The sequence below is a fragment of the Pristis pectinata genome, chromosome 11 (assembly GCF_009764475.1).
Source record: "Pristis pectinata isolate sPriPec2 chromosome 11, sPriPec2.1.pri, whole genome shotgun sequence".
In the NCBI taxonomy this organism is placed as follows: Eukaryota; Metazoa; Chordata; class Chondrichthyes; order Rhinopristiformes; family Pristidae; genus Pristis; species Pristis pectinata.
Genome location: NC_067415.1, coordinates 63471899 through 64489695, shown reverse-complemented (window position 1 = coordinate 64489695; position 1017797 = coordinate 63471899). Strand labels below are relative to the sequence as shown.

The window sequence follows — 1017797 nt, the reverse complement described above, 5'->3', positions numbered from 1 at the left end:
AATTAAAGGAAACTAAATAATGTTGCAATAAAACACCTGTTTAAATTTTGACAGGCTGAAATTAATCAGTCAGCCAGGGTCCATCAATTTGTAAGACATTTTCTTAGCTTCGTCACATTTTAGGAGATTGTTTATTCTAAGAATTTCTGAAGCTGAGAGATGAATTTTTTTGAGAACATATAAATAACCAGAAAGGTGACACACTGAGTCTTCTTCCATACTTTTACACTTGAATTGCTCACAAATTAGATTGATATTGGACAGGTTAAATTGTATAACACTGCAAAACATATGGCAAAAATACAATGCATAATTTCTACTGGTTTGGTTTGGGGACGGTAATACACAATGTTAGTAGCTCCATCTCTATCATGATTCTCCAGCCAGTGTATATTCTGTATTTAACACTGTTTAAAGCCTTTATGTTCATTGTGTCCAACTGTCGCTGAGACTCATTCCAATTAAGAGTGAGTTGGAGAAACAAAGGACTGCAGATGCTAGAACCTAGATGAAAAACACAATGATGCTGGAGGAACTCAGCAGGCCAGGCAGCATCCGTGGAGAAAAGCAGGCGGTCAACATTTCAGGTCAGGACCCTTCTTCAGGACTGAAGATAGGAAAAGGGGGAGCCCAACATATAGGAAGGAAAAGTACAGCAGTGATAGGCGGACAAAAGAGGGGAGGCAGGGTGGGTACAATGTGGTGATAGGTAGATGCAGGTAAGAGATAGTGATAGACAGGTGCGGGGGAGGAGGGGAGAGCAGATCTGCGGGGGGATGAGTCAAAGATAAAGAGAGAGAGAAAAAAAGAGAAAAGAGTAAAAGAGGCTAGGAAAGGAAAGAACAGAAGATGCAAGGTGGGGGTGGTTTTGTGGGGAAGGGGGGTGGGGATTACCTAAAGTGGGAGAATTCAACATTCATGCCATTAGGCTACAAGGTTCCAAGATGGAAAATGAGGTGCTGTTCCTCCAGTTTGCACTTGGAATTCTCCTGGCAGTGGAGGAGGCCGAGGACTGACATATCAGTGACAGTGTGGGAGGGGGTTTTGAAGTGACTGGCAACGGGGAGATGCATATCGCGGTTACAGACAGAGCGCAGGTGTTCTGCAAAATGGTTACCTAGACTGCATTTGGTCTCACCAATGTAGAGGAGGCCACACTTGGAGCACTGAATGCGGTAGATGACATTAAGGGAGGTGCAGGTGAATCTCTGTCTCACCTGAAAGGACTGTTTACATCCCTTGATGGAGGTGGTGTAGGGGCAGGTTTTGCACCTATGGTGGGAGCAATAGAAAATTTCCGGGGTGGGAGTAGGATGGATGGTGGGGAAGAGTGAACTAGGGAGTCGTGGAAAGAGTGGTCCCTGTGAAAAGCAGAAAGGGGTTGGGGGGGAAGATATGCTTGGTGGTGGGGTCCTATTGGAGATGGCGGAAGTGGTGGAGAATGATGTGTTGGATATGTAGGCTGGTGGGATGAAATATGAGGACAAGGGGGACCCTATCCCTGTTGGGTCTGGGAGGGGTGGGGGTGAGAGCAGAGGTGCGGGAAATGGCAGAGATACGGGTGTGAGCTCTTTCGACCACAGTCGGCGAGAAGCCCCATTTAGAAAAGAAGTGGGACATCTCGGATGTCCTGGAGTGGAAAGCCTCATCATGGGAGCAGATGCAGTGGAGGCAGAGAAATAGACAAAAAGGGATAGCATCCTTGCAAGCGAAAGGGTGGGAGGAGCTGCAATCGAGGTAGCTGTGGGCATCAGTGGGTTTGCAGAAGATGTCAGCGGATAAGGAATCTCCTAAGATGGAGGCGGAAAGATTGAAGAAAGAGAGAGAGGTGTCAGAGATAGTCCAAGTGAATTGGAGAGCTGGGTGAAAATTAGTGGCAAACTTTATGAAACTGTCGAGTTCTGCATGGGTACAAGAGGTGGCACCAATGCAGTCATCGATATAGCGGAGAAAGAGTTGAGGAATAGGGCCAGGGTAAGCTTGGAACAGAGACTGTTCAATGTAGCCAACGAGTGCCCATAGCTACACCCTTGGTCTATAGAAAGTGAGAGGAATCGAAAGTGAAGTCGTTAAGGGTGAAGACAAGTTCAGCCAGGCAGAGGAGAATGCTGGTGGAAGGGGACTGGCTCTGTCTCTGGACAAGACAGAAGTGGAGGGCAGTGAGGCTGTCATGATGGGGAATGGAGTTATATAGGGACTGGATGTCCATGGTGAAGAGTGGTAAAGAGTGAGTCAGACTCATTTCTGTGCTGTATGACTTTATGTGTCCATGACCCTAATTGTTTAAGAACAGGACAGAGTAGTTATCTGAATTTCAGAACGATGTGAAAGGTATTCAGAGAAGAATATATGTAAATAAATTTTGGGAATCTGTGAAGAAATCAGGAAAATAATTGTGGGAGATTTCAGCTACCCAACAAGCCAGAAGAGGAAAGTAAGCTGGGTACAATGTGTAAAGGAACATTTTCTAATCTAGAAGGAAAAAACCCATCAAGGGAAGATACACCATTGGATCAATTAATGGAAGCCAGCATAACCTAAATGAGAAAATAGTCGAGGAACATCAAGGCAATAATGGTCAAAACATAACATTGTGACTGAGGAAAAAACATACATGTCAACAACTAGGGTAATAAATTAAATATAATGTTGAGTGATTGAGAATAGAATGTGAGAGCTTAATAAGGTGGCCTGTTAAACTGGCAAAGAAAGGGAAATAATGCAAAAAAAAATTATTCTGCTTAAGAGAAAGAACAAATTAAACATGAATGAAGCATTGGTCTCTGATGTGGACATCAGATAAAAATACAGGGTAAGAAGAGGCACATTATAAGTGAATGGACAGAGTGGAGAGAATCAAAAGAGATTGGGAGAGAAGTCAAGAATATGTAGAAAGCAACAAGGAACAATGAAATTAACTTAATGGGAAGACATTACAAAATAGGAAAATATTCTGCATGTATAAATTTGAAACAGAAGATGTGTTAGGGGTGGATCCACCAAGTAATGACAGGTTAAAATCACAGGAAAAAGTAACAAAATAGTTAGAAACATTAAATAATTATTCTACCTCAATGTTTACCAACAAAACTCACCAGTTCAACGTTATGTTGGATGATTAGAAATGATATAATCACAAATATTAAAAATAGAAATGTTGAATGAATTTGTGCAGTCACAAGCCCATTGCCTTATGTTCCTGGTTATGTGAAATGGATTTCTAAGTGAGAGAGAAGGACAATTGACAGCACCCTGACAACAAATCTAATGGGGGCCTCTTGTGATCTACTCCTGCCAATCTTTCTCCTGATCATTGTTCTCTTTCTCTTCCTCCTTCTCATTAATTGCAATGGGGAAGAGTGTTCCCTGAAACATGGCCAGATTATGCAGGATGATTGTTGGGAAGTGGTGGGGAATTCTTCCTTGTGTTCAGACTAGGTTCCCTCTGTGTGGTTTGCTCATTGCATATGATGCATTTATGCAGCCCAGTTTTGTAGGAGAGCAGTCAAATCAGCATCACTGGAGGAATGCATGGCCAACCATTTGCAATGCATTGGTCAAATTTTCAGGACCCCACAACTCAATTTGGAAAGTAACATGATATCAATGCTTAGGCACTGAGTATATTCACGGATGACATAGTCTGCCATTAAGTATAACAGAACATGTTGTAATTACAATTTGCAATTGCACACAAATTGGGACCCAAGAGTACATAATGTAACACATACTAATCAACATTCTGTGTTCCATCTTGCTGAAATTTCTGCTGAAAACCCAGATACAGAACCATGCAAAAATGGACAGTCAGCCAATGTGCATTTAAAACCAGTAAACTGATGGTCACTACCTGTTATCCAGAGGCAACTCAGTAATGCAGCAGATAGTAAGTATAGCCAGTTGAAGTGGGAAGAAGATGGAGGAGAACTCAGGATGATGGAGAGGGAATATTGAGAAGGATATATCCTAGCAATGGATGGCTACAGTTTGTGGATGTTATGAGAAAACATGCAAAACAGTGCTGCTTCTCCTGGAACCACACAAAGATAAGTGGAAGATCTAGAACATATTCCTTTAAGGACCCTTGTCTTCGCCGCCAATTACCTGAAAAGACTGGTAATAATATGCACATGCTGTTTCACAAAGGAGACCCCAAATGGGCCGTTACTGGTATGATAGGTGGTTGACTTTCTATATAAAATGAATAGGACCACACACATGACCTGTTATTTTAATCCTCAGGCAGAATGTAACACCTGTGACATGAATACTAGGCACAGACATTCTTCTGCCATTTCCCAGGTTCTCTGCTCAAGTTTTTGAAAATAACAGAGAATTGGCCTCTGTAGTTGACCTTGTTATGCATTATAACAGCCTAAATTAATTCCTGGACTGTAGATAACATGCGATATTGTGTTACTGGCTTTCAGGGGTTTTTCTTGATGGAAAATCAAGACACAGAATAATAAAAGGAAGCAAAGATCAATATTCATAATATACATTGTAATAATTAAAAAGTTCATTCCAAAGGACAATCCTGCAGGGTTTCAAAAATAATAATACAATACAGAATATTGTACAATTATGCATTGAATAAATCTATGAGGGAAAGGCTTTTCTGGACATTTTAAATTTTCATTTTTTTGGTGTTTATTTATGTCTAGACAGTAGACCTCAAAATTCTTATTTTAGCATCATAGGAGAATAGCATTAGTGAGGCCCTAATGATATCTGTTAGATAATATCTTTATGACAAGATAGCATATAAAAGGGACTAGTAGGAGCTGACTGAGGGCAGACAAATATGCCTGCATTATCTCATTCCAAATGAAGAGTTAGTGCTGGTGGTGATTGGGACAGTGGACATAGTCACAGGAGATATATTGTCCAGTGGAGTGTGGCTTTGCAGCTTACTTATTTGTGGACTACTATTCCTGATCCATTAGTCTCACGGAAACCACATTTATAACCTCAATACTGTTTCATCTCATATTCATCTTCCTATAGACTCAATATGTGCTGCCCCATGACATTTCCACATTTTCATTGCAACAGTACCTTCTTCATCCAGAAATAGCTAGAAGAGGAGTAAAAACTTTCCCATGAGGATATGGATGTGAATGCAGAGAATGATGATGAGGATGAGCAGTGACAGGATACAGAGGATGTGTATGAGAAGCACTAGCATGAGGAGGAGGAGGAGGAGGTGAGGAGGGCAAAGAAGGGGATAAGGAAAAGAAGGCTGAGAAGAAGGAGGATGAGTAAGGTGAGGAGAAGGGTGTCAATAAGGAGACAGAAGAGAATGAGACTGATATGAAGGAAGATGAGAAAAAGGATATTGAGAAGAAAGAGATAGAATGAGGAAGAGGAAATGAAGGATGAGAATGAGAAGAAGGAGGAAGATGATAATTAGTAGGATTAGAAGGAAGAAAAGTAGAATGAGAAGGCTGAGGGCGGGAAAAGAGAAGATGAGGTTTGGTATGGAAGGTGAGGATAAGGATAAAGTGATGGAGGATAAGGAGAAGGAAGATGAGAAGGAGGTGGGGAAGAGGAAGCTGAGAAAGAAAAGATGAGGAAACAATGAGGAAGAGGAAGAGGAGAAGAAAAAGGAGAGTTGGAGGAAGAAGACAAGGGGAGATTATGGAAAAGGATGAGAAGAATGAGGAAGAAAGAGCAGAATGTGAGGAAATAGAATGAGAATATGAAGGGGAAGGAGAATGAGGAAGAAGATGAAAGGTACGATGATGGAGTAGGATGAGGGGGACAAGTAGAAAGAGGATGAGGAGGGTGAGGAGGAAAATGACAGATAAGGAGTAGGAAAATTAGGTAGACGAGACTAAAGAGGTTGAGGATGAGGATTGGAGAAGGATGAGAAAAGGAGAGGGGTAACGATGTGCAGTAGTTTGAAGATGAGGTTTTTGGAGCAAGGTGAAAATTTGAAAATGAGGAAGAACAGAAGGAGGATGAAGAGAAAAAGATGTGGCTGAGGAAGCGGCATGTGTCGGAGAATGAGAATGAAGATGTGGAGAAGCATGGGGGAGGAAGAAGTGGAGGAGGAGAGTATGGAGGAGGATGAGGAGGAGAATTATGAGAGGGTGGGTTGAGTTGGAAAAGGAGAGAGAGAAGCAGGGTGAGAGAGAAGAAAGATGAAAATGAGATGAGTAGGAAGAACAGGAGAAGGGAGTGGATGTGGAGAATGAAGATACAACCACCCTGTGGCTGTACCCCTTGACAATAAGTACTCCTGCTTGAGTACTGTTGGGGGAGACAGCCTACCTGGGGGAAGCAACAGTGGCAGTGTCTCTGGCACAGAGTCCGGCCCTGTGGCTCAGAAGGGTAGGGAAGGAGAGAGAAGGGCACTAGTGATAGGGGACTCTATAGTTAGGAGGGCAGACAAGCGATTCTGTGGACACAGGAAAGAAACTCAGAAGGTAGTTTGCCTCCCAGGTGCCAGGGTCCAGGATGTTTCTAATCATGTCCAAGATATCCTGAAGGGGGAGGGAGAACAGCCAGAGGTCGTGGTACATATTGGTACCAACGACATAGGTAGAGAAAGGAATGAGGTCCTGAAAAAAGACTATAATTAGGAAGGAAGTTGAGAAGCAGGACCTCAAAGGTAGTAATTTCCTGATTACTGCCTGTGCTAAGTGACAGTGGGTATAGGAACAGAATGAGGAGGAGGTTAAATGCGTGGCTGAGGGATTGGAGTAAGGAGCAGGGATTCAGATTTCTGGATCATTGAGGCCTCTTTTGGGGCAGGTATGACCTGTTCAAAAAAGATGGGTTGCACTTGAATCCCAGGGGGACCAATATCCTGACGGGGAGGTTTGCTAAGTCTAGTGGGGAGAGTTTAAACTAGAATTGTTGGGGGGTGGGATCCGAACAGGAGAGACTGGGGAAGAGGTGCTTGGCTCTCAAATAGAGAAAGCTAGTAGTAGGTACGATAGGCAGGTGATAGAGAAGGGACATGCTCAGACAGGTTTGAGATGTGTCTATTTTAACGCAAGGAGTATTGTGAACAAGGCAGATGAGCTTAGAGCTTGGATCAATACTTGGAGCTCTGATGTGGTGGCCATTACAGAGACTTGATTAGCTCAGGGACTGGAATGGTTGCTTCAAGTGCCGGGTTTTAGATGTTTCAGAAAGGACAGGGAGGGAGGCAAAAGATAGAGAGAGATAGGAACAGACAGATGTTTACTTGGAGTAAAGGGAATTATGACGCTCTCAGGCAGAAAATTGGAAGCTTAAATTGAGAACAGATGTTCTCAGGGAAAAGTAAGGAAGAAATGTGGCAAATATTCTGGGGATATTTGTATGGAGTTCTGCACAGGCATGTTCCAATGAGACAGGGGAATCACAAGAGGATACAGGAACCATGGTGTACAAAGGTTATAATAAATCTAGTCAAAAGGAGAAGAAAAGCTTACAAAAGGTACAGAGAACTAGGTAATGTCAGAGATCTGGAAGAGTATAAGGCTAATAGGAAAAAGCTTAAGAAGGAGATTAGGAGAGCCAGAAGGGGATATGAGAAGGCCTTGGCGGGCAGGATTAGGGAAAACCCCAAGGGATTCTACAAGTATGTGAAGAGCAAGAGGATAAGATGCGAAAGAATAGGGCCTATCAAGTGCAGCAGTAGGAAAGTGCATATGGATCCGGAAGAAGTAGCGGAGGTACTTAATGAATACTTTATGTCAGTATTCACTACGGAAAAAGACCTGGGAGATTGTAGTGGGGACTTGCAGTGGGCTGAAAAGCTTGAGCATGTAGATATTAGGAAAGAGGAGGCGCTGAAACTTTTGGAAAGCATCAAGTTGGATAAGTCACCGGGACCGGATGAGATGTATCCCATGCTGCTGTGGGAGGCGAGGGAAGAGATTGCAGAGCCTCTGACGTTGATCTTTGCATCGTCAGTGGAGACGGGAGAGGTTCTGGAAGATTGGAGGGTTGTGGATGTTGTTCCCTTATTCAAGAAAGGGAGTAGGGATAGCCCAGGAAATTATAGACCAGTGACTTTTACCTCAATGGTTGGTAAGCAAATGGAGAAGATCCTGAGAGGCAGGATTTATGAACATTTGGAGAGGTATAATATGATTAGGGATAGTCAGCATGACTATTCCTAAGGTCCTGCCTTACAAGCCTGATTGAATTTTTTGAGGATGTGACTAAACACATCAATGAAGGGAGAGCAGTAGATGTAGTGTATATGGATTTCAGCAAGGCATTTGACAAGGTATCCTATGCAAGGCTTATTGAGAAAGTAAGGAGGCATGGGATCCAAGGGGACATTGCAGTGTGGATCCAGAACTGGCTGGCCCACAGAAGGCAAAGACTGGTTGTTGAAGGGTCATATTCTGCATGGAGGTTGGTGACCAGTGGTGTACTGGTCACGGACTGGAGGGTAGCGAATGTAGTTCCGTTGTATAAGAAAGGTGGGAGGCAGCACAAAGGCAATTACAGACCTATTAGTCTGACGTCAGTGGTGGGAAAATTATTGGAGTCTATCCTCAAGGAGGAGGTTACCGAATACCTAGAGGCGCAAGGCAAGATAGGACCTAGTCAACATGGTTTTGTGAAGGGAAGGTCCTGTCTGACCAACCTATTGGAGTTTTTTGAAGAAATCACAGGTAGGGTGGATAAGGGAGAGGCGGTAGATGTTGTGTATTTAGACTTTCAAAAGGCCTTCGATAAGGTGCCTCACAAGAGACTGATTAATAAGATGAGAGGTCATGGAATTATGGGCAGGGTAGCAAAATGGGTGGAGAATTGGCTGGTTGGCAGGAAGCAAAGGGTGGAAATAAAAGGATCTCGTTCTGGTTGGTTACCGGTTACTAGTGGTGTGCCGCAAGGGTCGGTGTTGGGGCCTCTCCTTTTTACCTTGTACATCAATGATTTGGATGATGGAATAAATGGTTGTGTGGCTAAGTTTGCGGATGACACCAAGATAAGTGGAGGAGTAGGGAGCATAGAGGAAATAGAAAGAATGCAGAGGGACCTAGACAGTTTAGGAGAATGGGCAAGGAAATGGCAGATGAGATTCAATGTTGAGAAATGTGCAGTTGTACACTTTGGAAGTAGAAATAAGCGGGTAGATTATTATCTAGAAGGAGAGAAGATTGATAGTGCGGTAGTACAAAGGGACTTGGGGGTACTCATACAAGATACCTTAAAAGTTAACCACCAGGTTGGATCGGTGGTTAAGAAAGCGAATGCTATGTTGGCATTCATCTCGAGAGGTATAGTGTATAAAAGTAAGGAAGTGTTGATGAGGCTCTACGGGGCGCTAGTGAGGCCTCATTTGGAATACTGTGCGCAGTTTTGGGCCCCGCATCTTAGGAAGGATGTGCTGACGTTGGAGAGGGTTCAGAGGAGATTTACGAGAATGATTCCAGGAATGAAAGGGCTTAAGTATGATGAGCGTTTGTCGGCTCTTGGACTGTACTCGCTGGAGTACAGAAGGATGAGAGGGGACCTCGTAGCGACATTTAAAATGTTGACAGGTAAGGATAGAGTAGATGTGGCTAGGCTGTTTCCCTTGGTGGGCGTGTCCAGGACCAGAGGGCACAATCTTAGAATTAGAGGGTACAGTTTCAAGACAGAGATGAGGAGAAGTTTCTTTACCCAGAGGGTGGTGAAATTGTGGAACTCCTTGCCACGCACAGCAGTGGAGGCCAGATCAGTGGGGGTATTCAAGGAGGAGATAGACAGATATCTAAATAGTCAGGGTATCAAGGGATATGGGGATAAGGCTGGCAAATGGGATTAGAATAGTTTTTTTTTCTCTCTTTTTTTTCCCACCCCATTTCTTTTTCCCTTTTCCTTGGAGCAGACTCGATGGGCTGAATGGCCTGCTTCTGCTCCCTTATCTTGTGATCTTGTGATCTTGTGACCTCAGGGATCTGTTCTGGGACCCTTGCTCTTTGTGATTTTTATGAACGACCCGGATGAGGAAGTGGAGGGGTGGGTTAGTAAGTTTGCAGATGACATGAAGGTTGGGGGTGTTGTGCATAGTTTGGAGGGCTGTCAGAGTTTACAGAGGGACATAGATAGGATGCAAAGTTGGGCTGAGAAGTGACAGATGCAGTTCAACCCAGATAAGTGTGAAGTGGTTCATTTTGTTAAGTCAAATATGATGGCAGAATATAGTATTAATGGTAGGACTCTTGGCAGGATCAGAGGGATCTTGGGGTCCAAGTCCATAGGACGCTCAAAGCGGCTGCGCAGGTTGACTCTGTGGTTAAGAAGGCATATGGTGTATTGTCCTTCATCAATTGGGGAATTGAATTTAGGAGCTGAGAGGTATTGTTGCAGCTATATAGGTCCCTGGTCAGACCCCACTTGGAGTATTGTGCTCAGTTCTGGTCACCTCACTACAGGAAGGATGTGGAAGCAATAGAAAGCAGAGGAGATTTACAAGGATGCTGCCTGGAATGCGGAGCATTCCGTATGAAAGCAGGTTGAGGGAACTCGGCCTTTTCTCCTTGGTGACAGAGGATGAGGGGGCACCTGATAGAGGTATATAAGATGATGAGAGGTATTGATAGGGTAGATAGTCAGAGGCTTTTCCCCAGGGCTGAAATGGTGGCCACAAGAGGACATAGGTTTAAGTTGCTGGGGAGTAGATATAGAGGAGATGTCAGGGGTAAGTTTTTTACTCAGAGAGTGGTGAGTGCATGGAATGGGCTGCCGGCAACAGTGGTGGAGGCAGATACGATAGGGTCTTTTAAGAGACTGTTGGATAAGCACATGGAGCTGAAAAAAATAAAGGGCTATGGGTAAGCCTAGTAATTTCTGGGGTAGGGACATGTTCAGCACAGCTTTGTGGGCTGAAGGGCCTGAACTGTGCTGTAGTTTTTCTATGTTCTACGTTTCTAGAACAGGAGGAGGAGGAGTAAGTGAAAGTGGAGTGAGGGAAGAAGGATGAGGCTGAGGAGGGAGAGGAAAAGGAAGAGCAGGAGAAGATGAAGAGTGTGATGAATGAAGGCTGGAACCAGCTCAGAGACTGGCACCATATCTTAAATACAGTGAGAATGGATCAGGAATCCCTGTTGTTCACACCAGGTATTAGTGAGCCAAGGTCATTCCGGGTAGAAGGAGTGCCACAAATACAAACTTGCCAGAGGGTCAAGGTTTGTCCTACAGTACCTGATTGATACCTGAACAGGTGCCCTAAGGTAGCAGCATGGGGAACATGGTGCAGAAACTGACTGGACTCCAGTTGGCTCCTTCCACCACCATTCAATGTTGTGACTACAATTACCTTTAATCAAGTGGTCCAGACTACCAAAGCCTCATGTTGTGATGGTACATTTTGAGGCAGGGATGGCTGCAAGTGTTCCTCCCAGGTGTGAGCCAGATACAGACAACCTAGTGTTCCTCCTGGAACCAATCACTTTCTCCCTCCTCCTTCTTGTGACACTGATTTTGTGGCATCTCATTATTACAGCAAAACAATGTGAATTTGGAGCTCCCTTTCCTTCTCCTTATCCTCCAACAATGCCTCCTATTTTTCCCTCCATCCAAGGTGGATTTCTAACAAAATCTTAATGAGAAAGTACTTCATTGTCCCCAATGATTACCTATAGAAAGCAATTCAAAGCTCTGGAGAAATGCAACCAAACATGTCTATGTACACCGGCAAGTCCATTAGCAGGAAAAATAACACAAAATCAGCAGACTATGTCACACCAAAAGCACCATCACTGAGGCCCCAATTATGCTCAGTCCACTCTATTGGGCAGGTCGTGTCATTCATATTTCCTGCATCAGACTTCCAAAATAGATGTTCTGACAAATGTCACAGCAAGAAATCACCAGATGCACAGAGGAAACACTTCAAGGATACGCTCAAATCCTTATTGAAAAGTGTAACTTTCCCACCTGGGAATCCATGGGCAATGACTACTTAAATGGAGAAGGGGCATTCAGGGTGGCATAAAAACCTTGAATCCTTCCACCCAGTGTAAATGCAGAAGCAGAGCGCAAGTTCCCAAACTACCCACCTGCCTACCTCATCAAGCATCCCTGGTGCCAGCTGTGGCAGAGTTTGCAGGTCCCACATTGGCATTATCAGCTCCCTCAGAACTCGAGTAGAAGCAAGTCAGTGTCAGGCCTAAGGAACTGCCTCAGAAGATGAATACAGAAGAAAACATAGAAGGGGGTAGAAAGTATAGGAGTGAAATTAAAAGGCAGATTAATAAAGCTAAGCAAACATATGAAAAGATATTGGCACATAAATTCAAATACGGAGATGACTTATAAGAACATAAGCAGGAACTAAGTAACTAAGAAAAGAAGAGCCATTAGGGACCTAAAAGGTAAGATGTGCATGGGTGGAGGCATGGCCAAGGTTCTTAATGAATACTTCATAATGTCCTTCACAAAAGTGTGGGATGCGCTTAATGTTGCAGTTGGATAAATGTGTGTGAAATTATGAATGGCATAAGAATTGTGAAAAAGGAAATGTTAACTGGGTTATTATCTTCTAATATAGAAAACTTGCCAGATTCAGAGGTAACATATCCGAGATGATTAAAAGAAGCAAGGGAGAAAATTGTGGAGGTTCTGACAACAAATTGTCAGTCCACTCCTGGTTCTAAGAGAGGAACCAAAGGATTGAAGTACTGTTAATGTATTGCTGCTTAAGAAGGGAGGAAGGGACAACCCAACTTAATACAGGCCACTTAGTTTAACTTCAGTGGTTTAGCAAACTATTGGAATCCATTGTAAGGAACAGTACAAATCTTTATTTACAAAGGCACTGATTCATCAACCAGAAGCAGGGATTTATTAAGGAAAGGATATGTCTGACTAGTTTGATTGAATTCTTTGAGGAGGTAACAAGGAGGATCAATGATCTGTGTAGTCTATATGAGTTTCAGCAGGCCAGTCAAAAATGTATAAATACATGGATCCATGGGACAGTGGCAAATCAAATCCAAAATTGCCTCAGTGATAGAAAGCAGAAGGTAATAATTGACAGGTATTTTGTGTTTAGCAGGCTGTTGCCAGTGAGGTTTCAGTGGGGTTAGCACTCAGTCCTTTGCTTTCTTTTAATAATTTAAATCTAAATGTAGGGAGCATGATAAAGATTTCTGCTGACGAGTGCCCATGTGGTTGAAAGTGAGGAAGTAAACAGGGTGATATAGATAGTCTGATCAGCTGCACACAAAAATGGAAAATGGAATTTAATCCAGAGAAGTGTGAAGTAATGCATGTGGAAAGGTACAACAAGGCAAAGGATTATACAATTCCTGGGAGGATATGAATGGAATAGACGAACCTTGCAATGTATGTCCTCAGGTCCTTAAAGGTAGTCAATAGCTTACTTAAAAAAGCATAAATGATGTTTTTCTTTATTAGCAGAGATATTAAATATCAGGTATTAAATAGCAGGGAGACTTCGCTGGAACTGTATGCAACACCAGTTAGGCCACAGCTTGAATACTGCATGAAGTTCTAGTCACCACATTGCAGGAAAATTGTGACTACATTGGAGATGGTGCAGAGGAGGATTTATAAGTAGGCTGCTAGGACTATAGTTATAAGGAAAGATTTGATGAGTTAGGATTGTTTTCTTTGGATCAGAAGAGGCTAAGGAGAGATTTAATTGAGATGTATACAATTCTCAGGGGGCCTACTTCCCAAAGCAGAAGAGATAAAAATCAGGAAACAATGATTTTAAATGATTGCCAGTACAATTTGAGGGGCTATCAGGAAACATACTTTCACCCAGAGAACTGTAGTGGACTGGAATTCACTGCTTGGATGGATGGTAATGGAAGAAACCTTCATCGCCTCTAAACAGTAGTCAGTCGATTGGGTATTTGAAGAGCTGTGACCTGTCAGGATACGGACCTCATGCTGGAAGGCTGTTTCGTTGTTCTTTTTGATTGGCACAGACATGGTGGGCTGAATGGATGGTCTATTTCTGATTTTGTGATTCCATGGAAGCTACAGTAAAACAAATTGTATGAGTCTTTTGTACAAACATAACAGTTGGCGTTTTATTAAAAGTACATTTGAACAATTGATCAAAGCCTGAACCACAAAGAATCACTTGAGTTTAATGAATTCCTTGCGTGAAGCCGTTGAATTGAAAGTAGATTTTTAGAGTTAAGAAATTAAGTGCTTTGAAAGGCATTGGTGCTTGAGCTATTATGAAGTGAGGGGAGAATGGTGCTGGTGGGAGCTGTAATGGTACAATTCACACTCGCAATAGCTGGGGAAGGATATAAAGAAGTGAATACAGTGGAGAAGTAAAAAAGTGAAGTGATGCAATCATCTTTGCTACTTTCGTGAAGTCATTACTGTGATGGAGCCTGCTCCTGGGATGATTTTGCCACAGCTGAGAATCTCATCAACCTCCTTCAAGGGCAAATCTAGTACGTTAGGATCCATCCAGTTGTTGGCTGGAATGACAAGGAGTTTAAACAGAAGGTGCAAAACCTGGCTATTTCCTGTAATTCATTTCTGAGCAATTGCTTTCCCTTTAGGCAAGATCACCCAAAAAATCAATTCTTTTAGTGGATAGATTTCCCGGCAATGTTAAAATGCTTCGGGGTTGCTCTCTGAAGCAATCACCCCATAACATCTAGGTTTGGACTTAAAATTGGAGGTATAGTTTCTGACACATGATATATAACTATCCATTCCTAAGGTTTATTGGAAATCCTTGTAAAATTACAAAATTTCTGATTAAGTAAACTCAAATGAAACTACATTATCTGCCAAAGATTGGGAAAGGTTCTGGGGGATATTATTTTAAATTCCAAACTTTGCAAGACATAGACCAGGAGTCTTCAAGGTAAGCAGAAGAAGGAAGATGAAATGGAGTGCTGAATGTCCCAAGGAGATGTGCTGGCTGAGGTGTGCACTGAAAAGGCTCCCACAAAACATCTGTATTGCTGCAGCCTAGAGTATCAAGGACAAAGAAGGAGTCAAAGGAACATTTCAATAAAAAACATATGAGCCTGGAATTCTTTGCCACATTTAATGGCTAAGGAAAGAACTCAACATAAACGAATTGGATCATTTCAAGCAGTTCTATTAGTGAAGAATTCCCTGGATTCATGATGTTCTGATGAAGGGTCTTTGATCTGAAACATTAACTTTGTTTCTTTTCCCACAGATACAGCCTGGCTTCCTAAGCATTTTCAGAATGTTCTATTTTTTAAATCCTTGATTTATGCCTCAGAAAGCATTGGAATTATCAGAAAGCATTGGAATTATGTTCCTGGTTTTTAGTTTCCCAAAGAAAAAATACAGGCAAACGCGGATGATGCAATTAAAATGACTATAAATTCTATCATTATATTTCCCCCAAGGAATCAGGTGATTTTCTGAAAAAACTTCCTAATGCTTTCTCTTGGGTTTTAACATCATGTTTCTTATCAATGCAATGAGCTTCCCTTCAAAATACAGTAATTGCTCTCTAAGAATACTTGTGTTTTAAATAATTACATTAAATAAATATTCTTGTGATCAAAAAGGAGCCAACAGATATTTTCAATCCTCACGTTTTATTAATTTCAACTATTGTAAATTATTGTTATTATTGTACGGTGGAGAGCATTCTGACTGGTTGCATCACCGCCTGGTATGGAGGCTCCAATGTGCAGGATTGAAAGAGGCTGCAGAGGGTTGTAGACTCAGCCAGCTCCATCATGGGCACAACCCTCCCCAACAGAGGACATCTTCAAGAGGCAGTGCCTCAAGAAGGCGGCATCCATCATTAAGGACCCTCACCACCCAGGACATGCACTCTTCACGTTACTACCATCACGGAGGAGGTACAGGAGCCTGACGACCCACACTCAACATTTCAGGAACAGCTTCTTCCCCTCCGCCATCTGATTTCTAAACGGTCCATGAACCCATGAGCACTACCTTGTTATTCCTCTTTTGCACTATTTATTTTTGTAACTTATCATAATTTTTATGTCTTTATGTCTTGCACTGTACTGCTGCCACAAAACAACAAATTTCACGACATATGTCAGTGATAATAAACCTGATTCTTATTCTGATATTGTTTGTGATGAAAATACGAAATAAAATCAATAATGCTGGAAGTACTCAGAAGATGAGGCTACGTCTGTGATCTTTACATGAGAATTTGAAAAGTTAACGTACCGGATTCCCTCAATATATCTCTCTGTTCAAGTGGAGAAGATGGTATACTTGCCCACTCACCTCCTCCCTTTCCACCACCCAGAGCCCCGGGCACTTCTTCCAAGTGAACTAATACCTTACTTACCCTAGGTTTTGATTTTGTACACTACATGTGTTGCTCCTGGAGTCACAGACTCAAACAGTATTGTTATGGGTCCTTGGAGACATTAGGGGGAGACATTAGGGGGAGGGGACTCAATAGAAGGAGCGTGTGGTTGAAGGGCAGATGGAGTGGGTGGAGGAGGGGAAAGAAACAGGGTGATAGGATATTAAACTACATGTAAACTATATCAAATGCATTGTCCTCTTCAACACATGTTGTTAATTCTTTGAAAAATACAGTTAAATTGGTCAGACAAGCTCTCCCCATGTCAAAGCCACACCAATTATCTTTGATTAATCACTATCCTTCCAAATGTAGATTAATCCTGTTCCTCAATATTTTTCCCAATAACTTACCTATGACTGATGGTAGACTCACTGTCCTGTAATTATCTGACTGATCCCTGCTGCCATTCTTGAATAAAGGTACTTTTGATGTGGTCTTCTCTTCCCAGGGAAGCAAATGCTATGTGGCTACATTGCAAAAACCCCAGTTCAGTCCACAAACATGACCCAACCTTCTAGTTGTCTTTTAACTTAAATGTTCCTCTTCCTCACACTCTTTCCCCACAGCCTGAAAGGCTGGTGCAATCATGTTCAAGGTTAACTTTAAGAACAATACCCCATTTCTTGATTTCAAATAATGAATCCATTTTTTCATTTGCACCTCCTCCAGAACCATCTTTTGTTTCTTTATATTGTCCTGCAAATCCATCTGGTTCACTGATATTTTTCTGGTAAGGAAACCTGTCATCCTTAGCCAGTTCAGCCTCCATGTGACTCCAATCCTACAGCAATGTGATTAACGCTTTTCTTACCTCTGATGAGTTCTGCAAGCCAGTTAGTTGTATTCAACTGTTACAAAAAAACACAAATAAATTTGGACAAACTGGGTACCAGATTCAGCAAAGATAACAGCCAACTGTGCCCAGTTAACTCTGCACAGTCCTCCTCAGTAAGTTATGAGGGCATGACAAAATCATAAGAACTATTCCACAGACTGGGCACAGTTTGACAGTTTTGCCCACAGAAACATATCTTTTCACTAGAGTCACAAGCTCTGCCATCACCATCCATTGGTATTGCCTATGCCACTGATAGAGCAGGCCCTGCAGTATATTTGAGAGGGATGGCTTTGGGAAGCCACAGCATTGCCACCAGATGCAATGAAGACTAATGACACAATACGCAGGTAAGGAAACAGCTTCCTCAGCTGACAAATCAGAATTCTTCCATGTTAAACTCCACTTCAAAGAAACTCTGTAGATAATAAAGACACTGAATGTAAACTCATTGTCCAACAAGAAGTGTGACTCAGTAGCACCAAAACCAAATGAACCTCCAAAGACCAAAGGACCAAAGAACTGCTGCAATCCAACTAGACTTCATCCTGACTGGTTAAATTCACAGATGCATCTGCCTCTAATATAATTGCTGGAAGTGAACACTGTACAGTTAGTTATTGTGGATATGATATTCAGTCTTCACAATGAATATGAGACTTTATCACACTGAATAGCAAAGAGATAAAATCAAGACAGATCTAAAACTTTAAAGCAGGACATCCATAAGCAGCTACTGGTCTTCATGAACAGACAAAACATATCCCACAATCATCTTCAACCTTCTAGCTGTACATATGATCACATTACCATTATCATCAAGTTAGAGGCCCAAAGCTGATTCAGTGAGGAGTGGGAAAGCATCTCACAACCAGCACCAAGTATACAGAACAAAAGGTACCAACATGGTGAGCAACACACACAAAATGCTGGAGGAACGCAGCAGGTCAGGCAGTGTCAATGGAGGGAAATAAACAGTTGATGTTTCGAGCCGAAACCCTTCACCAGGACTGGAAAGAAAGAGAACAGAAGCCAGAATCAAAATTCTGGCTACTGCCCTGTTTCTTTCCAGTTCTGATGAAGGGCCTTGGCCCAAAATGTCAACTGTTCATTTCCCTCCATAGATGCTGCCTGATCTGCTGAGTTCCTCCAGCATTTTGTGTGTGTTGGTCCAGATTTCCAGCATCTGCAGAATCTCTTGTGTCACCAACATGGTGAGGTTGTACCATGCAGGCTGAACAGCACCAGTGGAGGGAAACAGTTCTACAATCAAAGAATCAAAGCTATGCAGTCTTGTCACATCGAAGGCAATTAAATAATCAATTAACACCAGATAATTCCAGGAACATTCTAAATGATGCCAGTGCCAAAGACAAAGTGGCAGCACTAGGAACCATCTTCAGCCAGAAGTGGCATGGATTATCCATCTTGACCAATTCCTTTCTGCTCACCAAAGAAGTGCTCTTCATCCAGGTTAGCATCACAATTTTTGGTATACTTGACAGTGTTCCAGGCATGCTCTTCTACACTGAATTTGGTTCACTGGCTGGATGGTAGTGTGGAAGAAATGCAGAGCGACAAGCTTAAAATATTGAAGTGGAATACATTTCTGTCATCTTGCTTGATTCACTCAACCTGAAAACAGGAAATAATTTTGTGCGCTGAATATATCAAAGGCTTTGAAACCCAACAGCAATAACAATAGCCTAATTCCAGTGCTGAGGACTAGCTCCAGAACCAGCTAAGTCTTTACCCTAGCTCTTCTAGTAGATCTATAAAACTGACATCTACCCATCAAGGTGGAAAGATACTCAAATATCCCTGTTCCACAAAAAAAAACGGTGGTTGTTGAAGAAGCCCTTGCTCATGTTTCACCTTATGGCTTGCGGAACTGAACTTTAAGAACCATTCAGGAACTGGGAGTTTTGGACTTTGTCACACACACACACGAAGAGTTTAGTTTTGGGGTTAATGTTCGAGGTTTAACATTCTTGAATTCTAACATACTAACATTTTTACTTTTATTTTACGTATTATCATAAGTAGTGATTAATAAAATCGCCACATCACTTTACTCTTAATCATCAGCCGACTGACTCATCAACAACTTGCTTGTAAATGACCTGCATGGATTTCACTTGGATTAAATCAGCTCCAGTCCTTATTCTGATTTTGCTCTAAAGAGCTACATTTGTGAGGTGAAGCAATAGAGGAATGCTTTGATTTCAAACCAATATTTAAATGAGTAGGTGGCAAGGATCCCCTGTAGAAATGGTCAAAGCAAATCAAAGGGATATCTAAAAGCAAAAAAGTTGGCAAATACTGGAAATCAGAAACAAATGCAGAAATTGCTGTAAATACTTGATAGATCAGGCAGCATGGAGGAGAGAGAAAAAGAGTTAAAGTTTCAGCTTAATTCCTTTTAATTAGAACTAATAAAGTTTAGAAACCAAACATGTTTAAAGATGTTTAAAAGAGTGGGGGGAGAGGGAGGTGGAAAAAAATGAAGAGAATGTCTGTGATGGGGTGGAGACCAAGAGAGACTGAATGACACAAATGGTGTTGCTGTCTGCTGATGGAAGGTAATGAAGCTTATTAATCACAACTGATCTGTCTGGAGGAGATAAAATAGGTGGAGTTGAGTGAAAATAGAGGAGAGAGATTAAAAAAAAAACAAAAATTCAAAGGGAAATCTCTCTGCTGGCTGAAGTCATTCCTCAGACAAAAATTGTGATCACTGAATGCCTATCAACTTAGTCCCAGTCTGCAGTAAAGTAGTGTCTTCATTTGATTCATTAATGACCTTCCCTTCATCACAAGACCAGAAATGAGGATTTTCCATGATTGCAGCATTCAATTCTGTTCATTTTTATTAGAAAAGCACAGACATTTCAGCTTCAGCTAATAAATCACAGAAAAATTCGAGCACATAAATGCCCAGCAAGAACTATGGGAAATCCTTGTTTAATGTCACAGCTACATTTCAAGGACACTGAGCTGATCCTTTTTCCAGACTGAGGCCAAGATCGGGAGACAAGTAAGTGGCTGGATGGAGTTGAGGGGACAAATGCAGAGAGCTAAGAGCTGGAGATCAGTGGATGGAGTGAGGGATAGACCATAACATGGGGTTTAGTTTTGTGGAGTTCAAGTCTGGAGCTGCACTGAGAGCTCAGAACAATAATTGAGCAGCTAAGTATTGTCATGAGATAAGTGACACTGTATTAGTGAGTTTAGGAAATGAGAAGTGAACCTTAAGTCACTCATCATTTGCAACATCATAACAAAATGACAATGGATGAAACAACATTAACCAAGAACACGCTGCATTTACAAGAGTCAGATCACCTCTCTTTGGCATCAAACAACATTACGATTACAGAATACCCACCATCAACTTTTGAAAATTATTGGGGGGTCGTGGGGGTGGTGTGTTTCCCTATTAACTAGAAACATAACAAGAATGATCATTATGGCAGCAAGAGTAGACCGAGGCCTGGGACTCTGCAATGAATCACTTCTACCTGAGTAATCAGAATCTTTCCGCCATCTACAATGCATAAGTCGGGAGTGTAATGGAATACACCCCACTTGCCTAGATGAATATAGGTCCACCACTTAAGAAGTTCAACATCCTCCCGCACAAAAGAACTCAATTTATGAGCTCCTCATATCCACCACCACTGTGGCTGCAATCTGCACTAACTTCAGGATGCACTGCAATTATTTGCAGTCTACTTGGACAGCCCCTTGAAAACATATGACAGTTCCTTCATTGACACTGGGTCTAAAACCTAGAACTCTGTACACAATAAAAATTCAAATGATTCAGGATGGCAGCTCTTTCTCAAGGAAGATTTTAATGGACATTAAATTCTAGTGTTCCCAATGATGCCCATGGAAGAAGTACATGTAAAATTGTTCCATTATTTATTCTCCTCTGCTTTGCCTCCAATCACAAACTTCATCTTTTGTCTATTTCTCTCCTTTCCCTTTCCCCATCCTCCCTAATTGTCTAAAACCAAACATGTTTCTTTTTCCAGTTCTGAGGAACAGTCACCAACTTAAGTCATTAACTTTCTCCACAGATGCTGCCTAACCTGCTGAGTATTACCAGCAATCTTGGTTTTATAATGACTTGTTTTGTAATAATTATGTAATAATATTTGTTGTAATCTCAATTATCATGGCTTGATGGTTCATTTTCATTCATTTATTTTAATGGCAAATGGCATATCTGTCCATTGATGTGTGAATATCATTTGTTACAACAGTTCATAAATTTGTTGACTTTGAGTAAAATTACCTAACATGCTTATACCAAGCAGTGTGCATGATCAACAAGCTAGCCTCAGAGATACAATGATTTTTCTTCAGCTTTATGTTAATGTACTGTTAATGTGACCTCAAAACTGCTTGTGTCTAATCAAATTGTATTCTTTTTCAGGTTCACTATGAATTTAACCTCTCTTTTGAGCTACTGTCATTTTTGGGAAAATGCTTCTCTGCATGTTATCATTTGATCAGTCAGTAGAGTATGGATAGATTTTGGGAAAGAAAGCTAAAACCAATTTGCATAGATTTACACATTATTTTGTGGTAAGGAGCCTTAACAGAGTGCCATGTTGTTCTTAATAAACAATGACAACTCAAGATCATATTCTGTATTACCACTTTAGTCATAAAACAATCATGTCTAGTGAATGGATAATTCACTTTAAACCAACTATTTATATTGCCTACATCTGTAGCTTGAATACATGTATAATGTGAAATAAATGCAATGGGATATGACTTAACTGCTATTTTAACTTGTGTACCTAACCTAAATGTGCATTGGAATTAATTGCATGTACTTGCACAGTGGTGCAGCTAGTAGAGCTGCTTCAATCCTGACCTCTGGTGCTGTCTGTGTGGAGTTTGTCTGACTGCCTGGGTTTCCTCTGGGTATTTAGGTTTCCTCTCACATCCCAAAGGTGTGATGATCAGTAGATTAATTGTCCACTGTAAATTTCCCCTTCCGTAAAATATGAAAGGATTTGGGAGAGAATACAATGAGATTAGTAGAGGTTTATTTAAATGGATCCTTGATGATTGGCAGGGACTTTTGATGGGTTGTAGGGCCTTCTTCCATGCTGTGTGACTCTATGTCTCTGTAAGACGTTCAAGCATGTCAAATAATATCTTGTGGCTCAGTAATGGAGTTTTTGTCTTGTGGCTCAGTAATGGAGTATTTTTATAACATTTGTATACTTTCTTATAATCCACCACCAGAGAAATGTCAAACATATAGTCGTCAGCCTCCTAATTTTTATTTATTTTATTATTCTATTCCCTACCACTTATCGGCTCTGTCATGTGGTATATGATTGCAAACTTTGAAAACACTTCTTATATGATTATGTAGCAGTGATTTATATTCCACAGTCTGCCTCTACTGTAACAATGACTTTTCCGCTATCATAAGATCAGAAGTGATGAATGCTCCATCATATGCACTGCCAAACTCTCATCCATGCCACACGGACCTTGACAAATTGCAGTTCTATCACACCTCAGTCAAAGTCCACCTGCCATTTAATAGCAATTTAGAAACACCATCACCACACAGATGTTGCCATCGCCACCACCCTTATGGGAACAATTAGCGATGAACACCAAATGTCAACTTAGCCTACGATGCCTACCTCCCAAGAATGAATTTTTAAGAGTAATGCGATGAACAAATAAAGTGTCCCTGTCCAAGGCAACAATTCAATTGAGCAGCTCCTTTGACTTCTCTGAACTGCCAATTGGACCTTGGGCCAAATAATGCTGATTGACAGCCAATAGTTTACACCTTAGTTATTTCTGGACTTCAGCAGACATATGGTCAGATGTGGGAGTTCTGAAGGTCAGATACCAGAACATCTGACCATTGTCTCCACCACTAGAACCTATGCCTTTTTGTCACTTCCCATCCATCCTCAGCTTTGCACATGGGAAAACTGGCAAAGGAACAGTAACTCGTGCCTTTGAACAGAGTGATTGACCCTGTGGAAGAAGTCCAGGTGAATGCTTTACTAATTTTAAAGTTTTTCATTTTTTGTTAGCATTGTAATGTGTTTTAATTGCACTTTTTAATACAAACAGAATATGCTCAAAACACCCAGCAGGTCAGGCAGCAACTGTGGATCTTTGACCTGAAGCATTACTCTGTTTCTCTGTAAAGTATTTGCAATATTTTTTGTTTTTTTATTTTAATTTTTATATTTTCTTTCCTTTTTTTTAATAATTTTGATGTTTTTACTTATAGCTGTTTGAATTGTTTTCAGTGGTCTTTATAGCCTTTAAACTGCTAAGGGCTTCCAAGGCATCCTGAGGGCATCTGTCAGGGAATTCTGGAGCAGACCAGATCCTACTCAGTGCCTGCTCCACTTTGCAGGATGCCTTTCAGGTGTAGACTTTCAGCTTATTCAGTCCTCTATATTCAGAAAAAATGGTATATGGGGGAGAAACCAGGTTGGTGAGGTGGAGTGTCAGGCCAGGTCCAAAATGATCTAAGCCATAATGTCATCAAATTCAAATCACTGAGTTACAAACAACCAATAGCATTCAAAGTTCATTCCTTGATCACCAACTGTTGGTTATCATTAAACAAATTTACAATAATTGCATCAGTGTGTCACCAGTCCTTCAGAGACAGCAAAGTTGCATAAGAAATGCAGTGACTATCTAAGCCATTGTGAAACAACCTGCAGGGGAAAAGGTGCATAACCAGGGAAGGCAGTTGCCTTCCTCATTTCAGAACACCCACACGTGCAGATCTCACATCTGGTGCCTCCATACACTTTCACTTCAATTGACAAGACCTCACCAGAGCACTGCAATTTAGAGTTAATGACTCCACTAGATCAAATTCAATTTGCCAGAGAATTTTCATGACTAATTTTAAGTTTTTCTATTCACTCTTATCTACAGGCAGACATTTTAATTGATAAAACTCCTCACATTGACAAATGGGGTTATATGTGGTGTTGTAGGTTTTGAAAATTACTGCCTAATTCTCAGAGGTCACAACTTCAAGAATGAATTGTGTTTCAGCGATGTTTAGCTTCCCGCAAAGTGATACAATGCCACTGAAAAACACAGAAATTTTGGAAATAAAGCTTTGAAATGTAGTCTAACAAGATTATGTTTCTACATTACAAAAGCATGCAAATCTAAATGGTAATTTTTGCTATGTTGTGTGTTAAACAATGTATTAATGAACTGAGAGGCAGAACTAATGTAAACAAAGCAAAATGTCTGCTCAGTCGGTATTGAATGTTGTGCTAAAACAAGTCTGCAGTTCACTCTCTATCATTGAGAATCGCTTATATACCATTATGATTTAAAGACAACAATGCATAACTCAGACATTTAAGCATGAGGGGCATGCTACAATTATTACAGGGTATTAATCGAGAGATCAGAGCTCAAACCCCATCATGGCAGTTGTGCAATTTAAGTTCAAATCTGATTGAACTTTTTTGGGTAGATTGATGAAGGCAGGGCAGTAGATATTGTTTATATGCACTTTGGTAAGGCTTTTACCAAGGGACCGCTTGGCAGACTCATCTAAAAAGTTAAGGCACAAGGGATCAGAGGCATGTGGGCAAACTGGATCCAAAAATGAGCATGATGTCAGGAGGCAGAGGGTAGTAGTGGATGGGTGTTATTCTGCCCGGTAATCTGTTACAAGCAGTGTACCACAGGAATCTGTGCTGGGACCTATGTTGTTTGTATAACTTGGTCGAGAATGAAGGGGGTATGATTAGTAAGTCTGCACATGACACAAAAATTGGTGAAATCGTAGATTGAAGAAGATCTTTTCAAAATACAGGACATAGATCAGCTGGAAAATTGGGCAGACCAGTGGCAGATGGAATTTAATCCAAACAAGTGCAAGGTAATGCATTTTGGGAGGTCAAATTCAGTTCGGACATATGGAGTGAATGGCAGGACCACACATGGAATATCTTTTGCTGTTCTGGTCACCACACTACAGGAAGGATGTGGTAGCAATAGAGAGAGTGCAGAAGAGATTTAACAAGATATTGCCTGGAACAGAGAGCTGTAGTTTTTGGTTTGGATAGGCTGGTTTTATTCTTATTGGAGCATAGGAGGCTGAGAGGTGATCTTATTGAGGTTTACAAAATTATGAGGGGTTTAGAATGAGGAGATAGTCAGAATCTTTTTTTTCCGGGACAGTGGAGTCTAGAACTGGAGGGCACAGGTTTCAGGTGAGATGGGAGAAATTTAAAGGAGATCTGACGGGTAGTTTTTTCACACAGAGGTGGGTGAATATTTGGAATGAGCAACCAGAGGAAGTGGTGGAGGCAGATACTATTACAACATTTAAGAGGCATTTAGACAGGGACTTGAATAGGAAAAGAATAGAGGGATACAGGCCTAATACAGAAAATGAGATTAACATAGATAGGCATCATGGTTGGTATGGACAGGATGGGACGTAAGGGCCCCACTCTGTGCTGTATGTTTCCATAATTCTATGAAGTTCAGTTTACAAACAGCTCTTTTAAAAAAAAATCTGGTCATTAATAATAATGACTCACAATAATGATCGTAAAACCTCATGGTTCACTGAAGTTCATTACAGGAGAAAATCTTTCCATCCTTCTCTGGTCCTTTCTATTTGTGACTCCAGACCCAAAGCAAGGTGACTGATACTTAACTATCCCCTGAAATACAGAGCAAGTCAGAGGAAACTTGAGATAGGCAATAAACACATCCAGAAAAGTGAATTAAGATAAAACTATTATTAATCCCTTGAATCATCCGACACTGAAAGGTAGGTAAACTTTCAGGAATGATTTGAGCTGTTTATTTAGATTAATGGGTTGATCTAATTTTATCAATTTATCTTGCTTAATCATGAAGAACCTCACATTTCAAAATTACTTTTTTTTCTGGTAAAATTCATTTTCTGTTCAAGCTGAGGCAAAATAGTATATCAAAATCGAGGGGAATCCACTCCTGATCGCAAGTATTTGGAGATTCATTTTGAAACCTTGTGGATTTAACTTATCGATATAGTTTATTCACAATACCAGGGGAGTGATGTTTCTTTCCATTTTTTCCATACAAGCTATCTTTATTACATATCAATCTGTGTAAATTATTGAGGGTATTATGTTGCACTCACTGGGGAGAGTTTTGAGATTTCTCGAAAGCAATTTTCAAGGTTTTAAGATCAATAAGGATGAAGGATTTCTGTGCTGGCTGAATTTGAGTTTATATCCAGGAGGTGAGAAGAGAGTGCCATTCAATGTCATGCTGAATGAATTGGTGGGAGGTGCACAGCCCCTGCAAGGTCAATTCCAGTGGTAGAAAGAAAAGCCTTTCTGAACAGTTGAAAAAGTGTGATCCAGCAATTATACGTTTCACTTTTCAAAAGAACAAAGGGCTTATATGAACGGGTGAGTATTAGTTTAAGTCTACATTAGCCTAGAAATTGGATTGTACATTTAATTGATGCACTAACAGATTGTTGTGTGTAAAGTGTGTGCCAATTCAGCTCCCCTTCACAAGAATCATGAAACTGATGAAAAACAAGTATGCAGCAGTGTTATTCATTTTTCCGCTGAGATAGAGATGGAAAGAGAGAAGTAAGAAAGAGAGAAAAAGAGAGGGATATGAAGAGAGAGCAAGAAAAAGAGAACACATTCACAGAAAGGGTGATGAAATGCTTTTTGTGAGATACATGCCAAAAGGAAAGTCCTATGCTCCATGGAGACCTATCAGGGACTGGCAGGAGATTGCTTAAATGATCTCTTCCAGGAGTGAGAATTGCAAGAAGTTTAATGATTTCACGAGATATGTCAAAATGAGCTACACACCACAATAAATATTCCCCTCTCATATAGACAGACTTATCTAGAGATTCTCTCATAGGCTTGTGTGCACACAACACCCTCTACACACCCAACCCTTACCTACCTCATCATTGACAGTTATCCCCTCAACCAACCACACAATGGTCAAGCCCCCAAGTATAGAATAATGGAAAAGTCACTCAATCCTTCATTCCTCTCTTTGGGCTGAAACAACAAAAGATTGAAGAGAAGTCAACCAGATAGGAGGGATGCAATCTCATGTGCTGTGCCTCGGCAGGCTGGACAAAACAATCCTCTTCTTCCAAGAAGCTAGCTTGAATAAAGGCATTATAAAATTTGCAATGTTTCAGTCTGATTACTACATCCCCATTGTATTGATCTACAGTCTTCACCTTCAGCACCCATACATAAAACTGCATCACTATAAGGCTATTTTGGGCACAGCTCATCTGAGCTTATCACAGTTTATCACAGCTTATCTATTCTGTTTTCTCTTTGAGTATGAGGGTAGAAGAGAGGATCCCTGTTTCCTCCATACCCGAATATGAAGACAACAGGTAGATCCTTATCATTAGTTAAATACATTAACAATTTCATAAAGCCATAGACAGATACAACATGGAAACAGGTCCTTCAGCCCACCAAGTCCACACCAACCATTAATTATTAAATTAATCCTATCCTAACCCATTTTATTCTCCCCACATTCCCACAAGTAAATGCACCCACCCCTCAGTTTCTACCACCCACCTACACACTAAGGGGGCGATTTACAGTGGCCAATTAACCTACCAGCCCACAAATCTTTGGGATGTGGGAAGGCACTGGAGCACCTGGAGGAATCCACACAGTCATGGTGAAAACATACAAACTACACAGGCAGCACTTGAGGTCAGGATGAACTGTGAGGCAACAGCTCTACTAGCTACAGCACTGTGCCACCCATTTCAATATGAATGTAGAAAGTATGATTGGTAAGTTCACAGATGACATGAAAATTGGTGATATTGTTGATAGTGAGGAGGGTAGTCTTACAATTATGATGAGTTGGTAAATTGGGAAGAGCAATGGCAGATAGAACTTAATCCTGAAAAGTCTGAGGTGATGCATTTTGGGAGGACTAATAAGACTGGAGCAGAGTCTATGACTGAGAGGCACCACTGAGGAACAGAGGAAACTTGGTGGAACCAAGAGGAATCAAAGATTCCTTGAAGTAGCAGCACAGGTAGGTATGGTGGTTAAAAGGCATACAGGATACTTTCCTTCATTAGCTAGGGCATAGAATATAAGAGTAGGGAGGTTACAGTGCAACATTACATAACCACAGCTAGAGTATTGTGTTTAGTTCTGATTGCCACCCTATAGGAATGGTGAGACTCTGGTGGAGAGCATGCAGAGGAGATATACCAGGTTGTTGCCTGGGATGGTGTATTGCAGTTATAAGGAGAGACTGGATAGTCTGGGTTTGTTCTTTTTTGGAGTGAAGGAGGCCGATTACAGACAACCAAGCAGTAACCTGATTAAAGTCATACAGAAAGGAACCAGGCCATTTGGCCTACCATATCCATGCCAAACAGTGGGCACCCATCCATATTAATCCCAGCATTTGGTCCATACCCATCCATGCCTTGACGATTCAAGTACTTATTGAGATGATTCTTAAATGCTGTTAGCCACTCTGCTTTCACCACTCTCTCTAGCAGTGCATTCCAGGTGCCTACCACTCTCTGAGTGAAAAAGGTCCCCCTCAGAACCCTTCTAAATCTCTTACCCCTTACCCTAAATCTACTTCCTCTGGTTTTATTCACCTCAGATAAGGGGAAAAGATTAGTGCAGTCTGCCCTATCTACACCCTCATAATTTTATGTACCTCAATCATGTCCCCTCTTAACCTCCCCTACTCCAGGGAAAACAGACTTAGCCTCTCCAGTATCTCCTCATAACTAAAAGTCCATCCCAGGCAACATCTTGGTGAATCTCCTCTGCATCCTCTCCTGTGTTAGTGAGGTGTACAAAATTATGAGGGGCATAATAGACAGTTTTTCCCAAGGCAGGGGTGTCCAAAACTCGAGAGCATTGTTTAGGGTAAGGGGTAAAAGGTTAGAAGGGATCTGAGGAAGAATCAGGGTCACTGTTGAGGAAGCATTCAAAATGTTGCTTCCAGCAGACATTGACTGCCTTTCTGTCCCTGTTGAGTCCATCCCTCATTCCATGCATGTCATGGCTCTCAGCAAGTTGCTGAGCCTCCTGTGCTCTCTCCATCCACATCTATTCTTTAGGTCCCGCATTTTCTTCTAGACCTCTGCCTTCAAATGCCTGCAAAACTGTTTTTTTTCATGTTGAGAAAAGATGAAGCTTCCAATCCTGGAACACATTATATTTGCTCCTCAATCTCCTTGTAATTATCTCAATACAGTTCTGCTTGTTCTTGGTAAAGTTGTGAATTATGGTGGACATCTGGGCAGCCTATAAGCTGTGGACACCCTATGGTTCCTGTAGCCTGGAATTCAATGGGTGCTGACTGAGAAAATCTGCCTTTGTTGAGTCTTATGAGGGGCAGAATAGATAATTGGAAAGTATTGAAACCTGTACAAACAAGACGGTTTGCACCTGAACTGGCAGGGAACCAATATCCTCACTGGGAGGTTTGCTAGTGTTACTCAAGAGGGTTTAGAGTGCCAAGGGGATGGGAACCACAGCAGCAGGGCAACAGGTGGTAGGTTTGAGGGCAAGAAAGATGATATGACAAGTAAGATTGAAAGGAAGGACAGCAAGGGGCAGGTTAATAAACATGGTGGGATGAAATATGTTTATTTCAATGCTAGGATTATTATGGGAAAGGAGGATGAACTTAGAGCCTGAATCAGTACATAAAATTATGATGTTGTTGCCATTAAAGAGATCTGGATGTGTGAGGGACAAGACTACTGGCTGCTCAACATTCCTGGGTTTCGTTGTTTTAGACGTAATGGCGGGGGGTGGGTAAAAGAGGTGGAGAGGTTGCACTACTGAGAAGGGAGAATGTCACAGCAGCACTCGGAGAGGACATACTGGAGGGCTCATCCACAGAGGCAATTTGGTGGAGCTCAGAAATAGGATAGTACAATAATGCTGATGGAATTATACGATAGGTTTCTCAATATAGCCGAGAGGTGGAGGAAGAAATATGTCGACAGATTATGGAAAGGTGCAGAAACAACAGGGTTGTCATAGTGGGGGACTTTAACTTCCCCAGGATTGATTGGAATTTCCTTACTACAAGAAGCTTAGGTAGGGTGGGATTTCTTCTATGCACCCAAGAGGGTTCTTGAAACAGTATGTGGAAAGTCCAACTAGAAGAGAGAACATACTGGACCTAGTTTTGGGAAATGAGCCAGGCCAAGTGACAGAACTGATTGTGGATGAACATTTTCAGAATAGTGACCACAACTCATTAATTTTAAGATAACTGAGTAAGGATAAAATTGGATGTTGTGGGAAGGTACTAAATTGGGGGAGGGCAAATTACGACAGGATAAAACAAGAGCTAAGAGCATTGACTGGAAGTAGCTGCTGTCGGACAAGTCCCCGTCTGACATGTAGGGGTTGTTTAAAGACCAGCTGATCAGAGTTCAGGATCGGCATGTTCCAGTAAGGAGTAAGGACAAGGATGGTAAGGTAAGGGAACCTTGGATGACCCAAGATGTCAGGAAGAAAAAGGAAGCATATGTAAGGTTTAGGAAGCTAAAATCAAACTGGGCCCTTGTGGAATATAAAGATAGCAGGAAGGTGCTCAAGCAGACGATTAGGAAGGCCAAAAGACGCCATGAAATGTCCTTGGCGAGCAGGGTCAAAGATAATCCCAAGGCATTTTATATTTATATTAAGAAAAAGAGGATAACTAAAGACAGGATAAAGCAGCCACTCAAGAATAAAGGAAGGAATTTGTGCTTGGAGTCAGAGCAAGTGGCTGAGGTATGAATACTTTGCATCGGTATTTACCGAAGAGAAGAAATTGGAGGATAGTGAAAATAGAGTGGGGCATGCTAATGTACTGGGACAGTTTGAGATTAAGGAGGAGGTAGTGCTGGGTCTTCTGGAAAGCATTAAGGTGGATAAGTCCCCAGGGCCTGATGACATATATCCCAGAATATTGAAAGAAGCAAGTGAGGAGATTGCTGGGGCTTTGACAAAGATCTTTGTGCCTTCACTAGCAACAGGCGAGGTCCCAGAGGACTTGAGATGAGCAAATGTTGTGCCCTTGTTCAAGAACGAAATAGGGATAATCCAGGTAATTATAGGCCAGTGAGCCTCACGTCAGTGGTAGGGAAGCTAGTGGAGAGGATTCTGAGGGATAGGATTTATGCACATTTGGAAAGGCATGGCCTGCTTAGGGACAGTCAGCATGGCTTTGTGCAGGGGTAGGTCATGCCTTACAGACTTGATTGAGTTTTTTGAGGAGGTGACAAAGGTGCTCGATGAGGATAAGGCAGTGGACGTTATCTACATGGAATTTGATAAGGTCCCTCATGGCAGGTTGATTCAGAAGATAAAGATGCATGGGATCCAGGGTGAATTGCAAGTTTGGATTCGGAACTGGCTTGCCCATTGAAGAAAGAGAGTAGGGGTGGAAGGTCGTTATCTCTGGCTGGAGGTCCATGGCCAGTGGTGTTCCACAAGGATCGGTGCTGGGACCTCGGTTCTTTGTGATGCATATCAATGATTTGGATGAAAATGTAGATGGGTGGATTAGCAAGTTTGTGAGTGACTGCAAATTTGGTGGAGTTGTGGACAGTGTAAAGGACCATCAAAGAATACAGAGGAATATCAATCAGTTACAGATATGAGCAGAGAAGTGACAGATGGAGTTTAATGTGAACAAGTGTGAGGTGTTGCACTTAGGGAGGTCAAATGAAAGGAGGAAGTAGACAGTTAATGGTAGGCCCCTTAATAGCATTGAGGTACAGAGGGATCTTGAGGTCCAGGTCCATAGTTCACTGAAAGTGGCTGTGCAAGTGGATAAGGTGGTAAAGAAGGCATATGGCATGCTTGCCTTCATTGGTAGGGGTGTTGAGTATTAGAGTAAGGAAGTCATGCTGCAGCTATATAGAACTTTAGTCAGACCACACTTGGGGTATTGTGTGCAGTTCTGGTCGCCCCATTATAGGAAGGATATGGAGATTATGGAAAAGGTGCAGAAGAGTTTTATCAGGACGCTGCCTGGATTAGAGGCTGAGAGCTATAAGGACAGTTTGGACAAACTTAGGTTGTTCTCCTTAGAGCATCGGAGGCTGAGGGGAGACATGTTAGGGGTTTTTAAATTATGAGAGACGTAGATCGGGTAGACAGTCAGAATCTGTTCCCCAGGGTAGAAATGTCAAAAGCCAGAGAACATGCTTTCAAGGTTAGAGGGGAGATGTTTAAAGGTGACGTGAGGGGCAAGCTTTCTATGCAGAGAGTGATAGGTGCCTGGAATGGGTTACCAGGGGTTGTAGTGGAAGCAGGCAGTTTGGTGGAGTTTAAGAGGTTTTTAGATAGACACATGGATATGAAAGGAATGGTGGGATATGGATGATAAACAGGAGGAGAACATTTAGTATAAATTGACAACAAGATCAGCACAACATCGTGGGCCGAGTGGCCTTTCCAGTGCTGTACTGTTCTATGTTCTATGTTTTTTTGTTTCCCATAACCGAAGCGTCTAAAATTAAAGGGCATAGTTTAGGGTAAGGTGTAAAAGGTTACAGGGAATCTGAGGAAGAATCTTTATACCCAGAGTGTCTGGTGAATGCTTTAACATGGATCTTTTTATGGAAATGCTTGCATTGACGCTGACATTTTGGGACCAGGTGATGGAGAGAATGGAGTGGATTTGGTGATGGGGGTCAATGCAGCAGTCATCAATGTCTGTCATGACATGGGTGGTGTGGACACCTTTGTGGTCCTTTGCTCGGACAATGATATAATCTAGCAGGTCACAGTGATTACACTAAAATCAGAAATGCTGGAAACACTGGCAGGTGAGGCAGCATCAGTAAAAGAAGAAAAGAATTAACTTCCAGGTCAGACCATTAACTCTGTTTCTCTTTTCACTGATTTCCTGCATCTGTAGTTTTTTTTCATTTTCATTTCCCAGTGCCTGGACTGGCAGTATTGCCATTAAGCCTTACACTTGTCTCTCTGATGAAACGGGTTGTTCATTTTGGTGAGGCCATACTCCAAGATTTTGTCAAGAGATGGACCCTATGGGAATTAGCTTTCCCCACTCCTTCCTTGCCAATCATGCCTTGCCAAATGTTGCCTCCTTTTCCACTCCAGTGTTGATGTCATCAGAGGATCAGTCTGTTTCCCTTTGGGATGCAGACCAGAATTTTGTTCAAGGTCAGAGTTGAAGTGCTCCTTGCTCTCATCTGAAACATTCAGCATATGCATTGATAACCATGGTTCCATGTTAATGTGAGCCAAAGGGCCACAGGTGTTCACTAATTCCATAGGGGGAGTAGCTGAGATACTGGACTATCTGATGACAAAACTCACTTTGGAAGATGGTGTTCCTCTTTTGATTTGTCTATCTAGAAGAAACCATTGCCTCCTTCTTTAAACTGACCATCTTTTGCCCACCATGTCTTAAGCAGTGCAATGACATTGATGTCAAGGTATCCAAGTTCCCAAGCTACGAAAGCAGAGAAGCATTCAGGTCTGTCACTGGTGGGATTGTCCAGGAGGGTCCTGACTTTCCATGTCCTGAACTTCTTATTGTGGAAGTTATCCCTACATGGTTTCTTTTAACATGGGGTAGCTGTTGCACACCAGCTATGCAGAACAAGGTCTTGATCCAGTGCCAAGGAGACCAGAACTCCTCTCCGGGGTGTAACTACCCCAGAGGACTCAAATGAAGCCACAACTGGGATGCTTTCAACTAAAAGCTGATGCAAATTCTTAGCGAGATTGTTGGTACACTGTCAGACCCATCTGACCCAATGTAGCTGACAAGAAGCATGGAAGAATCCATCTACTTTGCTCTCGCAGAAGAATGTACAGAGGCAGGATTGGATTATCTCCATCCTGTAAATGATACTGCTTTTCATGTCCTCGATCATATTTTTGTCACAGGGCACCAACTGGTTCAGGTGTCAGTTACTGCAGAGCCACAGATGGAGGCCACATGAATCTTGCTGCTTGTGTGGAAGCTCTCATGAATCCAGGTAGAGATCTGGCCCCTGCCACTGGAAAGCAGCTTGAAGCCCAACTGGTAGGAAGATGACCTGCATCCCAGCAGATCAGTGAGCTAAAGTCGACCAGCCCCTGACAGGTCATCTAGTTTGCAGGATCCTGATATTGGAATTCACCTCCCACCTGGCCTCTCAGGTAACACATGCTCCACAGATTGGTCCTTCAATTGGCCAGGAGCAGTAATATGAAGCAGGCCCGTCTGCTGCCAGAGCTTCTGACGGGTCATCAGGGACATCTGTGCAGAGCCAAAGGAAAACTAGGTGCCTTCCAGCAGCCAAAGTGCAACAGAGCAGGCACTAAAAAGTCACACTGGGCTATCAAAACCCATCCAGAAGGTGGTCAAAAGTGAATGCCACCAGGGTGTTTCACTTGAGATACAAATGTTGTAAGTTCCTGTTAATGTATTATTTAATTTAACTTTGGTAAAATGATTAACTTCTCGCTTCTGCGGTTTGAGGTTCCCACCTGCCTCAAAAAGGCATCTACTATACTGGTGCCCAAGGCAAGCATGGTGACATGCCTCAATGACTACCATCTGGTAGCACTTACATCAATGGTAACGAAGTGCTTCAAGAGGTTGGTTACGGCGCGTATCATCTCCTGCCTCAGAGATGACCTGGATCCACTCCAATTTGCCAACTGCCAGAACAGGTCAATAGCAGATGTGACTTCTCTGGCTCTTCACTCTGCTCTGGACCATCTGGACAACAGGAACTTATACATCAGGCTGCTGTTCATCAACCACAGCTCAGCATTCAACACAATCATCCCATCCAATCTCATCATGCTTCAAGACCTGGGCCTCTGTACCTCTCTCTGCAACTGGATCCTCGACTTCCTCATCGGCAGACCTCAGTCAGTGAGGATTGGTAACAACATCTCCTCCTCACTGATTATCAGCACAAGTGCACCTCAAGGCAGCGTGCTTAGCCCCCTGCTCTACTCTCTATACCCACATGAATGTGTGGCTAAGCACAGCTCCAATGCCATCTTCAAATTTGCTGATGAGATTACTGTTGTTGGATGAACCACAGGTGGCGATGAGTCAGCTTACCAGAGCGAGATAGGACACCTGGTTGAGTGGTGCTGCGACAGCAACCTCTTGCTCAACATCAGCAAAACTACAGAGCTGATTGTTGACTTCAGGAAGGGGGATGAGGGCAAACATGCACCAGTCTACATTGGGGGATCAGCAGTGGAGAGAGTCAGCAGCTTTAAATTCCTGGGTGTCAACATATCGGATGACCTATCCTGAGCCCCGCACAGAGATGCAATCATAAGGAAAGCGCACCAGTGTCTTTACTCTCTTAGGAGGTTAAGGAGGTTCGGCTTGTCACTAACTTCTACAGATGTGCTGTTGAAATTATCCTGACTGGTTGCATCATGGTCTGGTACAGCAATTTGAATGCACAGGAATGTAAGAAGCTGCATAGAGTAGTGGACTTTGCCCAGTACATCACAGTCACATCCCTTCGCACTATCGGTCGTATCTACAGGAGGCGCTGCCTCAAGAAGACAACATCTGTCATCAAAGGTCCCCACCGTCCAGGCCATGCCATCTTTTTGCATGCCATCTTTTCACAGGAGGTACAGAAGCCTGAAGTCCCACACCACCAGGTTCAAGAACAGCTCCTTCCCTTCAACCATTCCGTTCTTGAACCAACCAGCAAAACCCTAATCACTACAGTTTTGCAACAATATGACCACTTTGATCACTTTGCACTAAAATGGATTTTGTTTTTTTTATTCTAATTGTGTTCTTTCTTGTAAAAATTGTGTATAATTTATATTTATGTTTTTCTTGTGAATGCTGCTTATATGATGTTATGTGCCTGTGATGCTGCTGCAAGTAAGTTTTGTAATGCACCTGTTCATACATGTACTTGTGTATATGACAATAAACTTGACTTTTGACTTTTAACTTTAATTGCAAATAAATGCACAAGTAACATTCAGATACATTCCCATTTAGGGCAGATAATATCTTTCACCTTGAAAAGAAAAGTCACAATGATACGGTTACTAACGTCGTATTCAGATGAACAGGCTTATGTTGACATTGATTGCTGCCAATCAGTAGGAAATGTTTTTCAAATTAAAAAGATTGCTCAGTGCAGCGTATCCCTGTAACTTGGACAGTGAATGAATATGACCTTTGAAGTAAAGTCAATTACTATCTCTATATTCTTCTCCCCTACTTCGCTAGTGTGGGGACACTGCAGTACACACTTGACTGGCGCAAAGACTTCATTGTAGTGTTGCATGCTGTGTAACCTGCATAAGTGAAGAATAATAATGGCACTCTTTGAAGTAGTGACTCCTGTGACAAGTTGAAAAATATTAGATATAACCTACAAGCAAGTCTTTATGATGTGGAAGGAGACCGGAGCACCCAGAGTAAACCTATGTGGTCATTGTCAGAACATGCAAACTCCACCCAGTCAACACCTAGGTCCTTGGAGTTGTGAGGAAGTAGTCAGCTCAGTTTTTCTTCCTCTGTTAGTAAAGCCTGACATATTGGGCATGTCCCACAGTCCTGATGTAAGCAACACATTACAGAGACTAAGATGTGTAATCACCCTCTAACTGGTCCCATTAATTGGAATTGATTTATTATTGTCACATGTACAGTGAAAAACTTGTCTGGCAGACCATTCATACACATCAATTCATTACACAGTGCATCTAGGTAGTACAAGGTCAAACAATAACAGAATGCAGAATGAAGTGTAACAGCTACAGAGAAAGTGCAGTGCAGGTAGACATTGAGTTGTATGGTCATAACAAGGTAGATTGTGAGGTCAACAGTCCATCTTATTGTACTAGGGATCTGTTCAATAGTCTTATAACAGTGGGACAGAAGCTGTCCTTGTGCCTGGCAGTACGTGCTTTCAGGCTTTTGTATATTCTGTCCGATGGGAGACGGGAGAAGAGAGAATATCTGGGGTGACAGGGGTCTTTGATTATGCTGGTTGCTTTACCAAGACAGCGAGAGGTATAGACAGAGTCCATGGAGGGGAGGCTGGTTTCCGTGATGTGCTGAGCTGTGTCCACAACTCTCTGCAGTTCCTTGAGGTCACAGGCAGAGCGATTGCCGTACCAAGACATGATGCATCCAGATAGGATACTTTCCATGGTGCATCGATAAAAATTGGTGAGGGTTGATGGGGACATGCTAAATTTCTTTCACCTCCTGAGGAACTGGTGAGCTTTCTTGGTGGTGGTGTCTATGTGGTTGGACCAGGACAGGCTATTGGTGACATTCACTCCAAGGAACTTGAAGCTTTCAACCCTCTCAACCTCAGCACCGTTGAGATAAACAGTAGCATGTGCACCAACGCCTTCCTGAAGTCAACAACTAACTCTTTTATTTTACTGACATTGAGGGAAAGGTTGTTGTCATAACACCATGTCACTAAGCTCTCTATCTCCATCCTGTACTCCGACTCGTCGTTATTTCAGATACAGCCCACTACAGTGGTATCATCTGCAAACTTGTAGATTGAGTTAGAGCAGAATCTGGCCACACGGTCTTGAGTGTATAGGGAGTAGAATGGCTGAGGATACACCCCTGTGGGGCACCAATGATGAGAACTTGCTGGAGGTATTGCTGCCTATCTTCATTGATTGCTGTCTATTGGCCAGAAAGTCAAGGATCCATTTGCAAAGGGAAGTGTTGAGTCTCAGTCTTGGAGTTTGGTGATGAGTTTGCTCGGATTTATGGTTTTGAAGGCAGAGCTGTAGTCAATAAATAATAGTCTAACATAGGTGTCTTTACTGTCCAGATGCTCTAGAGATGAGTGTAGGACCAGGGAGATGGTGTCCACAGTAGACCTGTTTCAGCAGTAGGCAAATTGCAGTGGATCAAGGCTGTCTGAGATGCTGGAGTTAATGTGTGCCATGACCATGATGGTGGATGTCAGAGCCACTGGGCAGTAGTCATTAAGGCATATTACCTTGTTTTTCTTAGGTACTGGGATGATAGTGGTCTTCTTAAAGCAGGTGGGAACCTCAGATTGAAGCAGGGAGAGGTCAAAAATGTCCACAACTAACACCCCCCCCCCCAACCGCCAGCTGATCTGCACAGGATCTAAGGACACAGCCAGGGACACCATCTGGGCCAGCTGCTTTCCACAGGTTCACTCTCCAGAAGACTGATCTTACATCCATAACGGTAACTGTGGGTTCAGGTGACATTCAATCTCCTTCTGTTCAAATCGTGCATAGAATGCATTATGCTCATCAGGAAGGGGTGCACTGTTGTTGGCGATGCTGCCCGACTTCATTTTGTAGCTCATTCTAGCATGTAAGCCCTGCCACAACTGACAGCTGGTCTGGGACTCAATCTTGGACTGATATCGTCTCTTGGGATCTCTAATTGCTCTACAGAGGTCATATTTCGATTTCATTAACCTACTTAATTGGATTATTATTGTCACACATACCAAGGTACAGTGAAAAGTATGACTGTTTAATTGGATGACTCATCCCCATGGTGGCCCTGACCTCATCCTTTAACAAATTTTCCTTGGTCCCATCCATCCTTCTTTCCGAATTTTCTGCATCTTAATATCTCTTCCCAAGTTCCAACAAAGGTCTTCAACTGAAATGTTAGCTCAGTTTTATTTCCCTGCAGATACTGCCTGACCTGCTGAGTGCTTCCAGCATTTTCTATTTTTATTTAAACCAGTATTACTAACTGCTGTGCAACAGTGCCATAAATGCTGACAAATCCTGGTGCATGAGATGCTACCTGCACTGCACTCAGAGTAAACAAGGCTGTTCCTGCATGAATAGACAGCCCATATGGCCTCTCTTGTAAACTGGAAAATTGGTTCATTATTGTCACATGTACCGAGGTACAGTGAAAAACTTTGTTTTGCATGCCATCCATACACATCATTACATCACATCAGTGCATTAAGGTAGTACAAGGGAAAAGCAGTAACAGAATGCAGAATAATATGTTACAGTTACAGAGAAAGTGCAGTGCAGGCAGACAATAAGGTGCAAGGCCATGTTGAGGTAGATTGTGAGTTGAAGAGTTCACCTTATCGTACAAGGGGACTGTTCAATAGTCGTATAACAGCAGGATAGAAGCTGTCCTTGACCCTCATGGTATGTGCTTTCAGACTTCTGTATCTTCTGCTCGATGGGAGGGGGAGAAGAGAGAATGTCTGGGGTGGGTGGGGTCTTTGATTATGTTGGCTGCTTTACCAAGGCAGCAAGAAGTGTAGACAGAGCTATAAAGTGCATAGCCAACAGAGGTACAGTGTAGCAGTCAGTAGCAGTAGCAGTAGCAGTCAGCCTGGAATGTTCCAGAAGCCAAATAGTTGAAAGTTACTTTGACCTTGTCTTCATCATGTCCAGACAAGGGAATGTGAGTGGAATGTCACAGATCCCTGTTACTATGGCCTTTCAGAGTATGAGCCTCAAACACATCACTCATCAAAGAGGTGCAGGTACAACTTTGCACCTCTAAAGATCCTCCAGGAATAAGATTTTAATTCATGGACAGTTTTGTCCCCAACAGTCCTGAGTCGCCTACTTCCAGTGCTGCTGGTGGTATTTCCACTGAGGGACTGTTTGAACAAAATGCTCAGTAGTTTAAAGATGCAACTGATGCTCTCTGCCAGGTGGAGCACTTGCTGGGGATTGTGGGAGGTGTTTCAGCAATCTGCAGACAGCTATGGAGCTGCCTTGAGTTGTGTCCTGACGTCAGCATACTGGTCCTTTAGTACATGACTAAATGAATAATGCAATACGTTGCACATCTTGCTTTCCTGTTATTGGTCTCTGATGGTTATTTCCTGAAGATTTGAGCTCCAATTTATGTCAGGAGAGGTTCACACCTCGATTGCACCATGACTAACATTATTAGGTGTACTTCTGAGGCTGGGAAAATGTCAGGTGCATTAACGTAGAAAGGTACTGGAAGTGCCTGGTATAATTTTGCAATTGGTATGATTTCACCTGGAAATTATCGCTAACTTGATTTACTCCAGATGAAATCAATTTTGGATTGCTTAGCATGTCAAAGACAATATCCAATCCAATTTCTCAACAAAAATGTTTTTAACACTTTCGGTTCTTCCCTCCAAATGAATTCAAATTTGCCACTCAGCATTGCCCAGGTAAGAAGCGATTTGTATTTCTGTATGTAATTGGAAAGAGTTTTGTGAAATTACTAAAACTGATTCAGTAATTTTCCTTGCTAGTTATTGGGCAGTCAAATGATACTGCTGAGCAGATAATGGATCTGCCACTAACAAGATCACAGAGTGTGTGTTTGGCAATCATGGATGTGAACATGTTCAGATAATCCAGGTATCTATGCAGAGTCAGACACAATAGGAAGTTAGAGTTGCAGTGGGTGTGATGACGGGAAAGGGGACGTTCAGATATCATGCTGTTAGCATAAAAGAAAATGTCTAATGCAGACATCTCATTAGCATTTTTTTGGTTTGATGCCCAATGGATACCAATGAACACCAATGAACATGTATTGTCCTGCATGATATGTTATAGAATCAGAAACAGGTACCATGGAAACAGGCCCTTAGGCCCACCAAGTCCACACCAACCTTCAACCATCCATTTACAATACATTAATCCCATTTTTTGTTCTCCCCACATTCCCATCAATCTCCCACAGATAATACTGCTCACTTACTCATGAGGGGTAATTTGCAATGACCAACTTACTTGCCAAACCACATATCTTTGGGATGTGGGAAGAAGCTAGAGCATCAAGAGGAATGCCACAATATCACAGGGAAAAAGTTTCAAATTCCACACAGGAAACACCTGAGGTCGGGATTGAACTGGGGCCTCTGGCACTATGAGGCAACAGCTCAATTAGCAAAGCAACCAAAGAAGGGTAATCACCCTCTAACAGGCCGCATGTTAACATCACTGCCTTTAAAATGCTGCTGAGGAGAGTGAGGTGTCACAGAGGCATGCATTTCCTCAGCAGCAGAGGAAGAAACTGTTTTAGAGTCATCGGGTTGTGCAGCACAGAAACGAGGCTTGCAGCCCATCACATCCACACCAGCCTTTTTGCCCATCTACACTAATCCCACTTGTCTGCAAACAGAAGGCATGCGTGCATTTAAGCAGCAGCAGCCTGGTTACATATTTATATAGTGCAGAAAGCATTTTAATAACTTAACCAGAATGAGCTTCGATGTGCTCCCAGCAAGAAGAGTCAAGGTTCTGAGAGTCATCCTGGATGTACTTTCTTAATTGTGATTTTTCACAGGCCAAGGATGCCCACGAGTTGTTAAAGATGTTACATTCTTTTCATGGGCCTTGAGAATGTCCTTGAAGTCCTTCCTCTGTTGTGTTGTGATTGAACTTGGAGTAGAGTGCCTGTTTCAAGAGTCCGGAGTCAGGCATGCTAGCAACATGGCGTGCACATTGGAGCTGGCCAAAATGCAATTCATGCCTCAATGTTCAGAATGTTTTCCTGGGAGAGGACACCGATGTTGATTCAGTTAGTCTGCCAATGGATTTGGATGTTTTTGCAGAGACAGTATTGGTGGTACCTTTCTATTTCTTTGAAGACCCAGTTGAAATCTCTGTGTCACACAGGTGTGCTGGGATCCCTGCTGGCAATAGACAACAAGCTTTGTACCAGGTTAGAGGACCTGACCTTCAAACATACTTTGCCTCAGATGACCAGTGGCCAACTTTGATACATTGTTGTATCAACAGGGATGAACATAACTTAACTTCTTCACCAGTCAAGTCATATTGTTAGTTTAAAGTACTTATTGTGTCAGCCACTTTCTCTCCACCACAACATATTGACCCACACAGGCTTACTGCCACATGTGTATATCAGACACTGCTGATCAGTTAAGAGCTGAGTACTCTAGCTCTGTACGTTGGCTTTGCCAAAGGGAACACTAGTGAGTGACAGACATTACATTTCTTTGTGACAAGTCAGCATGCTTTGTTGGCTATTTGATACCTATTACTGAAGTGGTAGAGGTTACAGTAGATGTTGCTGATGTCAATGCTGGTACTCTTTTATCAGTTCTTGGGGCGCCTGGAGATGGATTCTGTCCTGTCCTTCCCAGCTCATTCTCAATGACATACAACCTTAGCTTTCAACTTAATCGATACCTTTAGCAGGGTTCCAGGCTTTCCTTGCACATGCACCACTTCATCCCTCAATAACTCAGCTAATGATTTGCCTTGGCTTTTGGAGAGTTTGCTTCCTTTCACTGGTGCACCAGCCACTCATTGTCCTTGTGGGCAAACTTACCTTGTGCTTACTGGTGATTACATGTCAGTGTTGGACATGTTTCTCTGTGCTTCTCTTGGATAGCGATCATAGCTGTGAACATATATTGCCCTTCAAATTCTCTAAAGTGAATTCCATTGCCACACACTACATTCTCAGGAAACCTTTTTTCTGTAAACAGGATTCAAAGTGCTGTGGTAATTGAGGAGTTAGGCCCCTAACCTCTCATCCCTTTCCTTGACATCATATTCACTGCAGTGTTTCCAAGCATTGGAAGGAAATCATCAACAGGGTCATTTGGTTCCTGCCTCAGGGTCTGGCTGTATCTGGGGAACTGGTGATATGATTCTGCCTCGAGGTGTGTGCTGAATTTTTCACAACTTTTATTTCTGACTCATACATTCCCCAACTGTCGAAAGCATCCAACCTTTAGTCTCCCAGCAACAAAATGTGGCATCTGACCTTCTAATCATCCAACTTGACTTTCAGAAAACTGTTGACAACAAGCTTAGATTTTTGCAGCAATGTTCCAAGCACCTTCACAACATCATTGGTCTCCAGTTCATCATGGGCAGAAACTCTGAAGCCACCTTCCACAGGCTGATGTTGAGTCTCCTATTTTTTTTAAGTGTCAAATTTAACATTCACATTGATAGAGAACATTACTTATCAGACTGCTGTCACCACGTTATTGCTTTCAGAACTCTGTTTCTCAAGGAAACTTTATTTAAGCCCATCACATTGATTCTTAAGGTTTACACCCAGAAGCTAGTGTGACATGTTGCAGAGAGATACAATGAGTTTTCTGGACAGAATCTAGTGTATTGATGAGTGATGCAGTACAATAAGTACAAATAATATATTTCCATCCACAGCAAAATAGATCCATATTCCTTCTTGCACTAATATAACAAGTATGGTGTGTTCTTCTAGAATGGCCAGTCCAACAAACGTCAACAGTCCATACAAATGAATCCATGCTCACTTTGAACACAGCTGCAGACTCTGGAAGATAATATGTCTCTCACCTAAAATAAAATGACATCCTTTGTCCTTGACTTTACAGTGCTGCACTAATCTGAACAAAGCCCCCTCCAACTGGAGCAGGAGTGAAATGAAACATGGAATAAAGTCTCCACTTGAAGCACTCTTACTGATCCACCCTCCCCTCCTCTGACCAGCACCCATTAGTCTCTGACCAGCTGCCTCATGTATTGAAGCCCAAGTCTGTCCTTTGTACAGGTGCAAGTGCAGCGGTCTTTGGCAGTGTCCTCAACAGTCCAATTAAGGACTTGAAGAGCTTGTTGCTAGCATTGCTGAAGCCTGGTAGTTGTAATTCAGGGGGAGGAGAATGAACAGGAAGAGCAAGACTTTGTAGTTGCTTATGCATATACACATATTTATGAGAAAACATAACACTGCAAAGTTTCCCGTTTAGCTAAAACACATAAATATTATTCTTTTGCAACATTTTGCCCATTCCTGATTGCTGTATGGCAAGTCACCTCTTCAGTTGTTAGATATTAAGTTGAGGAGTGGGAAGACATGCATTGACAGAACCACTGAGAGGACAAAACATCACAACAACTTCCAAGCTAGTGCTCAGACACTAGAGGAAATTGTTTGATGTTTACTGGAGTCGAAGCCTTTACAATAAATGATCAAGTTGATCTAGTGGTGTCCAGGCTGCTAGAAGTGTGCAATCTGTGAGACCTACACACATGGAAAACCAGGAAAACACTCAGATCCAAGTGCCTGTTCATTCTAGAGAAACAAGGGACTGCAAATGCTGGAGGAACTCAGCAGGCCAGGCAGCATCCATGGAGAAAAGCAGATGGACAATGTTTCAGGTCAGGAATCTTCTTCAGGACTGAAGACAGGAAAAGGGGAAATCCAATATATAGGAAGGAAAACTGAGCAGTGATAGGCGGACAAAAGAGGGGAGGCAGGGTGGGCACAAGGTGGTGATAGGTAGATGCAGGTAAGCGATAGTGATAGGCAGATGCATGGGAGTAGGGGAGAGCAGATTTGACGGGGGATGGGTCAAAGGTATGAAGGCAGGTGTCCCATGGGGGGAGGGAAGCAAAAAAAGGAGGAGAAAAAAGAGAGATAGGCTTGGAAAGGGAAGAAAAGAAGAAGCATGTTGGGGGGGAGGGGGGTTTGGTTTACTTAAAGTGCAAGAATTCAATGTTTATGCCGTTAGGCTGTAAGGTCCCAAGACAGAAACTGAGGCGCTGTTCCTCCAGTTTGCATTTGGACTTCTCCTGGCAGTGGAGAAGGCCGAGGACTGATGTAGTCGGGGTTGGGGGGGCGGGGGGAGAGTTGAAGTGACTGGCAACGGGGAGATGCAGATTGCAGTTATGGACAGAGCACAGGTACTCTATGAAACAGTCACCTAGTCTGTGTTTGGTCTCACCAATGTAGCAGAGGCCACACTTGGAGCATTGAATGCAGTGGCTGATATTAAGGGAGGTGCAGGTAAATCTTTGTCGCACCTGAAAGGACTGTTTGGGTCCCTGGATGGAGGTGATGGACGTGATGGAGGTGGTGTAGGGGCAGGTGTTACACCTATGGCAGGGGCAGTGGAAAGTCCCCGGGATGGGAGTGAACTAGGGAGTTGCAGAGAGCGCAGTCCCTGTGAAAGGCAGAAAGGGGTGGGGAGGGTAAGATATGCTTGGTGGTGGGGTCCCGTTGGAGATGGCAGAAGTGGCAGAGAATGATGTGTTGGATATGTAGGCTGGTGGGATGAAATGTGAGGGCAAAGGGGAGCCTATCTCTGTTGAGTCTGGGAGGGGGGGGTGTGAGAGCAGAGGAGCAAGAAATGGCAGAGATGTGGGTGTGAGCTCTCTCAACCACAGTAGGGAGCAAGCTATAGTTAGTAAAGAAGTTGGACACCTCAGATGTCCTGGAGTTGAAAGCCTCATCATGGGAGCAGATGCAGTGGAGGTGGAGAAATTGAGAGAAAGGGATTGCAACCTTGCAAGAGACAGGGTGGGAGGAGCTGTAATCGAGGTAGCTGTGGGCGTCAGTGGGTTTGTAGAAGATGTCGGTGATATGTCAGTCCTCAGCCTCCTCCACTGCCAGGAGAAGTCCAAACACAAACTGGAGGAACAGCACCTCATTTTCTGTCTTGGAACCTTATAGCCTAATGGCATAAACATCAAATTCTCCCACTTTAAGTAAACCAAAACCCCCTCCTCCACCCCAACATGCCTCTTCTTTTCTTCCCTTTCCTAGCCTTTTTTTTCCTCTCCTATTTTTATTTGCTCACCTCCCCCCATGGGGCATCTTCCTCTTACCTTTGATCCATCCCCCGGTGGATCTGCTCTCCCCTCCTCCCCCGCCCCCCCCCCCACCTGCCTATCACTATCTATTACCTGCATCTACCTATCACCACCCTGTACCCACTCCACCTCCCCTGCTTTCTCTCCTACATATTGGGCTTCCCCTTTTCCTATCTTCAGTCCTGAAGAAGGGTGCTGACCCAAAACGTTGTCCATCTGTTTTTATCCACGGATGCTGTCTGGCCTGCTGAGTTCCTCCAGTATCTTGTTACTTTTTCTGCCCAGTCATTCTGACTGGTTTCCATCTCAGGTAAAATTAACATAATTGATGTTCCTGACAAATAAACTTTTTCTTATGAAAGGTCATTAACCTGAAGTACTAACTCTGTCTCTCCATAGATGCTGCATGATCTGGTATTTCCAACATTTTCCGTTTATAACTAACAAATGAAAGATACTGGTAAGATCCGGAGTCTAAAATGTTGTGGCCAATATATGTGGTGTCAACTTTAAAAGTGAATTGCAATATCAGTCTAATTAGGAAATAAGCATATGCATGCAACCCAATTCTCCAGAACAGGCTACACATGGGCAGCCAAACACGACATGAAGTGAACAGGTTGACCCAAGCTTTTTGTTATACTCACATTTGTGCAAATTTTGACACATGAATTTCTCTAGGTTGAAACTTCCACAAATGGCTCCATTTATTATATTTTATCCTTTACCAAGTTCCAATCTTAATACCTACAACTTCTAGTATAGTTCTTTCACATGTATCTTCAGCAAAAGCTTTCAGAACTCTTTAGAGTTAGTAAGAAAAATTAGTCAAAAGATCAGCCATGTTTAGTTAGGCATTATGTTGTTAAACTTTTGTTTCAGGGCAGAATTGACATCCAACATCAGGAAGGGCATGGACGTAGGGAGATCTGCAAGAAAGCAAGAAACAGAAGGGAGTAAACATTGTGAAAGAAGTAGTCATGGGATGGTCTGAGCACAAGAAGCAGATCCAGTGTCAGGGAGAGGGAGGATTTGCAGTAGAGGGTGATGTCCAATTCTGGGATATCTAACCTTGGGGCTGTTGGACAGCGTGAGGATTTCCTTTCATGGGTTCACAGCTGAGTAAGAAACCTGACCAAGTTGGGGAAGTCTGCAGTATCTGAGCACAGAAGTCACTGTCACAGGGTGTGTGGTGTTGAATAATCACCGGGGGTGGAATCAGGCACAAGATCTGAATTCAATTTGTAATTTCCCATGTTGTACCATCATTGAAAACCAATGATTTACTGCTAGGTGTTTCTCATAACTGGAGTGAACAAATACACACTCAACATTAATATCTGCCAATATATTCATCAGATTACTGAAGGATTTCAAATTATCCCACTGCCAGCAAGATTCCTAGGAAGGAAAATAAACAGAATCTGCTGGATATGGTGCAGATCTGATTCTTGATATAGGAAATGTTACTGCATGGACCACAGTTATAGGTTCCAGCATTGATATGATAAACTCCCACATCAACAGGAACAATATGTTAAGCTGAATTCAAATAAGCTAATGTCCAATGTGCTGTGATTTAATTGATGTTAATAATGAAATATATTTCAAATAATATTCCAGTAATGAGATATTTATTGGTTATAAATAATTATACACAACAAATCCACTCCAATTTTATTAAATAAAATGGAAAATTTTGAAAATATTCAGCAAGTCTGGCACCATCTGTGGAGAGAAAAATGGTTAACATTTAAGGTTAATGACATTTTTAATAAGAATATACAAAAGCTAGTCTCATGTGGGCTCCATAACAAAATTTGTTTTCTGATGCAAGTCCAATTAAATGATGAACATTGCAAAATTGATTATAATTGAGGGGATTCTATTTGTCCCAATGGTGCTATTGCCAACATATTGAGATAAAACTGCAAATATTTTACTAAATGTTAATGGGAGCTTACTGTTCCAGACAAGAGTCCCAACAATGCACAGTTTGTTACAATAGAACTAGTGCTTAAGTTCCAAGAAATCAACAATACATAAATATTATAGGCTTTTGTTCTTTTTGTCTACAAAAGTAAAATTATACACCAGTTTGCAGGTAAGAAGGCAATTGACCCATAATTTGTTCAATGCTAAGTTAGATGTTTCGTCTTCATATATCACCATTCAGCCTCACTGAGGTTTATTAAGTAAAATGGAAAATATTGAAAATATTCAGCAAGTCTGGCACCATCTGTGGAGAGATAAACATGGTTAACATTTAAGGTTAATGACATTAAGAAGAATATACAAAAGCTAGTCTCATGTGGACTCCATAACAAAATTTGTGTTCTTATGCAAGTCCAATGATGCACACTTACCTCAAACTCTCAAGAATAAAAATCTCACAGAACTTTTCTGGGTCACTCACTGCAAACTTGACAGAATATTCCAATGAAGTTATGGAGGAAGATTGGGAGAATCCTCCAAGACATTAATGTAATTTTTCCCATTTTTAAGTCTGTTTCTTATCCTATCCAAGTCAAAATTGAATTCAAGTTTTAAACAACTCGTATAACCTTTAACTAAAAAATATCCTTCATGTGTAGTTTCACCAAGAACATTCAGGAAGGTTTAACCATAGAACAGTACAGCACAATACAGGCCCTTCGGCCCACCATGTTGTGCTGACCTTTAAACCATACCTGAGACTATCTAACCCCTTCCTCCCACATATCCCACTATTTTAATTTCTTCCATATGCTTTTCTAACAGTCTCTTGAATTTGACCACTGTACCTGCCTCCACCACCACACCAGAAAGCACATTCCATTCCCCAACCACTCGCTGGGTAAAAAACCTCCTTCTGATATCTCCCTTGAACTTCCCACCCATTACCCATAAAGCCATGTCCTCTGGTATTGAGCAGTGGTGCCCTGGGAAAGAGGTGCTAGCTGTCTACTCTATCTATTCCTCTAATTATTTTATATACCTCTATCATGTCTCCCCTCATCCTCCTTCTCTCCAATGAGTAAAGCCCTAGCTCCCTTAGTCTCTCCTCATAATATGGATTTCAGCAAGGCTTTTGATAAGGTACCCCATGCGAGGCTTATGGAGAAGGTGAGGAGACATAGGATCCAGGGGGACATTGCAGTGTGGATCCAGAACTGGCTGGCCCACAGAAGGCAAAGACTGGTTGTTGAAGGGTCGTATTCTGAGTGAAGGTCGGTGACCAGTGGTGTACCTCAGGGATCTGTACTGGGACCCTTGCTCTTTGTGATTTTTATAAACGACCTGGATGAGGAAGTGGAGGGGTGGGTTAGTAAGTTTGCAGATGACATGAAGGTTGGGGGTGTTGTGGATAGTTTGGAGGGCTGTCAGAGGTTACAGAGAGACATAGACAGGATGCAGAGTTGGGCTGAGAAGTGGCAGATGCAGTTCAACCCAGATAAGTGTGAAGTGGTTCATTTTGGTAGGTCAAATATGTTGGCAGAATATAGTATTAATGGTAGGACTCTTGGCAGTGTGGAGGATCAGAGGGATCTTGGGGTCCGAGTCCATAGGACGCTCAAAGCAGCTGCGCAGGTTGACTCTATGGTTAAGAAGGCATATGGTGTATTGTCCTTCATCAATTGGGGAATTGAATTTAGGAGCCGTGAGGTATTGTTGCAGCTATATAGGTCCCTGGTCAGACCCCACTTGGAGTATTGTGCTCAGTTCTGGTCACCTCACTACAGGAAAGATGTGGAAGCCATAGAGAGGGTGCAGAGGAGATTTACAAGGATGCTGCCTGGAATGCAGAGCATGCCTTATGAAAGCAGGTTGAGGGAACTTGGCCTTTTCTCCTTAGAGAGACGGAGGATGAGGGGGGACCTGATAGAGGTATATAAGATGATGGGAGGCACTGATAGGGTAGATAGTCAGAGGCTTTTCCCCAGGGCTGAATTGGTGGCCACAAGAAGACATAGGTTTAAGGTGCTGGGGAGTAGATATAGAGGAGATGTCAGGGGTAAGTTTTTTACTCAGAGAGTGGTGAGTGTGTGGAATGGGCTGCCGGAAATGGTGGTGGAGGTGGATACGATAGGGTCTTTCAAGAGACTGTTAGGTAGGTACATGGAGCTGAGTAAAATAGAGGGCTATGGGTAAGCCTAGTAATTTCTAGGGTAGGGACATGTTCATCACAGCTTTATGGGCCGAAGGCCCTGAATTGTGCTGTAGTTTTTCTATGTTCTATGTTCGATAATCCATACTCTCCAAAGCAGGCAGCATCCTCATAAATCTCCTCTGCACCCTTTCCAACACTTCCACATCCTTCCTATGATGAGGCGACCAGAACTGGACACAGTACTCCAAGTGTGGTCTAACCAGAGTTTTGTAGAGCTGCATCATTACCTCGTGGCTCTTAAAATCGATCCCACAACTTATGAAAGCTAACATCCCAGAAGCTTTCTTAACTACCCTATCCATCTGTGAGGTAATTTTCAGTGATCTGTGGATATGAACCCCCAGATCTCTCTGCTCTTCCACACTCCCCAGAATCCTGCCATTTACCTTGTACTCCGCCTTGGAGTTTGTCCTTCCAAAGTGTACTACCTCACACTTCTCCGGATTGAACTCCATCTGCCACTTTTCATCCCAGCTCTGCATCCTATCAATGTCCCCCTGCAATCTTTGACAGTCCTCCACAATATCCACAACACCAGTGACCTTTGTGTCATCTGCAAACTTGCTAATCCACCCTTCTACCCCCTCATCCAAGTCATTAATAAATATCACAAAAAGTAGAGGTCCCAGAACCAATCCTTGTGGACACTGCTAGTCACAGCCCTCCAATCTGAATGCACTCCCTCCACCACAACCCTCTGCTTTCTACAGGCAAGCCAATTCTGAATCCACACGGCCAAGCTTCCCTGGATCCCATGCTCTCTGACCTTCTGAAAAAGCCTACCATGCGGAACCTTGTCAAACGCCCTACTAAAATCCATGTAGACCATATCTAATGCACTACCCCCAATCTGCCTGGTCACCTCCTCAAAGAACCCTATCAGGCTTGTGAGATGATCTTCCCTTCACAAAGCCATGCTGGCTGTCCCTAATCAGTCCATGATTCTCTAAATGCTCATCGATCCTATCTCTAAGAATCCTTTCCAACAGCTTGCCCACCACAGACATAAGGCTCACTGGTCTGTATTTCCCTGGACTATCCCTACTACCTTTTTTGAATAAGGGGACAATATTTGCCACCCTCCAATCCTCTGGTACCATTCCTGTGGACAACAAGGACTCAAAGATCCTAGCCAATGGTTCAGCAATCTCCTCCCTTGCCTCGTGGAGCAGCCTGGGGAATATTCTGTCAGGTTCTGGGGACTTAGTTGTCCTAATAGTTTCCAACAGCTCCAACACATCCTCTCTCTTGATATCTACCTGCTCTAGAACATTAACCTTACCAACACTGTCCTCAGCATCATCAAGGCCCCTCTCCTTGGTGAATACTGAAGAGAAGTATTCATTGAGAACCTCACCCACTTCCACAGCTTCCAGGCACATCTTCTCACCTTTGTCTTTAATCAGTCCTACCTTTACTCTCGTCATCTTTCTGCTCTTCACTTAAGTGAAAAAAAGCCTTGGGATTTTCCTTAACCTGACTCGCCAAGGCCGTTTCATGTCCCCTTCTTGCTCTCCTCAGCCCCTTCTGAAGTTCCTTCCTTGCTACCCTGTATTCCTCATGAGCCCTATCTGATCCTTGCTGCCTACACCTTATGTATGCTTCCTTCTTCCTCCTATCTAGTTGTTCCACCTCTCGTCACCCACGGTTCCTTCACCCTGCCATTCTTTCTCTGCCTCACCGGGACAAATTTATCCCTAACATCCTGCAAGAGATCTCTGAACAATTACCACATCTCCATAGTAGATTTCCCTTCAAAAATATCATCCCAATTTACACTCGCAAGTTCTAGCCTTATAGCTTCATTATTTACCCTTACCCAAATAAATATCTTCCTGTCCTCTTTGCTCCTATCTTTGTCCATGACAATGCTAAAGGTTAGAGAGCGGTGGTCACTGTCCCCCAAATGGTCACCCACTGAGAGATCTGTCACCTGACCTGGTTCATTACCTAATACTAGATGGCATTCCCTCTTGTCAGCCTGTCAACTTACTGTGACAGGAATCCATCCTGGACACACTTAACAAACTCTGCCCTGTCTAAACCTTTGGTACTAAGCAGGTGTCAATCAATATTTGGGAAGTTGAAATCTCCATTGATAACAACCCTGTTATTCTTGCACCTTCCCACAATCTGCTCCCAATCTGCTCCTCAGTATCCCTGCTGCTACCTGGGGGCCTATAGAATACTCCCAGTAGAGTAACTACTCCTTTCTTGTACCTAGCTTCCACCCATATTGACTCTCGAGAGAATCCTTCTACTTTATCCACCCTTTCTGCAGCTGTAATAGTATCCTTGACCAGTATCACCACCCCTCCTCTTCTTCTCCCCCCCCCCATCCCTTTTAAAACTGAAATCCAGGAATATTCTGTATCCATTCCTGCCCTGGTGACGGCCAAGTCTCTGCAAGAGCCACAATATCATAGTTCCATGTACTTATCCAAGCTCTCAGTCCATCACGCTTATTCCTGATACTTCTTGCATTTAAGTAAATGCACCTTAGCCCATCCACCTTTCTACTTTTATACCCTATACTCTGCTTCTCCTTCCTCAAAGCCTCTCTACATGTTAGATCTGACTTTTCCCCATCCACTTCTTCCTATGACCTACCCCTCTGGTTCCTATCTCCCTCGCAAACTAGTTTAATCCCTCCCAAACCACACTAGCAAACCTGCCTTTAAGGGTATTGGTCCCCCTTGGGTTCAGGTATAACCCATCCACTCTGTACAGGTCCCACCTTCCCCAGAAGAGATCCCAATGATCCAAAAATCTAAAACCTTGCCCCCTGCACCAACTCCTCAGCTATGCATTCATCTGCCATCTCCTTCTATTCTTACCTTCACTATTACGTGGCACTGGCAGCAATCCTGAGATTGCTACCCTTGAGGTCCTGTTCTTCAGCCTTCTGCCTAGCTCCCTAAACTCACTTTTCAGGACCTCATCCCTCTTCCTACCTATGACGTTGGTACCAACATGTACCATGACTTCTGGCTGCTCTTCCTCCCGCTCAAGAATACTGTGGACCCGATCAGAGACATCCCGGACCCTGGCACCTGGGAGGCAACATACTATCCGGGATTCATGCTCACTTCCACAGAACCTCCTGTCTGTTCCCCTGACTATCGAGTCCCCTATCACTACTGCCCTCCTTTTCTCCTCCCTTCTCTTCTGAGCAGCAGGACCGGTCCCAGTGCCAGAGACCTGGCTACTGCCACTTGATCCCTGTAGGTCATCCCCCTCAACAGCATCCAAAGCAGAAAACCTGTTACTGAGGGGAACAGCCTCTGGGGTCCTCTGCACTGTCTGCCTGTACCCTTTCTTTTTCTTTCCCATGACAGTCACCCATCTCTCTGCCTCCCGGACCCTAGAAGTACCTGCTCTAAGCGGGGGTGACTGTCTCCCAATGCACAGCATCTACAGAACTCTCTCCCCCCCGATGCTTCACAGTGTTTGAAGCTGTGACTCCAGCTCATCAATTCTGAGCCGAAGTTCCTCCAGTCTCAAGCACTTACTGCAGATGTGGTCACCTTGCACCACAGCAGGGTCCACTAGCTCCCACATCAAGCAGCTGCAGCACATTGCCGTGTCCTCCATCTGAACTATTCTTTCCCTACCTAGCTTTATTCTACTTAAAATTTATAACAATAGCAGTTAAACCTTACCTTTACTTACCAGCTACTCACCCACCTCGCCCTTTTACCGCCTAAGCCCATTGAGCCAAAGCCCAATCACTCTGCTCCCTCTCACTCCACCGCCCGCTCAATGTTTAACTCAATGTGCGTTCAGAGACACCGATTTATGCAAACAGTTTACATCCAATCATCAGAAATGACAGAATTACTCCTTACAAAGAAACCTGCCAGCTTTTGTTTTCATTCATCAACATGCAGGATAATCACTTCCAATGTTTTGCTGGCAGGAGAATGTGAAAGTGGCACGTTCCCCCACCTCAAGGTAGACAATGTGGGATTGTGGACATATTCATGTATATTCACCCCATTAAGGACACATAATGTGAGTCTCCAAAAGCAGGAAAATTTAAATCTTACACACTTTACAGGCGCACACTGACCTGCCAGATCTCCCAATAATCATAGTCTTGCAGCTCCTGCACATGACCCAGTGAGAGCACAACAGAAGAACCTATGACGAGAGTTTCCAGGAAGAGAATGCAATGCTTCTCATCCAGTCACTGTGGTAACTTGCTGCAACCACGAGTTTTCAGCCAACCTCCTGAGTGCTCTACACAGACTGCACCAGGAGCTCTTTAAGTAATACCTCCCTACAAGTGGTTAATCATGCTTTCAAAGTAGTAACATAACACACTTTCTTGGAACACATTGCCTGAGAGGGTGATGGAGACGTGTACTCTCACAGCTTTTAAGAAATATTTAGATGAGCAGTTAAAACACAGTTACATTCAAGGCTATGGGCCAGGTACTTGAAAAGTGAATAGTATGGATAGATAAAAGATGGCCAGAACATGGTGGAACGAAAGGCCAGTTTTTGTGCTGTGTGGCTCTATGTCTCTAGGAGATGCCAAATTGTCCAACATGTCAAATCAACCAAGACTAGATGTGCTGCTTGAATTTCACAATCTACACAACTCTTGCAGATCAACTTCATGATTTTCATTTTGCAGTTAAAAACAATGCAACACAATCCAATTTCTAGGCAACAGTTTTGTTTCTTCCATCAGCATTTTCAGCTTTGTTATGATCAAAATCCTAACCTCGATCTCAGTCATCAAAACGTTGTTATGAAGTGAGAGGGTGGGGTGAGACAGAGGCTGGTAGGTGATAGGTGGAAACATAAGAGAAGAAAAAACCTGGATAAGGTTGTTATCAGGTGGAACCTGATAAGGGAGGGTTGATGGGCAGATGGAACCAGGTTAGGGAGGGGATATGAAAGGTGAACCAAGGGAGAAGAAACCCAGGTGGATAGGTGTGTGGGTGATGGGTAGATGGGACCAAGTGGGGGAGGGTAATGAACCTTGGTAACAACAGGGTGGGAGAGGAGTGGAAAAGGTGAACAAAGAGAGAGAGAACCTGGGTGGATGGTGGGAGTTGGAAAAGAAAATTGGGGCAGTGGGTTACCTGAAACTGGAAAATTCAATGTTTATACCACTGAACTGTACACTAGCCAAGTGGAAGAAGAAATGCTGTTCTTCTAGCTTGCACTTGGCCTCACTGTGGCAGTGTAGAACACAGAGGACAGACAGGTCAATGTAGGAATGGGAAGAGGAGTTGAAATGACATGCAACTGGAAACTCAGCATGGCCATGAAGGACAGAGTGAAGGTGCTCTGCAAAACTATCACCGTGTCTACACATGATCTCACTAATGTAGAGGAAGCCACATCGCGAGCACCAAGTGTAATTGACCAAGTTGGAGGAGGTGCATGTGCATCTCTGCCTCACTTGGAAGGGCTGTTTAGGTTCCTGGAGAGTGGTGAGGGAGGAGGTGTAAGGACGTGTATTGTACCTCCTACCAGGGCATTGAGAGGGGTGGGAGGAAAGGGCTGAGCAGACCAGGGAGTCAAGGAGAGAGTGGCCCCTGCCAAAAGCAGAAAGAGGGGAAGATGTAGCTGGTGGAGGGATCACGTTGGAGCTGACGGCAGTGGCGAAGGATGATGTGCTGAATGTAGAAGCGAGTAAAAGATGAGGACAAGGACAGACCAACTCTATCTCAGTGCTCTCTGTGGGTAGAGGGGTGGTGAGAGCAGATGTGGAGGAAATGCACGTGAAGACTCCATCAACTTCAGGGGGGCGGGCGGGAAGAGAGGTGGAATCAAGTTTCCTGAAGGAGGTCATTTTGAAAGTGGAAAGCTTCATCTTGACAACAGATGTAGTGGAGTTGGAGAACGGCAAACATAAGTAATCTTGCCTCAGGGGTCTGAAACAGAGTCCCAACACAGAAACAGGGTTTTCTTGGAGAAACAGCAAAAACAGGATTGCTCTAGAGTTGCTGGCTCTAAGCAGCCAGGAGACAAAGTATACCCAGGGACAGACCAATAATCTGGCAACCAGTGTTTGTGAAACCAGGGTTCTTATACTAGTCTCCTGATGGAACTCAGGTGTGTGTCATTAGGAAAATAGAAGTGCATAGAAACCATGTGTTGCACAACAAGGTACCATCAATGGAAATAAGGGGCAGAATCGAGAACCAGCACTCGGAACCATGACAGTATCACCCACCCCCCCTCAAAGAGAGCCTCCAGGTGACCCACCGGGCTTGTCCGGATGGCTCTGATGGAATTCATGAATGAGGGCAGGGTCCAAAATGAAAGAGCAAGGAACCCAGGAATGTTCCTCCGGACCATATCCCTCCCAGTCAACCAGGTATGGCAAACCCCTAACCCAGCAGCACACATCCAGTAAACGCCGGACTGTGTACACTGGATGGTCGTCAATGATCCGGGGGGGTGGAGGGGGCTTGGCCGGAGGGCACCATGGACTGCTAACCACCGGCTTCACCTGGGACATGTGGAAAGTGGGATGTATCCTCGGAGCTGTAAGCAATTTGAGCCAAACCGCCGTGGGATTGACAATCCGCTCAATCTCAAAAGGTCCCAAGAAGCGAGGGGCGAGTTTCTTGGGCTTGTCTTTGAGGGGATTGTCCTTAGCTGAGAGCCAAACCTTCTGCCCAGGCTGGTATTCCAGTGCAGGAACCCAACGGCGATCAGCAATTCTCCGGTTGCGGTCGGCGGAACAGAGTGGGGCCGCACGTGTCCTCCCAGACCTTGCGGCGACGGTGGAGATGGTCCTGAACTGAGGGCACGGCGATATCCTCTTCATGGATGGAGAACAGAGGGTTGGTACCCGAGTGAGCATTCGAAGGGGGATCTTCTGTGGCAGTGCAGACCAGAGAGTTGTGGGCGTACTCAACCCCAGTGAGGTGAGTGCTCCATGTGGATGGGTTGTTCGCCGTTATGCAGCATAGTGCTGTTTCCAAATCTTGATTCACCCGTTGCATTTGGCCGTTCGTCTGTGGATGGAAACTGGACGATAGGCTTACTGACGTTCCGAGGTCCTGACAAAAAGACCTCCATACTGCAGAGACGAACTGGGGACCCCAGACGGAAATAATGTCTGCAAGGATTCTGTGGAGGTGGAAGACGTGTTGGATGAGCAGGTCAGCTGTCTCCCAAGCTGTAGGGAGTTTGGGAAGGGCCACAAAATGCACTGCTTTGGAGAATCGGTCCACTATGGTGAGGACAGCAGTGTTCCTGTGAGAAGGGGGCAGTCCCTTGACAAAATCCAGGGTGATATGGGACCACGGACAGCTAGGTATGAGTAAGGGACGAAGCCGTCCAGCAGGTGGTCAGTGGGAGGCTTTTCCACGGGCGCAGACAGAACAGGCAGAAACAAAGGAACGGGTATCAGCGTCCATGGAGGGCCACCAAAGGTGTTTCTTCAAAAGGAAAAGCGTCCTATCAATCCTCGGATGGCAGGCGAAACAAGAAGAATGTCCCCACTGCAGAACCTGAGACCGCACAGACTCAGGTACAAAGAGACGGTTGGTGATCCGTTATCTGGGTCAGGTTGGGTCTGTTGGGCTTCCTTCACTACGGCCTCGATCTCCCAGGTGAGGGCCGCCACCACGCAGGACCGGGGAAGAATAGTCTCGGGGTTAGGATGGTCCTCCTCGGTAGTGTATTGCCGGGAGAGAGCATTGGGCTTCTCATTCTTGGACCCAGGACGATAGGTTAACGTAAACCTGAACCTGCCAAAGAATAAGGCCTACCGGGCTTGGCGGGAATTCAGGCATTTAGTGGTTCGGATAATTCTGGGTTCTTGTGGTCTGTCCAAATGATAAATGGATGCTCCACTCCCTCTAGCAGTGCCTCCACTCCTCTAAAGCAAGCTTGATCGCCAGTAACTCCCGGTTTCCCCACATCGTAATTACGTCGACGGGGGACAGCCGGCAAGAAAAAAAAGCACAGGGGTGCAGATTCTGATATGGGCCCGAGCATTGTGAGAGGACCGCTCCCACCCCGGAGTCAGAGGCGTTGACCTCCACAATGAATTGTCTGGAGGGGTCTGGTTGGACCAGGATGGGGGAGGACGTGAAGCATTTCTTCAGCTCCAAGAACGCTGATCCAGCTTTGGGGTTCCAAAGAAAAGGGGTTGTAGGTGAAGTGAGTTGAGTAAGGGGTGACGCCACCCGAATATAATTTCTAATGAAACGGCAACAGAAATTTGCAAACCCCAGAAACCATTGGAGTTGTTTGCGTGTCGTGGGTCGAGGCCACTCTGCCACCGCCTGGATCTTCTCGGGATCCGCCCTTACTCATCTGCTCTCAATGATGTATTCTAAGAAGCTGACTGAGGGGACATGGAATTCGCTTTTCTCAGCCTTGACGAAGAGCTTGTTTTCCCAAAGCCTCTGGAGAATCTGACAGACCTGCTGGGTGTGTTCCTGGAGACTTCTGGAGAACATCAGGATGTCATCCAGATAGACAAACATAAATCGATTTATGAAGTCTCATAGGACATCATTGATCAGAGCTTGGAAAACAGCGGGAGCATTGGTGAGGCCGAATGGCATTACCAGGTATTCGAAGTGGCCGAGAGGGGTTTTAAATGCTATTTTCCACTTGTCTCCATCCCTTATCCTGACCAGATGGTGAGCGCTTCGTAGATCTAATTTAGAAAAATATGGTGGCCCGGTGAAGTAGTTCAAAAGCAGAATTGATGAGAGGCAGTGGGTATTTGTTCTTGACAGTTATATTATTTAGGCCCTGGTAGTCAATGCATGGACACAATGAGCCGTCCTTCTTCCCCACAAAGAAGAACCCTGCACCTACCGGGGAGGATGAGGGATGAATAATGGCTGCCATGAGAGATTCATAGATATACCCCTCCATTGCTTCCCTCTCTGGTCGGGACAAGTTATATAGTCGACTGGTAGGTAGCGGAGCTCCAGGGAGAATGTCGATCGCGCAATCGTATGGCCGGTGTGGAGGCAGGCAAAGAGCCCGTTGCTTGCTAAGTACTTGCCCCAGGTCATGATACTCTGCTGGGACCCTGGACAAGTCTGGGGTTTCGGCGGCCGATGAACTAGCGGTAGCCTTTACCGGGGAAAGGGCCGACTGGAGACAAGTGGAGTGGCAGGACGGACTCCAACTGGCTATCCTGCCTGAGGACCAATCGATTTGGGGATTGTGGCGGCTCAACCAGGGGTACCCGAGAACAAACGGAGTCTGTGGAGAGGCTATCTGGTGAAATTGGACCTGTTCCCAATGGTTTCCAGAGATAAGCAAAGACAGCGGAGGTGTACGGTGCGTGACTCAGGTCAACAGTCTTCCGTCTAATGCCCAAACTTCTAAAGGGGTACTCAGTGGCTCCCAAGGAATCCCAGCCCAGGAAGCTACATCTTTGTCCAACAGATTTCCCTCGGCGCCGGAGTCCACCAAGGCGGAAAGGGACAGGGACTGTTGGAGGTGCCTAATGGTAGGTGGGATCAGCATCCGGTTCTGGGGGACAAAAGGGAAAGTTGTCTGGCTCACCAGGACCCCCCTCTCTACTGGTGAGCCCTCCCTTTTGGCTGAAGGGAACAAGTGGCAAGACAATGGCCAGGCTGGCCACAATAGAGGCAATTCCCAGCTCTTAACCTCCGACGTCATTTGATGGGAGAAAGGCGGTTCCGTCCCAGCTGCATTGGTTGCTTATCCGGGGTGGTGAAATCAACTGGGTCGGGAGCGCCTCTAGGAGCAGAAGGAGCAGAGAGGCTTAGGCTAGGAGAGGCTGGGAAGGTGACCCATGGGGTGAATGGAGGTGTTGGACGAACCGTCCTCTTTCTCTGCTGTTCCCGGAGTCGGTTGCCCAGCCTGGTGGCTAGGGAGATCAACGCGTCCAGGCTGGTTGTCTCATCCCTTGCCTCCAACTCGTCCTTTATCCTGTCGCCGAGGCCTTGCCGAAAAACCCTCATCATTCCACCCCGAGTCAGCCGCTAACGTTCCGGAACTCCACGGAGTATTCTGCGACACTGCGGGAGCCCTAACAGAGGGTGAGTAGTCGCTTGGCTGCCTCCTTACCCCTGACGGGATGGTCGAAGACCTTTCTCATTTCCACAATGAAAGTGTGAAATGAAGAGCAGGTCTCTGGCTGATTGTCCCAGATGGCGGTGGCCCATTCTAACGCACTTCCTCGCAACAGCCCCATGATAAATGCTATCTTGGATCTATCGGTGGTGTACGTGGAGGGCCACTGCTCAAACACTAATGAGCATTGTAGCAGGAAGGACAGGCACTTTCCCAGATCACCAATGTAGGGTTCTGGGTCAGGTACGTGCGGTTCCTTGAGTGGTCCAGTCGTCGAACCATAGGGTGATACTATTACGGCGTGTCCAGGCTGGTTAGACGGAGTTCTCAGAGCGGGAGAGGTAAGAAGAGCAGAGACTCGGCTGACCTGTTCACTGACCTGCCCAACCTTCATTGCTAGGGTACGGAAGTTTTCCATAACCTCCCGGAGCTGCCAGTCATGCCAGCCCAGAAGTGAGCCCTGGTAGGTGAGGGCTTCTTGCAAGGGATTCATGTCCACTGGGTTCGTGATGGCCAGATTATTCTGTCACAATGTCACACAAAGAGCGAGATCACGGTGAACCCAAATGCGGAACACCGGTCCGAGACTGGAGTCAGGATGCTTCCTTGGAACTGAATGCAGAACAGCAGGAATCTTGCCTCAGAGCTCTGAGACAGAGTCCCGACACGGAAACAGGGTTTTCTAGGAGAAACAGCGAAACCGGGACTGCTCTAGAGTTGACGGCTCTAAGCAGCCGGGAGACAAAGTATACGCAGAGATAGACCAATAATCTGGCAACCAGTGTTTGTGAAACCAGGATTCCTATACTAGTCTCCTGATGGAACTCTGGCACCATCAATGGGGATAAGGGGCAAAATCAAGAACCAGCACTCAGAACCATGACACTTGTTCTGCTACATCGACGACTACATTGGTGCTACTTCCTGCATGCTTTCTTTTCTGGATCTCTCCATCTCAGGAGACAAACTATATACCAATGTCTATTATAAACCTACGAATCCACAGCTATCTTCCCTCTACACTCTCAGTCCTGATGCAGGGTCTTGACCCAAAATGTCCCTTTACCTCCTTAGATGCTGATTGACACATTAAGTTCTTCCAGCCGCATATTTGCTCCAGATTCCAGTACCTGCAGTCGCTTGTGTCTCCATTATTATGAAGTCCTCATTTCAATTTCCTTGCATTTATATTTGCAACTTATTAACATTTAGAACATTAACCAGTACAACACAGGAACAGGCCCTTCAACCCACTGTCTCTGTGCTGGCCATGATGTCAATCTAAACTAATCCCATCTGCCTGCACGTGGCCTGTATCTTCCTATTCCCTGCCCGCCATGTGTCTGTCTAAATGCCTCAAACATTGCTATCATATCTTCTTCTACCACCTCCCCTGGAAGTGCATTTCTGGCACCTACTACTCTTTGTGCAAAAAAAATTTGCCTCTTAAATCTCCGTTAAGCTTGCCCCTCTCACCTTAAACCTATGCCCTCTAGTATTTGACATTTTCACTCTGGGCAAAAGACTTGACAATCTATCCTATCCATGTCATTAATTTGTCATCATGCTATCATGACCTCAGTCCTCAGATAATCCTTATGGCACCTTATTCTAAGATTAGACTCACTAGTTCCAACTCTCAGCTAAGGGAAGCAAGTCTGTTAAGTCTCTTCAGTTTCAGTGAGATCAACAGGCATTATTCTAAACTTCAGGGCCCATTCTATGAGACGATTTGTCTCATCACAGGAACCTACTGAGTCTTTGTTATTCTGTCTTCCAGGCAAGTATATCCATCCCGAGATGAGGAGATCAAAATTGCACCCAGTTTTCCAAGTATGGTATCACCAAAGCCATATACAATTGTCATACAGTATGATTTCTTTACTCTAATACGTCACTCCTTTTGAAATGAAAACTAACATGTCATTTGCCTTTCTAATTATCCATTGTTTCTGCATACTAATTCCCTGATTCATTCATAAGGATACCCAAGTTTCTGTGAACTCAATATTTAGCATTTGCTTCTATTTTTAAAAAGTACTGCTTTGCTTTCAACTGGAATGAGGAATGCTATATTTACTTAACTGCTTTGTACCACATTCTTGCACAACCACTTAACGGACTTGTCATTTTGCAGCTACCTCACAACACACATTCCCACAAAGCATTCTTTTGTCAACAAATTTCGACATGGAGTCACAGAGTCATACAGCACAGAAGCAGGCCCTTTGGCCCACCATGTCTATGCTGACTGTCAAGTACCTATCTGCACATTCCCATTTGGGCCAGAACATAGTATGCCTTGGCAATTCAAATGCTCATCCAGATGTTTCTTAAATGTTGTGAGAGTACTTGCCTCTGTCACCTTCTCAGACAGTGCATTTCAGATTGCCATCACCCTCTGGGTGAAAAATATTATTCCTGATAAGAGCCTCTAAACCTCTTACACTTCATCCAGATATCTTTATTAGTCACATGTACATTGAAACACACAGTGAAATGCATCTTTTTGCGTAGTGCTCTGGGGCAGCCCACAAGTGTCACCACACTCCTGGAGCCAACATAGCATGCCCACAACTTCCTAACCCATACATCTTTGGAATGTGGGAGAAAACCAGAGCACCCAGAGGGAACCCACGCAGACACAGGGAGAACATACAAACTCCCTACAGACAGCGGCTGGAATTGGACCCAGGTCGCTGGCACTGTAATAACGTTACGCTAACCACGACACCACTGTGCCTGCCCCTTAACCTATGCCTTCTGGTTTTTGACATCTCTGCCATGGGGAAAATGTTTCTTACTGTCTACTCTATCCATGCTTCTCGGGTCCTCCTTTAGCCTTCTCTGCTCCAAGGAAAACAAATCCAGGCTATCCAGTCTCTCCTCTTAACCGAAATGTTCCATCCCAGGCAACATCCAGATGAATCTCCTCTCCACTTCTCCAGTGCAATCACATTCTTCCTAGAGTGTGGCAACCAGAACTGTGCACAATATTCCTATTGGTGGCTTATTGGTGGCCTAACCAATCTTTTGTAAAGTTGTACCAAGACCTCCCTGACTTGCATTCTATGCCCCAGCAAATGAAGGCAAGAATCACCGGTGCCTTCTTCAGCAACCTCTCTACCTGTACTGCCACCTTCAGGGATCTATGGACTTGTACACCAAAGTCCCTTTGATTCATGATGGTAACCCAGTGGATATTGTCTACATGGACTTTAGTGAAGGTCCCTCGTTAGGCTGGTCCAGATGATTAAGTCACAGTGAGTTGCTAAATTGGATTCAAAATTGGCTTGGTCATAGAAGACAGAGGGTAGTGGTGGAGGGGCGTTTTTATAATTGGAGGTCTACGATCAGGTATATTCTGCAAGGATCAATTGTTTGTCGGGTACATTAATGATCGGTATGAAAATGTAGGTGCAGATGACATGAAAATTGGTGGAGTTGTGGAGAACACGGAAATTTGTCAAAGGATATAGCAAGATGTAAATCATTTGGAAATCTGGGCAGAGAAATGGCAAAAGGAGTTTAATTCAGAAAAGTGTGAGGTGATGCATTTTAGGAGGTCAAATGCAAGAGGAAAATATATAGTAAATAGCAAGTCCCTTGGAAGCATTGATGTACAGAGGGATCCTAGGGTGGAAGTACATAGCTCCCTGAAAGTGGCAACATAAGTAGATAGAGTCGTAAAGAAGGCATTCGTCATGTTTGCCTTCATCAGTTGGGGCATTGAGTCTAAAAGTTGGCAAGTCATATTACAGCTATATAAATCTTTGGTTAGGCCACGTTTAGAGTATTTTGCCCAGTTCTGGTCACCACATTACAGGAAGGATGTGGAGACTTTGGAGAGGGGGCAGAAGAGGTTTATCTAGATGTTGCCTGGATTGGAGTGTATTAGCTATAAGGAGAGGTTGGACAAGCCTAGATTGTTTTCTCTGGAGTGCTGGAGGCTGAGGGGCAATCTGATATGTGTATATAAGATTATGAGAGGCACAGATGGAGTAGATAATATCTTTTTTCTCAGGGTGGAAATGTCAAATTCTAGAGGGCATAGGTTTAAGGTGAGAATGGGAAAATTTAAAGGAGATTCGCAAGGCAAGTTTTATTTTATTTACATAGAGAGTGGTAGGTGCCTGGATCACACTGGTAGGGAGATGGTAGTAGCAGATAGGATAGCAACATTTAAGAGGCACTTAGACAGATACATAAACAGGCAGGGAATGGAAGGAAATAGACCATGTGTAGGCAGATGGGATTAGTTTAGATTGCATCATGGTTGATGCAGACATGGTGGATCGAAGAGCATGTTCCTGTCCTGTACTGTTTTACGTTCCTATTCCTATACTCAGCAGCAGGTAGTACTGCACATAAACTTTAGAAATCTTGCTCTTTAATCTGCTATATAACTCCCTAAATTCATGTTGCAGGATCTCTTCCCATTACTACTACCCTGATCGTTGGTTCTGACATGTGACATGACCACTGGCTATTCACCCTTGACCTTCAGAATGTCTGCAGCCGTTCCAAAACATCCCTGACCCTTCCAAAACAGGAAGGCAACATTCAATTTGAGAATCTCTCTCACGACCACAGAAACACCTCTCTGCTCCCCTTACAATGAGTCCCCTATCAGTAAAGCTTTCTGAGTCTTTTTCATTCCCTGCTGTGCAGCAGAGCCAACCATGCCACAAATTTGCTGGGCCATTTTGGGAAATGGGTGGTTGCAATATTAGTTACGGCAACACCTACAGACATGAGCAAAGATAATATGCCAGTAAGGTCAACAAATGAGGCCACATGGGCAACAAAAAGAACAATCACATTGCCGGGAGAATTTTATTGGCTCACAAATGGTCAAAGGGAGATAGAACAAACTTGTAGGTAAATTTCTGAGCAGTGCAAAATAAGAATTCAGTCACAGTAAGAGATTTCAACTACCCTAACATAAGCTGTGACAGTGGCAGAGTAAAGGATATAGATGGTGTAAAATTCTTGAAATGCAATCAAGAGATTTTTCGAATTTTTATATCGCAGGCTCAATGAGGGAGGTGGCAGGACTGGGCAAATGAAAAGGATGGGAAAGGCAGCAAGTATAATTCAGAGAGGTATAGCATGATCATGGAAAAGGATAAAGATTAAGTGGGGGTTAATGTTATAAATATGGGAAAGGCTAATTTTACTGGGCTGAGGTATGTTTTTTAATTAATTTTTCAGGACCTTGGCATTTCTGCCTGCATTTATTGCCCATCCCTAAGTACCCCTGAGAAAGTGACAGTGACAATTGATTGGCTTGCTAGGCCATTTCAGAGGGCATTTTGTAGAATCGACTAGCTGGGGTGGGTTTGAAGTCACCTACGGAGAGACCGGAAAAGAAGACAGATTTCTTTCCTGAAGGACATTAGTCAACCAAAAGTCAAACAATTTGGCAGTTTTGTGGCCATCATTTCTCATGATGAGCTGATGTTCTAATTTTTCAGAAAAGGAAATCTGCCAACTTAGTCTGACTTATACATGACCAAACCCAGCCCAGGTGAATGACTTTTAAAACGCCTTCTGAAATGGTCTGTAAGCCACCTAGGTGTCATCCTCACTTTCTCATGGGCAATTAGTGATGGCCATCCCAGGAACACCTAAATCCAAAAAAAATGAATTTAAAAAATCATACCATATTTCAATAAATGGACTGTAAGCAGCTCCTGGAAGGTAAAACTGTGTCAGAACAGTTGGAAAAGGGTAAACAATGAGAGTTAAATAAATATGTTCCCAATAAAGCAGGAAACTTTCATATCTAATGACTACCCCACATCCCCAACCCTCACCCTGACAGTCAAGGATAATACAGAGCAGAATAAAGAGTACTGAGTACAGAAGAATAACGAATACAGGAAGGGTGCAGGGGAGGTTCAGGTAGATTTGACCAGGGCTGGAGAATTATAGTTACAAGGAGAGAGTAGCAAGCCTAGGGGTGTCTTATTTGGAACTAAAGAAACTGAGAAAAAATGTAATTGTTTTGTACAACATTATGAGAAGGCAAGGCTGAATGTACAGGAAGGAATTACTTCCATTGGCAGAGTTGACAATAACTAAAGGACATGGATTTAAGTTACTGAACAGAAATATTAGATGGCGAGGTTTTTCATCCTAGGAATAATAGAGGTTGGGAAAGCACCCTCAAAAATGATGGGGGAAGCAGAAAATCCCATCACATTCAAAGATACTTTGAAACCAGGATGCCGGAGTAACCACAGTCACTCCTTGTTCGGCTGGCATGGAGACGATAGACCAAGTGGTCATCTTCTATGATTCCATGCATTCAATTCATTCAGTTGCAAGTCTTACAAAACTATTAGAAGTTCCAACAAAAATATAAAATTATATCAAAATAGCCATCAATAATATTGGAGCTCATTATCTGATGCACATAACCTAGGATTCTTTTTGCTTATTTTGCTTAGATTGAATTTTGCATTCTCTGATGCAAATTATCTCTGAGCTCATTATCTGATGCACATAACCTAGGATTCTTTTTGCTTATTTTGCTTAGATTGAATTTTGCATTCTCTTTCTTAATTACATTATCTGCTTAAGTTATAAAAGCAGCAAAAACAGATATTGTAAGAACAGCAATAGGCTATGTAGCTCTTTATGCCTGTTTTGCTTTTCAATGAGAGTATGGTTGATATTTGACAAGTTACATACATCTCCCTTTTCTCATTATGTCCAAGTACCCTTGGTTATCAATAATACATCAAATTGAGATTTAAAATAAACAATTAACCTGGCATTAATTACTGTTTGCAGAAAAAAATTCCAAATTCTTATCAGCTTGTGTGTAGACATGTTTCCCAACCCAGCTACTGAAAGGTTTGGATCTATTTTTTAGACTATACTCACAATCCATGGATAATGATTTTCATCATCAACTCATAATATCTTAAACATGCCCGTCAAATCACTCCTTAATGTTTTTAGACTTCAAGGAATGCAACCATATTTTGTATTACCTCTCCTCATAATTTAACTCCAAGAGTCCATTTTGGTAAATCTGCATTGCATTTGCTTTAGTACAATTTAACACAAGTGTGGCTAAGATGTTTTCAATACCCAAAAGAAATACACAAAACAAAAAATAGATAGGAAGCTACATGCCCACTAAAGCTCTGTATACATACATATATTCATACCCAATACTTGTAAATGGAATATATGTTATGATTACTACACAGAGGTCCACCTAGATAGTATTATTAAGAACTATCAACATGAGTATTCACCAGCTGGGATATATACAAAATTCAGACATAAAAGGATCAGAAATAATGCAATAATAACCATTGTCTATTCATTCTGTTCACTTTTATTTGTTGAATGAATGATTGCCAATGATATCAATCAAGAAAATTGGGAACCTAAAATGGAAAAATATTCATAAGGTTAAGACATGTTCCCAAAATTTGATTCAACACATTCTAGTAATATTATAGCACTCTTTTGGGTCACCTTAGTGGTGTTTGTAAAAGTCCAACAAAAGTTATTACCTTCAATTGTTAAGTTCACTGGACAGCATTGTTGAGTTTCGATGCTGTGCCAATTTTAACTGTGACCTCTGCTCAAAGCTCTTAAAAGAACATTCACCTGATTAGCAGATAATATCGACTGCAGCTGATGAATCAGTGCTCCTTCATGTTCAAAAACACTTGGAAGAAGCACTGAAAGTAGCCATGTCAAAGGCTGTCGTCTGGGTGAGGGACATCAATGTCCATCACGAGAGTGACTTACTAGCATCACCAGTCACCAGACTGGCTGAGTCCTGAAGACAAAGCTGCCAGACTGAATCTGTGGCAGATGATGAATGAACCAACTCAAGGGAAAAACTTACAAAAACTAATGGATAGAACAGATCTGACAACTCAAAACTGGTATCTATGTGATACAGTAGACCAGAGGCAGCGGCAAAAATGTACACAACCACAATCTATAATCTGATGGAGCAGTATATCCTTCACTCTCTCAGTACAATCAAGTCAAAGGATCAACCTCGGGTCATTCATTGAGGGAGCAACAAGCATACCCTAAACTGAGATGCCTTAATGAAGCTGTGTACTAAACAGCATGCAATAGTCAACCAATAATAAGTATTCCTACCACCAATAGATCAGTGCAGTATCACATCCAGTTATGAATGAGCCAGCAGGAAAAGACATACTCCAAAAACAGCCACATCCTCAATAATGGCAGGACCCAATATGTGAGTGCTAAAGCCAAGGCTGTAGCATTCATAACCATGTTCATCCAGCTCAATTTTCTTCTCAGATTCCCACCATTACACAAAAAAAGACTTCACCAAATTGATTTATTCTACAAACAATTTTTGAGGGCATTGGTGACAGCAACGGCAATGGGACCAGCAATACCCCAGCTACAGCAATGATGACTTGCACTACATTGCAAGCCATGCCTCTGCTCAGGCTGTTCTAATATAGTTATGACACTGCATCTACCAGACAATGGGAAAATTGCCCTGATGTGTCCTATTCACTGAAAGAGGGAAAAATCCAATCCAGCTCATTAGTGGAGCTGCTAAGGAAATAGGTGGAACCGGGTGAGGAGGGGGATGGAGGACAAATGGAGCCAAGTGTGGGAGGGGGAGGGGGGAGTTTAGAGCACAGGCTGACGGGTGACAGGTGGAAGCAGATAAGAGAGAAAAAAAGAATGGACAGATGGAGCCAGGTTGTTGGGGGGGGGGGTGGTGGGGGTCAGGGGGGGGGGGGGGTTGGGAAGGAGAGGGGGAATGTTGAGAAAGAGGCTGCAAGGTATAAGTGGAACAAGATAAAAGAGGGATGACGCTTAGTTGGAATCAGATGGGGGAGGGGATAGGGAGGGTAGGACAGGAGAGAAGAACCCCAGGTGGATGGGTAGAAGGAAATGAAAAAGGTGAATAAAGGGAGAGAGATCCTAGGTGAACCGGTAGCAGTGGGAAAGGAATACAGGGGGAGTGGGTTACCTGAAATTGGAAAATTCAATGCTCATACCATTGGGTTGTGGGCTCCCCAGATGGAATCTGAGGTCCAATTCTTCTAGTTTTCAGTTGGCCTCACTGTGGCAGTGGTAAAGGCCCAGGACAGACAGGTTGGTGTGGGAATGGGGAGGGGAGTTGAAGTGACATGCAACCAGAAGCTCAAGATGGCTGTTGTGGTCAGAGCACAAGTGCTCCGCAAAATGATCACCATGGCTACGCTTGGTCTCGCCGATGTAGAGGACACCACATCGACAGCACCAAATACAATAGACAAGATTGGAAGAGGTGCAAATGTATCTCTGCCTCACCTGAGCAGAGTGGCTTCCTCTCTTCCGTAGTTAATGGAGCCCTCACTTGCATGTCCTCCATCTCCCAGACATCTGCTCTCATCCCACCTCCTCTAGCAGTGGTAAGAATTCTCTTGGTCATCTTTCATGCCACTAGCCTCTGCACCCAGGATATCATCCTTCATCATTTCTGTCAGCTACAACAGGATCCCACCATCAGTCACATCTTCCCCACTCCCTCCCCCCCACCTTTCTGTTTTCCACAAGGAACACTCTCTCCATGACTCCCTGGTCCACTCATCTCTCCCCACCCACACCTTGCCATTCCCTACACTACCTCTCTCACCACCATCCAAGGACCTAAAAAGCCCTTCAAAATCCTGGAATTTCCTCCCCAATACCATTGAGACAGTACCTTCAACAGAAATCCTGCAGCAGTTTAAGAATGTATTTCCCCGTGGTTAGGGGTGATCCTGAGGTTTGGATCCCTCTGTAATGTGCAGGTTGCCTGTATCAATTTTAATATTTTGGAATCTGTTCCTTAATTGATAGAACATAGAACATAGAAAAACTACAGCACAATTCAGGCCCTTCGGCCCACAAAGCTGTGACGAACATGTCCCTACCCTAGAAATTACTAGGCTTACCCATAGCCCTCTATTTTACTCAGCTCCATGTACCTATCTAACAGTCTCTTGAAAGACCCTATCGTATCCGCCTCTACCACCATTTCCGGCAGCCCATTCCACGTACTCACCACCCTCTGAGTAAAAAACTTACCCCGACATCTCCTCTATATCTACTCCCCAGCACCTTAAACCTATGTCCTCTTGTGGCCACCAATTCAGCCCTGGGGAAAAGCCTCTGACTATCTACCCTATCAATGCCTCTCATCATCTTATATACCTCTATCAGGTCCCCCCTCATCCTCCGTCTCTCCAAGGAGAAAAGGCCAAGTTCCCTCAACCTGCTTTCATAAGACATGCTCTGCATTCCAAGCAGCATCCTTGTAAATCTCCTCTGCACCCTCTCTATGGCTGCCACATCTTTCCTGTAGTGAGGCGACCAGAACTGAGCACAATACTCCAAGTGGGGTCTGACCAGGGACCTATATAGCTGCAACAATACCTCTCAGCTCCTAAATTCAATTCCCCAATTGATGAAGGACAATACACCACATGCCTTCTTAACCACAGAGTCAACCTGCGCAGCCGCTTTGAGCATTCTATGGACTCGGACCGCAAGATCCCTCTGATCTTCCACACTGCCAAGAGTCCTACCATTAATACTATATTCCGCCAACATATTTGACCTACCAAAATGAACCACTTCACACTTATCTGGGCTGAACTGCATCTGTCACTTCTCAGCCCAAATCTGCATCCTATCTATGTCCCACTGTAACCTCTGACAGCCCTCCAAACTATCCACAACACCCCCAACCTTCGTGTCATCCGCAAACTGACTAACCCACTGCTCCACTTCCTCATCCAGGTCATTTATAAAAATCACAAAGAGTAAGGGTCCCAGTACAGATCCCTGAGGTACACCACTGGTCACTGACCTCCACTTAGAATATGACCCTTCAACAACCACTCTTTGCCTTCTTTGGGCCAGCCAGTTCTGGATCCACACTGCAATGTCCCCTTGGATCCCATATCTCCTCACCTTCTCCATAAGCCTCGCATAGGGTACCTTATCAAATGCCTTGCTGAAATCCATATACACTACATCTACTGCTCTCCCTTCATCGATGTGCTTAGTCACATCCTCAAAAAATTTAATCAGGCTCGTAAGGCAGGACCTGCCCTTGACTAAGCCATGCTGACTATTCCTAATCATATTATACCTCTCCAAATGTTCATAAATCCTGCCTCTCAGGATGTTCTCCATCAGCTTACCAACCACTGAGGTAAGACTCACTGGCCTATAATTACCTGGGCTATCCCTACTCCCCTTCTTGAATAAGGGAACAACATCCACAACCCTCCAATCTTCCGGAACCTCTCCCGTCTCCATCGACGACGCAAAAATCATCGTCAGAGGCTCCGCAATCTCCTCCCTTGCCTCCCACAGCAACCTGCGGTACATCTCATCCGGTCCCGGTGACTTATCTAACTTGATGCTTTCCAAAAGTTTCAGAACCACCTCTTTTCTAATATCTACATGCTCAAGCTTTTCAGGCCGCTGCAAGTCCCCACTACAATCCCCCAGATCTTTTTTCTGTGGTGAATACTGACGTAAAGTATTCATTAAGTACTTCCTCTATTTCTTCCGGATCCATACACACTTTCCCACTGCAGCACTTGATAGGCCCTATCCTTTCGCATCTCATCCTCTTACTCTTCACATACTTGTAGAACGCCTTGGGTTTTTCCTTAATCCTGCCCGTCAAGGCCTTCTCATGTCCCCTTCTGGCTCTCCTAATCTCTTTCTTAAGTTCCTTCCTTTTAGCCTTGTACTCCTCCAGATCTCTAACATTACCTAGCTCTCTGTACCTTTTGTAAGCTTTTCTCTTCCTTTTGACTAGATTTATTATAGCTTTCGTACACCATGGTTCCTGTATCCTGTCATGACTCCCCTGTCTCATTGGAACATGTCTATGCAGAGCTCCACACAAATAACCCCTGAATATTTGCCACATATCTTCTGTACTTTTCCCAGAGAACATCTGTTCCCAATTTAATCTTCCAATTTCCTGTCTGTGAGCCTCATAATTCCCTTTACTCCAAGTAATCACCTTTCTCGCCTGTCTGTTCCTATCCCTCTCCAGTGCTAGGGTAAAGGAGATAGAATTATGATCACTATCACCAAAATGTTCACCCACTGAGAGATCTGACACCTGACCACATTCATTTCCCAATATCAAATCAAGCACAGCCTCTCCTCTTGTAGGTCTATCTACATATTGTGGCAAGAACCCTCCCTGAACATACCTAACAAACTCCACCCCATCTAAACCCCTCACTGTCTGGAGATGCCATTCGATGTTTGGGAAATTAAAACCCCCCATCACAACAACTCTGTTATTCTCACACCTTTCTAGGATCTGCTTCCCTATCTGCTCCTCAATAACCCTGTCACTATTGGGCAGCCTATAAAAACAGCCAGCAAAGTTATCGACCCCTTCCTGTTCCTAACCTCCACCCACAGAGACCCCGTAGACAATCCCTCCACAACGTCCACCTTTTCCGCAGCCGTGACACTATCTCTGATCAACAGTGCCACTCCCCCACCTCTCGCCTCCCTCCCTGTCCTTCCTGAAACATCTAAAACCTGGCACCTGAATCAACCATTCCAGCCCCGGAGCCATCCAAGTCTCCGTCATGGCCACCACATCATAGCACCAAGTATTGATCCAAGCTCTAAGCTCATCCGCCTTGTTCAGAACACTCCTTGCATTAAAACAGACACATCTCAAGCCTGTCTGAACACGTCCCTTCTTTATCACCTGCCTATGGTACTTACTCCTAGGCTCCTCTATTTGAGAGCTAAACACCTCTTCCCCAGTCTCTCCAGTACAGATCCCACCCCCCAACAATTCTAGTTTAAACTCTCCCCAGTAGCCTTAGCAAACCTCCCCGCCAGTATGTTGGTCCCCCTGGGATTCAAGTGCAACCCGTCCTCTTTGAACAGGTCATACCTGCCCCAAAAGAGGCCCCAATGATCCAATGATATTTATGATTTTTCCCAAAAGACACGTTTTAATGTTATCTTCTTTCCAGGACTCTCCACAAATATTAGCAGCCATATTATCAGGATGAAAGCCACTGACAAACTTAAAATAAAGGCATGGGTAATGCAAGATGCTCAACAGCACTGCTGCATCAAAAGAAGTTTCAGTGCTCTAGAATTGGTATTTTAAACATCCAGATATATAAGCAAAAAGCAAAGAATAATTTGCAAAACAGAATTAATTAAAAATTCGTCAAGTTTCAGGCAAGGCATTCTGAGGGATTTTACTTCATTCCAACTAAGAAAATATTTCATATTTAAAATCAAAGAAAGATGAAAGATAATCAATGTTTTTTTAGATTTTGGAGGGGTCAACAGTCCCATTCAAATTCACAAGCAAAGGTGAAAGGAGTTTCTATTTTTATAGACTCCTCAATTTCATTTGTCCATCATGAGACAATATCAGACCCAAATGGTAGATTTTTATTAATTACTGGTCTGCTTCATAATAAAAAAGTTGTTATGGTTAATGTTTATGCACGCAATGTAGATCACCCTGAATTTTTTAAACATCTGTTTGCATTTTTTCCTAATTTAAATGAATACACTGTCATTATGGGTGGAGATTTGAACTGTTGTCTAAACCCTTCCATGGATAGATCTGTGTCAAATCCTGCACTTCCAAACAAATCCGCTGTCTTTATTAATTCCTTTTTAGTTGAATCCGGAATTTTAGATGTTTGGAGATTTCTAAACCCATATGATAAAGAATTTTCATTCTTTTCTCATGTTTACCATAACTACTCAAGGATTGATTATTTTTTTATTGATGCTAGATTAGCTCCACTTACTATGGACTGTAAATACAATGCAATTCCCATTTCTGATCATGCACCATTGACTTTATCAATTAAATTACCAGATGTATCCTTTGATGTCAGACAATGGTGATTTAATCCTTCTCTATTACATGATTCAGATTTCGTCCAACTTATTAAAGAACAGATTTCATTTTTCTTTTTAACTAATTTTACTGAAAAAATCTCCAGTGCGATAATATGGGATACTTTTAAAGCATATATCTGTGGTCAAATTATTTCATATTCCGCTGGTTTGAAGAAACGAACTAATGATGAAATATGTATATTGGTTGACAAGATTAAAGAAATCGATAAAAAGTATTCTGATACTCCAAATCTGGAGCTTTTTAAAAAGAGAACAGAACTCCAATTACAACATAGTTTATCATTAACATCTTCAATTGAAAATCTACTACTTAAAAACAAAAGTCAATTCTATATACATGGTGACAAATCCGGTAAATTATTGGCCAACCAATTGAAAGCTACTTTATCTAAATGTCAGATTAATAAAATTCTTAAGTCAGATGATACCTACACGATAGATCATGTTCAAATCAACAAATCCTTTCAAGAATTTTATTCTTCTTTATACCAATCAGAATCCCCTGAGGATCCTACATTAATGTATGAATTTTTAAAAGATCTGAAGATTCCCCAACTACCTTTAAATGAATGTTCTACATTTAGATGCTCCCATTTTGGAGGAAGAAATAAAGAAAGTAATATTTTCAATGAACTCGGGTAAAGCACCCGGCCCTGATGGATATACAGCTGAATTTTTTAAATGCTTTTCTGATATTCTTGTTCCCTGGTTAGCCAAAATTTTTAAAGATGCCCTATCAGTGGGTAAACTACCACAATCTTTCTATGAAGCAACTATTTTTTTATTCTTAAAAACAATAAAGATCCCACTGGTTGTGAATCTTACAGACCTATTTCTTTATTAAATGTAGATTCAAAAATATTTTCCAAAATATTGGCCTTTAGACTGGAAAAGGTTCTCCCACAAATTATCCCTGAAGACCAGACAGGATTTATTCAGAATCATTATTTACATTTTAATATCAGGAGATTAATGAATATTATATATACCCCTTCATCCCAAATTCCAGAATGTGTTGTTTCACTAGATGCTGAAAAGGCGTTTGACAGAGTCGAATGGGAATATCTATTCACTACACTTCAAAAATTTAATTTTAGCCCTAAATTTATATCTGCTATTAAAATGATTTATTATACACCTATGGCTTCAATACTTACTAATAATCAAAGATGTCCTTTGTTTGGGCTTTTTCGAGGTACTAGACAAGGTTGCCAGTTAAGCCCTTTATTATTTGATGTTGCTTTAGAACCCTTGGCTATTGCACTTTGGGACTCTTCAAATGTATGTGGCATTACTCGCGGACAGATGATTCATAAGATATCCCTCTACGCAGATGACCTGTTACTTTATATTTCTAATCCGGATGAATCTATCCCCGCAGTACTGTCACTACTAGATTAGTTTAGTGTTTTTTCTGGATATAGATTAAATCTTAATAAGAGCTAACTTTTCCATTGAATATGCAAACCCCAATTTATAGGCAATTTAGATTGGTAACTGACTATTTTATGTATTTAGGTGTTAAAATTACCAAGAAACATAAGGACTTATTTAAAGCTAATCTATTGCTTTTAATTGACCATGTTAAATAATTATTTACTAAGTGGTCTCCACTGTCTTTATCATTGGTAGGCCGAATTAATGCAATTAAGATGAATATTTCACCAAAATTTTTATATTTATTTCAAGTGATTCCAATTTTTGTCCGGAAATCTTTTTTTGACACTATTGATTCTAAAATTCTTTCATATATTTGGCAGAATAAAAACCCAAGGTTAAGTAAGAAATATTTACAAAAACTGAAAAAGGGTGGTGGCTTGGCCTTGCCTAACTTTATATTGTATTATTGGGCAATTAATATCAGGTATTTAATTTTTTGGATACAAGATTTAGATGTAATTCAATGCCCCAAATGGGTACACCTTGAGTATGAATCAGTACTTGAATTTTCATTAGTTTCTATTTTAGGAGCTTCACTCCCTTTTGCACTTACCAAATTAAGTAAACATACGACTAACCCAATTGTTAAATATACAATACGAATATGGTTTCAATTCGTAAATTTTTTGGATTGAATAAATTTAACTTGTCATGTCCCATTCAATCTAATTTTTTTCTTTCATCCATCCAGAGTTGACTCAGCTTTTTCCATAAGGAAAAGGAAGGGAATAGTATGTTTCCGTGATCATTGATAACTGTTTTTCATCTTTTGAACAATTGTCTAATAAATATAATTTGCCTAGATCACACTTTTTTCGATATTTGCAGATTAGAAATTTTTTTAAAACTACTATACCCTCTTTTCCAACACCTTACAAAATTGAAACTATGGAAAAAATTTTAGGTCTTAAACCTTATCAGAAGGGCTTGATAGCAATAATCTATGATTTAATTATGAAAATACATCTAGAGTCATTGGACAAAACTAAGAATGAATGGGAAAGTGAACTCCAGACATCTATACCTATAGATACTTGGAAGAAAATTCTTCATTTAGTTAATACATCTTCAATGTGTGCCAGATACTCGTTGATACAGTTTAAGGTAGTTCACAGGACCCATATGTCCAAAGATAAGTTAGCTCATTTTTATAACGATATAAATCCTATATGTGATGGATGTAAATCGAATGTGGCTTCTTTGACACATATGTTTTGGTCCTGTCCTCTTTTGGAAAAATATTGGAAAAACATTTTTAACATTATTTCAAACGTATTGAAGATTGATTTACAACCTCACCCTATCACTGCAATTTTTGGATTACCAAGGATAGAGTCTGGCCATTTATCTGCTTCCGCTAACCGTATAATTGCTTTTGTTACATTAATGGCCAAACGATCCATTTTGCTTAAATGGAAGGATCCAATACCCCCTACTACTTTTCAATGGTTTTCTCAAACTATATCATGTTTAAACTTAGAAAAAATTAGAAAAAAATTAGGATCCTTCGCTTAAATTTGAAGATATTTGGAGTCCATTTATTCAATATTTTCACATGATGTAGATCCCCTTTCAATAACTTTCCAACCTAGAGGAATGGAGTTGATGACATAATATTGCTCTGTTTCTACTGAGAAATTTTAGCCCAGGTTTTTTTTTCTTTTTTTTTGTTGTTTGTTTTTTTTTGAAATTTTTTTGTTTAGTTTAGTTTATATTGTTTACAATTTTTCTTATTGATTTGGGGTTTTTTTTCTTTCTTTTTTAATTTATAAAATAAATCTTTTTCTTTCCTTTCTTTTATATTATATTCATTTACTAAGAGATCGTTGAATCTACAGATTTTTTTATATTTTATTGTTCTTTATGATTATCTATGCTATGATTGTCATCCTGATCTCTTTGTATTACGTGTATAAACATTGATGCTATATATCAATCTGTATTAATTTGAAAACTAATAAAAAGATTGAAAAAGAAAGGAAAATCCACAGGCTGATTTTCCATTTTCCATTCTACAAAGCTATTTAAGCATCCAGCACGGTTTTACTGATGCATGCTCTAAAAATATGCTCCTCTTTTCAAAGTAGATGAAGGAAAGGCTGTGGATGTTGTCTACATGGACTTCAGTAAGCCCTTTGACAAGATCCCACATGGGAGGTTAGTTCAGAAGGTTCAGACACTAGGTATCCATGGAGAGGTTGTAAACTGGATTCGAAACTGGCTGTGTGGGAGAAGACAGAGAGTGGTAGTGGATGGTTGTTTCTCAGACTGGAGGCCTGTGACTAGTGGTGTGCCTCAGGGACTTGTGCTGGGACTATTGTTGTTTGTTGTCTATATCAATGATCTAGGTGATAATGTGGTAAATTGGATCAGCAAGTTTGCTGATGACACTAAGATTGGAGGCATTGTGGACAGCGAGGAAGGATTTCAAAGCTTGCAGAGGGATCTGGACCAACTGGAAAAATGGGCCAGAAAATGGCAGATGGAATTTAATGTAGATAAGTGTGAGGTGTTGCATTTAGAAAGGACAAATCAAGGTAGGACGTACACAGTAAATGGTAGGGCACTGAGGAGTGCAGGAGAACAAAGGGATCTGGGCGTTCAGATACATATTTCCCTGAAAGTGGTGTCGCAGGTAGACAGGGTTGTAAAGAAGGCTTTTGGCATCCTGGCATTCATAAATCAAAGTATTGAGTATAGGAGTTGGGATGTTATGGTGAGGTTGTATAAGACATTGGTGAGGCCAAATTTGGAGTATTGTGTGCAGTTCTGGTCACCTAACTATAGGAAGGATATCAGTCAGATTGAAAGAGTGCAGTGAAGATTTACTAGAATGTTGCCGGGTCTTCAGGAGTTGAGTTACAGGGAAAGATTGAACAGGTTAGGATTTTATTCCTTGGAGAGTAGAAGAATGAGGGGAGATTTGATAGAGGTTTACAAAATTATGAGGGGTATAGACAGAGTAAATGCGAGTAGGCTCTTTCCACCTAGATTAGGAGAGACAAGTACGAGAGGCCATGGCTTTAGGGTGAAAGGGGAAAGATTTAGGGGGAACATTAGGGGGAACTTCTTCACTCAGAGAGTGGTGGTAGTGTGGAATGAGCTGCCATCTGACGTGGTAAGTGCAGGCTCACTCTTAAGTTTTAAGAATAAATTGGATAGATACATGGATGGGAGTGGTCTGGAGGGTTATGGACTGGGTGCAGGTCAATGGGACTAGCTGAATAATGTTTCCGCACAAACTAGAAGGGCCAAATAGCCTGTTTGCTGCGCTGTAGTGTTCTATGATTCTATGGTTCTATCTTGTAGAGATGCAAAATGTAGTAAGAAGGCATGGTCAATGTAAATTAATAAATAGATTCATAAATTCAATATTTTCCAAAATATCTGTGTTGTGTTCCAAATCATAATAAATTTGCCATTCTATAAAACCAAAGTGGACTTGCTAATTAATGGTTAAACAAATAGAGATTGGAACTATGCCATTTACTGTAATTGAAACTATAGTAAACCCTTCTAATTGCTTTGTTCTAAATTGTCTCACAGCATCTCAATAATGGTACTATTATAAATGAACATCCATACCTGAAAGAACTGAACTTCATGATAGAAGAGACTTCTGTCACATTTTACCTTCAAATATTAAAATATCAATAATAATCAATCAAAGTACTAATTTCTAGTGAACATGCTGGTAATTTAGCATTCATTGATTTGATACTGAACTGCCATTAATCAGAAGCAAAGGCAATGGCAATTCTTTTATTTAAAATTCTTTAAAATGATGAAGGAAAAAAACATCAAATAACCTTACAATTTAAGATGAATAATTGTGCAGAAAGCTACTGTTAAGTAGAGAAATAAAGTTTTTTTCTTCTAATCATGTTGTTAACCAAACCTTTAAATAGAAGTTTAACATTGCTCTTACAGCAGAATTCTTTTTGAGACAATATGCAGAGAGTCCTACTGGAGGTGGGACAGTATTCACCCTTGTGAGGTTGAGGAAATGAAACTGGGCAGGTAGTTGAAGTATTGACGGGGTAACACGTGAACAATGATCATATTTCTGTAAGATTCGAGGTAGTTATGGGAGGGGATAAGGCTGGTCCTCAAGTTAAGACCTTGAATTGAGAGAAGGCTGATTTCAATGGCACAGGAGAGGATCTGGCAAAAGTAGATTGGGAGCAGATCTTTGTGGATAAAACAAAAGCTGATAAGTGGGAATCTTTCAAAGTGAGTTAGTAGGAGTCTAGGATCAGAATGTTCCAGCAAGGGTGAAAGGCAAAGATGGGAAGATAGGGCATCTTTGGATGATATAGGATATTGAAGATTTCATCAGGGAAATAAAGGAAACATTTGGCAATTATGGACAACTGGGAATGATGCAGTCTCTTATGGAATATAGTGCATAGGAGGACAAAAAGAGGCTATTAAATATCCTTGGCAAGAAAGATTAAGGAGAATCCCAAGACATTCTATAAATATATCAGGAGCAAGAGGGTAGCCATGGAAAGAGTGAGTCTCCTTAGGGACCAAAGGGGTAATCTATGTGTGGAGACAGGTGATGTGGGTGAGGTCCTAAATGAATACTTCTCATCTGTATTCACCAAGGAGAAGGACATGGAAGATAGTGAGTCCAGAGAGAGGTTGATAATCTGGAGCAGACAACTATCAAGGAGGAGGAGGCATTAGATGCCAGGGGATGCATAAACCTCCAGGACTGGATGAGATTTGCCCATGGTTGCTATGGGAAACAAGGGAGGAGATAGCGGGGGGCCCCAAGGGAGATTTTTGCCTCTTCATTAGTCACAGTTGAGGTGCAAGAAGATTGGAGGATAGCTAATGTTTATCCCTTTTTTAAAAAGGGTAGTGGGGAACTACAGGCTTATGTCAGTGGTAGGGAAATTATTGGAGAAAATTCTAAAAGATGGGATTTATACATTTGGAAAGGCAGGGACGGATCAGGATGGCTTTGTATGGGGGAAATACTCCCGCACTAATTCAACTGAGTTTTTTGAGGAGGTAGCTAAGAAGATTGATGAAGGCAAGGCAATAAACATTATCTATATGGACTTTAAGACATTTGACAAGGTCCTGCATGCTAGGCTGCTCCAGAAGATTAAGGCATGTGGAATTCAACATGAGCTGGCTAATTGGATCCAAAATTGATTCCATGCCAAGGGGTAGAGGGTAATGCTTTTCTGATTGGAAGTCTGTGACCAGTGGTGCACCCCGAGGATCAGTGCTGGGACCCTTGTTTGTCTATAAACAAATTGGATGTGAATGTAGGCAGTATGACTAGTAAATTTTCAGATGACACAGAAGTTTGTCTCAGATTACAGCAGGATACAGATAAAATGGTAAATTGGGAAGAGCATTGGCAGATAGAATTTAATCCCGACAAGTGCAAGGTGATGCATTTTGAGAAGTCAAAAAGGGGATAGACATAAATTGTAAATGGTAAGGCACTAAGGAATGTTGACGAACAGAGAGACTGAGGGGTCCAATTCCATATTTCCCGGAAGGTGGTGATAAGTTGATGAAGAAGGCATATGGCATGCTTGCCTTTATACAGCAGGGAATATAAAAGTTGGGACATTATGTTGCAACTTTACAAAACACTGGTTAGACTGCACTTGGAATATTGTGTGCAGTTCTGGTGACTACACTATAGAAAGGATGTGGTTGCACTGGAGAGAGTGCAGAGGAGATTCACCAGGATGCTAAATGGATTGGATGACTTTGGTTATGAGGAGAGATTGAATAGGCTGGGCTTGTTTTCCCTGGAGCAAAGGAGGCTGAGGGGTGACCAGATAGAGGTATATGAAATTATAAGGGGCATAGATAGGGTCAATTGTGAGAATCTTTTTGGTATAAAAATAAGTGCGCATAAGGTTTAAGATGAGAAGAAGTTTTAAAGGGAATTTGAGGGTAAGTATTTATGCAGAAAATGGTTGCTCTCTGGAACTTGCTGCCAGAGGAGGTATTGCAGTCAGATACAATCACTACACTTAACAAACATTTAGACAGGCACTTAAATAGGCAAGGCATAAAAGGGCATAGACCTAATGTGGACAAATAGGAATAGTTTAGATGGACAAAAAAAAGTCAATATGGATATGGTGGGCTGAAGGCCCTGTTTCTGTGCTTTTCAACTCTATTACGATAAATACAGATTTACCATCATTTTTTCTCCAGAAATGCAAACATAAATGCACAAAATTTGTTGGCATAAAAGAAAATGTTGCAAGTCCCAGAGGCTTTTAACTGACGATTCAGTGAAACTTAATTTAAATATGACAAAAAATATTGATCAATTGCTCGAAGACTAAACACTTAGATGCACTTTGCTTAACTGAACTGTTCAATAGTTAGGTGTGTCTAACTCTCACGATTAAATACTTGTGTCTGGAAATTAGGTCTCAATTAAAAATAAACTGCAAGTTTCACAGAATGTATGATTTTCTTTCTCACTTTCTCTTGCATCTCCCATGTTAATGCATGATGCAATGCAACCATGTGCTGTGACACTTAACAATTAACATCCCCAGACAGCACTTCCTTAATTTTTATTTAAGCATAAATAGTCCACACCTTCCAAAGACCACTTATTCAAAAAAGAGTTTTTAAAGCCTCTTGTGGGGCATAATCAGTGCAACTTAAAAGAAACTTGGTTGAACATCCCCAATGAACACTGACCATCATCCCCAGTACTCTCTCCTCTCTTCCCTGCTACCCCCCGACCAGATTTACATGATTTCTTTTGTGTACTCTACAGTGATAAAGTTCAGGAATGGAAGTTCTTTCCATACCCAGGTCTGTTGAGTGGCAGACTAGCTGTGGGTCATGTGCACCAACAAATTGCTGTGGCCCTCTGAAATAAAATATTCATCAGCCAGCAGTGAACTGACATGCAAATGTGCTACGACAGGCACTGATCAATTTCTAGGCATCAGCTTTCACTCAAAACTCTCCTCAGGGTTGTGTGCTCAGTCCCCTGTTCTAGTTCCTGTACAGCCATGACTGTGTAGCCAGGTACAGTGTATCAGTCGGATCAACAACAATGATAAGACAGAATACAGGAAAAAGATTGCAAACCTTCTGTCATGGTGTCAACAACCTAGCCCTTAACATCAGCAAGATGGTTGTTGACCTAAGGAAGCAGGGGGTGAACACAACCCTATCCTCATCAATGGAGCTGCTGTAAAGATGGTCAGCCGCTTCAAGTTCCTTGGCATCCATATCACCAGCAACCTCACCTGGTCTCTTCACACTGATGCAGACTTCTACAGATGCCCTATAGAAAGGATCCTGATGGGTTGCATCTCAGCCTGGTATGGCAGCTGCTCTGCTCTTGACTGACTGAACCTGCAGAGACTGGTAAACACAACCCAGTCTGTCACAGGCTTGTCACTTCCTTCCATCCAATCCATCTTCACAATGCATTGCTTCAGGAAGCCAGTAGCATAATACTATAATTCCAGGCAAACTCCTCACCAAACTCCAAGACCTGGGACTCAACACCTCCCTCTGTAACTGGATCCTTGACTTTCTGACCAACAGACCGCAATCAGTGTGGATAGGCAGCAATACCTCCAGCACGATTATTCTCAGCACTGGTGCCCCGCAAGGCTGCATACTCAGCCCTCTACTCTACTCCCTATACACTCACGACTGCGTGGCCAGATTCTGCACGAACTCCATCTACAAGTTTGCAGATGATACCACCGTAGGCCATATCTCAAACAATGATGAATTGGGGTACAGGAGGGAGATAGAGAGCTTAGTGGCATGGTGTCATGACAACAACCTTTCCCTTAATATCAACAAAACAAAAGAGCTGGTGATTGACTTCAGGAAAGGGGGCGGTGTACATGCACCTGTCTACATCAACAGTGCTGAGGTCGAGAGGGTTGAGAGCTTCAAGTTCCTGTGAGTGAACATCACCAACAGCCTGTCCTGGTCAAATCACATAGATGCCATGGCCAAGAAAGCTCACCGGCGCCTCTACCTCCTCAGGAAGGAGGCTAAAGAAATTCGGTATGTCCCCTTTGACACTCACCAACTTTCATCAATGCACCATAGAAAGCATCCTATCTGGATGCATCATGGTCTGGTACAGCAACTGCTGTGTCCAGGACCGCAAGAAACTCAGAGAGTTGTGGACACAGCCCAGCGCACCACGGAAACCAGCCTCCCCTCCTTGGACTCTGTCTTTACCTCTCGCTGCCTTGGCGAAGCAGCCAGGATAATCAAAGACCCCACCCACCCGGGTCATCCTCTCTTCTCTCCTCTTCCACCAGGTAGAAGATACAGAAGCATGAGGGCACATATCACCAGGCTTAAGGACAGCTTCTATCCCACTGTGATAGGACTATTGAATGGTTCCTTTATACGATGAGATGGACTCTGACCTCACGATCTACCTTGTGACCTTGCACCTTATTGTCTACCTGCACTGCACTTTCTCTGTAGCTGCAACACTTTACTCTGTACTGTTATTGTTTTTACCTGTACTACCTCAATGCACTCTGTACTAACTCAATGTAACTGCACTGTGTAATGAATTGACCTGTAGGATCGGTATGCAAGACAAGTTTTTCACTGTACCTCGATACAAGTGACAATAATAATAATCAACCAATACCAATATTATCATCAAGGAAACCTGCCATCCTGGCCATTCCTTTTTCTCTCTTCTACTTTCTGGGAGAAGGTACAGGAGCTTGAAAGCCCAGACATCCAGACTTAAGAAGAGCTTTTTCCCCACTACTGTCAGAATTCAGAACCAATCACCTCATTCACATCCCCTTCCCCATGGTGCTGCCACGTTCTCAGATTCTTAACCCTACCTCTCTCGGTTATTCTGCTATTACCACTTTAGTTTTTTTTGCACTACTTCAGATTGCACTACAATATTTGCACATTCTGCTGTTTTGTGCTCATCATTGTATTTATTGTTGTATTTATTATTACCGTGTAGTGTTTACTCTGTGAGCTTCATGGAAGCAAGGAATTTCATTGAACCCTGGTGTGTATGACAGTAAACTAATCTAATCTGATATAATACAAATTCTGTGCATTATCTTGTAGGTTAAGAAATCTGTTTACTGTGCCAAACAATTCTACAGTCACATTAGTCCTTACTTGTGAGGGCATTAGTCTGATGACCTTCATACATTTTCACCATCCAAATGGTACCAAGGGAGCCTAAAGCCATCTGTAGTGATAAGAGGTGTAGTGTATTAAACGAGAATAAATACAGTGGTAAATCACTTGTCGTTTAACCACCATGTTGATATTGTTCAACGAGCCATTTTGATTTCATACTTCAGATCTAACAGCCCCTAGGCAGTACAGCACATAAAAATGTACCAGAAGGACAGCATAACTTCATAATACACTAATTAATTTGGTTTCTAGTAATCAAATATTTGCAGTGCTTTTCAAACAAAGTGGTGGATAGGATACAAAGCAGCAAGAATTTGCATTGATGGTTTTTCTTCTCACTTTTTCCTGCCTTTGACAAAGTGCCTAATATATTTTCACATATTTTCATAAAGATATGTTAAGACAGCTCACCTACAATGTACAACATGGATAAAAAAATTTCCTGATGCAGGGTCTCAACCTAAACATCATCTATCTCTTTGCCTCCACAGATGCTGCTCGACCCGCTGAGTTCCTCCAGCAGTTTGTGTTTTGCTCCAGATTCCAGCATCTGCCGTCTCTCTTATGTCTACAACATGGATATTTGTGCCACATTACTTTGCTACACTACAGACAGAAGGGATGAAAGTAAATATTGTCAATGGAAGAATTTTAATCAAGGTTTTCAGGATATTCAGGGGAAACCAGTGGTTAGATATTCTTGCTGGTCTGAGGCTCAAAGACCAGGAGCATATTACGAGAATTAAATCCATGCTTTTCTGGCATGATATTAGGAAACATCTCTACATGCAAAGGATGGTGGCAGATTGGAATTCTATTGTGTAAATAACATTGGAGCTAGATCAAATGTCAATTTAAAATCTGAGGTTGATGGAATGTTAATAATCAAAAGTTTCAAGATATATTAGGCAAGTGCGCATTGTGGGTATTAGGTTACAAACATCTTAAGGAATGATAGAACAGGCTGGACGAACTAAATTGCCTACTCCTGTTCCTGTTCATGTTCCTTTGAAATGTTATGGTTTAAGTAATATAATCTTCACCGCTAAGTCACATGTGAATCACCAAGATGTATTCCACAGTTTACATGAATCTAAGTTGTTTATTTATCCTCTTTTGACAGTCTCTCAGGGTAGGAGCCACAGGTTCTGCCACTGGTAGGACAAGAGTTGCTTAATGGGGAGTTTGAGTAGGAAGTTTGGGAGGTGGTATATTCCTTCTTCCATTCTGTGTGCTCCCAAAGCATGGACTTGAGGTTTTAAGTGCTATCCCCATTGTTTCTTCTCCATTTAGAGCAGTGATGTGACAAAGAGTTCACATTAAACAGTGGGGAATTTATGTCTTTTCAGTGAGACTTTCAGAACATCCTTAAGTCTTTTCCACTGTCCACCTGATAATCTCTTGCCATGACAAAGCTTGGAGTGGGGTGAATGTTTTGAGAGTCATGTATGTGAATGACATCCCTTCCTACAGGAACCAACTCATTGTAATTAGGGTCTTAATGCTAGGGATGTTGGCCTGGGACAGGATGCTGACATTGGTTCATTTATCCTGCCAGTGGATTTGGAGGATCTTTCACTGACAATGGTGATATCTGTCCAGTGCTTTGAGGTGCCTGCTGAAGGTAGTACATGTCTCAGAAGTATATAGGAGGACAAGGATCACTGCTGCCCAATAAACTATGAGTTTTGTGCTAGTTTGTGCTAGTTTAATCTCAAACAGGCAAAGGCTGCGGCTGGTGCACTGAAGCCAATGGTGAATTTCATCATCACTGTTAGCCTTGTCTCACAGATGACTCATGATATATATGGGAAGGTTTTCCAGAATGTTGTGTGGACCTTTAAGGTCAGTGGGCAGTACTGTTCAGAGTGGCACTGTTGCAATTGTGACCACCTGAAAGAATGGAGACAAATCCAATAATGGTAACTACAGAGGGGTCTCAGAGGAAAATTACTCACTAGGGCCTTCCCCAGCTGCCCCCTCCCAATGGCCAAAGAGCTGCCTCTGAATCAAAGAGTGAATGTCATCCATCAAGAAGCTCAGTGGACTTGATCTGTACCAGGTGACAGCTCCTAGAGACACACTGGAAGCAAAATCAACTATCATTCATGGCATTTTTTTGACCTCGTAGAAGCCTTTGACTCCATTAATCAATTCAGACTACGAAGCATTCTTCTCAAATTTGGCTAGCCATGGAAATTTGACTTTATCTTCCTTCTGGTTCATGATTACAGGCAAACTGTGATCTTTACCAACAGGTCCACAACAGACGCAATCTCAGTGCAGACTGGTTTCATTGCCCAAGACTCTTTTGACTCACCACAATGCTGCATCTCACCTCCATCTCCAACTTCCCACTGTGGTGGTGCTAATCTACAGAACGAAATGGAAACTCTTTAACCTATCTTGCCTCCACTGCAGAACCAAGGTCACCCCAGCTACTGTCATTGAGCCACTGTGTGCAGTTGTACTTGTAAATACGCACGTTTGGGGGCTGAGCTTCATCATAGGTTCATTCACTGAAATGCATGTGAGAATTGGCCTTGCAGTTAACACCTGCAAAACAAAGATCCTTCACTAATCTGTTTATTTCTAACCTTGTACAGCATTACAGATTCATTTCCTTATTTTTGTTCATTTTCCTGCAATTGAAAGACTACTTTAAGCTAAGGAATCACAGCTATTATTCTTCTGTTTCACAAGATATTATTATTGAACTGTTACTGAATTGCTTTTGTGTGAAATTGCTGTTTCAGTTAATACGCTGTAAGCTGCAAGCTTGTAAATAACAATAATGCCAATGGCAGATGGTGCTATTTGCCCGATTTAAATGATTGATTTAAACATGGCCAGCCTAAATAGTAGGAACTGCATTGTAATATTTTTTCTATTCACTAGGAAGCCAAGAATTGACCTAATACACACCCAACAGTAATCACTTGTTTGGTGCAATAATGACACTGTCTATCACAGCCACTGTTGATCTCGGTTGGTTGGTCATGATCCAATGAAATCCAATTTATTTATTTTTCAGTGTGGAGATTTCAGTTTATGCTGTTTATGGTGACTAATGTCAATGCTGGGCAATGAAACATTGCTTCCACTTTTTGCATCTGATTCATATTGATTTGTGCACAGCTTGCACTAACAGCCCCCAACCACTATGAACTGAGTTGAGGATGCCCAAATTCAATTCAAATAGGTTTTTTTGAGACAGCAAGCCAGAGGAGACTTCCGTCCAATAATTCTGAACTGGAGTCATCTTGAAATTACACTAATAACAGATGAGCATATTAACCTGAGGAATATTACTCCCTGGACAAGGAATTTTAATTTAAACAAGCAATAAAGTTTAAATAGGGCATTGCTGTTAGTCCAACAGATACAGTTAATTTTTCAGCTTTAATTAGAACTTTCATAACATGGGACAGACTGGAGATGGTACAGATCATACCATGATTCTGTTGACCTCTGTTACTTCCTCTATGCACCTCTAATAAATTTCTGCATGTTAACATAATAAAATGAAAATTTCATGTCTTAAATTCTTGAAGCCTGCAAGTATGTACTCTGGAAGGAATTATAGCATCCATTATTTATTAGCATATTAATTTTTAAATTGCAAATCTTACCTCTTGAGAACATACTTACAAGTCACATCATCAGTTATAGATTCCCTTATACCATAATCTGTATTTTCCATTAAAAAGTAGTGCATATTTAAAATGATCCACTGAACCGTGCAAGAATACCTGCAAAAAATCGCTTACCCTAATCAATTCCTCCTCTTTTACCACACTAAATTGACTGAAATGCTTTCTTTATATCATATGCAATTAAATACAATTTTTATCGGGCATCCGTGTTGGCATGAATGACACAAATTGTAAAAATCAGCCATGCAGCTTATCACAGAATTTATTATTGCTGCTTTTTTGCCAGCTGGGACAAAGACCAGGACTTGTTATGACATACAAATACCCAGTACACAAATATAAGAAAGTGAGGGCATAAGACATAGAAGCAGGAACAGGCCACTCAGCTCATGACCCCTGCTCCACCAATCAATAAGAACATGTCTGATCAATGACACTTTCCTGCAATATCCCATATCCCATAATTCCCTTAAAATCCATTGATGTCTACCTGGAATTTATTCAATGACTGAGCCTTCACCACCTTTTAAGTTAAGAGATTTCTTTTTATCTATACCCTAAATGGGCAACCCTTATTTTGAGACTGTGACCCTCAGTTTCAGATACCCTAGATAGGGGAAACATCAAATCCATGCCTATCCTGTCAACCCCTTAAGAATTGCATCTTTCAATGAGATCACTTCTCATTCTGCTGAACTCTCAGTTTTCGAAATTTGCTTAATTACTCTTCACACAGTAGACTTGCCATCCCAAGAATCAATCTGGTAAACCTTCACTGCACTCCCTCCATCACAAGTATATCCTTGTTCAGGTAGGGAGACGAGACCTGCACAATATTCCAGACGCCTTCTCAACGGAGTTCCATATAATTGCAGAAAGATGCTTTAACTCTTATACTCAAATCTTCTTGTAATGAAGCTCAACATACGGTTTGCTTTGCCAATTGTTTGCTGAGCCTCCATACCAACTTTGAGTGATTTCAGTGGAAGGACATTCAAGCCCTATGGACAGGAACACATTTCAATCTCTCACCATTTAAAACATACTCTGGCATTTGTCCATTCAATTATCCTATCTATATCCCCCGGAAGCCTCTCTGTATCCTCCTCACTGACCACATTGCCACCGAACCTGTTTATTCCTACTCTGTTTTCAGTCCAAGCCAATTCACTGTGCTCCTTTTTAAAAAAAAACTGATGTTGTACCTTATCAAATTTCTTCTGAAAATCCAAAAACAACATATCATCTGATTAACCCTAATCTCTTTCATCAGTTACAAACTGAAAAAAATTCCAACAGATTTGTCAAACATGTTTTTCATTTCATAAATTCATGTTGATTCTGCCCAATCCTATTTTAATTTCCAATTGCCCTTTTATGACTTCTTTTATAGATGCTTCCAGCATTTTTGCTATGCAAATATCAGGTTAACAGATCTATATTTCAAATTTTAATCTCTCCTTTAATCATGGGGTTACATTTGCTATCCTTCAATCTATGGAAATATTCTAGAATCTGGAAATTTTGAAGAAGACAACTTTCTTCAAAACCCAAGGATGCAAGTCATTAGACCAGGAAAGTTTTTCCTTTCAGACCCATAAATTTCACCAATACTAATTTTTCACTAATATTAATTTCCTTGAGCTCCTCTTTCACTCTGGACCTATACTCCTCCACTATTTTCAGGGGATTCTCTGTGTCTTCACCCATGAAGACAGATACAGAATATTTGTTTAATTTCGCTACCATTTCCTTCTCAATCGGTAAAGGATCCACATTAACCTCAGCTAATCTTTTAACTTTTAAAAATCTATAGAAGCTCTTAAAGTTTGTTCTTATGTTTCTTCCAAGCCTAGTCTTATCTTCTACTTCCATTATCTTCATCAATGCCTTGGCTCCCATTTGCTAAATTCTGAAATTTTCCCTATCGTCAAGCTTCCTGCTTTTGTCAATGACATTTAAAGTCTTTTCCTTTGATCTAATGTCATCTTCAACTTCTATTGTTAACTATAGGTGCACCACTTTTCCTGTTGAGTTTTTTTAATCTTAAAAAGGAATATATAATCTTTGTTTTAATTCTTTAAGTGTTAGCCATTGCCTGTTTGCAATCATAAACTTTAATGATGTTTCTCATTTTACCATCACCAACTCATACCTCATGCTGTCATAGTTTGCTTTATTCAAATTTAAGACTCTGGTATCAGATTAAATCTTTTATATAAAGGAAAGCATACTAGAGCTGAAAATAATCCCCTTATTGGATCTTACTAACATTGCTAAAAGACGTGCATTCCTATATGAAAGTCTTGCTGCATTGCTTGGATTCTTGGTCTCAAGAGCAATTTTCATTTACGGAATATTCATTTCAAATATTCATTTTGCAAGACTGTTTAGCTTATTGTGTTGCTTTATCCACACATTTATTAATACATCAGTTGATTAGGTATTTTTTTGCATTCTAAACATCTTAACCAACTTGTCAACCCAACCATCCTCCTTGCATCCAGTGGCCATTTTACTTCTACTAAAAATAATGAACATGATGGAAACACTATTGGGAGTACTAGTAACCCTCCAAGATTTGGTTGAAGCTTCTTGCAGGGATGTAATAAAGACAGGTGTGACAGCACCTTGCAAGTTGTGTTACACTTGTGTGTAATTATCTGCATTTTATAAAATGCCAGAACAAGGAAAACAACTTATTAAAACAACAAATGGTGTACTAAATAGCTTTTGCAATTCCCACACAATTTCCACAGTAGAGAGTATGGGATGATTCCTTCTCCATTCAAGGTTCCTTTTGGAGCATTAGAGATGTGCTTCATCCACACTATCCTGTGCCTGCTGATGGGCACACCCGGGACAGCAAGGCCTGAATCCCATAGCACCAAATTTGGCAACCTGCAAGTTAAATAAATCACTTACCTACTTCCTTGGCCTTTCCTCCCACAATGAAACTAATATCACCATCAGCTGACAGCACCACCATTCACTAATCTCACTGATGTCCTTCCTACAACATGCCCTCTCTCATCTGCCATCCATGTAACTCAAAAGATTGATTTATATTTAACCTTTCCCAGTTCTGATGAAAACTTATTGTGACTCTATTTCTCTCTCCATACCTGCTGCCTAACTCAAGCATTTGCAGCATTTTTCTTTAGTTTTCTGTTAGCTTTCCAAACCATCAAAAACAATCAATCACATTATGCTTCCCATTAGCTATTCTCTGTGGGATTGTCCTGACGTGTTCCATTCCTACTTATTTCAATGCAGTCAGTGCATCACTAATAGATTTTCCTCCCAACCCAGTTTCACTACTTGCAGTATAAAGCAAGGTTCCGTCCTAAGCCTCATTTATTTCTACATTTACATTATACTGCTGAGCAATATCATCGACAAATATACAATGGCTTGTAAAGAAACCTTGCTGTCAGTCTGTTCTAATTCTGATTCCATTCTGATTTCACAACTACTGCTTCTCATATAGGCCCTATATTGACAATTATTATTGACCTGGAACTGAAGTTCAAATCTGTCCATTCTGGTCATCATGTCCCTATTTACTTCCACATTATCTACCTAGGCCTTTATATCACTCACATCACAGCCAAAGTGCTAGTCAAGGCAGGAATAGAAAGATAGAACAGATCTGGCTGAGGAACTGGTACAGGAGGTAGGGTTTCAGGTTCTTGGATCATTGGAACGTTTTCTGGGGCAGGGGTGACCTGCACATGAGGGAGGGTTGCACCTTAACTGGAGGGGAACCAACATCCTGGCCGGAAGGTTCACTAGTGCTACTTGGGATGGTTTAAACTAGTTTGGCAGAGGGAATGGAACCAGAGCACCAGATCAGAAAGTGGAGGGATTCAGAGGAATGTACTGTAGATGTCAGGGCCAGTAAGTCTGTAAGGAAGGACAAGCAGGAGCAAGATAATAGACACAATGGGATGGATGGGTTGAAGTGCATTTGTGCTAGGAGTATTAGGGGTAAGGGTGATGAACTTGAAACATGGATCAGTACATGGAACTGTGTTGTGGTCATTACAGAGACTTGGTTGAGAGGGGACAGGACTGGAAGTTTAATGTTCCAGCGTTTCAATGTTTTAGAAACAATAGAGAGGGAGGTAAAAGATGGGAGGAGGGTTGCACAACAGGGACAATATCACAGCTGCACTCAGAGGGGTCATAATGGAGGGCTCATCCACTGACTCTATATGGGCAGAACTCAAAAATAAGAAAGGTGCAATCGCTCTGATGGGATTGTACTACAGACCCCCCAGTAGCCAGCGGGACATCGAGGAACAGGTATGCAGGCATATTAAGGAAAGGTGTAAAAACAATAGGGTTGTTGTCGTGGGTGATTTCAACTCCCCCAATATAAACTGGGACCTCCTTAGTGCAAGAGGTTTAGACAGGACAGAGTTTTTTTAGGTGCATCCAGGAGGGTTTCTTAAATCAGTATGTGGATAGTCCAACAAGAGGAGGGGCTGTTCTGGACCTGGTGTTGGGTAATGAGCCAGGCCAGGTGACTGACCTTTCAATCGGAGAACAGTGACCACAAATCCTTGTCTTAAGGTAGCTGTAGACAGACAAGGATAAGTATGGACCTTGCGGGAAAGTATTAAATTGGAACAGGGCCAATTACAAGACTATTCGGCAGGGAATAGGGAGAATTAATTGGGAACAACTGTTTTTGGGCAAGTTCCCATCTGACATGTGGAAGGTGCTTAAAGACCAGCTGCACAGAATACAGGACAGGGATGTCCCAGTAAGAAGGAAGGACAAGGATGGCAAGGTAAGGGAAACTTGGATATCAAGAGAGGTGACAGATATAGTCAAAAAGTAAAAGGAAGTGTATGTAAGGTTTAGGAAGCTAAAATCAAACAGAGCCCTTGAGGATTATAAATAAGCTAGAAAAGAACTCAAGAAGGGAATTAGGAGAAACAGAAGGGACCATGAAAAGTCCTTGGCAAGTAGGATTAAAGAGAATCCTAAGGCATTCTATACATATATCAAGAACAAGAGAATAACTAGGGAGAAGGTAGGAGCACTCAAGGATCAAGGAGGGAACATGTGCTTGGAGGTGGAGGATATGGACGAGGTCCTAAATGAGAACTTTGTGTCAGTATTTACCAAGGAGAAGGACGTGGAGGATAGGGAGATCAGTGTGGAGTGTGCTAATATGCTAGTGCATTTTGCGATAAAGAAGGAGGTAGTGTTGGGTCTCTTAAAGAACATTAACGTGGATGTCCCCAGGGCCTGATGGTACATTCCCCAAGTTATTGAGAGAGGCAAGAGATGAGATTGCTAGGGCCTTGACCAAGATCTTCATGTCCTCTCTAGCTACAGGCGAGGCCCTGGAGGACTGGCGAGTAGCTAATGCTGTTCCATTATTCAAGAAGTGTATAGTTTCCAGGGTTAATCCTGAGACCAGTGAGTCTCACATCAGTGATAGGGAAGGTATTGGAGAGGATTCTTACGGCCAGGATTTATGAGCATTTGGAAAACCAGTCAACATGGTTTTGTGCGGGGCAAGTTATGTCTTACGAACTTGATCGAGTTTATCAAGGAGGTAACGAGGTGACTGATGAAGGTCAAGCTATGGATGTTGTCTACATGGATTTCAGTAAGGCGTTTGACAAGGTCCCTCATGCGAGGCTCATCTGGAAGATTAAGATGCATGGGATTCATGGTGACTTGGCTGTTTAGATTCAGAATTGGCTTGCCCATAGAAGACAGAGGGTAGTGGTTGATGGGACTTATTCTGGCTGGAGGTCTGTGGTGTTCCACAGGGATCCATACTGGGACGTCTGCTATTTGTGATATATATATATATATAAACGACCTGGATGAAAATGTAGATGGGTGGGTTAGTAAGCTTGTAGATGATACACGGATTGGTGGTGTTATGGATAGTGTAGAAGATTGCCACAGGATACAGTGGGATATAGATCAGTTGCAGATATGGGTGGAGAAATGGCAGTTGGAGTTTAATCTGGCCAAATGTGAAGTTGGGAGGTTTCATATTTGTTGCGCTTTGGGAGATTAAATGTAAAGGACAGTACATTGTTAATGGCAGGACCCCTTACAGTGTTGATGTATAGAAGAATCTTGGGATCGAAGTCCATAGCTCCCTGAAAGTGTCTGCACAGGTTGATAGGGTGGTAAAGAAGGCATATGGCATATTTGCCTTTATTAGTCGAGTTCAAGAGTCAGGAAGTTATGTTGCAGATTTATAAAACTCTAGTTAGGCCGCATCTGAACTACTGCATTCAATTCCAGTTGTTCCATTATCGGAAGGATGTGGAGGCTTTGGAGAAGGTGCAGAAGAGTTTTATAAGGAGAGGTTGGACAAACTTGAGTTGTTTTTTCTGGAACGGCAGAGGCTGAAGAGAGACCTGATAGACGTTTATAAGATTATGAGAGGCATTGATAGAGTAGACAGCCAGTATCTTTCTCCCTGGGTCAAAATGTCGAATACTAGAGGGCATGAATTTAAGGTGAGAGGGGGTAAGTTCAAAGGAGATTTGAGGGGCAAGTTTTCTTACACAAAGAGTGGTGTGTGCCTGGAATGCACTGCCAGAGTGGTGGTAGAGGTAAATACGATAGAGGCATTTAAGATGCTCTTAGATAGGCACATGTAAGTACAGAGAATGGAGGGATATGGACATTGTGTAGGCAGAAGGGATTGGTTTAGTTAGGCATTTAATTACTAGTTTAATTAGTTCAACACAACATTGTGGGCCAAAGGGCCTGTCCCTATGTTATACCGCTCTATGTTCTATGTTCAAAGCTTCATTACACACATTTCACAAGTTTCCCATACTTTATCCTTGATAAACAACTATTTATTTGAAATTATGTCACCCCCCACAAAGTCCTACTTGTCCTTTACTACAATTCTTGCCAATTTATGTTGTCTCCTGATCTCTAACACATTAACTTTGAAATCTTTGTCCTAACAATTCAGTCCTCTAGTGGCCCACACCAACCTTCCTGCAATCCCTGCTGTAAATCATTTATTTTTCATCATGTCCCCAACTTTTCACACAAGTGAACTTGTTCTTCATGAATCAGACTCCCTTTACCATAAATGAACTAGTGTTTAGACATAAACAACTGCAAACAAAAATACTCAGTGGCATACTTAGGTCCATTAATTTTATCACATGGCCTCACATAATTTCTCTCAATCTAGTTAATGTTAGAGTACATATTTAACAAATCTGTAACATATATTGTAAACTGGTAAACAGATTTATTGACTAGCAAGTGGAATTTCAATAATTGTAATGACAAACTGCAGATTTCCAATAGCTTAATTCTTCAGTGATGAGAAGTGATTGAGTCTACTTCTGTGAATTTCAATGTGAGGTTCCTGACTTTATAATAATGAATATCTCTGATCTATTTATATTTTTGATGCTCCAGGCTGACTGGCTAAATGGAAGAAACCTCCCTGAGATTATTATTAAAAAAATTGCATTGAGGCAAAGGCAATTTAAATATGTATCCTTTAACTTCAAATTGTACCGAAGTTCAAACATCCTCTCTGCCCATCTTAAAGTGCCGTTTCAAAACCTACCAATCTAGTCGTCTATTCAATTTAACTGTGTGTCCATTTTCACTCCTTTGTGAAGCACCTTGGGGTATTTTTTCTCATTTGAAAGCATTATATAAATAGCAAGTTGTTATTGCTAGGGAGCTTTCAATCTTTGACCAAAATAAGAATACATACATTAATCGCCATACCAAGTACAAAAGTAGGCAAGTTATGCTGAACTTTTATAAAGCTTTGGTTAGGCTACTGGTATTGCGTACAATTCTGATCACCAAACTTAAGAAGGAATGTCAAGCTCCTTGCTAAGATACAGAGAAGATTTACGGAATGTCAGGAGGCGAGGAAGAGGTGTGAAAGAAGTGCAGAAGGTAATGAGACATTTAAAGTGAACAAAGAACAGCTGTTCCCATCCAGTGAACACAGATTTAAAGTTTTTGGCAGGATATACGGGAATATATGAGGAAGAACTTTTTCATCCAAGTAATGGTAATAACTGGGAATGTTGCCTATAAAAGTGGTGGAAGAGGAGACTATCAATGGTTTCCAAAGGATTTGAGGGAAATAAACCTGAAGAAGAAATAGAGAAGGGGAATGATACTTGCAAGGTTGCTCTAGCGAGAATTAGCATGGACTCAATAGCCAAATGGTCTCCTTTGAAGCCATGATGATTCTGGTGATTTTACAACAGCTTTACTATCCCTGTTCTTTCAGCTTCACATTAATGCATTTTCTATTGATCTGAATGGGGGCAGGGGTTGTGAAACCCAATGCAGCACCATCACCCAAGCCAAAATTTCCACTCACCCTGCCAACCCAGTATCTCCACTCTTCCCCTAACATCAGCTATCTATATTACATGTAAAAATATCAATAGATAGAAATTATTACTTTAGCTCTCTGGTGTGTTGGTTTGTTCAATATGTATGTTATAAAAAGAGACTTAGTCATTCATGGTTCACCTTTGTACACGAGACCCTTTTCAAGCAGTCAAGGTTCAGAAACACTGCTGAAAAATTATTCTGCAAGAGAATTTAACTACTTCACTGTTAGATTAACTTGACTTGGTATGACCATTTCTATCTGGATGTTTTAACTTCTTGAACTGCTCCACTGTTCTGTAAAAATTCATCAACAAGCCCATAATAAACTATGTAAAACAATACATTGTTGTATGACATTTACCGGTTCTGATCTCTTTATGAAATAGATACTGACGGTTCATCTTAGTAAAACAGGAACTATATTACTGTAATTAATCTGAACAATTCAAGTTAAATGGAAGGGAAAAATAATCACTCTGGACACTCATTCTCTGAAAATTACCGCAAGAATGTGTTTACGAAAGGACATTGGGTGGCCACTGGATTGGGTTTGCCTGTGCTGTTGCTCATGAAATACCACAGAGACTTGTGGTGGGACTGTTTATATCTATGATGTGTGGATGTAGACTGCATGTATCCAGAATACAAAATTCAGCATCAAAGTGCCCTTTGTTTGGGTTGGCTCTGGTTAATGAACTCCACAACTGTCTAACGCTGCAGATGAGATTGGCCTTCCTGGTCACAGTCCTCCTGTTGCCTCCTCGGATGTCAGCTTTTCCCATGTGTCTTCTTCAGATGCTCCTCATTGTGCTTGAGGCCTGGGGGAGGGCCATTATTATTGGGGCAGTACCTTGCCACCATGATGAGTGCAAGTCATTGCTGCACATATTGACAGACCACTGGGATACTGCATTCTCTCTCATCACCACCTGCTGGGTGTGATGGAAGTTGCTGTCTCCACCCATCACTGATTGTCTGCACAGCTCTGACCAGCCCAGAGATTTCATCGTGGTAACAAGCTCAAATATCTTGCATCCCATTTTTCATGTTCATAATCAAATGGTATTTATAATGGGCAATCAATTTGATATTCCCTGGTCGACACCTTGCTGCAAATTCTGACCGAAGTATCATATTAAAAATTAAATTATGATAATAAATATGGCCAGCACTGACTGTATTGTAAGTGACATTCTCATCGGGAATTACTGACAAGCAAACAGAAATTCATGTTTAGATTTGCCACTTGGGAGCAATTCATCTGCTATAATATATCCTGTGCAGTATAAGTGGGATATTGCCAAGAGAAATACAATGAGTATTGCCACCTAGTAGGTTCCTAATCTTGAAAATCCTCCCAGGGTTTATGGAGCACTATTGTAAGAACTTAACTAAATTAGTTTATTTCAGCTGCTTCTAGGACTTCCTTTGACTGTAAATTTATTGTATTGACAACTTATTGCCGACGAATCACTATTTAATGATGACATACTTTAGTCCCTGGGAGAATTTCCAGGAATAGGAATTTGTAAATCTATTTTTCATTGTCAGTATGACAATCTATAATATATTACTAACAATTAAGTGATAGTAGTTCTGTTTATTTTTAAAAGGAAAAGGGGGTGATCACATGTATTTAATTTTGACTGTTGAAAGTGATCGGTTTACGTTTACAGCATGTTGACTAGCCACATCTGTCTGGATCACCTTGCAGGACTGTTAGGAATAGCCTTATGTTCTGTTAGAGCAGCACAGCTTGCAAATAATCTTTACCATATGAATAATTCCTTTTTCAAACAGTGAGATCCTTTAAAATAGGTCAGAGTTTAGATGAAAAGGATTGTCAGTTTGTAATGAAAGATATTTGAGCATGGATCTTCGCTCATCCAACACACTGCCAACATCCTACTCCTAACCAGATTCCATTCACTCATCACTACTGCTCTAGCTTGGCTTCATGTTTCCCAACTGCTCCTGTTAAAATTCCCATGCTTATGTTTAAATCTCTTCATGGTCTCAACCCTCCATATCATCATACTGCTTCATTAAAACACGGCAAGAATAAAAATAGACAAAACACTTCTCTGATATAACAAAGTTTCTTCCGGTCAATCCAACCTCATAAAGTCCTCCTCAGAACTGCCAAAATGGCAAAGCTAGCTCACAATCTAATCAAGCAATCAGCTGATAAAGCTTTGCCTTGTGCCTGTTTTGTAGATAGCTCTACCACAATGGCTAAGCAGGTAATATCTCACAATAAGGGAAGACAATCAGAGGCAGTGGCAGAGCATACAAGCATAAGAAAGTCATTTTGAGAGTCTACCAAATTGACTCCAGTCTCCATGCAGTCTCATTGAATGGGTCGAACATAGGTCATGAAACCTCCTCAGGAGTACCATTCTCCCTCAGCTAACAAGTCCATACTTCTTCAGGTTGAGCATTTGGAAGAAACACAGTAACAAAGACAGAATGAATTCAAGGTAGGATACCACAACTGACAGGATGAAGTCCAGATGAAGGATCTTGATCTGAAACGTCAACTGTCCATTTCCCTCCACAGATGCTGCCTGACCTATTGAGTTCCTCTCACGTCTTGTTTGTTGCTTGAGATGTTCAGCTTTTGGATTACAACCAACTGCTTCATATGGGTGTCCAGCTAAACTCATCTGGCTTCTCATTATAAATCCAATATCAGTTAACTGACCATTCATCAGGATAAAACAAACCACTTCCCCAAATAGATTTCTTACTAAATTTTGTAAAAAAAGTTTGCGCGAGAAGGGCCTGTCTATTGAAATTTAAATGAAAATTGTAATCTGCAGCAGTTTGTCTAATCTGAAATATTTACCAACATTTAAAGTGATTTCTGGTTCCTTCATGATATCAATAGTTTGACTTTTTTTTATGATTAGAATTGAGACTGAAACTCACTGTTTAGTGTTGCTGGTTTGTTTCTTTTCATAGTGTCATATTTGTTTATTTTAAATAAGTATTTTTCACTGCTTGCTATGACGATAACTTCTTGCTTTTTTGTTCCATTTGAATAAATACAAAGGATTCAAAGTTGCAGTAGCTAATATTTTAGGACTGGAATTAAATTGTTACTTGTAGGTTTGACAGACCAAAGATTGATTGGCAGATTAAGTGGCAAATTTTAGCCATAAAACAGAATAAGAAGAACTAAGGTACTGTGGCGACTCACCGTCTAGTCAGGCGAACCGGCTCGGCAGTCGGGTCACGCGGCGTCGGAGCGACGAGGCCCAAGATGGCGGCGGGCCTCGTCTTTCCGAGCGACGGGGAGAACCCGCGCGCGGGAAAGTCCTGATGACGTAGGACTTACGTCAGTGCCGGTTTTTTTGGGCGGGAGTTTTTCTCCCTTAAAGGGCCCGCACAAGGCGGGAAAATAAACCAGTTCTGTTTGGCAATCCTCCGAGTAGAGTCTTGTTTTATTCCGCGGTAGCAACCGCTACATTGGTGACCCCGACGGTCCAAACGGCTTTTGGACCCGCGAAATGGACGACAGCGCAGCAGCCAACGCAGTGGCCCTCAAGCTGCCCACCTTTTGGCCCCTTCATGCCCGAGCACGACGATTACCTCCAGACAAGCTCCGCCTGGCAAAGGAAGAGTTCCATCACATGGAGGAGCTGGGGATTGTTCGCAGGTCAGACAGCCCCTGGGCCTCCCCCCTGCACATGGTCCCCAAAGCCACCGGAGGGTGGAGGCCCTGCGGCGACTACCGCAGGCTGAATGACGCCACCACCCCGGACCGCTATCCCATCCCTCACATCCAGGACTTCGCAGCGAACTTACACGGGGCCCGCATCTTTTCCAAAGTGGACCTCGTTAGGGGATACCACCAAATCCCGGTCCATCCGGATGACGTCCCCAAAACTGCGATTATCACCCCATTCGGCCTGTTCAAATTCCTTCGGATGCCGTTCGGCCTTAAGAACGCCGCGCAGACCTTCCAGCGGTTGATGGACGCGGTAGGCCGAGACCTGGACTTCGTGTTCATTTACTTGGACGTCATACTGATCGCCAGCCGTAACCGCCAGGAACACCTTTCCCACCTCCGCCAGCTGTATTCCCGCCTCCGCGATTTCGGCCTCACGATTAACCCGTCCAAGTGCCAATTCGGACTTGACTCTATCGATTTCCTCGGCCACAAAATCACCAGCGACGGGGCAACACCCCTACCCGCCAAGGTGGATGCTATCCGCCGTTTTGCCCGCCCCGACACAGTCAAAGGCCTACAGGAATTCCTTGGGATGGTCAACTTTTACCATCATTTCATCCCTGCAGCAGCCCGTATCATGCGCCCTCTGTTCTCGCTGCTGGCTGGTAAGGGCAAGGACATCACCTGGATTGACGAGGCTGCGGCTGCTTTCGTTAAGGCCAAAGACGCCCTGGCAGACGCCACGATGCTGGTACACCCTAGGACTGACGTCCCGACTGCCCTCACGGTAGACGCGTCCAACACCGCGGTGGGTGGGGTACTGGAACAGCTGCTCGAAGGCCGCTGGCAACCCTTGGCATTTTTCAGCAAACACCTTAGACCGCCCGAACTGAAGTACAGCGCTTTTGATCGGGAACTTCTAGCGCTGTATCTGGCGGTCCGGCATTTCCGATACTTTCTAGAAGGCAGGCCTTTCACCGCTTTCACCGATCATAAGCCTCTGTCCTTTGCCTTCTCCAAAGTCTCCGATCCCTGGTCAGCTCGTCAGCAGAGACATTTATCCTACATTTCTGAGTTCACAACTGACATCCAACATGTCTCCGGAAAGGATAATGTCGTTGCTGATGCACTTTCCAGACCAACCATCCACAACCTGTCCTTGGGTGTCGACTACACGGCCCTGGCTGACGCACGGTCAAGCCCCATCCTGCCAGCCCAAGGAACTACGGGACTGTAAGTTTGTTTTCGTTCGCAGGGGCACACCTCGGGCGCCATTGCAACGACCATATGAGGGACCGTTCCGAGTCATACGGAATAACGGATCCACTTTTATTTTGGACATTGGAGGCAGGGAACAGGTTTTCACGGCGGACCGCCTCAAACCGGCCCATTTAGATCTGCAACAGCCTGTCGAGGTTGCCACGCCACGACGCAGAGGCCGCCCCCCTAAGCGGCAGCTGGCACAGCCCACGGACCTTGGGGACTGTCTCGCCGGTTCTGGGGGGGGTTGTGTGGTGACTCACCGTCTAGTCGGGCGAACCGGCTCGGCAGTCGGGTCGCGCGGCGTCAGAGCGACGAGGCCCAAGATGGCAGCGGGCCTCGTCTTTCCGAGTGACGGGGAGAACCCGCGCGCGGGAAAGTCCTGATGACGTAGGACTTACGTCATTGCCGGTTTTTTTGGGCGGGAGTTTTTCTCCCTTAAAGGGCCCGCACAAGGCGGGAAAATAAACCAGTTCTGTTTGGCAATCCTCCGAGTAGAGTCTTGTTTTATTCCGCGGTAGCAACCGCTACAGTACAAACCAGCACAAATGTAGTCTGGAAAAGCAAGCTTCATGGTGTGGGCCCAGGCAGAGATCCACAAATGAATTAAAGCACTTTGAAAAATGTCTTCAAAGTCAGATTAACAAGAGCACATTCACTAAGAGCAATTTGATTTGATTGCAAAGAACTACAAGGTTATAGCAAATTATTATGAACTATTAAACTATCTGTGAACATCAGCATTCCCTTTGCTACTGCAGAAGGCAGAAATCATGGGTTACAACAGGATTTTGGCAGGTCTGTGAATATTCTCAGGGAGTGGAAGATAAGTCTGTTAAATAGATTTGAGATATCAATGAAATGCAAAGATGTACAGAAATATAGCAGAATTATTGATAGCATGAAGGATATATAATTGGATTTGAGTCAAAGTTATAATTAATTGATGCAACTATTGCAAATGAGTATATTCTCATCTGAGGCCAGACTAACCGGAAAATCATTCCAGCTCTCAGTAGAAGGAGGCAGTCGGAATATGCCAGTAGACCCCTATAAAAAACTTGTGCTGCTATGATTGGAGAAAAATGATGCTACTTGTCATTCATTCTGCAATTTTATTTTCATAATTATTGCACTGAATCTGCTTAAAATAATTGGAACAACAACCTATTTCTTCATTATAAATGCCAAAAGGAAGCACAAATAACTTCAACACCCTAATCACTTAACCTTAAAAGCCTTTGAAATTCTTGCTGCTCACAAAGCTGAATTCACCATGCAAAAATATTGCAACCATTTTTATTCCAGGCAACTGGACCAGATTCACTGATCTAGATCACACAACTCAGAAACAGTTCATAGCACTTAAGGCCAAAATCAATAATTTTTCCATTCAGTTTTCTCAGAGCTTTGCAATGCAATATTCCTTGTTGTATTGCATTTTCTCTATGCCCTGAAAGTTTGGACTACTAATAAAAATTGGTTGAACTTTGAGTTGTAGTTTCTTAACACCAAATTGGAAAAAGGTATTGTTATGAACCAGCAACAAAAGAAACAAACCAAGTCATGTATCAGTGTTTAAAACTAATTTATTAATAACTACTTATGATAATAAGAAAAATAAAAGTAAAAATGTTGGAATGTTAGAAGTAAAAATGTTAAATCTTAAACATTAAGCCCAAAACTAAACTCAAAGTGTGTGTGTGGCAAATTCCCAAACTCCAAGTCCAGGAATAATTCTCAAAGTTCAGTTCAGCAAGCCGTAAGGTGAAACATGAGCAAAGGCTTCCTCAAAACTACCGTTGACTGAAGACAAAACGTAGAGAGAAAATAGAGAGTAATTACAAAATCCAAATGTTCCACGATGGAACTCCTATGACACCTCAATGTCTACTCAGCAGGGACTACTCCACCGCATCTGCCTCACCCCGAAAGGCTCTCAAGTCATGGCCGTTCTCACAAATACCTGTTTCCCTTTACAGGTCAACAACAAATTGAACTCCACTGCTTTGTTCTGAAGTATCTGCCACCCCGAAAGGCATCCGAGATGTGGCCGTCCACACAAATACATGTTTCCCTCTACAGGTTAATAACGAAGTGGACTCCACCGGATTATTCCAAAAATCCATACGTGGATTGTAGTGACAGACACAGTTACTGTTTTTCATCCATCGACAGAGACTAGCAAGCTGGTCTCTCTCTCTCCTCTCTTCTGACTGATTCCAACTGACTGCTTCAAAAACGTCATTATGTCCTTTATCTTCTGTTGTCGTAACCATGCCACACACACACACACACACACACACACACACATACACAATGCTCTATCTTAAAGGGACATTCACCAATAGTAACCCAGTCCGTAACACACCTCCCACCTAAAAAGAATTTTTTTTCAAAAAAAAGAATTAACTGCACATACAGTGAGTAATGAGTTAATAACTATCGTTCTACACAATTACAGAATATCAGATTAGTAAAGGTACATGTCTCCCATTTAACATCGGGAAAGTCATTGCTGACTGCCTTCCATGTGACTATGTGACATATCACGTGTTCATACTCCATTTTATCCATTTTCAAACAAAATTAATTCTCTCACGTGTTGACCTTGTTGCAATTGGAACTGGTCCAATTTTGTTTCAAGGTTTCTCAAAATATTTTCATTTTTCAGCCTTGTTATGATCATATTTGGTCTAACAAAATCTTCACCAGTCTCAACAATTACTGCTTCAAGGTCTAGCTCTGCAGCAAGGTTCAACAAATCAAGCTTTCTCATCTCCTGCAATCCCACAGAAGTTGGCTTTTTCAAAAATGTATCCATTGTTGCTGGTTTCCACACACACAAACCAATTAAAAAGAATTTTATCAGACCGACCACAATCAGTCGACCACTAAGACCCCAATTTGTTCAAACCCAGACCTCTAGTACCAGTCTTGAGTTCAACTTCAGACCACCCTCGTCAATCTTGGGATCAATCCCAGACGACCCTCATCAATCTGGGGAACTATCCTGGACGAATCTCGTTAATCTGGGGAACGATCCCAGACGAGCCCCCAATTTTGTTACGAACCAGCAACAAAAGAAAGACACTGAGTCATGTATCAGTGTTTAAAACTAATTTATTAATAACTACTTATGATAATAAGAAAAATAAAAGTAAAAATGTTAGAATGTTAGAAGTAAACATGTTAAATCTTAAACATTAACCTCAAAACTAAACTCATAGTGTGGGTGTGTGGCAAATTCCCAAACTCCAAGTCCAGGAATAATTCTCAAGGTTCAGTTCAGCAAGCCATAAGGTGAAACGTGAGCAAAGGTTTCTTCAAAACTACCGTTGACTGAAGACAAAACGTAGAGAGAAAATAGAGAGTAATTACAAAATCCAAATGTTCCACGATGAAACCCATACGACACCTCAATGTCTACTCAGCAGAGACTGCTCCACCGCATCTGCCTCACCCCGAAAGGCTCTCAAGTCGTGGTCGTCCACACAAATACCTGTTTCTCTTTACAGGTCAACAACAAAGTGAACTCCACTGCTTTGTTCTGAAGTATCTGCCACCCCGAAAGGCATCCGAGATGTGGCAGTCCACACAAATATCTGTTTCCCTCTACAAGTTAACGACAAAGTGGACTCCACCGGATTACTCCAAAAATCCATACGTGGATTGTAGTGACAGACACAGTTACTGTTTTTCATCCATCGACAGAAACTAGCAAGCTGGTCTCTCTCTCTCTCTCTCTCTCGCTCTCTCTCTCTCTCTCTCCTCTCTTCTGACTGATTCCGACTGACTGCTTCAAAAACATTATTACGTCCTTTATCTTCTGTTGTCGGAACCACGCCAACACACACACACTATGCTCTATCTTAAAGGGATGTTCACCAATAGTAACCCAGTCCGTAACAGTATACATAAAAAATTCAAAAAAATATATTTTCTAATGTAAAGTTACTTAAGAACTATCTGGTTGATTACCATTTACATTAGGAAACAGGCCTATACTGAGTCTTTGTAAATGACCTTCAGGCAGCTTAGTGGAATTTTTTTGATCAATAATGCAAAAGACTGAACTAAAAACCTAAAGAACATGGCGTAGAAATTTGTCCGCTCAACCTCAAATAAGTTAGTGCTGCACGGTTGAAAACCAGCCTATCCTAAAGCAGAACCATCTTGTTCAAATTGTGGATGTCTTAGCACCTGTCAGAAAATTCAAATCCTGATTTGTCACCTGATCTTTTGTTTGCCCTAGCACCTTTTCTCCAGTGTAAAATTCCCCCAAAAGCACATCAACAATTGCTGAACAACCAAAATTTGTGCACAGCCCAATTTTTAATCTGCTAAAAAGTGACAATTCTCATTTAGTCCCAGAACAACTGGATTTTGCTCACTCCATTTCCCCTAATACTATCCCATGGGTCAAAAAGGGCAGCAGGGAAAAGCCTGGAAACTGCAGTGGTGGGGAAATTGTTAGAGAAAATTCTGAGGAATGGGATCGATGTTCACTTGCAAAGGCAGGGACTGATTAGGAGATGCCAGCACAGTTTTGTACAGGGGAGATCATGCCTCACAAATCTGATTGAGTTTATTGAGGAGGGAACCAAGGATAGTGATGAAAGCAGAGTGGTAGATTTTGTCTATCTGGATGTTAGTAAGGTTTTTGACAAGGTTTCGTGTGGTAGGCTGGTCTAGGCACAGGATATGAGGCACATTAGTGAAATGGATCCAAAACTGGCTGGGTGAAAGGAGGCAGGGGGTAGTTTTTTTTACTGGAAATCTGTAACAAGTGGCATACAACAGGAATTGCTGCTGGGACTCTTGTTGTTAGGAAGTAGGAGGTATAATTAGTAAGTTAGCAGATGACACAAAAATTGATGGAGTCATAGGGAATGAAGAAGGTTACTTAAAGATATAGCGGTACATAGATCAACTGGAAAATCTGGCGAGCGATGGCAGGAGGAATTTAATCCAGAGAAGCACTAGGTAATGCACTTTGGGAGGTCATATTCAGTTAGGACATATAGAGTAACTGGCAGGGACCTTAGGAGCATTGATGCACAGAGAGACCTTGGAGTGCAAGTCCATAGCTCCTTGAACGTGGTGATACAGGCGCATAGGGTAGTGAAAAAGACATTGGTAATTGTTAATTGATTTATTATAGTCACATGAACCAAGATACAGTGAAAAACTTTGTTTTGCATGCCATCCAGACCGATTATTCCAAACATAAGTACATCGAGGTAGTACAAAGCAAAAAGTGAGTAACATAATGCAGAATATATTGTTACAGTTAAAGAGAAAGTACAGTGCAGGTAGATAAATAAGGTGCAAGGACCATGACGAGGTAGATTGAGAGATCAAGAGTTCATTTTTATTGTACAAGAGGTCCATTCAAGAGTCTTATAACAGCAGGATAGAAGCTGTCCTTGAGCCTGATAGTGCATATTCTCAAGCTATTCTATCTTCAGCCCAGTGGAAGAGGGGAGAAAAGAGAATGACCGGGGTGATAAGGGTCTTTGATTATGTTGGCTGCTTTCCCGAGACAGCGGGAAGTGTAGACAGAGCCAATGGAAGGGAGGATGGTTTTCATGATAGTCTGGGCTGCGTTCACAACTCTCTGCAATTTCTTGCGGTCTTGGGCAGAGCAGTTGCCATACCAAGCTGTGATGCATACAGATAGAAAGCTCTCTATGGCACACCTATAAAAATCAGTGAGGGTCATCGGAGACATGCTGAATTTTTTTAGCCTTCTGAGGAAATAGAGGCACTGGTGTGCTGTCTTGGCCATAGTGTCTACATGATTGGACCAGGACAGGCTATCATCTGCAAACTTATAGATGGAGTTGGTGCAGAATCTGGCCACATAGTTATGAGTGTACAGGGAGTAGAGTAGGGGGCTGAGGACGCAGCCTTGTGGGGCACCAGTGTTGAGGATAATCGTGGCGGAGGTGTTGCTGCCTATTCTCACTGATTGCAGTCTGTTGGTCAGGTAGTCAAGGATCCAGTTGCAGCGGGAGGTGCTGAGTCCTGGGTCTAGGAGTTTGGAGATGAGTTTGTTTAGATTTATGGTACTGAAGGTGGAGCTGTAGTCAATAAGTAGGAGCTTGACATAGGTGTCTTTGTTATCCAGATGTTCCAGAGATGAGTGCAGGGCCAGGGAGATGGTATCCACCATGGACCTGTTTCGGCGGTAGGCGAATTGTAGTGGGTCGAGATTGTCTGGGAATCTGGAGGTGATGTGTGCCATGACCAGCCTCTCAAAGCACTCCATGATGATGGATGCCAGAGCTACCAGGCAGCTGTCATTAAGGCACATTGCTTTATTTTTCTTTGGCACCTGGCTGACAGTGGTCTTCTTAAAGCAGGTGGGAACCTCAGATTGGAATAGGGAGAGGTTAAAGATGTCTGCAAATACTCCAGCAAGCTGATCAGCACAGTATCTGAGGGCAGGGCCAGGGACTCCATCCAAGCCAGTCACTTTTCACAGGTTCACTCTCAAGAAGACTGATCAAGAAGTCTGCAATGGTGACTGTGGGTACAGGTGCATCGGAGGCTGTCAAGGTGGGTGGGATCATTTTGTTGCCTTTCTGTTCAAAACATGCATAGAATGCATTGAGGTCCTCAGGGAGGGATGCGTTGTTGCATTTAGTATTCTTGCCTTCATAAGCTGAGCCATTGATTATCAGTATTGGGATGATATATTACAGTTGTACAAAATATTGGTTACACCGCACATGGAGTACTGTGTACAGGTCTAGTCACCACACTACAGGAAGGATGTGTAGCAATAGAGAGAGTGCAGAAGATATTCACCAGGATGTTGCCTGGAATGGCGGGCTGTAGTTATAAGGAGAGATTGGAGATTGGTGGCCTTACAGTGATTTATAAAATTATGAGGGGCATAGATTGGATAAATAGTCAGACTTTTTTTTCCCAGGGCAGGGAGTCCAGAACTGGAGATCATATTTTTATGGTGAGAAATGAAAAATTTAAAGGAGATCTGAGGGGTAAGTTTTTCCCATAGAAGGTGGTGAATTATTGGAACGAGCGCTAGCAAAGGCTGAGGAGGCAGATATAATTACAATGTTTAAAAGGCATTTGGACAGGTACTTGAATAAAAAAGGAGTGGAGGGACAAAAGGAGTGGAGATGAGCATTACATTTGGCATGGACGAGGTAAGACCATAAGACATAGGAGCAGAATTAGGCCATTCGGCCCATCGAGCCTGCTCTGCCATTCAATCATGCCTGATTTTTTTCTTCTCAAACCTATGCTCCTGCCTTCTCCCCGTAACCTTTGACACCCTTACTCATCAGGAACCTATCGATCTCTGCTTTAAATATACCCAATGACTTGGCCTCCACAACCGTCTCTGGCAATGAATTCCACAGATTCACCACCCTCTAGCTAAAGAAATTCCTCCTCATCTCTGTTCTAAAGGGACGCCTTCTATTCTGAGGCTGTGCCCCCTGGTGCTAGACTCTCCCACGACTGGAAACATCCTCTCCATGTCTACTCTATCTAGGCCTTTCAAGGGCCCAATTCTGTGCATTCACACTATTTTTGCTCACCTCCTATAAGCTCACATGCAACTTTACCTGTGACTATTTTGCTCATGGAGGTCAGGGTCATGATCACTCTCAGCTTCCTGGCTTCCGAGTAGTTTCAGGCTGCTGCTTCTGTTCCCTACTGTACCTCAGAGTTTGCTGTTTAGTGCTGCATTAGTCAAGTCACTCAAGCTCCTTACTCAAGAAGAAAAGACCTTCTCTTTGTTTAGCATCAGCCTATAGGAGCAAAGAGAGCAGGCACAGGATTTTGCCTGCATTGCTATATTCCCCAAAATGCAGGGAGCACTCACAACCTTCCAGAGACCTTCCCAGCAACTTTCTGCCACCTGGCTGCAGCCAACAGGGTTTCTGTGGACTCCTTGCACAAAGACGACGCCTCCTGCAAGCATTATCCCACACCAGCCTGTCCACTCTCATCCCCTCTCTGTCACCCACACTCTCCCCCCACCACCCTGTGCCCCATCCCACCTCTCAACATTGCAGCATCCAACCATTCAGTAGTTACATTGCCCTGAACTGGATGTGGGTTACTTGCATTGCTGTATGCCTCTAAAAGCTGGCAGCAGAGATCACACCTAAATGCCAGCAGCTGCAAGAACTTGATATACACCAAAAGAGAATGCTGCACTAAACTATCATCATAGGTTTGTAAATGGCTCAAAGACATCATGTAATGACTCACCAAGAACATACAGAATTTGACAGAGTGCTTTAGTAAAAGTAAAATCCAGTTACCGGTGACAGCATTGTACAATGTGGTGTCAGAAAGCTGTTTGATCATGTTATATCAACTCGAAATGAGGTTTTGCTTCTTCTATGGCATTATAGGCAGTTCCCAGGTTACAACAGGGTTCAGTTCCTGAGAACTGTTTGTAATCTGAATGGTTTGTAAGTCAGAAACGAACACAAACAGCTGTGTTGGGAGAGTGAGTAGGGACAGAAAGAGGGGCCGCCAGCCGATCTCACTAACTCAGTGAGTGAGGGTGTGTGAGTGACAGCATGGGGATGAGACTGCTCACCGCTCCCAGCTCTGCTCAGCTCAACCCAGTCCCCAACTGCTGTGGCTCAGTAGAGGGGGTGGGGGTGCTGGGGACAGAGAAGATGTGCAGAAATGCCTACTTCCCTCTTGGCTGAAGATGTCTGCAGCCCCGCAGCAGCTGGCAAATCCATCCTCCATCCTTCCAGCTGGTCTCCCAAATAGTCATTCATATGTATGGGCTGTCCATAAGTCAGGTGTTCATAATTCATAGAGTTATACAGTTATACAGAAACAGGCCCTTCGTTCCAACTCATCCATGCTGACCACAAGGTCTATTGGGCATTCGTAACTTGAGGAGGGCCTGTATGAGTGAATAAGTTAGTCCGACTTGCTTTAGGTAAATGCTACACCAATCCCTGCTGATGAAAGACAGTGTACGGTGAGGCTTGAAAGAAACAGATTATGGATTCATCTCCTGGACCTTTGACTAGATTGGAGGGACTCATTGATCCACGACAGGATTGCCTTTTGGAATCAGCACCACACCCTAAGATATCCAGCAAAATAAAGCTGATTGAGGTGGTATTCTTTACTTGGGTGCTTGGTGGGACGGACTATTGCAAAAGCAGAGATAGAGATGACAAAAAGATGAAAGGAGAGATACATAGAGAGGTAGTTGTAGTGCAACATGGGGAAAATAGAGGGTCATGGGAGTCACCAGCAGGTCTCAGACCATATCCAGTAAAGGTGAAGCACTAATGGAAGTGCAAAACCACACAAAGCTGTTGCTGGGATCAAACATTTCTAAAAAATTGTGAATTGCTTAAGCAAATGTGTGCCACATCTGAGTGGTGACAACTGCTGACTGGCGTTGGATGGAAATCCATGAGTAAGCAGTCCAATGAGTCAAACAGGTGGTCATAGCCAGCACTGTGATACCATTAGAAAGATGGTGAAAGTCAGAGTCATGACAGTAAGTGCAACATTCTACGTGATGAAGATTGAGGAAGGTGTCATGCACCACAGGAAAAGCCATTATCTGAGGAAAACTGTGGAAGAGTTCTGGGAGCTGATGATAAGTTAAGAAGATGCGCCACAACCACTGCTGCAAAATAAGAATATTCAGTGCAAATTGGCCAAAGTGAACAGAAACTGGTGATGTTCAGAACTGGGAGAAGTGTTCACCAATCAAAACATCTCAGGAACTATGCACTGGAGTAGAACATGTTGTTGGATTGAAAGGTAGTGTTGAAATTATATGCCGAAAGCACAGCAATTTATTTTAGAAGGTAGCTCAAATTATTTGGAACTACTGCATGTAAATGTATTTGGGCTTCTTGGCTCACTAGAAGTATGGACACTCCATTGTGTTAAACATTGAAATCTTTGTAAACATAAATGTAAATGAGATGTAAATGATAATTAGAGAAAAAGATGCTGGAAATAGGAAATAAAATCAGAAAACGCTGGAAACTCTCAGCAAGTCAGTCAGCATCTGTTAAAAGAGAAAAAGGGTCACTATTTCATGTCATGGAGCCTTCTGCTGGTCCTTACAGGGATCCAGTCTTCTATCTATTTCTCTCGTGGAGCACTGTTTCAGAGGTTTCATTTCACCTGTACAATTGCCACAGATTCAAATACTAGCTCACACCTGTGACTGACTGCTCTGGTAATTAAAGTCAAGGTCAACATACTAGTTTCAGGGTCATTCCAGGTAACTACATGAGATCTTCACCTGCCACTGTCTCCCAACTCCACCACCCCTCCACTCCCCTACTTGGAGCAACCTGCCTGTCATCTTTCACCCCTCCTCGGTCCACCAATCACCTTGGACTCCTGTCTTACCACTCCCTTTCTCGTCTTGATACTGACCATCTTCCCTCTACACTCTCAGTCTTGATGCAAGGTTTCAACCTGAAAGTCAACAGTTCCTTTCCTCCCACGGATACTGCTTGATCCGCTGAGTTCTTCCAATAGATTGTTTGTTGCTTAAGATCTACACCACAACTCATAGTTTGGGGCTCATCTCTGTGTTAGGGAGGATACTGATGCCCTTTACTCCCGGAGTAATGTCTTCCTCTGCTTTTTCTTTAGCTGAGAAAATAGGCAGAGTGGCAGTGAGAGGTGCCATCACTGAAGGCTCCTCAAAAATCCAGGCCCCTGATTGCTGTACTCATTCAGCAATTCAAGTTTCAGTGCAGAACCTGGAGCTCTTTGTGAATCACAACAGTTAAATTCTCAAGATGTTCAGGCTCCATCAAAAGAACTCCCTTGCAATCAATGGAGACACAGGAAAGACTGCAGATGGTGGAAACCTGGACCAACACACAAAATGCTGGAGGAACTTAGCAGGTCAGGTAGCATCTATGGAGGGAAATGGACAGTCAACGTTTTGGGTCGAGACCTTTCATCAGGACTGGAAAGAAAGAGGGGAGATAGCCATATAAAAAGGTGGGGGGAAGGGATGGAGCTAGGTGAGGGGGATGATAGGCAGATGGGGGAGGGGGAGAGTAGGAATGATGTAAGAAGCTGGGAGCTGATAGGTGGAAATGACAAAGGGCTGAAGAAGATGGAATCTGATAGGAGAGGACAATGGATCATGGAATAAAGGGAAGGAGGTGAGGTGGGGAACTGGAGGAAGGAGTGTGTGGGTGATGGGCAGATCGAGAAGTTAGGGAAGGGGAAAGAGAAGGGGTGATGGAGGCAGTAGGATAAGGGAAAAGAAAGGGGGGAACAGAGGGGAGTGGTTACCAGGAGTAGAAAAATCAATGTTCATGCCATCAGGTTGTACACTACCAAGACAGAACATGAGGTGCTGTTCCTCTAATCTGCATCTATCCTCAACTTGGCAGTAGAGGAGGCTGGGACAGATGTGTCGGTGTGAGAATGGGAAGTGGAATTAAAATGGCTGGCCACTGGGATATCCCCATTGTTACAGTGGATGGAGCAAAGGTGCTTGACGAAGCAATCCCCCAGCCTGCAGTTTTACCATCTGCATCACCCTTGGGCACCCTCTACAGTAATATAGCTGGAAAGTACTCAGTGTTGTCTCTTCAGTTTTAAAACAGTTTTTGTGTGGCTTCCTAATGCTGTTTACAGAAGATCTTAAACAGGCCAGAGAGAGGTTTACAAAACTACTGTTAGGTCCTTCACATAACACCACACTTTAGAGATGACATTTTTGAGGGATCATCCAGTGAGGCCATATGGATAAAACTTAGAAACAAGAAGGGGATGGTCACTCTAGTGGGGCTGTATTATAGACCCCCAAATAGTCAGCAGGAACTTGAGGAGCAGGTGTGTAGAGAAATTGCTCATAGTTGTAAGGGTAATAGGGTTGTATTAGTGGGGGATTTTAATTTCCCCAGTATTGACTGGACTACCCAGTGTGTTAAGAGCCTGAATGGGGTGGAATTTGTGCAATGTATCCAGGAAAGTTTCCTGAGTCAATATATAGAAGGTCCTACTCGGGAGGGTGCAATACTGGACCTCCTCATAGGGAATGAGGTAGGGCAGGTAACTGAAGTGTCAGGCAGGGACCACTTTGGCTCCAGTGACCATAATTCCATTAGTTTTAAGATCGTGATGGAAAAGGGTAGGACAGGTCCACAGGTTAGAGTCCTAAACTTGGAACAAGGCTAATTTTGGGGGAATTAGGCAAGACAATGTAGAGTGTGATATCAAGAGTCCAGGAGCAGCATGTTCCTGTTAGGGTGAAGGGTAAATCTGGCAAGTTTAGGGAACCGTGGTTGATGAGAGATATTGAGGCTCTAGTCAAGAAAAAGAAGGAAGCGTACAGCGTGTTTAGCAGGTTGGGGATGCGTGAATCCCTTGATGACTACAAAAAAATTAAGAATACTCTTAAGAGGGAAATCAGGAGGGCAAAGAGAAGCTATGAGATGGATCTGGCAGGTAATGTTAAGAAAAATCCCAAGAGGTTCTATAGCTATAGTAAGAGTAAAAAGGTGGCCAGGGAGAGAGTAGGTCCCTTGAGAAATCAGCAGGGCCACCTATGTCTTGAACTGCAGGAGATGGGTGGGATTTTTAACAAATATTTCTCCTCAGTGTTTACTGAGGAGAAAATCATGGTTGCCCTTGATATGTGAAAACAGTGGAGATGTTTTGGGGAACATTCATATCACCAGGAAGAAAGTATTTGCAGCCTTACAGCACATTGTGGTGGATAAATCCCCAGGGCCTGGCTGAGTGCACCCTAGGACTTCGTGGAAGGCTAGTGGAGAAATTGCAGACACCCTTGCAGAGATATTTGCTTCATCATTAGCCACTGATGAAGCCCCCGAAGACTGGAAGGTGGCTAATGTTGTTCCATTGTTTAAGAAAGGTAACAAGGACAAGCTGGGAAACTACAGGCCAGTCACTCTGATGTCAATAGTGGGGAAGTTATTGGTGAGAATTCTGAGGGACAGGATCTACCAGCATTTGGATAGGCAGAGCCTGATTAGGAGGAGTCAGAATGGCTTTGTGGAAGGTCATGCTTGATGAAACTCTTAGAGTTTTTTGAAGACATAACCAAAAAGGTAGATGAGGGTAGAGTAGTGGATGTTGTCTATTTAGACTTCAGCAAGGCCTTCGACAAGGTCCAGCATGGTAGGCTGGTCTGGAAGTTTAGGTCCCATAGAACCCAGGGAGAGCTGGTTAGGTGGATTCAAAATTGGCTCGGAGGTAGGAAGCAGAGGGTGGTGGTTGAAGACTGTTTCTCGGAATGGAGTCCAGTGTCTAGTGGTGTGCCGCAGGGGTCAGTGTTGGGACCCTTGTTATTCGTTACTTATATAAATGATTTGGATGTGAATGCACAAAGTTTGCGGATGACACGAAATTTGGAGACGTTGTTGATTGTGAAAAAGGTTATCATACATTACAGGGGGATCATGATCAGTTTGGGAAGTGGGCTGAGGAGTGGCAAATGGATTTCACTACAGATAAGTGTGAGGTGATGGATTTTAGAAAGTCAAACAAGTGTAGGGCTTATACTATGAATGGTAGGCCATGAGGGAGTGTAATGGAACAGAGGGATCTAGCAGTACAAGTGCATAGTTCATTGAAAGTGGCGTCACAGGGTGGTGAAAAAGGTCTTTAGCACACTGGCCTTCATCAGTCAGGGCACTGAGTACAGGAGTTGGGACATTATGTTGCAGTTGCATAAGCTGTTTGTGAGGCCACACTTGGAGTAATGTGTACAATTTTGTTATAGGAAAGATGTGGTTAAACTAGAAAGAGTGCAGAAAAGATTTACGAGGATGTTGCCAGGACTAGAGGGCCTGAGTTACAGGGAGAGGTTGGCCAAGCCAGGTCTTTACTCCCTGGAGCATAGGAGAATGAGAGGTGATCTTCTAAAGGTTTATAAAATCATGAGGGGCATAAATAAGGTGGATGGTAGCAGTTTTTTTCCCCAGGATAGGGGAGTCCAAACCTAGGGGGCATAGATTTAGGGTGAGTGGGAAAAGATTTAAAAGGAACCTGAGGGGCAACTTTTTCACCCAGAGGGTGGTGAGTATATGGAACGAGTTGCCAGAGGAAGTGGGTGAGGCAGGTACAATGGTATCATTTAAGAAGCACTTGGACAGGTACATGCAGGGGCGGGGCTTAGAGGGATATGGGCCCAATGCAGGAAATTGGGATTAGCTGGGTGTGCACTGTGGTCGGCATGGACTGGTTGGGCTGAAGGGCCTGTGTCCCTGCTGTATTGCTCTATGACTCTATGCCCACATGTTTTCAGAACCAACAGGCATTACTAACAAGCTCCAGTTTAATCGCTGGGAGCTGCTGGCACCAGGACATGCGCCTAGACTTCACCAGCTCGCCACGAAAGGCGCATATGCACAATGCCGCAGGATGCTGCCAACTACTTGAAAATGTTGTTGGGTTTCAGATGGCTACCACAGCGATTCTTGAAGGCAGGAAGTGTGCTCCCAGGTTTAGTGAAAGGAATTGAAAAGTTGGTGGATCACAGAACCTGTTGGAGTGGAATTGGTGCAAGAGTGTCAAACAGTCTTCAGGTAACACTAGTATGAGGTTGCTGGGAAGGTCTCTCTGAGAAACAACATTCTTCTGCATGCCAACAAGTGTGGCAAAAGGTATTGTGATCTCACATAAATATGTCTGTGCTGGATGAGGAACTAAACATCAATTGTAGGACACACAGTAGAGGATCAGGAGTCTGCCTCTGTCTCTCGTGCTCTCTCCCTTTCAAATATGAGCATTGGTCATGACTGTCACTACATTAGCACACACAATCACTCAATAACTCCACAGCAGACTTTGTCTCTCACTCTAGTACTGCCCCCAAGACTCACACCCTCTTATTCAGCCCACGTTCATTTCACACAGCCATCCAAGAACGGTGCATTGTCCTGTCTGCTCAGCCACCATCTGCAATTGTTATCCATCGCAGATGAAGATCGCCAAGAACAGACAGATGGCACAGCAGACTGGAAGGGATGTACTTGGGACAGCGGGTTGACATCTCATGAGAAGAGAGTGCTGGACATGATAGGTGGTGGGGTAACTGAGCCCCAGGCACAGGAGAAGTAGACCATCTCTGACATTTGCCAAATGTGATTTCATTGCACCTTAGCAAAACCTTACTCACTAGTCCAGGTGTATTTCCCAGCAAGGAGTGGATGTGTAACAAGGAAGACTCATTTTCAAGCACTCTTGATGAATGGAGTCTTTGGACATGAGCAGGAAATTAAATCTGTATACTAACCTAAAGGGACATATCCTTGGTTCTTACAACCAACTTATCTTGGCATGCATACAATTTAAACTGTTTAACAGACACTACTACTGTACATGTACTCAGATACTATTGACATCCAAATGTCAGAAACAAGCAATGGTTAAGGGTGTTTCTAACATGCCATGCAGAATTCAGAGAGCACAAGGTTCTTTCACTGTAAGAACTCTTACTATAGAAGCCACCAAGATGTAAGGTCAAAGCTTGTCATTAGTCACATACTCAAAAGCTTTGATAATCATAGGTAATGTAAGCCTTCATTGAAAACTTAAGTCTCTTGCAAACATGACCAGTAGTGGCATCCAGCACAAGCTCATCTTCCTGGCAGAAGTGTCAAATGGCACATTCAAACATGTCCAGAAGTCAACTTTTTGCAAAAAGGTGCAGGTTACAGTAAACTTCAAGCATATTCTCTTTGCACATGAGTCATGCTTGGTGCTGAGATGTAATACTTGTGGTAAATATTGTTGCAGGAATAGCCAACGTGTGTTCTCTTTCTTTGCATGGTTTCCACAAAGAAGATGATCTTGAAAGACAGTGTGCTATTCCAAAGGAATCACCACAAGGGTCAAGAGGAGATAACAGCATGAGAGGCTGAGGAGGAGGGTGTCCCATTGTGCCCATAGAACACCATCTTAGATGCTGGCACCATGAAGGAACAGATTAGATGATAGGGTTAAGATCCATGAGGGAACATACCTGACATTAGTGGGAGAGGAGGGAAAGTTACTGAACTGGCTCTATTGAAGTTTGAGTCCAGTCAGAACTGTTGACTTTCAAAGTATAGTGAGCCTCACGATAGCAAGCCATTTAGGTGAAAGCTCCTGGGTAGGCATTCTAAAACACTAGGCGCAATGTCTGGCCTGTCAGATTGGTTCCGTAAGTTGAGTACAAGTGTTCTAGTGTAAAGCCAGGAAAACCTCACTTGCATCTTAAAAGTGATTGACCCTTCTGTGCCTAGCACTGGTAATGCCAAAAAAAATGGCAGCTGAGGGAGCAGTTTTCTGTCTACTAAGGAACAGTCTCAATCTTCCAAAGCTCAGCTAACCCTGAACCAACAACAGGCTGATTTGCAGGGAAAACAGATTGCTGCTCTGCAGGACACCAATGCTGCTATCAGGGAGCAGACAATTGTTCCAAGGCCTATATGCCATTCTTGCTGGGTTCTAGAGAATATGATGACATTCCTGCAATCTATCCGGTACTGAGAAAGTCCAGTTGCCAGTTTGAAAACCAATATTCCCATGCTCTTAGAATTTCTGGATCTCTCCTGCAGCCTCTACCTCTCAAGCACTGTTATCACCAGTGAACCAAACCTGCTCCCCCAGAGTGCAGGCACACCAGTTGGTACCTTGTAGTCTGGAATTGGCCCATCAAGTACACCAGCATATCACTGGCATCCTGACAAGACATATGTATCTTGGAACCAATCAAAGAGTCAGCCTTCCAGCTGCTAGGCAGCAATAATGGGGGAGCACCACAACATTGTAGTGCACTTGCCAACCCTACTTGGCATCAAAAATCACAGGGGTGAGTAGATTCGGATTCATTGTTTTAATAAGTTTTTATTTGCAACTAAAAACTCTGTTCCATTAAAGATCAGTGGTGGGAAAGTTACTGGAGGGGATTCTGGAAAGGCAAGGCACTAATTTAATTGAGCGTTTTGAGGAGGTGATCAAGAAGATTGATGAGGGCAAGGCGATAGACATTGTGTAAATGGACTTTAGCAAGGCCTTTGACTGGTCCCACATGGTAGGCTGGTCTGCAAGGTTAGATCACATGGGATCCTGCGTGAGGTAGCCAATTGGATACAAAATTATCCTGGTGGTAGAAGTCAAAGGGTGGTAGTGGAGGGTTGCTTTTCAGATAGGAGGTGGTGTGGTGCAGGGATCAGTGTTGAGTCTGTTGTTTGTCATGTTGTTTGCAGGTTGTTTGTCACATATATGTAGGTGCCATGATTAGTGAGTTTGCAGATGACACCAAATTTGGTGAGAAGTGGACAGTGAAGAACATTGTCTCAGATTACAAAACGACCTAGATCAACTGGGAAAGTAGGCAAAGCAATGACAGATGGAATTTAATTCAGACAAGTGCAAGGTGATGCATTTTGGGAAATTAAACCAGGGCAGGACATGCGCAGTGAATGGCAGGGCTCTGGGGAGTGTTGTAGGAAAGAGAAACCTCAGGGTACAAGCACATAGTTTCCTGAAAGTAGCAATACAGGTGGACAGGGTGGTGAAGAAGATATATGGCATGCTTGCCTTCAGCGGTCAGCACATTGAGTACAACAGTTGGGAGGTCATATTACAGCTGTACAAGTGTGGTCTCAGCCTTGTCTTGGAGTATTGTACGCAGTTCTGGTTGCCATACTATAGGAAGGGTACGATTAAGTTAGGGAGGGTTCAGAAAAGATTCACAAGGATATTTCCAGGACTGGAGGGTTTGAGTTATGAGGAGAGAGTGGATAGGCTGGGACTGTTTACCCTGCAGCAAAGAAGGCTGAGGGGTGACCTAGAGGTTTATAACATCATGAAGAGTAAAGATAGTCACAGTATTTTTCCTAGGGTAGGGGAGTGCAAAACTTAATAAAATGAGAGCTCACTGAATTACAGGAAGGATATTAGAATGGGTGGAGCATTGGCTGATAGGCAAAAAGCAAAGGGTGAGAATAAAGGGACCCTGTTCTGGTTGGCTGCCTGTTACCAGTGGTGTTCCACAAGGGTTGGTGTTGGGGGCTGCTTCTTTTTACACTGTATATCGATGATTTAGATTATGGTTTTGTGGCTAAGTTTGCAGAAGACACCAAGTTAGGTGGAGAAGTAGGGAGTATTGAAGAAACAGGAAGGTTGCAGAGAGACTTAGATAGTTTAGGAGCATGGGCAAAGAAATGGTAGATGTGATTCAATGTTGAGAAATGTGCAGTTGTACACTTTGGAAGAAGAAATAAACGGGTAGATTATTATTTAGATGGGGAGAAAATTCAAAGTACAGAAGTGCAAAGGGTCTTGGGGGTCCTCGTGCAGGATACCCTAAAGGTTAACCACCAGGTTGGATTGGTAGTAAGAAAAGTGAATGCTATGTTGGCATTCACTTCAAGAGGTATAACGTAGAAAAGTAAGGAAGTGTTGATGAGGCTCTATGGGACACTGGTGAGACCTCATTTGGAATACTGTGTGCAGTTTTGGGCCCCTTATCTTAGGAAGGATGTACTGATGTTGGAGAGGGTTCAGAGAAGATTTACGAGGATGATTCCCAGAAATGAAAGGGCTTACATACCATGAGCATTTGTTGGCTCTTGGACTGTACTCACTGGAGTACAGAAGAATGAGAGGGGACCTCATAGAAACATTTCGAATGTTGAAAGGACTGGACAGAGTAGATACGGCTAAGCTGTTTCCCTTGGTGGGTGAGTCCAGGACTAGAGGGCACAGTCTTAGAATTAGAAGGTACCCATTTAGAACAAAAATAAGAAATTTCTTTAGCCAGAGGGTCGTGGATTTATGGAATTCGTTGCCACATACAGTTGTGGAGGACCGATCATTGGGGGTGTTTAAGGAGGAGATTGATAGGTATCTAATTAGTCAAGGTATCAAGGGATGTGGGGAAAAGGCCGGAAATTGGGGCTAGATGGGAATAGTTTAGCTCATGGTTAGGTAGCAATGGGCCGAATGGCCTACTTCTGCTCCTTTGTCTTGTGATCTTGTGAAAACTGGAGGGTATAGGTTTAAGGTGAGAGGGGAAAGATTTAAAAGGGACCTGAGGGGCAAATTTTTCACACAGAGGATGGTGGGCTGCCAGAGGATGTGATAGAGGTGGGTACAATTACAACATTTAAAAGACATTTGGTCAGATGCATGGATAGGATGGGTTTAGATAAATGCAGGCAAATTGGATTAGCTCAGGTACGTACCTTCGTCAGCAAGGACGTTGGGCCTGTTTCCATGCTGTATAACTCTGATTCTATGCTGTTGACCCATTTGTTCAGCTTATGCTGAGAGATGTCATTCAAATGTAACTGACTGTAGGTTCTGCTCATGCTTTTCACCCCTTAGTTCCTTTCTCCTACTTAACCAAGGTAAGTCAACCAATTGCACTAGAACAAAAACTAAACAAGTGTAAGAGGCAATACACAAAAAGTGCTGGAGGAACTCAGCAGGTCAGGCAGCATCCATGGAGGGAAATAAACAGTCGACATTTCAGGCCGAGACCCTTCAAAAGGCCTTTAGGAACATGAGCAGGCAGGGAATGGAGAGATATAGACCATGTGCAGGCAGATGGGATTAGTTTATATTAGCATTATGGTCAGCAGAGATATCAAGGGCTGAAAGGCCTGTTCCTGTGCCATACTGTTCTATGTTCCAAATCAGGCAGCATCTGAGGGGCACTTATTTCAGATTCCCGGCACTGCAATTTCTTTGATTTTTACTTACAACCGCATTGGAGGTTGTACAGCTGTCATTTCAAAGCACAAGATGAAGATCCATATAAATTTGTTGTCATTTCTGTAAGAGGATAAAGTTCAGGGTGATCAACACAAGGACAACCAGGCAGAGCTGGAGGAGAAGGAAGAGGAATCCTCATTCTACACATCATCAACAGGAGCCCCATCCCAGCCTTCCCCAAATAGTGTTGCATGAAGTGTTCATATAACGCTGCACATGTATTTCACCTCCATATATAGGCTGCCATTTTGGTCTCCTGTCAATACTTCTCTCTTACAATACATGTGCTGATAAAAATTTTAGGGTTCATGTTATTTTACCTGCCAATGTTTTTGCTGTGTGCTGTCCTTACCCTCCTACTTTGGTTTTCCAACCTTACTCTGCCCATCTTATGTTCCTCTTGGCTTTCTACAGTGATGGGGTCATGATGTTTGTCATAAGCTTCCCCTTTTTTTGTTTTATCCTGTCCCACATGCTTCTCAACAGCCATGGAGATCGAGACTTGTTTGGTCCAAACCCTCACCAGCAATGCCCTAAGTCCTCCTCACTTCTCTAAATAATTTATCTTCCAGTTGTCACCAGAACAATTAGGAAAATCCATATCTTCTCTTAGTAAATTTGACCTTTTTACTCTTGAAATCTTTTAATCCTGGTCTACCTTTGTCCTTCTCCACAACCATACAAAATCCAAATGCATTATGAATGCTATCTCCAATATGGTCTCCCCTTGGAATCCATTCTAGTTGCCCAGGTTGATTTGCTAAAACTATATGCAGGCTGCCCCTCGCTCTTGTTGGGCTTGCCATGTAATAATTTAACACATTTCAAGATTTCTGGACATGTGATAAACTTCATCTGTCAACTGTTTCCCTTAATGTGTGCATACTTGAAATTTCATAATATTAGTGCTTTGATTTTTTTGTTTTGATCTCAAATAAATCCCTTGCAAATTTTCCCTTCTCTCTCACTTTGATTGCTTGAGGAGTCTACAGCACACTGGCCTTGTTTCCTAAGTTGAGACCATAAGCCTTAATTAGTCAACTCCTCAGTCATCTCTTTCCAACAAAGCAGCTGTAATTATTTCCTTAACCTATACTGTATAACTTCACCCATCTCTCTATCTCTCATGTTGAACAAACATATGTTTCGTGCATACCAGGAAGATTCAGAACCCACTCTGCCACTCCATTCTTTTGACCAATCAGGCTAATATCTCAAGAGGGCCACCCTTCTGCTTCCTGGAATTAATACCTGTTCTTTGCAACCTGCTAAGAATATCGGTTAGTTCAGTGAGGTGCACCCATAATATGGTTGACTTGATTGATGAATGTGTATGTCACCCTGTGTTGGTCAGCAGTGAGGAATAGAGCTTGGAAAGAATATAAATATATAATAGGAAGGCTGTAAGTTTTAATTGTCTGGCTGTGAGTTTGGGGGCAGGGAGGAAAGAAGCAGTTAGCAGTGTGTGTCAATCAATGAGTGTTAGGGAAGAAGAGCTGAAGGCTATTGTTTTGGAACCAAAGATTGTATATGAACAACGTACACTATAAAACTCTAACCTTAACATATTTTGTGAGGTTATGGTGGTCATGGTAAGAGCACAAACAAATAAGTAGGAGCAGGCCATTCAGCCCCTCAAGCCTGCTACACCATTCAATATGATCTTGTTGTGCCTTTCATCCATGAGTTTTAAGGTCCTGATCTGTAAATCTGGTTGCACATTCCACACCACCACCCATCTCCCTTTCCAATTTCTCTTTCAAACATGCTTTTTCCAGCAGAAGTCACTGAATAACTGAACAAGTTCCACATGTGTATTTTGTGCAACACCTTTATGTGCTGGAACCCTGAAGTTGCAGCTGTTTATCTAAGTGTTGGGAGCTTCGCAGGCTTGGATAGGAATTTTTTCAGGCATGTGTTTTAAAATAATGCATCTGTGCCACAATTGAAGATCACAATCCCTTTGCAAATTTTAATACTAGCACTTAACACCATTTTGAGGTTCTGATTTCAAAGAAAATGAACTTTCAGACCAATTTACCACTCAAACTGTGCTCCCTCTGGTGGTGTGTCTGTGAACAGTTTAAAACCATCCAGGACCAGCTCAGTCAGTAACAAATGAGAGTGGGATTAAAATCATTCATTATCTGACACTGAAGTATCTGGACTTTACAAAGGTTTGTTTACTAATGACATCCTGATATTCATCATTTATTTTTCTCCTGGCATTTAACTATTTCACACCCTACCTTCACAATAGCAAATAAAAAGAAGTACTGGGGATACTCTGCAGCTCAGGCAGAAACTACTGTTTATAAAATGAAGCCCTTCACATATTTGCATTAAAAGAATGTTTTTTTTAGCAGCCGGGTAAGTGGCATATTGGGCACATTGGAAACTCCGTTTTGTTTCTTTAAATTTATAAATCGAAATACTGAGAAATCGCCAATGGTAGAATTTCTTTTTTCCTTGGACTCATTGCACACCCTCTGATCAGAGCAACATTCTTCAATGATAAATTCAGAGATCACATATCTGCAAGTGTACAATAGGGTACTGCTAGCATTTGACTAGATAAAATTAGCCAGATACCATTGTAGAACATTTTTAAGTGATGTCTCACGTGTTTAGCATGGAATATTCCATTGGAGATTGGCCAATGGGTTATCTGAAAATGAGTGGGAATAAACACTTTGATCAATAATTGCCAAAATCTAGGATCATCGTTGGTAGCAAGCCTCAGGAATAATTTCCCATATTACTAAAAATAACTGACATTCAGTGACTTAAATTCAATTTTTCCTTTATCTCCAGTTAATCTCTCAGTGCTTTCAAAGTTTAAGACTCTTTGACTGCACTGCTACAGACTGTCGCTCCCCATCTTTCTTTACCACCACTAAAATTCAGGTAACTCACAACAACTTGCTGTATCTGACACACCACTTGCTGCTTATCCTATTCTTAAAGAAAGGTTAAAAGATGGAAACTAAGCACAAAGTATAATAACAAAGGTCATTTATTTACATTTTTTCTTGGAACTTGCAGACATTTCTAGAAGTTCCAAAATATTGGAGCACCACAAAATATAACTGTAGTAAGAAAATAACTTGATTTTCTGTCACCATACATCAATAGCCCTAATTATTGTACTTTACATGGATTAAACCCCTATTGTAAAATGGCATTTCCTCCAATTTACCAGAAACAATGCTACAATAATTCCATTAATATAATGGCCTGCCATACTCCTTTCTTTACCATTAGCATCAAGCTTTGGGATCAATTCAACTTCAGTGAGGAGTGTAAAAGAGCATGCAGCACCAAGGGTACCTGAAAGTGAGGGGGGAACCTGATGAAGCTATAATGCATGATTAGATGCATTCCAAATGATTGAAACCATGTGCTATTGACACGATGAGTGATCTAATCAAAGCTCTGTAATGCTGCCAATGCGAGTTATGAATTGTTATAAAAAATTAAGCAACAAATGGCAGGAGAATGCTCCATGAACCAAAACATCCTCAGTGATGAAAGGAGGGAATCCTGAAACCTTTTAAGGATTTGTTAGCCACAACTAAAGTATTGTATTCAAATTGGATCACCACACTTTTGGAAGGAAATGGACATGCTAGAGATGGTGCAGAAAAGATTCACTTTGAATGGTTCTAATGGGAGAGATTTTATCTCTAACATCTGAAGGGTTCTGCAGGAATACTCAGCACCAGGTCTAGCATAGCATAAGTCAAAATATACACAGAAGAATTGAATTCCAGAGCCAAGATAAGAGTAACATCAAGGCACCAGGGAGCCTTAGTAAAATTAAAGTCAATGGGAATGAGGGGGAATCTTATCCCCAGGCATCAAACTTTGCACAAAGGAAGAAAGTTTTTGGCCACTACACAGAAGCAAGCTTTCTGGCCCACTGCATCCATTGCAACCTATGAGATCTAATCATTGGAGACCAATCATTTCAACCAAGGAAATTAATGCAGGAGTTTCTCATAACAATATTGTAATCCCAGCAATCTTTAACTCTTTCATTAATGGCCTCTGTTCCATAACATCAGAATTGGGAATATTTGCTGATGATGACACATTGTTCAGTTCAACTGTTTGGATAATAAGCAGCCTCTGCCTTTAAGCAGAACAATCTAGACAATGTTCAGGCATGGGCTAATCAGTGACAAGTAACATTTGCACCATAGGCATTGACAATCTCCAACAAGAGATTCTCACATTCAATGGTTAAATCCACTGTTAAATCCCCTCCCATCACTGATCAGAAACTGAACTTGAACTGCCAAATAATAACATGGCTGCATGAACAAGTAAGGGACTGGGTATCCTGTGGCATGTGATTCACCCCTGACTCCCAGAGCCTTCCCACCAGTTATTAGGCACTTAGGTTATAATCTACACTAGCCTAGACAAATGCAGCTCTAATAACACCCAAGCAGCTTGACCATCAAGGACAAAGCAGCCCATCAAGTTGTCACCTCCCATACAATAAATATCCACTCCCACAACAAATTCATTTTCCAGTTGATACCATCAACATGATACAACAGAACAAATCATTAAGGTTCCTTTCACATCACCTCCCAAATCTGTAACCTCTACCACATATAAGCACCTGAACAGCAAATGTATTAGCACCATCTTGGAAATTTATTACTATTCCTTCATTATCAAGGGGTCAACATTATAGAACTTGTTATGTGACAACACTATAGGAGTACTTTCATTGCGCGAACTGTAATGCTTCAAATGTTGCTCAATATAATTTCTTAAAAGCAATTAGAATTTGGAAATAAATACTGGTTCTGTCAGTGACACATTTCATAGAGTCATGGAACCATAGAAATGGCACAGAAATGGGCCCTTGTTTTCCATCTATACTAGTCCCATTTGCCCACATTAGGACTGTATGCTTCTTAGCCTTGCCTATTTAAGTGTGTGTCTAAATGCCTCTTAAACTCAGTGAGTGTATCTGATTCCACTACCTTCTTTGGCAGGGCACTGTGTAAAAAAAACATACCCCTCAGATCCCCTTTAAAACTCCTTTCCCCCACTTTAAACCTCTGTCTTCTTGTTTTTGACACCTGGGAAATAGACTCTGACTATCTACACTATGTATGCCTCTCATAATCTTATTTACTTCTATCAGGTCACCCCTCAGCATCCTTCACTCCAAGGAGAACAAGCCCCTGGAACTGAAAAGTATAAAGGTACCTCCTGATTGAGTGGAAAATTATATAGCAATCTATATGCACAGAAGTATATACATTTTCCTTGAAATTATTTTGCATAGCACTATCTTTTTCAGTGCTACACTTTTGAAAATAAGTATGTTTTCAGGAGTAGAATGTGAAACTGTGCTTTATTCTGTCTGAAGCTTTTGATAATTTATGATGGTATTTGCAGTACTGGCACTACATCTCAGCCTGAGATTAAGCTAGTGACAAGAACATCAGGCAATAATTCAGAAATTACACACATCAAGTTTCATGGCAACATTCACCCATCTTTGCAAATGTCCTCACTAATGTAGATCACATACAGACATTGGGGAGTCACCAGATCAACATATAACATAGACTTAAAAGGAGGTACACAAGGAAGGAAACCCATTATGTTGGATCATCTCACTTTGAACTTGAGCCATCATGATCTTCTTACTATTTGCGCAGAATGAATAGGATCTCCTGGTGAACAGGATTTTGCAATGACACAACCACACTTTAAAGGATATTAACAATTTACAAACTAAGCAAATGGTTGAATTGTCTGCTGTGGTAATGAATGAAGTTAGCACTGAGTTTAGCTTTCGGTAGATGTTCAAACAATGATTGTCTGCCACTGTCTTTGAATTGAGTCATCAACAATGGATAAAGGTCAGGTTCAATGAGGTTCACAATGTATGTCCTCTGAGTGGTAGGAGGGAACTTACTGCTAAGTCTGAGGGTAAATATATATGTTCTTCACTTTGGACGATCTGGATATCTATCACATGATTTACAACAAATCTGAAATAACAGCAACTGATTAAGAACAGGAATGGGAAAGTTTCTTAAATGTTAGTTCTTTATGATTTGGTGGGTGAATGCACGACGTCTATGTTTTCAGGAACTATAAACAACCAACAGAACAATAATAGTTCTATTAAAAGCATACGAAATAAGGGCAGGAGTTCATAGCTGATCTGAGGTTGGCCCCTAGACAATTGACACACCCTCCCCCACCACGACCCACCACCCAACACACACTCACGCCAGCGCCCAAACTCTGTCTGCCTCGGCCTTGAGTATATCTGATGATTGTGCTTTCTCCTCAGCTCTCTGCACAACAGAAAGTGCACTGGTGCCATGCCAGAGGACTCAGATAAAGAATCTGGAAGGGGATCATGAATGGAAGACCTGTGCAGATTCATAAAAATATAAAAATAATGCTAGGCACAATGTCTGGTATGCTGACAGACTGCAGAAGATTCAAAGGAGCATAGGGAACTTTATCTCCAACCTTCTACAGACAATCATGCAGATCTTGGATTGCATTATTTCTACTCTGGAAGGGGTATTCCTTCATTTGCCAGCCATTGTTAATATATTCAGGGATGGACCTGGTTTCTGCTTCCATGATGTTCAGAAAAAAGTTATTCAATATCTTTATGCCTCTGTGGTTTTTCAGTCTAATTGAATAAGATTTTTTTTACTGTCACCTGGGAGAAAACAGAGTTATCTTGCATGGAAACAGGCCCTTCGCTTGTGGTACCTACCTGAGCTAGTCCCATGCGTTTGGCCTATATCCCTTTAAAGCTTTCCTACCTGTGTACTTATCTAAATGTCTTTTAAAATGTTGTAATTGCACCCACCTCTTCCACTTCCTCTGGTACCTCATTCCATATACCCACCACACTCTGTGTGAAAAACTTGCTCCTCAGGTTCCCTTCAAATCTTTCCTGTCTCACCTTAAATCCAGTTTTATGCTCCCTATCCTGGGAAAAAGACCGTAGTCATCGACCTTATCTATGCCCCTCATGATTTTATAAACCTCGGTAAGTCACCCTTCAACCTCCTTCGCTTCGAGGAAAACAGTCCCAGCTTATCCAATTTCTCCTTATAACTCAGGTCCTCCAGTCCTGCAACATCCTCATGAATCTTTTCTGCACCCTCTCTGGCTTAATCACATCCTTCCTATAGTACAACAACCCCAGAACTGCACACAATATTCCAAGTGTGGTCTCACCAATGTCTTGTACAGCTATAACATGACATTCCAACTCTTATACTCAATAGCCCAACCAATGAAGGCATGCATGCCATATGCTTTCTTTATTACCCTGTCTAAATGTGCACTATTTTCAGACAACTATGTGCTTTGCTATCACGTGAGAATTGGGAACATGCCAACTAGGACCTCTCGCAAGGAGCAGTTTGCTTTTCCTCAGGAATAAGGAAATGCCCGCCAGGAACAGATAACTCAAAACAGATTGCTGCCCTAAGTGTACAGAAACCAGGTGAACACTATTGTCCATGGGGAGCAGGCCAGGAGTTGAATATTAGGACAGGATAGGACTCTGGTGGCTTTATCAGCAGCTGTACCATCTGGGTCATACCAGTTATCCAGTCTGTTGGCAGTTTGGCATATGGAGATTCCCATTGCATTATGGAGTCCATAAATACTACTTTCCTTCAGGCAAGTGTTCATTACGCTCATTCATCATAGATATTTACTATTTCCCAAAGTACAGGGGAGCTTTTCCTTCTACAGAAAGACTACACATTAAAATTCAGTGCTTGGTTTCATTTCGGACTATATGAGCCACGAGATTGCAAACATATGCTCCACTGTGAAGTATTGCATTTTTAACATTTTCATAATCATTTATATAAATTTTAGCTAACAATCATTGAGGTGGAGATTGAAAATTAGCTTAAGAGAGAAAACACAGCTCAGTTGAGCAAAAATAGCTTCAGAGGAGGGAAAGGATCTATAAAGGCTGGAAGGATTGATTTGCTGCATTCTTTGCTAAAATCTCTATGACTCTGGATATTAGCAGTTGACATAGTAATACAATTGCCATTCTGCACTGCTCTGTTTAATATTCCATTAAAATGATATGTAATTTACTTTAATAATAAAGGAATGCTCCTTTAAAGGAACTGGTACTTATTAAATGATCATACATGCCTACCAGTGAGGTATATGAATACCTCAGTAGTAACTTTTGTAAGCCATCAATGCAGAGAAATGATGCCATGCTGTCATGTCAATTTAAAAACCTACATGACAAGCAATGTACTAAGGTACTTCAGCTAATCATAGTAGCTTATAGGAGTGATTCTATCACCAATGCTTTCAGCAGGATAAAGCTCAAAGAATGAGCATCCCAGGTAACCACAAATCTGTGATTTTTGGTCCGGTCCACAATGATTCACAATATAAACATGAAAATTAGTCTGCACCTATGGGAAAAGGAGAGAGAAGTAAATCAAAAGATTTCCTTTTAATACAAGGAGAATTAAAAGTCTCGTGCAGCTACAAGAAAGCCAGTGTTAAAAAGCAGGGAAATCTGATAGATTTCTAGCAGGCAAATAGAAGCAGTGTGAGAAGTGAGACAGCAGCAACCTTTCCTTTCTCAACTGAGCAGCAAAAGCTAAGATCAGCAGTTAAAAGACTCATCGAATGGATCAAACAGAGGAATACAGTGAGTACATCTGTTGGAATTTTTGATTGACTACTGTGGAACATAACATCATTTCTGAAGGGACTGTTCCCTCTGCAACTCCTGGGTCCACTCCTCCATTTTTCATGACTACAGACCAGAATGTAACTGATTTTTGAGTTAAGTATTGGTGGAATTTGCTCTTATTTTGAGAGGGTGAATGGGAGAAAAAGAATGGAAGCAATTTTTGCAACACACTGCAGGAAAAGAAGGAGGATGAACAACACTAGCTGCATTCCAACAAAGAGGGCACTCTGGAACTACACTGCAATGTGCTTGTAGAAACCACATTGGAGGAGGTGGATTGAAAGCAGGGGATCCTACCTTCCACATAGAAAACTCTCCTTGGTTTTTCAGCTCCACTGTAGGGAACTTGATGTGAAATGTCTTGTTTCTCTCTCCACTAATGCTGCTTATTCTGCTTAATGTTTCCACATTTTCTGTTTTTGTTTTATATGTTGGCCTTTATTGCAAGCAGAGTTGTTTAAAGAGTTAAGATCTCCTACCAAAATTACATCGGGTCCTGGTGTGACTACAGTTGGGCATCAGGTACAGGTCTAATCTCTACTTAAAAATGGATATACTTGCAATAGAGCAGTGAAACAAAGGTTCACCACATTGATTCCTGGGATGGAGGAATCATCCTGTACAGAGAAATAAAGCAGACTGATCCTGCCTAGAAGGTTAAGCAGACTGAGTCTGTACCCTCTAGATCTTAGATGAGAGATGATCTCTTTGAAACGTTCATAAATTCTTAAGTAGCTGGACAGGGTAGATGCAAGAATGATGTTCCACCTGGCTGGGTTGTTTAGAGCAAGGGGTCACAGTCGCAAAATAAGGGGTTGGTCTTTTAGGATAGAGGTTTCACCATGATGTTTGCCCATTCTTCTAGTCTATCCATGTTCTCTGGGAGTCTATAAATATTCTCACTAATTACCACACCTTCAAGTTTGGTATCACCCACAGGTTATGGACTTCTACTATGTATACCCATTTCCAAGTGTATTATATAGTCAAAAGAAGCCATGATCCCAGAACTGATTGCCAGTTAACTACCCTTCAGTTCAAAATATATTTTTATTCCAATTTCCTTTCCAAACTGCCACTGATCTCTTTATTGCATAGGGAATAATTATGCTAATCACCTTACTTTAGTGGGATTTGTCAAATGTCTTCTGAAAATTCATGTGCGTGACATCTACTACATTTCCTTTACCAACTTTTTCTATTAACTCATCAAAGATTTAATCATATTAGTCAAACATGATTTTTTAACAAATCCATACTTGCTCTCCTTGGTCAATTCAAACCTCGAAACTACCTATGATTCTTCTCTCTGTCTGAAAACTTCCCCATCACTGAAGTTAAACTAATTGCCCAATAATTGCCTAGCATCCCTTATATAAATTTTTGAACGAGGTTTTCTCATTTACCATTTTCCAAACCTTCAGCACATCACTTGTTCCTAAGTTAAGTTCCGGTCCCACTTCCGTAAGCAACCTATTGTTCCCTACCATTAAGTTGTTTTATTTACTTTAAGCATAGCCAGCCGCTTTAGTAACTTTAGTAACACAGACTAGGTGACCATTTTGCAGAACACCTGCGCTCTGTCCGTAACCGAATATTCTGCATCTCTCCGTTGCCAGTCCTTTCAACTCCTCTCCCAGACTATCACAGTTATGTCAGTCCTCGGCCTCCTCCACTGCAGGAGAATTCCAAGCACAAACTGGAGGAACAGCACCTCATTTTCTGTCCTGGAACCTTGCACCATAACAACATGAACATTGAATTCTCCCACATTAAGTAATCGCCACACCCCTTCCCCACACCCCCTCCCAACCATACTTCTTTTCTTCCCTTTTCTAGCCTATCTCTCTTTTTTCTACCCCCCTTTTTTTCTCTCCTTACATTTGACTCATCCCCCGGTAGATCTGCTCTCTCTTCCTCCCCCACCTGCCTATCTCTTACCTGCATCTACCTATCATCACCTTGCGCCCACCCCACCTCCCCTCTTTTGTCCACCTATTACTGTTCTGCTTTTCCCTCCTATATATTGGGCTTACCCTTTTCCTATCTTCAGTCCTGAAGAGGGGTCCTGACCCGAAACATTGACCACTTGCTTTTCTCCACGGATGCTGCCTGGCCTGCTTGAGTTCCTCCAGCATCATCATGTTTTTCATCTAGATTCCAGCATCTGCAGTCCTTTATTTCTCTTTAGTAACTCTTCCTTAACAATTTCCACTCACCCATTTTCTATGCTATCTCAGCTTCCATTGAAAGGCAAATCCTCCTCCTTAGTTAGTACCAATAAAATGTATTCATCAATTACTCCAGAGCTGATCTTCACACCTATGATTAGATTACTTCCTGGTCCTTAATGGCCCACAGCATTCTTTCTACAATTCACATGTTTATAGAAGGCTGTACCTTCTGTTATGCTAGCTGCCATTCTATTGTCATAATCTTTCTTTGCCCTCTCCTCTCACTTGAATTATTCAACTCACATGCTTTTACCCACTTCATCAAACTGAAATGTTAACTCATTTTCTCTCTGCACAGATGCTGCTGAACATGCTGACTATCTACGGCATTTCATGTTTTTCTTTATGTGTCATATAATTCTTTTTTTTCCATCATGTTTCCCATCTCCAATGTCATCCACTAATTCTGGCATTTATTCCTTTCCCCCCTAGTGAGAATGTACCTGAGTGTACCTCAAGCATCTCCTTTTTAAAAGACACCCATTGTCCCATTACAATTTTATGGGGCGATCTGTGGTTCCACTGTGCCCTGACCAAATCCCCTCTCACCTCATTAAAGTTAACTCTTTTCTATTTCTACTTCAGATGGCTCTCTGCCCTTCTCCATTACCAATCTAAATACGATATAACATTCACTGTTACCCAATTGTTCATCCATTGGCACTTGGTTCATTTGGCCTACTTGGCCCATCTCATTCCCCAGAATAAGAAGTTCATCCGAACACATTTCGGAAATTCTTCCACTTCTTTGCCCTTTGCTTTTAACAATATCCCATTCAATATTTCTCTGTCCATTTAAGCCCAATTATCACCAGGGAAAACATTTTAATATTTTTAAATCATTTGAACTCAACTAGGATTGATGGCAAAGGCTTGGTTTTTCAGCAGGTGCCAGCAACCACAGGATGATGTTTAACCTCATATGCTGGTTAATCAAGAGTCGGCCCAGGCACTAACTTGACAGTGCTCTAATGTTGTTCTACCACTCCTTCCTAAATGTCAGTTATTGAAATGTTCCAGTTTATGAGATAGCTAAGCTTTTTCTGCAGTTTGATTAACCTTCTTATCCAGAACCTCTTGAGGAAGTAGATGTCAGGGTTGAGAGTCTATTTTGTAAGAAGAACTTTACCACAATTGTTTGATAGAATAAATTTACTCAGGTTGGAATGAAATTGCTCACCACTAGGAATGATATAACGGTATTGCAGGAAGTGTGAAATGGCATGCTTCATATAAAAGACATAACATATTGTAGAGAAGGCACAAAATTTATGGTATTTGAAGAGCTGTGAATCAATCACATAAAAATGTATTCTTATTTGAAATATATAGTTAAACATTGTTCCTTTCATCGATTTATGGAACAAGAAAGCAACGTTCCTGAATGTTAGATAGTGATCCCTAATAGAAAGAGTTTGTGTGGTGTCAGACAAGAACAGAATTGGCCTAATCAGATCAGAAATGTTGAAATCACTCAGTAGATCAGTCAACATCTACAGAGAATGAAACAGAGTTACTTGTTTCAGGTTGGTAACCTTACATCCAAATGGAAAGATGCTGCTTATTAACAGCTTTTAAGCAGGTGCAGACACAGCGGTAGTTTGAGCCATACTCCAAGAAATAGGCAGATTATTCAGGCTGAAACTTTGTTTCAGTACCACCACCACGTTGCTCACTCTGAGGTGCCTACTTTTGGATGAAGCATTGAACTGAAGCTCCATGTGCCTTTGTAAAGTGAATATGAATACTCTCATGTCTTCTTATCAAAGAAGAGCAGGGAGTTTAACCTGAAATGTGCACGACAATTATTCCTGAATCAATGCCACCTTGAGAACACTCTCCCCCCCAAAAAAAACTTATTTTTCATTTTTTTCTGTGAAACCTTAGTTTTACGTTTACTTACAAAATGACAGACCCTGCATTTCAAAACAAAATCGCTGGGCTGTGAATTATGTTGGAACATTGGGAGAACGTGAAGGACATTCTACAAGTTCTTTCTTTTTAAAAAAAAGTGGTATCATTGATTTCTCAGAAATGACTGGTTGTTGACAATTCCTTGTGACATGTAATGTTTATAGCAGTTTCTTGTTGCTGCAAATCACAGGCCTTTTTCTTAACGTAACATCAGGAAGCCTGTTTTATATCTGCTTTACCACTGATCTCTTAAGGTCAAAATTGTGGTCATAAGCCTCAATGATCCCTGCATTTCTGAATTCATCCCGATGTCTGTGGGTTGCTACCACCAGCTTGATTTAAACCATCACATGATCTACTACTTCCAGCTATCACACTCTGTTAAACAGACTTCACTAATAAACAAATGTGAAAAATATATACTTTTTTAAATTCCTCTGATTTTTCTCCTGGGTTGCTCATAGTACTGGCAAAGAGATTAATGCTTAATTCCCAATGAAGCAAGAAAAATCTGACAGGTTTGAAAGATTGTAAAAATGAGAATAAAAAGGAGACAGAATAGGAAAGTGGAAAAATATGACTTAATTGTTAAAAGTCTCTAATAACAAATTACTAGTAACAAGAATAAGACTCTAACTTTTGAATTGTTCCCTTTCTGGGCCAAAGAAATTGAGTATCTTTTCAGAAACATTGATTTTGCATTCAAAAAGTACTTGGTTAAGTTTCAGCTTTAACTTTCTGTGGTTTGTTTAATTGGCAATTAATGTGTAATTGAAACAACAACCTGAAAATTACAGTATGATTGAGAATGAGCTGTTATTCTTGCCAGGCCAACTCATGGAGGTACCTTTTTAAGACCACAAAATACTGGACAATTTGCACATTCATAATGGCAAGGAACATTATAGCATCACTTCATTTTTCTGTCTTACTCTCACTCTATATCCCTGTGCTTGGTCTCTTATCGTCTTGTAAGTATGAGGAAAGGCACCTCACTTTCAGCTGAGGCATACAAGAGCCCTACAGACTCAACATTGAGTTGTATCTTTTCAGATAATGGACCAGAGTTTTCTGGACTCAGCCCATTACCCAAAGTCAGCATATGTAGACCCCACACATCTGCACTTATCTGGGTTGGAAGCAATGAACTAATCTCAATGTTACCCTGCACTCTTGAGCCAAACAGAAAGTTCTGAATGCTGTGTGTAGCATAGTGCAGAAGAATACCCCTGACGGGGTTCAACAGAAGACAGCTGAAAATGGAGCTTTGCCTTCTGTCAAAAATATAATGTCTGACATTCACAGATTTTTAAAATTTTAGTATTGAAATAAATTTTAAAAAAATTTAAAACAAAATGTAACAAGTTTAGTTAAAAACACGTTCTCAGCTGCAAGGGCAAAGGTTCAGTCCTGATCTTGTCTGTGTGGAGTTTACATATCCTTTCTCTGAGTATGTGAGTTTCCATCAAATGCTCCTGTTTCCTCTCACATTTGAAAGATGTGCTGGTAGGTTAATTTGTTTATAGTGAATTATCCCTAGAATTGGTAAAGTAGCATAAGGATCAAAGGAGAGTGGATTCACTTTTGAGAGAGAATAAGTTGCAGGGGTACAGGGAAATAAGGGGGAATGGGACTGATAAGATAGATCGTTAAATGTAACAACTATGCCTTCCATTTACAGATCAGCTTTAATGTATCAGAATCCACTAAGGCACTCTACCATGAATTGTCACCAAGCCACATATAGAGATATTATGGGAAGGGAATAGAAGTTTGATCAAAGATGTAGTTTATTAAAAAAGGAGAGAGGAAGAGAGACTGAGGAGATATTGGAGAGTAGGTCCAGTGTAGGTCAAGAAGCACAGAGGAGATGGTTGCATTGGATTTGGGGCAAGCTAGGAGATAATACTTATCAGAATTTTGGGATAATACCATGTTAACATAGAGTAAGGGAGCCCATCCAGAAGTATGATGGCAGCAACAAAGACCAGGATCAAGGTTGAGTAGCTGAGGCAAGGACAGAGTTGGTGAGGTTACAGAGGGAGAGCGATGTGGTCATAGAGATGCCACAGCTATGTGCTATGAAGCTCGTCTCAGGTTCACATATGACATCAGTTGTGAGTAGTCTGGTTCAGTTTCAGACAATTGCCAAGGAGAGGCTAGAAGATGGGAACTAGGGAACACAGATTTTGACAGGAGCTATAGGCAATTACTTCAGATTCAGTTGGAGAAAATTTCTACTCATTCAGTACTAAATGTTGGACAAGTAGTTAGACAATTCCGAGAGTGCAGAGGGTTTATAGGAGGCAGTGGCAAGGTTGACCTGGTGTTGCCAGTGTACTTATAGATGATGTTGCTGAGGGAGAGTGTGTTAATGAGAAATAGGATGGATAGATCCTTGGAGAGCACTCAACATAATGTTATCACACATATCAATAATTACAAGCTGGCCATATTTTTGTTTTACAGGTTATTTTTGGAACTTTCTGGCCGTCAGTTGAAAATCTGTGGCAAGTTTGGCACATTTCAGGATGGTGCCATGTGTGCCGATGTGGTACAAGCCAGGGAGAACATTGACATTGGGGATCAGATGTGTAGGCTCATGTTAGTCAACAATGTGTCCAAGGTAGAACAGCATGGAGTGGTGTCTTACTCTGGGAGTGAGGCAGTGTGAGAAGCTAAGAGGACCAGTGCATTACCAGAAGCAAAACTGCACTGGAGTTTTCAGAGACTGTGTCAGTCCATGGGACTCCCTCTTGGACCCACTCTGTCTTATGTCCCCACTACCAAATCTCTCAGCTATCCCCACAGTTCAGACCACCAAGGCCACCACCCTCCCTGAATTCCACTGCCAGTGCACCTGAGGGGAGGGGTGGGAAGAGAGAGAGAAAGAGAGAGGAGAGAGGAACAGAAGGAGGGAGAGACAGTGGGGCAGAAATGAGAGGGGGGAATGAGATAGGGAAGAATGGGGGGTTAATGAGGTGATAAGAGAAGGGATAAATGATTGGGGACAAGAAAGGAGGAAATGGAGGGGGGAGTGAATGGGCAGAAGTTGAGGTTGATGAATGAGAGGGATAAGATGAGGAAAGGGAGGGATTGAGAGGGTGAACCCAGGATAGAGAAAGAGAAAAAGGAGAAATGGTAGGAATACAGAATGAGAGATAGAGAAGAACAGAGAGGTGGCAGATGCAGGGAAGGCTTCAAATCACACTGGCATTCAGCCCCTTTAAGTGGAAATATGGGTGAGGTTGGATTCACTGTCCACTCTATGGCTCTGGGGCAGCACTCCTAACCCCAACCCCCCCCTTTCTTCTTTCAGTCTCTATCTTTCTTTTCTTCAACTTGCCCTGTAGAATCTTCTCCCATCTCTCGCTTTCTCCCCTCCTCTGTCTTCTTTATTCTCTACCCTTTTTCTTTCCATTTCCATCTTCTGACCTCACTCTTTTCTTCTCTCTACCACCCTTACCTCGTCCTGTTTCCTTTCTGAGCCACCACCATCTCTGTTTCTTCATCCCTATCTCCTCTTAATTTTCCCACCACACATTTTTCATCCCAATCTTTTCACTCACCCTCCTGACTGCGACATCCACTTCCTCTTCCTGCAAGTCTTTTCACTGTCTTCTGCTTTTCCTTCACTTCAACCCATTTTTTCACTCAACCCTTTTCATATCCCCATTCTCCTGTCTTACTTTTTTTCCACTTCCCCTTCCCCTCTCCTCTCCCGTCCTCCCCTTCATTGTGCCTCGTTATTCCTCGTGTCAACAGGACTCCCCGTGGTCACAGTCTCATTTCTGAGTCAGAAAGTCAAAGCTTATAGCTGAATAATGTCCACATAGTAATTTTAGTGTTGCATTTTTGGAAGTGCCATGTTTGCTGATAGTTCGAAAGATTATAAAAAGACTCCAGAGCAGAGGTACAAGGACACTGGTAGGTTGTGACAGTTTTTTTCCCCTAAGCTAACACCAATCATTCATCCTATTGCTTTTAGTGGGATCCTGCAGTATGCAATGTGACTGCTGACTGTGCCTGCACAGCAGTAGATTTTGCACTTCGAACTAATTCATTTCATGTGAAATGAGATGTGGAAAGTCACAAAACCGCTGCCAGTTTACTTTTGAGAAATGGGTGACATTTTAAAATAAACATTGTAATTATCTCCCACAGCAACTCTGGAATGGGGGTAGGGTGGATACAACAGCTCTGTATTCACAGGCCGCTGCTGCTGGGCAGTCATGCATTAAATAGCGCAGCAGGTCTTTAGCAGTTCCATGAACTGCCTTCACACACTAACTACCAGTTCCTCCGCCGTCCCCTTTAAAAAATATGGTTCGTAAATGTCGCTTTAAATCCAGACATCAAGCGAATCTGTTTTGCAGTGAAATATTAATACAGGACAGATTTACCTGACAAGAATATATTGCGTATAGAAGATATGATTAGGGATTTGACGTGCTTCTCGTTTCATTCCCCGGCGAATCACACACGAGGATTCCAGTCCGGGCTTTGCCTTGCACCCTGTTCCTCTGATCTGAGAGCATCCAGAGGCGGAGGGGTTTTCATTCCGGGATCTCTCTCTCACTCTGAGCTTTTAGTCTCAGCCCGTCCGAGTGAACTTCATAGAGCGGGCACACATCGGGATTTCATGCACACACACAGGATCCGTGAGGGTGGCCTCGGGTCGCAGTCCTGTAATATCCAGACTGTGTCGGGAGAGGGAAAATAGAGGACTTCTTGCCTTTTTTTAAACAAAAAATAGCTGTCTTCAGACAATATATATGCAGAAATACTGCAAGGAACGGCAGGGGAAGGTATAGTGGCGATCAGTAACCGCTGCCTGGAGAAATCGCCAGTCGTGTTTGGACTTTTTAAGGGAGTTCGTCAGGGTTTAGGCTGGGCAAAAAAAAGTGGATTTTCAAGGTTTGTCTGCACGCACCATGTCCTGGATTATTGCTGTTCTGGCGGGGCTTTGCAGCTTCACTGTGTTTTGTGGTTCGGTTGTGGCTGATGCGAAGGCTCGGTCCTGTTCTGAGGTGAGACAGGCGTACAGTGCGAAGGGATTCAGCCTCAACAACATCCCCTACCAGGAGATCTCGGGTAAGGACACTTTAAACCTTAACACAGCTCCACGAGAGCGCGGCCAATTTGCGTACTCGGAATGGTCCAGACTGTTTTTTAAGGTACATTTTCAAGTTGGAGCTTTGTCTTAGTTCAGTGTTTAGCTGAGATTAATCATTGTTGAATCATACAGGAGGTAAAAGACATCCGCTTTCACTACATGGGGTCCCCAAGTTTCGAATGACCCACGCTAACTGGAAAGACTCGTTTAAATTTGAATTACAAGGTGGAAAAAGAATACCTTCTACCACAGTGGGAATAGTCTTCCAGACCACGGGGTGACTGAAGAATGACTTTTCACAGTCAACAACTTTTATTTTTCAATTTGTTAGATCAGGGAAAGGAATCATCCTTTAATGAGCTATTAGATCTCAAAAGCAAAACTGAGCATATGGTGTAAGGAGCATTCTTGCCAGTACTTAAGGGCATCGCTGCAGTAATCTAATACTTCAAAATGTATACCGGCTTGCTGCCTAGTGATTAACTGGAATTAATTTTATTGGAAAACTCCCCAGTATATTATTACACATATAAAAATCGAATTATTTGTGTATTTGTGTTCTGGTTTGGGGATGTGCATATAGAGTTTTGGCCATTAAGGAGCTAATCAGAAAGTACCAATGGTAATTAATTTTCTGAGAGTTTATGAACATTTTCTGTACTTCATTATCGTGCAGAATGTACTGACAGCAAAGCTGAGTAGTGGAGTTCTAAGTGAAAATAATAAATGTGCAACTTTAACGATCTCAAGGGGTCAGCAAATGTATAACTGTCACAGTGAAATTCAAATATGCACGTGTAGAAATGAAGTGGGTTCTATCTCGGTGGGTTGTTACTGAAGACTTCCAACTTTCATCCAACATACTTAATGCACAAATGCAAAGAGGCAAATTTGTATTTACACTTGCTGAGAATTAAATTTCCCCTAGTACTTAAACCTGATTACAGTTCAGAGGTTTAAAACAAATCTGGTTTAAATTAAAAGGGATGTTGCTACTGGTAGAGCTGAAATTGGGAAGTAAGTGAGTTATCTGCTTAAACGAGAGTTGTTTTGAAAGTTAAATAATGTAAATCAAGCCTCAACACCTTATTTTGATCAATAACTATTGCAACTTATTTTTATAGAAAACTATTTGTGTTTTCAACTGAAGCTATTTTACTGCAAACACTAAGTATCATATAATAAAGTTCTCCTCTGTCGACCTAATAGCTTGTGCAACAGAAGCTGTACTCTTAAGATTTGCTTATTCTTTACTTTCCATATTTATTTATTTTCCTGGTTTTGATCAGAATTCCTTTGTAATATTTTCATTAGAATCTCATAAAAAGGCAATGCTGGTTGGATTTTTGTAGAAAGTCTCTGGTTGTTGTGACATTCATATTTCCAGAGGGCAGGATATTCTTAATGGTTTTGAAACTGCTTTCCCTTTCCATTGGGTTTCATTCACCATCTATTTCAGAGGATTGAAATGTTGGCACTGAAATTGTTTATACATCATGTTGATAGCTTTCCAAATATGAGCTCAGAAAACAAATTATATCCAACTGTTGTAGGTGGAATAATTATTATTTATAGTCAAGGGTGATTGAGGTTTATGGGGATTGGGCAGGAAAGTGTTGATGTCAAAGATCAGATCAACAATGATTTTACTGAATGGTAGAGGAGGCTTGAGGTACCAAAGGACCTTTTCCTTTTTCTATTACTTATTTTCTTTTTGCTGTTCCAATAAATTTTGGACAGTATTGCTGAGAATCTAAGCAATGTTTGTTGTATATACACATTTGGATGTGAGACAGACTATATGACTTCATTTTATAACACTAAACTAATGGAAATATAGGACATTTAGTTATGGTGAGTAATGTCAAACGTTCCTAATTGTGCTTTAGGCTTGTGTATAGATATTGGAGTTCATTTTCAATTGGTCTGTGGAATGTGCTGATGGCCACTCTGATCAACTGAAAAATTGGACAAAAACACACAAAAAGTGGTAGCAAGGCATTTTGCACACCTCCTTGTCAGCAGTATTTTGCAGAGCTTTTGCTGTGAAAGTATAAAGGTCTTAAAGAACTTCTTTCCTTGGCAGCCACAGACCAGCTGCAGAAACGCCTGGCATGGAAGTTAGGGGAAGAAGCAATCTAAATTGTACGTGGCCATCCCCAATGCACTGATGAGTTCAGTGCCGTGATTTTTCCCTGCACTCTCATGGGCTATGGGCTAATCAGTCTGGCCAACATCATAGAATCTTGCACTGGCATGTATTACACAGAGATGCTGCGATCATTGAGGTAACATTCAGTGATGCTTGAGCATGTGACTTGAACATGGAAAATTGAGTCTTGGAGAGGCCAAGAGTGAAACATCGAGGTCACATCAGCGATTATTTAATTTGCATCTCATTGCTTGATCTGCTGCAGTTTGTTTCTTTTTTTATTGCTCAATAAACAAAGGTCCTAATTGTACCTTTATGAATCAGTTTATTTGGTAATTGCAGAAATGGCCACTGTATATATGATGATGACACTTACTGTGCTCCAGGCCAACTTGTGCATAAAAAGGATAGACACATGCTTCCAGTTTCCAGACAATTATCTACTGTATCTTTGCAATAATCCTAAGGAAATACAATCACAAATCTTACTTCATAAACATCCTTTTAATTTAAAATTATCCACACTTTTTAAGACTTCAATAGATCCCCTCTCTTGTTCATTACATGTAACATTCAGTTATTCATGAACCTGTTCAAGAGATTTTTTTATTGAGAACACAATTTGACCTTCAATCTGTATGATGAAAGTGGCAGATAAAATATAACTCCGAAGTATCACTGAGAGCCTTAAACATCATGATTTCTTGTACCAATCCAGGCTGTGTAATTATTTCTGTTAAGTGGCAGTTTCCTGGTGGTAAATAGAGAACTGAGCATTTATCATGAGTTTCAATTATAAATATTTAATTAATGGAGCTAGAGAATCTAGGGAGTTGTTTCTTTTTGATTTGGAGGTGTTTCTGTAATCGAGCCTTGCAAATGCTTAGGAGGGAATGAAATTTTGTTTTGGATGTTTCTAGAATACCGGATGTATGCTGGCATTACCTGTGGATTATGTGGATCAGATTTGTTTCTGAATGGTGAATTTATGCTGGCATTGCCTATGGATTATATGGATCAGATTTGTTTCTGAATAGTTTAATCTAGCAAAAAGCAATATGAAAGCTTAACCAATTATAAAATTATAGCAGTAGTGACCACAGGATTTTTTAATTAGTGGGCAGGTGAACCCTAACTCAATTTCGGCATGGAAATTGTGGCAGGGTGTCATGGGAGATCCTAATAGTTGGGTCCAATTACCAAGGCCACAGAAACTTGCAGAGCTTATAGCCCCATCATTTTATCTTGTTTTTTGGTGGGTTGCGATACTGTAGGTGGAATGGACAGGCATTTGTCTCGATTATTGTATCTGCTTCCATTGTCTTCATGTAATACGATGTTTTCTCACATCTTTTCTGCTCAAAATCACCTTCCACTTTGAGCTGATAATACCAGAGAAAGGACAGCAGGGCATCTGGATCCTTAGTTAAACATTTGGATCAACAGTCTCTCTTAACAAATGATATGCAAGGATGAGGAAGAGATGTAACAGAATGTGGGTGAATAAACTTAAATTGGGTACTCAAATATAAATAGAGAAGGAGACAGAGATTGGAATAAGTGGAGAAAGAAAGAAGAAATCGAATTAAAGCAAGAAAAACACTGTAAAGAATGACATTTTAGACATCTCAGACAATTTACTATATTTTGACTTGGTCTCTTGGCCACAGAGATGTGATTGACATTACATTAACAATGATCACTTCATTAAAAGGATGCTTATGCTATTAATTATGAGCCTTCATTTTATATGGTGAGTTTAATGGTCAATTAAAGTGTAAACGGAACATGTTCCTAAAATTAATGGAAAGGATGAGATGCCTTTTGTGCAAAGCAACTAGATGAGTCACTTAAATCATCAGCAAGTTCTGGAGATCAGCGACAAATGGTTTATTTTATCATCTGGTGATATTTTGCACCTTCTCTGAACTATCTGCCAAAACCCACCATCATTATTTTCACAGCCCCTTTCCCAGGCAAATAATTAGTATCAATGTTAGTAAAGTGTCAGTGCGGTGTTAAACACAAAAAATTTAACCACAGTGCAGTTTGAGGCAATTAAAGGTCTTTGCTTTATAATAATCTGTTGTAAGGCTGCTGGTGGTATCAAAATCAGTATAGACCAGCAATGGATACTTTACCTATTAAACTAAATTAAGCATTTGGAGAGATTTTTCTTTCTGTTTTTGGACTTTCAGACCCAGAATTTCCTTTATGCTAAAATTGCCTTCAACAATTTTATTGAATTCAGATTTTCTAGAGAAGTATTATAATTTACTCATGCAGGAAAACAGATATTCTGCTAAAGTAGCTGTTGTTCCTCATTGGTCAGTGGATATTGTAAAAACATAGAATTAGTTATTAAAAATCAAACACGTGAAACACTGGTTTAATTTATATTCACTAACTATGCCTATGAGATACAATTAGCATGTAAAGGAATGCTGTGCAGAATTGTGAAAGAGCCAGTTTGTCTTGAAGTATTATTGATAGCTATTTGAGAATAACTGAATGTAAAAAAGCAAATCATTTTGTTGTTAGCATAGTTTATGTTTGGGTTAGAATTGTTAAAATCGACACATACTAATTAGCAAATCTCTGGGCCATGAATTAATTATTCATTCCCGAATTAAAGTCAAACATTAGAATACTAGAAAATGCTTAAAAATTCCTACTGCCTCTAGATGAATTTTTCTAATAGATTTATTCCATTCAGTGTTAAAATATGGGAAATTGGAAGAAGTTTCTGTTTTGGTATGATTAGATCGGGTCCAAAATGAGAAGTTCTGTGTTAATATTCAAACTTAATTTGGATCACCCATTTGTTTACCTGGAGTCCAATATACATTATTTCCAATAGCTTTTTTCCCTAAAATTGCATTAATTCAAATTCCAAGCATTAAGATCTCCTATTGAATTTGATAGTGGACCTATTGGCAAGAATTGAAATAAAACAGAATGTCCAATGAAGAAATGATTGTCTTGTAAAAAAACTATTGTATAGGATTAATTATCAATTTAAAATTGTAAAGTTACCAATTTAAACCCAGTGGCAATCTTGTTTTTGCAGTGCTTAAATGGGGAAGATAGTTAGAATTTGAAAGACCTTGCAGAATAGAAGCAGAAACAAAACTACAACAATTTTGTATCAAAAATTTCATAAAATATTGAATTTTATGAATAACGATTTTCCAGTTTAAGGTAGCATGTGAGCTTTTTATACCTTGTACTTGAGAATGTGGTAAGAAGTCATTGGTTTCTGTGCTGCTGGCCAGAAGGAGGCCCTGTTGTGCAACTGAGCTCCTGTATCCAGTCTGTGAGAAATAATTTCAAACCAGAACAGACCTATAGTGAATATGTTAAGAATGTTGTTGTCCAAAATGGCAAAGGTCTTGATATTTTGACAGTATTGTTGATCTGCAACATTAGGAGTCACATTTTTATTATACAAAGATTATTTTACTTTTAACATCAAATATTTATGCATATGGAGGTGGCCATAATGCAGAATAGAAATGTGAAAACCTGTCTTAGGGAAATATTCAGTTGATATTTTTGCCATTTATAAGATGGTTAATACTTGTATTAATCTTATTTTAAGCAGTAGATTTAAGATTTAATAAATTGTTTAATCTTTTGTATGTTAATTATTTTAATAGTATTGACTACAAAAACAAAATGAAAAAGACTGAGAGCAAACTCTAAAATGCAAAGTAATCTTTACAGGTCCTCCCCAGGTTACAACAGGGTTCCATTCTTAAGAACTGTTCATAACCCCAACAGTCGGCAATGCGGCTGTCTGGCAATATATTTAAATAAAAACATAGGCCAAACAAGGGCAGTGTGTAGTTAAACTAGGGCATTTATCTCACCTATTCAGGTATCTCTGCAAGGTGCATTGATATTGCCGCGAACTGAGTTCCCACATGGCAGAAGATGTCTGCAGCCCTGCGTGAACTGGCTAATCCATCCTGCCGGTCTCCCAAATGGTCATTCGTATGTACGGGCGGTCCATAACTTGAGCATTCATATCCTCGGGAGAACCTGTGTGCCATTCAAAATATTCATACTTTGAATGTATTTGTAATTTGAACAGTGAATGTACAGTTTAAATTGCATTTGGGGCTTCTGTAGATTTAGTCAAACAAGATTATAATTGTAATTTCTACCAGCATCAGTGGGTGCAGAGCTTTTCTTGTATCTAACTTCACTACCTCCAGGAAAATGATAAAAGTAAATTCAAATATCCTTATAAATGTACCAGTATATTGCCTGTCTTTTAAAAGATCAAGATAAACCTTGAAAGATTCTGTGTAAACTCTTTCAAGGTTTCTCAGTTAACTGGCAACATTTGGCTTAATTCATAGATTATGTGATTAAGTTTAGAAGTGTTGAATCACACCTACCTCAAGCAGCATGAGAAAATACTTTTCTTGGTGAGAAGCTGAGCATTTTAGTTGCACTGGTATAAGTGTTGTACATGACCTGTTGTATGGGTCAAAATGTTTTGTAATGATTGCTTAGCGTTCAATTCTATCCACAACTCCTTACAGAATATCTAGGGGTGGTTGATACAGGCATTGACTGTTAAATTGCAAGTAAAAGTTCCCCATGCAAGTGCTAGACAATGACCCTCTCTAACAGAATCTAACCACTACCAATGACATTCAGTGGGATTACCACTGACTTGAAATTCAATTGGACCAGTCACGTAAGTACTTTGATTTGACTCTAAAAAGCTTTTCTGTCTGAGACATCAGGAGTGTGAAGAAATACTCTTCACTTATCTGGACAAGTGTAGCTCGAACAACAGTCGAGAAGCTTTACACCATCCAGGGCAAAGCAGCTGAATCTATCATTTAGTGTGGACATGGAGAGGATGTTTCCAGTAGTGGGACCAGAGGGCACAGCCTCCGAATAGAAGGATGTTCCTTTAGAACAGAGATGAGCAGGAATTTCTTTAGCCAGAGGATGGTGAATCTGTGAAATACATTTCCACAGACGGCTGTGGAGGCCAAGTCATTGGGTGTATTTAAAGCGGAGGTTCGTAGGTTCTTGATTAGTAAGGGTGTCAAAGGTTACGGGCAGAAGGCAGGAGAATGGGGTTGAGAGGGAAAAATAAATCAGCCATGATTGAATGGCGGAGCAGACTCAAAGGGCCGAATAGCCTAATTCTGCTCCTATGTCTTATGGTCTTATTATCTTTCCAACCATCAAAAACCTTTTATCTCTTGAACTGCCCACAATTTTACCTAACATGGAGTTGTACAGCAACCTATAACCTGCTGTCCATTTGAAATCCAACCCCTTCTAGTAGTCTGTTTAGCCAGTGGTAAGATCCCCAACCCCATATCTTCCTCCCAAACTCCCATGTGCTTCCTCTGATCCAAATTTTTTTTAAACATTCTGTGCTAAACCTCTGGTTGCCCTGTCCTGTTAAATTCCACATGCTTCTCAGACTTGTGGTCCTCATGTGCTGTGATGCACCCCCACCCTCATAAACTTCATTCACTTTGGGCAATATAAAGGTGATCTTGTTACCTTTACCACTGAGAGAAACTATGTGGCACCAAGCAAAAACAAGAATCACAAATGGATTTATGTTCTACATGTGTGCTCACTGGAAGAGCCAGACAATGAATTCCTCAAACCCCTTGCTTCATGGACTGTCTGACTTTTGTGCTTCCAATTACTGCTGAAGGTAATGAGTGCATTATATAGGTTTTGTGATGAAATGCAGATATGCATTGCTGGAATCTGGAAGGTTCATATGACTTGGAAAGTGAAGTCAGTTGCAAGCTTCCTCGGTATTGGTAGCATGTTCCAAATGGCCAACAGCATTTGTAGAGTTTTGTCCTTGGGAAATGCTTATTATTAGCATTGCTTATATCCCATCTTGTCTGACCAGAATACGCAGCCATGGACCTTCTGTTTAATTTACTGCCTTTCTGATCTTAACAAAGTCCCCAGGATGGTCTAAACTCCTTGGTGAAATTGAGATTCCTCATGCATTTCTCTTTGTCTCACTGTAGTAACTCCACTGAAATTCATGAATAAACCTTCTGGACTGTTGCTCCTTCCATGTGCTTGCCTGAAACATGGCCATTTTCAATGAAACCTTCAGTATCCACTGCTGTCCTGCTGCACAATTATTTGCTATCCTCATACTCACTCAGCAGGTGTAACTGGGAATTATATACTAATCTTTGAATGGGACATATTCAAGCTGTTTTGTTACAAGGAATTTAGAGAGATATGGACCAAACTCGGGCAAATGGGCTAGCTTGATGGGCACCATGATCGATGTGGACAAGTTGGGCCGAAGGGACTGTTTCCATGCTGTATTACTCTATGACTCCAACATTTGCTCATTAGAGACCTTTAATACCACTTAACATGTTAAATTCTGCTTTGGATGTTTTCTACGAGCATTTTTATTTCTGTTTTTGATGCGTGGAACATCTGAAAACAAAGTCTATTAATCCATTAATGGTGTCATTGTTTCACTAATTACCACAGATGTATTTGGAGATTCACAAATGCTTACCTATGTCTAACAGGCAAACTGTTTATTAACATTTTAACTAACAAAAACCGAAATGCCTTTATATTTTCATGAATGAAGGTCAACAAAATTTTATATTTTTTTTAGACAGGGCTTTTCATTAGGCATGCTTCCTTGCCATTTATAACATGCAGGTAGTTAATATATAGCACCTCAGTAATAGTTTGATGCACTACAACCTCTGTGTAGTTGTCAAAACAGCTACAAGGTCTTCAAGTAAAAAAAAAGGTTAACACAGAAAAAGCCAGGATGTGTCCAATGTTTTCAAGGAAGTGGGATTTGCTAATAAGTTAAATTGGCAAAGCTACTTATTAACCAGAAGAAAAGAGACAGCAGTCCAGAAGAAAAACTTAGATCTCACAAGCTCTGTGAATTTCTATAATGGATCCATTTCCCATTGTTATTACCTCTTTGCATGCAAATTGGCTATGATAAATCAGCAAAATAGAGGTGGTGAAATCACTCTTTATTTGAGAGAGACATTCTTTTCTCCTAGCTCATTTTCTGGTCTTTAGAATGATTTGAAACTTGTCAACCTATCTTGAACTCTACCACAACATTTTTTTTGAGGAAAGCTTTTCTAAAGTTTCTCTTTCAGTCAGAAATAAATCATATCAAACTATACAATATACTTCTATTATTTATTCTTGATCAGTTTCCTTTCTTGGAATGACAAATCATTCTCAATATTGAATTACAGCCACTGTATATTACAACACAACCCTATTTCTACAAAGATATTCATTCAGCTACATTTAAAGGTGTTATCTAGATCAGGAAGTCACCTGAATACCAGCGAAACTGTAATTTCTGACATTGTAGCAATAGAAAAGAAATCCCTAGATCTGTTAGTCTGAAGAAACTTATGTTGTCATTTTTAAAATGTTGAAACAGCAAACTAAATTGGGAAAATTTGAATTAAAAAAAAGATTTCTAATTAATAAAACTATGTAGGGGTGTGTGTGTGTGTGTGTGTGTGTGTGTGTATAAATAAATATGTCCCTCCCTCTCTGTCTGTCCCTCCCTCTCTGTCTGTCTGTCTCTCTCTATGCATATATAAGTGTAAATCCTCACTTAGGTTTCTGAACCTTGTCTCACTCGAATATCAGTTGAACTAATACTGACCATGAAACAAATCATGACTGACTGCTGATGTGACGCAGTAATGTGGGAAAAGCAGATTGGAATTGTTATTAGATATAACAACATAGGCATCAGTTGTGTCTGATTTTAAGTTGAGATGATTTAAAATGCTGTTACTTCATCAGCTTCCTTTGTCCTCAATGCTTGTTAATAGATATAAAAATGGACAAAGCATTTTGGCTGATTTTTCCATAATTTTATATCACAAAATTTCAGTCAGGCCCTTGTCCATCATTGTCTTTTGCATTTGGTGCTCACGAGGTGGTCTCCTCTGCATTGGTGAAACCAAGCGTTGACTAGACAACAATTTTGTGGAACATCTGTGCTCTGTCTGCAAAGGCCATCTCGAGCTTCTGCTTGCACATTAGTTTAACTTTTCTTCCCACTCTCACAGTGACCTGTGTGACTTCCACGTTCTGCATTGCTGCAGAGAAGCCAAATGCAAATTGGAAGAACATCATCTCATATTCTGCTTGGGTATCTTACCATCCAATGGTATGAACATCGAATTTCCCAATGTTGGGTAACCCAAACACCCCAGTGTTCTCCTTCCATACACAGTCACCTATCCACCTCATTTTCTTCTCCATGTCTCCCTCCCCTTCTCCCCCATCTGATTCCATCTGCCCATCATCCTCTCTCCATTTGGTTCGACCTATCACCTAACAGTGTCTGTCCCCGCCCTCTCCCCACCTTGTAACGCTTTATACTAACATTCTTTCGTCTTTCTTCTTGATCTTAATGCAGGGTCTCGACACAAAACGTCGACTTAAACTTCTTGTTTCCACAGATGCTGCTTGACCTGCTGACTTCTTTCAAAGTTCTGTTTTTTGTTCCAGATTCCAGCATCTGCAGTCTCTTTTGTCTCCTTGTCCATCACTAATACTTTCATGTCCTTGTTCTCTTATTACCTGAAAACCACTCTTCTAGCCACCTTACTGGTGATATTAGTAGCTAAAGCATACGTATAAAGACAGCAGTTTGTGATCTAATGCCATTTTTAGGTTCCAACTGCAAATGTCAGGAGTTAGTGAAAATTGGTTCTGTTGCCTTCAGAAATTCAGAATAAATTAGTCAAATTTGAAAATGTTACCAAACTAGGAAAAACAGATGAACAAGAGGAGACAATCCAACAATTGCAGAATGTTGGACAAAATATATAATGGATACAACAATTGCAAATTAAATTTTAATGTAGGTAATTGTAAAATGCTGCATGTGGGTTAGAAACAAAAGGGTATTTCGACTTAAATGGTACTGAAATACCTAAGAAAGAAGTTTAAGGAATCTGCAGTTCTTGGTGAATTTCAGCATCCATACTTAAACAAATTGAAGTTGGCCATGAATCGAGTTTTCATTGCAGCTGTTGGACATCCACGTTCTATGTGTGATGGTAGCTCGTGTTCAAAGTCTCTGGAGACACAAGTGACTGCAGTTGCTGGAATCTGGAGTAACAAACAATTTGCTGGAGGAACTCAGTGGGTCAAGCAGCATCTGTGGGGGGGAAAGGAATTGTTAACACTCTGGTTGAGGACTGAGAGCCTGCATCCCGTGAAACAAAACATCAACAATTCCTATCCCCTCACAGATGCTGCCTCCCTCACTGAGTTCCTCCAGCAGATTGTTGTTCAAAGTCTATGCTGCAAATGCTGTGGCCATTGGAAATGGTGAAACGTAGTTGAGAGTCAGACTCTTTCGCCTCATCAAGTCATTTCATGACGTTAAATACAATGAAACAATTTGGTTAATACAGTGCTACTTTCTTTAACAATCTCAGGGGTTTGCATTCCCATATTGTTTAGTTGATCTGGGGCATGCAGCATGCTGAGCGTCATGTATCAGTTGAGACCTTGTTAATCAGTACAATTGCAGAGTGTTTCTTCTTACTCTTTCACTTGCTCAATACTATCTGTGTCTCCAACTACTTTTAGTAGCCCAGTGATGGTTTGTGTTTATATATTGTACTGTTTTGGTTTTGCTGTTTTATCTCAGATTTTACTTATTCAGTGAAAAGAGCAGATTGTGCATTTGGGTATTGCATTGTCATTGCATATATTATTAGGAACTTGTTCAGAATCAGTAAACATGCAACACCAGTTCAAATTATAGAATATCTGCTGACTCTGTTATGGTGCTTATCTTCTGTGGATGTAGTGCTTTCAAAAACATTGTTTTCACATATTGCATTAATATTTTCAAGCCTGGGCATTTATCAACTGTTACATGCTATGTCTTTTTAATACATGCAATTATGCCTTTGAACATGAAAGCTATGGGAACTGAGAAACTTTTTTGACTCACTGACATTCATTGTTGCGGTATGTTAACTCTCATAACATGTACAGGGCACAGCTCATAATCATTGAATTTTAATTTCTGGTACTTGCATTTCTTTGTGTCAGCTGAACAACTTTTTGAATATATTTATACTTTACTGATATAGTAATCTGCAGGTTAGGCAGTGCTCAATACCACCACATTCTGGAAGTAGTGCTGTCTGTGATGGATCCTTTGCATTCTGGGACCTGGCTTCCCTTATTAAAAATGTACTTCTATCATTCTGTAATTGTGTTTATTGTGGCCACCAGTGTTTCAGTAACACAATTACATTTGAAGTTTTTAAATTCAATTTGGACTTTTGAAGTTTACGAGAACATCTTCTGTGCAGTTGCCAATGGGCAGTGGCTGGAAGCTGAAAGGCCTTTGTGTTTGTATGTAATACTTTGAGAAAAAGGCTGCTGGGCATGATTAAGATAGTTGCATTATTCATGTTTATCAAGGCCAAACCTTGACTGCCAGTCAGAATACCAGATGAACAGATCATCATTTTTAGAAAATAACCTTTTTCTTAGGAAACAAAGTTATGCTAAAAATTCTTATGTAATCTGACCTGAAGTATAAAACTAAGGCAAGAACACTATATTAAAATGTCATGCTTTGGCCAACCATATTATTGTCAAATTCAAATATAGCTTCAAACACTAATATTTTGCCTTTCATGTTTCCTGCATGGTTAGAGAGATCAAACCTTGAATAAAAATATACATTTTGCTTCCATTCAAATATTTTCACCCTGGGATTTTTCACAGTTGGTCATTACCTAGAATGTGAAATGGGCAGACAATCTCATCTCTTTTGAAACTATGTTTGTGGAGTTATAAAACTTTGATTCTTTCTTCTTTCTTGAACAAATCTGCAAAATACTTTGTGTAAAAGGAAGATTTCTGTTTTGTTTAAATTCAGTAATTGTATTCAGTGGCATAATTTGCAGATCTTACAGCTCTTAATTTTATTTAATGTATTTTGCTTATGTGCTTTATTATAGATCCATGCCCAATATAAATGAAACACAGCTGTTTGAGCCACTTGATAGAAAGATATTTACAATAGCAATATTTCACTTTTTATATGTACATGGATGCCCAACAAATCCAGGGAGTAAAATTCTGAGGGTAGAGGAGAGGATCAGGGTGTGTGAAAGGAATGAGGTGTAGAAGAGGATCAAAATTCCTGAGAGAGGCAAAGATGAATAATTTTTTACATGGTTTCTGTGTCATTGGCCTTATTTCAACACAATGATACACTCGTAAGTTATTCATCTAAGGCATTGCATGCAGGCAGTTAACAAAATATTATCTTCACTGAAGTAGTGTTAAAAATTTAGGTAAATTGGATTGAAGTATTCATGCAGTTGGTTAGAAATTCAATTGCACTACATTTTTAATTGCATAAATGAAAAAAAACTTCTATTCTCTGAGGAATGAAATGCAATTACAATCATTTCTGGTTCATTATGTGTCACTCTGAAAATTTGACCACTTCTGGGAATGAGTCAGCCTTGCACAACTGATGCAGTTTTTGTGTCAGGGCACAAAACATGCCTTAATAATTATTGGTGACTTAGACTAGATTGTCGAGGTATGATTATTGCGGGGCACTTCCACACAGTCTGGTCTTCCTGGTACAGTGTAGTGTGAGATCTCTGCAAGGTAAATTAGTAACTTCATCCTTATCTTTCCCATCCTCTCATTCCACCATTTGCCCCTCCCAACCAACAAAAGCAATCTCCAATCCAATACCTGACCCCAACCTTCTTCCCCTGGTGCCGCCGCCCCCCCCCCCCCCCCCCGGGACATTTCTGAATCCCTCTCATTTGGTGCCCTGGCCAAAACAGCTCTTGATCTACTATTCACCCCTTTCCCCCTCCCTCAAGCCCTTGATCACCCAATTCCAGGTTGCTGCCACTCCATCATTTTCCCCTAGTAGTATCCAAATAGTGGCAGTTTTCCAATTTACCTGATCATCTGGACTTTGACAGTCTTCTTCTCAGTACTGCCCTCCCCCCAGCCCCTGCCCCCACTACAAAACATGCCCTGCTTGTGTTCACTGGATGGCATATTTTCACTCCTGAATTTTTGCAAAGCCCAATCAGTCGTTTCCAAGGCCTTGCATTCCGTTAGGATGCACTGGAATTTCTAGGCAAGTATGCTGTGCATTAGATATTTTTTATGGTCTTTTTACAGATTGATCACCGCTCAGTATGTCCTAAATTCTAGATGTTCACATGGAACATTTATTTTTGTCTCGTGCCATGTTCTTGTGTACTACACAAAGAAATGTTACTAAACATCTGATTCCTAAATATAGTTAGGTACTTATTCAATTGTCCTTCAAAGACACCAAATTGCTTTGAAGTCTTCTGTGTGTATGACGGTCTTATGCAAGGAGGTATCTGGACATGACATTGTGTCAAGTGGTACAATGAATGTTTTAATGTCTCTTTATTAATATTCAGGTGTAGCCTGCAAACTGCATAGGCTCCTTAGACAGAAGCAAACCTTCACCATACAGGTCTAGTCTGCTTTAGTTCAATTTAAAGGGGACCAGACTGAACAGATCTGTGTCCATCTAGTATGGCACATGGATGGGCCAACAAAAAACATTTGTTGCCTCCCTGTGCATCACCAGTATGCCTTTTGAGGAGATAGGTTTTACGTCTGACAGTATAAATAATTTGTGCTTTCATTGCCTTTATACCTGCAGTGGCACTGCATTATTTCAGTTATAAATGTAGAGAAAGGAATTGATGAAGAGAAATTGACAGATAGTGTACACAGCCTTAATATTTATCCCACATATAGGAATTTATAACTAATATAAATACAAAAGAAATTAATGACAAAGTGGTTTCAAAATGGTTTTAACTGGTTCCTGGCTTTTACCTTCAGTTTTATTTGTTTCTGGCAGATTACTAATTGTTTATTTTTAATAAGCAGCTGTTTTGTGATTTCTAGTTTTAAACTTATTCATTGGTCAGCTCTTTATCTGTCATGAATGATTGACTTGAATTATAAACATAGACATACAAGTGTAAACACAGATTTTGAATTTGAGATATTCCTATTTTGATTCAACAAATTGTAGTGTTAAGTGTGTGGAACATTCATTTTTATTCCTTTCAACCAAATCACCTTTTTTTAAGGCTAACATTTCGGACTAAACATCTTTATGTATTTTTACCTAATTTATGAGTGTAGAACATATTTTTGAATTGTGACATGAAATATACAGCAAAATATCATTATAGCTAAGCCTTGCAGGAGTTAAAGTGTAAAGTTCACATCTCATTGGCTTCTGCTGAAACATTTGTTCTCGTGTTCTGTCACTGTAACTGAGATTATTGGGACCTATTACCAAAGTAAAATGCTCCTCAGATTCTTCCCCCCACCCCAAAAGAAAAATTTGTTCTGGTGATCTTTAATCTATGCAGGTAATAATGAGAATTGATGTAACTGCCTGTTATTCCACCTGTTAAAGTAACCCTTTCCATAGTTCAACAGCAGCTTTGAAAATAATGCCTTATCTGTCAGATTCCAGATATTTTCTATAGCTATGACACTTCATTCATCTTTAAATTGCAGGCATAAAAGCAGCATGGATGTATGGAAGTTCCAATATTTACTGTAATTCAGTTGGGGAAGCCTTACACACAACCCAAAGCATGCACAATCTAGCACTAAAATTCAGTTTCTTATTGCACTGGTGCCTTGTGGGCTACAACAGAAATCTTGCAAGAGTGAGCTCCATTAAGCTAATAAGCAAATGACTTGCCTGCTATTTATTTATGTTGAATTTAAAGCTTAACTTCGGTGCAGAGTAGCACCATGAGATTAGGTCATTTCAATATAGGTCAGGGATTTATAGTTCCTGACATGTCAGGGAATTAATTTTATCTAACTTGCTGTTTGATTGCTACCTGGTGATGCTGAGTTCCTAAATCAAAAGAGTTCTTACTTCTTTACTTATGGATGCCGTGTCATCTCCAATTTAGGATTATGAATATTAATGTTTACTTGTTGAGTATTTCTTGGATACATGGTCTTGTACTAGTTCAATATAACTGTCCTTCTGAGGAAATAGATGTGGATCTCTGTTTATGCACAATCTGCACACTGGGTGAATTCTGACACAGTAAGATCTGCCAAAGCAGGCCTTTGATATAATAATCAGGCAGTTTCTTCATGCACCACTCTGAAAAGATGAGTAAAATACTGATGGTGTTATTCTTGTAGCTCAATGTTGCCATCGTTGGAGATATTGGTATGCAGATCGCCAGTCATCAGGAGACGCCTGGGAATGTTAGATTGAAGAGGAGTAATAATATTTGCCCTGAGGAAGAAGAATCATAAGCAGCATGAGAACTGCTGTTACCCTAAGCTCCCACACTGGGATAATTGATTTCTGTTCTCTTATTAACATGTTGATAGCTCATCCACGTTGTGATATCGGTACTTTCAACATAGACAATGAGAGTCTAATTTCTGGGAGTATTTATTAACTGTAGTGTGCATTACTATGTACATGGCTAATGTATCTCTGTCTGTAAATATTCATTTAGATCTGTGTAAAGATATATTTCTGTGAAAAGATTTATTTAATGGAAATGGATGCCACGGATAAGATATATTTACTGTGTTTGATGAGGCGATAGGGTTTGGGTGGGGGGGAGAGGTGAAGGGGTGCATGTTGGCTGGTGGTTTACCAGGCAACTGTTCCTCCTTAATCATGTGGAGATGAAGTGGGCAGGGATGACAACCCGTGATAGTGAGATGCCCCATGTGAGCAGAAGTCCTTCAGTGTTTAGCCGTTGGCAACTTAATTAACTTTATTGACTGCCTCAGATACCACTCTTGTGCTGAAGAGTTTGGATATTTGAATCTCTTAAATATCCACAATATTTTTGCTCATGGTTGCAATAGCTGCATAAGCAAGCATGTAAAATGTGAGTAAGGTATTTATGATCTTGGTAACTAAGATTGGATGTGTCAGCTGCCACACAATTGGCACTGGGTGTCCATTCAGGCTGCATTAGTTATTGGAATTGGCAATACAATCATGAAGAAATTCTGTAACTTATTTCACCATGCAAAAGGTCTAACGCAGCTTCTCTGAAATCAGCTTCTTCAGATGTGCACAGAGTGGTTGGAACTGTGCTGAGCATCTCTCAGGCTCTTTGAATGCTCCTCTGGTAACAACTCCAGATCATTTACTGCTACTTGCCTGCTGCAAATCCTTATGAATGTGGGGACTCTGTGCAGTCATTTCATGACAACATATCACCAAGATTGACTTTGCCAATGAAGAATGTTCCTGTGCCATTTAAATTGTGGGCTATACTTGCATCCCATACCAAGCATGGTACGTAGGAATCTGTGTAGCTAATTGGCATAGTTCCTTAGCAGAGGTCTTCACTATCTTATGTAGTGCCTCATGAAGTAGGATAACTCAAAGGGCAACAACATTCTAGTCCATACTACATTCTCTCCTTCTACAGTAGTTCTGGCTCTGATGTTTTAACTAGTTTCATGTGGAGGAAATAAAATACTTATTCTATGAATAATATTGGTAAAGGAGACAGACATAGCTGTTTAAAAGCTGAATCATGGATTGTGGTTTCAGCTACTAGTGGCTACAATTGTGAATTATGTTTGCTGTGCCAAATTATGTATAGGCATAACATTCACTTATAAATTATGACCAGAATTTTTTTAACTGTATGTGTATCTGGATGGCTTGGGGCATCTTCCGTACTCCAGGGTTAAAGATTAGATTGTCTTTTTATAGGGAATCCCATTCCTTGATACTCATTTTAAAAATGTAACATGTTGCTGCTTGTAGACTTGATTCCACATGATATCAATCTGATCAAGTCCTCTTATCAATTTATCCTTGGCTGAAACTTCTACAGGTCTTTCTACTATTTCCTTAATTCCACATTTAAAACAGATTTTAAAAATAGAGGGAAGGTTATCATTGTTTTGGCCTTAACCATTTGCTGTGAAATAACTTGGCACTGAGCTGGGACAAATTCCCACTCTCTGTAGAATGATAAAAAATCAAGATTTTGAAGCTTAAGTAACAAGTGGAATAAGTTTCCCTTGTGCTGCAAATTGATGTGCTACCTAAGAATGAGAGAACAATATTATGAATACATAATAAATGAGCATCTTATTGATATCTGCTGTGTAAAAGGAATGTCTTTTGCTCTCTTTGTGGAATGAAATTGCCCACACTGTCTGCCATTGCGAGTAGAGAAATCCAGATGCTTTCATTTGGAGAAAGTATTGCAGAGGTACATAGTTCACAGCTGAGGTTTGGATAGAATTGATGGACTGACATAATTTTGGCAGTGGTTGAATTTATGATGATAAATTGTATTATTATGACATTCGCAACTATACCAGAAGAAATTAATCTTCAGTTTCCTGTCGAGAGATACGATACCAGCAGTAGATAATGAAGAGGAAGGTGCAGAGTGGTTAAATTACTGGTCTGGTAATCCAGAGGTTTGGACTGACAAACCAGATTTATCCCACAGTGGCAGCTATTTATTTAATTAACTGAATAAAATCAATAAGCTAGAATTTTAAAATGTTATTTTTGCTGGTCATTGTTGTAAAAATCCATCTCCTTCACTACTGTCCTGGTATTTTAACAGGTGTGGCTTATGTAACCCCAGATTCCGACAACAATGTACTTCACTCTTGAACTGTCCTCTAAAATGACACAGTAAAATGTTCATGTCCATTTTAACCACAATATTGGAACAGAAAAGGAACAGAACCCAGATTCAACCCAGGCATTGACCAAATTAGTAAACTTGGACATGGCCAGTTGACTTTGCAAAGCCTTAGAACATAGAACATAGAAAAACTACAGCACAATTCAGGCCCTTCGGCCCACAAAGCTGTGACGAACATGTCCCTACCCTAGAAATTACTAGGCTTACCCATAGCCCATTATTTTACTCAGCTCCATGTACCTATCTAACAGTCTCGTGAAAGACCCTATCGTATCCGCCTCCACCACCGTTTCCGGCAGCCCATTCCACGCACTCACCACCCTCTGAGTAAAAAACTTAGCCCTGACATCTCCTCTATATCTACTCCCCAGCACCTTAAACCTATCTCCTCTTGTGGCCACCAATTCAGCCCTGGGGAAAAGCCTCCGACTATCTACCCTATCAATACCTCTCATCATCTTATACACCTCTATCAGGTCCCCTCTCATCCTCCGTCTCTCCAAGGAGAAAAGGCTGAGTTCCCTTAACTTGCTTTCATAAGGCATGCTCTGCATTCCAGGCAGCAGCCTTGTAAATCTCCTTTGCACCCTCCCTATGGCTTCCACATCTTTCCTGTAGTGAGGCGACCAGAACTGAGCACAGTACTCCAAGTGGGGTCTGACCAGGGACCTATATAGCTGCAACAATACCTCACGGCTCCTAAATTCAATTCCCCGATTGATGACGGACAATACACCATATGCCTTCTTAACCACAGAGTCAACCTGCGCTCCACTTTGAGCGTCCTATGGACTCGAACCCCAAGATCCCTCTGATCCTCCACACTGCCAAGAGTCCTACCATTAATACTATATTCTGCCAACATATTTGACCTACCAAAGTGAACCACTTCACACTTATCTGGGTTGAACCGCATCTGCCACTTCTCAGCCCAACTCTGCATCCTATCTATGTCCCTCTGTAACCTCTGACAGCCCTCCAAACTATCCACAACACCCCCAACCTTGGTGTAATCCGCAAACTTACTAACCCACCCCTCCACTTCCTCATCCAGGTCATTTATGAAAATCACAAAGAGTAAGGGTCCCAGTACAGATCCCTGAGGTACACCACTGGTCACCGACCTCCACTCAGAATACGACCCCTCAACAACCACTCTTTGCCTTCTGTGGGCCAGCCAGATCTGGATCCACACTGCAATGTCCCCTTGGATCCCATGTCTTCTCACCTTCTCCATAAGCCTCGCATGGGGTACCTTATTAAACGCCTTGCTGAAATCCATATACACTACATCTACTGCTCTCCCTTCACCGATGTGCTTAGTCACATCCTCAAAAAATTCAATCAGGCTCGTAAGACAGGATCTGCCCTTGACAAAGCCATGCTGACTATTTCTAATCATATTGTACCTCTCCAAATGTTCATAAATCCTGCCATCAGCTTACCAACCACTGAGGTAAGACTCACTGGCTTATAATTTCCTGGACTATCTCTACTCCCCTCCTTGAATAAGGGAAAAACATCCGCAACCCTCCAATCTTCTGAAACCTCTCCCGTCTCCATCGACGACGCAAAAATCATCTTCAGAGGCTCCGCAACCTCCTCCCTTGCCTCCCACAGCAACCTGCGGTACGTCTTATCAGGTCACTGTGACTTATCTAACTTGATGCTTTCCAGAAGTTTCAGCACCACCTCTTTTCTAATATCTACATGCTCAAGCTTTTCAGGCCGCTGCAAGTCCCCACTACAATCCCCCAGATCTTTTCCCGTGGTGAATACTGACATAAAGTATTCATTAAGTACCTCTGCTATTTCTTCCAAGATCCATACACACTTTCCCACTGCTGCACTTGATAGGCCCTATCCTTTCGCATTTCATCCTCTTACTCTTCACATACTTGTAGAACGCCTTGGGTTTTGCCTTAATCCTGCCCGTCAAGGCCTTCTCATGTCCCCTTCTGGCTCTCCTAATCTCTTTCTTTAGTTCCTTCCTTTTAGCCTTGTACTCCTCCAGATCTCTAACATTACAAATATCTGGGGACTGGAGTTTAAGTTGAGAGAACTGCCCCACAGATTAGTTAACCAACAATTTGACATCATCTGCAAAGTATGATTCAGTGAGTTGGATTATATGGCCGTTTCTTCCATCAGAACATCCTTTCCCACCAACAGGACAGACCCACCAGAGATGGTGGATGTTGGTATACACAACAGAGGGAGTAGCCCTTGACACCATACCCTATGCAGCCTCATGGCATTAGGTCAAACATGAGCAAGGGAACCTCCTCCTGATTGCCACCTACCATCCTCCCTTAGCTGATAAATCAATGCTTCACCATGTTGTCCTCAGTGAGCCCTTGATGACAAAAATTATCTTCTACAGGTATTATTTTTGAGTCTTTGGGTGCCTGAGAAGTCCAATCATACTGACATATTGGTGGATGTTACAAGCAGTGTTAGATGTAGTTGAAAGTTCCCTTGATGCACTGAGGATTGAAGTCTTTGGATGTTCTATTGTTGTCTGTGTGCCTTGGGTTACTTTTCTGTATTAAGGTGTAATGCTCACAGAGCATACTTCTCTGTATTTGGGTGTGTTCGCCACAATTGCACAGGTAGCAGAACAGCTGTCTCATAGTTCTGACTATCCAGGTTCGGTTCTAACCTCTGGTGCTGTGTGTTTTGTGTTTGCACATTCTCCATGTGATTGTGTGGATTTTCCCTGGCTGCTTGGGTTTCCTCCTACATCCCAAAGACCAGTGAGTCAAACTTCTGGTGCTCTCTACGTCATTGAAATATATATATTTAATCTCACAAGAGTTACAAATGAGAAATAGACTCTTAGATTATTTTCCAAGTAAGAAACAGTAGCATTTTTTAACATCTGGCTCAGTCAGTGACCTTCATTGTTTCATATACGTAAATAAGATTTTAAAAAAAGCTTTCTCCTGATTTTGATCACCATGAATATTTACACATTTATGTCAGGTTATTTATTCAGGTGGTAGTGAAGAGTGAATTTGCAGATACTAACCGAAGTTTGGTTGGAATATGACAAATTCTTTGTCGTCATCATCTTCTTTGTCGGCAGTCCCTCAGGATTGAGGATGAATTGCTTTGGCACAGGTCTGAAGAGTGGAAGCTGTCTTTGTGTGAATTATTTTAACGTGGGGGTGCCATTGAATATGGTCTTGACAGAGTAAGGTCTTGGCTCAATGATAAGAACGTCCAAGACATTCAGAGATCAGGTTGTGCTGCACAGACAGCATCTACACAGATGCATGCATGCACATTATCACGTATACATGCACTCTGATCACACATTTGTGTACACAATTTTAACCAAACCCTCATCCTCAACCTGTTTGCTCTTACCACCCCTACCTTACTTTTCTCTCCTTTTTTCAGTGCCCTCACCTTCAATCTTCCTACCTCTGTCACCTTTCTCTTAGTCTCCAACTTCCCTCTTGGGGGTCTCCTATTTCGCTTGTCTACTAAACCAAGGCGGCCACTGTTCTCAGTGCACTTGTACTCACTGGGCCTTGGCTCCCAGTGCTTTTGAATTCACAAGTTCTCCTGTGATTTCCCTAAACCCACATAACCCCAGTCTCCTGCATTGTCTCCTAACCCATAGGACCTCTGTCTCTCCATAACCCCTAAACCCATGGGATTGTTGCCTCTATAGTTGTCTCTAAACCCACTAGGCCTCAGTCTTCACTCTCGCAGGGATCAGAAAGTCATGTCACCTGCGCTGCCCCTCAACCAATGGGGCTTCTCTCTCTTAGAGTTTGTAAACCAGGGAGGCCCCTAACTCCCACTGCCCTTAACACCACATGGCCTCAAATACTATACCTTTTGTTGTCTCTATATCCATGGGGCCCCTCTCTCTGGAGTTGTTCCTAAATCTGCAGGGCTTCTGTTTCTGGAGTTACTGCTTAACCCACAGGGCCCTCTATCTCCTGCTGCCCCATAATTGCCCGAGTCAATTTACCAATGCCCTGTGACCCATGGGGAGTCCACCTCCTGCACTGGTAAAGAAAGGATATGATTGAAAGTTAGCTCATTTTGGGGCATTGAATCACTATAGGAAGGGAAAGATATGCATTTCTGTGGCATTATTTATGCCTTCGGGCCATTACAAAGCAATTCACAGCCAATGAGTTCTTTCAAATCTGATCACTGTTGGCAAACAGTACAGAGTGATGTAAATGAACAGTTACTTATATTTGATGGTGTTGACAGAAAGATCTTAAAGACCGAGGCCAGGGAATTTAGCTATGCAGAAAAAAAATCACTCTGCAATGTATATGTGCTACTGTGTCCCACTGCTGCTAATGTGTGATTTATTGTGAATGCACCTTGTGCAGGTTAGGAGGCATGAGTCACCGTTCTCCCCTCTAACACTCATTAGTCATAAAGTATTTCAGGAGTCCCATGCACCAGTTAAAACTGACCTGTGCTACTTTATATAATGTTAGCACTTCTTACCAGACCCTGGCTGAAGGCACTGGGAAAGCATAGTGTAAAAGTCTGCTTCTGAAGTAGTTTCTTGGAATCAGAGATGACTTGCTTCCATCGGTTCTGAGGTGACTGATGAGCTCTATGTGGGGACCACAGAGTCTTCTACAGAAGGTGCCTGACTGGACTGGTGGGTGGTAGTTTGTGGTGAGTGCACTTCTCCTGTCATGGACTCTGTGCTCCTGAAGCTTGGACGCAAGGATCTTAATGCCATTGCAAGTGATCCTTCTCCGCTTTCAATAGGCATAAGCCAGGGACCTCCTGGAGTCACTGGGAAGGTTGCATTTCTTTTCCATCGAGGTTTCAAGAACATTCTTGAACCTTTTCTTGTTTGGTTGCTAATCTCTTCCTGTGAAATTGAGTGTTTCCAGGATCTTGCATTAGCAAATGACAGATGCTTGCTTTGGTTTGCTTATCCTTCTGGTGGATTTGGAAGATTTTGCTGAGACAGCATTGGTGGTATCTTTCCAGTGCTTTGAGATGTTGCTACATGTAATCCAGGTTTCAGAAGCAGGGTCACTGCTCTCTGGTTGATACTGAGTTTTTTTTTAATGCCAGGCTCAAGGTTCTAACACCATTTTCCTCAGTTGGCCAAACACTGTATTGTCACGCTGAAGCCCAAGGTGAATTTCAACAGTGATGTCCACCTCTGTTTATACGTAGTTCAAAGGATATGGGTTGTGGTCCACTTTGCATATATTAAGGTATCTGAACAACAGTTGCTTTTGTCTTGCTGTCATTGAGTCATAGAAATTTATGGCACAGAGGAGGTCATACAGTCCATTGTGTCCCTGCTGCCCACAGTGAAACAGTTTGTATATCACTGACTTACCAGCTTTCTCCCCATCCCTGTAGGTTATGGTTTTTCAAATGATTACCATTGTCCGTTTCTGACTCTTCCTTTTTCAGCAGTGCATCCCAGACCTCCACCACTAATTAAGTGAAATAGTTTTTTTGTAATTTCCTTCCAATCTTCTATCAGAGAAGTGGATCCTTTCTGTTTATGCTCTCATAACTTTATACATCTCTTAAATCTCTCCTCATTCTCCTTTGTTCCAAAGAAAGGATCTATCAGTTTCAACTATAAACTCAACAATTCCCACTGCTAGCTTGATCACACTACCTCAGTCTTCACTATAATTTACCATAAAATTGTATCTTGAGCTTTGCCAGAACTGCCTTTAGCTGTACCATTGGAATTCCAGTAGCACATAAACTAGGATCTCAACCTCTGCACATAAGCTCACTTAAGAAGAATTCTAGGTTACTAGTCCCTTGAATTTACTCAGTGAGCTCATGGCTGATTTGTGGCTTAACTCCATATATCCAGATTTTCTCATACCCTCAATAAATTCAGTTATCAAAGTAGCATCAATCTCAGATATAAAGCAACTGCTGTGATATTATCTGTTGTTTGTTGAAGCAAACCTGAAAGACTTGGTTCAAACTATTAATCCTGTACGTAGAGTCCATAACATGGACCAAGTGGAGGGAAGTGGAATTGAATTGCATACTGTTGTCCATTTTTGACTGGCATTGATTAGGAGACGAATTGTTGCCTTCTGTGCCACAAATTTCCATGACTGCATTTCCTTAGGAATGCTTTCAGTTTCCATCTTTCCCTGATGTTCACATTGTTCATCTTTATTTTGCTATTCCCCTCCTTAACTTCTTGCACTTTTGCAGATAGATTATTGATCATTTTTTTTAGATAAGCTCACTGACTCCCATAGGAACTCTTGTTACATTTCAGAGAAACAAGAGAATGCAGATGCTGGAATCTGGAGTAAAAACTAAACTGCTGGAAGAGCTCAGCAGGTTAAGCAGCATCTGTGGAGACAAAAGATATGTGTCGATGCTTTGGGTCCAAACCCTGCATCGGGGGGGAAGGGGGGGGGGAAGAGGAATGATGGCTAATATACATGTGTGGGGGGACAGGAGCTGGTGGTTGATAGGTGGAACCAGATGAAGCAGGAACGTTGGGCAGATGGTCGCCCAGGCCATCACAGAAGATGCCTTGGACCTTCCTGCCAGCCAAGGTCCTGAACACTGTTTCTGAGTGAAGCAGTGATTTTACCAATACTTCTCTCAGTTTAGTATACTCCATTCACTGTTCACAGTGTGGTCTCAGCTACCTGGGGTCAACAAATGCAGATTGTGTGATTGATTCTTGAGGAATACTACCTGTCAGCCCTAAAAATTGATCCTGAGCATTTTAATCCATCCCACTCCCCCTCTGTCCTCTTTGTTCCTGACCTCCTACATTACTTCATGAAGCTCAACACAAGATTAAGGTACAACACATCTTTCATTTGGGCACTTCTGTAGCTTTCCAGATGTAACACTGTATGGTGAATCCAGCAATTTTAGATCCTTTTTTTTAAAAGGGAGAATGATTGTTGGTTTCTACAGCTAACTGATACTTTGTTTTATTTTTGTCCCATTACTACTGTCTTTTTCCCTAGTTTTATTATCCTTTTGGTCGTTTAACCTCTCCAAAGTTCCATCCTTCCCAGACCTTCCTGTTGTTCTCTGCAGCTATGTACTAATTCTGTTTCATCGTTAACTTTTTCTGGTTCTGGTAAAAGTTCATCAACCTGCAACTTTAGCTTTATTTCACTATACCCTGCATTCAAACAGTTATGAATCATGTTTCTGCTCAGTTTGCTTTTCATTAATTTTCCTTTAGCCATCTGTCAGTTACTGAATGTTAACATGGTGATTTGATCAATAATTAACCCAGAAAGTGCATTTGCGACCTTACAACTATATGTGCAAAAGAAGGCATTTCTTTGATCTCCATTTTTTTTAAAAGTCCTTGTCTCCTTTTCTAGATTTCTGAACCATTGCATGCAGTCTGTCCTATTGCTCATGATTTTCATTGGCTTGTGATTGGCCAAATTAGGTTTCCTTTATTTGTCACAGGAATTACTGGGGCAATGTTGCACAATGTCAGATAAGCACAAGAAATGTATATATTGTGGAACAGCTTGGTTAGGGATAAATGCACATATCGTGAACCAGACAGTCAGGTTGTTACCAGCATTTATGAGCTTTGCATTTTTATGCCATTTGAAATTAATTGAGTGGTCTGTGGGTTGGCTTATAATGTGCTATGGTGGTGTAAGATGATGCACTTACACTTTTCACTGCATCACATGCCGCAAGTTCAGCTTGGTATCTATCACTGATTACCTATTATGATGGATATATGTGGAGCTCTTGTTCACGTCAGTTAAATCGTTGTCCACCAACATTCTTTTTTGGATGCTATTTGGCCACAGAATTTACCTCTGATACAGTATTTATGGGTTTTCTTTGCTCTGACATAAATTCACTTCCAATAAACAGGCTGCCCTGTGTAGTAGCTTCACAATATTTGATCCTCAATTCAAGAAATACCTAATCCTGAGCTAGGCATGATCCTCTGCACTTTTCATTAAACTGGCTTTGGACTCCTCGCTTGTTGGGGGATAAAAGAGTGAACAGTGCCCTGAGTTGGAAGGGTTTTTCTCATTTATTAATAACTTGTGGTCAGGGCTTCACAAGCAAGGCCAGTGTGTATTGTTCTGAACAGAGTGGCTTGCCATGCCATTTAAAAGTCAACCACATTGCTGTGGATCTGGAGTCACATGCTTGGTAAAGATGGCAGACTTCTTTCCTGAAGGACATGGGTGTACCAGATGGGTTTTTATGACGACCAATTGTTTTGATGTCACCTTTACTAAGACTGTCTTGTTTTTTTTATTCTAGATTGCTAATTGAATTTAAATTCCATGTGTGTTATACTGGGATTTGAACTCTGGTCTCTGGGTTGTTTATCTAAGCTTAGTAGTTATTAGTCCAATAACCACTGCACCACTATGGTACCTTATATAGGATACGTTATGATATATAACTCTGCTGATGCTTCACTGGGGATCACAAATAGCCCATTTAAAGTTTTTTAGCCTGTCCTTATTTCACCAATTTGATGTGATGGAAGTGTGACACTAACTAGTGGAGGGTGCCCTCATTCTTGATTTCAGACTTTGGGACATTATCGGAACTATGTGGTGGTCACCCTAGCCAATGCTACTGCAGAGAAATGTGGAGCTAAAATAATTTTATCCATCTTAGTGGATGCCTTTGAAGGTCTGCATAGGTCAATTTGCAAAATGTCAATTAATAATGTTTTGGGAATCTGTCAGTCCTTGTAACTATATCCGTCATTACTGGCAGCATAATCTTCATTGAATAAAAGGGTACTGGCATAGACCCATGACCGCTACAAGACTCTCCTCTCCTCTGTGGTGCTGAACAACACATGTCAGAGCAATGTGTGCCAGACCTCTTCTAAATAATTTCACTTTTGCCATACAGTGAGCTCACAGTTTGTTGCTTGATCTTGCATATGAATGGAATGAGAACTTTTCCTTGCACACCTGGTATTTAGAACATGGAACATTACAGCACAGTGCAGGCTCTTCAGCCCGCAATGTTGTGCAGACCTTTTAACCTACTCTAAGATCAATCTAACCATTCCCTCCCACATATCCCTCCATTTTTCTATCATCCATGTGCCTTTGTAAGAAGCTAAAAAAAATCTTTAAAAAACTTGCTTCTGATATCTCCCCTATACTTTCCTCCAATGACCTTAAAATTACGTCCCCTCATGTTAGCCATTTTTGCCCTGGGAAAAGTCTCTGACTGTCCACTTGATCTATGCCTCTTATCATCTTGTACACCTCCATCAAGTCATCTCTCATCCTCCTTCCCTCCAAATAGAAAAGCCCTAGCTCACTCAACCTATCCTCATAAGACATGCTCTCCAATCCAGGTAGTATCCTGGTAAACCTCCTCTGCACCCTTTCTAAAGCTTTCACTTCCTTCCTGTAGTGAGGCGACCAGAAATGATCGCAATATTCTAAGTGTGGTCTAACCAGGGTTTTATAAAGCTGCAACAATACCTCATGGCTCTTGAACTCAATACCCTGACTAACGAAGGTCAACACGCCATACGCCTTCTTAACAACCCTATCAACTTGCGAAACTTTATTTATACAGCACGGTAATAGGTCCTTCTGGCCCAGCGAGCCTGCACCACCCAATTATACCCACTTTAACCCACCAACTCATACATCTTTGGAATGTGGGAGGAAACGGGAGCACCTGGAGGAAACCCACGTAGCCAAGGGGAGAACATACAAACAGACAGTGGGGGGGAATTGAACCCTGACCGCTGGTGCTGTAATAGCGTTATGCTAACTGTTATACTACCATGCTGCCCATTTAACCATCCATTAAAACTGAAGGCAGAGACCAAATGAAAGCTGTCATCTGACAGGTTCAAATTCATTAACAGCAATTGTTTTTTTAATTTTTAATTAACTTACTTTTGTATATGTCAAATAAATTTAACATAAAGGCACTCATTAAGTGTTTGAACAAATGAGACAATGTGCTATACTTTTCAAAGGTTATACTGTGCTATGAATCATATTAAAATAATATTACCATCTTTGATTATATGAAGTTCGTTGACATTTTTTTGGGGGGAGTCAGGAAAAGTAGTGTTAGTTGAGGATAAGTATTGGTAAGAGCTTCCCAAAGTTTTTCAAATAGCACTATTGGCTCTTTCACATGCAAAAATAAATGGGTAAATTAGATGTCATTTAACATCTCCTCTGAAGTGTAGCTCTGACAATATGGCGCTCCCTTGGATTTGTACCCCTGACCTTCTGACTTTGAGTGCCAATACCTGAGACAAGTTGTTAAACGAGTTAGATTCTGATGCTCTCTGCAGACTGAGTAAGCCTACAGATAAACAGATGCACTTGAGACAAATTAAACAAAAAACCTATAAGAGATGGGGTGTCCTATCTCACCTCTTTTTATCAGTACATTGATGACTGTATTGGTGTTGATGTCACACTGAACTAACTGCCAAATTCCATGTTTATCTTCATATGGTCCTTCTCTGATTTTTTTTTCTCTCTCTCTCAGATTTGTTATCTTCAGTCAGCAGATAAACTAGTGACCAGTATACACTACAAACCTACCAGCTCCCACAGCTATCTTGACGACCCTTCCTTCCACCCTGCTTTCTCGTTGCTCTGTCTCTTTTGTATTTATTCTGATGAAGCCAGAGTCCATATTAATGCTTGTGATATGTCTTTTTTTTCCTCAGTTGTGGATTCTTTACCACTGTGGTGGAGTCATAGAGTCATACAGCATGGATACAGGCCCTTTGGCCCATCATGTCCATGCTGATGTTTTTGCCCATCTACATTAATCCCATTTGTCCGCATTAGGATGGTAGCCTTCTTTTATTCAAGTATCTGTCTAAATGTCCCTTAAATGTAGTAATTGTATCTGATTCCACCACCATCTCTGGAAGTGGGTTCCAGATATCAACCACTCCGCTGAAGCTACAGTTCCTGGATTATTTTTGATATCCAGTATTTGAGGTTAACAATTGCATAATAACTTGCATTACTACTGTGAAAACAACTCCTTATTCAAAGTAATTTTTCAAAGAGCAGAATGTTCCTTGTGCTTGACAGGTGAATCCACAGTATTTAAATACACCAAGAGCAAAAAATGATTAAATAGTGCTTTCAACTTTAGAAATTTTAACTCAACACACATTGAATTTTCCAGTTCCAGGTAACCCATACCTCTGTGTTCCTTTCCCACTGCTACTGGTCCACCTAGGTTCTTTCTGCCCTTGTTCATCATTTTTTTCACTTCACCACTCCCCTTACCTGGATCCTTTTTTGCCTCCCCACCTGGGTCCATCTGCCCATCGCCCACACACCTATCCACCTGAGTTTCTTCTCCCTTGGCCTACCTTTCCTATCCCCTCCGTCCAGCTGGCTTCATCTACCCAATCCCTTTGTTTTCCTAATCTGTTTCCACCTATCAACTACCAGCCTCTGCCTCACCCTTCCCTCTCACCTCTTTATTACTGGCTATCTCCCCTCTTCAGAGTCTGTCCTTGTGCATTGCCTCAGCTCAGAACATTGACCATCCCTTTGCATCCATAAGTGCTGCCTGAGCCTCCAGCAGTTTGTTTTTTTGCAAGGAATGGAGGACCCTGAGGGAGGGGTTAAGAGATAGGTATAACTGAGAAGGGATGACTGAAGGAGGGAGAGAATCAGAGTGGTGCCTGTGAGGCATGTGTATATTGGTGGGGAGGGGATGTTTGGAGTGCACATGTGAGAGGATATTAATTCTGTGCTGCAGTGCCTGGTCTCCTTCCATTTTGGATCTTGACATTGGACCAGGACCTCACTCTGTCAAAACCCCTTGGCAGCTGGTGCACATCTGCAGCCCACATTAGAAGGGTTAGCATGCACGCATCTTCCACTTCTCAAAACTGGAGTGGAAGCAAGTCATCCATGATCCTAAGGGAATACCTAAGAAGACTGTTAAAACTAGAATATTTGTCAGAGACTGCTGAAGGTTGCTGCAATTTCAACAGTTTGCTATAATTACCAGAGATTAATTTATGGAAATCAAGTCCAAATTAATTATTTCTGCTGAATTAATCTTAAATACCTTAAACTGCAAAGATAAGAATCTGTGCTCCATATTCTGTGTTTAGTATAAATATTCATATTCCTGATTTAATCTAAGCCTTCAAATATAATACCTGATTTGTGTCCAATAGTAATACTAATTACAGCTTTTTGTTAGAGATCCTGGAGGAAGCTGCAGTTCCTGAATTATTTTTGATATCCAGAATTTGAGGTTAACAATTGCATAATAACTTGCATTACTACTGTGAAAACAGCTCCCTATTCAAAGCAATTTTTCAAAGAGCAGAATGTTTCTTGTGCTTGATAGGTGAATCCACAGTACTTAAGTATACCAAGGGCAAAAAATGATTAAATAGTGCTTTCAACTTTAGAAATTTTAACTCGACAAAATACTTAGATGTAATAAGTGTGGTTCATAGGTTCCTAGTGCATATTGTGGTAAGGCGAACAAACAAAGATTTTCTTGCTGAACACTCTGATGTTTGATGATGAACAACACCCAACAAATAGCACTGCTTGATACAATAACATATTCAAAGTCATACTACAAGGTGTCCACAATTCCTAAAGATATACATGCACATTTTGTACTTCCTACACAATGGACTGCATTTCTCTCTTTAATTTTAAAAGAAAGTGCCCCAAAAAAAGTGCAACATGTATTGAATTATTAATATCAAATCAATATTTACATATAATAAAAAGAAATTTTAACTCGACAAAATACTTAGATGTAATAAGTGTGGTTCATAGGTTCCTAGTGCATATTGTGGTAAGGCGAACAAACAAAGATTTTCTTGCTGAACACTCTGATGTTTGATGATGAACAACACCCAACAAATAGCACTGCTTGATACAATAACATATTCAAAGTCATACTACAAGGTGTCCACAATTCCTAAAGATATACATGCACATTTTGTACTTCCTACACAATGGACTGCATTTCTCTCTTTAATTTTAAAAGAAAGTGCCCCAAAAAAAGTGCAACATGTATTGAATTATTAATATCAAATCAATATTTACATATAATAAAAAGTTATACAAGTATTATCCCTAACCGCATTGTGGGTACCCGCACATCAAGAACTCAGCTGTTCAAAAATACAGCTCACCACTGACTTCTCAAGGACAGTTAGGGGTGGGCAATTAAATGCTGGATCAGACTGTGAAGCCTGCATCCCTTGAATGAATAAAAATAACAGTTACTAATTATTTACGTAACCATATACACAGTCAACAATTATAAGGTTAGTTAAATGTAAATCTACTTTTCTTAACCTCTCAACTACAACAGTACAATGTAAACCAGGTCCAACAATTCAGCAGTATGCCCCTGATACCAATCAACCTGATAAATGATTTCTACAATACCTATCACATAACAAATCTCACACCTTGCACTGCTGTTAGCTTAACCATACATGACTGTGAATAAAATGTCACACATAGTTCTCAACATCACTTCTAGCTGCTGGTTGTGCAGCTGTCATGTAACTCTAGTGACCTTGGTTTCATCCTAGTCTGGTTACAGTTCTCCATATTGAGTTTCTCTCCTTCAGTTATTCCAGTGAATTCCAGCAAAGGTGGTCCTAACACTCCTGCAAACAAACCACCTGTGTCATCAAAACAAAAAACAGAGCCCACTTCTAAACTGGTTATTGCTGAAGAGTGTGAAACACCCATAACTCAGAAAAAAACAAGATCATTCTGTGCTCCAAACCCAAGTTGCTCTGCATACCTGGCCATCTTGTTACTGTACCCCTAACATTCCCTTTCCATGTTGTGGTGGGCTCTGTGGCCTTGTTCACAAGGGACATCTACTGTCCAAGTCTCTCACTGGCATAGCATTTATGTCACTCGCTTCCCTGCAGTGAAATAAACATGTATATGCACACTACTGCGCACTGTCTCTCAAAAATGTCAACACTGCAAAACCCTGGATTCTGCAAAACATACTTGCATACTCTTTTAATATTCATAGAATCACAAGATCGTACAGCATAGAAATGGGCCCTTTTGCCACAGTTCGTCCATGCTGACAGTCATGTATATGCAACCATTGTGTGAATTGAACTGGTCTCTGAGCTTCATGTGTTCATTTGTTTATCTTCCATGATGGCCCATGGCCTGCTTTTCTCAGGCTCTCCTCAGACTCCATCTTCACTGGTGCCAGTAGACTGCTACCCATGCCGCAATCACTGCACTTACTTATAAGGAAAGAATGGTCTGTTTTCACCATGCTCTATTCCCCAGACATACATTTGCATGCCTTCCAATCTGTGACACACTGGCTACTGATTTCTCATTTTATATGGTCACCTTGTCAGATCTATATTTGCTCAATCTGGTGTGGCCATGTTCATGAACTCCAGACTTTTAATGTCCTTGGCACGCATCTTGCCCAATAACTTTTCAGCAAGCTGCAGTGTCAATGTGTATGCTGATCATATCTTCAATTGATAAGAAAGGCACAAATACACTGATGGTAACTCCTGTTACAAGTAAACAGTACATTCTATACCAATTTCTACCTCTTTGATCTATGAAACTAGTGCAGGAATCATTGGGAAAATGCTAGAATCCATATTTAAGGTGATAATAGCAGAAGCTTTAGAAAATCATAAGACAAGCAAGCAGAAACAGTGAGCTCTGTGACAGATTTGCTAGAATTCTTTGAGGATATATTGAAAAAGAGAACATAGTGAATTGGATTTCCAGAAGTAATTTGACAAGATGCCACAGAAGAGGTTATTACCCTAAGATAAGATCCCATAGGATTGGGGGTAATGCAGTAGCATAGAGAGAGGAGTCGCTGACCAACAGAAAGAAGAAAGTTGGGATAAATAGGTAATTCTCAGATTGACAAGGATTATGGCTGGGGCTTCAGCTATTTACAATCTATATTGATGACTTGAATGCAGAGACAGAGTGTACTGTAGCCAGATTTGCTGATGAGACAAAGATGGGTGCATCTGCAAGTTGTGAGGAGGACGCAGAGCATGCACAGAAAAGTTAATTGAGTAGGCATGGAGCTTGCAAATAGAGTGTAATGTGGAATAATGAATACAAAATCAAATTATTATTTAAACAGAGTGAGACTACAGAATGTTGTGGTAAAAAGGGATCTGAGCATTCTAGTACATGAAACTCAGAAGGTTCGGCCACTGATTAGGAATGCTAATGAATTGTGTGCCTTTATTGCAGGGGGTGTGGAATATACCAACAGGGAAGTTTTAATTCAACTTTAGAAGGCATTGATGAGACCACACCTGGAATAGTGCATGTAGTTTTGGTCTCCATATTATAGGAAGGATGTTGTGCTTCCATTGGAGGCAGAGCAAAGAAGTATCTCCAGATTGATTCCTGGGATGAAGGTGTTAATGTAAGTAAAAAGGTTGAGCCTATACTCAGACTATGGAAGAAGTACAGGTGATTGTACTGAAATGTAGAAGATCCTGTGGGAAATTGACAGGGTGGATGCTGAGTGAATGTTTCCCCTAGTGGAGGTATCTCAAAATATGGGGCATTGTTTCAGAATAAAGCATCTCTCATTTCATGTGGAGATGAGGAGGAATATCTTCTCTCAGAGTATTGTAAGTATTTGAAATTCTCTACCTCCGAGAGCTGTATGCAAGAGGGAGTCAATGAATAGGTTCCAGGTGAAGATTGATGGACATTTAAACTACAAGGGAGTCAAAAGGTGTTGACTGACATGACCTGCACTTTTGGTTTTTAATGTTCTCATGTTCCTATGGTATTCCACTGGGGCCATTCTACACCTTTTTGCCCTTGCACCTGCAGCAAATCAGTACTAATATCATGAGCGTCAGTTGCAATCCTCAGGCACAGGGAGTGTGCCTTGCTGGCGACAATTAAAACATTGGGCAGTTTGGAATAGGTATTGCAAGGTGAAATGGTTTCCATAACATCTATTGAAGGCCTCCTGTCTTTCCCGCCCATGTAACTCTCAGCCTTCTCTCCTCTGGCACTCGCATGACCTACAGTTTTCCCACCAAAGGCACTTGTGGCATTTCTGTGGGATGGTGCTTTAGATTCATAGAGCTATACAGCACAAAGCAGGCCTTTCAGCCGAACTCGACCATGCTGAACAAGGTGTCTTCCTGAGATAGTCCCATTTGCCTGCATTTGGCCCATATCTCTCCTACCCATGTACCTGCCTGAATGCCTTTTAGACAATGTAATTGTATCCGCATTTACCATTACCTTTGGCAGCTCATTCCGTGTACCCATCTCCCTCTGTGTGGAAAAATCACTCTCTCAGGTCCCCTTTAAATCCTTCCCCTCTCTCTGTAAATCTGTGCCCTCCAATTTTAGACTCCCCTACCATGGGAAAAAGACTATGACCATCCACTCTATGACCATGCCCCTCATGATTTTAGAAACCTCAGCAAGGTCACGCCTCAGCCTCCACTCCAGGGAAAACAGTCCCAACCTATCTTTCCTTATAACTCAAGATGTTGGGTTGCGGAAAAGTATCACACGGACTCGGCAGGTATCTGCTTCAGAAATCTTTATTGTAGCATGATATCATGGAGAGCTCAGACTCCTAAAAGTGGAGTTCCACAGCTCTGCCCGACCAAGGGATTACAACCTTTATTTATATTACAAGAGTATGTGACTACAAGCATCCAAGCACAAATAGCAGAAATAAATGGCAGAAGTGAGCAACCATGGTTTTAGCCTTAGTCTAGCATGCTTGAGGAACAAAGTATAATTAGATTGCCACATCCTGCGTGGCAGACAAGGCACAGGACATCATACATGGAGAGCTCCTTGGCTATTGGCAGAACAAAAGTTAACCCTCTAGCTCCCCTCCTGCAAAAATTCGAGAACATTCTCAATTGTCTTTCACATTTCTCCCACATGTTGCCAGGATGGAGGGCTTGTGAATATTTCCTGCATCCACTCTAGCTTAATCATGTCCTTCCTATAGTATGGCAACCAGAACTTCACACAGTGTTCCAGGTGTGGTCTCAGCAATGTCATTTACACCTGTAACGTGACGTCCTAAGTCTCATACTCAATGCCCTGTCGAATGAAGGCAAATGAGGCTTCACCACTTTGTACATCTGTGTTGCTACTTTCAGGGAACTATATACTGATAACCCTAGGTCTCACTGTTCTACAGCACTCCCAACACCCAATCTTTCACAGTGTATGTCCTTCTCTGGTTTAACTCCCCAAAATACATCACCTTGGTCTTGTCTGAGTTAAATTTCATCTTCCATTCCTTGGCCCACTTTCCCAGTTGATCTAGATCCTGTTGTAATCCTGTCCACCACAGTGTCATTCCCATGCTTACTAATTATACCACTTGCATTCTCGAACAGTTCGTAATTCGGTAATGAACAAAAGCTGTGTGCAGACTGTGCCTCACTTGAAGGGAGAGCAAGTAGGCGCGGGAAGAGTGGCTGCCAGCCGGTCTCGCTGACTCAGTGAGAGAGCGATTTGAGTGTGCTCAGGGCTCCCAGCTGTGCTTGGCCCAGTTGTTATGAATTAGGTGGGGGTGGGGAGAGAAGGCACGTGGAAATGCCTCGTTTCCACCCAGCAGAAAATGTCTGGAGCCCCACAGCAGCTGGCAGATCCAAACACTCGCTTATATGTAGGGGTTGTCTATAAGTTTGGTGCTCGTATCCTGTGGAGGACCAGTATATGACAAACAGCAGGGGATCCAGCACCGATCCCTGCTGAACACCACTGGTCACAGGCCTCTGATCTGAAAAATAACCCTCCACTACCACCCTCTGACTCCTTCCACCAAGCCAATTTTGTCTCCAGTCATAACCTGATCAAAGTAATTTCTTGTTTGTCAGTGCCCATTCCATAATGATGGCTATTCTAAATGCACCTTTGAATGTCAGGTCCAACATGCCAAATGGTTTTCTTTTAATTTTAATTTTCAGCCCACACACTGATCATTCTTGCTGTGCTAAACCTGATAAAGTCTGAAAGATGCAACAATACCTTTTAATATCTCAGAATATACTTCACTGGAATATCCTGTTGAAATTCTCACAGTATCCTTGTAAGGAGACCTCTGTGGTTTGTAGCGCCAATAAACTTAGTAATGTTTTGTACGTCCCTTATCCTTCTATTAGTCTTCTGCTTTTAACAATCAGCCCACTTCTCTGTTCGCTGTCCTTACTTGGGACCTCAACAATATCATCTGCTTTCAGAAATGCAAAAACACTCATTCAACATGGTCAACAATGTAGCTTAAGTGGGTTCTTTTTTGATATTGCTGTTTAACATAACTGAATAAGGACAAACAAAGCTCTCATTAGTAGACAATTAACAACAACAACAAAGTATGCAAAGTCATACCACATAGTGTACACAATTTTTGAAAGTGTAACACAAAATAAATGTACACCGTATCTTACATCTTTTGCAGTGCTGGTTGAAATGGCTTGCATGTGCCCAGTTTTCTTTAGTACTTAAAGGGAATATATTGGTTGGTATATTTCCTGCATTAATATAGCATTTAAATGTGCCCAATATGTGGCTGTGTTAAGCTTCTCTTATTTCAAAAGAGAATCCTGGATGTGATGGTGGCTGGCAGTGAGTGAACAAAATGGCTTCTTAACTAACTTAAGTTCTCTCTCCATGCTAAAATGGTTTAAAATTGTGGTAATTGGGAGTAAAATCCAGCCCCTGCTGACTTTCTCCCACCTAACTGAATGAGTGAGCTAATGATTCCAAACACTACCAAAAGCATCACTTCCGGAGGTAGATTAAGTGAAGTCAAAATCCAACTTCTGTAGCAATGATGCCTTTCTCTAAGGTTATTTCTACAATATTCAGGATACATCAACAGGAAAGGCAAATATATTCTTGTTTCAAGCACCTGACTTCATTTTTTTTTTGGAAGCTAAATCACAAAAGGCAACAGGAAGTAGGAAGAGTTTTCTGTGTTGTAATTTAATATATCTTACACTGATGATCTTGTGACCCATAAATGTTGATTGAAGTTCTTCTTTGGGTTGTGAGGATTAGTTGAGTATACTATTCTGTATGTTATGATTGTTTCATTAAATGACTGGATATTTTGCTGCAGATACATATTTACACTGCAAACATTTGTATGTAACAGCCAGGATATTGAAAATCTTCAGAACATTTCAAAACAATAATAATTGAGGTATTGAAATTTAAGCTACAAACCAGAAGGTCAAAGCTTGGGTAGCTTATGACCACATCTTTGTCTTGATAAACGTTGCTAACTTGGGATACAAAATAGAGTGCACAAATTGTTAAAAGTTGTTAATTAATGGTTCATTTTTTTAACAACAGGTGAAATAGACAGCTCCAGCAATCAAATCACATTGTTTGACTTGAAATGGCATCATCCCATGATTTAATGATCTTTGATATTGGGACTTAGCTCATAACTTGCTGAAAGGAAATAGTATTCACCATGTTTGTTATAGAGAGGGTGAATAGATGGTATTGGTATTGGTTTATTATTGTCACTTGTACCAAGGTACAGTGAAAAACTTGTCTTGCAAACTGATTATACAGGTCAATTCATTACACAGTGCAGTTACATTGAGTTAGTACAGAGTCCATTGATATAGTACAGGTAAAAACAGTAACAGTACAGAGCAAAGTGTCACAGCTACAGAGAAAGTACAGTGCAGGTAGACAATAAGGTGCAAGGTCACAACAAAGTAGATCGTGAGATCAAAGTCCATTCATTGTGTAAGGGAACCATTCAATAGTCTTATCACAGTGGGGTAGAAGCTGTCCTTGAGTCTGGTGGTACGTGCCCCCAGGCTCCTGTATCTTCTACCCAATGGAAGAGGAGAGAAGAGAGAATGTCCTGGGTGGGAGGGGTCTTTGATTATGCTGGCTGCTTCACCAAGACAACGAGAGTCCAAGAAGGGGAGGCTGGTGTCCGTGATGCACTGGGCTGTGTCCACAACTCTCTGCAGTTTCTTGCGCTCCTGGGCAGAGCAGTTGCTGTACCAAGCCATGATACATCCAGATAGGATGCTTTCTATGGTCCATCGGTAAAAGTTGGTGAGAGTCAAAGGGGACAAACCAAACATCTTTAGCCTTCTGAGGAAGTAGAGGCGCTGGTGAGCTTTCTTGGCCATGGCATCTATGTGACTTGACCAGGACAGGCTGTTGGTGCTGTTCACTCCCAGGAACTTGAAGCTCTCAACCCTCTCGACCTTGGCACCATTGATGTAGATAGGTGCATGTACACTGCCCCCTTTCCTGAAGTCAATGACCAGTTCTTTTGTTTTGTTGACATTGAGGGAAAGCTTGTTTTCATGACACCATTCCACTAAGTTCTATGTCTCCTTCCTGTACTCCAACTCATCGCTGTTTGAGATACAGCCTACAACGGTGGTATCATCTGCAAACTTGTAGATGGAGTTAGAGCAGAATCTGGCCACACAATCGTGACTGTATAGGGAGTAGAGTAGAGGGCTGAGGACGCAGCCTTGTAGGGCACCAGTGTTGATAATAATTGTGCCGGAAGTATTGCTGCCTATCCTCACTGATTGCGGTCTGTTTGTTAGAAAGTCAAGGATCTAGTTACAGAGGGAGGTGTTGAGTCCTAGGTCTTGGAGTTTGGTGACAAGCTTGCTTGGAATTATTGTATTGAAGGCAGAGCTGTAGTCAATAAACAATAGTTTAACGTAGGTGTCTTTACTGTTCAGATGCTCCAGAGCTGAGTGTAGGGCCAGGGAGATAGCATCCGCTGTAGACCTGTTCCGATGATAGGCGAATTGCAATGGGTCCAGGTTGTCTGGGAGGCTGGAGTTGATGCGTGCCATGACCAATCTCTCAAAGCACTTCATGATGGTGGATGTCAGAGTCAGTAGTCATTGAGGCATGTTACCTTGCTTTTCTTCAGTACCGGGATGATAGTGGTCTTCTTAAAGCAGGTGGGAACCTGAGATTGAAGCAGGCTTGAAATATCTTCTGTCCTTGAACAAAAAAACCACCCTCTTACTTTTAACAAATTTGTGGTTTATTTTTTGGCGCAGTTTTCCCCTCCATGTTTTGTTGACTCGATTCATATCATACATGTGCACCAATAATGATAACTACTTCTACCCCATCTGTTTGCATATGAGGAGGGAACAAAAGAGGAGGCCTGTGGTAGGGTGAAAGATGTAGAGGTTAAATGACAAAAGGAATTATTAATGCAAGGTAGCAAGGAGCAAGCTATGATGCAGGGTAACAAATTCCAGGAAGTGAAAATGTAAACCAGTCATCTGAAGTTACTAAACAAGTTCGGAGGATGCTGGAAGTACTGATGATTTGAAATCATTGAGCTTGAGTGCAGGACCTGGGAAGAATCTGTAGTGCTCTGGGTGGTGAGAGGAGATATAAGGGCTGTTTGTCCCTAAACTCCTGGGCTCCTGTCTTGCACTTACTCATCCCTCCACCCTTGCCTGTGCCTTCTAAACCTACAGGGCCTCCACCTCTCATGCTCACCTTTAACACGGGGGTCTCTGTCTCCTGTGCTGTTCCCAAACTCTCAGAAGGATGTTGAAGACTCTATTTGGCAGAAAAAGTTGGGGGAAAAATCAAGAGTTGTGTACAAGTAAGATTATTATGTTTGGGAGTGAGCTCTAGTATGAGAAATTTAAGGGCACATGGTTTGCACAGTAGTGTAGCATTTAGTGTAATGCTATTAAAGCGCCAGCAACCCAGGTTCAATTCCCACTGCTGTCTGTAAGGAGTTTGTACGTTCTCCCTGTGACTGCATGGGTTTCCTCCGGGTGCTCTGGTTTCCTCCCACATTCCAAAGATGTATGGGTTAGAAAGTTGTAGGCATGCTCTGTTGGCGCCGGAAACGTGGCAACATTTATGGGCTGCCCCCAGAATGCTCTACGCAAAAAGACTGTGTGTTTCGATGCACATGTGACTAATAAAGAAATCTCATCTCTCAAATCTCATGTTTATGCAATTACAAAGAAGCAATAGAGTATCTCACTAAAGTAAGTAAGAAAGAATTTCTTATGACCTGAATAAAATCATTCACTCTCTGTTAGTTAACTGAACCTTACTGACCCTCCACTAAGTATGTATGTTACTGGTACAACCTTCCCCACTGTCGAGGATGTCTTCAAGAGGTGGTGCCTCAAGAAGGTGGCATCCATCACTAAGGACCTTCACCATCCGGGATATGCCCTCTTCTCACAATTACCATTGGGGATGAGGTACAGGAGCCTGAAGATCCACACTCAACGACTCAGAAACACCTCTGCCATCAGATTTCTGAACGGTCCATGAACACTACCTCATTATTCCTTTGAAGTCAGTGATAATAAATCTGAATCTGATGTACAAAATTAATGCCAGTTGAGAGCCATTCTTCCAAATGAATTGAATTGTCTCCTGTGTTAATCTTTGGATTATTTCATATAGCTTCCTGGTTGATTTAAATTGATTTTAGTAACTTTTCCCAATTTCCTAAAGATTTTCCATGAATAAGCATTATGGATTGGCTTGCAGCATCAGGTTTGTTTTGCTAATGAGATGGTTTAACTATTGACATCTGCGTATGTTATATTAGTTGTTTAAATATTTTGAGTCATAGAAAGATACAGCATGGAAACAGGCCTTTTGGCCCAGTGAGCCTGTGCCAATCATCAACCACTCATTTACACTAATCCTATATTAATCCATATCTTTTATATTCTCCTTGCATTCTTATCAATTTTCCCCAGATTCTACCACTCATCTACACACTAGGGGCAATTTACTGTGGCCATTTAACCTGCTAAACGGTACCTTCTTGGGATGTGGGGGGAAAAACCAAAGCACCCAGCGGAAGCCTATGTTGTCACGGAGAACATGCAAACTCCACACAGATAGCACCTGAGGTCGGGATTGAACCTAGGTCTCTGGCACTGTGAGGCAGCAGATCTACTAGTTAAGCCACTGTGTCATCATTTGTTGTAGGTTTTAGATGAAAGTTTAGTTTTCGGTACTGTCTTCATACTGCAGCAGCATTTAAATGTACCATGTTCATCATTTTGCTCTATTGGCAGTGATAGATACTGAGGAAGGGAATGATAGCAAATCAAATCAGGTCTCAGTTTAGTGAGTGTCCTTCTGGGTCATGCCCTGGATATGACGTGAATGGTAGAAATTCATTCTTGATTTCTTAAGCAAAATCCCAAAATTATAGTGAGGTCAGCCACTTTAAAGTTAGTGGAGCTGAATTTTGGAAACAGGGTGTAACCTGCAGCCACTGTTGTACATGTGCATTTAGTATTGGTATCCAGCTATGAATTTCCCTCTCATTGTTTGGGAAGGAATAATATTTAGCATGGAGTAGAATAAAAGGGATGTTAAGTAAATGGTGTTAAAATTTGTATTGTGTTGGGCCAGAAGTGATGAGAAATATCAGCAGTTACATGCCAAGCACCCAGCATTTATCCCAAAAACTCTCAGGAAGTTTGAGACCATGGTGTGAATTCAGAGGTCCTAAGCTTGCTGGCTGAGCTCCATGGATAATTTACAGCTGTGCTCCAACATTGGACTCCAGCAGTTACAGTGGAGGTTCTACAGCTGAACATGTGCCAAGTTATAGCTGGCATAGGAGAAACAAGCTCATTCATTTAAATGGATAGGAAAAGCTGAGAGGGGGAAAAGTAGGAGATAAGCAAGGGTAATTTACATTTTTGGATGTAATACAGCTTGCTGTACTGTTTTGATTGTTTAAAAGTGAGTTATTTTTTTAAATGATGTAATTTTAAGATTTTGATTCATTTTTGGTTTAATTGTTTTGCTTTAGTTTTTAAATGTTTCTAAATGGGCGATCAGGACAATTCAACATCCTTGGCAGTTTTGTCAGCTGTAAAATACTTTTCTGTGCTTGTCATTGGTGAGCATCAAGGCGATCATGCTTTCATAGTGCTATAGGTTCCATTCCTTTCGCCCCTTGAGGCTGTTCTCCCACCCTGGTATTAACCACCCCTGTCACCCATCAATCTCACCCCGGACACCCCATATCCCGTCATGCCCCAAGAGGACTCTCTGTAAAGGTACAAGCTTTAAGAATAGAGAGCAAGGGAGAGCAGGCTGTCTGAGGCCCTTTGGTTTAGACAGTTACGTGGTCTTGTGAGCTCTCATGTTCACGGTAAAGGCATGAGACAGGTTTCAAATAATCAAAACTATTGAGTCAGGAGTTAAAAGAAAGCCCTCAGAAGGAGCATTTCATTTATGCAAACTAACAGCACTGCTACATTGAACAGAGAACAGGTGCTGGGAAGGTTTTTATTTCCCCATATGGAATGTGCTTCGTTATGCAGGTGTAATTCCATTGAAATTGCTTTCTCCACTTGCGTTGTGGTTGAACATTGTAGGGTATGTGTTTGATCACCTGGAATGTAGTTTTGAATGCACCATTTTGTAACATTGTAACCAGTGGTTGATACAACTACCAGACAGCAGAAGGGAGGATAGCTAAGCATTGTGTGCTCTGGCCAGCGGGGAAGGGGCAGTATGAAATGTGATCATAGATGAAAGAGGAAGCAGACAATAGCAGCAGGGTTTTATCTTCAAATTAAGTATTCTTTGTCACCAAGTGTACTGCAGTTAGCAAAGGTGACCTGTTCAGTCAACAGATGGATGCTGAGACAGGAGCTACAGTCAGAGGAGGGTGGTCTGGTCTATCACCAGAAGTCATGCTTCAGTGGATTGTCAACAGATTGACCAGTTGTGAGTCTATGCAAGGTTCAGTTAACAGCATAGAGGGATAGAGAGCAAAGAAAGGGTATCCTAGTGTCAGATTGGGGGGAATCTGTCAACCTTAAGTAAAGGGATTTCGCCACTGAGTAACAAATTCTGGTCTTGTGCCATTTACTAAAAGCCCCTAATCAGCACTTCTTGCACAACCAGCAACAATTCAGTACTTGGCCTATTGTAAGTGTAGGAAGGCAGAAAAACACCAGTCCCTGTACACACCAGGGCTCACTGAGGCCCCAGCTGCATGATCTTTGCCACACATGAACAGTCAATGTCTTGGCTGAGAACCTGCTACGTTTTTATTGCTGCCTACCTGTACCAGAGTGATCATTGATGTGTCATTCACCTATATTCTTGACCATTTACTTTTACATCAATTAATTTGTAAGTCACAATAAGGATTGGGAAAATTTGAATATTTTTTTGATTACACCGATGCCTCACATGTTGAACTTTGACATAATTTATATCATTGTACCATTTGTTTAAGGACAAGTATATCTTTCTTCCAAAGTTCTCATTAAAAGGGCTAAAGGGTGAAATTTCAAGTAAGGTGTTAGAGCTATGTATTAATAATGTGAGTTAAAATTTAAAAGATGCTTTGGATTTTCTTATTTAATTTTTGTTTCAAGCCATCACTAACCACACCATTGAGTAGCAACAATGTCTTGTACTCTGCCTCTTAATTCCTTCCATCTTCATTATCAGTGGTTATTCTCCACAAATGCCACATACCACTCTGACTACCTCTTCTACCCTGCTAAGTGTTTCTGCTTTATGTCCCTCCTGAATATATACTAAGCTTCTGTTTGCATGCATCAATGCATTGGTTTCAACCTATGGAATGTGGCAGCATATTTTGCCCTTCCACCAGTCAGAAATGTTTTTTTACATTTAATCAATCCACAAGCTCAATCTCTTGCATTATTTTAAACGGTGTAAGTGTGAAGATCTCTATCAGCTCTCGTGAGCCCCTTTCCCTGAACTTCAACAATGACCAGTGTTTGGGATGCTTGCACTTGACTAAGGAGGCTGTCATTGAAATCTGCCAACTGCTGCAACCAAAATCTCGACCACTGAACTGAACGAGGAATGCATTGTCAGTGGCTGTCAAGGTGATTGTGGTTATGAACTTGAATGTATCAGGCTTCTTGTAAGTCTCTGCTGGAGATATTAGCAACACATTGCTGTGTGAAATCCACTGCTGCATAAGGGAGGCCTCTAAGGCTTTCTATGCAAGGAGAGATAACTTCATTTTATTTAGAGAAAAGACAGCGAAACACTTTCTGCAAGGGCTATGTATGAACAATTATTTAAAGATTGGCATCAGTAATCTCAACAACTCCTGCATCTAAATCCATGTTCAAGGAACTGAAATCCTGATAATAAGCCTGTCTGATAAGAAGGCAGCAGTCTGAACATGTAGTGCGGTACCCAGAAATTGTAATTAAATTTGGGGTGTTGGCCATCAGGTACTGCTTTGTAGTTAGTTTCACATCGGCTGTTTTGATGCAATTTGGTTCTACTTTCAGAATCATATCAGATTGGTATCAGAAAAACAATTGGTATCAGATTCATTTTTGAATATTGATATTGAATACAGATTTTTTGGCTTCCGAATGTACGTCATTACAGTGTGTTTGTTTTTTTTAACATGAGTCCCATATGTCCTCATCTCAATCCCCTGCAGCAGAGCCACTTAACAAATTTGCCCTTGGATAAGGTGGGGCCTCCACTCTCCCCCTCTGTTGGCTACAAGAAAATCATGCCCAGTGTCTCACTATGTTCAGGATCCCACCTCCAATATATTCACATTATTGACATCTGAATTAATGCCTGGCAATATGAAATCGTATTGGTGAGCTTCACTGTTTTCCTGCTTGTCCACCACTGTTAGAGCAAGTTGCAGTTATTTGTTATCTGTTAATATAAAGGAACAAGACAGGTTTGCAATGAGGGGAATGATAACAGTTTGAATGCTAGAAATGAGGGTCAAATGAAAGAAATAAAAATCAGATTTGAGGATGTACTGTCAGAGTTTTATTGACAACAGTAGTTGCATTAGTACAGGTACCTTTTGAATGCTATATCCTATAATTTGCATGGTAGTCTTAGGTTTTACACAATGCGCTGCAACACCATCACTCACCTAACGACAATTTCTATGAATTATGATCAGTAGTTAACATTCATATATTTTGTTACATCCTCACCCACTTCAAGCTGTTTTAAACCTCAAAGACACAACTCACAGTGAACTCATACCATCAGCTTAATGACTCCAGCCCTGCCTGTGGCTACAGCCACAGCAATGGCACTTCCATCTCGTAGAACCCAATCTCCTGCATAGTCTGCTTTGCTTCTCCCAGTTTAGTTGTGTTGCCTTCATGAATTTCACCTTCTCCTTCACAAATGAGAAAAGAGTGTCAGTGAGTGTCAGGCAATGTTTGGATGATGTTGCTGCCCTGGTTGAATAGCAGCTAGTGTGTGCAAGCTAAAACTGTGAAATGAGTGTGATGATTGCAACAGTGCTGTTATGGATGAGATGAAAAAAATGCATGTTAGATCTGTGTCTTGACTGATACAAATTATAGGCAGGGACAGGATTGAGTAGTATTTGTGGGTGTGAATTGAGCTTGTGGATCATTTGGTGGGATGTGATACTCAATGATATAGTCACTGACCTTGGTCACTGCTATGAAGTTATTAAACATGTTTTGGCTCCATATTGAAATGTAACATTACCTGGTCCTGACTGCTGGATGTCCATTATAAGAAAACTTTTACTTCTGTTTTTCTAGTATTACCAATAATTCATGAAACAGAAAGCTAAAGGGAAAGATGAATTGGATGAATTCAGAGTTTGTTTTGTGTGAGTGATTCTGAACCTATCGTGCACTTTATGTACTTCCCCTTTAGTCCATTATGCCTGGCACTTTATATCATTGGTTACAGATTGGTATGCACATTTTAGGGTTGTTAAGTGAGTGTCACCAGTCCAGTTTTGAGGATCTATAAGGTTGCATTTCAAAAATGCCTAAAAATACTCTGCAAAAATTGGTTTGTGCCTTTTCTCAAGCTTATTTGGCAGTGATCTGAAGTAGAAAGACAGATCACACTTTGCAGACTAGAATAGTGCCATAACATCTGTTTCAGACTTCGTGAAAATAGGACTGTGAATGGATTAGGGATTAGGGCTGACCAGCTGAGAATTCTTTCACAGTCACCACAACCTAAACACAAGAGCCAGTTATTTAAAACAAACATATAAAATGTTCTTGTGGAGCTGGGAGGAAAAGGATGTTCTTGCTGAGTTTGCCTTTTTTGTACAAAATGAATGGTAGGGTTTGAGAAAGTGTGGAGGAGCAGACAGACTTTGGTTCACAAGTCCAAGGATCCTTAAAGGTGACAGCACAGGTAGGATAGAGTGGTGAAGAAGGCATTTGTGATGCTTGCCTTTATTAATGGAGCATAGAATATAAGAACTGGGTGGTTAAGGTGTAACAGTACAGAACATTGGTCAGGCCATAGCTGGAGTTTTGTGTACAAATCTGGTTGCCACATGGTAGGAAGGATGTGATTTGCACTGGAGAGGATGCAGAGGAGATTTGTCAGTATGTTGCCTGGGATGGAGTGTTTCATTTATGAGGAGAGACTGGATCGACCTGATTTTGTTTCCCTTGGAGCAGAGGAGGCTAATGGGAGACCTGAATGATGTGCACAAAATTATATGGCACATAGATGAGGGAGAGAGAAAGAAAATTTTCCCTGTTGTAACGGTGTCAAAATCCAGAGGCTTAAGGTAATGGGTAGGAGGCTTAGAGAGAGTCTGAGTCAGAGGGTGGTTTTTCATTCAGAGGGTGGTTGCAATCTGGAAACCACTATCTAAGATGGTGACCGAGTGCAGTTACCGAGTCGGTCTCCAACAAAACTTAAAGAAGAATCTAGATGAGCACTTGAATGCCAAGGCATAAAAACCTACAGGGCAAGTGCTGGAAAATGCGATGAGTACAGATGGGTACTTGAGATGAAGGTGAAAAATGCTGGAAACGCTCAGCATGTCAAGCAGCATCTGTGGAAAGAGAAACCGAATTAGTATTTTAGGTTGAAGATCCTTTGTCAGAATATTCTAAGTATTTCTGGCATTTTTTGTGTTTATTTCAGATTTCCAGTATCTGCAGTTTTTCATGGGTACTTGATGGTTAACACAGACACTGCCAGTTTCTGTGCCTTATAACTCTATGACTCTGTGAACCCAACACTCCTCCTCATCGCACCTACACTAGATGGTTTCTTCTAGCAAGACAGGTAGATTGTAACTCAACCAGTGGAAGAGTAAGTTGCATTCATTAGATGAATGCAAAGACACCACTGTGGACCCATTTGGTCAGGTGTTGCAGCATCTTCACTACACTTACAAATGTTACTCTTGACTGTGGTGAATTGGTTATTGAATTATGTTCCACTCCTTTACCCCCCCCCCCACCCCCCACCCCCTGACCTCCCCAGCCAAAACTCTCACGTCAGTGAAAAGCTTTGTGACCTCCTTCTAGACTTTAGTATATGTTTGTCTTTGCTTTGAATTGAATGGTGAGCCTACTTGGGCATGTTTTCAGTATAGGTGGAATATTGTTAATGCTTCAATATAATTCCTGTACAATGATTGATATCTCTGTGTTAATACCTTTCCTTAGAGTGTAACTCAGAATTTTCCAATCAGCTCATATGGACTGGATTTCAAGTCTGTCTTTCTGACAAATGAAAGAGCTTCATTTCTAGTTTATAAAACTGCTCAACTGTGATTATTACAGCTCTGATATGATAGCCTGTGAAGCTTGGTGGAGCAATGCATGTCATGGTGTGATTGAAAATACTGCATTATTCATGTATGTTGGTAAATTGTTTGCCTTGCTTGAACAATTCTTTTGATGAAGATCCTAATGTCAATTCTCCTTGGAGAGACGGAGGATGAGGGGGGACCTGATAGAGGTATATAAGATGATGAGAGGTATTGATTGGGTAGATAGTCAGAGGCTTTTCCCCAGGGCTGAAATGGTTGCCACAAGAGAACATAGGTTTAAGGTGCTGAGGAGTAGGTATAGAGGAGATGTCAGGGGTAAGTTTTTTACTCAGAGAGTGGTGAGTTCATGGAATGGGCTGCCGGCAGCGGTGGTGGAGGTGGATACGATAGGGTCTTTTAAGAGACTGTTGGATAGGTACATGGAGCTGAGAAAAATAGAGGGCTGTTGGTAAGCCTAGTAATTTCTAAGGTAGGGACATGTTCGGCCCAGCTTTGTGGGCTGAAGGGCCTGAATTGTGCTGTAGTTTTTTTATGTTTCTATGTTTCAATATCTGGAGAAATGTCTCTTTTAGTCTGAATTTTGTTCTCTACTGTGGACATCCTAAGTTCAAAATACCTGTTCATTGTATTTTACACTATTTAATGTTTTGATCATCCTTGACACTGTGCTTTCAGATCTGTCTGTTAAGCAGTGCCTTGATTTTTGAAAGTATCTCGGTTGTTCTTAAATCTCTCCGTGCTCTCATCCTTTCTTATCTCTGGAATCTCATCCAACCCTGTGGTGTCTCCTGTTCTCTAACTCTGGCCTCTTAAACCATGGCCATATTTAATTGTGTCTCCATAATTAACTGATCCATCTTTGGTGGATGTACCTGCTGCTTTCCTAACACCTGGATTCCTTTCCACTTATCTATATACTTTTCCTCCTTTAATTCACTTAAAACATTCTTTGATCAAGTTCTGGGTCATCTACTCCAATATCCCCTGATGTGGCCCATTATCAGATTTTGTTTGACAATACATCATATGTAATATTGCTCCGATTGTTCTTTCAATGCCGTTACCAATTTAAGAATTATTTTATGTGACAAACTGCTTCCAGTGCCACAACATTGTTTGGGAAGACAAAAATTTGAGGAGGCGGCAATCGGAAAGAACACAATTTGACGGATGTCTGCTGGCTCCATGTGCTGACAAATGAACAAAAGTAATTGGAGCACACTGCAGAAGCTGGAAATATGAAACAAAAACAGAAAATACTGGAAACACTCAGCTGGTCAAGCAGAATCAGTGGGGAGGGAAACAGAACCATTCATCAGAAGTGGAAAAGTGAAAAAATAAATGTGTTAAGTTGCAAAGAGGGAAAGGGGTGGGGATGTCTGTGATAGAGTGGTGATCAAAGCTGTCAAGTTGGCAATTGTTTTAAAAGCTGGCAGTTAGAGGCAGAAAGGACAAGAGAAACAATTCGAAGCAGAGAGGTACAACCACATCTGTGAAGACTGACGAAAAAATTGAGTGGTTACCTTAAATTGTTAAACTCAGTATTAAACCCTGATGGTTTCAACTCTTTTGAGTACTGTATCTGAAAATGAATAATGGAGATACTGAGTCATGGTATCAGGTTTGGACTTTGATAAATTTAGAAATAAAGATACCATGCTTGAATTAGAAAGTTGATTGCTGGGAGGGATCCCTTCTAATTAAGATATTACATGATCATGGACAGAGAGCTGTGTGATTCAGTTAAGAATGTATGCAATCAGACATGCAAAGTGACCCAAGCCACTGGATGTCCAGGCAAGTAATCACACAAAAAGGGAGACGATGGAAAAAAAATACTTCATGCTGTATATTCAGCTGGCTATGGTTGTTAACCCAGAGCAGGCAAGAGTAAGAAGGTCATTGTACCCCTTTGGTTACATTGAACCAAGCTCTAAAGTTCTCAAATGAGACCCTGGAGATTGCATTTGATTCACAATTCATCCAGATTATAAATGAAAGTTAGCCAGTACTGATTCTTTACACCCAACCAGGAGCAGAGGGAATCTTTGATACTTATTGGCTCAACAGTCATTAGCATATTATTGCAATTTTACATACTGGAAAGAATCCCTCATTAAAGATCAATTATTTGTAAAATCCAGGGTTCCGGTTGGAGGAAAGGGCTACTGTGTGAGAACGAGTTAACTCACAGATGTGCAAAGCTGTGGAACTATCCAAATTCAGGTTAGAAACATTGAATGGGTAATAGAAAGAAGTACTTGTGGTGAAGTGCAGGAAAAAGGGCAAAATAGGGCAAGAACAACCAAAGTAACTTAATTGTTGCCAGTATTGTGGACAGCAAGGTGTGTGCCTACAAAGGAAATGCCCAGGCACAGCTGTAGACTTGGCTTCTTTGATTGAAAGCTTGAACTTTGTTTGATTAGCGCGCATTCTGTAACCACTGACCATCTGGAGCACTCTCCACCCTGCCTTCCCTCTTTTGCGCTCCAGTGCAGTTCCCTTTCTCTGCACTGCCCATTGTCCTCTTTCCACTATGAGTCCTATTCACAAATCCCTGTACCCCTTTCCTCTCTCTCTATACCTTACTGTGCCTCTCTGTACATTTCAATTCGTACACTTGTTAAATTCTGTATTTTTCTGCCATATTGTATACAATAATTTTGTATGGTTGTATTTTGAAATTTGGTTTCTGTGTCATGGCCTGAGTTCTTAACGAGCTTCATCATTTCTTAAGGCTTTGAAAACTCTTGTGTACAAATCAAGTTCAAAAAGTGTTGACAAGATGATGTAAATAGCCCTGGACTAAGAGCTAGGAAGTGGAATTCAGTTTGAGAGCTTGCTTTGGACTGGCATGGAACTAATGGGTCAAATGCTCACCTCCTGTGGTGTAACACACAAAGGAGCTGGAGGAACTCAGTGGGTCAGGCAGCATCAATGGAGGGAAATGGACAGTCGACGTTTCGGGTCGGGACCCTTCATCAGTTCTTTTGTGTGTTGCTCCAGATTTCTAATATCTGCAGTCTCTTGTGTCTCCTTCTGTGATGGAATTTATTTTTAAGATTCAGTGATTGAACCTATTTATTTCAATCAAATACTGAACAAAACTTTGCTTCTCCACGTGAGAGGGCTATCTTGTTTGATTTGCAAAGAAAATTGGGCCTCGCCGCTCTGACGACGCGTGCCCCGACTGCTGAGCTGGTACACTTGCGCGGATGGTGAGTCACCACACAACCCCCTCAGAACCAGCGATATGGTCCCCAAAATTCATGGGCTGTTCTAGCTGTTGCTTGGGTGGTCGGACTCTGCGTCGTGGTGTTGGGACCTCGACTGGTTTTTGTAGGTCTAAGTGGGCCGGTTTGAGGCGGTCTGTCGAGAAGACTTCTTCCTTGCCCCCAATGTCCAAAATAAAGGTGGACCCATTACTTCTGACGACTCGGAATGGTCCCTCATATGGTCATTGCAACGGTGCCCGTGGTGTGCCCCTGCGAACGAAAACGAACTTACAGTCTCGTAGTTCCTTGGGCACACAGGATGGGGACTGACCATGTCATGAAGTGGGAATCGGTGCCAAGATGCCGAGCCTCTCGCGCAGTCTTCCTAGGACTGCCGCAGGTTGTTCCTCTTGCCCCCTAAGGGCGGGTATGAACTCCCCTGGGATGACCAGGGGCGCACCGTACACGAGTTCAGCTGATGAAGCGTGGAGATCCTCCTTGGGGGCAGTGCGTATGCTGAGCAGGACCCAAGGAAGTTCGTCGACCCAGTTAGAACCTTTCAGGCGGGCCATCAGGGCTGATTTCAGATGGCGGTGGAAACGTTCTACCAACCCATTTGACTGAGGGTGGTAGGCCGTGGTGGTGTGCAGCTGCGTTCCTAGCATGTTCGCTAGTGCAGACCATAGGCTGGAGGTAAACTGGGCGCCTCTGTCTGAAGTGATGTGGGCCGGAACACCAAAGCACAAGACCCAAGTTGTGAGCAGCGCCTGGGCGCAGGAATCGGTTGTGATTATCTGAAAGGGAGGTTGCCTCTGGTCACCTCGTGAACCGGTCCATGATGGTAAGGAGGTACCGTGCTCCTCTTGAAACAGGCAGGGGACCAACGAGGTCGACGTGAATGTGGTTGAACCTTCTATGGGTAGGCTCGAACTGCTGTGGCGGGACCTTGGTTTGTCGTTGGATTTTTGACGTCCGGCAGTGCGGACAAGTCTTGGCCCACTCACTGACCTGTTTGCGCAGGTCGTGCCAGACGAACTTGCTGGCGGCTAGTCGGACAGTCGATCTGATGGACGGGTGCGCCAACCTGTGTACTGAGTTGAAAAAGCGTTTCCGCCAGGCTGCAGGAACTATAGGGTAGGGCTGACCTGTTGCGATGTCGCACAAGAGGGTCCGTTGACCTGGGCTAACTACGAAATCTTAGAGCTTCAGGCCTGAGACTGTGGTTCTGTAGCTGGGCAGCTCGTCGTCGGCTTGCTGTGTGTCAGCCAGGGCTGTGTAGTCTACACCCAGGGTCTGGAGAGCGCGTCAGCAACAACATTGTCCTTTCCGGAGACATGTTGGATATCTGTTGTGAACTCGGAAGTGTAGGACAAATGTCACTGCTGGCAGGCTGACTAGGGGTTGGAGACCTTAGAGAAGGAGAAAGACAATGGCTTGTGGTCAGTGAAAGCGGTGAAAGGCCTGCCTTCTAAAAAATGACTGGAAATGCCGGATCGCCAGGTACAGCGCTAGTAGTTCTCAATCAAAGGCGCTGTATTTAAGTTCAGGTGGCCTAAGGTGCCTATTGAAAAACGCCAAGGGTTGCCAACGGCCTTTGATTAGTTGTTCCAGTACCCATTGACCGCGGTGTTAGATGTGTCCACCGTGAGGGCGGTTGGGATGTCTGTCCTGCGGTGTACCAGCATCATGGCGTCTGCTAGGGCTTCTTTGGCCTTAACGAAGGCAGCCGCAGTGTCGTCGTTCCAGGCGATGTCCTTGTCCTTGCCAGACATCAGCGAGAACAAAGGGCGCATGATACAGGCTGCTGCAGGGATGAAACGATGGTAAAAGTTGACCATCCCAATGAACTCCTGCAGGCCTTTGACCGTGTTTGGACGGGCAAAATGGCGGATAGCATCTACCTTGGCGGGTAGGGGTGTTGCTCCCTCGCTGGTGATTCTGTGGCCAAGAAAATCGAGGCCGAATTGGCACTTGGCTGGGTTGATAGTGAGGCCGAAATCACTGAGGTGGGAGTAGAGTTGGTGGAGGTGGGAAAGGTGTTCTTGGCGGTTACGGCTGGCGATGAGAATGTCATCTAAATAAATGAACATGGTCCAGGTCGCGGCCTATGGCATCCATCAGCCGCTGGAAGGTCTGCGTGGCGTTCTTAAGGCCGTATGGCATTCGAAGGAATTCGAAGAGGCCGAACGGAGTGATGAGCACAGTTTTGGGGACTGGGTCAGGGTGGACCGGGATTTGGTGGTACCCCCGGACGAGGTCCACCTTGGAGAGAATGTGGGCCCTGTGTAGGTTTGCCACGAAGTCCTGGATATGAGGGACGGGGTAGCGGTCTGGGGTGGTGGCGTCGTTCAGCCTGCGGTAGTTGCCACAGGGCCTCCACCCGCCGGTGGCTTTGGGAACCATGTGCGGGGCGGGGGGGGGGGGGGGGGGCCCAGGGGCTGTCTGACCTGCAAACGATCCCCAGCTCCTCCATGTGGCGGAACTCCTCATTCGCCAGGCGGAGCTTGTCTGGAGGTAGTCATCGTGCTCGGGCAGGAAGGGGGTGGCCCTGTGGTAATGATGTGGTGCCGCACCCCGTGTTTGGGCATAGAATTTGTGAACTGAGGTGCCAGAACCGATGGGAACTCTGCTAGGAGCTTGGTGAAACATTGCCAGACAGGGAAACGGAGTCCAGGCGCGGGGCTGGTAGGCTGGCTTCTCTCAGAGAGTAAGTTTGGAAGGTTCTGGAGTGCACTAGCTGTTTCTCTCGTAGGTCGACTAACAGGTTGTGGGCCCGGAGGAAGTCGGCTCCCGGGAGTGGCTGGGCGACGGCGGCAAGGGTAAAGCTCCAGGTAAAACGGCGGTTGTCGAATTGTGATTGGATTGTACGGGTACCAAAAGTTCGTATCATTGTGCCATTTGTGGCTTTGAGGGCGGGTCCCTGTTGCCTGCTGCGAGTGTCACGGCTGGTCGGAGGTAAAATACTGACCTCTGCTCCAGTATCGACAAGGAAATGACATCCGGACTGCTTGTCCCAAACGAATAGGAGGCTGTGTTGGTGGCCAGCCGCCGTAGCCATCAGCGGCAACTGGCCCTGTCGTTTCCCTGAAACTTGCAGGGTGGGCGGCATCGACGGGCCTCCGCGCCCCACCTCTGATGGTAGAAATACAGCTGGTCGTCAGTGTCGTCGTCTGTGTTTCTGGGGTGTAGTCGCTCGGCTGCTGGGACTGATTTAGGTAGGCATTGGGCACGCAGTCTGGCGATTTGGCCAACGGATGAACCGCTCTCGCATTTGGCCCTCCACAGGACATCTGCCCGGGTGGCTACCTCACATGGGTTGCTGAAGTCGGCGTCAGCCAACAGCAGGTGAATGTCATCGGGCAGCTGTTCGAGGAAGGCCTGCTCGAATATCAGGCAGGGCTTGAGTCCCACAGCCAAGGCCAGCATCTCGTTCATCAGGGCTGATGGAGATCTGTCCCCCAGGCCGTCGAGATGAAGCAGGCGGGCGGCGCGCTCACGACGGGAGAGGCCGAAGGTCCGAATGAGAAGGGCCTTGAAAGTTGGGTACTTATCTTCCTCTGGAGGAGACTGGATGAAGTCTCCGACCTGGGCGGCTGTCTCCTGGTCCAGGGAGCTGACCACATGGTAGTACCGTGTGGAGTTGGAGGTGATCTGCCGCAGTTGGAACTGGGCTTCGGCCTGGTCAAACCACACGCGGGGCCAAAGCGTCCAAAAGGTGGGCCGCTTGAGTGCCACTGCATTGGCTGCTGCGTTGTCGGTCATTGTGTGGGTCCAAAGTCCGTTTGGACTGTCGGGGTCACCAATGCAGCGGCTGCTACCGCAATGCGAGAATAAAGACTCGAGTCTGCAAGCTGTAGAACAAGACTGATTTATTTACCCACCTTGTGCGGGCCTTTTAAGCGGCGCAGTTCCCGCCCTCCGAAAATGGAAATGACGTACACGCTACGTCATCAAAACTTTTCGCGCGCATGGGTTCTCTCTCGTCGCTCGGGGAAGACGAAGGCCCAGCGCCATCTTGGGCCTCGCTGCTCCGACGATGCGCGCCCCGACCGCTGAGCCAGTTCGCTTGCACGGACGGTGAGTTGCCACATAGGTGTGAATGTCACGTGCCATTATTGATGTGCAAATTGCCAGCAGCATGTAGAATGGAACAGAAGTACACACTGTGACTTTAAGGAGTTGCAGTAATCTGTTGTTGGCCTTACTATGAGGATAGGTGTGACCTATGCAAAGCACCCCCCGCCCCCCCCCCCGCCCAAAACAACTCATTTGCAAATATGATGCAAGTCTACTTAGCTGAATTAGAAATTGTTTAAAAAGAATTAAGATCTCATTATGTAGGGCATGTGATATTGCATATTATTTTTTGACAGTTTCATGAATGTGATTGTCCAAACAATGTCTATGGAATTTTATATGAAACAAAGTACTTATTTTTGATCAAAAAACTTTGTATTTAATCGTCTTGCAATTTCATGAAATTGTTAATTTTGTTCCCAGTTGCCCTGTTTCCCTAACTGCATCATTATTGCCATGGGACTGTCTGACTTTTGTGCTTCCAACTACTGCTGAAGGTAGTGAGTGCATTATATAGGTTTTGTGATGAAATGCAGATATGCATTGCTGGAATCTGGAAGGTTCATGTGATTTAGAAAGTGAAGTCAGTTGCAAGCTTCCTCGGTATTGGTAGCATGTTCCAAATGGCCAACAGCATTTGTAGAGTTTTGTCCTTGGGAAATGCTTATTATTAGCATTGCTTATATCCCATCTTGTCTGACCAGAATACGCAGCCATGGACCTTCCGTTTAATTTACTGCCTTTCTGATCTTAACAAAGTCCCCAGGATGGTCTAAACTCCTTGGTGAAATTGAGATTCCTCATGCATCTCTCTTTGTCTCACTGTAGTAACTCCACTGAAATTCATGAATAAACCTTCTGGACTGTTGCTCCTTCCATGTGCTTGCCTGAAACATGGCCATTTTCAATGAAACCTTCAGTATCCACTGCTGTCCTGCTGCACAATTATTTGCTATCCTTATACTCACTCAGCAGGTGTAACTGGGAATTATATACTAATCTTTGAATGGGACATATTCAAGCTGTTTTGTTACAAGGAATTTAGAGAGATATGGGCCAAACTCGGGCAAATGGGACTAGCTTGATGGGCACCATGGTCGACGTGGACGAGTTGGGCCGAAGGGACTGTTTCCATGCTGTATTACTATATAACTTCAATGCAAACATTTTTTGAGCTGAAGGATGCAGGAACACTTTTGTGTAACAGGACACGCAGTGAGATCCTGTATATCAGCAAACTATGGTCCATTACTGCTAAATGCCCTCTTATTGTCTCTGAATCTGGGAAGAGCTTATCCTCAGTTTTGATGAATGCTTTGAAACAAGCAAACTGTTTGTGTCTGTCTTTTGTGTTGCTGTTCAAAGCCTCTGGGGTGCCTGTGAAGTCAAATTATACTTGTTGCTGAAACAGGCTAATCAATTCCTTATTGTTTCATGTTGAAAAATATTATCCAGTTAATTATCTTTGATCTTCTTGTCTTTTCAATAAAAAATATGAATATATATATTCATTAAGATAACACTTAACTGTTAATTTTCCAAATCATTTCTATGGAAATTAAGTCCAAATATGTCGAGATGTAACGGTCTGTAATTGTCAAATAAACTGGTTCCAGAATCCCAGGCAACACCTTTTAAAGTACTTAAGGCAACAAAATGAAGTGATTACCTTTTGTGCATCAGCTCCACCAGTATTTTGCCTTAGTTACTAATGCATAAGTTGGATTGTAAAGGTAAATGTTAACCTTTCCCTCGAGTTTTTAGTGAGGCAGCACTATTTCTAGGCAGAAGCTTGGCTGATGAAATCAGAGCAACTTTCTGCATGATTAATTTGACTTCAGGAACTTACTTATCTTTAACAGTCAGAGGGAAAACTTCAAAATATTTATCAAAAGTAAAAGACTGCCATGTTTAAATTATAGGTCAATGGAACCTTAGTTAGTCATTGCAAAAAAAAATTAGGAAGACAAAGGGGAATTACAAAATTAAAGCATGAAAGAAAGGAGTAAATTACTTTACAGGTTTGTTAAGAGTCAGGGAGGGAATAGGGACACAAAGGAGCAATGAAGGTAAAATCGCAGGCTTCATCATTATAATCATTTTGCTTCAATATTTTCCAGTGAGATTGATCAGATCTTGGAAGAAGACATCAGAAATTATATAACCCCATTTCTCAAAAAAGAGAAATATTATATAAACTAATTGAACAAGTAAACCAATAAAATTGAAAAAGATGTAAACTTGAGTTCAGATAGATTGCATTCCCCAGTGATAGGACTATTGAACAGTTCCCTTATACAATGAGATGGACTATGACTTATGACCTCACGATCTACCTTGTGACCTTGCACCTTATTGCACTGCACTTTCTCTGTAGCTGTGACACTTTACTCTGTACTGTTTTTTTTACCTGTACTACATCAATGCGCTCTGTACTAACTTGATGTAACTGCACTGTGTAATGAATTGACCTGTAAGATCGGTTTGTAAGACAAGTTTTTTACTGTACCTTGGTACAAGTGACAATAATAAACCAATACCAATCAAAAAAAATGTGGGGAACATGTTTAATAATTCACTATCATAAGATGTGGTGTCAAAGGACTAGTGAATAACTAATGTTAACACTTTTATTTGTGAAATGAGATGGAACATATTTGGGAAGTATAGACCAGTCAGTCATTGCTGTAGGAAAAGAAGTGCAAGCAGGCTAAAATGCCAAGAAAAGATGCATCTAGAAAGCAGAAATAAATAATGAATAGTTAATAGCTTTTGAAAGGGTTTTGCTTGACTGGTTGCTTTGATTTCTTTGGAAAGGTAACAGAGAAAGTATAAAACAAGTGTAATATATCAGCAGTACATCCAAAATGGTGGAGTATAATAGAATTATTATTAAAGTCAGAGTCTTTGGAGAAAGGGATAAATATCAAAATGGATGGCAAAGCTGGCTGTGGGAAAGAATGTAGTGTGCTGGGATAAAATGTCCAGTATTCAGAGTGACATAAGGTAGAAAGTTAGGTTCCCCTAGGATCAGCATTATGAACATTTTCTTTTGTTACAACTTGGGTTAATCATAATTTTCTAAAACATTTTCTAAATTTGGAGGAATAACCATTGCTGAGGAGGATAAGGAACTTACAGAATGGATGTTCACATAAATACAATTGTGGTATTATTGTGTTAAGTACAAGGAGGTCACTTATTAGAAAATAAGAATCTGAGTTGATTAGAGGAGCAAGCGGATATGAGATTAGAACTACAACACGCTTGGAGTTACAGTACGCATCAATACAGCCATAAAGTCTCTGAGGGATAACACTGAAAAGTAGTGAAGTTTTGCTAAACTTTTTTTGAACATTGGATCAGCAAGCATCTTAAACATTATGTTGGAATATTTGTCACTATTATAAAAAAAAGATACCAAGATACTGAAGAGGTTGCAAAAAAATGCAGGAACGATGTGACAATGAGACTAAATCAAAGCAACTGACTGAGGCTTGATCTCTTGAACGTGGAAGGTCTGAGAGGTGACCTGAGAGTAATCCTTAAATGATGGGGATTGCCATAGTTTTGTCCTCCCACTAGACTCCATGAGGAATCCAATGTTGGATTATGTTCATGAAAAATACCATGAGATTTTGACTGTAACTCAAAAAGGAAAACTGTAGTTGTTGTCAAATATGAGGGGAAATGTCAGCTTTACAGATAACTGCTGATGTTTCTCCATAAAATCCTGGTCATTGTAACAGGAAACCTCTGATTTAACCTGTCTTTCTTGTTTTAATGTGGGCAGTTGAGTTCCCAAGGTTTTAGGAAACACAATAGCTATGAAAAGGTGAAGACAATTTAGAAGAATGGTTACGTACCTTTTAAAGCACTCCCAGAGAAGCAGGAATAGTTTTTCTTTGTCAGGCATTTCTCTCTGCCCCACCTGTAGTTTCTGCAGTGAACACCAGAATCCCATCCATGTCCAAACCAAGCCAATCTATCAAGCTGACATCCAGCCAGGGACTATGTCAAGGATACAAGGTGTACACCATGAAGTTAAAACCACGGCATTGCAAGGCTAGTCCAACTCCCAGGGTTTCAGCCTGAATCTGCATCTCCACATCCCTAGATCAGCAATGCCAATTATGTAACTTTAACAATAAACATTTTGGTCAGTATTTCAGTATTTTCACCCATGGGGAAGAACAAAAATTGGAGCCAGCGATAAAAGACAGTAACCAAGAAATCACATGGGGAAATCACAAGAAACTTGTTATGGAATTCTCTACTGTGGGAAATAAGAGATTCAATTAATGAAAAGCCTAATTAGAATATAAGGAACTGAGGGTAATGCTATAGTTGATTGAGGAAACATGAAAAGAGCCTTGAGTGGAGCACAAATGCCAACATGGACTGCTTAGGCTAAATGTCCTGTTTTGGTACTATAGAAACTGCAGATGCTGGCATCGAGATGAAAAACCTGATGATGCTGGAGGAACTCAGCAGGCCAGGCAGCATCTGTGGAGAAAAGCAGATGGTCAACGTTTCAGATCAAGACCCTCCTTCAGGACCAAAGAAGGGTCCTGGCCCGAAACGTTGACCGCATGCTGTCCTGAAGAAGGGTCCTGACCTGAACCGTTGACCGTATGCTTTTCTCCATGGATGCTGCCTGGCCTGCTGAGTTCCTCCAGCATCATCATGTTTTTGTACTATGTTGCTTGTAACTTTACATATTTAAGTAGCTTGATCAGTGTTTCCAGGATTGTCAAAGTCGAGTTTATTGTGAGAAACAAAGGACTGCAGATGCTGGAATCTGGATGAAAAACACTATGATGCTGGAGGAACTCAGCAGGCCAGGCAGCATCCGTGGACAAAAGCAGGCAGTCAACGTTTCAGGTCAGGACCCTTCTTCAGGACTGAAGATAGGAAAAGGGGAAGCCCAATATATAGGAGGGAAAAGCAGAGCAGTGATAGGTGGACAAAAGAGGGGAGGCGGGGTGGGCACAAGGTGGTGATAGGTGAATGCAGGTAAGAGATAGTGATAGACAGGTGCAGGGGAGGAGGGGAGAGCAGATCCACTGGGGGATGGGTCAAAGGTAAGGAGAGAAAGGAAAAAAGGGGAGGAAAAAAGAGAAGTAGGCTGGGTGAGGCAAGGGAAGAAGAGAAGAAGCATGGTGGGGGAGGTTGTAGGGAAAGGGGATGGGGGTTACTTAAAAGTGGGAGAATTCAATGTTCATGCTGTTGGACTGCAAGGTTTCAAGATGGAAAATGAGGTGCTGTTCCTCCAGTTTGCACTTGGAATTCTTCTGGCAGTGGAGGAGGCTGAGGATTGACATATCGGTGAAAGTGTGGGAGGGGGAGTTGAAGTGACTGGCAACAGGGAGATGCAGATCGTGGTTACGGACAGAGCGCAGGTATTCTGTGAAACGGTCACCTAGTCTGTCATATGCACAAGTACATGGATGCACGGGTGCAACAAAAACTTGCAGCGGCATCACAGGCACATACATCATACAAGCAGCATTCCTAAGAAAAACATAAATTGTACACCATTTTTACAAGAAAAAAACACAATTAAAACAAAAAAGTTCATTTTAGTGATAAATGATCACATGAAGGTTTTTATCCTTGAAATGCACTATCCTATAACCGAAGGCATGAAGAAGAGCTCTTTGTTCCAATGCAACATCATTTACAGAGCTAAAATAACAGTCATTGTCATGTGATATGGACTGGCAGGAGAATGAGCGGCTCTTTTACAATTCACTGAGCTAAATTTATGCCAATATCATGGCATACTATTTCACATTACTGTTAGCCTGCAAAATAAAAGAAAATCAATTCAAACATATTTTATTACAAAACCAGTAGCATTACAACCTGTGGAATGTAATGAAATGATACTGTAAGGTAGATTATAACATGTTGTCGTAGAGTTTCCATTACCTTTTTGAGATGAAGGAACACAGAGATTTGGATTTCTGTTGTACTTTTTACCTGCTGTGCAAAATGTCCCGAAGTGTTTTACAGCCAGTGAAGAATTCTACAAAGTCATTATTGCAGACAGCAGGTTCCATTGATATGGTTGAGGGATATTGGTCAAAATCCCTTGTCTTCCTTTGAAATAGTGGTGTGAGATCTTTTACATCCATCAGAGAGGGCCTTGATTTTAAAGGATGACAGCTCAAGGATGGTAGCCATCTCTCAGTTCCGCATTGAAGAGTTAGCTTAGATTTTTGCGATGAAGAATAAAGGCTAAAACATATGTGCTAAGAATAGTGCAACATCCATAGATGGTTTAATTTACTATTGCTCTGAAGCAAACCTCAAATGCAAAATACTTCTGAGCTTATTTGATTATTATTTTTATTTATGTCAATGTCTATCTGGCAACTGGTCCTCCTTTTCTGATCCTGTTTCTGGGTTCAGAAGCTGTTGGCACAGGCCTGAATCAACTTGTGTTGTGACTAGTATGGAAGGGTGATACATTGGAGCCTGTTGTTTGTGGTAGGGTTGGGATCAGGAAGGGGTTGGGACTGGTGAGTTGGAGGAACTCTCATTTGGAGTCAAGGAAATTGATTAAGGAGAACTGGTATTTGGAGTTTGTAGACTGGTGGGGGTGGTTGGTGGGAGGAAGTACTGATTGGATTTGGGAGGGGAGGACTGGCAGTTGGACTAGTGTTGGGATTGGGAGCAAAGGATTTACGATTGGAGCTTAGGCATCGGAGTAGCATTGAGGGGTATGGTGGTAGCACCTGACATTTGAAATTAAGAATTGGTGGAAAGAAGGGGAGACATTTGGTGTTTAGGGTTTGAGGATAGCAGTAGCATTGTATGATGGGGAGATGGGGAATATATTTGGTAGGGGAAGGAGATGGAAAGCAGCAAAATGTTGAGTGGAGTGAGGGGGAGGTTAGTGATCAAGGATGAAAAGAAATACTGGCATTGTACGTGGGAGTATCAGGAGCAGGACACCAGCATTGCATGGGAGCACAAACAGACATTTTGTTCTGGGTAGCTGGGAGGTCAGGAGCAGGAGACAAGGAATGTGCTTGAGTGTGTCAGGATTGGGAGACACCGTATTTTGTTTGGGTGGGTGGCGATTGAGAGCAGATGACTGGCAATGTGTCTGGAGTGGAGGGGGAGTTACTTGTGGGCAGAAGATCAGCAGTGTGCTTGGGGTTGTTAGGATTATGAGTGGGAGAATGGCAGTTTGTTTGGGAGGGTAGCATCAGGAGCAGATAATCAGCATTGTGTGTGGGTTGGAAACAGGAGATCAGCATGAGGGGGAGGCTGTGGGGAATTGGCAGTGGAAGACCAATATTGTGTGGTGGGGGATGGAGTGGGAGATCTGCGGTGTGTAACTTGAGGGAGAACAACAGATTGGTAGTGGGAGACCTGAAGTTTGTGACTATGTCTGCAGGAAGTGTGTCCGGCTGAAGCTCCTCTCAGACTGCCTGGATCACTTAGAGCAGCAGTTGGACTTGCTGAGGAGCACACAGGAGGCAGAAGGTGTTATAGATGGGAGTTTCTGGGTCACACCAAAAGTTCAGTCAAATAAATGGGTTACTGCCTGGAGGGGCAAGCTGGTGGTGCAGGAGTCTCCTGCGGCTATACTCTCTCAAATCGGTATACTGTTTTGGATACTGTTGGGGGGATGGCCTCTCGGGAGAAAATGTCAGAAGCAGCACCACAACTGGCTCTGTTGTACAGCAGGATAGGTCAAAGTCTAGGTGGATGGGCGTGATGGAGGACTCTATAGTCAGGGGCACAGATAGACATAGGCAGGAAGAGAGATGAGGTCCTTCAAAGAGAATTCAGGGAGTTGGGCAGAAAGTTAAAAAGCAGGACCTCGAGGGTTGTAATCACAGAATTACTCTGTGTGCCACATGCTGGCGAGGCGAGAAATAGGAAGATAGTACAGTTGAATGAGTGGCTAAGGAGTTGGTGCAAGAGGGAGGGCTTCAGGTATGTGGATCACTGGGCTCCCTTCCAGTGTGGGTGGGACTTGTGCAAGAAGGACAGGTTGCACCTAAGCTGGAGGAGCCCCAATATCCTCACAGGGAGGTTTGCTAGTGCTACTCGAAAGGGGAAACATGATCCATGGCAGGGAGGTGGGAACCAGAGCAGTAGCACAGTAAATGGAAGGATTGAGAGGAAGGTACAAGTTGGGTCAAGTAAGTCTGACAGAAAGAACAGGCAGGGCCAGGTTAATAAGGATGGTGGGGTTGATGGTCTGAAGTGTGTTTATTTCAATGCAGGAGTATTATGGGTAAGGCAGATGAACTTAATTAGTGCATGGAACTATGACGTTGTAACCATTACAGACACTTTATTTTGCTCTTCTGTGTTGCAGGGTTTCGATGTTTCAGACTCAGTAGATTGATATGTAAAAGAGGTAGGGAAATTACATTACTGCTCAGGGAGAATTTCATAGCTGCACTTAGAGTGCATCCTAGAGGGCTTATCCAGCAAGGCCTCAGGAATAAGAAAGGTACATATAGGTGATATAGGACTCCCAGTGGCCAGCATGAGGTGGAAGCAGATCATGGAAAGATGTAAAAACAGCAGGGTTCTTGTAGCGAGAGATTTAATTTCCCCAGTATTGACTGGGACTCTCATAGTGTCAGTGGTTTAGATGGGACAGAATTTGCCAGATGATTCCAGGAGTGCTTCTTGAAATGGTATGTATATAGTTCAACCTGGAAAGCGGCCGTGCTCAACCTTTTTATTTGGGAAATGAATCTGGCCAGATGATCAGAGTCATGGAAGCAGGCCCTTCGGCTCAACTCATCCAGGCCAACCAAGGTATCTTCCTGAGCCATTTGCATTTCCCTGCAATTGGCTCATATCCCTTTGAAACTTTTCTATCCATGAACCTGTCCAAATGTCTTTGAAACATTGTAATTGTACCTGCCTCTACCTCTGGCAGCTCGTTCCATATACCCACCACCTTCTGTGTGGAAAAACTTGCCTCTCAGATCCCCTTTAAATCTTTCCCCTCTCACCTTAAACCTAGTTTTATAATCCCCTACCATGGAAAAAAGGACTGTGACCATCCACCTTATCTATGGAGTTTCAATGGGAGAATATCTTGGGAATAGTGATCACAACTCAAAAAAATTTTAAGATAGATATGAATAAAACAGGACCTGGGTGGAAAATGCTAAATTGGGGGATAGCTAATTACAACAGTATTAGACAGGAACTAGGGAGAGTAGATTGGGAAAACTTGTTATTGGGTAAATCCATATCTGCTATTTGGGAGTCTTTAGAATTCAGGACCTGTGAAGATGACAAGGTTTGGGAACTTTGGATGATAAGAGATGTTATCAGTTTAGTCAAAAAGAAAAAAGAAGCATATGTAATGTTTAGGAAGCTGAAACCAAACAAGACCCTTGAGAAATATAAATAAAGCAGGAAAGAACTTAAACAAGGAATCAGGAGGGCTAAAAAGGGCATGAAATGTCCTTGGCAAGTAGGGTTGAGGAAAATCCCAAGGGATTTTATACATGTATTGAAAACAAGAGGGTAGCTTGGGAGAGAGTAGGTCCACTGCAGGACAAAGAAGAAGTGATGGAGTCAGTGTAAATGGGAGAGTTCCTAACTGAGTATTTTACATCACTATTCACCAAGAATGAGGCCATGGATGATATAAGATTAGAGAAGGGTATGCTGATACTCTAAGACATGTTGATATTAAGGAGGAGGAGGTGTTGGGTTTTTTGAAGAACATTAAAATGGATAACCAGGGCCTGATTGGACCTATCCCAGGATGCTGAGGGAGGCGAGGCAGACGATTGCTGGTGCCTTGGCCAAGATCTTAGTATCCTCTTTAGCCATAGGCAAGGTCCCAGAAGATGAGAGAATAACCAGTATTGTTCCTTTCTTTAAGTAGGGCAATTGGGATAATCAAGAAGAATATGGAACATAGAACATTACCACACAGGAACAGGCCCTTCAGCCCACTATGTTGTGCTGGACTAATTATGCTAATGAACCTAATCCCTTCTGTTTATACATCATCCATAATCCCTTCATTCTCTGCATATTCATGTGCCTACCTAAGAGCCTCTTAAACTATTCTTATCACATCTGCCTCCCCACCACCACCCCTGGCAGCACATTCCAGGCACCTACTGCTCTCTGTGTTTAAATGAAAAACCTGCCCTGCACATCTATTTTGAACTTTCCCACTCTCACCTTCAATGCATGCCCTGGGAAAAAGATACCACTAGAGAAAGGCCAGTGAGTCGTACATCAATGGTAGGGAAATGATTGGAGAAGATTTCTAGGGATCGGATTTACTTGCATTTGGAACAGCATGAACTTATTAGGGACAGTCAGCATGGTTTTGTGCAGGGGAGGTCATGTCTTACAAATTTGATTGAATTTTTTGAGGATGTAACAAAGATGATCGATGAGGGTAGGGAAGTGGATGTCATCAACGTGGACTTTAGTAAAAGATTTGACAATATCCCTCATGGTCGGTTGATCTAGAAGATTAAGACCATGGATTGGTATCCATGGTCTTATTGGTAGGTTGGATTCAAAATTGACCTGGTCATGGAAGACAGAGGATAGTGATGGAGGAGGTCTGACTGGAGGTCTGTGACTAGTGATGTTCTACAAGAATCAGTGCTGGGACCTCTGATATGTTGGTGGTCTGATTAACAAGTTTGCAGACGTCACAAAAATAGATGGAAATGCAGGTAGCAAGGAAGGTTGTCAAAGGATGTGGTAGGATATAGATAAATTGTAATTTGGAATTTAATCTGGACAAGCATGATGTGGTGCATTTTGGGAGGTCAAATGCAAGAGGAGGGGATATAGTAAATGGCAGGACTCTTTGGAGCATTGATGTACAGAGGGATCTTGGAGTGCAAGCCCATAGCTCCCTGGAAGTGGCAACATAAGTGGGTAGGGTGGTAAAGAAGGTGTATGGCATGCTTACCTTCATTGGTCAGGGCATTGAATATAAACGTTGGCAAGTTCTCCGGCTGCACCATCAAATATGGCCTAACCAAATTTTTGAGTATTGTGTGCAGTGCTGGTTGACGCATTACAGGAAGGATGTGGAGGCCTTGGAGAGGGTGTAGAAGATATTCACCAGGATGTTGCCTGGATTAGAGTGCAAGGAGAGGTTGGACAATCTTGGGCTGTTTTTGCTGAAGTGTGGGAGGTTGTGAGGCATTACATGGAAGTACATAGAATTATGAGAAGCATAGATAGTGTAGGTGGTCAGAATCATTTTACATGGGGAAAAGTTCAAATATTAGAGAGCAAAAGTTTAAGGTGAAAGGGGGAAAGTTTAAAGGAGTTTTACGAGAAGTTTTTTTACACAGGGTAGACAGTGCCTTTAACACTCTGCCAGGAGAAGTTGTAGAAGCAGATATGGTAGCAACATTTGAAATGCATTTAGACAGACAGGTGAACAGGCAGATGGGACTAGTTTAGATTGGCATCATTGTTGGCACAATTCTAGGCCAGGAAGTCTGGCTTTTTTTTTGTTGCAGGAGAGAAGATTGTGGGTCAGGAGTGTCTCTGATTGGAGTGGCAGTGGTGGTGTGCTGGTCAGGGGTATTGTAGCCTCTTCTGCCCTTTTGGAGAATGAGTTCTTGACCCAACCATGAAAATTATTTCCTCCCTTCCCTTGTAATCCTTCTATCAATTACTTTAATTCTGACCCTTGGACTTTGATAGTTCAATGAAGAGAAATAGTTATTTTCATTTACTGTGCTAGCTCCTTCATGATTGTATATAACTCCATTATATCTCCCCTTATGCACCTCTGTTCCAAAGAAAATAACTTCAACCTATCCAGTACGTATGTTCCTCTACCCATCTGTTGTGCCAGGAAAATAATGAATCTCCAAGAAACACTGGGAACTGCTAAACCATGTACACCTTGCATTTTCCTCTTTCCATTTGCACTGTGCATTTGTCATACGGTAACACCAATCCTAACTAAACTGCATTCTCCACCTCTCCATCTGGTGATCTTTGCATTCCATTGCAAAAGTGAAATGTAGTTGCCTCCCTGAATAGGATTCAGTGACCTCCCTTGCACAACAGAGAATTTTAAAAGTGAAATGTTACAAATGTTTCTGCTCCAGTCTAAAAGAATCCCATGTCTAGAAATTGGATCTAGCTGCACCTTTGTTTTACATATATTGTAACAAAATGCACCCTGCACCTGTTTTGAAGTGTTTGTGCCTCCATTAATACATTTTTTCACACAAAAGTATCGTATCAATGTAAGTTATTCTTCATGTGTACTAACTGTACTGCGAATTCAACACGTGAAATACACAAATATTGTAGTGTTCTGATAGGAAGATAGGTCACTGTATTAAAAAGGAAACATTGCAACAATGTCATGTCTGTACACATCTATTTATGAGTATCGGAGGTTAATGGAATGAAGTCTCTTTGCAGATTGAACTAATTATTTATATTTTAGGTCACTGAATAGCACTATGAGACGTGCAGACACAGAGAACATTTACTGTATTATGCTGAGCAACCATTTTAACAATGTTTTTGCTTCTACCTCATTCAGATTTTGCTTCATGTAATTATGAAAGAATTACTTTAGAGCTACCACTTGCAAAATTTACTTTATTAAATTATTAGAAATAACTGGAGAGGATTTTGAGAGTTTGCCTAGAAAATCATTAGCTTGCTATTTTGCAGCATTATGCAATTGAAAAATCATTTCCCCTTTTTAATTAAACATGATACAAAAACTACCTGGTGTTACCATACCACTCAAAGAATTTCATTGTTTCTAGGCACAGCTCATCCTTATGCCCCAAAATAATTTCTGTATCAGGGCATATGGGATGATATTGTTCACTTTGCAATGATCATTTTAGATCATTGCAGGGTAAATTGGGCCATGTTGTCCTAGGATCACGCATCATTGGTCACACCAGAACAATCAAATTTTATTACTGCAGTGATGGACTGGGATGCCTACAGGTAAGTTAATTACTCACCTTCATCCTTTACCACAATCCCATACAGTACCAGTCCCAATCCTGATTCCTGCCCACCCCAATGCTATGATTGCCTGAGTCCCAGGCTCTGATCTGCTGCTGCCACCGCTATCATTCAACACCAATTTTCCTACATTTATTCCAAATCCCATCCCAATCCTGATTTTTTTTCTGTCCCCATCTGCACATGACGTTCTGACATTCTCAATGCCCATTACTACCTCCACACCCCAATATTTATTCCACCCATCCCCGTTGCTTGCTGCCTGCCTACCTGCAGATGGTATCACCATCTAGATGCTATACTTAAAGAATGAGTGACAAATAGACACTGTAATGATATGCAAATAGTTTTGAATTGTGTATATTTTTGGACTTGAATAGATGTAGTACATACCTAATGAGGAAATTTCAGTCACAATGCCATCTATCACCCCGTAAAGACGACAAAACTCTTGAAAAGTGTTTTCTTTGCGGCATTTTAAAAAAAGATCAAATTGGTTATGCCATATATATCAAGTTCCTGGCAATGGCATTTCTGCAGTGTCACTCATTCGCTCATTGACTTATAATAAATGATTAATGACTTTGTTTGAAAGGTTCACACAGGAATTTAAATTGGACACACTAACCAGCAGCTAAAAATAGAGTAGAAGAATTGCTGCCTTTCTGTTCCTTGCTTATTATTTGTTTGAGCTGAATAAACTTAGTAAAATGAGTGGGGGCATTGCTTGAAAGCAGGCACAAGGGTGACCATCCTTGAGAAAACTGGAACCTGCAAGTCAGAGATAGTAACATCAATTCTCTAATATCTGCAGTAATGAAATCTTTCATCATCATTGACAAACACGTCCTTCTGCAATTATATAGGGCCTCCCTACCTAAGGAAGGAGTGTGGCAAAGGTTCACTATTTCATTTCCTCGGACAGAGTGTCTTTCTTGTGTTTAGAAGAATGAGAGGTGATCTCAGTGAAAAAGACAAAGTTCTTGCAGGGTAGGTGTAGAGTTACTGTTTACCCTAGCTGGGGTGCCTTGAACCTAGGATCACAGTCTCAAAGTAAGAGGTCAGCCATCATCTAGAGGATGGCAAATCCTTGGAATTCTCTTCTGAAGAGAGTTGTGATGATTCAGTTGCTGAGTATATTCAAGGCAAAGTTGGATAGATTTTTACAAAATAATGGAATCAAGGGAAGGAGGTTAGGGCAGGAAAATTGTGCTGAATTCAAAGATTAGCCATGATCTTATTAAATGGCAGAGGAGACTTGAGGAGTTGGATAGTTTACCCCTATTTCTATTTCTAACATTCTTAGGTTACATCAGTCTCTGCCGTTTGCATTCCCCACAGTCCAACACTGAAAGCAGCAAAGTGAATGAGCTAATTAAATAAAATCAACAGGGGAAGAAAAAGCAAGAATTTTTCTTACGTAATGCGGTGCTTTGTGCTAAGTGCAAGTGAATTTATTGGAAATCTAGAAGCTAAACAGAATCAGGTACTTGAACTCAGACAGATACTTAAGGATCCAGGTTATCCATGTGTATAATATGCATACAGACAGCTGGATGTGCGCAATGATATCAGTCAGCACATGATGCTCAATTGACATCAAATATGTGTGAAATGTAACTGCATTTATAAAGCTCACAAATGATATTGGCTTAAAACACTGGAGCAGGGTAACTGAAGCCTCAACCCTATCAGGTCCACTGCTGAGGAACCTAAAGCAATGAAATTCCTTACAATTAGTACTTTATTTTTGCTTCCTTATTTTTCAGCCCAAGGTTTTGACCCAAAACATTGACAATTCCTTTCCTCCCACAGATGATGCTCAAGCCGCTGAGTTCCTCCGGCAGATTGTTTGTTGCTCCAGATTCCTGAATCTGCAGTCTCTTGTGTGCCACCCATTACATTCCTGACACCCACACTCTCAATTCCCTCCAATCTGCCATGCTGCACCCTATCATGATCCTCTTCATTAGGTAGCTGTGACTATGAACAAAAAGTTACCGAAGCTTCAAATATTTGATCGAGATCATTTTTTGTGATATGCACCTCATAAATAAAAGTATTTGGTGAATTAATGAACATTAACCCTATTGTAGACTTTATCAGCCATATGCTGTTTGATATGAAAACTCTAGATATGCAATAACTTGTAAACATGTATAACATTTTAACTCTTTCCATTGCATTAAAAGAACATAAGAGATGGAAGCTGGGGTATGCATTTGTCCTCTCCTGGCTGCTGCACCATTCAATACATCATGTAGAGTTTTTAATCTCATTGCCACTTTTTTTGTATTAGTTCCATATTCCCTTTATTTCACTAATATCCAAAAGTCTGTTACTTTCTGCCTTGAATATAGTCAGTATCTGACTCTTCACATTCCTCTTGGGTAGAGAATCCAAAGTTTCACAATCCTCTGATTGAAGAAGTTTCTGCTCATTCAGTCCTGGATGGCTGATTTCTTATTTTGAAACGGTGATTACTTGTTGTAGGCATCACAGCAAGGGGGAACATTGTCCCTCCACTGAAGAAGTTTGTTTGTTTCAATGACATCATTTATTGCTTAGGATTTGTATGAAGGCCATTGGTGATACAGTTATTCTTAAAGTTATGTTTATAGATTCAATAAGTAGGAGAGTGCTGTCGTATTCGTAAACATGCCTGTTCATAAACCACAAGCTGGAGAAAAGGTGAGTGGCAGGGTAGTGGGAAGATTCACATTATATAGGGTGCAGATGCATCATAACGAGAAGGTATTAGTTTGCAAAAGGTTTGAATCAACAGTGAAATGTAATCTCACAAGACTGCACAGAAAATGAACAATAATATGAAGATTACAGCAGTAAGATTTTTCTCTAAGTAATTCAGCAACTGGGTTAAATTTCTTTTCAGTGCTGAGCATAATCCCAAGTTGATGATTGCTGTTGGTAACAAAAAATTCTGATGCATTTATAATCATTCTTAGAAATTTCAATAGACCTTCTTATGGTCTCTTGAGGTGTACAAGTTGGAATACCCAGCAGTCTTGCAGGACCCAATGTGTTCTGTTGAATGGCAATCCATTTGTCAGGAAAACTTGCATTATGTGAGTACCATTCTGCAGTACTCCACTTTAAATTGTTTTGTGTGGGATGATAGGCAAGGACTGTCAGAAAGACAGATTAATTTGCTTAACAATCTCAGTATCCCTCTCAATCGCTCTTTAAGATACTGAAAATGTTTGGCAATTCAAACTATCAATAAAAATACTTTATTAACGAATAACATCACGTATCAGACAGTGTTTTGACTCTGCTTTTCTTCCACACCAACAGCCTTGAACATCCTACACATTTTGTTGCAGGTCAGAGAGTAGTTATTGACGTGACACAGTCCTTAAAGAGTGGCAGGATTAAAACATCAAGTATTGTCCACAAACCAATATTACATTTGACACGTTACTTCTGTAATAATGAAAGACTAAAAGAAAAAAAACATCAAAATAACTGTCCAGTTTCTATCTGCTCTACTTTAGTTCAAAGCCCTATAGACACTTAGGTGGATGGAATATCTTTTCAGATCTGGGTCTAGCTGGTTGTGTTTGTCCAAGGGTCTATTTTCAACTGTGGTGTTCTCAAACTGTAGGAACAGTGGTATATCTGTAGGAACCAGAGTCTTTACAACACTTCTGTCCCTTTCCAAGTTTGATTTTATGATTTATAAGGCAGATGACCAGGATCTTTAACTAAATAGCTTTATTGAAAGTGCACTCTGACTTGTGCAATAATTTTTGATGCTCATATCACTATCATAAGTCGCTTTAAACTACTTTCAAACCAATTAAGCTACTCCACAAATTCCCATATACTCAGAATGGGCCAAATGTATTTTCTTGTGTTGACTGCCCAGGTCAACATCTCGTCTGCCTCCAGTGCTGAATCTTTTACATCCCTTGCTCTTTATCCATAATGTCCATTGCTGCAGATGTGACTCTGTAGGTGGACTCTTGACCTCACAATCTACCTTGTTTGACCTTGCACCTTATTGCCTACCTGCAATGCACTTCCTTGTAGCAGTGACACTTTACTCTGTATTTCTGTTATCAGTTTTACCCTGTACTTCCTCAATGCACTCTCTACTACCTCAGTGTAATGTGTAATGAACTGATCTGTATGAACGGTATGCAAGACAAGTTTTTCACTGTACCTCGGTATAACGAATGATAATATACCAGTACCAGATGTGTCAATTGGCTACTTGCATAGCTATCAAGGCCCCACTCTTCTGGTATTTTGATTACAAGATGTACTGTCTGTACCTTGTGTCTTTGTTGTTATCTTCACACATGGGCCTGAGTTGTTGGTTCCTGTGAACACTTTCTGTCTCTGCTAAGTCCATGGGGCACCGCTTTATCAGTTTATACTGGCCTTCGCAAGTTGGGAGCTGCTTATGATGTAACACAGACACACACGATTCAAGGTTTTTGCTTGTAACGTTCCACAACTGTAACTTTCTGCAGTTTTATTTCTTCATTAACTAAATTTTGTCCAGGAGGATAATTCTATAGCCCCTCCTCAAAAAGCTACTGTTGTTTACAACAAAAGACACTTCAAACATGATGTCCAAACAAATATTTGCACACAGACCTTTACTGTGCTGCTCAATTTTAAATATTATTGTCAGGTAAATCAATCTATATATATCCTGGTTAGCAGCAAAGTCAGATTATTAACATTATTTAATTTCCATAGGTTTACAAGTTCAAGATTTACAACACTTTTAAAACATCTTCATATTAAATACCATAAATAACAAATTCTGGTAGTATCATAAGAATTAAAATCAAATTACACGATAAAATGTGATAAAATTTAGAAACATGGCTTTTAACTAATGTACACTGTCTTGAACTAGTCATGTTCTCCTAACCTTTGAATTCCTTGTTCTTTATGGTTATTTTGTTGGATCATTCTTACTAAATGTTTTTCAGAGTGCATGTTCTTTCTAGAATATATTTTAGAGAGGGAGAGGTGGGGGAGGAGAGAAAGGGAGAGGTGGGGGCGAGAGGGGTGGGGGAGGAGGGAGAGAGAGAGGGGTGGGGGAGGAGAGGGAGAGAGGTGGGAGAGCGGGGTGGGGGAGGAGGGAGAGAGAGAGGGGGTGGGGGAGGAGAGAGGGGGAGAGAGAGGGGTGGGGAGGAGGGAGAGAGGGGTGGGGGAGGAGAGAGAGAGGGGTGGGGGAGGAGAGGGAGAGGTGGGAGAGAGGGGTGGGGGAGGAGGGGGGGGTGGGGGAGGAGGGAGGGGGGGTGGGGGGGGGAGAGAGGGGGAGAGAGGGGGGTGGGGGGGGGAGAGAGGGGGAGAGAGGGGGGTGGGGGGGGAGAGAGGGGGGAGAGAGGGGGGTGGGGGGGAGAGGGGGAGAGAGGGGGGTGGGGGGGAGAGGGGGAGAGAGGTGGGAGAGCAGGGTGGGGGAGGAGGGAGAGAGAGAGGGGTGGGGGAGGAGAGGGAGAGAGAGAGGGGTGGGGGAGGAGAGGGAGAGAGGTGGGAGAGCAGGGTGGGGGAGGAGGGAGAGGGAGAGAGGGGTGGGGAGGAGGGAGGGGGGGTGGGGGAGGAGAGAGGGAGAGGGGGGTGGGGGGGGAGAGAGGGGGAGAGAGGGGTGGGGGAGGAGAGAGAGAGGGGTGGGGGAGGAGGGAGAGGGAGAGAGGGGTGGGGAGGAGAGAGAGGGGTGGGGGGGGGAGGAGAGAGAGAGGGGGTGGGGGAGGAGAGGGAGAGAGGTGGGAGAGAGGGGTGGGGAGAGAGGGGTGGGGAGGAGGGAGAGAGAGGGGGGTGGGGGAGGTGGGGGAGGAGAGAGGGGGGTGGGGGAGGAGGGAGAGGGAGGGAGAGAGAGGGGGGTGGGGGAGGTGGGGGAGGAGAGAGGGGGGTGGGGGAGGAGGGAGAGGGAGGGAGAGAGAGGGGTGGGGGAGGAGAGGGGGAGGGAGAGAGAGGGGTGGGGGAGGAGAGGGGGAGGGAGAGAGAGGGGTGGGGGAGGAGAGGGGGAGGGAGAGAGAGGGGTGGGGGAGGAGAGGGGGAGGGAGAGAGAGGGGTGGGGGAGGAGAGGGGAGAGAGAGAGGGGTGGGGGGGGAGAGAGAGAGAGGGGTGGGGGAGGAGGGAGAGGGAGAGAGGGGTGGGGAGGAGAGAGAGGGGTGGGGAGGAGAGAGAGGGGTGGGGGAGGAGGGAGAGGGAGAGAGGGGTGGGGAGGAGAGAGAGGGGTGGGGAGGAGAGAGAGGGGTGGGGGGGGAGGAGAGAGAGAGGGGTGGGGGAGGAGAGAGAGAGGGGTGGGGGAGGAGAGGGAGAGAGGTGGGAGAGCAGGGTGGGGGAGGAGGGAGAGGGAGAGAGGGGTGGGGAGGAGAGAGAGGGAGAGGTGGGGGAGGAGAGGGAGAGAGGGGGTGGGGGAGGAGGGAGAGAGAGAGGGGGTGGGGGAGGAGAGGGAGAGAGGTGGGAGAGAGGGGTGGGGAGAGAGGGGTGGGGAGGAGGGAGAGAGAGGGGGGTGGGGGAGGAGGGAGAGGGAGGGAGAGAGAGGGGTGGGGGAGGAGAGGGGGAGGGAGAGAGAGGGGTGGGGGAGGAGAGGGGGAGAGAGAGAGGGGTGGGGGGGGAGAGAGAGAGAGGGGTGGGGGGGAGAGAGAGAGGGGTGGGGGAGGAGGGAGAGGGAGAGAGGGGTGGGGAGGAGAGAGAGGGGTGGGGGGGGAGGAGAGAGAGAGAGGGGTGGGGGAGGGGAGGAGAGGGAGAGAGGTGGGAGAGCAGGGTGGGGGAGGAGGGAGAGAGAGAGGGGTGGGGGAGGAGAGGGAGAGAGGTGGGAGAGCAGGGTGGGGGAGGAGGGAGAGGGAGAGAGGGGTGGGGAGGAGAGAGAGGGAGAGGTGGGGGAGGAGAGGGAGAGAGGGGGTGGGGGAGGAGAGGGAGAGAGGTGGGAGAGAGGGGTGGGGAGGAGGGAGAGAGAGGGGGGTGGGGGAGGAGGGGGAGAGAGAGGGGGGTGGGGGAGGAGAGAGGGGGGTGGGGGAGGAGGGAGAGGGAGGGAGAGAGAGGGGTGGGGGAGGAGAGGGGGAGAGAGAGAGAGGGGTGGGGGGGGAGAGGGAGAGGTGGGGTGAAAAAGGATGGAAAATTATGTAGTGATTTTGACAGCTTCATTGTGCATGAGCACATTCACCCTCTAATTTGTGGTGATGTGAGCCAGGATGGGAAACAACATTTGATTTCCTATCTTTGTTATTTCACTGGGCTCTTGCTCCCATGTTTCATTATGTAAGCATTAGTACACTATTTACACTTCCATAAATAGGCACATCACACACTATCTGTGTGTGTATATTACACATAGCTGAATGGGAGTGTGGAGAAGCCACATGCAGGCTTCCCAGGATTCCTGACTTTAGAGTGATGATGTATTCTGCCAAGCTCAGAGTACCATTTAATATTTTTACTGTCCCAAGTTTGCTTTCTTCAGATAGATAGAAGACTTTATATCCTGATCCAGTGTTCCTTTTGCCTCTATCTTCAAAACCTCACATTCTTTATTGTATGAGAGGTAATTATCATATTACTGGCACTACCTCCCACGCATACAGTCATTCAAAAGAATGGAAGTAATTTATCTTCGATCTGTTTAGGGCCTCACTTGGTTTCTCACCAAGCATACATGTCCTACAAATGGCTCATTTGATAGCTTCAAAAGCATTTTTTTGGCTTCTTCCTTATCCTTTATAACATACCTTTATGCTGAGGAGGAGTTATAATTTTATTCAATACTCTTTTTCTCTGTCTAAACACTTCACCTCTTTCTTGTTAGCAAGGAGGTTTTGATTTAATTTTTGAATGGTCTCTCCCCCGGTCTGTTCAGCCCTGATAATACTCCCTTGAACTGATTTCTCATCACTTCCTTGTGATCCTGTCGACTTACCGCACCATTATGTTGCAGGTAGCTGTACCCATGGCTGATTGAGTTGCCCAGATACATTTTCTCACCTAGACGAAACCGATCTCACCTGAGTCTTGCACAGGATCCACCTGGGACTTGCTGAGAGCACTATGTTCTCTTTCCTGATTCCTTTCTAGAGATGTCCAGTCTCACATTCCTCCACACAGCCTCATTGCTGGCCAGCAGATAATTTAACTCACTCAGTCGAGATAAACATTCACATCCAAATGTAATGAATTTTATCATGTCCCACCTTCATACCATTTGAAAATTACTTTTCTGTATCACCTTGTTCATGTCTCTTGTGTCGAACTATAGTTCGAGAACAGATAGTTAACACCAAGTGTCTTCCCTTCCTGTCTGAATCACTAAATTCAAGCACAGCACCGTCTTATATTGTCTGGAAGCCGCCTCAGTTTTCTTAATGTCTGAGAGATTGGAATATGATTCCCCAGGATGATCATCTTCAGTGTTGTATCCTTGCCATCCCTTTTGTCCCTGAGATTAGCTTGTCAACTACATCCATGTTTTTGTTGTATACCTGCATCCTCACACACTGTGGCTGAGCAAGAACGTGTCATTGTTGTTCGAGAGCAGGGATTTGGGAAGCTAGTGGATGGCTTCACTCTGCACTCCCATTCACCAAATAGTGATATTCAGGCAAGCAGGTGGGGGCTTGGTAGTGTATGATGCATCTATGCACAAATAGTTCTCCCATATGTGGGAGAATCCAAAGATCTCAGTAAGGAAACCCTTTTCAATTTGCACGTAATGCATTTTCACATCTGTCAGAGCTCTGCTTGTATGTGCTATCAGCAGACCCTCGTGCAAGATTGTTGCACAGGCCCTTTCTGAGGCATTTGCCTAAATGTCAGCTCCCTATTGTCAAAGGTATTGGAACACAGACTTTGTTCCAACTGTCTTTTTGATTTGTTGAAGCCTCCAACCAACACCATGCCACATGAAGGGTCTTGACCCAAGCTGTCAACAATCCATTTCCCTTCACAGATATTGTCTGAGTCACTGAGTTTCTGCAGTAGTTTTTTGTTTGCTCCAGATTCCAGCATCGGCAGTCTCCTGTGTCACCATTCCACATCTGTCTTTGTCAATTGTCTGGTGGCTCACAGATCATACTTAAATGGCATAGGAAATTGCTCAGATAGCACTTTGAGGGCTGTTACACTGTCCATCAGACTTGACATCTTTATTACAGCAACACACAAAATGCTGGAGGAACTCTGGGTCAGGCAACATCTGTGGAGGGAAATGTGCAGTCAATGTTTCAGGTTGAGACCCTTCATCAGGACTGGAAGGAAATAGGGGAGATAGCCAGAATAAAAGGGTAGGGGAGGGGGTGGAGCTGCTCGACCTGCTGAGTTCTTCCAGCATTTTGTGTGTTTTCCAGATTTCCAGCATCTGCAGTCTTTCTTGTGTCAGCATCTATACCACGTTGCCTTTGGCTGGAGCAAAAACTAAACTGCTGGAAGAACTCAGCAGGTCAAGCAGTATCAGTGAAGGCAAAAGGATGGTCGACATTCCGGTTGAGACCCTGCATCAGGATCTGCAGTCTCTTGAATCTCTGTTGCCTTTGGCTGGAGGAACTCAGCGGGTTCAGACCATCTCCAGTGATTCGCGAAGGAGACTGCCTTCATTTTGAACATGAACTATTTTATTCAACTTCAATTGCATTTGCTCATCAGAGTCTAACTTTCAGTCCTGGCCTAACTTTCTCTTTATTGTTTCCTCATTTCCTTAAACCAATACTTGGGTCTTTTCCTCATTGAACCTTGAAGGCTTCTTTGAAATTCCTCTAATACCATGTTGATTCCAAACAAAACTCTTCTCCAATGGTATCTCATAGACTTTCTTCATCAATATGCCAGGAGCCATTCTTTGCATCCTGCATGTTGAAAATCTTTTTCCTATTCAATTGAATAAAACTGTTTCTGTCATCTTCATGGGGTAGTGACTCCTCTTCAGACTTCCATTAGGTCTCTTTGCAAATTCTTAGCTTGGTACTTGATTCCTCAACACGTACTGAGCTGTATGCACAGTTGCTATGGAGACACGAGATTACAGATGCTGGAAGTTGGAGCAAAAAGTAAACTGCTGGAGGAACTCAGTAGGTTGAACAGTATCTATGGTGAGTGCGGGTGGGGGGGGGGGGGTGGTGGTGGGGAAGAATCGTTGATGTTTCGGGTTGAGACCCTGCATCAAGACTGAGAGTGGAGAGGGAGTTTAGCCAGAGGAAGGGGTGAGACAGGGGCCTATAGGTGATCGGTGGACTGATGAGGGATAATGGGCAAAAGGAGCCAGGTGAGGGAAGGAGAGTGGTGGTGATGGGAGAAAGAGGCAGATGGGTGGAAGCAGACAAGGAAACAAAAAGTTGCTTTGCTTGTCAACTGAGCGACTTTCTCTATATTATTCTGTTTCTCCAACTTGGGTTTAAGTTTCTCTGAGAGCAATGGGAACATGCCTTGATGGGATTGTATTTGCCTTCCATTTTTTCTGGTATGTGAAAGCCACCTGCCTATCCATCTGGGTGTTGCAAAACACAAGTGATTACTTAAATCTTTGTGATCCTCCTTAGTGTACCTTTTATTGATCTCTTTTGCTGTATTGTACTGCCTCCAAGTACAGGTGTGGCATTTTATAGTCAACTATAATTAAGTTCATATATCCTAGCTCCCTTAATTCTTTAGGTTCACAAGTTGCAGAGAGCATCTAGCAGGGTTCAGTGCAGTCTTATTGTACATTAACAACACATGATTTGTACATTTGAATGGCACCATCCCAAGATTGACATCTGGCTTCAGGAGGACTTAATGAGTGGCTTCATAGTCTACTTAAAATTTCATTGGCAAGCCCTTGCACCAATAACATTGCATAGATACATCTGGTAGGTGCTACTTACATAGAACTGACCTCATTTGAGACTACCTACATTGTTCGTAGATGCTGTTCTGAATTTAACCATCTGTAACCCATCATGGCTCATGTCATCCACTCCTGCATGGACATTGTTTGCAATAACTTGGCTCTACTTTCCTTTTTGTGCCTTTTTGTCTTGCACTTTACTATACATTTATTTATGACTATCCAACATTTCCAGCATGGCTGTAGTGGCTCCACAGCTTTTCATGTCAGTATGCACTATTATATAGCTAACTCTATCTTATGTAGTATCAGTTCACTCAGGCTATTCGCCTACATTTCACAAATTATTCAATCTCAGATGAGCAAGCCGTTCAAAAACTCAGCTTGGTCAAGAAAGTATCAAAGGATTCTCCTTGATCCTGTAAAGAGCTGGTTACAGTCAGTTATTTCATTTCTAGGCAGTTTGCAATATTGTTGCGATGCATCTAATGCATTCTCCAGGATCTCATTTACTTTTGTCTCTCCTGGTTTATCTGCCACTGATGGGTCATTATAACAGAGTAAACATTTCCTTCTCTCCATTATTTCATAGAGTAATACAGCATGGAAACAGGCCCTTTGGCCCAACTCGTCCATGTCCACTATGGTGCCCATCAAACTAGTCCCATTTGCCTGAGTTTGGCCCATATCTCTCTAAACCCCTTGTAACAAAACATCTTGAATATGTCCCATTCAATGATTAGTATATAATTCCCGGTTAGACCTGCTGAGTGAGTATAAGGATAGCAAATAATTGTGCAGCAGGACAGCAGTGGATACTGAAGGTTTCAATGAAAATGGCCATGTTTCAGGCAAGCACATGGAAGGAGAAGCAGTCCAGAAGGTTTATTCATGAATTTCAGTGGATTTACTACAGTGAGACCAGCAATTTACTTGCCCAAAGATCCTGCAAGGTTTTATTTTTTGCATTGAGTACTATCTCAGTTGGGAGGGATCATGCCCAGCATTCAGTATTCCAATTCAGGTATGATGTCTAAATTTCATAGCTTCAGAAACGAGCACTTCCCAAAATCTCTCTCATTCACTCTCTAAGACACTGGAAAATAATTGGTAATTCAAATTGGCAACATAGGTACTTCATTAATGAAGAGCTTACAATGCCTGACAGCATTCTTACTGCAGCCTTCATCCATTTGGACTCCAACTGGAATTTTCTGTGCACATTATTTTAGCCCTGAGCAGTGACTTGACATAATCTTGAAGGAAGCGGAAATGCTACAGCAACAATTATTGTCTACAAAACAGAATTACTCATAATGCAGAAGCACGGAAGGGTGAAGAATAACAGAAGGAGTTGTGTCCATCTCAGCTCTCTGTCCCAGTTCCTCATCATCTCCCCAAAGCCCTACAAAATCTCGTTTCAGAAATTTATCTGGTTCCCTTTTGAATGCAGCCACAACTACTCCAGCAGTGCATTCCAGATACTAACTACATGTTACATCTTTTGCAAGTAGCTGTGGATTGAAATAAACTCAGTATCAAATATCTATACGATAGAAAAAAAAACACCAACCTTTTGTGTTTTCTGATTTCTGTTGCAATGTTGAAACTTAATCTTTGAAATAACAGGTAATGCTACTTGCCCACAAAATTGGAACTCTTAGAGTTTGTTGAATTCATGGGAAAACTGGAATTGAACAAAACTATAATTCTGCAACCTGAAAAAATGTAAATTTTAAGTAAGTGCAAAAATTGCTATCTAAATTGAAGTTACTCGAAGCAAAAATCTGCAGAGACTGGAAATCTGAAACAAAAACAGAAAACCCTCAGCAGGTTTGACAAAATATGTGAACTTGTTTCTCCCTTATTATCAAACTAACCCAGGAATCAATTTCCTCTGCTTTCAGTTGAGTTTGAGTGATAAATGTATGAACCTGAGTTGCTGTCTGGCATATTAATTCAAGATGCGGAAGATCAAAGAACATATTAAAGGTGGCATACATGTTGGGGCTACAGTATTGAATTTTTGGATTTAATGTTGTTGAAATCACATGATGTTGTTGAAATCACATGATTTTTAATTCAAAGTTATGAAATATAAATAAGTACCTTCAATTATGAATGTTTAAAACCAAATAAAATCTAGAGGCATTGTAGTTAAGCTATTAAGGCATATAGTTCATTTTCATATTTCATATTTCCTTAGACACAGAAGGAGATCATTTGACCCATCAAGTCTATGCTGACTGGCAGAGCAATCCACCCCTCCACTAATTCTCCCTATAACCTACTCACTCCAAATTCCCATCAACTCCCCCCTCAGAGTCTGCCACCTGCCTATATTAGAGAAAATTTACAGGGGCCAATTAATCTACCAACCTACACGTTTGGGAAATGGGGGGAAAAACAGAGCGCGCAGAGGAAATGCCTGTGATCACAGGGAGAAGGTGCAAACTCCACATGGAGAGCAGAGGAAGTCAGGATTGAACCTGGGTCACTGGAGCTACTGAGAGTTTCACAATGTGATTTCATTATCACTATTATTATAATTATTATAATATTATTATTATAAGCTATTATTGAAGCTATAGTGATGCCTCCATACTTCTTTATAAAATATCAAGTAACTCTTTATACAAGTCGAGCTTTGTACTTAATTCTGGACAGACCTCTTTTTGTTTCCCGAAATAGGATTTAATCAGCTTTATCAAAATCTGTGATTGAGAAGTAGGGATGTTTCTACCCTTTTTGCATGCTTGTTTAAATTCACGGCATGAATACTTACTCTTTAACATTTTGTTTCAATCAGAGACAAGGCCATCTCCGATCCCTTCCATTTGTCTCTCACTTCTCACGTCTCCCTTCCAGCACCAGCTGCTTCTGTGTTCATTCCTGGAATATCCATCTGGACTCAAAACTCCCAAATGTCTAGACTGTGCCCTCTATTTATCACAAAGTCCTGTAACTGGCAATTCGTGCACTACTTTTTCAAATCCACCCGTGGCATCCAGACCCTATTAAATTCTGGTTCTGATTATTTCATACCTCCCAGGCTTTGCTAAGCAAACCTTTAGTTTCTCTGCACTATGGCATTAAGTTGACAAACATTTGTTGGAAATATATAAAATGAATCATTCTGTTGATTATCCCCATTGCTTTCTTCCCTCACATATAGTATAAAGGCACTAGTTTGCAAAGCTGTACAGTGCAGCAGACAATGTTACTGTTTATCCTGCCTTAACTGTGCCGTCACCACACATCTATCCATTCCTGCTGAGTTTGATATTTGGCTGTGATCCGAAATATACTCAGTTGCTGTACTAAATACGTTTGCTGTCCAAATAAATATAAAATGACTTAAAATATGAAGAGCCAAATTCATAAATCAATTACTGAAACTTGCATGCATATTTATTTTATAAAATAGATCATTGTGCACTTCCATTTGTAAGCTGATCTTGTATATCATTTACTGGCATTGTGGTAAGAACATAAGAGCCTAAGAAATCAGAGCAGGATTAAGCAATGTAGCCCCTTGAGCCTGCTATGTCACTCAATAAAATCTTGTCTGAATTTGTACATCAACCCCACTTTCCTTTACTAATTCCTGCTCTTCCCTATTCTTTGTCAGGTTGTGGATATGAGAATCGCTTCTAGTATGTTTAGAAGGACTGAAGGTTATGCAGCATGTTATTTGAATGAACATGTGAAGACAAGCATAGTACCCTTATGACTGGTTTTAGCGAGAAATGATGATTGATTTGAGGCATAAATCTGAGCTGGGAAAACCCTTTAGGTGCTAGTCTGCCAGAAACAAGTGAATTTTTAATTTTAATTTCTGAAGAAGATTCTGATTTCATCTAAGTATCTATCAATGTTAATATCATGAAAATTACCATCACAACATGTATCAAATGCCAATGGTAAACAGTAGACATTAGATGTCTATGAGAGCATTATACAAATTTATAATACAGTGGCATGCAAAAGTTTGGGCACCCCTGGTCAAAATTACTGTTACTGTAAATAGCTAAGTGAGTAACTGATGACCTGATTTCCAAAAGGCATAAAGTTAAAGATGACACATTTCTTTAACGTTTTAAGCAAGATTACTTTTTTGTTTGGAGAAAAAAGGGTGCAGGATTTCATGAAAAGAACGCCTCTCCAACTGTTAAGCACGGGGGTGGATCGATAATGATTTGGGCTTGTGTTGCAGCCAGTGGCACGGGGAACATTTCACTGGTAGAGGGAAGAATGAATTCAACTTAATACCAGCAAATTCTGGAAGCAAACATCACACCATCTGTGAAAAAAAAACTGAAGATGAAAAGAAGATGGCTTCTACAACAGGATAACGATCCTAACCACACCTCAAAATTCACAATGGACTACCTCAAGAGGCACAAGCTGAAGGTTTTGCCATGGCCCTCTCAGTCCCCTGACCTAAGCATCATCGAAAATCTGTGGATAGACCTCAGAAGAGGAGTGCATGCAAGATGGCCCAAGAATCTCACGGAACTAGAAGCCTTTTGTAAGCAGGAATGGGCGAAAATCCCCCAAACAAGAATTGCAAGATTCTTATCTGGCTACAGAAAGTGTTTACAAGCTGTGATACTTGCCAAAGGGGGTGTTACTAAGTACTGACCATGCAGGGTGCCCAAACATTTGCTTCGGGCCCTTTTCCTTTTTTGTTATTTTGAAACTGTAAAAGATGGAAGTAAAAAAAAATAATCTTGCTTAAAATATTAAAGAAATGTGTCGTCTTTAACTTTTTGCCTTTTGGAAATCAGGTCATCTTTTACTCACAGTAACAGAAATTTTGACCGGGGTGCCCAAACTTTTGCATGCCACTGTATAAAACAGCGGTTGCAATAAAATAATTGGTAATGACAGACCCGTCATGAAGAACTGTGAGAATTATTACTGCCAAAATTGAATCAATCAAATCATACAAAATAATTTCACTCACACTTATTTCAATTGGTTAAACACAAAATGTAGATTTATAACATTGTTGCAACAGAATGTAACATAAAACTTGCCAATAAAAGGATCTCTGTTTACCCTCATTAACATTTTGTCCAGATGCACTGCATCTCTTAAGAAAGATGAATTAGATTTGCAACTGCTGGGGATTATAAGAAGAGTAGGGCAGAGCACAGTGATGGGTTGTAAATGGCTCACAAGCTAACACTCGTTGTAAGCCACCAAGATGAAAATTATGTGCTGGGAATGCTTTTACACTCTCATTTTAAAATTTGAAGCAGGTTGGTTTTGAACTTCGTGGTGGAAATTCTGTGCTAGAATCATGAATGACAACCACTTAAGTTTAACACAGTGCAGCTTTCAACAGGAATTCTTTTGGGCTCATGATTAACACAAATGTGATATCCTGACAGTAACAACAGAGTTGTTTAATGCATTAGTATACATTCACAGATATAATTTTGGGAGTCAGTGACACCACCTGAAACTAACAGGTATAGATTGCTCAGGCCCAGACCACTTAATTGGACAGTGATCAGATGAGGCACTGAAGATGTGAATGCAGTGGTGGGAATAGTTAATGATATAACCCCCAATATCCCTCAACGTTCAAGTTTCCTGTACTTGTTTACCCTGGCTTTTACCCTTACAAGAACATGTTGGCCCTGAACTCTTGCTATTTCTCCTTTGAATGCTTCCCACTGTGCAGATGTGGACCTATCTGTAAGCAGATGCTCCAAATCTTCCTTTACCAGATCCTCCTTTGTGCTAATGAAATTAGCCTTCCCCAATTTAAGACCTTTCTGACTGGTCCGTCCCTATCTTTTTCCATAACCACTTTAAAATATACAGAGTTATGGTCACCATCTCCAAAAGTTATGGACACTCCCTACACTCGACCAGCTACATTTGCCAAGATAAGGTCCAGTAAACCAGAAAGGTGTTGACACTTTGCTAGGGGTGTATTACAGACTTATCCTACCACTTCACTTGGTTTTCAATTGTACTTGAATAGATCTGCAACTGCAGCCTTCAGCATTCACCTCAGGGCCAACTGATTTGTTTGTGGTCAGTCCTGGGAACATGGACTTCCAAAAGTAAGGTGCTGAAAAACAGAGTTATCAGCAAAATTGTTTCTAATCTCTATACTGTGGCCTTGTATATCCTTCCTATAACACGGTGACCAGAATTGAACACAATATTTGAATTGAGCCTGGGCCATTCAGTCCTCTAAGTCTATGCCAGCACACTGGGCAATCCCATCAATGCTATTCTCTTGCTTATTTCCCTATTGTCTCTGACATGTCCATTTACTCTACCCTGATTTTTCCACCAACCATCTGCATTAAGGATAATTCAGTTCTCAATTAACCTACTAGTCAAAAAAAAATTACCAGTCATCTTTGATGCGGGAGAAAACTCAGGTATTTTTAAAATATTTTTTCAAATTTTATTTACAGCGTGGTAACAGGCCCTTCCTGCCCAACGAGTCTGCGCCGCCCATTTTAAACCCAAATTAATTTACCCGTATGTCTTTGCAATGTGGGAGGAAACCGGAGCACCCGGAGGAAACCCACGCGGACACGGGAGAACGTACGAACTCCTTACAGACAGCGACGGGAATTGAACTCCGATCACTGGTGCTGTAATAGCGTCGCACTAACCGCTACGCTACCCCAGTATCTGGGGGAAACTTATGAGATCGCGGAGAACACAGGTAGCGCAGGAGGTTAGGGTCAAACCTGGATTGCTGGAGTTCTGAGGCACAGCACTGCCTGGTGTGCAACTTGGGGAAAAATACACGAGGGGAGAAATAAAAGTTGGCATTACTGGGTGATAGGATGGGGAATAGGTCAGGGAGAGGTGCTCAGGAAATTCCCATTGGAAAATAGAATAATTACTGAGCTGACAGATGTGTGCATGGAAGAACCCCTATGTGATCTCTTTCTCCAATAGTTCCTGCATGTTCTCTCCAGTTCTCCACTTCCAGTCCACTCTCTTCTATTACTGGCAAGTGTACCTTCTGGTATCTTACTTTTCCCTTTGTAATTTCCTCCTTCAGCGATTATACTTTCCTGTTCCTGTAACCACCTTGAAAATTATCCTCAAAATCCTTATCTTCAAGCTCTCTTTTACCTCCTGTTAATCCAGTTTTCTATTCATTATCCCTGAGTCGGATTGAACTGATCTCCACCACCCATTGAAGTGCTCTGTAGACACCTCTGCACATCATTTGTATTGCTTTTGCCTAAGCAAAGATGTGAAGAATTCTGTTTTAAAATGTAAGACCTGTAGTAAGTTATCCAGCCCTTCAACCCTTTACTTGAAAAACTTTATGAAAAGCTAGTATGTTCATATTTGAGGCTATAGTCCATTCCTTCTGACATTGCAAATGAGTTTGATTTCTTTCTGTGCGTTTCTATTTAATGGATAAATGAAATATTTGGGCTGAAGCCAGGGAGTTGATTAAGGCATCAGGTAATATCCAAGTGCTCCATTTAGCTTGGATCATGTTAGTATAAAGGATTTTCAGTCATAAGTAACTGTTCATAGTAGGCAGAATGGTTAAAGCATTTTTGTATCGAATGTGACGTCCGTGAAGGGCAGGGCTCTTAGTAAGTGATTACTGTTGCTGCATTGCAGATCTTCTTAGGTGCCAATATGGCCTAATGTGCCTTTATAATGCAACAGATAAACTATTTTGACTGTACTTTTTATTGAAATGACTTGTGATCAACCAAAGGGATTACATATGAAATCAGTCCGTTCTGTTGAAATCAAGCCAGTGTTTTCCCGGATGTGATTGCAATACTTAGTTTATACTAAATGATCCAGCAGATTTTGGCTAGAGTAGGCCTGGGAAATACACCTCCTGCTCTAATTACCATCAGATTTTCATTCTAATGGATCATTTACCAGATTAATACATAGTCTCTCCAATTAAAGAAATACAACTTCTCTTGCTTTTTGTTTTCTGTTCCGGAGTAAGAATTTTGATTCATTATTCAAAGAGAAATTTTAAATACATATCCTGAGTTATTTCTGATTCTATTGAAGTCAGATTTTTTTCACCTTTATTTCTCCAGCTTTATAAGATAAGATTTCTTTATTAGTCACACGTACATCGAAACACACAGTGAAATGCATCTTTGCGTAGAATGTGTCACCAAGTGTTGCCACCCTTCCGGTGCCAACATAGTATGCCCACAAATTCCTCACCCATATGTCTTTGGAATGTGGGAGGAAACCCGGTGGAAACCCATGCAGTTACGTGGAGAACGTACAAACTCCCTACAGACAGCGGCTGGAATTGAACCCAGGTTGCTGGCGCTGTAATAGCGTTACGCTAACTGCTACACTACCGTGCCTGCTTTATTTACCAGGAATTAATAGCCAGTCACAAGTCAGTCTAAATTACTGATATTTTGTTTTATCCCTGAATCAACATTAAATCTGAGGTAAGAATTCATACAATCCAAGCTATTCCCTTCCTATCACCTATCCTAAACACTGATCTTTATCCACATGACCCTTATTTTTCCCTTATGTTGACCTATCAACTCTGCATTTTGTCTTTGAATGATCCACTCAATCACTATAGCCTTTCCTCTCACTTGCTCACAGATAGTTCATAACCAAACCTTCATCCACTCAACCTCAGCCTCCCTCAGAGCTGACTGCCCACGGCTGGAGGCCTTTCATGACCAACGAGCTCACCTCCTCCTCTTCCTGTTTCTTTCCTTCAAAGATGATTTGAAACTTTTTCCAAAAAAAGAAAAATGTGGAAAACATGCTTGTTATATTTCTTTCTCGGTATGTCTTCTTCCTCTCTCCCTGTGACGAAGGAGCTCTCAGGCAGAAATTTGCTGAACATTACATAGAGGGAGCTGCTCTGAGCGACCTGGTGCTGCTGTTGCCATATCAACATTTAATCAGCAGGCAGCACATCAGAGTCATTGAATTTAGACCTTGGAAAATTAGCTGTTCAGGAAACCGCCAGAATGACAGTCACCTAGAGTAAAAGTGAGGCTCTTTGGAAGGATTTTTAGGGATGAAGCTTGGGGAAGTCTAGCACAAACATGTCCAGAACTTTCTTTGTCCAGCCCTACACAATAAGTTTTACATTTGCCTTACAAGGTCTCCATGGGTTTTCCGCCAGATTTTACTGCGCAGTGCAGTTAAAATTAAATCATGATTTACATATATTTATAAGATTCCTGGCTAAGGCACATTGGGATGTCAATGAGTAGAGAAAACATCAATGCTAAAATAGTAGCAGATGGGAACTCAGCTGTAAATGTACCACCTTATTTTAGCTCTCTTTCAACACAGGCAGAAAGACTTTAACTTCAACACCACTTTTCCTTCCTCTTTTTTTTCTCTCCCCCTATCTCAGTTCCTTTCCCTCTTCACCTTCTGAAATCTCTGCATTTCTCTGATATCATGCATAACTCTCAATACTCTGCTCAAATTCAAGCCTAAAGCTTTTGTGGAGATTGAGACCTTCCATTAATAACTCTGGTAAAGATGTTAGATGATTCAGTGAAACGATTACTAATTATTGTAAAATCTATAGGTAATTCATATTTAAAGCCATACTTTGAATAGTTACAATTTCAATTGCGAAAAAATAGAAAATCTATGTATGATGTGAGAAAACTGACATCCGAATTTTCCAATTTTGGTGCGATGTGTTGTAAGGTATTAGTTACTATGCATATAAATCTTTAAGGCCTTCAGGAGTAGTTGGTACCAGAAATACTTATTATCTGACATACAGCAAATGCAAGGTACTACTGTAGTTTCAGTATAATTATCCTAGTAACAATGGAATTATATGTCTCATTGAAAAGTTAACATGACTAATAAGTGATATGCCAATTTTTCTATTGATTTGTACATTATACCTTCAAGTGCCTTTTCAGACAACAGGTTTGTCTGTCTTTAATTTGCTGTATATTCTGTTTTAACATTGATCTTCTATATGTCCTGCTAGGTCATGTAATAGTATTTCATTTCATAAATCAAGTCTGAGCCTGGCATAACATTTGAACCTTTCTGATGATTCAGCTGTGACTTTTGCCAACTCTCAATCGAAAAATGAACCAAATTTGTGGATGTAGATGTCTCTTTATCACACTTTAAATCAAGAAAGAGACAAATTGTTGTTGTCTCCCAGTAATTTAAAAATAAATTGTGGCCTGGGCTGCAGGGAGTGTTTAGACCAATAGATTTTCCCAATGATATGGATGAGCAGTTTCGGCCTTTCATTTCAAGTTAATGGTCTGGACTGGGCAGAAAACAAGCTGTAAGTAACTGTCAGTACAGAGGATTTCTGAATAGGACTTCACTTTGCTCTGGAGTTAATACAGCTGTTTGTTTAACCTCCTTCTTTTGAAAATGTAACTAGTCAGTTCATATAATGCTAAAACTATGAGCACTAATGATGGAAGAAGTTGGAGGGAAAAACATGGAAATGAATTAAGGAAATAAGTAGCGAAGATAGTATGTCAATAATAGGTATTTCAACCGCATCAAAATTAACCAGCCTTAAGAGCTGGATAAAAGGGATAAGAAATAAAGTTACTGCAATATGTACAAGACTGCTTTCTAACTCTCTGCAAGAAGCCTAACAAGGGAAGATTTACTTACTGGATCTGTTAATTGGAATGAACCAGAGTAGGCAAGTAAAAGTGGGTGGGCATCCAGAGCAAAATCTGGTGGCATTAGGTTAATTATTGAGAAGTACTTAGTATGATTATGGGCAGGTTGATGAATTGGAGTAAAGTTATTTTTGAGGTTCTGAGAACAGAACCTGAGAAAGTAAGTGAAAAAAATACTTGCAGACAGTGATATTGAGCAACATTAGTTAATATCTGTGTAATAATATTTAAGAAAATGTATTCCACTGTAAAACAAAGAAACAAACTAGTAAACATGTGGGGAACTAAAGATGTAAAGGAGAATTTGTAATTAAGGAAGGGATTTAAACCTAGTACAGAAAAGACTCTCATTTATCTGGTGTTTATGTATTTGGAATTCTCATACAACCAGCAAAAATCTCTAAGAACATTGAGCCTTTGACTCACAAGAGTTCTGTTGAACCTGATGAAATATTGTTAGAACTCCTAACTTGAGCTGAATAGTATACAGGCACTTAGGGTGATGCTAGGTAAGCATTTGAGGGAGAAGCAAACAGAGGGTTATGCTGATAGGTGTTAATTAAGTGAGAATTGGAGGAGCTTGGTAATGCACACTATATGACAAAAGGGGTGGAGAGGGAGAAAATAATCTGTTAAAGAAGTAACCATATTTTACCATCTTTCTGCTGTTTTTATTTGAGAAATATGCTTTTTTCAGAAAGAAAAGTGTTGGAAATCTGAAGAAAAAACTAATATTGGCTGAGTTTCTGGTCACCTGCCCTCTGTCTTGGAGAGGTCAGTAGGTGCAGCTGTCCTGCAGGAAGCTAGCACCTGGCTGATATGCAAGACCCAGAACAGCACAAGGACTTTCTGATCAAAACTGGCAAGACTCACCCAAAAATATTTTCAGAACTGGCTAAGCTTTGCCCTCAGGTTTACCAGCTGTCAAGCTTAAGAACTATTGAAAAGTGAAAATACTATAAAATTTTATTATAAAATTATAAAATACTAGAAAAGTGAAAATATTATAAAATTTCATTTAAAAAATAGCAAAAAAAGACACCTAAAACGCATACTAAACAATTAAAAACAAAAGTATTAAGGAAAATGAAATTGCCTTGAAATTGCCTCTAATCATATCTCTGGCAATTTCTTCCCATTAAATTGAATGGGCTTGCTGGATTTGCACCAGGATGACTTGGGCAGATTTCTCAAAAAAAAGTGCTGGAAAATATAGGGACATCTATGCTTCATCTGCTCAAGACCATGGGAAGTCTAACATCAAAGCACAGTTGTCCTGCTCTGCAGAAGTTTGGAACAAACATCTTGTCTTGGGAGTTACAAAAGTAGTTGGGTAAAAACTGGTAGTTCCCAAAGGAACCATTGGCTTTTTAGCAGAGGTTGCTGGCCATTTTAGGAGATGCAGAACAAGTGCTATACTTTCAGCTGTCCTGTCTACTCACACCATTAACTTGAAAGCAATGGTTGATTAAACATAAAAAACCTTGAAATGAATTGAGGCTTGTTAATATACATGTAATTAAAAAAAAAAGTTCTTCCAGTAATGTTACATTAGTCAATATAAAACTAAGCTTTTTGTCAGTTTTTATCAGTGCAAATACATTTGGAGTCTTTTGCTTTTCTTTATTGCTGCTGGCAGATTTGCAAATAGACAAGAGAATTGTTAAATTTCACATAGTGTTATGCAGCTCTTAAGAGAGGAAAGCAAAAACCTGAGACAAGAGTTTTATCTTCATTTTCCCCGAAGTCCTGTAATACAAATACTGGAATGGCAGAATCCCAGAGTAGACTGAAGAAGTCTTGTGAGATTTATAATGGAGTGAAAATGCACTGCACAGTATTATCAAACCTGTTAATGTTGTTCATATGTATTCCTCTGTGTTATTTTGAGGAAGTATTAGCCCATTTAAAACAAATGTTTTACTGTGTGTATGACCATCAAAAGAGAAGACCAATGCATAAAATTCTTACAGTCATGAGTGGCTTTATATCTATCACACCATCATGTAAAATCATTGAGTCAAATCTTGCTGGAACTGGGCATGTGACACCACCCTGATGAGTTGAGCTTCACCTTTCAGCTTGAATGCAATTTCCAGTGTAGCATGCTCAATGTGCAAGCTGATAACAGCATGGGGATGGAAAGGGACCCAAGAGATCTTTGTGAACAATGGGATTAGCAGCAGCTGAAAAATACTTCCATTGACTTTAGTAAGGCATTTGACGAGGTCCCTCATGGTAGGTTGATGCAGAAGATTAAATTGCAAGGGATCCACGGTGACTTGGTAGTTTGGATTCAGTACTGGCTTGCCCATAGAAGACAGAGGGTAGTGGTGGAAGGGTGTTATTCTGGCTGGAGGTCCATGACCAGTGGTGTTTCACAAGGATCAGTGCTGGAACCTCTGTTTGTGATAGATATAAATGACAGATGAAAATGTAGATGGGCAGGTTAGTAAGTTTGCAGATGACAAGAAAGATTGATGAAGTTTGTGGACAGTGAAGAAGGTTGTCAAAAGATACAACAGGATATAGTTCAGTTACAGATATGGATAGAGAAATGGTAGATGGAGTTTAATCCAGGCAAGTGTGAGGTGTTGCTCTTTGGGAGTTCAAATGTAAGGGGAAAGTATACTGTTAATAGCAGGACCCTTAAGATCATTGATATACAGAGGGACCCTGGGGTCCATGCCCTTAGTTCCCTGAAAGTGATAGGGTGATAAAGAAGGTGTATGGCATGCTTGCTGTCATTGGTCGGGGTATTGAGTATCAGAGTAAGGAAGTTATTTTGCAGCTATATAAAACTTTGGTTGGGCTGCACTGGTAGTAATGTGTACAGTTCTGGTTGCCCTATTACAGGGAGGATGTGGAGGCTTTGGAAAAGGCATAGAAGAAGTTTACCAGGATGCTGCCTGGGTTGGAGGGTGTGAGCTATAAGGAAGCATTGAACAAACTTGGTTTTTTTTCTCTGGAGCATCGGAGGCCAAGGGGAGACCTGAAAACAATAAAATTATGAGAGGCATAGATAGGGTAGACGGTTAGAATCTTTTTCCCAGGGTAGAAATGTCAAATACTGGAGGGCATGCATTTAAGATGAAAGGGGATAAGTTTAAAGGAGATGTGTGGGGCATGATTTTTACAAAGAGAGTGATAGGTGCCTGGAATGGGCTGTCAGGGGTAGTGATGGAAGAAGATACAATAGTGGCTTTTAAGAGGCTTTTCAATAACCACATGGTATGCAGGGAATGAAATTTGGTTTAATTTGGTATTGTGTTCAGCACAGACATCATGGTGTCACCAAAGTGCTAGATAATTGTAGTAAGAGATCTTTGCTCTTGTACTCAAACCTTCTTGCAATAAAGCTCAGCATACAATTTAATACTGTCCCTGCATTATAGCTTTCAGTCACTTGTCAAGGACATCATCATTTTACAATCTCTTATGATTTAAAAACAATCGGGTGGCTGCATGTTGCGTTGTACTCCACTTAAGAAATTTAATTCCATTGGTTTCAATGGGCCTAATATGTTAAACATAAGACAAGCGATCAAGGATGAATTTCTACCTGTGGATTAAAAGTTGCATTTAAAGAGCATTTATAGGTTGGGAACAGTGTGTACCTTTGAGATTTAAAAAAAAGAGATCCACCTCTCCATTGCAGTTTATGATTATAATTCTCAATTCTTATTGATGTTCATTTGCACTTCTGTTTGCCTTGGAAACCTAGGCAAATCCATTCACTCTGCAACTGCATGGTGATGTCCTCATCTCCCATGTCAATTTGTTACTCAGTGATTTGCACAAGAATCTTTGTGCATACCTTGTGGAGTGAATTGTATGTTTGGACAGTACCAGCTGTGCTAGTTTTCACATTAGCATTCTATTATTGGAGACTAATTTCAAGAGTTTTGAGCACCATCTGAAGGAAGCCTGCAATGAAGTCGTGCCAGTGCCTCTTAAAGATGAATTAGTCACTGCCTACCCCACTGAAAATTATTATGCATTTGAAGAGCACCAGGTGAAAAGGACACAGGAATGGCACTCTAATTCTCAAGACACTGATCTCAGTGTTCTTGCAATAAAGAAATTAAACTAAATAATTGAAGAAATGAATACAAGAAGGCAAAATATGCTAAAGTTGAAGTTCATTGACAGGTAGCATAGAGTCCATGGAGGACAAATCACATTGAGGCAGTGCAGCTAGTAGTCAGTAGACAGACCATCTAGGGCCAAAACAGATTGTGGTTGTCCTTCACAGCATCTGCAACCTCCATTGCAGGGAAGTAATATTCACCAGTTTGGCTTCAGTACTGGGAGTGTACTGTAAAGCAAGTAGCAGAAAAAACAAAGACATGCTGATAGAAGGTAATAAGGGAAAGCACAAAATGTGATTAGTTGACCAATGCATTGTTTTGATTTTGATTGGATGTATAGAATTGTTTGGAGTGATTTTGTTGGTTTGTGTATTCATGAATTGCATTCAAGGTGACAATCTGATGATCAGTTCAGAGGGATGATAACGTGAGAAATAGGCCACTCTGGGGATTCCAGCCTCTTTATTTGTAAAAATTGGACAGTGCTGGGAGGTCGTGTGAATTAATCATCCTAAATTAATATGCTGTTGAAACTCCTTTGAGACAGATTCCCGAAAAACAATGGGGTGAAATGTTACTACAGGCAGAGAGGAATTCAGGGTCAAGGTTGTTATCAGATTAGTCATGATATTATTGAATGGGGGAGTAAGTTTGAGAGGTCAAAGGGCCAAATGGTCAACCTCTGCTCCTAATTTATATCTGTGCATGTAAATGGTAGTGGTGAAGGTGGCAGTGGGAGAGGTGTGAGACAGTGTTGTTATTGGTGTTCAGTTGATAATGGTGGTGAACCTGACCTTGGTGAGTTTGCAACGTTGATGGTGAGGATTCCTCCTACTCCTTGGTGGCTGATGAACAAAGCTTAGTGAAGATCCTACAAATGATGATCTTGAGTTAGACCTCGAGTCACAGAGGTTGCATAAGGAGCAAGATGCTTCAATATGCACCACCACCCAAAATAGTGAACTATGAAAAGGCTTTCAGAACCATTCTGCTGCATTGAGAGTGGTTGCCATCTTCAAAGATAATGATCCAATGTGGACAGAACAGTACAGCACAGAAACAGGCCCTTAGGCCCATGGTGTCTTTGCCAATCATGATGCTAATTTAAACTAATCCTGTCTGCCTGCAATAGTCTATGTCCCTCCATTCTCTGCCTGTCTATGTGCCTGTCCAAATGCCACTTAAACATTGCTATCATATCTGCTTCCACCACTTCCCCTGGCAGCACATTCCAGGCTTCTACCACATTTTGTGCAAAAACTACTTGCCTTGTAAATCTACTTTAAACTTTCCCCCCTCTCATCTTAAATTTATGCCCTCTAGTATTTGACCTCTCCAACCTGGGAAAAAGACTGACTGTCTACACTCTCTATGCCTCTCATAATATTATGTACTTCTATCAGGTCACCCCTCAGCCTCTGGTGCTTCCAAGAAAAACAATCCAAATCTGTTCAACCTTTCCTTATAGCTGATACTCTCTAATCTAGGCAACATCCTGGTGAACCTCTTCTGCACCCTCTCCAAAGCATCCACATTCTTCCTCTAAAGGGGCAACCAGAACTGCACACGGTACTCCAAATGTGGCCTAACCAAAGTTTTATACAGCTGAAATGAGTTCCTGACTTTTATACTCAACACCCCAAATGATGAAGGTAAGTATGCAGCCTTTACCACCCCATCCACTTATGTCACTGCTTTTAGGGAGCTATGGACTTGCGCCCCAAGATTGCTCTGTACGTCAGTGCTCCGAAAGCAACTTTTTCTGTGCCACATGATAGAAAATGCCATGCTTTCCATCAGACACTATATCAGAAGAAAAAGGAGAAAGCTTCCCAGATTTCCATTGATACCTTCTGTAACCCTTACTCCTCAGCCACTCAGGAACAGCCAGAGTGGGAACCATCACCATCGACCTCTGCTGACTGCCACACAGAGCTTGTTGGATTTGTTTCTTGACACAGCCTAAATGTTGCAATGGCTGTGGTGCAGTGTGCTTTCCAGAAAACTGATGCCCCAGCCCAGGGGAATGTCATTGGGCCATCCTCTTTAATGGTAACAGCACTTGTGCACGTCATTGACTCTCTCACAGCGTCCTTGGAGTGCCGCTCCAATAGATGGCCCCTTCCATCACCTTTCCATCAGTTCTGCTGCAGCCATGGGCAGAACATTGTGGAGAAGCAATAGGGCAGGTAAAGGCAGTGGGAACCTTGGAGACACAAAAGCTGCAGCCGCTGGAAATGTAGAGCAACACAGAAAAATTGCTGGAGGAACTCAGCGGTCAGGCAGCATCTATGGAAGGAAATGAACAGTTGATGTTTTGGGCCAAGACCTTTTATCAGGACTGGAAAGAAAGAGGGCAGAAGCCAGAATAAAAGGGTGGGGGAAGGGGGAGGAGCATGAGCTGGCAGGCTGATAGGTGAATCCAGGTGAGGGGGGAAGATAGGGGAGGGGGGAGTGCAAATGATATGAGAAGCTGGGAGGTAATAGGTGGAAGAGGCAAAGGGCTGAAGAAGATGGAATCTGATAGGAGAGGACAGTGGACCATGGAATAAAGGGAAGGAGGTGGGGAACTAGGCAGTAGGAAAATGGGCAGGAAGAAGAAACACAAAAGTGATTAGTTAATATTGTTGCATGTTTACGTTCCTCTTTGCTTTGAGAGTTCATTGATGATTTTTTTGATTATGGAATTTGAATGAAATTGGATAAGTATGTGAGTAAAGGCAATAGAGAGTTAAACTGATAGATTTAGATGAGGGGAGAATAGAGGCGGCTCCAACGGGGTATAAATGCCAACTTGGACTGATTGAGTCAAATGGCTTGTTTGCATGCAGTATATAAGACCATAAGATATATGGGCCCATCGAGTCTGCTCCATCATTCAATCATAGAACCATAGAACACTACAGCACAGAAAATAGGCTATTTGGCCCTTCTAGTCTGTGCCGAAACTTTATTCCACTGGTGTCATTGACCTGCACCCAGTCCATAACCCTCCAGATCTCTCCCATCCATATATCTATCCAATTTATTCTTAAAACTTAAAGGTGAGCTCGCATTTACCACGTCAGATGGCAGCCTGTTCCACACTCCGACCACTCTCTGAGTGAGAATGTTCCCCGTAAACCTTTCCTCTTTCACCCTAAAGCCATGTCCTCTCATACTTATCTCTCCTAATCTAGGTGGAAAGAGCCTACTCGCATTTACTCGGTCTATACCTCTCATAATTTTGTAAACCTCTATCAAATCTCCCCTCACTCTTCTGCGCTCCAAGAAATAAAGTCCTAACCTGTTCAATCTTTCCCTGTAACTCAACTCCTGAAGACCCGGCAACATTCTAGTAAATCTTTCTCTGCACTCTTTCAATCCTTCTGATATCCTTCCTACAGTTAGGTGACCAGAACTGCAGACAGTACTCCAAATTTAGCCTCACCAATGTCTTATACAACCTCACCATAACATCCCAACTCCTATACTCAATACTTTGATTTATGAATGCCAGGATGCCAAAAGCCTTCTTTACAACCCGGTCTACCTGTGACACCACTTTCAGGGAATTATGTATCTGAACTCCCAGATCCCTTTGTTCCTCCGCACTCCTCAGTGCTCTACCATTTACTGTGTATGTCCTACCTTGATTTGTCCTTCCAAAATGCAACACCTCCCACTTGTCTGCATTAAATTCCATCTGCCATTTTCTGGCCCATTTTTCCAGTTGGTCCAGATCCCTCTGCAAGTTTTGAAAGCCTTCCTCGCTGTCCACAATACCTCCAATCTCAGTGTCATCAGCAAACTTGCTGATTTAATTTACCACATTATCATCTAGATCATTGATATAGACAACAAGCAACAATGGCCCCAGCACAGATCCCTGAGGCACACCACTAGTCACAGGCCTCCAGTCTGAGAAACAAATCATCCACTACCACTCTCTGTCTTTTCCCACACAGCCAGTTTCAAATCCAGTTTACAACCTCTCCATGGATACCTTGTGTCTGAACCTTCTGAACTAACCTTCCATGTGGGACCTTGTCAAAGGCTTTACTAAAGTCCATGTAGGCAACATCCACAGACTTTCCTTCATCTAATTTCTCGGTAACCTTCTCAAAAAAACTCTACAGGATTCATTAAACGTGATCTAACACGCACAAAGCCATGCTGACTATCCTTAATCAGCCCTTGGCTGTCCAAATACTTGTATATCCGATCTCTCAGAACACCTTCCAATTATTTACCCACTACTGATGTCAGGCTCACCAGCCTGTAATTACCTGGTTTACTTTCAGAGCCTTTTTTAAACAATGGAACAACATGAGCTGCCCTCCAGTCGTCTGGCACCACACCTGTGGCTAAGGACATTTTAAATATATCTGCCATGGCCCCTGCAATTTCTACACTAGTCTCCTCAAGGTCCAAGGAAAGATCTTGTCAAGCCCGGGGGATTTATCTACCTTTATTTGCTGTAAGGCAGCAAGCACCTCCTCCTCTTTAATCTCTATATATTCCATGACACTACTGCTTGTTTCCCTTCCTTCCATATCCACTATGCCAGTTTCCTGAATAAATACTGACACAAAAGAACTGTTTAAGGTCTCCCCCTGTCGTCCCGAAATCAATTTCCCTTACCGTCCGCTGTAAATAACACAGTGCCACGAGGTCGATTCGAACAAATACCTTTGTTAGCAGTGTACCGCTAGGAGAATTCTCTTCAGCACTCACTAAGAGTCGCTTCCTGAGTTCTCTCCGAACAAAGGGCAGACAGACACTTATACAGGAATTGTCACGCACATCCCATGCAAATGGCGCCGCGAGTTTCGGTCAAGCTATAGAGATCCCGAGACAGCTGTCACATCTTTTGTCTTAGTATAATTGAGTTATAATCAAGGCTTTCAAAGGCAGGTATCACCCTTCATTGTTCAGACCAAGTCTTCACCTCGATGTTAATTACACTCAGTATCGCCACCGTCTGACATATCGGAATGGTTCGTTACCCGAAACAAAGGCAGTTAACATACTTAACATTCCAACCTAACTAGTGGGTCAGCAGCTTGCTAGTCCTTGCTAAAGAAATATAAATGCATATATATATATTTTGTTTGCCAGTTATAGGTATGGTTGCAATTCTTAACCCTTCACTTCCTCACCCCATCTCCTGAGGCTCCACACATAGATGGCCACTCTGACCTTCTAGGGGACCAATTTTATCCCTTACTATCCTTTTACTCTTAATATACTTGTAGAAACCCTTTGGGTTTACCTTCACATTATCTGCCAGAGCAACCTCATGTCTTCTTTTTGCCTTCCTGATTTCCTTTTTTAGTATTTTCTTACATTTTTATACTCCAAGTACCTCATTTGTTCCTAGTTGCCTATACCTGCTATACACCTCTTTCTTTTTCTTAACCAGATCGCCAATATCCCTTGAAAACCAAGGTTCCCTATGCTTGTTAACTTTGCCTCTAATCCTGGCAGGAACATGCAAACTCTGCACTCTCAAAATTTCGCCTTTGAAGGCCTTCCACTTACTGAACTCAAAAATTGCCAGAAAACATCTTATCCCAATCCACTCTTCCTAGATCCTTTCTCATTTCCACAAAATTGGCCTTTCTCCAATTTAGAACCTCAACTCGAGGACCAGACCTATCCTTATCCATAATTAACTTGAAACTAATGACATTATGGTCAGAGAGAATGAGGAGGTGATAGAAAGGAGTTATAGGCAGGTGGTTACACTGGAGCCACGGGAGACAGACAAGTGGGTCACAGTCAGTAGGGGAAGGGAGTACTCTATTAGAGAGTACCCCTGTGGCTGTACCACTTGACAATAAGTACTCCTGTTTGAGTACTGTTGGGGGAGACGGCCTACCTGGGGGAAGCAACAGTGGCAGTGCCTCTGGCACAGAGTCTGGCCCTGTGGCTCAGAAGGGTAGGGAAGGAGAGAGGAGGGCAGTAGTGATAGGGGACTATAGTTAGGGAGGCAGATGGGCGATTCTGTGGACGCAGGAAGGAAACTCGGATGGTAGTTTGCCTCCCAGGTGCCAGGGTCCGGGATGTTTCAGATTGTATCCAAGATATCCTGCAGAGGAAGAACAGCCAGAGGTCATGGTACATATTGGTACCAATGACACGGATAGGAAAAGGGATGAGGTCCTGAAAAAAGACTATAGGGAGTTAGGAAGGAAGTTGAGAAGCAGGACCACAAAGGTAGTAATTTCAGGATTACTGCCTGTGCCACGTGACAGTGAGTATAGGAATAGAACGAGGTGGAGGTTAAATGTGTGGCTGAGGGATTGGAGTGAGGGGCAGGGATTCAGATTTCTGGATCATTGGGGCTTCTTTTGGGGCAGGTATGACCTGTACAAAGATGATGGGTTGCACTTGAATCCCAGGGGGACCAGTATCCTGGTGTGGAGGTTTGCTAAGGATACTGGGGAGAGTTCAAACTAGAATTGTTGGGGGGTGGGATCTGAACTGGAGAGACTGGAGAAGAGATCTTGAGAGGCAGGATTTGTGAACATTTGGAGAGGTATAATATGATTAGGAATAGCATGGCTTTGTCAAGGGCAGGTCCTGCCTTATGAACCTGATTGAATATTTTGAGAATGTGAATAAACACATTGACGAAGGGAGAGTAGTAGATGTAGTGTATATGGATTTCAGCAAGGCATTTGATAAGGTACCCCATGCAAGGTTTATTGAGAAAGTAAGGAGGCATGGGATCCAAGGGGACATTGCTTTGTGGATCCAGAACTGGCTTGCTCACAGAAGGCAAAGAGTGGTTGTTAAAGGGTCATATTCTGTGTGGAGGTCGGTGACCAGTGGTGTACCTCAGGGATCTGTTCTGGGACCCTTACTCTTTGTGATTTTTATAAACGACCTGGATGAGGAAGTGGAGGGATGGGTTAGTAAGTTTGTAGATGACACAAAGGTTGGAGGTGTTGTGGATAGTATGGAGGGCTGTCAGAGGTTACAGCGGGATATAGATAGGATGCAAAGCTGGGCTGAGAAGTGGCAGGTGCAGTTCAACCCAGATAAGTGTGAAGTGCTTCATTTTGGTAGGTCAAATATGATGGCAGAATACAGTATTAATGGTAGGACTCTTGGCAGTGTGGAGGATCAGAGGGATCTTGGGGTCCGAGACCATAGGACGCTCAAAGCAGCTGCACAGGTTGACTCTGTGGTTAAGAAGGCATATGGTATATTGTCCTTCATCAATCGTAGAATTGAATTTAGGAGCTGAGAGGTAATGTTGCAGCTCTATAGGACCCTGGTCAGACCCCACTTGGAGTACTGTGCTCAGTTCTGGTCACCTCACTACTGGAGGGATGTGGAATCCATAGAAAGGGTGCAGAGAAAATTTACAAGGATGCTGCCTGGATTGTGGAGCATGCCTTATGAAAGCAGGTGGAGGGAACTTGGCCTTTTCTCCTTGGAGCGACAGAGGATGAGGGGGGACCTGATAGAGGTGTATAAGATGATGAGAGGCATTGATCGGGTAGATAGTCAGAGGCTTTTCCCCAGGGCTGAAATGGTTGCCACAAGAGAACATAAGCTTAAGGTGCTGGGGAGTAGGTATAGAGGAGATGTCAGGGGTAAGTTTTTTACTCAGAGTGGTGAGTGCGTGGAATGGGCTGCCGGCAACAGTGGTGGAGGTAGATACGATAGGGCCTTTTAAGAGACTTTTGGATAGGTACATGGAGCTGAGAAAAATAGAGGGCTATGGGTAAGCCTAGTAATTTCTAAGGTAGGGACATGTGCGGCACAGCTTTGTGGGCCGAAGAGCCTGAATTGTGCTGTAGGTTTTCTATGTTTCTATGGTCACTGGGCCCAAAATGTTGATTTTTTTTCTTTCAACCCCATGTGACTAATAAATAAATATCTTACCTTAACCCTTAACCCCCTTACCAGTCAAGAACCTATCAATCTCTGCCTTAAAAATACCCAATGACTTGGTCTCCACAGCCCTCCGTGGCAACAAAATCCACAGATTCATCACACTGTGGCTGAAGAAATTCCTTCTCTCCTCAGTTCTAAAGGGATGTCCGTTTAATATGAGTCTGGAATCCCTCGGATTCTAGACTCTCCTGATGGAAACATCCCCTCCTGATGGAAACATCCCCTCCATCCCCACTGTATCTAGGCCTTCCAGTATTAGGTAGATTTCAATGAGATCCCCACCCCATCCTTCTGAACTCCATTGAGTACAGGCCTAGAGCCATCAAATGCTCCTCATGCGTTAACCCTTTCATTTCCAGGATCATTCTTGTAAACCTTCACTGTACACTCCCCAGGGCCAACACATCTTTCCTCAGAAGTGGGAACAAAAATTGCTCACAATGTTCCAAATGCAGTCTGACCAAAGCTGTAGAAAGCCTCCGCATTCCATCCTTGCTTATATACTCTAGTCCTCTTGAATTGAATGCTAACATTACATTTTACTTCTTTACTACCAACTCAACTTGCAAGTTAGTCTTAACGGAATCCTGCCTAGTATTCCCAAGTCCCTTTGCACCTCTGATTTCTGAATTCTCTCTCCATTTGCAAAATAGTCTACACTTTTATTCTTCCTACTAAAGTGCATAAACCCATACTTCCCTGTGCTGTCTTCCATCTGCCACTTCTTTGCCCAGTCTCCTAATGTGTCCAAGTCCTTCTGCAGACTCCCTACCTCTGCAACAGTACTTGTCCCTCCACCTATTTTGGTATCATCTGCAAACTTGGCCACAATTCCATCAGTTCCTTCATCCAGATCATTAATGTATACAGTGAAAAGTTATAGTCCCAATACTGACCCCTGCAGAGCTCCACTGGTCATTGGCAGCCATCCCTTTATTTCCAATCTCTGCCTCTGTCTGTCAGTCAGCCAGTCTTCTATCCATGCTAGTACCTTGCCTCTAACACCGTGGGCCCTTATCTTGTTAAGCAGCCTTGTGTGCAGCACCTCATCAAAGGTCTTCTGAAAATTCAAGTAAATAATGTCAACTGTTTCTCCTTTGTCTAACCTGCTTGTTACCTCTTCTAAGAATTGAAACGGACTTGTCAGACAAAATTTCCCCTTGATAAAACAGGATGAAGTCAACATGGTTTCATTATGTACTTCCAAGTGCTCTGAAATTTCATCCTTAATAATGGACTTCATAATCCTTAGATTCAGCTCCCATGGCCTGTGCAGTAGGGATTACAGAGTTGATTGCTAACTCTGGGAGGAAGATGTTTGGATAATTGCTTGTCTTTGTCCCTAAGCCTTCATTTGTCTTGGCCAAAGTAGTAAGTGCAGCAATTTTAACACAGTTGATGATTAGGCTTCTTTTGCACATTGCAGTGCTTGTGCAGAAGGGAGGATAACATCAGTTTATCTGAGATCTGCTCTGAAGCATCAATCAGAAAGAAAATCACTTCCTCTTGCTACTGCCTGACTGAGAGACTAGCAGTGGGACAAATGTCCAGGCAACAGAAGACACCAGCTTTAAAATTGGAAAAGGATGAGACTTTTTCTTGCAATGGAAAGAGAGATTCTCATAACATCATGATACTGTAAGCACAGTTGCCCTGAGTAAATAAGTGATGGTTTGCAATGTCAGGGTAGATAGCATCAAGGGTTCCTTGTCAAGACTTGTGGAGCCTCATGGGTGGAGATTCAGGCAGAGGAGTTCAGAATGTCATTTTATCACCACTACAGTTTTTCATGCTGCTGCAGGAGCTCTGAATGGTTACAGGGTGGAAGGAAGCTATTCAGTCTATTGAGTCCATAAGGTCCGTTGAAGAGTAATCAAATTAGTCCCGCTTGCCTTTCCCCTTTCCCATAGCCCAGAAAATTCTTTCAGTTTTCCTGCTCTCTTTTGAAAACTATAATTTGATTCAACCTAGATAGCAAAGAAAACTGTCTAAGGATATAGCAGGACATTGATCAGCGGGAAAATTGGGTAGAGGAGTGGCAGATTGAATTTAATCCAGATGAGTGTGAGGTAATGCACTTTGGGAAGTCAAATTCTGGTTGGACATATAGAGTAAATAGTTGGGACCTGAGGAGCATTGATGTTCAGAGAGACCTTTTGGGTGCAAGTCCATAACTCCCTGAAAGTGGTGACGCAGGTGGATAGGGTGGTGAAGAAGTGTATAGTATGTTTGCCTTCATAGGTCGAGGCATTGAGTATAAGAGTTGGGATATCATTTTGCAGTTATACTAAACATTAGTTAGTCCACACTTGGAGTATAATGTACATTCCTATTCACCACATTACAGGAAGGATATGTAAGCAATAGAGAGAGTGCAGAAAAGATTCACTTGGATGTTGCCTGGAATGGAGAGGTGTTGTTATAAGGAGAGATTGGATATGCTGGGTTTATTTTCACTCAACTGTAGGAGGTGACCTTTATAGATGTTTATAAAATTATGAGGGGCATGGCTAGAATAGATAGTCAAAATATTTTTCCCAGGTCAAGAGAGTTCAGAAGTAGAGAGCACAGGTTTAAGGTGAGAGGGGAGAAATTTAAAGGAGATTTAACTGGTAAGGTTTTCACATACAGGGTGGTGAATATCTGGAATGACTTGCCAGAAGAGTTGGAGGAGGCAGATACAGTTGCAATGATTATAAGACATTTGGACAAGGACTTGGATAGGAAAGGTGTGGAGGGATACAGGCCTAATGTGGGCATATGAGATTAGGGTAAATGGGTATCATGGTTGGAATGGATGAGGTGGGCTGGAAGGGCCTATTTCTGTGCTATACAATTCTCTGATTCTATGATTCCATTACTATCCTGGCCAGTGCATTCTAAACCTAATTAACAGTTGTGTAAAAAGAAAGGTATCCCTCTGTCACTTAGGTTCTTTTGTCAGTCACTTTAATTTTGTATTCCTTGGTTCTTGACCCCTCCACCAATGCGAACAGTTTCTTTCTTATCTGTCTGTACCCTTCATAATTTCAGATATCTGTTGGATCTGGAGTCTCTTCACTGGAGTTTTTCTGAATGAGCACTGACTTTAGGCTTTTCATGGCTTATGGTAGAGAAGTGTGAACTTGCTATAATTTACCAATGTTTACAGTGAGGAATGTGTTTGAGCCCGTTCCCAGTCCCGACACACAACTCCATTGATTTGAACAGTGAGAAATGATTGCAAGGTAAAAAGATATTAGTTAATTTAAAGTTTTGAATTGATTACCTTTAGCTAAATGTTTTTTTAACTGTTCTTTTTTGGTGTTTTTAATTTATTATTTTAAATTGGTTGAATGTTTTTAATACTTCTTAAATGTTTTTGAATGTCTCCAAGTTTCAGAGAGATTCTGATGCAATCAGAATTATCAATAGGTTCAAAAGCAGGCAAAACTGGGAAGCGTAGTATCGAAGTTGTTTTCAGTAGTCTTGCGGATGAGTTCTCTTCTGGCCCACCCTTGTGATGACATGCCCTTCTGTTTCAAATTGGGATAGCTTCATGCCAGCAAGTTGGCTCTAATAGATCTTGAAATTCATACTTGCTTCTGCTGGTGGCAGGTTTTGGCTTACTGTGTGGCATAACCTTCTTTGTATAGTAATCATAAAGAAAAAGTAATGTTTTGACTTTGGCAGTATTGCTTCCTTGTATAATGGGTAAATATGTTTTGTTTATAAAGTTCCATTGTCTTAATCATTACTTTCTTTTGGCTTTTGTTGCTCAGATTCTAAAGTAACCATAGGAGCAAATGTGACTCACTGGATGGATCAATTGCCATCTGTCACTCCAGTTAAATGAGGAATGAGCTCTTTATTTTGAGTACCCATTCTGTTTGCTTTTTAACCACATCACTTTCTGTAATTCAGAATATTGTAATGTTGTGTATTCCATTGAATTCTGTACTTCATTTATTTAAAGCCTAAATCAATTTAAAATCAGTCAGATCCTTACCAAAATGAATCAAACTAAGATGACGTTATGATCTTTCCATCCACAGCTTGTTCAGGAATGATTCGCGAGTATTATATCTTGGGAATTAGATTGCAAGCAATTCAGAGGATATTCTAGTAAACATTGTAGTGCTTGTGGATTAGGTTGTACTACAGTTGGAAGTAACAGCATAGCCTTAAAAGGAAGGAGTAACACAATTACATTAGATGAAATCACCTCCAGGCATCTTGCAAATGAGCTGCAAAATAGTTCAGGGATCCACTTTTAAACTCCATTGTCAATTTGATGTTGAGCTGTTGGACTAATTCTGAGTTGGATATATTGGAGAGATAAAGGTAACATTCTTCTGACAGGTAGAAGGACTCTACTTAAGTTGGATATTCAGACCCCTAATTAATTGTCCGACAAAGAACAGCTAAAATTCATCATTAACAAGCGGTCACTAAATAATGATTCGAGTCAATAGTGGAACTGGAAACAGTGTGTAAAGGTTTGTGACTACTACACTGTGACATTTTACCTGCAGCATGTTGTTATTTGACTTTTCCTTAAGTCACTGCAGTGGGCAGGATCATGCTGAGTTTTCCTGGTAGTTCTGATTGGAAACTGTAGTGTTCAGCCGTTGAAGCTGAAGTAAACTTCTTGCTCATGCTGTGAAAAGTGCAAATTTGTGATTTGCTGACAGACTTAGAGGGTTGAATTTGTCAGTTCACTCTGCCGCTGAGTCCAGTGGTGGGCTGTTGCGAAGCAGATTCGAGGTCTCAAAGGACAAAGACTCTGAACACAGTCTTAGAGTTAAATGATTTATTTACAAAGATAAACGTGGGGAAAAGGTAACGGGGAGACACACACATGCGCACGTGCACCGGTGATAGCAAGCGTGGGAAAGTCGCAGCAAGGGTAAAATGCGCACACAACGAACTGGGTACAAACAATCAAGGAAAAGCAATATGCTACCCGCCACCCCTTGACTCATTGCAGGCATGGCTCTATGCTACCAGGAATACTAACTTAGAATGCTCCTAACCCTATCGAAGTACACACCTTACCAGTGGTCTCTCCAGCGTCGTTTCACGATTCCTCGGAGCAAACAAAGAGAGAGAACCTGGCACATGTGGCACTCTTTATAGTGCTGGAGGGCTGGGGGGTTCAGCCCAGGTAGTTCAAAAAGGCCAATGGCCCAGTGCCAGCAAGGACTAATCGATCACAGAAGGCCAGTGGCCCGGGGTCAAGTACAAAGGTGCTTAAAGGGACCAATGGTCAGGTGTGCACTGATGGGTAGGGTGGAGCCAGGCCTTGATTGACAGTGGTGTGCCTTTTGACCAAGCACTGGGCAGTGCTGTCATGTGACAGCCATGGCCCTCCACAATACATGGGCCCAGTCTTGCTGGGATGCCCCAACTTTATTCTATGGATGTGTGTCCTGGTCTCTGCACCAGGTTAGACCTGCTGCAGTATCCAAGACTCCATTGGCCTCAAAGGCAATTGTAGGGTAAAGAATTGGGAGGCATAAGAGAAGGTAAGCTGCTACTTTAAAAGCTATTTTTCTCTACCTTATTTATAAATGTTTTTATATATTTATTTAACTTTTCTTAAATGTTTTCTTTTAATAGTTTATAAATTTCCCTAAATGTCAGCGGCGTCTAACAGTTGTTAAGATTAGTGACAACTTTCACAGTCGGTAAACCCATGTTCCAACTTTGCCAGTTGTCAAAGTCTGACCTGGGAGGTTTCTTTCTGGTCTGTACCAGCTGAGGGCTAGTCACCATCCATACCATACAGTTGGATCTTGGGCTTTTGAAGACCAACAAAATGGGCCATCCTCAGCAGGCACTGATAATTGTCGGTGAGGGCAGAGCTTAGAAAACTGGGTTAATGTGATCTGGCTTGTGAAAAAGCTGCTGGGTAATGAACCATCCTTTAGAGCAGTACACTAAGCCTACATCTTTCCGTGCTTCATCGAGGACCTTCTTTCCAAAATAAGGTTGAATTGGAGATGGTTGCTGATAATTGCACAATGTTCAATTGTCTTTGCAAATGCTTGGCAAATGAAGCCTATCCACGCCTGCTGGCAGCAAGACCTGGACAACATTCAGGGTAGACTGATGTGTCAGGTGAGATTCGTGCCACACAGGTGCCCAACAGTGACCATCTCCAACAAAATAGAGTCTAACCACGTACCACTGACAATCCATAGCATTACCATGGCTGAGTCTCCCACCATTAACCTCCCAGAGATTTTCACTGCCCAGAAATTCAGCTGAACTAGGGACATAAAATTTGTGGCTGCAAGCACAGGTCAGTGGCTGGGTATCTTCCAGTAAGTGACACCCTTTGATGCACCAAAGCCTTTCCACCATCAGTAAACAACAAGCCAGGAGCATCAGTGTTGGAAGAACTCAGCCAGTCAAGCAGTATCTGTAGAAAGAGAAATTAGACTACATTTCAGGTCAGCAACCCTTCCATAAAGCTAGGAGCATGATGGAAATCAACTCTATCCATGACAAAACAACTTTCTTGATTGATATTCCACCAACCCCCAATAATCATTTTCACTTCATTACTAGCACAACATTGATGTGGTGTTTACCATCTACAAGATGCACTGCAGTTACTTGAGTTGGCAGCTATGACAGCATATACTATCAATAATGTCAGGGCAGCAGGCACATGAGATAACTGCCACCAATATGTACCCTTCCAAGTCGCACACCATCCTGCTTGGGAAATATATTGCCAGTCCTCCATCATTCTTAGGTCTAAATCATGGAACTCCCTACCCTACATCATTCTGGTAGTATCTTCGCTAGAGGGACTGCAGTGTTTCACTTTTTCAAAGCCATTTATAGATAGGAAATAACTACTGAATTTGGAGTGATTGGTAGGCTGTCCATGCTTGATGTTGACTTCTGAGTAAATCAGTTGTCTGACTGAATGTGTCCAATTGGCCCACTGAATGTGCAACTCCCATTCTGCAGTGCAGACAGCAACAACTTATCAGGAAAAGCCAGCCAGATCTTTCACATCAAAGCCCTCTGTGGTAAGATGACCTTCTGCTCCACAGTAGGATCATGTGAGTGGGGGGGGGGGGGGGGAGCAAAAAATCTTTGACAGCCACCTAAGCTGTAACCCATGGTGACCAGTTAGTTACTGTAAAAAAATGGGGCACTTTTTCTGGGGATGAGGGTGTTGGTGGTTAGTTGCACAAATAAATAACAGAAAATCTTGTTCTGTAGGTCATACAACTTTCAGCACTAGTGGTCACATACCCCTTGCGCAAAACATCCTTTTTGCTGATTAACTAATTGGAGCTCTTGCTGAAATTCATTTACACTTGTGGTTTCAACTGCACCGGCTTGGTACTGCTTCAGTTCCTTACTTTGGTCTGCATACCCTTTACAGCTGAAAATACATGCTTTGTATAAGCATTGCAGACCAATTTACTAAACGTATCCAAGTCCACGGTACTCGGGCTTAGTTGTTACTTAAACAGTGACTCTTGCATGGATATCTGCTGGTAGAAAAATCAAGCGCTTCTTCAGATATTCCACAGCAAAAAATTTTGGAAAGACCTTGCAAAGGGTTCTGAAATTGTTATTTCACTAAAAGAATTCTCAAATTTAGAACTACTAAATTAGTCATTGTTCCTGTAGCCTCATTTGTCCAAAAAGTTCAACCTGTGGTGACTCACCGTCTAGTCGGGCGAACCGGCTCGGCAGTCGGGTCGCGCGGCGTCGGAGCGACGAGGCCCAAGATGGCGGCGGGCCTCGTCTTTCCAAGCGATGGGGAGAACCCGCGCGCGGGAAAGTCCTGATGACGTAGGACTTACGTCATTGCCGGTTGTTTTGGGCGGGAACATTCTCCCTTAAAGGGCCCGCGCAAGGCGGGAAAATAAACCAGTTCTGTTTGGCAATCCTCCGAGTAGAGTCTTGTTTTATTCCGCGGTAGCAACCGCTACATTGGTGACCCCGACGGTCCAAACGGCTTTTGGACCCGCGAAATGGACGACAGCGCAGCAGCCAACGCAGTGGCCCTCAAGCTGCCCACCTTTTGGACACTTCGGCCCAGCGTCTGGTTTGACCAGGCCGAAGCGCAATTCCACCTTCGGCAGATCACCTCCGACTCCACGAAGTACTACCATGTGGTTAGCTCTCTGGACCAGGAGACAGCCGCCCAGATTGGAGACTTCATCCAGTCGCCTCCGGAGGAAGATAAGTACCCGGCTTTCAAAGACCTTTCGATCCGGACCTTCGGCCTCTCCCGTCGTGAGCGCGCCGCCCGCCTGCTTCATCTGGATGGCCTGGGGGACAGATCCCCGTCCACCCTAATGAATGAGATGCTGGCATTGGCCGAGGGACACAAGCCATGCCTGATGTTCGAACAGGCCTTCCTCGAACAGCTCCCCGATGACATCCACTTGTTGTTAGCTGACGCCGACTTCAGCAACCCCCGTGAGGTGGCTGCCCGGGCAGATGTCCTGTGGAGGGCCAAGCGTGAGAGCGGTTCGTCCGTCAGTCAAATCACCAGGCCGCGAGCCCAACGCCCACCTCGCCCGGCCCCAGCGACCGAGCAGCCACGCCCCAGGAACGCAGACGACGACACGGGTGACCAGCTGTGCTCCTACCATCAGAGGTGGGGTGCAGAGGCCCGTCGATGCCGCCCACCCTGCAAGTTTCAGGGAAACGCCAGGGCCAGCCGCCGCTGATGGCTACGGCGGCTGGCCGCCGACAGAGCCTCCTCTTCGTTCAGGACAAGAAATCTGGATGGCGTTTCCTCGTTGATACTGGAGCGGAGGTCAGTATTTTGCCCCCGACAGGCCGTGACACTCGTGACAGGCCACCAGGTCCTCTACTCAATGCCGCCAACGGTACAACGATACGGTCTTTCGGCACCCGTACGCTTCAATTACACTTTGGCGGCAGCCATTTTACCTGGACCTTTACCCTTGCCACCGTCGCCCGACCACTCCTAGGAGCCGATTTCCTTCGGGCCCACAACCTGTTAGTCGACCTGCGAAGGAAGCGGTTAGTCCACTCTAGCACTCTCCGGACCTATCCCCTGGGAGAAATCAGCCCACCAGCCCCGCGCCTGGACTCTATTTCCCTTTCTGGCGGCGATTTCGCCAAGCTCCTAGCCGAATTCCCATCGATTTTGGCACCTTTGTTTACAAATTCTAGGCCCACACACGGGGTACGACACCACATCATTACCACAGGGCCACCCCTTCATGCCCGAGCACGACGATTACCTCCAGACAAGCTCCGCCTGGCAAAGGAAGAGTTCCGTCACATGGAGGAGCTGGGGATTGTTCGCAGGTCAGACAGCCCCTGGGCCTCCCCCCTGCACATGGTCCCCAAAGCCACCGGAGGGTGGAGGCCCTGCGGCGACTACCGCAGGCTGAACGACGCCACCACCCCGGACCGCTATCCCATCCCTCACATCCAGGACTTCGCAGCGAACTTACACGGGGCCTCCAAAGTGGACCTCGTTAGGGGATACCACCAAATCCCGGTCCATCCGGATGACGTCCCCAAAACTGCGATTATCACCCCATTCGGCCTGTTCAAATTCCTTCGGATGCTGTTCGGCCTTAAGAACGCCGCGCAGACCTTCCAGCGGCTGATGGACGCGGTAGGCCGAGACCTGGACTTCGTGTTCATTTACTTGGACAACATACTGATCGCCAGCCGTAACCGCCAGGAACACCTTTCCCACCTCCGCCAGCTGTATTCCCGCCTCCGCGATTTCGGCCTCACGATCAACCCGTCCAAGTGCCAATTCGGACTTGACTCTATCGATTTCCTCAGCCACAAAATCACCAGTGACGGGGCAACACCCCTACCCGCCAAGGTGGATGCTATCCGCCATTTTGCCCGCCCCGACACAGTCAAAGGCTTACAGGAATTCCTTGGGATGGTCAACTTTTACCATCGTTTCATCCCTGCAGCAGCCCGTATCATGCGCCCTCTGTTCTCGCTGCTGGCTGGTAAGGGCAAGGACATCACCTGGATTGACGAGGCTGCGGCTGCTTTCGTTAAGGCCAAAGACGCCCTGGCAGATGCCACGATGCTGGTACACCCCAGGACTGACGTCCCGACTGCCCTCACGGTAGACGCGTCCAACACCGCGGTGGGTGGGGTACTGGAACAGCTACTCGAAGGCCGCTGGCAACCCTTGGCATTTTTCAGCAAGCACCTTAGACCGCCCGAACTGAAGTACAGCGCTTTTGATCGGGAACTTCTAGCGCTGTATCTGGCGGTCCGGCATTTCCGATACTTTCTAGAAGGCAGGCCTTTCACCGCTTTCACCGATGATAAGCCTCTGTCCTTTGCCTTCTCCAAAGTCTCCGATCCCTGGTCAGCTCGTCAGCAGAGACATTTATCCTACATTTCTGAGTTCACAACTGACATCCAACATGTCTCCGGAAAGGATAATGTCGTTGCTGATGCACTTTTCAGACCAACCATCCACAACCTATCCTTGGGTGTCGACTACACGGCCCTAGCTGACGCACAGCAAGCCGACGATGAACTGCCCAGCTACAGAACCACAGTCTCGGGTCTGCAGCTCCGAGATTTCTTGGTTGGTCCAGGTCAGTGGACCCTACTTTGCGACATTGCGACTGGTCAGCCCCGCCCTATAGTCCCTGCAGCCTGGCGGAGACGCGTTTTTGACTCGGTACATGGGTTGGCGCACCCGTCCATCAGATCTACTGTCCGACTGGTCGCCAGCAAGTTTGTCTGGCATGGCCTGCGCAAACAGGTCAGTGAGTGGGCCAGGACTTGTCCGCACTGCCAGACGTCAAAAATCCAGCGACACACCAAGGTCCCACCACAGCAGTTCGAGCCTACCTGTAGGAGGTTCGACCACATACACGTCGACCTCATGGGCCCTCTGCCGGTTTCAAGAGGAGCCCGGTACCTCCTTACCATCGTGGACCGGTTCACGAGGTGGCCTGAGGCAACCCCCCTGACTGACATCACAATTGATTCCTGCGCCCGGGCGCTGCTCACAACTTGGGTCTCACGTTTTGGCGTTCCGGCCCACATCACTTCAGACAGAGGCACCCAATTCACTTCCAGTCTCTGGGCTGCATTAGCGAACCTGCTAGGGACGCAGCTGCACACCACCACAGTCTACCATCCTCAATCAAACGGGTTGGTGGAACGTTTTCACCGCCATCTGAAATCGGCCTTGATGGCCCGCCTGAAGGGTCCTAACTGGGTTGACGAGCTGCCTTGGGTCCTGCTCGGCATACGCACTGCCCCCAAAGAAGACCTCCGCACTTCGTCAGCTGAGCTTGTATACGGGGCGCCACTGGTTGTCCCCGGGGATTTCATACCTGCCCTTCGGGACCAAGGGGAACAACCCCCAGCAGTCCTACAAAGACTGCGCGAGAAGCTTGGCGCCTTGGCCCCGATTCCCACCTCACGGCACGGTCAAGCCCCATCCTGCCAGCCCAAGGAACTACGGGACTGTAAGTTTGTTTTCGTTCGCAGGGGCACACCTCGGGCGCCATTGCAACGACCATATGAGGGACTGTTCCAAGTCATACGGAATAACGGATCCACTTTTATTTTGGACATTGGAGGCAGGGAACAGGTTTTCACGACAGACCGCCTCAAACCGGCCCATTTGGATCTGCAACAGCCTGTCGAGGTTGCCACGCCGCGAAGCAGTGGCCGCCCCCCTAAGCGGCAGCTGGCACAGCCCACGGACCTTGGGGACTGTATCACCGGTTCTGGGGGGGGTTGTGTGGCGACTCACCGTCTAGTCGGGCGAACCAGCTCGGCAGTCGGGTTGCGCGGCATCGGAGCGACGAGGCCCAAGATGGCGGCGGGCCTCGTCTTTCCGAGCGACGGGGAGAACCTGCACGCGGGAAAGTCCTGATGACGTAGGACTTATGTCATTGCCGGTTGTTTTGGGCGGGAACATTCTCCCTTAAAGGGCCCGCGCAAGGCGGGAAAATAAACCAGTTCTGTTTGGCAATCCTCCGAGTAGAGTCTTGTTTTATTCCGCGGTAGCAACTGCTACAAACTTTGTTCTTTAGTCTCTTTGTTGAACGGATGAAATGATTAACTGCCTTGACCACCAGTGATTCAGTGTATACTTTTAGAGTATTGATAGCACGTTTCACTACTTTATGCATGATATGAACTGGATAATTGGTGAGTAATTCTTTTTATTTGTCTTTTTTAAGATGCTTGTATTTTTCACATTAGATTTCTTATACTTAATGCACAGAAGAAAACCATTCAGCTCATCGTGTTTATGTCCATAAGACTATCACCTCTCTTATTTCTCCGTAACCCATTCTCTCTCACATGTCCATCAACTTTCCTCTGATTTTCCTGCCACTCACCCAATTAATCTATCAGCACATCCTTGGGCTGTGCAAAGAATCCAGAACACCTGGGGTAATCCCACACTGTCACAGGGAGAATGTGCAAACTGCAGTTATTCTGGAACAGAAAATTTCCATACAAGCTTTTCAGGTTGGTCTTCAGCCCCAGATTCTCCTCACTTCCTTCATAAAATTGCAGCACTTTATCTTGGTCAGATGTCCAATACCTCAAGGACAATTGGAGGATTTTTGTATTACCTTTTCTTGATGTATTGGTGCTGATGCTGAAAGACAACAGCACATTTTGTTGACTTGTGCAAAGGTGCTTTTTACAATGCTCCATCTTTTGTGTGGCCAATGTAGTTACAGACCTAGATACAATGTAGATACAGGGCCAAGATGACTGTATACCAATGATGTGTTATGGTCAGCTGTGTTCTCAAGCCAAAATTTGTACACTCAACAGTTTGTGGTACCAAAGGATTGAGTAAAAGGGAATTGACAGTAAATCGTGCAAGTGAGAAACAACATACAAACAACAGTCATATGCATGCAAAGAGGCCAGTCAGCCCACTCAGTCTATGCTGGCTTACAGAGCACTGATCCCAGACTTGTAATTGTAAAAACGACCCTCGACTATCACAGAATCAAATTTGGGTCTAGTTTGGCCAAGATCTTTTGTACCCGAGTTTCTCATGTGGAACTTTGTCACAGGTCTTCCTGAAATCCATGAACTACATCCACTGTACTATTCTCATCAACATTCTTAAATCACCGTATCAAAATTTCTATCAAGTTAGTCAGACATGATCTCACCTTTACAAATTACTTTCTCTGATCAATACCTGACTTTCTATGCAAATTAATCCTGTTCCTCATTTCTTTTTACCAATAATTTCCATACTTTTAATACTAGACTCATTGGCCTGGCTTATCCCTGCTGCCCTTCCTGAATAAAGGTACAATATTCACTGTCCTCCAGTCATAATACACCCCCTCAGATGATAGAGAAAATGTTCTGGTGTCATGCAATACATATGCTTGGAAATTCATCCCTGGCTGGTAGCACTAAACAGGGTATTGTACTCTGATTCCAAAATTGCTGGAGTTAGTACATCAATTTGCCTAGAAGGTAGTAATCCTTCCCTCAACTGTATCCACCTATTTCTGCTGCTGTTATAACGCTTCAATATTCCTGATATCCACAGATGAAATTCCACAATGATTCTCCTTAAGTTATAGGTTGTCTAGGTCCTTGCAATATCGATCTCAAACCTTTCTCTTCCCTAAATTCCAAAATGTTCAAGAATTATATGCCATGTGGTGGACCTTGAAATGGGCCTTGGTAGCAAAGAATTAAACATCTCTGTATCTTCCATGAGTAATGAGATGGATATTTCCACTTGCCTTACAAAACAAAGTTTGCATCTGGTATATATTTCTCTCTCATTACAAAACATTGCATGTTCTGATTTGCAAATCTCCTCTGGTATTATTAAAGGCTCTGTATGTATGAGCACGTCTTGTTTCATGACCTGTACTAGAGTTCAGGTTTAATTCTTTAATCATCACACTTTCTCACATTCAAATTTATTGTAGATGATTCATTCCAAATTTTGTGTTGGCAAACAGAAGTAAGTCACAACGACAAGCTGACATCATCATAGTCACAAGTAGCAGCCCGGAGATCAAAAAACTGACTCAAACTGGGCCATCAGCAGTCAAAACCAAGAAATTAAATACAGTGAAGTGATAAATCATTAAATGTATGCTACCGGCTGGAAACATCATTTAGTATTTATCCTGAGTTGAACATTTAGAGGTGAAAGTAATTTTTGCACATAAAATTCCTCAAAGTGTTCAACATTTGTGTATGATTGTATATCTTTTTTACTCATGGAGTTGTCTTAAACTGTAGTGATTAACTTGGGTTTTGCAATCCATTTTGCTTTTCCAGACAATCATAGTTCTTGTTAATTGGTTGATGATTAAAGGCATCAAAGGAATGTTGTGCTCTCCTCTGAACCTGAACAACATTCTCTTTGAATGTTCTGGCGATTTTGTTTATGTATTCTTCCAATAAAATGAAAAATCCCAGAAGTCTGTGAATTAGTATTTTCTGTTTTAAAAACATTAAGTATATAAAGCTTTGAAGTTTTTTTTTGGAGGAAATGATTTTTACTAGAGATTGATACAGGATTTTCACAGAACAGAAAGGAATGTGCTATTTATCCAGCCCGTCACCACTGATGAATATTGCAAAAAGATCAAAGACTGGAAAACATTTGGAATTGTGAAGTTACAAATAATTTCATTAAAAATATGTAAACAGCAGAATCTTGACAGAAACCATTCTTTAACTTATACAATTTATGCTTATTAAATCAACCCAGTTAATTTGCTGCATTAAATAAAAAAAATATACTTTGCAAATCATTTTAGATAGTGTCTGCCTTTCTTTAAAAGCATGTTTAAAATATGAAAACACCTGTTAGTCTTCCAGGCAGATTATTTATGTTACTGCTGTATCCATTCATTTGACTTGTTTATTTGTATTGGATGAAGATAATGAACTTTACTTCTACTCTTTAAACAACTTAAAGGTATTTACTTTGCAGATTTTATAGGGGCATTGCCAATGCAGAGTACCATGGACTTTTCAGGGACATGCTCACTGCTCCAGCCAAATACCAGAATTCCTCAATGAGCATTTGTTGGCTGCTGTTTATCCCCGAATACTCACTAATCCCAGTAGTGGTCACATTTTCTACTGAATTCAGCAGTTATTCACTGCTTTGGTGATGCTATCTGGTGATGCCTCCTGTAACTTATCTTCCAAGGCTTCTGCTTGGTTTGGGTGTGGATATGGAAGGAAAGGTACTTTAATCTCAGGGTACTTGGGTGCAGCATGAGGCTGTACAGGAGTATAAAACAGGGACAAGTGAAGTGATGCAATGCAGGATTGACCTGCATGCATCCTGTTTGTAAACCAGTGATGTTGGACAGGAACTGTGCAAGATTGACCAAGAAACGCACTGCTGCGGGAGCTGTCAATATCCAATTTGGAAGGGAGGAAAGTGAAAGCCAGGGGCTTGCCAAGGGAGAGATTTCCCCAGGTTCCCTGCTAAAAGCCTGATTCATGCTCTAATAACAAGAGGAATGGAGGCACTCTCTGTTCTCCTCAATGTTCTAGGATTATGGTAGGCTTGCTTTAACTCCCATATGTGTTTGAATAAAACACTAACATGAATGATAAAATCCACTACCTGCCCCCCACCCTTAAATGAATCAGAATTAAAGCCAGCTTTTACCACCGTGTGCAATATTGGCAGTGGTCCCACATGGTTATTCCTGTATATTCAGGATGCAGATTTGAAATTGTGAAATAGACTCAATATGTGGCTTGCAGAATTAGCACCCACACATATCACATCAGCCTCGTTTGTTTTCATTTCAAAGTAATCTTGCAAAAGATGATGGAAGGAGATCAATACACCTTATTGACGAATGTTTATATGAATTAAAAAACCCTGAACTGAACCAAAGTACATCTTGAAAACTTCAAGCCCACATGTTTGATCCATCCATATTATTGCACTCTGATATTCCCAGTTACCCTCCTCAACTGTCTTGGGCACAATTAGTGCATCAAATATAGTTTTTTCTAATAACACACTCAATCACACAGGAGAACGTGCAAACTTCATGCAGCCAGCACTAGAGATCAAGAATGAACCCAGGTCACTGGAGCTGTGAGAGAGCAGCTCTACTAGCTGTGTCACTGTGCATACAGTTTCTTCCCAAGATTTGAGGAAGGATCTTGTATCTGAAATGTTAATTGTTTCTCTTCCCACAGATGCTCCCTGACCTGCTGAGTGTCTCCAGCATTTTCTGTACTTATTCTGAGATTCCCAACTCCTGAGAAACACAGTCATTGAATCCACATGACTAGTAAAATCTAAGGCATCCAATTCAGTTTACATGTTATGATTTGTGATTGTCCTCTTGCATGTAAGTCAACTACTTGCCCAACCCTGCAGGATGCTTCAGTTAAACTGATATAAGCTTGTTTAATAAAATAAGGTACATTTTTCCATTTTTAAGAACCAAAACTGTCCCTTGTCTAAATTGCTTTTATCCTTTTTTTTAATACGCTCTTTAAGCCATCAACCTACTCCTATTTTGGAGCAATTAACATGTTCAAAATACACTTTTTTTCCAGCCACACCCAGAGTTATGTTTGTCTTTGTAATAATTTCCTTGAAATTCAGCATTTGATCTTTGTAGGCTTAATGTTAAGACTATTCTACTCTAGAGCTAGTGGATGCAGGGGTGATTAGCCCCACAACAGTAATTACTGCATATTAAAATAATATACAAACAGACCTTAATGCTGACAGACCTTAATATAGAATTTCTCATGGAGTACAGGGAGGAGGCAGTGCAATGGATTGCACCACAGTTATTTATCCCCATAGATCAAGATCTGATTCCAGGCCATGCGTAAGAGATATAAACCTCCTTAGTAAATGATATTGAACAACATAGAACAGTACAGCATGAACAGGCCCTGTGGACCACCATGTCTGCTCTAACCTTGATGCCACTTTAAGTAATCACACATGCCTGCACATGGTCCATATCCCTCCATTCCCTGCCTGTTCATGTGTCTGTCTAAATGCCTCTTAAACGTTGCTGTCATATCTGCTTCTATTACTTCCTCTGACAGAGCATTCCATGCACCTACCATACTCCGCATAAGAAAAAACTGCCTGTACACCTCCCTTAAACTTGCTCCCTCTCACCTTAAACCTATGCAATCTAATACTTGACATTTCCATCCTGGGAAAAAGACTGTCTCCCCTGTCTATGTCTGTCTCAATTTAAATACTTATATTCTGCATCCTCTCCAAAGCTTCCACATCCTTCCTATTAATATCGTGATCAGAACTGCACACACTACTCCAAGTAAGGCCTAACCAAAGTTTTATACAGCTGCAAAGTGATTTGCTGACTTTTATTCTCATTGCCCTGACTGATGAAGGCAAGCAAGTCACCTTCACCACTCTATCCACTTGTGTTGCCACACTTAGGGAGCTATGGATTTGCATCCCATGTTCCCTCTGTATATCAATGCTGCTAAGGGTCCTGTTATTTACTGTATACTTTTCTCTTGCATTTAACTTCCAAAAATGCATTGCCTTACAGTTGTCCAGAATAAACGCCGTCTGCTATTTCTCCACCCAAATTTCCAACTGATCTCTATCCTGCAGTATCCTTTGATGGCCTTTCTCGCTATCTACAACTCCACCAATTTTTGTGTTGTTTGCAAACTTGCTAATCAGGCCACGTACATTGTCGTATATTACAAACAGTGGAGGTCCCAGCACTGATCCTTTCAGAACATCACTTGTCACAGACCTGCAATCAGAAGATCACCCCTCCACCACTACCTTCTGTCTTCTATGACTGAGCCAATTTTCACAGAATCATAGAGCAGTACAGCACAATACAGGCCCTTCAGCCCACAATGTTGTGCTGACCTTTAAACCTCACCTAAGACTATCTAACCTCTACGTCCCCCATATCCCTCTATTTTAAATTCCTCCATATGCTTATCTAGCAATCTCTTGAATTTGACCAATGTACCTGCCTCCACCACCACCCCAGGCAGCGCATTCCATGCCCCAACCACTCTCTGGGTAAAACACCTCCCTCTGATATCTCCCTTGAACTTACCACCCATTACTTTAAAGCCATGCCCTCTTGTATTGAGTATTGGTGCCCTGGGAAAGAGGCGCTGGCTGTCTGTCTATTCCCCTTAATATTTTGTACACCTCTATCATGTCTCCCCTCATCCTCCTTCTCTCCAAAGAGTAAAGCCCTAGCTCCCTTAGTCTCTCCTCATAATCTGTACTCTCCAAACCAGGCAGCATCCTGGTAAATCTCCTCTGCACCCTTTCCAGTGCTTCCACATCCTTGTTATAATGAGGCGACCAGAACTGGACACAGTACGCTAAGTGTGGTCTAACCAGAGTTTTGTGGAGCTGCATCATTACCTCGCAGCTCTTAAACTCGATCCCACGACTTATGAATGCTAACATCCTATATGCTTTCTTAACTACCCTATCCACCTGTGAGGCAACTTTCAGTGATCTGTGGATGTGAACCCCCAGATCCACACTACCCAGAATCCTGCCATTAACTTTGTACTCTGCCTTGGAGTTTGTCCTTCCAAAGTGTACCACCTCACACTTCTCCGGATTGAACCCCATCTGCCACTTCTCAGCCCAGCTCTGCATCCTATCAATGTCCCTCTGCAATCTTCGACAGTCCTCCACACTATCCACAACACCACCAGCCTTTGTTTTGTCTGCAAACTTGCCAACACACCCTTCTAACCCTTCATCCAAGTCATTAATAAAAATCACGAAAAGCAGAGGTCCCAGAACCGATCCTTGTGGGACACCACTAGTCACAGCCCTCCAATCTGAATGCACTCCCTCCACCACAACCCTCTGCTTTCTATAGTCAAGCCAATTCTGAATCCACACGGCCAAGCTACCCTGGATCCCATGCCCTCTGACCTTCTGAAGAAGCCTACCATGTGGAACCTTGTCAAATGCCTTACTAAAATCCATGTAGACCACATCTACTGCACTACCCTCATCAATCTGCCTGGTCACCTCCTCAAAGAACCCTATCAGGCTTGTGAGATGATCTTCCCTTCACAAAGCCATGCTGGCTGTCCCTGATCAGACCATGATTCTCTAAATGCCCATAGATCCTATCTCTAAGAATCCTTTCCAACAGCTTGCCCACCACAGATGTAAGGCTCACTGGTGTATAATTCCCTGGACTATCCCTACTACCTTTTTTGAATAAGGGGACAACATTTGCCACCCTCCAATCCTCCAGTACCATTCCCGTGGACAACGAGGTCTCAAAGATCCCAGGCAATGGTTCAGCAATCTCCTCCCTCGCCTTGCAGAGCAGCCTGGGGAATATTCCTTCAGGCTCCAGGGACTTATCTGTCCTAATAGTTTCTAACAGCTCCAACACATCCTCTCTCTTGATATCAACATGCTCTAGAACATTAACCTTACCAACAATGTCCTCAGTGTCATCAAGGCCCCTCTCCTTAGTGAATACTGAAGAGAAGTATTCATTGAGAACCTCACCCGCTTCCACAGCTTCCAGGCACATCTTCCCACCTTTGTCTCTAATCGGTCCTACCTTTACTCTCGTCATCCTTCTGCTCTTCACATAAGTGAAAAAAGCCTTGGGATTTTCCTTAACCCTGCTTGCCAAGGCCTTTTCATGTCCCCCTTCTTGCTCTCCTCAGGCCCTTCTTCAGTTCCTTCCTTGCTACCCTATATTCCTCACGAGCCCTATCTGATCCTTGCTGCCTACACCTTATGTATGCTGCCTTCTTCCTCCTAACTAATTGTTCCACCTCTCTTGTTACCCATGGTTCCTTCACCCTGCCATTCCTTCTCTGCCTCACCGGGACAAATTCATTCCTAACATCCTGCAAGTGATCCCTGAACAACGACCACATCTCCATAATACATTTCCCTTCAAAAATGTCATCCCAATTTGCACTTGCAAGTTCTAGCCTTATAGCCTCATAATTTGCCCTTCCCCAATTAAATATCTTCCTGTCCTCTTTGGTCCTATCCTTGTCCATGACAATGCTAAAGGTTATGGAGCGGTGGTCACTGTCCCCCAAATGCTCACCCACTGATAGATCTGTCACCTGACCCGGTTCATTACCTAATACTAGATCTAATATGGAATTCCCTCTAGTCGGCCTGTCAACATCCTGTGACAGAAATCTGTCCTGGACACACTTAACAAACTCTGCCCTGTCTAAACCTTTGGTACTAAGCAGGTGCCAATCAATATTTGGGAAGTTGAAGTCTCCCATGATAACAACCCTGTTATTCTTGCACCTTTCCAAAATCTGCCTCCCAATCTGCTCCTCAGTATCCTTGCTGCTACCGGGGGGCTTATGGAATACTCTCAGTAGAGTAACTGCTCCTTTCTTGTTCCTAACTTCCATCCATACTGACTCTAGAGAGGATCCTTCTACATTATTCACCCTTTCTGCAGCTGTAATAGTATCCCTGACCAGTAACACCACCCCTCCTCATCTTCTCCCCCCCCTCCCTATCCCTTTTAAAACACTGAAATCCAGGAATATTCAATATCCATTCCTGCCCTGGTGACAGCCAAGTCTCTGCAAGAGCCACAATATCATAGTTCCATGTATTTATCCAAGATCTCAATTCGTCACCCTTATTCCTGATACTTCTTTCATTTAAGTAAATATACTTTAGCCCATCCACCTTTCTACTTTTATACCCTATACTCTGCTTCTCCTTCCTCAAAGCCTCTCTACATGTTAGATCTGACTTTACTCCATGGACTTCTTCCACTGACCTATCCCTCTCGTTCCCATCCCCCTCGCAAACTAGTTTAAACCCTCCCATACCACACTAGCAAATCTGCCTGCAATGATATTGGTCCCCCTCAAGTTCAGGTGTAACCCATCCACTCTGTACCGGTCCCACCTTCCCCAGAAGAGATCCCACTGATCCAAAAATCTAAATCTTTGCCCCCTGCACCGACTCCCCAGCCACACATTCAACTGCCATCTCCTCCTATTCTTACCTTCACTATCACGTGGCACTGGCAGCAATCCTGAGATTGCTACCCTTGAGGTCCTGTTCTTCAGCCTTCTGCCTTGCTCCCTAGACTCCCTTTTCGGGACCTTATCCCCCTTCCTACCTATGTCATTGGTACCAACATGTACCATGACTTCTGGCTGCGTTGCCTCCCGCTCAAGAATGCTGTGGACCTGATCAGAGACATCCTGGACCTTGGCACCTGAGAGGCAATGTACCATCCGGGATTCTTGCTCACGTCCACAGCATTTGCATCCAACTTACCAACTCACTGTGGATCCATGGGACATAATCTTCTGGACCACCCTACCATGAGGGACCTTACCAGATGCTTCACTAAAGACCACGTGGACAACATCCACTGTTCTACCCTCATCAATCAACTTTGTCACCTCCTCAAAAAAACTCGATCAGATTTGTTAGACAGGACCTCTCCTGCACAAAGCCATTGCTGACTATCCCCAGTAAGTTTGTGCTTTTCCAAATGCAAGTAGATCCTATCCCTAAGAATCTCCTCAAATAATTTCTCTACCACTGAAGCAAGGTTCCCCAGCCTATAATTTTCTGGATTGTCCTTAAATAAAGGGACAACATTGGCTGTTCTCCAGTCATCTGGGACTTCGTCTGTGGACTAAAGCTTCTCCCTTTAGTATCCTGGGTTAGATCCCATCAGTCTTTGGGGACTTTTTCACCTTGGTGTTCTTCAAGAGACCAACACCATCTCCTCCTGATATCAACATACCCCTCCCTGATCTCTCTGTCATCCATGTCCTTCTCCTTGGTGAATACAGATGTGAAGTACCCATTTATTACCTCACTCTCTGGCATAATTTCCCTTCTTTGTCCTTGAGTGGACCTACCTTTTCCATAACTACCTTCCTGCTCCTAATATATGTATAAAATGCCTTGGGATTCTCCTCAATCCTATTTGCCATGGGCGTTTTATGGCCCCTTTCAGCCTTCCTACTTCCTTGTTTAAATTCTTTCCTGTTTCCTTTACATTCCTCAACCATGGACTCAATGGACAAAAAGGGTTTACTTCTGTGCTGCAGGACTCTTGACTCCATAAACAAGTGAGTTTGTGGCAGGAAAGAATGTGAGGGGGGAATGAACTTTACAATGAATTTTATGTTGGGGTTGTTTTTCATTAACTCCAGTGGGATCTCCACAAACTTGATATTTCACAGCATTAAAGCTGATGGCCTCTCACTCCCAGTATCCTTAATTATGGGGCCATGGTCTCTATGGGAAGTGTGTACATTCTATATATTTCTCTAGCCACAGCTGAGCCACTTGATGATGAAGATTTAGAGAATTTTTGGCTTGGGTGACATTCCCATCCAGAATTTTCCTGTAAAAAAACAGCAAACTATTTTTGAAAAGTATGACTTTTTTCCCCATAAACTTCATACTTTTGATTTCAGACCAACTTCTGTAAAAGCAAATACAATCACTTCATATGATGGATGTAATAACATTCTGCCAGTTGACTGCCTTCCTGTTATTTTAGTTAGGTGCAAGTATAAACCTAGAACTTATGGTTAGATCCTGAGGTGAATTTTTTTTTTGAGTAAGAGAGAAAACTGCAGGTAAGCTTCAAGCATAACTTTGATTGTGAAAAGATTTCAGTGAAATAAACTGTTGTAGAATAAATCTCATATAGATCGGCATCTGGAAATATCACAGGATATTTGCCAATTACCTTTTTATTAAATGGTCAGAATACTCAATATATTTTCTAGTCTACCACCAGAGTTCATTAACAAGCTAATAGCTTTTGTGTAAAGTGGATGAATCTTTAAGCAGAACCTGATTAACCTGCAGTAAGAACTGCAAATTAAATATTTCTTGTTTCCAACTAATAGAATTTTTGATCCCAAAATAAGTGATAGAAGGCTAATACAGTGGAACTTTTTGCATTTTTAAGTTATCAGTAGCTTGCTTGATGTTTGTTATTTCTACATTGAAATTTATCCAAATAATTTTTAATATTAATTTTTGGAATTTGGCCATTGCCACCAAGGTTAACATTTATCACCCATCACTAATTGCCCTCAAACAGGTGGTGGTGAAGCCATCTTTTTAAACCACTACAGTCCTTCTGGTATGCTGTAGATGGTACATTGCAGACGCTGTGCTGGAGAGAATGAATGTTTAGTATAGTTGATTAAACATGATGCATTGTCATCAATTTTCTTTTGAGTTGATGACATTGTACTCACCTAGGCAAGTGGGGAGTATTTTACCGCAGTTCTGATTTCACCCTTGTAGGTGTTGGGTGGTGAGTCAGTTGTCGCAGGATACAGCCTCTGTACTGCTTTTGCAGCCACGTTATTTATAAGTTTCTGGTCAGTAATCACCCCCAGGAAATGAATAGCGAGGGGCTCTGCAATGGTAATGCCATTGAATGTCAACGATAGGTGGTTAGATCCTTTCTTGTAGGAGATGCTCATCCAGTGCTGTACATGGGCAAGCAGTCTGACAATTTAGAAACTGCACTGATGTTAGGAGAGTTGATGGTGAGGTATAGTGACTATTATCAGTGTAATGTGACCTTGCCAACCCTGTTGTCAGATAATGTTGCCAATAGCAGCAATTATATGGAAAATAAGGTGGAGATTGTTGGGGCTGTGCAAGGATAGATCTTGGAAAATACCAGAGTTAATGATGTGGGCATAAAATGAAAAGCCAAAAGGCAGCAAAGTGTGCTTGTCCACTGTCTCTGCACCTTAATGATCATCCCTGCCATCAATGGCTTACTCAGGCTGCAGTATAATAATCTACAGGATGCATTGTTGATGCTTATCAAAATTACTTTCGCACCACAATCTTCTGAAAGCTGTATCACTACAAAGTACCTCTACAAGTTTTATTCTGACCAGTGTTGCTCCTTCATGATTCCTGTGGGAATATTTCGGAGTTCCCTAGCTAAAACTAGAGTTGGAGGATGGAGATTGAAAGGCAAAGGCTTACCACCATTTCTCAAAAAAGGGTGTCCCTATCATTTAATGACATGAAATACAGTTAGAAACTTAAGGATTTTTAGATGGCTAATACCAAAGTATTGGACAAGATGGTTAAGATAAATTGGACAGTGTGTACAGATTCCCATCTATATGTGGCCATTGCAGACAAGGCCAACATTTATTGACATTCTAATTAGCCTTGAAAACGTGGTGGGGAGCAACCTTCTTGAATCACTGCTGTCCTCCCACAATACAGTTGGATAGGGAGTTCCAGGGTTTAGATGCAGTGACGATCAAGGAATGGTAATAGATCTCTTGGAAGGTAACCTGGAAGTGATGGCAATTTCATCTGTGGTGATGCCACCGAACCACTCTTGTTGTTGGGCATTCTGTGCCCTTGCTACTTTCAGTGCTTCTCCCAAATATTGTTAAACAAAGAAGCACATCAGACAATAGAAAAGGAACAATGTATTGTGGTTGTAAATAATTAGCAAAATTCTCAAGACTAATTATTGCATCACATGGGTTCTGGAATTGTTGTTGAGGACTCCCATGGCCATTCAATCCTGCATATATACTATTGTATCGCCACCTTTGGTAGGTCTGTCCTGTTGATGGGATTAGACTTGTCCAAGGATTGTAATGGAGGAGTCTGACACATTGTAAGGTGTGATTCTGTGACGGTGACCATGTCAGGCTGTTGCTTCATTGGCCTGTGGGGCACCTCTCCCAATTTAGACCTCAGTCCCTGGATTTTATGAGGAGGACTTTGCAAAATTGCCAAACTTTGACTGGTTTCACCCCATTTGAATTCAGTGCTGAGGTAGGTAAAAAGTACTCCAGCTGATTTAGCCTTGGCTGCACTTGTTGGACATGGCTATTGGGATACAACTGAACGGCCATTTCGCTGCATCATCACTGCAGGTCTAGTGTCACATTTCAGGCGGAATGAGGAATAATGGCTGTTCTGATGCCCTGAAGGATCAATGAAGCAGATGTGCAATCCAAGAGAATGGAATTAGCAGAATTGAAATGGAAAGAAAATTAAATTTAACCGTGTACAAATTTTATTTTAATATGCCAAAAATAAATGGATTGGAATTTTTTGAGTTGATACTGCTTTTTTAATGAGAACTAACAGTTCCAACAACAAGAGAACAATGAAATCATTTGTTTTTAGAAAAAAAATTGAATACCTAACTTAATTCTTTGGATTTAATGTAGTTATCCTATCCCTTTGAATGTGGTTTATATTCCTGGCAATCAAGTTTTCTCTAACAGTTTATTTTGCTGACTTTTCAGAAATAGTTTTTTTTTGTAGAAGCTCTCTCATTTATAATTTTGAACATTTACTAATGGGGTTGAAAGTTTGAGATTATGTTAAAAAAGGGCACTGAGAAGGCATTGAGCAGCATGCTGAACTGAAAATTCTCTCTTTAAGAAATATGAATGCAGTAAATGTTTGGAATAAATGTTGCACTAAGTTTGATTCATTCAATTCTTGCAAAGTCAAATGTCACAGTAATTGCTGTGTGCTTGTGTCTCACATAGTCAGTCTGTTTTATTCTCCATGTGTTTACCTAAATGGATCTTTCAATCTTAAACAAACACACAAAAAAACTCAATGAATGGAAGTTTATATTTACTTATGTGCTGAGTAAAAAGCTCAAGACGACAGATTTTCATCATGCACAACTTATTACTGTTTAAAGGAAAAGTGCTTTATTAGACTACAAGCCTTCCCCTCTGTCCACAGCAAATATGGTTGTGTACTCTGTCAGTGTAAAGAAACCCTACATTCGTGCTGAATGGCTTGCTTGATAACTATGTATTAATTGTGTATTCTGTTCACACTGTATATTCCTTCAATAATTAAAATAATAGAAATTAAAATAATTTTAATTTAATATGCAAATTAAAGGTTTCAGTTTCACCACAGCTATTTTTATTTGCCAATTTTCATCTGTAATGTTATTTTCAAAATGTAAAGATTATTTTTTCCTGATTTTGATGAGTTTATCTGCCTAAGACTGGTGGCCTCGGGGATTTCTCTTCTGTTTCATTGCTCTTTCATTTGTATTTTTAATGCATTTTCCTTTATTGTGGTTTGCTGTTCTACTCAACACAACCTCACATGGCAGAGCATGCCTCTTTCTATTTGATAATAAACCAGTTCTAGCATATACCTCTGTAAATAAGCAAAGACAGAGTCCTGACCCAAACTCTTGTTGTAAAGAAGAACAAACCTCAGGATTTAGAAGATTTATTAAAAAACTAAACAGTGACCAAGAACGTGGTAAAAAGTGGAGAATTCAAACTTTATGGTAAAGAAATGTGTGGAATCAGATTGTAGGAGCTTCCATAAAAATGTAAAAGGGAAGAGAGTATAAGGTGGCAGCACAGGGAGACAAGATGGTGAAAAAGGCATGTAGGATACCTGCCTACATTAGCATAGAATATAAGAGCAGGGAGGTTAGGCTACAACTTTATAAAATATTGGTTTGGCCACAACTTGAGTACTGTGTTGGTCACAGATTATCTCATAGTTATCCAGAATAAGCTCCATCTGCCATTTCTGCCCAGAGATTGGTGCCTTGGGTGGAATTGGATCTTGAATAGGTACTATGTGGGTCAAGAATTTAAGGGTGTCAGGTGGTCATGAAGCTAGGTTCCAGGCAGATTGATGTGCAAATAAGGGGGTGGGGGGGGGGGGCTGGTACAGTGGATGGGTTAGCTGAAGAAATAAAGTAAGTAATGGGATATTGGGAGAAAAAAACAGGACACTGGAAGGATTCAGCAAGTCAAGCAGCATCTGTGGAGGCAAAAGGTGTATGTCAATGTTTCAGGTTGAGACCCTGCATCAAGACTGAGCGGGGAGAAGAGAGATTGCCAGTACATAGAAGTACGAGAGAGGGAGAGAGGGGTGGGACAGAGGCTGGAAGGTAACAGGTGGAACCAGAGTGGGGGGGGGGTGGTGGTGGATGATGGGCAGATTGAATCAGGTGGGGGAGAGGGGAGAAAGGGATGGAAAAAGTGAACATGGAGCAGAAACTTAGGTGGACATGTGAATGTGTGTGTGAGAAGAACACAAGGGATGTCTGTTCCCTGAAATTGGAGAATTCAGTAATGTACTGGAATATGGTCCTATATTGCTATTAAAACCTGATTTTCTTGGGATTGTTCAAAGACAGGGATTTGGACACTTGGGAAAATGTGGTCTAATTTACTGCAAAAGTATCAAGGGTTCAGTTGGTTTCTGCCACAAGGGATGGCATAGGATTGGAGGCTGACTGGAGGTTAACAGGTCGCTTCAGGGTCAGGTGCTGGGGGTTGATGTTGCTGCTTCTCTGTGGTGAATTGCATGAGGAATAACATCATTTGATACACATCTGATGTGCAAGTGTCAATTATGATGGGAAGTATCCAGTCAAATTTCCAGAATAGCATACATTGATCTGGAAATGGGCACGGCTTTATTCTACTTAAGGGAAAAAAATACCTTTCAGATGTGTATCTACATTGTCAAACTTCTAGGCTGGTGTTCTTTGCCTAATGAAGTCGTCCATAAATCACTGGTTGCTGAAATCAAATCTAGGGTTTTTAGGAGATATGGATGGGAGATGCTTAATTCTGTCCCCAGGCAGCTGCAAGATTCCAGTGTCTCTATCTTCCGTTCTCACAGATTTCGATATTCCATTAATCAGATGAAGGTATGCCATTGCAGTCATTCACTCATTGAGGTGAAGCAGGCCCAAAATATGAGAGGGACAGAGATGAACTGGCACAGATCCTGCAGCTGGAAAAATCAGAGGAGTGGGCCACAAGCCTGGATTCAAGCACAAGGCTGTTGACTTCCTCTGTTGCCTCTAATCATACTTTTTTGGAGATAGGAGTGGTTTCTGGGGAGATTATTATCAATCTGCTCCACACCTACCAGTACCTTGAGTGAGGAATCATTTATGCAATGTGTAATCTTTATAATCATTCTGAGTCTATGCTGTTTATTTGCTATCTATTCTAAATTCTGCTATCTTTGATGTCTATTTTCATATTGGTCTCATAAGCGGTTGATTTAAGATTAAATGTGGGTGTGCACCATTCTTATTGATGCACATTGGAGGCGTAAAACCCAGAAGAAATATAGTGAAGGGTCTTTCACCTGAAATATTAACTCTATTTACCTTTCCACAGACGCTGCCTGACCTGTTGAGTGTTTCTGTTCTTGTTTAAAGTGATAATTACTTACTGAAATTGAAACTGGACATTGCAACTTCATGGCTACACATCCACTATCATTCCCTGCTCAGAATCTTCCTCTTGGTTATTATAAAGCTTGAAATGTCAATTTTTAAATAATTTAGCCCAGAGCACTTGAGTTAAACATAGCTATGTCAAAAGCACAAAGTCAAACTAAAGTCTTTTAATATGTTTAAATGTCAATGTGGCCCTTTAGGTTGTATTCATCCATCTGAAAAGATGGGATTAAACACTTGCTGCTTTTCACAATTTCAGGAGGTTGAAAAACACTTCATAACCAGTGAAGTGCTTTCAACGCATAGCCATTGTTGCAATGTACAAAACGCAGCAGCCAGTGTGTATATGTACAATCCCAGTAACAGCATTATTATGATTTTTTTTCAGTAATGCTAATGGAGAGAATACATTTTGGACAGGACACCAGAGATAATTTCCCTGTTCTTCCTTAAAATAATGTCACAGAATCTTTGACATCCAGTTGAGAGAACAGGCAGAGGATCAATCTGATATTTCATTCAACAACCTGTATCCACAACAATACATCACTCCTCTCTCTGTATTGCATTGGAATGTCAGCCAACATTTTTGCATTCTGATGAAAAACAACGATGCTGGAGGAACTCAGCAGGCCAGGCAGTATCCATGGAGAAAAGCAGGTGGTCAACGTTTCGGGTCAGGACCCTTTCAGGTCTTTTGCCTGGTTTTCTCCACGGATGCTGCCTGGCCTGCTGAGTTCCTCCAGCATCATTATGTTTTTCATCTGGATTCCAGCATCTGCAGTCCTTTGTTTCTCTCTTTGTGTTCCAGTACTGAAGTGGGACAATGAACCCATAGACCTCTAACTCAAGAGTTGAGAATGAGGGTGCAGTCTGTGTGGAGTTTGCACGGTCTCTCCGTGAACACATGATTTTCCTCTGGGTGTTCTGGTTTCCTCCCACATCTTCAAGATGTGCTGTTTGGAAAGTTAACTGGCAACTGTAAATTATCCCGGTGTAGGGCAGGGAGTTAATGAATATGCAAGAAATCGGTGACAGAGAATTAAGTGAGGGAATGAGATTAATGGGATTGTTCAGAGAGCTGGCATAGATGGCTGAATGGCCTCCTTTTGCATTGTAATGAAATATGAGAACATGGGAAAAATATGTACTGAATCTCAGCCCACAGTCAAATTCTGTGGCTCAATCCCACTTCAGACTGGAATGCTGCAATCCTGTCTCTGACCTGTGGCACCTTCAGATGGTTCCCAAATAGCTTTTACAAACTATTCCTTCAATCTGCACTCCAGTGTCGCTGAATGTGTATTGGATTAATTGTATTCTCTTTGAAACAAACAGCCTGCTCAGTAAAATTTAATTGTTTCCTAAGTTTTACATTGGAATACAGATTAAAAGTGTAATAAGCAACTATTCTGTATAATGTAGTCGTGATCTGAGCACAAGTTCAGGATTTGGCAGATTTCAAATGTATAGTACTGCACAACTACTGTGTGCTTTATGATGTTTTTGTGTGAAGTTCTTGTGAATTATTTGTGATATCCATTGAAAACAGACTGAAGCGTATGTTTCAGAGAAAAATAACCTGCAAATGGCAACTGTCTCCTGTCATTTTTATTTTTTTTAATACAGGAGTCTGGGTCATCCTTAAATGGTCTTAATTGAACCTGAATCTTGCCTGAAGATATTTTTGCACAAACTAGTTTCAGCACTAGTATGAGGTTTTCATATTTATTAATGTGCTTTTCTGAAACTATGTTTGGATGAGTGTTTATTGGCAATTTCCAACCTTTATGGTTCAATCCCATTTAAAACTAGAATGTTTTTGTCCTGTCTCTGACCCGTGACACCTTCAGAATGTTCCCAAATAGGTGTGACAAACTAATCCTCCAAACTGCACTCCACACTTGGGTATTTTATTCCCAGTGTGCAGCTCCTAAGAATGTTTCTCAAGATTTAACAGAACAAATAAGAAGAAGTTGTTTTTCCTGTCAGGAGGATCATTAACTAGAGGAGGCAAATTTAAGATAATAAACAAAAGAACTAGAGAGGAAACGAGGAGATTTATTTTTAACCAGTAAGCTGTTCTGATCCAGAATTCACTGCGTGAAAGAATGGTGGAACACATTCACTATTAACTTTCAATAGGGAATTAGACGTTGACTGTAAAAGGGAAAAAGAAAGTAGGGCTATACTGAAGAAGTGGGGAATTGGGACTAATTGGATGCCTCCTTCTGTGCTGCATGATTTTATGACTCTGTGACTACTTATTTTGGCAGCAGCTAAAGCTAAATAAAACCAAATGTTTGTCAGACAGCCTAAAAAAGAGTATAAACAATTTTAAGGTAATTCTAAGAATGAATTGAAAAGTTCAGATGTGTCTCAGACTTGATGTCAGATTTTTCTTGTTTGCTGGGTTGTAATCTGATGAGAATGTTGCTCAGAGAACAGAAGGATTGAACCTTCAACTTTCAGTTTTATTCTTAACATCAAAACTGCAACATGCATTTGAAAAGATCTGACATCAAATTCCTTCTGGAGATTTTATTTAATAATATTTAGTGGGAACTTGTGGAACAAGTCTTTGATAATTCTCTGCTCACTGCATTCACAATTACAAGTATTTTTACTTCATCATATTTTGCAACAGGACATCAAACAAAATATTGCAATTGGTGATGAATTAAATTGGATACTACAATATATTTGGTTAATTTACTGGACTTGTATCCGGAAACATAAGATGGTTTCAAAGCATGAAAACTGAGGAATTTAAATTTAGGTGGTGAAATAAACCTGAATTAAAAAAAAAGCTTTTATTTTTAATGGTATCATGAAACTACTATATTGTTTTAAAAGCCCATCTTGTTCACCAGTGTTCTTCAGGGAAGGAAATCTGCCATTCTTGCCCATTCTGGCCTATATGTGAGTCAAGATCCACCAATGTGGTTGATTCTTAACTGTCTCCTCAGTTCAGGGTAATTAGGGGATGGACAGTGAATTCCACCAGTAATGTCCAAGTCTCAGGAACTAATTACAAAAAACACCTTTGTAACCAAGCTTCATAATTTAGGCAGTTCTCAAAATAGTGTTAAATTGAAAAGAACTAGGAGCTAATTTTACAAGTCTGTACAATTGGAGAGAGATTTTTAAATACATCTTTCTGAAATTTGAGCATGGTTAACCATGACTGCATAACTAAAGTTACTAGTTGGTACAGATGCTAACATTACCTCTTATATGATATAGTAACTTGAAGTAACTCAACATTAATTGTATTGAGTGCCATTGATTCCCAATCTGCCATATTCTGGTTAATGTGGTGAAAACTCTGGAAAGACTTTTGTGTTTCTGATGGCAGTATTATTATCTCTGTGTCATGTTAATTGGAAATATTAGAATTTTCACCTATAATAATCAGTTTCACTCTGTCCCTACCCTGCATAAATAGAATAGGGAATTGATTTTCTAGTGTCTGTTAAAGATTCATCATTAGCAATATAATGTGAGCTGCCCTTTGGAAGGGAATTTTCCCATTGTCATAACCAGGCATTGTAAGGAATAACCCTATATTTAGTAAAGTATATTCTCTGCCTCCTCTTCCTCCACTACATTGCCTGCTGAAAAACAGCATTAAGTCAGTGGTCCAAAAGGGAACCATTGGATCACTCATCCACATCCCTGGCAGAGGAGAATACATGAACTTAAGTACTATCTGCAAATAGAGGGAGTAAGGCAAAAACTGAATACAAATTAGGACCATAGAAAACTACAGCATGGAAAACAGGCCATTTGGCCCTTCTAGTCTGTGCCGAAATATTATTCTGCTAGTCCCATTTACCTGCTCCCAGCCCATACATAGAACCATAGAAAACTACAGCACAGATAGAAAACTACAGCACAGAGGAAAGTAACTGACCAGTTGAATAATATCTTTATTCCATTGCTGCTTGGAGGTTATCAGCCGTGCTATTTGGAACTGATGCTGAATTATATATTGCAAACTGTCGTCTTGTTTTTCTTGTTTCACTGATAATTTGAATAATCGTGTGTTTGTTCCACCTACCTCCACGGGGATGTGATGTTGCCTCATCTGTTTCCAATTTGCTTGTTGCTGATGGTTCCATGTTCAGCAGAAAGGAAAGTGCTTTTGTGCACTGTGTACTTTGGTGATGTGTCTATCGTGGTTGAATTGCTGGCAGTCTGTACAAGCTGTATGTTATGGCTGTGATGAAGAAACTATTGTGGCAGTCATATAGCACCACCACATCCATGATGACGTTTTTGCCCATCTACACCACTTGCATTTGCCTGAGTAAGGACCGTATCTTTCTTGGCCTTGCCTAATTAAATGTCTATAAATACCTCGTAAACACCTTCTCTGGCAGCACGTTCCAGGTATCAACCACTATCTGTTTTAAAAAAAAACGTACCCCTCAGATTCCCTCTAAAAATCTTTCCTGTCACCTTAAACCTATGCCCTCTTGTTTTTGATACCTTAGGAAAAAGATTTTGACTACCTACCCTTTCTATTTCCTCTTACATACTTGCATCAGGCTGCCCCTTAGCCTCCTTCGCTCCAGTGAAAACAAACCTAGCCTATCCACTCCCCATAAATAAAGTCCTCCAATCCAGGCAACATCCTGATGAATCTCCAGGCTTCACACGAGGTTTGAACTTTGTGCAGTTAATGTGAAAAATGGTTTATTTTTAAACCTTTTGCTTTAAAAAACAATTAGTAGTGTAGAGTTTTGTTTGATTTATAAGATGAATGTTCAGTATAACCTGGAGAATATGGGGTAAGATCAATTCTGCCACGCTAAATGTGGTCTTTACAATGTATTTCTGGGCTAGTTTGTAATATAGTCAAAGATGGATTTTGAAAACATAACCTCTTGCAATGTCATTCTTAGAATACCTTTGTAGATGTTATGTATTTAATAAGAGCTGATCTGTGGTCAAATAAGTTGAGTTGACATTGAGTGACCGGGTGTGTAATTTCACTCTATGCAATGTAATTTCAGATTTGAAGAGAGCAAATATACAGCTTACTTCCCCTCTCTCTGCCCTCTTTTATAGTACATGATTTATGTCCATGCAATGTTAAATTTAATTGGTTGTTTTTGCACTAATTGAAATTTTTAAAAAAAGTTAAAGATAATTCACAAAATATATTGTCATGTAATCCAAGTGCTACCTAATAGGGAATGATGTTGCATTTTTTGGGGTAAATGGAAATGAGATAAATATGTTTGTGGCATTTGTTGAGGGAAAAATATAGGCCAACAGATTGTGAAAGCAACAAACTGGTCAAGTGCTGCCTTGGGATCTTGACCATTTGCTCAAACCACCAAAAACAGGTATGTAGACCCTAATTTCAAGTTTCCCACATTACACCATGACTGCATTTCAAAAGCATGTAATTGCATGGAAAGTACTTTGGTCCTGAATTTGTAAAAGGCAAGGCACATATTTAAGTTCCTTTTTAGTTAAATCATATCACCTCTATCCTAGCATATAATCAACCCCAGATTGTCTGCCAAGATTATGAATGTATGGTCTGTAGTGGAATTGCCCAGAGAGCAACATGGAGATTCAGATATTCTACAGCTTGTTCTGCTAAACATGACTTACTACAACACGACTGCTGCTATACTTACTATAAGATTCTGTGACTCTATGAAGTTTTTTAGGAATGTAATATCACATTATAACAGAACTACTTGTACCCTCATTTGAGGATACTGTAATGTTAGATATATTGGTAAGTAGATAATAATAAAAGTCAGATAGATGTGCTTTCCACATAAATTTACTTGGTTTTACAGAAGGGGCCACTTAATCTGTTGGCTCCATGCCAGTTCCCAGCAGAGTAATCCCCTCAGTTCCATTCCTTGAGGCCCTGCAATTTATTCTCTCTCACATGCCCATCAGCTCTCCCCCTGATTCTTTTATCACTTCCCGTCACTTCTTGTGATCTACAGTGGTCAATTAGCCTACCAGCAGATATTTGGGATGTTTGAGGAGCACCCAGTGGAAACCCACACAGCCACAGTGAGAATGTGCAAACTCTACCCAGACAGCACCCAAGGTCAGGATTGAATCTAGGTCACTAGAGGCATGAGGCAGCAATACTAACTGGTGTGCCAGTGTGCTGTCCAATGATCAGAAATCTTTTTTGTACAGTTCAGTTGGAGATTTAGCAAGAAGCCAAGAGGAGTTAATTATTGGATGAAAACGATACTTTTCCAGTCTTACTGTGACTTCACTTTAATTATATTCTAGTCTTCATGTATAGCAGAAGAATTAAGAACAGTGACTATCTTTAGGTGTTTTCAGGTATTTTTTTTCATAGTTTAAAATAATTTTTTATTTGTGAAAGATGTGGTTTTATTTTATTTCTTTGAGCTTTAGTGTTGAACTGCTTTTAGATTTTTTCAATACCAATCAAACAAGAATTTTTAATCCTGATTTTTTTTTCCTATTTTAATGGTTCTGTATATTGGCACTTTGATACAGAGCATTTTCAGTACTTGCACCTGGTTCCTTTTGCATCATCTATATCCGGGTCTCATAGGATCATTGGTTGCCATTATCTTGGGGCTTCTCCATAGGAGGATGCAAAAAAACAAACTGCTGGAGGAACCAGTGGGTCAGGCAGCATCTATGGAGGCAGAGGGATGGTCAACGTTTCAGATTGAGGCCCTGCTTCAGGACTGAGAGCGTACAGGGGAGGCAGCTAATATAAAGGGTGAGAGGAAGGCAGTAGGTGGAACCAGGTGAGGAGGGGATGAATGGCAGATGGAGCCAGGTGGGGGAGATGGAGTTGAGAAAGTGTCTGGTGGATGATAGGTAGAAACAGATGAGAGAGAGAAAGGCAGATGGAGCGAGGTGGGGGAGGGGTGGGTGCAAGTAGAGATAGGGGCTGGAAGGTGATGTGGAGACACTAGAGGCTGCAGATGGTGGACTCTCATAAATAAGGAAAGTGATAACTGGAACCAGATAAAGGATGGATGATGGGCAGATGAACCAGTTGGGAGAGAAGATAGGAGACCCTGTAGGTTAAGTGTGTGGATAATAGATAGATAGAACCAGGTGTGGGGGGACAAAAGGAGAAGAAACTGGATAATAGAAAGCTGGGGGGGTGTGGTGTGAAAGAACCTGGGTGGATTAGAAGGAGGAAGAAAGGAACAATGTGGTGTGAGTTACCCAAAACTGGAAAATTCAATATTCATACCATTGAGTTGTACATCAACCAGGGAGACAGTGAGATGTTGTTTGTCTGGTTTGCATTTGGTCTCACCCTGATAGTGGAGAAGGCTGAAGAGAGAAGAGGAGTTGAAATGGCAAGCAACAAGGAGCTCAAGGTGGCCTTTGCAGGCACAGTGCAAAACGGTCACCAAATCTATGCTTGGTCTCGCTGATATGGTGGAGTCCGCATCAAGAGTACCAAATGCAGTCGACAAGTTTGGAGAGGGTGCTGTGAATCTTTATTTGACCTGGAAGGGCTGTTTAGATCCCTAGATGATGGTGCGGGAGGAGGTGAAGGTCAGGCAGAGATTTGTGGAGCACTTATACTCTGTCCACAATGGCCATCTTGATCTCCTGGTTGCATGCACTTTCAGCTTCCCATTCCCACACTGACCCCTCTGACCTCAGCCTTCTCCACTGCCAGGGTGAGCTAGACACAAACTAGATAAATAGCACCTCATATTCCGCCTGGGTAGTCTACAACCCAATGATATGAACATTGAATTTTCCAATTTCAGATAACCCCACTCCTGTGTCACACCCAGTTCTCTCACCTGTCCCATCCCCAGTCGCCATGACCCAGTTTTATTCCCCTCCCCCAACCTGTTTCATCTGCCTATCACCCACACCCTTAACCCACTGGATCTCCCTTAACCCACTGGTTCCATCTGCCCATCAGCCTTTTTTCTGGTGTCTTTTATCAGATTCCAGCATCTGGAGCCTCTTGTGTCTCCATTATTACCTTCCACCTTCTCCTCCCCCCACCTGGTTCCATCTGCTCCCTTTTTTTTGTGTATTCTTATCCGTCTCTACCTATCATCCACCAGCCACCATCTCCCAACTCCACCCCTCCCCCATCTGCCCATCTTGCCCCTCCTTATTTACTTCAACCATGGCCTGCCAGCCCATGCCTCATCCCTCCTTCTCACTTCTTTATACTGGCTATCTCCCCTCTACACTTTCGGTCCCGATGCAGGGTCTTGAACCGAAACACCAACCATCCTTCTGCCTCCACAGATGACGCCTGACTCACTGAGTTCCTCCAGCAGTTTGCTTTTTGCTTCAAATTACAGCATCTACAATCTAGTATATCTCCATAAGAGGATGATCCTCCTAACATCTCACAACCATTATGGTTCAGGACAGTCATTTGAGCTTCTTAATAATAAGGACCATGAAAGATGACTTTTTTGTTGTCATCCTATCTTGTTTCAGGTCTAGAATCTGCCATAGTTTGGTGATCAATATGTTGGCAGAGTCAAACAACATATTTGCAGTAGAGAGGTTGGTAGCAATGAGCCAAACAGTGCAGCAATAGTTGATCAGAGAGGATCACTTCAGATTTTATCCAGGGGCTTAACTTCAAAACGTGCTAAATAATCTAGAATCAAATCCACTGGTATCTCAGTATCCCTTGTTGCATATCCACATTTCTGAATCATGTTTAGATACAGGACATATTGACTGGCTGTAGAACCAGGGAGATTGTAATTTATGTTTGATATCTGTTTCAATTAGTGAATTGAAAGCACATTGTACCTTTGGCAGCCAGAAAATCATCTACTTAAATCAGAGAATTATGTCTCTATTTACACAGTTTGCCATGTATTGTGGAGGTAGCTTGAATTATTAATATAAAAGAAAAATTGCTGGGAACACTCAGTAGGCCAGACATCATCTGTGGAAAAAGAAAAGGAGTTAACATTTCAGGTTGAAGACTGTTTGTAAGCTTGACTTATGAGGATCTAGTAAAGGTTTCATACTTGATTATTTTGTTTATTTTTGCAAAGCATTACATCAAACCTGAAAACAATTTGAAACATATCTGATGGAGTCATAAAGTACCACAGCACAGAAACAGGCCCTTTGGCCCATCTAGTCCATGCCAACCTGATCTTCTGCTCAGTCCCATCTTCCTGGACTATATCCCTCCAAATATCTCCCATCTATGCACCAATCCAAACTTCTCTTAAATGTTACAATTGAACCCACATCTACCACTTCTGCTGGCAGCTCGTTTCACACTCGCATCACCCTCTGAGTGAATCCCCTCAGATTTCCCTTTTATATTTCACCTTTTACCCTAAACCTATGACCAGTAGTTCTAGTCTTACCCAACCGATGGGAAAAAGCCTGCATGTATTCACCCTCATTCCCCTGTGCTCCAGGGAATAAAGTCCTAACATATTCAACCTTTTCCTATAAGTCAGGTCCTCAAGTCCTGGCAACATCCTTGTAAATTTTTTCTGTACTCTTTCAAGCTTATTGATATCTTTCCTGTAGGGAGGTGACCAGAACTGCACACAATACTCTAAATTCAGCCTCACCAATGTCTTGTACAACTTCAACATAACATCCCAACTCCTGTACTCAATGCCCTCTACTCAATTTGCCAAAAGCTCTCTTTACCACCCTATCTACCTAGGATGCAAGGAATTATAGATCTGTATTCACAGGTCCCTTTGTTCTACTGCACACCTCAGAGCCCTACCACTCTCTGTGTAAGTCTTACCCTGGTTTGTCCTCCCAAAGTGCAACACCTCGCACTTGTCTGCATTAAGTTCCATCTGCCATTTTTCAGCCTATTTTCCTAGCTGGTCTAGATCATACTGCAAGTTTTGCTAGCCTTCCTTGCTGTCCACTATGCCCCCAATCTTGGTGTCATCCACAAATCTGCTGATCCAGTTTTCCACATTATCATCTGAATCATTAATATAGATGATAAACAACAATGGACCCAGCATCAATCCCTGCGGCACACCACTAGTCACAGGCCTTCAGTCAGAGAGACAAACATCTATACCACTCTCTAGCTTCTCCTGCTAAGCCAATGTTGAATCAAATTGGCTACTTCATCCTGAATGCCAAGTGACTTAACCTTCTGGACCAGCCTCCCATGCGGTTCTTTGTCAAAGGCCTTGCTAAAGTCCATGTGGACAATGTCTACCACCTTTCCTTCATCAACCTTCTCGGTAACCTCCTCTCAAAACTCTGTAAGATTGGTTAGACATGACCTGCCACGAACAAAGCCATGTTGACTATCCCTAATCAGGCATTGTCTATCCAAATACTTATGTATCCTGTCCCTCAGAATACCTTCCAATAATTTACCCATGACTGATGTCAGGCTCACTGGGCTGTAATTTCCTGGCTTATTCTTAGAGCCTTTCTTGAACAATGGAACAACATTCCTCCAGTTCTCCAGCACCTCACCCATGGCTAAGAACATTTTAAATATCTCTGCCAGGGCCCCTGCAATTTCTGCACTAGCCTCCCACAAGGTCAGAGGGGATACCTTGTCAGGCCCTGGGGATTTATCCACCTTAACTCACCTCAAGACAGCCAACACCTCCTCTTTCATAATCCGGATACGGTCCATGACCTCACTACTCTTTTGCCTCAGTTCTATCGTCTCTGTGTCTGTCTCCAGAGTAAATATGGATGCAAAAAATTCATTTAAGATCTCGCCCATCTCTTTCAGTTCCATGCACAGATGACCACGCTGATCTTCCAGAGGACCAATTTTGTTCCATGCTAACCTTTTTGCTTTTAATATAGCTATAGAAACCCTTAGGATTCTCTTTCACCTTGTCTGCCAGAGCAACCTCATGTCCTTGCTTTTTCCCCCTCCTGATTTCTCTCTTAAGTGTTCTCTTGCATTTAATATACTCTTCAAGCACCTCATTTGATCCTAACTGCCTATACCTGACATGCACCACCTTCCTTTTCTTTACCAGGTTCTCAATAGCCCTCAATAACCAAGGTTCCTTAAACCTGTTAGCCTTGCCTTTTGTTTTGCAGTCTTAAGATCTTGCAGTCCTAAGACTTTTAAAGTTATTTTCCATGGTATCATGCAGTCCTCAGTTAAAAAAATTAAACTGCAGTAAGAAATATGTTTGGATAACGTGGGAGGAAAAACAAATCCAGATTCTGTCAGTGCTGGTTACTTAAGATCCATAAAAGCTTCTATCCACCTCTAGAAATTGTAACATATGGTAGGAAATGACCTGGAGAATTATGATGTCATCTACTTCAGCTTGATTTTAAAAAGGGCTTCAGACCCTGGGTAGATGAGAAAGATCCCCCTCTGAAAGAATCAGATAGTGGAAAATGCTGATGCTGAAAAGTTTTCGTATTACATTGATCAGACGCTATTTTGCAATTGTTGATACCTGGTGAAATAATCAATATTTTTTTTATAAATGTTCTTTTGATAAAAGCAGAAAATAAGGCACTTGAAAGTGACAACAATATTTACCAAAGGAAATGATGAGCTGTGCTGAATTCTGTTGTTAATGTTCCCACATGGATCAGATGACCTTTCTTAACGTTGGTTGTTGAGTTCCAAGTATTGCACAAAGCAATTCATTGAAAATGGAAAAGAATTGGAAACCCATGATAGGATTAAGTCAAGATGTGATACATCATGAGGCAGACCACTTCCAACATTGGATCATTGTTCAGTGATTACAACTCAAGTTCATGGGGAGAAGAGACAATGGTGAGCTGTTTGACCTCACTGACTGTGTGTTCTCAAAGTCTGCTGTTGCATGGAGCAGGTCCCTGGACATAAACTACCTGCAGGTGGTCAGCTGATTGTCAGTGTCCTGTGCAATGCAATACCTTTTCAATTCAAACTGGGCTCTGCTTTCCACCCCCATAATCGCTTCGAGGATCATTTGAGCCCCTTCCCCAGGCTTACCTCTGTCAAAGCTGTCAGTGTCCTGGATATTTGCAAACATTCGGAAACATGCCTTAAAAACTGAAAATACTGTTTTTAAATCGTTAGAAGTCTGCGTGATAGGCATCCCATCCACAACCATTCACTCATTCCACCACCGATGCACAGGAACAGCAGTTTAACATCTGCAGGACTCCTTAGACAGCACCTTCCAAAGCCATGGCCTCTAATGGCTTGAAGGACAAGGGCAGCAAAAACATGGGAACACCACCACCTGGAAGTTGCCCTCCAAGCCACACACTATCCTGACTTGGAAATATATCGCTGTTCCTTCAATGTCACTCGGTCAAAATCCTGAAACTCCCTCCCTAACAGCATTGTGGGTATACCCACACTTCAGACTTCAGTGGTTCAAGAAGGCAGCTCACCACCTCTTTCTAAAGGGCAATTAGTGATGGGCAATTAAGTGCTGGCTCAGCCTGTGATCTTCACATCCCTTGAATGGATAAAAAATAATTTAAAAAGCATGTTATATTATGAAGCACTTACAAACAAAAAAGCAGTTAAAAATAATTAAATGCATTGAACTCAACCCGGTTAAATTAAAAATGAAGTCATCACCTTGTGCTAATGCTGCTGTCGGCAGCGTTTCTTCCCATTAGGATGAATGTTCCTGCTGAACAGTAACCTGGAGCAAGCTCTCAGGTCAACAGCTTTCCTGGCCTGAGAGCTGGGAATTTATGGAAAGTGGTCAGAGTAGAGAGCTGTAGTCTTGAGAATTGTGATGAGCTGCACAAGAGTTCAGGATTTCAGCCTTCTAAGTGCCCATTAATGTGTTGGTGCAGTTTTAAAACTATCAGTCGCCATTTGACTGATATGGTAAGCTGATGCTGCATTTATACACACATTTAGGATTGAATTATCTCACTCTCCCCACCCTCAAGTCTCAGGCACCAAATTGTGGAATATCTGGCAATAGGATGTACTTTGCACACTGCAATTGCTCAATATTTTTAGTTCTGTCTTAAACCCTCATAAACAGAGGTGCAGCATTTCAACATTGTATGAGCTGTGTTTAACAGTGGAACAAACTTAATGTGATCAGAGTCTATCAACCTTGCTGCAGGCTCAGATTCAGATTCAATTCCTAATAGACTTCCACTAGTAATGTATACATGGAGGGAACAGCTTTGGTTGAAGCAATTTAATTTTTTTATCCATCTGTCCCCAACATCTAAAATCTATGATGTTGTAAGGTTTGTATCAACTAATACCTTGTGAATCATCTGCTCAGTTTTGTTTGAAAGGGTTATACAAAACATTTTAAAGCTGAGAATAAAAGGGCTTTGACCGTTCATTGCAAAAAATGCCACCCTATCGATATATATGAAAAGTTGTTGTGTTAAGTTTTAAAAGTTGTGCCAATGTGGTCAGAATTCGAAGACTTGGGCACAGAAAAATAACATTTTATCGCTGAAATTTGGGGCCCAGTAAAGGAAGAACTCTGTCCTTAAAATTCTTTCACATTTTGGTGTAGGTAATAGAACTTCAGCAAAAACTGATTGTTTATCAGAATTGGGCATTTAATGCACCAGTATTGCACCACCTATGATGCAGTGAAGGTTGCTGAATACATACATTGAGCTTGAAGCCAGTTTTGAACTCTGGACATTGGTGTGAACTACAGTGTATGTTGGTTCACCTGTGGGTGGGAAAGTAGTGAGAAGAGTGTTAAGAGTAGTTGTGGTGTTGCGAGCATGGTTTTGAATATCGTTGATAACCTGACAATGTTGGGTGAAGGCAGGGGATGGATGGCTATTGAAATGAAAGAGGTCATGGTAGTAGAACATCTCTGGCAAAGCAGCTGTTATCTCATTGCTCTGCAATTCCTCAGCCTGAAAGTTCAATTAGGAGTGTTAATGTACTTAAGGAAGGAAGAACGTTCATATGGCTGGGGCCAAAAAAGGATAGCTCAGTTCAATTGACAACATACTGGAGGAAATTTTACTACTCCCAGATCTTGATGTCAGGCAGTCAGATTACAGAGTGTACCAACAAGTTTGCCTTAAAGGTGGAGGCAAAGAGGTAAAGCTTGATGAAATGGGTGTGATTATGGAGGCAAACCAAGGTTTCTGTGGCTATCACCAAAATGTGGTACCACCAGAGATTATTGAGAAAATATAATGGAGGCAGTGCGAGCATGTACTGCACCTGATTTACTCAACCATTAGGCGGCAGTACCATAGAGTTAATACAGGAGGAAGATGAAGTACAATCATTGGTGTTGACAGTGGCAGTGCAAAGATTGGGGAACACAACAAATGACAGAATGCCCACCTCAGAGAATGATCAATGTATGGAGTCAATTTTCAGATGGAATCATTCAACATTGCTGTGTTAGGGATTCAGGAGTTATGGAATTATGTGAATATACTACACATCAATTCAATATAAATTGCAAGCAGTAATCAGTTTGAAGTTAAAAGGACAGCTTTGTAAACAAACAGTACTGTCTAAAGAGCACAGGCTATTGACCCATAGCAGGAGGCTGGCTGCTTAAGAGATATGGTTTGCGAAGTGAAGTGACCATGGGACGTCCTTGTATGCATTAGCCAAACGTAAGACAATGAGGTTATATTAATTGGCCTACATCAAACCAGGCAACTATGGCTAAGTTATTTTGCACCATTGTGACCGAGTTCAAGGAAGCTTCCAGACCAGACTGATATTGTCACCTAGCACATCAAACATGGTCACAGGCATATTTGCTCTCTCAATCGTTGGGATATTTGTACCCAGAGAGTCAGCCTTCACAGCATTAATTTTGGGCGTCTGGGATCTCTGTCCTCAGAATCTTTTGGACCATCCGCGCGGATTACTTTGTTCCAGCAAAGATGTTTGAACATTCAGAGGTGTCTCCCATTGTAGATATGTAACTCAATGGAAACATTGTCAGACTTAAATTATTGATTCATTGTAGCTATTGAAATTGTGGTGAATTACCTACTTTACTTTTGATCTTAAGAGTATAAAAGATTGGTGTACTTTGAGTTTGGGAGACTCCACCAAGGGTGTCTCCAGGAGAATGCCTGCTTGTCGTGATGAATAAAGAAAATTTATACCAACCAGCTTCACTGTCTCCAGTGACTCAGTTCACAATCACAACAGCTGAGACATTTCGAAAGGAGTTGAACATTGTGCAATCATTAATAATGATCCTTGCTTGTGTCCTTATGATAGAAGGAAAGTCACTGATGAAGAGCAGAGGGGGTTGAGCCAAGGAGACTTCCCTGAGTGATGTCCTGGGGCTAGGATGATTGACTGACATCCAAACAACCACAAACATCTTTTTGTTGTACATAGTGAGACTCCAATCATTGCAATGTTTTCCCCTTTATAACCATTGCCTTCAGTTTTACCAGGGCTCCTTTATGCACTCTGGGTCAACTCGCATCATCACGATATCAAGAGCAATCACTCTCACCCCAATTTTGGAATACACCTCTTTGGTTCATGTTTGGATCAAGGCTGTCATGAAACCTAGAACTGAGTAATCCTGGTAAAAATCAAGCTGACATCAGTGAGCAGGTTATTGGTGATTGCTTATGTGCTTTACACATATCATTGCCTCTCTTGTCTTTGCAGGCACAAATATCCAGTTCATTTACAAGAAAATTCAGATCCTGCAGCAACATTTTCGTTAATGATTGATAACATTAAATTGAGTTTAAGCAAGAACATTACAAAATATTTGCTCTGGGCATTCTCATTCCTCTCACAGCTGAAATGTTAAGTTTGAAAGGATGATTACATCCACGGAGGGATACTAAACTTTTAAATTGTAATTGGAAATCTCTCCAGGGTTATTTACAATTATACTTCAAAAGTTAAAATCTATTTTATATTATGGCAAAACTGACACATCCTAATCCTGATACTTAACCAATATTTCCCATGTTTAAAAGACTTTCACAAGGCTAATGCTCCAGTGAGTTTATGATTTTTCTTATTTGTCAAATGATTGCTGGTACTGATTGCCACCTACAACCTATGCAGCTCTTCTCATTTTGCACTGTATTCTGACAACAGTGTAGTTATTACTTTTCCCTTTTTGCACACCAATTTACACATGTCATCTGGAATATGTGTATGGAGTTGCGAAGTGCATTTTTCTGGACCCAGAGGGACTGGTTATGGAAATGATATATTTGGAAATGTACTTGCTTTAGGATATGAATTATTTACAAGTTTTGTTGACTAAAAGCAAAAACAAACAAGAAGTTATTTCACTTGGGTTTATTGGAAGGATCTTGTTTCCTCCAAATGCTATGTATTGTAAAGAAAAGAAATCCTGCTGGTTTCTTTTGCCCTGCAGGAATTCCACAAAGGAAATTCTTCCTCTCTCTCTTATTCTTGAGTTACTGATGTGGAACCAAATGGTCTGTTTGAGATCAACTGAGGTGCTTTGGGAAACAGACGGAAGGAAAAGATCTTGTCTCCAGGGTACCTTCTGACAAATCATTAAAAGCTGCATGTTACCTTTGTGACCACATGTTCTGTTTTGATTGTACTTTGGTCGCCTAGACAAGGTCGTTACTTTTCTGATGGCAATGTATGAGAATGTTATAACATACTGACTTGATTTCCTCCTTGTGAAGAAATAAAATGCATCATTTGCAGGGTTATTTTATTCCCATTGTAGTTTTAGCAATAGACCATTTTGATAGTAGAATGGGATTCAGCAGGACTTGCAAGATAATTTGTTGGTGGTCATTGAAACGAGTTGCACATTTATCCTTCTACTGCTGACTGTAACAAATATGCCTGTTTTTTATGTGAACTGTTTTTAATCTTGTATATAGCAATATAATCCGTAGTGTATGAGATTGCTTTAAAATACTACGTTAGACTTTAAAAAATGTTGCTGAGATGGATCAATCCCATTGGCTGAACTTTTACACATTCTTTCTTTAAAAGCTAGAATTAAGTTTAATCAATAGGAATAGTACTTGTTGTGGAGTTATGAAGCATAAATTTTATCAAAAACTCTTGATTTAATGCTGTCGGATTGTGGAGTGTATGCTACAGAAAATATTAGTATTCAGCTCAACTCTAGTGAACCCTTAGGGTGCAAGATTCATTAAGGAAATGGAGGTTGAGTTTCAATGATAAAGCTTTGTTATATAAGAAACATGGAGCAGCAAGATATGTTGTTTAACATTTTATTATAGTTTTCTGATGTCACAAACTCATTCATGTGGTCTACTCTACTGCTTGGGTCAGAAAAAAAAAGAGCTTCTTGATTGAGAATATTGTCCACATTCTTTTTCAAAAATTAAATATTTGCAAAGCATGTTCAATTATCTGTAATACATTTGCTGATACCTCAAGAGAATGTGAGGAAGGATAGGCAGGGGACGGGGCATAAATGCAGTCAGTTAGATGGGTTGAAATGTGTTTACTTTAATGCCAGAAGTGATAAGAAAAAGGGTGATGAACTTAGAGCATGGATCAGTATGTGGAATTACGATGTTGTGGCCATGACAGAGACTTGGCTGTCACAAGGGCAGGAGTGGCTGCTTGAGGTTCTGGGGTTTAGATGTTTCAAAAGAGATAGGGAGGGAGGTAGAAGGGGTGGGGAGGTGGCATTGCTAATTAGGGATAGTATCACAGCTGTAGGAAGGGAGGACATCATAGAGGGATCATCTATTGAGTCAGTGTGGGTGGAAGTCAGAAGCAGGAAAGGAGCAATCATGCTATTAGGAGTATTCTCTAGGCCCCCAAATATCCATTGGGACACTGAGGAGCAGATAAGTAGGCATATTTTGGAAAGGTGCAAAAATAACAGAGTTGTTGTCATGGGTGACTTGAACTTTCCTAATATTGATTGGTACCTCTTTAGTGCAAAAGGCTTAGATGGGGCAGAATTTGTAAGATGTGCACAGGAAGGATTCCTGATACAGTATGTGGACAGGCTGACTAGAGGAGAGGCCCTGCTGGTGGTACTAGGCAATGCACCTGGTCAGGTGACAGACATCTCGGTGGGTGAGCATTTCGGGGATAGTGACCACAGCTCCCTGACCTTTAGCATAGCCATGGACAAGGATAGGAGCAAACATTATGGGAAAGTATTTAATTTGGGGTGAGCAAATTACGATGGTATTAGGCAGGAACTTGGGAGATTAAATTGGGAACAGATGTTCTCTGGTAAATGCACTGCAGAAATGTGGAGATTGTTTAGGAACCACTTGCATGGAGTTCTAGATAGGTTTGTCCCATTGAGACAAGGGGGGAAAATGTGTCTGGAGGCAAAGGAGGTAGGGGAGGTCCTGAATGAATACTTTGCTTCAGTATTCACTGAGGAGAGGGACTGAGATGAAGGGGAGGTTAGCGTAGAACAGGCAAATGTGTTGGAACATGTTGAGGTTAAGAGAGAAGCAGTGTTGGAGTTACTAAAAAGCATTAGGATAGATAAGTCTCCAGGGTCAGATAGGAATACCCCAGGGTACTATGGGAAGCGAGGGAAGAGATTGCTAGAGTCCTCCCTGGCCACAGGAGTGGTAGCGGAGGATTGGAGGATGGCAAATGTTGTTCCATTGTTCAAGAAAGGTAAAAGGGATAATCCTGGGAATTATAGACCAGCTAGTCTTATGTCAGTGATGGGCAAGCTACTGGAGAGGATTCTTAGGAACAAGGTTTATGAGCATTTGGAGATGCATAGTCTTATAAAGGATAGTCAACATGGCTTTGTGAAGGGCAGGTCGTGCCCTTCACAAGTTTTTTGAGGAAGTGACAAGACAGATTGATGAAGGTAGAGAGATGGATGTGGTATTTATGGATTTTAGCAAGGCACTTGACAAGGTTCCCCATGGTAGGCTCATCCAGAAGGTCATGAGGTATGGGATCCATGGAAAATTGGCTATGTGGATTTGGAATTTCTTGCCCACAGAAGGCAGAGGGTGGTTGTAGAAGGGGAGTATTTAACCTCAAGGTCAGTGACTAGTGGTGTTCTACAGTGATCTGTACTGGGACCTCTGCTCTTTGTGATTTTTATAAGTGACTTGGAGGAAGAAGTGGAAGGGTGGATTGGTAAGTTTGCAGATGACACAAAGGTTGGTAGTGTAGTAGATAGTGCAGAAGGTTGTTGTGGTTTGCAACAGGATTTAGACAGGATGCAGAGCTGGGCAGAGAAGTGGCAGATGGGGTTCAGTTCGGAGAAGTGTGAAGTGATACGCTTTGGAAGACCAAACTTGAAGGCAGAGTACTTGGTTAATGACAGGATTCTTAACAGTGTGGAGGTACAGAGAGATCTTGAGGTTCTAGTACATAGATCCCTCAAAGTTGATAGGGTGGTTAAAAAGGCAGATGGTGTGCTGACCTTCATGAGCCAGGGGATTGAGTTCAAGAGCAGAGAGGTAATGTTGCAGCGTTATAAGACCCTGGTTAGGCCACATCTGGAATATTGTGTTCAATTCTGGTCGCCACATTATAGGAAGGATGTGTAAGCTTTGGAGAGGGTGCAGAGAAGATTTACAAGATGCGGCCTGGGTTGGAGAGCATGGCTTATAGGAGACATTGAGCGAGTTAGGGCTTTTCTCCTTGAAGAGATGGAGGATGAAAGGAGACTTGACAGAGGTATATAAGATTATGAGAGGGTTAGACAGAGTGGACAGCCAGCATCTTTTCCCCAGGGCGGTATGGCCAATACTAGAGGTCACCCATTTAGGGTGCATGGAGGAAAGTTTGGGGGGATGTCAGTGGTAGGTGTTTTACACAGAGAGTGGTGGGTGCCTGGAATGCACTGCTGGGGGGGTGGGGGGTGGTAGGGGCTGAAACGATAGGGTCATTTAAGGGACTCTTAGATAAGTGCATGGATGAAAGGAAAATAAGAGGGTTATGGGAGGTGAAGTAGAGAGGGGGATAGATAGAATGTGGATAAGGTTTATATAGGTCAGTGCAACATCGTGGGCCAAAGGGCCCATACTATGCTGTGTACTGTTCCATGTTCTAAAAGTCAGTGGGTGCTCAGAATATTGCTGCATTACCTCATGTCCTGGGAAAATTGAATGAATGGAATTGAATTAAATTCATGCTCATGTTTTCTAGTTTAGGTCAGCATGGGATTTGGGTTTTAACGCCTGGTAAAATCTCAACTTTAATGTCTTAAGAGTACAAGGTGATGTCAGAGATTCGGACTTGATAGGAGGCAGAGGGTGATAATTGATGGTTGTTCTTGCAACTGGATATTGTGTTCAGTGGTGTACTGCAGGAATCGGTGCAGGGATACATGCTATGTAAATGAACTGGGTTATTTAATAAGTTTTCAGATGCCATGAAGATTAGTGGTGTTGTTAATAGTGAAGAGGATAATCTTTGTTTATGGAATGATATTGACAAGTTAGTAAAAATGGACAAGGCAATGGCAGATGGAATTTAATGCAGAAAAATGCAAGGTGATGTACTTTGGAAAGAAAGCAATATACATAATGAATGGTTGGATCCTAGGAAATATTGAGGAGCAGAGGATCCTTGAAGAGGACATCACAGCTAGATAAGATGATTAAAAAGGCATGCAGGATTCTTTCCCTCAGTAGCTGGGCATAAAATATAAGAGCGAGGACATTATGGTACAACTGTATAAAACATTAGTTAAGCCACAGTTGCAGTTCTGGTCACTGTAGGGCAGGCACGGTAACTGTAGTGGTTAGCATAACACTATTACAGTGCCAGCAACCCGGGCTCAATTCTGGCCGCTGTCTGTAAGGAGTTTGTACATTCTCCCTGTATCTGCTTGGGTTTCCTCCAGGTGCTCCGATTTTCTTCCACATTCCAAAGACGTACGGGTTGGGAAGTTGTGGGCATGCTATGTTGGCGCCAGAAGCGTGGTGACACTTGCGGGCTGCCCCCAGAACATTACACAAAATGATGCATTTCACTGTGTGTTTCGATGTACATGGGACTAATAAAGATATCTTACTATAAGGAGGATGTGACTGCAGTATAAAGGGTGCAGAGGAAATTTAACAGGGTGTTGCCTGGGATGCAATATTTCAGCTGTGAGAAGAGAACGGATAACTGTATTATGCTTTGTTTGGAGTGGCGAAGGCTGAGGGAGACCGGACTGAAGTATACAGAATTATGAGGAACATTGACAGGAGAGACAGAGAGAAACTTTTCCCCTTAACAGAAGAGTCCATAACCCAGTGGCACTGACTTAGGGAAAGGGGTAGGGGATTTGAGGAAGAACTTTTCCTTCTCAAATCTGGAACTGTCTTCAGGGGTGATGGAGGCAAGTACTCTCACAACATGTAAATGTTTGGACCAGCACTTGAAACTGGAAGGCTCTGGGCTGAATGTTGGTAAATGGGATTAGTATAGTTAGCTATTTGATGGCTGGCACAGACCCAGTGGGCACAAGGTTCTCTTCCCATGCTGTAGGACCTGTATGGCTATATCAGCTAAATATCAGTTAAGAGTACACAGATGGGATTACTGTTTTAGGCCACAGTTTAAAAACAGTATCAGTGATTTAAATTACATTTCCGTCATGGGCTTTCTTGCGGCATCGGAGATTTGAGTATAACAAGCGTAGTGACAAGTAGTTTGAAGGTTAAGTTATGGAATGATCTGCAGATGCTGTAAACTGAAATGAATTCAGTAAAATGGAATTTCAGTTATGTTTTGGTTTGGGTTGTTCAAGTAATATATGGGCTGTAACTGGTGTGAAATTTGCATGAAATCTTTATATATGTTAATGAGGCTACACTTGGCTGTCAACAAGAACAGTCTGTGAAGTAATTGCGTTGAATATTTTACTGGCGCACTATCTTCACTAATGTGCCTATAATGGAAATAGGGCTCTTATATGTTTGCTTATTTATACTTTCCCTAAATATTCTCAGTATTTGAAATGTTAGCACTGTCACCTTTCACCTTCAAAGGGAAGAGAGCTTCAACCAAAAAATATGACAGACTCATCATTGTATTTTTGATAGGACATGTTTCCTTCAATTTTGGTTTGATATTCATTTAATTAATAACTGTAGAATTCCTTCCATGATTGTGAATTGGCCTGGATGGTCCAAGGAGATGAGTATCCCCTCCCATTTCTAGGTCTGAAAACATTGAACCATGTTTCTTAAACTGCAGAATATGCAACTCCTTCTGTTACTCATTTGTGAATTTCCAGGCCTACCTGATGGTTCAGTGGGCTCATTTGGTGCTCAGCTCAGCTAATTAGACCAGGAGACCCTTAGGTTTATTTAAAGTTTATTCTTTAGCCTGTGCTAATTCAGTTGGCCCTTGCTGCAGTAGAGGAGTGACAATTAGTCTCAGTGCCCTTTCTGAGGTCGCAGAAAACACAATGAAAGTTTCAGCTCCAATTTGCTTTCGAAGGCCCCTTCTGACATTGAGCACGTTGATTTCATGAGACTTTCCTTACTGCTGTATAAACAGAAAATGGTGGAAATACTCAGCGAGTCAGGCAGCATCTGTGGAGGAAGCAACAGAGCCAATGTTTCAGGGTAATGACCCTTTATCACACTGGCATGCTGCATGGAAAACAAATTGACTCGGCAATTGCCATCCAGCTGATTCCCACACTGGTGCCCCCAGCCCTTGCTGTAATCCTGCCCCTATTCCTGGCTGCATTCCAGCCCCTGCTCTCAGCCGCTTGTACTTCTGCCACTCACCTGTCCTCAACTCCAAGGAGTGATAATATAGGAATGTTGTGTTCAGGCATTTACTGAGGATGAATGGTGCTGCTGGCATAAAAATTTAAAGTAGAAGGAGGTGAGCTACCAATGGTGGCCTTCTGAGAGTGGTGTTGGATATCTGAAAGTTTATGTATGCTGTGAGATGGATATTGGAGCAGTATTTGTGAGGCTGAGATGTGCCTCATGATGTCTTTGTGTGCCATGACTGATAGGGATTGTTGTTAGTTTACTGATGGGACTTCACTAGATTGATTCTTGGAATTTGGGGAGATTGTGCCGTGAGGAGAGATTAAGCAGATTGTGGTTAGAAAGTTTAGAAAGCAGAAAGTTTAGAAGGATGTAAAGTGATTTCATTGAAACGTACAAATTTTTTTATGGGACATTTTTGAAGTGGGAATGCTTCTCTTAGCCCAGATATCTAGAATGGGAGGTGACAGTCTCAAAATAAACACTTGGCCATTCAGGACTAAAATGAGAAATTTCTCTTCACTCAAATTTTTGAAATTCTCTAGCGAGGAGGACTACGAAGTCTCAGTTATTAAGTATATTGAAGACAGATAGCATAGATTTTATAGACATTATGGCAACCAATGGGTATGGCCTTAGTACTGGAATGTGGCACCTTAGTATAAGATCAGCCTTGATTTAATTGAATGACAGAACAGATACAAGAGGCTAAATGTCAGACTCCTGTTTCTGTTCCTTATGGTTTTTATGTTCCTGTGATTTTGTCCCACTAAGTGCTTACAAAACATTTTTTCTCAATAGGGTGCAGAAATTGCACCATTTTTATAGTCCAAATTTTTCTGGTAAGGCAAACCTCTGTAAAAATGGTTCTAGTGGGATATACCTTGGATTAGAGGACAGAGATCATTTAAAACTCTTTGTCCAGAATGTAACGTGCTGGAAACCATATTCTAGTGATATTAGTTATTTATAGGAAAATCTGTTTTTGCAGATGTTATATGAAACTGTATTATAAAACTGACAGATACATGGAGGGTGATTAAAGTTGATTCTCTGTCTCTTGAGACCGGCATTTGTAAGACATAGATACTTCCAACCAAAGACATTTCAAAACCCACTTATGTTAAAGGGCTGTTGTTGTGGATATTATTGAAAATAGCCAAGGCTTAAATTTGACCCAGGGCATTAAAAATAGGGTTGTTGAGTCAAACAATGGGATCTTTACAGGAACTGAGGTAAATTACTGAGCTGAAAACATACAGTGGTGGAGCAAATGTGAAGGTTTTGATTATTTGTTAAAAAGAACATATTTATGGTAATGACGCATTCCCTCCCTTGCCCATCACCACATCATAATTTTGTTGTTTTTGTTTAAAAAAAAATTCTGAGCCATTCCTTGCCAATATCTGAAAAAAGAGCAATGGATATTATTATGTCTCCATATGGATGTGGACATTAATAAGGGTGTTCTCTTATCAATTTTCTTAAAAGGCTTAGTCAGAATTAATGTCTTGGAAAATGAGTAAATTAAATTTCTGCTGCCTAGTAGAACTTCGTGAGGATTTTCAGAACGTACATATTTGTACCTATCATTAACTTTAATAATAAGCAAGTGTAAACCATAACTCTGTAGAAAGTAGCATCTTTTCATTGTGCTAATGTGTTGTTGAGAACTTAAGGTTTCAGAGGATTAGCAAGTTAATTTCATAACAGCTTAGTCTCTGAGTCTCCAGATATGTTGTGACCTTAAATCCCACTTATTGAACATAAAATATCTCATCAATTGAACAGTGCCTTATCGAAGTGCCATCTTTTGGATGAGATGTTAAACCATTTCTCCTCCCAGATCAATGCAACAGATCCCGTAGTACTGATTATCCCAGCATTGTGGCAATGTTTATCCTTTAGTCACCATTACTAAGGACAGATTTGCTGGTCATTCTCACTTTCCTGTCTGTGCCACTTTGTTGTGAACAAATTGGCTGCCATGTTTCTACATTGTGACATCAAGTACACTTCAAAAATACTACTTTGGTTGCAAGGTCATGAAGGGCGCTATATAAATGCAAGTCTTTCTTTCTTTCAACATATTGGAAAGATAGTAGAATAATCTCCTTTCAGCATTTCCTGCTGAGCTGAAATCATTAAGGAACCAGCCAGCCTGCGGTGATAATCCTAACCTGTGACCTCCTATGTTGGAGGTTAAAATTTTTCAGCTCTCCTGGGAAAGTGGCACTGTGCTGGGCAGATTGGATTATCAGGCGTATTGGAGATAACCCAATAAGCTGTCCACTCTGGGATAGTGACTCATTTGGGAAATTGCAGTAGCAAAGCTTTTTTTTATTATGTTTGCTTTGATGGCCTAATGAAATAAGCTTGTCTGCCTTCTGCCTTGTGTATTGATCTCTGCAACTTTATTCAGTGGGATAGTTGGAATTAAAGTGATGGTAACATGTTCACTGTTGAATCGTCTCTGCTGGGTTTAACAGGTTAAAATGACCTTTTCCAAAGGTTTCAGCAGAGTCCTGTGGACTGGCTCACTGCATGCACTTTGAAGTGGTCTGGCTGCTTTCTAGACTTTATTTCAGTATAAGCTCTTTCCTCTCGAAACCTGCTCTTTTCTCTCATTTTTCAATAAAACAGGGTCTTTCCAATTACAACTTCCTCTCCATTAAAACTTTGTCCTTGCACCATCTCATTAGGCAGAATGCTTATTCAGTAATTTTAATTTAAATCCTTTCTGGAAACTTCCTTCAAATTTCAAATCCATTTTTCAATAATTATAGTGTGGTTTCTTTTCTATTTTTATGCACGAACATATGAACAAACACATTGGGAGCAGCAGCAGGCCAACTTGGCTACTTAAGCCTGCTCTGCTGCTTAATACAGTCATGGCTAACCTTATTGTAAACACAACTGCACATTCCTGCCTACCCACAGTATCTTTGCACTCCCTGGTTTATAATCTATCTGCTTCAGTATTAAAAATATTCAGAGACTCTGCATCCACTGCTCCTTGAGGAAGGGAGTTCCAAAGACTCTCAACCTTTTGAAAGTAAAAAGTCCCTGTATTAAATGAGTGACACGTTATTTTTAAACAATGATCCAAATCTATTGACAGGACATCATCAGCACAAACATCTTTATACAACAGTTCAGGGTGTGCCATCAAAAACTAGAAAGCTTCCTACCGTTATAGGGCAAAAATGAAGAATTTCCTTCGTAGCCAAATGAAATTTCTGCCTTATGGCAAACTTGGTCTGAAGTCCCATCGAAGGCACACACACTGAATTTCAGTGTGTGGTTGTTGGCAGCTGTGCCTGACAATAATGCCTCCAAGTATACAAATGAAATGGGATGAAATCAAAACCTGCTGATCCAGAAATTCTGAAATAGGATTGCACCTAACTTAAGCCTGTGGAAAAGATGTGTCATTGCACATGCCAGCTGGTAAACTCGGAAAACCTGACGCAGAACTGCGTGAGGAAAGCTGATAGCTAAGCAAAACATTGTCTATTTGTTTACAAAAAAATAAGCCAATATTCAGGAGTTTGATATCAGAGTTCCATTAAAAAAAAGAGCCTCAGTTTTTCAAGTCTTTGCCTGTAGTCTCCCTTTCCCTGCCTCCAAAAGCTTACAACCCCCCTCCAACAACATTCCTTACTTTAAGATATCCATCTGGGTGGATTTGTAAGGCAACAGGCCTCTTGATAATTAAGTTAGATTTACCATACAGTCAGCATTGTAGCGTAGCAGTTCAAGTCCCACCATGCCTCAATGCTTCTGATAACACTTTTGTCCATAGTTTTTTGTAAATTATTAAACATGTTTTCTGCACCTCCCTTTGTGATTTCTTAGACCTGATCTCAAAAAGATGAGAAAATTACATCTCTAAAAACTTTAGCAGTAGTAATTATATATCAAATACTGCAATTAGATATTTCTTTTTAAAATGTGTTTTCCTAATTTCCAACAGTGAATGACAATGATCCTTACATTATGGGATCAGTGGTATATTTTCACTCCAGTATGTGAACCAGATTGCTTGCATGATCTTTGTGCAGGATTTGTCTTTTAACTAAAGAACAATGGAGATTGACAGTTGATAACCTAACTTCTAGAACATTATTCCCCACATATTCTATTAGTAAATTTAAATAATACTTGGATGTGTACTTGAAGAGCCATGACAGCATGGCTACAGACCTAGTGTTGGAAGGTGAGATTAAATTGGGTAGCTTTTTCTGCACCAGCATAGACATAATACACTGAACGGTCTTCTATGCAGAACTTTTATCTGATCCAATGATTCTGTCTCCTATCCTGGCATCTATTATACTATGTGCATTACCATATTATTTTCACTCCTAATACTAGGAGATTCACTAGTGTAGTTTAGAAATATCAAACTTAATTGCAGCAAAAGAAAAGCAGAATAAGGTGCACAAAGGAGCAGGAATGTTAGAAGACATTGGAGACAGATATAGCATGTTATTAGATGGGACAATTATAAAGAGACTGCGAGAAGGATAAAAACAGGTTTCAAATGCATGTGTAAACATATAAATTGTAGTGAGTAAGGTTAGTGAGCTCTAGGTATAAAGTCCCACATGGAAATTCAATGTACTGGTAATAATGGAAACATCACTCAAGAAAAGGACACCTCATATTCTTGGAGACAGGATGTTCAGAAAAGACTGAGAAGGACAAAAAGCAGCGGGTGGCAGTACTGATTAAGGAAGATATTTTAGTGCTGGATGAGAGGATGTCTGAGAGATCAAGGACTATATCCATTTGGTAAGAGTTAAGAATGAAGAAGGGTGCTTTCATGTTACAAGCAAAATGGTGTGAGAGTGAGGGGGAAAGAGCAAACCTACAAGGAAATTACAGAGATAAGGAAGAACTGTAGAGCAGTAATACTGGGAGACATCAGTGATCTCTGTGTTCATTAGGATAATGGTGGAGTAAAAGAAAAAGAAACATTTCTGAAATCCGTCATGGAAATGTCCTTTGTTGTTTGCCCATCAAGGCAGAAGGTATTGCTGGATCAGGTTCTGAGAAATGAGGGTGGGGCAAGTGGATCAAGCGTCAGTGGGATAAAATGATCATTGTAACATAAGGTTTATAAATGTGATGTGCAAGGACAGGGAACAATCTATTGTAGATTCTCTTCTTTGGAGGAGTATTAAAATTAGTGGAATGACAAGGGATCTGGTGGAGGGAAAGTGGAACAAAGATTGGCAAGTTAACAAAACAAAAGATGAGCTTATAAGAAGAAATACATCAAGTACAGGAAGATACATTTCCAGAAGGTGGGCAGGTTGGAAAACTAAAGCCTGAACTCACTGTATGACAAAGAAGATAAAGATTATAGTAAAGCAAAAACTTGGTGTATGAAGTTGCCATGCACATAACTTCAGTGCAAACTAGGCTAATTATCATAAACTGAGCAATTGTGAGGTTGAGGGTGCAGGATGATGGGGTCTTCTGGTGGAGAGGAAAAATGATACAGGCAGAGCAAGAGTATGAGAAGTTCATGTAATAGGGAACCCTAATGTTTTCTAGAGGCGTGTATATTATGAGTGGAAAGAGAGGTGGTAGGGCTAATAAATGAGGTGAAAATTGATGAGGAGAAGGTATTAAAATGGTTGGGCATGCTTTGCCTATAAGTCTCCAGGTCCAAGTGAGATGCATCCTAGGCTGTTGAGGGAAGTGTGCATGGGGATTCCAGAGGGCCTTGCCATAACTTTTTGATCCTCTCTTGAGAAAGGGGATGTGCCAGAGGGCCAGAAACTGGCAAATGTAATATCTTTATTCAAAAGACTTGTAAGGAATTGCCCTGTATTTAACCTCGATGAGGATGCCATTAGAAATAATAATCACGGGGGAGGAAAAAGGTGCATGTCGAAGTCTGAGTTAATAGTGCTTGACTGATTTGAATGATTTGATCAGGCAACCAAAGATTTATGAAGCCAATGAAGCCAAATGTGGGTTTCAGAGTGTGTTTGACAAAGTCTTCTTTAAAAAGTCGGTTAGCAAAATTGAGACCCATTGAACAAAACAGTGGCAACTAAAAATAGCTTTGAAACAAAAAGCAAGGGGTCACAGTAAAAAGCAAGGCGTCATGGCCAACTGGAGGAAGATGGACATTGCTATTCTGCAGGTGTCCGTGCTTGGATTGTTGCTTTCATTGTAATGGCTAATGGTGCACTCAGTAAAATTTCAGAATTTTACAGATGACACAAAACTTAAAGGTGTTGTAAACAGTGAAGAGGATAGTAATAGTTTACAAGTGGACATAGGCTGCCATAATGGGCAGAAAAAAAGGCAGATAAAACTAGAGAGAATATAGAGAAAATACAGACAATGAAAATACAGAGAAGTGTGAAGTGATAATCTTGGCAGAAAGAACGAAGCACACTGTAGACTTACTGGCACAATTGTAAATACCTGGAATAGAGGGTCCTGGGTATATGTACTTAAATTCTAGAAAATAGCCGGATATGTAAGACCATTAAGAAAGCATCTTGGATCCAAAGCTTGATAAACACAGGCTTAGAGTGTAAAAGCAGGGAGGTTATTTGGAATTTTTCATCAAAGTTTGGTTAGGTCATAGGTAAGAGATAAGATAGATATCTTTATTAGTCACATGTACATCGAAACACACAGTGAAATGCATCTTTTGTGAAGAGCATTCTGGGGGTAGCCCGCAAGTGTTGCCACGCTCCCGGCGCCAACGTAGCATGCCCACAACTTCCTAACCCGTACGTCTTTGGAATGTGGGAGGAAACTGAAGAACCCGGAGGAAACCCAGGATAACACGGGGAGAATGTACAAACTCCTTACAGACAGTGGCCGGAATTGAACCCAGGTTACTGGTGCTGTAAAGCATTATGCTAACCGCTACACTAGGTCATAGCTGGAGTATTATATTTAATGTTAATCACCACATTATGTTGGATCCAAGGCAAGTTGATAAATTGAACCCAAAAGAAAAAAACAGAATATGCTGGAGAAACTCAACAGGTCAGTCAGATGGAAGAAAGATGGAACTTTCTGTGGAAAGTTCTATCAGAACTAGAAGTAAGAGAGATGCAAGTTAGTTTTTACTTGGACTCATCCTATCACAGACATTCCCCATGACAGAGATGTCTAAAAGATCATAAATTTGAAGTGAGGAATAAGAGATTTAGGGGGAATCTGAATAAGATGTTTTTTTTAATCCAAAGGGTAGATGCAATCTGGAATATCCTGCCTGAGAAGATGGTAGAGGCAGATACTCTCACAACATTTGAAAAAAAAACATTTGAACAAGCATTTGAATTGCCAGGGCATGGGATACTACACACCAAGTGCTGGTAAATGGAATTCGTAATTGGCACCAGTTACAGGCATACAAATAGGCCATTCGGCCCACAATGACCATGTAGGTGATACTTTATGGTCGGCATGTTCATTGTGAGCAGAATGGCCTATTTCTGTACTTTATGACTTTATTATAGGAAGGCTGTGAAGGCCTTGTAAAGGATACAAAAAAGAAGTATTTGAATAGTTTAAAGGGTGGAAGGATTTCAGCAGTAAGGTTAGACTGGATAAACTGGGGTTGTCCTTAGAGCAAAGAAGATTGAGAGAAGATTTCATGGAGATGCATAGTATTATGATGGGTTTTAAAAGGGTAAGTAAGAAATGTTTTTCCCATTGGCAAATAGTTCAGGACCATAGGATTTGGATTTAAAGTAATGGACAAAGGATGCCGGGGGAATGAGGTAAAACATTTTTACATAAATTGTGGTTATGATCTGGAACTCACTGGCTGTTTGGAAACAGAGTCTGTCAGAGTTTTCAGAAAGGAACTGTACAGGCACTTGAAAGTAGTTGGCTGTACATAGAGAAAGAGCAGTGGAATGGGACTTTTAGGGTTGCTGTACAGAAAACCATCCTGGGCCAAATGGCCTACCTTTGTGCAGTAACGAATCTGTGATCCCACTTCTTACTTTATGTCTTAATATTCCTCTGTCTTTACACGTTTACATCATGAGTGCACACTTCTTCTGATGCAATTTTACAGTGATGTTCATTCTTTATCTTGATGCAGAAGCTACCTGCTTTTGTATGGGAAGGAAAGTAACAGCAATGTTTGAACATCAAAGTTTCATTTGTCAGGCCGGTCTTGTTCAACATGATACTTAAAGTTAATTTGTCGTTGTGATTCAGCCAGCTATTGAAGTTGTTGATGGTTAGGCAATGGAAACTGCTTCCTTTCTTTTAACTCAGCTGCTTTATTCACTAATGTTTGGTATAGCTACATGAACACCTTAATCTAAAGTGCTTGCTGTTGAAATTGAAGTTATTTTAGAGACAGTGAAAAGTGGTTATTTGTTCTCCCCATACCTGGTGAGTATATGGATCATTTGCTCATTTGAAGCACATTTGAATGGTTGGACATAAAAGCATTTTAGCTAGTTATGTGTCATTAAAGGAATGGAAAGCACTTTAGAGAGTTATGTGTCATTAAAAGGGGATAGAAGCATTCTGGGCAGTAATGGAATTGAAAGTCCAGAGTGTATAGTTTATTGAAAATTGTTCAAAAATCAGTCAGCAATTTTGAGGTCATGTGTGGTGGAAAACAAGTGGCCATTTGGCTGTTGTACACTGTACATGTTTTTCTTTTCCAGTGTTTTGATGGAGGTGGAGCTGTAATCAGATGAGGTATAGAACTGGCAGCCTGTGCACAACAGCCCCATTTATACCCAAACTGAAGTTGCCTTCATATTTCTAAATACCTTGCCAACAATAATTTTTAAACAATATAGGTTACTGTGAACAATGTTACTTGTGTGCTCAGTCACTTAACATAAATGGGTTGATAAATCTTTAAGATGGCGATGTGACGATTTTAAAAGGAGCCACCTGACCTTTTGAACAATAATTTTCTGCTAAGTATGTGAACCACCAAACAAAGAAATATGGTAATTGAAATTATTCATGTTGACAACTTTAGCACCAATCTTGGTCTAAGCATGAAGTAATATTTTCTATTTCATATTAACAATACTGTTTTACAAAAATTATCAACCCCAAATTTTGTTTATTGATAGTAAGTACAGTATTAATATTCTGTTTTCAGAATGTAATGGGATGTTGGACACATGCTGAATCTGACTGAGCTTACACAATAAATGCATATCTGAATTCATTACTGTAATTAATATAGGAATGCATGATTAAACAGGGATATAAAGAATCAATAAATAAACAGGTTGGACTGCAGCTAAATAAGCTTCAGTTTATTTATTCCTCAGTATGGTATGATTGTGCAATTACTTGTACTCTGCGTGAGATTTAATCTGTTTCATGATAAATTCCAAATCTTCTAAGGTGGCTAACTACAAAAATTAAACATAAAATATCGATGAGGGAATAACGCTCTTACTTGAGATTTTTTAAAATTTTGGACTGCTGCAAACAGACATGCATGTGTTTGCATGTACAGGCTTGGAAAAGCTTTTATTCTTAGACCATGGTGCTCATTGTGATGTTGGTGTCCACCAGATAATGTGGAAGATTGCCCAATGTGACCTATGCAAAAAAAAATTGCTTTCTTAGCTATATTCTCCCAATCTTCAGCAAAGTACCAGAGTAAGTCATGAATATCAAACAGTCCTTACTTATCAATATGCTGTTCACAAATACTCTGTTTAGAGTCCTCGAGACGTATTTGCCTCCCGAGCTCATTAAGACTTTGATCACAAAAATATGCAGCATTTAACTGTTTTGGAAAAGCAGAAACAGCAACCCCCCCCCTTACCTCCCTTGACACTCAGACAATGTTTGACCAAGTATGACCTCAAGCAGTTAGGAGGCAAAGGGAAAACTCACCATAACTGAATCACACCTGAAGTTATGTCTGAAGCAAATGAAGATGTTACTGATGGCTGGAGGTTGGTGAGTGCAAGTCCATGATATTTCTGTGGACCTGACAAACCATGTTTGGCAGCTTTATCATTGTCTTCACCTTATCAGTAAAGTCAGCAGGACTGAATATCCATGACTACACAATGTTTAGGATATATGTAACTTTTTTCATAATAAAGCAGCCAATACAAGTCTATTGCAAAACCAAGATAACACTCATGCTTGGTTTCAGAGTGCTAGGGCAGTTTTGTGGCATCTAAATGCCAGATAATATATGCATTGATCAAAATAATCAACATCTATCTTCCTTTAGATGCCAAAGGACATTGTTGTTCTGTTCCCCACTTTGAGCATCTTAGGGTGGAGGAGGTAAGAGTCACCAACAGACAAGAAGTTTCTGGATCAGCCACCAGAGTTTGGGTATTCTGCACGGAGAAATTGACCTGCTGTCCTTTCAAAACTGATCTCCTTTCTGGAATACTTACAGTATTGGGAGTTGATGGAAATTTGGAATCATTCAGATGGAATAACTATAAAGCATTTTGAAGCACAATTCCATATAAGAAGATGCAGTGACTACCCTGGGGTTAAAAGTTCAATATCCATCTCCGTACTGATCGACCTTAGCTGCAGTGTGAATGATCTACAGGATGTATTGTGGCAACATTCCAAGGCTAATGCCACAGTACGTCAATCCTTTGCTTTCTTTCCCACACAGAGTCACTCGAGCAGCATTGCTTTACCATCATCTACCAGGTACCTGTTCAAGAGAGCACACCATCCTGATGTGGATCTGTATCACTAAAATGTCATCATTCTGGATTAATATCCTGAAATTTCCGATCAAGTGTCATTATCAGAAGACCATCATCACAGTAATTGTGATGGCCCCCAAGGAGAAGATCCATAACCATGTTCTCTAGGTAACCTGGCATTGGCAAACTTGTTAGCGTTGTCCAAACACAGAGATCAAAATTATGCTGCATTGATTCCAATAATGGCAGTGGATGTGAGAGGCAGGAGGACCAAAAAAGGCTGTGTCGATAAAGACTAAAACTAAATATCCAATACTGCAGGTGCTGGATGTTTGAATTAATAGAGAATGAATTTTGAGCACTCATAAACAGATATGAGCTAATAGTTATCAGGGAGATATGGTTGCATAATGACCAAGGCTGCGACCGGATTTACCAAGGATGGGCAGAATGGCAGAGACCTGGCAAATCACTGTTCTGATCAGGACAGTGGTAAGAAATGACTTGGGCTGAAACAATCAAGAAATAAAATCAGAGAAACAAAGGACTGCAGATGCTGGAATCTGGCTGAAAAAAACTATGATGCTGGAGGAACTCAGCAGGCCAGGCAGCATCTGTGGAGAAAAGCAGGCAGTCAACGTTTCGGGTCAGGACCCTTCTTCAGGACTGAAGATAGGAAAAGAGGAAGCCCGATATATAGGAGGGAAAAGCAGAGCAGTGTTAGGTAGACAATAGAGGGGAGGTAGGGTGGGCACAGAGTGGTGATAGGTAGATGCAGGTAAGAGATAGTTATAGGTGGGGACTGACATATCCACTGCCAGGAGAATTCCAAGCGCAAACTGGAGGAACAGCACCTCATTTTCCGCCTTGGAACCTTGAAACCTTACGGCATGAATATTGAATTCTCCCACTTTAGGTAATCCCCACCCCTCCTTCCCCACAACCTCCCCCCTTCTCTTCTCTTCTTCCCTTTCCAAGCCCCTTCTTTCCTCTCTCTTCTTACCTTTGACTCATCCCCCAGTGGATCTGCTCTCCCCTCCTCCCCCGCACCTGCCTATCACTATCTCTTACCTGCATCAACCTACCATCACCTTGTGCCCACCCCTGTCTCCCCTCTTTTGTCCACCCCTGTCTCCCCTCTTTTGTCCACCTATCACTGCTCTGCTTTTCCCTCCTATATATTGAGCTTCCCCTTTTCCTATCTTCAGTCCTGAAGAAGGGTCCTGACCTGAAACGTTGGCTGCCTGCTTTTCTCCACGGATGTTGCCTGGCCTGCTGAGTTCCTCCAGCATCATAGTGTTTTTCATCAGGAGATAAAATCAGTTGGATGAAATAAATAACAAAGAAAAGCAGTAATCAGTGAGAATAGCCTATAGGCCTGCTGTCAGTGGGTAACCCCAACCTTCATATAGATTGGCAAATCAAATTGGAAGTGGTAGTTATGCGCATGACTTCATAGAAAGATTTGAGTCAGTATCTCGGGACAAAACATTGTGTATCCGACCAGGGAACAGGATAGTTTACATTTAGTCTCACTGTAAAGGATTGTTTGGGGAAGAATGGTAACATGATATCATTTCACATTTATTTTGAGACTGACAATCTTAGGCTCCAAAGCATGATATTAAACTTAGTTAATTGCATAGGTATGAAGGAAGAATTGGGTAAAGAGGATTGAAAATTACATTAAAGGTTTTGAAGCGGGACAAGTAGTGGTGGATATTTAAAGAAATACTTAGTAGTTCTCAACAAAGAGGCACTGGAGTGTCACAATGGCTCAGCTGGTAGAGCTGCTGGCTTATAGCTCCAGTGATTGGGTTTGATCTTGACCTGCAGTGCTGTCTGTGTCGAATTTGCATGTTTTCCCTGTGAGCTCATAGGTTTCCTCAGATTCCTCTGATTTCCTTCCGTGGATTGGTAGGTCAATAGGCCACTGTAAATTGGCTCTAGGGTGTAGGCAATTGGTAGAATCTGGGACGGAGTTGATGGGAACGTGGAGAGAATGAAATTGGTTAAGCTAGGGCTAGTGTAAAAACAGGTGGTTGATGATCAGTGCAGACTGATGGGATGAAGGGTCTATTTCCACAAAATTGCAAAAGGAAGGGAAAAGTCAAAACTATTATTATTGTGAGAGCAAAAGTATTAGGTAAGGTTGATGGCCTGCATCCAAAGATTATAAAAGATATGGTTACAGAGACAGTGGGGATAGATCAGTTTTGAACATTCGATATATCTTGGATTCTGGAATGATCCCTGTGGACTGGAAAACCACAAATGTAACATTACTATTCAAAAAGAAAGGAGAGCCAAGACCTATTGTTGGGAAACTGCTGGGGTCTATTTTTTAAAGGAAGTAGTAACTTAGAAAACCATAATACAGTTGAGAACAGTGAGAATAATTTTCTATCAGGGCAATCTTGTTTGCTAAATTTATTAGGGGAAAAAAGAGGGTGGATAAGGGGAAACACGGGAAGTAGTGAGTTTGGATTTGCAAAAGGCATTTACGAAGGTACAACATAAAAGGTTTTAATAGAAGGCAATATTATCACACAATTTAGTTAATGTTTTTTTTTGGTACAGTTCTAACTGAGACAGTCAGATGGGTTATTCTTTGGAGTGAGATGTTTAAACTGAGGCAGGTAAATGTAAAAAGTTCCATGTTACTGTTGTAATGAGGAATTGTCCCTTGTGTTCTCACCAATATTTATTCCTTATCCACGAAAACAGATTATCTGGTCATTTTCATATTGTGTTTGTGGGAGCTTGCTGTTCATAAATTGGCTGCCACATTACATAACACCTGTGAACATGCTTCTATATTTTCTTCTGAATTTACCTGGTAGGCGTGTTTTAGCAACTTCCCCATTTGGATCCAGATTAAAATCCAATGCCAAATTTTGACATTGGGCCCAGGGTGCCTATTTAAATAAAGACATCAAAAACAGTGAGCCATATTGTGCTTAATCCATCTTGAATCTCTTGCTTGCCCCCCATGAAATACCCAAGGCCACAATAATCTCTCTCAGTGCCGTGGGTCCTGTCGAACTGGAGGCCACACCGCAACAACCATTGAACGGTGGAGCTGTCTGCTAGTGGTGAACAGACCTCCAGTGGACGATCCTTATGGTTTTTAACAGATTGCCCTGCCAGAAATATTTTTATTAAAAAATTTAAAATATTTTTTTACTTAAACATTTAAGAACAGTTGAATTTTAAGGAAGATTACAGTTTAGTGTGGGCGGGCAGATGGCGGACGGGCCAGTGCATTTAAAGCAGCAGAATTTAACTGCATTATCATGGTGTTTGGCACAGTACTACGTAAAGGAATATTTTAGGATAGTTTGGTTATAGTAGTAGGCTTTAAGAAGGAAAGAGCGGAAGAGAGATTTAGGAAGGAAGTTCCAGACTTTGTAGTATTCTTGGAAGAATTTATGGAAATAGACAGCCACAAGGACATAGAAGAACATTTTAAAATTGAGTCATTGTTTGATGGGGATCCCTGGAGCAGTGACAGCAGATTTGAACAAGAGTGGGACAGTCCCTGAGGATATAGAAGCATTAACAATATCAGCTAACATGAGGGATGGAAAGGAAAATTGTGTGCTTAGCAAGTTAGTGGGATCCAGGCTGGAGACTGATGTACAAGTTAAGTAATTGATTTTATGAGTTGGCCACCTGACTTCCACCAGGTGAATTTGGTTATAATCTACCCTATTATCCTCTCATTCATTAAGTTCACCTGCCAGGAATTTATCAATCACCATCTTATGTGTCTCTTAATTATGCCTTGTCATCTCATTCAAAATCTGAAAATGTTTACCTTTGCTGAGTCATTGTGTTATGTAAGGCACAAATGTATTTTGTCTCGTGTTACACATAGCTGGCATGCACACGTCTAGTTGCTATGTTTTCATAAACCTATTGTGTAGCTGTATTACTTTTGTTTTTATTACACTGCTGGCTTTGTGTGAGCTTTCTTTAATTAAACACTGAGAATATACATAGAAGGTAATCCTTGTGTTGGTGTAGGCAGTATTATTGTCAGGTTTTCTTTTTAATGAAGAAATTGGTGAAAATTATATCACTGCTGTCCTGCCCAATAGTATGGGTTTAATTTTATGGGTATGACAGATGGTGTCACCTTTGTCCACAATATCATGAATGCAGTGCTTGGCTGGCAAGTACCTTGCACAGGAAGAGGACAGTTTGGATTGCTGCACTGAGAGCCCTGACAGGTTCTCTTCCTGACTTTGAGAACTGCATTTAGCCTCATAACACATCTCTACACAGTATTGTTTCTGGCAACACCAGTAAGTCTAGTCTCTTCTTATAACTCAAGCCCTCCAGTCCTGGTAACTTCCTTGTGAATCTTTTCTGCACTCTTTCCAGCTTAATAATGTCCTTCCCACAGCTAAGTGACCAGAATCACACACAATACTCCCAAATGCGGTTCCACCAACGTCCCAAGTCTTGTACTAAGTGCCCTGACCGATGAAGGCAAGTGTGCCATGTGCCCTCTTCACTATCTTGTCTACCTGTGTTGCCACTTTTAGGAAACTGTGTGCTTGTATTCCTTGGTTTTTCTGTTCACTGACACTCCCCAGTGCCCTGCCATTTAGTGTGTAAGTCCTTTCCTCATTTAACTTCCCAAAATGCAACACTTCACACTTGTCCGAAAGAAATTCCATCCTGCTGTCCTTGGCCAACTTTCCTGAGTGACAGGTCTCGATGACAGAGCTGAAAGGGGGTCTCCTGCCGAAAGAAGTTCACCAGTTGCAGCTGATCATACTCCCCAAATCCCCCAAGTTGTGTTGGCAAACAAGCATGTAAAAAATCTCAGTAGATTCCTGTGGAAGATCAGCTTTCAAGCTTTAAAAAAATGAGCTTTGAAATTCAGTTGCGTGGCATTTTTTTCAGTTTTACACAATTCAGAATCTTTTATCCCCCAGGGTTATTACTCTGGAAATTCAACTAATAGCTTTGGGCATCAGTGTCAGGGCTGCATGGAACGCTGTCGTTTCTCATGTGTTACTGCTTTTGGAACATTGAAGGAACACTTAGAGCATTTGTCTCAGGAGTATCCATTGTTGTTGATCCAGGACAGGATTTATAGTCCCCTGGAGGAAAATAGATTAATTAACACACCAGCACAGACTTGTTAAGAACATCTTGTGTTTAACCAGTTTGATGGAATTCTTTGAAGAAATAACAGTTAGAGTTGATGAGGGTGATGCAGTCAAAAGAGTTTCAGGTTTTTTCTAAGGTACCACATAACAAGCTTACCAGCAAAGTTGAAGCACATGCCACGAAAAAGGCTAAGTAACAGACAACAGAAGATCATGGTGTAACATTCCTCGTGCTGGAGGAAGTTGAATAGTGGCATTCCCTATGGATTGGCATTGGTGGTGCTGCTGTTTAATGACGTAGCCTTGGGGCAGCAGAGGTGTATTTTTAAAATTCTCATCCATGTTTTCAAATCCATCCATGAACCTCATCTCACCTTGTCTCTTTAACTTCCTCAGGCATTTCTTTCTACTCTTGTAATTCTGATCTCTTGATCATTCCCAGTTTTCGTCACTGTTCCATTGTTGATGGTTCTGTTTCTTCCTGCTGAGGTTCTAAGCTCAGGGGTTTCACCTTGCACTTCTCCATCCCTCTGCATTTACGATATTCCCTGAAACCTACCTCTTGGTCACTTGTTTTTACATCCCCTTGGAGATCCTGGCATCAAATTTTGTTTAATATTGTCTCCTGAAATTGGTAACTTTTGCCATATTAGAGTTGATATATAAATGCAATTAAAAATATTGACAAACCTTGGAACTGTGTTTGAAACTTCAGTCAAGTTGAACAAATATTCAGGCACTAAATAGGTAATAAAGTGATAAGTTTAGAGAAATTTTAGAAAATGGGAGATGAAAGAAAAACCGAGGCCAGTTGTGGAGTTCAAACATTTTAAAAATGAGAATGTAGCTAAAGTTTGAAATTATTGAAAGCATTTTTCAGTCAAGGTGGTATGAGTCTTAAAGAGTTTATTAAAAAGACTGAAAATTTGATGTGCAATTTGAGACATCAAGTAATCAGAGGTCGTACAGATATCCATGAGCACGGAGAACAAATCTGTGGTTATTTTTCATACAAGTAATATAGGCATAAAAGAACACTGTTTCCAATATATGTCAGGCAGAATTCCATTTACCTCCTGACATGCTGTGTGAATAGCAAAAATATCCACTGTGGTTTGCCACGCAATTTAAGTATCTATCTTATTGTGGCGTTTCCTTCACTAATAGGTGCCATATTAACACTCCCTAGCTTTTAGTCACCTTGTCTGTGGACCTACTGAATGAAGAACCCTTGTGGTATTGAGACATGGATGCAGTAGAAAAATATTGCTGCTCCTGCCTGTGCCTAACCCACTAAGTAAAATCAAATGAGATTGATTTCAAGGACCATCGTCAAAAGTGAGAGCTGAAACAACAGTGATTTTTATGTTTTTGTAATTCTAATGGGAATTTCAATTTCTGACTTTATTTGCCTTAATATAAATGTTTATTCTATATTGCTGTTCTGATTTGCATACAACTGTCTATTGAGTTACCTCTGCTCTCAGTTCTTGTGCACAAGAGTGACAAGTAGACAACTAGACTTCTTAGGCAGTACCTCAGGTTGGAGGAAAACTTTGGCACAAGCTCTGTAGGTTGTGATGTGGCTGCTGAGCCCAAAGTTTGATCCGCAGAATCTACCACAGGTGGGAGAAGGTGCTTGACAGCCCAGGAACTCGGGTTTGATCCTTACCATAGGTATTGTCTGTGTGGAGTTTGCATGTTCTCCCTTTGACTGTGGGATTTCTGCCAGGTGCATTGATTTCCCCCCACCTCCCAAAGATATAGGTTGTTTGGCTCCTGTGAAATGCTCTGTAGTGAAGGTAAGTGGCAAACGGGCAAGTGAGAGAGAACGTGCTGCAAGGGAGTAAGAAGGGGAATGGGACTGGTGGGATTGCTCTGGTTAGAGCAGGCATTGATCTAATGAGCTGAATGGACACCCTCTGTGCTGCAGAAAGTAAACAAAAACATCCTTGAAGCATTTACTTTCTCCACCAGGTAATCTCTTGCCGTGACAAAGCTAGGAATGGAGTTCCTATGTCAGGAGTCTGGTGGTGGTCATACAAATGAATTTGGCCTGTCCATCAGAACTTGTTTCGATGCTGGGGTCGTTGCTATGGACACTGATGTTAGTTTGCCTATCCTACCAGTAGATTTGGTGGGCGCAGTGTTGGTTGTATCTCTCCAGAATTTTGTTGTGCTTGCTATTTCTTTCTGAGTCCATGTCTCCAAAGTGTAGTGGAGGGCAGAGATAAGTGCTGTACAGTGGTAATCATCAGTTTGAGGTCTTGATCTTCAAACACTATTTGGCACAGTCAGCCAACCACCAGCACTGGAGTTGGGGGGGAGGGCAGGGAGTGATAGCAAATGTAATCATTTATACCTAGCTTTGCTGAGAGATGCCTTCTGGGGTATGAGACGTGAACATTTAATGTCGAAGGTCAGTGTTTTGCAATGGTAGAAGCCATTGTTTTTCACATGTCTTGTAGAAGGTCTATTTGCTTGTATGCATTGGTGAATGAGTTGACGATGACTTGAAGCTTGAGTGGTCTTGGTTTGGGTTAAAGGAAACATAGGTTTTCTATTTGTCCCGTGGATTCATCCAAATGAAGTGGGAAACTTATTGGTGTTGCAAGAATGATGGAGAGCAGTGTTTCGGTGATAACACGGCCTTGTTTGAGGTCACCCCTCATCCTCCTTTGCTCCAGGAGTAGGGTGGACAGAGCAAGCCCTATTCTACCTCTTTGTTCTAAAAATCTGGTCCCCAGATAAGAGATGTATCAAATATTAAACTGGTAAGAACAGATACTAACTGCTTTTAGCCAAATTATAGAAAAGATAATAACCTGGATGTTATGTTTATAATGATAATGAAATGCATTCACTGTAGTTTGTGCATACATGCTTAAAGGAGTTAATTTAAAATCTGCTTTAGGTGACTTCTTCCTCCTCAGCCTTCTGCACACAATCAAGAGAAAATAATAATGATGAGAACTTAAGGCGCCTTCCAGAGAAGGCAGGCTGGAGTAGAAATGGAGAGAGCTCCCAGATTTGTACAAAGGGACTCTGAGGTGCTGCTGGCTCAGGCGGATGTCAGGAATGTGGTTCAGTATGCCAGATATAGGAGATCTACTAAGGCAGCAACACAAGGACCCTGTGGGGAGGTGAACTAAGGAACAATGCAAACAAAAATTATAACTCACAAGGTATGTGAAGGTGAACTCAACAAGCCTTTCAGGATTGTTCCGTCACTCTGGCTCACAAAATCCAAGTGTTTTTTTCCAAAAAGTGAGTTATTCATATTTGAATCTCAGAAAGTAAACATCTCCAATTCTCCTGAGACAGGCAGCTGCCCTCATGCAGGCAGCTGGGCACATTTCTTCCCTGCTCATGCTCAAAAAACATTATCTTTCCAAGTGTTGGCTTTAATTAGGAACCCCTCAGGTTCATGTGCTTGTGCCTGTCTTTTACAAAACCAAAATCAATGAGGAGGCTGGGGCCAGGATGGTAATTCAAAAAAACAAACAGCCCACATTATCTGTATGAGCTCTTTGAAATTGCAGTTGGTTTCAGTGAGAGAAATGTCTAAGGTGGTTCCTAGTACCTAAGGAAACAAAGGGCTTCAGATCGCAGTGGACTAGTAATACTAGAGAAACAAAGGACTGTTTTTCACCACAGGCGCTGCCTGGCCTGCTGAGTTCCTCCAGCATCGTAGTGTTTTTCTCCTAGTATCTAGATTCTGATGCTGGTCTCTGGTGCCTGGACTGGCCTCTGTTACCCAGAATTCCAGCCTCGACTTTGTTTGTGACTTGGGCTCAATGTCACGTATAGCAGAGGATCCAAGCCCTTTAATGGCTGGGACTGGGCAGACAGTGTGGGGAGTTGTCCTTACTCCAAGTCTTCAGCTGTAGCCTTGGCAGTGCTTTCTTGGTCTTCACAGGGCACAGACCTTCAGGGACATCTGTGTGATAATGTCACTGGTCGCTCCTTTTATAAGATATCTTTATTAGTCACATGTACATCGAAGCACACAGTGAATTGCATCTTTTGCGTAGAGTGTTCTGGGGGCAGCCCGCAAGTGTCACCACTCTTCCGGCGCCAACATAGCATGCCCACAACTTCCTAACCCGTACATCTTTGGAATGTGGGAGGAAACCAGAGCACCCAGAGGAAACCCATGCAGACACAGGGAGAACATGCAAACTCCTTACAGACGGTAGCCGGAATTGAACCCGGGTCGCTGGTGCTGTAATAGCATTATGCTAACCGCTACACTACCGTGCCTGCCAATTTTAAGGAATTGTGGCTGTTCTGATCAATTTTCAGTCCCACGGCCTTTGTTGGTTTTGCAGGAAAATTGTCATTCTCTGTCAGTGTTACATGGGATGGAAGGCTTTCCTTTCATCTATAGCAATTCAGATACAATATGGGACTTCAGGCTGTATGGCTGCCTGTATGTGGGATGTCTGTGCAAGTGACTGCCTGCCTCTGAGTGCAGCACCTATGTGGCTGCCTGCTGAGGGTGGGGATGTGTGTTGCTACCTGTCAATGAAGGTGTGCATTCCTGAACTAGCTCCACTTCTAGACAAACTGTTCTAGTGCATTACAACACTGGCATCTATCTGGCCATGTAGAAAATTGTCAAAAAGTTTCAAAAAGCTGGATCTCAGAAGTGAGGTAAAGTCCTTGATATCAAGGCAGCATTTGACCAATTGTGGCATCATGGAGATCTAGAAGAACAGTTAGCATCAAGGAGAAAACACTCTAGTTGTTGGAACCATACCTTGTGCAAAGGGAATTGGTTATGGTTGTTGGTGGTCAATCATTCCAGTTGCAGAATATTGTGCTGGGTGTCCTTGTTCAATTCAGTTCAATTACTTTCCTTCCATCATTCATTCCATTCAACACTATTGCACTGTGGCTGCATTGTGAGCCATTCACAAACAGCACTGCAGTTAGGCTACTCCATCAGTACCTCCCAAACCTGTAACATTTATCAGAATGATCAACAATGTCAGATGGATGATAACAACACCACTTCAGGCTCTTCAACAATCACATGCCATCCTGGCAGGGATCCTATCATTATTCCATCATCATTACTGGGTTCAAATCCTGGAAGACCCTACCGAAGTACCTTGTGAGCTTACCTTCATCTGAGGGACTTCAGTGATTCAAAGAACTGGCTCACTTCTTGGGTGTAATTAAAAATGGGCAGTAAATGCTGGCCAAGGTAGTGATGCCCACATCAATGAAAAATGAACAAATGTTAAAAAAGTCTCATCCATCAAGATCTCTGGCCCCATGTTGAGATAAACAGGATGCATGCTCTCTCTTTTTGCCTGTCTCAGTTTGCCATTAATTCAGCTACATCACTTGCAGTGGTGGTGGAGCTTCTTGGTGAGGGGTCCTTTAAGCACTGGTTCACTGATGTGTTGCTGTGCAGCTAACTGCTGGAAGCTGCGCTCAATTGAATGCAATTGTATGGAAATGTTGCCTGCTACTTTAAACTAGGATTGTGATCCAAAGGCACAATCCTTGTACATCAGCTGAGGTCTGCTTGAGTAAGCACTTCTGTGACAAAATGGATGAATCTTAATGCATGATAATTTACACATGAAGCTGTATTTTCACCTGTGCTTATGACAAGTTGCTGAAGTCTGAATTCCCTCATGATGTACCCACTAATGTATCAACCTCAAAAAAGGCAGTGAGGTTGTGGTGACTATAACTGTCAATTAGTATTCATATGTTTAGTTCTGGGAATCACGGGTGACTTTTCTCTCCAATATTTTATAATCTTGTCCCCACATCCTAGACAAGTGAGCAGGCTAGGATTGGCCAACTGACCACATTCATGTTTTCAGCTTTATTATAATTAATATATTAACATGGTAAGTTTTCTGTGAATTCATTCATAACTGAATTTTAATAAATTCTGTAAACTATTAAACAGAAACACTTTAATGTTTTCATTTTTAGCAGATATTTAGCAGATTTAGCAGTAAGCAATTCAAGAGGGATCTTTTCCCCTTCTGCCTCCTATGTGACCAGGGTGCTCACTGAATGGTTGGGGTGCAACATATGTTTAAAAGCAGGCAACATATCAGCTACCATGCAGTGAGGAAGTCCCTTGGGGCCATTTGTCTCTGACAATAGAAGAGAAATGAAAGAAGACAGGAAGGAGACTGGAGGTAGAACTCCCCTGAAAGTCTCCCGAGCCCTGGTAGCTTTCATAAATTACTGAAGAATTCAGATGAAATCTGGGGAGTTCTTCGGAAGTACCTGATAGCTGTGATGTGCAGACATGTCCACACAGTAAATGGATGGCTTCCTTTTAATTTCAAGTGAGAGTTAGGCAAATCTGGCTGTATTTATAGGTATTAACTGACAGAGAGTGATTTTTCAAAGGGTGGTATATTTGAAGGAAGAAAAGTTGTGGGAGTTGAACACTAAACTCATATTTAAACTGCTTCTCTAAGGAAGACTCTCATTGGCATCGTGCCATTGCTCCAGATTGTTATTTTTTATAATCCATCCCTGCAGACATATAAGCAACTTTTCGTAATTCTTTTCTCCAAAGCTAACAGTAAGTCTTTCCTTTGGTTCCATTGCAGCTTGTATTGTTTCCATGACCTTTATCCGTGAATATTTTAAGTCGCTGAATGAACAATTTCACAGAGATGTTTGTGATGGGCAGCATATGAAAAAGGCATATCACAAATTGAGAGATGTTTGATTTCTGGAATATAATCTGAACCAGGCAATCTAAAATTGTATAGACTACAAAATCCAACTGAAGGGAGGGTTGGGGAAACTGGCAAGATTCCCATTAAAATCCCCAGTTGGCTGGGTTTGATTAATTTTCCAGGGTCCTTTGGGATGTTTCTGATTTCTGCTACCCATCCACGATCCATGTTCTTGGAAGCTATAAGTAGATGTAAAATTAATTCAACTTTTTTTTAAAAAGATGATATTCATGTAGAACCCTCAGCCGTTTGATATTGTGTCTTTTCTCTGCTCCAGGCCCTGGATCATAACATCCTTATTAGTAAAATCCTACATAATTCCAGGCTGTTGGTTGTGGCTATCGCTTCAATACTGCCATGTAAAAGTACAACATGATGCAACTTTTTCAGAGCAAACAAACCAGTATCCCTGTTTGTCTTCTGTTAGGAGGATTAGAATGATATGGCAGTGAGAATGAAACACCATCAGGTTCTTTGTGACAAATACATCTGTATTCTATTTGGTACACACAGATGTGGAACATTATCCAAGATCTAAAATGAAAACTACTCAATTCTGTACCGGGATCGTGTATGTTAATTTTATACATTAAATACCTCCACAGTTGAGTTGTTTCCTATTGTACAATACTTATCTGCTTTAACTGTAATTATCTGGTGCTTCGACTTTCACCTTCACAATTTATCGTTGCCGTTTCAGAATCTGGAGCTATATTACATTCAGCTAAATTAGACCAAGGAATATGAATATAAAATGAAAATGTAGTTTATTTATGGAAAATTAATTTCATTTATAAATATTAAAAATCATGGAAGGGTTTTGGACTCCAAGGTTAAGTGCTATTTTAAATATGGCATATCAATCCTATGGTAATCATACAAGATTCACTAAATTTGCATGACAAATTTAAAGCCAAGTATCTGTATTTAAAATAATATTGAATTGCCTCAACAAAAATATTTATTGTGCCTGCATCAGACCTTAGGATCTGAATTTGGTGTTTCATTTGTTAAAGAGAGAGTGAAGTATTTAATATCAACAGGCTTGAATTTAATTTGTGTATATAACTTCCAAAAGGCTTATTTGTTTAAGAGTAGGAATATTAAAACAGATGGGCAAAATTTGCAGTGTGTTACCTAGAGTTAATGAAATGTTCAGTCAGGAACTGAACTATGCAAAACTTAATGGCACGGTTCTCCTAGTTACTGCTGCTTACTACCTAGGAGACTCAGTCCAGCAGTACAGGCAAAATGGAATTGTTCATGGGTCATATGTTTATTGTCCCTGGACTAAACCCTGTATCTTTAGGGAATACACAGTGTTGATGCTGTGTCCTTGAGAAGTAAATGTAAACTCCACTAATAAAATTCATATGCTGCAAATCCATATGCCAGAATGCAGATGAGTCCTTTGCTGTGGAACAGTTTAAAAACCTAATTGTTTTATAAGTACAGCCTGAAATCAACTAGTCTATCTCCTCTACAAAACTTTGTGCTGAAATTATTAAACTTGAAGTGACTGGAGCCTCTATTATGGTAATTAAAATGTTTAGCTTAAGCAAAGCAGGTCAACATAAACACAGCAGTAGGAGATTTTGCTGTCTGAAACAGATTGACATTGCACTCAGTTTAAAAAAAAATCCAAGCATACTTTAGACAGTCTTTTCCAGGGGAACTTGCAGAAATGGCTGGGAGAATTCTCTGCAGCAAGGCACTACATGGGGCAACTGAATAGAGATGCACAGAGCCAGCTGTGTCACTTTGCCAGTACTGTCAAACTGTCAAAAAAAATGAATGTTTCTGAAACATTCAGAAGCTTTAGAATCACTTGAAAACAAAAATAAATAAAAGCAAATAAATCCAAAAGTTTATTTAATTGCAAAACCCTTGGATATATGTAAATTTTAATGGCAAGTGCAAAACATTGGGCATTTAGCCCAAGTTCCCTATCCCTTGAAAGATACATTGTCGAGCTGCAGCTTACAGTGTAGCAGTACATCACCAAGAGCAATTTCAGGATTTCTGTATCCACATATGATTCCACAGAAATCCCAACATTACTGTCAGATTCCCATTTTAAAAATTCTTACAAATCTGGGCCAGTATGTTTTCCATAGTTTTCCACTCCTGTCATTGCAAAGCAATTTTATTTACTGTAAGCAGCAACAAAAAAGAACTAGAATATTTAAGAACAGTAGTTATGCCATGTATTCCATTGAAAAGTCCCTTATGAACGTCTGCCAGAAATCCTGTGTTAAAGGATACAGATTGATTTTTACACCATCCCATGATAGGTGCTATACTGGAACTACTGATATATTTGGGCATGAATGCTGTAGATGGCTGTTGGGTCATACTCAGCATTAAGTGACCTGTTATGTGACAAACTCATTGTTTCCGAATTTTCTTCATAGTCACATTTTTTTAATATTTTTAAACTACAAACATTTTAAAATTTACAGTTTAGTACAGTTAGTATTTTTGATCTGAAATCTGCTCCCACTGTCAATTACCTTCAAATTATTTCAGCTAGCAAGGCTCATATTGCTTTCCTGCTTTTCCCTGAAGCCTGTGATCAACCCATTTCTAGTCTCTTGTCCTTGGTTATTGGGTCCAGCACTTTCTCATGGTCTTGGCTTGCTCCCACCTTTTGAATGGGGAAGTTATTTCTTTAAGTATTTTTCTTCCCATCTGAAACCAGTGTAATTTGCGGCCAGTGTTTATAGGACACACTTCCTTCTCTGCACCTTGCAGGGAAATGAACAACGTGATCATAACTTGCTGCAGCTTTTCTTTGCTGCACAGATAAATCAACATGAAAATCTGTAGACCTAATGGGGTTTTGCAATTGGGTAAGGTATGGGGTGGGAGAACATTGATTTTTATGTCTGATCTTGAGGGATTCCTGTCAGCATTTTTTGTCCACCTGATGTCATTACAGGGCAGTGTTCTAAGTTTGTGTACAGCAGTTGCTCATAAAACAGGTGAGACGTTATTTAACTTAACAGGATCTCAAATGCAATACATGGGTACTGAATTAAGTAGATGGTGAGGTGCCTGTCTTATGGTCCCTTTGAAGATTGCCAGAAGAGCCATTTTCTTTCACATTTTTTTCTGAGATTTCTCTGAAGCTAGAAATATTAGCTTGATCACCCCCCGCCGTTTCATGCTACTTCCTCAATAGGTAATTCTTGGCAACTTGTCTGTAGAAAGTGTCATTTAAAGTGTGGTGAAGTAGCACTTAATCACCAATAACCTGTTCATCAATGCCCCGCTTGCATTTTCCCAGGACCACTCAGCCTCAGAACTTGTCACAACATTAGCCCAAGATGAAAATATATCATTGCTCTTTTATTGTGACTTTGTCTAAATCTTGGAATCTCTACCTAATAGCACTGGGAGTACCCTCACCAGTAGGATTACAGCAATTCAAGAAGATGGTTCACTACCAATCTTTCAAGGCCATTTAGGAATGGGGAATAAATGCTGGCCTTGCCAGGTATGCCAGTATCCTGGAAAAATAAGAAGAACAAAAACTAGTCTCTAGCGGGAAACCACAGGCTAGTTAGCTTAACATCTGCCATTGAAAAAAAATATTAAAAGCTATTATTAAAGATGTTCTCGGAGGCCAATTAGAAAAAAATTAAAGTCATCAGGCAAGATGGTTTTGTGAAAATGGAATCAAATTTAACCATTTATTAGAGTACTTTGAAAAAGTAATGTGTGCTGTGGAAAAAGGGTACCAGTGGATGTACTATAATTAGATTTCCAGAATGCATTTGATAAGGTGCTGCATCAAAAGTTATTGAGGAAAACAAGAGTTAATGGTGTAGGATGTAACATATTGCCATAGATAGAAGATTCGTTGGCCAGCAGGGAACAAAGAGTAAGCATAAATGGGTCTTCTGGTTGACAAGATATTATGAATGATGTGCCACAGAAAATTGTGCAGGAGTCTCAGTGTTTTTCAGTTTATATAAATGGCTTAGATGAATGCACCAAAGGTATAGTTGCTTAATTTTCCATTAAAGCAAAGTTGGAAGGTAAATTGTGAAGAAGTTATAAGCAGGCCACAAAAGGATAGATGTGTTAAGTAATTGGGTAAAGATCGAGCAAATGGGGTATAATGTGAGAAATGCAAAATGGTCCATCTAAGCACGACAGATCAAAAGGCATATTATCTAACTAGTGAGAAGTTGCAGGGCTTTCCCAGTGCATGATTCTCAATATGCTAGTATGCAGGTGTTACAAGTAATTAGCAAAGCTAACGGAATGTTATTGTTTAATGTGAGGAAAATTGAATGTAAAGATAAGGAGGTAATGCTTCAGTTATATGGGACTTTGGTGGGACCACACCTAGAGTGCTATGCACAATATTGGTCTCCTTATTTAATGTCTATGCACTGAAGAAATTTAGAGAGGTTTTTGGAATGGGAGAATTGGCTTATTAGGGTTACAATCAGATCAGCCATTATCTTATTAAATGGTGCAGCAGGTTCGAGACTGAGTGTCCTGCTTCTGCTCCTAATTCACATGTTGGTATGTACCCAAAAGTTTCAGTGATCATAATTCTGTCCATATATGGATATTTAGGCACACTCCATTGGCCCAATCAATATTCTAGCTTACTTATTTCTATTATGCTCACTCTAATGCAAAATAAATAATACTACACTGTCGTGTTAAGAAGATAAATTGAACCTACTTTCTTGCCAGTGAGATGATTAAATGGCTCCCTCTTCATTAATAAATAAATCATGTCAGTATGCCATCCCCTTTGCCACCAAATAATTCAATAAACATCTGTGATTCCTGTATTATTAAATCTCAGCATCACTGTCCCATGTAAATTAATAAAATTAACCTTCATTGATAAAAATAAATAGCTGCTGGTGGAACATTTTTTTGCAGCAGTGGTGCACTGTGACAACATACAAGTGTTTGCTGTTTAGAGCAGGAAATATGACTTCTAATAAGAATTAGAATTGCCTTGCAAATCACTCAATTATTTCAACACCACCTTTGCCATGGACCTGTCAATGTGCTCTCGTTATCCAGACTATTGTGAATTAAACTGAAGAAAGATTTGATTATTCCATAGCACCTTTGAGCTAAAAATTATTTCTAGAGAAACAAAGGACTGCAGATGCTGGATCAAAAATTCTTACTGCCAGGAACAGCTCATTGCACTGATGGTGAACAATAGGTTAATGCTTGTTTTGTGTGAAGGCTGACCAATACAATATTCTCTTTACACACAAGGCTCAAGGTGAAATGTCATTTAGGTTAGGTCTTGTTAATGCACACAGTAGCCTTTCATATCAGGTAAGGCACAGCTTATGACTTGTGCGGTCAGGGGTGGTGGAGGGAGTCCAATGGGAAGCAAGGATCAGCAGAACAGCAGAATAGGTTATGGGAGCACAAAGCTTGGGTCAAGGCAGAGGTTTCTAAGGAAGCTGTACTGGTTAGATAATGGAGAAGATGGTTATTATTAAGATGTGGTGGAGGCAGAGATTGGGATCATGACTTGGCCAAAGTATGACAGTTCAAGGGAAACCCACCCAAAGGCACTGGATCTCACGTTAGTAGTGAAAACCTGCTTCTGCATGAGTGGCCAATTACATGTTTGGGTCATACACAGGCATTTGAATCTCCTGGAATCATAGAAATGTACAGCACAGAAATAGCCCAGTATGGCCCACCTCGTCCATACCAACCATGACGCCTATCTATGCTAATTCCATTTGCCCTCATTAGGCCTGTATCCCTCTACTCCTTTCCTATCCAAGAACGCGTCCAAACATCTCTTAAACATTGTCATTATATTTGTTTCCGCTACTTCCTTTGGCAGCTTGTTCCAAATATTCACCACCCTCAGTGTGGAAAAACTTACCCTTCAGATCTCCTTTAGCTTTCTCCCTCTTACTTTAAAACTGTACCCACTCATTTGAGACTCCCCTGCCCTGGGAAAAAGATTCTGACCATCTATTCTATCTGTGCCCTTCATAATTTTGTAAACTTCTTTAAGGTCACCCCTCAGCCGACTACAAGCCAATGAGAATATCAATGAGAGTGAGAGATCCCAGCCTATCCAATCTCTCCTTATAACTTCCATTCCAGGCAGCATCCTGGTGAATCTCTTCTGCACTTTCTATAATGCTAGCAAATCCTTCCTGTAGTGTGACAACCAGGTCTGTACACTATACTTCAAGTGCGATCTAACCAACATTTTGTACAACTGCAGCATGACGTCCCAAATCTAATAATGCCTTGGTCGATGAAGGCAAGCATAACAAATGCTTTTTCCACTACCCTATCCACCTATGTCACCACTTTCAGGGAATTATAGGCTTGTACCCAAAGTGTCTCTGTACATCAGCACTCCTGAGGTCTCTGCCATTCACTCTGTATGTCCTAACTGAATTTGACCTCCAAAATGCATTACCAAATACCTGTCTGGATTAAATTCCATCTACCACCAATCCACCCAACCGTTTATCTGATCAGAGTCCCAGAAGTGGGGTCCAAAAATATACTGTACACCAGCAGATGCTACTACTTATGTTTGAGTGCCTCCATGTGTCTGTGTTTCTTTCTTATGGAGGACTGGATGTAATTTTGTGTGGATTTATGATCATGGCAGTAGATAACTGTTCACTTGCAATTCAGTTCTGTAGCAAACATATACATTGCTTTGTACAATAGAATCTCTAGGCCTCTGATTATCTGGATATATCTTGCCTTATTTTCCTACTTAGTTTATAAATATTAGTGAAACATCAGACATGCTGTCTTACAGGTAAAAATGAATGCATTATATAAGCTATTGATAATATTCGGAGATGCTTCCAGATTCGTTGTACCTGGCAGAGCATTTTGGTATTGGCAATCAATAGTTTAAAAAAAATAAATAAAATTTACCAAACTGAACAAATAAATTTAGTGTGCACGTGTGTGTGTTTACTATCTGAGATAGAATTTATTATTATGTAAATTGACAGAATGAAAGCTCGGTTATCACTGGAGTTTATTCTTACTGTGTTTTGAAAGTTACTTTGCAGTTGATCTTTGGTCTTGCTTTGCTGTCTTGGACTATGTAGAATCCAAGAATACAGATATTTCCCAATCCATGTTATGGAACCTTTCAGCTGTCTGCTAAAATATGAGGTTATGACCAGTGTAGACATTCTCCTGTGTCTCCTGTCCCAGTGGGGGGAAGACGTTGATGCCCCTTTACCTGCAGCATCTGTGGAGCCTGGTAAACAGACTGTTAGTGCTCATTGTGTATCAAGCTATCAGTCATGAGCAAATATTGACTTGGCTAGAGTTATATAATTTGCAACAAAGTGGACTGAAATGAAGTTTAAATGAGATGTAAGGAAAAGTATGAATGAGAAAGACAGGTTTCCCTTTCATAGAGAGTTAACTTACTTTGCAGCTAGATTCAAGATAATCAGTGGAAAACTTGGAGGGATATTGAGGGAATTTGTTTTCACCAGATGAATGTAGCTGTCTGCAACACGCTGTCTGCAACACACTGTCTGAAAGAGTGGTACTAAAAGTATCCACTTGATATGCCATAATCTACAAAACTTTGGTGCGAGTGTTGGATATTGGAACTGGGCTCAATGATTCTTTTTTCAGGAGCATGGACACAAGCTAAATGGTTGTTTATTGTGCCATAAACCATAAAATGATTCTATAGTGTTACACAAGCGTCCAAAGCCTTATTTCTATTCCGGGAATTGCCCTTGCCTGCTATAGTGAACATGTGTTATTTATGTTACATGACAGCTTGCACAAATATTGTTAATCATTCTTTCACTAGAAGAACAAATGTTTTGTGAATAATCTTGATCTCTATAATCTTGTGAATAATCTGGATGAATATGTTGAAAAATGATGCAGAAGGGAAATTGATGAATATCTGATGTAAATGTCTAAAGCTGTGACATTGAAACTCATTCAGTTTGTTAACCTTATCACTCTTGTAACATAAATATTCCAATTATTTTCCAGGTTATCATTTTCTAATGTAGGTCTATATTGTGCAGACACACACAGTCTGCTGGAAGAACTTTACGGGTCGAGTAGCATCTGTGGGGGGGAAAGCAATTGTCGACGTTTCGAGCCAAAAGCCTGCATCAGGACGGAGAGTGGATAGCCAGTATTAGAGGAGAGGGAGACAGCCAGTATTAGAGGAGAGGGAAGTGGCAAGACAGGAGCTTGAGGTAACTGGTGGACTGGTGAAGGATGAAGGGCAAGTTAAGTTTGGTAGGGGAGGGGAGGGGTGGATGATGGATGGAGGCAGCAAAGAAAAGGGGAGGCAGATGGAGCGAGGTGGGGACCAACTGAGTTCCTCCAGCAGGCTGCTCCAGATTCCAGCATCTGCAGTCTCTTGTGTCTCTTGGTTTATATAAAGACCTTAAGACCATAAGACATAGGAGCAGAATTAGGGCATTCGGTCCATTGAGTCTGCTGTGCCGTTCGATCATGGCTGATTTATTTATCTCTCTCAACACCATTCTCCTGCCTTCTCGGCATAACCTTTGATGCCCTTACTAATCAGGAACCTATCAACTTCCGTTTTAAATATACCCAATGACTTGGCCTCCAAAGCCATCTGTGGCAATGAATTCCACAGAGTCACCACCCTCTGGCTAAAGCAATTCCTACTCCTCTCTGTTTTAAAGGAATATCCTTCTATTCTGCGGCTGTGCCCATTAGTCCTAGACTCTCCCATTACTGGAAACATCCTCTCCACGTCCACCCTATCCAGGCCTTTCAATATTCGGTTGGTTTCAATGAGATCCATCCTCATCCTACTGAACTCCAGCGAGTACAGGCCCAGAGCCATCAAATACTCCTTGTATATTAACCCTTTCATTCCCGGGATCATTCTCGAGAACCTCCTCTGGACCCTCTCCAATGCCAGCACATCTTTCCTTGGATATGGGGCCCAAAACTGCTCCCAATACTCCAAATGTGGTCTGACCAGCAGCACCTGATAAAGCCTCAGCACTACATCCTTGCTTTCATATTCTATTCCTCTTGAAATGAATGCTAACATTGACATTGCATTTGCCTTCCTTACTACCAATTCAACCTTCAAGTTAATCTTTGGGAAATCCTGCACTAGCACTCCCAAGTCCCTTTGCACCTCTGATTTCTGAATTCTCTCCCCGTTCAGAAAATAGTCTACGCCTCTATTCCTTCTACCAAAATGCATGACCATACACTGTATTCCATCTGCCACTTCTTTGCTCATTCTCCCAACCTGTTCGTCCTTCTGCAGAATCCCTGCTTCCTCAACACTACTTGCCCCTCCACCTATCTTTGTATCATCTGCAAATTTGACCACAAAGCCATCAATTCCGTCGTCCAGATCATTAACATATAACGTGAAAAGTAGTGGACCCAACACCAACCCCTGCAGAACACCACCGGTCACCGGCAGCCATCCAGAAAAGGCCCCCTTTATTCCCACTCTTTGCCTCCTGCCAGTTAGCCAATCTTCTATCCATGCTAGTATCTTTCCTTTAATACCATGGGCTCCTATCTTGTTTAGCAGCCTCATATGCGGCACCTTGTCAAATGCCTTCTGAAAATCTAAGTAAACTACAGCCACTAACTCTCTGTTTATTTCCTCAAAGAATTCCAAAAGATTTGTCAGGCAAGATTTCCCCTTAAGGAAACACTGCTGATTTTTTATTGTTCCTTTTTATGGAAATCTCTATTTAAAATCAAAGTGTTGGTGTGACTGGGGAGTGTGCTTTTTGTGCAGTTTCCTATTGTCAGATTTATGGTTCAGAAAACCTTTGAAAAGCAGCCATTCAGCCCCATTTGATATCCCCCGAGCAGAATTAACTCCTTAATTGGTAGGGGGCTGGAGTATGTTCTTTCTCCAATCAATCTGTCAGGAAATATTGAAAGAAGACGTGGTGTTAGTAGGATATGTTTAATTGAATATATATTTATTACTGGTGATATGTTGGTTGTTTTTGATGAAAATGCATATAGCCTTCAGTGCCCACCGTAGATACTGTGAGTTTAGCGAGTCCTCGTTGCCAGTCAAAGCTAATTGCTGCCACCGTCACACAAATAATACAATGGATAACTAACAACATTTCAAATAATTATGTATTTCTTTATTATTGTAATATTACATTTAAAATACTGAAATAACTAAAGATAAACGATCAGCCATAACAAAGAAATGTTTAATGCTCATTCACTTAATATAATTTTTTCTGTATTTGCAACTTATTTATTGCTCTGCACAATGAAAATGACCACAAGCTTGCAGCTGTAGAGATTTTTCTTTGGAAGAACAATAAAAGACTTACAGATGCAGGTGTTACTTTCAGAAAAATGCATTAACTGATGAATGAGTGGCAACTTCATGCTTATTAATATTGGATTATTTTATTTATATCTGTCACCTTTCAGAGGTTTGATTTTTCTTTCTTTGCTGCTGGGATTTGGGATTCTGAGCAACCACTTCTTATGTTTTAAGACAAAAATGAATTTGGACATGTTCAAAAAATGGTCATGGGCTGCAATCTGTGAAAGTGCATGTTTCAAATGAGCATTTGAGATATAAAGACAGGTTAAAAAAACAGCTGGTCTTTTGAACATTTCTCGTCATGGCATCATGTAAATTTTGCACACCATTTCACCATGCTCCTCCTCTCAGCTGTCAAATGGGCTCTAGGGACAGGCAAAGGAATGCAGAAAAAATCTCTTGAGAGATTCCTTTTAAGTCCCCAAACATGGCCTATTAGTTCTCAGAGAATAGCAAAACTGACCTCTTGGATGCAAACTTCTGAGCCACTCTCAGGATATTATGCAGTTACAATTTGAACAATCAGCCAATCTGCACATAGAGCATGTGCCAGTTCCAGAAATCAAACACTGGCTATAAAATGCAATATGTCCTAACTAAGATTTGTAACATGTCTTTGTCTCAGGTCCTCTCTCATCTATCCATCCGAAATACATTATCCATTTGAACCACATCTACTTTGTGTATTATTTTAAAAACCTGATTCTTATCTATTCAGAGTTTATCTCCCAGAAATTCAATCACTTGGAGCATGTTTTATGGACTATGTAAGTGGATTGCAGAGTTAAATTAATCACTGAACACGATTCATGGTGCATATAATGCTGACTGCAACTTTGTATCATAATGCTTTTCTATGTGTAGCAAGCAAATGCATGAAAAAGAATGAGCACACATCGGTGATATTGATCTCAGTACAAAGCATGTTTGATGCCACGGGACTATGGATATGCTATAAAGGCACAGAATGGTGCATATGTAGCAGAGTAGGCCTAGTAGATGGATCAAGTCATTTTTAGTGAGTCTAATACAGAAGACATTGATGAACTGGATTTCTGGTCGCTATTCAAGTAAGGCTTTATATTCTTTGAGAGAATCCCTGAAGTGTGGAAGGCCATCTCTGCTTCCTTGATCTCCACATTATTGGTGGAGAAGTGGGCGAAGAAGGAATGAATGGGTTTCCTATTGCCTCACTCATAATTGCATCTAACATTTTTCTTTGCCACATGTAAAATGTGCTGCGGCAAATTTTGGCTCCTAATACCTTTGTTTCAAGATATTAGGTCTGAATAAGTACATTGGTTTAATAAATTATGGGCCTGTTTTTCCTTACTTCATTATCTAATTTTACCAACATTATCATTGGACAAAAAGGTATAAATGAAATTGAACAATGCATTACAATAACATTTTGGAGTATTGTTTTAAAGGACAAAAGTCATACTGTAATAATTTAGTGCAGGGCACCAATTTTCCATTTAGATACTGGATCTATATTATAATTACGGACCCTGTATGTGTAAGACAGCTTTTTGGGCTGGTTTGCCCACTGATAGAAGCATTGACACTAGTGGAATAGCAGTGGTGAGATCATGAATGCTGTCATCCTGAGAGAAGGCCGATCCTTGCTGCTGCTGTCCCAGGACATATTGTGGACATATGCAGGTGTTAACGTCCTGTAAAACCTTTAAACCCTGGTATCCATACAGATGATGGCTGCATTTTGAACTTCTACTGCTAGACTTGAACGTTGAGTGGCTGCTTGTGCTGCAGTGGAAGGTGAGATATCAACTAGATGTTGGTGTTTAGGTCTGCAAGTATGCTGATGGGTTCCATGCTCTTCAAAGTCAGTGATAGACTACTGTAATTGGTAACATTGCAGGAAGGCTTTTCCATCAGTCTTCTCCTTTAGACTTTCCCTACAAAGTCCTCTACAGCAAAGTGTGTGCATCATAACCCCTTGTGGAGGTGGAACCTTAGCTTCCTTTCCTTTCATCCTCATCACAGGCTATCATGCCTGTCATCTTGTGCACAGTGGGTCCTCAAACTAACATCTGAAATATGCCAAGTATCAGTATCTGAGTTCTTGGGTAGGAGGGTTAAATCATCTCATCTCTCCTTGCTCTGCTGCCACCATCTGGCCAGCTCTCAGATTTTGGATATCTGACAGGAAACCTTTATGTGGCTAGAGGGTTCTGGTGAGAGGGAAGGGTAAAAGAGAGGTGCCTCCTATCACAATCAGCAAAGAAAAAGAAGCACAGTGACACATGGACAGTGTTCACAACCCCAGCTGCCTGGGTTTGATCCTTCCCTCCAGTGCTGTCTGTGTGCAGTTTGCACACTGTACCTGTGATGATGTGTGCTTCCTCCATCCCAAAGACATGCTGGTTGGTAGGTTAATTGGCCACTGTAAGGTACCGTGAGTGGAGGTGGATGGTAGAAGAATTAGTTGTTGGGCATGTGAGAAAGCTTAGGTTACAGAGAAATAGAAGATGGGATGAATGGGATTGTTTTTGAGAGCTAGCATAGACTTGATGGGCCTATTGGCTGTCTGTAAAGAAATAGGAATATTAAAAATGAATAAATTAAAAAAGACTAAACTGTAAAGGAACTAGGATTTGGTATGAAGATTGACCAGCTGAGCTTCAAAGGTGTCAACCTCATTGTGACTTTCTAATGGTTGCTCTCTTCATGGTAGGCACATTCTCCTCCAGTTATGCTTGTCCCTTGATGGTTATCTGTTAATGCCTGCACCTTGAACAGCAAGTGTGTCGAAAAGTGCTTAAGCAGGGTTTTGCAATGTTCATATCATCTTTGAATTGCTGGCGTTCAGTATGAGCTGTGAAATTTGGAATCATCGTATTGGTATGACAATATAGTAGAAGATGTGAATATTGGGTCCCACTGCTGACTGGTGATTGTCGGTGAGTGAGTGATAGGGGTATGGTGAATTAAGTAATGGATGAGTTTAGTGGGGCACATGGGAAAGACATGTCATGTATTTCAAAACACAAAGGGATAAACTATTGCAGGGTCCAGACCAAGATTGCCAACTCTCCAAGACTGTCTTGAAGCCTCTGGAATGTAACATAAGCCTTCTGGAAACTACTGAAATTGACCCAGGACAAAATTTGTAAGAAAATTGTCCAAACTGGATAGGCAGCCTGAATCGCATCATACTAGTGAATGTGAAACATTCAGATCATTTAATAGTAATGGCCATAACTGTTCAGTTCAAGAATATGTCCAAAGTAAATCCTTTAACTTGTTATAGTCTTAAGGAAGGTTATGTAGACCACAAGAGTTTCTAAAAGTTTATGACTATTTATTTCATAGTAAAAGAGGTACAATTAGTGGTATGTATATTATATGTGACTATATTTGAGGGCTTTTGATGTGGTTGCTCTGTGAGAATATTTTGATGTGAGAGTGTGATCATCTAGCCAACATTCTCAAAATATAATTTAACAGGAACGACTTGCCTTCCTGTGTATTTAAAGCAAGTTCTTTTTGATTAATTCCCATAGAATTATGCATGTTCATTTCAAAGTTTGGTTAGTAGATATATCACAAGTGGAGAAAAGTCTTTCTTTAACCAAGGTTTGTTCCATTCCCTATATTTTACTGCATTTTACAATTGAGAGGAATCTATATTACTGTTGCAAATAGATGTTTGAATACAATTACAATTATTAACAGGTTATTCAGAGCAATGTTTTGCTGTACTTCATTCCATGGCACAACTATGATCTCTGTTTTTGACAGAGAGGTCGCATTTATATCATCTCACTGATTATGACCCTAGGATCTCTTAAAGAACTTTACTGTGACTGAAGTACTTTGTTGAAGTGTAATCATTGGTGTAATGTAGGAAACTATTAACCAATTTGCACACAGCAAGTTCCAACAAACAGCAAAGAAATATTGGCTGAGAGTTTGCAGTTATAGAGACAATGAAACTGTCAGGACTTGCTTGTGACAACAACTTTTGGAATCCACATATCCACAGGGAATCATAGACATCCTGAAATTCTATTCTTTGCCTGTTTAATATGAACTGATTATCACACATGCAATCAAAATAGAATTTGTAACTTGATTTGAATTTCAATGCACTAACAAAAATGTTAAATATTGTTCAGTCTAAAATAAGTGCAGTTTTCATGGTGTAGTAAGTAATAACAACTGAATTACTTCTGTGATCCTGAAAATCCAATTGTACAAACGTACAATTTTTCCCCAGGGCTGAATTGGTGGCCACAAGAGGACATAGGTTTAAGGTGCTGGGGAGTAGATATAGAGGAGATGTCAGGGGTTAATTTTTTACTCAGAGAGTGGTGAGTGCGTGGAATGGGCTGCCGGAAACGGTGGTGGAGGTTGATAAGATAGGGTCTTTCAAGATACTGTTAGATAGGTACATGGAGTTGAGTAAAATAGAGGGCTATGGCTACCCATATAGAGGGCTACCCTAGTAATTTCTAGAGTAGGGACATGCTCGGCACAGCTTTGTGGGCCGAAGGGCCTGGATTGTGCTGTAGTTTTTCTATGTTCTATGTTCTATAGTCTTGTTTTAAAGTCAAAGTGTACATTCAACAGATCGCTAAACATTTCTGGTCTGGTTTCTCTTCAGGTCAGTGATGAGTGATAACCCCTTACTGCAAAATTTGGGAAAATGATCAAAAGTTCTGTCTTCAGTGTTGTTTGGCTGAAAGATAAGTCTGGTCTGGGAACTAGGGAAAATTCCAATGCTCTTCTCAAAATAGAATTTTTTTTTACACATGTATTTTTTGGGGGAACTGTGCTTTTCTGTAAAGGCCAGAATTTATTTTCCATCTGTAGCTTCCTTTAAGAAAGTGGTTGAAGTTGTCTTATTGATCTGATGTAGTCCTTCTGGTGAAGGTTATGCTGGTGGGGAGGAAGTTACAGGATCTAGGATCATCTCATCCTGAGCAAGGCTCAGAAGAATGTGCAGGTGCTGGTGACCCATTTGCCTGAAGCCTTTGTCCTTCATGGTGGAGGTAACAGGTTTGACAGGTAATGTGGGTTACTTTATTCTTGTTAGTGTTTTTTGAGTCCTTTTAGAGCTGTATTCATAGAGACAAGTGGAGAATATTGTATCACTCTCGACATATGCTCAGGAGGGAGGGCGTGAACCCAGATGTTGTGATCCATGTAGGGACTAACGACGTGGGCAGGAAAAGAGAGGAGGTCCTGCGTAAGGAGTTCAGGGAGTTAGGTGCTAAGATGAGGGGCAGGACATCCAGGGTAACAATCTCAGGATTGCTACCTGTGCCACATGCGAGTGAGGAGAGGAATAGGAAGATTAGGCAGATTAATACGTGGCTGAGGGGATGGTGCGAGAGGGAGGGCTTCAGGTTTATGGATAATTGGGATTTGTTCCAGGGAAGATGGGATCTGTTCCAACGGGACGGTTTACACCTGAACTGGAGGGGTACTGACATTCTTGCAGGAAGGTTTGCTAATGCTGCTCGGGGGGGTTTAAACTAAATTTGCAGGGGGAGGGGATCCAGAATGAGAGAGAGGATAGCGAGATGGAGGGTAGAGGACAGATAGGAACTGCACAATTTCAGAACATTAATACGAATGGAGAGAGGAGAAATGGGTTAAAAATCCTATATCTGAATGCACGGAGTGTCAGGAATAAGGTAGGCGAGCTTGAAGCTCAGATACGAATGGGTAAGTATGATGTTGTTGGGATAACGGAGACATGGCTGCAGGGAGACCAGACCTGGGAAATGAATTTTCAAGGGTATACATGCTACCGTAAGGACAGGAAGGTGGGCAGAGGGGGTGGGGTGGCCCTGTTGGTGATGAATGGGATTCAGTCCCTTGCAAGGGGGGACATTGAATCAGGAGAAGTAGAGTCAGTGTGGATAGAACTGAGGAACTGTAAGGGCAAAAAGACCCTAATGGGTGTTATCTACAGGCCTCCGAACAGTGGCATGGATATTGGGTGCAAGCTGAATAGTGAGTTAATGTTGGCATGTGGCAAGGGTAATGTCACAGTAGTTATGGGGGATTTCAACATGCAAGTGGACTGGGAAAATCAGGCTGGTACTGGACCCCAGGAAAGGGAGTTTATAGAGTGCCTCCGGGATGCATTCTTGGAGCAGCTGGTACGAGAGCCGACCAGGGAGAGGGCTATTCTGGATTTAGTGCTGTGTAATGAGCAGGATTTGATAAGAGAACTCGAAGTAAAGGAGCCATTGGGAGGTAGTGACCATAACATGATAAGTTTTTATCTGCAATTGGAGAGGGAAAAGGGCAAATCAGAAGGGTCAATTTTGCAGTTGAACAAAGGAGACTATGGAGCCATGAGGGAGGAGCTGGCTAAAGTTGACTGGGCGGGCATCCTAGCAGAATTGTCAGTGGAACAGCAATGGCAGGTATTCGTGGAAATAATGCACAAGGTGCAGGATCAGTTTATTCCCCAGAGAAGGAAAGACTCAAAGAGGGGAAAGGGGCCACCGTGGCTGACAAAGGAAGTCAGAGATAGCATTGTGTTAAAAAGGAAGAAGTATGGCAGAGCCAAGCTGAGTGGGAAGATAGAAGATTGGGAAATTTTTAAGGTGCAGCAGATTTAACTAAAAAGATAATTCGGGAAGAAAATATGAGGTACAAAGGCAAGCTAGCCAGGAATATTAAGGAGGATAGCAAAAGCTTTTTTAGGTATGTGAAGGGAAAGAAGTTAGTTAGGAACAATGTTGGGCCCTTGAAGACCGAATCGGGTGAAATTATTATGGGAAACAGGGAGATGGCAGTCGAATTTAATAAGTACTTTGGATCTGTCTTCATGGGGGAAGACGTAAGAAATCTCCCAGAAGTAAGGGTGGACAAAAGGCAGAGGGTGACAGAGGAACTGAAGTGGATTGACATTAGGAAAGAAATGGTGATGGGTAGACTAATGGGGCTGAAGACTGACAAATCCCCAGGTCCAGATGGTCTGCATCCCAGGGTACTAAAGGAGGTGGCTCTAGAAATTGTGGATGCATTGATGATCATTTTCCGATGTTCCTTAGATTCGGGGTCAGTTCCTGAGGATTGGAGAATGGCTAATGTTATCCCACTTTTTAAGAAAGGAGGGAGGGAGAAAACGGGGAACTATCGTCCAGTTAGCCTAACATCTGTGGTGGGGAAGATGCTAGAGTCCATTATTAAGGATGAAATATCGGCATATTTGGATAGCAATGATAGGATTGGGTCAAGTCAACATGGATTTACCAAGGGCAAGTCATGCTTGACTAATCTACTGGAGTTTTTTGAGGATGTAACCAGGAAAATAGATGAGGGAGATTCAGTGGATGTTGTATACCTCGACTTTCAGAAGGCATTTGATAAAGTGCCGCACAGGAGATTGGTGGGTAAAATTAGGGCTCATGGAATTGGGGGGGCGGGTATTGACATGGATAGAAAACTAGTTGGCGGATAGGAAACAAAGGGTAGGGGTGAATGGATGTTTCTCAGAATGGCAGGCCGTGACTAGTGGGGTGCCACAGGGCTTGGTGCTGGGACCACAGCTGTTTACGATCTATGTTGATGATTTAGATGAAGGCATTGTGAATAACATTAGCAAGTTTGCTGATGATACAAAGTTGGGTGGCAGTGCGACATGTGTAGAGGAAGTTAGGAGAATTCAAGGTGATTTGGATAGGTTGGGTAAGTGGGCAGATACTTGGCAGATGAAGTTTAATGTGGATAAGTGTGAGGTTATCCACTTTGGGAGCAGGAACAGGAAGGCGGATTATTATCTGAATGGTGTGGGGTTAGGTAAGGGGGAAATACAAAGGGACCTAGGAGTCCTTGTTCACCAGTCACTGAAAGTGAATGAGCAAGTGCAGCAGGCAGTGATGAAGGCTAGTGGAATGTTGGCCTGTATTACAAGGGGAATTGAGTACAAAAGCAAAGAGATTCTTTTGCATTTGTACAGGGCCCTGGTGAGACCACTTCTGGAGTATTGTGTACAGTTTTGGACTCCAGGGTTAAGGAAGGATATCCTGGCTATAGAGGGCGTGCACCATAGGTTTACGAGGTTAATTCCGGGGATGTCGGGATTGTCTTATGCCGAGAGGTTGGAGAGACTGGGATTTTACACGCTGGAATTGAGAAGATTGAGAGGGGATCTGATTGAAACATACAGGATTATTAAGGGATTGGACAAGATAGAGACAGGAAATATGTTCCAGATGTTGGGGAAGTCCAGGACCAGGGGGCATGATTTAAGAATAAGGGCTAGGCCATTTAGTACAGAGGTGAGGAAAAACTTCTTCTCCCAGAGGGTTGTGAATTTGTGGAATGTACTGCCTCAGAGGGCAGTGGAGGCCAATTCTCTGGGCACTTTCAAGAAGGAGCTAGATAGGTTTCTTATAGATAGGGGAATCAAGGGATAAGGGGACAAGGCAGGAACAGGATATTGATTGTTGAGGATCAGCCATGATCTCAAAATGGCGGTGCAGACTCGAAGGGCCGAATGGTCTACTTCTGCTCCTATTGTCTAAATAGTGGAAAGGTTAGGAGTGTCAGGAGTGGGTCAATCACTGTGGGATATCTGGCCTCTGACCTCCTCAGTACTGGGCCTTTTGCTGGGGAATTGTGAATGGGATTGGACATTGTGCAATCATCAATGAGCATCCTCACTTCTGACAGAAGGAAAGGCATTGATGAAGCAGCTGGAGGTGGTTTGGCCTTGGACAATACCTTGTGGAACTCCTGCAGTGATGCCTTGGGTCTGGGATGAGTGACCTTCAACAACCTCAGTCATTTTTAGGGATCTGTGTAGTAAATTGGATGAGGAGGAACATGCACATTTGATGTATTTGGTTTTCAGGAGCTTTCTGAACAGGGATAGAGCAAATGGAATTGGAGGTAATATATTAATATGGATTGAGAGTTGGTTAAAGAGTAGGAATAAGTGGGCCCTACTCAGGTAGGTAAGCTGTGGATAGTAGGGCAACACAGGGATCAGTGCTTGCGCCCCAACTATTCATAATCTATATCAACAATTTTGCTCAGATGATCAAATGTAATATTTTTAACTTTTCTGATATGATGAAACTAAGTGGAATTGTGGGTCGTGGTGAGAATGCCAAGAGGTTTCAAGGAGATGAAGATAAGCTAAGTGAGTAGGAAACTACATGCCAGGCTGTGAGGTTATAGATCGTCTTGATGTAATTCTGCCCTAGGTGGGACTCGTTAATGTCTCAACAATGTTACACTCCCTCAATACTGCACTGGGGTGTTGGTCTGGATTATGTGCTTAGGTTGGACTTCCTGGCTCAAAACTGTGAGTCCTGAATCATAGCAATTCTGAGAATTTTTATTATCTCCCTTGAGTTGTTTCATGGCCTGGCATTTCCCTCCCTCTGCCATTACTATCAAGCCAGATCATCAATCCTACTCGTATGGAGAATGCAGAGGGGCATGCTGGGCACAGCATCAGGCAGATCTGAAAATGAGGTGGCAACCAGATGAAGCAGTAACACGTGGCCAAATGCATTGCTAAGCAGCAAATACAGAATGCAATGGAAAGAGCTCGGTGATCTCACAAACTAACAGATAATTGTCCTACCACATATAGTCATAAATGGTGGTGGACAATTTAATAGCTTATGGGAGAAGGCAACTCTGAGAACACCTCCTTAAATGCTAGTGATGCCCAGCATGTGAATGTTAAAGATAAAGTAAAACTGTTTTCCATGATTAATTGTGCATAGCAAGGTCTCACTTTTCTCAAAGAACTATGAGGTATAAAACTCAGAAGTTTATCAGCTGCTGTTTGAGTACAGCAGAACTAGAAGTAAGATGGAAGCTTCGTGCTTGGTAAGAGCTGAAAGAGTCTAATCACAAGTTATGATGATTTTGTAGAGATGGTCGATTTAAATAATTACTGATGGCAACTCCTACAGACTTCTATTTGAATGTGTTGTTTGATTTCCAATAATTGAAACAGAAATCTACAATACACCCTACGTGCCTGGTCTTGCATTTGATGCTGTGGATGAAGCACTTTCCTGACCAGCTGAATTTCCCTTGATTCCCATCATATCTAAAAATCTGAAGATCTCTATCTTGAATAAACTCAGTGACTGAGCCACCCTGGGGAATGAATTCCAAGATGAGATTTCTCCTTATCTGCTTTGAATGGCTGACTCCTTATTTTGAGACTGCCCCCTGGTCCTAGCCACCCTGGTAAGGGAAAACATTAACCCTGCATCTCCCCTGCTAAGCTTCGTTAGAATTTTATGTTTCAATGTGACTTTAAATACTTATTTTGCATGAGTACATTCAATTGTAAAAAGACATGTTCTGGAAGTGACTCCTCACAATTGTCACCAAAATTGATATATTTGCTTATAGTGGAAAAGTAATCTAAAAAGAACACTATAACAAAGAAATTGGATTAACTTGTGTCTGTTTCTATGTGTAAATTATGCAAAGATTGACACGAATGATCACTCTGTGGAGAAATTACACCCATACAAAAATGACCCAAACACATCAGTTAGCACATTTGATATTTTTCTGGCATCAGGCTCTAAAGACATTATTATTCACATAATGTTCATTTTCTCACTTACCAATTTAAATTGGAGCTCAAAAGTGTAACACATGGCTATTGTGCATCGGTCCTGGTAAAACAGGGGAGCACATTTATCTTTTATTGCAATTTAAAGGGATACTTTGCTGACTGGAAGACATAACCAGTAGCTTCAGAACTCATTTCTGTTCAGAATCCTTACAAAATCCACAGTGTGCTGAAACATTTTAACAGCTGCTGAGACACTCATTTAATAGGTGCCTCGGTTCTGACACTGCTGGCACGGCAGGGTTTGCAGTGGTGCCAGAAACTGTCGTGTTGATATCACTTTTCTCTGTGTAATGAAGGATGTGATTTAATCCAAATGAGTACACTTTTAAACAATGGCTAATACAAAAATCGGAAGTCATCACATTTGAGCCTGAAATTTAATGCCCTAATGCTTTTCCATTTTATGACCTTGGATGTGTGCTTTGGGGTCCTAGTATGATGTTGCAGTGTCCCTTCTGTGGCTGTTGGAAGGCTGCTCTCCTTCCCTTTGAGTCGATGCAGATGTCTTCAATGATGCATTGAGAAAATGTTGCCCGCTTCAGACTGGTGCTGAATGTCAATTGAAGGAGCAGTTTGGAATGGCTGAATGTAGGGCACAGTTGAGCATACTCAACCACCACCAACCCCCCCCTCCCCCCCCCAAGCAAACAGGCCATATCGCAATTTTCCATAACACCAAGCCACGTCACCTGCACATGTGTCAGGAGATGTGAGTTGAAATTAATAAATTTTGTGTTGATTTACTTACTTTTTTTTCCTACATAAATTCTGTGAGAGTGAATTTGATTCTGTATCTGAAATTTTTGGGCAGTGATTTGTGAATTCTGTAAGGGTGAACATCCATAACCCAAGTGACCACAATATGGAAGTCACCCTATTATTGTAGATGACTTAGTGGCAGGTGAATTGGTGCATTTCTGAGGGTGAGTGGAGGGACGATGTTAGAATCCAGAATCCTGAAGCTGTACACCAGACACTATCACAGGGCACTGGGTAGACAACAGTGCAATGATGTCCTGGCACTCAGACTGCTCCACCACACTTTCAATGTTCTGACCCAGAGCAGAGTTGCCTGACCTTGAATCACCAGTGCCTGGTCCCTGCTGTCTGTACTCCTCTATGAATCAGATCTTTATGCAATCTAAGCTGGATTCTGCTCACAATGAAGATGCATGAGTTGTGGAAGAGGAGTAGTAAAGGGTAGCCAGGGATTGTTGTGGTGGAGTGGGGAGGAGGGATACATTGATGCTCCTGCAGAAGAGAGATGGGTTTCTATGTGCTTTATCTCCACTTCATTTTGGACAAAAATCTACTCAGATATGCATCTCTCTGCTCTCGCAGGATGGAAATCTGCAGCCATGCAACATCTTTCAGTGCAGAGCAGCTAGCTATTGAAGTGCAGCATCCCTTGGCTGTTGGAGAGCTGCATGCTGCTCATGAATAGCATTCCTGCGTTCATTGAGAGCTACAATCAACTCAAAGGGAATTTGACCACTGAATGAGAACAGTTCTCACAAGGGGCCCGTCTTTACTCAATGAGCACATCAAGCAAGCTACTCCCTGGTGGCATATCATTTTCCTTCAGAGCTTCAAACTGATTCCCTTTGGCAGAGACCAGACCACCAGATGGATCAGCATGAGACTTAATAGAAGCTGCAAAACTTTTGTTTAGCCTCTGTCTGGCCCTCCACAGTAGCTTGTCTGCTGAACTAGGACCCGCTGTGTGTGGGATTGTCATCATCCTTGGCAAAGAAGTCCGGATAACATCCAAAGTGGATCACAGTCCCTGGTTTTCCACGATCCTGTGAAAACTTGGAGATGGACTCTTTCAGGCCCCTTGTCATCTTTTGTATTTGGTGAGTAGGCCTGACCGCTCGGCAACTGATTCACTGTTTATCTGAATCAGTCTTGTCGTGGCAACATCCCACTGTAGTCCCCATCTGAGACCTCCGGGGCAGCACCAATGTGTGGACCTCACCTTGGCAAGATCCCAGAGCACTGCCAAAATGGAGGTAATGAAGAACACTGAGTGGGCTTTTCATTTTCGTTCTATCGGGGGCATGACCTGAGGGAATGGAGAGCAGAGAATGTTGGTCATGGGAGTGATGTGGGGAATGGCGGATGTGAATGGAGTAACAGTGTGTGTAAGTGTTATCATTGAAAATCTGTTGGTCTGGGGCTCACTTTGTTACTTCCAGTATGTAATTTACACCATGCAATTGTTGTGGTATTGTTCTATTATTGGAGAATTGCTACAATCACAGCCACCACCTGCTGCACTATACTAATAGGTGAGGGTGCTGCCTGCCTGGGATACAGGAAGCCCTCACCAGCCCCTCCTCCTGACCTCTATCTTCCACACAGGGATTTCAGTATCGCATTCACATTGAGTGAATCTGGGATCTTCCTCCCTGCATCCTCTCTCTCCCTGGTGCAGCTATTATATGTCTGGTTGGCATGGTTAGTGTGTCTTATACATACAGAAATTCACCCTTACAAAATTCACAAATCACCAGCTAAATATTTGAGATTTAGAATAAAATTCGCTCTCCCAGAATTTATGAGAGTAAATAAATCAAGACAAAATTTATTTTTTTCAACTCACATATCTTTATGCACAGCTGACACGACTTTGCTTTATGGAAAATCACAATACGATTCATTTGTCTGCCTCTCCTCTGTGATGCACAGCAAAGCGATTCTGTTGGGAACTGCGCAATTCACATTTTCATTTATGAACTGTTTCAAACATTTTTTGGCCAATTGCACAACATTTTGTGAGGGACCCGAATGAGCATTAGCACAAAGTGCAGTGACAGTTTAACACACAAGCAATGGGTGAAATCGAACTCTGCAGCTTATATTTTTCATGTGTTTATTTTCCTGCAAAAAATTATGGTCAGGAATTTCAATCCCTCTGTGAGCAATATATGACATCTTCAGCTGCTTTACAAAAGTGACTTAATGATTGCTTAAACTACATCTGAATCTTTGTAGGGAAGAAGAAAAGTCTGAACTGATGTTTTTACATGAATGGCAATGAACTGAAGCAAAGGAAAAGAAGGACTAGAGGGAGAAAGTGGGAAGAGTTTGGATTTCTCAAGCATAAAGTCAGCACAGATATTTCTGTACAGAAAACCTCTGTAGTTTTATATGTACAGTATGTTCAAGGAAGTGCTGAGCCAGAATAACACAATATTGCTTATTGTGTGGGTTTGGCATTAACTTAGTTTTTTTTTCCCTTATGATGTTCTTGTAACTTTATTTTGCCCCTCAATTTTATGAACTATTTTCATTCATTCTATCTAAGGCTGCTATAGCTCCTTTTAGATTTCAACAGTGAGATATTAAGTTATAGACTCATAGAATGGTACAGCACAGAAGTAGATCCTCCTACCACGTCCATGCCGATATTTTTGCTCATCTACATCAGTCCTATTTTCCTGTATTATTTAGGTCTGTATCCTTCTATGCCTTGTCCATTTTACTGCCTGTCTAAATGTCTCTGAAACATGGCAATTGGCAGAGACAAATTCAAATATTAGAAATATATATGTGGGGTGTATGCCTTGATTACAAGAGCTGATTGTTGAACCATATTTGTCAGTCATAATGAGTGGATTCTTGGGTTTATTGCACTCTTGGGCTTCCCAGGGTATAAAAGAATTACATTCCTTTGGCTATCAGTGTACCCTCAGATCATCCAGCATAATTCGTTCCCCTAAGTCACTGCACCATCTTTGATTGATTCATGCCTTTAAACACATTTGGCTTATAGGAGCCTAATGTGTTTAACAGCATGAATCAATCAAAGAGAAGCTTCCTTGCTTCTCATTGAAGCAATAACTGAGGGATTCCGGTGATAAGCCCATGGAGTACTAAAACCAAAGTCATCTGTCTTCCCAAAATGTTATGAACAATGCTTTTGAATTTCTGCCTTAACTGCTCTGAAGGGCCCCTTTACCAGCACCAGCTAAGGTCTCAAAAATATTGGCAGAGTGCTAGCAGTGAGCAATAATTGTTGGACATACACTGCCTGTTTGGACTAGGAGCACAGGGAGGAAGTGATGCAGGGTCCAAAGAGTAGATGCATGGAAAACTCATGACTAAGAGATTTAGTTAGCCTCCTTCAATGCTGTCTAGGTGGCCACCTCTCTGCTTTACTCCTTTCTAACAGTGTAAATAAAAGCTACAAGTATCCATACATGGCTTGTTCAAGCCCTATGGCTCGGTGACTGTCCATGGTCTCCCAATTCTATACAAGTTAAAAGGCTGCTAACCATTTAAATGACATATTGCTGCAAAACAAAAAGTGGTCAAAAATCATACAATGGGCACTGAAAACTCTTAAAATATCCATGTGCACCTGTTGTGTAAATACTTATGTGTTTTAAGCCTTTTCCTACAATTCTGTGGTTTCAGCAGAGATAGACGTAAGCTATAGAAATGTACAGCATAATGCTGACCATTTAAGTACCTGTCCAAATGCCTTTAAATTTTGTAATTATATCTGCCTCCACTACCTCCTCTAGCAGCTTGTTCCAAATATTTACCATCCTCTGTGTCAAAAACTTACCCCTCAGATCTTCTTTAAATTTCTTTTCTCTCACCTTAAACCTGTGCTCACTCGTTCTTGACTCTCCTGCCCTGAGAATTAGAGTCTGACTGTCTATGCCCCTCATAATTTTATAAACCTCTGTAAGGTCACCCCTCAGCCTCCTACTTTCCCGTGAGAATAAACCCAGCCTATCCAATATCTCTTTATAACTATAGCTCTCCATTCCAGGCAACATCCTGGTAAATTTCTTCTGCACTTTTGGAAAGACAAATCAGGGTGGAACTTTCACAGTGAACAGTAGGGCCTTGTAGAGTGTTATAGAACAGAGGGACCTAGGAATACATGGTTCCCTGAAAATGGCATCACAGGTGGACTGGGTGGCGAAGCTGCCTTTTGGCACACAGGCCTTCATCGATCAGGGCATTGAGTACAGAAGTTGGGATGTTACGTTGCAGTTGTACAGGATGTTGGTGAGGCCACATTTAGAATATAAGGTTTTGGTCACCCTGCTGTAGGAAAGAAGCCATTAAGCTGGAAAGAGTGCAAAAAAGACTTACAAGGGTGTTGCCAGGACTTGAGGGACTGAGTTATAGAGATTGAGCAGGGTAGGACATTTTTCATTGGAGTGTAGGAGAATAAGGCCTTATAGAGGTGTACAAAATCATGAGGGGCATAGGTAGGATGAATGCACAGGATTGGGGAATCAAGAACTAGAGGACATAGATTTAAGACAAGAGGGGAGAGATTTAACAGAAACCCAAGAAGCAACTTTTTACCCAGGGGATGGTCCATATATGCAATAACCTGCCAGAGGAAATGGTTAAGGCAGGAACATTAACAACGTTTAAAGGATACTTGGACAGGTACATGGATAGGAAAGGTTGAGAGGGATATGGGCCAAACACGGGCAAACAAGACTAGCTTAGATGGGCATTTTGGTTGCCATGGGCCAGTTGGGCCAAAGGGCTTGTTTCTATGCTGTATGAATCTGACCCTATGATACTCTCTCTATTGCTACCATATCCTTGTAGTGTGGCAACCAGAACTGTACAAAATACTCTGTGCCCCAATGTGCAAGGGGGATGGGAAACAGAAGGGTAGGTCAGAGGAAGAAGTGGATGTGGAAAAGTCAGATCTAACATGTAGAGAAGCTTTGAGGAAGGAGAAGCAGAGTACAGGGTATAAGAGTAGAAAGGTGGATAGGCTAAAGTGCATTTACTTAAATGCAAGAAGTATCAGGAATAAGGCTGATGAACTGAGATCTTGGATAAGTACATGGGACTATGATATTGTGTCTCTTGCAGAGACTTGGCTGTCACCAGGGCAGGAATAGATATTGAATATTCCTGGATTTCAGTGTTTTAAAAGGGATAGGGAGGGGGGGAAGAAGAGGAGGAGGGGTGGCGATACTGGTCACGGATACTATTACAGCTGCAGAAAGGGTGGGTGATGTAGAAGGATCTCTGTAGAGTCCGTATAGCAGCAGGGATACTGAGGAGCAGATTGAGAGGCAGATTTTGGAAAGGTGCAAGATTAACAGAGTTGTTATCATGGGAGACTTCAACTTCCCAAATATTGATTGGCACCTGCTTAGTACCAAAGCTTTAAATGGGGCAGAGTCTGTTAAGTGTGTCCAGGATGGATTACTGTCACAGTATGTTGACAGGCCGACTAGAGGGAATGCCATATTAGATCTAGTATTAGGTAATGAACTGGGTCAGGTGACAGATCTCTCCGTGGGTGAGCATTTGGGGGACAGTGATCACTGCTCCCTAACCTTCAGCATTATCATGGACAAGGATAGGAGCAAAGAGGACAGGAAGATATCTAGTTGGGGAAGGGCAAATTATGAGGCTATAAGGCTAGAACTTGAGAGTGTAAATTGGGATGACATCTTTGAAGGGAAATGTACTCTGGAGATGTGGTCGATGTTCAGGGATCTCTTGCAGGATGTTAGGGATAAATTTGTCCCGGTGAGGCAGAGAAAGAATTGCAGGATGAAGGAACCATGTGTGACAAGAGAGGTGGAACAACGAGTTAGGAGGAAGAAGGCAGCATACATAAGGTGTAAGCAGCAAAGTTCAGATGGGGCTCATGAGGAATATAGGGTAGCAAGAAAGGAACTTAAGAAGGGGCTGAGGAGAGCAAGAAAGGAACATGAAAAGGCCTTGGCAAGTAGGGTTAAGGAGAATCCCAAGGCTTTTTTCACTTATGTGAAGAGCAGAAGGATGATGAGAGTAAAGGTAGGGCCGATTAGAGACAAAGGTAGGAAGATGTGCCTGGAAGCTGTGGAAGTGGGTGAGGTTCTCAATGAATACTTCTCTTCAGTATTCACCAAGGAGAGGGGCCGTGATGATGCTGAGGACAGTGTTGTTAAGGATAATGTTCTGGAGCATGTAGATATCAAGAGAGAGGATGTGTTGGAGCTGTTAGAAACTATTAGGACAGATAAGTCCCCGGGGCCTGACAAAATATTCCCCAGGCTGCTCCGCAAGGCGAGGGACGAGATTGCTGAAACGTTGGCTAGGATCTTTGAGACCTCGTTGTCCACGGGAATGGTATTGGAAGGTGGCAAATGTTGTCCCCTTATTCAAAAAAGGTAGTAGGGATAGTCCAAGGAATTACAGACCAGTGAGCCTTACGTCTGTGGTGGGCAAGCTGTTGGAAGGAATTCTTAGAAATAGGATCTATGAGCATTTAGAGAATCATGGACTGATTAGGGACAGCCAGAATGTCTCACAAGCCCGATAGGGTTCTTTGAGGAGGTGACCAGGAAGATTGATGAGGATAGTGTAGTAGATGTGGTCTACATGGATTTTCGTAAGGCATTTGACAAGGTTCTACATGGTAGGCTTCTTCAGAAGGTCAGAGGGCATGGGATCCAGGGAGGCTTGGCTGTGTGGATTCAGAATTGGCTTACCTGTAGAAAGCAGAGGGCTGTGGTGGAGGGAGTGCATTCAGATTGGAGGGCTGTGACTAGTGGTGTCCCACAAGGGTCGGTTCTGGGACCTCTACTTTTCGTGATATTTATTAATGACTTGGATGAGGGGGTAGAAGGGTGGGTTAAACACGTTCGCAGATGACACAAAGGTCAGTGGTGTTGTGGATAGTGTGGAGGACTGTCGAAGCTTGCAGAGGGATATTGATAGGATGCAGAGCTGGGCTGAGAAGTGGCAGATGGAGTTCAATCCAGAGAAGTATGAGGTGGTACACTTTGGAAGGACAAACTCCAAGGCGGAGTACAAGGTTATTGGCAGGATTCTGGGTAGTGTAGAGGAGCAGAGGGATCTAGGGGTTCATATCCACAGATCACTGAATGTTGCCTCACAGGTGGATAGGGTAGTTAAGAAAGCTTATGGGATGTTAGCTTTCATAAGTCATGGGATGGAGTTTAAGAGCCGCGAGGTAATGATGCAGCTCTACAAAACTCTGGTTAGACCACACTTGGAGTACTGTGTCCAGTTCTGGTCGCCTCATTATAGGAAGGATGTGGAAGCGTTGGAAAGGATGCAGAGGAGATTTACCAGGATGCTGCCTGGTTTGGAGAGTATGGATTATGAGGAGAGACTAAGGGAGTTAGGGCTTTACTCTTTGGAGAGAAGGAGGATGAGGGGAGACATGATCGAGGTATACAAAATATTAAGAGGAATAGATAGACAGCCAGCGCTTCTTTCCCAGGGCACCAATACTCAATACAAGAGGGCATGGCTTTAAAGTAATGGGTGGGAAGTTCAAGGGAGATATCAGAGGGAGGTTTATCACCCAGAGAATTGTTGGTGCATGGAATGCGCTGCCTGGGGTAGTGGTGGAGGCAGGTATGTTGGTCGAGTTCAAGAGATTGTTAGATAAGCATATGGAGGAATTTAAAATAGGGGGATATGTGGGAGGAAGGGGTTAGATAGTATTAGGCATGGTTAAACGTCAGCACAACATGGTGGGCCGAAGGGCCTGTATTGTGCTGTATTGTTCTATGGTTCAATGGTATGGTGTTGTATAACTGCAACATAACATCCCACCTCTTTTACTCAGTGACTTGGCCTATGAAGGCAAGCATAACAAGTGTCTATTTCACAACCCTAACCACCTGTGTCACTACTTTCAGAGAGTTATGGGCTTGCACCCCAACGTCTCTCTGTTTATCAATGCTCCGAAAATCCCTGTCATTTAGTCTGCATGTTCTACCAGAACTTGACCTCCCAGAGGGCAATACCACACTCTTGTCTGGATTAAATTCCACCTGCCACCACACCACCCACTTTCCTGTTGATCCATGTACCACTGTATCCTTAGACAACCTTCAACCATGTTGACTCCTCTTAATCAGTCCCTGCCTTTCCAAGTGAATATAAATCCTGTCACTCAGAATCTTCTCCAACAACTTTCTTAACACTGATGTAAGGCTTACTGGCCTGTAGTTTCCAGGCTTATCCCTACTGCCCTCTTTGAACAAGGGGATATCATTAGTTCTCCTCCAGTCTTCTGGTGCCTTACATAAGGCTAAAGGAGATGTAAAAAATCTTTGTCAGAGCCCCAGCAATCTCCTCCCTTGCTTCCATTAGCATCCTGGGATGGATTCAGTTAGACCCTAGGGATCCACTCTAATCTTGTTTCTCCAATGTAGTGGAGCTGTTGGGTATTTCCATCAGTTCCTGTTTTTATTTGGATTTCCAGCTGTGTTTTGCTTCTCCAATGTTCATCTTACCATTCCGGCATTTTTTCAAAATCTTTTTCCCTTTTGTTTTCTCTCTGTATCTATTTTCCTTCAATTTCTTTCCAGGTAGATCATCTCAATTAACAAGGCTTTAATAACCTCTTTCAGCCAGCATCAGTCTTGGTCTGCCGTTGTTCCTTTGGTAGTCCCCCTGTTTTCAACTTTTCTCCCTTCTCTGAAACTTAAAACATATCTGATTTCTAAGTTTTCTCAGTTGTGATGAAAGGCCATCACCTGAAACATTGACTCATTTTTCTCTCCCCTCAGATACTGCTTGACTGCTGAATATTTACAGCAGCTGCATTCTTTGTTGCTTTTCAACTCATTATTTCTTATAGCTGGAGGACTGGAGCTTTATGCCCCTAAAGTGTAACATTTGTATCCAGTTCACCAGAGCTTTGAGCTTTGACTCCTAACTTCAGTCCTGAAGAAGGATCCTGATCTGAAACACTAACCATCTGCTTTTCTCCACGGACGCTGCCTGGCCTATAGAACCATAGAATAATACGGCACAATGCAGGCCCTTCGGCCCACCATGTTGTGCCGCCCTTCAAACCACAGCTAAGACTATCTAACCCCCTCCTCCCACATATCCCTCTAACTTCCTCCATATGCTTATCTAACAATCTCTTGAACTTGTCCAATGTATCAGCCTCCACCACCACCCCAGTCAGCACATTCCATGCACCAACCAATCTCTGGGTGAAAAACCTCCCTCTAACATCACCCTTGAACTTCCCACCCAATACCTTAAAGCCATGTCCTCTTGTTTTGAGCATTGGCGCCCTGAGAAAGAGGCGCTGGCTGTCTACTCTACCTATTCCTCTCATAGCTGAGTTCCTCCTACATCTTGTTGTATTTTTCATCTAGATTCCAGCATCTGAAGTCCTTTGTTTCTCTTTGAGCATAATGTGCCTTTTGATCTAGACTTTCCACTGTTGTCCCATTCTACACCATCTGCTCTTACTCTTACTGTGTGAGACACCATGTGAGAATCCAGCTCCTGATTTTACTGAGTGTCAGTATTTTTGCCTGGCATCTGTCATGTAATGGTTTGTACTCCCAGTGAGCTACCTCCTCTGAGCAGGAGTTTTTGTTTTCTTTCTGTCTTGAAACTGGGTGAAGACCTGGGGGAAATTAAAGACATACATTTGAACATTCAAGGCAAGAATCATGCTTTTATTGTGGCCATGTTCACAACTCATTCAGTCCATGTTGGTAAGTGTTGTACACAACGTGGCTGGATGATATTGAATCCTGTCTACAATGATCTTGCAATCATTCAGCCAGGCCACCACCTCTTGGCCAATGGCTGGAGGGTTGCCTCCAGTTCCAACCCTCTCAATGGTATCCAGTTTTCTCTGCTCCCACAAGGGTCAAAAGAAGAGAGATAGGGGTAAGAGTAATGACTGCTGTTGGATGGATGGAGAACATTTGTTGATGGCGGTGACGAGGGAGTGGTGTGAAGCTGTGTAATGATGATGTCAAATGTAAGTGGTGGCTGCACAGATGGTGCATTGACAAAGAGGGATGCATCTAACCACAAATGGAAGAGGGATAAGGGATGGTGTGATGGAGAGAAGTTAACAAAGGCTTGAATTAATATGCACATCAGGATTGTTGTTAATGTGTCACTGTGCTTGCATTTCTGATCAAATGTGGTTATTAAATTCTTTGTGGCACAGAATCCAGGAACATAGGACTATACTCCCGCTGCTGACTTCTGCCTCCAGGCATCTTCATCCTATCAGTAGGAACTATGATCTCCCTGCAACCTTTAACATTACTTCCTTTGATGAGTCACTGAATCTGGGGCAGCTTTGATAAACCCTTTTATGCTGGGCAGATGACTATGGCTTCCATTACATTTTTTGTTTGCTTGTAGCATGTATTTTTTCAAAAAAAAAGCTGAGGGAGTATTATGTGTGCCAAGATCATACACACATTGAAAAATGGTATGCTCGGAAAGCGAAAAACTGCACATTATTCTGAAAGCAAAGTACTGCAGACTTAGGAAATCTGAATAAAACATGAAACGATGGAAATGCTCAACAGGCCAGGCAGCCTCTGTGGATTGAGAAACGGCGTGAATATTTCTGGTCAGTGACTTTTTATCAGACCTTTTTCACCATCCCTCTGACTTTCCCCTCTCTAACCTGACTGATCAGTTCCCAGCAGAAGTCTTAGCTTCATCCCCACATATTCCCATCTCAGTTAATTTCAAGCTCCAGTTTGTCTTCAGTTCTTATTCCTTTGCTTTTGTACCCATTTCTTCAGATATGTGTTGGAAAACAAAAAAAAACTGACGTTTCATCTCCAGTATCTCCAGCATTTTCTGACTTTGGATAAGTGTTTTCAGCCTGGAGAGTGAACCCTTTTTCAGAATTCTTTGTAAAGCTGGACACTGCTCTTTGGCCTCTGCCCTTCTCTAGATCTTTTCATCAAAAACAGCTGGCATTGACTGTCTCAATTCTTCCACTCCACTTACTGCCTCTAACCTATCATCTGAACATGCAGTACTCCATTCACAAAGAGCCAAAACTAACATTATCATTAAGCCTGCTGAAAACTGACATCCGCCTTGCTTAGAGGCTGAATTGCAACTTACTGACTCCTCTCCATCTTAACCATCTTCCCACAGTGGCACATCAGTCCATTGTTATAATGACAGGCATATCTCTTCTGGAGATCTTCCTGCCACAGCCTCCAACATCATGTGCCCCAACATCTGCCTTCTTTCTGAGATCCAAATGGAAGGCTGCTCTGGTTGGCCATTGTCTAGGCTGGTTCTTGTTCCATTAGAAAAAAATCTTTCTACTGCCTGTTTTTTTAAAGTACTTTCCATGAACTGTTTCTTATAAAAGTGTAACATACACTGAATAGTATTCTATGCAGTTTCATATTTTATTGGTTTTGCTGGGACAACTAGTTGGATTGCAGAGCTTTCTTTTTAGTTTGTTCCTTTTCACTTGGGATAAGAGTTATTTCTGTTCTTGTATCATCCCTGTGCTTGTGTAAATGTTAAGATGCGTGACAATTATGCAGTGGGCCAGTGACCACTTTGATAATTGGTCCACTGCATAAAATCACAAACTGGCTATTGCATATTTTCACAGATGAAGAACATGCTGCAATGTTGTTTGAGAGAGTGGTGACATTGGAGCCCGCTATTGATGGAGGTTGGGGGCAGATGCTGGGAGACCAGCTGATTGTCAAATTGGGAGATAGGGTGGAATTCAGGACCGGCAGATTGGTTTTTGGTGGAGGGGTCAGAGGGATTGGAGCCGGGAGATTGTTGGTGGGGGGAGGGTAGGCAGTGGGGTGGAGAGTGGTATCAGAGGCCAGGCATTCTCCTGAATGGAAGAGGTGACAGGGAGTTCTCCTGTGCGGGAGGTAGGTGATTGGAGCCTTGCAACCTTTATGGAGGTGGGGGGAACGAGTCATTAACATTTTGGGCATGGGAAAATGAGACCATGAGTCATGTGTTTGTAGAGAATCTGAACCAGCAGTAAGGGGGTGGCATCACAGGTTGAAGGGATTGTAATCCAAGTCCCACAGCAATGCTCCAAAATCATGAATCACCAGCATTACAAAGTTGATTGACAACTGGAAAAGCCTGGTCAGATTTTTCAATCGACATAAGAAGATTTGGAAATGGCCATTATCACATTTCACTCTGGAAAGAGATCCATTTTTCATTGGCATAATGCTGAAAAGACATTATTACTTGATAATTACTTGTGTTGTTTGTATTCATAGCTTCTAATTGATGCGCTTTATTCCATTATGGGAATGGTGAAGATCTAGATAACACAATACAATGAAGGCATAAATGTTTCCTGATTCTCTAAGATCTCTTCCATGTATCAGATTTTCTTATTATGCAATGGTTTTTGTGGAGGTTGATTTTTATTAGGTCCATTTCATTTACTGGTCATAATTTAAGATATCTAATGTATCTCTACATTTGACAGATGACAAACATATTTGACACAAATAAAGCAAGAAAATAAGAATGAGTGATTCTATCATGAACTTGTTATCAAATGGTAATCCACACTTGATTTTTCCCCAAATATTTTTCACTATTCTTTATTATATCTATAACTACCCATTCTTCATCACATAAAATTCAGTCTTAAGTCTTCAACCTGTGTGAGCATCAGCTAACTAAAATTCAAATGGTAATTACTTTTATTGGTTCAGAATTTGGCAAAAGGAAGCATCTGCAAGCATTTCGAGAAAATAGGTCTCCTTCAGTCTCCTTTAACTTAGTAGTGTATGTAACATAACAGAAATCGATGCTGAGACTTTCTTACCATGATGTCACTGTGTTCAGCCTCGTGTTCGGTTATGCAAATTTATTAACATTTAATGTGTATTAAATTTGTACATATTGATTAGGGAGGTTTTGAATTATAAGTCTATCATGGAGGCATTGTAATTGAATCAAAAATTGCCCTTAATAGTATTTATTGCTCTCACCTAGTTATGATCAACTTGCTTTGCACCAGATTAGCTCTGGGTCATTCTGATCTGTTGCTAATTCAGTTACAATTTAGAAGTACCAACTAAATCATCAAACATTCTTGGTTGGTTTATTTGTAGTATGTCCATTACTTTACCAGCTTGCATGTCTTTGCAGATTACTTGGAGTTCAGAAGTTAAAATGAACTCTTCACATCATAGAATCTTACAGCAAAAGAAAAGGTTCAATCCATTATATCTGTCACACATGGCCTAAACATGGCCAGGTTTGCAGATAGATGGGATTACACAGCTACAAGCTGCTTACCACGTCTACATTTATGAGAATGGCACAAACGGTGTGGGAACACAGTTTCTCTGCTGGGAATTAATTAGATGTAACTTTTATTTGGCACATTTTTCCTTCAGTGAATCTGCTGCCAACAATCTCAATTCAGTTGTTTTGAATCTTCAGAGAAGTTGAAATTCAATTAGTCATTATTTTTATTACCTCAGAATTTAGCAAAGGAAAACATCTGCAAGAGTAGGTCACCTCCAGTCTGCTTCTAGCTTATTAGTGCATGAAACTCAATGGGGTTTGATGTCAACTGAGTGTTTCTTACCATAATATCACTGTTCTCAGTCTAGTGTTCAGTCATGCCAATTTATTAAAATTTAATGTGCATTATTATTGTACAAACCAATTATGGGTTGCTGAAGTATTAATTGAAGGCATTGCATTAGTGGACTTTGCAGTTTGGAGGTTAAGAATGTTTATTTCAGTTTCACTGAAAATTAAAAATGATTTACCTATTTTGTGCTTGTTTTTTTACAAACTAAATATTTTTTTCCATACTATTGGAGATGTAACATGATATATGCTTGCTGTAAATCTTTTCCTAACTATACACATACATTTCCACAAAATATTGAGGGGACTGACTCTTTGAGTTTAATTGAAAGTAAGAGGAAAAAAGTATTTTATTGAAATGAAGTTTAATGTTTGTAAGAGGTGATATTTGGCAGTGTGTTAAGACACAAATATTTTTTGAGATTGTCAAGCTGTGGTCTTGAGTTGAAGCACTTACATAGCCTGAGTTTAATATAAGCCAGTACCTTAACAAATGAATTTGTCCACATGAAGTTTGCCCACCTACAGGCATATTAAAGGGCTGATTGCCACATAAAATACCTGCCAGTTCTGATCCAAGAAGCTGCACAGCATTTTAGTGCCTTAGCGTTTGACCTAATGCCCTCTTCTAACATTGATCAGCTGTTTGGGAATAAACACAGCATTGATTTCTTGCCTCAGTGCTGGCTCTTGGTAACATCATCCAACAGCATGGCATTTGATTTCCGTGTATAAACTTACAGCACTTAGCTCTGTCTTGCCACTACCTCTGTTGACTCTCTACCATCTCTGGAAATTGTCCAACATTTAGCACTAGATGCACAGAAATTCTCCTCCATTTAAAATTGAATCACTTTCCAGCACAAAGACAACCTCTGTCTCTGAGTCAACTTTGTTCCTGGCAAATCACTGAGAATAAATCACATGGTTTGCAAGTTTGGTACGTATTTGACTCCTAGCTGGTTTTTAGATCACATGCCCATACTATCTTTAAGTATATGTACCTATTTCCATCACTGAAATATCCTCAATTTGATCCTTGTCTCGGTTCATTTGATGCTGTAATTTTATTACTTGCAGAAATGATTGTAGCAAAATATTCCTGGATGTTCTCCCTCAGTCTTCTCTCTATAAACATGAGGTATTCCAAAATTCAGCTACCTATATCCCAATCCTTGGTACTTCAGATCAGTGGGATTTATTACACGAATGCTCTCAACTACACTTTATCTAAAAGAATAGATACCTTATCTGGAATCAACAAAAGAAAAGGAGAGCTTGATTATGGGTATCTTTCTAAGGGATATCTTTGTCTTGGCAAGGAGTGAGAGGAGGGCATTAGGTCAGGTAGAGCAACACAAGATAAGATTTCTTTATTAGTCACATGTACATCGAAACACACAGTGAAATGCACATTTGTGTAGAGTGTTCTGGGGGCATCCCACAAGTGTTGCCACGCTTCCGGTGCCAAAGTAGCATGCCCACAACTTCCTAACCCATACATCTTTGGAATGTGGGAGGAAACCGGAGCACCCAGAGGAAACCCACGCAGACACGGGGAGAACGTACCAACTCCTTAGAGACAGCAGCTGGAATTAAACCTGGCTCGCTGGCGCTGTAATAGCGTTACGCTAACCACTACACTACCGTGCCTGCTGGAGGAAAGAGGCAGGAGGGTGAGGGACCCGTTTTCCCTACAACTCCAGGCCTTTCTTTTTGCTCTGCCAGGCCTCCACGTGGACATTTGATGATTCTTCAGAAAGTCCACCCTGACTGCCCCCTCATGGCTGGTACTTCTGAGGATGGTTTCAGACAATACATTCAATGTATTCAGTGGAACTGATTTCAAGGAGCACATACATTCCGCTTAATGAATATTGCATTTAATCACCACTTGAGTACAAAACCTGCAGGTATCTCATTAGCACCTTCAGATAAATTCAAATTATGGTAATCAGCTGTCGGAATCCAGACTTTGTAACAGGTATATCTTAGCCCAGCACCCATTTAATGCGTTTTCACCTTTTGACAAAAATAACTGACAGTATGCTCTGGATATTTCCTTCCTAACAACTTTAAGTTGTAATACTGCTGGTTGCTGGAGCTAAAAAGAGGTTTGCTGCTAATTGTTACAGGAGAAGTAGTAAACCTATTTCTTCTTCCCACACGCTATGGTGTCAGAAGCAGCGCTCAATGTTATGGAGCGGCAAAAATAGAATGAGGCTCGGCTGCACAGTAATGGAGAGACTTTCACATGTCTCATTAAGACCATCTCTAGAGACTTTCCCCTTTAGTAGTTTTGTAGACATAGTGAGCTCTCAGTTGCCAATTTTTCTGTATCTTATTATGTTAGTTCTACCAAAGATTGCAAGGTCAGGACTTGCAGTAAATGGATTTTCCCGAAGGTACATTTAATGGAGAGACTTAATTAATTATCAGTGTGTTTGGATTACATTCATTCTTTAATTGACCTGAAACATTGGGAACAAAAGACTTAGGATGTTGATTTACTCAGAGGAAAGCAGAATGACTTAGTGCTTTAGTTTTTGCCTTTGGCTTATTCTGTGGGACAGACTGGGTGGAAATGCTCTGTGTAACATTAATGTAAGGAACGTTAACAATTTATTTTTGAGTTTTTATTTGACTTTTTTAAAATCTCATTTAATTATTGCAGTTATTTGAAAAAAAATTATCTTGCGGTGTCAGTTTGATTTTATTTGTAGAATATGCCTTTTATCTTCCAAACGTGGTGGGAAAAATGTGAGAGAGGAAAGCAGGCATTGCTGCGGCAGGTCACTGGTGACGTTGAAGCAGTAGAGATGACGAGATCTTGTTCTCACATTCTACTTCACCCTCCTGTCATAAATTTCATCTCCAATACCAGCATTCTTTTCTTCCAAACCCTTCAATTTATTCCAGCTGTCCTGTAGATAATCTAAAGGTTACCTTGGAGGTGGAATCTCAACCTGATGGACAGAAGAGGCCTGCAGCCACTGGAAGGGATAAAGCTGGAATTGGTGACAGCTCCCCAGAACACAAAGTCACATATAATTTCTGCTGCAAAGTACTTAGCTAAGTGCTTTATGCCTGCATCCCATACTATGAGTGACCCCACTGCAATCTTGTTTGGACTATACTTTGGATGTTCCATGCCTTAGTTTTCATCGCAGCATGAGCGGAAGCCATGCAATGTCTAAGTGCCAAAAGCAAGTTCAGATTCTGCCATGCAAAGTCTTGTTGATGCCTTGTGTGTTACAAGATTCAATCTATCCCAATCTGTTTTCTAAAAGATTGCTGGGATTGTGACCTGTAACTAGTGAGTTTCAGTGGCTGCAAAGAGGTTGAACCTGATGTCCGCTTAGGATGTCAACATCTGCCATTCTATACCTGCCAATTCACAGTGGCTTCAGGCTTCACTGTCGTCTAGCCATCCAGATTGCTTCCTGCAAGGCCAAGAGCATGAAAGGCTCAGAACTGTTCTAAGACCATCTGCATTCTCCTCTCTTGAATATTGACAGCCTTGCTGTGCCACTGGAGCAGGACTGCATAGCATCACCAGAATAGGCAAAAGGGATACAGGAGAAATGCACTAGAGGAATGCAGAGGTTATTCACTTCATGTTTCAGTGGAACATCTCATATTTTGTCTTTTAAACATTGTAATTGTATTTGCTTCTATCACCTCTCTGGCAGCTCATTCCATACACCCACCACCCTCAGGAGCCCTTTAAATTATACCCCTCTCACCTTAAACCTATGCCTTCTAGTTTTGGTCTTCCATGCCCTAGGAAAAGGACTGTGACCATTCATCTTATCTATGTCCCTCATGCTGTTATATACCTCTGTAAGGTTACTGCTCAGCCAACTATGCTCCAGGGAAAAAAGTCCCAGCCTATCTAGTCTCTCCTCATAACTCAAGCCCTCCAGTTCCAGCAACATCCTTGTGAATCTTTTCTGCACCCTTTCTATAGTATAGCCACTGGAATTACACACAGTACTCCAAGTGCAGTATCACCAACGTCTTGTACATCTGTAACATGATGTCCTATCCCTTTTACTCAATGCCCTGACTGATGAAGGCAAGCATGCCATATGCCTTCCTCACTACCCTGTCTAATTGTATCGCCATTTTCAGAGAACTCTGTACTTGTACCCCGGGTCTCTCTGTTCTATAACACTCCATAGGGCCCTACCCTTCATCATGTAAGTCCTGCCCTGGTTTATTGAACAGAGTGTTGCTCACGCCACACCGGGAATATTGCACGCAGTTTTTCTTTCCTTGTCTGAAAAAGGATGTATTATAATTGCAGGCAGTCAAAAGGCTATTCACCAGGCTCATTCCTGGGATGAGAGGATTGTCCAGTCAAGACATGCTGGACAGTTTGGGTCTGTATTCTTTGGAGTTTAGAAGAATGAATCTTCAAACATATAAGATCCTGAGGGGGATTGACAGGGTAGATGTTGAGATGTGTTCAATCGTGGGAGAGTCACGAACAAGCTTCAAAATAAGGGCTGTCCATTTAACTGAGGTGTATAGAAATTTCTTCTCTGAGGTTAGTGAATCTCTGGAATTCTCAGCACCCAGGTATGGTGCAGACCAGATCATTTGATATATTTAAGGTGGAGATAGATAAATATTTGAAAGGTTGAGAAATTGAGGGTTACAGGAATCTGGCACAGTCGAGGACCCACGATCATATTGAATGGTGGGACAGACTTGAGGGGCTGAGTGGCCTCCTCCTGCTCCTATTTTCTTGTGTTCTTGTGAGGTTTACAAAGTTGCGAGTTTGTTCCACTTGGTATTTGGTGACAAGATGGAATGAAATGTCATAAGTTATTTTAGAATAGCCTTGTGGACTTGTGGAATGGCAAACCATAAAATGTTGTAAAAATCATCAGCTCCATTGAATGACAAGATTCTGTAGTTGGAGATGGTCATTGTCTGACATTGCCTTTAAAACTGTTTGTTCATGGAATAAGGAATAGCTGAGTCATGAACAGAGCCCACACAATATCAGTCAAGCTACTGGTAGTAGAAGTGAGAGGAATGGGAGGAAAGTATATCAAAAGGCCTTAACTTCAGTGAGAACGAATGCAAGAGATGTCTTTGTTTCACAGAAGTTGAAATCAAAGTCTGCCAACTGTGACAGCCGTAACTGCAATCTCAAATCTTGGCAGGGGCTGCTTGTCTCTAGCTGACAATGTAACTGGGATTCTTAATGTTTCTCCATCTGGCTTCTTTCAGCTTTCATTTAATTTGTTCTTTTCTGGATGGGAGCAGCTAGAATGGGCAGATCACAGGCTCTAGAGGCAGGGTTTAACCACCTCTTGTTGCTATATTGCACCTGCTTTTAACTGTGCAGGCTGTTAAATTATGCTGGGCATTCGTTACATGTGGTCAACCAAATAATAGCAGGGATTGCATGCAATACATGCAACCAAATAATTACATGGCTTGCACTGACTGCAGACAGTACAGCCTGCAATGTACAAGAACAGAATGCTTTATCTGTCCTTTGTTCATGAATTCAGCCATAGACATGCATTCAAATAAAGATCCCACCTTATTGCAGGTCCTCCGCAGGTTACAGCAGGGCTCTGTTCCTGTTAACTGTAATCTGAACAGTTTGCAAATCAGAAATGTGGCTGCGAATTGAGTTACCATACAGCAAAAGATGTCTGCAGCTTCGCAACAGCCAGAAAATCCATCCTGCTGATCTCCCAAATGCTCTTTCATATGTATGGGCTGTACATAAGTCGGCCATTCACAGGCTGGGGAAGGACCTGTACATAATATGAAACAGGCACAGGAATGGGCAAGTCAGCCTCTCATGCCTGATCCACGGTTTACCAAGATTATGGCTGATCTTTTATTTCAGCGCCACCTTCTAGTACTAAGCCATATGCCTTGACTTACTAAATATCCAAAGATTCTGGCTAAAGAAATTTCTTTTCATCCCATATCGGAATGGCCAACTCCTTGTTTTGAGACCACAACCTTGTTTTTTGGACATCCCAACAAAGGAAACCATCTCTGGATCTACCCTGTCGTTTCCCATGCTTCAATGAAATCATGTCTCATTCTTCTAAATTCAAGAGTATATAAGCTCATTCTTCTTAGTCTCTTTTGGTATTGGTTTATTATTGTTACTATTACTGAGGTACAGTGAAAAACTTGTCTTGCATACCATTTGTACAGATCAATTCATTACACAGTGCAGATACACTGAGTTAGTACAGAGTGCATTGAGGTAGTACAGGCAAAAACAATAACAGAGTACAGAGTAAAGTGTCACAGCTACAGGGAAGTGCATTGCAGGTAGACAATAAGGTGCAAGGTCATAACAAGGTAGATTGTGAGGTCAAGAGTCTATCTCATCGTATAAGGGAACCAATGTCCTTTTTCTTCAAAGGACAATCCCTCCATTCCTTGGAACCGATCTGGGAATCCTCAATTTTACTTTTTCTATCATACATATATTATTCCTCAACAACAAATATATTCTTCCTTGGATTGGGAAATGAGGACGAGACCTGAACACAGTCTTGCAGATGCTGTCCCTCTGTGGTCCTATGTAATTTCAGTAAGATATCTTTACTCTTGAACTCCAATCCTCATGCAATAAAGGCCAACAAATATTTGCATTCCTTATTATTTGGTTTGCCTGCACATTAACTTCCAGTGACATGTGCACCAAAGATTTTGTGAGTCCAGACACACTGCATCAAATGGTTCCCCCTTAAATCAGTAAAATAGATAACAATCACACAAAACTAATAGCTTTATCAAATGTGATTTCTCTTTCATAAGTCCATCTTGACTCTGCCCAATCCTACTTTAATTTCCACATGCCCAGATACCACATGTTAAGGTTTTCACTCTTACTGCTTCGCAGCCCTCCCCAGCTTGGTGAGCTTGTACTATAGAACACAGCACAGTACAGGCCCTTTGGCCCATGATGTTGTACCGACCTATATAAACCTACTCTATGATCAATCTAACCCTTCCCTCCTACACAGCCCATAACCCTCCATTTTTCTTACATCCATATGCCTATCTGAGAGTCTTTTAAATGTCCCCATTGTATTAGCCTCTACCACCACCCCCGGCAGTGCATTCCAGGCACCCACCACTCTGTGTAAAAAAAAAACTTATCTCTGACGTCTTGCCTAAATTTTTCCTCCTCTGACCTTAAACCAATGTCCTCTGGTATTGGCCATTGCCACCCTGGGAAAAAGGTGCTGGCTGTCCATTCTATCTATGCCCCTCATAAGCTTATACACCTCTATCAAGTCGCCTCTCATCCTGCATTGCTCCAAAGAGAAAAGCCCTAGCTTTTAAATTAAATTTTTTTAGAATTTTATTTACAGCGTGGTAACAGGCCCTTCTGGCCCAACGAGTCCGTGCTGCCCATTTTAAACCCAAATTAACCTACCCGTACGTCTTTGAAATGTTGGGAGGAAACCGGAGCACCCGGAGAAAACCCACGCAGACACGGGAGAACATACAAGCTCCTTACAGACAGCGATGGGAATCAAACCCCAATGGCTGGCGCTGTAATAGCGTCGCACTAACTGCTACATTACCGTGCCGCCCAACCTTTCCTCATAAGACATGTTCTTGAATCCAGGCAGCTTCCGGTAGATCTCCACTGCACCCTCTCTAAAGTTTCCACATCCTTCCTATATTGAGGTGACCAGGAATGAACACAATACTTTAGAGAAATCTCGGGGCTAGGAAGAGCTGTGCAGCCAAACGTTGAGGGGGCAAGACAGCAGCTTCCATCACATCCAACCAGAAATGATGAGAGACATCACAGGATCCTGGAGCTTATGTTCTCAACAATGGCGCACACTCACCAGCCTTTACTGGGTGCGTCCCCTGAGTCCTGCATTCTATTTCTCAGTGTTTGCCCTGGCATGTCAAATACCTGCTGTCACAGTCTCTCTGCAGTGAGCCATGGGACGATTCATTGCTGGATTCATACCAGGTTCCCAGCAGGGTTTGAGCGAGGTTTTGGCACAGCAGCACTCTCAGTCATGCATTTTTCCATGTATATAATGACAATTTTTAGTGCTGATTCCACTTGTGCTTCCACTCCTGGAATGTACCAGTGTATAATCCTTTTCCTTTGATCTAATTCCATCTTTTAATTTTTGTTTTAGCTGGTTGAACTACTTTTACCATTGTTTTTTTGCACTGTATTTGCTGTAATCTATTTGTTTAAATGTTATTCATTGCTTATCTACTGTCAAACCTACTAATGTAATTTCCAAATTTACTATATCCAAGTCATGTCTCATACCTTTAACTTGTTTAGCTTAGATTTAAGGCCCTGTTTTTGGATTGAACTAAACCACTGTTTTCCTTAACGTAAAATTTCCAAAATATTGTGATCATCAATGGCCCCTTACCTACAAGATTATTAATTAATCCTTTCTCATTCCACAATACTAAACCTAAAACAGCTTGTTCATTTTGATTATGCAAAATTTATTGCACACTTCACATTAATCAAAAATGATTTGGGAAACAATGTGTAAAGTTATTATAGCTACTTCTGTTCAGATTTCCATGTTGGATGCACCATTTCTTCCAGGATGCACAATATTACTTATAAAACTTTGCATTGACTGGAGTATCTTAGCAATCAGTCTGAAACCAATGTTCTTAGCTTACATTTTATAGGTTTAAATAGTACTGCTATGTCATTAACGTTAATTAACAAGCTGATGTGAATCCATTTCCGAACTTTTAACATTACACTGAGATTCAGAAACTACTTGGTAAAGCACTAATTAAATGCGTAAGTACACTTGTGGCAGTGTAATTACTGTCTTTTAAACATGTGCTGGTGACATACTGGTACCTGCACACAATATCTGCGATACTGCTCATTAGAATGGCTTATTGTGCTTGCAGCCAAACAGGTTTCATAAATATCCATATATATTGTTTATATTAGTTTGGGCTGTGGGTCTAGGCAGAATTTTGAGATGGAAGGCTTCAGAAGATGCTAGTTAAAATGATAGAATGACTTGATTGTAACACTGTCTGTTGTTGAATGCTTGCTGTCCTGAAGGTGTCTTTGTACAGGTCCAAACATACAACAACAGTTTTTTAAAAGCATGTGCCTGATGACAAAGTAGGTAGATGTATTAAAAAGGCAAAGTGCCAAGTATTTGGGCACTGGACAGTTTTGATAAAATCAGTCTATTATGGATTTTAGCCAATATATTTAATCAGTAGAGGAAAAATTGAATAAATGCCTTCATAGTTTGCCTCCCACACATTATTGCCATGGGTCTCCCTGGGAACTGGGTGAAGTTCAGCAGGTACCCTCTTAGAATGACTTTGCCAGGATCTGGGTAGTTTAAAAGGCATCAAACAAACACAGCATTCAAAATCTTTATTACTGTTCAAAGCTTTCAATTCTGATTTAAGTAGATGTTCACCCATTTTGTGAAGAAATGATATTTACAGCTTCAGATAAGATTATATTTCACACAGCGGCATAAATTCTTACTAATCTTAAGTATCGCCTTGGGTTGGCTGAATAAATATAGTGGTGTTCCTCGGCATCTCCAACTTTTGTTTATTTTCAAGTTTTATTTACATTATTGCATTTATTTCAGACACTTGGATTGGGACTCATTTTTTTTTCATTTCCCTAATTAAAACCAGTTTAGCTTTGAATTTCTCTCAGTGACTTGATGCTGAAACTTTCTTGTTTCTTAAACCTTATATCCTGCTCACTTTTAAAACCTTCCCTGCTGGACAGTTGTCATCTTGAAGGGTAAAATTGACCAAAACTTGAAGTGAAACTCCAAATATGACCTTACAAATAATCAATTTAAAGTTAGAATGAAGTATTTTGATTTAGAATTAAATGTAATAAAGATACAAATCAGTAGTTGATTAATGTTGTTAATGGTTTCAATTTAATCATAAAATGGTAATAGCAGAGAAAGAGGTTATTTGGTCCCTTTAAGTCTCTGCTGGCTCTCTGCAAGAACATTGCATCTAGTCCCATTCCTTGCATTTTTCCCATTGACCTGCAACTTTTTTTTACCAATTCCCTTTTGAAAACTGTAATTGAATCTGTCGCCACCATCCTGTGAGGCAATGCAGTCCAGATGCTGATCACTTATGATTGGCAAAAGAACCAAATGCAACCTTAAATCACAAACATTTTCCCACTAACTGCTCTGTCTAATCCCCTCATAATTTTGAATGCCGCTGTTACATCTTCTCTGAGTCCTCTCTGCTCAAAGGAGAATAATTCCAGCTTCTCCAGCCTTTTCCAAGAACATAATTCCCCATAACATCCCTCATCACAGGAACCTTTGTAATAAATCTTTTTTGTATGCTCAAGATCAACACTTCCTTCCTTTAGAGGTGTGACCAAAATTGTTTCATAAAGATTCATCATAACTTGGCCATTTTTTGTACTCTGTGTTTCTGACATATGAGTCCCAGGATCTTGTGTAACTTTGGAAGTTTGCTATAGTGTTTGATTCAACTAATTGACAAGTCTGTGACCCAGCACTTCCAACTTAGATATCAGTACCTAGATATTCATAGGAAAGACAAGGTCAATTGGGCTGTAAGCAATCTTGCCACATCTAAGCCCAGTGTCGATGCTGGGTAGTCTGTACAGTTTTAATCATATTGCATTTTAATATAGCAGTTTTCTGATGCAACTGAGGGATTTGCTAAGCCATATCAGAGGGCAGTTAAGAGCCGAGCACACTCACCAAAAAAGCTTTTGTCTTCAGAGTAGCATATCAGTTGGAGATTAAAATGCACACAGGGGATTTTTGCAGTGTCTGTATATCTATTTTGTTGTCAGAGTTGCCCGCTCCCTACAGATCCTAAAACTGCAGGATGACTACACCCTGAAACGTGCTGCTATGTAGCCTTGTCAGCTGCAGCTCAAGCTAGAAATCCTCAAGCTGGCAATCCTTCCTACAAATGTTTGTCTTGTACTTGAAGTACTTTTGATTTCCCACATGTGGTTGGTAGTGAAAGGATGTGGAAAGAGTGCAGAAGAGAGTCACCAAGATGTTTCCTGGAACGGAGGGCTTTAGTTACACGGAGAGATTGGATAGGCAGGCACAGGAGGCTGAGGTGTGACATTATAGATGTTTATAAAATTATGAGGGGCTTACATAGGGTAAGGAATCAGTCTTTCCCAGTGTAGGGGAGTCTAAAACTAGAGGATGTAGGTTTAAGGCGAGAGAGGAAATATTTAGAGATCTGAGGGGCAAGTTTTTCACATGGGTTGATGGGAATATGGAACAAGCTGCTAGAGGAGGTGGTAGAGGCAGTTGGACAGATGCATGGATAGGAAAGGAATAGAGGGATATGGGCCAAATGCAGGAAAATGGAATTAGCAGAGAGAGGCATCTCAGTTGGCATGGATGAGTCAGACCGAAGAGCCATTTTCATGCTTGATGACTATGACACAGGATGTGCATTCAAAGGAATAAAGTGCTCTAACATGCTTTTATTCTTCAGATTAATTTATTGAGTATCTTTTCTTTTCACTTTTTAATCTTACAGGACATGGACATCACTGGCAAGGCCAGTATTTATTGTCCTTGAGAAGGTGGTGGTGAACAACATTTAACCACTAAAGTGCTCTCATTGAAGGTGCTCCCACATTGTTCAGTTGGCAGTTGCAAGGCTGAGGTCCAGCAATAAAATGGAATGGTGATAAATTCCAAAGCCAAGAGGCTGTATGATTTGGACAGGAGCTTGCAGGAAATGGTGTTCCTATGCACCTGCTGCGCTGTCCTTGGTTGTAGAGGTTTGGAAGGTGTCATTTGAGAAAGCTAGGCAAGTAACTGTAGTTCATTTTGTAGACAATACACTCTTGTATCCAAAGTGCACTGATTGAAAAATAAATACTTAGAATAATAGATGAGGTGCCAGTCAATCAATCTGCTTTAACCTGGATCCTGTTGAGCTTTTGTATTGATGGAACTGCACTCATTTTTTAAAATATTTACAGTGTGGTAACAGGCCCTTCCGGCCCAATGAGTCCGCACTGCCCATTTTTTTTTAAAACCCAAATTAACCTACCCTTGCGTCTTTGGAATGTGGGAGGAAACTGGAGCACCCGGAGGAAACCCACGCAGACACGGGAGAACGTACAAACTCCTTACAGACAGCGACGGGAATCGAACCCCGATCGCTGGCGCTGTAATAGCATCACGCTAACCGCTACGCTACGCTCATCTAAAAGAATGAAATGTATTCCATCTGACATCCCTTGTAGAGGGCAGAAAGGATTTAGGGTGTCAGGAAGTGAGTCACGTGCAGTAAGATATCAACCTCTAAACTTCACTTGTGGTTTTAATAATACATTATTTATGTGGCTGATCTAACAGAGTTTATGGTCAGTGGTAACCCTCAGGTTATTAATAGTGAAGGACTCAACAATGCTAATGTCTTTAAGTGTCAAAGGCAGGTTGTTAGGCTCAATCTTGTTTGAGAGGATCATTGCCCATTACTTGGTGCAAATGTTATCTGCTGCTCATGAGGCCATGCCTGAGTTTTGTCTATACCATGCTGCATGTAGGCATGGATTGCTTCATTTTCTGAGGAGTAGTGATTGAAATTGAACATTGTGCAATCACTAGTTAAGATCCCCTCTTCTGAGCTTATAATGCAAGAAAGCTTAGGCAGCTGAAGATGGTTAGGCCTAGGGCATTGCCTTGAGGAACTCCTGCAGTAATGTCCAGAGTCTAGGATTCCAGCAACCACAATCATCTTCGTTTTTATGATGTATGGGTATTGGGGAGCAGATGATTGGTAAGTGCTGCTTGAGACCACTGTGATGACATCTTCATCACTTTAATAAGCAAGAGTATATTAACTGGGTGCAAATTAGCCAGACTGGAATTATCCTGATTTTCTGGAAAGGACCAGAAGCGCTCTCATGTCGTTTCTGGCTCTTAGTGACGCTTTTAACTCTGAGTCAAAAAGTTGTAGGTTCTAGTTTTGAGGATGTCTCACTATGACTGGAAGTAATTTACAGTTACTGATTAAAGTATCAACTAGCGCATCCAGGGGAAATCCACATGGTCATGGGAAGAACATGCAGACTCCACACAGACAGCAGAATTGATCCTGGGTCACTGAAGTTGTGAGACAATAGCATTACCTGTCACCAGTTTTTGAGTTGGTCGTAAATCAGCTAGGAGAGAAAGCGGAGGTGCCCTGTGTGGTACATTGGATTATATCATGTCCTATGTTTAGCTCCATCCTTGGACTGCTGAGCCAAATGGAGCAGCTGAATTGGAGACACAAAAATTTTTGCAGATGCTGGAACCTGGAGCAATACACAAAAAGTGCTGGAGGAATTCAGCAGGTCAAGCAGCATCTATGGAGGGAAATAAACAGTCAATGTTTCTGGCTGAGACCCTTCATCAGTATTGGAAAGGAAGAAGGCAGAAGCCAGAATGTGGCGGGAGAGGGAGGAGCTGGGGGGGAAAGAAAAAGAAGGGATGGGGTTACCGGAAGTTAGAGAAATTGATGTTGAGGCCATCAGGTTGGAGACTACCAAGGTGGAATATGAGGTGTTGTTCCTCCAACCTGTGCCTGGCCTCAATGTGGCAGTAGAGGAGGCCATGGATAGACATGTCAGTATGGGAATGGGATGTGGAATTGAAGTGGGTGGCCACCAGGAGGTCCTGGCTATTGCGGCAGACGGAGCGAAGGTGCTCGATGAAGTGGTCACCCAATCTGCATCAGGTCTCACCGATGCAGAGGAGGCTGCACTGGGAGCACCGGATGCAATAAATGACACCCTCGGACTCACAGGTGAAGCGCTGCCTCACTTGGATGTCCCAGACAAATCCTTCCTCCAGCACTTTTTGTGTGTTGTTAGAGTAGCTGAATGCAAGGTTTAGTCCCAGTTCTCTGTTGAGGTAGCTGAGAAATATTGCTCAAGGCCAGGGCTGGTCATCACTTTTTTAAAAAGCTATTTGTTAGCTTTTAGTTGGGTTCCTACCCCTGGATTTGGCAACAATTGGTTCGCCTCCTGTTTTTAATCACTATACCTTGCCCCTTGGAAGTACGTGTGGATGTCAAATGAGGTCTTACCAACTTTGATCAAAATACCCCTCATTGTCAAAAAGGCAATATTCTCAATGGTGGGCTGCTTCCTGATGGTAAAACATTCATGCTGTGTCCCAGAGGATGATTGATATTTGCAAAATAATTACCTAGCAATGACTCAACACTTTTACTCAAGGCAAAGGAGAGGGGAATTGGCAAATAAAAAAATGTTCAGATTTGTATTGTGCTTTCATTTCAGTATGGAAAGGAAATTTGTTGTTTTCAGTCATTTAATAAACTGCTTTACTTAATGGAGCTCATAAAATATGAATCTGGTCCTTCCTTATTTTCTCTCCCAGTTATGTGAATTTGAAGGCACTGTAAGGCTACTCCCTACATACTCAGCTGCAACTAGCAAGGTTGGGTTTGCACATTAATAATCTATTGAAAGAGAGATGTAATAGTGAATGAACTCTGTAAAAGACTGTCCTTGTTTGCCTTACTAAATTATTGAGTATCCCTTTTCCTGTTAGTGATAAACTCAATGCAAAATGGAAAATTTCACAATAGAAACTCTCACACAATGATCATTATGATATTAACTTCATTATGATATTAACTGTTGATTATACTGCATGTATTTGCCAGGAATTACTGAAGGTGGTAAGGTGAGGGCAAGTCTAGCTGCTCTTGGTTCACCTTTCTTAACTGTGGGCATTTATAACCCTTATTTGTGCTTAAAATGTCCGAGAACATTGTTTTATTCTATTTGCTTTAAATCCATAGATACATCTGTATAATCTTTTAATAGAAACTTATTTCCTGTATTTGGTGAATGAAAAAAAACCTGCTCGTGAGGCAAATTTAGGCAATTATGTAGAGCTTATTCATTTCCTATTTAGAATCTGGAATATTTCAGATGCAACTGTTTCCCCATACTCTTGACTACCTCTCCCTCCAACCCTAACTTCAATCCCCCCTCCCATTACCTAGAAAGCTATCATTTCTCAGCTTCACTGTTCAATTATATTGATGGCTTCTAGAATAGATAGTTCTCTTGATGCTTTACAAGTGATAGGAATTAACTAAAATGGAATGCCAACTGGCTACTTTTTCCCTGCCATTGTCTGAAAAAATTGTGACTCAATGTATCATCTTACTGGAGAATAAATTTGACACAGTTGTGATGCCTATGCAGCATGCTCTGTACCTTGAATAACAGGACATGGCTGAATTTCCTGGTATTAGCCATATTATGGGAAAATGCCAGGCACGAGGTCTATTCCTTTACTCAAGGAATTAAGAGAGAACTGGAGAGTTAACCAATGTAAGCAAGGTGCCTGTTTACCTTCTTGGTTACGAATGATACATTGTCCCATGAAGGCAAGAAACTTTAAAGGGTGAATCTTTCAGCAATCATTTTTTTGTCGAAATTAGCAAAGAGGGACAGTGAATGAGAGTAATCACCTGACCAAGTTTCTGGTCTAACTTGTTCTGTCATGAAGTGCAGAGCAGAATCTAAACCAAAATGTGGGCAGCACAGTGCTTACTCCTACTGTTGCACAGCTCAGCAATCTGGGTTCAATTCTGGCCCTGGATGCTGTCTGTGTCTGCAGTTTCTCCCTGTGACTGTATGGGTTTCCCAAGGATGCTCTGGTTTCCACCCATAGCGTAAAGACATGCTAGTACAGTGATTTCCTTTTGTAAATTGCCCCCTGTACAGGTAGGTGAGGAGAATTGGGACTGGGTGGGCAGGGAGGCCTGCTAATGAACATGTGAGAGAGAAATGGGGACTGATAGGATAGCTTTGACAACCAGCATAGACGAGGCTAAATGTCCTCATAATTCATGAGAAAATATAAGAAATGTTTCTGTAGAGAAAGTGAATAAACTGGAAGGAGCCTCTTAGATCTTTTTAACACACCTTAGAAACCAACAAAAGGACAAGAAACATTGCCAAAGGCTATTATTGTATAAACATTAAATCAGATCAATATTCTGCAGGATTAAATGGAACACAATTTTGGAAGCAGTGTTCTACACGCTCTACACACTTGCAACTAAAATGTATGTCCAGCATTTACCAATCAGGAACAAATTTTGGGATTTCTCTGAATGGAATGAAGTAGAAGAAATAACTAGGAACTTACACAGACTGCCAAAGCAGATTGTTGACATTGAAAACAGTTAGGTGGGAAATAAAGTGTAAATAATTGGGCCTGAAATTCAAATGTGATGTTGTTGTGTGCTGTGTAATTGAATTTCATTAAATACACATAATATCTGGGTAGCACTTTAGAAATTTGTTCCAGACCCCATATGCATTTGATGGGCTTGTGCACAGTGGTCACATGCAATGAAATCAACTGGTGTGCAATGCACATTTTGATGTCACTTGTACTAAATTCCTGTGCACAGTCCATTCATACTCATGCAAGTCTTAACTAAAAGTTTGAGGCGTGCTTCATTGTTAAAGGTGGCTTGACCTTGTGTTGTGTGCAGAATTAAACTTACTATATCAATATTAATAATAATAAAATATGTAGATTCAATTATTAACTCTGGCTGTGAGACAGTGGTGAGGGCATTGTCTGAGATGAAATGCTGATATCTTGAGGGAGTGCAGTACTTTCACACTGCTGATTCCCAGCAGAGCTCTCTCTGAACTTGGCAAACTTTAGGCTGCATATCTGCTGCCACCCAGCTTGCGACACTGCCATTAACACCAAAAGTCAACTCCCACAATATAGCCATCTGCTTCCTGAGTACTCAGTGTTTTCTCTCTCTTTATTCTCTTTTTTCATGTAGAGTAGAAATCTGCTCCTGATGGAGAGAAATCTGCTTCTGAGTGACATCTTGTACTGGAAGAGCAGTCTGTTCTCAGCTAACAACAAGCTGCTGCTGAGTAACAGGAAGCGGAGCTCTGATTGGAGCGGTGTAGGACTGCGCAGAACACAAACTTTAAATGGTATCCACTTGTGTGGCAACTTGTCTTCTAGATTAAAATGAGGAGAACCCTCCCACTCTCAGAGCCTGATCAGGCTAGAGAAGAGAATCTTTCACCTGATGCGAAACCTGCCCATCAGATGTTGCAATATGAAAGTGCCAGTGCTGGTCACTACAGAAGTACATCCAAGTGGAAATGATGTAGTTGGCTCCATTTGAACTTCAGTGAAATGCTTGAGATGGACTCTTCCATGCTCCTTGTAATCTGTTGGTCACATTGGACAGTGCACCAGCCATACTTCTACTTCAGACTCAATTGTGTGTGCTCCCATTCCTCAGTGCCCTTCTGAATTCTCTGGGATGGTACTAAAGTGTACTCTCTCTTTCTTTCTCTCTGGGTGTCTGGTACATTACTTCTGGCCTAACTGAAACCTCTTCAGCCCTCACGGTGCTTGTATCTGAGCTGATGTCTGGTTGTGTCAGGTGCAATGATGTTCAATCTACTTCTCCTCTGCTGCTCAGGTTTTTTTTGAGACTTTGCAATGGGGAGAGAGGACTTGTGTTCTCTCTGGAGAGCCTGTAATACAAAGAGCATGTGAAATTGAGTGCTATTCTAGGGGAGGCTGTAGACAGAGATTTATGCAAACAGGATATTAAATGCAAAGAAGGAAGGATAGATATTGTACAACCAGGTGGTAATTGTAGACCAGTCAGATTTAGGGGTTCTTTGTAACACAATTCGCATCAACCTGTGATGCACCAATACCCATCAGGTGAAGGATCCTCTTTTCAGGCCTGCTTAGGTGTCTTCATTTCTGTGCATATCACAGGCTCCATTTGGATATTTTTTAAAATCCTATTTACAGCGTGGTAACAGGCCCTTCCGGCCCAACGAGTCCGCGCCGCCCATTTTAAACCCAAATTAACCTACCCATATGTCTTTGCAATGTGGGAGGAAACCAGAGCACCCGGAGGAAACCCACGCAGGCACGGGAGAACGTACTGAACTATGACATTGTTTAGCACTACAGTGGGACAACTGTGTTAACTTAGTTTCACTGTTGTAGGAATCAATGCTTTCTGATATATTGTAGCATGCACTTAAACATGGCAAATGACATCTAAAACCTTGTCCCTGCTGCACATCAATGAATCAGTCCAGGTAAACTCTGCATTGCTGGACTACTGCTCCAGATCAGGAATGAAAGAGTTTTTAGGCAAAGGGCTGTCAATTCCAAAATAATCTGCAATTGAGTCAGTTAAAATTGCAACTTTAGTTGTGCCTTCCTTCTGTCATTTCATTTGAGTAATTTAAAACCAGGTATTGGAATAGAAATGGTCTAGGTTTTAACATGCATTCTAAAAATCAGAATAAACCTCTCAGGGGTCTAACCTGTAAAAAGTTTGACACAATCAACAAATTGAGAAGAATCTGAATAACAAAACAGAACTGACATGCATTCTTTCCTTTCGATCTCTGCTGTCTGCCTTCATTTGGGGTGAAACAGTGGACATTATACTCATTATTCTTTAAATTTTGTATGGAATAAAGGTCCATTTAACTGCAAAGTCTAAATCCTAATGAAAATAGAAGCAATTGCAAACTGTCAATTAAGTTTTAGAAAAACACCTTCAACAAGACCTGAGGAGGTAGCACAACATGGAACAAATCCACTGGATTTGTTGTAATATCCAACTGGTCCATATAAGCAATTATTTTATTCCAAGGCACATTTCATATTGCCATTAAAATTCTCCTTGGAAGCCAGGTTTTCTTGCCACTAAGTAACTAACTTTCTCTTCAATTTGTTTTCAGGGGAGCACCTGCAGATATGCACACATGGTTATACCTGCTGCACTTCGGAAATGGAGAACAAGCTGAGCCAGCAGAGCAAATTGGAGTTTGAAAATATGGTGGAAGAAACAAGCCATTTTCTTCGCACAACATTTGTTTCCAGACATAAGAAGTTTGATGGTGAGTGCATTGATTTACTTTGACACTCTCTCTTCATGTATGTTAGTCATTGAACACTGATGCACATTTTAGACAATTTTTTGGTGCAAGAATCAGATGGAATTTGGAAACACATTTTGAATCTAAGCTTTTTTGTTATCCAATATCATCAACCATAACCTTGTATCGGGCATTAGATTCTCTTCAAAGTTTTTTTTTCACTCACTATTATGATGAAAATAGGTAGTGTTCCTGGAATGTTGCTCTTCACAAATTTATTGCTTTCTGTTGTGGTAAAAATATTCTTTTGTTGCAAACTCTGCATATTACAAAGGACAGTAGTGGTTGCTAGTGAATTGCCAGATGTTAATGCAATTGAGGAGGTAAGGCAATATCATAAACTCCAAGGAAGGACGACTGTCTCTGATGAACTCAATTTATATCTAAAATCCATTGACAGATATTTTAGCACAGGTCTTGACTTTATAATATTATGAAGTGTGTGAAAGTGAGTTCATGGTGTATTAAGTGTCTTAGGATTTTTATTCCCTTTGAAATCAAGTTATGGATGAAGCGCTTGAAATCATACTGCAGCTGCATGCAGAGTAGTGTGAAAGTATGCTTCTAAATATGTATGCCACATATGTATGGAACCTATAAGAATTATGGAACAAGCAGGAATTTGTTAATATTTATGCAGATAAACATAGATTTATAATGTTGCTAGACTATCACTTGGATTAAAGCCAAAAAAAACCTGAAACCATTTCCTTACACACCCGACTAACTTTAATCTGAGGATCAGTGCACTAGAATTACTACCACTGGAACTACTAAATTTTGCTTGCAGAAATGCAAAATTGGAAATATAATGTTTAACTGAAATATAAGTTCTGGGGTTACAGTAATGCTTTAATGAGCTATACCACACTTACGCTTGACCATCCGAATGTGGAAAACCATTCTGAAACAAGTGTTTTTAAGCAAATCAGGAACTCCTATGATGTAGCTAACATAGTTCTTTCTTTTCTAAGAAGTCTTATTTCATTTGCTTTACTCTGGTTGTTGAAGGTTCTGATTTGGAAAGTCCACAATAAATTAATGATTGTTGAAAGTTCTGATTTGGAAAATCCACAATGTTTCCAATAAACATTGCCATCTGCATATGAAATTCATGAACAGCATTTGTGTGGAGAACAGTTAATCAACAATGTCCACTTACATTGATAAATAGCTAATAATTATATATAGCTCACTGATTACTGATTGACAACACTGCTTTTTCTGAGGCTAGAAAATCTGCATAAAATGTATTCAAATTCGCAAGTTTCTTTCCATATTGATCTACCAATGGACATTGAAATGTTTAGAGAGGAATTGAACCTTAAGGGTATGATGTCTAAGGTTGCCTTAGCAGTGCTCTCAGACTCTGCATGCTAGTAACTACAATAAGTGGTTAGTATGTCTTTTGTTGTAATGTCTATGTGAAGCATAATATATATTTATACAGCAGCAGAACCTGAGAAATGATAATAGGATGCCAGGCAAAGGAATGAAATGTCATGAGGCACGTACAATTGGCAACCAATACTCTTATCTCCATTTTGTTCCAGTGATCAAAGCATTAACGACAATCTTCCTTCAGATGGTTTCATTGTGTTCCTCTGTTCAAGACAAAGATGCTTGTGTATTGTACATTACAGTAGTAAAATCTTGATCTGACCTCATATTAAAATGATTTTGTAACATAAACCCAAAGCCTTCATATATAAAGTGGATCTTGGTCTGGCAGAGAACAGAAATGACCTATAATATTTGATGTTGGCTGCCATATCTGATGACGTGTGGCTGTGCATCACATACATTCAGACTTGCCCTGTGGAGCCGCAGAGTGAATACCTTGTTCATACCAGGAGAGCAAGTGGAATACAAGTTCCAAGGTTAGGAGAGAATGAGGATTTTATTGGGAACAAGGGCAACAAAGTGCAGTTGAGGGTGTGGTTCAGCTGATCAACAGCAACATTGGCGAGCAGATGCACAAGATAGATCAAGAGGAAGGGAAAAGGAGATAAAAATAATGTTGAGGTTTGGAATACATGACTAAAATGCAGGTACAGATGGAATTAAGGTTTCATTTGCATACCAAGATTGAATGTCATGGTTACACTGATGACACTTAATTTCAGACCATTATAAAATACCACAAATGATACTGAGATAAAGAAACAAATTATCTGTTATAATAACATTGGTTGAGAGATAAATACCAGATGGGATTCAAGTTCTTTGGATAGAAAAATAAAAGCTTTTTGAAAGGTTTAAGGTACCTTGGTTTAATGTCTTATCCAAAAGACCCCAGGCTAGAAATTATTCCATAACACAAAACATGCATTCAACTTGTAATGTATGAGGCCCCTCCTGCAATATCTTGATGCACATGAGGCATAAACCATATGCATAACAGAACAGAGAACATGAAACTAAGGCCTTTCCTGTGCCATTGCATAAATTACAGAGGAACTTAAGTAATTGCCAGGCTGTCAATCATGTTGGAAATGGTGGAGGGAGTAGTGTCTGAAGAGATTTGGAGCTGAGGGAGAGGTTAAGATTTCAAGGGCCAGGTCACAGTGTCAGCATTTGGTATTAGGGGCTGGAGGTGGTCATAATCAGAGACTGGATGGAGGAGAAGATGAGATTAGGTTGGGGTTCAGTGTGGGGGTCTGAAGGAGAGCTGTGTTGGTGGATATACTTGGTAAATTAAGTTTTTAAAGATGACTTGAAAGAGGATGCAGACGTTGAGATCGACAGAGTACAGCAGCTCAGACAGTTCCCCTGTAATTGACGCCTCACGCCTGTTGTGAAAAGCTATGTATGCACAAGTGTATTCACCATTGCCTGTCCTTTCCCGATTTCCCACCAACCTGGCATCTCCTCTTGATTCCTGAAATTTATCTTTCCACAAGTGTCAGAACGTTGCCTTCTAAATATTAAAAGGAACATGGGTGTTGCTGGTAAGGCCTGCATTTAATGCCTACCTTTGAAAAAACTATGGTGCTTTTCTTTAAATACTGTAGTCCCTGTGGTGAAGTTGCTCTCTGTATTTTTGTGTAGGGCATTCCTAATTTTGTCTCAGTGATAGTGATGGAATGTTGATACATTGCAAGGATAAAATAGTGAATGATAGAATAGTGCAGCAAGCACATGGGAACATGAAAGTGTTGGTATTCCTATGGGCTTGCTGCTCTTAGGTGGCACTTGTGGTTTTGGAGAAGTTGCCAGAATAGCCATGACTGCTGGCTGCCTTGTATCTTGTTGATGGTTATTCTGTAGCCATTCAACATGTAATACTAATATAAGGAAATACAGATGAAAAATACCACGTATATTTTCACATACACATATCGCAATGATAAATGCAATTCAAAATGGCAACTCAACAGCTTTTCTTATACAAGAAAAGAAGAAAGAAATAACTGTTAGATTTCAGATATCTTTTGAAACCCATGAAGTGCTGTAAAGTACATGTGGTCAGGCTCCACTGCAGAATATGTTTCTGTGGGCTTATTTCCCATGCTAAAGTTTGTCACTTGTGAGTTCCCTAATTGTTGCTGCTTATGAAGATATTTATCAAATTAAGTGCCTGCTACGTAATGTACATTCAAATAGCTTTCATTGATGCACCTTTGCAGTGAATTGCACTGAACATTTGATTCATCATTATGCATGAGAAGTTACTCACAGTGCTACATTCCAGCAGAAATTGGGTCAGTATATCCAACAAATGGCACACTTTTCAAGAATGGTATATGCAGTAATATTTTTTCATGATGAATCAATATGAACATTATTGTTAGGGATATTTTTGTTTATTTTTTCCTTAGTGCATAATAGTCTATTGAGAAACAACTGATGAAAAGTCACTTATCTAAAATGTTTACTTTGTTTCTCCCTGTACAGATGCTGTTTGACCTGCTGGGTATCATTGACATTTTCTGTCTTTATTTCAGATTTCCAGCCTCTTTGGTATTTTGATCAGAACATTAATGCTGTTCTCTATTACTGTTGCCTAGCAAACGTCACTGAGCCATTACAAAATCCTTGGCATAGACACTTGTCATCAAATGATCTACAACTGGTTGTGGTAATGTTCAGCTTTCTAAATCAAACCAAGAGGTTTTGTGGTTGGGGTAAAAGCTACCGGAAAATGAAATGGATGTTCCCAGATTGAAAGTTTTGATCTATTGCCAATGATTCTTTTAATAGTGGTTTGCATTTTTGATACTGCTTCAAATCTTCATAACTTCCATGACAGGGGGTGAGAAAGGAAATTTTAACATAAAGAATCCAGAATATTGCCTTGGAATATCAGTGTACTACAACTTACTGGTGATCACCCTAGTGGCCTTGAAGAAAATAGTTCTTAAATAGAGTGTAAAATTAAAGTCTCCAGAACAGAATTCAGTATGGAGAGAAAAAAGATGTTTGGCTACTCGTCTCCAAAAATCTTAAACTTGAGGCAGGAAGCATTTAGATATTTTTCTCTGTGTTTAATGTTGAAAAGAAAAACTTCTAGAACACACTACTGTATAAAATGTAAATAAAACAGATTAAGTTATAGAAAGTTGGATGACTGAACTGCAGATTTAGGAGATTGTGGAGAAAACCCTGGCCCAAGCAAACCTGTCTGCAGTTGATATCTCTGCCATGATCAACACCAGGAATAAGCACTAAAAGTAGCAAGAACACAGAATATACTCTTGGCAGGGAACTTCAATGTCCATCAACAAGAATGACTTGGTAGCACCACTACTAACTGAGCTGGTCAAGTCCTGAAGGACATCGCAGCCAGGGTCGGTCTGCAAAAGGAAGTGTGTTAACCAACACATTGTCACCCCACCATCTGTGGTAGATTTATCTGTCCATGATAGCATTGGGAGAAGTGTTTTGTGTTATAACATGCTAAATGGGATAGTCTCAGAACAGATCTGATAGCTCAAAAGTGGACATCCATGAGGTGCTGTGGACTATGAGCAGGAGCAGAAATGTAAACTACCAGAATCTGTAACCTTGTGATCCGGCATGGCTCTCAGTCTATCAATGTTGTTAAGTTAGAGGATCAATCTACCAACCTGCATGTTTTTGGGATGTGAGAGGAAACCAGTATCGCCGGAGGAAGTCATAGTGGCAATGTGGAAACTCCAGGCAGACAGCAATAGAGGTCAGGATTCAACCTAGATCTCTGGAGCTGTGAGGCAGCAGGTCGACTAGTTACATCACTATGTGTCCCTGTCTCATAGTGGTCCAACCACATCTAGTCATCTAGACAATTAAACAGCAAACAAGAAGAGACTCCAAGAACGTTCCCATTCTCAATGATGTTGGTGCACAAATGTGAGATCAAAAGCATGGCTGAGCACTTGCAACCATATTCAGCCAGCTACAGATTGGTTGATCCATTTAATTTCCTCTAAGATCCCTACCATTGCAGAAGCGAGTCTCCAGCTGGTTTGATTCAATCCATGTGATATCAAGAAACAACTAAGAGCACTGGTTACATCAAAGGATGCAGGACCATACAATATCCTAGTAGTAGTTCTGAAGATCTGCACTCCAGCAGTAGTTGCACCTCTGGCTATGCAGTTCCAGCACAGTTACAACACTGGTGTCCACCCAACAATCTGGAAAATTGATAAAATGCACTGGGTGCATCCATTTGCCTTGGTGTGTTCATTTGCCTAGGTACGTCCTGTTGACAAGATGCACAACAAATGTAAGCGAGCTAATGGAGACACAGGTCCTGACGCAAGTATCAACGTGAAACATCGACAATTCCTTTACTCCTACAGATGCTGCTCAACCTGCTGAGTTCCTCCAGCAGATTGCTTGTTGCTCCCAATCCAGCTAATTACTGCCCAGTTGGTGTATATCAATCATTGTTGCTGTTGTCCACAGTGCTGTGAAGTAGCACCTCCTCACTGATGCCAGGACCACTCAGGCAAAGATGGTAAGTTTAGAGAACCTTGGTTGACGAAGGATATTGAAGATTTGATCAGGGAAAAGAAGGACTTGTATGTTAGGTATAGGAAATTTGTATTGAATGAGTCACTTGAGGTTTGTGGGGGATATAGGAGAAAAAAGGAAAGAAATTAGGAGGGCAAAAAGGGGCCTTGAAATAACCTGGGAAGTAGGATTAGGCAGAATTCTAAAACCTTTTATAAGTATATTAGAAACAACAGGGTAGCTAAGGAAGGAACAGGTCCCATCAGAAACCTGAGGGGTAATCTATCCGTGGAGACAGGGGATATGAGCAAGATCCTAAATGAACACTTCTCATCAGTATTCACCAGGGAGAAGGGTGTGGAAGGCAGAGAGTTAAATGAGGATATGCTGGTATTCTGGAGCACATCTGAATCAGGAAGGAGGAAGTACTAGAAATATTGGTGCAAGTTAGGGTGGGTTAACTCTCTGGCTTCCACATCCTTCTCCCTGGTGAATACTGATGAGAAGTATTCATTTAAGATCTAAGGGAAGCAAGGGAGAAGGTTACTGGGGCTCTTATTAGAGGTTTTTGCATCTTCTTTATTCATAGGTGAGGAACCAGAAAATGGGAAGATAGCTGATGCTGTCCTCTTGTTCAAAAAGGGCAGTAAGGATACGCTTGGAAACTACAGGCCTTACATCAGTGTAGATAATCATCATGGTCGGCATGGACGAAGTGGACCAAAGGGGCCTGTTTCTGTGCTCTGTAATTCTATACCCATCAACACTTTGGAAATATCTTCACCATCCTGCACCGAGTCAAGGAGGCAGCTCATTTCTCAAGGGTAGTTCGGAATGTGCTGGCCTTGTTGGTGTTGTCCAGATCCTGAAAATGAATGAAGCTACAGGAAGGTGCCTCAGTAGTACTTTTAGAGGATCACCAGATACTAACAGATGATTGATATCTTCGGGTTGTTGTTATGACCTTCAAATGTTTGGCACTTTTGATATTTAGTTCAAGTTGCAAAGGTCTGCAGGGAGTGCTGTGACAGTTGTTGAAAGATATTTTGTTGACTTCAAGCTTTCTGCACAAACCAGGCATGAGTCCACAGTAAGCATTCCCCAAGGAATAGAACATAACCGAGCATGTGTTTCAAGAAGGAGGTTGTTACTGAAATATTCCACCCTCTTCAGCTAAGACTACAACTTCACAGCAGGTCAAAGACTGTTTTTGCCCTAGTTGCCAAGGTGACCATGACAATGAAACTTTATGCATCTGGCTCATTGCAGGCTGGAACTGGAGATGTTCACTGCATCTTCCAGTTTGCCATCCACTATTATGTAATGCAGGGACTGAGATACTCTGTTTAAAGCAAACTAATTACATTTAATTCACACTTACTAGAAGCCAGTGCTTTTAAAGAATGTGCGGCTTTGCTGGAATTGCAGGCTTCCCCTTAGTGTTAGCTGCATGATTTGTGGGTGGTGATGATTTGTGAGTGGTGCATGGCAACTGTCCCATGTACAACTCCCTCAATGTCCGGTTGGTGTAAGAAATCACACAGGTCAATGATTGGTATCCCTTCAGCAATCATAATGCCTCTATTCACAGCAGTCCATTGTGGCTTGCAGTTGCATCATCTGTTTAGCCTCCTTTGAGTTTTTCACTGTAGTTTGGGATAGCAACTAGAGAATAATGTCAATGTGAGTTGAATTTCAAGATAATTGTCCAAATCTCTGAACATGGCCTTGCAAGTTTAAGAATGACCTTCTGAAGATGATAATGATATGGTGTAATCATGTTGCATTAGTCTGGAAATACCAGGATTGAGTTGCCTCTGGACCAATGGATGGAGAGATTCAGAGGCTTCTGTGTAGCTGGCAGTCCCTTTATTTTAGTGTTGCCTGTGAAAGCTTGCTTCTTCCTGAGAACTTGGCATTGTGCAGTGCATGCAAGCTACTTTCTGGCAGTGTTTGTTGTGTATAGAAGTGTTTAGATTGAAATAACAGCTTTTCATTTTTTGAGTGAGCATGGTGTGAACTATCTGCAAGAAGTCAGAAGGGTCAGAGAGGGGAATTACTTTTTATGTAAAGGATGTCCTTTTCAGGTCACAGGAGACACATCTGCACTATCAATTACAGTAACAGAGCCAGTCTTCATCCATTTGCTGCTTTGTCTGGGTGAGAGATTTTGCTTTGATCTATATTCCAGGTCTCTTGGGCTTCTGTGGGGAGAAGATTAGATCTATTGACAGGCCATAATGGAGTGTGTGGGCCAGCTGTCGATCTTTGTAGGGACTGAAAAGACAGTCTAATTTTGAAATATGGCATCTGTCATTTGTCTGTTCCTTGTTAGGATTCATTCTGTTTTTCTAATTTGCATGCTCATCTTCTGCTGAAACTTGATCCAATCTAGCCCTAAGTATGATAATGTGACAATTAACAAATGTTTGAGAATTTGTTACAAGAAATATAACCTTAATAAAATTAACAGTGACTTATGATGAAGGGTCTATGCCTAATATATTAATCTGTAATTCAAAACAAATTTTGCAGATGCGGTAATCCTGAATTAAAAACAACAAATGCCGGAGATACTCAGCAGGTCAGGCAGCATCTGTGGAGAGAGGAATATAGCCATAATTTCAGGTCAATGACCCTTCATCTGATGATGATAACTCTACTTATCTCCACAGATGCTGCCTGACTTGCTGAGTATTTCCAGAATTCTGTCTTTATTTAACTAGCTTTGTTCAAACTTGCTGATTGACCTGCTGAATTCTTTCGTCATCTTTGATCAAGACATATTGCTAACATTTTAAAAATGTTTCTTTTCAGCTATATTTTTATTTTGTCTCTGAAAATCTGCATATGGGGAACAGCGGTAAATCTGGAGAACCCCATGGGCCTGACCTAGCATCCTGCTGAATTAAACTTGTTACTTTGATTTTTCAGAACACCCGATTCAGTGACAAGATCTTTCTGAGAAAGGATATCTAAAGATTTGAGAATAAGCGATTAAGTGCAAATGAATTTAACCCTGCCTTTAAAATGGTACCAATGGGGTCATCTGAAGTTATTTATTCCGCTATTTCCACATAACTATAAGTCTATTAAAATTAAGTGGGTTAAAAGAAAACAATTGTTTGAGGAACAGAGGGAGGAGTTCCAGATTAAAACAACTGTTCTTTCCTTTTATTCCCCACCTTCAACTACCAGGTCCACTTTTCAAAGAAGTAGCCACTCTCCGAAAATGTTGAATTAACTTGAAATGTAGTTTAATGAATATATGTAAAGCATTTTTGGATTACAGTGTGCATTGCTAATATTAATTTTCCTTTGGATACACAAAGAGGTTCAACAATGAATAAAAATAGAGCATGAGAGTAATTGCAGCAGAGAACACTCACTGCTGTATCAGCAGTGTCTATCTGAGATTGTCCTATCTGAGATGCTTGAGTACAGGATCTACACTGACATTCTAACACAGCACCGAGGAAGTGCTGCATTGTCTGAGGTGTCTTGTCACAAATTTGATGGAGAGCAGTGAAGCTCTTCAAGCAGATTTTTATCCTTCAAGTAGTACTAAAACAGATTATCTGCTCGTTAGAACCTTGTGGGAATTTATTATGTGTAAATTGTTTCCTGCATTGAGTACACTTTGAAAGATATTTTGTTGGCTGTATGTAGTGATTTAAGATGTCCTACACTGGTACCTCCCTTAGTACCCAAGATGCATTCTCAGAAACAAGAGTAATTGTGGAAATCAGTACCATAAAGGGTCATGATAATATTGTGTGTAGAGAGATGTGTTCTGACAGATTGCTGTGCCTGGAACCTGGCCCAAATCCCTGCCTTCTGCGGGTCCTCCCATGAATTGCCCATGGCACATTCTGGAGAGATGGCCTTTGTGGGCTGCTGTTGGGCAGGCTGGGAAGAGCTCAGAATCAGGTTTATTATCATTGACTTGTATGTTGTGAAATGTGTTGTTTTGTGGCAGCAGTACAGTGCAAATACATAAAAATTACTGTAAATTACAAAATAAATAAATTGCAAAAAAATAAATAATGAAGGGTCCTGATAAAAGGTCTCGACCGGAAACGTCGACTGTTTATTTCCCCTCCGTAGATGCTGTCTGACCTGCTGAGTTCCTCCAGCATTTTGTATGTGTTGCTCCTGATTCTAGCATCTGCAGAGAATCTCTTGGTGTCTCTGAATAACGAAATAGTGTTCATGGACTGTTCAGAAATCTGATGGTGGAGGGGAAGAAGCTGTTCCTGAATTGAGTGTGGTCTTCAGGCTCCTGTACCTCCTCCCCGATGGTAGTAACGAGAAGAGGGCATGTCCCAGATGGTGAGGGTCCTTAATGGTGGATGCCACCTTCTTGAGGCACCACCTCTTAAAGATGTCCTCAATAGTGGGGAGAGTTGTGCCTGTGATGGAGCTAACTGAGTCTATAACCCTCTGCAGCCTCTTGCAATCCTGTGCATTGGAGCCTCCATAGCAGGCTGTGATACAACCAGTCAGAATGCTCTCCACCATACATCTATAGAAATTTGTGAGAGTCTTTGTTGACATACCAAATCTCTTCAAACTCCTAACAAAGTAGAGCCCCTGGTGTGTCTTCTTCATGATTGCATCAATACATTGGGCCTGATAGATCCTCTGCGATGTTGATGCCCAGGAACTTGAAATTGCCCACCCTTTCCACTGCTGACTCCTCAATGTGCATTCTCCCAACTTCTCCTTCCTGAAGTCCACAATCAATTCCTTGGTTTTGCTGTCATTGAGTGTGAGGTTGTTGTTCCAATACCACTCAACCAGTCGATCCATCTGAAAGGTGTATTTAAATTATGAAGGATATAGACAGAGGAGACACATGGAAATTGTTCTCATTCTGGAAGGGTCAAACAAGAGAAAATAGAGTGAAGGCAATTGTCAAAAACCAACAGTGTCACAAGGAAAAATGTTTTTATACAGTGAGTGGTTATGATGTGGAATGCACTGCTGATTATAGAGGAGATGGGCTCAAATGTAACATTCAACAGGGAGTTAGATAAGTATCTGAAAGGAAAGAATTTGGAGGGTTGTCAGAAGATGATGGGGGAGTGGGATTAGTTAAATTGCTCATGGGGACTCAATGGACTGAGCTACTTTCCTTTGTATCATAACCATTCTGTGATAGTATGAGGCTGTGACTCTGAATTTGAGTGCATGACACCATTGCCAGACCATCCTCTGCTTTCAGACTGCAGTAGTGCTGAAGGATTATGAACCACATCGGTAACTGAAATATTATGTCCCTGTTCTGTCTGAAATTCTGAAATTAGATGGCAATGGGATTTTAATGTCCTGTAACTCCACCGGTCAGTGTAATGGATCCATTAATAATAGAGCATACTATATGTCCCTTTACCTTGCAGCAGACAATGTTGATTAACATGCAATACTCGACCAAGAACTGTTTGATTTGAAAGTCTCCCTTAGTCATAGCAAACTGAGTAGGTGTGCTATAATTGCAGTTGAACTTCCTTCATTTAATATTGAGTGATAATAGATATTCATTAAATATCTGTTTGATTCTTTTGAAGCTCAAATTGCAATTTAAAGATTGGAATTAAAGTTTATGTAGTTTTCATTTTTCTCATGTTAAAAGATTATCGGGTTATCACTTATGGTCTGAGATTCTCCAATGGATATAAAGTATGTATAACATTTCAAATTTCCTGGATTCATGCTGATAATAACAAACATCTGCTGCCAAAGGCTCTTGCTGTCTAATTAAATAAAAGCCCGCCACAAGATCTCAGAGAATTGTGATAATTAAATTTTCCTTGGTAAAATTATACTGCTGTGAAGCTATATGTTTTGTGTCTGCATTGGTGACCCTCCCTCAACACAAGCTTTACAATTATCCCAAAGCTAAGCTGATCTCTGCAAGTATTGTTGTAAATCAGATACTACGAAAAGACTATTGCTGAGGTGTTTAATTATGCTAGGACAAAAGTGGAAACTTAACTAAGGTGATCATTAAAATTAAACCATTCAATTTTCCAGTTGTCAATTTTCGCAACAAAGTTAAAACGTACCAAGTTTTCGTGCCTGTGAGAATTTCTTTACAAAGAATAGGATGTATTGAGTGCATCGTGCTCTCCCTTTGTCTTGTATGTTTGTAGCAGAATACTTTTACGGTCCTCCACGAGCTACGAGAGCCTGACATGTGCAGCCTGTACAGACAAATGGACATTTTGGAGATAAGCAGTATGGATTTGCCAGCTACTGCAGGGCTGCAGGCATCTTCTGCTGCCTGGAAACTCAGTTTGTGGCTGCATTTCCACTTGCCGACAGTCTGGGTTACGAACAATTCATAGGGTCGGAACCCTGCCGTAACCTGGGGAGGATCTGTCATGTTAAGGGAAGTTGTGCAAGCAAGCGTGAAGTTTAGAGGACCACTCTGATCTATGGGAACGAATGGGATGACAAGCAACATGTAGGAAAACAACAATTCATCTAGAGATGAAGCAGGAGTACAGGGGAATTTCCTGCACAAATGCTGCATAACATTGCCCATCCAGTGAAGAAATTATGTTAATAAATATTGTTACCACGAATCTTTCCTGAATTAGTGAGCTAAATCTGAAAGAAACAGCAAGTTATCATTCACCTGTGCCTTGGGAAGTCATCACTTTCTTGTTTATCTGATCATGTTCGGAATTCCAAGACATTTGTACAAGGACAGTAAAAATGTTCTTAAGGTCAGATGTTGGTGCATTTGATTAACCAAACTGCTGCTGGATTTGAGCCGAACCACAGAGACACTTGCTGAAGAGAGGGTATGAATGGACTTTGCATCTACCCTCAGTTTTATGCCAAGTGGAGCTGGAAAATAAATGGTGAACGTGTTCATTTGAAGTGGGGGTCAGTGAGGCAATGGAAAAGAGTAGATGCAGATATTTATTTATTCTACTTTATTTCAATGTCTGAATTATTTTTGTGTTTTAATGCGTTTTAACTAATGTTTTAACCTTTAAAACAGTTCTTATTTTTAAAACCTGTTTGAATGGTTTTTAACCTGACCAGTAGATATACTCAAAAACCTTTGAGAGCTGCTTGCCTCTTCAATGCTGCTTGGCCTCTCTGGATGCCTGCTTGTCCCAGCAAATCAGGAAGCGATAAGTGTGGGTGGTGGGTGGGCAGAAGCCAGACATGGTGAGTCCATGTGGTGGACAGGTTCCAGAATGATTTGGCTGTTAGACACCAAACTAAGTAGTGTTGTGTATGTTTATAGCTTGCTAGTGGTGCTGTAACTGAAACACAAATAACCTCATCCTATCTGGATAGATTGAGATTTGTTCTCTGGAAATTTTGACAGAGATGGTACATTTAAATTTTAAACTGCCTTATCATATCAATGCATTTTTTCTATCTGTTCTTCTATTTATGTCAGAATTCTAAATTTGTGTTTTAGTTTCTTTTTAACTCTGACCAATCTAGGTCAGTTGATGTGATGTTGCTGGATTTAATTTTCTATGATGCACATTTGGCCTTTATTTAGGGAGTGGTAGGAAATCAGGGTGGAGGTGGTAGGGTGGAGTTGATGGGCATGTAAGAGAGAATAGATTATTGGGAAATAAATAGGGGAATGGATTTGATGGGATTGGTTTAAGTGTCGGCATGAACTCAGCAAACTGAATGCCCTACTTTGATGGCAAAAGAAATTCGAGAATTTTTCTAGCAGTGCTCTGTGGGTTTTTGTAGAATGATATTCTGTAAAGTAAAAAATATTGTAATCAAAAATGTCCAACACACATCTCTTTCTGTTGTGGGCACCAGGAATAAATATTAACTTGAGCTTAATCCAGTGATTCAGTTATACTTGTAAAAAAAAATCAGTACCCCATTTATATTCCTGTACTGGATTTCTCTTTTTCTTTATATCCTTATCTATTAGCTTGCTACTCACTTGCTGTTGTAACCAGCTTTTAGATTTCTTTAAGCAGAAGCTGTTAGGTAAATATTGAATGAAAATCACTTATTGCAGGTTTTCATGTTTGAGAAAGATCTGACCTTTGTTTCTGCAAAAACCCTGAAGAGAATTTATTACATTCACATTTGTATACACTGTAATAAATAGAAGGTATTGATGGGGTAAAGCAGTTTATGAATCCCTGTAAGCATAGCTGCGTGCATGTCTTTAGCACTTGGCTGAACCTTTGTAATGGCAAAAGTTTTGTCATGATGGACAGCTGCAGTATCTGTATTGCATAGCAAATGCTACTTGCCAGGCAGCTAACTTGTGTAAGCATTATGGAAGTGACTTTTATTTAAGTGGGATCACTCTGATCAATATTTCAGATTCTACAGGAGGCGTGTTTCATAGATAAGCTGTACTCAGATCCTGACTAAAATTGGAATTGGTTTATTATTATCACGTGTACCGAGGTACAGTGAAAAACTTGTCTTGCATACCATTCATATAGATCAATTCATTACAGAGTGCATTGAGGCTCAATTCATTACACAGTGCATTGAATGCAGAATAAAGTGTAACAGTTACAGGGAAAGTGCAATGCAGGTTGACAATAAGGTGCAAGGTCATAATGAGGTAGATTGTGAGGTCAAAGAGTCCGTTCAATAGTCTTATAACAGCGGGATAGAAGCTGTCCTTGAGCCTGGTGGTACATGCTTTCAGGAGAGGGGAGAAGAGAGAATATCCAGGGTGGGTTGGGTCTTTCATTATGCTGGCTGCTTTACCGAGGCAATGAGAAGTGTAGACAGAGTCCATGGAGAGGAGGCTGGGTTTTGTGACGTGCTGAGCTGTGTCCACAACTCTCTGCAGCTCCTTGTGGTCATGGGCAGAGCAATTGCCATATCGAACCGTGATGCATTTAGACAGTATGCTTTCTGTGGTACATCAATAAAGATTGGTAAGTGTCAAAGGGGACATGCTGAATTTCTTTAGCCACCTGAGGAAGTAGAGGTGCCGGTGAGTTTTCTTGGGCATGGTGTCTATGTGGTTGGACCAGGACAGGCTACTGGTAATGTTCATTCCCAGGAACTTGAAACATTCAGCCCTCTCAACCTCAGCACTGTTGATGTAGACAGGAACATGTGCGCTACCCCCTTCCTGAAGTCAATGACCAGCTCTTTTGTTTTGCTGACGTTGACACCATGTTCTGACACCATGTCACTAAGCTCTCTATCTCCTTCCTGTAATCCAACTCACCGTTATTTGAGATATGGCGCACTACAGTGGTATAATCTGCAAACTTGTAGATGGAGTTAGAGCAGAATCTGGCCACGTAGTCATGAGTATACAGGGAGTAGGGAGCTGAAGATGCAGCCTTGTGGGGCACCAGCGTTGAGAATAATTGTGATGGAGGTGTTGCTGCCTGTCCTTACTGATTGTAGTCTGTTGGTCAGGAAGTTAAGGATCCAGTTATAAAAGGAGATGTTGAGTCCCAGGTCTCAGAGTTTGGTGATGTGTTTGCCTGGAATTATAGTATTGAAGGCAGAGTTGTAGTCAATAAACAGTAGCCTAATGTAGATGTCTTTACTGTCCAGGTGCTCCAGAGATGAGTGTAGGGCCAGGGAGTTGGCATCTGCTGTAGACCTTTTTTTGGTGGTAGGTGAGTTGCAGCGGGTCGAGGTTGTCTGGGAGGCTGGAGTTAATGCGTGCCATGATCAGCCTCTCAAAACACTTCATAATGGTGGATGTCAGAGCCACTAGGCAGTAGTTATTAAGACATCTTGTGGTCATTAAATTGATTGCCCCTTGTAAGTCATTAAATTGATTGCCCCTTATAATATGAAAGAATAAGTTATTGTTTTAAATTGATGGCACCTTATTACCAACTTTTCATGATGGCACATAACTCTTCTCATCTACTCCAACAAAATCTTCACTGCTTACAGCCCCTTTACTATAACTACTAAACTTTAGTGTACAAATTAAAAGATCCCTGAAGTTCACAGTACAGGTAAATAGTGTGGTAAAGAAGGCATACATAATACTAGCCTTCATTATCTGGGGTATGAGTGTCAGAGAAAGGAAGTTAGTGGGGCTACATGTGGAATATTGTGTGCAGGTTTGGTCACCACAGTATAGAAAAGATGTGCTTGTTCTGGAGCGGGTGCCGAGGAGATTCACCAGGACCTTGCCTGGGATGGAGTATCTCAGTTACGAGGAGAGACTGAGATTGGATTTGTTTTCTTTGGAGCAGAGAAGGCTGAGGGAGGAACTGGTAGAGGTATAAAAAATTATCTGAAGCATAGATAGGGTAGACAGAGGTATCTGGAACCAGAGGATATAGGATTAAGATGAAGAGTAAGAGGTTTAGAGGGGATATAAGGATTCTTTTTTCACCAGGAGGTGGTTGGAACTTGGAATGCACTGCCTGAGAGGGTGATGGAGGCAAAGACTCTTAACATTTAAGAAGTATCCAGATGAGCACTTGAATCACCAAGACTTAGAATGCTGGTAAATGGGATTCGTGTAGATGGGTACTTGTGGTCCACATTAACAGTTGTTACGGACTCAGTGAAAGTCCCTTTAAGATAGAGTGTGTGTGTGTGGGGCGTGCTTACGTCAATAGAAGATAAAGGACGTAATGACGTTGTTGAAGAAGTCAGAAGAAGAAAGAGAGAGAGAGAGAGAGAAGGGAGAGAGACACCAGCCTGCTTGTTTTCTCTACCGATGGATGAGAAACAATAACTGTGTTTGCCATAGAAATCCATGTATGGAAATTGGAAGTAATCCGGTGGAGTTCACTTTGTTGCTGACCTGTAGAAGGAAACAGGTATTTGTGTGTGGACGACCACGATTCGGATGCTTTTCGGGGTGAGGAAGTCACTACCGAGTAAACACTGGAGTGTCGTTTGGGTTCCATCGTGGAACATTTGGATTTCGTATTTACTCTCTCTATGTTTCTCTACGTCTACGTCTTATCTTCTGACAACGGTGGTTGTTGAAGAAGCCCTTGCTCATGTTTCACCTTATGGCTTGCGGAACTGAACTTTAAGAACCATTCCGGAACTGGGAGTTTTGGACTTTGTCACACACGCACACGAAGAGTTTAGTTTTGGGGTTAACGCTCGAGGTTTAACATTTTTGAATTCTAACATACTAACATTTTTACTTTTATTTTACGTATTATCATAAGTAGTAATTAATAAAATAGTTTTTAACACTGAATCATGCTCAGTGTGTTTCTTTTGTTGCTGGTTCGTGACACAGTGTGTGGGCAAAGGGCCTGTTTCTGTTCTATATGACTCTATTTTAAAGTGATGAGTTCATTGTTGAAAAAAAAAGTTGCCTGTGTCTCACAGAGAAATAAGGGGAGAAACTGGAAACTGATCTGAAAAAGGAAATATTTGCTTGGGTAAATCTTAAGGATGGACTGGAAGAAGGAGAGATGGAGAACCTAAGTGGTAATTATTTGCTGCACATTGCCACAAATTGTAAGCTAGAATTGAAACTGCCTGAAGAGAAAGTTAGTGCTGCTGCCTCACAGTGCCGTGGTTGTAAGTTCTAATCTGACCTCAGGTACTTCATGTGAGTCATGGAGTTTACATGCGCACGTTTCCTCCAGGTGCTCTGATTTCTCACCACATCTCATAGATGTGCTGGCAGGTTAATTTGCTGCTGTAAATAACCCCTTAGTGTAGACGAATAGCAAAAGGAATCAATGGGTCTGCATGAGAGAGAATAAAGATGCAGGGGTACAAGAAAATAAGGAAATGAGTGGCACTAATGGGATTGCTCCCCTGGGACCCAGCATGGACCCAAGGGGTTGATTGACCGCCTCCTGAGTCATTCTAAGATTAAAAGCAAAAAAAGGTCTGTTATGATTGGTGTTATGATTGGTGAAGCTATCACATTTGGGTTATGAATGCAGACATTTGGAACCGAATAAGAAAAACAGCAGTGACTCACTTGGTTAGAAATTCGATCGCATGACACTCTTTATTTCAGTGTTAAGTCATTGAAAGTCATGCTTTCCTGGAACAAAATGCAAAAAAAGGTCATTTCTGGCTTGGTTCATATTACTCCAGAAATTTATCCAGACACTCCCAGGCATTAGTCCGCCCCAAGTTCCAATGTGATTTTGAGATCTGTTACACATAGGATAATAGAACATAGAACATAGAAAAACTACAGCACAATTCAGGACCTTCAGCCTACAAAGCTGTGCCGAGCATGTCCCTACCCTAGAAATTACTAGGCTTACCCATAGCCCTCTATTTTTCTCAGCTCCATGTACCTATCCAACAGTCTCTTAAAAGACCTTATCGTATCCGCCTCCACCACCTTTTCCGGCAGCCCATTCCATGCACTCACCACTCTCTGAGTAAAAAACTTACCCCTGACATCTCCTCTATACCTACTCCCCAGCACCTTAAACCTATGTCCTCTTGTGGCCACCATTTCAGCCCTGGGGTAAAGCCTCTGACTATCTACCCGATCAATACCTCTCATCATCTTATATACCTCAATCAGGTCCCCCCTCATCCTCCATCGCTCCAAGGAGAAAAGGCCGAGTTCCCCAACCTGCTTTCATAAGGCATGCTCTGCATTCCAGGCAGCATCCTTGTAAATCTCCTCTGCACCCTTTCTATGGCTTCCACATCCTTCCTGTAGTGAGGTGACCAGAACTGAGCACAGTACTCCAAGTGGGGTCTGACCAGGGTCCTATAGAGCTGCAACAATACCTCTCAGCTCCTAAATTCAATTCCCCGATTGATGAAGGACAATATACCATATGCCTTCTTAACCACAGAGTCAACCTGCGCAGCCACTTTGAGCACCCTATGGACTTGGACCCCAAGATCCCTCTGATCCACTACACTGCCAAGAGTCCTACCATTAATACTATATTTTGCCATCATATTTGACCTACCAAAATGAACCACTTCACACTTATCTGGGTTGAACTGCATCTGCCACTTCTCAGCCCAACTTTGCATCCTATCTATGTCCCTTTGTAACCTCTGACAGCCCTCCATACTATCCACAACACCCCCAAGCTTCGTGTCGTCTGCAAACTTACTAACCCACCTCTCCACTTCCTCATCCAGGTCATTTATAAAAATCACAAAGAGCAAGGGTCCCAGAACAGATCCCTGAGGTACACCACTGGTCACCGACCTCCACACAGAATACAACCCTTCAACAACCGCTCTTTGCCTTCTGTGGGCCAGCCAGTTCTGGATCCACACTGCAATATCCCCTTGGATCCCATGCCTCCTTACTTTCTCAATAAGCCTTGCATGGGGTATCTTATCAAACACCTTGCTGAAATCCATATACACTACATCTACTGCTCTCCCTTCATCGATGTGTTTAGTCACATCCTCAAAAAATTCAATCAGACTCGTAAGGCAGGACCTTAGGAATAGTCATGTTGACTATTCCTAATCATATTCTACCTCTCCAAATGTTCATAAATCCTGCCTCTCAGGATCTTCTCCATTAGCTTACCAACTACTGAGGTAAGACTCACTGGTCTATAATTCCCTGGGCTATCCCTACTCCCTTTCTTGAATAAGGGAACAACATCCGCAACCCTCCAATCTTCCAGAACCTCTCCCGTCTCCATCGACGATGCAAAAATCATTGTTAGAGGCTCCGCAATCTCTTCCCTTACCTCCCATAGCAGCCTGGGGTACACATCAGGTCCCAGCGACTTATCCAACTTGATGCTTTCCAAAAGTTTCAGCACCTCCTCTTTACTAATAACTACATGCTCCAGCTTTTCAGCCCGCTGCAAGTCCCTACTACAATCCCCCAGATCTTTTTTCCGTAGTGAATACTGACGTAAAGTATTCATTAAGTACCTCCGTTGTTTCTTCCGGATCCATATGCACTTTCCCACTGCTGCACTTGATAGGCCCTATTCTTTCGCATCTTATCCTCTTGCTCTTCACATACTTGTAGAATCCCTTGGGGTTTTCCTTAATCCTGCCCGCCAAGGCCTTCTCATGCCCCTTTCTGGCTCTCTTAATCCCCTTCTTAAGCTCCTTCCTATTAGCCTTATACTCTTCCAGATCTCTAACATTACCTAGCTCTCTGTACCTTTTGAAAGCTTTTCTTTTCCTTTTGACTAGATTTATTATAGCCTTTGTTCACCATGGTTCCTGTATCCTCTCGTGACCCCCCCATCTCATTGGAACATGCCTATGCAGAACTCCACACAAATATCCCCTGAGCATGTGCCACATTTCTTCCTTACTTTTCCCTGAGAGCATCTGTTCCCAATTTAATCTTCCAATTTCCTGCCTGAGAACCTCATAATTCCCTTTACTCCTAGTAAATGTCTGTCTGTTCCTATTTCTCTCCAGTGCTAACGTAAAGGAGATAGAATTATAATCACTATCACCAAAATGTTCACCCACTGGGAGATCTGACACCTGACCAGGTTCATTTCCCAATACCAAATCAAGCACAGCCTTTCCTCTTGTAGGCCTTTTGTGTCAAGAATCCTTCCTGAAAACAAACTCCACCCTATCTAAACCGCTCACTGTCTGGAGATGCCAATTGATGTTTGGGAAATTAAAATCCCCGATCACAACAACTCTGTTATTCTCACACCTTTCTAGGATCTGCTTCCCTATCTGCTCCTCAATATCCCTGTCACTATTGGGCGGCCTATAAAAAAACACCTAGTAAAGTTATTGACCCCTTCCTGTTCCTAACCTCCACCCACAGAGACTCCGTAGACAGTCCCTCCACGACGTCCACCTTTTCCGCAGCCGTGACACTATCTCTGATCAACAGTGCCACTCCCCCACCTCTTTTGCCTCCCTCCCTGTCCTTTCTGAAACATCGAAAACCCGGCACTTGAAGCAACCATTCCAGTCCCTGAGCCATCCAAGTCTCTGTAATGGCCACCACATCATAGCTCCAAGTATTGATCCAAGCTCTAAGTTCATCCGCCTTGTTCACAATACACCTTGCGTTAAAATAGATACATCTCAAACCTATCTGAGCACGTCCCTTCTCTATCACCTGCCTATAGTACCTACTACTAGCTTTCTCTATTTGAGAGCCAAACACCTCTTTCCCAGTCTCTCCAGTTCGGATCCCACCCCCCAACAATTCCTATGTCATTCCTATTTGGTGTATAAACCAAATTGTCCCATGAGCAAACATTATTAGTCACTCCCATGACAACCATATTTTGATAATACAGAGTTGGATTCATTCCTCCTCTTTCCACATTGCCCCAACTGATCCCACAACCTGACCACCACCACTCACCATCCTCTCTCACCCATTCCCATTCTGTGCTCTACCAGTTTGCTCATGACTCCAAGAGTGATGTTCCAAATCAGTGAATGCTCTGATCTCCCAAGGCCCTTCCAATTCTCCTTCAATCCCTGAGGCTCCAGGTGGCAGCCCTAAATTCCATTTCCATTTGCATTCCCATTCCCATCCTAACCATTGAAATAATTACTGACCCCAACCGCAGGCCCCAAACTTCCAAATTCTGCCCATGCTCCTGACCATAGGCCCCACTCCATCCAGAACCTTCTGTCTGTCGTGATGATGTCATAATTCATCGAGACAATCCCTACCCAATCATTTTATCAGATGCCCTGATCCTTCTAGGTGACTCTCTGCTTCACAGATCCCAATCCTTTTAAGCAATTCTCTCCCCCAACAACTTTCCTCACCTGTGGTGCTAATTCTTCCATGCAATCTCCTGGCATTCTCAATAACACAAGATCGATTGCAAAAACTCTCCCACTGCAATGAGTTCCAATCCTTTTAGAAGCTATGCCCCTGCCTTCCCATCACAGTGTCCAATCCTACCAAACTCTTCAACCACCACCGTCTCCTATCCTTGATCGCAGATCCTGACCCTTTTACTCCTCTGCACACCAGAGCCCAGATAGAAAGGCTGGTAGGTGATAGGTGGAGCCAGATGAGGAAGGGATGAGTGCAGGTGGAACCAGTTGGGGGACTGGATGGGAGGGATGAACTTAGGGAGAAGACAGCTGGGTGGACAGGTAAGTGTGTGTGGGAGGTGAACACTGGGGGTGTGGGTTATCAAAATTGGAAAATTCAATGATCATATCATTGGCTTGTAAGTTACCCAAGCAGATTATGAGATGCTGTGTTTCCAATTGGTGTTTGGCCTCTCCAGAGCAATGAAGAAGGCTAAGGACAGACAGATCAGTGTGGGAATGGGAAGGAGAATTAAAATGACATGCAACTGGAAGCTTGAGATGGCCATTATGGAGAGTGCAGATGCTCTGCTAAATGATCGCCCTTAGTTTTACCAGTGTAGAGGAGGCCACATCATGAGCACTGAATGCAGTAGACCAGGTTGGAAGAGATGTAGGTGAACCTCTGCCTCACCTGGAAGGAATGTTTAGGTTCCTGAATAATGGTGAGGACAGAGGAGTAGGGGCAGGTATAATCTCCTTTCAGTTACAGGAGAAAGTGCCAGGGGACAGGAAGGGGTGGGTCAGGAGGGATGACTGGATAAGGGAGACCTGAAGAGTGTGGTCCCTACAGAAAGCAGAAAGATGGAGAGACGGGAAGTTGTGGCTGGTGGTGGGATCGTGTTGGAGCTGGTGGAAATGGCGGGGATGATGCGTTTGATGCAGAGGCTGGTGGGGTGATAGGTGAGGACGAAGAGAAATCTATTGCTGCAAAAAATAAACTCTGGAGGAACTCAGCAGGTCAGGCAGCAACTGTGGAGGCAAAGCAGTGGTTGACATTTTGGTTCAGGGCCCTATATCAGGACTGAGAGTGTAGTGGGGAGGTCACCAGAATAAAGAGGTGGGGGGGGGGCGGTGAGGCAAAGGCTGGCCGGCGATAGGTGAAGCCAGGAGAGGAGGGAGATTGTGGGCAGATGGAACTCGGTGGAGGAGGGGTGGAGTTGGGAGACAGCAGCTGGTGGGTGATAGCTTGAGACAGATAAGGAGAGAAAATAGATGGGGCCTGGTGGGTGGTGGTGGAGACAGAGGTTGGAAGTGGAGGCTGGCTGCAGATGCTGAAATCTGATAAATAAAGATGATGGTCAGTGGCACTGGATAAGGGAGAGATGACGGGTAGATGGAACCTTTTGGGGGAGGGGATAAGACCCAGTACAGTCTCACCCCTCCCTCTTGCCTCTTTACACTGGCCATATCCCCTCTCAGTCCTGATGCGGGGTCTCAACCCGAAATGTCAATTAGCCCTTTGCCTCTACAGATGCTGCCTGACCTGCTGAGTTCCTCCAGCAGTTTGTTTTTTGCCCTAGATTCCAGTGTTACTGTCTATTGTATCTCTGAACTCTATTGCTGTTTATGTCTGGGGAGGGGGGTGGTGGGGTGAGAGTACGTGTGGGAAATGGAGGAATTGTGAGCCAGGGCTCCATTAAAATATGGCAGAAGGGAAGCCAGACTTGCGGAAGGAGGAGGTCATTTCAGAAGCTTGAGAGCAGAAGGCCTCATCTTGAGAATGGGTGCAGTGGAGACAGAGAAACTAGGAAAAAAAGGGATGGCATCCTTACAGGAGACAGGGTGGGAGGACGTGTAGTTGAGGTAGCTGTGGGGGTCAGTGGGTTTATGGAAGATATCAATGGCATATTTTCTCCCAACACCTCTGACCAGAGAATCTCATTCTTACAGACAACTCTACCTCTGCCATCTGTCTCACTAACCCCTAGGCCCAAATCTGGTTCATAACCATCCCTTGCCAATCCAGACTTGGTACCAGGTAGTGTATTTTTGATTTTGAATATATGGATAGCCTCCTCTTTGGTTGTGACTGAGGCCCTAGGATGCTAATGAAATTTATAGTGGGGGGGTCTACAAATTAAATGGTGATTAGCTGCCTGTTGCAACAGCAATCTGGCATACCCAAATTGATGTACAAGAATGTCAAGAGTGCAGCTTCAAAAGAGTGGGGTTTCAGTTAATTGATTTTACTTTCATTTGTGCATGCATGAATGTATTATTTAGGTTTTGTTTTATTGGTATTTTATTTATAATAATAACCATTTCACAGAGATTTTCAGCATGTTCTGCTGAAGAAGTTAATATGAATTTACAAACTGTCAGAATTCGCCAGTTGATTTCTGCCACTCCATTATCAGCCTCGTTATGTTTCACAATTTGGCATGTTTGCACATTAGACCAGAGTTAACCTTATCACAAACTTATGAGTGTGGGTATGATTAAAACAATGTTGCAGCCTTTAGAGCAATGCCATTCAATGTCTTTGGCCTGGAAAATAACTCGCCATGCACTTGTAAATTTCTTCTAATGATTTATATGTCTATATTTTTCTTTTCCATATGTCTTTATTTTACTCCTTCTCAGTTTTTTTTCTCTCCCCTCATTTAGCTCTTTGTAACTTATTTCACGGCTCTAATTCAGTGTTTTCTGTGCCATCTTTTCAGTCCTTTAATATCATCTGTTTAGCAAATAAACCGTCAATCTTGCCTCCCATTTAGGTGACTCTGTTGCTCTTGCCGTTTTCTGCCAACTCACACTTACAGCAATTTATAGAGCAAGCATTCACCCAGCTAAAGGTAGCAGGAAACTGACTAAAAGCATTAAGGAATTCTCTTTAATTGATTCCTCAGGCTAGAGTGTATTGTCTGAATGCTAGGAATAGTACTTTAACAATTGTGTTTCTACAATAAATTCATACAACTTGGTTTCCTGAAGATCCAATGTGTCCCATCAGAAGACTACAAGTTGTCTTAAAAAATCCCTCCTGAGCCCTCCCACTAATGTCCCAAACTTTCCCCTTTCATGCCACCATAATAATAAGCAGATTGTGAAAGGAAGTGAGATTCCTTCTGAGCAAATCTCAAGTTTTTGATGTACTGGCTATCTTGATATTTTACATAGGAACAAGAAGCATCAATCAGCCATGATTGAATGGCAGAGTGGACTCAATGGGCCAAATGGCCTGACCCTGCTCCTATGTCTTATGGTCTTATCTGCACACTTCTCATGCAATTAACTTGTTTACAGACTAAAGTGAACATCCGTGCATTAGTACATGACCATTGTACATAAGGTTTTCTTTTTTGAATTTCGAAGTGATATAATTATAATGATGAAAGCAAACTCAAAGACTACTGGCACCCCTGTATCCTCCCGAACATTCCTCACCCCAGTAATGTACCAGCTAACTCTGATATTCACACCTATTCTCACTTGATCATGTCTCAAAATGTGAATGTGAGACTTGTCTCAAAATGTGAATGTGAGACTTGACTCAAAACCATGGCTGCTTTGGCAAATAAAACAAAGCAATTTCTAACACAGCACATGACAAAACTCCAGCAAGTTCTTAAGTTATATTTTGCTAAGCAGAAGCTATGATTTGGTTTTCCACTGTTTCAAAATGTATGGCTTTAGTCGGTTCACAACAATCAGGGATTGACTGATTGTGCGTTAGCCAAGAACTGTGTATCCCTGATTTCACTGTAATTTTGTTTCTGTATTTTGTGTTGTTTTCCATTTAAAATTGAAAACAAATGTTAAGTGGTCACTGTAATTTGATGCTTGTAACAAATTTGTAATAGGTTCTGGGTTGAAGGGGATTAGCTGAATTCTGTTCTGCAGTATCCTCAAGAATGAGCAGGTAACCTGTGGGTACTCCTCAGGCTGTCTAAACAGAAATGAGTGGGAATGCCATGTTTATTTGGGGGAAGAAGAATGAGAACGCCTTTCAGTGCATTCTTTCATAATGTTGTCCCACTGCTGAGATATTTAAATATTGTGCATTTCATCAAATCATCTGTTTGTGAACAAATGACAAAAGTTTGCAAGATGATTCTCCTATCAATCAGAATACTATCCAAAGGTCTATATGAGCTGACAACAGAAGAAAGCAGCTTAAAATGTGTTTTTTAAAGATTTCAGGTGGTCTTAATTATATGCCTCCAGGTATAAATATCGCATAACAAATTTTGTCAAAAGGACACTAAGGAAATTTTTAAAGCTTTTTTTAACACAGTGAAAACAAATTTAACAACAGAAAGGAACAGCATGTTTGGTGGATTTTTTAGATTTAGAAAAGACCGAATAAATTGGAAACTATTCCTTCTTATAAAAATAGCTTGTGAAAGAAGAACTAGGATTTTTGCTATAATCTTAATTTTTAACATCTGCATGATGAGCGTAATTAGATCAGCCTTTGTACAGAAAATTTATAAGCCTTCATGGTTTCACAAGTATGCTAATTCCAAGCATGCCTACTAGGAAACATTTAATGCATAGTATATTTTTATTGATCATTCAAGCATTAATAAGTTGGTGATACTTACAGGAACATTTGTTTACTTCTTCCATTTATATGGAGTCTTCAAGTCTTGCTTTGATCATTATAACTGGATAAATTATGTCCCTTTGAATTAAAACAAAATTGAGGTAAACAAAGAGCAGATATACAGTTGTATAATTTTAATATACTACTGTTTTCATCTATCAGATGTATTTCTGAAATATCTGCTCACATGCTTGCAATGTTTCATAAAATATCATAAAGGAAAAGGGCACCAGACAAACCCTACCAATGCAAAATGTTATGATAGTTATTTCCCAGCATGCAAATATTACATTCAGGCAGCATGCATTGGATTACACAAGAATTTTCAAGCAATGGAATACAAAACTATTACTTAAAGTTTTTATTGTGTTTTTATAATTGATTGAGATGATATGAATTTACCTGCTGGTTCTCTAAAATCTCTATCACAGCAGGAAGCTAAGTTCCTGTCATTTGCCACCTCACTTAAAGTGCATTTATACCAGTGGGGCTGGAGATCTTATTATGTAATGCTTGATTTTTAGCAGTTATGCAGAAAAATATTTGGGATGAAGCATTCACCTTGCATGAATGCAATTAACAAGTGAGTGCACCAAATGAAGAATTTTTTCTGGACAACTCTACAAGTATGGCATACTGGTATGCACTGCATGTATAATGTGCACAGAGGATGTAAATCTCCTTGTAGCATTAATTTTGAGCACCTTTCTGCCCCCCCCCCCCCAAAACCCTTTTATATTGATGTCATTAGGAAGCAGAGTGGGCCACCCACAGAAAAGCAGATTTTAACATCTACAATGTTGCTTTGGTAGTGTGATCCCACTGGACCTGCTATTTAATCACAAACAAAAATAAAAGGCCCAAAAACATTGCAGACTTGCCAGAGGAGCCTGAAGCAAGGGAAGAAGTACTCTTGCCCTGAAACCCCAAAATCCTTCAGGAGTTTCAGGGAGGCACACTCAGACCTCCAACTGTTGGTGGAGCAATTTAGCCAGAGGCAGAACTGCTGCCTTCTGCAGGTGGAGGCCAGCTGTGCACCTTTGCCTGGTCTACTCTTCCACAGGTCACAGTGAGCTTCTTAGCCTCCAGATCTTCCTGACACAATCGCTAACCTGCGCCATATTTCCCAGTTTGTATTAGGCACATACCGGATGCTCTTAGCTGAAGGCGGGGAGATTAGCAGGCATCACAGATGTGCAAATTTGTCAGCATTTTTGCCTGCTCGACATTTCAGGAGTAAAGGCAAACAGTGACTCTCAGTTACACTGTAGCAGAAGTTTTCCATTTGAGTCAGTCCCTCAAGATTGAGAATAACTTGCTTCCCTTCTTGTTCTGAGGTGACTGCTGAGGCCAATGTGGGAACCACAGATTCTTTCACAAATAGGTGGGTGGTGCCACCAAATGTCATCAGCTGTGTGGATAAGTGCAGCAGCTGTGTGGCATTGTTTTAAAATATTTCCTCTGAGCCCACTGATTGCCACATGTGAAAGTTTGTGATAAAAGTGCAGATGCTTTGGCAACTTCAGAAACCAAAACTATCCTGAAACAAGACACTTTTTGAACACTCCTATTTCTGAGCAGATGACGTCCTAGATCCATCTCTTTGTTTCTTCTAAAAGAATGTGACTGACTTATGAAATACAGATTACTTATTAGGCAGACTCCAGCAAAACCAGCTGGGCAGTAATTCCATTAAAGTTTCCTTGTTTTTCAATCTACAAACAGGCAGGGAGCCTGTCTCAATATTTCTTTATCTTTTCTTTCTTTTTGCTAAGTTTTGAATAATTGTGCAAGCCTAAATTGTGCAATTCATCATTACCACCGAGACAAACATCTTTGAATGTTCCCTGATTAATAGTTCTGATTAAAGTACTGCTATTTAAATCATAGGCTGAATGCCAACAGATTAATCCATAGCTTAAATTCAAATACTCCATGACCTCAGCGTAAGTGGAGGAGGTCCAGGGAGCTGGATGTGGGGCAGCTGTGAAGGCCAATGCTGGGGCGTTATCATGACAGAAGACAGCAGATTCTTGCCACACAGACCCATTGGTATTCCCCCATGTCAGGGCATCAGATGCCCTTGCAGTCTGTTGGAGAACACATTGTTCTGCTGTCGCCACATCCTAGAGTCTGTGCCACCAGTGGAATCCAGCACCAAGAAGCTGTCTTTGCCTGGCTGTCAGCAAGCTGAGCCTGGATGGTGATATTCTGAACTTTCACTGCATCACTGAAATTTTAGATAGCTCCATTTCTGGTGCAATAGCAGCCAAGACCTCTTTCATCATCCACTGAATTGTGGCTGGGTCTGTGCTTGCTAGTAGGCAGGATCTCAGCACTTCCACTAACAGCGATTGGCTCCAGGCTCTAGCTTTAGTTCAACACCCTGTGACAGGTTAGTCCAGTCCTCCTCTACATCTCTGTAGACTTTTTAATTGGGCTCGACAATGTTCACAAACATCTCCATGTGCCTTCTTTTCTATGCTGCCTAACATTATCTCCCTATGAGTCCTCTGGTGGAGAACTGGTGTATGATTTCACCCTCCGGGGAATTATGACTTGGCCTGGATGCAGACCACTGGTGCTAGGTGCTCGTCGGTTGCAACTTGTGCCTCAGTGCACCCATCAGATTCCCTAAAGTATCAGGATCTAAATGGTACTTGTACCTAGGAGGCAGTGACATAATGTTTTGAACTGAAGTCATGACATCACATCAGCCATTCAGTTTCACAGGTACATGGAATTGCTGCATTGATGAGTACTGACTGTAAAGTCAATGCGCTTCAAAGTTTTAAGGTATAAAGGTATTAAAGCATGGGGTTCATGCTTTCTTACAGGACCAGCACAAGAAAATGCTCAAAGCACTCAGTAGGTCAAGCAGCATACGTGGCCTTTGACCTGAAATGTTAACTCATTTTCTTCATTCCACAGATGCTGTCTGACCTGCTGAGTGTTTCCAGCATTTTCTATTTTTATTTCAGATTTCCAGCATCTGTAGTTTGTTGATTTTCAGGACTTGGATAAATAGGTGTGGGTCTCCCATGCAGTCATTTCTTTTGAGTGGAGGAGTTCAAGGCTGTGCCCTTTTATTGTTTTTAGGAGAGTTTGGCTTACTTATCCTAGCAACAGTTCTGAATTTTATTGGGTCTCTGTTGCTGCCAAAAAGTTAAGAGAGTCTATTAAATATTGCAAATGTAAAACAGCTTACAGATCTCAGTCATCTGAAATCCAAACATGTACTACCACTGATCCAAGATCCATGAATAAATGCAATAATTTATATTCTGGCAATTTTACACCAGGTACTTTTTCCTCAGGTCCAGTGTCATGGAGTATCCCAATCTTTAAACCCCAGCTTTTAACAAGTAAAACAGTCACTTTACCTGTTCAGTGTCTGGCTGATTTATTTATAAGTGGAAGATTCTTGACACTGCATTTTGTTTTTCTGATTATATTTGACTAGGAAAATTGATATTTAAATATAATCTCACACTCGTGGAGCTTCTTATCAAATATGTATGCAGTCAAAATTCACAAGATGTATCTTTCTGTTTTGCTGCCCTGGCTCTTCCTTCAGTTACCCTTGCAGATTTTAATGTTACCATTTTCTTTGAGTAAAATCAAATCGGTATGTCAGGGCTTTGCACCACTATCTCCAGCAGATTTGTGATATCAGCTTAATTGGTATGATTCCTGCCATAACAATAGAGGCGTCCTGCTGGTGCACAGGTCTGGAATGCTGGCAACAGCAAAGTGGTATCTCCTTCACCAGCAGGACTGGAATGGCTATCCACCCAATTTTGTGCCTGAAGTTAGGCAGAGTGAATATGATTGATCCCATCTTCATGATGTACACTGATGAATTTACATAATTCATTGCTTTGCGAGAATACACATGCCTAAATTGGGTGGTACATGTGGTATCCATCTGACTCTCAAAGTGCAAACAATACAATGACAAGAATAGATTGCATTCTGGATAAGTAGCTGTGCTCCCAATTTTTCATCATCAGCTGGGTGAATTCCATCATTAAGCCAACAGGAGGGTAAGAGGAAGCATTAGCTGACATCTGCTATGTGCCTATTGTACGTTGGTGGTAATTTTCTTGAGTACATATGGTTTTAGCCCCATTTGCATCTGACAGAAATATACAAATACAATAATGACATATAAACAGAAGCATCGCAATCAATCCTTTTCGTTATTAAAATATATACAGACTTGATCTTCCATTGCGATCCACCAGCAGAGATGCCTGTAACTGGGCTATTCCTGAAAAAAGGCTGGAGGTCAGCCTGCTGCTGAGCAGAATGTTGGCCACAGGGGTACCTGTACTTCTGGGAAAGGACAATGATAGATATAACCATTAAGGGCATCACTGAACAGCTGATGGAGACAAACTGGCTGATAATTAAGGTGGCTGGTTAGAGATTTTGATGTCTGTCATTTAACTTAAAACTGTATTTTTGCCATGCTGGATCTTTGAAGAGAAAGACATTGGAGACTTTCTGAGGTTCCATGTGAAGACTTTAAACAATACTCCATCAACATTATTCCCAAAAATCCTCTGCTGACTTCACCTAAAAGAGTAAGTGTTGAGCTATTGCTTATTGGCCACCAAGTAGGAGTCACCTCTGACATTCAAAGTGAATTCAAACCTGACCACGCAGTGATTGTTTAGGTGGGAATGTTTGGGAACAACTGTGAGGCATAAGAGTCCTGCCGACAACTGCCTACTGCAAAAACTTTTCAGACAGCCGAGCTATGCTCCACCCTAGGCATCTGTCAAAGCTGTCAAGTATTGCTGCAATAGAAAGAAGAATGTGAGAGATGATGGAGAAAGGAAAACGCAGGAAGGATGGAGAAGGAGCGGCAGCAAAAGCATCTGCTATCTGTTGTTTTGGCTATCCAAGCTGGAGGAGCATCAGCTACTGCAGGAGAGAAACAAAGGTAGAATCCGTCCCGCCCTGTGAATCGAGAGAAGTACAGCTAGTGCAAGAAAGTGGTGCTTAGATGAAAGATCGGCCATAGCCTTATTGAATGACAAGAGGGGCTGAATGGCTTTCTCTTGCATCTGTACCATTCTTATGACAAATTTCAGGGGGTACAATATGACATAGTGTTTCCCTTTACCTACAGTATTCATAATTTATTTTAGTTTTGCACTATTGTCATTATCACATTTTTAATATATGTAGTAATGGAATATTATTGTCACTATTGTATTGACTTAAAGTGATTTTAAGTATACATAATCAGCAACTTGAGTTCATAAAGAATGCAGTTTAAGCAAATCATGTCATTTCCCCAAAATAAAAATACATATCAGATGTAGTTAGCACTGTGTATCAATGGCCTGGATATACTTCACAGTGCTTATGGAAGAATCTAGAGTTTGAACCATGGACCTTGTGACCAAGGAGGTAATACTTGATGGAACAATTTGGAATACATTGATAGTGATATATAGTGATTGTTAAGAACCAGTTAATTGGTGGTAGAAGCTATATTGGTCTGGAAATAGTACAGAGCTTTTTTTCAGCGACACATATTTGAAAATCATAGATGAAGCACAATTGCGGGTACTGAGGTCCTAACTTCTGGGAAGTTCAGTCACACTGTTCTGTAAAATGTATCTAGGCCAGGACTGTCTGCCTCTGATATGTATTTTTATTTTGGGGAATATGTTATGATTTGATTAAAATGCATTTTTATGAACTCAAATTGCTCCTTATGCATACTCAAAATCACTTAAGTCAATACAATAGTGACAATAATCAATTCATTACTGGATAACTATATCTACATTGAGAATGCAATAATGACAATGATGCTTTGGTGACTGGTATGAAGATAACATACAGCATATATTTAACTCAACCAGAATTAAACTTTAAAATGAAAAATTCAATGAATTTGTGCCATGTAAATGGCACAAAAGTATTTACTATTTCCATCCCTTCTATTTGTGAATCAATAGATACGTTAAACAACAAATACTTTTTTAAAAAAAAATATGTTGTGCATCAGTGCCTACAATGTATGACTTCCACATTTAATTAACTTCCAGCATTTCATGAACTGTGGTGCTGAATGGCTTTGATCTCAAACAGATTTGTCAGGATTGAAATTAACATTTATGTGAAGTATAACTGCCACTGTCTCTCACAGTCATTTGTTAGTGCAAGTTTTTTTGATGAATGCTTTAAGGAAAGCATATGCAAAATGTTAAGGCTGCCAGATGTAACCAAAATAAAATGGATTTATTATATATTACATTGACTGCATGAGGCACATTTTTCAATGAATGCTTTCCCTGTGAAGCTTGCTCCTTTGGGAAGTCTTTCACCCATATTTGGCAACATATATTTTCAGTATTAAGGGTGTCAGGTTTTCTTCATTCATAGTTTATTATCCAGTCTTCTGTCATGTGCAGTCAGTTTGACTGTGCTGGGAAGGATTCATTTTTTCTAAAATATTTGAAATATAAAGATCTCCTTTCTCCTTTAAATTTGCACAAGTTCATTATTTTTAAATGTATCTGCATGTCTCCTTCAATGCTTCAAGTCAATGACTTCTCTTCTAAACTACACATACCATTTACATCAGTATCCTCCATCCTGTGATCAATTGTCTGATCCATTCTGATGCTTGTGGTGGGCTCTGTTCTGTACAGGTTTCTTCCACCTGGGAGTTTTTAAAACATCCAGTGTTCCATTTTTACAAAAGAGTTCTGGTACTTTCCAAGGTCCCAAAGTAACCTAGATGATTTTATAGCTCCATTTACCTCAAAAGTATTCTTGATTGCATGTAAGCTTTTTAAAAAATGAAGGTAATATATCTCATATCTCACATTTTAGCTCCTCTCTTCCCTCCATGTCTCATCTGGTTTTCCTTCCATTCATTATTTTTTCACTTCTTTTGGTTTTCTCCATCCCTGTCACTTTGCCTTTCTCCCTTTTCCCCCCACTTCTCTCCTTTCCTCATCCTACCACGCCCCTTTTGCTTATTTTTCTCTACTTCTCCTCTTCTCCCCCCTTCTACTCCGTCCACCTCCTCCCTTTACCTTTTTTGCTTCCTTTTTTCTGTTTATTTCTATCATACTTCTTCCATTCACCTCCCTTTTTCCCATCCTATTTTAAATTTTGATTCCCCCAGTCTATCAGCCACTAAGCTTCTGTTGACCCTCACAGTAAGTTCCACATATGTTGTAATACTATGGTTTTTGTACTGCCAAAACTATCAATGGCCAATTAACATCTGATCTACACCTTATATATAGGAAGAAACCAGAGCACCAGAAGGAAACCTACACAGTCACAGGGAGAGCATGCAAACTCAACACACCACAGGTCAGGTCACTGGAGTTGTGAGGCAGCAATACTGCTAGCTGTGCCACCATACTGCCTTTGTAACTGGTTTATTCACCCACTGATTAAGAACAATAATTTAGTGCCTGTGCATAACCAATATATGCAAACTCTTCTAAATTTGCTTACTCCACTCAGGGGGCTTGAAAAGTTACATTAACACTTAGACAACATTCATCTATGAGCTGCAAAGTGGCACACTTATTTACATTTGTGGCACACAAGTATCAGGGAGTGACAATATATAACAAAAGAGAGTCTAACCACCTACTCTTGGCATTTGAAATAAAAACAGAAAAAGCTGGAAACACTCAGCGGAGTGTTGCTCTGCTGAGTTTTTCCAACATTTTGTGTTGCCATTCCAGATTTCCAGAATAGAATCATAGAGTTGTATGACAGAGAAACAGGCCCTTCTGCTCACCACATCCTTGACGACCTTTTTGCCCTCCTGCCTAATTGCCAGCATTAGGTCCATAGCCTTCTATGCCTAGCCGATTCAAGTGCCTGTCTAACTATCTCTTAAACATAGTGATTATCCAACCTCTGCTGGCAGCGAATTCCAGATCTCACCCACTCTCTGTTTAAAAATAACTTATCCCTCAAATCCCCTTTAAAACTCCTCCCACTCACAAACTTGTGACACCTCTCTCCCCTTTCTTGATCATTCTGTCTCCATCTCGGGAGACTAATTATTCACTGACATCTTCTACAAGCCCACTGACTCCCAAAGTTACCTCGATTTGCACCTCTTCCCACCCTGTCACTTGCAAGGACACAGTTCCCTTTTCTCAGTTCCTCCGTCTCCGTCGCATCTGTAATCATGATGCTTTCTACTCCAGGACATCCGAGATGTCCTTCTTTTGTCAAAAAATGAAGTTCCCCGCCCAACTGCTATTGATGCAGCCCTCACTCACATCTCTTCTATTTCTCATATGTCTGCCCTTGCCCGATCCCCTCCCCCCACCCCACCCCCCACAGACATTACAGGGATAGATTTCCCCTAGTCCTCATCTACAACTCCACGAGTTTATGCATCCAATTTAGCATTCTTTGCAAGTTCGGCCATCTCCAACAGGATCCCACCACCAGGCAGATCTTCCCCTCCCCTCCCCACTATGCTTTCCACAGGGATCGCTCTCTCCATGACTCCTTTGTCTGCTCAACCCTCCCCACCAATCCCCCTCCAGGCACTTATCCCTGCAACCACATTAAGTGTTACACCTGCCCCTACACCTCCTCCCTCATTACCATTCAGGGCCCTAAACAGTCCTTTCAGTGAGGCAGTCCTTCACTTGTGAATCCATCAGTGTTATTTATTGCATCTGGTGCTCTCGGTGTGGCCTCCTCTACATTGGTGAGACCCCATGCAGATCAGGCGATCACTTGTCAAGCACCTTTGCTCCATTCACCGTACCAGCCAGAGTCTTCCAGTGGCCAGCCATTTCAATTCCACTTCCCACTCCCACACTGACATGTCTGTCCACAGCCTCCTTGACTGCCAAGTTGAGGCTAGACACAGATTAAAGGAACAGCACTTCATATTCTGCCTTGGTAGTCTCCAACCTGATGGCATGAGCATCGATTTCTCTAACTTCCGATAACCGCTCTCCTCTGTCCCTTTTTTCCCCTTATCCCACTGGCCCCATCACTGCATCTCTTACCCCTCTCCCGCCCTCTCAATCTACCCATCACCCACACATTCCTCCCACTGATTCCCCTCCTTATCTTCCCTTTATTCCATGGTCCACTGTCCTCTCCTATCAGATTCCATCTTCTTCAGCCCTTTGTCACTTCTACCCATCACCTCCCAGCTTCTTACATAATTCCCACTCTATCCCCTCCCCCATCTGCCTATCACCCCCTCACCTAGATTCACCTATCACCCACCAGCTTTCACTCCATCCATTCTCCCCAGCTTTTTATTTTGGCTATCTTGCCTCTTTCTCTCCAGTCCTGGTGAAGGGTCTTGACCCAAAACATCCACTGTCCATTTCCTTTCATAGATGTTGCCTGACCCACTGAGTTCCTCCAGCTTTTGGTGTGTTGCTCCAGATTCTAGCATCTGCAGTCTTGTGTTTTCAAACCTATGCCCTGTTGATTTTGATACCCCAACCATGGGAGTAAAACTCTGACTATCCACCCTATCTTTGCATCTCTATTTTTATATACCTCATCCTTCTTCACTCGAGGGAAAATGGAACTCTACCCTCACAGTCTCTCCCTACAGTTGAAGACTTTCAGTTCAAGTTCAAGTTCATTGCCATGGGCATGTATATCCAGGATATAAGTTCCATGAAAATTAACTTGTTGCAGCAGCAGCACAGTACATTACCAACATGACAAACATAAATTACATAAATCTAAATTAACATAAATTTACCGGGCAACATCCTGGTGAAACTCCTCTGTCCTCTCCAGTGCAACCATATACAGTGTGGCAACTAGAATTGCAAACAATATTGCACGTGCAGCCTAACCAGTATTTCATAAAGTTATAATATAATGTCCCAACTTCTATATTTTAATGGAGACAGTTTTTTGCAGAGCATTTAAGAAGTATTTAGCTGAGCACTTGAAATATCAAAGCATAGAAGGCTATGAGCCGAATACTGGAAAATGGAATTAGCATACATGGGTACCATTGACGTATTTGATCTTTCTTTCTTGTTGAGTCAGAGAGTACTGGGCGATTCTACTGCTGTACCAGCAATGTCACCAAACCACTACTCAATTTTAGAGTCAAAGAGAGATACAGTATGGAAACAGACCATCAAGCACCTTAATTAACTTTTACATATAATGCTTATATTATGTAAAATTAACTTTTTATGTATAATGCAAAGGAAACAGTACACCTGATCACATCAGAGTGCCCAAGCAGAGATGATTAGTGCCAATGTTGCTTAGTCTCCCTGAGAACCTGAAATCTGAGACCCTTGAGTGCTGGTTCCAGGTCCTCACTACCCTGGGTTCTGTCCCCTAGGTTCTCTCTCACTGTCATAAATTTCCTGCCCACATACACCCCTCTAACAGGTGCTTACTCATTCTTCTACATGCAGTTGGCTGGTTACAATTTGGCCATCTTTAAGCAATTAGCTATATCTCCGTTAGACAATGGTGCATACTTAAAAAGTCCGCTGGCCGTTCTTAAGTCAATGAGTCATAAATATGGCATGGCTACAGGGCCTTTGGCCCATCAAGTCCATTAAGCCGTCAGCTTTGATGAGATCGACATTAACTACTTCAAGCAGATGTTTAGACATGCTGAAGATAAAAACAACCTGCTGCCATTGGAATTCTGAAATAAAACCAGAAAATGCCATACAATTTGTACTTGTTCCCATGCCAATGAAAAGGTTTTTGTTAATATTTTATATATCTCAGTACATTAACTGACAACAATCCTGCTCTAGATATATCAGTATCATTGAATTACCATCTTTTCATTCTTGTTTCTACTGCAATGGTGTTCTTTTGTATTTCCTTTCCCAATAACTTTTGTATTAATCTATAATACTTTTCTTTGACACACATGGAGCACCACTCCAGTTAACTTATAGCACGTATGTTTAAAACTATTAGGATAAATCATACTGTATATTATCATATACAATTTTGCTTGTACTGATTGACTACTCCTTTCCCAGGACCTGATTGATGTTTTGGGCATCTTAAATGTGCTGGGTTGGCTGTAATCTTGCAATAAAGGTATTGTTACCTGTTGAAACAGTATTTGGGATTTTTATGGTTGTAGTAGAAGGAGTAGTTGGGCCCGTCTCTTTGCCTGTAAGTTCAATAAGTACTCTCCTGATATTAAGCGTTTGGAATGTTTCCAACACGGGACCATTTCACTAGCATTACCATGCAATTCACACTGGAGAAATATCATGTTTACCTTAGTACCCATACATGAGTAACACCCCCACTGTCCTTTCTGGCAAAAATAGATCTTTCTGTCAGAAATCCCAAATGCTTTGAAAAGCTGATCAGGAGCCCTTCTTCTACACTTTCTGCTGCGCTCTAGGTGCACTCCATTCTGGCCTCCATTGGTCCAATTTATTACCATCTCATGAGTGACGCCAATCACAGACCTGTTTAGTCTGCAGTACTGTTTTCCCCAAATGGATACGTGTGTCAAAGCAAAGTACCGCTACCCCAATCTGCATGAACCTTGCACATCTTGGTTGCTCCACGCAACATCTAAAGCACTATATTCATCCCTTCGTGATCCCCTTTCCAGTAACTTCTGGATCTTCAATGTTCCTGGAGGCATGTAGCTTATCAGTGGTATCAAAGATAGCACTATACAAATGCCAAGCATGAATATCCGTATTCTGGTTATCTGTGCCCCTGTAGTCTCAGTAGTTACTGTTATCATTGCAGATTTTTGTCTAATTCTTCCTCCCCTTTTGGAATAGTTAAATGCTCACCAGGCTGAACAGCCATTGCTGTGTCCTCCTTTTGCTTTGGCTTGTGGACCTCATCCAACCAGTGCCTAATTGAGTGGGTGGAACGATCATACCAGTCCCAGATTGTCACCTTCTCTTTGATTTTCATTTACCCCATTTGCACCTTGTTCCTTTGCATCCAAGGTAAGTTGGTGCCAGTGGTTCTGTTGTTTACTGTAATATTTCTGTTGGTTGATGGGGTACTACTTGGTTCCTCCTGTGTTGGACAGCACCATGTAATTTAAGAGGCTGGCCTAATCTACCACACTGTATGGTCCTACATATTTTGAGTACATTAAGATTCCTATCTGTTTCATCGGTACCTGTTACTCTACTTTTAATTCACAAAGATCTCGCTTGCCATGGAAATATGCTTTAGTTGCTTGCCTCCTTTTGCATGTTAATGGTGACTGACAGCTGGAGGATTTTCAAGTTCAACACTAGGTCCATCGGTATTTTCTTGGGTGCTATTGTCTCTCATTGAGCTTGATCATTTTAATTCTCTCATATATCTTCCTGTAATCAACTATTAGGATATATGTCCAGTAAAGAATGCAATGTTTCTATGCAATATGAGTGTACATGACAAAATTTGAAATAATGTTGAATTATTCTGCTGGACTGCTTGCTTTATCATGCTCCTGAGCATTTGATTCATTTTTTTTCCAGAATTCTGCAAGCCTGGGGTGAAATGCTATGTGGACTCACTGTAGCATTCCCAACATCTTAATACTTTCCATTAGCTTTTCAGTAAAACGAGAACCTTAATCTAATTACATATTTCAAGGCAATTTCTATTGTGCAAACATCTCTTCAAGGGCAATACTTGCCCTTACATGAGAAGTGTCACTCCTTGTAGAGAAAGACTTTACCCACTTGGTGAATGTGTTAATAATAATTAAAGTGCATTTAAATACTCCCCTTACATGGTAGCAGTGGCCCAACATAATGTATGTGTACACTGGTTCAGGAGCTCTCCACTGGCTTAGTTATGTGACAGTTCCCCTTTCCGAGCATATTTTTCAGGATACTTCAGGGTGTATATTGAGCAGTTCTTCACATAATGCTTAATGTCATTCTGAATTCAGGCCACCAACAAAGTGTTGTCATACGTGCTACAGTGTTCCTTCTCCTGAGTGTCCCTGCAGATGATTGCATTGGGAAATTATTTGATTTTGGTCTTCCCATCCTTCTGTGGTATTCATCTTATTCTTCCATGCTGCATATTCGAGTGGCCATTCTTAGATTCCCCAGTAGTTTAAGACATATTTTGTCCTTTGTATTCCCATTCTTAAACAATCAGCTGACTTAAGCCACTGGCCTTGATAAAATCTGTATTAACTAGTTTATACTGATGTTTATTCCTTCTGAAATAAAGGCAGTAAATGCTGGAAACACTTAGTCTATACCTGTGCCCCCTATCAAACAATGCTGGTTGATTTCTCAAACCCACAGTATTTGATGGCTGGCATGGACATGCTTGGCCTAAGGTCATGTTTACATGTTGTATGACTATGTGATATTCCCTCTGCCTCTTTCCCTCTCATCCCCTCCCTCTCCCACTTTCTCATAGAATCATATAGCAGAGAAACACACCCTTCGCCCTACCATATCCATGCTATCCATCAAATACCTATGTTTACCCATCCCATTTACTAACAGTTGATTCAAAGCCTTCTGTGCATTGATGATTTGAGTGCTCATCCAGATACTTCTCACATGCTGTAACTGTCTCCACCATTCACTCAGGCAGTGCATTCTGGATTCCAGGTCTGTATGGGTGAAAAGGTTTTTCCTGAGATACCCACTAAACTTCTCACACCAGGATGTTGCTTGGAATGGATGGTTTCAATTATGAGAAGAGACTGACTAGGCTGGATTTGTTTTCCTTGGTGCAAGATAAGGGACCAGATAGGGGTACACAAAATTCTGAGAGAGACATATGGGGTAAATAGTCAAAAATTTCTTTCCAAAGCAAAGGTATCTAAAACTACAGGAGATAGATTTAGGCCAAGTGGTGAGAAGTCTAATGAGTATCTCAATTGATCATCTTCAGAATCCATAACACTACTGATTCTGGTGTCCTCTGCAAACTTACCTATCATATCTCCTACATTTATATACAAATGTTTATGAAAACACTAAGAGTTCCAGCACTGTGATACACGACAAGTCACAGGATTTCAATCACAAAAACTATCATCTACCATCTATTCTGCCTCCTATTATCAAGCCAGTTTTGGATCCAATTGCCAACGTGCCCTGGATCTCTTGGTCTCTTAAGCTTTGGACTAGAATGCCATGTGACACCTTGTCAAAGACCTTCCTGAAGTCGCCGAATACTACATCAGTCATATAGCCCTCATCAGTACATCTTGTTACCTTTGGGAAAAGTTAAGTCAAGTTGTTCAGACAGGATTTCCCCTAAAGCAAAGCCATGACGATCCCACATTTGATCAATCCCTGCCTTTTCAAGCGCAGATTAAACGTGGCCCTCAGAATGTTTTCCAATAACGTCCCTACCACTGACATTAGATTCACAGGCCTGTAATTACCTAGCTTATCCTTGCTGCCCTTCTTGAATATAGGTATTACATTTGCCGTCTCCCAGTCATGTGACACCTCACCTGTGGCCAGTAAAAATTTAAAATCTCCATCTTGGTACGAGCAGTCTCCTCCCTTGCCTCCTGTAGAAGCCCAGGATTCAACTCCTCTACCAATTCACCTTTAAGCCTGGTAAGACATTTAATATCTCCTCATTTTTAATTTTTACATATTCTAGAATTTCACTGTCCCCTTCCCTGGATTCTAAAATGACAGTATCCTTCTCCGTGGTGAATGAGAAGTATACACATGAGAAGTATTCATTTAAAACATTACGTACATCCTCTGTCTTTACACACAGATTGCCACTTTGTTTCCAAGTGAACTCTATTCTTTCTCTGGTTACTTTCTTATCCTCAATATACTTATAAAAATGCTTTGGGATTTTCTTCAATCTTATCCTCAAGTTTCTCTAACCTCTCTCTTTCCCATTCTTTCCCTCTCATCCACCCCTCACTCACTCTGTACTGACTTGTTCTCTTCCCTCTCTTTTCACTCTTCTTCCTTTATTTTCTACCCCACCTTTTTTCTCTCTCTCCCTCTCCCCATCCTCCACCTGCCCCCATCTCTCAAACCCCTACTGTACATAAAGCCATCTCCTTGGCTTCTTGCTCTTTTCCCCAGTCTCCGTGCTTCTATGCTCCTTTGCCTTTGCAGTACCTCATTCAAAGAAAACTATTGTTATTGTGTGAGCTCTGTAGTGTGTACTATTTAAAAGTGGATCACATGGGTTGTCACCACTAGTGGAGAGAAGAGAATAAGGATTTATAAGCTGACAGAATTGGAGGAATGCAGAGATCTGAGGACGACAGAATTGGAACTGCAAGTCCACAGAGGGAGTTGAAACTTGGTCGTTACAGTAAAGCTCCAAAACTATTTGAAAACCTCAATGTTGTGGCGTCCTGCCAACCAGGTGATGTTTGCTGTGTTCCCTTTCCACTTATGGGGTCCATTGTTCCCACACTCCCTTTAAGCTTTCCTTGTTCACTGGAAGATTTATTATAATATGGTGTAATATATAAAAAAATGCGAGTTAAGATTGTGCTGGGATAAAGTCTGCCAGTCCAGCACCAGCAAAGGCTCGAGAGTGCTGGATATAAGAGTCTTACTGCATTAACACAAGAACATAAGAAAAAAGGAGCAGGAATAAGCACCATGCCCATCAAGTCTGCCCTGCCATCTAATATGATCGTGGCTGATTTATGCTGGCCTTAACTCCTCTTTCGCACTGGTTCCTCATAACCCTCAATTATCCATCTCCACCATAAATATATCTAATCTGGCTTCCACTACGCTCTGGAGCAGAGAATTCTAGAGATTCACTACTCTGATAGAAGAAATTTCTACACACCCCACCTGAGTTTAAAGTGAAAGTCAAGTTTATTGTCATGGGCACAAGTACATGTTTGCACAGGTGCAATGAAAAACTTACTTGCAGCAGCATCACAGGCACATAGCATCATATAAGCAGCATTCACAAGAAAAACATAAATTAAACATAAATTATACACAACGTTTACAATAAAGGACTCAATTGGAACAAGAAAAAGTCTATTTAAGTGCAAAGCGATCAAAGTGGTTATAGTGTTGCTAAACTGTAGTGATTAGTGTTGTGCTAGTTGGTTCAGGAACTGAATGGTTGAAGGGAAGTCGCTGTTCTTGAACCTGGTGGTGTGGGACTTCAGGCTGCTGTACCTCCTGCCTGATGGTAGCTGCAAAAAGATGGCATGGCCCAGATGGTAGGGATCTTTGATGATTGAAGTTGTCTTCTTGAGGCAGCGCCTCCTGTAGATACTACTGATGATGCAAAGGGATATGTCCGTGATGTATTGGGCAAAGTCCACTACTCTCTGCAGCTTCTTACATTCCTGTGCATTTGAATTGCCGTACCAGACCATGATGCAACGAGTCAGGATACTTACAACAGTACATCTGTAGAAGTGTTTTAAAGTGCTCAGTCATGTCGAATCTCCTAAGAAAGTGAAGGCGCTGACGTGCATTCCTTATGATTGTGTCTATGTGCTGGGTCCAGGACAGGTTATCCAATATGTTAATGCCCAGAAATTTAAAGTTGCTGACTCTCTCCACTGCCAATATAGACTGATGCATGTTCATCCTCTTTCCCCTTCCTGAAGTCAACAATCAGTCCTTGAGTTTTGATGACATTGAGCGAGAGGTTGTTGTTGCAGCACTACTCAACCAGGTGTCCTTTCTTGCTCCTGTACGCTGATTCATTGCCACCTGTGATTCGTCCAACATCAGTAGTGTCATTGGCGAATTTGAAAATTGCATAGGAGCTGTGCTTAGCCACACAGTCGTGTGTGTATAGAAAGCAGAGCAGGGGGCTAAGCACGCAGCCTTGAGGTGCATCTACGTTGATGAACAGTGAGGAGGAGATGTTGTTACCAATCCTCACTGACTGAGGTCTGCTGTTGAGGAAGTCACGTATCCAGAGGCAGAGAGAGGTACAGAGGCCCAGGTCTTGAAACTTGATGATGAGTGTGGATGGGGCTGATAGTGTTGTATGCTAAGCTGTAGTTAATGAACAGCAGCCTGACGTACAAGTTCCTGTTGTCCAGATGGACCAGAGCAGAGTGAAGAGCCAGAGAAATCACATCTGCTGTTGACCTGTTGTGGTGGTAGGCAAATTGGAGTGGATCCAGGTCATCTCTGAGGTAGGAGTTGATTCACGCCATAACCAACTTCTCAAAGCCCTTCATTACAGTTGATATAAGTGCTATTGGACAGTCGTCATTGAGGCAGGTCACCACGTTGTTCTTGGGCACCGGTGCAATAGATGCCTTTTTGAAGCAGGTGGGAACCTCAGACCGCAGAAGCAGGAAAATGAATATGTCCAGCATGGTAGTGTAATGATTAGTGTAACGCTATTACAGCGCCAGCGACCCGGGTTCAATTTCTGCCACTATCTGTAATGAGTTAGTACTTTCTTCCCATGTGCCTGCGTGGGTTTCCTCTGGGTGCTCCGGTTTCCTCCCACTTTCCAAAGACGTACGGGTTAGGAGTTGTGGGCATGCTATGTTGGCGCTAGAAGAGTAACGACACTTGCAGGCTGCGCGTGGCACATTCTCAGTAACACAAAAAGACGCATTTCACTGTGTGTTTCGATGTACATGTGACTAATAAATCTCAAATATCTTAAATACTCCAGCCAATTGGTCTGCACGGACGTGTGGGTGTGTCATAGTTCTCCCTATCAAAGCATGCATAAAAGGCACTGAGCTCATCTGGGAGTGATGTTCTTGCCACTTATGCTAACCGATCTCACCTCGTAGGAAGTAATATTGTGCAAGCCTTGCCACAGTCGTCGAGCGTTCATCTGTGATACCAGTTTAATCCAAAATTGCCTCTTTGAGCTCGCAATGGCCTTCTGGAGGTCATACCTGGACTCTGGTATGACTCTGGGTTGCCAGCCCTAAGGGGCACAGATCTAGCCCTCAGCAGATTACAAATCTCCAGGTTCATCCAGGGGTTCTGTTAGGGGAAGACTCAGAATGTTTTTGTGGGTACCCACTCGTCCACACACGTTCTTATGAAGTCAGTGATGACTGTGGCACATTCATCGAGATCAGCTGATGAATCCTTGAACATGGTCCAGTCCACCGACTCGAAGCAATCTCGAATTTGCTCCTCTACTCTGCCATCCAGCTCTTCACCGTCCTCTTCACTGCTGCCTCGCTGTTCAGTCTCTGTCTGTACACAGACAGACTGAAGTGACTGACCCCTAATTTTGTAGTTATGTTCCCTTGTTTGTCAGGGGACTAAAATTGTGCACAGTTTTCCAGGTGCAGCCTCACCAACTCCCTGTACAACTGTAACAAAACCTCCCTGTTCTTAAACTCCAACCCCTTTGCCAAAAAGGCCAAGATGCTCTTTGCCTTCATAATAACTTCTGAACTTCATTCATTTGCAGCCTCTCTACATTTGGATAATAATCTGCCTTTTGATTCCTCACCCTCACCCTTCCCTCCAGCCTGAAAAGGACCTCTTTATTCCTACTCTTTTTTCCGTGTGTTAGCCGGTTCATGCTAATTCACTTACTCCAATATCTTGGGCTCTTATGCACCAGCATCTCAAGTCACATCTTATCAAATGTCTTTTGGAAATCTAAAACCAAGACATCTACAGGTTCCCCTCTATCACACATTGAGGAAAAAATATTTTGCATTTGACTTAAGAAAATCAAAGCAAAGCATTTTCCTTTGGAACTTTCAACTAAACAGGTATGCTATTTTATTTAATAGTAAAATTATAGCATAATTAGTGTGTGATTTTGCTTTAATTTGTCTGATTAATCACATTTTTAAAATGTGTGCAATGTTAGTATGTTAATGAGTGCAGCAAGTTGGGAAACATTTTCTGCAGACTTCATTTAATAAACTGACCAGAGCTGCATTATATATCCAGACTTTGATTATTGTTATATTTCAGCATTTGTATATTGTCATAGCCAAATGTGTTAAGGTTGAGAAGTCATCTTTAATGGTTTGACAGTTCTTGTATACATGTCGGACTCAAAAAGGGTTGACAGCTTTTCTGGTTTGAATTAATTTTTCTTTTCCTTCGTTATTGCTGAGTCTGAATTATGGAATTACCAACCTAACAATGGAGATCCCTTCACCAGAAGGATTCAAGAAGGCAGCTCACCAGAAAATTATCAAGGGTAAGTTAGGTAGGGAAATAAATTTTGCCTTTAATGGTGATGACCAAACACCATAAATAAATGAAAAGTCTTTGGAGAAATCTTACTTTGATCAGAGAAGCCACTATTGAAATCCTAACAGCAAATTTCATATCTATTTTGCTTAGACTCATTTTGTTTAACTCACACCTCATATGGAGCTTGCCACATAAAAATTGCTAAGCATTAAGCCCAAACTATTTGTTGCAAAGTGAAAAATATTGCAGGTTTTTCTGCTCTGTGGGGAAATTAGTGGCTGTGGTGTGCAGCCACATTATATTCAAAAGTTTGCGTATTTCCCAGCATCACATTACTTTTATTTCCTCGCTACATCTGGAATGCTCCATTTGCTAACTGGGAACGAACAACAGCTTTAAACTTAATTGAAAGCATCTTTCAAATGGAATGAGACCACAGTTAGTTCACATGTTTCCTTTTGAGAATCTTCTCCCGGGATAGTTCACAGATGGTCAAGAGGAGCCATCTTACTATGGGAATGGAATGCATTGTGTGTTATAAAGACCCCAAAAGGAAATGAGTTGACATGTTTCAAGTTATGGTTATATTTCATTATGTATTCTGTGTAAAGGATCTTGTTGCTTTGTATTTGTGCCTAACCGAGATTACATTCATTGTTCTAAGTGAATGCAAATGTTGAAGTTGAGTCTGGCTACATGCTGATTGTGGAGATAGGGATTGTTGTTTTGGAGAAAGAATTCAGTTCATATCCAGTATCAGTTGACCTAAGTTAGGAGTAATCTCTATTGTGGAAGTTCAACACTTTTAATATTGTACTGATTGTTGCCCCACAGAATTTGCCAACATGCAGACCTAGAGATATTGTTTAATTTTCAAAATGTGTACACATCATTTCTAACTTCACATTTCACTATTTCTGATACTGCAAGGGGTAAGTCTGTAAGATGGTGTAAACATCCTGGAGGGTTCAAGTACTCTGCAAAATTTTGATATGAATGAATTTAAGGATGATCTGCGGCAAAATTTAATAGCAAGACTTACTATTGGAGTGTTAAAGCCTCTGTCGAGGAATATTAAAGTATAAACAAGATTGTGCAAGTGGTACAGTTTATATGCAGGATTTTAACACTGGAATTGCAGAATTTCATTAATATGAGGATTTTTGTCTCTTTTTAGGATATAAGAGGAGGTGTTCCATTTGAGTACCTCAGAGCAGAATTTCAAATATGAAGCTCAGCCTTATTGGGTTCTCAGTGGGTAAGGGTGCAGACCAGTCTGAGACAAGGGACTGATACCCATCTGCACATAAGGCCCAGATCTTGTGCATGTTAGAATAAACTCAAAGATCTTTCAGCCACTTCATTCCACCAACATGGAGATCATGATAGAGAAGGTAGTTGCTAAGAAAAAAATCACATGATAAGAAGAAAGGTTGAGAATATTAGGTGGAGTTAGCCCCTTTAAATATTGGTGGAGCAGCTTTCTGGTTAAGAACCTGTTTCCCTGTTTGAGTCCACACCATTATTAGACCTCATATGAATGACAGAATTCAAACTAGTGATGATAACTTATTTTTGTACACGATCATTGATTTCGCTGCATTTGTCCAGCAGTCATGCATGTTTTGTGCTTTGGAGGACCTGGAGCATTTGTAGGGAACTGCACTCTGTGCACACACAGTTCCTGATTGCATTTGGTAACTGAGTCTCATATTAAATTTCATTATTTAGCACATAAATTGGAATTGAAATTGGTTTATTATTGTCACTTGTACCAATGTAGAGTGAAAAATTTGTCTTGCGTTCTGTTCATACAGATTAATTCATTACACAGTACATTGATGTAGTACAAGGTAAAACAATACAGAATGCAGAATAAAGTGTCACAGCTACAGAAAAAGTGCAGTGCAGGTAGACAATAAGGTGCAAAGTCATAACAAGGTAGATTGTGAGGTCAAGAGTCTATCTTATACTAATAGGGAACCGTTCAATGGTCTTTTAACAGCAGGATAGAAGCTGTCCTTGAGCCTGGTGGTATGTGCTTTCAGGCTTTACCATCTTCCACCTAATGGGAGAGGGGAGAAGAGAGAAAGTCCTGGGTGGGTAGGGTCTTTGATTATACAGGCTGCTTTACCAAGGCAGTGAGAAGTAGAGAGAGAGTCCATGGAGGGGAGGCTAGTTTCCATGATGTGCTGAACTGTGTCTGCAACTCTGTGCAGTTTCTTGCAGTCCCGGGCAGAGCATTTGCCATACAGACAGGATGCTTTCTATGGTGTATCAATAAAAGTTGGTGAGGGTCGATGGGGACATGCCAAATTTCTTTAGCCTCCTGAGGAAGTAGAGGCGATGGTGAGCTTTCTTGGCCGTGGCATCTACGTGGTTGGTCTAGGAGAGGCTATTGGTGATGTCCTAGGAACAAGTCGTAGGAACTTGAAGCTCTCAACCCTCTCGACCTCAGCACCATTGATGTAGACAGGTGCATGTACACCGGCCCCTTTCCTGAAGTCAATGACCAGCTCTTTTGTTTTGCTGACAGTGAGGGAAAGGTTGTTGTCATGACACCATGTCACTAAGCTCTCTATCTCCTTCCTGTACTCCTACTCATCGTTATTTGAGATACTGCCCATTACAGTGGTATGATTTGCAAACTTATGGATGGAGTTAGAGCAGAATCTGGCCACCAGTCATGAGTATATAGGGAATAGAGTAGGGGGCTGAGGGTGCAGCCTTGTAGTGCACCAGTGTTGAGAATAATTGTACTGGAGGTGTTGCTGCCTATCCTTATTGATTGCAATCTTTTGGTCAGAAAGTCAAGGATCTAGTTGCAAAGGGAGGTGTTGAGTTCCAGGTCTTGGAGTTTAGTGATGGGTTTGCTTGGAATTATTGTATTGAAGGTGGAGCTGTAGTCAGTAAACAATACTCTAGCGTAGGTGTCTTTACTGTCCAGATCTCCAGAGATGAGTGTAGGACTAGGGAGATGGCATTCGCTGTAGACCTGTTTTGACGGTAGGCAAATTGCAGTGGGTCAAGGTTGTCTGGGAGGCTGGAGTTAATGCATGCCATGACTAGCCTCTCGATGCACTTCATGATGGTGGATGTCAGAGCCACCACCGTAGGATAGAATCTTGAGCTCAATTTCTTTTGATCAACCTCTGGCACTGAAAATGAATTATCACAAACACAATATCTTATTCCATCTGGTTTTGAATTTTTCAGCGAGATTCTGAGAATGCCAAGTAATGATTTTGTCATACTTTTCCTTGTTTTCTCTCTCTCTCTCCCTCTTCTATTTTTCTGTGTGTAATTTTACAGGAGATGTCTTGTTGGTTACTGTATTCACTCAGGTTCTGATTGTCATGTTTTGCATTGCTGTGGTGCTTGAATTTGCAGCAGTGTTTTTCAATTGTTTCATTCTAAAAGTAAGTTTTGTTTCTGTTATTCTTCCATGTCTTTTGGTTGCCAGAATTACCCATTATTCTCAAACCGAGGAGTGTGGATTGGCAGCTGATCCAGGGTCCCTTGCAGCTCTCAATGTTATTAAATGATGCATAGGAGGTGCCTGGTTTTACTCCTACTTTGGTTTGTGCTGTTGTCATGGCTTATTGCAATCTAATTATCTTTACCATATTTGCTAATTTCTTCAATTCTTTAAATGTGTAAAAATATGTTCAGCTGATCTTTGAAATTATACAAACATGACAATAATCAGCAATCCTACTTCTCTAATTCTGATCATTCATGATTGCTGTCAGGTATTTTTATCATATTTCCTTTTGACATAAAGGAGGCCAGTTGGCCCATTGAATCTATGCTAGCATTCTGTTATTGCTTTTGGATTTATGTCGTTCAATTTTATGAAAATATAATGTTTGAGGAATTGAATAATGTGGTGGCTTTTAGGAACATATCTTTGGATTGAAATTGTGTTGAAATGTGGTAGTGATTTGACTATTTGATTTTTTACATTCCTTTCTCTGCTTTCCCCATCAGTGTGCAATAGTTTTAAACCACAGACATGCACATAGAATGCACAATTCCAACAATGTTGGTTAGATTTGAAGCAGACTATTTGTTGCACTGCAAAATGGAGAGTTTATTAGCTATCCTCAAATTATGTGGTCTTGAAGTGGCAACTATAATTGTGCAGCAGGTTGATACAGGCTTAAACGTGTGACTGCTGACCTCTGACCCTTGAAAAAGACTGTACCTCTCAGTCAGGTGGCTACCATTGGAGTGCTCTTTCATAATCTCTTGTCTGGATCTTTGCCTGAACAGCAAGCCTGTTGAGTTGCTGGCTGCCTGGCGCAAGTCTACGTGTAAGCTGACTCGCAGCTGATCAGTGCATTGCAGGACAAAAGGGCTGTCTTTGATAGTGGAGATCACAAAGTTCGATCCTCACCATTAAAGAGATTGAACGTTCAACATTCAAAAGCTATTAAGTATGTTTAAAATTTAAAAAGAAACATTTAGAAACATCAGAAATCACTAAAACAAAACAAATGTTTTAGCTAACTTTAAAATAATTAATTTAAATGTAAAATGCAGCTATTCTCCTTCAGCCAAAAAAATGGGCCTGCCAGCCTTGTTTCAGGTTGTGGCTTCCAATAGGCAGACTTTCCAGTGTAAAGGGTGAGGAATCTGCAGAAGGTCATGCTCCTCCATTGGACCCCATGTGACTTCAAATGTCAGAGCACAGCTGGGAAATTATGAGTGATTAACTGAGCAGAGGCTCAGTTGTGCACAAGCTCTGAACTTGTATATAGTTATGGAACTATGCCTGGCAGTTCGAAACAGAATTGCCAGCATTTCTATGAAACACTTGGTCAATGTTTCATTTATCCTTTTTTCAAATGTAATATTTCAGATTTAATTCTTGAATATTCTTAACTTTATTAGAAAACAATTACTGGCAGAATTTTATTTCCCAACAATTCCACAGAATGTGATTATCTTTCTTATTCATATGCTGTAAATTCAAATTTTAATTTGATTTTGCTTGTTTCCGAAGCACAATAATAAATGGTTTAACCCGCATGTTTGTGATTTTTTTTTGCGAATATTTCAAATAGAATGATTGCAATGATCAAGCTTTAAAAACCTGCTTTAAAATGCGTATGCTAAACACTTGTCTTAAATTGACATAAGTTCTGGGACAATGGAAAGATAGCGCCACAAAATGCAGAAATTGAACTTATGTTCAAGAAAACATACATTCATTGTTTTGCTTTTTGTTTAGTTTCACTTTTGTTTAAAATAAAAATAGAAGAGCCAAATATTTGAACACAGAGGTGCGTGCATTAGTATATAGTGGTACTAAAAGAGAAGTAAAAATTTAAAATTCCAGTGCTTGATGAAAGTATTGAGTGTCGAAAAAATTTGCTGAAAATGCCAGTAGACGGTGTGACTGTCTGAGGCTCCAGAAAATTCAGCCTTTAAATTCAAAGTCTTGCAGCACATTCCATTCATGCATCTGACAACTCTGATTATTTTTCCTTGAAGAGATCTTGTTCTGTAATCTCTGAAGCCTTTATTCCCCATTCAGTTTAAACTGCTTCTTGAATTTCAAGTATCCATTCTTCTTGCTCAGTGGGAAAACGTTAATCAGAACTTGCATGAATGTATTTCTAGAAGTAACTGCACTGCATATTGATCCTCTCCTTTCACGTTACAATGCTCTTACATGGCATTGAGTTATAGAATCACTTAACATTAGTCTTTAATAGGAACATTCAAGTGTTTGTAATATTGTTACTGAGTAATAATTATTTATTTTAGACTGCAAACGTTTTAAGGATAATGTCATGTGACAAGCTGGGGTCTGGGCTGTGCTAACATGTTCAGAAAGTTCCAGGGGCAGTTTATGGCTAATCCTTGACTATATACACCTTTATTTAACCTCCTCATGCCCCTTGTGTATTGGTCTCTACACTCTGCAGTGGGCATTATGAGAGATTAAGAACTCAGTAACCACACTTGCTTTTGCAACATGATTCTAGAATTAAATTGCTGTGGCGTGATTGTGGTATGTGAACAGCAGAACTCCCCTTTAATCAAATTCTTTGTTCTCTTCACCCACACATTAGAGGTTTTCTTAGCAGTTCATGTCATCTGACTTTTGTCAATATTGATATCTTTGATATAATGGAAAGGCTCTTTTTGACCATTTTATTACAATATCCAAGCGTGCCAACCATATTAATGGTTTTAAATGATGATCTGATGTTCAAAATAGCACTTAGAAAATTATGTCGATTGAAGCTGCATGAATGAGCTCTGTAAGTAGACAGACAGTTAGGACAGAGTCTGTAACACAATCATTCATGTAGTCATCAGGACCTAAAAATAGTTCCATTGCCTTTAACATATTGCATCCCCATGGAATGTGTCATTTCCTCACATACAGATTGTTAAAGTTTTAGAGTGTGGTGTCAACTATCAGAACCTGATGATCAATGTGATCTCTTTGGATAATTAATGTCAATTAGTTTCTATAACAATGACAGGGAGGTCAAATGTTCTCAGTTGCACCAAGCAATACTGCAAGTAAAACCCAAGTGATATGAGCTTAGAAAGTGACAATGAAAAATGATATTTGCTGCATTTATAATCATCTGAGGCTCCATATTTTCAAACAGTATTCCATCTTCTAACATTTTGAACATAACACAACTGGACCCAAGTAGTCAAACTGATAATATACAGATTGAATAACACACCATATGTTTTATCTCTTCACCCAACCCTTTGTTTCCAGAATTATTGAACATCAAGATGAAAGATGGTTGAGCTGCCAGTATTTTAGGTACTGAATATGCTTCCACAAAGACTCTTACAGTTAAATAAATCTCTGCTTAGGCGCCAAGTAGCATACTGTGTTCAATCCAGGGAAGGACAACTTGGCCTTGGAGGAGGATCAGCACAGAATCTCTTGAAAAATACTGAAAGGATTACATTGCTTTGCATATAGAAGATTAAAAAGTGATCTAACTGAGGTGTTTTAATTTAATATAATTATAACAATTGAAATGGTTAATAGAGATGAACTATTTTCTTTGGTTGGGGAGTCCTGAACAGTCAGGCATGACCTTAAAATTAAAATGATCCTATTCAGGGGTGATATCAGGAAACACTTATTCACACTAAGAAATCAGGACTTGGCAGACATACTTGTGGAGGTGGAGGATAAATTACTGGACATAGAAGGAAAACTAAAAATAAGTCAATGGTAGGAACTAATCAGATGAAAGTTGAAAGGACGGGGCCATAAGTTACTGGGAAATGCCAGGGGTTCTGGAACTGCCAGCATGTATCTGCACAAATGCTACCCACCTTGAGATTTACACATGAATTCCCAAACTTGCTGGCTGTACTTTCTGGTATTTTCCCAATTGTGCTTTGATATTGCAAAGCAGCACAAACTTGTGGCATTTCCTTGGCATGTGTGTAGCAGAATCTCCCACTGATCCTGCATTAGGAACACCAAGTCCGTTGATTTAAATGGAGAGGCAGCAATGTTAAGCATTCCTTCAATTAACTGAGGTTGATAAATGTTTTTAATTGTTTTTAAGTGTTTTAATATTTCTGTGCTAAATATTTGAATAGCTGTGATTTCTTTTTAACTTGTTTCATTTCCCTTTAATTAATTTCCAGTGCCTCTGAACCTGATTGTTTTTGCTCAGTATTAGCTGAAATAGAAGAGGAAACTGCTAATGCACTGGTCATGATCTTCCAAAGTTTCCTTGGTTTATAAACTGTTCCATTGGACTGGAAATTTGACAATGTTCTTCCACAAAATATTTTTAAAAAAGAGAGGGAACATAAGGTCATTAATCTGACATTATTTGTGTACACAATTTATAACAGCCAATCAAGTAAGCATTTCTAGGGTAGGCATTGCATCAACTTCCATGTTCCCTGTTGCTCCATGTAGGGGTGGAGATAAATGGGCATGAGGCTGAAGGAAAGGTTAGGATAGGAGATCATTGGTTTGGCCACAGAATCATGTTGCAGAGACCAGAGCCATTGAGGGATTTAGGGGCAAAGAGAGAAATCTTAAATTTAGGACGATGGCGGAGGAACAGCAAATGTATAAATGTGTACTGTACTTGGTCTGTGTCAATATGGTGTCCACTGTATTATAATGCATGTATGTACTGTACTTGGTTCTGAATTGAACAACAGCATCTGAAATTGTATATAACCTGTAGTTTGTGAATAGAGTCCATTGTGTCAAGATGTCATGTAAATACAGGTGTGTGCTTTATTGACAGAATATATGGGTGGAGGTGGAGAAAGCATTCTATGGAAATGGAAATAAACATCTCTAGGATGCAATGATTAAAACTCACTGGATTCAACAGGAATTTGAGATTACAAAATGGTGATTCAGCCTGAGAAGAAAATCACTAAGAGGGATGGAGTCTGTGGTGAAGGAGCATTGTAGAGGACAAGAGATGAAGAAATTGTAAATGGTTTTTCTAAGTTAATTGGAAGGTTAATATTTATCTAAAACTGGATTTCAAACAAACAGGAAAGAGCTAGTGGAAGGATCAAGTGGGATGATGGAGAGCCAAGTGTTTATTGAATACATGTGGAAGATGGGCTGTTGTTGTCGAGGTATTTTGCATGTAAATGAGGAAGAATTGGGATGCAGATGGATGCTTGGAGTCTTGGGAGTTTATGATGCAGGCAAGAAAAGTGGTCAATAACTAGAAAAAGCACACTAGGGATGAGATTAACATAGGTACAGAGATGTTAGAAGAGGATGAACCAAGAGACAACGTATATACTGAGCAAGGACGCGGGCTGTAGTCTGTTTTTTTGTACTCAAAGGGTAGTTGGATGACCAATTCAAAACAAAGCACTTGTATCAAAAGTAATTATTTCTTTTTGACTTGAGTGCGGTTTAGTTCCTCCAGAGGGGACACAACCTGACCAGCAAGATTCAAATAGCTGATAGCGGGAAACATATTTGAAACTGGGAATTGATGTTCATCGGTAAGGAATAATAATTAGCAAAGACAGATAAATCAAAAACTTGTTTTGAAGCAGTGTCTGGTGACTGTGGCTTTGAGCAGGACCAAGGTAGTGCCAGATAAGATGGTTTTATAGGCAGTACCATTTAGAAATCAGGGCCAGAAGAGAGGTTATTCAATCACACGTTGAGTGGGGTAGGGCTAAGAAAACAAGTTTCATAGATACAATGAGATTGCAAAGAGCAGTAACGTGAAGCAGGAGAGAAGCTGTCGGCCAATCAAATTAAGGCTTTGGATGGAAGGGCTATGTTGCACAACAGTTACCTTTAAACAATATTCCTGCAAAGCAGATGACAGTGTGGCAAGATTTTTTCTTGTGCTGCTGGCATCCAGGTTGGTTCAACGACACAAGTGTATTTACTGGGGAATGTACTGACATCAATACTCATACAGATATGAGTCTTAACTTTTGGCTTGCAAACATTATTTTGATTGGTACAATAATAAAACTGAAACCAATTAATCAATTAGCTTTGAATTACTTTAAAGGCAATACACAAATATTTTGTTTATAGTAACAAACAATCAGGTCTATCCTGACACTGCAAACTAATTTTCGGAGTTAATGCTAACTTTACTGAGACTGAGCAAAAGAAATGTTCTCAGTACAAGGTTTGCTTTAAGAAACATGTTCAATATATCTGAAAGTTACACAACTTCCAGTAATGTGTCTCAGGATAAAACAAGGAACATGTGGAGGTGATAGCTCTGGGCTCTTTGAATTTGCTGCCAACTGCTAGCACTTGCAGGTCAGAAATTCAGTGTGGTGCAAACACAGTTCAGAGCTGTTTTCAAATTGTTCCAAGAATAAGCTTCAACTCTCAGCTCAGCTGAAGATCAACCACACCCTCAGAACCACCCCTCCCCCGCAGTACTCCAGTATACCATTTAATTTTTCCCACCAGTTATCAAGATATACTCCCTCATGGAGTTTTCTAAGTCAGTGCCAAAACTTGCTGAATTGTGTTCATTACTGGGCTGTGTTCTCTTGTCCAGTGGGAGTAAGTTGTTGCTGGTCAAACTTACTTCACCTAAAACAGCCATCAGCTAAATTACTTACATGTGTCTGGACTGAACCCAAGCCGAAGTCCCAAAGATTTTATGTTAAGATTCAGACTTTGAATACCCATCCCTTTCTTTGTTCTTTCTTATTAATTCTGATTTACAATTTTTATGTGCAATTCTCATAACTTTGACAACATTCAAGTTAATTTCATTCCTAGTTTCTTATTGATCAGGCCTTATTTTTGAGGCTACTCTGTATTAATAATGTCACCTGAGTTAAATTGGATAATTCTGGAAAATGAGTGCTGGGATTGTAATTAACCCCTACAGTGAAGAGTAATATTCTTGAGGTGGACATGTCATCTTCAAGGAGAGAGTTTAATCACCTCCCCTCGAGTATTGATTTTTAATTGAACCAGTTGAGATTTTGGCTGATTTCCAATAGAATACTGAATTCAGCTGTAATCTGATTCTATTCCTGCACAATTGGGAAAAACTTTGCAGGCTGTCTCAAAGATATACATGAAGACGTATTCTTTTAATGAAACAGAAATGATATAAAAAGCTATTATATTTTTCAAGTGAAAGGACACTTCTTTAGGTGTCATAGATTGATATTATTGAACATGATAATGTTAATAGTAATAAAAAGAGACTGAATTAATCAAAAGCTCTCCTCATCGTTAAGGACATTGCCATGAAAATAGACAACATCAATGAAATAATCTAAAGAGAAAGTGAAGTATTTACCAATTGAGTAAGTCAGTGATCATTTTCTTAATGAGTTACAATGTTATGTGTCATATATACCATGGAGATGGTTGAGAAAAATCAGTCTTATTTAAGTTAGGTACCGTCCTAATTTCTTAAAAGTGGAAACATTGATCATATTTTTGAGGCCAATCTATATTAATGATGTCATATTGGTTAAATTGGATAGTTCCAGAAAATGAGTGCTGAGATCTTGATTAATTGAAGAGTAATGTTATTGAGAGGGGTATGTCATCTTCAAGTTTAATCACTTCTCCTTTACATTGATTATCATTGCCATTGCCATATCCTCTGATAACAACACCCTGGCAGATACTATTGACCAGAAACATACCTGGAGCAGACAAATAATTGCAGTTGCTCAAGCACATCAGAGAGTCTTTGTTCTGTAAAAACTTTCCATCATCTCCAAGCCAGAACTCAGAATTCTGAGTATGTGTTAATTATACACAGAACAAAGCAGTCCACTACCTCGAATATTCCTTCCCTTTACCATCAGCAAGGCATGGCTTTGGTGTGTACCATCAGTAGTATAATGTACCAAACCTGTACCACTTTGAAGGACCATGAGTGGACTCCTGGGAAAGTGAATTTCAAAAATGGAATGCAACATTCGGTCAAATTTCTGCCCACTATATCTGATAACACCAAAAGGTCAGATTTGAAATAACTGGCAGAGGAACAAGAGGCAAGATAAGAAATATTATTTATATGACATGGAATTGACTAAAATGTCTTGGAAGCAAATTCAACTAAATGAGTATAAAAACAAAATTTCTCAAAATCTATCTCTCACAATAATCCATAAATGTCATGAGATTACAAAATAAATTGCTAACAATAAAGACCATTTAGCTTAACTTAATTGTTTTATCTTTATCCCATTGCCGCATTTAATTATTTCTCAGAAGATATGTGAGTTTTACTATCTATACTTTATCTCATTGCCGCATTTAATTATTTCTCAGAAGATGTATGAGTTTTACTATCTATACTTTATCTGGAAATCTATTCCACACGTCAGTCTATGATGGTGACCTCAAAGTGTACTAGTTTGAATTTACGTCCATCACTCTACCTCTTCAGTTTAAATTAGTTATCCTTTGAATTTTTTTTTCTACATCCTTAATAATCTTTTATACCATTACAAGATCAATCATTAGGAATCTCCGTTTGAAACCGAGAAAGCCCAATATTTCTCCAGTCAGTCCTCTTAATTTGGACCCTGGACATTTGAGGAGCAGCACCCTGGCTCTTCACTGCTTGAACAAAAATACCATTTGTTTCTCGGTGATCAGAACTGGATTCAGGCTACAGTCTGACTAGCGCACTTTTCCGTTAAATCTAATTTTTTTCTGTTATTTTGGCTGTGTAGATCTCCACCCTTTTGGTTTCATTGATCGTGCCTCTGCAAAGGGGAGCAAATTTAGTTAAGCAAGTCTACGAAATTGTCTTTATTTCTTCACCTTCATCTTTAGCTTCATCACCCCACATTATTCTTCTTTTCCCTCTTTTGCATTTTACATGGTTAGAATTACACTTCACTTGTCTTTGTTTTCACCAGTTACACATTTTACCCAGATCATTCTTGAATTTTTGTACTGTCACTTCACATTCCATTATTTTTGCCAGTATGGTACCATCTGCAAATTTGTCCATTTTGCATTGAGTTTCTAAATCCTAAACATAACAATCAAAGTAAGCCCTGAAGTACTACATAAAACCATAGAACAATACAGCACAATACAGGCCCTTCAGCCCACAATGTTGTGCCGACCTTCAAACCTCACCTAAGACTATCTAACTCCTTCCTCCCACATATCCCTCTATCTTAAATTCCTCCATATGCTTATCTAACAATCTCTTGAACTTGACCAATGTATCAGCCTTCACCACCACCCCAGGCAGCGCATTCCATGCACCAACCACTCTCTGGGTGAAAAACCTCCCTCTGACCTCTCCCTTGAACTTCCCACCCATTACCTTCTTGTATTGAGCATTGGTGCTCTGGGAAAGAGGTGCTGGCTGTCCACTCTATCTATTCCCCTTAATATTTTGTACACCTCTATCATGTCTCCCCTTATCCTCCTTCTCTCCAGTGAGTAAAGCCCTAGCTCCTTTAGTCTCTCCTCATAATCCATACTCTCTAATCCAGGCAGCATCCTGGTAAATCTCCTCTGCACCCTTTCCATTGCCTCCACATCCTTCCTATAATGAGGCGACCAGAACTGGACACAGTAAGTGTGGTCTAACCAGAGTTTTGTAAAGCTGCATCATTACTTCACGGCTCTTAAACTCGATCCCACGACTTATGAAAGCTAACATCCCATAAGCTTTCTTAACTACCCTATCCACCTGTGAGGCAACTTTCAGTGATCTGTGGATAGGAACCTCCAGATCTCTCTGCTCCTCCACACTGCCCAGAATCCTGTCATTTACCTTGTACTCTGCCTTAGAGTTTGTCCTTCCAAAGTGTACCACCTCACACTTCTCTGGATTGAACTCCATCTGCCACTTCTCAGCCCAGCTTTGCATCCTATCAATATCCCTCTGTAAGCTTTTACAGCCCTCCACACTATCCATAACACCACTGATCTTTGTGTCATCTGCAAACTTGCTAACCCACCCTTCCACCCCCTCATCTAAGTCATTAATAAATATCACAAAAAGCAGAGGTCCCAGAACCAATCCTTGTGGGACACCACTAGTCACAGCCCTCCAATCTGAATGCACTCCCTCCACCACAACCTTCTACTTTCTACAGACAAGCCAATTCTGAATCCACACAGCCAAGCCTCCCTGGATCCCATACCCTCTGACCTGAAGAAGCCTACCATGCGGAACCTTGTCAAACGCCTTACTAAAATCCATGTAGACCACATCTACTGCACTACCCTCGTCAATCTGCCTTGTCACCTCCTCAAAGGACCCTATCAGGCTTGTGAGGCAAGATCTTCTCTTCACAAAGCCATGCTGGCTGTCCCTAATCAGTCCATGATTCTCTAAATGCTCATCGATCCTATCCCTTAGAATCCTTTCTAACAGCTTACCCACCACAGACGTAAGGCTCACTGGTCTGTAATTCTCTGGACTATCCCTACTACCTTTTTTGAATAAGGGGACAATATTCACCACCCTCCAATCCTCCGGTACCATCCCCGTGGACAACGAGGACTCAAAGATCCTAGCCAACAGTTCAGCAATCTCCTCCCTCGCCTCACGAAGCAGCCTGGGGAATATTCCGTCAGGCCCCGGGGACTTATCTGTCCTAATATTTTCTAACAGCTCCAACACATCCTCCCTCTTGATATCTACATACTCTAGAACATTACCCTTACCAACACTGTCCTCAATGTCATCAAGACCCCTCTCCTTGGTGATACTGAAGAGAAGTATTCATTGAGAACCTCACCCACTTCCACAGCTTCCAGGCACATCTTACCACCTTTGTCTTTAATCAGACCTACTTTTACTCTAGCCATCCTTCTGCTCTTCACGTATGAGAAAAAAGCCTTGGGATTCTCCTTAACCCTACTCGCCAAAGCCTTTTCATGTCCCCTTCTCGCTCTCCTCAGGCCCTTCTTAAGTTCCTTCCTTGCTACTCTATATTCCTCATGAGCCCTATCTGATCCTTGCTGCTTTCACCTTATGTATGCTGCCTTCTTCCTCCTAACTAGTTGTTCCACCTCTCTTGTCACCCATGGTTCCTTCACTCTGCCATTCCTTCTCTGCCTCACCGGGACAAATTTATCCCTGACATCCTGCAAGAGATCCCTGAACATCGACCACATCTCCATAGTACATTTCCCTTCAAAAATGTCATCCCAATTTATACTCTCAATTTCTCGCCTTATAGCCTCATTGTTCGCCTTTCCCCAATTAAATATATTCCCCTCCTCTTTGCTCCTGTCCCTGTCCATGACAATGTTAAAGGTTATGGAGCAGTGGTCGCTGTCCCTCAAATGCTCACCCACCGATAGGTCTGTCACCTGACCCAGTTCATTACCTAATACTAGATCTAATATGGCATTCCCTCTCGTCGGCCTGTCAACATACTGTGACAGGAATCCGTCCTGGACACACTTAACGAATTCCGCCCCATCTAAACCTTTGGCACTAAGCAGGTGCCAATCAATATTTGGGAAGTTGAAGTCTCCCACTATGATAACCCTGTTATTTTTGCATCTTTCCAAAATCTGCCTCCCAATCTGCTCCTCATTATCCCTACTGCTACTGGGGGGCCTATGGAATACTCCCAGTAAAGTAACTACTCCTTTCTTGTTCCTAACTTCCATCCATATTGACTCTAGAGAGGATCCTTCTACATTATCCACCCTTTCTGCAGCTGTAATAGTGTCCCTGATCAGTATCGCCACCCCTCCTCCTCTTTTCCCCCCTCCCTATCCCTTTTAAAACACTGAAAACCAGGAATATTCAATATCCATTGAATATTTAATTAATAACCTATCATTGTAACTTTTATCAGAAGCATTTAGGAACTTAAGTAACCCCCTCAATTTATGGCTGGTGACTTGGGCTATTTTCTGAAGGAATTTGAAGAAGTTGACTCAACAGGAATTTTAAATTCTGAATCTTTGCTGACTGTTGTTAACTTGGTTGTTACCATACAAGTTATTTGTTTATTGCCAGCACTGGGGATGTAGCTGGATCCTGTTGTTTATGTGGCAGCGGATAAGGGGAGGCCCATTGAGGATGGGCTACCTTGGGGCTAAATTCTCTTTCCCTACTTCTGTAATTTGATGGCTGGACAAAGAAGAACTGGTGGATGTCCTAAGGTTTCCAGAAGATAAAGGTGTGCATCAATGGTTATTGCAGAAAAAGCTCGGTGCAGGAGAGAGGATACTTGCATTAATAGAAGATAACGGGGAACTAACAGGAAAAAGAGATGGCACAAATGGGTCTTTTCCTGACTGCCAAGATGTATTGTGTGGTCTGCCACAGGGACTGGTTCTGAGGCCTCACCTTTTTACATTTCATAAGAAATGACTTGGATGAAGGCATCAAAGGGTACGGTTGCTAAATTAACTGATGACGCAAAAACAAAGTGAGGAGAACATTTGGAGGCAATGTAGTGATATACAGTAGATTGGTTAAGTGAGTAGACCATAAGACAAAGGAACAGAATTCGGCCGTTCGGCCCATTGAGTCTGCTCCGCCATTCTATCATGAGCTGATCCATTCTCCCATTTAGCCCCACTCCCCCGCCTTCTCACCATAACCTTTGATGCCCTGGCTACTCAGATACCTATCAATCTCTGCCTTAAATACACCCAATGACTTTGCCTCCACAGCCGCCCATGGCAACAAATTGCACAGATTCACCACTCCCTGGCTAAAGAAATTTCTCCGCATCTCTGTTCTGAATGGGTGCCCTTCAATCCTGAAGTCGTGCCCTCTTGTACTAGACTCCCCTACCATGGGAAACAACTTTGCCACATCTACTCTGTCCAGTAGACAAAGATCTGGCAAGTGGATTAGAATGTGGGCAGATGTGAAATTATCCATTTTGACAGGAAAAATAAGAAAAGTATATTATCTAACCAGTGAGAGATTGGAGAATTCTGACGTGCAGAGTGATCTGGGTGTATTGATGCATGATTCTCAGAAGGCTAATATAAGGGTACAGCAAGTAACTAGAAGGCTTACAGAATGTTATAATTTATTGCGTAGGGAATTGAATAGTAAAGTAGGAAGGTTATATATGACATTGATGTGAATATATCCAGAATACAGTGTACAATACTGTAATCCTTATTTTTAAAAAAAAGTTAATATGCTGGAAGCTCTTCTGAGAATGTTTACCAGACTAATACCTGGAGTGGGTAGGTTGTCTTATGAGGAAAGTTTGGACAGGTTAGGCTTGTGCCTGCTGCAGTTTCGAAGAACACATAAGATCCTGAGGGGTCCTGGCAGGGTGGATGTAGAGAGCATGTTTCTCCTGAGGGAGAGTCTAGAACCACGAGTCATTGTTTAAAAATAAGGGGCTGTTCACTTTAGTCTTATATGAGACAAAACTTTTTTGGTGTTTGGGACTTCTTGCAATTCATTCCACAAAGGGATGATGGAAGCAGTTTTTGAATATATTTCAGTTGAATAGATTCTTGATAAATGAGGGGCTGAAAGATTACCATTGGTAGACAAAAATGCAGATTTGAGATTGCACTCAGATCAGTTATGATCTTATTAAATAGCGCAATAGAGCCGAGTTGAGTAGCCTAATCCTGTTCCCAATTCATATGTTGGTGCATAATTAATTCCTTATTCTGAAGGGAAAGATTTTAGCTAACATTTGGCTGTTGGTGACTGGCTACATTGCTTCCTATCTTGGCAAGGACTTTTTTTCCAGGCATAAAATGAAAACCTTCTAATTGTCATGAGCTGGAAACAGAGTTTGGGTAATTTTGGCAGGACTCAAATTATGAACATTGCATAATTTGAACTTCAGGTTTTGAGGAAAGGGCTTCACAAGCAGAGGAATGTAGTTGAAGATTACTGCATAGTGCTGGAAAATGGAAGCTGGGATCATCAAAAATTAGTTATTGTGAAAACTATATAATTTTTAAATAAAGTTTGATATCTTGTATTCTTATATTTTGTTAAAATGTATATCGAAAAGAAGATGACAAAATACTTTGAGTGGTTTGATTAGATTATTTTGTAGTAGTTGTCTGAGACTGGTAAAGTACAGGGGGTAAAAAGTAGTTTTCTATCCTAATGCATGTTGGTGGTTTCTGACTTATAGTGGGGTCTCTTTACTTTTGCCTAGTACCAGTTTGATAATTGGATAAATCTAGATGATTAACTGATTAATCCAGTTGAAAACTGACAGTTATTCTTGCTCGTCATTACAGATATTAAAATAACTTCCATGAAAAGTAAAGGGCTCTTAATATTTATGCCTTCCTTCAGAAATGTTTCAAAGCATGCAATTATTTCTGTGTTTGGTGGCTGCTGTTATATTGGCAGTTACAACACCCTGTTTGGGCATGTGAGATAAAGCACCAATCAACGAGCTGAATGATTGGTTAATTTAGATTGATTTTCGGGTTGATTCTAGGAGAATTAATAGACATGGGACCTCTTCAAATATGGTAAAAGGATCTCTAAAAACAGACCTAACCAGGCACGTATGCAGAAACTAAATTTTACAGCTTTTAAAGGGGTGGGTTATACAGATAGCAATTCAGTACATTCATGTGCATATTCATAACATGCTTAATTATTGTTCATGCCTCTGGTTCAACCTCAGAGCCACATCTCCTTTCAGCTGTGTACCAGATTACAGCAGGCAAGGTTGAGCTGGCTGTGGCCAGGAATTCTGAGGGATCTACCCACAGTTAAGTATGTGTTACAATTACACATCTGTCACTCCGTGTCATTACTGCGCTCGATATGGACTGGGAACCTGCAGTTCTACACCAGTCAGCATAGGATCGGAATCCCCAGTCATTTAAATGAAGGTTCCTCTCCTGGACATTGGGAAGCTAAAGGCTTTTTTGTTGTCTTTTTTGCTCTATTGATATTTTGATAAGATTTTTTTTCAAAATAAAGTTACTTTTTAAAATTATTGCTGTTTTGATCATTTATAAATATCTCTGTATATCAGATACTTTTAAAACTTGTTCTAAAACCTTGGTAGTTTGGCAGTGAGGCCTTGCCTCCAGTCAGCTGCCGTTAGCATGTTCCAAGGCAGAGTCTTGGCAGTATCCCCTCTGAGACCTGGTCATGCCCAAGAAGCCCGGGCAATTGAACTAATGCATACATAACAATTCAGTGTGTGCTTAGAGACTGCTTGGGGTTTTGGGTTGGCGTTATGGTGTAAGTCTAAGCAACAGATTAAAATGAACACAGTTCTACCCATTACATGTTCATGTCCTATGGTAAAACCACTGGTTGTGATGTATGTGTTCTTGAAAAATAAAATTAATTTTGGCCCTTTTTTTAAGGTACTCTGGCTACTTAAAATTTCAAGTATTGTTGAAAAGCAGTGGTAGTATTAAATTGGATAGAAAAGATGCAGATGGGAATTTGGGGGTTTGGAAGGCACCATGCCAGTGTTATTGAGATCCGTTGGCAGTGATATTTTGAAAATGAAAACCCCCTGCATCAGGCCCAAGGCACTGAGCACACAGAATAGGCCTTACACATCAAATCTTGCAGTGAGGCTAATTTGACCTTGAGTTCCTATCACTGCAGAAATTGGAAGTCCCAATGGAAGTCTACTCAGAGGGCAGCAGAATAGGGGAGAGGAGGTGGTGAGTTTATTTGTTACTGCAGTGGAAAGCAGTTTGAGCACTGAGAGAAGGTATTACAGACAGAAATGATCATGAATGTTGGTAGAGTGAGAAGGGAGAAATTGGTGAGAGAGCTGCTTGGGATGGGAAGAAGACAGTCACGAGATCAATAGAGTGAAAACCAAGTGAAGATGAGGGTTTGCAGGGGGTGGTTAGGTGAAAAGGAGAAATCAAGGAACATAAACACCAAGGGGTTAGTGGTGGGAGTGATCACTAAAAGAAACACGAACTGGCTGATTGAGGAGAAATGCCAGTGAGCTTCCTGGCAGCAGTGCGGTTAAGATCAGGCCCCTTTCAAACAAAACTGAAGCAAACTTCAGCTCTCAGAGTGTGAAGCTATGACTTTCATGGAGATGATTTACACAGTGTAATTTTGCAGAGTTGATGCCAAAAAGTATTGATGTCACTTGGCTTCACTCTACCTGCTGAGTGACCTCTTTGGAAATGTATGTTATCTACACGGATACCCCATATAAACAACCCAGAAGTGTGTTACTGTATTAGTTGAATAATAATACTAATCTCTAGAGTATAATCTTTTCATAATATCCAATTAAAGGATCCAGGACCCAGAACTTAATTGGTTCCTACAAAGGCATGTTTGGGAGTCACCATATGTCTGAATGGTTTGTGAGCCTACTGCTAACACATTTAACAGCATGTGATATCCAAGGCACAGTGCAACAGGTCTGAATGAGGTAGGCAAAACACTTGAAGTAAATTAATGAATTTTAGTCCAGATCCAGTCCTTTGTGAGGGAGAGAGGATCATGAATCTGGCTAGTGAGCAAAAGGGATTAAGTTTATAGTTAACTGCTAGGATTGTGGGAAAGGGAAAGTCTCAAGCTGTGATTTTCAGTCTGGTGGCTGTTGGTAGTCAGTGGTCAGGATGGTGTTCAGTTGGATTGGGTGTCTGGGTGGCTTGTGATCACTTTAGGGATATCAAGTTTTAATTACCACATAAACAGGCACATTGAAAGCCTACTTACTGGTGGCTAGATGGTATCTGCCACTCAGATGTAACTGAAAATGCTAGAAGTGGCATCCAGACCTACTGTGCCCTTCCTGGGATATCACTGAATAGGTCTGACACATGTCACAGTAGCATGGAGGATCCTGGAATAGAAATCAAAGACTTAGTGATCTACTCAGACAGTCTCCCATATTTATTCACCATTATTTTTTCAATCAAAATTAGATTGTGTTGTGCACGAACATGTGGCACTGCAGAATCCAATCTCCAGACACAGCAATCTTGCAAAAAGTGATGTAAATAATGATTTTTCACTCACTGAGTATTTTAGCTCTTCAAGAAGTTGAGATCCAAAATCTCAACAATCCATGTGAGTGGAATTGGTCTCTAGAGCAGCAGAACCCCTCTGGCTTGGCCTATTCCTGCAAACAAAGGATTAGTGTCAAATGCAAGTGATTTCACACAGGAGATGAATAAAACATTTAGCTCTGGGAATAAAAGCTTTTCAACTTCTCACAAAACCAGTTTCAAATTACAAAATAGGCTTTGCTGGCACCATAATCCTAAAATAGAACCTTTAACACTTTAAATGACAATCCTACTGGAATTTGGTCGAATAACCCACTGTTGGACTATTTTGGTTTGAAGTGTGTAATTAAGGATAATCTATACGGGTTCTGGTTGCACAACATGCTTGCAACAGGTTAATTTTTACAATAGCAAAAAGAATATTTCATTATCGTGCAAAGATTTTGTACAAAGCATGTGAAATACATTCAGAAATTAGGAGGTTTAGCAACAAGAATGAAGAATTTAATACAAAGCAGGTCTAATAAAATTTGGAAGCAGAGTGAAATCTATCTGTTTTGTTCTCCTGAGCAACTCCATCAGTGTTCTTTATTTGCAGTTGTCAAAATGCATTAAAACATGAGCCAAATATTCTGGATTGGGCTCTGTTTCCTGTGCCACTCTATTCACATTTTCCCCCCTCTTCTGGGGTTATGACTGATGACACTCCTCTATTAATGACACTCTATTCGTCCCCGGGCCCCATTTCCTACACTTCCCTTCCCCCCCACCTTTACCCAGTCCCTTCTACTTTCCTGGTGTTTCATTCTCATATCTCTCTACCTGACCCTTAGGCTGTTTCCCTGTTGATCCCTCTCTTTTCCCAGCCTCTTAATTGTCTTTCATTTGATTGCGATCTTTTTTTGAGGCCCCATTCCCTGTTATCCCTTTGAGCTTCCATTCTCCAATCTTCTTTTGAGCTCTCACTTCCTGGTTTCCCATTGAGCCGCCATTCTGCAGTTTCCCTTAGAGCTGCATTCCTCGGTCTCTCTTTGAGACCCCATTCCCTGGCTTCCCTTTGAGCCCTATACCCCATCTCCCTTTGACACCCATTCCCTGGTCACTCCATCTGTCTTCAAGTCTCCATTATCCAGTCTCCCCAGTGATTCCTTGAGCCCACTACCCAATCCCCCCATCCTAGTTCATCACTTCATCAGTCTCTCCATCTCTTGTGGTATCTGTGTTCCCTAGTCATCCCCATTTCCAAATCTAGCATTCTCAGTCTCTCTATCTCTCTTCGAACCAACATTCCCTATTGTCCCCATTCTCTCCTTATCCCCATTCTCTAATCTCTGCAGCACTCCATTACTCAGCATTCCCCAATCCCTCCATCTATCCACAAATCTTTTCCCATCCTCGTGTTTCCCAAACCTACATTCCCCAGTTCCTCTTTTGGTTTCCCACATCTACCCCATTCTACCAAGCCACGATTCCTTGTCTCTCTGCCTCTTCTTGAGCATCCTTCCTTCAGTTTCTCCATGTCCTTGACTTTCCATTATTCCTACTCCAAGCTCCTTTTTTCCAATTTCTCTACCTATTCTTTTGCTTCCTTTTCCTGTCTTTCTATCTCTTGTAAATAACACATTATGATATCTCCATTGCCCAATCTCATAATTTCCCTTGACCCATCTCCAACTCCTAAGCCCTGTTCCCACATTCGCAGCCTCACTCCCCTTCATAGCTACAACGCTTTTCCAGAAGGCGATCTTGGAGACCAAGTCCATAGCTCCCTGAAAGTAGATGCACAGGTTGATAGGGTGTAAAGAAGACATATGGCATGCTTATCTTTATTAGTCAAGGCACTGAGTTCAAGAGTCAGGAAGTTATGTTGCAGCTTTATAAAACTCTGGTTAGGCTGCATCTGGAGTATTGCATTCAGTTCTGGTCACCCCCATTATAGGAAGGATGTGGAGGCTTTGGAGAGGGTGCAGAAGAGCTTTACCAGGATGCTGCCTGGATTAGAGAGCATGTGCTGCAAGGAGAGGTTAGACAAACTTGGGTTGTTTTCTCTGGGGCAGCAACTGAGGGGAGACCTGATAGAAGTTTATAAGATTATGAGAGGCACAGATAGAGTAGAGAGCTGGTACCTTTTTCCAAGGGTCGAAATATCTAATACCAGAGGGCATGCATTTAAAATGGGAGGGATTAAGTTCAAGGGGAACGTGCGGGGCAAGTTTTTTACACACATAGTGGTAGGTGCCTGGAATGCGCTGCCTGGGGTGGTGGTGGAGGCAAATATGATGGAGGCATTTAAGAGGCTCTTAGATAGGCACATGAATGTGCAGAGAATGGACAGAAATGGACATTGTGTAGGCAGAAGGGATTAGTTTAATTCAGCGTTTAATTAGTTTGGTACAACATCATGAGCCGAAGGGCCTGTTCCTGTGCTGTACTGTTCTGTGTTCTAACTCTCAACGTTTCTTGATTGCCACATTTTGTGTCCCCTATTCCCACGCCCTTCCTGACCCTGTGTTTTTGCATCTCTGTATTCCCCAGTTAGGTTACCCAAGTTCATTCCATTTGGTTTTGTGGTAACAGTTGCAAATTCCAGACACCAAGTAGACTTTCCACGTTGGTATAAAGTCCTCAGCTGTTCTCACTTGTATTTACTTTGTATGCATGCAGTCTGGTATATGTGTGCTAGATATATTTAATACTTTCAAAACATATATTACATTTTTGTGGTGATACCTGATAGAATCACAGGAATTTGCAACACAGCAGGCTGAAAAAAAGCTATTTCAGTTATTCGAACTCACCAGGTCTGGTGCGCAATCTTGCACATTGAGACACTTTTTAACTCTTTTCAAGGTTCCAAACACTTGCCATTTTTTGATGCAAGCACATTTCCTCGGCTTCCCTCTAATCTTTATACCAACTATCTTAAGTCTGTTCTCTCTTATATTTGTTCTGCCAGCGAAAATGGGTCCTCATCACTTTATATGTCTCAATTAAACCCCTTCTTTGCCTCTTTAGTTTCAAAGAAACTCATGTTTTCTAGCCAATCTCTCCTGTAACTGACATTTTCTAGCCTTGGCAAGATCAAAGTGAATCTCCAGTGCATCTTTTCTAGTTCTACAGATCTACGCTGTCGTTTGGCGATCATAACTGTACATAATACTCTTGGTGTGGCCTAATGAGTTTTTTATTGTTGTTCCAGCATGACATTCCTGCGCTTGTATTCTATACTAAGGCCAGTAAAAGGAAGTATTCCACTTGCCTTTTTAAATGTCTTCTACAGGTAACTGCCCTGTTACCATATGAGTTAGAGGCTGGTATAAGGATTACTTACAATTTGAAGAGGAATTCTTTCACTCAGCAGGCAGTGGGGTTTGGGAACTCACTGTGAAAGGATTGGTAGAGACAGAAATCCTCATCCCAGTGAAAAAAAACAGGATTACCACTTTAATAGCCATAACCTGCAGGCTCTGGACCAAGTGTTGTAATACAGGATTATTATTACCCACCATGGGCATAATGTCCATTTTTGAAGATCACATCATTCACTGATTTTGTTTATGTTAATCATTTTGGTATTTTCAATCAATGTTGAGTGACTTAAGATAGTTGGTATAAAGATTAGAGGGAAGCCAAGGAAATGTGTTTGCATCAAAAAATGGCAAGTGTTTGGAACCTTGAAAAGAGTTAAAAAGTGTCTCAATGTGCAAGATTGCGCACCAGGGAGATCAGATACCAGCCTCTGCCAACACTTCAAATTTACACTATTGTCTTTTCACTAGTACCCAGCAGTGGCAATTTGGCATTTTGAATGTCTGCAAAGTTTTGACCTGAAGACTTGGCCCTAATCAAGATTACTTCAATTTGGATTGCACTTTCTCTTCAGGGAATCGCTTGATGTAAGAGATTGATGGGATAGATCTTGCTCTTGCCTGAGTGCCACCTTCCCTGAATATCTCTGATTATCAGAGATACTTAGAAGACGTTTAGGTAATTTAAATCATTGAAAACTAATTATTTTAATAGATAAAAATTATTAAAACGTAATGTGTAAATTAATTAAACTTAATATTAATTAAAGGATGAAAAACAGACCATTTAACTTCACTTAATGAAGGTCATTTAACCCCATTCAGTTGCATGCAGTTGTGCTAGATGTTATATCTGGTGTAAAACTGAAGGACCAGATATGAAATGTTTCATGATACTCCCTGAATCAATCATTGATTCAGTGATGAGTCCAGGGATCCAGTGGGAGATCAGGTATGGCAAAATCTGACCTCCAGCCTGACATCCAGTACATTCTGTGTGCAGAAATCCAAAACACACTCACTTGTACTGCAACTAATTATGTGTGGTTTAGGGGAAGGACCTCAGGTTACACTGTCTGAGGGCTAGTTGCCTCTCACAAACCTTGTTACCTTGTTGGATGGCTGCATCAGCATGGCCTCCAAGTGTGATTTTGAAAGGTAAATTCAACCGTAAGCATCTAATGGGAAAAGAATGTGAGATATGAGCCAGCTCATTAATATATTAATTGGAAAGCTTTTTACTGGGGTGATATGTGCACTCCCAATGGAGGGCATTATCTCTTGCTTATTGCAAACTCCTAATTGAAAACAATTAGAGTGGTTTATCTATGGAAATCACTGTAAAGTTTTCATTTATACAAGTCACTGAAAGTTAGCATGAAGGTGAACATAAATTAAAATAAGCTGTGTTGAGAAGTAATCACATGTAACATATTGTTGGGTCCAGATGAAGGGCCTCGACCCGAAATGTTGAATACCCATTTCTCTCCACAAATGCTGCCTGGCCAGCTAAGTTCCTCCAGCAGCTCATTCTTTGCTCCAAATTCCAGCATCTGCAGTCCCTTGTTTTTCTGTTCCACTATTTTCAATTTATTTCAGATTTTACTTTAGTATGATCCCTGGTGCTTGAATGTATATTTTCATGCTTCCCGAACACTTCTATGTTTGCAGAATGCAGTTGCTATGCTAATGAATTCTGAACTTCATTGGCCAAGAGCAATGTCTCCTCTGCTAAACAACATTTTTGGCCTTATCTATCTTCTACGACTTTCTTCTGCTTCCTTCTGCTTTATGGGTCACTCTGTGCACTTCCTTCTACAATGCATTTAAATGCACCTCAGGTATTATCTCTGAACACTTCTTATGCAAATAATTCAAAGTCAGTCAAAGAATAAAAACAGTTTGATCTTTGAAGGGTTACAATTCATATGTGAAACAGCAAGATTATTTTAACAAGCAATGTCTACAAATCAAATATAAATGTGAATGCCCTGTTGATTCAGAATATGAGCTGGTAAAACTAGTGAACGACTGTTTAGCGCACTCGCATCAGAAATCATGAGGGATGGTGCTCCTGATAGTAGTACATGACCCAGATAATCTGGCAAAGATTGAAGTGCTATTATCCTTAATGGGAAGCAATGACAGAATAATCAATTTAAGCATGTCACAGAATCAATTGTGGGGCTGTGCTTAAATTAGTAGACTAATAATCCAGAGGCTGGATCAACAATCCAGAAAAGCAAATTTATTTCCCACCATGGCAGCTGTAAAGTTTAAATTCAGTAAATGAAGTAATGAATATCACTGTTGAATCAGGATTATTTGTAAGAATGTGAAAATGCCACATGGTTCATTTACACCCTTCAAGGAAAGAAATCTGACATGCTTTCCTAATCTAGCCTATATGTGACTCCAGACTTTCAACAATATGGGTGATTCACAATGGCTCTCTGGAATGGTTTAGCAAGTGATTCAATTGCATCAAAGTGCTATGCTGAACCAGAATAAGGGTAAAACTGGATAGATTGCCTGTCACTGACCTAAGGACTGAATTTGGATAAGGTGTCGTTGTTTGCAGTTCAGTTGACTTTGGAAACTCCTTCACACATATATCTGGGTCAGGTGTCTAAACTACGAGAACTGTCCCACAGACAAGGCAAGCAACAGTACTGTGTCTGCAGTGTGTGCTCTCTACCAAATGCACTGCAGTTACTCACCCAGGCTTCTGCAACAACATCTCTCAAATCCATGACATTTACTAGCAAGAAACTCAAAGGCAGAAGGCATATCGTCCCACCAAGTTACATGCCATACTGACTTGGAAATTTATCACTATCCTTTCATCATCATTGGATCTAAATTCTGGAATTCCCTTCCTAACAACACTGTGGGGGTATCTTCATCAGAAGGACTGCAGCTGTTGAAGAAGGCAGCTCAACCCCACCTTCTGATAGGTAATTAGGGATAGATGATGAATATTGGGCTCATTGGTGAAACATGAATAAATAAAATAAAATTATCAGCATAGTGGAGGAACTGGTTGAGCCATTTCCTCACAGTGCCAGAGACTCGGGTTCAATCCTGACCTTGCATATTTTCTGTGTGGAGTTTGCATGTTCTCCCTGTGACCATGTGGCTTTTCCTTCGGTGCTCTAGTTTTCTCCCTCATCCCAAAGACTTGAGGGCTGGTTGATTAATTTGCCACTGTCAATTGCCCCACTTGTGTAGCTGAATGGTAGAATCTGGGAGGAGATGTGTGGGTTTCATCTGGGTGCTCCGGTTTCCTCCCACATTCTAAAAACGTACGGGGAGTTTAATTTGGGGGTTTAAAATGGGCAGTGCGGACTTGTTGGGCCAAAAGGGCCTGTTACCACGCTGTAAATAAAATTTTTAAAAAGATTTAAAAAAAAGAAAGGGTGGAGAATGATAAATAATATGGGATTAGCATAAGATGTGTAGGTGATGGTACTCTTATGGCCTAATAAGGACCTGTTTCTGTGCTGTATTTCTCTAAGATCCCATGACACTATGAGGAAGATTTCCAATAGAAGGGGAGATGAGGTTTTTTGGGAAGTCAATGTTATCTTCCTCAGAAAGCATGATTCTGCACTTTATAAAAATATGCCACAAGATGCAAAGACTGTAATGCAGAACCTTAACATAGTTGCTTAATGGTTTGCTGCATATTTTTATAATAATAGAAAATAGTGGAATCACTGATCTAGAAGCGTAATCAAATGTTTGTTCCTTTTAACAAGACGTTGCAAGAGAGTGATAATCCAGAGGAAAATCAGGCGATGGTTATACCTGAATTTTGAATGTAGCTGGAAATAGTGAATCTGGAAAATTAGCTGGTTGGTCTGGAGCTGTCAGTGGAATCTTTTGCGGTCTGGTGACATCATTTGTGTTCTGCTGTCAATTTGTGTCGTGAAGAAGAGATGGTCATGAGAGTTAGATTCCTGATGTCATTATTGTTCCCTAAACTGAGGAGCAAAGTGAGACTGAGTATTCCTGTACTTAACTGAAGGGCAATGTTGGAATTTGGTTATATTTCTTCACAGTAAGGACATCTAACTTTTATTGCCCATTGCAAAATTATCTATGGCCGATTTCTAATTGATCAAAGACATGGAGAGTTCAAAAGAGTCTAAACTTGCTGAATTCTAGAGTTATAGAATATAAAAGCAGGAAGGTAGTAGTAAGTTTGCCTATAAATTTGTCAAATTATTAAAAAGCTTTACAAGTTTATTGCCAGAAAATAAGTAATGCAATTTTCAGGAATTACTTTCTATATTAATGACTTAGATAAAGGGATTGGATATGTGTCATCAAATTTGGTAGGAAAGCAAATTTTGAGGAGAACACATATGTCTTGAAATGGGGTTTCACTCATTTTTTTATGTCCTAATTGTCTGCTATGTTTTGCCCTAACACCTCATCAGGCATCAGCAAACAAAAAACAAATCACAAAACTAGGACATCTTTGCTTTTAAAAACTGTTCTTATGGTTTCTTACTATTAAAAAGCATTAAAAACCAATTATAATCTAAACCCATTCAAGGAGCTCTCAGCATGAAGTATAATTTGGAGAAATATGAAATAGGAATAATAGATGAACAAAACATCGTATAAACTGAGATAGACTACAGAATCTTGTTCCTCAAAGGGATCTGTGTTTCCTTATACATGCAACATAAAAAGATAGCATGGAGGTACAGTGAGTAATTCGCAAGGCAATGGAGTATGAAAGTAGAGAAGTCTGGATACAACTGTAAAGGGCATTGGTGACATTGCATCTAGATTACTGCAAACGTTTTTGGTCTCTTTGATTAAGGATCGTTGGACTTATATTAAGATTCAACTCAGAGAAGGTTGACAAGGTTGATTCCTGGGATGAAAGATTTTTCTAATGAGGAGAGGTTGAGCTGGTTGTGGCTATGTTCACAGAACTTTAGAAGGGGTCACTTTATTGAAACATTTAAGATTCAGTGGGGGCTTGATAAAGCAGATTCTTAGAGGATGTTTCCTCTTGTCGGTGAACCAAGAACTAGGGGCATTGTTTCAGAATAGGGGTTGACCAGTTAAGAGAGAGATGAGTAAGAGTTTTTTTTCTCCAAGGGTAGTGAGTCTTCTATGTACCCCATGGAGCTGTGGAGGCTGAATATATTCAGAAAGACAGGGAAATTATAGGTCTGTGCAGGTGGTAGTTGGTGCGAGAGGATGGATGGTCAAGGTTATATGCGCGAAAGTGGAGCTGAGGGCAAGAACAAATCAACTATGATGCTATTAAATGGCAAAGTAGGCTTGAGGGCCTGATGGCTAATTCCTGCTCCTATTTATTTCTCCTTATAGAACATTGAGCAGGTTGGCACTATGGAAAATGGAAGGCTTAAGACCCAATAGGTTTATTTCAGAATATTGCCTCAGATTATCCACTGGGGAGAACAAATCAGGAGAGATGGATTACTTGCCAAAGGTGAGGCATTTCTCATCCAAAATTTTGTTTCATCTGAAAACTTTCCCTTGTCCCCTACCCTAAACATATATAAATAAGGACTAATATTTGGGTAGGAAGAACATTCCCTACTTTATTTGGATTGGCAAATATGGTGATATATAACCTTGTTTATGTTTAAGTGGAAGAAACATTCCCGTCCCTGTTTTAGTTGGCGAATGCAACAATAAGTCAAAGTGTATTATATTTTAGTAGAGTGAAGCAATAATTTCTTTATATTTTTTGGCAGCTCTGCAGAAAAGAAATATATTTTATTTCACTGTTAGGAGACAATCAATCGCTTACTTGTTCAACTGAATGAATTTACCTTAATTACCAAATGCAAATGGAAGGAGAGCATGCTAAAGAGTTAGTTGAAAATGGTGTAGAAAGGAGTAGAAAAATGTGTTTTGTGGTATGGGATAATCTTTAAAGGAGAGCTGTCTTGAAACTTTAACATGGCTCATTTTCCATCAAAGCTTGCTGAACAAGTTCAGGGTTGCTGAACAAGAGTGTCTAATTGGGGCTTTTCCTGGGTGAATCATCCATATTTGTAGTCCTGAATCCTGTAAATATATATAATATCAATTGTTTTTGTACTGGAATGCTCCCTTATTTTTTCCATATTTTTTTCTTTCTTCACAAGCCAAAACTATGTTATGTGAGATAAACAGCACATATCATCCCAATTCACTGTGACAGGAAAAACTCTTGTCATAATAAAAGTAAAATACAAACATTTCTTGAAAGAAATAGCCACTTGTTGAAGAATAATATTGGTGAAACAAAATAAATTCACTAAACATAAGTTTAACTATTTTTAAGGTACCTACTATTACCAATTATAACATCACAAGATCACAAGACAAAGGAGCAGAAGTAGGCCATTCGGCCCATTGAGTCTGCTCCATGAGCTAAACTAATACCATTCCTATCCAGCCCCAATTTCCGGCCTTATCCCCATATTGATACCTCGACTAATTAGATACCTATCAATCTCCTCCTTAAATGCCCCCAGTGATGGGGCTTCCACAGCTGTACATGGCAAAGAATTCCATAATTTCACTACCCTCTGGCTAAAGAAATTTCTCCTCATTTCTGTTTTAAACTAGTGCCCCCTAGTCCTGGACTCACCCCCCAAGGGAAACAGCTTAGCGACATCTACTCTGTCCAGTCCTTTCAACATTCTAAATGTTTCTATGAGGTTCCCTCTCATTCTTCTGTACTCCAATGAATACAGTCCAAGAGCTGACAAACGCTCATCATAAGCAAGCCCTTTCATTCCGGGAATCACCCTTGTAAATCTTTTCTCAACCCTCTCCAACATCAGTACATCCTTCCTAAGATAAGGGGCCCAAAACTGCACACAGTACTCCAAATGAGGCCTCACCAATGCCCCATAGAGCCTCATCAACACTTCCTTACTTTTATACATTATACCTCTCGAGATGAATGCTAACATAGTATTCGCTTTCTTTACTGCCGATCCAACCTGGTGGTTAACCTTTAGGGTATCCTGCACGAGTACCCCCAACTCCCTTTGTACTTCTGTACTTTGAATTTTCTCCCGATCTAGATAATAATCTGCCCGTTTATTTCTTTTTCCAAAGTGTACAACGGCACATTTCTCAACATTGTATTTTATCTGCCATTTCTTTGCCCATTGTCCTAAATTATCCAAGTCTTTCTGCAACCTTCCTATTTGTTCAATACTCCCTACTCCTCCACCTATCTTGGTGTCGTCTGCAAACTCAGCCACAAAACCATTTACTCCATAATCCAAATCATTAATGTAAAAAGTAAAAAGAAGCGGCCCCAACACCGACCCCTGTGGAACACCACTAGTAACCGGTAGCCAGCCAGAACAGGATCCCTTTATTCCCACCCTTTGCTTTCTGCCTACCAGCCAATGCTCCACTCATTCTGTTATCCTACCTGTAATTCCATGAGCTCTCATCTTATTAATCAGCCTCTTGTGCGGCACCTTGTCGAAGGCCTTTTGAAAGTCTAAATACACAACATCTACCACCTCTCCCTTATCCACCTTACCTGAGATTTCCTCAAAAAACTCCAATAGGTTGGTCAGGCAGGATCTTCCCTTCACGAAACCATGCTGGCTTGGGCCTATCTTGCCTTGCACCTCTAGGTATTCCATAACCTCATCCTTGATGATCGATCATCCCACCACCGATGTCAGACTAATAGGTCTGTAATTTCCTTTATGCTGCCTCCCACCTTTCTTATACAGCGGAACTACATTTGCGACCTTCCTGTCCTCTGGAACCATACCAGGGTCTGTTGATTCCTGGAAAATTATCACCAATGCCTCCGCAATCTCTGAAGCCACCTCCTTCAGAACCGGGGGATGAACCTCATCCGGTCCAGGAGACTTATCTCTCTTTAGTCCATTTAGCTTCCCAAGCACCTTCTCTCTAGTAATCTTAACTGAATTCAGTTCTATCCCCTGAGACCCCTGACTATCTGGTATATTGCTGATGTCCTCCACAGTGAAGACCAATGCAAAATACTCATTTAGTTCCTCTGCCATCTCTTTGTTATCCATTATAATCTCTCCCGCACTGTTTTTAATTGGTCCCATATCAACCCGTGTCTCTCTTTTACTCTTCATATATTTAAAAAAACTCTTGGTATCTTTTTGAATGTTATCTGCCAACTTCCTTTCATAATTCATCTTTTTCCTAATGACCTTCTTAGTTTCTTTCTGTAAGTTTTTAAAAGTTTCCCAGTCTTCTGTTTTCCCACTAATTTTTGCTTCCTCGTATGCCCTCCCTTTTGCTTTTATTTTAGCCTTCACCTCTCTCGTTTTCCACATTTGTGCCATTTTTCCATTCATAACCTTTTTTCTTGGAATATATCTATCCTGCATTTTCCTTATTTCTTGTAGAAATTCCATCCATTTCTGCTCTGCTGTCCCTCCAACTAGCTTACTTTTCCAATCAATCTGGGGCAATTCCTCTCTCATGCCACTGTAATTTCCTTTGTTCCAGTGCAATATTGACACATCTGATATCAGCTTCTCCTTTTCAAATTTGAAACTGAACTCAATCATATTGTGATCGCTAGTTCCTAATGGTTCCTTTACCTTTAGTTCCCTAATCACCTCTGGTTCGTTACACAGCACCCAATCCAAAACAGCTGATCCCCTGGTGGGCTCATTAACAAGTTGCTCCAAAAAGCCATCCCGTAGACACTCCACAAACTCGCTCTCCTGAGATCCACTGCCTTCCTGGCTTTCCCAATCCACCTTCATGTTAAAATACCCCATAATTATCTTGACATTGTCTCTCTGACATGCTTTTTCTACTTTCTAGCTGTAACTTTTAGTCCATATCCCGGCTGCTGTTAGGGGGCCTATATATCACTGCTATTATTCTCCTTTTACCCTTGCCATTTCTTAGCTCCACCCATAAGGATTCCACTTCTTCTGACCCTATGTCCCTTCTCTCTATTGATTTTATATCATTACTAACCATCAGGGCCACACCACCCCCTCTGCCTACCTGCCTCTCTTTCCTATACACTGTGTACCCCTGGACATTTAGTTCCCACTCACAGCCTTCCTTAAACCATGACTCGGTGATTGCCACAATGTCATATTTTTAATCTGTAGCTGTGCCACTAGGTCATCCACCTTATTTCCAATGCTACGTGTGTTTAAATATAGTACATTTAGACCAGTTTCTGTTGCTGATTTTGCTGTATTTCTATTGTTCAGCAAATTAACCCGTCTTTTCACCTACCTGTCCTTCTTTCCACCTTCACTGCACACTGTCTTGGACTTGCTCCTATATACCTCTTCCTCTATCCTAACATCCTGGTTTCATTCCCCCTGCCAGTTCAGTTTAAACCCTCCCCAACAGCCATATTAAACATTCCCGCCAGGATATTGGACCCCTTGGAGTTCAGGTGTAACCTATCCTTTGTGAATAGGTCATACCTCTCCCAAAAAAGGTCCCAATGATCCAAGAATTTGAAGCCCTGCCCCCTGCACCAGTCACTCAGCCACGCATTCATCTGCTTGATCTTTCTATTCTTACTTCCCTTTGCACGTGGCACAGGTAGTAATCCTGAGATTACTACCCTGGAGGTCCTGCTTCTCAACTTTCTTCCTAGCTCCTTGTAATCTTCCTTCAGGACTTCCTCTCTTTTTCTACCTATGTCATTGGTACCTACATGTACCAAGACTTCTGGCTGATCACCCTCTCCCCTCAGAATATTCTGGACCTTGTCCGAGACATCCTGTACCCTGGCACCAGGGAGGCAACACACCATCTGGGTATTGTTGTCAGGTTCACAGAATCTCTTATCTGTTCCCCTCACTATAGAATCCCCAATAACCACTGCATTTCTCCTTGCCTGCTGGACCACGGCACCAGGTACGGTGCCAAACTCCTGTTTGCCATGGTCTTCCTCTGTCAGGTCATCCTCTCCAACAGAATCTAAAATGAGATACCAATTTTTGAGGGGGACTGCCACAGAGGTACTATCAACAAATTCTTTATAGCTTCTGTCTATCTCCTCCTCACTCTCCCTAATCAGCTGAAGGTCATTGAGCTGCAGCTCCAGGTCCTTAACATGATCCCTGAGGAGCTGCATCGCAATGTACCTTGTGCGGATGTAGTCCTCGGGGAGGCTGGTAGTCTCCCAGGGTCCCCACATTTAACACTCCAAACATAACACTAATCCCAGATGTATACTGCTATGGCACTGTCTACTGCAACTACAGTAAATAAACTAGTAACTTACCCCCGCTCTATAAATCTCGCCTCTTACCCGTTCTCGCCTAAGCCCGTTGAGCCAAATCCCAACCACTCTGCTCCCTCTCACTCCACTGCCCGCTCCGAACGCTGCCCGCTGGATATGGCAGTCTTCTTTTTAAACTGTTAGCGCGCTACTGAGTGATGTCACGCGCCTGCACAGTCACTCCTCACTATCCTCAAATGCTAAGGGGAAAAAAAACAATTATCGCATTGTCAGTCTTCGGCTTTCTCCGCTCCCTCGCCTCTCGCTGCTGATCAGAAACTCTGAAGATACTCCTGCAACTTTTAAACTGTTCACGCTACCGAGTGATGTCATGCGCCTGCGCAGTCACTCCCCACTATCATCGAACGCTGAGGGAAAAAAAACAATTATCGCTTCGTTAGTCTTTGGCTTTCTCCGCTCCCTCGCCTCTTGCTGCCGTATAAGAAAGAGGAACAGGAGTTGGCTATCTTGCCCTTTGAGCCTGCTCTATTATTCATCAAGATCATGGCTAACGTATGAGGAGTGTTTGATGTCTCTGGGCTTGTACTCTATGGAGTTCAGAAGGATGAGGGAGAAATCTCATTGAACCCCACCAAATGTTGAAAGGCCTGCTTAGAGTGGACTTGGAGAGGGTGTATCCAATTAGTCGGAAAGTCTAGGATCCGAGGGCACAGCCTCAATAAAGGGATGTCCCTTTAGAACTGAGATGACGAGGAATTTCTTCAGCTAGAGGATGGTGAACCTGTGGAATTCGTTGCCACAGAGGGTAGTGGAGGCCAAGTCATTAGATGTATTTAATGCAGAAATTGCTAGGAACAGCTACGGGGAGAAGGTGGGAGAATGGAGTTGAGAAAAGAAAACAAAATAGCCATGATTGAATGGCAGGGCAGACCAATGGGCCAAATGGCCTAATTCTGCTCTTATATCTTATGGTCTTATGGCTGATCTTCAACCTCAGTACCATTTTCTAGCAATATCTCCATATCATTTGATTCCCTTAATACCCAGAAATCTATTGATCTCTGCCTTGAATGAATCTAATGATTGAGCCTTCGGAATAGAGAATTCAAAAGAATCACACCCTCTGAATGAAAATGCTTTCCTTGTCTGAATCCTATATAGCCTATCCCATCTTCTCAACTGTACCTCCAGATCCTAGACCCCTCAGTCAGGGGAAACATCCTCTCTGCATCTAGCTTGTCAGAGTTTAACAATTTTGTGAAGTTTTAATGAGATCTCTCTTTCCTCTAAATTCTAAGGAATATACTCCCAGTCTACTCAATCTATCCTGATACTGCAAACCCCATCCTTGGAATCAATCCAGTGAATCTTTGCTGCACTATGCAAGTACATCTTTTTTATGCAAGGAAATTAAATCTGTACTCAATATTCCCGATGCAGTCTCACCAAGACCTCATGCAATTGGGATGAAACGTCCATATTCCTGTAATCAAACCCTCTTTTATACGGGCTAACATACCATTTCTCCTCCTAATTGCCTGCTGAACCTGCATGTTGGGCTTCAGTGACTTCTGTACAAGTAACCCAGGCCCCTTTGTATTTCAACATTACCCAATCTCTCACCATTGAACAAATACACTGCTTTTATGTTATGTTCAGTGTAGATGACCTCACAGTTTTCCACATTATATGCGATCTGCCATGTTCTCAGCCATTCATTCAGCTTGTCCATATCCCTCTGACACCTCCTTCATACTCACAATCCTGCCTAGATTAGTATTATCAGCAAACTTGGAAATATCATATTTAGTGCCCTAAGCCAAATTGTTGAAATAGGTTGTGAATAGATGGGGTTCAAGCATCAATTGAACTGACGTTGCTCTTTAACAGAAAACTAGGCAAAGTGGATAAAGGGTGAGAGCATCTGATTAATTGGGTTTTATTTTTCAGCAGCTTTGTCACTTCTAGTCATGATCACATTTGACTTTTAGTTCCTTGTAAGTATAATCTTTGCCATCATGTGATTTTAAAAAAAAATATTATTTTGGAGAAATTCAGCAACCATAGTGATGGATTTCTATGATATGGATTTTCATGGAAAGTATTGGCATTACCATTTGTATAAGTGTAAGGTTGCACAGAATATTTTTTTCCTCTTGATAGGTTCACTCATTACAGAGAAATTTTGGTTTTATGCCAAAATAACATTACATCATGTGAATTTCCTAATCATTTACATCATTTCTCTATTATATTTGCCACAACCCACTTGTCTCATTAACATATTGTTGTACTACATGCAAAAGAAAGTGAGTTATCTATATTGACAAAAGCAAAATACTGTGGAATTTGGAAAACTGACATATTAAAAACTGAAAATGTTGGAAATTCTTAGCAGATTAGGCAGCATCTTCTGAAGAATCTGTTTTGTGAAGTGAGAAACAGAGTTAATATCTCAGCCAGTGACTTTTCATTGGAACTGAGAATACTTCGAGGTGAATTTGGTTTAAGGTACAGATGTAGGGAGGTCAGGAGAGAATGAAAGGGAAGTCCTGTGATAGAATGGAGGACAGCATCAATTGATTGACAGCATTGAATGACATAGTGTAAGATCTGATGACTTCAAATTTGAATTAGAGTTATAGAGTTATCCAGCATAGATGCTGGCCCTCTGGCCCAACTCGTCCATGGCAACCAAGGTGCCTACCTGAGCTAGTCCCATTTGGGTGTGATTGATCCATATCTCTCTATACCTATGCTATCCATGCATCTGTCTATAGGTCTTTTAAATGTAATTGTACCTGCCTCTACCAATTCCTCTGGCAGCTTGTTCCATATACCCACCACCCCATGTGGAAAAAGTTGCCCCCAGATCCCCTTTAAATCTTTTGCCTCTCATGTTAAACCTATGCCTTCTAGTTCTAGACTTCCCCATGCTGGGAAAAAGATTGTGACCATTCACCTTATCTATGCCCCTAATGATTTCATATACCTCTTTAAGATCACCCCTCAGCATCCTATGCTCCAGGGAAAAAGCTCCAGCCTATCCAGTTTGTTCTTATAACTCAAGCCCTCCAGTCCTGGTATCATCCTTGTGAATCTTTTCTGCAGCCTTTCCAGGTTAATAAGTTCTTTCCTTTAGCTAAACGACCAGAACTGCACATATTACTCCAAGTGTGGTCTCATCAATGTCTTGTACAGCTGTATCTTGATGTCTCAACTCCTGTACTCAGTGCCCTGACGGATAAAGGCAAGTGTGCCAAATGCCTACTTCCCCACCCTGATGACCTGTGTCACCACTTTCAGGGAACTATATACTTGCACCCCAAGAACTCTCCATTCTACAACACTCTCCAGGGCCCTGCCATTTAATGTGCAAGACCTGCCCTGGTTTGACTTCCCAATATGCAACACTGCACTTCCCGAGTTAAATTCCATGTGCCATTCCTTGGTCTATTTTCCAGGTTGATATAAGTCCTGATGTAGCCTTAGACAACTTTCTTCACTGTCCACTATACCCCCAATTTTAATGTCATCTGCAAACCTACTAACATTGCCAACTACATTCTCATCCAAATCATTAATATAGGTGGTAAACATAAGTGGACCCAGCACCGATCCCTGCGACAAACCACAGGTCACAGGACTCCAGTCTGAAAAAACAATGTCCCACTACCACCCTCTGACTCTTACCACTAGCCACTTCTGTATCCAATTATATGCTCACCCTGGATTCCATATGATCCAACCTTCTGGACCAGCCAACCAAGTGGGACCTTGTCAAAGGCCTTACTAAAGTCCACAAGTTGTGGCAACAACAAGAAAAAGAGATGGACAGTATATGTTCCGTGCAATACTGGAACCCTGAGAACATGAGGCTGTTTGGGTATATACTAATGGGATTTTCAGGAAATGTTGATGTTATTGTCTGCAACCTTGGCATAGAAACCAGTGTAATTGTTAGCATAATATTGGCATAAATCAGGACAAAGCAATTTGTTACTAAAACTAAATAGAATCAAATATGGATGTGCAAACCAAGGTCGCTCTGTTCCTTTACAGTCCACAGTTTCCTTTCCTTGTTAGTTCAGTCAAAATGGATTGCCACTCATTTTCCTGGATTGAATTCCACTTGCTATATTCACAACCAGCTGATTGGTCCACTTGTATCTTTCTGCAACCTGCAGATTTCTTTCCCGTTAACACCCTATAGCAGCTTTTGTATCATTTGCCAACTTTGTCCTCATGGCTATTACATTTAATTCTAAATCATGGTGTATTTTCATGAAAAGCAAGAGACCTACAACTGAGCTCTCTGGAATCTCCACTACAGACATCCAGTCCTTGATTCATCCATTGACTATGACTTTTTGCTGCCACTATTTTGGATATATCTTGGGCTTTTTCTCTCCCAACCAGTATGCCCTATGGGTTTGGCAACAACCTAGACAAAAATCCATGCAGGCACCAAATGCTCTATCTAGCTTAATCAACCCTCCTTGTTACCTCCTCAGTAAATTCATTAAGTTAAAGAGATATGACCTTCCCTTACCAAATGTATACTGACTGTGCTTGATTAACCTGTATCACTTCAAATACTATCCACTGGACATTTTTCAAATATTTGCCCACTTCCACAGTTAGACCAATTGGCATAATTATTCAATCTGTCCCTTTCTCCTTCAGAAACAACAGGACCACTTTATTTGAGATGTAGAGATGTTTCAGAAAGGAGGCTTGCCATTACTTTCTCAGGATGATTAAGGATATGCAATAAGTCTGACCTTGCCAGTGACACCCAAGTCCAATAAATGAATGAAAAAAAAGTTGGATGAGCAAAAGTGAGTGGAGTTTCAGCAGCTCATAACCCCTGTTGAGTAAGTGTCTGGAATAGAATGTTTAGGCTATGATAAAATGACAGTGATATATCAATAATGTGGCATGTGGAATTTAGGATTTTTGTTGTGAGATCAAAAATTATTTGTGCATTCACCATTATCATCAAAGATATCATCAACATTGTTGATAGCCATACTTCAATATAATTATGCACATGTTTACTTAGGTTGACTATTAATAAAGCAGAAAACCCTCTTTTTGTTAACTGTTAATGCTGGGAATTGGCAAAGGAAGCTAATTGGTTGCCAGTAATAACACAAAACAATTTTTAACACTAGCACAATTATTGCTATCAGAATCAGGTTTATTATCACTGACTGGTTGTGAAATTTGTTGTTTTACTGCAGCAGTACAGTGCAAAGACATGAAATTACTATAAATTACAAAATAAATAATAAATAGTGGGGTGGGGGTGGGGGGAAGGAATAACATAGTGTTCATGGACCATTCAGATATCTGATGGCGAAGGGTAAGAAGCTGTTCCTAAATCATTGCGTGTGGGTCTTTAGGCTCCTGTACCTCCTCCCCGGTGGTATTAATGAGAAGCGGTCATGTCCTGGATGGTGAAGGTCCTTAGTTATGGATGCCCCCCTCTTAAGGCACTGCCTCTTGAACTTGTCCTCGATGGTGGGGAGCATTGTGCCCGTGATGGAGCTGGCTGAGTCTATAACCCTCTGCAGCCTCTTTCAATCCTGTGCATTGGAGGCTTCATACCAGGCAGTGATGCAACCAGTTAGAATGTTCTCCACCGTGCATCTACAGAGATTTGCAAGAGTCTTTGGTGACACACCAAAACTCCTAACAAAGTAGGGCCACTGGTGTGTCTCCTTTGTGATTGCATCAATGTGTTGCTCCCAGAATAGATCCTCTGAGATGTTGACACCCAGGAACTTGAAGCTGCTCACCCATTCCACCGCTGACCCTTCAATGAGGACTGGTGCGTGTTCTCCCGACTACCCCTTCCTGATGTCCACAGTCTATTCCCTGGGCTTGCTGACATTGAGTGCAAGGTTGTTGTTGTGACACCACTCAACCAGCCGATCTATCTCACTTTTGTGCACCTCCTCATTGCCATCTGAGATTCTATCAATAGTAATAGTGTCATCGGCAAATTTATAGATAGCGTTTGAGCTGTGCTTAGCCACACAGGCATGAGTGAAGAGCAGTAGAGAAATGGGGAATCTTGCCTTATAATATTCCTGTTTTTTGCAGAATTTAATGAAGTTTGTAATGATTTTTTATGTATTAGGTAAATTATTCTCATTATCTTTTATCTCTATCAATTTCTTGGTTTTTGCTGGTTTCTCAATCCATTGGCTCACTGGACTTTTTGACAACTTTAACTGCTGCTTCATTTAGGCAATACTTTTAAGCTCTTTAGTTAACCATGGATGTACCACTTTTTTTTTGATAGGATTAAGTAATAGGTCTTTAAATACTTGCAATTATCTGCTTGCAAATTTGACTATCTGACTACCCAATTTTTTTTTACTAATTTCTCCTCATACCTTTGTAACTGACTTCATATAACTTCAATAATCTGGTGTTTTGACTTAATGCAATGCTTCACTTTTGAACTCAGTATAAATTTCCATCATATTGTGATTGCTTTTCCCTCAGAGAATCTTTTCACAAAATCAGGTTCAGGATTCGAGACGTGTCAGTGAGATTTAAATATAAGGGTGACATTTTTAAAATTTAATGCACTTCTGGATGGAAGTGAAAAGAGTTAATCAAGCATAGAGCCAGCGAGAGCTGGTTAAAATCTGCGCTAATATTTGAGTAAGAATTTCCTTGATAATAGTCCCTTATTAAGAAGTTGACAATTAACCCTGCCTCATTGTACATGACAGAATTTAAATTACTCTAAAATGTTCACTGTTTCTGTCTCTACAGATGCTACTTTGTGAGTACAGTGCTGCTCACTTTGAGTATTTAGAGCCTTTTCTGTTTTTATTTCAGAGTTCCAGCATCTTCAGTTTCTTTTAACTTTTTTTTAAATAGTCTGCTCCTAGTTATTTCAGTGATGCATTACCCCAGGAATCTGTCCTGGACCCATTCCACAAATATAAAGTACCCCACAATTACCCTTACTACAAGCTATTCTTGCTTCTCGATTGATGTTATGACCAACAGGGTAGTTGCTGTTCGGGGACCTATAAACTACACCCACCAGTCTTTTAATTTTTCTCCCTTGTTATCCCTTAATGTCACCCCTGGTGATTCTACTGCTTGTGTTCTTCAGAAAAAGGATCATTCCTCACCACTGCCATTATATCATCTTTTATTATCTGGGTTGCACTTTGAACTCCCATCCGTACAATACTCTCCAGTTCTATTTTGACTATCATTTCTAAATGTCAAGTGCGCTGCTCTATTTGGTTTTCCACACATTTTTTTTGCTATAGTTGCTCATATTTATCCTTCACAATATTACTTAAACTGATTGGTATGATGTTGTGAGGGGGCTGCTGTGCTTAAATGGTTTGTTAGATCTTTTACATGGAAACAGTAACTACATTTCAGAAAATAAATAGTTGATTTCAAAGTACCATGGGACATTCTGAAAGGTACTGTATAAATACAAGTCTTTGCTTCATTCTTTCTTTAAACCTCTGTTCTTTTCTTTCCTGTCAAATTGGAAAGTTGGGTGGAGAGGTGGCAGATCGAATTTAATCTAGACAAGTGTGAAGTAATGTGCATTGGGAAAGTCAAATTCCGGTTGGACATATCGAGTAAATGGCAGGGACTTAGAGGAGCATTAATGTACAGAGAGATCTTGGGGTATGTTCATATCTACCTGAAAGTAGGATACAGGTGGACAGAATAGTCATAAAGGCATTTGATATGCTTGCTTTCATAGGCCAAGCCATTGAGTACAAGAGTTGGGACATCATGCTGCAGTTGTATAAAACAATGGTCAGACTGCACTTATGTCAACAGTTCTGGTTATCACACAATAGGAAGGAGAGAGTGGGTAGACGAGATTTACCGGGGTGTTGACTGGAACGGAAAGCTGTAGTTATAAGTAGAGATTGGATAGGTTGGGTTTATTCTCACTGGAGCTTAGAAGGCTGAGGGTTGACCTTACAGAGGTTTACAAAATTATGAGGGGCATACATAGGATAGTTTGTCAGAATCTTTTTCCCATGGCAGGGGAGTCTAGAACTCTAGAACTAGAGGTTCACAGGTTTAACGTGACGGAAAATTTTGAAGGAGATCTGAGTGGTATTTTTTTTTACACAGAAGGTGGTAAATATTTGGAATGAGCTGCCAGAAGAAGTAGTGAAGGCAGATACGATAATGATGTTTAAAAGGCATTTAGACAGGTACTTGGATAGGAAAGGAGTGGGAGACGGGCCTAATGCAGGCAAAGGGGGTTAAGGTAGACGAGCATTGTAGATGGCATGGACAGGGTGGGCTGTAAAGGCCTGTTTCTATGCTGTACATTTCTATGATTCTATGACAGTAAGACTGATTATCCGTTCATAATCTTTGTAGTCCGATACAGATTCTTCATCCTTGTTATTTGTGCTCATGTAGATTGTGATGTAATCTAATTTTGCTTCTGATATCCCATAACACCTCGTGGATGTTGAGCTTTCAATTCCTAGATCTATTCTGAAACCGTTCCATTTAGCATAGTGATAGTACAATACTTCATGGAGCCGGGACTTTATTTCCACAATGAATGTAGGCCACTGCAACCAACACTGGATGCAGACTTGCGTAACAACATGTAAATTGATAAGGGTAAGTATTTTTTTTCCCTTGGGATAGTTCACTCACTGCTACTGTAGACCCAGTCTTCCAGCTTTGTCTCTCAAGATTGTAGCTTCTGAGATATTCTTGGTAGGAAGCAGTGAAGTTCTCTACTGAGAATGCATTCTGTTGCTATCTTCACTCTTTCTTCGAACAGGAATTCAGAAAGGCTAATTACTAATTTATTCAACTGAGGGATGGCAGTAATCGGCAATACTTTTTCATTGCTTGTGTTTTATCTTGTGCCATATAGTGCAGTCAATATTGAGGACTCAAGACCATTCCTTCCTGACTGCTTAGCATTGTTTTCCCTCCCTCACCTATCTAGTGGTTCTGTTCCATGAGTGGGACAGGAAGTATCCCAGAATCAAACACGGGATAATACTGTGCACTTAGTTGAAGGTGTGTTTGTCTGTGGGACAGTTCTTCAATTTTGTTACAAGTTCTCAAATATCAATGAAAAGCATTTTGCGGGGTTGACTTGGCTGCATATACTTTTATAATGCCCAGTGCCTCGGTTAGTGGTGGTGAGTGAATAGTTTTATTCTTACTATTAACGTTGCTTGTCATACTTGTTCAAAGGGGCAGTTAAGACTCAATCATCTTGCTATAGCACAGGCGTTAGATATAAATCAAGTAAGGAGAGCACATTTCCTTATCTAAATGGTGTTGATGACCCAGGTGATTTAGTTTACAACAATTTGCCACTTGGTTTTTTAATCCAGACATAGTTAAATATACAGTTCTCAACTGCCATGTGGGATTTGAACTCTCATCTCTGGATTATTAGGCTAGGTCTCCAGATTACTAATCTAGCATCGTAACCACCAAAATACAGTTCCCAAAATACTTATTTTGGACTAGTTTGTGCAAAGGTTTGCTATTAATCTGTAGCAACTGATTTAGCTCTGCATATATCAGTATTGATGTTTATCTCATAATTTCTACACTCACCTTAATCACCCAGCTATTAGACTTGTAAAATGCCTGATAAAATCTGATCCAAAAAATATATTGCCTTTACTGTTCCAAGAAGAAGCTGTCAGTACAGCCCAAGATCTGTTGTACAGTAGTGTGAGCAGTGCCAGCATGAAGTTATTTTCAGTGGACTACTGTTCTCCAGCTATCCCTATAATTGTCACTTCCTCCATGCTGGACTTGAACTTCTCTTCCATGCATCAGTAAACCAAACAAGTGAGTTGTGGACACCTCCACACTAGCTGTCATGTAATAGAAACTCCTAGGCACGCTCCACATTGATTCCAATAATCTTTCATGTTCAGAAGGCATGTTGTCTTTAAAATCTGCACCACAGAGACCTGGGCCTTGGCCCTCATCAGCTGTTGATGGATACAATTTCACTTTCTAACCATCTGCTTCCTGCTTCTCTCAGGCTAGCTGCAGCTGCTCTTGCTCAGCTGTGCACTATTTCACCCAGTGCACTCTTCTCATATTTACTTTCTTATTCTCCCAGAGCATCTGTACTTCTGTTGTTCCTTGACAAAGTATGATCGAGTGATGCGATTTGCTGGAAGGTTCAGTGTTGCTGCTGTTTACTGTTTGCAGCTGCAGATTCTCTGCTAAAACAATGAGAAAGAAATACTGTTAACATATCCTCATTTAAAGCTTAATTATATTTTGGCTACAGTCTGTACCAAACTGCGGTGCATTGTGTGTTTCTGTGCCATCAGTTCAATAACGTCCTTCAGGAAAGGAAATCTGCTCTCTTCACCTCATCTAGTCTGTGTTTGACTCCAGATCCAGAACTGCCCCGGCAAACTACTCAGTTGCAGTAAACCTTAATGGAAAACAATAATAATGCATTCAGATGGACACCCAGCTCGAAGTATAAACCAAACTTGACAATACTGTTCACGCCTATTAAGCCCACTAAGTAATTCCAGCTATGCATGCTAAAATTTGAGAGCTGTCCCATAAACAAGTCAAACCAGATTGACTAGTTAGTTGGATGTTGGACTCACAGAACTATTGCCTGTCAGCCAATGTTCCAAATTCCTTGATCTTGATCTCGGGCCATTTTTTGTCCCGTAGCCAGGACAGGCTTGTCCACCAAAGATGGTGACACAATAGTTTGCAGTCAGGAAAAGGTGGCCCTGAAAGTTCTCAACATTAACTCTGGACCCCTTGACGTCTCATGGTTGCAGGTCAAACACAGGCACAGAAACCTCTTGTTGGTTGCTTCCTGTCCACCTCCAGCTGTTGAATCAGTCCACTTCCATTCACTCAATTTGGACAAATCACTGAATATATTCTGGTTGGGGTAATTCACTGTCCATCTTCAAAAGTTGTTCAGTAGTGCCATCCCTAACTAAGCTGGCCAACTCCTGATTGGTGCAGCTGCTAAACTGGCTCTGCAACAGTTAATGAGAGAACCAATTTAAGGAAAATTCTACTTAACCTCAGCCTGATCAATCTACTTTTAGATGAGAACTTCAGTGCCCTTCGCCATGAGTAGTTCAATAGGTCCTTTATTCCCTGAGATCTGAGGGGCAAAGCTGCAAGACTGTGCCTTTGGGCAGAAGGTGAGAAAACAAACATGAGGGAATAACTAACTTCTCGTCATCCTCACCAATCTAATTGTCTTAGATGGCACTACTAAGTTGCAGTAAACTTTAATGAGTGAAAACTACTAAGTTCCACCTTTTCTGTGAGGTCATCCATCAGTGTGTCTTGTGGTATTATCATTACACAAAATGGGATAGATTCAGAATCGGTTTAGTCACTTAAAATTAGATGTTCATGAGGCACTTAGCAGCAGAATTCCACCACAGTCAGTAAGCTCATGACCCTGAATATTTCCCGCTTATTATCAACAAATTATTTCCTGTTTATTATCAGCAAAAGTGCAGCAAATTTCCCTAAAAATGTAGCGCCAGCCTAATGTATCCTAAGCAGCAAAAGAACCACATCAATAGATCAGGTTATAGCTTATTAACCAGCTGACGGTAAGAAGACCCTGTAATACCACTGCCATCTTCAATTATGCTGGATCCTAGTGCATGGGTGCTAAAGCATTTGGAACCATCTTCAGCACGAAGTGCCAATTTGATTATCCAGCTTGGCTCCTCCTTGAGTTCTCCTCCACCTTCAGCCAATCCAATTCACTCAATATTCACTCAAACATTGAACGCAATGGGTATATTAAAATTGATAGATCCCATCCAAGGAGATAATCAGTACCTGGCTCTTCTGAGGCACAAATACAGCTTGCCACTTCTCAGGCCATTCCTGAATGTTGTCTCAGGTTTGTTGCATGCAGACATGGATTACTGCAATTTCTGAGGAATTGTGAATGGAACTGAACACAATGGAATTATTAATAAACATACACCTTCTGAACTTATGACAGAAGGAATGTAGTTGAAGAAGTACATGTAAGTGATCAGACCTAGCATATGACCCTAAGGAACTGCAGAAAAGCCCTGGGACTGGGATATTTGAGCTGTAACAGTTACAAATATACTTTTTTGTGCAAGGCATGGCTCCGGCTGGTGAAATGCTGTCTCCTTGTTTTCTACTGACTTTTTTTTATTGGAATCATTGATAACACACTTGGTTACAACAGGTTTGATGTCAAGGGCAGTCATTGGCACCTCACCTCTAGAATTCAACTATTTGGTCCAGGTTTGGACCAATGTTGCAATGAGGTCCAGACAAACTTCAAATTGAATATCAGTGAGTAGATTATTAATAAACAATGTTATTTGATACTGTCAGTGATGACTTCCAACTTCTTGCTGATGATTGAGATTAGATTGGGTTCTAATTAACTGGATTGTCCACAAAAAAGCAGGATGACTTCAATGTATCAGGGCAATTTTTGTGATGTAGCTCTGCTGGAATAGCTTGGCTATAACTGCAGCTAGTTTTCTCTTTAATGACTACAGTCAGCAGGTGGTCAGTGTCCTTATTCTTACTGCATCCTGTGCTCTCAGCATGAATCAAGTTGTTTTCTGTAATGTTGGGGATTGTGGAAGGAGTTTGAAATGGATCATCCACTTGTCACTTCTGGCTGATGATGGCAAATAACTCTACCCCTGTCCATGGCATTCTGCTGGGCTTTGCCATCTTTGAGAATGGAAATGTCATTGGAGCCTCTGTTAGCTGTTTAATTATTAAACTAACATTTGATCTCTTACTAGGTGGTGTTGGTAAAGTGAGGGATTATCTGGGCCTTCACTCAATTTAACAGATTACGGATTGTGAAATTCATTTCTGCTGCTGCTACAGGCCCACGGCTCCACATGCTTGCCAGGTTTGACAGTCAGATCTGTTTAGTATATGTGCCATTTACTCCACATAACATGACACAATAGCATATGTAAAGGTAGGACTTTATTTCTATGCAACTGTCCCTTTTGCCAAAACTACCATGGACTCCCATGGTTGCATTTCCAGCAGGTTATTTAGTGAGGATAAAGTTAAAAATAAAATACTGCAGATGCTGGAAATCTGAATTAAATCAGAAAATACTGGAAATTCTCAGCTTGCTGCCAAGCGCTGGTAAATAAGATTAGTTAAGATAGGTGCTGTATGGTCAGCATGGACATAATGTTTGACCGTGTGACTCCATGATTCAGGTTGATGTTCATTGCATGGACAGAGAATAATTGTGAAATGTGTCCAAGAAAGCTTCCTTTATCAATAGAGGGACCTACTAGAGAGGGTGCAACACTGGACCTCCTCCTGGGGAATGAGGTAGGACATGTGGTGGAAGTGTCTGTTGGCAAACACTTTGGGTCCAGTGACCATAATTCTATTAGTTTTAAAATAGTTATGGCGAAGGTTATGACTGGTTCACAGGTTAAAGTCCTGAAACTGGGACAGAGCAAATTTTGGAGCTATTAAGTGGGATCTTGTAGAGGTCGATTGGGTGAGATTGTTTGCAGGGAAAGGAACATCTGGCAAGTGGGAGGCTTTTAAAAGTGTAATGTCAAGAGTTCAGGGCCTGCATGTTCCTGTTAGGGTGAAGGGCAAGGCTGGCAGGTTTCAGGAACCTTGGTTGACAGGAGATATTGAGGCTCTGGTTAAGAGAAAGAGGGAGGCATACACTGTCCATTAGCAATTGGGAACTAGTGAATCTCCTGATGACTACAGGAAGTGAGAAGTTAGGAGGGCAAAAAGAGGATATGAGAAGGCAAGTTGAGGCAAATTCCCAAGAGATTTTATGGGTATATTAAGAGTAAAAGGGTGGCTAGGAAGAGAATAGATCCCCTTAAACATCAGCATGGCATCCGTGTATGGAACCAAAGGAAATGGGAGAGATTTTTAATGAATATTTCTCTTCAGTTTTTACTGTGGAGAAAACAATAGAACTTAACGAAATGGGGGAAATGAGTGATGTTGTCTTGGACCACATACGAATTAATAGGGAGGAGGTATTGGAGGCCTTAATGTGTATTTAGGTGCATAAATCCTCAGGGCCTGACCTGGTGAATTCCTGGACCTTGTGGGAAGCTAGAGAAGAAATTGCAGAGGCCCTTGCAGAGATTTTTGCTTCATCTCTGGCCACAGATGAGGTTCCGGAGGACTGGAGAGTGGCTCATGTAGTACCATTGTTTAAGAAGGATAGCAAAAACAAGCCAGGAAACTACAGGCCAGTGAGCCTGACATCAGTGGTGGGTAAATTGCTGGAGGAGATTCTGAAGGACAGGATCTACCAGCATTTGGAGAGGCAGGGTCTGATATGGGACTGTCAGCATGGCTTTGGAAGTCATGTCTGACAAATCTCTTGGAGATCTTTGAGAAGGTAACCAAGAGGGTAGATGAGGGTAGGACAGTAGATGTTGTCTATCTGGACGTTAGCAAGGCCTTTGACAAGGTCTCTCATGGCGGCTAGTCTTGGATGGTTAGATCGCATGGGATCCAGGGGGAGGTAGTGGATTGGATTCATAATTGGCTCAGTGGGAGGAAAGAGAGGGCAGATGATCAAGGGTTGTTTTTAAGACTTGGAGGCCTGTGTCTAGTGGTGTGCCACAGGGTCGGTGCTGGGACATTTGTTGTTTGTAATTTATATAAATGATTTGGATGTGAGTGTATAAGGCATGGTTAGTAAGCTTGTGGATGATACTAAAATAGGTGGTGTTGTAGACAGTGTAGAAGCTTATGAGAAATTACAGGGCGATCTTGATCAGCTGGGTATGTGGGCTGAGGATTGGCAAATGGCTTTCAATCCGGATAAATGTGAGGTATTGCATTTTGGGAGATCAAACCAGGGTAGGACTTGTACAGTGAATGATAGGGCCCTGGGGAGTGTTGTACAACAGATGGACCCAGGAGTGCAAGTGCATAGTTTGCTGAAAGTAATGTCACAGGTAAATAGGGTGGTGAAAAAGACGTTTAGCATTCTGGCCTTCATCAGTCAGGGCATTGAGTATAGGAGTTGGGAAATTATGTTGCAGTTATATAAGACATTGGTGAGGCCTCACTTGGAGTATTGTGTACACTTTCGGTCACCCTGTTATAGGAAAGATGTTATTAAACGAGAAAGACGACAGAAAAGATTTACCAGGATATTGCCTGGACTTGGGGGGCCTGAGTTATGAGGAGAGGGGCAACACAGCATGGATGAGTTGGGCTGCAGGGCCTGTTTCCATGCTGTATGACTCTATTTAAAAACAAGGGATTGATAGAGGTAAAGAAATTTTTAAGATGCAGTTAAAATTGGGATGTATTGAGAAATTAAACAGGAAGGCCTGTGACTCAGTGGAAGGAAGGCAGGACAGAAGGGATGATGGTGAAAGGTGAGCAGAATCAGAATCGGATTTATTACCACTGTCTCATGACGTGCAATTTGTTGTTTTGCGGCAGCAGTACAGTGCAAAGACAAAGTTACTATAAATTACACAATAAATAAATAGTGCAAAAAAAGGAATAATGAGGTAGTGTTTATGAGTTCACGGACTGTTCAGAAATCTGATGGCGGAGGGGAAGAAGCTGTACCTGAATCGTTGAGTCTGGACCTCCTGTACCACCTCCCTGATGGTAGTAATGAGAAGAGGGCATGTCCCAGATGGTGAGGGTCCTTAGTGATAGATGCCACCTTCTTGAGGCACCACCTCTTAAAGATGTCCTCAGTGGTGGGAAGGGATGTGCCCGTGATGGAGCTGGCTGAGTCTACGGCCTTATGATGATCCTGTGCATTGGAGCTTCCATACCAGGCTGTGATGCATCCAGTCAGGATGCTCTCCACCGCACCTCTATAGAAATTTGCAAGAGTCTTTGGCGACGTACCAAATCTCCTCAAACTCCTAACGAAGTTGAGCTGCTGGGGTGCCTTCTTCATGATTGCATCAAAGTGTTGGGCCCAGGATAGATCCCCTGAGATGTTGATGCCCAGGAACTTGAAGCTGCTCACCCTTTCCACCAGTGACCCCTCAATGAGGACTGGTGTGTGTTCTCCCGACTTCCCCTTCCTGAAATCCATAATCAATTCCTTGAGTTTGCTGACGTTGAGTGTGAGGTTGTTGTTGTGACACCACTCAACCAGCCGATCTATCTCACTCCTGTGCGCCTCCTTGTCACCTGAGATTTTACCAACAACAGTGGTGTCATTGGCGAATTTATAGATGGTGTTTGAGCTGTGCATAGCCACACAATCATGAGTATAGAGATGAGGTGAGATTTCTTTATTAGTCACATTTACATTGAAACACACAGTGAAATACATCTTTTGCGTAAAGTGTTTTGGGGGCAGCCTGCAAGTGTCACCACGCTTCCGGCACCAGTATAGCATGCCCACAACTTCCTAACCTGTACGTCTTTGCAATGTGGGAGGAAACCGGAGCACCCGAAGGAAACCAACGCAGACACGGGGAGAACATACAAACTCCTTACAGATAGCGGCTGGAATTGAACCCGGGTCGCTGGCATTGTAATAGCGTTATGCTAACCGCTACACTACCATGCCTGAGAGTAGAGCAGTGGGCTAAGCACGCATCCTTGAGGTGCGTCTGTGTCGATTGTCAGCGAGGAGGAGATGTTATCTCTGATCCATACTGACTGTGGGGTCCCAATGATGAAGTCAAGGATCCAGTTGCAGAGGGAATTTGCAGTTGCAGAGCAATGGTGTTAATAGGGAACATAAGTTCAGTTAATAGAGGTATAAATGGGGGATAGCTGAGAAACACAAAATGAATTCTGAAAATCTGAAATAAAAATGCAGGAAATACTCCTTGTCTGAAACTGTTGAACTCAGTGCTGAGCCTGGGCATTGCAACACCCCTTGTCAGAAGGTGGCATGCTGTACTGTCATGAACCAGCAACAAAAGAAACACACTGAGCATGATTCAGTGTTAAAAACTATTTTATTAATCACTACTATTGATAATACGTAAAATAAAAGTAAAAATGTTAGTATGTTAGAATTCAAGAATGTTAAACCTCGAACGTTAACCCCAAAACTAAACTCTTCGTGTGTGTGTGTGACAAAGTCCAAAACTCCCAGTTCCTGAATGGTTCTTAAAGTTCAGTTCCGCAAGCCATAAGGTGAAATATGAGCAAGGGCTTCTTCAACAACCACCGTTGTCTGAAGATAAGATGTAGATGTAGAAAAACATAGAGAGAGTACATACGAAATCCAAATGTTCCACGATGGAACCCAAACGACACTTCAGTGTTTACTCGGTAGTGACTTCCTCACCCCGAAAAGCATCCGAACCGTGGTCGTCCACATACAAATACCTGTTTCCTTCTACAGGTCAGCAACAAAGTGAACTCCACCGGATTACTTCCAACTTCCATACATGGATTTCAGTGGCAAACACAGTTATTGTTTCTCATCCATCGATAGAGAAAAACAAGCAGGCTGGTGTCTCTCTCCCTTCTCTCTCTCTCTTCTTCTTCTTCTTCAACAACGTCATTTATCTTCTATTGACGTAAGCACGCCCCACACACACATACACACACACTCTCTATCTTAAAGGGACTTTCACTGAGTCCGTAACAGTACCATGAGATTATGTTGTATATTATTAGAAAAGTTTAGGAGGCAGAGGACAGAAGGGTTAGTGTGGGAGTGAGGATGAGGTAGGTTAATCTCTTGTGTTATGTTCAGCAGTTGGCTCTGGCATGGTCTGGTAACTGTGTCTCCCCCCAGAACACTGTACTGTTAGTGCAACCAAACAACATTACCTGATGGATGTTGAACTCTTCCACCCAGAATGCATTCTGTGCCCTTGCTGTTCTCAGTGCTTCCAGTTGTTGTTCAAAATGGACCAGTTCTGATTCAATCGAAACAAATAGTAAACTAACTAATTTAAAAAGAATAAACATGCATGCCATTACCCTTGAGCCAAAAACTGCTTTAATAAGTAATAGGAGAAGAAGTGCCTGTTAGCCCTCTGCAATAATAAAGATCGTAGCTTATCCTGCACCTCATCACTGTCCTTTAATAACATGGATTTCATCAAACATAGAATAGTACAACATGGGAACAGCCACCATGTCTGCGCCAACCATGTTGCCAATCTAAACTAGTGCCATCTGCCTGCACATGGTCTGTATCCCTCTGTTCCCTGCTTGTTCTTGTGTCTGTCTGAATGCCTCTTCAACGTTGCCATCATATCTGCTTCTACTATCTCCCCTGGCAGTGGGTTCCAGACACCTACCAAACTCTGTGTAAAAAAAAAACTTCCCTTTCCTTGCACATCTCCTAAGAACTCCCCCCACCCTCATACACCATAAAGCAATACCTTCTAGTATTTAACATGCACCCTGAGATAAAAACTGACCAGCTACCCTTTCTATGCCTCTCATAATTTTATATACTTCTATCAGATCGTCCATCAGCTTCCGACATTCCAGAGAAAAGAATCCAAATTTGTTCAACCTCTCCTAATAGCTAATCCACTCCAATCCAAGCAGCATTCTGGTGAACCTTTTCTGCACCCACCCCAAAGCCTCCACATCCTTCCTATGGTGTGGCGACCAGAACTGCAAACAATACTCCAAATGTGGCCTGATGAAACTTTCATACAACTGCAAAGTGACTTCCCAACTTTTATACTCCACACCCCAACCGATGAAGGCAAGTATGCACACTGTCTTCTTTACCACCTAATCCACTTGTATTGCCACTTTCAGGGAGCTATGGACTTGCACCCCAAGGTGTCTTTGTACATCAGTGTTTCTAATGGTCCTGCCATTTACAGTATACTTTCCTCCCAAAATGCATCACCTTGTACTTGTCCAGATTAAACTCCATCTGCCATTTTTTCTGCAAATTTACTAATCAGATCACCTACATTTTCATCCAAATCATTTATATATTGGGGTTCAGCACTGATCATTACAGAACACCATTGGTCACAGACCTTCAGACAGAAAAGCACACCTCTCCACTACCCTCTGTCTTCTATGATCTAGCCAATTTTGTAACCAAGTTACCAACTCACCTTGGAACCCATGTGACTTAATCTTCTGGATCAGACTACCATGAGGGACCCCGTCAAATGCTTTACTGAAGTCCATGTAGACAATGTCCACTGCCCTACCCTCATCAATCATCGTCGTCACCTCCTCAAAAAACTCAAATCAAATTTGTGAAATACGACTTCCCCCACACAAAGCCATGTTGACTATCCCTAATGTCCAAGCTTTTCCAAATGCAAGTAAGTCCTAGCCCCAAGACCCTTCTCCAGTAATTTCCCTACCACTGATGTAAGACTCACCCGCCTATAATTTTCTTCTTTGTCCCCATTGCCCTTCTTAAACAAAGGAACAACATTGGCTATTCTCCAGTCTTCTGGCACTTTGCCCTTGGCTAAAAAGGATGCAAAGATCTCTGTCAGGGCCGCTGTAGTCTCCTCCCCAGCTTCTCTCAGTGTCCTGGGATAGATCCTATCAGGCTCTGAGGACATCCATCTTAATGTTTTTCAAGACATCCAACACCTCATCCTCCTCAATATTAACAAAAACATTCCCTTCCTTGATCTCACCACCATCCATGTCCTTCTCTTGGGGAAAACAGCTGCAAAGAGCTCATTAAGGACTTCACCCACTTCTTGTGGCTCTAGACTTAAATTCCCTCCTTTGTCTTTGAGTGGAGTGCTTTCCCTAGCTTACCCTCTTGCTTCCAATATATGTATAAGATGCTTCGGGATTCTCCTTAATGCTACTTGCCAAAGACATTTGTGGTCCCTTTTACCCTCCTAATTTCGAGTTTAAGATTTTTCTTGTTTCATTTATATTCCTCAATGATTTCAGACTGAATGGTTCAAGTGTGCTTTTGCCACTCTTAATTTCTCCAGAATTGTTTTTAGAGATACAAATTACTTTAAATTACTCACTGTGAGTAGTTCCTCACTATTTCGCCAGAAATTGTGTCCTGCAGTGAAGACAGATTTGAAATATCTGTTTATTGATCATTAACTACAAGATTTTTTTCCTATTGTTACTTCTGTGAGACCCACACTTCTTTTTTGCTACTCTCTTCTGCAGTTGTAGAAGTTCTTTCAGGGAGGGTGTTTAATAGCCTGGGATTCCAGCAAGACTGCCAATGTTGAAATGATTAAAATTTAGGATACGTAAGAGACTTCCAATGGAGATTACCCAGATCTCTGAGAGGCATGGGACAAATGGTGTTCCTGGAGACAGGGATGGGTGAGACTGTGGAGGAATTTGAAAACAAAGATGAGAATTTTATAATTGTGGTTTTGGCAGAAGAGAAACAATATAGGTCAGAAAACACTGAGATGATTGGTGAACATATGGTTTTCATACTGATATGGATATTTGCCAGAATCATTCAAACATAACAAGCAAATTCATGAAGCAAATTAATTTAGCAATGAAGAATTCCAATATACAGAGTATAACGGATAGTGATTTATTCAAGATTGTTCTTCATTTCCTGCTTAATGCCATGTGTGATTTGAAAAGACTGTGAGAAAGAAGTTGAGTTGAAATAGGCATTCAATCAAGCTAAACCTGGATTTTTGCCCTGAGAATCAGGGGCTACCTAACTTCCATGACTGGCTTACATAGAATTGTTACAGTATAGGAAGAGGCTGTTTGGCACATTGAGTCTGTACTGGGTCTTTGTAGAATAAATTCAATCATTCCCATTGTCTCAACTCTTTCCACGTGACCTGCAAATTATTTTCCATCATTTCCCTTTTTTGAAAACCCTGATTGATTCTGTTTGTGCTACACTTACAGACAGTGACTGCAAGGTCATAGTCACAGGTTCTTCCTCACATCACCCCTTATCATTTACCAAATTCTGCGACGATTCACAATTCTCCAAGTTTCTCCCTTTACCCTATTTAAATCTATCATGATTTTGTACACGTCTGTCAAAGCCCTTCTCAGACTTTTTGTTCCACAGCTTCTCCACTCTGTCCTTGTGGCTGAAGTCCCTCATTCATGGACCAGACCAGTAAATCTTTACTTTATCCTCTCTAGAATTTTCACATCCTTACTAAATTAGGTGAATTGGATACAACTTGCTATTGGCAGCCTACCCATTATTTAGTAAAGGCCAAAGAGTACCCTTGTTTTTGTACTTGGTGTCTTTATTTATGAATGCCAGGATACCGTATGCATTACTTCCTCAAATGGCCTGCCACTGTCAATTATTGATGTGCACTTATACCCAAGGTCTTTGGTTCTTGCACATCTTTTAGAACTGTGCATTTAAGTCTTTATTGCCGCTCATTATTTCTGACAAAATATGGAGTTAACTATTCTCTGAATTCAATTTTTTATTCATTCATGGGATGTGGGCTTTGCAGGCTGAGTCAGCATTTAATTGAAATCCTTGAAAAGGAAGAAATTGTTATCCTTGAAAAGCTGATAATGAGCTGCCTTCTTGAACCGCTGCAGTCTTTGAGGTGTGGGCATACCCACAATGCTGTTAGAGAGAGAGGTCCAGGATTTTCACCCAATGACAATGAAGGAACGGTGATACATTTCAAGTCAAGATGTGGCTTGGAGGGCAACTTCTAGATAGCTTTTGCTGCCCTTGTCCTTCCAGCTGGAAGAGGTGATGGGTTTGGAATTTCATTTGTTGGCCCATTCTGTCTCTTCACTATGTACCCTGCCTCCACGTTTTGAGCAATTTAACAAAAACACCCTGCACTCCCAAATCATAAATAAATATCAAAAATTAGGATGGTTCTACCACCCATCCTTGGGTAACACCACTATCTATCATCCTCCAAACTGAAAATGACTATTTGGCACAGCTCCCCACTTCAGTCAAACTAATTTCTCGTTGGTGCTGCCACTGGCCGTTTTGATCTATGGGCCTCAATTTTGTAACCCAGTCTTTTATGTGGTCCTTGTGAAACACCTTCTGAACACCCATACCAACTTCGACTGCATTCCTTTCATCAACTTTCTCTGTTACTTTATCAATAAATTCAATTATTAACCAACCATTATTTATTTGTTGCCATTCTGTGCTGGTTAAACTCTCCTAGTCTATTATTATTTTCTCTGATAAATACTTCTATAAGTTTCCCCACCGAAGGTTAAGTTAACCAACCTGTAGTTAGAAGGCATGCGCTTGCCCTCTTGAATGTGTTCAGCATGGCATGTCCTTCTTCAGCCTAATAGATGGGCTGAAGAGTCTGTTTCTATGCTGTATCTCTCTCATGCCTCCATTTCCCTCAGAAGTCAAGGATACATTGGATGCATCCTATTCAATTCAGTTGATTTGTTTAATTTAAACAAAGCCAGCCTTTTTAATAGCCACTCCTTATCATATTTTATCCTGTCTGTTATTTCTGCTACCTACCTGTCTACTGATATGTTGGCATTATCCTCCTCCTTGATAAAGACTCATTTTGTCCCTCAGCCATTCCTTCCACCTTCTTGCTCCTGAATCTGCTCCATTGCGCCAATTTCTACCTGCTTGTTCTTGAGTTTCCTTTTTATTTAAATTGCCATACTATTCTCATATTCACTGTTTGTCTGTAATGTTTTTTTTATCTCCCCTCTCAATTTACTGCATTCAGCCCTCTTCTCACTTGAATTATTCAACTGAAATGTTTCATTCATCCACCTTTTGTTTTATCATATTCTCTGACTCATTTGTTTTCCAGGAAGTCCTGGGCTTTGGTTTCTCTACCTTTCTCTTTCTCTTATTTAACTACAGATTTTATCTCCTACTTCTCAATTTGTGGCATCTTCTCAACTCTAACCTAGGAGATTCTGTCCTTGACCTCTCAAGAACACCATCACTCTTCAGCATGATGATATCTTCCTTAATTGGAGTCTGGTAGAGAACCTTTGTCTTAAACCATTGCAGCTGTACAAAACATTGGTTAGACTGCACTTGGAGTATTGCATATAGTTCTCATCATCACACTATTGGTATTGTTTTTTTATTGTCATTTGTGCCGATGTACAGTGAAAAACTTGTCTTGCATACCGTTTGTACAGATCAATTGAGGTGCATTGAGGTAGTACAGGGTAAAAACAATAACAGAATACAGAGTAAAGTGTCACAGCTACAGGGAAGTGCATTGCAGGTAGACAATAAGGTGCAAGATCATAACAAGATGGATTGTGAGGTCAAGAGTCCATCTCATCGTATAAGGGAACTGTTCAATAGTCTTATACCAGTGGGATAGAAGCTGTCCTTGAGCCTGGTGGTATGTGCACTCAGGCTCCTGTATCTTCTGCCTGATGGGAGAGGGGAGAAGAGAGAATATCCTGGGTAGGTGGGGTCTTTGATTATGCTGGCTGCTTCACCAAGGCAGCAAGAGATATAGACAGAGTCCATGGAGGGTAGGCTGGTTTCTGTGACGCGCTGGGCTGCATCCACAACACTCTGCAGTTTCTTGTGGTCCCGGGCAGAGCAATTGCCATACCAAGCCGTGATGCATCCAGATAGGATGCTTTCTATTATGCATCAATAAACGTTGGTAAGTGTCAATATAGGAAGGATCTGGTAGCAATAAGAGTGCAGAAGAGATTCACCATTTGTTGTCTGCAACAAGGAGATTGCCTAGGTTGTGTTTATTGTTACTGGAATGTAGGAGGCTGAGGAGGTGACTCATAGAGGTATATAAAATTATGAAAGGCATGGATAGGATAGATGATTGGAGTCTTTTTCCTGGGCTGGGGCAGTCTAGAACTAGACGGCACATATTTAAGTTAAGAGGGGAGAAATTTAAAAGAGATCTGAGTGGTAGGTTTTTCACACAGAAGAGTGGTGGTTATCTGAAACAAGCTGCCAGAGGAGCAAAGGAAACCCAACCAGGTAAGTTTCAAGTAACACAGCTAACAGAACCAGATGAGTTTAAAGGAGTGCATGAAATGGGGCCCCAGTGAGTGAATGGGGAGGGTGAGGTCCGGGGTCCCGGTGTAAAGGAAGGAAGTGTGGAAACCAGGGCCCTGGCGAGTGCACTTTGAGGGTAAAATCCACAGGCCCGATGAGTTAACGGGGAACGCAGGATCCAACGCCCTGGTGAGTGGATGGAGAGTGTGGGAAACAGGGCCTGGTGAATAGGAAAGGAAGCATGGCAACTGGGGCCCCAGCAAGTAGACGGGGAGTGCAACAAACATCACCTGGTGAAATGGATGCTGAACCAGGATTTCCAAATAGTTAGATAGCAGATTATTAGAATTTTACTGTTTGCTGACATAGATTGAGGGTGAGCCAGTGGGCAGTGAACAGAGAATAAGAATAAATGTTCATATTTGGAGGCTGTGATTAGTAGGGTGCAGCTAAGATCAGTGCTGAAGACAAGCTACTTGCTGTATACAGTATATCAATGATTTGGATAAGGGAACCATGCGTAACGTATCCAAGTGTACAGATTATACAAAATCGGTAGTAGTATGCCTTGTGAAAAAGTTACTGGGAAACCTCAGGGGAATCTAGACAGTCTAAGTGAAAGACACGAAAAATGGAATATGATGTGAAAAATCCAGGTTATTCTCTTTATAAAAAATGGTACAGAAATAGAAAATCAATATTTTTTAAAAATTGTTAATGATTGAGAGGTATGTTCAGACAGACTTGGCTGTCCTTATACCAAATCACTGAAAGTAAACTTCAAGGTATAGCAATCATTTAGGAAAGGAAACTGTATGTTGGCCTTCATTGCAAGATGCCTTATGCAGTTATATAAAGCTTTGGTGAGGTGGCATCTGGATTATAGTGTACATGTCTAGTCTTCCTATCGAAGAAAGCATATGCTTACAATAGAGGGTGAGCAATGAAGGTTCGCTAGATTATTTCCTGGGATGGGGTGGCTTGTCCCATGAGGAAGAATTGAGCAGAATGGGCCTGTACTGCTTGAGTTTAAAAGAACAAGTGGTGACTCTATAAACTAATAATAAATATTTCAGCAGTAATTAGTTAAATGTGTTTTGAGTGAAGTATGTCTCTGTGAGAAAAGTATTAAGTCCACTAAATTATTTCTAATCTTTTGATTTACCAGGGGCAGATGGCTTGAGGCAAAAATGACAGAGGTGCAGAAGATTAGTGAAGGCCAGGGAGGATATTGGGGAAATGAGAGGATGATATCAAAGAATGGGGCAGGAGGTGGGGAGATTGGGGTGAAAGTGATGAGAGAGGGACATCACAAGTGTTGTATAACTCTATGGCTCCATGACCCTTAGTTTATGACCATGATATTTTTGTTTTATATCAGTTTTCCATGCTCAGTATATTTAAGTTATCTCACCAAAATAAAGGGTGGATTTTGGAAGACAAGGCTATCCTTTGACTCATCTTCTTACCTGGGCACTGCAGGTTTACATCTGTGTAGCCATTGGGTACTGTGCAGCTGATAGATCTAAGCTGGATAAAGTTATCAAGGCATACAGAGCAAAAGTTTCCAAGTTGAGTTTATGTATCAGTCACCCATAATTCTAATTAGCTTTAAATCTGATGTCTGTGCACCCATCCTGTCAATTTAAATTAGACATTCTCAGATTTCTGTACAGCTTGTTGGCAGTGATTTCCTGATTATGTTTCAACATTTGACTCTTGGAATCCAGCTGCAGAGTATGAAATTCCAAAGGTTTCCCAGCAGAAGCATCCGGAAATTTGCCCACTGAACCTGCACAATCCGATAAAAGCATTCATTGGAATGGGGAAGAATGGCTGTGAGATTGAAAGGCATGTTATGTGCCATTTTCAGCTTTTGTTTTAATTAAGTCAACTTAATTAATTAGTCAACTTAACTACAGTTTTAATGAGTTATATTTTGTTTTATGTTCAGATGTTTCAATTGTTTTAAAAGATTTTAATGGACTATGAAATGATTGATTGATCTTGAATATTTGTGAATGCTGGAGTCATTCACAGATATTAAATCTCCTTGACAGCTGGTAAGCCGGGGATCAGTGTAAGCAATTCAACGTGTTTTTATGGCAGGTACTTGCTATTTTCCGTCAGAAAGCCTAGTGCAGTCAGAATCTCACTAATCAGCTGGGAGCTGTCTTCCAGATGAAGTTTGAGACATGGTAGCCATTCAATGTAAGACAGGCTTGGAGTGCAGGTGCCAATTCAGGAAATTGTAAGCAGACCCACTACATTGTAATTGTAGCCCCATACCACTGGGGTTATTGTCATGGCTTTTTTGTTCTGGCTCTGCCCTCTGCCTGAACTTATGAGAAATTTCCACACTTCAACAAGATCAACTTTTCTGTTTCTTAGATTGCTGAATATTTTGCTATATATGTGAGCAGTTAAAGTAGGTGTTAAATTTTAAAATATTGCATTTTAAAATAAATAGTTATTATATCTGCATATCCTAACCTAACTGTTCCCTACTGCTTGTCAAGTGACATACAATTGCATCAACTTCTATGTCTAAATATAGCTTTAAACCACCATTTTGTAACCGCCTCTCAGATTTCACGGTGCAATGTCAATCTGCTTTACAGATTTCACAGATGAAAAACTATTAATATTCTCTCAGATAATAGTAGGTTTAGAATAGCTTTCACCATTTTCTGTTTTTAAGTGGATGATCCATGACTGGGTGTTTTTTAATCTTAATTGGTCAATTACCCAGAGAAATCCCACAGTCTTCTTTTATTCCGTAACTCAACATGCCCTCTAAAAAGTTAAAGCTCCTGAAGGACTTTAATAAATCATATCCACACAGTACTCAGAATTTGTCTCATCTGATGTAAGAAATGATTGGGAAGGGCAAGGGGTTAGTGAGGATGCTGAGGAGAAGATCAGAGGTTGGTGGGGAAAACTGGGTGGGTATGCTGGGAGAGAGGGATAGGAATAGGGAGAAACTGAACTGTGGAGGAGATTAGAAGGGATACCTGAGGGAATGGTTATAGATGAGACTTGGGGCCTCTGTGCATTCATGTTATCTACATGTTTGATCAAGCCCCTCTTTACAGAAGCAAAATGCCCAGTCACATAAAAATTATGTTTCTGAGAAAAAATAATTTGCATAGTGCATAACAATGTTCATGTTCCTGGAAAATAACTAACATGGGTCCAATTATTAAAAATCAATTATTTCAAAACATTTTAAGGGAAGATAAAACTGTTGTTTTCATATGGTGTAACAAAACATGTATTAGAAGTTATGGAGGATAAAATTGGAATGGATGTGGAACTGGATAGGTGTAGCCTGAGGAAAGACTGTCTCAGATGCTATTTTGTTTCTTGTGGGGAGGTGGATAAACCCTATTCTGCATTTCTTCGAAGAATTAGATTTGAATTCACAACTCATTCACTTTGGAATTTGCATTCTCAAGCCCAGATTTTGGTATCTCCAGTGTGCTGAAGTTTCATGCATTCAACAAATAAAACATTTGTACAGCTGCAATATGAATGTGGCATGGCAACAGAGGTTTTGAACTGCGTTGTTCCAGGAACTGAGCCCATCTAAAATTTGCCAAATGGTTAATGACACATCTTTAATCATCCTGAAGTTCAGCAAATGGAATTTTACTTGTTATTACCTTGGCAGTGGAATCAAATGTGTAGCTAAGTGATGGAATATGTTTTCTTCCACTAAAAATATTTCCACTTTTAAACCTCACAAGGGTGGTATTCAGCAATCAAATGCTTCAGTGTTCATTCTTACTGCTGCTGATTTGTTCAGAACTTTAGTGCAGAAGATTGGAAGGCCAAACTAAACTTGAGACTGTGCTTTCATTGCCTGCACACAGCAAAAACATTTTATAACTTCAAAGTATGTCCAGGGAAAGCAAAAATAAGGGAAAAGATTTGATTGACTCAGATTCTCTTGTGTGGTACAGTATTAATATTTCTGCTGGAAATCAAACATCCCATTATTTAATGATGATGATAGATCTAATTTTCTTAAACTATAAATACACCTCTGGGTAGTTTTATGTGTGTTTTGAAAAAGCAACACGCCTTGATTAACTTCTAAATCCTGTTCTTGCTTCTGTGGCTATTAGATTTAGGTTTATTTATTTAAGGCGGTGATCTTAGGATGTAGCTTGAGACCAGAAGTGTTAGTGTATGGGTGGAGACCAGTCAGGTTGTTCAACTCATAAAATGCTGAAAGTAGCTTTTATGAAGTGTCGGAGAGCCTGTTTCCAAACCCCTCTCCTCTAACTCCAGGGCTCTTGTCTTGCCTGGTTTCTGAATCACTTTACCTCAGATTGGTTCCTCAGCAGTGCCATGGTGGTTAAGTTAGTGGACTAGTAGCCTGAGCTCTAGACTGCTGATCCAGAGACATACTTGAATCCCATCCTGCAGCTGAGCAACTTAAATTCAAATAATTAAAGAAAATGAAATTACAATTACAAATAAAATGCAAGTCTCCATAAAGGTAACCATGAAACTACTTGGATTATTGCAAAAATCTGTCCAGTTCACTCATGTCCTTCAGGGGAAGAAATCCTAACTTCCTAACTGGCCTGACCCATATAAGACCCTAGACCTACCAAAAATGGTCGACTTTTAAATTCTGTCCTCAATTCAGGGCTAATTAGGAATGGATAGTAAAAATGCTGGCTTTGCTGGAAATGTCCATATCCTTTCAGTGATTGATTATTTTCAATGGTGGGAGAATTGAATTTGCTTTCTTTCTCTGTGCAGTTTATTTTGTGTTTATTCACTCTGGGTCTTTGATAAATACTAAAAACTAATTTCCTGATGAATATTTACTCTTAGTCACCTATGCTGTGCAGGGGAAAGATGCAATACCAATCACTGAATACATGAGATGTGCTAAAATAAACCTTGAAATTGTGCATTAATGTCTGATTTCCCATTATCTGTGGCTTCATGACTCAATATACTAATGATACTGGTGTCAAAACCAAATCAGTGACTCGATGACAAATTGTTAAGGGAGCAAGATTAACTGTAGATTCGATCTGCCTAAATCCTTCTGATGTGTAATGTGATAATGCTGTATGGCATGCTTGAAATTCATTAAACTCTTGATATGCTAGTCATCACACATATTCTGTGTGCATTTTTAATGCATGCTTACGATAAAACTAAGGCTGTTGATTCACTGTAACTTTCAGTAATACCTTGCAGTCTTTCACTTGAGTAATGACAGAAGCTAAAAGGTGCCAGTGCCAGAACAGGGGATGTTGCCATGAGGACTTGTGCTTGTCTCCCTTATAAAATGGTTATTAGTTATAACAGGACAGTGTTCCTAGCACTTTGTCAGTAGGAGGACTTTATTGGACTTGGCTTTTCCTACTCCCTCCTTGCCTATCAATCTTGCTCAAGGATTGCCTCTTTTGTAACCCTGGCACTGAAGTTGCTCAGGTGGATCAGTTTGTCTCCCACTGAGACAAGGGCTGGCCAGGGTTTTCTTTTAAGGTTAGAGTTGAAATCCTCTTTAAAGTTACCAGTGGTTTCCAAGATTGGGGCATAAGTGTTGATGATCATAGTGTGCTGGTGGTTTGGTGTTAGAATGAGCTGGAGGGTCATGAGATGTTCATTTATTCCATTGTGGGAGCTGCTGAGATGGCAGAGCAGTTTATTCAGAACAACAAAACTAACACCATGAATATCGCATTCATCTTCTGGTCTACCCTTCCAAAAAGGTGTATTGCCTTGTCCTTTGCCAGAAACGAAGAAAACTAAAAGCACTCATCAAGCCAAGCAATCTCTCTCTCTCTTACCAACCATTGACTACCCATTTCCACCAGTCCTGTACTAATCTCTTTCCCTGGTTGGAAATATCAAATACAAGAGGGCATAGGTTTAAAATGAGGAGGGGAAGTTTCAAGGAGCGTGGTGGGTACCTGGAACACACTGCCAGGGGAAATGGCAGAAGCAGATATGAAGTTTAAGAGGCCTTTAGACAGGACATGAACATGCAGTGAAAGGAGGGATATGGATCACGTGCAGGAAGATAGGATTAGTTTAAATTGGGATCATGGTCGGAACATACATTGTGGGCTGAAGGGCCTGTTCCTGTGCTATACTGTTCTATGTTCTAGTTTGATAAGAATGACTGGGAGACCCAAGAGCAGGTTAACCACAAACACAAGGCGTTTTCTAATGTGAGACTACAGCACATTGCAAAGGAAAAGAAACAATATTCAGGGATCTGAAGGCCAAGGTCCAACAGGAAACCTGTAATGTAAACAACAGATGGGGTGGACAGAGCACAGGAGATGCAAGAACCTACTGATAACATGATAAGCAAGAATTCTACAATACTTTCAAGATTATCTCGGGCCTATACACCCCACTGAGAACCAAGAATGAAGGAGGACTTATGAAAGCTAGAGAGGTAGTCAGTGCCTGCTGAATGAGCATTTTGAAGGATTCCTCAACCCCATGACCCAATCCTTGATCTGACTGGTTTTGATTCCATCCCTCAGCAAACTACTTGGTCCAGCCTCACTGCTTTTCCAGACCACTAAGTTTTGAAAAGGCTATTTCTCAACTGAGAAACAACAAGGCCTTGGGAGCAGTTTGTCTCCCTGATGAAATTATAATAATCAGCAGAGTGGAATTTCAATCTCAAATGCACAGCCTCATTCTTCACATCAGGGAAAAGGCAGGCGTTCCAGGGGATTTCAGAGATGCCCTAACCGTGACCATCTTTAAGAAGGGAGGCAAATCTGATTTGCCACAAGGACCTCCTCAGCATGGCCCACCCTGTGGCCAAAGAACTGTCCCCAGGCCACAATGTAAATTCCAACCATCTGGAGAGAGAATTGATTTTACTGTGAGTCAACTCCGAGGGAAATACACGGAACAGTCTTTGACTCTGTTATTTGAGAGGGACTGAGGAGAAGGCATCCCAAATTTGGCTGCTGTCAGAAATTCCTCTCCATCCTACTCGTGCATCATGGTGTCATGTGGGCCATGATCCTAACTGATGTGATCCACAACAGAACCAACCTTAATGCATACTGGTGTCAGGCAAGGCTGTGTCATCGTTCCAACACTTCTCTCAATCTTTCTCGCTTCAGTGTTCACCTCACCTCCAAAAAGCTTTCCATTGAAGTGCAACCAATCTATAAAACAAATGACTAACTAATCTACATCACCTCCACTTCTGAAGTAAGGTTACTCCAGCTTTGGTGGTTGAGCTGCAGGATGTAGGCAGTGCTGGTGAACACATTCAAAGGTCAGCCTCCAAGTTATCGACTCGTTCACTGAAGTTTATGAGAGAATGGGCCTGACAGTAAACATGGACAAAACAAAGATGCAATACCAGTCTGCTACATAACACTGCTCACGACATTGAAGTCCATGATGAGGCACTTGAAAACATGGGCCATAAAGTCACAGAGTTATACAACATAGAAATTGGCCCTTCAACCCACTACATGCTGCCGGCCTTTTGTCCATCTGCACTAATTGCATTTGCCTGCATGAGGTCCATATCGTTCTACACCTTGCCTATTTAAATGCCTGTGTAATTGCCACTTTCCATATCTTGAGAGCCACCTCACAATGAAGGTAGATATTGATGATGAAATTCACCATTGCTTTCAGTGCACCAACACAGCCCTTGTCTATTTAAGGATGTCTGACAATCAAAACATCAATCCCAGTACTAAACTTGTGGTCTTCTTGGACAAATTAATCCCTCTCTCCTACATGCTTCAGAGATATGGATTAACCAAGAGTAGGCAGCACAAAGCACTAGAATGGTACATTTTGTCACAGCAAAATGCTCCAAATCCACTGGAAGGACAAGTGAAACAAGGTCAGCATCCACTCCCAAGCCATCATTTCCAGAAGTGAGGTTCTAATTACCTCAATCTCAGGTGGTCATGCCATGTCGTTTACATGCCTGCCACCAGACACCCAATCCTGGCAAAAAAAATTATCAATGGAAAAAGGAAACAATTCATTGGAGGTTCTCAAAGCCTCGCCAAATTGACTAATGGGAGTCCTGGGCCCATGGCCACTCAAAATAGAGAAACAGCCTTCAGGATGGTGTTAGCTTAAATGGTGGAGGAAGCACAGCACCTCCCAAACTATCTATCAGCCCATTCCTCAAGCACCTTCTGCCCCACCTATGGCATGTGTGTGGGTCCTATATCAGCCACTCAGAACCCACAGAACCACCTCCACCCTGAGGGACTATTGATGAATAAAATCAATAATACCAATTGTGAGAGGCACTTTGATAGATTTCTAGTTAAAGATCAGATTCCTATCCTTATTGTAGCAAAATTCAGAAATAAAAGAATTGCTTTGAAACAAAATTAACTTCTCCTTCCAAAAAATTTAGATGGCAATAACATAATAAAACAAACATGAGGAAGTGCAACACCTTTAAAAGTGAATAAATCCATAGATTGAGGTGAAGTATAACCTAGGCTGTTAAAAGAAGATAGGGAAGCAAGTGGAAGCTCTGATTTACGATTCTTCAATCCTCTCTGTCTATTGGAGTGGTACCACAGGATTGGAGGATGCTAATGTTGCAGCGTTCTTTTAAAAGGGAGGAAAGGATAAACCAAGTAATTACTGGCAGTTAGTTTAACTTCAATGGTTGACAAATTATTGGAACCCATTCTTTGGACCAGTATATAACTTTATACTTTGGATTTTATCATGGCAGGCAGATCAAATATGTAAAAATGAAAAGGATCCAAGGGACAGTGGCAAATTAGGTCCAAAATTAGTTTGATTGAAAGAAGCAAAGAATTGGAATTGGTTTATTATTGTCACATGTACCGAGGTACGGTGAAAAACTTGTCTTGCATACGGTTCAAACAGATCAATTCATTACATGGCGCATCAAGGTACTACAGGGTAAAACAATAACAGAATGCAGAATAAAGTGTAACAGCTACAGAGAAAGTGCAGTGCAGGTAGACAATAAGGTACAAGATCATAACAAGGTAGATTGTGAGGTCAAGAGTCCATTTTATCATACTAGGGAACCTTTCAATAGTCTTATAACAGCGGAATAGAAGCTGTCTTTGACCCTGGTGGTACGTGCCCTCGGGCTCCTGTATCTTCTGCCTGGTGGGAGCAGAGAGAATGTTCGGGGTGGATGGGGTCTTTCATTATGCTCTCTGCTTTACCAAGGCAGCGAGAAGTATAGACAGAGTCCATGGAGGGGAGGCTGGTTTCCGTGATGTGCTGGGCTGTGTCCACAACTTTCTGCAGTTTCTTACAGTTCCGGGCGGAGCAGTTACCATACCGAGCCGTGATGCATCCAGATAGGATGCTTTCTATGGTGCATTGATAAAAGTTGGTGAGTGTCAAAGGGGACATACCAAATTTCTTTAGCCTCCTGAGGAAGTAGAGGCACTGGTGAGCTTTCTTGGCCATGGCGTATATGTGGTTGGACCAGGACAGGCTATTGGTGATGTTCACTCCTAGGAACTTGAAGCTCTCAACCCTCCTGACTCAGCACCATTGATGTAGGCTGGAATATGTGCACTGCCCCCCTTCCTGGAGTCAATGCCCAGCTCTTTTGTTTTGCTGACATTATGGGAAATGTTGTTGTCATGACACCATGTCACTAAGCTTGCTATCTCCTTTCTGTACTCTGACTCATCGTTCTTTGAGTTACGACCCACTAAGGTGGTATCATCTTCAAACTTGTAGATGGAGTTTGAGCAGAATCTGGCCCTGCAGTCGTGAGTATATAGGGGGTACGGGTAGAGTAGAGGGCTGAGGAGATAGCCTTGTGGGGCACCAGTGTTTAGAATAATGGTGGCAGAGGTGTTGCTACCTGTCCTTACTGATTGCAGTCTGTTGGTCAGTAAGTGAAGGATCCAGTTGCAAAAGGAGTTGTTGAGTTCCAGGTCTTGGAGTTCGGTGATGAATTTGCTTGGAATTATAGTTTTGAAGGTGTAGTCAAAAAACAGCAGCTTAACGTAGGTGTCTTTACTGTTCAGATGCTCCAGAGATGATTGCAGGGCCAGAGAGATGGCGTCCGCCATAGACCTGTTTCAGCATGAGTGAATTGCAGTGGGTCAAGGTTGTCTGGGAGGTGAGAATTAATGTGTGCCATGACCAGCCTCTTGAAGCACTTCATGTTGGTGGATGTCAGAGCCACCGGGTGGTAGTCATTAAGGCATGTTACTTTGTTTTTCTTAGGCACTGGGATGATAGTGGTCTTCTCAAAGCAGGTGCAGACCTCAGATTGAAGCAGGAAGAGGTTAAAAATGTCTGCAAAAAAACCCCCGCCAGCTAATCTACCCAGGATCCAAAGACAAGGCCAGGGACACCATCCAGGCCAGATGCTTTCTGCTGGTTCACTCTCCGGAAGGCTGATCTTACGTCCTCAATGGTGACTATGGGTTCAGGTTCATTGGAGGCTGTTGGGAAGGGTGGTGATATTCCAATCCCCTTCTGTTCAAAACGTCCATAGAATGCGTTAAGCCTATCAGGAAGGGACGTGCTGCTGTTGACAATGCTGCCCTACTTAGTTTTGTAGCCCGTTATAGCATGTAATCGCTGCCACAACTGACAGATAATCTGGGACTTGATTTTGGATTGGCATTGTCTCTTAGCATCTCTGATAGCTTTATGGAGGTTGTCACCTGACTTGAATGCTGCAGTCTTAGACTTCAGTAGGGAGTGGACCTCCCAGTTCATCCATGGTTTCCAGTTTGGGAATACCCGGATTGTCCTCTTTGATACACAGTCCTCAGCATGTCCCCTTTGACACTCACTAACTTTTATCGATGCACCATAGGAAGCATCCTATCTGGATGCATCATGGCTCGGTATGGCAACTTCTCTGCCCAAGACCGCAAAAAACTGCAGAGAGTTGTGGACACATCCCAGCACATCACGGAAAGCAGCCTCCCCTCCATGGACTCTGTCTATACTTCTCGCTGCCTTGGTGAAGTAGCCAACATAATCAAAGATCCCACCCACCCAGGTCATTCTCTCTTTTCCCCTCTCCCATAAGGCAAAAGATACAGGAGCCTGAGGGCCACCAGGTTCAAGGACAGCTTCTATCCTGCTGTTATAAGACTATTGAACGGTTTCCTTATACAATGAGGTGAATACATGACTTCACAATCTACTTGTTATGATCTTGCACCTTATTGTCTACCTGCAATGCACTTCCCTGTAGCTGTGACACTTTACTCTGTATTCTGTTTTGTTTTTACCCTGTACTACCTCAATGCACTGTGTCTAAATTGATCTGCACGAACGGTATGCAAGACGGTACAAGTGACATTAATAAACCAATACCAATACACACTTGTTATAGTCCATGATGGCAGTGACATACTCAGCTAGGCTGGCAGCTGAGTCTTTGAACATGGACCAGTCCACTGACTCAACGCAGTCACGTAGAAGCTCATCTATTTCCTTAGACCAGTGCTGCATGAATTTCTGTACTGGATCCTCCCGTTTCAGCTTCTGTTTGTATACAGGGAGGAGGAGCACAGTCTGGTGGTCTGATTTACCAAAGTGAGCGCAAGGATTGGCTCAGAAGGCATCTTTGGTAGTTGCATAGCAATGGTCAAAGGTATTTGGGCCCCTGGTGGGATAGGAGATATGCTGGTAGTATTTTGGTAACATACTGTTGAAGTCACTGGCAATGATGAAGAGGGCCTCAGGGTATCCAGTTTCAAGGCTATTGACCACAAGGTATAATTCATTGAGTGCAAGCTTCATGTCCAGCTGGGGTGGGATGTAGACTGCCGTCAGGATAGCAGAAGTGATCTCCCATGGCAGGTAGTATGGGCAATACTTCACCGTTAGATAGTCTAAGCTGGATGAGCAGGAACTCACCAGGATCACACTTCCAAGCACCATGAGATGTTGGTTAAGAAGCAGACCCCTCCACCTCTAACTTTGCCTGAGGATGCCATACGGTCCATCCAATTGAGAAGTCCCCAGGTTGTATGGTGCAGTCAGGTGAAGCAGCTATAACCATGTTTCAGTGAGACCTAGCACACAGCAGTCTCTCAGTTCTCTTTGATAGGTCAGTCTTGCCTTTAGTTCATCAACTTTGCTCTCATTGGTCTGAACATTAGCTAGTAGTGTATTGGGGCAGGGGGTCTTGAACCCACGCTGTTTCACCCTCACCTGCGGCCCAGCCCTCTTAACATGCTTCTGAGGTAAGTGGTTGCATCTGGTCGGTCCTGGAAGTGATGGAGTGGAGCCACCTGGACTGGAAGGTAAGTGACTGCTTAGGGACAGACCTGGAAGACCTGGAGTGGATTGAGCAGGCCTCTGAGGTAAGTTGTTGTACCCATTCAGATCTGAAGGGCCTGAAGAGGAGTGGGCTGCCCCAGCAGATAAGTAGGGGTGCCTAGGGGAGCCTCAGTGTTGAGACTTGACCCCAGGTGCTCCATAGGGTCGGACTTCCAATCTAGAGGGGCCCCAGCATCGGGCATCCCTACACGTCAGGCCTTACATTGGGTTGGGCCTTGGGCCCTGGCCCCTGCTGCCTCTGTGGATCAGGCCCCAGTCCCTACTGCCTCCAAGGGTCGGGTCTCTCGTTGGGCCAGGCCTTGGCCCCCGGCCTCTCCTGCCTCTCTGGATCGGGCCCTGGCCCCTGCTGCCTCCGTGGGTCAGACCTCAAGGCTCGGCCCCTGCTGCCTCTGCTGGTTGGGCCTCGGGGGTCAGCATCTGATGCTCCTGCTGGTCAGGTCTTCACTCCAGTCGGTCCTCAGTGCTGGATCTCTCTGCCTGGTGCCCCAGTGGGGTCTGGGAGTTGGGTCTTGATGGCAGGGACTCCGTGGGGTCGGCCCTTCAGCCTGCAGAGGCTTCCACATAGAGGGGCCAGTCCTGGGCCTCGCTGGTCATTCCAATATGGGACTGGGAGTCGGGTCGGTAGATCAGTAGCTCCTGGAGATGGGAAGATCGCCAGACGTGTAAGAAGATTTAAAAGAACATTCTTAGTGATTCTTAGATCACAAGATCACAAGACAAGGGAGCAGAAGTAGGCCATTCAGCCCATCGAGTCTGCTCCAGAAGAAATGAGAAATGGGGGGGGGATGTCAGCTCCATGAGCAGAAAAAAAAACTATTCTAACCCCAATTTCCGGCCTTATCCCCATATCCCTTGATACCTTGACTAATTAGATATTTATCAATCTCCTCCTTAAACGCCTCCAATGATCTGGCCTTCACTGCTGTACGTGGCAAGGAATTCCATAAATTTACTACTCTTTGGCTCAAGAAATTTCTCCTCATCTCTGTTTTAAACCGGTACCCTCTAATTCTAAGATTGTGCCCTCTGGTCCTGGACTCACCCACCAAGGGAAACAGCTTGGCCACATCTACTCTGTCCAGTCCTTTCAACATTTTAAATGTTTCTATGAGGTCCCCTCTCATTCTTCTGTAGTCCAGTGAGTACAGTCCAAGAGCCGACAAATACTCATCGTATGTAAGCCCTTTCATTCCGGGAATCATCCTTGTAAATCTCCTCTGAACCCTCTCCAACATCAGCACATCCCTCCTAAGATATGGGGCCCAAAACTGTACACGGTATTCCAAATGAGACCTCACTAGTGCCCCGTAAAGCCTCATTAACACTTCCTTACTTTTATACACTATACCTCTCAAAATGCATGCCAACAAAGCATTCGCTTTCCTTACCATCGATCCGACCTGGTGGTTAACCTTTAGGGTATCCTGCACGAGTACCCCCAAGTCCCTTTGTACCTCTGTACTTTGAATTTTCTCCCCTTCTAGATAATAATCTGCCCGTTTATTTATTTTTCCAAAGTGTACAACTGCACATTTCTTAACATTGAATCTCATCTGCCATTTCCTTACCCATTCTCCTAAACTATCTAGGTCTCTCTGCAACCTTCCTGTCTCCTCAATACTCCCTACTCCTCCACCTATCTTGGTGTCATCCGCAAACTTAGCCACTAAACCACTTACTCCATCATCCAAATCGTTAATGTACAGGGTAAAAAGAAGCGGCCCCAACACCGACCCCTGTGGAACACCATTAGTAACCGGTAGCCAACCAGAACAGGATCCTTTTATTCCCACCCTTTGTTTTCTGCCAACCAGCCAATGCTCCACCCATTCTGTTATCCTACCTGTAATTCCATGAGCTCTCATCTTATTAATCAGTCTCTTATGCGGCACCTTGTCGAAGGCCTTTTGAAAGTCTAAATACACAACATCTACCGCCTCTCCCTTATCCACCCTACCTGAGATTTCCTCAAAAAACTCCAATAGGTTGGTCAGGCAGGATCTTCCCTTCACGAAACCATGTTGGCTTGGACCTATCTTGCCTTGCACCTCTAGGTATTCCATAACCTCATCCTTGATGATCGATTCTAATAACTTTCCCACCACCGATGTCAGACTAATAGGTCTGTAATTTCCTTTATGCTGCCTCCCACCTTTCTTATACAGCGGAACTACATTTGCGACCCTCCAGTCCTCCAGAACCATGCCGGAGTCTATCAATTCCTGGAAAATTATCACCAGTGCCTCCGCTATCTCTGAAGCCACCTCCTTCAGAACCCGGGGATGCACCTCATCCAGTCCGGGAGACTTATCAGTCTTTAGTCCATTTAGCTTTCCTAGCACCTTCTCCCTAGTAATCTTAACTGAACTCAGTTCCATTCCTTGAGACCCCTGACTATCCGGTATATTGCTGAAGTCCTCCACAGTGAAGACCGATGCAAAATACTCATTTAGTTCCTCTGCCATCTCTTTATCATCCATTATAATCTCTCCCGCACTGTTATCGATTGGTCCTATATCAACCTGTGTCTCGCTTTTACTCCTAATATATTTTAAAAAACTCTTAGCATCCTTTCGAATGTTATCTGCCAACTTCCTTTCATAATTCATCTTTTCTTTCCTAATGACCTTCTTAGTTTCTTTCTGCAGGTTTTTAGAAGTTTCCCAGTCTTCTGTTTTCCCACTAATTTTTGCTTCCTTGTATGTCCTCCCTTTTGCTTTTATTTAGGCCTTCACCTCTCTCATTATCCACATTTGTGCCTTTTTTCCATTCAAAACCTTCTTTTTTCTTGGAATATTATCTATCCTGCATTTTCCTTATTTCTTGTAGAAATTCCATCCATTTCTGCTCCGCCATCCCTCCAGCTAGCTTATTCTTCCAATCAATTTGGGCCAGCTCCTCTCTCATGCCACTGTAATTTCCTTTGTTCCACTGAAATATCGATACACCAGTTATCAGCTTCTCCTTCTCAAATTTGAAACTGAATTCAATCATATTGTGATCACTAGTTCCTAATGGTTCCTTTACCTTTAGTTCCCTAATCACCTCCGGTTCGTTACACAGCACCCAGTCCAAAAGAGCTGATCCCCTGGTGGGCTCATCAAGAAGTTGCTCCAAAAAGCTGTCCCATAGACATTCCACAAACTCACTCTCCTGAGTTCGACTGCCTTGCTGGATTTCCCAGTCCACCTTCATGTTAAAATCCCCCATAATTATCTTAACATTGTCACTCTGACATGCTTTCTCTATTTCTAACTGCAACTTATAGTCCACTTCCTGACTGCTATTAGGGGGCCTATATATAACTGCTACTATTGTCCTTTTACCCTTGCTATTTCTTAGCTCCACCCATAAAGATTCCACCTCTTCTGACCCAATGTCCTTCCTTTCTATTGATTTTATATCATTACTAACCATCATGGCCACACCACCCCCTCTGCCTACCCGCCTATCCTTCCTATACACTGTGTATCCCTGACATTTAGTTCCCAATCACATCTGTCATAAAGCCATGACTCGGTGATTGCCGCAATGTCGTATTTACTAATCTGTAGTTGTGCCACTAGGTCATCTACTTTATTCCTAATGCTATGTGCATTTAAATATAGTACATTTAGTCCAGTATCTGCTATTGATTTTGTTGCACTTCTGTCGTTCAGCAAATTATCCTGACTTTTCACCTGCCTGTCCTTCTTACCATCCTCACTACACACTATCATGGACTTGTTTCTATATACCTCATCCTGTATCCTAATATCCTGTATCCTAACATCCTGGTTTGTTGTACTTCTATTGTTCAGCAAATTATCCTGACTTTTCTCCTGCCTGTCCTTCTTGCCATCCTCACTGCACACTGTCTTGGACTTGTTTCTATAAACCTCCTCCCTTACCCTAACGTCTTGTGTCCTAACATCCTGGTTTCCATCCCCCTGCCAGATTAGTTTAAACCCTCGCCAACAGCTAAATTAAACATTCCCGCCGGGATATTGGACCCTTTAGAGTTGAGGTGTAACCCATCCTTAGTGAATAGGTCATGCCTCCCCCAAAAAAGGTCCCAAAGATCCAGAAATCTGAAGCCCTGCCCCCTGCAGCAGTCACTCAGCCACGCATTCATCTGCCAGATCTTTCTATTCTTACTACTGTTAGCACGTGGCACAGGTAGTAATCCTGAAATTACCACCTTAGAGGTCCTACTTCTCAACTTTCTCCCTAACTCCTTGTATTCCTCCTTCAGGACCTCTTCTCTTTTTCTACCTATGTCATTGGTACCTACATGTACCAAGATTTCTGGCTGATCACCCTCTCCCCTCAGAATATTCTGGACCTGGTCCGTGACATCCCGTACCCTGGCACCAGGGAGGCAACACACCATCCAGGATTCATTGTCGGTTTCGCAGAACCTGTTATCCGTTCCCCTCACTATAGAATCCCTAATAGCCACTGCATTACTCTTTCCCTGCTGGACCACAGTACCAGGCACGGTGCCAAGGTCCCAGTTGCCATGGTCTTCCTCTGTCGGGTCATCCTCTCCGATGGAATCTAAAATGAGATACCGATTTTCGAGGGGGACCGCCACAGAGGTACTCTCTACAAACTCTTTATAACTTCTGTCTATTTCCAGCTCGCTCTCCCTAATCAGCCGAAGATCATTGAGCAGCTGCTCCAGACTCTCAACACGTTCCTTGAGGAGCCGCATCTCAGTGCACTTTGTGCAGATGTAGTCATCGGGGAGGCTGGTAGTCTCCCAGGGTCCCCACGACTGGTACTCTAAACATAAGACCAACCCCAGATGCATACTGCTATAGCACTGTCCAATACTTTACTACTGAGATAAATAAACTAGTAACTTACCCCCCTCTATAAATCTCACCTCTTACCTGGTCTTGCCGAAGCCCGTTGAGCCAAAGCCCAAACCACTCTGCTCCCTCTCACTCAGCTGCCCACTCTGACGCTGCCCGCTGTATATGGCAGTCGTCTTTTTAAATCGCCCACGTGCTTCCGAGTGACGTCACGCGCCTGCGCAGTCACTCGCCACTATCCCGAATGCTAGAAAGAAAAAAAAAACTCGCTCCTCGTTCATTTCTGGCACTCTCCACTCTCTCGCTGCTGAAGAGAAAGCTTAGAAACATAGAATTGAGATTTGAAAGAATAGAATGATTATAATAGAACTAATGAATGGATCTGCAGAGAGCAACTTGCAACCAGTTGCCAAGCTCTGGCGCTAAGTTGGTCTGCCTTGTTAGATGAGTGTTTCTGTGACTTTGCGGCTACTACAAATGGGGTTTCACTGGGTTCAATAATTGGTCCCTTGCTTCTTGTAATATACATTCAGACTTAATATTTTGTTTATGATAAAATAGCTTGTTAATGAAGAAAATGGAGGTGGTCTGGTCTGTTGTGCAGAAGAGTGGCAAATGTTGAGCTAATGCATTTGGCAGACTGCAACAATGAAAGCTAAAAGACAATAACTAAAGAGGATATTGAAAGGTGTGGAGGAACAGAGGGACCTTGGAGGGTATGTCCACAGATCATTAAAGGTGAAATCAATAAGCTAGTTATAAAAGCATATAGGATGCATGCCTTTATTAGCCAAGGCATATAGGATGCATGCCTTTATTAGCCAAGCATATACTATAAATGCAGGGAGGTTATATTAGAACAGCATTCAACATGAGTTTGACCGCAATTTCAGTATTCCATGCTGTTTTGGTCACCACATTAGAGGACAAATGTGAATGCACTAGGGAGGGTGCAGAGGAGATATGCAAAATGCAATGCCAGTACTGGAAAATGTTGACTCCGAGGAGACTGGATAAGTAATTTTTTCCCACTTTGGAACAGATGAGGCTGAGGGGAGATGTAATTGTGGTATATAACATTAGGAGGAGCCTAGACATGGTAAAGTGGAAGGATCTGTGTTACCTAGCAGAACGCTGGGGAAAAAGTTTCTGATCCCTCTTCTAAGTGAAAGGATTAGAGGGGAGGTGAGGGAAAAGTATTTCACACAGAGGTCAGTCAGGGTCTGGAACTAATGATGTTAGAGGCAGAAGACTTCATCACATTTGAGCATACAGAAATGTGTCTTTAAAGAGCCATGACCTGTGGGGCTTAAAACCTTGCCCTCAAAGGTGGGATTAGCTTCGGCATTTCCTTTTTTACTGGCTGAATGGCCTCCTTCTGTGTCTTAATTTTTTTATGATTCTGTGATTCTATACTATATGTTGCTGTGTCACAAACCTTTACAAATTGTGTAAGATTCACTAGCAAAGAATATGGACTTGAATTTCACATTTGCTTGAAAATCTACACAGAACTACCACCCCATGGTGGATCTGTGCTGATTTATTAATTGGTTTTCATTGCACATTGTGTGATTTTGCTCTTCCATCATATTTAATTTTGGGAGCTGATAATGAACCATTGCTACACTTGTATGCTTGTGGATACAGCTCTTAAAACTGCAGATCTCAATAGCAACAACATGGAAAGCTGTGGAAATATTTGGGGTGAACATGCAGAGGTGGATATCTGTAGAGAGGACTGGAGTGCTCAGAGCTCTCCAAAATATGAGGGTCTCATCTACATATAAGAGCAGTAATCAGGCCCATCATGGATCTCATCATGTCTACTGTAAGATTTCCTAACAAAGATGCAAGTAACATATATTGGGTAACAAGGTAACATACTGTATATTCTTACCTTCTAATAGATGTGTACGACTTAAACTTTCTTTGCTGTGTGTGCAGTCTCATATGGCAGCAGTAATGTATAAAACATGCCTTGCGCAACACCTGACAGCACTGCTACACATTCAGTTTTCTTTATGAGCACGCGTGCGTGCACACACACACACACACACACACACACGCATGCACGCACGCACACACGCGGTTTGAAGTTTCAATTTGAACTATGCATAGTCCAAGGTCCTAATGGGGTTAGTGATCAATTTCACATGACAGATTATTATCCCAAGGGATTTTGAGGCTGTGCGGAAAAATTGTAGCTTGCTTGAAAAATGAAGAGTATTAATAATTTATATGTATGTTCAGAATTTTAATAAAGAAATGTACATAGATAAATTGGTGTGTTGTTGAGGTCTTATTAGGGTATGTTAAAGAACTTTCTACTGACTAATCAACTGAGCAGAAAGGAAGCAATTTCTTGTTGGATTGTGATTACACTATTAAAGGAGTATGTATGTAAAAGGAATCTCGAGAACTATACTTGTTGACTTTGTTGCACAGATGAAACAATTTCTTTCCTTGGATGTATCATTTTTCACTGCCATCTTATCAAGGTGTTCCAGCCTTTCCAGAATCTCACTGGTAATTGCTTTAGTTGCTCTTGGCAAAGTTACATCAATGTCAGTCTAAATAGCACATGAATACATGGCTGCTTTGCATTGCAAAAATAAGACATTTGCAGAAATTTAGCCTTTATTTGTGTCCCCATAGCCTGGGATAAATTGTTCAGTCATAGAACACTAGGCTCCAGTTCACTGTTCATTTTGTGAAGGAGGAAATACTTTCTGAGTGTGGAGAGTACTTTTCTTGTAGTCTGTGGAGTTTTCCCTGCCTCTCCAATGTCCTCTGCTAAGACAAGGTAAGGTGGAGAAAAGGATAATTTTCTTTTTTCTTAGTTTTATTGTCATGCGCATTCAAATTATTAATGTGACACTAGCAGTTTACTGCTTTTCTCATTTTTTTTGATTTTCTTATATTTTCTTTTCTTTTTCACTTCCCAAATAACTAGATTGTACAGCAAGTTACAAATAAATTTCTCTGATTAAAATACCGTATTCGATGAGGAGAGAATTAATTCTGTAATCTGGGAACTGCCATCTGTCTTTGCTGAAATTCTGAATCAGAAAGACAAATATGCTCACAGCAAATTCATCTTAGACTGTTCTGCTACAAGGCAGGAGTGCAAGAATGTATAAAGATTCAGACCATAGAGATTCTAGTGCAGACAAAGAGTGTGTTGACACAATAGCGTTTTGGTTGTTGACTCTGCCACTGCAAGCTACAGTGGATATTTTCTGAAGTAATGTTCCTTGCTGGAATTGGGGAGATTAGGATAGTTGGCTCCAATGGTCACTGCTGGGACACATTGGTCCAATGTCCCAGCAATGCTCTGAAGAAGTGTTGCACACTGAATCCAGTGATCCTTTGCACTGCTGACATGAAAATCGTGGGTTTCACTCTGGGAAAAAAAATTTAATCACAAAATGCTGAATAATTTCTGGCTACACACGTCCCAAAGAGGAGAACAAGAAAAATGTAATCATAAGTTCTGCCCAGATATAGTGATGTCTTCTTGATTTTTCTGGAAAATAAACATTATATCATCCACACCCACTTTCACTAAACATGTTAATTAATCAGATTAAAGTCAACTCAGTAAAAAATGGCTGTGCATATCTTACAGAGTTTACAGCCCAGAATAGCAAATGATTGATAATTCTTTTGTGTGAGTTCAAAAAACATATAACTTAAATTGTGTTACTCATTTATACCTTTCCTTCATTAACAAGCATGCAGCCTTTTTCTAGTATCCCTGCAAAGAGTTTGCAATTAGGTTTCTGGATTTAATTGAATATTATATATCTTTTCTTTTAATTTAGTGCCTATATTTCTATCTGACTGTTTTACATTTTCTCAAAAGGAAATTGCAATGCATATCACATAAAAAGCATTACACAATAATAATTAAATCAAGCCGATACTTTAACATGCAGAATGTTATTTCTAATACATGGAACATGATATTTTTTAAACACCCTGCAAAGTTAATTTCAAAAGAAATGAAAGCCTGGCAGATTTTAAATCAAGAGAAACAATGTATTCCATTAGTTTATTGCCCATACAGTAAACATGAAAATTGCTATTGTTATTTCCATGCAATCGTTACTAGAGAAATTAATTGCTAATCTTGCTGTTGTACTTGCTTCCCATAACCTTGGTTCATGGTGATAATTTTAAATTGATGGACCGTTGTCACTGATTTTGCAATCTGTCTTCCTCCATTTACTTTATTGAAATTTAAAACTTATTTGAATTGCCTCTTAAATTAGCCTTTTCCCCAGAAGATACAAGCCTGGTCTCAAATCTTTTTGATCTCTCATATTTCCTTACACTGTAGTTGGAGGCTATTTGGCCCATTGATTCTGTACAGGTTCCTGGAACATTCCCATTCTCCAGCAACCTATTCTCTCCCACATGTCCATCAAATCCATTCTGATTCTTCTACAAATGGGGAATAAAGACAGACATGTGGAGATGGAGAAGAGAGATTATGTGCATAGAGGCTCAAATGTAAAGACAAAAAAATCAAGCAGGAGGTGACAGGAAAGCACAAACGTACAAAGTGAGGAAATGTAAAATAGAGGGACTTTTTGCTATATTTGTAGAAATAGAGCAATCAATGCACAGAGAGTTGCAAGGAACATCATGAAAAGATCTAAAGAAAAGGAGAACCACAATTGTGCAGAAGGAAATAAGTTCGTATATAAATAGGAGAGACAGGAAACGTAACACATTAATGTATGAGGATTGGTCAGAAAATGTGAAGTGAAATCATTTGATCCATCTAAGTGAGTTGTATCCAGCCCTGCTGACCTAAGCATGCTACCAGTCTGACATCACAACAGGGCAGCAGTGTTCATGACATTCCTGCACCTCCACACAACTATAATGTAAATTTACCAGCAACATCTGTCCCACAAAAGCAACAAAAAACATACAGTACAACAGGAGAGGCAACGGTAATTCTTGCTGGCATAAATGAGCGGGTACTCTGGCATTGCTGCCATTTTAGGGAAAGGCAATGTTTCCACTGGTAAGAAATCTTCAATGATTAAAGTGGCAAAATCACTTGGGAGAAAAACAGTGTGTGTTTTGAAAGCAGAATGTTATCTTTGTAACTTTTTTTTACATCTGATGTAATCACTGTTATCAGTGGTAGACAACCTTCACCAGGTCAGGATTGAAATAAAGGTTGAAAAAGTACATTATAGAAATATATCATTCCTCTCACAGAACCTTGTTAACTCCACCATAATCCTCCATAAGAGTAGAACACTCCTCAGGGGAAGGTGAAGTTTCTTGACCTAGTGCTATTCTGCAGATGTCTGTCTAGCTCCAATTAACTTATTGCTGGACTACAGAGACAGAACAGTGGGGAATTAGCCTCGCTCAGGTTTCTGATGAAACATGATTGAATACTTACTGTGTGGGTCACTTAAAATGGTAAATTGATTCTGGTCCAATACACAGTTACATGCAATGACATGAAATGACATGAGATTCATAGGCACATCCATAGCCACTAATACAGAACTGGATCTGCACTATCTTATGAGGCATAGTCTGACTTGGCCAATGGCTGATTCACGATCCATAGACTTTCCTATAGGAAGGGCTCCTTTAAATTTGTACTTGCTGCTTGTGTCCACCATCTTCCTACTGTGATTGCCTTTTGATCCATCCAACCCTCATCTGATCATGAATCCACCTCCCAATGCCCTATCAAACCCTTCTTGCAATACCCCCACCTCCTGCAAGCCGTGACCTGTAGCCTCTGTTCCTCTGATAGCTTTGCAATAGACACTGGGCCTTGTGCACAACTGAATATTGCTGTGGGGACCCTCCATACAAATAAAGAGTTTCCTCCTCCACTTCAGTTTGCCTTTTGAGGTATGGAACAATTGCTAGGTCACCACTTTTTCTATGAGACGTTAAACTGGGGCACAATCTCTTCCCCTGGATCAAGTCAGTTGTCTCACTAAAGCAAGTTGCCTCAGCAATCAGGCCACTCAATTCCTCAGAACAACGCAGCAAAAAAGGAGTCATTTTGTTGTAGCATTTTACTGTATGAAACATGACCAGCATGTTTTTCCACAAAGCAACATTAATTGACAATGGGAAAAGTTCTGCAGAAATACACAATCATCCTTTCATTGGTGTATTTGTCGTAAAGCAAATTAGAAAAACTCCTGATGTTTACATTTGGACAGGAAGATTATGTGAAATCTTTTACTTTTTTCGATGAGAAACAACCAATTTAGATCCCAAACCTGCATCCAGTTTTCTGACAGAACAGTCAATTATCTGAGTGAAGCTTTGCCCCACACACAAACATGCACTGAAAAACTATTTATTCAGCTGATATGCCTTTTGGAAAGAGAGACTGATGTGAATTAATGCTGAAATAAGTGTATGTCTGGAATCCCATATGTTGGGCTGGTCCCCTGGTTAAAGTGGCATTCGGTTTTGGATCTTAACAGTTTCAACTGAGCCAGATTTATTAAATATTTATCTCACTCGTGTGTTAACAAAAACACTGATACTGTTAAAATACAGATGATATTTCAAAAATTATAATGCAATTCAATTTTCCACATAAAGCCAAACTTATTTAGTTATTGCACTGGGTATTTTAAATTTTTATGATTCTATGACAAAAGAAAGGGAAGATTTTAAGTTCCAAATGCACATATTGGGTGCATAATTATTAATGTGGAATGCCACTGTTTGGACTACCATTCTGCTCAGTCAGTTGAACATAAAATGTTTGAGATACCAATTTTAAACTCATATCAAATTTAATTTTAACACTTTATTAGCTGGAAAAATTGCTATGGGTGTTAAAATTCATGGTCTGTATAAGGGTCACTGAAAATTAAGAAAATGCTGGAACCACTTAACAAGTCAGGCAGCATCTATGGAAAGAAACAGAGCAAACATTTCAGATTGAAGATCTTTCGTCAGAACTGGGAAACAGAGAAAACAAGTTAGATTGAAGTTGGAGTAGTTGGGGGAGGATTAAATAGGACAAAGGGAATATCTGATAGAGTGAGGCCAGAGTTATCGTGGTAATAAACTTGATGATGCTCTCTAGTTGATTGGCTAATAAGGGCAGTCAGAGAGAGAGAGAGAGAGAGAAAGAGATAAAGAAACAAATATGTCTCTTTGTGTTCCTTCTCTCTAACTTATCAAGCAGCTGGAATCAACAGTTCATCATCACAGCAACCCTGGCCTCACCCTATCAGTGATACTTCTTTATCCTATCCATGCACCCTCCCCTAACTTCTGCAAATTTGAACTAACTTATTTTCTTTTTCCCTTTTCTCTTAATGGACAGATAGAGCCAGGCGGGGAGGGAGGGGTGAAGATAGCAACAGGCGGGGAGGTAATAAGTGGAGACAACAATGGGTTGTACTGTTTGAGTTTCAGGTGAGTTGGCTTTCTTTTAGCCTTTTACATCCCATTCAAAGCAAACTCTTTTAAGTTTAAAATTACCCTCTATATTTCAGTGGATGCCTTAAAGTGGTTATATAATAGAATACCTTTTGATAGCTGTAGGAATATTATTCTGTGAATATAAATAAAAATGCATGTTTCAGTTTATTTACAAATGAAAATTATCATGAACATAATACTTGTGTTTTTTAAAATTTCCTATGGGTATATTTTATATTACTTCAGCCCTATTAAGAAATATTAACTCTGACAAAGTTTTAAAAAGGAGTTTAGTGTGATGAGCCTTTGTAGTGTGATGTGTCCAGGGTTCTGCAATTAGCATGGTGAGAACTTTGTTCATAGCAGTGATTTGATGTGAGAACCAAAATAATGTGAAATAAATAGTAGTAGCAGTAGGAGTTTCTTTCATGTATTCTCACACAAAGGGACTGGAAATGAAAATCCACTGGAGCCTTTCTTGTTAAGGTGCAGTGTTGGAAGATGCAGTGAACGGTATGCCTCGTTAAGCCTCCAAAAACAAACGTCAAAGAATTCTCAGGCTGCTTTTGCAAGTGGCATGTTGAAGGATATGCTTACATAAGTGGGCTTTGATCAATTAAGGGGAAAATAGGCATGGCATAATCCAAGGAAACTTAACATTGGAGTAAATCAGGGAGTTCAGCTGTGGTATTAAATTACCACATTTGTGCTGTTTATGAATCTCCTTTATCTGCTTCCAATGACATTTCTTCCCATCCTGTAATCCTTTTGAACTTTTTGTTCCTGGATGATTTCACTGCCAACACATCCCAGAGCTCCCATCCCAGCCTTGTTGCAGTTTTGCCCCAATTTTTTCACTAGTCTTATGCAATCTCATAGCACCTCATGCAAATAGTCAGTGGTAATTGAAATTAAATCCAATCCTTCACAGCAGAGGTAAAGAGGGGAAATCAATGATTTTTCATTATTTTTTTCCTAAGATCTGTACACAGATGTTTTCACAAGTTTGTAATTGAGGTGAATTATAGGCAGATAGTTTGTGGTGCAGAGGTTAAATTACCAGGCCAATGATCAAGAGGCCTGGACTAACAATCCAGAGAACTGAGTTCAAATCCCACCATGGCAGCTGTGACATTTAAATCCAGTTCATAATCTAGTGTTTAAAGAGAAAAAATGGCTTTAACAATGGTAACAAAAGAACTTCTGGATTGTTGTAAAAACTCATGTTTATTCACTTGCCCTTAAAGAGGATGAAATCTGGCCTCCTTGTGACTCCAGTTTCACGAAAATGGTTGACTCTTAAATTTGATTGAAAATAGTCTAGCAAGGTTCAGGAGCAGATCGGGAGAGGTAATAAATCCTGATCTTGCTAGTGATGCCTAGGTCCTGAAAACTGAATATCTCTTTTTAAAAAAGACAGATATGAGACATAAGCACTTACAACTCAGGATGGGTGAACACAATGCACAAACCTGTAGAAATTGCTGATAAATGAAAGTTAATCTTTGTACAGAAATTATGGGATCAGCAAGTGCTCTTCAAAACTTTCACATTTCTAACCTCTTGGAGCTTTTTAAAGCTGTAACTAATATGAAAAAGAACCTCTTCTGAAACATTTTTTTAAAAGAAAACTATTTGGAATGTTTGCATAATAATTTCACATGCAACCAGATGTTAGCTGTTGAAAATTGGCATTTTGTCCTAATTTTATCTAAGATTACTATCACACCTCAATAGAAATAAACTGTCTTATATTAAAGTACCCATGTTCAAAATTGGTTAAATTAATTCATAAGGATATTGTTCTATGTTCAGGAGGTCTTGAATATTTCAGTCACCAGCCTCCATTTTTACTGATGCTCTCTTAGTCACTAGGAGATTTATGCAGCAGCAGATTTAATTGCTTGAGGATGGAAAGTCATCTTTGGTCAGATATAATGAAACTGAATTCCAGAAACAGAGCACAGTGCGTTGATTGCAGGTGACTGAGAATAATTTCTACTCCCTGGAAGGTCTGTCATTGCAAAAACCCAGAAGTCAGACACAAAAGCAGCCCATTCCCCATTGGTGTATACACTCAAATGTTCCTGTCTTGATAGAATGTGTGAAGCAATGTGCTAGATCTCTACTATCCATTTCCTTCACTCCAAAAGTAACAGCTCAAATAACCACTTAAGGACATTAATCGTGCAATTTTAACAACATGCAATCATATGTTTAAAGTAATTGGAATACTGGAAATACTCGCACACTGGCCTTCATCAGTCAGGGTGTTGAATATAGGAGTTGGGACATTATGTTGCAGTTGTATAAGTCATTAGTGAGGCCACACTTGGAGTGCTGTGTACAGTTTTGGTCACCCTGTTATAGGAAGGACGTGGTGAAATTGAAAAGAGTGCAGAAAAGATTTACGAGGATGTTGCCAGGACTAGAGGGCCTGAGTTACAGGGAGAGGTTGGCCAGGCTTGGTCTTTATTCCTTGGTGTATAGGAGAATGAAAGGTGATTTTATAAAGGTTTATAAGATCATGAGGGGCATAGATAAGGTGGATGGTAGCATCTTTTCCCCAGGGTAGGGGAGTCCAAAATTAGGCGGCACAGATTTAGGGTGAGAAGGGAAAGATTTAAAAGGGACCTGAGGGGCAACTTTTTCACGCAGAGGGTGGTGAGTATATGGAACAGGCTGCCAGAGGAAGTGATTGAGGCAGATACAATAGTATCATTTCAGAAGCACTTGGATAGGTACATGCAAGGGCGGGGCTTAGAGGTATATGGGCTGAACACAGGAAATTGGGACTAGATGGGTGGGCACCGTGGTTGGCATAGACTTATTGGGCCGAAGGGCCTATTCCTGTGATGTATTTCTCTATGACTCTACTCAGCAGGGCAGGCAGAATCTCTGTAGAAAGAGAGACAGTTATTATTTTCTTTCAACAATTCTTGAAACAGTTAGAGATAATCAGGTGCAGAGAAAAGTGAAGAACAAACAATAAGGTAGAATGCAGGGGAGATTAACTGACATATCAGCATGTTATGAGGAGCACCCATCCCAATTCATCTCACTGGATTATCTTAGAATCATTACATTACAGAAGGAAGCCATTCAGCCCATCAAGTCCACACCAGTTCTTAGTGCAACAATGCAAGTATGTTTTCTTCTGGCAATGCTTCTGCTTATGGGAAGCAATCTGTAAACCAATAGTTCCAGACTGAATTCCATAGTGATGCCAGGAAGTATCTGTGAAGCATTCTCATCTAAGCTCTAGCCATTAAAGGTAACACAGGTGTAGCAACAGGTACAATGGCTGTCATAGAGGAAGGAGAGGCATGAGAGGGAAGAGAACCTGCTCCATTTCATTGGTCTATGTGATTTAGAGGTGATGATGGAGGAAATCCATGCCAAGAGGGAGTTGCTGGTCGTTGAGAGACCAGGAAACCTTCAAGGAAATATTGACTCTGACATGAAGTAAAGGATATGCCAATCTTCAAGAGTCACATCAAAAGAGACTTGGAGCTATGCAAAATATGTGCCACAACTCACCAAATGTGTTGAGGTGAAAACTCCAGCACTTTGACCTCCTCAAATATCCTGGTCCCTCAGTTGTAGCTCTCTGTCACTCAGGCACAGTTGTGTAACAAATTTAAAAAACACACACACACACACACACACACACACACACACACACACACACACACACAAACACACACCATGAGACTCAGGGTCACACTCACACTACACTCACAAAGATTCAAACACATACCAACAAATAGTTGGGGGATCTCCCACGCAGTCTGGAAAATTCAGGGATACACCTATGTATGAGATACATATAGATACACCCCCAGTCACTGACATGCATACTGTGACACTTGGGTACACACCCACCCATAGATACAGTAAGGTAGGCTTGTTGTTGGTAGATTACAGAACAAGTCCCTTCTGTATGTTTCAGATAAAAGTTGTGCAAAATCGTAGGATGAGCAACCAGCAAGGAGGTCTAGCTTCACCAGGTTAACAAAGAAAATCTTCTTTCTCTGGGGCATTGGGACAGCCAAAGCCATAAGGGAGGAAGAGTTTAACCTTTGTGGTTTTCATGCATTGTGTGTCCACTTATCATAAATCTATCCATTATGGAAGTGACTTCTCTGTCTACATGTATCCACGTGTGTGCCACCCATTTTCCGAAAGTGCAGTCCACGCTGTCTACCTGTACCCCTCTCCTGTTTTGTTTTCAATTGCTGCAGGCTCTTCTGAGAGCCCTCCATTATCCCCATCCTGGTCTAATCATCAACATGGGAGGAGGAGAAGCAAGAGGACTAGAATGCTGAGGATGAACTGGAGGAAGAATAGACCACTGCATCATTGCACCTGGAACCATTAAACACCAACTCAGAAACTGGCACAGAAGAATAGAAATCAATGGGTTTGAAGGCTACATGAAATCAAGGGATACGCCTTGCATTAGTGGGATTTTCAACAGATTTAGAGGTTTGGTTCAGGAAGTCCACACATCAGTACTGACCCTGGAGGTCTCATCTGAGGGTTATGACACGGAGATACACATGAGTAGGCTGGAGCATGTGCATTCTGAGACAAGTGGTACATTTTCTGGCCTGGCTGACCAAATTTTTGATAAAATAACCGTCTCAGTTCATGGATTATGGAGGGTAAGACTAATCTTGTTGTTTCCTCCTACCTGGAGTTATTTTAGCAGTAGGAGCACAGTAATGAAAATCCCAGACTGAAATTTCTTTACTGGTCATGTGTGATGCCCTCTGGCAATAAAGTAATATCTCATTTTGTTAGTATGTGGTGTCTATTGGAATTGAAGGGAAACAAGCCACACCGTAGTACCATTTGAAAGTGTCTATTGAGAATGAATACCTGCACTGTGACTGGTGGTCAGTTAGTGTCATGCTGCCATGTGGGGAAGTAGAATGGGATGCCTATGAGAACTTCCGGGAAATTAAGTCATTCCTGATTACATGAAACTCGTGCATTGGCACTTATGCTTGATGTTAATCCTTCTCCTCTTCCTTCTCAAGCTAATTTTCTGACTGCTCGGGTTCCTAGTTCTCTTCCTCCTGGCCTTGCTCCTTAGCTTTGCTCCTTGACTCTGTTGTGTAGACAGAAGAATCTCATTTTGAGTAGGCTGATGGCAGTCTCTATTGGTCTCAGCAGTGGTGACCTTTATTGTGGTCATACTCATCTAGAATGCAAGAACAGGAGTCAGGTGCCATAGTTCTTAACATCGAATATCCAGCCCTTTGGGCAGTGCTGATCCTGAAAGATGTCCCACAAAGAGGATTCACTCATTGAGCCTCCTGGATATCTGGAAGTGATAATGACAAATTTCCTCTCATAGACTTAAAACATTGAGCAAGTAAAAATCTTTATCAATCATGAAGAACTCCAGATTCTGAAGGAGGGCCTGCTGTCTCTCCCTGAATCCTGGGTAAGCCAACACTGTTGACATCCAATCACCTGTGCAAGTTCATCTTCTCCAATAAAGGAAAACTAAAGAATCCCTTTTCCTGGAGAATAATGACCTCTTTAATACGAGATGAGTGGCAAACTGGAATATATGTTAGAGATAAACCACAACAGCCTGGAATGTTCTTGAGACCAGAAAATTGAGTGTGACGATGACTTTGACCTCTTCAGGAAGAGTATTCCAAGCACATATCAGTAGCTGGAGGTCTTCCCACAGGTTGTCGTGTACTTGTGAAGACAGCCATAGAAAATCATAGAAAGAGAATGTTCCCGTCAACACTGTGAGGAAAGTGGGTCAGAAGGTCTTTGAATTTCTTGGCTTCCTCCCTTGTAGTCCCTGAGATTGCCTATGATGCCTGAGGTGTCTGGCCTGAAGGTCCCATTCAAAAAACACAGCCAGGGAGATCAACATGGAAGCATCCATTATATGCAGTTACTAAATCTTGAAGTGGCTGTGGTCACCAGTAGTATTCAGCTTGAGGGATCTTCCTGCAGAGAGATCTGCAACCAAACAACACAAATCTGGTCTTTCAGTGTGAATAGCCCTTTAAATAATGCTGCTGGAAAGGAAGCAGCATTATTGATACTGCTTCCTTGTCCAACTGACAGTCAGTGTTGTCTAATTTATACTGACAGCGGTGAACGTCACTCTGTGTACATTCAACACAGAAAATGCCTAGCCATGCAAGCACATATGACTATTGCAAGTACGCAATCAAATTTTTGGAGTGGCATGATGCAACCCAGAGCAAGTACTCTAAAACCAAATAACTAGAAGCTCAGTTTGTTGCTTGCAGTCTGAATTAAAGTATTCCACAAATAAGCCACCCAGTTTTCTAATTTGACTTACACTAATACCATCAAATGTCATTCTAAGAGTTTGAAAATACTGTGCTCGGTGATTAAATTTTAAAAATGGTTCAAATTGCAATTAAACATCTGAAAAAGATTACTTCCATACTTCACGCATCTGAAAATCTGCTCATAATTTGAACATAGCCCACGAGCAAGCATAATTGCAGGAAACTCATAGGTGACGTTCTGTCACTTAAAATGTGGTCTTTTGGAAGGGCAGAGGTGCACTTAGGGAAATGTCTGAGGAGATCTAGGCATCTGTGCTGCATGAATTCATTTGTGCCCTGCTTATGCAGTCTCTGGATATAAATCTTCAGGGCCAGTACCCATTCCAGTGTGAATTAACAACAGTGGGCTTACTGTAAATTTTTTAAAGTTTTCATCGGACATGTTTTAAAAAATAACTTGAAAGAAATAGCAACAGAAAGGCACTGCTGTTCGTATTTGTTTACTAATGCAAGCAGCATGAGATAACTGTAATGAAAGCAAATACGATCATTCAACATTTTTACAGACTCTGCACTGTTTATATTAGCGAGAGTGAGAGGCTGAGATTTCCCTTGTGGAGTTTAGCCAGAAAATTTGAGAAGCAATGAATTAAATCGATTTTTTTTTCAAACTTTCTGTCAAGAAAGGCATCTGCCATGTGCTAGCTTTCAGGAAAGTCCTGAAGATGGGGCCAGTTCAGACTTTGGCCTCCCGTTGCTTCACTATTATTTTGTCTATGATTGTAGGGCGAACTTAAGCTCTCATCACCAGTGTAACTGGGATACCAACACTGTTAACATAGTTGTGGAATAATTTGCACCACCATTCCCACTTGGTTGACATCCACTGATATATTAAACATATTTGACATTTGAGCTGACAGAAGCTTCATTGTTGCATGCAGAGATCCTTTGCTGTTATTAATATCTGATGAAATCTTAATGTACCAGAAGCAAGCCCCTGCAAGTATTTTGATCATACTCCTCTGATTACTATAGTGGTTTTTGGATTTCCACAATTGAGGGTGTCTTTGTGTGATCAATTTTTTTATTCCTCAATTATTTTACAGAAATACTTTAATGAGCTTAGAGCATATGGTGGATATTCGGGATTCAGTCTAATAAAGGGATAGGAATGGGGATTTTTCTCCAAGTTAGGATGATGAATGAAAGAAGAGTGGGAGGGAAGAGAGCGGGAAAGGAGAGACTGAGGAAGAATGATAGTGAGAAGGATGGAACAATGAAACAGAGGGAAGGAGAGAATTTTTCATCAATCCCAGTGCCATTGTTCACTCTTCTTTTCTCTAACTCATACCATCTTCACACTGTCTCTGTCTCTACCTCCACACTAATGTCATTATGTCACTTTCACACATGGGTCATTTATATATTTACATATAAATATGATGCAACACTTTCCCACTCGAAAGGATGTGTCATATATACACAGCAATCATAGGTTCAGTTTGTTAACTGGCCTATTGAGAAACTTAGGCCTTATCTGTGTTTGTGTCTCTGCCATTGCATTTATTTCCTGATCTGATAAATATATGGCATCTTAAATCAACTTACCATTTACTAGTATTTCCATTGTTGACATGGACTTTAGTAAAGCATTTGACATGGTCCCTCATGGTAAGCTGATACAGAATATTAAGGCATGTGGGATCCATGGAGACTTGGTACATTGGATTCAAGATTGGCTAGGCAATAGAAGACAGAGGGTAGTGATGCAGGGGTGTTATGCTGACTGGAGATCTGTGACTACTGGTGTTCTGCAAGGATCAGTGCTGGGACCTCAGTTGTTTGTGATAAATATAAATGATTTGGACAAAAATGTAGCTGGGCTGATTAGTAAATTTACAGATGACACTGAAATTGGTGGAGTTGTGGATAGTGAGGAAGATTGTCAAAGAATTCAGCAGGTTATAGACCAGTTGGAAATGTGGGCAGAGAAATGGCAGATGGAGATTAAATAGGACAATAGTGAGGTGTTACACTTTGGGAGGTCAAATGTAAAAGGAAACTATACAGATCCTTAGCAGTATTGATGTACATAAGAATCTTGGGATGTAAATCCATAGCTTACAGAAAGTGGCAACACAAGTAAAGAAGGCATCAGGCATACTTGCCTTCATCAGTTGGGGTATTGAGTACAAAGGTCAGGAAGTCATGTTGCAGCTGTATAAAACTTGGTTCGGCCACATTTGGGGTTTTGTGTGCAGTTCTGTTTGCTGCATTACTGGAAGGATGTGGAAGCTTGGGAGAGGGTGCGGAAGAAGTTCACCAGAATGGTGCCTGGATTAGAGAGTATTAGTTATCAGGAGAGGTTGGACAAACTTGGATTGTTTTCTCTGGAGTGTCAGAGGCTGAAGGGCAACCTGATAGAAGTGTATGAGAGGCATAGTTGGGGTAAAAAGTCAGTCTTTTTCCCAGGGTAGATTCTAATACGAGAAGGTATAGAACCATAGAAAACTACAGCACAGAAGACAGGCCATTTGGCCCTTCTAGTCTGTGCCAAAACATTATTCTGTTAGTCCCATTTACCTGCCCCCAGCCCATACCCCTCCAGACCTCTCTCGTCCATGTATCTATCCAATTTACTCTTAAAAGTTAAGAATGAGCCCGCATTTACCACATCAGATGGCAGCCCATTCCATACTCCCACCACTCTTTGAGTGAAGAAGTTTCCCTCTAATGTTCCCCTAAACATTTCCCCTTTCACCCTAAGCCATGTCCTCTCGTACTTATCTCTCCTAAATCTAGGTGGAAAGAGCCTACTTGCATTAACTCTGTCTATGCCCCTCATCATTTTGTAAACCTCTATCATATCTCCCCATTCTTCTCCCCTCCAAGGAATAAAGTCCTAACATGCTCAGTCTTTCCCTGTAACTCAACTCCTGAAGACCCGGCAACATTCTTGTAAATCTCCTCTGCACTTTTTCAATCTTACTGACATACTTCCTGTAGTTCGGCGACCAGAACTGCACACATGTATTCTAAATTTGGTCTCACCAATGACTTATACAACTCACCAAACATTCCAACTCCTATACTCAATACTTTGATTTATAAATGCCAGGATGCCAAAGCCTTTTTTACAACCCTGTCTACCTGTGACTCTACTGTCAGGGAATTATGTATCTGACACTCCAGATCCCTTTGTTCCTCCGCACTCCTCAGTTGCCCTACCATTTACTGTGTATGTCCTCCCTTGATTTGTCCTTCCAAAATGCAACACCTCACACTTGTCTGCATTAATTCCATCTGCCATTTTCTGGACCATTTTCCCATTTGATCCAGATCCCTCTGCAAGCTTTGAAATCCTTCTCGCTGTCCACAACACCTCCAATCTTAGTGTCATCCGCAAATTTACCTATCCCAATTTACACATTATCTTCTAGATCATTGATATATACAACAAACAACAATGGCCCCAACACAGACCCCTGAGGCACAACCACTAGTCACAGGGCCTCCAATCGAGAAAAAACCATCCACACCACTCTCTGTCTTCTCCCATTCAGCCAATTTCGAATCCAGCTTACAACCTTTCCATGGATACCCATTGACTGAACCTTCTGAACTAATCTCCATGTGGGACCTTGTCAAAGGCCTTACTAAAGTCCATGTAGACAACATCCACAGCCTTACCTTCATCTACTTTCTTAGTGACCTCCTTAAGGTGATAGCCTTAGGTGAGAGGAGAAAAGTTTACAGGAGATTTACAGGGCAAGTTATTTTACACAGAGAGTGATAGGTGCCAGGGGGGTGACGGTGAAAGCAGATAGAATTACAAAATTTTAGAGGCACTTAGACAGCACATGAACAGGCAGAGAATGGAGAGACACGGAACCATGTGCAGGCAGATGGGATTAGTTTAAATTGGCATCATGGTTGGCACAGGCATCATGGCTGAAGGGCTGTACTGTTCTATGTTTCTGTTTTGCTCCATCAGTAGTTAGTTTAATAATCCACTTGCGTTCTTTGTCATTTCCTCATCATGTTCTGTGCATCTCCTAATGCAGTCATTGTTCAACATGAACACTAATGACTTTTTCTTCAATTTTCACTGAGAGTCCTCAAACTGTACTTATGTGTGAATCTTAAATACTCTCGCCTCTCTTTCACTTGAACTGCCTCCCTTTGCATCTTCACTGAGTCGTTAGAAGATGAATCCAAGCTGAGTCTGAGTAAACATGTGCATTTGAAGATTGTGACATACCTATTCATCTGCTTTGGTGAATCCTGTGGTAGAATGTGGCTTTGCACAATACTTGAATAGGAAGTTATCTAAAATTCATGACTACTTCAACTTCGGAAAACTTGTCTTTCCAGCCTTACTTGCAAATATGTACAGACCTCTCAGCTGCCCCATTAGAAATTGAATGGTACACGAGAAATAACATATGTTTGATGCCAGTACACCAGATGAAACATTCATACAGATATGTTGTGAATTGAGGCCCATTACCTGACATCAGCTGTTCAAGTAAACCATAGATTGCAAAATTCAGTCTCAGTTCCTCAATTGTACATTCTTCTATTGTGCATGATCCCACACATTGAACTTCAGTCCATTTAGAATGAGCATCAGGAAGGACTAAAAACCTTTCCTCACCTTTATCATGAAAATTGAGATGAACTCTCTGAAATGGTCATTTTGGCCACCTCCACGTGTGTAAAGGTGTCTTTGATAGTTCTGTGGCCTTGACAGACAGTATATATTGACAGTGAATCTTCAAGATCTTTGTCATTTAAGTGCCTTATATATGAATTTCTGGGAACAAACCAAATTCACAGCAATATTTTAGAGGAGGTATGTCTGGAGAGCATTTGGGGTGTTTTCTTTGGGACCAAAATGCTGAGGCACCAACAAGAGAGTGAGCCATCCTAAATAAGAATGGAATAGTATGCAATCATGTTGTGCATGATCCCTCAGGCAATAGCGACCATTAATTCTTCATTAAGATGAAGGCAAGAGTTGATTCAAGGATTAGGGTCCTGAATCTAAATACTATAATTGGAATTTTAGTCATAGAGTCATGGAGTAATACAGCATGGAAACAGGCCCTTCGGCCCAACTCATCCATGCCGACCAAGGAGTCCACCTAAGCTGGTCCCATTTGCCCGTGTTTGGCCATATCCCTCTGAATCTTTCCTTTCCTATCCAAATACTTACCAAAGTGTTCTTTTAAATGTCATATTGTACCCACCTCAACTACTTTCCATGTATGTGCCACCTCTGCATGAAGAGGTTGCCCCTCAGGTCCCTTTTAAATCTTTCCCTTCTTACCTTAAACCTGTGCCCTCTAGTTTTTGTTTCCCTTTCCCTGGGAGAAAGGTTGACTGCATTCTCTCTGTCTGTGGCCCCTCGTGGTTTATACACCTGTCTCCTCAGTATCCTATGTTCCAAGGAACAAAGTCCTAGCCTCCCCAACCTCTCCTTATAACTCAGGCCCCGAGTCCTGGCAACATTCTTGTCAATCTTCATTGCACTCTTTCCAACTTAATGATGTCTTTCCAAAACAGGGTAACCAAAATTGCACATGATACTCCAAGTGTGGCCTCACCAATGTCTTGTACAACTTCAACTCAAAGTCCCAAGTCCTATACTCCAAGGCTCTGACTGATGAAGGCCAGCATGCAAAACACCTTTTTCACCATCTGTCCAACTGCGAAGCCACTTTCAGGGAACTATGTACCATGTACTCCTCGGTCCTCTGTTCACAGCACTCCCCCAGGCACTGCCATTCACTGTGTAACTCTTACCCTAGTCTGACTTTCCAAAGCGCAACACCTCACACTTATCCGGATTACCATTTGCCAGTCCTTGGTCCATTTACCTAGCTGATCAAGATCCTTCTGTAATTTATGATGGCTTTCTTCTTTCTCTAATAACTTTCTTCACTGGTCATGATGGACTAGCAGATTTTCCGGACTGTTGGATGTTATTCTATTAATAGTTCAACACATTTAACTCACAAGGTTATAGAGTAGAATAATACAGTTTCTAGTGAATCTGGTATGCTTAAATGCAATTGGGAAAACAAGGCCCCAGTGAGTTTAAACTGAGTGTGGGAAACAGAACATAGTGAGTTACAAAGGGAACATGGAAACTGGATCCCGGTGAGTGGAGACGAGGAAGGAATGAGAGGCCCAGGTGAGTGGAAGAGAAGTGTAACATTTGGGGTCCTGGGTTTGTGCAAGGAACCCAGGCTCTAATGAGCATAAGGGAGGGTGGGAAGCAGAGCCCTGGTCAGTGGAAGGGAAGTAGGGGAACTGGGGGCACCAGTGAGTGGAAGAGGAAAGTGGGAACCAGGGCCCTGGTGAGTGGAAGGGGAGCCAGATGCCGAATTGCTGGGATTTCTTGATAGTCACACAGTGGATTATTGAGTTTTACTTCTGTCAGAATCCCTGGACTCAGACAAGCATGCCACCACCCTTCATTACCAATTCCACGATGTCCAGTTTGGATTCTCAGACCCACCAACATGGACTGATGGAATGAGGATGAAGGGTGCTGGAATATTTATTTCAGTCCAAGGATCTGTCAGGCAGGATAGGAAGTGTGTGGTCCAAGAAACCAAGCTCTGAAGCAGACACCAACGTTGTGGCAAGGAGGGGTGTGGTAGGGGGTGATGTGCTTGAAGGCCAGAAGTAGCCCACAGATGGCACTGTTGAGCTACATTTTATGAGAACTCAGTTTTCCTGAAACAACATTTAATTAACAGATCTATTATTTACTGTCCTGATTTACCAGCGACTTCCTGTAAGATTTGCATCTTACATCCGTGAAACTAAACGGAAAGCAAAATATTCACGAAATACATGCATCCTGAGATCCATGATTTTAATAACGGGTGGAGCAGGCTCATGGCTTTGCTTATTTTTCTATGTTGTCTTTGATCTGCGTTGTCCCAGAACAAGAATATTGAGATCAGGTTTTCAGTTGTGAGGGGAATTTTTGGCTGGAGCTGGATCCAATCATTCAATATTTTAGTGTATTGTGGCTCCTGTCTGCACAGCAACAGACATTCTCCCTAATGCAATAAGATGCATGATGGTTAATGGTTTGCAGATTATATTGCAGTTGATTATACTCCAATAATCCACTCAACCATTATTTCTTGATGGCATTAGTATGCAATTTTTGTTTGCTTTCTCTTGCTTCAAACTAAAGTCTAATAAAAACAGGCTCTAACATTTTACAAAAGACATGAACTGGAGTGTGGTCCAAGATACAGATAAACCACCTGTGTCAGATGACTCCTCAATAGGGAATTAATGGAAGAAATAGAGCATTATTTTCGGACCAATATTGGCATTGCCATTGCTTTAGGTCCCAGCTCTTATAATGATTGTTTGCCCTCTATTCTTTCAAAAGGCACAAGAAACCATGATGACTTTGGCTTGTTTTATGTTGCACTCTTATGGAAGGTGGCTTTTGTGGTCACAATGTCTGAGATGCTATCGTCAGAACCTGAAACAGTAATTCTGTTTCACTCTTCACAGATACTACTTGACCTGCTGATTACTTCCTGATTTTTCTGGTTTTGGTTCGGATTTCCAGCGTCTGCAGTTTTTGCTCTCCAATAAAATGTTGATATTTCGATTGTATGAGACCTTTGATAATGAAGTACTGCCATGCTCCATAACAAATTGCTACTGTAAAGACATAACAGTCCAGTGCACTGCTTTCATATTTCACTGTGACATGCCAATTTATTTTCATCTATCATTTATGCACTCTCTTTTGTCATAAGGCAGACATGGCCATTGACATATTGTGTCTGTGTAGCAGGAAAAATGGTGGTTTACCAAAAGTGAAATGGTAGTAGGCTTACAGAAGAGGTTCTCTTTTACAACTGCTATCAAAGGCTGGTACAGGAAAAGTTCTGATTTCGGTATATTTTATAAGTACATTGGACTTTAAAGAGCTTTATCAAGTACCTACTAGAGATGAGACTATTTAAAACCAAATGTTGAAGCAGAATATTTATTTATAGTAAAATGGCCAGATATAATCAGTGAACCTTACCTTAAATCAAATCACATGCAAAAGAAAAAGAACAATGTGATGGGCTGATGCTCTAAGTATAACCTTACATCAAAACAATTCTGAAATAGAGTTTGAATAGACTTTTAACAATACATCAAATAATAACTAGTGTGTGCATTTCCACCATTCTGTATTGAATAAAGTAAAGGCTGTGCTTTTTGTTTTTTCTTTAATGGGTTTATTATGGGTAAATAGGTCATAGAAGCATAGAAACATAAAGCACAGAAACTGGGCCTTTGAACCCACCTCAACCATGATGCCTTTCTACGGTAATTCCATTTGCCCACATTAGGCCCATATCCCTCTGCACCTTTCTTATCTATGTACCTGTGCAAACACCTTTTAAACATAATTATACCTGCCCCCATCACTGCCTTTGGCAGCTCATTCCAAATATTCACTACCCTCTACTTACCTCTCAGATCTCCTTTAAGTTTCTCCCTCTCACTTTAAACCCATGCCTTCTAGTTCTTGACTCCCCTGCCCTGGGAAGAAGATCTATCCACCCTGCCTATGCTGCTCATAATTTTATAAACCTCTGTAAGGTCACCCCTCAGCCTCCTAGTTCCAGTGAGAACAAACCCAGCCTATCCAACCTCTCCTTATAGCTGCAGCCCTCCATTCCAGGCAACATCCTGGTAAATCTCTTTTGCATTCTCTCTTTTGCTACCACATCATTCCTGGAGTGTGGCAACCACACTGTACACAATACTCTAAGTGCAGTTGAACCAATGTTTTGTCTGAAACAAATGAGAGGAATTTCAAAAACTTTCAAAATGTTTAAAAATGTCTGGATTTGAATTGAAGCTGATTTCACCTAAAATGAAAAACAAAAAATAGTGCAGATACTAGGAATCTGAAATGAAAACAAAATATCCTGGAAACACTCAACAGGTCAGGGGATCTTGTGGAGAGAGAAACAGTGTTAATGTTTTAGGTCAATGATCTTTCATCCAAAATGCATAATTAAGTTGTGATAAGAATCAACCTCACATCAGTGTAATTTGAGTAGTATGCAAACTAGGATTTAGTTGATTTCTTCTAGATACTCATATCATCATGGAGGCATACAGCAAGGAAACATGCCTGTCATCTCACCAAATCTGCACCAACCATCAAGAATCCATTTTATAAAGTCACGTTTTATTCTTCCACATTCCCATCAACTCTTAAACCTGCGCCGCCCACCCCCCACCCAACCAGGATTCAACCACTTATTTACACACTAGGGGCAATTTACAGTTGCCAAATAACATACCAGCAGAATGTATTTGGACTGTGGGAGGAAAGCAGAGCACCCAGAAGAAAGCCAGGCGTTTACAGGGAGAACATACAAACTCCACACAGACGGCACTGAGGTCAGGATTGGACCTGGGTTACTGGAGCTGTGAGACAGCAGCTCTATTAGCTGTACCTCTATATTGCCCTTACTCTGACTGGGCTGTATCACAATAATTTCTGGAACAACTGGCCAGCTGCAGTGCATGTGGAACGTCTGCACCTGCACACTGCAGCATGCAATTAGGGAACATTCTAGAAAACAAACGGTGGTGCCCCTGATCTCCAGGTGCAAGAATGGACTCAGATATGACTCCATACCATACTGTGTTGAGGTGTCAAATACACCATATCTGGCCCTCAACTTTGCCATCTTTAGCTGGTACATCTAACAAAGCCCCATTCATTTGAGTAGGGCTGCTGACCTCAACTTATATGTTTGATAAGATTGTTACTTAATTTTTGTAAATATCTTTTAATTGTAAGCTATTTGTTTAACTGTTTCAAAATGTCTCTGATCACCTGATGTCTCTGACAGCATGAGATGCTAAAGGTACGATATGATAGGGTCTTTCAAGAGACTGTTAGATAGGTATATGGAGCTGAGTAAAATAGAGGGCTATGGGTAAGCCTAGTAATTTCTAGGTTAGGGACATGTTCAGCACAGCTTTGTGGGCCAAAGGGCCTGAATTGTGCTGTAATTGTTCTATGTTCTATGTAATGGTCACCACACAGGGACCCCACGAGAGGTGATCACAAGGCACAGGCTTGATCCAGTGTGATCTGATCTGTTAACACATTTTAACCATTCTGATGAAGGATGTTCAACCTGAAACTTGACTCTGTTTCTCTTTCCACACAGCTGCTGTTTGAACTGTGGAGTGTTTCCAATATCTTCTGTTTTTGTTTTGGATTTCTAGTAACTGAAGTTTTTTTTCTTTTTCTTTTTTGGTTTTAAACATTATGTCTTTAACCTCAAATATTGTATTGTTTGTATAAATAGTTCTAAGATTGATATTTTTTTCTTATTAGTGAAATCTTATTTGTAGTTCTAAACTGTGTGTTGGTAAACCATGTTGTGCATATGTGGGTGTTATATTGTGAACACCAAGAAATGCAGACACAAAAAATTCTGCAGCTTCACCAAAAAACGCAGTACTTCTTTTACTGAAACAAGCCCTTTATCCATTTCTCTCTCACCATTCTGCTTAAGGAAGTGTTGTCAACAAAGGAAGTGTTGAAATACAGCCTGAAAACGGCACAAGGGCAAAGGGACACCCAAGTTCTTGTGAGTGATGGGATTCATCGCTGTGTTCTTAACCATTGAGATTTAGTGAGTGAGAAAGAAGAAATGCAGGCGGGTAAATTTGTGTCATAACAGGTGCAGGGAGGTTTGCTTAAAAATTAAAGATTTGCTTAAAAATGAGACAAAATATAGAAAAAAAAACATTAATCATTTTTTAAAATCTCTACCATCTACACCTGCAGAATTCCACATTTCCAATTGTTTCCTTTTGCTGAACAAAGCTTGGACAGGAATATAAGAATGTAAATCTTGTTGATAAACTATTACTTGTACTATTCAGTAAAAGGCCTAATTTTCTGTGGTGGTAGTTAATGGACAGTGCAGAATCTTTTTGAAAATTGCAGATGTTTGCATGAAGCCAGTTGTGGGTTAGCACAAATCATCACACAGGTCGTGGCTATTCACAGTTCAGAGAGTATTGCTTCCTTGTCATTTGTTGGTGGAAGATTGATACCATAATAATAACATGCACATTAAACTTGCCAGTATTTTGAAAAGCAAAATCTGGGAGTTTTCTTCAAATGTCCTGTAGCTTTCCAGATTGTGTATGATTTGCTTTTAATCCCTTGTGGATTAATTCCAGTTTAATTATATCTAAAAGATTTCTGCTAGTTCAGAATATTGGTGCAATAAATTGTTAACTTCAATGTTTTGCGTCCTGAGGACTAGACTGAAAGTGAAATGTTGCTGTGTGATTTTCTGCAGTTCTTTTGCTTTTCAATCCCTTTACAGTTCTGGTGTAACTCAGTTTTTCTTTCTCTCTGTAGATGCTGCCTAACTGCCGAACTTTTCAGCATTCTCTTTTGTTTCAGATTTGCAGTGACTGCAGCTCACTGTACAAGCTGTTCCCGGGTTAAGATGCCTGACTTATTGCCACCCCCATGTGTGAACGAGCTCCCATAATATTAAATTCAAAAGTCCAATGGACATACATATGTTCATTCCTACAAATGGCAAAACTAGTTTCCCCTCTCTCTCCACTTTTTGTCGTCGTTCTTTATCAGCTATGTGCTTTTGATGCCATTCATTACAATACTGTGGTGGTGTGGTTACCATATCAGGTGATTTTTGTGTATTTTCTGACTTATAGACAAAATTGATTTATGGATACCTATAAAAACAGAATCCGTTCATTACCCAGCAACAGCCTATATCTCACAGTTCCAGCAGGGTTCTTTATTCTCTCCTCTGTTGTTTCTCTATTTCCACCTCCCCAAGACAGAGTAGCTGCCATTAGCATGCCTTCATCTCTCTTTCCTAGTTAACACTAGTCTCTGTCATCTCCTCTCTTGCCCTATGACAAAATGTTCACAGAGTCATACAGCATGAAAGCAGGTCCACATCGATGATTGGACACCTATCCATATTAATGCCATCTTCCCATCATCTTTTCTTTCTCCATCCCTGCTCCTCCTCTACAAGTTTAAACATGCCTGCTTTTTAAATTTTCACAGCTTTGAAGAAGGGTCATCAACCAGAAATATTAATTCTGTCTCCCTCTCTCTCTCTCCAGATGCTGCCAGACCTTTTGTGTACTTCCATCATTTTCTGTTTTTTGTTTCAGATTTCCAGCATCTGAAGTTTATTGCTTTTCAATTAGAAACATAACATTAGTCCTCACATAAATTCTTGCAGGTTGCATATTAAAACGTAATGTTGCCTAACCAAATCTGTCAAACATTGCAAATTTTACAGCGGTTATTGTGGCTCCAGTCATAGTCTCAATGTAGAGAGATGGGTCCTCTGATAAAATAATGGGGGGGCTAATTAACTTTAAGTGTAGGCATACAGGTTTCACACAAGTCAGTAAGGTTGCCAGGGGAATGGAGGTAGAGATTGAAGAATATTTATGTAGGCGCATAAATGCAAGTGAGAGCCTCTGCACCTACAGGTGAACAAACAAAATTCTGCTGATGCTTGAAAAGTGAGATGAAAACAAGATGTTGGAATTGCTCAGTTGAAAATAAACAGTGTCTGTGAGAAGCGGAAAGGTTAACATTTCAGGTTGATAACCTTTCATTGGAATGCAGGCTGAGAGTGGGGCAGAGAATTAAAATGACCAGCAACTGGATGTGCGGGGTCACAAAGCATGACTGAATGGAGGTGTCCAGAAAATCATTGAAATCAATGACGTGATATTGGGAGTCTGATCATTTTAAGTAAAGAAGGTCAGAATGAAGTCATGATGAACTAATGGAGGCTATTTGTATGGCTACAATTGTCATATCGTTCCATGCTGGGTGCCACACTTCAGGAAAGATATGAAGACTTTGGAGAGAGTCCAGAAGAGATTCACCAAAATGATTCCAGGGATGAGGGACTTCAATTAAGCAGGTTTGACTGGAGGTACCGAAGTTGTACTCCTTAGAACATAGCAGGTTGCAAAAGGATCTTAGAGAGTCACTTAAAATCATGAAGTACACAGAGCAGACAGAGAAAACTGTTCCAGTTGGTGGGAAGGGGTGGTGGAAGTGAACAAGATCCAGAGGTATTAGAATGAAGGTGATTGGCAAACGGACCCAAAGGGACGTGAGAAAAACCGTCTTTACACAGCAAATGGTTTGGGTCTGGACGCAGCTTTAGTTGTAATGTTCAAAAGGAAGCTGGAGATGTATCTGAAAGGAAAGAATTTCCCTTCAGATACATGGGGAGGGGCAAGCAGATCGATTACTAGCTGCAAACTTGATGAGCCAAATGGCCTGCTTCCATGCCATAATAGTTTGGGTTCTCTGATTCACATATTTCTCATTGAAATCAAATGAAAACACAGAATTGAAACATTGTAACAAAAATAAAAATTCCAAGGGAAGGGTCCACAATTCATAGTTAGCTAAAAAAAAATTAGATGGTGTTAAAGTTTAAAGAAAATAGTTTGTGCAAAGATGTGTGGCAGATCAGAAAATTGAACAGAATTTAAAGAAAAACAGCAAAGAATGACTAAAAGACCGCTGAAGTACAATAGCAACATTTAAGAAGCATTTAGACGGGCACATAAACAGGCAGAGAATGGAGGGATATGGATCATGTGCAGGCTGATAGGATTAGTTTAAATTGGCATCATGGTCAGCATGGACAATGTTGGGCTGAAGGATCTGTTTCTTTGCTGTACTTTTCAGTGTTCTATGCGGAAGAAAAGACTGAACTATGTGATAAAACTAGGCAGAAATGTAAAAACAATAACAGTTTGTATAGATAGTTAACAAAGGAAGGTTATCAACGTGAGAGCTGATCCTGCAAAAAATGAGTTTGGGGAATTAATAAGGAGATGACAGATGAATTAAGTAGCTATCCTGCAAGCTGCAACCTAGAAATAGCTGCAAATGAGGAACTGAAAGGCAGGGAAGTACTCAGGAAAATTAGAATTGCTGGGTCGGTGATGCTGAGCAAATTGTTGGAGCTGTGTCTTTGGGTCCTGACGGACTTATCCTCGGGTCTTAAGAGAAGTGGTTAGTGAGATAGTTGATGTCTTGATATTACTTTTCCAAAATTCCCTCGATTCAGGGAAGGTTCCATTCGAGCGAAGCAAAAAAACAAACTGCTGGAGGAACTCAGTTGGTTAGGGAGCATCTCTGGAGGCAAAGGGATAGTCAACATTTTGAGTCAGAACTGATGCAGGGTCTCGACCTGAAACATTGACCATCCCTTTGCCTCCACAGATGCTGATTGACCCACTGAGTTCCTTCAGCAGTTTGTTTTTTGCTTCAGATCCCAGTACCTACACTCTCTTGTGTCTCCATTTGATTGGAAAGCAGTAAATGTAACTCCTTTCATGCAAAAGGAGCAAGGAAACTACAGGCCAGTTAACATCTGACAATGGGAAAATGTGAGAAATTATTATTAAAAATGTCAAAGCAGGGCATTCAGGGAAATTAAAATAATTAGGCAAAGTCAAGATGGTTTTGTGAGAGGGGAATCATAATTGATCAATTCACTGGAGTTCTTTGAGGAAGTATTATTCACTATGGCTTGAAGGGAACTGGTCAATGTGCTACAAAAAGGCATTTAATAACGTGCTCCATCAAAACTTGTTGTGGGAAATAAAATCTCATGGTGTAGGAGGTGACGCATTGGCATGGATAGAAAAGTTGGCTGGCTAACAGAAAACTGGAATATGCATAAGTCGGTCTTTTTCTGGTTGGCAACATATAATTAGTGATGTGCCATGGAGATGCGCACTGGGGCCTCAACTTTTTACAGTTTCTATAAATAACTTGGATGAAGGCACCAAAGTTGCTAAATGGTTGCACAGCGATAGATAGGAAAGTAAGTTGTGATGAGGATATAAGGAGGCCACAGAGGGATATAAAATGGTTTACTTAGTGTTTTAAAAATCTAGTAAATGGAATATTATGTGGGGAAATGTGAAATTGCCCATGTTTGCAGGAATTATAATAAAAAATAGGTTATCTAATGGTGAGAGATTGCAAAGGTGTTCTAGTGCATGATTCGCGCAAGTTTAGTATGAAAGCAGAAGGCCAAAGTTAGGTCCTAAAGATGTTTCCATGGTGACATCTCTTACTTGAAAGGACTGGCATGAGTCAAAGGAACAGTTGTTCAATGTTCACCCACGTTTAGGATTGCAGTGGGGGATAGCAATACCAAACCTCTCCTCCAATTCCTGCATCCCCAGCGGTACACTGGGCAGACACTTTCTGCTGTTCCAAGAATGTGAATGGTACTGTGTGTAGCTGTGGTTGAATCCAGGTGCTTTGGACTGGAAATATGCTATTCAAAACACAAAGTCTGCAAATTCTGGCAGTGACAGTGATCTGCGTTTCTCATGGCCACAAGTCTTGCTTTACAGAAATTCAGATTAACTGTCAGAGAAATGGTAGAGTACTAGGTATTGCAAAGTAAGAAAGAGATTTTGGAGTACATATCAGAAGGTTCCTGAAAATAGTGCACAGATGATTAAGAAGGCACAGGGATACATGTTATTTTGAAACATCGGGTAGACCGCAGCTGGAGCATTGTGTGTGCAGTTTTGGTCACCATACAATAGTGTGGGAGCGGGGGGATGGGAGTGATAGCACAAGAGAGGAAGCAAAGGAGATTTAAGAGAACATTATCAGAACTGGAGAATTAGTTTTCAGGAGAGAATGCCTTGGCTGGGTTGCTTTTCTGTGAAAGAAAGAAAGCTGAAGGGAAATTGTGATATGTCCATACTGGGTAAACATAAAAGATCTTTTTCCCTTGAAGATTAATACAAGTAGACATAGATATGTTAATTGGTGGAAAGATTAGAGGGAATCTAGTCTGGATTATTTGGGTTTTTCTGCTGTGAAAGTCATGTTGTAGTCATCAGTGGTTAAACATAGATGTGCAGTTAAACATGGAGAAGTGGAAGCTGTCAAGAAGCTTCACTGTAATTTTATCTCTCACATAGAACATATGACATTTAGATTTTAATATTGGAGACTTTAAAAAAATTCCTTTCATTATTTTTCAGTACTATTGCCTCCTTGTAATGTCTTCTTTCTTCTATTTTGCTTTTTGTAACCAACATATTCCAACATGCTTCCTAGTTTAAACTCTGCAGTGCTGATTAAACATTCTCCAATCTGATTGGACAGGAGATTGCTGGCATTCATTTCATGGGTTTTTAGATCCCCAAAGCTGAAATTTATTTCTAATTGTGATGCATAATCCATTATAAAATCTATGGACAACTGTAAATGTAATGAGTGGTTGGCAATGTTTGTCGCCTTGAACAAAATTTTCCCCATTAATGCTTTTGGAGCAAACAAAATTCTCCGATATGCCTTGAAATAGCCCTATTGGACTGGGCACATGTGAATATATATATTTATTTTTAATTTGTTGTGTGCAGTAGCCAAACCAGTTCTCTAGGATTCCCTGTACATATTTGCAATGCATAATTGTCATCTATTTCTATGCATAAAGCACAGTTGTGACCCATTTCTTTGTTGAAAGCTTATTTTCATGTCATATCTATTACCTTCCCACTCATAACCACTGACACTAGTTGACATATGTGAATAAATTTACATCTCATTTTTCAGGCTGAAGTTCATTGAAGTTATATGCTTTCCCCTTCGTTGTACAAACCTGCTTCACTGGAAACATTATTTCGCCATCAGATAGCAGGTTCAAAGAGGATTTGCCACTTTGATTTTTTGTCCATTTGTCTGGATTCATCTTCAGGAAGTGCGATTTAGCTCCAGGTCTGGTAGGAAATTAAATTTCTGTGAGTCATCGGATGAAGTGGTTGATTGAGTGAAAGTGAGTGTATATGGGAGCCTGTCCATTAAGTTTCCCTTGTAGCAGTGTTACTAAATTTTTAGATTTTCAGCTTTATGTCTCTTGAAAGGTTGTGGGTTTAATTCTCTCTTGAGGTGTAAGCACTTCAGTACCATACAGAGGGGCTGCTACACTGTCAGAGATACATCTTTTAATGAGGCATTAAACAGATGAGGGCATCTGATCTCTCTGCTGGACTGAATGATCCCATAATATTGGAGGGGAGCAAGTACTTCAGTAGCTGTAAAATGCTATGAGATGTCCCAAGATTATAGAAGCACAATATATCTACCTGTTTATTCTTTTGCTTTCTTGTTCCCAAAGGTCAAAAGCTAACCAGTGCCTTACCCAAGGGCCATTCTCAGGAATGCTGGAACACATAGTGATAGAATTCTTTGGTTGTAGCCAAATTACTGCAATTATTTTCCACTTTTTCCACAAGGAATACATTGTTTTCTGTAACATGCTCTATGATGGTTTGTCTCAATCTGTAGCTCTATTAATTCTAAACCAGATATTGTAGATTCAAGACTCATACTGGAAATTAATAAATAGACATGTTGTAACTTTACAAAACATTGGTTAGACCAAACTTGGAGTACTGTTTCAGTTCTGACTGCCATTCTGTAGCAAGGATATAGTTGTACTGGAGAGAGTAGAGGGGAGATTCATCAGGATATCACCTTGTCTGGAGAAATTTAGTTAGGTTGATTAACCAAGAGATTGGTTAGGCAGTGGAGTGAAGGATGTTGAGAGGTGACTTGATAGAAGTATATAGAATTATAAGAGGCATAGATTGGGTAGATAGTCAGAATCTTTTTCCCAAGGTGGAGGTATCAAAACCAATCTGGCATAGGTTTAGGGTGAGAGGAAGGAGTTTTAATGGAGATCTCAGGGGTAATTTTTTTTATACAAAGAATGGTTGATATTTGAAATCACTGCCAGTGGAGGTGGTGGAATTAGATATAATTACTATACTTAAGAGGCATTTAGACAAGCACTTGAATAGGCATGGTGTAGAAGGATACGGATCTAATGAGGGCAAATGGGAATAGTGTAGATGGGCAAAAAAGTCAGCATGGACATGGTGAGCTGAGGGGCCCATTTCTATGCTGTGTAATTATGACTCTAAGGGAACAATTTTATATAGTCATGGAATCATACAGCATGAAAAAAACTCTTCGGCCATTGCTGACCATCAAGTACCCACCTATACTAATTCAATTTTTCAGCACTTGCCTTCTATGCCTTGTGATTGAAGTTCTCGTCTAAATACTTACTAAATGTTATGAAAGTATCTGCTTCCACCATATGCGCAGGCAGCACATTCCAGATTCCAACCATCCTCTGCATGAATAAAATTTCTCCGTGGATCTCCTCTAAATCTTTTACCCCTTACCTTAAATTATTTCCTTTGATTTTATACATCACTGTATTGGGGAAAAATTACTTACTATTTACCCTAACTATGTCCCTCATAATTTTGTACACCTCTAACTGGTCCCTTCTCAGCCTCCTTCACTCCATGGAAAACAACTGCTCCAACCACCCCCCCCCCCCAACCATTCCAGTCTTTCTTCATAATTGCAATCCTCTATCCCAAGCAACATTGTGGTGAATCTACTCTGTATCTTCTCCAGTGTTATCATGTCCTTCCTATAGCGTGGCAACCAGAATTGCACACAATATTGCAACTGTGTCCTAACCAATGTTTTATAATGTTGTACCCGATTATACTCTGTACCTTGACTAAGGAAGGCAAGGATCTTAAATGTCTTCTTCACCAGCTTATCTACTTCTGCTCCACCTTCAGGAATCCTTGGTCTTGTATACTCAAGATCCCTCTATTCCTAAATGCTCTCGATGCCCCTACCATTCATTGTGTATGTCCTACCGTTATGTGTATGTCCAACCTCTGCATCCTATCACCAAATCAATTTTAGATCCACTTTGCCAATGGGCTCTTACCTTTTGGACCAGTTTCCCACAAAGGAGTCTGTCAAAGGCCTTATTAAAGTCTCTGTGGGCTACATCAACAGCAGTGCCCCCATAAATATATATTTTTTTACCAAATTGGTCCGACAGACTTTCCCCTTGACAAAGTCATGCTGACTATCTTTGATTAATCTCTGCCTTTCCAGGTATAGATTAATCCGGTCTCTTGGAATATCTTCCAATAATTTCCCTACCGCTGACATGAGACTCATGGGCTTGTAATTTCCTAGCTTATTCCCCTGGCCTTCTTAAATAAAGGTCTCACATTTGTAGTTCCCCAGTCTTCTGGTACCTCACCTTCCAGCAAAGGTTTAATAATATCTGTCAGGGCCCCAGTAACCTCCTCCCTTGCCTCCCATAGCAGCCTGGAATACATCTCATCAGGCCCTGTGGTTTCATTCACCTTTATACCCACTGAGACATTTAATATGTCCTGTCAGGCTTTTTTTCGCAGGATAAATAAGATTTATCCTTTGCTGGATAAACCTTATCCTGCAAAATTCTGACAGCATCAGATTTGCTGTCTGTTTTGAACTTCCCTTGCGATTTTTTTTTTGTCTTCCATTGAGTGGATATCCACTGAAGTCATTTCAAAGTATAATTAGTTAGGATGGATATGGCCATCTGAACAGATTTCGTCTGTTTCTTGTCACACTGGCTAACAAAAGAATTCTTAAAGGAGTGCTGTGTTTTCAGAGGTACTGCCTTTCAGATGAATGCTGATGATTTTCATGGAGATATTCCCAATGCCCTGCTTAACATCAACACCATCCTCTCTTACACCATTTCTCTGAGGTATTTGTTAAAGTTACAGTTGGAGATCAGAGAATACCTATGGAAATTTTACCTCTTGATGTTGAATCAAAGTCCTGAATCCCTTCTGTGGTTGGTGTGGAAGATAACAGTTCATTATTTGCAAAAGAGCAGATTTCCCCTGGTATTTTGGCCAACACCTCTCCCCTTAACAATATCACTAAAAATTGAAATGAAGGAGCAGTAGCATGGCAGTCATATAATAGGGCCTGTAATCCAAAGGCCTGGTTAAAATTCAGTTACATTATCAGGAATTCAAAAAAAGAAATATCATCAGTGGTGACCATGTCATTGGAAATACCTATCTTGGTCACTAATATTTGGAGAAGAGATTCCCCAATCTCCTTCTGCAACTTTGGCAATATCTTGGTGGTGCTGCTGAAGTTTAGTTTGGGGATCAGGAGAATTTCCAGGCCAGTCGGGACTTACCTGAAAGGCAATATGTCTGGAAAATAGAATATCCTGAAGAACTTCACCGATTCATCAGAGGTTGTGGCACAGTGCATAGAGTTAGTAATCTTGCAAATATTAAACCTTGTCTCCAGGCCTCATAGTATCAAGACAGGCATGGAAAAGGAAACCTCCAAATTTTTACCTTAGTGTTCTTCCCAAGCTAATAAGAAAGTAAGAATGACAAAAAGATTAGCATGGCCTCTGTGCAAGGATGACACACAGATATGTGAAGCATTCCATATCTTTTGGGCTTCACATTGGCATAGTTAGCAGAGCTGTTCTCTCATAGCTCCACTGGCCTGGGTTCAGTCCTGATTTCCAATGCTGTCTGTGGGGAGTTTGCACATTCTCCCCGTGACTACATGGGTTGATGTCCAGATGAGACCCTGCATCTGGACTTCATCTGGACTTCACGCACAGGAAGACGGCTGTTGTTGGAGATGATTCATCTCAGTCTCAGTTCATTGCTGCAGAAGTATCCAAGACCCAAACATCTTCAATTGCTTTCCCTCTGTCATAAGATTATGAGTGATGATATTCACCAATATATTCAGTTTTGTTCACCACACCTCAAAATGAAGCAGCCTATGTATGCATGCAACATTTTGGCAAGGATAAGTGGCACTTAACATTCACATCACACAGAAACAAGGCTATAACTGTCTCCAACATTTTGATATTTAAAAGCATTATTATCACTGAATCTCCCACCATCATCATACTGGAACTCACCAGAAAATTAACTGGACCAGCCACATAACTGCAGGTATAAGAGGCAAATTGGAGATTGAGTAATCTGGTGACTGACTCACCTTTAGATTTCCCAAAGTCTTTGCACCATCAAAATTCTAAATTCAGGAGTGTGAAGGAATATTGTTCTCGTAACCGGACAAGTGCAGCTGCAATGGCACTTTAGAAATGTAACAATATTCAGGACAAAACAGTCTATATGATTGGTATCCCAAGTATTCACTCTCTCCAGTTGCAACTCCACAAGTAGCATTCACAAAATGTGCTGTGGTTACTTACCAAGACTCCTTCAACAGACCTCCCAATCCTACAATTTCTAGATGGTCAAGATCAACAGCTGCAAATGATTGCTCACAGCCACAAGATTCCCTCCAAGTTGCAGAGTATTCTGATTTGGAAATTCAGGTCAAAAATGGGGTCAATATTCTTGAACTTTATCATTGCAGGAGTACTTAAACCAAGAGGACTGTGGCAACTTTAGAAGGCACAGCCTTCTTGAGGACTTCTTAGGAATTGGGAATAAATGCTGCTGACAACCACTTTCTGTGTTAGAATAAAGATGTCCGTAGGTCCTATTGTACAGTTTGACTATCATGTTTGCCTACTCAAGAGCAGTGACTGCATTTTGAAAATATTTGCATAGTTCTAAAATTCCTTGAAGTTGCCCTGAGAATTTCATCCTTTCAGTGTTTCAGAAGTGTGACATTTCAGATTGTTCTTAACCCAGAAAAATAACTGCAGCATTAATTTATAGCAGAATATTTTTAATATAAGCATGAGGGCAAAATTGCTTTGGAAGTTCACTGAATGAAACCATTCCTAGAAATTATTTTGTGGTGTGTGAAACATGGGTTTCTTATTATGCTATTGACCACTCACATGAAATTGGCCAAAGAATATATTAAAACGGCACTATGGTGGCTTGTGCCCAGAATCTTGTGCCAAACAGGACCTTAGCCATCCCTATGAAAAGATTCTTGAAAAATTTGCAACTGCTTTGCCTTTGCTGTATTTATCAGTGAGAAGGGCTTATGCCCTTAAAAGAAGTCTTCCCATGGCAGCCACAGACCAGTTGAATAAAATGCTGCCATGGAGGGATGATACAGTGATTTGTGTGCATGGGTACCGGTCCACAAATGGGAACTTACCTTATTGAGTCCTATGACATAAATACCTCCTTGGTACTATAAAGGTCAAGAGGATGAACAATGCAGAGATAGAGCTCTGATGTGCACTGTATAGAAGAGGTACAAACAATGATGGAAAAGCATCACAGGTTTCAATTATGTAGAGCACTGAAACTTGAGGCTGCCAAATAATGTGAACAAGACACTTTAATTGACATTTACTTGGTGATCCATATCTGATGTACTTCTAGTTTCTGTGCCTGAATAGTAAATGCCATAGGTTGCACCCAAAAACACCAGTTTATGTTAATAAAAGAGAAAAAAATAGGTGTACAACTACAACCAGAAAGCTGGCATCCTTGCTTAGGTGAATTGTGCACAGTAGAGCCTAATATAATGCACATAAAATGCTGAAGCAACTCAGCAGGTCAGGCAGTATCTGTGGAGGGAAATGAACAGTTGGTGTTTTGGGCTGAGACCCTTCATCAGGACTGGAAAGGGAGAGGGCAGAAGCCAGAATATGAAGGTGGAGGGGGGGGTGGGTAGAAGCACGAGCTGGCGGGTGAAAGGTGAGTCCAGGTGAGAGGAGGAAGGTAGGCAGGTGGGGGAGGGGGTGAAAGGGAATGAACTGAGAAGCTGGGAGGTGATAGGTGGAAGAGGCAGAGGGCTGAAGAAGAAGGAATATGATAGGAGAGACCAGTAGACCAAGGAATAAAGGGAAGGAGTTGGGCAGGTCGTGAGGGTGGGGGAGAGGAAAGAGAAGGGATGGGGCCACAAGAATAAGGGAAAACAAAGGTGGGGGAGGGTAAGGAAAACAGAAGGGAGGGGTTCCCAGAAGTTAGAGAAATCGATGTTGATGCCATCAGGTTGGAGACTACCAAGGCAGAATATGAGGTGTTGCTCCTCCAGCCTGCATCTGTTCTCAATGAGGTAGACGAGGAGGCCATGGACATGTCAGTGTGGGAATGGGAAGTGGAATTAAAATGGCTGGCCACTTGGCTGTTGCAGCAGATGGAGCAAAAGTGCTTGACGAAGCAGTCCCCCAATCTGCATTGGGTCTCACCATTGTAGAGGAGGCTGCACCGGGAGCAGCAGATGCAATAAATGACACCCTCAGATTTACAGGTGAAGCGCTGCCTCACCTGGAAGGACAGTCTAGGGCCCTGAATGGTGGTGAGGGAGGAGGTGTAGGCGCAGGTGTGACACTTTGCAGGGACCTGATGGGTGATCGGCTTCTCACATTATTCCCTTTTACCTCCCACCCCCCACCTACCTACCTACTCGGACTCACCTTTCACCTGCCAGCTCATGCTCCTCCCCCTACCCTTTGATTCTGGTTTCTGCCCTCTTCCTTTCCAGTCCTGATGAAGGATCTTGGCCCAAAACGTCGACTGTTTATTTCCCTCCATGGATGCTGCCTGACCTGCTGAGCTCCTCTGACAATTTGCGTGTGTTGCTCCAGAGTTCTAGCATGTGCAGTCTCTCTAGAGCCTAAAGTAATTTTCCAATGGGCAAGATTTCAGCATATGAAGAGTCTAGAACCAAAAAGTTGACAATTCCTTGCCTCCACAGATGCTGCCTGACCCACTGTGTTCCTCCAGGATCTTATGTTTTTTTAACCCTGAAATGATTGTTAGTGTGACCTAACTCAGGTTAAGTTATTTCTATGTAAGATTTGCACAAGAAAAACAGGTGCTAATGGATTTGGTTAATAGGTTATAGTTTATGTGTTAAAAGCAGAAGATGTTCTGGTCTTTGAAAATGCTTCTCTTTCTCTGTTTCTCTTTCCAATATTGCTGCCTGATCTCTTTCCAACATTTTCTGTTTTTATTTCAGATTTCCAACACCCGCAGTTATTTTATGAGTTTCATCGAGTTTATTGATGTTGTTTTAGTTAAATGATGTGCTCTTTCATTTCAGCAAATTGAAAATACATCCCTTGAACACCAAACTAGCTCTAAAACAGATGCACAGTTAACTCCGATCTTCAGGTTTTCTCTTAGTTTCTCCACATATTGAACGCACAGAAGATCTGGAAGCAACAAAGCTCAGCATACCAAACAGAAGTAAAAACATTGCGTGACATATGGAACCCTTTATAATATTGATTTACCTCTCTGTATCTTTAGATAATAAAAACATGTGTTTTATAATTTGTATGAAAGAGCTCAACACAGCTTTAAGGATCTTTGCTGTCATTTATTGATAAACCATAATTGCAGGTGTTAAGATGAGGTTTTGAACTGAATGTTATGCTTGCCTTTGACATATCCATGCTGACTTTCTCTGATCAATCCCTATGTGTCCAAATGACTGCTAATCTTGTCCCTGATTATTGTTTTTAGAACATGTTGCTTCACCAAGATTGAATCAACTGGTCTGTAATTAATAGTTTACCCTGACCCACATTTTTAGACACAGGTGTAACATTTGCAATTTTCCAGCCCTCATACACCACCCTTGAACCTAAGTTTGTTTGGATGATCATGGTCAAGACCTTTACAATGTTCTCCCTACTTCCCTTAGTTCCTCAGGATGCATCTTATCTGGACCAGGTGATATGTCCACTTGAATTTCAGCAATTCTTTCTAGTGCTTCCTTTTTATTACATTTTTAGCTTACCCACAATATCAAGTAATCTTCCTTTGCTGAGGCTCCAGCAAGATCTTCTTTATCTGTTAAGACTGATGTAAAGTACTCATTTAGCACCTCAGTCATGCACTCTCTTTCCATGAGTATATTTCTTTATTGGTCTCTGAATGGCCCCACGTCTCCTATAACAATTATTTTCCTGTTTGCATGCCTTTTGAATATTTTTGCATTTCCTTTTTATGTTTGCTGCCAGTCTTATGATCTCTCTTTGCGTCGCTTATTCTTTTTTCATTGTCCTCTGAACTTTATGTAATCAGCCTAGTTCTCATTTGTCATATGCTCTTTTTTTTTCCTGCTGTATTTTACTGTCTAACTCTTTGGACATCTATGGAGCTCTGGCTTTAATTTTCTTACCCTTCTCCCTCATGGGAGAATGAATTTTATCAGAACTGTGAGAAATAATCAGTCAAAACAGTTTCCAGATTTCCAAAGATAAAATGTAATTCTTTGCAGAAACTGAAAGGCATTTTCACACACAACTGTCCTTCGTCCTCATTACTTGTTCGAATTTCACAATAAAATTTTACAGAATTGCATGGAATTTTTCATGGAATCATAGATTTGCTATGACAAGGAACTAGATCATTTAGTCCATTGGGCCACACATGCATAACTTTTTACTTTCTAAACCAAAAGCAAGTGAAATGCAATGACAAAAGACTACTTCATTCTGTCAGTGTAATTTTTTTACTTTAATTTCCTTGGCTGAGAAATTCCTCTGCCACCACGTCTTAATCAATATTTTCATGGCACTTCCAGTGAGGTCATGGTGGCATAGAAGTAGCTCTGAGCTAATTCTTGGCCAGCATCCTGCACCCCAGATCTTTTTCTTTTAATTTTATGAACATATTCACCAGGAAATTCATTGGGGAATCCTTCACTTCTGTTTGTGTAGAAGTTTTGAAGGAATTTTGTTCGTGAGACTTCTGCAGAACTTCTGCTGAAGTTACTGTAATCAATTAGAAGAACCTTCAAGGAAACTCAGTCACTTCACCTTTTTTTATATAAGTTAGACACTAGCAAAGCTCTGCTTTGGTTCAGGTCCAATGATGTTATCATATGTATAGAAGAGCTAAAATTGCATTATTTGCCAAATTCTGCTTTATTGATATTGTATGTATTCTGTATTACTACATACTAATTTTGGAGTATATACCATTTCTTGTCTATCAGAGAAGTCTTGATGAAATTGAGTGGTAAAGGCTGGTGAATAACAAAAGTTGTGTATTGAGAGAGATGTAAATAGGAAGAAACAAATAAAACTAAAAGAAACTAAAGAATTGTGAATGCTAGAAGTATGAGATATAAGGCTGGTATGCTGATTCTCTGAAATTTGTGATATGCCCAGTTGAAAGATGAGATAAAAGAGAAAAAATGCTATGGATAATCAGCAAGTCAGGCAGGATCTAAGGAGAGGAAAACAGAATTTATGTTTCAAGTCAATAACCATCAAAATATGAGGTGCTGTTCCTTGAAGTTATTAATTTATATTAGTCATCTCATTGGCTTAATTTTAATTTTCATAAAACTGCAATAATTACACTGAATACCAGTGCACAATATTAATAAAATCCTCTTATTCACTGCCTAACTCAAATTGCCTGCTGGGTGGTGGGGCAGAATGGGGAGAGATGGCAGAGGTCTTCCACCTTTCTGAAAGCCAGCAAGTCTTTTTATTCCCCCCCCCCAACTCTCTGCCAATATATCATGATTCAAGCAAAGAAAGAAAATTTTGAAGAGATAAATGTCGACACTAGTGGATCATCCTCATGATGGCATTTGCCTTGTCAACACTAGTTCTACCTCTTAGAAGGCAACAGCAAATGAGAAATGATGGAGACTTGACAACGTTGTCATAGAGCATAGAGAGATACAGCTTGGAAACAGGTCTTTGGCCTACCGAGTCCATGCTGACAACAAGTCACCCATTTACACGAATCCCAATTTTATTCTCCCCATATTCTGATCAAGTGTGCTGGAGATTCCACCAGTCTCCCACCGAAGTTACAGCAGAACCACAAGGAATTTCACTCTCATTATATCTTTTCCTTAACAAATTACGCGTGATCATTCAGTGATTCTAGAAACAGCAGAATTGCTATGTGCGAATATGGTGCTGTCGTTTGTCGTAACTGAAAATAATGGAAATGGGTTGAGGCAATGGTGAAATTAGCTTTTTAAAAAAAACTAGTCATTACTGAATAAATCAAGCTATGGACAGACCAATTTCTTGTTGCCATATTGATCATTGACATTGTAGTTCCTATCTAATCATCTGATTATTATTTTGACAAGCCCCTGCAGTCTGAGTGACAGTAAGCCATATTCTGAATTATTCTTCAGCGTTATTGGTGTAATTGGTTCTTGTAAGGATCATATAGCCTCTGCCTGTATCTGTCATAGCTGTCAGTTGGGATAAGAAAAAGCCACTGGTTGACACAATCCAGGAGATGAGTAGCTGAGATGTGCACAGCTGAAACTGCTCCCATATACAATTGACTCATGCTGTTACTCAGAGGAAAACTAAGGTTTGAAAACAACCAGTGTAGACTTCAAGTCAGAAACAGAATATAAATCACTGAAAAAATGCAATAGATGTTGGCAACTGAGTTTTTTTTTACTTTGTGTAATTCAGGTTAAGTAATTTTTAACTGCTATAAGGCAGTTTGAGAAAACAAGCAAGGCTCTACCACTCACTGAAATACTCTTTGCAGTGAACATAATGGGTACAGTAAAATGAATCACAATTTTCAGGTCTACAGGTTTTGCTTTGGAAAATAAGTCTATTTGAAACTGATTGCTCGATTTTTTTTTAACTGAGACTGTATAACATTGTTATTAAATAAACATCCTGATGTTGTTGCAGTGTATTTTAAACAGCATAACATAATTGAACATGGTGTTAAGTATACAATACTGAACCATAATAGACGATAAATCTGTTTTTGTTGAAGGAAGTGTGATAAAGAGAGGGAACGTGGTTCCAGATTTTAAAGATATGGCAGCAAAAGGGGAGAATGATACAAAACTCCTTTAAGGCAAAGTTTCTTCAAATACAAATGTCTTGTCTGACTCTAACACATCTCCCTCTCCACAGACAGACCCTCTTCACGACTGCTTAACTATCATCCCTCATCCCAGAGCTCACTAGCATCTCAAGCACCACCATTTGCTTTGAACTTATTTTCTCTCCAAATTTCCTGTATTATGCCTTTCCTTAAAATGTATTCAGTTTTTTGAATTAATATTCCTTCTGTATTCCACTTCCATTTGCTTGTGCAATTCCATGAAATCAACATCATCCAGCTTTATGTCAGTAATTAAGTCTGAATTTAACCCAAGCCACAGCCCACAAATCAGTGACTAAAAGTGAACTGCACAGAGTCTCCATATACCTTCTTAACCAATTTATTTAATGCCCTGCTACTTTCAATGTGGCTACCTACCCTCGCCCTCCTCCAATACTATCACATTATCCCACTGGGCCCTTCTTCCAGCTATAATAAGAAAATAACCTGCTAAGGCTTCTCTTCCTGCTTAGGCACTGTTACCTCTGAGGTTTTCCAAGAATCCTGTTTCTCATATGGCACCATGAATTTATCATCTGAACACATGTTGGGCTCCATGAGCATGCAAATAATAATGCCCACTACTTGAACTAACCTCCCAAATCCTCTACATCTCAACTACTTGTCCACGTTCAGTAATAGATGTGCAAAAAGTTCCTCAAACTGCACATTAGTGAGTTGGAAGCCATTGTCTACATCCCCTATCAAAACCTCAATTTCTGAGCAATTGACTCCCTCTCTAGCCACTGAGACCAAACACAACTTTGGTATCGTATTTAACTAAAGGAAGATTTTTTCACCATATACCCACTCCATTATTTAGACCACTTCCCCTTATATAGTGCAGTTTGTCTTCATTCCTTCCTCTGCTTACTTCGAGATCCTTAATCATGCCACTGTTTATCTCTGGACCCAACTGTGCCAATGCTCTCATCGCCAGTATTCCACCTTCTTTAAAAATGAGTTCATTGAGGATTCTAATGCCTGTTTTCCCTCACAGACAAGGGAGATGGGTGCTATTATTCTAGATAAACTCATGTTTAAGGTTCATTAACCCATTGCTTGCTGAACGATATTGCCCCTCATTCCAGGAAAAGTTCAATTTTGAAATTCTTAACTTCCTTTTCAAAATCTTCTGTGGCCTTGCTGCTCACTTTAACCACCTCCAGCCTCAAAACATCTGTACTACCCCACAGCTAAAATAAGTGCTCATTTCAGATCAGCGCCAATTTCTCTATGTTGGTGAAGCACTTTTTATTGTTGATTCATTTCCTAGTTTTTATTTCAACCTAATTAAAAGTCCTCAAAATGTTGACTACATGTTTCTCTAACAAATTATTCTGCAATTTAAAGCTTACACTTACGTGAAGTTAAGAAAATAGAACTTTGTATTTTGAGTTGTCGTATGATTTTGCTATTTGTAGTTGCAAGTAAGAATATTGGCCTAGGTTATGTTAGTAAATGCCTTTGTGTCGTCAACTTCCGCACATGCATATCTAAATGCAAGAATCCTGAACTTTCTGAACAATAGTGGGAATGGGTACATGTTTCACTACTGTCTATCGCTGTACTTCCCATGAAGTCCAGTGGCAGAGATCAATCTTGTTGAAATTTCCCTGCACTTGTGCTGGCGAATCAGCTTTTGAACCTTGTGCCAGATTTGCCTGCTGCAGGATCTGCAACCTCATTGATTTGTAAGACTAGAGTGAAGGAAACATTCTTTCTGATTTCAGCTTTCTTTAATCTTTCTTATTTTTTTCTCAGATATTTTAATCATTTTTAATGTTTTTATACGTCATGTCAATGTTGTTCAAATGTTACTGAACGTCAGAGTCATTCAAAAACATTTAACAATGTCACAAATTTGACAGGAAATAAAGCTGAGGTTGGGGGCTCTTTACCACTAATTGAAGCTGTAAGTGAAGTTTGGGGAGGTGGGATGGTTCCTCCATCATGCTGTTTAAGGCCGTGTCACTGTTTAGGCCATGCCACTGGTGCTTGGGATGCACCATGAGTAGGTCCTCCACATCTAAACCATGTAAGTATGGGAATCAAGATCCAAAAACTACAGATGCTGGAAATCTGAAATAAAAACCAAAATGCTGGGAATACTCAGCAACAATGGAAAGAGAAATGGAGTTAATATTTCTGCTTGAAGGCCCTTCATCAGAGCTCACAGATTGGGATGCTGTACTATGAACAGCAATTGTGGGCAGCAGGCCAAGGCATGCTTCTGCTCCATTAGAAGTGTCAGTCACAGCATGGACTGACACTGAGTTGCAGTGGCAGAAAACAGAACTTCCAGCCAACTCCTTAGCTGCGTAATGCAAAATAATTTTCTATTCACAGCACTGGCTTCCTTTACTTCTTTAGCAGAGAATAGAATACTACAATGTCCTGTCTCATAAAACCAACCGTAATACTTAATGTCAAAAGGAGAAAAAAAGACTTACTCATTTGTATGAAGTGGTAATGCAGATGTCCAATATTGCCTGGGGAAATGCTGGACTTCCAATACCAATAATTGCAAACTCTTATCCTACGCTGAATCTAAGGAAGTGATTACAGTATTTCTGTATTGGTTTCCTGAAAGTTGTATTTTCTATCCAGTGTGAAGTAAAAATCGATATCACCGTTCCTATTTTGTTATGACTGTAAGGTAGTGACTTCCCTTCAATTAATTGCAAACAAAAATAACATAGCAATAGTAGATCCAGAAAATGCTGGAAAAATATTCAGCAGGTCAGGCAGCATCTGTGGAAAGAGAAACAGAGTTAACATTTCAGGTCCAAGACCCTTCATCAGAATCCGGAGCGCTTGGAAATCAGAAATGTCTTGCACAGAAGGTATAATAGTGGGGAGAACAAAGGAGCTGTCTGTGACAGGCTGGAATCCAAGACACTGCGTGACATAATTGGTGGTGCTGCAAGTTAAGGGAGGATGATGAAGGTTTGTTCATCACAGCTCATCTGCTTGAGGGAGATGCATCTCTTTTACTTTTCTTTGAAAATAATGGTAATAATATTAGGCTATACCATTAATCTTATTCCAATGTCACAAATTCAATAAACTTTCACCTTCAAACATTTGGTTAGCATTCTGTTCTATAATAGTGTCTTGATGTAGCATAATTTTTAACCCTGGATTTAGAAACCAGAGTACCCAGAGAAATCCAGCGGTCACAGGGAAAAGAGGATTGGGAAGCTTTTAAAAAGCAACAGAAGGCAACTAAAAAGCAATAAGGGGAGAAATGATGAAATATGAAGGTAAGCAAGCTAATAATATAAAAGAGGACACCAAAAGTTTTTTCAGATTTCTAAAGAATATAAGAGAGACAAGAGTGGACATCAGACAACTGGAAAATGACACTGGAGAAGTAGTAATGGGGAACAAAGAAATGGCAGATGAACTGAATAAGTATTTTGAGTCAGTCTTCACTGTGGAAGACACCAGCAACATGTCAGAAATTTGAGAGCGTCGGGGGCAGAAGTGAGTGTAGTCGCTATTATTAAGGAGAAGGTGCTTGGGAAACTGAAAGATCTGAAGGTAGATAAGTCACCTGGATCGGATGGACTACACCCCAGGATTCTGAAAGAGGTAGCTGAAGAGATTGTGGAGGCATTAGTAGTGATCTTTCAAGAATCACTAGAGTCAGGAATGGTTCTAGCGGACTGGCAAATCGCAATGTCACTCCACTCTTTAAGAAGGGAGCGAGGAAAAATACAGGAAACTATAGGCCAGTTGGCCTGACTTCAGTGGTTATTAAGATTTTAGAGTCCATTATTAAGGATGAGGTTCGAGGTACTTAGAAGCACATGATGAAATAGGCTGAAGTCAGCATGGTTTCCTTCAGGGGAAATCTTGTCTGACAAATCTGTCAGAATTCTTTAGAAACATAGAAACATAGAAAAACTACAGCACAATTCAGGCCCTTCAGCTCACAAAGCTGTGCCGAACATGTCCTGACACTAGATATTACTAGGCTTACCCATAGCCCTCTACTTTTCTCAGCTCCATGTACCTATCCAATAGTCTCTTAAAAGACCCTATCGTATCCGCCTCCACCACTGTTGCCGGCAGCCCATTCCACACACTCACCACTCTCTGAGTAAAAAAAACTTACCCCTGACATCTCCTCTATACCTACTCCCCAGCACCTTAAACCTATGACCTCTTGTGGCCACCATTTCAGCCCTCGGGAAAAGCCTCTGACTGTCTACCCGATCAATACCTCTCATCATCTTATATACCTCTATCAGGTCCCCCCTCATCCTCTGTTGCTCCAAGGAGAAAAGGCCGAGTTCCCTCAACCTGCTTTCATAAGGCATGCTCCGCATTCCAGGCAGCATCCTTGTAAATCTCCTCTGCACCCTTTCTATGGCTTCCACATCCTTCCTGTAGTGAGGTGACCAGAACTGAGCACAGTACTCCAAGTGGGGTCTGACCAGGGTCCTATATAGCTGCAACAATACCTCTTGGCTCCTAAATTCAATTCCCCGATTGATGAAGGACAATACACTGTATGCCTTCTTAACCACAGAATCAACCTGCGCAGCCGCTTTGAGCGTCCTATGGACTCGGACCCCAAGATCCCTCTGATCCTCCACACTGCCAAGAGTCCTATCATTAATACTATATTCTGCCATCATATTTGACCTACCAAAATGAACCACTTCACACTTATCTGGGTTGAACTGCATCTGCCACTTCTCAGCCCAATTTAGCACCCTATCTATGTCCCTCTGTAACCTCTGACAGCCCTCCAAACTATCCACAACACCCCCAACCTTTGTGTCATCCGCAAACTTACTAACCCACCCCTCCACTTCCTCATCTAGGTCGTTTTTAAAAATCACAAAGAGTAGGGGTCCCAGAACAGATCCCTGAGGTACACCACTGGTCACTGACCTCCACTCAGAATACGACCCTTCAACAACCGCTTTCTGCCTTCTGTGGGCCATCCAGTTCTGGATCCACACTGCAATGTCCCCTTGGATCCCATGCCTCCTTACTTTCTCAATAAGCCTTGCATGGGTTACCTTGCTGAAATCCATATACACTACATCTACTGCTCTCCCTTCATCGATGTGTTTAGTCACATCCTCAAAAGATTCAATCAGGCTCGAAAGGCAGGACCTGCCTTTTGACAAAGCCATGCTGACTTTTCCTAATCATATTTTACCTCTCCAAATGTTCATAAATCCTGCCTGTCAGGATTATCTCCATTAGCTTTCCAACCACTGAGGTAAGACTCACTGGTCTATAATTCCCTGGGCTATCCCTACTCCCTTTCTTGAATAAGGGAACAACATCCGCAACCCTCCAACCTTCCAGAACCTCTCTCCCGTCTCCATCGACGATGCAAAGATCATTGTCAGAGGCTCCGCAATCTCTTCCCTCGCCTCCCACAGCAGCCTGGGGTACATCTCATCCGGTCCTGGTGACTTATCCGACTTGATGCTTTCCAAAAGTTTCAGCGCCTCCTCTTTCCTAATATCTACATGCTCAAGCTTTTCAGCCCGCTGCAAGTCCCCACTGCAATCCCCCAGATCTTTCCCGTAGTGAATACTGACATAAAGTATTCATTAAATACCTCCGACATTTCTTCCGGATCCATACACACTTTCCCACTGCTGCACTTGATAGGCCCTATTCTTTTGCATCTTATCCTCTTGCTCTTCACATACTTGTAGAATGCCTTGGGGCTTTCCTTAATCCTGCCCGCCAAGGCCTTCTCATGCCCCCTTCTGGCTCTCCTAATCTGCTTCTTAAGCTCCTTCCTATTAGCCTTATACTCTTCCAGATCTCTAACATTACCTAGCTCTCTATACTTTTTGTAAGCTTTTCTTTTCCTTTTGACTAGATTTATTATAGCCTTTGTACACCACGGTTCCTGTATCCTCTCGTGACTCTCCTGTCTCATTGGAACATGCCCATGCAGAACCCCACACAAATATCCCCAGAATATTTGCCACATTTCTTCCTTACTTTTCCCTGAGAACATCTGTTCCCAATTTAAGCTTCCAAATTCCTGCCTGAGAGCCTCATAATTCCCTTTACTCCAAGTAAACACCTTTCTAGTCTGTTTGTTCCTATCTCTCTCCAGTGCTAATGTAAAGGAGATAGAATTATGATCACTATCACCAAAATGTTCACCCACTGAGAGATATGACACCTGACCAGGTTCATGTCCCAATACCAAATCAAGCACAGACTCTCCTCTTGTAGGCCTATCTTTGAGGAAGTAACAGGCAGGATAGACAAAGGAGAGTCGGTGGATGTTGTTTACTTGGATTTTCAGGCGGTATTTGACAAGGTGCCGCACATGAGGCTGCTAAACAAGATAGGAGCCCATGGTATTAAAGGAAAGGTACTAGCATGGATAGAAGATTGGCTGAATGGTAGAAGGCGAAGAGTGGGAATAAAGGGGACCTTTTCTGGTTGGTTGCCGCTGACTAGTGGTGTTCCGCAGGGGTCGGTGTTGGGTTCGCTACTTTTCACGTTGTATGGCGATGATCTGGATGATGGAATTGATGGCTTTGTGGCCAGGTTTGTGGATGATACAAAGATAAGTGGAGGGGCAGGTAGTGTTGAGGAAGCAGGGAGTCTGCAGAAGGACTTGGACAGGTTGGGAGAATGGGCAAAGAAGTGGCAGATGGAATACAGTGTAGGGAAGTATATGGTCATGCACTTTGGTAGAGGGAATAAAGGCGTAGACTATTTTCTAAACCAGGAGAGAATTCAGAAATCAGAGGTGCAAAGGGACTTGGTAGTCTTAGTGCAGGATTTCCTGAAGGTTAACTTGCAGGTTGAGTCCGTAGTAAGGAAGGCAAACGCAATGTTGGCATTCATTTTGAGAGGATTAGAATATAAAAGCAAGGATGTAATGCCTAGGCTTTATAAGGCATTGTCAGAACACATTTGGAGTATTGGGAGCAGTTTTGGGCCCCATCTCTAAAGAAGGATATGCTAGCATTGGAGAGGGTCCAGAGGAGGATTACGAGAATGATCCTGGGGGTGAAAGGGTTAATGTATGCAGAGCATTTGATGGCCCTGGGCCTGTACTTGCTGGAGTTTAGAAGGATGGGGGGGGATCTCACTGAAACCTACCGAATATTGAAAGGCCTGGATAGAGTGGATGTAGAGAGGATGTTTCCAGTAGTGGGAGAGTCTAGGACCAGAGAGCACAGCCTCAGGATAAAAGGCCATCCCTTTGAGATGAAGAGGAATTTCTTTAGCCAGTGGGTCGTGAATCTGCACAATACATTGCCACAGACAGCTGTGGAGCCCAAGTCATTGGGGATATTTAAAGTGGAGGTTGATAGGTTCTTGATTAGTAAGGGCCTCAAAGGTTATGGGCAGAAGGCAGGAGAATGGAGTTGAGAGAGAAAAATAAATCAGCCATGATTGAATGTTGGAGCAGACTCGATGGGCTGAATGGCTTAATACTGCTCTTATGTCTTACGGTCTTATGGTCTTAAAACATGTAAACTCTTCACAGACAGCACCCAGATTGAACCTGGGCTCTGCCGCTGTGAAACAGTGGCTCTACTAGCTATGCCACTCTGTAAAACATCCTAAAAAGTTTTTAAAAAGAGAATATTTAAAGCATTGGCAGTAAGAGTGAACACTGGTATTGATCAGACTGAATTTAAAAAAAGTCATTCATTTTTATTTGACAGGTTATTGTTGCTTAGATGACAGTGCTAATGATTATAATTATACTGAGAATATGACCAATTAAAGTAAACTACTTATTGAATATAAATATACTGTATCTTTTATAGGACAATTACAGAAATAACAATTTGATTTATTTCCATTTTGCCCCAAGGAGATTAACCATTTCAGGTTTGGTCTCCCAACCATTTTGATAGTGGACTGATTCTAAGCCTGGGCAGACCAACAGCTTTAAAGAATACAAAAGAAGCAATGGTAAGTTTAAACAGGTTGTTGGTTAGTTCACTTGCTGTGTGACCAATAATAGGCATGTTTTGGAATATTGGGCTGGATTGTCCTGATCTTCAGCTAAGTGTGTCCATGAGGAATTGCTGCCTAACTGTCGTTCATTACACATAATGGATCAGTTCATTGCTGACTTCTGCACTTGTGCATCACATTGCAGAGTTACTAAAGAGCTGGAGGTTAGATCCTAGCTCATCAGACCTTATGTTCTTCTGCTGGACTCACTAATAAACCTAGAAGCAAAGCACAAAGGTGCTAACCAAATGGGTTGGATGCACTTCTAACCTGCCCCCAGCTTTACAACAGGTATAGCTATCATAAGTTGTGAGGCCTTTGTCATTTGAGCAGGAGAATCGAGCATAAGGCAAGTGCCAAGTTGTTAACTTGAGTGTAAGCCAGACTGCTTACAGAAAGTTTAGAGAACAAGTGAAAACAGAAGTAAGAGAAGCAAAGAGGGAGCATTTTAAAGGATTGGCAACAAATGTAAAAGGAAACAGAAAGGTTTCTATGGATATGCGAACAGGAGAAAGAGTTGCAAGAGGAGAGGTGCGCCCAATCAAATGCAAGTAAATCCTATCCCTAAGAATCTTCTCCAATTGATTTTCACCAGCCTATAATTTCCTGGATTGTCCTGATTACCCTTCCTAAACAAAGGAACAACATTGGCTATTCTCTAGTCCTTTGGGACCTTGCCTGTGGCTGAAGAGGATACAAAGATCTCAACCAAGGCCCCAGCAATTTCCTGCCGTGCCTCCCTCAGTATCCTGGGATAGATCCCATCAGGCCTTGGGGACTTATCCACGTTCATGTTCTTCAAAACACCCTCAAGACCTCGTCTTCCTTATTATTAACATGTCCTAGAATATCAACATATGCAGCATAATTACCGTGCCAGCGACCTGGGTTCAGTTCCCGCTGCTGTCTGTAAGGAGTTTGTACGTTCTCCCCTTGTCTGCATGGATTTCCTCTGAGTGCTCTGGTTTCCTCCCACATTCCGAAGATGTATGGGTTAGGAAGTTGAGGGCATGCTAGGTTGGCACTGGAAGCGTGGTGACACTTACAGGCTGCCCTCAGAACACTCTATGCAAAAGATGCATTTCACTGTGTGTTTTGATGTGCTTGTGACTAATAAAGGTATCTTATATCCCTCCCTGATCTCACTATCATCAATTCCTTCTCCTTGATGAATACCAATGTGAAATACTCATTTAGTACCATGCCCACTTCCTCTGGCTTCAGGGATAAATTCCCTCCTCTCTCCATGAGTGGACCTACCCTCGCTACGCTCTTGTTTCTAGTATATGTGGCCTTAAGACTTTTCTTAATCCTACTTTTGTGGGAAAGAACTGGGAAAGAGAGAAAAGCAAGTTAGCGTTAAGTTGCAGTGAAGTTGCGGGGTGGAGGAGATGGGGAGGTTGTATAGAGCAGAGAATTTCTGTGATCAGGTGTTCTCGACCCAACAAAGAAGGAGACATCATTGGATCTGGTGCTGAGGTATGAAGTGGATACCAGGGTAAAAGTGATCATCGTATCATCAGCTTAGTAATGAAGAACAGTAAGAAAAAATCTATAATAAAACATCTCAATGAGAAGAGGGGTGAGAATCTGGGTAAAATGGAACTAAAGGTTTCTGAAAAAACTATAATCGAGCAATAGGAGATGTTTAAAGAGGTGATGTTTAAAGACAGGTACATTACCACAAGGGGGAAAGATTGGGGATCCAAAACTGACCAGGTCCTGATGCAGGATTTCAATCTGAAACGTCAACAAATTCCTTTCCTCCTATGGATGCTGTTCAACCTGCAGAGTTCCTCCAGCAGTGTTTGTTGCTCCAGATTCCAGCATCTGCAGTCTCTTGTGTCTCCAAAGCTAGGATTCCCTGAATGATGAGGAAGATAGAGAAAATGATAACCTGAAAATGGAAGAGGGTGCATGATCGGTGTCAGGAATACTTCAGTCAGGAAACAGACTATCATTCGTTGAGAGTGGAAATGCAGAGGGAAGTAAGAATAGGATGGCAGTTAATATAGTTGACTTCTGACATGTAAGTAGTAAGCTGACAACAGAAAGAATGGTGGGACATAACTGGGGACAAAGTAGGTAATGTATGCTTAATGGTGCACATTAAGGCTACATCACCTAGTAAGGGAGTGCTGAAAAAAATTGGTTAAATTAGAGATACAGGCAGCATGTGTCTGATAGACTGGCTATAATTAGAGTGCATTTGTTGCTTGGTTCAGTTGGCTGGACGTAGTGGGAGAACAGGTAGCAAAGCACATGAGGTCTTAGGCTTAATAAATTAGGTGACACAAGACTGCAGATGCTGTTAGCTGGAGCAACACACAAAACGCTGGAGGGACTCAGCGGGTCAGGAAATGGACAGTTGATGTTTCGGGTTGAGACCCTTCATCTGGACCAGTGTTTTGACTCCTCCAGCGTTTTGTGTGTTAATAAATTAGGTACTGAGAAGAAAATCAGAGAAGTTATATGGACCTTATATAAAGCTGGTATTGTCCTCCTTGGAGTAAAGGAGGTTGAGAGGAAATTTGATAGGCCTGTACCTGATTATGACAGCTTGAGCTGAGGTAGACAAAGTATAGTTGTTCCCATCATCTGATCGCACAGAACATATTTTTGAGATTTTGGGCAGGAGATACAAGGGGGTGTGAGAGAGGACTTTTCTATACATCTGGGGTTCACTGCCTGCACACTGCAGGAGGGGAAATAATTTCAAAAGGAAATTGAATATTCACAAGAGGGAAAGAAATGCAGGACTAGAACATCGAAGAGAGGAATGGAAATGTGGATTGCTCTGCAGAGAGTTGGCATAAAATAAATGGGCTGATTGGCCTTCTCTATGGTAGTGACTCTGAACCTATTGCCTTTTTTATTGCTGATGGCCGATTATTTTCCATCATGGCATACAAGCACTGGATTGTTGAACTTATAGATATATCTCTGTTAAAATGAGTCATATTAAGGTTTAGTGTTATTGTTATAACTTTTAAGTAGATTACAGCTAGGTAGGAAAAAAATAGTTCAGATGGAGGGCAAGGCGATGTGCTGCAGCTGCATGATGTGGGAGCTAGTGGACCCTGCTATGGAGCACGGTGACCACATCCACAGTAAGTGCTTGAGGCTGGAGGAACTTCAGCTCAGAATTGATGAAATGTAGTTGCAGCTTCAGACACTGCGAAGCATCAGGGAGGGAGAGAGTTATGTAGATGCTGTGCATCGGGAGACAGTCATCCCCCTTAGAGCAGGTACTTCCAGGGTCCAGGAGGCAGATAGATGGGTGACTGTCAGGAGAGAGAGAGAGAGAAAGGGAACAGGCAGACAGTGCAGAGGACCCTGGAGGCTATTCCCCTCAAAAACAGGTATTCAGCTTTGGATGCTGTTGAGGGGGATGACCTACAGGGATCAAGCAGCAGTAGCCAGGTCTCTGGCACTGGGACTGGTCCTGCTGCTCAGAAGGGAAGGGAGGAGAAGAGGAAGGCAGTAGTGATAGGGGACTTGATAGTCAGGGGAACAGACAGGAGGTTATGTGGGCATGAGCGAGAATCCTGGATGGTATGTTTCCTCCCAGGTGCCAGGGTCCGGGATGTCTCTGATCGGGTCCACAGCATTCTTGAGCGGGAGGGAAAGCAACCAAAAGTCGCGGTACATGTTGGTACAAACGACATAGGTAGAAAGAGGGATGAGGTCCTGAAAAGTGAGTTTAGGGTGGTAGGCAGAAGGCTGAAGAACAGGACCACAAAGGTAGTAATCTTGGGATTACTACCTTTGCCACGCAACAGTGAGTATAGAAATAGAATGAGGTGGAGGATAAATGCGTGGCTGAGGGATTGGTGCAGGGGGCAGGGATCCAGATTTCTGGATCATTGGGACCTCTTTTGGAACAGGTGTGACCTGTACAAAAAGGACGGGTTGCACTTGAATCCCGGGGGACCAGTATCCTGGCGGGGAGATTTGCTAAGGCTACTGGGGAGAATTTAAACTAGAATTGTTGGGGGGTGGGAACCAAACTGAAGAGACTGGGGAAGAGGCGGTTGGCTCTCAAATAGAGAAAGCTTGTAGACAGTGCGAGAGGGAGGTTAGGCAGATGTTAGAGAAGGGACGCGCTCAGACCGACAATTTGAGATGTGTCTATTTTAATGCAAGGAGTATTGTGAACAAAGCGGATGAGCTTAGAGTGTGGATCAGTACTTGGAGCTACGATGTGGTGGCCATTACAGAGACTTGGATGGCTCAGGGACAGGAATGGTTACTTCAACTTGGATGTTTCAGAAAGGACAGGGAGGGAGGCAAAAGAGGTGGGGGCGTGGCACTGTTGATCAGAGATAGTGTCACGGCTGCAGAAAAGTGAACGTCATGGAGGGACTGTCTACGGAGTCTCTGTGGGTGAAGGTTAGGAACAAGAAGGGGTTAATAACTTTACTGGGTGTTTTTTATAGGCCGCCCAATAGTAATAGGGATATCGAGGAGCAGATAGGGAAACAGATCCTGGAAAGGCATGATAATAACAGAGTTGTCGTGATGGGAGATTTTAATTTTCCAAATATCGATTGGCATCTCCCTAGAGCAAGGGGTTTAGATGGGGTGGAGTTTGTTAGGTGTGTTCAGGAAAGTTTCTTGACACAATATGTAGATAAACCTACAAGGGGAGAGACTGTACTTGATCTAGTATTGGGAAATGAAACTGGTCAGGTGTTAGATCTCTCAGTGGGAGAGCATTTTTGAGATAGTGATCATAATTCTATCTCCTTTACAATAGCACTGGAGAGAGACAAGAACAGACAAGTTAGAAAAGCATTTAATTGGAGTAAGGGGAATTATGAGTCTCTCAGGCAGGAAATTGGAAGCTTAAATTGGGACAGATGTTCTCAGGGAAAAGTATGGAAGAAATGTGGCAAATGTTCAGGGGATATTTGTGTGGAGTTCTGCGTAGGTATGTTCCAATGAGACAGGGAAGTTATGGTAGGGTACAAGAACCGTCGTTTACAAAGGCTGTAATAAACCTAGTCAAGAAGAAAAGAAAAACTTACAAAAGGTTCAGAGGGCTAGGTAACGTTAGAGATCTGGAAGAGTATAAGGCTAATAGGAAGGAGCTTAAGAAGGAAATTAGGAGAGCCAGAAAGGGCCATGAGAAGGCCTTGGTGGGCAGGATTAAGGAAAACCCCAAGGCATTTACAGGTATGTGAAGAGCAAGAGGATGAGGCGTGAAAGGATAGGACCCATCAAGTGCAACAGTGGGAAAGTGTATGGATCCGGAGGAAATGGCAGAGGTACTTAATTCTTTACTTCAATATTCACTATGGAAAAGGATCTTGGTGATTGTAGTGATGACTTGCAGCAGAATGAAAAGCTTGAGCATGTAGATATTAAGAAAGAAGATGTGCTGGAGCTTTTGGAAAGCATCAAGTTGGATAAGTCGCCGGGACTGGATGAGATGTACCCCAGGCTACTGTGGGAGGCAAGGGAGGAGATTGCTGAGCCTCTGGCGATGATCTTTGCATCATCAATGGGGATGGAAGAGGTTCCGGAGGATTGGAGGGTTGCGGATGTTGTTCCCTTATTCAAGAAAGAGAGTAGAGATAGCCCAGGAAATTATAGACCAGTGAATCTTACTTCAGTGGTTGGTAAGTTGATGGAGAGGATCCTGAGAAGCAGGATTTATGAACATTTGGAGAGGTATAATATTAGGAATAGTCAGCATGGCTTTGTCAAGGGCCTTACGAGCCTGACTGAATTTTTTGAGGATGTGACTAAACACATTGATGAAGGGAGAGCAGTAGATGTAGTGTATATGGATTTCAGCAAGGCATTTGATAAGGTACCCCATGCAAGGCTTATTGAGAAAGTAAGGAGGCATGGGATCCAAGGGGACATTGCTTTGTGGATCCAGACTGGCTTGCTCACAGAAGGCAAAGAGTGGTTGTTGATGAGTCATGTTCTGCATGGAGGTCAGTGACCAGTGGTGTACCTCAGGGATCTGTTCTGGGACCCCTACTCTTTGTGATTTTTATAAATGACCTGGATGAGGAAGTGGAGGAGTGGGTTAGTATGTTTGCAGATGACACAAAGGTTGGGGGTGTTGTGGATAGTGTGGAGGGCTGTCAGAGGTTACAGCGGGACATAGATAGAATGCAAAACTGGGCTGAGAAGTGGCAGATGCAGTTCAACCCAGATGTATGAAGTGGTTCATTTTGGTAGGTCAAATATGATGGCAGAATATAGTATTAATGGTTATACTATTGGCAGTGCAGAAGATCAGAGGGATCTTGGGATCCGAGTCCATAGGATGCTCAAAGCAGCTGCACAGGTTGACTCTGTGGTGAAGAAGGCATACAGTGTATTGTCCTTTATCAATCGTGGAGTTGAATTTAGGAGCCAAGAGGTATTGTTGCAGCTATATAGGACCCTGGTCAGAGCCCACTTGGAGTACTGTGATCAGTTCTGGTCACCTCACTACTGGAAGGATGTGGAAGCCATAGAAAGGGTGCAGAAGAGATTTAGGAGGATGTTGCCTGGGTTGGGGAACAGGTTGAGTGAACTCAGCCTTTTCTCCTTGGAGCGACAGAGGATGAAAGGTGACCTAATAGAGGTGTATAAGATGATGAGGCATTGATCGTGTGGATAGTCAGAGGCTTTTTCCCAGGACTGAAATAGTTGCCACAAGAGGACACAGGTTTAAGGTGCTGGGGAGTAGGTACAGAGGAGGTGTCAGGGGTAAGTGGTTTACTCAGAGAGTGGTGAGTGTATGGAATGTGCTGCCGTCAACGGTGGTGGAGGCAGATACGATAGGGTCTTTTAAGAGACTTTTGGATAAGTACATGGAGCTGAGAAAAATAGAGGGCTATGGGTAAGCCTAGTAATTTCTAGGGTAGGGACATGCTCGGCACAGCTTTGTAGGCTGAAGGGCCTGAATTGTGCTGTAGGTTTTTTTATGTTTTTCTATGTTTTCTATTTCTTCCAGTTGATAGGTAGCTAATGTCATCCGGTACACTGTGATTGCCCTCAATTAGCCTATGCAAAGACAGAATTAATTATGACTGGAGGTAAATTTTACCTTTGCCAATTTTTTTCACATATTTCATCTTGACTGCATTTTACGTGCTTTAAAAATAGAACTTTTGCAGTAGCTAGGTTTGCTGCTGATAGTGAATCTTGTTAACTTATGGCAATTTCATGGAGCAGACCTGTTTGAAAAGAAGATCAGTGTTTACTTTCTCTTTCTCATGAGCTGTACGGTTTTTTGGCCTTTCAGGAATTAGCATTAGTCTCACTGTTTAACTTGAGCCAATTGTTTAGAAATAAGGAAACTATTAAGAAAAAAGCTTTTAAAAACATTGAAGTCACCTCAAAGAGCTTTCCTTGCACTACTTCAGTGATCAGTGTCCTCAGTCCAGAGTTAACAAAATAGTATTGTTAAAGAACGTTAACAGACTACAGGTGCCCCATGTTATGGCCTTTCAGATTACGGAAATTCGCCCTTACTGAATTCATAAATCACTACCCAAGAATTTGAGATATGGAATAAAATTTGCTCTCATTGGAATTTGTGTGAAAAAAAGTAAATAAATCAACACAATCACAGTTTTTATTTGAATTCAATGCACGTGCAGATATTGTGCTTCACTTGACAGAAAATCCAAGAATGCTATTCCCCCACTCCCCCCACCCCAAAAAAAAAGCAGGGGTTGACTTTGCCTTACACTACAACATTGTGCTGCTTTAGAGATCCTGGTGGATCAAGTTTTTTTTTATTCTTTGTCATTTTAATTTGCTGATTACATACTCAATGTGAATAAAACTCTATGAATGAAAATAATTATTTCTCAGATACCTATAATCATGCCTGTCTGTGTCTCAATGAACTGGCCTATTAAAAGATTGTGGCACATCTATGCTCATGGAACCTCTGTGCATTGGTATTCATTGACTCCATTCCTGAAGCATTAAAACATTTAACAAGGTTCACCCACTCCATCCATCTCTGTACATTAGGACTGCGGTTTGAGAACATGATCCTGGTGCAACACAAGTGCCTTTCCTTTGGTTTACTTATAAGGGAGTTATGTAGGTCACAATATTTCCTGTTTGACTGTTGTGCAATTTCCGGTGTTTAGTCATGCAGGAAACAATTAGGGTTTCCATTAGTTTATATCGCAGCAATGGCTGTTATTTATGTTTTTTTATATCAGATGCTCAATTCGTAGCAGCATTTACCAGCATTGCACCCAGAGACATTTTATGTACTAGGGGATGTGTGCTAAGCATAGATTTCTTCTTGCTCTTGGATTGCTCAATGGCTTTGAATGGTACCCAGAAGGGATGTCAGTAGTGAGAAGGGAGCCATTTTCACAATGTCGCTTTTCATGTGATTGGTTATAAAAAATGCATTAAATGCAGAGATTGGACATTAACTGGATCTGCTGTTGCCCATCATGTTGGCACATTGAATATGCTGTTGCCCAGTTGGTATAATCTGAAACTATTACTTTATATGAATCTCATGAACTTCCTTATGGGGAATTCTGTAATTGCTAAATGCGGTCACCTGTCATGATAAATATCAGTGGAGAGCTGATTAGTCAACAGAAGTTCACTGGAGAAGTTCAGTCTTTTCTTCTTGGAGTGGAGGAGCTTAAGAGGGGACATGATTGAGGTAAATAAAATTATGAGGGGTATAGATAGGGTAGACTGCAGGAAGCTTTTCCCCACATCAGAGGTAGATAAGACTAGAGGGCATAGATTCAGGGTAAGTGGGAAGAAATTTAGCAGGGATATGAAGGGAACCTTCTTTACCTAGAGCATGATAAGTACCTGGAATGCATTGCCTGAGAGAGTGGTTGAAGCTGGGTTCCTGACAGCATTTAAAAGTGTTCAGATGAGCACTTGAATCACTTAGGCATAGAAGGCTGTGGACCAAGTACTGGGAGATGGGGTTAATGTGGAAGGGTACCCACTGGTCGGCATGGATGAATTGGGCCATATGGCCAGTTTTCATGCTGTACGATTCTATGACTCAATGATTGTGATTGTAATAGTAAAGGCAAAAATGATGGCAAAATCTTATTTCTATGAGAGAGTACTCCCTCCTTACTGAATAGCAGAAGTGTTGCATCCAGCCTCACATGATGACATAGCCGTCACAGAAATTCTTGGGTTTTGGAAAATATAATAGATCTCAGATAAGGCAATTGATCATCTGGTCCTGATGCAGGGTTTCAGCCTAAAACGCCCCCCTCCACCCCCACAGATGCTGCTCAGCCTACTGATTTACTCCGCAGACTGTTTGTTGCTCTGGGTTCCATCATCTGCAGTCTCTTGTGCCTCTGTTGTAACTAATGAGCTACATTTAAAAAGGAGCAAAATACTGGTGGATGTGGTGTCTTGGAGGGGGAGGGTAGACTGGTGTGGTTTGGTAGGGAGGAGAGGGAAGAATAGAAATTATGGGATCGGATAGGCAATGTGATGGGAAAGGAGAGGAGTATGGGTGGAGGGATGGGATTGGATAGATAATTCTGTGGTGTGATGAAAGAGGTAGGGAGTTTTGTGGTGTGGAGGGAAGGGATTAGACTGGCACATGTGGTGGAGGTGTGGAATCAGAGCCCAGCATTTTGTAGGGTGGTCAGCATATTCTGCCAATGGGATCAGGAGCAATGGCTATAGAGTATATGGCTATAGAGAGATAAGATGTCATGAGATGAGGGTGGTGTGCTCGTGGCAGCAGAGGTGGGAGGTATTATGGAGTTATGGGGCACAGATCAGGGCTCAGGCTATTGATGGGGGATATTTGGGGTGTTTAGTGCAGGAGGTTTATCTTTTACCTATCTCACAGGCCACACAGTGAGAGCTGCAATAGCAAGACCTTGTTGTTTCAGAGGTGCCCAACAATGAACACCACCTGAACAACCTGTCCATGATTCCCTGCAATATCCCAAAGAGATCGTTGTCTGGAACACTATTACTTTTGTCACTGATGTAGAAATCAGTTTGGGATCACTAAGGGAACTCACCACAGAAAATGCTGGAAACACTCAGCATCTGTGAAAGAAAAACAGGTATTTCAGATTTTCAGGGTTTGAAAAAGCATTTAATTCTGTTTCTTTTTCCACAAATGCTGCCTGACCTGCTAAGTATTTCTGGCATCTTATTTTCATTTCAGGTTTCCAGCATTTTCATTTTCATAATAGGAAGTACCTGGTTGGATTTTTGATTGGTGTAATTTGACCTGGAAGTGGTTGCACATGTAATTTACACTGGGTAAATTGATTTTCAATTGCATAGTGCTGAAAAAATAGAGTTTTGTGATCCACTAATGGATTTTGAAATAAGACAATCCTCTGGGTCCATGACAGTCAATTTAACCCATTTGAAGGGAGCACTGTAGGACTGCTTGGAAAAATGAACAGATTTGTTGATTTATTCTATAGTATATTTAAAATTTATTTTCTGCTTGACCATAAAGAAACTAGTTAGTGCTGTTGGATATTCAACTGCTAATAACAACATACAGAATTATTGAATGGTTATTGCCTTTCTGGATCAAAAATTCAGAATTCCATTTGTTATGGAAAATAGCATTTCAGAAAATCGCTGATGAGAATTTTTGAAAGCTGAACTTTGTGCTTCTATATCGCAATATTTTTCTTAAAAAAATATAAATATTGTAGCACCAGATGCTTACTTTTAAGATTTATTAATTGTAGATTTGTGATGTGTATCTGCTCAAAATTTTGAATTGCTAAAGCAAACTGCTTCAAGCAGCTGCTTTATTGATATCAACTGAGCTGTCTGAAATGATATTGCTATTACTGTCCCATCACCTCATCTGTTGCCTCAGTAATATACGTTACATTCGGTTTTGGATTGTCAGTAATTTGCACATCTATACCAGTTGTGAAGTTTTTCACAAAATACAATGATTCAATATATATATTGTATATTCAAAATGTGCCAGATAATGCCCAATATGCTGGAGAGACCTGGAGATATAAATATTAACTATCAGCCTTTCAAGCTATTCCACCAAAACAAAATGCCCAATTTTTTCATCTTTATTGCATGTTCTTTGTCTCAAACAATGAGATAAATCAGAGGCAGACTAGAAGGTGTCAGAACCAATCATAGATTGGAGGGCAGTACTGGAAGTTGTCAGAACTAATCAATCACACATTATTTTCTCCTATTATTAGCTGCAATTGAACTTGAAGCTAAAATATTTTAAGATCAGCTGCTGGTTGCTGCGAATCATAGTGACAGATATGAATATTTACAGTTTGTTATTAAATATTGTATTGTCAAGCTACGGAATGTAATCTTTACAAACTTTATTTTCTCAAAAGGACTTCCTGGGGCGTGCAAAGCAGCTTTCTAAGTAAAATTTGTTCACTTCAAGACTGAATGCTTTTTTCTGTTTTGATTTATTGGAAATGTTTCTTGATATACTGTAAATACATCAACTTACTTTCCTGAGTATTACTGCCAAAGCATTAGTTAGAATAACATATGTAGCAGCATTGGAATAGAAGTTCTCAGTTACTTTTTCAGGGATGCTGAATTAGCCAATGCATGACTCCTCTACACTGCTCTTTTACCCAGGTAGTAACTCAGGCACATTCACTCTGAGGAATTTGGAGAATTAGCTAATGAGACTACAATGGGAAAAAATATGAGGCCTCGATATTGGATTGTGTAGTACTGTTACACAAAAAAGATCTTTTGTTCCAGAAGTAAAGTGATAATGAGCTTCCAGGTCATTTTACATCGCGCTGCAAACTTGAAGATATGAGCACATGAACTCGGAGCAGGAGGAGGCCACGGCCAATCAGGTCTGCTTCATCAATTAATTAGATAATGACTGATTATAACCTCATCTCTGCATTCCCATCTACCTGTGGTAACCTTTCATTACTTTGCTCATCAAGAATTGATCCACCTCTGACTTACAAATATTTAAAGACTGTGCTTCCATCCCCTTTTCAGGAAGAGAGGTCCAAAAACACACAAACCTCTAAGTGAGAAAAATTTACCTCATCTCCGTCTTAAACGGATGACGCCTTTGTTTTATCAGTGACTTCTAAATTTAGATTCTCCCACAAGAGGAAACATTCCCCCGACTCCCATATCACCTGTCAAGACCCTTCAGGATTTTATATGCTCCAAACAAGCCTCTCTCACTCTTCTGAACTCCAGCAGATACAATACAGCATGGGGTTGGATTTAAGAAATATTTTTCATAACATGCCAGGAGAAACGTCCATTAGGAATAATTGAATCAGTGCCAATACCTCTTAAACTCCTGTTCTCTCATACAAATCTCTGACAGACCTTTGACATTTAGATTCTTGTAACAACTAGCAGAATGGTATCTTCCTCCTAAATCCTGTACTGATGTTGCAGTAGATGAAATATTCACATGTGGCTGAAGTACTATATAAATGCAATTCTTTATTAAGAAATCATCACTTTTTGTACACTTCCATTTGGTAAAATTTAATTACTGCATGGCAGGTTTCATATTGTAAATCTTTATGCGTGGAACGATCTCTAGCATGAGTAGGTGCCTTATGCAGAAGAAGAGTTTAACAATTGTTCTATTAAGGCATTGATTTTAAAATTCTCACTTTTGTTTTCTAATGGCTTCACCCCTTCCCACATCTGTGTTCTCCTCTAGCCCTACAGCACCCCAAGATATCTAAGCTCTTCCAATTCTAACCTTTTGTGCATTCTTGATTTCAATTGTACTATCATCAATGACTGGCTTTAAGGTTCCTAATTCTCTCTGCTTCTCTGCCTTTTTTAAGATTTATTAATGCATTGATGCTTGATTGAAGTTTTTTTGAAATTTTGATAATCACATCTATGAAACAGTTTTGGACCATATAAATGCAAATTGTTGTTGTTTTCTGTTATTGCACTCTGTCAAACTGCCATTACTAATTATGCCACAGAAGCAGTCCACTTGGCCTGTCAGGTTCATGGCTGGCTCCCAACAGAGCAATTCCATCAGCCCCATTCCCCCTCTGTGGCCTTGTAACCTATTCTCTTTTACACAAACCTGTCAATTCTTTTGTCATTTTCCTGCACTCAGGTCATTTACACCTGTGTTAGGTAGCCAATTTACCAAGTAGCACATCCTTGAGATGTGGGAGAAAGCCACAGCACCCAGTGGAAACCCACAGGGACAACATACAAACTCCACACAGACCGCACCTGGACTTGTGAAGCAACAGTGCCAAGGACTGCAGCACCATGTTGCCCCTTACCGTTTCTTCTAAAAGTTTACATTTCTATTCTCAGGTTAGAGAAAATACTTAGAATGTCCTCAGCTGTTAATCATCCATTTGCTGTTGTGGGAAAACAGACACAGCAATTGGCTACTTCCTGCTGAGTGCAGTGTGCTTGTTGCTTTATTAAATGGATCACCCTGTTCAAATTGATTGCAACTCATCAGTAAATCCCAAATACAGTATTTCATGACAGAGAAATAGCAACCACTCTATTGTGGTTTGTTATCACTGGAGTTTTGAAGGATTCTGATTTTGTTTTGATATTTTGATCTCTTTGAATATTTTTATTAGCATGTCTATGTACCAAAACTAAGAAAATATATACATTGCATTTAGATAGTATCCTTTATCTTGTCTGAAAGATATGAGATTATTATTAATGTTTTTCATCACTAGCAAAAATGTTCCTGTGCAGGAACATGTAAATCACACTTCTGTTACTTTAGTATTTTCAGCTTATTTAGAGTTCTTTTAATTTGAGCTCTTCTTTTTGGTGGATTGAAATGTTTACTTCTTGTATCATGTAATGAAAAATACTGTTGCTTTTATTGCACATCTACTTCAATGGATGAATACCTCTTAATTAGTGGTTAGTAAGTAGAGAACAGAGCAATTTATGCTCCGGAGTGTTGTGAAGATTAGCATATAATGAAATTTTTTTTGAAACTTCACTTAACTAATTAAAACTTGACATTTGGATGAACTTCTATTGGGGTTCAGAATATTTTAATATGATCTTTATTATGAATTAATTAGTTTTCATTATTGGTTCAGCGCACTAATAATCTCCTATTGAGTACTATTGAACTGCCATTTTTCTTCCTGTCAAGTGACTAGTACAGATCTCCTTCTCTTCCTGATAATTTTAATTAAGTTAAGATAAATAGTGTTAGAAAGAAAAAAAGGGATGTTTTTTGGAATATACTGGATAATCTTGATCAGATGTCAAACCATTCCTATTTTATTCTGTGATTAATGAACAATGTACATGACAGTACTTACCCATGTTTGATTTCATCTTTAATTTGATAATCAACAGCAGTCTCCAAGCAGATTGATGCTAACATGATTAGTACCCATTTCTTGCCTTGCCAAAAACTAGAAGTGATCAAGAGGTTTGGTGCATTGTTTACCTTCAGGATTATCGTTGCTTCACCTGCAGTGGCAAGAACTGCAGTCCCAACCCAAAGTTAGCCCTTTCATACTGAATTAAATAGCATATCTCTGGTGAGCTTTCTCATTCAGAAGCATGATATTCCCTTGCGTAAGGTCCTGTCTTTTTCTCCAGGTGGAACGGATTGTGTTAATTGGCTGCTGGAGTTTCTAAATCTTGTACCTACCATCAGTTATGATGGTGCTAATGACTGATATTGGGCAGTAGGAATTCAAAGAGTGACAGCATACTTTACAGAATGTAACATGATTGACTTGAGTTGCATTGGTTTCAAAGAAGGGGCAACTAGTCTCCTGAAAGAGATTATTTGTAGGTGGTATGTACTGCACCTATGTTAGAGGAGTGAATGTTTAGGATGAGAGCTACATGCTAGAGAAGCAAGCTGCTGAATGGTTTCAGGCTTCTTTAGCTTTCCTGGAGTGGCAACCTTCAAGACAATTAGAGGCATTTGTCACATTAATGACCTCTGCCGTGTTTACAGTGAAAAGACTTTGGGAATTCAGGGGAGAGTTTGACATTCTTTGAGCCATAGTACTTATCATAAGAGGTCCCATTAAGTTTCTAGTTAATGGTGAACCCCAAGATGTTGATGGCTGTGAACTCAGTGAAGGTGGTGCCATTGAATGTTCAGGTGAAGTAGATTGGCACTCTCTTTGCTGGAGATGTCTGCATTTGTGTAGCATGTTTATTTTATCCATGATGAGTAAAAGTGAAAATATAGGAAAGCAGCTGAAACCATAAAAGGTTATTTTAATTATTTTCTTCATAAACACCAACAGCTTAATATCTAAAGAAATCTCATCATGTCATGAATATCCTGGGAAAATGAAAAGAATACTTCACACAAAGGTCCTAAATGTTAAAAATCTAATATCATGTGACATATTCAGCTTGAGGAATAAAATCTGTAATATTTGGTTCTGCAATGGTTTACAAGAATAAAAATACATTAGTATAATAAATGGGCCTATTAAACATTGATAAACTATAAAAGCTCATCAGTCAGCAAGTAGTCACATTGTAACTTATCTCTAATGCAAATTAGGGTGTAAATTTGAGCTTTGGGGCTTGATCATCTTCAATGCGGAGAACTGATTTATTTTTGCAGATTTCCACCATCATTTCACAGTAATTACTAATTAAAATTGGTTGGTCATATAATTGCTAAATTTCCATTTTTCTTGATTTTGTGATTTAATTGGTTTGTAATGTCCAGCCTGTGATTATTACAAAGAAAACATTACTGGGTAAAGAGCGCCAGATTAATTCCCATCTTTAAAATCCTTGCTTTAGCAATTAGCCATGCAGAATGAGTTATGCTTAAAAAGCCAGATGACTTCTCATTTTCTTGATTTGCTGGAATATTTCAGTCTGCTGTTAAATAAATTATACTGTCAAAATAAAGTGAAGGTTCTTTTGTTGATCTTAATAACTGATGATTGGTTATAAAACTGCTCTAGCAGCCCAGTTAGAAATAAATTCCAAAGCAATTTTTTTCTGGTTAATGTGCTAGGAGTAAATTGTATTTGTGCTTGTCATGTAAATTAACCTGTGGTTTCTTTGTGTGCAAGATGTTTTTTTTAACAGTATAAGTGTTCTCTCAGCAGGTTAATTTTATTCCCAGTGCAAGCTATTTGCATCTAACTGTTAGTGCTTCCTGCAATATGATAGAAGCTGAAGTACAATTGACTTGAACCTTTTTCTCTGGTAAGCGTCCCATAACAGCATGTCATCCAAACTAGTTATTTGATCCAAGCGGGCCAGTTGTTCTGTTCTCAGCCGGGTTGGATCCTGTATAAGGTTGACTCTTCCACATTCCAAACAGGCATTGGTAATAACCCCTCCTCATCTTTCCTGCTGGCTAATTGTGCATGTCATTCACTCCATTAGATTTGATCTGTGAGCAGCACATGATATTCTGCATCCACATTATTTTGTATTCTGTATAGACTGTACATGATTGCTGCAGCTGAATAAGCATTGGTGACATTCCATGCTCTGAACTAAATGCTACAAAAGCAGAATTCAAAATAAGGTTACAACGTGCAGAAAACATTGTACCAATAAATGCCTCTTTTGAGGAGCAATCTTCTGCCAATAGGTAAAGATTACAGATATAGAAAATGTATGCAGCAAAGAGACAATTTGTGAATACATGAACAGCTAACGTAAAAAGGGAATATTGTGATGGGACAATCAATGACTGTGCTGAGCATTCAGGAGAAGCTACTCATGATTAGAAATCCCTAACAGTGCAGCTGGGTGTTCCCTCCCTCCTCCATTGTTCTATATTATATAGTTGCTGATGTTGTTGAGGCTCCTTGTCCTGTGGTCCTGCCTTTAATCCTCTTGGAGTGTGTGGCTCTTTGTTGCCTCATCTCCTGCCTGGTCTTATTCTGTCATTGGTTGCACCAGTGTGTTGATGAGGTTGTGAACCAGGTAGGAGGTAACTCCAAAATATCCACATCCCGTGGATGTAGACTGCAGTATGGCCCTGGATTGATGGAGGCAGCAGAAACTCGTATTGAGGAGGCTGATGGCTTTTTGCGTTCCTGACTTTGTTGTGAAAAGAGGGTAAACCTCTTCTTCCAACATGCATCCATCTTCTGTCTGCTTAAAACAATGGATAAAGCAGACTCCCTGAAAATGAAACAGTTATTCCAGAAAACATGACATTGACGGTGAGAATATTTATGCCACTGTCAATGATACTTGGAACTCTAGAGGGGACATTCATGAAGAGTTTAGGGTTTCTCAGGGGAGGCCTTGTAAGCACACAAGTGCAGTTGAAGCTGACGATGATACCTAATCCAGGTGCACACATTGCCGTCTTGTCCTTACTAATATCAAACTATTTACGATGTGATTCCTCGAGTGAGCCCCCACCGCGGAGATGAGTATCACACTGCGATGTGTGGTGCAAGTCAGCAGTGACTGCCTGGAATATTCCTAAAATGAGAGGTTGGGAGTGACATGTCCTTGTTTGCCACAAAATCTTCCAAGTTCACTCAGACCTACATCCCCAGTATTGAGGACCTAGTTACACTCAATTGGCTATGTTAGGCAGGTTACATCATTCTCATGCCAAGTTCCCAGAACAGACACTGTATTCTGAGCTCTGTCGCAAACTCCATTATTAAGGCTTTGACAACAGAGTAATTTAAAAAAATCCTCATATGATAAAGCAGAGCAACACAGGTTTCTGAAAAAGTATACATGTTTGACAAAAAACTTATTGCTGAATCATCTAATTGGTTAGAAGAGAACAGTGGATATAATTTCTATATTTTCCAAAGACTTTTAATAATCTTTTCCATGATGTATTATATAAAACAAAGAGTATAATATATAGAGGCCAGAAAATAGGAATAAATGTCATTTTCAGTAAGGCATAAACATATCTTTGTATGTTTCACAGGATGTCACTAGTATGGTGCCATATCAGAACTAATGGTTATAGATGAAAAGACAAATGCCTAGAATTTCCTTGTTACCTGCAAAGGCCTATTTAATGGTCAGTACACATTCAGTCAATGACTATTTTGCTTGTTGGCACACTGTTTGGAAATTTAGCAGCAGCTGGGACTCATAAGGTACAACTAAATCAGCCTTACACAAGCTAGGTCTTTTCATTTGCTTGGGGCACTATTGCAGAGTACTCAAAGGAAAATGGATAAGTCCAGGGGCAAGGCCAGTTCTGGAGGATCAACAGGGAGAGACCCAGGGTTGGAGGACCAGGGTCATGGATCAGAAGTGAGGTCAGGGCAATTTTTGATCAATACTATTATATTACGTCAATTTTAAATCACCTAATACAAAAAAAATGTTTCGCAATATAGTTTCTTTGCAAGAGTGAACATTTAAGTTTGCTGATGATACAAAGTCAGCTGGGTAAGTAAACTGTGGGTTATATACAAAGAGTTTACCATAAGTATTTAACAAGCTAAATGAGTGAAGAAAAAATTTGCAAATACCCTTTGTCGGAGGAATGGAAAAATAGAATTTTTTTTGTGGTGAGGAACCAGCAAATGGTGAAATGTGAGTGTTACTGACACAGAGGAGTCGGAAAGCAGGGGTCATAGACTTAAAACAATTATTAGTAGGATTAGAGTGGAGATCAGTTTCTTTTTCCACCTAGACAGTGGTTGGAATCTGGAACTCACTGCCTTAAAGCATGATGGAAACCAAAACCTTTGTCACATTTAACCAGGAACTGGATATGTGCTTGAAGATCTGTCTTCTGCAGGGACCTTGTCATGGAAGGTTGATTGGATAGATTTTTTTCATCTGTGGCAGGCACAATGAGTCAAATGGCCTCTCCTGGAGTCGTAATTTTTTTTATGCCACTGATCATAGTCACAGCACTTAAATAGCCCACTGAGAACATACCAACTATCATTTACAATGATGATCGCTTTGAGTCTATAATTTTGTCATGGAAGAGTTTAATACATCATTTCAAACTTCACACAGATGGTCATCTAGGCAGTTCCTTGTAAATAATTCAAAAAGATCATCTTTATATGGTAGCCTCAGATTATCAAACCCATTCTGGTGCTGTTCCACTCACCCCTTCACCAGAGTGTGGGTTTTGTAGCTTAAAATAAGCCTGTAAGTATCCTGAAAGGGAGAATTGCATATTGATGAATTTAGATTATTTCCTATCATTTGCTCTGTTGAATACTGGATGCAGAAACCACCTGTTGAATCCTTATGTCCAATGACCTCATGAAGGTCCCAATAGAATAGATATCAGCACAAGCATTCTCAGAGCACAGATCTTTCATCTGCAGTTAAAAAAGACATTAAAGAGAAACTTTAAGTAACTTTCCAGCTGTGGACCACTGTTCACTCAAAGCAGGAATGCACGCCTAGTCTAGCTCAGCAGAGGTTTTTGCTCCTGCTTGTGAATGACCCTGGAAGGGCCAGGAAGACCTCATGGGGATGAGTATAAGACCAAATCCACATTGCCGGAAAGCATCTGTCAGTTATTTATGTCTGGGCATTTATCAGTGTTTCCAGTGTAAAATAGATATTAATGTGGCTGCATTAATAGCATTGAGAGTAGATTTCAATCTGAGGGAATCGAGCTTTTGAAAAAGAGTAGACCTAATTCTAGTTCTTATCCAATTATAAGTTAATGGGTGGAAGAATAAAACCCTACCCTGATTAATGGCATGGAATCTTTATAAAGTGTGGACATTTGAATGCTCATATCTGTATTACAGAAAATTTATTTTCATGTGCTTATTTAAGAGATTTAAAACATTTTCAGATGCCTCAACAAGATCAATTGTGTGGTGCCAAATAAACAATTGCCTCTGGGAGATTAAATATTTGAATTTGTCTCCATCGTAGTCATTGGCTCAAGTTTACTGAATTGCTGCCCATTTTGAAAAAAAAATTGGAAAATTGGTCAGGCTAAGTGTGCTGTTACATGAACTAAAGACTAGGCTTTACTATGAATATTGCATTGCCGTACACCAAATCCTCGCTCCCTCAAGCTCGTGTGGTAGTTGCTATCAATGGTTAAAAAAAAATCAGCCCTCTTTCCCTCCTCAATACAAAGTTCAGGACCTGGAATGTCTGAGCCCACACGAACAACCCCAACAGTAACAGACCTCAATGTTGTTCAGCTGGCATCGCCCGGGAATCCGAAACATTCACATTGATGTCACAGAATCGAGTCCCAGACCAGCCATCAGTTGTGACAGGGCTCACATACTGTAACGGGCTTCAAAACGAAGTCGGGCAACATTGCTGACAACAGCACATCCCTTCCTGATGACCTTAATGCATTCTATGCACACTTTGAACAGAAGGGGATTGGATTGTCACCACACACTCTGACAGCCTCTAATGCACCTGAACCCACAATCACCACTGAGGACGTAAGATCAGTCTTCCAGACAGTGAACCCGAGGAAAGTATCTGGCCCGGATGGTGTCCCTGGCCATGTCCTCAGATCCTCTGCAGATCAGCTGGTGCGGGTATTTACAGACATTTTTAACCTCTCCCTGCTTCAATGTGGGTTCCCACCTGCTTTAAGAAGACCACTATCATCCCAGTACTTAAGAAAAACAAGGTAATATGCCCTAATGACTACTGCCCAGTGGCTCTGACTCCATCATCAAGAGGATGCTTTGAGAGACTGGTCATGGCACGCATTAAAGCATTCTGTAGCCTCCCAGACAACCTCGACCCACTGCAATTCACCTGCTGCTGAAACATGTTTATGGAGGACACCATATCCCTGGTCCTACACTCATCTCTGGAGCATCTGGACAGTAAAGACACCTGTGTTAGGCTATTGTTTATTGACTCCAAATCCACCTTCAATACTATAATTCCAAGCAAACTCATCACCAATCTCTGAGACCTGGCAGTCAACACCTACCTTTGCAAATGGATCCTTGACTTCCTGACCAACAGACTACAATCAGTAAAGACAGGCAGCAACACCTCCAGCACAGTTATTCTCAATGCCGGTGCCCACAAGGCTGCATCCTCAGCCCTCTACTTTGCTCCCTACACACTCATAACTGTGTGGCCAGATTCTGCTCTAACTCCATCTACAAGTCTGCAGATGATACCACTGTAGTGGGCTGAATCTCAACTAATGATGAGTCAGAGTACAGGAAGGAGATAGAGATCTTAGTGACATGGTGTCATGACAACAACCTTTCTCTCAGTGTCAGCAAAACAAAAGGGCTGGTCATTGACTTCAGGAAGGGGGGATCATAAGGACCGCAAGAAACTACAGAAAGTTGTGGACACAGCTCAGCATATCACGGAAACCAGCCTCCCCTCCATGGACTCTGTCTATACTTCTCGCTGCCTTGGTATAGTAGTCAGCATAATCAAAGACCCCACCCACCTTGGACATTCTCTCTCCTCCCTTTTGTATCGGGCAGAAGATACAAAAGCCTGAAAGCACGTACTACCAAGCTCAAGGACAGCTTCTATCCTGCTGTTATAAGACTATTGAATGGTTCCCTGGTACAATAAGATGAAATATTGACCTCACAATCTACATCTACCTTTCATCTTATTGTCTACCTGCATTGCACCTTCTCTGTAGCTGTGACACTTTACTCTGCATTCTTTATATTACTTTGTACTACCTCAATGCACTTTGTAATGAATAGATCTGTATGAATGGTATGCAAGACAAGTTTTGCACTGTACATAAGTACAAGTGATTACAATAAACCAATTCCAATTCTAATACCCTGACTGAGATACAAAGGGTAGGAGATTGCCAGCTCAAAGGACAAGGTGGTGGGTGCATCTTTTGGAAGGGTACACTGGGAGAAAAGTGCCACCTTAATTGGGTGAGTTTTGCTGTCAAGAATGCTAACCTGATATCTCAGTAATGTCTGTTTTGGAATAGGTGACTATCTCATGTGAAAATCAGTGCCTGTACTGGAGAACTTCTCAACCGACATTCTTTCCTTGATGTATGTGTACTTGACTCCTTCTCATTATCTTGTCTAATCTCGCCATTACTACAAGCAGATAACAGATTGAAAAGACCACATATCAGCTGAAAAACAAGGCTTCTGGAGCTGGTGATACCTGTGCTGAATATCTAAAACTTGGCAGAGGGGAACTTCAGACATACATTCACAGACCCATCACCCACATTGGGAGTAGGAGGACATGCCACGGAACTTCAGCACATTATTCATGACCACCTATAAGAAAGGAGACCAATTCAATTTCAGTAAAAATAGAGGGGTCTCCCTGCTGCCTTCTACAGGGAAAATCAATTGCAAGGATCCTGCTCAACCACTTCCTCCCAATAACTGAAAAGCAAATCCTGAGTGGATTCTGTTAATCTATAGGCACAATAGCCACAATCATTGCTGCACGGCAACCTCAAAAAAACTTGTAGGGAACAGCCACAATCATCATGCATGGCCTTTTTAGACTTTGGAAAAGCTTTTAACCATGTCATTTGAGAGAAGCCTTCTCAAATTAGGCTGCTCTTAGAAATTCATCACCATTCTTTATCCGTTACATGATTGCATGCAAGCCATGAGCTTAACCAATGGATCCACAAACAATCCAGATTGTGACAAGCAAGGGTATATTACCACACCAACCCCTTCCTCAGTCTTTCTCACCAGACTATAGCACCTTGTCCTCAACAAGCTTACTAGTGGAATGGTAGATTGGTAAATTGGTTTATTATTATCACATGTACCGAGATACAGAGAAAAGCTTTGTTTTGTATGCCATCCCAACAGATCATTTCATCACATCAGTACATTGATGTAATAGAAGGGAAAAACAGTAACAGAGTGCAGAATAAGTCATTTCAGTTACAGAGATAGTGGTGTGCAGGCAGACAGTAAGGTGTAAGGCCATGATGAGATAGATTGTGAGGTGAAGAGTTACCTTATATTACAAGAGGTCCATTCTATAGTCTTATAACAGCAGGATAGAAGCTGTCCTTGAGCCTGGTGGAATGTGCCTTCCAGCTTTTCTACCTTCCGACAGATGGGATGAGGGAGGAGGATGTCCGGGTGGTGGGGTCTTTGATTATGTTGGCTACTTTACCGAGGCAGCAAGAAGCGTAGGATGCTTTCTATGGTGCATCTTTAAAAATTGGTAAGGGTCAATGGGGACATGCTGAATTTCTTTAGCCTCCTGAGGAAATAGAGGTGCTGGTGAGCTTTCTTGGCCATGGCATCTGTGTGGTTGGACCAGGATAAGCTATTGGTGATGTGTACTCCAAGGAAATTAAAGCTCTCAACCATCTCGACCTCAGCACCATTGATGTAAACAGGAGCGTGTGCACTGCCCCACGTCCTGAAGTCAATGACCTGCTCTTATGTTTTGCTGATGTTGAAGGAAAAGTTGTCATGACACCATGCCATGAAGCTCTCTAGTTCCTTCCTGTACTCTGACTCATAGTTACTTGAGATTCAGCCCACTATGGTGGTGTCATCGATTGGAACTAGTTTACAAGACAAATTGAGAAACTGTTCAACATCCTCTCCAGAACCAAATTGACTCCAACCTCTGTCCTTAAGTTGCAGTGCACAGATGATGCTTGTATATGTGTATGTTCAGAGACCTAACTCCAAGTTATTGTTGACCTACTCACTGAAGCATGAGGAAAAAATGGGCCTTACAGCAAATATCGGCAATAGAAAGGTCCTGTGCCAATGCCAGCGTTGTCTCAAAGGCCAGCTCCAAGGCCATGAACATTCTCAACTAGCTCTGATGGGCAGACTACATCTAATAGCACAAACAGGAACTCCACTCTGAATCCTGTCACAGGAAGAAATTACCAGGCGGACAGAGGAAATGTTCTTGATGTCCCCTTGGAAAATCATAATGCTCTTACTGACTCATTGGAATCCTTGGCCCGGGCCTGATCAATATGGAGAAGGTCACCTGGAATGGCACTAAGCACCTCAAATCCATTCAGGAGCAGACAGAGCCCACTGAACGAGAGTGGAAACAGGTCATCCCCACTCGCAGGGGAACACTTAGGAAGAAGCTGTTACATATTACAACAATGCCAATGAGTGACAAGTACACGTAATTACAAAGGTTTTGTATATATAGTACATATCTTTGAATATTAGTGCATCCATTGATGTAAAACAATTTTCACTTTTCCAAAGTGTAACATTTCCTCCCAATCTCCAGCTAAATAATGTGAGTGGATGGAACAAAATTGATTCTTTCAGTTATAACTCGCTACTTCTGACATTTTTGCATATTTAGGTTCAACTCATTTTCACCGTAAGCAAGATCTCACCAAGACAGGTCACCTACAGAGTCACCAACATACATCATCATTTACACACTTTTCATTGAGCTGTGTGCTCTGAAAATTATTTTCTTGAGAGATGAATCTTAGGTGTCTTTTTTTCCAGTTCAGCAACAAAGTAGTTATTTAAGGGTTGTTAAAAGCAGCATTTTAGCAAATGTGATTTTTTTTTTGTATTAACACTACAGATGCTGGATTAATCAGAGCCACTCAACTCCACTCAATTCAATAAAAAAGAGACAATAATTCACTAATTTCTGACTCAGACCTCAACAATTAAATCTGTTTTAGAATCTCCAGCAGCATTTCCTACAGGAAATACCTGTGATATTACAATCTGTATAGTATTTCCTGTTCAACGGAGAATATTGAGATATTATTAATTGCCTTTACTCTAAATTAACCGGACAATAACATTGCCAAACTCAGATTGGTACCCTAATCAGCATATTAACATCAGCAATGCAGGACAGCTTATTAAATGGACCCTACCTTCAAATAGACAAAGTACTAGCCTCCTTCAGACAGGCTGAAAGGCTTTGACCAGTTCCACACGTGATGGAGGAGAAGCTTCTATCAAAAGTAAATCCTGGATTTTTTCCCAGCTGCAGAGGAGTAGGAATCAAACTGTGGAGCCCACAAAACAACCTGGCTGCAATTGTATTGTTTTCCAATGCACAATCTGGAAAGCTGCGTTTGACCATGTTCTTTTCGTCCAGAGGTTCAGAAAATGAATGTAAATGGGGCCAGAGCCAAAACATCAAGGAGAATGGGCACAGTCTGTCAGTCTGGGCAGATGTGTGGCACCATCACTCAAAATGAGCCTGGTTTTAACATGCTTCATCTCTCAGTTGCCCTTGTGTTGCACCAGACTGCACTGTTTTCTTTAATCAATAAAAACTGAAAATAAAAATAAAGTTTGTTAAAATCAAAACTAATTCTATTTCATTTTAGTTTTGCTTCTAACACTACAACACAAATGATGATTTCTTGTAAAGCAAATTATCTCTTTTATCAACTCCATTTAGAGCTGAAGGGAGAACTTTGTGAGACTGCTGATGTATAAGTTTTGCAACCATCGGCCTAAAGACCTTTAATCTAGTGTAATGAGCTGTGCTTCACCCCTTGATGATTCAGGAATGCTGTGGTCAGGCTATCAGTCACATTCACCACATTCAGCAGTCCAACGTAAGCGAACACCAGCAGAGTACTGCTGGATTTGTGTCGTGTTCATTTCAACCAAATTTGGTGATAAATCAAGGGAATGGGAAGTCTGTGTCTTGAGAGGTAGCTATTTTCAAAAGGATATCAGATCATGCTAACGTTGTCATTGTGATTCCAGTAACGTATTAATGGTCTGTGTTAGAAATCATTCTGCTGTCTCAACGTACACTGAAATATTGGCAGTAATACAGAAATATATTTTACTCCTCAGCAACTCTATGTTTTTGTTACACCGACATGAAGTAATGATGGTTATGAAGCTGTCAGTGGGAATGGTGATGAGAGTTATTTGAGTGAATGATTTAACCAATTGGACTCTGTATGGGAACAAGTCCTACACACAGTGTGTGGAGTCTTGTGACCGATTAAAATTGTGTGCTTATTTTAAAAGAATGAGTTAAATGGCTAGTTTAGGCTTGGTGAGTTATATAATTGCTTCAGGATGATTTAAATATAGATGTGAAACACATTAATGTAATGGAAGTTCTGCCAAAGTTTAAAGAAGAACATCTCTTTGTTAAGCTTTGCAGAAAACAACTTAAAATCACATGTTAGTTCAACACCTTTCCTTCCTGTGAATAGGGTCTGTGTAGGTAATAATAGACCATACTCAGCTGTTATCATGTGAATTGAGTCATAGAGGATCATACAGCACAGAAACAAGCCTTTCAATCCACCAAGTCCACACTGACCATCAAACTCTCATTTACACTAATCCTATTTGAATCTCTCGACATTCCCATCAACTAACCCCCCCCCCCCACCAGATTCCGCCATTCACCTACAAATTAGGGACCCAGTTGTCAGCTAACCTACCAAACTGCATGTCTTTGGGATTTGGGAGGAAACGCAAAGGAAACCCATGGTGTTACAGAGATTGCATGCAAACTCCACACTGTCCACACCAGAGGTCTGGATTGAAGTAGGGTCTGTGAAGCCATGGGGCAGCTGCTCTCACTAGATTCACAACTTATGCCATCCCCACCTTCTCCATGCTGAAAATGTCTTCTTTCAGTCTCTGTATCTGATCATTTACTGAAGATTCCATCACCCATTCTGGCCACTGCCAATGACTAAACCAGTTTTCAAACCTTTTTGACTACCTGCTGAACTTTCCTTACGAATATCAATTGTGTGCACCATTTAAGATTAGATGGTTTCCACACCTGTCTCAATTACCAATTCATCCTTTTGGTGCGTCCAGGTTTGACTGTTTCTGTGTGATCCTGATTGTTCCTCTCATCCTTCACCCTCCATCATCTTGAGTTCATCCCTAACCTATTTAAAATGCTCATCCATGCCACCTCATCCCACAACCCAGGTTTGCTGACCAACATGCAGTTTGGTAGGTTAGGGTGGCATGGTAGTGTAGTGGGTAGCATAATGTTATAACAGTGCCAGAAATCAGGGTTCAATTCCCACCGCTGTCTGTAAGGAGTTTGTATGTTCTCCCTGTGTCTGCGTGGGTTTCCTCCGGGTGCTCTGGTTTCCTCCCATATTCTAAAGATGTGCAGGTTAGTTGGTTAACCTGGGTGTAATTGGGTGGTTTGGGATCATTGGGCCGGAAGGGCCTGTTACTGTGCTATATAAATAAAGCTTTTAGAAGTTTTAACGTTATCTCACAATCCACAAAAGCTTCCAATTTTTATTCTTTAACCTTATTTTCAAATCCCCTCATGATCTCACCTTTCCTAATCTGTGTGACCTACTACAACTTTGGTTCCATCTAAGTAACCTCTCCAATGGCATCTGTGCCTTCAGTTGTTCACAGCCACAATTCTAATCTTTTCTATCTTTCTCTCTTCCTACATAATATTCCTGAAGGCTACCTTTGACCAACATTTCAATTTCTGTCTGGCTCGTCTTTAAAGCCCTGGAGATATTCTTGTGTATTAACAATATTACAAAAATGTGACTTGTTATTTAACAAATCAGAATTACTTTGAAAGCCCAAATGTCTGATACTGGGCTATGTATAGGAAATTGAAATCATGTGTTGGTTTGTCTTTGGAAGTGCTGAGCTGTAATAATTGTTAGATCATCCCTGAGTAGTTGTACTGTGGGTGCCAAAAGAAGCTTTGTTGATCCTTTACAAACAACTGAGTAGTTGTAGAGCAGCAATGATAATGACTAAGGAGGAATCTGTTCTCCTGGACTGTCTCAGGGCTTCTAACCTGCAAAAAAAATTATGCTCTGTAGTGGATGAAAGACAAGTGTTCAGTTGAAAACAACCCACATTCATTGTGTCCACTGTTGAGTACTCAGTCTGCATCAGCCCATTGTAAATTCTGAGAACCTCCCATGTCAATCGATCAGGAGCATTATCCGGCACAAAATGTGGAATGGATTTAAGCACAAACATGGAACATAGGTCTGTAACTACAATACAAACAGCAGAATATTTGTGCAGACCAGTGAGACCATTAGACAAACAGCACCTGAAATGTAAGAGATGAGTGGTGTTGCAAAGCTTGATCTCACTCAAAGAGAAGGAAATAGATGACAGCGATGCTACGGAAAAGAATGTGAAATCAGTGTTTTTAAATAATTTGTAATGTTTCTTGCAGAGCTCTCATTATAGCTCAACAATCTATAATGAAGGAGCTGCATCATTTAAACTCTTCCCAAGTACAGTTGTTACAATCTGTTATAATTTGGAGGATTTAACAGAGGCATTATTGATAGTATCTCTTCAGTGCCTCAGCTAGTTCCGACAGCTTTTTAGGACAGAATGTTCCAAATTTCCATGACAATAAACTTACAAATTCAAACCTTAGTTTGTACTATGCTGGCTTGTATCAAGTTTGGAAATAATGCATTTGACTGAATTTTCTCCAGAAATCACCTGGAATTACAATAAAATTATTACATGGAAAAGGGTATTTGGAACAATTGGCCCACATCGGTATTTAGTCGACTAACAGAATCGAATTGATGGGTCATATCCATTGTCTCTTGGTGGAAAGACAGCTCCTCATAATGTACATCATGAGGAATAAATACTTTCATGAGAAATGGGCATTTTCACAAAGAAATATTCCGCCTGATTTGCTGACTTTGAGAGAATGTTGGAAAGAAAAATGGGAAAATAAGATGGGAATTGGCCATACAGCCCTTCTAGTCCTTTCCGCTATTTAGTTTGATCATGGCTGATCTTTAATTCAGTTTTATTTTCTTGTCTTATTTATATATCAAGTAATTTTAAAAACTGTCAATCACTGGTTTTAGAATTTTCAATTTTTACCTATTTTTCCATCTTTTCCTTTTTTCCATTTTTTCACATCTTCCTTTTCTTTGTATCTCTCCTATTTTCTTTCTTCTGTCCCTTGGGATGAAGGGTGACTTGCTTCTGCTTCAGTTCTGAGATGACTGATGAAGTCAATGTGGAAATCCCAGACTCTTCCCCAGAATAGGGCAAGTAGGAGGTTAATGGTACATGCCTTTTGCTGTTAATGTTGGGCTTTTTTATGTTCCTGAAGTATGGCGATTTGAAATCGAGCATCTTGGAGGCCTAATGGAGCAAATGTAGTGTTATAAGGGCCTCAGTGCTGTGGATGGTAGCCCAGGAGGGAGCACAGACTTGGTTCATTTTGCCTTACAGTGGATTTGGGGGATTTTGCCAAGACATCTGTGATGTTATCTCTTCAGTGCCTTACCTAGCACTGACAGCTTTTGGGATGAAGTATACCAAATTTCCATTCCCCTATGTGTGACGAAGTGCTCCCTGACATCACCTCTGAATCACCCAGCTCTAAATTTGATGTTAAGTCCCTTTCTTCTGGTCTCACCAACAAGAGGAAACATTTTCTCTCTCTACCCTACCATTCCTTTAGTTATCTTAAGCATCTCAATTACGTCAAAAGAGTGCAAGTCTTGTCCATGCAATCCCTTAGAACCATAGAACACTACAGCACAGAAAACAGGCCATTCGGCCCTTCTAGTCTGTGCCAAAACTTTATTCTGCTAGTCCCATTGACCTGCACCCAGTCCATAACCCTCCAAACCTCTCCCAACCATGTATCTATCCAATTTATTCTTAAAACACAAGAGTGACCTGCATTTACCACGTCAGATGGCAGCTCGTTCCACACTCCCACCACTCTCTGAGTGAAGATGTTCCCCTTAATGTTCCCCCTAAACCTTTCCCCTTTCACCCTAAAGCCATATCCTCTCATACTTCTCTCCTAATCTAGGTGGAAAGAGCCTACTCGCATTTACTCTGTCTATACCCCTCATAATTTTATAAACCTCTGTCAAATCTCCCCTCATTCTTCTATGCTCCAAGGAATAAAGTCCGAACCTGTTCAATCTTTACCTGTAACTCAACTCCTGAAGACCCAGCAACATATTAGTAAATCTTCTCTGCACTCTTTCAACCTTAGTGATATCCTTCCTATAGTTAGGTGACCAGAACTGCACACAATACTCTAAATCTGGCCTCACCAATGTCTCATACAACCTCACCATAACATCCCAACTCCTATACTCAATACTTTGATTTATGAATGCCAGGATCACAAGATCACAAGACAAGGGAGCAGAAGCAGGCCATTCAGCCCATCGAGTCTGCTCCAAGGAAAGGGAAATAGAAATGAGAAATGGGGAATGGGGGGGGGGGGGGGAAAGAGAAAAAAAAACTATTCTAATCCCAATTTCCAGCCTTATCCCCATATCCCTTGATATCCTGACTATTTAGATATCTATCTATCTTCTCCTTGAATGCCCCCACTGATCTGGCCTCCACTGCTGTACGTGGCAAGGAGTTCCACAAATTCACCACCCTCTGGCTAAAGAAATTTTTCCTCATCTCTGTTTTGAAACTGTACCCTCTAATTCTAAGATTGTGCCCTCTGGTCCTGGACTCACCCACCAAGAAAAACAGCCTAGCCACATTTACTCTGTCCTTTCCTATCAATATTTTAAATGTTGCTATGAGGTCCCCTCTCATTCTTCTGTACTCCAGCGAGTACAGTCCAAGAGCCGACAAACGCTCCTCATACGTAAGCCCTTTCATTCCTGGAATCATCCTCGTAAATCTCCTCTGAACCCTCTCCAACGTCAACACCTCCTTCCTAAGATGTGGGGCCCAAAACTGCGCACAATATTCCAAATGAGGCCTCACTAGTGCCCCGTAGAGCCTCATCAGCACTTCCTTACTTTTATACACTATACTTCTCGAAATGAATGCCAACATAGCATTCACTTTCTTTACCACCGATCCGACCTGGTGGTTAACCTTTAAGGTATCCTGCACGAGTACCCCCAAGTCCCTTTGTACTTCCGTGCTTTGGATTTTCTCTCCTCCTAGATAATAATCTGCCCGCTTATTTCTGCTTCCAAAGTGTACAACTGCACATTTCTCTACATTGAATCTCATCTGCCATTTCCTTGCCCATTCTCCTAAACTGTCTAGGTCCCTCTGCAACCTTCCTATCTCTTCAATACTCCCTACTCCTCCCCCTATCTTGGTGTCATCCGCAAACTTAGCCACGAAACCATTTATTCCATCATCCAAATCGTTAATGTACAAAGTAAAAAGGAGCGGTCCCAACACCGACCCCTGCGGCACACCACTAGTAGCCGGTAACCAACCAGAATGAGATCCTTTTATTTCCACTCTTTGCTTCCTGTCAACCAGCCAACGCTCCACCCATTTTGTTATCCTACCTGTAATTCCATGACCTCTCATCTTATTAATCAGTCTCTTGTGAGGCACCTTATCAAAGGCCTTTTGAAAGTCTAAATACACAACATCTACCACCTCTCCCTTATCCACCCTACCTGTGATTTCTTCAAAAAACTCCAATAGGTTGGTCAGGCAGGATCTTCCCTTCACAAAACCATGTTGGCTAGGACCTATCTTGCCTTGCGCCTCTCGGTATTCCGTAACCCCATCCTTGAGGATAGATTCCAATAACTTTCCCACCACTGATGTCAGACTAATAGGTCTGTAATTTCCTTTATGCTGCCTCCCACCTTTCTTATACAACGGAACTACATTTGCGACCCTCCAGTCCTCCGGAACCACGCCGGAATCTATCGATTTCTGGAAAATTATCACCAATGCCTCCGCTATCTCTAAAGCCACCTCCTTCAGAACCCGGGGATGCACCTCATCCGGTCCGGGAGACTTATCAGTCTTTAGCCCATTTAGTTTTCCTAGCACCTTCTCCCTAGTAATCTTAACTGAACTCAATTCCATTTCATGAGACTCTTGACTAACCGGCACATTGCTGATGTCCTCCACGGTGAAGACTGATGCAAAATATTCATTCAATTCCTCTGCCATCTCTCTATCGTCCATTATAATAGCTGCTGCACCGTTATCAATTACTCCTATATCAACCCGTGTCTCTCTTTTACACCTTATGTATTTAAAAAAACTCTTAGTATCCTTTCCAATGTTATCCGCCAACTTCCTTTCATAATTCATCTTTTCTTTCCTAATGACCTTTTTAGTTTCTCTCTGCAGGTTTTTAAAAGCTTCCCAGTCTTCTGTTTACCCACTAATTTTTGCTTCTTTGTACGCCGCCCCTTTTGCTTTTATTTTAGCCTTCACCTCTCTCGTTATCCACATTTGTGCCTTTTTTCCATTCAAAACCTTTTTTCTTGGAATACATCTATCCTGCAATTTCCTTATGTCTTGTAGAAATTCCTTCCATTTCTCCTCTGACGTCCCTCCAGCCAGCTTACTCTTCCAATCAATTAGGGCCAACTCCTCTCTCATACCATTGTAATTTCCTTTGTTCCACTGAAATATCGATACACCAGTTATCAGCTTCTCCTTCTCAAACTTGAAACTGAACTCAATCATATTGTGATCACTGGTTCCCAGTGGTTTCTTTACCTTTAGTTCCCTAATCACCTCCGGTTCATTACATGGATGCCAAAAGCCTTCTTACAACCCTGTCTACCTATGATGCCACTTTCAGAGAATTATGTATCTGAACTCCCTTTTTTCCTCCGCACTCCTCAGTGCCCTACCATTTACTGTGTATGTCCTACCTTGATTTGTCCTTCCAAAATACAACACCTCACACTTGTCTGCATTAAATTCCATCTGCTGTTTTCTGGCCCATTTTTTCAGTTGGTCCAGATCCCTCTGCAAGCTTTGAAAGCCTTTCTCGCTGTTCACAATGCCTCCAGTCTTAGTGTCATCAACAAACTTACTGATCCAATTTACCACATTATCATCTAGATCATTGATATAGACAACAAACAACAATGGCCCCAGCACAGATCCCTGAGGCACACCACTAGTCACAGACCTCCAGTCTGAGAAACAATCATCCACTACCACTCTCTGTCTTCTCCCACACAGCCAATTTTGAATCCAGTTTACAACCTCTTCATGGATACCTAGTGTCTGAACTTTCTGAACTAACCTCCCATGTGGGACCTTGTCAAAGTCTTACTAAAGTCCATGTGGACAACATTCACAGCCTTTCCTTCATCTACTTTCTTGGTAACCTCCTCGAAAAACTGTACAAGATTCGTTAAACACGATCTACCACACACAAAGCCATGCTGACTATCCTTAATCAGCCCTGGCTGTCCAAATACATGTATATCTGATCTCTCAGAACACCATTTTTCTTTACAATATTTTTATTAAATCCATGAAAAAAATACAGAGTACATGCATCAAGATGGAAAATAAAAATATTACTGAATACCTTGTATTAAATCGTACTTAGATTACAATACTCTAAATAAATAATCACATATAGTAGTTAGTTAATAAAGGAAGAAAAAATTGAAATACTTTATTGTAAAAAAAAATTTACTCCCACTACCAAAACCCAAAGCTGTTAGATGGAAAAAACAAGGAAAAAATGTAAAAACGTAACCGTGTCAGCCAATATCTGCATTTTAGTCCCCAAATTAGAAATTTTGAAAATAATTCAAAAAAGGTCCCCACAGGGTTTGAAAGTCTAGGTTAGGTTCAAAAACTGAACAACGAATCTTCTCTCGATTCAAGTATGACATAACATCCCGTAACCATTGAGCATGACTAGGCGGAGTAACTTCCTTCCATTTAAGTAATATAGCTCTCCTGGCTATAAGAGAAATAAAAGCCAGACTACGTAAATCAGAAGTCTTCAAACTTATATCTTTTTCTCCAACATTCCCAAATAGTGCAGTCAAAGGATTAAGTTTAAAATTTATTTTGAAAAGTACAGAAAAAGTATGAAAGACCTCTGTCCAATATTTTTTAAGACTCTGACACATCCAAAACGTGTGAATTAAGGAAGCCACTCCGTTATTGCATTTGTCACAGTAAGGAGATATGTCAGAATAAGAACAGGATAATTTATCTTTAGACAAGTGAACTCTATGGACCACTTTAAATTGAAGGAGAGAGTGACGAGCACATAATGATGAAGTATTAACCAACTTGAAAATTTCATTCCAAGTTTCCTCAGAAATTGACATCTGCAAATCTTGTTCCCAATCTTGTTCTAATTTTATCTAGTGGCACCTTAGTCATTCCTAGTAATCTGTCATAAATATTAGATATTGAGCCATCCTGAAAAGGTTCCAAATTAAAAATTACATCTAATAAATTCTTATCAGGACTCAAAGGAAAAGAATGTAATTGAGATCGAAGAAAATCTCTAATTTGTAAATATCTAAAAAAAATGAGTTTTTGGTAAATTATACTTGGTAGACAATTGTTCAAACGAAGAAAGGTTTCCTCTAACAAGTAATAACTAATTTGTCCCACTCTTTAAAAACTACATCAGTCATAGAAGGTTTAAAAAAGTAATTAAAGAAAACGGGACTGGACAAAGAAAAACTCAATAAACCAAAATATTTTCTAAATTGTAACCAAATCCTCAAAACATGTTTAACTACTCAATTATCTGTTAGTTTATTTAATGATATTGGAAGTGAAGAACCAAGCAAAGAGATAATAGAAAATTTTTTAACAGAATTAATTTCCAAAGAGACCCGTACTGGACGAGCCTCTTGATTAATGTAATGTAACCAAAACGTAAAATTTCGTATATTGACTGCCCAGTAATAAAATCTAAAATTAGGTAAGGCTAAACCTCCATTCTTTTTAACGTCTGAAAGGTGAAAACTTCTGAAGGTGAACTTTATTTAGTCTAGGGTGTTTATTATTCCATATATAAGAAGAAATAATTGACTCAAGAGAGTCAAAGAAAGATTTAGGAATAAAAACAGGTAAAGCCTGAAATAGATATATAAATTTAGGTAAAATATTCATTTTAATAACATTAATTCGGCCAATCAATGATATAGAAAGGGGAGACCAACTTGATAAAACCCTTTTCACATAGTGCAGTAAGGTGAAAAAATTTTCTTTAAGTAAATGCTTATAATTTTTAGTAATTGACACCCCCAGATAGGTAAAATGATTTCTTATCATTTTAAAAGGAATGTTAATATCAACTGGTACCAAGTTATTCAGAGGAAAAAGTTCACTCTTGTATAAGTTCAATTTGTAGCCTGAAAAATGACTAAAGCGAGAAAGTAAAGAAAACATAGGCGGTAAGGAGGCTTCAACATTAGATATAAAGAGTAATAAATCATCAGCATATAAAGAAACTTTATGGTTAATACCTCTTCTGGAGATACCAAGGATATCTCTAGATTCTCAGAAAGAAATAGCTAAAGGTTCTAAGGCCAAATCAAAGAACAAAGGGCTCAAAGGACATTCCTGTCTGGTTCCACGTTGAAGTTTAAAAGATTTAGAATTTTGAAAATTAGTAAGAACTCGAGCAGAAGGGGATAAATAATGTAATTTAATCCATTGGATAAAATCAGGTCCAAAATTAAATTTCTCTAAGGTTTTAAATAAGTAATTCCATTCAATCCGATCAAAGGCCTTCTCAGCATCTAAAGATATCACACATTCCAATATTTCCTTAGAGGGAGAATAGATAATATTCAATAAATGATGAATATTAAAATGAGAATATCGATTTTTAATAAAAAAGTCAGATCATCGGATATAATCGAAGGTAAAATATTTTCCAATCTACGAGCTAGAACTTTAGATAAAATTTTAACATCCACATTAAGTAGCAAAATTGGTCTGTACGAAGCACATTCTGTTGGGTTCTTATTTTCGTTAAGAAGAAGTGAAATAGAGGCATCATAAAAAGATTGTGGTAATCTACCCAATTTAAGAGAAACCGAAAAGACAGCACATAAATGAGGTATAAGCAAAGAGGAAAAGGCCTTATAGAATTCTCCAGGAACTCCATCAGGACCCAGAGTCTTTCCAGAATGTAAAGATCGCACAGCCTTGGCGATTTCCTCGTATGTAATAGATTGATCCAGCCGTTTTCAATTTTCAGTGGAAAGTATAGGAACATTTAATTGGTCAAAGAAATTATCCATTACTGTATTATCTTTAGGAAAATTAGAACTGTGAAGATTAGAATTCTTTAAAAGTATCATATATTTCTAAACGATCAGTTGTCCTCTCACCATTGGCTTTCAAAATTTCTTTAATTTGCCATCTAGCTCTGGAGATTTTTAATTGGTTAGCCAGTAATTTACCTGTTTTATCTCCATGAGTATAAAATTGACTTTTATCTTTTAAAAGTTGACTTTCAATTGGATATGTTAAAAGAAGATCATATTTAGTTTTAATTTCAACTCGCCTTTTATATAAAGCCGGATTGGGATCCAAAGCATTTTTTGATCTAATAGTTTCAGTAGATCAACTAGATCAGCTCTTTCTCTGTTAGCTTTTTTCCTAATGCTTGCCGTATAAGAAATAATTTGACCTCTAATAAAGGCTTTGAAACTATCCCAAACAATAAGACTAGAAATCTCTTCCGACGAATTCTCTTTAAAAAAAGGGTAATTTGTTTCTCCGTAAATTTGAAAAAATTTTTATCAGATAACAAGGTTAGGTTAAAATGCCAAAATCTATTTATCTGAGGGAGCCCAGGGAAATTTAAAGATAGAAACACAGGAGCATGATCTGAAAGAGCAATCTCTTTATAGTCACAGGATCGAACTGATGAAATCATTTGATTATCAAAAAAAAATTAATCAATCCTGGAATATGTATGGTGAACATGAGAGAAAAAGGAATATTCCTTATCCTCTGGATGCAAAAAACGCCAGGTGTCAATGAGCCCAGTTTTCATTAAAAACGATTGAAGAAATAAAGCTGATTTATTAGGAGCAGCTAATTTAGTGGATGACCTATCTAATTTGGGATCTAACCAGGGATTAAAATTTCCTCCCAACACCAAAGAGTAAAAGTTCAAATCTGGTCGGAATAACAAAAATCGTTCAAAAAATCCTGGGTCATCCGTATTTGGAGCATAAATATTAGCCAATACCATTGGTCTATTATTTATTTTCCCTGATATTATAACAAAGCAACCATTAGTATCAGTTATGACCTTATGTTGTTCAAATGAAACTGTCTTATCTATAAAAATTGAAACCCCTCTAGATTTGGCTTGAAAAGAAGAATGAAATTGGAGCCCATTCCATCGATTACAAAAACATAAGATATCACAGTTGCAAATATGTGTTTCTTGTAGAAAGATAATAGAGGCTTTAAGTTTTTTAATATAGGCAAAAATCTTTTTCCACTTCAAAGGATGATTTAAGCCTTTTACATTAAAACTAAGTAAATTAATAACTTGATCCATTGTAGTATTATTTAAATATGGGTAAAAAAAAGAGTAATGAGCAAACCATTGAAAAGTACCTTTAAAAAGTACTACAGTAGAATTACAGATAAGGTATCCAGGCAGCAGATTTGGCTGACAGCCCAGAACAGCTTCCCAGGAAAACCCCCCACCCCCCTCCCAACACCCAAAGAAAAGAAGCCAACTAAGAAACAGCTGGCAGCTAGCTAGAGACAGCATAACCCCAAATTATCTCTGCTCAATAGCTTCAAGGTTATTAAAATCCCAACCCATACATAACAATGAGATAAACAAAGAAACCACAGTTAACAATTGTGAAAAAACAAGTGTTCTTAGTTCAACACAATTTAAAGTGTTGCTTTTTTCTTATTTCAAGCTATATTGAAAAAACAGATTCAAAAAAAAGAACAAAACAAAAAAGAATAAAAAAAATCATCCCAAATATTAGTAAATGATTACTAGAAAAAAAACCGAAAGAAAAAAATAGAAAACAGGAAGTGTTCATAACGAGGAATATGAAGTCATTCAGTAGGAGTTTCCAGAAACATCGGGGCTTCCCCCGAGGATCGAAACCATTTTTGCGAGCCGTTTTTAAGTATGATCCTAAGTCTTGCCAGGAATCGAAGTAACGGCTTATACCCTTTCTGATAGAGATCCGACATAACCTTTTTAAATTTAACCCGTTCCTTCATAACCTCTGGTGAGTAATCTTCAACGATTCTACTTTGACAATCTTGGTGCTTAAACATGCCTCTAAGACGTGCCTCCTGAATTAGAAGCTGCTTAGCTTGAAAGTCGTGGAGAGAGATGATAATTGATCTGGGTGTAACTTGCATAGGAGGTTTGAAAAAAGGTATTCCGTGTGCTCGATCAATCTTAGGCAAAGATTCTAGAATACCAGGGAATTACTGAGCCAAAAACTTTGCAAAGAATTCCATAGGTTGATTACCTTCAGTCTTTTCTGGTAGTCCTAGAATACAAAGATTGGATCTTCTGCTCCTGTTTTCTAAGTTAATAATCTTCAGCTTTAATCTTTCGTTGTCTTTGGCTTGTTTTTTACAAAGGTTCTGTGAGTCATCAATTTTCCCATCCAAAACCGAAAGAGAGGCTTCGTTCACTTCAATTCCTTCATGATCTTCCAGTCTTCTTTGAAAAGAATCGAGTTTGGCATTAATTTGTTGAAGCTGTTCGAAAATAGCTTCCAGAGTTACAGGAAGAACATCTTACTTAGTGGTCTTCATAGCGTTAGCACCCCTTGTATTCATAGTGAAATAAAATCATGTTTAAATTTACTACCAAGGGTGAAAAGGAAGGATTTCAAGTCGGGTTGAAAAGGTTAGATATAGTGAGAGCAGCAGCAAATAGCTGTTACTTCATCAACGGCCAGCAGAGACTCCCAGAACACCTTTTAATAATTTACCTACTACTGATGTCAGGCTCACCGGCCTGTAATTACCTGGTTTACTTTTAGAGCCTTTTTTAAACAATGGAACAACATGAGCTACCCTCCAGTCCTCCGGCACCGCACCTGTGGCTAAGGACATTTTAAATATATCTGCCAAGTCGCCTGCAATTTCTACACTAGTCTCTCTCAAGGTCCAAGGAAATATCTTGTCAGGCCTGGGGAATTTATCTACCTTTATTCGCTGTAAGGCAGCAAGCACCTCCTCCTCTATAATTTCTATATGTTCCATGACACTACTGCTTGTTTCCCTTCCTTCCAGTTTCCCTTCCTGCCAGTTTCCTGAGTAAATGCTGATGCAAAAAAACTGTTTAATATCTCCCGCATCTCCTGAGGCTCCTCACATAGATGACCACCCTGATCTTCTAGGGGACCAATTTTATCCCTTACTATCCTTTTACTCTTAATATACTTGTAGAAATCCTTCGGGTTTACCTTCACATTATCTGTCTTCCTGCCTTTCTTTTTGCCTTCTTGATTTCCTTTTTTAGTATTTTCTTACATTTTCTATATGCTTCAAGTACCTCATTTATTCCTGGTTGTCTATACCTGCTATACACCTCTCTCGTTTTCTTAACCAGATCGCCAATATCCCTTGAAAACCAAGGTTCCCTATGCCTGTTAACTTTGCCTTTAATCCTGGCAGGAACATGCAAACTCTGCACTCTCAAAATTTCACCTTTGAAGGCCTTCCACTTACAGAACACATCCTTACCAGAAAACAACTTATCCCGATCCACTCTTCCTAGATCTTTCTCATTTCCACAAAATTGGCCTTTCTCCAATTTAGAACCTCACCTCGAGGACCAGACCTGTCCTTATCCATAATAACTTGAAACTAATGACATTATGGTCACTGGACCCAAAATGTTCACCTACACATACTTCTGTCACCTGACCTGTCTGGTTCCCTAATAGGAGATCAAGTATTGCATTCTCTCTCGTTGGTATCTCTATATATTGACTTAGAAAACTTTCCTGAACACATTTGACAAACTCCAAACCATCCAGCCCTTTCACAGTGTGGGAGTCCCAGTCAAGTTAAAATCCCCTACCATTACACCTTGCTGTTTCTTACATAGGTCTGCTATCTCTCTACAGATTTGCTCCTCCAATTCTCTCTGACGATTGGGCGGTCTATAATACAACCCTATTAGTGTGGCCACATCTTTCCTGTTCCTAAGCTCCACCCATATGGCCTCTGTAGACGAGCCTTCCGGGCTGTCCTGTCTACACACAGCTGTGATATTTTCCCTGACTAGTAATGCCACTCCTCCCCCTTTCATCCCTTTCCCTCTATCATGTCTGAAACAACGGAACCCTGAACCCAGTCCTGCCCCTCCTGCAACCAAGTCTCACTTGTAACCCAGTATAATTGTGGGACAAAATATGCTGTGACTGTGTTAAATACTGCTGACTAGGTGTTTCTATAAGATACGTACCATTTTGCTAATAAGGCATCCCTTTAATCACAATGAGAGTAAAGCTTCATGAAGAATTTTTATTTGCTGTGGGTTCCAATAAGGGGAAAGAACAGGAACTTAGAAATTCAAAGATCCTGTTGCAATGAAGTTCAGCAGAACCACAGCTGACATACCAGTCTTCAATCCAAAGTTAGTGTGAAAGTAGTGACATCTGAATGATGGGCTAGATTCTGCTGCAGCCAGACCACTGTCCAGAATCACCTGCCCACATTTACCCAAGCTGGATGTGGCAGGCTCATCCTATGTGCCCAGGAGTTGGGTGATGAGGCCTCAGTGGGGAATATGTCCCGACTGGTACCCTGCTGAGGCCCTCACCACACAATGCTCAGAAAACCAATGACAGAAGGCAAAGCTGGGCATGGAGTTCTGTCTCCCATCAAAACCTGAGGTTTTTTTAAAAATGTTTTTTAAATATCTCTGATGTTCAGAAACATTTAAAAATTATGAAAAATGATGTAACTATTAACAAAATTATTTTAAAAAGTTATGAAAAAATTAAAGGCATATTATTACATTTACAAATTAATTTTAAAAAATAAGCTAAAATAGAGTAAACAAAAGCAGTTACCTTCTGTTCACTCCAGGCCATGAATCCCCATTGAAATGAATAGGACCTATGACTGCACCAGATCTGACCTGGCTCCACCTTTGGATGCCACATGCAATCTGTGTGTGTCATTTGCTGAGTCTCGGATTTACAGTGGGTCCATGCAGTTTGCAACGAATCTGTACGGGAATGGTTAAATACTGGAAGTTCCGAAGAGAATTGCCAACCACAAACAGCACAATTCATCCCACTAAAAAGTCCAGATGCTTTGCATTAAGAAAAACTTTTATGAGTGCTTGCCGAATAACTCAATGTCCTTGAATCTTATTAGTAGCACTTATCTTCTACTGTGCTCTTGTTTTCTTTCCCTTTTCTTCTCTGTGGGTCTTGTTGACTGCATGCTGGCTTGTGGCTCCATAAGTCTGAGGAATCCTCCTGTAATTCCATTGATCCCTGAAAGTGGGCAGCACAGGTGGACAATGTGGTGAAGAAGGCATATGGGAAGAGAAACAGAGTAACAGAAGATGATGGAGGGTCTCCGACTTGAAACATTGACTCTGTTTCTCTTACCACAGATGTGGCCTGACTTGCTGAGTATTTCCAGCATTTTCTGTTTTTGTTTTAGCTTTGAACAAGGCATATTGGAATACTTGCTTTAATTGGCTGTGCAATGATCTGGAACATCATGTCACAACTTTATAAAACATTTGGTTAGTCTACAGCTGAAGTATTGTGTGCAGTGCTGGTTGCAACATTTTAGGAAGGATGTGATTGCACTGGAGGGGGTGCAGGGATTCAACAGGAGCATTACAGTTGTAAGGAAAGACTGGACAGGCTGGGTCTGTTTTCTCTGGAGTGGAGGAAGTTGGAGGGTAACGTGAAAGATGTGTATAAAATTATGAAGGGTTAGATAGGGTAGATAGGAAAAATCTCTTTTTCCCATGGAGGGTGTGTCAAAGTCATGAGGTTTAAAGGAGATCTGAGGGGCACTTTTCACACGGTGTGGTTGATGTCTAGAACGTGCTGCCTGATGAAGTGGAGGAGGTAGATACTCTCAGAACATTTAAGGAGAATCTGGACTAGTACTTGGAATGTCTTTGGTTAACAAAAAACTAGTAAACTTGGAATTAAAATTAATAATTGACCACATTGCTTGTTGCCCGAGCATTATAAACATCCACACTTTTGCCTAGGAATTAGGGTTTAGACATTTTTAGTGTGCTAAGTAGGTGTTGTGTATGACACCAGTATCAAATGTGAAAGGATATCCTTGCTTTAAGAAATCTCTAAATAGGCCACACTTTAAGAGAATTAAAGTGTGACTGTGCACTTCACAGCTGACAACTGCTTTCTTGATTTGGAGCTGCCACTTCACTCATTCACTTATGCAGAGGAAGTGGGTCAGCACTATTAAGGAGACCTGGAAAATATGGAAGTGGAGAATAGAAGCTCACGGGTCTCAACAAGGAGACGTCACCCCGTGCCGAGAGTGGCTTCAAGCCCCTGGAGCAGTGGTGGCATTTGATCCACAGATTCAGGGCTCCATGAGTTGCAGTTAGTCTTTACAGGGCTTCAGACAATGAATTTTATTTGAATTAAAAGTTATGGGGGATTCTTAAAGGGCATCCTGGTGGCCACCTTAATTCACACTAAGTCACTACTTACAGTGTGTTGTACTCCTGTTTCATGGTGAATTAATTACAAAGGTCTTGTGTCATGACTTTTGATCTGATTTCTGTTGTTGTTAAGTAATTAAATCAAGCTTCATAATGTTCCTAAATACAATGCGAAAATTACACCTGTGTTGGAGTGAATCATAACAACAGCTATCTGGTCTAATTTGCTAATTTGGTCAGGAAATTGATACAAATGCTTAGACAAGCACAGAACATTTGTTATATGCGACTCTCACTTAAACAATAACTACAAATGGGTCCGATTTCCAGGCATTTGTGTGTAGAAATGTTTTCCGACTTAAGGACTGGCTATTTTTTTGGCTATGCTTCCTAGACCCAGGCAGCAGGTTTGTTTTAAATATCAGGAATGGAGGAATGAAACTTGACACTTTGAATTAGTTTTTCAGCCAAGATAAATTGTTTTGCAGTGATTTTGATTTAGAATGCCATTGGAGTTCAGGATTACCTCATTCAACACGGGTTAGAACTTTATAGATATTTATTTATTAGTCACATGTACATCGAAACACGGTGAACTGTGTTTTTTAGTGAGAATATTACATAAAAGTTCAAGTTCATGTCAAATAACTGATCATGTGTTGACTGTACATATGGAGACTGGATTTGTGAATCTTGAGAAAAAGCAGGGTTCCACTGCAGGCAAGTTCTGGATTTCTGTGATTAATTGCATACATGCAGTTTCCAATGTGTTGCTGTCAATTTTACAGAGTAATAACAATAAACAGTAACAGTTTCATCATTAATGCAACCATAAGCTCTGAGGTAGTCAAAATATAATAAGTTGAAAGCATTCTTTGCACGAGGGTTCCACTTGTTTCTCCCTCCAGCCCATATTTTTTTCCAAATACTATGGGTTGGTTATAAGTATAGTAAACACTATATTAAAGGGCTTATTCAATAAATTTCCTCTCAGTGGTATGTAGATGATTTATGCATTGGCAACACGTCAGTTTAATACTGACACCACCATTAGTTTGATTCTCTTTCATTTTTTCACACTGAGAACTACACTCATGTATATGTAACAGCTTCTCCAAATGCATAAAAGAATGCTGCTGTTTTTGCTTCCAAGATTTCTGCATGGTTCTGCAGATGTATTTTTCTCTTTTTGAACTTCCGGCAATGAATAATATGACAAAAAGCCCCATGCAATGCCCAGGAAGTCCAAGATTTTATGCTTTGGAACATGGTTGTTATCATCTGCAGAAGCTTCTCTGCAGTGAGGTTCTAATGTCATGTTAGATAAAAAGGTATGAAAGTTAAACAAACGGTCTGCTGGAGGAGCTCAGTGGGTCGAGCAGTATCCACTGAGTTCAACATTTCAGGTTGAAACCCTGCATAGGTCCTGATGCAGGGTTTTGCCCCAGAATGTTGACAATTTCATACCCCCCACAGATGCTGCTTGACCTGCTGAGTTCCTTCAGTAAATTGTTTATTGCTCCAAATTCCAGCATTTGCATTCTCTGTGTCTCCATGGAAGTTAAACAGTTTCCCATTGGGAGACTCCCTTTGAGAAACCCACTGTATTGTCGGTGCATTGTGTTCAAAATGCATTTCCCTAGAAATTCTAATACCCATATCAGTGTACAGTTTGTGGCCTTTGGCTCACTGTCAAAAACTTAATTACACAGTTTTGCAAGTCATGATGGGCCATGTAGGCCTGAGAGTGGGAGCACTGGGATCAGCATTGTGGCAAGGGGTGGGCTGGGTTGTATTTTTCACTGGGGATTAGGAATGGGAAAAAGGATTGTTAATCTCTGGGATGGGGGGATTGCCTTACGTTCTTCATCAGGAATTGGGGTTCGAGGGTATTGCATGGGGTGGCATTTATCATTAGGTCTCTAAGAGGAAGAAATTCTGCTTTGGAATCATAGGATTAGGGAGGTAGGTCACATTGAGGGTGTTGGTGGGGTCACTGTGGCAGGGTGGAGAGGAGGGGAGGCCCAGAGATGAGGACAAGATGAGAACAATTATCTTGCTGGGAAGACCACCTTGACAGAACCTCCTTGACTATCCGGTCACTGTTCCCTTGGAAGAAGGGGAATAAGGAATGACGTAGTTATGAATGGCTCTAATGCAGCACTAGATTGGGTGAAATAAAAGCAACTGCCATGAGAAAGTGCCTAAACAAATGTTACACATCATGCAAAATAATCCAGGTCACTACTGTGTTATGCTCAGGGGAACAAATGTTTTAAGTGCAAACTTGTAAAGGAAATGGCATTGGACAGTTGAATTTCCAGGTCTGCATTTACAGTTCTTTAGTAGAGTGACAGGTTTAGTTACCTATTATATTTTCATTGTACATATCATGTCACTGGATTAAATCTGTTTCACAAAGAACTAATTTAATCTATGTTATCTTCATTATTTTTTATAATTTCTCGATACTAGTACTATAAATTCTTGCCCTTAACTTGTTCCAATTAAAAGCTGAAGTAACAGAGGTACCCTTCATAAATGATATGCACAAAGAAGGCTATTGAGAGTGCTTATAATTGTTTGTGTAATATCTGAGTACTATCTATTTTAGCACATATTAATTATCAGCAATATTCAAAACATGGTACTCTTTCCTAATCTGCAGCAACAAGACTGACGGTCTAACAAATAATTTAGTCCTGTGAAAAGAGTCGTTTTTGTGGAAGACAAAATTATAGGAATGTCCTGTCCTCATATGGAAACATACTTACAGTCTGATTTGAAGTTTAGATCTGAACCAAACTCCTCCTGACTATAATAGCTGGACCTAATAAATTCATTTGAATGGGTCTGTGCTTTAACTTCAATTCAAAATACCCCTATACTCAGGGTTATGGCTCTGCTATCCTGCTAATCGACATATTCCTTTCATTAACTTGTTAACTTGCCTGTCCCATCCTCAAATTTCGGACATTTCAGAGTACAAGCAGGTCTTTTAGATCTTTAGAATTCAGTGGTTACTTTCCTTTCTCTCTGCCATCCAGCACACCCCTGGTTAAGCACTGCAGCTTAAGTGTCGAGGTGGGCAATTAATGCAAACACCTTGCTCAAAGGATTGAATGGAAGCATTTATAACCTGTATGAATAATAGTTTGTTGAGGTACAATGGAAGTCTGTGTCTGAGTTAGGAAAACCACAGAGTGGTACTACTCAGAGTATTTTGTAAGACGAGGATGGAAATTTCATTACTAACCTTTTAAAACAGCATTGTAGGTCATCCAAATGCTATTTATGAAATATGTAACATGAGTGGGAATTTCATTTGTAAGGTTTATAGAACAGCTTTGGTGAGGGTTCCCTGTGTGATGCTGTTCTGAGACTGAGACTGAGATGGTTGGTTTCAGTGTTGTGATCTCTGTTGACATATTGCAGGTTCTTGCGACAGTAAGCAGCTAGCCCAGTGGATGCAATCTTTGCATCCAGCTCTTAAAGGGGTATGTTACAATACAAACAACACACTTTCAGGTACAAGAGAGTACTGCCTCTGATTGAATAGGAATGATGGAAAGAAGGATGGGAGAGGTGGACAGGGAGGAGAGAAGCATGGGGATCTTCCAGGGCTACAACTAGGTGCTCCTAACAGTAATTTGCCTGCTTTCCTGTCTTCCTCAACATATTTGGAGGGTGGTTTCTGTAAGGATACGAGTGCAGTTTGTGAATGTCAGTATGTTGAGGAAGCCTAGAAAGTAGGCAAATTACTGTATTTGCTCACCCAGTTGTTGTGGCTAGGAGGAAGAGTAGATGAAGATGCTTGAAGATGGTTTGTTTGAGACCTTCCTAATACAACTGTGAGCAGAAATCTGTGAGATGTGCCAGAAATCAGCAGTAACCAGGAACCTACCTGAGGCATGAAAGCTGGCAATGTATGTTTTAAATATCAAGGTTTCAAAGGAAAGAAGATTAGCAAAACCTAGTTGTTTGTGAATAAAAAACTGTCACTTTTCAGAACAAACACGTTAAAATCTCACTATGGAAGAATTTTGTATGTTACACCACCATATTTTATTTGGGGGGAGTTTTATGCTGGAATAAAAATGCTTGTGCAACTGAAAATCCTGCTGAAAAATCAGGGACAAAATTCCCTGACAGGCACTGAGACATGCTGAAATGTGTGTAAAATTGCATGTCTCTGGGTTGAAGCAACTTTCCAATTGCACAGAGTAGGACTGCTGTCTCCTCCTCCCTCCAAACACCCCCTCCCTACCTTTACAATGAGCCAATAATTAAATTACTGTTGGCTCTGTAGAAGTTCTGACCAGAGATTTTTATAAAATCGCAAAAGAAATCCTTATTCTATGATGAAATTGTGGCGACCCACCTTCGACGCAAGCGAACCGGCTCTGAAGTCGGCGCGTGCGTCGGCACACAGGCCAGCCACAAAATGGCACTGGGCCGCCTTCTTCAACAGCGAGGGGAGAAAGCCCGCGTGCAGGAAGAGGTTCGGTTGGCGCACCTCTGACGTCATGGCCGCGCGTCGAGCGCGGGAACTTAACTGCTAAAAAGCCAGCGTGGCAAGATTTGAAAAGACCAGTCTCGAGTCCAACCCACCGACTACGTGTTGTTATTCCTAGCTCAGTGCGAGCCCATCGCTACAAAATATCTTTTATCTGAGACTGTAATAATCATCATTTAACTGCTGACACAACGAGACTCTTCCCTTTCTCTCCACCTCTCCATTCTGTGAGCTGAACTTTGCATGTATTCACAATTGCTGACATTGCAAATGAAGCTTGACTTCTGGTGAGTGACTGGGTAACTGTTCCTGACTGCAGTGCCTTCAGCTGCGACCCATCAACAATTTTAATGCAAGTTCCCTTTTGATCTAAAACTAAGTTTGGAATTGTGCTCCCTATCTTGAATGGTATGTAATTCTCTTTCACTCTCCCATGTGGTATCTTTATCAGCTGCTGGATAAAATCTTTAATGTTACAGGATATAATTCTGAATTATATTCCAAGAGGTCAAGCACAATTTCGGGAGATTTATCCAAAATGTGCTTTTCTGATTTCTCCACTAAATCATTTGTAATATGTGAGCGATCTTAATTAGCATTTTTTGAAATAATATTGGAGCAATGTCAAATGTATACATTGTATGTTGAGTCCAGATGTTACATGGATCAGCAGTGTAAAATATTTGATTTGATTATCACACTGCTGCTGTGCATAGCCTATGCATTACATCTTTATATGTAGGTTAAATACGTATCTATTGTGTATTTTGAGTCCATGGTTTATCTGTATTGCCAGTGCAAAATACTGGAGTTGAAGAACACTGCATACTTTTGCATAATAGCATTTAATTGATAGCTAATTGATTTGCATCATCCCAATATTAAATAATTAATAAACATACAGCTTCTAGGATGCATTGGGCCATCACCAATTTATTTCATTAGCAACATTTTAATTAAGCCAGAGGGTACATATAATTTAAGGCATGTGGCTTAATTGCCCAATGGACATTTATAATTCATTGCATTTCTAATCCATACAACATATAATCAACCAAATCAATTTCAATTGACTCGTCATATTCAATTACTAATGAAAGCATCATTCTTTCAGAAAGATTTGCACAATTTAGTTTTTAACATAACTCAATCTAAATCTGTAAGTGATACCCATCTGAAAGGCCTTTTGTTTAATCCTGTATTAGCAATCAACTTGTCATATGTCTGCCATCCAAATTAATGCTTTTTTCTGTCTAGTTTTTATATATATGAACAATAACCCTTTCTTCCTCTCTCCATTTAAAACAACAGCGTTTTAAAAACAAGCAGAATAATCAGAATCTTCAGAATATAATATGCAACTTAGAACACATTTCAAGTTGTTTTAGAGTAAAAGCTGAAATGAAACACAAACCGCTGGATACTCCCCAGCTCCACTCTGCTATGAGAGGCTTCCTGTTCTTGAAGGAACAAAAAACAAGCAAATGCTTCTCAGTTCTTGACAGTGGTTCCATATCCACAAAAGTCAATAATGTCTTTGGTCGGCATAATACATTGACAGTCTGACAACATTTTTGCTTGTTTTGAGAAAACTACATTTTTGGTCATGTATTTAGAAACATTTTCAACAGCAGTATTCAAAGTAAATTCCAACACAGTGAGAGAAGATAGATTGTATGGTGTAAGTTTTCCACTTAAAATGGTGGCATCATCAAGCTTCCCCTTTGTTTTTACCTTAGCAATGTGATCTATCTTCGCAATCTTATTTGGAAAAGAAAGCTTGAGGCTCAGATTCCCATGTTTTGGTAAAATGAAGTTTCGTTTGTGTAGCTTTGTGTCATTTTAAAAACTTGGGCGTTTTCTGTCTGAAGTCACCCTTGCAACTCTGATGTAATATGCACTTTAGTAGGAAGAATAAAAGTATAGACTATTTTCTAAATGGGGAGAAAATTCAGAATTATGAACTTGGGAGTTCAAGTTCAGAATTCTCTCAAGGTTAACTTGCAGGTTGAGTCGGTAGTAAAGAGGGCAAATGCAATGTTAGCATTCATTTCAAGAGGACCAGGATATAAAAGCAAAGATGTACTTATGAGGCTTCGGTAAAACCGCATTTGGAATATTGTGAGCAATTTTGGGCCCCGTATCCAGGGAAGGATGTGCTGGCCCTGGTGAGGGCCCAGCGGAGGTTCACAAGATTGATCCCAGAAATGAAAGGCTTCATATATGAGGAGTGTTTGATGTCTCTGGCCCTGTACTTGATGGAGTTCAGAAGGATGACGGGTGATCTCCAATGAAAACTATTGAAAGGCCTGGATAGAGTGGATGTGGAGAGGATGTTTCCAGTAGTGGGAGAGTCTAGGACCCGAGGGCACAGCCTCAGAATAAAGGGACATCCTTTTAAAACTGAGATGAGGAGGAATTTCTTCAGCCAGAAGGTGGTGAATCTGTGGAATTTGTTGCCACAGAGGGCTGTGGAGGCCAAGTCATTGGGTGTATTTAAGGCAGAGATTGATCCGTTTTTGATTGGAAGGGGGTTAAGGGTTACGGGGAGAAGGCAGGAGAATGGGTTTAAAAAAATATCAGCCATGATTGAATGGCGGAGTAGACTCGATGGGCCAAATGGCCTAATTCTGCTCCTGTACCTTATGGTGATTTCCACATTAGGATCACTGGGTTAGTGTCAGTTCCCGTGCAATGTTATTTCTGTAATATCTTGGTGAAAATTCGACCATGTTATCCTGGCAAGTAAAATACCTAACAAAATCCTGGAACTAAATGAATTCTTTCACTAAATCAACAAGCCCATATCTACAGCTGCCGATGACACTGTGATCTTCTTCCCATTTTCAGTCCTCCCCCAACCAAAATAAAGTCGACGCATTCCTTATTTCAACCTCCTCCAGACAGCAGCAGCAACAATACCGCTGAGTCCTTGATTCTCTATCCACCCACCACAGTAACAATGTCAGTGAGTCCCTGATTCCCACCCCACCCTACAGCAGCTTTGCCAATGAGTCCCTGATTTTCTCATCAACAATATTCTAGGTTTTACTTTTTGAGTGAAAAATGTACTGATATGGATTTCCACAAAACCTCAAACTTATATGTGGAATGATTGCTGAACACTTGTCAAAGCATCACATTCAATATAGCAATGACATTTTTCCCCGAGACTGAAGAAACAGCAATGCCATATTGCTAGCTGCATAATGATATTTTTCTATAGCACCCTCACTTGCTGTGTGATGGTGGGGTAGCTTTCTAAACATCATACGTTTGCTGGACAACACTAACAAGAAGGGATTAAAATTGGCTTCTAGGCTTGTATAGTAAGTACCATGTCCTCTCAATTATGGCAGTAATTGCTGCACAGTTGGAGCCCCCAGGACAGCATGGTCCAAGTTTCCCTACAATGTTACAGAGATAATGTTGCATGGGGACTGACATTAACCCCTGTGATCCTAATGTGGAAATCAGGTCTGAGTTGTATGGCAATTACTGGCGTAATTCAGAGGACAACTACCTATTTTCAATGTAAAGGACTGCTGACTTTTCAAGACCCTAAAAATATGCATGTTGCATTCTGGTAACACACTGACACACCTGTACTGAACGCTTCCCTATTACAGAGAAACAGAACTGTTCTCTTTCTAACAGCATTCTCTTTCTAATTCTGCATTAGTTACAGTAATTGAGTTGAGTCAGCTCTTCTTATTTAGACTGATCCTAGATGACAACATTTTATGGCTAGTGAATTGAATTCCCAAATGACCCCTTCACTTTGCAGAGAGTTTGTCTTGCTGTGTATAATTCTGTAAGTTTGAGCTGGCCTTTTCTACCTTGCTATTCCATGTGAGTAGCCTGGATGTGAATGCTGACAGGTTGTCTAATCATAAGAGCATCATAACTCTCAGATCCTCTCTTCAACACAAGCACACAAGCTTGGCAGCAGAGATCACTGCATGATGAAAGAATCCTGTCACATTAATTTCCTTGCCAAAAACAAACTCAATTGACTCAGCACAGATGTGGGAGTAAAACTAAGACATGTTTGTCGCAAGACAGTTGCATGCAAAATAGTGGATTTGTTTGTTTGGGGAACAGAGCAGAGATTTTATTTACATTTCTTTTTTCAGGCTAATTGAACCAAATGATTTAAAACATCAGAATCGGGAGAACTATGAGATATAACACAATGCATATTCTCTGCTTTGATGTACATGTTAATTGAATGTACATCCTTTTTAAATAATTGCTTCCAAATGTTTGTGCTTCTGATGACCTCCAACTGCATTTATACGGGTTATAATTTTTGATAATACTAAAACTGCTCATGATAATTGCTATGTTTCATGAGAATGCTAGATAATTACAGATGGAGCCTGTGTTTTCCATAGTGATTGGTTTTACGACGTGTTGCTTGATTTATGCATGTATGCACTCCATTTGCTACAGTACACTTATACATTTGGTAAGCACTGGGCAAGCTCTTAGCACTCTCAAAGGCCATTCTTCTGCACTCTTCACCTTTAGAGTGGAGGAAATAAATAGGAAGTTGGATTGGTTTGCAGGTAGGACCTCAAGAGTTGGGTTCAAACAAAGGGGAGGGCAAGGTGGGGTCACAAGAGAGAGGTGGTGGTTAGTGGTGATGTGACCCTTTAAGGTGTGGTAAGTTTTTTATCTGCAGTGTGTTGCCAGTGCTGGACTCTGTGGTATGGACATTTTAACTGTGTGAGTATCACATGCACTACAAAGGCCTGTGTGCTTGTGAGTGATCCTTGCATGTGTAAATGTAGGTCATGTAAATGACATCCAGGCAGGCTTTGCATGCCATTGTCTCCATTATGGATATCCAGGCACTTCCATAGCATTAGAGCATGGAGAACATGGAAGGAAATTTACAGAGTTTTGCAATCAATTTAGTAAGTTCCCTGTTTTCTTTTATGAAAATTTGTTCACAGATTCTTCATTCGTATGTTACATGTAAGCATTGTGCTGTGCAGTAGAAACCCAGGCCATGTTGTTTTCCATCAGAGTGAGAAACATAATTTAATTTCAGTTTTTATTATCTTCCATGAAGCTAATTCGGATCATTTGCAGATCACCCTGTGTAGTGTTTTGCCAGAGTTTCACTGTGGGGGCCTTGTTTCATTGAGTTCACACTAAAATTGAGTAAAGTCATAATCGACAACATCCGTGAAAGAATATAGCAAGATCCATGTATCCCAGCAAACATTCTGCACTGTTGGATGTAATACCAGGGAGTGGCTTATAGCTTATTTTGAAATGTTAAGGCTAAAGTCAATAAGTTCTGACATTTAGTAGACACAAGTATTTATAAAATTTACAGGGTCTCGGATGACTGTGATTGGCATGCTTAAAAATGTTATTTTTAATCAAGGATTTATACTCTTTTTGGCTTTAATACCTGTCATATTAAATTGAAATTCTGGTTAAATATACAGCAACTTTATAATAAGGCAGCAGCAATCTCCTATTTCCCCAAGGATACCACTCTCAGTTTGGATGATCTGAGCAAGAATGTATTGTTGTACTGCTGCCTTCTTCCCTAACTGCCTCAACACTCTCTGCTCCCATCCAAAGTGTTTTTCTACAGGAACTTTTCTCTGAAGACCAGGTAGGAAGATAATATTGCCACTTGTGAGAAGGATCAAAGGAACGGTACTTCAGCTGTTTATTTCAGAACAATGCTGATCTTTTTCTACAGACTGTCCTTTTCTTTTGGCACTTTTCCTATGTGTATACTCATTCAAGAACACCAAGTATAGGAATAATTAAATCACTCAGATACTTTGATAAAGTATGTCTCTGCAGAACAATTACGAAGGAAACAGGAACTTGTGGAATATGTAGCAGAAGCAGGAAAAGTTCTTGGTCAGTCGCAGAAGGAGTGAGGCATAGGTAAATATGCATGGTTTTCAAAGATGTTAGATGCATAAAAGCTGTGAATCTTGGGAAATATTTTCCCTATTTATTGACATTATATTAACAGTTATTAAAAAAACATACATATAGAAGAACACAAGTTCCCATTCTCTCAGGACAACTCTGTAATCCAGCGGCTCCTCCAGAAGAACAAGTTCATAGAAGTGAGAGATGCACCTTGGCAAATCACTGGGCTGTAGTTTCCAAATTTCTGAGAATCAATGCCCGCAGATGCCACTCTCAGGGAAGTATAGAGTCACTCTGTGCATATCTAGTCATTTTTACTTAAGACAGCAAGAAAGATGAGTCAATCTGAGGAACTTGAGGGATATGAAAAGTTCGGTTGTTCCATGTTCCTTGCTTTTTATACAAGCTTGGTAGGTGTCGCTTATCTGGTATCATTCTTGCTCCGAGTTGAAAGATTGCAGAGTAAAGTTTAATTTGCAGAGAATTGTGCATAAAATGCAAACCTATATTGAGGAAACAATGGACTGTCAGTTACATCTTTCACATTAAACCCTGTTTATTCCTTGGATAGGTGTAAAGGATTCCATGATGTTATTTTGAGGAATATTGGAGAAATTGTCTCCAGTGGCCTGGCTAATAATTTATCTCAGAATTAGCATCACTAAAACAAATTGGGCCAGAATCAGCTGTCAGTGGCAAGCCACCCACCCTCGTTATGAATATACACGGTAAGGCCAGTGTTGTGATCCAAAATGGTGAGACCTCGTGTGATTAGGGAACAGTCCTGAGCATTCAGAAATATTCATGTCCTGAGCATTCAGGAATATTCATGTCCTGAACATTCAGAAATATTCAAATTGGATGAAGCAGTTTAAAAAAAATTGTGATTATTATAAATTTTACAAAAGTAGACCAATAGCCTTTTGAAAACATTTTGGCCACCACAAAAAATAGTATGTTATCTTGCACTTATTATTGCCCCTCTCAACTGTCTTATTCCAACTGAGGACAACTCGACTGAGGTTGCTTCCTACAAACGGTGTGCCATGCCTCAGTTGACACTACTCTTGCCTCTATGTCAGAACCACATCAGAGACTTGAGCGTAAGAATCTAGACTGACACTCCATATGAGTATTACATTGTCAGAGGTGACATCTTTCTAATGAGTTGTTAAACTGAGACCAAGTTTGCTCATTTTAAGGGATGAAAAGAGCACATGGCAGATCTTTTTTCCATCTTAAGCTAAAAGTGACACAATGTCACGATTTCTCAGAAAATGATGCATTCCATGTCTGCATACAGCAAGTCATAGACAATATTAAGCCCTGGGCCAATAAATAACATTTAACATTCTCTCCAGATGAGTGCCTGACATATACCCTTGACACTCAATGGCATTGCCAAAACCGAGACCCCCACTATCAACATTTTGGAGTTCAGCACTGACCAAAAACTCCATTGAACCAGGCACAAGTACCACAGCAGGCTAGGTATCCTTTGGCAAATGATTCACCTCCATATATCCCAAGACCAAGTAGGAGCGTGATGGAATATTCTCCACCTACTTAGCTGAATGCAGCTCCAGGACTATTCAGAAGGTTGATGTCATCCAGGGAAAAGCATGTTTGATAAGCTCCCTAAAGATTCTCACTCTCTCCACTGGTGCATTGTGACTGTAGTGTTTGCCATCTACAAGTTGGGGATAGCTTTGCTTTTGCTACATGACTAAATAACATGAGAAAGCAGGGTCACCCAGGCCTCATTTTGCTGCCATTCATTTGAATTACATGGATAACAACAAGAGTTCTATAACTGGGGCATTGGAGGACACAAGCTGCCTTGCCAGCTTACCTCCCAGCACCAAAGTTTTAAAGTTTGCCTTTGAGTCCCTTCCACTGGAACAGATCTTGTTGGAAATTGATGTGAGCTAATTTCAACCTTGCTTGATGGCGTTTGTACAGTGTTAAATTATAGACTCATGGTAGTTGGGCTTTTAGAGAAACCATTCTCCTTGACAAATGTTATATTGATTATATAAATAATTGAACTGTGAATTCCTTTGTCAGTCTAGTCTGATTCTGATTATTTGAATGTTTAAAATTCATTACTTTTTATTCTGTTGTAAATTCTGAGAATAGGCCACTGCAAAAAAAAGGCACCTCATCCAAAATAGCAATACAGCAATATTCCAGGGTGTTTCAAATGTCTTCTGTCAAGGAAAAGAAACTTGCTTCTGATTGCTATGCTGGCAGTTGTTTAGTTACCTTGGTTGAGGAAATTTGATCTATTCTAACAACCTTGAACCAAGCCTGTCATTTCTTATTGATATTAACACTTTCGGTAAGTGCTGACAAGTTGGTTACCCTGAATCACTCTTATTGATTCAGGTAGAAAATGGGATTGCATCCAAACTTGTCAGCTCTCAGTAAGTTAATGGAGAACATGAGGATCAAATTAGCTTGTCTTTCCAATGTTATGAAAGTATACATGAACCAACACCCACATTCTCTCCCACCCATCTTGTGAGGCACTTCCTGCCCCAATGGTGAAAGAGTCTGTGGTTCCGTCAATAGTCACCTAAGAATCTATAGAACTGAAGTCAAAAACAAATCATCATCCTCAGTCCCATGGGAATGACTCAGAAGTGCAAGGAAGCTGGGTATAACTATCTTGATACATTTTGTCACAGGCTACATCCTCACCTTGTACATATAACAACATGAAAGGTGGCTATTTAGCCCAACAGGTCTATGCCAGATGCAAGACGAGCAATCCCATTAGTCTCATTGCCTTTCTGTTTATCTCCTGGTATCCTTGTACACTTATTCTCTCTCACATATGTTCATCAACTCTCCTTTGATTTATTTGCCACTAATCTAGACAGCATCTATATAGGTAATTTACAGCAGCCAACTAAACTACTAGCATGTCTTTGGGATTTGGAAGGAAACTGCAGTACCTTAGAAAAACCACACAGTCACAGAGAGTATGTGGTTAAGATCAAACTCAGTTCTCATCCAGACACATTGTGCTGTTTTATGCAAATGTACAAAGCACTGTCAATACACTTATCGTCTTTAACTCACATGTAGAAATTGATAATGCCAGAAGCACATTAATCAATATCAGCTACCTTGGGTTTCATTACATGCTGCTGTGCCACCACAATAACCTTCACATCATATGATTAAAACACCATCACAAGTGATTCACACCATGGATATTAAAAAAAACACTTGATGTTATCATTCACAAACAAGGCATGTACCAGAGTAAATGGATACTCTATGTGACATTGTTGAAGAGAGTTTTGAATGGGATTGTTGTTTTTAAACTGATACCCTTGAGTTTTGTTTATTGCATAAATTCAAATGTATGCATTTTCAAATAATTGATATTTCAGTATCTCAAATATTAAATATTTGATTAAGACTGCTAAATCTTTATATTAACATCTAATTCATTCTTGCTCTTATTTTTGCAGAGTTCTTCAGAGAACTCTTGGAAAATTCAGAGAAGTCACTGAATGATATGTTTATACGGACATATGGCCAATTATACATGCAGAATTCTGGAGTGTTCCAAGATCTCTTCACAGAACTAAAACGGTACTACACAGGTGGCAATGTAAACCTAGAAGAAATGCTCAATGATTTCTGGGCCCATTTACTGGAACGAATGTTCCAGCTGGTAACCCCCAATACATTTCACAGAGGACTACCTCGAATGCATCAGCAAATATACCGACCAGCTCAAGCCATTGGGAGACGTGCCTCGAAAGCTAAAAATACAGGTGACAAGGGCTTTTATTGCAGCTCGGACCTTTGTGCAGGGTTTGAACGGTTGGCAGGGAAGTTGCCAACAGAGTATCAAAGGTAAGAGATGTATTCCTCTTAATTAATATTGCACTTACCATTCACAACACCTAAGCATCAGTTGCACATTGAATGGTGCCACAAGTCTGTTTGGCAGTAATTTCAAAGTGTATACATTTAAACTGTAAGTATTCAAATACACATTTTAGTACAGATGAAGGGGAAGTAAAAGGTGGCTAGGACAGCACCAGGCTAAAGTATACTAAGATAGCACTAATTTGAAAATGTCCAAAATTACAACATGGTTCAGACCATTGAGCTCAACTAGTCCATTGGCTATGCTCCATCCTTCTGATATCACATTTATTCATCCTGTTATGATGTAACTTCTAGAAGTTAAGTGAAGATTCTGCTTAATGTAATAGATCAATAAGTATTTCTCCATCTTCACTTGACATTTTATTTAAAATAATCAATATTAAAATTTTAATGTAGAGGCTGATAGTATTGAATCATGTATTAACAGGGTAAATCAGTATATAAAAGTTAACTTGATTTAGATTGTCCTTGTCATGAAACTTCAGTATTTCACTGTTCAATATTCAGTTGCTTTATTAAACAATTCTTTGTAATTGCATTGATTAAAGTTGCTTTCCACTGTGTAAATTCCTTCCCTTAAAGAGATGGATCCTTTCCTCTTCACCTTCTGTCTGTTGAAGCCACTGTTAATCAACAATAATGCCTTTTCAATTAAAAAGGGAGAGAGACCAGGATGGCAAAAGCATTTCCTTTGGTTGACTGTTCAAACCCATGAAGGAATTCTGCAGAATTTAATGAACTTTGAATATATTTTGCTGTCAGCCCAGGGAAGATGAGAGGTCACCTAAATGACTAGGACCACAAGTATATCTTTTTGCTGGTAACATACGAAGATTATTCACCATTGTATTTTGATTTGGATGCATTTCTTTTAAGTAAAATTAGGTAACATGTTGAAATAATTCTCCCTCTAATGGCGTCTTGTCAAATGAATAATTCCTCTGAGATAAGGAATACAAACAGGAATGATGTGAAGCCTATTGTTTCTCTATATTTGGCTACTTTGTCTGCTCCAGTCTGTCTGGTATGATTCCATAGTGCTGTGGAATGATTGTTATCAAATGCTCAACAGTCCCCAGTGTACCCTTGTGGAGAGAGATTCCCTACAGTTTCAGAATGTCAACAAGCTTAGCTGGAAACTCCATGCCAATGTAAGTACAAGACAAAACGCAAAGAACAACTTATTTCTCAGCAAGTAAAACAGGCTCTTGGGACAATAATATAAAAATTGGGTCTGCTTTGAAAGAGAGAATACCATTTGGTGAGTCTAATGTGGAAACAAGGTCAGACTGTAATCCGACAAAATATATTGCCTCAGCTCTCCATTGTGGTTCACTTCCCAGATGGTTGACAAGCAGATTTTTGTGTTTCTTAAAACTTTTCTGCTATCTTCAATCCCATTTTATTTCTAATCAGAAGCCAAAGGAGTGAAACAAAATTGCAAATTGGATGTGAATTGCTTACAGTGGAAGATAAAGCCAGTGGAGTAGCATTTTAACGTATTTCAACACCTTTTTCAATTAGGCTCACAAATTATTTTTTTAAATCTCAGTGACTATATTGAAAATTGATCTGCAATAAGTCAATTTTGCTGGTAAATATTTGAGAACTGTGCTGGCCAGTTACATACATATGCTTAGTGATTTTAACTGGATTACAGTAGATAATTCTCTTCTGTAACCTTGCCTGGTGTTTAACAGATTCAAAACAAAGAATAACTTAAAATCTAGGTGGTGAGACCTGGCATGGAAAGAGTAATACAATCATATAACTGTGGAAAATGTTATGGCACAGAAAGAGGCTATTCAGCCCCTCGAATATATTACCAGTTCATGGATAGGCAATCTCTTCAATCCCATTCATCCTTTATTTCTCCATAGCCCCCAAATTATTCTCCCTCCAGTGGTTATTTACATGAAACAGCAGTTAATTAATCAAAAACATAGATAAACCTTCATTAATTTTTTAGAAGCACAAGCTTACCAAAGCTTACCATTAAACCAGAGGTGAGTGATCCCCATTCATTTAATGGGCTGCACTTTCATGTGGCAGTCATGGCCAGAATAAAGCTGAGAGGCCAGATTCAAAGTGTTTCCATCTCCTTGGTAGACAATGAACTCCAGGATGTGCTGCTGTATGCACTGCAGCTGACCAGCAGCTATGGGTCATTGGCTGGACATCAGGACATTCTATTGAGCAATACTGTACAATAAGTACAAGAATGAAAATCCATTTTCATTCTTACAATAATATTATTCCCTTTTTCATTGTACATAATTGTTTTATTTAAAAAATTTAACTTGGATAATCCATTTTAAAAACTTAAAAGTCTGCTGTTGCATCTCACTTTTTAACATTGTTCAGGATTGCACCTCCTTCCCATGGACTTGAATGTATCGATGTCGGTGCATTGTGTTGGTGTTGTGGTGCGTGTTACTACTGTTGTTGTAGAACTTTGCACTTGATATTGCTGCAGCAATTATGATTATTGTTGTTGTTGTTGCTGCTGTTCATGCCCTCTGTTTCAGGTGTAGGCCAGAGATAGATTCTGCTCTGCTTCACCTGCTGGTTCATTTCAATTACAATGCTGCATGACCTGGAGATGTCAATTTTATACCGATAACCTGGGTACTAAAATGTGAAACTTGACAAGGAATCTCCTTCTTAGTGAACAACATTTAACCCATGATTTGGGACAATACACATTCTATTCATCACTTAGCCTTAGTGTTTCAGCAAAATGTAATGAGACACAGAGAATATAAGCAAGTGGGTTTCATGCTTTATTGGTCCTGTGCATGTGATGCTTTATTGGTTATATGATCCTGGCTTACTCCAAGGTTTACAACTTCTCACATCTGTTTGCAACCAAATATTTGGATCTGTCCAAACCAGGGGTCTCTAAAGTTAACTATCAATTTATCCCATCATTCTGATTGAAATATTTTTGTCCCTCCCTTCTGTATCATGGCCTTCCTGTTAGCTTGCTTTGTAATATTGAGTTATTATTTCCACCATTTTGTCTTGTTGCCTGTAAGTTTATCCTGTTCACTCTTCAGCAGACATAAACAGCAGACATTTATTAATCCTTTGTTGAATAATTTCCAAATTATTTTAATGTTTGTTGATAATTTAGTTTCCAAGTTCCTCTTTGACTTCCCAATGATTTTTGCCTGGAAATTTGTTGGCACTGAGTAGTAAACTAGAAGGTTGCTGTGTGGTGCACAAAAACTATTTTGGCTGAGGGCCCTATCTGGCAAAATTCAATAATGCATAAGTCTCAATGCATTTGATGCTACTGAATGGTAATTGCGCAGATCCCTCATCTGCTATGTCATTGAGGTGTCAGAGGTGTGACCAGGAGTCATGGGTCAGTTGGCGGTTGGTACCAGAACCTGGGACAGATCTGATGATTATTGGTTGATTAGGAGATCAAGAATTGATTAGAGGACTGCACCCATTAAATGTTGAAGCTCTCTTGGTGCACAAGGGGACATTTTATAGTTTGCCATTTGGGAAGTTGCATCTACATCTGCATAGCTGCCTCATTGTGGGCATCATGTTGGCAAAATATCCAGTCTGCTGAAAAGGTCCTGAATGATCAGCTATTCTATATTTTATTCTAACAACATTCTATAGTTTCTAATATCCTTTGCACTAAGTTAACATAATTGCATGCTATGAAAACATCTGCAGTTTGTCAGTATGTTTCTTATGAATGTATAGAAAACATTATACAATACATGGCATTTTAATTTATACCAGGCTAATTCCTAAATTTTGGGTGTCCTCCTTGCAGTACTTGCTAAAGTTCAGCAAGTTGAACTTGGGTATTAGATTGAAGGGAGCAATGTGTAATTGGAACTTGTTCACTTGATATTACAAAACAGAATTCAGGCATAAATTTCCACCACTAAATGTAGAACATATCTGTCCTTGCAAGTAGTCTGGTTGACAATGTACTTTTATTCTATAGTCATGGAGCAACATTGAATGTGTTTATGTGGTTGATGTAGTAATCATTGTAAGCAGCAACTATTTAGAAATAGGATATGTATCTAGCCATCTGCTACACTTTGCTATGCATTCACCTCTGCACCCCTTCCAGCCTCCAAGCTGGGTGAAATTTCAATAGGCCCATACCAACGAGCTGCAATGGGGCAATGGATAGGCAGTTATAATTTGCCCAAAGACAAATGTAAAGTGATTTTTGGGCCTCTCAGTGCTAACACCCTTTGGTTGTGTTCATCACAGGTCACATCTAAATTTGAGAATTAGTAAGTTTAGGCAATCCTTATCTATTGCTGGACTTAACATATGCAATAACCAGGTGTTTAAACATCAAAGGAGTTTAAGAGACAACACAAAATAAGAAATTCTGCTTTACAAATCTAAAATTCCAATCTGAAAGTAATGGCAACAAGCTTCATTGGTAGAGTAAAATGCCTGGAAATTTCTAAGTATAGTTTTTTCAATAATCTATGTCAGAATCAATGTGAGAAAGTTAGTTGCTTATAGAGTGGAATGTAATTATAATGACTGAAAGACCAAATCACACAACTCTAAGTTTTGACCGGGCATTTATGGTTGAAAATAGTTCCTGCACCAAAAACATAACTTGTACACTGGGACCACATGGATGGACATAATTCCCACGCTTTGTTTCCTCAGAACGTTGCCTGGAAAATTAGGTCATCAGATCAGATTAATTTGTCATGTACACCAGGGTGCAATGAAATCCCTTGCTTGCATGAAGCTAATAGCATACAAGGTAATAATAAATACAACAGAATGGTGCAAAGATTGTCGTGCAAAGAGAAATGCTAAAGTGACAATAATGGAATAACTGAGAGAGGTAGAATTAAGAGTACAGGAATGTGGAGCACCACTGGGAAGGAGGTGTGAAAGAGGTGATTGGTTCAGGAGGCTGTTAGTGGGGGGAGGAAACTGGTAAGGAGGTTCGCCAGTCATTTGAGCAGATCAGAACTGCCATGTTGTCATAGCACTGGTCCTTGAGCAAGTCCCAGTCCAAAGATGGGAATCCCACACAGGCATATTCCCTCATTTACATCCTTCCCTTTGGACATTGTACGTGCTCTCACCATCACTTTTGTGTCTTCCCCCCTCGCCACTAAATTCTGATTTCTTCCCCTAATCTCTGATCAATCCCTAACTATGTCCACCACCTTTGGCTCCCCAGTTTCCCATCTGTTCACTCTACTACCCCTCAACATCTGGCTGCAGTGCCTAAGACAAAGCCCTGATCCAACCCCAGATCACGTCCCTAGCTCAGTTGCTTGCCCACTCTCCCTCATGACCTTCCAGGGCAGCTGAGTGAGTGGGAGCAGAGTGTTTTGGGCTTTGGCTCAAGGGTCTTAGGCTTAAGGGGCGTAGGCTTAAAGGGGCGAGGTGGGTGAGTAGCTGGTAGGTAAAGTTAAGGTTTACCTGTTACCTGTTACTGTTATAAACTTTTCAGTGGGATAAAACTAGGTAGGGAAAGACTTAGTTCAGATGGAGGACATGGTGGTGTGCTGCAGCTGCATGATGTGGGAGGTAGTGGACACTGCTGCGGTGCATGGTGACCACGTCTGCAGTAAGTGCTTGAGGCTGGGGGAACTTCGGCTCAGAATTGATGAGCTGGAGTTGTAGCTTCAGACACTGCCAAGCATCAGGGAGGGAGAGAGTTTACGTAGATTACTGTGCATCAGGAGAAAGTCACCCCCATTAGAGCAGGTACTTCTGGGGTCCAGGAAGTAGATAGAAGGGTGATTGTCAGGGGAGAGAAAAGCAAAAAGAAAATGAACAGCCAGACAGTGCAGAGGACCCCGGAGCTGTTCCCCTCAATACCACGTTTTCCGCTTTGGAAGCTGTTGAGGGAGAATGACCTGCAGGGATCAAGCAGCAGTAGCCAGGTCTATGGCACTGGGACCGGTCCTGCTGCTCAGAAGGGAAGGGAAGAGAAGAGGAAGGCAGTGGTGATAGGGGACTCGATAGTCAGGGAAACAGATAGGAGGTTCTGTGGAAGTGAGCATGAATCCCAGGTGGTATGTTGCCTCCCTGGTGCCAGGGTCCGGGATGTCTCTGATCGGGTCCACAGTATTCTTGAACGGGAGGGAATGCAGCCAGAGGTCGTGGTACATGTTGGTACCAATGACACAGGTAGGAAGAAGGATGAGGTCCTGAAAAGTGAGTTTAGGGAGCTAGGCAGAAGGCTGAAGAACAGGACCTCAAGGGTAGCAATCTCGGGATTGCTGCCAGTGCCACGTGATAGTGAAGGTAAGAATAGGAGGAGATGGCAGTTGAATGTGTGGCTGAGGAGTCGGTGCAGGGGCAAAGATTTAGATTTTTGGATCATTGGGATCTCTTCTGGGGAAGGTGGGACCAGTACAGAGTGGATGGGTTACACCTGAACTTGAGGGGGACCAATATCATTGCAGGCAGATTTGCTAGTGTGGTATGGGAGGGTTTAAACTAGTTTGCGAGGGGGATGGAACGAGAGGGATAGGTCAGTGGAAGAAGTCCATGGAGTAAAGTCAGATCTAACATGTAGAGAGGCTTTGAGGAAGGAGAAGCAGAGTATAGGGTATAAAAGTAGAAAGGTGGATGGGCTAAAGTACATTTACTTAAATGCAAGAAGTATCAGGAGTAAGGCTGATGAACTGAGAGCTTGGTTAAGTACATGGAACTATGATATCGTGGCTCTCGCAGAGACTTGCTGTCACCAGGCAGGAATGGATATTGAATATTCCTGGATTTCAGTGTTTTAAAAGGGATGGGGGGTGGGGGGAGAAGAGGGGGAGGGGTGGCGTTACTGGTCAGGGATACTATTACAGCTGCAGAAAGGGTGAATAATGTGGAAGGATCCTCTCTAGAGTCAGTATGGGTGGAAGTTAGGAACAAGAAAAGAGCAGTTACTCTACTGGGAGTATTCTATAGGCCCCCGGTAGCAGCAAGGATACTGAGGAGCAGATTGGGAGGCAGAATTTTGGAAAGGTGCAAGAATAACAGGGTTGTTATCATGGGAGACTTCACTTTCCAATATTGATTGGCACCTGCTTAGTACCAAAGTGTTTAGACGGGGCAGAGTTTGTTAGTTGTGTCCAGGACGGATTCCTGTTAACAGTATGTTGACAGGCCAACAAGAGGGAATGCCATATTAGATCTAGTATTAGGTAATGAATTGGGTCAGGTGACAGATCTCTCGGTGGGTGAGAGTTTTGGGGACAGTGACCACCGCTCCCTAACCTTTAGCATTGTCATGGACAAGGATAGGAGCAGAGAGGACAGGAAGATATCTAATTGGAGAAGGGCAAATTATGAGGCTATAAGGCTAGAACTTGACAGTGTAAATTGGGGTGACATTTTGAAGGGAATTATACCATGCAGATGTGGTCGTTGTTCAGGGATCTCTTGCAGGATATTAGGGATAAATTTGTCCCAGTGAGGCAGAGAAAGAATGGTAGGGTGAAGGAACCATGTGTGACAAGAGAGGTGGAACAACTAGTTAGGAAGAAGAAGGCAGCATACATAAGGTGTAAGCAGCAAGGATCAGATAGGGCTCATGAGGAATATAGGGTTGCAAGGAATGAACTTAAGAAGGGGCTGAGGAGAGCAAGAAGGGGACATGAAAAGGCTTTGGCGAGTAGGGTTAAGGAGAATCCCAAGCTTTTCTCATGTACGTGAAGAGCAGAAGGATGACGAGAGTAAAGGTAGGACTGATTAGAGACAAAGGTGGGAAGATGTGCCTGGAGGCTGTGGAAGTTGGTGAGGTTCTCAATGAATACTTCTCTTCAGTATTCACCAAAGAGAGGGGCCTTGATGACGCTGAGGTCAGTGTTGGTAAGGTTATGTTCTGGAGCATGTAGATATCAAGAGAGAGGATGTGTTGGAGCTGTTAGAAAATATTAGGACAGATTAGTCCCCGGGGCCTGACGGTATATTCCCCAGATTGCTCCGCGAGGCGAGGGAGGAGATTGCTGAACTGTTGGCTTAGGATCCTTGAGTTCTCATTGTCCATGGAATGGTATCGGAGGATTGGAAGTGTGGCAAATGTTGTCCCCTTATTCAAAAAAGGTAGTAGGGATAGTCCATGGAATTACAGACCAGTGAGCCTTACATCTGTGGTGGGCCAAGCTGTTGGAAAGGATTCTTAGAGATAGGAATCTATGGGCATTTAGAGAATCATGCACTGATTAGGGACAGCCAGCATGGCTTAGCGAAGGGAAGATCATGTCCCACAAGCCCGATAGGGTTCTTTGAGGAGGTGACCAGGAAGATTGACGAGGGTAGTGCAGTAGATGTGGTCCTACATGGATTTTAGTAAGGCATTTGACAAGGTTCCACATGTAGGCTTCTTCAGAGGGTCAGAGAGCATGGGATCCAGGGGAGCTTGGCTGTGTGGATTCAGAATTGGTTTGCTTGTAGAAAGGCAGAGGGTTGTGGTGGAGGGAGTGCATTCGGATTGGAGGGCTGTGACTAGTGGTGTCCCTCAAAGATCGGTTCTGGGAACTCTACTTTTCATGATATTTATTAATTGACTTGGATGAGGGCGTGGAAGTGTGGGTTAGCAAGTTTGCAGACGACACAAAGGTTGGTGGTGTTGTGTGTAGTGTGGAGGGCTGTCAGAGCTTGCAGAGGGATGCAGAGCTAGGCTGAGAAGTGGCAGATGGAGTTCAATCCAGAGAAGTGGGAGGTCGTACACTTTGGAAGGACAAACTCCAAGGCAGAGTCCAAGGTTAATGGCAGGATTCTAGGTAGTATGGAGGAGCAGAGGGATCCTGGAGGTTCATATCCACAGATCCCTAAAAGTTGCCTCACAGGTGGATAGGATAGTTAAGAAAGCTTATGGGATGTTAGCTTTCATAAGTCATGGGATCGAGTTTAAGAGCTGCGAGGTAATGATGCAGCTCTACAAAACTCCTGGTTAGACCACACTTGGAGTACTGTGTCCAGTTCTGGTTGCCTAATTATAGGAAGGATGTGGAAGCGGTGGAAAGAGTGCAGAGGAGATTTACCAGGATGCTGCCTGGATTGGAGAGTATGGATTATGAGGAGAGGCTAAAGGAGCTAGGGCTTTACTCTTTGGAGACAAGGACGATGAGAGGAGACTTGATAGAGGTATACAAAATATTAAGAGGAATAGATAGAGTAGACAGCCAGCGCCTCTTTCCCAGGGCACCAATGCTCATTACAAGAGGGCATGGCTTTAAAGTAGTGGGTGAGAAGTTTAAAGGAGATACCAGAGGGAGGTTTTTCGCCCCAGATGCATTCACCCAGGTGCATGGAATGCGCTGCCTGAGGTGGTGGTGGAGGCAGATACATTGGTCAAGTTCAAGAGATTGCTAGATAAGCATATGGAGGAATTTAAGATAGAGGGATTTGTGGGAGGAAGGGGTTAGATAGTCTTAGTTTGTGGTTTAAAGGTCGGCACAACATGGTGGGTCGAAGGGCCTGTATTGTGCTGTATTTTTCTCTGGTTTCTAATTAGACACGGCCCTGGTCACAGACCTTCTTATCTTCTGAAATGGCACAATATGGAATAAAGCCACTGATTAACACCCAGTGCCTTGGTCCTTGGGTCTTCGGCCTTGGTGAAGTTTTGTTGTAGTAGTTTTTGAGCAACAAAGTGACACAGCTAGTAGTGCAGCCGCTTCACAGTACCAGAGGCCTGAGTTCAGTCCCAACCTTGAGTGCTATCTATGTGGAGTTTTGCTCATTTTCCCTGTGCTCCAGTTTCCTCCTATATAAGATAAGTTATCTTTATTAGTCACATGTACATCGAAACACACAGCGAAATACATCTTTTGTGTGGAGTGTTCTGGGGGCAGCCGGCAAGTGCCGCCACATTTCTGGTGCCAACATAGCATTCCCACAACTTTCTAACTCGTACATCTTTGGAATGTGGGAGGAAACAGGAGGACCCAGCGGAAACCCATGCAGACATGGGGAGAACATACAAACTCCTTACAGCAGCTGGAATTGAACCCTGGGTCGCTGGCACTGTAGTGGTGTTACGCTAACCACTACACTACTGCACCTGCCTCCATATCCCAAAGACATGTGAGAAATAGAAACATGGGGGAATTAATGAGAATCTGGAGAGAATAAAAAATGGATTAATGAGGGATTAGTGTTTAACGGGTGTTTAATGATCAGCATGAATTTGGTGGGTGTAAGGGTCTGCTTCCATGCTATATCTCTCTATGACTCCATGACTAATCATTAGCTCACCCACAATAATCAGTTTCTAGGCCAGTGTAAAATGTCTGTTATTAATTGAAATGGGAAGAAAGTCAGCCTGATCTGCTCCAACAGAATTTTCCAGACTACTAGGATGAAAATCCGTCCATCGTGTTTCAAAATGTGTGGTTGGATTTTTATGGATTTGTGCTCCTCAGCTATTGCATCCTTTACTGGTCAACATAAGGACTTACCAATTTCCAATAGCTGCACTAGTTATTTACAATAATTGAAGAATCTGTAAGGACCAAAGTAAATACAGTTTGAGAGAGATATTTAAGGAGGGCTAGAGTCCATATTTTCTAAGAGAGAGGAAATGGGTGGTGTTACTTTTAATGCCAGAAGGATTCTCCAAAGAAAATGTCAAAAAGCTCCATAACATGCAAGAATGTGCAGATTTTTTTAACCACTTCGTTTTATATCAGTAAATTATTTATCTGTGAATGTCATATTGCTTTGGAGATAATGGTTCATGCCTACAGAGGAAAATATTTTTTCCATTGATATATAGGTTGAATGAGCTAGGGCTTTTCTCTTTGGAGAGAAGGAGGATGAGAGGTGACTTGATAGAGGTGTACAAGGTGATAAGAGGCATAGATCGAGTGGACAGTCAGAGACTTTTTCCCAGGGCAACAATGGCTAACATGAGGGGACATAATTTTAAGGTGATTGGAGGAAGATACAAGGGGGATGTCAGGGGTAAGTTTTTTACGCAGAGAGTGGTGGGTGCGTGGAACGCACTGCTGATAGAGGTTGTGGGGGCAGATACGTTATGGACATTTAAGAGACTCTTAGACAGATGAATGAGAGAGAAATGGAGGGCTACGTGGGAGGGAAGGGTTATAGATAGATCTTAGAGCAGGATAAAATGTCGGCACAACATTGTGGGCCGAAGGGCCTGTACTGTGCTGTAATGTTCTCTGTTCTATTCTGGAATATTATCGATATTTTCACAAGGTATAGTTGTCATTACTACATTTTCAAACTGTTGCTTTTACACTGATTCTCTACCCAGAACAATAATCATTTCATTCCTGAGAGTGGAGCCATTGTGATGTTTTGCAATATTGCCCCACCTAGATTAAGCCATGGCAAATTGGTAGGATTAATTTTTTTTGAAAACCAAAGAAAATTACGGATGCTGGAAATCTGAAATAAAAACAGAAAAATTCTGAAATACTCACCAGGTCCAAGCAGCACCTGTAGAGAGAGAAATGCAGACCTTGTAAGTCAATGATCCTTCATCGGTATTATTTTTTCCTGGATAATACCTCGTATGCTCAGAAATACAAAACACAAAATCATGTAAACTTGCAGGTAAGAAAGAGACTCTAAGGTGAATTATGACTGAGCTAAATCTAAAAAAATGGTTGTTTTTCTCATTTTGGTTAACAGTTTCTCATATTGTAAATTCATAATTTTTAAATGATTGTCCAATTCTATTTTGAAATGATTTATAGATTGATGGCACAATGGATTGATTACTGGACTTGCAATCTGCAAATAGAATGTAGATGTGGATATATGAACTTAAATCCCACCATGGCAGCTGGGGAATTTAAATTCAGTTCATTAAGCAGTTTGTCATTAAGAATCTAATGGTGATTATGAAGCTGCTGGATTGTCACAAACTAACGAAGTTCATTAATTTCCTTCAGAGGAAGAAACCTGCTATCCTCAACAATCAGACCTTATGTGATTCCAGACTCATAGCTTTGCAGATGTTTGTTGTAAATTGCTCATTGTTGACTACTGACCCTATTAAGGCTTATGGCATCGGACCATATTTGGACATGGAAACCTCATGCTGATTATCACCTATTCTCTTCCATCTGCTAACAGATTAGTGTTCGCCTGTCTGGTTATTTTGCCAATAATTTTAATTCTACTGAACGTGGTTGTTGACCACTCATTGATCAGAGGGAATAGATTTCCCCCATCTACTGTTTCAAAATACTGTATATCTTCATCTTGAAAGCTTTTTTTAGATCACCTTTTAACATCTTTTCCAAGCAAAACGGTCCATAGTTTTCCAACCTGCCGTCTTATCTAATGCTTTCCTCCTCAATAATGTCCCCAGTAATGTCTTCCCTGGTGTGTGGTGACCTGATGCTCCCAAACACTGGTGTTCACTTGATGTGCCTGGAATTCCCTGGTATGTGCCTACCCCAAGTGGGGTCTGCAATCTCCCAATTCTTCAGCACTGCTCCTGCATCAAATGAAGATGAAAGATTGTGACTGAAGTCTCTGTGATTTTTCTCTTTCAGAAAATTGAGGATGCATTCCATTCAGGCCAAGTATTTACAGGAGAACTAATCTTGTAACTAAGAAGTAAGATGGGTTTGGGTGAATATTGTGCTTGAAACCTCCTTATCTGAAACAGATGCACATCTAAAGACTGGGATAAATTCTTCTGAACTTGAACTGCAAGTTGAACCAGGCAGACTTTAATCAGAGTATGAAATTTCATTTGATCGTCGGCAAAAACAGTTTGTACAGGACTAAAATTGATGACTATTAGAATGTGGAGCCATTAGTCACCAGGTTATAATCTCAAAAAGGGTCAATGAAAGTGAAATTAGTGATACATTGCTGCCATGGTTGTTCATTGCCACTGTGTAATCAAATTTACAATAGTGAACCAGTGTTTTATCATGGATTCCCTAATCCAAATTTTAATGTCTGTCTCTAAATATCCTGGAAAGCATAGGACTTATATTTCATTTAAGAACATGAAGCACTTATTCAAGCTTTATTTGTGGATGCTCTTGCCAAACTAGTGTTCAACTTTGTTAGTTTTAGAAGTACCTTTCCATTACTGTGTCTCACATTGAAGACATTACATGGGAACTAATTGAACCTCAAACTCGTACAATATAGCCTTTTGACAACCAATAATTTCTTATAGATTTTTTTGCATGGACTGTTCCCAAAACCTTGCAAATTCATTCCAGATATTATACAGGAACTCTGGTCACAGCCGCACTTCCAACTTGCGAACTGTGGTGGTTGTGAACCGTTCTCAGGAGCTGAACCCTCCCATAACCTGGGGAGGGCCTGTACTCAAAGAGATCATTGAGAAAGTGAGCCTTCACTGTTTGTAGCCAGTAATGAATGCATTGTTATCACAGAACGAGCAGTCACATTCTAAAATGCTAGAAATGCTGCTCATTTGTGTGAGTCATTTTAAATCATCACTTCATAGCCAGTCATGATATGCCGTACATTATATTTCATAATGCCATCTGTCGTTCAATCTTTTGCAGAAAATGCATTGACTTAATTGAATGTTTAAATATTGAGTAGTGGTGAGTAGAGATAATGGCAATCTTGTTAAAAATATATGTTTGTAATTAAAAATATGCTCATCTAAGCAAAGGATAGTAATGATGTGGAACATTAAGTGTGTTTGCATTTGCAAAAACCCTCATGTTAGCCAAGTGTGTTATAATTATACTCTGTCAGATCAGAAAGCTAAAACAAATGTACTTTGAAAGCTTGCCTATTACACAATCCCAACATGCTTGCAGCACAGAGAAAGGCCATTTGTCCCATTGAGTTACAGAAGCATTATGTAAGAGCAAACCATTTAGCTCCACTCCTCTCATAGCCCAGTTAATTCTTTCCATTGAGGTTCTTTTTAATACTACAACTGAATCTACCTCATGCTAGTGGTGCATTCCAGATCCTAATCTCTTGCAGTGTTTTTAAAAAAAATATTCTTCATGTCACTTTTGGGCCTGTTGCTAATCACTTTCATTCTGCCTTAACCTTCCACCAATGCAAACAGCTTCTCTTGATCTGCTCCAATTACATCCTTCATGGTTTTAAATACTTCACTCCCCTTGCAAAACCCTCCTTTGGAGAAAATATTGGAAAACGCTTTGGGAGGATTTATGTTAACTTTGACAATATTGCTATTTCAACAATTTTGTGCCTTTCTGGTTTCTTTTTGCAGTGTAGTAGGTTTCCATGAAGACTAGAAGGTAGGTGCCGCCCATGCAGAATACTGTGCGGTAATCACAGAGGGGAGTTCTTGCTGTTTGGAAAAAGCCATCAGAGGGTCCTCCTCAAGTGCTTCCTCCCAGTGGCTGAAGAGATGCTCCCTGAATTGCAGTGTGATTTCCCTCCTTTGTACGATACAATGATGTGATCATCACTGCACAACTCCATGAAGTGTATGGGAGGCACAATTTCTCACCATCAGATCCACCACAGGCTCAATGCTGATCAGTCCAGGGTCAAACAAAATTGTGTCATTTGCTCCAACCCTTTTCTCAGTCCTTCTTGCCACAATACTGCACCTCACCTTCAACAAGCATTCCATTAGAGTGGAACTAATCTACAGGAGGGAATAGGAAATTACTCAATGTCCACCTCCACTACTGAACCAAGCTTCCTACAGCCACGGCCATCAAGTCACAGCATACAGACAACACATACATGAACATTTGGAGGAGAGCTCCAAATCATTGTTGACTCATTCAGTGATGCATTGGAAAGAATGGGCCTTATGTTAAACATCCACAAAACAAAGTCCTCTATCAAACTGCCCCAATGCACAAAACACCTCTCCCCACCTCCTGTCCAAATAATAAAGGTCATACATGGCCCTTGAAACCGTGGACCACTTTTCATATTTCAAGAGCTTTTATCATTGAAGACAGATATCAATAATGAAACTTACCACTGCCTCACATCAGTAGCAGGGAAGTCATTGAAGAAATTGCTGAGGATTAATGGTCACTTGGAACAACAGGGTCTAATCAGAGACAGCCACATGGCTTTGTCAAGAACAGATCCTGTCTGACCAATCTGAATGAACATTTTGAAGAGTTAACCAAGTGTGAGGGTGGAGCAGTAAATGAGGATTACATGGACTTCAGCAATGTCTTTGACAGGATCCCACATTGGAGATTGGAGATTGGTCCAGAAGGTTGGGGCCATGGGATCCAGGGCAGCTTGGCAAATTGGATCCAAAATTGGCATGGCAGTAGGAGACGGAGGGTGATGGTAGAGGGTTCTGTTAGTGATTGGGTGTCTGTTACTAAGTGGTGTTCCTCAGGGGTCAGTGCTGGGACCTTCAGAACATAGAACAGTACAGCACAGAACGGGCCCTTGATCCCACAATGTTATGTCGACACAGCTATTCCCTCCTACCTACATAATGCCCATATTTCCCTCTCATTCATGTGCCCATCCATTTACTGTTTGTAATATACATGAATAATTTAGATGTGAATGTAGGAGACATGATCACAAGGATTGGTGGAGTCTTGGACAGTATGATCTTATGCTTCAGAGTGATATTGATGTGTCAGTGAAATAGGCTGATAAATGGCAAATGGAGTTCAATTCAATAAATTTGAGGTGATGCATTTTGGGAACACTAATGAGACTAGGACATATACCATGAATGGGAGGGTCTTACCGAGCATTGATGAACAGAGACACCTTGGAGTACAAGTCCAGAGATCCTTGAAGATGGCAGCACATGTAGGTCTGTTTTCCCTAGAGTGGAGGGGGTTAAGAGGGGACATAAATGAGGTGTATAAAACTATGAGGGGTATAGAAAGGGTGGACTGCGGGAAACTTTTCCCCACATCAGAGAAAGTCGAAACAAAAGGGCATAGATTTAGAATAAGGGGTAAGAGATTCAGAGCAGATCCTGTCTGACCAATCTAAATGAACATTTTGGAGGTAACCAAGGGCACTGATGGGGGTGGAGCAGAAGAAGAGTTCTCGTGGACTTCGGTAATGGCTTTGACAAGGTCTCTAAAGGGAGACTGGTCCAAAAGGTCCAGGTTCATGGTATCCAGGGCAATTTGTCAAACTGGATCCAAAATTGGGTCGGCAACAGGAGACAGAGGGTGACCGTAGAGGGTTGTTTTAGTGATTAGATGCCTGCTATTAGTGGAGTACCTCAAGGATTCAGAAGGGATATGAGCGGGACCTTTTACATCCAGAGAGTGATCAGTGGAATGCACTGCCCAAGAGAGTGGTTAAGTGGAGCTGTTGACAGCATTGAAGAATTCTCTAGATGAAGACTTGAATCACTTAGGCATAGAAGGATATGAGCCAACTGCTGGGACATAGGGTTAGTGTAGATGAGTGCTCACTGGTCAGTATGGATTGTGTGCCAAATGCCCTTTTACCATGCTGTATGACTCTATGACTCCAATGTGCAACACAGTCTTTGGACATTTGAAGAAAAGGGTTTGAAGATCAATAGCATATGCCTGGCAGGAAGCTGAACGTCTACCAGGCTGCACTGATCCCAGCCCTCCTGCATGCTTTGGCGATTTGGACTACTTGGAGCAGGTACCACAAAATCTCCTAAAAATCATCCAAATCCATTGCCAGGGAAGTGAACACCTTAGAGCCCACAGAACTGCAGTGGAGACATGTCATCCTCAACCTGAGGTACTACCAAATAGAGAAAAAAAGACTGTGTAACTCAGATGAGCAGCAATCTGGATGATAAAAGCCTCAGTCCGCAACAGGCTGTTCCTGACCCACTGACAACTGTAATGAGAGAAGAGTACACAGCAGATGAGGAGGCTGTAGCCTGCATATATGAGGAGTGCAGGCAGAGTTTCTGCTATACTGGAACAGCAGGTGGAGAAACACTTTGATTGAACAAGACCTGCTGCCCACAGGACTTGGTGACATGATCTTCCTGTAGCCAAAGTGACCAAACCCCTCAACTTCTGCTCCTCAAGATCATTCCAGGGCTCTTCCAAACACACTTGAAAAATGTTTTATTTCCTTGCTCACAAATGTAAGAGACAGGCAAGAAAAGTTTCAGACATGGATCTATATTGAAGGTCAGACAAACTCAGTGACCTGGACCCATGGCAATTTGCCTACTGCCACAACAGGTCTACAGCAGATGCAATCTCACTGGCTGTCCACTCTGCTTTGAAGCACCTTGACAACAACAAGACATACTTCAGGCTACTGTTTATCGATGACAGCTTGGCGTTCAATGCTGTCATTCCCTCAGTACCGATAACTAAGCTTCAAAACCTGGGCCTCTGTACCTCACTCTAAAAACTGGATCCTCGACTTCCTTATTGGGAGACCACAGTCAGTATGGATTGGCAATAACATCTCCTCCTCGCTGAGTATCAACACAGGTGCACCTCAAGGATGCATGTTTAGCCCATTGCTCCACTCTCTCTCTACACTCATGACTGTGTGGCTAAGCACAGCTCAAACACCATCTATAAATTCACTGATGACACCACCGTTGTTGGTAGATTCTCAGATGGCAATGAGGAGACATACAGGTGTGAGATAGATTGGCTGGTTTAGTGGTGTCACAACAACAACCTCACACTCGACATCAGCAAGACCAAAGAATTGATTGTGGACTTCAGGAAGGAGAAGTTGGGAGAACGCACACCAGTCAGTGGTGGAAAGGGTGAGCAGCTTCAAGTTCCTGGGCATCAACATCTCAGATGATCTATCGTGGGCTCAACACATTGATGCAATCACAAAGAAGGCATGCCAGCGGCTCTACTTTGTTAGGAGTTTGAGGAGATTTGGTATGTCACCAAAGATTCTTACAAATTTCTATAGATGTACGCTGGAGAGTATTCTGACTGGTTGCATCACAGCCTGGTATGGAGGCTCCAATGCACAGGATCACAAGAGGCTACAGAGGGTTGTAAACTCAGCCAGCTCCATCACGGGCACAACGCTCCCCACCATCGAGGACATCTTAAAGAGATGGTGCGTAAAGAAGACAGCATCCACCATTAAGGACCCTCATCATCCAGGACATGTCCTCTTCTCATAACTACTATCAGGAAGGAGGTACCGAAGCCTGAAGACCCAATCTCAATGATTCAGGGACAGCTTCTTCCCCTCCACCATCAGATTTCTGAATGATTCATGAACCCATGAACACTACCTCATTATTCTTTTATGGCACCATTTATTTTTGTAACGTATAGATTTTTATGTGTTTGCACTGTACTGCTGCCACAAAACAACAAATTTCACGTTGTATGTCAGTGATAATAAATCTGATTCTGATTCTGACTGAAACCAAATGTTGAGAGTTAAGCAGAAATTGCTCTCACACTTGTTTTGTCAGGGTGATCAAAGAAGAATTTCCTCCTTCATATTTCCACACAAATACACTTTATTTTGTATAAACCTTTGCCATTTAAGCACTGAACTCAATGACTAATCCTATAAACGATTACAGACCCAGGTAAGATACAGTGCTCAGCCTGTACGATACTTGATGCTGTGCCAGATATCCATATCTGAACAAGCTATTAGTGGTTTTCAGTCCAGCAATTCCACTTGTAATATTAAAGAACTTTGAAGGATGAAATGAACTTGATGACTTGAGGAAGAACAGAACTGAGCTACTGGCCTAGTTGCAGTACTTCATCATTTTGTAATGAGTTGCTGAGAGAAGCAGCTTTAACTTTGGTGGCAGTTATATCATTCAGCTTGGAAGCCAAAGGGTTTCCTGGTGCACAGGAGCTGAAGGGACTTTGGGTGATGAAAGCTCCTTTACTTTTTCCTCTGTCATCTCTGACAGATTCTCAGAGTGTCAGTTAAGTCCCTACACCTGTGAAAAGGTGGGCCTAAAGCTTGTAGTTGTTTTGACATTTCATTTACAGATGAGCCAGAGAATGATTTGTCAGAATATTTCCCTTTAATGTCTTCTCAGTTTCAATTACAATGACATTTTCGTTTAGTCTGTAGGATAGCTATCTTTATTTATCCTTGTTGAGAATTATTAAAACTGTATTGTTTAAGAAGAAATTAATGTCCAGTAATCATTTTGCAAGGAGCTTGAACATATAAGCACTTGAGGTGTGAACTTCTGATTTATACTTCAAAACATAATTTTATTTTCTTCTGTTTACACACCAAACAGTAATAACTTGTCAATAATAACTTGTCTTTATTTAGTGATGTTAATGTAGTAAAATGTTTCAATGTGCTTCACAGAAGCAATAAAAAAAACACATTTGAAATTAACCCTCACAAGGAGCAATTTGGAAGGGAGTGTGGCTGTGGAGGTAGATTTTAGGGTAAGTTAGAGAGAAATGTTATGAGGTGGACCAAGTTGTGAGGGAACTCCAAATATCAGACCCGAAACAGCTGAAGATTCAGCCACCCATTTAGTAATAACATTGTAGAAATCACTGAGATTTCAACAAGGCCCTGGAAAATTTGAAAACCAGGGTAGATGTTAAAATCTGAAGTGTTGTCAAGCTAGGAGCCAGTATGATGAGTCAGGCCTTCTCCAGGTTGTCATTTTCTAATAGATTTTAGGTACAACTTGACAGCTGTACACAGAGTCGTCTTAGAGATACATATGGTTACAGATGCAACTGACTAGCAAGCTTCAAGGTACAGAATGAGAGATTATAAAAAGGAAAAAAGTTAACAAAACAATACTTATTTGTTGCATGTACATATCTTCCATAATTCCGCTCTGTTCAAGTGACACAAGCTTGATTTTTTTGTTTCATTGTAATTATCTTACACATTCTGATAACATGGGTTACAGCTGGCTACAATTTACTTCACGTACAGAATGTCACTCAGCTGTAACGTGTTATTACTAAAACCAAAGGATGGTGCAAGTAAAGGGTTGGTTAATGGGAAGTGAAGTGCCATCTGTTCAAACTCAAAAGCTGCTAAAAGATTAAGTCAGCCAGCTGGGAAAAGTGCTTCAGGAAGATTGAATTGTGGTTCTGACATCAATGTGATTGATTGGTTATCTTTGCTGTGGCTTAACAATCGATATGTTGTTCAAAAACAAACAGTGTGAATATCACAAGTGTTCAAAGCACCACTTCCCATCATTTAGCAAAGGCAGTGTCCAGTCTGGAAATAAGCAATCCATTTTCAGCAAACAGTCTATCACTCCAAGGAGGTAGAAAGGGCATTACAATTCCCCTTCTCCCAGTATTAGTGAGTCAACGGATCTGCCAGAGCCACTGGTTTCTCCTCAACAGCCCTGGGGTACATTCTCAAAAACACCTATCTGGGAACAAATATGTGATGGCTTGCCAGCAGTTTCTACTATTCAAGAAGAGCTACTTCCCTTCAACCATCCGGTTCTTGAACCAACCGGCACAACCCTTGTCACTAGAATTTAGCAACAATATAATCACTTTGATCACTAAATGGACTTTTTTTTTGTTCTAATTGTGTTCTTTCTTGTAAAAATTGTATTTAATTTATGTGTAATTTATGTTTTTCTTGTGAATGCTGCTTATATGATGTATGTGCTTGTGATGCTGCTGCAAGTAAGTTTTCCATTGCACCTGTGCAGACATGTACTTGTGCAGATGACAATAAGTTTGACTTTGACTTTTAACAGGTAGTACTTATAGGCTTTTCTTATCAGAATCAAGTAAGTGGACATAGGATACTGGCAAACAAGGCAGTGCCAGCCTGGGTTTGTGCTCCTGCTTTCCTGCGGAGTTATGGGTGAGAAGGGGCAGGGGCAGCAAGCAGAAGCAGAGAATGATAAAACAGATCTGCTCAAAATCATACACACACCCTCAATGACCAGTTTATCTAATAGCGAGTGAGCCTGGGGGCAGAGGGTTGACAGCTGTCAATGATGTTTCAAGGAAAAGCCTGGCTACCTAACCAAAGCCAAAAGGAATCCAACGACTTCTGTTGGGTTGTGGTCAGGTTACATATCAAAAGAATTATGTGTCTTCGTGCTCAGTCAGATCTAGCTGGATTGGCTCTTTTTTTAATAAATGCCCCGTTGGACAATACTATAGGATGTGATAGGACTAAGTATCCACGGTTAACTGGGAGAGCGCAGGTAGCAGAGCAAGCAGTTTCTGCTGCTCAATATACTGCTTCACCGACCATCTTGTGTAAGTTAATGAAGCCTCTCACAGACCCCATTCAATTTTCATTTCACACAAAAATCCAGTGTTACCCAGCAGAGACTGATAGAGCATAAAGCTTTTTATTGCTGACTAATTGTCATTGCTTGTCCAAGCAGTATAAAAATTGCTGATAGAGTATAAGGTGCTGAATTTATGAAATTTAAAACAAAATATGCAGCACGTGATATAAACAGAAGAACATTTAAAATTAGAAGCATATAGAGGCCCCTCTGTCTACTCTGCCACTCAATAAAATCATGGCTAATCTTTTACCTCAGCAGCGCTACCCTACACATTAATCCCATGTCCGTTGATTCCCTTAATATCCAAAAAGCCATTGATCTCTTATCTTGAATATGCTCAGCAGTTGATCCCAGAGCTCTCTAAAGCTGTCTAGGGAATAGAATTCCAAAAATACGTCTCCTCTGGGCAAAGAAATATCTTCTCACTTCAGTCCTAAATCGGCACCCTAGCATATCCCCAATCAAACCCTTAAGAATCTGGTTGCCACAGTATAGGAAGGACATGATTGCACTGGAGAGGATGGAGAGTTGAGCTACCAGGATGTTGCTTGAGGTGGAAGTTTTCAGTTAATCTGGAGAGATTGAATAGGTTGGGTTTGTTTTCCTTGAAGCAGAGGAGGCTGAGAGGGACCTGGTAAAAGTATAGAAAATTATAAAGGGAATGGAAGGGGAGGATAGTAGGAAACTTTTCCCCATTGCAGAGTTGTCTCAAACTGGAAGGCGTAGGTTTAGGTTAAGGGGTTAAAGGTTTAGAGAGGATTTGAAGAATATTTTCACACCCGAAGGTGCTTGAATCTGGAACACACTGCCTGAGTGAGTTGTGGAGGCAGGTACTCTCAAGTGGTCCAGATTTTCACTTGCATTGTCAAGGTACAGAAGGCTGTACAAAAGTGCTGATAAATGGGATTAATTTAGATGGAACAATGGTTGATATGGATGTGGGGCTGAAGGGAATGTTTCTGTACTGTATGAATCTATGACTCTAATTTTGTATGTTTCAATGAGATAGCCTCTCATTCTTCTAAATTTTGTCACATATAGAACTATACTGCTTTATGTGTCCTCACTGTGCAACCCCTGCTTCCCACATCCAATCCCAATTCCAGGAATCAATCTGATGAACCTTAACTGCACTATTTCTATTTCTTCCTTGGGTAGGGAGACCAGTGCTGTATGCAATATTCCTAGTTGGGTCTCATCTACTAATAAAACCACCTATTTTTATACTATCAGTAAGCTTGGATATATTTTGTTTAGTCCTCTTGTACAAATCATTGAACAACTGGGGCCCACTAATTCCTATGGTACTTCATTAGCCAAAGATTGTGCAGTCAGAGAGTGCCTGGGTAATTACAAGTCTAACATTAATGGTAGAGAAGTTATTGGAAAAACTTCTGAGGGTTATAATTAATCTGCACTTGGAGATGTGGGGACTGATCTGGGAAAGTCAGCGTGGCTTTGTTAAGGGAGATTCTGTCTGACCAATTTAATTAAATTTTTCAAGGAGATAAAGAAGAGTGTTGATGAGGGTGTTGTGATTGATGGACTGTACATGGAAAGCCCTTTGGTAAAGCCTTTGATGACATCCCACACAGGAGACTCATCCAAAAGGTCAGAGCACATGGATTCAGGACAATTTGGTAAATTAAATTCAAAATTGGCTTGGTGATGGGAGGAAGAGAATGATGGTCAAAGGGTCATTTTTTGTGATTGGAATCCAAGAATCAGTGCTGATACTCTAGCTATTTATTATAAATATTAATGACCTGGATGTGAATATAGGAAGTATGATTAGAAACGTTTGCAGATGACAGAAGATTGGTGTTGCTGATAGTGAGGAGGGTAGTCTTTAGAATCATAATGCTGAGTTAGTAAGATGGAGAGAGAAATCGCAACTGGAATTTAATCCTCAAAAATGTGAGCTGATGCATTGTGAGGATGAATAAGGCTAGGATATGACAATTAATGATAGGAGCTAAAAATGTACTGAGGAACAGAAGCAGCCTGCTATACATGTCTAAGGATCCCTGAAGTGAGGCAGGACAGGTAGATAAGATGGTTAAAAAGAAATGCAGATGCTTGTCCTTATTAGCTGGGGCAATATTATACAAGTAGGGAGGTTGATCTCCACATTATAGGAAGGATGTGATAGTACTGGAGAGGGTGTAGAAAAGATTTGTCAGGGTGTGGCCTGAGATTGAGTGTTTTAGCCATGTGGAAATACTGGGTAGACTGGATTTGTTCTTGAAATGGTGAACGTGATTGACAGAATGCCTTCCTTCTGTTTTGTACATTTTCTTTCATTCTTTCTGTGATTTTCCTTTCATAGATCAATGTTAACTTTGCCCATTTAGTATTGTTTTCCAAATGATCTAATATCACTTCTTTAATGATTGATAGATTCTGCCAATTTCCCTACTAACACCAGGTTAAGTACTCTGTAGTTCTGTTTTTTTTTTCTCTTCCACCTTTCTTAACTGATGGAGTTACATTTGCTGTCTTCCATTATGTGGAACATTTTTGAGAATCTGTGGAATTTTTAGAGATAACAACCAGCACATTCATTTTCTCCAAAGCCACCTTTATCTAAAACCAGGGATGGACATCACCAAACCAGGTCATAGAGACACAGGCATGGAAAGAGGCCCTCCAGCCCATTGAGTCTGCACCAACCATTGACTACCCATTTACATTAATCATACATTTACATTAATCATATTCTCCCCACATTCTCATCAGCTCCCCCAGATTCTACCACTCACCTCTACACTAGGAGCAATTTACAATGGCCAATTAACCTACTAATCACATCTTTTGGGACGTGGGAGAAAACTGGAGTGCCCAGGGAAAACCCATGCAGTTACACAAATGGCAATGGAGGTCAAGATTGAACCCAGGTGTCTGGCGCTCTGAGGTAAGCAGCTCTACTAACTGCGACACTGGGGCCTTTATTTGGCTTTCAGTCCCATTAACTTACATTCTTTTAAAAATAATGCTAATATCTTTGTGCTCCTCATTCTCTCTCGACCTGCTCGCCACTATTTCTGGCAGTTTTTGTTTGTCTTTTGCTGTAAAGACAAACACAAAATAATGTTTAAGTTCTTTGCCATTTCCTTGTTCCCCAATATAATTTCTCCTGTCGCAGTCTGTAAATGACCCACATTAACTGTTACGAATCTCTTCTTTTTAGGACATCCATAAAAGCTTTACAACTTTTTCCCAAGCTTGCTTACTTTAATCTTTTCCTCTTGTATTAAGTCACCGCTCAGCCTCCTATGCTCTAGCAAAAACTATCCAGGTTTGTCCAACCTCTCTTTATAACTATTGCTCTCTAATCCAGGCAACATCCTGGTATACCTCTTCTGCACCCATTCCAAGTCGTCCACATCCTTCCTATAATATGGCAACCAGAACCGCACACAAAACTCCAAATGTGGTTTAACCAAAGTTTCATACTCCAAATATGGCTTAACCAAAGCTGCACCCTGACTTGCTAACTTTTAAACTCAATGCACCAAACAATGAAGCAAGCATGTCGTATGTCGCCTTTACCACCTGATCCATGTGTTGCCATTTTCAAGGAGCTATGGACTTGCACCCCAAAATACCTCTGTACATCAATGCTCCTAAGGGTCTTACCATTAACTGTATCCTTTCCTCTTGCATTTAATTTCCCAAATTGCAACACCTCATACTTCTCCAGATTAAACTCCATCTGCCATTTCTCCACCCATGTCTGCAACTGATCTGTATCCTGCTGTATTCTTTGACAATCTTCCTCACTATCTGCAATTCCACCAATGTTTGTGTTGTCTGCAAACTTACTAATCAGACCACCTACATTTTTGTCAAAATCATTTATATATATATGTCACAAACAGCAGAGGCCCCAGCACTGATCCCTGTGGAACATCACTGGTCACAGACCCCCAGTCAGAATAACACCACTACCTCTGTCTTTGCCAGTTCGGAATCCAACGTACCAAGTCACCATGGATTCCATGTGACTTAATATTCTGTATCAGCCTACCAGATGTTGCTGTCTCCTTCTCTCTTTGTGTGGCTACATTGCTGTCCCCATTCTACTGAGTTCTGTAGTTGAATACATTCTAAGTTGAATACACACAACCAGCCTGCAGCCCCGAGCCCCACATCTTGGCACTGAATGGCTGCACTGCTCACCCTCGCCCACCAAACACCAGCTTCACAGGCATCACCTCCACACGGAGCTGTGGGGTGATTCATTGCTGGAAGAGCACCAGCAAAAAGAAAACGTCCACATTAAGTTTTCCAGCACAACCAGCCACATCAGTGGGGAGGGCAGGGGTCCACAACAGGTTCCTGGCACGGCAATCCACATTAGTGAGAAGGGCAGGGGTCCCTACCAGTTTTCTAATATAGCTGCCCATATCAGTGGGCAGGGCAGGAGTCCTCACCAGGTCTGTGCAACGCAGAGGGGAGGGGTCCATACCAGGTTTCTGGTGCAGCAGCCACATTAGTGAGCAGGGGTGGAGGTCCACAACAGGGCTCCAGCATTGCGTTCACACCCCAACAGGATGTCTTTTTCAAAACACAATGTATTATGGACCTGTGACTGTTTGGACTGGAGGACCAAGAGCGTTATAACAAATCGGCAGTCTATGGGATAGCATTAAACAAAGTACCACTGTCTGATCTCTATTCTCTGAATTACATCATTATTAATCCTTTCTTGTTGCACAATACAGAATGGAAAATAATCTGTTCTCTTATTGGTTCCTCATCAGGCTGAACCAGAAAATCATCCTGTTTATACTCCATACATTCATCTTCCACACAATTACAGCTAATTTGGCTTCTTTAATCTATCAATGGAGATTAAAGTCCTGTACAATCATTGCATTACCCTTGTTACATGTACTGCTAATTTCCAGATTTATACTGTGCTCTACAGTGCCCTTGTTGCTTGGGAACCTATAGAAAACTCACACCAATATTTTCTTGTCTTCACCAAAACTGATTCTAGCTCTTGATTTTTTGAGATAAGATACTTCCTTTTCTGTTCGTTTGTTCTGTTCTTTGCTATCAGGACTACCAATTCTCCTTTTCCACTTTTGTTGTCTCTTCTAATTATTAGGTATCCTGGAATATTTAATTCCCTGCTTTCTGATCATTGTCCACAGTGACCACTAAATCATACCCATTTATTTCTACTTGTTTCATCAATATGTCTACTGGTCCCCCCCAGTTTATGAATCCCCGACTTATAGACACCCCATACGTTACTGGCATGCATTCAAGAGACCAGTGGGATAGATTTACCAGCTGCTGCAGGGCTGCAGGCATCTATTGTTGGGTGGAAATGGAGCATGTCCACGTACCTTCTCTCCCCATCAAGTTGCAACCATTGGGGGCTGGATCAAGCCAAACAGAGCTGGAAGTGCCGAGTAGATTCACTCACTCACTGGATCAGTGAGGCTGGCTGGCAGCCACTCTTTCCTCGCTTGCTTCTCTGTCACAGATGTTTCTGTGATCCTCTCCCACACACTGTTTTTGTTCACTTCCAACTTAGGACAGCTCATGTTATGAACAGTTCTCAGTAACAGAACCTTGTCATAACCTGGGGACTGCCTGTACCTTCTTATGGATGTTGTCTTGTTACCTTGAAATCAGTAACATTTGGGACCTGCCAAGAAAAACTAAAAAACATTTTTGAAAAGCATTACTTTTCAAATTGTATTTGCTGCACTAAAAATACTTGCATGCTAAAAATCAGTTAAGATATTAAAAATAACAAACAAATAATAAAAAAACTCCTGTTGTCTTTCTTGCAACAATTCATTTGGAAGAGCTGCTGTGTTCGTGACAAGTTTAAACTTGGTACCAGATTAATGAGCAGACTTCCCAGCATGAGAATTGGTAAATCTGTTTCTGTCGGTCTCTGTGAGGAGTCTATGCCACTGCTGTAGCTTAGACTGATGCTAGGAACTTGGGACCTCTATTGCAATACCCAGACAATGGCTTCAGGATGGAGGATAACAAAATTCGAAGGTGTGCAAGATAGATCTGTTCGGTTAAGATGGCCTGCAGGGATGATTTGAATGTCAAACTCTATCTTAGTTGGATGAGTAGTCCAAGAGGTAATTTTCATTTTATTGAGCTGTCTTTTATATTCAATATTTGTGTCAGCAAGTGACTTTGAATGGCAGTAATAGACATCGACAGATCTCTGCAGCCTGCTTCAAAAATAGCTGTTTTCATGAATTGAGAGGCTTAGGACAACGCAATTGAGTGGTGCAATTTTGATTTCTACCTGAAGTTCCTGGCATACTGAGTTACTGCTCTCGGGGATCTTACTGTGGAGACACACTAGACAAGAAATTAATTCGCATGGCCCGTGTTTTGTATAGTGATACTGCAATGGAAGACTAATCAATCAACGCACATGGGACATTATAGTATATTTGGTGCAGGATGTGACTTTTGCTCACTTTATGTCATGATCACATTCATGAAACAAAGAAAGTGAAGATAACATGCCACCAAGCAACTGGAGAAGTATTGCAGTTCTTAGCACCTTGGCCAATATCTCTGACCAGTAGAGATAAGCCCTGCTTCTGCTAGTTAAAGAGTTTATTCACAAGTTTGTTAGAGGGCATTTGAGTGCTATATTGCTGAGACCATTCATGCAGAAATTTAGAGTATTTCAAATTTGAGCAGTGCAGAGATGAAGCCATCTGGTTCAAACACAAAAGAAGTCTCAGTTGTGATCCCACTGTGTCCCCAGCAATACTGCAAGCAGAAGGAGGGGAGCCAAAGGCAAGGTCTCCCTTGCTGAGCAAGCAGACAGAGGAGGGGCAGAAGGGAGCTACCAGGAGGGGTCTATCCCTTACCTCCATCTGTCTGACAAGCAGTGTAATTGGAAACTTTTGTAAATAGGTAACGATGGAACTACCTCATCTCCTGCAAGCAGAAGTCCAGTGAAGCACTCATAGGTGGACTGCTCTGCTTCTGGAGGGCAAGGCCACTGTCATCCTGCTCTTCTTAGCCTCTAGAGAACTGGCTGATATCTGCCAGTCTATCCAGTTTGCGGTACAGTGGTGTACACAGGATGCCATGGATGCCTGCTGAGAGAGCGCAGAGGTCCTCTCCTCCTCCCTAGAGCACAACGAGTGTTACGAGCACATGGACTTGTCAGGATTTTGGGCTTCTAGAACATTCAGCGAAATGCAACCTCTGCTCACAACACTTGGAATTTCACACATGAACCTGGAGCTCTTCATATACCACTAGTCCACTTATCACCCTCTGAAGACTCAGATTTTGTGAGGCCACCAACAAAAAATTCTCATCATCCAGAAACAAGTACCAAAGAACTAAATTCCAGGGGTGAGCTGCAAGTGTCATCCCCTGACATAGAGGCATCATTGGCCCGAGCAGGGCCCTTCAATGGTGTGATGTGAAGGTGACATCCCTTGAAAATGCACAAAGGACTGCACCTGTTCAAAAAATGACATCCATTCAAGGGCAACTGGGGATGGGCAATAAATGCTGGCCTTGCCAACAATGCTCTCATCCTGAAAAATTAATAGGTTTTCTAAAAGAAAGTAATTAATGATCAATGTTCAACATGTTCACTCTAAGGCAATCATCATGCCTGTTGACTTTCCGCTGGTCTGCTGGATTGAATGATTGATTTTGAGGGGAAAATGTTGTCGTCCCCTGTATCCACAGCTCCTCACAGTATTCTGGGCTCCTGGACATGCCAGAGGCTACAGTTATTGTGCAACCTCAGGATCATCAAGGACTTACTGATGGTTGCCATTAATGTCCTGAATATACAATTCTCTTGTTTGCGCATGATAACTTTCAATGATTTAGTATAAGGACATCCAGGTCTTCTGAACACCAAATCTTTCATTCTATCTCCATTTAAAAAATACTCTGCTTTTCTATTTTTTATACCTAAGTGGATGATTTCATACAACAGAGTTGCCACAACACAGCACCAAGGCAGCTCATTACAGTGGTAAGTGACAAGTAGTTTTAAATGACAAATGCCTTCCTCCCAGCAGTGTCACAACCCACAAGTGATAATGAAAATAGAGAAGCACACATCCTCAGAGGGCTACGATCCCTTGGCTACTGAGCATCTCAGTTTTCTCTTTTGCACAAATCACTAAAGCCAGAATCAAATAAACCAACCTGTCAGATATTTATATGCATCTAATAAAGCCAAAAACCATGTGATCAATGACCAATCAATCATGTTTTATTCACTTAGTTTGTATCTTCTGTGTGTGACTGAATGACACACTGTGTGGTGCTCCCTCTGTGTCTTCAGCCAGGCTAATGAATGCTTGTGCCCTGGAGTGGAGGAGGCCATGAGTGGTCACCATCTGCAGCTCTCTGTTGAGGTAGCCCGCCTGTAGACTGCAGTATCTTGCCATGGGTGGCAGCAGTCTCAGATAATGGGTTGACAGGCTGCGGTGTACTTGTGCCTAGTGACAGATTATCAACCTCAAAAGTGGAATGTCCACTGAGTGTCAGGATCCAAGCTGGTGAATGCAAGTGTTAGTGGATGAAGTGATGTGGTGTTATCTTCATTCTCCTTTGTTGTAGCTCCACTGGTCTCAGAAATCTGAGATGAGAAAGGTACAAGGATGTGGTCATGGTAAGCAGAGTGGACAGGAAAGAGGGCCACGTTTGAACCATCTGCATGTTATAAACCAGAAGAGATTGTGGAATGAGGAGGAAGTGGGTTCGGTTAGGATTAGGTCTGAATATATTATCATCCTCGGTGATCTACAAAACACCACTGAGCACCGGCACTGTGCCGGCTGAGCCCATGATCACCTCTCCTCTAAATAACTGAACTTGTTGGTTCAATTGAATCCCCTCCAGTCTGCTGAGGTTGAGGACAACTTTGCCCAGCGGGAAAGAGGGAGGAATATTCATGAGTGTCTGTCAAGGTTTGTGCACTGTATGTCCTGCATGATTGAATAGGTGAAAATGCATCTACATTGTGAAGCAAGTTCTCACACATGCTTCACAATGTATGTGCACTTTCACATAAGCATACTGGGTATAATACTGCCTTGGTAGAAGGAATGTGTTCCAAATTCTATTGATCTGGACCACAACTGTGAGGTCATCCAACTAAATGGGATCTGCACCAGGTTAAATAGACACAAGTCAATTGTGCATTATGATTCCAACTCTATCCAAATTCACCTCAAGCATCTTCCAGTTTATTGATGTCTAGCAGAATTATGACAAATTTTAACTTTCCCACTGATTCTCTAAAAATTCTTTCTGCTATGGACATTAAGATAAGATATCTTTATTAGTCACATGTACATTGAAACACACAGGAAATACACCTTTTGCATAGAGTGTTCTGGGGGCAGCCTGCAAGCTTGATTCCATCCGAAATTCCTTCACATTTTAAAAGCTGAACATAGAAAATAAGCACGTAAAGGAACTAAAGCAGGATTAGGCATTAGAGTCCTTATGCCTTTTCCACCATTTGTTAATGCTGGTCTTTTACCCCTGTATCAGATTCCTGAACTAACTCCATATTCTTTGATTCCTTTAAAATGTAAAAATCCCTGTCTTGACTAAGCTGAGTGACTGAGCTTCCTTGACACACTATTTTCCTTTACACTCTGTTTAGTTGTATCCTGAAAGCCAACCCCTCATTTTGAGACTGTGACCCCTGGTTCCAGACACTCCAGCCAGGAGAAATCAACTCGTATCTTTCCAGTCAAGCCCAAAAGGAAATTTGTATGTTTCATTGAGATCATCTTTCATTCTTCTAAACCCATGACAGCCACCCACTGGACTTGAAGATTGCAAGGGTAGAAGGATCAATTGAAAATTATCTTGTGAAATTGAAGTATTCCACCATAACTATGATGCCTGTAAAGTCTCCCATGAGCTGTAGATTTCAATTTCCCCAGGTATGCTTAACCTCTGACAGCTTCCTTTTGAAAGAACTAACTATTTATAGAAAATCATTTCTGTCTTGTCAGGTATTTGGATTTAAGTATTAATATTGTGGCATTTTCAATCAATTTTTTTTATTTGAGACGTGAATATTGTAATGAACTATAAATGCATCTGAATACATTTCAAAGCAATAAGATGCTTGATAAGCTGAAATAAACATGGCCAAACCTCTCAATATTTGTAATTTAACTGTAACATGCTTCCTACTGTCTACTAACCTGCACAACTAGGAATTCAAAGTAAAGTTGTGTGGATTGAAGATTCCTTATTATCATTTTGGCAGCTAAGTTTCAATCATATTACCGGTTTCATTTGTCTGCTATAGACATCTGCTACACTTCTTATTCCTGTCCGATAAAATATTCATTTTTTTGTCTTCATTTTTGATTGATTTTTATGTTTTGTTTTTCCTACTGAGGAATGAACAAAATGCCCAGGGAAATTACCTTCATTCTGCTTATTTTCTCTTCACTATCAGCATCATATGATCACAAGGATTATAATTCTTATGAAGTTCCCTCATGTAAACTAACCCTAACTTCACAATGCAGTGATTATTGCACCATCCATTAATGAGTAGTACTTCAACACAGTAAGTCTATCCATTAGAAGAGCAAAATCTGCAAATCTGAAATGATGGCTGTTTGCAGCTGAAGTTGTCCTGTTTTAATTTTCAAATGTTGACAGATTAAGTGTATACTCTCAGAATATGTTTTCTGTTGTCAGATTCTGTTCCCAAAATCGGAGAGGATTGTCCTGTCAAAAGAGGTTAGATAGTCTGGGTCTGTATTCCTTGGAGTTTAGAAGAATGAGGATGACCTTATTCAAATGTATAAGATCCTAAGGGGGTCTGACAGGATAAATGTTGAAATGTGTTCACTAGTGGGAGAGTCTCAAAGTAGGGGGCACAGCTTGAAGATTAGGAGATAGATAAATATTTGAAAGATTGCAAAATTGAGGGTTATGGGGAACTGGCACAGAAGAGGAGTTGAGGCCAGCATAGATCAGCCATGATCATATTGAATGGTAGGGAAGGCTTGAGGGGCCTAGTGGTCTTCTCCTGCTCCTATTTTCTAGCATTCTTGTGTTTTACGGTCACTTGGCATTGTATTCAGACTGCCCAGACTCAGTGCGCCTGGTGCATACTCTGGATATTCAGTGGGAAGTTCTTCAATTCATCACGATTGTATAGTTCTTTAGGAATTGAAAAATTAGCAGTTATTATGTCCTGCTATATTTGGCTACAATGTATCAGAAGTGTGAAATCTCCAAATTTGACCACGATTTCTGCAGTTTGACAGGGAACCAAAGAACAGAGTAATTGTCGGGTTATGGATTCATAACCTTTACCCTACCTGGTCAATTTGAGGTTAGGTGAATCATTGGGGAAAGACCTTGCATTAAGTACTGAATAGTCACAATGCTGGAAAAGGCACCTAACTATGTTCATCTATCCAATGTGTGACAGAGGCCTGGACAATCTTTAGAACCAGACTCTTTGACATTTTTGAGCTGTTAAGATTTAAGATTGTTACCTAATTGATACTTGCTCATGGAAAAAGAAATAATTAATTGGCATCTGTCCATAGCCAACTAATAGAAATAAGGATAGAAACGAAAACATTGCAAATGCTGCCAGAACTGCTGAGCACTTATAGCATTTTCTATTTTATCTCAGAGTTGCAGCATCTGCAATTTTTAAAAACTTTTAATTGAAGTCTGGTACTCCCTAAACAGTGCACAGTGATGATGTTATCCAGCATAAGAAGGTTTTTAGTCCTGGCAATTATAGAATCATACAGCATAAAAATAGACCATTCACCCCAACACATCCATGCTGACCAGTGAGCACGCTTCCATATTAACCCCATCACCCAGCACTTGGTCCATAGCCCTCTATGCCTAAACAACTCAAGTGTTCATCTAATCACTTGTAAAATGTTATCAGCAACCCAGCTTCTACCCCTTTTAGACAGTGCATTCCAGGTACTTAACGTTCCCTGGGTGAAAATGTTCTCCTCATATGCCCTTTGAATTTCGTCCCACTTACTCTAAATCTATGTCCTCTAGTATTATCTATATCTAATCTGGAGAAAAGTTTCCTGCAGACTACCCTATCTACAGTACCTCATAATTTTATATACCTCAATCTTGTCCTCTTTTCACCTCCTCCACTACAGGGAGAAAAGACCCAGCTTCTCCAGTCTCTCCTCATAACTGAACTGCTCCATCCCATTCATCCTAGGTAACATTCTGGCAACCATCACCCTCTGTCTCCAACTGCCAACACAATTTTGGATCCAGTTTGCCAACTTGCCCTGGATCCCATGAGTCCTAACTTTTTGAACCAGTCTCCCATGTGGGCCTTACTTAAGTCCATGTAAATCAAATCTAGTGCTCTGCTCTCGATATATTTTGTTACCTCTTTGAAGAACTCGTCAAGTTGGATCTGCCCTTGACAAAGCCATGTTGGCAGTCTCTGATTAGTCCTGCCTTTCTGATTAATTCTCTCTCTCAGAACTTTTTCTGTATCTTTCCTACCATTGATGTTGGGGCTCATAGGGCTGTAGTTACCAGGATTTTCCTTGCTGCCTTTCTTGAAGTGTGCCAAGGCATCAAGTGCTTCCCTTTTATTTATGGAGACCTGCACTGGACCTTCATCTCCCCCTACACTGAATTCTCCAACTACAAAGCCTGGTTCCTTTGTGAATCTTGATGAAAAGTATTCATTCAGGTCCAGTCACCTGTACCCTCTGGCTCCACGCACAGGTTGCCCTTTTTACCCTTCATATACTTATAAAATGCCTTTGGATTTACCTTAATCCTGTCACAATCTCTCTTTGCCTTCCTAATTTCCTTTCTAAGTGCCTCCCTACACTTCTTATACCCTTGACAGACCTCCCCCATCTTTAGTTCTCTGTACCTGTGAAATGCTTACTTTTTTTTAGTAACTCAATATTTCCTCAGTCAAGTCACCTATAGCTGGACGTCAAACCCTATCTTTAATCCCCCTTCAAGGATCCTTGAAGATCATTTAGGCAGCATTATAAGTGGATCCTAGATATAAAATTCCACTGTTCTAACCCATTGTACCAACTTTTGTCCCTCCATAAATGATTATTTTATTTACTTCTGTTACAAATCTGTGTGAGCTGGATATATCTTCTCAAACTCCATGACATTACTCACTCCTGTAAGCAATTTGACCGTTTTATTTTTTATAGAGTACTCATCATGCCCTCTCTATACTTGGACATAAGTCTAATGGGGCATTTAACAATTGCACTCCCCAGTGAGCCAATCTGAATAATTATGTCTTTTATATGCATACTACTTTGTAGATGGATCCAGCAGGCGTTTAATGAGACTAGATTTGAATCATTAATTTGCTGTAATTCACAACAAAGTGAACAAACAGGACAAAGTTATGTTTGGACTATATTCAATTAGTACAGTTTATTGTTATGTAAGAGTAGAAAATGAAGGATATGCCAGATTTATACTGGGGAATATGTTCTATTGTTTGTTTTCTATTCTTACATGAAAAGAAACTGGGGAGAGGTGTTCATGGATAGATGGACCATTATGTTGTGAGTTTTCTAGGATAATTGGAACTTTAGGCAGCTATCGGTTTATTGGGATAGTCCTGTTTGTATATCTTATTGAGGGGGAAGAAAAGAGTTGTCCAGGTTGGAGAACTCTGACCTCTATAAATCTCTCCACAGTTGTCAGGAGGAGGTCAAAGGGTAGGGGTTTTATACCCTGAAAAACAAGAAATGTATCCCAAATCCAGCATGTATGTGCCTGTTATCAGCTTTAAGGTGGCATTTATGAGTAATATTTCTGTAAATGAAGCAGGTCACTACTGTAATTTATTTAAGTCAAGCCTACACAGTGCAATTGGGAGTAACTACTGCTACCAGGGCTCAGGAAACCTGATAGTGAGGGCCATTGTCTGCAAAAGCTTTATGTAAACAACTTGAGTGTCAGAAGGTGCAGGAGTACCTCTACTGAAGATAACCTTAAGCCTCTGTTCTGTCAATTGTGGTCTCTTTCCTCCAACCACCACCACTCCCACCATATTTGCCAGTAACTTCCAGCAAAACCTCCCTTGGCCCCAACAGTGTATGGCAATAGTTTTATTGTTTGAAAGTCACCATTGGTAGAGATTGTCATATTCTGCCATTGGATAATATAATCTTCTCAGAGTGTGTGATGGTGAAAAGAGTGAAGTGTTGAAAGTTCTACAGACTGTCCCTGGGTAACTTAAAGGTTCCGTTTTTACAGATTTGTCCATACGTCAGAAACTACACAAGATCACTTGATACACTAACCATACCTCGACAATATTGTTTAATGGCATTGATGAGGGCCACTTAACATGAACATTTATTTATTGTCTTCTGCTGTCTCGTTACAATGGTACAGAATCAGGATGTCCCACATTAGTTTTGATGGTCTTGAAGTATCAGTGGATGTAAGATTGTTTAATAGAGTATAGTTTCACAAGTATTAGTAGAAGCAATTGCTTGTCATTTTCCAAAGCAACTCTCTTAAGTGGCCTCCCGAGGTTAAACTGGCAGCCTGCGTTTTTAAGAGATAATGGTGTCTGATTACTGCAGCGAGGTTACTTAAACAGTTTTTTTTCAAGGCTGGTTCTCGTTTGAATTTAATAATACTTATGAGAGCTCATTCGTATATATGAATACTCATGTCAGTTGTTCATAACTCAGGGAGGACCTGAATAAGAGATAAATTAGAACTGATAAGGAAATAAGAAGTGTTTGTTCAGTTGAAGCAATTTCTGATCAAAAGATAGAGAATGTACTGATAAGCAGGGCCAAGTTAGAACTGGATGAAAGATGGAAAAGAAGACCAAGAGTTGAAATTTTGGAAGGGAATGCAAAGCACCAGCAGTTTTGGGATTTATTAATGTGCAGGCATGGGATGTCATGGAAAGAATGGAAAAGAAGACACAGACGTAAAACTGAGGTAGAAACTCTAGTGCCATTTTAGTATTGGGATTCATTAAAATGGGACATGGATTATTTTAACAAGAGTTAGTGACAAACTACAAATATAAAAGTATAACATGACAGTTGCTTGATTTCAAACTTTTTATGGCTCTCATGAAAGGTAATCGAACTGAAACCTTTCTTCAATTTCTCTCCCCAAACACCTGATATATTAAATATTTCCAGTGTTTTATTTCAGATTTCAAGTATTTCTTTTCAAGAGTTATGTATTGTCCAGGGTCAGAAAGCCATAGGTCAAAGTTGATGGTGAAAAGCTAGCAAGAGGTGAGGTTAGGAGAGGTTACAAGACATTTAAATCAGAAGAAAGTGAAGTAGGAGAATCTGGCAAGCAATAATCGTTTGAAATTCTGAATCATGTAACCTAAATTTTTGAGTGATCTGCTAAATAAAACATTGATTGTGGACTTAAAATAGCAGTGTAGTGGCATGTGGCAGAGAAGGTGGCTTCTATTTATTGCCAAGAGTAGTAGTTTGGGTCTTTTCAAATATCCAGTTAACATATGCCTATCTTCCTGATGAAATGTTAACTGTTTGTCTCCCCACAGATGGTGCTTGACCAGCTGAGTTTTATCAGCATTTTTCTGATTTACAGCACCAGAAACCTTTTGTTTTTCCATACATATCTACTGTTTGAACCAGTTTCTAAACTAATATCAATGGGATTGGAATTAAATTTAATGGTGATTTGTGAGGAAATACTAAGCAGAAGATGCCTTGATTGGGCAAAAATAGAATGAAATGAGAAACAGTTTGAAACATCATTTTGGGCAGGAACTTTACCACTGCAGACATCAGTAATATTACCATCAATGCACAACACAGTTAAATGGTTATGTAACTCTCCGGTGGCATAATTGAAGAGAAAGAAACAAGAGTGATGAACTTCCAGGCTGTCAGGTTAATAGATTCTTCTGGATGACAGGATGTAGCCCTGATAAATAAAAAGGGTGGTTGGCTTTTATGTTTGGCTTTTGGCATAAAAGATTTTCTTTTATATGTCACTTTTTACGAGTGTGGGACATCCCAAAGAGCTTCACAACCAAAGGCCTTTTCTGAAATACACTCACTGTTATAATATTGGCAAGGCCTGGACATGATTCCTACATTTCAGGATTAACTTCAAAAAGTTGAGATGGACAAAATTGTGGGAAAGTCACATTGACTATTTTTTAATAGTGGTAATATGCAAAAATTATTCATGTTTATTTATGGGATGGGGAGAGAGAATTTAAACTACAAATGCACTTTTTATAGAGACACAAAAGACTGCAGATGCAGGAATCTGGAGCAATGATAAATATGCTGGGGGAACTCAGCCAATCGGGCAGTATCTGTGGTGGGAAATGGGCAGTCAATATTTCGGGTCGATACCCTTCATCTGCACTTTTTATAATTGTTTCTGAATGTTTTAGACCTGCTAATAATGGTGATGTTTTGTGGCTCCTTTGAGAACCAGCTGCTGTCTTTGGTCAACAATCAACCTTCATTCTTCAGCAACAACCAGGGTTTATTCAGGATGCACTGATAGCCCAGTTAGGTTGAGCTCCTTTGTTCCTGAATGCTGTCTGGATCCCACTGGCTCACCAATTTCCCCTCACCCTCTGCAGTCTTCCACACACATTTTCCTGCTCCTTCTTGGTCACTGGCCAAAACCTGTGCCTATTTGTCCCTCCTTGTACTACCTCCTTGTGTTACCCCACTGCTGTCTCTTTATCTCTCCTTCTCTGTCCCTCCTTTCTGCACCGGGCACTTGGGACAAAGGATCAGTGTGTGAGGTAGTGAGCGGAGATGTACTCAGCCCAGAAACACTGCCCATAAGGAACTGTAATTTCTGCAGATTTGCAACTTAGGCTGGACCTTAACCCTGTGCATGGCAAGATCTTGAATTATTGTCCCATGCATTATCTTATCTATTTCCCTCACCCCTGCTCTCCCCCTCTCTCCCCTGCAAAAACAAAGTTCCCCGGGTCCCAACTTTTCACCCCACCAGCTTCTGCATACAATGGATCATTCTTTGCAGTTTCTGCAGTTCTAACAAGATTCTACTGTTGTGACTTCCCTCTCGTCTCTGAGATCACCAAACACTTATAGCACTTTGCTATGCAACTGCAGGATTTGAGCACCTGTCCCCCACCTCTTCCCTTCCCTACCATTCAGGGACCTGAATAGTCTGAACAGTGAAGTGAAGGAGTGATTCTCTTGCACTTCTTCCAGTCCAATGTACTGCATTGGGTGTTTACATTGTTGTCTCATCTATATTGAAGAAACACAAATTGGGTGACTGCTTTGTGGAGCACCTCTATTCAATCCACAGAATTAGTTCCCTGTTGCCTGAAACTTCAATTCTCCATGCCACTGTGATCCATCGGTATGTGGCATCATACATTGTTACAGTAAAGCCCAGTGCAAGTTGGAAGTGCTACATTTCATCATCTGAGCACAGTGCCGCCTTCCTGACATGATATCAAATTCTCCAAATTTATGTAACTCATTCTCGCTCTCTGTCTGCATCAGAACTGCACATTTCTGCCAGGCTCCACCTGTGATTTTGGCTCAGTTTTTCTCAGCCTATTCTGCAGGATGTTTCCAACATTTTCTTAATATGCATGCACAAAAAATGTTTTGAGATAAAATGATGAACTGAACCTGATCTACAGCTGCAGACTTGTTTGTACCTCTATACAAAAGCAAACAGTAGACAGCAAGAAGTCCCATAAAAACCTAGCCCTAATTACCTAAAGATTAATTGAAAAGTGCTCCATATGGAAAAACTGAGAGATATCCAGCTACCTGTTTATGATGCAATAATTCATTTGGTTAACACAAGCACGTAATTGCTAGGAACATCCAAAACAGTTATACAATGAGAGTTTTAATTAGGAAGAACCATAAAATCCATTGCATAAGTCATAACCATGAAGGTAGTTTTGTAAATGTCTGTTATGGATGCTTGCTTGAAATCTTTGTAAATGTTAAGTATTTTTTAACATGATAGCCTAGAAACAGGATCAGTTATCACTTTTTTTTATGTGCAGATCGTGCATAAAAGCAATTAAACCTGGGTTGCAATGTATTAGTAAACAACACCTTTGGGGAGACCAAATTCCAGGAACAACACTGCACAGAATGATAAATCTATGAGGTACAAATACTGCTCTCTACTTCCTCAGCTTTGACACCAATTTGCAGTCCTTCTGCAGCTGCTGAATACCAGTTTGAGATCTATGCAAACACCAGACCTGTTGCAGAAAAAAACATTGCTGTTTCAAAAATGAGGTTCTGGTGCTTTCATCTGGGAGCATAGTGTGGAATCCAGGGCCTGAGATTTCTTCATTGTGTGCTGTATGCTGAACTGCATCACCAACTGAAGACAGCAGTTGATGGCAGAGGAAGGACTGCATGCAGAGGGACATGAGGTGTAGGCTGAAGGTCAAGATTAAGGGGAACAGAAGGATGAGGAAGGTAACTATGGGAAGTCACTGTGGAACACCTATAATCTCATCTCACTTCAAATGGAGCAGGGAGGCACTGACTGCAAGGTTATAGGGAATGTCTGATAAAGAGACCTTTCTCATAAGAAATTTGCTAAATAAGAATCCAGAACACCGACAAAATTACCTTTTCTACACCACAATCAATTACATCGATATAGTTCACCAATACAAGGTAGTGAATGCAGAAAACACAGCAGGTCAGGCAGCATTTTTGGAGAAAGAAACAGAATTGATGTCCTGGGTCCGTGATCCTTCATTGCCAGTACATCCAGTAATCAAATTCTACTCTGCAGGACATCAATGATTGAATCATTCATCCAGTTGTTAAGGAGACTCCCTCAACTTTTTAATGAGAGAATCTGCAACTAGGGATCACAGTTTGAAAATAAGTGGTTTCTCATTTAAGAATGCTACAAAGCAATTTTTTCTTTCCCAGATGGCATACCTTGTGAGGATATGAGATTTATTTCTACATTACTCGAATGAGTGAGGTTTCTCACACCTGGAGCACTCAGCTAAATCCGTCTATTCTGCCAAGCTCTTCCTTTAGTGACCCTGGGCTAGTATCTGACCTATTACCCACACCACCCCCCAACCCCCCACCACCCTGCCTTCTAGGTGCTGTGCATCTCTAGGTTATGGCAGGGTTCCATTGCTGTGAACTGTTCGTAGCTTGAACACTTTGCAAGTTGGAAATGCAACTGCAAAATGAGTTCCCACACGGCAGAAGATGGCTGTAGCAGCTGGCAACTCCATCCCGCTGGTCTCTCACACGCTCGATCGTATATATGGGCTGTACATAAGTTGGGCATTTGTAAGCTGAAGAGGACCTGTAAATCAGCCATTCGCCTCCTAAGCCTGCTCTGCCATTTAATAAGATCATAGCTAATCTAATTGCATTCTTGTTTACCCACAGTAACTTTTCATCACTTAGTTGATGACTTGTTAATCAACTTGTTGATTTGTTTCATTGCACTGATTCAATGAAACATTTATGTGGAAATTATCATGTAACTTTAAGCAATACCTTTAGAAGCATTGGCAACCTAACATCAATCAGAACATACAAATAAGGAACAGGAGTTGACCATTTAGCTCTCGAGCCTGGTCCACAATTTAAGCCTTACGTCTGTGGTGGGCAAGCTGTTAGAAAGGATTCTAAGAGATAGGATCTATGAGCATTTAGAGAATCATGGACTGATTAAGGACAGCCAGCATGGCTTTGTGAAGGAAAGATCTTGCCTCACAAGCCTGATAGGGTTCTTTGAGGAGGTGACCAGGCAGATTGATGAGGGTGGTGCAGTAGGTGTGGTCTACATGGATTTTAGTAAGGCGTTTGACAAGGTTCCACATGGTAGGCTTCTTCAGAAGGTCAGAGGGCAAGGGATCCAGGGAGGCTTGGCCGTGAGGATTCAGAATTGCCTTGCCTATAGAAAGCAGAGGGTTGTGGTGGAGGGAGTGCATTCAGATTGGAGGGCTGTGACTAGTGGTGTCCCACAAAGATCAGTTCTGGGACCTCTACTTTTTGTGATATTTATTAATGACTCAGATGAGGGGGTGGAAGGGTGGGTTAGCAAGTTTGTAGACGACACAAAGGTCGGTGGTGTTGTGGATAGTGTGGAGGGCTGTCAAAGCTTACAGAGGGATATTGATAGGATGCAGAGCTGGGATGAAAAGTGGCAGATGGCGTTCAATCCGGAGAAGTGTGAGGTGGTACACTTTGGAAGGACTAACTCCAAGGCAGAGTACAAGGTTGGTGGCAGGATTCTGGGGAGTGTGGAGAAGCAGAGGGATCTGAGGGTTCATATCCACAGATCCCTAAAAGTTGCATCACAGGTGGATAGGGTAGTTAAGAAAGCTTATGGGATGTTAGCTTTCATAAGTCGTGGGATCGAGTTTAAGAGCTGCGAGGTAATGATGCAGCTCTACAAAACTCTGGTTTGACCACACTTGGAGTACTGTGTCCAGTTCTGGTCGCCTCATTATAGGAAGGATGTGGAAGCGTTGGAAAGGATGCAGAGGAGATTTACCAGGATGCTGCCTGGTTTAGAGAATATGCATTATGAGAAAGGACTAAGGGAGCTAGGGCTTTACTCATTGGAGAGAAGGAGGATGAGGGGAGACATGATAGAGGTATACAAAATATTGAGAGGAATAGATAGAGTGGACAGCCAGCGCCTCTTTCCCAGGGTGCCAATGTTCAATACAAGAGGGCATGGCTTTAAAGTAATGGGTGGGAAGTTCAAGGGAGATATCAGAGGCAGGTTTTTCACCCAGAGAGTGGTTGGTGCATGGAATGCGATGCCTGGGGTGGTGGTGGAGGCTGATACGTTGGTCAAGTACAAGAGATTGTTAGATAAGCATATGGAGGAATTTAAAATAGGGGGATATGTGGGAGGAAGGGGTTAGTTAGACTTAGGCGTGGTTTAAAAGTCGGCACAACATGGTGGGCCGAAGGGCCTGTATTGTGCTGTATTGTTCTAAGACTGATCTGACTGTAACCTCAGTTCTACGTTTCTGTTCACCTGCAGTAATTTATTATCCTTTGCTTATCAAGAATATATCTCCTTCTGCCTGAAGAATATTCAAGCACTTTGCTTCACTGCCCCTTGAGAACAGAGTGCCAAAGGTTCTTGATATCTGAGAAAAAAATTGCTTTATAGCCATCTTAAATGGGCAATTTTCAAACTGTTGATCCCTAGTTCCAGATTCCCGAATATGGTGAAACCTTCTCTCCGTATCCATCCTCAGGAGGGGTCAGGTAGGCCTTTAAAAGCTGATACACAACTGTAACTAAAACAGAGAATGTTCCAAGTACTCAACAGGTCAGACAACATCTGCAGGGAAAGAAACAGAGTTAACCCTTTAGGTCAAGACCTTTCAGAGCCCTTCTGTCATCAGTGTGCAACCTATTACATTTTGAATGTAGTCCTGTCAGGAACCATGCAGATCCAGTTTAAGAGCATGCTTTTGGATGTAAAAAAATGTTTCAAATACCTTTCTGTATATATCATGAATTTTTACGGAGGCCCTAATTTGTGTTAGCATAAAACTTGTTGGTGATTTAGTGCTAAAATTATTAGGCTTGGATTCCTGAAATCCTTTGATATGTAAAAATCTTGCTATTTGATACTTTTATTGCATTATTTGATATTGCATTGAAATATCTTCTATTCCATTCTCCAAATTATTTACAGTTAGTAAACATAAGGGAAACACTTATATGAAAAAAAGTAAATGCTTACCCAACACTTTAAAGAAGGGAACATTTGGTGTGTTCTTTTGCAGGCTTTGATAAGTGACGTTGAATGTCCTTCATTATTTCCCATCAATGTCATACTGCAATGAAATAGTGACTTACAATTAGGCTTAATGATGCTAGAAGAACAATTGGCCATCATCAGGCTAAACGTAGTGCTATAAAAGCAACATTAATGACACATTAAACAAATGGTGATTATGCAAAATATAATAAGAGATCATTCACATAATACATGGCTGAATCTTGAAGTAGCTGTTGTTGATTAGTTTTAATGTTCTCTAAAAATATAAAAGTCAAGACTTATTTGTCTGGATACTAAAAGCAGCTTCAATTCTAAAAATAATTCATTTTGTGACACACACAAAAATGATTCAAGTTAAAATGTACAGTAGTGTCATTGTGTTGTACAGAAAGGAAACAGGCCCTTTTGCCAACTGTTTCCAAACAAGCATCTATCCAAATCTATCCCATTTACCAGCACTCAGTCCATAGCTTTCTGTGCCACAGCATTTCAATGCTTCATCTAAACACCTATTAAATGTTGTTAGACTACCTGCCTGCAGCACACCCTCAGGCAGTGTGTTCCAGTTTATAACCACCCTTTGGGTGAAAAGAAATCTCCCTCAAATCCCTTCTAAATCTTGTACCCTTACCTTAAAGCTATGATCTGTCTGTGATCATAGACCCCTCTGTTAAGGGGAAGAGTTTCTCATGATACACCTCATCTATGCCACTCATAATTTTGCATTTCTCATTCAGGTCCCCTCTGCAGAAAGGAAAACAAACCTAGCCTATGCAGTCTCTTCTTATAGCTGAATTGCTCCATCCCACACTCATCCTGGTGAATCTCCTCTGCATTCTCTTCCTTTCTATAGAGTGGTGAACAGAACTGCACACTGCACTCCAGCTATGGCCTAACCAATGTTTTATGAAGTACCAAAACCTCCCTGCTGTTATGTTCTGTGACCAAGCAAATGAATGCAAATATTCCATATGCCTTCCTAGTCATCTTTTCTACCTATATTGTTGACTTCAGAGATCCATGGACATGTACACCAAGATCCCTCTGTTCCTAAGAGTCCAAACATTCATTGTGTACCAATACACAAGTGCTGGAGGAACTCAGCAGATCAGGCAGCATCTGTGGAGGAAAATAAACAGTTGACGTTTTGGGCCGAGACACTTCATTAGGACTGGAAAGGAAGAGGGCATAAGCCAGAATAAGAAGGTGAGGTAGGGGGAGGAGCATACACAGGCGGGGGATAGGTGAGTTCAGGTGATAGGCGAGTCCAGGTGAGAGGAGGAAGGTTGGTGGGTGGAGGAGGGGGGAAGATGTAATAAGCTGAGAGGTGATAGGTAGAAGAGGCAAAGGGCTGAAGAAGAAGGGATAAGGTAGGAGAGGGCAGTGGACCATGGAATAAAGGATGAGGAGGGGAGGAGCGGAGATGGGCAGGTCATCAAGGCGTGGGGAAGGGAGCCACAGGAATAAGGGAAGACAAAGGAGTGGTGGGGGGGGGGGAAGAAAAAGAAGGAGTGGAATTACCAGAAGTTAGAGAAATCAATGTTGAGGCCATCAGGTTGGATACTACCAAGGTGGAATATGAGGTGCTGTTCCTCCAATCTGTGCCTGGCCTCAACGTGGCAGTAGAGGAGGCCATGGATAGACATGTCAGTACAGGAGTAGAATGACATGTCTGTTCAAGAGCACTTCTACTACTCTGCTCTCACTGTGGCCCCACAAATTTATGTACTTCAAATGTTTATTTAATCTACCTTGCAAGATACAAGGATCTCTGCTTCAGCCATTTTCTATAGTGAAGATTTGATGTTCCAATAACTTTGTATGAAAATAAATTTCTATTATTTCTTTCCACATTCTCCTTAAAAACTGTTTCCAACTGATCCTGCATCATTAACTTTTCAATTATGGGAAATTGTACTTCCATGATTCACTGCAGAAAAAAGTTAACAATTTAAAATTCTACTTTTGATTGTCCAAATAACTTCAGTGAAAGCAATTGCATTTGCTCAATCCTACCCTGAAGTATAAATTTCTGTCTCCTTCGATCATTCATGGCCAGAACTTATTGTCCAACACTTAAAGTGAGAGGGGGAATGTTTAAAGGAGATTTGCAAAGCAAGTTCTTTAATATACAGAGAGTGGTGGGTGCCTGGATGCACTGCCAGGACAAGTGGTGGAAGCAGAGTCATAGGACTTGAGTCCTATGAGTCATAGGACATAAAACATAGAGCAGTTCAGCACAGGAACAGGCCCCTTGGCCCATCATGTCTGCGCAGACCATGAGGCCAAACTAAACTAATCCCCTCTGCCTGCATGTGGTCTGTATCCCTCCATTCCCTGCCTGTTCATGTGCCTGTCTAAACGGCCCTTAAACATTGATATCATATCTGCTTCCACCCCTTGTCCTGGCAGTGTATCCTGTATATTAAAGAACTTGCTTTGCAAATCTCCTTTAAACTTTCCCCCTCTCACTTTAAACCTATGGACTCTAGTATTTGACATTTTGGAAAAATACTCTATCTTCCCTATATATGCCTCTCATAACTTTATATACTTCTATCAGGTTGCACCACTGACTCCGTTGCTCAAGAGAAAACAATCCAAGTTTGTCCAACCTCCCTTCATAGGTAATCCACTTTAATCCAGGCATCACCCTGGTGAACATCTTCCATACCCTCTCTAAAGCCTCCTCATTCTTCCTACTGTGTGGTGACCAGAACAGCTCACAATACTCCAAATGTGGTCTAACCAAAGTTTTATACAGCTGCAACGTGACTTGCCAACTTTTATACTCAGTGTCACGACTGATGAAGGAAAACATGTCGTTTTCCTTCGTTAGCAGCCTACCCACTTGTGTTGCCACTTTCAGGGAGCTGTGGACTTGCACCCCAAGATTCCTTTGTACCTTCATGTTCCTAAGGTTCCTGGCATTTGCTGTATACTTTCCTCTTGAATTTGACATTCCAGAATCTATCAACTCACACTTACCCAATTAAACTATATTGTGGTGACCCAACTTCCACGCAGGTGAACCGGCTCCGAAAACGGCGTGCGCGTCGGCAGAGAGGCCAGCCACAAAATGGTGCTGGGCCTTCTGCTCCACCAGCGAGCGGAGAAAGCCCGCACGCAGGAAGAGGTTCTGGTGGCACACCTCTGACGTCATCACCACCCGGAGAGGGCAGGAACTTAACTGTTTAAAAGCCAGCATGGCGAGGTTTGCAATAAACCAGTCTCGAGTTCAACCTACCAACTGCGTGTCGTTATTTCTAGCTCAGTGCGAAGCCCATCACTACATTGGTGACCCCGACGGTCCAAACGGGATTTGGACTGAAGATGATCGACCCTTCATCCGTTCACGCAGTTTCGCTAAAACTGCCACCCTTCTGGACGCTGCGACCATGCTTGTGGTTTGACCAAGCAGAGGCCCAGTTCCAGATTCGGCAGATATCTTCTGATTCCATGCGTTACTTTTACGTGGTGAGCTCCCTTGACGAGGAGACAGCCGCCCAGGTTGAGGATTTCATACAGTCGCCCCCGGAGGAAGGCAAATATGCAGCATTCAAAGCGCTGCTCATAAGGACCTTTGGCCTCTCACGGTGGGAGCGCGGTGCCCGCTTGCTGCACCTGGACGGTTTGGGAGACAGGCTGCCATCAGCATTAATGAACGAGATGCTGGCCCTGGCTGACGGACACAAGCCCTGCCTCATGTTCGAACAGGCGTTCCGAGAGCAACTGCCCGAGGACATACATCTGCTACTGACCGACACAGATTTCAGTGACCCCTGGAAGGTGGCGGCCCAGGCAGACGTGCTGTGGAAGGCCAAGAAGGAAAGCAGGGCGTTCGTCAGCCAGATTACCAAGCCACGTGCCCAACGGCAGGGCAGACCAGGCCCGGCAACGGAGTGCACACAACCCAGAGGCAGGAATGAGGAGGCCAATGCACAGTGGTGTTTCTACCACCAGCGGTGGGGCACAGAAGCCCGCTGGTGTCGCCCACCCTACAAGTTCCTGGGAAACACCAAGGCCAGCCGCTGCAAATGGCCACAGTGGCTGGCCACCAGGACAGCCTCTTGTACGTCTGGGACAAACAGTCGGGACGCCGCTTCTTGGTCGACACCGGAGCGGAAATCAGTGTCTTACCCCCGACGGGGTACAACACCAGCAACAGGGAGCCGGGACCCACCCTGAAGGCTACAAATGGTAGCAAGATACAAACCTATGGCATCTGCGCAGTGCAGTTGCAGTTTGGCGCCAGCCGGTTCACTTGGGACTTCACACTGGCTGCAGTGGCCCAACCACTCCTAGGGGCGGACTTCTTGCGAGCTCACAGCCTACTGGTCGACTTGCACGGGAAAAGGCTGGTCCATGCCAAGACTTTCCAGATGTTTTCCTTGGGCGAAGCCAAGTTGCCGGCCCCACACCTGGACTCCATCACACTGTCGGACAATGAATTCACCAGAATCCTGGCGGACTTCCCATCGGTTCTGGCACCGCAGTTCATGGCAGCCATCCCCAGACATGGAATACAGCACCACATTCCGACCAAGGGACCACCACTCCACGCCCACTCACGACGGCTTCCCCCGGACAAGCTCCACCTGGATGGATGAATTGGGGATCGTATGGAGGTCAGACAGCCCATGGGCCCCCCCCCCCCGCATATGGTGCCCAAAGCAGCTGGGGGCTGGAGACCATGCGGCGACTACCGTCGACTGAACGAGGCTACAACCCCAGACTGCTACCCCATGCCGCACATACATGACTTTGCAGCAAACCTGCACGGGGCAAGCATCTTTTCCAAGGTAGACCTCGTCCGGGGATACCATCAAATCCCGGTACACCCTGAAGATATCCCCAAGACAGCACTCATTACCCCATTCGGCCTGTTCGAGTTCCTCCAAATGCCGTTTGGCCTGAAGAATGCCGTACAGACGTTCCAGCGGCTAATGGATGCAGTGGGACGTGACCTGGACTTCGCGTTCATCTATTTGGACGACATCCTCATAGCCAGCAGAAGTCATCAGGAGCATCTGTCCCACCTCCGCCAGCTCTGCTCCCGCCTGAGTGATTTTGGCCTCACGATCAACCCGGCCAAATGCCAGTTCGGACTCGATACCACCGACTTCCTGGGCCACAGGATTACCACAGACGGGGCAACGCCCCTGCCCGCCAAGGTAGACGCCAAGGTAATCCACCACTTCGCCCGGCCCAACACAGTCAAAGGCTTGCAGGAGTTCGTGGGTGTGGTCAACTTCCACCACCGTTTCCTCCCCTCATGCACCCTTTGTTCACCCTGATGTCGGGTAAAGGCAAGGACATTACTTGGGACGAAGAGGCTGCGGCCACTTTCGTTCAAGCCAAGGAAGCCAAGGCAGATGCTGTGATGCTGGTGCACCCCAGAACGGACGTTCCAACCGCCCTTACAGTGGACGCATCCAACACGGCAGTTGGTGGGGTGCTGGAGCAACTCATCGAGGGGCGCTGGCAACCCCTGGCATTCTTCAGCAGGCACCTGCGGCAACCCGAACTCAAGTACAGTGTCTTCGACCGGGAGCTGTTGGCGCTATATCTGGAAATCCGACATTTCAGGTACTTCTTAGAGGGCAGGCCTTTCACCGCGCTCACGGACCACAAACCGTTGACCTTCGCGTTCACGAAGGTGTCCGATCCCTGGTTGGCCCGCCAGCAGTGACATCTGTCCTACATCTCCGAGTACACGACAGACATCCAGCATGTCTCAGGAAAGGACAACGTCGTGGCGGACACACTCTTCAGGCCAGCTATCCAGGCCCTGTCCCGGGGGTGGACTATGTATTACTGGCAGAGGCGCAGCAGGCAGACAACGAGTTGCCCAGCTACAGGACCGCAGTCTTGGGTTTGCAGCTGCAAGACTTCCTGGTAGGCTCAGGTGGGAGGACCCCCCTGTGTGACGTGGCTACCGGCCAACCTCGCCCCATCGTCCCGGCAGCCTGGCAGCAGCAAGTTTTCAACCCATACATGGCTTGGCGCACCCATCTATCAGGACAACCGTCCGGATGGTCTCCAGCTGGTTTGTGTGGCACGGCCTTCACAAACAGGTTAGCGAATGGGCCAAAACATGCGCGCAGTGTCAAGTGGCCAAGGTGCAGTGGCACACCAAAGCCCCGCTGCAGCAGTTCGAACCCACCTGCCGGAGGTTCGACCACATTCATGTGGATATTGTGGGGCCCCTGCCAGTGTCGAGGGGAGCACGGTACCTCCTAACTATGGTAGACTGGTTCACGAGATGGCTGGAGGCGGCCCCGCTCACTGACACCACCGCCGATTCCTGCGCCCGAGCGCTGATTGCAACCTGGGTAGCACACTACGGGGTACCGGCCCACATTACCTCCGACAGGGGCACCCAGTTCACCTCTAGCCTGTGGTCGGCTGTGGCCAGCCTATTGGGAGCACGGTTACACCACGTAACTTCCTACCACCCACAGTCAAATGGACTAGTGGAACGTTTCCACCTTCACTTGAGGTTGGCTGTCATGGCCCGCCTGAAAGGGCCTGACTGGGTGGATGAGCTTCCCTGGGTCCTGCTTGGAATCGACACAGCACCCAAAGAGGATCTGCACACCTCGTCAGCCGAGCTGGTTTACAACACACCTCGGGGAGTTCATACCAGCCCCAAGGGGGCAAGAGGAAGAACCCACAGTTGTCCTGGATAGACTATGCGAGAGGCTCGGCAACCTAGCCCCCGTACCGACTTCACGGCATGGACAGATCCCGACCTGCATACTGTAGGTTTGTAGTTGTACGGAGGGGCGCACACTGGACACCGCTACAGTGGCCGTATGAGGGGCCGTTCACGGTGCTCAGGAACAACGGGTCCACGTTCGTTCTAGACACTGGGGCAAAAGAGGAGGTTTTCACGGTGGACCAGCTCAAACCGGCCCATGTGGACTTGGCGCAGCCGGTTGAGGATCAGGCCCCACGGCACAGAGGCAGACCACCCAAACAGTGACTGATCCAGTCTGTGGACTTCGGGGGGTGTATCACCTGTTCTTTGGGGGGGTGGTTATATGGCGACCCATCTTCCATGCAGGTAAACTGGCTCCGAAAACGGCGTGCGCGTCGGCAGAGAGGCCAGCCACAAAATGGTGCTGGGCCTTCTTCTCCACCAGCAAGGGGAGAGAGCCCGCGCGCGGGAAGAGGTTCTGGTGGTGCACCTCTAACGTCATTACCGCCCAGAGAGGGCGGGAACTTAACTGTTTAAAAGCCAGCGCGGCGAGGTTCGCAATAAACCAGTCTCGAGTGCAACCTACCGACTGCATATCGTTATTTCTAGCTCAGTTGCATGGCCCATCACTACAATATTTTGATTCCCATGCACCTCCTCCAACCATTTCTATTGCATTCGGTGCTTTCAATGTGGCCTTTTCTGCATCAGTGAGACAAAGCACAGACTGGGCGACTGTTTTGCCGAGCACCTACACTCTGTCGTCAGTGGCCATCCTGAGTTCCCATTTGCAGGCCATTTTAACTTGTTTCCCCATTCCCACATCAAACCTCTCTGTCCTTGTCCTCCTCCACTGCCAGGGCGAGGCCAAATGCAAACTAGAGGAACAGCACCTGATATTCCACCTGTGTAGTCGACAACCTGATGCATGAACATTGAATTCTCTAATTTCAGGTTACCTTTCCCCCCTTCGTCTGTTTTCCTCTCCTTCTAATCTACCCAGTTACTCCTACAACACCCAAATACAACGCCCTGGCCCCCATCACCCAGTTCTTTTTCCCTCCCCCACCTATTCCATCTGCCCACTCAACCTCTCTTATCTGGTTCTGTGCTCCACCTTCATTTCCTATCAGAGTCCATCATCTGCAGCCCTTTGTTGCCTGCACTTAGCCCAGTCTCTGTTGCTATTTCCACCCTTTCCTCCCCCACCTGACTCCATCTGCTAATCACCCCTCCTCACCTGGATCCACCTATCACTTGCCAGCGCTTCTCCCTCCCCTCCTCCTCACCTCTTCATACTGGCTACCTCCCCTCCACTTGTAAAGCCCTAGCTCCCTTAGTCTCTCCTCATAATCCATACTCTCCAAACCAGGCAGCATCCTGGTAAACCTCCCCTGCACCTTTTCCAATGCTTCGACATCCTTCTTATAATGAGGTGACCAGAACTGGACACTAGAGTACTAAGTGTGGTCTAACCAGAGTTTCGTAGAGCTGCATCATTACCTCGCGGCTCCTAAACTCAATCCCATGACTTATGAATGCTAACATCCCATATGCTTTATTAACTACCCGATCCACATGTGAGGCAACTTTCAGTGATCTGTGGATATGAACCCCCAGATCCCTCTGCTTCTCCACTCTACCCAGAATCCTGCCATTAACTTTGTACTCTGCCTTGGAGTTTGTCCTTCCAAAGTGTACCACCTCACACTTCTCCGGATTGAACTCCATCTGCCACTTCTCAGCCCAGCTCTGCATCTTATCAATGTCCCTCCACAATCTTTGACAATCCTCCACACTATCCACAACACCACCAACCTTTGTGTTGTCTGCAAACTTGCCAACACACCCTTCTTCCCTCTCATCCAAATCATTAATAAAAACCACGAAAAACAGAGGTCCCAGAACCGATCCGATTCTTGTGGGACACCGCTAGTCACAGCCCTCCAATCTGAATGCACTCCCTCCACCACAGCCCTCTGCTTTCTACAGGCAAGCCAATTCTGAATCCACACGCCAAGCCTCCCTGGATCCCATGCCCTCTGACCTTCTGAAGAAGCCTACCATGTGGAACCTTGTCAAATGCCTTACTAAAATCCATGTAGACCACATCTACTGAACTACCCTCATCATTCTTCCTGGTGACCTCCTCAAAGAACCCTATCAGGCTTGTGAGATATGATCTGCCCTTCACAAAGCCATGCTGGCTGTCCCTGATCAGACCATGATTTTCTACATGCTTATAGAACCTATCTCTAAGAATCCTTTCCAACAGCTTGCCCACCACAGACGTAAGGCTCACTGGTCTATAATTCCCTGGACTGTCCCTATCATTTTGAATAAGGGGACAACATTTGCCACCCTCCAATCCTCCGGTACCATTCCCGTGGACAACGAGGACTCAAAGATCCTAGCTAACAGTTCAGCAATATCCTTCCTCGCCTCGTGAAACAGTCTAGGAAATATTCCGTCAGGCCCCGGGGACTTAACTGTCCTAAGATTTTCTAACAGCTCCAACACATCCTCTCTCTTGATATCTACATGCTCTGGAACATCAACCTTACCAACACTGACCTCAGCATCATCAAGGCCCCTCTCCTTGGTGAATACTGAAGAGAAGTATTCATTGAGGACCTCACCCACTTCCACAGCTTCCAGGCACATCTTCCCACCTTTGTCTCTAATCGATCCTACCTTTACTCTCATCATCCTTCTGCTCTTCACATAAGTGAAAAATACGTTGGGATTTTCCTTAACCTACTCGCTAAGGCCTTTTCATGTCCCCTTCTTGATCTCCTCAGGCCCTTCTTACGTACCTTCCTTGCTACCCTATATTCCTCATGAGTCCTGTCTGATCCTTGCTGCTTACACCTTATGTATGCTGCCTTCTTCCTCCTAACTAGCTGTTCCACCTCTCTTGTCACCCATGGTTCCTTCACCCTACCATTTCTTCTCTGCCTCACCGGGACAAATTTATCCTTAACACCCTGCAAGAGATCCCTGAACAGCGACCACATCTCCATAGTACATTTCCCTTCAAAAATGTCATCCCAATTTGCACTCGCAAGTTCTAGCCTTATAGCCTAGAGATATAGGTTAAATGAGTGGGGGGAAAAAAAGTTGACAGATGGCACATAATGTGGGAAAATGTGAGATTATCCACTTTGATAAGAAGAATGGAAAAGCAAATTATTACTTAAATGCAGTGAGAATACAAAGGGCTGCAACACAAAGGTTTCTTGGGGCCCAAGTGCATGAAACACAAATATTAGCATGGAGGTAAAGCAATTGATTAAGAAGGTTAATACAATGTTGACCTTTATTGCAAAAGGTATGGAGTATAAGAGTAGGGAAGTTTTGATGCAGCTTTACAGGCTGCTAGTGGCATCACACCTCGGGTACTGCCTGTCATTTTGGTCTCCATATTTAACAAATGTTGTACTTGCATAGGAGACTGTGAACAGAAGGTTCACTGGGTTGTTCCTTGGGAGGAAGGGCTTGAAGTCTGATGAAAGGTTGAACAGGTTAGGCCTGTACTCATTAGACTATCAAAAAATTAAAGGTGATTTTGAGGTGAGGGTGGTAAGACCGTGCATCCGAAACATCGACCATTGCTTTGCCTCCACAGGTGCTGCTTGACCCACTGAGTTCTTCCAGCAGTTTGTTTTCTGCTCAAAATTCCAAGGGAAATTGACAGAGTGAGTGCTGAGAGTATGTTAACACTAGTGGGGTTAACGAAATCTGGAGGGCATATTTTCAAACTAAGAAGTTGCCTTGATGTAGATGAGGAAAAATGTTGTTTCTCAGAGGGCAGTGACTCCCTGGAATTCTCTTCCCCAGAGATCTGTGGATGGGGAGTCATGAATATATTGAAAGCAGACTCTGACAAACATCTGAACTGCAAGGGAATCACAGGGTATGGAGAGGGTATGGGAAAGTGGTGCTGATGTCAAGATTGGATCTACGTGGTGTTATTGAATGGCAGAACACACTCTTGTTCTTGTGGAACTGGCTTCTGTGCAAATATATCCCTCATTAAATAAGACCAACATTGCATGGAGCATTCCAGGCTTGGTCTCATCAGAGCCCTGTACAGATGTAGAAAGACATCCCTACTTAATCCCATCGGCACTGAATGTCAAAGATCATTTTGTTGGAATGATAATTGCCTTGTACTTCTATGATGTGCACGTTACTTACCAGTACTCATCATAATACTGAGCGTCATCTGAACTACAATGAGCAGCGAATACTTTCCCAGTATTCAGAATAACCTGCAGTCCTAGTAAATTGGCCTAGCTTTAACCCAATCCTCAGAAGGGTTGTATGAACTGATCTTATTTTGTTACTATATAACAGGAGTTTCTTTTTAATTTTCCAAGTTGTTGGTGCCTTGAAAATACATTTTCTTCTAATACTTTTGGCTTCACAACATCAGTATCAAATTGTGCTTCCTTTGATGTCACAGAATTTATGGGCCTTGTTCAGTTGTTTTGAGTACTGTTGCTGATTACTGTAGTAGATAGAGTGATAAAGTGTCAGGGAGGAAACCAACAAAATAAATAATTACAGGTTTGCAGACAGACTGAAAGAATAGATCAGTTTGTTACTCTTTTATTTCTGGCCCAGCTAACTGAGTGGAAGATTCTTTTTGTTGATTATAAACATTTCATCTAAGACTGTTCTGATTCATTCCAGAACCAATTCCCAATGAATGGAGGCCTCTGCCAAACATTTGCCCTGAATATTAATTTAGATGAGAAAACTAACTTTGAGCCTGTAATAGGCATTGAAAACAGGAACGAGTCATTTGGGTAGAGAAGGAATTTCATGTTTTGATTAAAGGTGGATTACTGGGATAATTTTTGGAGGAACTTTGCTATTCATACCAGTATGATGTGCCAAACATAGGAATTCATAGTGTTGACCGGCGTGGCAGTTGTGGAGATCATGGCCTGGAAGTTAGATCGTGCAGTGCTCCCTATTTCAGCGCTATTTGATTTTAAAAAATTTCAAAAATTGAAGCCTGATGATGATACTTTTTAGGTCACTTCATGGCAGTCAGAAATTTGACTGGATACCTCCTAGTAGGAGTTATGCTTGCAAATCCGACAGCATCTCAGCATTAGTCTTGTGTCACCTGAAGTAATTCACCAGTTTTGCAGGGAAGTTATCCCACATTGTCCGAGGAGGGACAACTGCTCCTAGCTCAATACCAAACCAGGACTTCACCAAGGTAATTTCCATCTTACCTTCTGTCCTTTGGGCCCCAGTCCCAATCTCGTAGTACTGACCCCCATCCACACAAATCTTCCCCCTCCCCTGATTGACCGAGGCCTTGATAACAAGAGCCCCAAACTCTCTGAACATTGGATGGCTCTTTACCATACGTCTTCGAGGGGGCCTGGTTCCCCTTCTCTGTCCCACCTCCACTCCAAACTAATGACTTACTCCTCCTCCTCAACCCCAATGCATGATTGGGTGTCAGATTAGCAGCCTTCTCTCCACCCCAACCCCAGATACAGCTGTCCAGGATGACATATTTTCATTTACAAAAAAGAGCAATGTCCGCTCTGCAGACCTGAAGGCTTGACCATTGGTAGCCATGTAGTAGTCCTATATCAAGTCTATATCATTGCAATACAATTTCTTGGTCCATAGAGTCACAGAGTCATGCAGCACATAAACAGGTCCCTCAGCCCACTGAGTCCATGCTGACTATCAAGCACCCATATACATGAATCTTGCACTAATCCCATTTTATTCTCCCCACATTCCCATCAACTGTCCCTAGATTCTACCACTCACCTACACATTGGAGCAATTTGCAGTGGTCAATTGACCAACCAATCTGCATATCTTTGGAATGTGGGAGGAGACCAGAGCACCTAGAGGAAACCCAGACAGTCACACAGAGAATGTGCAGACTCCACACAGACAGCATAGAGTCATACATTTACACAGCACAGAAACAGGGCCTTCACCCCAACTCATCCGTGCCGACCAAGGTGCTGACCTGAGCTAGCCTCATTTGCCTGCATGTGGCCCATATCTCTGGAAACATTTCCTATCCATGTACCTGTCCAAATGTTGGTTAAATGTTGCAAGTATACCTGCCTGTTCCACATCCTCTGGCAGCAAATTCCATATAACCACCATTCTCTGTATGGAAGAAGTTGCCCCTCAGGTTCCCTTTAAACCTCTCTCCTATCCATCTTAAATCTATACCCTTTAGTTTTAGACTCCTTTACCCTGGCAAAAAAGACTGTGATCATTCACCTTATCTAAGCCCCTCATGATTCTATAAACCTCTCTAAGGTCACCCCTCAGCTTCCTACGCTCCAGGGAAAACAGTCGCAGCCTATCCAGTCGCTCCTTCTAACTCAAATCCTCCAGTCCCAGGAGAGGGTGCAAAGGAGATACACTATGAGTTCTGGATAGGCTGTGTTTGTTTTCCTTGGAGCAGAGGAGGGTGGGGGGCTAATAGAGGTGTGCAAAATTATGAGAGGCATCGACAGGGTAGGTAGTAGAGGGAGAGAGAGAGTGCAGTTGTGAGGATTAGGGGCAGATGTTGGGTATCAATTAGTGGGTGAGGAGTGCAGTCCTGGTTGGCTATTGGAGATTGGTACAGGGTTAAAGTGAGAGTCAAGCTGGGGGGTCATAAAGGGCTTGAGGAAATGGTTAAATCAGATGGTTGATAGTGGGATCAGGGAGAGGATCTTGTCAGTAGGTAATCAGGGAATTTGGACTGATGATTGGGCAGATGGTGAGTAATGAGCTGTGAGTGAGGTTATGATGGGAGTTTGGGATCAGGATCAGACTGGAAGTCCAGTAGTGTTGAGGGAGGTTAGGCAGCAGGTCAGTGGATGGGATGAGTGAAGATGGGGTTAAGCAAGGATCACAAGCTGGAAGGGTTGGAAGCAAAGTGAAAACCACCATGACGGGAATGTAGATTACATAAAGAGGATGTACCTAACAAAGGCCTGTGCAGTTCCCTTTAACTCCAGCCAAAGGATCATGACAACATTTTCAATGCTTGGCTTCTGCGTGAGTGACTTGTGCTACATATGGACCACACATGCTTTGACCAAGATCCCAGAAGCTTCATGCTGCTGGATGTCACGAGCATGCCTGGGCTCCTATAAGAACTAATTTGTCATTTCATCAACAGGGAAAATCTCAGACTTGCAACACCTGATACTTTATGGTTTCGGTACACTACATTTGTAGTGGGAAGTCAGTGAAGGTTGTGATTGCCAATTCATTCTCCCTGAAGCCTCTGTTACTGCAAAGTATCAGTAATACTGCAGTTGGTGAGAGGTTGATCAGATGTACCTTACTGAGCTCACTGAGCTTCTTGCATATTGTATCCTTCCCCTTGGGGCCTGACTACTTGCCTTGAACTGACAGTGATCTTCTTCTACTGCAGTTTTAACTTCTAGCCCCCTCTGGCTATCCCATCCTTCATTCTCTCTAGCTCTCCAATGCCTTATCAGAGCATCTGAAGGCCTTTCCTTTGTACAGCCATAACTTCCAGTAAATTAATAGAATGTCTGGAATTGTTTCCTTGACAGCATTCAGCCCAAAACACCTTGCCTTTAAGAGATGTAGATTAACTTTAGTTGAAGCTAGCTGGATTAAACTGGCCATGATCCTCTCATGAAATATAGCCTGGGAACTTGCTCAAAGGCAGTCACTATGTGACTAGCATTGGTTGGTTGCTGAAACCATGAAAATGAACAGGCAGTGTCAATGTAATATGCATACTGCACTGAATCAAATGCATGTGGGTTAATCATGCATCACAAACCCAATGCATGTCTTCCACTAAAGTCAACTGTAGCACTGAGTATTCAGAGAGTACTTTCAACAGATGTTACAACATCCATCAAGAAAAGAAGGAAGAAAGTCTTACAGTTATTTAGTGCCTTTCACAACCTGGGGGCATCCCAAAACACTTCACAAAGTATTTGAAAGTGCAGTCATTGTGTTAGTATAAGAGGCATTAATGCCAACCTAAACACAGCAAACTCCTCACAGTATGGTTTACTGATGTTGTCAGGATAAATATTGGCCAGGACACTCACCTTGAAAGGCCATCATACTGACATGTTAATTCTGTTTCTCTCTCCATTAATGCTGAGTACCTCCAGTATCAGTGCTTTGTTTTAGTGAAATAAGGTGCTTATCTTTATCCTTGGTTCTTCCCCATCACACTGAAACAAACATCAACACCCATCCCCTCACTTTATCATTGCTTCTAGTTTCCATCCCACCAACTCATCAATTTCCCAGCCACCAGTTCCCCCTCCCCCACAACAGCCTGCTGATTTCCCCTCCTCCCGATCCTAACTTGCTGATTCCAGCTCCCAACCACAACTTCATAGAATCATAGAACAGTACAGCACAATACAGGCCCTTCGGCCACAATGTTGTGCCGACCTTTAAACCTCGCCTAAAACTATCTAACCCCTTCCTCCCACATATCCATCTATTTTAAATTCCTCCATATGTTTATCTAGCAATCTCTTGAATTTGACCAATGTACCTGCCTCCACCACCGCCCCAATCACTCTCTGGGTAAAAAACCTCCCTCTGATATCTCCCTTGAACTTCCCACCCATTACTTTAAAGCCATGCCCTCTTGTATTGAGCATTGGTGCCCTGGGAAAGAGGCGCTGGCTATCTACTCTATCAATTCCTCTTAATATTTTGTGTATCTCTATCATGTCTCCCCTCATCCTCCTTCTCTCCAAAGAGTAAAGCCCTAGCTCCGTTAGTCTCTCCTCATAATCCATACTCTCTAAACCAGGCAGCATCCTGGTAAAACTCCTCTGCACCCTTTCCAACACTTCCACATCCTTCCTATAATGAGGCGGCCAGAACTGGACACAGTACTCCAAGTGTGGTCTAACCAGAGTTTTGTAGAGCTGGACCTTGTGGCTCTTAAACTCGATCCCATGACTTATGAATGCTAACATACCACAAGCTTTCTTAACTACCCTATCCACATGTGAGGCAACTTTCAGTGATCTGTGGATATGAACCCCCAGATCCCTCTGCTACTCCACACTACTCAGAATCCTGCCATTAACTTTGTACTCCACCTTAGAGCTTTTCCTTCCAAAGTGTACCACCTCACACTTCTCCGGATTGAACTCCATCTGCCACTTCTCAGCCCAGCTCTGCATCCTATCAATGTCCCCCTGCAATCTTTGACAGTCCTCCACACTATGCACAACACCACCAACCTTTGTGTCATCTGCAAATTTGCCAACCCACCCTTCCACCCCCCCCCCATCCAAGTCATTAATAAAAATCACGAAAAGTAGGGGTCCCTGAACTGATCCATGTGGGACACCGCTAGTCACAGCCCTCCAATCTGAATGCACTCCCTCCACCACAACACTCTGCTTTCTACAGGCAAGCCAATTCTGAATCCACACGGCCAAGCCTCCCTGGATCCCATGCCCTCTGACCTTCTGAAGAAGCCTATCATGTGGAACCTTGTCAAATGCCTTACTAAAATCCATGTAGACCACATCTACTGAACTACCTTCATCATTCTTCCTGGTGACCTCCTCAAAGAACCCTATCAGGCTTGTGAGATATGATCTGTCCTTCACAAAGCCATGCTGGCTGTCCCTGATCAGACCATGATTTTCTAAATGCCTTTAGATCCTATCTCTAAGAATCTTTTCCAACAGCTTGCCCACCACAGATATAAGCTCACTGGTCTATTATTCCCTGGACTATCCCTTTTTTGAATATAGGAACAACATTTGCCACCCTCCAATCCTTCGGTACCATTCCCGTGGACAACGAGGACTCAAAGATCCTAGCCAACAGTTCAACAGTCTCCTCCCTCACCTCGTGGAGCAGCCTGGGGAATATTCTGTCAGGTCCCAGGGACCTACCTGTCCTAAGATTTTCTAACAGCTCCAACACATCCTCCCTCTTGATATCTACATGCTCTGGAACATTAACCTTACCAACACTGACCTCAGCGTCATCAAGGCCCCTCTCCTTGGTGAATACTGAAGAGAAGTATTCATTGAGGACCTCACCCACTTCCATAGCTTCCAGGCACATCTTCCCACCTTTGTCTCTAATCGATCCTACCTTTACTCTCGTCATCCTTCTGCTCTTCACATAAGTGAAAAAAGCCTTGGGGTTTTCCTTAACCCTATTCGCCAAGGCCTTTTCATGTCCCCTTCTTGCTCTCCTCAGCCCCTTCATAAGTTCCTTCCTTGCTACCCTATATTCCTCAAGAGACCTATCTGATCCTTGCTTCCTAAACCTTATGTATGCTGCCGCCTTCCTCTTAACTAGTTGTTCTACCTCTCTTGTCACCCATGGTTCCTTCACCCTGCCATTCCTTCTCTGCCTCACTAGGACAAATTTATCCCTAATATCCTGCAAGAGATCCCTGAGCAGCGACCACATCTCCATGGTACATTTCCCTTCAAAAATGTCATCCCAATTCACACTCGCAAGTTCTAGCCTTATAGCCTCATAATTTGCCCTTCCCCAATTAAATATCTTCCTGTCCTCTTTGCTCCTATCCTTGTCCATGACAATGCTAAAGGTTATGGAGTGGTGGTTACTGTCACCCAAATGCTCACTGACTGAGAGATCTGCCACCTGACCCGGTTCATTATCTAATACTAGATCTAATATGGAATTCCCTCTAGTCGGCCCTGTCAACATACTGTGACAGGAATCCATCCTGAACACACTTTACAAACTCTGCCCCATCTAAACCTTTGGTACTAAGCAGGTGCCAATCAATATTTGGGAAGTTGAATTCTCCCATGATAACAACCCTGTTATTCTTGCACCTTTCCAAATCTGCCTCCCAATCTGCTCCTCAGTATCTTTGCTGCTGCCGGGGGGCCTGTAGAATACTCCTGAAAACTTGCTGGTTGCCACCTCCACTCACCTTCTCAAGCCCACTCCACCCCAAATGCTATAATCTGACACCAGGCCACAGGCCCAATTAAACCTGTGGTTGGTCTCCAAAGTCAGGGATTCAAGGGAAGACCCATCTGGCAGATTTTAAATGAACTGAAGTTTCATGCCATGAGCCAACAGCCCAAAGGCATCTTGGTTGGACTAAAATTTCAAGGCAAAAATGCTAAGAAGATAGATTAAGTCAGGGCAGTAAACTTTTTCCTTTTGAATTTCGTTAAGGCATTTGGCAAAGTCCCACTTGGTATTGGATCCAAAATTGGCTTGGTAGGAGGCAGAACATAGTGGTGGCAAGATGCGTTTCTGACTGGAAGTGTGAGACCACTAGTGTACCCGGGAGATTGCCACTGGGACCCTTGTTGTTTGTGATGTATATTAACGACTTTCATGTGAATATAGGGGGTGTGTTTACTAAATTTTGCGGATGACAAGGAAATTGGTGGTGTTGGGATACTGAGGAAAGTTGTCTGAGGCTACAGCAGGAGCATCGGAATTTAATCCCAACAAGGGTGAAGTGATGCATTTTGTGAAGTCAAACAGGAGTAAGGTTATGTACAATGATGGTAGGGCATTAAGGAATGTTGATGAACAGAGGGACCTTGGGGTCCATGTCCATATTTTCCCAGAAGTGGACACACAGGTGCATATAGTGGTGAAGAAGGAATATGGAATGCTTGCCTTCATATGCTGTGGCATAGAATATAAAAGTTGGGAAGTTATGTTTACAAATCACTGATTAGACCTCACTTGGAGTATTGTGTGCAGTTCTGGTCACCACACTATAGGAAGGATATAGTGCACTGGAGAGATGCCGAGGAGGTTCACCAGCAGGTGCCTCATTTGGAGGGCTTTCGTTATGAGGAGCGATTGGATAGGCTGGGCTTGTTTTCCCTGAGGTGAGGAAGACTGAGGGGTGACCTGATAGAGGTATATAAAATTATAAGAGGCATAGAGAGGGTAGATGGTCAGAATCTATTTTCCCATGGTAGTGCTATCAAAAACAAGAGGGTGTAGTTTAACAGACAAAGGACTTTTAAAGAAGATCTTAGGGGAAAGATTTTTTCACAGAGAGAGCGCTTGATATCTGGAACTTACTGCCGGGGAGGTTGTGGAGTCAGATGCAATGATTAAGTTTAAAGGACATTTAGAAAGGCACATGATTCGCATTGTCAAGTCTGTATGATAGAAGTAATAGGGTCAGTCCCAGATTAAGATGTATGATTTTCACTCAACACCAGGGAACTGTATAGTTTTATCACTGGTATCTCAGTCAATTGAAAAATACAGGTAACAGCAACAGACTATGTAGCACTGCAATGCCACATTGATGGTACTAGATTCATTAACACCCATTTTATTCTACTTTCTCCCACCACAAAACAAAATCAGATTTCACTTTTTCGTTGCAATCAGCTGCATGAGATCAGACCATAAAGATCCAATGGCATGAGGATGGGACCTCTGGTGTAGTAATATTGTATCTTCATCCCATGTTCCCATATTCTGGACCTCTCCCAAACCCCATCTTCTTCTGGCCCCACATCCACGATCGACATGACATCTTCTGTCAATGCAGCAACAAGCACAGGCTGCATCCATTCCCAGCTGGCTACTGGATGCAATACTTAGGAGTCACATTCAGCCACATTGGTCAAAGTATTTGACATCCTTTTTGCAGACGATATTGATCAATTCTACTGGTGTCTGTACCTACAACATTTTGTAATATAATTCTTCTAAAACTGTTTACTGGAAGAATCAGGTCAAATCAACAAAAGGGGGCTTTAAAGAAATTATGTGAAAGTACATACTTTTTAAAGAAACGAAGTTCTTCAATGGTCTATGAATCACCTGGAAGTCTGAATCATTGATGCATAAAGGGGTGATTTGTAAACAATGATGTGGTTAGGGCCATTTTATGGGGAAGCATACTTGAGCTCTTGCACCGTGCATTGGTTTTTAAAGTGCAGTGTAAGAAAACTATTCTGATAATTTTATATCAAACTTACCAATAACTTCCATTTTTAATATCAATGTTCACTGCTATTGTGTTACTGGAGGGGGCTAGAATTTCTTTTGGATCAAGTAATGCTTTTATGTGAGACACTAAAAGTGTACAGATGTACCTGTCCCAGTTGGAGTCAGAAAGCTTTGATTGTCTGGCTTGGGAGTCTTTTAAGTATTTCACTTGGTGTCTGCTCTCAGCCTGACCCCTCACCTCGCTGTCAATGTTATTAGAGCTCTGATTGTGTGTGACCCATTCCTAATACCAACCAGATTGCTTGTCTGATCCCCAGTACACCTTCCTCTGATGCTGATGTCCCTAATTTCTCATTCAAATTAGGCTGGATCCTCCTTACCCTGTCCCTTACTCCCATACCCTTGTTCTCTCTCAACTCCATCTCCCTCATTCCTCCACATCCCTGATCCGGGGACTCTTTGATTTCCACTGTTAATTCCACAATGGAATTTTTGCATGCAAGGCACAACACTGCATGTGTCTTTTGTGGTGCTGAAGAAATCCTAGGCCACAAAGTACACAACAAAAGAAAATACCCAGGATACTTTATGGCTACATAAAATAATTTCTCTGCTAGTTATGCTCGGAGGAATATACATGGGGGCAGATTTCTGTAGCTCCTTAATCATTGACCTCTGGCCAACATTGTTTCATCCAGGTGCAGTACACAGCTGGAAGCCTAACTGCCAACTGCTCAGAGTGGTTTGGGCCACCATGAGCAGAATGCAAGACAGCTGCAAGAGGAGGAGCTCAATGCCAGGCAGCACCATGGCCAGGCATAATTGAAACATGTCAAGGGCTGATTGATATCCCACAAATCTCATGAAATACAAAGTTATACTGTTTACAGGCCATTCCTACACTTCTACTGCAGCAATAAGCATCTCTTTGGGAAACATATTAACAATTCCTCCAGCAGCTTATTTTTTGCCTCAGAATTTGGCAGCATTCCTTCATGGACCAGTGCCTTTTCCATTCTTAAACGAGCTTCTGAAAGATGTTAGTGAAATTACACAGGTTCTTGTCAACTAAACACAAGGTTTAACTTTTACAGGGTGTAGTCTGCAAGCTCAGAATTGAATTAAATATGTCAGCTATACAGAGAGAGACTAGAAAGGACAAGAACATACTAAATTATTATCTGACTCAATGTGAACCCCAATTACTATGGGCTCTTCTGTGACAGCTGCTTAAAATGTTCGGCTGCAATCACATCCATCTGGTCACAATCCAGCTATTGATTTAAAAGTTAATCTCTTGGCAGGTTAGTACCCTTATGGCAAGCAGGTTCTTCCAATGATTAGCTTTGCAGATTGTTGTCTTCAGGAAGGGGAAGTTGGGCAAACACACACCAGTCTTCATTGAGGGGTCAGTGGTAGAAAGGGTAAACAGCTTCAAGTTCCTCGGCGTCAACATCTCAGAGGAACTATCCTGGGCCCAACACATTGATGCAGTCATGAAGAAGGCACGCCAGTGGCTCTACTTTGTTAGGAGTTTGAGGAGATTTGGTTTGTCACCAAAGACTGTTACAAATTTCTATAGATGTACAGTGGAGAGCATTCTGACTGGTTACATCACCGCCTGGTATGGAGGCTCCAATGTGCAGGATCGCAAGAGGCTGCAGAGGGTTGTAGGCTCAATCGGCTCCATCAAAGGCACAACCCTCTCCACCGTCGAGGACATCTTCAAGAGACGGTGCCTCAAGAAGGTGGCATCCATCATTAAGGACCCTCACCATCCAGGACATGCCCTCTTCTCATTACTACATCAGGGAGGAGGTACAGGAGCCTGAAGACCCACGCTCAACAATTCAGGAACAACTTCTCCCCCTCTGCCATCAGATTTCTGAACGATACATGAACCCATGAGCACTACCTCATTATTCCTTTATTTTGCACTATTTATTTTTGTAATTTATAGATTTTATGTTTTTGCACTGTAGCGCTGCTGCAATAAACCAAATCTCATGTCATATGTCAGTGATAATAAACCTGATTCTGATTCAGATGTAGATTAAATGCCATGACAATGGGCAAATGCTGATCCCTTAAATGGTTCTCTACTTAACTCAGTCATTGCATGGGATCACCTAAATCCAGGTGCTAGATCAAAAAACTTGAAAAAATTATCTTCTCTTTCATTATTTAGAACTGAATGCTTGCATTGAAAGCCACACACAGAATTGTGCTCCAAGGAAGTGAGCTAAGGTAACAATTATAGGACAGGATGTGAGATTAGGCAAAAATGAAGTGTATCTGGAGAACTGTCCCATTGCAATTACCAGTGCTCAGTATACACACTCCAGGAGATGTGAATACAGAAAATAAGTGAAGTAAAAAAAAGTGCAATAAACACTCAGCAGATCAGGCAGCATCTGTGGAAAGAGAAAACAGAGTTAACATTTTACATCAAGGACCCTTCATCAGAACTTTGTCATGAGCAAAATATTTGTAGCTGAGAAGGCTAAGAGTATGGTCAAAAGTAGATTTATATTTATATATACATTCCTGTAATAAATAGTTAATTGCATAATTTCATATGTTTAAATGGTTAACTGATGGTATTGTTTATGTATGTATAAACTGCAGTAATAATCTGCACAGGTTTATTACTTTTAAAGGGAAACAGTGTCTTATAAGGGTAAATATACCTTAAGAACTCAGTGTACCATGTGGTATGAATTTTGACGCATTGTTTTGCCATTCACTACTGTTAGTTAGGAGTTGATTGCCTTTAGTACCGAATGTTTTATTGGTTGATCAACTGCCTTATTAAGCAGTAGCACCAAATAGCCGACAGATATTAAAATATGAGAAAGTGAAGTGTAGTACACGTTAGCAGTCTCAGTGTCTAGAAAGCTGTGTGCTGTGTTTTTCCATGGAGAACATATTTTCTTTGGTTTAGTGATACTGTATATATTCATGACTTGGACTTGTGTTTGATTATAGATGTTTATGTAATCATGAGGGGCATAAAGATAGACAGTCAGAATCTTTTTCCCAGGACAGGGCAGTCTAGAACTAGACGGCACAGGTTTAAGATGAGAGGGGAGAAATTAAAAGGAGATCTGAGGGGTACGTTTTTTAAATAGGGTGAATATCTGGAACAAGCTGGCAGGGGAGGTGATGGAAGGCACATACAATTACGATGGTTAAAAGGCATTTGGTCAGGTACTTGGATAGGAAATGTGGAGAGGACACAGGCCTATTGCAATCAAATGGGATTAGCAGAGATGGGCATGGTGGTGGTCATGGACAAGGTGGGCTGTAAGGGCCTATTTCTGTGCTAAATGATTCTATGATTCTATTCTTTTGCTCATCATTGTCATTTTTTGTAGCTTGGATGAGAGTGAAGAAGAAACTGCAAAGGGAGAGACAATTAATCAATTGGTTAGTTGGTCACAAAGGTTGAAACAGGAGATAAATCTGGAGACGTGCTAACTAATCTTTGTGGGAAGAGCACAACAAATGTCAGGAGAACAGAAGTTTACAACAGCACATGGACTAAAGCCCACAGATAGTTTAATTTAATGGCCCAGGCCATTACAGTTGATGAATAGTATTGAAGGATACATTAGCAGGGAGATCAGGATGAAATTGGATGGCAGACATTGTTTCCAAAAGTGTTAGTCCTGCACATGTTTTATTCATTGCATTGCAAGAAGAATGTGAGAGCACTAGAGAGCATCCAAAGCATATTGGTGAGTAAGGAATCATGAAATACAGTTATTATTCAGGACTTACTGAGCTGGATTGTTTTAATTTGAAAACAGAGGGGACATTTAATCAAGATGTATACAGATAGGAAGTCTAAACAGTGAGAATAGGGTAGAACAATCTGCCTTGGCAGTAAGGTCAGTTAGCTAAGATGTATGTGTAAGTTAATAGTATATCAGTAGTAAATTCAGTAGTAAATTCTTTTCAACCCAATGAATAGAAAGTGGTCTGGAATAGTCTGAAAGGGCAGTGGTGGAAAAAAGTCTCATTACATTTAAAGGGTATCTGGAGGACCCAGAACTATGAAACAAGTGATTGACAGCTGGAAAGTTGGGGCAAAGTCAAGAGCTCATTGACCAACATTGGGAGCAGTTGGGTCCCTGTATTTATATTAAAGATGAAGCAGTCACCAAAGGAAATGACCTCCCAGCCTGAAATGTGTATTGGGTATTTCCCACAAAGACAACACAGATGTATTCTGGAGCAAGGATCGGGAACACTGCTAAAGTTTACTGCTAAAGAACTGAAAGGGAAAGAGTAAAGTTTGTCATTGTGTCTACTTGCTCAAGGCACCAGTTCAGATATTGGCACCATAAAACCAAAAAATTAGTTTTGCATGAGTGGAGACATCTAGCATTTGTGGGCTGCAGTCTTGGAGCAGGGAAAGTAAATCTGCTGTCTCAGCTAGCTGGAGTATAACGTCACACAATGGCTCAGCCTGAAGAAGTTAGTTGAGGACCAAGAGAGAGAAGCAGTTAGGAGAAAGTTAGTGGGCATACACAGTAAAATGCTTAGTGCAGTGTTTGGCCTGTCTGACCAAAAAGATACTTAGAACAGTGGAGGGCTCGATATTAAACAATTAAGGAGGTCACACAGAGCCTGCAGAGCATAATTTCAAAAATAATCTGGAGGTGAGATGCACTTCTGTGTTAGCTACTGGCTTTGGTCCTGCAAGACAGCCATGATAGAGGATGCTGCTTCCATGGATGTACATCACAGTTCTGGTAACCATGACCCAGCAGCAGATCGATCTCAGTGGAACTCATTGCTGCCCTTGGGGACCAGACAACTTGTGGAACATCCTGATGAATAAAGAACTTCCACTTAATTACGATTAAAGTGAAAGTCAAATGGAGGTGCACCAAGGAGAGAGACCAATGCATTGTGCCAGTTGATTGCCTAAAGCATCAGTTAAGGTCTTACATTATGGGGAAAGATGACATCTCGTGTAATCAAAGCTGCTGAATCAAATGCTTCTATTGTAGCAACTCACCGTCCGAGCAAGTGAACCGGCTCGGCGGTCGGGTCGCACGTCGTCGGAGTGATGAGGCCCAAGATGGCGCTGGGCCTTCGTCTTCCCCGAGCGACGGGGAGAACCCATGCGCAGGAAAAGTTTGATGACGTAGCGCATACGTCATTTCCGTTTTCGGTGTACGGGAACCGTTCCTCTTAAGAGGCCCGCGCAAGGTGGGAAAATAAATCAGTTTTTGTTCTGCAGCTTATCGACTAGTGTCTTACTTTCGCATCGCGGTAGCAGCCGCTACACTATCATATTAAAGAGCAAAGTGGCAACTGAACATTAATACAGTACTATGAGTGCACAGTGACCAGTGTTGGGAAAAGGCACCATTGTCTTCCATTGTATCATGACCTGGAAGGTTACATTCCTTTGTAGAAATCCAGTCTTTTGCACAATATCCTTGGCCCTGGCATCTGTCTCCAGTGATCACAGAGCCTTCAGAGTCTTCCATCAGGAATGGTCTCTCACGGCTGGAAAAATGATAACAGTGTATTATCGTTAAAAATGACCAACGTATCATTAAGGTTTCAGGCAGACATGAGAATGCAGAGTTGAAGGTACAATAATATCAGCCATGATCTTAACTACCAAGCAGGCTTGTGCTCCTAATTGGTATGTTTGTATGAAGTATGGTAGTGTAGCAGTTAGTGTAATGCTTTAACAATGCCAGCGACCCAGGTTCGATTCCAGCCACTGTTTGTAAGGAGTTTGTATGTTCTCCCCGTGTCTGCATGGGTTTCCTCTGGATGTTCAGTTTCCTCCCACATTCCAAATATGTACATGTTAGGAAGTTGTGGGCATGCTATGTTGGCACCAGAAGTGTGGCAACACTTGCTGGTTGCCCCCAGAACACTCTATGCGAAAAGATGTATTTCACTGTGTGTTTCATTGTACATGTGACTAATAAAGAAATCTTATATTAAAAAAGTATAGAAGCGAGAGGTGCTTGAAGTTAGAAATTACACTCATAGAAAGAGAATCAATGTCATGTTGTTTCACTTTCAGTTTGCTGAGCTGCTTTCCATTGTTACAAGATGGTTATCAAGATATTACCATCATATTCAGTGAATTCTGAGACATTATGATGGCTTCATTCCCAATAGTGTGCTATCATTATGATCTGAATCATGGTGAAAGATCAGGAACTCAAATGTCATTGGAGAGAGGCTCTTCGCAATAACAGACCCCAAATGAGGTCACCTTTAAACACAGCCTTGTTGAGCAAAGGTCATATCTATTTCTTCATGAGAATGCAAAAATATGTGGTACTATATTACAAATTTTAAAATATCAGTTGTTAATATTAGGAACATAGAACATATTCTGGAAACTACAGACTAATACACTTAACATTGGCAGTGGGAAGACCAGTGGATCTCAAATGGGAAAGTCATGCTTGAGCACCCTTATTGTATTTTTCAGAAATAACAAAAGATTATAAAATGTAAATATACAGTAGAGGTGTAGTTTATTGAGATCTTCAGAAGTCTTTGACTAAGTTCTCTATAACAGTCAATGATTAAGGTCAGAGAAACAGATTCAGGGGACAAGCAGTCGAATGATTTGAAAACTAGATTCAGGACTTTATATAGAGCAGAAGTAAAGGGTAGCCACTGGCAGAAGAAAAAAGTAATGGTGTACTGGCCAGAGACCTGTGGAGGCTGGCTCAATACAGAGTGTATTTAAGGAGGCTGAAAGGTGACATGATGGAGGTATATAAAATTATGAGAGGCGGAGATAGGGTAGATAGCCAGTGTCTGTTTCCATGGTAGGGGTGTGTAAAACTAGAGGGCATATATTTGTGAGAGTGAGGGGGTTTAAAGGGATCTGACAGGTAAATTTTTCACACACAGAGTAGTTGGTATCTGGAATGAGCTACTAGAGGAAGTAGTAGAGGCATGAACAATTACATTAAAGAGACAAGTGGACAGGTACTTGAATGAGCAAGACATAGAGGGATATAGATTTAATGCAGGCAAGTGGGAATAGTATAGATAGGCATGATGGTTAACACAGATGCATTGGGCCGAAGGGCCTGTTCCTATGCTATATGACTCTATGACTTCCAGCCGTGTTGTGCCTTAGGGAGGAGTGTCTTTTGCAGACTGGAGATAAGTTGGCAATTAACACAGAAATGTGTTAGCAGAGTTACAATATTAAATCATCTAGGCAAGTGTGGAGACTTACAGTCCTGATGCTGGGTCTCAACCTGAGACGTCGGCCATCCTTTTGTCTCCACAGCTGCTGCTTGGCCCACTGAGCTTCTCCAGGAGTTAGTTTTGTGCTCAAGTTCCAGTACCTGCAGTCTTTTATGTCTCCACAATATTCAATCATGATGATCATGACACAAGCCTCAATAACTTAGACGCTGTTTTGAGCTCAGAACATTTTCATCAAGATTGCAGTCAAATACCATATGTGGCCTGGACTAGCTCGGTTAGATGCAGTAAATATTTAGTGCTCTTATTTAAGAATGATTGAACTTTTAGGTGCCTACGTTTCTCCATGCTGTATAAGAATGTAACACATGCAGTTATTCCTGGTTTTGATTTTATTCCTGCTTTGAAAATTCTGCTTAATAGCTTAAGTACACTCAAAAAAATCAATTCAAGGGATCTCTGATGCAGGCATTGATTTACTAATGTTCTTACCGTGATTTTATTCCAATATACTTCTGAGATCAAGAAAAATTAATGGATATTTTCTACTAAAGATGTTATGTTGTGAGTTAATTTACCTCAAAATAGTCACGCTCTAGTGCGGTGATTGAAAACATTCAGTCAGATTGCAAATCAGCTCATCATCAGACGCCAATTCACTTTGTGTGAACAAGGCCTGATAAATTGGTCAATACTGGGCTGCTGCATAATACCTCTAAGTTGCTGTGGCAATATTCAAGTACCACAGAAGATGGTGTCATAAAATGCATGTAATTTAATGAAAAGTTTTTAAAAATTTATAAATTACCAAAGTAATATATGTAAGTTACAAAAATTGGAAAACTTTATAAACATTGTGCCAGCTACCACCATCAACTGCTTAATCTTTGAATGCTCAATTTTTAAATATTCAGTTACACATATGGTCTTCATTAGCAAGTTGAGCATTTATTGCTTATCCCCAATTAAACTTGTGAAAGTGGTGATGGAACCTTCCTGAACTGCTACAGTTCTTCTGATGAAGGTCCTCCCACTTGTTACGGATTAGGTTACTATTGGTGAATGTCCCTTTGAGACGCGTGTGTGTGTGTGTGTGTGTGTGTGTGTGTGTGTGTGTGTGTGTGTGTGTGTGTGTGTGTGTGTGTGTGTGTGTGTGTGGTGTGATTACAACAACAACAGGAGATAAGGACATGATGATGTTTTTGGAGCGGTCAGAGAGAGAGAGAGAGGGAGAGACACCTGCCTGCTGGTCTCTGTATCGATAGATGAAAAACAATAACTGTGTCTGTCAATACAATCCACGTATGGATTTTTGGAATAATCCAATGGAGTTCACTTTGTCGGTAACCTGTAGAAGGAAACAGGTATTTGTGTGGACGGCCACGTCTCGAATGCCTTTCGGGGTGGCAGATACTTCGGAACAAAGGAATGGAGATCATCAGTGATTGAGGTGTCATATGGGTTCCATCGTGGAACATTTGGATTTCGTAATTACTCTCCATTTTCTCTCTACATTTCCTCTTCAGTCAACGGTGGTTTTGCAGAAGCCTTTGTTCACAGTTCACCTTATGACTTGCTGAACTGAACTTTGAGGACTATTCCTAGACTTGGAGTTTGGGAATTTGCCACACACATACTTAGAGTTTAGTTTTTGGGGTCAATGTTTAAGATCTAACATTTTTACTTCTAACATTCTAACATTTTTCCTTTTATTTTTCTTATTATCATAAGTAGTTATTAATAAAATAGTCTTAACACTTATACATGACTAGGTGTGTTTCTTTTGTTGCTGCACTATACTGTTGGATGGGGAGTCCCAGGATTTAGACTGAAGGACATTGAAGAAGGATTGATACATTTCCAAGTCAGGAAGGGTGACTTGGAGGGAAATGTGCAGGTGGTGGTGCTTCCGTTAGCCTGTTGTCCTTGTCCTTCACAATGTAAGAAGCTGCAAGTTTGGAATGTTTTGTGAAGGAAGCTCTGCCGAGTTGATAGGGATTTTGTGAAGGTTACACACTGCAGCCAAGGTGCTCATTAGTGTATGAATCAAGCAGATTAGTTAAAGCTGTACTCACCCAGGCAAGTATAGAGATTTTCATCATCCATTTGACCTGGTAGAAGAGCATTCAGAGACAGGAGATTAGTCACTCAGCTACTGACCTGTTCTTAAAGCCACATTATTTGTGATAATTGCTTTCGTCCCCAAACATCACAAATAATATCAAGGTGCAGTGATTAGACACTTATTCTTGCTGGAGATAGTCATTACTTGCCATTTGTGTAACATGAATGTTACTTATCATGTAACAGGACGTTTCATTCCCATGTTTAACTTGATCTCACAGTTTGCAAGACCCTGAGAGTGTTACAGACTCCTCATATCTCTTCCTCCTTGTTGTTTATCACTGTGGCAAACTTTTGGGTGTAGTTGCCTAGGATGATGCTATTGGTCTTTCTGGTTTCATTCCAGATAAACTTTGGAATATTGGTTTGATAAAATAGGTAGCTGGCCAGATCATTTCAAAAAGTGGTAGAACATATTGCTGTAGCTCTGTAGTTAAAACAAAGAACGTAGAACAGTACAGTATGGGACAGGCTATTCAGCCCACCATGTTGTGCTGATCTTGATGCCAATTTATACTAAGTGTTCTCCTCCTGTGTATCATTCCTATCCCTCCATTCCCTTCATATTCCTGTGTCTATCTAAAAGCCTCTTAAACTCCACCAAACTGCCTGCTTCCACTCCTACCCATGGTAACCCATTCCAGACACCTACCGCTCTCTGTGTAAAAAAACTTTTCCCTCTTCTTGCCTTTATACTTTAAAAGCATGTCCTTTGGTTTTTGACATTTCTACCCTGTGGAAAGGGTTCTGACTGTCTACCCTATCTATGCCTCTCATAATTTTAAAAACCTCTAACATGTCTCCCCTCAGCCTCCGATGCTCTAGGAGAACAACCCAAGTTTGTCCAACCTTTCCTTATAGCTCTAAACTCTAAACCTCTGAACCTCTAAACCAGGCAGCATCCTGGTAAACCTCTTCTTCACTCTTTCCACAATCTCCACATCCTTCCTATAATGGAGCGACCAGAACTGCACACAATACTCCAAGTGCAGTCTGACTAAAGTTTTATATAACAGCAGCATGACTTCCTTACTCTTATACTCAACACCCCTGCCAATGAAGACAAGCATATCATATGCCTCCTTTACCACCTTATCCACTTGTGTAGCCACTTCCAATGAACTATTGACTTGGACCCCAAGATCCCTCTGTACCTCAATGCTATTAAGGGGCCTACCATTAACTGTATACTTTCTCCTTTCACTTGACCTCCCAAAGTGCAACACCTCACACTTGCCTGGATTAAACTCCATCTGCCACTTCTCTGCCCATATCTGTAACTGATCTATATCCCACTGTATTCTTTGATAGTCCTTTACACTGTCCACAACTCCACCAATCTTGGCATCACCTGCAAACTTGCTAATCCACCCATCTACATTTGCTTACAAATCATTATGAACATCATAAACAACAGAGGTCCCAGCACCGATCCTTGCAGAACACCACTGGTCATGGACCTCCAGCCAGAATAACAGCCTTCTACCCCTACTCTCTGTCTAATATGGGCAAGCCAGTTCTGAATCCAAACTTGCAATTCACCCTAGATCCCATGCTCCTCTATCTTCTGAATCAACCTACCATGAGGGACCTTATCATATGCCTTACTAAGGTCCATGTAGATAACGTCCACTGCCTTACCCTCATCAATCCTCCTCACCTGTCACTTGTTACCTCCTCAAAAAACTCAGTCAAGTTTGTAAGGACCTGCCCGCACAAAGACATGCTGACTGTCCCTAAGCAGGCTATGCCTTTCCAAATGTTCATAAATCCTATCCCTCAGTATCCTCTCCAGTAGCTTCCCTACCACTGATGTGAGGCTCACTGGGCTAGAATTACCTGGATTATCTCTGTTTCCCCTCTTGAACAAAGGAACATCATTTGCTACGCTCCAGTCCTCCAGGACCTCACCCTTTGCTAGTGAAGACACAAAGATCTTTGTCAAAGCCCCAGCAATATCCTCACTTGCTTCTTTCAATATTCTGAGATACATGCCATCAGGCCCTGGGGATTTATCCACTTTGACACTTTTCAGATGACCCAGTACTACCTCCTCTTTAATCTCAAACTGTCCCAGCACGTTAGCTTTCACTATCCTCCAATTCCTTCTCCTCGGTAAATACCGACACAAAGTACTCATTTAGAACTTCATCCACTTGCTCTGATTCCAAGCACAAATTCCCTCCTTTACCCTTCAGTGGACCCACCCTCTCCTTTGTTATCCTCTTTTTCTTAATATAATTATAAAATGCCTTGGGATTATCCTTGACCCTGCTTGCTAAGGACATTTCAATGCCCCTTTTCACCTTCCTAATTGCTTGAGCACTTTCCTACTATATTTGTATTCCACAAAGGCCTAGTCTGATTTTAGCTTCCTAAACCTTATGTATACTTCCTTTTTCTTCCTGACTATATTTAGGACCTCTCAGATCATACAAGGTTCCCTTACCTTACCATCCTTGTCCTTACTCCTTACTGGAACATGCCGATCCTGAACTCTGCTTAGCTGGTCTTTAAACAACTCCCACATGTCAGACGTGGACTTGTCTGACAGCAGCTGCTCCCAACCAACATCCCTTAGCTCCTGTCTTATCCTGTCACAATTTGCTCTCCCCCAATTTAGTACCTTCCTGCAAGATTCAATTTTATCCTTACTCATAACTATCTTAAAACATAAGTGAGTTGTGGTCACTATTCCCAAAATGTTCACCCACTATCAGGTCTGTCACTTGGCCTGGCTCATTTCCCAAAACTAGGTCCAGTATGTTCTCTCCTCCAGTTGGACTCTCCACATACTGTTTCAAGAACCTTTCTTGGATGCACAGAAGAAATCCTGCCCCAGCTAAGCTTGTTGTTTGTATTAACGAAGTTCCAATCAATACTGGGGAAGTTAAGGTCCCCCACTATGACAACCCTGTTGTTTCTGCACCTTTCCATAATCTGTCGACATACCTGTTCCTCCACCTCTTGGTGGCTATTAGAGGACCTATGGTATAATCCCATTGGCATAATTGCACCTCTCCTTTTTCTGAGTTTCACCCAAATTGCCTCTGTGGATGAGCCCTCCAGTATGTCCTCTCTGAGTACTGCTGTGACATTCTCCCTCATCAGTAGTGCAACCCCTCCACCTCTTTCACCCCCCTCTCTGCGACGTCTAAAACAACGAAACCCAGGAATGTTGAGCTGCCAGTCCTGTTCCTCATGCAACCAGGTCTCTGTAATGGCAACAACATCATAATTCCATGTGCTGATCCAGTTCATTGTCCTTTCCCATAATACTAGCATTGAAATAAACACATTTCAGCCCATCAGACCCACCATGTTTATTAGCCTGCCCCTTGCTGTTCTTCCTTTCAGTCTTACTTGTCACACCATCTTTCTTGCCCTCAACCCTACCACCTGTTGCCCTGCTGCTGTGGTTCCCATCCCCTGCCACTCTAGTTTAAACCATCCTGAGTAGCACTAGCAAACTTCCCACCTTTGCCTGACTTCACCCTTCCCTTCTTTGCCTCAGAGCCGGGCATGGTGCCACTGACCCAGCTAGTTATGTAGACTGATGAGAACTATTCATATACCCAACCATGTAGCCAGGAATTGAAAATCAAAAATCTGCAGATGCTGGAAATCTGAAATAAAAACTAAAATTGCTGGAAGCACTCAGGAGGTCAGGCAGCAAGAATAGAAAGAGAAACCTGAAAAGTTAACTTTTTTCTCTGTCCACAGATGCCGCCTGGCCTCCAAAGTGTTTCTTTCATTTACTACATTTATTTCAGTGAGGACTTACCTTCAGCCTTACAAAAGCCAACAAACAAAACGACTTGATGGTAGCACTTTTTACTGGTGAAACTCATTTTGAAAGTCTCCCTTCAATTGACCTCTGAGTACTTGATGAATCCATCATAGGGGCATCTTGAGGATGAGATGTTTTTTCTCATTACTCAAAATACAGATGCACGGACCCTGAAGCTTGCATTATGTGTCAGGAGATTGCTGCATTCATCCTCGTGGCCACAAAAAATAACTGTTAATAGAATGACCTCAGCTATCTGATAAGGCCCAGAAACCACTTATTACTCTGAAAGATTTCTCAGTTTGTTCCTAAAGTCAGCATTTATTCTTTGCGTCCAAGCTATTTTTCATCTGTGCTAAAGATATATTCCCTACAAATTATCCATCATTATTGTGCCATTACTTTTATTACCTGACTGTGGCCAATCCTTTTAAATGGGGGAAAGAAAAAGTGCCATGGAAGGAAGGGGAAGATCTTTTAAGATGTAATCTCGTTTATAACAGAAGACTACAGAAACCTCCAGCAGAACAGAGTGAATACAGCAATGCTTTATGTGCTGCACTGCTTAGTGCATTGTGGATAGCAGTGCAGTTAAAATCCTAAGATAAAGTAGATCTTTTATTTTATTTGTCATCAGGTTGTGGACAATATTGCCAGGCCTGCAATTATTACCCATCCCTAAACTATTGTTAGGTCAACTCCATGGGCATTACGAATCAACCACAGAGTGTGTAACTAAAATCACATGTAAGAATATTAGAGTCAGCTGGATCTTTGAAACAATCTAACATCTGCCATGATCCATAAATTAGTAGATTTTTTGGCTTAGAAATTCTATTGTGTGGCAAAATGCTTTTATACAATATCACTAAATGTGCTCAGGAACCCTCTGCATGCTTAGTATGCTTCTAGAAATGGTAATGTAGTCCTCTGCTTATAATACAATTAAACATGGAGGCTGGATGCATACGAGTGCTGTCAGTTAACACACAGCCTCGCAATTTTCCAAGTGAGCAGTTTGTGAACAGTATTGTGAACAGGGAAATAGGGGGACAATAAAATGGGTTAGGGTAGGATTGGTATACATATGGGTGCTTGATGATTGGCATGGACTCAGTGGGATGAAGAGACTGTTTCTGTGCAGTATCTCTCTCTGTCTATACAGTAACTTCAGTGTAGAGCTTGGTTAGAAGAGCAGGCCTTATTCAGAAGGTGAAGTGTGCTCTTTTATTAGTTAAAAAGCCCATCCCTATTTGAGCAACCAATGTGGAGGCTAGTGGAAGGTGCATATGTCAGGGATGGTGTTAAAGTCACCCTCCTTGAAAGCAGGTTTTTTTTGAAGATCCCTGCATCTCATGACTGTTAGACAAAATAGATATTTTACTTGTGTGTTTATTTATGTCTTTGTGCATTGGAGAATTTCAAGGCAGTTTAAGTAATTTTGTAATTTGCCATGGTGGTATATTAACTCTTAAACACCAGATTCTTCACCTAGAATCATGGGTGATAAGCCGCAACACACAAAAATACCTCAACAAACAGAATGGAATTCTGGAAGATTGTGTGAAGGAGCCAGATATTGAAAGTCTTCGATGTTTGATGTATGGTTGATTCACAACAATTTTGATGACGACCTCTGGGGAAAGATATTTTAATGTGCAAAATGTGCAATGCATTGTGCTTGTTAGAATTGGCAATCCTGGGTCTTGTCTACATTATCACACATTAAACACCAATAAAGCAAATGTCTCCATGTTCTCCTGATGTGACTTGAACTAGTGGGGTTGCCCTAGTGAGAGGGTCAAATGGGGTCACAGGTGTTACACGCGTACAATAGCCAATGATTATACTGTGTTATTGGGAGCAGCCAGTTGGGCAAGAAAGGTATGGTCAGGGTCCACAGAGAAAAAGGAGGACCATCTTGAGACCATCACGGACCAATATAGTGAAAGCTTCACTGCTGGATTCCTCAGCAACAGCCAGATGGGAAGGCACTTTTAACTATTACAGGTGCAAGTCTTTGCCATCCGAGCTCTGTGCTGTCCATGAGCTGAATATTCAGATTCAAAAATTGTGACAGTGATCTCCAAAGCTTGTTGCAGCCAGTTGACTAGATGTCAGCATCATTTTACTGCATTATTCAACTGCATGTAGCAATCCATGAACTTAAGCATATCATGCACCCAGAGTACTACACTATGATTGCTGGAAGCTGCTGCTACCATGCAAAGTTCTCAGTCCCATTTGGCAATTGTCAAGTGTAATCGAATTTCAGATGAAAAGAAAACAAAGACTGCAATAAAGTCTTAGACAGACACCATAGAAACAGTCCCATCAGCCTATCATATCCATGCTGACCATCAAGTACCTATCTATACTAATTCCATTTACTAGCACTTGGTCCATAGCCTAGTATGCGTTGGCGATTCAAGTGCACACCAAGATGCTGTGAGAGAACCTGCCTTCACAAACCTTCTCAGGCAGTGCATTCCAGGTTGCATATGCTTTAATCCTCTTGTTACCCATCTTAAACCTTACCTATCTGGTCTTAGACACCTCTGCAATGGGGAAAAGTTCTTTTCATCTACCCTATCTTTGCCTCTCATAATCTTTTTACCCCTCCATTAGGACCTCCTCAACCTCCTCTGCTCCAAAGAAAAAAACTCAGCCAACCACTCTCCTCATAAGTGAAATATTCTGTCCCAGGTAATGATATCATGAATCTTCTCTGCACCCTCTCCAATGCAATCACATCCTTCCTATAGTGTTGCAACCTGGACTGCACGCAATATTCCATCTGTGGCTTAACCAATCTTTTATAAAGTCACACTCAGCTTATGAAGTACAGGAGCCTAAGGGCCCGTACCACCAGACTTAAGGACAGCTTCTACCCCACTGTGATAAGACTATTGAACGGTTCCCTTATGCAATGAAATGGACTATGACCTCACGATCTACCTTGTTGTGACCGTGCACCTTATTGCACTGCACTTTCTCTGTAGCTGTGACATTTTACTCTGTACTGTTATTGTTTTTACCTGTACTACATCAATGCACTCTGTACTAACTCAATGTAACTGCACTGTGTAATGAATTGACCTGTACGATCAGTTTGTAAGACAAGTTTTTCACTGTTTCTCGATACAAGTGAAATAATAAACCAATACTAATACCCTTGCCTTCTTCATCACCTATCTACCTGTGCTGTCACCTTCGTGGATCTTTGGACCTATACACCAAATTCTATTTGTTCCTCAATACTCTCTGGGGCCCTAGCATTCATGGCATATGTCCTACCCTTATTAGACTCCCAAAGTACACCACCTCACACTTATCAGGATTAAATTCCATTTGCCATTGCCCTGCCAATTTACCAGCTGATTAATATTGTTCTGAACCTAAGACTACCCTTCTGACTATGAACGACAACACCAATTTTCATGTCATCTGCAAACTTACCAATCAATACCTCCTACATTCATGTCTAGGTTGTTGATTTTAATGTGTGTGTGTATATATATATATATATATATATATATATATATATATATATATATATATACACACAGATTAAAAAACAGCAAATTGCCACTGATCCCCTGTGGTGCACTGCTGACCATAGGCTCCCAATCACAATAGCAACCCTCCACCATCACCCTCTGTCTCCTATTATCAAGCCAATATTGGATCCAGTTTGCCAACATGTTGGATCCCATTGGCTCTAACCTTTTGGACCAACCTTCCATATGGGACCTTGTAAAAAAAACTCAATCAAATTAGTTGGACAGGATATTACACCAGTAAATCTGGGCTGACTATCCCTGATCAATTCCCACCTTTCCAAGTGAATATTAATCCCACCCCTCAGTACTTTTTCCAGTAATTTCTCTATCATTGGTATGCCCCTGTCTGCTGTGCCTTCTGGACTGATTTAGTTCTTCTATATTTGACTGAATCTCACCCCCAACCCTACATCTGCTCTGTGTCCCATCCCTAACTGATACGCCCTAACCCTGGTACAGGGAGGCAACATACCATGGAGAATCTCAATTGTGGTCACAGAAATGCCTGTTACTCCCGCTACAATCGAGTCCCCTATAACTTTAGCTCTTGGAGACTATTTCACTCCTGCTGTGCAGCAGCGCCAACCATGGTGCCACAAACTTGACTATTGCTGCTTTCACTTGCGAGGCCACCCCCTCAACAATATGCAACACAATACATCTGTTACAGACGGGATGGCCACACGGGATTTGAGCACAAATTATAAATATTTTTGAAGGTTCTTAAAACAAATCAGTTGATAGAGGGCAGTCCTGTGTAATTTGAGAGGATGTTGTCATTTTAACCAAAGTAGATACAAATTCAAATTCAGCAAGTTCTGCTTCCAGGTCCATTTGATGTATTCTCCACAGGCCAAATGATTTTCTTTGTTCTTCAGTTTGTTTTCAAAATATGCCTTAGATTTGCACATTTTCATGTCACGACGATAAGTGCAAGAGAGGATATTTAGGTAATTTCTCTTATCATTCCATAGAAGCATTTAATCCTGTCCTCAAAGGATCCAATTGTCTCTTGAAAGATCCCACTTAGTGGATGTAATTTTTAACATCACTGCCTGTAAACGCACTCATCTGATTTTCACGCTACTGATTTCAATGCCAATAAAAGGAAAATGGCGCCCGCCTAGTGCTGCTCTCCTTTGGAACATGTAATCACATAAACATGGGTGGAGAACCTATAATGACTCTGGTTGTCTGCTAAGGAAATAGGAGTAGGCAGCATAAAGGTTAGTCAGCAATATGAACTGGAAACTCAACAGATAGCAGCCTATTGCAAAGTATACATTATTTCATGATTGTAAACTTATAGTGCACATTTTGCACATAATGTAGCAATCTATTGATCGTTAAGAAACTGTAGATGCTGGAATCTGTAACAAAAAACAATCTGCCAGAGGAACTCTGTGGGGGGTCGGGGGGAGGAATTGTCAATGTTTCAGGTCCAGACTCTGCATTAGCACTAAGAGTGGAGAGGGAAGATAGTCAGTATAAATAGGAGAAGGGAGAGGTGAGACAGGGGCCAGTAAGCGATAAGTGGACTGAGAAGGGGTGAAGGGTAATGGGCAGATGGAGCTAGATGGGGGAGGGGTGGAGTTGGGAGATAGAGGCATGTGGGTGATTGGAGGAAGCAGACAAAAAAATATAAAAGGGCAGGTGGGGCGTGGTGGCGGGAGGTGAGGGTGAAGATGGGGGCGGCTGCTGGAGGGTGATACACAGGAATATAAAGGCTACCATTGCTGGAAATTGAATGTTTCTGCATCTCTACTAAACACGTGCACATGAAAAGCACATGTCGTGCACAGAGAATGTAAAATCATTGAAAGCTTACAACACAGAATGGTGCCATTTGACCCCTCAAAAATGAGCCTTCCAGCACTGGATCCATGAACCTGCAAGTCCCACCCCTTCAAATATACATCGCAGTACTGTTTTAATCTGATGAACATTTCCGCCCCCACCCCCACCCTCTCAGAGTGAGTTTTAGATCTTTACCACTATCTAGGTGTAAAAGTGTTTCTTCATCTCCCCTCTAATTTATCTACCAATTACTTTTAGTCTGTACCTCCCAGCTTTTGAGTCCTCAGCGAAATATAACAGGTGCTTAATATTCACTCTATCTTGTCCCTTCCTAATTTAATACCACAATTATCTCTCCTGTCACCCTCTTCTGTTCCAAAAGATAAACAACCTGGGCTTATCCGATCTTCCCTCATTGCCACAATTTTTAGTCCTACCAATATCTTCATAACTCTCCTTTGCACCTTTTCCAGTGCAACCACTTCTTTCTCCTGAAGGAGGTCACAAGATGTGTACACAGTAGTCAAGCTATGGCCCAGCTGAAGTTGTACATAGTTCCAGCATAATCACCCTTTTCTTGTACGTCCCAGTGAATAAAGAAATGCATTCTGTATTATTTGTGAATGGTGAGCATTGCTGGGAAGTCGGCACTTGTTGCTCATCCCATCTGGCCATTGAAGATGTTCAGGAATTGTTCATGACATGCTGAGTACTTACAGCATGGGAACATTAACTTTATTGTGATAAGGGCAGCTGCTGCATAGTGGATGGTCAAGCACAAAGAAGAGTTAAAATGTATTTCCAGGTGAGAATCCTAGGTACTTAAAAAAGGCAAGGTTAGTTTTCTTTACCTAGTACCAAATTAGACCTCAGATCTCTAGTTTAAGGCCTGTTGCTTTGTGAGTGGCCTGAAGATGCAAAAATATTTTGCACAATGTTAGATATCATTTTTCTGGCATCCATGTGAATGCATGTCATACACATACAGGCTCCAAACTGTTATTCATGGATACAAAACCTAAAATGTAGCATAACAGAAAAATAACTTCTGGCCTGATGGCTCCTGATTTGGCATGAAATGTAGAACATTTTTTTCCATGGAACCTTTAGGTTAGATGAGTTATCTATAGCAATTTAAGGTATGGATTTCGCAGTTAGTAGAGAACTTCCTGTGCTTTCTACTGATCACCAAAAGTTCAAACTTGTGAAACAAAGACAAGCTGCAAAGTAGTGGAGAGGTCTTTGCATCTAAATGCCTTTCAGTGATTGGTGAGGACTGAAATAACCAGTTTGTACTGAAAAGGCCATTGACAGTCAGCTAAATTATGTTCCCGATTTAGGTATCTGTCAAATTTATCATAAACTCTACCATTCAGAAACATTCCAAAACTAATGGAAATGAGTCAAATGTAAAAAAAATGAAGAATTTAAGAAAAAATTAAAACAAATAAAACATTTCATTAGTAAGCATTTAGAAACAATCCAATAAACAATTAGAAAAGTCTAAAAATACGATACTTAAACACTTGCAAGCACTCCATTGGACTGGAATCAACCTGACATTAGTTATTTAAATGAATTTCCTCATTTCAGTTTTGGTAAGTCCTCTTGGAATAGTTGGGGATCAAGTCACCAAGTTCAAGACTTACACATAAATAAACATCTGTGCAAAAATCCCTAAACTTGTTGGCATCCACAGGGAAGTGTTTGCAGACCATGGAGAACTACTGGCATTTTCCTGCATATTTCAGTTTAATGGTCCTGTTGTACTTGCCCCAAGTGTATTGCCTCAAAGCCGTCCCATTCATGTTAACTGAGAGGACTATTTTTACACAGGCACATGTAGTTTTGTTGTTCACATATCTGTGGCTTGGAGAATAATGAAACTCTGGTCTCTGGCCCAAGTACTTACTCAGGACATCAAAGCAAGTGGCAGAGCAGATTTCTCACTGGCAATTCTGTAAGTCAGAACATCCCAGATTTCATGCCACATTCATCAACAGGATGGTCTTTTAAGATTTGCAGCAGATTTTCCATCCAAAAAGTCAAGCTGCCACAGCTTATGGAACAGTAGGGAGCAAGGTCAGTTGCACAAGAAGTTGGAGAGAATGAGTTGGAGAACTTCACCATTCAGGAGGTGTGAGAATGATCAGAGAGGCAAGGCTGTCACTAATTCCTTGTTCTGCCATTTGGATCAGTTTTTATCTTTTTACAATCCTGGTGGGTTATAAAGGTAAACTGTTCCAAGTTCCAAATTAAATGCAAAGGGAAAATATTTTGAATGTACTTTTTGAAATAAAATTCTATTATCTAGCTCATACTTGGCATATTGATGCTTTATTTTCTTTGCTAATATCTCCTGTTTGTTTACTTTACAAATGTTTGAGTATGCATTTAATAATCAATTGTGTTAGTAGCTGTTAAGTATGTGAGTTAAATATCCTTTGGCTATACATCTTGCATTTTACAGATTAGTACTCTACAGGAATAGTTGTGAAATAACAGATGGAGCAGAATGAGTGTTATTAATATCACAGGCTTAGGATCTAACTTGCATAAATTTGAATATATGAAATACATCAACCTCACAAAATGCTCTGTATTTGCTATTCTAAACCTGTTACACCAGCAGAGTCTTGCTTAGTTGAAAACCAAAATGTAAATTTTAGTGAATGATTTGCATCATTCATCTACTTTTCTCAGTATTTTGTTAGGATATTGCAAAGCAATGTGTAGCCCATGAAGACTTGTGATTGCGTAATCTTGACATGTGGCAATCCAAGTAGGTTTCTCTAATCACCAATGTTCTACCCTTGTACCCAGTTATATCAGTTCTGACAGCATGTCAGGGACTTTGAGTTTGATCATTAGTTAGTTTAATAGCTGCCCCACTATAAGAGATAAGTGGATCATGACTTTCCCAAAAGTGATAAAACTGCAAATTTCCTGGAAAGTATGTCCTCATTTATATGTTTCTCAGCTGCTTAGCATGGAGACCTTGGAGTTTCTGTTTGATATCTGATCAGATAACTGTTAAATCTCATTACATTTAAATCCACTAGAACCAAAATTAGTGAGAAATAGCCATGTTATTCTTGATCTTTTACTCTTGTTTGAAAGTCCTTTCAGTGGAAACAGTTGCTGGCTACACCCACTGGTCATAAAAGAAAGTTTCCACCAATTTTGTTCATTCAGAGAGGTTTGTGACATAGTGTACAGACTTGGTACCCACAGTCATTTGAGTTGATTAAGGCCTGCAGTAACCAATAGTAAGTTAAAGTGACAAAGAAACCACCGTTCTCTTGCTGCAGTAATTAGTTTAAATTTAGTAAATTGGTCTCCCTAGAGCAGAGGACAAGTGACCATTCAGGAAGTCTGATGTGTTTCCCACTAGCTGAAGTAATTTGTTGACTGAAGACACCATGACCAGCAGTTGGTTGTACAATAGAGCATACTGCCCTGTTGTGACTTTTAACTTTCATTGCCTATGCTTCAACAGCTTACAGAAACTACCAGACTGCCCAAATTGTGCAAACTGATTTAGATCTCAATGTTCAAAGTGATTAGAATTGGATAACTACAAAGGCTGTAAGCCAACATTAGCAGAGCAAAAGAAAAGTGTCTCACTTTACATGTCAATCTCACTTTCAGGAGAACTTTTACCCTTTGTATTTTATACTTCCAACCCACCAGAATTACAGGCCTATTCATTTCACACATTGATTTGTTTGACTGTGCTGATTTAATGGAAATTTTACATTGCGATTAAAATAAAACAGAAATTTTAGTTTATCTATACCTTAATGAACACAAAGGGGCATAATTTTAAGGGGGATATCAAAGGTAAGTTTTTTTTACACAGAGTGGTGGGTGCGTGGAACATACTGCTGGTAGAGGTTGTGGGGGCAGATACATTAGGGACATTTAAGAGATTCTTAGATAGCCACATGAATGATAGAAAAATGGAGAGCTATGTGGGAGGGAAGGGTTAGAAAGATCTTAGAACAGGATAAAATGTCGGCACAACATCATGGGCCGAAGGGCCTGTACTGTGCCATAGTATTCAGTGAACCTAACATACATACAAATTAGGAGCAGAAATGGGTAGCTCAGGTCCTTGAACCTGCTCTGCCATTTAAATAAAATCATGCCTGATCTGATTGTAACTTCAACTCTACCTTCCCACCTTCCCACCTTCCTTTCATCGTTCTGGGCTAGACCGTAAGGCCCAGTTACTTTATTAAATTTAGTGAACCTCTGGGGAGTTTATCCCAAATGTCAAGGATAAATTTTCATCCCTAGTGGATCAAAAATCTATCTAGCTCTGCTTAAAGTTGTCCAAGAACTCTGTTTCCACTGTTCTTTGTTTTTATACAGTGGCCCCTAGTTCTAGATTCTGCATCAAGAAGAAACATCCTCTCCACATCCACCTGGTCAAGTGTGAGGGCCTGGAGTGTTGAGGATCAGGGCTGGAGTTATTGGGAGATCAATGGATGGGGGCATCAAAAGAGTGGTGGGTGGTCTTTGAATTATTGCATGGTGCTTCCGCTGTTGGTGCTTGTCCTTCTCTGTTCATTATGGAGAGATCTAAAGTGTTCAGTGTCTTCGTGGATGCTTCCCCACCAATTTAGGCAGAGGATTCTCATTTTGGCAAGGATAATACATGTTTTCAAGGAGTTTTTGAGCTATCCTTGAAGTAATTTCTCTGTCCTCTTGGAAATCTCTTCCTATGACAGAGCTCAGAATTGAATGCTTGCTTGGGAATATGGTATTAGCCATGCTGAATTTGTGGCCAACCAGTCAAAGCTGACTGACCATGCTCAGAGTCCCAATAGTGGGGATGTTGGCCAGTGAGATAATACCCATCTTGCCAATAGAGTTGGAAAACTTTGCACAGTCAGGGTTGGTAGTGGTTCTTCTCCACTGCATGTAGGAGGGCAGGGATCACAGCTCCTCAGTGAACCATAAGCTTGATGCTGGCTTTGAGACCTTGTTCTTCAATGGCACCTTTCGAAATGTCTAGATCAGAACTCAGTGCCTACACAATGGAGGTAGTTAAAGTCTGACCTCACTGAAAGGTGGTTCCTGATATATGAGCAGTGAACCACATTGATCATGGATCTCATGGATCTTGATTGTTGGGAACTATGTTGTGTTGCCAGCTTTAGTTGGTTGAGAATCTTTCTCATCTAGATACATAGTGTAATGCCCATCCTCTCATACACTACGGTGAAGAAATCAATGATAGTTTGCAGCTCGGTTTTCAATTGTGTACATACACCTGCACATACCCCTCCTTACCTCAATATACAGGTCTTCAGAGCTTGCCAGAAGCCATCGCGGCTCATGAGCAGTTACCACTTTTCCAAACCTCAGACTCATACTTCACAACTTGCACACACTCTTGCTAGCTATGGAAGGCCCATTTCCTAAACAACTTGCAATGAACTCACGTAGTTTATTCTCTCTTGCAGGAAATTTGGCACAAAACCAACACTGCTTATGGGGACAAGCAGAATCAGAGCGGGATGTGTGGAGACAAACACAGCTCCAGAGAAGTCTCTGTCCATGGAGGAGACAGAGCATGATTGGAGAGGCCACCTGTGGCATAGAGATTGTTGAGGATAACTGTACACTCATACTTTATCCTCATTCTCATGTTTCACTTCCATATATCCCCTGAACTGCCAAGGTTTACCAGTTACAAATGGTATAAGTAGGAAGCATCTTTCCCACATCTCAAACCGAACCCAGTGCCTTTCTTTTCTTTGACAGACAGAAATGAAGAAGCCATTGCACAACTCAACATGACACTCCCAAGAACTGTATCAGATACTGTAGATATCAGCTTAGAGTTTGGTCCTGCACTCAGTAATTTTCAGGCATGAGTAGCTGCGTCCAAGGGCAAGGAGAAGAAGTAACCAGTGCCTAGAAGCAAGTTTGCCTATGAGTTCTACTGTCAAGGTCTCAAATAAGAACTTTATTGCTTCAGACCACAGGTTAGGGCAGCTGGGAATGAACAAACAAATGTTTAGAACATTAACAAGTCTAACTGAAAGCATCCATGAAACCTCTAGGAATGTTAAAGAATCTACCTCCAATCTTGTTCATGGTTTTGAATGGTATTCAAGCCCAGCTTTTCCACTGTAGAAGAGGTAACCAACCCTACTTGTCAGTGTGTACCAAAGCCAACCTGTCAAAATCCAGGGCTGCTCAAGGTCATCTCCAAGGCCTCCATCATCCATCCTGCAGGTATACCTTGGAACTCTCTGGGTTTGACCTTAAGCCCCCAGCTTTTTATGAAATTTACTGAATCTCAGAGGACTTCTCCTCAGATGCACTACTATTGGAATTCATGTTACCATGACTTCAGATCTGTCCTTGCAGAACAGATTGTTGTCTCAGTGACAATGGTGGTTCTTGGGGAAGGGGTTCTGTACTCCTGTCAGGATGGTCTGCGTAACTAGAAAGGGAACTTGCAGGTCAGATCCCCCTGTCTTTGAAACATTAGTTTCATAGTCTTAAATAATGAAGGGTAAAAGTACGAGTTGCACACTTATACCACTTGCAGATGATAAAGCAGCAAGGGATTAAGGAGGAAGTGCGATATGAGGAAGAGGACAGAGTTAGTTTCAATGGTCACTGTACAGCCACTGGCTACAGATTCTGTAGCCTGCCAGTACTGTGAGCCAACAGTCATTCACTTGACTGTTATTACTTGTTCTACTCATGCATTGTCTTCTAGGTGTCCTAATTGATAGAGATTGTTATTAGGTGTGTCATATGAGTGTTGAGCATGAAATAATATGAGGCTACAGTTACAATGGTTGCAAGGTGGAATTTACTGTTGCATTCTCAGACCTTGACCATGTCTATGAGGTCATTAAATTTTTTAAAGCAATACATTTTGTGTCACTGGGTCTTCATTGCTGGTCTTGATTGAAGCTCCAATGAGTTGGCCTCCACCTGCAATGTTTATGCAATACTCTAATCCTCTTGCAGTGAGGCAAACATATCAATTCAGAATTGTCACTGAAGGATAAGATTAGATATTTTCATGCAGAGGGATCACATTAGTTTTGCTATAAGCAGCAATTGGGGAAGAGACCATTGCATGTTTTAAGGAAAAAAAGACATTTGGAGCCACAGAACAATATAGAAGAGAGAACATGGCAATGGTAATTGTTCAAGTTTGCATGGGGAAAGAACAATTACAGTCTTAGACTGAAAGAGGCTTTCCTTCACTTTAAAACTATATAGTTCTGAATAGCATTTTACATACTCAATAAGACTGCAACAGCAATCTTCCATAAGGTATCCAATCATCTGTATCTATACAGGTCCTCCCCAGTTATGACAGGGTTCTGCTCCTGAGAACTGTTTGTAACCCGAACAGTTCGCAAGTCAGAAATGTGGCTGCAGACCAAGTTCCCTCATGACAGCAGATGTCTGCAGAGGTGGGTTGTCCCATAGGAATTATTAGTCTAAAGAAGCATTTTAAGTCTCATTATGACATTCTTAATAATAAAGCTGATATGAACAAATTTAGCCTGAGCCTATCTCAGACTAGCAATGATATCCTTTTAAAAGATTTTGCTACAGATGAGAATTTAAATGCTGTTGACAGTTTTCAAAAGGACACACTGCTGGCCCAGACGGCATGTCTCTAGAAAGAATTTGCAAAATGGACATCAACGTATTAACTAGAATGTATTCTTCTTGGGATTGATGTGGCAAAATTCCATTTAGTTTCAAGAACAATAGCCTGCAGTCCTGCAACAGCCAGCAAATCCATCCTGCCGGTCTCCCAAACGTTCATCTGTATATGTGGGCTGTACATATGTTGGGTGTTCGTAACCTAGGGAGGACCCATATTCATTGTCCTAATTTACAATCTCATACCCTTTCGTAGACATAAACAGATGATACAAACAGTCAAAATATTATAGACTGGCAATTATAGCTGTACAATCAAAAGCAGTGAATTTAGCACTTAAAGAATTAAATGAAATCCTAGTTTTGACTCAGTGCTTTAACTGAGCAACTGTATGTATTTGGTGACCCCCCTCCTCTTCATCATTCATCCACTGAGTTACAATTATTGACTTTCTTTCATCAGTTCTTTAATTATAAAAATTTTCCCAATCCCAGATTCAGCATTTATAAGGAACTTCATGGAAATTTTTTTAATCTCAGCCCATCATCCTGTATGATTTAATTATTCATGATCCATTGGCTATTTCCTTCCTATAAGTCAAATGAGCTTATTAGGTCAGATCTCCTTCTAAAGCAACATTGTGTTAAAGATACTAAATTATTTCCATAAAGGTTCCTTTCAGATTTTTTCCTGATTAACAACTCAATTAAATTATAAGGTAATTGTCTTGCTATGATGTATTGTGGAGGGTCGTGGCTGTCACGTGACGACACTGCCCCTACCTGGTTGGAAGACACACCACTGTCAATTAAGGTTTGGCTCCACCCCTCCACCTTTGTACTTGGCCTGCTTGAACTACCTGGGCTGGACCCCCCCAGCCCTCCAGCACTATGAAGAGTGCCACATGTGCATGGTTCTCTCTCTTTTTTGTCTCTGAGGGATGCCTTGCCGGTAAGTTGTGCACTGTTTGGTAGAGTTAGGAGCGTCTACTTCACGTTACCTTTTCCCCGCATTTGTCTTTGTAAATAAAATCTTTCCTTGCCAGACTGTGTTCAGAGTCCTTTACTTTTGAGATCCTTTGAATCTATTTCCTTCACTCACAACGATTGGCACTGCGAGCAGGGTCTCGAAGGTCTTGGCTGAACACAGACGCGGGGAGGGACGTTCTGGAATAGGGGCAAGAAAGCCAGTGCAGGCACTGAGGATTGGATTCCTGGGTGGACCGACAAGAGCGAGGGATTTGGGAGCTTAGCCAGAATGCTGGCGGACCACAGTAAACCAGTGGACTGGGCCGAGCAGTTAGACCCCGTGGTGAGAAACTGGGGCACCACATGGTCACCCTCCTCCAGAGGTTGGGGTTCCCCAAGGCTAAGGGGAGTCAAGGGGGTGCCTTCTGGCTGTTTGTGTCCCTCCTGAGATGGCAGGTCAGGGTTACTGGCCAGATACAGGATATGTGTCTCCAAAAAGACAAGGAGATAGAGGTGCTCCAGCAGTGCTGCTGTATGCTGCAGGAGGCAGTCCAGGCTGCCCAGACCCGAGCTAACAACCTCAAGGCCAGAGGTACCAAGGTCGCCTGCAGGCTGATCCAAATGCAGCAGACGCAGGCAGCCTGCCGGTCTGGCTGGCAACTGGACCTGCTCTAAATTCAAGCCCTGGTCCGGCGTGGCGACAAGCTGGATGCATGGCTGGGGTATGGGGATATATGGATGGATAATGACAAGGAGGGGGTGCCTGAACATCCTGGGTCCCATCACACCTGCCCTCCCCCTTACCCACCCGAACCCCTGCATGCTCGACCCATCACCACGCCGTCCTAGGTCTGCCACAAAGGGGAGGGGAGTCAGGATGAGGCCCCTGCAGGGGAAAGTGCCCGTGGTCCCTCCGAGACTATGGAGACCTGGGATTTCTCAGCCAAGGAGCTGACCCAGCTGTCGGATCAGTACTGCCAGCGGCCAGGCGAGCACCTGGCCTCATGGCTGCTCTGACTGTAGGGTGAGGGGGCCCCCAACGTGAGCCTCTCTCACCAGGAAGTGAGCACCCTGGGGAGCCTGTTCGACCAGCAGTGTTAACAATGCCCTACGGGCGCCACAGGAAGGGATTGGGGACGGCACTACCCTTGGGATTGGGTAGTGACTGCCGTGAGGGTCCGGTACCCTACCCTTCTCAAGTGGGACTTATACGGGCGACCGCAATGTAGTACTGTCAGTGAGGGCACGAGGGTCATTAGGGAGTGAGCGCTGGTGACCAGCATTTACGAGGGAGCCTGCAATCGTAACTTTTTAGTAAATACCAGGGTGACCAGCGCGCTAGCGGTACGCCATCACCCTCCTGGAAGGGCTAGAGTACTTGCAGCGGGGGGCGCCTACCCAGGTCTGTAGGGCAAGGACAAGGGCTGAAGACGCAACCCCTCGTTTTACATGCAAACGGCTATTCTTGGACCTGCTGTGCACAGGGGTGGACCGCGCTAGCATAGATGGGATCCCGACCTCCGCCATTTACATGCTCTGGAAAGAGCTTTGTGGGGGAAAATCTGGCCAAGGACCCACAACCACCCTGGGATCAAGCCCGACACAGTGGGCACCCCCAACCTCCAGACCACGCGGGCTGCCCCCGCCGACACTGCCTCTGCCCCTCCCCCACTCGAAACAGTCTCTCCTGCCCTCAAGGCTGGGCTCTGGGACCTGCTGAGACAGGAAATGGCTCACCTCCGCCTGCAGGAACTTTCACCCACGGGATGGCAGACCCCCACCCCCCTCCCACACGATGAAGGCCAGGGGTCCCAGCACATTTGTTCCACCATCCTCTCCTGCCCGGGACACCTGAGACCCCGTATACCCGTCGCTGTACGTTGGGGAAGGGGGAACATACAGAGGTAGATGGCACTCATTGACATGGGTGCCCAACACACCGTCATCCTAGGTAACCCTGCTGGGTGGAAAGGGACAGTTATGCAAATAGAGGGGTTAGGGGGTTCCCTTTTACCTGCGAGGGAAGTCACAATCCGCATGGCCATTGGGAACCAACCTCCTTGACCCGTAACAGTGTTGATACAAGACTCGCCTGAGTGCATCCTAGGGATCAATATCTTAAAGGGACAGTCCCTCCATACTAACTGGGGCAAGTTTACGTTCGGGGTCGTGCGGGCTTCAGTCGTGGTCGGGGCAGCCAAATGGGAACCAGTTGCTGTTTCCCCTCCCTCCAAGGTCGTCTGTAGCCGACAGTACAGAGTGCCGGGGGGACACCGAGATATCGCTGAGGCCATTGCAGGGCACCTGGACAAGCCTTGGCATGCAGTGGTGGATTTAGACATTCATAGCCCCGCTATCTGCCATGGCTTAATCTCTTGTAAGGAAGCCACATTCATATGGTGACCTGAGCAACAGGCTGCTTTCGAAACAGCAAAGCAAGCTGTTGAACAAGCACTGCCACTTGCTCCCCGCCAGGCAGGTGTCCCTTTTGAATTACAGGTCTCGGCCAGTGAGACGGTCGCCGAATAGAGCCTCTGGCAGAAGATCCAAGGGCGCAGAGTCGCTTATGAATTTGCCAGCACCACTAATAGATCAGACTGCCGGATTTGCGTGCGAACCCCAGCACACACTGATGAAGCTCTGCCACTTACATCGATCCCGCTGGATGACTTTCAGATGAACTGTTTACATAAAGTTTTCGCTCCTGTGGGTTTTGGCATACCTGTTAGGGAGGTCCGAATGGCAGTCCCCCACCACTCCCCTCACCACTACAGGACATCTCTTCCAGCGATTCCCCGATGGGGTGGGTGTTTCAGGAACTGGTATTTCCCTCCCTACAATTTGACCTCCACCCGAGTCCTGATTCTCAGGGTCATTCCACAGCCGGTGAGCAAGCCTAAGGAATGCTGGTGCAGGCTCCCGAATGAGCATGGTCCCACCCTTTCAGTTGGCCACAACGACTGCGAGCGAAACTGGTATCCGGGTGCCCAAGTGACCAATGCCGATGGTGCCGCTAAGCTGGGGGCTCCCTGCACTTTGAATGGGACCCACAGGATTTGCAGCCACCATGCCTACCTGTGGCTCCCCACGAGCTGGTACGGTTGATGCTTTCCAGTGTTTGTGGTGCCCTATATCCACGTGCTACATGACCTTGGGGAGCACCCGGCATACAGCAACCACCGGGACAAGAGGGCCATCACAGAGGTGGAGAGGTTTTGGATGATAGCCTTTCCCATGTATGGCACTGCCCAATTGTCCCGTGAGGTCACCCAGAGGGCCAGCGTGCTCGAGACGCTGGCCAACAAAATGGCAGTGGCACTGCAACACACCGAAGACGCCCTAACGCAGACAGTGGCAGAGCTGACGGCCGTCAGGATGGTTGCTCTGCAGAATCAAATGGCCCTGGATTACCTACTCGCTGCTGATGGTGGTACCTATGCAGTGATTGGTAAGGAGTGCTGCACATTTATCATAGATGAGTCAAGCAGCATCACTCACTTGGCTGCACACATTTGGGACTTGGTGGCTAAAATTCAAAAAGCGAGGGACCAGCTCCTCCAGCACGACACCTCATGGGGAAACTGGTGGCTGTTTGGGTCCCTGAGGGGATAGTGGGCAACTCTCATCCACTGGACAATTGCTCTCATTCTCATTGCTCTGTGTATCATTCTGTGCTTTCCAGGTTATTAAGAGCACGTCTGCCCTTCACTAGTACTGTATACTGACATATAGTTATAGGCTTAGAAATAGTTATTTCCATGTAATGATTGGCGAGTGGTGTGACTTCCAAGAGGTGGATTGTATTGTGGAGGGTCATGGCTGTCACGTGACAACACTGCCCCTACCTGGTCGGATGGCAGCACTGCCCCTACCTGGTCGGAAGACACACCACTGTCAATCAAGGTTTGGCTCCACCCCTGCCCATCAGTGCACACCTAATCATTGGTCCCTTTAAGCACCTTTGTACTTGGCCTCGGGCCATTGGCCTGTTTGAACTACCTGGGCTGGACCCCCCAGCCCTCCAGCACTATAAAGAGTGCCACATGTGCGTGGTTCTCTCTTTTTATCTCTGAGGGATGCCTTGCCAGTAAGCTGTGCACTGTTTGGTAGAGTTAGGAGCATCTGCTTCACTCTAGGCCAAGGGACCGTAGAACAGCGCTGGAGAAATTAGTTAATATTCCTGATAGCATAGAGCTGTGCCTGCACTGTGTCAAGGGGTGGAGGGTAGCGTATTGCTTTTCCTTGATTGATTGTACCCAGTTCGTTGTGTGTGCGTGTGTGTATCTTACCCTTGTTGTGATTTCCGCACGCTCGCTATCCCCGGTGCGCGTGTGTGTGTGTTGCCCATGTTACCTTTTCCCCACATTTGTCTTTGTAAATAAGATCCTACCTTGCCAGACTGTGTTCGGAGTCCTTTACTTTCGAGACCCTTCAAATCTGTTTCCTTCACTCGCAACGTATGATTCAACCCTTTTCTTAATTATAAGGGAGTATTACACTGGCCTGTGCCCAGTCTCACAGTATCTTGTCATCTTAATTTACTCTCATGATTTTAACACTAGATTACAACCCCTCCACCTCCAAACAGCCCCTCCTACCCCCAAACAGTCCCACCTTCTCTAGTCTGTCTTCATACAATAGTACAATTTCAACTTTTTAAGACTCTTTAAGACTTCTGTCTCCTTGGTCTTAGTTCTTAATTCTGCAAAACACACTGTAGTATGAAAACGGTAGGTCACTCTTAGTTTGGCGAGTGTTACAAGAAGGAATTTGTTCAATGCACTAATCTGCTTCCCTACAGTTTCATATCCATCATCGTCTTTTAAATAATTCATCTCTTCATCCATTTGCTGCTGAACAATTTCTTTCAGTTGTTCAGTAAAAGAAATAGTCTTAGTAACAATAATTACCAGATTATCATAAAAATCCATCTAGTTCACCAATGTTCTTTAGGAAAGGAAGCCCGTTTTCCATATCCAGTCTGGCCTGTATGTGACCCCAGACCCTCCAATGTGTTGACTCTCAACTGTGTCTCCCAATTTAGGGGCAATTAGGAATGGATAATAAATGCCACTGCCAATGAAATTCACATCCTGTTTCAGTAAAAAGAACTTAACCTACATTTTTAGTTCCATCATTCCCCTTCTAATCACCCTGTTGAAATTAAATTGCCTAACAACCTGGGTGAAAAATGGACAGTGGATATGTCTGCTTAAAAGATGCAGATCAATTAAATCAGGTGTTCTACAGACCTTAATTTTAAATTCTATGCTTGTAGTAAATCGTACAAATAGGTGAGATCACAAAAAAATTATAAATGTATGTTAAATTGATTTGCCTCTGCTCCCTTATTACATATTTTTTTATGTTCTGAAATGGATCAAATTTTTCTGAGTTATTGGGGATGTACAAGACAGCATTAGAAAATGGTTTGGCCAATACGCTTCCTTGCATCTGCTCATTTAAAGCGCACTATCTTGTATTCCAAATCTATCTTGGGATTTCTGCTATCCTAAGTTAACAGAAGGAGAGGGAAGTGAGATATATTTTGGTTAATTAGTTTTTATGTTTGCTGCTGCTACTAGTGGGAGATTGTAAAGCATTATCATCATAGTTTGTAGCTCATTTTCAGTTACCCACAAACATTGAATGCTATGACATTAATTACAATTAAACACAACATTCTATCTTTTGATTTTGGTGGCATCATTATTAAAAATGATTCCAGATATTTTTCATTCCCCAAGAGTGTTTCAGTGACCCTTTAAAAGATCAATTTTGCTGAGTGTTATTTAATATAATTCTCAATAATGTAATTTTATCACTAACAACATCAGTTTTATATAGAGAACATAAATTTATTCATAAAATGACAAGCTATCTATATATTCCCACAATAATTATTGCTTTCAAAATGTGTTTTAACTTTTAATTCTTAGAGTATAGTTTTATTGGCAATCTGATCATGTTTCTCAGATGAAACAAATCTTTGGTAACTACAGTAGACATCTGCCTTCCCAGACAAGGTACATTTCCCATCATAACAATAATGGAACCAGCAGTATTGACGATCTCATGATTTCAAAATTGTTGGACAGTCCTTCAGACGTTTTTATTCTTCAATCATTTTTAACATTTATTTGATAAAAAGTGTTAAATACCTTCTTTAATATTCTGGGCAACAACTTTGAGCGTGAGTAGATTATAATACTGACTATAAATGTGTAATTTTAGTACAAAGTATTAACTGGATAGATGTTTAAAATGCAAAGCTTTGGTTTGCTGACAGATATAACACAGCCAGTACAATGGCTGATTGAGCACAATTGGTGGTATTTCAAAATCTCCTAATTTGAATTAAGTGTGGTTTATTTTAGTCCAGTATCATATAATGAATATAAATGAAAAATGCTTAAAATACTCAACAGTGCCCGTGCTTGCAGGGAATGTTGAGCAGTGTGCGCAGGGGAAACTAAACAGTTAACATTTCACGTTAATTGTCTTTCATCAGAACTCTAGCAAAATTGCAGTACCTGCTGATTACTGGGGCTGTCGCAAAGAGAGAAAAAGACTTTTGACAGAAAGCTATTAACTTGAAAAACTAATCCTGTTTCTCTTCAAACAAATTGCTGTGTGACCTATTGAGTATTGCAAGCAATTCTGTTTTATATTTAATTTCAGATTTCCGGCTTTCCTTATATTCTGCCTTTTCAACTTTATTATTATTAAGGTATGATGGGAAGTGAGAATATCAGTCCTTCTAATTAATAGTGACTGCTAATTATATAAAATCTCCCAGAGTGCTAATTGCTGAAGCTTTGCTGTGAATGACTTCCAATTTGTGTTCAACCAAAGAAAACGTTAACATATCAACCATTCCCTTTAATCTAATCAAATGAAAAACGCCCTTCCCACAAAGCCCATCAGAGGCTGTGCACTGACAACTATTTCTCATCTCTCTTTTATATTATAGAATCATTCCCAATGGAAGTACATCCATAATTGAGTGAGTTTCCATTGCATTGAATTTGTGCTAATAACCCTGCATTGCCAATTTCAAAAAACCAAGTGTGCATAAATCTTTGTGCACGAATAGGCACTTGAATGTCATGTTCCAGATTTTATCACAGTGGCAGCATCTTTCCTGCATGGGACTCAAATAACCAATAATAAGAGCTCAAATGTAGACCCAACAGAACGTTTTTGCCAGCAGTCATCTAGTTTTGCCACATGGTTAAATCATAACTCAGTGAGAGTTCACTGTGAGCACCTGCACCATTTATATCATGAGGCTACTTTTGACAATGGTCCTGGTATGAAAGGTACCCTATTGTGCATGTGATCAGTGCCAAGTTATCACACACAAAATGATGGGCACCAAGGCCACAAATCCCAATCTGTGTTGGTACTTTGGCATTTTGCTGCAGACAGGTTTTGGAAAAGCTACCGTTAAAATTAAATGGAATTAGAATTTGTTTATTATTGTCACATGTACCAAGGTACAGTGAAATGGAACATAGATAGCTAAAGAACTTATTTTTAAAACTAAATCTTGATAAGTAATATATATGATCAGTAGGAGTATTGGTTTATCGTATTTTAAAACTTGCAACTCCATCCATATCCACAAAAGCTACTTGTACTGAAGTGACTTACAACAAAATGGTTTGCTGGGCTTCTTATTACGAGTTCTGGAATTTGTACTTGTAATCATTTCACTGCCAGAATTATTAAAGCTTTACAATGTAGCCTGCTACACTACTGTAAGCTAATAAGATAAAGAATTGTACCCACGAGTACCCATAATTGTAGGAAGGAGACATTTGGATCATGCATCTTTTGATGGCTGCCTTGTTCTGTCATATAAATATTTTATAGGGTCATTGAGAGCAGAACAGGATTTGAATGAAATTTAAATAATGTGGTTTAAATGGTGAGCCAAATTATTTTTTTTTGAGCTATATTTTTCTCACATAAAAGATGTGTTTATGATACAGGTTAATGTAAAGTGTCACTAAAGTGTGGCTTTAACAAGGCTGAGTAATGTTTAAAATATGGAATCAATACAGGGTCAGTGTCCTGGGTATTGGCTTTGCCCATGGGATGCTGCAGAGATGTACATTACTTAGACATTCAGTATAAACTGCTCATAACCAAACCTGTTTTTATCCTTCTTTTCTGCAATGTGATCTATCAACAAAAGGAGTGAAAGGCAATGAAGCAAGTATTAACTGTTGCCATTCTAGAGGGGTTATTTTAAAGTCTGTAGGAATGAAGTAACAGTGGAACTATTGCACAACTGAAAAGTTTCAGACTGTATACTCCTACAAATGCTACAACGCAACTTACTGGTGGCAGAATCAGAAATCATATTGTGGCTAGGCTGCTGAGCTGCTTAATGAAAACATTATTTAGAATAGATTTTTCACAAAATGTTCTTCGGGATTGTTGGTGCTTCCCCTCTGAGAATGACATTTCAGTTGCCTACAGAAGCTTAGGTTCCTGAGGCAGCATATCATGTAACAAGAGGTGCAGCACTGCTGCCAATCTGTCCATCATTCCAACAGCCTAAAGCAAAAATACAATACAACCTGGATTAGACATCCAGGCAACAATACTAAACGTATTAAAATACAGAATATTTTTGAAGTTTCTTTTGAAATTATCAATCCGGACAAATACAACTAAGTGTCTGCCCCACAATATCATCCCAGAAGTTCTATATTTGTACCCAAAACCTCTGATTGAATGAGACCCTCAGTTGATGAACCCAGTCTGGTAGGGTGTGCATTAATTTGTAAGAAATTTGTATCTGTCCTGTTAATATTATTTAACTCGAACAAGTGGGAGTTATGGCATTTTGGTAAGTTAAACCAGGGCAGGACTTACACAGTAAATCGCAGAGCCCTGAAAAGTGTTGTGGAATGGAGGGACCCAGGGGTACAAGTACATAATTCCCTGGAAGTAGAGACACAGGTGGACAAGCTTCATTGGACAGTGCATTTGGTACAAGAGTTAGGACATCATGTTACAGCTGTACAAGACATTGGTGAGACTGCACTTGAAATACTGTGTGCAGTTCTGGTCATCTGTATATAGGAAGGATATCATTAAGCTGGAAACAGTGCAGAAAAGATTTATGAGGATGTTACCAGGACTGCAGAGCTTGAGCCAACAGGAGAGATGGGATAGGCTGGGATTTTTTCCCTGGAGCGTAGCAAGCTGAGGCTTGATCTTATAGTGGTTTATAAAGCATAGATAAGCCTTTTTCCCAGGGTAGGGCTCGGTTCAAGGTGAGAGGGGAAAATTTTATATGGGACCTAACTTTTTCCACACAGGGGGTGGTGGGTATATGGAATGAGCTGCCAGGGGAAGTGGTAGCGGTGGCTTTAATTATAACATTTGAAAGACATTTAGACAGGGACATAAATAGGAAAGGTTTAAAGGGATATGGGCCAAATGTGGGGAAATGGGAATAGCTCAAGTAGATAACTTGGTTGACATGGACAGGTTAGGCCAAAGGGCCTGTTTCCATGCTATATAATTCTATGACTCTATAATACCTTGGTGCAGTTTATCCATATAGTTCTAGTCACACTTTAGAGAGTGTTATTGTGTATGCCATATATAAATATGAAACAAGAACAGTGGTGCCCACAATTTATTCAATTATGATGTTGGTGATGGATCTAAAAAGGAAATTTAAATTTCTGTTGGTAATGTAAGAACTTTAGGCAACAAAAGATATGTTGTGCTCGTAATTTTGGAAGTGAGAACAGGCATCCCGTAAATAAAATAACATCAGGGTTTGTACTAGATGTTTTAGGAAAAGAAGACATTGAATGATGTGCAGCATTCTGGTGATTATCACTGCCCTCTTATCTCATTTAATTTATGACATTCCTGCAGCTGATGGCAAATCAGCACAGTAACTGATGCAGATTGATAAAGTGATGGATAGGCTTGTCACCAGTAGTAATGAGGTTGGATCATACCTGAGATTAAAAAATATTTACCGGCAATGTTAGCCCTGGTGTGTGACGAGAAGATCCTAAAGTTCTTCTGTCACTCCTTGCATGGCTGCAAATTGATCTTATGCCTAGTGTCTTGTGGCATTCTGTCTCCATCAAAACAAAATACAAGCATTGAAATCTGATTCCGTAGTACTACATACGTTTTGCCTCTGATATCCAATTTCTGTACAAAATAAAACAAAATGTAGTTTAACACCCTTTGTTCAGACCACCATGCCAGTGGAGCAGTGAACACTTTCTCACACACTGTCTGAGTGGGTGCTGGAAACAGGTACATTTAAGAAGTACCTGGTTGAGCACTTGAATTGCCAAGGCACAGAAGGCTGGTAAAATAGATTAGTGTTAATGGGTAATTAATGTTTGGCATAGATATGATGGGCCAAAGACCCTGTTTCTGTGCTGTTTGATTCTATTTCTCTAAATGAGGCTTCACTGGCCTCTGTCTTTGACCTTCTCATTTTCAGGTGAGCTCACAGCAAACTCAAAAGTGTGCCTTAATTTCTCAGCATCCTTCTGCTGTCCTCTAACTTTAAAAAAAATAGCTGTGGTGCTCATTTTCCAAGTGGTTCAAGGTACTGGTATCGCAGTGATTCTGAGAATGAGGGAGAGGTGGTGATACTCTGTTGGAACGTCGCAGCACAGTCTCTTTCTGAAGAACCTCTATTCCAATAATGTGCATCTGGTGTGTGATCACAGCAAATATGTGTCCAGCTTCCTCATAGCTGCAATCACGCTATAGTCTGTGTCCATCCCCCAAACCACAAGAACCATGATCAAACTTTGCCCATGCAAAGCCAAGGAGAGCTGGCTCCCTAGATGTATCCGTTCAGATCCATGGTCTTGTTTCTGTTCATGTCCCTGGTCTCATGTTTCATCTGGGGATAGGAATATGTTTGAGGTCACTTGTACTCAATGCGCATTCTATTAGTGGCTGTGCACTACTAATTCTCAAATTTAGTTGTGCTATTTCAATGAATTCAGAAGCAGGAAACAACGCTTTTTTGCTACTCTTTTATGTGTTTAAAACAAGGTCAAATTTGCACCTGATAACCATGGCTGACCCATTCGCCCAGGGCTCCCCATTCTGTACCGTACAGTTATATCGCACGGAATCATGATGACCAGGGTGTCTTCCTGAGCTAGTCCCATTTGCCTGCATTTGGTTGATATCCCTCCAAACCTTTCCTATGCACGTACCTGTCAAAATGTCTTTTAAACATTGTAATTATACCCGCCTCTACCACTTCCTCTGTCAGCTCGTTACATGTACCCACTGCCCTCGATGTGAAAAACTTGCCTCTCGGGTCTCCTTTCAATCTTTCTCCTCTCATCATAGACCTATATCCTCTAAAGACAATCTGTCTTGTCTATGCTCTTCATAGTTTTATAAATCTCTGTGTCAGAATCAGAATCACTGGTTATTATCACTGACTTGTATGTCGTGAAATTTGTTGATTTGCGGCAGCTTCACCCCTCAGCCTGCTTTGCTACAAGGAAAACAGTCCCAGCCTATCCAGTCTCTCCTCGTAACTCAAGCCCTCCAGTCCTGGCAACATCCTTGTGAAGTAACCTGGGTGCCCAACCCATGAGGTCTCATTAGACCTGATCCTGAATCCCCATCCAATCTGATCCATGATCCATATTGATTGACATATTAGTCCCTGATCGCGTCAGATTTCAAAGTCAAGTTTGTTATGAGATGCACAGATGTAGTGAAAAACTTACTTGCAGGAGCTTCACAGAAATATTTCTTTATTTGCTACACTAATTAAGTACTATATTAGCATTTTGTCCTTGACTTCTGAAATTTAGTACCATTAACTTCGATGAGGTTATATTTCTGGTTAGAGTACAATAATTAGTGAATTAGCTCCGTATCAATGTCTATCCTCTGCCCTGATGTCTGGTCTGACCCATGGCCTGTTATGGACTCTTACCTTATCATTTCTTATCTAATTTGATCCAATTGCTTTTCTATCATCTGATTCATTAATTCCTGTTGGATTCAGCTCATTGACTCTTGACCAAGAACAATTAAAGCAGATCTAATTAATTAGTTGTTCGCTGACTTTAACTTGAATTTGTTAATATTGTTAAATTGTTTCTTAGCTGTCCTTGGATAGTAATCTGATCTTTGATATTTATCAGAATTGATCGAAACAACAGCTTTGAACTTAATGGAGTATAACATTTACCTTTCAGTGTGGAACTATGCCTATTAATTTTTCATAATTGGCTTAACTTAGAAAAGTTCATCTTACTTGAGTAATGTTACCCTTTTAATTTTAGAAATTAATTCACAGGCATTATATTTGGACCAGTTGAAAACTCATCTTGGATATGCTTGAGACTGCAGATGCTAGAATCTGGAGCAACAAACAATCTGCTGGAGGAACAGCAAGTCGAGCAACAGGCTAAGACTTGGTCCTGGTGCAGGGTCTTGACCCAAAACGTTGGCATTTCCTACCCCCCCCCCCCACTCCCCCATAGATGCTGCTCAACCCTCTGAGTTCCTTCAGCAGATTGTTTGTTGCTTCAAAACTAATCTTGCTGGCTTACATATATATGACTCCAGTTAGCAGATGGCAGAGAGGTCTGCGGACTGCACTTGGTTGGAGAGATGGTGTATATTCTGGCTAATGCCCCTCAGTATGAAAAAGGTTACTTTCAAAGTTGTTTTCTTCTGTGCACAAAATAGAAAGTTGTATGAGAACGTGTAATTATAATAAATATATTTTAATGTTTGCTCATAAGAACGGTAATGATTCACAGAATCAATCCATTAGTTATGACAAAGTAATGCAGCCTTATGTTATTTTTAGAGCTAAAAAGTATACATGGCTGCAAAAAGATCGAAATCAGTAACCCATATCCATCCATCTTAATGCTTTTATTCTAACTATCTCTATTTTATTATTAAATATTACATATGTGTCATATGTGTGTACATAAAATGTATAAATTATGTATGTACATATGTATTGGTGAAGCAGGAGGTTGAAGACAACAGGCAATTACAACAGAGACATATAAGAGAGAAAATATTCTAAAATATACTTTGCATAACATCATAATTGATTGTTGAACTCAGAACTTTCTGCCACTGGCAAATCACCCATGTTTACCGCTGACTTTCCCGAAAAGTTCACATTTGCATTTAGATATTTCTTTGTAATAATTTCCTCCATAAAAACTAGCTCCAGCCTCATTGGCAAGGCTAGCTACACACATAATCTGATCATATGGGTGATGGGATTGGGAAAGTGATGGAGATTGAGGACAGAGCAACTCACTCACAAAAAGATTCAATGAGTTTCAGTGTCTGGCTGAGTTGCAATTCTTGGCTTAACAGGCTGCCAAAGTTGTCAAAAATTATGAATATTTTTGATTCCTCCATCCAAAACATTCAAAACAATTAAACTTAGTAAAACAATTTAATCAAATGAAACAATTAGTAATCAAATGATTAAAAAGACACTTCAAAATCTCACACAAAATGCTGGAGGAACTCAACAGGTCAGGCAGCATCTGTGAAGGGAAATAAACAGTTGATGTTTCAGGTCGAGACCCTTCATCGAGACTAGAAAGGAAGAGGACTGAAACCAGAATAAAAAGGTAGGGGGAGGAACACAAGCTGGCAGATGATAGGTGAGTTCAGGTGAAATGGGAAAGGTAGGTGGGTGGGGGAGGGAGGATGAAAGGAAACAATGTGCAAAGCTGAAAGGTGGAAGAGGCAAAGGGCTAGAGAAGAAGGAATCTGATAGGAAAGGACGGTAGACCATGGAATAAAGGAAAGAAAGGGAAGGAGGTGGGGAACCAGAGGGAGGTGATGGGCAGGTCATGAGGGTGGTGGAGGGGAAGAGAAGGGGTGAGGGGGGCACGGAAATGAGGGAAAACAAAGTGGGGGGATAGGGGGGAGAAACAGAGGGGAGGGGACACTGGAAGTTAGAGAAATCGATGTTGATACCATCAGTTTGGAGACTACCAGGATGGAATATGAGTTGCTAGTCCTCCAACCTGCATCTAGTCTGAAAGCGGCAGTAGAGGCGGCTGTGCATAGACGTGTAAGTATGGGAATGGGAAGTGGAATTGAAGTAGCTGGCCACCGGGGGATCCTGGCTGTTGCAGCAGACAGAGTGAAGGTGCTTGACGAAGATGGTCACCCAATGATGATGGTCACCCAGTCTCCGTCAGATCTCACTGATGTAGAGGAGGCTGCACCGGGAGCACCAGATGCAATAAATGACACCCTCAGACACAGGTGAAGCGCTGCCTCACCTGGAAGGACCATCTAAGGCCCTGAATGGTGGTGAGGGAGGAGGTGTAGGGGCAGGTGTAACAGTTAGCACGGTTGCAGGGATAAATGCCAGGAGGGTAATCAGTAGGGAGGGACGAGTGGACAAGGGAGCCGAGGAGAGAGCAATCCCTGTGGAAAGTGGAGGGAGGGGGAAGGGGAAGATGTGCCTGGTGGTGGGATCCTGTTGGAGATGGTGGAAGTGACGGAGAATAACGCGTTGAATGCGGAGGCTCGTGGGGTGGTAGGTGAGGACAAGGAGAATCCTATCCCCGTTATGTTGGGCGGGCAGACATACAGGAAATGGAGGAGATGCGGGTGGGGGTTGCATTGATAGTGGTGGAGGGGAAACCCCATTTACTAAATAAAGAGGACATCTTAGCTGTCCTGCAATGGAAAGCCTCATCATGAGGGCGGAGGCGGAGGAACTGAGAGAAGGGAATAGCATCCTTACAAGTGACAGGGTGGGAAGAGGTGCAGTCAAGGTAACTGTGGGACTCAGTGGGTTTGCAAAAGATGCCGGTGGAATGTCAACTGTTTATTTCCCACCATAGATGCTGCCTGACCTGCTGAGTTCCTCCAGCAGTTTGTGTGTACCGCTCCAAATTTCAGCATCTGCAGAATCTCTTGTGACTTCAATATCTTAATTTATTTTAATGTTAACTGAATTCAGTTAAATAAAATGGATGTAAATTAGCTGTGTCACAACTGTTTTTCTCCATTGAAGTAAGTGAAGTACCTGCTCTTTGTTCAACCTCAGGGCAGATTCCCCAGCATAAGTGCTGGGAAGTTCAGGGAACCTTACTCTCCTCTGCAGTCTAACAGTGGAGCAATTGGAATTAGAGTGGCAAGCAGTTGTCAGGTAGTTTAGGACTTGTACATTTCTGAACTAGCTGATGGGACAGCACGGTAGCGTAGTGGTTAGCGTGACGCTGTTACAGCGCCAGCGATCAGGGTTCGATTCCCATCGCTGTCTGTAAAGAGTTTGTATGTTCTCCCGTGTCTGCGTGGGTTTCCTCTGGGTGCTCCGGTTTCCTCCCACATTGCAAAGACGGGTAGGTTAATTTGGGTTTAAAATGGGCGGCGCTGACACATTGGGCCAGAAGGGCCTGTTACGACGCTGTAAATAAAATTTAATTTAATAATTTAATTTAGTTATGGGGAGGAAATGCTAGCATTTCTCCCTGGGATGTAAGCCATTATATTACACCCAAAAAATTGATTTTGTTCCTTAGAAAAAAAATCTTTGGAGGGGTAGCATTGGTGAAAATGCCATTGACATGCAAGGTGCTTTAGACAGATTCATATGCTGGAACACTGAGATGTGAAAATTCTGCTGCAGTGTTTTCCCTAGTCACTAGGGAAACTTCACACATAGTATTTAATCAAACTTCTTACTGTATGCTGTCCTTTGCTGATTTTGTTAAAAAATAATGGGCCACTAATACATTTGTGATGTTTGGTATGAATAGCTACGTGACCATGTAACTAAGTCAGTTCACTCATGATATCCCTTACCATGTTGCGTGTGAATATAAAGATGTATGGCAATATTAGCTTTTTAACATCAATAAATCAGTGAATGACCTGTCTGAACACATAAAAGGGGTAATTTAAGAAGTATTTATATTATTTATGTGAATGTACACAGTGAGGATTATATGATTCATTAGAAGGAAACGTTGTGAAGATTAAGGCCTTTGGCATTATCAAAGTTGACAAATTAGATAGGAAAAGTGAAGAAATGGTGGCTGATATCAAAATAAAACAACTAATAAAGCAAACTTGGAAAAATAAAATCATAAACTGTTGCCTAGTTTTAACCATCTGGGACCACTGTCAAAGCCCTTTACAAAATTTGGCTTTATCGTTTTCCAACTTGATTTCACTTTCCAGTGCCAGGATCTGGAATCCTACTGAAGGAGTGCCAGAAGGAACAGAACCAATAGGTATTCTGCTTGGCTGACTACAGCTTCTCAGTGAAGCTGAGTAGGCCATAATTCACCAGTAGAACAGTAATTGAATAATGCCAGCTGGCATGCAGCTACAGTGTAGCTTCATACTAGAAATCCTTGGCTGTCTGAAATATTGGAACCACTGCCACTCAGACCCCTTATGCAGCTCCTTCATTGTCTGCTGCTCCCAGACATTTGGCAAGGATATAACTTAGAAATTATTATGCTATTTTTCCAAACAGAGGATTTCGCACTTTACGACATATCATACATATTGATGATGAAAACCTCTTATTGATAATTGGAAATCACAAAAATGCAGATGTTGGAAATCTGAAATAAAAACAGAAACTGCTGGAGACACTTAGGAAGTCAGTCAAGATCCGTGGCCCATTTCTGTGCTGTACAGCTCCATGACACCATAGATCGTTTCTGCGACGTCTACGAGACCTTCACATCCTTTCTTAGCTGCAGTGACAAGTACTGACTATGATGCTGTTTATAATCACTGTGTTGGCATAGAGATTCAACGAAGCCTTCCTGTATTTGTACTTTTTGCCTTTATTTATGAAACACAGGATTCCATTTGATACATCAACTTGCCATCTTTAAATATTATGCAACCAAGTGTCACTGTTTCTTCACTTCCCTCAGAATACCACCATTTAGTCTTTATCACCTCGCCTTATTCACCCTGTCAAAGAGAATCACTTCACTGCATTAAATTTCATTGACCACTTTCCATGTCCTTGTAAATTCCACCACTTTGCACCTCAATCCATTGCAAATTTTTAAGTTTTGTGTCATTCAAAAATTTGGCACTTTTATCTGCATGTCCATGTTTAAGTCGACGTACTAATCCTTGGAGGTCTCCACTGCCTTCCCTTCATCTGATTAAAGTAATTTTTTTACATGATTCGGCTTTCTGGCCATAAACCAATGTTATATTTATACAGCCACTGGCCTTTTTATTCCGGATGTTTCACTTTTGATAACAGACTTCCATGAGAGACTTTGTCAGATACTTCCGAAAATCCTAATATACAATATCATTTTTCTTCCCTCATCAACCCTGTTACCTCATCAGAAAAACTCAGTTAGGTTACTTGTATCCAGTTTGTCTTTAACAAATTCATATTGGCTCTCCTTTATTGATGTAAATTTGTCCAAGCAAATATTGTTTTTATAATTTCTAAAAGTTTTCCACCTCTATTTCAGATACGATAGAGAGGGGTGTACAAGAGGTGGGGGAGTTGCACTGCTGATCAGGAGAATGTTACAGCAACACTTAGAGAGGACATCCCAGAGGGCTCATGTAGTGAGGCAATGTGGGTAGAGCTCAGGAGTAAGAAAGGTGCAATCACTCAGATGAGTTTATACTATTGGCCTCTCAATAGCCAGAGGTAGATAGAGGAACAGATATGTGAGCAGATTATGGAAAGATGTAAAAGCAACAGGGTAGTTGTAGTGGGTGACTTTAATTTCCCCAATGTTGACTGGGACTCCCTTAGTGCCACAGGCTTAGCTGGGGCAGATGGGTGCATCCAGGAGGGTTTCTTGATCCTATATGAGGATAATTAAACCAGGGAAGGGGCCATATTATATCTTGTGTTGGGAAATGAGCCTGGCCAGGTGATCAGTGTTTCAGTGGGAGAGCATTTTGGGGAGACTTATGACCTTGCACCTTATTGTCTATCTGCAATGCACTTCCCTGTAGCTGTGACACTTTACTCTGTATTCTGTTATTGTTTTTACCCTGTACTACCTCAATGCGCTGTGTAATGAATTGATCTGTTCGAACGGTATACAAGAGAAGTTTTTCACGGTACTTTGGTACAAGTGACAATAATAAACCAATACCAATTTGGATTATTGTGTGCAGTTCAGATTGCTGTATTACAGGAAGGAAGTGGAGGTTTTGGAGAGGGTGCAGAAGAGGTTCACCAGGATGTTGCCTGGATTAGAGAGTATTAACTATCAGGAGAGGTTGGGCAAACTTGATCTGTTTTGTCTGGAGCGTCGCAGGCTGCGGGGTGACCTAATAGAAGTATACAATGTTATGAGAGGGATCAATAGGGTAGATAATCAGAGTCTTTTTCCCAAGGGGAAAATGTCAAATACGAGAGGTCATAGCTTTACAGTGAAAGGGGAAAGTCTGGAGGAGGTTTGCGAGGCAGGTTTTTATACACAGAGCATGGTAGGAGCCTGGAACGTGCTGCCAGGGTAGTGGTGAAAGCAGATATGATAGCAACATTTAAGAGGAATTTAGACAGACCCATGAACAGGCAGGGAAGGAGAGATACAGACCAAGTGCAGGCAGATGGGACTAGTTTGGATTGACATCATGGTTGCCACAGACATTGTGGGCTGAAGGGTCTGTTCCTGTACTGTACTGTTTTATGTTCTGAAATTAAACCAACTGGCCTATTTCGTCATTTTGGGAAATGGTGTAATATTTGCTATTCCCCAGTCCCCTCACACTTCCCATGTAATTAGGGTGTGAGAATATTGGAAAAATATGACCAATCTGTCTGAAATCAACAGCCCGACTTACCTCTGGATAGTGTTGTGAAACAGATTCAGGGTCTCAGAAGGCAAGGACTCTGAACATAGTCTTAGAGATAAATTCTTTATTTACAAAAGACAAATGCGAGGAAAGGGTAACGGGAATGACACACAGACACACACACAGTTGATAGTGAGTGTGGGAAAATCACGATAGGGGTAAAATACACACACACACACACACAGACACACACACACACAAAACGAACTGGGTACAGACAATCAAGGAAAAACAATATGATACCCGCCACCCCTTGACTCAGTGCAGGCACGGTTCTATGCTACCAGGGATACTAACTAGAATGGTCCCAACCCTATTAACAGTGCACACCTCACCAACGATTTCTCCAGCGCCGTTCCATGGTTCCTCGGCCTGGGATGAAGCAGGGTGATCCCTTGGGGCAGGCAAAAGAGAGTGAGCCGAGCACATGTGGCACTCTTTATAGTGCTGGAGGGCTCGGGGGTCCAGCCCAGGTAACTTAAAAAGGCCAATGGCCCGGTGCCAGCAAGGACTAATCGATCACTGTGTGCACTGATGGGTGGGGCGGGGCCAAACTTTGATTGGCAGTGTTGTGTCTTCCGACCACGTAGGGGCAGTGCTGTCACGTGACAGCCACGACTCTCCACAATACAATCCACCCCTCAGAAGTCACACCACATGCCAATTATTACATGGAAATAACTATTTCTAAGCCTACAACTATATGTCAGTATACAGTACTAATGAAAGGCAGACGTGCTCTTGGTAACCTGGCAAGCACAGCATAATATACAGACAGCAATAACAACAAGAGTTAGAGCAGTTGCCCACCATCCCCCAAGAGATCCAAATGGCCACCAATTTCTCCATGAGGTGTACAAAGGCTATAATAAATCTAGTCAAAAGGAAAAGAAAAGCTTACAAAAGGTACAGAGAGCTAGGTAATGTTAGAGATCTGGAAGAGTATAAGGCTAATAGGAAGGAGCTTAAGAAGGAAATTAGGAGAGCCAGAAGGGGACATGAGAAGGATTTGGTGGGCAGGATTTAGGAAAGCCCCAAGGCATTCTACAAATATGTGAAGAGGAGAAGATGCGAAAGAATAGGGCCTATCAAGTGCAGCAGTGGGAAAGTGTGTATGGATCCGGAAGAAAAAGCGGAGATACTTAATGAATACTTTATGTCAGTATTCACTACGGAAAAAGATCTGGGGGATTGCAGTGGGGACTTGCAGCTGGCTGAAAAGCTTGAGCATGTAGATATTAGGAAAGAGGAGGTGCTGAAACTTTGGGAAAGCATCAAGTTGGATAAGTCGCCGGGACTGGATGAGATGTACCCCAGGCTGCCTGTGGGAGGCGAGGGAAGAGATTGCGGAGCCTCTGATGATGATCTTTGCATCATCGATGGAGACAGGAGAGGTTCCGGAAGATTGGAGGGTTGCGGATGTTGTTCCCTTATTCAAGAAAGGGAGTAGGGATAGCCAGGGAATTATAGACCGGTGAATCTTACCTCAGTGGTTGGTAAGCTAATGGAGAAGATCCTGAGAGGCAGGATTTATGAACATTTGGAGAGGTATAATATGATTAGGAGTAGTCAACATGGCTTTGTCAAGGGCAGGTCCTGCCTTACGAGCCTGATTGAATTTTTTGAGGATGTAACTAAACACATCGATGAAGGGAGAGCAGTAGATGTAGTGTATATGGATTTCAGCAAGGCGTTTGATAAGGTACCCCATGCAAGGCTTATTGAGAAAGTAAGGAAGCAAGGGATCCAAGGGGACATTCCAGTGTGGGTCCAGAACTGGGTGGCCCACAGAAGGCAAAGAGTGGTTGTTGAAGGGTTGTATTCTGCATGGAGGTCGGTGACCAGTTGTGTACCTCAGGGATCTGTACTGGGACCCTTGCTCTTTGTGATTTTTATAAACGACCTGGATGAGGAAGTGGAGGAGTGGGTTAGTAAGTTTGCGGATGACACAAAGGTTGGGGGTGTTGTGGATAGTTTGGAGGGCTGTCAGAGGTTACAGAGGGACATGGATAGGATGCAAAGTCGGACTGAGAAGTGGCAGATGGAGTTCAACCCAGATAAGTGTGAAGTGGTTCATTTTGGTAGGTCAAATATGATGGCAGAATATAGTATTAATGGTAGGATTCTTGGCAGTGTGGAGGATCAGAGGGATCTTGGGGTCCGAGTCCATAGGATGCTCAAAGCAGCTGTGCAGGTTGACTCTGTGGTTAAGAAGGCATATGGTGTATTGTCATTCATCAACCAGGGAATTGAATTTAGGAGCCAAGAGGTATTGTTGCAGCTATATAGGTCCCTGGTCAGACCCCACTTGGAGTACTGTGCTCATTTCTGGTCACCTCACTACAGGAAGGATGTGGAAGTCATAGAGAGGGTGCAAAAGAGATTTACAAGGATGCTGCCTGGAATGCGGAGCATGCCTTATGAAAGCAGGTTGAGGGAACTCGGCCTTTTCTTCCTGGAGCGACGGAGGATGAGGGGGAACCTGAAAGAGGTATATAAGATGATGAGAGGTATTGATCGGGTAGATAGTCAGAGGCTTTTCCCCAGGGCTGAAATGGTGGCCACAAGAGGACGTAGGTTTAAGGTGCTGGGGAGTAGGTGTAGAGGAGATGTCAGGGGTAAGTTTTTTACTCAGAGTGGTGAGTGTGTGGAATGGGCTGCCGGCAACGATGGTGGAGGCGGATACGATAGGGTCTTTTAAGAGACTGTTGGATAGGTACATGGAGCTGAGAAAAATAGAGGGCTATGGGTAAGTCTAGTAATTACTAGGGTAGAGACATGTTCGGCACAGCTTTGTGGGCTGAAGGGCCTGAATTGTGCTGTAGTTTTTCTATGTTCTATGTTCTATGAGATGTCGTGCTGGAGGAGCTGGTCCCTCGCTTTTTGAATTTTAGCCACCGAGTCCCGAATGTGATCAGCCAAGTGGGTGATGTTCCTTGACTCATCGGCGATAAATGTGCAGCACTCCTTACCAATCACTGCATACCATCTGCAGCGAGTGGGTAATCCAGGGCCATTCGATTCTGCAGGGCGACCATCCTGATGGCTGTCAGCTCTGCCACCATCCACGTCAGGGTGTCTTCGGTGTGTTGCAGTGCAACTGCCGTTTCGTTGGTCATCGTCCATTTGGGCCATGACATACATGCGAAAGGCTATCATCCAAAACCTCTCCGCCTCCGTAATGGCCCTCTTGTCCCGGTGACTGTTGTATGCTGAGTGCTCCCCAGGGTCATCTAGGATGTGGATATAGGGCACCACAAACGCTGGAAAGCAGCAAACGTACCAGCTCGTGGCAAGCCATGGGTAGACACGCTGGCCGCAAGTCCAGTGGGTATCATTCAAAGTACAGGGAGCCCCCAGCTTAGTGGCACCATCGGCAGTGGTCATTGAGGCACCCGGATATCAGATTTGCTCGCAGTCACTGTGGCCAACTGAAAGGGTGGGACCATGCTCATTTGGGAGCCTGCACCAGCATTCCTTAGGCTTGCTCACCGGCTGTGGAATGACCCTGAGAGTCAGGACTCAGGTGGAGGTCAAATTATAGGGAGTGAAATACCAGTTCCTGAAACACCATAGAACCATAGAACAATACAACACAATGCAGGCCCTTCTGTCCACAATGTTGTGCCGACCTTCAAACCACTCCTAAGACTATCTAACCCCTTCCTCCCACATATCCCTCTATTTTAAATTCCTCCATATGCTTATCTAACAATGTCTTGAACTTGACCAACATATCAGCCTCCACCACCATCCCAGGCAGCGCATTCCATGCACCAACCACTCTCTGGGTGAAAAAACCTCCCTCTGACGTCTCCCTTGAACTTCCTCCCCATTACCTTAAAGCCATGCCCTCTTGTATTGAGCATTGGTGCCCTGGGAAAGAGGCGCTGGCTGTCCACTCTATTCCTCTTAATATGTTGTATACCTCATCCTCCTCTCCAATGAGTAAAGCCCTAGCTCCTTTAGTCTCTCCTCACAATGCATACTCTCTAAACCAGGCAGCATCCTGGTAAATCTCCTCTGCACCCTTTCCAATGCCTCCACATCCTTCCTATAATGAGGCAACCAGAACTGGACACAGTACTCCAAGTGTGGTCTAACCAGAGTTTTGTAAAGCTGCATCATTACTTCGTGGCTCTTAAACTCGATCCCACGACTTATGAAAGCTAACATCCCATAAACTTTCTTAACTACCCTATCCACTTGTGTGGCAACTTTCAGTGATCTGTGGATATGAACCCCCAGATCCCTCTGCTCCTCTGCACTGCCCAGAATCCTGCCATTTACCTTGTATTCTGCCTTGGAGTTTGTCCTTCCAAAGTGTACAACCTCACACTTCTCCGGATTGAACTCCATCTGCTACTTGTCAGCCCAGCTCTGCATCCTATCAATATCCCTCTGTAAGCTTCGACAGCCCTCCACACTATCCACAGCACCACCGATCTTTGTGTCATCTGCAAACTTACTAATCCACTCTTCCACCCCCTCATCTAAGTCATTAATAAATATCACAAAAAGTAGAGCTCCCAGAACCGATCCCTGTGGGGCACCACCAGTCACAGCCCTCCAATCCGAATGCACTCCCTCCACCACAACCCTCTGCTTTCTACAGGCAAGCCAATTCTGAATCCACACAGCCAAGCCTCCCTGGATACCTTGCCCTCTGACCTTCTGAAGAAGCCTACCATGCGGAACCTTGTCAAACACCTTACTAAAATCCATGTAGACCACATCCACTGCACTACCCTCATCAATCTTCCTGGTCACCTCCTCAAAAAACCCTATCAGGCTAGTGAGGCAAGATCTTCCCTTCACAAAGCCATGCTGGCTGTCCCTAATCAGTCCATGATTCTCTAAATGCTCATAGATCCTATCTCTTAGAATCCTTTCTAGCAGCTTACCCACCACAGACGTAAGGCTCACTGGTCTGTAATTCCCTGGACTATCCCTACTACCTTTTTTGAATAAGGGGACAACATTCACCACCCTCCAATCCTCCAGTACCATCCCCGTGGACAACGAGGACTCAAAGATCCTAGCCAACGGTTCAGCAATCTCCTCCCTCGCCTCACCAAGCAGCCTGGGGAATATTATGTCAGGCCCTGGGGACTTATCTGTCCTAATATTTTCTAACAGCTCCAACACATCCTCTCTCTTGATATCTACATACTCTAAAATATTACCCTTACCAACACTGTCCTCAGCATCATCAAGACCACTCTCCTTGGTGAATACTGAAGAGAAGTATTCATTGAGAACCTCACCCACTTCCACAGCTTCCAGGCACAGCTTCCCACCTTTGTCTTTAATCAGACCTACTTTTACTCTCGTTATCCTTCTGCTCTTCACATACGTGTAAAAAGCCTTGGGATTCTCCTTAACCCTACTCGCCAAAGCCTTTTCATGTCCTCTTCTCACTCTCCTCAGCCCCTTCTTAAGTTCCCTCCTTGCTACTCTATATTCCTAACAAGCCCTGTCTGAGCCTTGCCACTTACACCTTATGTATGCTGCCTTCTTCTTCCTAACTAGTTTTTCCACCTCCCTTGTCACCCATGGTTCCTTCACCCTGCCATTCCTCCTCTGCCTCACCAGGACAAATTTATCCCTAACATCCTGCAAGAGATCCCTGAACATCAACCACATCTCCATAGTACATTTCCCTTCAAAAATGTCATCCCAATTTACACTCTCAATTTCTCGCCTTATAGCCTCATAATTCGCCTTTCCCCAGTTAAATATCTTCCCATCCTCTTTGCTCCTATCCCTATCCATGACAATTCTAAATGTTATGGAGCAGTGGTCGCTGTCCCCCAAATGCTCACCCACCGATAGATCTGTACCTGACCCGGCTCATTACCTAAAACTAGATCCAATATGGCATTTCCTCTAGTCGGCCTGTCAACATACTGTGACAGGAATCTGTCCTGGACACACTTAACAAACTCCGCCCCATCTAAACCTTTGGCACTAAGCAGGTGCCAATCAATATTTGGGAAGTTGAAGTCTCCCACTATAATAATCCTGTTATTTTTGCATCTTTCCAAAATCTGCCTCCCAATCTGCTCCTCAGTATCCCTACTGCTACCGGGGGGGCCTATAGAATACTCCCAGTAGAGTACCTGCTCCTTTCTTGTTCCTAACTTCCACCCATATTGACTCTAGAGAGGATCCTTCTACATTATCCACCCTTTCTGCAGTTGTAATAGTATCCCTGACCAGTATCACCACCCCTCCTCCTCTTCTCCCCCCCTCCCTATCCCTTTTAAAACACTGAAAACCAGGAATATTCAATATCCATTCCTGTCCTGATGTCAGCCATGTCTCTGTGATAGCCACAATATCACAGTCCCATGTACTTATCCAAGCTCTCAGTTCATCTCCCTTATTCCTGATGCTTCTTGCATTGAAGTAAATGCACTTTAGCCCATCCGTCTTACTACTTTTATAGCCTGTACTCTGCTTCTCCTTCCTCAAAGCCTCTCTACCTGTTAGATCTGACTTTTCCCCATCCCCTTCTTCCTCTGACCTACTCCTCCGATTCCCATCCCCCTTGCAAACTAGTTTCAACCCTCCCGAACCATCCTAGCCAACCTGGCTGCAAGGATATTGGCCCCCCTCAGGTTCAGGTTGTAACCTGTCCTCTTTGTACAGGTCCCACCTCCCCGAAGAGATTCCAATGATCGAAAAATCTAAAACCTTCCCTCCTGCACCAACTTCTCAGCCACGCATTTATTTGCCTTCTCCTCCTATTCCTACCTTCACTGTCACGTGGCACTGGCAGCAATCCCAAGATTGCTACCCTTGAGGTCCTGTTCTTCAGCCTTCTGCCTAGCTCCCTAAACTCACTTTTCAGGACCTCATGCCTCTTCCTACCTATGTCATTAGTACCAACATGAACCACGATTTCTGGCTGTTCTCCCTCCCTCTCAAGAATCCTGTGGACCCGATCAGAGACATCCTGGCACCTGGGAGGCAACATACTATCCGGGATTCATGCTCACTGCCACAGAACCTCCTATCTGTTTCCCTATCTATCGAGTCCCTTATCACTACTGCCCTCCTCTTCTACTCCCTTTCCTTCTGAGCAGCAGGACTGGTCCCAGTGCCAGAGACCTGGCTACTGCTGCTAGGCCCCTGCAGGTCGTCCCCCTCAACAGCTTCCAAAGCGGAAAACATGTTATTAAGGGGAACAGCCTCCGGGGTCCTCTGTACTATTTGCCTGTTCGTTTTCTTTTTCCTTTTCTCTCCCCCGACAGTCACCCTTCTATCTACTTCCTGGACTCCAGAAGTACCTGCTCTAAGGGGAGTGACTGTCTTCTGATGTTATGAAGAGATGTCCTATAGTGGTGAGGGGAGTGGTGGGGGACTGCCATTCGAGCCCCCCCAAACAGATATGCCAAAACCCACAGGAGCAAAAAGTCTATGTAAACAGTTCATCCGGAAGTCATCCAGCAGGATCGGTGTAAGCGTGCTTCATCAGTGTGTGCTGGAGTTCACACGCAAATCCAGCAGTCGGTTCTATTAGTGATGCTGGCAAATTCATAAGCGACTCTGCACCCTTGGATCTTCTGCCAGAGGCTCCATTCAACGACCGTCTCACTGGCCGAGACCTGTAATTCAAAAGGGACACCTGCCTGGCGGGGAGCAAGTGGCAGTGTTTGTTCAACAGCTTGCTTTGCTGCTTCAAAAGCAACCCGTTGTTCGGGTCCCCCAAACGAATGTGGCTTTCTTACAGGAGATTAAACTATGGCAGCTAGTGGGGCTATGAATATCTAAATCCACCACTGCATGCCAAGGCTTGTCCAGGCACCCTGCAATGTCCTCCACTAAGGTGACTGTGTCGGGCACGGCGGCAGTGAAGTGGGGGGTGGGGGAGCAGACTTGTGGAGGTGTCTGTAGTCCGTCGTCATGCGCCACGTCCCATTCTTTTTGCGGACGGGCCAGGTGGGACTGTTGGAGGGAGAGGCTGCGGGTCTAATGACATCCTCCCGCAGTAGGGTTTGGACAGCCTCAGTGATATCTTGGTGTCCTCCTGGCACTCTGTACTGTCGGCTACAGATGACCTTGGAGGGAAGGGGGACAACAACTGGTTCCCGTTTGACTGCCCCTGACTGTAGCCCTTGCGACCCTGAACGTAAGCTTGCCCCTGTTAGTATGGAGGGACTATCCCTCTAAAACATTGATTCCCAGAATGCACTCAGGCAAAGCCACTATCAACACTGTTATGGGTCGAGGAGGTTGGTTCCCGATGGCCATGCAGATCGTGATTTCCCTCGCTGGTAAAAGGGAACCCCCTAACCCCTCTATTTGCATCACTGTCCTTTTCCATCCGGCGGGGTCGCCTGGGATGATGGTGTGTTGGGCACCCATGTCGACGAGTGCCATCCACCACTGTATGTTCCCCCTTCCCCGATATACAGCTACGGGTATATGTGGTCTCAGGTCTCCCGGGCAGGAGATGGCGATGGAACAAATGCGCCAGGACCCCTGGCCTTCATCCTGTGGGAGGGGGTGGAGGTATGCCACCCCATGGGTGAAGGTTCCTGCTGGTGGAGATGGGGCATTTCCTGTCTCAGCAGGTCCCGGAGCTCAGCCTTGAGGGTGGGAGAGACTGTTTCAAGTTGGGGAGAGGCAGAGGCAGTGTCGGCGGGGGCAGCCCGCGTGGTCCGGAGGTTGGGGGCACCCACTGTGTTGGGCTTGATCCCAGGGTGGTTGTGGGTTTTCCCCTGGCCAGATTTCCCCCCTCAAAGCTCTTTCCAGAGCATGTAAATGGCGGAGGTCAGGATCCCATCTATGCTGGCGTGGTCCACCCCTGCGCGCAGCAGGTCCAAGGATAGCCGTTTGCACATAAAGCAAGGGGTTGTGTCTCCAGCCCTCGTCTTTGCCCTACTGACCTGGGTGGGCGCCTCCCGCTGCAAGTACTCCAGCCCTTCCAGGAGGGTGATGGCGTCCTGCACAGTCTTCCCATTAGCCGGTCCCATGAGTGGCAGGACCACTGGCCTCAAATTGAGGCGCGCGGTGGTGACCAGGTATCCCGCTAGCGCGCTGGTCACCCAGGTATTTTCTAAAAAGTTACGATCGCGGGCTCCCTCGTAAATGCCAGTCACCAGCGCCCACTCCCTAATGACCCTGGTGCCCTCACTGACTGTGGTCCATTGCAGTCGCCCGTATAAATCCCACTCGAGAAGGGTAAGGTACCGGACCCTCACAGCAGTCACTACCTGATCCCACAGGGTAGTGCCGTCCCAGATCTCTTCCTGTGGCGCCCATAGGGCAATTGTTGACACTCTACTGTTGGACAGGCTCTTCGGGTGCTCGCTTCCTTGTGAGAGAAGCTCACTTTAGGGGCCCCCTCATCCCACAGTTGGAGCAGCCATGCAGCCAGGTCTCGCCCGGCCGCTGGCGGTACCAATCCGCCGGCTGGGTCAGCTCCTTGGCTGAGAAATCCCGGGTCTCCATAGTCTCACAGGGACCACGGGCACTTTCCCCTGTGGGGGCCTCATCCTGACTCCCCTCCCTTCTGTGGCGGACCTGGGACCACATGGTGATGGGTCGAGCATGCAGGGGTTCTGGTGGATAAGGGGGAGGGCGCGTGTGCTGGGACCCAAGCTCTTGGGGCACCCCCTCCTCGTCATTATCCATCCATATATCCCCATCCCCCAGCCATGCATCCAGCTTGTTGCTGCGCCGGACCAGAGCTTAAATTTAGAGCGGGTCCAGCTGCCAGCCAGACCGGCAGGCTGCCTGCGCCTGCTGCATTTGGATCAGCCTGCAGGCTACTCGTTACCACTGGCCTCAAGGTCATTGGCTCGGGTCTGGGCAGCCTGGACTGCCTCCTGCAGCACACAGCAGTGCTGCTGGAGCACCTCTATCTTCTTGTCTTTATGGAGACACATATCTTGTACCTGGCCAGTAATCCTGACCTGGTGTCTCAAGAGGGACACAAACAGCCAGAAGGCACCCCTTTGACTCCCCTTAGCCTTGGGAAACCCCGACCTCTGGAGGAGGGCGACCACATGATGCCCCATTTTCTCACCACGGGTGTCTAACTGCTCGGCCCAGTCCATTGGTTTTGCTGTGGTCCGCCAGCATGCTAGCCAAGCTCCCAAATCCCTCGGTCTCGTTGGTCCACCCGGGAATCCTATCCTCGGTGCCTGCACTGGCTTTCTTGCACCTTTTCCAGAACATCCCTCCCTGCATCTGTGTTCAGCCAAGGTCTTCGAGATCCTGTGCTCAGTGCCAAGTGTTGTGAAACAGAATCGGGGTCTCAGAAGGCGAGGACTCTGAACATAGTCTTAGAGATAAATGATTTATGTACAAAAGACAAATGCAAGGAAAGGGTAATGGGAATGACACACAGACACACACACAGTTGATAGTGAGTGTGGGAAAATCACGATAGGGGTAAAATACACACACACACACACACACACACACACACACACACACACACACACACACACACAAAACGAACTGGGTACAGACAATCAAGGAAAAACAATATGATACCCGCCACCCCTTGACTCAGTGCAGGCACGGTTCTATGCTACCAGGGATACTAACTAGAATGCTCCCAACCCTATTAACAATGCACGCCTCACCAACGATTTCTCCAGCGCCGTTCCACAGTTCCTCAGCCTGGGATGAAGCAAGGTGATACCTCGGGGCAGGCAAAAGAGAGCGAGCTGAGCACATGTGGCATTCTTTATAGTGCTGGAGGGCTGAGGGGTCCTGCCCAGGTAATTTAAAAAGGCCAATGGCCCAGTGCCAGTCAGGTGTGCACTGATGGGTGGGGCAGAGCCAAACCTTGATTGGCAGTGGTGTGTCTTCTGACCAAGTAGGGGCAGTGCTGTCATCCGACCAGGTAGAGGGCAATGCTGTTACATGACAACCACGACCCTCCACAATACAGATGCCTATTATCTGGACTGGGTGATGTCCACTCCTTGAACATTGCCCAGTGTTTCCATTACTTCTGTCTTAGTATTCACCTCTTCTGTTATCTCTACCACCTCCCATTTTACAGAGACTTTAACAGCTTCCTCTTCCTTGGTAAATACAGATCCCTAATTAGCCCACTCTTTCTCTTAACAGTGATATGTCCATCAAAGATTTTAGGATCCCTTTTATGTTAGCTGCTGGTGGTTTCTCATATTGTCTCTCTCTGCCCTAATGCCTTTTCCTCTCCCCCTCTATGATTTCTTTATTTCTGTCTGATTCTAATGTATATTATCAAACTGACATGTGTTATAACCTCCTTTATCTGCCTCAGCTTATTGTTTATCTGTTGGTATCCAGGGAACTCTTACTTTGGTTGCCTTATCTTTCTTTCCCTCTTGAGGTAATGAGCTTAGATTTACTGAGCCACCTGCACTTTAAAGTCCACCCATTACTCTTTTCTGCTCTTATTGCCAGCCAATCATTGATTCCACTTCAAGGCACAGCTGCCCAACACCCTACTGCTTGAAACTGTGTGATCTGTTGGGTTTCTGCACCTAATTACCTAAAGGGCTTTGGATTTGCAATATCTTCATATACAATTTGTAGTGTCTTCTTTTCAGGTCATCCCTTGGGATGGAGGATGGATCTGTGGGTTCTGAGGTGACTGAAGAAGCCAATGTGGCTCGACATAGACTTGACCTCAGTGCCATCCCAAATGCTGTTTCTCTACTCCCAGCAGTTTTGGTCCAGGGGTTCCCAGAAGTCAGCAGGAATGTTGTATTTTTCAAGGAGGCTTTGAGAACAACCTTGGATCTCTTCCTCTCTCCACCTGGTAATCTATTCCTGTTATAGAGCTCAGAACAGAATGTTTGTTTTGGGAGTTTGGGATCAGGCATATGATTGATATGGCCTGCCTGAAAAAGCCAACTGAGTGCAGTTAGGGCTTTATGGCTGGGAAGGTTGGCTGTGGAGAAGACATCAACATTTGCTATGGATTTGGAGAATTTTGCAGAAACACTGGTGATGGCATCTCCCCAGTGGCCTGAGATGCTTGCTGTTGGTGATCAGGTCTCAGAAGCATATAGGAGAGCAAAGATCACTGCTGTAAAGTATATGTGGTCCACTCAAAAACTTTGCTGCTCTCATGCGCAGAATTTTTTTTAGACTAAAGCCACTTTGTTTCAGAGTTGCTGCCTGGCGATTGCACATAGCTCGTCAGTCTCACTTCATAAGGTCTGGGGACAAATAATGTGTGTGCCCTGGCCTGCCCTTACAGGTGCAAGGATTGTTCCCTGTGCTCACTCTGAAGTTTGTCTCTAATTTCCTTTGAGCTTAGTGAAGTTCACTGACTTCCTTGTTTCAGGATGCTGAAACAAGTGCTCATACTTGCCTCACCAACAATAACTAATAGTTCTTGGTTCATATTGTGCTGCTCCTGGCCCCTGCCTCACAGTCACTGTCTATATTAGCCACACAGCTGAATTAAATTTTTGCACCGTGTGGCTGTTAAGGTTTTGCCAGCATTGCTGCTATGGCCCTTCCAAGAGGTGCAACAGTTCACAAGCAGTGATGAGGCTCAAGTGGTGGAAAGTAAGGCCCTGCCCAAAGATCGCCCTGATGGCCTTCCACCAGCTCAGCTATCAGCTATGAAAAGAATTAAGTAAAATTAAGAATGATTACATTTATAATAAACTTAATTAGAAATATATGAAACTACTGTTAATTAAAACGTAACCATACATTGCAATTCAGAAAAATAAATAGAAGACTTTACCTAAACTGTGCTGTAAATGAATCGCACAGCAGTAGATAGAGTAGTTTGTTGCATTAGTTGGCCACTGAAATGTGTAGGTTGCTGGTGGAAGAACCAGGGGTGTCAATGGGAATGTGAGTGAATAGGCTGCAGAGAATTAAACAGGGGAATGGAATTGCTTTGAGAGGCAACAGACTCAATGGACCATATTTGTCCCCTTGGCTCAGCAACTTACACAAAGCTCATGGACTCACCAGTAAGTCCAAAGGCCAAGAGAGGGGCCAGATAGGCACCTATCTGACTTCAGTGTGTTCCTAGCTTCTGTTGTGCTGAAGTGTGGATGTCTGAGTGGTACAGCCATGCACAGAGTACCCGCTGGTGAGCTATCAGCAATGCAGCCTTTTAATATTTAATTTCTCCGATTGATTCAATTGGCTCATTTGAAAATCAAATTTCCATTTAACTAGGCTTCCCATTGTGAATTTATAATGGTAGCACAGTGATATTTATTTGTATTTTTCAAACTACAACTTAGAAAATGAATCCAGCTGTTGAAAGAAACTATGAATGAATATTCCACACACTGAAATTAAATCAATATTAGAAGCCTTAATAGAAGCTCAACATGACCTTCTTTAAATGTCTGCTTCAACTGAGTTAATAATGAGTAGCACCAAGACATCTTTGATCTTTCACTATTAATTTTCACTGTGATTCTTGTTCCTTGAAGCATTGAAATGAATAGTAATGAAAATAACAGATAAGGGCGAAGAATTTGAATCATGGCATTGATTCTGGGGTTTTGCAGTGCAGCTGGTAATTATTTGTTCAGGCAGCATCTGTGTAAAGAGAAACAGAATATATCCATGAATTATTCATGGATATATATAGATAGATATATATATATATGTGTGTGTGTGTGTGTGTGTGTATGATATATATATATACATATATATATATATATATATATATATATATATCTCCATGAATATTTTCATCCACAGTGATGATAATGCCCCGAGTTTGAAGGTTGAAGTATTTGTGACCATCTTCAGATCGCAGGTATAAATAAGAGACGTGGAGGAATAATCTGGCCTTGGGAGAGGAGGACTACATGGCACATGTTCAGCTGCAAAAATGTGCAGATGCCAGCCTGTTGAAACTGAGGCCTCGGACAGGGTCACAACAGAAATTTCAAGCAGTGGGCATCTGTGCCATTCCAGGGCATCTGATAAATGTTTTCAAGCTTACCAGTATTGGCTTCCAGGTTTAAATAACGTAAAAACTATTGAGGGAAGGTATGCAACAGAAATGTGCACAAAATTTATAATAAGAGAGGTAAGGATTAGGAATTAAATCCTTTGTAGACAGTTGAGTTGTCTTAGTTACTTTTCGATTACAGTTTGCCAGAACTTCATTGACTAACTTCAGAACTGCTTATCAAAATGATATTGACTGGGGCATTTGAGAACCCCAAATGGTTTCCACCTACAAAGAAGAGAGATCTTAATAAATCTGAAAACTACCAAAAGGCCCTGCTCTTACCATTGGTTCCACTGTGGTCTTTAAAAAGAATGGTCTGCATATTAGATGCTTTGAAAGTCCACAGAGTAATCTAACAGGAGGTAACTGCATTCCTTTATTTCTGCTTGCAAATTTTTTGTGAGGATCTAGTGGGCTGCAAACTACTTTTCTACACCTAAGATCAGACAAAAAAGGATGTATATTAAATTTCTGGTGCCCTGAAGATAATCAGAGTTTACATCACAAGATTACGTGTGATGATTTTGTGATGATGTACGAGGACAAGATATGGCAGAATAAAAGCTCAAATATACCTCAACTTGGAGTAAGAGCAGAAATGCGGGAGATTCCCAACAGATCAAGCAGTATCTATGGAAAGGAAGAAAAATAACAGATCAATTACCTTTCATCAAAAATTTGGTCAATAGTAAACAGAGTTACATTCAGATGAGGATAGGATGGAATAATTAGAATGAAAGAATTAAAATATCAATATCACACTGCTAGCTTGTGATGAATAGGTCTAAAGACAATAAGAAGTCAAAGGGAGGGATGCACTGGATCAGGAATTCTGTAAATGGGGATAAAGGTGTACAGTTTGGGATGAAGACTTCTGGCAAAAGGAGAGAGGCACAAAGGTTGCAGAAGAATAACAATCATGTCAGGCTTGAAATTCATTGAGATGGAAATGTACAGGTATGAAGCTGAGGATTGATCTTTTGGAATCAGAGAGGTAAGGACAGAAGTGATGATGAAAACACTTTGAAGAGTAAAATTGACAGAAGGAAGTGGGATCAGAGGCAAGTGAAGGGGAGGAATGATTTGAAGCAGTGTTAGTATTCAAGAGCTGTTGAAGTTTGAATTCCTTGAAACCTGCAAAGAGAAACAAAAATATATTTTGGTAAAGTACTGGATATGGCAAAGGATGAAGGGAATCTGTAGATCTGGATATCTCTGAGAGGATAAATAGAGTCATAGAACTATGCAGTACAGGTCCTCCAGGTCCTTCAGTCCTCCAGGTCTGTGCCAACTATGATGCCAAACTAAACGTCCCATCTGGCTGCACATGGTCTATATCCCACTATTCATCCCACCTGGTAGCTCGCTTCAAGCACTTATTACACTCTATGTAAAAATACTTGCCTCCAAAGTCTCCTTTAAATTTTCTCCTCTCACCTTCAAGCCACGCCCTCTGGTATTTGACATTGGGAAAAGGACTCCCGACTATCCATCCTATCTATACCTCTCATAATTTTATATACTTCTATCAGGTCACCCCCTTGGGCTCCAATGCTCCAGAGAGAACAATCCAAGTTTGTCCAACCTCTCCTTATCACTGATACTCTCCAATATAGGCAACATCCTGGAAACCTGTTCTGCATCCTTGTCAAAACCTCCACATCCTTCCTGTGATGCAGTGATCAGAACTGCATACAATACTCCAAATGTGGCCTAACTAAAGTTTTATACAGCTGCAGCACAACTCCCTTCCCTTTATACACCATGCCCCAACCAATGAAGGCAAGCATGCGGTACACCCTCTTTACCTTATCTACTTGTGCTGCCACTTTCTGGGAGCCATGGGCTTGCACCCAGGATCCCTCTGTACATTAATGCTCCTCAGGATCCTGTCATTTACAGTATACTTTCCTCTGACACTTGACCTCCCAAATTGCAACACCTCACATTTTTCTGGATTAAACTCCATCTGCCATTTCTCCGCCCACATTTCCAGCTGATCTATATCCTGCTGTATCCTTTGACAGCCTTCCTCAGTATCCCCAATTCCACCAATTTGTGTGTCATCTGCAAACGTACTAATCAGCCACCTAGATTTTCATCCAAATCATTTATATTACAAACAAAAGAGGTCCCAGCACTGTTCTCTGCGGTACACCACTGGTCACAGATCTCCAGATAGAATAACACCCCATCCACCACTATCCCCTGTCTTCTATGGCCAAGCCAATTTTGATCTAATCTACCTGTCACCCTTGTCCCATGTGCCTTAATCTTCTGGTTCATGCTTTTCTAAAGTCCATGTAGATAACATCCACTGTCCTGCCCTCATCAATCATCTTCGTCACCTCAGAAAATTCAATCGGGTTCATAAGACGTGACCCAAATCAGTCCATGCTTTTCCAAATGCAAATAAATCCTATCCCTAAGAATTTTCTCCAGTAATTTCCCTGCCACCAATGTAAAGCTCACCGGCCTATAGTTTGATGGATTATCCCGATAGCCCTTCTTAAACAAAGGGACAGTATTGGCTATTCTCTAGTCTTCTAGGACCTCGCCTGTGGTTATAGGGGATACAAAGATCTCTGTCAAGGCCCCAGCAATCTCCTCCCTTGTCTCCCTCAATAACCTGGGTTAAATCCCAGCAGGCTCTGGGGAACTGTCCATCTTAATTCTTCAAGAGAGACCCAACATCTCTTTCTTGATATCAACATGCCCTTCCCTGATCTCACTATCCTCCAGGCCCTTCTCCTTGGTGAATACTGATGCAAAGTACTCTTTTACTACCTTGCTCACTTCCTCTGGCTCCAGGCATAAATTCCCTCCTTTGTCCTTGAGTTTTTCTACCCTTTCCCTAGTTACCCTCTTGTTTTTAATGTAAGTAGAAAATGCCATGGGATTTTCCTTGTTCCTACTCACCAAGGGCATTTCATGGACACTTTTAGCCCCTTAATTTCCTGTTTAAGTTATTTCCTGCTTCCGTTGTATTCCTTGAAGGCCCTGTCCGATTTCAGCTTCCTAAACCTTACATATGCTTCCTAAATTTACCACATCTCTTGGGAGCCAAAGTTCCCAAATCTTGCCACCCTTGTCTTTCTTCCTCACAGTCTGACCAACTGGCCTTTAAACAACTCCCTTATGTGGACTTATCCAATAACAGCCGCTCACAATCTACTCTCCCCAGCTCTTGCCTAATAATATTGTAATTAGCCTTTCCCCAATTTAGCATGTTCCTTGAGGTCCATTCTTATCCTTATCCATAACTATCTTAAAACTTACAGAGTATATGATCACTGTTCCAAAATGCTCTCCCATTGAAACTCTAATCACCTGGCCAGGTGATGTATATTTCCTTAATACAAGGTTGAGTATGGCCCCTTCCCTGGTTAGACTCTCTACATACCTCCTGGATGCACCTAAGAAATTCTGCCCCACCTAAGCTTCTAACACTAAGGGAGTCCCAGTAAGTATTGGGGAAATTCAAGCTACCCACTTCATCTACCCTGTGGTCTCAATATCTTTCCATTATCTGCCTACAAATCTGTTACCCTATCTCCCACTGACTATTAGGAGTCCTAGAGAATAACCCTATCATGGTGATTGCACCTTATTCCTCATGGGATGAGTTCTTCAGTGCTGCTGGAAAGAGAGGACAAGAGCATCCGTGTGATAAACTACACTCTTAAACGTGGATCTCAAGATATGCTATGAGCTGATATCTTGAAATTATCTTTAATCTTTGGTTGGATTGGAAAAGTGAGGGGATGCATTTAAAGCAAAAGTTGAGCTAAAGCTAATGTCAAGTTTAGGACTGATTAGGGACAGTCAGCATGGTGTTGTGCGTGGGAAATCACGTCTGATGGATTTAATTGAGTTTTTTGAAGAGGTGACTAAGAAGATTGATGACGGCGGGGTGGCAGATGTTTTCATCATGGATTTTAGCAAGGCCTTTGACAAAGCCCTGCATTGTAGGCTGGTCTGGAAGATTTGATCACACGGGATTCAGGGTGAGCCAGCCAATTGGATACAAAATTGGCTTGGTGATAGGAGTCAGAGGGTTGGTGGGAGTAGTGGTGTTATTTTCAGATTGGAGGCCTGTGACCAGTAGTGTGCTGCAGGGATCAGTGCTGTGTCCCCTGGTGTTTGTCATATATATTAACAATTTGGATGAGAATGTAGGTAGCAAAATTAGTAAGTCTGCAGATGACACCAAAATTGCTTGTAAAGTGGACTGTGAAGAAGGATGCAACATAATCTCTATCAACTGGGAAAGTGGGCAAAGGGATGGTAGATGGGGTCACACATTTAGACAGGGTGGTGAAGAAGACTTATGGCACACTTGTCTACATCGGTTGGAGCATTGAGTATAAAAGTCAGAACATCATCTTATAGCTTTCCAAGATGTTGGTGAGACTGCACTTGGAGTATTATGTGCAGTTCTAGTTGCCATGCTATAGGAAGGATATGATTAAGATAAAGATTCCTAAAGATGTTTCCTGGAATGGAGGGCTTGAGGTGTATTGTGATGTAGACAAATGGAAATCTTATCAGAGAGAGAAGGTGGGTAATCCTGGAAGAGAAGAGGTAGTGAATTAAATAACAGCAAAAAACACCTGTAAATGTTGAGGGAAATCCAAAATAAAAACAGAAAATGCTGGAAATACTCAGGCAGCATCTGTACAATCTGAAAGAGAGGCAGTGTTTCAGGTCACGAAAGTTGAGAGTTGTTGCCTCAAACTTTGTGCCATCTATCTTTGCACACAGAAGAATAGAGTTACAATGATAGCGAAGGTATATTTGTATGGTGGGAGGTTTGTTGCAAACTTAGTCCAGTCTATGCCATTATACAGCCTTTCCTCATAATCTTATTCTTTAACCACTGTATTTTTCACTTAGCATCAAAAGTAGCATTAACAGAAGTGCCACAAACACCATTTGCTTGACTTTATTATTTTATTGTATGTTTTTATATCCAAACCATTTAATCTTGGTGTCTTCTTGTTACCTGTAATCAGCATCAAGCTTGCTGTTAAGATAGAAAATAGTTATAACCCCTAACTCTGTGTGTGTGTGTGTGTGTGTGTGTGTGTGTGGGGGGGGGGGGGGGGGGGGGGGGGTTGTAACACGCAGTAAAAAAGAAGAATGTTTTGATTGTATTTACAGCTCAAGGTTTCTCAGCCCAATGTGTGCGCTTCTTCTAGCCTTCTTCAAATAATGAATAATTTCTGAGTTGATTTCCATTTTCTTTAACAGAGGAGCGTAATTTGGTGAAATTTCCTTTTGTATTTGTTTTAAATAAGAGATTGACACGTTGAAAAATATAGTCTCTGGACTATTGTCTATTATTTCTTAACTTCCTTATTCCATTAAAGAATACTGTATGTACATAAATTACAACAATTTCTCAATTCTGTCTGATACAAAAAATAAGTCAGGAAAGAGGGCTCATGCACGGCTTCCAAGGACAATTAGGGATAGCATTGGGTCAAGAAAGGAAGTGTCTAAAATTGCTAGGAAAAGCAGCAGGACTGAGGATTGGGAGCAATTTAGGGCATAAGGATTGATTGAGGGGGAAGATGAAATATGAGAGCAAGCTTGCAGAGAGCATAAAAACTGACTATAGTTGCTTCTATAAGTATGTGGGATAAAAAGTGAACAAAATGTAGGTCCTCTACTGTCAGAAATGGGGGAAATTATAATTGGGATCAAAGAAATGGCAGAACAGTAAAAAATAAATCTCGTTTCTGTCTTCACAAAGGGGCATACAAGTAATCTCTCAGATATGTTAGGGGACCAAAGGTAGAGAGGGGGAGAGAGAGAAAGAGAGAGAGAGAGAAAATCAGTACTTGTAAAGAAATGATGCTTGGGAAATAAATGAGACCTAATCATGAGGGTCTGATAATCCCAGAGTTAAAGAAAGTGGCCCTAAAAAGAATGGATGCATTGGTGGTGATCTTCCAAAATTCTTTAGGCTCTGGAGTATTTCCTGAACAATGGAGAGTAGCGAATGTAATTTGACTAAAGGAAGGAGAGAAAAAAAGAGGGAATTACAGACCAGTAAGCCTAAGGTCACTGATGGAGAAAATCCGAGTATCTATAATAAAAGATGCAACATTGGGACACTTGGAAAGCATTAATAGAATTGGATAAAGTCACCAAGGGATTATGCTGGAGATTTTTAAGGATATGTAGGTCAATATTATGTATTGACCTACATAAGAGGTTACTGTAGAAAAGTAAAGGACATGGTATTGGTGATAATATACTGGAATACATTGAGAAATGATTGACAGACTGAAAATACAGAGTAGGAATAAATTGGTCTTTTTCCCAGATGGCAGACAGTGACTAGTGGAATGCCAGACGAAAGAGTATTTGGGCCTAAACTATTCACAATATATATCAGTGAGTTTGACGTGAGCTGCAAAGAGGTTCCAATGTGATATAGACAAGTTAGGTGAGTTAGGCTTATGTTCACTGGAGAATAAAAGAATGAGAAGGGATCTCATAGATACCTTTAACATGCTAACAGGCCCAGACAGACTAGATACCGAGATGATGCTCCCAGTGTCTGGAGAGTCCAGAACCAGGGATCACAGTCTCCAGATACAGGATATGCCATTTAGAGTCATGATCAGGAGAAATATCTTCACCCAGATGAAGGTGAACCTGTGGAATTCTCTACCACAAAATGCAATGGAAACATATTAAACATATTCAAGAAGGGATTAAGGGAAATAGGGAAAAGCTGGGAGCAGAGTACTGAAATGGATGATCAACCATAATTGTGATGAATAGTGGAGCAGGCTTGAATTACCTAATACTGCTCCTACAACCTGACCACTCTCAAAATATATGTTCATAGCAATGAAATTAATTTTCTTCTTCTTTAAACTCAATAGGTCATTCCAGCATTAGGGTGCATCCGTGCTTTAATGAAGATGATGTATTGTCCCTACTGCCATGGAGTCCCCACTGTGAAACCTTGCAACAACTACTGTCTTAACGTAATGAAGGGCTGCCTGGCTAATCAGGCTGATTTGGACACAGAATGGAATCTTTTTATTGGTAAGACAAAATATTACATTATTATCAATAACTCAGAATAATCAGATTGATTATGTGCCAATGTTATTAAAGAGGCACTGTGCCTACTCTGCAGCAAACATTTCCCTTGAAAACCAGAGTCGAGATCTTGTGGGATAACCATGCAGGAACTCTTCAGGGTGGTAGTGGGGTCTCAGCTGTCTTCATCTGTTTCATAATGACCTTACTTCCATCATAAGAATGGAGATAATTTATTTGTGTGGTGTTCAGGATTAATTGTAGTTCCTCAGATAAGGAAGTAGTCCATGCCTGAATACAGCAAGACCTAGGCAGTATTCAGGCATGGGCTGATAAATCCAAAATAAAATTTGTACCACACAGCTGCCAGATATTGACTATTTTTAAGAGAGAATCTACTCACTTTCCATTGACATTCAATAATCTGACCATCAAATAAAAACTCTACTGACAATGTCCTGGGGGGAGGATGTTGTCGCCATTGACCAGAAACAACTAGACCAGCTACATAAATTATGTGTCTGTAAGTACAGTGCAAAAGTTAAGTTTTCTGTTGTAAATGACTCACCTCCTAATTCTCTAAAGCTTTTCATGATGTACAAGGCATAGGTTAAGAGGCTCCCTGGATAGGTGAAACACTTAACAAACTCAACATGCAACACTGAGCTATTTGCATAATTAGCAGCCCATCCACCACCTTGAACAATTACTTTCTCCACTAATGGCACAACATGGCTATATTGTGTTCTGATAACAAGGTGCAGTGCAGCAACTTTTCAAGATTACTTGACAGCTGCTTTCAAACCAAGAACCTCCAGCACTTAGAACGGCAAGTACAGCAGCACATGGGAACACCTCCAAGTTGCTCTACGATTTGGAAATACATTGTTTTTTTTAACTTGCTACTATGTCAAAATCCTTTAGTCCTCAAACCATCTTCCCAATAATACTATGGAAGTATCTTCACCATAAGCACTCTGGGGATGATTCAAAGGAAAGCAAAAGACCTTCAGTTGTCCTACTGATTGATGGAGGTGTAGAATAATTGGAGATGCACTTTCCATTGACAACTGCATGCCATCAATGAATAAAAATGACTGTGATCAACAATGTCTTCTTTCCAATGGAAACTGTGTTCGGTTGGAAGGTCACACTGAGCTTAAGTAGGATAGAGAAGATGCAAATAGGTTCAACTGGAGGCTGTGGCTGATGTAGGATCAGAAAATGGAGGCAAATGTTTGGAGTTTCTGGCAAACCCTACAACTGATGCAGAAAATGCTGAAAAAACTCAATAGGTAGTGAACATCTGTTGAAAGAGAAATGGTCCAGAAGCCTTTCTGACTATTTAACAAGTGTAATTATTATGTTCAGCGAGGGTTGACCATGTGCATGTGAAACACAAATGGTCCAGAAGCCTTTCTGACTATTTAACAAATGTAATTATTGTGTTCAGCGAGGGTTGACCATGTGCACGTGAAACACAAACAGAATGCTGGAAGAATTCAGCAGGTCAAGCAGCATCTGTGGAAGCAAAAGGTGTAAGTCGACGTTTGTGGTCGAGACCCTGCATCAGGACTGAGATGAAAGAGGAAAGGTTGTCAGTATATAGTAGTACAAAGCTGGGGGGTGAGATAGAGCCTGGTTGGTGAGAGGTGGAGCCAGATGGGGAGGGGCTGATAGGTAGATGGAACCAGGTTGGGGGGTGCAGAAGCTGGTAGGTGGTGGAACAACCAGGTGGCAGGGAGGGGGAGGTGTTGATGGCAAGATGGAACAAGGTTCAGAGAGGAGGGGTGGGAGGGATAAACAAAGGGAGAACAAAACCTTGGTGGGCAGATGAGTGTGTGTGCTAGGAGACCACTGGGGGTGTGGGTTACCTGAAATTGGAAAATTCATTGTTCATACCCTTGGGTTGTAAGCTACACAAGTGGAATATGAGGTGTTGTTCTTCTAATTTGCATTTGGCCTCACAGTAGAAATGGAGAAGGCATAGGACGGACAGGTTGGTGCACATATATTGTAAATGCAGTATCTACGTTCATGTGAAATCTAGATTTAGAATGACTTGTTCTCTTTTCTTGACAGAGTATCTTAGTTGTTGCCAATACTTTCTGTATAATATTCTCTTTCTCGGACGTCCTGCTCAAATATGCCATATCAAAATGTTCTATATCGATTATGTGTGCATTATTTATGTGTAATTCCTGTTTTCTGTAAATGGTGATAAAGTACCAGAGTTATGATGTGATTTTCTGATTAATAATATTTTAATATTGGCAGCAAAGCAATTGGAAAATATTAAGTATACATAAATAGCTGATAGAGCATGGTCCATATATCCCTATGCAGTGATTTTGTTCTCTTATACAATCATGGAAGGTTGGCATGTTAAATCAATTAATTTCTTATCGATATAGGGACAAAGTAACATGGATGTCACCCAAACTACTGTTGCAAACTTCTCAGGTTTTGGCGACCATTTGGATAAGGCAGTTGAAACAGTTGCAAAGGTTTTCTGATTGACCATGTATGGGAATTTGCTTCTATAGGTTTCTATAGGTATTTGGTGAGGGCATAACTCTGGTTGACCCCTACCATCAAATAATCTATCAAACCTAAATCACACTTGAAGAGTGGCAACTTGAGTATTCCAGCAAGGAGTGCACATTGAGATGACGTAAAGGGGAAATATTATCTCTTTTTCTTAAGTGCCCAGACAGGACTATTTTTCATCCATTTAAGCCAATCCCCTGGCCTTCTCTTGTCTCCTTTTTACTCCACTGTTTACTTGCCTGAGCGCCATTGCACCATCAACTTCATCTTGGTTTGGTCTTCAGGGACAAGCTGCTCCTGCCACATCTGCTTTATGTTAATTTGTGCCTGATATTATGGTTGCAATAATGGTACCCAGCCTGCCCATATGTCCAAAATTAGAGAAAAATAGAAAGAAGTGTTCGTCAAGGCTCAGTGATAGGGCCATCTTTACCCCTGTTTACATAAATGATTTTAACTATAGAACAAGGAACTAAACATTAAAAGTCACTGATGATATCTGAAACTAATGAAGAAGAAAGAATACAACATATTTAGAAGACTTTAGGAAACTTGCATACTCAGTGAGCACATTCACTTTCATTTTTCAACCTAAATTTCAGACCATAGAATTAGTGTTATATTTTTCAGCTATTTCTTTACCAGAGACCCCTTAAAAATAAAAGATTTAGAGGATTACCTCTGTGTAAAATGTTCCACTTTGACAGGGAAAATAAGAACATCTCCTACATCTTAAAAATAGGTCGAGACTCCTAAGTTGAATGAACAGATAATACTGGGGATTCCCAGCATCCTTTGACTCTGCTAATGGAGTCCAAGGATAGAGTGAAGTGACAGATAAGCTAGCATCTGTCACTCAGTCAATGCCAGGCTTACACCAGGACCACATATATCCGAGATGTACTTTTCTATGACCGTGTGGACGCCAGCAGTGCCCTTCAAAATCACAGCAGTATAAAGGACATATAAAGAAATAATATCCCATAGATCAAATATTTCACCTTTACTTTTCAACCTAAATTTCAAACCGTAAAATCAGTTTTATTTTGCACCTATTCTGTTAACAGAGAATCCTTAAAAATAAAAGTTTTAGATGATTATGTATAAAAGGTCACAACTGTTCCCTTCAGGTTTCTATTGAAATATGTTTTCTGCTGCTTGAAGTGATTGGAATGCTACTAACACTACGTACCTATTCCCAAAAGTGTTGCCCAGAACTGAATTTATATCAGAAAAGTCGCACTATTGGCAAACAGATGCCACAGTCCACCTCTGGTCTTTTATCACTGTTTATAGAAAAGCAAGGATCAATGGCAAATTACTCCATTCTGTTCATGTGAAAATATAAAATAAAATTGCTTCTGATTATTTCTGGACTTCCTCAGTGAAAACCGCCTCAAAAACTATTTCAAAAACAATTCAGCCAGGAAGTTCAAACATGTGGCTATGGACAGAATAATTACTTATTGTGTGGCAGCAGAGTGGCACAGCTAGTAGAGCCGCAGCCTCATAGCTGAAGCGACCTGGGTTCAATCCTGATCTCTGGTGCTGTCCTTTTATTCCTGGGTGTCATAGAGTCATTCAGTTGTAAGGCACAGAAATGGACCCTTTGGCCCACCACATCCATGCTGACCATTTTGCCCATCTTTACTAATCCCATGTGGCAGGACCAGGGTGGTATTCTGTGCTTTGCCTTTTTAAGTGCCTGTCTAAATGTCTTTTAAACTTAGTTATTGTATCTTACTCCACCACCTCCTCTTGTAGTGAGTTCCAAATATCAAACACTCTCTGTGTAAACAGCTCTCTGTGTAAACAACTTTCCCCTCAAATCCCTTTTAAAATTCCATCCTCTCATCTTAAATCTATACCCTCTTGTTTTTGATACCCCTACCATGGGAAAAAGATTCTGAATATCTACCCCATCTATACCTCTTTTAACTTTACATACCTCTTTCAGATCAACCCTCAACCTCCTTCACTCCAGGGAAACAAGCTCAGCCTATCCAATCTCTCCCTATAACTAAAATTCTCCAATCCAGGGAACATCCTGGTGAACCTCCTCTGCAATCTGCCCAGCGCAGCCATATCCTTCTTATAATGTGGCGACCAGAACTGCACACAGTACTCCAAGTGTAACCTAACCAGTGTTTTGTAAAGTTGCAACATATGATCTCATCTCTTATATTCAATATCCCAGCCTTTTACAGCAAGCATGCCATATGCCTTTTTCAATGTCTTATCTACCTATTGTTGCACTTTCAGGGAACGATGGACTTGAATCCTTTGGTCCCTCTGCTCATCAACATTCCAAAGCACACCACCATTTACTTTACGTGTTGTATCCCTGTTTGATTTTCCATATGCAACTTTCCAATGGAAGATGTCTGCAACACTCCGCCCAGCGTTCTATCTGATCTGCATATCCTGCTGTTGTCTCAGACAACCTTCCTGGCCATCCACAACACCACCAACTTTTGTGTCGTCCACAAGCTTACTAATCACATCTGCTACGTTTAATCCAAGTTACTAATATATATCACAACAAGCACTGATCCCAATCAGAAAAACATTCTTCCACTACCACCCTCTGCCTCTTATCACCAAGCCAATTTTGGATCCACAACCAGCTCACTTTGTTTCCCTTCTGGACCAGCCTACCATGCAGGACCTTGTCCTATGCATTATTAAAGTTCATATGGATAATGTCTACTGCTTTGCCTTCATCAATCTTCTTAATTAACACCACAAAAGACTCGATCAAACTATTGAAGCAGGATTTCCCTCACACAAAGCTATGCTGACTATCCCTGATCAACTACTGATGGAGGCAACACAAATGGATAGGGTGGTAAAGAAAGCTTATAGCATGCTTGCCTTCATTGGTTTCCAATAAAAGTTGGAAAGCCATGTTGCAGCTGTATGAAACTTTAGTTAGGCCACACTTATACTCTGCAATTCTAGTTACCACAATACAGGAAGGATGTGGAAGCTTTGGAGAGGATGCAGAAGAGGTTCACCAGGATGTTGCCTATATTGGAGAGTATTAACTACAGAAGAAGTTGGACAAATTTGGATTGTTCTCTTTGGAGCGTCGGAGGCCAAGGGCGACCTGATAGAAGTATACACATAAAATTATGAGAGTCATGCATAGGGTAGATAGTCAGAGTATTTGTTCCTGGGGTGAAAATGTCAAATACTAGACAGCATAGCTTTAAGACAAGAGGGGGAAAGTTTAAAGGAGGTGTGCTCCAGATTATCTATGCATCCCTTCCTGAATTCACTATATATTTCATGTCCTTACCCTTGGTGAATACAGATGAGAAGTATTCATTTAGGATCTTGCCCACATCATCTGACTCCATACATAGATTATCCCTAAGGATGGTCCCTTCCAAGGATGGACCTTTCCCTTCCCTTTCTAAGGAGATCCACTCCTTCCCTAGCTACCCTCATGCATCTTATATACTTATAGATTGTCTTGGAATTCTCCTTAATTGCCAAGGATATTTCATTTCCCCTTTTTGCCCTCCAAATTTTGTTCTTATGTTGTTTCCTACACATTTTATCTTTCTCAAGAGACTCCCTTGATCCCAATTGCCTAAACTTGCCATATGTTTCCTTCTTTCTCCTGATCAAGTCTTCAATATCCTTTGTCATCCAAGGTTCCCTAATCTAGCCATCTTTGCTTTTCACCCTTACTGGAACATGTTGGCCCTGAACTCTTGTTAACTCTATTTTAAAATTCTCCCACTTGTCAGATGTTGTTTTACCTGCAAACCTCTGCTACCAATCTACTTTTGCCAGGTCCTCTCTTATGCCATTGAGTTCAACTCTTCCCTAATTCAAGACTTTAACTTGTGGACCAACCTTATCTCTTTTTCATAACCAACTCCCAGATCTCAAAGACCTGCAGGCTGGTAGATTAATTGGCCAATGTAAATTGTGGAGCTGAGTTGTAGAATCAAATGGAATGTGAAGATAATAGATTGCAGGGAAAATTAATGGGGGCATGAGATTGTTCTGTGTGCTGGCATGTATTTGTTGGGCCAAACGACAGCCTCCCATGTTACAAAGAAATATGAAATTTTCATTAACTACCTTATCTGGACCATTGTATGTTCTCAATACCAAATTTGGAGGTGTGGAAGTTCTATCAGAAATTAGTTCCTAGGCACTAATTACTACTTACTAGCAACCTGGAAGAAAATCTCATACATAATTCAAGTATGTCATCCTTGTTGTAGAACAATTCCATTAACAGAAACACTTGGATGAAAACCTTAATTTCCTTGCCTTTAGAAGAGACAACTCTTTTGAGAACTTGAGATTGGGGTCTATATCATCAGGAGGCAGCAGCGTGGCCTTTCTGCTGATAATTAAATCAGTTGGATATAATCCACGGTGAATCAGATTGCATTCAGTTAATGGAATGAGCAGGTTGGATGAGCTGAAAGTCTTGTTACTTATCTAAGTTTTTTAGGTGATCAGATCTGACATGGTGATTACTATGCAGTTTCTGTTTCAGATTGTAACAACACAGGGAGGCAAGAATCTGACATGGTGGAACATTACCATAACAATGTCAGACCAGGTTATATAATTAAAAATCCTGATATAGCAATGAGAGGGAGTGGTTTTTGTAGCAGATTGTCCTGGCACTTTTGATGCAGAGCTTTTATTAACATTTTTAAGAAAGTGGATGTTAATGCCAGTTCACATAAGAAAAATAAAACTTGCAGTGGATGGTAATGTCCTATCAAGTATTGAGGAACAGGGGGACAATGAAGTACAAGTCCTTAGATCCTTGAAGGTGGCAACACAGGTAGATAATGTGGTTAGAAAGGCTTGGGATATTATAATCGGGGCATTGGATACAGAATTAGTGAAGCTATGCTTCAACTTAATAAAACATTGGTCAGATTTCAGCTGGAGTACCGCATACAGCTTTGGTCACTATGATATAGGAAGGATGTGATACACTGGAGGCGGTGCAGAAGAGATTCACCCAGATGTTGCCTGAGATGCAGTAATTCAGTTATGAGGAGAGACTGGAGAAGCTAGGCCTGTTCTCTCTGGAGTAGATGAGGTTAAGAGGAGACATGATTGATGTATATAAAATTATGAGGGGTATAGACAGGGTAGACTGCAGGAAACTTTTCTGCTCATTGGAAGTAGGTAAAGCCAGAGAACATGGGTTTAGAGCAAGGGGGAAGAGAATTAGAGGGGATGTGAGAGGGACCTTCTTCAGAGAGTGAGAAGTACCTGGAAGCCATTGCCTGTAAAAGTGGTTGAAGCTGGGTTGCTGACAGCATTTAAGATGTGTCTAGACGAGCAGTTGAATGGCCTACAAATAGAAGGCTATGTGCCAAGTGCTCGGAGATGGGATTATTACGGATGGGTTCCCACTGGTCAGCATGGCAAGTTGGGCTGAATGGCTTGTTTCTATGCTGTATGATTCTATGGCTCCATGACTCTATAAGAGCATTTGACCAGTAGTATGCAAAGATATTTCTTGGCCCATGGCCATCAATGCCAACCAGACTGTATGAATTGAATATTGCAGCACCACAAATCTATCATTAAACTGCAATTGCACTCTATGCACTGCAGTTCATCATTTAGCTATTCTGTCACTTCTATTTTGCATATGGAGGACATAATAATATCACGAGCTACAGATTTATTCATTTAGGAGGTTTCTAAGCTGCAAAGGTAATGAAAATAATGCATCATGGAAAAAGGAATCTGGATGAATTGCATTGGTTACAAGTATTATAGCAAGCCATTAAGAAGGCAAATGGTATATAGGCTTTATTTTAAGGGGTGAAGTTGGGAGGATTGAAGCACAAAAATTAGGACATCTTGCTGAAATTGTACAGCACTGTGGTGTGAGCACAATATGCAGCTTTGTCTCTTTATTCAAAAATGTCTTGCGGATGGCGTGACAAAGGTTCGCTAGATTGATTTCAGAGTCTTTTCCTTTGAGGGAAAATTGAAGCTGATGGGCCTTGACTTGGGTTGTCCGCATTGTGCTTTCCTTGGAAATTTATTTGATGGATTCCTGGGATGAGGAGGTTGTGCTCTGAAGAAGGATTGAACTAAGTGTAATGGCCTCAGAATGCATTGCTACACAGCAAATATATATCCAAAAAATCTAGAGGTTTATTTGGAAATTAGCCCACTATTTGCATGTCACCGCTAAGATCTTAGTGCAAACCTGTATGTCTGCAAAACTGTTACTTTATTTGAGAAGCAGGCATATCCCTTGACTCTACTGTCCAGTAAGATCACAATACAGATACAAAGAAAACCACATATACATGCTTATCGATACGTTACACAAGGACTGCCAGCATTATATTTGGGCAGCATGGTGGCACTGCAGGTAGTGCAACTCTCTCACAGCTCCAGTGATCTGATTTGAGTCTGGCATCTAGTGCTGTCTGTCTGGAGTTTGCAGATTCTCCCTCTGACCTCATAGGATCCCCCAGCACTCTGACTTCCTCCCACATCCCAAACACCTGCTAATTGGAAGGTTAATTGGTGACTGTAAATTAGTCCTGGTGTAGGTGAGTAGTAGGAGAATTGGGATATGCTAATGGACATGTGAGAGGGAATAGGTTACAGGGATATAAGTGGGGGAAAGTGTTCCATGGGAATGCTCTGAGAGCTGGCATGGACTCAAGGCCCAATAACTTCCTTCTGTGTCACAAGAAAATATTAAAAAATATACAAAATATGAAAAGGATGTTTACCTTAATGCTGGTAGGTCCAGGGACTGTACATCATTGACCCCAGTATCTTTCATTAGCGTCTGGGTAAGTTATTGGTTTGGTAGTAATTTTAATCGCAGCACAGTAGTAATTTTGTAGTCTGGGCTTCAATATAAGTACTGTGCACAAGGCTTCACCAGCTGGTAAGTGGGAGCAATGGAGAGACGAACATGGCATCTCATTACTCACTAAGGTGTATCGATTGAACTAATCGATAAATTGGATCTAGCCCAGGGTGCCATGTTGTGCACCACTAGACTACCTACTGGAGGAAACACTTCCTCTCAAATGCTGGATGCCCTGTGGACTTTTGAGTAAACTGCAGTCTGTTCTGAAGCTGTCCAGTCAGGTCATCTGATATCAGCAGACTGACCCTTAAAATAGCGAAAAAGTTAGTACTTAGCACAATGTGCTCTCAGTTCTACTGACACTGCTCCATGACAATTTGTGTGTGCAGCTTGGTGTCCAATTTATGGCAGGAAGTGTGTGTTTCTGCAAATTATTACATCGTTAGACACAGTGGCAAATTTGGTAAAGGTATTTGCGTATGTGCATCAAACAGCTACCAATTGCATATTAGTCACTGATTGGATCCCAGCTGGAGGGTTATCCACTTTTAGGCGCCTTATATAAGGATGAACGTCAAAGCCTTGAGGAAGAACAAAGGGAATTTACTGGAACAATGACAGGGTATGAAGAGATTGGAAAATGTTGATTATTTTACCCATCCAAGAATTAAGTCCATATTGATCAAGGCTTGAAATGTCAATAATAGAAAGAAATATCTGTCACCTGTGGTCCTTGGCATCAGGGAAAAACCATGAGATTTTTGATAGATACATATGGTGTGGGCCTGGTAGAAGATCCTGAGATGCCAGTGGTAATATCAGTGGTACGTATCACTTAAAATCTGTGGTATTTGGTTTATCTACTAGCTAAATATGGAATTGCTTTGCTGTAGCTGTTATAAAAGGATCCTGAAGTAGGATGCAATCTAAAGGCAAGCCTTTAGTATATTAGTTTGGAGACTTAGAAATGGCTTGTTCTGTGCCTCAGTATGTTGCACAATATGTTTAACAAGCATTTTTTGATGATATCATGAGGAAAGTAAAAGTACAATTCACCTTTAGATTATGGGTTTTGATTGATTTAACCAAGTTAATTTGGTTTTACGTCCTGTGGCCACATCCACTGAGAGGATATTCCCACAATATCTATTTTAAGGTTAGTTATAGTCAAGTTGAATTGATCAAAGGTGTCAAATCAATCACAGGCACATAATGATTTTAAACTCAACCCATCCTCCAGAAGCAGACAGAGTTAAAATCACGTAACATCCTGCAAATATCCAGCTTCCCTACCTTCTGGGGCCTTCCACTGGGTGGTCCCAGTGATTGCCATATAAAGATGGTGTTATATGTAGCTCTCAATGTAATGTAGGAGGACATCTGGGCAGAGGATAAGTTGTGCATTCTCTGTGAAGTTGGATGAAGCAGTAATCAGTAACAGATGCAAAAATAAATGTGAACAATTATTTTTGTGGGCTGGGAGGAGTGAGAATGCTTCTCTGGGTTTCTCATCAACAAAATGAGCCACCAAGCCTTTGATTCATCCACCCTAGGCCAAATCTACCTGCCTGCCAGCAAACTGCAACAGGACACCCATTTGGGACCAGCAGCTTACTGGATACATAGTCTTGAACACCTCAAAATGGACGAAGGCAGCTCCTGGATCAACAGGAGCATTTCATTTGCTATCAAAACCCAGGCTATTGTGACACAATAGTTTATTTTCAAATGAATGTATATTCCTATAAATTATATGACAAAATGCCATATTTTTATCCATTACATTATCCAATTTTGATGAAAATCAATTGTGATGGAAAATCAGGACTGAACACTACTTTCAGTATTTCTGGCATTTGCGTATTCTTTGTGAGATGCCATAGTGCAACAACATGAAGAACCTCCACCAAGGCTCCTCACCTATTTTTAGGTTATTTGTTGATTGTCTGCTATTGCCATTTGATAGGCTCTCTTAATGTTTGGTATTTTGTAAAGCTCTTCAAACTTAGGAGATCCAATAGACTTCAATGGACTTGAAAGCAAGCTCCTCCAAAACACTAGTGAAATGATAGGCACTCCCCATATAGGACCACAATGCAGTGAGCATGTACAGTAGGAAAAGTTGCTTGAAGAAGGAAGAGTTATTGGGGAAGGAGAGCTTGCAACGTGAGACTGTATCTTCCCAAAATATTCAGGAACCAATTCCCCTTCCACATTCCCGATGATTTAAGGTCAGTGTTCCTCTAAGGATAATTTTGCTGAAATCAGCTACCCAATGCATTCAAAATGCACCAGTCAAGAGCTGCTGACTGGCTTTGAGTAATGCAGGTTAATTTTAATTGTTGCTAACTGCTGACAATATTAGGTGGCCTGCTGAGGAGTGCAATCACTCAATAGTGGAACCGGCAGTGACTGCATTCTGCAATCATGTAAATCAACAGGCAACATGAACGTGGCCTTTTTAGGACCTAATTTTCCCCCCATGTAAGGTTGTAAATGGTATGGAAAGAAATAATCAGATTGTGGCGACTCACCGTCTAGTCGGGCGAACCGGCTCGGCAGTCGGGTCGCGCGGCGTCGGAGCGACGAGGCCCAAGATGGCGGCGGGCCTCGTCTTTCCGAGCGACGGGGAGAACCCGCGCGCGGGAAAGTCCTGATGACGTAGGACTTACGTCATTGCCGGTTTTTTTGGGCGGGAGTTTTTCTCCCTTAAAGGGCCCGCACAAGGCGGGAAAATAAACCAGTTCTGTTTGGCAATCCTCCGAGTAGAGTCTTGTTTTATTCCGCGGTAGCAACCGCTACAAGATTAAACAATGAGAAGAGGCCAAATAGACAAATTCAAACTAGTAAAACATAACTTTGGGATTAATATCAAGAGGAGTTTTAACCATAATTGTAAAGTTGCAAACCCTGTGATCATTTAGGACAAAAATAGATTAGTTTACCACGCTTTGGGTGGTAAAATTGGGAGAGGACATCTGGCATTGTCCATTATTAAGTATGTTCATTACTGGGATCCTGCATCAGTGGTTACTTCTTCAATGCAAAAGAGCATAGAAGATTATCTGAACATGTTGCAACTATGATTTCATTTTCTAGACTGGCAGACCAGGCAGGAAAAAAAACTCTCCATTCTGTGTGATAGATCTCCACGTAGCAACATGCATATATTGAATTACACTTTTGAAATTCTTCATTTAAACTCAATGGAACCAGGTTTCTGATGTGTATTTCAGTGTGGGAATGCTCCCAGATCATATGTTTTAAAACATGGGTCAAGAATGAATTGCTTTATCACTCTTTTTAACCAGTACTTGTTTGGGATTTCAGATCTGCAAAATGCATTGATGCTCTTTCTCCATTTTATCTTATTATATGTTCAGTGATTTGTAGGTCATTCAGCCTTTTAATTTGTTTCTGTCTGAAAGGCATTGGTTTCAGTTATTGTTCTTCCCATCCCTCCCTTTTCAGGGCATTGTAATGGTGACTACTTATCTTTAGGTCTTCATTTCTGAAGGGGACACAGAACCCAAAAGATCCATTTTTGTTTCCAAGTGCCTTTTTTTTTTGCAGCAAATTCTGATTTCCCCCCCCCATTTCTACAGATTGAGATAACCTGTAGTGGGATCAGGGCAAACTGGTGTATACTGATCCCAATGCCAAACAGTGATGGGAGCATAGAAATCAGATTGCAGCACTGCGCAAATGAAAATAGGCTGTACCCAGTGTAAATAATGACCACAACTATTTCTAGTTATGAAAATAAAGCTGCAGGTGATGGAAATCTGAGACAAAGGCAGAAAATGCTCTAAGCACGTAGCAGGTCAGACAGTGTTTGTGCAGAGAACAGGTCAAAATTCTTCAGGTCAAAATTCTTCAGGTCAAAATTCTTCAGGTCAAAATTCTTCAGGTCAAAATTCTTCAGGTCAAAATTCTTCAGGTCAAAATTCTTCAGGTCAAAATTCTTCAGGTCAAAATTCTTCAGGTCTCTATTTGCTTCATATATGGCTGTTGATCTTGAGAGAAATTTGTTCGTGATCAAAAATCACATATCCTGAAAGCCCAGATTACTCCTTCATTCTTAGAGTCCACATAGCCAAGCATCTTTATTGGACAACACCACCCTGACAGACAGAAGATGAGGGCTACTCACCACTTCTATAGTTTCCTTAGCTTCATACATACTGGAGAATCTAGATGTGTAGTGTTATATTTAGATATATCATTCTTTATACGATAATGAGGTTGACAGTGATCTGTTCCATCCAGGCCAAGGAATTCTGATCATTCCAATGGTCCTGCTTTTCTGTCACCTGTAGGACACTTGTTCAATCAGCAGGCTAATGTGCAAAATTTACTTTAAATTATGCTCTAAGGTTGATTGTAGGACTTTAAATCTGCACAGATGCATGTTGGTTAAATACCTTAGTTAGTTAACAAGATCCATGAAGAATATGTCATCATTTACTCAGCAGCAATGACAAACAGTCATTTAAATCTGTTCAGGTAGTTAAGCACAAAAGGATGGGATCTGCTACGAGGACTAACCATGTACTTATAGTAGTTAAAGTTTTATTTTTTTTTATTTATTTACAGCATGGTAACAGGCCCTTCTGGCCCAATGAGTCTGCGCCACCCATTTTAAACCCAAATTAACCTATCCGTACATCTTTGCAATGTGGGAGGAAACTGGAGCACCCAGAGGAAACCCACACAGACACGCGAGAAACTACAAACTCCTTACAGACAGTGACAGGAATCAAACCCCGATCACTGGTGCTGTAATAGTGTCATGCTAACTGCTATGCTGCCACTTGATGCCTGCAAAAATAATAATGGTTACCTAATGAACTGGGTTCCACCTTCTTATCCACAACTAAGTAATTCTCTTTCCTCAGTAAATATACCTGCACACACATTCTTTCAGATTATCACAATCAAATTTAATCATTCATCACTGAAGATCAACCAGAGCTAAGGCAAAGGGTTTTGCCACTGCAATAAAGAATTCAGTTAATGCTCATGAAGCTTCATTTACAGCATTGAGACACTCAAATGAGGGCTGTTAAGACATAACCATATCAAAACATGTTAGTACCAAGGCTGCCTATGCATTACTAATATTTGCATCAATCCCTGTCTAAGCTGCAAATGAAGCAAAAAAGCTGTGATCTAAGTAACCTTATTTAATGTTTTAGTGATAATTGAAATTAATGTTAACAGTAGCTTTGTGTTAAAGCATTTTGGTGACTGCCCTCACTGAATAATTTGCTTCAAATGGCTCACATTACAATATAATGCACATGACCGCCCCCTGCACCTCCTGTGGCTGCAGTTAAGCTTCTGGTACCCTGCTTGATTTCACTTGCACAGCATGAGGTGGAAGTTCACGTGGTTGTTATCCATGTTGGCTTTTTTCTACATAAAATAGGCTGGCCAAACTTGTGTAGAACAAAACTAAACTTGTTGTCTGAGGGGCACTAGCGAGGAGAAATCCTGACTTCATGAGGCCAAACAGTCACATCAAGCTCCACAGTGCCTAGGGATCTCTTATGTGATTAGTTGGTCAATGGTATACCAGCCTGCTGTGACCCAGACTGCACTCCCATTATTTTAATCTCCAAATCCATGCAAGATGTGGATGGTGTGATCAGCATCACACTTACCTTTGTTTTCTTCAGGGAGTTAGTACTCCTCTCCTAATGGAGGACCATTTGACATGGGGGGAAGAGGGCATCTCTCTGTTGCTGGATAGGAGGTGCAGTCATGGGTGACAAATATCTTTGTCCTTGCAGGATTACAATTTGCTCAGGGATTGCATCTCCTTGCTCAGTGAGGAGATAAGTCTGCTGAGGAATAGCATTTCACTGTTAAGCATTCTGTTGTGGTGGCAGAAATGGGAGATCCATTTGGCCACAGTGATACTGCATGGTGGCACAAAAAAAAATAAGTCTTCTGCCTGTGCCTCCAAGGCAGCTTCCAACTTACCCAGTGGATTCTGTGTAACAGGGTTTTCAGTGGACTCTTGCACAGAAAGGCCAGTAACCCTAACATTATCATTGAATGTTACAGCACAGTACAGGCCCTTTGGCCCACAATATTGTGCTGACATCTAACCCTTCCCTCCCACATTGCTTCCCATTTCTCTATCATTCATGTGTCCAGAGTCTCTTAAATATCCCTAATGTATCTGCCCCCACCTCTTCCAGCAGTGCATTCCATGTACCAACCACTAAAAAAAACTTACCCCTGACATCCCCCTTATATCTTCCTCCAATCACCTTAAAATAATGTTCCTTTGTGTTAGCTATTGTCACCCTAGGAAAAAGTCTGACTGTCCACTTGATGGGAAAGATACTGGAGCAGATTCTGAGACATGCTCCATCTGCATTTAGGAAGGCAACAGCTGATTAGGGATTGTCAGCACAGCTTTGAGAGTGGGAATTGATGTCTCACAAATTTAAGTTTCTTGAAGAAGTGACTGAGAGGATTGACAGGGAAGGGTAGTAGACCTTGTCTACATGGACTTCAGTGAGTCCATTTCAGTGCTGGGTCCACTGTTGTTTGTCATATATTAATGATTTGGATGAGAATGTACATGCCATGGTTAGTAAGTTTGCAGATAACACCAGAAAAATTGGTGGTGTGGTGAACAGTGAAGAAGGTTGTCTCAGGTTACAAAGGAATCCAGATCAACTGGGAAAGGAATGGCAGATGGAATTTACCTCAGACAATTGGTGCATTTTGGGAAGCTAAACAGAGGCAGAACAAACACAGGGCCCTGGGGAGTATTGTTGACAGAGACCTAGGGGTACATAGTTCCCTGAAAGTGGTGACACAAGTAGACAAGGTGCTTGCCTTTATTGGACAGGACATTGAGCAAGTAAGATGTGATGTCATGTTAAAGTTGTACCTGACATTGGTGAGACAGCACCTGGAGTATTATGTGCTGTCTGGTCACTGTGCTATAACAAGGATATAATTAAGCTTGAGAGGGTGCAGAAAAGATTCGCAAGAATTTTTCCTGAGACTATAGGGCATAAGTTATAGGGAGAGATGAGACAGGCTGGGACCTTAAAGAGATTTATATAGATTCATGAGGGGCATAAATAAGATGGATCATTACCATCTTTTTTCCCCCCCAGGGTTGGGGAGTCTAAAGCTGGAGGGCATAGGTTTAAGGTGAGGGGAAAGTTTTAAGGGGGTCCTGAGGGACAAGTTTTTCCACACAACAGATGATTGTATATGGAATGAGCTGTTTAAGGAAGTGGTAGAGGGGGATAGAATTAATGCTTAAAAGACATTTGGACAGGTACATTGGTCCATATCTAAACCTTTCCTATCAAACTCAGAAAGATACCTTGGTCGGCACAGACGAATTGGGCCAAAAGGCTTGTTTCCATGCTATATGCTATTCTAGAGCAGAAGTGATGTTCTTTCAGCTACCTCCAGTGGGAGGCAGAAGATGGACTCTTTCACAATCCTCAATCTCCTACGTTCAATCATTGAGCTTAATGCAACTGCAATAGATGTGTATGCACACCAGCCTCCTATGAAATGTTAATCTCTCATCCATTGAATCCTCACATGAGATGACTTGCATCTCCTGCCTCAGTGCAGTCCACCACATGTCCATTCTGATGCCATGTGCTTCCTTCATAGTACATTTTCTGATTTTCCAATGCAATGATGCAGTGTTGTTCTTCATCTTGGCTGCAACTCCTGTTCTTCCACCACCTCCTTCTCCATTGCCAGTGTCTGGGGATGGGTGTAGGTGGTAAGAAGCAGCCGCCTGTCTTCATATCATAGAAAGAAAAAACATGAGTTGCATAAATCAGCAACATTTGAGTCCCCTTTGGGGTGGGGACTGGAGTGATGCACATGCTGATTTAGGTGCATTCAGAGGCACAAGAAAAGGAATGCATTGTTGACAATATGTCAGACATGCAAGGCAGGCAGATTTCAAACAACTGTTTCTCTGGATTCTGTTTGAGCCTGAGTGGCCCCCTACCCGTTGGGGGGGTACCTTCAGCCTTATAAGCCAGTAAGTATTGGAGCTTCCATCCTACTGTTGGCTTTGACCTTAGTTAGATGAGGAAAGAAAAGATTGTTTTAATGTCAAGCTATGGCATCCTTAATTTAATGGCTTGATTTATATATATTTGTATGTGTGACTGAGAGAAATGCTATGAAGGATAGGAGTGGAGTGTGTGTATTAGTGGGGTTGGTAGAACTGTGTGGAGATGTTACTGTGTGTACATGTGTTAGTGGGCTAACAATAGGGCTGTGTGGATGCATGTGTTGCAGGCAATGATTGTTGGATATGAATGTTGCAGAACTCACCTTCATATCTCATGAGGTCATAATTCTCTTTGCATGTTACTTTTGCCACCCCCTAAATAAAACACCCAGCCACTTCTGCAGCACTTAAGACTTCCTTCCTAGCTTTTATCTTGTTCACTAGGATTAATTCAGATTGTCCATCTCAGAATTGTGGGGCACTATCCCTTTTTCTTGCAACTGTTCTCCATACCACCTGCAACAAAAAGAAAATTATGACCAAGATATGTCAAGGTGAGTTTTGCAACATTCATAACTAACAATCATTGCCTTAACACGTGCATCCACATGGCCTTGTTAACCCACAGTAACATCTCCAGTCCTACCAACCCCGCTAATATACACTCCACTCCTATCCTTAATAGCATCTTTCTATGCCAGCTGCAATGTATGTGATAGCTATCCAGCTGTCATGAGGAATGTGCCTTTCAAGTGAAAGCCAACTGATTCTTGCATGGCAAGCTGCCGGCAGCAGCTTAAAGTTGTCAGAGGAACTCCCAGAACCCACACTGTTTTCCACATATGGAAGTGTTTGCCTGCTACAATGTCATTGCATTGTTGCACTCTCAATTTGTGCATTCATAGCAATCTGTGATCATATTTTTCCATGCAGCAGATTTGCACTGGGGGCATTATACAATAATATTTGAATACTGTACTCCAAAGAGTGCTCATGCATTTCAAGGCACAAATATTTCATCTAATATCTCATTTCCCAAACTAAGCCCACGTTTGGCGTGCAAAACATGGTCTAAGGTTTTAATCAGAGTTGCAGAGCAAAGGGATAAATAACCTTGAATGGCAATTGTGCAAAGTTTTGCAGCTGATTGAAGAACACCATGGCCAATGAGTACGGTCTTTACCAAAGGAATGCAAAAAGGGCAAGACAGAAGTAACTGAAGATGAGTGCTTATGGAAAAGTTTTGTAGATTGTACCAATAGACTTAAATCAGCAAAGCAATTTTATTTTGCAGTCTAAAAAATATAGAATCTCCTGGTCTTTTAATCAGGAGACTGGTCACTTCTTACTACCAGTTATGTCCTTGTGACCTCCATTCAAGTTGCATTATGAATTCTTACTAGACAGTGCCTTGGAATTATAATGGATAAACAGAATTACTTTACATACTGCTAACATCAGTAGCTTTTACCTTATTTAAGAGGGCAGAATATTAAAGGCTGTGGACATGACATGCATCCTTTTTACAGAATGATTTGACTACTCTTTTAAAAGGCCTCAGTAGTTTGGCAAATATACAAAAAAATAGATCAACAAAGCTGGCTTAAGAATGCTTGGCCCTCCATTTTACCAGTCATTAGCCACACTACCAAATAGCACATCTTTTCACTACTGGTGGATCCATTAAAGCTCAAGTGTGCAATTTAATGCATTATGAAATAGCCCCATGAATGTTTACACACTATTATCATATAACATGTTTGCTTGGGGTCCCTGGGAATAGTTCCATCTGTAAATCTACTACTTGCAGGCTAGTTTTGTAGGTTGTGGCCAAACGTGTGCAATTGTTGAAGCATTATATTGGTATAAAGCAGGTAGGTATACAGTATTATACTTGGAGGGTTGACTTACTGAATAGTTTAGAAAATCTCAGTTTCAAGCCAAAGTTATCAGCATGGCATGAATGCAGATTGTGCATGAAGTTGTTGCAAAGTTTGCTTTGCAACAGATTGATATGATAAATGATCTTTGCTGGCTGCCCCCCACCCACCCCAGAATCCCTGCCTGTGATCTGCCTATGCCTGTACTTACAGATCCAAACTCATTGATACTCTGCTGACTCTACCACCCCCAAACATTCTTGGCAGCTTCTGCCATTGCAAGTAATCTCTGTGGAAGGTCTTAGAAAAGAACACTACAGCACAAAACAGGCCATTCAGCCCTTCTAATCTGTGCCAAAACATTATTCCACTAGTCCCATTGACCTGCACCCAGTCCATAACCCTCCAGACCTCTCCCATCCATGTATTTATCCAATTTATTCTTAAAACTTAAGAGTGAGCCTGCATTTACTATATTAGATGGCAGCCCATTCCGCACTCACCACTGAGTGAAGTTTCCCCCTAAACCTTTCCCCTTTCACCCTAAAGCCATATCCTTTCGTACTTCTCTCCTAATCTAGTGGAAAGAGCCTACTTGCATTAACTGTCTATCCCCCTCAATTTTGTAAACCTCTATCAAATCTCCCCTCATTCTTCTGCACTCAAAGGAATAAAGTCCTAACCTGTTCAATCTTTCCCTGTACCTCAATTCCTGAAGACCCAGCAACATTCTAGTATATCTTCTCTGCACTCTTTCAATCTTACAAATATCCTTCCTATAGTTAGGTGACCAGAACTGCACACAATACTCCAAATTTGGCCTCAATGTCTTACACAACCTCACCAATAACATCCCAACTCCTATACTCAATACTTTGATTTATGAATGCCAGGATGTCAAAAGCCTTCTTTACAACCCTGTCTACCTGTGATACCACTTTTAGGGAATTATGTATCTGAACTCCCAGATCCCTTTGTTCCTCTGCACTCCTCAGTGCCCTAACATTTACTGTGTATGTCCTACCAAAATACAACACCTCACTTGCCTGCATTAAATTCCATCTGCCATTTTCTGGCCCATTCTTCCAGTTGGTTCAGATCCCTCTGCAAGCTTTGAAAGCCTCCCTCACTGTCCACTACACCTCCAATCTTAGTATCAAACTTGCTGATCCAATTTACCACATCTAGATCATTGATATAGACAACAAACAACAATGGTCCCAGCTCAGATCCCTGAGGCACACCACCAGTCACAGGCCTCTAGTTTAAGAAACAATCCTCCACTACTTCTGTCTTCTCCCACAGAGAATTTCAAATCCAGTTTACAACCTTTCCATGGATATCTAGTGTCTGAACCTTCTGAACTAACCTCTCATGTGGGAGGTTGTCAAAGGCCTTACTAAAGTCCATGTAGACAACATCCACAACCTTTCCTTCATCTACTTTCTTGGTAACCTTTCCTTCATCTACTTTCTTGGTAACCTCAAAACTGTACAAGATTTGTTAAACATGATCTACCATGCACAAAGCCATGCTGACTATCCTTAATCAGCCCTTGGCTGTCCAAATACTTGTATCTGATCTCAGAACACCTTCCAATAATTTACCTACTACTGATGTCAGGCTCACTGGCCTGTAATTACCTGGTTTACTTCTAGTGCCTTTTTTTTTTTAAAAAGGATGGAACAACATAAGCTACCCTCCAGTCCTCTGGCACTGCCAGCTAAGGACATTTTAAATATATCTGCCAGGGGCCCTGCAATTTCTACACTAGTCTCTCTCAATGTCTGAGGAAATATGTCAGGCCGGGCAAATTTATCTACCTTTATTTGCTGTAAGACAGCAAGCACCTCCTCTTCTAATCTCTATATGTTCCATGACACTACTGCTTGTTTCCCTTCCTTCCATATCCACTGTGCCAGTTTCCTGAGTAAATACTGATGTAAAAAAACTGTTTAAGTTCTCCCCCATCTCCTGAGGCTCCACACAGACAACCACTCTGATCTTCTAGGGGACCAAATTTGTCTCTTACAATCTTTTTACTCTTAATATACTTGTGGAAACCCTTTGGGTTTACCTTCACGTTATCTGCCAAAGCAACCTCATGTCTTTTTTGCCTTCCTGATTTCCTTTAGTAGTTTCTTACTTTTTCAATACTCAAGTACATTTGTTCCTAGTTGCCTATACCTGCTATACACCTCTTTCTTAACCTGATCACCAATATCCCTTGAAAACCAAGATTCCCTATGCTTGTTAACTTTGCCTTTAATCCTGGCAGGAACATGCACACTCTGCACTCAAAATTTCACCTTTGAAGGCCTTCCACTTACTGAACACATCCTTGCCAGAAAACAACTTATCCTAATCCACTCTTCCTAGATCCTTCCTCATTTCCACAAAATTGGCCTCTCCAATTTAGAGCCTCAACTCAAGGACCAGACCTGTCCTTATCCATAATTCACTTGAAACTAATGACATTATGGTCACTGGACCCAAAATGCTCAACTGCACATACTTGTCACCTGACCTGTCTGGTTCCCTAATAGGATATCAAGTATTGCATTCTCTCTCATTGGTATCTCTATATATAGATTTAGAAAACTTTCCTGAACACACTTGACAAATTCCAAGCCATTCAGCCCTTTCAGTGTGGGAGGGCCAGTCAATGTGGAAAGTTAAAATCCCCTACTATTACAATTTTCTGTTTCTTACATCAGTCTGCTATCTCACTACAGATTTGTTCCTTCAATTCCCTGATTATTGGGCAGTCTAATACAACCCTATTAGTGTGGCCACATCTTTCCTGTTCCTCAGCTCCATCCAAATGGCCTCTGTAGACAAGCCCTCCAGCTGTCCTGTTTATGCACAGCTGTGATATTTTCCTTAACTAGTAATGCCACTTCTCCCCCTTTCATCCCTCCCCTCTATCATGTCTGAAATAATGGAACCCCAGAACATTAAGCTGCATGTCCTGCCCCTCCTGCATCCAAGGATCATTAATAGCAATAATGTCATAATCCCACATGCCACACCATACTAAGCTCATCTGCCTTACCTACAATACTTATTGCATTGAAATAGGTGCACCCAAGAACACTTCTATCATTCAAACCTTTGATTTCTGTCTATACCTGCAGTCCTCACATGACCTTTTTCCTCCTCCACCTCACTATCTGCTCTAACACTCTGGTTCCCCTCCCCCTGCAAGTCTAGTTTAAACCCCCAGAGCAGTACGAGCAAACCTACCCACAAGGTGTTAGTCCCCCTCCAGTTCAGGTGCAAGCCATCCTGTCAGAACAGGTCCCACCTTCCCTGGTGGAAAGCCCAATTGTCTAGAAACATGAAGCCCTCCCTCCTGCACCATCTCCTTAGCCACATATTTAGCTGCATAATCCTCTTATTTCTAGCTTCACTAGCTCATGGCACAGGTAGCAATCCTGAGATTGCAACCTTGGAGGTCCTGTCCTTCAACTTTGCACCCAATTCTCTAAAGTCTTTGCAAAGAGGAGCTCCTCTTTCCTGTCCACATCATTGGTCCCTACATGGACCACAACATCTGGCTACTCACCCTCCCTCCTGAGAATATCAAGAACTCAATCCAAGATATCACAGACCATCCAGGATTCTCAATCTCTCCCACAGAACCTCCTATCTGACCCCCTAACTATCAAATCCCTTATCACTACTGCTCTTCTTTTCTCTCCTTTTTTGAGGAAAGGGTCCCATCTCAGTGCCAGAGACACAACCACTGCAACTTGTCCCTGATAGGTTATCCCCACCAGCAGTATCCAAAACAGTATACTTATTGTTGATGGGAACAGCCACAGGGGTACTCTGCTCTTTCTGTCTATACCCCTTCCCTTTCCTGACAGGGACCCAGCTACATGCCTCCCAACTTTTAGGGAGGACTATCTCCCTGAAACTCCTGTCTATTTCTGCCTCACAAATCATCCAGAGTTCATCCAGCTCCAGTTCCCTAACTCAGTTTGTCAGGAGCTACAGCTGGATGCACCCTTTACAGGTGTAGTCAACAGGGACAAGTGTGCTGTTCCTGACTTCCCACATACAGAGCACACAACTGCCCTAACTGCTGCCATCACTACCTACTCTTAAGTTAATTAAATTAAAGGAACTTACCAGCCTTACCTCTCTGGGAGTAGGCTCTGCCTCTGCCTCTGCCTCAGCCCCTGCTCACCAAAGCCTCAAAGCTCCACACCTACCCTGAGCCACTTACACACTAGCCACTCCTCTTTGGTTACTCCTCCTTATATTTGTCCCTGCCAATTACCTCAAGTAAACACTCACTCTAATCAAGTACTCAACACTCTATTTAACCCTTTGGTTGCCCTCCACTTATTAAGCTTTTTAAATACACTCACCGGACCTGAAAGATCTTAGACCTGAAATATTAACACGAAACATTAACTTTGTTTTTCTCTTTCCATTGATGCTCTGATATCTGTTTTCTGTTTCTATCATACAAGTGTAACTTATATTTTAAATGCTTTTGACATTCAGAGGCTTTTAGAGGCCAGATTGAAGTAAACTATTATGAAGTGAACATTGAGCATTAAAGTCAACCAATTAAAATATTAAAACAAAATAATTTATAAATATTTTCTCCTTTACCTCCTAATTCTTCATTCAGCAATCCCTTCAAATCAATGCTGAGAGATTTCAACAAGAATTTCACATTGGACCATATTGTCCAAACCATGCCAATACTAATGCCACCACTAATACAAGGACTTGTTTATATTACTTGCATTTCCCTTCATATAACCCACTTTCCAGCACTGGTGTGGGCCTATGTCACTAGTAGCATCTTTCAACTTGCCTCCTGGGACTACTGGTTTCCTGTCTGCAGCACTGGAGGACCCTTCAGGGTAAATAAGGCAGGTTGACTTTCTATTGACTTCCGAGCTGTCTGGGAAATCTGTTAGCTGAGCCTGTGCTGGGTTGAATCTAACACAGCAAGAATCATCCCATTGAAATGAATGGAGAAATCACCTGCTGGGAGAAAAGTTTCTGTAACGCCACTACAGGACCTGCCAAGTGACTAAGTAGATTGTCACTGCAGTAGTGGAAGTGATGTTCTCCTGGCTCTGCATTCCTTTGTTATCCCATGCATTCAATCGGGCAGACCTAGCAATGTGAAAACCATCTTTGCCTGCATCTGTGCTGACCTTCTTGTAAATTCCTCCCTGCCATAGTCATCAATCAAGTTTTCTGGTCTATACTGATGTGTGGCCTTCACCCTCTGGCAAGAACATACTAACTTTCCTGTTAGAAGAATGGAAGAAATCTTGCCTTGGGATCCTTCCGAGATACAACAGGAGATCCTTGCAATATGTCACAGTGTTGCATGGGGCAAGTTGCACCATTTATTTTGTCTGTTGCCAGAGAGCAGCAGGTTGAGTGAATGTGTTCTTTGTGAGGATTGCAGGTTCCCAGTGATGCACAGTGCTATTGACTGCACACTTTGCAGGCACAATATGACAACTTAGAAATATAAGGCAACTTTCTACTGATTCTGCTCCCTCAATCCCTAGCTGATGTGAAACCATACCCAAGGAATCGTGCAAGTAAATGTTTGATATTCTAGGGAGCAGTCATGATGGTTCAGTCTACGGTATTTTTGTCATCTGCTATTGAGTACATTGCCACCATCGGCAAGAAGGGCTGGTGGCTTGGCTCTTATTCATGCACATGTTGGCAACATGCATACAATGATTGCCAGGCAGCAATTCAAGTAGTGATCAGCTGGCCTTCCATAATTCTACTGTCTGGAATGCTCTGGAGGAGTTCTGTGCTGCACAGCAAACAGTGATCAAGATTTGTGACGGTCAGCTGTATGCTACACAATGCTGGCATTGCAGGGCTCAGCTCTTGCTACAACTTATGCAGAGTGGTGGAGGAGGAAAAGTATACTTCCTTTCCAGTTAGATTGTTTGTATGGAACTTATGTTGATGGCAAGAAGCATGATTCCATCATCACCACATTTTATCTTACCTCTGTTGCTGAAGCTCACACTGTTTACTTCATCACGATGTAAAATAAACATTACAAATAGTTAGGACTCGATGGGCTAAATGACCTCCTTCTATACTGTAAGAAAATATGAACCTAAATTTAAAAATCAAGGATTGCCAAAAAGCTCACTCGTCTTAGCTATTTATTCCTATGTGTCCCTTTGTGACAGCTTTCTCTGTCTGCATTTGGCTGTCATACTGCTCCTGCACAGTGGCTGCAATACTGCAGGTGGAAAGAATCAGGATCAGATTTATTGTTACTGACTTACATGACATGAAAGTTGTTATTTTGTGGCAGCAGCAAAATGCAAAGAAATAAAAATTACTTTAAGTATCAAGGGAATCTTTTGGTGGTGCTACATGGAGTAGGTCATATCTTGGCTTTGCTCCACTTACCTTTTAACTCCTTATGCACCACCCTTTACTAAGACTTTTATAATACTTTTACAAGATTGATTTTGACTTCCAAGTGTCGGAATGAATACCAGAGCTAAGGCTGGAGCTGATAGCAAGGGTAACAGAGACCCTCAACTCACTTTGGAAGCTATCTCTAAACTGGATAAAAAGCTTGACCAGAGATTTGCCACTTTGGAAATGCTGTTGAAAGATATCGAACACAGACAGACCACACTCATAAAGGAGAGGGCTAAACAATAGCAATTAATTGCTGAACTGGATCAAGCTGGCAAGGAGAGAGATTGCAGGCTGGATTTACTGGAAAAAGGTTTAATGGTGACCAAACAAAGACTGGAACAGCAAAGACAGAGGATTATTGATTTAGAAAGCCGCAGTCGGAGAAATAATGTGAGGATTATCGGCCTCTCCGAGAACGCTGAATCTGATAATTCCATTGAATTCTTTTCTAAACTTCTGAAGGATGTGTTTGGCCCTGAAGTTTTTTCTACAAGCCCTATACTTGATCGTACCCACCGAGCGTTAAGACCAAAACCTCTGGCAGAGCAAAAACCAGGGCCAGGAATATTGAGATTTCATTATGTCAGTACCAAAGAGCATTTGATTCGAATTGCTTGTCATCGAGGAATGATTCAATACAAAGAATAGAAGTTTTGTCTGGTTGAAGATTATACCCCAGAAGTTATGAAAGAGAGACTGCTTTACAAACTGATTATGTCGCGGCTTTATCAAGAGAAATACCAACCTGCATTACTGAGAATATCACTTCCGGACAAATCACGCTGGTGGTTTAATTCCGTTAAAGAAGCCGAAGATTTCCTCCAAGGTTAACTTTTTGTCTCCAGATGGTCAAGAAATGTGCTTTTCTTTGACTTTATACTTAATTGGTCTACTAAGCAATGACTAACTTACAGGTTTAAACACTTTTTATGCCCGGAGATATTTCCCTGCCCTTTGTTAATTTTTTCGTGCTTGGTTCTGTAACATGGTAACTTACCATGTTTTATTTTAAGTATTTTCTCTTTATTATTTTACTTTAACATTTTTAATGTTCTGTTTGGGTAATAATTAAGAATTTAACTGAATGACTGCCTTTTTCTCTTTGGAATTAAAATAAGACAGTATTTTTTGCAGGTCTGTTTACAATTTGAAAAATTGTTTTGGCTAATTTTTTTTTGTTTAGACTATTGATGGTACCTTGCATTCTTTTCAACTTGGAGACCTGCCACCATAAGGTTGGGGTTAAACAATAGTGGGTAGCATTCTTGCTGCCTATTGGCCAGTTTTCAGGCTTTGCTGGGTGGGGGGTGGGGCTGTTTTTAGGTTAGTTGTTTTTTTCTTCTGGACTGATAAACTACACATATGTCTGAACTGTCGTCATATCGGGCTCCTCTTTGAACTTTTTTTCCTCTTCCTGTTAACGAATCTCCTTAGCAACAAGGTTAACCCTTTACATACCATATGTTTTTTTTAGTCTATTAAAATGGATAAGATGATTAATTTTGTTACATGGAATACAAACGGCTTGAATAATCCAATCAAGTGTAAGAAGATCTTTAAAGTTTTTCATAGACTGAATGCTCAGATTATTTTTGCGCAGGAGACGCATATTAGGAAAGAGGATAATCAGCGCTTTTTTAGATTTTGGAGGGATGAACAGTTTCATTCTAATTCACAAGCAAAGGTGAAAAGAGTCTCTATTTTTAAAGACTCCTCAATTTCATATGTTCATCATGAGACAATTTCAGACCTGAATGGTAGATTGTTATTAATTACTGGCTTACTTCATAACAAAAAAGTTGTTATGGTTAACGTTTATGCACCTGATGTGGATCACCCTGAGTTCTTTAAACATTTATTTGCATCTTCTCCTAATTTAAACGAATATACGTTGATTATGGGTGGAGATTTTAATTGTTGTCTAAACCCTTCAATAGACAGATCTATGTCGAACCTTGCACTTTCTAACAAACCTGCTGTTTTTATCAACTCCTTTTTAGTTGATTCTGGAATTTTAGAAGTTTGGAGATTTCTACACCCAAATGATAAAGAATTTTCTTTCTTTTCTCATGTCTATCATAATTACTCTAGGATTGATTACTTTTTTCTTGATGCACGATTAGTTCTATTTGTTACTGACTGTAAGTACAATGCAATTGCCATTTCCGATCATGCGCCATTGAAACTATCAATTAAATTAGTGGACGTACCCTCTGGTGCTAGACAATGGCGACTCAATCCTTCTTTATTGCAAGATTTAGACTTTGTCCATTTTATTAAAAAACAGATTTCCTTTTTCTTCTCAACCAATTTCACTGAAGAAATTTCCAGTGGGATATTATGGGATACCTTTAAAGCTTATATCCACGGTCAAATTATTTCATACTCTGCTGGACTGAAAAAACGAACTAATAATGAATTGTGTATATTGGCTGATAAGATTAAAGAAATCGATAAAAAATACTCTGATACTCCTAGTTTGGAGCTCTATAAAATGAGAACAGAACTTCAATTACAACACAGTTTATTATTAACATCTCCAATTGAAAATCAATTACTCAAAACCAAAACCAAAAGTCAGTTTTACATGGTGATAAATCTGGTAAATTGTTGGCTAACGAACTGAAAGCTGCTTCAACTAAATGTTAGATTATTAAAGTTCGTAAACAAGACAGTAACTACATGGTAGACCATGATCAAATTAACAAATCTTTTCAAGAATTTTATACTTCTTTATATCAATCAGAATCTCCGGACAATTCTACATCAATGTATGAATTTTTAAGGAATTTGAAGGCTCCGAAATTATCGCTTAATGAACGTTTAATATTAGATTCACCCATTTCGGAGGAAGAAATAAAGAAAGTAATTTCTTCAATGAATTCGGGTAAAACCCCGGGTCCTGATGGGTATACAGTTGAATTTTTTAAGTCCTTTTCTGACTTTCTTTCTCCCTGGTTAGGTAAAATTTTTAAAGGCACCCTATCAGTGGATAAATTACCACAATCCTTTTATGAAGCAACTATTTATTTAATTCTTAAAAAAGATAAAGATCCCACTGAATGTGCATCTTATAGACCTATTTCTTTATTGAATGTGGATTCTAAAATTTTTTCCAAAATATTGTCTTCTAGACTGGAAAAGGTACTTCCACAAATTATTTCTGATGACCAGACAGGATTCATTAAGAATCATTATTTGCATTTTGATATTAGGAGGTTAGTGAATATTATATATACCCCTTCATCTGTAATTCCGGAATGTGTTATTTCTCTAGATGCCGAGAAGGCATTTGATAGAGTCGAATGGGAATATTTATTTAACACGCTTGAGAAATTTAATTTTAGTTCAAATTTCATATCCGCGATCAAATTGATTTATCACACACCTATGGCTTTAATACTTATTAATAATCAGAGATCCCCCTTGTTCAAGCTTTTTCGAGGCACTAGACAGGGTTGCCCTCTGAGTCCTTTATTATTTAATATTGCTTTGGAACCTTTGGCAATTGCCATTTGGGATTCTTCTAACATATTTGGTATTACTCATGGAAAGGGGACTCACAAGATATCTCTTTATGCAGATGACCTGTTACTTTATATCTCTAACCTGGAAAAATCTATTCCTGCAGTATGATCACTACTTGCTCAGTTTAGTGTTTTCTCTGGTTACAGATTAAATCTTAATATGAGTGAACTTTTCCCATTAAACATGCAAGTCCCAATTTATAGGCAATTACCATTTAGATTAGTGACTGATTACTTTTCATACCTGGGTGTTAAAATTACCAAGAAACACAAGGACTTATTTAAAGTAAACTTTTTACCTTTAATTAATTATGTTAAACAATTATTTACTGAATAGTCCCCATTCTCTTTATCATTGATTGGCCGAATTAATGCAGTTAAGATGAATATTTTACCAAAATTTTTGTATCTATTTCAGGTGATTCCAACTTTTATTTCGAAATCCTTTTTCGACACTATTGATTCCAAAATTATTTCATATATATGGCAGAATAAAAACCCAAGGTTAAGTAAGAAATATTTACAAAGATTAAAAAAGGATGGTGGTATGGCTTTGCCTAATTTTAGATTTTACTGTTGGGCAATTAATATTAGATACTTAATTTTCTGGGCACAAGATTTAGATGCAATTCATTGTCCCTGTTGGGTACACCTTGAGTGTGAATCAGTACAAGGATTTTCATTAGTTTCTATTTTAGGAGTTTTATTTCCTTTTGCACTTACTAAATTGAGTAAACAAATGACTAATCCAATAGTTAAACATACAGTACGGATATGGTTTCAATTTCATAAATTTTTTGGATTGAATAAATTTAATTTATCAAGTCCTATTCAATCTAATTTTTTCTTTCAACCATCTAGAATTGACTCAGCTTTTTCCTTATGGAGAATGAAGGGAATAACACGTTCTTGAGATTTATTCATTGATAACTGTTTTTTATCTTTTGAACAGTTGTCCAATAAATACAATCTGCCTAGATCACATTTTTTTCAATATTTACAGATTAGAAATTTTTTAGAAGTTACTTTACCTTATTTTCCTACACCATATAAAATTGAAATTACGGAAAAAACTTCAGGCTTTAATCCTTATCAGGAGGGCCTGACAGCAATAATTTATGATCGGATTATGAAGATACGTTCAGAGGAACTTGATAAAATTAAGAATGAATGGGAAAGGGAACTCCAGATACTTTTACCTACAGAGACATGGAAGAAAATTCTTCAATTAGTTAATACATCTTCAATGTGTGCTAGACACTCTTTGATACAGTTTAAGCTGGTTCACAGGACCCATATGTCCAAGGACAAGTTAGCCCGTTTTTATCATCATATAAATCCTATATGTGACAGATGTAATTCAAAGGTGGCTTCCCTGACACATATGTTTTGGTCCTGTCCCCTTTTGGAAAAATATTGGAAAGACATTTTTAACATTATTTCATCTGTATTGAACATTGATTTACAACCTCATCCTATTACTGCAATTTTTGGGTTACCAATGATGGAATCTTGCCATTTATCTGCTTCTGCTTGTCGTATGATTGCCTTTGTCACATTAATGGCTAAGGGATCCATTTTGTTCAAATGGAAAGATCCAATACCTCCCACCACTTTTCAGTGGTTTTCTCAAACTATAGCATGTTTAAACTTAGAAAAAATTAGGAGTGGTACTGTTGATCCTTCACTTAAATGTGAGGAAGTTTGGACTCTATTTATTCAATATTTCCATATGATATAAGCTGACCTTTTTCAGATCCCTTTCAATAACTCTTGAATACAGAAGAGCAGAGTTGATGAGATCATAATGTTTTTTTTAATTGAAGAAATATCAGTCCAGTTTTTTTTGAAGTTTTTGGTTTTTTTTTGGTTTATTATCTATATACTTTTTTGATTTGGGCGTTCTTCTTTCATGTAATTAAATTTCATTTCTTTTCAATCTTTCCTTTTGTATTTGTTCACTTAATAAGAGAACGGGAGGTCTGGAGTACTTTTTTTTTACTCCTTATGATTATATATATTAACAGTTATGATTGCTATCCTGATCTCTTAGCACCATATGTATAATTACTAATGTTATATATATTATTTTGTACTAATTTGAAAATTAATAAAAAGATTGAAAAAGAAAAAAGAAAGAAATTAAAAAGTAAATGAATAGTGCAAAAAGAAGGAATAGCAAGGTTGTGTTCATGGGTTCATGAACCACTCAGAAATCTGATGACAGAGGGGAAGAAGCTGCTTCTGAATCGTTGAGTGTGGGTCTTCAGGCTCCTGTACATCCTACCCAATGGTAGTAATGAGAAAAGGTCATGTCCCAAATGGTGAGGATCCTTAGTGATGGATGCTGCCTTCTTGAGGCACCGCCTCTTGAAGATGTCCTCGACGGTGGGGAGGTTTGTGCCCATGATGGAGCTGGCTGAGTCTACCACCCTCTGCGGCCACTTGTGATCCTGTACATTGGAGCCTCCATACCAGGCTGTGGTACAACCAGTCAGAAAGCTCTCCACCATATATCTATAGAAATTTTTAAGTCTTTGGTGACATACCGAATCACTTCAAACTCCAAATGAAGTAGAGCCAGTGGTGTGCCTTCTTCGTGATTGCATCAGAGTGCCCAGGAGATGATCCTCCAGGATGTTCATGCCCAGGAACTTGAAGCTGCTCACCCTCAATGAGAACTGCTGTGTATTTTCCTGACTTCTCCTTCCTGAAGTCCACAATCAATTCCATAGTCTTGGTGATGTTGAGTGCGAGATGGTTGTTGCGACACCACTCAACCAGCCGATCTGTCTCACTCCTATATGGCTCCTCATCACCATCTGAGATTCTACCAACGGCAGTGGTGTCATCGGCAAATTTATAGATGGCATTTGAGCTGTGTTTAGCTATACAGTCATGAGTATAGAGAGAGTAGCGCTGTGGGCTAAGCACCCATCCTTGAGCTGTGCCTGTGTTGGTTGTCAGCAAGGAGGAGATGTTACTACTGATCCACACTGACTGTGGTCTCCCAATAAGGAAGTCCAGGATCCAGTTGCAGAGGGAGGTACAGAGGCCCAGGTTTTGAAGCTTGGTGATTAGGACTGAGGGGATGATGGTGTTGAACACCGAGCTGTAGTCGATAAACAGCAGCCTGACGTATGTCTTGCAATTGTCTAGGTGCTCCAAATCAGAGTGGAGAGCCAGCGAGATTGCATCTGCTCTAGATCTTTTCTGGTGGTAAGCAAATTGTGGATGGTCCAGGTCTTTGCTCAGGCAGGAGTTAATTCTAGCCATAACCAAACTCTTGAAGCATTTCATTATGGTAGATTTGAGTGCTACCAGGCAATAGTCATTGAGGCAGCTCACTCTGCTTTTCTTGGGCACCAGTATGATTGCTGAAAAGTGCTGATTTTCAGGGGAAGAGCCTGCTGATGGCCTTTAATCCTGAACTCATATAACTCTGTATGATCTCCCTAGGAATGACAGCAGTCTGGGCTGGAAGGCAGATTAGCAACAGCAAGGGCATGCAGAGTGGTAGAGCCAAAATCATGGACACTCATCCTGCTGTGAATAATGGATTCCATCTCCATTAAGCCACTGTGTCACCTCCAGGGTAGAACCTCAACTGACTGTTGCCATTATGGCAACAGTCAGTTACAAGGCTAAATGTAGCAGCTAGATGTTCGCTGGTTCTTCTTATGTTCCAATGAAAACTGAGACATTGGCCATTGAATGCTGCACCATTCTGCAAAAGTGTTGCTGGAATTCCCCATTACTTTCATGCCAAAAACAATGGACTCAAAGCTTTCTGCAAAGTTTTATCCTGTAAAGCTGTTCCTTTGAAGATCCCTGCAGCAGAATATGTGTGATCTTGCATTCTGTGAGCTGGCATTAGCATTAAAATTTTCCTCTGTCCAGGTTGCAGACTACTTCTGCCTGTTGACTCACCATAATCAGTCCCATCTTTAAGCTAACCTCTACATTATGTGCAATATCATCATCTGAGCTGGGGAAATTATGTCAATTGACTGTGTGTCTGCTTTTCCCTTGTTCTTCTAACACTGCTGGTCAAGTTGCAGATTTTGATGACCTGAAAGGAGAAAGAAAAACAATTAGGGCATTGGTGAAGCCACAGGGTCAGGAAAGAAGCATGCTTATATTTCATGTTGTCTGAATATAGAACCATACAGCATAGCAACAGGTCCTTCAGCCAACAATGTTGTGCTGAACTAATTAAGCTAACAACACCTAATCTTACATGCCTGCACATGGTCCATATCCCTCCATTCTCTGCATATTCATGTGCCTATATAGGAGCCTCTTAAACACCATTATCATACCTGCCTCCACCACCACCCCTGGCAGCACACTCCAGGCATCCACCACTCTCTGTGTAAAATACTTACTCGCACATCTCCTTTAAACTTTGCCCCTCTCACCTTAAATGCATGCCCTCTAGTATTAGACATTTTGACCCTGTGTAAAAGATACTGGCTGTCTACTCTATCTACGCCTCTCATAATTTTATAAACTTCTATCAGGTCTCTCCTCAGCCTCTGTCACTCCAGAGAAAGCAACCCAAGTTTGTCCAACCTCTCCTTATAGCACATACCCTCTAATCCAGGCGACATCCTGGTAAACCTCTTTTGCACCCTTTCCATAGCTGTATAATAAGAAACAAGGCCTCCGTGTTTGTACCATCTAAAGTTACACTGCGATATATTCTGACTACACCTTCCAAACTTGGAAGGAGGAAGGGAGCAACTGCATGGGGGCATCACCGCCTGCAGATTGCCTGGCAGTTCACATACATTTTCATCTAGAAATATTTCACCATTCCTTCATCGCTGTTGCTTAAAAAACCTGATAGTATATGGAGGTACTTTCATCAGAAAGACAGCCATGGTTTAAGGAAGTTGCTCACCACTAGGTCAGTTAGAGGTTGGCAAAAAATACAGAGTTTCCAGTGATAACTACAAATAGAAAAAGGAAAGTATCCAATTTGCATATGTTGTGAAGGATAAATATTGAGAGTCACACTGGAATAGTTGTAGAAGACTGCAGGATTGAGATCGCGAAACCGGCAGTACCACTGTCGTTGCTCATTTTACATTCCACCTGATACTTAATTCATACCTTGGATAGGATTTAGACACATCAATTAGTAGAAGCACATGCGATGCTGCAAGTTCTTCTTCCACATTTTCAATTTTACACCCAATTCTATGTCCACAATGTCCTCATTGTTCCATTGAAATGTCACTTTAGATTGTAGGCTCATGTCCAGAATTAGGGATTGAATCCAGCACCTGCTGGCTCAGAGACAAAAACTCCACCATCACATACAGTAGGCATATTGAGATCACCCTGTTTCTGCAATTTTTCAATTTATTTCCTATTTGTTTCATCCTCCACACTTGTCCAAGATTTTGTACTGCATCTGCCAGCATTCTACCCACTCTGCCAGTTAGGACCTATTGCAATCGCTAATGAAGTTCCCTTAAATTTGTATCATCAAGCCTCTAGCAGTATTGTTAGAAATAATTAAAGGAACAAAATTAATAACTCTTAAGAATTATCACTATACACACACCAACAAATTTCCAAAATAGAGATATCCTCCTGCTTTTTTTAATTCCATCTTTGATCAATTGCTCTCCATGTTTGGCTGCATTCACTTCAATAACATCTGCCTTGTATTTGTTATAACTATCTTATATAGCATCAAATCACTGTTAACAATCCGCAGATGTCTTTGTATTCAATTATTTGATTATTGGTGAGCTTTCTGTTCCTAAATAATGCATTATCCATGGCCAAGCAGGAAGAAAGAAATCTCTTTATCCCTGCCAGTGCCTCTATTTGCTCAGAGCTCAGCAGTGGATGTAAACTAAGCATTCTATCATTCTGGTAGCATTGTAGTTATTGTGCCACCACAGTATACCTTGTAGAACCATACTTACTAAATATAACCTGCATTCTAATCTAATTTTCTGTGTTGCATAGGATTTTAAACTTAAAATTTAAAATAATTTGAATGTAAGATATTTCAAATTGGATGCTTTCACATGCAACTGAGATGACCTGCTGGGAATGCATTGATGTTTTTTTTTGCATTGCCTTACTTTACGTCTAACCAACGGCCAAGTTTTAAAGACAATATTCTCACTTGTTTATTACAATCTCCAAACTGACTATAGAATTTACAGGTGCAAGCTGTGAAAGCCAGGACTTAAGCACTGAAATACATCTAGACTAATGGTAGCCATAAAACATCTTCCTGTGCCGGGATTATCAGTGTAATTACAGCTGCTAACTTGTGCATGAAATGTCTTGATGTGTTGCAGGGCCATTTGGTAACAAGGCAAGAAAAGAATAATGCAAATAATTTGCATATCATACATAAAATCAGACTGATCGGGTACACTGAATGTGTAGTACTGTCACATCTGAGATTATAAACAAGTTACATGAATTAATCAGATCTTAAAATGACTGTTTCCAGGCTTCCTGTCAGAATAATTGAATGCTTTTACATGAAAGAAACACCCAGGGTTCCAGAAATGTAGCAATTAATTTCTTAAAATCCTATTATGCTTCGTTTTCGTCTTCTTTTCCTTTTCCAAGGAGACAATGCAGTGCCGTTAGGGAATTTAGCTAAAAAATTCATACCAGAATGCAAGTCATGTCTCAGAAAACACCACATTTAATATAATTACTTTGAAAGACCAGTAGTTATAGTAATTGTTATAGCCTGTTATACAGCTGTAATAGCTTTAATTTGTAACCTTTATATTAATTGATCTGTTTGAAGGAGTCTTTTAAATGCACCAAGATGGGGCAAGGTAAAAATTAGCCTTGGAGCAGATGGAGAAATGCAAAAATAAGCTAAACAGTGAAGCACCTTGCCCCCTAAATCTGGTTGATCTTGCGGGTCAGGTGCTCCAAAAACAAGTGTCCCTTCTGGAACAAAGCAACTGTAAAGATTTCTTGGCTTATTCTCCCTGCATAGCTGCCTTTCCAAGTATGTATAATATATTAATATAATTGTAATACTTATGTTACAATTATTTGTCCATCAATAAGGCCAACATGTGTGTTGGACAAAAGTAGTCATCTTATGCAGATCAATCTTCGTGGGACTGGAGGAAAAGTCCAGAATTGTCATATTGTGAGGGAGAGACAGGTAAATTAAAGATAGGAAAAATTGAAATGCTGCTATTTGCACTAAGAGTCATACAACATGGAAACAGGCCCTTCGGCCCAACTGGTCCATGCCAACCAACGTTCTCATCTGAGCTAGTTCCATTTGCCTGCGTTTGGCCCATATCCCTCTAAGCCTTTCCTATCCATGTACCTGTCAAGTACCTTTTAAATATTGTTAATGTATCTACCGCAACCACTTGCTCTGGCAGCTCGTTCCATATTCTGACAACCCTTTGGGTGAAAAAGTTGCCCCTCAGGTTCCTATTAAATCTCTCCCCTCTCACCTTAAATCTATGCCCTTTAGTTCTTAATTTCCCAACTCTGGAAAAAAGACTGTGCACATTCACCCTATCTATGCCCCTCTTGATTTTATGCACTTCTGTTAGATCACTCCTCACTCTCCTATGCTCCAATGAAAAATATCCCAACTTGCTCAACTTCTCTCCATAACTCAATCCCTTGAGTCCCAGCAACAATCTTGTAAATCTCTTCACTCTTTTCAGCTTAATGGCATCTTTCCTATAGCAGGGTGACCAAAACTAAAGACAATATTCCAAATGTGGCCTCACCAGCATCCTTTACAACTGCAACATAATATCCCAACTTCTGTACTCAGGGCCCTGACTGATGAATGCCAGTGTGCCAAAAGCCTTCTTCACAACCCTGTCTACTTGCAACGCCACTTTCATGTTACCATGTACTTGCACTCCTAGGTCCCTCTCTTTTACAGCACTCCTCAGGGTCCTGCTATTCATTGTGAACGTCCAACCCTCACTTGTCTTCCCAAAATGCAACACCTCACACTTATCCAAATTAAACTCCATTTGTCATTCCTCGGCTCACTTACCCAGCTGATCAAGATCCCTCTGTCCATCCTGATAACCTCTTCGCTGTCTATGATCATCTGCAAACTTACTATACATGCCTTTAGACATTGAACCAAGACACACATTATCAAAAAAAGTCCATTAGAGCTGTTATTTATAAATGTTAAGACTATTCTCCAATGAAAGGGAAGCACCTGACTTAAATTCTTCAAACTTTCCAATGTAATATCTGTCCTTCATGATATGAAATGCAATTCCAGGAACAGCACTTTGGGCACTAAATTTTATCAACAAATAGAAAAGTCAATTTTTCCACCAAATGTTGGCATTGGTTTATTATTGTCACTTGTACTGAGGTACAGTGAAAAACTTGTCTTGCATACCGTTCATACAGATCAATTCATTACATAGTGCATTGAGGTAGTACAGGGTAAAAACAATAACAGAATACAGAATAAAGTGTCACAGCTACAGAGCAAGTGCAGTGCAGGTAGACAATAACGTGCAAGGTCATAACACGGTAGATTATGAGGTCAACAGTCCATCTCATCGTATAAGGGAACCATTCAATATTCTTATCACTGTGGAATAGAAGTTGTCCTTGAGCCTGGTGGTATGTGCCCTCAGGCTCCTGTATCTCCTGCCTGATGGGAGAGGGGAGAAGAGAGAACGACCCGGCTGGATGGGGTCTTTGATTATGATGGCTGCTTCACCAAGGCAGTGAGAGGTATAGACAGAGTCTATGGAGGAGAGGCTGCTTTCCGTGATGTGCTGGGCTGGGTCCACTACTCTCTGCAGTTTCTTGCAGCCCTGGACCATACCAAGCCGTGATGTATCTGGATAGGATGCTTTCTATGGTACATCAATAAAAGTTGGTGAGTGTCAAAGGGGTCATGCCAAATTTCTTTAGCCTCCTGAGGAAGTAGAGGTGCTGGTGAGCTTTCTTGGCTGTGGCAACTACGTGGTTGGACCAGGACAGGCTATTGGTGATGTTCACCCCTAGGAACTTGAAGCTCTCAATCCTCTCGACCTCAGCACCATTGATGTAGACAGGTGTATGTACACCACCCCCTTTCCTGAAGTCAATGACCAGCTCTTTGTTTTGCTGACATTGAGGGAAAGGTTGTTGTCATGACGCCATGTCAATAAGCTTTCTATCTACTTCCTGTACTCTGACTCAGGAAGGAGATAAAGAGCTCAATGACATGGTGTCATCTGCAAACTTGCAGATGGAGTTAGAGCAGAATCTGCCCACGCAGTCTTGAATACATAGGGAGTAGAGAGAGGGTTGAGGATGCAGCCTTGTGGCCACCAGTGTTGAGAATAATCATGGTGGAGGCGTTGCTGCCTATCCTCACTGATTGCAGTCTGTTGTTCAGAAAGTCAAGGATGCAGTTGCAAAGGGAGGTGTTGAGTCCCAGGTCTCAGAGTTTGGTGACGAGTTTGCTTGGAATTATAGTATTGAAGATGGGGCTGTAGTCAATAAACAATAGTTTACCATAGGTGTTTTTACTGTCCAGATGCTCCAGAGATGACTGTTTCAGCGGTAGGCAAATTGCAGTGGGTCGAGGTTTTCTGGGAGCCTGGAGTTAATGCATGCTATGACCAGCCTCTTGAAGCACTTCACGATGGTGGATGTCAGAGCCACGGGTTGGTAGTCATTAAGGCCTGATACCTTGGTTTATGATGATAGTGGTCTTCTTAAAACAGGTGGAAACCTCAGATTGAAGCAGGAATAAGTTAAATATGTCTCAAATACCCCTGCCAGCTGATCAGCACAATATCTGAGGACGTGGCCAGCGACAACATCTGGGCCAGATGCTTTCCTTGGGTTCACTCTCCAGAAGACTGATCTTAAGTCCTCAATGGGTTCAGTTGCATTGGAGGCTGCCAGGGTGGGTGGTGACAAACCAATCTTCTTCTGTTCAAAACATGCATAGAATGCACTAAGCTCATCAGGAAGGGATGCGCTGTTGTTAACTATGCTGCCTGACTTCATGTCATAGCCTGTTATTTCATGTAAGCCCTGCCACAACTGACGGCTGGTCTGGGACTCTATTTTGAACCGGTATTGTCTCTGATCATCACTTGTTTATTACTTCACTTCCATTAATTATGTTTAGTTTAGTTTTAATGATTATAAATGCTGTTATTTTTAAAGAATGTGCATCCTTCAGAATGGCTAGAGTATTTCAAATCCATCTTGAAGGATGCCCAAAATAAATTGCAATAAATCGTGATAATGCATAAGATGGAACATTTTAGCTGTGAAGCCAGACTGGTTAAGGCTCACTTTGTTTACCTTGGTTTAGGGAAGGCTGAGGGAGGACCTGATAGAAGCATACAAATTCATGAACGGCATAGATTGGGTCGATATTGAGAAACATTTCCTCTTAGCAGAGGTGCCTATAGCCAGAGGGCATAGTTTTAAGGTAATAGATAGCAGATTTAGAGTGGATTTGAAGAGGAATTTTTCACCAATAGTCATAGAGCACAGAAAACAGGCCCTTCGGCCCAACTCATTCCTGCCGATAAGGCTGCCTACCTAAGCTAGTCCCATTTGCCTGCATTTGACCCCTATCCCTCTAAACCTTTCCTATCCATGTACTTGTCCAAATGTCTTTTGAACATTGTAATTGTACCCACCTCTACCACTTCCTCCGGCAGCTTGTTCCATGTTCACAACCTTACTAACCTTGCCAACTACATTCTCATCCAAATCATTAATATAGATGATGAATTACTATGGAGCCAGCACTGATCCTTGCACCACACCACTGGTCACAGGCCTCCAATCTTCAAAATAGTCCTCCACTATCACATGGTTATTCATACCACAAAGTCAATTTTGTATCTATTTAGCTTGCTCACCCTGCATCCCATGTGATTTAATCCTCTGGACCAGCCTACCATGCAGAACCTTGTCAAAGACCTTGCAAAAGTCCCTGTAGACAATGTCTACCGCCCTGCCCTCCTCAATTCTCTTGGTCACCTCTTCAAAAGAAAGCTCAATCAAATTCACAAGACACAATTTCCCACACACAAAGCCATATTGCCTATTCCTAATCTTTCCTAACTTTGTCTTTCCAAAGGGTGGCTGAAATCTTGAATGCACTGCCTGAGGGGCTGGGAGAGGCAAGTGCTCTCACAGTATAGCAAGTATTTAGATGTGCACTTGAAACACCACGGCATAGAAGGCTGTGCGCCTACTGCTGGACATGGGTATTTAATGACTGGCCAGTGGGCCAGAGGACTTGTTTCCCATGTTGTGTGACTCTTTGACTATAACAAACAGAGCACTGTGACTTCCACTGTGAGAGGCTGTGCAAAATGCAATATGGGTGGAGAGTGAACCGTTATAGTGAAATATAGCTTCATAAATATAACATCTGCAAATCAAGGAATTACTATACAATTTATTGATGTCAAATTGGTGAAAATAGAGCAGATATTCTGTTTTTTTACATGGAGGATTAAATTATATTAACGATGTTCTACCTTCTTTCACTTGTCTTCACTGAATGTGATAGCTAAATTGGAAACTTGTCATGTGTGGCCAATTTCTTACTGGTCTGTAGCACTTTCTGCTTCAGCTCAGCTAGATGTATACATTTATCATTTTCTAAACATGTCTGTAATGTTTGCAGTTCCAAATTCCTCTGGCATCCCTCCCAGAGGTCATTAACCTGAAACATTGCCAAGGCTGATCCCTCCACAGATGCTGTCTGACCTATTGAGTATTTCCAGCATTGTCTATTTTATTTCAGATATCCAGCATCTGCTGATTTTTGCTTTTCTATTACCTTTTAATTTAAGTTCTGCTTAAAGGAGTTTAATTAGTTTTGTTTTACAGCAGAACCAAGATAGATATATTGTGATTTTACATTATGGCCATAGAAGTTCAAGGGATCAAACATACAAATGTGCTGGATGGTATTGGTAATAGTTTATTATTGTCACTTGTATCAAGGTACAGGGAAAAACTTGTCTTGCATATCAATCATACAGGTCAATTCATTACACAGTGCAGTTACATTGAGTTAGTACAGAGTCCATTGATGTAGTACAGGTAAAAACAATAACAGTACAGAGTAGTGTCACAGCTACAGAGAAAGTGCAGTGCAATAAGATGCAAGGTCACAACAAGGTAGATCATGAGGTCATAGTCCATCTCATCGTATAAGGGAACCGTTCAATAGTCTTATCACAGTGGGGTAGAAGCTGTCCTTAAGTCTGGTGGTACATGCCCTCAGGCTCCTGTATCTTCTACCCGATGGAGGAGGAGAGAAGAGAGAATGACCCAGGTGGGTGGGGTCTTTGATTATGCTGGCTGCTTCACCAAGACAGCGAGAGGTAAAGACAGAGTCCAAGGAAGAGAGGCTGGTGTCCATGATGCGCTGGGCTGTGTCCACAACTCTCTGCAGTTTCTTGCAGTCCTGGGCAGAGCAATTGCTGTATCAAGCCGTGATACATCCAGGTAGGATGCTTTCTATAGTGCATCGGTAAAAGTTGGTGAGCGTCAAAGGGGACAAACCAAATTTCTCTAGCCTCCTGAGGAAGTAGAGGTGCTGGTGAGCTTTCTTGGTTGTGGCGTCTACGTGGTTGGACCAGGACAGGCTGTTGGTGATGTTTACTCCCAGAAACTTGAAGCTCTCAACCCTCTCAACCTCAGCACCGTTAATGTAGACAGGTGCATGTACACTGCCCCCTCTCCTGAAGTCAATGACCAGCTCTTTTGTTTTGTTGACATTGAGGGAAAGGTTGTTTTCTTGACACCATTCCACTAAGCTCTCTCTCCTTCCTGTACTCCAACTCATCGCTGTTTGAGATACGGCCTACAATGGTGGTATCATCTGCAAACTTCTAGATGGAGTTAGAGCAGAATCTGGCCACACAGTCATGAGTGCATAGGTAGTAGAGTAGAGGGCTGAGGACTCAGCCTTGTGGGGCACCAGTGTTGAGAATAATCATGCCGGAGGTATTGCTGCCTATCCTCACTGATTGTGGTCTGTTGGTTAGAAAGTCAAGGATCCAGTTATAGAGGGAGGTGTTGAGTCCTAGGTCTCGGAGTTTGGTGACAAGCTTGCTGAGGATTATTGTATTGAAGGCAGAACTGTAGTCAATAAAGAATAGTCTAACATAGGTGTCTCTACTGTCCAGATGCTCCAGAGCTGAGTGTAGGGCCAGGGAAATGGAAAACAGGTCCACTGTAGACCTGTTTCAATGTTAGGCAAATTACAGTGGGTCAAGATTGTCTGGGAGGCTGGAGTTGATGCGTGCCATGACCAACCTCTCAAAGCACTTCATGATGGTGGATGTCAGAGCCACTGGTCAGTAGTCATTGAGGCATGTTATCTTGCTTTTCTTCAGTATCGGGATGATAGTGGTCTTCTTAAAACAGGTGGGAACCTGCGATTGAAGCAGGGAGAAGTTAAATATTTCCGCAAATACTTCTGTCAGCTGATCAGCACAAGATCTGAGCACACGGCCAGGGACACCATCTGGGCCAGGTGCTTTCCTCGTGTTCACTCTCTGGAAGACTGATCTTACATCCTCAACTGTGATTACAGGTTCAGTTGCAATGGAGGCTGTCAGGGTGGGTGGTGACAATCCACTTCCCTTCTGTTCAAAATGCGCATAGAATGTGTTAAGTTCATCAGGAAGGGATGCGCTGTTGTTAACTATGCAGCCCGACTTCGTCTTATATCCTTTTACCGCATGTAAGCCCTGCCATAACTGACGGCTGGTCAGGACTCTATTTTGAGTCGGTATTGCCTTTTGGCATCCCTGATAGCTTTCCGAAGGTCATATCTCGATTTCTTGTACAGATCAGGATCACCAGATTTGTGTGCAGCAGTCCTCTCCTTCAGTAGGGAGTGGATCTCCTGGTTCATCCATGGTTTCCTGTTTGGGAACACACGTATTGTCTTCTTTGGTACACAGTCCTCCACACACTTGCTGATAAAGTCTGTGATGGTGGTGACATACTGACATACTCATCAAGGCTGGCAGCTGAGTCTTTGAACATGGACCAGTCCACTGTCTCAAAGCAGTCACCTAGGAGCTCATCTGCTTCCTCAGACCATCACTGCACGACTCTCTGTACCGGATCCTCCTGTTTCAGTTTCTGTTTGTATGCAGGGAGAAGGAGCATGGCCTGGTGGTCTGATTTCCCAAAGTGAGGACGAGAGGTGGCTCAGAAGGCGTCTTTGATGGTTGTATAGCAGTGGTCAAGGGTGTTGGCGCCCCTGGTGGAGCAGTAGATGTGCTGATAGTATTTTGGTAACACACTCTTGAGGTTGGCCTGATTGAAGTCACCTGCGATAATGAAGAGGGCCTCAGTGTATCCTGTCTCAAGGTTGTTGACCACGGAGTATAGCTCATTGAGTGCAGGCTTCATGTCCGTCTGTGGTGGGATGTAGACTGCCATCAGGATAGCTGAAGTGAACTCCCTTGGCAGATAGAATGGTTGACACTTAACCATTAGATATTCTAGGCTGGGTGAGCGGGAGCTCGCCAGGACCGTCACGTCCGAGCACCATAAATTATTGATTAAGAAGCAGACCCCTCTGCCTTTAACTTTGCCTGAGGACACTGTACGGTCCATTCAATGAATTGAGAAGTCCTCAGGCACAGTCAGGTGAGGCAGGTGTAAGCCATGTTTCAGTGAGACATAACACACAACAGTCCCTCAGTTCTCTTTGGTAGGTCAGTCTTGCCCTTAGTTCATCAACTTTGTTCTCAATGGACTGGACGTTAGCTAGTAGTATGCTGGGAGGGGGATGTAGATTGAGATCAATACTATGGGACTACCTTTTGGCTGATTTTATCTGCAACATTTGTTAACTTTCAGAAGCGAGGTATTATTTTGATTTAAAAATAAATGCATGATAAATCTGTTTTTTAAAGGTGGAAAATGGTGGCCCAGTGGCACAATGTTAGCACTGCTCCCTCAGAACTCCAGCAACCTGGGCTTGATCCTCAACTTGGGTACTGTCTGGGAGGAGTTTGCATATTCTCAATGTGGCTGTGTGGGTTTGCGCTGGGTATTCCAAGTTTCCTCCCTCATTTCAAAGACATTCTGGTATGGGCTATTGTAAATTCCCCTAATGTAGGTAAGTGGTAAAAGAATCAAAGAGGAGTTGATGAACATGTGAGAGATAAAACCTTGCACGGTAACGGGGGAATGGGACTGGAGGGAATGCTCTGATGGCCCACATAGCCTTCTTTTGTGTTGAAATGAGTAAATAAGTAAGCTTCCAGGACTTTCATAAGACCATCATCATTTGTATTTTCCATCCATAATTTAGTTTGACTGTTTACATCACCCAATAAATACTTGCAATTATTAAAATAATTTTAATGAACACAAAGGGACAGTTGCTGCTTTTTTTTAGGAATAAGAGGGATGGTGGTCAGTTGACTGTACTCACTGATGACCCTAAAATTATAAAAGTAGGAACCCACGCATACTTATTTGGTCTTCTTGGAATGGGCTGCCAACAAACATGCTACTTGCATAACACTAAGCTCATGTGCACTGCACTGATGCCAACTGTCACTCAAACTCCTAAGTCCAGAGCTTGAGCTCTTTTAGAAGATGGTGCTTGCTGCCTATGTTGTTCTCCAAGACACAAGAAACATTCCCACTTTCCTTCATGGAATAAAATCTATTATCCAATGGGAAGGCAGAGGTCTGCCATGCCGCTAATTTCCAATATAAGAACTAAAGATATAACAAATCTCTTAGGTCATTTAACATCTGTTACTTTACTGATTATTTGAAAAAGTAATTATTATTTTCTTAATTCAATCTGATCTATTTTTATCTTTTTCACATCAAACAGCACCTCTTTCACTTTTACACCAAATTTCCACAAGGACCAAATTCTTAGCCTTCACACTGCATTTAAGATGCACTCCTTATAATATATTACTGTAATATATTTGCTTCCTTTCCAGAATGAAGGCATCCTTTTAAAAGTACATGAATCGATGCTTCAAGTGTCCTTTCAGTTCATCAATCTTTATGACAATGCCGGGTGAAATTTATGAGATTGAACCCAAATATATTTAAAATTTAAAATTTTAAGACATGTCTGTCTTTGTGATAAAATAGCACATGCTCATTTATTTTTCCTACTGCTCAGACTGAAAGGAAGGTTGCTAAACCATTAAGTCTGAAAATCCACTGATTGTAGATGTCTGGATCAACAAGGGGGTGATTTAACTTAAATAGTATAGTATTTTGAGTCCATCTCAGCTGTCCACTTATCCACGGAGACTTGGTGCTGGACCTGGCTTGGCTCTGTCCCTTTCCTTGTGGGTAAATGTCAAGGTGTGCATTGGCCTTCTCTATGATGGGCTATTTCTGGCTATTGAAATTTTTTATTTCATTCAGGGCCAGTTAGGTAGGGACAAGTAGGCACCAAAGAGGAGATATTTTTATCCTGGAGATGAAGGATACAGCTTAGGTACTAAGTGAGTATTTTGGATCAGCCTTCATTGGAGAAAACATTGCCAATAACAATATTGGATTGAATTTAAAATGTAAAGAGGATGCACTGAAATTCAACATGTCCTCACAGTAGAAAAGCCACCCAGGCAATGCAAAAGCACCATAGGTTGCTTGGCAGAGAAGTTGTGAAAGCTCTAAAATAAACACTCAGTAGGTCACACATCTCTCAGAAAGAGAAGATTTTCATTGTGAAAGCTCATGTCAAGATCTTCCAGTCCTCCTTGTAAATGGGGTTGATACTAGAGGACTAGAGAATTATAATTGTTACACCCTTTGTTAAAAAGAGGAAAATGGATAAATCCATCAAGTACAGGCAGCCTACATTTTGAGAGGCACTAATCCTTGCCAGGCTAATTTGGTATTTGGAAATATATGAGCTAATAAATGAAAAACTGTTAAAGCCAAATTCTGTGGACTATATTGAGTTCTTTACTGAAGTAACAGAGAGGATTAATGAGACTTAATGAGAAATGAAAGGGGTATATTTAAGTCCCAGAGTTTATAGTTGCAGTACAATGGTAGAAGAGAAGGGATAATCTGGCAAAATGGAAAAGATTGTGTTGGCCACAGATGTGGTGAATTAAAATGGCCAGTGACATTATCAGTGTAACAGACCTCCTTGTTAGCCATGTGTGAAGGTGGTTTCCTATTTCAAGTATCACGTTATAACCCCTGCTATTCCTTGGTACTTTCAAGTATACTGAAGGCCATGGGTTAATGTGCATCATAAGAGAGTACAGTCAGAATGAGGCTATTCAGTGAAGGATGTTAAGAGGTGACATTATAGAGGTTTATAAAATCATGAGGGGCATGAAGGGATTGTGACAGTCTTTTTCCCAAGGAAGTCTAAACTAGAGAGCACGGGTTTAAATTGAGAGGGGAAAGATTTAAAGGGGGCTTGAGCGGCATGTTTTTCACACAGAGGGTGGTGGGTATATGGATCGAGCTGCTACAGGAAATGATAGAGGCCATTAAATGTTTTAAAAAATGTTTAGAAGACATTTTAACAGGTACATGGATAGAGAAGGTTTAGAGGGATATAGGCCAAATGCAGGCAAATGTGAATAGCTCAGGAAGACACCCAAGTCCAGATGAGAGATCTCAACCTGAAACATTGACTGCCCATTTCCTTCCATACATGCTGCCTGACCATCTGACTCCCTCCAGCCTTTTGTCCATTGGTCAGCATGGATGAATTGGGTTCAGGTCCTATTGCACTTTGTGGTTCTACTTATGAAAACTTAGATCCTACCTGCTTGTTAAACAGTTTGCTAAACTATCCTGCTAACCTCAATTTTTTGCTGCTATCAATAACTGTAACCCCTTCATGAATTAACCTGGTTAATCTCTGGCCTGGTAATTTGGAGATTATTTCCTGTGCTCCAGTCCTGATTCCTGCATTGGTTTTTTGGCATTATTGCAGTAGTCAACTGGAAAAGTCTTTAAGAGTATTTTGCCACCCTTCTTGATTCAACACCTGCTGGTGTGTTCGTATCCTTTCTCCTGTACCAATGAAGTAACTGATGCACATCCAGTTGGAATGAAGGTTCTCCTCATCCAATTTTTGCTTATTGGTTAAATGTGATGCAAATTTTAAACTGAGTTTTTAAGACTACCTCCTATACAAAGAGCACTGGCCCCTTCACCTTCTTGGCTATATTGCAACAGTCGAGTACAGTTTCTAATTGACCCATGTGACATCAGCTCAGCCTATTGGCCCATAGTTTGCTGTCAAAATAATGGAGAGGCCAGTTGTACTCATCATTATTATTGGGAAAATAAGGCAACAATTTAGGGTAAAGATAGATACATTGAGCTGGAATGAGCTAGCCAGCAGTTTTGCAGACAGCCAGTTACAGTGTGCACATCTGTTCATTCCTGACTTCTGCTCCTGCAAAATCCAATGCGGAAATTAGGAATATCCTGGAGGTCAGATGTGCACATATCTGACCACACTCCATCCCTGAACTCACCACTGTGCCCAGGGGCGTTCTGTACCTTAGTGAGCTGAGGAGCTGGGTACACTTCATATCTGGCACCACTGCTTTACACCACATCTTGTGCAGCTTCAGTGGGGTTGCCAATCTTCACTACAATATCCAACTGGCGTTTAATTTTCTTTATTATTTTTCAATTTGTTTTTTGATTTTTAATTTTTTTTCAATTGTTTTCAAATGATTATAATATTTGAAAACAATGAAAGGTCTTCTGACATGAGCTGTTAGTAGGGCTCGGGGAGGCAGTTTCTGGTGCCTGAGATAGTATGCTTTGTTTCACAGAATAGCTGCAGTGGAGACCTCGACATCATTGGGAGCCACATAGCTGCAAAACATTAGTGTGATCTCATGACTAGAAACTGCTTAACTGCATGATGTTGATATAGGCATTTACTTGGCATCTCACTATCTGGTTGCTGCGACAACTGCCTGTATTTACCATCATTTCAAGTCAAAAGACGACTGGTAAAGCTGAATCTCCTGCCTGCACTTTGGCATGCTGCCTCACCTTCCAGCAGTTGAGGTTTGCCAAGACTTTTTGGCACATCTGGATTGCTGAATAATGAGAGGCCTCAAACTGAGTGACACCTCAGGAAGGGATGGGGTCCCTGGCTTAGTACGATACTCAGAGGGGAATGAAACAATTCCAATGTTTCTCTAAGGCATCACCGGCTTGCAAGTAATTTTACAAACCCGTGATTCCCTGAAGGAAAAAGAATCCACATTCCTTATTAAACCTAATTAACCATGCAATCCTGTGTACCCTTAAAACCTACTTACTATTATCTCCTGGGAGAAGAAAAAAAATGTTTGTTCATTTGGAAAAAATGCTGAGAAATTTCTCTCCGACTTCCTCAGGCAATCAAGGAAAGTTCTGAGTTTGCCCATGGCTGATAATCACACAAATCAGCAGGTAAAACCTTATGACTGTAAATGATTTTTTTTCAATAAGCAACCTGAGAAATGTCCTTTCAAGGACCCCAGCAGGTAATTAATCTTAGAAGAGGATAAGTGTATCACAGCATCTACTTGCATCTGTATATTTCATAGAAATTTAGTCCTGTCATTACCACCTACTTGAAATATCCTGGCCGACTCACCACATAATAAGGAGTCTTTATTGAGAAAATAGTTCAATAGTGCTGGATGCAGAATTGTGAAAGGGAGGAAAAGGAAAACCATTTTCGAACTTCAGCCATGTCAGCCCCGGTATGAGCATTGCCAAAGAAAGCATAATTCCGACCTCTCCCAATTTCAAGCCTTAAAACATGGCATTTTTACATCTGCACCATCTGCAGAGCCAAACTGGACCAAACAACTGCTCAAAACCATAATTTGTGCCAGATGGTCTGACCGACTTAAACAACTCTGATTTGCTTTCTATTTTTAAACATGATTAACTAACCTATTTGGTTTACTACTGCTGTATGTTTTTTAAACAATCAACTACTATCCCCAGATTTATTCCCAATCTGTCCTCTTAATGGCTATCACTATGTGATAGAAAGCCAATGAGAATGTCCTCACTAGAATGTTGACATAAGCCACATGCTGTCAAATTCATCTTATTTATCTAAATTAGCCGGAGACTTATTGACAGTGTAAATTACTAAACCAAAGATAACATTCTTGAATTTGAGAATGGTTGCTCTTTGTCACTAATGGGAAATGTTGTGCTGAAATCATCCCACTATAGTGGCCTACAGAATCCTTCCTTAAATCCGAAATGGAATCCGTACTGCAAATCTACAAATCTTACTTATTTGAAGAAAAGTTTCCATCGCTGTCACCTAACAGTGTGTGCTAACCCAAAAGTAAGGAATCCATCCTTCACTGTGAAATTTTTTATTCCTTGGCAAACATTCTCTGTAACTTGAGTGAAATTGCCACTATTAAAGTAATAGCTTTAATCAATAGGAAAATGAATAAGCATTGATGTTCAGATGCAGCCATGGAATGAAATGACTGCCAATATTTTGAAGACAGTTGATTGAATGTCACTGACATATGCTGCTGAAATATATCTATGATGTGGCACAGACTTTCTGGAGACTGTGGCTTTAATGCTAAGGTCATCATGCACAAGGGCTGGTCATGTGACTGCCCCTTCCTCTTAGTGGTTATGATTGACAGATTGAATGGTGTCTGGCATGTGAAAGACTGCACCATTTATTTGGGAGTTCAGCAAAATCATCGATCATTATGGAGCAGATCACCTTGCAACTGTAGCTAGCTGGCGAGTGGCAGATGGACATCAGGTCAAACAATTTGGCCCATTGTGTTTGAATGGCAACATAAAAGCCAAACATGCCGCATCAAGTTAAAAGTTGTTACTTCAATCTGACTTTTCTTTTAACAATATGATCTGTTAATTCCTGCCAGTCAATTTCTCAGGCACTGAAAACAAGCCATTTCAAGTGTAGTAACTCATCTCTGCAGGTTTTAATGGTGCTACAGATTTAACTTAATTTTAATTTTTTATTTACAGCATGGTAACAGGCCCTTCCAGCCCAACGAGTCTGCGCCGCCCATTTTAAACCCCAAATTAACCTACCCTTATGTCTTTAGCATGTGGGAAGAAACCGGAGCACCCAGCGGAAACCCACGCAGACATGGGAGAACGTACAAACTCCTTACAGACAGCGACGGGAATCGAACCCCGATCGCTGGCGCTGTAATAGCATTGCACTGACCGCTACGCTACCTTCCTTCCATCTCTTTTTATTCTCACTTAATATTTTTCTTATGTCTCGTTATTTCGCTCTCTGTGCCTGAGTTGACATTGAATTCATCCACTGTAATTTATGCTTGCTTTTCTACCCTGTGGCCTTGTGTTGTGAATTTCACCAACCTGAATGGTGAGCAGACACACATTTGGTGTTAGCTAACCTGAAAATTACAGCTGTTACATTATTGCAAATACATTTGAACACTACAATGATAGAGCATTGAACCTCAGGAGTATAAGGAATGTAGGAGTACACTTAAGAAGGAAATCAGGAGAGCAAAAAGGAGACATGAGATATCCTTGGCAGATAATATAAAGGAGAATCCTAAGAGATTCTGCAAGTATGTTAAGAGCAGAAGGGTAATTAGCAGTCTCGAGCCACTGGAGATGGGTGGGGTGGGATTTTTTTACAAATATTTCTCCTTAGTGTTTACGGAGGAGAAAAGCATGGGAAACAAGTGGACTTGTTTTGGAGGACATTCATATTACCAGGGAGGAGGTATTTGCATTACGATAAATCCCCAGGGCTTGACTGAGTGCCTCCTCGGAATTTGTGGGAGGCTAGAGAAGAAAATGAGGAGGCCCTTGTGGAGATATTTGCTTCATCATTGGACACTGGTGAAATTCCTGAAGACTCGAAAGTGGCTAATGTTTTTTGTTGTTTAAGAAGGGTAGCAAGGACAAGCTAGAGAACCACAGACCAGTCAACCTGATGTCAGTAGTGGGGAAGTTACTGGAGGGAATTCTGAGGGACAGGATCTACCACCATTTGGATAGACAAAGCCTGATTAGGAGGAGTCAGCATGGCTTTCTGCGTGGGAAGTCATGTTTGATGAATCTTTTAGAGCTTTTTGAAGACGTAACCAAAAAGGTAGATGAGGGTAAGGCAGTGGAGGTTGTCTATTTGGACTTTAACAAGGCCTTCGACAAGTTCCCGAATGGTAGGCTGGTCTGGAAGGTTAGGTCCCATGGAATCCAGGGAGAGCTAGTTAGGTGGATTCAAAATTGGCTCAGAGGTAGGAGACAGAGGGTGGTGGTTGAAGGTTGTTTCTCAGAGTGGTGTGCCGCAGGGGTCAGTGTAGGGACCTTTGTTATTCATTATTTATGTAAATGATTTGGATGCGAATGCACAAGGCTTGATCAGTAAGTTTGCAGATGACATGAAATTAGGAGGTGTTGTTGATAGTGAAGAAGGTTATCGGAGCTTACAGGGGGATCTTGATCAGTTGGGGAAGTGGCCAAGGGGTGACAAATGGATTTCAGTACAGAGAAGTATGAGGTGATGCATTTTGTAAAGTCAAACCAGTGTAGGACTTATACTGTGAATGGTAGAACACTAGGGAGCATAATGGAACAGAGGGATCAAGGAGTACAAATGCATAGTTCATTGAAAGCAGTGTTGCGGGTAGACAGGGTAGTGGAAAAGGCATTTAGCAGGCTGGCCTTCATCAGTCAGTGCATTGAGTTTAGGAGTTGGGACATTATTTTGCAGTTGTATAAGTCGTTGTGTACCATTTTGGTCACCCTGTTATAGGAAAGATGTGGTTAAACTGGAAAGAGTGCAGAAAGGAGGTCGGCCAGTCTAGGTCTTTATTTCTTGGGATGTAGGAGAATGAGGGGCAACCTTATAGAAGTGTTTAAAATTATGAGAGCATAGATAAAGTGGATGGTAACAGTCTTTTCCCCAGTGTAGGGGAGTCCAAAACTTGGGGGCATAGGTTTAGGGTGAGGGGAAAGATTTAAAGGTGGCATGATTAGTAAGTTTGCAGATCACTCCAAAATTGTTGATGTGGTGAACAGTGAAGAAGGTTTTCTAAGATTACAGCAGGATCTAAGTCAACTGGAAAAGTGGACCAAGGAATTTAACTCAGCTAAGTGTGAAGTGATACATTTTGGGAAGTTGAACCAGGGCATGACATACACAGTTACTCGCAGGTCCCTGTGGAGTATTGTAGAACAGAGAGACCTTGTAGTACAAGTATATAGTTCCCTGAAATTGGTGACAAGGTGGTGAAGAAGGCATATGGCACACTTGCCTTCATCAGGCGGGGCATTGAGCACAAGAGTTGGAACATCATGTTACAGCTGTACAAGAGCTTGGTGAGACCACACCTGGAATATTGTGTGCACTTCAAGTTACCATACAATAGGAAGGATGAGGTTATGCTCGAGAGGGTGCAGAAAAGATTTACAAGGATTTCGCTGGGACTGGAGGGCTTGAGTTATAAGGATAGGCTGGGACTGTTTTCCCTGCAGTGAAGGAAGCTGAGGCATATAAAATCTTGAGGAGAATAGGTAAGATCAATTGTCACAGTCTTTTTCCTAGGATACTGAAGTCTAATACTAGAGGGCATAATTTTAAGGTGAAAGGGGAAAGATTTAAAGGGGACCTGAGGGGCAAGTTTTTCCCATACCGAGTGTGGAGGGTATATGGAATCATCTGCCAGAGGTTCAACGTGGCAACATGACTTCCCATCTTTTATATTCAGTGCCCCAAATGATGAAAGTAAGTATGCCATGTGCTTTCTTTACTACCGTATTACCTTGTGTTGCCACTTTCAGGGAGCTATGGACTTGCACCCTAAGATCCCTCTGTACGTCAATACTCCTCAGAGTCCTGCCATTTACTGCAGACTTTCCTGTTACATTTGACCTCCCAAAGTGCAACACCTCACAGTTGTCCGGATTAAACTCTGTCTGTCATTTCTCTGCCCATATTTCCAACTGATCTATATCCTTCGATAACCTTCTTCACTGCCCACAACTCTGCTAATTTGGTATTGGTTTATTATTGTCACTTGTACCGAAGTACAGTGAAAAACTTGTCTTGCATACTGATCATACTGATCAATTCATTACACAGTGCAGTTACAGTACATTGGGTTGGTACAGAGTGCATTGAGGTAGTACAGAGTGCATTGATGTAGTCATCGAAACTTACTAACCTGCCCATCTACATCTTTCACCAAATCATTAATATACATCACACACAACAGAGGTCCCAACACTGATCCTTGTGGTACACCACTAGTCACAGACATAGTCAGCATAACACCCCTCCACCACTACCTTCTGCCTTCTACAGCCAAGCCAATTTTCAAACCAATCTACCAAGTCACCATAGATCCCATGTGCCTTAATCATTGGGATCTGCTTACCACAGGGACCTTGTTGATTGATTCCCTAAACTCCTGGCATACAACATCCACTGCCCAACCCTCATCAATTGTCTTTATCCTTTCCTCAAAAAACAATCAAGTTTGTAAGACATGACCTCCCACACACAAGGCCACACTGACTATCCCTAATATGTCTTGGTTTTTCCAGATCCTAAAGAACCTTCTCCACTAATTTCCCTGCCACTGATGTATCACCAACCTTTAATTTGCTGGATTATCCCTGTTGCCTTTCTTAAACAAAGGAACAAAATTGGCTATTCTCTAGTCCTCTGAGACCACAGCTGCAGCTAAAGGGAATACAAAGATCTCTGTCAAGGCGCCAGCAATCTCCTCTCTTGTCTCTCTCAATAACTTGAATAGATTCCAACAGGCCCTGGGGACTTATCCACCTTATTGTATTTCAAGAGATCCAACACCTCCTCCTCCTTGGATATCAACATGGCCTAGAATATGTATACCCCTCCCTGATCTCGCTATCCTTCATGTCCTCCTCTTTGCTGAATACTCGTTTAGTACCTAGCCCACTTCCTCCGACCCCAGGCACAAGTTCCATCCTTGAGTGGTCCGACCCTTTCCCTGGATACCCTGCTGTTTTTAATGTATGTATACAATGCATAGGAATTTTTCTTTAGAACATAGAACAATTACAGCACAATTCAGGCCCTTCGGCCCACAAAGCTGTGCCGAACATGTCCCTACCCTAGAAATTACTAGGCTTACCCATAGCCCTCTATTTTACTCAGCTCCATATACCGATCTAACAGTCTCTTGAAAGACCCTATCGTATCAGCCTCCACCACCATTTCCGGCAGCCCATTCCACGCACTCACCACTCTCTGAGTAAAGAACTTAGCCCTGACATCTCCTCTATATCTACTCCCCAGCACCTTAAACCTATGTCCTCTTGTGGCCACCAATTCAGCCCTGGGGAAAAGCCTCTGACTATCTACCCTATCAATACCTCTCATTATCTTATACACCTCTATCAGGTCCCCCCTCATCTTCTGTCTCTCCAAGGAGAAAAGGCCGAGTTCCCTCAACCTGCTTTCGTAAGGCATGCTCCGCATCCCAGGCAGCATCCTTGTAAATCTCCTCTGCGCCCTCTCTATGGCTTCCACATCTTTCCTGTAGTGAGGCGACCAGAGCTGAGCACAGTACTCCAAGTGGGGTCTGACCAGGGACCTATATAGCTACAGGGACCTTTATCTGACTTACCAAGGACATTTTATTGCCTCTTTTTGCCCTCCTTATTCCCTGTTTAAATTATTTCCTGCTTTCTTTATATTCCTTGAGGGCTGTGTCTGATTTCAGCTTCCCAAACCTTACATATGCTTCCTTTTCCTTTTTGACTAAATTTGCAACATCTCTCATCATTCAAGCTTCCTGAAGCTTTCCATCTTTGTCTTTCTTTCTCACAGGAACATATTGGTCCTGAATTCTGATCAGCTGGCCTTTAAATGACTATCACATGTCAGATGTGAACTTACTCAATAACATCTGCTCCCAGTCTACTCTCCCCAGCTTCTGCCTAATACTGTTGTAATTAGTTTTTTCCCAATTTAGCACTTTCCGCCAAGGTCCAGTCTTATCCTTATCCATAACTGTCTGAAAACCTTTGGAGTTATGATCACTGTTCCCAAGATGCTTTCCCACTGAAAGTCCGATCACCTGGACGGGCTCATTTTCCAACACAGGCCTCTTTCTTGGTTGCACTGTTCCTCCATCTTCCACTGGCTATTAGGAGGCCCACAGTATAACACCATGATAGATGGCTAACAAAAACTTGTGAGACCTTTTCTCATACAAGCAGTTAGTAAACAGCTGCCTCCTGCAGTTCTTTCAAATGCCTTTCCCTCTTTCTTACAGCACTTCTTTGACAATCTATTATTTTATTTATGACTGCTATAACTCAATTTGGTCAGCAAATCAATTTGTCACCCTTAGATCATCAAGTTTGGCCCTTGTGTACACTTTTAACACTTAAATAATGGAAACAAATTGATGAACATAGATGATTGTGGTATCTTTGACATCAATATCCTTCAGCATTTGGCATCATTGACACCAATTGTCTCTTTGCTGGAAACTTTCCAGAAGCCAGTAAAGTTTAATAAAAACAATTCTGCTTCCTACATATTAGCTTTAAAATGTTTTTATTCTGTGTCAAGAACTTCAGGAGGATCTACTTAACTTACTGATAATGTTGCCATTTATTTTACCCACAGTTCTTCCGTCACCCATTCTGACTTGGTTTCAGTGAAAAGGCTACAAAAGCAAAAGTATATATCCTCTAAACCTTGAATTATGTAATTTCTACAATATTCCTCTTCATTCTGCGTTCTGCTCTTAAAAGGGATAGTCATATTTGTCTGCTTTTGGTCATTTTAATTTTTTGAAAGGTGACTGGCTCCATTCATTTGTTCTGAACAGCAGAACTAGTTTCCTCTCTCCACTTTTAGTGATTATTCTTTCTTGTTTGTCTTATGTGCTTTGGATGTCATTTACTACAATACTGTGGAGGTGTGGTTACCATATCAACTGGTTCTTGTGTACTTTCATACTGAAGGACAAAATTGACATGAACGTCTGTAAAAATGGAACCCATCTGTAACCCGGGGACAGCCTGTACTATGTTTGATGGTTAATCTCTGATTTTTTTTTGTTATTTCTGGCATTGTCTGGACTCTCCTATTCTGTCCTTTCTTCTTTAGTTATCTCCTTTTATTATTCAGCACTATCCATATTTGTGATGATTCTGCTCTTTATTCATCATTTTAGATAAGGTAAGATATCTTTATTAGTCATATGTACATCAAAATACACAGTGAAATGCATCTTTTGCGTAGAGTGTTCTGGGGACAGCCTGCAAGTGTCGCCATGCTTCTAGTGCCAACATAGCATGTCCACAACTTCCTAACCTGTACGTCTTTTGGAATGTGGGAGGAAACCGGAGCACCTGGAGGAAACCCACACAGTCACAGGGAGAATGTACAAACTCCTATCATTCCTAAGTTTACAGAACTTTTATTCCATTTACTGTAAGAATGGGTGAAATTTGCTCCTCTCTGATCTGCACTACAGTAAGGAAAACTTGCTTCTTTTTAGCTCTCCATCTCTACCAAGTTCAAGCAAGAACCCCCATATCTTGCCTTGAATCGCTTAGTTCTTTGAGTTATTCCATCTATTGGCATTTGTGATCTTACTGTCTCCTCAAACCTGATAGAGGAGCCATCCTTCATTTCCAGCCTCCATTCTGTATCATAATCACAAATTCTCCCTCTATCCTCAATTGTCTTTATTCCACATCAGTCAGTGTTCATCTTAATTTCCCTTTGTTGGCCCTTAGAAAGAAAGAAAATGTTTGCATTCTGGAGGTTTTAATCACATTGGTAGAATGTCCCAAGCCACTTTACCATCAGTGGAACACTTTTGAAATGTCTTCTTTTACTTAGACTGTCCCTTTAGGTTTGAGAATGATTTGCTTCCACTCCAGTTTTGTGGGTTCTGAAGTAGCTGATGAGCCATTGTGGAATGGAACAGGTGATGGCCAATGGACTGGCCAAGTTGGTGGGTAATTTGTGAGGTGGTCTGCTCTAGACACTCCAGGAGTCAATGGAAATGTTGCATTTCTTCAAAGAGGATTTGAGCTCATCCCTGAATCTTTTATTTTCTTCTTCAAGCATCAGAACTCAGAATACCGTCTTGTTCAGGAGCGTGTATTGGGCATGCAAATAACATGGCTTTCACAGTGTAGTTGGCTGCATGCATCTCGGGCCTCAATACTGGAGATGTTGGCCTGGGGATCTTGGTTTGTTTGACTTTCCAGTGAATTTTGAGACCATATTGGTGGTATTTATCCAGTGCCTTAATTATCTACAACAGGCGTGCCCTGTACTCAGAAGCATACTGGAGGGCAGGGATCAAAGACGCCTGGTAGACCATGAGTTTTGTGCCAGGTCTGAGATCTTGATCATCAAGTACCCTTTTCCTCAATTGACCAAAGGCTAGGTTGGCACTTTGAAAATATTGGTCACTTTCTTTATTGATGTTTGCTTTTGCCAGGAGGTGGCTGTTAAACACAGGAACTGGTCCATGTTTTCCAAGGTATGAGTGTGAACCTTTATTGTTCAAGGGCAGTGTTTTGCAGCAAAGGCAGGTTGGTAGAGGACCTTTGTCATGGATCTCATTTTCTTGTATACTTCAGTTAAAGCAAGATGGTAGCTTGGACTTTGGCCCCTGAGTGTGGACAAATGCAGGGATGTTCCACATACTACAGTTTGACTACTAAGGTTTGTGTATCTTGTTTCTGGAGTGTCATCAGTTTGAAAGGCTTCCTATTATTTCTGAAGATTAGCTCCATTCCCCTGAGAAGTTTGTTGGAGTTAAGAAAGATTGAGAAAAGTGTTGGGGCAATGATGCAGCCTTGTTTGACACTCGTTAAGGTAGGTTGCCTGAAATATACTCACTGTTCATATATAAACAAAAGATCAAGATATGAAGTTCCTGTAATTCTTATTGTGATGAAATCAAGAATTGTTAATACAATCTCCAATATATTTTTTTCCTCAAGACATCCAAATTATGGTACTTAATAGTTTATTCAATCTTTCTTGTCTCTTGCAATTTTCAGATTTTTAATGCCAAGACTGGCATTTTCTAATAACTCATGGCAAATTTCATTTCACTTTCTGAAAATTTTGGTGGTGTCTTGCATGTGAAAACCCAGTGTTCCTGAAAATAAGAATATAATTTTGCTTGTAATTCTTTATGAGTTCTGTCCTGTGGAAGGAATAATCTGATTTTAAATAGTAATGTTGCTGCCACTGGAAATTAAAAGGTAATTTTAGCTGATTCCTTTGATTTTAAGTGATTTAAATGTATTAACTAAAGATTAAGGAGCATTTTACTTTCACCCCCATTTCTTCTTGAAATATGATTCAGAAGTCAGTTTCCTTCACCATAGGAAGGCAGTTGGTGATGTCCACTGTTATTGATGAAGGTGCTCTTGTAGGCTTTAAAACATATACATGGCAAGTTGCTGAAAAATACAAACTTTATGTCATGGCAGAGGCAATGGTGTTACTAGGACTGGAGTCTAACTCAGTCTGATTGGTTAAATGAAAAAACAAACACCGAGACACAAATGTAAATTAGAGTGAATGAGTTCAATGTCAAATTGGGTCCAGAAAATGAAATAAGTGAAGTTAAAGGAAGATGTCATAATTGTTATGACAAAAATGTCATAATTTAAAATTAGGCATTTTCAAAATCTCCTACATCATATTGTCCCTGAAGGAAAGGGTTTTCACATGCAATAATTACATCTCAGTTCTCATGAGGGTGAATGGCAATAATTCACAAGTATCACATTACTAAAAGGATATCCACACTAAAAAATCATCTGATTGTTTCTGTAACCGACCCAACCCTCATAACTTTTCCCTGTCTCACCTTGCTGATCTCTCCTGCTGATCCATCAAACCCTTCCTGCTTCACATCCCTGACACCCTTGATCATCATACCAGCCTCTCCACCATCACATTACAACAATCCCCCATGATCATTTTTTTGACCAATCCCTAGTTGTCTCCAGAGATAGCTCACCAACCTGATTATCTCCAGAGCAGGCAGCACCCTCTCTCCCATTCTTATGCAGAATCAACTACCCCTATCCCAACCAAATTGTCTTCTCAGCTGATTTACCCCTCTCATCAACTTCAGAACAGGATCCTCTCCTGTCTCCCAAATATTATCCCATGGTCTCTCCCACTGCAATCCTTTCCACAACCTCTGGTATTCTCCACCATCCTGATGCATCCACTTGCATCCAATCACTGGCACATTTCCTGCTTGATCTCCACTACCTGCACTGGTGGTACATTGTAAAGTAACAGCTTTGCATAGGTTTAGCTATGAAAAGCCAGTTCTGCTGTTCATGATGCTTCAGGCCTTGTGGCAGAAAATTGCCATCTTGGAGGGTGGAAGGGTTATGCACAAAACTGGTGCATACCCTGTGCAATGTTGCTTTTATATGTATTTATAAATGCATTACAATTTCTAGGAACATAAGAAATAGGAGCTAGAGTAGGCCATGTGATCTCTTAAACCTGCTGCACCATTCAACAAGATCATGCCGGACCTTCTACTTAAAACACGGTTTTTTTGACCTCTCCTCAGCACCTTGAATCCATTAATACCTGGAAATCTATAGATTAATCATGAAACACATCCAATGACTGTGCCCCACCACCCTGTAGAGTGGAAAATTCCAAAGATTCATCACCGTCTGAATGAAGAAGTTTTTCCTCATTTCAGTCCTAAATAGCTCATTTTCAAACATTCTAGACTCCGCAGCCAGGGGAAGTATCCTCCCAATTTTTTATGTCATCTCTCATTCTTCTAAACTAAGGAGAATAGAGCCCCAGCTACAGTCCCTCCTCATATAACAGACATGGCATCCCAGGAACTAGTCTCTGAATCTTTGCTGCACTCCCTCTAAAACAAGTATAAGATAAAGGGGCTAAAGTTTTCCACAATACTATAGATGTGGTCTCACTGTGGCCCAACATAATTAGCCCAATAACTTCATGTGATTCCATGTATATATCAGGCTAGACAGCAGAGTGACACATTTGCAAGCAGTGTGATACAAACAGCAGCATTTTGATGTTTTCATTAAAATTTCCCTTGCCTGAAGGTGTTGTACCATTTAAGCATAAATAATGAAAATCAGCATTAGCTGCCTCTGTTATTTTGACTCAATCCATCACCAGGTTGAGAGTCTTGATTTGTGGACCTGGACAATGTATTGTTCATCTGCTATAAAGCATCATCAGTTCTCTCAATGTTCATAATTTACAGTCTGCACAGAAGCTACCAGACAGTGATCAGGAGTGAAAACCAAGGATAATTTATTTTACTCTTTCTCAAATGGGATCTTGCAAATGAAGATCTTTTCCTTTCACTGAGATTAATTGAAATCTTCTGGTCTGTAATGTTCAGTAATATGGGTTTCTCCCTTAATCAAGAAAGCCATTGAGAAAACCCTGAAGTTATTGTGCAACTAATTCTACCTAAAAAGTCATATATTATTTTGCCTGGTTACTTTTAGATAAATTATATTAGCATTAATCTTTCAGGCATTAGGAACCGCGACTAACCATAGACGGAGATCTATGTTTCTTTGATGTACTTAAATTATAAATGGTTGAAATATTTTAGTTCTGCTTTAATTATTTAAGTTCATGTAAATGACGTGCAAATACAATATATTTATAGTTTAATATTCAAAGAGCTTGATTGGCAGCTGTTGGTGTCCACTTAGTACCTCAATAAGAGGTTTTGCGGCTTCTGTGGATACAATCCGATGGAAAATCTTGATATCTTGAAATGATTACTGTTGGTTGGATAGAGAATACAGTATAAAATATGGAAAACGTTATGTCTAAATTCACACATATATCTATACCTGTTTCCCTTCACATATGGCAAGAATAACACAAAAGTACTGCCAGAAAACAACCTCTGCTCTTAAAATTCATTGAAGTTCATGTAGGCATTGAGAATTTAGTGATTTTGCTGTTGTACTCTCAATATCAAACTTAAGCCCCAGAGATATCTATCAGTCAACTTTTAATGTATTTTATTGGAAAAAGGTACTCAGGATAATTTGCATCATAGTATCGTGGTGGTTTATGAAATATTACTGTATCAAACAGCTTCTGACTCAATAACACTACTTTTGGTTATAAAGGAATTCAGTTCCTTTGATCCATTGCTTTGATCAATATAGACTGTTAGATTTATTTTGAAGACTTTCATAATTAGATCCAACAAAGACCTTCCATATGTAGTGAAGCAGAATCATGTAAGAATCATTAGGAACAGGGAGGATGCAGAATGATAGATGATTGTGTGACTTGATACTTGGACACAGGAACTCAGTCACCACTGTCTCCCTTGAGCCCAACAAACATTACAGGGTTATATGAAGGTTTCATCTGACCCTTATATCTGAAAATTCTACTGTTAATATTTGTAATTTCATTAATATTTATATGCATCTCTGATATGAGTGAATGCTTGCTTTTTCTGCTCCGTGGCTGATGTATGTCATGTTGTTTGAGAGCTTACAAACAGAAGTGAGAGGTAAAGCTCTGAGGTCATTGAGTGGACCTTCCCTTTTCTCTTGCTTTTCACATGTATATAAAATTCCTTGTTTAAGTTCTTTGCTGCTTCCTTTGTACTCCTCAAGGTCCTTGACCAATTTCAGTTTCCCAAACCTTACATATGCTTTCTTTTTCTTTTTTGTTAAGTTTACAACTCTTGTCATCTGAAGTTCCCAACTTGCCATCTTTATCTTTCATCTTCACAGTAATATGCTGGTCCTGAATTCTAACCAACTAGTTTTTAAGAGGCTACCACATGTCAGATGTGAATTTACCCAATCTACTCTCCCTGGTTCCTGTCTAATACTGTTGTATTTAGCCCTCCCCCAATTTAGTACTTTCCTCTGAGGTTAGGTCTTATTCTTATCCATAATGATCTGAAAACATACTGTTCCCAAAATCCTCTCCCATTGAAATTCTGATTACCTGACCAGGTTCATCTTAACCTCTGCCATAACCTCTACCTTTCCCTCATCCACCAACCCCCCCTCCCCCACTGCCCTCCCTCCCCCATCACTTGCTTGACTGACTGTTCTGAACTGCTTTTACATCGGTAAAACTACCATAGGAACAGAAATAGGCCATATTGAGCACTAAGCCTGTTTTGCCATTCAGTTCATACGCTGTCTTTCCTTCTAGCCTTTAATATACTTAAGAAAAATTTATAATCCAAATTTCAAATTAATAACTGACATTGTATCAAATGTCTTTCTTGACTGTGTTCCTTAAAGGCCTGGCTCTAATTTTTAGATTTTGTCCCTTAATCCCAGGCTATCCAATCAATGGAAATTAATTATTTCTAATTACTCTTTCAGTTTCAATCAATATCTTGAAAACCTCAGATTATACTTAATTTATCTAAATTCTAGATTCAAAAGTTAATGTTTCTGTCCTCTCTTCACAATGCCATTGGAGTGCTTGTATGCTGATAAGACTCAAAATATGCCAAAGGCATTTCCAGCCTAGTCAACTCTGCACAATCCTCATGAACATTGAGGTATTGGTGTATATGTTGGAATGTTGTCCCATAATCTGATCAAGCGTCAGCCTAACTGAATCCTTCTTAAAGAATCACATATTTTTTAGATGATGACTCAGACTCCTCCATCTTGATCTCAGGGTACATCCACCAGCAGGAGAACTCAACAAAATTGGTGGCACCATAATAAGTAGTTAGGAGAAAGTAGCCCTGGGACTTCTCAGTTTTGAACCTGGACCCTATCAAGTCTCATAGCATCAAGTTCAACATGGACAAGGAAGTCATCTGTTTGCAGCCACCTCCCAAGAGGTTAAATATTAAATCCAAGGAAAAAATTAATACTGTTGTCAAATAGAGCAGTAAACCTGAGGGCTGGGAAAATTTCAGAATTCAATAAAGGAGGATGAAATATTGATAAGGAAGAAGAAAGTGGAATTCAGAAATAATCTGCTGAGAAACATGAAAACAGACCGTCAAAGCTTCTATCAGTATCTAACTAGGAATAATGCATAGCAGAAGGTTGTGTGGTTCCTTGCATAGAAATACAGAAGAAATTTTAACTTACAGAAGGAAATAGAGAAACTAAAGAAATGTTTTGTGTCTGTATCCATGAAAGAAGACAAAGAAAACCTCTCAGAAATTGTGGAAGAACAACAGGTTGAGGATGAATGAGGAGCTGAAACAAATTAGCATTAAAGAACTTGAGGAATCATTGGGGCTGACAGTTGATGAAACCTTAGAATCTGATGAACTGCATCCAAAAATTTGTAAAAGATGGCTATGGAGGTGATAGTTGTCATCAAAATTCCATATATTCTAGAATTATTCCCACACATTGGAAGGTAGCAAATATAATCCCATTATTTGAGAAGGGAGGGGAAAAAAAATCAGGAATTGCAGTTCAGTTAGCTTGACATCATTGGTAAGGAGTACTAAAATCTATGATTAAGGAAGTGAGAACAGGATAAAATAATGAGGATTGAGCAGAGTCAATATGGGTTTAAGAACGGGAAAGGACATTTTATGTTTAGCGGTTGTACCTAGAAGAATTGCTGAGGGGTAACCAATGGATATGGTGTCTTTGAACTTTCAGAAGGCTTTGAAAATGTGTCCCTGCCTGAAAAGTCCAGAATTATGGTTCACAATCTCTGAGTAAGGGGTAGGCCTCTTAGGACCGAAATAAAGAAAAGTTTATTCATTCAAATGGTGGTGAAACTTTGGAATTCTCTCCCCCAGAGGGCTGGGACCACTCAGATCTTGATTACACTTGAAAAAAAAGTCAATAGATATCTGGATCTTAAAGGAATTAAGAGATATGGGATTTAGGTAAAAAATTGACCATAACCCTGTTGAGTGGTGGACCAGATTCCAGAAGCTGAATGGTCGACTCCTCCTATTTCTTATCGTAAGTTATGACCATGATTAGAGGCCCCTGTGCCATGGCCACCCAACCAATTGGCCTCACAGTCCCTCTATTGAGAGACTGCATTCATGTCTTCATGTGTATATCAACATCACGTAACAGTGGAAACTCAGCGAGGCTTAAGGCTACAGCATTACTGCGTTACTTATGAAAGGTAACTCCTCCCAAAATGTTGGATTATATCAAACTTTCTTGACCTCAAGTGCCTTGTCTGTCACCGCTGCTGTGACTAAATCATCATTAGAGCACTGTAAGGATTCATCCTCATAGTAGCAGTGTGGTTATGGACACTCTTCACCAAGAAAGGAGCTTCGAGAGAAACTTCAGATGCTGGAATCCAGATGAAAAACGCCATGATGCCAGAGGAACTCAGCAGGCCAGGCAGCATCCATGGAGAAGAGCAGGCAGTCAACGTTTCAGGTTAGGACCCTTCTTCAGTACTGAAGACAGGAAAAGGGGAAGCCCAATATGTAGGAGGGAGAAGCAGAGCAGTGATAGGTGGACAAAAGTAGGCTGGCAGGGTGGGCACAAGGTGGTGATAGGTAGATGCAGGTAAGAGATAGTGATAGGCAGGTGCGGGGGAGGAGGGGAGAGCAGATCCACCGGGGAATGGGTCAAAGGTAAGGAGAGAAAAAAGGGAGGTAAAAAAAAAGAGATCGGCTAGGAAAGGGAAGAAAAGAAAAGGCACGATTGGGGGTGGGTGTTTTGGGGGGTGGGGGGGTGGGTGGGTGGCCAGTGTGGGGATTACTTAAAGTGAAAGAATTCATTGTTCATGCTGTTAGGTTGTAAAGTTCCAAGATGGAAAATGAGGTGCTTTTCCTCCAGTTTGCAGTTGGAATTCTCCTGGCAGTGGAGGAGGCTGAGGACTGACATATCAGTGATAGTGTGGGAGTGGGAGTTGAAGTGATTGGCAATGGGGAGATGCAGATCGCAGTTACGGACAGAGCGCAGGTGTTCTGCGAAACGGTCACCTAGTCTGTGTTTGGTCTCACCAATGTAGAGGAGGCCACACTTGGAGCACCGAATGCAGTAGTTGACATTAAGGGAGGTGCAGGTGAATCTCTGTTTCACCTGAAAGGACTGTTTGGGTCCCTGGATGGAGGTGATGGAGGTGGTGTAGGGGCAGGTGTTGCACCTATGGCGGGGACAATGGAAAGTTCACAGGGTGGGAGCGGGATGGGTCGGTCGGGGGGGAGGAGTGAATGAGGGAGTTGCGAAGAGAGTGGTCCCTGTGAAAAGCAGAAAGGGGTGGGGAGGGAAGGATATGCTTGGTGGTGGGGTCCCGTTGGAAATGGTGGAAGTGGCGGAGAATGATATGTTGGATACGTAGGCTGGTGGGATGAAATGTGAGGACAAAGGGGACCCTATCCCTGTTGGATCTGGGACGTGGGGGGTGGGGGGGGGAAGGTGACAGCAGAGGTACATAAAAGGCAGAGATATGGGTACGAATTGAATTCTCCCACTTTAAGTAATTCCCACACAGCCCCCCAACCATGCCTCTTCTTTCTTCCCTTTCCTAGCTTCTCTCTTTTTTCTGCCTCCCTTTTTTCCTCCTTACCTTTGACCCATCCCCCGGTGGATCTGCTCTCCCCTCTTCCCCCACACCTGCCTATCACTATCTCTTACCTGCATCTACCTATCACCACCTTGTGCCCACCTTGCCTCCCCTCTTTTGTCCACCTATCACTGCTCTGCTTTTCCCCCCTATACTGTATATTGGGCTTCCCTTTTTCCTATCTTCAGTCCTGAAGAAGGGTCCTGACCTGAAATGTTGACCGGCTGCTTCTCTCCATGGATGCTGCCTGGCCTGCTGAGTTCCTCCAGCAAGAAAGCCCAGTACATGAGTGCAAAAAACAAGCTGAAGCCTTTGTAGAAAGTTAGGTATGCAGAGTGGTTGATCCATGTCTGCATCCTCCTGAGGACCCCATCGCCACTGAATCAGCCAGTTGGATTCCCCTTATATGATATAAAGAGAAAGCTGAGAGCACTGGATACAGCAAAGACAATGGGATCAGACAACATTTCAGCAAATGTACTAAAAGACTGTACTCCAGGATTAGCCGTGTCTCCTGACAAACTGCTCCAATGCAATTACACCATCAACCCAACAATGTGGAAAATTGGTCATGTATTTACTGCTCACCAAAGCTGGATCAATCATATCAGGCTAATTAATACCCAATCAGGTTATCCTCAATCATCCAGCAAAGTGAGGGAGAATGTTACTGACAGTCCTATAACTTGGTACCTACTCGCCAATAACCTACCTAAACAGCAGAAATCCAAAGGTGAGCTGAGTGCACCTAACCTTGGAAACAAGGCTGCATTTGACAGAGTATGCCATTAAGAAGCCCTGCTAAAACTGAAACTAATGGTTGTCAGTGTGAAAATATTCCACGAGCTGGAATTGTACCTCACACAAATGAAGATGCCTGTGGCTGTTGGAGGTCAATCATCCTTGCCCCTGAGCATCACTGCAGTAATTCCTTAGGTTAGTGTCCTAGACCCAACTATCTACAGTTGCTTCACGAATGATCTTCCTGCTATCATAAGATTAAACGGCGATATTTGCAAATCCTGTTACAATTCTTCAGATAATGAAGCAACTCAGTGTGTTCTTTTAATTAAAGACATTTTACAAGTAAAGAATATCAATACACTTAGACTGAAACATGCTCTAGTTGATTTCATAATGTTGAAAAACATGCCTCTCCTATTAGGCAGGAAGGGGAAGATGAGATGGGATTTTTAACACAAATGAGTTTGTAGGAATGGATGTGGGTGGAAGGTAAAGGAAAAAAAGTGCCAAGCATGTCAGGAAGTTAATTCCAATCTGGTGACTCTCTGGGATTGGACAGAGGGCACTGCATTGAAAATTAATACTGGAAATGGGTCAAAATAAAATGTCTCAATTTTGTTTTTTGTTTGTTTAAATAGAGTAGTTAGGGAAGAAGCATTTGTGACTACCATTGTTCTCTGGAATCAAAGGAGATAATTTTATGCACGAAGGTTTAGACCTGATATGAAAAGACAATTATTTTGGATTGTTTGAACAGATCATTATGCAGTTTACATCGTAGCCACAGGGATCATTACATTATCTGGACAAAAAGCTCAAAATGTTATATTTCCCAGCAAACTTGTAATTAAACTCTGGACATAACAAATTGACTGCAATGTAAAGTAATGTGCAACGGAATGTAGAAAGCTGCCATTTCACTATCATTAATTTCACATTGTTGCCGAATACAAATGTTGCAAAATTGATTTTTTTATTTTTAGTAGGCTGATGTAATTGGTTTTGGTTGATGATACACCAAGCCGAGCAACTTCTCCCTCCATCCAAAGAATTTTTCAATGTTTCATTCAGCCTGATACCTCCTGATTACTTTCTGAATCTGGATGATTTAGATCTAAATAAGTTGCTTATAATTATTCTGGAAAATTCTGTCCTAATTCACACCTGAATCAATTTGTGTTTTGTGGTCGTTAAAATTTGATTATTTTGTAATGTACTAATGAATAAATGAACATTGTAATAGTTTTATTATGGCATATTTTACCATTGCATTTCTCCATCTCTATATTTCCAGAACCTGCTGTCAATATAACTGATATATATTTACTTATTAATGATGTCTGCAATGTGTCTTTGAGAAATGTGGAAAATGGATTCAACATCAAACTCTATATCCACTATAATGAAGATTTTTATGTATTATCTCAATAATGGTAATGTACATCTGTGCAATTTTGCAGAGTAATAATTCCTTGAACCAATTTGATTTGTCAGTGTGACAAGTAATTCTAAAAAGTAAAAAAATCAATATTGCCTGTACAAGTGGATCACAGATTTTATTTGATTTTCCACGCAGATGTTACAGCACATTCTAACCATCTAAACTGTTTCAATGTTTACTTTTCAGTCCATAAAGTTGAATTCCTTCTGCCCACCAGCTATTCTATTAAGCTTCTTGCATACCCACTGTAAAGCCTTAACATCCTTCCTAAGTTTGATGCCCAGAATGCAAGCAATTAAAAACAGGAAATGCTGGAAACACTGAGCAGGTCAGGCAGCATCTGTGGAAAGAGAAACAGAATTAATGTTTCAGGTCGAAGACCCTTCGTCAGAGCTGGGAAGGAGAGAAAGCAAATTAGTTGTTTTCTCAGGGACAATTAGTGATGGAGAATAAATGCTGGCTTTGCCAGTGACTCGCAGATCCCCAAAAATGAATAAATACATCAAAACCTTCATCCTTCAAGCACCTTCCTCCACCTTAAAATGCACCAAATTCCCTCCACTGCCCCAATATTTCTTAGCCTCTGATCATATAATTGTCTGAATCCTAGTACGTGTTGCTCCTGATTTTCATCCATTTTCTTGGCCCCCAATTACCTGCTCTCCCCTTCTATTGATTCTACCAGTCTTGTTTTGCTCCTCACCCCAACATAATACTGATCTCAATCTTGATCTTCCCTTTCCAGTTAAGGCAGCTTCAAACTCTCCACTTACTTCTCCACAATACTACAAATGCCAGTCACCATTCCATGTTTCCCCACCCACCGTATCGCTCACTCTACCAAGATGCTGAACTCCAAACACATCACCAAAGCCTGGCCACAACACAAGTCCTGTGACAGGTGAGCCCCCAACCCTGCCTTGGAAAGGAGAACTGGCATACTGTGTATTTGGTGCAAAGGCTGTAATATTCAGTCATTTGCATGGCCTCACAAGAAATTCTCAGTGGAGGTCACACAGTCAAAATGCTTGTTGGTATTCTGCTGCACCCACCAGGGTATACAAGAATTTCTAAGCAACAATTATTTGCCTACTGTGCCATAAGTGTAAAATTCCTTTCCAAAGTTCTGCTGAAGGTCTGTAGGTAAATGTATTAACCATTTGTTACTGAGCCATGCAAACCATAAGTGCCTGGTTTAATCCCCATAATGAACTGAGATGGCAATCAGCCTCTTGAATGTAATAGCCTCAGGGTTCATGTGCTCATGATAGGAATAGCTAAATCCTGAGTCTTATCACCATCCAGCAAATGTTATTGTAGCATTTATAACTTTAGATGTTGGCTGAGGACAGAATTGGATTTAGTTTTGACATCTTTGCAGAAAGAATGACAACTAGGTATCTAGAGAGCTGCTGCTATCTGTGTAATGCTACTGAAAAGTAGTGCCTTAAACAAATTAGAAAGAAAGTGGAAAAACATGTACATTTTCTTTTTTAATGGTGATTTTGAAAATTTGCTTTTTACTTTGTTCATATTTTTAGAAATTTAGGAAATTAAGGTTCATTTAAAAAGGGAAAATGATTAGCAAGGATCCACTTTGAAACAGATCTACCACATTTTTCTGTGCAACAAATTTGGCTGTGCTGGATAGGATATATCCCATCTATTATACCTATAGTATGAATGAGCATCCACTCATTTACAACAGCCACCTTTTTGCTGTGACTTTTTAAAATTAGCTTGTCAAAATGGAGTTGAAGATTCAAAGTGATGTGGCAGCAGCCTGTTACTAATCATAAACCAGAGATCCTACACCATTTGTCTGTCCTGGATACTGGCAGTGGGGTGACCTCTAGCGTTGGTGTGAATACTTAGAACTTGCTCAGACTTAAAAATAACCAAAACATTGTACAGATACACATCTTTTACCAACAGGGCCACCCTTCATCCTCTACCCACTCACCTGTCTTTTCAACAGGATGTGTATCCTTGGATGTTTAGCTCCCAGCTCTGATCCTCTTTCATCTCTGTGATGTCCGCAACATCATACCTGCTAATTTCAATCTGCATTGTAAACTCATTTACCTTTTCTTGTATATTGCACGTATTCAAATACAACACCCTCAGTCCTATATTCACCGCCTCTCCTCAAATTCATCCCTGTGTGGCCTGAAGTTAGATTCCTAATCCTTTCTAAACTATTTGTCCTATTTATTTTATTCTGGAGACTTTAATAACCTCTCCTGCACTCTCCTTCCCTTTCACTTTTTCTACAGTTCTCCATGCCATTGAATCCACTCCCCAACTTTCTAGTTTAAAGCACTACCTACAGCCCTAGTTATGCGATTCATCAGGATTCTGGTCCCAGCATGATTCAGGTGGAGCCCATCCCACCAGAACAGCTCCCTCCTTCCCCAGTGGTGCAAACATTCTACGAATTCAAACCCACTTCTCCCACACCAATCTTTGAGCCACACATTTACTTCTATAATCTTGTTGATCCTGTGCCAATTAGCACGTGGCTCTCCCATGGTCAAATACTGGAGGGCATATGAGAGGGGGAAAGTTGAAAGGAGATTTGCAGGCAAGTTTTTCTTCCCACAGAGAGTGGTAGGTGCCTGGAATGTGCTGCTGGGGGAGGTGGTGGAAGCAGATATGATAGCAACAATTAAGGGGCATTTAGACAAGTGCATGAACAGACAGGGAATGGACGGATATAAACCACGTACAGGCAGATGGGATTAGTTTTAATTGGTATCATGGTTGGCACAGACATTGTGGACCAAAGGGCCTGTTCCTGTGCTGTACCACGTTCACATGTATCCACATTATATTGTATCTGCTATGTATTTGTCCTTCTACTCACCAGGTCTGAGTTGCTTTGAAACCTCTTTTCATTCTCCTCACTATTCAAAATTCCATCCAGTTTTATATTTTTGGCAAATTTAGAAATATTATATTTGGTTCCCTTGTCCAAATCAGGGAATAACTGAGTCCAAGTCACTGATTTCTGTGGCATTCAACAAGTTACCACCTGCCACCCAACTAATTTTCAATCTCTTTCAATATATACCCCCAGACTCAACTGCTTCAATTTTGCACTAAGCCTCTTGGATGGGACTTTATTCAAGCCTTTCTGAAAATCAAAGTGTGCCATTTCTACTAATCCATCCTCAATCCATTCTCTTTCATAAATCCATGTTAGATTCATAGGGTCGTAGAGTCCTAAAGCATGTAAACAGGCCATTTAGCCCTCCACATCCACACCGACCAGTGAGCACACATCCATGTTAATTTTGCTTCACCCTATTGACATTTTCTAAATGTCCTATCACATGGCATGTTCCCTACTACTGATGTTTGGCTAGCTGATCTGTAGTTCCTGTTTCCTCTGTCCTTTTTTAAATAGTGGGGTTACATTTACCAAACTCCATCTAATCTGCTGGAGAAGTGAGAAAACAAGTGTGTGTTTAATGTGCAAGAGGAAGGGGTGGAGAAGACAAAGGGAATGCTTGTGATAGGGTGGAGACCAAAGTTGTACCGGTGACAAAACACTTTGAGATCCATCTTGTGAATAGATGAATGAAACTAATTAGAGTGAGAAAATAAAGAGAATATGCTGGAACTCTGAGAGACATAGTTCCAAAGTTGCCAGAGATCCAAAACAAAAGTGAATGATTGAAATTCTCAACCAATTAGTCAGCACTGTGGAGAGAAAAATACTGAGTTAAGTTGAATGACCCTAATATCAGGACTGGTCACTTTTAACAGAAACAGGAGAAGATTGTTATCTGAAGTAGATGAATTCAATATTGAATCTGGAAGGCTGTCATGTGCTTAAATAGAAGAGTACTCTTCCTCCATTTCTTTGTTGGATCAATGTAGGAGATCAAAAACAGAGATCAGAGTGGGAATGGGATGGAAACTCAGGGGTGCTCTTGCTGTCTACAGAGGTGTTCTTCAGAGCGGTCACCCAGTTTACATTTGATTTCTCCAGGCTAGAGAAAACTGTTAGCACTGAGTGGAATACACAAGCTTGGAAAAAGTGTAAGCGAATTGCTGCTTCACTTGGAAGGATTATTTGGGTTGCTGGATGGTGGGAGGGGATCACGTAAGAAAGCAGATAATACACCTCCTGTAGTTGTGTGGGATAGTGCCTTAAGAAAGGGAGTCGTTTGTGGTGTTTGAAGAGCAGACGTGGGAGTTGCAAAGGGGAACAACTTTTCCTGTTTGAGTCAGACCTCTGTTCAAGGAATAAATAAAGGGTTCTTAAGAGGTACCAAGGGACTGGATATTCATGTTAAATGTAAGCTAATTGGGACCAGGAAACTGGAAATATCAAAGTAGCAGAGGGCACCTCAGGTTTTCATCATAAGAAGTGGCTGTCATAAGTGGGAAGGAACTGGCAAGGGGAAAGAGAATAATCAAAGTAGCAAGAAATAATTTCTGTGGATCAAGAGCATTCTGAAACAATCCATGTGTCTAAGTAGTCCTGCTTGTGGAGCTAGAAGCAGGCTGTGTGTGGGTTTGGAACAATGAGGCTGGAGGCTTGGAGGACCACCCAAAGAAATGAAATCTATAACTATCTGGAATGCAATGGCCTGATGTTCAATGACTGGGTCATGGTTTAGTGGGAGGTAAGAGGAGGTGTCTATGAGCTGGTGTTTGGAGGTCAACTTGCAAAATCACAATAACACTGTCCTTGTCAGCAGAATTGATGGAGGTCAATCCTTAGTGAGTGGAGTGTTGCAAATTCAAAGAGGTGTAAGTTAGAGTAAGGGCTTTGGAAAAAATGAAGTGGTCATTGTTGTATTGAACAGATCCAGAGAGTGTAGGAGGCTAAAAGATGGATTGACAATTCTGAAGTCAGAAATCTGGTGTGAAGCCTCCTGGTCAAAGCAATGGGCATGGAGACAAAGGCAGTGGAAGAAAAGCTCAATATCATGTCAGGCTTGGAATTTATTAAGATGGAATATAGGGGGATGAAGCTAAGGCTTCTACTGAGAACTGATCAACCAGAATCAAAGAGCAGAAGATCAGAAGGGACAGTGACAACATGATGAGGGGTGGACCAGAGTAGAAATGTAATCAGTGGAAGGTAAAAAGGGAGAAGAATCTAGACGAATACTAGAATTCAAGAGTTATTGAAGTTTGCAATCTTTGATGACTGAGTAAAAGGAAAAAAGTATTTTGTTGAAATACTAAATGCAATAAAAGATGAGGTTGAACTGCAGACCAGATCAGCTTTGAGATAGAGAGAGTCTGTGCCATTGGCTGTCACCTGGACAACCTTGGTGTCCCTGTTGTAAACCTTCTTTGCTCTCTCCTCCCTTCCTGCCACGTCTGAATAATCTTAACCAATAGGTTCAGAGTCTAAGAGGAATACATAACAGAAAGACACAAATGGAGGGGCTTGTATAACAATGAAGCTGGTGAGCAGCCTGCAGAGTAAAGTTTTAGTAGGCAATCAATAGAAAAATGTAAACTGCAGCAATTCTAAAATGAAAGTGAAAGTTAATGATTGGTTTATTGATTACAGTCGCTACAATTGCTGATTGTTCGATAATGAACATGGATAGGTACATTTAAACTTTCAGCAAAGTGCCATGAGAGAAATACACATTGACTCTAAAGATTTGTTTTGGTGAGTCAACCTTTAACGTATCTGTGCATTTTTCCATAATGGTAAAAAATAAAGTTACCAGTTACAGTGACCATTTCTGTTAGGGAAAGGTTGGCTCAAAAAGCAAATATGGATTGGAAAAATGCATTGACACCAAACCATATCTATATATGCTTCTGGAGCAATATGCATATCTGTTCAAAGATTCATGTATCAACACTAAGGGGAACAAGGTACACATACACATTAAGCTGAATACAAGCCAAACTACTGCAATCTAGATCTAGCATAATACACACTAAAGACTCAGGTAAAGGAAGAATTGAACAAACTTGAACTTCACAGTCAAGCTGCACAAAGTGATGAGTGACATTCTTTGTTTGGAGAATGAACAATACTCTTTTCTCATGACATAGAATCTGTATATTGAACTAGCAAGACCAAAGACTTTATCATTCAACCTGTCCAATTGACGTGAGCCATTAAATCTGGATAAAGAAAGCCACTGTATCTAATATTGAAAACCAGAGAGGCTGTATTGATTTATCAATATGTCTTGTGGCATGAAGTCATCACCCAAAATATTTCAGGGCACCATAGACAAGATAATTAAGAAAGTTCAATATTGGTTGTGGTGTTGTTTTGATTGCAACCAAGTGAGGAGGAAAATCCCCAACTTCATGAAGCATTCAGGAGGCTTCATGAACTTCATATTAAGTCCAAGTGAATAAATGCATCCTTGTTCAGTGAAGTGATTTATTTGGGCCAGAGTCATGGAGTCATAGAGCAATACAGCACGGATACAGGTCCTTCAGCCCAAGAATTCCATGCCGACCACAGTGCCTGCTCATCTAGTCCCAATTTCCTGCATTCGGCCCATATCCCTCTAAGCCCTGCCCCTGCATGTACAGTACCTATCCAAGTGCTTTTGAAATGAAACTATTGTACTTGCCTCAACCATTTCCTTTGGGAACTCATTCCATGTACTCACCACCTTCTGTGTGAAAAAAGTCCCTTTTAAATCTTTCTCCATTCACCCTAAATCTATGCCGTCTAGTTTTGGACTCCCCTACCATCCTATGCCCTTCATGATTTTATAAACTTTAGAAGATCACCCCTCATTCTCCTGCATGCCAAGGAACAAAGATCTAGCCTGGCCAACCTCTCCCTGTAACTCAGGCCCTCTAGTCCTGGCAACATCCTCGTAAATCTTTTCTGCACTCTTTCCAGTTTAACCATGTCCTTCCTATAACAGGGTGTTCAAAACTGTACAGAGTACTCCAAGGTGCGGCCTCGCCAATGACTTATACAACTGCGACATAATGTCCCAACCCCTGTACTCAATATCCTGACTGATGAAGGCCAGCGTGCCTAATGCCCTTTCCACCACCCTGTCTACCTGTGATGCCGCTTTCAATGAACTATGCACTTCTACTCCAAGGTCCCTCTGTTCCATTGTACTCCCTAGTGTCCTACCATTCATAGTATAAGTCCTACACTAGTTTGACTTTCCAAAATGCATCACCTCACACCTATCTCTATTGAAATCCATTTGTCACTCCTTGGCCCATTTCCTTAACTGATCTACAATAACCTTCTTTACTATCAACAACAACTCCTAATTTCATGTCATCCACAAACTTACTGATTAAGCCTTGTGCATTCGCATCCAAGTCATTTATATAAATAACAAATAACAAGGGTCCCAACACTGACCCCTGAGGCACACCACTAGTCACCAGCCTCCATTCTGAGAAACAACCTTCAACCACCACCCTCTGCTTCCTACCTCCAAGCCAATTTTGAATCCAGCTGACCAGTTCTCCCTGGATTCCATGGGACCTAACTTTCCAGACCAGTGTACTATGCAGGATCTTGTCAAAAGCCTTGCTAAAGTCCAAATAGACAACATCCACTACTCTACACTCATCTACCTTTTCGGTTATCTCTTAAAAAAAACTCTAAAAGGTTCATCAAGCATGACTTTCCATGCACAAAGGTATGCTGACTCCAGCTGGTAGATCCTGTCCCTCAGAATTCCCTCCAGTAATTTCCCCACTACTGACATCAGGCTGACCAGCCTGCAGTTCCCTGGCTTGTCCTTGCTACCTTTCTTAAACAACAGAAGAACATTAACCACCTTCCAGTCTTCGGGAACTTCACCAGTGGCTAACAGTGAAGCAAAAATCTCCACAAGGGCCTCTACAATTTCTGATCTAGTATCCCACAAAGTCCTAGGATGCACTCAGTCAGGCCCTGTGGATTTATCCACCTCAATCCGCCTTAAGGCTGCAAATACCTCCTCCCTGGTAATATGAATGTTCTCCAAAACATCTCCACTAGTTTCCCTTATCTCTTGAGCAACCATGATTTTCTTTTCAGTAAACACCAAGGAGAAATATTCATTAAAAATCCAACCCATCTCCTGTAGCTCAAGACACAGCCCTGCTTATCTCTCAGGGGACCTACTCTCTCTCTGGCCACCCTTTTACTCCTAATATAGCTATAGAACCTCTTGGGATTTTCCTTAACCTTACCTGCCAGATCCATCTCATACCCTCTGTTTGCCCTCCTGATTTCCCTCAAGAGTATTATTAATCTTTTTATAGACATCACGGGATTCACTCATCTTTGACCTCCTAAACACACTGCATGCTTCCTTCTTTTTCTTGACCAGAGCCCAATATCTCTTGTCAGCCAGGGTTCCCTCAACTTGCCAGGTTTACCCTTCATCCTAACAGGCACATGCTGCTCCTGGACTCATGATATCACACTCTTAAAAGCCTTCCACTTGCCACCCTTTCCCTTCAAGTAGGCTCACCCAATCGACCTCTGTTAGATCCTGCCTAATTCCCCCAAAGTTAGCCCTGCTCCAGTTTAGGACTCTAACCTGTAGACCTGTCCTATCCTTTAACATCACTATCTTAAAACCAATAGAATTATGGTCACTAGAGCCAAAGTGCTCCCTGACTGCCACTTCAGTTACCTGCCCTACCTCATTCCCTAAGAGGAGGTCCAGTATTGCACCCTCCCGAGTAAGGCCCTTTGTATATTAACTCAGGAAACTTTCCTGGACACATTTCACAAATCCCACTGTGTCCAGGCACTTAATACTGTGGGTAGTCCAGTCAATACCGGGGAAATTAAAATCTCCCACTAATACAACCCTATTATTCTTACAACTGTGAGAAATTTCTCTACACACCTGCTCCTCAAGCCCCCGCTGACTATTAGGGTATCTATAATACAGCCCCACTAGAGTGACCCTCCCCTTCTTGTTTCTTAGTTCTACCCATATGGCCTCACTGGACAATCCACCAATAATGTCATCTCTAAGTCCTGCTGTTATGTCCTCCCTTATCAAAAAGGCAACATCCCCTCCTCATTTACCTGTACCTCTGTCACACCTGCAGCATCTGTATCCTGGAACACTGAGCTGCCAGTCCTGCCCTTCTCTCAGCCATGTTTCTGTTATAACTGTAACAACCCAGTCCTCAGAGCCAATCCACACTCTGAGTTTGTCCGCCTTACCTGTTAAACCTTGTGCATTGAAATAAATGCAGTTTAACTGGGTATTCCTTTCCCTGCTTTTACTGTGCCCCTGGTTATCCTTATTACTAAACTTGCTCTCACTGGCTACTGCTTTATCCCATGACTTGCTCCTGCTCAGAGTCCCAACCCCCTGCTAATCTAGTTTAAAGCTTCCCATGTAGCACTAACAAATTTCCCATATTGGTCCTTCTCTGGTTCAAAAGCAACCCATCTCTCTTGTACAGGTTACATCGACCCCAGAAAAGATCCCAATGGTCCAAGAACTTGCTCCCTGCACCAGCTCCTCAGCCATGAATTCATCTGGCCTATCTTTCTATTTCTGAACTCGCTATCATGTAGCAATCTCTTCCACCAGAGGGAGGAAAAAATTGTATAAAGCTGGTTAAGGAGAGGACAGAAATCAAACTTAATGCTAGAGAACCCAAAAACATCATTAAACTTCCATCATTTTTTGAACAATGCAACATTATGCAAGCTTTCTACTGCATCTTGCAACACTGCTGATGTCACTACATCAACAGTTGAAGACACACAAACCATGATAGTGGAGAAAATAACCATAGAAGGTGTATAACCTCTGCAAGGAAAATCTCAGTAAAGAGTTCTTCCAGGTGCACTGTAACACTGCCTGTGCACTGAAATTCAAGTATGATGCCTTTAATTGTGGAGTTGGGCAGTGGCAAGTGTGCCTTTTCATCACGCATATCAAGAAAGAGTGAAAAGACTTACCTCAGATATAGAAGGCGGCATTGGTAATCATACTTGGGATTGCAAGCCTCCATCAGTTTTTGTTAGTGGACTATTTACTTTGGTCACTGACCACAAATATTTGTTGGCCATTCTTGGATCCATCCACAGTTACCACAAGTGATGACCAGAATTAAGCTCTTTGCCAATTAAGCTATGACATTGAATGTCAAACAACCAAACAGCATGTTACTCTGAGTGCATTATTACAATGCTGAGGGAAAACACAGACACAAAGATAGAAAATGCAATATACACCCAGAGTGAAGGATTGTTTTCCTGTGACATCAGTGGTGATAGTAAGATTGGTGTAGTATCAAAGCAAGTAGTAGAGTATACTTTGAGTGCCTGGACTGATTTGGAGACATACCTGGACGAGAATCTAAAGCCTTTATACTACAAATATAAAAAGCGAGACTGCATCAGATGAGGCCATTGAGAAACCATTCTCAAAGAACCTTGAAGCAGATTAGTAGAAAGACTTCTCTCAATACATGTGGGAATTGTCAACAAGAAGGCAGTAACTTGTAGGTTTGTCTATCGGATCGACACAGACAATGATAAATATCTGAAAGAGCAAATAGCAAGACTGGAGATCACAGTCACTCCATGGAAATGGCCCATGAAGTTATTCCAGCCTATCCACATAGACTAATGTGAGAAAATGTGGACAAAATGGATTGAAATAAAACATGTGGAGTCATACACCACTGCCAAGCACACACAGGAGATCCATTTTTGTGGTTCCTATGGAAATTGTATTGGATAAAGGTTCCACGGTTTCATTTCAATTTGAACACTATCTGAGATGAAACATTGCTTCACATGGAAAAGCTGAGATATCATTATGTACAGTGAAAAAATGCAAAGAAAGCAGGTCAGGGAAGGCATATCATGTATCACTAAGAAGTACCCGTATGTTTTCAGATAGTTATGGATAAGGATAAGACTGGATGTTAGGGGAAAGTGTTAATTGGGGAAAGACTAATTACAATGGTATTAGGCAGGAGCTGGGGAAAGTAGACTGGGAGCACCTGTTATTGGGTAAGTCCATATCTGACATGTAGGAATTGTTTAAAGGTCAGCTGGTCAGAATTCAGGACCAACATGTTCCTGTGAGGAAGAAAGAAAAGGATGGCAAGGTTTGGCAACCATGGATGAAGAGAGATGTCGCAAATTTAGTTAAAAAAGAAAAAGGAAGTATATGTAGGTTGAGGAAGCTGAAGTCGGATAGGACCTTTGAGGAATAATATGGAAGTAGGATCGAACTTAGACAGGGAAACAGGAGGGTTAAAAGGGGCCACTAAATGTCTTCGATGAGTCAGATTAAAGAGAATCCCAAGGCATTTTATATAATACATTAAAATCTAGAGGGTAACTAGGGAGAGGGTAGGACCACTCAAGGACAAAGAGGAAATTCATGCCCGGACCCAGAGGAAGTGGGCAAGTAACTAAATGAGTACTTTACATCAGTATTCACTATGGAGAAGGACCTGGAGGATAGTGAGATCAGGGAAAGGTATTTTCGGGCAAGAAGGAGGAGGTATTGGGGCTCTAGAACATTAAGTTGGATGTCCCCAGGGCCTGATGGGATTATCCCAGTTTATTGTGGGAAGCAAGAGAGGAGATTTCTGGGGCCTTGACAGAGATCTTTAGCCACAGGCGAGGCCTTAGAGGACTGGAGAATAGCTAATGTTGTTCCTCTGTTTAAGAAGGGCACTATAGACAAAATTATAGTCCAGTGAGCTTTTCACCAGTGGTAGGGAAATTATTGGAGAAGGCTCTCTAGGATAGGATCTACTCACATCTGGAAAAACCTAGACATATTAGGGATAGTCAGTGTGGCTTTGTCCAGGGGAGGTCATGTGTTACAAACTTAATTAAGTTTTTTGAGGAGGTGACGAAGATGATTGATGGGGATAGAGCAGTGGACTTTAAAGCTTTTGACAAGGTCCCTCATGGTAGGCTGATGTAGAAGATTAAGGCACATGGGGTCTATGGAACTTGGTAGATTGGATTCAAATTTAGCTTGGCCATAGAAGACAGAGGATAACGGTGAAGGGTGTTACTCTGACTGGAGGTCTGTAACCAGTGGTGTTCTGCAAGGATCAGTGTTGGGGCCTCTGTTGTTTGTGATATACATAAATGAGTTGGACAAAAATATAGGTGGGCAGATTAGTAAGTTTGCAGATGACACAAAAATTTGAGGAGTTGTGGATAATGAGGAAGGTTGTCAAAGGATTCAGCAGGATATAGACCAGTTGGAAATGTGGGCAGAGTAATGGCAAATGTAGTTTAACCTGGACAAGTGTGACATGTTGTTCTTTGGGAGTATACAGTAAATGGCAGGACCCTGAAGTACAGACAGATCTTGGGGTGTGAGTCCATAGTTGTCGAAAGTGGCCAAAAGAGTCTAAACACAAGTGGATAGGTTGGTAAAGAAGGCGTAGGGTATACTTGCCTTCATTGGTTGAGCTGTTGAGTATAAAAGTCAGGAACTCATGTTGCAGTGACATAAAATTTTAGTTCAGCCTCATTTGGTGTATTGTGTACATTTCTGGTTGCTACGTTACAGGAAGGATGTGGCTTTGGAGAGGGTGCGGAAGAGGTTCACCAGGATGTTACCTGGATCAGAGAATATTAGCTATAAGGACAGTGGGACAAACTTGATTGTTTTCATCAGAGGCTGAGGGGCAGGGTAGATAGCCAGAGTCTTTTCCCAGTGTGGAATTGTCAAATACAAGAGGGTATAGCTGTAAGGTGAGAGGGGGAAAGTCGAAAGGAGATTTACAGGGCAAGTTTTTTTTACACAGAGAGTGGTAGGTTCCTGGAACACGCTGCCAGGACAAGTGGTGGAAGAAGATACCACGGCAACATTTAGGAGGCATTTAGACAGGCACATGAACAGGCAGGGAATGGAGCGATATAGACCATGTGAAGACAATTGGGATTAGTTTGGATTGGCATCATGGTCGGCATAGACATCATAGGCCAAAGGTGCTTGTTCCTATGCTGTACAGATGTTCTTTTAAGCCATTTGTTAACAATAAACTCCACTATAGGGTACACTCCTCCAGAAATGCTGATGCTCAGAATTCAAAGTCTGCTTTGATCAAATCTGAAATGGAAGATGGAAGAAAGGATTGAAGCAAACATCATGGCATGTGCTCTAAAGGGAAGAAAAGTTCAGATTATATAATGTTCATGTGCTGAGACTTGTAGGCAATTTGTGGAGTTTGCACCTTCTCCTTGTGACTGTGTGGGTTTCCTTCAGGTGTTCTGGTTTCTTTCCACAATCCAAAGACTTGCTGGTAGATTAAAGGGCTATTGAGAGCAGACAATGTCCTCTTCCTCTGGTGTATGAAAATATAATATAGATATAAGAAGTGAGACATCCAGTTGTTTAGGAAAATTTGGCCTGGAACATAACAGAAAAGAGGCAGTGAGTGACACCTTCAATATTTGAAGACCAGTATCAGTAAACAATGAAAATTTGTAAATATTAAATTAGTTTCAGTCTCTGCTTTTGAAGCAGCAGCAGTGTAGTGTATGTAAATAAGTTTTGATATTGATGCCAATATACAAGATTAAATTATTCTAATGTGCATATGTGGAGTCTAAGAAGAACTTCAAATAAATCAGACACACCTTTTGGAGTTTCCATTTTCCCCCACAACGTTACACTGAATACTTTGCACTATATTGCACTTATAACCCACAATGGTATAAACACCACATCTTCTACATAACCCCTCCCATTCACACCCAGCCTACTCTCAATTTTTCCACTCACCACCTTCCAGTGAAGTTTATCCTTCTGCTTTCAACCATCCCACAGTCAGACAATCCACCATCAGGCCTTCCACCAATGCCAGTGAATGCTGTTAGTTTTCCCTTCATTAATACCACAGATTGTTAGCTATAACCTTTGTATTTCTGACCTGGTAAATAATAGCAATACGTTTTATTCATCACTTATATTAGATTTTTTTTGTTTGGCTTTTGAACTTTGTTTTATATTGTTTCATTTCTATCTATGATAAAGCTAACTGCCTGAGACAGCAAAGCTATCGTCAGTAGTGAAAAGCAAAACATGAAGCTCATCTATAAAGTTAACTATATTAAGATGATAATCAAATGTTTATACAGATGGAGTGGTGTATTCTTTTAGGGTTAACACATAATAAAGTCAATTATATTTTAAACCAAAATGACTGATTGTCATTTCAAATGAATGAGATTTTTATAATTCTGTTAATCAGCAGCACCTTCCTAATATCTTTGCTGTAAACCAATGAAGAAATTCACATTTGTTTACAACATTCACCACAAGGAAGAACCTTGGCCATTGGTCAGACACAGGACCACATATTTGTCTCTATTAAGGTCCACAGAATGTCCTGCGCAAATACATTTAATTTGGTGTTAGGGACTAAAGATGAGTTTGCCATTCTTCAATATAGCAGGGAACAATGCAATTGCAGGATATTTATCTTGAGTATTTATGGAATCTTAATCTTTACGAGAGGATCAAATCAAAGAAATTACCCTGTCATTTGACCATTTTCCTTTTATGGAAATCAAAACTGCATTGGTTCTCATTTCACAAGATTTTGAGATGCCACCCCTGTGATTAGTGAAGTGGAGTTATGCCTCTGACTCAAAATTAACCTATTCTCCTGGGGTGTAAATTGAAGCAACAGAATCAGTGGTCCAGTTACTTCTGTGTTTTTGTCTTTCCATTTCACAAATCTAATAGATAAGTAGCTAACACACACATAATTCAAAGTGATAGGTTAAGTTGTTGTACTGGTGAATCCAAATTTCATGTACTATGGATCCAGTTGATAAGTGGAGTGAGCCATGAGGCATTAAAACACTGATGTGGCACATAAAACATTATGAAGACAGTTGTTTCTTTCATTTTTCGGTGCAATGGATCAATTATTTACTCAATACCAAGCAGAAAACTTTTTCACATACACAGCTTTATTTTACAGCTTGTAAAGGAAAGGAAGATATACACGTTTTGAGAATTAGAAAAAATTTACTAACTTTATTATTACTGCAATTTTCAGAAGGGCTAACCATAAAGTTGATAATAGACAGGAGACGAATCTAAATGTTCTGAGAATGATAGAACACTGGGTTACCAGAGAAGGAACTATTGCAAATATGAAGTAAAATTCCAGAAGTCAGAGTTCATTTCAATACAGACAGTGGTCTCTGACTATATTCCTAGCTGTTAATCATTTAATTTCTTTGAGTAATTTGCTGTTAAATATATTATAAAATTCCTATTCTGAATGAGGCAGGTAGTATAAATACCTAACTGTGGAGGCATTTTGATCTTACATAGAACATTACAGCACAGTATGGGCCCTTCAGCCCACGATGTTGTGCCGACATTTTATCCTGCTCTAAGATCCATCTAACCCTTCCCTCCCACATAGCCCTCCATTTTTTCTATCATTCCTGTGCCTATCTAAGAGTCTCTTAAATGTCCCTAATGTATCTGCCCCCACCACCTCGGCCAGCAGGGTGTTCCACACACCCACCACTAAAAAACTTAGTTCTGACATCCCCCCTATACCTTCCTCCAATTACCTTAAAATCATGCCCCCTCGTGTTAGCCATTTTGCCCTGGGAAAAAGTCTGACTCAATCTATGCCTCTTATCATCTTGTACACCTCTATCAAGTCCCCTCTCATCCTACTTTGCTCCAAAGAGAAACGCCCTAGCTCGTTCAACCTATCCTCATAAGACATGCTCTCCATCCAGGCAGCATCCTGGTAAATCTCCTCTTCATCCTCTCTAAAGCTTCCACATCCTTCTGATAATGAGGTGACCAGAACTGAACAATACTCCAAGTGTAGTCTAACCAGAGTTTTCTAGAGCTGCAACATTACCTTGCAACTCTTGAACTCAGTACCCCAACTAATGAAGGCCCACACACCATATGCCTTCTTAACAACCCTATCAACTTGCGCGACAACCTTGAGGGATCAATGGACGTGGACCCCAAGATTCCTCTGTTCCTCCACAGAGGAACAGCTAGGAGTGTCACAACGTCAAGCGAAGAGCAAGCTTGCGGAGAATCCAAATGCAGCGCACTGGTACAAGACTGGAGTTGGGATACTTCCTCAGAACCAAACACAGATGGCAATCGGAAGGAATCTTGCCTCGGGGCTCTGAGGTGGGGTCCCAGCACGAAAACTGGATATCCTAAGAGGAACAGTGAAACCAGGACTGCTCTAGAGTTGATAACTCTAAGCAGCCAGGAGACAGTATACCCAAAGGTTGACCAAACTCTAGCAACTAGTGCTAGTGAAACCAGGGCTCTTATGCTAGTCTCCTGATGGAGCTCAGGTGTGTGTTGTTATGCAATTAGTAGTGCATGGACTCCATGTGCTGCACAACGAGGCACCATCAACGTAGCCGAATCGAGGGCCAGCACTCGGAACCATGACAGTACCCCCCTCCCCCCCAACGAGAGCCTTCAAGCGACCTACTGGGCTTATCTGGATGGTTCTGATGGAATTCCTGAGTGAGGGGGGATCCAAAATGAAGGAGCAAGGAACGCAGGGATGTTCCTCCGGACTGTATCCCTCCCAATCCACCAAGTACTGTAGGCCCCTACCCCGGCAGCGTACATCCAGTAACCGCTGGACGGTGTATGCTGAGTGGTCGTCAACAATCCAGGGGGGTGGAGGGGGCTTGGCTGAAGGGCACAATGACTGCTAGCCACTGGCTTCACCTGAGACACATGGAAAGTGGGATGTATCCTCAGAGTCGTAGGCAATTTGAGCCAGACCGTTGTGGGATTGACAATCCGCTCAATTTCAAAAGGTACCAAGAAGCGAGGAGCTACTTTCTTGGGCTTGTCCTTGACAGGGATGTCCTTAGCCAAGAGCCAAACCTTCTGCCCAGGCTGGTACATGGGTGCAGGAACCCACAGACAATCAGCGAATCTCCGGTTGCGGTCGGCTGTACAGAGCAGGGCAAGGTCCTCCCAGACCTTGCGGCAATAGCGGAGATGGTCCTGAACTGAGGGCACGGAGATGTCCCCCTCATGGATGGGGGACAGAGGAGGTTGGTAACCGAGTGAGCATTTGAAAGGGGATCTTCCAGTGGCAGTGCAGACCAGAGTTGTGGGCGTGCTCAACCCAAGCGAGGTGGGTGCTCCATGTCGATGGGTCATTCGCTGTTATGCAGCATAGTGCTGTTTCCAAATCTTGATTCGCCTTTTCCGTCTGGCCATTCATCTGTGGATGGAAACCGGACGATAGGCTTACGGATGTTCCGAGGGCCTGATAAAAAGACCTCCATACTACAGAGACAAACTGGGGACCCCGATCGAAGACAATGTCTGCAGGGATTCCGTGGAGGCAGAAGATGTGTTGGACGACCAGGTCGGCTGTCTCCCGAGCTGTAGGAAGTTTAGGAAGGGCCACAAAATGCACTGCTTTGGAAAAGCGGTCCACTATGGTGAGGACAGCAGTGTTCCCGTGAGAAGGGGGTAGTCCTGTGACAAAATCCAGGGTGATATTGGACCACGGACGGCTAGGTACAGGTAAGGAATGTAGCAGTCCAGCAGGTAGTCGGTGGGAAGCTTTTCCACAGGCGCAGACAGTACAGGCAGAAACAAAGGAATGAGTATCAACGTCCATGGAGGGCCACCAGAAGTGTTTCTTCAGGAGGAAAAGCATCCTATCAATCCCCGGGTGGCAGGCGAAACGAGAAGAATGTTCCCACTGAAGAACCTGAGACCGCACAGTCCCTGGTACAAAAAAGACAGTTGGTGGTCTATTACCTGGGTCAGGTTGGGTCTGTTGGGCTTCCTTCACTATGGCCTCGATCTCCCAGGTGAGGGCCACCACCACACAGGACTGGGGAAGGATAGTCTCGGAGTTAGGATGGTCCTCCTCAGTACTGTATTGCCGGGAGAGAGCATTGGGCTTCCCATTCTTGGACCCAGGACGATATGTTAGCGTAAACCGGAACCTGCTAAAGAATAATGCCCACCAGGCTTGACAGGAATTCAGGCATTTTGCTGTTCATATATATTCCAAGTTCTTGTGGTCTGTCCAAACGATAAACAGATGTTCCACTCCCTCTAGCCAGTACCTCCACTCCTCTAACGCCAGCTTGACTGCCAGTAACTCCCAGTTCCCCATGTCATAATTACATTCGGCGGGGGACAACCAGCGAGGAAAAAAAGCACAGGGGTGCAGTTTCTGATCCAAACCAGAGTGTTGAGAGAGGACTGCTCCCTCCCCAGAGTCAGAGGCGTCAACCTCCACAGTGAATTGACCGGAGGGGTCTGGTTAGACCAGTATGGGGGGAGGACATGAAGCATCTCTTCAGCTCTGAGAACGCTGAGTCAGCTTCGGGGTTCCAACGAAAAGGAGTCGTAGGTGAAGTGAGTTGAGTAAGGGGCACTGCCACCTGACCATAGTCTCTAATGAAATGGTGATAGAAATTCACAAACCCCAGAAACTGTTAGAGTTGTTTATGTGTCGTGGGTTGAGGCCACTCCGCCACTGCCCAGATCTTCTCGGGATCCACCCTTACTCGTCAGCTCTCAATGACAGAGGGGACATGGAATTCACTTCTCAGCCTTAATGAAGAGCTTGTTTTCCCAAAGCCTCTGGAGGACCTGCTGGGTGTACTCCTGGAGAAGACCAGGATGTCATCCAGACAGGCAAACACAAATCGATTTATGAAGTTTCATAGGACATCATTGATCAGAGCTTGGAAAACGGCAGGAGCATTGTTGAGGTTGAATGGTATTACTAGGTATTCAAAGTGGCCAAGAGGGGTTTTAAATGCTGTTTTCCCACTCGTCTCCCTCCCTTATCCTGAATAGGTTGTAAGCGCTTTGTAGATCTAGTTTAGAGAATATGGTGGCCCCGTGAAGTAGTTCAAAAGCAGAATTGATGAGAGGCAATGGGTACTTGTTCTTGACAGTTATGTTATTTAGGCCCCAGTAGTCAATGCACGGACACAGCGAGCCATCCTTCTTCCCCACAAAGAAGAACCCTGCACCTACTGGGGAGGATGAGGGACAAATAATGCCTACCGAGAGAGATTCATTGATATACTCCTCCATTGCTTCCCTCTCTGGTCGGGACAAGTTATATAGCCAACTGGTAGGTAGCAGAGCTCAGGGGAGAATGTCGATCGCACAATCGTATGGCCAGTGTGGGGGCAGGGAAAGAGCCCGTTGTTTGCTAAATACTTGCCCCAGGTCGTGATACACTGCTGGATCCCTGGACAAGTCTGGGGTTTTGGCAGCCGACGAACTAGCGGTAGCCTGTACCGGAGAAAGGGACAACTGGAGACAAGTGGAGTGGCAGAATGGACTCCAACTATCCTGCTCGTGGCCCAATCGAGGTGGGGATTGTGGCAGCTCAACCAGGGGTACCCAAGAACCATCTGAGTCTGCGGGGAGGCTCAGGTGAAATTGGGCCTGTTCCCAATGGTTTCCAGAGATCAGCAATGACAGCGGAGGTGTACGGTGCGTGACTCGGGTCAACAGCCTTCCGTCTGGTGCCCGAACTTCTAGAGGGGTACTCAGTGGCTCCCGAGGAATCCCGGCCTGGGAAGCTATGTCTTCGTCCAACAGATTTCCCTCGGCGCCAGAGTCCACCAAGGCGGAAAGGGACAGGGACTGTTGGAGGTGCCTTATGGTAGCTGGGATCAGCATCCGGTTCTGGGAGACAAAAGTTGCCTGGCTCACCAGGACCCCCCTCTCTACTGGTGAGCCCTCTCCTTTTGGCCGAAGGGAACAAGTGGCAATAGAATTGCCAGGCTGGCCACAGTAGAGGCAACTCCCAGCTCTTAACCTCCGACGTCGTTCGGAGGGAGAAAGGCGGTTCCGTCCCAGTTACATTGGTTGCTCGTCCAGAGTGTGCAATCTGCTGGGTCGGAAGCACTTCTAGGGGCAGAAGGAGGAGGAGGAGAAAGGCTCGGGTCAGGAGAGGCTGGGAAGGTGACCCGTGGGCTGAATGGAGATGTTGGACGAACCATCCTTTCTCTCTGCCATTCCCGGAGTTGGTTGTCCAGTCTGGTAGCTTGGGTGATCAATGCATCCAGGCTGGTTGTCTCATCTTGTGCTGCCAACTCATCCTTTATCCTGTTGCAGAGGCCTTGCCAAAAAATCCCCTGGAGAGCCTCCTCATTCCACCCTGAGTCAGTCGCTAACATCCAGAACTCCATGGAGTATTTCACGACACTGCGGGGGCCCTGACGGAGGGTGAGTAGTCGTTTGGCTGCCTCCTTACCCCTGATGGGATGGTCAAAAGATCTTTCCCATTTCCTCGATGAAGGTGTGAAATGAGGAGCAGGTCTCTGGCTGATTGTCCCAGATGGTAGTGGCCTATTCCAGCGCACTTCCTCACAACAACCCCACGATAAATGAGATCTTGGATCTCTCAGTGGTGTACATGGAGGGCCACTGCTCAAATACTAATGAGCATTGTAGTAGGAAGAACATAGAACAATTACAGCACAAATCAGGCCCTTTGGCCCACAAAGCTGTGCCAAACATGTCCCTACCCTAGAAATTACTAGGCTTACCCATAGCCCTCTATTTTACTCAGCTCCATGTACCTATCTAACAGTCTCTTGAAAGACCCTATCGTATCAGCCTCCACCACCATTTCCGGCAGCCCATTCCACGCACTCACCACTCTGAGTAAAAAAACTTACCCCTGACATCTCCTCTATATCTACCTCCCAGCACCTTAAACCTATGTCCTCTTGTGGCCACCAATTCAGCCCTGCGGAAAAGCCTCTGACTATCTACCCTGTCAATACCTCTCATCATCTTATACACCTCTATCAGGTCCCCCCCCCATCCTCCGTCTCTCCAAGGAGAAAAGGCCGAGTTCCCTCAACCTGCTTTCATAAGGCATGCTCTGCATTCCAGGCAGCATTCTTGTAAATCTCCTCTGCACCCTCTCTATGGCTTCCACATCTTTCCTGTAGTAAGGCGACCAGAACTGAGCACAATACTCCAAGTGGGGTCTGATCAGGAACCTATATAGCTGCAACAATACCTCACGGCTCCTAAATTCAATTCCCCGACTGATGAAGGACAATACACCATATGCCTTCTTAACCACAGAGTCAACCTGCGCAGCCACTTTGAGCGTCCTATGGACTTGGACCCCAAGATCCCTCTGATCCTCCACACTGCCAAGAGTCCTACCATTAATACTATATTCCGCCAACATATTTGACCTACCAAAATGAACCACTTCACACTTATCTGGGTTGAACTGCATCTGCCACTTCTCAGCCCAACTTTGCATCCTGTCTATGTCCCTCTGTAACCTCTGACAGCCCTGCAAACTATCCACAACCCCCCCAACCTTCGTGTCATCTGCAAACTTACTAACCCACCCCTCCACTTCCTCATCCAGGTAGTTTATAAAAATCACAAGGAGTAAGGTTTGGTGAGGTTGTATAAGTCATTGGTGAGACCAAATTTAGAATATTGTGTGCAGTTCTGGTCGCCGAACTACAGGAAGGATGTCAGTAAGATTGAAAGAGTGCAGAGGAGATTTACAAAAATGTTGCTGGGTCTTCAGGATATAAGGAAAGATTGAGCATGTTAGGACTTTATTCCTTGGAGCGGAGAAGAATGAGGGGAGATATGATAGAGGTTTATAAATGATGAGGGGCATAGACAGGGTTAATGCAAGTAGGCTCTTTCCACCTAGATTAGGAGAGATAAGTACGAGAGGACATGGCTTTAGGGTGAAAGGGGAAAGGTTTAGGGGGAACATTAGGGAGAACTTCTTCACTCAAAGAGTGGTGGGAGTGTGGAATAGGCTATCATCTGATGTGGTAAATGCAGGCTCGCCCTTAACTTTTAAAAGTAAAGTGGATAGAATACATGGACGAGAGAGGTCTGGAGGGGTAAGGGCTGGGGGCAGGTAAATGGGACTAGCGGAATAATGTTTCGGCACAGACTAGAAGGGCCGAATGGCCTGTTTTCTGTGCTGTAGTTTTTCTATAGTTTCCAAGGGTCCCAGTACAGATCCCTGAGGTACACCACTGGTCACCAACCTCCACTCAGAATACGACCCTTCAACAGTCACTCTTTGCCTTCTGTGGGCCACCCAGTTCTGGATTCACACTGCAATGTCCCCCTGGATCCCATGTCTCCTCACCTTCTCCATAAGCCTTGCATAGGATAACTTATCAAAAGCCTTGCTGAAATCCATATGCACTACATCTACTGCTCTCCGTTCATCGATGTGCTTAGTCACATCCTCGGAAAATTCAGTCAGGCTCGTAAGGCAGGACCTGCCCTTAACAAAGCTATGCTGACTATTCCTAATCATATTATACTTCTCCAAATGTTCATAAATCCTGCCTCTCAGGACCTTTTCCATCAGCTTACCAACCACTTAGGTAAGACTCACCGGTCTATAATTTCCTGGGCTATCCCTACTCCCCTTCTTGAATAAGGGAACAACATCCGCAACCCTCCAGTCTTCCAGAACCTCTCCCATCTCCATCGACGACACAAAGATCATCGTCAGAGGCTCCGCAAACTCCTCTCTTGCCTCCCACAGCAACCTGGGGTACATCTCATCCGGTCCCGATGACTTATCTAACTTGATGCTTTCCAAAAGTTTCAGCAGCACCACCTCTTTTCTAATATCTACATCTCAAGCTTTTCAGGCCGCTGCAAGTCCCCACTTCAATCCCCCAGATCTTTTTACCGTGGTGAATACTGACATAAAGTATTCATTAAGTACCTCCTCTATTTCTTCTGGATCCATACACACTTTCCCACTGCTGCACTTGATAGGCCCTATCCTTTCGCATTTCATCCTCTTACTCTTCACATACTTGTAGAACGCCTTGGGGTTTTCCTTAATCCTGCCTGCCAAGGCCTTCTCATGTCCCCTTCTGGCTCTTCTAATCTCTTTCTTAAGTTCCTTCCTTTTAGCCTTGTACTCCTCCAGATCTCTAACATTACCTAGCACTCTGTACCTTCTGTATGCTTTTCTTTTCCTTTTGACTAGATTTATTATAGCCTTTGTACACCACAGTTCCTGTATCCTGTCATGACTCCCCTGTCTCATCAGAACACGTCTATGCAGAGCTCCACACAAATATCCCCTGAATATTTGCCACATATCTTCCGTACTTTTCCTAGAGAACATCTGTTCCCAATTTAAGCTTCCAATTTCCAGCCTGAGAGCCTCATAATTCCCTTTACTCCAAGTAAACGCCTTTCTAGCCTGTCTGTTCCTATCCCTCTCCAGTGCTAACGTAAAGGAGATAGAATCATGATCACTATCACCAAAATGTTCACCCACTGAGAGATCCAACTCCTGATCAGGTTCATTACCCAATATCAAATCAAGCACAGCCTCTCCTCTTGTAGGTCTATCTACATACTGTGTCAAGAACCCTTCCTGAACACACCTAACAAACTCCACCCCATCTAAACCCCTCACTGTCTGGAGATGCCAATTGATGTTTGGGAAATTAAAATCCCCCATCACAACAACTCTGTTATTCTCACACCTTTCTAGGATCTGCTTCCCTATCTGCTCCTCAATAACCCTGTCACTATTCAGCAGCATTTTCCCAGATCTCCAGTGTAGGGTTCTCATCAGGTACGTGCAGTTCCTTGGGTGGTCAGGTCATCGAACCATAGGGTGATGGTCCTACAGATTGTCCAGGCTGATCAGACAGTTCTCGGAGTGGAGGAGGTAAGAAGAGCAGAGACTCAGCTGATCTGCCCAACATTTACTGCTAGGGTACAGCAGTCTGCCATAACCTCCCAGAGCTGCTGGTCATGCCAGCCCAGAGGTGAGCCCTGGCTGGTGAGGGCTTCATACAGGGGATTCATGTCTGCTGGGTTCATGGAGGCCAGAGTATTCTGTTACAATGTCAAGCAAAGAGCAAGCTCACAGAGAGCCCAAATGCAGCACACTGGTCAAGACTGGAGTCAGGATGCTGCCTCAGAACCAAACACAGGCAGCAGCCAGAAGGAATCTTGCCTTGGGGCTCTGAGGTGGGGTCCCAGCACAAAAACTGGATATCCTAAGAGGAACAGTGAAACCAGGACTGCTCTCGAGTTGAGAGCCCTAAGCAGCCAGAAGACAAAGTATACCCAAAAGTTGACCAATACTCTGGCAACTAATACTAGTGAAACCAGGGCTCTTATGCTAGTCTCCTGATGGGGCTCAGGTGTGTGTTGTTATGTGATTAGTAGTGCATGGACTCCATGTGCTGCACAACGAGGCACCGTCAATGGAGCCGAATCGAGGGCCAGCACTTGGAACCATGACAAAGAGTCCTGCCATTAACCTTGATCTTCTTTGATGTTGTGCTTTGTATTTGGATTTATGAAGTTACAAAGCCCAATCTGACATTCCAGTTGATTCTGATAGTTTCATGTGAACTTTTCTAGACTGCCAAAGAGTTTAGATGCATAGCTCCCTTTATATTGCAAGAAATTAGATTCAGATTCTTGAGTGCTATTTTTGTACGAGATTGATCAACCCACCAACTGAAGCAATGTACAAGTAAATGATTTCCTCTCAGCATTATGTCAAGTGCCATCATAAAATAAAAGATGGTAAGATATTTTCCAGGTGATATTTGGAACAAAAAATCCATCCTTTTAATGAAGTATTATAAGCTCTGAGTACATTCATATAACCTTCATTCATATATAACCTTCATTCTTTGAGTAGATTTCTTCTGTGCCAGGTCTTTATAAAAAGAATCAACACATTGCTTGAATGTTTTAATTAAGTTTCATGATGAAATCATGAAGATGTAGACTGAGTGTATAGATTGAGAAATGTGATTTTTTTAATATATGGACTTACAGAAGGCATTTGATGACATGCCACTGAAAGGTATGTGCTAAAAGGAAACAGGTGCATGGATAGAGGGATTGCTGGAATCAAAGAACAAAGAATAATTGTAATTAGGTGATGATAGGATTGGTTGGAGATGATTGTTCTACAGACCTATGCTTGAACCAATTATGTTTGCTATCTTTGTAACTGGAATGCAAGTACAAGAGCAATAATGTCAACGTTTGCTGGTAACTTATATTAAGGGCTTAGGAAGTGGAGCTGAGTGGGCAGAAGGTAGCAGATAACGCAGGGAGCTGAGAGGGAGGGCTACCAGGGAGGAATAGAAGTAGGAAATATGATAGAAGTGGAACTGAAGTAGGAAGGACATGATTAGGTGGTTGAGGAAGGACGTTTGAGGAGGAGGGTGTGAGCAATATCACATGTTCTTCTCCATGTCTTCATATGTGCTTAGAGTGTGAGAGCTTGTATGTGCATGGGGCAGGAGGATGGGAAGAAAAGTGCAGAAGGAGGACAGTAGCAAGTGGAAAGGGAGAGGGGTGTCCAAGTCAAGGAAGGAAGGTAGGGACAACACAGCAGGGTCTCAGAGAGAGTGTTAGAGTCAGGGAATGAAGGAGATGAGAGTGGTAAACAGTGAAGCAGAACACAGAGATGATCAAAGGTGAGGGACGGATCAAGGGTAAGATTGGTGGGGGTGTGAGGCAGAAGTAGTGAACAAGAACTGTTACGTAGGCAAAAGGGCCTATTACTATAATAAAGTTCAGTCTAATAACCTCTGTGCATGAAGATACCCATACTGTATCTGTATGTGAGTGTGTGCATGTTGACAGGCATCTATGCATGTGCATACCTATAATTATGTGTAATTTATTAACGTGTTAATGTCCTGGTCTTCAGTCATCTTGGACTCACTTAACTCTGGGCTAAAACTTTGCTCTGACAAGCTCATAATATAGCTGGCGTACAGCAGCCATCCGACATTAAAAGAAGTCTCACACAGGCAACTTCCACCTTTACATCTTATGATTCCACCACCAGACACATATTCCCTTCCCTTCCCTATTAGCATTTCAAAGGGATCACTCCCTTTGTGACTCCACTCCCCATCACTCTCCAACTCAAAGCATGTTCCTGTACAGAACAGGAAAACTGTCTGTTCTAATTATTTTATAGAAGGACTAGATGAGAACCTGCCTCTTTGCTATATTTACGTGATAGAAACAACATTTTGTGTAGATGTAAATGTAAGATAAGATAAAGATATCTTAATTAGAAATTTTCAAATAAAATGTACTAAAAAATAAGCAACTAAGGTAAAAGTAAGATGATACTCCATAGTTTCTGTCCTGTGAAAAAAAATCGGACATAAATATTAACTGTTGCTGGAATCTGGCCTCTTAAACAATATTATGGTTATGATATCTGGATGAAGTTCGAGGATTTGTCAACAATCAGACATCTGGAAACTTTTCCCTCCAGATCTGTACATGTTATTAATCTATGTATGTACATCAATATTAGAGTTCTCAGGATACCCATGATGCTCTCCACTCTCTTCACTGTAAATACACTCGCAAAAGATACGTTCAACATGTTTAGAAAGTTTCTGTTAGCTATATGAAATAAAAACAGAAAATGCTGGAGGTATTCAGCAGATCAGACAGCATTTGTGGAAAAACAGTGCACTTTCCAGCTGGTGACCTTTGATCAGAACTAGGAAAGAAAGGAGTTGAAACATGTTTTAGAGAGAGAGTGAAGAGCTGTAAATACACTCACTAAGTCAACATTCAATATGTTCATGATGTTCTTATTTATGTTTACAATAGTACAATTTTCCATTTTAATAAGCTCTGTTTGTTCTTTTTATCTCCCAGTTGCCAGAGTCTGCACAACTTCTTGCCATTTTGTGTGCTTTTTCTTTCAGTTTCAGATTGTTCCTTACATTTTAAGTCAATATTTTGGCAAATCAAGTTCTTGCCTCTGGAGGTATAAACTGGTTCTGCCTCAAATTGAATTCTTTGAACACCACCTTCATCCGTTGGCCTGTTCACTATGTCACAATATAGTGATGTCAACCTTTACCTAAGTTTAAATTCATGTGTTTCTCCATTCTGACCATCACATTAAATCTGATCTTTTTGTTATTTTTACATTTTTGAGGATCTGGGCTTCAATGGCATTTATTACCCATCATATATTGCTAGCATTTATTGCCCATCCCTAATTGCCATTGAACTGATTGGCTTGCTATGACATTTCAGAGGGCGGGTGGGTCAGGAGTCACTCATCGGCCAGATCTAGTAAGGTTGAAATGTGTTTTGTGGCAGCAGTACAGTGCAATTCCATTTCTAATCAAGACAACTAATCCTCCCCTCTACTGTTTTCCAATCCTTCCTATAGAACTTATTATCTTTAATATTTGCTTCCATGTTCTGAGTTACCATGTTTCAGGAATGGCTACCACGTGCATGTTCAATTTGCTCTTGAAACATATTCCATTATTCCATGTTTTCATCTCAAGAGTACTTCTAATAGAATTGTTAAACATTTAAAGTTAAATCCTGATTCTGGGCCATTCTAGAAAATTGCATTAATATAAGTACTCACTTGTTGTTCAAAATTTCAATTTGTTCTCAGAGCGCGTAGACTTTTTTTCATTTTCTGACATTGAAACAGTATACCAGCCTACCTTGAGCTCTTGTGAGTGCTGGATCTTCTGCAAACATCATAACATCAAATGGTAGTTCACTATTACTGCCTGTTTTCAGATTCCGTGCACTTAAGCTTTCTGTCAGTTTTAAAATGTGCCTGAGTTCAGTAAATCTCCCTGGACCCTATTCAATAATTCTGATCAAGACATGTTGATGCCTTTCAGTCTGAAAGAATTTTTAGGCTGGTTTGTGGTGTTCTTAATCTCAACTGTTATTTCACAGAGCAACTTTAACTGGCAAGCATTTCCATGTGAGCTAATGGAAAATTAGTGTAATATGCAAGCATTTCTGAGAAATCTTGTGTTTGCCAGTTTTAAAGTAGCGGTGTGCCTCCATCACCTCTATCAGGTAATAAATATTTCCCATTCAGCCCTTTCTAACTGAGGATGGTAAATGGTGTGAGAAATATTGCAGTTTGGGCTTTCTCCTAACAGCCTTAATATGTGTTTGAAGCAAAATGCAGAATCTAGAGAAAGACCTGATCAAAGCTTTACGTTCTTCTCTGTGTCATGAATGGTATGGCTGTGACATAAGATTAAAAGCATGTTTAACTGAGATATTTTGAAGTAAAATTGTACAAATTGCCAAAAATGTGCCTCTTTACACTCTAAAAGTTGGAAAACAGTGCATTAGCAGGTTGCACTGCATAGCATTTTTATCATGTGTTCTGCTCATATTAATAACTGGATTACTATCATCAGACACCCAAATAATCTGGAATTGAGAACGAGCATTTATGACTACTATGCTTTTCAAGTTTCAAATGCATCAACACTTCAAACACAGCAAAGAATTTCTAGTGCTAGAGATTATCATACTTTAATTCATTTACCCCCTAATCAAAAGCAAATTTCTTTCGGAAAACAGTTGACATAGTTTCATTTTAAAATCATTATCTAAAATTTGATTTACATATTGTTAGTAACTAAAAACTGTTCACGTATTGGTGAAAAATAAAGCTGTATTTCACTGAAAAAGAGTGAAATATACAGGCATAGATGTTCTATTGTACCTAAATGGACTGGCTAATAAATTTGGAGCAGTTTCAGTTGTAGGCTCCTGTTACAAATGTTAGTGGTACCCATGTGCCTCAGGGCTCAGAGCAAGGGAAATGGTCAGTTTTCAAGATGATATCGGGTTGGAGCTTTTTGACAAGGATTGAAATCGGGACAGGGTTCAGGGATCTTCTGTAGGGGTAGGAGCCTGTGTTTGGGGACCTTCAATGAAGATCAGGGAGTGGAAGAATTGGAGAAGTCCACTGAGGCTGTGGTCACACAGTGGGGGTTGGCCACAAGAGTTGGGTTCTGGGCTGGGGGGGAGGAAGAATGGAAGTGGAGATTAGTGGACTAGGGTCTGATTTAATTGGATTGTTGGGGAAGAGAATTGTTGGGGAAGGAATTCATGATCTCTGGTTGATCAAAATGTTAACGCCTAAGCCTTGAGGGTTGGAAACATTGGTGGGGTTGGTACTTTCAGAGTTGAACCTTGAATGTTGTCAGTTGTCAGATCAGACCATTACAAAATTAGAGGGTTATAGGGGTCAAGCCAGGTTCTTCATTCTAAGTGGTAAAATCAGGAGGGTGGATGGTGGTTAATACCATGTGGAGACTGGTGCCTGAAAGGTGAAAGGTAAGTCAGGAATTGTAACCCAGCAATATTGCAATAAAGAAAAATTGTCCCAAGTGATTAACAATGATCACTCTCTGCTCAACGTGCTCTATGTTCTCTCACAATGTTTCTAAAAAAGGGTGTTGCATGGGGACTGACATCATCCCCTGTGCACCTGATGCAGAAAGCACTTCACTAATGCACGAGCGAACTTTTTGGAAAGTGTCCATTAGAAATGGCACAAAACAACCTGGAAATGGTCATGAGTCAACTTTTAATTGCCTTTCACTGAAGAAAACTGCATCGTATGATTGAATTTCTGGGCCATATTTTTAAAATACCAGGGGGAAATTTAAAATATAAATAAATTGAGGCAGAAGCTGAGCAAATTTAAGTGCAAAATGTTTTTTTTAAAGACTTAAGTGGCTCAGTTTCTGAACTAAGCACAACAGAATGGTCTATTCAGGATTCTGGTCAAACTTCGCCCTGAATTTATCACAGGGATCAGATTCCCGTCCAAACTAAGCAAAGCACAGCACAGCAGTCAGCTCAATGCTTTTAGTTCAGAGAATGTAACTGTACAGGATTCCCCAGAGGTCACCAGTTACACTATAACCATTAATATGTTAAAAGTGATATAAAGAACAACACTGATCTCCATGAAGCCTATAAATCTGCTTCAGTCAAAGAAAAAGCATTAGTTATTGTCTAAGCATATTCTGAAATTCATGGTGTAATGGTGCCTTATTAAGAGCAGGAATCAAGGATCTATTCAGAATATTATGCCCTACTGTATTTGTTTTTTGCTACATGAAGTGAAATGAGCAAAGTTTTTAGCTTCTAGAAAATGGTGCACTGCAAACTATTTCATAATGAGTCTGATCATGTGGATCTGTGGGATGTGGAGGATCTACCCTGTAGCTGCATTGCTGCTCTACCTGCTCTCACCACTATGGCCAACGGCTGTCAGTCACCACACGGTAGCCTACCTTACTTCCATTCTCACTCGAGCAGCATCCCACCAGCTCTCACACCCTGTCCATAGGGCCTCACACCCTCCACCCTGCCCACAGGGGCTTCACACCCTCTGCTTTCACCACAAGAGCCTCATGTCCACCTCTAACCATACAGGGGTCTTATTCTCTCAGTTCGCCCACAGGGGTCTCACACCCCTCTACCCCCAGAGCGGCCTTACACACCCCTTTCCCGGACAGGGATGTCAAACCCCTCTCCCACTTCCTGATGTTATTTTTCAAGAGCAGTTTTCCCACTGGAGTCATAATTTCCAGCACTTTTCTACAAGTGATGTCTATAGTTTCCTCTTTTGTTCTCTCTCTCCTTTCTTAATTGATGTGGTTACATTTGTTACTTCCAAACATTTTGAATCTTTGGAAATGTAGAAGACGATAAACCATGGAATCCACAGCTCCTTTAAAACCTCAGGACACAAGTTACCACATTCTCTCAGTCTCATTAATTTCCCCAATAATAATTTTCTTTTACCAATAGTAATTTTGATGAGCTTCTTATTTACACTACACTCATTAACGTTCCACTATTTCCAAGAGCTTTTTTGTGTCTTCTTCCATATTGACAGACATGAAATATTTATTTAATTTCATAGAATCATAGAATGGTACAGCACAGAAATGGCTCTTTTGGCCCACTTCATCCATGCCAACCGTGATGCCTGTCTATGCCAATCTCAGTTGCCGGCATAAGGCCAGTATCACTTTACACCTTTCTTATCTAAGTACCTGTCCAAATGCCTTTTGAACATTGTGATTGTATCTGCCTCCACCACCATCTCTGGCAGCTTGTTCCAGATAACCACCACCCTCTGTGTGAAAAACTGCCCCTCAGATCTGCTTTAACTTTCTCCCCTCTCATCTTAAGCCTGTGCCCTCTAATTCTAGACTCCTCTGCCTTGGGAAAAAGACTCCATTTATTCTGTCTATGCCTCTCATAATTTTATAAAGCTGAATAAGGTCCTACATTTCAGTGAGAATAAACCCAGCCAATCCAACCTCTCCTTATAATTACAGCCCTCCATTTCATGCAACATCCTGGTCAGTACTTTTTGCATCTCTCTGTTGCTACCACATCCTTCCTGCAGTGTGGTGACCAAATGTGGTCTAATTAATGTTTTGAAAAGCTGCAATATGATGTCCCAACTCTTTTTCTTAATGCCTCAGCCTGTGAAGGCAAGCATACCAAATATCGTCTTCATTACTCTATCCACCTGTGTTGCCACTTTCAGACAGCTATGGACATGCACCCCAAGGTCCCCCTGTCATTAACACTCCTAAGGTCCCTACTATTTACTCTATATGTCTTAAGCAAAAATTGACTTCCCAAAGTACATTACCTCTCACTTGTCTAGACTCAATTCCATCTGGCACCACTCTCCTCTATTTTGCAGTGAACCTATGTCATTCTAGCTTTAAACAGCCTTCTTCACAATCTACAACTCCACGAATTTTTGTATCATCTGCAAACTTTTGATCCAGATTGCCAACTTGCCTCGGATCCCTTGTGCCTTAACCTTCCGGACCAGCCTATCAGGTGGGTCCAGAACCTTCATTAAGAAGTCCATGTAACCCACGTCTAACATATTGCCTTCATCAATTTTCTTAGTTACCTCCTCAAAAAACTGAATCAGATTTGTGAAACCTGATCTCCCTTGCACAAAACCATGTTGACTCCTCCTAATCAGTCCCTAGCTTTGCAAGTGAACATAAACCCTGTCCCTCAGAATCTTCTCCAACAATTTCTCTATCACTGATGTAAGGTTGTCTGGCCTGTGGTTTCCACACTTATCCCTACTGCTCTTGTTGAACAAGGGAACAACATTAGCTATCCTCCTTTCTTCTGGTATCTCTCCCATCGCTAATGAAGATGTAAAAATCTTCTCCCGTGTTACCTTAGCATCCTGATATAGATCCCGCCACCTCAATGTCTGCTAATATATGGCTGGCTGTGATTGACAAACTGAGACAAAGCATGTTAAACAGGTCTTAACAAATTTGAAATTCAGGTGTTGCTGGAAATCTGAAATAAAATCAGAAAATGTTCTGAAGAAGGGATTCAGACCTGAAGGGTCTCAGACTTCAAGCATTAACTGTTTCCCTTTGCACAGATACGGCCTGACCTGCTGAGTGTTTCCAGCATGTTCTGTTTTAAGTTCTGAAAGATTTAACTGGGCCTGGAGGAAACTGTTTGCCTGCCTGCATATCCTACCCCCTCCTCAAGTTCTTAATCACTACTTCCATAAAACATTGGCCCAGGAATTGTGAAGAGAGAGAAAGGGAGATGTTAGCAAAAAGCAAAACACTGGAGGAACTCAGGAGGTCAGGCAACATCTGCTGTGACAGAGGAACTCAGAATCAGAACTAACGTTTTGGGTCGAGACCCTATTTGGGGACTGATTTAAGGTGGTAGGGGAATGATTTAAAAGGGAATTAAGGGGAAACTTTTTCACACAGAGGGTGGTGGATATGTGGAAAGGAAGCCAAAGGAAGCTGTAGAGGTGGGGACAATTACAATGTTTAAAAGACATTTGGACAGGTAACATGGATAGGAAAGATTTAGAGGAATATGGGCCAAATGCAGGAAAATGGGGCTAACTTGGATAAAAATTTTGATCGGCATGGATGAGTTGGGCCGAAGGGCCTGTTTCCATGCTGTATAACTCTATGATGATGAGAGATGTTAGGCCTGATTAGTTGTGCAATCTCCTGACCTGTTCTTTTAAATGATCCTAATTCTTGGCAAAGTGCTCTCGATTATCTTATCGGCTTTTTGTTATTTTTCAATAGAAAAATAAAAGGAATGTTAGTCACCTTTTAAGCTAATGTGGAAGGGAAAAGGTAAATGTGTAATGGAAAAAAGATGAAACTATATTTTAAATTTCTTACCATTTGTGTGTTGTTGATGACGAAGAATTCATCTCATTGCATGAAATATTTGAGACCCGATGAATGTAAAATGATTATGTTTCCTTCCCAAGCTGGATAACACATCAAGATAAAAAATAGGGAAATTATTTCCATTTTATTGATTTCTGCCAAAAGCTGATATGCCCAATTGTGTTTCACTATGTATTTTGAGTATTATGCTAAATATAGACATAGTTCTATTTTATTGGCACCATTATGTGTGATTTATGGTAACAGCACATGCAAAAGTGAAATGAAGGAATTTGTGGAAATCAGGAAACTGTAGATACTGGAAGTCTAAAATAAAAATAAAAAAAATGTTGGAAACTTCAACCTGAAATGTTTCTCTTTCCACAGATGCTGCCTGGCCATAACCAATGTTCCCAGCATTTTCTGTTTTTGTTAAAGGAGTTTCTCCTTTATTCTGATCAGTATTTTTATTTGGCTCCTGGTTTTGATTTTCTTTGTTTTTTTTAAACTATCTTTAAACAGTCAAGTTTACTAGCTAGTTGGACTAATAAGTGCCTGCTTTCAGAAAGTGGGAGGTTCATGAAAGCAATATGAATGCCTTTATAATTTAACTCTCCTCCTCAAAGAACAAACAGAAACCACAGTATGTTCTCAAGTACATTTTCCAGCTTCAGAATTTCACTGGAAGCTTTCTCTGATTGTGGCAGCAAAAGACATGAACTCACTTCCAAACAATGTGCCTTTGAAATAGGTGAGGGGCTCTTGACTATACATGTCTCTGAGAGTGAATTAATACCTACTAGTAACTGGAATAGCTTTCTGTTAAGATGGTTGTATCATCCAGGAGACAGAATCACTTTTCATGATTATATAACCATGTGTCTATTTTTCATGTTCTCATATGCTCATAGAAATGACGTGGTGGGGTCCGGGGCAGGTTGGTGGGTGCGGTTTGTGGACAAATGTCGGGTTTTTAACAAAAAATATCTTTATACATTCTTTTTCAGTAAAAAAAAGTAACACTGAGGTGTAACACAGTTAAAACTTTGACTGAGCTGAGATTTGATGTGAAGTCTCTAGTTCTGGATAGCAGCTCTGTACCGTGTGAGAAAAGTGGGCATGCCTGTCTGATAGGCCCAGCAAAACCAGAATCAGAATCAGGTTTATTATCACTGACATATGTCATGAAATTTGTTGCTTTGTGGAAGCAATACAGTGCAAGACATTAAGGCATAAAAATTACGGTAAGTTACAAAAATAAATAGTGCAAAAGGGGAATAATGAGGTTCGTGGACTGCTCAGAAATCTGATGGCAGAGGGGAAAAAGCTGTTCCTGAAATGTTGAGTGTGGGTCTTCAGGCTCCTGTACCTCCTCCTGATAGCAGTAACATGAAGAGGGCATGTCCCGGGTGGTGAGAGTCCTTAATGATGGATTCTGCATTCTTGAGGCACCACCTCTTGAAGATGTCCTCGATGGCGGGGAGGGTTGTACCCGTGATGGAGCTGGCTGAGTCTAGAATCCTTTGCAACCTCTTTCAATCCTGCACATTGGAGCCTCCATACCAGGCGGTGATGCAACTAATCAGAATGCTCTCCACTGTACATCTATAGAAAATTGCAAGCGTCTTTGGTGACATAACAAATCTCTTTAAATTCCTAATGAAGTAGAGCCGCTGGTATGCCTTCTTCATGATTGCATCGTGTGTTGGGCCCAAGATAGATCCTCTGAGATGTTGACGCCCATGAACTTGAAGCTGCTCACCCTTTCCACTGCTGACCCTTCAATGAAGACTGGTGTGTGTTCTCATGACTTTTCCTTTCTGAAGTCCACAGTCAATTCCTTGGTCTTGCTGACGTTGAGTGCAAGGTTGCTGTTGTGACACCACTTAACCAACCGATCTATCTCACTCTTCTACGCCTCCTCATTGCCATCTGAGATTCTGCCAATAACAGTGGTGTTATCGGCAAATTTATAGATGGGGTTTGAGCTGTGCCGAGCCACATAGGGATGAGTATAGAGAAAGTAGAGCAGTGGCCTAAGCACACATCCTTGCGCCTGTGTTGATTGTCAGTGAGGAGGAGATGTTACTGCCGATCTGCACTGACTGTGGTCTCCTGATACGGGAGTTGAGCATCCAGTTGTAGAGGGAGGTACGGAGGCTCAGCTTTTGAAGCTTGTTGATTAATACTGAGGAGATGATGGTGTTGAATGCTGAGCTGTAAACAATAAACAGCAGCCTGATGTATGTTTTGCTGTTGTCTAGAGGTGCTGCAAAGCCAAGTGGAGAGCCAGTGAGATTGCGTCCGCTGTCCACCTGTTGTGGCGGTAGGCAAATTGCAGTGGGTTCTAACCATGACCAACCTCTCAAGGCATTTCATGACAGTAGATATGAGTGCTACTGGGCAATAGATGTTGAGGCAGCTCACCCTGCTCTTCTTGGGCACTGGTATGATTGATGCCCTTTTGAAGCAGGTGGGAAACTCCAACTGCAGCAGTGAGAGTTTGAAGATGTCCTTGAACACTCCAGCCAGTTGGTCGGCACAGATTTAAAGTACCCTGCCAGGTACACTGTTGGGGCCTGACATCTTTTGAGGGTTCACCCTCTTGAAGGATGTTCTGACATTGGCCTCCGAGACAGAGATCACGGGGTCTCGCCAAATGCTATGGGGATTCGCTCAGGTGTAGTGTTATTCTCCTTTTCAAAGCATGCCTAAAAGGTGTTGAGCTTATCAGGGAGTGAAGGATCACTGACATACTTGATGGAAAATCACAATAACAAGCTGCAACCAAGCTCAGAATCATAAAACAGGAAAATAACAATTTTTAAGTCAAGCTAGATACCATACTATTAATTATTCTAACATTATGACACAGGGACAAGTTGTACAGATTGAAGCAATTGAGTACAACCATTACTGTTTGATACATTACATATACTGTCTTCACTTGTTGTAAGATGAAACAGCTTACTGACTCATATTATTGCCGTTGAGATTATGGTAATGAGCCAAATTCTTATCTCAAACATTAGTGAATTTCAAATAAGAATATAACTATCTGAGCATCATTGGGTGGCTGCTGAGAGTCCTTCTTTTGCATTCCTCCTCTAACAACTTGTCATGCCCTGGGAGGGGGCCACTCATTCTCCCAATCATGCTACAGTCCAAAAGCAAAGCCTGCTAGAGCACCACATCTGGGAGCAACTGGTTTGTTCAAACACCACAGAACATAGATGCTGGAATCTGGAGCAATAAACAGTCTGCTGGAGGAACTCAATGGGTCAAGCTGCATCTGTGGGGGCAAAGGAATTCTCAACGTTTCAGGTTGAAACTCTGCATCAGGACTTGTACATCATTCTTTAAGTTATCAAAATGTACTTCAACACCCACCATAGCACTTTTTAAACTTGAAATGGTACAAAAATTGTGCTAACGCGGCACAGCCAGAACAAATAAATTTGAACTTAACTGTAAGTAGTTTATATCCCTTTGAAAAGTACTGGGGGGTGGTCCTTTGTCCTAATTAGTGAAAGCTCAAGATACATGATTAAGGGAGAACATTGGTTGTGTCATTGAGTTCCAATAAGTCAGCACTGACTGCATATTTCTGATGACTATGACATGTGCATGTACTGGACTCAGTACAAAACTTACATCCAATGTGCTTCGTATCAGGTTTGTGCCACTTACCATTGAATACATTTTTAAATCATAAGAGCTGCTTGCAATGCCTTGTGAAAGCAAGGCTAATTTTATCTCCAGTGACTGCTGGCACTGACACAGTCAATAGAGCACAAAGTCCTTTGCACAAAAACATTAGTTTTCCTTTAACTGAAATACTTATACGCAGGAAGTTTATATAAAATTAGAAAAGGTGTTTGAAGAAATTCAATGAATGAAGGGTAAGAAGTTGGCTGGGGTCAATTACCAGAGAGTATGAATTTACAAACTTCCTTGCAAAAATGGACTGCATTGCTTGACTCGGTTGTGGGAGCAGATTTAATATTTTTTTTAAAGGCAACTGGAAGTAAACTTGAAAAGAAAAATTTGCAGGCAATGGGTTGAAAGCAGGAGAGATGAACCAAGAGCCAAAAAGAGAGCAACGGTTGTGCTCTGAATGATATTACATTTCTGGTCAACTTGTCATTCCAATTGATAATGGTATAGTGTACAATTGTTCACCCAGATAATTACAGAATGGAGTCACCAGTGGCTAACATGGCTCTTCCTTCCATGGATGTTCTTACAAATGTGCACCAGCCTAATCTAGTTCAGAGCCTTGTTAGTTATTTTTTTGGTTATAGTATTTCTAGACTGGAGTGCAAGAGCTTGCAGCCCCACCCACCTTCCCATTACCTAGAATGAAGTTTCTCATCTCTTGCTTTTCAATATTTTTGTGGGTGGACTAATCTTAGTTAGAATGGCCACATGGGCCCTGGCTACACCTGTCTTTTCATTGACCACGTGGAGCAGTCTCTGTTTCAACCCTCTTCCACTATCACTCCCCAACTCTTTCTCCATTAAGTCAATGACTACATTGGTGATGTTTCTTGCACCCATGTGGAATTCATTTTATCACCATCGCCACTAACTTCCACCCTGCTCTCAAATTCATATGGACCATTTCTGACACTTCTCTCCATTTTTTTAAACTTTATTTATACAGCACGGTAACAGGCCCTTCTGGCCTAATGAGCCTGCACTGCCCAATTGCACCCATGTTAACCTACTAACCCATATGTCTTTGAATGTGGGAGGAAACTGGAGCACTGAAAGGAAACCTACGCAGTCACAGAGAGAACATACAAGTCCCTTACAGGCAGTGGCGGGAATTGAACCCCGATCGCTGGTGCTATAATAGTGTCATGCTAACCGCTACACTACTGTGCCGCCCTAAATGTTCTTCTTTTTCAGGAAACATGGCTTCTCTTCTACTGTGGTTGTTGGACCCCATTATCACATCTCCTCTCTCTCTCAGACCTGCTGTCATCCCACCTCCCTCCAGAGAGAACAGAGATAGAGTTCTCCTGGTCCTCACCTTTCACCCTATGAGCCTCCACATCCAGCACATCATCCTTTGTCATTTCCGCAAGCTGCAACAAGATTCCACCTCGAGCCACAACTTCTCCATCCTACCCCTTCCCACCTTCCACAGCGACCACTCCCTCCATGACTCTCTGGTCCTCTCATCCTTCCCCCTCTACCCCTCCCTGACCCCTGGCACTGTCCCCTGCAACTGCAGGAAGTGCAACACTTTTTCTTACACCTCTTCCTTCACCACCATCCAGGGACCTAAACAGCCCCTCCAGGTGAGGCAGAGGTTCACATGCACCTCCTCCAACCTGGCCTACTGCATTTGGTGCTCCTGATGTGGCCTCTTCTACACCAACAAGGACTAGCACAGACTGGTTGACCATTTTGCAGAGCATCTACGCTCTGTCCACAATGACCATCAGCTGCATGCCATTCCAGTTTCTCTTCCCAATCCCACAACAAGCTGTCCATCCTCAGCCTTCTCCACTACCAGGGTGAGGCCCAATGGCAGCTAGAGGAACAATACCTCATATTCCGCCTGGGTAGTCTACAACCCAATGGCATGAACATTAAGTTTTCCAATTTCATATAACCCTCTCCTCTCGTGTGTTTCCCTCCCCCTCCCCACTCCCATCTCTCTCGTTCCTTCCAATCCTCTTCAAATTCTTGACACCTATTCCCCGCTTCCCCCTACCTCCCCTATCTAGTTCTGGTTCCATCTCCCATTCACCTTTCCCCTAATGGTTCCCATTATCACCTCCTTTACTGATCAGATTCCAGCACTTGTAGACTGTTTGTTCCTGCTTATCTCCCTCCAGCAACTGTCTCCACCTTCACCCTCCCCTCCCCTTACCTTGCTCCATCCACCTTTCCTCTTTTTCTCTGCCTCCACCCATCATTCACCTTCCTCTTTCTCCCAACTCCACCCCTCCCCTCCACTCTCCAGCTCGACCTGCTCATCATCCTTCATCTCTCCTCGGTCCACCAATTCTGTCTCATCACTCCTCCTCTCTTTGTACTGGCCATCTCCCCTCCCCACTCTCAGTCCTGATGCAGGGTTTCAACCCGAGACAGCTACAATTCCTTTCCCCCCGCAAATGCTGTTGAACCCGCTGAGTTCCTCCTGCAGATCATTTGTTGCTACACATTCCAGCATCTGCAGTCTCTTGTGGCTCCTTAAATGTTTGGATTGTTCCATCTGAACAGCTTATGCTTGTTCCAATGTACCACAATGGTCATTGTCCAATATTGTGACAACTATCCCTGTCCATTTTACCAAGTGCAGGTTATACCTGAATAGTTCCAATCAAAAGCATGGATGTGCAATTTCCATCAATTCCACCCAGTCAACTCACTATCATATTTCTAAGATCTCCAGTGGAGATCCCTGGTTCCTAAACTCTACCAATGTATGCTTTTACTTATTGTTGCACTGTAGTAGACTGAATGAACAGCAGCAGCAACAAGACACATCCTTTCAAGCAGTGCAGACAGCTTTTAATAGTGGAAGCAAGCAATATATAAAACTCTTGCTCATCCATGCAGGTATATTTTGCAATGATGATACACTGCAATCATCATAATGAACAGACAACAAAAAAATTCTCAAAATTCCTGCATTACCCCAACAGGTATGGGCAAATGTGCATTGCAATCCCACTCCACTTCTCAGAGACTATACAAATTAGCTTCTATGATGGCTCTCAAACTGTATTCACAACAAGCCCATAATGGTCTTTACAAGATCCTGAAGCACTCAAGTAGCAGTGGATTTGCATCAAAATATTTCACATGAACATTACACTGGTTAATCCATCAAGAAATGGTGCTATCTGAAGCTACAATTATTTACTTCTGTCATGTTTAGGATCTGATAGTTTTATCAACTTTACCAGACACAAAATAACTCTCTATTTTAATTAATTACGTAGCAATGATTTTGTGTCCAAGGTTCATGCGGTTTGATTGACTTTGAATTACTGCAATCTCATGTTTCATTAAAAAAAATTAACAGTGGTTTCAGCAGTCAGAAAGAGATGTTTTATGTTTGTAAAGGACCATATAACTTGCTACGATGATTATTATTCTCTGTATCACTGGAACAGCTATAATTTATTTTAAAAGCACATTTTCCCATTGTACTTCATTCATGAAGCACTTAGCTGGATAGAATTACATTTTAAAAAGTTAGGACAGATTTTCCAATATAAGTCCAATTTATATTTGAATACTTTGAAATAGATGCACAGGTCATTCAATGTGGCATGTGCTGTTTCCACCCATTTTAATCAATTCATTATCATATCCAGTGGTTAAACTCAGTTGCATATATGGATGTGTGCAGAGCTCTCAATTTAAAGGGATGCAGGCAAGTGCAGGGAAATGGAATTAAGGAACAAACATTTTTTAAATCAATTGAAAAGGGTCAAAGCCATTTCAACGTAATGGCAGCTTTGGCAAACCTGTGCAGAAAGAATGAGCACAAAAATATGTGAAAAGAAACCCAAGATATAGGCTTGAACCTTTGAAATTCCTTGAGTAAATTGAATTTTGTTTCTTTTGTACAGCAGATATAAATCAAAGTTAGGCCTGGACTGAAGTGGTAAAAGAAGCCTTCTTCTGGAGTTTTTAAGGCTCATCTGCATTTAATTAAGCCTGGATGAGGTGTCAGATATTCTTTTAACCCTGTGCTAAATTAAACAAAGTAAGACTGTTATAACTAAAGCTCTGTTCTGTTCCATACCCTACAATAAATTATTGAAATTTGCCCTTGGTCACATTAACCAACTACAAAACATGGTCATGTCTGCCAGATCTCCTCTGCTTAAAGTTAGTGCCATTTATGTCAATGGAACCAAATTCCAAAAGTATGATATAATAGGCATACACTACAATGCTACATATTAAGTTGGTACAACTGAAGACAATTGTATCTTTCTGAGGTTTCAGGCAGTCTGATGCCAGATTTCTCAGTCAAGAGAATCCTCTGGGAAAATTATTTTTAAAATATATGAAGAAAACTGGAGTCAAGTGGGTAATATTATACAGCAGTGTGCAAGTTAACAGTAGAAACCCTCAAAAATTATCTGAGGGTCAATATTCAAACATTACTTTGGAAAGTCACAAACAATATGCAAAATTCATCAAAGGAACTACCGAGAGAGATGCACTCGATATCTGTGAGAATCCTGAGTTATGTACAAATTTTATTTACGAGTCATAAAAGTGATATACATAATTTATCCAAGAAACTGATAATTAGTTAGTAAATCACTTTTAATCAGAATTGTCAAGAGACTGGTTGGATTTACTGTTTCTGAGGACAATTTCCTTGTGTAGAGGACCATCACAAGACACTTGGAATATTCCACATCTTTCAACTGTGTGCCATAAATGGAGATGGCTATTGCAAGGGTATTGAAATGTAGTTCAGGTTGAAATAAGACCTCCCGGTAAGGTCAAACAGCAGAAAATCCAACAACGATCTGAAGTTTGTTATGTCTGTGGGCCATTGGCACATAGTAGTCTGGGAAGTGTGCCTCAGCTATGTATCTTCAAAAGTAAAAGAGAGAACCATTGAGTTTGCAATGAATGCATATCCCCTGATTCAAGTTTGGGATTTCTGATAATGAGGGCAAATAAACAAGTTGAACAACATTGGAGCAAGTGTGCAAACTTAGTCCACTCTTTCCAACATGTCATATTAGTTAGAAAATTCACCATTAGAGAACATTTTCCCAATCATGTAGTTATTGACCAGATAGGTGACTTCATTCTGTACCTGTTTCTATGAGGTGGAACTAAAGTTGTTCTAGCATTGAACAAATAGATGTTTGGAGGTATTCTCATTGTTCCCATCAAACCAATGCTGATGTGGCTTTTCCTTTGGCCCCAGCACTGTTCTAACCATTTTAATGACCATATCTTTCAACTGCTGCAACTATCTTGTTGGGCTTCCAGTGAGAAAAATGTGACTGACCATGTGCTTAAACTTTGCTTTGCCAAAAGCTCTTCCGGAGAACTGTGGAATATGAATACTGAGCCCTGTCCTTACCAAGCTGTGTCTGTGCAGCATTTTACATCATTCAGGTGATACTAAACATAAAGAATATAATAACTAGCAGTAGGAGCAGGCCATTCAGTCCTTTGAGACTGTTCCACCATTTATGAAGATCATGACTGAACTTTGACCTCATCTGAATTTTCCTGTCAATCAAGTTTGTCCTTTTCTGGTGTTGGTAGAGAGGAAAGGGATTCTCCACATTCACGCAAGAGAAATCTCTTCTTAAACGTTCCCATCCATTTTGTTAGATTACACCATTGCAGTCAGTGTTGTTGCTACAAAGTCTATTGCTGAAGTCGTGCAGCAGCATGAGTTTGTAAGCAGCAGGTCTGAGGATGCAGCCCAGCTCAGAGTAGAATTCCTCCATGGCTTGGTACATGACTGGATAACATGAACTCAGTCACAATGACCTCTGGTTCCTCCACCATCTCTGTGGTCCTGCTTTCACTCTGCCTTGTACCTTGATTCAGTGGACACTTCCTCTTTTCTAATTTCCTTTTAAAAATCACCAAATCACCTCCTCTGACTTTCCCTTTCTGGATCAAAGTTTTCAATTCCGCAGTGAATTTTCAGTCTGTCTTGTTACTCTTTGGCTGGGCTGTGTTATGTTGTCATTAGTAAGTACACATAAATTATGGACTCTTCTACCATCGAGGTTTGTGAATATTCCCATTGTTCTGGGAAAATTAATTCACATTCCAAGTGTGTCTTTCCCTTGCTCCAGACTCAAAACGTGCCTCCCTCTGGGAAACCACAACCAGTAGAATCATAGATCATAGAGTTGCAGAGTGCAAAAGTTAGCCCTTCAGCTCAGCTTGTCTGTGCCAACTGTGATGCCTATTTGTGCTAGTCCCATTTGCCTGCATTAAGCCCATATCCCTCATTTCCTTTCCTATCCAATTAGCAGTCCATATGCCTTTTAAATACTGCAATTGTATCTGGCTCTTCCTCCGGCAACACATGGCATATCCAGGCCATCCACGGGTTACGAGCGACCAACCTATGGACACCTCTACATACGAGCAAGCTCCCATAGTATTATTAAAATCAGAAGACCATTGTTTGTACATATGTTTGTTCCTATGAATGGCAGAACTAGTTTACTCTTGCTCTCCACTTTAAGTAGTTGTTCTTTCTTACCAGTCTTATGTGCATTTAATGCCATTTATTACAATACTATGGAGATATGGTTACCCTATCAAGTGATTTTTGTGTATATTCCAACTTACGGACAAAATCAACTTATGGACATCTGTAAAAATGGAACCCATTCATTACCTGGGGACCGCTTGTAACCACCACCTTCAGAGTGAAAAACTTGCTGCTCAGATCTCCTTTAAATTTCTCCCCACTCACCTCAAACCTACATCCTCTAGTTTTAGACTCCCTCACCTTAGGAAAAAGACTGTCCATCTACCCTATCCGTGCCCCTCATGATTTTATAAATCTTACACTCCTCCACTTCCTACATTCCAGTGAGAATAAATCTCTCCTTATAACTACAGCCCTCCATTCCAGGCAACATCCTGGCGAATCTCTTCTGCACTTGTTCTAATGCTACCACATCCTTCATCCTTCCAGGAGTGTGGCAACCAGAAGTGTGGTCTAACCATTGTTCTGTACATGACACCCCAATTCTTATACTCAATGTTTCAGCTTATGAAGGCAAGACTCAAGCCTCAGCCCATGAAAGGAAGCATGCTGAATGTCTTCTTCACTGCACTATCCATCTCTATCGCCATTTTCATGGAGCTATGAACTTGCACTCTAAAATTCCTCTGTACATCAACACTCCTGAGGTCCCTGCCATTTACTTTTAGTACTTGACATCCCAAAATGCATTAACGCACACTTGTCTGGGTTAAATTCCATATGCAACTGCTCTGCCCAACTTTCCATGTGATCTATCTCCCTCTGTATCCATTCACAACCTTCTTCAATATCTATCCACCAATTTTTGTGTCATCAGCAGACGTGCTAATTAGTCCTTCTACACAATCATCCAATGTCATATGACAAGCAACAATGATTTGACAATTGTCCCCACGCAGATCCCTGTGGTACACTACTGGTTACAGACTACCAGTCAGAATAACACCCCTTGACCTCTACTTTCTGCCTCCTATCATAAAGCCAATTTTGGATCCAGTTTGCCAACACACCTCAGGTCCCAACCTTCTGGACCTGCCCACTGTGAAGGACTTTGTCAAAAGCACAACTGATCAAATCCTCTGCTCAGCTTGTTACTTTGCTTTACAGGTCTGTTTCTCAAACTTGTGGTGGGCTCGTCAGGTCATCTTCTGCTCAAGTATCTCATTGCCATCACAGTGCAGTTCCTGCTTCACTTACTCGCTTGTGGCAAAACAGACAGATGCCCAGCCTATGACTGTAAATGATCAGCACTGTAAATCTATAAATCTTCTGAAGTGCTCTTCTGAAGCTTCTCTGTCTTTCATGGATTTCTTTTTATGTCCTCCTCACTGACAATCAACACAGGCACACCTCAAGGATGCATGCTTAGCCTACTGCTCTTCTCTCGCTACACTCATCACTGTGTGGCTAAGCACAGCTCAAACCCCATCTATAAATTCGCTGATAACACCACTGTTGTTGGCAGAATCTCAGATGGCAATGAGGAGACGTACAGGAGTGAGAGAGATCGGCTGGTTGAGTGGTGTCACAACAACAACCTCACACTCAATGTCAGCAAGACCAAAGAATTGATTGTGGACTTCAGGAAGGGGAAGTCGGGAGAACACACACCAGTCCTCAATGAGGGGTCAGCCGTGGAAAAGGTGAGCAGCTTCAAGTTCCTGGGTGTCAACATCTCAGAGGATCTATCTTGGGCCCAACACATTGAAGCAATCATGAAGAAAGCATGCCAGTGGCTCTACTTCATTAGGAATTTGAGGAGATTTGGTATGTCACCAAGGAGTCTTGCAAATTTCTATACAGTAGATGTACGGTGGAGAACATTCTGACTGGTTGCATCAGGGCCTGGTATGGAGGATCCAATGTGCAGGATTGAAAGAGACTGCAGAGGATTGTAGACTCAGCCAGCTCCATCACGCATACAACCCTCCCCACCATTGAGAACATCTTCAAGAGGCGGTGCCTCAAGAAGGCGGCATCCATAATTAAGGACGCTAACTGCCCGGGACATGCCCTCTTCGCATTACTACCATCGGCGAGGAGGTATTAGAGCCTGAAGATCCACACTCAACATTTCAGGAACAGCTTCTTCCCCTCTGCCATCAGACTTCTGAACCCTGCCTCATTATTCCTCTTTTGCATTATTTATTTATTTTTGTGACTTATAGTAATTTTTATGTCTTAATGTCTTGCACTGTACTGCTGCCACAAAACAACAAATTTCACGACATAGGTCAGTGATTATAAACCTGATTCTGAGTTTTTAAGATGCAGGCACCATTGCAGTCCTTCTGGTGATGATACTCCTACAGTGTTGTTGGGCAGTTCTGGAATTTAGAACTGGCGATATATTTCCAAGTGTGATTTGGAAGGAGCTGCCTAATTCACTGCATTATTACTCCGGGTTGTAACTTCTCTCACTGTTTCATTTTAGCCATCAAACTTAACATTTTCCATAACTATTTTTTTGGAACTGCAGCCTTTATCTCTGGTTTGACATTGTGCTGCTAGTTTCTGTTACACCATTCTCTGAATTTAGCCTAAACCAGTTTGGGTGGGGAAACTTGTCAAGGCTCATACAGCAGCATGACCCAGAACTCTTTTAAAATGTTCATTAAAGCCAATCAAATGCTACTGAAAACATAAATACAAAACACTTCAAATAATATGACGTAAGTTGTTACACGTAATTGCCAGAGGTATGATGTAAAATACAACTAACTGTCATACTCTAATACAATTTCAGTATTCTGACCCTTACATGGCTTTAATGCTAAACTATAACCTACTGCATAGCATACATATTCACACACACCCTTCACTCTACAAGTCGATTTGTAGTTTCCTTTAAATATTACTTACTACTTAACACTAGATAATCTTAAGCAGAGCTCATCCTGACGAATGTAGAACAGTCCTGCCTAAAGCTTCTTGCAAGTTGCTCCCATTTTTTTTTGTTTTCCTTTTTTATCCAAAAATCACACCCATGACAATTTGATTAACCCAAACTTTCCTTTTGATTGTACCATCCTCATCCTGTTTGCCTGCTGCAAGATGATGATAAAGTTTGAGTTTATTTGCATTTCAGAAGTCATTAACATTTTTTCCCTGATATTTGCAACCAAAGTCCTGTTTGTGATTGGCCCAGCCACCCCAGAGCTATCTTGTTATCTATGAGATGACATAACTTTGCTGATATTGTCACATAGCAGGGTCCAGACAAAAAAGATTACCTATATATTACCAAATTCTTCAGGACTTCCTTTCCATCTCACAGCCTGTTTGGAATTTTCAGCACTGACAGGGTTTCCCACAACCCTTTGGGATTGGAATTCCTGTCAATTTTTGCTCAGTTTTTATCCATGCTGAAGGTTGGCTGCAAGCATCTGTGAACTTTGACCTTTTGGCACTTCTCAAGCCTGGATCCTGTTTGGGCGAGGCCGGTACTGCCCACAGCTTGAACGGTTCTTGAACCTCTTTTCTGACCAATGCTGTTCTTTCAGAAAACCAAGTAACCAAACCATTTCTGTACCTGTGAACACAGGTGCTTACTGCTGACCCAGAATTATGACAGCCAAATGGGCGCATCTGTCTCCATTGGAACTGAACAGTTCACTCAAATGTAATAATGTTCCCCCTGCATAAGTACCCAACACTGTTTTGTACCATTTCAGTGGAGAGTGGTTGGGGTGTTTTAAACACACATCCTGGCCTATAACAAATTGACTTGTCATTATATCAATGCAAATGCTTAAAGTTGCTTCCTCCATTAATAAAGTGGCCTTAAATGTGCTGCCCTTATCATCCTCCTCAGGTGTGCAATAGATTTTCAGCATTCCCATTTCCAGATTTCTATTATCTCATTCTGCCATGCGTGCAGCACCACAGCTGTTCCATCCCCCTGCCTTCTTGCTGCAGATGAGGATTACCATCTTTGCTCACAGTTATTTTCTTCAGGGGCTTGCACCTCTGTGTAACATGTCCTACCCTATAGTAATAGTACCACTGTGCCATTGTAAATAGGCATTCTTAGGCTGGGTGGCTCCCATAAAATTCACACCAAAGCATTTGCAGCCACATTGCTTGCAGCCTTCCATGTCTTTTGCACTGATATGATCCACTGATTCCCTGTCCAAACTATTTGTAGCATCCATGTGACCTGACCTTAAAGAAAAAGACCATACTACCACTCCAATTTCTCAGGACTTTTTAACCATTGGAATTGTACCTGAATGAAACTCTCTCACACTCTTCACTGCCATCTTCATACTCATGGTATTTTGTACACCCCTTTGAATGTTACGTCCAGCATGTCAAATGATTTCAGCTGGACTTATTAACAATCCAGAAACCTGTGTTATAAAATCCCACCATGACTGCTTCGGAATTTAAATTCAGTTGATGATCAAGAATTTAAAAAATACAGGCAGTGGTATAGACAGCTATAAAATTAGATGTTCACAAAATCCTACCTGCACCACCAATGTCTTTTAATGCCATTTAATAGCCTTGCACACCACAAGGTGCTGCAAAAAGGCAGCAGTAGTTGAAGGAGGTGGCCCTTCATCAGCTACTTCAAAGTAATTGGGGATGGGCAGGAAGTACTGGACCTGTCAGGGATGCTCAAATCCTAAAACAACACTTTCTCTTTGAGGTCCTGCAACATGAGTCGAGGGAGCAAGGGTCCTGATGAACAGTCTCGGCCTGAAACGTCAACTGTTCATTTCCCTCCATAGATGCTGCCTGACCTGCTGAGTTCCTCCAGCATTTTGTGTGTGTTGCTTTAGGGAGCAAGGTAATTGTTTAAAGAACAGAACCTCGAAAGTTGTAATCTCTGGATTGCTTCTGCTGCCACAAGCTAGTGAGTATTGGCATAGAAAGATAGGTCATGTGAATGTGTGGATGAAGGGTTGGTGCAGGGACCATTTTAGGGGAAGGAGGGACCTGTACAAGCGAGACAAGTTGCACCTAAACTGAAATGGGACCAACACCGTTGCAGGAAGGCTAGCTAGTGCTGCTGGGGAAGGTTTAAACTGAGTTGGCAGGGGGTTGGAGCTCAGACTAAATGTTCAGATGGGGAAGTGCAGTCACTCAGAAGAAACATCCTCCTTCCCAGCTTCCCCACAGCTTAACAAGCTTCTTTTGTCTCCTGCCCAGTTCTGACAAAGGATCTTCAACCTGAAACGTTAGCTCTGTTTCTCTTCCCACAGATGCAGCCTGACCTGCTGAGTATTTCCAGCGTTTTCTGTTTTAGATTTTCAGATTTGCAGCTTTTGATTTTCACAGCTAATGGCAGTGTCTGGTACAAGAATGTCATGGAGTCATACAGCATAAAAACAGGCCAGTCGGCCACCAAGTCTGTGCCAACCCACCTACACCAATCCCCACAATCTCCCCACGTTCCCATTGTTCCCCACCCCCTCAGGTTCTACCTTTACTCACCCATGTATTCAGGGCAATTTACATTGGCCATTGGGATGTGGGAGGAAGCTGGAGCACCCAGAGGAAACACACACTGTCTCAGGGAGGACGTGCAAACTTTGCACAGACAGCACCAAAGGTCAGGATTGAACCCAGGTTGTTGGAGATGTGAGCCAGCATCTCTACTGACTGCACCATTGTATCAAAGGTCATGCTACATGGTGCACTCTGTTCTTAAAAGTCCACATATTTATGTACATTCAGACCCTATCTTGTTCATAACAGAGTATTTTCAGTCTCATTTGTTTCCACTTGTCTTTTTTCATGAAATCTTTTCTCAATGTTGTGCATGGCATACAAGCATCACCATGCATGAAATATAGGCTACATGGTACAACTGTTTTCATTATTTGTTAAACCATGCTAATTGTATTATTTGTTTTGAGTTTAACTTTTTTTTCCTTGATTGATAATTCACAGAATAGTTAAGCTGGGCTAATAATATATTCTGTCTTTGATGTACCATTTTATATCCATTTGAAAACCAAAAGGTTTGGATTATATGCCAATGACAAACATAGATTTTTGATTTTAAGCATGATCTCCCTGTTCTTCATTTGTATGCTGAAATACGCACGGAGGGTTATTGCCTCTTCTGTTACCTAGTTTTAGAAGAAAATCAAAGAGGTTGTACATGAGTTTGGAATTGTCTTTCTGCTTATGTGCAAAGAAGATTTTTTAACAAATATCTGATTGTGGAGAATTATTAACAGCATATGATAGAAAATCAACATGTTCTTCTTTTATTAACCTGAAAATACTCTCACTTAGACATGGTAAATGTATCATTTAATGTTTCCCATTTTATAGTTTGTCTTCCAATCTCAGTCCTAAACTTCAGCAGTCAGCATTGAGATCTGAGATACCCATTTCTGTTACTGACATTTTCTGAAGTTTTACTTAAACTTAACCTGTCATTTTTTTATAGATGCTATGCTGCTGGTAGCAGAAAGGTTGGAAGGGCCTTTCAACATTGAAGCAGTAATGGATCCAATTGATGTGAAGATTTCTGAAGCCATCATGAATATGCAAGAGAATAGCTTGCATGTGTCAGCTAAGGTGAAGTCCTTGAATTTGCTTTGTATATTAATATTCTGTGAGAATTGCCTTTCTGCCATTTACCTCTGCAAAAGAGTCTCAGTAGAAAATCCAGTATAAACATAAGCTGCAGAATTCTTTGGCTATTAATTCTTCATAGGTTCTCAATTGAAATGCAGATGTTTGCACTGAAAAGACATAGAGGTGGAAGTATGTTCCTAGACTAAATGCAGAATATATTGTTACATGTGTCTATTACTCTATTTCTGAAGCTCAGCTCCATTGAAGATGATGATACCAAATTTCAAAAGCACGTGACCAAGAATGAATTTATAATTCACAGTATCAAGACTTTTTTGACTGGTTTTCTGACTTGGGCGGCACGGCAGCATAGCGGTTAGCGCGACGCTATTACAGCACCAGCGATCGGGGTTTGATTCCCATCGCTATCTGTAAGGAGTTTGTATGTACGTTCTCCCGTGTCTGCGTGGGTTTCCTCTGGGTGCTCTGGTTTCCTCCCACATTCCAAAGATGTACGGGTAGGTTGATTTGGGTTTAAAATGGGCAGCGCGGACTCGTTGGGCCGGAAGGGCCTGTTACCACGCTGTAAATAAAATTTTTTAAAAAATTTATCAACCTTCTTTTCATTAACATTTTTTTTGAAAGAAGAGTGGGAGGTTTTCAGAGTTCTTGAACTACTTTGCAATATTATGTTGAGTGATGGAAAGAAGCAGTTAACTATAGCCAAGATGGAAAAGTGCTGGAGAGAAAAGAAGCAGCTTTTGAGGGTGTTTCCTGCTGGCTTGAAAAGCATTAGGAAGGGCAGAAAGTCCAGAGCACCAGGTCAGAAAGTGGAGGGATTGAGAGGAAGGTAGATGTCATGACCAGTAAGTCTGTAAGGAAGGACAGGCAGGAGCAAGGTAATAGACACAATGGGACGGACAAGTTGAAGTGTGTTTATTTTAATGCAAGAAGTACTGAGGATAAGGAAGATGAACTTAGAGGATGGATCAAAACATGGAACAATGATGTTGTGGCCATTACAGCGACTTGGTTGAGCGAGGGACAAGGTTAACTGCTTAATGTTCCAGGGTTTCGATGTTCCAGAAGAAATAGGGAGGGAGGTAAAAGAGAAGGAGGAGTTGCACGACTAATCAGAGACAATATGACAGGGGCAGGGACATTTAGATGATAATGTGGTAAACTGGATCAGCAAATTTGCGGATGACACCAAGATTGGGGGCGTAGTAGACAGCAAGGAAGGCTATCAAAACTTGCAAGGTGATCTGGACCAACTGGGAAAATAGGCTGAAAAATGGCAGGTGGAATTTAATGCATACAAGTGTGAGGCACTTTGAGAGGACAAGCTAGGCTTACACAGTGAATGGTCTGGGTGCAGGTAGATGGGCACTGAAGTGTGCGGTAGAACACAGATCCATAATTCTTTGAAAGTGCCATCACAGGTAGATAGGGTCATAAAGAGAGCTTTTGGCACGTTGGCCATAAATCAGGGCATTGAGTACAGGAGTTGGGATGTTATGTTGAAGTTGTATAAGACATTGGTGAGGCCAAACTTAGTGTTTTGTCTGCAGTTCTGGTCACCTACCTACAGGAAAGATATCAATAAACTTGAAAGAATGCAGAGAAAATTTACACAGATGTTGCTGGGACTTGAGGACTTGAGTTATAGGGAAAGGTTGAATAGGTCAGGACTTTATTCCCTGGAGAACAGGAGAATGAGTGGAGATCTTATAGAGGTATACAAAATTATGAGGTGTATAGATGGGGTGAGACTGGGTGAGGCTGGGTGAGACTAGAACTAGAGGTCATAGGTTTAGGGTGAAAGGTGAAATATTTAAGGGGAATCTGAGGGGGAACTACTTCACTCAGAGGGTGGTGTGAGTGTAGAACGAGCTGCCAGTGGAAGTGGTGGATGCAGGTTCAATTGTAACATTTAAGAGAAGTTTGGATAGGTACATGGATGAGAAAGGTATGGAGGGCTATGGTCCGGGTGCAGGTAGATGGGACTAGGCAGAAAACCAGGCTGGAATGGACTATAAGGGCTGAAAGCCCTGTTTCTGTGCTATAGTGCTCTTTGACTCTATATCACAGCTGCACTCAGAGGGGATACAAGGTAGGACTCATCCTCTGAGTCTGTATGAGTAGAGCTCAAAAATAAGGAAGGTGCAATCATTCTGATGGGATTATACTACAGAACCCCCCCAATAGCCACTGGGAAATTGAGGAACAGATATGCAGGCAGATGAAGGAAAGGTGTAAAAACAACACGGTTGTCCTAGTGAGTGACTTCAACTTCCCCAGTATAGACTGGGACCTCCTTAGTATAAGAGGGTTAGGTGGGACAGAATTTGTTAGTACATCTAGGAGAGCCTCTTAAAACAGTATGTGGATAGTCCAACTGGAGGATAGTTTGTACTGGACCTTGTATTGGGAAATTAGCCTAGCCAGATGACTGACCTTTCATTGGGGGAACATTTAGGAAACTGTGATCACAACTCCCTAAGTTTTAAGATAGCTATGAATAAGGATAAGAATAGACCTTATGGGAAAATATTAAATTGGGGGAGGGCAGATAACAACACCATTAGGCAGGAGCTAAGGAGAGTCAATTGGGAACAGCTGTTTTTGGGCAAGTCCACATCTGACATGTGGAGGTTGTTTAAAGAACAGCTGCAGAGTTCAGGACCAGTATGTGCCAGTAAGGAGGAAGGACAAGGATGGCAAGGTAAAGAAACCTTGGATGACAAGAGACATTGTGAATTTAGTCCAGAAAAAAAGGGAAACATATGTAATGTTTAGGAAGCTGAAATCGAACAGGGCCCTTGAGGAACTCAAGAAGGAAATTAGGAGAGCCAGGTGGGTCCATGCAAAGTCTTCAGCAAGTAGGACTAAAGAGAATCACAAGGCATTCTATACATACATCAAGGGCAAGAGGATAACTGGGGAGAGGGTAGGACCACTCAAGGATAAAGGAGAGAACATGTGCTTGGAGGCTGAGGATGTGGGCAAGGTCATCAATGAGTACTTTGTGTCAGTATTCACCAAGTAGATGGAGGATAGTGAGATCAGTGTGGAGCATGACAATATGCTAGATAAAGAAAGAGCTAGTGTTGGGTCCCTTGAAGAACATTAAGGTTTCTGATGTGATATACCCCAGGTGATATACCCCATTGAGAGAGGCAAGAGGTGAGATTGCTGGGGCCTTGACCAAGATCTTTGTGTCCTCTCTAGCCACAGGCGAGGTCCAGGAGGACTGGCAAGTACCTAATGTTGTTCCATTATTCAGGAAGGGAAATAGGGATAATCCAGGAAATTATAGACCAGTGAGTCTAACGTCAGTGGGGGGAAGCTATTGGAGAGGATTCTTAGGGATAGGATTTATGAGTATTTGGAAAAGCATGGCCTAATTAGGGACAGTCAGCATGGCTTTGTGTGGGGCTGGTCATGTCTTACTAATTTGATTGACTTTTTCGAGGAGGTGATGACCAATGGAGGTAGAGCAGTGGATGTTGTCTACATGGATTTTAGTAAGGCATTCAACAAGGTTCGCATGGTAGGCTCATCCAGAAGATGCATGTAATCCACAGGGACTTGACCATTTGGATTCAGAATTGGCTTGCCCCTAGACAGAGGGTAGTGGTCAATGGGACTTATTATGGCTGGAGGTCCATGTACTGGGACCTCTGCTGTTTGTGATAAATATAAATGACACAAATGAACATGTGGATGAGTGGGTTAGTAAGTTTGCAGTTGACACAAAGATTGGTGATGTTGTCAATAGTGTAGAAGGTTGCTAAAGTGGAGTATAGATCAGTTGCAGATGTGGGTAGAGAAATGGCAGATGGAGTTTAATCCGGGCAAGTGTAAGGTGTTGCATATTGGGAGATCAAAAGTAAAGGGAAAGTACACAGTTAATGGCAGGACACCTAATGGCGTTGATGTACAGAGGGATCTTGGGGGCCAAGTCCATAGCTCCCTGAAAGTGGCCGCACTAGTCAATAGGTTGGTTATGAAGGCGTATAGCATGCTTGCCTTTATTAGTCGAGGCACTGAGTTCAAGAGTCAAGAAGTTATGTTGCAGCTTTATAAGACTCTGGTTCGGCCACGTCCAGAGTATTGCATTCAATTCTGGTTGTCCCTTTGTAGGAATGATGTGGAGACTTTGCAGAGGGTGCAGAAGAGGTTTACCAGGATGCTGCCTGGATTAGAGGCTATGTGCTATAGGGACAGGTTGGACAAACTAGGGTTGTTTTCTCTGGAGTGGTAGAAACCAAGGGGAGACCTGATAAAATTGATAAAATTATGAGGCGTAGATAAAGTAGATAGCAGGTATCTTTTTCCCAGGGTAGAAATGTCTAATACAAGAGGGCATGCATTTGAGGTGAGGGGGGAAAGTTCAAAGGAGATGTACAAGGGAGTTTTTGTACACAGAAGTTTGGTGGGAGTCTGAAATACACTGCTGAGGTGGTGATGAAGGCCGATACAATTGATGCATTTAAGAGGCTCTTAGATAGGCACATGAATTTGCAGAAAATGGAGGGATATGGACCATGTAACTGGATCCTTGACTTTCTAACAAACCGACCGCAATCAGTGAGTATAGGCAGCAATACCTCCAGCACGATTATTCTCAACACTGGTGACCCACAAGGCTGCGTCCTCAGCCCTCTACTCTACTCCCTATACACTCACGACTGTGTGGCCAGATTCTGCTCTAACTCCATCTATAAGTTTGCAGATGATACCACCGTTGTAGGCTGTATCTCAAACAGTGATGAGTCGGAGTACAGGAAGGAGATAGAGAGCTTAGTGGAATGGTGTCATGACAACAACCTTTCCCTCAATGTCAACAAAACAAAAGAGCTGGTCATTGACTTCAGGAAAGGGGGCGGTGTACATGCACCTGTCTACATCAATGGTGCTGAGGTCGAGAGAGTTGAGAGCTTCAAGTTCCTGAGTGTGAACATCAGCAACAGCCTGTCCTGGTCAAATCACATAGATGCTACAGCCAAGAAAGCTCACCAGCGCCTCTACTTCCTCAGGAGGCTAAAGAAATTTGGTTTGTCCCCTTTGACTCTCACCAACTTTTACCAATGCATCATAGAAAGCATCCTATCTGGATGTATCACGGCTTGCTACGGCAACTGCTCTGCCCGGGATCGCAAGAAGCTGCAGAGAGTTGTGGACACAGCCCAGTGCATCATGGACACCAACCTCCCTTCCTTGGACTCTGTCTTTACCTCTCGTTGTCTTGGTGTAGCAGCCAGCATAATCAAAGACCCCACCCACATTCTCTCTTCTCTTCCATCAGGTAGAAGTTACAGGTGCCTGAGGGCACATATCACCAGACTTAAGGACAGCTTCTACCCCACTGTGATAAGACTATTGAATGGTTCCCTTATACAATGAGATGGACTATGACCTCACGATCTACCTTGTTGTGACCTTGCACCTTATTGCACTGTACTTTCTCTGTAGCTGTGACACTTTACTCTGTACTGTTACTGTTTTTACCTGTACTGCATCAACGCACTTTGTACTAACTCAATGTAATTGCACTGGGTAATGAATTGACCTGTACGATCGGTTTGTAAGACAAGCTTTTCACTGTACCTCGGTACAAGTGACAATAATAAACCAATACCAACCAATATCAATACCAATGTGCAGGCAGAAGGGATTAGGTATCACTAGTGTAAGTAGTTCAGCACAACATCATGGGCTGAAGGGCCTGTTCATGTGCTGCAATGTTCTATGTTCTATTAAAGGAAGAAATGACAATGTTTAAGCTTAGGTGGTGTCCCTGACAGGCTACATAGAAAGTATCAGACATATGATGGTGAGTCAATGTTAACTGCCTTGGTGAGATCCTTGAATTTTTGCAGTACTGCAGCTAGAGCCATGCAACAATATTGATGTGGTTATATTGTTCTGGATCTGATAATGTACCTTAAAAATCTTTCACATTTTACCACCATCTTTCTGTTGTACTCTTGCCCTTCCGGTATCTCCATAGATGCTGTGAAAATGTCAGGGCCCTATTGAAATCCAAGCCATCCTTCGACATATTTCTACACAATGTAATTGTACACAAATTTGCTTACAACATAGCCCCTTTCTTGTAAACTGCTGCAAGTTTTATAGATCCTGAGAACCAATCAGGAAACTAACATGGAGGCTCCATTAAATCTTACAGATAACTAATAGAGTCATAGAGTTATACAGCACAGAAGCAGGTCCTTAGGCCCAACTCAACCATGCTGACCAAGTTGCCTATCTGAGCAGGTTCCATTTGGCTGCATTTGACCCACATCCCTTTGAAGCTTTTCCTATCCATGTACCTGTCTAAATGTTTAAACATTGTAATTGTGCTCACCTGTGGATACGCCTGATACTCATTTAGTTTCTGATCCCTTGGCATTACAAGGTGAATGATTACTTACTTAAGCTTCACCATTAGGTGAATGGTCAAACCCAGGCTTGATGGAAATAAACCTGTTCCTTCCTGTTCCTTGCTTGGCATTGTGGAAATTCTGTCAATAACCTATACTTAGAAGCTCAACAATCAGCTAGTCAAAAAGCTTCAGCAAAACAAATATTGCTGCAAAGTTTCCCTTTTATCTTGGTGAGACAAGGTTTGACATTTCAGGACTGTCTACTGGGGCCTATCTCACACTGATGTTAGAATAGATACAATCACAGGAAAAGCAAACAAAGGCTTAACAGTTAAGGGAAGGCACTACTTTAAAAAATTGCAATTCTGGTAGAGCTTAAAAAATGACAAGACATTTACAAGATGTAATTTGGGAATAAATTTGAGGCTGAGGTTGTTACAACCCATCACTCCTGTGTTGCTGATTTACATTGGTTCCAAGTAAAGCAGATCCTCACTTTTAATGTTTTTAGTCCTGTTACAGTCTCAGAAATCTCCTTCACACTTACAGTTCTTTGAGTCTGCTGCTTTTCTAGAATATAAAGCTTTGCTTCATTGAAGATAATATACAAACATGAGTAGCTGTAGTTGTAATTACAGCAGTATTGACAGCATTAAATTACATTATCAATGTACCTGAATTTACTGACATTTTGTTTCCATCATTAATTAATTAAAATGGAGGCTGGTTAAATACTGAAAATTTTGAAAGGTTTTTACTGCAGAAATTATAGAATCAAAGGGTCACACAGCATGGGAACAAGCCATTCAGGCCCACCACGTCCATGCCAACTAGTGGGCACCCTTCTGTATTCATCCCATCTTCGAGCACTTGGCCCATAGCCTTTAATGCCAAGGCAATTCAAGTGCTCATCCAGACACCTCTTCACTGCTGTTAGTGATGCTGCTTCCACCACTCTCTCCCGCAGTGCATTCCAAGTACTCACCACTAATTGTTCTCTTTGTTCAAAAGAGAGGAAAAACAGCGACACCGTCATGCAACTTGTCATCTGGCAACTGACTGCCTTCATATCTTTCTGTGTTGCAGCGATTTTTAATAATTATTTAGCCTTAGTGCAAATCCCAGTTACTAATGATCTGGCAGTGACAGTCAATTGGATTTGGTGGTAGGTATGTTCGGCTAAGTCATTGAAATTGCTCAAATCTAAGGAAATTTTGAGTGTGCTTTTGGAACTTAAGAGAATTCAAATTTGAAACTTTAGAATCAGAATCACGTTTATTATCACTCTTATATGACAATGAAATGTATTGTTTTGCAGAAGCAGTACAGTGCAAAGACATAAAATTGCTATAAATTACAAAATAAATAGTGCAGAAGAAAAGAATAATGAGGTAGTGTTCATGAGTTCATGGACCATTCAGATATCTGATGATGGAGGGGAAGAAGCTGTTCTTGAATTATTGAGTGTGGGCCTTCAGGCTCCTGTACCTCCTCCCTGATGGTAGTAACAAGAAGAGGGTACGTCCCAGATGGTGAGGGTCCTTAGTGGTGGATGCCGCCTTCTTGAGGAATCATCTCTTGAAGATGTCCTCGATGGTGGGGGAGGGTTGTGCCCGTGATGGAGCTAGCTGAGCCTACAACCTTATGCAGCGTCTTGCAATCCTGTACATTGGAGCCTCCATACCAAGCTGTCATGCAACCAGTCAGAATGCTTTCCACCGTACATCTGTAGAAATTTGTAACAGTCTTTGGTGATGTACCAAATCTCCTCAAACTCCTAACAAAGTAGAGCTGCTGGCATGCCATCAATATGTTGAGCCCAGGACAGTTCCTTGGAGATGTTGACACCCAGAAACTTAAAGCTGCTCATCCTTTCCACTGCTGACCCCTGAACAAGACTGGTGCGTGTTCTCCCGACTTCCCCTTCCTGAAATCCACAATCAATTCCTTGATCTTGCTTACATTGAGTTGTTGTTGTGACACCCCTCAACCAGCCGATCTCTCTCACTCATGTATACCTCCTTGTTGCCATTAGAGATTTTACTAACAGTGGTGTCATCTGTGAATTTATAGATGGCGTTTGAGCTGTGCTTTGCCACAGTTTGAAGGTGTACTGTCATTGTGTTAAGGTACTTTATTGATATGCTGTGTGAGTATATTTCTTCTTTTAGAAAACTCTGAGTATTTCCTCTATAAAACTGTACATTTGTGAGCACATCCAGTTTCTTTGGTATTGCAGTTAATAAAGTAGCCATTGTTTTCCATCTTCCTCGGCAGTTCTGCATAATGGATCACAGATGCAGGATCACTGCGTCTGCTGGTGATCAGCATGATGGACCTGGAATGTAGTTGCTTTCAGCTTAAACATACTCTGTGTGTGAGCAGCACTTAAAATGGACTTCTGTTGTCGATTTTTGATCAAGTCGATATGATTTTTTTCAGCTGTGACTGTAACTGAATCAGCCATTTAAACCTGCAGTCACTGAAGAAACATGACTTTCTCATTCTTGGTATAATTTATCCAAAGCTGCACAAACCAGCCAATGATGAAAATATATATTTAAATACTGTTAAGGCTAATGCTCAGTACCTTCCATATGCTAAAGCTGTATTTGCATACTATTAAGCGATGAATGCAGAATGACCTAGTCTCACCAATTGTTATGCATTCAAAGCCATCCTTGGTCTATCCCACTGGAAAAAAGGTGACTTTACAGGTCTGATGGACAATGAAAGGATAGCATTAGAATAAAAAAAAATTCTGTCGCACCATGGCAATGAAGTGGTAAAGAATATTTGCAAAATATTAGTGTCTAATGATAACTACATAAGATCAAAAGCTTCACTGACTGAATATTTTACACATTAGCAGGAGGTCAGGAAATATGTAGTTTCACCGATTTCCAGATCTGTACCTTTTTTATTTGTATTCATAATTTAGCAACATCATTAGTTCCCCTCTGCCTTCTAACCAATGCATCGATAAAATGGAATGAAACTCACAAATCAGCAGTACACTTGATCAAACCGTGTTTAACTAATATCTCCAATATTGCTTGCCATTACATAGAGAAAGCTGTGACTCATTTGATTGTATATGACATTTCCAATATCTGCAGTTTTTTGATTTTCAGCTTTGAAGTTATGACAGACTATAAACCACTAATGGTCTCTTTAACAATTGTAGCAGCAAGCTGTTCACTCACATAAAGCACTGGATACTTAAACTCCAAGGGTGATTATCATGTCACATATCAGTCAGGGAAGTTAGAGGATAACATATCGTCAAGTGAATGTGAACACACTGCTCAAAACAATCAAATTATTAAAATCAAAGCTGCAACAAAGCAAGCTACTTCTCTATCATTGTGAATGACAGAAAATCAGATACATAAACAGAAACCTATTGTGGAAATCACACAAGCACCACAAAACCAACAACCAATCTGCTGGAGGAACTCAGCATCTGTGGAGGGGGGAAAGGAATTGTCAATGTTTTGGGTCAAAACCCTGCATCAGGACTGAGTGTGGAGAGAGGAGGTGGCTCGTATAAAGAGGAGAGGGGCGTGGTTAGACAGGAGCCCGAGGTGATTGGTGGACTGAGGAGGGATGAAGGATGATAGGTAGAATGTGCCTAGTAGGGGATGGGAGAGGGGCTGGAGTTGGGAGACAGTGGCAGGTGAATGATAGATGGAGGCAGACAAAGAAGCCACATCGGGAGCACCGAATGCATGTGATGTCCTCTCTGTCGGTGAGACCAAGCACAGACTGGGCAAACATTTTGCAGAGCACCTGTGATCTGTCCGCAATGGTCATCCCGTGCTCCCAGTTGCAAGCCAGTTCAATTCCCCTTCCCATTCCCACACCAACCTGTCCATCCTTGGCCTTCTCCACTGCCAGGATGAGGCCCAATGCATACTGGAGGAACAACACCTGGGTGGGCTTCAACCCAATGGCATGAATGTTGAGTTTTCCTATTGGTGTTGGTATTGGCTTATTATTGTCCCATGTACCGAAATACAGTGAAAAACTTGGTTTTGCAAGCCATCCATACAAATAATTTCAAAACAAGTTCTTTGAGGTAGTACAAGGGAAAAGTAATGACAGAATGCAGAATATAGTGTTACAGTTACAGAAAAAGCACAGTGCAGGTAGACAATAAGGTGCAAGGGCCATGATGAGGTCAAGAGTTCATATTCAATGTTCAAGATCCATTCAAGAGTCGTATAACAGTGGGATAAAAGCTGTCCCTCAGCCTGGTCGTGTGTGTTTTCAAGTTTTTGTATCTTCTGCCCGATGGAAAGGGGGGGGGGGGCGCGGAGGGGAAGAGAGATTGTCTCAGGTGGGAGGGTTCTTTGATTATGCTGGCAGCTTTTCCAAGGCAGTGAAAAGTGTAGACCATGGAGGGGAGGCTGGTTTTTGTCCACAACTCCCTGCAGTTTCTTGCAGTCTCGGGCAGAGCAGTTGCCATACCAAAGCTGGGATGTATCCAGATAGGATGCTTTCTATGGTGCATCTACAAAAATTGGTGAGGGTCAATGGGGATGTGCTGAATTTCCTTAGCCTTCTGAGGAAGTAGGGACTTTGTTGAGCTTTCTTGGCTGTGGCATCTACGTGGTTGGACCAGGACAGGCATTGGTGATGTTAACACCTTGGAACCTGAAGCTCTCAACCCTCTCCACCCCAGCACCATTGATACATTCAGTGGTTTTACATAACCCTCCCCTCTGGTGGTGTTCTTCCCGTTCCTCCACCCCTCTCTTTCCTTCTGGTTCTCCTCCAGTCCTCCCATTTTTGTCCCCTTTCCCATCTCCCTCTTTGGCCCCCCCCCCATCACCCATATTCATCCCCCTCCCTGTCCTGGTCCCATCCACCCACTGCACACACAGTCCACCCACAAGTGTTCTCCCTACCCCCTCGCCTATCAAGTTTTGGTTCCATCTGCCAGTCACCTCTCCCCCTAACAGTTCCCATTATCACCTCCTTTACTTATCAGAGATGAGCAGTGGTAGCCCTTTATGTTCCTGCTTTATCTCCCTCCAGCAGCTGTGTCCCAACCCCCACCCCCACCACTCTCAGTCCTGATGTAGAGTTTTGACCTGAAACATTGACAATTCCTTTCCCCCACAGATGGCTGAGCTCCCCCAGCAGATTGTTTATTGCTCTGGATTCCAGCATCTGTAGACTCTTATGTTTCTAAGCACCACATTTGCATAAACTTTTTAAGGAATTGACGATTGCACCTATCTCAGGTTTTGTGTTGTCAGATGACTGTATTGTCATTCCATAGTCACTAATGGAAAACGTTATAGACATCGCTCATGAAGATTATCAAGGAATCATGAAATATAAGTATTTGTTAATGACATATTTATGATTCCCAGAAGTCGATTGTTTGGTTGAACACAATAGAAACACCATCTAGTGTGTCCAGCAATACAAATATCAGAACCACCCAAAGGACCCTGGATTGGTATTGACTTTGCAGATCTACAATCTTCTGATCACATCCTTGTAACTGTTGATGACTATAGTAAATCCCCAGTGTAGAAATTGTTAGTTCAACATCTCTGAAAGCTGTCATTGAAAGGTTTGATCACAATTTTTACACTGTTTAATGTTCTGTATTATATATTAAATATTATCTTACCCATTACAAAACAAATGGAGGCCATTTTGGCAATGGGATCCAAGCCAGCTTCCAACAATTCCATTCGCCCTCATTATTTCCTTGCACCTTTGCAACTCGTTCTTCTTCACACACACCTGTTATCTCTCCTCTGATTCTTTGTGCTTATACAAAGGGTAATTTACAGCAGCCAATTAGCCTATTGGAATGTCCTTGGCTTGTGGGAGGAAACCCGAGCACCTGGCAGAAACTTATGCGGTCATGGAATCAACAACTCAGGGTTGTACAGCACAGAAACAGGCCCTTTGACCCACTGGATCCTGCTGATCTTTTGGCCCATCTACACTCATGGTCAGGGAGAGAACATGCCTTCATGGCACCCAAAGTCAGGATTGAACCTAGGACCCTGAAGTTGTGGGTTAGCAGCACCAACTGCTGTAAAACCATGCCACCCTGATGATGGATAGCAGGCCACCATTCAATTCAGGAAGCTTACACCTACTAAGGTTTCACCCATCATAAGATCATGCCTCACTCATGTACAAGTAATGAAGTTGACAGATTTCAGTGCTAACAAAAAACAGCTGCACCACTTGCTCAAACTGAAGGGAAATCATACAAGAAAGAACATTGTTATTTCTTATGAATATTCTACAGATTTGTGCCCATTTACACTCATCTTGCAGAACCTATGTGAAAAGCATTAGGTAAGCGAATAACTCCAAATGGCATGCAGCATTTTGAAGTGACTGCTACAAAGGGTACATTGATCACAGCATTGCGTGGTTTGCAAGCCATTACACAAAACACAAAACAGACAGCAAGTTTGAATTTGATAATCTCGAGGCCAAAGAAGAAATTGAGCAATCCCAGTTGATGCAACAGTCATCTGGAAATCACTAAGCATTATTCATTGCATAAGTGTAAACCTCCTTCATGTCTGAAAGATTATAAAAAATGAGTTCAAGACTAAGAAAGTAAGAATGTTTTAATTAACATAAGAAGGGATGTAATGTTAATGTGTTGAGAAACAAAGGGCTGTGGATGCTGGAATCTAGAAGAAAAACACGATGATGCTGGAGGAACTCAGCAGGCCAGACAGCATCTGTGGAGAAAAGCAGGCAGTCAACGTTTTGGGTCAGGACCTTTCTCGATTGGTCCTGACCTGAAACGTTGACCGCCTGCTTTTCTCCACGGATGCTGCCTGGCCTGCTGAGTTCCTCCACAGCATCATTGTGTTCTTCAATGTTGATGTGTTGTTTTGTTTTTATGTGTTAGTAGATTTACTGTGCATGTAGATTGTTGTTTGTGATATATATAAATGACTTGGATGAAAAGGTAGATGGGTGGGTTAGTAAGTTTGCAGATGACACAAAAATTGGTGGAATTGTGGACAGTGAAGGAAGTCGTCCAAGGATACAGCAGGATATCGATCAGTTACAGTTATGGATGGAGATATGGGAGATGGAGTTTAATCCGGACAAATGTTGCACTTTGGGAGGTCAAATATAAGGTGAAAGTTTACGCTTGATGGCAGGACCCTTAACAGCATTGATGTACAAAGGGGTCTTGGGGTCCAAGTCCATACCACCCTGAAAGTGGCAATGCATATGGATAGAGTGGTAAAGAGGCATATGGCATGCTTACCTTCATCACTAGAGACAGAGTCAGGAAGTCATGATACAGTTGTATAAAACTCTGGAGTATTGTGTGCACTTCTGGTCGCCCCATCACGGGAAGGATGTGGAGGTTTAGGAGAGAGTTCAGAAGAGGTTTACCAGGAAGATTCCAGGATTAGAGGGTATTAGCTATAAGGAAAGATTGGACAAACTTGGGTTATTTACTCTGGAGCATTGGAGGCTGAGGGGAGACCTCATAGAAGTTAGAGAGGCATAGATAGAGTAGACAGCCAGAATCTTTTACCCAGGATAGAAATGTCAAATACCAGAGACATAGTTTTGAAGTGAGAGGGGGAAAGTTTAAAGGGGATGTGCAGGTCAAGTTTTTTACACAGAGAGTGATAGATGCCTAAAACATGCTACCAAGGGTAGTAGTTGAAGCAGATACGATAGTGTCATTCAAGATGCTTTTAGATAGGCACTTGAATATGCTGGGAATGGAAGGATATGGATCATGTGCAAGCAGAGTTGTTTAGTTTAATTTGGCATCATGCTCAGCACAGACATCATGGGCTGAAGGGCCTGTTCTTGTGCTGTACTCTTCTATGTTCTATGTACATAAATGCTTCACTGGCCATGTGCAAATAGTGAAGTTGACAGATATAAGTGCTAACAAAAATCATCTGTACTGCTTGCTCAAGCTGAAGGGAAATGATGCATGCAAGAACATTGTTATTTCTTATGAACACAATGCGCCCAGTTACACTGATTTTGGAGAAATTATACATGCATACCTTCCAGAGGTATCCCACAAGCTAGATAATCAACATCTGCAGGCAGTGACAAACTAAGAAAAATAGCATGATGCCAAATGCAGAGATGCTCATGGAAACTGATTAAACATGGTTGGAAAGCTGCAGGGGCAATTAGCTACATGGGATGATGCCACATGGAATTGTGAAGAAAGGACACAATACGAATTAGTTCTGGATACAGATCATCAAGAAAGATGGGGAAGGACAAGATGACACATGGACAATTTGGCAGATAGGATTCAAAACTGGCTTGGGGTTAGGAGTAGGGGCTGATGGTCGTGTGTTGTTTCTGTGATTGGAAACCTGTGATCAGCGATGCACCACAGGGATCAATGCTGGGACCTTTTCTCTTATATACATTAATGATCTGGATGCAAATGTAGGAGACATGTTTAGTAAGCTTGCAAATCATATGAAAGTTGGTGCAACACACAAAATGCTGGAGGAACTCAGCGGGTCAGGCAGCATCTATGGTGGGAAATGGACAGTCAACATTTTGGGTCGATACCCTTCATCAGGACTGGAAAGGAAGAGGGGAGAAAGCCAGTATAAAAAGGTTGGTGGTGGTATTACTTGAGAGGAGGATAGTCTTTGGCAACAAAACAACAGTGATCAGAACATAGAACAGTACAGCATGGGACAGGCCATTCAGCCCACGATGTTGTGCCGATCTTGATGCCAATTTATACTAAATGTCCTCCTCCTGTGCATCATCCCTATCCCTCCATTCCCTTCATATTCATGTGTCTGTAATGTGGCTGTAAACCAATTTCCCACATGGCAGTAGATGCCTGCAGCAGCCAGCAAATGTTCATTCTTATGTACGGGCTGTGCATAAGTCCATTCATCAGCTGGGGAGAACCTATATGCAAAGTAATGAGGGCATAGATAGGGCAGATTTTTTACCCCATATCAGATTGTCTAAAACCAGAGGGCATAGGTTTAAGGCAAGGGGTAGGTGATTTAAAGTGGATTCAAGGAAGAACTTTTCTCACCTAGGGGTGATTGAAATCTGGACTGCATTGCCTGAATAGGTGGTGGAGGCAGGTATTCTCACAACATTTGAGAAGTATTTTCATGAGCATGTGAAATGCCGTGGCATAGAATGCTATAGACCCCATGCTAGAAAATGGAATTAGTGTAGATAGGTATTTGATGGCCAATATGGACATTGTAGGCCTAAGGGTTTGTTTCCTACTCTAAAATTGGAATCAAAAAATGACAGGCAAAACTGTAATTAAACAGTGAGAATGAGAGGATTCAGTTACACTCTTTGTACCTTTCCACTAGGGAGAAAAGACAATTAAAGCTTGAACTCCCTGAGGACCAAAATGGTAGAGAGCAAAATAAAGCAGGAAAACTGGCATAAGACAGATGTCAGCTTGATGACAGAAGTGATAACTGGGCTGATTATAGTACATTCAGACGGAAAGTTAAAAAGGAATTGAGAAGGGCAAAGCGAGAGCATGAGAAAATACGTGAAACAGGATCCAAAAATCCTTGTAGGATTGTAAACTCACCCTACTTTTCCTCTCAAAACTAGTTTATAATCAGGAACCAAGAAGGAGATTTATTAATGGAGGCAGAGGACTTGGCCAAGACATTAAATAAATATGTTTTGTTGGGTTTTGCCTAGAAAGCAGATGCCATTGGAGTCTAAATAAAACAGGTGCAGCTTTAGTTAATAATTGACAAAGAAGAGGTACAAGAAACGTTGGCTAGACTTAAAGTGGAAACGTCAAGCCAATCCAATAGGATGTACCTAAGGTTCCTGAGGGAAATTAGGGTGTAAATTGAAGAGGTATTGGCCATACGTCCAAACATTTGCAGATATGACGACTGGAGGATCAGAAACTGCACAGCTTTGTTGAAAAACTGTGTTCAATTAATTCAGGTCACTTATTTGAAATTTGATGGTAGGGCTGGGTATGAATGGAAGGGGGAGCTTTTAGAACTGATAATTAGGGACAGAATTAGCAGTCACTCGGACAAGTGTGGATTGATTTGGGAATGCCAGCATGGATTTATTAATAGCAAATTGTATTTGACTACTTGATAGAATTTTTTGATGAGGTGATAGCAAGGTTTAAGGAGTGAATTGCAATTGGTTTGGAGTATATGTGTGAGAGAAGAAGGAAAGGCTATTTCTCAGACTGGAAGAAAGTATAAAGTGGTGTTCCCCAAGGTTAGTACTAGTACCACCGTGTTTCTTAATTGACTTCATGCTTCTGTCTACATCAATAGTGCTGTGGTTGAGAGGGTTGAGAGCTTCAAGTTCCGAGGAGTGAACATCACCAATGGGCTGTCTTGGTCCAACCACGTAGACACCACAACCAAGAAAGCTCACCAGCGCCTCTACTTCCTCAGGAGGCTAAAGTAATTTGGTATGTCCCCTTTGACACTCACCTATCTGGATGCATCACAACTTGGTATGGCAACTGCTCTGCCCGGGACTGCAAGAAACTGTGAACACAGCTCAGCACATCACGGAAACCAGCCTCCCCTCCATGGACTCTGTCTATACCTCTCACTGCCTTGGTGAAGCAGCCAGCATAATCAAAGACACCCATCCACCCAGGTCATTTCCCTTCTCCCCTCTCCCATCAGTCAGAAGATACAGAAGCCTGAGGGCACATACCACCAGGCTCAAGGACAGCTTCTATACCACTGTGATAAGACTATTGAACGGTTCCCTTATACGATGAGATGGACTCTTGACCTCACAATCTACGTTGCTATGACTGTGCACCTTATTGTCTACCTGCAATGCACTTTCCTGTAGCTGTGACACTTTACTCTGTACTCTGTTATTGTTTTTACTCTGTACTACCTTAATACACCGTGTAATGAATTGATCTGTACGAATGGTATGCAAGACAAGTTTTTCCACTGTACCTCAGTACAAGTGACAATAATAAACTAATACCAATATGTACAAGGAACAACATCCAATTTTGTAGATGATACAAAACTTAGAAGTGTAGAAGCTGTGAGAAAGATTATTAATAAACCACTTGGTGGAATGGACAGTCATAAGGGAGGTGAAACTTAACACACGTTATTGTGAAGTGTTAATTTTTGGTAAGGAGAATGGGGAGATGGAATACAATTTGGAAGGGAGAACTCTAAATGGGATAAAGAAACAGTGACTATCTCTCATAAGTGTTGAAAGCAGCAGAGCAGGTTGTCAAACCTTTTTAAAAGTTGAAACATGGAGTAGAAGGGCAAGGAAATTATGATTAATCTTTCATAAACAGGAATATTGTGTTCAGTTCTGGTTGCCAAACTTTAGGAAAGCTGTGAAGGACTAAGAAAGAGTGCAAAAGGTATTTACTAAAATGGTTCCAGGAATTAGGGATTTTTGTTTGTGAATAGCTTAGAACTGAGAAAGCTGAATGAGGAAAGGTATTTAAAATCATGAGGGGTCCAGACAAAGTAAGTATAGATAAATTGTTTCCATTGGTGGAAGGGTCAAGAACTGAGGACATAGAATGAAGGTGATTGGCAAAAGAAACTAATGGTTAGCTTCTGGAATGAACCACCACAGCCAAATTAAGCCAGGGTATTTTAAAAGTGAACTGAATGAAGATCTGAAGGGGAAAAATGTTGCAGGGCTGTGGGAGAAAAGCAGGGGACTTGTGCCAGTTGGATTGTTCTTGCTAAGAGCCAGTATAAACTAAGCAAGTCAAGTGCCCTCTTTCTGTGCTGTAACCTTGATCTGATTCTGTTTGTACATTTTCTCTTTAACTGTGTACTCCTCCTTAAGACTGTATGATTCTGAGCATGCTCAGTATCCAGGGTGTCTTTGTAATAAAAAACAGCTGTTGTCCTATATTGTGGTCTGCAGTGAGCTTGACTGATTAATAACAGATGCAAGGGCTGCACTGTCATTGGTTATGTGAATTAAAATTCAAAGTTAAGATTTTAGTTCCAGATTTTAAAAAATGATGAATTAACGTCTCCACCTTTCCTCAATCATTTCATTTATGAAAGCAAAAATAATTTACTTTTCAAGATATGTTTAATGAGAACAGAAGCAAGTCACTGAAGATGTGCCACTCACCTGAGGTTCTGTGTTTGGGTGAACTTAATTAGTTTAAATAAGTTTAGCAGTTTCAAACATTTTGCTCTGTTTAATATTGCAGGTTTTTCAAGGATGTGGGCAGCCTAAGCCAATGCCAGCTGGACGTTTGACCCGTTCTGTTTCAGATAATTTTAACGTAAGGTTCAGGCCCTACAGCCCAGAGGAACGTCCGACCACAGCAGCTGGCACAAGCTTGGACAGACTGGTGAGTATTCACACATCTTTACCAACTGCTCCCCCATGTTTCTTGCATTGACTGAAATAAGCATGTATAATCTTATAACTTATTTAACAGCAGGTCCATCAAATATCTAATTTTAACATGTGCAAGAAATGAAGTGTGAAAATAGACAACATAGAAGGTGTCATTTCCACACGCTCAATATAAATTTGAACATTAAAACAGTGTAACAGCAAGGATTAAAATGGAACAACACAATGAAATGATGTCTGGTTTTCACTTTTCCCATTTGCAGGTAGATCTCAATTTAGTTGTTGGAACTCCTGCCAAAAAATGATGTCTCATTTACAGGTATATGTGTTACTCAAATGATGTAATCACTTTTGCTGGAGCCCAGATTACCATAGATTATTGCTCTTAGCAACAAATTTGGTTGAAGAACTTCAGCTGTAGTCGTGGAAAATGGATGTTGTATTTCACACAACTTTTTTCCAAATACTTGTGAATCTTGAAACTTACAAATGTCTTCTTCAAAACTAACGCTTCCATTCACCCTGGCTATTCCACACTGGACTGCCACCATGACACCTGTTTTTGATGTTGCTAAGAGCACTATTTAAGGTAATGCTGCAGGTTTTGCAAAATCCACCACACTATAAGGAACATCCTTTGCATTAGCAATTCATAAGTAAACTACAGGCCCAAAAAATGAGTCTCAAAGAGGACCCTATTCCCAAGAAGTGGCCTTGTTAGTTATGCAGTTGGGGGAAAATATCAACTGCAGAACACAGTTCTTCATGACCAATGTGCTTCCTCTGGAAACAGCTCAAAGATCTGTAAGTATTACTCTTGTCATTTATAATGTAAAATATTTTGAATTTCTTAAAAATGTATAGTCTCAAAAGGACAGTTGGTGATATAAGCATACTCCCTACTTAGCAAATTTACAAAATTCACTTCCTCATTATTTTCACACAGGCATTAACTCATCCTTTTTGATTCTCTTAATGCTGCTTTTAAAATAACAGAAGAAGAATGTGATGTTAAATGTCTCCCATATATTAATCACCAACATATTAATCAAACTGACAACTGAGGCAGTCCCTGCAAGAACTCAGTTGCCACATATGATATCCAATACGTTCTGTACATGATATCTTTGCTAGATTTTGTTTAATAGCTATGTGACCTAATTTAAGGCAGTTTTGTGCTGCAGATAGCTTCTGTCTTATTTATGGGCCCATGAGACTACATTGTAACATTATTATCCAGTGGGATCAGTAGAACTGAACCTGGCCAAATTGTGCAAACAAATTTTGTTCATAATGCATATTAGAGCACCATTTCTTTTAACAAAGTTATGGTGATTATAAAATGGTACAAGGATTATTGATTAAAAGAAAATCATTGATGGCATTGATTTCTGGTTATACTTTGGGCTGAAATAATTAGATGATGATAATCCATCAGTGTGTACCGTGTGATCTCAAGTGTTCATTATCAACTTTGGACAATGCTAGGTACTTTATTGAAGCTGTTTGGTGTGATTATTACCTCATGATGATCTTTGAGTATTTTAGTAGCACAGTGTATTCACATATATTCATATATTTGCTTAAGAATTGGATTGAGCTGTTTTTGGTGCACTAAACCACTGCATAAGCTTTTCTGTCATTTACAAGGCACAACTGAGAAGTGTGATGGAACACTCTCCACTTTGTGTGAATGAGTACACCACCAGCTGCTTTCAAGAAGTTCACCATCCCAGCCAGAAGAACCATCCTAAACATTCATTCCCCCCAGCAACCGTACACTATTTCTGCAGGGTGAACCATGCACAAACTGCACTGCAGTGTTGGTATTGGTTAATTATTGCCACGTATACCAACATACAGTGAAAAGCTTTGTGTGCCATCCAGGCAGATCAAGCCATATTTAAGTATATCAAGGTAGTGAAAAGAAAACAGAATGCAGAATATAGTGTTGCAGCTATAGAGGAAGTGCAGTGCAGGTAAACAAATAAAGTGTGAGGGCTACAATGAGGTAGCTTGGGAGAATTCATCTTCAGAATCAGAATCAGGTTTATTATCACTGACTTGTATGACGTGAAATTTGTTGTTTTGCAGCAGCATGGATGCTGCCTCTTGAAGATGTCCTTGATGGTGGGGTATAGAGGTCCATTCAAGAATCTGATAACAGCGGGTTAAAAGTGGGTTAAGTCCTTGAGTCTGGTGGTACGTGCTTTCAAGTTCTTGTATTTTCTGTCCGACAGGAGAGGGGAGGAATGAGAATGACCAGGATGGGAGGGGTCCTTGATTATGTTGGCTGCTTTCCTGAGGCAGCTGGAAGTGTAGACAGAGTCAATGGAGGGGAGGCTGGTTTGCGCGGTGACTGGGCTGCATTCACAACTCCCTGCAATTTCTTGTGGTCTTGGGCAGAGCAGTTGCTGTACCAGCTATGATGCATCGGATAGAATGCTTTCTATGGTGCATCTGTAAAAAATGGTACTTACCTAGGTCTGGGCTACTCTAATAGCACCTCTTAAATCTGTGACCGCTACCATCAAGAAAGAGAAGGGCATCATCCAAAGGTTCCCCAGGAAGTTGCACACCATCTTGATTTGGACACATTGTTCTTCATTGTTGCTGGGTGTATTCTTGCAACCCACTTATGCAATAGTTAGCATGCATCCGTGCAAAGTGTTAGCATGTTTTCCACCTCAAAAATACATTGAATCGTGATCTGCACAAATCCCTATGGGAGCCATATCATCGTAACACAACTTCTGCCTTTTTGCTGAGAAGCATTCATAAAAGATCGACAGCCATCAAAGGCATGGTCCCAATGGCAGCCAGATAACAATTATCACACTGTCTTTCATCGGAGAGCAAGAGGCTGCGGAGAGAGGGTCTTCACAATTGTGCATTTCTGTGCTGCCAGGATCAGCTGCCTTCCTAAAATCACCCTGCCACACCTAGTCCCATGCTTATGATACTTGTGTGGTAATTATTGAGCCAAATGTAACTTAACTTTCCTACCAGTTACTTGCTCCAAACAGCATTTGTTAAATTAAGCCCTATTGTGTCTGAACAGTCTCCAGTGAGTTCTGGAACTGCTTTGTGAAGTATCCCACATGAACTTTTAGATGGCATGTAAATGAAAACCACAGTACATTTTTGTTTTTTTTTTGAGTGAGTGTGCAGCATCATTCATTTTCTGGACCTGGGAACATTGATTTATTTTGTAAAGTATTCAAGCATGTGTTGCATGACAATTAATGTCATGGGAAAACTTCAGATGGACTAACATGGATTGCAACTGGAAGTGCCTTGGCCGATTTCATGATTAGCATAATTTTACCCAGAAATGATAACTAATAAAATTTACTTGGAATAAAATCAATTTTGGATCATGTAGTACTGAGAAAAATCAGTGCTATGTGATCCAATTTCTAAACATTTATATCTTGGCAAGAAAAAGAGATCTATTTTTTGACACTATTATAGTCACTGCATTAACACCTAAAATTGGCATGGTGGGGACCATTTAGGTTGACAGGACTTAGGTTGGGACATTCTCTCTATTATCCTGATTTTAATTGTGTTTTATTGTTCAGCTCCTCTAAAGGTCAATGTATAAAACATCTTTGGATTTTTGTCATGTCAGCCTATATTGTATCTTTGTTTACTTGATAGCACAATGACTTCTACTGGCGTAGAATGAAACCTAAAATTAGAGATTGAGGTAACACTGCCAATAACCGATATACCTGGAGTATGCCACGATATGTCAAATGGAGGTAAAAGGGCTGCCAAGGTACTTGGTTTCAGTTCTAACATTTTTCATTACTTGGGTGAGACTGCCAAGGCCAATAATTATTGCCCATCCTGAAATGCCCTTGAGAAAATGGTAATGAGCTGCAGTCCTTAGGGTGAAGGCACTGCTAGAACACTGATGGGAAGGGAGTCCCAGGATTGTGACCTAGTGAGGATAAGGAGTGGTGATAAATTTCCAAGTCAGGATAGTGTAGGATTTGGAGGGAAATCTGCAGGTGGTGATATTCCCATTTGCCTGAAGCTGTTGTTGTTCTTTGTGGCAGAAGTTGTGGTTTGTGAGATGTTTTTGGAATAATCTAGGCTCATAACTGTAGAGCATTTTGTGAGGGGAAGATGGTACACACTGCAGCCATGATACTCCAAGGGTGGGGGCATTGGGTGGCGGAGAGGATACTGTTACGGACTCAGTGAAAGTCCCTTTAAGATAGGGAGTGTGTGTGTATGTGTGTGGGGCGTGTTTACGTCAATAGAAGATAAAGGACGTAATGACGTGGTTGAAGAAGGCAGAAGAAGAAGAAGAAGAAGAAGGAGAGAAGGGAGAGAGACACCAGCCTGCTTGTTTTCTCTATCAATGGATGAGAAACAATAACTGTGTTTGCCACTGAAATCCATGTATGGAAGTTGGAAGTAATCCGGTGGAGTTCACTTTGTTGCTGACCTGTAGAAGGAAACAGGTACTTGTTTGTGGACAACCACGGTTCGGATGCTTTCGGGGTGAGGAAGTCACTACCGAGTAAACACTGAAGTGTCGTTTGGGTTCCATCGTGGAACATTTGGATTTCGTATGTACTCTCTCTATGTTTTTCTACATCTACATCTTATCTTCAGACAACGGTGGTTGTTGAAGAAGCCCTTGCTCATGTTTCACCTTATGGCTTGCGGAACTGAACTTTAAGAACCATTCCGGAACTGGGAGTTTTGGACTTTGTCACACACACACACACGACGAGTTTAGTTTTGGGGTTAACGTTCGAGGTTTAACATTTTTGAATTCTAACATACTAACATTTTTACTTTTATTTTACGTATTATCATAAGTAGTGATTAATAAAATAGTTTTTAACACTGAATCATGCTCAGTGTGTTTCTTTTGTTGCTGGTTTGTGACAAAATTGGGGGATTCGTCCGGGATAGTTCCCAAGGTTAACGAGTGTCATCTGGGATCGTTCCCCAGATTGACAAGATTTGTTCGGGATTCAATCCAAATTCTTTTTAATTGGCTTGTGTGTGTGGAAACCAGCAGCAATGGATATTAAGGCATTTTTGGAGTCACCAACCCAAAAGGGATTGGAGGTGGCGAAAAAGGATGATTTGATAAAGATTGCTACAAGGCTAAACCTTACAGAAGTAAAGCAGTCTATGAGAAAGGCAGATATTCAGAGATTGATAGCTGGCCATTATGTGGAAAAGAAGGTGTTTGAGAAGGAAGTGTTAAAACAGTTTCCTGGCAGTGAAATAGCAATTTCTGAGGCACAGGTGCAGCTGGCAAAGATAGAGGCTGAACGAGAGCAAAATAAATTAGAAGCTGAACGAGAACAGAAGAAATTAGAGGCCGAACAAGAGGAAAAGAGATTAGACGCTGAACGAGATCAAACCCAGTTAAAATTAGAGGCCGAACAAAAGCTAACTCAGATGAAGTTAGAGGCTGAACGGGAACGGGAACTAATTCGGTTAAAGTTTGAGGCAGAGGAAAAGGAGAAACAGAGGCAGCATGAGTTACAAATGAAGCGTAGGAGTTCGGAATCTGATTCTGATGATGGTTTTTCAGCCAGCAGGGAGGTTCGATTAGTCCCTCCGTTTGAAGAAGATCAGGTTGATCAGTATTTCCAACATTTTGAAAAGGTTGCTGTGAGTTCAAACTGGCCAAGGAAAGGATGGGCTCTTATGGTACAGAGTGTGATTAAAGGTAAAGCTCAAAAAGCTTATTCTGCTTTGTCTGCTGAGGATGCAGCTGATTATACCAAGGTAAAACAAGCTATTTTGAAGGCCTATGAATTGGTCCCTGAGGCTTATAGACAAAAATTCAGAGACTTGAGGAAATCTGCAGATCAGACTTATATGGAATTTGCCAATGGAAAGAGAATATGTTTTGAACGATGGTGCCTGGCTAAAAATGTAGATGGGGATTATGATAAATTGACAGAATTGATACTAGTGGAAGACTTTAAAAGATGTGTTCCAGCTGAATTAACAACATATTTAAATGAAAAGGCAGTGGAAACTTTACAAGAAACTGCTAGGTTGGCAGATGATTATGCTTTAACCCATAAATCCAAATGGGGACAACCTAAAACCTTTCAAAAGAGTTACAAAGACAATCCAGGTAAACCGGAGATTAAATTGGGAGGTAATCAAAAAGGAAAGGATGAAAAGAAGCCAGGGCTGGAGAAACCTGTTGAGCGTACTTGTTATTACTGTAGGAAACCTGGCCACGTGATATCTAATTGTGCCCTTTTGAAGAAAAAGAAGGAAGCTGGGCCCAATGCTTGCTTTCAGGCAATTAAAAATCAAAAAGGTTTAGGAGATGCTGTTAAAGATCAGTCCTTGCAAGAGGTAAAAGTGGAAAAGTTGGAGGAGGTGAGAAAAGAATTCCGTTCGTATGTATCAGAGGGTTTTGTTTCACTGAATGATGAGTCACCCCAGGTGCCAGTGAAAATTCTTAGAGATACTGGGGCTAGTCAATCTCTCTTGCTGGACAGTGTTTTAAATTTTGGTGAAGAAAGTGACACTGGTGAAGTAAATCTAGTACGAGGCGTTACAGGTGAGACCATGTCTGTCCCTTTTCACAGGGTGATTTTAAAGTCAAAGTTCGTAGAAGGACCAGTCGAGATAGGGATAAGACCTAGTTTGCCAGTGGAAGGAGTTTCTTTGTTATTGGGAAATGACCTTGCAGATGGAGAAATTGTTCCTGTGGTACGGTTAACAACCAAACCAAGGATTGATGAGTCTGAGAATGATCCAGATGTTTACCCATCATGTGCGGTGACTCGAGCTAGAGCTAGAGAATTAGCCAAGACAGACAGTCCGATGCAGTCTGATGTGGTTCCTTGTGACAGTCCTAAACAGGAAGAAAATTATGATGCCTTATCTGAGACTTTTCTGTCTTCACTGGAGGATCAACATCCTTATAGTGAGCCTGAATTTAAAGATTTGTCTTTGTCAAGGAAGGATTTTATGGTGGAACAGACAAAGGACCCTGAGTTGACAGAATTGAAAGAAAAAGCACTCTCATGTGAGGAGATTGAAAAAGTGCCAATTGGATACTATGTCAAAAATGGAGTGTTAATGAGGAAATGGAGATCTCCCCATGTCCAAAAATTTAAAACTCGGTTTGAGAGAGTCTGCCAGCTAGCGAGAGAGAATTTGAAAACCAGCCAGATAAGAATGAAGACATATTTTGATAGACGTGCTCAGCCTAGGACATTTGCAGTGAGACAAAAGGTGTTGGTATTTTTCTCTAGCCAAAATAATCCATTGCAATCTCGTTTTTCTGGACCCTATGTTATTGAATCTCGAGTGACTGATCTAACATATATAATCAAAACACCAGATAGACGCAAGAAAACACAACTCTGTCATGTAAACATGCTAAAACCTTATTATGAGAGGGATTCAGTTGTGGCCTTGGTGGATGGTGTAAAGGTTGTTTCTAGAATGCCTGATGTTGATGTTGAGGAAGGCCAATTTAGACCAAATATTGTTCCATCGAAACTAAAAAACCAAAATATCCTGGAGAACCTTGAAACGAAGTTGGACCATTTACAAGTTTCACAAAAACAACAGATGAGAGAATTAATTTTAAAATTTAAAAATTTATTCCCAGATGTTCCAAACAGAACATCGATAATTACCCATGATGTTGATGTTGGGGATGCAAAACCAATCAAACAACACCCATATCGAATGAATGTGGAAAAAAGTAAACTTGTTGATCAGGAAATAAAATACATGTTGGAAAATGATATTATTAGACATTCTACTTCAAATTGGAGTTCGCCCTGTGTTATTGTACCTAAACCTGATGGAACTGTTAGATTTTGCACAGATTACAGGAAAGTGAATGCTGTAACAAAGTCAGATGCTTACCCTATTCCTAGGGTGGATGATTGCATAGACAGAGTGGGAAAGGCAAAATTTCTTACAAAGATTGACCTATTAAAAGGGTACTGGTGTGTTCCATTAACAGATAGAGGAAGGGAAATTTCAGCCTTTGTAACCCCTTCTGGATTGTATGAATACAATGTTTTGCCATTTGGAATGAAAAATGCTCCGGCAACATTTCAAAGAATGATTAATTCAGTGATTCATGGGTTAAAACATACAGATGCCTACATTGACGACTTAGTGACTGGGAATGATACTTGGGAAGATCACATCTCTGCGTTAGAAAGGTTGTTTGAAAGACTTTCCAAGGCTAACCTTACAGTTAACTTGGCTAAAAGTGAATTTGGCCATGCCACTGTGACATATCTTGGTTATGTTGTAGGTCAAGGCAAGCAAGCTCCTGTTCAGGCAAAAGTTCAAGCAATATCTGAGTTCCCTATTCCCACAGGTACGAGGACTGTTAGAAGATTTTTGGGAATGGTTGGATATTACCGAAAATTTTGTAAAAATTTTGCTGATATTGCTCTTCCCCTAACTAATCTTCTGAAGAAGGGAGTAAAGTTTGTTTGGACAGATTCTTGTCAAGAAGCATTTGAGAAACTGAAAGCCATTTTATGCTACCATCCTGTGCTCAAAACACCTGACTTTGAAAAGCCATTTTCATTAGCAGTAGATGCCAGTGATGAAGCTGCAGGAGCTGTGTTGTTGCAGAAGGGTGACCTTGATGATATTGACCATTCTGTAGCTTACTTTTCAAAGAAATTTAATGAGCATCAAAAGAATTATTCCACCATAGAGAAAGAATTACTGTCGCTTATTTTAGCCTTGCAACATTTCAGTGTATATGTTTGCACCGCTCAGAAACCATTGACTGTGTATACAGATCATAACCCATTGGTGTTTCCGAGCCGAGTCAAAAACAAGAACAGAAGGCTGTTAAACTGGAGTTTAATTTTGCAAGAGTTTGATCTCATGATAACTCACATTAAAGGCAAAGATAATGTGATTGCTGATTGTCTTTCTCGATGTTAAATGGGAAACATGTATCTGTACTAATCTGATAGTCTGTAGTTGTGTAGCATGATAATTATTAACATTACTAACTGTATGCGCGGTTAAAATTTTCTTGGGAAAATTTTTTTTTAGGTGGGAGGTGTTACGGACTCAGTGAAAGTCCCTTTAAGATAGAGAGTGTGTGTGTATGTGTGTGGGGCGTGTTTACGTCAATAGAAGATAAAGGACGTAATGACGTGGTTGAAGAAGGCAGAAGAAGAAGAAGAAGAAGAAGGAGAGAAGGGAGAGAGACACCAGCCTGCTTGTTTTCTCTATCAATGGATGAGAAACAATAACTGTGTTTGCCACTGAAATCCATGTATGGAAGTTGGAAGTAATCCGGTGGAGTTCACTTTGTTGCTGACCTGTAGAAGGAAACAGGTACTTGTTTGTGGACGACCACGGTTCGGATGCTTTCGGGGTGAGGAAGTCACTACCGAGTAAACACTGAAGTGTCGTTTGGGTTCCATCGTGGAACATTTGGATTTCGTATGTACTCTCTCTATGTTTTTCTACATCTACATCTTATCTTCAGACAACGGTGGTTGTTGAAGAAGCCCTTGCTCATGTTTCACCTTATGGCTTGCGGAACTGAACTTTAAGAACCATTCCGGAACTGGGAGTTTTGGACTTTGTCACACACACACACACGACGAGTTTAGTTTTGGGGTTAACGTTCGAGGTTTAACATTTTTGAATTCTAACATACTAACATTTTTACTTTTATTTTACGTATTATCATAAGTAGTGATTAATAAAATAGTTTTTAACACTGAATCATGCTCAGTGTGTTTCTTTTGTTGCTGGTTTGTGACAAAATCAAACAGGCACAACAAGATTTTGGTGGGCCTTGACAGGATGGGTATGGGGAGGAACATTCCTCATGTGGAGGAATCTAAAACATAGGGTGCGAGTGATAGAGTCCCTGTTTTTAAAAAAAAAATAAGGGGTCACCCATTTATGATAGAAATGAAGCATTTTTTTCTTTCTCTAATGAGTCTTTGGAACTCCCTTCCTCAAAGGGCTGTGGAGATGGAGTTTTTGAATATTTTTAAGGCAAAGGTAAATAAATTCTTGACGAGCAAGGGGGGTGGGGGTAATAGATTACCAGGGATATTGAGAATCCAGATTTGACGTTACAGTCACAATTTTATTGATTGGTGGAAAAGGTTTGAGAATTTCTAGGCCTAGTACTGCTCTTAATTAACATAGTTCACGTTATCCTGGATGATATTGAATTCCTTAAATGTTCTTGGAGCTGAGCTCATCCAGGCAAATAAAGAGCATTCCAGTATGCTCCTGACTTGTGCCCTGTGGACTGTGCAAAGGTTTTGGGATATCAGGAAATGAATTATTCAACCTCTGACCAGCTCTTCTGGACACCTGGGCCAGATGTGTTTTGCTTAATAGTGACCCCAGGGTGTTGATAAGGGGTGAAGGGGTGCCAGTGAATGTCAAGGGACTCAGATGCTGACTGGGAAATTCTGACACAGTCAGAGAGCAAATGAGTATATTTTTGTGGGATCCAAACATATTAAGGCCTGATGAGATGTATCTCAGACTGCTATAGGAGGAAAGGGAAGAAATTTCTGGAGCCCTGACAGATTTTTGCACCTTTGCTAGCCTCATGCAAGGTACCAAAAGACTGGGATAGCAAATGTAGTTCTTCTATTCAGGAAAGGCAGCAGGGATAAGCCAGGTAACTATGGACCAGTGAGTATTACATCACTGGTGGGGAAATTATTGGAAACATTTCTTAGGGACAGCATTTATTTACACTTGGAAAGGCAGGGATTGATTAGGGATGGTCCACGTGGCTTTGTTCTCATGAACTTGAACTATTTTTTGAGGAGGCAAATAAGCCTATTGATATGAGGAGTGCAGTCGATGTTGTGTACATGGACTTTAGTAAGGCCTTTAACAAGGTCTTTCATGGTAGACTGGTCCAAAAGGTTAGTGTCCATTAGATCAAAAGCAAGCTGGCAAATTGGATCCAAAATTGGCTCGTTATTTGGAGATAGAGGGTTGCTTTTCTAATTGGAAGTCTGTGACCAGGGTATACCACAAGGATAGGGCTGGGATTCTTGATATTTGTGATATACATCAATGCCTTGCATGTGAATGTAGGAGATGTGATTAGTATATTTGCAAATGACACAAAAATCTGTGATGTTATAGCAAGGAGGTTTGTCTTAAGTGATATCATGATTTAGGTCAGCTGGAATGTTGGGTGCACAATGGCAGATGGAAATTAATCCTGACAAGTGCAAAGTGATGCATTTTGGAAGGTCAAGTAAGGAAGGGACATACACAGTGCCCTAAGGGGTGTTGATGGACAGAGGGATCAGGGCCCAAATTCATAAATCCCTAAAAGTGGCAACACATGGAGACAGGGTAGCAAAGCAGGCATCTGGGATGCTTGCCTTCATCAGCCCTGGCATGGAATAATATTGTACAGTAGTGCGTGCAGTTCTGGTTGCTACAGTATGGGAAGGATGTGACTGCCCTGGAGAGGGTGCAGAGGACATTCCTGGGTGTTGCCTGGGTTGGAGCACTTCAGCTATATGGAGAGATTGGATAAGTTGGGTTTATTTTTCTTGGAGTGGAGGAGGCTGAAGGGTGACCAGGTAGAGATATATAAAATGAGGAGGGGAGACGGGATACATGGTAAGAATCTTTTACCCTTGGTGGGGGTGTCTAAAACAAGACAAAGATATAAGATGAGATATAGAAGGTTTAGAGGGGATCTGAGGGAGAATTTTTTTCATGCAGAGTGGTTAGAATCTGGAATGCACAACCTGAGGAAGTAGTGGCACCTGGACAAGCAGTAGAATTGCCAAGGCATAGAAGGTTATAGACCAGATGTGAGTAAATGGAACTTATATAGCTAAGTGCAATAGTCACCATGAACGTTGTGGGCCAAAGGGCCTCTTCCTCTGCTGCACAACTCTATGACTCTACACTTCTTCAAGATCTTGGTAATTTCAAATATCTAAGATGCCATTTGTATATTGAAATTTAAGTCCCTGATGAGTCTGCACAGGAAGATTTATTTAATCCCTAACATTAAGTTCTATCATTTGTGAAGTGCATTCCATTTTAATGCCACATTGCAACTAATTTGAAATAACTAGTTTTATGAACTATTTTTCAGAATTGTTGCCTGTTTAATGCCAGAAATTCAGGTTTATGTCCTATTCATCAGCTTAACTCAGTTGTAATCCTAGACTAAATAAAAAATCATATGGACACGTGGGTTTGGGAGCACATGGAGAGAAGATTTAAATCAATGACATTGGGCATTAGGATGCCATCTCTAATCCGTTAATTTCCACAATTCACTGTAGTGTGTTAGACAGCATGATATAAACTCCCCTGGAAAGTTGTCTTAACTTTTAACATATTATAATTGGAGTGAACTTGTGGTAACAGCGGGTCATGTCAAGGAAATATTCCTGTTGGATATGCATCAACAGTGGCTGTCAAAGATCTTACTGACAGCTTTTTTGCATCTACATCCTTTTGAGGTTGTTGCATTTGGTGGCAGACAAATGCATAAGAAAAAAACAAACTACGAGAGGAACACAGTAGGTATTTACCGCTCCAGATCCCAGCATCTGCAGTCTCTTGTGTCTCCAAATGCATAAGAAAGTTGGCTGATGGTTTCTTTGCCAGAACTTACAATTATGTCAGCTTTGTTTGCAATGATGGCAGTCAAGAGGAATTGAGACTTGGGTTTCCGGCTCTGGCTGGCTTACTGCGAGTGTAGGATGTGATTAACTGTGAACTTGTGGCCAAGAATACTCATCACACACAAAGACTTCCACACCATTGCTATGTAGCCAGTGTGCAGCCATAAAAAAAGATCTTTGTATTGCTCTTCTTAAGAATTCTACACAGCTGCCACGATGCATTAATTCTGCAGCAGTGCACCCTCGCAAGTATTTTGCTCCTGGGAACACAGTTAGCAGCAGGCTACTTAGAGACAAAGAGTGCACACTTAACATGCAGCCAACGATACCTCTCAGAAACCCAAAGAATGACTCTCTGGTCCAAACAATGAATACAGAAATGAACAGTAGACTATTAAACGATGAAATATAAAATAAATTAAGCATGCTTAACATACATTTGAAGCCTTTGTAATAGTTTCAGTGCACATCAGTCAGGATGTTTTACGTTGTGTTCTGCACAGCTCATCCTAACAGTGAGACTGGACCAGCAGGAGGGTCATAGTCAAAGAGTCATAGGGCATGGAAACAAACTATTTGACCCACCATGTCAATACTGAGCAGTGGGGATCCATCCACAATTAATTCCATCCTCTGGCACTTGGCCCATAGCCTTCTATGCCCAGATGATTCAAGTGCTCGTCTAGGTACTTACTAATTGCTGTCAGCAACACTCTCTCAGGCTGTCCATTCCAGGTATTCACCACTCTCTAGGTGGAAAAGGTCCCTCTCAGATCGCATTTTAACCTCTTACCCCTTCCCTAAATCTTTGTCCTCTAGTTTTATCTACCTCTGATATGGGGAATTGTTTCTTGCGGTCTACCCCATCTATCCCTAGCCATCATAAGTTTATGTACCTCAATCATATTCCCCCCCCACCACCCCACAACCTAGTCCACTCCAAGGAAAACAGACCCAGCATCTTCAATCTCTCCTCATAACTGAAACGCTCCATCCCACACAACATCATGGTGAATCTCCTCTGCACTCTCTCCAGTACTCTTATGGAAATTCTGAGGAGGGAGAAGAGGAGGACAAAGTGGAAACTGATGTAGATAGTTCACTGCAGGAGTGCTTATTGTTGCTTGGATGCTTTAATTATTGCAGAGGTTTCTAAGGCTACATTGGTGCACCAATCTACTAATCACATAAGAAACAGTTTGCCAATTATCAACATCTCAAATAAGCCACTTGGCAGCTAGGAGCCAAGAGTGGGCAGGACAGTGTACAAATGAAAAGGATTTTGGTGCAGTAGGATTGGTACACTGATCCTCAACTTCACAGCTGCAGTATTGGCTCAAGGTCAAAGTCAGATTTTATTGTCATCTGCACAAGTACATGTATGCTCAGGTGCAATGAGAAACTTATTTGCAGCAGCATTACAGGCACTTAGCATCATATAAGCAGCATTCACAAGAAAAACATAAATTAAACATAAATTATACACAATTTTTACAAGAAAGAACACAATTAGAACAAAAAAAAGACAAATTGCATTTTAGTGCAATGTGATCAAAGTGTCATAGTGTTGCTAAATTGTAGTGATTAGGGTTTTGCCGGTTTGTTCAAAAAACCAGATGGTTGAAAGGAAGTAGCTGTTCTTGAATCTGGTGTTGTGGGACTTCAGGCTTCTGTACCTCCTGCTGGACTAAAGCCTTTGCACATCCAGTGTATTCAATTACTTCTTGGTATTGCATCAAGGGAGCCAGATTGCTTGGATTTAAACAGAATGTAAGAGACCTCAGGGAAGGATTGAGTTGGTTCATTTACTCTGTATTTCAGCTAGTCATTGCAAATCATTTTCTTTCATTGGTTTGAGTTCACATTGGATTTGCAACTGATTGAGGAAAGAGGTGTTCATGCAGCATCCTACTCTGAATAGTTGCTGTATTACTTACATTGGGAGGTAAATGTGGAGTACTGAGCAATTTTCCACCCATTTTTGTAATCATTTAGATTGTGTTACTGCAACTATCTCATGTGATAAAGATCTTTTGAGCCTTAAAATGTTTCACAGTATTGAGTCAGATTTGAGAAGATTTTACTCTTTTAAAAGTAAATCAATCTGATAGTTCTTGATGTTGATGGATATTATTCATTCTTGAGATTTTCCAGCATGGCAATATTGGCTTATACTGTCCATTCAAAATAGTTCTTTTCATCATGTAAAACCCCTCACTTATTGGGGGAAAATAACTTATCCCAGGACCAGGCAATTCAAATAGGACACAGTGCACAGATGAGAGTGCTTAGTAAGCTCATTTCTGTTTGCAAAAAAATAGAAAACACCTCCACTATGTCTGCACCATAAAATTGTGCACATCGGCAGGCAAGACCATGTTCAGAAGTATCTGCAGCATATTCAATACAAGAGGTATCCCATCATTATATAAATTTGGTGATAATGATTCAAAGAGCAGTATTGCTTATCATGCTTGCTGATATTTTGAAGTGTTTAGTAATGGAAGCTGAGTAGCGTGCAAAGCATTTATAATGAAAACTTTGATCATCACTGAATTCTTTCTATTTTTCGGGGCAGATGAAAAAGATTTATCTTAAAAGAAAAAAAATCATATGGTTAATATTTCAGGAGAGGTTATTAGTACTTAATCTCATTTTTTTTATTTGTTTGGATTATTTCTGGAAGTTGATTTGATCTGTGGCACTAAGTGGATTATGTAAATACACTGTTAATAGCAAGGCTTTGGGACATGCCGGTACAAACAGAAAGAAAAAAACTCAGCCAAAATGATGACAGGCAGAAATGGCCAATTCTGATACAGACAGAAAGAAAGAGCAAGTTACCTGAAGTTGGAGAATTTGATATTGAGTTCTGGAGGCTGCAACATGGCCACATGGGTGTTGTTCCTCAAGCTTGCATTGGGCCATAATGTAACAATGCAGAAGGTCATAGACAGGAAGGTCAAACTGAGAGTGGGATGGTGAATTAAAGCGGCAGACAAATGGAAACTCAGGTCATTTTGAGGATTGAACACAATCTATGTTTGGTGTCTCCATTGTAGAGGAAGCCACACTGTGAACACCAAATGCAGTACACTAGATTGGAAAAAGTGCAAGTGAATCGCTGCTTCGCCTGGAAGGATTGTTTGGGTTACTGGACTGTGGGAAGGGAAGAAGTGAAAGGCAGGTGTTATATCTCCTGCAGTTGCATGGGAAGGTGCCATAAGAGAAGTGGGAGGTGGGCACAGCAGAGTGGACCAGAGAATCTGAGAGAATAATCTCTTTGAAATGCTGAAATGGGAGGAGAGTGGAAGATGTGTCTGGTAGGGGAACCTTAATGGAGCTGGCAGCACTGTTTCAATGAATACTTGTCTGTCCCCTCCTGAAATACCTCCAGTGAGTTCACTTCCATAATTCTCCAGGGTGGAGAATTTCAGATAAATTCCTGTAAACTTCTGTTCTAAATAACTGCCTCTTATCTTGTAACAGTGTCCTCTTGTTCAAGACCCTCCCAATAATAAAAATGTAGAAGATAATTTTAATGCCTGACTGCATAAGATTTGGGAGCAGATGAAAGTTTAAATTTGAATTTCACTGAGGCTAGAAAAGGAGCAGACAAGTAATTGTTCCCAGAAATTGGGTTGGCACGTTAAATATGCTAAAATGTCCAAAAGCCTCTGATTTAATCTGCATTGCAGATTTTAGTGGGAGCAGAAGAGTTTCCAAGGCCTTGAAACAATCTGCATTGAATGCAGTGTAAGAACAACTTCAGAGAGTTGGTAAGTGCTTTCACAGTGTTCCTCATAGATGAGGAAGAGTGGGAGGGTCTTCCCATGCCTCCCCAGACTTCCCCACCACCAGCATATTCCCCACATTTGCTACATATATTGCCTGTCTTACCACCCTTGCCCCGCCCACTCCCTGGTTTAAGCCTCCACCATCCTGGAATTAGGCTTCTCATCATTTGGGGTTGGAAAGAAGGTTATCATGCCCTTTGAGGTCAGAGGTCAGTATTAGATCTACCTGATCCTCTGTTCTCTTTGATTAGAGGGAAGTAAAGACAAATTATGCTTTATTCCAGACAAGGAACTTGGCAGGTCTCAAGACACATGCAGTAAATTAAGAGAAAACTCCATATCCTTTGAGGTAAACCATCTTAAGGGTTTCCTGCCTGAATCTCCGGCTGCCCCTCTGCTTCACCCCACCTCTCATCCCAGTAGAAATCGCAGCCATTGTCTCTGGAAAATGAAAACTGATTACTGTAATGTTTTCGTTTGAGTTTTCATTTTTCATTTGGATCATTCAAGTGGTGGGTGATTTTTATTAGAGGATTGTGTATAGAAATCAGACTTCCTGATTAACTCAGGCACAGATTGTCATTATGCAAACTCAATCCATCAGCAGGATGCAAACTTGAATGAGTGTTGTCCAGCTTCCTTCCATCAGGGGTAGTGATTTGAATCTAATTCCTGATTGTGTGTGTTGTTACATCACATTTATACCTGACCTCCAGCAGGAGAGTAAGTCAGACAACTCAAGTACTGAGATTGTAAATGAATATCTTCTGTTTCCTTGCTGCATCACAATATACAATGATTTTGTTTTTTATCCAGAATGACAGTGAGATTGGTGGCATGAACTCAAACTAATAATAATGTGTTGCAAAAATCATGAATATATGGGAATAACAATATGTCAGAAGTATAACTTTGTTAGGACTCTAGATGGAAATACCGAAGGAGCTTTTTTCCACTAAAATCTCTTTTTCTTTCTGTTCCATGCATCTCCTTCCTCTGGCTCTCCAGAGGACTGTCTGGAAGGCAATGCAACATGGCGTAAGCTTCAATGTTCCAATTCATCATTGTCATCTGCATTTGTCTTTGAATGTTGGTGCCAATATGTCAATTATAGAAATTCCACCAACTCCTCCATGTTCAAGAATCATGCATTGAGTCCGTTTTAAAGCAATGTTGTTCATATATATTCATTGCAGATATTTGATACTGTTGTAGCGAGGTGCTACGCACTGAGCTAAGAATGAAACACGCAGTCGGAAGTCTGAGCTCGAGACTGATTTATTTTTCAACTACTCGCGCTAGCTTTTAAACCCGATTCAGATCCCGCCCTCTCCGGGCGGAAGTGACGCCCACAGTATGTCACCGAACTCTTCCCGCACACGGGCTTTCTCTCCTCTCTGTCGAAGAAGAAGGCCTGGCGCCATTTTGCTGCCAGCCTTCCTGCTGACGTGTGCTCCATTCTTGGAGCTGGTTCGTTTGCTTCGGAGGTAGGTCGCTACATGACCCCCCCCCCAGAACCGGCGATACCCCTCCCAAAGTCCACAGTTTGGGACAGTCGCTGCTTGGGCCGTCTGCCTCTGTGCCATGGAGCCTGAGCCTCGACAGTCTGCGACAAGTCCACATGGGCCAGTTTGAGCCGGTCTACCGTGAAATCCTCCTCTTTCCCCCCAATGTCCAGAGCGTATGTGGACTCGTTGTTCCTCAGTACTTTGAATGGTTCCTCATATGGCCGCTGTAGGGGTGTCCGGTGCACGCCCCTTTGAACAAAAACGAACTTACAGTTGTGCAGGTCCTTGGGTATACAGGTCGGGGTTTGTCCGTGTCGTGAAGTCGGTACGGGGGCCAGGTTGCCAAGCTTCTCGCGTAGCCTGTCCAGGACTGCTGCTGGTTCTTCTTCCTGCCCCCTTGGGGCTAGTATGAACTCTCCTGGGATGACCAGGGGTGTGCTGTACACCAGCTCGGCCGACGAGGTGTGCAGATCCTCTTTGGGTGCTGTGCGGATTCCCAGCAGGACCCAGGGGAGCTCGTCCACCCAGTTAGGCCCTTTCAGGCAGGCCATGAGAGCTGACTTCAAGTGGCGGTGGAAGCATTCCACCAACCTGTTCGACTGTGGATGGTAGGCGGTTCTGTAGTGCAAACGTGCTCCCAACAGGCTGGCCACGGCCGACCGCAGGCTGGAGGTGAACTGGGCACCTCTGTTGGAGGTAATGTGGGCCGGTACCCCGAAGCGTGCTACCCAGGTTGCGATCAGTGCTCAGGCGCAGGAATCGGCGGTAGTGTCGGTAAGCGGGGCCGCCTCTGGCCATCTTGTGAATCGGTCGACTATAGTTAGGAGGTACCTCGCTCCTCTCGACACAAGCAGGGGCCCCACAACATCCACATGAATGTGGTCGAACCTCCAGTGGGTGGGCTCGAACTGCTGCAGCGGTGCTTTGGTGTGCCGCTGCACCTGGGTTGTTTGGCACTGCACGCACGCTTTGGCCCACTCGCTGACCTGCTTGCGGAGCCCGTGCCACACGAACCTGCTGGAGACCATTGGGACGGTTGTCCTGATTGATGGGTGCGCCAAACCGTGTACGGAGTTGAAAACCCGCCCTCGCTAGGCTGCCGGGATGATGGGGCGAGGTTGGCCGGTAGCTATGTCGCATAGGAGGGTCCTCCCAGCTGGGCCTACTAGGAACTCTCGCAGCTGCAAACCCGAGACTGTGGTCCTGTAGCTGGGCAACTCATCATCTGCCTGCTGTGCCTCCGCTAGCACTACGTAGTCCACTCCCTGGGACAGGGTCTGGATAGCTGGCCTGGAGAGTGCGTCCGCCATGACATTGTCCTTTCCCAAGACATGCTGGATCTCCATCGTGTACTCGGAGATGTAAGACAGATGTCGCTGCTGACAGGCCGACCAGGGATCGGACGCCTTCGTGAACGTGAAGGTCAATGGTTTGTGGTCCGTGAATGCGGTGAACGGCCTGCCCTCTAAAAAGTACGTGAATTGCCGGATTGCCAGGTAAAGTGCTAACAGCTCCCGGACGAAAGCACTATAGTTGAGTTCAGGTTGCCACAGGTGCTTGCTGACTAACACTAGGGGTTGCCAGCGCCCCTCGATTAGTTGTTCCAGAACCCCACCAACTGCCGTGTTGGACGTGTCCACTGTGAGGGTGGTTGGAATGTCCGTTCTGGGGTGCACCAGCATCGCGGCGTTTGCCAAGGCTTCTTTGGCTTTAACGAAAGCGGCCGCGGCCTCTTCGTCCCAAATGATGTCCTCGCCTTTACCCGACATCAGGGTGAAAAAAGGGTGCATGACTTGCGCTGCCGAGGGGAGGAAACGGCGGTAGAAGTTGACCATACCGATGAACTCCTGCAAGCCTTTGACTGTGTTGGGGCAGGCGAAGTGGCAGACCGCATCTACCTTGGCGGGCAGGGGAGTTGCCCTGTCTTTGGTAATTCTGTGGCCCAGGAAGTCGATGGTGTCGAGCCCGAAATGGCATTTGGCTGGGTTGATGGTGAGGCCGAAGTCACTCAAGTGGGAGTAGAGCAGGTGGAGATGGCTCAGGTGGAGATGACTCAGGTGTTCCTGGCGATTGCGGCTGGCTATGATGATGTCGTCTAAATAGATGAACAGTAAGTCTAGGTCGCGCCTGACGGCATCCATCAGCCGCTGGAATGTCTGTGCAGCATTCTTCAGGCCGAAAGGCATCCAGAGGAACTCGAACAGGCCGAACGGGGCAATGAGCCCTGTCTTGGGGATGTCTTCGTGGTGTACCGGGATTTGATGGTATCCCTGGATGAGGTCCACCTTGGAAAAGATGCTCGCCCCATGCAGGTTTGCTGCAAAGTCCTGTATGTGGGGTATGGGGTAGCGGTCTGGGGTTGCGGCCTCATTCAACCGACGGTAGTCGCCTCACGATCTCCAGCCCCCGGCTGCTTTGGGCACCATGTGCAGGGGGGAAGCCCATGGGCTGTTGGACCTCCGTACAATCCCCAATTCCTCCATCCACTTGAACTCCTCCTTCGCCAGGCGGAGCTTGTCCGGAGGAAGCCATCGTGCATGGGCGTGGAGGGGTGGTCCCTTGTTCGGGATGTGGTGCTGTACTCTGTGTCTGGGTATGGCTGCCGTGAACTGCGGTGCCAGAACCGATGGGAAATCCGCCAGGATTCTAGTGAATTCGTTGTCCAACAGCATGACGGAGTCCAGGTGTGGGGCCGGCAACTTGGCTTTGCCCAAGGAGAACATTTGAAAAGCCTTGGCATGTACCAGTCTTTTCCCACATAAGTTAACCAGTAGGCTGTGGGCCCACAAGAAGTCTGCCCCTAGGAGTGGCTGGGCCACAGCGGCCAGTGTGAAGTCCCACGTGAACCGGCTGGCGCCGAAATGCAGCTGCACTGTGCGGGTGCTGTAGGTTCGTATTGTGCTGCCATTCATGGCCCTGAGGGTGGGCCCTGGCTCCCTGTTCCAGGTGCCATGCCCCGTCGGGGGTAAAACACTGATTTCCGCTCCAGTGTCGACCAAGAAGTGGCATCCCGATTGTTTGTCCCAGATGAACAAAAGGCTGTCTTGGTGGCCAGCCGCCATAGCCATCAGTGGTGGCTGGCCTCGGCGTTTCCCCAGAACTCACAGGGCGGGCGACACCGGTGGGCTTCTGCGCCCCACCGCTGGTGGTAGAAACACTACTGAACATTGGATCCCTCATTCCTACCTCTAGGTTGTGTGCACTCTGTTGTCAGGCCTGGTCTGGTCTGCCGTTGGGCATGTGGCCTGTTGATCTGTGCAACGGACACCTCGCTTTCCCTCTTGGCCTTCCACAGCACGTCTGTGCAGGCTGCCACCTTCCCGGGATCACTGAAATCCGCATCGGCGAGCCGCAGGTGTATGTCGTCGGGCAGCTGCTCTAGAACCGCCTGCTCAAACATGAGGCAGGGCTTGTGTCCATCAGCCAGGGCCAGCATTTCGTTCATTAGCGCAGACGTTGGTCTGTCCCCTAAGCCATCCAGGTGCAGCAAGTGGGTGCCACGCTCCCGCCGTGAGAGGCCGAAGGTCCTTATGAGCAGCGCTTTGAATACTGCGTACTTGCATTCCTTCGGGGGCGACTGAATGAAGTCCGCGACCTGGGCGGCCGTCTCCTGGTCGAGGAAGCTCACCACGTAATAGTAGCGCATGAAGTCGGAAGATATCTGTCGAATCTGGAACTGGGCCTCTGCTTGATCAAACCACAGTTGGGGCCGCAGCGTCCAGAAAGTTGGCAGTTTAAGTGAAACTGCGTGAACAGCTGAAGGGTCGCTCATCTTTGGTCCAAATCCCGTTTGGACAATCAGGGTCACCAATGTAGTGAGGTGCTACACACTGAGCTAAGAATGAAACACGCAGTCGGAGGTCTGAACTCAAGACTGATTTATTTTTCAACTACCCGTGCTAGCTTTTAAACCCAATACAGATCCCGCCCTCTCCGGGAGAAAGTGACGCCTGCGGTACGTCGCCAAACTCTTCCCGTGCGTGGGCTTTCTCTCCTCTCTGTCGAAGAAGAAGGCCCGGCGCCATTTTGCTGCCGGCCTTCCTGCTCCGTTCTCGGAGCCGGTTCGTTCGCTTCGGAGGTAGGTCGCTACACTGTTATATTTTATCCCTTTCATTATTTTGGGTTTTGGATAAATGATTTTAATATCCCATACTCTTGCATCATTTTCATATAATTCATTCACTGGTAAGATGGACTAATGACAGATCTAGAGATCTACACCTTGTTTTAATCAACCTTCACTTTGTGAAAAAGGAGATGGAGAACACCAGAATGAGTTGAGAACATTTTCTTCAACAGATTTAGGGGTATAATTTAGGGTGTCAGGAAATGCAAACAACCCATACAACATTGTCCAAAGAGGACTTACTGAGGAAGCTAGAATAGACGATAAGTGGCAGTAAAATTCATGCAGGAAATTTGAAATTGTTAAATTACACTTTTGCAGCAATTTCTAGAAGATTCAATAATCTTATATACTGTGAGACAGAATAGAAAGTGCTTATAAAGTCAGGGGAACTTTAGGGGCACCATTTCACCAAACCAGTTTCTGCCTTTTGTGGACTCTTGTTGCTGTGGACTGTTGTTGGTTGTTTTGCCAGTCAGTGAATTCTGTACAAATAGCCTCAGGCAACATTAACACCACTGACTCACTTTAACATCAGCACGTTGCCAAAAACACTGTGAAAATATCATGTGCTAAGGATCAATATAAAATTACTAACCGTTTCAAGCAATTTCAGGGAAGATGTATCTTCAAGAACAATTAAGGCAAGGCTGTAAAATTTATTTTGTGAGTAAATATAAATGCGAATATGTAACTGGCTGAATTGTTTTGGAATTCCCTGCAACAGCACCAAACCTATTCACTTAGACTTCATTATTTTAAAGTATTTCACACAGAGGGTATTGGTTATAGTGAACTAGCTGCCAGAGGTAGTGGTAGGAAGATACAATTACAGCTTTTAAAAACATTTAGACAGGTACTTGGATGGGAAAGGAACAGAAGGTACAGGCCTAATACAGGCTAATGGGATCAGAATAGATAGGCATCATGGTCATCATGGACAAGTTGGGCCAAAGAACCCGTTTCTATGCTGTACAACTCAGGAAATAGGCCCTTCGGCCCAACTCACCCTACCTGAGCAAGCCCCATTTGCCTGCATTTGGTCCATAACCATGTACCTGTCTAAATGTCTTTTAAATGTTGTCATTGTACCCTCCACCACTTCCCCTGGCAACTTGTTCCATATACCCATCACATTTTGTGTGAAAACCTTGCCCATCTGGCCCCCTTTATATCTTTCCCATCTCATCTTAAACCTATGTCCTCTAGTTATAGACTCCCCTACCGTGTGACCATTCACCTTACCTATGCCCCTCATGATTTTATATACTTCCATAAGGTTACCCCTCTGCCTCCAATGCTCCAGGGAAAAAAGCCCCACCCTAACCAGTTTCTCCTTATAACGCAAACCCTCCAGTCCCAGTAACATCCTTGTGAATCTTTACTGCTCTCTTTTCAGCTTAATGACATCCTTCCTATAGCTAGGCAGCCAGAACTGCCACAATACTCCAAGTTCCATCTCACCAATGTCTTGTACAGCTGTAACGTGATGTCACAACTCTTGTACTCAACGCCCTGACCAATGAAGCAAGCATGCCAAACATCTTCTTCACCACCCTGTCTACCTCTTTCGCCACTTTCAGGGAACTATGTACTCATACCCCAAGGTGTCTCTGTTATACAACACTCTCCAGGGCCCTGGTTTACTCTAGTTGGTTTACTATGTAAGTGCTGCCATGGTTTAACTTACCAAAATACAACAATTCACTGTTGTCCAAGTTAAATTCTATCCTCCGTTCTGTGGCCCACTTTCCTGGTTGAACTCAGATCACATTTTTCACTGTCTACTATACTACCAATTTTGGTGTCATCTTCAAACAACCATGCCACCCACATACTCATCCAAATTGTTAATATAAATGACAAACAAGAGGGGACGCAGCATGGATCCCAACAGCACACCACTGGTCACATACCTCCAACCTGAACTTTCTCTGTAACTGTAACACTTTATTCTGGAGTCTGTTATTGCTTTACCTTGTACTACCTCAATGCACTGTGTAATGAATTGATCTGTATGAATGGTATGCAAGACTAGTTCTTCACTGTACTTCAGTACATGTGACAATAATAAACCAATTTACCAACCCTCCACTACCACCCTCTGACTCCCACCACCAAGCCAATTTTGTATCCAATTGGCTAGCTCACACTGAATCCCACGTAATCTAACTTTCCAGACAAACCTACCTTGCCAGCCCTTGTCAAAGACCTTGCTGAAGTCCATGACGATTTAATAAACACACTATTTAAACAATACATTTTTTCAAATTTTCCAGCATTAATTTTTCTGCATTATGCTCTCTTTTTGGAAACTTCACACATAATTCTTTGATCAAAGTAGTTAATATAAATTGTAATTAACTCAGGCTCCAATAATGATTACGGAGACACCCCACTGGTTATAATAAAATGACCAATTCATCTTTTGTTTTCAGTCTATTAATAAAACTTATATCTATAATATGTACCCACTCTCCCTCATCTCTGCTCATGAGGGAGATTGTGCAGTGTTCCCTTGTGTAGTCATCTTTAATGCAGTACCTGATCGAATGCCTTTTTGTAATCCAAATGACTTCCATTAGTTCCCTTTTCTGTTCTCTGCTAGTTGCATGCTCAAACATGATTTTTATATAAAACAATTCTTGACTCTGCTTAATAATGTTATATTTTTCTAAGTGCTTTGATGTTAGTCCCCTCAGGGATTCCAGCATTTTTGTGACAGCTGATGTGAGGCTAACCGGCCAACAGTTCCCTTTTACTCTGTTTACTCTCTTACTTCATGATTAAGTAGAGGCATTACATGAGCCATTTTCAATCCACTGGATTCAGAACCTAGGGAATTTCAAAAGATGACAATGAATGCACTATCATTATCTGAAAACAAAATACTGTAGATTCTGGAAATCTGAAATGAGAAAGGAAATGTTGGGAGTATTCAACGGATCAGATAGCGTCTGCGGAAAGAGCAATGAAGTTAACATTTATGATCAATAACCTCTTGTCAGAATTATTCAGGAGCCACCTCTTTTGGGTATGGGACATGGAATATTAGTATCTAATCAGAATAATATATTATAATTTTAATAGCTTATTAGTTGGCTTGGTATTTTTTTCTCTTTGAATTTAATAGTTCTATGCTCTTTGCTCTATTTGCTCCTGATTACCTACTGCTTCTGTTATGCTTTAGATCTGTATGAAGACAAATACAAAGTATTTAATGTCTCCAACTATTTCCTACCGCATTATTTGGCATCAAAGTGACTAACATGACTTTCGCTGTCCTTCTCCCCTTAATTTACTTGCAGAATCTCCTATGATCTCTGTTGTATTTTCTGCCTCTATCAATATTTTTAATTATCCTTGGCTTGTTTCTAAAATTCTTTCAATCCTTAGACCTCTTTGCAAATATTTACAATTTTATAAGCTTTTCCTTTCAATCTTGTTCCATCCTTAACTCGTATAGTTAACCAGAGTTGGATCACTTGTCCCATAGTCATTACTTCTTGATTGAAAAATAATAACTTTGTGGGATATGTGATCTCAGTGTCATAGAGAGACACAGCACAGAAACAGGTCCTTCAGCCCATCTAGTCCACGCTGACTGTTAAGAACTCATTTATTTTGCGTGAATCCTACCCTAACCCATTTTATTCTCCTTACATTCATATCAATTCCCTCAAAATTCTACCACTCACATACTGGCTATGGGCAATTTACAGTGGCCAATTAATCTACCAACCTGCATATTTTTGGGATGTGAAAGAAAACCAGACTACCTGGAGAACTCCACACAGAATGTGCAAACTTCACACAGACCACACCGGAGGTCAGGCCTGGTTGCTGGAGCTGTGAGGCAACAACTTTATTAGCTATGCCACTGTGCCTCCTTTCTTTAAAGGCCTGCTGCTGCTGCTTATCTACCATCATACCTTTTAATCCAATTTGCCAAACAATCATAGCCAACTAGTCCCTCATATCTTAGTATTTAAGACCCCAGTTTCAAATTTAAATTTGTTGTTCTCAAACTGAATGTGAAATTCTATCAAATTTGTACCCTCACTTAGTGCTGCCTCCACTAAATCCTCCATCTCCATTGGCAGGATAGATGAACCCATGTCAGCGTCCTTACTCAGGCCAGCATCTCCAGCATTAAGACCCTATCACACAGCTTTGTTAGGTCAGTAATGTTACCCACATGCCTGACACCAGACCCTGACACTACTGGACTTACTGTTGTGATGTAGAGTTATTGACCTAACATTATTTCTTTCTCTTCTCAAGAGATGCTGCCTAACTGGCTGAGTATTTCCAACTTTTTCTGTTCTTATTTCAGATTTCCAGCAACTGCATTTTTTAAATTTTCAACTAGTGGGATGCCATCTGGCAAGAGGTGAGGGAACACTAAAGGTTAGGCCTTCTGGAGGTGTCTCCACATGCAAGCATTGCCCAGAGGGCACAGATGAGGAATGACAATAGGAAAGCATGGAGAAGGCTAGCGCAGATGGCTGGTGAACTGTCTGGCCTGTCAAACAGAATGATCAATATGGTTAGGATGTGGGGAAGTCTATATCCATCTTCAAGCCAATCCAGGGGAGCAACATTTCCTCTCTGCAGGAGGTCTGCATTTCTGTGGCAGCCAGCTTCAAAAACTTCTTGTTATAGGAGCAGATAGATCAGTTTTCAGCTTTCATGGAGTCACAAGCAGAAGCCATTCAAAATCTACATGTTTCTGTGGAAACTCAGCCGGATGTCAAACAGAATTGCTAGAAATACTCAGCAGGTTAGCCAGCACCTGTAGAGAGTGAAACAAAATTAACATTTCATTTTGGTGATCAGAATTGAGTGCAGTTAGAAATATTTTTCAAAAGAAAAGGAGGGGAAAAGAGAACAATGAAAAGCTGTGTTAATTGAAATGTCTTTTAACAAAAATAAAGTATCTGCGGGTACACTGCCGATTTTCTACTGAAGGTCCAAGCATGTCATGTAATCATCCAATTTCTGTTGCCTTTATTATTTCTGGCATTCTTGTTTCAGGTTTCCGGTACTGACTCCAAAATCCTCTATCATTTTTTTCCTATTACCAACCCTTTTGAAATTGAATCTTTTAATCTTTAATAATAATTTAATCTTTTCTGTGTTTGGGCCTTGCCCAGACTCATCTCTTTTGTTCTCTTTCCTCTCCATTTCTCCACATCTTTCAACATTTTAGATCCACCTCTTCTGGATGTTCTTCCACCTTCCCCATTTCTCCCTCCTGCTTCATCCTTTTCCTTTTCTGGTTCTTCCTGTTCTTCCTTTTGCTGGAGGACTCAGGCAAGGGCCCCGTTTGTCATTTAAGTAAGTTGCTTAGGATGCCACAGACATAACTGAAATATGAAATCCCTGAAGTACGTTTGGGAGTTAAGAATGCTTATGAATGAACAAGTCATGTGAGCTTCTTAGACACTTAACGTTGGTCATTGTCCTGCCATGATCAACCAAGACTTCAATATTGAGGCAATGGTACCCTTGCAATTCATGAAGACCTTTGGTTTCTAAAGAAGAACCTAAAATACTGTATAAGTTAATCTGTCACCAGCTGAACCTTGGCAAAGCCCCATCGTGCTGACAATATGCACTGGTACTGCTTAAGGAACACAGAAGAAAGACCCTTTTCCTTGAATATAGAGCGTTAGGAGCATCCTTAATTATGTGAGGAGCAGAAAGTTGTAAGAATGGATGTTGATCAGTAAATGGTGACTGGCATGATCTGATATAGGGGAAGAGGGGGTTGTGAAGTTGACTTTGATGGGCAGTGGTCCAGGTACAGGTGCAGAGCTGAAAGTTTACTCACAGAAGTAACCTACCCACTTTGTGGAATGAAGCGTGCAAATGACTTGGAAGCTATTTTTATCATGTTGTACTCCAGGAAACTGCAATTTTCCCGTGCACAGCATTGAAAAAACAGCACAATGTAGTGTAATTTATAGGCCAATGCTTTTATGTATTGGGTAAAGGAAAAATATGTTTGCTGAGTACAACCTTAAGTAAGAATTTCTTTTTTACTCTGTAGAGCTAAACAATGAAGAAACTGTAAAGGATAACACTTTGTGTGGATCATAGTACCCTCTGTGCAAGAAACTCAGATATGAATCTTAGTTCATGGTCTTTTCTCATTCAGAAACTCCTGATTCTGACAGTGTAAATTTCCTTGTGATTAAATTGCCTTGCCCTCAGTAGGTTTGGAGAATTTAAAACATGAATAGCTTCCCACAGGGTATACTTTTTAATAAAAGTGAGAAGTTCAGGGTGAGGTACTCAGATTTCTTCCATCTGCAGTATTCTTGAATTCTGTGTATAAATTGCTGCGTCAACAGGTCATGATACATACTGTGTAAAGTGAGTGAGAGCAAAAGATTACGGTCAGGAGTCCATAACCGCTAAACAATGAACTTTGGCAATTGAGCTGGGATTGGTAAAGCATGAGAAGTCCAGGGTAAAGAAAGCATAAGTCTGCCCAAGGAAGCTCTTGTTGCTTCTCCTGTCTCATTCACAGGACTAAACTTTCAGTTCAATTCCTTGTAATGTTATTGGGAGCATTCTTGAGGGTGTCCTACTCACCAGTATAAAAGGTAGATTAATTTGGAAGGCTTTAGGACTAAAGGGCTTAAAAAAAATAACATCCCACATTTTAACTTTGCTCTTGGCTTGTTTTTGCCAGGCAGAGAGAGTTAATATCAGACTGAGAGCTGAAAGATAAAATGCAGTAAATTTAGTAGTTGTAGTTCAACAGTTGGAAGGAGAAATAACTTTAAACAGTTAGGCAACAAAACAATACAGTTAAATACAAATACGACATGAGGGGACTAATTATTTTTAAGAAAGGTTATAAAATTTGGAAGTAAAATTTGCCAAAGTCTTTAGGCACTTTAATAGGTCCACAAGAGCCACGACTGTCATACACCTCTTCTGTACTTCCTGCTTATACTTCGTCCAGTGCCTGGACATTACACATACAACTCCAATAATCCAGCACATTCGGGACTCTGATGCTGCCAACCTGGCAGATTTTCATGACTATTGCATATTACTCCTATTAGTATCTCAACATATTTTAAATGCACCTTTTTATAGATGTTATACAGTATTTTATTAAATTTTCCGATGAACCAGGTGAATATAAAGGGAGTGTGGGAAACAGCACCCTGTGAGTCCAAGTACTGAACTATCGGGATCTCCAAACAATTGGTTAGCAGATTAACAGAGTTTTCTGTGTATGGAAATGCTTAATAATCAATTATTTGAATCCAAGCAAAGATGGATTTCTAATGCATTTAAATTCATGGAATATCAGACATCGATCATCAGCTGGACCTATGTCAACATGACAATGATTCAGTATTATCTTACTGCCATACAGGTGACTCGTGCAGTTCTGTTGATTCTTCTGTATGCTCTGAATCCCTCACTTCCCTTTGTCCCACTGCCTCAAATGCTCACCTGAGCACTGCTTCTTTCACCAAGGGATATGCCGGAACCAGCTGTTTCACTCTCTCTTCAGAAAGTGATAACTTGATGCCAGAGGTCAATTCAGAGCATGGATGAGACAAAATCATGGTGAAAATGTGTTGCATCACTCTCGTATTACTCAGCTAATTAGCTGCTAATATCTGTTAAACAAAATTAAATTATTCTTGCACTTTACAGAAATAAATAGCTAACTGTCAAAGTATGTTGTCAGAATATAGCAATTTCTCCTATGCTGGTGTAATGAAGGTACAGGAATTAAAACAAGTCCTTTTAAAGCATCTTCAACGCCATCAAAGGCTTTTGTAAAGTCATCAGTGACATCCTGTGTGATTATCAATCCGTCTATAGCTTTTGACACGTTTGCCATACCATCGACCTAGTGCCTCTCCACCATCAACATCTTGCTGGAACCAGTGTTCCCACTTCCATTTGTTTCTCTCCAGTCATAGCCAGAGAATTATCTACAACTGCTTTGCCTCCCACTCCTCACTGTTACTCTGATTTTCCCAAATGATCTAGACTTCACCTCTCCTATTTTTCATCTATGTTCTGCAATCCAGCATCATTCATAAACAGTTTCTGGATGAATACCAACAATTCTTAACTCTACCTGATCACATGTCTCTTCACCTCTGCAATGTCTCTGATCTGTCAGACTGCTTATCCAACAGTCAGTACTGAATCAGTGGCAATTTTCTCCAACTAAGTATTGTGGAGATTGAATCTTTTGGCTGTGTTCTGACTCCCAGAAATGACAGAGGTCAAACCTAAAATAAGAACCAAGAGGAAATAGAATAGAACAAGGAGCAGACAACCAATCTGCTAGTGGGAAGTGAATTTATAAATTCATTTTAACAGGCATTCTATTTTTAGCCCAAGGTGATTGGGATTCCCTCTGGAATGGTGTTGCTCCATTGAGGAATAGATTCAGCATTTAGCAATATGTTTGAAAAAAAAGTATTGTTTCTTGGTGAAAATGATGGCTTGGTGTCACTCTTATACCGGTAACAAATTATTGCTATTGATTGTAAAAACAAAGTAGTAATATATAATTAAATATTGTTTGGCTGAATTATTAAGTTCCTAAAATAGCACACAAATTGGCTTTTTTTTAGAGCTTTGTTCATGTGCTGCTTAGTTATTTGTTGATGTGGGAACTAATTGGCCTGGATGGATGGTTGCTGTAATGGAGAGGTAGCATGGTTTTCACATTGCAGAGCTTAGAAGGACTGCTTACAGTTGTCCATGTGTCAAAGGGATTAATATAGACTGATTTTGATATTTCTATCCAGACAATTGTCTTCAAACTTTTAATTTTAGGTACCATAGATTTCAGAATAGGTTTGGAAGATATTTACATGATTGGGTACATTTGGACAAGACTGTGTATTAGTGCATTGAATAATAAGAGGTTACAGTCACATTAATATATATTCATAAGTCTTCTGTAAAATTGGAGAGATTAGTATTATCAGCATTTGAAAATATTCTATATAGTAAGATAAGGGGATAATATCTGAAGTGGAGTTTCGGTTTATTTATTTGTCATATACTTAAATAAAGATGGAGCTTCTAAACATACAAGGGAATTTGAGGATCAAGACCTCAGATGTGACACCAAACTGCTATATTATCTACTATCTCAGTGATCTGCAGTGATCCCTGCCCTCCTTTATGCTTCTGAGACCTGAACCACCTATAGGAGGTATCTAAAAGTACTGGGAACGTACCACTGACTGTCTCCACAAAATCCTCCAAATTCACAGTAAGGATAAGTGAGCCAATGTCAGTTTCCTCTCCCAGGCTAGCATCGCCTGGTAATTCTGAGTTGACTACGTTGGGCTGACCATATCGTTTGCATGCTGACACCAGACCCCTGAAACATGCATTCTATTCTGAGCTCTATCATAGAGGAGATTACCAGGCAGACAGGAAAACAATAATGAGGTGCTCAAAGCCTTCTTGAAAAAATGAACATCCTCTCTCATCCCTCTGACCTCTGGCCCTGGACCTGGACCTGGACCACTCAAAATAGAGAAGGAATATTCAGAATGGCATTGGGAATGTTGAAGGCATGTATCAGAAGCACACAGAAGCCCTGATTATGATGTGGAGTGCGTGCATCATGTCACAAATTATTCAGCAGTCTGCCATCTCCCCATCTATGGAAAAGATTGCAATTCTCATCTTGGTTTCATAAACCATGTCAATCCCACAAAACCACAATGCAAGCAAGTCATCTTCGATCCCCAGGGAGTGTCTGAGAAGAAGAAGAAGAAGAAGAAAAAGGTACCTACTTTTATTATCATGAAACTCGGAGGCAATGAAATCAACATTGCCACACTGAGTGTGACACCGCAGGCAGGAGGCAGCCAGTTTAAAGGGGCAAAAAGGAAGAGGATTACTGTCTTTATGGTGTGAACTTTACCAATAAGAATGAGCTAGATGAGCATCTCAGCGACTCACCCTGCAAAAATAGTGTGTCTGACAACCCTTCAGCTCATTCTAAAACAGAACCAACATGCTATGGTCATCAGTGCACATACTGGAACTACAGAATAGAGCAAGGAGGACTTCAACCACAACCTTAAAATAAATCCTGGTCCACATCCCAAAGATAGATAAACTGATCCTCCTGCATGGAATGAGACACTACCATCTGGCAAGGCAGGATTGACAAGGAGGGGGTAGGGAAGGCTAACTCCAATGGGGTCGTTCTCTTGACAGCTCGGAAAATAGCTTCATCTGAGTGACAAGCACAGGAACACCCCCAGTCCAAGAACTAGCACCTGTTGGATTATATCACTCGATCAAGAAACCTGAAAGATTACCTGCAGCATGACAGGCACCAATAACTGCTGGATTGACTACCACCTAATCCCCTCCATTATCTCCATCAACTTGGCCCCAAACAGAAACATTGTCACAAGAGGATGAATTTGAGGCTCTCAAGCACCCCACAAAGCTGCTCTTCTCAGTCGACATCTCAAACAACCATTCAATACCCAGCCTACAGGAGCCACACAGCTCATGGGTTTTTTGAAGTCTGCCATCACTGGAGCCTGTGAAAAGACTCCTGGCTTCTCTACCAACAAGATCTGGTTTGAGCAGAAGGACCAGGTGATCAAGGAGCTAATTAACTTCAAACAGGTGTTCTCAGATTAGAAGCTCCACCTTTCCTCGACAGTTGCACAGACACCTGAAGGCAGAGATCCAGTAGAAAATCCCCACCTAAAGAACAGATCGTGGATGGAGGGAGTACAGGAGGCTTAATAACATGTGCAAGTTCTTCCATGCTATAAAACTCATCCATGGCTCCAACAGCTAGGATCCCATCCCATTGAGGACCAGAAGTGGGACAGTGAGCAGCCAATAACCCACTAGAAGGAACACCTTGAAGACACATTTATCTGCAGTTCTGTTCTCCATCCCACAGCAAACCAACCCGGCCAGACTTGCCTCCATTTCTGACCAACAGGAATTCAACTCATCATCTGGAGAAACAGTTAACAGAATGTTCACTGCATGACAAAAATTGCAGGGAGCAGCGTCAGCCACCCTACATGGCTTTTTCCCACCTCACAAAAGCCTTTGATTCCACCCAACAGAAGGGACTGTGAGACATTCTCCTCAAATTTTGCTGTACACAGAAATTTGTCTCCTCCTTACACTTGCTCTACAGTGGCATGCAAGCCATGAAACTAACCAACACATCCACAGCAGAACCATTCACAGAGAAGTCTAATGTCAAATGAGGCAGCATCATTGCCCCAAAACTTTTCTCATTCTTTCTTAGAACATAGAACATAGAACAATCACAGCACAATTCTGGCCCTTCGGCCCACAAAGCTGTGCCGAACATGTCCTTATCCTAGAAATTACTAGGCTTACCCATAGCCCTCTATTTTACTCAGCTCCATGTACCTATCTAACAGTCTCTTGAAAGACGCTATCGTATCAGCCTTCACCACCATTTCCGGCAGCACATTCCACACACTCACCACTCTCTGAGTAAAAAACTTACCCCTGACATCTCCTCGATATCTACTCCACTGCACCTTAAACCTATGTCCTCTTGTGGCCACTAATTCAGCCCTGGGGAAAAGCCTCTGACTATCTACCCTATCAATACCTCTTATACACCTCAATCAGGTCCCCCCTCATCCTCTGTCTCTCCAAGGAGAAAAGACCGAGTTCCCTCAACCTGCTTTCATAAGGCATGCTCTGCATTCCAGGCAGCATCCTTGTAAATCTCCTCTGCACCCTCTCTATGGCTTCCACATCTTTCCTGTAGCGAGGCGACCAGAACTGAGCACAATACTCCAAGTGGGGTCTGACCAGGGACCTATATAGCTGCAACAATACCTCACGGCTCCTAAATTCAATTCCCTGATTGATGAAGGACAATACACCAGATGCCTTCTTAACCACAGAGTCAACCTGCGCAGCTGCTTTGAGCGTCCTATGGACTTGGACCCCAAGATCCCTCTGATCCTCCACACTGCCAAGAGTCCTACCATTAAGACTATATTCCGCCAACATATTTGACCTACCAAAATGAACCACTTCACACTTATCTGGGTTGAACTGCATCTGCCACTTCTCAGCCCAACTCTGCATCCTAACTATGTCCCTCTGTAACCTCTGACAGCCCTCCAAACTATCCACAACACCCCCAACCTTCATGTCATCTGCAAACTTACTAACCCACCCCTCCACTTCCTCATCCAGGTCGTGTATAAAAATCACAAATAGTAAGGGTCCCAGTACAGATCCCTGAGGTACACCACTGGTCACCGATCTCCACGCAGAATACAACCCTTCAACAACCACTCTTTGCCTTCTGTGGGCCAGCCAGTTCTGGATCCACACTGCAATGTCCCCTTGGATCCCATGTCTCCTCACCTTCTCCATAAGCCTCGCATGGGGTACCTTATCAAATGCCTTGCTGAAATCCATATGCACTACATCTACTACTCTCCCTTCATTGATGTGCTTAGTCACATCCTCAAAAAATTCAATCAGGCTCGTAAGGCAGGACCTGCGCTTAGCAAAGCCATGCTGACTATTCCTAATCATATTATACCTCTCCAAATGTTCATAAATCCTGCCCCTCAGGATCTTCTCTATCAGCTTACCAACCACTGAGGTAAGACTCACCGGTCTATAATTTCCTGGGCTATCCCTACTCCCCTTCTTGAATAAGGGAACAACATCTGCAACCCTCCAATCTTCCGGAACCTCTCCCGTCTCCAGGGACGATGCAAAGATCATCGTCAGAGGCTCCGCAATCTCCTCCCTCGCCTCCCACAGCAACCTGGGGTACATCTCATCCAGTCCCGGCGACTTATCTAACTTGATGCTTTCCAAAAGTTTCAGCACCACCCCTTTTCTAATATCTACATGCTCAAGCTTTTCAGGCCGCTGCAAGTCCCCACTGCAATCCCCCAGATCTTTCCCATGGTGAATACTGACGTAAAGTATTCATTAAGTACCTCCGCTATTTCTTCCGGATCCATACACACTTTCCCACTGCTGCACTTGATAGGCCCTATCCTTTCGCATTTCATCCTCTTACTCTTCACATACTTGTCGAACGCCTTGGGGTTTTCCTTAATCCTGCCTGCCAAGGCCTTCTCATGTCCCCTTCTGGCTCTTCTAATCTCTTTCTTAAGTTCCTTCCTTTTAGCCTTGTACTCCTCCAGATCTCTAACATTACCTAGCACTCTGTACCTTTTGTATGCTTTTCTTTTCCTTTTGACTAGATTTATTATAGCCTTCGTACACCATGGTTCCTGTATCCTGTCATGACTCCCCTGTCTCATCAGAACATGTCTATGCAGAGCTCCACACAAATATCCCCTGGATATTTGCCACATATCTTCCGTACTTTTCCCAGAGAACATCTGTTCCCAATTTAAGCTTCCAATTTCCTGCCTGAGAGCCTCATAATTCCCTTTACTCCAAGTAAACACCTTTCTAGCCTGTCTGTTCCTATCCCTCTCCAGTGATAACGTAAAGGAGATAGAATTATGATCACTATCACCAAAATGTTCACCCACTGAGAGATCTGACACCTGACCACATTCATTACCCAATATCAAATCAAGCACAGCCTCTCCTCTTGTAGGTCTATCTACATACTGTGTCAGGAACCCTTCCTGAACACACCTAACAAACTCCACCCCATCTAAACCCCTCACTGTCTGGAGATGCCAATCGATGTTTGGGAAATTAATATCTCCCATCACAACAACTCTGTTATTCTCACACCTTTCTAGGATCTGCTTCCCTATCTGCTCCTCAATAACCCTGTCACTATCGGGCAGCCTGTAAAAAACACCCAGCACCGTTATCGACCCCTTCCTGTTCCTGACCTCCACCCACAGGGACTCCGTAGACAATCCCTCCACAACGTCCACCTTTTTCACAGCCGTGACACTATCTCTGATCAACAGTGCCACTCCCCCACCTCTCGCCTCCCTTGCTGTCCTTCCTAAAACATCTAAAACCCGGCATGTGAATCAACCATTCCAGCCCCGGAGCCATCCAAGTCTCCGTAATGGCCACCACATCATAGCTCCAAGTATCGATCCAAGCTCTAAGCTCATCCGCCTTGTTCACAACACTCCTTGCGTTAAAATTGACACATCTCAAGCCTGTCTGAACACGTCCCTTCTCTATCACCTGCCTATGGTACTCAATCCTAGCTTCCTCTATTTGAGAGCCAAACACCTCTTCCCCAGTCTCTCCAGTTCGGATCCCACCCCCCAACAATTCTAGTTTAAACTCTCCCCAGTAGTCTTAGCAAACCTCCCCGCCAGTATGTTGGTCCCCCTGGGATTCAAGAGCAACCCGTCCTCTTTGAACAGGTCATACCCGCCCCAAAAGAGGCCCCAATGATCCAGAAAACTGAATCCCTGCTCCTTACTTCAATCCCTCAACCACGCATTTAACCTCCTCCTCATTCTGTTCCTATACCCACTGTCGCTTAGCACAGGCAGTAATCTGGAAATTACTACCTTTGAGGTCCTGCTTCTCAACTTCCGTCCTAATTCTCTATAGTCTCTTTTCAGGACCTCATTCCTTTCCCTACCTATGTCGTTGGTACCAATATGTACCATGACCTCTGGCTGTTCTCCCTCCCCCTTCAGGATATCTTGGACACGATTAGAAACATCCCGGACCCTGGCACCTGGGAGGCAAACTACCTTCCGAGTTTCTTTCCTGCGTCCACAGAATCGCTTGTCTGCCCACTAACTATAGAGTCCCCTATCACTAATGCCCTCCTCACTCCTTCCCTACCCTTCTGACCCACAGGGCCAGGCTCTGTGCCAGAGACACTGCCACTGTTGCTTCCCCTAGATAGGCTGTCTCCCCCAACAGTACTCAATCAGGAGTACTTATTGTCAAGGGGTACAGCCACAGGGGTACTCACTAGTACCTGCCTCTTCCCCTTCCTCTTCCCGCTCCTGACTGTGACCCAATTGCTTGATTCCGATGTTCCCGGCTTGACCACCTGCCTATAACTCCTCTCTATCACCTCCTCACTCTCCCTGACCAGACGTAGGTCATCGAGCTGCATCTCCAGTTCCCTAACACGGTCCCTCAGGAGCTGCAGCTCGACACACTGGGCGCAGATGTAGCCTTCCCGGAGGCAGGGAGACTCCGGAAACTCCCACATCTGACACTGAGTACAGGAAACTGCACTCATACTCCTTCCTTAACTCAAGTCACCTACCTTCCCTCGCCCCTTTACGCCTAAGCCCCTTGAGCCAAAGCCCAGAACACTCTGCTACCTCTCACTCTGCTGCCCGCTCCGACGCTGCCGCTGGATATGGCGGTTGGCTTTTTAAACACAATATTGTATTGCACCTCCAACAAACTTCTTACTGGAGTGGATCTAACCTTCAGAACCAATGGGAAGTTGTTTGACCTACAGCAACTACACTGTAGAGCCAGGGTTACCCAGTCCTCAATAGTTGATCTGCAGTACTCAGATGAAGCTTACATTGCGTATGCTTGGAGGCCAAGCTCTCAACCATCATCAATGCATTTACTGAAGCATTCACGAGGATGGGCCTTACACTCAACATCCACTGGATCAGAGCCCTCTACCAACCTGACCACACCACGCTCTAACAGTAAATGTTCAGTGTGAGACTCTGGAAACCATATGGACCACCTCCCATATGTTGGAAAACAAACATTAGTGATGAAATTCTTCACTGATTTCAATGCGTCAGTACAGACATTGATCGTTGAGAAAAAAGATATTAAAAGATCAAGACCTCAGACCTGGCACAAAATGCATGGTCTACCAGGCAGCAGTTATCACAGCCCTCCTCTGTGCCCCGACACCAGACTATCTCAGCAGGTAACTTTTAAGGCACAGGAAGAATACCTCTAACACTGTCTTCACAACTCCTCCAAATTTTATTTCTAGGACAAGCTTTCAGATAAATGTACCCAGTATTGAGGCTCGAGTTACACTATCAGCTACATTGTGCAGATCAGGTCATTTGCATGCACAATACCGAACTCCCAAAACACAGATCTGTCTCGAAGGAGATTACGAAGCAGACAGAAGAAATGATTCAAGGATGTGCTCAAAGCTTCCTTGAAGAAATGCAACATCTCTGCTGAATCCTGGGAATCTGTGGTCTATCACAGTTCAAAGTGGTGAAAGGACATTTGGAATCCTACTCAAGGTCATGAATCGGGAGCACAGAGGCCCTGTGTAGGCATCGGAAGGAGTGTACCACCTCACAAGCAAGCCTACTTCATCTGCATTTCCACAATCCGTACACTAGAGTGGAACTAAATCATAATCTATCCCAGGTGACTGTCCAAGGAGGGGTTATGATGGGAGAGACGAAATGAATTCAAACACTGGTAGTTCTTGTGGACAGTTGGGAGGAATGGGGGAAAGCAAGGTATTGGTCGTAGTGAACAGGTGTTAAAGATTGGGTAATGCTGCCCCCTAGTGATTAAATCATAAAGCTCTCTTAGCAACTAAAAACTGAATAAAAAGCTAAAGTCATCAAAGTCTTCTTCTGCACTGTTATATAGATTTAATTTATAGAGTAGCAGTCTTTGTAAAGGTTTCTTAAAATGTTTCCTTAGAGAGATAAATTGCTGTAATTACCAAAGCAAATTAGAAGAAAATTATACCTGAAGGAAGAATGTGAACATATCATTCAGTTACACTTTAGGCAAGTTTTAGAATCTGCTGTGTACGAGGTACGAGGCCAGATTGTAGTCAAGGGAAATCTTTGGAGTTCTTGATATGTGCCGTGTTGAATGGAATTAATTAAGTACTGCATTAGACCCGCATTGAGCTGCTGTTGTAGATGGAGACTCCAAGACACAATGATCGGGAACGCAACTTACAAATTTACCAAAGCATTTTAATGTAAAATAGATATTTAAATAATGTATTGTTTGTTGCTATTAACTCGTATGAAGTCCATTTCAAGATGTTTTATTCTGCTTATAAGTACCCCATTCCCTCAAGGCAGCTCATGCATTCAGCTGTTCAGTTCCATGGCAGCTGTCACATTGTTCTCACATGTTACCCATTCAGCCTCATGACACACAAGGTAACGACAATTCATGGGTGAAAACATTTCCGGAAGGGTCAAGATCTTGACAATTCTGGATATTCCTGATAAACTTGATCTTCAGAGTTAAATTAATTGACCTTCTGGGAGAATTTACTTCTGTAGAGTTCCCTCAGAAATCTATTCTTTTAAAAATGGAAAACTTTGGGGGTGGGGCAGGTTAGGCACATGACCACATTGCTGCTGAGTGCTGTCATAGCTTGAGTCTCTGCACTAAGGTTATGTTAAACATTTAGCCAGCAATGATTGCTGAGGAATTCCAATATATGAGGAATTCTCACTACTTTATACATTTTCAGCTCACACACTGCCACTAAGTTGTAATATTAGAGAAACGAAGTTACTCTGAATGAAGGTGGTGAAGAAGGCATTTGATCACAAGCCTTCATCAGTCAGGACACTGAGTATAGAAGTTGGGAAGTTATGTTGCAATTGTACAAGATGTTGGCGAGGCAGCACCCTGAGTAGTGTTTCAGCTTTCGTCACCCTGCTGTCAGAAAGATGTAAATAAACTGGATAGAGTGCAGAAATCATTTACAAGGATGTTGCCAGGGCAAGGGACTGAGTTATAGGGAGAGGTTGGACAAGCTAGGACTTTTTCCTTGGAGCGTAGGAGATTGAGGTGATCTTATAAAGGTGTATAACATCATGAGGGGCATAGATAGGGTGAATACAGTCAGTCTTTTTCCCAGGATTGGGGAATCAAGAACTAGAGGGCATAGGTTTAAGGTGAGAGGAGAAAGGAACTTGAGCGACAACTTTTCACACAGAGGGTGGTATGTGTATAGAATGAGCTGCCAGAGGAAGTGATTGATGCAGGTGCAATAACATCTTTGTTTAGAAGGAAATGGGCCAAGTGCAGGTAACTGGATCCTACTTGGATGGGCATTTTGGTCGGCATGGACCAGTTGGGTTGAAGGGCATGTTTCTATGCTGTGTGACTCTAATTAAATCAGTAGCATGATTACTGTACCTGTGATTTGACCAGAAACATGGGAAGGTATTTCCTTTTGCCTTACTCCTGTTCTCGCTTTTTCTGATCATGCTATTTTTGGTACTTTATAATTTGTTGGTTTAGAAATAGAATAACTTGAGAAATAAAAGTAAAATAAAAATGACTTTTTCTTCCCAATATTGGGGAGTCAAATGAATGGGAATTCTGATCCAGCATTGGAGTTCAGTAACAGATGGCCTACACCTGTTATTCAGCTTGTGCAATTAGCCCAACTCAGCCAAACATCTATTGTCTGTTACTAACAGAAAATAATAATATTTGGTAATTTAGCAGTGTTCCAAAAGATCCTCAAGCATAATGGCAATTTTCTTTAAATTTAAAACAAATCAATTACAAAAAAATTCATTCATATCAGGTCTTTTATATAAAAAAGCAACCATGCACACTCTATAAGAGTCACATTGAAAATGGACAGCAAACCAGGCAGGAAAACAAAGGTTAAAATGGTAGACAAAAACTTAATTGAAATGATGGGCTTTGAGAAAGATTTTAAAGAAGTGAAGATTAAAAATTATTGCATTCTACTTGGACTGTTATTTTAGAGGGATTTTTTGAATTGGGTGATAGTGCAAAATGGGTGAGAATTAATCTATAAACCATTTGCATTGTGCATAATTTTCATATCCGTTTACCTCAATATAGAATCGTAAGAGAAGCAAAAAAAAATCACCTAGAGTCAGAATTAATCCTTATTACTTCATTATTGAACTTCAGGCATTTTTGGTCTGCTGAATGAAGTCATATAAAAATCATGATATTGGAATATTCTTTTTGGAGGAATTTTTATTGTGGTTTTCTCCGCTTTAATAGTGTTGAAGCCTGATCTTTAACTTTCACAAACTCTAGTTGCTTGTTCAAAGGCAGCTGCTTTGCCATTGGTGTACTGACCCGCAGGAAGTGACTTAGAGGTTTCAGAAGAAACTCTCCATGCCAGCATGTGGCTATGATGGAGATATGGGAGAAAGGGGATGGGTAATGGTACATGGTGTTTCAGGAACAGACCTCCCACCCCTCCCCCAGACCATTGAGCATTGGCCATCAACGATCAGCAGCAGCGGTCACTGGGTCCAGGGAAACTGTACTTAACAGTTCACAGAAGCCTCGATCTTTACAGAGTCCTACTGGCACCAGCTTTTATTTCTAGTAAAGAAATTTAATGGGAGGACTTCAGAACATAATATCCCAGAGGAACACTTTAATTTGCACACAGTTCACTACTTTCACCATGATGTACTCCATGTTCTACCGAAAGTTTACAAAGATTATGACCTTTTGTTCCAATTACTGTCATTAATTAACCAAAAACTAAAATCATCTGCGCACATTGATGATGTGCAGGAAGTATGATGGGCAAACGGAAACTGCTTTCATATGAATGAAGGCATGGTGCCATTTTTGTGATGGGCAAGACTTCCAACAAGAATGGGCACAAGCAGCTCTAAACAGGTACATTGTAGTAAAACAGAGCATAGAGCTTGGAAGATTTCAAAATGTTTTCAGCATTATTTCAGTGCTTTCTCAAAGTGGCAGATGGACAATGTAAAACAAATGACAATGTTTTTCAGGGATAGTTGAGGTGTACTCTTATCCATGAAGATGCTCAGCACTGCCTATATTAATAAAGGGAGCCCACCCCCCCCCCCCCACCTCACTGTTCCCCCTCCATGCATATTCTGACATATCTAAGTTCCCACCAGATTAATTTGTTCTTGTGTGTGCCACCTCCATCCCTCCACACTCACCAATAGATTTTTGAATTGGGAAGCAAAGGGAAAAGTCTTTCAGTAATGACTGAGTAACGAAGTGCACAAACACAATTCCACTGTTCTCCCTTACACTGCCAATGTGTGCAAGACTAAAGATACCTTTAAGAAGTGAGTGCACCATGATACATTGGTGTAGAAGGTACTGCTATCTGTTGAGTTAATTACCTTCAACAAGGGAGGAAGACAATGCACCTACCTCTTTTATTTGCCTTCATCAGTCGCAACATCTGAGGGCCTACAGATACTATATCGGCAATAAGAATGTGATGTTGCGGGTCGAGGGTGTAACACATGAATTAGTTGACAACAGCGTTCTTTAGGTTAAGTAGTGATGATGGCAGATGATGCACATGGTGGATGTGTTCGTGAGCTCAAGAAACTTGGGTGGAGTGAGACATCTGTCCTGTATATGGACTGTTCCTGAGGGAAAGCAGTGTCATCAAGGTCTAAGGGCAATTCGCAGAGCAGCACAACATGGTAATCACAAGAGGAGGAAGGCGATATTGTTGTTGAAAGCGTAAAGACTTCGGTGAGTCAACCAGCACCACCAACTACAGACAAGGTCTCATATCATGACATCGTGAAAACCTTGAAGGGACAATTTAATTGGCACCACCAGAGATTTCCAAGAACGTTAGTGTAGGCACTATAGTGTAGTGGTTAGCGTAATGCTTTACAGCACCAGCGACCCGGGTTCAATTCCGGCCGCTGTCTGTAAGGAGTTTGTACATTCTCCCCGTGTCTGTGTGGGTTTCCTCCAGGTTCTCTGGTTTCCTCCCACATTCTAAAGACATACAGGTTAGGAAGTTGTGGGCAATGCTATGTTGGCGCCAGAAGCATGATGATACTTGCAGGCTGCCCCCAGAACACTCTATTCAAAAGATGTATTTCACTGTGTGTTTCAATGTACATGTGACTAATAAAGATATTGTATTTTATCTTAAGAAGAAGCACAAACTTAGCACGTGCAATCAGGGACCACAGGAAACAGCTGATAGGCTGAGGAAATTAGCAAAGAGGCACAATTTTCTGACCTTTCTTGATCAGGTTTTGTGGGATTGTTTAGTGTGTGGACTGATAGATGAAAGAATTCAGGGAAATGTTTTTGATACACTGGACTTAATATTCCAGATTGTGTGCAGTATAGCCATCGAAGTGCTCGCTCATGGGTGAGTGCTTTAATTGTGGAGTGCAAATCCTTGAAAGAAATAACTGCCAGTAAAGACAATAGACTCTTATGCAAGGAGATAAAAGTATGGAACAAACATCAGGGTACTGCACACATAGTAGAATCAGATAACAAGGAGCTGGAAACGGGAATGCTCAATTGATTGCACGCCTGAGGAGGGTGATGAGGAAAGTACGTTTAAGGCCACTGTATTGATTGAAGAAGCAACAATTAGCATGGATATTGCTTCTAGTTGGTCTGTCATAAGCCAAGACTTGTATCTGAAATACCTCAATTAGTTTCTGTTGAAGCTGTGCGAAAATACATTGGGCACATACTCAGGGAGAGTCCTCCAAGTTATGAGGGAAGTGAATTGTAGGGTTTCTGATGGAGATAGATGGGTCCAGTTGCATGTCATATTTAAGGGTCAGGGGTATGCACAGGTGATCATGGGCATAGATTGGATTGAGCATTCACATTAAGAGATTATGTATTGGGGAGGATCATAGCACTGGGTTGTGAAGAAATCCAGGAGTCACTCATGCATCAGAGTGCAGTGGCTCCACTCAAACAGACCACAGGTCAGGTGGGTTTGAGAGGTGTCAAGAGGTTTCCAGCATGCAGGCACTGGCAGACCAGAATTAGGCTGCATGAAATAGTTATAAAAACTTATAGTCGATTGCTATATAGAACAATCAGAGAAAATGCAACCTTGGATTCCAGAGCAGCCAATATAGACTGCACGGTCCATGAGGATGGATGTAGTCATCAAGATCTGAGTAGCAGTGCACTGGCAGTATTGCAAATGCATCTGGTGAGATATGTGAAATTCAGGTCCAAAGAAGCAGTTGAATGTTAGACTTTTTGAAGTGCATGCTGCAAAGATCAAGAAACTGTTGTATGATAAGGAGCCAAGTACATGGTGTAGCCACATGGCAGCGAATAAGAATGTGACATTCTCAGAAGTAGGTAATATAAACAAAACAAAATACTTTCCATGGTATAATGATAACACTGAGGACATTCTTTGAGAGTCGTAGATTCACAGTGTTGTCAGTAAGGGCTGGGTATTTTACTGTTTCCCTGTGGGTCAGTTCTGCATTCAAATCCTTTTGGATTAAAGGCTAACCTACTATTTACCTTCTTAATTCACAATTCATGACCCATTTTGAATAAACGTATTCTGCAGTGGTGGGAGGAAGGTAGGAGGGTTCCCCTCGGGAATCTGAGGGACTTGGATTGGCTGATGAAGAATGGAGGCAGCAGGTGGCACTCTTTACAAAAGGGGAGCCTCAGAAACCTTCCAGGGTTACAGCCAGGCATTCCGGCAAGAAATAAAAACCAAAGAACTGCAGAAATATGAAATAAAAGATTTGTGTCAGGCAACATCTGTAGAGAGAGAAAAACAGTGAAGGTCATTGACCTGATACATTAACTCTATTTCTCTCTCACATAAGCTTCCCAACTTTCTGAGCTTTTCCAGCACTTTCTGGTTTTACTCCTGGTAAGAGGTTGCATGGAAGATCTCTGAGAGGATAGACTGCAGTCTCCGAATGCCTGCTCTTTGAAAAAGCATGCATTGCGAGTATACCTGCCCACTCTGCCTCCTGCTGTGGGCTGAGGGAAAAGTACATAAGTCTCTTTCCGATTATGGTGACTTTCTTTATATAACAATCAACAGCAAACTGTGAGAGGTGGCATGGATCAGCAAGTGCAGACTGAACTAATCCTAAATTTAGACAGACGTGATGGACTGTTTAATCTGACCTCCTAGGGCAAAGCAATCAATTGTCCAAGGAGGTCAGATTCACAGTTCCTCATATCTTTCTAAATTGTCCCAGATCGTGGTGAAGGCAAAGGATGAAGTCCGAGTGTTATCCCTCTAAGTAGTTGGCTTCAGGAGAAATTGGGTTAGTTAAGGTTGGCTGTTCCATGACTAAATAAGAAATGCCTTTTTTTAACACCAGTGAGATTTAAAACCTTACTGCAGATTAATTTTAGTGTGCTGCACTATTCCTGATATCATTTGGGGGTGGGGGGGTGGTATTGTTCCTGAGGGAACAGAAATCCTATCATGTGGCTGCTCAGGCACCTGAAAGTGTGCACAAAATTGCTCTGTTCCAGGTTAACCTGTTTTTCAAAAGCACAATGCCATTTTTTTTGGAGCTGTGTGGAAGAATATTTAAACCTTTTGAGGGCAATTGGTTCTCTGATACATATGTTTTTATCCCAAACCTTGGTTGCACATGGTGAACAGTAAATGTATGAAAAAGCAGAATAGTACTGGTACTCAAAGATAGGTACTTAATTTTGCACTCAGTGCTTTCGCAGAACACTGCTCCGCTGTCTAGTTATTGATGTTGCATTCAAGCAGACTGTTACTGATCTTTCATGAAACTGGAGTCTTATTTTAAATTGAATTGCATTTGATATATTTAATGCTGCACCCCTGAGATTTTGGGGTTTTTTACAGTCACATGTAAAGTAAACTTCGAAGTGAGAGAAGTTTATTCAGGCTATAGCTGTGAAAAAGGATCTGTAGATCAGTTTACCCCTCAGGAATTGCAGAATTCCAGCACATGGCAGATGGTCATTAAAGGTGACAATTGGAAAAATACTTCAGCCTGAACCTTAACCTCCCAGATGGATGGTTTTGGTCAGGTCAAAAATTACTTTACAAAATACCTGGATCAAAAAAAACAAATTTGACTTGAACAACTCCATCATGGTTTAATGGAAGTAGGTTCAGAGGGCAGGAAACCAATCTACTCACAGGAAGTAGAGTAATGATTTAAATATTATATTAAGGCTGCCACCTTCATTTGACAGTCATTAGCCAAGCAGTTAAAAGGTGCCAGTTTAAGAACGTTTGGAAATAGGAATAGGGCCTGTCAACCCCTTGACCCTCTTCATCATTCAGTGAGATTGTGGTGAATCCAATCTTGGCCTCAACAGCACTTTCCTGCTCTCTCTCCAGATTTAAAGATTTAATAGCTGCCATCCTCTGCCTCCGCATCCACAGCTCTATGAACCAGAGAGTAACAAAGTTTCACGACTCTTGGAGAAGAAATTTCTCTTCATCTTCACTTGAAATGGGTGACCTTTATTCTGAAACTGTGTTAAACTAGCAGTTTGAGGGTCTTATTAGTGCCTGAACCCAAGTTGGTATAGGAAAGGTGGTCATTGAGCAAGGATTGGAAGGTCACTGAGACAAAAAGGGAAAGGCTGACATCAGAAGATGGCTTGGAGGGTCAGAGAGCAGAAAAACTACTGAGGGTTGGAAGTTTGTATTTGTTTAGGAGAATGGGTTTATAGTAGTCGGGTAGGGGTTCATTCAGCAAACTAGTGGTCAAGGAGGGTGTGGCGGGCAGATCAGCGTCAGGATATTTCTGGGGCAAGAGATGTAAGCCTGAGATGGTGGAGACTGGTATTGAGGTAGTGGTGGGGCCCAAGGGATTGCTGGCTAATGACATTATTTGAAAGCTGAACCAAGTTTCTAGGCCCAGATTCCACAGCAGGAACATCTTCAGCCAGGTCTCCTTTAATGCTATTAGGAGCTGGTTCTACACAAGTGGCCCTCAGATGGACACCACTCCGTGTGTCCTGGCTCTCCCATTTGACAATACTTTAGATGGACAGAAGGCACAGAGGTAAATCATACATTCAGCAGTTGGTGGCCAATTTTCCAAAGGTTTTAATGTGCATTGACATTGAATCTTCACCCTGCACTTTCTAGGGAACTTTAACCACAGGCAATCAGCTGACAGGAGGTAAGATGGTCTGCATCCATGATCCATGGGGTAGGCGCCTTTACAGCACCGAACATGTTTTACCTGCTGGCCCTACGAGCTGAGCAGTAAAATATAGCCCTGCACCATCTCTTTCCCCTCCACTGACAACTACTTGACCCTCCCCCTACCACACCCAACGTTATGATCCCCAAATACAATCAGGACCTCTCACTCAGACAGAATGTGCTGACTCACACCACTGGAATGAGCAGAACCCTCTTTCAATTGTGATCAGAAGCACCCCTTAATGCTGAGTTCCCAGCAAGCTCTCTCAGTACTACATAATCAGGCTATGAGTAAGAATTCCAATTAAGGGAGCCCTGCAGTTAAATTTTCTCAATCTTACAACATCCCTCATGCTGACCTCGCTTCCTGGTTAAAGTACAATCCTACATGTTCATTTGTTACATTTCTGCATTCACTGGGAAGATTGAATTGGTAATTGGTTTATTATTGTCACATGTACCGAAATACAGTGAAAAGCTTTGTTTACTTGTCATTCAGGCAGATCATTCCGTACATAAGTACATCAAGGTAGAACAAAACAAAAAGATTAAGATTTCTTTATCAGTCACATGTATATTGAAACACACAGTGAAATGTATTTTTGCGTAGAGTGTTCTGTGGGTAGCCTGCAAGTGTCACCACGTTTCCAGCGCCAACATAGCATGCCCACAACTTCCTAACCTGTACTTCTTTGGAATGTGGGAGGAAACCGGAGCACCCAAAGGAAACCCACGCAGATATGGGGAGAACATACAAACTCCTTACAGACAGCAGCTGAAATTGAACCTGGGTCGCTAACCACTACACTAATGCAAAATATAGTGTTACAGTTACGGAGAAAGTGCAGTACAATATCAGGCTAAAATAATCATAGATTGGCAGCAAGATGATGAATCATATCTTGTTAACAGTCACCTCAACATTTTCTGAAACCCACCATTGCTTGGTCCAATGACTGTGTGGCATTGTGGAGTTTGTGTAAGTCACATGTTTCATGGAAACTGGTCCCAATGAATGCAAATTCTTTCTCCTCTTCCCTTTCAATTTTTGAAGTCATCTGGTGTTAGTGAAAGTATGAATATTTAGTGGTTTTAGATCAATTGAAACAATTCACTATGACATACTTATTCTGATTGATATGGGTAGATGCACACATTCATGAGGCAAGTAGGATTAGTATAGATAGGCAGGATGGTCAGCATAGACACTGAGGGCCAAAGGGCCTATTTCTATGACAACTCTATGACTTGGCAAATGAAGATGATATTTGCAATGACTTTAATGGGATGTATTTTCAACTTGCATAATCTTTGTATGATAGCTTTGTTCTTAGAGTCAAAATCTCCAGATGATCAGAGATGTAGAACTGATGTTAAGTTTTCACAGACCTACTGGTTTCACAGTTCATTAAAAAGGCTGATAGACTCACCTGATTGTCTACTCCAGGAGAAGTATGAGTTGAAATGTAATGGGAGTAAATTATTAATGCCTGTTAGTGGGTAAAATACACTCCTTCAGATTCCTTTAAAAATGCTGGAACCACTTAGGCTGGTTAGGCAGAATCTGTGGAAGGAGAATGCATTTTGAGAACTTAAACCAGGCCAGGACACACACTGTGAATGGCAGGGCCCTAGGGAGTGTTATTGAACAGTGAGATCTTGGGGTGCTGCTACATTATTCCCTGAAAGTGGTGACACACTTAGGCAGAGTGGTGAAGAAGACACATGGTATGCTTGCCTTTATTAGCCAAGGCATTTTGACGTGCTAGGTTACAGTTATACAAATCATTGGTTAGGCCACAGTTGGAGTATTGTGTGCGGTTCTGGTCACCACACTATAGGAATGACATGACTAAGCTCACATGGGTGCAGAAAAGATTCAGTGTAATGTTGCCTGGACTCGAAGGCTTGAGTTATAAGGAAAAATTGGATAAGCTTGTTCCCTGGAGCATAAGAGACTGAGGAATGATCATACAGTGGTTTATAAAATGATCACAGGCATGGACAGAGTCCATAGTGACAGTCTATTTCCCATGGTAGGGGAGTCTAAAGCTAGAGGGTATGGGTTTGTGAGAGGGGAAAGATGTAATGGGGATCTGATGGGCAAGTTTTTCACACAGAGAGTGTTTGGTATATGGAACAAACTGTCAGAGGAGGTTGTGGAGGCAGATAAAATTACAATGTTTAAAAGACATTTGGACCTGTACATGGATAGGAAAAGTTTTGAGGGATATGGGCCAAATGCAGGCAAATGGGATTGGAGTTGATAGGTGTCTTGGTTGGCATGGATAAGTTAGGCTGAAGGGCTTCTTTCCATGCTGTGTAACTATATGAATCCATGAACTCTAGAGTTAACGTTTCAGATCTGAGACCCTTCATTAGAATTGGGAAAGAGAGGTTACAAGTTAGTTTGAGGGTGGGGGTGGGGGTGGGTGTGTGAATTGGACAAAGGGAATATCTCTGACAGGATGAGGCAGCATTGCCATGGGAAAAAGCTGTTGATTCAACCATCTGATTGGTGGATTCATGAGGAAAGTCAGTGAGTGACAATACCAAAAAAGAAAATGAAAATGCAAAGGATGAATGTGCAGGCTGGAGGGGTGGAAGGTGGTTTAGGGCCTTGCCAGTTATGGTAGATGGGAAAACATTTCAGACACAGCTGTGTGGAAAGTTTCATCATTGGAGCAGATACGGCAGAGATGGAGGAACAGGGAGAATAGAATAAGAGTCCTTACAGAATGGGAGGAAGTGTAGTTGAGATAGCTGTGGGAGCCTGTGGACTTGCAATGGGTGTTTATTATTCTTTCTGAAATAACATTGTCATCATCAAGCATTTTCAAGGTGAGCTGCCGCTCATCTTGAGACAGAGAGATGAAGGGCCTCTGACCTCATATATTAACTCTGTCTCTCTTTCCACAGATACTGACTGACCTGCTAAGTGTTTCCAATACTTTTTGTTCTTATTTCTGATTTCCAGCATCTGCATTTTATTTTAATTTTCATTCTAGTGGATGCTTTGTTACAATTTCCAAAAAGTATTGGGTAAACTGCATTATGAGATGAGTGATTGTTTCCCTGAACAATGTCATATCTGTAAAATATTCCCCTGTCTGTAAAGGGAGCTGAATCTTTCACTGAATGTCATGATTAAGGCCTAATACAAACAGAAAGGTAAAACTGCATAAAATTATCGTAATAAAGTTAACTGGAAAGGATACTTCAAACGTATTTTCCTGCATTACTTTCAAATGATTTGAATCATTTAATGCATTGCCAAAGGGAATGATTAGCTTTTAAGATAAAAAAGCAAAGGTTGTTCAAAGCTTATATGTGTAAAATTCTTGATTAATTGATGGTCATTGTAACTTTACCTCTAAAATTCCTGTTTTCTTTTGTTGACATTGATGATTAAAATGTCCTTTACTCTCATTACGTCTAAGGTCACTGACATTAAGGAGAAACTGAAGCTGGCTAAGAAGTTCTGGTCTACACTGCCTTACACAATCTGCAATGATGATAAAGTGACAGCTGGTGTGTCTGATGAAGAAGAATGTTGGAATGGACACACCAAAGGCAGGTGAGATACTGTGGAGGACACATTCCCATCTTATTAGCATTAAGAATCAGCATCTGGCATACGATTCTGCTAATTCACTAACAGTTGGCCATACTGGGTGTTGGCAGCTGCTGAACATTGCTGGTGTAAAGATGGAGTTGGGAATTGTCAAATGTGTAATGTCACCACAATAAATCTTCAATGAGCCAATTAGTTTCACCTTGAAAATGCTTGATGATGACAATGTTATTTCAGGAAGAATAATAAGATTCAACTCACATCTCTTTGTAGTGCTAAGTAAAGCCAGGACTTTTGCACTGTTTTTTCAACCATTTATTCCCCATTTTAACAAGGTGATATAGCCAAAATAAACTCCATAGAACCATAGAACCATAGTACAATACAGCACAATTACAGGTCTTTTGGCCCACCATGTTGTGCCGACCTTCAAGCCACTCCAGAGACTATCTAACCCCTTCCTCCCACATATCCCTCTATCTTAAATTCCTCCATATGCTTATCTAACAATCTCTTGAACTTGACCGACGTATCAGCCTCCACCACCACCCTAGGCAGCGCATTCCATGCACCAACCACTCTCTGGGTGAAAAACCTCCCTCTGACGTCTCCCTTGAACTTTCCACCTGTTACATTAAAGCCATGCCCTCTTGTATTGAGCATTGGTGCCCTGGGAAAGAGGCGCTGGCTGTCCATGCTATCTGTTCCTCTCAATATTTTGTATACCTCGATCATGTCTCCCCTCATCCTCCTTCTCTCCAATGAGTAAAGCCCTAGCTCCTTTAGTCTCTCCTCATAATCCAGACTCTCCAAACCAGGCAGCATCCTGGTAAATCTCCTCTGCACCCTTTCCAATGCTTCCACATCCTTCCTATAATGAGGCAACCAGAACTGGACACAGTACTCTAAGTGTAGTCTAACCAGAGTTTTATAAAGTTGCATCATTACTTTGCGGCTCTTAAACTCGATCCCACAATTTATGAAAGCTAACATCCCATAAGCTTTCTTAACTACCCTATCCACCTGTGTGGCAACTTTCAGTGATCTGTGGATATGAACCCACAGATCCCTCTGCTCCTCTACACTGCCCAGAATCCCGCCATTTACCTTGTATTCCACCTTGGAGTTTGTCCTTCCAAAGTGTACCAACTCACACTTCTCCGGATTGAACTCCATCTGCCACTTCTCAGCCCAACTCTACATCCTATCAATATCCCTCTATAAGCTTCGACAGCCTTCCACACTACCCACAACACCACCGATCTTTGTGTCATCTGCAAACTTGCTAACCCACCCTTCCACCCCCTCATCTAAGTCATTAATAAATATCACAAAAAGTAGAGGTCCCAGAACCGATCCCTGTGGGACACCACGAGTCACAGCCTTCCAATCCGAATGCACTCCCTCCACCACAACCCTCTGCTTTCTACAGGCAAGCCAATTCTGAATCCACATGGCCAAGCCTCCCTGGATACCTTGGCCTCTGACCTTCTGAAGCCTACCACATCTACTGCACTATCCTCATCAATCTTCCTGGTCACCTCCTCAAAGAACCCTATCGGGCTAGTGAGGAAAGATCTTCCCTTCACAAATCCATGCTGGCTGTCCCTAATCAGTCCATGATTCTCTAAATGATCATAGATCCTATCTCTTAGAATCCTTTCTAGCAGCTTACCCACCACAGACGTAGTCTCATTGGTCTGTAATTCCCTGGACTATCCCTACTACCTTTTTTGAATAAGGGGACAACATTTGTCACCCTCCAATCCTCTGGTACCATCCCCGTGGACAACGAGAACTCAAAGATCCGAGCCAACAGTTCAGCAATCTCCTCCCTCGCCTCACGAAGCAGCCTGGGGAATATTCTGTCAGGCCCTGGGGACTTATCTGTCCTAATATTTTCTAACAGCTCCAACACATCCTCTCTCTTGATATCTACATACTCTAGAACATTACCCTTACCAACACTGTCCTCAGCGTCATCAAGACCCATCTCCTTTGTGAATACTGAAGAGAAGTATTCATTGAGAACCTCACCCACTTCCACAGCTTCCAGGCACATCTTCCCACCTTTGTCTTTAATCGGACCTACCTTTACTCTAGCCATCCTTCTGCTCTTCACATATGAGTAAAAGGCCTTGGGATTCTCCTTAACCCTATTCGACAAAGCCTTTTCATGTCCCCTTCTTGCTCTCCTCAGCCCCTTCTTAAGTTGCCTCCTTGCCACTCTATGTTCCTCACGAGCCCTGTCTGATCCTTGCTGCTTACACCTTATGTATGCTGCCTTCTTCTTCCTAACTAGTTGTTCCGCCTCTCGTCACCCATGGTTCCTTCACCCTGCGATTCCTTCTCTGCCTCACCAGGATAAATTCACCCCTAACCTCCTGCAAGAGATCCCTGAACATCGACCACATCTCTATAGTAGATTTCCCTTCAAAGATGTCATCCCAATTTACACTCTCAAGTTCTCGCCTAATAGCTTCATAATTTGCCTTTCCCCAATTAAATATCTTCCCCTCCTCTTTGCTCCTATCCCTGTCCATGACAATTCTAAAGGTTATGGAGCAGTGGTCACTGTCCCCCAAATGCTCACCCACCGATAGGTCTGTCACCTGACCCGGTTCATTACCTAAAACTAGATCTAATATGGCACTTCCTCTTGTCAGCCTGTCAACATACTATGACAGGAATCCGTCCTGGACACACTTAACAAACTCTGCCCCAGGTTTCTGGGGCAACTTTGCCCCAGAAACTCCAGGTTCGTTTGCATTTCACATGGACCTACCACAAAGTTGATATTTTGCTATGCAGGTTTTTCTAACATTGTCCCACATTCAGTAGTGACATCAATGTCCAAGAGCTGAATGGTTCCCAACCTGTGTACTCATTTAGATTCCATTAAAGGCAATAATCAGCGTTAGTGCTGCTCAGCTTCAATGTATGAGGGAATCCTCTGCCTGCACTGCCTTCCCTTGATTTTAACCTTTTAGCAAAACTAGTTTTGCACAGTTTCTCTTTCTCAATTCACATCTGGCTTTTAAAAGTACCTTAACCCTATAATGAACAAAATCTGCAAACTCTGATTAATGAAAGAATGAACAAAACTTCTGGATTAACTCAGAGAATAAATGAGTGATATGCTACTGAACCATGTTTTATAACAGATCTTTTCTGATGTTGCTGGTCTCGTCAGGGTAGAGTTCCACCTCCACTTTTGAAGAAAATTAGTGGGGACGTTAGACAAGGCCCCCTACTGACAATCTATTGGTTCCTTTCTGAAAAGCCATTGTCTGTGGAGGTCACATTGGGATAAAATTTTAGTTTTTAGGCATCAGATTTTAGGATCAAATTTTAGGCATACATCATGATCAACATTAATGGTCTTCTGCTTCAGCATAATATTATGCAGTTGGGAGGTCTTGAGTTTTTATGCTCCTCTATGAATCTTACTCTTCATGTACTTGTAGTTTCTATTTCAAAATTGATTGCATTCCATTTAAAGTTTAGACTTTCAAAACTATATGATCAGATCAGGGCAGTTTTGTGATGACACTGAGGGAGTAGTTCAAACTCACTCTGTCTCTTCTGGACACTACTAAATGTAAACCAGCTATATCTGAGTGATTTTTGATTTGATTGCATTTTAGTTGGTTTACCATTAGAACCTTCCTTTTGTCTTGCAGTGTCACCAGTTTTATAAAACAGTTAAAAGGAACTGAGCTAGAGTAAAACATTGGAAGTGATTTCATGGCACTTGGTTGTTATAACTTGTCCTTAATCTACTTCAAACAGCTCTTTAATTATAATCTTCTTAATGTGCATTGACATGGTGATGAATGCAGACGTGAAAAGCATTTGCTATTTTATCTTTTAATTAGATTCCTGTTTTACAGAGTATTTAAATGTGTGTTTAATTACATTTGTTTAAGTATATTATATTAGCAATAATTTGAGGTGCCAACTTTCTGCAAACGTTACCATTTTCTTTATTTAATATAATGGGTCCATTGAAGAAGCTGTAGATATATGTCATCGTAGCACATTTGGTTAAGTCAATGGTGTATGAAATAATTTGTTATACCATTCCAAATTGCAATATTCAGTCTAAATTATCTGATAACAGTAGAGAGGTAGAAACTTATCTGACAAAATATCCACATATTTTAGGATTTGACTTTTACAGAGAGTAAGTTGTATTTTTAAATTAAATAAAATTATACCATTGGTTTATTGGTATTGGTTTAGTCTTCACTATAAGCAACTGATGACCTCTCCATTTATTTACAAAAGAATATTTAAATGATATTTTCATTATAAAATGGAGAAATCAGCTTTTGAACTATTGTGGTTGGTCATTAATCACTGTGCTCTGTAATCCTGAGTTATATATTACATAATTTAAATCTGCAGGTACCTGCCTGAAATTATGAATGATGGTCTGACTAATCAGATTAACAACCCAGAAGTAGATGTGGACATCACTAGACCAGACACAATGATTCGTCAGCAAATCATGGCACTTCGAGTAATGACAAACAAACTGAGAAATGCCTATAATGGAAATGATGTAAACTTCCAAGATTCAAGTAAGCATAATCTTCACTCACAGACAAGAGTAAATGGGAGGGTATGTAGGGAACTGCTCATATTTCTGCTGGCAACAATTTGCTCATTTCTTGTTTCCCAAAAACTATGTAATGTGCAAATCAAATCAATGGAGCTGGCCATCATAGTCACAACTTAGTCGGATTTGAATGGGGCTGCATATTGTGAGGAGGAAGTCTTTTGAGATCAGCCTTATGCTCAGAAGGGATCTGAATCCAAGTGGCAGAGGAATGCAAAGAAGTAGAAATCAGGAATTCACAGGGGAAGTAGGATGTGGAAAATGTACTGTTATGAACTGCAAAATAAGCAAATATAGTACTTCCATGTACCAGCAAACTAGGTGCTGACACAGACTTTTGCCAGGTGAAAAGAATAAGCTGAACTGGTCTGGAATAGAAGAAAGATGGCACTTGCTCATTTCCTTCCAATATTTGTAACTTTAGTTGGGAGTTTCTTCTTCTACTTTACAGATCATGTTCTGACACCTGTTCTAATCTGCCCCATTTGTTCACTGCTCTTATCATTTCAGTGACGTAAACCAAATGTTTTATTAGACAAAATATACTTCAAAATTCCAATTTATGACAAAATCAGAATTTATGAAAAGGTTTTCCTTAGCTTCCAAATAAACAAGAGCTTGAGCACAATGTGTGGAGAGAAATGGATTGTGCTTGAGCATAATCCATTTCTATTATAACTACACTCACACTGAAAAATAAAACAGTCCTACATTCAGTAACTGAAAAGCTTTAGATAATTGCTGGTCATATTTTTCCAGCATTAATACTGATAGGTGCCTAAGTTTCTGTTACACAATGCCTTTGGGTAATGTTTCCTACTAGCAGTGGAGGTGGATAAAATGAATCCTCATCATAATTTCCCCACATCAAGTGTGCACAGCCTTCATCTTACAAGGTAATCTTGTTTAAAGTGTGACTGTAGAATCTCATTGTCACAAATATGAATGATATTTTTGAATAGCATGTATCCTTTCAGCATGATCAAGATCACCACTTTTAATAAGAGCCGGTTTTGAACATAAATGTTAAAAATACGTCTTTTGAAGTATTGAAAATTGGCACGGCGTTCAAGTACCATGAGTTGGGAGGAAATAGTGAAGGCAGTAGGTGTAATTTTCTAAAGGCTTAATTGTACCCCAAAACTGAAGAGGTTGAGAAATATTTGGATCCATATTCAAGAAAGAAGGCAGAAAGGACAAGCAGAGCAAACTAATCAATCTTAAGCTCTATTGGAGGATTCATCATGGGTTAATTTACTGTGCACATGGGGGTTTCTGGCCATTATTTGCATTCATTAAAGTTAAAAAGCAGCAAGTCTAGAATTTCCTAATCAGATGAAGGTTCCTGCTGTGTTGATTTGTGCAATGTCTTTCACAACCTCAGAGCATCCTAAAGTACTTCACACATCATAAAGTACTTTATTGCTGTTGTAGCTGTCATAATGTAGAAAATACTGCGGCCACTTTGCGCACAGCAAGCTCCCACAAACAGTATTGTGATAATGACCACGTAATCAATTCTTGTGATATTGGTTAAGGAATAAATATTAGATAGGTCACCAAGGATAGCTCTCTTTCTCTACTTCAAAATAATGCTTTGGGAACTTTAAATGAACCTGACTGTGCAGATGTAGCCTTGGTTAACTTCTGATCTGAAAGATAGCACCCTTACCTACTTACCCTTTGGATAGGAGGGGTTTAGAGAGATATGGCCAAATGCGGGCAAATGGGACAAGCTTGGTGGGCACCATGGATTGGCATGGATGAGTTGGGCCGAAGGGACTGTTTCCATGCTGTATTACTCTATGACTCTTAGTAGAATTATCTTCCCTCAGAACTGCACTGCAATAGCAGCCTTGATGTTACGCTCAGGTATTAGTGGGAGGGCAAATTCTCACGACCCTTTGATTTGGTGATGAGAGTGCTTCTGTCTGAGCTATGGCTGATACTGCTACGACACCACACATTCACATGGTGTGATTTAATTGGTTAAATCATATGCATCACTGGTGTTAAAATCAGACTGAAGATCAGTTCTCCAGATTGGTATGCCAATAAAGTTCTGGGAGTTGGCTAGGGAGTACTGGAAAAGTGAAGGGATAAGACCACAACACCCCTTCTATAAAAAGAAAGATCATACCTTGTTTTTAATAAAAAATCTCTCCCTAATTTTACAAGTCCATACTCTGGCTCCAATCCCAACTACCATTGCTATTGTGGTCAAATGACTTGGTGCTTTTCTTAGTATCTGGCATTGATGACTATCAGGAGAACAGCAAACGCTCAATGGAATTTCAGCCTGAGCTCTTTAGGAAGTTGCTCTGATTGAATAGTCAATTTTCACTGGAATCATTTTTTCTTTTCAGTTGACGAGGCAAGTGGCTCAGGCAGTGGTAGTGGCTGCACCGATGAAATGTGTCCTCCAGAATTTGACTTTTCAACCACTGAAGCTCCACCAGGGCCCAAGAAGAATGAGCCAACAGGTTCCACAGCAGTCAGACCCTGCCTGCATTGGCTGACCACATTTATCATCTCTCTACTCCTGGTACTACAAAGACAGTGGAGATAATCAGTGACATCCAATAGAGACACTAAAGGACAAACACCATTTTCCTTTTGGATATATCATCAAACACACAGCTCCATCTTGGAACGGTACCAGTTTTCAAGCAGAAAGAGATACTGCAGCCTGCTGCCATTTTACCCAAAGACCACCAGGTGCCATTCAGGTACATTGCTTAATCCTCACTCAGACCTCACATAAAAAGAAAAACTCACTGAAGGTGACTTGCCTGCAGTTGGGATTGTTTCCAGATTCATCATCCTTTCTGCTTATTTTATGCACCGAACAAAAATGACATTCAATAAAAACTTTTGATTTATACACTAAGTAAGATTTTAATATCTAAGTTCTACTTTTACAGTTACCACAACGTGAAAAGAATGCTGCAAAATGTTCTGGATAATATGGTCTAACTATTGTATCTCTACAGTGACATCAATGAACAATGAAGTTCAGTTACAGCAGTAGTTAAATGATTGAAGAATGCTGGTAGTTTAATAACACAGTTTGCCTCATCCATCCAACAACTTTATTCGGGTTGTCCTTTAGAAAATATGAAAAAAAAATTTGTGGGCAGGTGCATTTTAAAATAGCTATAAACGATGGAAATATTTGGACTATTATAGAGCCTAGAGAACAAGTGATTAAACAAACGTTTGAGTACAGTTGAGTACAGGTGAAAAATACATGATTTCTGATAGAGACCAATGGAATTTATTAATGTACAAGTAATAAAAATATGAGTCATTTTGCCAATCACAACAGAAGAAAGATCCAGGAAGATTGAGCTCTGACCTTCATGTTGAAGTGTATGATTAGCTTCCATTACCTGGATTTTTGCTGCTGGTTTTGATTGAGTGAGAAAGATCATACTAGTGTGCCTGATTTTCACTAATGCTCCTCCATTTGCTTGTTGCTTCATGTCTTCTTAATAAGTTTCATAAAAAGTTAGAGCTCTGCAAAGTGCTACTGTAAGCCATTTGAGAAACTCCAAAAAGTGAAATTCTAATTTTATTTTCAAATTTTCATTCCAGCACTAGTCATCCGTCGCTACATTAAAATATAGATAATTCGAAGTATTAGCTCAGGGTTTAAATGTAATTACATTACCTGCATGTTATTGTATCTCCAATGCTCAGCGCAAAGACAGCCCTGGAACATTTACACTGTTGAAACACCAGTTTTCAATGCAATTGGTGAATGGTTATTGTCTGCACCACTCACATCTAAAGAGAGTGTCTGACACTTGTATGGGTTTTTCCTTTTTACTACATTCTGTGATAGAGGTAAATCTGTAATAGTGAACAGACAGCTTCTGTTCCTAACATGTAGCCTAGGTGAAAATCCCAGAGTTTTGCAGTCACAGCTTGTACTATTAAAGATAAAATAAAAATCCATGCCCTTCAGCACTTTGAACACATTATGGAGCTTTCAAAATGTGTACATGTTCCTGATATAAAGTTGATAACATAGCTTTGAACCATGGGAAAATGTGCTGAACCAAAGATTATTTCTAATGTCAGATTATTCTGAATCTAACTGCATTTTACTTACTCCAAAAAAATTATTTCAAAGATGATATGGTGCAATTAAGTGTTATTTTTGTGGGTAAACTTTGATCATTAATTTATTCATCACTTTTATGCTGGACACACTGGGAGTCATTCTCCTAGAACAATTCTGAACATCTTTGATAGAGCTCCATTATTGTGTTATAGAATTAAAGAATAAAGCAGAACAGGAAAGCACTGGCTCATTATACCTGTGCTATATATTGAAAGCTTGCCATTATTTCCACTCCTTTGTTCTTTCCCAATTGTCCTGCACATGTTTCTTTTTCAAGTCGAATCCCTTCCGGAAGTTACTATTGAAGCTACTTCCACCACCCATTTGGACAGTACGTTCCGAGTCAATAAGACAAATTTTCATCAGCATTGTCAATTACGTGAAATGTTTGTTCCCTTGATACTGACCCTCTTGCAAGTGGCAACGGTAAATAAAAATTACATTGAAATTAATGGAACCAAATTTCAAAAGCAGAAAATACCATATATAACCTACTGTAACATGAATAATGCAACCAGAACATGCATTTAGCACATGGGACCAAGGGTAAATTTCTACTCTAGTTTTGTCATATTTACTCTGTCAGAATATCTCACAATATCAAATTTCTTTTAATAGGTATTTTTTCAGCCAAAGAGCTAACACATTTAAACTTTGTGATGCAAATACTGCTTCTATTCAGAAATATTAAATGATTCCACTGGCTAAGATACTCAAATACTGTAAATCACTCTTGCAATCTAAATATGGATGGCACAGTAGTTGTGTACTGTTTAATCATGGGTGGATGAGGCCCAGAATATAATTGGTGCAATAGCCAATTACGTATCAATTTACTTAGTTACTAAATTCTATCATTAAAATGTAGCTGAAAAAAGGGAATGAAGCAGAAAATTCCACAGTAAATCCTGTGAGACAGATATTTTGGGGTATGGATTTCCTTCTGTGCACTGGATGCAGGAATAGAATAGAATTTATTTAAAACGATTAAATTCCACAGTTGACAAGTATTTGCTCAATAGAATGATTTAGACATGCCCATCTGCATGTAGAACTTGCAGTTTTTAAAATTTTCAAATGCTGGGTGAAAAATGGAATTCAAATTGACATTTCATATGACAAGTTGAAGACCTTCAATCACAGTTAAGGTTATAAAGATTAGTTGTTCCATTTTTATAAAATGGTTTGTGGATTTTGGGATAAAGAATCATCCATTCTTTAAGATAGCTAACTAGAACATTGAAAACAAAGCCAGAAAAACTATAGGTAAAATGTTTCATAAACTATTTTTCCTGTGCTCTTGGAAATGTAGAATGGCAGCTGGGCTAAGATGCATTATGTGGGATGTAAGATTGACCAGGGTGCTGGGGATAGACATTTGTCTGCAATCACTTGCACAAAATGTACAATATAGGAGTGAATGCTTGTTGTATTCCATTGCTGAAATTAAATTCCTTTGTTACTTAGCAACAAGCAAATGAGGACAAAATTCTACATCCTGGTGTTTTTTTATATAAGAAAATAATAATCTGCAAACCTGATTTATCTAAAAATGACATGGAATTACTGAAACACTGACCTTCTTCATGTTTCTTGCATTCTCCTGAGATCCATGGGAACATCTATCCATGGTATCTCCATTTAGATTCGTTTTTCTAAATACCGTTTTTATATTTTCATGAGCACAGAATACTTTAAAATAGTTTTTAAGAACATGCTGAATTGTGATTTGCATGGAAGAGAAGTTTGATGATTCTCTTGTTCTTGTGACTACACATGAAAACTGCTGGGCACATCCACTTCACTATTATTAACGTATTTTTCTATTTATTTTAAGGGCAAAGAATTGTGTTAATGTATCTTTGTGTATGGATACAAAAAGAAAGATTATTTCTATAACTTGTAGCAAAATCAGAAACACAAATTTGAGCATGTCTTTGATTTTCAACAAAAAGCAATGACACAGAATCCTTACTACAAATTGTTGCCATTCGACATCCAATTTAAAGTTTATTGATAGTTCTTCATCCAGATAAGGGAAATTGGCTGTCCTTTGTTCAGACGTGTGGAATGTCCAAGACTAGGGTGAAAATGAGTCCAAATTATATATTGAAAAATTAGCTTGGATTTGAACCTAAATATTTACAACATTGAAAAGCTAACAGAAGGACAGGTAAAGCAAACAGTCCTGAAGGGATTTGAGATGTAAGGTGGAACTGTAGCATTTTTACTGTACAAGTTATTACTTAGGTAACACCTGTTTTGAGAATCCATTATCTACACTAGCTACTCATTTTTTCATTACTTTGGTTAAAAGTCTATCAAAGCATTAGTTGTGAAGGATGTGGTCCAGTACTTCATATGAAGACAGTAATGGTAAACATAATTTTCCTCAACTTGCAACAAATTAGTGGAATGTGATGGTTTCAGAGGCAACACGGGTTGATTGGGCTGATGAAGGCTAGGCTATCCTTTTGGATTTATAAAGCTTTCTGCAAGAATAAAATTCAATGTTGAGACACCAAAGCCTTTGAAGCTTCATCCTACAGTATATCAGGCTCTGGATATAATGTCAAATATGTATGTCTTTACTCTCTATGCAGGTAGTGGTATAGTCTGAGAACATAGTGCAATTTTTAGTGATTTCACATTGTCATTAGCGGTGAAATACCTCTCTTCACTTTTCTCATTGATAAAGCTGATATGAGTAGGAAGCTCTTTTCACAGCATTATACTCAAATCAACTTTTTCAGTGATTTTGTTTTTAACTAATAAAGTTCTGCCGTATTACTAAATGCAAATGTTTGACATAAACTTACTTGTAATCTCCATTTGGTCACATATTAGCCTTAATTTTCTAAATACTTCCTTGAACACTCAGGAAGAATGATATTTATCAAGATCTGTAATATTTCTAAAATTAAAGTTTAGTATGCATTGTATTACATCATCATCAACTAATCATGATGCAGAAACTAGATCATATGATCTAAAGTTATTTTATGATGGTGAGTGAACAGCCTTAGGTTGATGATTTTTTTTATTTGTTTACAGTGCACAAACTGTCATACGACCATTTAACATTATGTGATATGATATGTTATTTTCTGGTATCAAATAGTCAAATAAAGGTTCCTATCATTTCAATTTGTGTCATGTAGTCAATGTGCAATTTCATTTTACCACTCAATCATGCAGCAGTGTTTAAGCTTTTTGTATATATTATAGAGAGGAAGAATGACTGACAGTTCCATTATCATTAGGATTGAGACCATCCATTCAGTTATTTCTGCCACAACTCTTGCTACCACCCCCCCATCACAGTTTTGTTCATAGATCATGCTGTCTTCAAGTTTATTCCATTCAAGAGATTCACCACCTCCTCTCTTGACCCCATTCCCAACTGCAGGTAAGTCATAATCTTATCGGAGTGTGGGACAGGTTGTCATCGTAAATTCCACTTCGTATAACTCATCCTCAACCACTCCATGGAGGAGAAGGTAACTGCACTCAGTAGAGGAGAAGAAGGTAAAATTGGTAAATTTAAGGTGGTAAATTGGTTTATTATTGTCCATGTACTGAGGTACAGTGAAAAACTTATCTTGCATACTGTTCATACAGATCAATTCATTACATAGTGCATTGAAGTAGTACAAGGTAAAACAAGAACGGAATGTGGAATAAAGTGTTACAGTTACAGAGAAAGTACAGGTAGACAATAAAGTGCAGGGTCATAAGAGGTAGATTGCGAGGTCAAGAGTCCATCTTATTGTACTAGGGAACCTTCAATTGATTTATAACAGTGGGATAGAAGTTGTCCTTGACCCTGGTGGTACATGCTTTCAGGCTTTTGTATCTTCTGCCTGATGGGAGGGGGAGGAGAGATAATGTCCGGGGTGGGTGGGGTCTTTGATTGTTCTGGCTGCTTTACCAAGGCAGCGAGAGGTACAGACAGAGTCCAGAGGTTGATTTCCGTGATGTGCTGAGCTGTGTCCACAACTCTCTGCAGTTTCTTCTGGTCAGAGACAGAGCAGTTGCCATGCCAAGCCTTGATGCATCCGAATAGGATGCTTTCTATGGTGCATCACCAAAATTTGGTGAGGGTCAACAGGGACATGCCAAGGGTCAACAGGGACATGCCAAATTTCTTTAGCCTTCTGAGGAAGTAGAGGCGCTGGTGAGCTTTCTTGGCCATGGCTTCTACGTGATTTGACCAGGACAGGCTGTTGGTGATGTTCACTCCCAGGAACTTGAAGCTCTCAACCCTTTCAACCTCAGCACCATTGATGTAGACAGGAGCATATGCACCACTCCTCTTCCTGAAGTCAATGACCAGCTCTTTTGCTGACATTGAGGGAAAGGTTGTTGTCATGACACCATGTCACTAGGCTCTCTATCTACTTCTTGTGCTCTGAAGGAGAGTAGAGGAAGGAGATAGAGAGCTTAGTGACATGGTGTCATCTGCAAACTTGTAGATGGAGTTAGAGCAGAATCTGGCCATGGAGTCATGAGTGTATAGGGAGTAGAGTAGGGGGCTGAGGATGCAGCCTTGCGGGGCACCAGTGTTGAGAATAATTGTGGTGGAGGTGTTGCTGCCTATCCTGGTTGTGGTCTGTTGATCAGGAGGTCAAGGCTCCAGTTGCAAAGGGAGGTGTTGAGTCCCAGGTCATGGAGCTTGGTGATGAGTTTGCTTGGAATTATAGTATTGAAGGCGGAGCTGTAATCAATAAACAATAGTCTAACGTAGATTTCTTTACTTTCCAGAGATGAGTGTAGGGCCAGGGAGATGGCGTCCACTGTAGACCTGCTTCAGTGGTAGGCAAATTTCAGTGGGTCAAGGTTGTGTGAGAGGCTGGATTTAGTGCGTGCCATGACCAGGGGTCTTGCGCTTCTGGGTGCACCATATCCATGTCCTCCTGATGGATAAACAATACAGCTAATAGGTAAGATTTCAAGGGAAGTGGCCACCAAAGTAATGAATTTGCCCAGAAAGCAGGGAGAGCTCTGGGAGAGAAACCTCTACCCTTGTAGCAATATGAGCTCCATGAGGGAGCACTACCTGTTCTGCAACAGAAAGGTCTATCATTTCCTGAGTATACAATTTGTTTGTGACCACAGGCAGAAAACTATTGTAGTTAGTGGCATCTCACAATTCAGTCTGCAGTGGCTGACATATTTTAGCAGTTACACTAGACTAATGGATGGCTCTCAGAAAACAAGAACTTTGACAGCTTTGATAGTTCCAACTAAGCCAAAGATGTTGGCCGAAAAAATCATAACACATTGTGTAGAAGGTTAAAGTTTAGCACTACCTTTCATCCACCCCTGGATCCACTACTCGCCAGTTCTTTTCTGGTAGTTACAGCCACGGTGTATACTATTTGACAAAGTCTCATTGACACTCTGGTGATTCCTGTGCCATAGAACCATAGAACACTACAGCACAGAAAACAGGCCATTCGGCCCTTCTAGTCTGTGCCAAAACTTCATTCCGCTAGTCCCATTGACCTGCACCCAGTCCATAACTCTCCAGACCTCTCCCATCCATGTATCCATCCAATTTATTCTTAAAACATAAGAGTGAGCCCACATTTACCACGTCAGATGGAAGCTCGTTCCACACTCCCACCACTCTCTGAGTGAAGAAGTTCCCTCTAATGTTCCCCCTAAACCTTTCCCCTTTCACCCTAAAGCCACGTCCTCTTGTAATTATCTCTCCTAATCTAGGTGGAAAGAGCCTACTCGCAATTACTCTGTCTATACCCCTCATAATTTTGTAAACCTCTATCAAATCTCCCCTCATTGTTCTGCGCTCCAAGGAATAAAGTCCTAACCTGTTCAATCTTTCCCTGTAACTCAACTCCTGAAGACCTGGCAACGTTCTAGTAAATCTTTCTCTACACTCTTTCAATCTTACTGATATCCTTCCTACAATTAGGTGACCAGAACTGCACACAATACTCCAAATTTGGCCTCACCAATGTCTTACACAACCTCACCATAACATCCCAACTCCTATACTCAATACTTTGATTTATGAATGCCAGGATGACAAAAACCTTCTTTACAACCCTGTCTACCTGTGACGTCACTTTCAGGGAATTATGTATCTGAGCTCCCAGATCCCTTTGTTCCTCCACACTCCTCAGAGCCCTACCATTTACTGTGTATGTCCTACCTTGATTTGTCCTTCCAAAATGCAACACCTCACACTTGTCTGCATTAAATTCCATCTGCCATTTTCTGGCCCATTTTTCCAGTTGGTCCAGATCCCTCTGCAAGCTTTGAAAATCTTCCTCGCTGCCCACAACACCTCCAATCTTAGTGTCATCAGCAAACTTGCTGATCCAATTTACCACATTATCATCTAGATCATTTAGATCACTGGCACGTTGGTTTAGTTGGCACAGGAGAGTGGTCACATGCCATTACACCCACAATGATGCCATCAATAAGGGCATCCCTTACCCCTCAAAAAAAATTAGTTTTTCAATTTGAACACCTGAATTTCACTTAAGAGCTGTTAAGGAATATGGGAATACAACTGACCTCACTGTAAGTGCCACCATTGTGCAGTTCTGAACAGAACAAGATTTGTAATAAACTACATAAATGTAAAAGACCCAATTACTTGTCTGATGATGCCTTAATTCTTCATGTGTAATCAAATCCTTCTTATTGAGATCATAATATAGTTTTGTTAGAGCAAAGTTTTCAATTGTGGATCTTGTTCATCACATTAATCTATTCAGTCTTTTATGGGAATTCATGGTCCTGTGTTTTTTTATATCTAGAACATGGCAAAGATATATTTCTGTGTACACCAGCGCCTCTGCAGATTTAAAATCCCAAGTGAGTATTATGACAAAATCAATCCTACAAATAAAAATATTGCCAACTCAGTGATGATAGAAAGCAAAGAGAAAATGCATTGTTTTGCTCAATAAATCTACATTTGATCGTGTCAGCATTTGTAATGGTAAGGTTGTTTGTTGCACTATGTTTCTATGTGTGAGAGTTAGGTGAACTAAGGGCAGTGCTGGCAATGGTGATGGAGAAGAATGGGCAAAGCGTAGTACTCATCCTGTCATTGCTCGATTCAGAGACATAGGATCATTCGCTGCATAAAACTGCATCAGTAATCAGAGAATCGTAGCCATTTACTGATTGAACAAGCAAGTGGACTTTTTCGTTTCAAAAATATCTTTCACATCCATCAGCAGCTTTTAGATAAACAGTTTTCTCAAGCTGTAGCTACTTCCATACTCTTCTAAGTCCCAGACTGAGCCAGAGACCCTGTTCACTCCTGGCGTCTCACACAGCCAAAGTCCTTCTAACTCTAACCCACCATCATCTGCCTGGCCAGTGATTTGGCTGACCCCACACACCCCTTTGAACAGTTGTCCTAACACCTACCTTGATTCACTCTCTGAACCACTTGCTCCTCTGAAGTTCTGTCTATGATTCCCTTCTCACTCTCTGTCTCTGCCACACAGTAAGTAAGCACTTCCCCTCTTATAAGGTGTATAGCTCCTGGAATAACAGGCATGTTATGAAGTGACCACAAAACACTTGGTTTTTTTCCTGCGCTTTTCATGTTGGCTCCCCTGAGTGGACACACTCAATCAACCCATCCGCATTTAATATGTCGTGAGTGTAAATGGTGAATCCAATACGTGGACCAGAGACTAAAACATTTTCTGCTGACCCATCTTCTCCCTTTGAAGACTTGTTTTTATACATAAATCAAGGTCCTTTGAAAACTAATTGCTCTTTGTTTTTTGATTAGTTTATAGCCAGCATGAAAATACTGTCTTGAAAAATGATTGGGTGATGAAAGTCACAAGAAAGCAGAAGGAAGCATAAGCTTCTGTGGGAGAGATCGAGAATCCCGGATGGTCTGTTGCCTCCCTGGTGCCAGGATCCACGATATCTCAGATCGAGTTCTCGATATTCTCATGAGGGAGGGTGAGCAGCCAGATGTTGTGGTCCACGTAGGGACCAATGACGTGGATAGGAAGGAAGGGGAGGTCCTGCAAAGAGAGGTTAGAGAATTAGGTGCAAAGTTGAAGGACAGGACCTCCAAGGTTGCAATCTCAGGATTGCTACCTGTGCCACGAGCTAGTGAGGCTAGAAATAGGAGGATCATGCAGCTAAATATGTGGCTAAGGAAATGGTGCAGGAGGGAGGGCTTCATGTTTCTAGACAATTGGGCTTTGTTCCAGGGAAGGTGGGACCTGTTCCAACGGGATGGTTTGCACCTGAACTGGAGGGGGACTAACATACTTGCGGGTAGGTTTGCTACTGCTGCTCCGGTGGGTTTAAACTAGATTTGCAGGGGGAGGGGAACCAGAGTGTTAGAGCAGATAGTGAGGTGGAGGAGGAAAAAGGTCATGCGAGGACTGCAGGTATAGACAGAAATCAAAGGTTTGTATGTGATAGAAATGTTCTCAGGTGCATTTATTTCAATGCAAGAAATATTGTAGGTAAGGCAGATGAGCTTAGGGCATGGATTGGCATATAGGATTACAACATTATTGTTACTAGTGAGACTTGGATGCAGGAGGGGCAGGACTGGCAGCTTAATGTTCCGGGGTTCCGTTGTTTCAGACGTGATGGGGGGAGGGATGAAAGGGGGAGGAGTAGCATTACTAGTCAGGGAAAATATCACAGCTGTGCGTAGACAGGATAGCCCGGAGGGCTCGTCTACAGAGGCCATATGGGTGGAGCTGAGGAACAGGAAAGGTACACTAATAAGGTTGTATTATAGACCGCCCAATAGTCAGAGAAGATTGGAGGAACAAATCTGTAGTGAGATAGCAGACCGATGTAAGAAACAGAAAGTTGTGATAGTAGGGGATTTTAACTTTCCACAAATTGACTGGGACTTCCACACTGTGAAAGGGCTGGATGGCTTGGAATTTGTCAAATGTGTTCAGGAAAGTTTTCTAAATATAGAGGTACCAATGAGAGAGAATGCAATACTTGATCTCCTATTAGGGAAACAGACAGGTCAGGTGACACAAGTATGTGTAGTTGAGCATTTTGGGTCCAGTGACCATAATGTCATTAGTTTCAAGTTAATTATGAATAAGGATAGGTCTGGTCCTCGAGTTGAGGTTCTAAATTGGAGAAAGGCCAATTTTGTGGAAATGAGAAAGGATCTCGGGAGAGTGGATTGGGATAAGTTGTTTTCTGGCAAGGATGTGTTCAGTAAGTGGAAGGCCTTCAAAGGCAAAATTTTGAGAGTGCAGAGTGTGCATGTTCCTGCCAGGATTAAAGGCAAAGTTAACAAGCATAGGGAATCTTGGTTTTCAAGGGATATTGGCGATCTGGTTAAGAAAAAGAGAGGTGTATAGCAGGTATAGGCAACTAGGAACAAATGAGGTACTTGAAGAGTATGGAAAAAGTAAGAAACTACCAAAAAAGGAAATCAGGAAGGCAAAAAGAAGACATGAGGTTGCTTTGGCAGATAATGTGAAGGTAAACCCGAAGGGTTTCTACAAGTATATTAAGAGTAAAAAGATCGTAAGGGACAAAATTGGTCCCCTAGAAGATCAGAGTGGTTGTCTATGTGTGGAGCCTCAGGAGATGGGGGAGAACTTAAACAGTTTTTTTGCATCAGTATTTACTCAGGAAACTGGCGTAGTGGATATGGAACGAAGAGAAACAAGCAATGGTGTCATGGAACATATAGAGATTAAAGAGGAGGAGGTGCTTGCTGCCTTACAGCGAATAAAGGTAGATAAATCCCCTGGGCCTGATAGGATATTTCCTCAGACATTGAGAGAGACTAGTGTAGAAATTGTAGGGGCCCTGGCAGATATATTTAAAATGTCCTTAGCCATGGGTACAGTGCCAGAGGACTGGAGGGTAGCTCATGTTGTTCCGTTGTTTAAAAAAGGATCTAAAAGTAAACCAGGTAATTACAGGCCGGTGAGCCTGACATCAGTAGTAGGTAAATTATTGGAAGGCGTTCTGAGAGATCGGATGTACAAGTATTTGGACAACCAAGGGCTGATTAAGGATAGTCAGCATGGCTTTGGACGTGGTAGATCGTGTTTAATGAATCTTGTACAGTTTTTTGAGGAGGTTACCAAGAAAGTAGATGAAGGAAAGGTTGTGGATGTTGTCTGCATGGACTTTAGTAAGGCCTTTGACAAGGTCCCACTGGGGAGGTTAGTTCAGAGGGTTCAGACACTCAGTATCCATGGAAAGGTTGTAAATCTTTCTGCCTTCAATACAATAATTCCAAGCAAGCTTGTCACCAAACTCCAAGACCTAGGACTCAACACCTCCCTCTGTAACTGGATCCTTGACTTTCTAACAAACAGACCGCAATCAGTGAGGATAGGCAGCAATACCTCCAGCACGATTATTCTCAACACTGGTGCCCCACAAGGCTGCATCCTCAGCCCTCTACTCTATTCCCTATACACTCATGACTGTGTGGCCAGATTCTGCTCTAACTCCATCTACAAGTTTGCAGATGATACCACTGTTGTAGGCCGTATCTCAAACAGCGATGAGTCCGAGTACAGGAAGGAGATAGCTTAGTGAAATGGTGTCATGACAACAACCTTTCCCTCAATGTCAATAAAACAAAAGGGCTGGTCATTGACTTCAGGAAAGGGGGCGGTGTACATGCACCTGTCTACATCAATGGTGCTGAGGTCGAGAGGGTTGAGAGCTTCAAGTTCCTGGGAGTGAACATCACCAACAGCCTGTCCTGGTCAAATCACGTAGAAGCCACGGCCAAGAAAGCTCAGCAGCGCCTCTACTTCCTCAGGAGGCTAAAGAAATTTGGTTTGTCCCCTTTGACTCTCACCAACTTTTACCGATGCACCATAGAAAGCACCCTATCTGGATGTATCACGGCTTGGTACAGCAACTGCTCTGCCCAGGAATGCAAACTGCAGAGAGTTGTGGACACAGCCCAATGCATCACGGACACCAGCCTTCCCCCCTTGGGCCCTGTCTTTACCTCTCGTTGTCTTGGTGAAGGAGCCAGCATAATCAAAGACCCCACCCACCCGGGACTTTCTCTCTTTTCTCCTCTTCCATCAGATCGAAGATACAGGTGCCTGAGGGCACGTACCTCAAGACTTAAGGACAGCTTCTACCCCACTGTGATAAGACTATTGAACGGTTCCTTTATACAATGAGATGGACTATGACCTCACAATCTACCTTGTTGTGACCTTGCACCTTATTGCATTGTACTTTCTCTGTAGCTGTGACACTTTACTCTGTACTGTTACTGTTTTTACCTGTACTACATCAATGCACTTTGTACTAACTCAATGTAACTGCACTGTGTAATGAATTGACCTGTACGATCAGTTTGTAAGACAAGTTTTTCACCTGTACGATCAGTTTGTAAGACAAGCTTTTCACTGTACCTCAGTACAAGTGACAATAATAAACCAATACCAATACCAATAAACTGGATTTGAAATTGGCTGTGTGGGAGAAGACAGAGTGGTAGTGGATGATTGTTTCTCAGACTGGAGGCCTGTGACTAGTGGTGTGCCTCAGGGATCTGTGCTGGGGCCATTGTTGTTGTCTATATCAATGATCTAGATGATAATGTGATAAATTGGATCAGCAAGTTTGCTGATGACACTAAGATTGGAGGCATTGTGGACAGCGAGGAAGGCTTTCAAAGCTTGCAGAGGGATCTGAATCAACTGGAAGAATGGGCCAGAAAATGGCAGATGGAATTTAATGCAGACAAGTGTAAGGTGTTGCATTTTGGAAGGACAAATCAAGGTAGGACATACACAGTAAATGGTAGGGCACCAAGGAGTGCAGAGGAACTAAGAGATCTGGGAGTTCAGATACATAATTCCCTGAAAGAGGCGTCACAGGTAGACAGGGTTGTAAAGAAGGCTTTTGACATCCTGGCGTTCATAAATCAAAGTACTGAGTATAGGAGTTGGGATGTTATGGTGAGGTTGTATAAGACATTGGTGAGGCCAAATTTGGAATATTGTGTGCAGTGCTGGTCACCTAACTATAGTAAGGATATTTGTAAGGTTGAAAGAGTGCAGAGGAGATTTACTAGAATGTTGCCGGGTCTTCAGGAGTTGAGTTACAGAGAAAGATTGAACAGGTTAGGACTTTATTCCTTGGAGCACAGAAGAATGAGGGGAGATTTGATAGAGGTTTACAAAATTATGAGTGTTAATGCGAGTAGGCTCTTTCCACCTAGATTAGGAGAGATAAGTATGAGAGGAAAAGGCTTTTCGGGTGAAAGGGGAAAGGTTTAGGGGGAACATTAGTGGGAACTTCTTCACTCAAAGAGTGGTGGGAGTCTGGAACGGGCTGCCATCTGATGTAGTAAATGTGGGCTCACTCTTGAGTTTTAAGAATAAATTGGATAGATACATGGACGGGAGAGGTCTGGAGGGTTATGGACCAGGTGCAGGTAAACAGGACTAGCGGAATAACATTTCGGCACAGACTAGAAGGGCCGAATGGCCTGTTTTTCTGTGCTGTAGTGTTCTATGGTTCTAATTTTTCAATATGTGATATTTATTGTTAGGTTTCCTACCATGTAAATTATTATACCTCAGCATAGTATATAATTCTCTACCATCCACCATCACATATCCCCACAAGTACCTCTCAAACCCATGACCCATCTGCCCCCAAGCCCTTCGCCTACCCACTCCTCCATAGTCCCCCCAGTTTTGAGCCCCAGACTGAGACAAGGACCCCTTCCTTTCCAGGGTTTCACAGCCAGAGAATAATGGCCACTAAGCAATCCAGCTGCCCAAAAAGGTCTTGCAAGAGCCTGTGGAGATCATCCATGCAACACTAATACCACACGATCTCTTGTTCCCAGCAGCCCTGGTCCCTATCTCAGCATGAGGTGGGTGATAATACCAGCCCAGCTACCTCCAAACCTGAAAAAGAGGTAAATGCAGGCAGTTACAGTAGTAACTGCTGCTCAGCAGGTTGGATGATCCACTCCCATGTAATCATGAGCTGATAGACATAAAGATATTCCGGCTCTCTGATCCATGGATAACTCTTGCTGAATAACATGTCCCCCTAGACTTTCATTATTTCAATTTTGCTATTTCATGCCCTCCCTCACATTTAATTTCAGTGGAACTGACAAAACGTCATCAAATTAAAATGTTACTTCTCTCCCTCTACAATGTAGTCTCATCCTCTAAATTTTTTTGTATTTTCTGTTTTCAGTTCACTCTTCCACATTTCCCATTGGTTACTCTTCCAGCTCTCTGGTAAACCCTTTCTTCTCATTTCTGGTGCTCATTTCTGAGGCCTAGTAATTAGGAAGTATTTTGACCTTCTACCTCAAACAACTGAGAATGAAGTGCAGAATGAAGATGACAATTTTCCACACATTATTATTACATTATTTATGGGTTTCATATCTCTTGCATTGGATGCTGATTGGACATTCAGAATCCTGAACATCAAAGAAAAACCTGCAGGTGCTGGAAATCTGAAATAAAAAGAGGTCAATATCATCCTGTAACCTACCACTATTCTCCTCACTATAACAATGTCACCAATTTGGGTATGATCTGCAAACTAACTAATCATACCTCCTACGTTCATAGTCAAACCATCAATGTATGGAACAAACAGTAAGGGCCCCAGCACTGATCCCGATAGTACACCACTGGTCACAGACTTCCAATGACAAAAACAAACTTACACCATCATCCTTTGTCTACTCTTGCCAAGCTAATTTTGGAAACGACTTTCAGAATACGTGCATTTATGGCTAAGGCATAGAATTTAAGAAGAGGGAGGTCACATTAGAACAGGATAAAAAACAAGTTAGACCACAGCTTGAGTACTGCATACAATTTTGGTTGCTACAGGATGGAAGTGACATCATTAGGGAGGTTTAGGAGAGATTTCTGAGGATGTTACCAGAGCTGAAGAATGAGGGATATGAGAGCTGGATATGAAGGAAACTGGCTAGGTTGAGATCATTTTCCTTGGAATGGTGGATATTAGAGGCATATTAGTTGAGACATATAAAATTATGAGGAGCCCAGTTCAAGTGATCAGGATTGTTGATAACTGGAGAGTTCATCTAAGTTAATTCATGAAATAATTACTCTATTATTTTCAGCCAAAGAGTGGTAAGGGTCTGGTGGAGGCAAAAGCCCTCATCACATTTAAGAGATATCTGAATGCATACTTTGAACACCTATAACCTGCAAGGCTATTGTAGGAGCAAAGTTAAAGAAAAAATTAGGAAGGCAAAGAGGATGGATGAAAATATTGACAAATAAAATTAAGGAAAACCCTTAGTTATTTATAATTAAGGGCTTTCCTTAATTATTTTATAAATATAATTATTTATAAAGCACACTCCATAAGGATGTTTTATAAATTTGTGAAGGTAAATTGGACAAAACAGAGAAAAAATGATCTTCTATTAGAAAATAATACAGGATATAAGGATTTAAGAAATAGACCTTGTAGTAATATGACATGGCTGTAAATTATACACTCTGTACTCATTTGCCTGAAATCATGGTGTTACAACACTTTTATTAAAATAATGGACAGAAGAATTTCATTAAATAGGACAGTGCCTTTTGTGATTAATGTCTCAGTTGTCAGAACATGCAACATGGGCAATGTTAAATGATGGATCAATTACAGACTCACAAGTACCTAATAGCTTTTCTCCAAGAATACTATCAACCATTCTCAATCTAAATTATTAAGCTTTTCTCGTACTAAATGGCTGCGAAGAAAAGTGAAACCACATTAGACCACAGGATTCAATCTAAGCTTTTAGAGTTAACCTATAAAACCTATTGTAAATCTGAGAAGCAGAGAAAAATTAAAGCAGGCAAATGGGTTGAATCCAGTCATCATTAAAACAATGAGAGCTCTGCCTTCTTTCAGTATTTCTGCAGTGTCATTAGAAATACTGCTGGGGTGAGATGGACATTCTTCTAAATGTGAGAATGTCTATTAAAACATCAATAAGCAGGAGACCTGCATCAACTTTCATATAAGGCTGGAGGGGAGTGACATTATGCAATGTGCAATGCATCGTGTGTAGGAAGTTCACAAATCCTGGCCTTTGATGGCACATGAAACAAGCGATAGCACTAAAATTTTCCATGAAGCATGGCAGAAGCTCTTCAACAAGTCGTGCCACTTTAGCATAAATTTTCTCTTGTCTCAGTGTTAAAGTGAGTCACCATATGCCTATGGCAATAAGTGGAAGACTGTGCCATTGGAAACAAGCACCCAGGGCAGGGATCAGGAAGGTCAAGGCCGTCTATCTGAAGATTGATGTACATACCTTCAAATCAGCAAAGGCAGGAATATCCAACTTGATTGAAGGTGTCACTGTTTCATCTGGGACATTGGCAAGAACCTTGGACAGGTAAGGATGCACAGGACTGGATCCAGTGAAGGCTTGTGAAGTGATCAAGGTTTGAACCTGTAGAACTTGTGTAGACAGTAGAAAAATCACTAACATGATTCCTGTTATGCATTGCCTTTAGTGTGCTTGCCCAGTAGCTTCCACACAGAATTTCTCCAGTATCATATATAAGCCAAGCTAATCAATCACATTTACTGACTGGGGTTTAGATAGAATTTTACCACTTCTCACCTTTAGAGTGTGACCATGCCTTTGAGTGAGCAGGTAGCTGAGCTATCTTTTCTCCTGTGCACCTTTGCCCAGTCTGTGAAATCAAATAGCAATGTTCCTTTACCTTCACTTCCTTCTGTCTCTTCCTCCACTACCTAGGCAGATTCCAGAACCTGAAAATCTGACTGAAAAAACAGTCATGTGAATTGGTGTGCTGAGAGGAGAACAGAAGCTAAGAGGTGAACCATTTGCAACTTGTAAATTGGAAGGGGGATGGATTCAGTGGTACCACCAACCATAGCCTAAGCAAATGCTATTCCCATAACGTCTGGCACCCTCTCATTCATAAGGATTAGAACTAAAACCTAATTTGTCCCCATCTATATAGTTGTATATGAGTGTGTAGTGAATCTTTAAAACTGAGTGTATGATGTGGTATGACCTTTGATATTGTATTGTACCCTGCTGTTAGTTGGGACATGACAGCCTTCAATAAAGGATGTTTTGTTGGTAACTTTGTCTTTGCTATTTGTCCTAGTAAGCAACAACACAAAGGAGGGCACACATGTTACATTGGTTAGTTCCCAGTACTTCTCGTTGTTTCTCATCCTTTCCTGTAGGAGGTGTGTCAGTTAGGGTCATATAAACTGCATAGATGATATGGGTATCATTGTTGAATGGCTGCTATTGTATGCAAGCTGTGGTATGTTATTTTTCATCACAAAGTCCTACAGATTTTAAAGATAAGAGAAAATTACAGCAGAAACCAGTAATTTCAAATAATAACAGTAAGCGTTGGAAACACTCAAGTTAGATGCCATCTGTGGACAGAGAAGCAGAGCTAATATGCTGTATTTTCCTGAGAAATACCAGCTTTTTCATGAAGCTGATGGCATTTCCCTGCACAATGGCCAGGAGGTTCTGGAAACTTCTTGAGAGACATTTGCTGTGGTTGTGTGAGCTGCTCCCTGTTGTGGTTCTTTGGGAAATGGGAGGAAACCAGAGCATTGGGGGAACCCACACTGTTGCAGGGAGAACATACTGGTCTATTTCATCCTGTAATCAAACAATGATAGAGATGCACTTTAATATTTAAGTCATTATCGATCTTCTTATATATATTTTCTTAATATTCTCATAGAACTTTATAGACCATTCATTATCTTTGTGTGTGGCAACCTTGAAATGTTGGTTCAGACTGAAAACATTGTCCATTCTTCTGTTCTTGGATAAGTTATTTTTAATCCTCTGATTACCACATATGAGCAAGCTAACCCAGGCGTCCGTGCTAGGCCTATTGCTATTTGTCATCTGTATCAATGATTTGGATGAGAATGTATAAAGCATAGTTAGTAAGTTTGCAGACAGCACTAAAATAGGTGGTGTGGTTGACAGTGAAGATGGTTATCAGGATTTACAAAGGGATTTTGATCAGCTGGGGAAGTGGACCGAGGAATGACAAATGGAGTTTAAAGTGGATAAGTGTGAGATGTTGCATTTTGGGAAGTCAAATCAGGATAGAACTTTCACGGGGCCCTGGGGAATGTTGTAAAACAGAGGAATCTAGGAGTATAAGTACATGGTTCCCTGAAAGTGGCATCGCAGGTAGACAGGATGGTGAACAAGGCTTTTGGCATGCTGGCCTTCATCAACTAGGGCACTGAGTATAAAAGTTGGGATGTTATGTTGCAATTGTACAAGATGTTGGTGAGGCCACATTTGGAATATTGTGTTCAGTTTTTGTCACCCTGCTATAGAAAAGATGCCATTAAGCTGGAAAGAGTGCAGAGGAGATTTACAAGGCTGTTGCCAGCACTCAAGGGACTGAGTTACGGAGAGAGATTGAGCAGGTCAGAACTGTTTTCATTGGAGCATAAGAGAAATCATGAGGGGAATAGATAGGGTCAATGCGCACAGTCCTTTTCCCAGGGTTGGGGAATCAAGAACTAGAGGGCATAGGTTTAAGGTGAGAGAGGAAAGATTTAATAGGAACCTGAGCGGCAACTTTTTCACACAGAGAATGGTCAGTATATTGGAATGAGCTGTCAGAGGAAGTGGTTGCGGCAGGTACATTGACAACATTTAAAAGGTACTTGAATGGGTACATGTATAGGAAAGGTTTACAGGGTTAATGGCCAAATGGGGTCAAATGGGACTACTTTAGATGGGAATCTTGGTCGACAAGGACCAGTTGGGCCGCAGGGCCCTTCTCCATGTTGTATGACTCGGGAGAGGGTGAGAACATGGCAGGTGCAACATAAATTGATAAAATGTGTGGTCACCTACTTTGGAGAAATATTTGTTAAATGATTAGGTAATGTTGTTGTTCAAAAGGATCTAAGTGTGCTTACCCACAAGTCAATGTACAGATGAGTGGGTTAATAGGAGGGAAAATGATATGTTAGTCTTTATAAAGAGAGGTTTTGATTCTAGAAATAAGGAAGTCTTATTGCAAATGTATGGAACCTTGATGAGACAACACCTGAAGCATTGTGTACAGTTCTGATCTTCTTACATAAGAGATTTATTGAGGGAGTGCAGGAAAGATTCACCCAAGGAGAGGTTGAGTGGCCTGGGACTGTACTATTTAGAGTTTAGAAGAGCAACGAGAGGACATCTCATTGAAACTTTCAATATAGTTAAAGGGTAAATGTTCACCCGTGTTCAAAGAAGAAGAGAGGGATAAACCTGGCAATAAGCCCAACCTTGATGGTAAAAATGCTTTGAAAGGCAACAATCCAGAGCAATATTAATTAACACTTTGAAAAAGTTAGCCCGTGAAAGATGGAATAAGGGAAAAGGCTGGAGAAGGCTAGAAAAGGCTAATGAAAAAAAAAGGGCTTCAAATTTCTGGGGAAAATGGGACCAGTTCTCGGACAAGGCAGACCTACTCAAGATGAATGAGTTGCAGTGAAATAGGATTGGGACCAAGGTCCTCATGGTGAGATTCACAAATGTGGTTGGGTGGTGGGGTATATAAATGAAGCTGGCAGTCAGTTTGGTATGATCACGTGGCAGGAAAGACAGAGTGCATGAGAAGTACATGGGGAAGCAGTACTGATGGAGGAAGTTCTGGGGAAAAATGGTTTTTTTTTTATTTACAGCGTGGTAACAGGCCCTTCCGGCCCAACGAGTCCGCGCCGCCCATTTTAAACCCAAATTAACCTACCCATACGTCTTTTTGCTCCTGAAAGGTCAAAGATTGAATCATCTGGTTTGAGTTAAGAAGCAGTGGGATGCCATTACTTGACTGATGATATTCTCCAGGCCACCAAAATGGGGGAGCAGATCCATGGGGGAATTTCAGAAACATGCAAGAATATAGAGTGGTGATAAGGATGGGGAGCTTCAGTATTGATTTACTCCAATACTATCCCAAAATGCAAGATGGGGGAGGGGTTTCTGAATTATGTTCGATCAAGAGAACCTTTCCTGCCTCAAAGAGGAAGGTGAAAAAAGTTGGATCTGTTAGTGAGGAATGAAGTAGATCACATTGACCAAATGTCAATGGGGAAGCAAATATTATTTCATAACAGGCCAAATCATGCTGATGGATAGCAAATGGTTCTGTTGAGAACGACTTGCTATGTGCAGCTCAGTGCATTCTGGACTTCCACCTGAGTCATTAATTTCAGTAAGGTCTGTGACTTGCTGAACAGTGAGGTAGGATATATGTTACACCTCCCCTGTCTGCCTCTTGGCAGGCATAGTTGGCATTTGAAGTGGGGTGGGGCTAAGAAAAAAGGAAAATACCCATCAATCACCTACCCACTCTCCTGTGATGTCACACTCTGGGAATCATAATGAGGAACAAACTGTGAGCAGGTTAGTATCTCCCACACTTTTTAACTTCTTTGCTACTCCAAAATCTTGGCCACCCACTCCTTTTTTAACTTTTTCTTCGCTCCCTCAAGAGGGAGAGAAATCATAACCAGACCAGCAGCAGTCATTGTATGTCAGGTATGGGTTCCAGTGAACCGCATTGACTGCCACCTTCTGAGCTAATTTATCTGTGTTCCTCCCATCTTGGCTTCTTCTTGGAATGGTCATGCACCTATGGATATATCGCTCACCCCCCTGCTGTACCAGCTCCAGATTAGTCTCTACATTGAGCAAATGCAGGGTGGAGAATGGCAAGCACTTTCAGGAAGAAGTGTAAGAGCAAACCTGACAATTGTAGTGCAGAAACTTTTAGAAATTATTTAATAAATCAAGTCACATCATTTAAATGAAATCTGAATTAATAAAGGTGAGACAACACAGAATTGTTAAATAAATGATCAGGAGGCTGAAGAAATTCAGCATGTCTCCGTTGACCCTCACCAAGTTTTATAGATGCACTATGGAAAGCATCCTATCCAGATGCATTACGGCTTGGTATGGCAACTGATCTACTCAAGAATGCAAGAAACTGCAGAGAGTTGTGGACACATCTCAGCACCTCACGGAAACCAGCCTACTCTCTCTACACTTCTCGCTGGCTTGGTAAAGCAGCCAACATAATCAAAGACCCTACCCACCCTGGATGTCCTGTTTTTTATCTTCTCTCTCATTGGGCATAAGATAAAAAACCTGAAAGCTTGTACCACCAGGCTCAAGGACAGCTTCTATCCCGCTGTCATGACTATTATAACAGACCTCTTGTGCATTAAGATCCTCTTGACCTCACAATATACCTCATCATGGCCTTGAACCTTACTATCTGCTTGCACTGCATTTTATCCGCAACTGATCTGTATGGATGGCATACAAAACAAAGTTTTTCACTGTACCTTGGTACATGTGACAATAATGAACCAATTTACCTATTTATCATTGAGATGCCTTGGGAAGTCTCACTAACTTGTTTAAATATATGATAATTATTGGTTTTAAGAGACTATTATTGCTTCTTTAATATATTTACCAAAAAGTAAACCTCTCTAGATGCTTAATAAAGAAGGATTAATGATGACTATTTCATATCTTAAAAATACGCATGTTAAATCTGTATTGGTCACAAAATGCATGAAATAATTTTTCAGTGGCCATTTGAAAAAAATTATTCAAGTCAATATTAGGACATGTTAAAATATGTTAAAAATAAAATTTAAAGTGATTTGGTAAGCTTGCATTCCTGACACCATACTTCAGCAATTGGACGAGGTGTTAAGAACACAGATTGCACATCGGTTCACAAAACCATCCATTATCACTTTGCATTTATGCTTAGATATTGTGATACAGTTTGCTGCACAATTAATCTTTAATATGTTTGTGCACATTTGCATACTTTTTATAAAATTACTCTATTATAAATGCCATGGCACAGCTTTTACATAGAACATAGAACATTACAGCACAGTACAGGCCCTTCGGCCCACAATGTTGTGCCAACACTTTATCCTGCTCTAAGATCGATCTAACCCTTCCCTCCCACATAGCCCTCCATTTTTCTATCATTCATGTGGTTATCTAAGGGTCTCTTAAATGTCCCTCATGTATCTGCCCCCACCACCTCTGCCAGCAGTGCATTCCACACACCCACCACTCTCTGTGTAAAAAACACTCTTTGTGTAAAAAAAAAACTTGCCTCTTACATCACCCCTATACTTTCCTCCAATGACCTTAAAATTATGCCCCCTCGTGTTAGCCATTTTCGCTCTGGGAAAAAGTATGCCTCTTATCATCTTGTACATCTCTATCAAGTCACCTCTCATCCTCCTTCACTCCAAAGAGTAAAGCCCTAGCTTGCTCAACCTATATTCATAAGACATGGTCTCCAATCCAGGCAGCATCCTGGTAGATCTCCTTTGTACCCTCTCTAAAGCTTCCATATCCTTCCTATAATGAGGTGACCAGAACTGAACACAATACTCCAAATGTGGACTAACCAGAGTTTTATAGAACTGCAACATTACCTGGCAGCTCTTGAACTCAATATCCTGACTAATGAAGGCCAACACACCATACGCCTTCTTAACAATCCTATCAACCTACACGGTAACCTTGAGGGATCCATGGACATGGACCCCAAAGTCACTCTGTTCCTCCACACTGCTAAGAGTCCTGCCATTAACCTTGTATTCTGCCTTCAAATTCAATCTTCCAAAGTGTATCACTTCACACTTCTCCAGGTTGAACTCCATCTGCCACTTCTCAGCCCAGCTCTGCATCCTATCAATGTCCTGTTGTAACCTACAGCAACCTACTACACTATCCACAACACCACCAACCTTTGTATCATCAGCAAACTTACTAACCCACCCTTCCACATCCTCATCCAAATCATTTATAAAAATCAAAAAGAGCAGGAGTCCAAGAACAGATCCCTGCAGAACACCACTGGTCACCGACCTCCAGTCAGAATATGCTCTGTCTACAACCACCCTCTGTCTTCTATGGGTGAGCCAATTCTGAATCCACACAGCCAAGTTTCCCTGGATCCCATGCCTCCTGACTTTCGAAGTAAACAATCTTCAATGTATTTAAGAATGCAACTAAAGTGAAAAAATGAAGGAATACTTTGACCTAGTGGCCAAGTGAATATATGTGCTACTTGATACGCAGTCTATTCAGATGGAGGTTTGATTCCTATCCTGTGTTGAGTTACCTGTTGTTGGCTAGCAAGTGATTAGAGTGATTTTGTACCCATTGATAAGAAAGAGAAAAAAATCAGTTCGGTTTCCTGCTTCTGATTTTACTTACTGGGGACAAATGTCAACTTCATCACTTGAGGGAGGAGATTGCCGCCTGTTACAAAACTAATCTGATTTTCCTCCCACTGAATTTGGTGAGATAAAACTTAGATAATTTTTCAAATGGGGACAAAATCCTTTCAGTCATATCACCACCAAATATTTTCACATGAACCTGCTTTCTGCTTTCTGTTAGATTTGTGTATTAGTTGAAATTTAGAGGAGAATTTAATTTTATTTGGTTGTTGCCTTCCAGATATACTTGTCTCTTAGAACAGTGCTGAGGCTCATCCATAAACAATAACAAATGAAGAAAAGCATTACTGGGCTGCTGAAAACAATTCATAAACCAGGGACTAATCAGATGCGGCACCTGGATTGCAAAGCTTTATGCTGCCTGCTAATTTGCATGGTTGCTGTATTGGTGAGCGCAAACTATATTGTTGAGAAGCTATATGTCTCAGTAGGGAGTCAATATCACGAATAGCTAATACAATTTATATCTAGGCTACATTCCTTAAAGGGGAGGTGTATTGTGGCTACAGCAGATGGTGGAAATCGTTGTTGAATTCATCATGACATGGGAAATTATGTTAAAACAGAATGCAGGCTCTAAAATGTTCTGAAGCTATGGTGAAAGTCTTAGAGCTGGAGGTAGAAAGGACAAAATGTATAATCTATCCTTTGGGTGCTGGCATGCTCTCCACCAAACATTCAGTCTCAAGGATAGCTGATTTACCTTGGGGCTGTAGCTGAAAAGATTCTCAAAGTAGCTCTGGGGATGGAGTGAGCTAGCTACAATCAGAAAGCTGCTGCTCTGTGCTGGGTCTCACTATTCAACTTAGAACCAACTTCCCAGAAGGCAGCAGCTGGAAATGCTGGCAAATGCATGTGCTCATGGTGCCACATCTTATCTTTGAAAGCAAAATGAACAGAAGTCCTTTCTTGTGTATACAACATTATGAACCTCTCTATTGCAGCAAACCAAGACATATGTTAACCACAGCCAACTGCCTAGGAAGTTGAGAGAATGAAAATGACTTTGAGCAGATTAGTCCAGACATATGTGTGTGGTTAGAGGTCTCCCAACAAAGTGTCACATTCTATGAGATAATAGTCTTGGTTACCATGAATATGCAGAGACGTTGCTCTTGGTGAGGTCAAGATCAGAGTGTAACTAGGTAGCCTCTTGTGGAAATAAAGTCTTAAACCTTGTGCACTTCTGTGTCCCTGTGTGGTGCCTGTGATATCTGGCATGAGGCTCTCATTCATAAAACACTGTCAGCAGAATCACTCATTTCAAGTAGTTTCCAAGTACCGATTTTTAAGCTCAGTCAGAGTGCCTAAGGTGATTAGAGAAACTTCTCAGCATATGAGAGCTCTGTGCAGTATGCAAAGGTTTACCATTTTAATGTGAATGGTCCTTTATATATCACTGCAATATATGCTAAACAGTCCATCTGTCGAGGTAACTGGTCCTTGTCACACTTGGAAATTTAATCATTTTTAGAGATGTAGCCGTCATTAATATGGTTAGCATTTATCGTCTATCTCTATTTGCCCCTGAAAAGGTAGTGGTGAGCCACATTCTTGAATTGCTGCAGTTCTTAGATTGAAGATACACCTACAATGCTGCTGGATAGGAAGAGCTAGGGTTAAATCCAATAACAATGACAGAATGGTGATATACTTTCAAGTTGGGAATCCATAAAAATTAGGGGAACCTGCGGGTATTCTCATGTGATTTGTCCTCTTCTTGGTGGTGGAGGTCACCAGTTTGGAAGATGCTGTTGGAGTAGCCGAGGTGAGTAACTAGATAATCCATTGACAGTATATTTTAGGCAAGGTCTGTGAGATCTGGTGAGATGTTTTGTAGCTATTTCATTTCTGTTAAATTTATCATTTTGGAACTAAAATTCAGCTTCAGCTACTGGACAGGTAATTGGAATGAAATGGTCTGTTACACTTTCTTTTCCAATAACCTATTTGGTAACATATTTCTGCTGGCACCTGTTTCTGCCCCTTACCCAAACTGAATGTCACCCCCACCGTCATCAATTGATTTAAATTTATAATATTATATTTTGAGCTTTATTTAACATGGCTGAGCCCTATGAATAAGGGCTGTAAGTTGTCATGTTCTGCTTTATTGTTGGAAGCTTTCTGTTGTAAGAAACCAATTTGTTCCCTTTTGTTATGGAGTGTAACAAGTTTGCTTCTGGAAGATGTTGAATGAATTCCAACATTGGAGATTAAATGGTCACTACTGCAGAAATAAAAATAGAAAATACTGGAAAAACTCAGCAGGTCAGGCAGCATCTGTGGAAAGAGAAACAGTCAACAATTTTGTGTCCCTTTGTCAGAACTGGGAAAGGAAGAGATGCAAGTTAGTTTTCAGTAGGAAAGAAGATGGCAGAGGGTTATGTAAAGCAAAGAGAGTGTCTGTGATAGAAATGAGTCGAAATGGCTTAATGGGATAGTTATCAGCACATTAAGCTTCTTGGTCTGTGTAATGGTAATTTGGTGGGACCTACCCAGTAGGCTTGAGTTAAGCACATAGGATAAGAAAAATTGAACCAACATGATATAAAAACAGAGAATGGAAAATGCTGGTAAAACTAAGCAGATGAGGTGAAATGTGAGTGAAACCAAGGGAATTTCTCTGACAGAAAGAACAATTGTGGCAGATGGGAGAATGAACTATGCTGATGTACTGATGTGTTTCTGACATATTGGGACATGTTTAATGGGCCAGACGATATACAAAGAAGAAAAAGAAAAAGGCGGAAATTTTTCATATATGTCAGGAAAAAGAGCATATTGTCTAGAATTCTGCATCATGCCCAGTCAAAAGTTGAGGTGTTGTTCCTCCAGCCTGCAGAAGGCCACAAACAGAAAGATCAGAGTGAGAGTGGGATGGTGAATTAAAATGGCAGGTGACAGGAAGCTCAGGGTCATTCCTGTGGACTGAGCACAGGTGTTCCACAAAGCAATCATCTAATCTGCATTTGGTTTCTCCAATGTAGAGAAGGCCACGTTGTGAACACCAAATGCAGGATGCTGGAAAAAATGTAATTGATTCACTGCATCACCTGTTTTAACTGTTTGGATCCTTGCATGGTCAAAGAGAAGAGGTAAAAGGAAGTGTGTTGCACCTCCTGCAGTTGTACAAGGAAGTGCTATACAACAGGGGGTGATAGGTGGGAATGAAAGAACAGACAAAGGATTCGCAACGAGAGTGATCCCTATGAAATGCTGAAAGGGGACAGGAAGGAAATATGTGTTTGGTGGTGGAATCTTGTTGCAACTGGTGAAAACTGCAAGAAATGATATGTTGAATGCTGGTGGAGTGGAAGGGCCAGGGGAACTTTTGTCCACCTATCACTGCTCTGCTTTTCCCTCCTATATATTGGGCTTCCCCTTTTCCTATCTTCAGTCCTGAAGAAGGGTCCTGACCTGAAACGTTGACCGCCTGCTTTTCTCCATGGATGCTGCCTGGCCTGCTGAGTTCCTCCAGCATCATAGTGTTTTTCATCTAGATTCCAGCATTTGCAGTCCTTTCTTTCTCTAGGGGAACTCTGTTCTTGTTCTGTCCAGGGGGAGAAGGGGTGAGAGCAGAGGTATGGAAAATAGATAACTGCACTGCATGAATGTACTGCAGAAGTTCCATTCTACTTATTGTTATTTCTGAATTCTGTCACTGGGATAAGCTTTCATGTTAAGAGTAAACTCTGTGGAGTGGGTGTACAGTGACAAAGGTCATAGCTGTCATGTGACAGTGACAACACTGACCCCCTCTGGTCAGATGACAGCATTGCTCATTGGGTCGGAAGTGACACCACTGTCAATCAAGGTTTGGCTCCAGCCGACCCATCAAGTATACACCTGAACAATTGGCTCGTTTAAGCACCTTTGTCCTTGCTGGCACCGAGCCATTGGACCTTTTAAATTACCTGGGCTGGACCACCCCACAGCCCTCCAGCAGTATAAAAAGTGCTGCTTGTTGGCTTGCTGTCTCTTTGTCTCTCATGGACGTAAGATGTGCACTACTTAAGGGTATTTAGTTAAGGATTCCTGGGACCAAAGAGCCAATGCTTGCACTGATTCAAGGAGAGTGGCAGGGGTTGTATTGTTTCTTCCTTGATTTGTTTGTACCCAGTTTGTTGTGTGTGTGTGTGTGTGCGTGCGCGCATCTCACCCCCGTTGTGATTTCCCCCACGTTTCGCAATCATCCATTCATTCTGTTCCTGCATTTGTCTTTGTGAATAAACTATTTTTAAACACCAAGGATTGTATCCAGAGTCCTTGTTCTTTAAGACCCCAAAGAACCGTTTCTCACAACAGCGGGGAATATTAAAACAGCTTTCAGTGATTGATGACTTTTTTTCGACTAACATGTAGACTTTTGTATGAGAAAAGATAATCAAATGCATGGGGACAGGTACCTGTCTTGAAGGAAGAACACCTGTCCAGTCCTTAGAACCATAGAACACTACAGCACAGAAAACAGGCCATTCGGCCCTTCTAGTCTGTGCCGAAACTTTATTCTGCTAGTCCCATTGACCTGCACCCAGTCCATTACTCTCCAGACCTCTCCCATCCATGTATCTATCCAATTTATTCTTAAAACTTAACAGTGAGCCCGCATTTACCACGTCAGATAGCAGCTCGTTCCACACTCCCACCACTCTCTGAGTGAAGACATTCCCCCTAATGTTCCCCCAAACCTTTCCCCTTTCACCCTAAAGCCATGTCCTCTTGTACTTATCTCTCCTAATCTAGGTGAAAAGAGCCTACTCGCAATTACTCTGTCTATACCCCTCATAATTTTGTAAACCTCTATCAAATCTCCCCTCATTGTTCTGCGCTCCAAGGAATAAAGTCCTAACCTGTTCAATCTTTCTCTGTAACTCAACTCTTGAAGACACGGCAAAATACTAGTAAATCTTCACTGCACTCTTTCAATCTTACTGATATCCTTACTACAGTTAGGTGACCAGAACTGCACACAATACTCCAAATTTGGCCTCACCAATGTCTTATACAACCTCACCATAACATCCCAACTCCTATACTCAATACTTTGATTTATGAATGCCAGGATGCCAAAAGCCTCCTTTACAACCCTGTCTACCTGTGACGCCACTTTCAGGGAATTATGTATCTGAGCTCCCAGATCCCTTTGTTCCTCCACACTCCTCAGTGCCCTACCATTTACTGTGTATGTCCTACCTTGATTTGTCCTTCCAAAATGCAACACCTCACACTTGTCTGCATTAAATTCCATCTGCCATTTTCTGGCCCATTTTTCCAGTTGGTCCAGATCCCTCTGGAAGCTTTGAAAGCCTTCCTTGCTGTCCACAATGCCTCTAATCTTAGTTTCATCAGCAACTAGTTCCAAGCCAATTCCGGGACCTGTCCATCCCCCCCAACTCTTTCTTTGGCACATCAGCGACTACATCAGTGCTGCTTCCTGTACTCGTGTGGAACAACTTCATGACCTTTGCTACCAACTTGACCTTTGCCACCAACTTCCATCCTGCCCTCAAATTGACCTGGACTATCTCTGACACTTCTCTTCCTTTGCTGGATCTCTCGGTCTCTACCTTGTGAGACAGATTCCCACTGACGTCTTTGAAGAACCCACTGACTCCCACAGTGCCCTCCTCTATACCTCTTCCCATCTTTCCTCCTGTAAGGATGTATCCCTTTTTCTCGATTTCTCTGTCTCTGCCACAGTTGTTCTCAAGACGAAGCCTTCTGTTCTAGAACTTCTGAAATATCCTCCTCCTTCTGGAAACCTGGCTTCCCCTCTGCTGTGGTTGATGGAGTTCTCACATGTATTTCCTCCTTTTCCCGTATGTCTATTCTAAGCCCCCTCTCCACAGACAGAACAGCAGTAGACTTCCCTTGTTCCTCACCTTTCACCCCACCAGCCTCTGCATCAAGCACATCATTCTTTGACATTTCCGACAGCTATGATGTGATCCCACTCCTCAGCCATTCCTCTCTCTCCCCTTTTCTGCTTTCAGCAGGGATCACTCTCTATGTGACTCCCTGTCCACTCATCCCTCCCCACCCACCACTCCCCTGCAACCAAAGAAGGTGAAACACCTGTCCCTTCACCTCCTCACCACCATTCAGGGTCTTAAACAGCCCTTCCCAGTCAGGCAGAGATTCACACGCACCTCTTCCAACTTCGTCTACTGCATTCAGTGTTCATGATGTGACCTCGCCTACATTGGTGAATCCAAGTGTGGACTAGGTGACTATTCTGCTCTGTCTGCAATGGCCATCTCAAGCTTCCTGGTGCATGTCACTTTAACTCTCCTTCCCACTCCAAAACCTACCTATCTGTCCTCAGCCTTCTCCATTGATTCAGAGAGAACAAATGCAAATTGGAAGAACAACATCTCATGTTCCACTTGGATAACCAACAACCCAATGGTATGATCATTGAATTTTCCAATTTCAGTCAACCAGCAACCCCAGTGCTCACCTCCCACACACACTCGCTGTTCACCTAGTTCTCTTCTCCCTTTGTTCACCTTTTCCATCCCATCCCTCCCCAGGTTTCACCTGCACTTCATCCCCTCCCTATCTGGTTCCACTTATCACCAGCTTCTATCTTCATCCCTCCCTCCCCCTCCCTGGCAAGAGATGCAGGGTCTTGACCCCAAAACGTCAAGTTACAGTTTTTGCCTCCACAGATCCTGATTGACCTGCTGAGTTCTTCCAGCATTCTGTTTTTTAACATCCTGGTGAATTTCTTCTGCACTGTCTATTGCTACCACATCCTTTGTTTAGTGACCAGAACTGCACACCATATTCCAAGTGCAGTCCAACCAATGTTTTATACGCCTGCAACATGATGTCCCAACTCTAATACTCAATGCTTCTATCTATGAAGGCAAGCATGCCAAATGCCCTTATCGCTACCTTATCCACTTGTGTTGCCACTTTCAGCAAACTATGACTTGCATTCCATGTCCCTCTGTACATCATTACTCCTGAGGTCCCTGCCAATTACTTTATATGTCCCACCAGAATTTGATTTCCTGAGGTGCATTACCTCACACTTGTCTGCATTAGATTCCATCTGCCACTGCTCCAACCAACTTTCCAGCTGATCCATGTCCTGCTGTATCCTTGGACAACTTTCTTTTGCTATCTACAGCTCCACCAATTTTCGAATCATCTACAAACTAAATATTCAGACCACCTACATTCTCATCCAAGCCATCTATTTATTTATTTATATATATTATAATACATATATTATGTATGTGTGTGTGTGTATATATATATATATATATAATATCTATATCTATCTATCTATCTATATATCTATATCTATATCTATATCTATCTATATCTATATATATATATATATATATATATATATAAGGTCCCAGCATCGATTGTGCAGTACACCACTTGTTAATGACCTCTAGTCAGCAAAACACCCATCCACCACTATCCTTTGCCTCCTGTCACCAAGCCAATTTTGGATCAAGCTTTCCAACACTCCTCAGTTCCCTTGCACCTTAACCTTCTAGACCAGCCTACCATCCTCAGAGAAACAATCATCATTCAAATTAAAGATTCTCAAAACTTAGCAGGAAGAAAGGTTAAGATTTTGAACCCATTTACATTGGATAGAAGCTTATCAACTGAAGCCACTAACACTAAAAATAGAAAGAGAGATAATTATCTGAATGGTGATGGATTGGGAAAAGGAAAAGTGCAATGAGACCTGGCTGTCTTTGCTCACCAATCATTGAAAGCTAGCGTTCAGGTGCAGTCAATGGTTGTTATGCAAATGGTGCATTGGCCTTCATAGCAAGACGATGACTACAGGAGCAAACAAGTCTTGCTGCGGCTGTACAGGGCCTTGGTAAGACCCCATCTGGAGTTGTGTGTGTAGTTTTGCTCTCCTTTTCTGAAAAATGATGTTCTTGCCATGAAGGGAGAAACAAAGGTTCATGAGACAGATTCCTGGTGTGGCAGGAATGATATATAGTAACATAGGAAATAGGAGCAGTAGGAGGTTGGTTTGTCCTTACAGTCTGCCTTGGCATTCAGTATGATACTGGCTGATCATCCAAATCAGAATTATTTTGGTGCAAGAGAACATTTTTACTTACTGTACAAAATTGCCTCTTCCCATGAGAATTAACTTTTCATCTGATGATAGTAATTCTCATGGGAAGAGACCAGATATTTCTGGTTCCGTATGGTATTGAGTTGGGGAGCAACTATATGAGGTGCAGTTATTTTTCCAGTTCTACTTCATGAGTAAAATTTGACTCAGGATGTCATTTGAAATCAACATTCCCATTCCTCTCACTGGGTCCATTCATTATTGGGTTAAAGCCAAAAATATCCTTGCTCACTCTGTTCCATTGTCTCAAAACTCCTGTTTCTCCCAAATCCCACCCCTTCCCTCAACTTTCGACTGTAGACCCTGGAGAGGGACTGAGTGCATTGCAGCCATATTCACTGGAGCAATAAAGGACAAGAGGGAATCACGTAGAAACCGACAAAATACTGAAATGACTAGACAAACTAGTTACAGGGTAGATGTTCCCGATGGTGGATCCTCACCAGGGATTTCAGCCTCTAGATTTGCCAGTTGGAATTGAGATAAGGAGGGTTCTGAACCAGTGGAATTCTCTTTTGCATATGTAGTGGACGCTATCATTAAGTATATTCAAGAAGGAGGTAGATATATTTTTTAATACTAAAAAGATTGAGGGATTTGGGGCGATGGCAAGAACAAGGTACTGAAGTAAATTAATAGTTATAATTGTATGGCTATTGAATGGCCCACTCCTGCTCTTGTTTCCATCACATTTCTGTAGAGGTCTGCCTCCACACATCTGTAATATCTTGATTGAAAAGTGAGAGAAAGTAGGACATGATTTAATTAATCAACCAATTCCTTTGCTGTAGTATGGTAACACTATTGTTAATTGAGAGTAATAACATGAGTTACTGGTAACTCCAACTGCAGTCTGTGCCAAATACCACGGCTAGTAGACAGATGCCTAAGCACCAGTGACCTGGTTCACTCTTGACCTCCAATGCTATCTGTGTGGTGTTATCATCTTCTCCCTGTGACTGCATGAATTTCCTTACATGTCCCAAAGATGTACGGTTTAGAAGATTAATTGGTTGCTGTAAATTGTCCCTGGTGTAGAATCTGGAATTAGTTGATGAGAATGTTGGGAAAATAGGTTACAGGGGAAAACTAATGTGGAAATGGGATTGCTTTGTGAGCCTGCACAGTCTTGGTGGGCCTTCTTTTATTCTATTAGGAAATATAGTAATATGGTAAGTTAAAGGCAATAGAAGTTAGAATTTAGACCATGTAACAAACATGCAAGGAAGCATTTACAAATTATCCCAGAACAGTTTCTTAGATAAAACATCAACAGAGTAGTTAAGAGATAGTATCTCCTATAGATATTTAATTTTAAAATACAGATCGTGAATTGGCAATGAAAAGGTAACGTTACAATTTCCTTCATACTGAAGCAACATTTTGATTTTGAAAGTGCTTTAAAAATGAAAGGTCCAACCCATTTACAGATCAGTAAGTAAAAGACAAATCATCCTCTAAATAGCAACAGAAATATCCAGAGTTTCTAAGAATATATCATCATTGAGAGCAGATTATATCAATCAAGAACATGTAGAATATGAATAGTATTGCAGTAATAGACATGAGACAATTTCATGTGACCATTTTTGAACTTTTTCTCATAACTTTAGATCATATTAGTTGAATCAATTTTTAACTTTAGACTACACAGACAATACACAGCTAAGTTGTGAGTAGTTAATTAATAGTTCATTCTACCAGCAGAATATAAGCTGAATTTTTAAAAATATTCTTGGTAATGATTTGATGCAATACTTTTATATCACGGTAGAGGGTAACAGAATAATGGCAATAATAGTTATATCAAGCATGAACTAAACTTCTTCGGTATACATTTTGTTAGAAATCTTTGAACTTAGCAGGTATTCAAAACCTTGATTTCTTCTTTGGTATGGAATTATCACCAACACTACAGTTGAAAGGACAAGACCCACAAAGATTCCACTGAAGGTCACACCAAGTATGGTACCCAACGCAATTTGAGGTTCTGTGGAATGCATGAAATAAGTTAATGCTTATTTTAATTGTAAAATTGCTGGATTATTCACCATTGAATGTAATCATTCCTTGGACAGTCAGACCTAAAAATTAGGTTTCGCACTCATGTTTTTCCATATGCTGAATGGCCAAAAGTTTAGGCAATTAAGGTGACTAGTGTCTGCTTCAGATTTCCCCGTATGACACAGGTTGCACTGGCTACATTCAAGGAAACCAATCCTAAAGGTTGCCTGCAAAAAATGAGAAGTACCGATCCAAATTTCTGATCTCCCAGCCCCAGGAGCTTGCTCTCTTCCTAACTTGACCTCCAATCGACCCCAGCCTCTTCCCCATCTCTAGGTTACAGCCCCTGAACAACAAGCACCCTTCCTCCTTGCAGGCACAAATCACCTGGCAGTAGACCTCCCTACAGATCAGCTGCTATGCTGACCATCCGATGTCCTTTGCTCCAATGATTGCCTTCAAACAGTAGTCAACAATTGCATTCTCAAGACTCACAGTGAAACACCATTATCAAACACCCATCTGCATCCCACCCACCTTCCCCCCTCCCTCACCACCACCACTTTTGCTTAATGCTTGGAAATCCAATATCCCAAGAAAACATGTAGGGTGGCACAATGGTGCAGGTAGTAGAGTTGCTCCCTCACTGCCCCACTGGTCTGACTTCAATCCTGACCTCCAATGCTATCCATGCAGACGTTTGCAAGTGCTCTCTGTGAACATGTGAGTTTCCTCTGGGTACTCCGGTTTCCTCCCACATCCTAAAGATATGTAGGTTGTTAAATGATCACCGAATTGACCCGAATGTGTAGGTGAGTGGTAGCATTGGCGTGAGGTTGATGGGAATGTGAGCAGAATACAATGAGATTAGAATAGAATTAGTGCAACTGGGTGATTGATGGTCAGTGTGCCGAATGGCCTGTTTCGGTGCTGTATGATTCAGTGGGTCTTCTGCTGGTTTCCAAGACTACAGCCAGTACTGCTGTATTTCTGCACAGATGGCCTGGGCTCAGCTAAAAATTGCAACTCCTTTCTCTTTGGTCTTTGCAGGAAGAGCCCCCCCCCATGTTTAACTTCCATCAAAACACCAGGATACAAATTAAAGGGAACTGGAGGAGTGGGCTGTGGGCTGAAGTGCATTCCAGACAGCTGGGACAGCATTTTAACCTGCAATTGTCATGAATACAGTAAACTTGCAATGAAGCTATTAACTGTAGGGGCTCCATGGGGAAGGGCCATGCCTCAGGGACTGCATAGCACACAAATCAGTTAAAATTTGTATTAAAACTCCATGAACTATTTAAGTTCGTAAGTGGATGTTAACTGACAATGTGTTAATGTTAAGCAATAGAATGACACTGTTTGTTATGAACATATTGATGTGAACTTTCTGTATTAATATATTTTAGGATTTTTATGTTTCTCTAAGTCAGGAGATAACAAGGGACATGGAGGAGTCTGTTGCCTTGCCCCTGCAAGAAGCTGCACAGAGCCAGGAGAGGATGATGTCCACTCTGGAAGTAATATTATGGGTGGACCAGCAAACCAGCATGTGAGGGTAAATGATGTCTCATTTCAGACCACTTGGGAGAAGGAGAGTCAATGGTCATGCTGAGTCTTCAGGAGAAACTCTTCTTGATTAAGGAATCCCAAACAGCACATCCAGACATTGCCTCCTTATTGTGCTGAGCAAGATGATCCAGCTCATGTGATCGCAACGCAACCTCCCTCTTGGAGTAGCCTTCCCCACCCTCCTTCTGGTCATCATCACTATCTCGTACACAGTGATTGGTTGATATCTGGAACGCACTGCCAGAGGAGGTGGTGGAATCAGATACAATTACTACGTTTAAGAGGCATTTAGACAGATACTTAAATAGGCAAGGCATGGAAGAATAAGATTCTAATGCAGGCAAATGGGATTGGTGTACATGGGCATAAAGGTCAGCACAGACGTGGTGGATTGAATGGTCCGTATCTGCACTGTATGATTCTGTACTCCATGACTCCATGATTTGCGCCCTCAGGCATGGGTTGTTTCCTCCTGTTAGTCAAGTTATGGAGCATGAAAGAGATGCCTACAAGTATCTGCACTGGCTGGGTTTATCCTTTGGGCATCCACAGACCGAGGTAGACAGTGGAAGCTCATCTTTATGAGGCCAATGGTATTTGGCCAAGCTGATCCTTACATGGATCTGGCTGTAGTGATACTCAGTTGGAGTGGTTAAAGTGAGCGGAAGTGTTGGAAGTCATGGAGGAATTCCTCAAGGATGTGTTATTTGCTAAAGATGTCACACAAAACAAAAATGAATGAGTTCTGCAATTTCCCAGAAAGCATGCATTGATCATGAGAAAATATTGTTATGATCAAACATTATTCGAATATTGAGGGAGTAGAAGCCCTTTTTGTTGATGAAGACCTCAGGGTTTTTGAGGGGAGCTCAAATGGGCATGTGAATGCAGCCTAGACCTTGGGAAAAGTGGCAATGCTGCAAGTCCCAAGGTTATCTCCTCCTCACTGAAATTAAAATACGTGAAGTAGCTCTTCCATGAGTAAAGAGATTAAATGACTCTTCTAATGCTGCTGTGAACGACAAATTGTGATATAATGCAGGATTACCGGTGGTTGCCTGGGATGATTTTGAGGTCAGGAAGCTGATGCTACTCTGACCTTATTCTCCACAGTGAGAGGATGGAGAATATGGTTGGAGGTCACATTCTCAATGTCACATCTTCAAAACCTGAACCTGCTTAGGCATTGCTCTTTAGAGATGTTGAGGAAGGATCCTTGTGCCGTGGAGTCGTTGATTCATACAGCATGGAAACAGCTCCTTCAGCCCAGCTGGTCAATGTCGACCAAGATGCCCATCTAAGCTAGTCCCATTTGCCTGCATTTGGCCCATATCCATCTAAAACTTCCCTATCTATGTACCTGTCCAAGTGTATTTTAAATGTTGCTGATGCACTTGCCTGGCAACTTCTCTGGCAACTCGTTCCATATACAAACCACTTCTGCATGAAGAAGTTGCCCCTCAGGTCCCTATTAAATCTTTCCCCTCTCATCTTAAACCTATGCCCTCTCGTTCTTGATTCCCCAACCCTGGGAAAAAGACTGTGTGCATTTACCCTATCTATGCCCCTCATGATTTTATGCATCTGTATGCAAGACAAGTTTTTCACTGTACCTTGGTACAAGTGAAAATAATAAACCCTTATCAATACTAATACACCTCTAAAAGATCACTCCTCATTCTTCCAAACTCGAATGAATAAAGTCCTAGCCTGCTCAACCTCTCTCTATAATTCAGTCCCTCGACTCCTGGCAACGTCCTCATAAAGCCCTTCTTGGTTGGCAAAAGAATCAAGAAATAATGGAAGAAAATACCTTTTACACCTACCTGATAATTCAATGTCATATAAATAGCCAAGCTCACTGGAAGATACAAACAGCTCTTCATTGGTCACAGGTGGGTAAAATGGCACCATGTTAAATTGCCTGTTGTGTCCAATAGGTGCCATCTCCTCTGGCCACACGTTGATTAAGGGACTGTTTCGTTTCATCCACTCATCAAAAATAGCATCAGTAAAGGTATGTAGCACCTGGTACAATGTAACACATTGATGTTAGTAAATATATTTTCTCAATTGTAGGCTGCCTTCACTGCACCTGTTAACCACCTTTGATTATCAGGCAAGTGGGCCAAAAGTTCAAGAACATATGGGAAAAAAAAACATGGATGTTGTAGCTTCCTTCATACATTAGCAATGAATTTAAGATAGCATTGTGCAGCCACATCAGACATTTCAGCCTGCAGCTCTGCTGCTCTGCCATTGCTGAAAAAAGTAGTCAATACACCAAACATATTTTGTTTATTTGAAAATAGAAAGTGCCAGAAACACTCAGCAGCTCAATCACCATCTATGGAAAGTGAAACAGAGTAACATTTCAAGTCCAAGATGTTTTGTGGGAAAAAGAAACACAAGCTGGTTTGAAGTACTTGTTCACTAACTTGTTTTCTCTTTTTTCCCAGTTCTGATGAAAGATCTTTGACCTGAAACGTTAACTGTTTCTCCTTCCACAGATGTCAACTGACTTGCAGAGTGATTCCAGAATCTTCTGTTTTTATTTCAGATTTCCAACATCAGCAGGCTTTTGATTTTGCTTTATATTTGATAATGTCTAAGCTTTGTTGTGGCAATCCAACTACAACTTGCACTGTGATGTTTAGAACGTAGGGACAGTTTGTACCAATGTTTCAGTATCCTTGTCTTATTCACTCATTAAGATGCTGGAGGAAACCTTTTTTTTGAACTAACAAAACAAAGTTTTGTATTTATGAAAGAACTTACATTGTATAAAGTAGTATTTCTCTAATGTGCAGCACACAGGCAAGCAGCTCCTCCTAAGGGGAAGGGAGAATCCCTGAAATGTTCTACCCTAAGTGTTTTGCCAATGCACATAGGGAACAAGTAGTAAAATCCCTGAAGTGGTACCAATCCAATATTTCACATGTATTGTGCACATCATACGCTGTTTGCCAGTTGCTCTGCAGCACTTCTCCAACTTACGTGCTTGTGCCTATGTGTTGAAAAGGAGGAGCGGAAGATAACACTGAAATCATGCCCTGCTGCTGGATGCACAACAGAGGTTCTGGTGGAGCACTGACTCTGGAGCATGGGGCAGGTGTCTCACCTTTATGCTAGGAGTGGCGAGTGTAAGCAGCCCATTTTTTTGAATGGTAGTGCTGACCTTGAGGAGAAGTATGAGCAATCTTACTGATCTTAATATTTTTAATTAATCTCCAGTTCCTCCAAAGTCTTAATTAAATATTTTTGTTTATTGTTTTAAGTAAATTTGAGCAGTTTTTAAATCTCTCTGACAATAGACCAGTTTAGAAATAGTTCACAGGCCTTTGACAGCAGTGAAGTGTCAAAGGTCACAAAGGAGTTCTGGGGGTGGACATCAGAATATGCCGTCTGAGGCCTTGTAGCCCCTCACAGCCTGTTCCTCTTCACAGGTAGACTCTCTGACACAAAGGATCAGCTCAGCTCACTCTGCATACCAGGGAAAGGTTGGTGCAGACAGTTGGGTACAAGATGCACAGAGGGCCAGCTCCACTGTGATCCTGTCTATTATTAAATTCCGAAGTTACATCAGGCCCTCTGACAATGCTCAAGCCTTGCACTGAATTTCATGTAATCAGTGTTCAGAAGCAACATCCCTGCTTCTTCAGACAGAGGATTTACTCCATTCAAGGCCAACTGGGATTTCCAAAATATCTGTCCATATCTCAGTTTCTATTTTTGGGCATTTTTGCTGGCGTGGGTTACAGCAGGAGTCGAACTGAGCTGCTGAAAAATCCAGTGGAGTGTTCATTACCAGCACGCAGGCTGTAGAGTGGTTCTGCTGCCACATCAGTCTGTACTAAAACCATTTGTTTTAAACTGCGACAATCTACTTCAATTGCCTCCAAAAGTGGGAAAACAGATAATTCTGTAGTAAACTTGATTCAAAATCAGAGTTTTGGGTTGTTACCCATGCCAGCTGTCACTCACAGAAGATGCAAAATCACAATACAAGAGGTGCAAAAGTAGAAATAGTATGTCTAATAATATACCAATAATATGCCAAATAATAGTTCTAATTTTACCCATTGTCATTGGAGCTGCCTTTAAAGTATTCAGATCCTGCTTGTCTTCAATAATTAGTAACCCTGAATCCCATGTCATTCCCTCATTATGAAAAAAATGGCAGCAATTATGACTAAAGCACTTCTTATAAATTGCAATGTAATGTGGTCACTTATACCAGATAAAACAGAATCAGTTTAGATGGGACACATGCTTTCCAAGTTCAAGCCACCATTGCAGTTGGAAATCATTGGGTTTTAGGAAGGTGCTGTCAATGTGCAAGGTTCCTACATAAATCTCTGAAAATAACTGCTAGCCCAGTGAAAGGACATATCATCAAAGAATGCCTGAGCATTGCTCCACTTTCATAACACCCATTATCTAAGGGTTAAATAGTATTACCTGCCTGTTTGTACAGGAATCATCATGTTACTACAATCTCAATCTCTTAACCGGCAAATTTAAATTTAACTGCAAACTTCACTGGGGCATAAATAGCAGCATCCCATGAAATGGGGTAGACTTCACTGCAAGTGGCATTGGCAGCTAGGCTGGGAACATAGAACATTTTGTGAGCTGACCATCATTATACACTGGTGGTAGACTGTGCACAAAATGTTCCCTAATGTAGTCTATAAAGAGTTCTTCCCATGGGCAGATGTGGTGATCAAGGCACCAGCGTCACAACAGAGTGAATTTGATGACAACCATCTGAAGAAGAGAATGAAGCTGGAGATGAGATGAGTGCCAAGCAATTGAATTCAACACCTTTCAGGAAGGAGTTAAGCCAGTAATTTGGCCAAAGCAGGAGGAGAATGGAAATGGAATATCCCAGAAGGGGTAAATTAATTGGCCACTGTAAATTATCCCTAGTGTGGAGCTGAGTGGTAGAATCTGAGGGGCAGTGAATAAAATAAAAGATAGGATTGGTGATCAATGGACTCAATGGGCTGGAGGGCCCACCTCCATGTGTAACTCTCTATGATTCTATAAGTGGATTTTCAGTGGTGGTAGGGAATATCAACAAAGATATAAAGGAAATAATAAGGACATTTTTTGAGAGTCATGGGTTTGCAGTGCTGATTATTTAAGTATCTGCCAGTAAGGGCTGGGCATATGTTTGCTCCCCGCAAGCCAGGGGGTGAAGCAGGTATTTCATCTTAATGGCTGCGAGATACTAGGGCAAGAGGTGTCAGTTAGAGAACTGCTTGCAGAAGCCGCCAAGAAGCAGACCTGCAAAGTAACAAGCTAAGCAGAGAGAGATGCCCCAGAGAAGAATGTTCTCTAGCCCAAGGATAACAGTCTATAAACAGCAGCCCGAGTCAATGACATCTCAGAACAATAAGATTCTTCACAAACTTTGATGGCTACAGCTCAGCGGAAAACTCTGTAAATCATTTAAACAATAAGACAGAGTCATTCAAAGGCCTTTCAGGACAATGGCAGTCCTATTACAAGAGTCCACTAACAAGGCAAGAAGCAAGAGACTCAGCAAGAGGTGCTGTAACAAGCTAATACAAACTGAATACGGCACAAGTAATGCTGAAAGAGATGAGAGGACATAAGCTTTGAGGAAGAGCACAATGGGTGCAAGACAGAGTTGGATGTATTACGAAGGACTGTGATGCAATGTGGAAACAGTTCTAAAATGATAAATATCCCTTGAGGGATGGTCATAGTCACAGAGTTATACAGCATGGACAGACCCTTCGGCCCAACAAGTCTGCACCAACCATCAAGAACCTATTTACATGACTCCTATTTTAATCTTCCCATCAGCTCCACATAAATTCCACCACACACCTGCACACTAGGAGCAATTTACAGTGGCCAATTAACCCACACATCTTTGGCATGTGGGAGCAAACTAGAGCACCTAGAGCAAACCCATGCTGTCACAGAATGAATGTAAAAACTCCACTCAGACAGCAATGGAGGTCAGGATTGAATCCCAGTTGCTGGAGATGAGGCAACAACTCTACTACCTGCTCTGTTGTCCCACCCACAGGCCAATACAATGATATTAATGTCAGCCCAATACACCAGAGTGGCGCCAGACACACTGACAACAGTCACAGCCGAGTTCAAGGCCATGGAAATGATCTAGAAAGGGCAATTTCGAGGAAGAGACTTTGTAACTTTCAGTAGGGCAACAGAAAAGAGGAAAGATAGGATGCCCACAGGGAGTTTGTGTAGGAATTAAGTGGCAGAAAAAAGTGAGAGCATATGCACAAAGATGGAAAGTTTTAAGAAGCAACCAAAGAAGATTGAAAGAAAGAAGAAGAAGAAAGAAGCTCACTAAGGACACTTAACATCTGGGACATGCCCTCCTTTTGTTACTACCTGGGGAGGTACAGGAGCCTGAAGACCCACACTCAACAATTTAGGAACAGCTTCTTCCCCTCCGCCATCAGATTTCTGAACAATCTATGAATCCATAAACACTGCTTCATTATTCCTTTAGTCTGTACTATTTATTTTGTAATTTATAGTAATTTTATGTCTTTGCACACTACTGCTGCAGCAAAACAACAAATTTCACGACATACAAGTTGGTGATGATAAACATGATTCTGTTACAGAGTTCCTGGTATGCAGTAACGTACTAAATACAATACATACTTGTAACCACTGCAGTAGATGAGAAGAATGATTAAGCTGTGTTATGTGTTATGTGAACAGTTTGGTGGTTTCAGATGACACCAGGAAGATGGTGTTTGCAAATGTATAATGCAACGTATTCACAGTTATGACAGCTAGTAAAATGTAGTGACAAATTGCAGAACCAAAATCAAATTGAGAAGTGTATCTGGAGAAACTGCCATGGGAATTATCTACACCATTCACTGATGTTTAGTGCAGCTTGCAATGAAGAGCTCAGTGAACAAAGGGATCAAATTCACAGCCAGTTGAAATTAGTTTATTGATGTAAACAGTGCACTAATAAATTTATAAGTATGTTGATGTTGTGTGCAAGTTTATTACATTTAATCAAAGGGAAGCAGCGGACTAAGTGAAAGCGTAAATTTAAGAACTGTATGTAGCATGTTGTATGACTTTTGATACATTATTGTACCAGATGCTGCCATCAGTTCAGTTTACTGACTTCGGTAAAGGATGTTCTGTTGGTTACTCGATATCTGCTTATTGACTTTGAAAGTAGCAACAATAATGGTTAGGGCATCCTTTTGGCTCTTGGTCAGTGCAATATCAGGTAATCAAGTGATTGGCCCAGCTTAGTACAAGCTAGTCCAGCAAGATGACCGATGACCACTCCTGGTCTCCTCAGGCAAACAAAACACTATCTGCTCGGCTCCTCTTCAACTGTTCTGACAGCAATGCCAGGAACATGGAAACAAAATGTCTTTTGGAGTCTACATACATCCTAAGGATCTTTCTTTTTATATATATTAACAGGTCTTCCACCTGTCTTGCTTAGTGTTGCTCGTGTGGACTGAACGCAGATGTTCTACGAAGTGATAACCTAATCTGCATTTGGTTTCTCCAATGTAGAGGAAACCACATTGTGAATGCAGTTCACTAGATTGGAAGAAGTGCAAGTGAAGAGGTGAAGGGACAATTGTTACATGGCCTGTGGTTGCAAGAGAAAGTGCCACTTTCGGGTGACTGGTGGGAACTTAAGAGTGGACCAGGGAGTCATGAAGGGAACGGTCCATGAGAAATGCTGAAAGGGGAGAGAGTGGAAGGGGAAGGGGAAGGGAAGATGTGTCGAGTGGTGGAATCTCTTTGAAGGAGGAGAAATTGCAGAGAATGATCTGTTGAATGTGGAGGCTGGTGGGTTGGAAGGTGAGACCAATGGAACTCTATCCTTGTTCTGTCCCGGAGAGAGCAGAGGCTTGGGAAATGAATGAGAAGTGGTCAAAGGCTAGGTGAACAATGGTAGAGGAAAAGCTGCAGTTCACAAAGAAAGAAGAAATTTCAGAGGCACCTGTATGGAAAGTCTCATCATCGGAGCAAGTATGACTGAAACGGAGGAACTGGGAGAATGGAATAGAGTCCTTACAGGAGGCAGGGTGCAACAAAGAGTACTTGAGATAGTTGTGGGAGTCAGTTGGTTTGTAATGGATGTTAGTAGCTAGCCTATCTCCTGAAATGGAGATGAGAGATTCAGAAAAAGGGAAGAGTCAGAGACATGAAGGTAAGAGCAGCATGGAAATTGGTGATAGAAGTTATGAAACTGTTAAATTTTGCATTAATTCAGGAGGCAGCACTAATGCAGTCATTGATGTACTAGAAAAAGAGTTGTGGGAGTGGGCCCTGGTAGAACTGAAACAAAAACTTCCACATATCCCACAAAAAGATGGACATAGCTTGACCATTGCAAGTGCGCATAGCTATACCTTTGATCAGAAATAAGTGAGTGGAGTTGAAGAAGTTGTTATTCAATGCAAGAACAAATTCAGCCAGGCAAATGAGTGTGTTGGTAGAAGGGAACTGCTTGAGCCTCTGCTCAAGGAAGAAGCAGAAGACCCTTAGACCATCCTGATGTGGGATGTAAGGAGATCGGATGTCCATGGTAAAGATGAGCCTCCGGGAACAGGCGATTGAAAGTGGCAGAGGGCATTGAACATATGATTGATGTAAGTGGGAAGGGACTGGACCAGAGGAGAAAGGATAGAGAAAAGGTAGGAAGAAATAAGTTTAGTGGGGCAAGAACAGACTGAGACAATGGGTCTACCAGGCAGTCCTGCTTGTGGATTTTGGGCATGAGATGGGAGCAGGGCTGGGACTCTATCAGACTAGCTGTGGCGGGAAGACCTCCCAAGGAAATGAAGCCCATGACTGTCTGGATGACCATAGGCTGATATTCAATGGTGGGGTCATGATCCAAATGGAGATACAGGAATTCCCTGGGTTACGAACGAGTTCTGTTTTTGAGACTGTTCGTAACTCAATTTTGTATGTAACTCGGAACAGTGTCTGTGCATGAGCACTTGGGCCGGGGATCATGGCCGCACATGCGTACTTGGGGTGGGGATCGCAGCCGCGCATGCGCACTTGGGCCGGGGATCTTGGCTGCACATGGCCCTAGCCGCACATACGCATTTAGCCCGGGGTTCGGCCAAAGGAGGTGTACTGCCACCGTGGTAGGATCGGGGCCCGGGCCCGCTTACAAACTGACCACGAAGGTCGGTTCGTAAGTATGGGCGTTTGTAAGTCAGGCGTTCGTAAGTCGGGGACTAATGTTTCTGAGGGCTGATGTCTGGCTTCTGGGAGATAGAGGCACAAACTGGAATCTGGAGCAACAAACAATCTGTTGGAGGAACAGTATGTCGAACAGCATCTGTGGGGGAAGGAAATTGTCGGTTTTGGGTCAAGACTCTGCGTCAGGTCTGAGAGTGGAGAGGGAAGATAACCAGTATAAAGAGGAGAAGGGGAGGGGTGAGACAGGTGGGAGAAGGGGAAAAGTGGAACCTCTACCTTTCATCCCTTTCCTTCCCCTCCTGGCTTCATCTGCCCCTTCACCCCTCCTTAGTTCACCAATCACCTACTGGCCCATCTCACCCCGCCCCTCTCCTCTTTATATTGGCTATCTTCTCTCTTCACTCTCAGTCCTGAAGCAGGGTCTCAACCCAAAGCACTGACAATTCCTTTCTCCTCCACAGATGCTGCCAACCCACTGGGTTCCTCCAGCAGATTGTTTGTGCCTCTGAGATAGAGGCCAGTTTGCCAGACCACAGCAGCACCACCCTTGTCAGCAGGTTTGATGACAATATCGGGATTGGTTTTTTGAGAATGGACTGTTTCAAGTTCTAAAGGGGATTTGATGTCTCAATCAAGAATCAGTTGACTTGGGTGGTTCTGTTGTGGTCTGGTGAGCTGACCTCTATCACATAGAGGCCAGATGTCAGCTCTTAGACACCTCCTCGTATCTCCCTTTGGATCATGATCACCAAAACACTCATGGATCTCCTGCACTCAGGATCTTCCCTCCACATCTTCCAGTCTGATGGTGTCCTAGCTTCCAGCTCCTGCCCAAAATCCACAAGCAGGACTGCCCAGGCAGACCCATTTTTTCAGTCTGTTCTTGCCCCACCAAGCTCATTACTTCCTACCTGGACTTTTGTCCTCTGCTCCAATCCCTTCCCACATGCCCTCCTCCGCTTTGACTGTTTCAAGTTCCCTGGTCCCAACAGCTTCATCTTTACCATGGATGTACAATGTCTTTACACCTCCAACCCACATCAGGATGGTCTGAGGTCCCTCTGCATCTTCCTTGAGCAGAAGCTCAACCAGTTCCCTTCCACCAACACGCTCACTTGTTAATACATTGAACAATTTCTTCAACCCCACTCACTTTCTCCATAGCGCATGGACCCAAGCTATGCCTGTCATCTCTTGCCTGCCACTTTAATCCCTCCTCTCACTCTGACCTATTCGTCTATGGCCTCCTGTACTGTCACAGTGAAGTCCAATGCAAGCTTGAAAACAGCACGTCATTGCCCGTCTGGGCATGATGCAGCCTTCTGCACTCAATATTGAATTCTACAACTTCAGGTAACTTCATTTCTCTGTCTGTATCAGTTACCCATCTCTCCTTGTTTTTTTCTTAAATTGCTCTCCAGTGAAGGATTTACCCAGCCTGATATGCTGGGTTTGTCATCCTGCAGTTTCCACATTCTTTTGTCAATACTCTTTTGTCTGTGATCTCACACTCAAACTGCTCCCATTCACTCATTGACCAGATAACCTTGTTTACAAGCTTATCCACTTCTTCACCCTGGTTTTACCCTATCAGAGACATCTGCCTCCCCAACCCCCCTCCCCCCAACAACAGCTTTACAAGCTTCCTTTGTCTCTTTCAGTTCTGACGAGGGGTCTCCGACCTGAATCAGTAACTCTGTTTCCTTTCCCAAAGATGGGGGCCAGCCTGCTGAGATATTCCAGCATTTTCTGTTTTTGTTTTAGATTTCCAGCATTGCAGTTTTTTTATTTGAAATTTCATATATACACCTTGTAGTTTTAAAACTTAAGGCACAGTTGCATGTTTATAGGACTATAATTACATCTCAAAAGGTCAATTGTGCTGTGGAAAAACAGAGACCAAAGTGTTTGTTAATCCCAGCAATAATTAATTCAATTTAGCAAACCAGGTACTGCCATTAGCAAAGCAAGAAACATGGTAATTGGAATTACAGTTGTTTGATTGTGTAAAATCATTGCAGTTCAATCATTCTAGTAAGGTATAGACATACCACAAAAAGTGGATCATTTGCTGCAGAGTGCGCAAGTGCACTTGTTCCATTCAAAAAAGAATGAACCAGGTTATGAAGACTCTGAAGTTCATTAGATTTAGTTTCACCATCTGGTGCAGCAAATCCCTCAAGTGAGTTTCTGAAAGAAAAAGGGAACAAGTTATGTCCCAGTTCTACACAACTTCGGTGTAAAATTTGGCAAATCTGCAGGGAGCAGAAATTTCCATTAATTTGGAATACTTACAAAAGCAATTGAAATTAAATCATGAGTAAACTCACTCATTTTCATGAAGAGGAGAAAGGAGTAAAAAGGTTTGTGTAAAAACAGTAGATTCCATATTACAAAATTGCAAGTGAACAGTAGGTCTTAGTTTTGCAGATCAAAACCTTGAAAGTTGCTTAAAAGTACCATGCAGCTTTTCATTTATGTCATAACAGATTTTCATAATGGCATTAATTGGCTTCCTACAGTGTGCCTAACAAACAACATAGAACTAATGTTGACTTTGAAAAGGATGATTTCCTTTCTTTTTATAGTCTCTGAAAGCATTCTTATGCCATCAATGATCTGAGAATTCTGATCAAAGGGGCAAGAAATTTAATATCAGTTGCCTGGATTTAAATGAGTGTGATCATCCCCCAATGCTTCAACTTCAATTCTTTGTTTAACCACTCATCTATGGTAACATGATTTAATGCTCATTTGAGGTTCATTGCAGAAGGACTGTTTTCTGTAAAATATTTATACTTGTTCACTCCAAAAAATATTCTCACAAAACACAATTCAATAAGGTTTCCAAATAAGGCATTTTGAAAGCACTTAAAAGCTTGTGGGACATTACCTCTTTTAGCTCTACAAAAGCAACAGTGGAGTCACTATTGCTCTAATGTTTCTAGTGATTTCAAATGATACCAAGTATGTGAAACCCCATTAAATTCCAGTGAATATTTAGAAATAAATTTGAATAGGCCTGGTTCTCACATCTGCACACATTACAATACACCATATACCTTGCTGCACAGATCAGGGAGAATTGTTTATTGAAAGCTCTGTTGAAGGGATGGTTGAGAGGTTATCACATGGAGATTTGGCACTGTGGGGCTTCTCTCCCATCTCTGTTGTGTGTTGAAACTTGTTTTAATGAATGAAAAAATCTCTGCATGCTAGAGGAGATGCAGTATTCTGTATATGTACCAACTTTACACATAAAATGCATTTCAAGAAAGGTGATTTAGCAACTTTAAGCAACTGTTGCCAGAAAAGTTCAGATGATGATATTTTGATAATCGTGATGATGTTGCATGAATAACAGTGTTTTCTACCTACAGCTACCCAGAGTTGCTAGTGACCAACATGTAGACAAACAATAATAGAAAGCACACATTGGAACAAACTTTGAACAATTTTCAGACCATTTTTGTGACATTTTCTTTCATACTAATCTTACTTGGGTCTCCTGGAACCTGTACTTTATGGAGAAGTAAACCAAGAGGAAAGAAAGGTACTTTTTGGTACAAACACAGCACACAGTCTATAGCAGAGAATCCTGAAGTCCTCTTTCTCTTGCTAGAAGAACCAGGCTCACAGAGGTTGTGAATTACAGTAGATGCTGTATGATCAATGACATACTATACAATAAAATCTCCAGTTGGACTCTTCACCAGATCCTACTTATTAGGATTATTAATCGGCTAGCAGAGTGCTACTTGCATTGTTGCTTTAAGAGGTGATTGCTGATATTGCAGATGCTACAATAATTGCTTGCAGCTGAGAGATTTCCAACAGATCAATAGAACAGTGCCAAACTAAAGTTGTTATCACAGAGTTTCACAGGGAAATCCAGTAATGCTGTTCTGTGTACCTTACAATTGAAGATCACGTTTTTATGTGACCTTTAAAGACAGTATTAGCATGACAATGTTTTTAATTCGATTAAAATGCAGTAGAGCAATTTCTAGATATTTATCTCCCTACCTCTGGACAATTTATGGCAATTACTGGCACAAAGTAATCATTCAATACATACACAATCCCCTTATTTTGTTTGTATCACAGTTGTTAACTACCCTTATTACACTAACTGCTCTCATATAATAATAATATAATAATAACATAATAATACATTTTGGGAGTAATTTTGATTTTCCTTCCATATCTCTTTCTGTAACTTTTATTATTCGTTTTGCTACCTTTTGGTGCTCTTAATATCTTTCTTGTTACTTCTGTCATTTTGGTATGTTTTCTCTTTGTGTCATCTTGCTCTTTAGTTAATGTATAGCTGTATTTTTGGGGAAGTTAGCCTCCAGCACCTCAGAGTTATTGAGTTGTAGCACGGAAGCCCTGAGTCTGCACCAATCTTCAGCACCCATTTACATTAATCCTACGCCAACTCCATTTTATTCTCCCCACATTACCAGCAATTCCTCCACAAATTCTATGACTCTCCTACACACCAGTGCAATTTACAGTGGCCAGTTAACCTAACAACTTACACATCCTTGGATTGTGGGAGAAAACCAGAGATTTCAGGAGAAGACCATGCAGTTGCAGGGAGAACATGCAAACTCCACTCATTCAGCACTGAGGTCAGGATTGAACCCTAGTCGCTGGAGCTGTGGGGCAGCAGCTTTATGAGTCGTGCCACTCTATCACCCCAATGTGAGCTTTGCTGCATTACATTTTCACTGTCATAAAACACTTGTTTACAACTTAGTCAAGCACAAGTACCCTCCAGAAACATACAATTGCATACTCTTTGAGAAGAAATAATCCAGCAACTGACCACTGAATAGTTCATATTTCCATTGAACTGGAAAATCTTTTTCAAGTTTTCATCATTATGCAAGATATTAGCTGGTGTGTGGAAGTGCAAAATGACACAGGTGGCTTCATTCAGCATGGAACACTGATTTGCTTCATGATCTTACTGCTCTGCATGCCATCAGTGGTGGTTAGGTGCACATATAAAGACCCCTCCAAGATTGTGTTCAATCATGTCATTCATCCTTCCTGTCAAGTATGTGCACAGATATTTTGGACCCCACTTTTGAGTCTTAATTGGCACCTGAATAACAAGCATGACCTGACTCCAATACCCTTCAGGAATCATGAAGACAGTTGCCAAACATTTATCTGATAAACTTTTGAGTTCCTTCAGTTTTCGCTATGCATATCTATTTGCATGAAGTTCTTTCATGAAGTACCATAAAACCAATTCATACTAATTCTCACTTCCGGGTCAAGTTACCTGAAACTGAAGCTAGAATTCTGGAAATAAGGTGGAGTATCAAATGCTTCAATAGACAAACAATGATGGATATCCTCCATGGTTGGCAGCCGCACGTGGTCCTTTTCCATAAATCCTCTTTTGATTGGACCCTCATTTGTTCCATTGCAAAGGGTGACAAAGCGATTATAATCATCCAAACTATAAATTTGCATAAAAATCGCAACAACTGAATATTAGAACTTATAATAGTAATACAGTCTTACTGCAACCTGGAGTAATGTTGATGAACCAGAATCCAGTGGCCTGGAGTAATGAAATGGAGACATGAGTTTAAATCTCATTGCAGCAGCTAAAGAATTTAAATTCAATTTTAACGTAAATAAATTTAAACCAAAAATAGCTGGTGGTGATGACCATAAATGTATTCGATTGTTACAATTACCCATTTAATTCAGTAATTAAGGAAAGAAGGTCTGCCATTGCTACTCCAGTCTAATTTATATACAATCCTCAATGATGTGGAGAATTTATAACTGCTCATTGAAATGGCCAAGTAAGCTATTCTGTTGCATCAAAACATAATGCACTGCAAGAGTTCCTTCACCACATGGACTGCAGTGGTTCAAGAACGTAGTCCACCAGTTTCTCGGACTTATAACTCAAAAGGAAATAATCTTCCACTTTTGATTATTTCATAGGATATTAAAGTATTACAGTAAAATTCACTTCTTTTGGGGAGGTATGCTTGAAAGGACATGGATCAGGGAATCTGTGTTCCAATGTTATGGAGTTATTTCAGACTACCTTACAGTAACACTATAATATTTGCAAATTTACCCTGCAGCAGACATGTTTTGTCCGGCTGTTTTCATTATTATGGTCAACCAGGTGCATAGAAGAAGTAGAACCATGGCACCTGGCCCTTCAGTCTATCAAGTCCACAGCAACTATAAAAAACAGAATTTTACACTGATCCTATTTTATTCTCCCCATATTCTTATCAACTCTACCACTAGGGGCAATTTACAGTGGCCAACTAACCTACCAACTTGCATATCTTTGGGATGTGGAAGGAAACCAAATCATCCAGAGGAAATTCATGCGGTCTCAGGGAGACCATGCAAATTCCAGTAGCAGAGATCAGGATTGAACCCAGATCACTGGAGATGAGAGGCAGCAGCTCTAATAACTGCCCAACAGTGTCACCCAATTGAAAGACAATCAAGGAAGGCAAAGCGGAATTTAAAGTGAAATGCGTTCAATATCATTGTGGGAAGGCTGATTAGTGCTATTGGGGAGGGTTTAGATAATTTGACACAGGAAATGCAACACAATAAATGGACAGTTAGGCATAGGTAGGTACAGTCTAATATAGAAAGTCAGTCCAGTAGGCAGAGCAGACATGGGTGTGATAAAGCAGATGGAAAGCTAACTTGTATCTGTTTTTATGCAAAGAGTCTGACTAGTAGGGCACATAAGAATATGGCAATGTTGCAAAGACAGAGACATGATTGAAAGAAGGGCAGAACTGGCAACTCAACATTCCAGGATCCCATTCTGGCAGTAATAAGGGAAACTAGAAGGTTATTCAAATGAGAACATATAGGTAGAGCTTAGGAACATGAAGTGGGTGATCATTTTGCTAGGGGTATATTGTAGGCCTACTGGAGAAAGGGCAGTGCTGGACCTAATCAGGGCAAATGGAGAGCATTTTTCAGGTATAGACCATAACTCTAAGTTTCAAGGTAGTCATAGAAAGGAATAAGGATGGTTTTGAAATTAAGGTCCTGAAATGGGGGGTGGGAGGAGGGAAGGGAAGGCCAATTTCAATATCAGAAGACAAGGCCTGTCATTATTAGACTGGAAGCAACCAGTTGCAGGCAAGTCTACATCTGACAAATGGGAGCCATTTAAAAGTGAAATATGGAGAGTCCAGGACCAATGTATTCCAGTGAGGATAAAAGAGAAGGACAGCAAGTCCAAGGGACCTTAGATGTCAAGGGATATTGACAGTTGCATAAAAAATAGTATGTGGCAGGTATAGAGAACTAAAATGGGGGAAACACCCTTCAGAGGATCTGAAAGAGTAGGGGCGGCTACTTAAAAAGAAATTTGAAGTTGAAAACGGGACATGATGATACTGATGGTCAAAATCAAAGAAAAGCCCAAATGTTTTATAAGTATATTAAGGACAATAGGGTAACTAAAGAAAGAGAAGGGCCCATTTGGGACCAAGGGACAAACAATGCATGGAGCCAATAGACGTAGATGAGGTCTTAAATGAATACACTTCATCTGTATTCACCAAGGAGAGGACATTGTACTCAGAGAATTCAGTGAGGGGAACAATGAAATTCTAGAATATGTTATTAAAAAGGCGGTATTTAGTGTGTTAGCAGCTTAAAGATGGAAAAATCCCTAGGGCCTGATAATATGTATCCCAGGCTGCCATGGGAGGCAAGGGAGTAGATTGCTAGGTCCTGGCAGAGATTTTTACATCCTTGTTGGGCACAGATGATGTTCCAGATGACTGGAGAACAGCAAATGTGGTACATTTATTAAAGAAGATAATTACAGACACGTGAATCTAATAGATTCAGGGAGGTTATTGGTAAAAATTCTGAGTGATAAGATAAATCCATACTTGGAAAGACAGGGATTAATCAAAGATAGTCAGGTTTTGTTTGGGAGATATCTTGTTTGACCAATTTGATTGAAATTTTTCAAACAGCAAACAAAATGTATTGATGAGGGTAGTGCAATTGATGTAGTCTACATGAACTTCAAAATAACTTTTAAATCATCAGTTGCACATGGAAGACTGGTCCAATAGGTTAGAGCCCATGAGATCCAGGACAAGCTGACAAATTGGATCCAAAATTGGCTCAGCAATAGGAGGCAGAGGATGAAAGTGGCAAGTTGCTTTCGTGATTGTAAGCCTGTGACCAGTGGCGCACTACAGGGATTGATCAGGGATCCTGACTGTTTTATATATTTTATCATTCAGGTATGAATATAGGAGGTTTGATAAGTTTGCAGATGACAAGAAAACATGGTGTTATTGACAGTGAGGAAGATAGTCATTGGCTACAGGAATAAAGTGATCATAGAACATAGGACAGTTCAGCACAGGAACAGGCCCTTCAGCCCACGATGTCTATGCCAAACACAATGCCAAATTAAACCAAACTCAACTGCCTGCACATGACTCATATACCTCCATTCTCTGCATACTCATGTGCCTCTATAAAAGCCTCTTAAATGCCGCTATAGTATCTGCTTTCATCAATATTCCTGGCAGCCTGTTCCAGGCACATACCACTCTCTGCATAAAAAAACTTAGCCCGCACACCTCCAGTTAGCAGATCCTGATAGATGCAAATTGATGCACTTTGGGAGGACTAACAAGGGTACGATGTAGGGACATAGGGAATATTGAGGTGCAGAAAAGCCTTTGTGTACAATTCGAATGAACTCTGTCAATGGCAGCACAGATAGATAAAGTGGTAAACAAAAAGCATAGAGGATTCTTGCCTTCATTAGCTGGAGCAGAGAACATAAGAACAGGGAGATCACCCATACAATATTATAAAACGTTGGTTAGGCCACACCTGAAGTACTGTGTGCAGTTCTAATCCCCTGTAATAGGAAGGATGTGATTCCAATGGAAAGGGTACAGAGAAGATTCAGCCGGATTTTGCCTAGGATGGAGTATTCAGTTGAGAGGAGAGGGTGAATCAGCTGGGTTTGTTTTCCATGGAGTGGAGCTAGCTGGGCGGGGGGAGGGGGGGTGGGGAGTGGTGCAGGCAATAGAGTAGGAAATATATCCTCAAAGCAGAGGTGTTTAAAACCAGAAGGAATTTGTCTAGAGTAAGGGGTGAGATTTTAAATGGAATCTGTGCAAAAACTTACCCACTCAGAAGATACTTTGAATCTGGAACTGCCACCTGACAAGGTGATGGAGGCAGGTACTCTCATAACACTTAAGAAGTATCTAGACAGGTACTTGAATCACCAGCGCATAGAAGGCTATGCATTAAGTGCTGGTAAATGAATTAGTCTAGATAGGTACTTGATGGTCAGGATGGACACGGTGGGCTGAACAACTGCCTCTATACTTTATGACTCCATGACTCAAGCAGAGAAACACAAAATGTTGGAAACCCTCAGCAGGTCAGAAGCATCTTTGGAAATAAGCAAAGTTTTCATTTCAGGTCTGATGATGCATCTTCAACCTGAAACATTAAATCTATTGTGCACAAAGCATTCAAATGTCTTTCTTCCACTCAGTCCATCTTGGCAATTTGTAGCATGGGGTGGGGTGGTGGTGGTTAAACAAAGTACTCCCTGCGGCAGACTTAAGTTAAAATGGAGCAACAAACAATCTGCTGGAGGAACTCAGTGGGTTGAGCAGCATCTGTGCGAGGAAAGGAGTTGTCAATGTTTCTGGTCAAAACCCTGCATCAGGACTGAGAGTGGAGAGATGAGGTGGCCAGTATTAAGAAAAGGGGAGTGGTGAGAAAGGATTCTGAGGCGAATGGTGGACTGAGGAGGGGTGTAAGATGACAGGCAGGTTGTGCCGGGGGGGGGGGGGAATGTGGGGGGAGTGAGGGTGGAGTTAGGAGACAGTGGCAGGTGAATGATAGATGGAGGCAGACAAAGAGAGAGAGAGAGAAAATAAAGAGGCAGATGGAGCAAGGTGGGGAGAGGGGAATATGAAAATTGGAGACACCTGCTTGAGGGAGATAAACAGGAACACAAAGGGCTACCAGTGCTGAACTCTGATAAGTAAAGGAGATGAGAATGGAAACCATTAGGGGAGAGGTGAATGGCAGTTGGAACCAGAATCAGATGGGGTAGGATCCTGTGGGTGAACTGTGTATGTGTGTAGTGGGTGGAAGTGGTTAAATTGGACCACGCTAATATCAGTTTTAGAGCGAGACTCCACAAGTTACGAGCACTCAGGAATGAATCTGTTGATCACATGCAGTAGATGTCGTTGTACATGCTGGGCATCTCCATGCATTAGTGCATCAGATGCATGGAAGACCCAGGAGGAAATCTGTGGATTTCACTGTTAACTGATATAAATTCGAAGCCATTACATTTATATAACATCTTCCCTGATCTCAAGATTTTCCACTTTGGAGCCAATTACGTTTCATGCAGAGGTCCAATGCAATTTGTGGTATTCAGTTACTAACCTGTTGCATACAATCTCCCATCGCGAGAACCTGGAGGTCTGATTTATTAATGCTGGATCATCAAGCCGTTGGGATCCCAACAAAGAATCTGTACACACATCACAGTCATTACTTCCTGTGGCAAAATTCCAATATGGAAGTGCAAATGATTCATTTCCTATCAGTTTCTGCAAAAGAAAAAGGAAGACACAGACACATTTTAGGGGCTATACCATGAATATGAGATACACATTGGGTGACAGAGTGATGCAGATGCTTCACAGCTCCAGTGACCCGAGTTTATTCATGACTCCATGTGACCAATTCCTTCCACATCCCAAAGATGTGCTGGCTGGTAGGTTAATTGGTTACTACAAATAACCCCCAGTGCATGTGGGTGGGAGGAGTATCGGGTGGAGTAGATGGGCATGTGAGAGAGAACAGGTTACAGCGAAAGATGTGGGGGAATGGGATTGCTCTAAGAGCTGGCATAGATTTGATGAGCTGAACGGCCTCCTTTTTTATTATAAGGAAACATGAAAAAATAAGAATATACTTACATCACTATTATCAGAGGAAAAAGAAGTATGAAAATTCTTTCCAATATTGAACTATTACTGAATTGAAATAGTCTTCTGTGAAAAGGTTATGAGAATAAGAATGATTTATAATTAATGGGACTGGAGATATAAAACAAAAGAAGACATGAGATAGCTCTGGCAGATAAAGTAAAGGAGAATCCTAAGAGATTCTACAAATGTACTAAGAACAAAAGGGTAACTAGGGAGAAATTAGGATCAATGTGGTAATCTATATGTGGAGCCACTGGAGATGGGTGAGGTCTTAAATGAATATTTCTCATCTGTAATTACCGTGGAGAAAGTCATGGGAGCTAGGGAATTTGGGAGAGAAAATAGTAATGTCTTGAAACATATTTACATTACAAAAGAGAAGGTGCTGGTGATCTTAAAGCACATAAAAGTGGATAAATCCCCAGGGCCTGACCAAGTGTACCCTACTATATTTTGGGAAGTCTGGGAAGAAATTGCTGGGGCCCTGGCAGATACTTTTTTATCATTGGTATGCACAGGTGAGGTACCAGAAGACTGGAGGGTGGCTAATGTAGTGCCTTTATTTAAGGTGCTGCAAGGACAAGCAATGGAACTTGACCAGTGACCCTAACATCAGTGGTGGGAAAGTTATTGGAGTGAATACTGATAGACAGGATCTACCTGCATTTGTAAAGGCAAGGACTGGGTAGGGATAGTCAGCATGGCTTTGTGCATGCAAAATCATGTCTCAAGAATTTGACTGAGTTTTTTTGAAGAGGTGACCAAGAGGATTGATGAGTGCACGATGGTAGATATTGTCTATATTGACTTTAGCAAGCCCTTTCATAAGGATCCGCATAGTTAGACTGCTCCAGAAGGTTAGATCACATGGGATCCAGTGTGAGCTAGCCAATTGAATACAAAATTGGTTTGGTGGTAAGAGTCAGAGTGTGGTAGTGGAGGTTTGTTTTTCAGGTTGGAGGTTTGTCATCTATATTAACAATCTGGATGAGAATATAAGTGGCATGGCTAGCATGTTCACAGATGACATCAAAATTGTTGGTATAGACGACAGTGAAGAAGGTTGTCTAAGGTTAAAACAGGATCTAGATTAACTGGAAAAGTGAGCAAACAGAATGGCAGATGGAATTTAACACAGACAAGTGTAAAGTGTTGCACTTTGGGAAATTAAACCAGGGCAGGACTTGCACAGTAAGGGCCCTGGAGAGAGTTGTAGGGCAGAGAGACCTAGGGGTACAGCTACATACTTCCCTGAAAGGGAAGGTAGTCAGGCTGGTGAAGAAGGCATTTGGCATGCTTGTCTTCCTTGGTCAAGGCATTGGGTACAAGAGTTGAGATGTCACGTTACAGGTGTACAAGATATTCGTGAGACAGCACTTGGAGTATTGTGTGCAGTTCTGGTCACCTAGCTATAGAAAAGATGTTGTTAAGCTGGAAGGGGCACAGAAAAGATTCACAAGGATGTTGCTGGTTCTGGAGGGCTTGTGTTATAAGGAGAGATTGGACAGGCTGGGGCTTTTTTTCCTGGGATGTAGGAGGGTGAGGGGTGACCTTATAGAGGTATATAAAGTCATGAGGGCATCGATAATGTGAATGGTTAGTCTTTTATCCTTGAAAGTCTAAAACCAGAGGGTTTAGGTTTAAGGTGAGAGGAGAAAGATTTAAAGGGGACCTGAAAGGCAACTTTTTCCATACAGATGGTGGTGAACTGCCAGAGGAAGTGGCAGAGGTAGGTACAATACAACATTTAAAAGACATTTGGACAGGTATATGGATAGGAAAGGTTTAGAAGGATATGGGCCAAACATGGGCAAATGGGATTAGCTCAGGTAAGCAACTTGGTTGGCATGGATGAGTTGGGCCTTAGATCCTGCTTCTGTGCTGTACAACTTGATGACTCTAAGAAAATCATACATTAAGAAGTCTCAAAGGGGACAATGTACTAACCTTTGTGCAGAGCTGCCCTCCCCTCTGTTATAATGTTCCATTTACAATTAATAGTAATTATTTATTGTATTAATTATTAATACAATTAATAATTTGTAACCTGAAACAGTTTACCATAATATTTAAACCAATCCAGATTACAGAATACCAACTTGTAAATCTCTCTCCAGTAACATCAAATGGTATCGATGCCAAGTAAGGAAAGATGGACCTCGATGAGAAAAATCAATAGCTTTAAATGGTTGGCCGGGTCCTGCATGAATAAAAATAAATTGTATAGCATTACATTTATTAAATGAAAATCTGTAGAATACATCAGAAAAATTAAAGCTTGAATTAAACAGTAAACAAAAATAATTTAGAATCTCCTGCATAATCAGTGCAGTTTTATTGGAAGTTTTCAGCAGTTTTGGAAAGTTACTCAATTCTCACAAGAATATTTTGAAGCAAAAGAAGCAGGAATTCTGGATATGTATTGTCCAAATGTGGTTCCTTTTCCAACAACGTACTCCCGGTTAGGATATAGAGAAAAGGCAAGTAAATGGAGTTGAGGTTCTGATCAGTCAAAATCTAAATGAAAGGCAGAACTGCTTATTCCTCTTGCAAAGAAACAAGCTACTGGGGGAACTCAGCAGGTCAGGCAGCATCTGTGGAGGCGAAGAGATGTTTTGGGCTGAGACCCTGCATCAGGACTGAGAGTGTAAAGAGGAGATGGCCAGTATGAAGAGGTGAGGGGGAGGGGTGAGACAGAGGCTGGCAAGCAAAGGGTGGGTCGGTTGATTTGCAGTTGGAGCCAGGTGGGGGATGGTGGGGTGGAGACGGTGGGGTGGAGGTAGCAACAGAGATTTGGGGATGGTGAGTGGAGACAACAGAGGTCTGTAGGTAATGAAATCTGATAAGTAAGAAAGGCGATGAGTGGAAGCAGATAAGGGGAAGGGATAGCAGACTGAGTGGGATGATGCATGGCTGATAGGCAGATGGAACCAGCTGGAGAAGGGGAAAGAAACTTGATAATTTGGGGGGGGGGAGGGGTGAAGGCACAGTTGGAAATAAGAGTGTCTGTGAAAGGACCTGAGTGGATCAGGAGAGAGAAAGGAACAGAGGGGGTGCAGGTTACCTAAAATTGGAGAATTCAATGTTCATGCCATTGAGTTGTAGACTACCCAGGCAGAATATGAAGGTCTAGTTTACATTTGGCCTCACCCTGGCAAAGGAGGTGGCTGAGGACAGACAGGTCAGTGTAGGAATGGGGATGGCACTCAAAATGCTTTGCAATCATGGACAGAACACAGGCGCTCAGGAAAACGGTGGCGAGTCTGTCCTTAGTTCTCATCGATATAGAGGCGGCCACATCAGGAGCACCGAATGCTATAGACAAGATTGGAGGAGGTGCATGTGGATCCCTGCCTCACCTGGAAGGGTTGCTTAGGTCCCTGGCTGGTGGTGAGGGAGGAGGTGTAGGGACAGGTGTTGCACCTTCTATGGTTGTGGGGAAAGTGCCTGGTGATGGGGAGGAATGAGCGAACCAAGGTATTGGTATTGGTTTATTATTGTCACTTGTACCGAGGTACAGTGAAAAACTTGTCTTGCATACTGATCGTACAGGTCAATTCATTACACAGTGCAGTTATATTGAGTTAGTACAGAGTCCCTTGATGTAGTACAGGTAAAAACAATAACAGTACAGAGTAAAGCGTCACAGCTACAGAGAAAGTGCAGTGCAATAAGGTGCAAGATCACAACAAGGTAGATCATTAGGTCATAGTCCGTCTCATTGTATAAGGGAACCATTCAATAGTCTTATCGCAGTGGGGTAGAAGCTGTCCTTAAGACTGGTGGTACGTGCCCTCAGGCTCCTGTATCTTCTACCTGATGGAAGAGGAGAGAGAATGACCCAGGTGGGTGGGGTCTTTGATTATTCTGGCTGCTTCACCAAGGCAGCGAGAGGTAAAGACAGAGTCTAAGGAGGAGAGACTGGTGTCTGTGATGCGCTGGGCTGTGTCCACAACTCTCTGTAGTTTCCTGTGGTCCTGGGCAGAGCAGTTGCCATACCAAGGCGTAATACATCCAGATAGGATGCTTTCTATGGTGCATCGGTAAAAGTTGGTGAACGTCAAAGGGGACAAACCAAATTTCTTTAGCCTCCTAAGGAAGTAGAGGTGCTGGTGAACTTTCTTGGCCGTGGCATCTATGTGATTTGACCAAGATAGGCTGTTGGTGACGTTCAAGCCCAGGAACTTGAAGCTTTCAACCTTCTCGACCTCAGCACCATTGATGTAGACAGGGGAATGTACACCGCCCCCTTTCCTGAAGTCAATGACCAGCTCTTTTGTTTTGTTGACATTGAGGGAAAGGTTGTTGTCATGACACCATTCCATTAAGCTCTCTATCTCCCTCCTGCACTCCGACTCATCACTGTTTGAGATACAGCCTACGACGGTGGTATCATCTGCAAACTTGTAGATGGAGTTAGAGCAGAATCTGGTCACACAGTCATGAGTGTATAGGGACTAGAGTAGAGGGCTGAGGATGCAGCCCTGTGGGGCACCAGTGTTGAGAATAATTGTGCTGGAGGTATTGCTGCCTATCCTCACTGATTGCAGTCTGTTGGTTAGAAAGTCAAGAATCCAGTTACAGAGGGAGGTGTTGAGTCCTCGGTCTCGGAGTTTGGAGACAAGATTGCTTGGGATTATTGTACTAAAGGCAGAGCTGTAGTCAATAAACAATAGTCCAACGTAGGTGTCTTTACTGTCCAGATGCTCCAGAGCTGATTGTAGGGCCAGGGAGATAGCGTCCACTGTAGACCTGTTTCGGCGATAGGCGAATTGCAGTGGGTCAAGATTGTCTGGGAGGCTGGAGTTGATGCATGCCATGACCAGCCTTTCAAAGCACTTCATGATGGTGGATGTCAGAGCCACTGGTCGGTAGTCATTGAGGCATGTTACCATGATTTTCTTCAGTACCGAGATGATAGAAGTCTTCTTAAAACAGGTGGGAACGTGAGATTGAAGCAGGGAGAGGTTAAATATGTCCACAAATACTTCTGCCAGCTGATCAGCACAAGATCTGAGCACACGGCCAGGGACACCATCTGGGCCTGGTGCTTTCCTCGTGTTCACTCTCCGGAAGACTGATCTTACATCCTCAATGGTGACCGCAGGTTCAGTTGCATTGGAGGCTGTCAGGGCGGGTGGTGACAATCCACTTCGCTTCTGTTCAAAATGTGCATAGAATGCTTTAACTTCATCGGGAAGGGATGCGCTGTTGTTAACTATGCAGCCCGTCTTTGTCTTGTAGCCTGTTGTGGCATGTAAGCCCTGCCATAACTGATGGCTGGTCTGGGACTCTATTTTGAGTCGGTATTGCCTCTTGGCATCCCTGATAGCTTTCCAAAGGTCATATCTCGATTTCTTGTAAGATCAGGATCACCAGATTTGTGTGCGGCAGTCCTCGACTTCAGTAGGGAGTGGATCTCCCGGTTCATCCATGGTTTCCTGTGGAGTCAGGGACAGAGTGGTTCCTGTGGAAAGCAGAAAGAGGTAGGGAGTGCACGATGTGACTGGTGGTGGGATCATGTTGTAGCTGACAGAAATGACAAAGAATGATGTTCTGGATGTGGGGGCTGGTAGAATGAAAGGTGAACACCAAAGGAACTTTTTGCTCCAGATTCTGGCATCTGCAGTCTCTTGTGTCTTCTGGTTATTCCTGTCCTTATGCCCACAGTAAGTAATGGCAATAAACATGGTTTCCATAAAACAGGTTTTACCTGTCACCACATAAAAGAAGAGGAAACCAGAGATACTTATAATTGTACATTCATTGTCAGAGAATACCAATGCTTAATGTGCTAGTATGCTATTAGAAGATACAAATTAATTACTTGTTTTATGTTGCAGCAAGATTGTTAATTTACTTCGGTATAAAACTGGTTATATAGGCTTATATAAATCAAGGCAATTCTTCTTAACATTGAAAGATGTTATAATCTGCCTGGGTAGTGTGCAACCCAATGGCAGGAACATTGAATTCTCCAATTTTAGGTAACCTGCCCCCCTCTGTTCTTCTTAATATTCTTCTTCTTCTTAACTGCACTTTGTAATGAATTGACCTGTACGATCAGTATGCAAGACAAGTTTTTCGCTGTACCTCAATACAAGTGACAATAAAAAACCAATACATATATAAAAAGAGTAAACTAACCCAGCAGTGTATCTCTGGTAGAGTAATAATGAAGCCACACGAAGTAATTGTATATTGTCACATTTGCAACTTGTGGTTGAGTTCCATTAGGCCCCAGTAGGCTCAGCCAGTGTTGGGTAGCAATGACATAATCTGGATGGATTGTAGTTTTAGCTTGATCTAAAGCATCCAAGAATTGCTCTTGCTCTATTGGGGTCAATGAAAGAATATTTTTTCTAATCACTGGTGGTTTTCTCAGGTCACAGTTCAAGCCAGTCCATCCAAATTTACATTCGCCACAGTTGTATCCGGCATAGTTTCCTATTTAAGAGAAAAGATTCACCAGTTACTGAAAATTATGACCTCATTGACAACAGTACATATCTGTTCAACTGGTAGAAAAATGGCTTCATGGGCTCTAGAGTTATCAACCCTGCTCAGCAATACAACCCATTCAACACAAGACATTACATTCATTTAAAACAAAACCAGAAAATGCTTGAAATATTTAGTGGATTAGCCAGCATCTGAAATTGTTGATTCAGTGTTGAATCCTGAGGGCTATAATGAATCTGGATGGAAGATGAAATACAGTTTTAGAGCTTTGATAGAACAGCATGAGTGCCAAAGACAGAAGATCAGAATAGGATACAGAATTATAATGACAGGCAACAGGAAGCTCAGAGTTACCCTTGCCCATCACCTTAATTCGCCATCTCATTCCCACTTACTGGGTATTTTCAGCATTTTCTCTCATGTTAGATTTTCAGCAACTGCCAAGCTTTGTATATCACTCTTCCAGCACTGATTCTTTTTTCACTCTCTCCTGTTTTCCTTTATCTCCTTATACTTCATAGAATCACAAAATAGTTAAAGCACAGGAGGAGGACATTTGGCATACAATATCCATGCTGGATCTCTAACAGAGCACTCCAGTTCCACCTACTAGTTATTTTCCAGTAGTTTTGCAAATTTCTTCTCTACCGTAAAATAACTCATCTCCCTTTTTAAGGCCACATTGGAACTTACCTCCACCACATCAACAGGCATTGGATTCTAGATTTCAATCATACACTGTGTCAAAAAGTCTTTCCTCACATCATTTCTAATTCTCTTCCCCTTTATTTGATGCCTGCTCTCAATCCCTCCATCAATGTGAAGTCTCGCACTATCCACTATGTCCAGAACTCTCATCATTTGACACACCTTTCAAATTTCTTCCCAGCCTTCTACCCATTTTTAAATCTCTAACCTATCCATATACCTGTAGTTCCTCTTCCAAGGAAACATTCTCATAAATTACATCCTCTCACATACTTTGTATAATGTTGTGACAAAAGTCGAAGATAATACTCCAGTTAAGTCTGCCCAGTGTTTCATAAAGGTTCAGCACAAGTTCCCTGCTTTTATACTCTATGGCTTTATTGATAGAGCCATAATTGTCTACACCTTATTCAGCACTTTCTCAACCTGTTCTGCCACTTCAATGACTTGTGTAAAAATAAATGTCTCTTTTCCCCCGCACCTCTTTTTATAAGAGTATATTTGTTCCTCTCCTCTCCTCATTCTTTCCATCAAAATGCATCACCTCACATTTTTCTGCATTAAACTTCATATGCCTTGCATGTGCACATTCCATAGCCTGTTTCTATCCCTCTGTAAACTAATACTGACAGTAATGTGACTTGCATCACCAGACAGATTGGCTGAGATTCATAAGCTTTCCTCAGTATCATTCAGTCCTTCTTGATCTCCAACCAATCACAAATATTCCCTTTATTTTCACCAACTCTCCTTCTTTGCCTTTTCCATGTCCCAGTGAAAAGGAATCAAGCTGAAACATCATTTTTCTATCTCCAGAACTGCTGCCTAACCTGCCTAAATATTTCCAGCATTTTCTCCTTTTATTTCAGATTTCTAACATCTGCTATTTTTTTTTGCTTTTCAATTATATTTATTTGTTGTATTTATCATTCCTAAACTTTCCTAACCCATTTCTGCTGGGCCAGCAGAGCCAACTCTTGAATTCCATGTGGCTTAAGGTAGCAACCTTAGTGAATGTTAGAATGTCTCATTTCTTTTTTTAACCACAGATCAGCCCAGTCAGATCAGATCCCTGAATAGATTTAATTTCTAGAGGAGAAGAATTTTGTGAAACTTACAAAGACTACACTTGGGAGCAATATGCACATTTGGACTATTTAACGTAAGAAGGATATAGAGGCATTGTCAAAAATGCAAAGCAGATTATCAAGTAACTTAGATAATATACTTTGGATACCACTGAGAGGGATGGCCTCTCAGCAGGAAGAGAGTCATGGTTAAGATTGTGACAGCATGGTTGGCTCTGCTGCACAACAGGGGAGCTAAAAGACAGAGAGCTATACCGATAGGGGATTCAATTGCAAGGAGAGCAGATAGACCATTTTGTGGCCACGATCGAGACTCGAGAATGGTATGTTGCCTTCCTGGTGTCAAGGTCTTGGATATCTTGGAGGGGTTGCAGGACATTCTGAGAGGGTAGGTGAACAGCCAGTAGTCATGGTACATCTTGGTACAAATGACATTGGTAGAACAAGAGATGAGGCCCTGCGACATGAATTTAGGGAGATAATAGATTAAAGAGCAGGACGTCCAAGGTTGTAATATCTGCATTATTTCCAGTGCCATGCACTACTGAGCCCTAGGAATAGGAAGATAGGTCATATGAATGCGTGGCTAAAGAGATACTGTAGGAGGGAGAGCTTTAGATTTTGGATCGTTGGGACCATTTCTGGAGTAGGTTGGACCTGTACAAGCAGAATAGATTGCACATGAACTGGAATGTGTCCAATAACCTTGCAAGGAAGTTTGTTCACTGTTGGTAAAGATTTAAATTTTAAAATTTTTAAAAAATATTTTGTATTTTATTTACAGCGTGGTAACAGGCCCTTCTGGCCCAATGAGTCCGCGCCGCCCATTTTAAACCCAAATTAACCTACCCGTACGTCTTTGGAATGTGGGAGGAAACCAGAGCACCCGGAGGAAACCCACGCAGACACGGGAGAATGTACAAACTCCTCACAGACAGCGACGGGAATCGAACCCCGATCACTGGCGCTGTAATAGCATCGTGCTAACCACTATGCTACCGTTGTCCGGGAAGGGAAACACAGAGTAGATGTAAAGCTAGGAGTGAGGCACAGTCAAATAGAGAAGAAAAATTAAATCAGTCCAGTAGGCAGAGCAGACATGGGTACGTGGGAGGATAAGCAAGCTAAATTGCATCTATTGTAATGCATGAAGTTTGACTGGTAAGGCAGATGAACCAAGGGTGCTGATTGACATATAAGATTATGATATTGTGGCTATCACAGAGAAATCTTTGAAGAAGGGCAGGAGTGGCATCTCTATGTTTCTGGGTATAGAAATTTCAGGTGTGATGGGCAGGGGGCTTTAAAGAGGACATGGCATTGCAATGATGATTAAAGAGTCCATCACTGAGGTAAAGAGGGAGTATATCCTGGAAGACTTCAAATAAGACCTTAAGGCTAGAGAAATGAAATGAAAAAAAGAGGTGATTACTTTGTTCAGATCACATTACATGCCTCCCAAGAGTCAGCATGAGACAGAGGAGCAGATATGTAGGTAAATCAAGGTGTAATAGCAAATGGGTTATAGTAGGGGCTTAAACTTCCCCAATATTAAATGAGATCACCTTAGCGTGACAAGATTACATGTGGTGGAATTTTTCAAGTACATTCAGGAGAACTGCTTGTGCAAATACAATAGTAGTCCAACAGACGTGGCAGTGCAAGATCCAATCCTAGGGAATAAAATTGGGCATGTGGTTGAAATATCAGTGGGTGAGTATTTTATGAATAGTGACCATAACTATGTAAGTTTCAAGGAATGAGGGAAAACAAAGGGGGACGGGGATGAGGGGAAAACACAGGAGAGGGGGAGGGGAAAACACCGGAGAGGGGTTACCGGAAGTTGGAGAAATTGATGTTGATGCCGTCAGGTTGGAGACTACCAAGACAGAATATGAGGTGTTGCTCCTGCAGCCTGTGTCTGGCCTCAAAGTAGCAGTAGAGGAAGCAGTGCACAGACATATCAGTTTTCCCTCATTCCTGTCACTTTTCTTTCCCCTCCCCTGCCCTTGTGACCTGCCCATCATCTCCCCCTGGTTCCCACCTCCTTCCTTTTATTCCATGGTCTACTGTCCTCTCTTATCAGATTTTTCTTGTCTAGCCCTTTGTCTCTTCTACCTATCACCTCTCAGCTTCTCACCTCATTCCCTGTCATCCCTCCTCCCCCACCCACCTACCTCCCCCTCTCACCTATCACCTGACAGCTTATGCTCCTCCCTCTCCCTTTTTATTCTGGATTCTGCCCTCTTCCTTTCCAGTCCTGATGAAGGGGGAGAAGGGTTTTCCCTCCATAGATGCTGCCTGACCTGCTGAGTTCCTCCAGAATTTTGTGTGTGTTGAAGCAGATACGATAGCAACACTTAAAAGCCATTTAGACAGGCACATGAACAGGCAGGGAATGGAGGGATATAGACCATGGGCAGGCAGATAGGATCAGTTTGAATTGGCAACATGGTTGGCACAGACATTGTGGGCTGAAGGGCCTGTGCCTATGCTGTACTGTTCTACGTTCTATGAATTGGGAGCAGGTGATTTCAACATCAATAAACAGGACTTGACAAATGTAAACTGGGAGCAGCTACTTGTGGGTAAATCTACATCCAACAAGTGGGAGATTTTCAAAAAATAACTAGTGAGAGTTCTGGGCCAACATGTTCCAAGGTGAAAGGCAAGAATTGCAAGTCTGTGGAAACCTGGACGTCAAGGGACATTGAGGGTTTGATTATGAAAAAAGTTAGCATATGGTAGGTATAGAGCATTGAAAACTGGGGAAACCTTCAAGAGTAGGGGGGAGCGGGGTGATTAAGAAACAAATTAAAGGGGCAAAGAAGGGCCAATATATTCCCAATATAATTTTTCCTGTTTTCAATAAGGGACCACGTTAACTTTTGTTAATTGTTTCACTTTGCACTTCTATAGAAGTTTGGAAATCTGTTTTATTTCTCAGTAATTCCTCCCATTACTTTTCCTTTCCTTAATCTCGATCCTTCTTTGCTGAATTCTGAAATTTCCCCTCCTCAACCCCAAGGAACTGCTGAAGATGAGAAAACATACATGCTTTTTGCCCTGATATTTCTTGGTTTTACCCAAATTGATTCCACTTCTTGATTTTCTGCAACTTGATCCTTTCTCACTCCTGCCTTTATTGCATTCTTTTTTATCAGGGCCACCTCTCTTCCTTTTCCATTTTGCCTATCCTATACACCAATAGTTTGTATATCCTGTGATGAATCCTGTGAGCACTCACATAAGAGCCTTCCATTTTGTCTTTTAACCATTTTTACCCTCTCTGACTCAAATTGAAGGTACATTCTTTTGTTTGTATGCACTGTCTGGTTATCATCACCCACTTTGCTACTTTGAGTCCAGATGAAGGGTTTCGACCCAAATCGTTGACTGTCCATTTCCCTCCACAGATGCTGCCTGACCCACTGTGTTCCTCCAGCATCTTGTGTATTGCTTCAGATTCCAGCATCTGTAGTCTCTTAGATCTCCATTTTGCTACTTTGCACTATTTCCTTGTCCTTTCTGTTTTACTTTTCTGAATTTGTTTTCACTGAAATCCTCCTCTCAATTATTTAGTTTAATTCTTTATTTAAAGCTCAAGTCATTCAATTCACTAGGACACTGCTCCCAGCTCATTTAAACTGAAGCCTGACTCTCTTTCCCCAGTAGTCATGCTGGTGCCCCATGAATTGAACTCCATTTCTATCATACCAGTCTTTGAGCCTTACTCTCTGATCTTGTTAATCCAATGTCAATTTGTACATGGTCAAGTAGTAACTTCTGTAGTTCTGCTTTTTAATTTGAATCCTGGCTGCTCATCTTCCTTCAGCAGAACCTCCTCCTTAGTTGCATCTATGTCCTCATTCTTTGTCCTTCCTGTATCTTTGATTTACACATGGATGAAAACATCGGGCCTTTTCCTTCCCACTGAGGAGCTGTATCCAAAACTCAACAACTTACTGGCCCTTCTATAATTTGATTGTCAGTAAACTTGGGTGCAGTGAGTTTCGGCTTTTCATCTAGCTGAGGCCCAACAATAGACTCTCACACCTCTTACTACCTCTTAAGTACCTACTTAGACCATGACAACTGTATCCTCCTGGCACTCCAAGTTTCTTCCCAGCCCCAAGGATTTGTCTTTAATCCTGAGGAAATGGGCTGCAGGGAACAGTATCTATGCTCCAAATGTACAGTGTCCCCTTTCTACATTTCTTTTTACTTCCCTTAATTGTTTGGCTTCCTGCACAACAGTGCCCCATTATTAAGTTCAATAATGAGAGATACAACGAAAGGTCCTGTAACCTGTGGGAGACTGAATTTTACAAAGAACGAAAGGATTTCGCAACCACTCAGCGGGAATGGGAGAACAAGGCCAGTTTACATCAGTTTTATTCCTGCCATGCAGGCATCGCCTGTGAGAGTCTGCGTCGTCCCCCATATTGATGCATACCAACCTCCTGGCCGTACCCACAGAGCAGAGGGTGATGCCAAGTATGATCATAAAAGTTCGAGACAATAGATTTACAAGTTGATTCATGTCGATTGAAACGCATTTCACTGCAGTTAAAGTCACACAGAAAGATATGCAAGGCTGATGCCAGAACTCAGAAGATATACTTATCAGGAAAGACTGAATAAGGTTGAAAGGCGAGGTTAATCAAAAATTTGGAGCCATGACTAGTACATAAGCAGAAATGTAAAAGGCCCATTACCAGTGCACCTGCAGGTCCGATTAAAGAACTTCAGCGGCCACCTCTCCCGATCATCCACGTTTCGTAAGTGATAAGGGCCGCTCCAGGGTCTGTTGGTGACATGCACATCAGCACACATTCCTCGACTGGATTCAGCTCCACAGAGCACCGCTGGATCTGAGCCGTGAGGTGGGCAGCATTGTTTAGAGAGCAGAGCAAAGGCCGTGCTACAGGCACGGGGAAACTGAGAAGCGACTACTTGGAAACCCACCAACAGCGTCCACAGGAGCAGAGACACACACATTGTATGGAAGTGTAAGCAACACGCTTAATGACCAGGAAAGGTTCACCCGTTACTTTTCGTCTCTTTCAAAGAAGGGACACAAGAAGTCATCAGTTAAATCTCTCTGGTATGTGCAAATACAGGAGTCGCTAATAATGCCTCATTTGCAGGGATAATGAAATGAAACGTGTCTTATGATTAGCACATGACTTGTGTCCCTTTAACCTGCAGCATATTTTCTCAGCGTACAGCATACTTTGTGATACTTCTGACAATCTTGTTATCAGAAACAATTGCTTGGGTTTCAGAATCCACTGAAACTTCTTCCCCTTTTATTCAAAGAAAGTCGACGGAGCTCTCGAAGTCATATTTATTGCCATTCATACCAGACTTAAGAATGTTGTGGATACTACAAAGACTTTCCGGTCTTTGTATTGGTTTGAGAAATTAAACTAGTAAATGAGAATGGTAGAAAGGTTCAGGTATCAGTGGATGGAAATCAGTGAGATCTCTATCAATCACAGTACCAATAAATCTCTCATCTTGACGAAGTTTGAAGGCAAAAAAGTTTGAGGAACATTCACTCGGGTTAGTTGATCTGGAGCCTTAGTTGCAGCTATGATTGAACTCACCCTGCAGTTTGAGAGGGAGAAGCTAAAATCTATATATCTATTACAGTTGAGTAAAGGTAACTACAGAGGCATGAGAGAGGAGCTGGCCAAAGCTGATTGGAAGGGGACCCTAGCAGGGATGATGGTAGAGCAGCAATGGCAGGAGTTTCTGGAAGTAATTCAGAAGACACATCCCAAAGAAGAAGAAGCATTTTAAAGGGAGGATGAGGCAACTGTGGCTCATCCTCCCTTTAGACAGCATAAAAACCAAAAGGGAATATTGTAAAAAAACCAATATTGTAAAAATTAGTGGGAAGCTAGAGGATTGGGAGGCTTTTAAAAACCAACAGAAGGCAACTAAAAAAAGCAATAAGGGGAGAAAAGATGAAATATGAAGGTAAGCTAGCCAATAATATAAAAGAGGATACCAAAATTCTTTTCAGATGTATAAAGAATGAAAGAGAGGCAAGAATGGACATCGGACTGCTGGAAAATGACGCTGGAGAGTTAGTAATGGGGAACAAAGAAATGGCAGATGAACTGAATAAGTATTTTGAGTAAGTCTTCACTGTGGAAACCTCATTGAGAGAGTCAGGGGGCAGAAGTGAGTGTAGTCGCTATTACTAAGGAGAAGGTGCTTGGGAAGCTGAAAGGTCTGAAGGTAGATAAGTCACCTGAACCAGATGAACTACACCCCAGGGTTCTGAAAGAGGTAGCTGAAGAGATTGTGGAGGCATTAGTAGTAATTTTTCAAGAATCACCAAATTCAGGAATAGTTTCAGAGGACTGGAAAATGTCACTCCACCCTTTAAGAAGGGAGGGAGGCAAAAGACAGCAAATGATAGGTCAGTTAGCTTGACTTCAGTAAGATGTTAGAGTCCATTATTAAGGATGAGGTTTCAGGATACTTGGATAAAATAGGCTGAAGTCAGCATGTTTTCCTTGAGGGGAAATCTTGCCTGAAAAATCTGTTGGAATTCTTTGAGGAAGTAACAGGCAGGATAGACAAAGGAGAGTCAATGTATGTTGTTTACTTGGATTTTCAGAAGGCATTTGACAAGGTGCAGCATATGAGGCTGCTAAAAGATAGGAGCCCATGGTATTACAGGAAAGGTACTAGCATGAATAGAAGATTGGCTGACTGGCAGAAGGAAAAGAGTGGGAATAAAGCGGGCCTTTTCTGGTTGGCTCACGGTGACTAGTGACTATTTTCTAAATGGGGAACAAATTGAGAAATCTGAGGTGCAAAGGAACTTGGGAGTCCTAGTGCAGGATTCATTAAAGGTTAACTTGCAGGTTGAGTCAGTAGTAAGGAAGGCAAATGCAATGTCAGCATTCATTTCAAGAAGACTAGAGTATAAAAGCAAGGACTTAATGCTGAGGCTTTATAAGGCATTGATCAGACGGCATTTGGAGTATTGTGAACAGCTTTGGGCCTCATATCTAAGGAAGGATGTGCTGGCATTGGAGAGGGTCCAAAGGAGGTTTATAAGAATGATCCCAGGAATTAAAGGGTTAATGTGAGGAGCATTTGATGGCTCTGGGCCTGTACTTGCTGGAGTTTAGAAGGATGAGGGGGGATCTCATTGAAACCTACCGAGTATTGAAAGGCCTGGATAGACAGGATGTGGAGAGGATGTTTCCAGTAGTGGGAGAGTCTAGGACTAGAGGGCACAGTCTCAGACTAGAAAGGACGTCCCTTTAAAACAGAGATGGGCTGGAATTTCATTAGCCAGTGGATGGTGAATCTGTGAAATACATTGCCACAGACGGCTGTGGAGGCCAAGTCATTGGGTATATTTAAAGCGGAGGTTGATAGGTTCTTGATTAGTAAGGGCATCAAAGGTTACAGGGAGAAGGCAGGAGAATGGGGTTCAGAGGGAAAAATAAATCAGCCATGATCGAATGGCGGAGCAGGTTCGATGTGCCAAATGGCCTAATTCTGCTCCTATGTCTTATGGTGATCCTACATCATGACGCATTAGGAATGAAGAAAATTATTTGGACACTTTGATCCGGAAGTCAGTTGCGACCCTTAGGTTAGGCAGGAGGCTGCATTGGCCATAAGTCATGAATAGGAGGGTCTGATTGTGATTCACATAGATAAGAAGACACAGAATGTGGTGCTGGAAGTTCCTCAGCCCAAGTCCTTCTCCAATAATATGAGGTTCCTGCAGCCTGACTGCGTCAGAGCAGGGAATTTGGGAGAACAAGAAAACTGACTGGAGCACTGTGGTACAGAGGCAACAGAAGTTCTTCTGAGGGAGCAAGAGTCTATTGCTGGGCATTGGCTGTTTACAATTTAAATTAATGACTTGGATGAAAGGCCCAAACTCACTGTATCCAAGTTTATTGACAATCAAAAGATAGAAGGGCCAGTAAGTTGTCGAGTTTTGATTACAGCTCCTCAGTGGGAAGGAGAAGGTCCAGTGTTGTCATCCATGTGTAAACCAAAGCCATAGAAAGGACAAAGAACGAGGATGTAGATACAACTAAGGAGGAAGTTCTACTGAAGGGGCATGAGCAGCCAGGATTCAAATTAAAAAGCAGAACTACAAAGGTTACTACTTGACCACGTACAAATTAACATTGGGTCAATAAGATCATTGAAAAGACTGAAAGGCTCAACGATTGGTGTGAGAAACATGATTTCAATTCATGGGGCACCAGCATGACTACTGGAGAAAAAGGGACAGGCTTTATTTTAAATGAGCTGAGAGTGAATTGAATGACTTGGGCTATAAAGAAAACATTAAATTAAATAGTTGAGAGGAGGGCTTCAGATATGTAAACAGAAAGGACATGGCAACAGTGCAAAGTAGCAAAATGGCTAATGATAACCTGAGGCTGTCAGGACAGGACATTGCATATAGACAAAAGAATATACCTTCCATTCAAATCAGAGCAGGGAAAAATGGTAAAAAAATAAAATGGAAGGCTCCTCATTTGAATGTTCACAGGATTTATCACAAGACAGAAGAAATAGATTCATCACATCAACTTATCAAATAGACTCATCGATAGATTCATCACAACATAGAAATAGCTGGGCATGATGTGATGGCTTTGACAGAGGCATTTTACAAAGTGAGCAAGATTGGGAATTAAATATTCCAGGTTACTTAACATTTAGTAGATAGGCAAAATGGAACAGAATGATAATAAAGAATATAATAAAGGCAGGAGTGAGAAAGGGTCACATTTCAGAAAATCAAGAAGTGGAATCAGATTGGGTAAAACTAAGAAACAACAGGGCAAAAAAAGCATTGACTGGAGATGTATGTTTTCTCTTCTTCAGTAGTTCCTTGGGGTTGAGGAGGGGAAATTTGAGAATTCAGCAAAGGATGTTTGAGATTAAGGAAAGGAAAAGTAGAATATGAGAGGAATTAGTGAACAACATAAACATAGAAGTGCAAAATGAAAAAAAATATAGCACAAGTTAATGTGGTTCCTTACTGATACAGGAGAAATTACATTGGGAATAAAGAAATAGCAAAAAAGTCAAGCAAATATTTTGCATCTAGTTTCATGAAAGATGACATTAAAAAACATTGGGATTAAATGTAGAACAACAGATCAAGCATGAATGTGGATCTGAAAGAAACTAGAATTAGTGATAAAAAGTAGTGTTACAGAAACTAATCAGACTGGAAGGCAATAAATTTAACAGGATCTGAAGGGCTGCATTTCAAGGCTTCGAAAAAGGTAGCTAGTGTACAGTATATGTGCTGGTTGTCATCTTCCAGTATTCTGTAGACTCTAGCATGGTTGCCACAGATTGGAAGGAAGGAATTATTGCTCCACTTTTTAAGAAAGGAGGGAATGAGAAACTAGGGAACTAAATACTGATTAACCTGACATCACACGTAGGGAACATGGTTGGATGTATTATTGAGAAAGTGTACAGCTGAACAAGGCATTGGTGGGACCACAGTTGGAGTATTGTGGAGTATGGCTATAGGAAGGATGTCATTAAGCTGGAAAGGGTGCTTAAAAGATTCACAAGGATGTTACCAGGACTGGAAGGCTTGAGTTATAAGGACAGATTGGATAGGTTGGACCTTTTTTCCCTGAAATGTAGGAGGTTGAGAATTGACCTTATAGAGGTATATAAAATCATGAGGGACATAGATATGCGGGCTGCCCCCAGAACACTCTATGCAAAAGATGTATTTCACTGTGTGTTTTGATGTACATGTGACTAATAAAGATATCTTATCTTATGGTCACAGTCTTTTTCCCAGGGCAGGGGAGTCTAAAACTAGAGGCCAATGGTTTAAGATGAGAGGGAAAAGATTTAAAGGGGACCTGAGGGACAACTTTTTCACACAAAGGGTATATATAGAGCGAGTTGCCAGAGGAAGTAGTAGTGGTGGGCACAATAACAAGACATTTAGACAGGTACATAGATAAGTAAGTTTTAGAGAGATATGGGCCAACCACAGGCAAATGGGACTAGTTCAGGTAGGCAACCTGGTCAGTATGGATGAGTTGGGCTGAAAGGCCAGTTTCCATGCTGTATAACTCTATATGACTATAATTGGTCGGTAGAAAGGAAAATGGTAGAAAAGGAGTAGACTTATTGATCTTGGAGAAGGTAAATTCAATAATGAGAAGACTGACAATGAGAGATAAACAAGCAGTGAGTAGAGCTCCCTATCGATATTCTGGAGGTCACTGTTGTCCAGTAACTCAGCAGGACCAGCCACATAACACTGCAGCAACAAGCTTAGTACAACAACTGGGTATCCTGCTGCGAAAGACTCTCCAGAACCTTACCCTCAGGCGCAAGGCACATCAGGAACTAGCCTGGATGAGTGCAACAGCAGCAGCACTCAAGAAGCTTACGTCCTCAAACAGTCCACTTAATTGGCACCCCATACACCATTCTAAATAAATCTCCTCCATCACTGCAACAAGCTGCCAAGAATACCATCTAAAAATGCACTGCGATTACTCACCAAGAATACTTCAAAAGCAACTCCCAAAACTGCAACATCTACCACAAGAAGGAGAAGGAATGAGGTGCATGGGAACACCACAGCCCTTGGATTTCCATCCAAGTCTCACATGAATCTGAATTGAAATTAATCACATTTCCTTCATTATCACTGAGTTTCAATCCTTTAAATCCTGGAATTCCCTCCCCAACAGCATTGTAGAAACACTTTTCCAGAAGATTTCAATGGTTCAAGAAGGCAGCTGACCAGCGGACAATCAGCTGGCCATTCCAATGATGTCCACATCTCATAACATGATCTATTCTGCGTAAAATCAAAATTTGCACAATATCTAAAAATCTGGCACTTCAAAATCCAATTTCTATGCTTATGAATTCTGGCTATATGAAGATACCTTCTATGAAGATGGATGAATATAAACTATGTGCAGGCAGATGGGATTAGTTTGGATTGGCATCACGGTCGGCACAAACATAGTGGGCTGAAGGGCCTATTCCTGTGCTGTACTGTTCTATGTTCACCATGATCTGGGCTTAAGTCAAGGAAACTTTTCTGGTTACTTACGTTTCAACCTGCATTAAATACTGTAGCAGCTGAGAATCACTGGTGCAAAATCTAGATTGACAAAAAATTGAAGAGCTGATTATTCAGAATAGATCATGCTTACAAACCTTTCTGAGTAAAGTCACACCAATTGTGAAATAGGACTGGGTATGGCTGATAATTATAGAAGAAAGAACTCTCTGGAGACAATATGTGCACTTTACTTCCCTAGCTCCTCACTGCAGCGAGTTCTCCAACTATAACAGTTGAGCATTTGAATTGGGAACATAGTGGAAAATGCCTTTGCCATCCTGAAGATCACCTGCATCAGTCTGGAGCTGCACTTCAGTACCTCGCTAGCTGATGCATTGCACAGATTTACAAACTGAGGGCAGCAGTTGGCACCAGGGGAAACGCAGCAAGAATAGCCAAAGCCTGAGGGCCATGAGACAGAACCAGAAGGAGCAAGGTGAGCAGGAGGAAGAAGACTACCAGACTGCTCAGTATCCACAGCCCTATTTCCCACCTGAGATGGAGGAAGCATGTCAGCATGGGTTATAAGGAACCCCAGATAGAGCTATGCTTCTCCTGGGGAGCCTATAAAACATGGTTCTCAATGCAACCAAAGTGATCCTCTCCACACTCTAATCATCTCCAACAAAGCACACCAACAGTCAGGAAAAGGAGTCCAAAAAGTCAAGCAAGGGAGTGCAAAATAAAATTGCTAACACTGCACTAATCATACCTCATCAATAAATACATCCCTGCTCTAGTAATTAAATGGCTTGCTACATCTTGATATTTCCTTAAAAGTGGAAGGTTGCTTGGAAAACTAATAAATTCACATACATTGAGGCACGGAAACAGGCCCCTTGGCCCAAGTGCTCCGTGCCAACCAAGATGTTCCATCCAAGCTAGTCCCATTTGCCAGCGTTTGGCCCATAACCTTCTAAACCTTTCCAATCCATAACCTGTCCAACTGTCTTTTAAAAGTTGATATTGTACTTGCCTCAACCACTTCCTCTGGTAGCTCATTCCACATACTTTAACAACTCAAGTTCCTATTAAATCTTTTTCCCTCTCACCTTAAACCTCTGCCTTCAGTCTTGGGAAAAAGACTGAGTGCTTTCGCCCTATCTGTGTCCCTCATGATTTTTTAAAAAATTTTACTTACAGCGTGGTAACAGGCCCTTCCGGCCCAACAAGTCCGCGCCGCCCATTTTAAACCCAAATTAACCTACCCGTACGTCTTTGGAATGTGGGAGGAAACCGGATCTCATGCACCTCTGTACGATCACCTCTCAGTCTCCTACGTTCCAAGGAATAAAGTCCTAGCTTGTTCAACCTCTCCCTATAACTCAGTTCCTCAAGTCCTGGCAATGTCCTTGTAAATCTTTTCTGCACTCTTTCCAGTTTAATAACATCTTTCCTATAGCAGGGCAAACAAAACTGAACATAATACGCCAAATGCAGCCTCACCAGTGTCCTGTAGCACGAGCTCCCAAATTTTATACTCAGTGCCCTGACTTATGAAAGCCAGTGTGCCAAAAGCCTTCTTCACTACCCTGTCTACCTGGTACTTACTTTTACTGAACCATGTACTTGTACTCCAAGGTCCCTCTGTTCTACAATACTCCCCAGGGCCCTGCCATTCACTGTGAAAGTCCTGCCTAGGTTTGACTTTCCAAAATGCAACATCTTGCACTTATCTGAGTTAAAGTCCATTTGCCATTCCTAGCCCCAATTATTCAGCTGATCAAGATCACCATGTAATTTTTGATAACCTTCTTCATTGTCCACTATACCGTCTACTTTAGTGTCATCTGCAAACTTACTAATTATGCCTTGTACAATCTTATTCAAATCATTGATATAGATGACAAACAATAATGAGTCCAGCACTGACCCCTGAGGCACACCACTAGTCATGGGCCTCCAGTCTGAGAAACAACTTTCTACTATCACCCTCTGCTTTCTACCATCAAGCCAATTGTGTATCCAATTAGCCAGCTCTCCCTGGATTCCATGCGACCTAACCTTCTAGAGCAGCCTACCATGTGCAACCTTATCAAAGACCTTATTGAAGTTCATATAAATCAAGTCTACCCTCCAGCCCTCATCAACTTTCTTGGTCACCTCATCAAAGAACTCAATCAAGTTCATAAGACATGATCTCCCGCACACAAAGCCATGCTGACTACCCCTAATCAACGCCTGTCTTTTCAGGTGCAGGTATATCTTATCCCTCAGAATCCTCTCCAGTAATTTATTGACCACAGATGTTAGTCATTGGTCTATAGTTCTCAGGTTTTTCTTCTTCAATAAAGCACAACATTCGCTCCCCTCCAGACCACTGGCGCCCCACTGTGGCTAACGATGATGCAACTATCTCAGCCAGGGCTCCTGCAATTTCTTCTCTAGTCTCCCACAGTGTTCTTGGAATACGACATATTTCTCTTTGAGGATCCCCACTTTGCAGGTGTAAACAATGGTGTATAGATCACTCTGACATTTCTTACTAGGACATGAATTTATTTCTGCATTGCTCCATTATACATTACTCCTCGAGGAGACAACTGTAATCTCCTACTTCCAAGTTGTTCTTATTTTGGGCCTAGTGGGTCTTCTGATCTCCTGGCACAAAATAATTTGCTGTCTGGCCACCATGGAGGCTGCTTTTAAGGGCTGACTTCCTTTATTAGTTGCCTTATAGCAAAATGTCAGAAGGTGCATAAAATTGAATGAGGCCCCATTGGGAATTGCGCAGGTCTGTTTCAAACGAGTATGAGATGATCATTTAGCACTCAGCTGGAGCTTAAATTTTGTGAAGGTATACCCAGAATCTACAGTGTCTTTCTTACTGTCAGGATCAGTTCACCCCATCTTTATTTCTCTCTCCTCTTTGGTGATTTCAGATTCCATTCATCACCTCCTGGTTACTCTTTTCCCAGGCATATTTTTTACTATTCACTGGACTTTACCAGCCTCATTAGCTGGCAGGAGTATCTATGATGTCTTTCAGTCTCTCATAATTCCCACCATATCACAGACTTTCTCTTTTGTTCTCACTTCTCCATAATTGAAAACATGTTGTATCTCTAACATTTTCACGCTGTGGTACCAAAACAAACTCTTTTGATTTTTATTTATGAATAGTTGCAAAATTGTAATTTGAAAGGAATGAAGTGAAGCCCAGCTAAATGAGTTAAGGGTTGAAGAATTGTGTAGGAAATATGTAAACTATCTATGTGCTAGTGTCTGTATTAACAGTGATAAGTTTCTCTAATTTTGGAGATGTTGCATAACTGAGATACTGCCTGATTTTTGAAATATCTGTTTTTATGTAAAAACTGTTGGTGCAATCAGTTGTCCTAATTATTTAGAAAGAGTCAGATCAAAACTGTAATGTCATCAGTTGACAGAAACAAGGAATGTAAGCAATTGTTTGTGATATTGAAGGTCGGTAGAAAGGCTGGGGTGGGAATGTATGTACACAATCTGTGTGAGAGAGGTAATGGTGGACAATGGCCAAATTATCATGAAATGCTGACCGAAATGAAGCTAAAAGACTAGCTTCAATTTTCACAGGCTATTGAATTTTTGGCCACTCAGTCTAATGAAATCCAGTGGTCATATATGGACGTTGATTGAGTGGTCTTCATCCTGGAACAGAGTGATAAGACCGAGCATGTGGAAGAAAGGCTCACACAGGCTTATGAGTTATTTGGGAAGACGAAGGAGGGGCACAGACTGAAGACAATGTTCCCTGTATCCAAGGGGCTGCAGAGACCAAAGGCTGTGAGCTATTCATCAACAATTGTCAGTTGTCAAGTATAGAACTTCATATTTAATAAACTCACAAACTTTTACACAAACTACAGGTTGTTTTGTGTTTTGTCTAGTCCCAGCGCTGTTCCAGTTTTACACAAGTTCAATTGAAAGGTCATCAATCTAAAACCTTAACTGTTTCTCTCTCCACAGATGCAGCCTTCTGAGTATTTCTAGCATTTTCTGGTCTTTATTCAGATATCCAGCATCTGCAGTAATTTGTTTTCGTATCAATGTTTTATTAGCCACTGAATTTGGCAGATTTTTAAAATTTTCAGAAATGATGAAAACCTATCATTGATAGCCTGGACGGCAATGTTAGTGTTGCAAAACTAAGAAATCAAAGCCCCAACATTCTGACACTGAAGAGAGTGTAAAGTCTATCTGTCTGGGAGAACGAAAATATTGGGTAAAATTTTCTTTCACAAGATACTGCCTCAACTTGGCCTGAAAACTTTAGTGGCTCTAATGGATGTGCCAGATACTGATAGCAGTGATGTGCCAATGTCCTTTTCAGTTGTGGACCTGTCACCGCAAATTTCAGCAGCACCAAAGCCCCAAGGCTTTGAGAGCTCCTGTATGGGCAATGCCTCCCCAATCTGAGGCCAAACTGGCATCCAGGTGAATGGTTGAGAGAACAAGGTGTGGTGAGAGAATTTGAGGTCAGGTCTGGGCCAATTGAAGGGTGGAGAGGGAGATCAATCTATGTGTCGTCCCGAAATTAATTTTCCCCTTCTGCCCGCTGTAAGTAACACAGTGCCACGAGGTCGATTCGAACAAATACCTTTATTAGCAGTGTACCGCTAGGAGAATTCTCTTCAGCACTCACTAAGAGTCGCTTCCCGAGTTCTCCCCGCACAAAGGGCAGACAGATATTTATACAGGAATTGTCACGCACATCCCATGCAAACGGCGCCGCGAGTTTCAGTCAAGCTATAGAGATCCCGAGACAGCTATCACACCTTTTGTCTTAGTATAATTGAGTTATAATCAAGGCTTTCAAAGGCAGGTATCACCCTTCATTGTTCAGACCAAGTCTTCACCTCGATGTTAATTACACTCAGTATCGCCACCGTCTGACATATCGGAATGGTTCGTTACCCGAAACAAAGGCAGTTAACATACTTAACATTCCAACCTAACTAGTGGATCAGCAGCTTGCTAGTCCTTGCTAAAGAAATATAAATGCATATATATATTTTGTTTGCCAGTTATAGGTATGGTTGCAATTCTTAACCCTTCACTTCCTCATTCCCTCCTTTTTATCATTTCACGATAAACTAGAGCGGCGCTGAGAACGGGGCCGAGAGCTTATTAATAAGGACCTTGCAACAGGTATTTAGACAGGCCAGCACCACACAGCATACTATTATAATCACGATTAGTCCCACAGCTCCATGCAGCAGGTATGATGCCCACGACCCTCCTAGCAGCCACCCCAAACAACTTGTCCCTTCTGTAAATCCCTGTCTAAAGCTATCTACTTGTGTCTGAATGTCCTGAATGGCATGGGAGATGTTGTAGGACTCGTCTCTCATGTTGGTGATACCTTTGTCCCCAACTATAGCACATACTCCTCCTTGCTGAGCCAACTGGTAGTCCACAGCATACTGGGTCTGCTGGGCATAAAGTCGAAGCTCCGCCAGTTCCCGGTTCACCGCCTTCAGGCCCTCCATAGTACTGTTTCCCAGTGCAGCCAGTCCACAAATAAGGTAGTTCCGGTTTTTTGCGGCTATAGTTCCTGCCGAAGCCCCCCAGAGGGAGAGTACTCAGGAATCCATAGCCTAACGATGCTAAGGGAGATCCCAATGACATAGGATCCCTCCAATCCTCACAGAACTCCTCACTACCTGACCGCACCACAAGTCTTCGTCGGACATGAGCCTTCTGGGGGCAGGGGACCGTGACCGGCCCGATCGTTCCTATTGCAAACCAGGCTGGCAGAGTGGGGGTGGCTGTGGTGTAAGTGCCATTAAAGAGGAACACATACTCTTCCTTAGCCCGGTAGCAGGTTACATTACCCGATTGCCGTGGACTGGGCATTTGAGAATACCAAGAGATCCCAGCAACATTTCTCCCATGCTCCCTCAGGTAATTCTCCCTGGTTAGCCATTCTAAAGAGACATTAGACAATCTCACGTGGATCCCGTTCTCTTCTCCACAAACCCATCGTTCTCCTGCAAGTAATGTAGCACACCTAGTGGCAGCGCACTCACAGCTAAACCATCCCCCTTTAAACCCGCAATTCTTCTCTGTACAGGTAGTGGCGGCACATGCTATCGTATGCTGTACAATTGCTAGCCCACAACCCCACCCTATGCCGGTGAAACAGTGGGAGAAGGACTGGTGGTGGGCTGTACTACTAGGTCCTGTTACTGTTCCTTGCAAGCATTTACCCGGCAGCCCCCTCCTGTAAGTTCCCATCTGTCCAACACACTTTGTTTTTGAAAATTCATACTTTAAGAGGGCCCTGGGGCTCCAGCTTGGTGTGGCTATAAAAAGGCCTTCCACTGACTCTGCCAAGGGGTAACTAACGGTGCGATTCCCATGTAGCTGCATATGTATTTTGTAAAACAAGTTATCCTCTAACGCCCACACAAGAGTACTGGTAATGGTGAGGAGTCTGAATTCAAAAGGTATTAGCTTTCCTCCGGTGGCCATCGTTTGCAGTCGCTCAGATGAATCCAACGTTCCTGGCCTTTTACTTTCACAGCTGTCGGTGTTTGGAGTAGTATCTGGAAGGGTCCTTTCCACCGAGGTCCCAGTTTAGGGCGCTCCCAATCCCGTATCAGTACCAAGTCTCCGATTTCCAGGTCAGGCAATTCCGTGTTCTGCCCTTCAGGTGGTTTAAAGGCACTCTCCACCTGCGAATGAAGAAACTTTAAAGAGGACGCAAGTTGTCTGAAATACCTTTGTAGTTCATCCCCCATGATATTAAGGTCAACCTGTGTGGGGGGTTGGGTGGCGGCGTCCCATGGGGTTCTTCCCGGATGCCCATAGACGATTTCGGCAGCTGATACACCGGTGGCTGAGTGGGGGGTGATTCTCATATGGTATAATGCTAAGGGGAGAACCTTCAACCAGTTTAGACCTGTCTCTGACACTAATTTGATTAGTTTATTCTTAAGGGTGCTGTTAGCTCTCTCTACTACACCCGCTGACTGAGGGTGGTAGGTGCAGTGGAACTGCTGTTCGATATGCAGTGTCTCACACAATTCCTTATTTATTTTCCCTATGAAGTGGGGGCCATTGGCAGAACTTATCCGTCGGGGTACCCCAAACCTTTGTATAACCTCTGTGAGCAATAACTTTACCACCGTTGAGGCCTTATTGTTGGTGGTTGGAAAAGCTTCAATCCATCTACTAAATACATCAACAATAATAAGACAGTACTCGTAACAATGTACACGCGGTAATTCAATAAAGTCGAGTTGTATGCATTCAAAAGGACCACCTGGCAAGGGGGTTTTGCCTGGGGTGCACTTCACCCCTTTCCCAGCATTGGTTTGTTGGCATATCAAACACGACTGTATTTTGCCTTGTGCTGCTTCCTCCAATCTGGGGTGCCACCAGGTACGTAGTAAAATGTTACTCATTCCCTCCTTGCCCAAGTGGGTGTCAGAATGTAGGCAGTCAATAAGCATTGGTAACAAAGAATCAGGTATACATACTTGACCGACTGGAGTAACCCAGAGGCCGTGTAGCATGGAGTGCGTACACCCGTGCGCCTTCCACATTTGTTTTTCTGAGTCAGGGGCGTCCCCCTGTAAGTGCTGCACAGTGACCATGTCTGGGGTGCCCGGCGGTGCTATCTTTGGCTTGCAAACAACTGCTTGTTTTTCCATAGTGGAAACGATTTTAGACCCCTGGCGTGCTGCCAATTTCGCTTCTGTATCTGCCCTGTTATTGCCCTGGGTTATTAGGGAGGCATCTGAGCGGAGCATTTAATGATGGCCAATTTGTTTGGGAGGAGGATGGCTTGGAGGAGGTTCTTTACATAAACCGTATTCTGTATGGGGCTACCTGTAGAGGTCAGAAATCTCCTGTGTGCCCAGAGTTGGCCAAAATCATGGGCAACTCCAAAAGCATAGCGGGAGTCAGTGAAGACATTAGCTACTTTGTCCTTGGCTAAAATGCAAGCTCGGGTCAGGGCAAAGAGTTCTGCTTTTTGGGCAGAGACTGGGGGCTGCAGAGATGCAGATTCCACACTCTGGGAGTCGTTTACCACGGCATAGCCGCTAAGGCGGATGCCCTGTTCAGAAATGTAGGAACTACCGTTGACGTACAGGTTTAAGTCGGCTGACTGGATGGCCTTATCTGAAAGGTCCGGGCGGGGTGCAGTTAAAAAGTGGTTACGCATTAGACAGTCATGAGGTGGGTCCGCAAGATCCTCAGGTGGGGCCTCTAGGAAGGCGGCAGGATTAATGGTCGTACAGTAGGCAAAAGTGAGGAGTGGGTTATTCAGGAGTGCTACCTCGTATCTGTTTAAGCGGGCCTGGGTAAGGTGTTGCGTCTGGTGAGAAGTTAAGAGTGCCGTTACGGTATGGGAGGAATAAACCATCACTGCCTGTTGCAAGGTTATATTGGAGGCTGCTGTTACTAGGGAATAAATGGCGGGAAGCATTTGTGAGCATGGTGGAAGTCCCCTTGCAACTGGGTCCAGCCGAGTGGAGTAGTATGCCACCGGTCTTTTCCTATCCCCATGGGTTTGAGTAAGGATGGCTGTAGCGCAGTCCTCTAGGACATTCACGAAGAGCTGAAATGGGCGATCATACAAAGGGCGTCCCAGGGCCGGGGCGCTGGCAAGGGCCTGTTTGAGGCTATCAAAGGCCTCCCTTTGTTCCTTGGTAAGTTCAAAGGGTCCCACAGACTGGCTTGAGGCCAAGGGTGTGAGGTGCTTAGTAAGGAGCGCCACGTTAGGTAGCCACTGTCTGCAGAAATTTACTAACCCTAAGAAGGCGCGCATACCCTTTGCGGTAGTGGGCGGTGGGGTGGCAATGATGGGCGTAATACGTTCAGGAGTGAGCCGCCGCTCGGTAGCACTTAAGAGGGTGCCCAGAAATTTCACCTGGCACTGGGTTTGTTTTACTTTCTGTGGAGGTATTACGTATCCCCAAGAGTGGAGCGCGTTAAGTAGTCTCTTCGTGTCCGCGATGTTGGCGGGGTCCGAGGGGCTTGCTAGTAAAAGGTCATCTACATACTGGACAACGGTGGATTTATCAGAAAGGTGCAACCCTTGGAGTTGATTATGTAAAACTTGGGAAAAAATAGTCGGGGAGTGTATAAAACCTTGCGGGAGGTGCGTCCAAGTGTACTGCTGACCTTGGAAGGTGAAAGCAAACAGGTACTGCGAATTGGGAGAGAGAGGAATTGCGAAAAATGCATGCTGCAAATCCACAATGGTAAAAATGCAAGAGTCGGCAGGGATACTGCTGAGAATGGTAGCTGGATTCGGGACCACGGGATGTAGTGGCTCCACTACCTCATTGACCTTACGTAGGTCTTGTACAAGGCGCCACTCTGTTCGTCCGGGTTTGGGGACGGGTAAAATGGGGGTGTTACAAGGTGATTGGCAAAGAATCAGGATGCCCTGTTTGCACAACGAATCTATTAACTGAGTTATTCCGTCGACTGCCTCTCTCCGAAGGGGATACTGTGGGACAGAAGGCAGTTATGCTCCCGGTCTTACACGGATCTGGACTGGGGTCACTGGGGTGTACCCTACCTTGGACTTCGATGTGGCCCATAAATTGGGGGTGGGTTCATCCGAAGGGAGTCGATGGGGCCGGTGATGGTGTAAACAGCCCCTCACCAAGAAAGGAATGAGGTAATAAGTCAGGGTCCCCCCTGGCAGAGCCTGAGGAACCCCGAAAAGGCCTTTGTCTGCCTATACCTCAAGCCAGTGGGCTAGGAATCCCAGGTCCTTTGGTCTATGTCCCTCGTTAACTGACAGGGTAATGTGAGGGGACATCAAGCCTGACTGATTCCACAATTCATTAGGCACTTGGACTAGAAGTGCTGCCCCCTCCTTTCCCACTACTTCCACTAAAATAGTGACGGTCACCATGCTACCTAGGAGAGGAGCATACAACCCTTCTAGTTCCCTTGAGGCCCCAGTGGGGTCGTAAGCTAGTGCCAAATGCGGGTCAGTGGTTTCCGAGGGTGGGTCAAAATCGCTGCTCGTGAAGTTCACCATCCACCACTGAGGAGGCTGGTGAATCCAGAGGATACTATTGTTTTTAGGACCAGTAGTGGTAATACTGTCCTCCAGGCATTGTATTTTGAGTTGGAAGGAGCAGAGCAGGTCCCTCCCGGCTAGGTTAACCCCCAGGGTTGTGGTTACCGCAAACTGGATCAGGCATTCCCGATCTTCAAATTTAACTTGTAAGGGTTCAGTTAAGGGGTAGGATCTTTCCTGTCCCTCCAGTCCGCTCAATGGAACTGAAGCAGTGGACAGTTTAAAATCATGCTGGGTAATACAAGGGGCTTCAAGGGTCGAAGTATTTGCTCCCGTGTCTATCATAAAGGGAATTGGCTTTCCTTCAACTAAGAAATTGACGATGGGTTCATCATCCGGGTTATTGGTGAGGGCAGGGTACATGGAGAGGCTACTCTCCACGTCTAGTCAGGCAGAAAACGGGTTGTTGGTTGAAAAATGTTGTCGTCTACCAGGGGGTCTGGTCTGCCTATGACGGTAGTGGGGGCAGTCCCTCCGCCAATGGTCAAGTGCCCCACAAAGGTAGCATCCCGTCGGCCTGGCGCTCGCTGGTGTGGGGTGTTGGGGTCCCCTGGGTCCTAGGTAATTACAAGAGGGTGGTGGTGGTGGCCCACAAGGGGGCCCGTACACTGGGGCTCTTAAGTCATTGGGGTACAGTGGGTATCTTTTACCGGACCAGTCAACCCCTTCTGGAACGCAAAATTGCCGCTCCATTTGATAGCCCGTATTATCGGAGTAGGAAGGTTGGGGCCGAGGGGGTCTCTGCACCATTTCCTGTTTTGCCTTTATGGCTTTCTACTCGCGCCCGTTACTCCAGAAGTGGACTAGCGCCCTCCTCATGGCTTGTCGTGTGTGGTCAGGCCAGTTCATGTCATTAGTGCGGATAGCTGAGGCCACTCCCGCAGGGATGCATTGTAATAGGAGGGCGTTAAACTGGGGGGAAGCATTGCCTCTGTTGTAGGCATCGTCCCCCGCATAGGTACCGTAAAATGAACAGAAACGGTCCCAGAAGTCTGGGCCGTCCTCACCCTGTTTCAGTCGGCATTCTAAAACTTTAGTTATGTCAATAGGCTGTCGGAGGGTTTTACGAAGGACAGTTCTAATAGTGGCCACCTGGTCCTGAGGCCGGACGGCCGCCTGAAAGGCTGTCCAGCCAGCATAGTTCCCCAGGTGTTCTTTCCACTGTGTCACTTCATTAGTCGTAAGGGCCATGCAACAAAGACTGAAAAGGTCTTGGGGGACGGCCTGGTGCATCTGAATTGTTCCAATCACATAATCTATGAAATCCTCCGGGTTGGTTTTACGGTTAGGCGCCTGACTCATGATTAAGCACATCTCCTGAGGATTCTAAGGGGTGTAAATTTGGATTGTAGGATTAGCGCTGGCTTGGGCTGGATCAGGATTGGGAACACTCCTGTTGGGGAATTGTTTCTTAACCTTGGCTCCCTTAACCCCGTTCAACATGGTTGGTAGGCTGGGATCTGTAGGGTCGCCATAATCAGTGGTAGGATCAGAGTCGGTGTCCGTCTGAGAATCTATTGAAGGACTGTCCCTTGCCAAAAAGCTTCGTCGTTTGTCTGTGGCCTTAGAGCCACCTGTCTGTGGGCTTTCCCTTTGACCAAGCCGCATCCTGGTTCTGGACGCAATAGGGTCATGGAGGTGTCCCGAGGGTGGGACTTGGCTAGCAGTCGCTGGTGGTAAGGGCGGGACGGCTGGCGGGCTAGCCGCATTATATGGGGGTGGCAATGAAACGGGGGGGGGTGTAGGTAGGGGCTGTGGGTCGGACCATCCAATCCTCCCCCTCTTTGTCCGTATCATTACTTTGGAGCAACAGGGGCACGCCAGACATGTCGGGAGGTACCTCCACTTTATCCTTACTACTTTTATTTTTATTTCTGTTTTTCTCCTTATACACCTCATTTACCTCTTCTCTCTCCCTTCTGCTCTTTTCAGCATCGTGGTCTCCGCACTGAGACTTCAGGACTTCCCAACTCTTAGGATTTCCCTGTTCATCACACAGACTAATTCCCCTTCTGCGCGCATTATGTTCCTAGCTAGCCTGCTTAGATTTATTTGTTAGGACTTGGGCCGTTTTTCTCCAAGTGGACATTAATAATTTCCATTTTTCCCCTGTATTCCGCTCCCAAATTGCCTTTTCTGCCTTTAGGCATTTATCTACGTCCCAAGATCCCCCCAATGGCCATATTTCGTTTCCCAATTTCTTATTGAGGCATGCTGATAATTTACGGAAGTTACTCTTGTTCTTCAGATCGTCTTTGCATAACTTAGATAGTGAGGTATTGGACCCAGACTTATCGAGAGTTTGTCCCATTTTGTATTCTTCCCGATCAGACGGTACGAATCGCTGCGATTACCTATAAGATCGGTCTCTTTCCTTCACCCACTTCAGGTTCCTGACCTTTCCATGGGGGATTTGCCCTCTTAAGAACTGGTCTAAGGCAGGGTGGTAGTACCGGAGAACCGATCTCAGAACTTAGAGCTCAAAAACTTGAAATTCACAACTTAAAATCCCAAACCCGAAACTGGAGACTCAAACCCCGAAAAGAACTTAACTTAACTGGGGACTCGAACCCCGAACAGAACAGAACAGAACTTAACTTAACTTAACTGGGGACTCGAACCCCTTTTACCTGTAGCACTCGGACAGGTTCGCGAGGAGTCCGCCAGAGGATTGTCGGTAAGCGAAGGGATCAATCAGGTGTCCGACTCCCTGAGAGGGATCAAGGTGAATCGTACCTTGTGGGCCCTTCTGTCTCAGGTGGCCGTTATCCCTGTCGGTCGCTCACGTCGCTTCCGAAACCTCGTCTTGGACTCCTGGCTGGCTCGCCAAATTGACGTCCCGAAATTAATTTTCCCCTTCTGCCCGCTGTAAGTTCGAACAAATACCTTTATTAGCAGTGTACCGCTAGGAGAATTCTCTTCAGCACTCACTAAGAGTCACTTCCCGAGTTCTCCCCGCACAAAGGGCAGACAGACATTTATACAGGAATTGTCATGCACATCCCATGCAAACGGCGCCGCGAGTTTCGGTCAAGCTATAGAGATCCCGAGACAGCTTTCACACCTTTTGTCTTAGTATAATTGAGTTATAATCAAGGCTTTCAAAGGCAGGTATCACCCTTCATTGTTCAGACCAAGTCTTCACCTCGATGTTAATTACACTCAGTATCGCCACCGTCTGACATATCGGAATGGTTCGTTACCCGAAACAAAGGCAGTTAACATACTTAACATTCCAACCTAACTAGTGGATCAGCAGCTTGCTAGTCCTTGCTAAAGAAATATAAATGCATATATATATTTTGTTTGCCAGTTATAGGTATGGTTGCAATTCTTAACCCTTCACTTCCTCATACGGATTTTCAAAGATTAACAAGTGAGTTTGAAACTTACATCAGTGGGATCCCATTCTGATATTGTGTTATGATGACCTTGTTGCTCTGGGAGTACCTCGGAATGGTTGTGACAGGTCATGGGGTAATTTCCTCCAAATTGCTCCTAGAGTGTTACACAAGGAATGATGTAATTTGACAGTGATCTTATATGGAAATTACGTCAGAAATGCAGGAGGTATCTGTGCCAGGATGTGTTTGTTGAATTTCCAGAGTGACCAAAATGACCTAAAAATGATTATCATAGTTCACTTCATGGCAAGTCCATTTACAATCTAACTTCTAGGCTATGTGTTTAAGTTTAAATCTATTACGACCTCAGTGTGACCCAGAGTACTTCTAAGCCAATGGTTGCTGTAGGGCAACACAAATCAACCTGTGGATTCTATAAAAACAAGATTCTATAAAAGCAGTTGGGATATTAATTAGCCAATCTATTTTACTGGTGTTGGCTGGGGGAATAATCATTGTTTGGAGCATTTAGAGAAAACTTCTGCTCCTCTTCAGAAAGGGGTTGGTTTAATGGCTCACTCCAAAGAAAGTACATCTAATACTCATAGTACTCCTTCTTAAGTCTAAATTCTGTGGATCTTGCTTCTTTTGCTTCAACTCCTATCCCCGCTGTCGGTCAATCTCAGTGAGCTGTCATGCAAAGCTTGACTCTTTCCATCATTCCTTCAACAGATTACAGGGATTGCTGATGCCATTCCCTGAAGACTGTCAGTGGCTCCATGGAATATGAGTCTACTGTTCTCTTTCAGGTATACATCATTCAAGCTCTAATTATTGTCACTCTGATTGTAGCCCGGGGTTTCTCATCAGTCAGCTAAGCCCAGCTATTTCATTATTTTTTCTTACTCATGGAATGTGTAGGTCACCATTTAATGAACATCCACTGAGGAGATGAGAAGCCACCTTCATGAGCTCTGCAGTGTTTGTCGTGATGGTATTCTCCAGGTATGTAGTTCTCAGATTTTCTCCCAACAACAATGGAAGAACACAAACATATTTCCAAGTCAGGAAACTATGTAAACGGGAGGTGCATTTGCAGTTGACGATGTTCCATTGCTCCCACTGCCATATTGTCAGGGGTCATAGATTTGTGAGATACTTTTGAAGGAACCTCTGGAGATGAGGCTGAACAGTGGTATGGTAAGATCTTTTACTTTCCTTTGTATTCTTGGTGAGTTTAGAGATGGCAGGTAGGGCAGTCGCATGCTCCTCCTGCAGAATGTGGGAGATCAGGGAAACTTTCCCTGGTGCTACACCTGCTGGAACTGTGTCCAGCTGCAGCTCCTGACTGACCACATTGAGCAGCTGGAACTGCAGTTGGACTTGCTCAGGAGTATCTGTGATGCTATCAGCATCATAGACAGGAGCTTTAGTAAGGTGGCCACACCAAAGTAGTTGGAGTGCAGGATTCCCCTGTGGCAATCCCCTCAATAATAGGTACAGTATATCCTTTTGGAGGGTTTTGGTCTTTCAGAGGAGAGCAGCAGCAACAGCCGCCATGCCTGTGGCATAAAGACTGGCTCTAATGCACAGCAGGGGAGGGTGGAGACAAGGGGAACTAATAGTGACAGGGGACTCAATGGTTACGGGGACAGAGAATGAGACTCAAGGATTTTGTGTTGCTTCTTGGGTGCCAAGGTCAAGGATGTCTCCAAATGATTGGAGAACATTCTGGGGGAAGGGTGCGCAGCCAGAGGTCATTGAACACATCAGTACCAATGACACAGGCAGAAAAAGGGATGAGGTCCTGCAGAGAGAATACAGAGAGTTAGGTAGAAGGTTACAAAACAGGACCTCAAGGGTTGCAATCTCTGGATTACTCTTGGTGCCATGTGCCAGTGAGGGTAGGAGTAGGCAGATGAATGCGTGGCTGAGGAACTGGTGCAGGACGGAGGGATTCAGGTTCGTGGAGCATTGGGATCTCTTCTGGGGCAGCGGTGCCCTTTGCAAATGGGATGGGTTGCATCTGAACTGCAGGGGAATCAATATCCTGGTGGGGAGATTTGCTAGGGCTTCGGGAGGGTTTAAATTAGTCTGGCAGAGGGATGGGACCCAAAGTAGTAATGTGGCAAATGAGAAAATTGAAGCAAATATGGAAGTTAAAGTGAGCAAGTCCAATAGGCAGGAACAGGCAGGGCAGGGCAAGACAGTGAGCAACAAAGGTCTGATAGGTAAGGCAGATGAACTCAGGGCATGGATAGGTACATGGGATTGTGATATTATAGGGATAACGGAAACATAGTTGAGGGATGGGCAGGACTGGCAGCTTAGTGTTCCGCAGTACAGATGCTACAGGTGTGACAGAGGTGGAGGTAAGAGAGGAGGTTAGGTTGCAATATTGATTAGGAAAAAGATCACGGTAGTACATAAAGAGGATATTGTAAAGTTATGGACCAGTGAGGCTCTATGAGCAGAACTCACACCTAAGAAGTGGGTGACCACTTTGATATTATATTGTTAGGTGAGTGAGCCAACTGGATACAAAACTGGCTTGGTGGCAGAAAGCAGAGGGTGGTAGTGGAAGGTCATTTTTCAGACTGGAGGCCTGTGACCAGTGGTGTGCCGCTGGGATCAATACAGGATCCCCTGTCATATATATCAATGATTAGTAAGTTTGCAAATTACACCAAAATTGGTGGTGTAGTGGACAGAGAAGAAGGTTATCTAAGGTTACAACAGGATCTAGATCAACTGGGAAAGTGGTCAAAGGAATATTAGATGGAATTTAACTCAGACAAGTTGCAAAGTGATGTATTTTGGGAAGCTAAATCAGGGCATTACATACACAGTGAACAGCAGGGCCCTGGGGAATGTTGTTGAACAGACAGACCTAAGGGTATAAGTACATAGTTCCCTGAAAGTGGTAACACAGGTGGGCAGGGTGGCGAAGAAGGCATATGGCCTACTTACCTTTATTAGGGCATTAAGTACAAAAGTTGGGATGTCCTGTTACATTTGTACAAATCGTGGGTAAGACTATGCTTGAAGTATTGCATGCAGTCCTGGTTGCCCCAATACAGGAAGGATGTGATTAAGCTAGAGAGGTGCAGAAAAGATTCACAAGGATGCTGCTAGATTGGAGGGCTTGAGTTACAAGGAGAGACTGGATAGGGTGGGACTATTTTCCCTGGAGTGAAGGAGGCTGAGGGGATGGCCTTACAGAAATTTCTAAAATCATGAAAGGCATAGATAGGGTAGGTAATCATTGTCTTTTTCCCAGGATAGGGGAGTCAAAAACAAGAGGGTATGGGTATAAGGTGAGAGGGGAAGGATTTAAAGGGGCACCTGTGGGGAAAGTTTTTCCACACAGAGGGTGGTGGGTAAATGGAACGAGCTGCCAGAGGAAGATACCGAAGCGAGTACAATTATAACATTTACAAGACATTTGGACAGGTACATGGATAGGAAAGGTTTAGAGGGATAGGAGACAAATAGGACTAGCTTAGGTGGGCACTTTAGTTGGCAAGGATGAGTTGGGCCGAGGGGCCTGTTTCCATGCTGTATAACTCCATGACTCTAACTCCTGGGTATTTTGTAGATATTAGAAGTCACAGCATCCTATTGGTGGAGGCAGTCGAACTTTTAGACTGGTTGCTGCATTATTAAACGAATGGACTGCTTGTCCTGGATGGTATTAAATTTGTTGAGGGCTGTTTGGAGCTGCACACCTCCACCCAAGTGGGACACATCTGGTAACACTCCCAGAGAGCATTGCTTTAACATCAGGGGGAAAGTTTAAAGATTTACGTGGCATTTTTTTTTTACACAGTGAGTGGTAGGTGCCTGGAATGCACTGCGAGGGGAGGTGGTGGAAGTACATACAACAGCAAAGTTAGAGCAATAGGTAGAGCAAGAGTGAGAGAGCACACGATGAGGAAACTTCCAGGGCTGCAACTTACAGCAGATCTCTGATATGCTCACATTTTCCAGTCCAGGGTAATGATTTTCTTAAATATAAGAACAAAAGAAATAGGAGCAGGAGTAGGCCATCTGGCCTGTCAAGCCTGCTCCACTATTCAACAAGATCATGGCTTATTCCAGCATCTGAAGTCCTTTGTTTCTCTAGTATTACTGCTCCACTGTGAAGTCTCTTCAAGGATGCCCACTTTGAAGAAGGTTTCTTCCTCTCTTCGACGGGAACTTCATGAGTCCCTCTCTCACTACTCCACCTCTGTGATCTCCTCTACTTTCCAGCTCTCCAGCTCCATGAGATTCCAAGATCATGGCTGATCTGGCCGTGCACTCAGATCCACCTACCTGCCTTTCCCCTATAACCCTTAATTCCCCTACTATGCAAAATTCTATCTAACTGTGTCTTAAATACATTTAATGTGGTAGCCTTTACTGCTTCCTGGGGCAGAGAATTCCACAGACTCACTACTCAATAAGTGCTTAAGGCTGGATGAACTTTGGCTCAGAGTTGATGAGCTGGAGTCACAGCTACAAACACTGTGCAGCATAAGGGAGGGAGAGAGTTATGTAGACACGGTCCATCAGGAGGCAGTCAACCCCCTTAGAGCAGGTACATCTGAGGTTCAGGATGCAGATAGAATGGTGACTGTCAGGGGAGGGAAGAGGAAGAAGAAGAAGTCAGGCAGGCAGACAGAGCAGGGAACCCTGGAGGCTGTTCTCCTCAGTAACAGGTTTTCCGCCTTAGAGGCTGTTGAGGGGGATGACCTGCAGGGGCCTAGCTGCAGTAACCAGGTCTCTGGCACTGGGACTGGTACTGCTGCTCAGAAAGGAAGGGTGGGAAAGAGACATGTGGTAGTGATAGGGGACTCGATAGTCAGGGAAACAGATAGGAGGTTCTGTGGCAGTGAGCATGAATCCCGGATGGTATGTTGCCTCCCAGGTGCCAGGGAGGGTCCACAGGATTCTTGAGCGGGAGGGAGAGCAGCCAGAAGTTGTGGTCCATGTTGGCACCAATGACATAGGTAGGAAGGGGGATGAGGTCCTGAAGAGCGAGTTCAGGGAGCTAGGCAGAAGACTGAGGAACAGGACCTCAAGGGTAGCAATCTCGGGATTGCTGCCGGTGCCACGCGATAGTCAAGGCAAGAACAGGAGGAGGTGGCAGATAAATGCGTGGCTGAGAAGTTGGTGCAGGAGGGAGGGTTTTAGATTTCTGGATCATTGGGATCTCTTCTCGGGAAGGTGGGACCTGTACAGAGAGGACGGGTTACACCCGAACCAGAAGGGGGCCAATATCCTTGTGGCTAGGTTGCTAGGGTGGTTTGGGAGGGTTTAAACTAGTTTGTGAGGGGGAAGAGAACCGGAGGAGTAGGTCAGAGGAAGAAGGGGATGGGGAAAGTTAGATCAAACAGGTAGAGAGGCTTTGGGGAAGGAAAAGCAGAATACAGGCTATAAAAGTAGTAAGGTAGATGGACTGAAGTGTGTTTACTTAAATGCCAGAAGTGTCAGGAATAAGGGAGATGAACTGAGGGCTTGGATAAGTATGAGGGACTATGATATTGTGGCTATTACTGAGACATGGCTGACGTCAGGGCAGGAGTGCATATTGAATATTCCTGGTTTTCGGTGTTTTAAGAGGGATAGGGAAGGGGGGAGAAGAAGAGGAGGGGTGGCGATACTGGTCACGGCAGCGGAAAGGATGGATGTTGTAGAAGGATCATTTCTAGAGTCCGTATGGGTGGAAGTAAGGAACAAGAAAGGAGCAGTTACTCTACTAGGAGTATTCTATAGGCCCCCCGGTAGCGGTAGAGATATAGAGGAGCAGATTGGCAGGCAGTGTTTGGAGAGAAGCAAAAATAACAGGGTTGTTATAATGGGAGACTTCAACTTCCCAAATATAGACTGCAACCTGCTTAGTGCCAAAGGTTTAGATGGGACGGAATTTGTTAAATGTGTCCAGGAGGGATTCCTGACGCAGTATGTCGACAGGCCGACTAGAGGGAATGCCATGCTAGATCTAGTTTTAGGAAATGAACCGGGACAGGTGAAGGATCTATTGGTGGGTGAGCATTTGGGGGACAGTGACCATTGCTCCATAACCTTTAAAATTGTCATGGACAGGGACAGGTGCAGAGAGGACAAGAAGATATTTAATTGGGGAAGGGAAAACTATGAGGCTATAAGGAGAGAACATGGGAGTGTAAAGTGGGATGTCCTTTTTGAAGGGAAATGTACCATGGAGATGTGGTCGATGTTCAGGGATCTTATGCAGAACGTTAGGGATAAATATGTCCCGGTGAGGCAGAGAAGGAATGGCAGGGTGAAGGAACCGTGGGTGACGAGAGAGGTTGAACGACTAGTTAGGGAGAAGGTGGTAGCATACATAAGGTATACGCAGCTCACAGGGCCCGTGAGGAATATAGAGTAGCGAGGAAGGATCTTAAGAAAGGGCTGAGGAGAGCTAGCAGGGGACATGAAAAGGCATTGGCTAGTAAGGTTAAGGAAAATCCCAAGGCCTTTTTCACGTATGTGAAGGGTAGGAGGATGGCTAGGGTAAAGGTAGGTCCGATTAAAGACAAAGGTGGGACAATGTGCCTGGAGGTGGTGGAAGTGGGAGAAGTTCTCAATGAATACTCCTCTTCGGTATTCACCAAGGAGAGGGGTCTTGATGATGCAGAAGGGAGGGCTGGTAAGGGTAATGTTCTCGAGGTTGTAGATATCAAGAGAAAGGATGTGTTGAAGTTGTTAAATAATATCAAGACAGATAAATCTCCGGGGCCTGACGGGATTTTCCCCAGGCTGCTTCGAGAGGCGAGGGAGGAGATTGTTGAACCGCTGGTAAGGATCTTTGAGTCCTCGTTGTCCATGGGGATGGTGCCGGAGGATTGGAGGGTGGCGAATGTTGTCCCCTTGTTCAAAAAAGGTAGTAGAGATAGTCCAGGGAATTATAGACCGGTGAGCCTTGCGTCTGTGGTGGGTAAGCTGTTAGAAAGGATTCTAAGGGATAGGATCTATGAACACCTGGAGAATAATGGACTGATTAGGGACAGCCAGCATGGATTTGTGAAGGGAAGATCTTGCCTCACAAGCCTGATAGAGTTCTTTGAGGAGGTGACGAGGAAGATTGATGAGGGTAGTGCGGTGGATGTGGTCTATATGGATTTTAGTAAGGCGTTTGATAAGGTTCCTCATGGTAGGCTTCTTCAGAAGGTCAGAGGCCAAGGGATCCAGGGAAGCTTGGCTGTGTGGATTAGGAATTGGCTTGCCTGTAGAAAGCAGAGGGTTGTGGTGGAAGGAGTGCCCTCGGATTGGAAGGCAGTGACTAGTGGTGTCCCGCAGGGATCGGTTCTGGGACCTCTACTTTTTGTGATATTTATAGATGACTTAGATGAGGGGGTGGAAGGCTGGGTTAGTAAGTTTGCGGACGACACTAAGATCGGCAGTGTTATGGATAGTGTGGAGGGCTGTCAGAACTTACAGAGGGATATTGATAGGATGCAGAGCTGGGCTGACAAGTGGCAGATAGAGTTCAATCTGGAAAAGTGTGAGGTGGTACACTTTGGAAGGACAAACTCCAGGGCAGAGTACAAGGTAAATGGCAAGGTACTTGGCAGTGTGGAGGAGCAGAGGGATCTGGGGGTTCATATTCAGTTCACTGAAAGTTGCCTCACAGGTGGATAGAGCAGTTAAGAAGGCCTATGGGATGTTAGCTTTCATAAATCGTGGGATTGAGTTTAAGAGCCATGAAGTGATGATGCAGCTTTACAGAACTCTAGTTAGACCACACTTAGAGTACTGTGTTCAGTTCTGGTCGCCGCATTATAGGAAAGATATGGAGGCGTTGGAGAGGGTGCAGAGGAGATTTACCAGGATGCTGCCTGGATTAGAGCATATGGAATATGAGCACAGGCTTAAGGTGCTAGGGTTTTATTCACTGGAAAGGAGGAGGATGAGAGGAGACATGATAGAGGTATATAAAATATTGAGAGGAATAGATAGACAGCCAGCGCCTCCTTCCCAGGGCACCAATGCTCAAGACGAAAGGGCATGGCTTTAAGGTTATGTGTGGGAGGTTCAGGGGAGATGTCAGGGGAGGTTTTTCACCCAGAGAGTGGTTGGTGCTTGGAATGCACTGCCTGGGGTGGTGGTGGAGGCAGATACATTGGACAGGTTCAAGAGTTTGTTGGATAGGCACATGGAGGAATGTGAGATAGAGGGATATGCGGGAGGAAAGGGTTAGATAGTGTGAGGGTGGTTTGATGGATGGTACAACATGGTGGGCCGAAGGGCCTGTTTTGTGCTGTATGGTTCTATGGTTCTCTCTGGGAAAAGCAGTTTCTCCTCATCTGTCTTAAATCTATTCCCCTGAATCTTGAGGTTATGTCCCCTAGTTCTAGTCTCACCTACCAGTGGAAACAACCTTTCTGCCTCTATCTTAATTATTCTCTTTCATAATTATATATGTTTCTATTAGATCCCCTCTCATTCTTCTGAATTCCAGCGAGTATGGTCCCAGTTAACTCAATCTCTCCTCATAGGCTAATCCCCTCATGTCCAGAATCAACCTGGTGAACCTCCTCTGCACCGCCTCCAAAGCCAGTACATCTTTCCTCAAGTAAGGAGACCAGAACTGCATGCAGTACTCCAAGTGTAGCCTCACCAGTACCCTGTACAGTTGCAGCACAACCTTGCTGCTCTTAAATTCAATCCCTCTAGCAATGAAGGCCAACATTCCATTTGCCTTCTTGATAACTTGTTCCACCTGCAAACCAACCTTTTGTGATTCATGCACAAGCACTCCCAAGTCCCTCTGCACAACAGCATGCTGCAATCTTTCACTATTTAAATAATAATCTGATCTTTTATTTTTCCTTCCAAAGTGGATGGCCTCACATTTACCAACATTGTAGTCCCTTGCCCACTCACTTAACCTATCTATATATCTCTGCAGACTCTCTGCATCCTCTGCATAATTTGCTTTTCCACTCAATTTAGTGTCATCAGCAAAATTAGATACACTACAGTCGGTCTCCTCTTCCAAAGCGTTAATGTATATCGTGAACAGCTGTAGGCCCAACACCGACCCCTATGGCACCCCACTCACCACTGATTGCCAACCAGAGAAACACCCATTTATCCCAACTCTCTGCCTTCTATTGGTTAACCAATCCTCTATCGATGCTAATACGTTACCCCAAACTCCATGCATCCTTATCTTATGCATAAGTCTTTATTGTGGCATTTTATCAAACACCTTCTGGAAATCCAAGTATACAACATCCATCTGTTCCCCTTTATCCACTGTGCTTATTATCTCCTCATAGAACTCCAGTAAGTTTGTCAAACAGGACCTGCCCTCCCTGAATCCATGCTGTGCCTGCCTGATGGAACCACTTCTATCCAGATGTCTATTTCTTCCTTAATGATAGTTTCAAGCATTTTCCTGACCACAGACATTAAGCTAACTGGCCTATAGTTACCTGCCTTTTGCCTACATCCTTTTTTAAACTATGGCGTGACGTTTGCTGTCTTCCAATCCGCCAGGACTTGCCCAGAGTCCAGAGAATTTTGGTAAATTATCACAAATGCCTCTACTATAACTTCCATCATTTCTTTCAGTACCCTGAGATGCATCCCATCAGGACTAGCGGACTTATCTACCTTTAGGCCCACTGGTTTGCTCATCAGTACTTCTTCAGTGACGGCGATTGCATTGAGGTCCTCACCTCCCACTGCATCCATAACATCTCTCTTTAGTATATTAGATGAATCCTCCA

General features: G+C 41.8%; 2 protein-coding genes and 2 pseudogenes across 2 annotated transcripts; 2 read left to right on the top strand and 2 right to left on the bottom strand.

Moving 5' to 3' along the window:
- Positions 1–138694: 138694 nt before the first annotated feature.
- On the top strand, positions 138695–924130 carry LOC127575957 (glypican-6-like). Its single transcript, XM_052026233.1, is given in 11 exon segments — positions 138695–139208; positions 368995–369153; positions 595114–595330; positions 595332–595467; positions 595469–595504; positions 724981–725146; positions 842824–842954; positions 861558–861701; positions 912114–912250; positions 916658–916833; positions 919238–924130. Coding segments are annotated over 11 exon segments (1665 nt in total). The 5' UTR covers positions 138695–139048; the 3' UTR covers positions 919441–924130.
- Positions 310775–310940, bottom strand: LOC127576331 (uncharacterized; annotated as a pseudogene).
- LOC127576319 (uncharacterized) lies at positions 523538–523637 on the top strand (annotated as a pseudogene).
- Positions 924131–953268: 29138 nt separating the features above from the next.
- On the bottom strand, positions 953269–988547 carry dct (dopachrome tautomerase). Its single transcript, XM_052025547.1, has 8 exons — positions 988265–988547; positions 981436–981735; positions 977388–977488; positions 974738–974904; positions 969552–969731; positions 966304–966442; positions 956854–957055; positions 953269–953441 (listed from the first exon to the last, which is right to left on the bottom strand). The coding sequence occupies exons 1-8, from the start codon at positions 988545–988547 to the stop codon at positions 953269–953271; spliced, it is 1545 nt and encodes a 514-aa protein (XP_051881507.1).
- Between the last annotated feature and the right edge of the window lie 29250 nt (positions 988548–1017797).

Excerpts from the sequence above, each read along its gene's own strand:
- dct (XM_052025547.1), bottom strand. The coding sequence starts at position 988,547 with ATGTGTGTGTCTCTGCTCCTGTGGACGCTGTTGGTGGGTTTCCAAGTA. Across the intron at positions 981,736-988,264 it reads TCGGACCTGCAGGTGCACTG|GAAACTATGCCGGATACAAC; the intron begins GTAATGGGCCTT and ends TCTCTTAAATAG. Across the intron at positions 969,732-974,737 it reads TGGGAGATTGTATGCAACAG|TTTGGATGATTATAATCGCT; the intron begins GTTAGTAACTGA and ends GCAAATTTATAG.